This window comes from Halichoerus grypus, chromosome 4, assembly GCF_964656455.1.
Source record: "Halichoerus grypus chromosome 4, mHalGry1.hap1.1, whole genome shotgun sequence".
NCBI lineage: Eukaryota > Metazoa > Chordata > Mammalia > Carnivora > Phocidae > Halichoerus > Halichoerus grypus.
The window spans coordinates 49,139,895-50,269,906 of record NC_135715.1 but is presented as its reverse complement, the minus strand read 5'-3'; the positions used below and the strand labels follow the sequence as shown (position 1 = coordinate 50,269,906).

The 1,130,012-nt window shown below is 36.1% G+C and overlaps 4 long non-coding RNA genes and 4 pseudogenes across 6 annotated transcripts; 3 read left to right on the top strand and 5 right to left on the bottom strand.

The window, feature by feature from the left end:
* The first annotated feature begins 157,694 nt into the window (after window positions 1–157,694).
* On the top strand, window positions 157,695–657,043 carry LOC118521007 (uncharacterized). The gene is made up of 3 exons (XR_004909925.2): window positions 157,695–157,871; window positions 618,416–618,463; window positions 656,544–657,043. It is a non-coding gene; the product is annotated as an uncharacterized LOC118521007 (long non-coding RNA).
* LOC118521012 (U2 spliceosomal RNA) lies at window positions 296,260–296,409 on the bottom strand (annotated as a pseudogene).
* Window positions 405,771–406,702, top strand: LOC118521006 (homeobox protein NANOG-like; annotated as a pseudogene).
* LOC118521009 (uncharacterized) lies at window positions 596,740–716,454 on the bottom strand. Its single transcript, XR_013446931.1, has 3 exons — window positions 716,279–716,454; window positions 708,412–708,534; window positions 596,740–596,892 (listed from the first exon to the last, which is right to left on the bottom strand). It is a non-coding gene; the product is annotated as an uncharacterized LOC118521009 (long non-coding RNA).
* LOC118541667 (uncharacterized) lies at window positions 662,495–830,641 on the top strand. Its single transcript, XR_013446935.1, has 2 exons — window positions 662,495–662,738; window positions 830,350–830,641. It is a non-coding gene; the product is annotated as an uncharacterized LOC118541667 (long non-coding RNA).
* LOC118521011 (polypeptide N-acetylgalactosaminyltransferase 11 pseudogene) lies at window positions 740,494–741,948 on the bottom strand (annotated as a pseudogene).
* LOC118541666 (peptidyl-prolyl cis-trans isomerase-like 3 pseudogene) lies at window positions 761,544–762,026 on the bottom strand (annotated as a pseudogene).
* A 92,032-nt stretch (window positions 830,642–922,673) lies between the features above and the next one.
* Window positions 922,674–1,038,885, bottom strand: LOC144381569 (uncharacterized). Of its 3 annotated transcripts, XR_013446932.1 has the most exons (5): window positions 1,038,746–1,038,885; window positions 1,031,078–1,031,169; window positions 951,301–951,367; window positions 941,182–941,305; window positions 922,674–922,847 (listed from the first exon to the last, which is right to left on the bottom strand). It is a non-coding gene; the product is annotated as an uncharacterized LOC144381569 (long non-coding RNA). The 3 variants fall into 3 exon arrangements; XR_013446934.1 differs by lacking the exons at window positions 922,674–922,847; window positions 941,182–941,305 and adding an exon at window positions 946,444–946,692; XR_013446933.1 differs by lacking the exons at window positions 922,674–922,847; window positions 941,182–941,305; window positions 951,301–951,367 and adding an exon at window positions 998,424–998,597.
* Between the last annotated feature and the right edge of the window lie 91,127 nt (window positions 1,038,886–1,130,012).

The following is a 1,130,012-nucleotide window of genomic DNA, read 5'->3' as shown; positions in this document are numbered from 1 at the left end:
GCTCTAGTTGGAGAGTAAAGACCTCAGGGATCCTGACACCTTGTGAGATAGATGAAGGATCCTAAGACAAGCTCTGAGTAGCATAGGAAGACTCCAGCTTGGAAAAGGATTCCAGGATTTCTCAAATATTAATGTCATTAAAAATATAGATCCTAATTGAGTTGTTCTAGGATGGGGTATAAGATGCTGTTTCTGATAAGCTCCAAGGTGCTATCAGTGGTGTTGGTTCAAAGACTAACTTTGAGTAAATAGGGATTAGGCAATGGCTTAGAACAAGCAAAGTTAGATGTTTGTTATCCTGGTGTTTTATTATAGTTTGTCTTTATGTACACAGACACACACATGCACACACACACGTACACATTATAATGCATGTCATCTCTTGTCATATACAGATATATTTTTCAGTACAAATCCTTTAGTAGAAATAACTGGGTGATGGGCATTAAGGAGGGCATGTGTTGTGATGAGCACTGAGTGTTATATGCAACTAATGAATTGTTGAACACTACATCAAAAACTAATGATGTACTATATGTTGGCTAATTGAACTTAAATTCTAGACTTGAGAAATAAAATAGGCAAAATCAGAAAAAATGGCTTTTTTGCTCTCCATTTATGTTTTCATTTTCTTAATAATGACCTTAATTTTTAAAAATTTTGATGAAATTCAACTTATCACTTATTTTCTTTTATAAAAGGCTTATGCTTTTGATGTCTTATGTAAATAATCTTTGCCTAAGTTAAGGTTACAAAGATTTTCTCCCATGTTTTTCTATAAAACTTTATAATTTTACGTTTTACTTTTAGAATGGTTTTGTGATTCTTAAAATTTTGAGAATAGTTGACACACAATGTTACATTAGTTTCAGGTGTATGACGTGGTATGATTCAACTTCTTTATCAGTTATGCTCACCACAAGTGTAGCTGCCATCTGTCATTATATATGCTATTACAATATCATTGTTCCCTATGCTATGCCTTTTATTCTCATGACTTTTCATTCCATTCCTGGAAGCCTGTACCTCCCACTCCCCCTCACCCATTTTGCTCATCCCTCACTCCTCTCCTGTCTGGCAACCATCAGTTTGTTCTCTGTATTTATAAGTATGATTCTGCTTTTTCGTTTATTTGTTTATTGCTTATTTGTTTGAATCATTTTGAATTAAGTTTTGGAAATGATGAAAGTTATATACCTTAGTCAAGATTCATTTTTTTTCCCACATGGATATCCATTTTTTCTAGCACAATTTTTTAAAAGAATATTTTTTATCCATTGAATTACCTTTGTACTTTTGTTGAAAATTAATTGATCAGAGATGTGTGAGTCTGTTTCTGGATTCTATTTTGTGCTATTAATTTATATTTATTATTATTCCAATCTTATGGACTTGGTTACTGTAGCTTTACTGTAGGTCTTCAGTTGGGTATTGTAAGTCTTCTAACTTTGTCGTTTCAAAAGTTTTTAGATTATCTAGATCATTTGTATTTATGTATAAATTTTAGAATTAACTCATCACTTTCTACAGAAAAAAAACTCCTGTTTTAATTATGATGGCATTAAAACTATAGATCAATTTGGATCTTGTGAAATTTCAATGTGGCTTTAATTTGCATTTCCTTGATGACTAATGATGTTGGATGTCTTTTATTTTTATTTTTTTAAAAAGATTTTATTTATTTATTTGACAGAGAGAGAGACAGCGAGAGAGGGAACACAAGCAGAGGGAGTGAGAGAGGGAGAAGCAGGCCTCCCACTGAGCAGAGAGACAGATGTGGGGCTTGATCCCAGGACCCTGGGATCATGACCTGAGCCTAAGGCAGGCTCTTAATGACTGAGCCACCCAGGCGTCCCATGTTGGATGTCTTTTAATGCGGTTTTTGCCTACTTGAATATCTTTTTTTTCTGAAGTGTCTGTTCAGATTTTTCCCATATTTTTAACTAGTAATTTTTCTCACATTATTGTGTTGTAAAAGTTTTAATTTATCCTGAATACAAGGCTTTTGAAATATATATATTTTAAATATATTTTTCCAATCTATGGCCCACCTATGAATTACCTTAACAGTGTTTTTGAAAGAGCTACACATTTTTAAATGATAAAGTCCCAAATATATTTTTAAATGGTTCACACTGTTTGTTTTATATCTAAGAAATGTCAAAGTCATGAAACTTCTTTCCTATGTATTTTGCAAAATCATGAATGGCTTTACCATTTACATTTAAGCCTATTAGTATTTTGGGTTGATTTTTATGTATGGCATGAGGTAAGGGTCAAGGATTTTTTTCCATGTGGAATATAGATATCCATTTGTTCCATCCTTATTTATTTAAAAGAGCATGCTTTAATAAATGAATTTTCTTGGCACAATTGTTCTATATATGTGTATATCTATTTCTGGACTCTCTATTTGGATTTGAGGTTGGATTAACTTTTAAACAAGTAATCAAAACAATTCATCATGTTAACAGTAAAAGAGAAGAAAACATGATCATCTCAGTAGTTGCAGAAAATCATTAATCAAAATTCAACACCCATTTGTGATATAACTGAGTAAATTAGGAACAGACAAATCTGATAGAGGACATCTGTAAAAAATGTACAACTAACATAATACTTAATGATGAAAGAGTGAATAATTCCCCCTAAAATTAGAAAAAACATGGTTATTCACTTTCATTCATTATTATACTTTAAGTTCTAGCCATGTAATGTAAGAAAAGGAAATAAAAGGCATATGGAATGGAAAGGAAGAAGTAAACCAATCTTTATTTCTATGTGACATAATCATCTATGTAGAAAATCCAACAGAACCTATAAAAATGTCGTTAGAACTAGTAAATGAGTTTTGCAAGTTCTCAGTATACACGATTTATGTGCCAAAATAAATAGTATTTCTATATATAAGCAAGAAATGACCTGAAATTTTTTGAGAGTGCCATTTATGAAGTAGAAAAAAAAAAAGAAATAGGGATAAATTTGAATATGTGAAAGACCTGTACCCTGAAAACTGGAAAATACTGTTGAGAAAAATTAAAGAATAATTGAATATATGGAGAGATTGTTGTATTCATTGGTCGAAATCTTCTATACTGTTAAGATATCAGTATTTTCCAGTTGCCTTATAGATTCAATGAAATCTACCAAAATCTGAGCTGACTTTTTGGATAGAAATTGACAAACTAATTCTAAAATTCATATTTGAATGCATAGAATAACCAAAACAACATTGAAAAAGAACAAAACAGTGGGATGAATGAATGGTAGATGATTTAATGACTTACTATAAAGTCTGGTATTCATGTCAACAGAGACAAATAGATTGACACAACAAAAAATGGAGAGTCCTAAAACACAGCCAAGTATATATGGTCATTGATTTCTGACAAAAGTTAAAAGACAATTCAATAGAGAGAAAAAATTTTTTTCAACAAATGGAGCTAGAAAAATTGAACATTTATATGCAAAAAATTTATATGCAAAAAATTAACCTCTCCACATAACTTACACTGTATATAAAAATAAATCAAAATTGGTTGGAGGCCTAAGTGTAATTCCCCAAACTATAAAATTTTTAGGAGAAACAGGAGAAAATTTTGTGACCTTGGGTTAAGTAAGATTTCTTTTTTTTTAAATTTATTTTATTTTTTTTTAGAAAGAGAGAGAGGGATACAGAGCGTGAGGCAAGGGGCAGGGGAGGGAGAGAGAGAATCCTAAGCAGTCTCCCTGCTCAGCACAGAGCCTGATGTGGGGCTCAATCTCACAACCCTGAGATCATGACCTGAGCAGAAATCAAGAGTCAGACGCCAACCGACTGAGCCACCCAGGTGCCCCTTAAGTAAGTCTTCTTAGGTACAACCCCCCAAAACATGATAGAGGAAAGAATAAATTGATAAATCAAACCTCATCAAAATGTACAGCTCTGCTTTTCAAAAGACAATGCTAAAAGAATAAAAAGACAAACTATAGGCCTTGGCAAATTATTTGAAAAACATCTATCTGATAAATGACTTGTATATAAAATATATAGATGACCCTCAAAACCCAATATTAAGAAAAGAGTCCAATAAAAATGGGCAAAGGATTTTAATGTCCACTTAAGCAAGAAGAGATTATAGATGGCAAAAAGAAAATATGAAAATATTGTCTACATTGCTAGTTATTAGGGAAATGAAAAATTAAAACCTAATGAAGTATCACTACATCTCGATAAGAATGGCTAAAAATAAAAAATAGGGGTGCCTGGGTCTCTCAGTCAGTTGAATATCTGACTCTTGGTTTCGCCTCAGGTCATGAGCTCAGGGTCGTGGGATTGAACCCCACATCAGGCTCCCTGCTCAACGCTGAGTCTGCTTAGGACTTTCTTTCCCTCACCCTCTGCCTCTCCCCCACCCTCTCAAAATAAATAAAGAAATCTTTAAAAATAAAAAAATAAATAATAAAAACAAACACCCTGACTGTATACAGTGGTGAGGATGTGAAACAACTAGAACTTATACAATGTTGCTGGGAATGTAAAAGGTACAACCACTTTGGAAAATAGTCTGATAGTTTCTTTAAAGTTGAACATTCATCAAACATTTGACCCACCCATTCTACTGCTATGTATTTACCTAAAAGAAACGATAGCATAGGTCCATATAAAGACGTGCACATAAATGTTCATAGTAGCTTTATTTGTAATAGCTAAAAAGTGGAAACAGCTCAGCTAACCATCAACAGGTGAAAGGATTATCAAATTGTGGTAATTGATTTTTATGAAATACTACTCAGGCATAAAAAGGAATGAACTATATATGATACAACAGAGATGAATCTTTGTGTTATTGCCATATGTAAAGAGACATAAAAGCTTATATATGAATCCATTTATATAAGGTTCTTATAAATGCAAACTAATTAATATTAGCAAAACAAAGATCCATTGACTGGACAGGGAGGGAGCAGTGAAGAGAGGCCAGAGGGTGGGATTACAAGAGGCATGAGGAAACACTTAGGGGTGATGGATATGTTAATTATCTTGATTGCCATGACAGTTTCATGGGTGTGTACATGTTTAAATCTTATCAAATTGTATGTCAATTATATCAGTAAGGCTGTTAAAGTAAAAATTGAGGCTGTAAAATGATATCAAATCACATTATTTTCCCCCACATGTCTTATTTTGAACATTATCATTACAGTTATGAAGAATAAAATCTATAAGTTCATAAACCATTTGTATTTAACAAAGGTGGTCAAGGAAATAACCTCTGCCCTTAAGAAGTTTAGAATCTATTAAAGAGCACCAATTTACATTTAAAATTTCAGAATGCATTTCTAGAAATCAACAACTATTTAATAATATGCAAATAATTTGAAGTGAAACAAATTCAGTACCTGAAGGGATGCAGATTTTAATGGTAATTGGCTGAGTTCACCTTTTTGTGAGGTGGTTTGTAGGAGTATTTTCCTCTTGTAGCAAAACTTCTTTTGTACCTGTGGACTCTCAGGTCTCAACTAAGTACACCAAGTAAATAACTTGCTCAGCACTTGAGTGGGAACTCAGTAAACACTGAATTGACACCCAACGATCTTTCTCTGCACCTCAGTGCAAACCTGTCATTTCTTGTGCACACTTCTGTGTAAGTCTTTATATTAGATAGCCTTGAAATGGATTTTCTTGTTTCCTGAATGAGTCATGATTTTAGTGTGAAAAAGAACAGCATTTCGTTGCTTCATGTCTTCCTTTAAAAACTAAAAATCAGAGTTTTATAGAGTTGTTTTAAGTCTCATAACAATAACCACTATTTATTGAGTAACTTGTGTATACCAACCATTTCTCACGCATTGTTTCTCAATTGAGCCTCATATTATTTTTGCCCCAGTTGTTAGGGATTGTTATATTGACATAGATTTTTGGTCTTTATTTATGCACAGTATTTTTTATTTATTTTCTTCCAAAGCTCAAGGGCAAATGCATTCTTTATCCACAGGAAGAATGAAAGAATTACTGTTGTATGGAAATTTATTGTGATATAATAATGAATTCTTATACAAATTTGAACTCAGGATCATCCATAACATAATCAGAACGGTAAATGTGTGCAGGTTGTTTATCCTTACATGTCAACATGTGCCAGATTATCCTACACAGTGTATGTCAAATTCATTTGCATAAGAACTATCAGATTTAGAATAAACAGAGTTTAAAAATGCATTAAGAACAGCGAAGAATTTGGTACTCAGTAGAGATGAACAGTATTGAAATGCTTGTTAACTATCTCTTTACTTAAGAAGCACTACTGCACATGCTATTTGGATGCTTTTTAGCATAGTAAATCTATTTCTGTGGCTCAAATGTAATGTATCAAGAAAGACAACATGCTCTGCCCGAATTTTAGAAAACATGTGGGTGCAATGCTGGATTTTGATGATCCATTCAACCTGGAATTTAGCCTAGACATGAGTCACTAAAACTTAGACAGAAAAGAAACAAAACAAAACTCATCCTCCACAGACTTGTGTTGAGTTTTGCTTTAGAAACAGATGGCAAAGTAGAAAGGCTGGTAGGAAATTGATTGAATTTGAAAAATCAGATGTGGAAAAATCAAGTAATTCAACCAATCCAATAGCTTGTTTTGAGGTTTTAGAACTTTTCTTCACCACACACCCTCCAGAATGTTTTTTCCCATGTAATTAGGAGCAACAGGTGATTATTATTTCTTTATCCTTCTGCTTGAGGAACCTTTATTTCTTATTCTAAAAGTCTCTACTCTCAAAAGTATTTCCAAAAGCATGCATTTTACCATCTCTTGACTTCATGTTTAGAATTCTACTTGAAAAATTTTCTCACTCCTTAATGTGCATGCCTTACAACGTTTGTAGATATTCTCATGTCTGTCAACCTTAATCACTACTTAGCCAAACTTTTGTTTCTTTGTGTATATATTTATATATATATATATTACTTCTCTTTGAAGGATTCATAAATGAAACCTATTTCTGTAATTTGTCTTCTTTACTGAATTGTTTTTAAGTTTTATTTCTAGGTTTTGTATTCTGCGGCCATCTCTTTTCAGACCCAGTTTTCTGGGCATCTTCCAATTCAATTTGAGGGAAACTTGTGAATTTTAGAATAAGAGACTCAAAATGAAGCCAAGAGATATAATTTGGAAAACATCAAAGCCAAGAAATGAAATAAAAATAAAGAATGTATGTTGCCACTAGATCAAAATCAGGGACTATTTGTACTCCTGAGTGGCCAGAATGACATATTGAAACCAATTCATCTTTATTTCCTGCTCTACCATATGGAGTGAGGTACATTGCTAGACCAGTCTACCCAATTTTCATGTTGACTTTGTTTCTGTCAAGAGTATAAAAGCAACATGATGACTCCTCAAAAAGATATATTGCCATAGAGAGTCAACAGATAAGGCTTTCACTTCTCCTCAGTCACTCATGGCCCTCCTGAAGAAGCGATGATTGAGAAAAGAGATAATGAATGGCCCTCGGAAGTGGAGGTGACATGTGTCAACTATACTCAAATAAATAAACAAAATCAGAATGGCAACAGAGAAAAACAACAACAAAACAAAACAAAACCCAGCCCCCCCCCAAAAAAAACCCAACAACAACATAGAGGTGACATACCCTGGAGCACCAACATACAAAGCATTCCGTTGGTGGAGCACCAAGACAGTAAGAGAAGCTACATATGTATGTTTATCTACAAATTAGAATGAAAACACATTTGGCCATTATTTAATAATATGTGGACACATGTGGGCACCCTAAATTGATCTCTACGTCAGCCCTGAGCCATGTTCAGGTGGGGAAGCTCTCTAATGAGAGGCTGCCCATGGTGTGTTCACTCTTCTATTGGTTCAGGGTATATTGAGACATATCACAGTCTACTTTTGCACAGGTCATATCGTGTAAGATTATATTGTCAACCACATTAATCCTCACAAAATGAATAGATTGCTTGAAAAAATAGTGACCCCATATGGAGATCACAACTGAAGAACACAGTAATAATAATGCAAGGAGCGTGCACAAGAAAATGGTAGAGCTGACTCTCCCATTCCTTGTTTGAGTTCTTCCTAGGACACATGCTGAAGTAAAGCAATTATGATCCACTCAGAGAGTGCACAGAATGCCTTAGGAAATTAGCCGGTGATACTAGAAAACCTAAGAAACCAAATCAGGAGGACAAAGTCCTATAATGTTTTCAATTATGCTTAATGTTTTGTGATACCTAATGCAGCACTCTGTGTCTTCACTAAGCATAAAGACACATGTTTAAAAACCTCTGAGATTTCCTGTTTATTAACAGAATTCAAAATGCCACTTGGTTTTCGTGGCATAATAAAAACGGCTGAGAATAGTAGCGAACAGTAAGATACAAACTAAAATACATTCCTTTGGCAGTAAATACTGGCACAAAGAAAATACTGTTTAATATTTGAAGAAACAAGTATTAGAACAAATTCACAATGTGGGAGGTTTGCTGTACAGTTGGTTGAAGGAACAGATGTTTCTAACATGCCTGAGCTTATGGTATTTGCAAGATTTTGTTTTAATAATGAAATATAAAAGTAATTATTTTGGTGAGCCACTTGACTAAAGAAAACGATGTACTGGACTTATGCTTTAATTAAAACAATTTACAGACAAATTATGGAGGTATAAACTCATATAGTGGCAGCTTGGCTGAAATTTATAAGAATGATTATGGGGCAAGGGCACAGAGTTAGCATCACATTTAAAATATTTTCATTCTATGATAATTCATTGCAAAGCAGAGAAGTGAAGCCAGAAGTATGCAAAGTGCTATGGAGTATCTCTGAGTTTATAAACACAATTAAGAATTATTTAGCATTAATAAAGAACTTTTTCTGAGCCAGTTTCTGTTCTTTAGTGATTTACATGTTCACTCATTTAATCATCAAAACTCTTGGAGGGTGATACAATTATAGTGTCTTTTCTCAGATAAGGAAATAGGTACAGAGAAGTTCGTAACCCTCCTGAAGATCATACCACTAGAACATGGGTACGCCAGGTTAATCTGGTCAGTTTGACTCTAGGGACAATTACTGAATTCTACTGTCTATATACCTTTGTAAGGTATCTTTTTTTCAGCTATAATAACTGTTTGTATATATATTATATAATGTAAAATAACCATATATGTATACATATATATACACAAACAGAATTTAGAAGCAGCAGACTTTCAAATCACTACATATTTAATTGCATTTCTCATAAAAATATTATTGAAAACATTTTTTAGTGAAGAAAGAAGCTTCTAAGTCTTTAGTAAGTACTACAAAAATACAATTTTTTAATTTCATCCTTAGACTATCCTTTACATTTTCTATTTTCATGCATTTTTGTCACATACAATAGCATAGTTAGCATATTTATAACTATATATACATACATACATAGCATATTTATAACTATATATAATGTGTGTGTTAATGAGTGTATCTCTGTGTGTTTGTATGCGTATACTTTTATTAGGCTGCAAGTGCAAAAATTTTACTGATGTGGGTACAGTCAAACACTTTTGGGGATTGGTGAGTTAAAGAAACAATTGGTACTAAATGAGAAAAGGAACTGGAAAAAGCATGAAAGATAGTGAGTGGGAAGAGGATTGTAAAGGCTCAGTATTTGGAGAAACCATGAAGAATTGGTGGAAATGCAGGGAGGAAGGTATGGATAGAGCATGGAGAGCAAGAAAAGTGTTGGGCATGGAAGTGAGATGAGGGTGGAAAGGGTGTTGTGGAGAAGAGGTAGAAGGGTCTGTCCTTGAGGCTGTGGCAGAAGGAGGTCAGTGGGAGATGATGGAGCTTGGACTAGGTTGGTGGCATATAAATGAAGAAAAGATAAATGGAGAAAGATCTATCTATCTATCTATCTATCTATCTATCTATCTATCTATCTATCTATCTATCATCTATCCATCCATCCACCCACCCACACATACATCCAAGAGGAAATGATTGTCATGGTGATGAAGGGCAAGGCCATGGAAGGTAAGCAGAGTGTTCAGCATTTTAATCAAGTAGGTTTGTAATTGCCTAGTAAATTAAAAACTAAAACTGAAAATGGACATGTAAATGTTCTTTTATTATTATAACTTTTAATTTTCCTTATAATTTCTTTTCTTTTTTTAACTTAAATTCAATTAGTCAACATATAGTACATTACTAGTTTCAGATGTAGTGTTCAACAACTCATCAGTTGCATTCCTTATAATTTCTGATACTTAATCAAGAGTAATTTGAGGGCACCTGGGTGTCTCAGTGGGTTGAATGTCTGCCTTCAGCTCAGGTCATGATCCCAGGGTCCTGGGATCGAGCCTCACATTGGGCTCCCTGCTCAGTGGAGACTCTGCTTCTCGCTCTGCCCCTCCCACCCTCTAGTGCTCTCTCTCTCTCTCTCTCTCAAATAAATAAATAAATAAAATCTTTTAAAAAAAGTAATTTGAAACACTTCAGTATTGAGTTTCTCACCATATGAAGTTCTTAATAGTCTATAAACAAACACTTAAAGGGACTTAAGATTTTATTTTTTATTTTTTTTAATAAAATGAGGAATTATTTTATACCCTGAAAAGTCTATCCTCTAACTTAGGGGTTTGCATGAACTTTAAGTACTCTTTTTAATCATATAAAAGTCTGTCCCACCCAGAGATGCATCTCAAGAGAAAGATCCGGCACACGTACAATCTTCACAATTCCTTGTCTCTGATTATTATTATTTTTTATTATTATGTTATGTTAATCACCATACATGACATCATTAGTTTTTGATGTTGATTATTATTGTTACTTTTTTTAGAATATCTTTTTCTTTGGACTTCTGAGAGTTTGACCTTAATCAGTACCTCCATACAGTTGCATAAAAGTGAAGGAAGAAGCTCTCCTCTCTTTTACGAAGGGAGAAAGGGCATTTGGGCTCTTGAGTAGCTGGTTGAAGGTCACCAGGGAATGGTATGTTCCACTGCCTGTCATGGGATGCTGATGGGTGGATCTAAAGCCCCAGAACTTTGAGATTGGAGGTGGAGCTGGAATAGTATTTTTAAGGATTATGGTGTTGTGTCTCTCATCAGTGTTGCATTGCAAACATTATGGAAGATTTCCAAAGCTTTCCTTATAAAATACCCATGTTACTCTGAATCTCTGAAGAGACACTGAGACTATGAGTCAACAGAAAGTCTTAAGTTAAAAAAAATTAAATGAGTAAATAAATGAATAATCCAGGAAATTGTAGTGAGAGGGAGTTTTGTGAGCTTTGCAATATTGGAAGAAAATAAAATTGGGCTCTGCAGTAGCAGATATTTAATTAACTTGAAGTTTAAAATGAGGGGATTCTGTGAATATTGTGAGCATTGTATACTTTGAGAAAGTTTTCTTAAACTTCTTCCTATATTCAATATGAATTAAAAAAAAACTTTTGAAGAGTATTTTGGAAATGCAGGGTATATTGACATATTCTAGGGAAGCAGGGGGTGCAGGACCCATTAGTTCCAATCTATCAGATTCCTTTGATTTGATGTGTTAATACAAAAGACATTAGAATTAATAGCTACTTCTCCAGATGGAGCATACCTGGCTATTAAGAGACCTTAAACAGCCTCTCTCCCTCTAATGGGACAATATGATACTAGAGTATAAGGAGTGAAAAGATGTAAGGGTCATTGTTATATCCTACGAATCTCTGCAATATAATAGCAGATGGCTAATCAGGACAAAGATTTTTCAGTTAGATATTGGAAGTTTTGAAGTGCCCACTGCCCTTTTTACGTTATTTTATTTTATGTCTGGAGATTTTCATGTTAAACTTATATTAAAAGCACAGCAAGGTGAAAATGGAAAGAGTTATTATCTTGACACAAAATGTTGGTTCATCCTGCAGTACTTACCTACCTACATTTTAGGTTTCAAGTCTTTTCTCTCCCACTTAGACCTCTCATTAGTGATTCATGAATGAAGTTCTTTCTTAGTGTAACACACTTTTTTTTTTGTATCTGGATTAGATGATTAGATACACTTGATGAAGGTAAAAAAAATTCATCCATTTGGACAAGCAAAGGTCCAAGTAACTTCAGCCATTAAAAATTAATTATAATTATTCTCTGTACTTGGCATCCAGACATCATCAAAGAAGACTGGAACATTTACTGCACCTGAATCATTATAAAATTTTAGGGTGGACAGCACACAGTAGAGATAACAAATAGATGACAATGTGTTACTCAAGTCCACAGTCCCCTCCTAGGAAAATGGCAGTGATTTTTAATAAGGTCTCAACTTTCTTTGTTGCTGAGCTTCAGACTCCTTAACACAGACAATACCAATAATTGATATTTGACATATGAATTAATACACATGTGCCGTTGTTTATTTACAATGGGAAGATTATAACCAAAACTTGTGTAAGAAAGAGAACCGAATATGCAGAAACATTCATTGTAGGCACGTGTAACACAGCAAGCTCAGGGGTAGTGTGTGGTACTGAGACTGTGGAGCCCTTTGACTATTAGATCTGCCAACCCTGTTATCCCACTGATCTGATTGCTTTCCCTTTTCATTTCCTATTAAATCTCTAACAGAGAAGAGGAAAAATTGATGAGGAAACCTGATTTGGAGCTATGTGGAAATGTCTTTTGAGGGAGGATATTCCAACAGGGGAATTAACAGTGGTATTTGGATGACATGAATTTCTTTAAATTTTCCAGAAATTTTACTTTATTTATTGATGATTTAAGACATCAGTGTCATTTTTCCTTCAAAACCTCCCATGTACTATTAAAATATCACTTAATTACGAAAAAGGTCTGAGTGGTTAAAAAAGGTAAAAATAAAATTATTGCCAAATTATGTTAACAATTATCAAAATAATTTGTAAAAAAAAAAAAAGAAGACCCCTTTGACTGTATATTTTTTTCTTAAGAATATCTTTGATTATGACTATCCCGGTGCCACTTGTACACAAATGTTTTGTAAGAATGTTTCCACTGAGGAATATAATTTCTGCCAGATACCAAAACTTCCTAGGCATGAGCCCAAATTGGGTTCAATTTTAGATGATGTATCAGGTATGTATTGCTGCATAACAAATGACCCCAAAACTTAGTGGCTTAAAATGACAAAGATTTATTTAGTCAAGATTTCTATGGGTCAAGAATCTAAGAGCATGTAGGTGTCTGTGGTTCAGGTTCCCTCACGGGTGTTGACCAGGTTGTCGTCATCTCAAGGCCCATTTGGAGAAAGATCCACTGCCATGTTCACTCAGTGGTTACTGACACGCCTCAGGTGTTCACTGGCTGTTGGCCAGTTCCTTGCCATGTGGGCCTCTCCAGAAGGTGGTTCCATGGCAGCTGGCTTGCCTCAGAGCAAGCCAGCAAGAGAGTGAGGGAGGGCAAACAAGACAGAAGCCACAGACCTTTTGAAATCTAATGTCAGAAATGTCTCATATCACTTTTGCTGTATTCTGTGTATTAGAAGGGAGTCACTAGGTGCAGTCTACATGCAAAGGAAAAGGGTGACACAGAGCATGGAAGACTCAATGAGGCCATCTTAGAAGTTGTCTACTACAGAAGATATGTACTACATCTTAAAGCAGCAATTTATTTAGACTTTTTATTCTAATGGATTATTTTTTCAGCATTATCGGAGAATCAATGCTCCTTTGATTATTTCATGTATTAAAGCTAATTGAAGCCTTTGGGAAGTAGATTATCTAATTCAACAATTCATTTGGATGTAGGAGACATTTTTGTCAAGTACAAGCAGGAGAAAGAAATTCCATAATTTTACTTAAAGTAATGTTAAATGGGGTTTTATTTGTGGAAAAAATCCAAGTCTGTTTATTCTGGGATTTTTATTCAAAATAAAATATGTAACTTTTAAGGATTTGGGCATTTTAAAACAAATTCACTTAAAGTAATAGGGAATTTTGTTTGTCAGCTAACTTCATCTTATAACCTGTTTCAGTTGGTTTTCCATTTTTTTCTTCCTGTTTTTCAGTCCCTGGAAAAGAGATTTCCTGTCTTTTCCATTCTTAAATAATTTCTCAATTTACAATAAAATTGCTCAGAAATAAATATTCTTTGTCCTTCTGCATAAGAAACTGAGTGACCATAGTAATTCTGAGAGAATAGACAATGATGAGTAAATGTTTGATAGTCAAAAATCCTGTATTTTGAAGGATTAGCCTTCAAAAGAGAAATCAGTATAATAGGACAAGAGTGTTTGTAATCTGTTACAAACAAATAAAACCTGCTTTGTCAGCCATTATTTAGTATGATATCCAAAACATATCTGCAGTTTTATTCAAACATCTTTACTAGATTTCTGGTAGTGGAAATCTTCAGAGTTCTCAAGACTTCAAGAATGTTTTAATGTTACCTATGCTATATTGTATTATATTCAGATATGTTTCATTTGATAATTATAAGCAACTTCTTCCTGTGACGTTATTTGATGACTAATTCTCCTTTGTTTCAGTAAGGTCACCCTAGTAGCCAGGCATATTTTGGCTATATTATTTGCAATTAGCATGAGTACCTGTTTTGTCTACATAGAATAAGAAATTATTAGTATATATTTTTTTTTTGTTAAAATCAGCTTATGTTTTCTGTATCATTTCCTCACTAGCTCTCAAGTTGGTACAGACTATGTGTAGACATAATTCTTCCAGAGCCCTGTAAATATGTTAAAATTTACTCTATGTTTCCAATCCTACCTTTAAATTATTCTCTTCATTGCTAAGAATTTTTTTTGTCCTCTTGAACTTCTAATTATTTATTTGAAACTATTTTCTATGAGAAGAAAGTGAGGGCTTGAGTCTATTTAGATCTAGATATATCTTTCATATAGAATTTGGATTTAACTTTGTAAAAGCAAATGTAGTTATCATTCCTGTCTACCTAGTGCTCTCTGTCTTTTGGAAACTTAGTTCATGTGATCAACATAAATCTGGAAATTGGTTGCTAAATTTGGCATTTGATTTTGACATGAAACAATATTAACCCAAAGAATATTCAAAGACTAAATGAAAGTTAAACTCATTCTTTAAGATTTTTATCAATATTTAATTTGGGACTAAACAGCAGTCCCAACAAAATGGAGCTAGGGAAAGAGGAATCTCTTGTTTTACTAATTTTTTAAAAAGCCCAAATTTGATAAAACAGGATAAAAAAAAAAAGAAAACCACCTAAAATATAGTAAGTTTTTATACAAGTTTTTTTTTTTGGTCTCGAAAACTTGGATTCAGCAGTTTCTAATGTCTGAAATTGCCATGACATGCATTTCATACCTATATATTAAAGTCTTGTTTACTTAAAATGTAACCAAGTAACATGAGAGACAGGAGCATACCCAACCACGCTCATGCCATGTAAGTTACTTTTTCTCAGGATTCAGAAACTTTCATGGTCATTGAGTAATCTCTGCTAGGCCCCAGGGTTGGGGTGGGGGAATGTAGAGATCATTACCAGCTGGATTCAGAGGAGTTGGGGGCCACACTCAGGTAGAGCTGCTCTGCTGATGAAGCAGCCTGGACTACCCTTCTCGGAATCCCAAGACCAGAAGAAAAGACACAACTGTCTCAGAAGTGCTTTTGTGTACTTTTATGTAACTTCATAAATTTCCAAATGTGTTGTTGGCTCAAACCAAACAGAATATATTTCTAATTTACAATTGCTGTTCTGTGAGATGGTGGGCAGTTTTCTGTGCAATAAAATGGTACATCAAGATTTGTAGGCAGTTCTCATTGTGAACATAGTGCATTGGGACAAGCATAAATGATACCATTAAAGATTCATTCCACAACCCTCGCTAGAGTTTTATACAGCTATCTGGCATTACTTTTAATACAGATTTAGAATATATTTTTTCTTTCCTTTCATTTTACAGTTTAAATATTTGTGGTTTGTTTGGTGTGTAGCATTTGCTTCGATGTTAACCTTCCAAGATGGAACACCTCCCATTTGAGTATCTCCCCAGCTGTTTCTCCAGACTCTGATTAAAAGAAACACTTGTGAGCATTTCTTTCAAAGTGAGTGCAACTCATCTCCTCTGCTCATGACCTTCTCAGAGACTGAGACCTAACACTGAGCTAAGATGAGCTGCCCTCTCTCAAGCCATTCCTAGAGCAAGAAAATTTATTTAATGTTTATTTAACAAAAGACTTTTGGTTGGGATACAAAGTCGTATAAAAAGAGAGAGAGAAAGGGTTAGAAATCGATAATATCAATAAGTTCTATTTGTCAAAAATAAGAGGCTGTCTTCAAGGCATGTATAGTTTGTCTGGTACTTTAGGCACTGGAAAATATACCAGAACGCCAGATTTGCTTCGGCCATACCCCCCTGCAGCTTAGACGTCTCACAGCTAAGAATTGCTTGCCGTATCCAGTAAAGTACACTTTGGGGTCTTTCAAACCTTCTGTTTTTTAATGTAAATATTATTTCACTTGGTATAAAATATTTTTTTAGGTTTTCTCTTGATTTTATCTTTAAGGATTCTGTTGGCCATTTTGGGGGTCACAGCTCCCCATGATTATTTGATTCATCCGCTCATTCAACCAATTTTTTAAACGTGTATGTTTTCAAGAGACCTTGAAAACTGGGTCCACAGAAAAACTAACTTGCACAGAATAGTATATACAGTCTTTATCTACAATTTCTGGGATTTATGGAGCCTCTTCAGACCATCCAGGCATTTCTCAAATTAAGAACACCTGTTCTATTTCTTCTTTTTTCTCAGCATGTAAATATAGAGTGACTCTCCCTTAGTTAAAACAAACAACACAGAAATATCCCTTAATTTGAATGCTTTAGATTCTTGCATAGTTAAAAAATGCATTCCTCTTTCAACATTCATTATCTTCCAGCTACTACTCCATTTCTTTTCTTCCCTTCAGGGGTATAATCACTTTCTCCAGTTTCCCACATCTCATCGATTGCGCAGTCTGCTGCCTTCTGGCTTCTGTTCCGTTGAAATTGCTCTTGGTCAGGTCACTAAATAACTTCCTAGTTTTTGATACTATTGGGTACTTTTTAAATCTTCACCTCAGTTTTTCTTCTCCTCAGCATCGGGCCTTTCTGTGGGAAGAAAGAAAAGAAGAAAATGAAGTACTTTCTAGGTCATCTGAACTGCTCCTTCTTGATTTCCTTTATGTCTTCTGATCATCTTGACACCGTGTTTCCTTGTTTCCTAGCATCCCGTCATCATTTTTTTGCCTCCTGAATTTCCCGGGTGAGTGCACATGTAGGCTGAGAGGCTGTCATATCTCTCTATTCCTGACCAAGAGTGCTCTGAGTACGAAGCTCCTAAGTCTAGCAAGTCTTGCACATTTTCTCCTGGCAGTCTCACAGATATCTCAAAATCAGAATTTCAGAATTAAACCCATCTTCTCTGAAAAACGTATTTTCCTCTGTGTTTTTTTGTCTCAGTGAAAGACATCGCGGCAAACCCAGCTAATAGAAGAACCCAGGAGTCATCCTGTGTTCCTCTTCCCCCATTTAACACATTTGATTGGTGACCAAATTTTATAGACTCGAACTCTTTTGTATCTTTCTACTTTCCTCTTACCCTCATTTCGGAAATATATATGAAGTAGAGCTGATTGGATTGGACAAGGGAATGAAAGAGAAGAAAGATTTCTAAAGTGACTTCCAAATAATATATATATATATATATATATATTCTGCCTTTGTGCTGAAATCTTGAGGCAGAATTTCTTTTCTGGGAAATGTTAGTTTTTGCTTTTGTATCCTTTCAACTGACTGGATGAGGCCCACCCAGAGTATAGAGTCTAATCTCCATTATGTACAGTTGATTGGCTGTAGATGTTAATTACATCAGCAAAATACCTAGATTAGTGTTTGATTAAGTAACTGAGTACTATAGCCTATCCAAGTTGACACATAAGACTAATCATCACAAGTGATAATAGTTCAGTTTCCAGCACAGATTTGAACCGCACAGGGTTGCTATGTTACCATGTTATCATGTCTAATAGATTCTTACTGGTTGTCCTGAGGGGGTGGGGGTAAAGGGAGAGGAGAGAGAACTAGGATTGAAGGTACTGTCTCTATAAATGGTCTGTGATCTTTTGATTTCTTTGTCCTTACAATGCCGAAGAAAAGCAACCTGGTTAGTGAATTCACATCAAATTACTTGTATCTACATGAGTTAATCTCTCTCTACAGTGTTTGCAAAGTAGGAGACTAGCAAACAGCAAGCAGGAGTCCTGAATATATGAATTTAACACTTTAAACACTATGAATTTAAATACTTTAATAGGTTGCTTTGCTTCTATCACAGCATGTGACTGTCTGCTCTGCCTATGCATAGGGCTAGGCTGGTAGGGCTCACTCATCTCACTTCCAGACCCAACAAAGCTCACAGCAGCAGCCCAGTGGCCTGATAGAAGGGAGGTGAGCCCCAAAGCATTGTAATTGATAATGACATGGTCATTAAAACCCAGAAGTAAATAGGACAGTTGGTCATCAGCATGCTACAAGAAGGAAGAAGTTGAAAACAATGGCCCAGTTAAAGAAATGTACAGTTTGAAGGATGTGGTGATGATTACATTCAGCCCATGATTTTTTTGTCAATTTGTTTGACTTTACTTTTTTCCCCCTGGCAGTTGAATTGTCTGCTTTTTCCTCAAAGCTGTTAAGGCTCAAGAAGGAAAACAACGTAGGCATTTTAATTAACTTAGATGCGGTGTTTGCTTGAAAAGCAGTCACTCTGAAATAACGTGGTCTCCTCTGCATTGACAGCAGCAGTTTCAAAGGGTCTACTGGAAGAATAAGAGAGGCTTAAGTTTAAACTAAAAGTAACACGACAGTTACAAGCTCTGCATTCATGCTGTGTTCAAAAGTTTCTTCTATTTCAATTTCCCTTCCTTTTAGAATAAGTAGGGAGGAAGGGAATAAATAATATCTTGTAGAAGTTTTCCTCCTGCGGGACTCCATCTTTTTGTAGTGAGCTACTGCACATTCCTTAGTCAAAGGACATAAATGCAGACCTCCAGGGGGATTTTAAAGAAAAAGATCACCAGAAAGGTGACACTTCTAGAAATAGTATCATGGTGTTCGCTCATTAGCCTTGGCTGGTGCTGAGCTGTTCCTCTTGAAGAATCCCTCTTAAAATCCTGCACTTCTAAACTTGGCATCATAAAAGTCAGTGGAAACTCTTCACTTGAAAACAATTTATATTCTCTTACTATCTGACTGGCATTAGGAGTAAAAGATCCAGAAAGCAAAGAACCTAATTTACCTTACTTACCCAGTATTTTCAGTTGTTCTTTCCTGCTCATTTCCTATTGATCTATGTGTGAGAGCCTCCTAAAGGTCCCCAATGATCTTGCCTCCTGGTATAAACACCCTTGGGTACTTCCCTACCCTTGTGAGGGGACTGGATCTTATGACTTTTTTCCAGTGAAAAGCATGTGGCAAAAGCAATGGGATGTCACTTCCAAGATGAAGTTGCAAAAGGTCTGTGGTTTCCAGCTGAAGCACCCTCTCTCCTTCTTTTACTGGCTCAAAAGGGAAGCCAGCTGCTGCATTCTGAGCTTCCCTATGGAGAAGCTGACATGGCAAGGAATTGGCATCTCTGGTCAACAGATGGCAAAGACTTGAGACCTGTTGACAGTCTCATGAGGGAGGTCAAGAATGTATCCTACTGCCCATCAAGCCTTGAGATGACCGCAGCTTCAGTCGACACCTGGATTGTAACCTTGTGAAATATCCTTAGGGAGAAGACCCAGCCAAGCTGTGCCTGAACTTCTGACCAACGGAAACTGTGAGATAAATATTTGTCATTTAAAGCTGCTAAATTCAGGGGTAATTTTTTATTTAGTGGTAAGATAATGTACGTTATGTAATGTAACAAATACATTATTTTTCCAAGAAACTCAATGTATTTGCTTCTACCTGGCACAAAAATGAAGAACAGGCAAGAGCTCCAGATAATTTAATCAATTTAAATAGGCTAGATTATTCAGCTTCAGAGAAAATGCTCTTTTTAATACGACTCAGTTTCACTGTCTTCATTGATTAAGTTAACTTAATGACAGCCAAATTCCCTGCTTTACTGTCTTATGGCTGATGTACAGAGGCTGTATAATTCAGAATCCATTTCTTTTCCTTTAGTTTGTTTATTTAGGAAAAACAAGTTTTTTTTAGCAATGCTAGCAAAGACTATTTGAAGGGGTACTAAAAGAGATGCAGTGTCACTTGTATTTTTGGTATAAGACATATTTTAATATTAAAACACACAGAAAAATTTTTAAAGGTAAAGGCTTTAGTGAGCAGAATTTCCCGGAGAGTCATTTGGGTAAACATGTGTTAATTAGCCTAAGCCTGAGATAGGACACACATGATCATGCAGGTTAGTAGAAGGGAGGAGAATTGTTGCATTAGAAATTATTCTTATCATGGTGGCATAAGTGGTGGAATCTGGTAATGAAGTTAATAATATTTACATAGCATAGTTAATAGTAATAGATAATATTTTTGAACACTTATTACTTCTTATTCATTATCATAGTTAATCTCCACAATAAACTTTTGAGGCAGATGCTCTCATCATCTTCATTCTATAGATGAGGAAATGGAGATTAGGAAAGGTGAAATAACTTGTGTAAGATCACACAGTAAGTTGCAGAGCAAGTGCTCAAACCTCTTTTTCCTGTTCTCTTAGGGTACACAAAAGCTAAAGTGGATTTTGATTGAATTCATAGTAACTGGAGTCTTCTGTAATTATTTAGAATAGGACTGTAATCCCCTTTTCATTTCCACATTTGTTCTATTCTAGGTGAGGTGAGTCCATTAAATGAGATTTCTGTTGATCAATCATATCTTTATATCTGAAAAAGAGTTGATCTGATTTCCTTCTGGATAGAAGGTAAAAGAAACAGAATTATATGCTCTGAGACCAGGGAGTATGTACCATGTGAAATCACATCCATCTTTTAAGACAAAAAATTAAAAATTAAGTTATTCTTTTATTTATTTTATTTATTTTTTTTAAAGGTTTTATTTATTTATTTGACAGAGAGAGACACAGCAAGAGAGGGAACACAAACAGGGGGAGTGGGAGAGGGAGAAGCAGGCTTCCTGCGGAGCGGGGAGCCCGATGCGGGGCTCGATCCCAGGACCCTGGGATCATGACCTGAGCTGAAGGCAGACACTTAACGACTGAGCCACGCAGGCGCCCCTAAGTTATTCTTTTAAATAAAACAATATGCTCTTTTAAAAAACCAGCAAGCTGGGGAGTAACATCTGCAAGATGGAGGAATAGGAAGCCCCAGATGTCATTCCCCCACAGAGATATTGCCTTGACAACAGTATATGGTCCAAAAAGCTCTTATTAGAATTCCAAAAACTAGTTAAGAAATATCAGTACTTCAAGCAAGTTCAAGGCCAAGAACAGCTGCATTTTAACTGGTAGGGAAAACCATTTTGATTCAACCACATCAGCCCTTACCCCAAGGTGGCATAGCTCACTGCAGTCAGGAGAAAAAAACCTAACTTACAGCTTCTTCCTTGAGGGGAAAAAGAAGAACCTAACATTTGTCCAGCATTCTGGCTTTTGAGGGGTTGCACAAGGGACTGGTTGCTGCTCACCTGACTCAGAATGCTGACCAGGAGCCAGTATACTTTGGATCGGAGGGGCAGATGAAAACAAGAGAGCTCATTGGCTTGTTGCAGCACCAGAGTACCTCCAACCACTTCAGACAGAAGCTAGCACAGTTCAAAGGGATTAGGAAAAATTGCCCAGTTTATGGCTTCTGCCTCAGGAGGGAAAGAGAAGACTGGAATGTGTATGTCCAACAGTTCAGCTTTCAGGGGACTTCTTGAAGAATTGGTTTCTGTCTCACTTGACTCAGAGTGCTGATGGAGCTGGCATACTTTGGATATTTGGGGGTCAGAGAGGATAAAAGAGAGCTCATTGGCTCCTTGAAGCCCCAGAGAGCCTTCAGAACCACAGACAGATACCAAAATCAGCAAGAAATTATAAGCTTCTAAAAAGTAACCAGCAACCTCTTAAATAGGGAAATACAAGCACTGAAAGACACAACCCCATACTCCTCATAAAATATGGCGTGAAGGGCTCCAGGAATCTCTAGCCAGATGATTGGTGAAGTTCTTCCCCGGTATGATAAGAGTCCACAAAGACTGGGAGAGGTGGCTCTTTTTTCAAATGCAAGAATCATTGCAAATAAGTCACAAGGCACACAACGAACCAGAAACATGGCCCAATCAAAGGAGCAAAATAAATCTCTAGAAACTGATCCTAAAGAAAGAAAGATCTATGAGTTAATTGATAAAGAATTCAAAATAACCACCTTGAAAATCTCAGTGCACTATGAGAGAACACAGATAACTAAACAAAATCAGGAAAAAGATACATGAACAAAATGAACGTATCAACAAAATGAACATGTCAATAGGAAACAAAAAAGAAGCAAACATCCTGGAGTTGAAGAATAGAACTGAATTAAAAAATTCACCAGAGGGGTTCAATATAAGACATGATCAAGTGGAAGAAAGAATTAGCAAACTCAAAAACAAGTCATTTAGAATGATTGAGTGAGAAGAAAACAAAAAAGGAATGAGGAAAAGTAACAACCCAGGCCAGCTCCTGCAGTCTCAAGTGCTAGGTTGTCTCCTATGCCCCCAAGTTGATAGCCTGCCCCAGCACCAGACTGGCACCCTTGGCCCCAGTCTGAATCCTATGGACCAAGGCTCCTGGCATGCTCCCGTGCACAGACATCAACTCAAGGCCACAAAGATCACAAATAATCAAGGAGACATAACACCATCAAAGGAATAAATGAACTACCAGTAACCAGCCTTAAAGAAATGGAGATCTATGAATTGCCTGACAAAGATTTCAGAGTAATCATGCAAATGAGGCTCAGTGAGCTACAAGAGGACGCATATAGGCAACCAAACAACATCAGGAAAATAATACATGAACAAAATGAGAAGTTCAACAAAGAGATAGAAACCATAAGAAAGAATATTAGGCCACAAAATGAATGTTTGCAAATTTAAGGAGATTGAAATCATATTAAATACCTTTTCTGACTTGAAAGATATGAAATTAGAAATTAATAATGGGAAGAAAATTCATAAGTAGGTAGAGATTAAATAGCAGATTCCTAAGTAACCAGTGGGTCAAAGAAGAAATTACAAGGAAATCAAAAGATACCTTGAGACAAATGAAAATGGAAAAACAACATATAAAACTTATGGGATGCAGCAAAAGCAGGTTTAAGAGATAATTTTATAGTGATATAAAGAAAAAAGTAAGAAAAAAGAAAGATCTCAAATTAACAACTTAACTTTCCACTCAGGGAACTAAAAAAGAATACATTAAGCCCAAAGTTAGAAAAAGGAAAGAAATAATAAAGACCAGAACAGAAATAAATTAGAGACTAGCAGAACAGTAGAAAAGATCAGTGAAACTAAGAGTTGGCATTTTGAAAAGGTTTAAAAAATTGACAAACATTTAATTAGACTAAGAAAAAGGTGATAAATGAATAAAAACAGAAATGCAAGAGGAGATATTACAACTGATACAATAGAAATACAAAGGATCATAAAAGAATACTAGAGATCTAAAGCACTGGCATGATGATTATCATTAATAATACTGTATTGGATACTGAAAATATGCTAAGAGAGTAGCTTTCAGGTTCTTCTTCATACACACACAGAAGTTAACTATGTCAGGAGATGATATGTTAGTTAGCTTGACTGTAGCAGTCATTTTACTATGTATATGTATTTCACATCATCATGTATTACATATAATATATACAATTTTACTTAAAAATATACAAATAAAAAGTTTACAGGACTGCCCACATGAAGAAACACTGTAATCTAATCTCACTATGATTCTTCAGAGAGAATCTTGAAAGAAGCAAGGGAAAGTGTCTCCATGTACAAAAGAGTTTTCATAAACAGTGGATTTCTCAGCAAAAACATTACAGACCTGAAGAGAATTGGGATATTATATTCAAAGTGGTAAAAGAAAAGAACAGTTAACCAAGAACACTGTATCCAATAAAACTGGTTTTCAAAAATGAGGAGAGGGGCGCCTGGGTGGCTCAGTCAGTTAAAGGGCTGCCTTCAGCTCAGGTCATGATCCCAGGGTCCTGGGATCGAGCCCCGCATCGGGCTCCCTGCTCAGTGGGGAGCCTGCTTCTCCCTCTCCTGCTCCCCCTGCTCGCTCGCTCTCTCTGTTAAATAAATAAATAAAATCTTTAAAAAAAAGAGAGAAATACGGACTTTCCCAGATAATCAAAACCTAAGGGAGTTTATCACCACTATACCTGCCTTGAAAGAATTGACAAAGAGAATCCTTCAAGTTCAAATAGAAGGACACTACACCGCAAAAAAACATATAAAAATATGAAGCTCTTTACTAAAAGTAAATATAGAGACAAATACAAAGTCATGTGGTACTATAATAGTGGTGTGTAAATCACTTTTAATTCAGATATAGAGTATATAAGATGAAAGCATAAAAATAACTGTAACTATAAAACTGTGTAGATCGCTATGAAATGTAAAAGATTTAATTTGTGATGTTGATAACAAAAAGTGGGTGGAGACGTGAAGGTGTAATGTGTTTGTATATGATTGAAGTGAGGTTTTTATCAGTTAGAAATATATATTTGTAACCATAAGATGTTTTATGAAATCCCCAATGGTAACCATAAAGAAAACCCTTATAGAAGATGCACACAAGAAAATGGGACTGAATCAAAGCATGCTGCTACACACGTGCGCGCGCACACACACACACACGCACACAAACACATACACAGAGGAAAGCAGCAAGAGAGGAAAATAGGGACAAAATAGCTGCAAGACATATAGAAGTCAGAAACAAATGGCAATAATAAGTCCTTCCCTATCAATAATTACTTTGAATATAAATGGATTAAACTCTGCAGTCAAAAAACAACGAGAAACATCTATATGTTGTTTACAAAAGACTCACTTTAGATACAGGGACATACATAGGCTAAAAGTGAAAGGATAGCAAAAGATGCTTCATGTGAATGGTAACCAAAACACAGCAGGGACGGCCATACTTTAGCAGAAAAAAGAGGCTTTAAGTCAAAAACTGGTAGACCTCACACACAAACAACATGCCATCCAATAGCCGAATACACATTCTTCTCAAATGTACATGGAACATTCCTCTGGATAGATCACATATTAGGCCACAAAACAAGAAAATTTAAGAAGTTTGACATAATACCAAGTGTACTTTCTGACTGCAGTGGAATGAAACTAGTAATCAATAGCGAAAGGAAAACTGGAAAATTCACAAATATGTGGAAATTAAACAACACACTCTTGAACAAGCAATAGGTTAAAAAAGAAATCACATAGGAAATTAAAAAAAATACCTTGAGACAGATGAAAACAAAAATATAGCATACCAAAACTTATGTGCCATAGCTAAAAGAGAATTAAGAGCAAAGTTTATAGTGGTAAATACCTACATTAAAAAAGAATAAAAAAGTAACCTCACTTTCCTTAAGGAGCTAGAAAAGGGACAAACTAAATCCAAAGTTAGCAGAAGGAATAAAATAATAACTATTAGAGCAGAAATAAGTGGAATACAAAGCAGAAAAATAGTAGAAAAATCAATGAAATTAAGAGTTGCTTTTTTTTTGTAAAGACTAACAAAATTGACAAACCCCTTAGCTAGAGTCAGAAAAAAAGGAGAAGATTCAAGTAAATAAAATCAGAAGTATAAGGGATTACATTAAAATTCATGCCATAGAAATAAAAAGGATCATGAGAGTACTATGAACATTCATATGCCAACAAATTGAATAACTTGGGAAAAAACGGATAAGTTTTAGAAACAGGCAATCTACCAAGACTGAATCAAGAAGAATGAACAGATATATAATGAGTAAGAGGATTGAAGCCATAATCAAAAAGCTCCCAGTAAAGAAAACCCAAGACCAGATGGCTTCACTGGAGAAGTCTACCAAATATTTAAGGAAGAATTAACACTAATTTTTCCAACTCTTCCAAAAAATTGAAGAGGAGGAAACACTTTCAAATTCATTCTGTGAGACCAGCATCACCCTGATACCAAAATCAGACAAAGATATTACAAGGAAAGAAAACTGTAGACCATTGTCCCTGATGAGTATTGATGTAAAAATCCTCAACAAATACTAGCGAACTGAACTCAGTAGCACTTTTAGAGGGTCATACACCATAACCACACAGGATTTATTTCTTGAATGCAAAGCTACTTCAACATATAAAAATCAATCAATGTGATATACCATATTAACAGAATAAGGATAAAAACCATAGGATCTGTATTTCAATTAATATAGAAAGAGCCCTTGACAACATTCAACACCTTTCCATAATAAAAAGACTCAAGAAACTAGTAGTAGAAGAAAATTACCTCAGGAAAATAAAAGCCATACATGAGAAGCCCACAGCTAATATTATAATCAGTGGTGAAAAACTGAAAGCTTTCCCCCTAACATCAGGAACAAGGCAAGGATGTACACTTTTGCCATTCTATTTGACATGGTACTGGAAGTCCTAGCCACAGCACTCAGGCAAGAAAAAGAAATAAAAGGCATCCAAGTTGAAAAAGAAGAAATACAATTATCTCTGCTGGAAGACATATGTATAAAACCCAGGAGATTCCACTAAAAAACTTCTAGAACTAATGAAGAAATTTAGCAAAGCTGCAGGATACAAAAATGACACACAATATCATTTGTGTTTGTGTATACTAACAATGAACAATCCAAAAAGGAAATTAAGAAAACAATTCGCTTTACAATAGCATCAAAAGGAATAAAATATTTAGACATAAACTTAACTAAGGATTCAAAAAACTTGTGCACTGAAAACTACAAAGCATTTCTGCAAGATATTGAAAACACAAATAAAAGAAAATATATCTCAGGTTCATGGATTGGAAAGCTTAACAATATTAAAATGTGCCTACTCCTCGAAGTGATCTGCAGATTCAATGAAATCCTTATCAAAATCTTAATGACATTATTTTAGAAATAGAAAAAAAAATCCTAAAATTCATATGGAATCTCAATGGACCCCAAATAGCCAAACTTGAGAAAGAACATCAATGCTGATTTTAAAACATATTACAAAGCTAGTGTAATCTAAACAGTATGGTACTGGTGTGAAGACAAAATAGACAGCCCAGAAATAAACTTTCATATATATGGTCAAATGATCTTTGGCAAGGAGGCCAAGGGTACACAATGTGGAAATAATTATCTCTTTAATAAATGGTGTTAAGAAAACTGTATATTAACATGCAAAAGCATGAAGTTGGATCTTTACCTTAAACCATATATAAAAATTAACTTAAAATGGAATAAAGACCTAAATGTAAAACCTAAAAAACATAAAACTCATAGAAAACAGGAAAAAATCTTCATGACATTGAATTTGGCAATGAGCTCTTAGATATGACAATAAAACCACAGACAAGAAAAATAATAGACAAATGAGACTACATCAAACTTAAAAACTTCTGTGCAGCATATGAAACAATCAAAAGAGTGGAAAGGCAAACTACATAATGGAAGAAAATATCTGCAAGCCATTTATCTGATATTGGGTTAATCTCTACAATATATTTTTTTAAAGATTTTATCTATTTATTCATGAGAGAGAGAGAGAGAGAGAGAGAGCATAAGCAGGGGGAGAGGCAGAAGGAGAGGGAGAAGCAGGCTCTCCAGGGAGCAGGGAGCCCGACTTGGGGCTCGATCTCAGGACCTGGGGATTAGGACCTGAGCTGAAGTTAGAAGCTTAACTGGCTGAGCCACCTGGGCGCCCCTAATCACTACAATATATTAAGAGCTCCTACAACTCATCAAAAAAACCCAAATATTTTTATTTAAAAATAGGCAATGGACTGAATAAACATATCTCCAAGGAAGATTTAGAAATGGCCAACAAACACGTGAAAAGATGCTCAGCATCACTAATCATCAGGGAAATGCAAATCAAAACCATAATGAGATAATGACTTCACTATCAAAAAACAGAAAATAGATGACCACTATCAAAAAACCAGAAAATAACAAAGTGTTGGCTAGGATGTAGAAATTATAGGCTTTGTGTACTATTGGTAGGAATGTAAAATGATACAGCTCCTATGGGAGATAATATGGAGCTTCCTCAAAACAAAAACAAAAACAAAAACAAAAAACCTAAAAATATAATTACTGTATGATTTAGCAGTCCCAATTCTGGGCATATATCTAAAATAATTGAAAACCAGATCTTGTAGAGATATTTGCACTCCCATGTTCATTGCAGCAGCGAACATGGTAGCTAAGATATATGGAAACCACCCAAGTGTTTATCAATGGATAGATGTGGTGTATATGTGTACAATGGAATATTATTCATCCATGAGGAGGGAAATCCTGCCATTTGCTACGTCATGGAACAAACTTGAGGACCTTACATGAAGTGAAATAAGCCAATCACAAATAGACAAATACTTCATGATTCCATTTATAAGATGTATCTAAAGTCATCAAACTCTTAGAAACAGAAAACAGAATTGTGGTTGCCAGGATCAGGGGAGGGGGACAAAAGAGAGTTGTCACTCAGTGGATAGAGAGTTCCTATTTTGCAAGATGAAAAAACTCTAGAGATCTCTTGCACAACAATGTGCATATATTAAGTCTACTACACTTTAAAATGGCTAAGATGGTACATTTTATGTTATATGTTTTGTACCACAACTAAAAAGAAACCAGCAAACTTACCCAACCTGGCATATGAATTCAGAGACACCGATCCCCTCCTCTCTGAGCTTTCTGATCCTAGTGATAACATTTTGCTTGCTGCCTCAAGTTTCATTAGCAGAGGCACCAAGTATTCTGTTGGAAGATGCCTGGTTTTAAAGTCAAAGGACGTGAGCTTGCTTGCTCTCTGGCTCCTCCAGAATTCTTTTATATGCTCTTAGACAAGTCACTTAGACTTTTCTATACAGATTCAAAACAATGCTTGCTTAGGATAATTGTGAGGTTTAAATGAAAGAAGGAAAACAGAAGTCCTTTTAAAATTGCCCTATAAGTATGTTAATTACTCTTCTGTAACTTTGTAAACATAATTTAAAAAAACGTGAAATTTCCTTCCAAAAAACTTTGAATCAGAGCCGATAAGCAAGGGTTTTACAAACCTCCTGGCTGACTCTATTAATTGCATCTGAAAATCAAACAAAGAATTTTTACACTTTGAGAATTTTTCTTAACCCTGTAGAACACTTTTTTAAAAACTTTTAAAAACTTTTTTGATCATTAAAAAGTAGTTTAAAGCAGTTCATCTACATATAGAGATACATGTAAGAGATAGATAGGCATATCTATATGTAGATATAGATATGCATATAGATATAGAGGGCATATTTTTGCTAGATACAATGATGGGAAATTCAGTGGGATGAACTAGTGCTGCTTTAGTCCAGTGGTTCTCAAATGGAGGTGATTTTGCCACTCAGGGAACATTTGAGACATTTTTGATTGTCACAATTGGAGAGGTAAGTGCTACTGACATTGAGTGGCAGAGGTCAGGGATGATCCAAAAAATCCTGCAGTGCACAGGACAACCCCACATAACAAAGAATGATCTAATCCAAAATGTCAGTGTGCTGCTATGAGAAACTTTGCTTTAGATGACTCTGTGGAACATGCACTCTTGTAGATTAAGCTGCTATTGGATCCTAACCACTAAGAAGTTATAATGACTACTATGGAACCCTATGTTTTGCCCGTTGCCCACCTTCTCCATCTGACTTCAGGGACTTATCTCCAGTATCCCCAGACACTACTCCATCCTAATATGTCTTAAGTCAAAATTCATGTGGAACCACTGTGGGAACTCATAAGACACGACAGACCACAAAGACATTAATATGCTGCTGACCCCAGCTGTAAATCTTCATCTCATCTACTGCTGACAGTGCTATCTACAAGATTTCAGAGCCTGAAAGAAGTGGACTCCTGAGTAAAAAAAAAACAGCTGTCTTAGAATCAATGTTGGTGATATAGGGGTAGAGCTGCCCTGCAGGGGAAGGCATTTTGAGAGCTTATCTCTTGCGGACTTCACCCCCAGTTGAAGTTTATGCTGTCCTCCTTCCTTACAGATTACCTTCGCTTTTTTTTTTTTTTTTTACTCCCAAGCCTTACCACCACACATGATTTGCTTCATTATAAAGGTCAGTCTAAAGTTACAACAATATTGCACATGATAGCTTACTTTCTTAGTCCTTTTTTAGACTGGTTATTTCCCCAAAGTTACACTAACTGAGGATATGGAGAGATTTTTAACTGATGGCCATTAGAAGATGTCTGGAATCTTGAAGTAGAGGCTCTGTGGTCTGCGACTTCCTGAGCCCCTGTTTTTATGCACATAGCCTAACCCCTGAAAGAACCTAACTCGGGAGATGCCACAACTAGGCAGTGTGATACAGGACACGTGATGGGTGAATGCAGCGCATGTGCAAGCCACATTTCCCTCATGCAAGCTGCCTTCGTAGCTGGGAAGCAGTATAGAGAAAATTGTCTTAAACACATCCTCTGTGGTTTGATTCTAAGTGGGAAAAGATTGGGTTGTAAAGACACTTGAGTTCTTGGGAATAAATAATAGTTTATTTAATTTGGGGGAGTTAAATAGGCTATTATATGCTTGATTAATGTCAACAATGAACGAGGGTCCTCATCACCATCTGGAAAGTCTAGTCATATGCCTCACTTTCCACAACCCTCCCATTCTTTACAGAATGTTCTGAAGGGAAATATTCAGCGATGATTTTCCTGATTATATTCTTCTGATGAGGTTGCCACTCAAAAGCATTCGTTCGACCACTTGACCAGTTGTATGGGAGTTCTCTGAATGTCAAAGAGATCTGAGGAGGTGGAATTAGTCTTTTTTTTTTTTTTAAATAATACCTTAATCAAATTAAATGAGAGAGATTTTGGCAACTGTATCTACTTCTGAAATTTACCTTTAAAGGGTGTACTGTGTAATCAGAATTCTAACAAGGAGTCAACACCATTCTCTTAGTGAAAAAATGACTTTTTAAAATTTGTTTGCTGAAGCTGAACAGCCTTGAAAGAAGATGGAAAGGTAGCCAATAAATTCAGTGTCTTACTGGGAGACTCGGCAAATACTGAATATCACTATCCTAACAAATCTTAATGAAAAGCTAAATCTACCTGTGAACCGAGGGAATTGATTGGGAATAAATTTACTTCATAAAGACTAAAATCAAGTGGTCATACAGTACTGTTTTGTCAAGCTTGGAAAAGCTTTCTCATTAAAAAGAAGAAAATTCTATCATACTTTATCTTCACTGTTGCACGAGGGTCCTGAAACGATTTTGTTACCAGCAGCATGACCTGACGTGTGCAACCAGAGCAAAGGCAGGAGTAATTGAGACTCAGAGATAAACACATCTCACCCTTCACACAAAAGCTGGTGGTATAAGTGAAAATGATCCAGGAGTCTTCCCTCAATACATTGCCCCTAAAGAGTTAATTAAAGTGTCTGGCTTAAGGATATCTTTGGGAAGGGAAAGTGTGTCCTTCAGACCTGTGTGATCTCAGAAACATATTAGTGCTTAAAACGGCATGTGGAGAGCTTTGCACTGCTCCAACTTAAAAAAAAATGTGTGCACTGGCCTATAAAACATTTTTAAACAAATAATTTAGAATCTTCTCTAGGCTGAATAGTAAATTGTTGATCCAAAGTTTGCTGCTAAGTCACCTGAAGTTGATAGGCTTGTGGATTAAGAGTACTAATAATTTAGCCTTCACTGGATCTGGAAATTCCAAGGGATGGGCTAGCAAATTGTATATCCATCTCCCACCCGGTTTATGAGTAAGTTGAGATATTAAAAGTAAGTAAGGGTAAAAGAGCACATTCATTGTGGCCAACTTTGAGGGCAGTACTGAATTTGTTAGTAAAGTGGCTTTCTCCTACCAAATTTCTCCTACCAGAATTAGGCATATGCCTACCATCACACTCCTTGTTAGCTAGACCAAACACTTAGACATGGAGGCAAGGTTGCTCCCAAAAGGAGGAAAGATAATGCTGAGCTGAGTATGACTAAACAGTTATTCTTTTGTAAATTACCAATTGAAAAAGGCCACTTCCCTAGGAGTAAAATGAGTCAGAGACAGAGGTCGGGAATGTGCTTAGACAAATGTTCCCAACCCAAAGTGGATTCCTTTTACAATTCAGTTTTTGAGTTGTTTATATGCCAAAACATTCATGTGGTGTGTGTGTGTGTGTGTGTGTGTGTGTGTGTGTGTGTATGTGTGTGAGTGTAATTTTTTTCTTATGAAAGAAAACATTCCTATGAGATGTCTAATATTCTCAGCCTAAACTCTTGTGAGTTTGGAATCTTTACCAAAATTTAAATAATACTTTCCCTAGGAATTTATAAGAAGGAAGTAAGATTACATTTATGGGGATGAACAATAAAATCAATAGGTAGATGTCAGATCAGCGTAAAAAAATGCCAAATTGCCATAAGGAGACAATGATACTCTGAGTTGAATATTTTAATACAATTAAAGAAAGAATAAGTCCACCTACAGTAGGAGGACTAACTAAGGAAAGAGACTGAAAGAGAGACAGAATGAGAGAGAGAGGATTCTTTAGCTGGGCTCATTAAAACACTGTCCACGGAGGAGAAAACCTTTGTCAGCTGACTGTCAGAAACTCAAGTCCCATTTATAAAGGTTTTCTTCTGTTCTTTTTAACCATTTGATTTCTCTGATTTTTATTACTTTGATCCCTTGCTTGAGGCAACTTTGACTGGATGTTGCTGTCTATGTAAGTCTGCTGAGCGAGATAGTGTTCTGCTCATGAAACTTCGTGTTTGTTCAGTAGCTGTGAAAATAATTTCTCCATGGCATCTGATTTTCTGTTCACTATGTATAATGTCAACCAGAGAATGTGATGATTGTGTTAATGCCAGTATCCTGAACTATGTCATAGTGCTATTTTCCTTGGAAACTAGTAAATTATGACTTCAGTTTTATAGATTCTTTCCTGTGAGCCTGGATAAGGTGAACCTGCTCCTGATAAGTAGATCCAGTATGGATATACTGACCAAATAAAATTTCTGTGCATGCAAGGCTGAGGGAGAAAGTGGTGTCAAAGTAGGCCACATGATTGAAGCAAAGATTAGACTATGGGAAAATGACGTATAAAAGATTGAATTATACAATGATTATAGGAATATAGCTGCATAATTACATGGGCACAATTCCATAAAATTTACTAAAACTTCTAAAATATACACTCAATGTTGTTGCTACAACAAATTAAAGGAAAATAAGGAAGCATGATCTGGTCATGCAAATTGAAGGAACATAAGGACATCAGTTAAAAATCTGAAGAACTAGAGATCATTCTGAGCTATCTCAGAATTGTTGAGAAGGCTAAACAGACGTGATATCCCTATATTAATGGAGGTATGATGCACAAAGGTAATTGCTAATGAGTTCCATGTAAAGAATAATCTGATTACAGAATGCTTCCATATTTGGGGGGAGGGGGCTGAAAACTCATTTATTTTCAGACTAGACATGGCAACAAGAAGACATTATTACTGAATGATGAAATGAGGTTATGGGATATAAGGGAGATAAGAGAAGCAAGAAAAAATAGAGATTTAAAAAAACAGAGGAACATGTAGTATGCTAGTACTTTGCTGGGCACATGTAAAGTACATACCAATGATATTAATGAACAATACTATCTGATATTTGTTGACCTGTTATTTATGGCAGACATCATAATGATTTTTTTATGTTCTTTATCTTATTTAGTCTTCAGCACCTTATGAGTCAAATGTTACTGTTAGCTTCATTTTATAGATAAGGGAATGGAGTGATGAAGTGATATCATTTGATGAGAGTTATGTCACTAATAAATGGAGCTGTTAATGAACCAAGGTTCGATGAATCAACTAAGAGCTCAATAGCTTAACATTACATTTTATTACCAAAAATAGTAATGAAGTATATAGAGAAATATACCAGTGTTTTTGTTTTATGGAGCAGTGTATCAAATTCATTTTTATTCAAGAAACTTAACAGAGAAGACAGATTGATAACTGGATTGTGAGCAATAGTTTGAAACATGGAAGCTATGCAATTTAGTAGGCAAAAGAAAATAGTATTTTCTTTTTTTTGTAAAGTACAGGTAGTTTCTCAGAGTCTTTTCAAGGAAAAGGAAAATTAGGGAATAAATCACACCAGGTAATTTTGAGGCTGGTGTTTGTCCTTGAAAACTATACATAGAAGGTCACTGAGACACTATAGAGGAGGAAACAAACAAAAGCTTAGAGTGCTCATCTGCAGTTCTACTTGTGTTTTATAGTTTTCAATGTATTTTAATATATAGTTTTGAAGGAGATTTTGCTGAAGTAGAGAGCTTGGATGTATCATTCCCATTAAATTATGAGAACAATGACTCTCAGGTTAAATGACTTGCCTAAGATCATACACCCTGTAAGAGACAGATGCAAGACTGTTGCTCATGTGTCAACTCTCTCATGAAAGTGCTGAATTGCTAAGTCATAACTTGCCATGAGTCCACAATTCAATGCAGGAAAGAAATTTGGACCTAAATGTTAAACCAGTCAGGCTAGGAGTCATATCTGAAAATACAAAGTAGAAAACATGGATAATGAGGGAACTTGGAGACAAGTGATTGCCTCCTGGGAACCTCGACTTGGATGTTAGGTTAATGTTATGGTTGCTCCTTACTTTGTTTCCCTTTATTTTCTAAAGACAAGGGGCTTTTTTCTCAGGATTATTTTTACTCCTAGGCTCTTTGGAGGCAATCCATGGGGTGAGTTAGGGACACAGCTGCATTCTGCATTTTTCGGAACACCTTTAAAATATAGGGTTCTTTTTTTTTAAGATTTTATTTATTTATTTGACACAGAGAGAGAGAGAGAGCACAAGCACAGGGAGTGGCAGGCAGAGGGAGAGGGAGAAGCAGACTCCCTACTGAGTAAGGAGCCTGATGCGGGGCTCGATCCCAGGACTCCAGGATCATGACCTGAGCTGAAGGCAGACGCCTAACCGACTGAGCCACCCAGGTGCCCCAAAATATAGGGTTCTGGCATTCTGTGGTCATTAAGAGCATTGCATTATTGAAACCCAGCTGCAGCGTAATGTGTTCCTGGGCAGATTGCATAACATCGGCAGACCTCACTTTTCTCATACATAGCACAAGTATAAAATACTGACATCGATTTTCTGTGCTAATTACATAGTGTAATGTGTGTGAGGTGCTTAGCCCAATCACTCGTATAAAGAAGTGCTCAGCAAATGATAACTATTATTTCTTTTGCTAGAATATGAATATCGTCTATAGGCGTGAGTCAAGTTTCTAATGTGACACATCAGTTTTGCTGAGTTCTAGGAGCTCTAAGATCTATCTAGAATCCTGCTTATTGAAATACATCCATATAGATATCCCAAAGGTGCATCGAATGCAACGTTTCCAAAACTGAACTAACTTTCTTTCCCTTTGAACCTGTGATTTGTCCTCACTTAAATGAATGGTATCACCATTCACCTGATCGCCCACATTAGGTGCCTGGTTGTAGCAAAGCTTCCTTCATTTCCTTCACTAACAGTGTCTGAATGTCTATAGACTCTACTTCCAAATTGTTGATGGAATCCAAACTCTCTTCTGTGCTCTCTTTGGTTGAAGCACTCACCACTGTGTGTGGAGACTACAGTAGTGTTCTCCACCTGATCTTATTTTCCTCCTAACTGCTCTCCACACTGCTTCCAAAGTGATTTTTCTGAAATTCAAACTTGAAAATGTCATTGTCTCCCTCTTAAAATCCTTAACTAGCTCCTGCCAACCAGCTGGATACACCTTCATTTCCTTAGGCCAGCACACAAAAGCCTTTCTGATGGGGCCTACTCTTCAGTTTCATCTCTCTCTGTGGACTCTTTCTCTCCTTTCTCTCTCTCTCTCTCTCAACCTCTCTCTCTCTCTCTCACTCTCTCACTGCATTATGCTTGTTTATGATTCTGTGCCTTAGTTCGTTTGGTTCCCCTCTTTCTAGCAGATTCATCCTGACCTTCCAAGATCATGATACCCAAGCATCTCCTCTTCATGGAAGCCTTGTCTGGCTGACTGCATGTTTCCCTTCTCCCTCCTCTCTCAGTTCCTGCATGCCTCTTCTGTAGAACTGACCTCAATATATTGTGTGTCTACATTTGACCTCTGCCAGCCACATCGTGAGTGACCTGATGATCTATTTCTTCTTCGTTGAGCTTTGGTTGTTTCTGATTCAAAGGCTTCTGTCAGTTTCATTAGCATTGTCAAATTTACTGTCTTAAAGTTGTTCATACTATTCCATGATTATCCTTTTAATATCTGTAGACGCAGTAGTCATATCACCTCTTTTTTTCTTCTATTAGTAATTTGTGTGCTAGTTTTCTTCTGAAGGTTTATAGTCTTAGGTTTCACATTTAGGTCTACAATCAATTTTAAGTTAATTTTTGGATATGATACCAGACATGGATCAAAGTTTTTTTTTTTTTCTATCTTTTTATATGGATATTCAGTTTTTCCAATACAATTTGTTGAAAATATTATCCTTTCCTCGGTCAATTGCTTTTCCATCCTTGTTGAGAATCAACAGTACTTTTTGAACATTCAAATAATTTTGCATTCCTAGAATAAACCCCGCTTACTTATGATCCTTTTACATTTTAAAAGTCAATTTGCTAAAATTTTGTTAAGTTTTTTTGTATCTATGTCTGTGAGGGAAATTAGCCTGGAGTTTTCTTCTTGGAAAGGTTTTTAACTCTAAATTTAACCTAAGTAGATACAGGTGACCGATTTTTTGTGCTTTCTCCTTTTTTACTGATCAGTGTAGCGGATTTTTCTCAATTTTATTAATTCTCTGAGATAACCAGTTTTGGGTTTCACTGGTATGGTTTTTTTTCCTATTCTACTGATTTTTGGTTCTGATTTTTTAATATTTTCTTTCTTCTGCTTGAATTAGGTTTAACTTGCTTTACTTTTTTTATATTTTTTGAATGGAAAAGAAGATCTCTGAATTGAGACCTGTCTTCTTTGATAACAGAATTTTGTATATAACTTTGTCGTTATTGTAGCCATTTACTGCTGCTGCTGCATCTCTAACGTTCTGATTCATTCTCTTGTCATTTTTATTTAATTTAAAATATTTTCTCACTTTTTTCCTTTTTATATATATAGTTATTTAAAAGTGTTATATAATTTCCAAATCTGTGAGGATTTTAAGTTATCTTTCTGCTATGGATTAATAATTTAATTTCATTGTGATCAGAGAATATGCTTTGAATATGAGTTAAATCATTTAAAATTCACTGATACCCGTTTATCGCTTCAAATATGTTCTACCTTGGTAAATGTTCTATGTGCTCTTGAAAAAAGGTATGCTTTTTTGGGTGGAGTGTTTTATTAATGTCAATAAGTTAGATCAAGTTGTCTGTCGGTATTTAAAATTTCTATATCTTTATTGATTTTCTGTTTATTTGTTCTATTAATTGTTAAGACACTAGTATTTAAGTCTCTGACTATAATAATGGATTTGTCTATTTTCCCTTGGAATTTTTTCAGTTTTTATCTTATGTATTTTGAAGCTCTGTTATTAGATCACAAATGTTTAGAAGGTTATGTTTTCTAGATGAATTGACTCTTGTATAATTATGAATTGACCTTCTTTAGCCTCGCTCATATTCTTTTGACTAAAATCAACTTTTTCTGTTGTTAAATAGCACCACCAGCTTAAAGAAAACTTTTTTTTTAGCATATCATATCTTTTTTTGCATCTTTTTACTTTCAGATTATTTGTCTTTATATTTAAAAATATGTTTTCTTATACCCAACAACACAGCATATAGTTGGATTTTCCCCTTTCATACATTTTGATACTTTATGCCTTACAATTGGTATCTTCAGACCATTTGCATGTAGATGTGATTTTTAAAATTTTTCCAGCTTTATTGAAATATAATTAACAAATAAAGACTATCTATATTTAATGTGTAAAATACAATGATTTGATGTACATATACATTGTGAAATATCTACAAAAATCAACTTAATTAACAGGTCCGTGACCTTACATAGTTAGCTTTGTGTGTGTGTGTGGTGAGAACATGTGATTTCTGATATGATTGAGTTTAAGTCTATCCTATTATTTGTTTTCTACTTGTCCTATCCGTTCTTTGTTCCCTTTTCCCTCTTTTTTTTGTTTACTTTCAGATTAGTCTAGTACTTTTTATGATGTCATTAATCACCGGTTTTGCCTGATAAGCTATAACTCTTTTTTTTAATTTATTTTATTTAAATTCAATTAATTAACATCTAGTGTATTACTAATCTCAGAGGTAGAGTTCAGTGATACATCAGTTGCATATAACACCCAGTGCTCATTACATCAAGTGCCCTCCTTAATGCCCATCACCCAGTTACCGTATCCCCCCACCCCCCTCCCCTCCATCAACCCTCGGTTTGTTTCCTAGAGTTAAGAGTCTCTTGTATGGGGGGGGGGGGGGAGGTGTGTGTGTGCGTGTGTGTGTGTGTGTGTGTGTGCAATTTTAGTGATTTCTTCAACTTATCACAGTCTATCTACAAGTGATCTTATGTCATTTCAACTCTAAGAAACTTTGAACTATATACTTCCATTTTTTCCCTCCAGACCTATTATGCTGTTGTTGTAATACGTTGTACTATGATACATGTTATAAGATCCATAATATATTGTTAAAATTTTTATAAAATGTAGGTGATGTGCCTTTTTTCCATGGATGCTTTTAAGATTTTCTCTTTATCACTGGTTTTATGCAGCTTGATTTTTTATGTGGCTTAGTATAGTTTTCTTCATGTTTCTTGAGTTTGGGATTTCTTGAACTTCTCTTATATATTGATTTATATCCTTCATCAAATTTAAAACACGTAAGCCCTTATTTCTTCAACTCTTTTTGTTTGTCCTTTTTTCTACTCTCTTTGGGGGACTCTAATCAGACTTACATTAGGTTGCTTGCAGTTGTTCTATAGCTTGCTGATATTCTGCTCATTTTTATTTTTAGTCTTTATTCTCTTGGTATTTTATTTTATATAATTTTTGTTCCATATTCTCAAGTTAATGAATGTATCGCTATGTCTAAGCTAATGTTAATCCTACGCAGTTATTATTTTTTTTTGTATGAGATATTGTCGTTTATACCTCTAGAAGTCTGATTTTGTTCTTTTTATACTTGCGATGACTCTACTTATGTTTTCTTCTCTAGCTTCTTGAGCACATGGAATACCATTATAATGATTTTCCTCTAACTCTATAATCTGTTTCATTTTAGGGCCTGTTTGATTAATTTATTTTTCACTTCTTATTGGTCATTTTTTCCTGTATGTTTGCATGCCTGCCAGTGTTTGATTAGGCACCTAACATTTTGAATTTTACCTAGTTGATTACTATTTTTGTATTTTTATAAATATTGTTCAGCTTTGTTCTGAGACACATTTAAGTTACTAGAAAACAGTTTGATCCTTTGGAGTCTTGCTTTTAAGCTTTAGCAGAAGGGACAAGAATAACCTTTAGTCTAGCCTGCAACTTGCCCTATCATTGTGGCAAAATATGTCTGAGGACTTTTTCCAATTCCTCATGAATTAAGAAGTTTTCTATTCTGCTTGCAGGAACTGGCACTTTTTTCCTTTCCTGTGTGGGCACCAGGGATTATTTCCTCTAATCTTTTTGTGTGGTTATTTCCCAGGCTTGTGCAGTGTCTTTACGTGGATGGGCTGAGCAGTACTTGGCTGAATACTCCAAGGGATTGCTCTGAATGCTCTGAAGATCTTAGGACTTCTCCTGCAGCTCTGTCCTCTCCAGTATTCATCCTATGAACTTTAGACACCTTATCTTCATTTCCTCAACTCTGGATGTCTGCTGTGCTCTGCCTGGTTTGCCTCTCTGCACCATGGCCTAGACACTCCCTGCATTTGGCAATCCAGAACAATCGTACGGTTCAGCTCCTTTGTTTCCCTTTTCTCAGGAATCCCTGCTTTTTATTACTTGATAGCTCATATCTTGAGAACTGTTGTTTTACATATTGTATTTCCTGTTTGTATTTATTTTCAGTTGTTGCAGGCAGGGGAATTCATCTGTTTCCTCTTACTCTACCTTTGCTAGAAACAGAAATCCTCTCCATAACATTTTGTGTGTGTGTGTATGTGTGAGTGCGTGTGTGATAAGAACAAGTAATATGAGATTTACTCTTAACAAAATTTTAAGTATACAGTATTGTTAAGCACATGTTATATAGCAGATCTCTAGCATTTACTTGTCTTGCATAACTGAAAGTTAATACCTGTTGAACAGCAACTTCTCCCCTAACCCCAGACCCTGGTAACCATGTTCTCCTTTCTGCTTCAAGAGACTGACAGTTTTAGATACTTCATATAAGTGGAATCATGCAGTATTGTTCTTCGGTAACTTTTTAATAATGCTCATTAAAATTTTTATGCTAATAAAACTCATTGTAGCATTATATGAAATATACTAACACATGGAGAAGAAAAATGAAAAAAAAGAACTACACCAACCTTCCAGAAGTAATTGCTTAAAATCGTATTTTATAGCTGTCTATTTTAAGGGTGTATGAGAATTACTTTTTATAGATGAAAATTAAATAATTCTGGTTATTTTATATTATAACTCATTTCATATGATATCTGGAATATTTTTATATGATTCAATAATTTCCTCCAGTGAGATTTTTAATTATTCCATAGTAGTCCATTTTATGGATGTGGCAATGAATTATATGCCAAAATTGTGCATAATTATGTGTCATAATCTATTGAACTAATCACTTATCGTTCAGCATTTATGTTGTATCCAATTTTTCACTATTATAAATAGTGCTGTGGTGATCATTCTATTAGATAAATCTTTTTTGCTATTTATTATAATTGCCTCAGGAAAATTTCCTACGAGTAGAATTACTGGTTCAAGGTATATGTACATTTTTAAATCACTGAATATTTATGGCAAAATGTCATGCAGCTTGTTTATAAGCAGGACACTAAACTGCCATTTTGTCTATACTCCAGGCTCTTCTGGGGTATTATTTTTTTAAAACCACTTTTACAAATGGTATCTCCTTGGTTTACCTTTAATTAATATACTTGATCTTTGTGTCAGGAACATCTTCCTCTGCCTGCCCCCTCCACTATGGCATGCCTTTAATTCTGCCAAGAATATCTTCATACCAGAGCTCAGAAAAATTCAGCAAGACATTTTGACTTGTCACGGTTGGTTTTCTTCATCCCTTGACAAATTTGAACACTGAAGTACTGTGCATTGGTAATTGCTTCCCTCTCTTTCTTGTTTTGACTGGATTTCTTTTTTCCCCTTAACAATCTAGTACAAATAAATACATATAAATATTGGTTTTTTTACCCCTCTGTATTTGGCTAAGCCCCAATTTCTTTCCCTATGGTGCTAAATAGTCTTTATGGTGGAACCAATACATTTCTACCTCATTAATCACCCACCAACTTATTCAGGGCTTCAGAGAAGCAATTTAGAAATTCAAATGCAATTCAGAATGCAATAGGAAAGAAATAGCATATCAAAGGGAAGGAGATAGTGTAGTTGCTAGGTATTCTTCTTGTCTTTGGGTTCAAAATCCTGGAATTGGTTCCAAGATGCTAGATGTTGCTGAAGCATCAGACAGATATGATAGCCAAATAGAATTAAAGAGGATAAATACAAGTGATCATCCTCTAAATAGGCAGTGATATTAAAGTACAAGCAAAAATACAAATATTGGCTTCAGAATGTGGACAGAATGTTATTCACACTCTTTCATATGGGCCAACATAGAGTAGAGAATTTAAGCCTTGCATTCAGGTCCACTGCTGCTTTTGTTGGATTTCCCTCCACACTTCCCCCCTTTTATCCTTGATATTTATTTATTTATTTATTTATTTTTTAAAGATTTTATTTATTTATTTGAGAGAGAGAGAACACATGAGAGGGGATAGGGTCAGAGGACGAAGCAGACTCCCCGCCGAGCAGGGAGCCTGATGCGGGACTCGATCCAGGGACTCCAGGATCATGACCTGAGCCGAAGGCAGTTGCTTAACCAACTGAGCCACCCAGGCGCCCTATATCCTTGATATTTATTAAATCATATGTATAGGCATTCCATGATAACTGAGATAGACTTCATGTATCTCCAACAGCTTATTTTTCCTTCATGCCAAGGTTTACCCTTTGGTCACAATTGCTTTCTGGACAATTCTGTCTCCTGTTCCTTTTCTTTTGGCATCCTCCAACATTCCTTTTCCAAGATATAAAGTCTGCCTTCATATCAAAACCTTGATCCCTCTGGTTTGTCAAGGATAACAGGCTCAAATGGAGAACAAAAGGACATGCACATAAAGCTCATTTCTTAGCAGTTCTTGGATTCAAAATAGATGCCATAGGTAATTATAACATTATACCTTTTTTTTTTAGAATAATTAGATAGCTTGGATCAAACCACTGGCAAAGAGAAAAAGAACTATTTCAGGCTTGGCTATCAGTCATAATTTTTTTTGCCTGCCTCAAATTTTATTCACAAACCATTCCTATATAGATTTTTTTTATTTTACATTGCTAGAACTCTTTAAAAACAAGGTGAAATTAGAATGCTGGAAGACACAATCTTCTAAAATATCAAAATAGAATTGTATCAAACTTTTATAACTCCTAGAGAAATGTATTATGCCAATTTACAGAAGGCCAGGTAATCGTTATAATATTGCCTTATTTTTTGTATGAATCCATTCATAAATGTCTGTTAAATCGCAAACCCAAATCTTTCAGTTTCCATTACATTCTGGTCTGTGGGGCTGGCTCTTTCCACAGTGTCATTATGTTCTAGCAACATCTTCTTAACCAATGAAAGTCTCTAAGACTGCTGAAATGTGCCAGCTTCCATCTCTGTGTGTAACCTGTGCCGTGCCGGGGCAGAATAGAATGAGCACTTGGATTTTTCCAGCCATTTTACCCACTATATAAGGATGTGGAGCTCTAACCCAGTGTAGGTTCTTCTCATATTTTAATACAGAAAGAGAATTCTCTGGCCTGGCTTCTTCAGTGCACCCACACTGATCCCTAACTCTTGTCATTTCAGGAAAAACAATGAAGATAATGCTTTTTAAAATCCCCAACTCTTATTTGGACTGAGCTCCATTCTCTTTTCAGCATTTCCTCAACTTTTGCTTTATTTTTAATTTTAGCAAATGACTAAGTAAATAAATTAGGAGGAATTTACTTAGTAGTTTACCTGGTTCAATGATTCTCAATTCTATTTAAATGGCAGAGCATGTGAGAAATATGGCACACCTCATAGAATCCCATAAATCCTGACATATCCAACTTACATTAGCCACATATATAACTTTGTTCTATATTTTTAGAAAATGGATTGGCTTTTAACATAGTAGAGGACATCATTTATGAAAAATTAGAGCATAAAAGTGAAATTGAGTAAATTTTATTCATTGTTTTTGTTTTTTTCCCCTGCAAAATTAGGGTCTACAGTTACTGATGTAATAATCTGACTCCATTTTTGATATTTCACTGCTGAGGGTTTGAAGCCCCACTGCAACTCTTTCCCCTTTGCTCCATATCTGGGAAAGCTGGTAAGAAAGCCTGGTGCTCCCTCCTTTAGAGCCTAGTGGGAAGTTCAGATAATAAATGTAGGAATCCTCACCTAGCTTTACCCACTAATCACAACAACCCAAGCCAGTCTCCTTTCTCTGCTTTCTCAAGACATTTTGGGGCCTGCTTGGGAAGCCTGCCCTGCTCTTCTCAGAAAGTTTCATGTTTCAAACCTTCTTGGTACATGTGTGGCATTCAGTCAACATCTGAACCGAATTTGGGCGGAGGGGCGTTGGGAAGGGACATCACTATTCCGCAGGGTGTCCACAAAAACTAGATTTTTAATAGTAATTTATTTCCTCTTCTCTATTAACATTGTATTTTGCAGTAGCATCAGTGGAGATTAAGCTACCCGTTAGTTTTTTTTTTAAAAAAAGAGGATTGAAATATAGGAAAGAAACAACAGCTAAAAAAATTATAAGGAGCTCATTTTAAGTTTTATCAGAATTTATAGGTGACATTTTCTTTAAAATGCTGTGGTTATTAAGTAAGTGGTGATTAGATATTTTTGACATGAGAAACTATATTAAAATGCAATTTAAAAATTTTGTAATAGAGGTAATAACTAAGATTGTTGTATCCTTCTATGCTAGATACTATACTCAGTACTTAGCTCATTTAATAGCCCCAACACCTCTGTGAGGCTATAGATTATTATTATCCCTCCTTCACAGGTCAATATGAAGCTGAGGGAGGGCAAGTAACATGGCCAATACTGCATAGCTTATATGTAACAAAGCTTGGATTTAAAACCAGGCAATCTATTCCAGAGCCGATATTCCTAATCACTAAGCCTTACAGCACACACACACAGCCAGTACTGTTGGTAATGCAAGAGTTGCTTTCTAAGAAATCTCTTGTTTCTTTATTCAGTGAAAACATAAGGGGTGGTAGTGATTAATTTCTTGATTCAGGCTCACATTAACAACATTATTTTACGTTGGAAGAATTTTAACAATAAAGGGATTTGCTTTTATTTTTAATAGTCTACAAGAAAGTTATAAAGCCTAAATATCACTAAGCAAATCCAGTATTTGCATCTAGCTTTATTGGAAGAGTAATAGCCTCAATTTTCCTATCATCAAAACTAGAGTGATTAAAAATCCATTATCACCTGTTGTTGTAATAAAATATAAATAAATTTTATTTTATTTTATTTTATTTATTTTTTTTTTTTTAAAGATTTTTTTTATTTATTTATTTGAGAGAGAGAGAATGAGAGAGCAAGCACATGAGAGGGGTAGGGTCAGAGGGAGAAGCAGACTCCCTGCCGAGCAGGGAGCCCGATGCGGGACTCGATCCAGGGACTCCAGGATCATGACCTGAGCCGAAGGCAGTCGCTTAACCAACTGAGCCACCCAGGCGCCCAAAATATAAATAAATTTTAAAAAGTCATTTCAATTATACTCTATTTTGTCACTCCTTGAGAGATACTAGTTTATGATCTCAACTTCCATATTGATCTCAAGTTCATATTAAAATATAAAGAAAAGTGGCCTGCATTATGCAAATGCTTCCTTAATCACATTATCACAGTTTATATTATGACAACTAGCTCTATATGAGAAGTGCCTATATTAAGTAAAGAACGTGTTTTTTTCCCCCCACGGAAGAGTTGCCATTAAAGCACTTATTTTCAATTATTACAAGAATGTATTTATCTACTACTAATAATGAGGATATTTTTATAGATGGTTTCCATTTAATGAGAATATAATTATAACTTTATGGGAAAGCAGTGATTATGTATGTATGTGTGTGTCCAGTGGAGTAATTACAAAATATATACATTTCCCACCCATCCAGTGTTGTGGAACTTTGTTCTTAATGCAAAAGGTTAGAAGATTTTTATGAATGTAAAATGTTAGACTTTTTTTTTTCCCCTCAACAGCAAGACGATTGAGGGTCACTGAAACTGCAATATAATACAGAAGATATGAGAACTGATTTCATCAGTTTGGAAAGGAATTAGGTGAGAGTTGAGAAATAGGCCTATAAAATTATGGATAGGTCACCCTGGGCCAGTCCATTTACCAGTTCTAGAGTAGAAAATTCAGAGGATGCTAGGCGAAATAAAGGCTATGTTATTGACCCAAATGGAAGAGAAATACATTTTTTACACAGAAGATTCTGTAATGAACCTGTGGGGCTCTAATGTGATTATAAATTATGGCAGTAAATTACTTAGAATGACTCAAAATAAGACACATGGAAAACAGTATCTGAGTAGTTCCTGAATTAAAAGAAAGATAATGTACAGTCAGCTGACCGGCTGAGGTCAGCAATGAGATTTCTTGTCGTCTTTTTTTGTGTGTTATAATAGTACACTGTTAGGGCCCCAGCTTTTCTCAAGGCTCAGGCTATTATGGAGATGAAACACTGTACAGAAAGGTGTTTGCCAATTTTTAATATATACATAAAAGAGACCATTAGATTTAAGAAAATTACCAACAGCAAAGAGTTTTCAGTCCCGCAAGATAATGCAGAAAACACACTCGCGGTCTTAGAATTATTTTTTTCTTTCTAATGAGCAGCAAAGGTGAGAATCTTAAAAATGTAAAAGAGATCAGTCAGTGCTCAGGAGAAGTACCACTTCAGAGATGAAAATATTCCTTCTCACATGTCTTTCCGGATTTGGTGGCTATCATCTTGCTGATGCCAGAGAAGCTGTACTGTAATTAAAATCCTGCGTTTCGAGAAAGGATTTCTTTCTCCTCCAAGAAAAGTTCTTTGTTTTTTGTCAAAAAAAAAACGTGATTATTTTAAAAATGAGAAATTGGATCTCTGCATTCCGGTGTTTACCTGCTGATTCCAGTGTTGTGTGCACGCGCGTGCGCACGCGCGCGCACACACACACACACACACACACACACACACAGAACCCCTATATATTGGATTTTATGTCCTGGGGTACAACAGAGCCCAAGATGGAATTTATCCTAGCCTTGCGGAAACACACAGAGAAGCGAGCTAAAACACAGTGCTGAAATATGACGCCAGAGGGAATACATGGTATGACTGGGGTCCCCTTCCTCAGACGTAGGGCTTCTTGGAGGTCACTAAATGAAGAATTTTAACTAGACAACAGTGGTGGGGACACTTCGTGAATAAAGCTGTAGAGGCAGGGAAGAGTATGGTATGATTTGGAAATGGAAAGAGTGCAATGTTTACCGTGTACACCGCAAACCAGAGGACTGAGATGGAGCTGGGGAGGAAAGTGGTGGCAAGACCATGCAGAGCCTGGCGAGTGTTTTAGACTTTATCCTAATGGCAGACTTTGAGCAGGAGAAACTAATTTCCTGGCATAGTAGGAAAATACAAGACAATGTTCTTAACGATAACTATATTGGACAAAGAGAGAACTAGTTAGGATCTAGGAAATGTGAAACACGGTAATTGGCCAAGAACAAGAAACATAGAGATTGTGTTTTCTGATCATTAAATGAAAGCAAAGAAAGGAAGAAATCTTATGTTTGGTAAATTTAAGAACATCGTTCTAAATAGCTCTTGGATAAAATAAGTAATCATGATGAAAGCCAGAAAATACTTTGAGCTGAGCTGAATACAAACGAAAAATACTGCATATTAACACATGAGTTAGGGTTAAAATTGTACTTAGAGGGTGATTTTCAGCCTTAAATGTTTAGTTAGAAAATGAAAGTTGAAAATTGATGAGCAGTTATGAAAAGCACAACAAAATAAATCCAAGGAAAGTTGGTAAAGGGCTATGATAAACAAGGTGTTAAAGCCAATGAAAGAGAATGCAATTACAATAAAGAGAATCTTTGGAAAATCTAATCATACTGACACATCATCTGATAAGGTGTTCAAGAAAATGCAGAGACAAGTGAAAAGAAGCAAAATATAAGGAAGGAAGTAGAAGACCTAATTATAGATAACTCCCCAAATACTCTGTACAAATTTGTGTTAATAAACTTGACCACTTGAGAAAAAATGGATTCTATCTTAGAAATATATTACCGAAAAAACCTGGATCAAGTATAAACAAAAATATCTGAATAGATTTCTATCCACCAAGCCACTGAATCAATAGCGAAAAACCTTCCCACAGGAAAATAACCATGTCCATATGGGCTGGTAGGCTCTCCAAAACATTAAAAGCACAAATATAATCTTACACAAATTATTTGTAGATGATGTACTTGTCTACATAAAAAAATCCAAGGGAATCTACAAAATATCCAAACCAATAAAAAACCTGAGCAAGTTTGCCAAATACAAAATTACCATTCCCAAAGCAGGTGTTCCTAGACACAAACAATAGCTAGAAAACATAGATAAAATTGCTCAGATGATAACCGGTAAAACTATAATTACAGAGATAAAATGTGACAAAAATATAGCAAATGTTATGGAGAACATTTTAAAATATATTTAATGGCACAAAATTAGATTTTATTAGTATGAGGTATAGCATGTGCATATTGTGATTTACCATGAAGCTTGACTTAACACAGAATGCATATGAATCTCTAGATAATATTAAAGAATATCAGTAAGATGGGACTCTTCTCTATAGTTATAAAGACACAGTAATTAAAACAGTGGTATATTGGTCGAGGTAGATAAAAGTAAGCCAGTAGAACAGAATGGAAACCTGAAAGGCCTGACATATAAATGCGGACTTACTGTGTGATACAGGCAATACAAGTGTGAAAAAAAATCTGAACAATTCTTAGGCCACTGTGGGGGAAAGTATCCCCATTTTTTATCATATCCTCAAAATAACATGGGAGAGATCATCTATATGACAAAAGATATCACAATGTGAGAGCATAACAGATGGGAAGAAAATATTTGCGCTTGTTATAAAACGGTAAGAGATTGGTGCAGAGAATACATGGTGGACCCCTACAAATCAATACAAAAATGATGACCAGTGGAAAAATGGACAATGAAGATGACAGTACAATTTACTGGAAAGGAAGCATCAAGGTCAATAAAATGCCTAGACACACTAATAGAATAAAGCAAATTAAAAGAAATCATCTATAATATTTTATGTCCACCAAGTTGGAAAAAGTTAAAAAAAAATCTAATAATACCACATTTGACAATGATATGAGAAAACAGGAATTTGTATCCAGAGAGCTTGAGTAAAGAAATGCGGTGATATCGAGGTGAATATTATATAAAACTCAAAAGTTCCACTTCTAGCTCTCTCCATAGAGAAACCCTTTCAAATATGTACAAGAATGGCATTACAGTAATAGTTTTCTAACAGCAAAAATGTAAAAACAACTTATCTGTCCCTCAAAATGAGGGAGTCGGATATAAAAATGTGGCTCAATCATGTAGCATGTAAAAGAATTAACTGGATCTAAAGTTATCATGGTGGAAACAGATGACAAAATAATATGCAGAATATACTACCGTTAAAGTAGAAATGTAAAACAGTGTTTATGTTGTTTATAGATAGATGTACATTTGGTAAATTTATAAAAATACTGCATGCATGAAAATCTTAGACACTAACTGTGGATAAATGATTATGTCTGAGGAGAATTTGAGAGACCAAGGATGAGAGTGACACTTAACCTGTGAAGTTTGATTTACTTCTTAAAATAGTGAACGGAAGGAAACATTACAAAATATTAATATCTGTACACTTGCGTGATGAGAACCTGTTTGGATGTTTGGAATATTTAATATTGTTTTTAAAATTAAGACTTTATGTAAAGGCTAAGCCAGAAAGAGAAGTTATAATTTTGGCAGTTTCTAAAGTGTAGAAAGGAAGTCATTCCTTTTTTTCCTGGCTTTTTAAAGCCCCTCTCTGTGCATAGGGTCTCAGTTATCCTAATGAGTAGCAAGTAAATTATTAGGTAACTTAAAATCATCAGTAAATTAAATCATCCCTAATTTATTTTTTACAATGCCCAGCATAAGTGTCTGCACAAATTGATACTCTGTAAATATTTTGGATAATAGTGTCGGTGATTCTGATTGCAGTACTCACAGAGTGATAACTTAGATTGCCAAGTTCATGCATCTTTGGCAGTGTAGAATTTGTCAGTAGGTAACCTCTTAAATAAAATGATACAAGGTCTGGGGCGCTTGGGTGGCTCAGTGGTTAAGTGTCTGCCTTTGGCTCAAGTCATGATCTCAGGATCCCGGGATTGAACCCTGCATCGGGCTCCCTGCTCCGCGGGAAGCCTGCTTCTCCCTCTCCCACTCCCCCTGCTTGTGTTCCCTCTCTCACTGTGTCTCTCTCTGTCAAATAAATAAATAAAATCTTAAAAAAAAATAAAATGATACAAGGTCTTTGAGTCAGATACCTTTCAAATTCCTAACGAATGTGAATCGAATGAACTGGCTGTATGGATATGAGGACTCAAGTACCATGCCTGTAGCTCAGAATACACACCATTAACACTGCAAAGGGCCCTGAATTCTTGTGAGGATGGTTATTTGGGAGATATCTGGATGTTTCCTGAGGCCCAGCTTTGATATATACATATGGTTTAAAGGGAAAAGCAATTTATTACTTTCCAGTGTCTTATGCAGACTCTCCAGATTTTGACTGTTTTCCTCGTGTATCATTCAAAAGAATCAATATCAATTCCAACGGTATAACTGCAAGAGAGAACTAAGAAAATCACAGCTCAATGATTTCTTTCACCTGCCTCTCCAGTACATTTTCTGAAATGACAGTCAACTCAAAAGGTCTATTTTAAAATTAACATTTCTCTCTTTTTTAAATGCTCATGAGCTGTGTGTAGGAATTTATTTTCCACAATGGGATTTGCGATGCTGTAAAGAATGGGGAAGGTTTTCAAAATAACTAGATCTCAACAAGCCAACAAATGTAAAGCAATTCATTAGGGAAGCTGATTGTAGTAGTGAATGCAATACACTGTGGGAATAGCGGCCTGTTTGTTAATTTACCCAAATAGCATATCTGTGGATCAAACATCTATTAAAGAAATGTCTGAGATGCGGGTTTTCTTGAAAACATAATTTTCTGTATATTAGGCAAGCATTTTGTAAGAGAGCAGAAATGACAAGAATTTGGTGACTCCAGGCGTAAAGACTATGCTGCTGATACAAATCAATCGAGAGAGAACACGGTATTTATAAAACCTTGATGATAACAAAGATGCAACTACAGCAAGTGGCCTGTGATAATGAAGTGAACAAATTATCAGGCACGACATAATGAATGCCTTGTTTCCAATCAGCCTGTATAAACAAACAGTGGTGGATCCATCATCCAAAATTAGCAAAAACATCAGAGTACAATGATGATTTAATTAAAATAGGCAGGGTAGATAAATGCATCAAAAAATGAATGCTGCACATAAAATAATATGCTGGCAAAGTGTCTTGAAATAAAAATCTTGAAGCAGAATTCATATATAATCCAATATTACCTCTCAAGATCATGCATTCAAACCATGATGTTGTTGCAGTTGTTACAATTACAGACAGATTTCACATACAAGTTTGAATGAAAACAATGCCTGTATTTTCAAGAAGAGTCTGAACTTGGATGAACAGTGGCACAAACATGCAGAAGACTGTATTTTGAGAGATTTTACCATATGTTGTATGAATTATTCATATAAAAGTATGCATTGACTTGATCTTCCAAGGTAATCAGACTATGGCCAAACTATGATGATACATTTTGGAAAAACAATACCATTGTCAGATCATGAGGAGTTTTCATATACACAGAATAGAATTGATTGTTGGTGACCAACTTTAGAATTCTAAATATTTAGAATTTTAGTGTTTCAACTATTTTCATATGATTCTGGGGATATGTGCATTTATTCTTTATTTGAATTTTATTTTCTTTTTCAAAAATACAGTACCTTTGGCTTAAGAATTTTAGAATATGATGCAATTTTCCATCTTTAGTAGCAATTTACATATTATATGAAGCATAAAATCACATTAAAGATCTTTATTTGCATAGAAAAATGTATTTTTTAAGTTTTGAAGCAGACTTATTGTTTAGGCTATTACAAGGTCCCAACATCTGATCATAAAATAGTTTTAAGATGCACCTTTATGTCCATTGACAGATGAATGGATAAAGAAGATGTGGTGTATATATACAATGGAATATTATGAAGCCATCAAAAGGAATGAAATCTTGCCATTTGCAATGACATGGGTGGAACTGGAGGGTACTATGCTGAGCGAAATAAGTCAATCAGAGAAAGACATGTATCATATGACCTCACTGATATGAGGAATTCTTAATCTCAGGAAACAAACTGAGGGTTGCTGGAGTGGTGGGGGGTGGGAGGGATGAGTGGCTGGGTGATAGACACTGGGGAGGGTATGTGCTATGGTGAGCGCTGTGAATTGTGTAAGGCTTGAATCACAGACCTGTACCTCTGAAACTAATACATTACATGTTAAAAAAAAAAAACGATAGTAGGAAGGGAAAAATGAAGGGAGGGAAATCGGAGGGGGAGACGAACCATGAGAGACTATGGACTCTGAGAAACAAACTGAGGGTTCTAGAAGGGAGGAGGGTGGGGGGATGGGTTAGCCTGGTGATGGGTATTAAAGAGGGCACGTACTGCATGGAGCACTGGGTGTTATATGCAAACAAATCATGGAACACTACATCAAAAACTAATGATGTAATGTATGGTGATTAACGGTAACGTAATAATAAAAAAAGATGCATCTTTAACACTTTCAATAACAATTTAACATAAGACTAAAAAAACCCAATCTTTTATCTTTTTTTTAAAAGATTATTTATTTATTTATTTATTTGAGAGAGCAAGCACACCCATGCACAAGGGAGGGGTGGCAGGGGTGGGGGCAGAAGGAGAAGGAGGAGCAGACTCCCCGCTGAGCAGGGCAGGGAGCCCAATGCAGGGCTTGGTGCTCCATCCCAGAACTCTGAGATTATGACCTGAGCCGAAGGTAGACGCTTAACTGACTGAGTCACCCAGGCGCCCCCCAATCTTTTATCTTAATACAAATGTGTTTGCACTAAATTCTATATTGGTGATAAGGTAATATCAAGCTGCGAATAATCATAAATATGGGCTTCTAAACAAAAATTTTAGGGTCAAATTTGATTCTGAGAGTTAAAATTTGGTACATATATAAAGTAATTTTGAACAGGAAACATAACCAGACATTTTTGGCAGGTCCATTGTTATCTTTAAGAAATCTAAAAGTTCATATATGTATGCTTTTCTCCTTACTTAGGTAGCGGTTGTTTCTGTGTTGCCTTTGTTAAAACATGAGATATAGTATTTAAAACAAAAACATATAAATAGAGGAAATTGGGAAGCAGCTTTGCTTAAAATGATCACGAGCAGCTATGCTCTTACTCTCAGTGAACTGCCCACCTTTACAGGAGAGACACCTCCCTTTGAAGTTGATGCTTGCTCTTTGCAGATATTCAGGCATGAGAAGAACGAAATCTCGTCTGAGAACTGGAAGATAAATGACTAGCTAAAAGGAACAGCTTTTATTAAGTTGGTATACATAAAAGAAGATAGAGCTTCTAGGCTCTGATGAAATTACATTTCAAAAGGGATGGAGAAATATATAGATAAGAAGACCCAAAGAAGTGCAGTTTGCATAAGAGTACTGGGTCTCAGAAAGTCAGTTTCCACTTCCTGTTCAGACAGTGATGTGTTTCATTTCTCTTCCTCTGCTCTGAGCCACATACTGCTCTCCTGTGAATGTGAGGATCCTGCTACGCAGACTGTCATGTTCCATCTATCCCTCTTCTCCACTAGAACATTCAACATCATGCTTTGTCCTAATTCTATAATCTTGGCTTGCACCTTCATTTTTTTAACACATGCATTTTCTCTTTGTTCTTCTGTCTTTGGATTGTGTTTTCTTTGCTTTTTATGTTCTGTATTGATTTGGAGAGTAAGCACTTTTAGATTTTAACAATATTTACCATTATCACAAACATTTAATATAACAGCCCTTTAGTGATATTTTATTGACAATCAAACTCAAGGAATATGGCACCTTCTGACTTTTATACTTTTATGCACTTTTCCTCTCTCCTTCAGCTTTTCAGTCTTTCTTAATAGAATCTAAACATGGATCTAAGTTTTTTTCTTATAATTTTTGTTATAAATGTTTCTTTTAACCATAGTGTCCAGCATTTTATTGGCAGTTATAACAATGTTTTATGTAATAGTTACAACCATTCCTAATTCTTTTGCTTTATGTCATTTCTTCCCTTACTTGTGATTTCTTGCCCAGTCGGTTTGAATTCTTCTTTTTCCCAAGAAGAACAAGTGTTTAATTTTTTACATGTGAATGGCTTTCATTTACTTCACCAAAAAATAATAGGCTATGGAAGCTATCATGTGTTGCAATATTTTCCATAAAATATTTGTTGATATTTCCACTATCATCTGGCCTTTGGTGCCATATTAGGAGAATCTGAGCTCAACCAAGTCTCATTATTTACAATGTGTTTTGTTACCCTTTCATATCTGTGAAATTTAAAAAAAAATTTATTTATGATTCAAACTTTTGTTCTCATTATGTAAATCATATTCCTTTAATTTTTGCTGAAACATTAGCTCCTTTTACACCATACTATTTCCCTCCATATTTTAATTTAAAAACTATAAAACCTATAAAAAAGTGGATAGAATAAGACAACAAACACCTGTATGCCTTTCACATATTGGTAATAGATTGCACATTTGCTTCAGAGAGAGACAGAGAAAGAAAGAGATCGATGACATATATATCGATCAATAGATTGATCAAGAGACAGATGGATAGATAATGTGTATGTGTATGTGTATACACACACTTGTGTGTGCATATGTAGGCTTGGTCAGTTGGAAGTAAGTTACAGGCTTGGCATTTTTCCCATAAGTACTTTGGGATATTTTATGAGAATAATGGCATCTTCTGATGTAACTATAATGTCAATAGCACGCCTAACAAAGTCAATATTAATTTAGTAATATCTAATACACCATATCTTCCCTCTCTCTATCAACATGTTTCTCATCATTGTAACTCTTTTGTGCCTTTCCTCTGTATTCTGAAAATACTTTGCAAATATATTCAGTGTATCTTGTTCCTTGATTCCTTCCAATGGATGATTTAATGTTGTCATTGAAGAATTATCTTGCATATTATCCTGTTTTCCTATCTCATCCTAGTAGTATAGACTGTTATCCTGATCTGTTCTTATGATATACTGCTCTTTTTTCCTTATGGTCATATATAATTATATCATGTTGAGCATTCCAGAAAGTATTATAGATTTCCTATGCCTAGATTTCACCATGATTTTGAGGTGCATTTTTTTTCTCTTTTAATTATCCAAGATGGTGTTTCCTTTTGCTTATGCTATGGGATGAATTATATTTTTTTTCTTCAGTTATTCTTACTTTAAAAAGGATGACTCTATTGATACACAACACTGAGATTTTGGATTGTCCTTGATCTTGCTCAGTATCCACTGGCTTAATAATTCACTTTTCTGCTCTACATCTGGAAGATAGACTGGAATTCACAGCTCTTATTCCAATATTTGGTATCTAGAAAGAATTATTCTAGCATGCTTTTGATGAACGGACATGGCAACTTATCACCTAGTTCCTTGACACTGAGAGTTATGAAAAAATACAATTGCCAAATACTGCGGATAAGGTCTTCCTCCAGAACTTTGCTTAAGAGTACTATTCCTCCCAGAATGCAATGCGCTCAAATCATCCTATCTATCCCCACTTTGTCTTCCCACTGTCCATTCTGTCGAGTTCTGGGAGACCAAAAAGACCAAAACAGAATGATGTATAAAGACATGTGGAGACAAGACTATTATTCTGGCCACTTTGTACAAAATAATATAGTACCATATGATACCATGCAGGATAGAATGTGATGCCATGACATGGGATGTGATGGGACACAACACAACACGACACGACACACACAACACAATAAAATACCAAAGACCTTGAAGGATAGCTGTCCAGCTTTCCGACTAATACCTACCCTTGATTTCTGAGTCTTGAGCAGAGGGGGAGTATGAGATGGAGAAGTATTTTCCCAGCTTTCTTTTATGATGTAAACATATAAAATTCTTGCTTTTCTTAACCAAATTCCAGTGACTCTGGTAAATTGATAATTTTAGTTTTAGTCATTATTTCAAGTTGTGTCATTTGCAACATTTTTGCAGATATTTTGGAGAGGAGGAGCAAGGTACATTATGACTGAATAGCCAAATCTATTTTAAATTGAAAATTCAGAGCAGCATTTGGATTTGATCAATTTGACTATTAAGCTCAAGCAATTTGCATTTCTCCACATTCTCTCTCTTTCAAAAAGATCATTTCCTCAGCATCACTTATTTGGCAAGGTGTTTTACAAACATTATCTCACTTGATTATCACAGTAATGGTGCGGAGTGGGTATTATTACTGCTTCCATTTTTACAAGAGTAGAAAAGCGGGCCTCAGAAAGTACTTGTTTTCCTCCAAATTCATTGTGGAAACCAAATCTGGCTAAATCTGTAGTCAACACTACTTCCTCTATAGTGATGTTCCAGAGAGAAGAAAATTGTATTTGATGAAATATTAATTCCTCATAAAGCACATAGGTGGCAAATGTGAGATCATTATCAAAGGAGACGATGTTGGGAAATTAGCCTTACCTATTCTCTGTAATAGTAGAGTTAGTTTGAAAGAGCTAATGATCTGAAGATATTGGTAATTACTAGACACGTTAAATATTCCTGAATAAATCTAAATCCCTGGACATAGAAATATTGTAAAACTACTTTATCTAGTTATATGCAAGGTGAACACACAGCAAAAAAGTTATAATTTGTTTCTAGACATCCAGATTCTCCCAGTTCTTTCAAATATTTCCTCCTGAGGAAATATATATATATATATATATATATATATATATATATTTCTATAACATTTAATCAATTATTGAATCACCTTCCTTGAAAATTCTTTGGTAAAAATCTGCTTTGGACTGCCCAAACCTAAGTGAATCTACTTAAAATACTTCATGTAAATGTAAAGAAAATGGTATGGCCTTTTTGGTAAAAGGTCCTGAGTTAACTGAATGTTCATATAGAAAAAAATGTACCTTGGCTCCTATCCCATAAAACACACACAGACACACACATACACACACAGATATGCACACATTCCAAATGGACTGCAGATCTAAATACAAAAGGCAAAACAAATATTTTAGCATTAAATTTAGTAAGAATATCTTCATTGTCTTGGAGTAGATAAGATTTCTTAAACAGAGCATAAAAAATAACTAACCATAAAAGAAATAAATTCTTAAACATAGCACAAAAATAACTAACCATAAAAGAGATAAATCAATAAACTAGAATATTAAAAACCAGAACTTTCTGTTCATTAGAGGACACCATTAAGAGAGTGAGAAAATAATGTATGAGTGGGAAGGGATGTTTGCAAGACATCTACCTGAACAAGTCCTCCTATCTAAAATATATAAAAGATTCCTTCAAATCAATAAGAAAAATACAGATGACCAATGCAAATGTAGGCAAAAGAACTGAAGATAATTTTTACGAAAGAAAGTAATCAAGTAACCCTGAAAAGGTGTTTAGTTTTGTTAGTCAGGGAAACACAGTTTAAATCCACAATCTGATGCAAAAATACATCCTTATCAGAATAGAAAAAAAGAAAAGGATAAAACAGCCAGTATTGACTAGAATGTGGAAGTATAAACAGGTAAAATCACTTTGGAATATTATTTGTCAGTGTGCACTAAGGCTGAACTTATATATTCTCCTGATCCAGCATTTTAACGCCAAAGGGTATACCTGATTCAAATGCACACATATGTTTGCCAAAAGACATATAATAGAATGTTCATAATGACACTGTCAGTAATAGCCTAAAATTGAAAATTACCAGAAGTCCATTAGCAATAGCAAGGCTAAATAAATTGTGACATACTCACATAGTGGAATACTACAGGGCAATAAGAATGAATGAGCTACATTTAACATGTAAAAACATGGATGAATCTCACAAAGATAATGTTAAACAAAAGAATCCAGAAATAAAAGAATCAAGAACAAAAGATGTAAAACTAATCTATGGTGTTAGGATTCTGCATAGTACTTCTGATTCGAGAGTGGAGGTGCTAGTGACCAGAAGGGGCACAAGATGAACTTCTGGTTAGTTGTTCTTGATCTGGGCACTGGTTACACAATTTTGCACAGTTTGGGAAAATGAGCAGGAAGAGATATTTGCAATACATCTACCTGAGAAAGGCATTAATGTGCAATTTCTGTATCTATGTGATGCTTCAGTGAAAGCCTCCAACAACTCCACCTTTAATCTGAAGGTTGACAGGGAGTTAAAATTTCGATTTTTTACAGGTAAGAAAACAATGTAAGATCCTTTGGGATGTACCTGATACATTTATTATGCTCCTGATATATACTCTACATTTGGTAGCCTGTATGATGCTATCATATGGAAGATGATCCAAGAATCCTAGAACTGAAAGAGACCATGAAATTGCCTATTTCAGACTCATGGTTTTGAGGCATTATTTATTTTTGCTGTTAAATATCTATCCAAAAGTCAGAGCTCAGTGGTGTCAAACAACTTACACAGATGATGGGGATAGTACGCTAACCTACTTGAGTGATCTAGGAGCCCTTCTTCACACTAGAATCATGAAACTGGCTGACTCTATTTGACTTCATGTAGAAACCCAATTTAAAGCTAGTCCCAGTGCCAAATATAGTCCAGTGTCATTGAGAAGTTAACTTCTGAACATATTGGAGGTTTATGATGTACTGATGAGTAGACTAAAATATATACACCCCAAATCACCATCATAGCAAGATAATATGATATGTATTCAAGGCTTCCTAATGCTTGAAAAGCTTTCCAAGCATTGTTACTTTGAAACTTAGCTGAAGGGCATTAACAAAAGAAATTACAATGCAAGAATAGATAGAAGGGCACCAGATGGAATTGAAGAGTTGGAGCATACAAGAAAGAAATTGCACAGGCAGTACCCTTCTGGTAACTAACCAGAAGTTCATCTTGTGCCCCTTCTGGTCACTAGCACCTCCACTCTCGAATCAGAAGTATTCTTGTGTTGTAATAGGTAGAAGGCTTGTTGCCAAAGCAAACTTTATGATTCACTCTTTATTAGATTTCTCATCATCCAGCTATAATTTCTAGAACACATAGTGGAAATAGCAAAACCACAACAATAGCGTTCAGAGCGTGGTGACCTGAGTTTTGGTCTTGTTTAACCAGTAGCTAAGCATGTGATCATGGACAGTTGTTAAAACTTCTCAGGGCATACTCCTCATCACTTATTAAATGAAGCAATTGAATTTGATGATTATTAATTTCCCTTTTAACTTCATGATCATGTAGTTCTCATCATAGTGCTAGCTTTTATATAATTTAAATATATTTCATGATGCTTACTTTTCTAAAAGTCCTTTCTTCCCTTATCGTTTCTTTTATCTGGACCAAAAATTATCCTTACTGAAACCCGAAATTCAACTAAATTCAAGCTTATTCATTTAATGTCAAGTGTGGGAAATATAAATAGAAAATTACTAATTTTGTAACTAATTTAAGCACCTCTAATGATCAGCAATTATCAGAAATAAAAGGGTGTGAGTAATACTTTATAAGCCCAGTTAATTAGCAGAATCTTTGCTTGTGCTTGACAAAATTGAATACAAAGAGGACATTTATAGATAATCTCAAAATTACCACAATAAGCATATTTATAAAAATGTCAATTCAAGCTCTAGCTAATATTAAGAATAATTTGAATTTGAGCCAGTATTCAAATAGTAGCAATACTCAGTTTCCGAAGAATTTATCACATATGTTTTACGTTAAAATTGTGTGTCAAACATTTATATTCAACTTTCAAACCCTTTTTTCTTAAATCAAATTTCTAGAAATTTTATTCAGAAAAGTTTTAAGTTGTGCTAAAAGCATATTGATTTTACTTTGTTTAAGATTAAACTTAACTAAAGGAAATAGCTTTGTGTTATTTGTAATAGATGATTTTAGAAAATAGGCATACAACATAAGGTAAACAGTAGAAAATGTAAGAATTGAAAAGAAATAATAGAATATGAAACAACTGAAACCTTTTGAAATTCTTTGGTTTGGGGAGATAAAAGAAGAAATCAGAAAGTCTTTCATTTGTAGAACCAGATGGAATTGAAGAGTTGGAGCATACAGGAAAGAAATTGCACAGGCAGTACTCAAATCCACTTCCTAATTAAAAAAAAAATAAAGACATTAAGGAACACTATCCTAAGAGAAAAATCTATATCTGTACAATCCATACAATACTTTTAAAATGGTGAGACATTGATAAGGAATATAAAGGATGGAAATGCCCGACACCAAGAAAAATAAAATTTTTTAGAATGGAGAAAACCATTATTATATAGCAAGACTCTACAGAAACATTTTTTGACTCCATTTATATTATCAGTGTAAAAGCATAGGATCATGGAACACAGAAAATGTAAGTTCAAAGAGTACAAGCATGTCTACTTCTCAGCCTTGCCAAAGAGCTTTCAACAGCACTCCTATTCTGCTTGGGAAGAAGAGCCGAGAAAATGGACAATTTCTGCATCACTGAAAATCTGAAGCCATTGTTATCAGTATAAAAATACATGGATATTGGAGCACCTGGGTGGCTTAGTTGGTTAAGCGTCTGACTCTTGATCTCTGCTCAGGTCATGATCTAAGGGTTGTGAGATCAAGCCCTGCGCTGGGCTCCATGCTCCGCACGGAGTCTGCTTAGGTTTCTCTCTCTCCTGCTCCCTCTGCCCCTCCCCCACCCACTCTCTCCTTCATCCATTGGATGTGGACAACAGAGCTAGAAACTAGGCTTGGGTATTCCAGGAAAGGGATTGAAAGAAAAATATCTCTCAACAAATGCAGTAGAGATAACCTAGCTCAAACAAACAATAAGACAATTACTGTGCAAGAAGTTCTTAAAATGCAAAATTATCTAGAGCAGGTGCTACACAAAGGAAGACTGGTAAGTTCTTTAGGAATTATACAGTGGTGGTGTTAAATGACTGGTTTGATTTTCTCAAATCAATTTCTTTAATAATTTCTGCAAAATAATTTTAAAAGCCCATGAGTTCAAGGGTTGTGCTTATTAACTCAATAGCTAAATTTTTCTAGCTCAAGAGTAAGTTTCAAAATACCTGAAGCAAGAAATGAATATTGGTAATTTGATAATAAGAATTTGAGAACTTGAATGATTTAAATGTGCTACATATTTGTAATATATTTTCATGTGAAGCTATCAAAAATACATTCTTTCAGTCACTTTGCCCTTTTTAAATCTACATGCATTTCAAATAAGATCCAAGCAAACTTTATGATTCATTGCATTTTATTCATCAACACATTGCTTTTAAGAGTTCTTTGATGTTTGAGAAATCTTGTGTGTCTTTTGGATAAGCCTTTTTAAGCCTTTTTCCCTCAAGTCAGAAAGTTATACTTCACTAACTGTAAAGAAATATCCCAGGACTAAAAATTTGCTTTGCAACAGAGAACCAAGGATGTTCCAAAGAGTTGTCAATGCACATCTCCTTTATCCACAAACCAAATAGAAGTCAGGGAGCAAATACTTGACAACTGATCAGTGTATTGGAAAATAATCAACAGCAGACAAAGAATCTAGAAATCATATTGCAAGGCTAGAGGAAAAAAATAAAAATACTGCTTCAAAAGTATGGGTATTGACAGAACATATGATGAAAATGCATTCTAAATGGTATGTATCCAGTGCAAAAGAAGGTAAAAGGCAAAGAAAAAGCTATCGTTTCTTGCATTTAAACTTAATCCAGAGAAAAACAAAGAAAAGTGTTTGTACTCCAAATTGAGCTTTGGATCTGAATGTTTTAGAAAGAACTTGAAAAAAAAAATAGACAGTAGTTTTTCTCTCCATTACACTGATATTTATCCAGGTGCCCACTAATAAGAGATCATTAGCCGTGTCAATTGCACTATGGATAATATTTACTATGGAAAGTGTGTATTCCTGAATAATACATTCATGTCACATTTTTATACCATAGACTATAAACTAGGAGGTTTAGCTTCAGAAAAACAAAACTGGTCAAACATGTTCTATGAAAATTATGGGCAATAACATCATGATATAGCAGAAAAATCGATGGATTTTATGTCAGATATTCATGGCTATAAATTTTGGATCTACTTAAACATTCTAAAATTGTATTTCCTTATTTATAGGATGAATAACTAAATTATACTAAAGAATGCATGAAACAATATATGTAAAGGGCCTAGCACTGTGTCATTTCTTGATAGAAGATTGCTTTTACAAAGAATCCTTTAGACAACCTGAAGATAGATTGTAGATTCGAGAAAGCAGAAAGGATGACCTTCTCAATGTAGCTGGCATGCGTGAGAGAGGAAAACTGCCAAGCCTTCCCTGAATGAACCTGTGGTATCCCAACTACGACGTGTGAATGAGGTGCCTGGTGTTGTGTGGTTAGCTGCTTTCACAACCAGCTGGGGCAGTCCTGCAAACCACCCTCAGACTGTGGCACCTTTGCTCCTCCTTTTCTGTTCCATTTAGTTCAGTATGCAAAACGATCGCTGTAGCATACAAGAGGACCTCCAACTCAAGTTTTGGGAGGGAGGATATCAGAGAGGGTCTGAGAAGGCTGGTGGGGAGGTGAGTCAACAGCCTTAAAGACTGCACATAGACCAGAAGAGTGGGAGAGTTTGGGTGGTACAAAGGAGAGAACCAGAGTCATAAAGGTGCTGGATATTTGGGGGCCTGCTAGAAGCTGGATATATCTAGATAACTGATTAGAAATGTACTTGACTAGACTGATGATTGCAGATATACTAACAAGACAAAGAGGCCTAGAAGAAATGAAATGTTGGTGGCTCAACCTCCTATAATACCAAAGGGTTATTGAAAGGGAATCTTCACTTTTCGAATACAGTGTAGGATGCTATGGCCCAGATGACCTGTGCCCCAATCCTTTATCCTCACAGTGAATCCAAGATGGGAATTTGCACTGAAAACCGGCCTGGGTCAGGCTTTTAAAGAGAAGATGAGGACTTCAAATACAGAGTGATTGCATTGGTATATCAATATTCACGAAATAGACCAGGCAGGGTCTGGTATCAAAATGTTGCATAGGAGGTGACAGGTTAAGATATGAAAATACCTTCATTTCTTGAGGACCATGGATTCCTCATTTGTAAAATAAGAAAACTGAGTTAAATCTGCATTTACCGTATTTTTGACATAATATGCTCTTGTTAATAATATATAAGCTAATAAATCTAAATAAGGATGATTTTAAGTGCTTTTTCATTTGGGGGTACACTGTTTACATTTAATTAATTATAAATTAAAAAGCAGGATTTGTCACCATATTAGTTTCCTAGGGCTGCCATAACAAATTATGGGAAACAAAGTAGCTGAAAACAACAGAAATGTATTTTCTTACAGCGACAGAGGCCATCTGAAATCAAAGTGTTGATGGGTGGGGTGTTCCTTCCAAAGACTGTAGAGGAGAAGCCTTCCATTTCTCTCCCAGCTCTTTCTGGCTCCAGGGCTTCCCTTGCTTAGAGCTGCATAACACCATTCTCTGCCTCCATTTGCATAGGGCGTTCTCCTAGTGTTTCTGTGTGTTTTCTTTACTCTCTCTTCCAAGGACACTAGTCACTGGGTTTATGGCCCAGGACAGTCGCACTTCAAGATCCTTGTCCTAAGTACATCTGCTAAGACCTTAATTCCAAACAAGAACACATTCTGAGGTTCTAGGTAGACATATCTTTTTGGGGACCACTATTCAACCCACTACAATTACCAATAAACTATAAAGTCGTATTGTCATGTTTGCTTCTGGTTATGAAAGAATAGCTTGTATCAGACCATCTCTCCAGCGAAGAATTTTGAAACCTGGAGAAAATACAAAAGGTCAAATCCAAAAGCAGGCAGAGAATACCTCTGGCAGCCAGGGCTTCAAAGAGACCAAGTCATAAGGAAATGCAGGAATATCTTGAGAGGAGCTAGACACTCTGCCACTTAGCCTCTTGTCTATTCGTAAGGAGCACCGGCTAACATGCCAGGCAGTCATGGCATCAACAGTCCTCTTGACAATCTCAGGGGATCAAAGAGACAAAAAATGTAGGGGACTAAAGCAGCCAGGACTTCAGTGACTAAGATTCTGGAGCATAGGAAGTGATAAAAAGTTAGCTTCTGGCAATCTTTTCTTAAAGTATTTGTAGTTTCATAAATTCTGCTGGATTACAGGAAATAAGGACAAAGAAACCATGGGCTAAGAGGCTAAGAAAATAAGTGAAGATTTTGACAATCTCATAGTGCTGGGAGACAAAGAACCAAAAAATGGAATTCAGAGTCTACCCATAAAGAAGAACCCTGGTGTATACCCCAGACCTTTAGTGAAATTCCTGAGGGAATCTGAAGGGCTACACTAGAAATATGATCCTAGAAATATGATCAAGCAAAAAGTAGGCCATCTCTATAAAACTGGAAATCAGCTTTAAATTAGTTCCAATTCATGATTGGATAAAAGTGATTTTTCTGCCTACCAGTTGTTTCCTAGAAAAATTAAATCCCATCTGGAACAAGATAACATCACACTGAACCTCTACAATTGTTCATACATATTATCTGGCATTCGATAAAAATTAACAGACATGACCGTAGACAGTACCAAATCAAGAAAAAAAAACAAAACAAAACAAGAAAATACTTAGATCTGACAACCATACTTGATAATCAATTTTTTGGAATTATCTGAAAAGGACAGCAAAAGAAGTATGATTACTATGTTTCAAAAATTGGTGAAAAGATGGGGTGTTTCAATAGAACTGGCATTTGTGAAAACAAATCTAATGGAAATTCTAGACCTGAAAAATACAATAACTGAAACTAAGAAATCAGAAGATAGGTTAAATAGTGGATTAGATACAGCAAAAGAGATTAGTGAAATAAAAAATAGGCCAGTAGAGAATATTCCAATAGAAGAGGTGCTTGAAAAAGATAATCTGGTGTATTTTCTTAAACAGCTTTATTGAGTTACAATTATATATATATCATTACATTTTCCCATTTTAAATGTACAATATATTTATTGTAAGTAAGGACTAATGATCTTAAGCATTATCATGGACTCATTGCCACTTTGGTGAAGTGTTTATTCAAATCTTTTGCCCTGTTTTTATTGGTTGTTAGGCTTATTAATGAGTTATAAGAATTCTTTATATATTCAAGGCACAATTCCTTTATTATATGTATGTTTGCAAATAACTTCTTCAAGTCTGTGTTTTGTCTTCCATTTTCTTAATAGTATCTTTCAAAAAACAAAATGTTTTAATTTTGATAAAGTCCCATTTGCCCATTCTTTTCTTTTCTTTTCATTTTTTTCTTTTCATTTTTTTCCTCTTTTTTCTCTTTTAGTAGATTATGCTACAAAGAAATCTTTTCCTAACCCATGGCCACACCGCTTTTCTTTTAAATTGTTTAAGTTCTTAACATTTACCTCTGGAGCCATATCAAAGAAATCTTTTCCTAACCCATGGCCACACTGATTTTCTTTTAAATTGTTTAAGTTCTTAACATTTACCTCTGTCATGCATTTGTAATCTTTTATTAGTGTTCTGTTTATTTCTAAATAATCACTTCAGAGTTGTTTTAAACTATAGGAACTGTTTCACCCATAATATATTGGGTTTGGATAGGTTTTACCCCCACTAGTTAAAATCCAAATTAGAGGCATTTGCCAATTTATTATGACTTTCAAATTTTTTAATAATGGATTATTTGTGATACGTTCCATTTTTGAGCAAGTAATTCTAAATTGTGTATCTAGTGACTGTCTTTACAATAATTTTCTAGATTTATTATAATTTTTAAACTTTTGATGATTCATAGTGTTACTTCTCCTTCCTTTATTGATTTTTATTAATAGACTGAAATTGTTAAACCATATATATAATTTATAACAAAACCACAAGTAGCAAAAGCAAAAATCAATAGTTGGGACTACATTAAGCTAAAAAGCTTTTGTACAGTAAAAGAAATAATTAATAAAATGGAAAGGCAATCAAATCATTTTTTAAATCATTTTCAAATCATATAAGTGGTGACTATCCAAAATATATAAGAAATTCATATAACTCAATAGCAAAACAAAGACCAAAAAAAAAAAAAAAAAACCCTCAAACAACTCAAACTGAACAGACATTTTTCAGAAGAAGATATCCAAATAACCTTATGATTAGCATCACTAATCATGAGGGAAATGCAAATCAAATTCACAATAAGAAACCACTTCACAGCTTTTGGAATGGCTGTCATCAAAAAGACAAGTGATGACAAGTATTGGCAAGGATGTAGAGAAAAAGGAATTCTTGTGCACTGTTAATGGGAATGTATATTGGTACAGCCACTATAGAAAACGATGTGGAGGTTCCTCTAAAGATTAAAAATAGAACTCTCATATGATCTGGCAATCTTACTTCTAGATACATCTCCAAAGGAAATGAAATCAGGAACTCCAAGAGATAACTGCACACCCATATTCATTGCAGAATTACTCACAATAGCCAAGATATGGAAGCAGTCTAAGTGTCCATCTATGGATGGATGGATAAAGAAAATACATACATACAATGGAATACTATTCAGCCATTAGAAAGAAGGAAATCCTACCATTTTATGACAACATGGATGAACTCTGAGGGCATTGTGTTAAATGAAATAAGTCAGACAAAGACAGACAATGAATGTTATTACTTAATATGTTGAATCTAAAAAACCAGAACTCATAGGAACAGAGAGTAGAATTATGGTTACTAGGGCTCAGGGGTGGAGGAAATAGGAAGATGTGGTCCAAGAGTACAAACTTTCAGTATAGGTTGAATAAGTTGATGAGTAAGTTGTGGGAATCTAATGTTCAGCACGGTGACTATGGTTAACAATACTGTATTATATACTTGAAAGTTGCTAATAGAGTAGATCATAAATGTTCTTTTTTCTCTTTTTTCTTTTTTAAATTTAAATTCCAGTTAGGTAACATACAGTGTAATATTAGTTTCAGGTGAACAATATAGTGATTCAACACTTCCATACACCACCTGGTGCTCATCACGACGAGTGCACTCCATCACCTATTTAACCCATCCTCCCACCCATCTCTCCTCTGATAACCATCAATTTGTTCTCTGTAGTTAAGAGTCTGTTTCTTTTTTGTATGTTTTATTATTTGTTGTTTATTTAGAGAGAGAGAGAGAATGACTTGTGGAGAGGGGCTGAGGGAAAGGAAGACAGAATCTTAAGCAGGCTCCATGCCCAGCATGGAGGCTGGCACAGGACTCGATCTCACAACCCTGAGATCATGACCTAAGCCGAAATCAGGAGTCAGGCGCTTAACCCACGGAGCCACCCAGGTGCCCCAAGAGTCTGTTTTTTGGTTTCTCTCTCCTCCCGCCTTTGCTGGTTTGTATTGTTTCTTAAATTCCACATATGAGTGAAGTCATATGGTATTTGTCTTTGCTTAACATAATACTCTCTAGCTCCATCCATGTCATTGCAAATGGCAAGATTTCATTCTTTTTATGCCTGAGTAATATTCCACTGTGTGTGTGTGTGTGTGTGTGTGTGTGTGTGTGTGTGTGTATACCACCTCTTCTTTATTCATTCATTGGTCCATGGGCACTTGAGCTGTTTCCATAATTTGGCTATCGTAGATAATGCTACTATAAACATTGGGGTGCATGTATCCCTTTAAATTAGTATTTCTGTATTCTTTGGGTAAATACCTAGTAGTGCAACTGCTGGATTGTAGGGTAGTTCTATTAGGGAGGAACCTCCATACTGTTTTCCAGAGTGGCTGCACCAGTTTGCATTCCCACCAACAGTGCAAAAGAGTTCTCCTTTCTCCATATCCTTGTCAATACCTGTTGTTTCTTGTGTTGTTGATTTTAGCCATTCTGAGAGGTGTGAGGTGATATCTCATTGTAGTTTTGATTTGTATATCCCTGATGATCAGTGATATTGAGCATCTTTTCATGCGTCTGTTGGCCATCTGTATGTCTTCTTTGGAAAAATATCTTTTCATGTCTTCTCCCCATTTTTTAATTGGATTATTTATTTTTGCATAGCTTCTCTGTAACAGTGGAGTACCATGGTACATAAATATTTAGTTTACTTAAATTCAAATAAACATGCTTAGAGAAAAGCTAAACAAACTCCCTCACCCAGTTCAGTACACAGGCACAAAATAAATTACAAACAATAGTGTAAGAAGCCTGTTGAGTTTGTGAGTCTTCCCCTCTTTGGTGAGTGGATGATCCAGATAATGGATGCAATTAAGTCTGAAGTAGTAAATGTCTGTTGGTCAAAACCAATGGAAAAATACGTGAATAATTTTAATATATTCCTGACAATTAATGAGGAAGTGAAATATGTTGTTCAGCTGGCCATGAAATTGTTTGTGATGACTTTTATTTGCAGAATTATTCATAGGGAAATAATGCCTAATGTACAGTTAAAAGAACTGGTCTATGGAAAAGAGTTAAAAATATAGTCTATAGGGAAATAAATGACAACAAAGAACAGAAAAGTCTTAACTTTACTCAAATTTTCCTAGCAACAAAACATTTAAGTGACTAGATTTCTGAATATAGTTTTTCTCTGAGATTACTTACCCTACCTTACTATTTACATTAGACACATTTATACATCCCAGTACCATGCAGGATTATATACACAAAATGTATGCTATACTTTATGAGTTAATTAAGAACTTAAGAATTTCCTCAAGGGTAAAAAGAAAAAAAAAAGAATTTCCTCAAGGGTAATTTTGTTTATGAATAACTTTTACATTATGTGCTGAGCTTAGAAATTAACACTACACTGTTTTAAAATCTTTCTTTTTTATCTTTTTGTTTTTTTAATCCAGTCAGTATAAGATTCCATCAGAGTTTGTTGTCATTTTGATCAACCCTCTGCCGGACATTTATCTCTTTGCTCTCTAGTTAGCTGTTTAATTACACTAAGAGGTTTTCTAGGGCTGGGATTGACCTTTATTTGTTGGTTCCATGTGCCTCATAGCACAATGACTGAGTTATATATTAAAGACATTTACAGTGAACGAATTGACAGTCTACTTTTCAAAAGGGCAAAATGATGACTCTCTTATAAGTATAAAATAAACATGTGTCAGAAAGTTTATTCAGTTCATTAATTAGAGAATCAGTAAAATACTAAAACCAGTTCAAAATGCATTTGAAAAGCAGGGGGTGAGTGTGTGTGTTGGTACAATTTAATCAGGGAAGTCAGGAATATTTCTGGCATAGATACAAACCAGGTGAATATCTTATAGTGTAATAAACCATAATCTTTGGTGTTCTCCATCCCACAAGGCAAAAAATTATTTGCTTCTTTTCTGGACTAAAGTCTACAATTTAGCATATGACTTCACTTATTCTGAAGGCTTTAATCAATATGAAATAGTGATTTGATGTCAGTATATTCCTCTAGATAATGCTTAAGTGGCCTGAATGATATTGAAAAAATGTGTTTTCCCTAAGCCTTCGACTACTACCCATGGACTATGGCAGATAGGCAGCATTACCAAACACTTGTACAGTGAAGAAGGTGCCAGAATTGGAGTGAGGAGGCCCAGGTAGTGGGTGCAGGCTTTCTGTTAGTCTGAAAAGACTACATACTGTATGATCCCAACTATATAACCTTCTGGAAAAGGCAAAACTATGGCTAGAGTAAACATTTTGGTGATCACCTAGGTTAGGGAGGAGAGAGGGATGAATAGGTGATGCACAGAGGATTTCTAGGGCAGTGAAAATATTCTGTATGATAATGGTGGATGCATGTCATTACACATTTGTCCAAACTCATAGACTGTACAACACCAAGAGTGAGTCCTAATATAAACTGTGGGCTTTGGGTGATTATGATGTGCCATTGTAGGTTCTTCAATTGTAACGATTGTACTACTTTGGTGAGGAGGTTGATAATGGGAGAGGCTACACATGTGTGGGGTGAGGAGGTATATGGGAGATCTCTGTGTCTTCCTCTCAATTGTGCTGTGAACCTAAACCTGCTCTAAAAATAAAGTCTGTTAAAATGTAAATATATAATTTTTCTTAAAAAAGGAGAAGATGTTCCCCACATTTTTAACTTATTTCCAAGTTTTGCCTAATTTTTCATAAAAGAGTGAATTAATATGTTCTTCCTAAAGGTAACAATTAATTGAATATCGGAACATTGCTGCTAAGGGTTTACCATGTAGCTGCTGATCCTATTAACTTAAAAATTCAGTTAGACAAAATGACCCATTTTACTACCATTCCCAGATAATTGAGGTCTCACTGTAATGGCTTAGTGATTTGATTTCTCACCATTGTTCTAAATATGCTTTGTAACTTGCTCTTTCAGAAGAGATTACCTTTGAATATTTAGTGTAGGTAAAATTAATAACTATAATGCACAGGATTACAATAAAAATCTCTGAACTCCAATTTAAGTCAACTTGGAAATGGAAAGTAGAGATTTATATTTTAAAAAAGTAATTAGGAGATGATTGCTTACTATATGAACAATTAATAGATTTATTAATCGTTTTGAAAAGAAATAAAGATACATACAGTAGACTTCTGTTAGTGTTTATATAAACATTAGAATGTTAGAACTAGAGTGGACCAGGGGAGCTGTTGATTACAACCCCTTCATTTACAGGTGAGGAAACTGAAGGGAACTCACACAGCTTGTCAATTATTGTGAAACACTATGTGACTAACAAGATAATATACAGTTTTGCCATGACATAGCTCTTGCATGTATGAGGTATAACAGTTGTCCAGGATTTAACTGGGCTGATTGCTGAATCTACAGTAGAGATACACAGGATAAGCACTATATATTTTTTTTACAGGTAATGAAATCAGGATCTTGAACTGAAATGACTCATAAAACATAACCAGTTTCACTGTATGTGGGTTTCTACCTACCAAAGCAGCTGGATTTTAAAAAGTGGAAATATTTTGAGAGAGTAGAAAGGGATTACAGGGGAAAATGTATGAAACTTGTGATCTGCTCTTAAATAAAATTCTACTTTCACCCCCACCACAAAAAATTTATGTTCTCCAGGGGATATGACTAATGTTGATGAATAAAAGAAGCTTACCAGAAGATTTTATTCATTTTTGTAGTTTTTGTAGGTAGCAGGGCCCCTTTTAGTACAAAGTGTATTGGTTTAGAAGACTGGTGACTTCAGTATTCTGGCCTAGAGAAAATGATCAGAGTTGAGGAACATAGGGGAAGAAAGTATTGTCTGCTTCCCCCCTCCCACCTCCAAAATGCATGAGTGTCTCAAGAAAAATTACCTCTGCCTGCATGTGGCAGAGATAACATTTCTTTACAAAGTTCTGATGATTGGTAACACAGATCTCAGAAAAAGGAAAAATATTAAATGGCTGGTCAGTTTAAATAGTACAATGTTAAACTACTACAAAATAATAGTTCTGTCAAACTGAGAGGTGATGGTGGGAGATGGGTGGGGGATGGACTAGTTGGGTGATGGGTATTGAGGAGGGCACTTGTGATGAACACTGGGTGCTATATGTAAGTGATGAGTCACTGAATTCTACTCCTGAAACCAGTATTGCACGGTATGATAACTAACTGGAATTTAAATAAAAATTTGGAAAGAAAAAAAAATAATTCTGTGATCCACTCAATGATAATTCTCAAACCAAACCGCACAGAGCACCTTTTTCAGAATCATCAGGGTGTTTGTTAGGTTAGATCTGAGGATGAATCAGTGTCAGGGTTCATTTTTTGCAGTCATGGCTTTTCTTAGTAGAAAAGTTTACCGGGTAGCTCACAAAGTTGACACAGAGATCGGAAACCAAGGCTTGGAGTTAGGCAAGAGCTGATGATGTCAGGGCAGCCCAGCCATGCTGTGATGATGGGTAGGTTAGGTTCCACATCTGGCTCCACGACTACTGGACCTCCGTCACTGCCTCCACTCTAGTCTTGATGCCGTAGCTTCTGCTGGCTCTGAGAATAACTTCTCGGGCATTCTTGTGTTTTTCTCTATTAACTCTTGGGTAATTGCAGATTCCAATCTCAAGTAAGAACATCCATTGGCTAAGTATCTGTCGTAATTTCCCCTAAGTTTGAATAATTGAGTACTTATCCAAAATCGGAAGAACATTTGGAAACTGACACGAGAGAGAGAGAGAGAAACTTTCTATGACACTAGTCTCAGCTCAACCGATTGAATTAAAATCTTGGAAGAAATGCTGAGAATCAGCATGTTTAAACAAATACAGTCAGTTCTGTTATGATGCAACACAGGTGTTCCTGGAAATCACTGCACTGTACAAAACCACACAGTAAAGACCACAGGGGTTACGAGAACAGAGCTATAAGGAACACAACCCTCAAACACTTGATTAGTGACACGCTGAAAAAAGATAGGAAGCCAGTGAACACAGCAGTACATTTTGACATCTGTTAAGTGGCTAAGAAATACATAAAAACTACAATAGAAATGATCACTTAGCCTGAAAGAGACCTGAGGTTTGCTTTCGGAAGTGGGCATGGGGAAGGTTGCAGGTTGTGCTATCGGTAAGTAATGGTCATCTGACGTGGAAAATAGAAAGTTGTAATACCTGATGTGCACAAGTTTGGTTCGTAACACCTGGGGTGAAGTGAGGTAGCTGGTAGAAGTTTCCAGTATGTTCTTGTGGGCATTCTGTGTATTCCCACGAGGCTCAGTGCCGCGGGTGCAGTTTTCCAAATTCACCCGTGTTTCTCCAGATGAAGTGTCACCTGAACAAAAGCGAAATCTGCATTATGCTCAACAGGTTACCTCATAGTAGACCAGTAACATTGAAACAGATTCACTCCGAAACAACCGTTATAGCAAAATCGACTGTACTCCTCTATGATTCTTATGTAAAACAAAGCATGGAGACTTTTAGGTTTTTGGATCTTCCCTGACTTTTCCAAGTACCCTTCCTGTTTAATGCCTTCTATGAGCTTAGACACATGGTTCCCTAACTCTCTCATTTGGCTAGTGTAGGTGGGGGAGGAGGAACATTGTCCCCTTTTCTCTCTCCCACTTCTCAAGAGCTGACTTACAAGTCTTCCCTGTGGACTTTTAAATCACTGCATCCTCATCTCTATTCACTCCCTAAAGGACCCACGTCCCCAGACTCAGTGCCTTCGGTACCCCACTTATTATTTCCCCTCTCCCCCACCACCTGTTATCATCTTTGGTAATTTTTTAACTTCTTTGGCGGTGTCTCAGTTCCCAGCTTGATCCCAACTTACTGAATGGCTACTGATCATATTCTCTTCACCACGGCCACTCCCAGCCCCCTCCTCGCCTCCACTGTCTCTGCTGCTTATTAGTAAGCTTGAATGAAGTCTGTGTCATTTTGTGTCATTTTACCTGGTTTTCAGTATTTCTCAGGTAAAATTTCAACATGAAACATGCACACTGTTTAGCAAAGACGTTTCATGTTTGGCCTATCTGTTCCTCCTGCATGCAAGCTTCGAAGGCAACCATCGAGTGTGCACTGGCCACCTGATTGCCTTGCTTTACCAAAGATAAATAAGAGCAGAATGTTGGGATTCAGCTAATCCTAGGAATGCTGCAGCCTTACATTTTCTTCAAATGAAAAACCACATGAATGTCCTTTTAATACAAAGACTTTTCTTCTGTATTTTAGTCCAGGCTGCTGTTTTTAACTTTTCATTCTGTTGGGGAGATTAAAGACAGAGGATCACTATGAGTCTTCTAAGAAGCTAAGGGACTGCAGTTAGATTAAAAGCTATTTATTCTGCACTTTGTATTTTCTTTGGTCCTTATTTTCAGATTGAACCTAAGGTATCTGCAACAGAGATTGCTTTCAGAAAGATGAATTTGACTAAAAATCATACTATGCATTCATTCAATAAACATTTATTTTTGAATGCCTCCTATAATTCAGGGTCTCTGCTAGCCTAGGGCACATAAAAATGAATGGGAAAACCTTTTCGTCTTTAGGGAGCTGTAGTGGATTCCGTGGTGCTGTGCCCATACGCTCCTGGATGTTGGTGGCTGGCAGCTCTCAGCTAGTCCCTATTTGGGCCTTGCCCATGACTGAAGAAAGCCACCTCATCCAAGGTTATGCTCCCATCCCAGAGGGGAACCACATTCAATGACTGGTCAATAGGGGGATTATTTCTTTTGCCCTAATTTAGGACAATTCTGAAGGGCCGTTTCAACATTAGCGCTCCCCCATAAGATTGGCTGAGGCTTTCTTTGTCATTGCATTAATTCACAGTTCAATGTCTTCCTCTGTCCAACCCTGCTTCCTTCGCTCCCCACAAATTTTGATCCCGAGAACACAAAACAGTTTCGGGTAAACTTCCTTCAGGCACATCTGTATTTTAGAATCCGATTCCTGGGGACCTTGCATGCAGTGAGAATTCACTGTCTGGTTGGAGGGGCCACAGCTTTAGTAATTGTGATAATATTTTGAAAATTACTCTGGTAGATGTAACCCCATGTCATTAGGAGAGAGGCATTTAGCTCAGATTGTGGTAGGAGCGGGGTCACACCACCTTTTCTAACCTGAACTTAGATTTTAGTATCACTAACAGTTGGACACAGAACTATGGGCAGGGAGGAGATGAAGAAAGGGATTTTTGGACAGAGAAAGCAGTCTTGTACAAAGGCAGTGACCTCTAGGTGAGCTCGACACATTCAGGAAACTTCTAATAGATTTGTATGACCTGAACCTATGGGCAAGAGAGAAAGTGGGGAGACATGATGAAGGGGTATGCAAGACCCAGTTCATGAGGAACTTGTCTTTCATGTTGAGGAATTTGCATTTTATACTGAGAACATTTGGACTATTGACATTTTAAGCAAAAGACTTAGGTTGACAGTAGTGTGAACATGGGTTGGAATGAGGTGAGGGTGGAGACATGGAGGCCCTTTATGAAGATGTGGTGGAAAATCAGGTAGTGAAAAGTGGATAATATCATGGCAGAAGATAGGAGCAATGAGAGGATTCAGGAGCTAATAGGATATAAGAAAGAAAGATGAAGAGACATACCACTCTTAGTTTGAACTGGTAGGGAACATAAAAGAAGGACTTTGAGGGGCACCTGCATGGCTCAGTTGATTAAGCATCCGACTCTTGATTTTGGCTCAGGTCATGATCTTAGGGTCGTGGGATCAAGCCCCACATTGGGCTCTGCGCTCAGCATAGAGTCTGCTTATCTTTCTCCCTTGCTCCTCCCCTCCTCCTCCATCTATCCATCTATCTATCTCTCAAAGTTTGTTTTTTTTTTAAAGGAAGGGATTTGAGGGACAAATATGCTAATCTTAGTTTTGAACACATTGAGTTTGAAAGTATTTATGGGGCATCCAAGTGGGGGAAAAGAAGGAGAGAGAGACAGGTACATGTAGGTTGTACTTGAAGCTGAGCCTTGGGCTGCTGGGAAGAGTGGACAGGGTAAGGAGAGATGAAAGGAGAAACTGTCACTTTGGGGAAATGACAGTGTTTAGAGTAAGGCTCCATGAAGGAGGCCACAGAGACAGGCTTCTGGAATAGGTACTGTTGTTATGGTTGCTATCTACTTCATACCAAGGTGAGCATGTTTTTGAATTTTTAAGTGTGTCATACTTTTTGTCCACTTAATTACTTTTCATAGTAGTCTTTCTTGGACCAATTGCCTTTATATTATAAAAGAGGAAACTCACTTAAAGATAGGTTCTGTTATGCTACTCCTATTGTATAGTAAGTTGATGGTTTGGCCAGGCCATTTATTTGGAAGATGACTGGAAAGTAAAGATCTAGGGAGAGTTCAAATTAGTTTACAAATTAATTCCTCCTGTTTGCGGCAGGATATGATTTTAGTTATCATATCCTCATGAACCCAGTTAGTCTGAAAATATTTTATGACATTCACATGCACGACATTTTCAATGTCCCAAGCTTTCCTTTTTCTACTCTTGCTTCTTCCTTAACATTGTTTTTCTCCTCTTTTCTTCTGATTTAAAGTTAACAACCATCTGCAAAAACTGCATATGACAAAACTGTAATTATTGGTGCTCTACCTGATGTTTCAGTTATTTCTTTTAAGTTGAACCTTTCGATAACTGTATTCATAAGGCATGTTATAAAATCTTACATCCGATTACATATTGCATACATACATAGCATGGCAAATGACATCATTTATTCTCAAAATTATCTCTGTTTTTTATCCAATATTATTCTCAATATGGATGCATATGGCATAACACATATTCCAAACAAACTACAGTTCTTTTTTTTCTCCCCCCCTTTTTTTTCTTTATTTAGGAAAGACTGTTTCTCAGTGGCTTTCAGAACTTACTACAGGTATTTAATTAAATGTAGATTGTATGGTACATTAGTGACCATCAAACATTATGTCTTTCAGCAGGCAATTAAAAAGGGCAAAATATTCTAAATGAATTTTTAAATACCTTCTTCCAATCATTAAGCACAGTTACCACAGCCATATTTTGTAAATTTAAAACACTGGAGTTCTCACAAGTATGCTTGTCACAGTCGTTTTTATTGATGATCTATCTGAGCTTCATTTCCTAGCTGAGAAACCTTGTCGGTCAATTTATTCCAACATAACACCGTTTGGTTGGGTGGTTATTAATCCTGTAATTGTTCACGGCATGCCAGGAATAATTCAGTTAATTATTACAATATGTCTTACTTTGCCATGCTTCTCTATGTCAAAATACCCCTTGCATATATTGGAAGAAAAATCAGATGCTTATTTAAATTCTGGACATAAAAATTGATTACTAACTAAAAATATAAAAGAATGACATTTTGTGTTTGCCTTCATAGAATATCTGCTGGCCTAAATGCGCTTTGATGAATTGTAACCTCCTGATTTTAATTGATCTATCACCTCTATTTTTTTAAAAGAATTTGGAAGAAGGAATCATTTTAACTGAGTATTAGTTTCAATTAAGTGCCATAGTGTAACAATTCACCCTCCATCATACTAAAAAGAGAATTTTATTTTTTTCCAATCCAATATATGGAAATAGAGCTAATGTCTACAGTTCCATTACGGTCATGAAATTAAATGTTGTGCAGTTAGGTAAAAAGTGTGATGATGTATATAATAACTTTCATGCACAGAATTAAATTCAGTTAAAGGTATTTGGGGTTGGATATGCCTGAATGGATTCTAGAATGTAAAAACCCATCAATAAAACATAATAATGTATGGATTATTACATTCTAACACTCACAATAGGTTATTTTAGTTCACTATAGAAATGGAAAATGCAATATTCATTATGCAGCACTGTACTTGCATTAAATCAAGTTCAGCAGAGGCCTCCCGTAAGAGAAAGTAATATAATCACTGCTTTATGGTCAGCTTCTTTAGCTAACTCTGACTTACAATAAACAAATCACCATGTGGTTGTTAACCAAATTAACATCCTTCTCTAAGGTCAAAGGAACAGCAGCATTAATTGGCTGTGGCCAAAGAACTCTGAAGGAATTTAAAGACAAAGATGACTTCATCTCTGTTGATGGTGGTGAGGGAGCATAAATACAAAATAATAAATAAAAGATGCATTCTATTTCATCTGATAAAAATCACAGGCATTAAGATGGAACCTATGTTGTTAGCTAGAGATCACTTAATTTGGAGTCAGTTTTACTCTAGATTTGCTACATAGTTTTGTGAGTTTGGCAAGTCATTAAATCTTAATTTACCTATAAAAATGGCATGATAATACTTGGCAAGTTGGACATAACAATGTAATGACGAGTATAGGAGACATCTTTTTTAATGTTTAAGCACTTTGTTTTAATTTTTTTAAGATTTTATTTATTTACTTAGAGAGAGAGAGGGAGCACAAGCAGGGGAGTAGCAGAGGATAGAGGGAGAAGCAGGCTCCCCACTGAGCAGGGATCATGACCTGAGCCAAAGACAGACGCTTAACTGACTGAGTCACCCAGGTACCCTGTTTAAGCGCTTTAAAAGATGATACTAAGAATATAAATTTGCACCTAGACTATTTAGAAGTACATACCAGATATATTAGATATAAGATGTATTAGGAATGAATTGACCTATTCATTACTTCTGTGATCTATTCATTTTTCTGAAGTACTTCGTAAGTTAAAAAAACAAATTTTATGATATTTTTGGTATATATGATTGTGGTATAATAAAGAACATATCTGGTCTTTGTCCCTGGCTCCTCATGTAGAGCCTCAAAAACCCAGGGAATTTCTTCAGTGATGAGTTTCTTTGTTACACTAATGAATGACTCATCATGTGCTTCTGTATAGCTTAAGGCCTGGGGACTGAGCACCAGAAAGGCCAGACACATGATTACAGGGTAAGGATTTTGGGTCAGCCTGACCTCCAGGTAGGGGAGGGAGACTGGAGGGTGAGGTCTGTCTTGTGGCCAGTGATTTAATCAATCATGCTTACATAATGAAATCATAATAAAACTCTGGACACTGAAGCTCCATGGAGCTTCTTGATGGGTGAACCCAAAGATGTACAGGGAAGGTGATGTTCCAGACTCCTCTGAGAAGGGGCCTGGAAGCTCGATGTGCTTCCCAGATCTTTCCCTTTGTGACTCATCCTTATTTGGTTGTTCTGGAGTTGTAAACTTTGTAAGAGAACTATAATCATAAGTATAGCACTTTCTTGAATTCTGTGAGGCATCCTAGTGAATTTGAAGCTGAGGGGATCCTGGGAAATGCTAAATTTGTAACTGATCAGGCAGAAGTGTGGGTGGCTCCAGAGACTTGTGGCTGGCATCTGAACTAAGGGAATTCTTGTGGCAGACTGAGCCCTTAAACCTGTGGAGTGTGACAATAAGGGTAATTAGTGCCAGAATTGTATTGCAGTGCTGTACTTGGGTGGAAATGGAATATTTGTGATAGAGAAAACAAACTGAATATTTCCCCTAAACATGACGATATTATTGCAAACTGAAAAAGAAGTCTCATAAAAATTACTATGAAAAATGTGCAAGATACCATATTCAATTTTTAAGGGAATATAAATTCTATACAGTACGAAATGTCCTGATAAAAGTCGGTTTAATTGAGCCACAAAATGGGCTATTTTAAAATTTGCAAATGTAGCTCTATCTTTTTAATCCATTGATTTTCAGTAAATAGGTGTGACAAAAATTTAATTTCACCAATTTGGTGAAATATCTAGCGTGATGATACATCTGCTATAGAAGTCTAGAAATGCTGTTAAATACTTATAAAATACCGTAACTGTTTCTTTAAATGCAGGCTGAACTTTAAATAAAGTAAATAAAAATGTCCAGAGAGTAAAAACGAAGAGGAAGCTAAAACCCTGCAGATGTCCTATTTGAGGATGGAGGATGAGAATGTGGAGTGCGTTGGTTTAGGTAATACATGTGTTGCGCACACTGAGCCAAGGGAGAAGGTGTAAAGCCCACATATATGAGCTGGTTCCTTTGAGGGGCTTCATGCTCAGTAAAAATGTATACTAAAAAGAAAAAAAAAAGCCTGCCATTTTTTTCCTGGTAGTCTGGTATATTTTGTAATCTGATTTCCACTTTTACTACATATATTAAAATGTATTAATGGGCTAAAAGGAATAAAAGCATGCTCTGAAGCCAAAAACTAAGTAAAGACAGATCCTATGGAGTAAAGAGAGCAGTGGAGTTGGCTTAGGCCTTGAGGTTATTTGTCTCATGTGATGAAAAATGACATAGAACACCCTGAAGAATTATTCTAGTAGTGTACAGTTGATTACCAATTAACTGCTTCCTTATAGGACCCTGCTGCAGGAATGGTATCTGTCTTGAACTTTGGTGCTGAGTAGAGATGAGAGAAATCCATTTTGAAATTCTATATCTAAAAACTGGACCTCTGGTGGATTTGCAACCCAAATCCATGTTACATGGCAGGTCAGATAAACTCAAGACAGACACCTGGCAGATTAAAAAAAATATCCTCTCTGGAGGAATTAACATTTCCTACTAGGACTCATAATTTTCACAGATAAAATTTTAAGAAATATGGGGGCCTCAGTGAAAAATTTCATTTTTTTAAAGATTTTTATTTATTTGAGAGAGAGAGAACAAGTGGGGAGGAGAGGCAGAGGGAGAGGGAGAAGCAGACTCCCCGCTGAGCAGGGAGCCTGACATAGGACCTGATCCCAGGACCCCGGGATTATGACCTGAGCCAAAGGCAGATGTTAAACTGACTAAACCACCCAGGTGCCCCTCAGTGAAAAATTTCAAAACACTCAAAGGAACAAGTCATAGTGGATTGCATTCAGTGGAAATAATAGCAGCATCAGATATGCTAAGAATTCAAGTATCTGTTCCAGAATATAATATAAGTGCAATATGATTGTCTTAGACTTCAAGCTGCTATAACAAAACATCACAGACTGGGTAGCTTATAAACTTCGAAACTTTATTTTTCACATTTCTGGAGGCTGGAAGTCCAAAATCAAGGCACTGGCAGTTTTGGTGTCTAGTGACGGCCCACTTTCTGGTTCAGAGACAATGCCTTCCGGCTGTGTTGTCACATGATGGGAGGGTCTGGAGAGCTCTGTGGAGTCTCTTTTATAGGGCACCAATCCCATTCTTGAAGTCTCCACTCTTAAGACCTAATTACTTCACAAAGGCCCCATCTTCTATTACCATTGTCTTTGGGATTTAGGATTTCAACATATGATTTTGGAGGCACATAAACATTCAGACCATAACAATGATAAAATAAATTTTTACATAGCTTGAATATAACAGAATGGCCAAAAAGATTTAAATATAAAGAATAAAGTAGAGCAACCATATAGAACTCTAGAAATAAGAATATAATGTATTAAATTAAACAGTAATGGGTACTTTTACCAGCAGCTTAGCTGAGAGTCAAGTGAAACTATCAGAATATAGCATAGAGAAACAAAGAGCTAAAAAAACGGTTAGAAATAAGTTAAGAGAAATGGTTGAATACTGTACAGAAGTTATGAAGAGTTTCTATTCTTATATTCAAAATAGGGTCTGAAACTTATGTCTAGGTCTATTGCAGTGAATTTGAAAAGTTCCAGATACAAAGGGAAAATCTTTTTTCCCAGAAGAATAAAACAGATCATCTCTGCAGGAGTGAATTTTTGCTTGAAAAGTGAATTCTCAATAATCATGAAAACCAGAAGATAGAAGTTGTTTTCAGTATATTCAGATAAAATAACTGTCCATCTAAAATTGTGTACATAGTGAAACTATCTTTCAAAATGGTGATACAAAAAAAAAATTCAGATATATCTAAGAAAGTTTACCACCAACAGACCCACACTAATAGGAATTCTCATGCATATACTTTCAACAAAAAGAAAATGATTGCACCCGGAAGTAAAAATTATGAGCAAAGGAAGTGGTAAATATGTGGCTAGACAACCATTAATTATAAGGACCAAGAATAATATAATTTTGTGAAATTTTAAGGAGCATATATCAAAACTATGAGACAGTTGTACACCTAAAACTAATATAACCCTGTATTTTAACTACACTGGAATTAAAAAAAGAAAGAAAGAAACAAACAAACAAAATAAATGAATAGAAGAATAAAAAAGAGAAACAAACCAAAAAAGGGATTCTCAACTATAGAGAACAAACAGAAGGTTACTAGAGGGGAGGTGAGTGGGGGGGATGGGTGAAATAAGTGAGGAGGATTAAGAGTATACTTACGGTGATGAGCACTGAGTAACGCATAGAATTGTTGAATCACTATATTGTACACCTGAAACTAATATAACACTGTATGTTAACTATATTGGAATTAAAATAAAAACTTAATAAAGAAAGAGACAATTATAATCTGTAAGTTAGGAGAGGAGTGACTGATGTTAAAGTTTTCTAAGTGCCTTATATTGGAGGAAGGTAATGATATTGATTAAGTTTATATATTGGTAAATTTGAGATAGAGTATGTAACTTCTGAAGTAATAGAGGAAAAATTAGGACACAAGAAATACCTTTGCTTTGGTTAAGGAGCAATCTTTTAACAGACACTGGTATAAAATAATACATTTTTCTTTTTAAGATTAGAATTTGGGGGAAAAAAAAGGAAGGAAAATCTGACTACCAACTCAGGGTGATGACAAAGAGGTTTGCCAGTTCTGTCTCAGGTCTGAGCAAATATACAAAGTTGGAAGCTTTCCCTGAGAATTTGTAACTATGGGAATGTATCTCATACCATATGGGGGCTTATATTTCCATTACTTGCATGATCCAGGAATCTACTATTCAAGGTATTATCATAATATTGGCCTTCAGGTGGTAAAAATCACTTTGGGGACTAGTTAAAATATGAAAAACTGCTCTGCATGCATGATACCTCAACTCAAGCTGCACAGTATCAGGGATGGTGAGCCCACAGTACAAACTTATAAATACGTGAGAAAGAAATGCATACCAAATAAGTCTCAGCTCAGACAACAAACAGCAGTAATAGTCCACCAAAAAAGATCACGTGATAATTGGAGAACATTAAAAACAGTATGGTAAAAATCACTGAAGACAGGAGAGTGACATCAACAGGATGACAAAATGGTGGAAGCCTTAAACCTGCCAACCAAGAATAACTATATCTGATAAAACTGTCCTTCAGAAATGAAGGAGAAAAAGACCTTCTCAGATAAACAAAACTAGAAGGAGTTTATTATGACTAGATCTGCCTTAAAGAATTGCTAACAGGAGTCCTCCACATTGGCGCAAAAGGCAACTAGAAGGCAACACAAAAACATGAAATACTGTAATACTGTAATGGTGCATGAAGCACCTTTGATTGAGGCATTAGAATTTAAAACATAAAAGCATAAAATAACAATAACCATAAAACTATGTTAATGGTATAAATTATAAAAAATTAATTCTTGACATCAATAAAACAAAGGGGGTAAAGATGTAAAAGAGTTTATATATGTGATTGAAATTATCAATTTAAAACAATTTACAAAATGGCAATAGTAAGTCCTTCCCTGTGTGTAGTTACTTTAAATGTAAGTGGATCAAATTTCCCAATCAAGAAACACAGAGTGGCTGAATGGATAAAAAAACAAGATCCAACTAAATAATGTCTTCAAGAGACTCACTTTAGATATAGGGATATCCATAGGCTGAAAATGAAAGGATAATAAAATATATTCTATGCAAATGGTAACCAAAAAGCAGCAGGGTGACCATATTTACTTATATCAGAGAAGATAGACTTTAAATCAAAAACTTATAAAAGAAAAAAGATTATATAATAAAGAATCAATTCTCTAAGGTATAACAATTATAAATAAATAAGCATCTAACAAGAGAGCTTCCATTTATGTGAAGCAAACATTGACAGAATTAAAGGGAGAAATAGACAGTCATATAATTATAGTAGGAGATTTTACCACCTAACTTTCAATAATGGATAATCAGCCAGGCAGAAGATTGTAAGAAAACAGAGGACTTGAACCAACATTATGGACCAATTGGACCTGACAGACATATGCAGAATATACATTCTTCTCAAATGCACATGGAACATTCCCCAAGATAGATCACATGTTATGCTGCACAATGAGTCTTAAATTTAAGAAGACTGAAATCATATCAAGTACCTTTTTCAACCACATCAAATGAAACTAGAAATCAGTAGCAAAAGAAAAACTGAAAAATTCACTGGTGTGTGGAAATTCAACAATACACTTTTGAAAAACTAATGAGTCAAAAAGAAATCACAGGAAAAATAGAAAATATAATTAGACAAATGGAAATGAAAACACAACATACTAAAACTTATGGGATATAGCAAAAGCAGTACTAAGAGGGAAATTTATAGCGATAAATATCTATGTTAAAGAAGAAAGATCTCAAATCAACAACCTAACTTTATACCTCAAGGACTAAAAAAAGAATAACAAACTAAACCAAAAGTTAGCCTAAGGAAGGGAATAATAAAACAATAGTAGTAGCAGAAGTAAACAAAATTAGAAATAGAAAAACAAAACAAAAAAGATAAAACTAATAATTGTGTTTTTTTTGAAAAGATCAACAAAATTGACATACCCTTAACTATACTGAGAAAAAAAGGGAAGTTTAAAATTAAAAAATCGGAAATGAAAGAGGAGACACATTACAACCGATGCTCAAAGCTAAAAGGAACATATCAGTCTATTATGAACAAATGTACTCCAACAAGATGGATAACCTAGGAGATATGGATAAATTTCTAGAAACATATAATCCACCAAGACGACATCATGAGGAAACAGAACATCTGAATAGACCTATAACCCCTAAAGAGATTGAATCATAATCAGAACACCTCACAACAGAAACCAGCCCAGGACCAGATGGCTTTTGTTGAGGAGACGATTCTTTTTTCATTGTGTAGCTTTGGAACCCTTGTTGATCATGATCACATATACAATTCACTTACAAATTGTTAAGATTGTAAATTTTATGTTACGTGTTTACCATGATAAATAAAGAGAGAAAAATAATGGAAGACATAATTGAAAAAATAAAGAAGATTAAGAATCTAAAAAACAAAAAATAATACAAGTGTAGAATGGTTAAGTAAAAAGACCACACTGAGCTTTTAAACTAAAGAATATTGTCATTGAAATTTAAAACCCAAAAGATAGTTTAAACAGAAGATTATATTGAGCGGAAGAGTCAGCAAACTGGAAAACAGATGGTAGAAGTAGAAATAACATAGAATGCAGCAGAGTGAGATGGAGAGATGGAAAATATGAACAGTTCAGAGACATGGAGGAGGTAGCTAGATGTTTATCAAATGTCTGACTTGAGTTCCTGAATGAGCAATAGAGGGAATGAGGAAAGTATAAGATTTCAAGAGATGAATTTGAAGAAAATTGTTGAAAGACCTGATTACTCAGATTTAGGAAATACAAAGACTTCCAAGTGGAATTAAAGATGAGTAAATCCACACTCTGACACAAGTTATCTAGATTGTATAATCCTAAAGTCAAAATATAGGTCCTTCGAGCAAAGGAAAAAATAGATCTTAAAAGCAAGCAAAGAGATCTACGAAGAAATAACAAACTTATTTATCTCAAAAGCACAATTAGAAGCCATAAAAAATGTAAGATCTTCACAGGGCTAACATAAAAAAAAAAACAACAAAAAAACCTAAAATGAGTTCTGGAATTCAAGAATAGTATTGAACAAGGACTATTTTAATGTAATTCCTTCTGCTTTTTGAAAGATGCAATTAAGTAAGTGAAAAGGCAAGCCACAGATTAATACTTATGCATATACTGATAAAGGACTTGCATCCAGAATAGGTAGAGAATTCCTACAAATGCACAAATAAAAAAGTCAACACATTAGAATAAAAGGACACATTTCTTCAACAGACCTTTTTCTAAAGAAGGTGGCCAATGAACCAATTAACTTATGAAAACATGTTCATAGATATAAATCATTAGTGAAATTGAAATTAAAGTCACAATGCATAGCCATCAAAATAGTTAAAATTAAAAAAAAAAAAAAAAAAGACCTGACAAGTGTTAGAGAATTTGTTGATCAATTGGAACACTCTGTAGAGGAGAAAAAAAAAATGTATTTCAATGAAAAACTATGCGTTATCTAGAGGACACTCCTATAAGTCATTTGATTCTAGCTTTTGTCTCTAAGCTATTTTACAACAATGCATCTTCTACATAGGGCATGCGCTTCCTGGTTATTTGATTCTATTTCTGTTTATTATCTTTGAGCTATTTTCAGTTCTACATGAAAATGTTTTCCTTCAGATTCTCTTTCAACCTGATTATAACATTGGCTTGCTTTTCTCATTGAATATGTTAAATAAAATGTTTAACGTGTTCATTTTTATATCTGTATGAGAGTCATAATTTTATCCTATTTTGAAAATTATCTTTTAATCTCTTACAATGCTGGTGGAAGTATGAAATGGTAGCATTGGTTTGGAAAGCTGGCAGTATCTACATAAAGTGAACATATTAATATGTTATGTACATATCTCTACAAAATATATACATATGTGCATCAAAGTAGATGTAAGAATGTTCACCTTGAACCCTATTTGTAGTAGCTTATGACTGGAAACAATTCAAATGTACACAACAACACAATGGTGAAATAAATTGTGTTATAAATAGGCAATGAAATAGATCTGTCAATGATAATTAAAATGAACAACAAAACAGAAAGAAACCCTCTATAAAACATGAGTGGATATTATAACCATAATGTGGAATGAAAGAAGCCCAAACAAAAGACTATATGCATAATTCCACTTACATAAAGTTAAAAAACAGGCAGATCTAATCTGTGGTGTTAGAAGTAATTACCCATTGAGGACTACAGTTATTTGGGGCCAGGGGAGTAATAACTGAAATGGGGCATGAGGAAAGATTCTGGGGGCGATTGTAATGTTCTCTTCCTTGCCCTGGTTTCAGTTATATCGATGTGTTCACGGAACAAAAATTTACCAAGCTATATATGTCAGTGTCACGTGCATTTCTCAACATGTTGTACTTCAACTAAATAGTATGTATATTTGTATATATAATACATGTATCTGTTAAAAAGTGGATAAAATAAAAACATTTTCAGACAAAGAAAAGTATATGACCCAGGGACTTTAGCTGAAAGAAGTACTAAGGTATATATGAGTAAGAAGAATATTATACTTGGAAGGCATGAGATGCAGGAAACAATAGTGGGCAATTACCTTGAACATGAAGGCTAAGCATTGGTCAGTTGTGTTCAGATTATGAGTGTAAACAGGGCGGAACTAAAATACAGAATAATAATAGCCTGTGTGACAGAAGGAAGTTATGAGAATTAAATTTATCCTTAGGTTAAGCCACAGGCTCTATCCCACTGCCCTGGTTCATTGCTCCTGACCTTACATTTACAATCCCATTTGTGCTCTCTGCTCCACTGAACCACTTTTGCTTCCCAGGTTGCTCTCCCTGAGGCCATCTCCGTTTACCCCCACCCACTGTTAGCCCCCAGGATCCGTGTCAGTGCCAAGCCCCAGATTCTCCATTCCTTGCTCAAGGAGGTGTGTCAGAAACAGGTTAGTTATGAACACCAGCTTCTGTGCAGTTCAGAAATCCCGTCATGCTCTGCAATTTCCCATTTGAGCCTTGGCACTGATTTCACGTTGCTGTCAGAACGCCAGGAAACACTTTAGGGTTATACAAATTTAACCATCGGAGCAGCTCCTGCTTTGGAGTGTTTTACTTTGTTGTTTTCTTTGTTGGCCTGGTTGTTGTTGTGACTTACCTCTCAGCTTCTGTCAATTAAGGGATGGATGATAAATGGACAATGCCTCTGTATAGGCCAAGGAAGATTTTCTTTGTTCTGGAAATGAGACTTACTCTGCAAAAGTTTGCTCTGCTTAAATCACTGGCACAACGAAATCACTGAAGCATTCTCTAGAGGAGTTAAGGATTCTCTATTCTGCACACCCTGCTTTTGAGTTATTGATATGGTGTAACAGAACAGGTGGTTGAGACATTTGTTGATATCATTCATTAAGGCATATATCCTTGTACTTTCTGGGGAATTTTTGAAAGCCATATGTGAATAATTTTTGGACTTTCAGTCAATTTGGCTCATATGTGTTGCTGCTCCCATCCATTCATGCAGATATCAAACATTGTCTAGAAAATTATTCTGAGAATTCTTAGCTGCACTCAAGGCAAGGTTTGTAAAATGAGAAATGTGTTTATTTTGTGGGGATCTTCATTGAAATGTGGATGCAATATTGTCTTGAAACTATCTTGAGAGTAAACATTAGATCATGTGAAATTGCTCTTTGGCCATTTTGACCTATAAAAACAGGAATTACATATGTCGTTCAAGCAAATATATGCTTATTAATATTTTACTCAGAAAAGGATATCATAGTATCACAACAATTTATATTTTGTTTACATATACCTGAAGTATTTTTCTAACATTATTTTTCAGAGAGTAGTGGCCAATTTTCAGATGGGGAGACTCACTGTGGTATGAATTTAGCTGAGAGAGAATCAGATTGAGAGAAAGCTTTTTAAAAATTTCCTTGCAGGGAATTTTGAAAGTTCTATTAACTTTCCCTATGCCTTGTCAGATAGGAAAGACAGAGACTTGTCTATTTCCTTTCACTTTGAATTAGCAGCACCCAGAAGAGCTCAGAACTAGTAGGTAGTCAATAAATATTAACACAGACACACAAATGAATGCCTTTATTTCTTTTTATAGCCAGTGACTCTGGAAGATGAGAAAAGAAACTCATTAATTGAGCACTACCATATTCTAGGCACTTTTTACTTTTTAATATTTATCAGAATTTCTTACCACAAAAGTAATATATGCTTATTATAAACAACTTCAAACATTCCAGAAATATGTAACAGAAAATGAAAGTCCATCTAACCTGGTTCCCAAGGTAACCATTGTCTTCATGTTATAGATATTCCCCTGGACTTTTTTGATCATATATGTTTGCATACTATACATTGAAAGTCTTCCTGAGAACCAAAATCCAGGCCATTGACTTGGCTTAGTATTGCTTTGCTCTTTCATCATTGGATCCTTTTCTCTTTGCCCAACCGTGAAGTTTAACCCCTTCTTCTCTGTAATGATGTAAAGGCTTGAGGACAGGACTTCTAAATAAGATCCAGAGACTTGGTTTTCTCGTCCTCACAACATCCCTGTGAGTGGGCAATTTTAACCACATCCTTAGTGAAGAAGCTCAGGGATGTTGGGGAACTTACCAGAGGTCACACAGTTAGTTGAACTTTCGAGCTTGCTTCACTAAAGTATCTTGCGTACCATGGATTTTCGCTTGTGTTTTCTACATAGTGGCAAAATCTAAAATAAAAAGAATTTAGTTGCTCTGGACATCCAGAGTTAGTATTATATTGTCCATGTATGTGGAATGGTTGGGTAGAGTTTGTTTTCACATTTGTTGTCAGCTAAGAATAGTGTTTGAATTTGAATTCAAATGTCAACACTTTAGTTTCCTTTAAAATAATCCAAGAGAAAACCCAAATGGTCCAGTTTGGTGGGATAAAGGCAGCATTGGTACCAGTAGAGTAGAAGTATGTATATTTATTTCAAAACTTATGTCACAGTAGCATAAGTTAAATTATTAAAAATTATCTTCAGAGGAGAAAAAAATTAAATCATATGCATTACAAAAAGATACATCATAAAATCAGTAATAAAGTAATTGCATTAAAAGGGTAAAGGACACAAAGATTTATCTAGAGACCCAGAGCTTTGCTGTTTCCCCTCTAACTGGTAAAGGTTTTATTTCTGTCTTCTTAAAGGAACATTTCAATTCCCTCTTAACAACCAGCATGTAAAAAAAAAAAAGTGAAAACATTTATTTGTAAGTAAAAATAAACTTGGTTGGCTTCCGCACATTTTAGAAATGCCTTTAATGCCTGGGTGTCCGTGTGTCAACGTGAGAGTTAGCTTGATGAAAGAAAGGATGCCCAAGACCATTACAGAAGAAAGATGGTGACTCGTCCTAAACCTTTAGAAATAGAAAGCTGTAGGAGGCTGCCTAATCATTTGTCTTACAAACAGCGTATGTTCACATACCAGGGTCTCATAAACCTGAAGGCATCAACTGCATTTGTCACGAACTCCAACCCAATATTTGTTTTCAATCATTTTTAACCGGAGAGGCCTGGATGATACAAACCCAATTTAAAGGCTAACAAAATTGCCTTCCCCTCTCCGTACTGCAACAAGTTATATCCCTCATATAAAGAGGGAGGCCTGTACTGTCTCTCTGATCTGGAAGCTCTTATTTTGTCTCAGCTTCTCAATAGTAGTCTAACAACGGTTGTGCCAAAGATTTAGATGTGTTCACGATGCCCAGTTTGTAGAATCGTTCTGTGTGCCCTGCCCCCTGCCACGTCTAACTTGTACTGTGGTCATTTTTATTTTCTTTGGTGCAAAAAGGAAACACAAAATGATTTGCCAGACATAAAATTAATGTGTCTGCATTGGTAATGGGTTCAAAGCGGTAGCCCTCCCTGGGCGGTGGCCTAGCAGGACATCCTGCCGTGGAGTTTGCAGCTAGAGAGGCCTCTCAGGAGTCCAGATATGGGCAGATTTCCGGTCTCTCAGCATCACATTTTTTTCTTTTCTCTAAAATGAAGATACAACTACCTATCCTATGGTGCTGTTGTGGGGATTAAATCAAAGAATGTAACACACAACATAACTGTGTCACATATGTCAACTTCCTTTCTCCTCCACGGAAGTCGATTTGATTAGCTTCCACTTGACAAAAATAGTGTTGACCTTTTCCTTTATCCTGAAAGGGATATGGAATAGAGTCTCCTGGATTTTAGCCTACCAGGGTTTTTATGCTTGCCAAAATAAACTATAGAGATAGTTTGGCTCTATCTTGAAGATAGAGCACTAAGAAACTAGGTCCATCGCTGTCATTTTCCTCTCAGATTCCTCTCATCTGTCACAACACAGTAGTTATGAAAAATGAAACCATAAATTCAATTTAGAGGGCAATTTGCAGCTAATCTTTGGAGTAATTCCAGTGTGAATAATGCAGCAATTTGGATGCATGGTCAGTCAGTTCAGCCCTGATTTATTAGTATTTAAGAAATCTTTCTTTCATTAATGATAATTACTAAACAAGAGAAAATAATTTCTCTAAAATTATCCACCTTCATATCAGTGCTTCCAGTTCTGAAAAATGGCTACATTGTTTGTTGAAATTATGATGACAAATACAAACTTTTGTGCTGTTATTTAAGACACAAGATGTGTATAGATTTTGCACAATAATTCTTTCCAGCTCTTGAGTGAACTGCTCAACCCTAGGTTATATCTGCCTTTTTTCTCTGATAGCATTCCCATTAGATTTAACATTTTGAATATCTCAGCAGAAGGACCCTGGGATTTGCTATTGATTTCCCACACTCCTTATACCTTGAAGGATGTATTAAAATCTAGCTGCAAAGAGAATGACATTTTTGTTCATGTCTAAGAGTCGAGTTTATCTGAGATTTTTTCCTAGTTATTAAAACTCTACCTTCTGACACATCTAATATACTCTGAGTCAGTGAACTTACAAGCATATGTTTAAATAGAGGTGACATCACATTAAAATCTATAAAGAGCAGTTCTCAGAAAATGTTTACACTCATTTTCTTTTCTGTATTTTATTGCATGGGCTTTAACTGTTATGTGTTTAACTATAGAAACAGGTATTTCAAAACAAAGCAAAGCAAAACAAAACAGAGATGTAATGCCTTCTCTTAAAAATGTTTTGTTTTGTTTTTTGCTTCATTAAAAAAAAAAATCTTATTTCCTATTCATTCTCCCCTCTCCATTTAGTTTGTCCGAAAGTCAGGGCCATGAATTGTCCAGATTTTGTATTATTCCTTTAAGCAGGGGCAGTACCTGCAGTCCTAGGTGTATAAAATCCCCTTCAGTTTCGGCATTCATTAAAACAAAGTAAGCAAGAGGTGAGAAATGGCCTCAGGTTGTAGGGGTGAGCCATGCCTCCCCTATAACCCTGGTGTTATATAAGGCCAGGACAAAGGGCACGTGCTCCGAGGAGGCCGGTGGTGCGCTGGCCAACAGCTTTCTGGGTATGGTCGTGTTCCATTGCATGCAATGTAATCTAGACTGCAAACTGATCAGCTTTGCCGCGAAGTTTACCCCGAGGTGCTATATTTGTAACTTTTTATGTATAGTAGCTATTCAGCAAACGCTGAGCAGCATCAAGCCTCCGCAGAGAGTGAGCACATTATTTTTACAGTCTGACTTTAAGTCACATGAGTTGATAGTGCTAAGTCCAGGTGATTAATCTGCTAAAAACAACAACAGTAACAACCACCACCACCCCCAAAACAAACAAAAAATCCAAACTAGTTCTAGGGCAGTTGTGGCATCCATTAAGCTCAGTAGCCGAGGGTGGGTACGCTTCCCCCTTGTAGGAATCCTGCTCTTGAATGTTGATTCAACACTCTCCCATCTCCACAGATAGAAGACCCTTAAACTTGAACTTTCCACACACTTGTTTGCTATGTCGCTGTGATTCTTTTGTAGTTGTTGTCTCTTGACTTTCTAAAACAAGGTCTGCGGTTGAGGTTATGGTTACACCAACAGTAGTGAGGAAAGGAGCATGTGCATCTGTATTCGGCCGTGCCTGAGCCTCAGCTCCAGCCATTTCTCACCTGCCCCGAGGGAAAGGTCAATTCTCTTATCCTGCGGGGTTCCACCCTATCTTCATTTCCTCCTCCAAATAGCACAACTTAAAAAAAAAAAAAATCCCCCATACATCATGGTATCTTTATTCTCTTCACTTTTATATTGTGAAAGTGACATGACACTCTACCAGAAACCATTTTTTCTGAACAGCTGACTCAATTATATCTAATTGTTTGTGTGACTGTTTTGTTTTAATTTATAAGTCATTTCTCTATTTAGAGAGGAAACACGGCTTTGTTGTCATTTTGTCTTAATTTTCTATTGCCCCCCCCCACACACAAAAAAACCAAAAACCCCAAGCCAAAAAACACTGGTAGCTAAGTTAGGGAGTCCACGCTTTCCATCATAGCAGAAAAAAATACTTCCTCATAGGCTTTCAATCATATAGGACTCAGCTGTCTACAACGCCTCAGAATGAAGATGCCCTTTCAGGAGAGGGAATGTTTGGAGGTGGAGATTTCCTGGCCAATCAGAGCACTGGTAGCGCTTTAAATTCGGTCCAGGCACCTCACTGGCGCCTTCTCTTTCTGGGACCAGTGAAGAAGCGGTATGTCTTTGTTTGCTTTGGCCTACTTGGTATTTGCTTTACTTAAATCTTGGGGTATCTGAGTAATTTTGTGGAGCATTATTTACCTTACTTGAAATCCTGTGGGTTGCTTATTTTATTTTTAAAGTGGGGCTTAACATGTCTGCTTATTTGGTTAGCTAAGTTTAGATCATTTTAAAGTGAAAATGGTTGTTTGCTTGGTCTAAGTATTTAAGGTAGTGCTTTTTTTTTTTTTTTTCCCCTTGCTTATTCTAGTATGCGTGTTAATTCAAACAAGTTCAAAATGTTTATACTGCATCTCAGGCTTAATTTTTCTTGGCCTTTTAAGTAAAGTACACAGTATTTACATTTATTCCAGAAAAGACCTGTCCCTCTGTGCTATTTCCAAACATCATACCCTTTAGTCAGAGCTGAGTGGGTCATGATTTGTCTTTCCGCAGTGCTTTTTATTATGCTTTTATCATTGTACTTATACGTGTTTAATTTTCTAATTTCCTCTATAAGCTTTATTGAGACTATAGGCAGGGTGTAATTAATTTGGGGGCCCTAGCAATTTTTATAGTGTGTGAGACATAGTAGGCAATCAATATGTTCGGGTTTCAATTTTGTGAGCCTCACAGCTTTCAGGTGATGCTTATAGGGACCCTTTCTACTCAAGGAGTGTTGTGTGGGCCGGTTGCTCAGGAAAAGCAATATCACCTGGGAGCTTGTTAGAAATGCAGAATGGCAAGCTCCACCCCAGACCTACTGAATCAGAATGTGCATTTTTTCCAGCATCCCCAAGTGATTTCTATAAACTAAAGCTTTAGAAACACTGTCAGAGATCTGTAAGTCAGTGGTTCTATAAGTGTGGACCCTTGACCAGCAGTATTAACATTGCTTGGAAACGTTTTCTAGCCATCACTTAACGGGCAAGTGCTGAGCCTAATCCCAGGTGTACTGAATTAGAGACTGGTGCAAAAAGCAAGATCTCCAGAGGATTCTTTCTGTTGCCTGCTAAAGTTTGAGTTCAAAATACCGTCCTCTTTCCCAGCCTCCTTTGGAAAAGTAAAGAAAATCAACACCAGCAGTGAACAATAATTAATGAAAAGTAGATTCATGACCTCAATTATAGGAATGACTAAAATATTTACTTTACATAGCAACTATAGAATCTGGCCAGTAACGTTATTGATGCAAATTTGAGAATGGAAATGAAATTAAAGGAATAAAATTTAAAAACACACATATTCATTTATTTTAACTCAGAGGTATTTTTATAGCCTTACAGTTTAAAAGAGTATTAGTTATTTTATTTTATTTTTTAAAATATTTTTAATTTTATATCATTTTTATATTAAATATACATTGGGCACTGAAAGGTGAAATCTGCATGAATTATTAAAAGATAAAACAGTAGCGCACAAAGAAATTCTGTGCTTGGAGCAGGATGCTGCGTGGCTCATCCTCAAACCTGTAAGGATTCACTCTTGGCCAGTTTGGCATTTTTTTTTTTGCCACCTACAATATTTATTTATTTTTATTATGTTATGTTAATCACCATACATTACATCATTAGTTTTTGATGTAGTGTTCCATGATTCATTGTTTGCATATAACACCCAGAGCTCCAGTCAGTACATGCCCTCTTTAATACTCTTCACCAGGCTAGCCTGTCCCCCACCCCCTTCCCCTCTAGAACCCTCAGTTTGTTTCTCAGAGTCCATAGTCTCTCATGGTTTGTCTCCCACTCCGATTTCCCCCCCTTCATTTTTCCCTTCCTGCTATCTTCTTTTTTTAACATATGTATTATTTGTTTCAGAGGTACAGGTCTGTGATTCAAGTCTTAAACAATTCACAGCGCTCACCATAGCACATACACTCCCCAGTGTCTATCACCCAGCCACTCATCCCTCCCACCCCCCACCACTCCAGCAACCCTCAGTTTGTTTCCTGAGATTAAGAATTCCTCATATCAATGAGGTCATATGATACATGACTTGTTAATTTTAGCCATTCTGACTGGTGTGAGGTGGTATCTCATTGAGGTTTTGATTTGGATTTCCCTGATGCCGAGCGATGTTGAGCACTTTTTCATGTGTCTGTTGGCCATTTGGATGTCTTCTTTGGAAAAATGTCTGTTCATGTCTTCTGCCCATTTCTTGATTGGATCATTTGTTCTTTGGGTGTTGAGTTTGATAAGTTCTTTATAGATTTTGGATACTAGCCCTTTTTCTGATACATCATTTGCAAATATCTTCTCCCATTCTGTCTGTTGTCTTTTGGTTTTGTTGACTGTTTCTTTTGCTGTGCAAAAGATTTTAACTTGATGAAGTCCCAATAGTTCATTTTTGCCCTTGCTTCCCTTGCCTTTGGTGATGTTTCTAGGAAGAAGCTGCAGCTGAGGTCGAAGGAGGTTGCTGCCCGTGTTCTCCTTTAGGATTTTGATGGACTCCTGTCCCACATTTAGGTCTTTCAACCATTTTGAGTCTACTTTTGTGTATAGTATAAGGAAATGGTCCAGTTTCATTCTTCTGCATGTGGCTGTCCAATTTTCCCAACACCATTTGTTGAAGAGACTGTCTTTCTTCCATTGGACAGTCTTTCAGCTTTGTCGAAGATTAGTTGACCATAGAGTTGAGGGTCTATTTCTGGGCTCTCTATTCTGTTCCATTGATCTATGTGTCTGTTTTTGTGCCTGTACCATACTGTCTTGATGATGACAGCTTTGTAATAGAGCTTGAAGTCCGGAATTGTGATGCCACCAGCTTTGCTTTTCTTTTTCAACATTCCTCTGGCTATGCGGGTCTTTTCTGGTTCCATACAAATTTTAAGATTGTTTGTTCCATTTTTTTGAAAAAAGTTGAGGTATTTTGATAGGGATTGCATTGAATTTGTAGATTGCTCTAGGTAGCATTGACATCTTCAGAATATTTGTTCTTCCAATCCATGAGCATGGAACGTTTTTCCATTTCTTTGTGTCGTCTTCAATTTCTTTCATGAGTATTTTATAGTTTTCTGAGTACAGATCCTTTGCCTCTTTGGTTAGATTTATTCCTAAGTATCTTATGGTTTTGGGTGCAATTGCAAATGAGATCGACTCCTTAATTTCTCTTTCTTCTGTCTTGTTGTTGGTGTATAGGAATGCCACTGATTTCTGTGCATTGATTTTATATCCTGCCATTTTACTGAATTCCTGTATGAGTTCTAGCAGTTTTCGAGTGGAGTCTTGGGTTTTCCACATAAAGTATCATATCATCTGCAAAGAGTGAGAGTTTGACTTCTTCTTTGCTGATTTGGATGCCTTTTATTTCTTTTTGTTGTCTGATTGCTGTGGCTAGGACTTCTAATATTATGTTGAATAGCAGTGGTGATAGTGGACATCCCTGCCGTGTTCCTGACCTTAGGGGGAAAGCTCTCAGTTTTTCCCCATTGAGAATGATATTCGCTGTAGGTTTTTCATAGATGGCTTTTATGATATTGAGGTATGTACACTCTATCCCTATACTCTGAAGAGTTTTGATCAAGAAAGGATGCTGTACTTTGTCAAATGCTTTTTCTGCATCTATTGAGAGGATCATATGATTCTTGTTCTTTCTTTTGTTAATGTATTGTATCATGTTGATTGATTTGCAGATGTTGAACCAACCTTGCAGCCCAGGGATAAATCCCACTTGGTCGTGGTGAATAATCCTTTTAATGTACTGTTGGATCCTATTGGCTAGTATTTTGGTGAGAATTTTTGCATCCATGTTCATCAAGGATATTGGTCATTCTCCTTTTTGATGACTGCTTCAATTTCCTTAGTGGTTATAGGTCTGTTCAAGTTTTCTATTTCTTCCTGGTTCAGTTTTGGCAGTTGATACATCTTTAGGAATGCACCCATTTCTTCCAGGTTATCTAATTTGCTGGCATATAGTTAGTCATAATATGTTCTCATAATTTTTTGTATTTTTTTGGTGTTGGTTGTGATCTCTCCTCTTTCATTCATAATTTTATTTGGGTCATTTCTCTTTTCTTTTTGATAAGTCTGGCCAGGGGTTTATCCATCTTACTAATTCTTTCAAAGAACCAGCTCCTAGTTTTGTTGATCTGTTCTACTGTTCTTTTGGTTTCTATTTCATTGATTTCTGCTCATAATGATTTCATTATTTCTCTTTTCCTGCTGGGTTTAGGCTTTATTTGCTGTTCTTTCTCCAGCTCCTTTAGTTGTAGGTTTAGGTTGTGTATTTGAGACCTTTCTTGTTTCTTGAGAAAGGCTTGTATTGCTATATTCTTTTCTCTTAGGATTGCCTTTGCTGCATCCCAAAGATTGAACAGTTGTGTTTTCATTTTCATTGGTTTCCATTACTTTTTTAAATTCTTCTTTAATTTCCTGGTTGACCCACTCATTCTTTAGTAGGATGCTCTTTAGCCTCCATGTATTTGAGTTCTTTCCTACTTTCCTCTTGTGATTGAGTTCTAGTTTCAAAGCATTGTGGTCTGAAAATATGCAGGGGATAATCCCAATCTTTTGGTACCAGTTGAGACCTGATTTGTGACCTAGGATGTGATCCATTCTGGAGAATGTTCCATGGGCACTAGAGAAGAATGTGTATTCTGTTGCTTTGGGATGGAATATTCTGAATATATCTGTGAAGTCCATCTGGTCCACTGTGTCATTTAAAGTCTTTATTTCCTTGTTGATCTTTTGCTTAGATGATCTGTCCATTTCAGTGAGGGGGATGTTAAAGTCCCCCACTATTGTTGTATTGTTGATGTGTTTCTTTGCTTTTGTTATTAATTGGCTTATATAATTGGCTGCTCCCATGTTAGGTGCGCAGATATTTACAATTGTTAGATCTTGTTGTTGGATAGACCCTTTAAGGATGAAATAGTGTCCTTCCTCATCTCTTATTATAGTCTTTGGTTTAAAATCTAATTTGTCTGATATAAGGATTGCCACCCCAGGTTTCTTTTGGTGTCCATTAGCATGGTAAATTGTTTTCCACCCCCTCACTTTCAATCTGGGGGTGTCTTTGGGTCTAAAATGAGTCTCTTGTGGGCAGCATATCGATGGGTTTTGTTTATTTATCCAGTCTGATATCCTGTGTCTTTTGATTGGGGCATTTATCCCATTTACATTCAGGGTAACTATTGAAAGATATGAATTTAGTGCCATTGTATTGCCTGTAAGGTGACTGTTACTGTATATTGTCTCTGTTCCTTTCTGGTCTGTTCCTTTTAGGCTCTCTCTCTGCTTAGAGGACCCCTTTCAATATTTCTTGTAGGGCTGGTTTGGTGTTTGCAAATTCCTTTAGTTTTTGTTTGTCCTGGAAGATTTTTATCTCTCCTATTTTCAATGACAGCCTAGCTGGATATGGTATTCTTGGCTGCATATTTTTCTCATTTAGTGCTCTGAATATATCCTGCCAGTCCTTTCTGGCCTGCCAGGTCTCTGTGGATAGGTCTGTTGCCAATCTAATGTTTCTACCATTGTAGGTTACAGATCTCTTCTCCCGAGCTGCTTTCAGGATTTTCTCTTTGTTTCTGAAACTCGTAAGTTTTATTATTAGATTTCGGGGTGTTGACCTATTTTTATTGATTTTGAGAGGGGTTCTCTGTGCCTCCTGGATTTTTGATGCCTGTTTCCTTTCCCAAATTAGGGAAGTTCTCTGCTATAATTTGCTTCAATATACCTTTTGCCCCTCTCTCTCTTTCTTCTTCTTTTGGGATCCCAATTATTCTAATATTGTTTCATCTTATGGTATCACTTATCTCTTGAATTCTGCCCTCATGATCCAGTAGTTGTTTATCTCTTTTTCTCAGCTTCTTTATTTTCCATCATTTGGTCTTCTATATCACTAATTCTCTCTTCTGCCTCATTTATTCTAACAGTTAGAGCCTCCATTTTTGATTTACCTCATTAATAGCCTTTTTGATTTTGACTTGGTTAGATTTTAGTTCTTTTATTTCTCCAGAAAGGGTTTCTCTAGTATCTTCCATGTTTTTTTCAAGCCCAGCTAGTATCTTTAAAATCGTCATTCTGAACTCTAGTTCCAACATCTTACTAATGTCTGTATTGATTAGGTCCCTGGCACTTGGTACTGCCTCTTGTTGTTTTTTTTTTTTTTGAGGTGATTTTTTTCTGTCTTGTCATTTTGTCCAGAGGAGAATAGATGAATGAGACTACAAAATGCTGACAGGGTAACAATGACCCCAGAAAAATATACACTAAACAAATCAGAAGAGACCTGAAACCAGGAAAAAGGGAAAGAAAGAAAAAAGAAAAAAAAAAAAGGAAAAAGATTAAAAAAAAAAAAAAGAAAAAAACAGAATATGATCAAATATAATCAGGCGAGTATTAGTTATTTTAGTCCAAACTACTCATTTAACCACTTAGGAACATGGAGGCTGGAAGTTTAAATGATTTGCTGCAGATGAGAGGTATAACATCTAGCTCAGTGATTTCTTCAGTTTACCATTTTGCCTGCAGATATCTTAACTTTATTTTTTCTAGCCATTGCATGTTTCCTTAGTGGAGCTATCACTTCTATTAAAAAATCATCATAAGTGGATGGAATTTGGAGACCTTGTATAGCAACTCCTTTATTTTGCAGACAAGAATACTAAAGTGCTGACAAGCCTTATGAATGCTTTCATACTACTGTATGACTGGGACATTTCCGGCAAAATAAATGCTATGCTATAAGTATAGAGAATAATATATAACTAAAATACTTTTTTCTAGATACATTCATTCCTCATATTTCAAGGGTATTAGAGTTAGAGTTGCTTATCTCTTTTATTGTGGAACCATCTGCTCTCATTCAAAGGATAATAAAACCTATTGCCCCCGGAGCCGAATGCTTGCCTCCTTCCTTCTCTTCCCAGTGAGAATTTGTTTACTTTATGAAGATGAAGTCTTTCTGTTTCTCCTCTGGAGGGTGGCAGCTAAGAGGACAGCATGTAGTCTACATAAACTCCTAGATTCATAATTTTGGGGTTCCGTTCCTGCGGTGGGGAAAAAAAAAATAACCTGTATGCATAGGATATATCTGGTTCTTTTTTCATTGCCCTGAAGGGGAAAAATGTTGCATAAGGAATCAATGTGCTTATTGTAGTGAATAATAGGTTGTTCCTGACCCAGAGACCTTGTGTTTCCTTTCAGGGTAGTATAAATAAACATATATATTAAACATGTGTCAGAAGGCTCACATAGGTGAGTGACCAACCTGAAACTCAGTTTATAAATGTTGCAAAATGGGGAAGCTGTCTTTCTCTTCTTCTGTCCTGTTCTAGGCTCATTCTGCTGTCATTTTGTTGGGGCTTGACAAAGTAGGTAAATAGTTAAACACTTGAATCATGCAATCAACAAGCCTGGTTAATTTAGGAAAAAAAAATTTTGACTTTAATTTTTTAAGCAATTAAGGAGTTTCAAATTACCTTGTTGACTGTAAGGTTCAGGCAGACCTAGCTGTTTCCCCACATCTCTGCCACCCTCTAACTCCTACAGTTCTGTTTGTTTATACATAAAATGGGGGTAATAATATTTACCTTATACAACTATTGTAAGAATTAAATGAGACAATAAATGGAAAATAGTGTCTGGTACATTGTATCTTAATTCTAGTTTTACTACCTAATATTTCAAATAAAACAACTGAGGTCCCAAAGTGTTTTCCCAAGGGTCATATAGATAAGAGGGAAAGGAAAGATTTGAACCAAAAAATTGTTGTTTTTCTGTAATGGTCTTTCTTTCAATATATCACATGAGCATAACTAGCCAAGCTCTTCTTTTGGCTTTGCAGGGGAGGAAGTTTTTCTTCATCCTCTTAGGGTTCCTGGCTCAGTCTGAAAATTGAACTGACAAAGATTAATAGGAGAAAAAATGACACATTGATTTAAGATAAATTTTACATGGCATGGGAACCTTCAAAAAGGAAATGAAGACCTGAAGAAACAGTTGAACCTGACTATTTTTAAACTGGGTTTGATGAAGTGTAGATGCTCATGGAGAAATATGATGGGGCAAAGAGTAGGAAGTGCTGTAGACTGGGGGAATTGAGCAAGGCTTGTTTGTGTGGATTCTTATTCCTCTTGATATGGGAAACAAAGGCAGAAGAAAAATTACTATATTTCCTTACGACCTACAGCCCACTGACAAGTCCTTGAAACAGGCAGAGTGATATCCCTCTAGGGATTCAACTGCCTCAATGTTGACATTTTGCTAAGGGCAAAAGTCAATCCTAGCCTCATCTGCACCGCCCCCTCCCCCCCCCCTTGCCCCAGGACCCTGTAAGCCTACTTTAACATATAATAATTCTTTTGGAAACTTTATCTCTAAACTCCCTAAGATACATGTTAGCAATCATCCCCCAAGCATATGGCTCACCAATATACCTCTGAAGGGTCTCATGATGAAGGTTTTATTAGACAGTAATAAATGAACCTTTTCCCAACAATAGCTAGTCCCCTCAAGGTCCTGGAAACCTTGCTTCCAAATTCCTTAGAGACTTACGCTATCCCTAACCCCCTCCCAACTTGAAAGTATATAATGGGCCACTCCTCATGACCCCATTGTGGCTTTTTCTGCCCACGGGTCCTGTCCCTGTGCTGTAATAAAATCACCTTTTTGCACCAAAGACATCTCAAGAATTCTTTCTTGGCCATCGGCTTCGGACCCTAATGTGTTTCCTACATCACTCTTAGAGATAAGGATGTTCCTTTCCTCTGGGTATAGGGAGGGCACCTCTCAGGGTCTTATGACCTGCTTCAGGGGAAATGGGGAGAGCCCAGAGTGACCTTCCTGCATCTGCTGTTTTCCCAAACTCCTTCAGCTTAAGATATTCGGTATACCAAGGTGCCATATTTTAGTGTAGCATGTTCTGAACCCCATCAGGTTCTAGTATATTAGAGTAATGGAGGGAGATGTCTAGAAGTATGGTCCAAGAATACAAATATAAATGAGGTATTCAAACAGAAGAGAAAAAGAGTTCTTGGCATCTGTTAGGGTTTGGAGTTGCTCAGATATAGAAGCAAATGTGGAAAGAAAGGCATTTTTGGTGAGTTATCCTTTTCCCTAAAATTGAGTTTTGACTTTTGGTCCTGATTACTCCATCTTTTTATCTGAAAGAATAGGATGAACATCATTATTGTTATTTAAGGATGTAAATCCATATTTTCAGAACCCTAAAAATTGGAGGAAAACTAATTCCTTCTATGGTTGATTTTCCTCAGGATTTAAGATACTATGGTAGAAATTTTTTTATCTAATCCTATCTTGATTCATCTTTAGTTAACTACTCAAGAACATCAGATAAAATGTAGAACATTAAAAATGATACACAAATTATTTTAACTTACAACATAGGGTACATTATGTTGACTCCTATTTGAGTAAAAGGAGACATTGTTCTTTGTGTTTGCTTTTTTTTTCCCCCCTGTAAAAAACCATGTTCATATGGCAGAAATGAATGAATTTGAGTTTGGTTTCATCCTGTTTATGGTAAAATGGGAACTTAGAAACACTTGTGATACAATCCAAAGGTAGATCTTTCTGTACTTTTAAAATTATTAGTCTTTTTTTTTTAAGATTTTATTTATTTATTTGAGAAAGAATGAGAGACAGCACGAGAGGGAAGAGGGTCAGAGGGAGAAGCAGACTCCCTGCTGAGCAGGGAGCCCGATGTGGGACTCGATCCCGGGACTCCAGGATCATGACCTGAGCCGAAGGCAGTCGCTTAACCAACTGAGCCACCCAGGCGCCCCTAATTATTAGTCTCTTATAATGGCTTCACCCACACCTAATTTGATAACATTTTTTTATTTTTATTAAAGATTTGAGAGAGTGAGAAAGAGAGAGAGAGAACGCACATGAGAGGGGGGAGGGCCAGAGGGAGAGGCAGACTCCCTGCTGAGCGGGGAGCCCGATGTAGGACTTGATTCTGGGACTCCAGGATCATGACCTGAGCCGAAGGCAGTTGCTTAACCAACTGAGCCACTCAGGCACCCAGATAGCATTTTTTTAAATAGCTCATCTTTTTGGAAAATTTCCAAAGCATTTATAGTAGTTATCATAAAACAAAATATTTCTATTTTGTGCTCATATTTCATCAGTTTATATTTTATTAAATTACATAATTAAAACTTCCATGAGTAGGTCTCAAAACAAAGATAATTGACTCTTAGTAAATATAAAAATCAGTAGAAAGGACAACATGTGTGCTGGTATACTAGAGAGACGAGAGAATTATGATAATGATTAGCTAATTTTATTCACTTATGTTTCCTTGGGATTTAATGAGAAGTCATGGATTTTTTAGTACAAATTCTCACATAAAAGTTTTTTAATGCCAAATTCTAAGTATGCTAAATTTTAAGATTTCTATCAATATTTTAGGCTGGCAGCCTTATAAACATATTGGGTGCAAACCTCTGCAATCAGCTTCATGGTCCTTTAAATGGTAATATTGTTGAACTTTGGCATTGAAACATTTTTCACTAACTGTTGGTCCTAAAATGTGTATAATTTTCATTATGTCCTAAGGTAATTTAAGAAATCAAAATTAATCTGTACCATACACTGACAAATTGCTTTGTACCACCAAATTCACATATTAAAACATTTCTCCCAACAATGATTTGAATCCTACTCAAAGTAGATAATGCTCAGGTTTATTTAAAAAAAAAAGTTTCAATTTTAAATCCTGTAACTATAGAGATAACATTCATTTCATAAAAGCACTGAGATGATTAATCAATGATTTCTAAGTGTATCACAGATAGAAATTGCAGACCTCAGGTGATGAAAATTATAAATTATAACTGTTTTCACCCTTCACCTTTTGGAGACAAATTTGAAATACCAGATGGGTTAAATTTGATGGTTGATTAATAGAAATGGATGCTTTTTGAAAATTTATTTTCCATGCACTCATTCTAAGTTGCTTAAAGAAAAAATTATAGGTTTATTCATTTACAAGAAAATTTTTATAGAATAATATAATGTGGTTTGCAACCAAAGGAGAGAGACACTAGGAGAAACTTAGTGTGAGATTTTCACTAGTTGTGTAATCTATGAAATCTAGTGGAAGAAACTATTCAAAGCTTTGAAGTTTGGCCTTGTCTAGAAGTTGGTAAAAACAGAAGTTCAAAACTGGTCCATTGACCCCCATGGTAATAATAAGGCAAATAGGCAAATGCATGGTAGATACCTAAAATAGCATTCAAGAGAAAGGTCCTAATTATTATTCAGAGGGCAAAATTGTTGGAGGAATGGAAATGTTTAAATGTTATCAGGATTACTGAATATCTAAAGCCTATCTACACTATTTATATCTCTTAAAAACAATTTGGGGAAGGATTTTGAAACTGCCTTCAGGCAATGTGGGTTCCCTGTGTTGTATATACTGTTGGCATTTAAAACAAGTCTAAGTGAAGAGCTCTACTAAACCAAGAGGTTGATTGCTATGTGAAGACACAATCTGTAGATGAAAGGGATTAATGTATTCACTATATTTGCATTTATGGTGTTTTAAATGCATTTGTCTCTTGTTTCTAAGATTTTTGGATGCCTAGACCTAATTACTTGCTGCCATGCTAAGCACCCTGTTCTCTGCAAAGTAGGTAGTCAATAAATAATTATGGTGTTTTTTTAGGTCCAGGAAATTGGAAACTTCTGGATTTTTAAAAAGGATCATGGTAACTACATTCTCCTGTTATAGGTGAACAGGAAAGGAAAATTAGTAATTTTGTGAATTGAGATGCACTTTCAGTTATTCAAGTAAGAGTTTCTCTTCCATCAAATTCTTTTTATAGAATTTCTCTAGTTTTAAAATTTGAATTTTGTGAACGTGTGAGACCTAGGTACAGAAAAGGTTTGAGGAGTTGTTTTTCTGTGTTGTTGGCAGTTCTGTTGATCTTCACCGAAGCGGTAGTGAGACCACAGTTGAGGGAAAGCTGTAGCACCATACTGCGTGTGGAGGCAGAGGGGCACAAAGGCACTCGAAGCTGAAGAGATGACCGATGTTGATGCTGTAGTCACAAACATATAAACATGGTGGAAGCAGTAGGACCGAGGCAGTGGTGGCTTAAGAATTTGTGATTTATAGTCAGAATCTGAAGAGTGTTGTTAGCGCATGGCCGAAGTGGTAGGAAAAGAGATGAAGGAGGTTGAGAGATGATGATTTAGGGAGAAAAAGGGGTGTGGAGGAAAGAAGGAAGGCTGTTTGGGAATGATGTTCTCTCAGATACAGGTTAGTTCTACTCTAGGCTGCGTCCTAAGGACTCTTGTATTATTTTCATCATGGGAAATGACTCTTGACCACAGAGTGTGATTGGGATATGGAAATTTTATGAACTGGTTTTAATGAGTGGCCTCTTCAGTGCTTCTGCTGACTCCTTTACGTAGAGAGAAATACTATTACAAAATTCAAACTACATAGTTATAGCCATCTTTTTTGCCACACTGCTCCTCCCCATGCCCCCCCGCCCCACCTCTTACCCCACATTACTCAAGTTGTCCATCTCTGACTAGAAGGATTGAAAAACACTCTTCTATTTCATGTCTGAATCTGGAAGAGATCCAGATGTGGACCAAAAGCTGACTTCTTGAAAGCTGAGTTTCTTGTTCTTTGGGCACAGTCTGATGCTATACATTAGGAAATAAAAAACTTTTCCCTCCTTTCCAAATTAAATAATTGGAGAAAGGAACCCTTAGTGAATACACATCATTCATTCAACTACCTTTTGTGGGCACCTGGATAAGCCATGCTCAATGATTGTAAGTATTTGCAAGATTTCTCTAAACCTGATTTGTTGTTTTTGGATATCCCTTTCTTTCTAATAATTCATAACAGGTCCCTATAAAATGAGAGAGGGCTTGTACAGAAAGAGCAGGTAACTGAGAAGACTCTATCTATCCTGGAGCCACACTTCCTCCTCTGCTGCTTGGAAAATGCTCAGACCCATTGCCCTGGAAAAGTGGGCTATTGGTGTCCCAGGAATGGTCTTTGATTAAAAATAGAGAAAGATACAAAAGGTGCTATTCTGGGACACTTTATAACTAACCTATCACCATTCAAGATAAATGCAGTAAAGGTTGTAGTGACTTGTTTATTTTTTATTTTTCTAAAGAAGCTTTTTGTCCAGTATGAAAAGGGAGAAATAAGTTTGGTTGCAAAGATTACTTATGCTTTCCTTGCCTATGTGAAGAGTAAAAGAGTTTCTGTAAAAATGTGTTAATCTATCCGGGAGGCCAAAACGCTTCTGCTATAGGATATATTCAAAACTGCATCAAGAAAATAATACATTAGTACAATTTTTAAAGACAGTTTCAGAACCAAAGATCCAAAGAAAATAACACAATAATTATTCCTGCCATTTAATGTTTGTTGGTTTCCCTCCAAGATCTTACAGAATGCTTTTCTTTTCTTTCCTGTTTTCTTTCACCAACAGAACATTTTTCACTTAGGGAATCCTGCTTTTTATCATGATTATGAGGATTTTACATTTGGAAGACTGTTGTTTCATTCTCTGAAGTCAATGAGATATTCCCCTGGCATACATAATTAGAAACTTTAAGATTTCATATTGTTTACTGTCCATCTTTACTACTAGACTATGAACTTGTTTTAATGCCAAGCACAGTGCCTGGCATGAGGGCAGTGGTTATGAATCCTTTGGGAAATCGATGGGAGTGTTAATCTGCTAGAGTTCTAGAAACATTCACAGGATCTGAACAATTTTAAACTCTTTCAATTGAGCAATTGATGTATAACAATACGATTTTTGCCCTTACAGCTACAATTTTGTTGGCTTAACGATAAGTGTTTATTGATGATGTTGTCGATGACAGTCAGCAGAATAAAAAATGAAGCCTAGATCCCCTTGCAAGAGAAGGATGGATAATAAGCTTCTGTTTCCTATTGAATTACATATTGTACAAACACAGAACAAATATTTATATGAAGAGGTAAATAATTTCTCTTGTTTAGACAGGTTAAAAGATTTCCTTCATGGTGGAGACATAGTCATTGCTTTAGGTAGAATGCATAATATCCTTGTTTGACAGTCTTAAGGGAATAATTGTGTGTGTGTGTGTGTGTGTTTTGTCATACTTGCTTTTATTTCATTTGCATTTCCAAAGTGATTCTTCATTTCAGAAGCTCAAATTGATTCATTCGAGTAGCCTACCGAATCTTCCACTGTGCTTATATTCAGTGACATGTATCATCCACCCCTCCCCATCTCAGCACTAGAAGAATGCTTTATCACCAATCCATGGTGGTTATTAATAGGCTGCTGGGCTAACTTGTCATTTCTTATGTTTATTTTTATATGAAAGAAGGGATACCATTTTGTTATTTTTCTGCTTATGTCATTTGCTGTGCTTAAAGTAAGAATCTTTTGTTTTTACAGTTTTCAAATTTTGTGAGTTTATCCATTAAACAGATTTGGAACAGGTAATGGGTATTGAACTGTGATTTGTGCATCCTTCATACCCTGCTGATTTTGAGATAAATCAAGATTTCATTTCCTCATTTTATGAGCAAGATAAAAATCTGATTTACAAAAGTAAGCAAACAAAACAGAAACAATTTACCCATGGCATTCTTCCTGTTATACCAGCGAGCTGTTTACATCCTAATATTGTAGCTTTCCGAAGAGTTCTTATATAAGCTATTAGAGCAACTAGTCTACAAAAGCATGCTGGGAATTGCATGCTGTTATGGTGTAAAATAATGCAAGTCCCATGAGGCCAAGTCCTGTACTTAGCTTTCTTTATCACTAGTGCCAACAGATAGTGTGGTGCATGGTGCACACTCAAGAAATGTTTGAGGAGAAAGAATGCAGCTTGAAATAAATGGTTCTGCAGGGAAATACATGTTAGTTTGCAGTCTTAAATTATTTGCATTTACATTTATACATATATATGAAGTTTCTTGAGTAATAAGAAAATAATAGTTAATTTTTTGAACAGCTATTGTATGCTGGGCAGCATGCTAAGTATTATGTATGGTTAATCTTTCAATTTTATGAGGTCAATTTTAGCCACTTAGAAGATGAGGAAAATGAGGGAGGAAAGTATATCTGGAGTCTTTTAAAAGCAGAAGGGTTTTCTCCATCTGAGATGGTGTAAATGGGGCTGGGTTTGAAGTCAGGTGAGAAATAAGATATGGTTTTATGCGTTCTGGTTTTGTGAAACCACTATTCAATTAATCTATATTTGACTCTGCCATGTTGACTTAGAAAAATGACTGCTAACTTATGTTTTTCAAATAAGTGGAATCTAAAATGAAACTAAAATGCATATTTTAGCAATTCAGCAAAGGTCTGATGGTTTTTTCTCTCTTTATAGAAATGGTGGTATAGGTTTATCACTTCAAACACCATTGAAAATAAAAATGTAAAATACGACAGACCGAAGGCCAAAACAACCACTGTATTATCTATTCATGCAATTTCAGGGCAACTGGCACCATGGTGTCTGTTTTCCCAGATATCAATATTACAATTTAATCCATGATTATAAATTTAAGAGTAAACATTAATAGTTTATGCCATTTGATTAAAATGAAAATCACCCCAAATCTTCGGGGATTGTCACCCATTCCTTGTCTACAGATGCATGAAACTTGAACATCTTCCTTTTCACATAAGCACTGGCCTTCCTTATAAATCACATCACTGACCCAGAGAGTGTTTCTGCATAGCTGTCAGGTATGGATAGGTTGAAAAGAGGCAGCAGAAAAAAAAATTAGCTTCCTATCAATTATTGGTGTCAATAATTACCTGTTTATCATGCAGAACTGAGGATAATGAGGATGGGGAAGAAAATATTCCTGGTGGACTTAAAATCCAAACGTCAGTCTTGACCACAATAAAAGTATATTTTTATGTGATTCATGCAGTAAGAAACAATGAAAACAGTAATCAGGTAGCAAAAAGACCTTGATTATTGGCTATTTTTTTGCGATAGAAGACTTTTCTGAGTGTCACAGTATCACTCAATCTCCATCTGCCCTAACCTTGAGAGGCATGTTTCTGTATGAGCTGGGCTTCGGTGGAAACACAAGGCCCTGCTTGCCACAGCACCTCAAAGGGCTTTCTGTTGGGTCCTGTTTATCGGGGATCTATTTCTAGCCAGCATTAGACCTATCTACTCCAACTCATTAGTTGAGAAACAAGTTTGACCCCTTAGTGATAGAAAGGGAGTATCATTTAACAAGCAATACAAAACTCTAAGACAACAAAGACTATCCCAAATTTAGGGAAATTCTGTATTTAATGGCTTATGTAAATGTACTTCTATGCTGTATATAAAGGGAAAAAGAAGGAATCCCAGCAGATACCCTAATTTTTAGTGGGATTGGTATTTATTTTTTAACTGTGTTGGTGACTTCTTTGTGGTTATAAGCAATAGTTCTTCCCATATTGAGAATTGGGGAGAAGGAAGGTAAATAGGGAGGTAGAGGTGGGAGGACGATAGGCAGTTAGGTGGTAGGTCAGTCACTGGGCCCTACTTTCCTCTGTGACCGCTCTTCCTGGCCACCTTCTAAATGTCTGTAAGAACTGGCATCGTGCTTTATTATTCACCCCCTTTCTAACCCCATTCAGTTTGGTTTCTACCACCTCCTATTGCTGTCTGAGTATCAGTGGTTACCACAACATGCTTCTAAACTAAGTGTCCTTTTAATTTTAGAGGCTAGGGAGCAAACGGGCTCAGGAAAGTTGTATCTTGCTCAAACTCACACAGCTTGTAAATAGTAGGCTGAGATTAAAACGGAGGTTGTCAACACTAAAACATGGGTTACAAAATCTCATTTCAGTGTCTCCCTTTGTCTTCACCCCTCGGTCTGGCATAACGCCTTCCATGTCTCTCCTAAACCTGTGTTTCTATCTCTCTGTAGTGCTTTATAAAGACCCCCTGCGAAGCCATGTTAGTTGCATAACAATTTTGAAAGATACCACTTATTGGACAGAGTGCTGGCTCCGCCCTCAGTGCGCCATATACGTTTAATCTTTACGAGACTGGTCAGGGTGAGGCTGAGACCTGTGGGTGTTTCAGGCAGGCTAATTTGGTCCCCCTCAAACCATATTCTTCACATATTTGTTCAGTGTTTAATTAGATGGGACAGTGAGTCTTGAATAAGGAATAGGCACAAAAATGATGCCCCTTAAGGTGACCATAGCAGCACAGTCCACTTTGAAGAAGGAAAAAAACAAAACAAAACAAAAAAACAAACAAAAACAAAACAAAAACTACAATTTTTTTTGCAGACAGTCAAGGGGATGTCAACTTTATGGTGAATGGCCTTCCCCAAGGATGGGGTAGGAATTTGTAGAGTGCTCATTATGCTCATTCCCAATCCAAATAGCTAATTAAAGTGTTCCTTCTAACCACAGAGAGTCTTTCTTCAAGAAGTTTCTAGAAGTGCACCGATCTTTATCATTGTATTTAGGAAATGTTCTCTGACCCCTTACTGATTGGTGCTCTGGATATCTGACCCAGATGACCTGACTGGAAACTCTCACTGATAACGGCATTATTATTTCCATTTAATGGAAGAATAACAGCATTCAAACCCAGGTGGGAGTTCAAACTCCGTGCTCTTTTCCAAGTCCTATATCTTTCCTCTGAACTTCAACTTTCCCACTTCAGAGTTTACGCTCACCGTTTGACCTGCCTAGAATGTCTATTTTATTTTCTACTATGCCTGCTCCATTGACAATAGCCACTCTTGCCATTTTTTTTCTTTCTTTAAATGAGGTATTTATTGGCATACAATATTAGTTTCAGATGTATAACTGACTAGACAATTTGGTAACATTACACAGTGCACCACCCAAGCTCTGCACTTTTTCATGTCTTATCTTTCCTACTTTGGTTTTTGTGATTGAATTCTTTTTTAATTTTTTTAAAAGATTTATTTGCGAGGGAGCATGAGAGTGAGAGAGGAAGAGGGAGAAGCAGGCTCCCCAAGGAGCAGGAAGCCTGATGCGGGACTCGATCCCAGGACCCTGGGATCATGACCTGAACCAAAGGCAGACACTTAATGCACTGAGCCACCCAGGTGCCCTTGTGATTGAATTCTAAGCTAGTTTTTTCTCTCTAGTACTGCTGCTCTTGGGTCTCACAGTTCCTGGTCCTATATTGTAAGTGTTCCATCTTCACCTACTCTTGTGACAGGAGTTATTTTGGGATTAAATGTTGACCAGTTGCACTCCTTCCACTCTTTCCACCCCTTCTCTCCAATATGTTCTCACTGCCTCTGTTTTCCCTCCCAGCAGTGGTCTCTCAGATTTTTATTTATGTCACTAAACTTTTTTTTTTTTTTTTTTTAAGATATAATTCTGCATTTTGGGCTGCTAGTGGACATTTCCAGTTGGACACCCTACTAAGACATCACTGATCATTTATCAAATTGGCCCCTGCCCTCTCCCCAGTTTAAGCCAGATTCCTCTCCATCCATTTTACCACTCCCGGTATAGACTGAGTTTTAGCAATTGTTGCTTCCCATGGCTTAATTTCCATCATGGCTGCTTTCTGTTCTTGCAACTTTCATAAAGCTGATCTCTCCCATCTTAATGTCAGGACTCTTAGGAGAGGTTCTAACTGATCTCTCTACCTCCATTCCCTCCTTCTACCAGCATACTTTCTATGTTCCTGTAAGATTAGCCTTTTGAAAATCTAATTTGTGTTTATCACCCCCCTGTTTACAAAACCCCAGTATTTTCCTCTTGTGGTAGACTAAGATCCATACTCCTTAGGCCCTCTAGGCAGACCCAAAATTACTTCACCTTATTTTGTTCTCAAGAACGCTTTTTTCCAGGGCGCCTGGGTGGCTCAGTTGGTTGAGTGACTGCCTTCGGCTTAGGTCATGATCCTGGAGTCCTAGGATCGAGTCCCGCATCAGGCTCCCTGCTCCCTCCTCTCCCTCTGATCCTCCTCCCTCTCATGCTCTCTATCATTCTCTCTCTCAATAAATAAATAAAAATCCTTAAAAACAAACAAAAACGCTTATTCCCACTTTACTCATTGATCCTCAGTGGACATGATCTCAGTGTCTCCAATCTGCCCAGGATGCCTCTTCTCTTTACCTAATCCTTGTCATTTTCAAGACCAAAATCCAATAGTATTTCTTCCATAGATCCTTCTCAGACAGCAACCCCCCTCCCCACCCCTTCACCCCGACCCCATCCTGCCGGAAAGGATCTCAGAGGAAAGGACCTCTGTTTTCTGGACAATCCCAATTTCAGCCAGATCTTTGTAGCCAGTGAGTTCAACCACAGCTCAGTCATTTCCAGCTGCCTGTAGGTCATTGCCTCTCATAGTGGCAGGCAAAATTGATCCGGGACATAGCTCCACCTGTCAGTAAGACAGCCAGAATGACTTGATCATTCGTGTCCGGTCACGATCCAGTCACCTTGATGGCAAAGACCGAGTCTGTCATAGTGTTGTCCTCTTGCTTCATTTGCATCCAGCTCTGGATTTTGAGGGGGGTGGGGGGGAGGGCAAATTATAACCATCACTGTTCCACTTCATACTTTATGTTTTAAACTGTCACATACATTTTGGGGCATAATTATAAGTCACTAAATTTTATTGGCATAAAGAAATAACTTTACAGTTTTAAAGAGATGAATTTATTTTTGGTTGCTGAATCAAATGCAATTTAAAGTTTCAGGATGTTTACATTTTATTAGTAACAAATTGATAGCACATGGGTTTCTTTCTGTTTCTTACAAAGTCAGCAGACCTACTTTCACTCTATTTTGTTCTATTACCAGAGGAGTTTTTGATACATGTATAAGCAAATATTTTCTTATAGAGCAGCAGAACTGAGATGCTAAAATGTTTTAACAAATCAGGTTTTCCAGTTAATTTGGGTTTATTCAAACCCAAGATAGTGAATGTCTTTGATTACTCAGGGGTATTTCTAGATATGAGCCATCCTAAGATTGTATTTCAGCACATTCATCTGCATATCATGAAATTTTTGTAAGTACAAACTTTTTTTGAGTTTCACATAACTGCTAATCACAATTTAAGCCAGCAAACCTACTTGTCACCAGTTTGCTTTATAAGTCTTTTAAGTAAAAGTACAATAAATGAATAGCTAATATTTACTGAATACCTAGCTCACTGTAGGTAGAGTTGCCCTATTTAGTGAATAAAAGTGCAAGATGGCCAGCTACATTTAAATTTCAGGTAGTAACAGTTTTTTTTTTTTTTTTTGTATACGTATGTCTCACACAATATTTGAGGGGTATGTGTACTCACAATTATTCATTGTTTATCTGAAATTCAAATGTAACTGGATGTTCTGCATTTTATGTGGCAACCCTAATCATCTGAATTATGCCATTTATTTTTCACAACAAGTTTATAAAGGGGTTCTTGTGATTAACCCCATTTCACAGATAGTTGAGACTGACCCTTTGAGACTTTAAAGGACTTACCCACAGGTCATAAGCTAATATGTGAAAGAATGTTTGTGCCCAGGTCTGCTTAACTTTGGAGCTGAAGCTCTCACTCATATTTCTTCACGTTAAATTCCTAGAATTGGAATTTAGGGGTGAAGTTACAGATATCTAAAGGTTTTTGATTATTATCAACGTGCTTCTAGAATGTGAACAAATTTATACTTTTACTAATATCTATTTCCCTGAATGTATACCAACACTGACATTGTAAAAAAATCTTCACTGGTTTATTAAGCCATTGAATAACATTGGTTTATTGTTGACTTGTTTAATTTTAGTGAAATTGTTCATTTACATGACTATTTGTATTCTTTTGTGAGGTTCTTACTCTTTAAAGTTGAAAATTTGAAAGCCACCATGTTTAATGGTTCTGCAGCTTGGTTCTCAAAATTGAGTGTGTATCAGTCTCCTGAAGGCTTGGGAAAGCACAGATTTCCAGAATTCTGGTTCAGTAAGTCTTGGGTGAGGCCAGAGAATTCTCATTTCTAACAAGTTCCCAGGTGATGTTGATGCTGCTGTTCTGGGAATCCTACTTTGAGCATCACGGGTCTATAGGAAGAGCCAAGGCTTATGGTACAAAGAATAGCTACATTTGTCACTCATTGTGTAGCACATTTGAAAGTTAGAACTCCATGCCAGACAAGAGAATCACTTTAATAAAAATATGAGTATTAAATTTGATAGAGGATATGTTATGATTAGTTTTAAATAATTCAATAAAATATTTTTTCAGCTAACTTGCTAAGGATAAATAATAAAAGTATCAGCTATTTAGGGGCACCTGGGTGGCTCAGTCGTTGAGCGTCTGCCTTCGGCTCAGGTCATGAGCCCAGGGTCCTGGGATCGAGCCCCGCATCGGGCTCCCTGCTCCGCGGGGAGCCTGCTTCTCCCTCTCCCACTCCCCCCTGCTTGTGTTCCTGCTCTCGCTGTGTCTCTCTCTCTGTCAAATAAATAAATACAATCTTTAAAAAAAAAAAAAAGTATCAGCTATTTAGGCTATGGATAGGACTTGAATACTTCTCTCCACTGCATTAAAAAAAAATAATAATAAATTCTGAGTCTATTAAGAACATGACACACCTTCCCCTCAGTGGTTCAGAGCAGCTATCACCAAATACATAGATATTTGGCATGCTTTTAATTGAGCACAGCATTCAGCCAAGTACCGGTAAGGAAGTAATTACAGATCTTCCTCAACTCATGTTGGGGTTATGTCCTGATAAACCCATTTCAAGTTGAAAATACCACAAGTCAAAAGTGCATTTAATGCACTTAACCTACCAAACATTATAACTTAGCCTAGCCTAAAACCTGCTCAGAACACTTCCGTTAGTGGGCAAAATCATCTAACACAGCCTGTTTTATAATAAAGTATTGAAAATCTTGTACTTCATTGAATATTGGAACGAAGGTGAAAAACAACGTTTGTATGGGTACAGAATGTTTGCAAGTGTATTGGCTGTTTACTCCTCTGATCTCGTGGCTGACTGGAAGCTGCGACTCTCTACCACTGCTCAGCATCACGAGAGTACTGTACTGCATATCACTAGCCTGGGGAGAGAGCAAAATTAAAGTAGGACTTCTGAATCCCTATCACTTTCACACCATTGTAAAGCAAACCATCCTAAGTCCTTGACCTTCAGGGAACTTCAGACTAGGAAAATGTACCTTTCTAAGCTCTGGGGCCAGGGACCATGGCTGTCTTGTTCATTGTTGCATTCTCAGCACCTAGCACAGTGCTGACATGGGGTCGGTGGTCATTGCATGTATGATGAGTGACTGTAGGAAAGAATTCCAAGTTCCCTAAAGCTTTGGCTCAAGATGGCTTCAGATCTTATTTCATAAGTTCCCCTTTCTGTGAAAGGGGAAAATAATAAGTAAGTTGCCAAGAATAAGGAATGTAAGCAGCCTTGGGAACACAGTTCTGGGGTGATGTGCTTTAGCAGAGTGAAGGGAAGACTTGATATCTTTGTGGAAGAAGATAAAGCAAGTGAAAAATATCATAATGCCTGCTTGCGCCTAGGAAGAAACTTCTTTTTAGGCAGAGGAGGGTGAGTTTTGGAAGAGTCAGGGATATATTAAAAGGTTTTGCTCTGTATTTTCGGTCAGAAGAGCAGGGATTTTTTTCATTGGTAGTAATGACATAAAGACTCCTATAAATATGACTGTTCATTTCTAAGGCACCGAGGCTTATACCTTGGAGGGGCCAAACTACTGAAGGGATAACTTCAGGAGAGAAACCTGGTCAATATTATCTGAAGTGAGGAGAGAGCTTTACTGCTGCTCGGCACCTTCTGTGTACGTATGATCTCTGGCTGATTAAAATCGACCAAGAGGCTTACTTACATCAGTACCCTACTATGAGGCACTGATATGCCCCTAATTGTTATGCCCCTAATTGTAGAAAAAGTTGCTTTTAATCAGTCAGACCAGAGAAAAAATATCCCTTTAAAAGTCATCATAGCGCCATCATCCTCTTCATCCTCGTTCATTTGAGGTCTGTATCTTAGCCTTAAAGACCTCAGTTCCCCAGTGAGTTCCCCTTGCTGACCAATTCCTTTATTTTTTATTTTTTGACCAATTCCTTTATATGGAACATTGTTCTTTGCTTCTCTGTTTCACTTCTTTCACATCCATGTTTTATTATAGCTCAAATTACACTGCGTGCCTTGCAGTTCCTTGGGCATACAATGATTGTTCTTGGAATTAAGACTGTCTACACTGCTCTTTTACCTCTGTCAATCCTCCATCTTCACATTTATCTACCTCTACCCAGCCTTTATGTTTTGACTTGGATTTTCCCTTATCTGGTCGGTCTTGACTTCCCCACCGCTAGGCTTCTGTTAAATGGAGCACTCACCCTTGTGTTCCCTTAGTGCTCACTTTTATCATAACATTAATTGTATGATATCACTGTATTATACATACTTATTTTCTAGCTTCTACCGTTAGCCCTGGGAGATTTATGAAGGACAGAGTTTCAGTCATCATCATTCATTGGATTCTAGACACTCAATAAGCATTATGGATGTTCACTACATCACAGTTGAATGGATACACAAATGAATGAAGACAGCAGAGCTAAGAAGTCACGTGCATATGAAGAAGTGGTTTGAGAAGGGGGGAAAATAGTCATGGGCAAAACTGGTACAGTGGACAAGACCAGAATATAATCTTTATTATAATTATACTCATCTCTTTCAAAAATCAGCTCTTTCAATTTTCTATTTAAAGCTAAACATTCTTAGGGTGCCTGGGTGGCTCAGTTGGTTAAGCGACTGCCTTCGGCTCAGGTCATGATCCCGGAGTCCCGGGATCAAGTCCCACGTCGGGCTCCCTGCTCAGCAGGGAGTCTGCTTCTCCCTCTGATCCTACCCCCTCTTGGGCTCTCTCTCTCACTCTCTCTCTCTCTCAAATAAAATCTTAAAAAAAAAAAAACTAAACTAAACATTCTTAGTTGCAAAAAATCAAACCTATTTAAGGTGGAAGGGATTTTATAAAGGATATGAAGAGGCATCCTTGTTTTTCAAGAGGTAAAGGAGTTAAACCCAGGTGGATAGCCAGGAACTACATCCCTAATACACATTAGTCTGCTTCACAGGAAACTTGACCACCACTGCCTCCAGGCACTCCAAGGAGTGCCTCTGCTTAGATCTCTACTGTTGCTGCCTCTGAGAACAGAACATCCTTCTGCCCTTTGCCCCTTTACACAATTCTGCCCTCTTCACATCACTCTCCCTAAAAGAAGCCTCAGGAGTATGTTTCTGACTGGCCCACCTACAAAATATGCATGCCTGTGCCCTGGCTGGAAGGGAGGCTGGCAAAAGTCTTCTCCCGGGGGAATAAGGACTCATGGGTAGAAAGTTACAAAACATAGAAGGGCAGGTTCAGAAGGTTTGAATGAGACAAATGTCCCCTATGCCTCCTTGATATGCATACATTAAGTAGCTTTTGTGATTACAAAATTTTCATATAGGGCTCTGTGGCATCCAATATTTCTTACTGCTGGCCTTGATATGGCCTGAATGCCTTTGAGTTTGGAATAGAGAGTTTATTTGCACAGATTATTGCATCTTTTTTGTGGCTCCTAACATCTCTGTGCTTATGTTCTCTCCTCTAGTGTTCTTTGGAACACGTACCAGTAAGTATTTTGTTTTCCTTCTGTGATCTCTTAGAATACCCTGGCAATCCAAAGTTTTTTTGTTTGATTCAGCTTGAAGAAGTGTTATTGACATTTTAAAAGTGAACAAGTTGACACTGAAATTACATAAATGATGGCAAATAGCAGAAGTTCACATTTGGTCGCCCCAAGCACTTGATGGCTATGTCTGAACCCAGGATCTTAAGGGAATAAAAAGGCCAAAATTAAGGGCTGACATAGGAAAAGAAGGATTTGGTGGTAATTTTAGTCCTCAGAGCCTCTCAAGGAGTCCTAAGGAGGCCCACTTAAAAGGTGAAATTAGAAAATAAAGCAGAAAGTTCCACTAGATTTGATTTTTTTTTTTCCCTTTTTTCTTTTTTTTCTTTTTTTTTTTACTTCACTTTCTTCAAGTGGTTTTGTGTGTCTCACTCAGAGTCAGTTGGATCTCATAGCTGTTGAAGCCAGCAGAGCTGGGTTACTCCTCAGCATGCTTACCAATAAACATTTGCTTTAAACAAACACACCAGCCTCTCAATTACCTCTTCTCTCCCTCTGCAGTCAATATTTTGATAAGATCATAAATCTGAGGAGAAATTGTTCAGCCAAACTCTTCTGTTTTATTAAAGAGAATAAATGCTAAAATGGTGGGTAGGGGGGGAAGGCATTCTCAAATCTCTGTGCAGACCCAGAGCTTTTAATGCATTGTCTGCAACACCACGTTTTCCCTTACTAATTTACATTCATTGTCTTTACTTTATTGTTGCCCACTTATTGATCTTGATCATACTCTCAGGTCACAAGAATGTCAAGTATTGCAGTATTTTCTTAGAACTCAGCCACTCAGGGACCACATTCCTGTTTTACCTTTTACCCCAAATTATATGGCAGTGCAGGCCCTCATTTGCCCTGCCTTTATGTCCAATTCTATCCTTGACTCTGCCTCCTTTTATTTTTAAAAGTGGAAATTTCCAGAGTTCTATCCCTCGTCCTTTTTCCAGTATTCTGTGCATATTGACAATCAGACATTGAACCCTCTCCAAGTCTTCAACAACCCCGTCTACTTAGATGACTTCCCAAATTTTTGCCATACTCTTAGTATCTGAACATGGTTGTTCAAGATTTAGGAGATGTGTCCAAGCAGAGTGGTTATTTCCCAGCTCTAACCATTATTAGCTGGTTGAGCTATGCAGCCTCTCTGGGCCTCAGTTTCTCAACTAGAATATGGGAACTGAAATAGCACACCTACCTTATATGGTTGTATGAGGAATTAAATCACCTAATATTTGTTAATGCTTAGACAAGAATCTGACTTAGTTAAGTGCCTGTGTGTGTTTGTTAAATGAAACATGTGGAAGTCATAAACATATAGGTGATAAAGTGGTAGACATGGAAGAAGACGCCAGGAGAACCTCAGAAATAAATTTGTAAGGTCAGGGAATAGAAGGGGAGGCCACATAGAGTGAAATGTCCTATACTGTACCTATGTTAGTGGATATTCTTCTGCTTTCCACCCTCATGACAGCTTAGCTCCTTCTTCCTCGACTGGATTATCACCTGCTGTCTTGCCCACCTGTTTAACATAATACAAATTCTGCTGGTTCTTCAGAGGTCATTTCAACTTCCTCACTAAAGGACTTTGTATTGATATCACCATCCCTGTTTATAAAACAATCTTCATATTAAGGACTATTGCTATTTGAGTATCTGCCCAAGAAATATGTAAAATTTCTTTGGGTATAAACTTCATATCCTATGTAAGTTTGTCTTCCTCAGGCCACCTAATGTTGAATCTTCCCTCTGGTTGGCATTTACTTTTCAAATAAACTTTTCAAATAAACTCAAAGAGTCACATTATGAATTGCTGTAAGTTATGGAAGAAAGGGTGGGTGTGTAGGTAGCGAAAATTAGACCACTGTCTTTCTCCCTACAGTTAGTAGGTGATATAACACAGCTGAGATAGTTAAACACAGGTGAGTACTTCAGCCAATATTCCATGTTTTCCTGACAACTATTACTTATTTCTCATAAAGAAATCTTGGAGTTGATGCCTTTAGAATTTTTCTGGCCCAGTACTCTCCTTTTTCTGAGAAGGAGGCTAGAGTGTGGAGAAGTAAGAGCCTATGTGAAGTTCTCCCAGGAGTCATTAACAGGCAGTGGGAGTCCTAGAGATTGGGTATATATGTTGCTTCAGCTACTTCGTAGCTATGTCATTTGAAAAATCTGAGCCTATTTGTTTTTACCTGTGGAATTAGCTGAATATCTGTCTAGTCTTGTAAGCCACTTAATGAGTATTCAAAGTAACTATCATATGGGTTTTTCAGTAATAGGGTTCAACAGTGGTGGTGTTGCCTACATGAAGCTCATCTGAAGTGACATTACTGATGTTAACTGGTTGTTTGTGTGGGAGATGACAGGTCCAGGCTAGGATCTAGGTTTCTTGATTCTTAATTTGGGAATGTTTACTATACTATGTTACTGGTGACTTAGTATATTTAGTAGACTAAAGATAGGCTACTTGCTGTAAAATCCAAAATTTCAGTGGCTTTATATAATAGAACTGTATTTCTTCCCTATGTCACAATCCAGTGCAAGGCAAGGAGGAGGAGCTCTAGTCTGTTCAGTTCTCTGTGGACCCAGGCACATACCAACTTGTCCTCCTGATCCAATTATAAGACTGCGAAAAAGCTGAGGGTCACACCAGAGGATTTATAGGAGCAAAGTGGCCAAGTAGAGGGCTTACGCCATCCTGCATTCCTCCAGCCAGATTTTAGCCCCATGGCTGGAATTGTCTGGAAGAAATGCAACACAGCTGGGTGCACAGGAGGGCGAGGGAAGTTGGTGAATGAATAAGCTGTTTCTATCACAAATTTTCCAAGTTTCCAAAGTACAGTGCCTATAAATGATCTTGTTTGATCCTAATCTTGGGGAAATTGCATGTCATGGGAATTGTATTTGCCTGTGTAAGGCTTTATCCAGTGCTGCTATCATACATTCTTTAAACAGAGCTCGTAAAATAGTAGCTAAAAGTTTTTAAGATATCCTTTGTGTTACATGGCTTTTATTTTCAATTTTTAATCATGACTACCACATGTCTTTCATGGGTTTCTGTTGGTAGGATGATTCCACTAATGTCCAACCTTTTTTTCTTTAACACAAATATGAAACTAATTTAAAAATGTATCATTTGCCCATTTTTCATTGCATTAAATGATTTTAGTTCTACTCAACTACATTAATTTGCTTCAAAATTTTCAAATACAAAACATTAAAAACTAAGTTTGTATGCCCTAAAATATCTTGAACAATTAGGTTGATTCTTAAAATCAGTATGTCTACTAGATCAATGTAAGTGTTTCATATGACCTGGAAAATGTAACAGAAAATATAGAAACTTTGCCTAAATATCCTGAGCATCACAAGAGTATCAGGACCACTATTTAAACAAAAACAAAACACTTCTATATCCTGGATCTGAACCAGAATTCAAAGTGTTTATCATTGGATATACATAGCAGAAATTAACAATTTCTACCTTACTCTTTATGGAGTGAATGTTTTAAAAATTTGACAAATGGGGCGCCTGGGTGGCTCAGTTGTTAAGTGTCTGCCTTCGGCTCAGGACATGATCCCAGGGTCCTGGGATAGAGCCCCGCATCAGGCTCCCTGCTTGGCGGGAAGCCTGCTTCTCCCTCTTCCGCTACCCCCTGCTTGTGTTCCTGCTCTCGCTCTCTCTCTCTCAAATAAATAAACAAAATCTTTAAAAAATTTGCAAATAACTCAGGAAATCATAAATGTTGCTTTTCAGGAAATGAGTTGATTTAAAATGACAGTGACTTTGGAAGCAGAATATGGAATATTTGAGAGCTTATTAAAAGGATAATGCATTTAAGGAACACAAAAATGTAGGGAATATTATAGAGAGAAATATAATAAAGATAGGTACGGTTAACAAATTTTTTACTAGTATTCCTGTAGGAATGATTTTTTTCTTTTTTCTTTTTTCTTTTTTTTTTAAAGATTTATTTATTTTAGTGTGTGGGGTAGGGGGGAGGGCAGTGGGAGAAGGAGAGCACATTCTCAAGCAGACTCCTTACTGAGCATGAAGCCCAACATGGGGCTCCAATCCCACGACTATGAAATCCTGACCTGAGCTGAAATTAAGAGTGGGATGCTCAATGGACTGAGCCACCCAGGTGTCCCCTGTGAGAGTGATTTTCATTAAAACCCAGTGTAGTTAGAATTTTTCTTTTTAGAATATCAAAGAAAATTAGAAAATAGGCTATTTGTATTTAAGTATTTGTATTAACACTATACTAAGACACTCTTAAAATTTTAAAAATAAGTGTGTCTGGGTTGTGCGGTCAGTTAAGCATCAGACTCCTGGTTTTGGCTCAGGTCTTGACCTCAGGGTCCTAACATTGAGCCCCATGTCAAGCTCAGTGGCTCAGTGCAGAGTCTGCTTAAAAGATACTCTGTCCCTCTGCCCCTCCCACCTGCGCATGCATGCTTTCTCTCTCTCATCTTAAAAAAATGTTTTTTAAATAAATGAAAATGATGCTTATAAAATACCTTAAAATCAAACTTAGTGTTGCAGAAAGATACTGGTTTTCAAGAACAAAATGCCTTATTGGGCTTGGTTATTTCAGCAACATTCTATTTGGATTTTAAAAAAGATGCTAATTCCTTAATGAAAAGTTATTTTGAATATGATATTGCCTTTATTTTTATGATGTTAGGGGCCAGAATATTTTATTAATACTTTATTCAAAGCACTACTCAGAAAGTTAAGAGAATGAGAGGAGTGTTTGAGTATCTTTTAAACAACACAGCACTCTCCTTACCCACCTCTGAGGTGTTTTTCTCACTGAAACCCTCTGCCAACCAAGGAAAGCCCATTAATCTACTTCAGACCCAACAACGTTATTCTTTTTGAATCAATGAGGCAGAGCTACATTACATGTGTTAGTAGCTATGTATGGATTTAGGCTAAGTAGCCTATTTATCTGTGTTCTCCATCAGCTATTTTGTGTTATGGCATTTAAAAAAAAAATTTAGAGTAAAAAAAAAAGGCTATGAATTCAGGTACAGTAGAAAAATACAAATAATCAAAAAGAACTTATGTAATAAAGCAGCAGTCTGTAGCTCCCAGAGCTGAAACAATTATTTTTTTAAATACTTGCAGCTCTGATAATTGCTTCTATAGCTATGAATACATTTGATCTTATATTCTTTTTTAAAAATTTTTTATTGTTATGTTAATCACCATACATTACATCATTAGTTTTTGATGTAGTGTTCCATGATAGATGAAGGTTTACCTTACCAGTAGTAATCCCATCCATCTCTCCATCTCTTTTCCAAATATAAATTTGATTGTCTTCAGTCTATTAGTTTACCAAGCATACTTAATACTCATAAACTTGAACTTCTTGTCCCAGAAAGCTTAGGCCATTTCTTTCCTATTGAATAGATGAAGATACTAAATACTCCTATCCTTTCTACCACCTTTCATCAATGATGAGTATCTATCAGCCATAAATTTATCTGTACACTATCAAATTAATACCGTTTAGATTCTTTTCTGTTCTTTTATATTATAAAGTTGAAAACCGTTTATTTACCTTATGATTATGGAAACCCTGCTCCCTAGAAAGCAAGTTGGTATGCCATGATTAGATATTTTCTGCTTTCTTTCTGTTTGTATAATATTTTAACCTCTATGAACTCTCTGGAGACTATTTCAAAGATCAAGTTCCAATGAATTTTCTTTTCTCATATTCTGTCAATTGATCAAAACTATGCTGCATAGTTTAGTTTGGTTAACATTGGGCAAAGTTAAGTGTTCTCTCTCTCTCTCTCTTTTTTTTTTTTTTGTTAAAGTACAGATTTCCATATTGGGTAACTGTTGAGTGGAATTCATTGTACCTTCTCTTGAGGATATTTTTGCTCCTAGCTTACTGACTTCCTGTTCTAATTCAGACCAGTATCTTTCCAAACCAGCTGTGTAGGCATCTTTTGGTATTTTTTTTTTTTTTTTTACCATGTTCTTATATCCTGTGTCTTTTTCTTTCCCTCAAAAGGATATGAGAAGTAAGCTATACATTTTTATATATTGAAATTTTTATTGTGATCTTATACTTGATAGTTTTTATTAATAGAATTACAGTTTAAGATTATTTTCTCTCCGCTTTCACAGCATGAAGTTTCGCTTATTTCAGATTTGATGGCAATATTATTTATATGTATATGCTTTGTTTTTTGTCATAGAAGAAATGTTTGAATCTTGTCTCTTGTTTTTTGAAACTGTATGGGATTGAGTATAGATCTTTTACATTCTTTGGGTCCTTTCAGTGTGTAGATCTGTGTGTTTACTGCTGGGAAATATTTTTCTACTTAAGTTTTGTGATTTTTCTATCCTCTCGTTGGTCTTTTCTCTCTCTCTCTGGAATATCTCTTAATTGGGTGTTGGACCTCTTTGGCTGATCCTCTGCCTCTTTTAATTTACAACACGTTTTTTTTTTATTCCCTGATGGCTTCTGTTTTGGGGTAACATCTTTATGTTCAAGGAACATTAGTTATTTTAGTTTGCTTCTCTCTCTCTCTCTCTTTTTTTTTTTTTGGTCTATTCCCTGAGTTATGTATGTTTGCTTCTCCAGGGACCAGGGGTTTCTGTTTTTGTTGTTTTGCTGTTCAGTCTTGATCATTCACTTTTCTGTTGCTATTTTTTTTTATATGGCTGGTTTCTATTGATATTTTATGACAGAATTGGATTAATTCTGGACAGTTAGTCTGTTTCCTCTTCTGTTGTGTGAATTTGCTTACATAATAAGCCTCCCTCTGAACCAAGAGGCTGACTGGTGCTCTGTGAGGAACTGCTAAGGTGGTCAATTTTGAGGCTTCACCTAGGGATAAGTAGGTAGTAGGCATCCAACGTTTGGAAATGTGGTGGTTTTTCTAACTGAAATTTAATACGGGGATTAACTCCTATTGGTCTCTTCTAAACTTACACTTACAATACAAAGTGCATGAGGAAGCTCCCAGCAATCTGCGTACTCTTTATTCCTGAGGAAGATTCTTATATTTTATCAATTTTCATTTTCATGAATTAAGTCAGCCAGTGCAGAAGAACTGCACTACCACCACCAAAAAAAAAAAAAAAACAAAAACCCTCCAAAAACAACCAAAAAAAAACCCAACCCAAATTCTTTGCTGTTCTTTTCTAATAGTTTAATCAAAAGTACTTCCAATATGGAGGTGTAGGATGCAAATTTTCTCCATTCTCCATTCATTTGTTCTCGGTGAAGGTCTCTCTATACTTTAGGACTAAATGTAACCCAGAGCTGAGGGAATTAGTTCATCTCCTTTCCCTGCCACATGATTCTTTCTAGAGTAAGCAAGTACTTATATCCATATGGAAATATTTTTTAATTACTTATTATATACAAAAATCAATTCCAGATGGATTAAACTACTATATATGAAAAAGCAAAATCTGAAAACTGTTAGAAGGAAAATCCTCTTACGATCTTGGGTGATGATAGATTTTTTTTTTTAATATACTCCAAAATCACAAACCATAAAAGAAAATATTGCAATATTCAATGACAGTAAAATATAAATTTTTGGTATTTTTCACAAGCTAAAATTGTAAGAAGAAATTGTCAAGACAATTTGTTATTAAACTAAAGATTGCAATGGATATTATAAAGAATTCGTCTCAATTAGTAAGAAAAAGACAAGTCCTAAATTCTTGAATATTTACCAAAGGAGATAGGTATAAGAATGTTTGTTTCACTTGAATTTTAGTAGTAAAAAAAAAAAAAAAAAAATGGAAGCAACATAAATGTCAGTCAGTAGAATTAGAATGTTATACAGATGTTAATGAAGATCAACCAGTGCTAACATATGTATATGGATAAACCTCACAAAGATCTTGCACAAAACAAATGCAAAAGAATATATATTCAAAGATTTTTATAAAACATTTGAGGCATGCATAAAGTTACGTGTGTGTTTCTTTTTTGGTTTATGGATTAAGTAAACAAGAATGAACACCAAACAAGTTAGTGATTATCTGGAGGGTAGAAAGAGGCCTGTAAGAGCAAGGGTTTAGTATATATACAGCATCATCTTAAGGTATAGCTGAACTATTTTGTCTTTAGGTTTTGATTTTAATGTCTAAATGTGTTTTGATTAAAAAATAATCTGATTTGGGTGAGGTCATTTGAACTTTGGCATCCATATGAACTACAAGTCAGCCCTAGCTCTTTGGACAGATAAAGCATTTTTACTCGGTCAGTTGAAAGAGAAAGCATGCCAACGTATACAGGCAGATACTGCTATCGTGACTGCTTTCCAGTTGAAGACTAGACATTTAAATTTGTGATTGAGAAATGTACAGTAGCGGAGACTTAATAGTGAGATCTCGAGGGCACTTAATATCAGGCAGAGCAGCTTCTGTGAGCATTGGTCCTGAATGGAGATCTCTAAACTTTCCTTAGATGGAAATGGAGGAGCGAGCCATGTTTTGCAATTCTGAGAAACTTCATTAAAATCTTACCACTCAGACAAGAAAAGTAGACATTAATACATTTGTGTGTGTGTGTGTGTGTGTGTGTTTGAAATTTGACACTTGCTAATTTTGATGCTTCCTCTAACAGACGTGTTGACCTGTTGCAGCTCAGTGAGTTGTTAGTGTCCAGAAAGATTCTTCCCAACTAGATTTGACATTATGTTCCCAAAGTATAAATCCCTGATATTTGACTTCTTCAAACTTGTGTCACTTCATTGTTCAATAAAATCATTATAATAACTTTAAACGTATTTACAAGCATTTCAGATTACACACGATTCTCCTTATAGTAATCTCATTTTAAGTGGTCAGTGACAACGTTGACTAAGAAATATTAACACAGCATCATAACTACTCATTTTTCAAATGTTTATATTAATAGCTTATTAGTGTTCTCAGATCCTACTCCAAATCCCTGAATTCTAATCTCTAGGGGACATAGCCGGGAAATATGTACTTTAGAACCATCTAGGGAGATTTTTCTAATCATTAGCTAAATTTGATAGAAAAGAAAAAGGTGACATGATTTGTATTACCACTCATATTCAGACTTTTGGTTATTTCATGTTTACTTGCATATTGATTTTAGGTTGATTATCTGATTTATTTACATTGCTTGATTGCAAGGTATGTTATTTTGTACATTGATTTGCTTTACTGTGCCATGTGAGTAGATTAGTTTTGTGAGCAGTCATAAACTACAACTCATCAGGACTCGTATCTATATATTATTAGGCACTGTGTTCTTTCACAAGCCACAACAAGTGATCAGCGTTTGCTATTTTTATTTCCCTAGTAAAGTACTTTCATTATTTAAAAAACTGAAGCAGGGTCTAGATAAGTGCAGCTGAACCAGATGGAGCTAAGATATTTAGACCTAAGAATATAAGAAATTTTTATTACAGTTCCTCAGAACAAAGTTGAATCCTAATTTCCTATCGCCGATAGGGGCATCCAGAAGATTTGGGGGGATTAGTTGGTCGTTGTTCTTCATGACACGAACCTCTAGAATTTCAGGATGGATCCTGAATCCTCCTATTTGTTAAATACTATTTGGGTATGGACTGATTTTTACCCGTGTATTTTCCAAAACCCTCTTAATTTGTTTCTATTTCTTAACTCGTCTGCTCTATACTGTTAATGAATTCTGTATTTTTATTACCTACTCTATAAAATAATAGGGCTGATTTTTGCCCTAATTTGTTTTCTGTAGCTTCAAGGATCATTCCCTCATGTAAACATCCTGGATAATTACGCACGTTTGTGTCCACTTTAGTCACGCTGTAATGATCTTATAGATACCGATACAGCCTTTTCAGACATTTTCTGTAGAGAAGAACATAGTTTAGGAATGGAAGCTACTGCATGTCTTTGGCTATTTTAATTTTCTGTTCTGTGGCTCTTTCTAAATCATGTGTTTCCTCATTAGCACACTCAAATAATAGGTACACAGGGTCTTTGGTATAAGGCTTCTACTTTGGGTTTCATTTTCCAAACCTCTCATGATGACCACTATTTATACATTTATAAACATTTTACACTTATATTTTCTATCTATTCAATCAGCAAACTATGATTTTTGCCCTCTAGAAGCTCGCAGTAGAAGACTGCAGTCTTCTAGAAAGTTTTCTTGACTAGGGAAAGAACCATTCATTTTTCATTCAACACCTGTCTTTTGGGTGTTTACTATGTGTTAGGCCATGATCTAGGTGCTGGGGATGACGAGGTCAATGATAAAAATGTGTCCTCATGGCACTTATATTCTATGTCTAGGAGACACAAAATAAAATTGGACAAGTAAATAATAGTATGATAGATATGCACAAAGGTGAAAAAGTAAAGAAGGCAGAATGTAAAATGTTGGAGGGAGATTGAGGTTTTAGATAGGAGCAAAGGAAGGCTTCCTAGAGAAGATGAGTTTTGAATGAAGGCCTGAAGCAGTTGAGGGGACTGACCAGGCAGCTACCTGAGAAGAGCATTCCAGATGAAGGAAAGAACATGTGCCAAGACCCTGAAATGGGAGCATGCTGTGTTGAGTGGTAGTGAGGGATAGTATGGTCTGAGCAAAGAACACAGGGAGTGGAAAGAGGTAAGGTAAGGGAGGTCATGAAAAGTCAGATCACACAGGCCTTCCACACAACATTAAAAAAAAATGTCTCTTACTCTGAGAAGGGAGATCATAGGAGGATTTTGAGAAAACATAGTCTAACCTATTTTTTTTTTTTTTTAAAGATTTTATTTATTTGACAGAGAGAGACACAGCGAGAGAGGGAACACAAGCAGGGGGAGTGGGAGAGGGAGAAGCAGGCTTCCCGTGGAGCAGGGAGCCCGATGTGGGGCTCGATCCCAGGACGCTGGGATCATGACCTGAGCTGAAGGCAGATGCTTAACAACTGAGCCACCCAGGCGCCCCGTCTAACCTATTTTTAATAGCATTAGCCTAGCAGCCGCATTTAGACAGGATCCAGGGACCCCAGGAAAGTAGCAAGAAAAGCAGACTATTGCATTAATCCAGGTGAGCGATGATGGTTCGGGCAAGGAGAGGGCAGTGGAGTGGTAAGAAAGGGTTAGAATATGGGTCTACTTAGAAAGCAGAACTGAGTAGACTTTTGGAGAAAAAGAGGCTTCAAAGGAATGATCATACCGTTTGGCCAAAGCAACTAGAAATAAATGGTATTAACCGAGATAGGGAAGATTATAGAATCTACTGGTTTGGGGGTATATTATAAGAGTGCCTATATTCAAAACATTGTTTTTGGGCATAATTATAATGTAGTGAGTTAGTTTTAAATTGAGAGTAGACACATATTCCAAAGATGTTGGTTGGAACATAATGCCGGTTAGAATGTGGGTCTAAGCAAAGTCAGTCAAAAGGTAAACCACATGCTCACTCTTTAGAGTATCAAGTCAGTTATTGGAAATGACCTGGAGATAGTTTTACATCTCTTTATCTCCAATTGCTCTGATGTGACAAACATTTCCTTATTCATTCCATAGCTTCCCAGGGAAGAGTGCTTCAGTGAGTCTTTAATATACTTGAAGGCCCTTTTATGACGCTGCTGAGTGGCATGCCCTCCCCCCATCCCCCCCCCCGCCCCAACCTCCGAGGGAGGCCCTGTGCTGGCTCCAGAGGTCCAGACTTGGAAAGAGGGTCTGCTTTCTCGTTACAGATTATTACACCATTTAAGAATTTCTCATGAAAGTTCTGTTGCTGACACTGGCCAAAGCAGTCAGTACCCTGAAGGTTATGTTGGCAGCCTTTGACCTTAGTTCGTGTCCATACCCAGTATGATAACACATTGAGTGGCATTCTGGCCCTTTCTGCATTAAGACAATAACAAAACTCCATATGCCAGTATCTTATTTGCTTGTAAGAATATATTTTCTATTTCCTTCAGGACTTTTCCTATTAATATGCAAATATTAATCCTCAGGTATTCTGGCTTCACAAATATAAAGTGGCTCCGGGTAAATGCAGGAAAGAAGTTCATTTTAAAAATATGGTTATCCCAGAGGGAAACTGGACGCTGAAGAGCAAGCCGTTCAGTAGGGAATGGGATTTGGTGGCTCTAGCAATGCAGGTGGTGGCAGGGAGTAGACTCATGCGATCGCAGCTGAGAGAAATGAACTCCAGTCATTTTCAATTTATTGCATGTCTCAAGAGTCCAAATGTCCCAAAAGAACACCCAATTCATTGGATCCATTAGATGAGTCAGTCCTTATGCCCAAACGTTGGGCATGTGACTGACATTTGCCCTTCCAAATGTACTTAATGGCATTATCAGCAAGAAGGAGGGATAAAGACTAAAACGCAAATATCACAAGTGTCTACCACAAGGGATATTTTGAGTCAAAAAAGAAAAGAATAATTGTTAAATGTATTATTGAGGGCTCTTTGGAAAAAAAAAAAAAACAACCTCACTTAGTAAATACACAGAGCTCTACCTTCTATGAGAATAAATTCTGGAGGAAGTACAGAGTGAAGTTATACAGGTTAAATTTTTAAAAAATCAGAGTAAGGTGGGGCGCCTGGGTGGCTCAGTCATTAAGTGTCTGCCTTCAGCTTGGGTCATGGTCCCAGGGTCCTGGGATCGAGCCCCACGTTGGGCTCCCTGCTCAGCAGGAAGCCTGATTATCCCTCTCCCGCTCCCCCTGCTTGTGTTCCCTCTCTTGCTGTGTCTCTCTCTGTCAAATAAATAAATAAAATCTTAAAAAAAATCAGGGTAAGGAATGAATATGAAGTTAAAAGTCAAGGAAAAAGCCAAAAGAAACAGACCTGGCAATATACATTGTTTTAAAAATGAGTGAGATTCTATTTTTCCAAAAAGGACCAGAATAATTAGAAGGCATCCTATAAGGTTGGGAAATTCATGTTATACTTAGCAAATAAGGAGTTAATATTTCTAAGAGCTTCTACAGAGAGAAGGCAAACACCCCAATAGAAATAAGAGTAAAGAACTTTAACTGACATTTTACAAAGAAGAAATGTAATGGCCAAAGTTGTATGTGAAAATATACTCCCTCTCCTTAGCATTCAAAGAAATAAAATGAAAGTACCAATGAGATGTCATTTTCACTTACTAAGTTGTCAGTGATATTAAAAATATTATACCAAGTATTTAGGCAAGTACAGTGGAAGGGAAAATCCCTTGCTGGTGGATAGAGGTTTTCTAGGCTGATTGGAAGGACCTGTCTTTTTAAACTGAGGTTTAATAGTAAAGATTTTGTTGCAGTTTTGTTGTTGCTGAAAGTAAAAGAAGCCAACTTTAAGCACAATAAATCCTTGTTGGGAGGGATTATGGTATCTCATGGAATCTAATGGTGCCCAACAGCCGGGCCTTGGCAATGGCAGGAATCCAGAAGCTCTAAGAAATGGATGCGACAGAAGTCTCGACAATGGGAAGATTTAAGCAGTTCTCAGGTTCCCTTCTCTCCAGAACACTGCCCAGCTCTAGCAAGGCGCCTTGAGATTCCTGAAATGTGGTTTCTAGACTATGCTAGAGGACGCTACATTGGAGCCTTGTCACGTGTGATGAAGTATCATTCTAGAGAATTGAGCCATCTGGCATGTCATTTTTATGTAAACTAGAGATAGGGAAGGGGAAGGAATAGGGAGAATGATCAGTAGTACTGCCACTGATAAATATTAACTCACATCTGGGAACCAACCAGTCAGTATATATTTGGTGCTTATTATATGTTAAGAATTATGGTAGGCACTGGAAATTAAGATACCCTCTCTTATATTATGTATAATTGTTACCGTTGAAGAAAAATTGCCTCTTGATATATTGCTAGCTCAGTTCATTAGATGTCTTCGTGAATGCTTTTTGGTGTCATGTTTTTGTGGTGGTTCTGCATGATTTAACTTGCAATTTATAGACCATATATCCTATATGCTTTATACTCCACAGATCCTGTATTTGTAGTTTTTTTTTTTTTGAAAAATACTGCAGTTTTATCTTTGCTTACATGTTAGAAAAATTTCAAGTTCACTCAGTAAACTTTGAAATTCCTACCTATAAAAATGTATTAATTACAAATAATTCTCTAATAAAAGAAGCCACTTGAGAGGTCCAGTTTTTAGGCAACACATACTATTAGTCAACTCTAAGTTATTCAAATATCTGTAGGTAGTAAACCTATATTTTTGAATATTTTATTTCAAATTTTTTATTAATGAAAGCAGCCCAATCAATTTTTAATGAGACATAACAGAACGATATTAGAAAAGAAGAATGATGTGGTAACTTATATATGAAAAATGATATATAGAAGTACAGCACAATAATTAATACTTATTAATAATTAAGTAATTAAAGTCAGGGACTCTGTCATTTAATAGCTGATGGCCAAAGGTAGAAAGGTTCTATGGGTCTAATTTTCACTATATAAAAAATGGAGATATTAATAGTTTATACCTCATAGTTGTATGTGATGATAAATGAGCTAATATATATCAAGACTTAGCACAGTAACCAGCAAATAACTTTAGTCAGTGTTCACATCATTATTAACACAAATATCAGGTGTACTGGAACAGTGATTCAGATGATAAGGAGGAAATACAGAGCGTATGTATTCCCCTAGGTTAATCTATGATCAACTCATTGTTTAAAGAGATAGATTAATATACTTAAACACTTGAAATATAACCTAAAGAACATTAGGGTTGAACCCAAAAAAAGTGACCATAACTTTTTTTTTTTTTTTTGAGAAGTTGTAGGTTCTCAGAAAAATTGAGAGGAAGGCACAGAGATTCCTCATGTATTCTTGCCCCACACATACATAGCTTCCCCGATTATCAACAGCCCCCACCAGAGTGGTACATTTGTTACAATTGATGAAACTGCATTGAGACCTCATAATCACCCAAAGTCCATAGTTTACCTTAGGGTTCACCCCTGCTGTTGTTTACTCTATGGGTTTAGACAAATGTGTAAGGACATGTATCCATAACTGGTTGTTTAGAAGTGTTAGTTGGCATCATGAATGGTTAAAAAGTGTCTAGAATTGATTGTTGGCCAAGTTATCCGAATGTACCTCCCGGCCTTTGAAGGCATTCTTTTCCAGCATGAGTAGCATTTACAATGACAATTATCGAGTCTTAAAGATAAGCTGTTGAAAAGGCAAGAATGTATTTATTCAACCTTTATTTACCTAGAGGCAGCTGTTGAGTGTTTTCTAGAATTACCTCAAAGAAAAGCATAGCAGTCAGACTTGGAAAGGGAAGAGGAAAATCTTCTGAACAGAGCGGTAAGATTGTGAATTTAAAAGTGATGGATAAGGAAGCCCAAAGATAGAATAGATGCATTTTCAAGGGACTAACTTGAGGGGGGAGAAATAAAACTAGGAGATCAGATAATCTGATTTAAATGTGTACATTGGCACTCTTTTGACAGAAAAAATATAATGGGAAAGGAAACGCAAGATGTCATCACACATCAACCAATTTGATATTCAGGGGATTCATTTGAATTCCCATTTAGATGGTGAGTTTAAAAAAATATCAACAGCAAAACAACAAACAGGTGGGAGTGGAAATGAAAATATCCTAAATTGAGTGAATTCATGTAATTATAAGATAGGCTTCAGGCCACTTATCAGTTATAGGTTTAAAGTACTGCAGGACAGGGATTGCAGCTGACACATCTTTGTATCCCCCAAAGCACTGAGCACAGGGACTTGCATAGAGCAAATATTCAGCAAATATTTGTTGAAAGAATTCTTCGTGGAATGCAAAATAGGTGTAAGACATGGTCCTTACATTCACAGAACTTATATTTTTCAGGGACAGACAAAATTAACAAATGTCCATTTACTGAACAACATTTATAAAATGCAAAATACATGAAATTTTAGGTGCTAGCAACATAAAGTAGTACACTCACAGTATTGCAGAATTCACAAATAGGATCACATGGATTTTTTTTTTTTTTCCCAGAATTCTGAGTATCTATAGATGACTATGGAGAAGATAGACATTGATTTGGGCTTTGAAGAATGGGAAATTTAGAAAGGTAAAACGAGAAAATTTAAGATAAAATGTTGTTTTAACACTATCAGCTTCAAGGTAGATTACAAAAATATTAATATTTATAGTATTGGAGTGAACAGAAAGTAAACAAAGGAACAGTAATGAATGGATATAGAATAGTTGATACTGAACTTTTGTCAATTCCATATGAAGCTGCTATTTAAAGACATAGTAATTTATTTCTGCATGATGGAACTGGTAACTGTCACACTGCTAAATCTATTAGAAGGAAATATGTCTTTTGGTTCAGTTAATTCAATTCCACAAGTATTTATTAAGCACTTATCTGAGCAAAGCACTATAGAATCATCCATGTACAAGCAATTAAAATTTAACTGGTTCAGAGAATGTTTGCTACATCATTTCACTTTAAAAAGAGTTAACTGTTACCATATCCCTTCTTGATCTTCTAGAAGTGCCTTAATTTACAGGTTTGAGATTGGAATAAATGTAATATCACTCAAGCTGAGCATCTCAATTTTCATATTCAAACTGGGTTTAGAGAAATGGCATTATTAAAAAAAATAATAGCTTGCCTCCTTAGAATGCGATTTATTATATATTTTACATTTATTACCTTATTGGCTCCTCAGAGCAACCCATTCAAGTTGACTGGATAGACATAATTTTTATTTTGCATATCAGCAAACTGAGGCTGAGATAGTTAAGTAATTTTTCAAGAGCTTTCTATTGGTTGTTTGGAAACCACACCTTGAACACAAGATCTTTAGAAGAAAATCAAACTTTCTTTCAACTGTATAATGCTCCAACAGAAGTAGCCATGCTGTCTTGTTATCCAGTGAGGAATTTAATTCACAGAAGGTTTTTCCACTGTTTATGAAGAGATTGAAGAGTAATTTGTAAGGAAAAACTCAATGAGATGGTCATCTGAATGGTCTGCTAGTGTCATGGGTCTAACTTCTCAAAGATATACCTAGGTGAGTAAAATGAAGGAGAAAATTACACAGAATTTGCAAAAAATATCTGTGTAGACTGGCTTCTTAGCCAGGAAATATTACCCTCTCCCCTCGTGAGATATCTTTGGACATTTTTGATAGTCACAACTGGAAGGCTAGGTGCTAGTGGCAGATAAAGGCCAGGGATGCGGTTAAATATCTTATAATGCACAGGTCTGCACACCCCACCACCACTGACATGCACACAACAAAATAATTTTCTGGCCAGAAATAGAAATAGTGTTGAGGTTAGAAAAACCTGGTACAGACTATCAAGACAATTCAGGTGAAAATCAGCTAATGTTTAAATTGTGTGAATATTTTGGTGCTTCTATTTAACTGTCAGTGTTCTTCATAGCCTTAAATCATCTGACATTTGGAAGTTGCCAAATTCACTTATTTCTCTCCATAAATATTTTTTCTTTATAGTGACAGTTGGAAAAAATAAGTGAAAGAAAAGCATTCCCTCATGATTCTCCCCCTCATGTTAGCATTATTATTTTTTTGAGTGTCAGTAATGCTTCAGGCTGGGGGTACAACTCACCTTTGTTCAGTTAGGTCAGGCATTCAGTAAAATGATTCCTAGTCTAGGGGGGGCAAGTCCTGGGACTGAGGAAACAAAACAAATGGAACACGGATGTCTTTGTTGTCAATCCATCACTTCTTGTTTCGATTTCCTGTTGAAATAATCTCCGAGGCTAAACTTGGTTTGGTCAGGTCACTTCTGTGGTGTATGGGTACATCTAGTAAAATTGGTTAATTTGGGAATCCTCAAACAACTGTTGTTTGTTCCCATCAATTTAATATTTGTAAGTGTAAATTTTGAGGACGAAAGGAAAACACCGAAAATGAAAGCAGAAACCATTTCGTGGAGAATCTTGTATGACCTGTAAAGGAGTAGGAACTTTATCCTGTGGCTGGTAGAAGACACACCTTGGGTTTAATTAGAGCCGTGTCCAGTGTGGTCAGCTCTGCTTTTTAGATAAATCAATTTTATGGTTTATGTGGATGATGGATTCTCCTCATCAAGAGGAAAGAGAAGGAGAACAATTAGAGGATTCTAGGACTGTTTTTATACCAATAAGTATTTGTCAAATGAATATACTAAATGATTAAATTGTGTACAGTAAACTCTTCTGATCAAAATACAGTTGGCCCTTGAACAACATGGGCTCGAGGTCCACTTACATTTTTTTCAATAAATATAGTACAGTACTGTAAACGTATTTTCTTATGATTTTAACACTTTCTTTAGCTTTATTGTAAGAATAGCTTATTTAATAAAAATAACATATTACATGTGAACTATGTGTTAATTGACTGTTATCAGTAAGGCTTCTAGTCAACAGTAGGCTATTAGTAGTTAATAGGTTTCGGGGAGTCAAAAGTCACACATGACTTTCAATTGCACAGGGAAGTCAGCACCTTAAAGGTCAACTTTAAAGGTGCACCACCTCAGCTGACTTTTACTTCATTCATTCATATAGGCAACAAATATCGAGTAACACATTTTGTGATGGTCTGTCTCTGTATGATGGCGGATTCAACTCATTGTAGAAACCTATAAGCCGAATAGAAAAGTTATCTTCCCCCTACATTTCCAACACACAGAGTACAAAGGAAAGCCAAATGTTAATAATCACTCCTATTCAAAGAGGGGAAGAAAGGGCATCACACGGTAGTCATTGATAGACAGCTATTGTGAAAGCCCACTGGGCAGATACTCTGAAGCCCTTTATTCTGGGTATCCATGACATTCTTTGATAGGCTCCAGTTCTGTCCTGTGAGGAGCTCTCAAGTTCATTGTTCTCCAAGGCTTTGACTCAGCCCTCTCAGTGGGCTTTCTTGTTCCACGAGACTTCTTCCTAACATCTGAGGGAGGCATGGAAGAAAGGCCCCTCCTTGGCGCTGAGCTGCATTCTCAGTCTGTCCCTTGTCCATAGAAAGTTGGGGGCTGATCATTATTTTACTCCTTTAACACTCAGTCTTTTTTGGTCTAGCTTTACAGCACTTTTGGCAATAGAACTCTCCCAAATGTTTTAATATATTTGATTCCACTCACGACCTTGTGCCAATAGGTCTATAGACTTACATTTTGAGATTATTAGACTTCTGTGGATTGTGTTCTTAGTCACTTTCCACTGAGACATCTTGTTGGGGGGAAAAATTACTGGCAGACATCTTAATCCAATCAGAGGTCTTCACAAAGACTGTGAATCTTGTCTTAGACTGGTCTTTCTCCCCAGCTCTCTCTCAATCTGACCACCATTTAAAGGCCGAAGAGGCTGGAAATGAGAATCAGTTGCATCTGTGAACTTCGAAAGTTCGGGAATATTTGGATTTTTTTCCTTCCCTTTTCTTCCTCCTTGTAAGTAGTCCAGTTCTTTCCTGAGCTCATTTCTTTCTCGTGATTTTTATCAACCTTAGCTAGTAACAAGCCACCTAGGCCAGCATTCTGTCTCGAAATCTCCTTGCCCAAACCTGCAGATTCTTGAGGTGTATTTTCTGCCTTCTGAGTTACTTCAGGTGACAGTGTTGCCAGATATCTGGCCATAAAATGTCACCATTTGCCTAGCCTAAAATAAATTTCTGTGCTGCCTTCCACTCAGCTCCAGAGCTGCATGACCCATTTTTTGGGTTTGTGCTCTTCTAGCATGCATCTTCTAGGGATCAACTTCATTTATACGCTGTGGCTACAGTGATGCTATGAGCCCAATACTCCCCAAATGCCAGTGGTTGACAAAAATGTGTACTGATTTCCCATTCACCAATCTGGATTGGCGGCAACAGCTCTACTTCAGGCCATGGGTCAGTTTCTGGTCTGCATCACATGTCCCGATGTTGCAGGATTGCAGAGTTTTGTCTTACGGAGTCGAGGAATGAATCTCACCCACACAAAAGGGTGAAGTGAAGTGAAAGTTTATTAAGTGAAAGTGAGAGCAGAAAGGAAAGAAAAAAGCTCTCTAGAGTGAAGAGGTCCCGAATGGGTTGCTGCTGAAGGCTTTTAGGGGCAGTCTTTTATTGAGAACTGACTGGGAAGCTTGTTTCCTTGAGTTTCCTGTGCCATCTTGGTTTGTTCCCTTATCTCTTATTCAGCTCTGTTGCAGTGTCTCCACGTGCCAGGAATAGTTTTGAAGCCCAATCAGGAGAGTCAGGGGCCTCCTATATCTCCTGCCTGTACCTTAACCCCTTCCCTATTCACGGGAAAAGATCTGGGGGCAGAAAGAGCTATACTGGGATTGTGAGTAGTTGACTATACTTTTTAATTAGTGGGGGTTAGGGATAGCTCTTCCAGATAGGAATCTGGAAGCAAGACTCTTCAGGACCTTGAGGGGCCAGCGCATGCCAAGATAAGGTTACTTTTAAACATTAAGGCACTAAGGCGGCCACGGGTTCCTTGAGGGCAGTCATGCTCTGCATGTTCAGGTATCCGTGGGCAGCAAGCTGTAAGGAGATTTTCATTTGAGCTACATTTCTTTTGCCTTTGTTTCCCACATCACTGTCCAGAGTCTAGTCTGAAGAAGCAGCTCTTACAAGGGCTTGCTGTTGTCAAGCCACAGCAAAGAGGCAAGGAGAGCTTTCAGTGACCTTTTTTGATGGATCACTAAGCTTTTAGTGACCCATAGAGTCTACTCAAAAATGACTCTTTCACTTTTACCCCTGTTTCATTGGCCAGGGCACATCATGTGGCCGAGTGCAACACCAGTGGGGTGGGGGTGAGTACTCCTCCGGGGCAGGGGCTAGGGGAGAGTGGATATTACTGAACTCTAATATAATCGTCTGTAAGAAATTAGTGTGTGTCAGGCATGGTATGTGTTGGAGTCTGTGGATCCACAGGAATCAGTGTTTCCCTGGATTTGTAAACGTTGTGTTAAAAAAAAAAAGGGGGGGGGTTGGTATTTGGAAACACCAGGGTTTCCTTTCTTCTGAGTATTCATACAAAAATATTTGCAAAACAATAAAGGATAATACACCTAATTCCTTTCACACTAAAATATAATTCAGGGTGTGAGGATGTATCTATTTTCTGTCAGCTGTTTAAAAAATACGGCCCAGAGTTATTGTGTGTTCTTTAAGGTCACTTAGACATTAGGAAACTCATAATTAAATTTAAAGTTTGATTTGCTAGCATAATGCTTATTCTTAATTGAATGAGATTAATTACCTTTCAAAGAAAAGTTTTAGAAAAGACTGTTTCAAATTATACATGTCCATAAAAACAGCCTGTTTGCTATGGAACAAAGAGCATAATTTGCAACAGATTTTGAGAAATAATGCTTATGCTGAAACATCAAAGAAATGATCAGGTTAATTCTGGTGCATCACCTAAGAAAAATAGAGTACTCAAGTATCAATTTAACATGGAAGGAAGATGACTTTGTCATTAAAAATCAATCAAAAGTAAACCTGCAAAGTTCAAAAAGGAAAAGTATTAAAATGAAAAATGGCTTTTATAAGTAATTTTACTTTAAAATTTTAATAAACGCATTAAAATAAATATAATTTAATGAATGAGAGAACACTGATATGTTGCCATGGAAAAACCTCTTTGATGCTATAATGACAAAAAATTTTAGATGAAAAGAAAATTTTCAAGAGCAAGAAGAAAATGATGCAGTGTTGAGGAAGACAAAAAATATAAGAAAGAAGCTTATATCAATAGCAATAAGTTACCATTCACTATACATCAGAGGAGGTTGCAAGGTTGTAGAGTAAAGCAAGAATCCCATCCTAAAACTGATCAAAGTGGAAAGGATTTTTTTTTTTCAGCTTTTTTTTTTTTTAAGATTTATTTAGAGAGAGCATGGGTGCTCATGGGGGGGGGGGAAGGGAGAGGGAGAGAATCTCAAGCAGACTCCCCTCTGAGTGTAGAGCCCAGTGGAGGGCTCGATCCAAGGACCCTGAGATCATGACCTGATTCGAAACCAAAAGTCCTATGCTCAACTGACTGAGCCACCCAGGTGCCCCATCTCCAGCTCTTTTAAGTGTTCTAATATGGGTTCAGTCTCAAGCTTAGGACTGGAATGCATAAACAAGGATCTGTGTCAATGCTTCAGTTTTGTTTAGTAGAACATCTGAACTATTCTTGAAATACCTGCTGTAGGTGACTGTTCACATCCATGTAATGAGTTATTTCTTACTGGGCTTTTAATTTATTTGCTTGTTTATGACCACTGCCATGTTTAGCCTGGTGCATTTGCCTGCCTCCAAGAGTGTGAGGAATATTATGGCATGAATGCAAAGAGGAAGGGAGACATGCAGTATTCGGACACTCAAAATAGAATTTTCAGGTCCTCAGCAAGGCGATAGGCTTAGGAAACATATTTTCTAAATTTCTTCATTTACTTCTATATCAAAAGTCTGGCTTTCTTAATCATAGAATTTTCATACTTAAGGGAACAGAAACTAATAATCCAGACCTCCCTGTCCCAATTCGTCTTGGTATAGAGGTAGAGTGAGGAAGGGGGCTTATTTAACCCTGTTCAGGTCTTCTGCCTTGTTGGCATTAAGTCACTTTTCTGCCATCTGGTGAGGTAGAGGGGAAAATGTAGACCAGAGGGTCTTTGATCTCATTTTCTGCAGGGGACACTATAGGGAGAATCCTGCATAGCCTGTCGGGGTGGGGGGCTGGCTCACATTGGAAGAGGTAGCTCACTGTGGGAAGGCAGCCATGTGCAGAAGAGTAGGCATCTGTATAAAGACCTTCAAATGAAAGGTACAGAAGGAAGCCTAGTGTGCTGGCTGATAAGTATGCTAGGGGGTTAGGAAGGTCCTTGTAGCTGAGAGGAAAGGCTTTGAAGTCAACAGCCACCCTGCAGCTCACCCAGGTGAGGAACCACCTAGGAGTTACTGCTAGACTTTTAGAGCCAGAAAGAGCCAAGTGGACTTTGTCGGCAAATGAGGACTTCCCTTGGAACACTGCTTGAATTCGTGAACATACCACTAGTTCACCAGCCAGAGATTCAAGGATTGAATACCTTTAGGGTGTCTACTTAACCCTACTGGCAAATGGCATCACAGCAGATGACCAGAGAGTGAAGAATATCCAGAAGGAGCCAAGCACCCCTCATATAAGCACCCTTTGCCATGTAGTCAGATATCATCTGCAGAGAGATGGGGGAAGAAGAGGTAATATATGACAGCATTATTCCCCTCAAAGATGAATTATCTAAAGAGCTTGCATTATTAGATTGGAGTACTTTATTATTTTTTTAATCTATGCTATCCAGTTGAATGTGCTTCTGTGAGGAATGGGCAGATTGGTTATGTAGTAAATACATTTAAAACACCACCACATTTTTCTTACACATACGACTATGTGGGAGTAACTCATGACCCCACAACTTAAGTCTCCAACTTGGTCTATGTGAAATTTAAGAAGTCCGTCATATCAAAGAACTGAAAGAAAACAAAACTTCCTCAAGGGCTTTCCTGGGAGGCCACTACAAATGTGTCTGATTCTTTGTGTTCCTAATTTGCCTAGTCATTAGTGGTTCCAGATAACCAATGAAAGTTTAAAGCATGGACTGTTAGTAGATGCCGAAGCCTGCATTTGGCCTGCAGATGTGTTCTGTTTGGCCTGCACAGTGTTGTAAAACCTTGAACTGATATTTATAAATACAGAGGTTTCACATAAAATGAGAATTTCTGGATTTCTTCTGAAAGTGTACGGAAGTGGTGACAAATGGTTGGAGCTGAGCAGAACTTGTCCTTGTAAGGAAAGATGCCTCTATTTTCTGCAGTCACTACCATTCCTATGAATTATTATTAATTTTTAAATGTCCAGCTCAGGACCCTCATTTGCATTATTTGCCTGCTACCCTATACTCTTTTGAAATTGCAAACCTTGGCTTAAAGCACATGGAGAAAACAAGGGCTCATGGACCTGTTGGCACCACTGATTTTTCAGACTGTCATTCTTATTTCTTAGAAGTATTTCCTAAGGGTGGAATATTTTATTTCACTTATTTGCTCTGAGGTTTGTCTAACTCAGCTTCACTTTCCAAGACATGCCCACTTGAAGGTTATTACACCTTGTAGGGATAGGGTTTGCAATTTGGAGTATCTTAACATAGTGCTGGTGCCTTGTTAGGTTGTAATTCTGTATTTTACAAATGCAGAATTTGCAAATAAGAAAAATATGATTTTTGCCAATAAGAAGAAACCGTCTGGTTTTGAATCCAAGGAGAAGTTGAATAATCTCAGTGTCAGTGGCACGGGGTTGCAGTCCCAACTTGGGAATGTCTGGGAATAGAATGGCCAGTATTTCAAGAACTAGGTATCAGTCCTCACACCCAAACTCCTCCCCATCTGTCTTCATCTCTCTTGTTTGTATCTTTCTGCACGAGGGATTCATTTTTGTTGTCATTGTTGTTTTATAGAATGATTCCCTCCATATAACTGGAAACTAACCTAGCTGTGTGTTCCTTCATAGCTTGTGATACTACTCCTTTGTGATTTCAGAGGGAGGGCAGTGAGTGGCTGAGCTTAGACAACAGTATATTTTCAAAACTGATTGCAGTCAGATTGTGAGGTCATGTGTAAATATACCAATTCCTTCTAGAGCCATGTGGAAGATGGAGAGCTGTGAGTTACCAAGCAAAGGGAAGAGTGCTAGGCAGGAAATAACATAGAGGCCCACAACAGTAACCAAAGTAGCAGCAAGTTTTAACTAAACAGGTCAGTAATTGATCATTGAGTAGTGGGGCAAAATCTCAATTGGAGTGGGTTTACCATAAAAATGAGAGCAGAGGAATTGGAGTGGGTAGGTTCAGGCAACTTAGTGGAGTTTTGCTACAAAAGGGAAAAATAAAGAGGAACATATTTGTACACTGTAGGAAATGATTCAGTAGAGAGAAAACATGATGTAGAAGAGATAAAGAATTTTTGGAGCCCTGAACTTTGTGGGTAAGAAGGGATGGATCCACTTATGGAGGGGATTGTCTTTAGATATTTAGAGAAGAGTATAAATAATCTACATATCTAGGATAAATGGGTACCTACTGAAGGGTGAGAGGCTATAAAACTTCTTTGATTTCTTCTATTTATTTTCAGTGAAAGAAAAAGTAAGATTGTCAGCAAAGAGCGAGGATAAGAAATCATTGTTAAGGAGAACAAGAACAATGAATGGCCCAGGGAAGTTTGTGGTCATGGATTTAAAATGGTATGAGTTTTCTTCAGCTATGTTCAGTGCATGGGGTGGTAAGGTCCACAGGAAGTGGACATTTGGAGTGACCCAGAGTACACTAAGAAAAGAAGTGTGTCAATTTCCAGTGGCTGCTGTAACAAATGACCACAAACTGGGTGACTTAAAACAACATAAATTTATTTTCTCACAGTTCTAGAGGTCAGAAGTCTGAAATCAGATGTTAGCAGAGCTGAACTCTCTCCAAAGGCTCTAGGGGAGAATCTGTTCTTGGTCTCTTCCAGCTTCTGGTTGCTGTTGGTATTTCCTGACTTGTGGTTGCCTCACTCTGGTGTCTGCCCCCATGGTCACTTTCTTCCTCCTCTCCTCTCTGGCCCATGGCCACATCATTCAAATTTGTCCTCATATTACCATCTGTCTTCCATGTGTCTTTCCTAAGGACACTTGTCCTTGAATTTAGGGCCCATCTGGATAATCCAGGATGATCTCATCTCAGTATCTTTCACAGAATTTTATCTGCAAAGACTTTCCTCCTCCCTCCCCCAAAGAAGATAACATTCACAGGTCCTTGGAATTAGGACATAGACCTATCATTTTGGGGGCCACCAGTTCGGCCACTATGAGGAGCAAGGAGCTGAGATTGGATGCAGTCACTCACATGATTTCATAAGCTATGTGAAGAGGAAAAGAAGACTTCAGGAGGGAATGACTAATATAAAAAAATGTTGGGATCGAAGGATTGGGCATTTAGGTGAGGCTGATTGGAATCACAGTGCTAGAAAAAATGACATGGAATAATGGAGGTGGTAGAGTGACCAATATCAAATTGAGACCTATGTTCATTAAAGAAAGCGAAAATACTGAATATTACAGACATTAAAGAACTCCCTAATACAGAGTAATTTCTCTTCCTAAACTATTTCAGTGCAGCTGTCATGAAAATTCCATTTTCCCTTATTGTTACAATAGCTATATGTCTGCATGTGGCCATAGGGAATTGAGAGCTTTAGGCTTCAGGAGCTCAGAGGCGTGAGTGAGAGTGGATCTGTGTTTAAAAACACAACGAAAGGCATTCCCACCTGTCTCTTCGTGGTTTCTTTCCATGACCTTGTACTTTAGGCAGGTGCTGCCTCAGGAAAGTGTTTTCCCAGTTCCTTTGTGCTTTTCCCCTCTATAGTCTTGCTAGACCACTCTGTGCATTCTCTCTGTGGTCTTTAATAACTGCTTGAAGAATTTTTCTTTACCATTACAACTCTTTTCTCTCTTTCCCCCATCGCCCCTTCCTTCTCTCCCAACTCGGTTTTCCCCAGGGAGTTGAGGCCAAAGGCACTTAATCAACTTTCTAAGAAAGAGCTTTCATTTCTTGTTATTCTAATACTCTATAATCAAGTGAGTTTGAAACTCATTTTCTCATTCTAGTTCTCAATTTAATTGGTCCAAGTCTGAATTTATTCAGCTAACAAATGTTTACTGAGCACTCACTATGTGCTAGACCTGGGAATATTAATACCAAGAAGACATGACTTCTGCCTTCAGCTTACTCACTTTTCTAGTGCAGAGATCAGCAAACTATGACCCAAAGTCAAATCTGACACATAGACACTTTTTGTACAGCCCTTAAGAAAGATTTCCACCTTTTTGAGGGGTTGTAGGAAAAAAAATTGAATATGTGACAGAGACCATATGTGACTCTCAAAAGCATAAAATATTTGCTTTCTTGTCCTTTGAAGAAAAAGTTTGCTGACCCCTAGTCTATTGGGAAAATAGTGGAGATAATACCAACTTCACAAATTGTTGCAATTTCTTGTGGACTGTGTGCTATTTTTGCCTAGCCAGCATAAATCTCTTTTTCTAATAAGAGTTTATTATTTGGTGGCAAAGCCTACCCTGATCTCAGACTGTAAGCTATAGGTGGGCCTGACTCCATTACTGTTTGCTCTTAGTGCTGGGTACCTAGCCTGGTTAACCCTGCTTTTCACTATCTCTGGTCACAGAAAATTATTCTGGACCTACACGGCCCAAGTAGGTCCAATAAGATCCAGTCATGAGACTTTTGCTACAATTTGGAAAGAAAAACTCCATTTCTCCTGGAATTAGATGCATAATAATGAAACTGTTCAAGGCACTGTTTCAAAGAGATTAACTCTAAGGAATGCAGAGACAAAAACGAATCTGAGAACAAGTGCTGAAGATACTGGTTGAGCACTGGATTCAATTGTACCTGGAGCTAATTCTTATTTCTAGAGGTTTCTTTTGTGTATGTGAAATAATAACTTTTTTATTTAAACTAGCTTAAAGTGAATTTCTGTTACTGTAACATTAGGTATTCCCACTGATATCAAATTAAATGAGATCATGAATGTTAAATAATTTATACATAATACATGTTTAAGAAATCAGTCCTCTTCTGCCTTAGAATCCATACTTAGTATGCTATAAAAAATATATAATATTTACATTTGGAAGGTATATTGAAGGTCATCTAATCCAATTTCCTTGTTTTGCTGAATTAGAGACTGTAGGGCTCCAGCAGATTTAAAAGAAATTGAAAAATTGGCTTCAAAATGGAAAAACACAATGGTGTGTGCTAATTACAAATTGGGAAGGATTTAATTTTGTATGGTAACTGTTATGAGCAGCATCTGATACATCCATGCCAGTCGGAGAAGACTTCCTAAAAAAGATAAGTCTTAGCTGGATTTGAAGGAAGAGTGTCTTTGCTCAGTTAAAAGGGGTGGGGTCAAGTGGCAAAACCTAGAGAAAGGGAGATTATCCCCCACAGAGGGAATACACTCCATAAAGGTCTGAACATGAAAGAGAGCACATAACCTTCTGAGAACTGCAAGGAGTTAAATGCAGGGAGAGTAGTGAAGCAGAAGTGGAAAGGAGGAGGTTGTGGAGGTAACCCAGGGTCAGATCATGACAGTCCTTGTGTGCCATAGTAAAGAATGTGGACCATGAGAAGAAATTCAGGTTTCTTTCTTAAAAAAAAAAAAAAATAGTTGACATGGTGTTTTATTAGTTTCAGGTGTGTAACATAATAATTCAACTTCTGTACATTATGCTATGCTCACAACTGTAGAGAAATTCAGGATTTAAGTTTGTTTTAGAATGAAAATGGTGCCATTGCAATTCAGCCACTATTCTAATCCAGAAGAATAATGTGAAGGGTCTAAGGTGTGATTGATCTGGGGATAGAAGGATAGAGAAAGGGTGGGAGCCCAGACAGAGCTCTCAAGGAGGCGAGAGGTATTTAGGAGGTGAACAGACAAGCTTTGGTGACTAATTCCATGTGGGAAGAAACATGGATGGAAGGACTACTGAAAGAGCTTAGCTTTGGGTGGCTGATGGATGGTTGCTGGCTCTGTACTCTAGTATTAGAGAATAAGGAGGAGAAGCCTGACCTGGTTTTTGTTTCTTTGGTTTTGTTGTGATGTGTGGGTGTGGCAGAAACAGGATAAATTCTACTTTTGAAATTTTGAGTTTGACGTGCTCATGGTGATTGAGTAGTGTTGACCATTACATAGTGAGGTCTGGAGTGCCAGAGAGATTTGGGCTGGAGATCCAGAGGTTTTAATAATCATCATGTAGATGGGAGTTGAAAACATGTGATGGAAAGAGATTTTGTAAGGAGAGAGAGTAGCTTCTGTTGATTTATTCCAGGTCTTTCTCTTTATAAAATTGAATATAATGAGCAAAATACTTACTTTAAATATAGGCTATAGCAATAAATTTTGAGCAAGTTTTCAATATAGTTTATCTCCACATCAGTACACCTCGGAATTCTAAAATTTCTGTAAAGAACTGTAGATACTATAACAACTTTTGTTAGGGATTTTGAACTCTGTAAAATCCACAACAATGTTATGCTCCTCTTACTGAAGAATGAAGAAATAGTATGGTATTATGGATAGAGCCCCAGACTCAGAATCAGTATAGATATACCTCATTTTATTGTGCTTTGCTCTGTTGTCCTTCAGGTATTGTATTCTTTACAAATTGAATGTTTGTGGCAACCTTGTGTCGAGCAAGTCTATCAGTGCCATTTTTCCAATAGCATTTGCTCACTGGTGTCTCTGTGTCATATTTTGGTAATTCTCACAATATTTCGGACTTTATTATATTTGTCATGGTGATCTGTGATCAGTAATTTTTGTTACCATTGTAATTGTTTTGGGGCACCACCAACTGCACCCATATAGGATGGCAAACATAATAAAAGTGTGTGTTCTGACTGCTTCACTGACTGGCCATTTCTCCATGTCTCTCCCTATTCCCTGAGACACAACAATATTGAGATTAGATTAATCAATACCCCTACAATGGCCTCAAAGTGTTCAAGCGAAAGGAAGAGTTGCATGTCTCTCACTTTAAAAGCTAGAAATGATTAAGATAGTGAGGAAGGCGTGTTGAAAGCCAACACAGACCAAAAGCTAGGCTTCTTCCAGAGAACATCCAAGATGTGAAAGCAAAGGAAAAGCTCTTGAGGGACATTAAAAATGCTACTGCAGTGAACATATGGATGATAAGACAATGAAACCACCTTATTGCTGATATGGAGAAAATCTTAGTGTTCTGGATAACATAAAAATTCAAGGTGAAACAGCAAGTGCTGATACAGAAACTGCAGTAAGTTATCCAGAAGATCTAGCTAAGATCATGAGTGAAGGTGGCTATACTAAACAGATTTTCAGTGTAGAGGGAACAGTCTTCTATTGGAAGAAGATGCCATCCAGGACTTTCATAGCTAGAGAGGAGAAGTCAATGCTTAGCTTCAAAGAACAGGCTGACTCCTGTGTTAGGGGCTAATGTAACTGGTGACTTTAAGTTGAAGCCAGTGCACACTATTCCAGAAATCCCAGGGCCCTTAAGAATTATGCTCAATCTACTCTGTCTGTGTTCTCTAAATGGAACAACAAAGCCTGGATGACAGCACATCCATTTACAACATGGTTTACTGAATATTTTAAGCCTATTGTTGAACTGCTTAGAAAAAAAGATGACTTTCAGAATATTACCGCTCATTGACAATGCACCTCACCACCCAAGAGTTTTGATGAAGCTGTACAGCTAGATTAATGTTGTTCTCATGCCTACTAATACAACATTCTGCAGCCCATGAATCAAGAAGGAATTTTGACTTTCAAGTCTTATTTAGGAAATACATTTCAGGGGCGCCTAGGAGGCTCAGTAGGTTAGGCATCTGCCTTCAGCTCAGGTCATGATCTCAGGGTCCTGGGTTTGAGCCCCGAGTCCAGCGCCCTGCTCAGTGGGGAGCCTACTTCTCCCTCTGCTGCTACCCCTGCTTGTGCTCTCTTGCTCAATAAGAAAATAAAAAAAGAAATACATTTCATAAGTCTAGAGCTGCCATAGACAGTGGTTCCTCTGATGAATCTGAGCAAAGTAAATGGAAAACCTTCTGGAAAAAATTCACCATTCTAGATGCCGTTAAGGACATTTGTGATTCATGGAAAGAGGTCAAAATGCCAATATTCACAGGAGTTGGGAAGAATGGTTGGTTCTAACTCTCATGGATGACTTTGAGGGGTTCATGACTTTAGCAGAGGAAGTTATCTGCAGATGTGGTAGAAAGAGCAAGAAAACTAGACTTGGAAGTGGAGCCTGAGGAGGGGATTGAATTGCTGCAATCTCATGGTAAAACTTCAACAGATGAGGATTTGCTTCTTATGGATGAGCAAAGAAGGTGATTTCTTGAGATGCAATCTATTCCTGGTGAAGATGCTGTGAAGATTGTTGAAATGACAGCAAAGGATTTAGACTGTTATATAAACTTAGTTGATAAAGCAGTGGCAGGTTTTAAGAGGATCGACTCCAGTTCTGAAAGAAGTTCTATTGTGGCTAAAATGCTACCAAACAGCATCACATGCTACAGAGAAATCGTTTGTGAAAAGAAGTCATTGTGGCAGACTTCATTGTTGTCTTACTCTAAGAAATTACCACAGCCACCCAGCCTTCAGCAAGCACCACTCTAACCAGTGAGCGGCCATCAACATCAAGATGAGATCCTCCACAAACAAGATTACAACCTGCTGAAAGCTCAGATGATGGTCAGCATTTTGTAGTAATGAAGTATTTTTAAATTGAGATACATACCTGGTGTAGACGTAATGCTGTTGGACGCTTGATAGACTATGGTATAGTGAGGGCATAACTTTTATATGCACTGAGAAACCAAAAAATTAATCTGGTTCACTCTGATATTTGCTTTCTTGTGGTGCTCTAGAACCAAGCTTGCTATATTCCCAAGATATACCTGTAAATACTGTGGTCTGGTCCTGCTTCTAACTGGTTGTGCCAACTCAGAGGTAGTCCCCTCACATCAGTGGAACCCTTCTTCCTACTTACAAAGTAGAGAAGCTAAAGCAAATATCCTGTAGGCATTCTTTCTGCTCAGACATTCTAAAAGTTTACGTACTTATTGATGAATGAGTAATTTGTCTTTCTATAATTTCATCCTAGTAACACTCTTGACATTGAGATGTGGTAAGCAGACCTGATGAGCTCAGAGTTTGTGCTTTAAAAGCAAACTAGAGATATGTAGAAATTACCAACAATTTTAGACCAAAAAATAAGCTGCAGTTTGTGGTGGTGTATCATTTTAATACTTCTGGTTGAATTGCCTTTTCTGATTTTCTCAGCTGAGGGCGTCGGTGTTAGCAAAGCCCCAGTAACCGGAGTCCCCATTTACTCCATGCTCCCCTGTTGCCAGTGGCTCAACGTACAGGGTTTGATTTTAGGGCTTCTGGGTAAGACTGCCTTGACATTTCACATTATGTGAGTTCATTGACACCATCATTATAAATTATTCAGAATATTGAAAGCAGTATTTGTGTCTTTTGTGGACAGATTTTTTTTTGATTTAGGCAAAACATTTAATATTCAAGTGTAAAAAAATAAAGTTCTAATCACTAGATAATTGGGTATACAGAGCATGTTAATTTAAACCAAAGTAATTCAATTATAAAATGTATTTTCATTGTGAAAAACTGACAACATAATGGATAGAAAATGTGTAAGGAAATGAATACATGATCAAATAAAGAATGATTGACTTTTCAGAAGTCACAGAACCTGACAAATATAAAACATTATAGGCAAAATGTCATTCACTTTTGAAAATAGGCAAGCAGATTCGGTTTGAATATTTTACTCAACTACGTCTAATCCTCTCCTTAGTAAAGTAAAATAAGAAATGTTAAAGCCATATGTGGAAACTCAAGATAGCTGAGCATGACTCACAGATGTCCTATGTAAATTATAAACCACCTATTTGTTTCCAGGTTCTGGCAGGATTACAACATTAGTGAATAAAGGCCATATAGTGGAGGTAATATGTATTGATCTCAGTGAGGCATTTGATGTAGTGTTTAATGAAATCTTATTCCCCAAATAATTTAAATTGGCTTGGCTATGAGAGCAATCACATGTGTTGAAAACCAGCTGAATGAAAAGGAACGAAAGGTGGTGTGAAATGCCCACCTGTCGGTGAAGAGAACTACAGTCGGACGAGGTTTACTGTTAGGCCCTTGAAAGAAACAAAAGAGAATGGAGGAACACATCTTGGAAAACCTTTCCAAAAAATAGGCACATATTTGGTAGTTTTTTGTCTTACAAGGATAAATTGAAAATAATACAATACTCTGATCTGATTTTTTTTTTTTTTCTGTTAACATTTATAATAGCCTTTGCCTGTGTTGTAATTCAGACTAGAAGGAGGACTAGCATAAAGCAAGGGCTCTTTTGTTCACATTTTGAGACGTTTAGGACATTGTTTGTGTCTGCCTTTCGGTATTTATCATAATCTGGCTTGTATTATTGTCTTATCTCCCTGCTTTTTTCTTTATTCATGGTAGGTACTTATTAATTATCCCTGGGCTTTATCACAACCATTTTCTGCCCTCATGCTTTTCTTGACTTGAACTTAGAAGTAACTTCAAATAAAAAAAGACAAAAGAAGCTTTACTGAATTATTTTATAATCTTAAGCAAGGTTGTAAATGGAAAAATTGATGCAGAGGAATAAGAAATCGGTTTTAATTTATTACACAGACATAGTGTATGCACCTTAGTTTTTAAAATGTGCGAAGGTAATTCTTTTTTTAAAAAAATCCTTCAACCCAAATACATATTTTCCTCTCCTTTTTTGATATCTTATAAGAAAAACATGCTTGAAATCATTTTTAACATGTTTTGGTGCTCATATTCATAAGACTGAAATGTAATTGTTAGTAGAACAAAGGTCTTAACATTTATATAGAATAAGAGCACTTACTACTAAAGTCTACAAGGATTATTTTTGGAATCAGTGGTGAATTATTCATGGTGTTAAATTTATTGTAGGTTTTCCTAAAATTTTTACACAGAAGATTCAAAGCTCTTTTCAGTCTGTGAGTTCTTTTATTTCATTCAAATATAGCAGTATTATTCTTTCCATTTTATAAAGAAAATTTGGACATAGGATGAGTAAGCTCATAAGGTATTGAGAAGGATGGTAAAATAAGGTCTGAAATTTATGTCTAATGTATTATTTTTGGATATTGCCAGGAAAGTAATCTTTTAAAATTAGCAGGTGTGTTCCCTTCAATGGCCACTTTAATTAAAATGCAATCTGTTTTTTAAGTATTTGAATTTTGCCTCTTTGTCACAGTAGCTCAATATAAATTGCTATAAAGTTATTGCAATACTTTGAATCAATAAAATTCTATTTATTTTGGCCCTTTGAAGGGATACTTATTTGTTTGGTTTAATTTACACCATCTTATTTTTGGCAAAAATCCAGGTGATCCTCGAGGTAATAGGAACTATGATTATAGCATAAGACATAAAAGAAAATACTGTTGTCTTAGAAACAGACTTTCCTGTGTTATCTTCCTCACGCGGTCTGCGGGCTGCCAACACAGCACTAGCGTGAGGTTAGGAGAGCACTTTGTAAGCCAGGAGAACATTCTATTCTTTTAACTTATATCATCATGTTTTGTATCTCAGAGGATAATTTTTTTTTTTTTTTAAAGCAGTGATGTAAAATGTGGACCCATTAATTTTCTTTTAACGTTTTATCAGCTGGGTATCCCCATTCATGAGATGCTTCATCAGAGACTGTAGGTTCCAAAGGACACGCCTGAGATGATTTCTGAATACTGCAGTGATATTAGGATATCATGATAGAAATGCGTACCTAGTGAAGCTGTGGCAGCATTTAATGGAAATTAGTGAGGATGCTCAAACCATTTAGAGAATGACTGTTGAAGGCACTAAATCTATTTCAACTGTGATGCATTAAAAAAAAGTGTCAAGCAAAAAAAAAGCAGGTCATAGGATAAAAAGGTCCTATTTTGGGAGAGTCTCCAAATCTATGCATTAGAAGATACTCATCTTGGCATATATTTATCAAACAATTCCCACTTGCTAGAAGCTGTTCTAGGTACTGCAAATGCGGCATAAAACAAAAAACCCCAAAACTACCTCTCCCCTCATGAGACTTACACTTTGGGAGGAGACAAGCACTAAGTCAATAAGTAAAATAAATGGTGTGTTACTTAGTGTTGTGATACAGGGATGATAAAGTAGCAGGAAAGCATCTAAAGCCAGGAAAGAAAATAAGCCTCTGTGTATATATATGTGTGTGTGTGGGGGGTGGGTAGATGGGGGTAGGAGGTGCCATTTTAAATGGAATGGTTGTGAAAGGCACCTCTGTTAAGGTAAAATTTGAGAAATGAAAGAAGATGAGAAATGAGTCTGTCTAGAGGATATTATTTTTACCTACATAGCAACATAGCTCTGATCATTCTTAAAATATTCAGACTTGAAAGACTACTCAAGATTTCACTTAATTCCAACTAATTATGGTCTTTTCCCATAAAATCATTGCATGTATATTACCATATACTGAGCAGAATCAAAATTCACAACATTTCAGTGTATAAACATGTAAAAATAGAATTGATTAAATGCATTGGAATATAACATGTTACAAGGTCAAGGGCTTATTGCCTGATACATAAACACAGTGAAATATAAAGATGTTGAACTCCATTTCGTAACCCGGAGAAGTATGTATAGGTGGTGGCTTTGTGATTCTTTGTTTCATATCACTTTCTCAGATATTATAGGGAAATATACTCTGAGTTGTACTGTTGTTGAATTTCTCGTATTCAATAAATACACAGAAGGATATTAGCAAACCAAAGAGGGGCATGCGGATATTCTGAGTCTTAGCCTTGCCTTTAATCATTTCCATGGATATTGGTTTCACTGGCCCTTACATTAATCATTTCTTAGCAAAAAGAGATAAGCAATACTATTACCCCTGTTTTGTAAATAAAGAAGGGGATGGTAGGAAGGTTAAAAGATCTGCCTCAGGCCATTCTGACTATAAGGCTTTGTAAAGTCCTCAGAAGAAGCTATTTGTCTTAAATGACAGTTCTGAGTTTTAAGCACTTAGGTCCAGAGTAAACCTAATCTGAAACAGTATATTGTAATAAAAAGATAACAGGACTGGGAATCAAGAGTTCTCAATTCTACTTGCCTTTATACCACTAACTAGCTCTTTGCCTTTTACAGTTATTATTTAAGTCAGGTGGCCATTAGATATTATTTTATCAAAAACCATTTATTGAGAGCCTCTTTTGTACTGGGTATGGTAGGAAGTGTTGGTAAAGCTGTGCTCCATATCCTAAAAGAGCTCATCTAGTGGAGCAGATTTACAAACAAAAGAGAGCGGGCAGTGAGCTCAGCACTACATAAGAGGCAAGTGGAGTGGGAAAAGGGAGGAGAAAGAGGGATACACAACCAAAGCAGGAGTCAGGACGGGAGAGATGGCTTCTCAGATACTGACCTACAAAGTAACCAGCTGAGATAAACTAGACTTGCAGTTGATTGATGCAAGAACATATATCACAGGCAGAGGGAACCAAAGTGCAAAGGCCCAGAGGCAAGAAATAACAAAATTTTAGATGTATAGTTATTTCACTAACGCTGTATGATTGAGGATAAAGACAAGAAGGGTGAGAAAAGCTTTTTTTTTTTTTTTTCAAGGATGGGTCAAGAAGTGCCTACAGACCACACAAAAGGTTTGCTTTGAACCTGAATGCAGAGGGATGTGTAGGGGTGCAATTTTGCATAGAAAGGGACCTATTGCATTTGAAATTTACAAGGTCCTGCTATAGGCGGAGTAAAGGATTTATTTGAAATAGAGGAGTTATGAGGCTGTAACAAGACTCCAAGAAAAAAGTTATGAGGGGCTGAACTAAAATAGTGAGTGTGGAATAGTTTGCAAAAGGTTGATTCAAGAGATACTTATCAAGTAAGAGGAATAGGATTTTATAAACATACGTGAAGGAGAAAAGAATGGATAATTAGGATAGTTAGGATACTTTTCAGTTAGTAACCTAGAGAGGGTTAGGTTTTGGAATTAGCTGGTAGTGGAGGAGAACGTGGGCTGAATCCATCTGTGATTTTTCTCCTGCACACCATTGAGCAAAGGTTTAGGTTAGGATCCACTTGGCCAGATTACTGATTTGCTGATTACTGATTACTAGGGTTAGTGGACCCCAGGGTCTAAAGTCATCACAGACTCAATTCCATTCATCCTCTATAGTCATCCTAAAGGCTGCTTTCTTTCCCATTGTTGCCGTAGGGATCCAGTGTCAGCATCCTCCTTCCTCAGCACACCTCCCATGACATTGGGAACACCTGGGTCACAGGCCTCCCCTCCCCTAATCAATGAGATGAGGATGATTAGTTTTGGCAAGTTGATATTTAGTGTTGGGGAGAGTCTCAGTCTCCTAAGTCAAGTTTGAGAAGGTGGAAAAGAAAAAAAAAAAAAAATTGGGGCTCTGCCCACAGAAGGAAAGGAAATCAGCATTATGATAAAATGTGGCTTAAGAATACCTACCTTGAATGTGTGTATGAAAATAGGGAAAGTGCATGTGATTTGCCAAAACAGATAGAGTGAGGTTGTATATGTGTGTGCATGGGGGTGGGTGGGGGGGAAAGAGGAGCGTATACCATGAAATACCAAATAAAAATGAGATTACTTAGTGTAAATCGAACATACCTAGTTCATTCATCTTCCTCCCCCATTGGACATTCATATTAAAGTATTTGAGGCATTATCATTTTCTAGGATTATTGCTTTAAAAGGTCTTTGATTTTTTTTCTCCTTTGTCATTTTCTTCATTTCCCTAAAACAGAAGGAAAACGGTGTTTCTGGTTTTTAATCTAAACATGAAGAGGTCTCTAAGTGGGAAGCAGATCCAAGGGAAAAATAACCCTCTTAGATATAGCTGTTATTGCCATTAAATTACTACCTTAAGTAGATGTACATATAGGAGATACAGTTAATTTCACAAGAAGATGGAAAGGACTACTAAGGTAATGAACTTTATTGAGAGTGCTTTTAATCCCATTATGCACGTTTGAGAAGCTTTCTAAGCAGAGAAGATCACTGAGTTGATAAAAGAAGCATTTAGTTAGCAAATACCTTTGTGCTTCCCTGCTCACTGGTGTATTTGCTTTAGAAATGAATGTTACTCGTGTGGTAGATACAGACCTGCTTCCCTAACTCGTCTCGGAGTGTGAGAGAGAGAGTGTGTGTGTGTGTGCGCGCGCGCGCGCGCATGTGAACAGGCGTGACCAAGGGGGCCATCGGTGTCATGAAGTAAGGGAATACATTAGGCAACTTTTCATGGATATGTGGATTGCATAATTTAAGACTATCCTGGGGCATCCATAAATGATGCATAGGTTTTGTTTTCTTATTTTACATTTTTAGAGGGGAGAAAGACACTTGATTCTGCAATTTCTACACCTTTGTCATTATCTACATCTCTCGCTGCCGAATGCTGTGCATCCAGAAGGAGCCATGCCATCTGCTGTTTAGACCATTTTCCTAAGATTGTTTCAGAGTATCCATTCTTCCTCAAACCCTTTTGAAGAGGAATGGCTAGGATGATTCCATCAGGCATCACATTTACTTGTGTTAAAACAGTGTCAGAGATCCGCTCAGCAGTGATTTGGAAATGACTTAGTAATTGTGTTTTGCAGTATTTCTGTATCCTGTGTGGTCATTTAAGATCCTATGAAAATAGGATTCAATAATTGCATTATTATAGTGCATTAGTTACATAGATCCTGAATTTTCCCTCTTTTCCAACGTTTTAGGATGAGTGATACCTTCGGTGGCTGTACATACTCTGTGCTAGGACATGTGCTAAATATTTTTCAAAGCTAATCTCCTTTTCACTTATAACCACAGTCTAAGCCTTCCCTGAACTTTGGATTCGTATATAGCTAAACAACAGATGGTAAAACAAACAAACTAAAAAAAAAAATAACCCCGAGAATCTAGGGAAGAAATTCAATATAAGGATTTTATTTGCTTGGGTCACTTTGTTTTATAAATCTCAACGATTGAGAATCCTATAATTAGTTACGAGCAATAGGGCATTTTGTTCGGTCGTTGACTGTTTAAAGATCTGGTATCATTAAAACATTACTTTTAGGTCATTTTTAATCACTACACTTGAGGACATGGGGTATAGGTTTTAACTGTCTCTTTTTAAACTGAAGCCAAAGTTTAACAAGTTGGTAGTTGGGCCCTACAGACCTATTTACATTTTTCTGATGAGTGCAGCTTTTGCTACGCCGCTAGGTGGCAGGAGAGTTTTACAGTTTCTGGCTCTGTGCTCCAGAAGCTAAGTATATTCTCCGCTCCTCCTGCAGCAGCTGAGGCTGATATAAATGCATAAACAAGCAGAAGCTATATGGGACACACACACCACCATTCTCAAAGCGGAAAGCAACAGCTCCAAGCCAAGTTTTTGGCTTCTGATGGGGTCTGGTGAAGGCAAGGCTTTGCTGATGTGCTGAGGTAGAGGAAGGAATCGGGACAAAATGACTCTTTGCTGAGGTTGGGCTGTGTGTGTGTGTGTGTGTGTGTGTGTGTGTGTGTGTGTGGTTTTGTACCACTGTCCAGGACTAGGGCGTCAAAACGAGGCAATTGGCAACTCCCATGCCCTGCTGCTGCGGGGGACTGCTGGTGCCTCCACCTGGTTCTGCTGGGCGCCATTACTGCTTGACCTCTGTTGGAAAAGGAGCAATGAGGCAACATAACATGGAAGAATAGTGAAATATGTAAAAACCAATTCTTGTACTTTGAAAGCACGTAGCTTTGAGGTTTTTTAACAGCGAGAGGTTAGTTACAGAGTTGAGTAGGAGTAGAAAATGATAGCAAAACAGTTGATTTGTGTATAAAACGATTTGCTAAGTTGATATTCAGAATATTACCCGGGAAGTATATGAATTCTTACAGCATATGGAATGTTTACAGTCAACTGAGGACGATGCTTGGGTCACACAGAAAGATACTTGCATTCACAGATTGTATATTTATGACTTTTGGAGAGGATTTTTTTTTTTTTTTGAATGAGACTACTGTATTCCAGAATGAATAAAACTTTTCCACTTAGGAAAGCACAGGAGGGGGTAAAGAGAAAGGGGAGAGTGTGTCCCCATAGGTAGGGAGGAGACATAGCAGCTGCATTGTTCTGGAAGGGGAATAATCTGTAGGTTGTCTTCTACCACGATCCACCTACATCTGCCATCGCAGCCGGCACCTGCTACAGGGTGAAGGACACACAATCCTCCCCGAATGTCACTGTCCAGCCGTGCCCACCAATTAAAACTAATAAACATTCCTCCCCATGCTGAAGATGTGCCGCCGGCCCAGCAAGCAGCAGCAGGCGAGGGCCGAGCATAATAGCAGCAGAGGCAGCAGCGGCAGCCAGGGCCCCGGGCAGCAGGTGCACTTGGCTGGGAGCCGGGAAGGGCGCAGTGTGGCGCTGGCATGGCCTGCTCACATAAGATGCAGGCAGAGCTGAGTTGTTTACAAATTGAGAGCAGAGGGGATTTGGTGGGAGACAGAGCAGAGCACGCTGCATGCCGTGCTCAGAGGAACCCGAGGCGGGTTCCATGCTGGTTGGTTGGGTGCTATGCACCAAAGAAACAAAATCCTATTCCCACCCCATCCCACCCCAACAACACACTCCCTTACCAGGTGGCCGAGGCCCAGTTCCCTAGGCAGGCAAAAAACACCTGGTGAGAAACTCCAAGATCTCCGATGCTGAGGGCCAGAAAGTCTCTTTCTCACTGAGTTTCTCTCTCCCAGGTCACGTGGATGTGCCAGATCCCAGAGCAGACCAGTCTGGGCATAGCTTGAAAATTGGACAAGAAAAAAGACGTAGAATCATAAAGGGCCGTTAAGTGGGAAGGAAATGGACCTCCAGGAAGGTAAGCGCTACAAGAGCGGAAGAGGCTCCACGAAGGTAAGAGACTCAGTGCGGTGTCTTCGCGTTCCGTGAGAGGTGCTTTACATGCTCCCCTGTGCTGGACTTGAGCTTCTCTGGGAAAGAACTGGAAAGTCATAAGAGAGGTGGTGTGTGTGTTGGAGTCATGGGTGCAGGGCTCTGGAATGCCAGCTTTCAGTGGATGGAATAGGGGGCCCGGGGAGCACAGGGGGTGGGGCTTTCCATGCGCAGATAATTACGGGTCGGTGCTCACATCCAGCCGTGGGGCATCATGGGCTTTTGTTGGTTTCAGTGTTATTTCTCCCAAAGGCACTCGGAATGTGTCCCTTTTCCATCTTGTCAGCAGTGCCGCAACCTATGTCAGTCTTTGTTTTCACCTCTGCTGGTTTCAACTCTGCTGTCGTGTGGCGTCAGTGCCGTCAATTTAGAATCGTGCTGCTTCTGCTAGTGCGGTTATGATCCAGGACACCTGAAGGTGTCATTTTCCAGTGGCTAATTAACCTTGAGACCAGAGGCACACCGGCACAGCCCCTTAATTACATTTCTGTGTAACCCTGCAAGCGTAGGGTGACGAGGTGACTGCCATCTGACCCATAATCTGGGGATTGCTATACAATCCTGATTTCTGTCCTCGACATGGATTGTTCTGCATTCTGAGTTCAGATGGCAAAGCTTTGAGTGGAACCTTTTGACAGGTGTATACAAACACTTGTAGTATCTTTACAGTAGGAAAAAAAAGGCAAACTCCTTTGCCCCTGCCTGCCATGGTTGCTTGACCCATAGCCGGAAAAATAGACAGGACGATTATGACTGTGGTCGTGGAAAGCTGTGGAGAATGTGTTTCTGGTACCACTGTTTTCATAGTTTCTAAAATGGAGTTTGTTCCCTAATGGATACCCTGCTCTCTCCCTTTCCCATGATCTGAATGAACAGAGCCAAAGTTCTTTTCACAAGATTAGGGGCCAAAACCAACTGGGCTCCAGAATGCTGGGTCTTGGGCTACAGGGATGAAGTGTTTGAGGCTGGGGGTTGGGGTGACGTGGAGGAAAAAGGAGAAAGGAGAGGAGAGTGACAGACGGTTGTGTTGTCAAAACAGAAAAAGTGGGAAAGAGAAAGAAGGAAGCCGATGATGAGGAACTGGAAGTTTAAAACCTAACCAGCTGGCGTGAGCCCAGTCTAGTAACCTGAAGAGCTAGATCCAAACTAAGGATGAAGGAACAAGACCAACACCTAATAACACACACATACACATAGTGGTTGGTTGGAACCTGGACAAGGGGACTGAAAAAACAAAGTGGGAAGTAGAAAGAATCTGTCGTGTAGACTGAGGTTCTCCAGGTGTACGTCTGCTGGTGCCTTGTTCTGTCACACACAAAGGAGGTTCGTCAGCCAACTAAAAGCCAAACAAATGACTGCATGTTCACTCACTACCTGTGTAGAAAAGAGGAGAAAAGACAAATTCCATGAACTATAAACCAGTCTGGTTTTTGGATTTCCCTCTGTAACATTGCCACCAAATTGTTTTTCATCTTCTGCTTGAATACATCCAGTGACAGGCTCCTTTCTAGTGATTGGTGGTTTCTATGTATTGATGGCAGTTTCCATTTTCTTCATTCCAATGTGACCTCTGTGCAGCACTTCCACTTCTGGGACCTGGTTCTGATTCGGGAGCTATATAAAGCAAACCCATCACTCCATCGCGTAAAGGTATTTAAAATCATCGAAAAGGGGGCTCATGGTCCATCATTTAGCTCATTAAGTACCTCATGAATGCCAAGTACTTTTCTAAACTCTGGAAATACCAGAAGGTTAAGATGGGACCTGGGTCCCCATGCCATTTGTATTCTTGCTCTGGAGACAGGCATGTGCCCACATTGCAGGATGCATGACCCTCAGGTGAATCTAAGAAGTGTTAGGAGGACATAGAGAAGCGGGGACTGACTGTGGTTCATATTTGCGAAGGAGTCACACCTTGTGGGATAAGCAGGGGTTTGTTAGGCACCACAATAGAAAGTTTAAATATCTGGAGTTTGTGGGGAGAGAGAAGGAGAAATGCCTTCTCTCCTTGAGCAGAAATAGAAAAATACTTCTGGATCTCTGTTTGAAGACATTAACCCTGTGAGCAGCATCCAGGCTCTTCCCAGAGGGACTTGAACTGACTCTCCACTTCTTTTGGCTTTTGAAATATATTTAAAGACTAGTGATTGCAGTTGGCTGTCTGGCATTAGATGGGGTTTACTGGCTATTAGGTCAGTAACCTTAGCTCTGCTCCAAAAGGAAATCTGGGAAGAAGGCAGAGACAGGCTTGTATGTTTGTTAGTTTTACTTCTGACTCTGGTTTGATGGAGCTGGAATGCAAGAGTAGGTGAAATTCATAAAGATTTTTCGTCTACATATTTTGAGGATTGGGGTCGTATCTTCGGTTTCTTGTTGACCTGAGAAATTGTGCATGGGCAGTCAAGAATATTTGTTGAATGAATGTCTGTTTTAATAAATTGAACAGCAAGGTTAATGCTATCATGCCTCTTTTATGAATTGAATTGGCTTGCCTTAAAACTGTAGTTTCATTATATGAGTTATTACTATAAAACACATATCCTGCTCTCACATGACTTCGCGATTTAACTTTCAAATCTACCCCTCTCTGTGTTACAAATGGATCATGTAGAGATAGTAATGCTGGTTAATTTAAAGAGTATAGGATGTTAAACTGCACATGGTTTATCCCAGGGAAATTCAGAAGGAGTCATAAATCACCATGGTGACATAGCACATTGTGGTCCTTAGGGGGATAAAATACTATAAACCTTTTCTAATGATTTACAAATCTCTCAAATGAATTGTTATATTGACACAACTTGGGCCACAGCAGGGAATAATTGTTCTCAGTTATGCATCCTAGAACAGAGGGGAAATCTTACACTAACATTATGCCTGATAGCTCAGACCACGCTTACTGTACTGTTGGCTCTTAGCTTGTCTCATAGTTTTAAAAGAGAAATACCATCCCTCCCTCCCTCCCTCCAGGGATTCTGACTAAAACAAGATTTCCTTTCACAATGAGGTGATGCAGTTAACAACATTTTAAACAGTCCTAATAATTTCTGCTTTTGTAACACTTATTATCTGATGATCCTCGGGTTCTTAGACATTAAAATTACATTAAGTCTGGATCCTCTGAGATATCAAGTATCCTCTGCACATCAAATCACAATAGCTCCATTTCAGAGATCGCAAAGCTGAGGAAATTTGTCTCTAAAAATGAAGCCTGTAACTTCCAATTTTTTTTTTTCCTAAAACACACAGAAGTGAGAACCTTTTCGTGACCACAAGTTTCTTTTAGTTCTCCTGTTATACAAACATAGCAATTCATGATGGGAAATTTTCGGAATTCAAGATCATAAAAACCAGCTCATCCTTGAAAACTTAGATCACGGTCAAGAAAAGCTTCTTTAATTTTTTCTAATTATTAAAATTAAGTAAATCTGTAGCAAGTATGGAACATTGTAAGGAGTAGGGAAGTCCCTTCCTGGAAAATGTGGGAAACTTACAGAAATGGTCCTGAATATTTGTTTTAAAGAGAAGAGGTGAAAGAATGATTATTCTATGTACAAAATCCTACAGCCTCAAGTAATGACAGTGGTCCACAAACACAGTTTCACTGTAGCTGATATACAGCTGTTTCCTGGCATCCCTTGGAATTATTCTACTTCTTTAATAATGCAAGGTACTCTGGGGACCTAATTTCTGCCTTAAATAATTCATAATGCATGCTTTGTATTAAATGAACAATTTTAATGAGAAAACCGTATCTATTTGACTGGGGAATAACTGTTGATTCGATTTGAATGTTATTTTGAATGAAGTAGCATTGGATTAACAAGATTTTACTATATTGTTTTCTTATTTATGCCCTAGCCTTATTTTTTGGTCGTAATTATTTATCTTACATCATAGTAAGTTGAGAAAGTGACAAGAAATTGAGAAAATGAACTTTAGACTAAATGATAGAAAATGTACTGGGGAGAATCACTGAAGAGAATAAATAACAAACGTGTCTAATTGGGTTTTCCTTCAGTTCTCTCCAACATTGAGATTCTGTGGATGACAGTTGTGTGTCAGGTCTGTTTCTCAATATGGAAAAATGATGAGGTTCTTGTCGCATTAACCCACTTTTCTTTGAACCACTTATCAGTCAAAATTTTACATTTCCTTGTGAGATAACCTGAATACTGGCATTAGTACCGTAATACAGTAGAAGATGCAGTTGAGAACGCATAGTGCGGAGTTAGGTGTAACAGTAGAAGTAATTAGCCACAAAATCCCTGAGAACAGAGATGTATGCTTTTGTGCAACTAGCACCTAGGACAGTGTTTTTACATAGTTGTCCCCAGTAAATATATGTTAAATGGATGAAGAGTGGGTCAAAGATAAGCAGTATTAAAGGAAGCATTAATAATATAACAAAACTATGACTATTCAGTCCTATCGAATGAGGAATAACCATGTGCAGGCACTGGTCAAAGTGTTGTACGTCCTTTAATGTATAATCTTTATCAAACATATCCAATGAGGTAGGTGGTTCTGTGGACTTGTTCCCATTCCATAGAAGAAGGGCCTGAGGATTCAATGGTTGAACTAGGTTGTTTAAGTTCACATAGGTAAGTTTGATTATGAACCTCAGTTTCCTAAACTCTAAATATTACATTCTTAACCATTGGACAATACTGTCTGTCTTAAAGTCCTGTAGGATTTGGTATTCGCCTGATGTCCCCTACTCAAACACTGGAAGATGGTAGGTCTATTCAGCACTCATCAGTTGAGCTGGGCATGTTCTGGCTGGTGTGAATTAGAGATTACTCCTACTTAATATCAGGCCACTACTGAGAGACTCTTCTGATTAGCTCTTGACTTTATAAAGTATGAGGAGAACATGGAGACAATTAACTGAAGTATGTGTGAAATCTTTGAAACCTACATGACTAAAATCAGACCACCATGTTTTACCAAGATCTCACTGTCTTCATCTCTCAGTACTTGTGAGGCATTACAGAAAAGAAAAAAATATGGTTCCCATCAGGAAGATGTTTACATACTATTTGAAATAAAGAATGAAGCACATGGAAAGATTTAAGAATGTTCACAAAGCAATTTACAGATTGGGCTTTATGCTGATTAGTGATTACATTTTTGCACATTCTCAAAGTTGACGATTTAAATAGGGAAAATAGAGGTGGAAAGTAGGTCTATACTGAATTCTAAAAATATTGTTTAATTGCAAAAAGTGATCCCAAATCTTAATTATTGGATGTGAAAACAGATCTTTTGTACTGTATGTGTATACATACATAAAAAGTATTCAGATACCTAGAATTCTTTTTATTTCCCTTATATCTCTAATTACTATAAATTAGATGAGGAAATATAATTTGGAAGTAATGTGGGATATATAGACAGAAGCTCAGGGTTCCTGTCCCAAGTCCCTTGCTGTCTTCCGAATCACAATGAAAATACATACACTTAAATACATATATACATTTATAAATGTATTATGCCCATCTTACTATGATTATCAATACTAAATAAAAATGGCTAATGCCACTTCCAGAGTTTTGACTTAAATAGCAATGTTACAGACTGTCTGTTCCTGTCTATTTTCAGGTCACAGCAAAGGAAAAAACATCCCTCCTACTGCATTTCTCCTTTCAGAGAAAATTAAAAAAGAAAGGAGTTCTGCGTAGTGTTTCTGACAGTAAATTTCTCAGAATCCAGAAGTACTTCTTCTCTCTGTAATAAGTTGCTGCAGATACAAAGGAACACTTACGATTGATTACTATCTCTGTTTGCAGGAGCGATAATTCCTGAACACACAGTTCTCGATTAAAATACAAATGCATTTTCAATTGCATATTTATCTATGTTTTATTTTTATATGACAAAATATGAAAAGAATCAAGTGAAGTTGGGCTCAAGTATATTGCAAAAGTGAAACTGAAGCTGAGGGGATCTTTAAGTGGGGAGGGAAGCTCTTTTGCCATCCATCTGGCTCCTGGGTCCTGATCTAGGTGTCGTTATGTGGGCTGAACACTTGGAGAAGGTGAGAGTCTTTATGTTGCTGAAGTATCTTATTTCCCAAATTGCTTTTTAAAATACAGATGATCTACATTAAAGTCAAAACATTTTATATGGTAATTTTATTTAGGGATTTGAAAACTTGGTATGTGTGCATTTAGGAACATTACTAAGAGGACCACCATCGCCTCCTACATTATAACCCACTGTATGTGCTGAACTTTAAACAGACTTGGCACTTGATGCATTTGAAAGAAGTTGGTGGCTTTCTCAAGGAAATTGGATTTAATTTTAGTGCTTCTACATGGTAAAGCAGAGATGAAATTACAACGAATTAATGTGGAAGGGATTATCAGAAACATTGAACATAACATTCCCATGTGAATGATCAGGCTGATTACTTGTATGTATAAGAATCTTAGACTTCTTGATCTAAACCCTTTAAGAACATGTAGACTATAATGCTATCATTTGAAAGTGAACAGTTAAAGCTCAGACCTGATGAGTGAATGGACAAGGTCCCACTGCTAGTAAGTATCAAAACTGAGACTAGAAGAGAGGGCAGTGTGTGCCCGACATTGTGTCAGGCACAGCTTACATCTCTCATCTCTTTTAATTTCTACCATGACCTTGTGAGATTAGTTACTAATTCATGGGTGAGACTTATACGGGCAGAGAAGCCAGCCATGCAGAGAGATGGGAACGGTAAGAAACTACTTGGCAAGTACAGTTTTCAAGTATTCAAAAAAAGTTTTTGAGAAGCCAATATAGCCAGGGAAAGTACTAGAAGGTACTCAAAAGGCAAGGAAGCCAGGATCAAGAGCATGGATTTTAATGGTAGTGCTGTGCCAAAAATGGAACATGGTGAGGTGGCAATCAACAGAGAGATTAAGGCAGTTGAGGCCCTGCAGTGACAGTGTTTTGAATTCTCCTGGCAGCCGTGCAGATGGCAGGACAGAAATGAAGAAATGGGTTTTGGAATTACAACTGAAAAAACTTTAAGAATTTGATGGATGGTATGAGAGAGAAATGAAGACTGACTTCAAACTTTTGACTATTTGGCTTGGGAAGCTTGGTGGAAGCTGATGGCACTTATTTAGAATGGAAAGGCTCCTTTTATGATTTTAAAATTCTTTGACCATGACTATTGTGTCTAAATCCCTTTTTTTTTTTTTTTGGTATAACAAGACTGGACTATCATTAAAAGGTTTTCAAGGACCTGGGTTGTCTTTGTTCATTATCTTGAAGATTTTGCCATTGTAGCCAGCAATTGGTTTCACATAAAGATGTAGAGTGTTGTGTGGGAGGTTCTTGGAATGAATGCCTGTGAGAGATGCTATTGGCAATGAATCCTATGTTATCACTAGCTCTGCACAATAAGGTTATGAAGATATTTCCAATTTTTTTTTTTTTTGCTCGGCTCCATAAATGGTAAAGAACTGATGAACAAACCAGGGAATAAATCAGAGATAATATGCAATTGGTCACTTTAGACACCACTGTTATACAATGGGGACCTGCCTTTCTGTTTGGAAGCGCTGTCTATATCCTTCTGGATGTAGTGAGAGTCAAGGACATTATAGGATACATTTATAAGAAAGCATAAGACACATGTACCGCGTAACTTAGTGAGGTAGAAACCATCTGTTTGTGGAAAGATCTTCAGTGCTTGCAGCCACAGTTCTAAGACAGAGAGCACTGTCAGGTTGCTATCTACAATTACTTACAGTTCCTCAAGGCTACTTAATTGTAGCTTCCAGTACCCTTGTTACTTGACTGTCCTACTCAAAATTCCTCAAGGACCCTTGACTCTTCACCTTTTAAACTCTGCTCTGTATTATAGATCTTTTTGGAAATCAGTCCAGCATTTAAGATGAAATATTCAGGGTGAAGAAGACAGAGGCCAGCAAATGAGCTGACCCCACCATAACACAGTCTCAAGAAAAACAAAACCACTATCTGGAAAAAGACAGCTTGTGCTTCTCATCAGAAAGGAGGTGTAAAGTTTTACATTTTTGTGTTTTAAACCTAATAAGCTGGAGCATCTTTCCCCTAGCTATCACTCTACCTGTTGTCCACCTAGTATTTCAGTCTAGCACTCCAGCCCAAGTTTTGCGAAGTAGGTGCAGAACCTGAATGACGGCATCATCGGACAGACTTTAACACTGCACTCCGTGGATCAGTGTCCTCTTTGACACACAGTGTGCTTCCTCTTGTCTTTGAGGGGTGTATACAGACAGCTTTTGCAAACTGCTGGAGTGCAGCCATTCTCCCCAAAGCTAGGATGTAGAACTCCAGGAGGCTGAACTGCTCGTGGAGGAGGGAGAGGTGAGCACGTGTTGTATACTATACATGCGTGAATGGAAACATGGCCAGCACGAGGAAGGGTAGGCAAAGGAATAACGCAAGTGAGATTATCCTGAAGTGGCCCTGGGAATAACATCCAGGTGTTAGGATTGCAGATAAGCAGGTGATGCTTTAAACTGACATCTTTGAGGGCGCCTGGGTGGCTCAGTTGGTTAAGCAACTGCCTTTGGCTCAGGTCATGATCCTGGAGTCCCGGGATCGAGTCCCGCATCGGGCTCCCTGCTCGGCAGGGAGTCTGCTTCTCCCTCTGACCCTCTTCCCTCTCATGCTCTCTGTCTCTCATTCTCTCTCTCTCAAATAAATAAATAAAAATCTTTAAAAAAAAATAAACTGACATCTTTGAGACACAGGTCTGTCTTTTATGCTTTGAGATTAGTTGTTACAGCAATAGAGAGATGGGAACGGCAATGTAAATGAGGGGATGGAACATGGGCTTCGGGTTCCTGTTCCTGTTCTGATTCTGCTGCTAGCCACGTGAGTCACCTTAGTGAAATTCCTTTAGTTCCTGGAGCTTCAGTTTTCTCATTTCTAAACTGAAGATAGGTAAGAATATCCAGCACTGGGGGTCAACGTGAAACTTAGCGGGATAAAGCATGTGAAAATAATTTTCAAGTATCAGATGCTCAAAGAAGTGGCAGTTGTCTCAATTGGTCATTAGGAGAAATTGGCTCCACCTTCTGATAGTATAGTGGCTATGTAGAATAACTTAAAAATAGAGGATTTAAGAGGTAACATTTATTGAGTACTTACTTTGGGCCAGGAACCTGAATCATCCCATTTAACTCTCACTACCAGGTAGTGTAGGTGTAGGTAGTGTTGTTGTCTACATAGAAAAATCAAGGCTCCAAGATGTTCAGTAACTTGATCAAGGTCACGTAACTAGTTAATGGCTGACCTGGCACCTGGTTTCAGGTATATCCAATTTCAAAGCAAGGATTTTAGTTCTGCATACTATTTAAAACTGCAGTTCCAAGTATATTATGAAGTAACAGAATAGTTACAAAATCTTTCCGACACTTTTAAAATAAACTAGTAATTAAAACATGGATTTCAATGCTCATGAGATAGATTATCATGGCACCACTGTACTTTATTGCAGAATTTAATATGGCTACTTCCTCCAAATCATTGGACTTTATAGCAGTTGTTGAGTGTATATACCAACTCACTTCAAGGTTGCCGGTTTTTAATTTGAAACAAAAATAGCCATGTTTGTGGGGAAGGATACCATTCCAGCTTTATTTGGAAGGGGATTTTAAGTTGAGGTGAAGTATGCATTCTGTAGTGTTAATTATGTGTTGCTGTTAGTAGCTGGGAAAGTAGCATTATTACTAAGAAAATCACTAGAATGCCATAATTTTCAACATAGCTCAACTACGTTTAAAGAGTAGACAGGGAAACAACCCATAAGAGACTCTTAACAATAGAGAACAGAGGGTTGATGGAGGGAGGTGGGTGGGGGATGGGGATTAAAGAGGGCACTTGGGATGAGCACTGGGTGTTGTATGTAAGTGCTGAATCACTGCATTCTACTCCAGAAACCAATATTGCACTGTACGTAAACTAAAATTTAAATTAAAAAAAATAAAAACAAAAAAAGGGAGGGAGAGTGGACAGGGAAAGCTCCCTGAGCGCTAAGCAACTAAATGACATTTGCAAGAATTGGGGAGCTGTTTAATATCTAAAAGTAGCCAGTGTCATTCTTACCTGTGCATCTCTGCTGCTGTAGCATCCCTTAGTGTCAGCATCAGAACCCGAAACTGATAAACTACCTGGATGGCGTTCGGAATATGCCACAGACCTTACTGAGTGTTTGTGGAACTGGAAGGGGATAATACAGTACACATGCAAACAATCTGATGTTGAAGTTTAGACATTGGCATTAAAAAAAATTTTTTTTTTGTTATGTTAATCCCCATACATTACATCATTAGTTTTAGATATAGTGTTCCGAGACATTGGCATTTTTATTGTTTTTACATCTTGGGCTGTTTTGTCCTGCTGCTTTGCAACCCCCTCTTCCCCGACAAAGTTCTCTGTTTCCTTACTCTTAAACAAAAGCCCTCCTTTCTCCAATCTCGTATGGGCAGCAGTTTCAGTTGGCTGAAGCCCATGTAGCATGGCTAATGCCTGAAGGTTCGCATCTTCTCTAAAGGTCCAACGAAGCTCCAGGATGCTAGAGTACACACTGGTCTGGGTACCTGTGTACCTGTTCCACTGGCTACATAACCTTGTCATTTTTGCATCATTGTATAGTCTGTTATGCTAAGAAATGATTACTCATTTAATCCTAGAGTGCTATGATTTATAATTTTTATTGAGTGTCCTAATAAATTGTATTTGGTGTGCTGCCACACTTACTATAGTCCTCTCCCTAAAACTAACTCGCTTTGTAGATTTAGAATATGAGAAATAATAGAAGAGAAAATAATGTTGGTGATAGAGGCATAATTTATTCATTCAGTTCCGTTTTCAAGGTATATTAAGAAGAAAGGGCACCGGAAAAAGGTCTGTGCCTTTCCTCATTGAATATTTTATTATCCTTTACAAAAATTATGCTTGGAAGGAAGAGAATTTCAGAGGACAGAAAAATTTATTACAGAAGATGACAAGTATTTTTCCTCTTCTGATAAGGCAGAGAATGGAAAGATGGTCTATAAATGCATGTAGCACAAGTAAATATATTAATAAACATCTGCTTTTTATTGAGAACCTACTCTAACAAAGTATTGAAACATGCCTTCTAATCTTCACAAATTAAATGATAGGGCATTAGTTATCTATTGCTGCGTAACAAATCACTGCACAACCGAGTGACTGAACACAATAATAATCCTTTATTATGTCTCCTGGTCTCTGTGGGTTGGGAATTCAAGAGCAGCTGGGCTGGGTCATTCTGGCTTTAGGGTCTCTCAGGAGGTCACAGTCCAAAGACTCCTTCATTCTCCTCTCTGATGCCTTGTCTGGGAAGATTCAAGCTGCTCTCTCAGGGGGTGGGGGAGCTCTCGCCCTGGTGTCTCTCTCATAGTAGACTCAGGGGAGCTGGACTTCTTACATGATGGCCCCAGGGAGCCATCGGGTCATGTCTCTAAAGGAGAGAAGAAAAATGGAAATCAAGAATTGATTCAAATAGATATTGAATTTAAATAACACTCAGATGTTATTTTAGTCTGTGACTTGCTTCTGTATAGATCTTCATTGTCTCAAACCAAAAATATTTGTTAATGATTTCTACCTAGAAGTTTTATAGTATTATTTTCTTCCTGAAGTTCAATTGGGTGCTTTTATGTTGGTGATGAGTTGGAGCTTCTCAAAAAGACAAACTTTATTTTTCTATCAGAATGGAAGACATTTATGACCTGTAGAAATGTCTTATTAATTTGTAATTCCTGGTTTTGCATTCTATGACCAAGAGTAAAGAAAAGTTTAGAAAACCACAGATTCTTTGAATGTTCAAGCGTGCAGAGTTAAATAACTTGTCATTATTGGGGAAGGGGAATGATATTAAAGAAGTAACCACATCATCTTTCTTGAGAAGTTCACTGCAGAACTGAGCCAACGGGTAAAACTCCCATCAGTTTCCTATTACTAAACCTCAGGATCTCACTCACCTGTACATATCCTTGCTCTCTTCCTCTTGCTATAGGACAGGTGACTTGTCTAACCACCTACCTAAAGTCAATCCTTTCATCACTGTTCTGAAAACTAGAGATGAGATATAGAACACAGTGGAAGAATACATACTGGATATGTGTATCCAAGGTGTTTTATGAATCCACAGCACTTCAAAAAGTGTGTTGTTCCTCACATTGATAACACACAGTGACAATATATATTACATTTTTCAGTGCACATTATTGCATTTAGTATTGCTTCTGAGACTAATGTAACATTGCAGCTTACATGGAGCCTATATATCTGCCCCCCCCCTTTTCTTTTTTTTTTTTTTTTTTACTAGTTCTGGTTTGATAATGTATCTAGTGTCTGAGAAATCTCTACCCATATTGAGTGAGCTGTGTAAACATAATTTGCTTAGTATGTGTAGAGTATGTATTATGTGTGCAATTTTGTCTAAGCATTTTCTTGGTAGGATGCCACGTAAACTTGCCAGCAACCCTATGAAGTAAGTAGTATGATCCTTATTCTAACAATGCAGAGTGGTGGCACAGAGAAGTTAAGTTTCAAAGAGTGTGAAACCAGTGCTGGAACCAGTATTTGAAACCATTTACTTCAGAACTCAGGCCCTTCATTACTGAAACGGTATGCTGAATAACAAAGATGTAAAGAGTCAAAATTGCAGGAAAATGCAATGATTTTGATTATTGTCAATCTATTAGTAAGAGGTGAAAGCACTAAAGAATCTGTTTCACAAGTTCCCCAGGTATATCTTTTTCTTTTTTTTTTTTTTTTAAAGATTTTATTTATTTATTTGAGAGAGAAAGAATGAGAGACAGAGAGCATGAGAGGGAAGAGGATCAGAGGGAGAAGCAGACTCCCCACTGAGCAGGGAGCCTGATGTGGGACTCGATCCTGGGACTCCAGGATCATGACCTGAGCTGAAGGCAGTTGCTTAACCAACTGAGCCACCCAGGCACCCTATCTTTTTTCTTTATATAATCTATTGCTCCTAACTCAGGGCTTTCTAGGTTTTATGGATATCTCATAAAGTGTTTTTAAGTAAAATGGAATTGAGATAAACTGCCATGTGGTAACGGGGCTTCGTATAATCTCCTTGACCATAGTTTGATTTTTTTTTTTTTTTTTTATCTCTTTGGTGTGTGCTGTCAGATTAGGCACATACTAAACTATCTTAATAACAAAATTAATGGTGCCCAACATCACTAGGCATGCATAAAGCTCATTTTTAAATGAACTTATTACAAGGTAAGTATAGATGCTGCCTTTAGGTTTTTGAGAAAAGAGGAAAAATATGATTGTTTTAAGCACTTTACCAATTGAAAACTGTCCCATAGAATATAATATTATGGTTTTATTTTGTTCAAAAGTGTTAAGCCTATAAGCCAACATTATTAACTCATGGTAGTACAGATTTTTTTTTTTTATGAATAGAAAACATGGTAGTAGAGAAGTTGATAACAGTTTGGCAAAAAAAAACCTGCAAACTTTGAGACACTTCCACACTGTAGAGCAAAAATCAATATTCATGGTAAAACTTTGGAGAATTTCATTTATTATGAGTCCTATAAAGTGTTATTCTAACACGTCTGTGAATTAATCTTTGTGCAAATATTCAATTTAGTTGTACTGGAAGAACATTATCAGGAGGCAAAAAATGATTCAGCCCCATAACAGATTTTTTATTTAATTATTATTAAAGAAAAGGATCATTTCCCACATAACTTATTTCTTCTATTTTGTTCTTATGTCACAAGGCAAGATTATCTTCTGAGATCAAGTATTGAAGTAATGGGTAGAATGAAGGTGTCAAAGATTTGAGACATGGTAATGGACATTTATTGAATTTGAATTAGGTCTGTGTTTTAAAACTGGTCATTTTAGGTATAAGGAGGAGGTCGTATGTAAGAGAAAACAAGATTAGGGTCCAGACAAGCAATTAAGTACCTTTCCTGATCATTTAGAAAAGAAGAGTGATGATATTAACTATGGGTTGCAGAGAGAATAGATGAGTTTCAGGAAAAAGTGTGGATAAAAAAAAATAGGAAATATATAGAACAATATGGTTATAAGGATTATATGGATATGAATGGAAGACTTTCGTCTGTCCTACATCCATTTGTTTTTCTTCTGAAAACAACAGCTCAAGTTACTCATGAAAAACCACTCCTTCCTCTGTTCCAGTAGATGAAGTTCAGTTTTCCCTCGAGGGTCGGCCAATGACTTAGGCCTGACATCTCATGAGTCCAACTGGGATGGACCAGTGCCTGAAAGAGCTAATTTGAGTATCGACAATTTTTTAGTTCCTGGATCCACCCCTTTCTGAAAGCAATTGTGCCCCAAACATTCCTTTCCTTGTTGTTTTTTAAAAATAGTTTGAATTGTGCTTTTGTCACTTACAGTATTAAGAATCCTGACTCTTCATGAGGCTGGTGGGTTTTCATTATTTCCGAAGTTGCTAATGTAAAGTATTATGGGGAATGTAATATGATGTAGGACAGAGATCTATAAGATTTTGATAAATCTTGGGGTTTTTATTTTTGAAATACTGCAATACATATGATTTCTTCTGCATTTTGCTTAAAGGTGTATAAAATCTGAATTGAAGTTTCTTCTAGTAACTGCCTGTATCCTTGGTTTTTGAGGCTTTGCTTAGTATATATGTCTCAATTATAAACTTTTGGTCAAATAACTTTATGATTTTTAAAGACTTGCATTCATGCAAAACATGAAATTAATGCTGATGCGAATAGCTGGAATTCCCACTTAAGCTTTTTTTTATTAGAGAAATAAAACGTATATTAGAAAAATGAACTAAGAAATACTAACCAGTAATGTTATTTTGTTGTCTTTGTAGATAACAAGGTGCCCTGGCCATCACAATTACATTAAATGTGATGCAACCAACGTAAAATCTTTGTATTGTGTTTGACTAAAAGGAGACCACTTAAAAACGGCTTCCTGTAATTTTGGTGTTCTCTTTATATTTTAACATATAAAAAAATGAGATGTTTGCTTGTCTTTTGACTTTGAATTTGATGGATTTTTCCAATGCAAAGTGTTTTGTTTATTTTTATTTTTTGGGTGGGGGCTTAACAACTTCATTTTTTAAAATTTTATTTTATTATGTTAATCACCATACATTACATCATTAGTTTTTGGTGTAGTGTTCCATGATTGTTTTTGTATAACACCCAGTGCTCCGTGCAGTACGTGCCCTCCTTAATACCCATCACCGGCTAACCCATCTTTTTTAATATTTTATTTATTTATTTGACAGAGAGAGAGCAGAAATGGGGAGCAGCAGAGGGAGAGGGAGAAGCAGGCTCCCCACTGAGCGGGGAGCCTGGTGTGGGGCTGGATCCCAGGACCCTGGGATCATGACCTGAGCCAAAGGCAGACGCTTAGCCATCTGAGCCACCCAGGTGCCCCTGTTTTGTTTATTTTTATATAGGATGAGTTACTACTCAAGTTTATGACTTCTACATATGGTTTCATACTTACAGGAGACTTTTTTCATCTAAAATTTTTCAGATTTTCTTCCAGAATTTTTTCTAGCATGTTTTCACTTAAATCTTTGTTTTTGTACATTTGAATCTTTGATTTGTATGTGTGTAAGATATGATTTTATTTTATTCCAAATTGCTACCCACTTTTTCCAGTGTCATTTGTTGAATAATCTGTCTTTCCCCCACTTACTTGACACATCATCACTTCCATGACAGCATGCACACAGGTGAATATATGCTCCAAGAGCAGAGGGATGTTTTTCTGTTTTGTTTTTGTAAATGCTCTCTTGCTGCCATCTAGGACAGAGCAGTCTGGCTCATGGAAGATGTTTTATAAATGTTGAATGAACATTGCTGCTTGTGTAGGGCACCATATAACCTGATATATTCAACTCTCTTGAATTTCTTCCTGTGTCCCAGAATATTTCCAAATACAGATTCATATAAAACAGCTAATGGAGTAAGTTGATTTTTCTGGACCTCCAAATGATTGTTCTTAAGCTTACCTTTGGGTTTTCTGTTTCACTTACTCTGCTGAAATATTCTTTGGACGTTTTTCCATAATTTTAAAAGCTTGGAAATTTAAGGGCACTTCATTGGAGGAGTGTCTTCAACCTTTTGAATCCAGCACATGTAGATAAGTGGTATTTATATCTACTGTGAGACATTCTCCCTTGGAGGGGACAGGGCCTTGGGAACTCCCAGTGCAGTACTTGTAACTCAACCCCTTTCATTCGCATTCAAAATAGCATCTTGAAAGTAACTTTCTTACACAAAGACCTTGAGACCTCACCAATTCGTCATCAAAACCAAAATCATTTACTAGCTTTGGCGCTTTCATCAAATTGCACCAAACATACCTGGCAGTGGAATGAAAGACAGTTGTGAATACGGCCACAGTAGCAAGAGGTTCACCACTCTGTGAACAGTTCTTACCTGGGGCTATGGAAGCTAAGTGTTGTAGCTGTGCATTCTGGTAAAGTATTTACTGACATCTTTAATTCCCACAATAATCCTCATGGGCCAAGAAAGATTAAATCGCCCGAGATCATTTATCTCGAAAGGGGTAGAGTCAAGAACTGTGGGGGTTTTATCTGATTGGAGAGACCAAGCCCTGGATACTGGGCAATCCTTAGGGTCCCTTCATGTATTAGCAGTATTTCTGGAGGGTCTACCCCTTCCCCTTTTTGACTCTTTTTTTAATTTTTTTATTTTTTAAAGATTTTATTTATTTATTTGACAGAGAGACAGACACAGCGAGAGAGGGAACACAAGCAGGGGGAGTGGAAGAGGGAGAAGCAGGCTTCCCACCGAGCAGGGAGCCCGATGTGGGGCTCGATCCCAGGACCCTGAGATCATGACCTGAGCCGAAGGCAGACGCTTAACGGCTGAGCCACCCAGGCGCCCCCCCCCCTTTTTGACTCTTAATGTTGTTCTCTCATTGAGATAACAAACAAAGCTCTGAAAGAGAGGTGTCTGGAGCCCGAACATATTTCCAAAGTTGATTTAATGCATTATTAAAGTGGTACATGAAATAATAAATAATCTATGTATTCTGTGACAGAAACTTAAATGTAGAAAATGTCCAGTTCTTCTGGATTGTGATTTTTGTTTGTATTTCTTTGAAGAGTGCACAGGGTTTAGGCCAGTGCCGAAAACTCATTTTAATTCTTGAACATGTCCCGCCCTTCTGCCAGAAAGATTGCAAAATGCAGGACCCTTTTCTTGCGCTGAGAGCCACAGCATGTGAGAACTAGGAGATGATGGGTTGGAGCGGCTGTGAGAAGAGAATGCACAAAGGGCTGAGCTGCAATAGTAAAGCCAGAATGCTAGACCAAATACAGCCAAAGAGCAATGTTTTTAGTACTACGTATGTGAATCTGTATTAATTTTTCTGAGAATATATAGATGTTTCTCAAGAAAATTGTAATGAAATTAAGCCTACCTTTGAAAAACTATGATTGATACTGAAAGATCTTTAGTGTTTAATTTTTATTAGATAGAACAAAGTCTTTATTATGTGAACTATAAACTTCCAACTGCAGGAATTTTTAAAAATCAGTCTTCAAGTGAGTGAATGTATTTATTTAGCATCCATACTACCTTGAATAGCTGTAACATGTATTTATTGTTGGTTCTGTACAATTCCCTTTACAGGTTACAATAAGAGCCTTTTAAAAAAAATCTATAAATGGCTCTTTACGATCACATTACTGAACACCTCTTCACATCTTTTGTAGTATTCACAGTGTATCTTTGGATGTATCTATTCAAAGATGATGAGAATACCTTTCCCATCTACCTCATTCTGTTTCTCTGAAAACATTTCATCACTGAGCAGCGCATTTCGCATTCATCAGTAATTACTTGTACACTGTCCAGTTTGTATCCCGTGAAGGCTGATGGAAGAATAGTTGCTGTACTATGTCAAGAGAAGGATTTAGCTGAGGCTAGCTTACAAAATCCAAGCATTCTCGCATTCACTGATGACCCTGAAATTCTTACTGGCTTTAAAATGTCTAATTATATCACCGCCTTTCTATAGAGATCATTTTGACTGAAAATTATTCACTTCTTTAATCCAGCCCCTCACAATTATTCCATTTTCATACCTGCTCGCACTTCATTCTTCCCCTCACCTCTCACTCTGCAGTCACTGTGATATCCCTGGTAATTTGAAGAAAGCAGTCAGACCAGCCTTTCAGAGCTTCATGAGCAAAAGGAACTTCACTCTCTCTTCTGCTAGTTTAGTTTCATTGAATTATGTTCTTATTGTGTTGGAGGAATATTATTCAGGCTAAGGACTATAGTCACAATAAATTTTCTTTTTTCTTTGGTGTGAAACATCATTTAGATGTTTAATCACCTGAAAAAGCCATTTACTGCTTTATATATACCTTCCCTATGAACATAATCCTTTAATTATTAATTGAATTCATAATTCTGGACTTAAATATGGCTTTGTTTGTACCAAATGTTATGGAATATCTATTTCTTAATCTCAATTATGTGTAAGTTTCTGTTTTTTAAAAATTTTGAAAACAGATTAACTAGTGGTTGTTCTTTATGGATAATCAGTAATTAATTTTATCCTATGGCAGAATGTATCTTTTAGACTTTAATTAGTAATTCAAAATTACCTTTTCAAATTCATATAAAAACATACCTTGCTTTATACCATAGGCTCTCTGTAGTGTCAAATCAGGCTTCCTTTCCTGATGTATTTTGGGAAAAACTGGGAAATCAGAAAAACAATTCAGCAAGTGAATGAATTCCCCAAAGACTACACTAACTGCCAGGAGTGGGTAAGTTGGAGGACATAAGGGAGAGTCCCATCACAAGCCTGCCTTCACTCTCCATTTCTCCCACTGTCCAAATTGGCACAGTTCTCCTGAGGACAAAATTTGAGTTTTTAGAGCAGCAACACAAAACACCAATCCATATCATTGCCTCTTGTTGGACCAAGCAGGGAGGAGAAGAAAAAGAGAAATCTCTGTGCTCAGTAGTTTTGACAGGTTAGCTTCTCCCAGAAGAGGAATGTGGACCAGTATTAACTACCTCCAACCACTAGGGTTGGAGGCCACTGGTGGTTAAGGAACATCATATCTAAGGGAAACGAAGAGCTTAGCAAAGAATTTCCCTCAAAGTTTGTTTTGGATCTTGGTGAATCAGTGTTGGGCACTTGCATTATATGGTAAATGTAGAGTGTAAAATATTTCTCTCATATGTATGGGTGTTTTAATGGATTGTCTTTAGGGAAAACTAATTCTCTATAATTTGTCTTCCTGTGAAGTGAAGGGGTTTTTACCCATAGTGGAACTATTGCTTCTAGCTTTTTCCAAACTCTGGTGTTCCCAAGATAGCAACATAAAAGATACCCCATGCTGTGTGTAGGTAGGGACATCTGGCCTTTATCATTCACAATTGAAAACAGATTTTTTTCTTCAGGAATATTTTGAAACACAGGAATCAATCATTGATGGGCTCAAAAATTAAATTTCATATATTTCCAACATGTACTCATTATAGGCAGGTAGTTCCAGTAAGAAATGGATGAATTTCATATAGCATTCTCTGATAGTCGGGGTTTGGAGACTAAATGAAATTTCTCTAACAATTAAAAAATACCTGTCTTTTGGGAAAACAAGGAGCAAGAGGCTCACCTTAACTTCCTGGATATTCCTGGAGCTTCTGAGGATCCTGCAGATGTTGATGAAATCTGGAGTTAGAGGCCTCAGGGGATCTCTCTCCCCACCCATTCCCCTTATCTCTCTGTCTCAATCTTTCCCTGTCACTGGCTCACACATACCCCATCATCATCATCTGTGTCTTGAAGTTTTTGATCTTGAACAGCATCACTTCTTCCTTTTATCCTTGAAGAGAAGCATGTACTGTAGACTCTTTTGCCTTGAAGAGCTTGTCTTTTAATTTCCACAGAGTAAAAGTAAGCAATACTAAGAATAAACATAGCCAAGTTACAAAGCTTTCAGAAAGCTTCCAAAGTTTGTGTGCTTGTCTATCTGTAGATTTATTTTCTTAGATTAACTGTTTTCGTCCTGAGGTTATAATTCATCAAACCAGCTTCTCTTGGTGCTTCTCCAAGTAACAAAGGTTCTTCCTTAATGAAATTCTTGTTTACAAGACCTGTGTGAAGAGGTCATTGAGGTGCAATAATAAATACTGGCTAATAGGCCTTCCATATTCATCCACTCCCAAGTAAAATTTATGTTAGAGGAAAACTAGACTGAAGGAATGTTTATGCTAGAATATTTCCCTCCTAGTCAGCAACTACCATTGACTGAAAAGAATTCGACAGAGATGATCGTCAAATGAATTCATATTTATTATGGCAGTGGTTTTCCTAGAAGATATGTGCCAACATAGAAGGCATATTTCTTTCTCTTAATAAAATTAAAGCCAATGTAAGAAGACATGAAAGAACTGGATTGCCGTATTTTGTATGCACATGGTAACGTGTTGACTGTGTGTGCAAAGAGCATTAAGAGAAGGCTATACCGGATATTCACATGGCATATTTATGTCCAAATAGAATCATTTTAAATAGCTTAAAAGGGGCGTTTTTCCCTAATTCTATATATTTATGGTGTTTTTTCCTAATTCAAGCATAATTAACATAGTGTTATATTAGTTATAATGTACAATATAATGATTCAGCAGTTCTAAACGTTACTCAGTGTTCATCACAACAAGTGCATTCCCTAATCCCCATCACCTTTTTCACCCATTCCCTCACCCACCTCCCCTCTGGTAAGCATCTGTTTGTTCTCTAGAGTTAAGAGTCTGTTGTTTGTTTTTTTTTTTTTTTTTTTTTTAAGCAAAGGACAGTTGATTCTGAGGCAGAGAATGAAGTTCATCCATGCTACAGTGAGACTGGAAGTAGAAGGTTAGCAACTAAAGCTAATTTTGCCTGTTTGATGGAGACACAAGGCCATGTTCTTGTTCTCTATTCTCTCCTTTCCCCCTTTCCCACCTCTGCAGTTAGATTTGAACTTTCTCCCCAGAATTCAACTGGTTGTACATGCTGTTGGCTGGCCATGGCGCTGCCTTTAGTACCACGACAAGCCCTGTCCATTAGGGACGTGCCGTTATCTAACAGATGCAGGTTTTCAGTGTCCTCATTCCAAATTTCTGGTAGAATCTACCTGAGAATTTTTAGTGGGGTCATAGGTCCTGACCAATCAGCTTTGAGTCCATCTAGTTGAGGTCACTTGATACCTAGGCTATTTGTTGTAGCAGCTTTGGGTGATAAACTTTCTGCCAACGGGAATGGTCGGAAAACAGAATCCACATGTCTACGCAGAGTCTGACCAGGCTTGACCTCTTTCAGCTGACTTAATCCTCTCCAGGACTAAGTCTGCTCACTTGCCTGACTGGGTGGTTTCCTCCCTTCCTCACCATTTCATACTGAGTAGAGTGGGACTATTCCTGAATAACTCACATTTATATGTATGGCACTAAAAATATTTAGAGTTGTTCCGCATCCGACTTTCTTTTTTTTCCTAACACTTGAGAATTTTGGATTTCTTCAAATACAAATTTGATTTGTTCAAGGGAAACCACCAAGAATCAGTGGCCAAGACACTGAAGTTTAGATGAAGGGAGAGATGGGACCAGAGTTGATATTCCTTCACTACTCTTGTTGTGGATTCTGGCATGATTCTAGGAAAACATTAGCTTGTATCTGGTGTCTTTTTATAATACAGAAGCATCTAATAATCCTCCTCTTTTCTTCTCTTTCCTTCACTTTAATTATGCATGCTTATCATTTAGAGAAGTCAAAATAAATTAAATATATTTTTAAATATTAACTGACCAAAGAATTAAAAATATGAGCAGAGATTTAGGACTCCTGCTTGACTGCTCATATAGACTGATCTGAAAGAAGGTTCCTTTTAGTCATGCTGTATTTCACAGATAGATGTTGAGTACATGGCACTTGTAATAATAGCTTCATCTCACATGGCAAGAAGTGCACAGGGCAATGGTTCCTACTCTTCCCTAGAGGCTGGAGGTATTACAACAAAGTAGGTTTTAGGACAATTAGTGACCTGTAGTCATTTTTTGCCTTCAATCTGCCTTATTGTCTTCTCCTTGACTATCTTCTGGCAGGTTGACAAAGAAATACCCTATATTTTTCACTTGGAGAGGGAAACCATCAAGTGGTTAGGGGAAAAAGAAAAAAAACAAGGCCAGTTATCATTGTAGGAAAAATGAAGACGCAAAAGGGAGTCAGCTCAATCTCACCCCTCAGGGAAGCAATAATAATGCATACTTAATTTAGTGCTGGCATCCATAAAAATACCCCATTAAGGTTATTTTATTTCCCTATACATGCATACATGAAAATGCACTCACAATCATGAGAGAGTAAGTATTTTGGAACACACATGGAGTTCCCCTTTTCCCAGATCCTATAAAAATGCCTTCACTGTAAAAATAATTTTAAGTTTTTTAGTGCAATCTACAAATGTGGCCTTTGGGCCCAGTGTTTATGGCAGATGGAGTGGCTCTATTTGGACTAGCTAAGAAGACATCCGTGTTCTCTAGGTATTGACATGGCAACCATAAGCTTCCATCTGGCCTTCCGCCTGCACAGCAAGGATGATTTAGCGTAAAATTTGAAAACATATCTTAATGTGTTGTTGCAGAGGGATTTCCCCATTGATACAACAATTTAGTCATTACAAATTCTTGCTACGTGTATATACATATACATGTGTAGATGTACCCATACATATGTGTGCATATATACGTGTGTAAATATATAATTTCGCATTGGTCTTAGCTTTTTGCATGTCTTTTCATATATTCTAGAATCTGTATTTCCTCTTCCTCTTTCATGTCTTGAAGTGAATTTAATATCCATCTCTAAATCATCTTTTTTTAATGAGGTTATTGATAGTGTACTTTAATAATCTTTTTTTTTTTTCTTAGCATCCTGGCAGAGTCCTTCACAGTCACAACACACTGATACACAGACCAATATATTTTCATTTTATTTTTGTATTTCACTTATTGTACTGAGCATATTTCTGATGCGGTTAAACCCGATTTTTTCCTCCTCATTGTTATCAAACCTGCTGGAATTTAGCACCACCCTTTTTCTATCTAATAAATAGAATTCTCCAAGGATGTGATCAGAAAAGGCTCCTTTCAGTGTATTTCTAAAACGAGCTGTCTTCAGAAGAAAATATTGCTGTGTGACTAAGTAACTATTCATTTGGCAATATTGACTCAGATTAGTTTCTTAACCCACAAGTCATTAGACAGTTGAGAAATTTGGGGTAAAACTTCACCCCTTGTTTAACTGCCTCAGTTTTCTTATCTGTGAACACGAGTATGTCCACACAGGCAATGAACTGGTAGACATAAGAACATGCAAGGTGAAACTGTCGGTGCTCGCTGAAAGATGGAAATTCTTTTTGCAATTTTGTAATACAGAATGCCATGGTCTGCACTAGATAATTTTTCTCCCATGAGCTAGAGTTGGCTCACCTATGCCCACTTCCCCCAAACTGAAACACTTTGCAGCATGCAATGCAGTTAGGTATCCTGGCTCGTGTCGGAGAGATTCTGCCTCTCTGGGAGAAGGGCTTGAGGTGGACTTGAATGGGCCCTGGATTCAGCCCCAGCAGAAGTAGGGATAGGACTGTGATTGCCTTCCCAGTTAATTTCACCCCACCGCTGCTTCATCAGGAGAGGGATGGCAGTTAATTCTCTCTGCTCTGTTTTTAACATTTGATAGCAACAGACTTAAAGATTCTCTCTCTCACTTTTTGTTGTTGTTCTCCCCTTTTCTTTCCTTCCTGCAGTGTGAAAAGAGACTGTGTTTATCAAAATAAACAGCACAGGACTGTAAACATTCCTTCTATTCCGAACATTCTCTAAGGCTGAATTTACACGGCTAAGATGTACTGCAGTGTTCTTTTGTGCTGAAGACCATCCTGGAAATTGTTTAGTAGACGTTAATGAGTTCCATGTAGGCCTCAAAATATGCTAAATATTCACAAAAGGCTATAGTATATCTTCAATACAAGTGAACTTTTGTTCAAATAGATCTTTAGTTAATTTTGACCCTAAAATACTTAAATCTTGGGACGCCTGGGTGGCTCAGTGCATTAAGTTTCTGCCTTCAGCTCGGGTCATGATCCCAGGGTTCTGGGATCGAGCCCCGCATCCGGCTCCCTGCTCCCAGGGGAGCCTGCTTCTCCCTCTCCCTCTGCTGCTCCCCCTGCTTGTGCACGCTCTCTCTCTCTCTCTCTGACAAAATCTTTAAAAAAATAAGTAATAAAATATTTAAATTTTAATTTTCAACTGTAACCCACTCACAGCTACCCTTTGAATATGTGTTGAAGTTGAGACCTTCAATGATATTTTTATGCTTTTTATTTGTAACCCTAACTATGACCATCTCACAGAGTCTCTAAAATGAGAAGAGGATGGAATAGGAAAGAACAAAAGGAAATGGTGTTTCAGGGGGAGAAAAGAGAGGTTATCAGTTTGATGACCAAATTTTTATTTCAGGTCACTTACTAGGCTACTGGGCTTTGCTGTAATTTGTTCATTCTTGTTTCATTAAATTGTAATTACTTCTGATATCTCTGGCTTTATCCTTTTGGCTGGCTCCTCCATTAATTAAGTCTTAGGATCCTTTAGGAGATGAATAATTCTCTACTGGACAGTGTTAAGTTGAAGTCAAGAGGTGATAAAAGAAAATTAAGAGTAAAGTCAGAAGTAACTACTTAAAATAGTTAAAGGTGTAAAAACGAGAAAGGACAATGTCCTTCTTTCTCCCCCTTAATTCGTTTTTCCATCATTTTCATTCTTTCTATTCTCTTGTGTCTTTGAAGACACCTGTAGTCTAGCCTCTGACAAGTATTGTTTGTGTGCATGCATGTGTGGGTGCTGTTATATGTAGTTTCTTCTAGGAACTGGATGAATTGCCTCAGTGCATTAACTTGGGACATGTCTCCTATCTAATCACTAAGACCTTTCTGGAGCTGGAATTTTAACAGTTGAATAAGTATGATAGTAGGTGGCAGATCTAGATCTGATACCAAGGTTTATGGATTAAATGCTATTGTTCTACATGAATGAATGTTGATTTACTTGGAAATGTGTAATGCTAATTTTTCACGATTGTCCACTTCATTTATTTTATAATTATCATAGGGTTTAGAGGATTAGATGTAATCGACAAGGTATAATTTCATCTGTTCTCATGTTTTTGCTTTATTTCCATTTACAAAATTCCAGACTTGGAAATTGGTGATTATCTCATTCAACTCTTTTATCTTCAAAGGGAAGAAATAAAAATGTGGAGCTTAAGTGGCTTGCCCTTGTTATAAGCAATCTGAAAGGTTGTGACTGACCTTAATAATAACAACATAATGTTCAAGATTTTTCACTCTTGAATAAATGATCTTTCCATCCTGTCTCTTGGAAGGAAGATATTACAGTCATAAGTTCCAAGAGTTTGGGACCAAACTATACATGCAAAGCGATTCCCTTCAGGGAAGAGTTCCTGATTCACAGTGTAATCAGAGAATTCTTAAATAGGCTCCAGTGTTTGGGGCAAAAAGATGAGTTATACCTGGAAAGTTAGGGTGTAGTAAAGAAGGCATGCTGTTTCTAAAAGATTTCTTTACCAGTGCCCTTTGATCAGATTGTCTTTTCTCACCTGGTTGGTATGTTATTTTACTCTCCAGATGAAGGCTGTGAGATCTTTTCAGACTTAAATAGAGATAATTTTCTTGCTGCCTATTCTTTAATTCCTTACATTTTCCATAAACTTGAATACCATATACATGAAGTCCCAAGTTCACATTATAACTCCCAAGGCCCTCTGCAATCTTCCTACTTCTCCAGTCTTAGTTGATACATTGAGATAGCCTATCTACTCTCCACACTCCAGTTTTACTTGCCTTGTTTTAATTTCTCAAATGTTTAATTTATTATTTCCCCTAGAAACCTTTGCACATTCTGTTTATTTTGCATCCACACTTATCCCACAATTTGCTCAGGCACCTGTTATTCATCCTTTAGGACTGAGCTGACATATGCTTTCCTCTGGAAGAATTTCCCATAATCCCCAGACCAAGTAAATTCTTCATGTAATGAGTTTCTATAACTCTTGGTATGGATGTTTTTGCCACACTCATCAGGATAGTGATGGTGGCAGTGCACAGGAGTGAATAAATTAAATATTCATTAGGAGACAGTATATAAAGCATTGTGATCAATTAGCTGTATCTAGGGAGCAAAGAGGAGTCAAGGATAATTTTTGGTTTTGGCTTTGCTGATTGGGTAGGTTCTGGTGTCAGTTTCCAAGAGAGATAATGTAGAGAAAGTAAGGTGGGAAGAAAATGACTTCAGATTTTGTGATGTTGAATTCAAGAAAGAGATACCTTTAAATAGTTGAATGTATGAGACTGGCCTTGGAGAATATATTTATACTAGAGACACAGATTGGGGAATCACCAGGATAGGAGTAATAATATATGCCAAGATTGAAGACAAGAAGGTGCTAGGATCAGGAGGATGTTTAAAGAATGTGAAGTCAGGAGGATTCAAATTGGAACCCTGGAGAAAAACCACCACTAAAAATAAAGGCTGGGTAGAATGTCTTCTGCTAGCTCTTTCAGATTAACTCTCCACTCCTCTCCACATTGCTCTGTGCCTTGAGAAGTTGACTTGTTTGGACCACATAAAATCACTCCTTTATGCTGTAGCTTTTGGTATTGTTCACCCAAATAAGGAGGAGGCACTTGGAAAAAAAAAAAAAATTGGAAGGAAGAGGAGTGAGTGCAGTTTTTATTCCCCACATCCATCCTTGTGGGTTCTCAAAGCATCGACATGTCCCATGAGCAAAGGTCACGTTTCTTGTGGGGCTCCACAAAAGCCTCTCCATCTCAAGATTCTGGCAACCCTTTCCTTTTTTTGCACTATCTGCATAGGACTAGTGACACCCACAGATGTTAAACCTAGGGAACTGCGCTATCCTATTGTCTCCTTTGCTCACGCTTTTGTAAATAATCCCTGTATTAAAATCTTCTCAAAGTATCCAATTTAAGTGTACCATCTGTTTCCTACCATGACCCTGCCTGACACATAAGCAGAGATGCAGAAAGAAGAAGTGTGTCATAAAAGGCGAATGTGAAGAGTTTCCAAAATATAGGAATGGTCAACAGTGTCAAATATTGCAGAAAGGTCAAATTGGACCTGACAATTAGGAGGTTCTTCATGACCTCAGGAAATAAGTGTCCAATTGAGTGTTACAGTAGGATTTTGAATGAATTAATTAGGTCATGAATTAGTAGGAAAACACTGGAGAAGGGCAGACAAAAAGTACAAAGTAGTGTTTTGGGAACTGTGGCTGTAAAGACAGAGAGCGAGAGTGAGAGAGCAAAATAGAGGGTCAGAAATGGTATTAGAAGGGACCGGAACATTTTCATAGGCAGAAGGAAAGGATCAGATGGAGAGTAGAGGCTGAATACAGCAGATGAGCAGGGAGATTTGCGAGGAGCCCCCTGAGTGGATCAGGTGAGAAAAGGTAGATCCTTGGACTCTGCTGGAGGCGGGAAAAATGAAGTGGACTGAATCAAGTTGCATTTTAGAAATAGAAACATAAAGCAGGATAATGGCGACTTGACAATTTCTGCACATTTCCCCAAATTACTATAGAATCTGCTCCCTCTGTGTTGTTAATTTAGGTGGGCAGTCATTTATTTTGGATTGCCTCCTATTTTAATTTTAAACTTTTCAAAAAGTTAAAATTATGTTTAATTTTCTTTATGTGCTTGAGTTATCTATAGGGTGAGTTGTTGAAAGGTCTTTTACATTTGTGTCTAACGCTTTTGATTTTTTGGACATTTCTGCAGATCTCTTCTGGTCTTTAATGAAAAAAGTACACATTAATATAGTATATGTTACTATAAATAAAAATTTTACTTATATATAATATCATTTCTCTGTTAGCCTTTTCTATAGCTACATTAAATAAATTCCTGTGTATTTTTTACTGTCATTCCTTTAGGCAACAAACCCTCTGCAATTCCCATCTTACTAATCTAATAGAACAATATTGTTAGTAATAATGGGTGCAGAGGTTTAGCTGGAACCGAATAGCACCATGTTAAAAGCAAAATTGCTATCTAAATAGACTACCGGGATGAGAAAGTAAGTTCAGCATGCTGTTTTTTTCCTCCCTTCCCCCCCCTCGGATTAACCCTTGGGAAGCTAGATATGAAGGAATCATGGATTCCAGGACTCAAAACACCACAAAAATTAGAAAACATCTTGAGAAATTGTGGGAAGACTGAAGGCTTCTTGAATTGGCAGTAATTCTTTCAAGAAAAAGTCCTGTTTGGGGATTTTCACAGGATGTCATTTCTGCCTCCTCATGGTTTGAGTTAGGAGAAGCAGCATCCAAAATTTTATATAAAACCACTGATGATAAACACCTTTGACCAACACCTAATAAAGATAACTTTAAATCGAAGGAAGTGAGAGATGATTTTCCTCTTCCACGTGCCTTAGTTGAAATAAACATATGTTTAGGAATGAGACAGGTACCAGCCAGTGACTGTAGAAGTAATGTAGTATTTGACAGTGCTCAGAAAATATTTTTTAAGTATATGTCAGAGTTTTGGAAGTGGACTGCTAAATTTTTAAAATATGATTGTAATAAAGTATTTCCATAAAGGCTAATTTTGCCATGATAAAAGTAATTTCTATTTATTATGGAAAATATGTAAAATACATACTTGTGCCATTTAGAGAAGTAATACTCTTTAGACTTCCGAGCTTTCTCTCTTCTTACCTATGTTTTCACACAACTTTGATCATGTGTCTCCTAATTGTGTGTATTGAGCAAAACTTTTTTGCCAACTTGATTATTTTAGTGAACTGGGAAGAGACTAACCCTAAAATAGTTGACATCTGGTTCATTGATGTTGTCTTAATGAACATCCAGTTACTGGGTACTTTAAAGTCTTATCTAAAATTACTAACATTGCCTGTGAACAAACAATGCCAACAGTGGTCTTTGGGGAGCTGGCTGTGGTAGGTAGCGCTTACCTGGTCCGCTCCCTCCACAAAGACTGCCAGAGGCTAGAGTGTTGGCTTTTGATTATTGAAGTGGCTGAGAATTTTGGGAACAAGTACAGAGGGCAGTTAAATGTGCCATGATCATAAGATCTATAGCACATAAGAAGCATGAGAGACTCTACTCTCATTTAGTAGACATCCAGTGAATTAATTCCTATATGTAAATGACATAGGAAACAAACAACAAGTAAGAGGATATAATTAAATGGATACATTCTGAAGCTTTAATGACCTAACTCCCACCTCCATGGTGTCTGTAACCCCTTCAAAATCTCAGTGGGCTATAAGGTTACACTTTTAGCCTATTGGAAATATTTGTAAACTATGCTAGTCAAACTAAAGGAAATTAGAGAGTGTTATGATTATTAATAATAATAACACTTAGAATTACTGAAATGTTATTTCCTAATAGGCTGAGTTAGTTCAAGCACTGAGTTTCCTCATAATCTTAAATGAAAATTGTGGATATTACATTCAAATTGCTGGTTTTTTTTTTCTATTTGTGATATGAGTGAGGACTGCAAAGTTTATTTAAGTTGCTTCATTACCCAGAATATTTCACATAATTGCCATTAACTATAGCAATCTCTTCTCTATAATATGGCTGAAAGAAAAGAATTTTAATTCTCTTCTCAATTATTAATCAATTTCAGTATTCATTTCTTAATAAGGAATGTTTAATAGAGTGCTGCTTCCCCCTTCCTTGACATCTTCCCCTTTCGCATCACTGATGAATGGGAATCAAACTACAGACCACTTACTGATTAGCTGAAAATTTCTAATTGTGTCATTTTGGAATGAGAGTAATTTGTGCAATGGGATAATAATTTCTTCATAGTCGAATGAATATTGAACAATGATTGGTAGGGGATTAAAAAAAAAACAACAACACGACTTAAAAGCGAAACAAGGGAAGAAGGTGTTTTGATTTTATCAACTGCCTGAAAAGTTTGCATTGCATCTGTCCTGTGTTTTGGAATGATATTCAGTATCGGCCCTTAGAAATATATATAAAAAAATGAGATCTTTAAGTTTTAATGACATAGGTGTTGGGATGGCAGGACATGGGGATAGAACAGAGAAATTGTAGTCATTTTGCCTTTCTTTTGCCTGCGTTTGTTTGTTTGTTTGTTTTTTTGCCTCCCAACTATGGGCAGGGGCAATCTCCAGATTATTCTTGCTATGTTTCCTGATATGTTCCTGAGTCTAGCAGATAGTAGGCAATGAGCCATTATTTATGATTACATGAGTGAGTCAGTTAATTGCTACATTGGATTAAAACTTAGTGTGGTCTTTTTTCTCAGTTCAAAGGACAATTAAGTTTCTTTTGTATCCAATTATGAGATTAATAAGCATGTTAAAAAAGTTACCAAATTTCAAAGTACTTCAATCTCCTGCTCCAGGAGAATGAAATTTGACTGGTTTAAAATGGAAAGGAAGATACAATGAATCTTTATTTGGTAGATTTTAAAGGGAAAATGGGTTCTAAGTTCTCTGGTGTCAATGTTAGAAAATTTCATGAAATGTGATGTCCCTCCATTGAGGGCAGCAGAAGCGATTGTGAGAGAGTGTTGTACCTGATTCTAGAAGACAGATGGAGTTAAAGATTCTGGAATGAGAGACTATTGTTTACAAAATAGTCCCAAGGTCATCTGTTAGAATTGTGCAAATAATTTTATATGAATAACAAACATTTTAGATAAACCTGTTTAACCTTCATTGAATGGACAGCTTTATACGCTGTTGTCATGTGCCAGTGGAATCAATCTCTCATAGTTTTCATTCATTTTAATACCTCCAAAAAAAAAAAAAAAGTAATTGACAATGTCAGACTTTCAGGATGGCAGTGCCAATGTATTTCCTAGTATCCGTACCAATTCCTTTCCAATAATTTAGAGAACTTTATTCGGAGGTTTTCTGATGATCAGGTCGAGGAAGTTTCCATATATATTAGAGATTTTTTTTCTAATCCAAAAGGGTTGGAATAAATATATTTCACTTATTTATCTAAAAGGCTAGTTCTGAATAATTTAAGTTGACATCTTTATTCGACTAACTTTCTTGGTACTGAATTGCAAAATACAGCATTTTTACGGTGGTGGGAATATAGTTAGGGAAAGTTGACTCAGAGCCGCAGAGTAGGCCAGCAGTTTCTCAGGTAGTGTGGAAATCTACTGGTCTTTTGCAAGCGGATCTTTGCACCTTCTAAAGCACGTAAGGAGTAATTTAGGTACAGGTAAAATCCAGCTACACAGATAGGACTTTTTCCCCTAAAGTCTTTTCAGATAGCATTTATTCTTCCATTTCAGAGGCAACTGAGGCGGTGAGATTTATATTTCTTCCAAACTAGTCATGGGGCTACGACATTTAAGTGTTACATGGTACAGTAAACACTATGTGGTAAAAAGAAAATCCCTCTCCTTTTGAACGGTAACTCTTTTAGGTTTTCAGGGTGACCATATATTACCATATTTTTATTATCCAGACCAAGAGATTCTGAGAATAAAAGAGTGCTTTTCATAATTTAGGTCATAATTTAGGTCAGCACAGCAAACCTAAATGAAAATCTTTCTGCAGTTAGAGATGTACCCCCACCCTGTGCTTTGTTGGAGTGAGAATCTCACATGTAATTTAATCATTAACCCACTAGAATAAATTGCCCAAGAATGAAATACAAAATTCGTTGAGGTATCTATCTATCCTGGTTGATTCCTTTTCTCTGTTTTTGGTGTTCTAGCTCAGTTTAAAGGACATCTGTAATCTGAAAGGGAAAATGGGTTGCTGAGTCAAAGGGTAAACAAAAGACAATAGTCTGTTTTGGTTGAGCCTAAGAAACACCTTAAACTCGCTTTCATCACTTTGACGTGAAAATTGGCTTCTTTTACTCAACTCTGAAGTAAACAAACATTCAGAAGAATCCAACTTCATGATTAAAGTGTATCCTCCTCCTACCACTGTGGGCCTTCACCTCCTTTTAAATTGTTTAAAAATGTCCCAATAGAGCAGATTACATCTAACTACTTGCAGAGCAAAAAAAACCAACCATTTGTCACATGTCTTTTTCCTCCTCCTCCTTCTATTTTTTTTTTTTTTTCCATATTTTGTATTCCACTGTTTTGTTTTAATCCCCCTTTGTTTTATTTGGCTGCTGAAGCCAGAGCGCCTTCCCTTTGGCAATAAAAGCTTATGAGTAAACATTCTCTGTGCCTTGGAAAGCAAAAGCATCACCCCAGTCTGCACATCCAACAGTGCCCCTCTCCAAAGTCCTGAGCCTGTTCTTAAATTGGAACCTGAGGAGCTTTGCCAAGATTGCACGCTACCAGGCAGGTTCCTTTGGGCCGGTCTGTATCGATTCGCGTTGGTTCCCCTGTTTTCTGTTGGTTAGCGATCCTGTCCTAAGCTTTGATTCCTCATTATCTCAATTGCAAATTCCATGAACACATCATCATGCTGCCAGTGCACCCAGGATTTGAAACTGACAATACTGGATCAATGTCTCAGGGGCGCAGCCCTGAATTTCAATAATACAATTAAATTCCTTGAATGTGAGATTTACCCAGATTGTCGATTTTGCATTTTCAGCACGTTCAGCATGTGAAGCTACCCACCCACAGAACCTGAGCACAGTGTTCCTGTCAGTGCATAATGAAGGAAAAAGACTTGATCGTGAACCTGAGGGAAAGATAATCAAATGTTGAACCTGCTGAGCCTGTTAGATGAAACTGTTAACAAGGCTTGCTCAAATCACCAGGGAAATCCTGTGCAGGGATGAAGATTGGGGTTCAGTTCTGAAATATGTAAGCAGGGTTAGGCTGGATAAGGAGGTCTCGGTGCTAGTTGCTGAAGCTGTGTAGCAATTCTTTCGAAGGATTTGTATTTTCCCTCAGGAGTCACTTCAGCACACAGATTCACTTGAATCGGTTAAGCTCAATTCTGAGAAACATGCTGACAGAGAAAGTGTCATAAAAGGATACCACATGCTTTAATTCTAATTTTCACCAATACCGAACAACAAAAAGTAACAAAGCCAGAACAATTACTTCCTTTTCTGTAATTTTAAAAGTGTAGGCGAGGGAGAAAGAGAAGTACAAAGCGATAGTTACTGTGAGCAGGTGCTATCTATCCTTGATGGAATCGGGAAGACTCGAGTAACATAAAGTGTTTCTTTCAGTAGACTTGACTTTCAATTTACTTACATACTTCAGACAATGAGAACTTAATAAACCTGCATCCTGCCTTTACTGCACAAAACTCAGTATTCTTTGCTTTTATTTCCCTAGCTATCCCCCCTGGAGCTCCTTCTCTCTACCTGTGACCTCACTGAAGGATATTAATGAATATGGTCGACTTCCCGCATCTGGTGTGAGGCAACTAAGCCTCTGGGACTGATAAAGCATTTCCAGTCCTGGAGTCATTATCAATTTTTATTCGAGATAGTGCACCATTGAAACCAGAGCACGTGTTAAAGTTCCTCTACCTCTGAATTTCCTACTCCAGGAAACCTTGGCCATTCAAATTTGACATCCAAGGTCATTTGAAATATACATTTAGCAATAAACTATAAAATTATCTATTATGGAAACATGTTAAAATTTTATTTAGGCTAGGAGGCTATGTGTGACCAAATACTATGGAGAGCAGTGATCTATTTTAATAACATTAAAATATTAAAAATATTTAACTTCTCATGTTAGATAAAGGACATAGAAATATACTTTGGTACTGTGCTACAGTCTCTTGAAATGGCCCTGACTTATTTTTAATGCATATGTAGAATCCTGTTTGGAGGGAACTATTTTCTAAACAACATTCATTCTTAATTTTTATTTGTCCATATTCAGGCAGTGTGTGTGTGTGTGGGGTGGTGGTGGTGGTGGTGAAGAATTCATGGAGCTTAGGATGAGAACATTTGGCTTAAAATTCAGTGATAGCACTTTTATCCTACATGATATTGAGAAATACACTTTAACTCTTATTGCCTCAGTAATCCTGTCTACAGAATGGAAATAATAGTAATACCTGTCCTGCCCGCCCCTAGGTTGTATGAATTAAGAAACATAATTCTCATGAAAGCGCTCTGTAAATTTTAAAGTACTACACAAATGTCAGTTTAATGTTAACCAAATTTTATTTGAAAGAATTCAGGAGTCAGACTTCATGTCTTTTTCCAACACAGTTTTCTTCATTATGTTTTTTTGACTGAGGCATTGCACTATACCCTATTTGCCCCTGATGAGTTCATTGACTCTGAACAAATTTCCTTTGACACCCAGACCTTCCTCATCTGTGATTTCTGGGTACCCATGAATTCTGGCCAAACCAAGTGTCTACCACCTTGATGACTTCTTGAAGATTTCTCTGCTTTCAAATTCAGATTTTAGTCCAGAATTTTTAATTGCACATAACCAACTATCTAAGGACATTTTCAAAGGTGTTACACAGGTTTTTGTTTTAAAGTTTAAAAAGCTGAGATTATTGTCTCTTCCTCCCCCAACACACTATTTTCTCTCTCCGTTGATAAAAGGAGGAATCCTTGTTTAAGCCAAAAGAAATCCAAGCATTGGGGCGCCTGGGTGGCTCAGTTGGTTAAGCATCTGCCTTGGGCTCGGGTCATGATCCCAGGGTCTTGGGATCGAGCCCCACATCGGGCTCCCTGCTCGGTGGGAAGCCTGCTTCTCCCTCTCCCTCTGCTGCTCCCCTTGCTTCTGCTCTCTCTCTCTCTCTCTCTCTGTCAAATAGATAAAATCTTTAAAAAAAAAAAAAAAGAAATCCAAGCATTAATCCTTGACTGGTCCTCATGTTCATGATCTCATAACTCCTTAGTGGTATAGTTGGATCCAATTCTACCTCTTAAACATCTTGTATAATTAGCCCATTTCTCCATTTCATGGACAATATTTTACACCAAGCCATTTGTCTGGAGCATTATAATAATTTGGATTCTGTGCATTTCTTTATATATACTTCTAGTACAACATGGGTAGTCTTCCTAAACAGAAGTAGTATGTTATCAAGCTTAAATTCTTTCAATGATTTCCCTTTGCCCTTAGCATAAAGTCCTAGTCATGTATATGTTTTAATCTGGCTTTATATTTCTGCCCTGATTTGTTTGTCCTTGATATCTGAAATATTTCGTGTACTTATTTCAGTTGGAAATTTAGGAAATCCCCCCCTTTTATCTTTAATGAGGCAGTGAATGAATTTATGTCTGAATGCATGAGTGAAATTTGTAATTAAAGCTATGTGACTTTAGACAAGTAGAAAGCTAAATAATTATTTTAGGCTTGGAGAATAGAATTTAGCAGTAAAATAAGATAGTCTAACTCCAAAGGTGCCTGGGTGGCTCCGTCGGTTAAGCGTCTGACTCTTGATTTCAGCTCAGGTCATGATTTCAGGGTCCTGAGATTGAGTCCGCATCCGGCTCTGTGCTCAGGGCACTGTGCTTGAGAGTCTCTCCCTCTGCCCCTCCCCCTGCTCATGTGCTCTCCCCCTTTCACACTCTCTCAAATAAATAAATCTTAAAAAAAATATTGTAACTCTATACTATTTCCCTTACTTTTGTTCACCTGTGTCAGGATTTCTCAACCTTAATACTGCTGACATCGTGGACCAGATAGTTCTCTGTTGCTGGGAGCTGTTCTGAGCATTGTAGGATGGTTAGCAACTTCTCTGGCCCTTACCCATTAGCACATGACCCCTCCCCCAAGTGGTGATAATTTTAAATGTCTCCAGACATTGCCAAATACTTCTTGGGGAGCATAATCAACCCAAGCTGAGAACCACAGCTTTATCTGTTTAGTTCCCCCAAATTTTAAAAAGGTAATCAGAGGAGGAATTACATTGCTATACCAGTGTGATTATTCGCACTGATGACCTAGCTATCAATCTCTCATTTAGGAGATTAAAATGACCCCTAAAAAAGCAGAGTGGGTAAGGCACTATGCAAGCTTAGCCATTCTCAGTCCTCCTTTAGATCACTCTATAAAATTTGGATTTCAGAAACTCCCTAGGATCAAAGATTTGAAACATAGTATAATTTCAATTCAGAATCTATTTTTAGTATCTTGAGCAATGGGCCTGAGAATACCACCTTTGTATGATATGAAAATGTAGACGGGTACTTTATATTTTACAAATTACATGAAAAGATAGAAAAATTACTTTAAGTAAAATGGGAAAATATTTCCAGGGAGTCTGCTATCTACTAAACATTGTCCACCCTCCACAAGGTGTAGAAATCATAAGGAGAATCCCAAATACGTATTAAAAACAAAAAGCACTTTACTGAAGTAACTCATTTAAAAAATTGAGCCAGCTAGAAGTCAAATGGTTGTGAAGCATCTATAATTATAAAATTTTTATGAATCTTTGAGAGGGATATACACAATACAAGAAATGATATTGGTGGTGGTCCTTTAACTGACCTACCAAGTTGCATTCTAGGATCTTATCATGGAAGAAGTTTACTTTTTAATATCCATGCTCTGTGACTGCTCATCATATCAAGAATTATATTGCAAATAATCATGATCTGGATTGCTTTTGTCTGTGGCTGAAGCTGAAGCCATCCAATTAAAATATGGTGTTCAGGGAAAATAGCTCATTTTAAACCAGGGTCTTAGGCAAAGGAAGGGACAGCCTTTTATTAACTTTGTCCCTTGTCTCTAGACATATTTATTGCATTCTTCTGGAACAGAAATAATAGAAGCTCAGGCATAAGGCCATGTGTGCAAAAAAAAAAAAAAAAAAAAAAAAATCTCTTAGCTGCCCTGAATGTTAATGGCTCTGTCATTTGATGGGAAACACCATGGTTTTAAAATTTGAAAATGACTCACATAAGATTTAGAAATCTCTCCTATAAAATGTAGATATTTGATGATTAAAAGATTATGTGGAAATGATAATATCTTGTTTTTGTCCTTGCACATAGCTGTGTTTTGAGTTTGGTTTATATCTCTATTGCTACCCAGTGTGGTCGGTAAATTTTTGTTCTTTAATTTGTCTATGAAATGTGACAAACATTCACCTGTCACTCTGAATTTAAATAAAATTCTAGTGTATATGCCACAAGTTCATAGTTATCTATACTCCAATTTCACTTTAGATTTTTGGTGTGTGTTCATTGTACAATGTAGGTCTTTCTCCACTATTATTTAAGTTATTATATCAACTACTCTAATCAATTTTGTGTTTTCCCCAGATGTGTCCAATTTTTCAGATATGTCTCAATATGGGACTGTGGAAGAAAGTTGTAAAGTACAATTTTGGTGGATGTCAACGACATTAACTTAGAGATAAAGTGTTATTAGCATATCTTAGGCAAAATACTGCCCAGGTAGTTGAGTATTTGGGTGCAGAAGACTGAGCCAAAAGTTGTAGAGCAAAAGGCAACCAGCTAAGGGACAGAATGTTGGGAATAATTTTAAATCAATACCAGGCAAAGTGGCAGACTATGAATAGATTCTGCCTAGTTAAAGGAATCCTGATAGTAGATACGGTCAGTGAAACAGAAGCCCAAACCTGCCCCCACTGGTCAGAGTTAAGTCATGTGTCCTTAATGAACTAATCCCCACAGTGGGTGGGATAGGCTGTGCTGGACCAGAAACTAAGGATGAGTTCTTTCTTGCCCAAACAGTGTGGCCCAAGAGGAGCTGGTCCTGGGTGATGTAAAACAAAACAAAAAACAATAAAAGGACGAACTTGGAACACAGAAAATATTTTCGTCTTTTCCTACCTGCTACCACAAATTTGAAAAGGAAATGTAAGAAACATTTCAATCGTTGCTTCCTTACCTGTATCTTTTCTGGATGAAGTATTTTTTAAAATTTTTTATTGTTATATTAATCACCATACATTACATCATTAGTTTTTGATGTAGTGTTCCATGATTCATTGTTTGTGCATAACACCCAGTGCTCCATGCAGAACGTGCCCTCTTTAATACCCATCACCAGGCTAACCCATCCTCCTACCCCCCTCCCCTCTAGAACCCTGTAGTTCCAGGAAGGAGATACCTATATCAATAAATATATCCAAAGCTATTTTGTTTTAGCTATTTTCTAGTTTGCTAGTTTCTAGAAAAACTAGAAATTGTTAGCAGGGGTTAAGTGGGGGAAGTGTGGGAAGGGGACTTTGACATTTCCACTTTGAAGCCTTCCATACTGTTTGAATTTTTGTAATTTTAATACTTTCTTAATAAAACAAAATAAAATATGAAACAAAGCAAAAGAAAACACCTGTAAAATTCTCCTGGTTCATTGACTTATTGGAGCAATGAAGAAAACTTGAAAATAACACTAGTAATCCATTTTTGTTTAACCCTTAAAACATAGAGCATAGTAACATTTCCAGTAGTTTGGATAGGGATAAATTCTCAGATATGAAAAAAAAAAAAAGTTTATGCATTCTATTTGCTTCCTTGTTGAACCAGTATGTTGTTGTTGTTGTTGTTGTTATAAGGTATATGGAACTTTTTTATGATGTTGTGCATTATGGGATCTTTTCTAATGTCATCAGAATTTGGCATCAGGCAGTAGGGATGAGTCATGAGTTCGAGATCAGACAGTGATTACAGGCAGATTCAGGCATATGAGAATGAAATCTTAGCTCCACCACTTAATGGTCTTGTTGAGTTATAAAGGGAAAGATACCCTTTTTATGCTTCTAGAAAAATAGACTTGATTCCTAACTCACAGGATTTTCTGTTAAAACAGATCACTCTCTTTTGGGGATGTTTTCTCTGCCTCACCCCCCTCAACTCTTGCTTTTTTGCCATATGTCATCAAATAGTTTTTAATGTTTATTTTCAGACAATAAACATGGGAATGGCTACTGATTTCTTTAAGAAATTACCCAAAATATTTTCTAAGATCAAGGAAGCATTAATTAATTTTTTACTTTTATCAAGCAAATGTTTGTCAAATAAATACTTAGAATATAGCTGGAATTGTTGCAACTACAGTTTAAACAAATATTTCAAGATAGCATGCATCCTAAAACAGGATAAATCGCTTAATAACCTGAAAGATTTATGGGACATCTTTTCTTTTTTTTTTTTTTTTTTTTTTTTTGGGTCTGTGTGTAATTTGAAGAAATTGGAAAGAGTTTAATTTCTTTTTGTTTGTTTGCATGCAAAGAAATTCTAGTCACGAAGTGTTAGAAATGAGGACATTGTACACTTATGTATTTTTTTCTGATTATAATAGTCAATACATTAAAATAATTGGGGGAATTTTAAAAGAAATATTAAACAGTATTTTCCTGGTTATTTCCAATTTAATTGGTATATTTCATTACCTAGTTCATATACTTTGTCTCTCACAAATGGCTATAATTAATATTATTTGAATACTTTTTCAAGGGTATCGTGCAATTAGGTATTAGGAAATACATCATATGATTATGAATATTAATATTTCTAAAATTAGAACAAAAACATAAATTTGTCTTCAAAGGAGTCATATTTTCATAGCTATAACAATCACATAGGATGAAAAAAATGTAAAATTCAATCTGTTAAAAACCCAAGTGAAGCAAATGCAGTATTTTTTTTCTAATTTCATATTTTATGATGATCGAATTAAAGGTGAAGACATGCAATTAGCAAAAATAACACAATGTACCAGAGCACTTAAATTCCATAAATGAGTACTAAATAGGAACAAATGTTGGGAAAAAGTTATTCTGCTGCTGCATACAGCTAATGATGTAACTAAATTATTATGTGATAAAATGTTATTAAAAGTACACTTATTTTAAGATGGGGTAAAAATGATTTTAGAAATCAAAAATACCTCAGAGTACTATAATAGCTGGCAGAGGAGGCCTCCTAGCAACTCTTTGGTTTTAGTTTGCACAGTCTGAAAAGTGAGACTATAAAGAAACAAAACAAAATGAATGAGGATAAAATTTTAAAAACCTTCAAAGGAATCCTGGAGGAATTTTTTATTTGTGAGTAACGTAAGAAGATCCTTTGAATCCAAATGATCAATCTTACAGCAGAGAAATTCTGAATGAAGTAGAACTAGGAGATACAAAATCCAGAATAAAGTTTTTGGTAGAAAAGTATCCTCTAGTTTGATAAAGCATATGTGAGCCAGTGATGGCTTCATTTTCTTTAACATCTGATGGGAAAATTTCTGATCTCTCCACTCTATGTGGATGTAAAAGGTGGATCTTAATCTTCTCCATAATACTGTTAAAACCCTTAAAACATGATGAGTGTTCCAGTTCCAGCCAAGTTGAAGTGAAGTTTCCAGATTTATTCTCTTTTCTAAAGCAATTTTAAAATGGACATAATAAATAAAACTGTGGTTTTTAAAACACTGGACTTCAGGCAATGAGAGACAGCTATAACAGAAAGAGAAAAAAAAATGGGTACTCCAGTTTACTGATTTGACAGCATTTTCAGGATGTGACACACAAAGAGGTAATCCAAATAGAGCTGGGAGAATCCAGAAGTTGAGCATTTAGGAGAGTCTGAGGAGAAAGGATGCTAGAATTTACAAAACACAATATGGAGAGTAGAAAGCTACACATACACTTAAGGAAATTGCAGAGTTGCACTTGAATATTCAACGGAATACTAAGTAGCACGTTTACACAAGGCTAGGTGGGGAAACACACCAGAAAGAATTAAGAGGAAATCATACTCTGTGCTCACACAGGACTGGGATTAGCCAGTTTCCACCAGCCAGACTGGAAACCTCATTGTTTATGGGGAATTGGATAGATTCCTTAGACTTAGTTAAATCTCTGGTCTTTCCTAACCAACCTTGAAGAAATTTCTGAAAGGATCAACTGTTTCCAAGTAATCTAATTATATCCTTGAACAAAGCTCAAGAATATTTACAGAAATATAAACATATCCCTCACATTAAAAAAAAAAATCAAAATATCCAGCAATCAAAATTACCAGGTATGCAAGGGAGGTACAAAATATGACTAATAAGGAGGAGAAAAATCATTTAAAAGTAATGCAAAATTGGGGTGCCTGGGTGGCTCAGTCATTTAAGGGTCTGACTCTTGATTTTGGCTCAGGTCATGATCTCAGAGTTATGAGATTGAGCCCTGCATTGGCCTCCATGCTTAGCATGGAGTCTGCTTGTCCCTCTCCCTCTTTTCCTCCCCACACTCTCTCTCTCTCTCTCAAACAAACAAATAAATAAAATCTTGAGACTAATGCAAAATTAATCCAGATTTTAGAATTTACAAACAAGGACATTAAAACAGTCAGTATAACTGAATTCCATATGTTCAGAAGTTGAGACAAAGAGATTAAAAAACATGAAGACCCTGATCAAGCTGCTAGAGGTGGAAATACACTGCAAAGAATTTAGGGCAAATTATACACTGCAGAAAACAAAATGATTAGTGAAATTAAATATATAGTCAAATAAACTGTCCAAAATAAAATACTTAGAGAAAAAAGAATAAAAAAAAAAAAAGAAAATAAATCCCCCATAAAATCCATGAGCTGTGGGTCAGCACAAAGCAACCCAATGTCCTTGAAATTAGAGGATAGGAGAGAGACAGTGTGTGATGTATATATTATTTATATAATATATATAAATAATTTATGGTTGTATTTCTATATAAAGTATATATTGTATACAAATGAACATATTGTATAAAGTATGTATAAAATGTATTTTAAAATAGAAAATATTAAATATATGGAAAATAGTACCTATGTAGTTTATATATATTATATATGAAGATATGCATGATAAGCACAGAGGAACAAATATGAGAATGATTGATTTCTTGTTGGAACAATGCAAAGGAGAAGAAAGTGGGACAACAATTTAAAGTACTGAGAGAAAAAATTGGTCGTTGCAAATTTTTATACCTAGAACAAATATATTTCAAAAACAAGGACAAAAATAAAGATGTTTCAAACACAGGAAAAACTGAAATAATTTATGTCTATCAGACATACACTGCAAGAGATGTTAAAGGAAGTCTTTTTTAAAAAAATTTTTATTGTTAATCACCATACATTACATCATTTGTTTTTGATGTAGTGTTCCATGATTCATTGTTTGTGCATAACACCCAATGCTCCATGCAGAACGTGCCCTCTTTAATACCCATCACCAGGCTAACCCATCCTCCTACCTCCCTCCCCTCTAGAACCCTCAGTTAGTTTTTCACAGTCCATCATCTCTCATGGTTCGTCTCCCCCTCCGATGTCCCCCCCTTCATTTCCCTTCCTGCTATCTTCTTTTTTTTTTTTTTCTTAACATATATTGCATTATTTGTTTCAGAGGTACAGGTCTATGATTCAACAGTCTTACACAATTCACAGCGCTCACCATAGCACATACCCTCCCCAGTGTCTATCACCCAGCCACCCCATCCCTCCCACCCCCTACCACTCCAGCAACCCTCAGTTTGTTTCCTGAGATTAAGAATTCCTCATATCAGTGAGGTCATATGATACATGTCTTTCTCTGATTGACTTATTTCGCTCAGCATAACACCCTCCAGTTCCATCCACGTCGTTGCAAATGGCAAGATCTCATTCCTTTTGATGGCTGCATAATATTCCACTGTATGTATGTATATATATATGTATATACACACACCACATCTTCTTTATCCATTCATCTGTCGAGGGACATCTTGGCTCTTTCCACAGTTTGGCTATTGTGGACATTGCTGCTATAAACATTGGGATGCACATACCTCTTTGGATCCCTACATTTGTATCTTTGGGGTAAATACCCAGTAGTGCAATTGCTGGGTCATACGGTAGCTCTATTTTCAACTTTTTGAGGAACCTCCATACTGTTTTCCAGAGCGGCTGCACCAACTTGCATTCCCACCAACAGTGTAGGAGGGTTCCCCTTTCCCCGCATCCCCGCCAACATCTGTTGTTTCCTGACTTGTTAATTTTAGCCATTCTGACTGGTGTGAGGTGGTATCTCATTGAGGTTTTGATTTGGATTTCCCTGATGCCGAGCGATGTTGAACACGTTTTCATGTGTCTGTTGGCCATTTGGATGTCTTCTTTGGAAAAATGTCTGTTCATGTCTTCTGCCCATTTCTTGATTGGATCATTTGTTCTTTGAGTGTTGAGTTTGGTAAGTTCTTTATAGATTTTGAATACTAGCCCTTTATCTGATATGTCATTTGCAAATATCTTTTCCCATTCTGTGGGTTGTCTTTTGGTTTTGTTGACTGTTTCCTTTGCTGTGCAAAAGGTTTTTATCTTGATGAAGTCCCAATAGTTCCTTTTTGCCCTTGCTTCCCTTGCCTTTGGCGATGTTTCTAGGAAGAAGTTGCTGTGGCTGAGGTCGAAGAGGTTGCTGCCTGTGTTCTCCTTTAGGATTTTGATGGACTCCTCTCTCACATTTAGGTCTTTCAACCATTTGAGTCTATTTTTGTGTGTGGTGTAAGGAAATGGTCCCGTTTCATTCTTCTGCACGTGGCTGTCCAATTTTCCCAATACCATTTGTTGAAGAGACTTTTTTCCATTGGACATTCTTTCCTGCTTTGTCGAAGATTAGTTGACCATAGAGTTGAGGGTCCATTTTTGGGCTCTCTATTCTGTTCCATTGATCTATGTGTCTGTTTTTGTGCCAGTACCATACTGTCTTGATGATGACAGCTTTGTAATAGAGCTTGAAGTCCGGAATTGTGATGCCATCAGCTTTGCTTTTCTTTTTCAACATTCCTCTGGCTATTCGGGGTCTTTTCTGATTCCATACAAATTTTAGGATTATTTGTTCCATTTCTTTGAAAAAAGTGGATGGTATTTTGATGGGGATTGCATTGAATGTGTAGATTGCTCTAGGTAGCATTGACATCTTCACGATATTTGTTCTTCCAATCCATGAGCATGGAACGTTTTTCCATTTCTTTGTGCCTTCCTCAATTTCTTTCATGAGTATTTTATAGTTTTCTGAGTACAGATTCTTTGCCTCTTTGGTTAGATTTATTCCTAGGTATCTTATGGTTTTGGGTGCAATTGGAAATGGGATCGACTCCTTAATTTCTCTTTCTTCTGTCTTGTTGTTGGTGTATAGGAATGCCACTGATTTCTGTGCATTGATTTTATATCCTGCCACTTTACTGAATTCCTGTATGAGTTCTAGCAGTTGTGGGGTGGAGTCTTTTGGGTTTTCCACATAAAGTATCATATCATCTGCAAAGAGTGAGAGTTTGACTTCTGCTTTGCCGATTTGGATGCCTTTTATTTCTTTTTGTTGTCTGATTGCTGTGGCTAGGACTTCTAATATTATGTTGAATAGCAGTGGTGATAGTGGACATCCCTGCCATGTTCCTGACCTTAGGGGGAAAGCTCTCAGTTTTTCCCCATTGAGAATGATATTTGCTGTAGGTTTTTCATAGATGGCTTTTATGATATTGAGGTATGTCCCCTCTATCCTTGTACTCTGAAGAGTTTTGATCAAGAAAGGATGCTGTACTTTGTCAAATGCTTTTTCTGCATCTATTGAGAGGATCATATGATTCTTGCTCTTTTTTTGTTAATGGATTGTATCACATTGATTGATTTGCGGATGTTGAACCAGCCTTGCAGCCCAGGGATAAATCCCACTTGGTCGTGGTGAATAATCCTTTTAATGTACTGTTGGATCCTATTGGCAGTATTTTGGTGAGAATTTTTGCATCCATGTTCATCAAGGATATTGGGCTGTAATTCTCCTTTTTGATGGGGTCTTTGTCTGGTTTTGGGATCAAGGTAATGGTGGCCTCCTAAAACGAGTTTGGAAGTTTTCCTTCCATTTCTATTTTTTGGAACAGTTTCAGAAGAATAGGTATTAATTCTTCTTTAAATGTTTGGTAGAATTCCCCTGGGAAGCCATCTGGCCCTGGGCTTTTGTTTGTTGGGAGATTTTTGATGACTGCTTCAATTTCCTTAGTGGTTATAGGTCTGTTCAGGTTTTCTATTTCTTCCTGGTTCAGTTTTGGCAGTTGATACATCTTTAGGAACGCACCCATTTCTTCCAGGTTATCTAATTTGCTGGCATATAGTTAGTCATAATATGTTCTTATAATTTTTTGTATTTTTTTGGTGTTGGTTGTGATCTCTCCTCTTTCATTCATGATTTTGTTGATTTGGGTCATTTCTCTTTTCTTTTTGATAAGTCTGGCCAGGGGTTTATCAATCTTGTTAATTCTTTCAAAAACCAGCTCCTAGTTTCGTTGATCTCTTCTACTGTTCTTTTGGTTTCTATTTCATTGATTTCTGCTCTGATCTTTTTTATTTCTCTTCTCCTGTTGGGTTTAGGCTTTATTTGCTGTTCTTTCTCCAGCTCCTTTAGGTGTAGGGTTAGGTTGTGTATTTGAGACCTTTCTTGTTTCTTGAGAAAGGCTTGTATTGCTATATACTTTCCTCTTAGGACTGACTGCCTTTGCTGCATCCCAAAGATTTTGAATAGTTGTGTTTTCATTTTCATTGGTTTCCGTGAATTTTTTTTAATTCTCCTTTAATTTCCTGGTTGACCCATTCGTTCTTTAGTAGGATGCTCTTTAGCCTCCATGTATTTGAGTTCTTTCTGACTTTCCTCTTGTGATTGAGTTCTAGTTTCAAAGCATTGTGGTCTAAAAATATGCAGGGAATAATCCCAATCTTTTGGTACCAGTCGAGACCTGATTTGTGACCTAGGATGTGATGTATTCTGGAGAATGTTCCATGGGCACTAGAGAAGAATGTGTATTCTGTTGCTTTGGGATGGAATGTTCTGAATATGTCTGTGAAGTCCATTTAGTCCAGTGTGTCATTTAAAGTCTTTATTTCCTTTTTGATCTTTTGCTTAGACGATCTGTCCATTTCAGTGAGGGGGGCGTTAAAGTCCCCCACTATTATTGTATTGTTGTCGATGTGTTTCTTTGCTTTTGTTATTAATTGCCTTATATAATTGGCTGCTCCCATGTTAGGGCATAGATCTTTACAATTGTTAGATCTTCTTGTTGGATAGACCGTTAAGTAGGATATAGTGTCCTTCCTCATCTCTTATTACAGTCTTTGGTTTAAAATCTAATTTGTCTGATATAAGGATTGCCACCCCAGCTTTCTTTTGGTGTCCATTAGCATGGTAAATGGTTTTCCACCCCCTCACTTTCAATCTGGGGGTGTCTTTGGGTCTAAAATGAGTCTCTTGCAGATAGCATATCGATGGGTCTTGTTTTTTAATCCAATCTGATAGCCTGTGTCTTTTGATTGGGGCATTTATCCCATTTACATTCAGGGTAACTATTGAAAGATAGGAATTTAGTGCCATTGTATTGCCTGTAAGGTGACTGTTACTGTATGTTGTCTGCGTTCCTTTCTGGTCTATGTTGCTTTTAGACTCTATCTTTGCTTAGAGGACCCCTTTCAAGATTTCTTGTAGGGCTGGTTTCGTGTTTGCAAATTCCTTTCGTTTTTGTTTGTCCTGGAAGCTTTTTATCACTCCTTCTATTTACAATGACAGCCTAGCTGGATATAGTATTCTTGGGTGCATATTTTTCTCGTTTAGTGCTCTGAATATATCCTGCCAGTCCTTTCTGGCCTGCCAGGTCTCTGTGGATAGGTCTGTTGCCAGTCTAATGTTTCTACCATTGTAGGTTACAGATGTCTTGTCCTGAGCTGCTCTCAGGATTTTCTCTTTGTCTCTGAGACTCATAAGTTTTACTATTAGATGTCAGGGTGTTGACCCATTTTTATTGATTTTGAGAGGGGTTCTCTGTGCCTCCTGGATTTTGATGCCTGTTTCCTTCCCCAAATTAGGGAAGTTCTCTGCTATAATTTGCTCCAATATACCTCTGCCCCTCTCTCTTTCTTCTTCTGGGATCCCAATTCTAATGTTTCATCTTATGGTATCGCTTATCTCTTGAATTCTGCCCTCGTGATCCAGTAGTTGTTATCTCTTTTTCTCAGCTTCTTTATTTTCCATCATTTGGTCTTCTATCTCACTGATTCTTTCTTCTGCCTCATTTATCCTAGCAGTTAGCGCCCCCATTTTTGATTGCACCTCATTAATAGCCTTTTTGATTTTGACTTGGTTAGATTTTAGTTCTTTTATTTCTCCAGAGAGGGTTTCTCTAATAACTTCCATGCTTTTTTCAAGCCCAGCGAGTATCTTTAAAATCATGATTCTGAACTCTAGGTCTGACATCGTACTAATGTCTGTATTGAGTAGGTCCCTGGCAGTAGGTACTACCTCTTGTTCTTTTTGTTGAGGTGATTTTTTCCATCTTGTCATTTTGTCCAGAGGAGAATAGATGAATGAGAGAACAAAATGCTAACAGAGTAACAACGTCCCCAGAAAATATACTCTAAACAAATCAGAAAAGACCTGAAACTGGGGGAAAAGAAAGGGAAAGAAAGAAAGAAAAAGAAAAAAACAAACAAAAACAGAACAAAACAAAAAAAACCAGAATATGATCAAATATGATCAGGCTGGTGCATAGATCAGTGCCACACACTTGATTTTGGGTGTATTTTGGTCTGTTAGAAGAAAGTGCCTCCCAAAATTTTAAAGAAGGAAAACCTTATATATGTACAAAAATAAGGGTCGATACGATGAAGGGATGGAATATGACTGTAAAGATGAAAATTATAAAAAATTTTATAAAAGGAATTGATAAGTGGTTTGAAAAAAGAAGAGTATTAAAAAAAAAAAAGAGAATGTGATCAGGCAGGAGACTAGAACAAAGCCATACACTAGAGATTTAGGGTATATTTTGATCTGTTAGAAGAAACTGTATCTCAAAATTTTAAAGAGATAACAACTTATATATATATGCCAAAAATAAGGGTAACTACTATAAAGGGATAGAATATGACTCTAAAAATGAAAAATAAAAATGTTTTTTAAAAAAGAGATTGATAAGATGTTGGTTGAAAAAGGGAAAAAGAAAAATTCAAAAAAAAAAAGTTAAAAAAAAAAAGAACTTTGAAAGACTAGAGAATCATGGTAAAAAAGCCATGAATTCTATGTGCAGTATTCCCCTAGCGCTGGAGTTCTGCCGTTCTCATTGATCGGTAAACTTGGTCTTGGCTGGCTGTTCTCGCTGATCTTCTGGGGGAGGGGCCTGTTGCCGTGGTTCCCAAATGTCTCTGCCGGAGGTGGAATTGCCCCACCCTTGCCGGTCGAGGCTAAGTAATCTGCTCGGGTTTGCTCTTGGGAGCTTTTTTTCCCTGCAAGCCTTCGGTACAGCTTTGGAGGAGGAGAGTGAAAATGGTGGCCTCCCGATCTCTGCCCGGAGGAGCAGAGAACTCGGGACCCCACTCCTCAGTGCGCCCCAGAGAAAAGCAGCCAGTCACTCCCATCTCCCCGGCCGCACTCCGTGCTCACCCGGCCTGTGACTGCGCGTTTCTATCTCTGGCACCTGACCCCGTGTGGAGTCTCCAAACCCAGCAGATTCCTGTGGTGCGCTCCCGCGCCGCTCCTCCCGGGGGAGGAAGGGGAGTCTCTCCAGATCTGCTGCTTGTTGGGTCCCTGCTGGAGGAGCAGTGGCCCGACTGTGCCGTGGATCACGGTTTATGGCAACCCCGAGCTGAGAGCCGCTCCTCGGCTCCGTCTCTGCAGCTGGCTTCCCTGCTCTGATACCTGGGAGCTCTGCCACACTCAGGCACCCCCAGTCTTTCTGTGACCCCGAGGGTCCTGAGACCACACTGTCCCAGCGAGGGTTCCACCCCCCACTTAGCCACTGGAGCGACGTCCCTCAGTGGAGCCGACTTCTAAAAGTTCCGATTTTGTGCTCTGCTGCTCTATCACTTGCCAGTAGTGTTTGAGGGAGGCCCCCTCCCCTGTCGTCTATCCTCCCGAATATCGCCTCGGATTCACTTACCCGCACATCCTACCTTCCAGAAAGTGGTCGCTTTTCTGTTCAGAGAGTTGCTATTCTTTTCTTCCATCTCCTGTTGAGTTCGTAGGTGTTCAGAATGGTTTGATCCCTATCCAGCTGAATTCCTGGGACTAGAGGAAATCCAGGTCTCCTACTCCTCCACCATCTTGCTCCTAAAGGAAGTCTTTTAAGCAGAAGGAAAATGATAGTGGATTGTAATCTGTTTATACACAAAGTTAAGGGTTCTGACAATGGTTACTCTGTAGATAAATATATAACATTACATATAATACTACTTCTTATCTTTAAATATCTTTACAACTGTGTAAATATGAACGAAAAATCACAATGTATTATGAAGTTTATAACATGTGCAAATATAAAACAGCAGTAGAAACACAGAGATCTGGGCTAGAGAAATGGAAGTATACCATTATAAAGTTCTTAAATTATGTGTAGAGTGGTATAATAACTTGAAGACAGATTGTTCTAAGTTAAAAATGTAAACTATAAATACTAAAACTACCACTAAAACTCAAAACAAAGTTATACATAATAAACCAGCAAAGGAAATAAAATGGAATTTAAAACATAGTAAATTTAAAGGAAGGTTAAAGAGAAAAAGGTAACAAATGTCTGAAATTATTAATTGGATAAAAAACTGCCTACAGAAAACACTCTATGTAGATAAAAATAGGATAAAAATAGATTAAAAAGATATACCATTTAAACACTAGTCAAAAGAAAGTTAGAAGAACTATGTTAATATCAAATAGATTAATTAGGAGAAAGTATTGCCAGGGATAAAGATATTTAAATAGAAACAGGGAAACAATAGAGAAATATCCATGAAACTAAAAGTTCACTCTTTTTTTTTTTAAGATTAATTAATTAATTTATTTATTTGGCAGAGAGAGCAGGAACATAAACAGGGGGAGTGGGAGAGAGAGAAGCAGGCTTCCCACTGAGCAGGGAGCCTGATGTGGGGCTAGATGCAGAGCTTGATCCCAGGACCCTGGGATCATGACCTGAGCTGAAGGCAGATACTTAACGACTGAGCCACCCAGGCGTCCCTAAAAGTTCATTCTTTGAGGTCAGTAAAACTCTAGCAAATGATTAGGCTAAGAGAGAACCAAAAAAAAAAAAAAAAAAAAAAAAAGACACGTTACCAACGCAAAAAATAAAAGGTGATAGTATTACAGATTCTACAAAGATTAAAGGGTAAACAAAGGAGTATCTTGAACAAATTTATGCCAAAATGTGTCTGCTTACATGAAATAGCACAACTACCAGAGCTCATAGTTGTTCCACATACTTGCCAACACTTGTTATGCCAGGCTTTTTCATTTTAAACTTTGTCGGAGGTTTGGTTGCAATGATGTAGAACAATTGGAACTCTCGTGCTGGTGAGAAGGTAAAATGGCATAGTTACTTTAGAAAAGATTTTGACAGTTTCTTAAAATGTTAAACATAACTTTCCATATAACCCAGCTATTTTTCTTCTATGTACTTATCAAAGAAAAATGAAACCCCATGTCCCTGCAAAGATTTGAAAACAAATTAATAGTGGCTTTATGTACAATAGCCCAAACTGGAAAGGACCCAAAGGTCCATAACAGGTGGAGGGGTAAACAAGTTCTGGTATACCCATACGGTGCAGTATTACATAGCAAAACACAAAGCAAAAGCAACCTATCTATACAAGCAATAACATAAATGAATCTCAAAATAGTTTTTGTGGAGTGAAGTTAGACAAAGAATAGTATATGCTGTGTGATTCCACTTTTTTCCATTTAGATAGATTCTAGAACTTGCAAACTAATCTATAGTGACAGATCAGTGGTTGCCTTGGTAGTGGCATGAGGATTATTACATAGGGACGCTAAGAAACTTTTGTGGGTAGTAGACATTCATATCTTGATTTCAGAGGTGGTTGTATAGGATTTACATGTGTCAAATCTTAGCAAAATGTAAACTTTACATATTCGTACTTTGTTTATATAGCTTTTAAAAAAGTTGTTAAAAAACTAGTACAACTCTTGGAGAGGTTGTAGAGAAAGGAGAACCCTCTTACACTGCTGGTGGGAATGCAAGTTGGTACAGCCACTTTGGAAAACAGTGTGGAGGTTCCTCAAAAAATTAAAAATAGAGCTACCCTATGACCCAGCAATTGCACTACTGGGTATTTACCCCAAAGACACAGATGTAGTGAAAAGAAGGGCCATATGCACCCCAATGTTCATAGCAGCAATATCTGCAGTAGCCAAACTGTGGAAAGAGCTGAGATGCCTTTCAACAGATGAATGGATAAAGAAGATGTGGTCCATATATACAGTGGAATATTACTCAGCCATCAGAAAGGATGAATACCCAACTTTTACATCAACATGGATGGGACTGGAGGAGATTATGCTAAGTGGAATAAGTCAAGCAGAGAAAGTCAATTATCATATGGTTTCACTTATTTGTGGAGCATAAGGAATAGCATGGAGGACATTAGGAGAAGGAAGGAAAAAATGAAGGGGGGGAAATCGGATGGGGAGAAGAACCATGAGAGACTATGGACTCTGAGAAACAAACTGAGGGTTCTAGAAGGGAGGGGGTGGGGGGATGGGTTAGCCGGGTGATGGGTATTAAAGAGGGCACGTACTGCATGGAGCACTGGGTGTTATACGCAAACAATGAATCATGGAACACTACATCAAAAACTAATGATGTAATGTATGGTGACCAACATAACATAATAAAAATAAAAGTAAAAAAAAACTAGTAGAGCTCCAATTTCTAGAGACAGCAGGTGTTTGCAGTTCTACAATTTCCAAATTTATAAGGTAGGATATGGATATTATTTTTCTTACTTGAATTTGGTACAGGTCAGTCTCTCCAAAATCTGGATCACTTCACAAACTTAGTCTTTATTAAAGTGAAATAAGTTAGCAATTATAGGTTTAAGAGTGAAAATTTTTAATTCATTAATAAAATACAGCATTTTATACATTGATTTCAATTTTTTCTTATCACAGTTCTTAAAAACTTTTGTTTAGTCTTTATTTCTTCTGTTACCACCAGTTAATTGGCATGCTTGCAACTAATGCATGACTATGGGTAGCAATTTGCCTGCATAAAGATATTCCATTACCCCCACATTTTAATTAGATGCTTCATAAAGCACTTTGGAATATATATTTTTTAAAAATCCCATGTTACCAGAATTATAGTTTTTGAATAGATATATATCTAATTAATTAGTGTGGTTTGTTTTATCCATAGTGCGTTGTTATGAATGTTTAATGATATACTTAATTTTTCTTTGCCTATAATAAACCATCATCTCATACTTTGCATTTTTACTTTTTTTTTTTTTGGTTAAAATGATCTTTGATTAAATTTTTATAATAAATTATATCCACAATATGTGTGTTCTTATTTTTTTGTGGTAGCTGTGCATTCAGAAAGATGACTGTTTTTGGTTTTTCTTCATGTCTAACATGACCTTAACATGCTCTTCAGAGCAAAGGAAATTAGACAATACCCTATTTTCAAGAGTTTTCTAGTTGGCATTCTAGATTTCTCTGTGGTGATTCTTAAAATTGATTAGAATTTGGGAATTCTGGCTGCCGTGATCCCAATATTTGTATTTGTGCAGCCCACTGCATGGAATATCCATTGTGCTTGCACTGTCTTCTGGTAGAGATCAGAGAAGAGGACTGCGCTAGCTGACACGCTAACTGTGCTTTGGGAAGGAGGAACAATAGAAGTATCTTTTGTTAGTTGACCAATATTGCAACAAATTCAGCAGTATTTCTTTTTTTTTTTTTTTCAGTAATATTTGAGATCTGGCTTTTAAAACATTGGCTATCAGACTGTTGGTCAGAACACAACTCCTTATGAAAATACTTGGGAGATTAGTCTTGAATGATATTTTGACTTCTTGTGTTCCAAGAACTGTTGTTCTGAAATCTCATTAGCAAGCTTGGAAGGATTGAGGGGAGACATGTTTGGCTGCTGAATTGTAATGTGTGTTAAAGTGTATCAACTAAGTCATGTTGCTGCAAGTCATAAGCCTCTAACCTAGCCTTTCTAATCTCTTTCTCCTTTTCTGTGTCCTTTCCCTATTGATGTCACTGAATCCTGGGAGACCACCAAAACTTGATTTAAAAAAGGGATTTGAATTTCTAAGTATTGCTTAAATCCATTTTCTCTTCTCTAACCCCTCAGTCTCAGTGCAGACCTTCATATTTTCTTCCTATAATTTTGCCATCATCATTTAACTAGTCTTACTTAGGGCTTGCCATCTTTAATTTATCATAAATGTTTCTAAAATGACAACGTTACGTTCTTGATTCCTTGCTTAAAAGTCTTCTATGATTTCCAGTACCTTTGCACCCCCAGCCCCCTCTTACATTCTTCCACCATTGTCTTCAGCTACTTTAATAGTTTTCTAACTGATCAATATCAGCTCCGACCTCATTCCAGATCTTATGCCTTAGTGAAGCTTGTGTAATATTTTGCAATCTGATCATGTCAGTGCTAGCTTAAAACCTATTCATGCTCTTAAGATGAACACAGAGTTCCATGGTGTGATCTCTGGGTCAGGACTGTTGTGGCACCTGCCTGGGTACCTACCCTCATCTCATGCCACATAGCTCTTGCTCTGTCTTGTCTTCTCTTTCCTTCTCTTCTCTCTTGAATATAGTTGACACACAATGTTGCATTAGTTTCAGGTATACAACATAGCAATTGAACAACTCTGTTATCTGTGCTCACCACAAGTGTGGCTGCCATCTGTCATTACACATTATTATTACAATATCATCGACTATATTGCCTATGCTGTACGTTGTATCTTTGTGACTTATTCATTCCATAACTGGAAGCCTGTATCTCCTACTTTCCTTTACCCATTATGCTCATCCCCCACCCCTTCCCTCTGGCAACCATCATTTAGTTCTATTTATAGGTCTGATTCTGCTTTTAGAATAGGTCAGATGGAGAAAAACAAATACCATGTGATTTCACTTATATGTGAAATCTTAAAAAAAATGAACAAACAAAAAGGTATTTCTTTGTGTGTGTGTGTGTGTGTGTGTGTGTGTGTGTGTGTGTGAGATGTTGAGTCTTCAAAAAGGAACAAATGTAAAGTTTTATAATGATTACCGAACTTAGATATACTTTTTGTTAGGTAGAGAACAATGCTGTTCTATTTTTATAGAGCATTCTGTAATCCTTTTGACCTTTCTTGGGAGAGAGAGCAGTAATTGTCAAAATTACATTTATCATCTGAGTAAAATGATATGGAAGAGACAACTCGAATACTTACAGTACAAGGAAAATACTCAATGACAAAAAGTAAGGATTACACTCAGCATATAACCTTATTTTACTCATAAATAAACCTCATTTTATTCATAATATATGCCATTGAATAATTAAGGTGTGTGTGAGTTGTAGATACCAGCTAAGATTCTGTGGTGGTTTTATGATCATAGCTACCAGAGCAAGAAACCACACTTACTTATTCACACAAAGGCATAGACACGGAGAGTCACAAAGCTTACAAGTTTCATCCTCACTTGTGCCAGAAGACATAACTAGATTTTCAAGATTTTCTGCCAGTAAGTGTAGCAGCTTCCACATCCATATTTTGAAAAGGAACATAAGAAGATGTCATCTGAAATTATAGACAATCTGCTAGAGAGATAACATATAACCTATGGATCCAGAAAACACAGATTCTATTTTACTATATCAACCAAATGTGGTTGATTATCATAAAGGCAGACTCTCTGGTCAAAAGACTGAGACTAAAATTCATTTTGTACTTCAAAAGCCCAGGCAATTTGTAATTGTTTCATTTTTTAGACAGCCACAGCTTGCTGGTTTGAAGACAGTTCAAGGAACTTCAGGAATTCAGAAACAGACAATATGTACTTTTGCTCAAGATATGAGAGCACAGTGTATCCAATTTATTTTAGTAACTATGTTGAAATATTTTTGAGTTCTGGAACTGGGTTATTTGCACATAAATACTCTTCATGTATAAATAATAACTGTCATATAATTTCTTTTGTACTATCTTAAAGTGACATCCCTAAAAATAGAGTATCATTCCTTTCTGTTTTGCTATTTCTACATGCAGACCAAGATGCCGGCCTCCACTCCTCTACATAATCTAAATTCTACCTTCAGATCAGAAGTCTGTATTCTTGGATGATATTTATCTTAGGCCCTTGTAGAATTGCTATTGGCAGTGTGTTTGGTAATGTCGTATTTCCAGCTTTTATCTGGGAACACTACAGGAAAATACATTGTTCCTACATTTGTTGCAGAAATATTATTGAGGCCATTGTTTACTTTATGATATCACACTGTACTCTGACATAAAATTCCACCTGAGAAGATTCTTGAGTCAGTTGCTAAAATGAATGTTGCTGCTTCTTACCGTCTCAAATGTTTAACATTTTTTTTGGAAAATCAAATATGCAGATTATTACTTCTCATATGCTTTGTTGGTAATACATTTTTTTAGTTTCTTGTTAAAATATTGGCATTTATAGCTAATTTATTTCTGTACTTTCAGCTTAATTTCCAACTTTTATTTATAGCTTGTTAGATTTTGACATAGTGGAGAAGATCTAGTCATGTGCCACTTTGTAAGAAGTCATTACTGATTCTTGAGTACTAAGTTTTATGGAAAACTGAATCCAGAGAAACTTAAGGGTTGTGATTTTTAGGATGGGTCACCTACAGAACAGGGACATGTTTTGACCACTGTTTCTTTAAAAATTCTTACTGCCTTTTTTTTTTTCCTCCATCATCTTAATTATCTGAAGTTGTTTTTAAATGAGCTAGTGGCTATACCAGAGTATTAAGTCAAGTAATCTTTTCTACAAAGGTAAAAATTGCTTGTTGATCTGTTTCAACAAATAATCGGGCCTCTTAGCTAATTTTTTATTTCATATTAAAAGTACTTTATTAAGGTGTGCTTTATGATTTATATGTAGTTAAATGCTGAAATCTTAAATATACAAGATGGATTTTGACATATGTTTACACCTGTACCAAAACTGCTGTATCTCCCTGTCTTTTCAATACCCTCTCCCAGAGGTGACCATTATTTTGACAGCTATCACAATCATGTTAATTCTACCTGTTCTTGAACTTGATGTACACAGAACCACGCAGAAGGTATTCTTTTGTGTTTGGCTTCTTTTACTCAACACGTTGTTGCACTATCTGTATCCTATTCCATTTTATTTATGAGTAGTAAATTTTACGTGTAAATTTATTTAATCTATTAATGGACATTAGCTTTGTTTACAGTTTGGCAATATTATGAGTAAACCTGGGAATATCCTGGAAAGGCTTTTGTGTGGACATACACGTTTATTTCTATTGAATATATATTCCTAGGAGTGGGTTACCAGATAGGCGTGTGTCAAACTTTATTAGAAATTTGTAACTATGTGAAGTGAGAGATGTCAACGAAACTTACTGTGGTAATCATTTTGCAGTATGTACCTATATCAAATCATTATACTGTACACCTTAAACTAATACAAAGTTATATGTCGATTACATCTCAATAAGACTGGAAAAAAAATCTAGGTGGCTGTACCATTTTTACACCCATATAACAATATATGAAAGTTTTAGTTTCACGTTTCACCAACATTTGATATTAATTTTTTTAAATTTTAGGTATTTTGGTATATGTATATTTTATCATGATTTAAATTTTGCATTTCTCTGATAACTAATATTCTTTTCATATGCGTGCTAGCCACATGGGTATCTTCTTTTGTGAAATGTTTCTTCAGTTCTTTTGCCCAGTGTATTGGATTTCTTGCCTTTTCATTACTGATTTGCAGAATTTAAAATTTTTTCTTAAATATATTCTAGGGAAGAGTTCTTTGCCAAGTGTGTGTGTATGTGAATGTGTATGTATGTTATATATATATTACATACATTTATGTATATATGTATGTTTTTGTCCTATATATGTATGCATACATATGACTGTGAATGTGTGTTATGTATGTTATATATATGTTTGTGCATATGTATTGTGTATTGTGTTTATGTGTGTTGTGTTTATATGCACATTCCCCATAGGTCCATAAATGGTGAATTCCAGGCGGTTTATATATCCCCGTGTTGCGCTCTCTCCTCAGCAGGGAGCCTTCCTCTCCCTCTCCCTCTCTCTGCCACTCCTCCTGCTTGTGCTCGCTCTCTCTCTCTCTGTGTCAGGTAAATAAATAAAGTCTTAAAAAAAAGTTTCATTATTTTTATTACTCAATATTATTGCATTGTATGGATATACCACCCATTTTTGAAATCCATTTACCAGTTGATTAACATTTGGGTTATTTCTACTTTTTGGCTGTCATAAGTGCTACTATGAAAATTTGTGTGAAAATTTTTGGATGGACATATGCTTTCATTTATCTAGTTAGATATATAAAGGTGGAACTGGTAGATCATAAAATGTTTATGTTTAAAATTTTAAGACCCTCTGAACTATTTTCAAAGTGAAAATACATCTTTATACCAATGGTATATGAAGATTGTTGTTTTTTCCATGTTATTTTGCCTTAATTTTGAAGGATGTTTTGATGGATTTAGAATTCAGTGTTAGGATTTTTTCCCTTTCAGCACTGAAAAAGTTGTTCCATTATTATCTATCTTCCATTTTTCTTATGACGAATCAGCTGTTTTCTTGTTTTCCTGCATGTAATGTGTATTAATTTTCTTTGGATACTTATAAGCTTTTCTGTTTATTTTGTTATTCATTGTTTTACTCTGATGTAGCTGGATGTAATGTTCTTGAAAATTTTAACCTGTTTGAGTTTGGCTGAACTTCTTGAATATGTAGATTGATTTCATTTATTAACTTTGGAATTTTCTCAGTCCTAAGCTCTTCAAATATTTCTTCTAAGTAAGTTTCACTCTCTTCTCCTGGGACTACAATTATACACGTGCTAGATCATTTGTAATGTCACTCTGACATTGTATCCTATATAGTGCATTTTTTTCTCTTCTTTAATTTGAATAACTTCTGTTGATCTGAGTAAACGGATTCTTTTGTTTCATCTTGTATGCTGTTCAGCCATCCAATATATTCAGCATTTCAGATATATTCTTTATCAAAGTGAGAATTTCAGTTTGTATTCTTTTAGTTTACATTTCTCTTCTGAAATACTCCACATTTTACCCAATTTCTCTGTCTTTTCCTCCACTTTATTTTTCATATATTTCTAGTAGTTGTTGCATTAAATCAGAGGTTTATGGTAACTGTGAAACCCAAGGAAAAGTACCATAATTTTCTAGCCAGTGTCATTGTAGACAGAGTTATTATAATCTAGGAATCAAGAAATATGGTGAATCCATTGAAGTATTTTTGAGTATAAGCACAGAAAATCCAAGTCAGACTATATGTAGCATATGGAATTTATTGGCTTTTTAAAAAAGTCCCCAAATATGCAAGTATCAAGGAAGGTTTGATCAATTTGTGCAGACACTAATGTTCTACCTTCTCTTTTTCTATTTCTTTGCTCTTCTTCTGTGGTGTTGGTGCATTTCTTGGCAGACTGTCCCTCGTTTGACAGATGGCTGCCAGAACATTTGTAGCTTTCTCATTTACGTGTAGAAATTTAATTAGTTTTCAATTGCTGTGTAACAAATTGCCACAGACTTAATAGGTTAAATAATGCAAATTTACTATCTCACAATTTCTATAGGCCAGATGTCCAGTGTGGTATGTCTGGGTTCTCTGCTCTGGGATTTACAAGGTTGAAATTGAGATTTTAGCCAGACTGACTTCTCATCTGGAGACTCTAGGGGAAAGTTGGTGTCCAGACACTTGTTGGAAGAATTCAGTTCCATGTGATAGTATGGCTTGAGGTTGCCTTTTCCTTGCTAGATGTCAACTAGTCTCATCCTTTTAGAGTCTCCCCACATTTATTACCACATCACCCCCTGGATCTTCAGCCCAGCAACAACATGGCAAATCCTTTTCTGGTTTCTCTGATTTCCTTTACTCCTACTAGCCTGAGAAATCTTTTTGCTTTTAAAAGACTTACATGATTAAGCTAGGTCCATCTAGATCATCTCCCTACCTTAAAGTGTATCTGATTAATAATTGCATTAATTACATTGCTGCATACTGTTTTGTCATGTCATGGAATCCTGGCAGTAACACTAGAGGATAGAGATTGTGGGAACCATGTTATAGTTACACTAGTACAGAGAGTTTATTTCTTTTGGAGCTCAGTGTGTTCAATACTGAAGCAATCATTGTTGCCAGAAAAATGGTATAGAGTGATTTTCTTTGGCCAGTTATAGCCCATCTCCATATGTTTGGGAAAGTGAGAGTCCTGTTAAGCTGGGGGAATAGACACTGAGAATGCAACCAATAAATATTGACTGTGCTGGACTTCTGGTCCTGGCACTGCCACTTATCAGCCATGTGAGTTTGGGCAGAAAATTCTGATTGTTTTCTTGTCTGTGAAATAGTGATGATAATCCAAATGTAGCAGACATTGTAAGTGCTCTGATAAACTCCCCTTATATCTCTTTTACCATCCTCGTGTGGACATTTCCCAGGTTACGTGTGTTTGCTTCTAAAAGCTGTAGCTATCACTCTCTTCATTACACTGACTTTGTGCTACTGTTTTCCCCACAAGGCCAGAGAGGAGCTGCACATCCCCAGTGTTCTTAGTGTGAAGAGAGAATCTTTCATCACTTTCTATATCCAAGTGGATAATGGACATAAATTCAGATGCTTTAAAATAAAAAAAAATCATTTCATTTGGCAGATATTCTTCTTAAAAATAATTTCCAGACAGAATTTTAATTTGCAACTCATTCGTCTTGGAGGGTACACCAGGAAGATAGATGGTTTTCATTAGAAACACAGTGTGGACTCTCTTGAAACACAGACCCACATTTTTTTTTTAAGATTGTGGTTGTTTATTGATGATACTAGCCTTAAGAAACTTTCAAAGTAACATTGATGATGCTTTCTCTAATCAGTTGCCTGATTATGTATTTCCTGTTGTAGACCCAGGACGAATTTCTAAGGAAAAAAAATGTAAAAACTTCACCAGGTGTACTCCTCTAAAATGGTTGGGTGGGCATCCATTCAGGCATAAATCTTCATTAGACTCCTTATTTTATATTTACTCTTCTCGGTTGTTTGGCAGTGTATGTGAATGTGCTTTGATCAGAAGAACAGAAGTTCTCTTCTCTAGATTCTTGCCAAATAATACAATCTTGAAATTCCTGCTGTCAGGTTGTTATTAAATGCCCATTGTGAGATATCATATTTATGGAAAATTTCCTGAAGGCCATGCAACATATGCTCTTCTGGCTGTCCTGAATGTTACCTTTGGATAAAGTCCAACCATCAGCGGTCTATTTTACTGTGTTGGACAGTATTATTTTGACCCCTCTTAGGGTTACTCTTGCTGAATTATGCTTTAGTGCTTGGCCATTGACCTACATTGAAAGACTTTATTTGAAATAGCTATGTGAAATGCATTGTTATGGGAAATGTAAGGAAGCATAGGGAACATTGAGTTCTTTATTATGGAGAGTCCTCTTTATATGAAAACAAAGAAGAAATTTTCCTCAGGTTTATCAATCAAAACAGCTCTCCTTCTACTGAAAAACTGATTTGATTTCTTATGGCCCCTGTGAATCTGTTAACAGATCATGCTTTTGTCACTAGGAATGATATTTGTGGACCCTCACCCCCCCTCTGTTGTAATAAAGTGTAGAATGCTTTCTTAGTGTGCTTATCCAACCCAAGGTGTGATTATTTCCCCTTTGTAATGATTCTCTTGACTATATATTTCATCCTTTGTACTGAAACATTTTTGTAAGCTACTTCAAATCCTTTGTGAAGTGAGAGAGGGGATTTCAAGAACAAGTCAAATACTGCTGCTTTATTTGCCTTCTCTTGACTTTGTTTCTTTTTATTTATTTATTTATTTTTATTTATTTATTTTATTTTTATTTTTTAAAGATTTTATTTATTTATTTGACAGAGACAGAGACAGTGAGAGCAGGAACACAAGCAGGGGGAGTGGGAGAAGGAGAAGCAGGCTTCCCGCTTAACAGGGAGCCCGATGCGGGACTCGATCCCAGGATTCTGGGATCATGACCTGAGCCGAAGGCAGCCGCTTAACGACTGAGCCACCCAGGCGCCCAACTTTCTGTTTCTTTTTAAAAGTTGGTAATTACCTAGTATATATGTTGTGTATATTCACCATTTAAAACCTGTCATTCTTTCATTAAATAGTTCAGATATTTTTATATGGCTCCTATGCCAAGCTCAGTACGGGAAAAAGATAAAAAATATAATTCCTGCTTGAAAAAAACAACAACAACATAAATTTCAATGGTAGATGAAAATAAACTAACAAAGGATAATGTGAGGCTATGAGACCAGAAAGGAGGGATACCTAACTCAGACCTGTGTTTAGTCAGACAGGTCTTCACAAAATCTCTTTGAGTTGAGATTTGAAGGATTTCTTGTAGGCAGGCCAAAAGGGATAGGAGTGGTATGAGGGGGAGAGAGTTACTGTCAGAGGGAACAGCCTATGGAGATTCACCAAGACACGAGAGATGGCATGTGACCATTTCAGAAAGGCTTGAGAACAAGCTACAGGAGCACTGACAGTAAATGAGACTGGGTCACAGAAAGCCTTGCGGTCAAACCAAGGACTCACATTTTTTTTTTTTCTTTCCCCTGAAGCATCAGGGAACCACCAAAGGATCTCATGGAAAGAGATGAAGTCAAACAGATGAATTTCTTGTATCTTCCCCAACAGTTGGCATTGTGACTTGAAAATATTAGGTATTCAATGAATTAATAAATTGGGTACTCCAAGGAGTGTAATTGCATACTTCACTCATAATCTTCTCAACGTTGTTTCCTTCATAAGCTTTTCCATTCATGAACTTTGTTAGAAAAGGAAGACTGTTCTTCTTCTCCATTTTGTCATCTTCCCCTTTCTGCTCATTTTTGTAGGTGATTCATGATGAAGGTGAGCTCTAGAGTCAGGTAAGCAGAGGTTGTACCTTGGTTCCACCACTGATCAGGTGCACAGCCTGGGACAAACAACATATCCTCTTTGGGCCTTCCTCGTAAGCCAGTTTGGGGATTAATGAGCTAAATGTGTGTTGAAGTATGTGAAAAGTGTGTGGCCTTCAGTGAGTTTACAGAGTTAGTGCTATGGCAGAGTTATTCTATTTCATTTCACTAGTTTTGGATGCATTATTCTTTTCCTTATTGATGTGTTTGCTTTGGCAATGTGCAGTCTCTTCTATATAATGTCTGTAGTAAAGAAACTGTTTCATCCCACAAGCTTCTGAAGAATATATGTAGTCAGTGAAACTTTTAGCCTACATGGGCTTTATTTCCCTGACATGAAGACAGCTTTTGTCTCAGTATCTCTATTTTTTGCTCTGATTCTAAAACTTTCACATTATGGTTTTTCATTTTCATTCTAAGAATCTGAATCATTGCAAATATTTCCCAATTTTTATTTCTACTAGGTGCATTGTAAGTATTCTCTTAAAGTAAGCTTCACATGAAGACAGTTGCTAATCTTTCTTTTTAAAGGGAGTCACACAGCTACCCTCTTCCTGTCAGAATATATATATATATATATATATATATATATATATATATATATACACACACACACACACACACATGTTTGTATTTACATTAAATATAAAATGCACTTATATATTTTATGTAATATGCACTTCTTTTAATCTTGATTTTCTTTAATTTGAAAAACCTAGGGAGCACCAAGATTAGACAGTATTTTCAAAAAACATTAATTTATACTGTGCTGTTTCCCAAAAAGGATTTCAGGTCATTTATAATAAAGAAAAACGTTGTTACCATAAAACCCAAACCCATTAAAATCAGTATACCCATTAAAATCAGTATAAAACAACCAGAGCCCAGTAATAAAGGAGAAAGAGGAATATTGGGATCTATAGAAAAGCACTCTTTAAACATTTTCTTGGAACAAAGAATCCAGAGGGTTCAGTGAAATGTATTCTCTGGAAAGCCTTCTTTTATCATCACTAACAGCTTGTTTTAAATTACCCTTGCAGGGGGAGTTTGGGAAAAACAATTTTTTAAAGATTTTGTTAAGTCATTATCTTGTGGCCTCTGTTTGCCCCAGCTTTCAGGGGCTAGTCTTTGTTTTCTCCCTGACCTGCCCAGATTTCACTGCTCTCCAAAGGGGCCTCCCCATGCTTCTCTCACTAGACATTTACCTATCCGTCATTGCTCTCCTTTTTCTAGATACAAAGTGGCCTTTCCTTTCTAAAGCAGGGATCTACTCTCCTTGATAAGATATTTTTGTTACAATAGTCTCTCTATCAGCATTTTCTTTTGTCTAGAAGAGAAGCAGGATTTGCAGGCAAAACTGGGATAGGAAATATATTTGCCAACTCCTCCCTTTCCGTAGGTGACCCTTCATTCTGTACTCATCCCACATGCCCATACAAGGGTCTTCCATTTCCTCTTCTCAATTCTCTGATCCTGGACTCTCAGGCTTTTTTCTTCTTGGTCTCAAGTTAGGGTTGGAAGTTTGATTGGATGGAAGGACAAAGGGGAAACATAGACAGCTCATTATATGTAAATCTTCATTTTTGCCATGGGGATCAGAAATGCCATAGCTGTTATTTACTCTAACACAGTGATAGGTAAATGCAGAAGCTTTCCGTAGATCCCTGTACAGATCCTGGTGCCAAGACTGGACTTTCATTTTTATTCATGCAATATATCACTTGTAATGATTTTGTCCAATTCCATACTTTTCACACTGTTCACTGCTCCCTGATCTTTCAGCACGAGCAAACAATCTTCTGAAAATACCTCTCTCAGTTTGAAGGACAATTAATGAGAAACATACCAGAAAGGTTATTATGCCTATTTTTTGGCCAGAGCCCTTTGAATCACCCAAAGGGAGGCTAAGTATTATTTTGACATTCATTATTGGCTGAACACCGACTATGTGTTTATGAAGATAAGACTGGCAAACTGCTTCCACAGCCGGATCCACACAGCATGGCATGTGCTTGTGAAAGGGACTCATCTGGTCTAAGTCCTCCTGCCCTTACGGCATGCAGAGTTCAGCTGGAATTTGAAGCTTGAGTAGTATTTCTTTCCAAAGGCCATTAACTGTCCATGAGACCCCAAAGTTATTATGAGCTGGAATATTCCATTCATCCTAGACTATTGACTTATCCTATGTCTAATTGCACAGTAGCACAATGGACCACAACAGTTACGTCTTCACTTGCTAATTCAGGGATTTCCTTTTAGGTGAAAAACCTCCAATCACTAGGTGATAATAAAATTAAAATTGTAGAGAATGTTTCAAGAGAAATATGGAGAAATAAAGCCTTCAAATTAAAATGTGTTTCACAGTTCCACGATGCCAACTTTCCTGATTTCCACTTTCCTGATGCCAACATTTGCTTTCCATTCTCGCTTTTTGTCTAGGTCTCTAAACTTCTATGACACTTCTACGTGTGTACGCTCATACCTGTCCTGCTTGCGGACCCCGAGCAACCTCTGCTCACACTCCTGCCGCCCTTGGAATGCTTAGGATAAATCCTCCATGGTGAATTTCCATGCCTCACCTTGTCCTGTGACCATTTTGCAGAGCCCTTTTACCCCACAGTAAATAGCCCAGGAGGGTGGTTGGAACAGGTGTGAAAATTTAAGCATCTTTCCTGTTCCATTGCCTGCTTCCATCATTTCTCTTTTTTCTTCTTAAGCTGATACTCCACTCCATCATGCTGCTTTTATAGCTGCTGTTCAAACTTTAATGAGGACAATCAATGCTTGCTCTGCCTTTTTAAAAAACAGATTAGAACTCAGAAATTACAATGTCCAACAACTCCAATTGAGTAAACACAATTATATTAAAACTGTGAATTAAAAACAGTATCTTACAAATTTAATACCTTAATTTACAGACAACCAAGGACCAAATGTCTCTGTTTGACTGTTATGCATCCTAAATTGCTATTCAGCCATGGTGACCTTGCTTCAGCAAATAGCATTCAAACCCATTTATTCATTTTCCACCCCGAGACCAGTTACAGCCTATTTCCATAGGGATGATCACTATGAGGGCAGCTCGCCTCACATCTGTCATTATAAACCTTTTGAAGCCAGATCACCCATGTTTGAAGCACCAGGTACAACCAGAGATCAATGGCATGAATGCTTTTTCTCCTGGCCGCATTTCCCAAGCAGAAGACCTACAATAAAAATAAGTGTAAGATGCTGGCAATTGAACATCACCAAATACCCACCTTCACTGGTAAATGCGCATCAGTTTTAGTTGCTATTTGTTTCGATACTTTTATTCCATGGCCTGACCACAAGACAAACTCATGTGTGGAGATGAAAATGAATTAGAAACTGTAGCACCAGATATACCTTTTCTGGGCTTTAATACAACAAAACCATCCAGGGATGGTCTCAGTGAGGCCCGAGGGCTTGATTCAGGGGAGGGTGAAGGCGGCCTCCCCACTTCCATCTGCAACCACTTTTTGATGGTGAGTGCTGACAGAGATATGGTGAACCCCTCTTTTCCTTTCTGAGAGTTGAGAATGGAGGAACCTGAATTTCTGAACATAATGAATTTGTCTCCAGTGGCAGGGATGGCAGACTCTGATTGCAGAGTGGTTGGAGAGGGCCACGGTTTTGTTATACATTGTGAGGATTAAATATAAAACCAAGACCAAAACACCACCACTCAGCAACATGCCCTTGTATCCCGCATGATGTCTGCTTGATTGGCACAGCGTGTGGAGTACTTTACTGAAGCATAACTGAGTAGGCATTGCATATTATCAAGTACAGATCCTTCAGCGAAGGCTAGGGGATTGTGCATCAGCCTTCCCCGTGTGTGCATTCTTTTTGTCCTGATTTATGCCAGTGCTTTTGTGTCTCCCTGATTTTTCATGCTGTTTAAACAAGGCCTCCTGCTTCTCTGACCACTCTCAGTATGATGATTAGAAGGGAAGGCAGCCAAGCCCTGGGAGAATAGGAAGAGACTGAGACATCTTTCATCAGCTCCACCGTGTTAGACAACCTTGCATCCTTCTCTTCTCCATTAAGAAGAGTGTTCTCAGAGTTACCTGGCTTCACTTCTCTACACATGGTAGCTGATTTCCATCTTTGTATTTTTGCTTCTATCTAAAACACTTTGCTCCTTTTCCAGTCCATTTGACCATGTACCACAAAGCCCAGTCTCATCAGACATGCCCTGCCCACCCCTAAATTCAGCAAGCCCTCATCACATTGCTCCTCACACCTCTTTCCTATACTGTCCTTCTCCTTTACCTAAAGGACACTACCAGTCTTGCAAGGTTCCCTTGGTGGCCTCCCCTCCCCTTACCTGTCGCACCTCACAGATGGCAGGCCTCTGCAGTGGGTCTCCTCTTTTATTTCTTTCTGCTCCCCAGGTTCCCAGTCCAATGATACACCTCTCGCTCCATATGACCTCCCATGTGACCATGGGATTCCACCCTAAATCGCAGGTGTGATCATGTTAAAAAGAAAACTTAAATAGCCCTCAGCCAGAAGACTGTGCACCTCATGCCCACTCTGTGGATCTTGATGATCATTTTCTCTTCTGCCTCCCTATAACTTCTCTCTTCTTAAGCCAGATTGAAGCACTGCAATTACCTAAACACATTTTGTCTTTGTTTTTCCTCATGCCTTTCCCTTCAAGTCCCCCGAACACCCTGCACTGCAAACTGTTATAACACTGGTTTAAATCTTGCTGCCTCCATGAAATGTCACACAATAAACTTTTTCTCTGCTTCCCTGTTCTATGGAATGTATACAATGCCCTTATGGTGTTCTGTACTTTCTTTCTCTATTTGGTCGTCACCATATGTTTATGTTACCGTGTCACAGAATTTTTGGAGCTGAAATCTCTGCTCACCTGACTCTACCCTAGCTTGTCCTGGTACCGATTTACAGAGGAGGAAACTAAAACTCAGAAGAGTTGTGACATGTGCACATCTAATAGCTATTGTCCAGATGGAACTAGAATCCAGGTCTCCTGACAACTGCTCTTCCCAGTGGTCTTACTAAATTGTGAATGCAGACCAGCTCATGGCAAGAAACAGTAAACAGTTCCTTCATCAAATGAGCAACCTCTGAGGCAGTTGGGTATTTTTCAGCTTGCTTTTGTGTGGGGATTCCTCAGTACCACTTTTTTGAACATCAGTTTCTCATGCATTAACATTTTAGAGTAAATCTGTTTTTCTTTGTGCATATTATTCTTTTCTAATTTTTGTATTTGTGTACTAATTCCTCGTCCACCATTTTCCTTTGTTCCTGCCCTTTCTTCTGTCCCCAGCTGTTCTTGCCTATTTTTTAGGTCTTGCCCCTTGATCTGTCCCTGTTCCTTCATTGTCTCTGATCTTTCCTTGCCAAATATTTTGACTGGCCTCAGCTCTGATCTCCAGTGGTGAAATGAATGTATCAGTTGTCTTAGATCCATGTTATAAGTACTGCGAGTTAGTGTTTGCTGTTTGTTTTTCAGTTAATTGTTTGGATACAGCTTTTCCACTAAATTGATCTAAGCGGTGAATTGTAAACTTTCTGTGGAAAGGGATAATTTCTTGTTCATCTTTGAAAGACCCAAAACACCTAATAGAAAATCTTGCAAATGTGCCCAGTCAGTGCTTGTTGAAACAGGAAATAAGTGCAAGGCCAGCTCTTACAATCATGAGGTCTTTGACTCAAGGGAAAACTAAAGCGAACTAATGCATCTTAACAAAAAGAATTTAGAATATTTCTCTTCTCCCTTAGTACAAAAAATATAGAAATGTGATATGAGTCCGTTCTTATTTGTTGATTTATCTTGGACAAACCAAACATACCTAAATCTGCAAAATCAGCCTGAACAGTGTAGGGATCATGAAGTTAAGTGCTTTAATGTTTTTGAAAAACTCATGTCTCCTTTCTCATTTGAAAAAGGGAAGGCATACTCATAATTTAATAAATACTGAGAAAAGAAAAAGCTCCGATAGCAGAATTTACTTGACTGCCATGCATCCACTCATTAGTGTTGAAGATTAGCCATGCTTCTAGATCTATGTGCTCCTGAGTTCAATATGTACAGTGAGGGAATAGGCAACATCATAAAACTTCAAAGCTTCAGTTCCCGTTAAGCCTCCTGCATGCAGACAGTCACGTCAATGGTAGTTCCTACTTCTTTGGACAGAACACTGGCCACATTTTCTATTTCTCTCTAATACTGTTACCAGACAAAACTTTGGAGCTACCTAAATTTAAATGTAGAGGCAAAGCAGTAACCAAGGTAATTGGTAGAAGTAGTGTATCTGCAGAATAGAACCCTAAAATAAGGGGTGGACCTCAGGGAAGACTTCCTCTTTCATCCGAAAAGAAGGGAAGTTCCTGTGTCCAAAGTTAATGTCATGTCCAGTGTTAATATTCAAATGAGCAGAAAAGCAGGGACATGGATTATTATAAACTATACCAATTTATTTCTTGTCCAGTGCTGGTTTTGGTTGAGATTTAGCTCTTTTGTGGACATAAGAAAATATGTTTGGAATCCTGGCTTTGCTCCTTGTTGTCAAATCAGTGTTTCTCGTACTCGGGGTAAACAGTGGAGAGGTTATGAAAACTGCAGACTGAAACACTTAACTGGAAACTTAGGTGCTGGAACTATGGTGCTTGGATTTTAAACACCTCTACAAGTAACTCTACCGCACTCAGGACTTTGAGAACTATCAACGTGTGTGATTTGGGGCAAGTTTCCAAACCTTCTGAATCTTCATTTCTTTGTGGGATATTGGAGAAAATAATACTGATCAGGTTGTTGGGAAGGCCACATAAGATCACATAATGTAAACGGGTAGTAAAAGGTGACGTGTTCTCTTTTCTGCCACCCTATAGCTTGAATGTGATCTTGAATATATATACATACACACATATACCCAAGCCGGACACATGGTCCTGTCCCACCTTGTCAGGCTTTTGTATTATATATTTTTTTATATTTGTCCTTTATTCTCAGTTTGACCTTGTCATATTCCGTTTTCAGTCATTAATCTATTCCATATTAATAGGAAAATAACTCCTTTTAATGGACAAAATCTTACTATATCTCTAAAGCTATTCAATTGAAAGACTGTTCGATTATTAGAAATGTACCCAGGAAAACACCAGCAAAAATCCCAACTGAGAGCAAAACCGGGAAAGAGAAATTTTGAATAAGGGACAGTAACTATGCAAGCCTTCAGAAACATTAGTTTCTTAACTGATTTCTGCTCCAATATTGTTAGTTTTGTAGATATCATTTATGTTGAAGTCTCCTTGGTAAGAAAGTCTTGGTAAATGCATTCTGATCTGGACATCAGGTAGGTAAAGGTTTGTTACTCTTTATCAAAGTATTACTTAAATAGCCATAACACAAATGCAATAACTAATAAATGAGTAGTAGTGCTAAATGACTAATAAATGACAAAGAAGTCATAGTCATAACATCACTTTTTAAGGACATGAGCAGAAACTGTTAGTTGCAGGTTAAGGGAGAAGTTCTAATTTTTGTTTTAAATAGTTTCATCTTTAAAAATAAAAATGAGGTATTTCCTATTTTGATATCTAACTTTGAAATCATGAGAAGGTGTCATGAACACTTAGTAGGCGCATTCACCAGACTATCCAAATTAGAGATCAGCTGTGTAAAGCCCTCCTTTTGATGCCCAGAGATACTGAAAAACTAGCTTTGGTAGTGATGTCATAAAATAGATTTGTAGGCTTAACTTTAGGGTCTGTTCCTGTGTCAACAGTGGAGTGATCAGTACTGAGGCATGACTTACAAATGTGGAGACTGATCCTTCATAAGTCCCTCAAATAGTATGTTTTTAATTCAGATGTAGGAGTGTTACAGAATATTTTGTTTACTGAATAGGCATAGATTTTTTTTTTTTAAGATTTATTTATTTACTAGAGAGAGAGTGCAGGGGCCAGGGGAAGGGGCAGAGGGAAAGGGGGTGGGGGAGCAGACTACCCCTGAGCGTGAAGCCCAATGTGAGGCTAGTTCTCAGGACCCTGAGATCATGACCTGAACCGAAGCTGAGAGTCAGACACTTAACTGAGCCACCCAGGCGCCCCTGAATAGGCATAGATATTGAAAGTTGGAGCATTACTGTTTGGACTTAACGTGTTTGAGCAGAACTTGCATATTCAACCATCTAGCTATCTGGTTATTTCTTCTTAGGTCAGCTCTGTGTCCAGAGTTGTATGTGGACCTAGGAAGTAATGGTAGCCCCATGCAGTAATTTGGAATATAAAAGCAGGTTTTCTTTTACTTTATGGGAGAAAACGTAGCACGCATGCCTCTGAAAACAGCTTAGATGGCATGTTTTCCCAAGACTAAGCAAGGAATTTGTTCCCTTTTGTTCTAAGCTACATTTACCTCTGAGGAAGTCAGTATTCCTCGTTGCCCATCTTCAGTTCCACCACTATGGTTATGAAGGCAGAACCTCAACTTTGGGAGGGGATCGTTGTCATTGGCGATTATCTGTCCCCTGAGTAGCTGGTAATAGAAATCAGTTTTTGCTGACCACCTGACCACACCCTCACAATTCACAATTTAGCCTTTGATAGAGCAGCTTGTGCAAGTCCATTTTCAAGTGTTGTAGGATTTCTTCACAGCATAGCATTTTCTCCTGTACTTTTACCAGGTCTTTAATAATTTGTTGTTCAAAGCTGAACATTCATCCTAGGGCAGCCAGCTAATCTCTCCACAAGTTAGCATTATATTGCTAATTAAAAGGAAGAAACAAAATCAATACATGTGTTTTCCTGAAAAAGAGAAATGTATGTAGTAATTGTGGCTTGAAATATGGATGTGACCGTTTTTTTACAAAGTGGGTTATAAAAATCACATCCTAGGTACCCTTTCAAATTTCCTCTGACTTCCCTGACTCCTAGACACTCAACCTCTTGCTCCTCCTCAGCAGCTACCCTGACCTCCTAACCCTCTCGGTGTACATGGTGTCTCTGCCTGAGGCCAACCAGACTCATGTATTTGGCTCCCTGAAATACTAACAAACTTAAATAAAACACCACACCACAGGATTTAAGATCTGACCTTTCCAGCAATTGCAGAAGAACCAAATAATGCAAACCAGGAAGTTCAGGGGCATTAAATCCCCCAGCAGCTAACTTTGACCATTGGGAAACATGAGATAGGAGTGAGCAGAGTAGATCTATTTGCTTTCCTTTCTCCCTCTAATAGACTGAGCCAAAGTAAGATTTCCCCATTTGGCCTTTCAAGAGATGTTCAATGTGCCTAAGCAAAATCACCTGTGAACCAGTCTTCTGGGTCTTTCAGCAGCTCTTTGTGAAACAATGGAGAGCACTATAATGCATCACCCTATATTGCTTTTTATAATATTCTCATTCACTTAAGACTTTCCTCACTCTTAATGAAGATTTAGACTTTCTTAGCAAAGTATGGTCACTTAATGCTTTCCTAAGACTCTGTTCTAGGAGATCCAGGCTACGACACAGATCATCCCTAAGTCAGTTGAATGCAACTTAAGTTGAAGAGAAGCAATCCCTTTTTTAATTACTTTTCATCATAGATGTTACTCATTAAAAAATATATATATTTACAGGGTGTCTACTATATAAAGGCACTGCTGTAGGTTTGGGGAGGGAATCTCTGTCTTCGTTGAGGGTATATTCTGGTGTGAAAACATTCTCAATAAGCAACATAAGTAAAGACATTATATCGATCTTATATATTATAGATGGTCATAAGTGTTATGTTGAACAATAAATCAGGGAGGTGGATAGAAAGTGGATGGTGTACAATTTAAAACAAAAAGGTTGAGAATATGCCATTTATGGAAAGATGTAAAAGTAATGAGAATCTAAGTGTATTTCTGGGGAAGAACATACAAAAAATGGGAATAGGATATACAAAAAGTCCTAAAATTGAATGGTGTCTTATGTGTTCAAGAAATAGCCAGGAGGCCAGTATGGCTGGTGCACTATGAAAGATGGGAAAATAGTAGTAGATGAGGTCATTGAAGTGATGGGGGGCTAAATCCTCATAAGTTTTATGTTTAATATAACATCACACTTTTGAAAGTGAAAGATGAAACCTAATGATTATATCTGGATACTGCCCTAGCAGCCTGGAACGAATGGTTACCCTATTGCCAGGCTATTATAAGAATTTTGGACACTTGCTAAATAGATAGAAAGCCACTGGAAAATTTTGAGCAAAAGAATGACATGATATAGCTTATGTTTTGATAATATGATACTGACCTTTGAGGGTGAGAAAAGGATTCTTTTAAAAAGGAAAGGGGGGCAGTTAGGAGCCTATGGCAATCATATGTACCTGGACATCTGGAATGAACACGTAAATCTGAAATTTATGTTAATCAGTATAGACAAGGTTATATGCTGTGATAACAAAGAAACCCCCATATCACATTGGGTTAAAGCAGGGGTTGGCAAACAATGACCTGTAGGCCAAATGTAGCACCCCCCCATTTCAGTAAATGCAATTTTATTGGGACACAGCCACATACATTTGTTTACAGAATTGAGTATTTGCAACAGAGACGGTATGGCCTGTAAGCTTAATATATATTTTGCACAAAAAGTTTGCTGACCTCATGCTTAAAGCAAAAATGCTTTATTTCTTTTTCAAGCAAGGTCTTCTATCCAAACACTCTTCCCATAGCAGCTCATTTCCAAGCACTGGATTCAGACATCAAAGCTGATCCCATCTCAGGACTCCATTATTTCCATGAGGCCTTCTCTATCACCAGGTATCACCATCACCATCATCACGTGTATGAAGGTCTCATACCAGTTCTTAGGTGCTTTTCCCAGAAGAGATAGACATTACCTTTTGGTGATGGCCAATCCCAGTAGACTCACCTAACTGCAAGGAGTCTGGGTGATTTGAGGGAGAACTTGGATAATTGGTCAACAGTAAAAATTCTTGCCCAACAGTCATCAGTCCAGCCATGAGACTGGAGTAGCTCACTGAAGGGGAGAGAGTTTTGATAGCAGAGAGAAAATGTTCAAGGAGTGTGTTGGGCCATTCCTAAACAACAGTAAGAATTTAGAACAGCCAAAAAGGTAAGTTTGAAACCATTTACTTGTAAATGCCCTGCATGCCAAGTGAAGGAAATGTATCAAGGGAGGAATTATATGCCAAATAATGATAGGCCATGGAAGAGGACAGGGATTGGATGTTGGATTTAGGGAGATCCTTGATAACCTTGACAATAGGCAGTTCAGGGAATTGGAGTGCTTTTGAAAGCCTGATTGGAGTGACTTTAAAGTAGATTGAAAACAAGGAGTCAGACTTGGAAAATACACAAGTTATTTTGAGGAATTTTGCTGTAAAGAAAATGAATAAAATGGGGTGGTAGATAGGTAATGGAGTCAAAAGAGTGGGTTTTTCCCCTTTTTAAATGAGATGAAAAAAACCTCACATGTTAACAGAAATTTTTTGATAGAGAAAAATGTTGATGCAAGTATGAGAGACTACAGTTGCAAAGTCCCTGATTTTGGTAAGTGGAGAGAGATGGTAGACATGTGGAGGCTGCCCTTAGTAGGAGCTTGACTAATGAAAGGAAATAAATTAACACTAGTCATGTCTAATCTCTTTGTTAAAAAATCAAACACTCTCACTTCTCAACAATTAGAGATCAATATTTTCTCTCTCTCTCTCTCTCTCTCTTTTTTTTCCCTTTTGAGCAAAGTTAATTCCAACATACTCCCTTATTCTGAAACATTTTGGGAAAAATCACCTCCAATTAGGTCAACAGCTTTCTGACTTTTAAACACGAATGTTTTAACCCTGGTAACACTTTATAATTAGTAAAACACTGACTGGATTTCTTTTAATTACTATAATCCTACTACCATCCCCATGGTGCTAGGATGGCCAGATGTTCGGCTTATATTTTACAATAATTGTGTAACTGAACCTCTAAAGAAGGTTTAAGTTATTTCTTTCCATGGAAGGTAGCTCTTTTCATGGTGAGCTATAAAATTTCAAGTGGAAACTGCATATTCCCTCTCTAAATGCTATTTAATTTTTCCAGTAGCAATGCTCAGCCACTGTATTTATTTCAAACCGTAACTTTTCTTTTTACCCTAAATATGAAAAAGTGATTTTTCATAATAAAGAAGAGAAGGTAATATTAGAAATCAATGACAGTGCAGCCCTGTAATTGTACCTAATTTGTACCACACGGATGTGTGTGTGTGTGTTTTAATCGTGAATAAAACAAAGAGTATAATTTAACAATCCCTTTAGCATGTTAATTTCTCATTTTAACAAGACTTTTTTTTTGAGATACAATGGTTGACATGAATCCCATAAGTTTTATTACCTTTTTTCTTGCCCTTTTTTAAAAAACAGCTTGCACATCTCCAGCATTGCATAAAATACCCATTTGTAATTATGCTTAACCTTTCCAAAGCCTCTGAGTATAGTCTGCTCATTAATCTTTAACCTGACAAGCCTTGGGGGTTGTGAAATTAGTACCTCCATGTATTAGAGGCACAGAGACCATAGACAAGGGGTACAAAAGGGGTAATTAAGAGGAGGTATGAAAAGAAATAGAACAAAACTAGAGGGATATGATTATATTATGGTAGGTGTCAGTGAACAGCAGGGATAGTAGAATGCAAATCATAGACAGAGTTCAGGAAATAAACCAAGCTGTACATTTTTAGAACAAAACCAATTTAATCATATCCTGTCCTACTCAAGTGAGAATAACTTGTGCCAAATTGATCTAAAATAAAGATTTACAAATATAATCATACAAAGTATGGATTGACTATGCTTTTATAGAAATTCCCCATATGCATTTTCCCATGTTCTACTAAAGTATAACAAAGGATATATTTTAAGTAAAACTAACACTGTTGCCTAAAAAGTTACTCTGCTGTGATGAAGGAAGTGTCATGTTTTTATCTATGCAGATGTTCATTACTTTTGTGTTGGGTGTTGATGAAGAGAACTAGTATGAATAAGATTTCTTTGTATCATATTTCCCTACATATCTATCAAATTTAGCCTAGACATTTTTGTGTCAACTGTTGAAGATTTGTTGTGGTAAAGATGCATATAAGTTTATGTAAATATTTAAACATACTAAAATATTGCATCTGCCTAATAAGGCAAGATTTTTAAAAATTTCGTGATTTTATTTTTAACCAATATCATTCTTCAGAAAAGAGTCACTTTATGATAGTTTTTATAAATACATATGATGAGTAAAAATGGGGAACTATCTTTTTGCCTTTATATCAAACAAATAGTATAAACCAATTTTGTAGTCACTTCCTACCTGAATTTATTGATATTTAGAAAACAGCTAAACTGCTATCATAGACTACAAAATATAGTGAGTAAAATAAGTTAGAAATTGATGTGTCTCTTATACCACATGATCCAAAGGATAACTGAGCCAGGATGGCAGGACAGCTCTGTCAACTTTAAGCAGCCACTCCAGGGTTTAACATTTCTCACCCAGTGGTTAGGAGGGATTCACAGAGTCCTGGACAAGCTTCTTCAAGGGGATGATCTGGAGTTCCTACCCATTGTTCTACTCCTATCCCATTGGCCCAAATTTAAGCACATGGTTAAATCAAACTAAAACAGGAACTGAGAAATATTGTACGTAGGTGTCCAACTAAAACTAGGGGAATCCCTTTACTGAACTGAAGAAGAGGATACTCTATACCTAGATACTTTGAAGTCTCAACTCCTTAGGTTTATACAGATACTATGTGTTAATCATTTAGAATTTGGTAAAATTAGAGAAGTGAAAAAGATACACAATTTATTGCACACATAAAAATAAATATGGTCAAACATACGGATGTATTTCCAGTGTTCTTTATAAAATATATTTGTATATACTTCTATAGTCCATGTGTGAGATAATTCAGTATGTAGACTGACTTTTTATGCTCTGCTTCTTCATTGTCTGCAATTATCCCTTGGAGCCTTTTCTTGCCCATTCTGTGTCTTTTCTTTTTCTTGACTTCTTCATTAATTAGAATATAATTTTGGGCCTCTTACTTATTTATTCATTAATTTGATAAGTATTTAGTAAACACCTTTTATATAACAGACATTATTTTGAGAACTTTGGATGTTGTAACAAATAAAACCAATAAAGGTTCCCTGCCCCTTAAACTCATGATCTTGTTATGGAAGACAGACAAGGAGTAGTAAATTTAACAAATAAGCAGTATAGGTTAGAAAGGCTAGAAGTGCCATGGTTTAAATCACACCATCGCCTTGCCAGAAGAAAAGAGAGCCCAGAGTTTCGGGTAGGTGATTAATTACTCTGGCTTGGAAGGACCACACCTCCCTTCCATTCAAAGGTTATTGACAAGAACTTGTCCTGTGGTCCCATCCAACCATTAGAGAGCCAACCAAAAAGTACAGTCTTGCCAATTGCTTTGTAGCAGGGAGAACAGGAGCCCTTTGGTATAGTGTGCTAACAATTGCCATGGCAGGTATATTGGATGCTAGAACTCAGGGATTATTAGCCGTGGGGAGTTGGAGGACACAGATCTCATTGAGATGGTGACATTTGAGAAAAATTAAAGGAAATTTTGAACTTAGTAATGCAGATATTTGGAAGAAGAGTCCTCAAGGCCAGTGCAAAGATCCTAAGGCCAGGCTGCACCTGCCCTATTTGAGGACATTTAAAAACATTTAGGAGTCCAATGTGGCAGGAGCAGACTGAGTGAGAGAAGATTGGAGATGAGGCCAGTGATGTACTGAGGCCAGAACATCTTAGGCACTATAGGGCCACTGTGATGACTTTGCCTTTACTTCAAATAAAATGAGGCATTATTGTGGGGTTTTGAAGAACTGTGTGAAAAGATTTGACTTATATTTAAAGGAGGCTGTTGTATTGAAAATAGAATTATAGGAGAGCTAAGGTAAAGGCAGGGAACCAGTTTAGGGGCTATTTTAATCATCCATGTGTTGAAGAAATTGCTCATTGTTTTCCAGACTGCCTTTTCTTCTGGATTCTCAGCTAGACTACATTTCTCAGCGTGCTTTGCAGTTAACATGGCTATGGCTTGGAAGTAAAAGTAACATACACACATATTAGGTCTGGTCCATAGCAAATTACGTGTAACTAACCACTTCCTTCTCATCTGCCAGCTGAGTGGGGAAGTTGCCAAGAGTAGGACTTACTAGATACAAGAAGCCTAGATTTCTTAGTGATTGCATAGAGTTAATAGTATCCCTTCCCCAAACTTGCCACCAAAGGTAATTAGTGTAAGATACAAACTTCTACTGAATTTAGCTGTGGAGATTTGGGGTTTGTTAGTTTTGGCTGTTAGGATTACATTACCTAATACAGAAATGGTACATGGAAGTAGGGTTTTGCTTAATCTATGGCATTGGGTTAGCAATTAGGAGACAGGTGGCATGGAAAAGAGACTTATGTCAGAGATTGAGAAGCTGATGGTTCATGTTATGTAATGGGAAAACATTTGGTAAAACTCTCCCATGAGAAATGTAGAAGGTAAATCACCTATCTCTAAGCATATAGTTCTAGGAAGCAATTAGAGAAAACAAAGTTTTGGGATATCTTGGCCATCATTGGCTGATTTTTGCCAATGTGTTATAAGAGATGAGCTCAAGTAAGAATTGTGTGGTGTCAGGCAGAGATGGGGTGATAAGGGGGGGGTCAGATATCAGGGGTAGGCAAAGCTATTGTTTTTGGACTTAAAAGAGTGAGAGATATGGTTAAAAATGGTTTCAAGACACAAATACCCGCTAAGATTTCTGTTGAAAAAAGATTAGACTTTGCAGCAAAGATCGGATTAAGTTGCTTCCATCCTTTCAATGCCAGCTGGTTCATATGATTTCAAGGTCTCAGATGTTAAGTTGAGAAAGCAGAGGGCATAATGGGGAAGGGGTAGTTTGAGAACAACAACAAAAAAAGACAAAAAAACCCCTGCAGATTTGAGAACTGTAGGTAAGAACTAACTTTGGGTCGTTACTGATAGGAATGAAACTGATAGAAATCAAACAAGTAAAAAGCCTGATCATTGTTTTTAGGTACAATATTGCTAAAGAAATGATGAGCCTAGATTAAAAATGTCTTTGAGATTGACAAAAATGGTAGGCCTTGAAACTTGTACAGGAAGGAAATATTAAAATATTTATATTCATTTTCCACCTAAAAATGAAATTAAGCTTTATCATGTTTTAGTACATTGATTAACCCTAGTGCCCTCAAAGGTTGTTAGGTCAGACAATTAGTCATCTGTCACATGTAGTCCCTGAGAGATCTTGTGGGAAGTGAGGGAGTTTTGCAATGTGGAATGATGGACACCTTTACACCTATTTTCTTTCATTGTGTTGCTTCATATTGCAGTTTACATGTGATCATTTGAGTGGATTTATAGATGATATTTAGCTTTGATAAATTTTCCTTAAAAGATGAGAAAGTAGATTAAAATATTCTTGCAAAATTTTTTTCAAATTGAAATAATATTAATCATGCAAGCATAAGGAACCAACAAGGGAATGGCTGACACTTTTTATTTTAGTGTGAATTCTTTGTAAGTCACATTACAAAATAAATAAAATGATGATCTCATTAGATCTGACACATAGCCAAAATTTTAAAAATTAAAATTATCAAGAATACTTTTGAAAATATGGATTTATATGCGGTCATTACGTATGACCCTTCTATGTGCATATTGCACCTTGAGACATTAGCTAAACATAGTATAGGAATGTAATTATATGTGTATTATAGATGTGTGTGTGTGTGTGTGTGTGGATGTGGAGGGGGGAGGAATGGAGGGAAAAGAGCAAAGCATTTTGGAGATTATAGCTCTAGATACCATGTAGCATGTTAAATTTTTATTGTGTTAAAAACCCAAAATTTACTACTTTAACCCTTTTCAAGTATACAGTTAGGTAGTGTTAAGTATATTTATATTGTGTGAAACAGATTACAAGAATTTTTCAACTTGAAAATCTGAAACTCTGTACCCATTAAACAGCTCCCTTTTTCTGCCTCTTGCCAGATTCTGTAACTGCCATTCTACTTTCTATGAATTTGACTAGAATAGATAATTCATATAAGTAGAATCATAAAGTCTTTTTGTGACTGGCTTATTTCACTAAGCATAACATCTTCAAGATTCATCCATGTTGTTGCCAATGGCGGTTTGTCCTTTCTCATGGCTGAATAGTATTCTGTTGTTTATATATACCAGATTTTGTTTATTCATTTATCATTGATCATTATCAAAAATCAATGGAGGGGCGCCTGGGTGGCTCAGTCGTTAAGCGTCTGCCTTCGGCTCAGGTCATGATCCCAGGGTCCTGGGATCGAGCCCCGCATCGGGCTCCCTGCTCAGCGGGGAGTCTGCTTCTCCTTCTCCCTCTCCCCCTGCTTGTATTCCCCCTCTCGCTGTATCTCTCTCTGTCAAATAAATAAATAAAAATCTTTAAAAAAAAAATCAATGGATATTTGGTTTGCTTCCATGTCTTGAATATCGGGAATAGTACTACTATGAACATGGGTATAAAAATATCTCTTTGAGACCCTGTTTTCAATTCTAGATATATATCCAGAAGTGTGTTTGCCGGTCATATGGTAGTTCATACTATTTTCATAGGAGTTGCACCATTTCACAATTCTACCCACGGTACATAAAGGTTCCAATGTCTCCACATCCTTGCCAATACTTACTTTCTGTTTTTTTTTTTTTTAATATAGTAACTATCCTAATGGAAATTAGGTGATATCTCATTGTGGTTTTGATTGGCATGTCTCTTATGATTAGTTATGTTAGCGTCTTTTGATATGCCTGTTGGTCATTTATATACCATCTTTGGAGAAAAGTCTATTCAAGTCCTTTGCCTATTTTTTAATTGGGTTACTTGTTTTCTTTTGTTGTTGCATTATAAGAATTTTTCCTATATTCTGTAAATTGACAATTTAGATATGATTTGCAATGTTTCATTTCATAGGTTGCCTTTCACTTGTGTCCTTTGACACACGAAAGTTAAGTTTAATATAGTTCCATTTGTCCATTTTGGCATTCATTGCCTATACTTTTGGTGTCCTATTAAAGAAATCATTGTCAAGTCCATTGCCATGAAGCTTTTTTTCCTGTTTTCTTCTAGGAGTTTTATAGTTTAGATTATACTTTAAGGTCTTTAATCCATTTTTTTTTTTTTTTTAAAGATTTTATTTATTTTTTTGACAGAGACACAGCGAGAGAGGGAACACAAGCAGGGGGAGTGGGAGAGGGAGAAGCAGGCTTCCCGCTGAGCAGGGAGCCTGAGGCGGGGCTCGATCCCAGGACCCTGGGACCATGACCTGAGCCGAAGGCAGACGCTTAACGACTGAGCCACCCAGGCGCCCCGGTCTTTAATCCATTTTTAGTTAATTTTTGTACATGGTGTAACAGAAAGAAACTACTTCGTTCTTTTGTATGTGAATATCCCAGTTTTCCAAATACTATTTGTTAGAAATTGTCCCTTCCCCATTGAGTGTCCTTGGCACCTTTGTGGAAGATCATTTGACCAGATATGCAAGGGTTCTCTATTTCTGGGTCCTCTATTCCACTGGTCTATTTGTATGTGTTTGTGCCAGTACCACACTATTTTTATTACTTTAATATTGTGTTATGTTTTAAAACTAGAAAGTGTGAGTCTTCCAACTTTGTTGTTGTTCTTCAAGATTGTTTGACTACTTTGGGTCCCTTGGGATTCCATATGAATTTGAAGATGAATTTGTCTATTTCTGCAAATAGTGTCATTGGGATTTTGGCAGCGATTGCATTGAATTTATATATCACTTTGGATACTAAGAACATCTTAACTTTATTATGTTTTCCAACTTATGAACACTGGATATCTTTCTATTTATTTGTTTCTTGATTTTCTTACAGCTTTTGTAATTTTCAGGGTACAAATCTTTCACCTCCTTGGTTAGGTTTATTCCCAAGTATTTTATTCTTTTTTATGCTATTATAAATGGAATTGTTTCTTAATTTCCTTTTTGAATGCTCAATATTAGTATATAGAAATACACTGATTTGTGTGTGTCAATTTTGTATCATGCAGCTTTGATAAATTTATTAGTTCTCACATTTATTCTGTGGCATCTTTAGGGTTTTCTGCATTGTAAGATGATGTAATCTGTGAATAAAGATAATTTTACTTCTTTCTTTCCCATTTTGATGCCTTTGTATCTTGCCTAATTTCCCTGGCTAGAACTTCTCATTCTACATTGAATAAAAGTGGTGAAGGGTGTCATCCTTGCTTTGTTCCTGACCTTAGAGGGAAAGTTTTTGGTTTTTCACCATTGAGTTTATTAGGTATGGGTTTATCATAAATGACCTTTATTATGTTATATTTGTTATGTTATTCCTACTTTGTAGTTTTATATCATATGAGTGTTGAATCTTGTGAATGATTTTTCTCCATCGATTGAGATGATGATTTGGTTTTTGTCCTTCATTTGTTAGCATAGTGCATTACATTGATTGAATTTCTTATATGGAACCATCTTTGCATTCTAGGAGTAAATTTCACTTGGTCATGGTGTATAGTCCTTTTAATGTGCTGTTGAATTTTATTTGCTAGGATTATTGCATGAAATCAGGGGTATTGTTCTATAGTTTTCTTCTGTTGTTTTTGTTGGCTTCAGTACCATGGTGAATGAGTTTGGAAGTGTTCCTTTCTCTTCAAATATTTGGAAAGGTTTCAGGAAAATTGGTCTTAATTTTTTAAATGTTTGGGAGAGTGGCCTCATAAAGATAGCTGGTCCAGAACTTTTTTTTAATTGGAAAGTTTTTCTGTTTGTTTTTTAAAAGATTTTATTTATTTATTTGACAGAGAGGGGAAGAGCGTGTGCATAAGCAGAGGGAGTGGCAGGGAGAGGGAGAAGCAGGCTCCTCGCTGAGCAAGGAGCCCAATGTGGGGCTCAATCCCAGGATCCTGGGATCACGACCTCAGCCGAAGGCAGATGCTTAACTGACTGAACCACCCAGGCCACCCCTATTGGAAGTTTTTTTAATTATGAATTCAGTCTTTTTATTTATTAGTCTATTCATATTTTCTATTTCTTTATAATTCAATTTGGTAAGCTTTGTATTTCTAGGAATTTACTTCTAAGTTACCCAATTTGTTGACATATGATTACTCATAGTATTTTCTTATAATCCTTTTACTTTTTCTTTTCTTTTTTTTCTTTTTAAGATTTTATTTAGGGATGCCTGGGTGGTTCAGTTGGTTAAGCGTCTGCCTTCAGCTCAGATCATGATCCTGGGTTCTTGGGATCGAGTCCAGCATCTGGCTCCTTGCTCAGCAGGGAGCCTGCTTCTCCCTCTGCTTGAGGCTCCCTCTTCTTGTGCATTCTCTCTCTCTCTTTCTGACAGATAAATAAAATCTTTAAAATAAATAAATAAATATTTTATTTATTCATTTGAGTTAGAGACAGCAGGAGTGGGGGTAGGGGCAGAGGGTGAGGGAGAAGCAGGCTCCCTCCTGATCCGGGAGCCCAACCTGGGGCTTGATTCCAGGACCAGGAGATCATGACCTGAGCCAAAGGTGATGCTTAGCCATCTGAGCCACCCAGGTGCCCCCATAATCCTTTTAATTTCTGTGGCATTGCTTGTAATATCTCCTCTTTTATTTCTGAGTTTAAATGAGACTCTCTCTCTCATTGATTTTTTTTTCCTATTGTTTTCCTATTCTCTGTTTCATTTATTTCTGCTCTAATCTCTATTATTTCCTTCCTTCTGCTAACATTGGGTTTAGTTTTTAGTTAAAGTATGAAGTTATATTGTTGATTTGAGTTTTTTTTTTCTTTCTCAATGTATACATTTACAGCTATAAACTTCCCTCTTAGTGCACTGCCTTGGCTGAATCCCATAAGTTCTGGTATGTTATGTTTTCATTTTCATTTGTTTAAGGTATTTTCTAATTTCCCTTATGACTTCTTTGACTCACTGGTTGTTTAAAAAAGTGTTGTTTAATTTATACACATATGTATATTTTCCCATTTTCTTTGTGCTGTTGCTTGAAATCATACAAAATATCTTTTCTGATTGCAGTGGAATGAAACTAAATCTTTAATTTCTTAAGACTTGTTTTGTGTCCTAACATATGGCTTATCCTGAAGAATGTTTCATGTACACTTGAGAAGAATGTACATTTTGCTGTTGGGTGGAGTGTTCTTTATATATCTGTTAGGTCCAATGGGTTTATTGTATTGTTCAAGTTCTCTGTCTCATTACTGATGTTCTGTCCAATTGCTTTATCCAGTATTGAACATGAGGTATGGAAGTATCCTCCTATTATTGTGATACTATTCCTCCCTTCAATTCTGTCAATACTTGTGTCACCTATTTAGGAACTCTGAGGTTTGAGGCATGAATATAAGTGTTATGTCTTCTTGGTGAATAGGCCTTTTTATCATTATATAATGTTCTTCTTGTAATCATTTTTTATTTAAAGTCTAGTTGACCTAAGTAAATCTGCTCTCTTTTGTTTACCCTGGAATATCTTTTTCTGTCCTTTCACTCTGCCCGTGTAAGTCCTTAGATGTAAAGTAAATCTCTTACAAACTGCATATAGTTGAATAATGTGTTTTTTTTTTTTTAAAGATTTATTTATTTGACAGACAGCAAGAGAGGGAACACAAGCAGGGGGAGTGGGAGAGGGAGAAGCAGGCTCTCTGCGGAGCAGGGAGCCCGATGTGGGGCTCGATCCCAGGACCCTGGGATCATGACCTGAGCCGAAGGCAGATGCTTAACGACTGAGCCACCCAGGCGCCCCAATGTGTTTTTTTTTTTTTAAGTGCATTGAGCCAACCTGTATTTTTTGATTGGGAGTTTAATCCCTTTCTATTTAAAGTAATTACTATAGGGAAGGACTTACTGTTACCAGTTTAATTGTTTTCTGTATGTTTAATAATTGTTTTTTTTTCTATTTTTTTTTTGTCACTCCTTTCCTCTCACTCTGCCTTTCTTAGCATTTCATTGTTTTTCATAGTGATATACTTTAATTCCTTCTTACTTTTGTGTATATTCTATAGATGTTTTCTTTATGGTTACCATCACAATTATATAAAACATCCTAAAATTATAGGATTCTATTTTTAATATTTTTAATATGATAACACTTTACAGTCCCCAGACACACTTCATATTATTTTTTTTATTATTGATGTCACAGATTACATCTTTATATATTGTATGCCCCTTAACATAGATTTATAGTTTTTTAAATTATGTTTATGTCATTTAAATTTTATGTACTAAAATTACAGTACTACAGGCTAGAATATTTGCTCATGTGTTCACCTTTATTGGAGAACTTTACATTTTAGCATTGCTTCATGTTGCTGTCTATCATTGGTTCATTTTACTTTGAAGGAATCCCTTTAGTATTTGTTGTAGAAGAGGTCTAGTGGCAATGAATTTCCTCAGCTTTTGTTTTTCTGAGAAAATCTTAATTTCTCCTTCATTTTTGAGAAATAGTTTTGCTGGATACAGTATTTTTGGTTGATATTTTTCCTGTGAGCACTTTGGCTATATTAACCCACTCCCTTCTAGCCTATTTTATTTTTTTTTAAAGTAGGTTCCATGCCCATTGTGAAGCCCAGTATAGGGCTTGAACTCATGACCCTGAGATCAAGACCTGAGCTGAGATTGAGAGTTAGACACTCAACTGGCTGAGCCACCCAGGTGCCCCCCCTTCTAGCCTTTTTAAGGTCCCTAAAGTATATATTGGGGGTTAGGGCTTCAAAAATGAATTTTGAAGGAACATAGTTTAGTTCATAACAGTTTAACAGATTATAGTTTTTTTTTGTAAATTACAAAGTTTACATTTTTGCGTTTTTTAAAAATATAGCTAGATTGTTCTGATATTGTCAATCAAATGCAATTATTTATAAAACAGGTACCTTACAGTTTCAAAAATATGAAGCATTATGTGTATTGAGATGGGTGGTAATAACTAAAACCACATATATTATCTGCTAATGCTTGGGGCAGTCACCTTCATATTGGCAATGTTCCCAAGGAGATAAGTCTACGTCAGTATTCAGTAAACAGACATTTGTTTAGACATACCCTGGTAACTGAAAGGTTGCTTTCTAAAGCAAATCACTGCTTTCTTTGTTCAACATTTAAAAATGGAAATGCTTGCTTTTATCACCAAAGCCAAACACGTGTTTGATTATTAAGAGAAATCCTGATGCCTGGAGACTCTCCCCAGAGATGAGCTGTTATGCACAATATACTTACAAGGCTTATTTTTTTTTTTTTTTTTTGTCATGTACTACTAGAGATCTCTTAGATGATCTTGTACAAAACTTGTGTGGACCCTATCTCTTAAGTCTTAAAGATAAAATTCAAATACCAGTTAGACTGGAGATATTAAAGCACTAACAATATTCTTATTATATATTATTATATCCTCCTCCTTGGGTGGAGGTTAGGAACAGTTTTTCACTCACTTTGCACTGCATTTAATTGAGCAATTTGTGCAGTTAGGCATATGAGGAATGACCAGGATGATGATGATGGTGATGATCTATTATATATTACTGTTGACCTATGAGTCTGCCCTTAAACAGTCTTTGTGAATCACCATTAACTCCATGTGGCTAAGTGAAGTTTGTCCCCTCCACTCATTTGGATATATCACTTGTTTACAGTCACATATTTTTATTGTTTTCTGTTTATAGTTTTTTCAAATTTTATTTTATTTCATTGCTTTGTTTCATCATTTTGTCAACATAGCCTCTTTCATTTAGGAAAATTATTGAATTTTCATCCCATTGGGCTCTTATTATCAAATCAGGTATTCAGGCCTTGCATTCTTTTTTCATAAAATTTTCATAGTCAGTGTGGATCATTTAACATACAGTACCAAAATGCTATCCTCTCCTATCTTAAAACTTCTAAAAATTTATGTTCATGTAAAATATATCAACAAACACACTTGAAGATGGAATGTAGACATCAGTTGGATGTTAGACAAAGGATATTTGGTCTGTGAAGGGATACTAAATGACTAAATTTATTTTTAACTGTGATTGTGCAACAGAAAAATATACCTTTTCTTCAGAGTGCTTTCCACAAATGTAATTAGACAATTGCTATTATTTGTTTGGAAACTTTATTCTGTACCAAATTATATGATCACTGAAGACAGGGATTTGTCTTGATCACTTGGTCATAGTGCTAACACATATTAGGTTCCCAAGAAATATATACTGAAAAAATGAATAAAACATTAAGTGAATGATTCATGTTTGGAATGTCATTCTAACTTCTTACTATATATATTCCAGTGGTTCTTAACTAAGGATGATTTTGTTCCCCATGGAACATTTGACAATATTGGGAGACAGTTTTAATGTCACAACAGGGGGCACGTGCTACTCGCATCTCTTGGCCGGCAATGTTGCTAAACATCTTTCAGTAACCTGGCCAGCCACCCACAGCAAAGACGAGCAATCTGTCAGTAGTATGATGGTCAAGAACCCCATAATGTCCTGGTTGGTCAAGCTGCTATATTCCTCTAAACATATCTTTGGCCTATTTCTCTTTACTACACTCAGGCTGTCTTGAACTTCTGCCGGTACTTGTCTACACTAAGCTTTTAGGGTGTTCTTCTGCTTGGAATTTTTTTTTTCTTGTTATCTTTTGAATGGCTGATTCATTTTTTTGTTTGTTTCAGCTTAAGTCACCAACCATAATCTATTTTCTGTCCTAAATCCTTGTGTTTATTTCCTACACAATAGTATTGAAATCTGTAGTTGTGTGTATGTGTCTGCGTCACTATTAGTCTCTGTATTCATAAGGACAGGAACTTTGCTTAGCATAATGGTAGCACATAGTAAATGCTAAAAAATTTAAGTAACTGAAAAAAGATCAGTGTTGTTGGAATATAGTGAGTTGTTGGTAGGACACTTATACACAGTAAATATGGATAGTTAGGCAAGGCCCTATAGGCCATGGAATATCATTTGGAATTTATCCTAAGTGCTATAGGAAACCATTAAATTGTCTTAAAGGGAAATAGCCAGATCTGATTTTTTTTTTTTTAAGATCATTGGCTGCTCTGGATAGAATGAATTAGAATGGGAGAACATAGGAGCAGGATAACCAGTAAAGATACGAGAATGATCTACATGGTAATGGTGGCTCGGATTCTTAGTGCTAAAAGTGGAAATGGCAAGAAGCGAACAGATTTTAGATCTATTTGGAAGTAAAAGCAAGACATCCCTATGTTGGATATGGAAACAAATGGGATTATTAAGGATAATTTCTTAGTTTTTAACTTGAGCAACTGGTAAGAATTGATTCCAGTTCCTGTCTTGGAGAAAGCTAAAGAAGGAAAATGCTTTAAAAGATAATAAATAAGGGGTGCCTTCCTGGCTCAGTAGAAAGAGCATGTGACTCAATCTCAGGGTCATAAGTTCAAGCCCCACATTAGGTGTAGAGATTATTAAAAAAATAAAACAAAAAGGTACCAGGTTTAAAAAATATAATAACATCATCTGAACCACATCATGTTTGTGTTGCTTCTACAACAATGAAGGAGAAATATTAATTTATTGCATATCTGGAGTTCAGAAGTATCACATATCATTTTGATAATTTGAATTTGGAGTTTATCAGCATATAGACACTGTTAAAAAAAAAAAAAAACAACTTAAGCCTACATCAGATTTTTATGGAATGAGTGAAGTTATAGAAATGTTATATACCAGGACCAAAATCTATTACATACTATCATTTAGAAGTGAAGTAAAATAAGAGACGTTAAGTACAAAGGACTGAGAAAGAAGCCAATGAAGAGAACAGGAATTCATGGAGTCCACAAAGGAAAGTGTTTCCCAGATGAGAAAGTAGCCACTTGGGGCAAGTGCATAAAAGTTGTCTGCACAAAGCAGGATCCTTGGCTTTGGTAACACTGGTGAGACTCAGTATTTATGAATTGTGCCAAAGGATGGGAGTGAAGGCCAATTGAAGTGGCTTCATATTTGAATGGTGGTAAATTGAGTGGAAGTAGACTTCTAGAGAGCTCTAGAATTTTTGTTATGCAGTGGACTAACAATATGGGAAAGTAGCTGTAGAGAGGCATGTGAGGTCCTAGGAGGATCTTATGGACAATTTGAGAATATGTTGGAATGCTGATGGAATTGTATCATAGAGAGAAAGAAACTTAAGGTGTAAGACATAAAATAACAGAATATTCTGGTTATAAATCTCCACATCCATTCTTCCTTGTTCTACTCTGTGAGGTTTGACCAGTGATGCTGCAGACACATTTTCATTTACCTGCTAGTTTCCTGTTAGGTTCCACCAATTGGAGGCACTAGAAGAAGCTTGGAAGTAGGACTAATGGAAGAAGGGACTTCCTCTGTGTTTATTTGTTGTTCCTTTCGGTGCCCTCCCAGCATCAGCAGGTTCCAGTGTCCAGCTTCCTGCTATACCTTCACAAACAGTCTCACTGAACCCGCACAAGCTGGAAACTCATGTGGAGCTCAGAGCTGAGAAGTGTCCCATCCTCAGTGAGCCAGGTTCCAGTTCAACAGGGCTTTTCTCTGAGGTTCTGACAACCCCAGGCTTTGTCCTGTCTTCTTCAACTGTAGAGAAGCTGCCTCCTGTAATATTGACCTAAGTGTTCTCTTCTTTTCTAGTCCTCCAGCATGTGTTTAACTGATTTACTATATTAAATTCTCTACGTTGAAGTAACTAGCATAGTTTTGCAGTTCCTGTGGAAGCACTGGCCTTTTTTGGGAAAAAAATGATTTTGTCACAACTGTGACCAGAGAAAAGATGGATATAGTAGCAAGATGATATACATTCAGCAAGGTCATCAGCTGTGAGAGAGGGAAGTGAAGATGGAGGAAGGGTATTCAGATATTTGAAAGTGGAAGAGATTGGAAGGCCATCAGGAGAACTCTAGAAGGTTGCCAGATTAGTGAATGCCCTTGTGCTTGGGATCATGATTTTAAAGAGAAATTGATCAACTCACTGTAACGTTTTCCTCTAGGAGATTCTGCTTGCTAGTCCATGGTATGTTGGGACCAAGCCAGGAAGGGCTAGGGATAACATGCTAAGTAATTTCAAATATGTACTATAAGTCATAAGCCAGCCACATGGTAAATATACTGTAATTCCCCAATACTGCTTATAAATCATTGTATTTCGTCCTTATGAGCTTTGTAACACCAGGCAGTCACAAATAAAATCCATCTCTATGGTGTGATAGGAGGCAGTTCCAACTGCCATAATAAAATTCCATAGAATGAGTGGCTTATGCAACAGGATTTTTTTTTCCTTACAGTTCTGGAGGCTACAAGTGCAAGATCAAGAGTCCAGCCAATTTAGTTTCTGGTGAGAGCCGTCTTCCTGGCTTATAGACCACCACCTTCCTGTGTCCTCACATGGCTTTCCTCAGTGCAGGCACACAGAAAGTGAGGGTGAGCTCGCTGGTGTTTCTTCTTAAAAGGACATTAATCCTAGTGAATCAGGACCCCACACTTATGAGTGCATTTAACCTTAATTACTTTTTTTTAAAGATTTATTTATTTGAGAAAGGGGGAGGGGGTGAGGGGGGAGCAGAGGGAGAGGAGAGAGAGAATCTCAAGCAGACTCTATGCCAAGTGCAGAGCCCTGTGTGGGGCTTGATCCCATGACCCTGAAATCATGACCTGAACTGAAATCAAGAGTCAGATGCCTAACCAACTGAGCCACCCAGGTGCCCCTAACATTAATTACTTTTTTAGAAGCCTCATCTCTGAATACAGCCACACTGGGAGTTAGGGCTTTCACACAGGAATTTTGAGGGGACACATTCAGTTCATAACAGCATGGAAGTTGGAATGTACTTACTACCTCTTACATAAATAATTTTAAGAGATGACTGTGTACACACACACACACACACACACACACTTTTTCAGAAGGATGTCATTTATGGCAGTATGGACATAAATTAGATGAAAGTTTAAAATAGAAACAAAGCCACTACTTGGGAGTCTATAGTAGCAAAAATTAGGAAGTTCTGGATAAAAACACTATCAAGAAAAAGCATGCTGCTTTCACTTTCTGATGTTTTGATCTAGCTTGTACTTCACCACTGACTACTGAGGAAATAAACCAATAAGTGATAAGCCCAGTTTTTGAAGTAATATCCTTACGGGAAAGAACCAATAAGGAGCTGGTATTGACCTAGTGGATAAGAATACGGAATGGGATTTCTGTGAAGCTCAGAGAAGGCTACCATATGCAGCATTTCTCAATCTTTTTAGACAAAGTTACTCTATTTTTGCAGCATGTCATAAGACTATTTCACAGAACTAAACATTGAAAAATGTTAATTTTGAAGAAATCTGACAGGATATAACCTCTCATGGAATGGCTTTGATGCTCAACTCTTAGACCCAAGGAGAAGCAGTCTCCAGGAAATGAAACCTTATTAAAAAAATACATATGGGGGGGCACTTGGGTGGCTCAGTTGGTTAAGCGTCCAACTCTTGGTTTTGGTTCAGGTTGTGATCTCCGGGTTGTGGGATTGGGCCCTGTGTCAGGCTAGACACTCAGTGCAGTCTGCTTGCCCCACTCCCCCCCTTTGCCCCTCCCCCTAACTTGCCCCCCCCCCCCGACTTGTGTGTGTGCTGTGTGCTTGTGCTCTCTCTTAAATAAATAAATAAAATCTTAAAAAAAGAGAGAAACCTATGGAACAGGAATAGCAACAAAATGCCCACTTATTGGCAGTAGGAGCTCTTGCACACAGACTAGAAATGTGGCACTTCATGGCGATTATTTAATGGCATATATGTAGCTTGAATGCATATAAGCTATGTAAGAGGAGATCATTTATTAATTTATCATGGGAACCACTGCATGGGGCCATATAAATTATCATTATAATAAATTATATTTTTGAGTGCTTACTACATGCCTTTCCATTCCACTGTGTTACATCCATTTAATCCTCCCCAAAACTCTATGAACCAGCCATTATTAGGCCTATTCTATAGGTATGGAAATTGAGTCACAAAGAGTTCAAGTAACTTATACAAGTTGTACAGATAGTAAGTGGTGGAGTCAGGTTATGAATCGGGGTGCCTGTCTTCAGAGGCACTACTTCTATACTATCCCTAGTTTTAGTCTTTATCACATTCTTTTGGAGGGAAAGAGACATTGGGCTGAAAGCTTGTGTAGAGATCAGGGATCAGACAAAGGGAGGTTGAATGGATCTATATTTCATAGCCAATGAATATCTTAGCTGCTTTCCCTGGGAAGCCAGGGCACTGTCATTTTCCTCTGATACTCTTCTTTACGGTTCCTTAGCAACCCATACCCTTGCTGAAAAAAATACATCTTTTATTTAAATATACTGATAAATTCAAACACAGTTTGGTCTGGCAAAAATCATTCGCTCTCATTGTAATTTCTAGATTTCTATCTTTAAGATTAATGTTCAGCAGTTAATTTTGTTCCCTTTATTCCAAATTTTGGATATCCCATTATCAAATACTTATAAAAAGCCCCATTTTTCCAGACATGCTCCAGTTCTATATATTTTTCTTTTTTTTTTTTTTACAAAATGTCCTATCATATCCCAGCTTCTTCTCTTAACAACTTTGTCTTTGCAGGTAATTTCATGTATTTATCATATAATTTAGTCTTCCAATAGGAAACCCTTAAATACAGAGCTCTTTTCATTCTGTGATAGCTCCTAAATCACTTAGCATAATCAGCATGAGTTTGTAGAGTAAATAAACCATCTTAGAGACTACTCATTAACTGACTGAAAAGTCTCTATTTTCAAAAGTTATTTTTGATAATACTACCATACATAATGTCTTGATTTTTAGTCACATTTTAAATGAAAATTTACTGCTTTAATATATTTGTTTATTCTTGTATTTGGATATAATATTCACTGAATATTCACTTAGACATTCCTAATATGTAAATTTTGATAACTGCATAGTTTTATATTAAAATCAAAAGTCAGCGTATTTAATTTTAACTTCTGATCACTAGGGAAGTCAGCTTAACAATTCCTAAGAGACACTGTTTGTCACCTTCTAGAGAAAAGAATGATCAGGTTAGTGTAGGTGGAATTTGCTCTTTTAAATTTGGTGATTCTATAGAGATACAGAGAGCAAACATATGGCTTATATTAAAATCATATTAGGTTTAGATAGTGTTGCTTTACACATCTTCTCCAGACTGAAGTATAACGTCTGCATATTTATACTATGAGACTCTTCAATGCTGCTCTTGTCAGGGGCTGATTTGTGACTTGGAAACTCATCTAGAATTTCTGCAACCAGCCCTCACTTTATCCCCACTCCAGGTGCTTTTGTGTTTCAAAAATGTAACATTTTCCTATCCAAATGGATCAGTTATTTATAAAGGAAAACTTACCTGTGTGTGATATTTCTGGTTAAGTCAATAAATATTTCATTGCCATGTATCCTCTGTATCTTTAAAAATCCAGGCATCACTTTAATTTCTCAGTGGAAAGGGAAATCATTATGGTGGCTTTTCATCTTATTACAGGATGTGTACTTGGTTTCTATTAGGAAATGTATTTGTAATCTCCTAAAAGTTCCAGCATCACAAGTTTTGAAGTGAAACTACCCATAGCAACATTTCCTTAGACAGAATTTACAAATGTGTCATAAATATTTATACTTATAAGTAAACATTCTGAATCTATATGTGTGGAAAACTATACACTCACATACACATGCAAGCCTATACACATACAGATCAGCAATCAGCTAGTTTATGTTATTTAAATCCAAAATCTAGATATTTCAACATATTGCCCAGAGAAAAGTGGCTAAAAATCATTCATTTTCATTTTTGTTGTTGTTCTCCTAAGATTTAATAGAAATGGCAAGATTTCTTGCCCTATACTTCTCTCCTTTCACTTGTCCCTTTGTTAATTAATGGGTAAAGTTATCGAGTCTACAGGGCTTATAAGTTAATCAGGGAGTTTCATTTATTGGTTTAGGTAAAAGCTTTCAGAATGTTAATGCATCACCTGAGGTGAGCCTGGGAGCATACTTTTGGCAGGAAATACTTCCAAAGAGAATAGTCTGGAAAGAACACTTAGCTCAAGCTTGGAATTTTACCTCTCCAGGAACCTCACATCCTTTCTCGTCTTTCCCTATTAATTATTCATTCATTTTATATACTTATATTTAGTAAAATGGATAATTTTATGTAGGTTCGGTTTTTTAATTTTTTTTTTTTATATTTGGATGCTCAAGCAAACACTATTTTCCTCTTCTTTAATCCTCCCCCTCATCCTCCCAGAACCAACCATCAATCTTCTGATATATTTTATTCTCACTTTTGATACTTTGATTTGGCAAAGTATTATATTCCAGACAGAAGTTTCCAATGCCCTTTTCACTGAAAGACCTTTACCTTGGCAGATGTTTCCCTAACCTAAATATTTGCTTATGATCTTGCCAAATGTTCCAACAATGCTGGGCAAAGTACAATACTTTTTCTCAGCGGAGATACTAATATTTCTTTTGGCCATTTTGTTAAAGATTATTGTAGCGCCCACTTAGTAAGGCACCAAAGACATGGCAACCTATAAATTCAGTCTGTAGCAGACTTTATTTTATTTCTTCCTCTTTCCCCAAAGAGGGAGCAATGTTTAATATGCACCCAGAAGTGGTGTCACCCAGTTTGTTCAAAAAATGCAGATTTTTGAGCTTTCAGATTTTATATGTTATGCCATGGGCAGAAAAATACCAGGGAAAGGCAGCACGAGGCCTGGTACGTGGAACTTGCAGGCTGCTGATGCCTCTTTGGTTTTGCAACTTCTTTTTTGTGTCAGGAGTGAGTCTTGCAGTTGCTAGCATGCCCTACCTGTTGGCAGTACCCCCCTCCCCCCAGCTAGTTTCTTTCCCGCTGGGTTTGCTGTTCAGACATGCTGGCAAACCCGCATGGTACTGAGGCTCTTTCACGTCGCAGAAAACACACAGAGCAGGACTCATCCACTGATTCCTTTGGTTTCAAAGTTTTTGAAACAGCTCCGACTTGGAGAGCTCTGTAGTGGAAAGGCTCGACTCCACAGTTGTTAAGTATTTTGCAATCCAAGTACATCACCACACTTCCACTCTAAAGACACACAGGCAACCTGTTGCTTGTGAATTGCTGGAGCAGCCAGTGATTTAATTTCAAGCATGGACTTCAGATCTGGGAGTAAAGACAGAGTGACTTGGGACCTGCACAGACACAAGCTGTGTCTCCCTCAGGGGGTGCATGCCACATAGAGACCGACAACTGAAATATAGGAGCAAGGACGGCGTTTAGACATTGATCTAAGTGTTTCTAGAATTGTTTCCTAGGAAGATGGGGAAAAGGCTAAAAGAGAAAGTAGAGGAGTTTTAAGGATCTATGAGGAGCGACCTGTGGTAACTTATTGAAGTTTCTAAAGGACATCTTGACTCAGGAGAAATCGCACTTGCTTACCAGCTTTGTTCTCTATTTACTGGTAGAGAGAGGATAACAACATGCATCTTACGTGGCTGAGGAAATCCAAATTAAAAGACAAGAATATTTGTTGTTATTAATGCCTATAATGCCCACTGAGGAAATGATAGACAAATGTTGTCATGAACACAGATATGTGATCCACCGCCCTGGCCATAGATGATTGGGCCTTGGTTGGGCACCTAACTCAAGGTCTTCCAATCCAGGTGCTCCCCACTTGGCTAAATGGAAGACTAAGTAGATTGCATTTTAGATTTGTGCAGGTTAAAATTCTGCATGTGCTTTAGTTAGCCTTCTGAGCAACGCCAGCTTTGGCGCTCTCTGGAATCCTGATGGTTGCCAAATTGTCCTGTTCCTTTGTTTTTTCCATCCCACAATTTGTTAAGTAGGTAGATCTCTTGTTACGTGTGCTTACCTTAATAATAATAAAGTAAAAAAATATTTGTTGATATGTTGGGGTTTTTTTTTTTTTTGTTTTTTTTAAAGATTTTATTTATTTATTTGATAGAGAGACACACAGCGAGAGAGGGAACACAAGCAGGGGGAGTGGGAGAGGGAGAAGCAGGCTTCCCGCAGAGCAGGGAGCCCGATGCGGGGCTCGATCCCAGGACCCTGGGATCATGACCTGAGCCGAAGGCAGATGCTTTACGACTGAGCCACCCAGGTGCCCCTGATATGTTGGTTTTGTTAAGGGGACACTAACCACCTCTCTAAGCTGTGGCTTCTTGCTAACTAAAGCTCTGATTGCATGAGCATTTAAAAAAAACTTATTCTAGACCTGTGCTGTCCAGTGGTAGTAGTCACTGTCTACATTGATGATTTAAATTAAGTTAAATCATATTGAAAATTCAGCTTTCAATATGCTTTAACTAAAATAGTCAAACACATGCAAGTAGTAGAATGGCGGTTTTTGGGGGGGGGAGGGAAACAGAGTTGCTACTCAAGCATTAAGTTTCAGTTATGTAAAACAATTAAATTCTAGAGTTCTTCTGTACATCTTTGTGCTTACAGTTAACAATTTAAAATTTTAAGACGGTAGATCTTTTATTACATGTGCTTCCATTAATAATAAAATATTCAGTTCCTCAGTCATGCTGGCCAACTGCCAGGGGCTCAATAGCCGTATGTGGCTATGCCTGTCATATTGGACAGTGCAGATACAGAACATCCGCATCATTATAGAAACTTCTATCAGACAGTACTGACTAAACTGGAGCTTTTTTTACATGCCAAGGCAAAGCAAATTCTTTGAATCAGGGCACATAGATTGTAAGTAACAGACCCACGTAATTCAAACACGTTTATCAATAAAGGGAACATATTCACTCATGAAGCAGGAAGGTTTCTGCATTGGTCTGATTCAACTGCATAATAGACTTTTCAAAACTTGGGATTTTTTGTCTTACTCTGATGTGTCTCCGTTAGTCTAAGGGCTATCTTCTCAACAAGGTCACAAGGTGTCTTCCCATGATTCCCACATCTAGGTAGTTCTACAGACCTAGTAGAATTACTTATCTTCAGACAACAGAGGAAGAGTTTTCCTCTAGATGTAAACACAAACCTCTCCTGAAATTCATCAATCCAAATTTCATTACTTTCCAGCCTCCAAACAAATCGGTAGCCAAAGAATAGGATCGCATGGCTTAGTTTAGTCACCAAAGCAAGGCATGTGTGGATGCATGAATGAAAATCAGGATGGATGAAGAGGGGGGGAATGGTTGGTAGGGAGATGCCCAAAATGTCTATTAATGCTCTATATTAGTAGTTATCAACAGTAAGTGAATTTGCCCTGCAGGGGACACTTGGCAATGACGGAAGACATTGTTAATTGTCATGACTGGAGGCGTTCTACTGTCATTTAGTGGGTAGAGGCCAAGAATTCTGCTAAACCTCCTGCAGTGCCCAAGATAGTCAACAAAGATTTATCTGGGCCATTGTAAACAGTGCTAAGGTTAAGAAATCCTGTTTTATGAGATTGTATCATATGGGATCTAGTTTAAATTTAAAAACTAACTTTGATGATTTGTATAACTGAACAATATGGAATTAGATCTGGCCACAGGCAAGAACTGATCTAGAAGTCTTTGCAAAGTCTTACACACTCTGCCTGTACTTGTAATTGCCTTGGCTCTTTCACCACCTAGATTCTCCAGTTATCTTCCTCATGACAGCACCAATAGTTGTTAGTCTCCCGCTTTTTTACATACATGCAATGAGACATTTAGTGAAGAATTATTTTTCCAGCAGCTTTTTTCTCAGAACCTGCCAGCAAATAGCTTCTTGATTCCAATTGGCCAGAATTGTATCACACGTATCACATTTCTGAATCAGTTTGTGATTAAGAACTTGGTCACTTTCACCTAAGCTGTTTTATACATCAGAGTAAGAGGTGGGTCATTTTACAAAGAAAATCCTGTATACACTGGTGGGATTATGGGGAGACTGATTGTACATAGACAATTAACAAGTACAACTGTGTTGCTGGATTGCATCAGTATTGACTCTAGACAGCATCTGGCAGACTAGAATTTGTGTGTCACTCCAACAGAACTCACAAGTGTAACTGCAGAAATGGGATGGGAGCATCAAGTAAACTCACAGTAAACTTGAAGTATATGCTTGAACAGAGAGAGCTGCTTTCCTGCTGGTTCCTTCGAATCTGATTCTTTTCAAGCATCTACTGCATTTTATATAATATTCCATTTCAACAAAAAGAGCTAATATCTGGAGAGCAGTTTTACTTCCTCATGTGAGATTTTTAAGTTCATTTGTATCTCCACCTTTCATTAGTTGCAAGACTTGGAAAGGTCCCTGAATCTCTGAGTGACGTAGTTTCCTCATTTGAAAAATGGAGATATTACCTACTTCCTAGAGTTGCTTTGAGCATTAATTAAAAAAATGAGTAATGATTCTAAGGAGTAACTGTATGTTTATAAATGGCTCATCAACATTAGCTCTGATTATTACTCAACAGTATTCAGATATCTAATGCCAGAAATCTCATTGCCATTTCATCGTGTTTAATCTAAGAATTATTTGGAAATATCTCCATGATGCTTATGTCTAAATCATATCTATTGAACTCTGTAATATCTTATTTTATATGATTTCTGGGTATTCTACTGACTCAAAATTATCTTCCTCATTCCTGTTATTTAATGCAGGCTCTTTTCGGGAAGCTTTGATTTATTTTTTAGGCAGATGAATAGATAGAATTATTTAGCATATTTTCTATTTCCCAAAATCATAATCTTCAATTAACAAAAAGAGAGGAAAACATTAACCATACTCCTAAGACTGAAAGGTAGAAATGCATAGCAGGTATGTGCTGTTGTTTTTAATTTTCCTTCTTTTACACATGAATAAGCAGAAAAAGAGAATGGAATGTGGCTTGAATAGTTAGAGACAGTTTTCAATTTAACTTCTCCAGGAGAGAAAAAATAGCTTACCTCTACATTAGAATGATATATGGTTAGAGGTAGTCTCCATATCCCTTAAGGGAAGGAGAAAGTAGCATTTCTTGGGTGCCTACCTGTTATATCTCAGGCAGATACTGGGTAATTAACTAATGAAAGACATGTTCTTTTCATTTGGAGTTAATAAAGTTGAATCTCTGAAAAGCAAAGTAACTTGCTGAAAATTGAGAAAGCGGAGAAACTGGGATCTGAACGTGGATCTGATTGACTTCAAGTTCTTTGTTTTTACTATGTTCATCCTGGTGCCTCAGAGACCTATCCACATACACCACTATAATTTTATCCTATCAGGAACTCAAAAAGGATTTCTTGTATTTTATACCTATGTTCATCTTACTGTTTTTTATATGGAATGTTGGATGCTGTGTCTTTAGCTAGGACGCATAGATCTTTCATGGGAGGAACTTCTCATCTCTTAGGAAGGCATACGTTATATTGAATTTCTCCCACTTAATGTTTCTTTTTGTGTATGTTCTCTTATTTCCTAACCCTCTTGATAGCAGTTCTGAATCCCCTGTGCCTCTCAGAATTTTTTATCTTATATCACACTGAAAAATTAACTCAAAATCGATTGAAGACTTGCATATAAGACCAGAAATCATAAAACTTCCTAGAAGAGAACATGGGCAGTAAGCTCCTTGACATCGGTCTTAACAATGCTTTTTTGGATCTGACTCCAAAAGCAAACACAACAAAAGCAAAAATAGGTGAGACTCCATCAAACCAAAAAGCTGCTGAACGGCACAAGAAACCATCAAGAAAATGAAAAGACAACCTACAGAATGGGAGAAAGTATTTATGAATCATATATTCAATAATGTCCAAAGTTAATGTTAATGTCCAAAGTATATAAAGAACTCCTATAACACAGTAGCAAAATAAATAATCAAATTAAAAAATGAGCAGAGGATCTGAATAGACATTTTTCCAAAAAAGACATATGCATGGCCAACGGACACATGAAAAGATGCTCAACACTACTAATTATCAGAGGAATATAAATCAAAACCACAATGAGATATTACCTGTTGGAATGGTTATTATTATAAAGATGGGGAAAAAAAGCAAGTGTGGGTGAGAAGATGGAGAAAGGGGGAACCTTGTGTGCAATGTTGGTAGGAAGGTAAATTAGCGCAGCCACTTTGGAAGACAGTATGGAGGTTTCTCAAAAAATGAAAATTAGAGCTATCACCCAGCAATCCCACTACTAGGTATTTATCTGAGACAAACAAAAATACTAATTTGAAAAGATACATAATTGGCCCTGTGTATCTTGCGGCTTGGAAATAACCTAAGTGTCCATTGATGGATGAGTGGATAAAAAAGATGTGATATACACACATACACATAGGATACTATTCAGCCCTAAAATAGAAATCTTGCCATTTGGAACACTACAAATGGACCTAGAGGGTACTCTGCTGAGTGAAATAAGTCTTACAGGAAAGACAAATACCATATTATTTACTACATGTGGAATCTGAAAAACAAAATTGAACAAACAAAACAAGACTCATGGGTACAGAAAACTGAATGCTGGTTGCTAGAGGGGAGGTGTGTTAGGTGGTGGGCAAGATGGGTGAAGTGGGCTGAGAGGTCCAAAGATCCGAATATAAAACAAGTAAGTCATGGGATGTAAAGTACAGCATGGTGACTACAGTCAGTAATATTGTAGTGTATACTTAGAAGTTGCTAAGAGAGTGAACCCTGAAAGTTCTCATAAGAAAAAAAATAGTGCCTTTGTCTGGTGACAGTACCTCTATGGTCATTAGATGTATTGTGGTGATGATTTTGCAGTGTCTACAAAGATCAAATCATTATGTTGTATACCGGAAAGTAGTATAATGCCATATCTCAGTTATACCTCAATAAAAAGCAATGCAAAACCAGTTTACTATTATAAGTTATCTACTCTTAAATACATTTATAACATTATAGTATGTAAATGTCCTATTTTACATGACTTTCAAAGATCTATAGTACAGGATCTTTTGTGATTTCAAAACCGTTTCATTTGCCTGAGAAAAGATCATTACTTACTTTATGAGTTTTAGAATGAAAAGAAAGAATTAAATCCAGAATGTCAGTGGTAAGGATGGTGCTGAAGAGGGGAAAAAAAAAAAAAGTGGGTGGATGAAATTTACATTTATTTTTACTAGTAGAGATAAACTGACAAAAACAGGTTTGTAGCTGAACAGTAGAATAAACATTTTGCAGTCTAACACAGAAAAAACACAGAAGAAAAACCAAACGGAAACAAAAAACACAACATGGACACCTTGTTTTCTTATTTTGGCTTATATATTGCTGCATAACCAACCATCCCAAAACTTAGAGTCTTGGAACATTAACCATTTTATTAGGTTTCCAGATTTTGTGGGTCAAGAATTCGTTCAGGAGTCTGCTGGCAAATGTTTCTACTCCACATGGCACCAACCAGGGTAACTTGATTATATTCATCTGGTGGATGAACTGGTTTGGAGAGTTCAGGATGGCTTCACTCACAAATATGACATCTTGGCAGGAGCACACTGAAGCTAGGCTCAGCTGGGACAGGCAACTGAAGGTCTCACAAATGGTCTTTCTAGTACTGTGGTCTCAGGGCAAGTAACTTCTTACTTGGAAGCTCAGGATTCCCACAGAGTGTGTTGCAAAAAACTGGGGCAGAAGCTGCAAGACTTCTTTTGATTTAGCTTCATAAATCCCAGAACATTACTTCTGTTGTATTTTATTACTCAAGCAAATCACAAATTTAAGCCCGGATTCTAGGCAAGAGGGATGAGCTCAATGGGAGGAGAGTCCAAGTATTTTTAACCATCTTTAATCTATTACATTCATCTTTTGCTGTATACAGTGTACTTTAAATTAGGTAATGGGTTAATTTTCAGCAATAGTTTTTAGCTTTGGTAGAATTATAATTGTTGAGAGGGACATAACAACATATAATAAGGCAAAACCCCAAAGGGTAAATATACAAAATCACCTAAGTGCTTACAGTTAACATCACTAAAATTGCGTTGTGACCACAAACTGATTTCTAATATTCATATAGATTAATCAACTAGAAATATGTTGCCCTGAGATAGAGCAGATGAAAATACTGGCATTTAAACCTCAGAAGAGAAAATTACTTATAGCTTATATTTTCCCCGTACTTTAAATTTCTCAGGCCTACTAAGTGCTCTAATTTGCATATTCAATGCTTCTGTGCCATGCTACGGTTCAGTGGGTAAGACCGTCATTTTTAGGAATATGACACCTTTTTAGAGAGGAAAAGCAAAGGGCTATATAATCAAGAGTTCTAACCAGTTGATAAACTTTGACCTCAAGGCAAATTTCCCCAGGATGCCAAAATTGAATTCTTTTATTCTTGTCTCCTTAATGAAGTTGCTGAAGGGTAGACATCTCAGGTTCTTCCTCCAGATGCCATGGTTCCTGTTCATAAATTTTTCACATTTCTACTATTGGCTAAAATGATACCTACTGTAAAAATTAAACCGAACTGACAGGAACCAAGATTAGATGAGGCCTCTTTGTTGGTTTTGAGTAGAACATTTTTTGGACCTTTCTTTAAGGTTAAAAAGCATCAGGGAATGAAATGAAGATGGCCCAACCTGTTTTGATAATGACTACAGAATGGTTATGATTGCACTTAAATTTACATAAACATGAATATATTAAGCTAGCAGACAAGAATTTTACAACTGGAGAAAATTGAAATAAGGCTGGAATACACTTAATTATCTAAATTACTATCGATATCTATCATTACAAAGTACCAACAGCAGTATAATTTTGTCCTAAGCCTCTAAACACTCAACAAAAGAGCGAGACTACCTATATTCCTATAGCCCCCAGTGGAGGTATTGAGATTACACATGCTTTCACTAATTTAAAGAGGGACTTTCACACTGGGATGCATTAAAAAGAGAACATTTAAATAAAAAGCAATTTGCTTTGCCTGTAATTGAATTCCCCTTGCTGTTATTGCTAATTATTGACAATATTTGTGATTGACTAAGAGGCTTTTACATTTAGAGACAAAATTATTTTTCTGCTGGATCTTAGAAGACAGTGGCTCTTTTCAATATCACAGACTGTTTCCATGGAAATGATTGTGATTTGAGAAATGTATCAGCAACATGCAAAAAATTGCTCTGTTCAGAGAATTCCCTTCCCTTCACTGCTCTGGGCATTGTACAGTCTTGCATAGTAAGTACATGATAATGACTTCTCACATCTATATAATGTGCCTTTGTTTTACAAAGTCCTACACAACAGATAGAGCATGCTATATTCAACTATAAAAGAAGAAGTAGAAAAGTACATTGAAGACAGTGAAATGGAATTATTTATTTCAGGACAACTTACAATTAGTATTATTGAAAAGATATTTGTGATAGTGATCTCAAGAAAATATCTAATCAGTGTTTTATTTCAAAACCCTTTTCCCGTTCCTGGAGCTATTACTATTTCTCTGTTTTTGCCATTTATTATTTTTGATGTGAATAGACAGACTATTAGTCCACTTACCTGGCAAGACAAACATCTCTGCCCAGACGATTAGAAGAGGCTCCCCTACCTTCCATATTATTCAGTCCCACTTGGTGTAGATTCTGAAGAGATTCTCAAAAAAAATCTATGCCATAGAGAATTTGGCCTAGGATAGCCTTATTTATTAGAAGGCTAATGCATACAGATCTGACTTGGAAAAAGAGGTAATGGAGAAAATAAATGGAATATTTTAGGATGAGTGAGAAAGTCAGAGATTTGATATCCACAAGAACTTCAGTTTCTAACTTTTTTTTTTAAATTTTTTTTATTGTTATGTTAATCCCCATACATTACATCATTAGTTTTAGATATAGTGTTCCATGATTCATTGTTTGTGCATAACACCCAGTGCTCCATGCAGAACGTGCCCTCCTCAATACCCATCACCAGGCTAACCCATCCTCCCAACCCCCTCCCCTCTAGAACCCTCAGTTTGTTTTTCAGAGTCCATCGTCTCTCATGGTTCTTCTCCCCCTCCAATTTCCCCCCCTTCATTCTTCCCCTCCTGCTATATTCTTCTTCTTCTTTTTCAAAAAGTTGAAAATAGAGCTACCATACGATCCAGCAATTGCACTACTGGGTATTTACCCCAAAGATACAAAAGTAGGGACCCGAAAGGCTACGTGCACCCCGATGTTTATAGCAGCAATGTCCACAATAGCCAAACTGTGGAAAGAGCCAAGATGTCCATCAACAGATGAATGGATAAAGAAGATGTGGTATATATATACAATGGAATATTATGCAGCCATCAAAAGGAATAAGATCTTGCCATTTGCAACGACGTGGATGGAACTGGAGGGTATTATGCTGAGCGAAATAAGTCAAACAGAGAAAGACATGTATCATATGACCTCACTGATATGAGGAATTCTTAATCTCAGGAAACAAACTGAGGGTTGCTGGAGTGGGAGGTGGGGTGGGAGGGATGGGGTGACTGGGTGATGGACACTGGGGAGGGTATGTGTTCTGGTAAGCGCTGTGAATTGTGCAAGACTGTTGAATCTCAGATCTGTACCTCTGAAACAAATAATGCAATATATGTTAAGAAAGAAAAACAGTTTCTAACTTTTTGATTTATTGCTCTAATGCCTAGAAGGTAGGATGGTCCTTCCCTTTTCAACTGAGTTCCATGAGTGGATTTTTTTTTTAACCTTGCAAGTATAGAAACTGTAATTCACACTGAAATAGATAGGAGTATGGGATAACAAGTAGCATGAAGACAAACAAACAAACAAAAAACCCCAACCAACCAAACAAACAAAAACAGAATTAGATAGGAAATAGTAGTGGGGGCCAATGAGAACTCTTCTGCTTAGAATCTAAATCTGTGAGTCTGTAATGTACAGAAGTGAGATAGCTCATTATATCCTGTGGCTCTTAGAACTCATACCACATACCTGATTGGGGGATTCCACTTCCATGGTACCAGGCATACTTGGAAGTGAACACAGACAAGGACAAAATTTATATATAAACTCCTCGGGGAAGCCCTTCTGTACTCATGGTCAGTTTCTGTGCCTAATCCAAATTTGCTGACATACCAGGTGTTTTTAATTAGTATTTTTGCTTTTTGGCAAAACTAGACACTCTGATAATTAGAATGTCAGTATTTGGAGGAACAGGACCATTTGAAGAATTCATGGCACTCCAATATACTGCCAAGCCTAATCAACAACCAGTAGTGAAGAAATTGGGTGATTCCCTTCTCATACAAGGCAGGACTAGAGTTGCTATTCAGTTCAGGTTCATTTTCCCAAGCAGTGTTGGGGAGAGAAGATACTTCATTGCAAGGTTGTAATATTGCATGGTTCCAAGGATGATTATCAGTTAGTCTGTCACCCTTTGCAGCAGCCTGCCCCCTCCATCCCCACCCGAACAGACACCCTTGCAGTTATCCCAGCCCTTTTCTAGCCCTAGAAAGATATTATGGGAACATATGATTCCCCCAAACTTTGACCGGGGGAGAATTTACTTTAATAAAACAACAGTGAAATAGTTACAGGAACCCAGTGTAGACACTACTTATCAAAAGCACTAGAATAATAAGAGCTATTTGAAGAATGAAAAGTGTCAAAAAGGAGGAGATAGAGGCAGAGGAGTTTAATTCCAAAATAACTGCAACAAAAGAAGAGTAGGATTTTGACTTTCTCATCAGAAGGTGAGAGTGCTAGCTAAGCCCCATGGGTGTACTGGGTATATGTTACCAAAAATAGCATTGAGAAAAGCTACAGTCTTACCAGCTAAAGTTACAAAGGTCAGAAAACAGGGCAGTGGTAGCTTCCAGAAACTGAAGTGAAATCATGGTAGCATGAGGCCTGAAGAAGAAATGGGATCTAAATTCAAAGCATAAACTGCCCAAAATCCATAGCTGACAGCTAAACTACATGTGAATAGCAGGGGCTTCACTATTTACATGTAGGAGACCAATTGAAAAATCAAAGGATCAGAAAACATTTGATTTTTGAAAAATATCCCTGCACAGAGCCATATCTGTGAATTTAATGTTTTTCTAAATACTTATATTCCTCAACAGTGTATAGCCTGAGTGGGAGAATGGTGAATCCTGATAACTGTAAGTGTCAAAGTACAGAGAATAGATAACAATTTGGAGTTGTAGAGAGTGCTAGAAGCAAGGAAATCATAGAAAATGTGTATTACATCTTTGCCCAAATCCTTGGTTGACTACCATATTTTGAGACTGGGAAGAATTCAAGCTAAGACAGCAGCAGTAGGAAGCCACAAAAATGGAATTATCAGCAGCTACATGCCGTGAAAGAAACTCCATTTGCAGTTTGAATCAGCAAGTCCACTACCTACTAGGATTATTTTTTAATTATCAGAATAATACAATAGAATATAGAGTTGCTAAAAATATTAAAATGTTTAATATTCAATCAAAAGTTGTAAGAAGTGGAGAATGAACAACTAAAATCAATAAAGAATGAAAAAAATATGAAATCACGGAGTTGAAGGAGATTAATAAATAGTAATTCGGTACACGTAAAAACAACTATGGCAATAAGTACATAAATTACAAAGTTTTCTAAATCCAATCGCAGAGGTTTTTAGACTGGTTTAAAAAGGCAAGAATCAATTACCTGTTGTTACAGAAGACAGGTTTTAAATACAGAGACAGATTGAAAATATGGTTGGAAAAGAATATACTATGAAAATAAGAAGCATAAGATAGTTGAAGTGGTTATATTAATATCAGATACAGTAGACTTCAAGGTAATGAGTGTTAAGACAAAAGAAGGACACATCCTGATGATGAAAGGGTGAATACATCAAATATAAAACAACTATATCGGGGTGCCTGGGTGGCTCAGTTGGTTAAGCGTCTGCCTTCGGCTCCGGTCATGATCCCAGGGTCCTGGGATTGAACCCCACATCGGGGCTCAGTGGGAAGTCTGCTTCTCCCTCTCCCTCTGCTGCTCCCCCTGCTTGTACTCTCTCGCTCGCACTCTCTGTCTCTCAAATAAAATCTTAAAAAAATATATATATAAAACAATTATAAATATTCACATAATTAACAGCTTCAAAATACAGAAAACAAAAACTGATGGGAAAATAAGGGAGAAATGAGCAAACTTTAACTGAACTTTGGAGATTTCAACATATTTTACTCAGTAATTGACCAAATAAAAATAAAATAAGCATGCAGAAAATCGAAATGACCTCCTTAACCACTATACTCAACTATAACCAACAACTGCAGAATACACATTACTTTTGAAAACACATGGAACCAAGATAGACAATATTATCATGTAATAAAACATATCACAGTGGACTTCAGGAGATTGAAACCTTATAGAACATGTTCTTACCACAATGGTATTCATCTAGAAATCCCTCTTGTGAGTGTACTCCCTCTATCCCTCCTTCCCTCCTTTCTCACACACACACTAGAAAACTCCTAAATAATAGAAAAGTTCCACTCTAACTAGCCTTTGGGTAAAAAAAAATAAAGGAAATAAAAATATTTTGAAGATACAGCAAATGAAACCTCAACATAAAACTTATGGGATACAGTTAAAGCTTATTTAATGAGAAATTTATACAATCAAATACACATAAGAAAACTTGGAAGATCTCAAATCAATGATCTAGTCTTAACACCTTAAACTAGGAATAGAAAGGCAAATTAAATCCAAATTAAACAAAAGAAAGGAAATACTGTAGATAAAAGCAGAAGACAATAAAACAGAAAACAGAAAAAAATAGCATCTAATTCTTTGAAAAGATCAATAAAATCTAAAAACCTGCAAACAGACTTAAAAGGAAAAAAATATGAGGGAGGGAGGGCAGGAGAGAGAATGAGAGCACAGATTAATAATGCCAGGATGTTAGGAAAGTAATAGGGAGAACCAATATAGAACCTACATCCATTAAAAGTATATATGGGAATATTATGAAAAACTTCTTGCCAGTAACCAAAAAAACTTAAATGGACAAACTTTAAATGCTCACTCAAGAATAAATAGATAACATGAATAGCCATGCTGCTATAAAATAAATTGAATTCATTTTTTTTTTTTTTTTTTAAGATTTTATTTATTTATTTGACAGAGAGAGATACAGCGAGAGAAGGAACACAAGCAGGGGGAGTGGGAGAGGGAGAAGCAGGCTTCCCGCCGAGCAGGGAGCCCGATGCGGGGCTCGATCCCAGGACCCTGGGATCATGACCTGAGCCGAAGGCAGACGCTTAACGACTGAGCCACCCAGGCGCCCCAAATTGAATTCATTTTTAATAACCACACATAAACTACCTTTACTGATTTCTAGCATATATTTAAAGAAGAAATAATACCATTTATACATGAACTCATCCAGAAATTAGAACAGAAAGGCATGCGTACTCACACATTTATTTGATAAGGTCAGCACACAAAATCACAGATAAGAGAAACCTATTACAAGGAAAGAAAATACAAATATACGACACAAGCATAGACAAAAATTCGTTTAAATCTTAGCAAATTGAATCTAGTGATTAACCAAATGGGTAGTGTCTCACAAACTAATGAATTTAATTCCAGAAACACAAAAGCAGTTTAATATTCCATAGTCAATCAGTGTAATTCCCAGTACAAACAGAATAAAAAAAAAATAAAAACAGTACATACAATCATCTCAGTAGATGCAGAGAAACACAATTCAACAGCACTTCATGATGAAAATCTCCGGCTAATGAAGTGTATCTGTGAAAATCCCATAGCTGATACCACACTTAAACACTGGAAGACTAAATGTTCCCACCTAAATTCAGGAATGAGACAAGGATAACTTATCTCTGTATTTCCACTTAACATTGTGCTGAAAGTTCTAGTCTGTGCAATAAGGAAAGAAAAAAGATATAGAGATGGAAAAGGAAGAAGAAAATCTCTATTGACAAAGGATAGAGCCATCTCTTCAGAAAACTATAGAATAGGGGTGCCTGGGTGGCTTAGTTAAGAATCTGACTCTTGATTTTGGCTCAGGTCCTGATCTCAGGGTCATGGGATTGAGCCCCACATCAGGCTCTGGGTTCAGTGGGAAGTTTGCTGGAATTCTCTCTCTCCCTCTCCCTTTGCCCCTCCCCCTGATCTCATGCACATGTACTCTCTCAAGTCTCAAAAAAAAAAAAAAAAAGCTACAACAAAAAGTAATAGAAATTATATATGTGTTTAGCAAGGTTTTAAGATTCAGATCAATATTCAAAAATTTTATTTTTATTCTTGTTAACAACCAAAATTATAAATACCATTCATAATAGCATAAAATACAAAATACATAAGGATAAATTTTACAAAAAATATGTATATGTACTGAATGTTACAAAAAATTGCTGAGAGAAAGTACAATATTGGATGACTCGATATGGATAAATTGTCATGACTGTCCCAATTGATCTGTAGAGTCAATATAATCTCAAAATCTCAACAGGCATTTTTATAAACATTGACAAAGTGATTATAAAGTTCAAATATAAATGCAAAGAACTTAAAATACCAAAAGCAATACTGAAAAAGAAGAAAATATTGGAGAACATATATTATCTGGTCTCAGGACTTTGTATAATCTACAGTAAGACCATGTAATTTTGGTGTAAGGTTTGATATATTGTTTAGTGAAACAGATAATCAAGAAACAGACCCACATATACTTCAGCTGAGAATCAGCAATGTGTCAATGAAGCTTGATTATTACTAATGCATATAAAAACTTTAATTCAAAGTTGGTCATAGACTTAAATGTGAGAGATACAATTATGTAACTTTTAGGCAAAGATTTGTTTAGAAAGAGGACAAACCATGAAAGAGAAAATGGATTAATTGGATTTTATTTGAATTAAATACTTTTTATATTTAAAAAAAAAACAGTTAATAAAAAGACAATTCAAGCCACAGACTGGGAGAATATTTTGCAAAACATGTCAGAAAGAGACCTATCGAGAGGATACATAAACTACTCTTTCAGCTTATTAAGAGCAATGCAAACAATCTAATTAAAAAGAAAATGGCAGATGATTTAGACATTTTATCAAAATATATGAATAGCAATTATTATTTCAAGATGTTCAATATCATTAGTGTTTTCTGTGGACTATGTATCTTCCCAAAATCTATGTGCTGAAGTCCTAATTCCCAATGTGATGGTATTTGGAAGTGGGAAGGCAATTAGGTCATAGAGGGGTGGAGCCTTCCTGGATAGGATTAGTGCTCTTGTAGGAAGAGACATGACAGAGAGACCATCTCTTTCTTTACCATTGGGGGAATACAGCTAGAAGGCAGCTGTTTGTAAACCAGGGACAGGACTTTTACCAGAAAGCAAACCTGCTGGTGCCTTCACCTAAGACTTCTCTGGAACTGTGAGAAAAAAATACTTGTTGTGGAAGCTACCTAGTCTACAGTAGTTGTTAGAATAGCCCACAGGAAGACTGCTGTCATGGATGCGCATTGAAATCACAAGAAGATACTACTGCACGCTCGCTAGAATGGCTAAAACTTAAAAGTCTGACAATTCCGGGGCGCCTGGGTGGCTCAGTTGGTTAAGCGACTGCTTCGGCTCAGGTCATGATCCTGGAGTCCCGGGATCGAGTCCCACATCGGGCTCCCTGCTCAGCGGGGAGTCTGCTTCTCCCTCTGACTCTCCTCCCTCTCATGCTCTCTGTCTGTCATTCTCTCTCTCAAATAAATAAATAAAATCTTAAAAAAAAAAAAAAAAAAGTCTGACAATTCCAACTTGGCGGAGAACTGGCGCACTGACGATGCCATGTATTGCTGGTAAGAAAGCAGAATGGTTCAACCACTTTTGAAATCATTTGACAATTTCCCATGAGTACAGTATATACTTCTGTTATGATCCAAAAATTGTATTTCTAGATATTTACCCAAGAGAAATTGAAAACACGCATCCACATAGACTTACATGTGTATTTATAGCAGCAGCATTGATAATTGCCAAGAACTAAAAAGAATTTTAAATGCTCATCAAGTAGTAAATGCACAAACAAAGAGTAAAATATTCATACAGTGGAATACTACCCAGCAATAGAAGGGACATCAAATTATATATCTTAAATGGTTGAATGTTTTTTTCCTTCTACTGTGATTTAATTCACTATCCTAAAATTCACCATCTTAAAGTGTACAATTCAGTGGTTTTATTATATTCACAATGTTGTGCAAAATCAGAACCGTCTAACCCTAGAATATTTTCATCACCACACACACACACACACACACACACACACACACACACAAATGCTGCCCATTCCTCCCACCTGACCTATCCAGCAACAGCTAATCTACTTCTTGTCTTTAAAAATTGGCTTATTCTGGACGGTTCATATAAATAGAATCATACAGTATGTGACCTTTTATATCTGGCTTCTTTCACTTAGTGTAATGTTTTTGAGGTACATACATGCTTATAGCATGTATTAGCATTTTTATTCCTTTTTATGGATGGGTAATAGATGTTTTATTTATGTATATACCACAGTTTGTTTATCCATTCATCCATTCATAGGCATTTGGGTTTCCACTTTTTAGCAATTTTGAATACTGCTGCTATGTACATTAGTGTTTAAGTTCTGTATGGGCATATGTTTTCAAGTATATTGGGTATATATCTAGGAATGGGAAATGTTGGGTCATATAGTAACTGCCAACCTATTTTGCGAAGTGTCAGCACTATTTTACATTCACTCTAGCAATTTATGAGCGTCCCATTTACTCTCTATCCTCATCATTTCTTGTTGTTACTATTTTTGTTGCCATCTTGTGGATATGAAGTATCTCACTGTGGTTTAGATTTGCATTTGACTAATGTCAAATGATACAGCGCTCTTCAAGTACTTATCTGCCATTTGAATATCTTCCTGGGAGAAATGTCTATTCAAATCCTTTGTCTATTTTTAATTTTTTTTTATTTTTTGATTTTGAGTTGTGGTAGTTCTTTATATATTCTGAATATTGGAACTTTATTGTATGAATTATTGACAAATATTTTCTCCCATTCTGTGGGCTGACTTTTCACTTTTTGATAGTATCCTTAGAAGTAAAAAAAATATATATATATATCCAACTATTTTTACCTTCATTAAGTGTGAAGGGAGCCATTTCCATTTATCTCCCTCCTAGAAATTTGACATTTTTTCCAGAATGGCTCTGAAAGAAAAGTTGAAAGAGATAGATAGATGGAGGATAGATCTATCCATACATACATTTTTTTTTTCCTAATGGGTGGAATTACAGCAATCAGATCTCACCAGAGAACAACCTTCATTGCTAATTTAGAGAATAGAGACACTGATTCTGTTTTTATACCTTATCATCCATAAGTAACTTATTTTTTCCTACATGACAAAAAGTTCACATTCCAAGTCTAGGGTATTTCTTAGACCTAGTATCAGTGTAGGTATCGATTAAATGGATTGACATAATACCAAAATTTTCCCTCTCTCTCATCTGTATCTCAGATGGACTGACAAATAGCTCTTTAATTGGCCCCATGACATCACTCTGAATATAACAACTGATTCAAACATTTATACCCATTTTGGAGCAGACTAGGGATGTTTGTTACACATGCATGTGCACACACATGCACATATGTATGTGAAAAAACATGTATTAGAAATATATATATGAAATTATGTATATTATATAAAATGTTATATATGTATATGAAAAATATTTAGAATTGTATGCAGCAGTGGTGCATGACAGGCAAGCAGGTATGATGTGTCACATTGTTCTGGATCAGCTGGACTTCACCGGCTAACTTACCCTTCTGGCTCCACTCTCCAGGCCTAAATTTACTGATACTAAATTTGAGATTGAAACTAAATGGAAATCAAGTAGAAATCTGATCTAAGGGTAACTTAGCCATAAGTTTGGTTAAAGTGAATCATTCTGTTTAAAACTGAAGTGAAAAACAGAATTTATTACCATATTGTTATGAACCTGAGCTGCAAGATAAGGAAGAGTTGAAACCAAGAAGAGGGAAGCCATATAATGGACCGTGCTCAAGAAGAACAGACAGAGAAAACTGTGTCCTTTCATGTCACACCTATTAATAGCTAATAGAATACAATCTGGGATGTATTTGTGTCATTACATGTGTTACAATCTTAATTCCAAGACATGGAGTATGATATTAGAAATGTTTTTGCTTTTTTTGATCCTCCATTATTGTAATTTTAAAAATGCTTTCCCCAAGATTTTTAGGAGGGATAGATGAGCTTTTTTTTTTTTTTAAGATTTTATTTATTTGACAGAGAGAGAGTACAAGCAGGGGAAGCAGCAGGCAGAGGGAGAGGGAGAAGGAGGCTCCCTGCTGAGCAAGGAGCCAGATGCGGGGCTCCATCCCAGGACCCTACGATCATGACCTGAGCCTAAGGCAGATGCTTAACTGACTGAGCCACCGAGGCAACCCTGAGTCGATGAGCTTTTTATATGAAATGAGTGGCAAATAAATATTATTTAACCAGTAAACTGCATGTCGTTGTGCTTTTATTAAAAATACACCTGTTTATATTGTGTCATGCTGAAACATTTTGGATACCTTACACAATTATTAGCTTGGAAAATATGCTTCTAATAATTAGATAGTGTTATGGAAATAAAAACAGAACAGCTAATTTCTAATATTTCTATTGAAAGATTGAAAATTAATGATCTTTTTCTTATGAGTTCACTACAACATTGAATAGAATCCACTAACTGTGGAGAACAACTATAGATACCATAGAGACTTAATATATAATAAAGTAAGAATTTGGTAGGCTACCATCTAGAAAAAAATGGATTCATTTCTGAAAAATAATACTAGAATTGGAGGGAGAATAAATATTCCAATAATCAAAAAAGGAAATTTCACCTCACCTCACTCCAACCCTGTCCTCCACCTTCTAAAAATCTCCAACTCAGGCAGTTTTATACATAAGTTTTAACAATTTTTCTTTTTTGAGTGTAGTTGGCACACAATGTTACATTAATTTCAGATGTACAACATAGTGATTCAGCTTCTCTGTATGTTCTTTTATGCTCACCGCAAGTGTAGCTTCCATTGTTGCCATACAACACTATTACGGTATCATTGACTGTATTCCTTATGCTGTACCTTCTGTGCCTGTGACTTACTCATTCCTTAACTAGAAGCCTGTATTGCCCACTCCCCTTCACCCATTTTGCCCCTCCCCAGTCCCCTCCCCTCTGGCAACCATTGGTTTGTTCTGTGTATTTATAGATCTTATTGAATTTTGTTTATTCATCTGTTTTATTAGATTATACATATGAGGGAAAGCATATGGTTGAATAGTTTTTTTTAAAAAAAAGTTAAAAAAAGTTCTTATATGAACAATTTTTTTTTTTTTTAAGAGAGCGAGAGAACATGCATGAATGGGGGAGGGGCAAAGGAAGAGGGAAAAAGAATTTCAAGCAGACTCCCCACTGACCACAGAACCTGATGTGAGACTGGATCTCCCAACCCTGAGATCATGACCTGAAGATACACTCCATAATCTAGAAATAAAGAAGGAAGTTCCTTAATTTATTAAAAGCTATATACCCAAAATTTATAGCCAAATCAGGAGACTTCAGCAATCCTCATTTTATTTTTACTTATTTTTTTTTAACTTAGAGCTGAAATTTATCTTTTTTAATTTAGGTTCGATTGGCCAACATATAGTACATCATTAGTTTTTGATGTATCAATGATTCATTAGTTGTGTAACATCCAGTGCTCATCAGGTCACGTGCCCTCAGTGCTCATCAACCAATTCATTTTAAATTGGAAATAAGACGATGTCTGCCAACATTGTTGCTTTTTTTTTTTTTTTTTAAGATTTTTATTTATTTATTTGACAGAGAGCAGGAGAACACAGGCAGGGGGAGTGACAGAGAGAGAGAGGGAGAAGCAGCAACCCCCTCCTCCCCCCCCCCCCCCCCCCCCCCCCGGCGCTGAGCAGGGAGACCCATGTGGGGCTTGATCCCAGGATCCCGGGATCATGACCCAAGCAGAAGACAGTCTTAACTGACTGAGCCACCCAGGTGCCCCTCATTATTGCTTTTTAAGATGGAATTGCAAACATGGTGAATGCTATAAGGCCAGAAGAAACAATTGCAATGTTTGGAGGGGATAAATCTGTCATTTTTCAGGTGCTGTAATCAACTAGTAGAAAATCCAGCAGACTCAACAAACTATTAGAATAATATATTTTAGTAAGCTTATTGAATATGAAAATAATAGTTTTCACCCAGGAATGATAGCACTAATAACACCAAACTGAAAGTACCATTCCTGATAGTAACCACAACAAAAGTTTTCTAAGAATTAACCAAGAATTCCAAAGTTATTCAGAGAAAAAAAATTAAGTTTATTACTGATTTTAAATTAAAGAAGAGGTTCACAATGAACATGGTGTATTTCAACTGGGTTTTTAGAGGTACCTAACAAAATCATTCTACAATTTTGGGCTTTAAAGAAGGTACACAATGAGCTAGGGCATGTTAGAAGAACAAAGAGCGTAGGACTTATCTTACCATACCTTAAGACCTAGTACAAAGTCATTGCCATAAAAATTAGTATTGGCATAGTAACGGATTAACAAGTATTACAGAATATAGAGCTCAAAAATAGAGCTACATACATACAAGAAGTTGAAATACGGTGACATTACAAAGCAATGGAGGAAAGGCAGCCTATTTATGCGACATATGGAAAATTGTTTTCCATGGAGAATAAAGCTGAATCCCTATTTTACCATATGTAAAGGTGAATATCAAATGGATTGAGATAATAAAGCTAATTGGAGAAAATGGTGAAGAATATCTTAATGACCTAGGCTTGAAAGACTCCTTTAACAAGACTCAGAAAGCACAAACTAGATTTTAAGATAATGCATTTTATTACATCCAAATTAAAAATTTGTCACTTCATTAAATTTGCAGATATATACTATAAGATATTTCCATGTCTAAAACAGGTCAATATCTAGAATATATAGGGGAACTCTGGCAAATAAAAAATACAGTAACTAGAGTACCAGTAAAGCATGGAAAGTGCATTGAACAGGGGTGTGAATCCACAGAAGGGGTGCTCAAAGGCTAGGAACTGTATGAAGATTTGCTCAAACTTACTAACAATAATCAGAGAAATGCAAATTAAGCAGTCGCTTATATACATGAGTCACAAAAATTGGAAAGAGTTCTCAGAATTTTCAAGGATGTACAGAGAAACTCAGCAGCCCTCATTGTAAATGCAAATAATATCCCCATGCTTCTAAGTGATATGGCAGTATTTACTGAAATGAAGAATGTCTATTCCTTATAGCATAGCAGTTCCTTTCCTGGCTGTGTATACACACACATAATTAGAATACTTTTAATAACTCTTACAATTCATTGTATATTTATAATTACCCCACAAGTCTCTGAAAAGATACGATTATATTCATCTTTATGTTGTCTCTGACTGCTAGGAGTTAAGAATGAGAGATGTCTACCACTAAGTTATATACTACAAAAATGTAGAATAATATGTGGCAGTTAAAAGCAAAAACTTAAGTTACAGCAGTTTGGAAAGAGCTTAGAAACAGTATCCAAGGAATCCACTACAAGACAAAAAGAATTGTAAGAAAGAAATGAATTGGAAAATAATACTATATAAAAAAGAATAAATTAAGAACAATACCACTACATGCTATACAAAGATGTCTACATATTTAGAATAGTAACTTGAATACATTACGGTGGTCATCATCAAGGAGAAATTGGGATGAAACTGGGAAAAAAACGCAAGAAAAACGCATGGCCGCAACAGCTGGTGCAAATGTATGCTGTGAACTGAGAATATGGTTATCTGTGTATATATGATTATAAAATTTGAGAAAAATCACAATACAAATGTTGATAATTCTGAATTTCACAAAATATTTCATATAAATGTTAACTCTTACAGGAAATTCTTATTATGTTATTAATTATCTTATTAAATGTTATTCTGAACATTCACAGAAATGATCTTATTAATTCCCAGAATTCTTTAGGCAAAAGGAAAGGTTTTTTCCAATTACATCATTATGTGTGGTTTATCTGCATTATCTCTTCTCATTACCATCTATGTGTTTTAAATAATATAAAGAGAAAGAGTAGGTATGGACCTTGTTTAGATTTAGTGATTTGATTCTTATTATTTTACTATGTGGTAAAGTGATGTCTACTGTTTAAGAAGAGGGATTTTTTTTTTTTTTAAGAAAAAGGCATAAACAGATTTTTGAAGTCAGAAAGTTTTTTTTTTTTTAATCATATTAGTCTCTGGGGAGGAGAAAGTGACATCTCTGTTTTATAAGGGATATAGGAAGCAATTGGCTTTAATAGTGCAAGCTGCACATTAAGAGGCAGAAGACAATTAAGTGTTAGGTGTTTATGTAAAGCAATTTTTATGGTGGTTCTTAAACTATTTTGTGTGCACTACTGCGTATTTCAAATTTGCCTTTATTCAGTTTCCTTCACTTTTAGTGGCTGAATATAACATTAATGAAAGAGAGAAAATGAGACTGGAACTTAGAAGCCTCTAAATAAAACCTTAATATTTGTTTTGTTTGAAGCTGCGCTCATCGGAAGAGATGCACAACTCATCACAGAAACCTTTATGAGAAACTTCCACACTTCCTGGGATGGGCAAAGTTCATTGATTCATCTTTACTCTTCTTTTTTCTTACTAAAATAAGATGTGTTCTAAATATATTTCAGAAAACTTAGAATATAAGAAACAATAAAATGGCCCATATTCCCATCATCCACATAAAACTATGGAGATGTAGAAATTTGTGTAAATCTAAGAACAGTCTGAGTGACAGCTTGTAATCTGCTTTTCTGACATTTTTTAACACTTTTTTAAATCTCAATAGCATGCTACAAATATTATCCTTTCAGATGGAAATGCCTTAAGTTATTCAAGAGTGTCCTATAGACTGATTAAACTTGTATTGAGGATTTTGCTGTTGTCAATTACATGGTGATCAGCATTCAAACATGTAATTCATTCAGCAAATTAACCCTTTCATTTTAGGTATGTATTTTGTCAAGAGTGTATCATGGAATTTTGATCCCCTCCCCCATTCTAAGTGTCTGTGTTTTTATAATTAATTTAGGGTTATCAGGGAAATAGATATGCTTGTCCATTAACTTTGCTTTATGCTTTCTCTCATTTCCTATTTTCCTCCTTTCGATGTATTGATTTGGCGGGTAAATATCTATGTTTTTTTCTACTAGTGGTTGCCTTCAAATGTTTAGAAAAACATCTTTTTCTAATTACAAACAACAGCATATATTCTCTTGTTTAAGATTTTAATGTTTAAAATTTCTTCCAACTTTCCCTCAATTTATAGTTTTTACTGATATAATTTACACTTAAACCCTGACTGTTATAAAATTTTATTTTGTTATATGTTACATATTCTAAGGCAAAGTTTTCTTTCTAATTTGCATTGTTATAACCAAAATAGTAATACTTTAAAAATACAACTCTAATATTTCCAGGTTTTCTTTGTTGTCCATCATCATGGCCTTATATCTATACCTTCCTGTTCTTGTAGTCTTTCTTTTAATTCTTCAATCTCTAAGTATATTTTAAGCATAAATACAGATGGTGTTCTTTCTTACCTCTTTATGTCTGTAGCTGTCTTGATGTAGCTATCACACATAAAGACAACTTCCTAGAGAATTCCTGATAAATTTTCTTCTTCTTTCCTAAAATTTTATCTTCATACATCTTGAAATATTTAAAGTAAACAAGTCATTTTAAAATTTTTGATGTATTATTAAATTTCCCTTCTCCTTGGATCTGTATGTTTTTCTACTATAGTTTTTTTTTTTTTTTTAAATCTTGATACATATTGGTCTCTTGATCAGTTTCTCCTGCTACTTCGTAAACCCATTCAATTTGTCTGCAGATTCAGTTATTTCTTCAACTCTGGAAAGTAGTGTGTGTGTGCGTGTGTGTGTGTTTTCTCCTATATTATATTTTCCTTTGTTTTAAGGCTTTTGAACTCCAGAATTCCAATTATTAATACGCTGGAAATCCTGGGTGTATTGTATCTGCCCATCTTCTTTCTCAAATGTTCATATGCCTCCCCAGTTCTGGGTGATGTAGTTCACTGTTTCAGTTCTGCAGTGTTCCATGTGTATTTCATTGTCTGTAACATAGCTTAAGTCATAACCATGATTTCCATCTTTAGTATTCTTTCCTGATTTTGGATCAGTCCTTCACTGTGACTGTGCAAGTTTTGCAGACCCAAAGCAGCATTTCCTGGAACATTCTGCAGTACGTCTGTTTCAGAGAGTGACATTTCTCTTGATTCTTCTGATTGTGCAGAGCGGCCTCTTCCACCTTGTATCTTTTCACAGGTCTGATAATTTTTACTGCTTGCTCATTTCTTCGTGTTGCAATCACCCATGCCAGAAAGGCATCAGGACTCTGCAGGCTTGTAGCCCCAGACAAGATGAATTTTGACAGTGTAGACTTTTTGCTACTCATCTGATGTGAACGATACCCTACTGAAGCTCTATTCTGTTACTTTAAGAAGAAGTTTTGATAGGTGACTTTCTGTTCGTTTTACACAACCTCCATACTGGAAAGTCTTAACATCACACTGGCGTTCATTCATGGTCTGCCGTCTCCCTTTCAAGTTAAGAAGTAGCTCTGAGGCTTTATCGAGATTCCTTCTGCTTACTCTCTTTAATGAAACAAGTTGGCTCTTTTATCCTTACTTCAGTTCAGTCTGTACCTAATCTGGTGGAAGTGCCTTAAGGTGTATGAAATGTGAATGGTGGTTATCCTTCTAACTTTTCAGCACTGACACATGCCCTCTCCCAATTTTGTAATTCATTGCTCACATGTATAGGGCTTAAGAGACACTTTTGGTGGGTGCCAAAATGTCGACTGCCTATGGTCACATGACCCCATTTATGCCCCTGTCTGCTATTGACTTGTAATGTGACAAGAGCAAAACTCCTTGTTATTGGATATCAAGCAGGTGTGATGAAAGATAGGATTAAGCAGTCACAAAATTTCTAGCCTGCAAATGTATGGGGATGTATTCAGGGAATACAGCTTGCTTTCTGGTGGTGAGGATGATTTGCCCTGGTTGATCGTCTTTAGTGATTGCCAAAAGTTTTAGTCAATTTAGAAGGAGACTCTGTGTTGACACCAGGAGAAAGCCTTTGCAGATCAAGTCCGACTGTGGCATATCCCCAGACCTGTGCCTTTCAACCCTCTCCTTTCTCCTGAGGTTGGTTTGCTGGACCTCTGTCCCACAGCCCTTTGAAGATAAGCCCTGATACCATCCGTGACTAATGATCAATCCTTGCATTGGGAGCTGAAGAAAGTACCTCAGATTCAGGCCTGCTTTTCCTAATTAAAAGTGGTTAATAACTCTTTTATTGAAACTAGATTAAATTCTTATTTGGGAAACTTAAAGTATGACCTGTCAGCTCTGTGGCACTTCTATCCAGTCTCATCTCCACACAAATTGAAGGAGAGTGAATTGTGTTTTAATATTCTCCAAAAGGACAGAGTGAGGAGAAGAATTATAAAGTATAGGATAAAGCAGAGTGGTTGCTTTCACTTGATTTGCAGAGAAATCATCTATAATGAAGCCAAACAATACAATCTTCTGAATTGGTGTAGATACGCTATTCTAAAAATGCTGCTGTGACCGCCCTAGGCAGATTATTCTTTTATCTTAAAACGGCTGAATGGGCACCTCCTCTTGCACACTTGTTTTTAGCAGCACCCATCTGGTTTGACTCCTTCTCTCCAGGCTTATTAAAGGCTCTTCAATGCACGCAGTCTCTGGCCTTGACTTAGACTTCTGTCCTTCCATAAAAGCATTCAGCTCTGTTTGTAAGGGGGTCATTCAGATTGGAGGCAGCGTATGGCTAGATTCATAACACCCTCTGAAGTTCTGAGTCCCTCTTTGTAAGAGCAGCATGTGGGGGATATTTCTGGATGGGGAGGCAGAGCACAGTCCTAGGAGTCAACAAGCCTGGCAGGGAGACCACACAGGCCTGACTGTGACCTCAAAATCTTTGAGAACAACCACAATAAATGATGCTCCTAACTTTGTCTACACAAAACTCCTGTGAAGAAGGTCAAGACACTACACATCTTTCTATAGAAATGAGAATAATCATGTAAAGAGGAAAAAAATCTGCCCAAGTCATTGCTTGGCTTCACGGATCAATGAGAGAAGAGAACAATCCTCAAAATTGTTCCTTTTTATTCTTTTTCTTGTTCTTTTCTATTAACTAGATGCTGAAGTCCTTTTAAAATAGAAAGTTATACCTTTTCAAATCTTTCATGGAATTTTTCATGAACTGGTTTTATATTCTTATGAAAATATAGTATCAAAATGTGAGTAAAATATTTCCATTAAAATATTCTTAAAAATTGACACTATAATTCTACCCCTACATATTTCATATTTGTACAGTTATTCTATATTTGTCTTATGTCTCTCATTTGAAATACACTTAGAACCCCCAAATGTTTTTTGAGTTATAAGTACTCTATGTCTTACCATGAAAAGTCTCCCGCTATTGTTTTATGACTGAGAAGCCACTTTTCTTGTCATGGCTTTTATTTTCTCTAATTGTTTTGAATGTGTTTTTAATTTGTTGGTATAATTTCATTAACTTATTTTCATGGAAGTCTATGGAGATTAATTACCTGGGCAATTATTCAGTCTAGATCATTTCTTGTTTTTATATTAAATAAAAAATCATGTCTTTTTATATATATGGGATTTAAAAAAATCCTTTCTTTTTCAGGCATATATGTTCTATATCCCCTAACCAGTGCTTATTAAATGTCTACACTGGTACTTAGAAGTTGTTATTTTTATGTTTTTAAATTTTTTTTTCATTTTTTTTTACTATAGTTTGGAAGTTTTCTAAGTTTCTAATGATGAGAATATTTCCTGCCTTATTTGTTCTCTTGTTAAGAATGAGATAAATCTGACTATGACACATGAACATGTTTCTAATGTTTACCTATTATATATTCTCCTGGTACAGGTGTCTTTGATGTAAATATGTCCATTAGGATTTTAACCTTTCAGGTGCTCATGATAACTTCTATTCATTCTTTAACAGCCATTATTTGTCTCTATCTAGAATTTATCTTCATTTCCTAATTTATAATCATGAGTTAACAATTTTTGATTTCATAACTACTCATAATTATGAAGCTTGATAATGCTAATTTGTGTCAATTTCATTTTCCTTCTTATTGGCTCACTTTCCTTGGGGGCATTTTGCTCACTGAATGCTTGAAAATGTGTGTTGTCTGCTTGAATACATGTATGTATTTCCTGGGTGTAGGGTATCATGATTGTCAGGCCAGTACCACTTTGGAGGAAGACTATTTGAGAAAGCAATTTGAGTTCTTTATCTTCACTGCTATTAAAACTCTTACAATTTCTCTTTCTTTTTGTAGTACTGTTTTATGTAATACCCTTATTTTTTAAAATATGGAATCATGAATTCCTAGTGTAAATTCATTTTTTTTCCACTGAAGTCTCAGTCATAGAACTGCTAGTTTTGTAAAGAACAACCAACATTTCCAAAAGTTACCAAGTGGTATTACCTGGTTATATCATGTTTTACTTCACATTTAGTGATACCCCATTTCTTAAAATGAAGGGCTATTTTACCACAGGTAATATCTTTTTTATGGGGTTATGCATAAAATTAGCAAAGTAGAAGAATACTTAGAATTGGTATGTAGGGCGCCTGGGTGGCTCAGATGGTTGAGTGTCTGCCTTCAGCTCAGGTCATGATCTCGGGGTCCTCGGATCAAGCCCCATGTTGGGCTCTCTGCTCAGCGGGGACTGTGCTTCTCCCTCTCCCCCACCCCCATCCCCCGTCGTGCCCTCTTTCTCTCTCTCAGATGAATGGATAAAATCTTAAAAAAAAAAAAAAAGACTTGGTGTGTAAATATTTGATATATGAAATGAATATCTGTCTCTTTGTTAGTAACATTTCTCATTATAACATCCTCACCAATATAGTATTTTCTGTTAAACAGCCATTTCTGAGACCTTTCATATGGAATATGAATGACCACCTTTCTTAGGAAACTTATTGCAGCCACAGTGATGTATCAATAAGACCTAACTTTTAAAAATAAATTTAAAACTATTTTCCTGTGTTTCTCCCATGTAATGTCTTTTTGTTTAGCTGATAGCCTCAAATATAGCTATGACAGTGTTGGTAGAATTCCAAGAATGTATACTTATTTTATGTTAGAAAGGCTCATTTTCTTCCTGTGGGTTAGTCAGATCTCAGGTTATCGTCGGAACTGGATTAAGGACTCCAGGTAACCTGCCACCATGAGTGACCCTTTGCCCTTTTGTAGCTAAATGAATTATGAAAGACAACAACATGAACAAAGAACATGAGGAAAATGGACAGTTGATAAATCTTCAGCTTTATAACATTGTATTTCTGTCCTGAGATGAGTCTATTCAACCTAACACCTGCTCCATCAATAGGACCTGTACTTTGACCTCCCTTTTCAGTGGGTGGTGATAGATTTGCACTGTTCCATCAAAACTCTTTCACCCAGGTCCCATTGTAACTGACAGCAGATGTTTCACGGATTCTGATTTGGGTTAGGGGTGAAGTCCGTGGGCTTGGAGCACAACCAGAGTAAGTGGTCCACTCAGGATCCTCAAGCATGGCTTCATTATCACTCCACTCTAATAAACTGAGCTGCCAAGTTGCTGAGGCTCTGGTGTCTCCAGAAATCCTATTATGGCTCTTTGATTTACTTTTTATGGTATTTGAGATTTTTGAGTAACCCGAGTACTCCTTCCTTGCTGTGACCTCATTTTTTTTTTTTTTTTTTTTCACTCAGGGCTGTCTTTTTCCTTATGTTGCTCCAGTGAGTTAGACAACTTTTCCAATTTTTTTTTTTACAGGCTGATTTAAATGGCTTCAGTGAGTTCTGCCTGTCTATAGAATTCTGCTCAATAAAAAAGCAAATCTGGTGCTAGTCTTGGAGGCATAGTCTACCTCTGAGTTAGAATCTTGATTGGCATGGCTTCAGTTTGGGATTTATATGTGACTGTCAGAGGTGAACATTTTTGGCTAAGTAAATAAGCCCTACATTGGAACAATTATGGATCTAGACTGTTACTTTTTCAGGAAATCAGGTGGGAGCAAAGTGAACAGGATGTCTGTATGGCATATAAGAAAAGTATGTAAGTTCATTAGCATTTGCAAATTCCAAGTAGAGAGATAAGTCACAGTTCAGTAGAGCCTTTTAATCAGAATCCTATTACCTGCAAAGGAATTATTACATATGCACTTGCATTTTCAAAGGACAAGAACGAAAAAATAAAAAACCACCAGTGAGCTAGACAGGACATTTTCTTCTAGTGGTTACAGATTTAGCACAAGAAGGCACACCCACCATTCCAGCACATATTAGCAAAGCAAATCACATGACCAAGCCGAAGTCAAAGGTTCTCATTATAATAATTTCTTACATATTACTCTTCTGGTATTCTGGTCTTTTATGTTTCTGTAGTTTTCTCTGATACAGTACTATTTAACAAGTCCAAAATGTCTATGATTTGAAATAATTTCAAAAAGAATCATTTAATAAGTTTGTGTTTGGCTCTAGTGATTTTGTGCTGCCTTTAAATTCCATCTAAAAATATGTAGTCATTGCTCTAAACCTTAGGGATGTATATAATTTCCTATCCTCAGTGAACTTATATCTTAGTGGGGACTTAGAAAAGTAAGCAAGTACTATAAATTGATGTTTTAAGTGTTATACAGAAAGCTGTACAGACAGTGAGGGGAAGTAGTCCCTCCTTACCTCGTAGAAGAGATGGTGACTAATAAAAATGAGAAAAACTTCTGCTTAGGAACAAAGCTCTATGTAGTGGTACATCTCTTGATGGGTGCATAGAGGAATGAGAGAAGATGAGAACATTGTGTTCAGAGAGCTTAAAAATAGTAGAATACTCAAGACCTTGTATACACATTTTAATGATACATCAGGAAGCTGGGTAGATAAAGATGAAAAAGCTCTTGGCATGCCATGCTATGGAGTGTTTATTTTATTCCAAAGAGAGTAGAAGTCATTAAAGCAAGACAGACATAATCAGATTTACATTATACGAAGATTGTTCTGAAGAAGTGTAGAGATCAAAGCCACAGTGGAAAGAGAAATACCATCCTGAAGGATGGCTCAATACTCCAAAGACAGAGGGGGAGAAAGAGGGGGAGCGAGAGGGGGAGAGTGGGGGGGGCGGCAAAAAAGAGAGAGAAAGAGAGAAGGGAGGGAGGGAGGGAGAGAGAAAAAGCCATGGGTATAATATATTTATGAATGGAAATACTGTACCTATCATTGTTGAATGCCTAATAATAAATGCATTGCCTGGCACGTAATTGCTCAGTAAGAGTTTGTTGACTGTATCTTGAATAGTTTGACGTAGCAATATAATTTTATTTTTTCCCGTGCGAACATAATTTGTCCCAGTATCATTTATGGAATTGTCCTGAGTGATCTGCAAAGTCACTCGTGTCATATATTATTTTCCTTCATATATAGGTTGGTCTCCTTTTCATTCTTTTTCACTGGTCTCATTCTATTATCCATGTCTCTTTTTTTTTTTTTTGAAAAAAGATATATTTCCCATATTTGTATCTCTCTGTGCTAAACCCTGAATCATTTCTAAAGATCTTTTTCAATTTTTTTTTAACATGCATTCATTTCAGATTCCACCAATCCCCTGCCTTTTGGTCACAATTTTCAATATTTTACTGAAACAGCCTACTGCAGTTAACTAATTCTTTTATTACCCATATCCAGTTGGCTGTTTAACTTGTTCACTGAATAATTTTAATTATTTTTAAAGTTCTGTTTTATGCTTTTCCAATTTTGCCCATTCCTGTCTGAAATTATGTTGATGCTTGATCATTATTATTTTGTGAATTCATATTTTTATGCTTTTATTTTTTTTTTTAAAGATTTTATTTATTTTAGAGAGAGAGAGAGAGAGTGGGGGAAGGGGTAGAGGGAGAGGGAGAGAGAGAATCTCAAGCAGACTTCCCACTGAGCACAGAACCTGATGCGGGGCTTGATCTTATGACCCTGAGATCATGACCTGAGCCAAAATCAAGAGTTGGATGCTTAACTGACTGAGACTTCCAAGTGCCCCTGTGTTTTTAGATATCATTTTATATTCTTTCTAAAAATATTAATATCTGAATTTCTGGAGAGTCTTATTCAGTTTTCTTCCCCTAATGCTCATTCATGGTGATTAATCCTTATGTATTTGTTGATTCTTTCACTTGAGCTCATAGCTAGGACACCTTTCCCATTGGAAATCTGAAGACAGATTTTTCTTCTGTTGTAAGTGAAGAATACATTGCACGTGAGAGACTACTTTTAGTTCCCTTCCAAAATTAAAACTTGCTGCTGTACCAAAATTTAGCAGTGAGCTGTAGTAGTGATCCTAATAGGCATTTGTCCTCAGAATAATACAAGGTCTAGTTTCAGCTCTTTTTTTTTGTTTGTTTTGTTTGTTTGTTTCCATTTTTTAATGCTTCTCTGAAACTGCTTTCAGTACAGATGACCTCCTGACTGTCACTTTGTCTTTCTTTGACTTAACCTCTTAGCAGAATTTGTTAGTTCCATAACCCCTCCTCCACCTCCATCTCAAAATATTCTCTTCCTATGGCTTCTATGACATTGCCCTTTTTTATTTTCCTTATGCCTTCTTAGCCACTTCCTAGTCTCATTTGGATCTTTCCACTATGATTCCTAGCCCTTAAATATTGCTGTATTTGAAATCCTGTCCTTTATTCTTCCTATACATGTATCAAAGTAAAACTCATCCAAAACTATGGAATCGATGCCAGTAATTCTCATCTTTATTTCTGGTTTAGGTCTCTTTATTGAGACCTGTATTAGTTATCTATCATTGCATGACAAATTACCCCAAAACTTGGAAGCTTAAAACAGCAAGAATGTATAGTCTCACACAGTTTCTGAGGATCAGGAATCTGGGAGCAGCTTAGCTGGATGTTAAGGCTCAAAGTGTCTTAAAATATTACAAGAAATTTGTTGATAGGGGCTTCAGTTATTGGAAGACTTGACTGGGGCTGGAGGATCTTCTTCCAAGATGGCTCACATGACCGTTTTCAGAAGGTGTCAGTTCCTTGTCTGTGGAGCTGTCCTCAGTGCTGCCTCTTTTCTTAAAACATGGCTGCTATTTTCTTTTGGAGTAAGTAACTGAAAACAGAATACGGAGAGAGGCTATGATGCTTTTTTATGAACTAGCTTCTGAAGTGACATATAATCTGCCATATTCTATTAGTCACACAGACCAATGTTGATACAGTGTGAGAAGAGATTGCATAAGTGAGAAACATGGAATTACCTTTAATTTGTTCTTTCCTCCATTCTATTGATATGTCATCTAAATAATTTTTAAATCCATTTAAATCTTTTTACCCTACTTTAGTTTCCCTCATTCAGGTCACTATCTTCTGTCACCTATAACCCCTCATTCTCTCTCATCCTATTCCCATCCCCTAATCCTGCAGAATGGGCATTATAAAATAGAAATCAAAAACATGTCATTTCATTGCCTGAAGCTAGGATCAAATTTATAAATCTACAAATGAAAAATACATTATTTTGGGAAATGGAAGGGGAATAAAAATGGCAAAGGTTGGCAGTACAGTAAGCTTCCAGATGAATCTAAAAGTCTTCTATAATATTGACTGAAAATGAAGATTTGAGTTAGTTTTTTCTTTAGTTGGAGTCTAGATATAACCCCCTAATAACTATACAGCTGCAGCATCATTCAGCTGCTTAAGAATGGTGCATAAAGAAAAACATAACAAATATCCATGGAGAGCATGTCATTCTTTCTGCGATAGAAATCATTCCAGAGGGCAATAGTTGCCAGCAAAATTACATGATTTGCTCTATGACTGAGAATAGATGAAAATGCAATAAAAATAAAATTATGATGTATTTATTACATCTTCATGAGGGACATCATTATTACTTCAAAGCAATGCTCCCGTCCCTCGTCTTTTCTATCTACTCTCTCTCACCTGCATTTTCAATATATACAAACATTACACATATTAAAAAAGAAGAAATAGAAATATCCATAACAAATGTTTTTCATGCATGTGCTGTAGGTCATAGTGCTATGCTATTTATACAAGCTGCCTCAGTATTTAATATTAATGACATTACAAATGTGATAGAATGAACCAGGAGAATCATGTAATTATGCAGCGTTATTATTAGACATAGACAAATGTCTTAGATAAGAGTCAGAGAATTCACTGACATTAGACCTGAAGAGACCTTAAGACCACTGCCTCATTTCATAGGTTAGGAACCTGGAACCCAAGGGAAAATTATGAAATAATTTTTAAACAAGTAATAATTACAAACATGAAGGCAACAGGCTAATTTCAGAAATGTACTTCATAGCAAAGAACCAGTGCCTAAAAGAAGCCTATTCTAATAAATGAGAGAAATTAGAAGTATATAATCATATTTTATATAGATGATAAAAAAATACCTATAAATAGCACTCTAATCAAACTAGCTGTAGAAATAGGAAGCCCTGGGGTGTGTGCAGGAGGGGAGAATTTTTGACAAGATGATTCATAATCATGATTATTGAAAATACGGTAGCAAATTAATAGTAAATATGAATTATTTCAGCAAATCATAAAATCATTTATTTAGGGAAATACTACTAACTGTGATGATCAACTAAGCTGAGACAATAAATAATTGACAGTGTTATCTAGATAAGGAAACTGCCCAATGGTGGGGCATTGCCATAGAGGATTCAGTCAGGAAACTGAATTTACTGGAGAAAATCTGCATTGTGGAATTTATAACAATATTTTATTTCACAAATAGTAATCCTAGATTCTCTGCTTGGGAATATATAGGAAATGATATGAAAGGCAATATATACTTTTTTAATACCTTGTTAAATAAAAACTACATACTATTACTAATACTAGTATTTATCAGACCTTGGATATGATACTTAAGAATGAAGTATCATAAAGAATACTGTCATTCAACTAATACTCCTTTCCTTCTTGAGGAATGTTCCCCTAAGCCTTGTCTTACCCTTGACGTCCAAAACCAAATTCATCCACATCATCTCCAAACCAGCTCGTCCTCTAAATTTTCATAATGTTAGTAGCAATTTTGCATTTTCTCAGGGTACTCAAGCTAATCACTTGGAGCCAGCTTTTCATTTTCCTTTAACTATATCGTGTAAATCTTGGGATTCTATTCCCCTCTTTGTCTCTTATGTATCCTTCTTTTTTGATTCTTTCACCATTCCAGATCCTAATTACCTTTTATCTCCTATCTTGTCAATTCCTTCTTCGTTTTCCTCCTCTCTCTCAGATGAATGGATCTAGAGAGTCAGAAAGTTCTAGTGGCTGTATAATCTCAAGCAAAATGAAAAAGTCAACATGTAATTTACTGAATACCTACTTAATGCCAGGCACTGTTCTGGACTTAGATAAGGATGGACCATAAGAGTTGCTTTGTCTTTACTCCAGTGCATCACCATTAATTTAACTCAACCATCCTATTTTCATTGCCTTTTAGTGCCTTTTACACTTTTGCTAACGTTGTCACTTGCTTAATACTTTTTCACATTTCAAATCCCATTTCGATTAGAGATTATCTAAATGAACTGCTCAGTATTTCCTTTACTTGCTTTGTACCAGCCTCCCTCTTAGGCCACTGCCCAGCATATAGAAGAGCTGCCCTTTGGCAGATGGCCTCTAGTTTAATCCCTCGTTAAAATGGGAGAGGTTTGCAGGATTCACTCAGTGGGCCTCTGTCCTGAATAAATTGTCCCAGGCTGCTCCTTTAGCAGGTCCGTCCGTCCGTCCGTCCTTCCTTCCTTCCTTCCCTCCCTCCCCTCCCTCCCTCCCTCCTTCCCTCCCTCCCTCCATTTTTCTTTTTTTTCCAGTATGTTATTTTTTATTATTGTTATGTTAATCACCATGCATTACATCATTAGTTTTTTTTTTTCCTAAAAATGGGGTTTTATTTATCTTTTCTTTCTTTTTTTTTTAAATTTTTTTATTGTTATGTTAATCCCCATACATTACATCATTAGTTTTAGATATAGTGTTCCGTGATTCATTGTTTGTGCATAACACCCAGTGCTCCATGCAGAACGTGCCCTCCTCAATACCCATCATCAGGCTAACCCATCCTCCCACCCCCCTCCCCTCTAGAACCCTCAGTTTGTTTTTCAGAGTCCATCGTCTCTCATGGTTCTTCTTCCCCTCCAATTTCCCCCCCTTCATTCTTCCCCTCCTATCATCATCTTTTTTTTTTTTTTCTTCTAATGGGCAAATGGTATACTTAATAGGGAAACTGCTTTTCATCAAAGGAAAATGATAGTGTCATTTACAAAATCTAGAGAAGGACCAAGTGGCAACATGTTGATTTTGAGGTGGTTTAGGGCTATTTGAGATGAATAACCCATAAGTTAGATGGAAATGTGGATTGGAGGCATAGAAGAGGGGTTCAGACGTTGAAACTGGAGAAACACATTTGAGAGTCATCAGGGGGTCAGTGATGGTTGGCATTGTACATAAGGAGGCTAGTCCCTGCAACCCATAAAGAATGTCATGAATCTTGGGTCAAAGATATAACTCTGGGGAATATCAGAAAGATAACAGCCCAGTATGGAGACTGAAAACGGTCAGAAAACTATGGAAAAAGCAAAAATGATTTTTAGCACGCACATCCTCCGTGTGACCAAACCTTCTGTAGTTTTCAGCCTGCTTTTTTATCCATCTTCTTTTCCCTCTTTATATTTTCTATATTTATGCCAGTGCTCTTCCAACTATTACCCAGTCATTTCCATGCTTCCCGCAACCCGTGATTTCCTTGTGTTTGTAATTCTCCTCTTTTAGGTTTGACCTCTGGGAATCGACTTTATCTTGTAAGACAAATTCCAGGTCTGCTATCTGAACTTATTTTATGTGCTTATTTTCCTTTCTTTTCCATATGATTACTATATGTTTCTTATCCCTTTACTAGGTTTTTCATTTTTGTTTTTTTGGTTTTTTTTGAGAACCCAGACCATATTTGTTATTGGGGCTCTTCTGTTGCTGGTACTTAGTAGGCATTTAAAAATGCTTTTTGGATTGACATTATCATGTATTCTGCCTCACTCATTGCTCAGCCCTCCCACCTTTACTATTTATTTGCCTATCTCCTAGTAGGAAAAAAATCTTTGAAATGTAAACATATTATGCCTCTTCCAGAAAAAGCTGGAGAAAGAGAAAAGGCAGATCTTCCTAAGATGATGTCATTCCTAAGATGATGACAGTCATCCAAGAGGTGATCTTTTGTTTTCTTATATAGATTAAGTTGTAGAAAGGCCTGGCAGTAAAAGTAAACACTTTCCATGCTCCTTCTAAGTCTAGTGTTAGGTTACTGAAGCATGTTTATTATCAGGGTTCTTTTCTGGTTTTTCAGACGTAAATGCAGAATGCATGCTAAAATCTAATAGAAAAAAATAAAATTAATATTTTGGACTATCCCATAATTCCACCATGTGCATGGACAAGAGTTGAAATTATTATGGTAACTAAAAATAAACTTTCTAACTCTTTCAAAAGTTTTATTTAGAGAAGTGTCTATGCTAGGGGTGTAATACATTTTTAGGACTTTATTGCTGTCTCTTTTTTGTTGGCTAGGGATCATATTTGCTATTCACAACAACAGTAGCTTGAAGGACAAGATGGTAATTTTGATGTGTGTGTGTATGTGTGCACACGCGCGTCTGTGTGTGAGAGAGAGAAAGAGAGAAAACACGGAATAGCTGACCATATACACTTAACAACAGGCTCTTAGCTGTTACCATTTTACTGATGCCTGTGCTACATTATTTAAAATTATTTATTTTTTGCAATAGCATCCTACTCAATTCTTCCAGTTGTCTCTTTCTGCCATTGGCATTCTAATCAACTAAGGTTTTCTATTGAAGTGTTTCCTAATTTTCCTTCAACCATCTTCACTCCATCAAGAATGAAATACATGACTAGGTAAAAGCCCGTGGTTTACATATGTATACCCTTGTTTTCTTCCTTGTACTTGAAACATGCGATTTCCTTTCCTTTTTTAAGTTTCCTTATCTGAGGCTGAATTTTCCCAGCATCACATACTTAGTGGTGTTTCCTTTAATTCCAACCAAGCCAAAAAGCAAATTTCAGCGTATTCACAATCATAAATATCTCCGTGCTTATCAGGCTATTTTGTGATATTATTTCATCAATCTATCCTTAATGACTCTGTGTGATAACCAATGTTATCATTAGGTACCAAATGCCCAAATAATCCTTTAAGAGCCATAAACAATTTTAGCAAATGTGGTTCCTGCCCACATAACTGAAAGGTAGCTGGGTATCTCCGCGGCACAGCTCAGATTCCGTATCACTCCATTATGACACACACCCTCACACATATCTCAGCACAATCTCTATACGCCAGCCACTGCGGGATTCTGCTCGACAGTCTCTTCACGGGTTGATGAAAGTTGTTACTGGCAGCATTTGAGTATCTTAAAGTTCGCTGCTACAGATCTGGATGTATTTTAATTATAGCCTGCATACATGAGGAAGGGCCATTTCATTTTTATGAGAAACAATATATTGTCTATAAAACTGACCTTGTGCTGGAAAAGAAAGAATGAAAATAAGCATAGAGAATACAGATCAACAATTTTTATGGGCAAGAAGAAAATATTTTTTAGGCAAGAGACCAATCAGTGAAATGTCCTCTAAATAGTCCTCCTAATTAAGTGTAACTTTTATTTTTGTGAAGTCCCAGTTTTATTTGTGTCCTTATCAAATGAAAATAGTTTGAGGTGCCATATGTTTATCTTTCTAACCAGTCATAAGGCACATCACAGACAGAGGTGACCCTGAGCCAGACAGAGAATCAGGGCTTCCTTTTCACTTCCCCGGTAATAAAATCCCCAGGATAGCATTCCCGATGCCACTAAGATAACCTTTCCTCCTTCCTAAGACCTTTTAGAGCATTAAAGACGTCCCCAAGAGATAATGGTTTAAAAGGAGGAAGAAAATCTTCCTTTTGTTTTCTTCTCCTTTTCTGTTTTTGAGATTACCTTGCTCATGTGTTGTTTCACCTTTTTCATTTTCTGTCGTGTCTTTGATCCAGCCCTAGAGTCGCATGGGAATCAATACAATGGGCTAAATGGCCTTAAAATTCCTGAGGGCAAGTTGTGCCATTTTGTAACTTCAACTCGCAGGAAAAAAGGCTCTCCTTAAAATCAAGAGAAAATCGTTCTGATGTCATTCCTATACAGAGTTGATGGTGCCAAGTTGTTTCCAGAACTTAATGCTGGGGAAAGAGAGCACATTTTATGAATGAACTCGGGGAAGACACACTGGTTTTGGGAACTTGGGGGAAATGGCTGAACTTGCCCTCAGTTGTTCCCAGCATTCCCGTCTTAGCAATGCTGGCAGAGAAAGCTGACATTCCCCCTTCTGCGTTAACACAGGCACCCCTTGAAGTTTTTCATGGTTTCCAAACCAGAACAGTCTCAGAAATAACCTGAATGAAATGCATATTTGATGACTGATTCGATAAAATGTTGGTTTCAAGTGATACAAAGAAACTATGTCGTGAAATTCAGTACTTTTTTACCTACTTGCATCATTTAAAATATTTGTATTTTCTGAACGTTAAGATCATCAGAGGAGAAATAATGTTTTATTTTCCTTATCCTCCAAGTTAAAGGCTTTTGCTTTCTGAATCAGAAATTTAGAGCAGTTGTTGCCAAGGATCTCTCACCCTCTTTGTCACTGAGTATGTTTTCTTTTTTATTCGTGTTACTATTCAAAGTGGTAATAACTTCTTTGGAGGAAAAATATTACACTTGCTAGTTGTAAAAATAAAATTTCAGTAAATACAGTAAGTTCAGTAAATACAATAAAATTTATCTGTATTTCTAAGACCCAGAAGTAACCATTTTATAATTTGGTTGCATATTCTTATACATGCCATAGGTAGGTAGATGGATAGATAAGATAGGAAAATATTTACATTTGCACCTGTGCATATTATTTTTGACAAAACTGTGCTCACATTAAGCATACTCTTTTAGCTGATTTAAAATATATATAGATATATATATATGTATATATATATACTGTCTTTCTGAATCACTATTTGCAGATCTTCCCATTAGAAAAATACAGTGCTCTTGCCACCCTGGTCCCTGTCCTGTTTCTCTGGGACTCCCTGCCTGGTCCTGCTCTGTGAGTCTCTTTGCTTACCAGCTGCTTTGATACTGTGACCAGACCTCAATACAAATGTGCATTAGCTTAGAACAGTTCTTCCCCACTCATCAAAAAGACAATTCTGCCTTTCAGAGCTCTATCCCAAGATCGAGAGACTCACAGGCTTACCTCTGGTCATCCTGGATGGGACAGAAATGTTAGCTCTTAGTATGACCAGGGATTGGAGCGTTGTCCTAGCATAGGGCTCTGAGTCCAGGCTCTGCACGCAGTGGCTGCGTCAGGGGGCCATAGAAAAGAGTGCTTCAGGAACAGCTGTACGTGGGAGAGTAGCCTGTGTGGCAATGAATGGAGAGGTGACTGGTTCTCTGTGAGTCGCTAAAGCCAGAAGAGCGGCTGAGACATCTGGAATCCTTCCAATTAAAAAGGCTTGGGTGTGGGAGTACCAGAGGTTTCAGCAATTATATTATTAGCCTCGTATCACCTAATAGGAGTCTGTGCCAGAGTCTTAGGAGTACTTACCATTACTTTGAACATATTCATTGATTTTTCTTCCTCCATTTAGAGGAATCTGGCAGAAAGAATTGTCACATTGTCAGGAACTTTTATGGAGAATAGAGGCCACATGGGCAGATGATTGAAATCATCCATCCATTCATTCATTTACTCACTCGGCAAATATTTAGTGAGCCTATACCATGCGGCAGACTCTTTACTAGGCACAAGGAATCGAAGATGCGCTGTATTGCCTGCTGAATCTCCTTGAAACTTGAAACAGCAAGTGCGCATTGTTACACATTGAAGTCAGTTGCTAGTGAAGCCAAAAGTGTTAAATATAAAGGAAAGTTTAGGATATATCTAGAAATAGCATTGCTGCAGTCTGCAAAACCTACTGACACGAAATTCTCATTTAAGTACATGAATATTGGGAATCTGGGGCATACATAAATAAAGAATTCACCTGATACATTTCAGAAACTGCCTTCTGAACTATTTAATTAACAACCTATGAAAAATATACTCTTGAGACCTAAGTGGATAATAGATGTCACCTTTGTTCTATAAAAATGCTTTGCTACCCGTAAAACTTAATTTTAAAATGAACAGTCAGCATTTGCAACAAGCTGTCTCTCTCAAAGTTCCACCTATCCTGGTTTGACACAAATAATGAAGAAGGGCAACATTTACCCTCATCGCTACGGCAGGCAATTTTATTTATCATTGGATTGTAAGGTGTAGTGTTGTCTCCAGAGCATGAAGATTGACAGGGCAGATGGTCTTTATTGTTCCTAAAGGTCTCTTTAGTAAATGACACACTAATTCTTTAGTACTTTTATCTATCTACCCTCCCCATGAAATTAAAATTTGGTGACACATTTTTATGGTCACTAAACGGGCATAAATTAGCATTAATTAGGGGTATTATAAGGTAATTCCCTAATGGGGAAGTTACATGCGGATGGGAGGAGCACAAGGACTACTAATAAAGTTCTCAAAATCACCTCTAACACTTTCACAGCAAAGAGGTTATGCTGTCATCTTCATAGGTTAGGCTTTTCAAAAAAAGAAAAAAAAAGTTGAATCTTTGTACTGATCATATGTTTTCAGGTATTCATAGTCTGTTTCCCCCTCCCCACGCCACCTGAGCCTGAGACACATAGATCTTTGGTAAGGAACACAGGCTCTTTGGATTAATTAATTCATTAGTTAATCAATAGGAGACATGCCTTTTAGACTTGCATTCTGGGTGCCGTGTCTAAGGATTCTTCTGCTGAGCATAATGGCTTCAGGAAGCCATTAGGTGGAAACCACAGTGAAGCATTTAAAAAGGTTTTGAAATTAGATCAGAGGCTAGCTGTCATCCTTAGGAAATTCCCTCCTCCCAATATCCGAGGTATCAATTTAAATTGCTGCTATCAGATGGGCAAGAATTATTTCTACCTTTTAGCAGTCTTGTGGTCTTATCGAACGCAAGTGGCTGACCTCCCAAATAGTGATTCAGTGCATTGATATTAACAAAAGGAAATTAATGGTAAATCAGATGTTTATGTTCCCAAATATAAACCAAGTGGTGGGGTAAGAAAGTCTTCTAGATAAAGAAAAAGAGACAGTCGGGGACAAGGCCCAGCAGGACATGTTATCCCAGCATGTCCCAGCACTGACCTAAGTATCATGTGACTCAGTTTCCAAATTGACAATGCGGAAAATATCCCTGAGTTATGCCTTGGAAGGCAGTGATGCCATCTTGCAGCAAAGTACTACGTTTCCTTATGCCAAATGCTGCTCTTGACACTCTAGTTAGAGCAAATAGAGCAAGGAAGAGGACAGCAGGTGTGTTCTAATAAGCTTACCTTTACATTTGTGCCCAGGACATGCAGAGAATCACAGCCCTCTTCTGACTCCTTCTGCTCCTGCCTGCATGCCCACATTTCCCATTTCAACGATAAGATTAGTGGTCAGCAGGATTTTATAAACTATTTTCTCACACCCTCCTCTTCCCTTTCAAATCTGCGTGAACTGCTTAAGTAGAGAGTATAAGTTTTGGACGTGTTAAAGGGTCATTGGGGCAGCTGCCCAGGTCTCCTTTATAAACATTTAGTCTCATTCCTTCTCTATGGTCATTTTCTCATTTTAAGCAGGGAACTGGGAATATTTAACATGTGCCCATTCCTCAGAACCCCTAATCTTGTGTCATGAAATATTTTGTATTAGCTCGTAGTCTTATGTAAATTCTAAATGCTGATTTCAAGGTTCGTCCCTCAAACAGAAGTTCTTATGCATCAAAGGAATCTCTGCACTTTTAAATATTTCATTCTGTCCACTTTTCAACTCATCTGGCTTAGTGGAGCTCTTGTAACTCTTTGATATGATTTTCACCACTCGTAACCTTTATACCTTTTAGAATTTTGTGCATGATGCTTAGTCCTTACCTTGTCAACAAGAAATAGCAGTACTGGTTTCTGCTGTTGAATATTTCATATTAAAATTCACAATATTTAATGTTTCTTAGGGAAGAAATTGGCACAACATCTCTATGGTGCATCTGCTGGGTATGGCTGTCAGTTATTATAATAGGGTTTCTAACAAATGACACGTCAAAGCCTTGACTTTCAAAGCCCTTATGCAGAGTGTCAATCATTTACTCTCTGCCTGTTCAAATGAGCATTTTTCCAAGAGCACCTTTAAGGAGTGTGTGCCCTCACTTTTCATCAAAAATCCTTTCTGTCCTTATTTTATCTTGTGGAAAATCTCCCCTGTAATGGATATGTGGAAGGACAAAAATGACCAATTTTGAGTAATAATGAAGCATTTTTAACAATGTTCAGTATTCTTTGTTCTAAATTCTGAGCATGGTTGCTTGTTATCTCGTCTTTTCCCCACTGTCCTCTCTGACATGTACTTCTTTCTAAATAGTCTATAAAATTTGCATAATTGTTTACATTGAAAACCTATATCAAATTGAGAAAGTTTCACCTTTAAATTTAAAAATGGAAGCACATATTTAAAGAACGGAAATAAATAGAAGATATAAATGCTTCTTACTTAGAAACCCTGAAAAATTATTTGGTTCACCAGGATTCTGAAACAAATCAGATGATCAGTAACAATAATTATTTATAGCCAATATTACATGGCATGGTGGTGATGGTTACTGGAATCTGAATACAAATCTGGACTTTGAGAAAGTAGGTATTAATTTTAGAAAACTATTTCTGGAGATGGTTTCTTAAAAAAATGAAGCATATACTATATTTTTTCAAAAACATAATTTCACTCTTTCCATTGTCTAACATTAAGCAAACATTTTTCATGTCAAATAATGAATAACTTCTATGCTAATTTTCTGAATCCTAAAAAAAAGTAGATGCTTTTGAAATCAGTAACATATTGACTTCCTTTCTTCCTTCCACAGATTCAATGCCTACTATGTGCTCAGTACTAGAAATGCATGAACTTTTGCCATACATCTTAGCAGAGATACAGATTTAGACAGAAACAATGTTAAACACTGAACACCATTGTTAATAGCTTTTCTTGTATCTGTTTCTTTCTTGGAGGTGAATTGAAGGTGGTTTGGACAATTCAAACATAAAAGAAACTAAGTGTTCTATCTAGTAACACAGAACTAACAGTCTTTTGTTTTTTTTGCAAAAGTGCCATCTCATCTTGTCCTCAAGAAGTGCACGTGTGGGCTCCTGGGTACTCTTTATTAAATATATAACCTATTTCATTTAGTTGGCTCACTAGGCAATAAAGTTGTTGGCCTCATTGTTTTTTTTTTTTTTATGTTGCCTGGCTCTCAGTAAATACTGGATAACACGCTAGAAGAATGAACTGAAATAACCTATTGATGATGATCAGGACATGCTACCCCAAATATGGTACCTCGGTAGATTATTTTAAGCTGATGGAGTTTGAGAAAAAGACAGAAGCAGGAAGGTCACTCTGACCTGCCCACCCTTGCCCTTCTTCCCTGAAAGCAGGAAATAAACTCTCAAGTGAAAGATACCCTCCCTGTACCAGGAGGGTAGAAGATCTCCTTATCACCAGAGAAAGGGAATTTAAAGCCCCAAAGGCTGTTTAAACAAACCTTGTTAAACTAACTCTTATCTTCTAAGTTACTTCTTCACCATTTACTACCCCCTAGCCCAGACCTCCTTGTCTTGTCAAGGCTTCACAAATTTATTTTTTATTTGTTTCTAAAAGGTATAAAAGCTCTCCTCTGGTCACTTCAGGTCCTTATTCTCTTGTGAAGGCTCCCATGTTCATGTAACAATTCAATAAAATCTATATGCTTTTCTCCTGTCTTTGTCTATTTCATTTTCAGACCTAGCCAGAGACCTTAAGAGGGTCAAGGAAAACTTTTTTATCTCCTCTATTTCTTCTATAATCACTAAATTTAACCTTTTAAAAAATTGATTTAGACTTCTGAATTTTCTGGATCTACACTTGATCTTAGCCAAAAGGCTGAGAAGTGATTAAATTTTCTGGATCTAAGATCCAAATCAGTAGTGCCAGACTCCCACAGGAAACTTGTTCTTTACTTGCAAAAGTATTAACAGAAAACCTAAAGAGGAAGCCTTCAGACAAACTCTGTGGGCTCAAGAGATTTAAATACAATCTGGAAAGCACTTTTTTGCTTTCTTATCTAAACCAACCCTATAAACCTCATGAGGTTTGGCTTTCACTAATGTTTATTCCTTTTCCTTGGTGACAGGCAACAAGTACCTCCTCAGGAAGCACTAAGTATGCTTTCAGCATGTATTAAGAAATAACTATTTATTTACAGGTATTTCTGAGAGAGTGAGTGAGCAAAAAGGGGAATAGAAAGAACTGGGCATCTCTTGCCAGAATCTGACAGCTTGAACTTTATGAAAGATTAAAAGTTTTGTGTATATTTATGTGTCAGCCATGGAAACTTTGGTTTATGATGTGGAAAAAAATATTTTCCATCCTCAAAAATCTGCCCAAGAAATGAATAAAAACTCTCTTAATTTATATGGGAGAAGGGAACTTAATTATGTAAATCAACAGGAGATTGACCCTGCCGTGAATTTTTAATAATATACTAATTGCCTGATAAGGAAATCAAATTAGACTTTAGTGGTAAATTTTTGTCTGAGTGTGCTGGGAGTTATAGAATCAACTCTGCTTTTCAGTAATGGTCCTGGAGCTGATATTTAGTTTGTCAGATGAAAATACTGGTCTCTCTTCTGGCATGTGTTCTCTTGATTAAGTATTGACTTAAAATTTCACTGAGTCCATCTCAGCTCTTTCTTAATGATCTTGAAAATGAATCCCAGTTGTCTCATCTGCTTGTTTACAAGACTATAGAACAGTGACAATTGGTTAACGATGAAAGCTGAGTGAGGATGACTTTTTCCCTTAAGCATTAGTAAGGAGGAAACTTTGTTCTTATGCAGTCAGATTGGTGCACCGGAAGAGGGGTCATTTGCCTGGTGGGTTTTTGTTATGGAAGAGCTACTTGGAATTTTGAATAACTTTTGCAGAGTACAAAGCTCTTCTCAGTCATATTTCTGTAAAATACAATTTTTTTTCTCCTCACTCTGTCTTTACTTCAAGAATCTTAGGGAACAGATCAAAATAATTTCAGATAGAAGAACACCTTAACTTCTTAAATGGCAAAAAGATTTTTTTTTTTTGTCTTCCTGTAAAATCAAGACAATAAGTGGAGGGAAAAACTGAAGCCTAGATTTATAACAGGCAAAATTTCCAGGAGACTTAATATGAAAATATATTGCAGAGGAAAGAAGAATTTTCTTTTGCTAAATTACTCTCACTTTACCATGCCTGTTTTCTTAAAACATAGATCTTCCATCTTTGGAAAATGGCTAAGCACCACAAGTAGCTGATTTTACAAAGCATTTGGTCTTTCTTCAACAAACATTTATTGGGGACTACTTAGTTGGAAGGTACAATATTAAGGGGGATAGGAGTGGAGGTGAAGAGGGAAAAGGAATCAGATATGTTTGCTGAACTCAGAGAGGTTATAGGTTGGCAGAAGAGACAAATGCTGATACATAATCAGTTAAACAAAGAAAAACATGCAAAGTCCTCTGAAGCAGAAATACAGGTATTATGCAAGTGTATTATGGGGGCTTACCTAAACCTAAGGATTCAACTTTTCTTAGCAGGTTAGATAAAATTTCAGACCTAAAGGATCTGCAAGATCTATAGATGTTTGCTAGAAAGAATAAAAGGGAAGACGTTCCAGATTGAGGGAACAGCATGTGTTAAAGCTCTGAGGTTGAAACCAGCAAGACAGGCTGGAGAAACAGACAAGTCCTGCGTGGCTGGAATACACAGTACACGAATGAGGAGCAAGGCAGGAGGCTAAGAGAGACTGGAGGAGTGAGATCACACATGACCTTGCTGTGACAAAATGCATTTTTAAGCATGGCTTGGAATGATGAAAAACGCAGTATTTCAATTTCAGGAAATATCCTTAAGCATTCATATGTGAAAATAATTCTGAATAATAAAAATTTTCACATAAATTATTCTTACTCTCCAGAGTTTTTTCAGAATATTTGTTCAAAACAGAAAGGTTAGGGGTCCACTAAACCCTCAAAACCCAGCATTTCCCTCTTCCTCCCTTGATTTAGAATATTATGAGGAGACACTTTTCTTTCTCAGATGATATCTTAATTCAGTTCATCTAACATATTTTGGGAGCTCTGCAGACTATTACTCTGGAAATTATGGACTTAGGAGACACGAACTCTCTTTGCACTTTCTTTGAGGCTCAAAATGCCAAGTAACTCCTTCCTTTCAGAGTTTCTGTGAGGTTTGCCAACATTTTAGGTAACGGCCAACACTTAGCATGGTGAATACCGTTCCAAATGCTATTCATGTAAGATGGATTTCTTTTATCCTGCCTACAACACTGGGGGGTAGGAGTTATTAATATTACAGATAAGTGAACTGAAACCCAAAGAGGCTCAACTGCTCCAGATTGTATAGCTAGTAAAGAGCAGAGTGACAGTGGGAACCACCACGCTGTGCTTCCTCTGACACGTGGTAGAATAACAACAGTATATTGTTTCTTATCCAAGATATCCAATGTCTATGAATTTAATTTGTTCATTTTTATTAATGCTTACATATTTGAAACAATCTATTATCGGCTGGTCAGATATTTTGGCATATCATTTATTTCTTGTGGCAAGTTAGCAAATAACATTAACTACCAAATCCTTGAGTGGTTGGGTGAGGTCAGAGCCTTAGGCTGCTGTTTTTAAGGGTTCAGGGGAGGGGACAAGGCTGACTATAAAGGTGTGAGAATCAGGTCCCATACTTCCCAGAAGAAGGAGAATTGTGAATGTTGGAAATCAGATATGCAACTGTGAAAATATACCAGAGTTCTATTAATTAGTAACTATAAGCAATAATTTTTTTTAAAGATTTTATTTATTTATTTGACAGCACAAGTAGGCAGAGTGGCAGGCAGAGGGACAAGGAGAAGCAGGCTCCCCTCGGAGCAGGGAGCCCGATGCGGGGCTCGACCCCGGGACCCTGGGATCATGACCTGAGCTGAAGGCAGACGCTTAATGACTGAGCCACCCAGGCGCCCCCCAATAATTTTTATTAAACAGAGAAGGGAATGAAAACCCTAAGATCTTGGGCTTGCCATGAGGATCAAGTGAGTTAATTAATATCGGTAAAGTGTTTAGAACAGTACCTGCAATAAAGCAGGTGCTCAACAATAATAACTGTTGTTACTACCTTTTTTGGTACAGAATTCCATCCATCTTTTTCCTAAACAGGAATTAGTTATTGTAGACAATAGAGAATTTTTGTGTGTGTGTGTGTGGTTTGTTTGTTTTTTGCCTACTTTAACACCCAATGCTCATGAAAAATCAAGAAATAGTAAATGAAATTTTGCTATAAGAAAACAGGGCTCTAAGATGCCCAAATACTTGCCATAAAAAAAAAAAAAATAGACAATTCTTGCATGAGAGAGGCATGCCTGTACCTGGTAGAAGATTTGCAATTTGGAAAAAAAAAAACCCAAAACTCTAAAAGATAATGCATAAACTTTGATATTTCCATTTAGAAAGGATTTGTAAAAGGCTTAAATCAAGAAGGCAAGGAAAAAAGAAAGAGATGACAGCAACAACATTTTGGAAACTAGAAACAAAGGCAGTTGGCATGGGTAAGTGGCAGGGGGAGGGGGAGGAGGTAGAGGAGATTCAGAAGCATTCCCCAATGCATCCCACCACTTACAAGCCTCATGTATTTTACCTTAATTTGGGTACTTGTTAACACCACTACAGAATGCCAGAAAACACAAGAATCAGAACCACCAATTATTTCATAAAGTGAGGGTACAAGGGGGTTATAAACAGTTATGTGAAAATTGATCTCTAGTATATATTTCAGTATATTTAGACAGAATTTATATCTATGCCTGATATAGAATTACATGCAATAATAAGAAAATTAATCCCTTCAAGAAAAGCAAAAACGATTGTATAAGAAAGGTGGTTGTGAATATTAATACTGATATTATAAACAAAGCTATAACTATATTGAAGGTTAAGTGTTAAGAATTTTGTGTGTGGGAGCGAGGAGGGAAAGAGGGTGAAGTCCTCAATATCCATAGTAGGAAGTCAATAGATATCACCTAAAATGGGGAAAAAATGAGAAATAGCCCAACAAGCATGTTATTTAGAAACATAAAAGTAGATACCAGAAGAAACGGTCAAAGGAGCCGAGAGTAGTTACCTCTGGGGAATGCAAATCAGCTTAGGGACAGTAAGAGAGAACAGCTACATTTTATTTCAAGTCTTGGAGAACTATCTGGTTTATCTAAAACCATGTGTGTCTGTATCTTTGATAGATACAAAAATTACAGTAAAAGGAAGAGAGAATACTCTTGTATAGTAGGAGTAGAAATTCTTACAACAAAGTAAAGCTAAAAGTGGTGTTAATAAGTACCCAAATTAAGGTAAAATAAATAAGGCTTGTAAGTGGTGGGATGCATTGGGGAATGTAGGCATATGTCAGGGGGCAAGTAGCAGAAAAACTAGGGAAAGTGGTTACGCAAAGGTATTTAGCATACTTCGGCTTCTTTAACGCTTTGTGCCTAAAGTAGCTTTAACGTACTTATGGCTCTAGACAAGCAGCCCGCTGATATTGGGCAATGCGATGAAGTGGTCTAGTCCAATGAATCTGGTCATATATCACATTAAATCCCTTGGCATGTAGAGTTGGTCACAGCTTATGTAGTTGCTATTTCCTGTAAAATTATGGCAGTGATATACGTAGATATATTTTCAAGCATGCCCAAGAGTAAAATTTTTATTGTTTTACAAGACAGACTGCTTATCATATAATCAGAGAGTTGGAATGGGCATTAAAGGTTATCTGGTTCTACTCTGTTTAATTCTTAAATTTCCTGCACAATATCCCTATTTAGTGAGAAATGCTTTTATCCATTGTACAGAATTCCCTCCCAGTGACTGTATGGGGACATCTTGGTTCCAGATTGTTCAGGATTGAAGAGGATGTGAACAGAGTGATCAGTTCCCATAAGGCAGTGTTATGGTCATGGCATGGTCCTTTTAAAGGAGATTGATATTAGATGATTAGTGTGAATGGCAAGATGAACAGTGATAAGTTATATGTAGTCATTTTATAAAATTATTGGTCCCGTTAATTTAATTGGTACCAGTATTCACTTCGGTCCTTGTTAACATGGCCTCCTCATTAGATTCTTGATTTTGAGATGTCTATTTTTTGGCTGTAGACGTGAGTAATTTTCTCAAGAATCTACACAATTGGGGTGCCTGGATGGCTCAGTCGTTAAGCATCTGCCTTCGGCTCAGGTCATGATCCCAGGGTCCTGGGATCGAGCTCTGCATCGGGCTCCCTGCTCTGCGGGAAGCCTGCTTCTCCCTCTCCCACTCCCCCTGCTTGTGTTCCCTCTCCCGCTGTGTCTCTCTCTGTCAAATAAATAAATAAAATCTTAAAAAAAAACTACACAGTTATCACATTCTTTGAGTTTCATATTTAAGAAGGTCTTCTGTTGACTTCAGAAATAAATGAAAATCAGATGGCTAGGGCTAGGTATTTGGGGCTATAGGCATGACATACTATGCAACAGTTAAAAAGAATGACACAGGGGCGCCTGGGTGGCTCAGATGGTTAAGTGTCTGCCTTCAGCTCAGGTCACGATCCCAGGGTCCTGGGATCGAGTCCCACATCGGGCTCCCTGCTAGGCGGGGAGCCTGCTTCTCCCTCTGCCTCTGCCTCTCTCTCTCTCTCTGACTTTCATGAATAAATAAATAAAACATTTAAAAAAAAAATGACACAAATTTGTATGTTCTAATATAGTAAAACAAACTGCTAACATATGTTTATGAATTTATACTTAAAAATGCCAAATAGTGCATATAGAATAATAGAAGATGCTAATTTTATAGTCCTTAGAAGTACCTATGCTCAGTGCATAGTACATGCTATCTAAGCAGGTTTTAAAATATGAAATTTATCTATCTTACTATTTTTAGTGGGGGATATACAAGTAACTGCTAATACCGGGTACCTTTAGCTCAAGGACTAGGGAATCAGAGAGTGAAGGGAGGAATTCAGTTTTCATTTTATTCCATAATGTGCATTGTGAATTTTTAACTTTGCACATGTTACTTACATTTAAAATATTTTTAAAGAAAAACAGAACTATCAAGGAAACTTTTAAAAACAATATTCTAGAAAATAATTATGAGTGAAACTATTCTATACCCTTGTGTTAATTTGATTTTTCTGCTTGTTTACCTCTATATATTTTTCTTAATTTAGAAATTTTAATAAGGACATGTTCTACCTGATTATTTTTAAGTGTTGCTTTAATCATATTAAAATTTTTTATCTTGTAAACTTGATCTTCAGGTTCCTTTTTTCCTGTTGCATAATTGATTATGGCTTCCATTATCTCTTATTTTTCCTTTGGGAACACACACATTTTATAGTTTGAAACACCATTCTACGTCCGCCAGAATGGTCACTTCTTTTTTTCTCAAGGTTCTTACTCCTTTCGTCTTTTCTACTGTGTTCTGATGCAGTGTTTGTGTACTACCCGTCGCTGAAGTTGTGCTTTACAGCATCTGATCTCTCAGCTGACACTAATGTGAATTATTTCATTGTTGGTTTTATTCCTTTCTTCTCTCATTTAATATATTTCTGTCCTCTGTTTTGCCTTTTGGTAGTGAGTTCACTCAACGTGGCTCCCTGCTCTCAGTTCTAAAGGCCTAATTTAATTGCTATATCTGATGCCAAGAAATAAATTTCCTAAACTGTTCTATTTTATGTATAGTTCCCCTATATACAGGTGTGTGTATATATACACACACACACACACACAAACGTACATACATGTGTATACATATATGTGTACACACATATATTGCTCTATTCTAGGTAATTGTTGTTTCTTTTGTGGGATAGTTCAAAAAGACCAGGGTAATTTTTAATTATTCAAAATTAAACCGTGTGTTCTGGTTGACATTTGCAAATAGATTTTTTTTTTTAATTCTATTTGCACTTCCCTCCTCTGACTGTGCACCTGGATCCTGACAGATTACCTTTCCCAAAATAGATAAGCTTTGTTCATAAACTAATTCCTAATTCCTTCTCAGTTATTTTTTTGTTTCCTTGGGCTGAGGCTCTTTAGATGTGAAGTTCTTTACTTTTGCTATAGTAACATAACCAGAAACCAATACTTCTTTGTTCATAGCAGAGAACGGGAAAGACTCTAACTCTCAGCATCCACTATTCAGAATATTCTTTGTATTTCTACCCTTATGTAAAAGGTGTTTTTCTATAGAAAGCTATTCTCAAACCAGGGATAAATATCCTTGTTTCCTTCTTACCATTATACTCTTAACTACCATTAAGATGTTTTTACTTTGATAGTTTTCATATGTCCTCTATGGCTTTAGTTTTACTAGAATGTACTTTCATCAGTAGAGAAAGTATAATGCTGACTCATAATTCCCTATTTTCCTGTTCCCTAAGATGTGTTTATTGCCCCACATGTTAAAATCAATGTCGTTGTTATGTCTTATATGTGTGCTCACTGTTTTTCTGAAATCTGTTTCTGGAAATGAATAATGGAACCCTTGTTCACTGATGGTGGGACCTGAAATGGTGTAGGCATCAAAGAAAGTGTGAGGGCTTCCTTAAGAAATCAAAAATAGAACTATCATATGTTGCAGCAATTCCACTTCTGGTTATATATTGGAAGGAATTGAAATCAGGATCTTGAGCAGATACCTGCATTCCCACGTTCATGGTCGCACTATTCACAACAGAAAAGATACAGAAACAACTTTAATGCCATCAATGGATGAATGGATAAAGAAACTGTGGTATATACATGAATGGAATATTATTCAGCCTTAAAAAAAAGAAAATCCTTCCATAAGTGACAATATGGATGAAGCTGGTGGGAATTATGCTAAGGGAAATAAGCCAATTACAGAAAGACAAATACTGCAAGATTCCATTTGTATGAGGCATCTAAAATAACCAAACTCATGGAAATAGAGAGTAGAATGATAGTTGTCAGGAGGATATAGGAATTTGTTCTTCAGTGGGTATAAAGCTATAGTTATATATGATGAATAAATTCTAGAAATCGGTTATACAACATAGTGTTTGTAGGTAACAATACTACATTGTGCACTTAAAAAATTTAAGAGGATAAAATCTCATGTGTTCTTACCCTAAAAAAAAGGCCTGGGGAGGGAGGCACAAGGAAACATTTTGGAGATGATGGATATGATTATTACCTTGATTCCTGTGCAGGGTCATGAGTGTAGGCATATAAATTAAAATATATTAAATAAGTGTCATTTTTGACTATTGGATATTCCGCAGTAAAGCTGTTTGAAAAAGTACAATGACATTAGATGGAAAATATAAAGAGAAATATGGAATGAAGAAGATAATACAGATAAGCTATTTTTGAAGTGAAATTTTAAATACTCTTGAAGTTTTCTAGAGACATAGGATAGCATGCATCAGTTCATAAAGAAATTAATCAGGTTAGATGTGATTCTCATGCTTAAATATATGTAAAGAAATAATTAGGAATTTTGGGATTTCTTTCAAAATAATTCAGAGAATGGGAAGTAGCTTGAGATACAGGTGAGATATCTGAGATTGGTAGTAGCTGGGGTAATACTTTGGGAAAGGAGTTTGGCCCTATTAATAGTCATTCAAGCTAGGTGAGTGTTCATGGTATCATCCACTGTACTTTTCTATATGACTAAAACTTTCTACCTTAAAAAGTTTACAGTAGGGATGGCTGGGTGGGCTTAGTTGGTTAAGTGTCTGCTTTGGCTCAGGTCAAGATCCCAGGGTCCTGAGATCGAGTACCGAATCAGTCTCCTTGCTCAATGGGGAGCCTGCTTCTCCCTCTCCCACTCCTCCTGCTTGTGTTCCCGCTCTTGCTGTCTCTCCCTCTCTCTCTCTCTCTCTGGGAAATAAATAAATAAAATCTTTAAAAAAATTTAAAAAAGCTTAAAATATGAATTAAGAAATATAACTCAGATTAAGAAAAAGGGCTTGAGTTTTTAAATAAAAACAAATTGCATTTCTTTTTAGTTCAGTATGGCTATATTGCTTTAAAATCCACCATACATCACAGATATTATTTTACTCTTTTTTTTTTAAAAGATTTTATTTATTTATTTGAGAGAGAGAGAATGAGAGACAGCATGAGAGGGAGGAGGGTCAGAGGGAGAAGCAGACTCCCTGCCGAGCAGGGAGCCCGATGCGGGACTCGATCCTGGGACTCCAGGATCATGACCTGAGCCGAAGGCAGTCGCTTAACCAACTGAGCCATCCAGGTGCCCTATTTTACTCTTTTTAAAATATATGTCTCCAAATACAAAGCTCCCAGGATTATTGAGTCACAAGGCACAAATCTATTGAGAATTTGTCATTTCAGAGTATAGATGATAATAAATAGAACAGTAAATAATAAATAAAGATGCCCTGGAAAGGCAGGGGTAGAATGGTTGGGTTGATGTAGGGATAATGGAGAAGATGTGCTGTGATCATACTTCCTGGCTCAGAAGAGAATCAGCTCATATGGCTTGAGCATGCATTTTGCAAGTTTGTTTTTATTTTTATTTTTTTAAAGATTTTATCTGTTTATTTGAGTGAGAGAGGAAGAGAGTGTGAGCATGAGCAGGGGCAGGGGCAGAGGGAGAGGGAGAAGCAGACTCCCTGTTGAGCAGGGAGCCCGACATGGGGCTCAATCCCGGGGCTCCGGGATCATGACTTGAGCCAAAGGCAGACACTTAACAGACTGAGCCACCCAGGTGCTCATGCAGATGTGTTTTAAACACATTATGTTTATCAGTCCATTTTATCTTCCCAAGATTCCAGTGAGGCATGTGCTGTTATTGTACTTTTATATGGGAAGATGAAGACAACATGGGTCAATGACTGGCAAATTCTGGATTAAAGGAAGAGAGCTGGATTCATTTTTTTTGTTCCTTTCCCCCTTTTTTTTAATTTAAATTCCACTTGGTAAACATACAGTGTAATATTAGTTTCAGGTATAGAATATAGTGATTCATCATTTGTATATAACATCCAGTGTTCATCACAACAAGTGCCCTCCTTAATACCCATCACCCATTTAACTCATACCCCTGCCCACCTTCCCTCCAGCAGCCCTCAGTTTGTTCTCTACAGCTAAGAGTCTATTTCTTGGTTTGGCTTTCTTTTATTTTATTTTTTTCATATGTTCATGTAGTGTTTCTTAAATTCCATATATGAATGAAATCATATGGTATTTGTCTTTCTCTGACTTATTTTACTTAGCATACTACACTCTAGCTCTATCCATGCCATTGCAAATGTCAAGATATCATTCTTTTTGATGGCTGAGTCACGTTCCATTGTATATATGTATACCACATCTTCTTTATCTGTTCATCAGTCAATGTATATTTGGGCTGTTTCCATAATTTGGCTATTGTTGATAATTCTGCTATAAACATTGGGGTACATGTATCCCTTTGAATTAGTATTTTTGTATCCTTTGGTTAATACCTAGTAGTGCAATTGCTGGAGTAATGGATTGAGTAACTTCCATACTCTTTTCCAGAGTGGCTGCACCAGTTTGCATTCCCACCAACAGTGTAAGAAGGTTCCCCTTTCTCCACATCCTTGCCAACACCTGTTGTTTCTTGTTTTGTTAATTTTAGCCATTCTGACTGGTATGAGGTGATAGATACCTCATTGTATTTTTAACTTGTATTTCCCTGATGATGCATGATTCTGAGCATCTTTTCATCTTTCTAACAGTAGCCATCTGTATGTCTTCTTTGGAAAAAATGTCTATTCATGCCTTCTCCCCATTTCTTAACAGGATTATTTGTTGTTTGGTGTTGAGTTTGATAAGTTCTTTATAGATTTTGGATACTAGCTCTTTATCAGATATACCATTTGCAAATATCCTCTCCCATTCCAAACGTTGTCTTTTAGTTTTGTTGATTGTTTCCTTTGCTGTGCAGAAGCTTTTTATCTTGATGAAATGCCAGTAGTTTATTTTTGCTTTTGTTTCCCTTGCCTCATGAGACATGTTTAGTAAGAAGTTGCTGTGGCCGAGATCAAAGAGGTTGCTGCCTATGTTCTCCTCTACGATTTTGATGGTTTCCTGTCTCACGTTTAAGTCTTTCATCCATTTTGAATTTATTTTTGTGTGTTGTATATGAAAGTGGTCCAATTTCATCCTTTTGCATGTTGCTGTACAATTTTCCCAACACCATTTGTTGAAGAGGCTGTCTTTTTTTCCCATTGAATATTCTTTCCTGCTTTACCAAAGACTAATTGACCATATAGTTGTGGGTTCATTTCTGGGTTTTCTCTTTTGTTCCCTTGATCTGTGTGTCTGTTTTTGTGCCAGTACCACACTGTATCGATCACTACAGCTTTGTAATAGAGCTTAAAGTCCAGAATTGTGATGTGTCCAGTTTTGCTTTACTTTTTCAAGATTGTTTTGGCTATCTGGGGTCTTTTGTGGTTCCATACACATTTTAGGACTTTTGTTCTAGCTCTGAAAAATACTGGTGGTATTTTGATAGGGATTGCATTAAATGTATAGATTGCTTTGGGTAGAATAGACATTTTAACAGTATTTGTTCTTCCAGTCCTTGAGCATGGACGGTCTTTCCATTTGTTTGTGTCATCTTCAATTTTGGTTAGATTTTTTTCTTAGGTATCTTACGGTTTTTGGTGCAATTGTAAATGGGATTGATTCCCTGATTTTCCTTTCTGCTGCTTCATTATTGGTGTATACGAATGCAACAAGTTTTCTACATTGATTTTGTATCCTGTGACTTCACTGAATTCGCTTATCAGTTCTAGCAATTTTTTGGTGGAGTCTGTTGGGTTTTCTACATAGAGTATCATGTCATCTGTGAATAGTGAAAGTTTGGCTTCTTCCTTGCTGATTTGGATGCCTTTTATTTCTTTTTGTTGTTTGATTGCTGTGGTTAGGACTTCCAGTACTATGTTAAATAACAGTGGTGAGAGTGGACATCCCTGTCTTTATACTGACTGTAGAGGAAAAGGGCTCAATTTTTTCCCATTGAGGATGATATTAGCTGTGGGTCTTTCATGTATGGCCTTTTGATGTTGAGGTATGTTCCATCTGTCCCTACTTTGTTGAGGGTTTTATTATGAATGTATGTTGTACTTTGCCAAATAACTTTTCTGCATTTATTGAGAGGATCATATGGTTTTTACCCTTTCTTTTATTAATGTGGTGTATCACATTGATTGATTTGTGAATATTGAACCACCCCTGCAGCCCAGGAATAAATCCCACTTGATCATGGTGAATGATTCATGTAATGTACTGCTGGATTTGATTAACTAGTATCTTGTTGAGAATTTTTGCATCCATGCTCATCAGGGATATTGGCTTGTAGTTCTCTTTTTAAATGGAATCTTTGGTTTTGGAATCAGGGTAATGCTGGCCTCATAGAATGAGTTTGGAAGCTTTCCTTCCATTTCTATTTTTTGGAATAGTTTGAGAAGAGTAGGTATTAACTCTTTTAAATGTTTGGTAGAATTCCCTTGGGATGCCATCTGGCCCTGGACTTTATTTGCTGGGAAAATTTTGATTACTTATTCAATTTCTTGGCTGGCTATTGGTCTGCTCAAGTTTTCTATTTATTCCTATTTCAGTTTTGGTAGTTCATAGATTTCTAGAAATTTATCCATTTCTTCCAGATTATCCAATTTGGTGGCATATAATTTTTCATAATATTCTCTTACAATTGTTTGTATTTCTGTGGTGTTGGTTGTTATCATCTCTCATTTGTTTTTGTTTTTTTATTTATTTGGATCCTTTCTCTTTTCTTTTTGATAAGTCTGACTAGGGGTTGATCAATTTTATTACTTTTTTCAAAGAACTATCTCCTGGTTTCATTGATCTGTTTTTCTGGGGTTTTTTTTGTTTGTTTTTTGTTTTGTTTTTAGTTTCTAAATCATTCATTTCTGCTCTTTATTACTTCCCCTTCTGCTGGCTTTATGCTTCATTTATTGTTCTTTATCTAGCACCTTTAGGTGTAAAGCTAGGCTGTTTATTTAAGATTTTTTTGCTTCTTGAGCTAATAAGCCTTTGTTGCTGTATTCTCTGTCTTATGACTGCTTTTGCTGCATCCCAAAGGTTTTGGACTGTCATGTTTTCATTTTCATTTGTTTCCATGTATTTTTTTTTTTTATTTCTTCTTTAATTTCCTGGTTAACCCATTCATTCTTTAGTAGCATGTTCTTTAACCTCCATGTGTTTGTGGTCTTTCCAAATTTTTTCTTGTGGTTGACTTCAAATTTCATGGTATGTGGTCAGAAAAGATGTATGGTATGATCTCAATCTTTTTGTACTTATTGAGGCCTGATCTGTGATCTAGTATGTGATCTATTCTAGAGAATGTCCCACTTACACTTGAAAAGAATGTACATTCTGCTGCTTTATAATGAAATGTTCTGAATATATCTGTTAAGTCCATCTGGTCCAGTGTGTCATTCAAAGCCATTGTTTCCTTGTTGATTTTCTGCTTAGATGATCTGTCCATTGATGTAAGTGGGGTATTAATGTCCCCTACTATTATTGTATTATTATCAATGAGTTCCTTTATGTTTGTTATTATTTTATATATTTGGGTAGTCCCAAGTTGGGAGCATGAATATTTACAATTGTTAGATTTTCTTGTTGGATAATCCCCTTTATTATGATATAGTACCCTTCTTCATCTCTTGTTACAGTCTTTGGTTTAAAATCTAGTTTGTCTGATATAAGTATTGCTACTCTGGCTTTCTTTTGATGTCCATTTGCATGATGTCCATTTGCATCCCATATCATGGGATAATGTATTTTCCATTCCCTTACTTTCAATGTGCAGGTGTTTTAGGCCTAAAATGAGTCTCTTGTAGGCAGCATATAGATGGGTCTTGTTTTTTTAATCCATTCTGACACACTGTGCCTTGGGACACCTGGTCATCTGCCTTCAGCTCAGGTCATGATCCTGGGGTCCCTGGATTGAGCCCCACATCGGGCTCCCTGATCAGCGGGGAGTCTACTTCTCCCTGTCCCTCTGCTGCTCCCCCTGTTCATGCTCTTTCTCTCTCTCTCTCTCTCTCTTTCTCTCGCTCTCAAATAAATAAAGTCTTTAAAAGAAAAAAGTCATTGTATTCCTGATACACTGTGCCTTTTAATTGGAGCATTTAGCTCATTTATATTCAGAGTAGAGGTGTATTTAGTGCCATTTTATTACTTGTTTTGTCATTGTTTCTGGAGATTTTGTCTGTTTCTTTCTAGTCTTTGTCACTTTTGGTCTTTCCTTTCCACCCACAGTCCCATTTAATATTTCTTGCAGGGCTGTTCTTGTGGTCATGAATTCCTTTAGTTTTTGTTTGTCTTGGAAACTCTTTATCTCTCCCTCTGTTCTGAATGATAGCCTTTCTGGATAGAATATTCTTGGCTGAGGATCTTTCCCATTCAGCCACTCTCTTCTGGCTTGCCAAGTTTCTGTGGAGAGATCTGCTGCTAACCTAATTTGTCTTCCCCTGTAAGTTAGGAACTTCTTTTGTCTTGTTGCTTTTAGGACTTTTTCTTTATCACTATATTTTGTAAATTTAACTATAATATGCCTTGGTGTTGGCCTGCTTTTGTTGATTTTGATGGGAGTTTTCTGTGCTTTCTGGATTTGGATGCCTGTTTCCTTTCCCGGATTAGGGAAGTTTTCCTGAAATAAATTATTTTTATTTCCTGAAATAAAACTTTTGCCCCCTTTTCTCTCTCTCCTTCCAGGACTCTTATGACAGGAATGTTACTATGTTTGATGGAGTCACTGAGTTCCCTAAGTCTACTCTTGTAATCCATCATTATTCTTTCTCTCTTTTATTCAGCTTCATCATTTTCCGTAATTATGTCTTTTGTATCACTAAGTCATTACTCTGCTTTTTCAATCCTTATGGTCATTACATTTAGTTGGTTTCAAATCTCAGTTACTGCATTTTTCATTTTGGCCTGATTGTTCTTTAGCTCTTTTTTCTCTGCAGTAAAGGTCTCCCTGATGTCTTCCAAGCAACAAGTGTCCTTACGATTGTTGCTTTAAATTCTGCATGAGGCATATTACTTATATCTGTTTTGATTAGATCCCTGGCTGTGATCTTAGAAAATCCTGTTACGTTCTGTTTCCTGCTCTTGAGAGTAAAGGCTTTCTGGAGAAGAGGTCACATAGTGCTCAGGGCCTGGCACTTCAGGACATGTCTCTGGTATGTGCTGCCTGCACTCTGCTGCGGTGTTTTGGCTGCGCTGTTCCTCAGATCAGTTGTCTGTAGAGGTTCCCCTTTCCTGCAGTGGGTAGTGTTTGGACCTTGGCTGGAGTATGAGTTTTAGCTAGGTGTGCTCTGGTAGGCTTGTTAAATGAGACCTGTTGCTACTTCCAGTAGAACTGAAGCTTTGCAAAATGCTGTGGTCAGTAGATGTGGTGTGTGCAGGGTTTTGTCTTGGTCTTCTAGGCAAGGGGCCCACTGGGCTGGTACTTAGGCACACTTGCCTGGGAAAGGAGTCCCAGGAGACCACAGGGGGCAGGACTTGGTGTCAGCAGGTTAGACAGCCAGTGTTAGATCTGCACTGTTTACTGAAGTTAGTTTATGCTGAGGGGTGGGGGAGGGAAATAGTGCCAGCCAGCTCTTTAGTCCCCGGAGAGGGAGTTCCTACTTGCTGCTTTCAGGGAAACCCTCCCAAAAAAATGAATAATTTCCCTTCATGCATCTTAGGCATTTTTCAGATCACTGTTTCCACACTGTCTGTCTCCAGATTGCTTGCCTTCCTGGAGAACCACAGCACACCTTGGGCTCTATCCCAGCCAGGCCAGCTGACTTTTAAAACTCCAAACTTCAGGGAACTGGCGTGGCTGGGACCTAGACTGGTCTTCTGGGGGAGGGTTTCACCTTGCTGGGACTGATGGAGGTTTGACCGAGAAGGACAATTGCGCCAGAGTGCAGGGGCATGGCATTTGGAGCAAAGCTGGCTAAAGAGCCAGTGTCCGGGTTAGCCACCCTCAGCAGGTGTCTCGGCACCTGTGCTGTGGGGTGGGGGAGGGAAATGGCACCCGCCCTCTCTTCTGTACTGGAGAGGCAATGCTAGCTCTCACAGATGTGCTCTGAGAACAGTCTCTCCCTGTGTGCTTTAGGTGATCTTCAGATCTCTCTGTTCTCTCTCTCCTTTCTCTCTCTCCTCTTTCTCCAATCTCTCTCTCTCTTTCTCCTTTCTATAACCAGGGCTTCCTCCCCTCCACAGAACCAGTGATTCGTTTCTCCTCCTAACCATGTCTCTGCATCTCTTTTCTTCCTCTGTGTAGCATCTCTCCTTCTAGTTGTGTAGTTTGTTTTATCAGCCCTCATGTCAATTTCTTGGGCATTCAGAATGATTTGATAGTTATCTAGCTGTGTTCAAGGTATGAGACAAGCCCAGCGTTCTCCTACTATGCTGCCATCTTAGCTCCCCCCATCTTTTTTATTCTTAAGCATGATTTGGTCCTGCCTCTCTTGTATCACAGCACTGGGGAGATGTAGTTTGGATTTGTTGTTCAGTGCAACTTCTGATACATTGTTTTAGTCTCAGAGTTAAGGACGAAGATATGGCTACATAAAAGATTTTATATCCACTCCCTTATTTTTGTGTTTTATCAGATAATGTGTGTCCTTTTACAAAACAAAAGAGTTTTCTAAACGTACTGTCTTCAAAATTATAGTTAATAAAAATTCTCCTTGGATGGTGTTGTATAGACTCATACCTACTTTTTAATTGTGGTATGTCTTCTTTCTTTATGATATATACAAAATTTTAGTTTATAGGTGTTCTAAGACTATCCCCATCTTATCCTAACACACACATACACATACACATGCATGGAGATGTCTTTGACCCATTTCCTTTCTTCTCTTCCTTGACTCTTCATAGAGTCTGGCCTTGCCAGATAGAGCACTGAGCTTTTGTGCTTGAGAATTAGTATGGAAGGGAAAGGTGAGAACAGTAAGAGCCACATTTGGCAAAGGTTATTGTAGAAGGACAATTCTCCATGGATCTCAAATTTTTACATCTTGTGAGTGAGGCACTCACTGTTTTTTGCTCTAGATTATGTTTGAAATAATATTTAGATAGTGTATCACGTTGGTAGATATAGTGTGTCCCTCTGGAGCATAGGGAAGGTATGTTTAATATCTAGTAAAATAAAGATAAAGTCTCTCCCTGGGGCAAAGGATAGGTATGTGTTATAAACTAGGTCAGTTCCCTAAGTTCAGTGTTCCTCTCCTATGATGCAGTCCACTGGTTTGTTGTCTGGCATTCTTCGCATCATTTCTTTGGAATTGGGACTCGGGAAACTTGCACAATAATGTGGACTCTTTGGCTGTTACTTTAGATGTGAGTGATAAAGTGTTCTTTATCTCTTACCCAGGAGTCTCCATCTTCTGTCAGCATCCATGGAACTGTGGAGGCTAACTTTTTAGCTTAACAGTAGGCTAAAATCTGAGATGCTTTACAGTTGTTGACAGTTAAATAAAATTCTTTTGGTTGAGGAGATGAATTTCTGAAAGATAGAACAGTTGTGGAATGTGAAGGCAAAAAGAAGGAGAAATGAGTAATAGTGAGGTCTGTGTTTACTTTGTAGTCATCAAGAAATACATATAAAGGGTTTTAGCTAATTTGAGGCTACCTTGGGTGACATGAAATATATGTGTAAGTCTACGTGTATGTGTTTTCTTTCAACTAGGAGAACACTTCAGGAATGATTTGGTTCATAGCTTCATAAGCATTACGTGGGTATCTTCATTGGCATTTTAATAGGGAGTTGAAGAAATTCAGGTATTGTTAGCTGGGTACCTTCTTAAACTAAAAATGTCGTGGTTCTATTTAATATTCAATTACAGTTTCAGTAGCTCAGCTTCTGTCTTCTTCCATTCTATCATTATCAGCACAACACTTTCTCAAAAGAAAAAAAGAACTTAATCTCTCTCCAAAACTTACACACACATGCACACATTGAAATTTCCTGTTTCCCAGATCTACCAAAGGAAAAATAGTCACTTAAATAGTATTTATTGAAAGACTCTTGGTATATGGAATTAAATCAGTCACTTGGAGATAATATCATATTGTTTCCTAGGGGTTTATAATTTAAAAGAGTTGTGATAAATCATTAGCATTAAAATAATATACAAACATATTAAAATAGAGAGTTGAGTGTTCATGCCACTCATTATGCATCCAACACTAAGAATGACTAAGATAAATTAGGCTAGAGAATGTCAGTGCCTATGAATTTACCAGTAACCACCTATGCCACATTTTTAATGATTGATTTTTTTTAAGTGTTTTCAGAATTATAAGAGGATGAAACAGATAATGTTTTATGGAAAATTGAACAAAAGCAGGTTTTGAAAGCCATTTGTGTATGCAGTGTAGTGAACTTTAAAAACACTTATTCACCTAAAATATGTTTCCTCTGCCTGGAACCGCTCCTTCCACCCTCCTTCAGCCAACTGCCTTCTAACTCTTAGCTCCCTTTGGAGATCTCAGAGAAAATGTCACCTTCCCCAAATTATCTTAGCCTTCTTTCTGTGCTTCCAGAGTCCACTGCGCCTCCTCCTGTCATAGCATTTATCATGAGATGCTATGATTGCCAGTTGGTTTTTGCTTTTTCTATTAGACTGTAATATCCTTGAAGACAATGATTGTCTTGTACCCCATTTAAACACACAATATGTATTTTTCAATTATGACTGTAATTTTGAAAAAAATTATGCTAAATGCCCATGCTGCTGTGGATTTTGTCCTTCAACAGTAAAAGGGCATTAGTGGAAAAACTGAAAACTGATGTCTGAAAAAAGTCTGTTAATAGTAATGTGCCAATGTTATTTTCTTAATTTTGACAAATACAAGTTATGTAAGATGTTAACATTATGGAAAGCTGCATGACAGGTATACCAGAACTCTGTACTAAAATTACTCCAAGATAAAAAAGTTTATTTAAAAATTATGGGAAATTATTATTACTATTACTACTCCTACTACATTGTCAGATGACATCCACAAAATTCCACAATCTGAATGGTCCTGCACCTCACCTGCTCTAGGTAGTAATGAAAAATGTTACAAATTTCTTATCCCGTCTCTTATTAAAGACCACTCTTTCCCCACCAAATCTGTCTGGCTGTGTATAGAAATACTCAGGGGTGATGTGCAGGTGATCACACACAGTCTTGCTTCATGTTGTCCATTCTGGCAGCCCACGAGCTGTTGCCATCCACCTTTTGGAAGGAGTCCCCTGTCTCTGCTCTGATGCAGCTTCTGTGAGGCGGCTGGTTCTCTGAGGGCCCACAGATCAGTGCTGCTGAACTCTGCAGGCATGAAGCTTCTGTGCAGCTGATGCAGCTTCTGTGAGGCGGCTGGTTCTCTGAGGGCCCACAGATCAGTGCTGCTGAACTCTGCAGGCATGAAGCTTCTGTGCAGCTGATGCAGCTTCTGTGAGGCGGCTGGTTCTCTGAGGGCCCACAGATCAGTGCTGCTGAACTCTGCAGGCATGAAGAGAATGCTCCTCTCACTTGCTCCTTGCTGTTCTTTCTCGCCCTGCCATAAAAAATGGTCCCCTCAGCTTCACCCTTTGCCCTTTTTTCTCCATAGAGTGTCAAATCTGGTCCTGTGGTCTAACTAGTAAACTTATACCATTCTGTTCTCCTGATTCAATTTGGGATACTCTTGACCTTCCTTTAGCCAAAAAATAATAAGCTCTAAGCCTTCATCATGTCTGGAAATGGGCAGGGGCCCTGCTTTATATGCTCAGCTAGACCACTGTGCTGTAGGTTAACTTCCAGATCTAAGGTTAATAGGCAAGTCAAAGGGCATGCTAAATTTAGACTTGATTGTGGCCTGGCCTTCAGACTGGACTCCGTCCACTTGGTCGTCCTGACTGGAAAACTAATGACCAGTGGCAACCATGTAATACGGCGCCTGTCTGCCTGTCCATACTGTTAGAGGGGAAAAGGCCTCCTAGTCCACTTTAGGAACTCTATTCAAAAAGAAATTCTGTCTAGAAGATGTTGTTTACTGTAACTCTACACATTTTAAGGAGTTCCAGAACACTAGTGTCTTCTATCCCTGAAAATAAAGATCAATAGATGTAATTTTGGATGTATACTTGGAAAGCTTGAAATAGCTCTGAGGTGAGTATGGGTCAGTTTCTACTTTCATACATTTAACTGCTCTTGTCACATTCCTGTCAGTTTTTTTGCTGAAACCTGAGAGCCTTTTCAGGTTCCTTGCTCCATAGCCTCGTATGTGTTAGCTGAGCAGGACAGTGCCTGGTAGCATCCTGGTTAATTTCCAGAGCAAAGGACATTGGTAAATTTGGATATCTAAGTGGATGTGGTCAGTGGATATACAAAGTAATTCTTAAACCAACCCCTTTATGCATGTCTCAGCATTCTGTAACTTAATATTTCCCCTGGATTCATCCTTCTGTTCTTCATTCTTGGGTTATAATCACATTGATTTCTCTCCTCAAAAGAATTTCCATTTGAAATAATGCCAAGGGATTTAATGAATATAATTTGTTCTTAATGCCTTTTCTAATTGCCCTGGTTTCCCTAATATTTCATCCCATGTTTCAAGAAATTAAAAGGTGGTTTTATTCCATTTTTCACATCATCTTATTTTTAAGTGTAAAGGTTTTCATGGCCAATATAAATAGGAAACAAAACCTGAAAAATTTAGAGTAAACACAAACAGGAGAATTTTGTGGCTTATCAGAGAAGGGATGAGGACATTTAAATTGAAGCATGAATAAGATATGAAAGAACTATCTTATATCTGCTATGAAATGGCTGTAGTTTGTCAGCACCTAAGATATTGTTTGTACTCAATAAATATTAAATAATAACATTTAAGAAAATGACAATTTAATGAACCAATACCTTTATGCAACAGAAAAAGAAGAAAAATTGCCTCCAGCTATTTCACTCAATTTTGAATAAAAAGCCTATATATATATTTACAGAACAAGCATTTAAGACTACAAAGGAAATTAAGGAAAAATAGATTTTACCTCTGAATTAAAAAGTAATGAAAACTAAACTAAATTAAACCTCCATGTATGTCAAGACAAATTTATTTTTCTTTCAAAATTATGTTTTAATCCTAAAATTTTCCCACTTTGGTGTTATTTTTTTATTTCACATCATTCAGCATCCTTATTTCTTAAAATTTCCCAACAGTTTTGAGATGCTTAACTAGCCAAAGGCAGAGGTACTCTGATTGTATTTCCCACGCCTTGCTGCATATCAGAATCATCTGAGGATTTGTTTTGTTCTGTTTCGAACATAGGTTTCCAGAGCCCTCACTTAATTTCTAAATTAGAATCTCTGACATCAGGGAACAGGAATCTGTATTTTTTTTCAGAGGTCCCCAGGGATTTCTGATTCACTGTCACTTGAAAATGATTACACTTTATTATTATTAAACAAAACTCAATGAATGGAGTCCCATAGTTACTAACAATTTAAAATCCAACAAGAAAAAAAAAAAAGAACAGAAAAACTCCCAGTATATTTTTAAGTTAATCCAGCTCATCATTTTTACATTATTTCAAGAGTATAGACATTTCTCTAGGTGCCCAGCCTTAGAATTTAGAATAAGCCTTTGCTTTCTCCTTCACATGCAGGCATCCCCTTGTCCCTGTCGATTCTATTGTCCTAATGTCTTCCAAATCAGTCCATTCCCTTCTGTTTTCCACTACTACTGCCCTAACTTGGGTGATCATTATAGTTCTGCTTTGAACCCTTTGTTGATTTCCCATTGCAAATAAGAAAATCCATATACTTGAGCTTGGCCAAGAAGGGGTCCTTATAGTTTGGGCCTAGTGTTTCTCATTAGCTCTGTCTTCGAGTATTCATGTCACCCCAATATGCCATGCTAAGCTGCTGCTCTTCTTGGTTTTGTTTTTGTGTTAGTTTTTTGGTCTCCATTCTGCATGGGCAGTAGCATAAGAGACATTCCCAAGGACTGTGGGAGAAAATGTGATCTAAGAGTTACTTGAATTCATAGAGGAAGAGTAGGATTTTCTTTTAGGAGGAGGAGATGGAGAAAAGCAGTTCTATGTCCAGGGCCTCCAGCACGTCATCACTCATCACATCAACAACTCATCCTGGGTTGAACCTAGTCCAAGACAATTACCATTTCCATCATAAATTCTAATATTATTGAATACATGTTATCCCAGAGATATTTCCAACAGTAGAACAGATTAAATCTGGCAAGTACATTTCCAGAAATCTTCCAGATTTGTCTACGACCTTGTGCTTGGATACTGAAGCTCTTCCATTAGGTGAAAATTTGGGTTCTATTTCTGAGGAGTGCCGTGGTCTCCTCAGAATAGCATGGAACTCTTATTTCCGATTCCTGACCCCTAATGTCTCTTGATATGTCTAAGTAAGTATGCTTCTTATTTCCTAATTGTGTCAGCAATAAAAGTTTTACATAGCATAACTGAAAGTAATATATGGCACAAGTATTCAACATACAATAACTTCTGAACTGAAATTCATAGACCAAGTCAACTTAAAAAAGAACACTATGATATTATCTTAGAACCCTCATTTTAGATGCAAAACCCAGGGTAAACCAAGCTCTGACTAGCAACATGTTTTCTTACTTACCTTTCAAATATTTTCTTTTGCTGAAGGCAGAAATTTTCTCTCACCCTTTCTCTCTGAGTCAGTTGCCACTGGACTGCTTCTCTTCTATTCTCCAGACCCCATCACGGGTATGTGCAGCTTGGTTTCTGATTCCCAGCTGGGATGCTCTGAGAGAGTAACACTGATATCTCTAATTATGGTACTTAAGCTCTCTTGTTTTAGGTCCTACGGGGGCATGTCCTTTCTCTGACCATACACCTTTATTAAAACAAGCTCACAATCTAAATACTTGTCTACCTCTTGCTACTTCTCCAGCTTCATCTGTCACTGTCAGCATCATATTCTGTTTCTACCTAAGATGACCAACCATCTGAGTTTGCCTGGGAATATGTGTTTCTTAGGGCAGTCCATTGAAAAGCAGGATGTTGATCACGCTGCTTCCACCCCACCTTCACTCTCTGTGTGACTGCTGGTATTTGGTCGGTGCTTGAAAAACAAGGTGGCTTTTCTTCATCTAGCTTATTCCTTCTTTCCCACTCTTTTGTTTGAAACTGCTTAGGAAGAACCTCCAGGAATTTGTCTCTGAGCTCCTAAATCATTTGGTATAAAATGTGTTTTCTGTGTACTCTCAAGGCACAGATTGTAACCTTCTTGACTGCAAGGTCCATATCGTCCCTCGAAGTATAACTTAGGAGTTCAAGAAATACAGTTCGTGTAAATAAAGGAAAGAATTTCTGTCCTTGGAGGAAAAGTAGTACTCCTGGCCTCCATACTTTCTAGCATCCCGTTAGTAGTAATAGCTGCCATGTAATGAGCACACTGTGTCCCTGGCACTTTTCAACATGACCTTGTTTATTGTCCTCGCATCCTGTAAGGTATCATTATTCTGGAGGCAAGTAGAGCTGCTTATCCAAGGTCAGGGTGTTCATAAACACAAGTGCACAGAGAAAGGCCATGCCCTTCCTACAAACCCTTGTGGATCAACAGGTTTAGGAAATCAAAACTGTCCAGCTCTCAAAAAGCCTGCTACAGTATATGTGCTTTATAATATGGAACACCCTAAGATAGTCTGGAGGAACCCTGTAATTAAACACATGGATGAATACTCACAGTAAATGGCATACATAAAGACCTCACATCAGTTCAGATTAGATTTTGTTGCCAAATGTATTTTGGAAGAGAAAAATGATTCTTTTTCAGATTTTTTTGGAGGGGGTGCTCATGGACATAAGATAGATGTAGGATTTGCAGTCAGGCCTGTCTGATGTGTGAGCCTAGGACCTCTGTGGTGTATTTCTTGCCAGTTTACTCTGATTAACTGTGATGTTCTATGGAGCGTTTATTTCCCAGCACCTTAGCTTTTTAGTCTCTGTGTTTCCTGAAAAACGAGCAACTTTCTTTGACGTGATAATATATTGCAAACAGATTGTTGTAAAAATTATTTTTAAATTGTCAATACAGTTGTCCTATAAATACTAAATGAAATGGAAGGTCATATTTCTGATATTGGCTAGATATACCCAAGAGTTTTTGAATTTCAGTATCTTCTTCATCCATAATTATTTAAACTGACAACTGCTATATAATAGTACTGTGCCAAGTAATAGAATTTGTATTCTATAACTAATGGTTTCTTTTTTGTTTTTTGTTTGTTTGTTTGTATGTTTGGTGATTTCATATCCCAACATATATATCTATTAACATTCATTTTATCTTCAGAATGTTTTGAGGGTTTCCTTACATCCTTTGGGAAAACTTAGAGCTCCCTGGAGTCACAGTGAGCAGGCCTCATAAACCCGAGGATTGTCTAATATGCAGTTTAGCACATGTGGATGATTTGTCGTTGGAAAGCCTAAATGCATATTTTGTTTAAATTGTTCTCGTATTTTGCTTTATCTCAACTGCTGCAGGATTTGTCAGTTCATCAATCATATTTATTATGATTTCCTACCCTGGAAATATTCTCCAGTTGATCTCCAATTGCTTTATTTTCAATCCTGACTTTTTGGACCATTCCAGGGAAAAATTAATACATCTTGATTAAGTAGTCATTAAAATAAAATGAGAAAACAATCCTTGAGAGAACTAGGCAGGATTACATTGTGAAGGCTGGTTATTTCCCTGGTTCATTCGTCTTTGTCCTTGTGGCTCAGTCCTCAGTAAGTCTCCCCTTTTGTGTTTGGTAGGAATGATACTGTGGACAGAGGATGTAGGGGTTGGAGTTTGCAATATTGCTTACCATTCTGATTTTGTGTAAAAAGATGCTTACATGGCCTTTAGTTTATTTATATATTAAACATACTGGCTAAAAGTATTATATGTTAGATCTTAGGTACATGGTATTTTCATCTCAGCTGGAATAACATAAAAATGGCTCGACTATGGTCTTTAGTCTGGTTATATTTTGTTACAATTCTATATATAACATATATAAACTTACTTTTCACATTTCAGTAAAATATAAAAAATACATTCAGGCATTCAGTTGGTTTCAAATGTCCAGATGTTTGGCCTCTTGCAGACAAGCAGCCTAATTAAATTTCTCTTTTTCACTGGGATGTTTGTCATTGTTTTGACAAAATGTTGTTAAAAGAATATTATCTGTAGGGCCAGAAGATTTAAAAATTCTCTATAACTCATTTGCTAACTGCAAACTGCATGGCTATGGGCCCCTGAAATGGTTTCTGGGGATACCTAATGGATTTTGGAAAGTGGATTTGGTTAATGGAAATAAGAGCCAATACTCCAGGTATGTTCTTAAAGAAGTCCCTTATCTCTTTGCCCCAATTGTTGTGTCCATGAAGTGGAGACAATAATGCCTAACTTAGGATTCTTGTGAAGGTTTACATTGACGATATATGTAAAATACTCCATGTGAGATATGTAATAAATTCCCAGTTGGAGCTTATTCAACATGGACCTGAGTCTTGGTTTCATCAGCTATAAAGTGAGAATAATAGTCCTTCCTTGGAGCTCCCATCTATCCATGTTTAGCATTTGTCTGTTTTTTCTTTTTTTCCTTATTCTCCTTACAGAGCAACTATGAGGATGAAATACTGTACTTTTCATAAAAATATTTAAGAAAGGTATAAAACCTATCTAAATGGATCTTAAGATGTAACCTACATATTTATTTATTTAGCCTATGTGTTTTATTGTCTAAAGTCTTAATTGTTCTATTTCTGTACTTTGCCTACTCTTTAGTTTTCCAAATTTGAAACAGTTTTATGAATTGGCAGTAGGCTATTGGGTTGTTCAACTTGAAGGATGCTAGCTAGATAAAACCTTTTAAACAAAAGTATTTTCTAAGACACTTAGCCAGGTCTCAAAGAGCAAATTTAGGAGCTCTTTGTTTAGTTATTATATAGCCTGCAATTATTAAAATGCAAATAATATTAGAGTGGTTATATTTTAGACTTTTATTTGTTACAACTTGACTATTTATTAGTTTAGAGCCACTTGAGAATATTGATCTGGGTACAATTTAGGAGCAGAGGAAAGGGTACTAATGGGAAACTGGGAGGGCCCCAAGGATAAACTCAATTATCTTGAACTGTGGAAGAATAACTAATTTTCTTGTAGTATCCCTGCATTGGGTCTTCACTTGAAAACTGGCTTGGCAATTATTTAGTAGCTGGTTTGTGGAAGTTTATTTTTTAATCAATTTCTAGGTAGTGGTTCAACCAGGAAAGAATTATAGTCAGGATTTCCTATCTGTACTAAAAGCTATCCAAATTTATATTTTAAAAAAAGCCTAGCATACATTTTCTATACACTCTAAGTGGATGACATTTTTGAACCTAGATGTGTTTATTTTGGGATGATATAGTTCTAACGCTGCCCTAATTCATAGATAGAGGACATGAGATTTCTACTTGTTATACTATAAAGTAAATTAATTAAATGTGATTTTAATGACTTTTCTGAAATTTACAATCCTAATGTTTTTCAGAAGTGTCTAAGAATCCCTGGATTGCCAGCCTAGAATCTATGTTGAGTGACATACACTATAGTGCACTGTGTACCAGGTTAGGAATAGAAAACCCAATTTCTGATATTTGTTCTAACACTATCTTTTTTTTCCCTGGAACAAATCATTTTATTGCCATAGATCTCAATTTGCATTATAGTTTAAATTCCTCTGCAGGAATTTGCTGTGCAAAGATATTTTGAAAAATGTAAATTATTACACAAAAGCACTATATCATTACTCTTTTTTTAGTGTTTAAATGTTTATAATCAGTTTGTATATATTTTACCTTGCTTTATCTTGGTATTTAAGTGCTTGGTTTATTGAAGCTGCTCACTTCCCTACCAACTTGCCCCACCCCCAAAGTTGTTGATGGAAGTGTCCACTAATATAACTCTGAGACTTCAGTAAGTCACTCTTGTTCTGATCCTAACGGAGGGAATTTGTGAACTTTCTTAGCCCAAGTTGTTTTAACCTGGAAGTGACAGAGGGAAATTTGTTCAGGGCCAGTTTTTCTAGTAATTTTAGGAAACATTGCATAATCCTGAGACTGCTGATGCTCCTGACCAGGACTGAAATCTTCAGTCATAATCCAGGCAAGATTATGACCAGCATTGACCTACTTTTTTGGATAGGAGACTGGGCTTGAAGATTAGCATTTGTGCTGTTAGAAAGTCTAAGGTGATTTTCATTGACTCAGATATCATTACTTGACCTGTGTGCCCTCTGCTGCGACTCCTAGGGTCCTAAGGAGTCCCTAGGAGTCGTTAGGGTCCTAGGGTCCCGTCTCAAAGAAAGTTGATGTTCTGATCAGGCTTTCTTCTGCATCTAACAGATAAATAAATCTTGTTAAATTTATCCAAATGATGTTTGTGTCAGTTTTTTTCAGCAATCTGAGACTAATACTGGCATTTGTCAATTTGATGGTCGAAATTTTATTGCATGAAAATAATGAAGTAAATACTAAGATACAAATATCTTTATTTTGAATGATAATACATGATACTTTTCACTTGGGTTTTTATTCAGGTGCCCTTGTAATGGACTCACCTTGAAGACAGATTGGGTCTTTTGTCGACTATAGATCCCCCTAAAATAATTTTTTGTTTCTTTTTTATATCAATAAAAGTTTGGCTCTTTAAATAAAATAATTTCATTTTTATATAAAAGTAAATTCTTATCTGTTTCCTTTAAAATTTAAAAATTAAAAAAACCCCACAAATTATTTCCTGTAAGTGTAGGTTGTCTGTCCATCTTGAACTGATAATATAACCAGGATAATGGGCTGCTGCTGAGATTACCATTCTCTCACTTTTATTTATTTTTGACAACCAGCACCTGAACACATTTGTCATATTTGTGAAATGCCTTCTATTATCAGGCAGAACCCATCTTCTTTTCTGAAATTCAAAAATGCCAGGTACTCCATTTTCTAGACTAACCTTGTAACTGTAATATGAATTGTGACCTACTCTCCCATCAGTAAGATACATCTACTTCAGATTTTGAATGTACCACTAGTGACACAGAGAAGCAAGCCCCAAAGAATTGGGTGAGGTGGCAACAGTGATATCCAATATCCATATTCAGTAGCAGCGATAGCTCTGATGATAGCCTCCTGTGACCAGTGTTGACAGAATCAGTGGGAAAACCATGGCCTTTGTCCACTGATTTTGGCAGAGCTTTCTTCCTACGATCACTTTTGTTTGGAGTTAGTGAATTGTTCTTAATTGGGTATTCTCCAAGAATTTTTATAGATTGAACGAGCTACCTAATATTTAAAATGTAGCTCCCCTTTCTGTTTACCTAAATGTGATTTCTTTCCTTGAAATTTAAGATGCTTAATCTTAAAGATGTACAGTTTTCTGCAGTGTCCTCCTAAAATTTAATGTCTGTAAAGGTTTTCATGCTTGATATGTCCTATTGATGGTGGTTTAAATCACCCTCACACAGTAGTCCTTACTAGTTTGAGTTCTCATTACCCCCTAAGCTTGGCTGCTGCTTCATGTGAAGGAGGAAAGATTTTTAAATATTTCTATATTTTAACTGCTTTGTTCTTTTCTTTGTGGTGGCAGAGAATGTGAGCTATCAAAATCCCATTTACAGCTTGTGCACACAGCTCCATTCCCCAGCTCCCTTTGCAGGTAGGTGTAAGAAGTTTCTAAATTCCCTCTAATGAAATATGTATGTAAGAAGTGTTCAGTGACATGTGCATGAAGATGTGAAAAACTCTTCACTGAGCTCCTTTATGACATTTGTCTTTGCTGTTGACCTTCCAGCATGACCTTGGAAGCCTAGTATTAAAGATGGTAGAATGGCCATCAGCCTTGTGACCTGAATGACAATTGTCCAAAGTAATTTTAAAGTTTTCTTCAACTTGACTAAACTTTAGACAAGCTTCTTCCAGACTCTAGGCTTGTGAGTGCCCTTTTCTTAGAACATTTACTTTAGAAAACTTATAATTGTAAATTCTTTGCCTCTTTGAAATGTAGATCTTTTAAAACATTTCTTGCCAGGTTTACAACCCAAGGATGTCTTTCTCAGGGACTTCCTTCTGAAATATGATCATAGAGGGACATAGGGCTGCCATTTCCCAGTTTCTAGGGAGGTTAGGACCCTAATTTGGCCAAGTACATTCCTCCAAATTATAAAATTACCTCCTGTTCTGAAGACAAGACAGAGTTCTTTTCCTTTGTGTAAAACCAGTTAGCAAACACAGATGGTCTGTATTTCTTTGCTCACCCAGTTCTTAAAATACCTTTTGTTTCAGTAGAGTTGAGTTCAGAGTGCATTTTGATCTCTTTCCCCAACAGTGAGGAAGGTGCCTTATTGCTCTCAATCAGCAACATGACTGAGAAATAAACATCTAATGTATTTAGACACTGAGATTTGGGAGTCTACTGAATATTAGAAGTAACCAAACCCTAATTACTGTAATGATATCAATAACTTGAAGTAGGGCACAATTGTAATTAAAAAAAAATGTAAAAATACTAACCTGTATTGCATTAGCCCAGTGGTCATACAGGGGTAGTCATGGGTGATTAACATATGTATCTGATGACCCATATCATGCTGTGGCAAAATATTTGGTAAAAGTGTGCCCATGACAGCTTGGAAGGTGGTGTAACTATTCTTCAAGACTATAGCGCTATGGAAGGAGATTGGAAAAACCCAGGAGATTATTGTGCATCAACAACTTGAAACTTTTGTCAGGCTATTGCAAAAAAGGTAGTTTCAGGCAGTAATTGGTTAGTTTTCAGAGATTCAAGAGAATGCAACATTCTTGAGACTAAGAGCCTTAAATCACTGGAAAATCCATTGTCTAATGGATCCCCAAGTTCAGAAAATAAAAGTGAAAAAATACTTTGAGAAAGAAAGGTCCCTGAAGATCTCTCGGTTAAAAGGGAGAGTCAGTCTCATAGCAAGCACAAGAATAGGTAATCATAAAGGGGTTCCTTTCACACTCAAAACTCAGGCAACCACAAGGTAACCATGATAGAACAAATTGAGAGAGAATGAGAGAGAGTGAAACCGTAATGGACCATGGAGTAGTATCTAAATTTAATCAAAGAATCCTCTCCCCATTGCCAGGGAAGGGGTTTATCACTGTACCTACAGTAGGAGTCCATGTGTGCGAGAAGTCTGATAACTGCTATTTATTTTTTTCTGATTTGCTTTTGCAGAATAGGAGTATTTACTACTTTTTTCTTATCCTTGCTTTGCCCTTTATGATGTGTACGTTAGTGGGAGAAAGCAAAGAGCTTGTATTTATTTTATAAATTGTGGGACCATGAGGAAGTATGACTAGACCTGAGGTAAGAGATTGTGAATCACCCAGAGACTAAACTTTTGTATGGTTGTAGGTACTAGAAGGACATTGGTTCTTCTCCCCTGAGAAGGGCCTATCTATGCTTTTTTATAGAAAGAAGGTTGCACGTAGATATTGGGTGGCTGGAGGGGCTGCCTTTGGCAAAGACCATTGTCATTTACCAACATCATGTTCCTCTTTCTTAGAGCACACAATCACTCTCAGATCCCTTGCAAGTGGGTGTGGGAAGTATTCCACTTCACAATGGAATGAGAGCAGCCTAGCCCATAAAATATCCTTCCAATGATGGAGCTCCATCGTACCTTTTATGGGTAAGGCTGCTCTCACATTTTCTTACTTAATCCTCATAGCAAGCCCGAAAGAGAGAGCTCTGTGTGTACTGTGAGTACACTAAAGGCAAGAAGAGTGTTATCACAGATCCAGAAAATGGCAGGCCTAAAAGTGAATTTAGAACTGTTGGAATCCAAAGCTGGTGATGCATTAAGTATTGCTCTGAACATAGTTGTGCTTGCTTCTAAAAAACAAAACTTCCAATTGAAATGGAAAGAAATTCTATTTTTTCCTTTTCTTTCAAAAGTCTCAGTTTCTCATACCATTTTTCCCTCTATAATGTGTTGTTTATTCATACTTACTCTTTTTCAGTATGATTGAATTGCACAGTATTTAGATTATTTAAAATTTTTAACTCAGTAAGCAGGGTAATATTTCTATTTCTATGTGTTATACTTGGATTCCTGCCCCGCCCCCTCCAACTTGAAATCGTCCTAGTAGTAGAATTTACTATCTGTAAGCAATGCTACCTTTACATAGTAGGCCAAGAGTTGGTCAATTCATCAAGAAGAAAAGGTAACAAAAGTACAGCCAGTGCAGTACATGTGTTTTTCTACTGTGGATATTTAAGTGATACTAGGAAGACAGTATGTGTGATGCAGATGTACTTTGTGTGTGGTAGGTATCTGTTAGCGGTGAGACTGTGCCTCGAGGAGACTCGAGCGTTCTCCTGGTGTGCTGTTCAGCAAAGGTTGTGATTATACCTCATTGAAATTTCACCCTCTGGATTTGTCTTTTCAGAAATAGCTACATTTTAACTCCCAAGGCTCCATTTTAATTAAAGCCAACCTTCTTTTTCCCAGGATTCCTCTGCTCTTCATCTTAGATTTCACCATTATATGAAATGCATTTAATTTCATTCTGTGCTTTGCTTACCCAGTTTGAGTTTTTTTGAGTGATTTTAGAAATAAATTTTATAAATGGCCATTTTCAAGCCTTCCATGAATAGGCAGGAGGTTTCCTGAGAAACGCCGTAACTACCAATAACAACTAAAAATGGATGAACTAAAATTAGATTAGTTTGATTTAGGATTCAATGGTGTTTGATATATAAAATAGAAAAATACTATCCAGGCGAACTCTTCTTGTGTCCTAGGCAGTCATATAATGTATTTTAGAAAGTACATATATTAGTTTTTAAAAGCCTGTAACAACTTAATTCTATAAATACTAAGTGAGCATTCTTTCAAAGAAGAGTAGTATTCCAAAAATATTTTATTACATATAAATGTGACTAATTTTGTTTTTCCTTATAAAACTAGTAGTGATTGGGTTTCTACCATATGCAAATCACTGTATTCCATACACCAATTTATACACAATAAACATAAGACAGTTAAGCTGATTCCATCTAACAAAAAAAGCTCAGATCAAACTGGTTAACACCTTAAAGGGAATTTATAAGACTGAAAAACCCAGAGGTTGATTAGATCAATAAGAACCTTGACCTTGCATATAACACCCAGTGCTCCATTCAGTACGTGCCCTCTTTAATACCCGTCACCAGGCTAACCCATCTCCCCACCCCCCCTTCCCTCTAGAACTCTCAGTTTGTTTCTCAAACAATGAATCATGGAACACTACATCAAAAACTAATGATGTAATGTATGGTGATTAACATAACATAATAAAATAAAATAAAAAAAAAGAACCTTGACCTTGTTCTCATAAGGTTCTTGAGACTGCTTGTGGGTGGATTTTGACTTTGCTCTGGCTTTTGAAGATGGCTTCAAGCAGCAGCTAGAGCTTTAACTTCCTTAGCCACATGGGGTAAGAGAAGCAATGGCTCTCTGCACACCATCATACAATATCATGTATTGTTGATCACACACACACACACACACACACACACCTGGGATGCCATACATTTATTGGCTTAGATTTCATGAACCAGTCAATATGGCAAGAGCTCCTCCCCCTCTTCCCCGCTCGTTGGGATTAAGAAGGGGTCGTCCAGTCCACACTGCGTGGCGGCCATAGATTGGAAAGAAATTTGAAGGCTGCATGGAAGCAACAAAATGACAGCTATGTAAGGTACTATTACTATTATCATTTAATGGTGAGGATCTGAAGGCCAGCAAATTCAAATGATTTGCTGAGGCAGTAAATTTAAGAGTTGGTACTTGAAACTAAGACTGACTCCAAAGACCCACTAGTAATCCAATCACTCCTTATTTTCATTTTCTCTTACTTTCTGCATTAATTAGGAAAGAGAAAGAACAAAATAAATATAATCCTGTTTTTCCAGTATCCCGTCTTACTTCTGTCTTTTGTGTCACAGCAAGGTATAAAGGGAATCTGTGTCAGTGTTATATGAATAAAGGTTAAGTACCTAATTGTGAATATTGGGATTCCATTTAATTTTATAAACCATTCTGAGTTCCTAGTACAGTGGTATTTGCTGGTTGCTTGGTGGTTAAAAAATTGATAACAATAATTGAAAATATTTATAGCAAATAATTCTATAGAATTTAGTGTTTGCCAGGCACTGTTCTGGGTGCTTTCCACTTACTTAGGTCATTTAATTCTCAGCACAATACTGTGAAAGAGTGTATTAGTTATGGTACAAGGATAGGCCGAGCTTCTAGAAGAAAGAGGAAAAAAAAGTGATAGCACCTAAAGAAGATAGAAGTTTATTTTCCACTCTCCTTTTACTTGTTCATGGTGGGGATACGGACTCTCTGTATTATTATCCATAAGATCCAATCTAGTGTAATGGCTCTGTCATCCTCATTAAGCAGTTTCCACCTTTATGTCCAGTGCAGTTGCTATAGTTAATTGCCAATTACTAACCAGTGATGGGGGAAAACAGAAAAACTCAGCAAGCTACTTGTCCTTCAGGGGAGATGTAGAAAGAACATCTATTATTTCTCAAATACTGTTGACCAGAATTCAGACACATGGCCACACCTTGTTGTGAGGGAGCCCAAGAGTTTCACTCTGCAGGATGTTGCATGACCATTTGAAACACACGTTTTTGCTACTGAAAGAAAGGGAAATTTGATATTGTGAAACAGAAGATTTTGCCTCAGTAGGCAAAGTCTTTTTTCATTTTGCAGATGGAAAAACTGATGCATCAGCCCCACACCTATGAGAGGTAGAGCCAGGATTTATTCAAGGTGGAAGTCTCTGATTTCAGAGACTGTGGTCTTAATCACCATGCAATATTGCCTACATTAAAAATTTTAATATATAGATTACAAAAGGGATTTTTTTTCTAAAAATCTCTCTCTCGAAGGTGCCAATTGCCCCAATTTCATGAAAAAAAATTTTTTCCAAGAGTTTTAGGGAATCATTGGTACTTTTTTATTCCTTGGAAAGGTGTGTGTGTGTGTGTGTGCTTGCTTGTGTGCGCACACGTGTGTATAATAGCTCAGATTTTCTTATTCTAAGTTACTCTATAGTAAAGAAAAGAGGAATCTTAAATTGTTAAGCCTTCCAACTCATTTCATTTATTTTTGAAACTGCATGGTTGCAAGTTGAAATTTATTAAATGTATACTAGACACAAGAGGATAAGTAGGCTATAGTTCTTCCATATAATGTGTTTGTTTATTGTTGAACTTTTACATTTTCTTTTTTTTTAAAGATTTTATTTATTTATTTGACAGCGAGAAAGGGAACACAAGCAGGGGGAGTGGGAGAGGCTTCTTGCTGAGCAGGGAGCCCGATGCGGGGCTCGATCCCAGGACCCTGGGATCATGACCTGAGCTGAAGGCAGACGCTTAATGACTGAGCCACCCAGGTGCCCCGAACTTTTACATTTTCTTATAGACTGCTGAGCTTACAACAGTAAGATGATTTGACATAGTACTGTTTCCATTCTCTCCCTTCCAATACTGCACTGTTAATGACCAAGAAAGCATTGTATGACAAAAAATTGTAGCAACAATGATTGCCTGCATGATGCTTGATGATGGGATCACTATATATTTTTGGGACTTAGCACAGTTGGAGAAGTGTTGACTTGATCACAGCAAATATCTATGGCATTAACGTATAGATGATGGCTGTATGTTCAAGATAAATATTTGAACATCAAGACCAATGCATTTCCCAAGTATAATTTATCATAAAGATTAGCTTGTTGAATAACTTATGAGTACTGGGTCTGAAAACTCACTTCTTATAGTGATGCTATGTGTTATGCTCTAAGGTTATAGGATTCCTTAGCGCACTGATAGGACACATGAGATAATGTATGGCATTGTTAGGTCTCAATCTGATTTCTGCTGGTTTTCTCTCTTCATGGTTTAGTAATGCCTTAGTGGTTTTTGAATGTGGTGTCAAATAAGTAAATCAGCTTTCATATGACATTTCTTCCACACTTAAGCCAATTTTAATCATTCATTCATCATTATTTACTTATTTTGCAAATCTTTGCACATTGCATAACTTAGTATGTCTCTAGTATGAAATATGGAAAACAAAATAAGGCACATTCACTGTTCTTGAAGAATTTAAAATATATTTTTGAACAGAAGACATACATACCTTAAAAAATAAATGTAAAAGATAGATATAATTTGCTAAGTAATTAAAACTACATTTAATTATTTCCATAGGAGATCAACAATTAAAGAAACCCCTCTTGGCTGGCATCCTTAGAGAATGATTCCTGGAGACAGTGGGGATATTTTTGAGATATGGTCAAAAGCTATCAGTGAGATAGAGGAAATGGGAGCGGAGGTTTGTGGGCAATGAATGGAAGATCTGAACAATATCAGAAGAATAGGAGAGAGTAGGTTTGGGTGGAAAATGAATGAATAAGCAGACTAGAAGGCAGGTTCCTGGTATGGGGCAGAAGACATGCTTGTCCAAGTGATTTGCAACAGGAATTTCAAAAGCCTGAGCAACTAATATATGATGCTTCCATTGTTTTCCCCTACCCCTGTAAACTTTCATATAAAATGTATATTTATATACTATATAAAATATATACATTTATATAAATATATATGTAATATGTATTTATATTTATATAAAATTCTAGCATTTGTGCTGTGAATATTTTCTTGAAAGTTTCTGTTTAAAGATCTGAAAATGTTAAATTTCATTTGGTTGCTTTTTATTTTCAATTTACTGTATTTTTCATTTTGCCTTGAGCTCTATACTGCTTTGGGCTATAATATCATTACATATTATAAGCTAAGTGTTGTTAAGTATGAGTAGTATTTGGACAAGTATTCTCCAAAAAAACTTGTATGCTTCTACAGTAAATATTATTAGACATTTGAAAACTATAGAGTACTCACCATTAAATGTGAGTACTTCATCAGAATGTAGATTTTTTTTACTTAAATATGTATTAAATCTATTGTATGTCATCCAGATTTCTACCTAGCTACATGGACGGTCATAATCAAAACCTATTTCAAATCAAAACCTAAGTAGTTGCCTATCTTCAGTGATAAGACAGTAACCAGATTGTCTTTGTTGCTTATGGGTCAGCTTAAAACTGACATATCACTGTCCACCATACTGATTCCTCACTGTGCATTTTGGTTAGTTATTTCATGTTGTACCTGACTAGACTACAAAATCCTTGTAAACATGACAATATCCTACTCATCTTTTATCTCTATCATCTAATAGATTGTAAAACACATCAGAAGTGCATAATATAGGGAGTTAAATTCAATCAAATCAAATTGAATTGCAAAAGTTCCCATAACTACATGATTTAATCACCATATCCAAATTTTGCTGTTACTTTTATATTATAAATTTTTATAATTAAAATCTCACTTAGATGTTAGTATACTGGCTTATTTATAAAATGGAATAAAAATTCAAATGAAAAATTATTTAGAAGAACACAGAGATTTCTTTCTTCCACAAAAATCATTGGGGATAAAAAGTAAATTGTTCATATTACTTTCCTCTTTTTTAAGATTTTATTTATTTACTTGGGGGGGAGGGGCAGAGGGAGAAGCTGACTCCTCATGAGCAGGGAGCTCCAACTCAGAGCTCAATCCCAGGACCCTGAGATCAGGACCTGAGCTGGAGGCAGACTGAGCCACCCAGATGCCCCATTACTTTCCTCTTATAAACTCCAGATGACATAATGGAGAGTACTTTAAATGTGTCTTCTTTCTACATTATAAAGAAATTATAAAAATATCTATGTAAAGAGAACATGATAGAATATTCAAACTAGTACTTGAGGACTTTTCAGAATCACTAAGAGGGTGGGATACTGGATTTCATTTCAGCATAAACAAAATACCTGTGGAAGGCTCCAGTCAAAAGAACATCATGTCTGTGGTGATTCAGAAATACAAAGAAACACCACTAAGACTTATGAAAACTGAAAACTTGAACTGCACTATCACAATTGAGTAAGACAGGAGTAATTATAGTGTAGGAACAGTTTTATAATTGGTGGAAGATGATCAATTTTAAAATTTGACCTCTTGAGCTATGCTTTATGATAGACCGAGGTTTAATGTTAATTTGTTGTTTTAAATACTATAAAGAGGATCCTTTAACGCATATATAAGAGGAGATGTACCTTTATTCCCACCTCCCCCAAAGAAAAAGTTTGTTTTGTTTTGTTGTTGGATTTATTTGTTGGACAGATAGTTTAGACACTGGAAATATCATGTTCCTAATAATAGTTTTGCCCATTAATTTTACTATATTTTGATGATATTCCCTGCAACTGTTATTACCATGGTGTTTACCAAATGGTGATTCTCTGTTTCCATCATTTCTTCTACATTAATTGGAATTACACTGTAGGGAAGAGCTTTCTCTTTTCTTCCTCCGTTAATTAATTATATATTTATATCAGCACATAATCATAAGTATGTGGGTTTTTTGAAATACAATTCACATACAATAAAATGTATACTTTTAAAGTATACAATTAAGTGGTTTTAAGTATATTCACAAGGTCATGCCACCATCACCACCACCTAATTCCATAAGTTTCATCATGCCAAGAAGAAGCTCCTTGTCCTTTAGCATAAACTCCCTGCCCTCCCCTGCCACCTGTTTCTGGCAACCACTAATTTATTTTAAGCATCAATGGATTTGCCTATTCTGAACTTCACCTCTGTATTCCTACTCTCTCCATGACAATATACACACAAACACGCATGCACACACCCCCACACACGTACACACTGTTTTTCCTTTAAGAATTTTTTTTTTTTTTTTGCATTCCTCTACTGAAAATAATACTGTTCCCATCTGGATGATCTTCTGAATCAAATTTTCCTCAAAACCAACTACCTCCTTAAAGCTTTCCCTCTGACCATTTGAAATATGTTTACATTCTCCAATAGTTAATATTCTCACCCTTGTGAATATCAACAATTATATGGTAACAGATGAGAAAGTCTTGGATAGCAATACAATATATCCATGTACATATCTATAGGATTTTTGCATATAACTGTCTCTATGGTGCTTTGATTTGTCTGACAAATAATAGAAAAAGTAGATTGCTGTGGACATTTCGCATAAGGAAAATAACATGACAAATTCTGTATTTCAATATAGGGGTGATTTGTTTCCTATTCATGATGTTTTGCATTCTTCTAAAATGTAGCTATTATTTTTTGTAAATGAGATAGCTGCAGCCACCTGTATTTGAAATCCAGTCCCCTTGTTTACTAAAATATGTGCTATAATAGTGTAAATTATATTTCTAGAATTGGAAAATTCAGTCCCATAAGAGTGAACATTATTTTTAAAAAGAAAGAGTAGAGATATCTAAACCATCAATTTAAAAATGTTACTCTGTATTTTGAAAATTAGAATAATGCAGAAATTCAGCTGTAAGTTCTTGAAGTAGCCAGTAACCCTAGTAAGCTCTTTAATTATCTGTTGCCTTAAATTATTTTATAATTTCTTACTAGTAACAAAGTGTTTTCTTTTCAATTAAAGTATTTTCAGCTATAGAACAAATTCACAGCTAGTGTTTTGAAATATTGAGCCAGATGTTTAAAAATATTTTGTTCTTAAAATATTTACCCAGTTAACAATTATAAAAAGCATCCAGATAGAATACACTAACATTGAAAAACCTTGTTGATGAAAGAAATGACTTCTATTCACACATATAAAATGTGTGACTATGGACAGACTTCACAGTTTCTTTTTTTTTTTTTTTTAACGTGTGTTTCAATCAGAAAAGCCAGAATCAACTATTTGGAGACATATTTGGCATGTAAATTTCTCCCTTGTCCAGCACACTGTTATGTGGAAATCTATCGTTTTGAGTAAACAACAATAATTTAGAATAAGTGAGCCACGCCCACCGAGTAGCAGAGTTTGGCCATCATTCAGAGACCCCAGAGGGGCCCTCCACCATTGAGAAGGAGCAGCAAGCGTGAGTGGTCCAGCAGGACTACTTTGTGCAGGCCTTCAAAATGTAGACAGAAAGCTTAAACAAGCAGTGGAAATGGCTCATTCAATGTGCCACTTTGGTTGCTAAGTTTACCATCTGTGTTATGTAGTTTTAGTTTCTGATCTGAATAAATGGAAAACCAGAACAAACACAATAAGCCTTGGAAGTAAAGCATCTCCTGTAATCACGTGTGATTTTGCATCTCATTATCAGGCAAGAATTTTGTTTTCCATCTGATTTGTCAGTAAGTAGTAGTTGGCTTTGTTCTTTGTTTTTGCTCCCTGTGTCACTATCTCTACAAGAGGCTTTACCTTCTCTCTGGTTTGAAAGATGATTGAATCTGTAGAGGTGTTTCTCATCTTGAATTGGACATAGCAACTTCCATCTGTGCACACTTTCCCCTGGCACCTTCAGGAAAATAGCAACACTATGAAATACCTTTCCAAATACAAAGAAATACTTGATTTTAGAATTTATTTAAGGGAATTAAAGGGCTATGTCTTTGCTCTTATGTTTATGTCTTAGGACTTTAGATTGATTTTATATATTAAAAGTTGTCAAGATTGTTTGGAACAAGTTTTAATCAGTTACTCTTTCTGAACTTCTAGTTAAAGTAATCCGAACTCTTTGCCACACATACAAGGTAAGGAATACTCTTTTAAGACTTGTTATATACTCTTTCTTTGTCTTGCACCTGCTGCTCCAAAACACAAGTTTGTAAGGTGCTTGAGAAAACAGTTTGGTTCCCTGTTTAAAAGAAGGGGGGGTGGGGAGAAAAAAAAATACCTGGATTAAGTTTAGACCCTTGAAACAACCTTGAAGAGAAAGAAGAATCAAATCAAATAGCCTACAAGATTTCAGCGGCACATATACTTTTCCAGCGATGAATCCAAAACAATGAAATATCAGTGCTAGATTTTGTTTTCAATCTTTAATACAAATATTTGCCACACCGATCTTATTTAATAATTGGATTTATTTCAGAGCAAATGATATAGGTCCATGCTAATTAGTTGAAAGATTGTCTTTGATGTTACTCTTATGAGCCTTAGGATTGTGAGGAAAATGTATAACAATTTTCTTACTTGAAGCAAACTCATACATTATGTAGATTTTCCAATCTTATGTTTTTATTGGTAGTAAATACTATGAAGAAAGAATAGACTGCTAATAATTGTGGGCTAGTGTCTGGTGGTTTAAAAAGGATGATGGTTTTAGACTTCCCCAGATAACCCCAGATGAAGTTTCTTAAGTCTCTACTATTTACAACAAGAAAAAGTACCGGCATCAATTTCCAACGAGGCAAATATTTTAGGGCTGTTGAATGACAATAACAATAGCCTAGTTTCAAATATTTTCAGATCCTGTGCCATTTCTGTAACCATGAAAAATCACGTGCCGCTGACAAATTCTAGTTCTCTGTATACCTCCTGATTGTGTTTTCTCTTATGGAGTGATGATTATTTTATATGCATATGAAAGCTTATTTTAGAAAAGGATTTTTATCCACACAAGGATAAAGAAGAGAAATGCAGCCACAAAAGAAAAGAAATGAAGCATATTCCACATCTTAACATAAATGCTGGTGTAAAAATGATATATTCACATTTCTAATGACAGATTCACCCATTAATAGGTTGGAACAAGTATTAGCTGATCCTGTAGTACTTCTCTTTGGTGTCTTGATGAAGGTTGACATTTTTGACATTAAGGGTTAATTAGTTGCCACTCAGAATGAGGTCACAAATGGCTAATTGCACCTTCAGCTAGGTAATTACTGTCATGTATCAAATTCTCATTCCATGTAATTATACAAGAATCAGGTGCTCTGACTGCTCACCTAGGGATACGTTTGCCTTCCAAGTCCTCTCTGTGGGAATTCCAAAGTTTTACATAGAAGGTGAATTCACTTGCAATTTGACCTGATGACTAATTTGATATGCAGAAGATTCCATGCCATCTTTTAAAATCGTGGTCCTAAGGATGTCATCTAGTTACACTTTAATGTTTCTGGCTTCTCTGATTCTGTAATTTTGCTGCTGTCAGCCCCGATATTCCTGCTCACAAGTTAGATATTCATTAAATTCATCTGGGCTATTCCAAACCTTCATCTTCTTTCCCCAAAATAACTGCTGAAGCTTAGCTTATCATCAACATTTACACAAAATGGCTGGATGCCTCTTAAATAAAGAATCAGAGGCAGGGCGCAGGTATATGAAATGAAGATTTCTCTTGCAGTGATTCTGTATGCCATGGGACTGGCCAGTTTCTTGATCTTGCATCATTGCTCAGATAGAATGAAGTAGCTCAGGCATTTTATGAGGAGGAGGACACAATGCTTCTAAATTTATGCCTCTCATATCATCGGAATACACTCCTGGGGTAGACTGGAGAACACATTTTCCTGGTTCTCAAAGGACACGGTGTAAGTGATTAACTTAGCAGTTTCTGTAATCTCTAATCTGATGCAGCAGTCAATATTAATAGTTAGAAGCATTAGGTTCTGCACTAATAGGCGTTACTCCCTCATTAACCAGGTCGTTTAAATATCTCACAGGGCAATTGAAACTTGAAGTTTATGGTTAGGCCTATCAGCACCCTTTCTCTTGGCTTGAAGAGGAAAAAAAAAATGTCTTGATTTAGTTAGAGTGTGTGTGTGCGGACGCGCGCGTGTGTGTAATTTCAGTGTGTCACATAAAGGTTTAATTTAAATTTCATAATTAGAATACTTAAATTTGTGATGGAGGTATGTACAGTCACACCTTGTGCATGGGAAAGTCAAGCACACTTGTACTTGCTGCATTCACATAATTTTTAGAATACAACATTTCCTCTGGGTCTAATAATGCTTTCTAAAGCAGTCCTTATGCTAGCAGAACTCCCATTGAAAGGCATAGACAGTCTCATAAATGTGTTTCCGGTCTGTGTCCATTGGGAACATAAAATAGAATTATTTCATCTCCTCTGTTTCTATAATGGATATACAATGACTGACATCTGTGTGGTTTTGAGTTTATAAAGAACTTTGAAACATGTTATCCTATTTAATCCTTACTATAAACCTGGGAGGAAGGGCTTTTAAAGATATGACATAATTTACAGATGGGATATAGAAAGTAGGTACCAAGTTTCTTGTTTCCAAATCCGTACTTTCTTCACTGTGAGAAACTAATCATGTTTAGTTAGATATAGGATATTTTGAAATTCCTGATCTAATAAAACTGTTGGTTTCCATGTGCACTTATTATATTAAAAATATGCCATGGTGTTCTCCATTATTTTTAATTTGGTATCAATAGTAATCATCCTGAATATTAAGCAATCAACTATAAATAGAGATCATTTTTAGATTATGTTCTTTTTCTAATGAAACACATAAAAAAGTATGTATATTCTCCAGGTAACACTCTTGGACTTAAACTGATATGCATATAGGGAAAAGTACCACTAGTAATTAATATCCACTTGAAGTGAAATCCCTTATCAACTTCTCATTACAGCCAACAGTACCACTGAATTCCTAGAACATGGGAATGGAAACTTGGAAGTTATTTTTAAGGCTTTCTGAGGGGTACGTTTTAGTAGGAGAAACTGGCATTGAACAACAAGTTATTCATTTGATTACTTAAGTATGATTCCAGTAAGTACTCCAGAGGGGAGATCGGTAGAAATGAGAGAACACACAGCAGAGACAAGAGATTGGCCTGGGAAATGTTAATTAAGGAAGAGCCATCTCATTCAAAATCTAAAGGACAATGAGAAGAAGGTAGGTAAATGTGGGAGTGAACATACAAGGGGAGGAAACAGCAGATGCAACACAGCCTGCCTGAGGATAAAGCATAGCAGAGACTTAAAAAGGTTAACACAGCAGGAGTACGGAGTCTGGGAAAAGGTAGCCACAAATGGAGCAGGTAGATTAGCAGGAACCAGATCCTATGTATTTTAGAAATGACTTAACCAATTTCTATAAATTAAGCTTGACAATTTTGATAAGGATTATGTGCATCTATAGCTCATTTGGGGGAAGTATTGCTATCTTAATACTGAGTTTTTCCATTGATGAGCATGGGATTTTGCACCATTTATTTAGATACTCAATTTTCTCTCAATATTTTGTACCATTCAGTGTATAGGCCTTTTTAAAATTTCATCTGCAGATTGTTCTATCAACTTTAAAAGAATCTTTTGTCAAAATTTTAAGATATTTAAAGTGCACAATGGGGTAATTCGATATACGTATGCATTATAAAGGGGTTCCTCCCATCAGTTAATGAACACATCCTTTGCCTCACATATTTACCTTTCTTTCCCCTTGGTGAAAACATTTAAGTTCTACTTTCTTGGCACATTTCAATGATACAATACAGTCTTGTCAACTATAGTCACCACGTCATACATTAAATCTCAAACCTTGATCATCTTATTAACTGAAAGTTTGTACCCTTTGCCAACCTCTTTCCCTTTCCCCCACCCCTCAGTTGCTCACAACCACTTTTGTACTGTTTCTGAGTGGATATTTTCTCATTCATCCAATGGTTAGGAGTCACTCCTCTAGTTTCTGAATCTCTGTCAGAGGGAATCACTCTATGTGTAGCTGTACATTTATCATGTCTGTGGGAGGAGGAGAGCCCAGGACCTTCCTCTAACACCTTCCTGGTTGTCTCTTTAAGCCTCATACTAGTAAGGGGCCTGACCAGAGACAGATGATGGCAGACCAACTTTGTACTCCCAGAATAAATCCTACATGGTCATGGCATATAACCCTTTTTATATGGGTTATAACCCTTTTTATATTGGTTGCATTTTATTTAATAATCTTTTGCCAAGGATATATGTTCATGAGGGATATTGGTCTGAAGATTTCTGTTTTCTTGGTATCTTTGGCTTTGCTGTTAGAGTATTTTAGTTTTCTATTGCTACTATAACAAATTAAATTGAATTTAGTGGCTTAATATAACACACGTGTACTAACTCATTTTCATGGGTTAGTGGGCCAGTTAGCTAAATTCTCTGTTCAGATCTCACAAGCTGAAATCAAGATGTCTGTTTGTACTGTGGTCCCCACGTGAGGCTCAGGTCCTCTCCCAAACTCTCACATTGTTAGTAGAATTCACTCCTTTGCTATGTTGTGATACTGAGCTCCCTATTTTCTTGCTAGCTGTTGGTTGAGGGTCAGTCTCAACATCTAGGGGCTGCCCTTTTCAGCTGCAGTTTCTAACATAGCTATTTGCTTTCTTCTTTATAGTCAACAAGAGCCATCTCTTTGAATTACTCTTCTGCTACCAGCTGGAAAAAACTGCTTTGGAAAGGGTTCATGTGAACAGATCCAGCTCATCTGGATATTCCCAGTATTTTAAGGTCAACTGATTTGGGACCTATATTACATTTTTAAAATTACCTCCATAGTAGTACCTAAGTTATAGTTTGAAATGATAGAGTAGGGAATTTGGGGAGAGGGACCATCTTTACAATTCTGCCTACCACGCAGCATGTCTTAGTCCTTTTAGACTGTTAGAATACCATGGACTGGATTTATAAACACCAAATGTCTATTTCTAACAGTTCTGGAGGCTGCCAAGTCCCATTGTCTAGGCACCAGGAGATCTGAAACTTCCCGGTTCACAGACAACTGTCCTCTTAGTATGTCCTCATGTGGCAGAGGTGGCAAAAGAACTCTCTGGGGTCTTTTATAAGGCCCATAATCCCATTCATGAGGGCTTTAGTCTCATGACCTAATTACCTCCCAAAAGTACCACTTCCAAATGCCATCACACTGGGGATTAGGTTTCAACATACGTATTTTGGGACACACTTGAAAAGTATTCCTCCTCCCGTATTTTCTAAAAAGTTTGTGTAAGATTGGTATTATATCTTCTTGAAATATTTGATAGAGTTCACCGGTGAAGTCATCTGACCTGGGCTTCTCTTTCTAACAAGTTTTAAAATCACCAGTGCTATTTCTTTACTTACAATAGGTCTATTAAAATTTTCTCTTTCTTCTTGAGTTAGTTTTGGAAGTTTGTATCTTTCTAGGAAATTGTTCATCTATGTTTCTAATTTTTTGTGCAATATTGTATATAATAGTCCCTTAAAATCTTAATTTTTTTCAAGGTTGCCTGTGGTATCCTCTCTTTCATTACTGGCTTTGGAATTTTTTGTCTTTTTAACCTTTTTTGATGTTTATCAAGCAAAGATTTTTTTTATCAATTTTGTTGATTTTCTCAAAGAGCCAACTTTTTATTTAATTTCCTCCATTTTGTATTTTGTATTTTTTTAAATTTTTTAAAGATTTTTTTATTTTAGAGAGAGAGTGAGAGAGTGAGCAGGGGAAGGGCAGAGGGAGAGGGAGAGAGAGAATCCAAAGCAGATTCACTGCTGAGCTCTGAACCTGACACAGGGTTTGATTTCCTGACCATGAGATCATGACCTGAGCCAAAATCAAGAGTAGGTCACTCGAAAACTGAGCCATCCAGGCGCCCCTCTATTTTCTTGATTTCTACTATAATCTTAATGTTTTCTCCCTCCTGCTTGCTTTGGGTTTAATTTGGTCTTTCTAAGATAAAAGCTTAGTTATTGGTTTGAGAATAAATAGGAGTTTAATGCTCAAAATTTCCATTTTAAGTCATGTTTTACTTGCATTCCTTCAGATACGTTGTATTTTCATTTACATCTTTTTTCTAATTTATGAGGCTATCCATTATAATAATCCATGTGAATTATAATGAATGTGTATTCTATGGTCAGTGGGTGAATGTTTATATATGTGAGATCAAGTTGCTTAATAGTGTTGATGAAATCTTTATCCTTGCTGATTTACTGGCTTGTTCTTTTCATTAATGAGAAGGTAATATTGAAATTTCCAAATATAATTGGTGATTCCTTATTTCTCTTTTTAGTTCTGTCATTTTTTGTCTCATGTATTTTGGTACATTTTTGTTAGGTGTTTATATATTTATAATTGTTATATTATCCACCCTTTTTCTCTGTGTTCTTCAACTTAGATAATTTGTATTATTGTATCTTCAAGTTCACTGATTTTTTTCTTCTGTCCATTCAGTTTTCTGTTCAGCTCATCTACTGTATTTTCCATTTTGGTTATTTTAGTTTTCAACTTTAGAAATTCTATTTGCTTTCTTTTTTATAATTTCTATTTCTTTGTTGAAATTCCACATTTGTTACTTTAGTCATATGGTTTTAATACTTGAAACATGATTTCCTTTAATTCTTTGACCATAACTACAGCTGAGTTGAAGTCACTGCTTCCTAAACTCCAAATCTGATCCCACTCAGGGTCAGTTTGCTTTTATTATTCTGCAGATGGGTCACACCTTCCTGATTTATTTGCACTCTGATAATTTTTACTGACAAGTGAGTCTTTAGGTATAATAAAGTAAAAGCTCTACTTGCTGATTTTTTTCCTGAATTTGTTTAAAAAGAAAGTGCCTGTAATTAATTTGCAAATTCTTTCCTCCTGCAACGTTCAGCCATTGATGTCTCTTATCAGTACATTTTTTTTTTTTAGTCTTATATTTATTTTTAAACATGAAACCCTGGGGATTGCTTCTGTGTATGCATAGCTTAGTGGTTAGCCAATGATTGGGCAGAACAATAACTTCACTCTTGTAAGACTTTCACTCTCTAAATATAGATCAGTGTGTGGGTTGAGGAGTGCATTTAAAGTTCAGGCAATTTTAATAACTGCCTCAGGTTTTACTTTGTGCTGGGTCTCCTGGTTCTTCTCAGGGCATACTTGTCATTTCATAGTTATCTGGGTATAGGTAAGAGCTTATCTAGCCCTTCTTTGGATCTCACATTAACTGGAGATCTTTTAAATTTCTGGGTTATCCATGCATCTCAACTGGAACATGTATTTGTTTCCTATACAACTTGCTACTTCTACTAACAGTGCTTCAGGGTGTGGATTTTGTTCTTTGCTTCAAGTCAGTTCACCCTCTTCTGGCAGCAAAGCTGCTGATTTTCAAAGTTAGCCCCACTTGGATAAATCTACTCTGCTGTTAAAAAGAAATAAAGCCTGATAAATCTGTGCTGTTAGAAACAAAGCCAGATCCTAGTTAATGTCTGTAAAGACAGATTTTATTCAAATTCTATTCTAGTAGGGGAAAGAGACTTAAGTATAGAAATGAACTCAATTCCACCAAAACAAAAAGCTGACCTTTTAAACACCAGAGTGTGTTAAAGGAGAGGCAGTAAAGGACGTTGAGGATTGGGGTGGTGGTGTCCATATGACTAAGCCATCTGGGTTTGTTAATTGTCACTATGCAGAGGAGAATCAAACAGAAGGCAGTTGGCCAAGTTGGAGGAAGGCACCCACAGAAGTTAGGCAGTTCTCCTCCTACAAGTCCTGGGGGGGAAGAGAGCAAGAGTTCTCTTTCTAGACATTTGCATTTTGAAGGGATGGCCTCTTGGTCCTTGGGATAGTTTGGGATGGTGGAAGATTTACATCTTAAAGAAGCAGAGAAAGGACTTAGAATTGCAAGCTTTCTCAGGCAGGCATTTTGAGGAAGGACTGGGACCAACCTAGCAACAAGGCCTTAAGCTACTAGAAGTCATGGTGGAGTTTGGGCCAGCTTCTCAGTGCAGGGATTTGGGTAGAGTTGTTTTATGCCAAGTATTTTGCAGTTTTCAGTGCCATACCAGGTTTAGAAGGATAGAAGCAGCTTCACAGAGAAAGGACACAGACCCTTACCTTTCTTACCTGAAGTTCTAGCAGCCTTTTCTTTGTAAGCATTACCCAATTTGTGGTTTGTCTTTGTTCAATTTCCAGAGTCTTAAAATGGTTGCTTTTGACAATTTGGTAAAGTTTTATTCTTGGTTTTTTCGGTGAGATTTGCCAGTCTTTTCCCTCCACCATAGATTGTTTTCAATCTTGAATGAAAATGTTTTTGAGGGAGAAGACTATTGTGGCTAAGAGTCTATCTGATGTGCTATAAAGAGCAATGGATTAAGACTCAGAACATTCTTACCCTGGTAATCTTATTAGTAAACTTGTAGCCTTGAGTGGATGACTTAATCTATTTAAGGACTCTGTTTTCTTTTACGTAAATAGCGATATTATAGATACCAAGGATGTTTATTGGAATTTAAATATGAACTAGAGAATAAAATTATCTGATGTTTCGAGTTTATTTTATTATAATCTATAAAATATCTCAAAATTTTGACTATATAGGCTTTGACATAATTTAAATAAAGTGTGGAAAATACTGTATGCATGTTGTTTACCTTGAAGTTATTCATCCAATAATTAATTTTAATTCCATCATTGTTCATATTTCACAGGATTTTAGAATTTTAAGACAAGAAGTAAATTTATTATCAGATTTATTTCTTCTCTATTATTCTACAAATTATGAATTATTTGCTATTTATCATTCTTTTTCTTTGTTAGACATTGACCTTACTTTCCATCTGGGAAATAACTACAAATCCGTTTCAGTATTGTAGAATGTTTCATTTCACCCCTTGAAGAAAAATGGGACTTAAGGGAAGTTTTCACTCAAGTGTTATAACAACTAAAGAGCTATGGCTGAATATAAATTATATTAGAAATTTTCTTCAAGTTTTTTCTACCTGCCGCATTCTGGATCTTGGGAGAGTAACTGTTCTCTATGACTTAATTTCCCCCTCCCTATAATGAAAGTAAGTAGTGAATCTGTTCATATTGGTAATATTTAGAATTGGGAGGAAAATTATTGATATAAAACCCACAAGAGTTGTGAAGCCCCATTAAATCTTTTTTTTTTTTTTTTAAGATTTTATTTATTTGACAGAGAGAGAGACAGCGAGAGAGGGAACACAAGCAGGGGGAGTGGGAGAGGGAGAAGCAGGCTTCCCACAGAGCAGGGAGCCCGATGCAGGGCTCGATCCCAGGACCCTAGGATCATGACCTTGAGCCGAAGGCAGACGCTTAACGACTGAGCCACCCAGGCGTAAATCTTATGGGGGATACAAATACACATTCTGATTTCTATTTAAACATCATTGTATACTATATCTATATATTAAACTGATGATTTTAGAACAATTAAATATGAAAACAATCACATCTGCAAACTTATTTAATCAAGTCCAGATTGAAAGGAAGACAAAATTTTAAGATGTTTTATAATGCTCTTTTGCACACATCTCGCCTAGTGAATTAAAGGTAAATGGTATGAATTGTGTATGTTTTTCCCAGATTTTCTGAAGACTGGTGGCTTTGGTGTCACACTTTTTAAAGATGGACTACATGCCAAAACCTTAGAGGGCATATCAGAGTTGTGTGAATTTATAGTACATGATAAATATAGTGTTTAAACTAGAAAGATAAAAATCAACATTTAATGTCACTTCTCCACAATCTTTCTCCATTTATTTCTAAAATATCATTATCTTAACTTCTAAATAGATTGGTTTCAGGGCACCTAAGATGTTCTTAAATCAAAGACTATCTCTACCCATTCTTTGGAAGTTTGTGTTTTTCCTTTTGTTTAACAAATCAAACAAGCAAAAGCAGATAAATAAGGGATCTAGTTTCTTCTAGTCAGTGATTTTGATAAAATTCTACACACTTGTTACAGTCATTGCTTAGTGAGGTTTTTTTAGGGATAGATTAAAATATTCTGATTTCTTAATTTAAGAAAATAGTAAAGAACATATTTTAGAAAGATTTCCATATAAATTGTTGCTAAAGATAAAATTTGGGTACTTTAAATGAAATCTTCTCTCCACCAAGTGTGGTTTCGCCCAAGTTATCAGTGACCTCTCATTTCATCAGTTCCAATAGACAGTGCTTTAGCTTTACCCTACCCCTCAATTTCAATAGCATCAGATTCAGCTGACTCTTTCTCCTTGAAACACTCTTTTAAGTAAAATTCTCCCTGTCATTCTGTTTTATTGAACACTCTTTCTACTCCCTCCCTTCCCAATGGGAGATCCTCCACTTTGACCACGAAATATTGAAGGAAACAGGGTATCTGTCCTAAGCTATTCCATGCCATTCTTTCTCTCTAGTTATTCTTTTCTTACCTAAAACTGAATAAAATGCTCTCTCCCATGTCAGAACCATTGTACTGACTTTGTCTTCTGGGAAGTCACATGCTTCCTAGGATCTTTTATGGTCTGGCCTTACATACTAGTTTAAATGGTCCCCTTAAGTGACAGATTTCCCTGATAGCACCTGTGGGTGTTCCTGGTGATGTCCATCATGACACACTGTTTATTTCTACATAGCATGCATATATACATGCACCCAGAGCCACACGCACAAGGTCTAGAATTCTGCCATTTATGTTCTATTAGATGCAGATGTTGAGCTCCTTCTACAGGAATATTAACTGTCTCATTTTGCATTTTATCACCAGTGCCTATCTTAAAATAGTTATTAAATATATATTTGGTAAAAAAAAATGAGTGAATGAAAGATTTCATGATTGGCTAATGAAGAGTGGTGTGGCTCTTGATGGAAAAACAGAGAATTGTACAACTAAATGTATTAAGGAAAGGAGTATGCTGGTTTGCAGCACACGTGATTTTATGTTAATTGTGGAAATATATGGAATCTTGAACAAAAGTTTAAAATCACACCAGGAACTCAACAATAAAATTAGGACTAGAGATGTGTATTTAGCAATTATTTATATAAAAGTGACAGTTGAAATACTAAATGTAGCTGGAATTGGAAAGAGAGAGAAAAAAAATAAAAAAACAGAAAGAGAAGAATAAGTTCCATGCTAGGGAAAAACTCATTTATAAGGGATAGGAGTTTGAAGAGGACTCAGAAAAGTAGAGAAGGAAGACAATTGCATCAGTACTATAATTTTGTGGAAGAGGTGTTTGTTACCCTCATGTAATAGAGTTTTCTCCTTTACCCACAATTAAATTCACCATATATTATACAACCAAGATAAGCTCAGTCAACACTTGGAGGGGGGTATAAGTAGAAATCAGAATATATAGAACCTAAATCTTTGGGGTTTCTCAGAACTAAAAGATCCAATTGCTCCTGTTCCTATAAATATTAGGTGCTAAGACTTCTTCAGCACCTTTCTCAAAGGCCTTTTATTAAGACTTTTCGGCCAAATACAAGGATGTGCCCTGATACAAATATGAGATTCAGGGTATATTGCTTTCCAAAGAAGTTTATTTTATAGAGTGGGATGATGGCCGTTCATCACTGCAGTTACAGAAGGTGGGATAAAATAAGCAAAGGCAACAGTAAATTATGACCTTCTTAGGGGATTGTACTGTTAATGAAGTAACAAGCCTGGGTGGCCAAAGCCTGAGAGTGGTTTATCCCCAGAGCCAACTTCACTCCCTCCAGTGTACTTGAGAAGGGAAGAGCCTCTCAAAAGCAGAGCCCCAGCTAATCCTGATCCAGTGTCAGCCATGAGTAGCAAGATGGGAGAAATATGGGAATGTCAATGAGTATGTGTTTAGGCTAGGATGGATCTCCTTTGGGATTTAAAATTCAGTACTGCAGTTTTAGATTCTCTTTATGATAGAAACTTAGGTTTTACTTTTACAACTGTACTAGGTTTCAAACTCTACAACTTGATAAATCAGTATACTGTCTTTCTTAGCATTTTACTTTTTGAAATGATTTGTCATTTGTCTCTTAGCTGTTTGTAAGAGTCATCCACAGAGGTTCATAGGCAAGTCCCAGCTTAAAGAACCTTGATTATGGATGGTTTCATGGTTATTCAGTGGTTATATACACTAGTTATTATATTTGTTTCTCAGTTCATGAGTTCTACAACATGTAGGTAACATTCATATTTCATGACTAAACTGCAGTGTTAAGCTGGAAGATTCTCTATTTTAACATGTGTGTTCAATTTAGACTATTGGGAATAAAATTTTCAATTCCTGCCTATGGTTTACACATACAACATAAGTTAAACTTAAAACCTATGTTTTATTGCATGGAACATTTATTCTGTGCTTACTACTGTCTGTCTTTGTTTTAAGTATTTTATGTGTTTTCCTGACTGTTTTTTAATGTAGGGGGCCACTTTCAATTTTCTGCTGTTTTTGAAACTGCAGCATGATACACGCATTAAAATCCTAGAAGTAGCATATGTAAGCTGCCTATTCAGTCCTGTGAGATGTGTGGCAATAACTCTTGCTTACCAGTTTGTGTGTTTACTCTTTGTTTCTGGACTGCAAAGAACTCCCTTTCTCTTCTGCATCTTAAAATATATCCATCTAGCACTGTTACATGTTTAGGGTAGGAGAGGAGATCTTGCCATCTGCTCAGTCCACTTTCCTGTCTAGGAGCTCAGATAGAAATATGAAGTAAAAGTAAAAGGAATAGAGAATAGTTCAGATGTTCCAAATTATTTTTTAAGAAATCTAAAGGAATAAACAGGAGATAAGGATGAAATGCTATATTTAACAAAATAGGTATCAAGAATTTTAAGAATATAAGCAAAACATGAGATCAACGCCAGAATCTATAAAAGAAAACCCACACCCTAACCACAGCTTGATGAAACTTTAATGCACCAAAGATAAAGATGAAATGCTAAGACGTATCAGAGGGGGAGGTAAATTACCATAAAGAAATGAGAAACAGAATGATATCAGAAACAATAGATGCAAGAAGACATGAGATAATATCTCCAAAGTGCTAAGGAAAAACAACTTGAGGTTCATTAGCCACAACTACTATTCAAAAGTGAACGTGAAATAAATATGCCTTTAGGCAGACAAAAATTCATACAATTTACCGATCACAGACTTTAGCCTGAAGAAATACTAAAGAATGCACTTCTTTAAGAAAATTTTAAAAAACTAAAATAAATTAGTTGATGCAAGAAACAATAAGTCAAACTGGGTAAAAATGATGTATGGTGACAGAAGCTGGACACTGTGGTGATCATTTTATAATGTATATAAATATCAAATCACTCTGTTGTACACCTGAAATTTATATAATGTATGTCAATTACACTTACAGTCATACTGGCAAATGTAACTTAGATATATGTGTAGTTTTGTGACATTGTTAAGTTGGAAATAATAAGTGGTGAGAAAGGATAGTTTTGAAGTAAATAAAAACCTGTTACGATTCCTGCATTGTTTGGAGGAAATGACTAACTCATAATTATCCATATCACAAAAATAATTTCCTACCTCATACTATGAAAAAGGGTCCAAATAAAAATGGAGAAAGAAAAATAATGAGAGTCATGTGATTATCTTGGATCCACCTGATCTGTCCCTGCCATAGACTCCACTCGGCTATCTGTCATACTGGTACCTGGCTTCACTTTTCAAACAGAACTTCGTTTATTGTTTTAGTATTGCAGATTAAAAAAAAAAAAAATTCTACCATATACTGACCGCATTTTCGGTATTCTTGCTTTCAAGATCTGAATAACAATCTTGGTGACTGCAGTCGCAAGACCTTGAGCTAAAGCCTGAATTATCGGATCTAATGCTAGTTGTGTTACGTTGTAAGACAGGTAAGGATGCCTGTCTCTGGGTTTTCAAGGACCTCTGATATCCTATGACAATTGTCATTGAAAACCAAAACCCTCTTCTTTCATTTTAAAAGCTATCACTGAACAAGAATAAAGCTTTTGACTTTAAGACCTTAGGGTGTAATGCCAAAAGCCTACTATTTGTCTCTCTGTGAGCATACAGGCGGGAAAATAGATACCCTTTTATTGAAAATGCTGTGTTTTTATCTGACGTAGGACTTCTGCAATGCCTATCATTTAATGCACTTTGGTTTGTACTAATTCAGTGTGATGAAACCCCTTTGAGACTGTGACTGTGTCTATAAGACCGTGGAAAAATCAAATTAGACCATAAAATTTGGCCCATTCAATTTACATTAAAAGATAAAAATGTGCTAAGCAAGATTTTCTGTTGCATGTTTATTGTGTCAAGGCTTTGAAATATTTGGAGGAGGTTTAATTGGTGAAACTCTCAAAGATACCTCCTTGAATATGATTAAACAAATATGAAAAAATTTAGTTTTTAAATCAATTCTGATAAAATGCAATTAAAGTGAGTAAAATGGAGGAAAAAATAACAGATACTCTGGTGTTAGCCTATTCAGTGATGCAGAAACCTGATCACCTTTCAGTTTATGAAGAGATAGTGCATGTGCCATTGATTGACCTTGAGGCATCATACAAAATTGTCTTCTGAGAAGTTAAAAATTATTTATTTTCACCACATGGCAGCATCAGTATATTTTTTGATGTTTAATCAAATATTTTATAGCATGTTTTGCCCTTACCAAACATCTTTCCTTGAAAAACTTAAAATTCTGTACATAGTATCTGCCTAGTATATATTAAGAAATTTGAGAAGCCAAGATGTAGTGAGGGAATTAATTTCCCTGTGGATGCCCAACAAAAGCTTAGTGAGGCTGCCATTCAGGATTCATTGCTAATGTTCGATCTACCAGTAAATAATGGAGTTGAGAATAAGATATAGGTCTCCCAAAAGGAAAAGCTTAACTACTAAACCAAAGAGTATCCTTAAGTGCTCTGTGGTTAATCATTATCCTCTACTTGCCAGGATTTTGAAATTTCATTCTTTAGGATGAATATTCATGTAACAAGAGTGTAAATTTGAGAAGCCATAGATATGTGTTGAATTATCCATTTCTTTGATTTCTAGCGAATTCTGAGTTTTCACTGATTATTTCAAAAGGGTGTGTAACTTGCTAGGAAGTCAATAAAAAGTTATGTTCTAGGAATAGAATATAAAATCTATTTTTCACACACTGGATAAAATATTCCACCAATATTAAAGCTGTAAGGTTGGCAAAGAGTCACAATAAATGAAAGATGAATATTTTAAAATTCACCAAACCATTTTATCCAAAGCATTGGTTTAAGATAATATTTCCATGCATTGTACTATATTAAATCAGACTGTTATGGCCATTAAATTCTCAGATTCTATAGGAAAGAGAATTCTTACACCTTTTCATCCCTGCTCTACTCCAAGACCTGTAAAATCCACCCCACCCTCACACCCAAAAGAAATTATTGTTTAGAAGATCTGGGTAGCTAATTGAGGTAAAAGCCTTATTTTAACATCTGGATGCTTAATTCATTTTTATTCTAAATCTTTTAGCTAAGTCATCAAGATATTCAATTCTATACACTATCTTTTTTTAAGATTATATGTTTAAATAATTTTGATATAAATTATATAGAAACATACTTTATGGTATGACATAAAAATAAGGAAGAAAAAATGAAAATGAGAGTTAAATAACCAGGATAACTTAGGACAGAAAGATTCATAATACAATGTCTTATTCAGTTGGTAGAGGTCAACATCAAATTTGGTTCTCTGATCCCTGGCAGCCAAGGAAAGAAGAAAACTTGGATGGGCACAAGATTCAATGTCAGTAAAACAAAAAATATAACGTGAGTCATAAAAGGCAAAACATTTTTTCACACTGAGAATTAAAGGAATGAAACCTGGGGCTTTTCATAAAGGTGATACTAGTCAAGAGCCTCAAAAATGTACTCAACAAAATCTCTATAAAGAAAGCCATACAACTATAGATCTAAAGCATGTCACAATTTTTCTAGGTATCGTTGCCCTGGCAATGTAGACTAGGCCCATGATAACCCAGTTAAATAGTAATGCTGCTTAATATTTGCAAAGGTACTATTCAGTGAGGATGTCATTTCAAATATTATTTTGAAGAAAACAAATTACCTATCATACATACATTCTCCCTCTCTGTCTGTCTCTCTCACACACATACACATACACACACACGCACACACTTATCCATGTAAATTTCTTAAAAATCAGAAGATGATTAACAAGGTGCTAATCTGCATGACATGATTTTCTCCAAGGGTGTAAGGTAATTTAAGATATAGATGTAGATATGAGATATAGACAATAATATATAGATGTAGAATATAGAATTTTAATTAGATCCTAGAACTACACTAAATAATTTTTAGCTAAAGTAAATTTTTTTATCATTAGGAATGTTGGTCTTAACGATTCTATTCCACTATACATATTATTAAAATATAAAGCCATTAGTTATAGGAGTAGAAACATTACACATTATTATTAAGAATACAGGTAATTTCCATTAATTGTATAACATTTACTTACTCAAAACCAAATTTATTTAATTTGGAAATTTATATAACTTGATGTAAGTTACATAAAAAAGTAATTTAATTTTTATGTAATTACAAATTTCACAATGAGAGAAATGCATAAAATGTATGTGTCAGACAGAATAATGACTGCTTCTCCTAATTCCTGTAACCTGTGAATTTGTTAAATTGCATGGCAAGGGTGAATTAAGGTGGCTAATGGAATGGAGTTTGTAAATCTGCTGACTTTAAGTAGGGAGAATATCCCAGATTATCCAGGTAGACCCCATGGTAATCACAAGGGTTCTTTGAAATGGGAAAGGGAGGCAGAAGTGGTCACAGTGATGCCAACAAGCTATCATTGTTGGTTTCAAAGATGGAGGAAGGTTTCCACGAGCCAAGGAATTTGGGCAGTGTCTACTCTAATAAACTGAGAAGGCAAAGAAATGTATTCTTCCATAGATCTTCCAGAAAGGAATGCAGCCCTGCTGACACTTTCATTTCCGCTGTGAGATCATTGTTAAATTTCTAACCTATGGAAATGTGAAAAAGTAAATTTTTGTTTTTTAAGCCACTAAGTTTATAGTGATTTGGTATATCAGCATTAGAAAACTAATACAATATGCTTCATAAAATATTATGCCTTGTATCTATAATTTTTATATTTGTCTATATCCTAAAGATCTCCATTAATGATAATATACATTTCCTGCATGGATAGTATAGCATATACAAAAGCATATAGACAGTTTTCTTTGATACCTAAATTAAGATTTTATGTCCACTTCCTCACTTTTGATGGCTGAAAAACTCTTTCAATCGATCTCCAAATATTCTCCTGCCAAAATTAAATAATAATGTTCATTGATCATTCTATCACTAGACTTAAATTATTCCATTTGAGTCTTTGGATACTCAAAAACTAGGTTTTTTCCAGAAAAGCCTAAAGATCTTCTATTAGTTTCAGGGAGCTACAATTTTAATATCTAAAATGTTTAAAAAGAAAATGTAGGTTTTAGGGTTATTACTGATTTAATGGTAATTGATACCTCAATAATAAAAGAGCATTTTTCAAACATGAAAAAAAATTGAATAATTTTGGATCTTAAGTCATTAGAGAAGTATATCTCATTGAAATATTATGAATATTTTGGTCCTAACTTTCCTGCTTCCTGGCACTTGGGTATTAATGCTTGCTTCTACTGATTTTTTTTTAAACCAAAATGATAATTCAATTTCTTTCTGATGATTTCAGTATGTATCTATAAAAGAACTGAGTGATTTGGTCTAAATAATGTGTCATTATGTGGTAAAACTACAGAAACTCTAAAGAGACTTTTTCTTATCTGCTTGTGCCATTATTAATCTTGAAATTTGCATGATAAAGAAAATTATAATTAAGTGAAAAATGTATCACCCTCTTGCATGATGATTGCAGTAAGAAAATAATCAAGGGAAAACAAATCTGACAAAAACAGAACATCAACAGTAAAGGGGACAAAAAAGGTGGGGGGGATAATTATCCATTCACAGACAGATAAATAAAATGAGGAAAGCAAATGAGCAAATGAAAAAAAAAAAAAAGTCCAGCAAACAAGCTAACAAAGCACAAGTCCCAGAGATGTGCTCTGCCTCCATTGAGACAAATTATCCTACCTTTTCTCTCAGATCTTGTTCCTGTGGAACAAAAGGAGCGCATTACTTAGTATTTTTCAACATTAAACTTAGAAAAATCTAATCTTTATACAAATGGATGTAGATATAATTTTAGATTCAGTCTTTGGAGAAAGCAAAGTAAGAATAATCCATCATGTTTAAAGTTGGTTGGAATTGATAAATACAGTAATTCTAATCAGGTGAAAATAAATTTCAAATGCAAAAATTCCAAACAGCTTTCTCAAATTCATGACGCTACTTTGTAAGTAACAATTTGTTTGTAGGACTAAGGATATACATTTTGTGAAGGGGTAATTATGCCCCTTGGCCCTATTCACGGTGATGGAAATAGCTATTTCCTAGGCAGGTGATCTTTTCCCTGAAGATCCAATTTACCCATCCCTAGCAACTCTGCTTTTGTATTGGTCAAGTCACCCATTCTTCCTCACCATGGTCACTGTCATCACTCATCCTCAACTCTTCTTGCCTGAATTATTCTAATAACTTCCCAAATGGTCTTTAGTCTCTATTTTACTCCTGTGCAATCTGATTTCCATGCTGATTTTAGAATAATCTTTGAAAAAGACAAAGCTGGATGTTTAGTCTCCCTGCTTGAAATCCAACAGTGGCTCCTATCACCTTTAGTTTCTGCTCCAAACATGGTGGCATGGCCGTATAAGACCTGTGTCAGTAACTCCTTCCTGGGATTCCCTTCCCACACAAGCCTTCCTTCAGCCACACTTACATTTCTCCAGGGCCACAATGTTCAGTGCTGTAGTCATTCACTCCATACTTATTGAACATATTTTCTAGTAACTCTGTGTCTTTGATATGCTCTATGTTCTGCAGCACGTGCTTGTCCCTCTGTCTGTCAGACAAGTTCTCTCTCATTCTTTAAATCTGAGTTGAAATGTCATCTGCCTAGTGAATAGTTCCCCATGCTCATTTTTGCCTCTGGGCAGGGGGTCCGTAGTAATCTATGATGCACTTAGATTTCAAAGTAGAGCTGAAGGAGGAGCATTGGTTGCCAAGTTTTACAACTGAATGACCTTACACAACATACTACACATTTTGTGGGACTTACTGAGCCTTGGACCTCTCACCTTTTATGTCAAGCTGAGCCATTGTGGAAGGTATGTGTTTAATACAGAGTCCTACCCCAAACACCCTCCAATTAATTGGACCAGGTATAGATTCCTTATCCATTGTGGGCCAGTGGGCCAATAAAATTCCCCATCCCCCAAATTAGAATTGTGACTTACTGTGGCTTTAATTTCTTCATCTGTAAAATGGGAACTCTAGTAATGCTTTATAAGATTCATTGTGAGGATTAGGCAATGAATGGAAAATAACTAACCTGGAGTAGGTATTTAGGAAATGGTCCCTGACTTACCATATTTATCTCACATGTGGTTTCATCAGATGAGAAGCTTATGTCTAAGGACTTTACAAATTGCTAAGAACTATACTTGTAGCTATTATTTTCTGATGCAGTGTATTTCTGATGTAATACCGTACTTTTAAAACTGGTATGTGTGAATTCCTGTCACTAAAATGTATAGTGTAGTGGACCACAGACCAAGGGGAGCCATCGACCCCCTGGTGCATATCATTCTTGTGATGAAAATTATAAAATTTCCATTATATATTATATATAGATATATAAACTTGTATGGAAATTTTACAATATATGTATAATTTTACAATATATGTATAATTTTATAATATATGTATAATTTTACAATATATATATAAATTTTACTATATATGTTTGACTGGGGGAGGAGGGGCCGGAAAACAAACAACTGGAATTCCCCCCCACCATTCCCAGATTACTAGGGTATGAATTTATTCTCTCCTGGGTGGCTCAGTTGGATAAGCAATTGCCTTCGGCTCAGGTCATGATCCTGGAGTCCCTGGATCGAGTCCCGCATCGGGCTCCCTGCTCTGCGGGGAGTCTGCTTCTCCCTCTGACCCTCCCCCCTCTCATGTGCTCTCTCTCATTCTCTCTCTCTCAAATAAATAAATAAAAATCTATTCTCTCCTATTCAAAACAGAACCTTGGTACAAAAAGTTTAAAATAATTATCTAAAATGTTATGAACAAATAGCACAACAGTTGAAAAGTTCCTTTAATTCCTTAATTCTTTGATTGATGGATCAGACATAAGGGGAAGACTTCCGAAAGTTTACATCAGGAAAAGGAAAGTCAATTTCCTACACTACGCTTATCTTGTTCACTTCCTTGTAATCTATATTCCAGGAACCTGCAAGGATTTATTTTTTCTCATCCTCAAGGGTGTAGAGTTAGCAGTCTCCAAAATGCAGAAGTGGGTCAAACCAGGACAAAATAAATCACAGTTCAAGGTCTAGGAAGACCCTGGCTCTGTTTCTTCAGAAAAGGAGGAAGTTTCATAAAACATCAGGCTGAAAGGTATAGGTAAATATCAGGAATCTGATATGAAATGTTGGTGCAACTTTAACAATTGAATTACATATATAGCTTCCAGAGGCCTCAGTGTGAAATGTTGACATTTTTATTAGAAGGGGCTCCTGTTATGTACGGTAATGGTATAAAAATCCTATGAGACTCGCTAAGATATCTAGAAGAAAACAAAACAGGCAAGAGGTAGCAGCTACATCAAGAACAGATGGTGTTCGTGAAAAAGTATAAAAGTATCTTTCTTTTTACTCTAATTTTATTTATTTTTGAGTAAGCAGGGCTGTCATATTGTTCAAAATTTAAAAGATGCTCAGTGAAAAATCTCCCTGCCATGCATGTGCCCAGCCACTCATGCCCCTGTGTGCAGAAACAACCAGTATCACCCATTTCTTGCATGCTCTTCTGGAGCTATTTTATCTTATGTAAGCAAACATGCTTCTATTATTTTTATTCCTTCTCTTTTACACAATTGGTATCACGTCATAATGCTGTTCTGCTCCTTGCTTTTTTCACTTAGCAAGAATCCTTCCTTATTATTCCCTACCGTGTTTCCTCCCTTTTTAAAGGCCACAGCATATTCCATTCCATGAATATACAGTAATTTTATTTACTTAGTAAATGGAATACTTCTAGTTTTTCTTCCTAACCATTCAATTCACATCTCCTTAAAAGAGAGGGGGTAATAATTTGCTGATTAGCTGACTAGGTAATCAGCCCAAGAAGGCCAGTTCTAATACTCATCATACATTGGCATCATCTAGGCTGCAAGGTCTAAGTCTGGGGAGGAGAGAAGATGGTGAGCTTCCTCCTCTAAATTCATTACCTCAAGAATGTAAACGTACTTCTGTACACTGATCCTCTGATTAACCCTTGTGCCTGTTCACAAAGTAAGCTCACCAAGGTGATTGGTGGAAGGTCCCCCAAACCCAAATGAAATCACCCATGAATTACTACGTATTTTTGCTTTCTTCAGAAGAGATCATAATGCAGTTTCAACAGGCTACACTGTTTTTCTGAAAAATGAGTAATTGATTCCATTTTGAGATACAGAAAGTTATTAAAACATTTTCATGATACTTATATCTTAACACTTTAAATTATTTCTAATTAAATATCCAGTTTTAATTTGGAAGACAAACATCTGTTTCTCTAATTTTCTGAATCAAGTTCTAGTTCAAAAATTTCTATGTCAGTTACCTGGGTAAAAGGAAATCTACAAAAAAACCTCTCAGAGTAAGGCTTTGGGAGAGACCATTTCTCCTTGGTTATTTGTGAGTCTCCTTAAACACATCTCCCAGTTATTGGTAGAGTCCAATTTGATAAGGCAAATAAAAACATCTAAATTATGAATGCAGAACTTCAGTAATAATCATAGCTAACAGTTACTGAGTGTTTGCCCCAGTACGTGTTAATTTTTGTAACATTTAGAAAAGCCCCAGGAAGTACTATTATCATTTCCATTTCACAGATGAATTTTCTTAGGAGCACACTATTAGTTAATATCAATAACAGAGTCCAGATATAGACACAAAATTGTACCTTGCAAGCGCTATGCTTTTAACCCCTGAATGGTCATTTCTCTAATTTATATAAATGTTTCCCTTACTCATATTCTAGTTTGGCTGATCAATATTATTATTAATAGAAGATACGACTAATTATTCTGTGACTTTTATGTTTCCTGAAACACTGGGATTTCCTTTAAATGGTATAGGAATTAATTTAAACAAATCTTTGCAGAGTATAAGGCAATTTGCTGGATGTTCAGGAGGAGAAGTGAAGATCATTGTCAGGTCCAGTAATTTTAAGAGTTCATTATTGACCTGCTGTCAGGTCTGCTTTCCAAGTTCACGCTCCAGTCATCCATCAATCCAATTCATTGTGTATTGCTTGCACCCCTTTTCAGACTAGGATTATAGTAATTAATAATTGTGGGATTTGGGGGGATTTGATATATATATGAAACAAATTTCATAAAATTACAGGGTACTATCTAACAGGGAGTAGTTTTTAAAAATATGTCCTGTTAAGAAAAATGATGCATTGGGAAATGTAGATAGAGCCCTGAAAAAGCATCCACTTGGGAAATGATAAACCTGGATTCAGGCTCATTGCTAGCCTACACAGTGTTGTCAGTGGATTAGAAACATCACTCACTCACATCTTCTTCTCCACCCACTGCGACGGCTGGCAATCAAAACCCTACAAGTGACCAGTAAGTGGATGGTTCTTATGTGCCCCTCTCTCCAGATGCCACAGAACTGAGCCTTGGGGCACAGCCTGGTCAATATCCAGGCTCTCCTGTGTGGTGCGCAGTCTATGCACCTGAACCTGCTGGCCTTATCTGAATTTAGCTCGAACTCTGCTACTTACAAGATGGATGATCTACGGTGAGGTGCTGCTTGTAAAACAAGTAGTTGGATTCTTTGATTCCCAAGGCTCCTTCTAGCTTTAACTTACGTGAATCATAAAGCATCTCGAAGCACTTAGATGGGTATTGACAATAGGTCTGCAATCAGGCTGAACATTGCTTGTCAAGGAATATGAAAGAAATCATATATGTTAGGAGGAGATAAGGTAAATGTAAACAGTGATTTTCCTTGTGTGGTGAACTTATAGGAGAATTCAGATTATGTGTGCATCTACAGAATATGTGCATAATAAAATTATATATAATTTTTTGGATTTTCTTAATATTCTGAATTGAAAATTTATTACGTTTAGCAATCAGAAATGAAGCAATAAATATAATGAAAGAACTAAGAAAACATTGAAAAGGAAGTAGGCACCGTAAGTGATACTGAATTTGATCTTTAAAGGGAAAAAAAAATGGATTTAGTGGTAAAGAAAAGAGCATTTTAAGAACTAGAGACCTGGGTCAAGATAAAACATGAAACAGGTGGTAATTAAGACAAATGAAGAAGTTCAGTGAAGAAAACATGGTAGAGTAAGAGATGTTCAGTATGGGAAAGAGCCAGCACAGAGACCCGATAAGGGACTTGGAGCTTGTCTTTGAAAAGTGGTCACCTTAGGGATGGAGAGTGTGATAGGGGATTTCACAAAAAGATTTCTCAGTTACCTGATTATATGGCTCATGTCTTCCTCCTAATGTATTTGTTTTTTATCTCCCAGAACTGTAAGGCATTTGAGAAGGCAGTAAGGGGAATGGAAAACAAAAATAAGCACTTTTCTTAAACAAACGCACCCTGTGGGTGAGTGACTTTGTCCCTTTTCTGAGGAATGTAGGATGAGGCAACCAAGAGAAGTTTTCCTGTGTTGTAGGTGTCAGCCCCCACCAGTGGTTATGGTGAAGACCACTGATCTATTTAAGAGAATTGTCTGAGGCAGTAGCTCCAGTCATACTATCTAGTTGACCACCTACTGTGCCCATACTGGAAACTGACTCCATAGTCTTAGGTACCCTTGGCAAGTGATTTATGTATGTGCAAAGGGGATATTTATGGATTTAATCTTATGAATTTGTCTGTGCTAACTTTGTTAGAAATCCAGTGATGATATTGTCATTTTAATGTTTAATCTCACTGTAGGGCTTCTGGGCAGCTGTCAACAGGGAGTATCACATGGCTTTAGGAGACGCTAAGCCCTGTCATTTTTGTTTTGAACACTTGCACATTCATTGGGATGGCCTCATGGTCTCCAATAATTTAAATCCTGCACATTCCATTTATGTGACAAACCCCTACTGTTTTAGAAGAATCTCAGGCACAGTTGTGACAGGTGGCCGTGTAATTCAGACAAGCTGTGGTAGTTTTCAGGTCAAACTCTGCAGACTTAACTTTCTTAGAGTTTCTTCTGACGCAGATGTTGCTTTCTTTTTTTATTGCCTAAGCGTTACCTGTGGAAACTATCTTGGTTTATTTTCTACAAGGGTTCCTTGAGGCAATAGCAGCAGGGAGGGTTAAATCTTTACTTTTCACTGTCAAAACTGATAGCCTATATCCAGGCTTTTTTTTTTTTTTTCCCCCCTCTCTTGAAGTGACGTTTACACAACTCCGTACCTCTGCCGTGGAGTTAGGAACTTGATAGAGCACACAGGGAGGACCAGTGCTGCTTAGTCAGTGTGGATCGTCAAGTGTGGATATGCATTGGCGTGTGGAACACAGTTAGAATTTAAACCAGTGTCAACTGAGATGTCCTCTAGGTGCTCAGCAAGAATTTTATTTATAAAATTTCTTTTTGAGAACATTTAAATTAAAAGACAAACAGGGTTGAACCCTATTTGTTAACTAGCAGAATGGAAGAAGGAAATATTTTATTCTATTCTAAGAAGTTTATTTGCTAAAGGGCAAATGGCAGTTTTTCCTTTAAGTAGACTTTGAATAGTAGGGGGTAGAGCTAATTTGGAGGATACTTAAGAATTAGAGTAGCTATGTGATGTGATGAATATTACCTGGATTAATTACTTTAATTATGGCAATCATTTCACAATATACATGCATATCAAAACATTGTACACCTTAAATATATACAAATGTTGTGAATCATAGCTCAGGAAATCTGGAAAGTAATAAAATAACAAAATGAAATAAAATACTTAGGGTAACCAGCTCATTTGGTCTGCCCAGGACTTTCCTAGTTTTAGCACTGAGAGAGTTCCACATCCGAGAACCCCCGAGTCCTGGGTAAACTGGGAACGTTAGTCATCTACTCTTGTCCTTTGTCTGCCCTGCTTTTACCTCCTCTTTTCTTTTTTTTTTTTTTACATTTTTTTTTTATTTTTTATTTTTTTTATTTATTTTTTTTTTTAAAAGATTTTTTATTTATTTATTTGAGAGAGAGAATGAGAGACAGAGAGCACGAGAGGGAAGAGGGTCAGAGGGAGAAGCAGACCCCCCGCTGAGTGGGGAGCCCGATGCGGGACTCGATCCGGGACTCCAGGATCATGACCTGAGCCGAAGGCAGTTGCTTAACCAACTGAGCCACCCAGGCGCCCTACATTTTTTTTTTAAAGATTTTTAATTTATTTTTGAGAGAGAGAGCACACGCAAGTGAGCACAAGGGGGGGAGGGGCAGAGGGAGAAGCAGGCTCCCCACTGAGCAGGGAGCCTGATGTGGGACTCAGTCCCAGGACCGTGAGATCATGACCTGAGTGGAAGGCAGATGCTTAACTGACTGAGCCACCCAGGTGCCCCTACTTTTCCCTCTTTTTATAAAATTCTTAACACTCTAACCAAAGCAAACTCCTCTTGAATCAATCACTAAGTATTTGATAGAACTAGATTTTTTTTTTTTTTTTTTTTTTGGAGCACCTCCACTGAACATGGATTGAGAGTAGAATTGTGATACCCATTTGCCGAGACCCTTTAAGGTACTAGTTCAAAGAGATGGTGGCCTTTCTAAGGTATGATGTGGAAGCTCTTTTCCACCCTGAGAAGCTCACCCTTAAATCTGCAAATGAGTGACTGAGAGCATAAGCTAATGAGTCTGTGAGAACGTAACTGCCAAATTGCTCAGCAGCATGCTAGAAGGCTACTTAAACTCCTGTGAGTCCTCGCCCAGCCACCTCATCAGGAGTTTTAAAAATGAAAGTGCCTGAAGACAACGTTTCTGAACCCGTTACAGCAAAGCCTTATTACCGGAATATGTGTGCACTAGTTTTTAATGCTGGGCTTGAGGAAGGGTGCTCTAAAGATCCTGAGGAAATCACTCTCCGTCAGTAGACCAAGGCACGCAGCCTTCCTAAATCCTACCTCCAGGTTGAACTTGACAGGAAAATCTGTGGAAAAGTTCCCATTTTATCGGGGGAGCTGCAGCAATTCAGGAGAATATAATATTTTTCGGTATGAATTTACAGCACAGCAGCCGTCAGAGATCGATAACTTGGTAGGGGTCCAGTAAGTTCAGTTATTCTGAATATCTAGGGTGCTAGAAAATTAGAAGCAAGACGAGCACAGATGTTGTTCCTTAGGTGACTTATGCTGACAGAATTAGCTTTTTTTATTCACAGTGTCGAATCAGGAAAAAGGGTATTTATGGCAGCATGGAAAAAGAAAAAAAAAAGTCAAAACGGCTCTGGAGTCAACAAACTTGAAACCTTTCATTTTAGACTTGGCTGTTATAGTGCATAAAAAAAACAGTTTCCTTGAAGATTAATAAGCCATATTAATGCTATAGGGAGAAGCTTTTGCATATGTTAAGCAAACGTTCCCATGCAAAATCTAGGGGACTAAAGTAAACTTCAGTATTGTTTCAAGTAAAAACAAAATCAACAAAAACAAATGGTGCGTTTATTTGGGACTGCTTTTCTTTGCTTTCGATTCAAACCGTTAGGCTCTAAAATGAGCAAACTATTTTAGGTAGATAATTGCCCAGACTATGAGAAACATTACCCCTCCCTGCAAAATAGTGAATTGCGCGTAGTGACTTCAACTGTGCAAAAAGATTAAACACAGAACCCAGTTTTGCTTACTTAGACTCTTACCTCCCTGCCATTTTAAAAAATTTTCTACAAAATCATTTCTCAAAAGAACTGTTCTGACACTTGCTGGGATGGAATTGCATCGATGGTCTTGAGCAAGGTAACTTAGATTTCATTTGTAGAAAATGCTTAGGATGAGTGTATATTCACTCTGGAATATACTCCAGAGGATGTTTTTTCCCCCCCTAGTTAATACTCAATTTCTGTTTGTTTTCTGCTAATATGGTGCTGATTCATAGAAGTAGATTGTAGAAAAATTAATGTTAATTAAATATCTCATACTATTTATTTTATTTATTTATTTATTTATTTATTTATTTATTTTAAAGATTTTATTTATTTGACAGAGAGAGACACAGCGAGAGCAGGAACACAAGCAGGGGGAGTGGGAGAGGGAGAAGCAGGCTTCCCGCTGAGCAGGGAGCCCGATGTGGGACTCGATCCCGGGACTCCGGGATCATGACCTGAGCCGAAGGCAGACGCTTAACGACTGAGCCACCCAGGCGCCCAATATCTCATACTATTTAATGTTTCAATAAAAAAACAAGCTCTGAAGGGATTGACAAGGTTGTGAATTTTGATTGTTATTAGAATTGCTTGCAGAAAACAGAAAAAGGGGGAGAAGTAGTATAATTCTCATTAGGTAAATTTTTGTCTTTGAAATTATGTCACGGGTATTTCTTACATTTCTGATATACATTAAATTTTATAAAAAAAATATCTTATAGTTTGAAATTGTGAGGGGGTAATACCAAGGATTTCATTAAAAGTCCCCTGTGTAACGTTACCTTGGCGATAGTTAAAGATGTTGAAAAGTTATAAGGGCAAGATTAATGATTCATTGCCTTAAGCATGGAAGATATCCCAAAGAACATAAAGAATTCACATTTGAGAAGACAATGAAAAGCACTCAGATGACTTTAAACAAACATAAGAATGTTGTGGACACTCTGTTACTCTTTCACCTTGAATAGTTTCATGGTCAGTTTTTTAAACTTATGTAACCAGCTATTGGCTCTTCATCAGTCAGGCATATTATAGAGGTTAGCACAGAGGACTAGCTCACTTATGTTTTAAAACACCCTATGACAACAAGTCGAGATGACAAACAAAATTGATCCTATTGACAACAGGATAACGTGTCAGTTGAGGATACATGTCAATTGAGGATACATAGATACTGGCATATACGAAGTAAATAGACCCTATATTTTCCTAGAAGTGTCAGTATTCTTGTATAATTGTCAAAAATTACATATATATATATAAAAATATATATTTATATATATAAATTATATTTATAACTCTATAAAAGTATATTATATATATTTATATATAAGTATATATATATAAATATATAAAGTTAAATAATTTTTCCACAGATTTGGCCATTCCTAGAAGCTGTAATATATCATTTTCTATAAGATTTGTTATTTCTGTTCATTTTTTCTCTAAAAAAGGGCATTTAAAAAATTGACCATAATTTCCTTTTTAAAAATTTTTATGGAAAAATTGCAAAGAACCTGGGCTTTTTGAGAAAGAGATATGACTTAAATGACTTAAGATGTAGAAAACCCATAGTGACCTCTACATCTAAAGAATTGCACTTGGTGCAGAAAAATCCATATACATGTTCATTCATACCTTCTAGAATCTGACATTTTTTTGGTCATTCAGAATATTCTGGCACTTGAAAAAAATTGCCTTTGCCAAATTGCCCTAACTTTGAACAAACTATAACACACATGAGATTAGAAATATAAGGACTTTCTAGGGACAAATATCACATGAATGAAGATGCAAAAACTCAGAGCAAAATATTAGTCCATCAACTCTAAGCATATATGAAAATCCTAAGTGAACCACGGAAAAGAGAGTTGATATTTGAATGTGATTATCATCTGTAGCCTCTCTTCACGAAGTTCCCTCTGTGATATAGGGAAGGAATAATGACTATGTAATATTTTATACTTAGCTGAGGCTTGGGTTCCAAACCCCAAATTAGGCCATGACTCATGAAAACTCTGAAACCCCTTATTTTCCTAAGTTTATTTGGCTTACTTATCTTCAAAACAAACTTGCTAAAAGATGTGCTCTATTTTATATACCATCTACTAGCCCCATCATCACAGAAATGCTCACACCTGAGACACAGTATCAGCATCACAATTAAGAGAAAGGCTTATTCATAGCAGTGATACCACTTTATATTCCTGGAACGGTGCACAAGGGGTCCAGTTTTTTCCCATCCTTCACATATCACACTGGCTCTTTCCTGTTTTTTTTTTTTTTATTTTTTCTTTTTAATAGCTATCCTAACAAGTGTGAGGTTATATCTCATGTGGTTTTGATTTACATTTCCCCGATGATTAGCATCTTTTCATATGCATGTTATCCATTTTTCTGTCTTCTTTGAAGAAATGTCTATTCAAGTCTTTTGTCTGTCTTTTAATTGCATTAGTTTTCTACTATTGAATGATAGGACTTCCTCATATATTTTGGAAATTAACCTCTTACCAGGTATATGATTTGCAAATGTTTTCTCTCATTCTGTGGGTTGCCTTTCTACTTTGTTGATTTTTCCTTAACAGCACAGAAGCTTTTTGGTTTGATGTCCCACTCGTCTATATTTGCTCTTGTTGTTTTTGCTTTTAGTGTCAGATTAAAAAGAAAAAATATTGGCAAGATCAGTGTTATAAAGCTTTTCCTTATGTTTTTGTATTAGTCAGTTCTCCAGAGAAATAGAACCAATAAGGTAGGTAGATAAGTAGATAGAAGTGGAGATTCATTATAGGAATTGGTTCAGAGGGTTATGGAGGCCAGAGAGTCCCCAGATCAGCCATCAGCAAACCGCTGAGCTGGGAAAGCCAGTCTGAGTCCAAAGACCTGAGGATCAAGGGCCAATAATGTAAATCTCAGGTTGACTCTGAAAATCTGAGAACCAGGAATGCCAATGTCTAAGGGTAAAAGAAGATAGATGTCTCAGAACCAATCTGCCCTTCATCCATCTTTTTGTTCTATTTAGGCTCTCAATAGATTGGATGATGCCTACTTGGATTGGTGAGGACAATATTTTTCTAATGATCAAACTTTTCTACTGATCAGTCTACTGATTCAAATGCTGATCTCTTTGGGATACACTCTCAAAGACCTATCCAGAAATGTTTTACCAGCTCTCTGACATCGCTTGGCCCAGTCAAGTTGACATATACAATTAACCATCAGTTTTCTTCCAAGAGTTTTATAGTTTCAGATCTTGTCTTTAATCCATTTTGAACTAATTTTTGCATAGTTCAAAATTTTTTGATATATAGTATAATATAAAGATTCAATTTCATTGTTTTGCATGTGGATATCCAGTTTTCCCAACACTGTTTGTTAAAGAGACTCTTTTCCCAATTTGCAGTTATGGCACCCTTGTCAAAGATCACTTGACCGTATAGGCATGGGTTTAATTCTGTGTTCTCTATTTTCTTCTATTTATCTATATATCTATTTTATGCTGGCATAGTGTTATTTTGATTCCTATAACTTTGTAATTTGTTTTATTATTTTTAATTTTTGCAAGGTTTTATTTTAATTCCACTTAGTTAACATACAGTGTTGTAATAGTTTCCAGGGTACAATATAGTGAAGTACATTCCTTAATCCCCATCACCTATTTCATCCATCCCCCCACCACCCTCCCTTCTGGTAACCATCAGTTTGTTCTCCATAATTAAGAGTCTGCTTCTTGATTTGTCTCTTCTCCAATTCATGTGGTTGTCTTTTAGTTTTGTTAATTGTTTCCCTTGCTGTGCAGAACCTTTTTATTTTGATCCAGTCCCACTAGTTTATTTTTGCTTTTGTTTCCCTTGCCTCAGGAGACACATCTAGAAAAAAGCTGCTTTACCCAATGTCAAAGAAGTTACTGCCTGTGTTCTTTTCTAGAATTTTTAAGATTTCAGGTCTCACATTTAGATCTTTAATCCATTTTGAATTCACATTTGTGTATGGTGTAAGGAAGTGGTCCAGTTTCTTTCCTCTGCATGTTGCTGTCCAATTTTCTCAACAGCATTTGTTGAAGAGACTGTCTTGTTCCCATTGAATATTCTTTCCTGCTTTGTCAAAGATTAATTGACCATATAGTTGTGGGTTTATTTTTGGGTTTTCTATTCTGTTCTCTTGATCTATGTGTCTCTTTTAGTGCCAGTACTGTACTGTTTTGATTACTACAGCTTTGCAATATAACTTGAAAACTGGAATTGTGATGCCTCCAGCTTTGCTTTTTTTTTTTTTTTTTTTTCAAATTTACTTTGGCTATTTGGATCTTTTGTGGCTCCATATAAATTTTAGGATTGTTCTAGGTCTGTTGAAAAATGCTCTTGGTGTTTTGATAGGAATTGCATTAAATGTGTATATTGCTTTGGGTAGTATGTACATTTTAACAATATTTGTTATTCCAGTCCATGAGAATGGAATGTCTTTCCATTTGTTTATGTCTTCTTCAGTTTCTTTCATCAGTACTTTATAGTTTTCAGAGTACGGATATTTCTCCTCTTTGGTTAGGTTTATTCCTAGGCACCTTATTATTTTTAGTTCAGTTGTAAATGAGATTGTTTTCTTAATTTCTCCTTTGGCTGCTTCATTATTAGTGTATAAAATACAACAGATTTCTGCACATTGATTATTTTATCCTGGGACTTTATTAAATTCATGTATCAGTTCTAATTGTTTTTAGGTGGAGTCTTTAGGTCTGTTATATATCATCTCATGTCATCTACACATAACGGAAGTTTTATTACTTCTTACCCTCCTGGATTACTTTTATTTCTTTTTCTTGTCTGATTGCTGTGGTTAGAACTTCCACAACTATGTTGAATGAAAGTGGTAAGAGAGACCATCCTTGTATTTTTCTAGATCTTAGAAGAAAAGCTCTCAGTTTTTTCCCATTAAGGATGATGTTAGCTGTGGGTTTTTTATATATGGCCTTTATTATGTTGAAGTATGTTCCTTCTAAACCTACTTTGCAGAGGGTTTTGTTACGAATGGATGTTATACTTTGTCAAATGCTTTTTCTGTATCTATTGAAATGATCATATGGTTCTTATCTGTTCTGTTACTGATGTGATGTATTACAGTAATTGATTTGCAAATATTGAACCACCCTTGCAACCCAGGAATAAATCTCACTTGATCACTGTGAATGATTTTTTCAATGTATTATTGAATTCAGTTTGCTAGTACTTGCTGTAGATTTTTGTATCTCTATTCATCAGGGATATTGGCGTGTAGTTCTCTTTTTTACTGGTATCTGTATCTGGTTTTGGTATCAGGGTAATGCTGGCCTCATAGAATGAATTTGGAGCTTTTCCTTCCTTTTCTATTATTTGGAATATTTTGAGAAGAATAAGTATTAACTCTTTTTTCTTTTTTTTGTATTAACTCTTCTTTAATGTTTGGTAGAATTTGCCGGTGAAGCCATCTGGCCCTGGACTTTTGCTTATTGAGAGTTTTTTGATTACTAACTCAGTTTCTTTGCTGGTTATCAGTCTGTTCGAATTTTCTATTTCTTCCTGTTTCAGTTTTGGTAGTTTATGTGTTTTTAGGAATATATCCATTTCTTTTAAGTTGCCTAATTTGTTGGCATACAGTGTTTCACAATATTCTCTTTTAATTATTTGCATTTCTGTGATGTTGATTGTTATTTCTCTTCTCATATGTGGTTTTATTTATTTGAGTCCTTTCTCTTTTTTTCTTGATAAGTCTGGCTTGAGGTTGGTCAATTTTATTGATTTTTCAAAGAACTAGCTCCTGATTTCATTGATTTGTTCTATTTATTTTCTAGTTTCAATATCATTTATTTCTGCTCTAATTTTTATTATTTCCTTCTGCTGGTTTGGTTTTATTGTTCCTTTTCTAGTTCCTTTAAGCATAATGTTAGGTGGTTTATTTGAGATTTTTATTGCTTCTTGAGGTCCTTATTGGTATAAGCTTCACTCTTAAAACTGTTTTTGCAGCATGCCAAAGATTTTGCGCCATTGTGTTTTCATTTTCATTTGTTTCCTTGTACTATTTAAATTTCTTTTATTTCCTGGTTGACCCATTCATTGTTTAGTGGCATGTGTTATTTAACTTCCATGTATTTGTGCTTTTTCCAGATTTTATCTTGTGGTTTACTTCTAGTTTCATAGTGTTGTGGTCAGAAAAGATGCATGGTATGACTGATTTTCTTGAATTTGTTAAGGCTTATTTTGTGGGCTAATATGTGATCTATTCTGCAGAATGTTCCATGTGCACTTGAAGATAATGTGTATTCTGATGTTTTACAATGACATTTTCTGAATATATCTGTTAAATCCATCTGTTCCAATTTGTCATTCAAAGTCATTCTTTTCTTGATGTTCTCTTTAGATGATCTGTCTATTGGTATAAGTGGGGTGCTAAAGTCCTCCACTATTGTATTATTATCGATTAGTTCCTTTATGTTTGTTATTAGTTGGTCTATGTATTTGGGTGCCCCCATGTTGGTTGGATAAATATTTACAATTGGCATATTTTCTTGTTGGATTGTCCCCTTTACTATAGTGTCCTTCTTTGTCTCTTGGTACAGTCTTTGTTTTAAAGTATATTTTGTCCAATATAAGTAATGCTACTCCAGCTTGCTTGCTTACTTTGTATCTACCTATTATCTATCTATCTATCTATCTATCTATCTATCTATCTATCTATCTATCATCTATCTAACTATCTAGAGAGCATGGAGGGCAGGGGCAGAGGAAGAGAGAATCTTAAGCAGACTCCATGCTCAGCATGGAGCCCAAAGCAGGGCTTGATCTCAGGACCCTGAGATCATGACCAGAGTTGAAACCAAGAGCAAGAGTGGGATGCTTAACTGACTCTACCACCCAGGTGCTCCAGTATTGCTACTCCAGCTTTCTTTTGACATTCATTTTCATGATAGGTGTTTCTGCATCCTCTCACTTTTAGTCTGCAGGTGTCTTTTGGCCTAAAATGAGTTTCTTATAGGCAGTGTATAGATGGGTCTGATTTTATAATCCATTCTGTGACCCTTTGTCTTTCAATTAGAGCATTAAGTCCATTTATATTCAAAGTAATTATTGATAGATATGTATTTTCTGTCATTTTATTATTTGTTTTGTGGTTGTTTCTGAAGATTTTCTCTGATCCTTTTTCTCTTTCATGGTTTGCTGATTTTCTTTAGTGATATATTTAGGTTTCTTTCTCTCTATTCTTTGCGTATTTATCAGTCGTTTTATGTATATGGTTATCACTGTGTATATAACCTCTTCTGCAAATAGCAGTGTATATTAAGTTGATTGTTGTTTAAGTTTTAACTCATTCTTTACTCTTCTCACCATGGTTTAGGTATATGTTCTATTTTACATCTTTTTATTTTGTGAGTTCCTTGACTGATTTTTTACAGAAATATTCCTTTTTCTGCTTTTGTGATTTCTACTTCCATACTGTCACTTTTGGTCTCTCCTTTCTACTCAGAGTCCCTTTTAATTTTTTTGCAGGATTGATTTAGTGGTCATGAACTCCTTTAGTTTTTGTTTGTCTGAGAAATTCTCTCTCTCCTTCTAGTCTGAATGATAGCCTTGCTGGATAGAAGTCTTGGCTGCAGATTTTTCCCATTTAGCACTTTGAGTATATGCTACCACTCCCCTCTGGCATTGAAAATTTCTGCTGAAAATTCTCCTGCTAGCCTTACAAAGGGTTTTCCTTTGTAAGTTACTATCTTCTTTTGTCTTGCTTCTTTTTAAATATTTTTTTTTTCTTTATCACTCTATTTTGCCAGTTTAGTTACAATATTTCTTGGTATAGATCTGCTTTTGTTGATTTTGATGGGACTTCTCTGTGCCTCCTGGATCTGGCTGGATATCTGTTTCCTTCTCCAGATTAGGGAAGTTTTCAGCTATTACTTCTTCAAATAAATTTTCTGTCCCCTTCTCTCTCTCTTTCTTCCTGTAGTATGAATGCTACTATGTTTGATGGAGTCACTGAATTCCCTACATCTATTCTTGTTTTGACAATTCTTTTTTTCTTTCTTTTGTTCATCTTGTTTACCTTCCATTATTCTGTCTTCCAGGTCACTAATTTGTTCCTCTGCTTCTTCCATCCTATTGTTCATGCCATCAAACATGTTTCCCATTTCTTTTATTGTACTCATTATCTCTGCTGCTATTCCTTATCTCTGTTGCTATTCCTTATCTCTGTGTTAAGGGTCTCATTCATGTGTTCTATTCTTTTATCAAATTCAGTGAGCATCCTTATGACCATTACTTTTATATTTTTTTAAAGATTTATTTATTTTAGAAAGAGAGAGCATGAGTAGAGAGAGGAGCAGAGGGGGCAGGAGAAGGAGGGGAAAGAATCTGTGTACAGAAAATTACTTTCCAGGTCATACTGAAGAAAAAAATGGGCATTTCTCACTGCTCTCATCTCTAATGAGTGTGTAAGTTACTTTTAAAATGATTTTCTTCTTTTCTCTATGTTTTTAAAGTTTATTATTGAAATTTCTGGAACTCTGTCCTATTGCTAGATTCCCAAGTTAGAACAACAGATTTTTTTTTTTTTTTTAAAGATTTTATTTATTTGACACAGAGAGAGACAGCGAGAGAGGGAACACAAGCAGGCGGAGTGGGAGAGGGAGAAGCAGGCTTCCCCACCAACCAGGGAGCCCGATGCGGGGCTCGATCCCAGGACCCCAGGATCATGACCTGAGCCAAAGGCAGACACTTAACGACTGAGCCACCCAGGCGCCCCAGAACAACAGATTTTTTAAATTTATTTTTTAATTCATTTATTTTGGGGGAGAGAGAGCAGGAGGAGGAGCAGAGGGAGAAGAAGAAGCAGACTCCCTGCCGATCAGGGAGCCCGACATGGGGCTCGATCTCATGACCCTGAGATCATGACCTGAGCTGAAGGCAGACGCCCAACGACTGAGCCACCCAGGCACCCCAGTCATTACTTTAAATTATCAGTTCATGTTAGTTCCATCTGTTTCACTTAATTCTCTGACTGTGGCTTTGTCCTGTTCTTTCATTTGGGATACATTTCTTTGTCTTCTCATTTTGTCTAAGTCTCTGTGCCTGTTTCTCTGGTTTAGGAAAGTCAGCTATGCTTCCAGTTCTTGAGAGTAACAGCCTTATGAAGATGACATCTGGTAGTGCCCTGCTCTGTGGTGTCCTGTCTTTTCCAGGGCCTGGTGCTTCCAGGAATGTCTTCAGTGTGTGCTACATGTGCTCTGCTGTTTTGTCCTGGACACTTTATCCTTCAGGCTAGTCATCTGCCGAGGTTGTTTGCCTGTTGTGGGTAGTGTTTGGTCCCTGGAGGGAATGTGACATGTTTTAACTAAGTGTGCTCTGGTCTGTTTGTGAAATGAGACCTGTTGTCACCACCAGAACTGATGCTCCATAAAACTCCCAGGTTGAGAGAAGAGGTGTGAGCAGGGGTTTGGGCCAGTCTTCTGGGAGAGGGCACCCAATACTCTGGTACTGAGGCACATGTGACTAGGATAGGTGGTTTTTCTGGGGTCTGAGGGGGCAGTGTAACATGTTAACAGGCTTGGTGTAAGCATATTAAGTAGCAAGTGTGGGCACTGCACTGGTTCACGCAGGTGGCTGAGGGATGGGGGAGGAAAATGGCCTCAGCTATTCCTTTATTCCCAGAGGGGTCTCTCCCTGAATGCTCTCTCTCTGGGATATGCTCTGAGATGAGTGAATCACCTCCCCACTGTGTGCTCCAGGCGCTCTTCAGATCACTGTTTCCAGGCTGTATGTCTGATTGCCTGTCTTCTCGCCAAGAGCAGTGCAATGCCTTCAGAATCTATCCCAGCCAAGCCCAGCCCGCTGATCTTTGGGAGTCCAGGTTTTAAGCCCTGATGTTTGCCACAAGTCATGAAATTCAGCCTCTGTAACTCTCTAAGCCAATTGCCACAGGGATTCATTTTCCCCTTGTGCTCCACTGTGTGTTAGTCTGTCTTTGGCCCTTCTTTGTGTCCATGGCTCCTTCCCATCACAGAAGCCACAGTCTCTCCCAAACCATGTCTCTGCACTTCCTACCTTCTTCAATGTGGCCTCTTCTCTACTTTTAGTATTGGACTTTGTTCTGCCAGTCTTCAGGTCAATTTCTGGGGTATTTAGATGATTTGATAGTTTTCTAGTTTATTCATGGGACCAGATGAGCCTAGCATCTTCTTACTCTGCCACCATCTTAACCAATCTGTGACATGTTTTAAAGTCAGGAATACAGAATGGAGGTTCCTTCAAAAAATTAAAAAGAGAACATCCACATGATCCAGCAATTCTGCTTCTGGGTATTTTTCAAAAATAATTGAAAACAGGATCTTGAGGACTTATTTGCACATCCATGTCCATTGAAGCACTATTCACGATAACCAAGATAGAAATGTCGCATATGCAATGAATTATTTTCAGCCTTAAAAAAGAAGGAAGCCTCGTCATATGCTACAACATGGGTGAAGTTTAAAGACATTATGCTACATGAAATAGGTCAGTTCCACAAGGAAAAATACTCCATAATTCCACTTACATGAAGTTTCAAAACTAGTCAAACTCATATAAGCAGAGAGTAGAATGATGGTTACCAGGAACTGGAGGGAGGGGGAAATGGAAAGGTGCTATTCAGTGGATATAGAGTTTCAGTTATGCGAGGTGAAAAAGTCTAGAAATCTGTACAACAGTGTGTGTGTAGTTAATGATACTGTACTGTATACTGGAAAATGTATTAAGGTAGATGCATGTGTATTATGTGTTTTTTACCATAATTTTTAAAAAAAGGCTTATCAGATACAATCATACATTTTAATAACAAGGTCAGCCAAAGAGTAAGAGTGCATAGTATTTCATCATGCTGGCAAAAAGCAAAGGAAAACGATTGATCATTTGAGGTTTAATAATAGAACTGATTGATTAAATAGAAATATCCGAAAATCTTTATGTTCTTACAGCATACCAATAACTAATTAGAAAATATAATGAAAAAGTATCAAAAGATCTCTCTCATCATCACACCAAAAATATAAAACACCCTAGGGCAAATGTATCAAAATATTCATAATAACTACATAAAAAACAAACTATAAAACTTCCCTTGAGAAAGAAAGGATACATTGAATAAATGGAGTTGATATCTGCATTTTTGAGAAAATACGTTGGTGAGTTTTTTCAGTGTTGAAAGATGTCTACCTTTATTGCAGTGTCATTGCATTTATTTCAGTACAGGCTAAGGTACTCTAACAACCATCAAAATATAGTGATTTGAATAAGAAAGAAATTTATTTCTCCTTAATCTTACCACCCAGAGGTGAGAGGCCCCGGGATGTTAGAGGGGTTCTGTCATCCTTAGCATGTGGCTTCCAAATTTGCTTTATATCTCCTATTTTCTACAAAGCTAGAAGAAGGAGATAGAGACGTTAGGGCAAGTAATGTTTAAGGAGATGTCCCAGAATTTGCACACATCTCATTGGCAGGAACCTTGTCATATTGCCGCATCTGACTGCCAAGGAGACTAGGAAGTGAATGTAGTCTGTAGTTATTCCAAAACAGGGTAGAATCTCTACATGCTTAGTAACAAAACAACCTAAAACTTAGTGGCTTAAAAGAACAACAGTCATGTTATTTCTCAGACTCCCAGAGGCACAGGAAATGAGATGGTTTGGGGTGATTTTGGCCCAGCATCTCTGCCACAGTTGGAGTGAGAAGATACTGGAAGTTGGAGAAGAGCTATGGGGTGATGGAGCAGCTGGTGGCTGCTCAGACATTCCCCTGTCTTGTTATCCCAGAACTTTTCCATGTGGTCCCTTCACATGTACCAGCTGGTGCTTTCTCTCAACATGGCAGCCTCTGGGCAGTTGGCTGGCTTACATGGCAAGTTGATGCTCCTTAGGGAGGGTTTTTTTTTTTTTTTTTTCCTTGTCAATGTCACAGGAAATTCATTGCCTTAATAAAGCACTTCAAGAAGCCTTAAGAAATCACTTAGTGTCATCTCCATTGTACTCTATTGGTAAACACAGACAAAGCCCACCAGATTCAAGAGGAGAAAACATGGAACCCACTTTCAGTGGAAAAGTGTCAAAAATTTGAGGCCAAATTTTAAAATTGTCATACTTACTAAAAGGAAGAATGGAAGAATAGAAACAGAGAAATATTTTTTAGTCTGTGTCCAGGCACCTCTGTCCCATAAATATGCACACATATGCACGCACACACACACACTTTATTTAGAAAATTAACCCAGGGTCCCACACGCGTTCTGCATCTAGCTCACAGCTAAAAATAGAATGTTCTTTTAGTTGCAGCAATTCCAAGAATGAGCTGTAGAGATTGGGGAACTAATAATATCAAAGACAAACTACCAATATTCATGGAAGATTAGGAGCAAGAAAGCTTAAATAACTTGCCTTTGGAAAAGAAAAGGTATGGGAACATTTACTTGTCTATTACAGATATTAAATCCTGCTTGACAGAATACTCCTTGCCCCAGAGGGAGTGATTTCCTTGGTTAATCCTATCTTGCCAATCCTGATGCTTTATAGAAGGAACTTCCTTCTCCACAGTCCTTTATAATCCCTACTTGGCCCTCCCTTTGCAGGTTCTCCTTCACTTATACCCTGCAGCCACTCTTTCAGCAACTATTGGAGAGTATGGAGTCTTGATGACCTGAGAGCTGCTTTGGAGCCAGAGAAATCATAGGTTTCTGTGGGTGGGCCTATAATTTATTTGGCAATGCAATTCCCTTCAAAATTTAGTAGTCTCTGGTCTACTTGCTTCTAGTCAGTTCTGTGTGAAATAACCATTCACAAAGATCTCTTCTGGTAACACTTCTTAAACTTGCTCAATCTCTTCTAATGTTGGATGGCTTCTGAATTTAGTCGGTCATCCCTCCCTGTCCTATAATGGGGCCTCCCTTGAGGGATTTGTAACCATGACTTCATGTCTGAAGGCAACATCCTTAATCTGCTGTTTGCTTTCAGTCTGCTTTTGGGCACTAAACTTACTTCCTGCTGTTTCCATAGAGAAGCAGTTGGAACTTCTAGCCCATTAAGGCTTCAGATTTCTGAACATTCAATCAATTTAAATTTCAGGCTACTGGCAGATAGAGCCTCCCATAAACAGTGTGTTTTCTCTCCATCTTTGCTTGCAGACTGGCCAGTTTTTGGCTACATGTCTCTTTCACTGTATTTTACTAAAAATAACAAGGAGCAGCCATCACAATCATTCTACATTTTCTCAACCAGTTTCCCTATTAGTATGGCTTTGGTAGGTAATGAGACTAGCTTTTAGGGTAATCACAAGCAAATGTTCTGCCAAATGCTTTTCCTTGCCATAAAATTGTTGACTAGTTAGAGGGACTATAGTATGATCTGTGTTCTTTCTAGTTACTAAACATTTGCTAAGGCAATCCTTCAAACTCTGATTTTATCATTTTCCCACATCTGAGAATACAATTCTGTTTGTTAGGTTTTGGGACAATGTGCTACAAGAAATATCATATACTGTCTTGAATAAAAGAAGTTTTATTTTTTCCTCTCATGTATCAGTTATAAGATGAATGGTCTAAGGCAACAGATTTCAAGGAAAAGACTCAAAAATTACACTCACTACTTCCACTCACAAGCACAAATTTAATCATATAGCCATAGAGAGTTAGCTTTAAGGCTAGGTAACCTGCATGCAGCTAACATTTTGGGTCTTCTATTGCAAAAGGAAGAAGGGAGAATAGATAATAGGAGATGGTTGGACGTTGCCATGACATCCAGGTAAAAAACTAACCTAAACTTTTTTGTTTATTGAGAACTTAACCAAATCGTTCTAAAATTGACCTGGGGTAATAAACATGTGAGAATAATTATAACATTCTTAAAAACAAAGAGTAATAGAGTTGGGGGGGATATTCAGGAAAGAATTTTCCTAAAAAAATTTAAATATGTGAAATAATTAAAAGAATATGTTGCTGAAACAGGAATAGACAAATAGCCTAAGGGATATCATACAGAGATTTATATCTCATGATTTATAAAAATATGGCATATACTAAAGGTGATATTTCAAATAAGTAGTTGAAAGATTCATTATTAAAAGATATTAAAATTAGGCATATAAAATTTCTGAGAGAATGAGTAGTTAAAATTTGTGTAATTATAGAGCAAGGAGAAATTTTCTAAGAGTGATAGCAAACCATAAAGAGTGATAGAAACCATAAAGGACAATATTGATAGAAATGATTGACCAACTATGCAAGTAAAATATGACCATAAATCTATTGAAATGCAAATGGAAATCAGGAAAATCTGTCTAATTTATATAATACATAAAAGATGTATATCTTAAAAGAGTGCACAGTTATTGATCAACACTTTTATGGAGGAATGACCAAGGACATAAGTCTCACACACACACAGACACAAATAAATTGTTCTAGAAACATTTTTAATTTAAATTTAATTAACATATAGTGTATTATTAGATTCAGAGGTAGAGTTTAGTGATTCATCAGTTGCATATAACACCCGGTGCTCATTACATCAAGTGCCCTCCTTAATGCCCATCACCCAGTTACCTCATCCCTCCACCCGCCTCCCCTCCAGCAAACCTGTTTGTTTTCTATAGTTAAGAGTCTCTTATGGTTTGTCTCCCTCTCTCATTTCATCTGATTTTATTCTTCCCTCCCTTCCCCTATGATCCTCTGTATTCTTAACTTCCACATATAATGAAATCATATAATTGTTTTTCTCTGATTAACTTATTTCACTTAGCATAATACCCTCTACTTCCATCCACATTGTTGCAAATGGTAAGATATCATTTTTTTGATGGCTGAGTATGTATACATACCACCTCTTCTTTATCCATTCATCTGTCGATGGACATCTGGGCTTTTTCCATAGTTTGGCTATTGTGGACATTGTTGCCATAAACATTGGGGTGCAGGTGCTCCTTCAGATCATTATGTGTGCATCCTTTGGTAAATACCTGTAGTGCAATTGCAGGTCATAGGGTAGGTCTATTTTTAACTTCTTGAAGAACCTCCATACTGTTTTCCAGAGCAACTGTACCAGCCTGCATTCCCACCAACAGTGTAAGAGGGTTCCCTTTTCTCTATATCTTCAACAACATCTGTTGTTTCCTCTCTTGTTAATTTTAGCCATTCTGACCAGTGTGAGGTGGTATCTCATTGTGGTTTTGATTTGTATTCCCTGATGCTGAGTGATGTTGTGCATTTTTTCATGTGTCTGTTGGCCATTTGTATGTCTTCTTTGGAGAAATATCTGTTCATGTTTTCTGCCCATTTCTTCATTGGATTATTTATTCTTTAGAGTGTTGAGTTTGATAAGTTCTTTATGGATTTTGGATATTAGCCCTTTATCTGATAGGACATTTGCAAATATCTTCTCCCATTCTGTAGGCTGTCTTTTGTTTTTTTTGTTTTTTTTTAAGGATTATATTTATTTATTTGAGAGAATGAGAGAGAGCACAAGAGGTGGGGAGTGGGAAAGGGAGAAGCAGACTCCCCACTGAGCAGGGAGCCCAATGCGGGACTCGATCCCAGGACTCCAGGATCATGACCTGAGCCGAAGGCAGTCGCTTAACCACCTGAGCCACCCAGGCACCCTGTCTTTTGGTTTTTGTTGACTGTTTCCTTTGCTGTGCAAAAGCTTTTTACCTTGATGAAGTCCCAATAGTTCATTTTTACCTTTGTTTCCCTTATCTTTGAAGACTTGTCTAGCAAGAAGTTGCTACAGCCAAGGTCGAAGAGGTTGCTGCCTGTGTTCTCCTCTAGGATTTTGATGGATTCCTGTCTCACATTTAGGTCCTTCATCCATTTGAGTTAATCTTTGTGTATGGTGTAAGGAAATCTTCTGCATGTGGCTGTCCAATTTTCCCAACACCATTTGTTGAAGAGACTGTCTTTTTTTCATTGGATTTCTTTCCTGCTTTGACAAAGATCAGTTGACCATTGACTTGAGGGTCCATTTCTGGCCAATTCTCTATTCTGTTCTATTGATCTATGTGTCTGTTTTTGTGCCAATACCATACTGTCTTGATGATTACAGCTTTGTAATAGAGCTTAAGTCTGGAATTGTGATGCCACCAGCTTTGCTTTTCTTTTTCAATAGTCCTTTGGCTATCTGGGGTCTTTTCTGGTTCCATACAAATTTTATGATTATTTGTTACCTCTCTGTAAAAAATGTTGATGGTATTTTGATAGACATTAAACTGAATGTGTAGATTGCTTTGGGGAGCATAGACCTTTTAACAGTATTTGTTCTTCCAATCCATGAGCATGGAATGTTTTTCCATTTCTTTGTGTTTTCCTCAATTTCTTTCATAAGTGTTCTATAGTTTTCAGAGTATAAATATTTTACCTCTTTGGTTAGATTTATTCCCAGGTATCTTATAATTTTTGGTGCAATTGTAAATGGGATCGATTGCTTAATTTCTCTTTCTTCTCATTGTTAGTGTATAGAAATACAACTGATTTCTGTGCATTGATTTTATATCCTGCCACTTTGCTGAATTCCTGTATGAGTTCTAGCAATTTTTGGGTGGAGTCTTGTGGGTTTTCAACATAGAGTAACATGTCATCTGTGAAGAGTGGAAGTTTGACTTCTTTGCCAATTAGGATGCTGTTTATTTCTTTTTGTTGTTTGATTGCTGAGGCTAGGACTTTAAGTACTATGCTGTACAACAGTGGTGATAGTGTACTTCCATGTCATGTTCCTGACCTTAGGGGAAAAGCTCTCAGCTTTTCTCTATTGCGAATGATATTGGCTATGGGCTTTTCATTTTTGGCTTTTATGATATTGAGGTATGTTCCCTCTACCCCTACAGTGTAGAGAGTTCTAATCAAGAAAGGATTCTGTATTTTGTCAATTGCTTTTTCTGCATCTATTGAGAGGATTGTATGGTTCTTGCCCTTTCTTTTATTAATGTAGTGTATCATGTTAATTGATTTATGGATGTTGAACCACCCTTGCAGCCCAGGAATAAATCCCACTTGGTCGTGGTGAAATTGTTCTAGAAACTTAAGGAAGATTTAAGCCCTACTAGTTATCAAGGAAACAAAACAATGAGAACATTTTTCATTTTATCAGGAAGTAACTAATTAAAATATCTAATGTTGACAGGTTTATGGTGAAATGAAAACATTTATGCAATGATGAAGGATTTTAATTTTATAATTTTTAGAATATGATAGTATATATAAAAATTCTTAAAATATTAATTCCTTTTTAATGATCAATTATAACCCTTGAGGAGTTATAGAAATGAACAGAATTGCAAAAGTTTATTAAAACGTTCATCTGAATGCTTTTTGCAACAGCAAAACACTGTAACTTCATAACAGCTCCTTAAGGAGGTTACTTAGGTGATACATTCACACAGGGGAATCCTGGGCTACATTAAAATTCCTGCTACAGATATATTTACCCAGAATGATACTAAATATTTTTAAGTGAAAAAAAGTTATGACATATATAATGTACATGTATATACAAATAGAAAACATGTATGTTTATTGTTTGGTCTGAGTTGATACATACTTGAGGAACTTTATAGATTTGGGGAAAATAATTAATCGAATTAGGTAGTTGAACCAGGTAAAAAAGAATGTTCCTGTGACTGAATTATCTGCTGAATACAATTGGCGGTGTAATTGGAGTAATTAAGAGGGGATCTTCTTGCTGTAGCTGAGTTTTTTATTGAGATTGTACTGAATTATATTATATTGGTTAAATTTATATCTGAATATAAACTTAATCAAGAAACATGAAAGTGAATAATACTCATTTATATCCATTGACAGTACATACTATACATACTTTTAAATGTTCTCAACTTTCATTCTAAAAAAAAAAAAATTCAGAAATCATATATGTACGTTTGTAAGTTGAAACAAATACTGAGTGATTTTGCTTTTAAATATAAACCAAGGTTGCTTTTGTTAGTGTCCTGTAGTTTGGCTAAGATTAACCCATAGCATTCTATTCTCTAATACCCATCTTCAATTTGAAATGTGTAAGGTAAGTCATCTAGTTAAGTGAAAGCTTGATAACCTATTGTAACAAGCTTGAGCATTAGAAATCAACTAAAATCTTTTATGTAACAATTGGCTCACAAATGTCTGCCTGGGCAGATGGTATTGGTTTTAAAAGAAAGACATAGTTTGCCTGGAGAATTTCAGAGAAATCTGGGCATCATTTTCAGACTCTGGTAAAGTAGAAAGGTGTCATTTCCTTGACAGCCCCAGCGGTTTCCCTGTTACTGTTTGCATGACAGATGCCATGAACAGATTGATGTGTAAAGAAAAGCGAGGTACAAGAAAATCATACATTAAAACTCATTAGCTGGAGATAGACATGCTCTGCTGGGAGCCACTCAGAAGCATTTTTTGATGTATAGAGAATGTTTAACATTCTTAATATATGTGTTTTTTTAATGTGGTGGGACTAGATTTACATATGTGGTGCTTGCCTAAATGGGAAGAAAAACATTGTAGCTTAAGGACAAGTAGACTTCCATGAATATGTAGCAGAAATGAATCAGTCTTAAATACAACTTTCAGTATAAAATACACTTTATTATTTTGTTTATTCTGTTGGCCTGGGTCTATGGAACTAAATAAAGCCTAATAGTGGGACTATCTGTTACTGTCCAAACAAATAAACAAAAACAACAACATTCCTGAACATATAACATTATGAAGGAAAAACATTGAAAACCGTATTTTTGTGTTTTCTGTTTTCTTCAACTTTTATTTTTATTATTTTCTTAAGAGTGTAAAATCTAGGAAGTTTTGATCAATCGGTGAAAATAATATGCTTCTTTTTGCTAAGGTTGTTGTGTGATTGATCCAAGATTATTTTTAAGAATATTTTCTGGGGAACGGACTAGAAAAATGACTGCTAATTATTAACCCAGAGAATAGTTTGACACGTGTACAAACTTACTGATTTCTGCTATCTATGCCATGCTTGAATGAGTATTTTCATTCACAACATGAAACAAATTTCTCACACTAATAGTGATACACTGATGTCAGTCATAATGAGCACTATTTAAAAACCAAGCACCCTGGGACACCTGGGTGGCTCAGTCAGTTAAGCTTCTGACTCTTGGTTTCAGCTCAGGTCATGATCTCAGAGTCCTGGGATCAAGCCTTGTGTTGGGCTTCCCGCTCACTGGGGAGTCTACTTGTCTCCCTCTCTCTCTGCCCCTCTCCCCACTCGCTTGCATGCACGTGCTCTCTCTCTCTGTCTCAAATAAATAAATCTTTTAAAAAAATAAAAACCAAGCACACTACCTACAGTTTAGCACTCTATAGATAAGGTAGTCACAGGTGCTAAGCCAGCAAAGAGCCAGGAGACTATAGCCCCTGCAAGCTTCAGAAGAACTGATAGAAAGGCCAGGCTGCATTTATCACCCACTAAACACCAAAGCTGATTTGTCTAAATGGCAAGTGAATGTGACCCGTTATTCACACACACAAAAATGAACCTCCTGTGAAGAGTTTCTACAAATTATTTATAGAAATAGATCAAGTACAATCATGGATTGACTAAGGTAAATGTTAATGTACAATAACAGAGCATAAATGATCTTCATCTTCAATTTCCTCTTTAACTTGCTTCCATTCTGAATTATTCTTAGCAGAGAAAATGGAAGCTAAACAGAGCCTGCTTATTTTCTGCTGCTTCTCTGTCATCTTTTTATATCCCCACAACAGTCTCTCCAGACAGAGGCTGTGTCACTTCTTACTGAGCATCCCATGACGCTGCCTCCAATTCTGGGCCTTCAAGAAACCCTGCCCCCCCTCCTCCACCTGTAAGCATTGGTTCTCTTAGTTCTCCTTGGTGGAGGTTTATAAGCTTGCTTTCCGTGTGCCATATTCTGCAGTTACAGTTACATTCTCATGCCTGCCTGTGTTACTTCTTAACCTAAACTGCCCACTTTCACAACACTGCTTCCATTTCTGAGGCTCATTTCATCTAGCTGTAAGACCCTCAAAATACCTTTTGCTTTTCTTTACCTAGGTCCTGACTATTCCCTTGTTCATTATGGAATTTGTCAGTTGGCTAAACTTTTGTGGATGTCTACATGGTTGACCCAGGCATCCAGAATTGTTTGATCATCTCAACACCAAAAACTCTTGCCATCTGTTCTTATATACTTACCTTGGGTACTGTTATCTCTTATTACTGGTCTAACTCAAATTCAGATATGAAGATGTCTAACCACAGCCTCCTAGGTACATTGACTGATGTCATTCTGATACCTTGTCCCTTGATGTTACCTTTATATCTCCATCGATCACCTCCTCTATGGTTTCATTTCCTTCTTTAACCTTCAGCTTAGGTCCTACTCCTTGATCTTGTTTGTCTGAGACAGCTCCCCTGAAAACTCTTAAAATTTAATTTACCATCTTTATTCATATATCTGGACAGCTGAAAGTTGCCCCATGAAATCACATAACCGTACATTTTGATGCCACTAAAAACTGATTTCAATTTCCTTTGGGTCTGATCAGCCATGACAACCCCACCTACTCAGTTTATCTCAGTGGGTGTGTTAAACAGGGCTTTTCAAGTGAAAGAGACATAAATACGGTATCTAATGGCTCCTGTATTTGAAAAGTCTGGGCAGTGACTCTCAACCTTTAGCATTCCCAAGAATCCCCTGTAGGTCTTGTTAAAATTGTCAGGCCTATTCCAGAGTTTGTGATTCAGTAGGTCTAAGATGGGAGCTCATAATTTGATTTTCCAACAAATTGCCAGGAGTGGAAACCATACTTCGAGAACCACTAGTCTAGAACCATATGTTGGGATACAGGTGCTCAAAGATATAATATGAATATATCTATTTTCTATCTTCTTCATTCTTCCTCTGTGTTGGCTTCATTTTTCAGGCAACAGAAAAAAATGGTACTAAGAGCTCCAGGATTGAATATCCTTTTTACCTCATACACCTAGAGGAAAAAAGCCTGTCTTTCCCCATAACTCTTATAAAATCCCAGAAAATGAACTGGAGGTAATACTGTAGCTAACCAAGGTGAGTTATATCACTAGGGACCTGAAAGGAGAGGGCCCCCAAAGAGAGGATGTGGGTTAGATCGATGTCCTCTTTAGTGTGTTTTGCATCTCTTTACTGTGCTCTTAAAACATTTCCCCACTGCTGCCTCCCTCTCTTTCAGTAAAGGATCTTACTGACAATTTAATAGAAACAGCTGAGGTAACAAAACAAGCCATCCTTCACCTCTTGGCCCAAACATTTAACTAAAAATTGTATGTTTAGGGCTTGCAGAGTATGTGTGGCAGAAGGAAAACTAGACAAAGCCAGAGTACTGGAGAGGAAATAAATGGAGAAGTAGTCTAAGCTGGAGAGCAAAAAATCAAAACAAGGACGATGAAAAAACAAAACACAAAGACCTTGAACTTGTTTTCTCCGGGGTCAGGAAATTATTGGATCACATGGTATATCCTCACCTTTTTTATTTCAAATTGTGATAAAAATGTTTCCTTTTTTATGGCACAAATACCATGAAAAGAGCTCTTGTTTCCAAAGGGAATTTCATTAATCAATTTTCCCTTCGCAGTTCTCTATTTGTAAACCTCGTTCTCTTACTCTAAAAACTTCTGATAAGTCTATAAATTTAGTCAGATCTATCCAATTTACCATTTGTGATTGTATGTTTATGAGTTCAATAAAAAATTAGCTTACACTGTACCTGCTTTTCAAAAAATGAAACCCCACTTAGATATTTACGCAGCAGCAAATGTCCACTTACTTCATCATTTTAAAGGCTGAACATCATTTTACTCTGTAAATTACAACATAAATTACTTAAACATTTCCTAGTTGTTGAATATTTAGGTTGTTTCCAGTATTTTGTTGCCATAAACAATGCTACAAATGACATGTATTTTCATATTTATCTGTTTAGTTCTACAGTATAATATTCCAGATATGAAATTGATGGGTCAGAGAAGTTACAATTTTCATGCTTTGGGTCCATGTACCTTCCAGAGCAACCATACTGTTCACCTGAAGCTTAGGGGCTCATGGTCTCATCTCTCTGCCCACACTGGGTATTAACCATTCTTTTAATGTTGGCTAACCTGCCAGGTGTAAATTATCCCTTGCTGTCCATTTATTTTGCATATCTTTGAGCACTTCTGCACTTGTAATATTTTTCAAATGTCTACAATTTGCCATTTTTATTTTTGCTCTGCCCTTTTGTTCATTTGGGGTGTGTTCCTAACAAAACAATACATGTTTATTGAGGCTTATAATGTTTAAGGGTTGTCCTAGGATTTTACAGACATTATTTCATTTAATCATCGTAATAACCTTATGAATATACACTGTGATTCTCATTTTGCAAATGGATATCCAAGAATAGACAGATTAAATCATTTTCCAAACATCATACTGTAAGTAGCAAATATAGTCAGTACTCAAGCATATATGTTCCTGGGACCAAAACCATATGCCTCTTATAGTTCTATTGACTTTTAAATTCCATTTTTTCCAGCCTACTACTATCGCTTTTTCTTTGACTGTTTTCATACCTCACGTGGACTCTTGTGGAAGTCTTCTTTGACTTTAGTCTTAAAGGACTCAGCTTTGTCATGTAGTGTACATCTGCATAGATATTTCTCTAATTTCAATCTGATCTTAATTGTCTTGGGCTAAAATCCTTAAATGGTCCCACATTTCCATGCAGCAAAGCCCAAACTACTTATCAAGACCACAAGTGCTTCGATGGTCTGGCCCCCATTGGGTCCATCTCTAACCTTGTCAGCTGCACAAAAGTCTTCTCAATCTTACTCATTCTATTCCCCAACATAACAAAGCAACTTACATTCAGTGTCTTATGGCCGTTAATGTAAATGTTCACATTTGCTGTTGTATTAAATACACACCATCCTTCTCTACCATGCCAACCAACCCCAAGTACACATACATTCTCATTCTACAATAGGTCTTTCATCAAACATTCTAATAACCTGCCTCCCTAAAGCTTTTTTAGTACTATCCCACTCTTTCTTGCCTCTCAAACCCACTGTTTCTTTCTATTTAACCTCTTTTCCACTTCTACCTAGTACAGTTTATTTAATAATTTGTCAATCTCACTACACTTGATTTTAATTTTGAATAACAGAAATCTTGCCTGATTCATTCCCGTCTTGCATTTCTAGAAAAAGGTATGGTATGTATAAGTACTTTGATGAATAAATAAAAGAATGAATATATATTATGAGTTCACTGTCCAACTTTCTTCAAAAGGTCAAAAGATAAAACTAATTCATCACTTTAAAGCAGCCATTGAACTTATACTTTCAGAGGTTACAGGTTTGCACTTCATGGACCATGCTATCATTTAAAAATATTTAAAAGTAAGCAACAGTGTATATCAATGTATAATATAACTAAGTATTCCAAAATGAGACATATTAACCCCCCCCCAGATTAAACAATAACAATAATATCACAATCATGGAAAGGAATTGGACTAATGAGTGGTTAGAGTTGCTTTTTCCTTGTATTCATTTCAGTACCTACTTATAAACCTAACATTGTTAAATGTTCATTATTCAGTCATTTAAACATCATTTCTCATCTACTGCATAATAATAAAAGTATGTATTATTTATCACAATTCCCTTCAAAGTTTTTAAGTGTGAAAGTCAATTTTAAGTATATTTGTTGCGGAAATAATTGTTTTATCTAGTTACTTTTATTTAGAAACCTTAAAGCACTTTTAAAAACATACACCGAGACAAATTGTTTTAGTAAAAATATGTAGACATTAAATTATTGAGCTATCCATGCATAATTTAGATAATTGCTTTTAGAAGATATCCTGTTTGATGAAAGTCTGTAAAAGGGAGATTAAATACTGTGTATTCTTAGAAGATTTTCTTTTCAAGAATTTGTAGCATGTTGTGATAATTTGCATAAAACTATCAGTATTAGGCCAACTTACCATGCTGCTGTGAAGAATCTTATGAACTCCTTTTGAAAATTGTCCCATTTCTACTTAAGATTCCTGGAGGAATTGAATTACAACTAGTCAGTTTGTACATTAAAAGATATTTTGTGCAATATTAATTATAAATGGAAGTCACAAAAGTCATGAAAGCAGACACTTATTCCGTGTTGCATGGTATCAAAATAATCAGTCAAGTCAGGATATGAGGGATGGAGGAGAAGGTGAGGGAATCAAGGGAAAAGGAGTTAGACTAGTAGTTGCATACTGTAGATAGCATCCCTGGGTACACGAAATACTTTCGAGTTTTAAGGTGGATGTGGATAGAAGTCATCAACTTAACAAAAAAAATTATTAAGCATCTACAGGTCCACAATTTCTTATACAAACAGTTGGGGGCAAGAAACATGGAAATTTAGAATCTTTCAGATTTTATCAAGGTAACATGGGAAATATACTTTATGATATCTAACATCTCAGTGGGGACTGGGACACCCCATAATTAAACACTTGATTATTTATTTATATAACATGACTTTTCAAATACCATAGAGTAAAGACTATAATTGGTCATATATCAATTTTGGTTCAGTTTTGCCAGCAAATGAGCTCTGATGGAGTTAGGTTGTGCTGCCAAATGAGAGTTTAAGAAAGAAAGTAATTTTTTAATCTTTTTTATTATTATTAACATATAATGTATTATTTATTTCAGGGGTATAGGTCTGTGATTCATCAGTCTTACACAGTACACAGCTCTCACCTCCCTAATGTCCATCACCCAGCCACCCCATCCCCCCACCCCTTCCGCTCCAGTAAGTAATAATAAAAAAGCCCACAACTTTGTTTTTTTTTCCAGAGTTTAGATGTCAGGAGTATAGTAAAGGATTGCTGTCCCATACTGAATGCTTACTTGTGCAATATTGGGTATATACTCCAATTTCTATTGAGGAGAGAAGATTTATATATCTGAAAAAAAATAGACTGTCACTATAACATATAACTCAGGGCTTCAGTTCTGTAATTGAGGTAGTATGACAGCAAAGATAAACTATTATGTCCATATACATGGAAGGGACAGTTAAAGGTAAAATTTTTGTGTTGATGTGAATAGGGGTTCTTGGCAGGCAAAATTCAGAAAGACCATGAAGAAAGTTCTTGCTCCAGTTGCACAGGTGCTTATGGGTTGAAAAATCAACAGAGATTCTGATATCTCCCTTCTCCAGCCCCCTCCAGCTGAGGTCCTGTGGATGAGTGAGAAAATAAGGACACCAGCATATTGTAGGTATCGTATTGGCCATCTACCTCAGCTTCTGTGCAACCTGAGGCAGCATCAACAGCCTTCGCCTTAGGCCTGGAGAAGGCCTTACTGAGGGAAGCCATGGTTGAGTTTTTGGTGATGACTTGTCCTCCACTCAGACCACTTAAGGACCACCACTCTGCTTTCATGCATGGGGTGGGAAACAAGGTTGGTAGACATGCTGCTACTGTTCATCTTGAACCCTAGTGACTGGCCGACCACGGCTCGGTCTGTGTACAAACGAGACTGGACAGACCAGTGTGCGGACCACATCAGCCCTGGTCAAGCTGTGGTTGCTGCACTGAGGACACACACATCATGAACTGTTTGGATTCTGTTCCAGCACTTTCTAAGTATGTTCACTCTCGTTTTATGTCTTCTATTTCTCTCACTTGTATTCACCTGCGTGTTTAGGCCCTGTTGGGTAGAGTAGGATGTGAAATATAACTTAGAATTTATGGAAATGGTTTGAAAAAAAGCTGTTAGTGCTTTATTTAATAAAGTGACAGCCATGTGAAATATAGAAGAGCATGATTACATGCTCTGTAATCATGGGTTTTTCCCCATAAAAATTACAACTCAGTAAATAGATATTGTGAGCCACGGATGGATATTTTATCTGTGGATGATGCAATAGCTTCTTGTCAGTGAAAAAGAGGAACTCAGTAAAGACAACAGTTGTAGCCACAATATTTGCCAAATCCAGTACACATAAAATAATAATGGAGGCAGTCATCTCTAAAGGCTGGCAGACAGCAGACCAGCTGAGCCAAAGCAGTGAGAGAAATCTCCCAATTTCTTTTTACTTTTTTCCCCCAAAACAAAAAGAAATTGGGAACCTGCCAACCCACTGGTTAAGAATAAAAGCCTCAGTTGGGAGCTAAATGGGGAGCATAGAAGCAGTAGCCTGATGGTCTAAACAAAATTAAGAAAAAAAGTTAAAGAGAAAAAAAGAAAGGGATTCTAAGACCTTAAGCATGACTACAGCTCCTCAGGGTGAAGGGATTTTCCCACTAAGGGTGACTTTTAGAATGTTTCCATATCAATACAATTTAAAGGAAAACATCTAACATCTACCAGAGACAGTTTGATTTTTATTTCTTAAATCACTACTGAAATTTATCCTGAGGGTCTATGGCTCTTTTCTGTATAGCATATGAACCTAAACCATTTGACAGACAAAGCATTGAAGACTCTGATCTTGTGGTTAGATTTAGTGAACCTTCATTTGATATTTGAGAAAAGAATAATAAATTTAGTATGTTCTGCCAAAAATGTTCTTCAGATATTTAGGTAGACTGTTGGTAAATCCTGAAATTGTAGCCTTATTTGCTTCAACTTTTTTTGGTTATATTGCTGTAGCTTAAGAAATTCCTGGGTAAAGTACTGGTGATGATTTTGTATTGTTGGTCAGTCCAGGTAAAGATTATAGTTCTTGGTTTAATGATGGTATAAAAATGGGAATTAGATTTAGGGTTTTTACATTTCAGCTGACATAAATTTAATATTTTGACCTTGAATATCTAGATTCATATTCAACTCAATTTAAAAAAAAATCAGGAAAATTGCATAGGAAAAAACCACTCAAGAAGTTCTCAAATTATATATACTAGTAAATTTATGTATTTTTAAATGATCCTAGTTATGTTTTTCTTAAATGTATTCATTAAAAAGTTTCACTGAAATGTATTCCTAACAGTTCTATAGTTTGTATAAACTAAAAACACTCTTATTTGCTGAGTAACCCTGGGTGAACTAGGGGACACTTTCGGCCTCATTTTTTTTTTCCTTTTTTTTCTACTTGAAAGGAGTGTTCACTGTCCTGGGTAAGGGTGGCAGAAGAAAACCAGATCACAGAAGTTCTCTCACCAAAATCTGATAGATCTGAACACATGAGAGTAGAGTTTAGCAAAATGTTTTTTATCACTGAAGTAAAATTATTTTCCATAAAATTGTGGCTAAGCAAAGAAAAATCTCTTCCTCATCAGACCTGATCTCAACTCCCTGCCCCAACCTCTAGAGGCCTTGCTGGGGAAAAGGGGTAAATAGAAAAAATCCTTACAATATTCACTAATAGACTTCTTTCTGCAAAGCACATGTAATAAATTAGAATAGAAATGGACTGGAATCATAGATGGAAAATCACCTAAAAATAGAATGTCTTATCAATAACTAAGAATGTCAGTATCTCAGTGTTTCAGGAGCAGATGCAAGACAAAGTACAGAAGGCTGCCATTTCCAGGATTCCAAGCTGGGAATGGTCCAAGTTCAGGGGTATTTTCCTTAGAAATAGGATATGCTTTTGTCTCTGTTTTAGTTAACACTCTTTTAGGTCATTTAGCAGCATCCCCAAAAAGATAAGAGTCTGTGTTTCAAAAAAAAAAAAAAAAAAAAAAGGCTGAATATAGCCTTAGGTTACCATTCTCTATACTCCTTGCGCCATCCCCTTAGATTAAAGAAAATCAAGAAGCCAGAACAGATTTCAAGTGCAGATTAGAAAGAAAGACTTTTTTTTTTCTGACAAGGTAGAAAAACCCAAGGAGAAATCAACTGAATTTTACTAGACCAAATGAAAGATAAAATTATCTCCTATTTATACAAGATAGAAGAAGAGGAAGAAAAGAGAAACATAACATTAAAAAATACTGATGAGGAATACAGTGTAGAAAAAAATCATAAGTCAAGAAACAGAAGAAAGCATAACAAAGCCATGAATTAAAAATAACAGTTTATAAATAAGATAGAACAACAGCATGAGATTGTACGCATGAGATATTGACACATACTACATATACTCATATATGTATATACACATACACACACGGTAGTATGTGCATACAATAGTGCATATACAAACAAAATTAGTAAAGTTCGTTTACTTTTAGAGTAAGGAATTGCTTCAAATTAAACTTTAACATTTAACATATACATGTAATTACAAGTCTTAAGGTTTATTTATTCTCTTAACCTTAGAAGAATCACTCTCCTCCAGAGACAAAACTGCTGATTCTCTTTTAAAATAAATTAAAATCCCCCCTCCTGGGGCACCTGGGTGGCTCAGTCAATTGAGTGTCTGCTTTCAGCTGTTTGTGGTCTTGGGGTCCTGGGATGGGTCCCCATGTTGGTCTCCCAGCTCAGCAGGAGTCTGCTTCTCCCTCTCCCTCTGCCACTGATGCCCTCCCGCCTGCTCTCTCTCTCTCAAATAAGTATGTAAAATCTTAAAAAAAATACCCCCCCCCCCCCCGCCTTCTGGTCTACGTGGCAGGACACATGGCTTCCACCAGCTCCTGAATATGGCATCTGAAAGCTTTATCTACCAGATATACACAGCCATGTGTCTTTATCACAGACCCAAAATCTCCAGGGAGAAGGGCACTGACCCAGCTTATATCAGTAGTTTACTCCTAGTTCAAAGTTCATTGAACATACATGGACAGATTTTTTTTTCTTTTTTTTCTTTTTTAAAGAGGCGGAGTTTTTGTTTTTTTTTTTAATTTTGTGTTTATTTGACAGAGAAAGAGAGAAAGCACAAGCAGGGGTAGCGGCAGGCAGAGGGAGAGGAAGAAGCAGGCTCCCCGCTGAGCAGGGAGCCTGATGTGGGGCTCGATCCCAGGACCCTGGAATCATGACCTGAGCTGAAGGCAGACGCTTAACCAACTGAGCCACCCAGGTGCCCCGATGTTTTTTCTCATTAAACATACATGCATAGCAGTTGGTCCCATCACAGCCATTTGCCTGGGGAAGATTAGATATACCCAGTAAATTAAGACTCCAGACTGCTAAACTCCTCAGGTCTCTATTACTACTCGAGTTTTCCACCTCTTTCTTCTGGAAATCGTGATACTTGTTAAATGCATCAAGTCCTTCAACTCCAATTATCCCTAAACACAGCTACATATACAAACTCAACCTAGCTGCTTCTTTACTTTCTTGCCCAACCTTCTCCCTACTCTCATCTGCTGCTCCCTTTTACTGTCACTCCCATACTCTCCCTGTTCTCTAGAATCCATCTTTCATTATAAACCTACACCTTAAATCTAAGCCACTGCACATGATTTTCTCTGAACATAGTTGACATAATTTAACTTTGGCTCTCAGCCTCAGCATACTAATCTCCCCTGCAGCTCTCCTAAAGGGAACACTGTATTCTCTCATCCTCCTACACTACTGAGAACACAGGAGACTGAGATGACATTGGCGTCCTCCCAGGTCCCTATTTCCAATTTCAGATGGTTCTTCTACTTCCTTCACATACAGAGCACTTCCCTCCTGAGGTTCATGACTTCAGACTGTGCCATCTTCTATCACTACTTGGAACTACTTCTACAGAGTTCCCATTCTTTATTCATAATGGATGTTGGCATCACTCACATTATTCTCTATTCCAAGAACTTTAATCATCAGAATAAATGTGAACAATCTCCCACAATGAAAATGTCTTTACTAGGAATCAATCAGTTTAAACCACTCCATCCTCTTTCTTATCTTTGGGTAAAGCCCTGGGCTTTGTGAACAGCCCAAATTATTATTATACCTCTGTAAATTTAAACCCTAACATATAACCTCTGATCACAACTTCATTTATTTTCACCTCTTTCAATTCGTATTCTAAGTAAATCTTTCTGATTTCACTGAAGCTTTAAGTTTCCCCAACCCAACACTCTTTGTCCCTATCAACTTCCTAAACTAGAACAGACATCATGCTACAATTCAACTATTCTGTTGTTACATATTCAATTCTTTGTACCTTATTCTCTACTGTACTTATCGTAACCTTTCTCTTTGGATCAATATAGCCATTCAACACTGCTAATCTTACACCCTCGCTAGTAAGCACTTTTGGAGAAAATCACATGGCAGGGGCGCCTGGGTGGCTCAGTCGTGGGGCATCTGCCTTCGGCTCGGGTCGTGGTCCCAGGGTCCTGGGATCAAGCCCCGCATTGGGCTCCCTGCTCCTCGGGGAGCCTGCTTCTCCCTCTCCCACTCCCCCTCATTGTGTTCCCTCTCTTGCTGTGTCTCTCTCTGTCAAATAAATACAATCTTTAAAAAAAAAAAAGAAAAGAAAATCACATGGCAAATGAATTAGAGCCACTTCAAATTCAACCTATTTAATCTTGGTTTGTCAATATTATTCACCAGCAATTTTACCTATTTATGGTCATCTTTCTTTTCAGTATTTTGTAGCGAGATCTTCCAAATGTTCACCATCCTTCACAAATCTCTTTCTGGGACTCCTTGATGGTTTTCCTTTACCGAGGAGTAAAATAAACTAGGTTAGTATAGTAGTGATATCAGTTCCAAGAATTTCTGAGGATCTAAACACAAAGCATTCATAGTATGGATAACCTCATGTTAACCAGTATGTCTCGAAAATTTTGATTTTAATAAATTACCAATTTTAAGATTAGAAATACCATATTTAATTAAAAATAACATGAAAGGAGACAAAATATATCTAGAGGCAGATTTTCAAGAATTATACCATCTGAAATTACAGCCAATCCTCATTATTTGTGGATTCCTTATTTGCAAAATAATGTACTTGCTAAAATGTACTTATAACCTGAAAATCAATACGATACTTTTGCAGTCATTGAAGGACATGCACAGTGGGGCAAAAATTTGAGTTACCAGACTTACATGTTGTCAGCTGAGGAGGAACAAGGTGGCACTGCCTTTTTATTACAGCTCTAATACTAAACAAGTGTCCTTCCTGTGGTCTTTTTAGTGCCTTATTTTTTGTGCCTTTTGTTGATGATGTCACTGTATAGCATTGTCCTCAAGCATAGTGCTAAAGTGCTGGCTTGGGTTCCTAAGCCCAAGAAGGCTGTGATGTGTCTTGCAGGGAAAATACAGAGAAATTCATACTCAGGCATGAATTATAGTGCTGTTGTTTATGAGTTCAATGTTAATGAATCACAAATATATATTAAATAAAGTGTCTTTAAACAAGTACACATAAAATAAGATTATATATTGGCTAGTTGATGAAAATTTTGTGACCAGGGGCTTATAGGAACCTAATCCCATATTTCCCCCAAGAGCACTAGTTCAATATTGACTAATTCAGTGTTCATGGAGACTTGCTAAAACATAGTTACCTGAATAATGAGAGTCTATCACATACAGATAATGATATTACAGATATTTGAGGAGTTGTGATAAATGACCTGCTCTTGTATTCCTGGTGGTGACACAAAATGAACTACTACCTATTTACAAACAGTAACTGCATGAGCTACTAGTAACGAGTAACTCACTCAAAATATCAGATGGATGAATTTATTATGACCAATAATCTGTTTATTGGGCCATCAATCAAAGTCTCTGATGGTTTTCTTGTCAGATTTCTGTAGGTGAGCCAAATGGCTTAGCAGGGCAAAACAGGTGTCAGTCTTCCTCCTCGTAGATAAAGGATGCTTAGTAAATAACACAACCCAGCAATAATATTCTCTAAATAAAAGTCACTATATCATAAAATTGGCTTACCCCCAAAATAGCAGAAGGTAAGACATATTCTCAAAAAACCCATGAGGAAAGTGAGAGGTAAAGAATTAAAATTTAATGTGATGACTCTGTGCATGGCAGTGAGCTAAAATTTTGCATCATCTCCCTTAGTTATGACTTCCTTTTCATATCAGTATTATTAAATTCATAGATGAAACAACAGAAAATTATAGATGAAACAACAGAAAAATTTAGTAAAATATCTGAGTTCAACCAGCTAATAGTTGGAAGAGTACAATTTAGTAACTCTTACTGTTTGACTTCAGAGATCACATGCTTTTAACTTAAAATTCTAAGATTTTTATTCTGTTTGCTTCTTACCTCTCTTATTTGTCTGAGAGGCTTCAACCTTCTTTTAAAAATGTGATTCAAATCCTTTTAGAAATTTTGAATAGTATTCTCAAATATATGAAGCTTTAGTGTAAAGTAAGAGAATCATTTTCCTATGGGACTTCCATTAGAGGACATCTACTTTTTAAAACTTTATTGCATTACAAAAGTCCATTTTCAACTTACTTGATTGTACTTTGCCTTTATATTTCTCTTAGAAAAAAATTACAATTGACATTCAAGTACAGAATATTACTATTTTTTAATTTTTTCCTTATTTGACTTATTTCTCTTTTTTCTTTTTTTATTAACTTTTTAAAATTAACATATAATGTATTATTTGTTTCAGAGGTACAGGTCTGTGATTCATCAGTATACACAACACACAGTGCTCACCACAAAACATACCCTCCCAAATGTCTGTCACCCAGCCACCTCATCCCCCCACCCTCCTCCTCTCCAGCAACCCTCAGTTTGTTTCCTGAGATTAAGAGTCCCTTATGGTTTGTCTCCCTCTCTGGTTTCATCTTGTTTCATTTATTCCTCTCTTCCCCTATGATCCTCTGCCTTGTTTCTTAAATTCCACGTATCAATGACATCGTATGATAGTTGTCTTTCCCTGATTGACTTATTTCGCTTAGCATAATACCCTCTAGTTCCATCCATGTTGTTGCAAATGGCAAGATTTCATTTTTTTGATGGCTAATATTCCTGTGTGTGTGGGTGTGTGTGTGTACACCACATCTTCTTTATCCATTCATCTGTTGATGGACATCTGGGCTCTTTCCATTGTTTGGCTATTGTAGACATTGCTGCTATAAATATTGGAGTGCACGTATCCCTTTGGGTCACTACATTTGTATCTTTGGGGCAAATACCCAGTAGTACAATTGCTGGGTCGTAGGGTAGCTCTATTTTCAACTTTCTGAGGAACCTCCATACTGTTTTCCAGAGTGGCTGCAACAGCTTGCATTCCCACCAACAGTGTAGGAGGGTTCCTCTTTCTCCACATCCTCGCCAAGATCTGTCATTTACTGACTTGTTAATTTTAACCATTCTGACTGGTATGAGGTGGTATCTCATTGTGGTTTTGATTTGTATTTCGCTGATGCCAAGTGATGTTGAGCACTTTTTCAGGGGTCTGTTGGCCATTTGTATGTCGTCTTTGCAGAAATATCTGTTCATGTTTTCTGCCCATTTCTTCATTGGATTATTTATTCTTTGGGTGTTGAGTTTGATAAGTTCTTTATGGATTTTGGATATTAGCCCTTTATCTGATAGGACATTTGCAAATATCTTCTCCCATTCTGTAGGTTGTCTTCTGTTTTTTGTTGACTGTTTCCTTTGCTGTGCAAAAGCTTTTTATCTTGATGAAGTCCCAGTAGTTCATTTTTACGTGTTTCCCTTACTTTGAAGATTTGTCTAGCAAGAAGTTGCTACAGCCAAGGTCGAAGAGGTTGCTGCCTGTGTTCTCCTCTAGGATTTTGATGGATTCTTGTCTCACATTTAGGTCCTTCATCCATTTTGAGTTAATCTTTGTGTATGGTGTAAGGAAATGGTACAGTTTCACTCTTCTGCATGTGGCTGTCCAATTTTCCCAATACCATTTGTTGAAGAGACTGTCTTTTTTTCATTGGATTTCTTTCCTGCTTTGTCAAAGACTAGTTGACCATAGACTTGAGGGTCCATTTCTGGCCAATTCTCTATTCTGTTCTATTGATCTATGTGTCTGTTTTTGTGCCAATACCATACTGTCTTGATGATTACAGCTTTGTAATAGAACTTGAAGTCTGGAATTGTGATGCCACCAGCTTTGGTTTTCTTTTTCAATAATCCTTTGGCTATTTGGGGTCTTTTCTGGTTCCATACAAATTTTATGATTATTTGTTACCTCTCTGTAAAAAATGTTGTTGGTATTTTGATAGAGATTAAACTGAATGTGTAGATTGCTTTGGGGAGCATAGACTTTTTTAAAATTAATTAATTAATTATTTTATTATGTTATGTTAATCACCATACATTACATCATTAGTTTTTGATGTAGTGTTGCATGATTCATTGTTTGCGCATAACACCCAGTGCTCCATTCAGTACGTGCCCTCTTTGATACCCATCACCTGGCTAACCCATCCCCCTACCCTCCTCCCCTCGAAAACTCTCAGTTTGTTTCTCAGAGTCCATAGTCTCTCATGGTTCGTCTCCCCCCTCCGATTTCGTCACCGTCATTTTTCCCTTCCTGCTATCTTCTTCTTTTTTTAACATACAATGTATTCTTTGTTTCAGAGGTACAGGTCTGTGATTCAACAGTCTTACACAGCATAGACATTTTTTTTTTTAAAGATTTTATTTATTTATTTGAGAGAGAGAACGAGATAGAGCATGAGAGGGGGGAGGGTCAGAGGGAGAAGCAGACTGCCCGCTGAGCAGGGAGCCCGATGCGGGACTCGATCCCAGGACTCCAGGATCATGACCTGAGCCGAAGGCAGTTGCTTAACCAACTGAGCCACCCAGGCGCCCTCACAGCATAGACATTTTAACATTATTTGTTCTTCTAATCCATGAGCATGGAATGTTTTTCCATTTCTTTGTGTCTTCCTCAATTTCTTTCATAAGTGTTCTATAGTTTTCAGAGTATAGATATTTTACCTCTTTGGTTAGATTTATTCCTAGGTATCTTATAATTTTTGGTGCAATTGTAAACGGGATTGATTGCTTAATTTCTCTTTCTTCTGTCTCATTGTTAGTGTATAGAAATACAACTGATTTCTGTGCATTGATTTTATATCCTGCCACTTTGCTGAATTCCTGTATGAGTTGTAGCACTTTTGGGTGAAGTCTTGTGGGTTTTCAACATAGAGTAATATGTCATCTGTGAAGAGTGAAAGTTTGACTTCTTTGCCAATTAGGATGCCTTTTATTTCTTTTTATTGTTGGATTGCTGAGGCTAGGACTTTAAATACTATGTTAAATAATAGTGGTGATAGTGGACATCCCTGCCGTCTTCCTGACCTTAGGGGAAAAGCTCTCAGTTTTTCCCTGTTGAGAATGATATTTGCTGTGGGTTTTTCATAGAAGGCTTTTATGATATTGAGGTTTGTTCCCTTTATCCCTACACTGTGAAGAGTTGTAATCAAGAAAGGATGCTGTACTTTGTCAAATGCTTTTTCTACATCTATTGAGAGGATCATATGGTTCTTGTCCTTTTATTAATGTAGTGTATCACATTGATTGATTTACAGATGTTGAACCACTCTTGCAGCCCACGAATAAATCCCACTTGGTTGTGGTGAATATTCCTTTTAATGAATTGTTGGATCCTATTGGCTAGTATTTTGGTGAGAAGTTTGGCATCCATGTTCATCAGAGATATCAGTCTATAATTCTCCTTTTTGGTGGGGTCTTTGTCTGGTTTTGGGATTAAGGTAATGCTGGCCTCATAGAACAAATTTGGAAATTTTCCTTCCATTTCTATTTTTTTGGAACAGTTTCAGAAGAATAGGTATTAATTCTTCTTTAAATGTTTGGTAGAATTCCCCTGGGAAGCCATCTGGCCCTGTGCTCTTGTTTGTTGGGAGATTTTTGATTACTGCTTCAATTTCCTTGCTGGTTATGGGTCTGTTCAGGTTTTCTATTTCTTCCTGGTTCAGTTTTGGTAGTTTATACGTCTCTAGGAATGTATCCATTTCTTCCATATTATGTAATTTGCTGGCATATAGTTGCTCATAATATGTTCTTATAATTGTTTGTATTTCTTTGGTGTTGGTTGTGATCTCTTTCATTCATGATTTTATTTATTTGGGTCATTTCTCTTTTCTTTTTGATAAGTCTGGCCAGGGATTTATCAATCTTGTTAATTCTTTCAAAGAACCAGCTTCTAGTTTCGTTGATCTGTTCTACTGTTCTTTTGGTTTCTATTTCATTGATTTCTGCTCTGATCTTTATTATTTCTCTTCTCCTGCTGGGTTTAGGCTTTATTTGCTGTTCTTTCTCCAGCTCCTTTAGGTGTAGGGTTAGGTTGTGTACTTGAGACCTTTCTTGTTTCTTGAGAAAGGCTTGTATTGCTATATACTTTCCTCTTAGGACTGCCTTTTCTGCATCCCAAAGATTTTGAACAGTTGTGTTTCATTTTCATTGGTTTCCATGAATTTTTTTTTAATTCTTCTTTAATTCCCTGGTTGACCCATTCATTCTTTTTTTTTTTTAATTTTTTTATTGTTATGTTAATCCCCATACATTACATCATTAGTTTTAGATATAGTGTTCCATGATTCATTGTTTGTGCATAACACCCAGTGCTCCATGCAGAACGTGCCCTCCTCAATACCCATCACCAGGCTAACCCATCCTCCCAACCCCCTCCCCTCTAGAACCCTCAGTTTGTTTTTCAGAGTCCATTGTCTCTCATGGTTCTTCTCCCCCTCCGATTCCCCCCCTTCATTCTTCCCCTCCTGCTACATTCTTTTTCTTCTTTTTTTCTTTCTTAACATATATTGCATTATTTGTTTCAGAGGTACAGATCTGAGATTCAACAGTCTTGCACAATTCACAGCGCTTACCAGAACACATACCCTCCCCAGTGTCCATCACCCAGTCACCCCATCCCTCCCACCCCACCCCCCACTCCAGCAACCCTCAGTTTGTTTCCTGAGATTAAGAATTCCTCATATCAGTGAGGTCATATGATACATGTCTTTCTCTGTTTGACTTATTTCGCTCAGCATAATACCCTCCAGTTCCATCCACGTCGTTGCAAATGGCAAGATCTTATTCCTTTTGATGGCTGCATAATATTCCATTGTATATATACACCACATCTTCTTTATCCATTCATCTGTTGATGGACATCTTGGCTCTTTCCACAGTTTGGCTATTGTGGACATTGCTGCTATAAACATCGGGGTGCACGTAGCCTTTCGGGTCCCTACTTTTGTATCTTTGGGGTAAATACCCAGTAGTGCAATTGCTGGATCATATGGTAGCTCTATTTTCAACTTTTTGAGGAACCTCCATACTGTTTTCCAGAGCGGCTGCACCAGCTTGCATTCCCACCAACAGTGTAGGAGGGTTCCCCTTTCTCCACATCCTGACCCATTCATTCTTTAGTAGGATGCTCTTTAGCCTCCATGTATTTGAGTTCTTTCCAGCTTTCCTCTTGTGATTGAGTTCTAGTTTCAAAGCACTGTGGTCTGAAAATATGCAGGGAATGATCCTGATGTTTTGGTACCAGTTGAGACCTGATTTGTGACCCAGGATGTGATCTATTCTGGAGAATGTTCCAGGGGCACTAGAGAAGAATGTGTATTCTGTTGCTTTGGGATGGAATGTTCTGAATATATCTGTGAAGTCCATCTGGTCCAGTGTGTCATTCAAAGACCTTATTTCCTTGTTGATCTTTTGCTTAGATGATCTGTCCATTTTAGTGAGGGGGGGGGTGTTAAAGTTCTCTACTATTATTGTATTATTGTTGATGTGTTTCTTTGATTTTGTTATTAATTAGCTTATATAATTGGCTGCTCCCATGTTAGGGGCATAAATATTTATAATTGTTAGATCCTCTTATTGGATAGACCCTTTAAGTATAATATAGTGTTCTTTCTCATCTCTTATTACAGTTTTTGGTTTAAAATCTAATTTGTCTGAAATAAGGATTGCCATCCCAGCTTTCTTTTCGTGTCCATTAGCATGATAAATTGTTTTCCACCCCTCACTTTCGATCTGGGGGTGTCTTTGGGTCTAAAATGAGTCTCTTGCAGACAGCATATGGGTGGGTGTTGCTTTTTTATCCAATCTAATACCCTGTGTCTTTTGATTGGGGCATTTATCCCACTTACATTCAGGGTGACTATTGAAAGATATGAATTTAGTGCCATTGTATTGCCTGTAAGGTGACTGTTGCTTTATATTGTCTGTGTTGCTTTCTGGCCTGTGTTACTTTTGGGCTCTGTCTTTGCTTAGAGGACCCCTTTCAAGATTTCTTGTAGGGCTGGTTTGGTGATCACAAATTCTTTTAGTTTCTGTTTATCCTGGAAGCTTTTTATCACTCCTTCTATTTTCAATGACAGCTTAACTGGATAAAGTATTCTTGGCTGCATATTTTTCTCATTTAGTACCCTGAATATATCCTGCCAGTCCTTTCTGGCCTGCCAGGTCTCTGTGGTTAGGTCTGTTGCCAATCTAATGTTTCTACCATTTTAGGTTACAGACCTCTTTTCCTGAGCTGCTTTCAGGATTTTCTCTTTGTCTCTGAGATTTTTAAGTTTTACTATTAGATGTCAGGGTGTTGACCTATTTTTATTGATTTTGAAGGGGTTTCTCTGTGTCTCCTGGATTTTGATGTCTGTTTCCTTCCCCAAATTAGGGAAGTTCTCTGCTATAATTTGCTCCAATATACCTTCTGCCCCTCTCTCTCTTCCTTCTTCTTCTGGGATCCCAATTATTCTAATATTGTTTCACTTTATTTCACTTATCTCTCAAATTCTCCCCTCATGTTCCAGTAGTTGTTCATCTGTCTTTTTCTCAGCTTTGTTATTCTCCATCATTTGGTCTTCTATATCACTTCTCCTCATTTATCTTCTGCCTCATTTATCCTAGCAGTTAGAACCTCCATTTTTAGTTGCATCTTATTAATAGCCTTTTTTATTTTGACTTGGTTAGATTTTAGTTCTTTAATTTCTCCAGAAAGGGATTCTCTAGCATCTTATATGTTTTATTCAAGCTGAGCTAGTATCTTTATAATAGTTATTCTGAACTCTAGTTCCAACATCTTACTAATGTCCATATTGCTTAGGTCCCTGGCAGTCAGTACTGCCTCTTGTTCTCTCTTTTGAGGTGAGTTTTTCCATCTTGTCATTCTTGCAGAAAGTGGTCGCTTTTCTGTTTGTAGCATTGCAGTTATTCTTTTCTTTGATTTCCGGTTGAGTTTGCAGGTGTTCAGAATGGTTTGATAGCTATCTAGCTGAATTCCTGGGACCAGATGAAATTAAGGTCTCCTACTCCTCTTCCGTCTTGGACTCTTTCCCAGAATATTACTATTTAATCAACATTATACTTCAATTATATTTTTGTCAATACTATATCGTGAAGCATCACCCAGTAGGTTTCTGTAGGTAGATGAATTTTGAATTACAACTTACTATATCAAGTACCATTAACCTGAACTCATAGAACTCTCAGGAACTCCTCATTCCAACTCACTGAATAGTAGAAAAGAATTTACCACTTACAAGTCCTTATCAGTAACGTCTGGGACCTGTTACAGACTCTTTTCAGAGCAAGACTGAGGGAGTAAAATGGAGCTAGGAAGGAGTTGAATTGAAATACCTCTGAGATTCTCATTTGGTGTAGTGGACTAGGCTGGCGTTTTCTCTAATCGTGGGCCGCAGTTCACTACTTGATAAATAAACCATGTTGTATGACACACAGATGAGCCCTCAGTTACTGGAAAAGTGTCTAGACAGTTAGTTGGAAATTTACATTATCTGCCTCATATTTGTCTTTGGCATCAATAGCACAATGCTTTAAAAATCTGGATATATCATGGGAATGTGTCCGGAATGTTAACTTCTTCCTTAACAGTGAATCTCATAGAAAAAAAAAAAAATTGAGACCCTTGATATTAAGTAAGAAACAACTTTGTAAGCATTTGTCCTAAAATTCAAAATATGATGGGTATATTATTTCTGTCCGTTTTACACTGAAGTTATTACAGACTGATTTACTGCTTTCTTAGATTACATACACAAAGACACATTACCTTTGAAGTAGTACATTTATAGATTATGCATATGAGTATTACAAATTATGGCAATAATGTTGAAGAGTCAATGTGTGTGTGTGTGTGTGTGTGTGTGTGTACACACCAAAGAGCAAGAGTTTATATATAAAAGTTGCTGCCATATGTAGGGCAGATGTACTATTGTTTCAGTCTGCCACTAAACTTAAAAAGTTTCATAGAATAATACACTTCCTAGGAGTTGAATAGATTAAAAGCAATAGAAATTGATCGCTCCATCCAATAATTAGTTTCAAATATTGACAAGTGTACCTGATGTATGATATTTCCATTGAGAGAGGTATAGTGTTGTTCTCTAAATGATAACCAAAACCAACTTCTAAAGAAACTACAAAGTTTCTCTCTCTCTCTCTCTTTCTCTCTCTCTCTCTCTCTGCTTTCCTTTTAAAAAAGTTAATGTGGTCCACTATTTAGAGGAAATAGTTCTCAGGGCTTAGTGTTACAAAGGGCAGTTAAAGGACATCTGCACTCTATGTGTATTGGTTTTTAGACAAGGATTTTTTTTAACTCATATATCATTTACAATTTTATAATATCCTCTGTAGAATTGGACATATTTTTTAAATGTGTGTGTGTGTAACTAAGAGAAAAATCTTAAAAGAAGCACAATTGAAAATTTACTCTTCAGTCTTTGACCCAGGATTGTACAGTTAGCAGTCATACTTGGCAAAACCCTCACCAGGGTGGAGCAATCAAGGGATAGGGGTTTCAAAAACAAACTGAAGTATGTTAGTGAGAACATACTCATTCTAAAAACATTTGAATGTTTATTACTACTACAAATCCTTTTTATCATTCTTGGTGTTGATAAATACTAAAAGAGTTTAGTTTCAGATAGCTAAAATTTTTATATATTTATTGCTGTTTAGGTAACTCTATCACCATGAGATGTCCACATAAAGAACTATTTTTTTTTCCACAAAAGTATATTGATTCCTAGACTTTATAGATAGATGTTATTACCAAGGAGTTCACTTTCCAGTGAGGAGGATTTAAATATATATACACACAGTACCATGAGATGGGGTTAAAATATATACTAAATGCAAAAGTATTATAGGACACAGATCTGTAGGTGGTTCAAGATGATGACGTAGGAAGATCCTGAATTCACTTCCTCCCTCAGACACACCAAATCTACAGCTACATGTGGAACAATTTCCTTTGAAAAAGACCTGGAAACTAACTGAACAGCTCCTCCACAAAAAAGGAGGACTGATAGGAGAGGAAGAGATGTGGTCTGCACTCCCAGTGCAACAACCATTAATTGGGAGGGATCTCACAAACATAGGCCTTCTCTCTGAGGAGCAGGGGGTTCATGGTCCACATCAGATAGCCAACCCTTGGGACCTGAACTAGGAAGACAAGCCCCTAAGATGTCTGGCTTTGAAAAATAGTGGGGCTTCTGTCCAGGAAACTCAAAGGGCTATAGGGAACTGAGATTTCACACTGAAAGGGTTCACACTTAAACTCACTTTGAAACCCAGTGTAAAAGCAGCAGTTTAGAAAGTGCCTAGACCATATGTGAAGGAGATTCATTTGCTAATCTTAGTGTCTGCAGGAGGGGTAGGGATCTGTTGGGACTTTCTTTGGGTATGGAGACACTGGCAGGTACCCTTTCTGTGCTCTCTACCAGACATGCACAATTTTTCACTCTCTTTATCTTACTAACAGTGGTGATGCCCTACCCCTGTGCTCTCCTGTGGCTTTGCTAAAGCTGGCAGGCATGTGCACAGTTCATGAGTCCCTTGAGTGGCTGCCTCTGGTAATCAGGGATAAAACAATTGGAGACACAGGTCTTGACAGGCTGCCACCCTTGGGCATGACACAGACAACAGAGTGAAACAAACCCTTAGTTTTCCAGTGAAAATGTCCTATTTACTTGTCCGGGAGCTTCAGCCTGAGGGACAGCCTTCAGGTTAACATCCAGAGGCTTCCAAGGTGATCTCAGGAATGTAGGCTGGGGGTTACCATTGTTGCACTCTCCCTAGGCCTTCCTATAGTTCACTGGTATCTCTAAGAAGGGAGGTTATGCACTTGTCTGGAGCCCTTATTTTGCAACAGTCATCAGGAGATACCTCCAGATTACCTGGTGTGGAGGCCAGCAAGATTTATGATTGCAGTCCCAGAGGACTATATATATATATATATATATATGCACACTTTAAAACCTGAAGCTTGAGGGTCTGGCTTTCAGTGACCAAGAAACTAGGTGCTGACAGAGATCCCTTCCTTTGGAACACCCTCAGGTCTTGTTACACCCTCAGCAACTGGGACCTTTCAAGAATAGATCAGACAGCTTATACAACCACAAAGATTCAAGAGACAAACAAGAACTAGGGCAAGTTTGAATGATAAGATTCATCTTCTGCATAAGCCCACTCCTTCAAGACTGGGAGAAGTAGCTCTTTCACCTAGTATATGGAAATAAACTCAGAGATTCAAGTAAGAATGAGGAAACAGAGGAATATATTTCAAACTAAAGAACAACATAGCCCTCTACCCTCAACTCACCAGCATGAGGGCAGATCCAACTCCACCCCAATGCCCTCCTGGCCCCAAAGCACCCAGTTCTAGGGACTCTTCTCCAATGCCTGAGATTTATGGGCCTGACGAAAATTATGCATCCCTGCAAATGTCATCTTCTGAGACACCCCACATGGAGACTGTCTCTCCTCTTCCTTCCTCCATGGATCTGCTTGTTCAGGACAGCCCCAGTTCCTCCACCAGTCCCAGGGTAAAATTACCACCCACTTCTGGAGAGGAGAGAACAGTGAGGAAGGAAGATATGGCCCAGGGCAAGAAACAGGAGATCAGGACCGTGTTCTCTCAGACCCAATTCTATGTCCTCAATGATCGATTTCAGAGACTGAAATACCTCAGTCTCCAGCAGACGCAAGAACTTTCCAACATTCTGAACCTTAGCTATAAGTAAGTGAAGACCTGGTTCCAGAACCAGAGAATGAAATGTAAGAGGTGGCAGAAAAACCATTGGCCAAAGGAGAGCAAGAGTGTGACTCAGAACAGCACAGCAACTGCAGAATACCCAGGCTTCTATTCCTACCACCAGGGATACCTGATGAACACTTCCAGAAACCTTCCAGTATGGAGCAACCAGACCTGGAATAACTCACATTGGAGCAACCAGACCTGGAACAGCCAGTCTTGGAGCAACCACTCCTGGAACGGCCAGTCTTAGAGCAACCATTCCTGGACCATCAGACCTGGTGCCCCCAAGCCTGGAACAGCCAGTTCCACACCCTTGGAGAGGAATCCCTGCAGCCCCAGATCCAGTTCCAGCAAAATTCCATCGGCGATTTGGAGTCCATTTTAGAAACTTCTGGGGAAAGCCATAGTGTAATATAGCAATCTGCTAAGTATTTTAGTACCCAACAAATAATGTATTTATTCCCAAATTACTCTGTGAACATACAGCCTGAAGATGTGTGACAATGAGTATATTATTTGATCTCAATTTGGGCAGTGGCTGTATTACTTCTCATAGGCTTTGTCTTTTAGGGTCCTATATATCTCTGCCTCGATATTCTGTTTCCCATTATTATTGTATCCATTGAGGGGGTACGATTGGAGTCAAAGAGGTTTCAGTAGCATTGGCTGCTATGGACAACATGATAAAAGGTGTTTCTGGCTATAGATAACTAGATACAATACTAATGTGGATATCTTTATGCTCTAGAATCTAACCTCAAGAATAGGAAGTAAAGATACAAAGACATGTGATGAAGGATAATTTGTATTTTTTGAGATTGTGAGGCTTTTCTCGTTAATAACCTCAATTGTAAATGGTAAATGGTTAAGCTATAATGTGCTTCATTGATTTCCTCTGCCCCTTGTGATGTTTTACTGGAACTGTTAATTTGTTCATTATTCTAGTATTTGTAGAAAGATGTCTTGTATTTTAATGTATCATGATAATAGTACCAGTTGGCTGGTTGGTTTATAGGTTTAAGTACAAGTAAATAAAATACCCACTTTAAAAAAAAATAAAAAACAACATAAAAACCCAGGAATAAACTTTCATGAAATGGAGATAAATAATCTACCTGAAAAAGAGTTCAAAGTAGTGGTCATAAAGATGCTCAGCTAACTCAAGAGGAGAATGGATGGACACCCTGATAACTTTAACAAAGAGGTGGAATATATGAGAAAATACGAAACAGAAGTCACACATCTGAAGAATATAATAAGTAAATAAAAAAATGCACTGGAAGTATTCAATAATAGCCTAGATGAATCAGAAGAAAGGATCAGTGAACTCAGAACAGTGGGACTCATCCAAACACAACAAAAAGAAAACATCCAAACAACTGCAAAAAGAAAAATGAAGTGGGGGAAAAAAAGTGATGATAGCTTAAAGAATCTATGGGACAGCATCAAGTAGATAACATTTATATTGTACAGGTCCCAGAGGAAGAGAGAAAGAAAGGGGAGGAAACTTATTTGAGGAAATAATGGCTGAAAACTTTCCTAATCTGGTGAAGGAAACAGATGTCCAGGTCTAGAAAATCCACAGTTTGAATTAAAATGAACCCCAAAATATCCACACCAAAAACATTATAAGTAAGACATTGAAAGTTTAAGAGAGCACCGGGGTGCCTGGGTGGCTCAGTCAGTTAAGCATCTGCCTTCAGCTCAGGTCATGATCCCAGGGTCCTGGGATAGAGCCCAACATTGGGTTCCCTGCTCAGTGGGGAGTCTGCTCCTCCCTCTCCGTCTGTGTGCTCTCTCTCTCTCTTTCTCTCAAATAAATAAATAAATCGTTTATTTATTTTCTTTTAGAAGGCTAAAGAGAGTATCTTAAAAGCAGCAACAGAAAAGCAATGTGTTACATACAAGGGAAAACCCCATAAGGCTATCAGCAGATTTTTCAGCAGAAACTTTGCAGGCCAGAAAGGCATGACATGCCATATTTAATGTGGTGAAAAGAAAAGAAATTTCCAACCAAGGATAGTTCACCTGTGAATATTATCATTCAGAATTGAAGGAGAAATAAAGAGTTTTCCAGATAAGCAAAAGCTAAAGGAGCTCATCATTTGAAATCATATCAAGCATCTTTTTGACCACAAGGGTATGAGACTAGAAATCAATTAAAAGAAGACTAAAAATTTACAAATACATGGAGATTAAACATGATACTAAACAACCAGTGGCTCAATGAAGAAATCAAAGGAGGAATAAAAAAATACCTAGAGGGAAATGAAAATGAAAATAGTACCGAAATCTATGGGGTACAGCAGAAGTACTTTAAGAGGGATGTTCATGACAATACAGCCTATCTTAAGAAAGAAGAAATATTTCAAATAACCAATTTCACTCTACACCCAAATGAACTAGGAAAAAAGAACAAAGCCCAAAGTTAGAAGGAAATAATAAAAATCAGAGCAGAGATAAATGAAATAGAGACTAAAAAGACAATAGGAAAGATCAATGAAATTAAGAGCTGGTTCTTTGAAAAGGTAAATCTGAAAAAGCCTTATTAGCTAGACTCAGTAAAACTAAGAGAGGGACCAAATAAATAAAATCAGAAATTAAAGATGAGAAGTTATAACTGATACCACAGAAATACAAAGGATCATTAGAGGTAGTAATGAACAATTATATGCCAACAAATTGGACAACCTAGAAGAAATGGATTAATTTCTAGAAAAATACAATCTTACAAGATTGAGTCATGAAGATAGAAAATCTGAGTAGTTTGATTACTAGTAAGGAATAATTACACCTGAGTGCTAGGAATTAGTAATCAAAACCCCCCCAACAAATTGTAGTTCAGGACCAAACACCTCACTGGCAAATTCTACCAAACATTCAAAGAAGGTTTTATACTTATTTTTCTCAAACTTTTCTAAAAAATTGAAGAAGTGGGTATGCTCCCAACTCATTTTATGCAGCCAGCAGTACCCTCATACCAAAACCAGACAAGGACACCACACAAAAAAGAAAATTATGAGCCACTATCCCTGGTGAACACAGATGGAAAAAAAATCCTCAACATAATATTAGCAAATTGAATTCAACAATTCATTAAAAGGATCATATGCCATGATCAAATGGGATTTATTCCTGGGGATGCATGGATGTTTTCACATCTGCAAATCCATCGACAGGATATATCACATTAACAAAATGAAGAATAAAAAACATATGATCATCTCAGTAGATGCAGGAAAAGCACTTGACAAAATTCAAATTCCATTTATGTAAAAAACTCTCAACAAAGTGGATATAGAAGGAATGTACCACAACATAATAAAAGCCGTAAAGGAGAAGCTCAGAGGTAATATCACACTCAACAGTGAGAAGCTGAAATCTTTTTCTCTAAGATCAGGAACAAGACACAGGTGCCCACTGTTGCCACTTTTTTTCAAAATAGTATTGTTAAGTCCTAGACAGAGCAATTAGGCAAGAAAAAGAAATAAAAGGCATCCAAATTGAAAAGGAAGAAATAAAACTGTCACTATCTATGGATGACATGATTTATATATAGAAAACTTTAAATACTCCCCCCAAAAACTTTCAGACTACCAAAAAAAAAAAAAAAAAAGTTGCAGAGTATAAAATCAATATACACTCCAAATAAATCATGAACTGGTGAATGGATAAACAAAATGTGGAACCCCATACTATGGATTACTTTATTGGTGATAAGAAAGGAAGAACCATTTATATATGCCACAAAAGGTATGAATCTTGAAAACATTGTGATAAGTGAAAGAATACATACAAAATACTATCTATTATATGATTTATTTTTTTAAAAATCCAGAAAAAGGCAAAATTTATAGAGAGAAAACAGATCGTTTTTGCCTAGGGTTATGGTAGATGTGGATATCAACTTCAAATAGGCATGAGGGGATTCTTTGGAGTGATGGAAATTTTCTAAAATTGGATTGTCAGGATGGTTGTACAACTATAAGTTTAGTATAAACTATTGTACACTTACAGTGGTTGGATTTTATGGTAATAAGTGACACCTCAATTAAGCTGTTAAGCATCAATCTTGGTAAGAAAGGAAAAGAAAAAGAAGATGAGAAATCAAAGCACATAATTTTCACAGGGCCCTGCTAAATTACCTTTGTTTTGCTATGTGAGTCAAAGTCCTGCCTCCAAGTAGACTTCCTCAGCAGGCCACAGTTGATCTTTTTGTAGAGTCTGGTCTTAAGTACCAGAGGAAATATGTTGGACTGGTAGCTCTTTTCCTTATGAGCTGAGTGATTTGGGGAATATTTCCTAAGGCTCAGTTTCTTTATATGATGTCAATTATTTTGAAGAAGATATTTAAGGAAAAACAAGTACTAAAATGCATGTCAAGAATCTAGCATTTTTCCTCCCAGTAATATTTTCCCCCTTCACTATTCTCTGTTACTGCAAACCAAATGGCAGAGTAGAACATTTCTGCATGGTACTTGAGGGGTATATGGAAGGCTCCCTACACCAAACATGCTCAACTCTCTACTAACGCATCTACATTTCTTCATTTGACACCACCCACCCACCCACAGGCAAACACTTTGGGTCCAAATATAATTCGGCTTTCAAGAGGTTACTATTAAAAAGAAAGGTTTAGCTGAATCTCGACTCTGGGGATACGTGACAAACAGTAAAGGAGATCCATAGTACTGTGGCAAGTAATGAAGACTATAACTCATAGTGTAGCGTCACACAGTTCTTGCATGAGATCAGGCATTCTTACAATGACAGTACTATTTGGGTTCTGGTTCTGGATGGCTGAGAATGCACACAATTTTGCCTGTTCCTTCCCACTTCTTGTGAAGGAACTATGAGTATGGATAGAAGAGAGTATGCATAATAACACTGAGAACAGAAGCAGGATCAAGAGTGTTTCAGAAATTATGATGAATTTTGAGAACAAAAACCAATTGGTTCATGTTGTTTAAAAACTAGAGAAAAATATTGCTGCTAAAGTGGAAGATGTCCTTTTCCAGCATAGCTGTGAAGAGACATCAAGCTTGAAATGGGTGGACATTCTCTACAGCCACTGGGCTACTACACCTAACATGTATCTTCATCTTCCTTGGCACTTACCCTTTCAACGTACACACACACGTACAGATCAGGAGGGAGGGAGGAAGCAGAAAGCAGCAGTGGCTTTTACTTCTAGTTAAAAGGAATTAAAACAAAACCTTGTCCTATAAAGAAACTGAATAATCTGCCAGGAAAAACCAAGGTTTTTAGTGTAAATTTCAATACCATCAAAAAGTCCTTATTTTGGCATTTGAATGAGTGTAAGGATTACCTGACTCTACACCCCATGTGTGCAACCCCCTATTCCACTCCCCCCGCCCAAAACTTGGCAGTCAGTATTCCCTCCTGTTTCACAAGGACCTGTTAATCTGTCTCTTCTGGGGAAGGTCAGTCATAAAAAAAAAAAGGACCTACTCCAGGTGGAAAGGTTTATGCCAATGACTTTTATAAATAAAATGGCTCTTCATTTATAAATATAAATAGCAGTTAAGGACTGCCAGGCATTTATGTAAGCTAATAGTCAAAAATAAAAATAAACCAGAACAGTTGATTTCCGGAAGATCAAACATGTTTTTGGTAAAAGAGAAAACTTAAAAAAAACAAAACAAAACATTATAATTAGAGGAACTATTGATACATGCAGTAACATAGGTGAAGCTCAGATGCATTTTGCTAAGTGAAGAGGCCAGATTCAAGCAGCAAGATAACATATGGTTCCACTTATATTCTGGAAGAGGAAAACTGTAAGGCTGGAGAACTTATCCATGGTTGCCAGGAATTGAGGGTATGGAAGGACTGCAAAAGGGAATTTTTGGAGGGATGATGAAGCCGTTCTGTATCATGATTGGGGCAGTGATTATAAAGCTCTATCATATTTCAGAACACATGGGACTATAAACTACAAAGAATTTTGTTATATGAAAATACAGAAATACGTTTTAATTCCAAATTAGCATTCTCATAAAGACTAGAGAAGATAGCATATTCCCCCCAAAAGAAGCTACTAGAATGGAAAAGTATTCTGAAACAAGAACAAAATATGTTTCCCAAAATGTTACTGCCCAAGTTAAAAAAAAAAAATAAGACCTCCTCCCAGGCCCCTCTCTTTCTGTGTGTGCATGTATGTGCTTGTGTGTGTTTGTTTTGAAAGGGAAGTTTGAGGAAGAAGTATGTTAGGTAAGTTAGTACAGTGGTTGTGGAAAATTTAAAAGACACAGAGGAAAATCAAGACAAAGACAAAAATTAGGACAATTTGAAAGCTAAATTAAGCCATCTGGATAATCTTATCTAGCATATATAACATCAATATGAAATATATTTGCAGAAAGAGAATAGAAAAAAATAGAAAAGTAATCCATTAATAAAAGAAAAACCAAATCTCACAGTTTCATATTGATATTTCAGTTAAGTGCTGAGCAGGGGGAAACAAATAGAGTCTGCAAATTAACACATATCCTTGTGAAACTGTTAATACCCAGGATAAAAATGCTTTCAGAGTGGAAAGTGGTTTCTTCAGAAAAAGCTTGCTAAGAAATTGTTTGGGTATGTGTTTAATCAGTTTTAAATTTCATCAGATGAATTAGCTTCTTTCTGGTGTGGATACCATGACTTACACAAAAGATCACCTATAGTCCCACTTCCCGAGCTAATATTTCTAGAAATTCAAAAGGAATCCAAGTATAGGAATATACTTTTGACTGCTTTCTGAAGCAGATTAGTCATTTAAAAAAGTAAAAGAGAAGAGCCTATTTTTTCATCCAAATTCCGTGCTAAAGCTTTATATCTGTGTCACATAAAACCTTTCCCAATATGATGTCATAATGATTAGCAATTTGGGAGGTTTAGTCTGTCATTGAGATCAAACACTCTTTGTGTGTGTGCCTTTGTCATTATTTGATCTCGTCATATAAGCAACACTATGTTTTAGTCTAATTCTCTGAAAAACACCATAATCAATGGAAATGATGATAATTAGATAAAAAAGCTGTTGTTTTTTGTTTTGTTTTTTTCTGACAAAGAGACTGTAGACTACCATTATTAGCAGGTGCAGTGAGCTCTATACTTGTCACTGAGTTATAATACTGTAGATTGCTTTGGGTAATAATGCATTTTTTGGGGAGCTTTTAATCTGAAAGGAAAATATGGAACATGGAACAATCTGTAGCATGGTCAGCTCACCTAGTATATTTTAAATTGCACTGATACTTACATACTTGTAATCATACATGGCATAAAGAATATTAAAAGGGATGGGCATTAAGGAGGGCACGTGATTTCATGACCAATGGGTGTTATACATAACTGATAAATTATTGAACTCTACATCTAAAACTAATGATATACTATATGTTGGCTAAATGGATTTAAATTTTAAAAAGAAAAAAAAATATTAAAAGAATCATGAAAATAGCAGTGACGTTTAGTACCAAGTATACAACCAAGTAGTTAAATTCATAAAAAATGTAACTGGTACTTTATCAACCAGTTTTTGGCATTAATGAACTGTTTTTTCTAGTCTCTAGCACAATTAAATCCTTAAAGTCATTAGATGTCCTTGCATGATTCTGAATAAAAGAGATGTTAAATGCTCAGTACACTTTCTATTAAGGCATATTAGCACCATAACTGGAGATTCTCTTGCTCATAGGTTGCTAACTGGCAGCTTAAAAGCCAAACACAGTGCTGATTTTGTTGTGTTGTGGTAGATAGTGTGCAAAAAATTGAGTTCTCAACATTTAAAAACTAGGATATTTTACCTAAAAACCAGACTTTTTCTGTTTCTTTCAGCAAATTTGCAGTTATGATACTTGCTTTTCTACAATAATTTGTTGCTAGCTAGCAGCTGGCCTTGTTTAAAATGCCATCTACTTCCTGGTTCTCTTCAGGTGCCCCCACTGCCATTGTGTTACAGTGGCTCTCTTTGCTCATTTACATTATATTTGGCCCCCATAGCACTTGAGTAAGTGACCCCTTATGTTCTTTCCAACAATTAATAGGCAGAGAAACAAATGCAGAAAGGGAAAGTGATCTACCCAACCTGACTTCCTGCTCTAGAGCATGGAGAATCTCTGTACCAAGGTCTTTCCATTCACAATTCCATCTTATCTTTTTTTAATTTTGGGGGGAAAAAAATCAAGAATTGTTGCATTTTTGTATACACTTGATAACAAGCTATAGGAAATAAAATTTTTAAAAATGGAGAAACAGTTGGGAAAGAGTGCACAGCTATTTTCCAGAGCTCAATTGTTTTAAGAATTGATAGGTGGAAATGCAAAATGGTATAGTTCCTATGGAAAACAGTATGGAGCTTCCCCAAAAATGTAAAAATAAAACTACCATGTTATCCAGCAATCTGAATTGAAATTGAGATCTCAAAGAGATATTAGCACTCCCACACTTCATTGCATATAGCCAAGATGTGGAAATGACCTAAATGTCCATTGACAGATGATTAAAGAAAATGTGGTATATAACTATAATGGAATATTATCCAGCCCTTAAAATGAAGGAAATTCTGCAACATGCTACAACATGGGTGAATCTTGAGGACATTTTATTAGTGAAGTAAGTCAGTTACAGAAAGTCATGTACTGCATAATTTCACCTATATGAGGTATTTAAAATAGTCAAATTCATAGAATCTGAGTCAAATGATGGTTTCCAGGGGCTAGTGAGAGGGAGAAATGAGGAATTAATGATCAGTAGGCATAGCATTCCAGTCAAGCTAGATAAATAAACTATAGACCTCCACTTTACAACATTGTACCTATAGTCGATAATATTGTATCATACATTTAAAACATTTGTTAAAAGAGGGTAGGTCTCATGTTAAGTGCTCTTTCCACAATAAAATATTTTCTTAAAAAGGTAGTAGAAATAGTTTGAAAACAAAAACAGCTCTTATTTTACTCTAAAATCACACGATAGCTTTCCACATTTAAATACAATGGTCAGCTCTTTTACCTCAGACTATTGCAGAAGCTTGACAGATTTATTTTTTAGTATATGTGCTGCCGAAGCGAGCACGACAGATTTATTTTTTAAAAATTTTTCTTTAGTTCTTTGCCTGAATATAGAAATAAATAATGAGTGTCTGTAGTAATAGAGCCTCAAATGGTCTGTAACTGGTGGGCTCAAGGAGTGTATGTAGTAGACATAGAGTGGGAGAGGGAGGAGGAAGAGTGAAATTGTTATTTAGCCCTTATTAAGACCACAAGGTCCCATATTAGCCATCAAGGGTCAATTCTACGTTGTAAGAGCCAGGTAACCAGAGTCTCAGCTGATATCTTGTATATGAAAGTAGGAATCTAAACTTGCATGGATCTTTTCCCTCCCTACTTCTGGAGGTACCCAGGAAATAGATTTTGGTTTTAGAAATCCATGACATTGTAGCTCATTACCTCAGCCAGACTTCCCTGTCTGGGTATCTGCTTTAGATTTCTAAGGCTACCACCTGCCATCATGTGATGGACTTCTGTAGATTTGCTGGTACTTGGCACATACATTTTGTTTTGTGCTAGATACAATACTCTCACGCACAGAAGTATAAAATTTACACACAAAGGTAATTACATTTATTTATGTTTATGAACAAAGGTAATTACATTTTTAAAAAGTAAGATATCATTTCTAGATCCACAGACCAAGGGAGTTCTCTGCAGTTGATTTCTCCTTATTCCCCAGTCTGCTGCCTCTAGGAGGGGCCAGCTCCCTTTTACTGACAAAAGCTTTGGAACTTAACATTATTTGAAAACTCTACCCAACTTATCCCAAAAAGAGTTCTTTTTCATCCTCTGTTTAATGAAGGCCTCCCTCGTTTCCTGCTCCTGATGATGCCATGAAAGAAAACTGTTCACCATGACACACAAGACATGTTCAACTTACATGGTTCCACAAAAGCAATCAAAATACTTGCCAATACACTTCCAAAGAGTTTTGGGTGGTTTACCTCTAAATAACATACAGGGGAGGGGGTGTCAACAGTCTGAGCAGAGACATGACAATACAATTTGAATCCTATTCACAACATTATTTCCATCATAAGGTAAAGAGAAGATCAGTCCTCTGGATTGCCAGATTACCTGTGATGACATTTGGTTAAAAACAGCAACAACAAAACACATTTTCATGGGTATTTGTATTTAGTCCCTTACTTAGGAAACTTATTTTGTAACTCTGCTATAGTATAGTCTAGCTACCGTGGACAGAATGTTTATGTCCCTCCCCAGCCACAATGAGATTTCCATTTGTTGAAATTCTAACCCTCAATGTGATGGTGATTAGGAGGTGGGGCCTTTGGGAGGTATTTAGGTCATAAAGGAGGAGCCCTCAAGAATGGGATTTATGCGCTTCTAAGAAGAAAAATGAGAGCTTCCTCTTTCTGCTTTCCACCATGGAGAGTGCAGGAGGACAGCCATCTCCAAACCAGGAAGTGGGCATCACCAGACACTGGATCTTCTGGCACCTTGAATTTGGACTTCCCTGTCTCCAGAACTATGAGAAACAAAATAGTTGTTTTAAGAGCGTAGGCTATGGTAATTGGTTAGAGCAGCCCCAACTAAGACACTAGCTAAATGCATACCCAACTCACATTGCTAAATAAAACATGGAGCGTCTCAGTTTGAATTTTTACATAGTGTTGTCTTTACATTTTCTCCAGGAAAGAAACAGGCGAATGAAGTACTTGCTTTACTTTTGGTAAATGGTAACTAAGTTAGTTACGATGGTAACTAAACATACCATCGTAGTTCTTGCTTTATACAGTGCATAAAAGCGAATTGGTGCTACTACTCCAGAACACAGAAAAGTAATTGATGATTTATGGAGCACTTTTTAATTTCAAAACTGAACCCCTGCCATTGTCACTACGTTACATTCAAAATGAAATAGAGCATAGTAAAAGTTGTTACAAGTTTGTTGAACTTCCCTAAAACAGAAATTTCTTGAATCTATATATTTGGTGCTCTAAAATTCAGGATAAGAATCGATTTCTTGAGCACTAAATCTCAAGCACTAAATGAATTTCATTCAATCAAGAAATATTTATTTAGCACCTTCAAAATACTGGGCTCTGAAGGACATAGAGCTAAAGCTATAAATAAATCAGAAGTCATCACTGCCCTCCTAAACCTTCTAGTGTAGAAATTATCTAGGAATGTGGTTGTGATGTTATTTGAGTGATTTAGGAAATGTTATCAAGAATTCAAATTTCAGTATTTAGAATGTGAGTAATTTAGAAGAGAAAAAATAAATGTTGACTTAGACTGAACTTAATAACTCCTACTCATTGAAGTCTTTGTTTTTTAAAAATTTTTTCATATAAAAATATTTTTGTCTTCTCACAATAATGTAATTGGGTGGCTCACATAGTTTCTCCTGTTATCACATGAATAAAATGACAGATTAACTTGCCCACATTTATATGAGATATAAAATTTGGAACTTGAATCCATTGTACTAATTCCATGGACAGTGTTTTTCACTCTGCAACATGCAAGAGGAAATCTTACATTATCAGTATTATATCTGGTTTTACTTTATTTCTCTTTACTCAAACTCCCTAAGGTCCTGTGAAATATTCCCTGTGGTCATCACAGATCTCCCCTTGCCCTTAAATAATGAAAAATCATGGTACATGTAACAGTACCTTTCACTTTGCTAATAACAGTTCACTTCCTTTCTCATTATGAGAGCTAAATACAAAGAATAAAGGAGGATAATAAGTGGAAGGATAATCATAAGAGAATAAGTTGGGTAGATGATTCACTTATTACCTCAGTGGAATATGTTGTTTCAGTCTACCTAAAATCCCTTTTCTCTTTGTTCTGGTATAAGTCCTGACTCATCACCCCAAACAGTAGAAACCCCAGTACCCAAAACCACCAATATTGTGCAGGGTGAACAAACAACCCACATGAGGCACATCACATTCATTCTTCCAACAAGCCTGGGTTATCAGCTCTGCTTTGATTCTGTGGACTGGTTGGGATCCATTTTTCGTCTTTGAATAATTTATAATCAATTTCTATTACTTACATTCAAAGAACTATAACTGAGACAGTCACCCAGAATTCAGTCACTTTTTGGGAGGAAACAAATACCATATATAGTCTCGTTTACATGGAATTTAAGGGGAAAAATGCCTCGAGTTGCTTTTTTATGACATTTTCAGCTTTGACTTGAAATAGAAAAAACTGGGCATCACAAGAAACTTCTACCTTTTACCTAATATTTGATCTCTCTTCAATGAGAGTGGAAGGTAAATAAGTAAGGTGTTAGGTGAAAAACTTCATTAAAAATTTCATGTTAAGAGAGAAATGCTAGAGGCTAGTCCAGTAGGTTTCCATCAGAGATATTTTAAGTAGATAATCCTGTCAGTCTGAAATTTAAGTCACTCCCAACTGTGTGGATCGTTTTTTTTACAACTAAGATCACTGTTTCATAGAGACAAAATTGATTACCCTTTCAAAATATAATCTCCAAATATATCTTCTACATTGTGAATACACTATTTTCAAATAAGAAACAGATAAGCATGTGGTTGAAAAGCATGTTATGTAACTGCTCCAACATTGCTCTATCAGTAGACCCACATGATGAACAGATTGCCTAATTGTCCTGTATGTCTGACTCCTTTCTGCAGTTAGGAGAGGATTGCAGCTACTGAATTGTATTTTATTAAGTGCAGCATTGCATAATTTGTTTAAATTTGTTTTGGGTTTTAGCTACAGTATTCTGTGAGTCTGCTTAACTGTCTGGCAAGAGTTCTAGATTAGAATGTCAGAGACCCCAAAAACAAATAAGCAACCAAGCCAAAATCAATGAAATCATAATTTCTCTATACTAGCAGGTGTCTTTGATGTGCTGAAGGTTATATAGTTTGCTTATTGTCAATTTACTGTCAATATCATTATTGCTTTTATTGGTACATATTATTACCATTATAGTAATTTTCTTTTCATTGCCTGGAAAAAATGTGCTGGTATCACAGAATCAGCAGAGGAGACAAATCCCTGCCTTATACATTTCAATGCCTAACTTGGCAAAGAAAACTGAACTTTAAGATGGAAAACATGCACATGGTGCAATAAGAACAAAGGAAATTCTTTTAAGGAAGTAAAGATTATAGCCATGCAGTAAAAAAGGTCATTCATAAAACTTCTGAAGAAGTGCTTTCAAACAAATTCAAACTGAAGTTTTATTGTTGTTATGAGAATTATATTTAAAATCAAAGCTTTTTTTTTTTTTACTCATTTCATGTTTTGAAAAATATGAAATAATTTGCAATTGTCATTGTTATGTCACTTTTTTTCTTTACAAGCAGGGACTTTTTTTAGGCTAGCAAGACGCTAGAATTGCAATGAGCCTATATGTGGGAAAACATAGTTTAATAACATATGCTGCGGAAATGACACCTTAAAAGTATTCATTCACACTTTTAAACTTCCAGTGTATATGAACCCTGAAGTTAGTTGAGGACTTTGGGGGTTTTAACTCATGCTATATTGTGATGAAATTGTTTTCTTGAATCTAAGATTTTAGTCAGGTAAAAAGATACCAAACTGTAGAATTAAAGTACTTTGTACTTTTTGTCAATTCCCCTTACCTCTCCAAGTTTCTTCATTTATAAACAGGGAATGATGCCCACATTAATGCTGCTGTTAGTCTAAAATATAATATGGAATGTTTTTGTGAAAACAATTCCAGATGAAATAGTTTGCTCATGAATTGCCTATTGCAATTACTCTATAGAGATATATACTAGGAATCAGTGAGGGAAAGACCTACTCAATCTACATAAAATATGTTCCTATTGACATATAGGTAGTCACTCATATCTACTGCCAGGCCCTTTATTAGCTTCTAAGGATACAAAAGTGAAAATTATATAATCATTGCCTTCAAAGAGCTCACAGTCAGGCAGGGAAGACAAACTATACAACTAACTGCAATGAGTTAAGTACTCTATTAATATTAGTAAAAACTGGCTCTAGGGGAGCACATAGATGGGGGATTATTTCTGACTGCATTATCAAGGAAGGTATCACTGAGATGGTGTTTTTTAAGTTATATTTTATTGGATGAACAGAATTTTTCCTAGTGAGGAATAAGAAGGGACATTTGATACAGATGAAGCACCTTGGTAAAGGAATAAAGACAATTAAGAGGGATGGTGTGTTTGGGATGAGAATGGGAATGCAAATGACAAGATCTGATATTGTATTTGCAAAGTTATGTGAACTTCAACCCCTAGGCAACAAGCACCAAATTTTGACTCATGTAATCTGTTAAGATGGTTGCTATTGTTCTTCAATGTGTCAAAGCAGAGAGAATTTTTTAAATGGCCCATAAATTCATTACCCAGATAAACTCTTTTGAAAATAAAAGCTAATAGTACTGTGGTGAATATTATTTTATCTATATTGGGGAACTTTGTGTATTTACCACACAGAAAATTATATATATATATATATATATATACTTACAAAAAGGGTATATGTATTTAAATTTAACATAGAATGATTTTTAAGGGAAGAAGGCATAAGATTGGGTGTGTGTTGCAGAAAAAGTTCTGGTAGAATTGATTTGTAGAGAGAGACTGAAGACAAGGCAATTAATTCAGGAGAGAGGTGATATAGTTCCAAATTATGGCAGTATGTGTGAATGAAGAGTTGGAAATATACTTGATTAATGTTTAAATGGCTATTTAAACATTGGCTAGGGTAAATAATTGAATGGGGGAAACTAGCAAATGTAGAAAAAATAATAAATTTTCTTAGCTTAAGTAAAGTGATGAAACATAATAGGAACACAACTTGGAAAAATATTTCAGACATCTTCAATTTGAGTGCCATATGGACATTCAGAGATTGAGTTGTTTAGCTAGTAATGGAAAATAATATAGTTTATACTATTTTGAAATATTTTCTGTATATTGAAGTAAGAATATCTAAGAGGTACCGTAGCAGTTAGCCATCTCTTTGTAACAATCTAATGCAAACTCTAATGACTTCAAACAATAAACATTTATCATTACTCCATAGTCTAAGAGTCAGGTAGGTAGTTTTGTTGATCTGAGTTAGGCTCAGCTGGTATCATCTGGGTTTACTTACGTATTTTTGATTAACTACCAGGTTGGCTGACTAGAGGATGGCTTTTCTAGCATGATCTCCTTCACAAGTCTGGCATTCATCTGGCTCTCTAGATGTGCATGAATGACTTAGTTCATCAGGCTAGCCTATACTTGTCCTGGTGGTTGAGCATAGTTCCAAGAAAGTAAGTGCAGGTGTGGAAACTCCATGGAAGCTTTGCCTTAGATCTGGCAAATTACTTCTGCCATATTCTATTAGATAAAGCAGGTCACAAATCCAGCCCAGATTCTAGAAATGAGAATATGAGTTCTACCTCTTGATATGAAGATCTGCAAAGTCATATTGCAAAGTTTGTGGTATATGGAAGGATGCAGAATTGGGGCCATTTTAGCAATGAACCAGTTGTTAAATGTGTATGTAAGTATACAGTTAATGTTAAAAATAATTTAGTAGATAATCTTCCCTTTACGAAATAATTCCCTAGCCAATTAATCATGTGTGCAAAATGCTTAGAGCACAGAGAGCTTGCATAAAGGCCATATATAATTATTTGATCAGAGCCATGTGATAAAGTAATTATGTAATTATGCATTAATTACTCAACAGAGAAAATAATTCGTGTATATTTTTAAAATTCAGAATTGATCATCTGTTCTTTTAGAATCTTTTAACTGAAAGAGAGCTAAAGTTCAACAGTACTTCAAATGGTGTCACAGTTTACTTTTAATTTTAACTAGTGCAGAATGACAAGAGTTTTATCCAGTGTCATTAGTGAATACACCAGATAAATAATTAAGGATGAGCCAAACTAATCCATCAAATGTGGGGAGCACCTTAATTCTAACAATTAGATGTGTTCCAATCCTGCACAGGCAGCATACTAAACAAACACAGGATTAAACAAAAAACCACACAAACTACACAACAATGAATAAACCCAGAAATAAGAAACTCTAATTATTCCAAGTATGATAAACATGACTGCATATACAATTGACCAAATGAGATACTTTTGAGAGTAAAAGTGGACAGATAATTAGAGAGTGCAAGGGGGCAGAACTGGGATACATAGTCCAATAATGAACAACTCTTTAAGTAAGCATCAGTGTAGTTTACTTAGAAACTAAGATCTATTTTTATTAATTTACTTATCTGGAGCCAACTGTTTCATCTTTTTGTGCCTCAGTTTTATGTAAGTATTAGTCTGATTGTTTTTTGTGCATTGTCTTACCTCTTTCATTTACACTCCAAAGGTCATTTTCCATCCTACTTTATGATGAAGCCCTAATATTGAGGGCAACTGACGAAAATTCTCTTCTTTGATCCATAGTGGAAGAACTGCCCTTTTTTGGGGGCTGGGTATCCTGAAGAGTGTATATGAGAGAAGCTCAGGGGAAGAGAAGGGAAACAAGTGGAGAGGCAACTCAAAAAAAGACAAAGTTGAAGTTAGAGGAAGGGCTTAGGAGTAGAGCAAAAGGAACAGTAAAGAATATTGCCCTTTACCCTGCCTTTGTTGACTCAAAATCTGTGGACAAATTGCTGGATATGCAAGCCCTATTGAAGAGTGTTTAGGGAGTTAGATACTTTACCTGGAGAAGAGGAAACCTGCAGGAACTGAACAGAACCAGGGAGCAATGTTCTCCCTTGGCGGGACACAAAACCATGGGGATGATAATGGTCATCAATGAAGGTCTGGGTAGAGATGGAAGATCTGGGTCTTTATTAGTGAAAAGAACTCAAGGCACAAAGTAAAATAGAAGGTTGCTCACTCATGAAATCCTCACCACGAAGATGAACCTTCATGGGCTCCAGGCCTGATTTGGCTCTTCCTTGGCCCTGAGGTTTTTTAGAGAGGTGAACTCTTCCGTTTCTCAGAGTAGCTTGAACTCAAGTTACTGACTAATGCCTAGAGAGTTAAATGATTATTTATTGCAAAATAATCAGGAATAACATATTAGTTTGTTCCTTAGCAAACATTCAGAACAGCAAAGTGAGTTAGCTGTGAGATTCAAATGTATAATTGCTGCAACTCTAGTAACTGAGGTATTTATCTCCTTAATAACGTGCACCTGTGAAGATACCCATACAGTGAATTTGTAGCAACCTTAGAAGATGCTCTCTGCCCAAAATATTGCTTGAGGAAGCATCCAGGATTCTTGCTTTGTTTTGCTTTTGGCAGTACTCATGTTCCGCTTCTGACTGACATTATTTCTTTGTTTTTTATTTATTTATTTATTTATTTATTTATTTTTAAATCTTGTGTGAGATCTTTTTTTTTTTTAAAGATTTTATTTATTTATTTGACAGAGAGACAGCGGGAGAGGGAACACAAGCAGGGGGAGTGGGAGAGGGAGAAGCAGGCTTCCCGCGGAGCAGGGAGCCCAATGTGGGGCTCGATCCCAGGACCCTGGGTTCATGACCTGAGCCGAAGGCAGACACTTAACGACTGAGCCACCCAGGTGCCCCATTTCTTTGTTTTTTAATTATTAATATGTTCAATCAGAAAAACAGTTTGCTATCCCAAGACTTATTCTTTCCATAACTTTAAAATAAGTATTTGTCTGCTAGATACACTAATATTGACTGCATAGTTTGATTTTCAAAACATAGTCTTACTTTTCTGTTGTCTAAGTTTTTGGGGTGAAGGTAGTGGAACACTTGCTTGTTGTAGACACATATGTTATAGACATATGACCCCATATGTAGCCTATACCCACAAACAATTGTGAGCTTTATTCTCAAAAATAAGTAACTTGAGTGGAAGTAAGAGCTAGTTAATATATCCTCTGCCATAGTCTTCCTTTGTTCCCTACTTTATTTCTAAAAGAGAGAAATCAGGAAATGGGGAACAATACATTAAAAGGAAACCCAAGAAAACCTACATTGTTATTGAACTACTTTGAGAAATGATGAGAAAAGGAGCTAAATGTGGTCAAATCTTTTTTCTAAATTAAAATGTAAAAATACCCTGTGGTATGTAAGTGACAGGGATTTGGCCTCTATTTTGCTCAGTATCCCTAGTGTCTAGACTAGTACCTAGCAAATGCTTAGTAAATATTTATAGAAATGATTATTGATTATTTTTTTTGTTTTTTAAAGCTTTTTATTTTCATTCCAGTATAGCTAACATACAGTATTATGTTAATTTGAGGTGTACAATATAATGATTCAACATGGACACTTGGACTGCTTCCATAATTTGGCTTTTGTAAATACTGCAGAAAACACAAGGGTGTATGTATCCCTTTGAATTAGCGTTTTTGTATTTTTGGGGTACAACCCAGTAGTGCAATTACTGGATTGTAGGGTAGTTCTATTTTTAACTTTTTGAGGAAACTCCATCCTGTTTTCCACAGCAGCTGCACCAGTTTACATTCCCACCAAACAGAAGTGTTTCTTTTTCTCCATATCCTTGCCAACACTTACTGTTTCTTGTGTTTTTGATTTTAGCTATCCTGACAAGTGTGAGAAGATAATATCATTGTAGTTTTGATTTGCATTTTCCTGATGATGAATGATGTTAAGCATCTTTCCATGTGTCTGTTCGTCATCTGTATATCTTCTTTGGAGAAATGTCTGTTCATGTTTTCTGTCCATTTTTTAATTGGATTATTTGGTTTTGGGGTGTTGAGTTGTATCAGTTCTTTACATATTTTGGATACTAACCCTTTATTGGAAATGCATTTGCACTATCTTCTCTCATTCAGTTGGTTGTCTTTTAGTTTTGTTGTTTGTTTCCTTCACTGTGTAGAAGTTTTCTATTTTGATGTAGTCCCAATAGTTTATTTTGCTTTTGTTTCCTTTGCCTCAGGAGACATATCTAGAAAAATGTTGCTATGGCTGATGTCCCAAAACTTAGTGCCTATGCTCTCTTCTAGGATTTTTATGGTTTCAAGTCTCACATCCAGGTCTTTAATCCATTTTGAATGTATTTTTGTGTATGGTGAAAGAAAGTGATCCAGTTTCATTCTTTGGCAAGTAGCTGTCCAGTTTTCCCAACACCATTTGTTGAAGAGATTGTCTTTTTCCCATTGCATATTCTTGCCTCCTTTTTTGAAGATTGACTGTATAATGGTGGGTTTATTTTTGGACTCTCTTTTCTGTCCTATTGATCTGTAGGTCTGTTTTTGTGCCAGTACCATACTGTTTCGATTACTATAGCTTTTTGTGTATCTTGAAATCTGGGGTTATGCCACTTCCAGTTTTGTTCTTCTTTTTCAAGATGCTTTGGCTATTCAGGGTCTTTTGTGGTTCCATACAAATTTTAGGATTGTTTGTTTCAGTTCTGTGAAAAATGTTGTTGGTATTTTGATAGGAATTCCATTAAACCTGTAGATTGCTTTGGGTAGTATGGACATTTTAATAGTATTTGTTCATCCAACCCATAAGCATGGGATATCTTTCCATTTCTTTGTGTCATCTTGAATTCTTTCATCACTGTTTTATAGTTTTCAAAGTGTAAGTCTTTCACCTCTTTGGTTAAGTTTATTCGTAGATATTTTATTGTTTTTAGTGGGATTGTTTTCTTAATTTCACTTTCTGCTGCTTCATTTTTAGTGTATAGGAAAGCAACAGATTTTTGTACATTGATTTTGTATACTGTGACTCTACTGAATTCATTTATCAGTTCTAATAATAATTAATTAATTACTAGAAGACTACCTTATGTTTTGGGTGTTATATTTTGGGAATAAAAGCACATTGAAACATGTCAGAAGATGAAAGAGCAAGAGATAGAGAAGAGTAGATGCTGTCTTAGAAGGCAGTCCTATTTGGCATAGAGAGAGAATACTTGAGATAGAGCAATATAAATAGTGTCTTAAAATATTCAGAGATCCATTCAATAGGTGACAGATAAGCAGACCCATTCTGTTGCCTTAGGGGACAGTGAGTAAAAGTTATAGGGGATTTCAGGTTTATATAAGCAAGAACTAATTTGTATCCATATATCAACTTTTATTGATGGGTAATATTTTACCAAGATCAAATCTGTGGCTTTCCTTTAAGCCTGTCCTCAAAATTCTACATGTGAGATTTGATTTATTTAGTCATTAAATTATTTTTCATTATTAAGGTTTGAACATATTTCCCTGTTGTAGTTCATGATTATATACCTATTTCTAGGGTGAGAAATTGGATTCCTTTTGTTTTGATATTAAAAACCATTTAGAAAATGTGTGTAGGAAGATTAAGTATAAGGATATTAATAATAGTTAATACCTTTATACTACCTTTATCAGAGTTCAATTATATTTCTATAGTTTTCCAAGGGATCCAAATCTTTTTTTCTTAATTTAAAAATATTTTTTGATTAACCCTTAGCTGGAATGGAAAAACACGACACTAATCAATAATAGAATGGAGTTCAATTTTAATAGTAAATAAATTCAGGTAACAATTTAGATAGCACAAAAAGTTATGGCATTTAGCAAGGCTAATGTCTAGTGCACATGAATGTGGATGGGTGTAGATGATTTAAGGAAAGCTAGACAAATAAATGTAATGAAGAGTTCTTAAATAGTCATAGAAGTAAGTGGAAAATTGTTCAAAAGTAATCAGCAATTTGGGGCACTAGGGTGGCTCAGTTGGATAAGCATCCGACTCTTGATTTTGGCTCAGGTCAATGTCTCAGGGTCGTGAGATTGAGCCCTGTGTGGGGCTCCATGCTGGGCATGAAGCCCGCTTAAGATTCTTTCTCTCTCTAACTCCTGCCCCCTGTGTGCATGCTCTCTCTCTCTAAAACAGACAGACAGACAAACGAAAACAAACAAAAACAACCCACGGTAATCAGCAATTCATGAAGAGATTATCGTCCAGTCATTTTCCTGTTGTATCTAAAACATTTTGACAAAATTCATATTCATATTCACTTTTGAAGGATATACCTATGATGTAAGATGAGATGCAATTAATTTGGAAATAAAGTAGAAAATTTTTACTTTAGTAAACACTCATACGCACACACTCTGCCTTAATACCAGTGTTTAAAGACTTCCTTTAGGTACTCCAAATTCTGGTCCTTTCCTCATATTTTCCATTAAACTTAAGGAAGAAGTATTTATACCTTTTTTTTATCTCTTTACTCCTATTCACCCATCCACCCACCCACTTCAGTCTGACTTCCATTCCCAAAATTCAAATAAATAGATTTCCCTCAGATCACAGATATATTTGTGCCTGTAAGTTCACAGGTCACTTTTCACTACTCATCTTACTTTACTTCTGTTGACAATTCCTTTCTTGATGAAATAGTCTTTAATATCAATAGCTTTGTTAACTGACTTCTGCAGTCTCGGATCCTTCTCCCTGGACGTTAAATATTGTAGTTCCTTACATCTTGGCTGTTGGTCCATTTGAATCTTTACAGAAAATCTCATACTCAGACAGTGAATCCATGCTTTTAGTTATTGGCACAGATTTCTATCTCTAGCAGCAAAATGTATGTCCACTTGCCTACCTAGTGTCTTTATTTGACTGTTCAAAGTCATCTCAGACTCAGTGTGTCTAAAATGTACTTTGTGATCTTCTTTCATCTTATGTTCCAACATCCTCTAAGTTGGTGAGTTCACCACTGCCATACACACAAATCAGAAATGTAGGAGCCATTTTTGACATCTTCTCCTTCCCCATCACCAAGCTCTGTCAGCTTCCCTTCTTAAACAGATTTTGAATATGTTTTCTTTTTATCTCCACCACCATCACCCTACTCCAGGCTATCATCATCTTTTTCCTGGACTATAGTTTGTAGCTGCTGTGTTTGCTCACATGCATCCATTTTATTTTCCATACTCTCTGTTATAGCCTCAGTTTAAAAAAAAAAAAAAAGACAACCAACCCATGTCACTTTTCTCTGCCTTATTTAAAACATTCCAATCACTTCCCACTGCTCTTGGAATAAATGAAAGACCCTGTGGTATTAAAAAACAAACAAAACCTCTGTCTTGTAAGTCTTAAAATACTTATTAAAACATTTTAGACACAAGACAGAAATAAACTGATATTTTTATTTGATATTCATTGAGCAGTTACTATGGACATGCATTATAATAAACTTTCAAAAGTATCTCATTTAATCACCATAAATCTAATAAAAGGAATATATTAATATATCAGTTTTAGAGAAAAGAATATTCAGGCTTCATAATGTCATGAATATAGAACGCTGCTTATTTCTGCAGTTTCCTTACACCTCTTTTTCTTATTGACTGCTTTAGTCATACTGGTATCCATTCAGTTCTGCATTCTAGAGAGAATGAAGGCCTTCCCACATGCTCCTTCCCACGACAAGGATTTTGACCGTGTTGTCCTCCCGCTGTGAAATCCCCTACCTTGTCTACCAACCCCTCGGCCAGTTCATGCTCCTTAGGTCTTGGGTCAATTGTTACTTCCTCAGAAAAGCTCACCCTGACTTCTTTAACAATGAATTTCATCCTAATGTAAGCTCTTTTAGCTCCATACACTTCTTCTTAGATGTATTATTTAGTTGTATTTATCACAGTTATAATTCACATTTTTGTATGAGATTCTTTGTTTTATTCTCTGCTAGTAGATAATAAGCTTCATGAGGGCAAGGGCAGTTTCTCCTTTTGCTCAACGCTTTAATTTTAGCACGTGGTGTGGTTGTTGAATGAATGGGTTATGTTAACTTGAGAAGTCATACATTGATTATCACGTAAGTGTGGATTTTGTCTTTTTTTTTTTTTAAGTCTTGGTACAGAAAATAAGGCTTTGAGAAAATTAATTGTTGAACACTACATCAAAAACTAATGATGTACTATATGTTGGCTAACATAATAAATTTTTTTTTAAAAAAAGAGAAAATGAGATGGAGAAAAAGTTGAGAGATTTCTGGACTTGGGCAAGTCCCCTCAAAGCACTAAGGCAGTGACTGAGTTATAGGGTAAATTGTAGGGGTAATACCATGTCTTTGCAGGGAAGTAAGTCATGATTCAATTAAGTATAATATACTTTTTTAGAAAACAGAGCTTAATCTATGGCAGTTCTCTTGGTAAGCATTGTGAGAAGTATAATAAAAACGTAAAAACAAAAATATACAGAACCTTTGATACATCTTTAAAATTCTTATAAAACATTTTAGAAACAAGACAGAAGTAAACTGGTAAAGTTATTTTTATTTGACATTCATTGAGCACTTACTATGGACATGCATTAAATTAACCTTTAAAAATATCTCACTTATTCCTCAGAAGTCTGATAGAAGGAAGACATTAATATATCAGTTTTACAGGAGAAAAAATTGAGTCTTCAAAATGTTGTGAATTATATCCTAGCCCATACAGCAAGGCTACTGTTTAGAATATACCTCAGATATCTTAATCCAAAATCAGTGAATTAAAACTTAAAACCAGTGCTCGTCAAATTTCAGTAATATGTGTACCCTCATTAAAATATCAAAATATTTTTGAAGATTCCTACTGTAGAATTAAATTAACATTATGATACTGGTACTTAAACATATAAATATAGTGGTGAAATTCTTGTACTTATAGATTTATGGAACCCTAAAAATAAAGCAGTATTTTGCTTTATAAATTGTACAAATGAAATAGGAACAAAAGCAACAGAGCATAATTCAAATTAACAGCATTATTGTGATACATTATTATTTTTAAAAAATTACTAAAATGTGAATTCTGTATTGATAGCTATAGCTCAGGCTCTTTGTTAGTCTGCATAGGTAGATTTTGCTGCATTGATAACAAACTCCAAATCTCAGTGGCTTAACACATAAGATTCTATCACATGGTTTATGTCAGGTGTCTTTCTAGGGCAGGTTTTACCATTCAAATTCAGGATGGTTAATGTACCATCCATTCAGGATGCTTAATGTACCAAAGCAGAGAAATAACTGGAATGATAGAATAATTTTCACTGTCTCACCCTTGAATATTAGTAAGAACTAGTCATGTGGCCCCGTCTAACTGTAAGAGGGCTGGATGCTATAGGGCCCAAGAATGACATTACAATATACATTGGTGAGTACAAATGATGACTATCACAATTCCAAAACTGAAAACTTACACTCTAAAATGGCTTAAAATTATGTTACCATGCACATAAAACTAGTTTAGTATCTGTTATTGGTAAAGTATTACATAAATACAAAAGTTAACACAGATGATTATTATTTTAATATTAGAACTATGGGCAGTATGATATGCTTCTCAATATCTTGAAACTGCCATTTCTGCAGGTGCTCTCTTGGCCTCAACATAATTGTAAATACAAAATGCAAGTGTGGACCATGAAATCTTAGACAATATTTGGTGAAAAGGTAATCATTGGGATGATTCAGAATAACAATTTTTTATTATCTTTGATGACTCAAATTTGGACAGACAAGTCACGGTCACATGCGAGAATATATTGCCAGCGCCACTGCTTGAGAAACAATGTATTGTATACATCTATTTTGACTGTAGAGCTAAGTGCCAATATGAGTGGAAAATAAATAAATACAATGTCTAAGAACAAGATCATTGTGAACTGGAGTGGTATTGAAAGGATTGGTAGGCAGGAAGGATTTGAGCTCAGCCTTGAAAAAATGATAGGACTTAAACAGGCATGAGAGGAGAGAATTGGACCATCAGCAGATTGAACATCATAAAAGAAGTGGAGATAGCAAGGTTTGTTCCTGGGTTAAGAAGATGAACTTATTCGGGATGAAGAGTTTGTTTTAAAGAGTATTTTGTGTTTTCTTTTATATATAATGAAAAGTGAGAGAAAAATTCTGAGTGAAAAAATACGCCTCCTTGAAAACAGTGCTTTTGGACAAATGATGTAATTTTCTGTGACTGGTGGTTGAGACACCGTAAACTATAATGATTACCATGTATTAAATACCTATGATGTGCAGGATAATATATGAGGCACTTTAGATAAAATATCTAATTTCATGACAACCATGTCTAACTGCCTAAAAGTTAGACAGTACTATTTTTGTTTTACAGAAAAGGGAAGAGAACTCAGAAATGTTGGGTAACTTCTCTATTTACAATAATATTAAGTGCCCTGAAAAGAATGATTTAAATCCAGTTTGACATCTAAATTCAAATGCTTTCTACTATATCCTTCCAAGTTAAAAAGGGCTGTGCATTTCTGGGCTTCTAATAAGCAAGTTCTATTCATTAGTAAATTAGTCAACCAGAATGTAGTCATCTACATTCTGAAGTAAATCAATTTTGTTTCTTTCACAGGACTAGGTACAAAATTTGCAAGTGATCAACATTGCTACCTTTTTGCGACTATCAAGAGGAAAGTAAACTAGTTGGAAATATTTCTATTATCATGATAAACTAGCATCTATTAAATACTGTGAGTTTGGCACCCTATTAGCCTACATTCATTTTTATCAGAATTAGGAATATATAGGATATGAATGAAAAGGAAATGTTGATTCATAATACATTTATTATCCTATACTTTTTTTTTTTAAAGATTTTTATTTATTTATTTGACAGAGACACAGCGAGAGAGGGAACACAAGCAAGGGGAGCGTGAGAGGGAGAAGCAGGCTTCCCGCGGAGCGAGGAGCCCGATGCAGGGCTCGATCCCAGGACCCTGGGATCATGACCTGAGCCGAAGGCAGACGCTTAACGACTGAGCCACCCAGGCACCCTATCCTATACTTTTTTTTCATTTTCCTAGAGACAAACCAATAAAAAGTTATAGTTTCAATGAAATAAATGATTGTGTAGCTGCATTCCCAGGCCAATTAAAATGCAGTCAGTTTTTCCCTGCTCCTTTTTGTTAGGTTCTCTGAGATACTTAGCAGCTATAGAAAACTTCCAAAGGCATGAAATAGCCCTCAGACTTCAGTAGTAGGTAACAGGAGCCATCATGAAGGAGGCACTAGTCATCATCAAGGAGACTTCAGCAATAAACTGGGAAATAATGAAGGTCATCCTTAGGGAAGTAGAATCAATACCCAAGTTCAATAGACAATGACATAGAACCTTGATTGAAAGGTGGGATGTGGAGGAAGGATTGACAAGTAGAAAAAGAAAACCAAAAAACTTTAGAGGAGGAGGCATTCAATTTGAACACATAAAGGGAAACAGCAGTAAGAACATTGCTAGATTGTTTCTCCTTGTAATTAGCTGGAAATGTATTAGTGTGTTGTGGGAGGTGAGGGATGGGTATGTAACTTGGTCATTTTCTCCTTTTAACTTAGATGTCGGAATATCAGGATGGTTTCCTACACCATATGAGCTTGGGCTCATCTAACATGTTACTGGTTCTTATTAGGTATTTAGTAATAATGCATTCAACAGATGAATACAAAGATGAATGGAATACATGGCTAGTGAATCGCATTGTTCAGAAGAGGTGGCAGAACAGTAGTTTTCCTGTCCTTGAATCTAGTCAGAGCTTACTTAGTGGAGGGAATACTGCAGAGAGATGCCAGTTTACATTCATACAGTGCCTGGCACTGTACATAGAGTGGCATTCAAAATGTGTGTCATTCAAATATTTTGTTGTAGTCTAAACACAGACTGTCGGGCCCTGAATGCCCACCCGTACTTCTCACTTCTTTAAGGATAGATCCTTGAGTAGCCAGTGTAGCCAACAAAGGAGTGTTGTCTAGGCCTTGTTTAATTCTTTAGCATCAACTGATGAAGCTCTCCAGCAGTGCTTCTATATTCTTGACAGCTTGGCAGTTTCTAAAGCAGTGATAGAGAATTTTCTGAGAGACAGTGCAGCAGAGGAGTTAAGAGCAAGAACTCTGGAGCCAGAGTGCTTGGGATTAGAATCCTCCTTCTACAATTTACTAACTAGGCAAGTTACTTAACTCCACTGGCCCTCATTTTCCTCATCTGTAAAATGGGACTAATAAGAGTACCTTATTCCAATGTGTTATTATGGAAATTAATTACGAACTGGTCGAAACAGTACTTGCTCCTTATCACATGCTTAACAGTATGAAACTAATTGAAACTGCATACATTTCTGCAAAGTAAAATAAAATAAAAACACAGAGAAATAGGGCACTCATTCTAGCTGGAAGTTTTGGACAGACTACCGGTAAGGAATGTCACCAAAAAGGGGTGGAGACAGGAAACTAGAGTGCAGGGTGAAAAAAAAAAAAAAAGTATCCTGTTTTATTTGGATAGGGTATGGGATAGACTTGAGAATGTTTATAGAAGAATGAAAAGATACAGAACCAAGAACAAACTTGAAGATAAGGGAGGCAAACTCTAGAGAACGTAGCAGAGGATGAGATCAATGCCATAGGTAGAATAATTGGCTTTAAACAGAAGCAGGGACAGATAATTGCTATGGGTTCTTTTGTGCCCCTTTATCTTTATCCTGTATTTCTGTTTGGAAACAATGAGCTATATTGGGTGTCACAACAGCTTTACTTATTGAAAGACACCCCGTATCACTGATTTTCACAAATTTTCCCTACTTTGAATGCTGTTAACTTGATGTTTAATCCATACACCTGCTGCTTTGTGTGCTTAGCATGTCTTTTCCTTTAAATTTCATCTCTCCCAGACAGAGTTCTCAATTAAGTGGCTCTTCAGCCAAACTATTTTTAATTCCAAGAAACTTCTTTGGCATTTCCAGAAACATAGTAAACACAATTAAGTGGGCATTGCTTGCATTCTCATTTCTCCCTCAGTGGAAAGTCATCACTGGTTCCCACTGCTTGCCAATAATTGCCTCCTGAAGTTCAAGTACTAACAGGGAGTGACTTTGTCTATTTCATCTACTTCTCAGATCATAGCACAGTTTTATGTTATACAGGAACTATATCCCATTTGATAATGATGATGACCCATCATTTTTGTATAGGAGAGCTCTTAAAATTGTCTTAACAAAAGCAGGACACGGGAAATGGACTCTTTTGTCAGACCACATAGAAACTTCAACCTAACAGATGTTAGCTTATGAAAAATCTTCAAGAATCTTTTAATCATAGATTTAAATCTGCAGCCTTCTATTTGCAGTTATTCTGGATTTTTCTGTAATCTGGCTCTATGACCAACAGCTAAAACCATGTTAAACGTAGTTTAGTCTCTTGTATACTTTGTCTCTGTCTGGGCTTTGCTCATGTTTTCGTGATAACATAGCTCCATCTAAGAAAAAGGAAACTTCCAAGATATGTTTGGTTTCTTTATCCCCCCACAAATGTGTATATGTCTTTTACTTTTTTTCTTCGTAAGATGGAAAAATGAGTTTGAAAAAACAACTTCAGCTATATTATCAAAGAAGAACTTAGGAGTTTAGCTATGACATTCCCATTAAGCCTGCAAAAGAGAATGAGTAAAGCCATGTTCTGACTTTGTGACTTTAACCATTAGTAATCATCAAAACACTGAAAGATGATTTCAAGATCAAAGCGAAACATAGCAACTTCAAAGACAGATAGAGAGCTCAATGCTGAAAAGCAAGGTCCTCATAATGTAACCCCCATTAGAAGTTGTCAGAAATCAGGTAAGCAAGACCTGGATCTGAAATCGACCTTTCTAAGATGTTCTAAGAACATCTGCAGCAATCTACCAAGTTTATATTTCTCATAATTTTGCACAGTTACTTTCAAAATCACTTTCTGCTCTATTCCACAAATGAAATCCAAGTGTGCTTTGTGCGATCTTTAATCACCTAAACATAATTATAAGTCGACCATATAATTTACCATTTAGACTTGTGCATTTTGAGAGAGAAACATGGTGCTATTAATAATTGTACCTCAAAAATTGTGTTAATTCGGTATGTCCTGGACAAATGGGGAAGTGTCCTACCTCCTGTTACAGAAAATAACCTTGTTAAAGATGAAATATTGTTCCTTTGGCCCTAGATTAACATTTATTTCTTTTGAAATCTTACCCATTTCTCAGCCATTTAACTTTGTGTGTTTCCCATTAACCAGTCTTAATAATCACAAATATAAGTAGTCTATTATTGCCTTTAAGTTATGAGAACATCTCACACCAACCTCAAGACACACATTCAACAACAACAGTGAAATGATTTCCAAATATTTAACACTACTACCATATCAAAACTTTTCTGATGAAAAAGTCAATGTGTCCTATTTTACAGCTCATTCAGTAATTGTTTGGAGACTTGCCTATGGAGACCATTTTATTTACCAAATCCTTAAGTCATCAAATACAACAGTTATAAAGAGTGTGCAATGAAGAACAGTAAATCACTGTAAAAACTGCTATTGTTTTGGCTGCTTTTAACATGAAGTTATTTCAACATGAGAGAAATGTTGATTTTTTTTTTTAAATTTTACCATTTTAAACACAGTTGTTATATAGCTTCCTTTTCTTTTTCTGTCTTTATCATTCTGTATGATTGTGTATGAGTGTCTCCATTTCTCAAAGCATCCTTCTAACCATTTTTTATAGCAGAATGTATATAATTGCCATCAGAATCTTCATCAAAAATTTGTCCAGTTTGAATTTATCTCTGTGTTATCATGCAATCTATGTAATTGTGGGTGAGAGTGTATGTTGAGATTGTGCCTTAATTTAATCCATTGTAACTTATCATTGGATATTTGGAGTGGCCCCCATTTTTTTTCACTGTGTTAACGTTGAAGTAAATATTTTAATACATATGGCTTTTTATAACTCCTAAAATTTTAAAATAATACCCAAATGCATGATTACCAGACCAAATGGTAAACATGAGAAAGAAGAAATAGTTGCCTTTGAAAAAAGCGTGTAAGTGCCAAGAGTGTCAAGCAAATTTAGTTGTGTCCTAAGTGACTTAGTAGAAATGCACCTGATTTATATATATTTAATGGAATTAGTGTGATTTAAAAATACATGATTCATTTGTGATGTCTGAAGAATGAAAGATTATCTAAACTAGTTTCTCAGCAGTTGAGTTCAGCTCTCTTTTATTATGAACCTAAGTATCTGACTTAGGAATTCTATAGCTTTAAGGTCTGGTTTGGTTCATTAGAAATGAATGGATACACAAAAATGCTATAGGTAAAATGGATAAGTTTGCAAATAAAAAGTGACAGTACTACTTAAGTATAAAATATGTAGTAACCACAATTCAGCGTTAAGAAAGACAATCTATTTATTCCAACTAACATTATTTTAAAGTCAGTGAGACAGTAAACTGGTTCCCTCTTTACATGCAGAGATTTTTCTATTGTAACATTTTCACATAAATAATTTTGTCATTATTTTATTGCAAATGCTGGTTTATTATTTTGTCCTAGGCCTGATCCAGAGGAAATTATATTTAAACCTATTTCTGAACCCTTTATGTTTCTTCCCTATACCCAACTTCTCTTCTTATCTGTTCTTCATCTATGTAGAGTTAGAGAAAGGACTATAAAAAGGAAGCAGGGAACCTATTCTCTGAAAATTGGTTATAGTAGGATTTTGCTGATAAATCTCCCCTCAATTTGTTGAAATAATCATTTGAGCAAAAAGCAAAAAGATTTGTTTATTTCTAACTAAAATGTTTTGTAGTTACCTTATATGTATATTCACAAAATCACCAACATCTTGTTACTAGTATTTCTATTCACATCAACAGGTATAAATACACCAAGAGGAATTTATATACCAAAAGGAATCAGAGAAATGTGAAAAATAATAGGTACATTCAAGTTCATAAAAGAATATCAAAATTTATCAAAATATTGAAAGCATATGATAGTAAATAATATTTTCTAGTAGTCAAGGATAGAAGAAATTAATTGCTTGCATTTATGGAGGACTGTTCAGACAGCCAAGCATGTGCTCAAAATACATGGTCATCAAAACCTGACCTCAATGAACATTTCTCGTCTCATCTTCAATCCAAACCTTGTGTCCAAATCTTGCTACAGTGAACTGGCCATCTTTCCCAGAAAAATCATCATACTTCCACATTGTACTTTTGTTTGAATATCTGCTGCTTACAATTCTTCTGTTTATGGAAATCCTCATAATTCAAGAAGGAAACTCTCTCCAATATAATTAAGTATTCTTTTATATACTTAATCCCCATAAAACTTTCTAAGCACCCTCCCCTTGCCCACAGGCCAACATTCTGTGAGTCAAGTCTTCATAACAGTAGCATAAAATGACTCTTCCTATGAAATAAGGGGCAGGCATTTCAAAGCAATCATGTTAGCTAATGTTTGTAATAAGATTGAATTACATTAAATAACTAATATTTTAAGAAAAACGTGATAAGCTAGCTGAGATAAATTCCTTTAACTGTAAGTTAAAGTCCTAAATTTTTTAAGTAGAATGAATTCCCAAATATCTTTTCTTTTTAAACATTTATTTATTTGACAGACACAGAGAGAGAGCACAGATAGGCAGAGCGGCAGGCCAAGGGAGAGGGAGAAGCAGGCTCTCTGCTGAGCAGGGAGCCCGACGTGGGGCTTGATGCCAGGACCCTGGGATCATGAACTGAGCCGAAGGCAGACGCTTAACGACTGAGCCACCCAGGCACCCTATCCCAAATATCTTTTAAGTAACTGTTATATTCACAGTTTTATGCAGTATCCAATATTACAAAGATATATGTATTCTAAAATATCCCACTTTAATACAAGACATTTTATGTTAAGTGCAATAATTCATCTCATATTCAAAGTATATGTTTTAAATAGATAACTCCAGATGATGGAGCAGTTCTTTGACTAAGGGGATTAAGTCCTATTTTACAGAAGAGATGCTACCACTAATCAATAAATAAATGTGTGATGATGCAGTAAGGGAGAAGAGTCAGAATAGCTGGATGGACCTAATAATATCCAGAATGCAGATCTTTTTGCCACAAGATTGCCCCTAAGGCAACAGCATTTCATATACAGTATTATGTATTTAGTTACAGTATTTTTGCTTGTAATTATATTAAAACATTGTCGTTCATAAAAAAATCTATTTAAATATCTCATTTTAAGATAATTGTGTTCTCAATTATATTTCTTAATGTTTGGACCATCTGCTTCCTATATGAATAGAATTCCAATTTTTGAATAGTAGTCAAAAAAGTGATAGAAATTTCAAAATTTATCTCCCAGGAAAGATTTAATATGTAAAAGATGTTTGCATTAAATATTTATGTTGTATTGAGTGGAGTCAAGCAAATAACAGAGCTATGTTTCTCACTCATAATTTTTCTACCGTATTATCTTTTCTTCCATGTAGGTTTCAATGGAAATATGATGATACTGTGTTTAGCTTTGCATAAAGGGAAAAGAGATAATGACTTTTATTTATTTATTTTTATTTTATTATGTTATGTTAATCACCATACATTACATCATTAGTTTTTGATGTAGTGTTCCATGATTCATTGTTTGCGTATAACACCCAGTTCTCCATTCAATACGTGCCCTCTTTAATACTCAAGAGATAATGAATTTTAAAGAGAAAAATCCAAAGATGCTCTTTGTATTTGTTAGTTTCTTTCTTGAATAGATAAATTATACTGTCACCAGATGCTTATTCTTAACTTTATATCCCCAAACACAGTATCCCAGGTCCTAAAACACAAAGGTACCTATTTCCTCCAGTCCCCAGGTACAAACACAGGAGCAGATTCTTATGCATTATTCATTTTATTGATTACCGTTTCTCCAAATACCTCCACAGAACTTGAGTCTTGCTCTAGGAAAGAGGGGTGCAAGTGGTTGACACCAAAGCCCTCATCACAGTACAGATGACTTGTGTAAACCCAGTATACTCATCCTGACCTTCTTGCTGGTGGTCATATGGCGTAATTTGAACAAATAGACTGTAAAGGGTTTAGTAAATCCCAGAGAGATTTCCACATTTCTTAAGAAAAAAAAAGAAGAGAAAGGAAGAGGAGGCGGAGGAGGAGGAAGAGGAAGGAGAAGGAAGAGAAAAAGCAAAGAAGACAGAAAGTAAAGCAGTAGAAAAAAAGTTGAATATAATTTTGTTTAGAATTGAATCTGGAACACTTGATTCCATGTTTCATGCTGGGATCAAAATTGAGCAAATTCTGACCCATTAAGCATATCAGAGCTGAGGATCACAAAACAAAACAAAGTATGGCTCCACTATGACATTATTGAGCCATAAAATCAAACATAACTGCTGTCCTTTAGACTTTGTTTATTGAGATGATAAACTACCTTAGTTTGTGTGTGTGTGGTGTGCATTTTTTTAATTTTTTTTTTATTTTTATTTTTTAAAGATTTTATTTATTTACTTGACAGAGAGAGACACAGCGAGAGAGGGAACACAAACAGGGGGTGTGGGAGAGGAAGAAGCAGGCTTCCCACTGAGCAGGGAGCCCGATGCGGGGCTCGATCCCAGGACCCTGGGATCATGACCTGAGCTGAAGGCAGACGCTTAACTGACTGAGCCACCCAGGTGCCCCCATTTTTTTTATTAATACTTTATTTTTAGAAGAGTTTATTTTTTTAAAGATTTTATTTATTTATGAGGGAGGGAGAGAGAGAGAGAGAGCATGCACAAGCAGAGGAAGGGGCAGAGGAAGAGGGAGGAGCAGACTCCCCGCTGAGCAGGTAGCCCTGGCATCATGACCTGAGCACAAGGCAGAAGCCTAACTGACCGAGCCACCCAGGTGCCCCTTTTAGAGCAGTTGAAAGTTCACAGCAAAATTGAGGGGAAGGTACAGATACTCTCTTTTCTTGTAATGTATGTTCGGCTTGAGTATTAGGGTAATGCTAGCCTCATAGAATGAGTCAGGAAACATTCCTTCTGCTTCTATCCTCTGAAAGAGATTGTAGAGATCTTTTATAATTTCTTACTTAAAAGTTTGCTAGAGGGTGCCTGGGTGGCTCAGTTGGTTAAGCGACTGCCTTCGGCTCAGGTCATGATCCTGGAGTCCCTGGATCGAGTCCCGCATCGGGCTCCCTGCTCGGCAGGGAGCCTGCTTCTCCCTCTGACCCTCCCCCCTCTCATGTGCTCTCTCTCTCTCATTCTGTCTCAAATAAATAAATAAAATCTTTAAAAAAAAAAAAAAAGTTTGCTAGAATTCTCCAGTAAATCCATTTGGGTTTTTGTGCTTTCTGTTTTGGAAGGTTATTAATTACTGAATCAATAAACATTGATTACTAAGTAATTAATTATTGATTAATAAACATAAGCCTATTCAGATTGTCAATTTCTTGTTGTTTGAACTTTGGCAAATCTTGTCTTTCAAGGCATTAATCTGTTTCATCTAGATTATCAAATATGTGGGCCTAGAACTATTCATAGTATTCCTTTATATTCTTTTTGATATCCATAGCTTCTATAGTGATCTCCCCTATTTCATATCTGATATTAGTAAGTTGGTTCATCTCTTTTTTTCTTAGTTAGCCTAGCTAGATGCTCACTGATTTTATTAATCTTGTAAAAGTACCAGCTTTTGGTTTCATTGATTTTCTCTATTGATTGTCTGTTTTCAGTGTCATTGATGTCTGCTCTAATTCTTATTATTGATTTTCTTTGGCTTACTTTGGAGTTCATGTGCCCTTTTCTTTCTTGTTTCTATAGGTGGAAACTTAGATCATAGAATTTAGCTCTTTCTTTTCAAATATATGCATTAAATGATATGTTTCCCTCTAAACACTGCTTTTCTTGTATCCCACAGATTTTGATAAATTATGTTTTCATTTTCATGTATTTAAATTATTTTAAAATTTCTCTTGAGATTTCTTCTTTGACCCACATGTTATTAAAAGTATGTTGTTTAGGGGCACCTGGGTAGCTCAGTCAGTTAAACGTCTGCCTTCCGCTCAGGTCATGATCTCAGGGTCCTGGGATTGAGCCCCACGTCAAGCTCTCTCCCTCTCCTCCCCGCTTGTGCTGTCTCTTGCTATCTCTGTCACTTCACTGTCTCTCTCTCTCTCTCTCTCAAAAAAAAATGAATAAAAAGCCTTGAAAAATAAAAGTATGTTGTTTAATTTCTCTGTATTTGGGGATTTTCCACTTATCTTTCTGTTATTGCTTTGTAGTATAATTCCGTTGTGGTCTGAGGGCAGACATTGTATGGTTTCTATTATTTTAAGTTTGTTAAGGTGTGTTTTATGGCCCCAAGTGTTGTGTCTTGGTGAATGTTTCATGTAGGCTTGAGAAAAATGTGTATTCTGCTGTTATTGAAGTAGTCTCTAGATGTCAGTTATAGCCAGTTAATGGACGGTATTGTTGAATTGTAACTGTTTCCTTACTACTGTCCATTTCTGAGAGAGGGCTATTGAAGTCTCCAACTCTGATAGTGGATTTGGCCATTTCTCTTTGCAGTTTTATTTTTGTCTCATTGTTTGAAACTCTATTATTAGGTGCACACATGTTAAGGATTATTTCATTGGAAAATTGAACCCTTAATCATTAGGTAATGCCCCTCATTATCCCTGATAACTTTCCTTGCTTTGGCATCAAGTTTCTCTGAAATTAATGTAGCTAATCCTGCTTTCCTTTGATTAAGGTTAGCATGGTATATTTTCCTCCATGTGTATTTTCTTCTATATGTGTTTTTATATTTAAAGTGTGTTTCTTATAAGCATCACATATTTGGGTCTTGTTTTTGATCTACTTTGACAGTCTTTGTCTTTTAATTGGTGCATTTAGACCATTGACATTCAAAGTGATTATCAATATGCTTGGATTAATATTTACCATGTTTGTTACTGTTTTCTATTTGTTGCTTTTGTCCTTCCCATTTCTGTTTTTGTTTTCCACTTTTTTCCTGCTTTTTGTGGTCTTAATTGAGCATTTTATATTTATATTGAGCATTTTCTCACTTTGTAGTGTAATAGTTACTATTTTTTACTTTTTTTAGTGGTTGCCGTAGAGTTTGCAATATACATTTACAGTTAATCCAAATCCACTTTCAAATAACACTATACCACTTCACAAATGGCATGAATACCTTATAATAATGAAATGATCCAAGTTCCTCCCTCCCATCCCTTGTATCATTGCTATCATTCATTTCACTTGTATATTAATATGCATAAACATATATGTATATTTGCAACATATCTATAACATACATAATCTGCCACATTTGTTGATATTATTATGAACAAACTGTTGTGTTAGATTAATTATGGATAAGAAAAAGAAAAGTTTTTATTTTACCTACACTTCTTCCTTCTTTGATGCTCTTCCTTCATGTAGATCAATCCTTCTGACATTATTAATTTTTTTCCTCTCTAAAATTTTTTTAACATTTCTTATAAGTCTGGCAACAAATTCCCTCAATTTTTGTGAGATAAAGTCCTTATTTCTTCTTCAATTTCAAAGAATAATTTCTCAGGACACAGATTTTTTTTTAATTTTGTTATGTTATGTTAATCACCATACATTACATCATTAGTTTTTTTTTTTTTTTACATCATTAGTTTTTGATGTAGTGTTCCATGATTCATTGTTTGCGTATAACACCCAGCGCTCCATTCAATACATGCCCTCTTTAATATCCATCACCAGGCTAACCCATCCTCCCACCCCCATCCCCTCTAGAACCCTCAGTTTGTTTCTCAGAGTCCATAGTCTCTCATGGTTTGTCTCCCCCTCTGATTCCTGCCCCCTTCATTTTTCCCTTCCTACTATCTTCTTTTTTTTTAACATATAATGTATTATTTGTTTCAGAGGTACAGGTCTATGATTCAACAGTCTTACACAATTCACAGCACTCCCCATAGCACATACCCTCCCCAATGTCTATCACCCAGCCACCCCATCCCTCACACCCCCCACCACTCCAGCAACCCTCAGTTTGTTTCCTGAGATTAAGAATTCCTCATATCAGTGAGATCATATGATACATGTCTTTCTCTGATTGACTTATTTCTCTCAGCATAATACCCTCCAGTTCCATCCACATCATTGCAAATGGCAAGATTTCATTCCTTTTGATGGCTGCATAATATTCCTCTGTGTGTGTGTGTGTGTGTGTGTGTGTGTGTGTGTGTGTGTGTGTGTGTATACACCACATCTTCTTTATCCATTCATCTGTCGATGGACATCTTGGCTCTTTCCATAGTTTGGCTATAGTGGACATTGCTGCTATAAACATCAGGGTGCACGTACCCCTTCGGATCCCTACATTTGTATCTTTGGGGTAAATACCCAGTAGTGCAATTGCTGGGTCATAGGGTAGCTCTATTTTCAACTTTTTGAGGAACCTCCATACTGTTTTCCAGAGTGGCTGCACCAGCTTGCATTTCTGCCAGCAGTATAGGAAGATTCCCCTTTCTCTGCATCCCCGCCAATATCTGTCATTTCCTGACTTGTTAATTTTAGCCATTCTGACTTGTGTGAGGTGGTATTTCACTGAGGTTTTGATTTGGATTTCTCAGGACACAGATTTTTAAGTTAGTGGCTATTTTCCTCTGAACACTTCAAAGATTTCACTCTATTTCCTTTCTCACATAGTTTCTGAGGAGAAGTTGGATGTAATTCTTATCTTTATTCTTATATAGGATAGGTAAGGTGTTGGATTTTTTTCCTGCTTTGGCTTCTTTCAGGATTTTTTCTTTATCTTTGATTTTTTTGTAGTTTGTATATGCCTGGGTATAATTTGTTTTGGCATTTATCCTGCTTCTTATTCTTTGAGCTTCCTGGATCTGTGGTTTAGTGTTTAATATTTTGGGTAAATTCTCAGTCATTATTGATTCAAATATTCTGTTCCTTTCTCTCCCCTCTTAATACTCCCATCACATGTATGTTACGCCTTTTATAGTTGTCCCACAGTCCTTAGATATTCTGCCTTTTTTCAGTCTTTGTTCACTTTGCTTTTCAGTTTTCAAGGATTTTAAGGAAATATCTTAAGTCAGAGAATCTTTCCTCACCTGTGTCTAGTCTACTATAACTAGCCCACCAAAGGCATTCTTCATTTCTGTTATAGTGTTTTTTGTGTCTAGCAGTTATTTTTGCTTCTTTCTAAGGATTTCTGTCTCTCTGCTTATCTTGCCCGTTTGTTCTTATCTGCTATCTACATTATCCATTAAAGCCATTAGCATATTAATCATATTTGTTTTAAATTCCTGGTTTGATAATTCTAACATCCCTGCCATGTCTGGTTCTGATGCATACTCTTCAAATTGTGTTTTTTGCCTTTTGGTATGCCTTTAATTTTTCTTGGTAGCCAGGCATCACGTATGGGAGAGAAAAGGAACTGCCATAAATGGGCCCCAGTAATGTGGTTGTGAAGTGTGGGGGGAGGGTAAACGTTCTATAATTCTATGACTAGGTCTTGGTCCTTTAGTTTTTGCTTACCCCTTAGGTGGAACAGGATGGCTAGAGTGGCCTGAAATTGGTATTTCCCTTCTCTCTCATGGCTTGGCTGGAATGGTTGGAGTTGGGTGTTTCCCTTCTCTGGGTCAGTTTGGCTCAGTGAATACCCCAGCATGCTATAATTCGCTTAATTTTTTTTTTTTCCCCCCTGAGAGCAGACCTCATTAAGAAGAAAAGAGTGTTCTGGTGTAATTCAAAATGGTTTATTTTCCGCTCCCACTGCCTGAAGTTCAGGGGATTTTTCTCTTATATTGACCATAAAAAACTTGTCAAGCTCCTTGAGATGAACCTCTCCATATTATGGGGTCCCCTGTGACTGCCCCCCCCCTAAAGTTTTAAACTCTCAGAGTTGTCCCTACTGAGCCTCCAGCAATTTGTAACTAAAGTTCAGGTTTTCTTACCCTGGTACTGGTTCCAAGGGTGGTTTCTTGTTGTATCAGCTCTAGTTAGCCGTGGCTTTCTAAATTCTCTCTGTCTCTCCAGTCATGGAGGCAGTGGTTTGCCCTGTGTCTAACTCTCTCTTAGAGATTCAAGAAGAGTTGTTGAGTTTTCAGTTTGTTGAGGACAGTGTGACAACTTCTAAATTCTTTACATGAGGAGCCAGAAACCATTTCCCTGACCTTAATTTTTAAGCCATGCTTAGTTGTGTTTTTTGTTCCTTGTGATGAAAATAATGAAAAATCTCAAATGATATATACTGTCAAATCATTAAAAATGATGCAAAATATGTATCACTATTATTATGTTAATGAGCATATTAAGAGTCGCTTAGAAGCCCTCATATAAAATTATATGCCTATGTTCATGACAATAGTCTGTATATTTCTATAAATGTGCAATCCACTTCTCCAATTATATAAACATTTAAAGGAACATATTTTGGAAACACTCTAATACCTCTTTCTATTAACTAAGACTAGATTCCATTCAAAGAAAACTACAGTGTTTGAGATATAAATGCCATATTTGTTTATTTAATTTTGCTTAGCTCTATTAGAATTGGTCAAAGTTATAATATTAAGAAGAAAGCAGTTTTGTCTTCTCAGTTATTCTGGTGTTTTCCTTAATTTCATGTAATGAATATAGTCCTTTATATCGGTGGGTTTATTAGTATTTTTATTGATGAAATCATTGAGAGCTGCAGGTACCAAACTTCAAATCAATGGTAAAACCTTTTTAGAAGCAGTTGTACTTGAAAGCTGTTAATGGAAGTTGTATCATCCTTTAGACTTAAATGTGTTAAACATTTTACTTCTATTTCCAAGGCTTAGAAAGAAAGAGTTTGTACTAACAATGTGAAATTATGCCTAAAATGTTTTAGCACCAGAGGCAAAGAGATTTAGAGCAATTATGTTTTAAGATTTTGATCACTAAATAAAATATCAATGAAGTCAATTTATAATTTACATAGATTAGAGAATTTCAGATATCCATTTGTATCATAATTGAAAATAAAATCAAGAAATAAAGAACAGCGATAAAAACAGTTAACTTGAATTTAAAGTTTGGCAAGGTATTGGACTTGTATCCTCAGAGAAATACCCTTCTTTAAATGTAAAACAAAGTATAAAAAGGCCTATTTCTCAATGGTATCATCTTAATTCAAGAGATAGCATTCAAGCCCTCAAAGTTACAGCTCTCAGAGCTCTGCAACAGGCAAGAATGACCTTATATGATTAGGATTTTTTTTTTTTTTTCACTTACTAAAGCTGAATGCATCTGAAATAGGGAATTCATGCAATTCACTTCACTATGGTAATCATCACATAAATGGGATCATCAATGGAAAGTTCAGTTTATATATAGCAAGAAATTATGTCATTTTCAAGGATGGTACAATTTGCATATTATATATATGTGTGTGTGTGTGTGTATACACTATCTTTATTAAAATTTACAAAAAAATATTTTTAAGGTTATATTTTTTAACTCTTTTTAAAAACAGTCTGTTGGAATACCATTTAAAATGTGCGGTTAAAACAGTTTGAAATGGCTTAATACAGGAGTAAGCCAAAAATATCAAAATATGATATATTCAAGTGGTAACCCAGCATTTATCTGCTAAATTCAAGGCAAATGAGTCTTGAGCAAAAGTCATTCTATGCCAAATCCCACAGCTAATATCACTTCCTTCTTTTCTGAACTTTCAAAGCAGTCTTTGTTTTTATCATTTGTTTACTTTCAGCACTGATCCTGTTGGTACTATTTTGTTCTATGTGTGACTGTCTTTTCTTTTCAAGTGAATTGTGAGCTCCTTGACAAGCAACGTCCACAGCTCACATTTCCTTTGCTCTATCCACAGAATCCAGCCCACACGTAGTTGGCCCTGCCTGCTCAAAACACCTTGCAGAAAACTCATTTGATGAATTTATTGGCCACCGAACCTGCCTCCTAACTGGTAGTTGCATTAAGGAAGACTGAGGTGCTGGTCCTTGGATAATATCCACACCTAGTCCAGCTCCTGGTACACAAAATATATTTAATATATAAGGACTAATGAATTATCTTGTTTCTCCATTCTCTCTCTGCTCATCAGAGTAGAAAGTATCAGTAAAAGGAAACTTTTTATTCCACAAAACAGCTTACTTATTGTTTAACTACCAAGATATTATACACTTGGCCTAAATTTTTTTTAGATTTTATTTATTTGACAGAGAGAGAGAGAGAGATCAGAAGTAGGCAGACAGACAGGCAGGCAGGCAGAGGGAGAGGGAGAAGCAGGTTCCCTGCTGAGCACGGAGCCCGATGCGGGGCTCTATCCCAGGACCCTGGGATCATGACCTGAGCCAAAGGCAGACGCTTAACCGACTGAGCCACCCAGGCACCCCTAGCCTAAATCTTTTGTCTTATGACTTGTATACATTTGTACTTGTTTTATGCACTGAGCTTAAAAGAATAATTCTTATTTCTCGTAATATTTAGGTAATGTTTTACCTCCCAAAGAACTCTGAGCTATTTCCCAGGATTTGTAGCTTACCTCAAAATATTTTTAATGTTTCCAAAAGTATAAAACATATATAATAGATAAGTTGAGATTCCAGATGTTTAGAGGGAAATAGAACCAAAACCCCGAGATACACTCTACAGGTTTTTTATGCTGTGCTTAGCCATTGTGTGTTGATTTGAGAGTTCTCAGTCTCCCTGAAAATTCTGGAGGCTCAGAAGATGGAAAAATGCAGCCCAGAAGTCAGTTCAAGTCATGAACTTGCTTTTTGTGGTTCACTTCCAGCTTAACTTCCCTTTATGTGCAAAGAATTATACAGCAGTTTGCCACAGAACTCCACAGGCATTTACCCATGAGAGGATTTGTTTAAGGAGGTGGCATCAGTTTTGGCCACAGGAGAGCCAGGTATACATGCAATCAAGTGAAGTACTTACGACTTCCCATGTAGTCAATTCTCTGTGGTCCTTCACTGTGCTGAATTGCTTGTTTGACTCGTTTAAGATTATGTTTTTGGTAAAACTAGTATTTTAAAACTTAACCTCAAAGAAAGATACTGCCTATAATATATCATTAACAATATAATAATTCTTCAAGGAAAGTCTACACATGAGAATTTAAAACTTGATAAAATCAAAAGATACACTCACTGCACATTGACCCTAGGAGACTTTTCTTCTAACTCATCAAGTTTCATAATACTGAGAAACATATAATAATAGTATTTATGTGGCATGTTTTATTGCAAAAGCTTTTGACTTTTTATTTAACGCTGAAATGGTCCCCATTTAGAGGTTAACATTCCTCTTTATACTTGCACTGATATTGTAAAAACATCCCCAAATACTCAGAACCTCAGCTCAGCTGTGCTTCTGCCTTGGTTGGGTGGGTAAAAATGAATATATTAATATGTTTGTGATAGTGAAGTTCGAACGTTATTTCATGAGGATGAATATATGCTATAAGATAAATTTTGATTTGGCTATTGCCATTTGTTATCACGTACTTTCTGTTCAATTCGACTAACCTACCTTTTCCTTGGGAATTCCGATGAGATGGTAGTAGAAGATCAACTCCATTGCTCCCAGATTTCTCCGAATTTATGAGAGTCATTAGCACTCAGGCACAAGGCACTGACATCTTTAGTGATAACCTTTTAATGGATGGAGGTCATGTCCAAGGTAGTTTTGTTGTAGCTTTGGGTATCATTCAATATTGTTAAGCATGCATTGATAATACCTTGGGGGAAAGATCATAATACTTAGTTATTTTGCAATATCTTTAATCATTTAAATCATAGAGATATGCCATGGCTATAAAGCCGTTTTTGTGTGGTTTTAAATTTAGCAGTGATTGTTGCTGAGCTCTAGGAAGAGAACTCCTTTCCTTGTCTAATTTAGAACACTAACCATAGTTAGGAAACAGAACTGTGGTACAGGTAAAGATCAGGTGGTTGAGAACAATTCAGGGAAGTCCAGAACTTACAGATATGTTCTGTGTAGTGTACAGTTCACTGCAAAGTGTGAAGTTCTTTACTGTGAATCACCATAGGATCATCTAAAAAAAAAGAGTCTAAAGCAAGCCAAATTATAGAGCATAAATATGTATTCATTAGTTTGACACATCTAAACTACTGACCTTCTACCAGCACCTGGTTATGCCTGGTTACATTTTATGATGTGATTCAATTCACCTTGGAAACAGCTTAAACCCATTGCTCTATAGATACGCTGCAAAACTTACTTGTCCACGTTCTATGAGGACATATGTGTGTAAATGCTAAGCCTCTAGTTCCTCAGAACTTTGGCAGCACAACAGTGTGATAGACTGGCCGTCTGTGGAGTGAGATTCCCACATCTGTTACTCTTACTTCTTGCTGTGTGACCTTGGGCAAGTTACTTAACCTCTTTTTGCTTCAGTTTCATTGCCCATAAAAAGGTTATAAGGACATTAAAATTTATATGTTATGTAAGTCATATATATATATATATATATATATATATATATATATATAGAAAGTAATATACTATATATATATATATATAGTAAGTTAATTTAATGTTTGCAAAGTACTTAGTATAATGCCTGACCCATAATGAATATTCAAGTCTGTAAAATAAGTAAGATTACCACCATAATGAGACAGTACATCTCTTAAAGCTCTTAAGGCTCTTAAAAATGGAAGTACAAGAAACAACAACAGGCATACACACACAAACATGACTATCAGGCAATCTTGTTTTGTGTTTCAGAAGATATTAAGTCAGGGTTCTCAATGGATCTATCTGAGCTTTTGTGCATAACAATGAATTATTCTGCCTCTGTAGTCAATAATGTTCAAGAGTGTATCTTCTTTCTCAACTATGCATTGCACTACAGTTAGCCAGGCTTTGACACTTCCTGCACTGGGCTCCTATGAGGTAATCTATCTGGGGCCTTCCCAGAAGATTCATTAAGTTGTATTGAACGTGTCTGCTTGCCTCACGGGCAGGGCAAGGAATACCAAACACAAAACACCTGTGCTCTCAAGTTAGCACCAATTCTGTTTCTTTAGCCAATTCAAGGTTTCATTTATTATTTATAACATTCTGAATGTGTTGGGACCTAATTATTTCTGAAAGTTCCGCATCCCTCACTCCATGTCATGTCAGTTGCAGCTGGCTGGAATCTTATCTATTCTTAGATTCGAATTTAAAGCAGAATATTCTCTGGATAGCCCTTGGCTCCTGAACGTGCTCCCCTCAGTGATCTATCAAAAGTGCAAATATGAGAGTGTTTAGGTCATGATTTATGATGTCCTCAATCTTCTCAAAATTTGATTAATTTTCGTCATCTTTTTCTAGGACAGAAGACAATAGTGTATTTAATATCATGCAATACTATTACGTTGCAAAAAGGTTGAGTTAAAATATGCACACTACTCATTTATTTTGAAGTGAATGATATAATAGTGAAACATTAATAATCAAAGTGGTGTTTACATGTCAAAAAAGAGTGTACCTGCTCAGATATATATTCCATCAACAAGATTTTCTCAGCATCTACTATTGAAGACAGTGTTTTAAAAATATATATTCAGAGGGCAATTCAAAACCAGAAACATCCGTAAGCTCTTTAGGAATGCAGCTACCTGGCCCAGTGTAGACCCATTGATTCAGAATCTCTAGAGCTGAGGCCTAGAAATTAAAATTTTAACAAACACCATAGGTGATTCCAATGTTTAAAACTCTCTGGTTGTCAAATATGAAAGTGTTCATTTTTCCAACTTCTCTAGTTCTTCAGGTATTTCAGGCAGCTGCTGGCCAGGCAGGGTGTGATTGGCAGACAGGACAGAACGGCTTCAATCTACATGTGTGTATTAATTTATCATCCCTACTACTTGCCAGTTTCACTGCTGGTCTCTTTGCTAGGACCTGAGAACACCACAGGGAGCACAGACACAGGTTTTGCTCAGGGTTTGACTTGAAGTTCCTGGACGGCTGCCAGAGGAACTGAGGATGCAGGGACTCTCTCTTGGCAACTGGCACAGCATACTCCAGAGAGTACGGCGGGCCCAGATTCAGTATTAAAACTGAGAAGAATAGCTCTTTATTTTCATCTCACTCCCTTACTTTAATTGGCTGAATGTGTCACACCTATGGCTTGGTGACACCGATGGCTTGATAAGCTCTGGTGACTTGAACTACTGAACTTCTCTGGTTTCCACTTGATGAAGAAGCAGCACTAGATCTCCAACTACTCTTCCTTTTTCTCTGCTGGTGTTTTCTATCTCCATCCTCTCCATGAAGCTATTTCTTGAAGTGTTGTTCTCAACTCCCTTCTCTCTCTCTACTCCCTGTCAAGGAGCATCAGTCTCTTTCCATGGCTTCGACTGACAACTCCATGTTGGTGATGCACAAATGTTTATGCTTAGCTCTAATCACTTTAGAACTGAGACCCACTTTTCACTACCATCAACATTGTCACCTCCATACCCAATTGTAGCCTCACATTCTGCAAATCTGGAATACAATGTGTTTCCTTACCCTCAAAAAGGAAAAAAAATCTGGTCATAAATCTGGCCTTTTCCATCGATGGACTCTGTCTCCATCCTCCTCGTTCTACAGTTTAGAAGTAGTAAACAACTTTGGCTTCTTTAGTCCCAAATTAATCTCTGAACTGGGTTACTGCTATTTACAACAATTCTTTATAGAAATCTCAGGAAGCCTGGGACCTTTTGGACATAGTAAGTATTTAACTCTAAAGTAGATAATACAGTATAGTGATTATAAACCAGACTTTGAAACAAGAGAAACTGGTTTGAATTCTGCAACACTATATGCTGCAGAAACACTGATATTACTTAACCTTTTGAAACTTCCATTTTTCTTACCAATATGAATTTATTTATTCTTTCAACAAATGTGGAGAACCTCGTAAGTTGCATTACTGTACTAGAATCTTAGTGTACTATGTTGGACAACATCTCTTCACTCATGGGGAATATAGATGAGTACTTTATTGTGATGAAAAGAAGTAATATATTTAAAACACTTGGCACACAAAGTAAATTCTCTGAAAATATTAATTCTCTTTCCCCTAAAATCTGTTTTCTGACCTTTGGCTAACATCTCATATTTCTGTGGGCACTGCAGGTTTTGTTTGTTCTTTCCTCATTAAAGCTGCCATACATAACTCACTCTACCTCTTTGGCTTCCCTCCATCAAGACGGAATACAAAGTGGGATGTAGTTGTCCCATGTTCTCTGATTCTTGCTTTCCTCAGAGAAGATTTGTCAACCCCTTTTCATTTTATTTTTCCTGGAGGTCCATTAAAAAAATCTTATTTAGTGGAGTGATATGGTCAAATTTACAAGATAGATTTTGTGATTTTTTTCCCCCCAAATGAGTGGTGGGTGAAGAAGATAAGAATGGCTACCAGGTTTCCTTCTTGGTTGACTGGTTTGATAGACATGCCACCAACTGAGATTAATATAAGAGTAAGAAAAAGGAAAGGGGACATAATTGTACATTTATTTGGAAATACTAACTTTGAGGTTCTTGAGGAACCTTTAGGTGAAGAGTTTAGTGGAAATTCAGCTAAACAAATACGAAGCTTGGGAGAGAGCCCTAGGACTGCAGATAAAGCTTTGGGATATACCAACTTGAAGTTGGTAGTCAAAACTTTGGTAGTGGATGTTAATTTGTTTTAAAATATTATGAATTATGCACTGATCGTATACTAGGCATTGTGCTTGGAGCTAAGGCTTAAAAATTGAATAAAACTTGGGGTGCATGGGTGGTTCAGTCAGTTGAGCATCCAGCTCTTGATTTTGGCTCAGTTCATGATCTCAGGATTGTGAGATCCAGCCCCACATTGGGCTCTGTGCTGGGCATGGAGCCTGCTGAGGATTTTCTCTCTCCCTCCCTCTGCCCCTTCCCCCTCCCTCTCTAAAAAAATAAAAATAAAATTGAATAAAATTCATATTGCTCCTGCCCTAAAGGAGCTAATACTCTGTCAAAGATTAAAAAATCAAGTAAATATCAATCAGAGAAAGACAAGTATCATATGATCTCACTGATATGAGGAATTCTTAATCTCAGGAAACAAACTGAAGATTGCTGGAGTGGTGGGGGGGGGTGGGAGGGATGGGGTGGCTGGGTGATGGGCATTGGGGAGGGTATGTGCTATGGTGAGTGCTGTGAATTGTGTAAGACTGATGAATCACAGACCTGTACCTCTGAAACAAATAATACATTATATGTTAAAAAAAAAATAGTAGGAAGGGAAAAATGAAGGGGAAGAAATTAGAGGGGGAGACGAACCATGAGAGACTATGGACTCTGAGAAACAAACTGAGGGTTTTAGAGGGGAGGAGTGTGGGGGGATGGGTTAGCCCGGTGATGGGTATTAAGGAGGGCACGTATTGAATGGAGCACTGGGTGTTATATGCAAACAATGAATCATGGAACACTACATCAAAAACTAATGATGTAATGTATGGTGATTAACATAACATAATAAAATTAAATTTAAAAAATCAAGTAAATATAAATTGGGGAAATGTATGCATTGTGATAAAAAAATGCTTTATTCCATTTAAATTGGATGAATAGACAGAAATCCAGTGTACTTGAATGGGAATAGTAGGGACCAGAGAAATTTGGATTTCAGGCAAAAGCAATGAGAATCATTGAAAAGTTTTTAGTTTTTAACTCTTATGGGACATAGTGACTCCCAAAGGACTGACACATTGATCTTGTTATCATATCGGTAGGCAAAAGGCAAGAATGTTGCCCCAACTTCATTCTTGAGCTCTAGAAGCACATTTCCTGCGGGTGACTTTAGCAAACCATGGGGTAGGTATAGTATATGGAAAAAAAAATTGAGCCTAGGTAATTTGAAGTAATTAATAGCCAAGTACCACTACCAAGACTTCTGATCTTTATTTCAGTGATTTTTAATGCAGTATGGATTACCTTTACTTCTCTGGAAAATGTCCTGATTCCTGTGCATTTCAATGTTTTATGTTTATCTTTCCATACCGACAAAAGCTTCCTTCACCAGAGTATCCGTGCTGGAATTTTCCAACACAATGATCAGTTACCAAGGGATGTTCTTTCTGAACTCAGGTCTTTTGTAACAAAGGTTGTTGTAAAGATAAAGCTTGAACTTCAGCAGCCAAGGCAGAGCTTTCTGGCAGAAAATATTTCAGAATATGATTTTCAAAATTCAATATCATAAGTACTAATGACCCAAAGGTTGGGAGTGTAATTAATTATATGGACATTGATGAATCTTGAGCATAAGCTGGGGCACATCAGTTCAGGATGCAGTAAACTGAGATACAAAATCATCAGCAATTTAAGTGAAAATCATTTCAACAGAAACAATAGCAATAATATTATCTTCAAGGAACTATATTCATGCAAATATAGTAATTGTAGCAAATATAAATGGCATGTTTAGTATGTTCTATCACTATTAGACACTTTATATGAATTTCCCTCAAATAGATACTACTGTCATCTCCATTTTATATATTAAAAAAAAAATCTGAGAGTGAGCAGGTAATCTGCTCCTAGTTCACATGGCTTGAAAGCGGTAGGTCTAGGATTTGAATCACAGCTGCCCGGGTTCTGTGGTTTTGTGTATGTAAAAAATACTGTTGAAATGTAACACAAAAAATGGTGTTTGTCTTTATATTTTAATTATTGTCAGCTATTAAAATTCAGAGAACCACCAGATTGAAATAACTAGAGCTTTTTTTTTACTTTAACCATCAAAACAATTTTTATATTTATGTGTACAAAGATTTATAAGATGTAAAAGTTGACTGTAGCCTGAGAACATAGGACAATATTTTTTATCTTCAAATACAGTCACAACTGTTGTTCAGTTATAAGTACTAAATAATCCCTTATCTTAAAAAATGACTCTCCATGTTCAAGGACACAAAATTATTATGTCCATATTGTCTACAATTTTAGATTGATTTCCTGTCATTATATTGTTGGCTTAGTTTATAATGGGTTGCATGAGTTAGTAAGTGTGACACCTGCTTGATTTGGTGTAGGGGAAAAAAGAGCTCTCTGATAAAAGTATACTAGTAAGAAAAAAATCAAATAGTATAGTAAACTTTTCACATCAAAAGGATATAAGGAACCTAAAGTACTTTAATGACTTAAATAGACACATTACCCATGCATTAGAAAAACCTTTATTTATAACTTTATTTAAATAATGAAAGCAGATGTATCAAAAAACTGTAGTAAGAGCCCAGAGGGAAAATATTCCATTTGCTGCCTTGTTACTAAATTTGTGTGACTTCTCCAGAATGTGAGCTAATATACTTAAATGTTGGTTTGTACACATATTTTAAACATGTTTTATTGTATTAATATTTTTTTAATTGGAAGTTTTTTTATGGCATCGGAAAGGAGAAAAGGAACTTTGTTAATAATTTTTATTTAGCCACAGTTAATTTTATCAATTCTATTTTATTAGAGAAAATAATTGCTAACATTATTGTTTCCCCTAGGCCATTGCTTTACATGGATGAAATCGTTTAACATTCACAACGACTTTATGAAATAGGTGTTATGATTAAGTCGTTATGTAACGAGGAAACTAAGAAGCAGAGAGCCTAGGGAACTTCCCCAAATTCATATATTTAGTAAGTGATTGAGTTGAAATCTGGATCTAGTCTACTTGTTTTCTGAGCCAGATATTATAATTACATTAAACTGAAATAGATCTATCTCCATCCATCATCAGGGGCTGATGGAAGCTTTCTTTGGAGAGGCATATTTAAGTAATACAAGGAAAATCCTATTTTAAACAATAAGCACATATGTGTATGTAGCGATGCTCTTATTACATTCTAAGATATGGACCATTGATAAAGTATTTTCTTTTTCTACTTTGAAAGATTCTACTTAATTCTAATAAATGAAGAGTTCTTCAGGGTTGGTATATTCTTCAGTTCTTATCTGCCCAGAGGCTAGACCCCAATCTGTTTGTCAAAGTTAACTCCAGGGAGTAGGATCGTAGGGGTGACAAAAGTGAAGGAGAACTTTACATGATGATGCTTTTATTGTGTACCATTTACTTTTTTGTAGTAACCATTTTGACTTTTGTAGTTAAAACAAAGGAAAGGTAAAAATTCCAGGCAGAGCCTATAGAGGGTGCCACAGATGGCAGTTTTATTTCATGGATGGGAAAACCGATGCTAAGAGGAGGTTGCTAAATTGATCAGGACCATCTAACCCCAAAGTCCATGCTGTTCCCATTAAACTTGAAGTATTAAGACCATAAAAGTGAGCAAATAATGTAAGCTTAGAAATTTAGCCTTGGACTCCACTAGCTGCATAACTTGTATCAGAATCTACAGTTCCACCAGAATTTCTGGCATAAGTTTTTATAAGGCAGGAACTCTGTCATATTTACCTCCATCCTCCCGCAATATATGCCCTACAGCTAGAATTCAGTAGCTACTGAACTTGAATGAATTAAACAGAGTATTTTTATTTATCTTCAAGGCGACACACAGTTCTCCTCCTGGACATGTATTTGGAGATTTCTTGGCTCCATCTCACAGTCTCAGGTCAGGAATCAGATTTTTCCTGAAAAAAGAAATAGAGCAATCAATAACCTGTTTTTCAACACTCAGTTAAATGAGGAATTTTAATAAACATCCAGAAAACCACGTTCGAAATTGGTGGCAAGGAGAACAGTGTTCTTCTGTGGCACCTGGGATTCTCCATGGGAACTTCTACAGGTGTCACATGTCTCAGAGCATGATTTCTTCTACTTGCTTTTCTCTCTTACCTCATCTCCTTTAGCTCTCCATGTATCTCCATTGCTTATCTGTGAGTCTCAATATGAGTAGAAAAATTTAAAAAAGGAATGAGGATTACCATGAGGCATAAAATACTCTAGTTCCCTTTCCCTATATTCATATCTGAGCATTGACAGTAACTGAAAGTGTCTCAGGCTTAAGGCATATGGCATATTAATTCCCTCAGTGTGACTGAACATCAGAACAATGTTTCTTTCTTAAATAATTGCATATGAAAGAAAATAAAATGCAGTTCAAACAAACAGGAAAATTCACAATCTGTTAATAATGATCTTCAAGAAATTCTTTAGCAGCCATGGCAATTCCCACCCTGAAACTAACTTGAAAACATAGTGGTTTCATTCACTGTGTAAGGAAATTTAAATTGTATCATTTTTAGAACTGCCTAAGCATCCTAGTTTTCCCATAATTATCTTCCTCTTTCAATATCCATTATCTTTGTATGCCTAGGGTTTATTCTTAAAGAACCAAGCTTATAGCCATAAAAATAGAAATGCATTTTTAGTAACTGTTGCCATTTTACTAAAAATATATTTGGATCTATAAGATTTCACAATTTCAGTACTCTTTCCCAATACTAAATGCCTTGAATTTCCTACAGTTGAGCAATGGAATAGTTTTGCATTGCTTTTCTAATTAAAGTGTAGAAAGTTAATAGCTTTGGACATCTCTGCAAAATGAGTAAATGTGTACCTCTGTCTTGACATTTCCTCCAGCATTGATTTGAAAACACTAAATGTATTTTATTTTGTGGAACCAGAGCACAAAAATCCACCTGGTAATTGTTTTCCATTGATATTCCCTCGGTGAGTTTGCATTTATAGGATAAGAATTGGCATTTATAATTCAGAGACAGTCAAATTATAGAATTTGTAAACTGCAGCTCTTTATTTTTATTGGGATAACCTCACAAAGTGATTGGATGGTTTTGTACAGCCTACTCACTTATCTCTTATTTCAAAATTGATTAAAGAACTAACAATAATTTTGCCTATACAACAGAAAAGGAGAAATTTCTTGAGCAATTCACTTAAAACATGTCTTAGAAAACTTATTTCGATACTGTAGGACCAGAGCTGCACTAAGAAATCAACTTTACACTAAATATTTTAACAGAGAATAGGGTTCAGGTCTGGTCAGCAGGAGGGCTCCCCAGATTTGCGGTGAACTTAGGAACTTTTGACTTCACATAGGTGTGGAAAACATGAATAATGCCCTTACTATTGATTATATGCCAGGAGGAAAAAAGTCAGGGTAGTGCGTCTGTAGGAATGAGATGAAGCTGTGGCATAGGTCAAACTGTGGATAAATGAAATATCAGTTCAGCAGTAATATACCTTCCTTTCCCAAGGTTCAGAGTCCAGACCAGTCCTGAGGGGTTCTGAAACCAGGGAAGTGCACGCTGCATCCGTGTCTCATCACTTTCTATAAATTATAATTGATATATAGATAAACCCAAGTTAAAAGGAACATGATGATCATTTACTCTTAATGAAAAGAAAAGTTATAAAAGGCCAGGACAAAATGGTAGTTGGCAAAGGATAATTACCGTAAACTTTGCTTTGATATTCTGGTTGTTGATAGTGTGCAATGGTTGGGATCCTCTCTTTTTCTTTTCCTTTCTATGTGAGTCAAATAAGATGGGTTCTAAAAGATGGGATTGGAATAATTACTCCATTTAATAAATGAACATAAAATGTATACAGTACAGGATTCTAGAGTGAGAATTGATGGGCTCTCTCCCAAGAAGTTTTATCCACTCCATTGACTGTGATGCCTACATATAGTTGGTAACCCTCAATCTTAATCTTCAGCCTTGACACTTTATTCTGAGATGAGACTCTCAACATACACGAAATAAAGTGCATTACTTTCCATCTTCTCTTTCTCTTGTCATTCTCTTTCCCATATTGGCATCACCATCTATTTGTTCTTCTAAGCTAGGAGAATCAATTGTCCTTCATTTTGTGCTATTATACCCCCTTGGTCCTCCACAGTGATTGGAAGGAAGGCATATTTATGATAAGTCTCTGACTTCTCCTTTTCTTCTTGATTGCTATTGCTATACTCTGTGTTCTCACTGTCTTTATCACAGAGCATTGCACTTATCTCCAAACCACGTAAGAAATACGAGCCAACAACAAGGATAATGAGACTGTTTCTCATAAAATAATTATTTTTGGTTTTATTCAAGTATAATTAACATACAGTATTATTAGTTTCAGGTGTACAATATGATTCAACAATTCTATACATTTCTCAGTTCTCAAAATAAGTATGCTTTTAATTCCCTTTATCTTTTTGACCCATCCCCCCACCCACCTCCCCTCTAGCACCACCAGTTATCCGTATTTAAGAGTCAGGTTTTTTGTTTGTTTCTTTTTTTTTTTCCTTTATTTGTTCATCTGTTTTGTTTCTTAAATTCCACATATGAGTGAAATCATATGGCATTTGTCTTTCTCTGACTTATTTCACTTAGCATTATATCCTCTAGGTCCATCCATGTTGTAACAAATGGCAAGATATTCTTTTTATGGCTGAGAAACATTCCATTGTGTGTGTGTGTGTGTGTGTATCTGTTCATCTATTGATGGACATTTGTGTTGTTTTCATATCTTGGCTATTGTAAATAAGGCTGCAATAAACATAGGGGTGCATATATCTTTTCAAAATTAGTGTTTTCATTTTCTTTGAGTAAATACCCACTAGTGGAATTACTGGATCATATGATAATTCTATTTTTAAATTTTTTCCTTTAGTACAATAACTCTTTGTTCAGGGTGGAGAGAAAAGGAGACTTGAGGCAAGTCTGAGACTTGAGGTCAGAGAATCCCCTTTACAACTGGAAATTCTATCAAGTCAATCAATGGAAGTGTTTTTTATTTGTTTAATTTGTTGTTGCTCAGAATGATTTTGTTTTGTGACTTCAATTTAAGGATATTTAAAACAGAGGCTACTTCAGATTCTGATCACTCTTTACACCAAGGTCTCCTGGAGGACATCTAGCTATCTTTCTTCCCATGAGTGGGCAGAGGGCTGATAAGGACATTCCCCAGCCTATCAGAACATAATAACAGTGATTATGGGAGTTAAATACTTAGAGGGTTCTCTGTGCTATCAGACACTCTGCTAAGGGGCTTTACACAGACTATCACAATTCATCCTCCCAGTAACCCTATGAGGTGGGTAGTATTATTATTCTCATTTTACAGACAAAGAAATTGATTTTCAGAGAAAATAATTAGATTATCCAAGGTCTCACAACTGGTAAATCTTAGAGATCCAGATTTGAATGCAGGCTGATTCCACAAATACTTTCTATGGGTACAGTGGACAGCGATTATGGAATCATCTGCCTGAGTTCTAATTCTTCAGAATCTATAGGACTGGGGCTAATTTATTAAGTTCTTTGTGCATTGGTTTTCTCATCTATAACATGAGGTTAATAATATGTCCCTTATAGGGTTGGTATGAAGTTTAAATTCATTAACATACATTTTGTATCAAAAATTACGCCTAGTAAAAGTGGTATACACATTAAGTTTTTTTTATTTTTTATTTTACTGTCTACTCCCATCTATCCCATATTTGTTAAGTAGGACATTGAGAGTAGATTTGGATACATTTAGCTTTTAGAACCTCTGTCTACTATTTGCCTGAATCAGGGGAGCAGGCATAGTACTGGGGTAAAGGAATTGACCCTGTTATTTCCCAAGTTAGATTAAGTTGTGTAAAAATCACAAGATTTTAAAAGTTATTCTTTGTGGTTCACTGATTTAAAGATGCCCTTTGACTGGTTTACAGAATTCTCAGGGCAGGAACAGGAGCCCAAGACTAGAAAAACTACCCTTGGGAAATCTGACACTAATAATTATTACCAGAGTGTCTATGAGTGATCATGTGCATTCCAAGTACACATAGGAAGACTAGAGATTTTGAATTCTTTAGGTCAAACTTGTGGCATGTAATCACATGTTTTAAAGCAAAATGAAAATCATATCCAAAAACCACAGCAAAGAAAAATTGACATATTTATTAATTAGAGTTCTATCCAAGTAATAGATCATATGCTCACTAAAACACAACCTTCATATTGTTTCTGGTTTGGGCATGTGAATGTTTTACTTTCTGTGTCCAAGTTAAAATTTTCTTAGGTTTTTTTTTTTTTTTTTATAAAAAGGAAACATTATACACAATATGCACTTTTACTTCAGGTGATAATAAAAGTACATCTTTCACAGATGATTTAACTAGTTAAAGGAGGTAAAAACTGATCCTAATTAATGAATTGTCTCATTATTTTTTACTGTGGTCTTTAGCTGTGACAATTAGAGAAGACCCAATAAAACAGTGAAAGGCAATCAAATTATCTCTGCTCATTTAATTTTTTTGAAGTAGTTCATACATCTGCAAGCTTTAGTATACAAAAGCATTGCATTTATAGGATTGGTTCATTTTAAATGGATGTTAAAAACACTTGACAGTGAAAAGAATGTCATCCTGGGAGCCAGGAGACCTGAATTTTCTTCCTCTATTAATTGGTCATGAATGTCACTTAGTCTCTCCAGACCTCATTTTCCTCATTAGGAAATGGGCACAGTGCCTGGATAGCTCTTCCTCGAATTTACTAACTAATTCTTCAAGTTTTAGCTTAAGTATCACTTTTCTCATTTAAATCTTATTGTTAAACTTCTAATTTCATGTGTAATTTCCTTTGAGGTATTTAACGTCAGCTCAATTTAATTATGTAATTATTTATTTACTATCTATTCCACTAACAGACTGTAAGCTCCATATGATGGTAAGAACTATGTCCCTCTTCTATAGCATTATTGCACATAGTAGGCTCTCAACTAATATAAGGGTTATAATCAGGGACAGTAAACCTAAATATCCTCAGTCTGAATGTAAGACAGCTTAGTGCCTAGGAACTAGGTAAACTGGGGACTGTTTGCCCCATATAAAGTTATTAAAATTTTAAGAGTGCTACTCATGCCAAACAAAATCCTCATAGGGCCAAGATTTTCTGACCTCCAAGAGTAGGTCATTCAAACACCCAAGTGCCAATAAGAGAAAAGAAAACAAAATAAAACAAGAGCTTATGAGATGTGTTCTATCAGACAAATTAAGAAAATTTTTCTGTAACGTGTTTCTTATTGCTCTCCATTGGATAATCAGTTCTTTTTTTCGGTAATCGCAATTGCTTCTCCATGGAACCATTTTTTATGAACTTGACCTTATATTGCTACCTCAAAGTATTCTATATCCCCATCAGTAACTATATATAAAGGATCTCTAAGCTAAATAAGGTTAATAAAATAACCTAACTTTTAATTGGCTGTGGGATCTCTTTTAATAATGAACTCTTATGCATTTAAACCTGCAGCTCTGTTTACAGCTTGTTTTGCATGGGGCTTTTAAGATGTCTATCTCCTTTCAAAGTGAGATGTAGCTGTATGGATAAAAATGGTGCTTCTCGAAGAGATGGAATTGTCCTTTTTATTTCTTCAGTTTCTTATTACAGACTCGTGTACTCACTGTATACTGTGGATACACAATAAGTATTATTGACCAAAATTGCAGTACTTTTAACCTTACTCTCAAATGCCCTTCAGTAAGAAAATTTAAGTAACATGAAATGTAAATTAAAACTATGAACAGAAAACTAAAACTGGAAAATATTTATCAAAAGAAAAAAAAACTAGACAAAAAGAAATTAGTTGTTCAATGCCCTGGACTGTGAAAACCCTTCATTTCTCATTCCAAGTGTGGAGATAGCATATGAAAGTTTAAGTCTGAACCTGTAAATAATCTTCTTCAAGCTAAAGATATTCTTTAAGTACAGCATTAGATTCCTTAGATAAAACATTTGTTTCTGCCATGCATAATTAAAATGATTATGGAAATAGAAATGCATTAACCTAGAATAAATGGTTTATTTATTTTTTTTTACAACCTTGATCCAATCATAGAGAACTCAGTGCATCATTAGTACCTGTTCCCATGACTATTAGAAAAAGTATGGACCCATTACCAATCTTGTCACTGAAAGAACACAAAAGAATATAGTATATAGCTTAATCTTATGCTGCACATAGGGTTTTTTTCTGTACTTTATGTTACCATAAACATAATTGTCATTAATAAAAATCTTGCCACTTGCAAAAAAGATGTAGGGAAATTCTGCAGATCATAATTCAAAATAAAGAAAATGCTTTTTGTGAGAGACAATATCCTTAAAGATTAGAACTAAACATAAAATGAAATATCTAAATAAGACACAAATACCTAGTTTCAAAATGTATATTAAAAACTCTGAGGTCAAAATATTTTTTAAGCAATTTCTTATATTCTAATTCTAAAAAATAACTCTCAGACATAACAGAACTTTCGAGATTTACCTAAACATTTGAGAAACATTTAGGTTTTTCTAAATATAGAAATAGAGTTTTATCTAAATGTAGATTTATCATATAAATACACTGAGGAGAAAATAATGCCACAAATGCAGAATTCTTTATCTCTGTCTTACACATTCAGTGGTAAATATTTACATTATAAACTTCATAATTTTTTTAGGAGTAGATTTCGAGCTAATACTTTCTTGGACATTGACCTTACTCTATTGAATAATTAAATGCTAAGCAAAATTCTTTTGAAAAAAGAACTTTTAAAAATTATTTTTTAGAAATAATCCTGAATTCAAACTGCTCTAAAAACTGAAGTCTAATAAAAAGCTTTCCATACAACCCACACAACAAACTATTCCATAAGGTGTTAAAGAAACTTTTTATTTCTAATTGTGTTAAATGCATATCTTTAATTAAGTCTTCAGTGATTTTTTTTTAGTTTTATTATTTAAATTCAATTAGCCAAGGTATAGTACATCATTGGTTTTTGATGCAATGTTCCGTGATTCATCAGTTCGGTATAATACCCAGTGCTCATCACATCACGTGCCCCCCTTAATGACCATCACCCAGTTACCCTATCCCCCAACCACCTCCCTTTCTGCAACCCTCAGTTTGTTTCCTGGAGTCAAGAGTCTTATATGGTTTGTCTCCCTCTCTGATTTGTTCCCATTCAATTTCTCCCCCCTACCCTTATTGTCCTCTGCACTATTAATTATGTTCCATATATGAGTAGTTGTGATCTTTAAAGTGAAATAAAATCTGAGGCACCTGGGTGGCTCAGTTGTTAAGTGTCTGCCTTCGGCTCAGGTCATGATCCCAGGGTCTTGGGATCGAGCCCAGCATTGGGCTCCCCGCTCAGTGGGAAGCCTTCTTCTCCCTCTCCCACTCCCCCTGCTTGTGTTCCTTCTCTTGCTTTATCTCTCTTTGTCAAATAAATAAATAAAATCTTAAAAAAAAAAAATCAGCACATTACGTTGTTACTGGCCCACACAATCTCTGAATTACGAGTATCAATTATTGGAATCTGACCTTCCAAATCTTTGTTTTCCATTGTAAAAGAACATTGCAAATATTTCAACATACCAAAAAAAAAAAAAAAGAAAAACATCAACAATATGATAATGCATAATTTCAAGCTTCATATATATTTAATTTTGTTATAAAATCATTATTAATAATTTGACCATTGACACATCTAAAATTTAGAAATATCCCATATTTAGCCATCTCTAAATTGAAAATTATTTTTTAGAAATAATTATATAAAAGTAAATTATATAAAAGTACTTAAAAGTACTTACTAATCTGTGGACAAGTTCAGTCATATTGGGTAAAATATCACTTCCACTTTAATGACTAAATCAAATTGCTTTCTCCTCCTTGCCTGCTGTTTCTCACCACTGGAACTAGAACATTCATTCTGTCTTCAAATCATTTCTCCTATCAAGTTTTATTACATGTTTATTTTTCAGTTCTAAATGATTTTTGCCACTTCTTGGAAGAGACCATGTCTGTTTGCCCACTATTGTATCTCACACAATAGTTGAAGATAATAGGCGCTCAGTAAATGTCTCTTAACTGAGTGAATGGTGCATAATTAGATCTCAGTGATGAAGGAATTCTAGAGCTATATCAAATAACCTTCCTTTGGTCAATAAAATTATGTTTTGATATGGGCAAAAGAAATAGCAGTTCAAGGATTTACATAATGAAAGACACAAAGTTGAAGTCAATTGACATTGGCATCCTGTGAGGTTAACAGAAGAAATAAATATCTAAAAATGAGTAAGTAACCAGTATAAACAGAAATGTCAAAAATCCAGATTGATTCTCAACCATTCAGTGACTAATATTTTCTGCCTTGATGAAAATAAAAATTAGTCTTTGAAAACTCTGGAGATAAACACTAAAATGACATGTAATAGTTGATCATTTTAATTCAGACATGGCATGTACTAGTCTTAGACATCTCCTGATTGAATACCTTTATTCTTTCCAGTGACTTGATTTTCTACCACAGGTATTTTTTTTTTCCCCTCATGTCATTGCCGACTCACCTATTTCCATACACAAAGTAACTAGCCAGTGTATGCCACTGCATTTCCAATCTCACAGAATCCTAGGTGGTATTATTGCGATTCCTTTCTCTACCTCAGACATTGTGAAAGGCATTAGTTGTAAAGTATTGTTGAGTTGACAGGTCTGGAGTTGCTGCTGACATTGTAGAAAAAGACTTCCCCAAAGGTTAAAACCTACATTTTATCAAAGAAAACAGCAATGAAAGATTTGAACTATTGTGTCTTGAATTATGGCTGGCTGAGATACTCTACTGAATCACTTAATCCTTTTAACACCTGCCTATTTTAGCTTTTATATAAGCATCTGCTCATACAAAGCCGGCATCAAACTCCAAATCCAGGAACTATTAGAACTGCTTGTAAGACTGATGGACTGTGCGGTGAGCTGTGAAAAGATTGAGAAAATGAGGGAATCAGTATCATTGAAGCCCAGGAGGTGCAAGCACTTAGCTACCCGGTCTCAGCCTTCTTGCTTCTAACTTATTAGATTTCTTCTAATACCAGACTGTTTCTAACACCTAAGAACAAAATGGTGTCAGGAAAGCAGATACGTTGATGTAATTATTTTTGTTAAGCTGCTAGGCCTATTGATTGAGACTATCATAGGAAAAATACTATAGTGACTGTTGTGCCACATGACTTTGAAATCAATTACCGTTGAGTTCATGTCTCATGTGACAAATCTAATGGAAAAAGATTGATCTGTTTAGAGCAAGGTAAGTACTTACTATTAAGATTTGATTTTGTTATGCTCTGAGTAGGATAAATGAGGAAGAATAGAGGCAAGTCATTCTGGTATTGCTTTCCCTCTCAAGCCTTGGGCAGCAATGGAAAATACCAGCAACTCCCTCCCACTCCCATTCCCGCAAGGAAATGAGAAACTGAGAGAGGTAAAGAGGATTGAGTCAGTGAAATAAAAAATCTTTTTCCTACTGAATAGAAGGAGAAAATATAATCTAAAGGGCAATGCAAAAAAAGTCATCAATGCAAATTCATTTTTTTTATTCATTAAAAAACTATGCGGCTCAAATTTTAAACATTTGATTCAATACACACACACACCACTATACACCACACACCAAACAAAGACCCCATCATCAGTGCATCTTGCTAGACTCCAGAGAATTATTATAGGGAATTCATTGAGAAACTATGATTAAATACCCAGTACTTCATTCTTCCCTGTATATAGGTTTTCACAAATTTAAATCTGGGAATATGAAAACAGACATTGGCAGGTGAAGTCAGCAGCTCATGTCTAGGTAAATAAATTCGGTGGATAATCTGTTTTAGAAGTAAAGGACTAAGTGTTAGTGTAAAAATGTACCTCTCATTTTGTATAATTTACACTCTCTGCCCTCAAAAGTGTTAGTACTTAGTGAATGTCATTTAAAATTTAGAAATATTACCGTATTTTTATGGAGCTGTGACTTAAATTCTTTATTTTCCTTTCTTGGTATCTTTTAATGATTGACTATTATTACCTTTCTATTCTATGTTCCTATTAATGGTTCCCATGATACTAGACTGCTTAAATCTTCAGAACATTTAGAAAGAATATGAGTGATATACTTATCCTTTTTGGTTATCCCTGTATTCTACTCTAACAAGTTTTATGTAAGCAGGAATTTCTGTACTGTATTTCCTTATCTAGAGAATGGTATGTGTCTCTGCTAAATTTTTCAGAATTTTTTTTGAGAGAACCATATTCAGATATTGTTGTGTAAGCATGACAAAAATATGTGGAACAGAAATGTGAGGAGTCTGCTACCCACCATATTTTCTTCTAACTCATAGAGTAGTAAAAACTCTTGATTAGAAGAAGCTGAATAAAATATCAAGTATAAATGCTTGCAAGTCATTTATTTCTTCATGAATAAGCCAAGGAGACATTCCCTACCAATATATAAGAAAGGGCATCAAGCCACACATATAAAATGAAAATCTTGCCATTTTGAAAAGACTGTATACTGGATAATGCAGATACAATTTGGATATTCATTAGGAATCCATGAGCCATGAAAAGTCAAATAGCCATAAATGATACATTCCGAAATAAAAGTAGACATTGCTCTATAAGAAAAAATGGAAACATTAGGTGAAAGTGAGTAGTGGTAACCAGTTAACCTAAGATGAATACAGGTTTACCTGCAAATGAAATGTGACAATGTCTGAGGCTTTCCTCTGGTGTTCCAGAAAAGATAAAAATGAAATAATCTTCCTTCAACTTAAGTGCCACATACTCACAGTAGACTGGATAATAGAAGTGTATTGAGACTTATTATTCTCAATAAAGGTAATGTCAAACTGGATGGCCATTTAAGCATGAAAGTGATAGATAAAGGAGATTTTTTTTTAAGTTTAAAGGGTTTTTTTTTTCTAAATTTAAAATCCTTTTTAAAAAAATTATTTTTAAATTAAAAAAGTATTCCATGTTCTAATGACAGCACAAAAAAAGTAAATTCAAATGGAAGCGTTTGTGAGTGATCTCTCTGAATGATGCTGTGTTCATATTTCAAAGTGTGTTGACTGGCAGTGCTCTGTATTTCTTTAGTCAGACTCTGATTTCTCAGAAAGAACAAAGACACAGTGCTCTCTCCTCCTGTCTAATTGTTTGTATTTCCCAAATTTCCCCCTAAATTTGCAGTGTATAAGTATTGATTGAACTAACCCATTACAAGTGATTATCTTTTTAATGGGTAAAACATTTTTAGCATGAACAATACTATATTAGTTAAAATACTTATCCTGTCTATAGGGAAGGAGATTTAAGAATTAAAGACAATTTGTATGTGTATGTGTGTGTGAGAGAGAGACAGAGACAGAAAATGTGTCTGTGTATCCTGGGGAAATTTCTGCAAAGGTTTTGTGTTAGTGTGAGAGCAATACTTACAGCTTCACAATACTTACAGCTTTCTGAGATATTGGCCCAGACTAAAATGTAGATGATTAAAGTCGTCTCAGGTTTCCAGTGAAAACAGATTGTATTTCAATGCTAGGCTAGACCTTTCTCTATATCTTTATAGCTTTTGCGATCAAACAGATGACTTACTTTTCCCCCTACATTTGAATTTTAAAAAACTCTAAGAACCATGATTCTCGTATACCAGAATCTCATAATTCCCTTTAAAAATTGCCCAAATGTTCTCCATAACATAGAGAGGGGATGAGGCTATGGATCAGACATCTGGAAAAGATGCTTTGTGCTAGGAAGAGGGGCTTTCTTGGGTTTGTTATAGTGGCTCATCCCCGGAGGGTCTTAAAGTAGGATAGGCAATATTTATCTGGACTAGTTGGGGTGTAGTTTCTTTCAAGTACAAGAAGAGGCCCATGACTCAAGCTCTAGACCCAAAGAGCTATTAATACAGCACTGCACGATGATAATTATGATGATACCTTATACAATAGGGTGTTTACAGTGGCTCTGATCTCTGCAAAATCTCTTTGTTCACCATTATCAGCAGTCTCCCAGTCACCCAAATTAGTACCCCTACATCATTATTGATGCTTCCCTTTCCCTGATTCCCCACATTTTCCAAAATGTCTCTGGAATCTTTTACTTTCCATTTCTACTAGCATGGGCTTTGTTCAGCTCTAATCTCTCTCACAGAGAATTTTATTAAACTGTGACTGCTCTTGCAGACCCAGATCTCTACCTTTGTATGTATGCTCTACAGCCATCAGATCTAATATTCTAAAATGCAATTCTAATCTCTGCGGTGGCCTAGCAAGTCATGGGTGAGGAGGACTCCTGACAGCTTTCAGGGAACTCCGCACTCTTCACTGATCCAATCCAGGGCCCTCACAATCTGGATTCATTTTCTCTGCCCCCACCCCTTTCTTTTTCAGTATACCAGTGGTAATACATAATTAAATGCCTAATGATACTCACTTAACAGTATAATTGGAAATGAACATAACCTGCATTTCTGATTAAAATGGGGCTCCTGGCATGCACCTCTTTCCTTAGATAGATGAGCCTTGAATCATTCATTATCTCAAAGAAATGTGTGTTGTGTCAGTCAGTGAGCTCAGCATTGCTGGTGCAATGGAATGGTCCCAATTAAGGTGAGCAGGGGGAAGACATTCAGCCAGTGGCACAAGGTGAGCTATTGATATCAGATTAAGTTGGCAGAAGAGAGGCAGCTGGACTTAGTAGTGTGATGGAACAGAGGCAGGGAGCTAGCGGGGAGACACAACATAGATGTGGGCAAGAAGGAAGTAAGTAGTAGCTCACACTTAGGGTTCAGGGTTTAGAATTAGTGCTCCTCAGTTATTCAACAGGTAGACTACGCCCGACTTCAGGTGGAGGAAAATGCATATTCAGTAATCAGTTTTATACACTTCCTTTGCTGATGAGTTTGGTTTTTATCTTGAATTACACATGCAGAGGGCACCATGATCTTTTCACTACACCAGTTCTCAAATGGTCTTAACCTTCACCTTGTTAGAACTTCAGCACAAGTTCTCAGACCAGGGATGTTGGAAGGTCAATGATGCAGACTGACTGAAAAAGAGCTAATTAAATTATATCAGCAAAGGTCAGGATTTAACTAGTTGAGCTGAAGACAGTGGTTAGACAGTCCAGTTATGGAAATTTGAGGACTGTGGGCAAATAGAGTCTTGCAAGACTTAAAGAAGACTGTACCTGTCAATGTTTAAGAACTATGAAGGGTCTGGGAATGTAATGTACCTACAAGCTAACTGTTTAGTCAGTCACAGTTTTATGGATGCTGGCAAACACAAGAAGGCTCCTGGGTCAGAGACAAAGGATTTCATTACTCCCAGTGATAGCAATAGTGAACTTGTGCCAGTTCACTGAGCCCTAGCTCCCTCAGAACAACACAAAGAAGGCCAGGTGACACCTGTTTACGCAGTAGGTTGAGCTAAAGGAGTGAAGCCATGAGTTTAGGGAACCCAAAAACTATTAATGTGCAATAAGCCCACCTGACCATTCTTCTGGAGGGAGACACTGTTCTCCCTTCCAAGGCTATTTGTTATACAATCATAATTGGAAAGGCAGTCTGGAACAAAGGCTGTCAGTGTCTTTGCTCACAAGATGTGAGCAAGAGTTACAGACCCACGGAAAATTGATTCCCAGCTATCAGCTGATTCAAGCCTTTGTTTTACTATTTAGGAAACTGAGGCTCTGGAAGGTTAAGTGATGCTTCAGGGAAACACAATCAGTTGATATCAGATTTTAAGTTAGACCTACATGCTTGGGTCTCAAATCAATTGAATAGAAAATCCTATTATAGCTGATCAAAGATTCCTCCAGTTTCTCTCACATAATTCCCATATCAGGTGCATAATAGACATATTTTAAATATTGAAAAGTAATGATGATTGATATTCACTGCTCCTTTCTTGTTCCAGAATTATGGTTTTACTAATGCCATTGTCTAGAGTATTTTGCAAGAGATGATTCAAATTGGGCCACTTCTTCCCCAGTAGATTCAGAGATGTACACAGATTTCTCCTCCATAGGAAGGACATAGTTATTTATACAGTGGCCATTTCTGTCATGACATCGGGAACATTACCTGGTGATATTATACCACACAGGAGGATCCCTTAGAAGAGCTTCGGGCACCAATGGCAGTGAACCTCTCGGGTGGTAGATGGTGAGCAGCCCTTTGAATCATATAAAGAATGTAGTGATCTTTGGCAATTAACATCTCAAAATCATACTCTTTATCTGTAAAAGGAGCTGTCCATACCTCCTCAAAGTGTTATTGTCAGAATTAAATAGAATGAATTTACAAAAATTCACCAGAGACTGTGTTCTGAAAATTATGAGCAGTTGTATACTTCATAAAAGCTGTCTTTAATGACAATCATGAGAACAGTAAGCTGATCAATGTGTCAGAGGTGACATACTATTTTTCATAAGATAAAATTTCTTATTGTGTGAAATTCAAAGAAAAAAATTAACACAATCAAAAAATACAGAAAAAACAAAACCAAGGTCATAGCAAGACGGTTTTTAAAAAGTTACATTTTTCACACCCAAACTCATTCTTATGGAAAACAACTGACTTCCAAAATAAACTTTTATTTTTGTAGAATAGAGGGTATATTTTATTAACTTGTCACTAATTTGCAATTTTCTCAAAATGTTGAATTTATAATGACTTAAAGGTGTTTTCTTCCTTTCATTAAAATTGCTGTTTTCTATTTCTGCCATTTATATGATGTTTTTCCAATTCCGTTATTGTTCAGTTAGTCACTGTACAAATGGAGTGTTTTAAAAATTCATATTTGTATGAACCATGTTAAATATATTCAAAGGTTGTGACTTATATTTAATTGATAAGTTAGCATAAAATTGGAAAACTATTAGAATTTAGAGTCAAATTATATCTATGGCATTACAAGATTATATTACCATCCTTCCTAAAGTCCAGATTTTTCCTGTTATTTTCACTAATGATTCTTTTATTCTTCCAGTTTTTGGCCTCAATTGTGGCTCTTTATCCCTTTCTCTCTTGCCCCCTTATATAGCCAGGGTTCACATCATTTCCATTATTCTTTATTTAGTCAACTTCATTTACTAATGTGGAAACTGAGGCCCTGGGATATTATGACCCATTAGGGTTATCGAAAGAGATTGTATCATGTTTGGGACTACTGCTTCTTACCAATGTGTTCTGGCCTCCATATCTCTAATCCAGACTGCCCATCTTCATTCTCTGTCTACTCTGATCCATTCTGCATGTCACTACCCCATCCTAAAGTGCATATGTTGTCCTAGTCAAACACCATAAAAGGATTCCTGTGATTTACTAAACAAATTCATATGTATTAGCATAAAATTCAAGGACTTCTATGCCCTGGTCTCAGTATACCTTTGCAATTCTTATTCCATCTTTTCTGTAATATAGCTCCATGTTTTTGTGCAACCTGACAACTTGACATTACCTGTACTTTCCCATCTCTGAGATGCTATTCTCTTCACATGAAATGCTCCTCTACTTTATATCGAGCTGTCAAAATTCTACCAATACTTTAGGATCAGCTCAGAGTCTTATTTGAATCTTCAATTATGTTCTCTCATTTCCCTGAGACTTTCCATAACATTTTTGCATCGATCTTCTTGCAATGAATCACTTCTGCCTTCAATTGTATTTACATGTGCTCTTGTTATAATCTATCACCCAATGATTCAAAAAAAAAAATTAGAGCCCAGATTATTTTGATTTTCCATTGATTCATACTATGCTGATAGATATAAGAAGTTTCTTCATTAAGTTTTCAGGAACATTTTTTTCTCTGAAATTAGTCCTCTCAAGTCTGATGTTAGATTGCCCTTTTTCCTCACCTTTCTTTGTGTATGTTTGCACGCTGCAATAGGAATGAGCACAGCTCAGAAACCCATTCTATAGGAGGTGTTGCTTATCTACCCCAAGTGTCTGAAGAAAACATCCTTACAAAGAAAGCATAAATAATATAAAATAACAGAATCACCTGTGGGACACATTTCACAAGAAACCTGAGCACCAAACTTCAAAGGGTCACATCGAGTCAAAACAAAACAAAACAAAACAAAAATCACAAACTAAATGAGAAACTGATCACAAGCAGTATCAGTAACGGTATGGGTAACAGAAGTTGATTTGTAGTCTCTAAAACTCCACTAAGGAAATTCAGAAAATCTCATCCCAAAAAGGGCACTATAGCTAGAAGGCACAGGTAGGTGTTGGGTGACAGAAAAATCATGGTCTGAGTCTTGAGGGAGGTTGACAGAGACTGAACACCTCAGCCTACTACTGGCTCCTTACAACTCATCATCTGCATGCACAGGACCATGTTAAAGTCACCTCTGAACATCCAAAATATTAATTTAAGTCTGCACATCTATTACAAATAATTTATAGCTGTCACCAATGTTAGATTTGGTGGTAATTTCCCATCTCCACTTCCTAGGACATTGGAAAAAGCCACAGCCATGAGTAACAGGATAATCCCTGATCTGGTTCTCACTAAGGTTTTCTTCCTTTGTCCTTGGATATGTGTGATGTGCTGATCCTATTTTGTGGCTCACATCGGTCTGCAATTCACACTAATTCATACCAAAGCTGGTGTGAGAGAAGAGAATTCACACATTATAATCCAATGTACATTACACTGCATTTCATCCAAAGCAAGTCAGATCTGAATTAAGATTTTCCTTAACCTATGTTCTGTAAGAGTTGGTTCCACTCCTGTTTGTTTATGCAAAAATCCGTGAAAACATAGGAAATGATTCCTTTGAACCAACAAATTGTGTGTGCATGTGTGTATGGTGTGCCTGTGTAGGAAGTACATGTGTGGAGTATTGTGGGAAAACAAGTTTTATTCTGGGAGCTACCTGGAAAAGTATTCTTCATTTGACAAAAGCCCTTTATCCCGTAGTTATATCCTGTGAGCAAATGTAACCCCCAGGGGACACAAGTGCAGATTTTTTTTTTTAAAGATCTTAATTATTTATAAATTTGAGACAGGTAATTGGAGAGGGAGAGGGAGAAGCAGACTCCCTGATGAGCAGGGAGCCCAGTACGGGGCTCCAGGGCTCAATCCCAGGACCCTAGGATCATGACCTGAGCTTGATCCCACGACCCCAGGATCATGACTTGAGCTTGATCCCAGGACCCCAAGATCATGACTTGAGCTTGATCCCAGGACCCCAAGATCATGACCTGAGCGGAAAGCAGATGCTTAACCGACTGAGCCACCCAGGTGCACCACACAAGTGTAGATTAAATTGTTCACTGCTGCTTTGTCTTTGGTTCTTTGCTCCATAGTTATAATTTGGGATCACATATAACTGTTCTCTGAATTGCTATAGCCCCTCAAGTATCCATGCCTCCATAATAATGACCCTTTTCTTTGTAACTGCTAAACTGAACTTTCTCTCAAATTGAGGCAAGACATTAGAATAAAAAAGATTAAAAGAATTCACTGAATAATGTTTTCCATCACTTTGAACAATGTCAGCCCTATTCAGAATGCAGGCAGAAGCAATGAAGAACAGAGATAGGGTTAGCGTGGGAAACTGAGGCAGAACTTTATGTCTTTTACTTTATTATTTCCTACAGTATTTTACACCTTCCTGCTCTGCATTGTCTCAATTTTCAGATCATGTTTGGCGCTGGCACATCAACTAGATAAGTCTTGCAGCAGTACATTGCCCTTTTCTTGATTTGTTTGACCTACTACATTTCCTCTATTAAGCTCCTGACAAATAGGCTACAGAATAAGAATTAAGAAGATGAAGGATTTCTACAGATCCTAGTTATTGATATTATTTAATGGTGTGCTTCCTTAAGCATGTTTGTAGGAGTCATAAACAGAACCTCTGTATTAAACATATTTTCACATTTCAAACGATTCTTAGCATTTATGTCATTCATGTTGTTTTTCCTCCACGTTTATACCATTTAATCAGTCACAGAAGAAGTAGTGGGTGGTTAATAAGTTATTTACAGGAAAAGTGAGGCAAATAAGAATTGATGAAAGATATTTAACTGACATCACTAAAGAGAACCTGACAAAACTTAACTACTCAATAGTTTTAATAGTCATCAACTTCATACACTGTTACAGTTTATTATTTGATAAATATAATTCATTTTATTCTCTGCAATGTTTTAAAACTTTCTAGTAGAAACTTTCACCAAGGAATTTGAGACTGTATTTCATCTTGCATTACTTATATTTTCAAATATATTTTGTGCAATAAATCTGACATCTTCAGTAGAGGTTGGCTAGGATGGCGTATAATTTATCATCCAAACCAGGACACTGTTGAGAGTGTGAGGGGACACCATTAATATCATCCTGGGATAAGTAGTGTAAAACCAAACTGCCCTGGGAAAACCACAATTTGCAGATATCCTAAGGTTGCGTCAATGAATCAGAAGTAGAAAAAGGTCAAATTTACTTGACCTTCGACCTCTTATGGAAGAGAGAGCAACCAAAAAAAAAAAAAAAAAAAAGAGAGAGAGAGGGAGAAAATAGGGTCTAGAGACTAAGTTATTTGGTTAAAATCTTGACTCTTCCAGATAGTAGCTGGGTGACATTGCTCAAGTTATCTCTTATTTTAAACATTTAAATGTCTCCCTTTTAAAGTACAGCCTGGTGATGGGTATTAAGGAGGGCACGTACTGAATGGAGCACTGGGTGTTATACGCAAACAATGAATCATGGAACACTACATCAAAAACTAATGATGTAATGTATGGTGATTAACATAACATAATAAAATAAGAAAAGTACAGTATCCCACACATATTGTACTGTATTAGAATAATTGAATACGCTAGATTTCAATCCCCTAGAGCAGTGCTGACCAATACATTTGCTACTAGCTACATGTGGCTTTTTCTTCATGTGACTTTTTAAATGTAAATTTGAAATAATCACTATTAAATAAAATTCAATTCCTCAGTTTCTCCAGCCACATTTAAGTATTGAATAGCCACTTGTAGATAGTGGCTACGACATGAGGCAGTATGGATTAGGAGATTTCCGTCATTGCCAAAAGTTCTATTGCCAACACAGTGAGGGGCAGAATCATCATTAGTTCTTGCCTAGACTCCTTCAAATCTTAAAAAATTAATGTACATTCACTTTGGCGTCCTTGGATCTATTTTCCAGCAGCTAGAAGATTCTTTCAAAAGGTAGACCTTGTCAGTTCACTCACCTATCAAAATCATTTAATGGTGTTCTTTGTCTCTGCCAGTCCCAGGGTTGTCTACCTCCTCTATTCCTCCCAATTCTTACTTTTGAACCAGGTCCCCTTCTGCTTCGTGCTTCTAGCTCCATTGACCTTGTTCTACTCTTTGCATCTGACACACTTCCTCCCTCCATGGGTCCTTTGCCCCTGTTGTTCTCACTGCCTTGAATGCTCTTCTTTCTGATACAACCTTGTACATCCTCCTCCAAGTCAGCTCAAGTGTCACTTCATAGGGGAATCTTCCCAGATCTCTCTGATATATTAAATCTCCCCTGGTAACTTTTAAACATCAAGAGTAATAATCTGTGAGTGAATGTTAATTCATCCTTGTATTTGAGTTTCTTGCACAGTGCTTCCATAGGGGAGGCATTTGTGGAGCAAGGCAATGACCTGAAGCCTCCAGTAGGCTCTACCAGTGTCACTATAAAAAGCTACAGTACTTACTATAGAAAGAACAAAATTGAGCAGAACACTGGGATCGATCTCCAGAGGTCATCAGTTTTCTTCCACTGTCTCATGTTGTCTCTGTTTTATTTGAACTAGGATTTATTAATAAGAGAATTTTTTTATGTAAATGTAGACTAGAAGCCTGAGTTCCAACTGCCAACATTTTGATAGTTAATATAATAACCAATTATTAATTCACACTACTTGCTGTAGGGAAGCTGTTGTGAAATGTCCATCTTCTGAGAGTTGAAATACAGTCCTGGTCCCAGGAGACCAAGTCCTTTTTGGGTTATTTGATCTGCTACCAAAAGAAACATTGCTCTGTTTCCCCCTCAGGGCTTCTGTCAGGCCAGTATTTTAATATGCTTGACATTTTTGACTTTACAGTTAATGTTTAAAAGAAATTGTAAATTAAATGTAAATGATTAATGGTGTTCAGCTTTATAATTGTATATTTTATTTACAAGTGACTTTTAAAATATTTTTCAACAGGATTTCGATGATCAGCTTAATAATTCATCAGTGTGTTTTATGTCCAGTAGTACTGGCTGTGAGGTTGTAATCGACAGAATAAAAAGTCCAGTAAAGAATGAAATCACATGGAAATCAATACTTTGCTAAAAATATTTATCCATATATTCTTTAGAAGGAAGACATATTAAACTGTAAAAATTAAAGTAAATATAACTAAAATAAGTGACTACTACTTAGATATAATTGAACTATTGAAGGTTTCCATTGGGCATTATGTTTTCCCTCCTAAATGCTTATTAACATTTTCAATAATAGAACCTTTCAGTCTGAAATAAATATGCAGAATCCCTAAATACATGTACGTGGTAATGAGATTTCTTTATTAAAAATATGTTGCCTTCTGTCTTTCATTTTCTCTTTTGCTGTCATGCTGCCTCCTTATTAATAATTTTAGGTTTGATACGCATAAATAAGAAAAAGCTCTCCTTTGTTTCTCTCTTTAGTGTCATTGGCAGCTAGTGTCGCCTTAAAAGTTCTTCTGGGCCTTCCAAGATGCATAATAATGCTAATGCTAATGGCTTCCATTTATAGAGAACTTACTAAGCACTTTTGCATACACTTTTATAGAAACATTATGAGGCATATATCATTATTTCTCTTTTAGAAGAGGCAACTGAGGCTTATAGAGATAAGGTAGCCTTGTATTAAGTCACATTAATGGTAAGAGACAAAGGCAAGATTGGGACCTAGGTGATCTTGATTCTCATTAAATATTAGATATTAAGCTATACTGCTTGATAAGTGATACTACCTAGTCTTACCATATTCTGGTGAGGGAAATTCAATTTCTATATTGTGTCTGTTTTTACTTAAGATATTTTATCATACAACTGTTATTAAGATTTAGTAGGGCTATACTCCTGAGACTTGCTCAATGATGAATCATCAAAGAAAACTTAGGGAAAGTTCTTTGCTTTATTATCTCTATGCTCTGGCAATGAACCTCGCTTCACTGTGGAGGATGGTTAATAGCACAGTGAGGTGAGAGATCCTAGGTTTGAATCTTCGGTCTACTTCTTATTTTCGAAACCCTAGGGGGAATGTTCTGCCCTGACTCTTCTGTTTTTAAAATGGGAATAATAATTATACTTATAGGATTGTAGCAAAGATTATACGTACAATTCTTTTTTTTTTTTTTTAAGATTTTATTTATTTCTTTGACAGAGAGAGCACAAGTAGGCAGAGTGGCAGGCAGAGGGAGAGGGAGAAGCAGGCTCTCCGTCAAGCAGGGAGCCGGACGTGGGGCTCGATCCCAGGACCCCAGGACCATGACCCGAGCTGAAGGCAGCCACTCAACCGACTGAGCCATGCAGGCGCCCCTATATGTACAATTCTTTGAAGAGTGCCTGGTTCATACTTATCTTGATAAATACTGTGTACCATTACTATTATTGGGTTCATAAAAATCCTGATAACTGTTCCTATAAATAAGTGAATAGTTTAGAAATAAGAATAGGAGTGATAAAATTTTTCTTGGACCCACACTCAATGAAAAGCAATATATTGGCATTTAAGTATGAGGGTAAGTCCTGGTTATCTGTATTTTAACGAACTCCCTACATGATTTTAATTAGATCCAAGCTTGTGAATCTTTAGGCCTATGAAATATTTCAGGGGAGGTCAATTAATAGAAGACCTAAGAACCTCCAGGAAAGAGAGAAACTGGGTAAATCAGAAAGGAGAAACTTAGAAGTCAGGTCATACATTTCTGGGGCTAATACAAAAGATGCATCTTCCATGTCGGGTGTGAGGAGTACTGTTGGTAAGGCTCTGGTAGGTCTTTCGAGCAGGAGGCCTACCCAGTTGGTCTGCTAGCTGTGTAACCAAAGCCCTGTGCATTGGCAAATGTTATTTCCCCAACCTGCATGCTTACTTCAGAACGTAAAAATATGTATGTATATCAGGTCCCCCGAATTTAAATAATTTGCTTGGCAAACCACCTTAAACCAGTTTAAACTCATATCTGAAGATTCTCAAAGTAAGAAACAGAACATCAATTTTGTACTCACCAAGAGCATTCAGAGAAAACTGACTTAGGGCATCCATGCCAAATTGTTAATAACAAACAGATGGTGACAAAAAATACCGCTACTTCCCAAATAAAATAAGACTATGAAAATTTCTCACATTTTCCTCTGACGGCCAACCTCTCAAAATTTCCTCTTTTTGTCATTAGATTGATAGAACCCTAGAGTTAATAAGTTAATAGACTCTCAGAAATAATCCTAGAAGCTCAGTATTTTCTAGAGTAAGAATGGTGACCCAGTAACTCTAAGTACTTTTGTTCCTATCTCTACATCTTTGCCTCTTTCATTAAAACAAAGGCATTCTTCCTGAGCCCAGCATTCTATATTTCTGTCTTCTCTGTCTAAATTTTTCTTCAGGAGGAAGAGACAAAGAGCAAATGTGTTTTGGTAAAACTTTCTTATTTATATCCCTTTAAGCCAGTCGTCTTTCACTAATTCATCTTTTTGTTTAGATTCCTCCTTGAGTATTTGTCTTTCCATAGCTTCCTGAGGACACACTTCTTACCTCTTAACTTGTGATCTGAATCAGTGATGTTATTCTCTGTATTTCCAATAGCCACTCACCTCTCCCCTTGATTTGTGCTTTTGAGAGAGCTCCTTTGTTTTAGATAGTGCTGCTTCCTCTTTTTCTGCTCACCAATTTGTTAATGCATGCATCCTACCAGCTGGCAAAAAAAAAAAAAAAAAAAAAAAAGTCTTTGCCCAATGCATTAAACATTATGATATTTTGCTCTTTGACCCACCTTGTCCTTTAGCTACTCCTTTAATCCATCTCTGCACATCCAGGCTGATGCTTAAGGGCTCTCAAGATTCATAACAACATCTTGTGCTTGGGCACCCTACTTATTTACAATATGCTTTCAGCACATCCATATAAAATAGGCAAATAGCTCACTCCAGAACCACTTCTCATAATTTAGCTTCACCTCTATGTCCCCCTGTCTGTACTCAGTGGAGGTCTATCTTTTTCCCATTTAGCCTTTCTCCTGTCTGTGGGTCTCTAAGAGAGATATGTAGCCTGGCTCAGCTGCCACCATTCTAGTTGTAAAAATTCACACATCTGCTAGTTAGTCTCTCTCTCTTGGCCTTTTGCAAAGATGTACTTCGTAGAAAGTGTATTTTCTAATAGATATGTGCCAAGTTTTTTAGCAACGGTTAAAAAAATTATCTTCTGATTGCGTTTCCTCAGCAAATCATATGTTACCCTATTTCTAAAGTTTTCTAAAAGATTAAATGAAAAAAATCATTTTTAATGTATGAGGCACTTTGTAAAAGTAATCAGAAGGGTCTGTAAATTATTTCCGTTGATTGTGATTTAGACCATTTTGAGGTGAGCAGAGATTCTTACGTCCATTGTGTGACAGCGGATTTGAGACCATTATCTCCATTTTATTAAGGAGGCAGTTAAGTAGTTTATCTGTAACCACACAGTTAGCAAGTTGTGGAGCAAGAAAAACCTAGGAAGCAGGGTTCTGACTCCGGTCCAAAAGATCAGGCACATAACAATTGTAAAAACAACAACAACAAACAACAACAACAACAAACTCAGGTGCGATATAATACATTTGTATCGTTTCTTCCACATCTTTCTAAAATTGCATTACAGTTGGGAGATATAAACATCTTTGAGGTACCCATTGCACCCACCTCTCCACAACTCTCACCGTGGCTTTGCACTTCCCCTAATGCAGGTTTTGACAGGATAAAAGGTTACAGTTCAGCTGGACTCTGAAGCGTAAGCAAGAGTTCATTAGATATGAACAGAAATAAGGAAAGAATCTTCCAGGCAGACGTAACAGGAAGTACCAAGGCACCACTAGGAGAGGCATTATGAAACATGTTTATACTTCCAAATCCAAAATCCATCAACAGAGGATGAGTCTGCCCTAAAATAAAACTTCCTTGCTAACTTCTGAAAACTCATATGGCATAATATTGTAGCCACAGAAGGATCCGATCTGTGCTTCCTCTTATGAATTATTGGGCATGTGAACAGATGGAAGCAGGGACAACTAATTTTTAAGTGCTGCTTTTAGTCTTTTTTCTGGGAAATATCCAAATCAGACATTCATTTTAGAATATACTAAAGCTCCCAATTTTAGAGGGCTTCATAAATTATAAAGAAGTTTACATAAATAATGTCACTGGATCCTTATCATAATCCTATGAATGATATTACTGTTCTTACTTACTTTGAGGTTTGGACAGGAAGGATTTGAAATTTTGAGCTATCCAATGATTTGCTTAAGATCGCAGAAGTAGAGGCTCAGAGTTGGGCCTAGAAAATAGATATTTGGACTCCTTGTCTGGCATTCTGAAAATAAGCCAGTTCGTGACATTTCTTAGATGTAAAATTTCTTGGAGGTAAAAGATAAACAAAAGATAATCAGAAAAAGAAAACAGCTATGACAACTGTAAAAAGGTCACTTTGTTTTCGCTAACCCAAGATTGTTTATTCTCACACATATTAGCATTTGTGGCCACTCTTCCTTTGTTTTTTTCTGTTGGCATCTCCCCGTTTCCTCCTCTGGGTACCTAATCACACCCAACTGGTCCTCCAGAGCCTTGGCTTTCCTGCTATTTTTTTCAACCTGGTTTCTTCCCCACTGAACGCCAGCCAGTGACTGCAGACCACCCAGGACATTTATCCCTGCCCCACTAAAGTGCACATCCTCATTGTTCTTCCTGGACCCAGATTCTGTGTATCCTCTGAGGGCTTACCTTGGCAGGGTGGCCCTACATCCTGGTTTGTCTGAGAAAATCACTAATAATGCCTGTTATACTAGCGTAGGTGAAAATGGCGCCCCCTTTCAGAAACTTTCAGTTGTTTTGAAGGCTTTCAAAACACATATGGTCACCCTACACCAGATAATTGGATAAATGAATTTGTGCTCTTGTGAGAATATAGGGATGGTATCAAATAAATGCTCTTTTAATAGCCCACAGGTAAGTGTATTTGATGCATTTTAAAACTGAAAGTGAAAATAAAAATTGCCGTGTGTAACTTCAAGATTTTAACTTATAGGACAGATATTAATAATGTTCTTTCAAATTATATCTAGAGAAGAACATTTTTTTAAAAAAAATTAGAATGGTTCCCACATTTTCAAATAAAGTCTATTCTCAGATGAAACACTTTCTTCACTTGGCCTCTGACAAATAGCATGCTACTTGTTTTCCATTTACTGTATTTTATGAACATTCTTTGTTTTCTGTTTTTTTCTGGGTCTTCCTCTGATTTCTTTGAAAATATTGGATCAGGTGCTCTACGAAGCAGTCCTGGGAGGTTTTTCTTTGTGTGGACTCCTAATATGATCTCATTCAGTCCTGTGGTTGTGTAACAACCTTGTGCCAGTAACTCCTTCTTAATTTCAAAGTTTGAGACCCAGTTGCCTATAATATTTCGATTTTCATTTAATAGATTTATTTACAACAAACATTTCACACAAGAAACATTTTTTTCAGCTGCTAATAATGCAAAGCACTGCTCTGTGTGTGACCACGAGGAGTAAGACAGAGCCCTTACCCTCACGGTGTTTCCATTCTAGGCTACTCACAAGGGTCTCAAATATGTCCAGAACTAGAACCCTTGAGTTCCCCTTCCCTTCTCCCCCCTACATAAACACAAACCTGCATGCCCTCAAGGGTCCCCTATTTCAAGATAGAACCCCACAATTTACCCAGTTGCTCAGAAACATTGGAATCATTCCTGACTTCTCTCCTTTTCTTGTATTTCAAATTCCATCAGTTTGACACTTAATATATAGTCTTTTTTTAAATTATTTTATGTTAATCACCATACATTACATCATTAGTTTTTGATGTAGTGTTCCATGATTCAGTGTTTGCGGAGACACTTAACATATAGTCTTAATCTCAGCACTCCTCATAACATTCCTCCTTGCCACTCTAGACCAAGCCACCACCATTGACCACTTGGAGTTTGGCCATAGCCCCTTTATTGTCCAACTTGCTACCCTTGACATCTGTTACAATGTATTCTCCCAATAGCACCCATAATTATCTTATTAAACATGAGCCAGATCCATTCACCACTCAGACCCCTTCCCAACAGTGTTCCATAAAACCTAGAATAAACTATGACCCCCTTCCCATGCCTGTAGCACACTATGCAATATAGCCATGACCTCTATAACCTCTCCTACTACTCAGACCTTTTCTCATTTTTCTCCAGTTATGCTGCCTTCCTGACTGACTATTCCTTGAACATATCAAACGTAGTCTAACCTTGCAGTCAATACATTTATTTCTTCTCAGTCTAAAAGGCTCATCCCCTGGGTTTTCACATGGCTCACAGCTTTTCTTAATTAAGGTCACTGCAGATGTTACCTCCACAAAGAAACCTTCTCTGATTACCTGGCCTAGAGTATCTTCTCACTCCCTCACCCCCTCTCTATCTATTCCCATATACTATTTAACTTTGTTCCTAAACTATTGTAAATATTTTACATCTATATTTTTTATCTTGATTTCCCAGCGCTCTGCTAGAAAGTTGCCACCATAATGGAAGAAACTGTAGTGCTCACTGTTTTCTCTTCAGCCCTGGAAAAGTGTAGGCCACGCAGTGGAAATACCAAGTAAGATATGATGAATGAATAAATGAATTAATTCAAGAAATCTTAATAATCTCTGCATCACAGGACTTTACACAGAGGTGGCTCTGACATGAAATAAAACCCCAAGCTTGATGACAAATGAACATGCAGACAATTTCAGAGTGTCTTCCGATGCTTTCTTGTCTTAAATGACAGGGAAGGGCAGTTTTGTGGTGTGGAAGCTATATAAGATTACATTATGATTTCAAATTTTGTGACCTGAAGAAGTTACTTGACTCTCTCTACCTGAATTTCCTCAAAAGTTGTACCTATCTCACAGAGCAATTATGAGAATTACATGATATAATATGCCTAACATGCTTAGAACAGTGCTTGGCACATTGTAAATGGGCACTCCATTTTTTTCATTCATTCTTCCATTTTTTTTTTTTTAATTCATTCCTCATGGTAGTTAGCAAATGATGTACCAGAGTTTGCTGTATCCTCCTGCCCCGCCATTGATCTTGAGTGACACTTGCTAGATGAGTCAAAATGTTTTGCTGGTCTATGTTATCACTAGCTCAAATGCCATGCAGTTGTTTTCTGTGGGGAGATAATGTGTGGGCACTGCTCTAATCCTGTGGATATAGTGCGCGGGATGGCTTTAATCCTGAATGGTCCACAGTCCTCCTGTTCCCAGTGGAAACGAGAGAGCACTAAGTGCTAGGTATGCTGTGATGTGCTCAATGAATCCCTGATGATCAAATGGGATTAGTCACAGTCTTTTTCTGCCTCCAGATATACAAACAGATGCAGAGAGGCTCACCATATGAGATTTGTGGCTTGATTCTCTTATTAATCTCTTGCTATTCTCTGTCATTTTCCCCCCTCACCTTTTGGATTTGGAGGCTTGAAATTGCCAGTTCAGCTGCTTTGGAGCAGGTGGATTAGTGGTGGTTTTATGGAACATGTGGATAACAGGGGTTTTGTTTGGAGGATGTTTAGATCTGTCTAAAAGAGGGATTGTGGCTGCTTTTACTACAGCTGCTTCTCTTCTCCATTTAACTCCAGACCCCTCAGGAAGAAGCAGTAGGGAATAATAACAAATTACTTTATTCTTTTTATGTCAAACAGCAAGATTTTATAACAAACTAACTGAACTCCACCCTCTCCCGTCCCATCTGGGGGGGGAAAAAAAAGGAAACCTGATGAATTCCGATGAGTATTTTCATCATAGATGTAAAGCTTTTAGTCAGAATTTCCACAGCCATCATTTGGAATTAAGCCATCATCTGTTTCTGCTGCTAATAGAGCACTAACAGTGGTGTGAACATTAAAAAGTGGAGAATATGTGGGGGCGCCTGGGTGGCTCAGTCAGTTAAGTGTCTGACTCTTGGTTTCATCTCAGGTCATGATCTCCCTCTGTCCCTCTCCCCTCTCACGTGCGCTCTTTCTCTTTCTCTCTCTCTCTCTCAAATAGTTTGTAAAAATGGAGAATATGTGGAGCAAATGGAGACTTCACATGTCAGTGCCAGTGGTGAGGCCAGAATGGGGTGAAGCTCTGCTGAGTTCCCATTCATCAACTTCCATGTACTAGGAGGAGAAGAGTCACCATGAGAATGCAGCTTATCGTTCATCCTACTTCTTTCCTACCAGAAGGCTGGAGGACAGTGACAGCTCCAGGGAAGACCACTTTATAGAAAGTGGTAAAGATTTTTAGGGCCAACTTTCTACCCCACAAGGTATGAAGATCCCAAACCATTTTTTCCATCAATAATAGGGAGCAAAATTATTATAATGACAGACTGAAATGAGTCAGTCTAACTAGGTGTGGTTCACCAGATCAAGAGCTTTTCATAGAACAAGATTATGTCTTTTGTTTCAGTACCTTCAATACCTAGGATGTCATCAGTAAAGGTTTACTGAATGAATGAAGGAGGGAATGAGTGAATGAATGTATGTATGTATGTTCTGGTTTCAGCCCTGGCTGTAACTCCTTGTGATCTTGAAATCTGTTCATTCTTCTCCAAGTCCACTGCTGTGATTCTAGTTCAGGCCACCATCATCTCTCACCTGGATTTCTCCCCCGGCTTTATAACTAGGAACTAACCCTTTCAGTTTTAATCTCATACTTCTGCCTGAATCCCTGTTCCTTTTTCTGTACTGCAGACAAAATTACATTTTTTAAAATGAGAATTTTATCAGGACATTTCCCCACTTAGAACAGTCCAGTGGCTTTTTATCTCTCTTGGTTTTAAAGTCTAGATTTTAGTTTGTACATTTGGCTTGTACTGCCCAGCATAATGCAGCCCTGCTAAATCACCAGCATTATCTCTTCCCACCACATCTGCATTCTGTGATCCAGCCATACGAAAAAACCTTAATGCACAGATTTTAAGACACATATTTTTTTTCACATTTTAATATACCCAATATGATGAATCTCGGTCAATTGCAGTATTTTCCCTTTCATTTTGATACACAAAATTATGATTTAGTTTATATTTGATGTCAACCTAGATTTAATAGATGAGATAGTACTTTCATCCTCAGCTCTAAATTCTGGCCCTTGCCATTTATAGGCAAACTCCCAGAGTACCTACCTGGTTAACATTCTTCTAGAGGAATGTCCCTTGGTTTTTATTGTCCCAGCTTCATAGAACATATATATCTCTTAATACAATGTTTTTCAGTGAATGTTTATTTAAGACAAAAAATATATTTCTGTCCCCAAAGTTCAATGGAATATTTTTTAACAAATGACTTGCAGGAAAATTCTTGAGTTATAATCCAAACACAGCTGCTAGAATGCCAGAGTAACTTTTATACAAACTGAGAAGTGTGCCAAATGTCACAAAGGGTATGTGCTCCTTGGAGACTACTGCCAGGAAGAGATGTATGTAGCACAGTGTCTTCTCAGTGTGAACAATTCTGTGTCACTGTATGCCTGTCCTGAATGTGTTTCCACAGAGGCTTTCCTGTTTACCCCATAATCTTGCATAGATTTTGTGATAGCATTGAAGTATGTCATGGAGAAGCAAAGGGATTGAGAAAGGTGATGAAAATAGAAGATGTTACCGACATATACAAAACTGCGTGAATAATATGAACAAACGTACTGAAACCACCTTCATTGGTGATGAGAAAGTTCTCAACATTTTACAATGTAAAATGATTGTTTTATGATGTAGTCATATCTCTTTGCTTTAGTTCTATTTTAGGAAATTGCTTGAGGATTTTGGGTTGAGATGTGAAATAGATTCTTCAGTATCCTTTTGAAATAGTGGAGAGCCATCCCTTTATCATGACCTCATCATGTAGGCACATAGGTGACTTGCTTTGGCCAATGGGATGATGGTAAGTGCATGGCAAGCAGAGGCCTAAATGAGCTTGTGTATTGTTTTTTGGTTTGTTTTTTATGTTCTGTATATGACAAGGGTATTTTGGCATGTTAGAAGGCTTTTTGACTGGGGTGAGACAGCCCCTCTCTGAGTTAGCCAATTCTTAGAGAAAGCAAAGAGCTCAGCCTGAAGCAGGCCTTTGATATGTAAACTAACCAACCTAGAGGGTATAACCTTTATCTAGCCCCTACTTCCAAAAAGGCAGTATTCCTCTGCCATGATCATCCCAGGGCTCTGTACCAGGCAACTAGAGACCTGTCCTATAGCTTAGAGCCAGTCAAAATATTCAAACTAGCCAATCCTAAACTATCTACCCAGCTCTGCCTCAGTTTTCTCTTGCTCCTGCTTTCTGCCTCCTGACCACCCTCAGGTTCCCCCTTGTGGCCCTGCAATGGCATGCTGCGCCTCCTATTTCTAGGACCTGTGATATAATAAACCTTTGTTTTCTTGAATCTCTCCTCTATCCCCTCTTGTGAGCACGCCTTACTTACCATCACATAAAAGAATACAGGGCAGCTTGTAGGGTTGGGCTTGGTCTCCTGCGCCACTGCCCTTCTTCCTGAAAAGATCATGCTTCCAGTAGAGCTGATGTTCTAAGAGCAACGGGACCATGGTGTAGTCTGGGAGTGAACCCACAGCTTGAACCAACCCCCGTCCATCGAAGCCCAGACTAGCAAACCCCAGTTTATGTTTCGATGTGTGTAAGAAATAAATGCATATGTTTGTAAGCTAATAGGTTTGGGGGTGGAGTATTACGCACAGTTGTTGTGGAATAGTAGCTGATTGCTCACTGTGTAAAACATCATTTAATAAAGTAAGAGAGGCTGTTGGTTAGAAAGTTTTGTTCAGATGAGCATCCAGTTTTTGGAAAGAGCTGCTGATATTAAGCAGAAGATAGACCAAACCATCTCACATTCTTGCTATCAGTCTGAGTGACTGTAACTTATCTTTTATTTGTATATTTATCTCGCAATCACTTGACCTGGGCTAAGGGCTCTTTGCGTATGGCACCTTGTGTTCTGTAGTATAGCAAATGTTAATCTAGCTGTTCTCTGAACTATTTACTAGAATCTCACATACTTGGAGGATAGGAACGATTTGCATTCCCACCACTTAACATGATGCCTAGCACATAATAAACTCTTAAAAATTACTTGCTGAAACAAAATTAATTACCTCAATTCTGTCTCCAAAGAATATGTGACTTTATTTTCATGGCCACAGAATCCTTTTTTTTTTTTTTTTTTGTAAATGATAGAGTAGGTCTAAATTATCTCTGAGATACAGTAACACATGTGCATGTGCTAAGTTTAAAAAACATCATTTATGTAACCATAAAGCCTATATAAATTTATATAAACTTTTATCAGAAAGTGGTAAAACCTGAAATAAAAGTAAGATTCTTACAATAAGATTAATCTCTTATATTTAGCTGTATTTTCTTGCTTTGACTATTATATATGTGTGTATACCCTTTTCTTACATTCATTTTCACTAATAAACATGAATTTTTATATCATTAAAATCTCATTCTACACATATGTTTGTATCTTAGGTTTCATTTAGATTCTGTCATGTTCTCATTTAAGTAGAATGCTTAGTTCGTTGAATTTCAATTTCAAAAAAATGATAGTTTTTAATATTATGGATTTTTCCACACATTGAAGCTTTGGCTGTATCCCATTAGTCTTGGCTTGTAATATTTTTTCTATTTCGTTTTTTTATAAATTTGTTCATCTGTTTATTAACTTAACAGATTAAGCACTCATACTGTGCTAGTGTGCTCAGCGCTCTTTTAAGCACTGGAATTCCAGCCATGGGTGAGAGAGAGAAAGGTGTTATCTTAAAATAACACGGTTGGTAGAATCTGTACGCTACATGATGAACTATAGCTGGGACAAGAAAACCAGGCCTCTGTGTAAACATTCATTCCACCTTTCTTTTAGTCTCAAACAAAATTTACTTGAGCTCCCACCTGCTGGTTTGAAGAACTATGTCTGTGTATTAAAGAAGTTTTCCTAGGTTCCTATAGCACAGGTTCTAATGAACAGGTATTAAATTATTTTCCCAGGGACCTCCACAAGAAGCCATTTACTGCTGTGGTCAGTTGGCCTCTCAAAGCAATTTACGTTATCAAGCCAGAACACTTAACATTGGAGTTGAAAAGAAAATGGTCACTTAACAGCATTTTATCCAAGAACAATGGATACTTTCCTTTCTTTACATCTCTGTAACTCGAGAGCTCCCTCAAATTGCTTTCACAAAAGTGAATTTAAGTCACAATTTGAAGAATAACTGCCTGTAACTTTAAAATGGCAGTTTTCTTACTTTAAAATGGCAGTTTTCTTGAAACTTTTCCTATTATTTAAAAAAAAATCTTCAAGAAACAGATGCTAGGCAAACACCACATTGTAATAGTTTAGATTTCTTCTTTGAACTGTAGTTATTTTGGAGCCTATGTGTTTTGGTTTTGTTTTAATTAAAAATAATATATTAAATATATTATTATATATTTATATAATTATATAATATATTAAAATATATTTCACTGTGGAAAGCAAAGGTCTGGTATATGGATAAATATTTTTAGTGTTGTATAGATGCTTAAAAATTTGCAGGTGGGGTAAAATGATCAGTATCCACCTGTGAATTCATATGTGAGGTAGACATTATAGACAGGAAAGCAAGATCATCAACATGTGTTTAATGATGTGTGTGTTCAAGTATTTGGGGGAGCAGTATACTGATGTTTTTAATTTAGTTTGAAATGTACTTAATAATTAGATTGAGTAATGGAATGATAGAAGGATAGATAGATGAGTAGATATGTGATAAAGCAACTGAGCAAGTCAGTGAAAAATTCAGGTTGTGGGTTTATGAGTATTCACTTTAAAATTTATTTTAAAATTCTTTCCATTTTACAGTATATTTGAATTTTTAATAATAAAATGTTGGAAAGATGGTTTAGAGAAGTAAATAGCAACTTCTGGTAGCAAGTGAAGGGGAAGGTAGTGAATTAGTATACAGATCCTTGAATTAGAAGCCAAGTATCCTACTCTTTTGTTTCAGTTTGGCCCTTGGATGAATCACCTCAGTTCTCTGGGTCTCAGTTTCTACATCTACATTTAACAATAGAGTCTCAATAAATACTTGTTGAGTTAATGTTTAATAGATTAATCTGAAAATGGAAGGAAATAGATTAGATGACCTCTCTGGTTTCTTCTAGGTTTTCACTCATATGACAAATTTTTCCTGAGTGTGTATCAGTTCACACATTTCTACGATGATTTAAAATATTTTAGCAATTTATGGGGTATAATTATGTACATTCTTTCAGTAGTGTATACTTTTAACTGATGAACTAAAATTTATATTTACAAATGAATGATAGCTCAGAAGTAGACCCCTGGAAAAGGCACATCAGAATAAATCAGTTTAGTAAGAAAGTCAGTGTCAAATATAGCAAGAGCGTTACACTATTCAATGTTTCCCCCCCCAAATTTAAAATGTGTAAATAAATGTACATATGCTTACTAAAGTTTAGAGTTTGGATCTAATAGTAATTACTTTGAAAGACTGTTCCATTCCATGCAACACATTTCTGTGCCAAAATGTAAGCATCCCTATTACTAATTGAAGTATAATTTGTTAAAATACCCCTCATAATTTATCTAGTTTGAGTGGCAGTGACATAGCAGTGGATAATGAATAAATATCAAGCACCTCCTTTGTTAACAGCTATGTTCTTATTTACTGAGATTCAAGCTGTGTAGAAGAAAGAGACAATTGTAACATGACACCCACAAATAGTTATAACATTATCTTTGGTATTGAACTAATGATAACCAAAAAAAATCCATTTTTATCAGGCACCCAGGGTGCACAATAAAATATTCATTTACCTTACACTGCATATAAAGCTGTTTCTTTCAACACTTTGTTTCTTATATAGGATTCTGTAATGTGGTTCCCAGTACATTAAGCACCAATGTAATTATTATCCTCATGTACAGCCATCTAAATTAAATACCATTAAATAAAATGTTCTCATAAATACTGTATATCTTTATAGAACTATTATCTACATTTTCTCAAAATACTGGGCTCAATTGGTCCATTGAAATTAGTGTTGTGTTCTCACAATAATGTGGGTAAGCCTAAGGCTTCATCGAGGAGGAAGAGAGCCTTATGGCTCTGAATTCACCGGAATACACATGATATCTTTGGGACTACTGTCTCAGAACCATGCTTCTTAGACCCTACTCGCTTCCCTTTGTGCATCTTCTTTTTATAGTTACTTCTGTGAATCACTTTCAGCCATGATTCTTTTGGAGAGCTGGACTTTTAAAAATATCTGTATAGACTTAGTATTTTCTCTGAGATACAGGCATTTAGCAAGATTGCCAATGCTTAGGAAATTTCTATAAATGAGCCATGACATTGACTTAGCACAGTGATTCCCAAATTTGTGTGCACATTAGAATCCTCTGGGAACCTTTAAAAATGTTCCAAATCTTGGGATGCCTGGGTGGATCAGTCGGTTAAGCGTCGGACTCTTGATTTCAGCTCAGGTCATGATCTTGGGGTTGTGAGATCGAGCCTTGTGTCTGGCTCTGTGCTCAGCAGAGAGTCTGCTTGAGAGTCTCTCCCTCTCTCTCTCAACCTCTGCCCCTCCCCCTACTCGCTCGCACTCTCTCTGTCTCCGATAAATAAATAAAATCTTTTAAAAAAATGTTCCAAATCTTAGGACGTACCCCAAACCAATTGAATCACGGTATCTAGGGATACACCAAAATCATTAGCCTTTTTTTGAAGTTTCCCAGGTTATTCCAATATGTAGGCAAATTTGGGAATAATCAGTTAGCAGTAATGATTCAAAATCTAAAGAAAATATGTATTCATCCATGGACAGACACTTAGGCTGTTTCCCATATCTCGATGAATGGATAAAGAAAATGTGATACAGAGAAATGATAAAGAAAATGTTACATATAATGGAATATTATACATCCTTTAAAAAGAAGGAAATCCTGCCATTTGCAACAACAACTTGAATGAACCTGGAGGACATTATGCTAAGTGAAATAAGCCAGATAGAGAAAGACAAATACTACATGGTATCAGTTATATGTGAAACTGTCAAAAAAAAAAAAAAAAGGCAAACTTCTAGAAGTTGAGAGTAGAAAAGTGGTTGCCAGGGGCTGGGAGATGGGAGAAAGAGGGAGAGTTGGCAAAAAGGTCCAAACTTTCACTTATATGATGAATAAGGTCTGAGGATCTAATGACTAACATGGTGCCTGTAGTTGATAACGTTATATTTTATAATTGAACTTTGCTAAGAGAGTAGAATTTAAATGTTCTCAGCAAGGACAAAAAATAAATATGTAAGGTGATGGATGTGTTAATTAACTCAATGGGGGAAATACTTTGACAATGCATATGTTTACCAGATCATCACATTGTACACTTTACATATTTTACAATTTTATTTTTCAATTATACCTTAGTAAAGCTGAAAAAAATGGATGGAAGGAAGGAGAGAAGTAAGGAAGATGTGTAAGGAGGAAGAGAGGGGAAAAAAGGAAAAAAGAAAAAAATGCTATGGAGATTGAATGGTCCAAAGTTGAGTTTTTCTGTTTTTGGAGGAAACATTTAAGGATAATATGACATTATAACTCTTAAGTCAGTCTTTTCTTCTGTAGATAAAAGTTTAAAGTTAAGTACAATAGCCATCAAACTACATATGTACATATGTAGCGATTTGGGCATTACTTCTGAAAGTAACAAGCTGTAAGATATGAATAATGGTTTTAGTAGGTATTTTGTAAAGATCATGTTGGGAAACTTTAATATGTGTATGTATATAAAATCATACTAAGACTTATCCAAAAACAAGGAAATTGACGATAAGAATTTGTAGAGTAGATTATGTGTGTGTGTATATATATACATATATATATATATACACATACATGCAATTTTTTAAGATTTATTTATTTGAGAGAGAGAGAGATTGAGAGCATAGAGCCTGACGTGAGGCTTATCCCAGGACCCTGAGATCATGACCTGAGCCGAAATCAAGAGTCGGGACACTTAACTGACTGAAGCACCCAGGTGCCCCAGATTATGTATTTTAATAAAAGCAAAGAAAGAAGGCATGAAATTTTACTTTGTTGCATAAATCTTCGTGATTTAGTCAGGTAGGGGTCAAATTACACACAAAGAGCTATACTGATTTTTGGAATTCAATCAGATTTTCCCTGTATGACTACGTTACTATGCAGAGCAAAGATATCACGTGGTTTATGTTCAATAGATTTTCTGATTATAATAATGATACAGGACATATTTCTGGGTAATTTGATTCAGGCTCAAACTGGAAGTTGGAGGTTAAGCACATTCTAACGCTAATGCTGCTGCTCCCAATGTTCAGGTTCAGTTGTAGTTGTCATCCTCACCATCACATTTTTCCTTTCTTTGGTTTATTATATCCTGGTAACGTTAAGTCCTATCAGGGGAAAAAATATTTAAAGGGTGTAATTTTCTACAAAAATGTAAATTATATGGTTATTGTTTTGAATATTATTCAAACATCCAGAATGTTTAGTGCTGGGACATGAGGGAAAAAAAAGAAAAACTTTCATACCTAAGTTCTAGGAGAATTTAGGAATTCTAAAAGTGTGTAAATGAATATTTACAGGGACTGACAAGATGATAATATTGTGCAGTTGGTCGGAATATAGTGAAATGCTCATGAATTTTTAATACAGGCATTTGCCCATATTATAGGTTCAAAGGAAACACTGGGCATATCAAAGTTTTACGTATTCACCTGATCGCCAAAGAAAATAAAAGTTATATCTTGATTGTGAATATTCTTGAATTGAGTGTAGATCAGGTAACTCGGTAAACGTCTTTGTTGGCTTAGTCTTGGCATATGTTCTCAAAAACTACCAATTTTTTTGTCTTAATGACTCACAGAATTATAGAAATTGGGTCTTTGAAGTTTCAAGGACCTTAAGGAGGAGTAAAATAATAGAGATCCTACGTCTTGGTTGTCTTAGGACAGAGAGATGTTTTAGAACTTTCAGAGGTACTAACTGAAGGCATATCCATTCGCTGATTTAAGGGATTAGGTTGAAATTTTGATGTTTTGCTTCCCTCCTCTATAGATAAACAAAAAGCAAAAGGAGTAATTTCAGTCACCTCTCACTTGAACAAAAAGGAGTCAATATGTTTATATTAGCACTTAAGAATCTTGCCTATAGGGGCGCCTTGGTGGCTCAGTTGGTTAAACATCCCAGTCTTAATTTCAGCTCAGGTCATGATCTTAGGGTTGTGAGATTGAGCCCTCAGTTGGGCTCTGCGCTGGGCAGGGAGTCTGCTTGAGATACTCTCCCTCCCTCTGCACCTCCCCCCCCCCCGCCAACACACACACACACACACACACACACACACACAAGAATCTTGCCTACATATGTTTTGTTTTGCACATTTAAAGTATTTTAAAATTACTCAACATTTTTAAAAATTAAAATTTTCACAATATTTAAAAAATATTTTTAAATTTAAAATTGGGAGATTTTACCCAGGTATCCTGATTTCTGGTTTATCATGAGAAAGCCGCTGAGCCACTGCTGCTGGGCCTTCAGTCCTACAATGCAGTATTTGATTGGACCTAAGCAGCTACTACCCCCAATAGCTGAGCACATATTACCCAGTTTGGCATAGGGTCTGCCTGGCTTATCTCACTCATATACATGAACCATCTGTCTCCTTAAAGACACTTGAGTGTTTATTCCCTGGAATTTGTACATAAAATTGTTATATAGGTAAATAAGGTATGAATCAAAAATAGTGGTAAGTTCAGACACCCAGGATTCTAAATGACATCGCACTCTTTTTTTTCCACTCGCTGCAGAGTTGGCAGTGTTATAGTATCTGGCCTTTGGAATGTAGGCAAAAACAAAAATACTTCAGACACTAGATGGAAAATATCTGTAAATCCCTAGCTGATGCCTCCAGTGCTGCCTTTGTTTGATTGGATTTATGGTTTTCTGAATTTTAGAACTATCACACAAAATGAAGGCTGTTCCCAAACTCATTGGTCTGTCCGAGCTGGTGATACAACTGTACCTTCAATTCCTTGTTAGCTAGCGAGGAGGAAGACTGACAAAATCAGCTGGTGGATGGATGAATATTGTCAGAGAAATTTCAGAATTAGCTACTGCAGTAAAATATGCAATGGTATTTGTATTTGACTTTCCCCTTGGTCTGCTGATGATTTCAGATGCTCCTATGATGGACAGCTCTCTGTGAGCTCAGATACACCTTTGTTCAGATGAACAGTGAGTCTGTTCCTTTCTTCCTCCCAAATTATTTGACTCTGATCCCCTGGCCCATGCAAAAGCCCAGCCTGAAATAGGAGTTAATGCCACCAAAGACAACCTTCAACCAATGAGCCTGTGGACCAGTGGACAAATACTCTAATGTCCTGTCCTTTAGGAGACAAGACAAGGGATGGATTAGATTTTCTTTCCTTGAAAGTTCTACAAAATAGTGAAAAACACATACAAAAGGAAAGATTATATCCATATATCCACAGTCAGGTAGCAAGGGCATTTTATTCACTTGAAAATTAGTAGCATGCTATATATTACTAGGAAGAATGGTGCCAAGAGATAAAGTTGATGGGTATCATTTCCTTATTCAGTTTAGTGTACAGCAGGCAAAGTGGTATCTCTTTTTCTCTTTTTCTTTCTTTTTTTTTTTTTTTAAGATTTTATTTATTTATTTGACAGAGAGAGACAGCAAGAGAGGGAACACAAGCAGGGGGAGTGGGAGAGGGAGAAGCAGGCTTCCCACTGAGCAGGGAGCCCGATGCGGGGCTCGATCCCAGGACCCTGGGATCGTGACCTGAGCTGAAGGCAGATGCTTAACGACTGAGCCACCCAGGCGCCCCATTTTCATTTTTTTTGGAAGGAAAGGCCAAAGAAACATATGGAAGGAAAGGCCAAAGAAAGGATATGGCAAAGAGCAAAGAGACACAAACTGTACTTGACAGTTACATCTGGAGTGACATGGAAACATGTATGATAATTTAGGCAAAAATAACTTCCTGATTAGCCCAACATTTTAGAGCTTCAGAAGCATTTATTTGGAAGTAGAATTTCTCCCCTTTTTCAACCTTAAAGGGGGAAATGTGACACTGTTTTACTTTCATATATAGGATATATCCTCAGCTCCAAGAGTATGCCTGGCATGTTTCACTAGTTCTTCAATAAATGTATGCTGAATAATGAATGAATGATGTTTTGAGACCCTGAGTGAGATGCTCTGTTAATTGGTTAGTTCTTCAGAGTGTTTGGCCAAAACATTTTCCCCGATCTATTTATTAATTGCTTTCTATCCCAAGTGAATGATGTGATGCTGATTTTGCTTTAGCCTTATCTCCCTGACAACTGAATTCAAATGAGAAATTACTGCTTCAGGGGCCAGGGAATAATATTTCTAATAAACTTGCCACCATTATTCATTAAATGAACAAAACACTTGCATTTTTAAATATACATTTCAATTTTAGTACTTGACCAATATCAGACTAAACAGAACCAACCTATTGATCCCATTTACTTACAGGTCCAACTAAGAAATTTGGCATGGCTTCAAAATTGGGAACATCGGTTCAAATTTCAATAAATAATAAAAGTGAACTTCACTCAGTTGGTGTTATTATTCTTCATGCTCCTTATTTAATTTTTTTAAATTAAGTGTTTGATGTACTTTATGCATGTGGTTAAGTGCTGGGATGTACAGACAGATAAGACACAGTCTCTACCCGTGTGGTAGACATCATCATCCCTTATGATCATGCAGTATTTGAGTTTCTTTTGTATGTTTGGGAATGTTTCACCATAAAAATCTTGTTGAGAGTAAGAGATCGTTCCCTATGATAAAAGCTTGGCATGCCAGATTCATGCTGTTTCAGACTTCCTTGTAACAGAGTCTCAAGCATGTGATCTAGTTTCTGCCAATCAGTGACATTTGTGCTGATTTTGACCCAGAAGCTAATGATACCAGAAAAGCGGACCATAGACCTCTCTTCCAAGGGAGAGCAAAAGTAGTGAAGTCTACAGAATCAAATTCCCCTGTATTAGTGGCCATAAAGAAACCCCTAATTCCTGGTGATTGGTAATCAAGGGTAGCTCTATTTTTTTTTAATAGATGAATTCTGCACATGGATTTGGAAGTCGAATCTGATTCCATACATTCCACTGATGATTCCATAGATCCCCTATTAATTTATCTAGCTACATAGCATCTTTTTAAAAAATTCCTTTTCTACTTCTGTTATCCCAAATGCAATTATTGATTACAACTAAGAAGTCTGATACACATACATACACACACACTCCTTTGAACATAGTACCATAAGACAGACGCGGGCCTATTGTGATTTTGGTTATATTGATACATTCTTGATAATAATAATAGTTCTTTTTTTAAGATTTTATTTATTTATTTGTCAGAGAGAGAGAGAGAGAGAGAGCACAGGCATAGGGAGTAGCAGCAAGGAGCCTGATGCGGGACTCGATCCCAGGACCCTGGGATCATGACCTGAGCCGAAGGCAGACGCTTAACGACTGAGCCACCCAGGCATCCCAATAATAATAGTTCTTATGATGAATAACCCACCAATAAAGATCAGGAAACTAACATTTATTGAAAACCTACCATGTGCTTGATGTCACACTTACTAGTATTTTGCCTCATTTACTGGACTGTAAATTGGATAGCTGCAAAAAAATTCTGATTTGTCCTTTTCTACTAAAGGATATTATAAAATTAAAATGAGAATATGCATGTAGTATGCACAACACAGTTCCTGGCATGTAGTGGATGTTCAATAAATGCCAGTTCCTTATAATTTCATATATTAGTATGTTTTCAAAGCAGTTTTCATGTTGATTTTATAGGGAGCGTGATGGTAACAGAAATGTGAGGTAGACCTAACTTAAACTAGGATCCAAAAGACTTCATTTGAAAATGGGGAGATTATGCAGTGAAAAAATGTACAGATATAGGTCATTTTATAATTAAAATTCAGAATCTCATAAAAATAATAGATTTGTGTGCCTCATTTTAATAAGGAAGCATTTTTTTCAACTTTACTACATATAAATTTTGTTTAAACAGTGTCAAGCCCAGGCTTCTCTGTTAAATTTAAACTCACATATATATATAGCTGTCTTGTTTAACTCATTCCACTCAGTGAGTATAGACCCATGTGTTACTTTCCTAAGGCTACTGTAAGAAAGTATGACACTGGGTGACTTGAACAACAGAAATCTATTGCCTCACAGTTCTGGAAGCTACAAAAATGAGATCGAGGTGTTGGCAGGGTTGGTTTATTCTGAGGGTTGAGAGAGAGAATTTGTTCCATGTTCCCCTCCTAGCTTCTTATAGTTTGCCTGAAATCATGGATGCATCATACTGATTTCTGTCTTTATCTTTACATGGTGTTCTCCCTGTGTGAGTGCCTATGTGTCTAAATTTCCCCGTTTTATAAGAACACAGTTACCTTGGGCTGGGGCCCACCCTAATGACTTCATCTTAAGTTGATCATCTATAAAAACACTATTTCCAAATAAAGTCACATTCATGAGTACTGAGGGTTAGGACTTCAACAACTTTTAAAAAAAAACTTTGATTCCAGTATAATTCACATGCAGTGTTATATTAGTTTCAGGTGTATAATACAGTGATTCAACACTTCTATATTATTACTCAGTGTTCATTATGATAAGTGTACCCTTAATCCCTTTCACCTATTTCACTCATCCCCCCTTTGGTAATCATCAGTTCTCTATATCTAAGAGTCTGTTTTTGGTTTTTCTCTTCTCTTTTTTATTGTTCTTCCTTTGTTTTGTTTCTTAAATTCCACATGAGTGAAATCATATGGTATTTGTCTTTCACTGACTTATTTCACTTAGCATTATACACTCTAGATCCACCCATGTTGTTGCCAAATGGCAAGATTTCATTCTTTTTTATGGCTCGGTAATACACACACACACACCACTTCGTCTTTATCCATTCATCTTTGGATGGACACTGGAGTTGCTTCCATAATTTGGTGATTGTAAATAATACTGCAGTAAACATAAGGGTGCCCATATCTTTTCAAATTAGTGTTTTTGTATACTTTGTGTAAATACCCAATACTGAAATTTCTGGATCAAATGCTATTTCTGTTTTTAACTATTTTTTTTTTTTTAAGTTTTTTTATTTGTTTATTTGACTGAGGGAGACACAGTGAGAGAGGGAACACAAGCAGGCGGGGGAGTAGGAGAGGGAGAAGCAGGCTTCCTGCTGAGCAGAGAGCCCGATGCGGGGCTCGATCCTAGGACCCTGGGATCATGACCTGAGCCAAAGGCAGACGCTTAACGACTGAGCCACCCAGGCGCCTCTGTTTTTAACTTTTTAAGAAACCTCCAAACTGTTTTCCACAGTGGCTGCACCAGTTTCATTCCCACCAACAGTGCACGAGGGTTCCTTTTTCTCCATATCCTTGCCAACACTTATTTCTTGTGTTTTTCATTTTACCCATTCTGACAGGTGTGAGGTGATATCTCATTGTGGTTTTGATTTGCATTTCTCTGATGATTAGTGATGTTGAGCATCTTTTCATGTGTCTCTTGGTTGTCTCTATGTCTTTGGAGAAATATCTGCTCATGTCTTCTTTTTTTTTTTTTTTTCCAAAAAAAAAGATTTTATTTATTTGACAGAGAGACACACAGTGAGAGAGGGAACACAAGCAGGGGGAGTGGGAGAAGGAGAAGCAGGCTTCCCGCTGAGCAGGGAGCCTGATGCGGGGCTCGATCCCAGAACCCTGGGATCATGACCTGAGCCGAAGGCAGATGCTTAATGGATGAGCCACCCAGTGCCCCTGCTCATATCTTCTGCCCATTTTTTAATTAGGTTGTATTTGTGGTATTGAGTTGTTTCAGTTCTTTATAGATTTTGGGTACTATTTGTTGGCTATGTCATTTGAAGATATCTTTTCCTATTCAGTTGATTGTCTTTTTGTTTTGTTGATTGTTTCCTTTGTTGGGCAGAAGTTTTTATTTTGATGTAGTCCCAATAGCTTGTTTTTGCTTTTGTTTCCCTTCCCTCAGCAGACCTAGCCACAGGAGTGTTATTATGGCCTGTCAGAAAAATTACTGCTTCTGCTCTCATCTAGGATTTTTATGGTTTCAGGTCTCACACATTTTTATGGTTTCAGGTCTCACAGTTTAATCCATTTTGAGTTTATTTTTGTGTATGGTCTAAGAAAGTGATCCAGTTTCTTTCTTTCTTTTTTTTTTTTTGGCATGTAGCTGTCCAGTTTTCCCAACACCATTTATTGAAGAGACTGTCTTTTTCCCATTGCATATTCTTGCTTTCATTGTTGAAGATTAATTAACCATATAATCCTGGGTTTATTTCTGGGTTTTCTATTCTATTCCATTGATCTATGTATCTATTTTTGTGCTAGTACCACACTGTTTTGATTACTATGGCTTTGTAGTGTATCTTGAAATCTAGAATTATGATACCTCCAGCTTTGTTCTTCTTTTCCAAGATAGCTTTGGCTATTTGTCTTTTGTGGTTCCATAGGAATTTTAGGATTGTTCTAGTTCTGTGAAAATTGCTGTTGGCATTTTGATAATGCTTGCATTAAATCTGTGGATTGCTTTTGGTAGTATGGGTATTTTAACAATACTTGTTCTCCTAATCCATGAGTATGGAATATCTTTCCAACTGACTGTGTCATCTTCAATTTCTTTAATCAGTGTTTTATAGTTTTCAGAGTACAGGTCTTTCACCTCTTTGGTCAAGTTTTTCCTAGATATTCTATTATTTTTGGTGAAATTATAAATGGAACTGTTAATTTCCCTTTCTGCTGGTTCATAATTGGTGTATAGAAATACAAGAGATTTCTCTATATTTTGTATTCTGCGACCTTACCCAATTCGTTCAAAAGTTCTAACTGTTTTTTGGTGGAGTCTTTAGGTTTTCTATGTATTGTCTCATGTTATCTACAAATAATGAAAGTTTTTTTTTCTTCTTACCCTCTTGGATGACTTTTAATTCTTTCTCTTGTCTGATTGCTGTGGCTAGGACTTCCATAACTATGTGGAATAAAAGCGGGGAGAGAGCCCATCCTCGTATTGTTCTTGATCTTAGGAGAAAACCTTTCAGTTTTTCACCATTGAGTATAATGTAAGCTGTGGGTTTTTCATGTATGGCCTTTAATATGTTGAGATATGTTCCCTCTAAGCCTACTTTGTTGAGGATTTTAATCATGAATGGATGTTGTACTTTGTGAAATGCTTTTTCTGCATCTATTGAAATAATCATATGTTTTTTATCCGTTCTCTGGTTGAGGTGATGTATCACATTGATTGATTTGTGATTATTGAACTACCCTTGCATCCCAGGAATAAATCACACTTGATAGTGTTGAGTGATTTTTTTTTTTTTTTTAAGATTTCATTTATTTATTTGGCAGAGAGAGACACAGTGAGAGAGGGAACACAAGCAGGGGGAGTGGGAGAAGGAGAAGCAGGCTTCCCGCGGAACAGAGAGCCTGATGCGGGGCTCCGGGCCTTGATCCCAGGACCCTGGGATCATGACCTGAGCCGAAGGCAGATGCTTAATGACTGAGCCACCCAGGTGCCCCTGAATGATTGTTTTTTATTGTATTGTTGGATTCAGTTTGCTAATATTGTGTTGAGGATTTTTGCATCTTTGTTCATCACAGATATTGGCCTGTAGTTCTTTTTTTCTATTATCTTTATCTCATTTTGATATCAGGGTAATACTGGTCTCATAGAATGAATTTGGAAGCTTTCCTTCCTCTTCTCCTTTTTAAAATAGTTTGAGAATGATAGGTAGTAACTTTTCTTTTAAGTGTTTGATAGAATTCACCTGTCACACCATCTGGTCCTGGACTTTCGTTTTTTGGGAGCTTTTTGATTATGGATGCAATTTCACTGCTGACATTTGGTCTGTTCAAATTTTCTATTTCTTCCATATTCAGATTTGGGAGGTTATACATTTCTAGGAATTTTTCTGTTTCTTCTAAGTTGTCCAATTTGTTGGCAATAATTTTTCCTAATACTCTCCTATAATTTTTTTGTATTTCTCTAGTGCTGGTTGTTATTTCTCCTCTTTCTTTTCTTATTTTTGTTTATTGAGTCTTCTTTTTTTAATGAGTCTGGCTAAAAGTTTATCAGTTTTGTAGATCTTTTTAAAGAACCAGCTCCTGTTTTCATTGATCTGTTCTATTCTGTTTTTAGTTTCTATTTCATCTATTTCCGCTCTAATATTTATTATTTCCTGCTTTTTGCTGGGGTTGGGTTTTGTTTGTTCTTCCCAGTTCCTTATGTATAAAGTTACATTGTTCATTTGAGATCTTTCTTGATTCTTTTTTTTTTTTTTTTTTAAAGATTTTATTTATTTATTTGACAGAGAGAGAGACAGCGAGAGCAGGAACACAAGCAGGGGGAGTGGGAGAGGGAGAAGCAGGCTTCCCGCCGAGCAGGGAGCCCGATGTGGGACTCGATCCCAGGACCCTGGGATCATGACCTGAGCCGAAGGCAGACGCTTAATGACTGAGCCACCCAGGCACCCGAGATCTTTCTTGATTCTTGAGGTAGGCCTGTATTGCTATAAACTTCCCTCTTAGAACTGCTTTTGGTACATACCAAAGATTTTGGACTATTCTGTTTTCATTTTCATTTGTCTCCATGTATTTTTTTATTTCCTCTTTTATTTCTTGTTTGATCCATTCATTGTTTTGTAGCATGTAATTTTAACCTCCATATATTTGTGTTCTTTCCAGATTTTTTCTTGTGGTTGATTTCTAGTTTCATAGTGTTGTGGTTGGAAAAGATGCATGGTATGACTTCAGTTGTGTTTTGTTTTGTTCTTTTAATTGTTGAGACTTGTATTGTGGCCTAACATGCGATCTATTCTGGAGACTATTCCATATGCATTTGAAGAGAATGTGTATTCCTCTGTTTTAGAATGGAGTGTTCTGAAAATATCTGTTACATCCATCTGGTTCAGTGTGTCATTCAAAGTCACTGTTTCCTTATTGATTTTCTATATAGATGATCTATCCATTGATGTAAGTGGGGTGTTAAAGTCCCCTACTGTTACTGTATCCCTATCAATTACTTCATATTTGTTATTAGCTGGTTTATATATTTGGGTGTTCCATGGTTGGGTGTATAAATATTTATGATTGTTGTATCTTCCTATTGAATTGCTCCCATTGTGATAATGTAGTGTTCTTCTTTGTCTCTTGTTACAGCCTGTTTCAAACTCTCTTCCATCTGATATAAATATTGGTACCCCATCTTTCTTTTCACTTCCATATGAATGATAAATATTTTTCCATCCCTTCACTTTCAATCTGCATGTGTCTTTAGGTATGAAATGAGTCTTTTGTAGGCAGCACATAGATGGGTCTTACTTTTTTATCCATTCAGTCACCCTATGTCTTTTGATTGGAACATTTAGTCCATTTACAGTCAAAGTAATTATTGGTAAGTAATTATTTATTGCCACTTCGTTACTTGTTTTATGGTTGTTTTTGTAGTTCTTCTCTGTTCCTTTCTTCTCTTGCTCTCTTCTCTCATGGTTTTCTGGCATTCTTTAGTGGTATACTCAGATTCCATTCTCATTATTTTTTGCATGCATATTACCAGTTTTTGATTTCATAAGTTGGTATATAATATCTTAGGCATATAGCACTCTATATTAAGTTGATGGTAGCTTAAGTTTATATTCATTCTAAAAGCACTAAATTTCCCCCCCCCCTCCATACACATTTTAGGAATATGGTGTCATACTTTGCATCCTTTTATTTTGGGAATACCTTAACTGATTTTCATACATATATTTAATTTTACTGCTTTTGTGCTTCCTACTTTTCTTATTCCTGCTTACAGAGTCCCCTTTAACATTTCTTATAAAGCAGATTTAGTGGTGATGCATTCCTTTAACTTTTGTTTGCCTGGGAAGCTCTTTATCTTTCATTCTGTTCTGAATGATAGTCTTGCTGAATAGAGTATTGATGGTTACAATTTTTTTTTTCTCTTAGCCCTTCCAATATATCCTACCACTCTCTTCTGGCCTTCAGCGTTTCTGCTGAAAAATCAGCTGATAGGCATATGGGTTTCCCTTGTATGTAGCTGCTTTCTCTTCTCTTGCTGTTTTTAAATTCTTTATCACTACATTTTGCCATTTTAACACTATGTGTCTTGGTGTGGACCTACTTGAGTTAATTTTGTTGGGGGCTCTCTGTGCCTTCTAGAGCTGGATTTCTATTTCCTTCCCCAGATTTGGGAAGTTTATAGCTCGCATTTCTTCAAATAAATTTTCTGGCCCGTTTTCTCTCTCTTCTCCTTCTGAGTTCACAATAATGTGAATGTTATTACACTTGATGGTATTGCTGCATTCCCTAGGTCTGTTCTCATTTTTTTATTCTTTTTTTCTCTCTGTTATTCAGTGTGATTGTTTTTCATTACTCTGTCCTCTAGGTTGCTGATCTGTTCTTTGTTTCCTCTAGTCTAATGTTTATTCCATCTAGTGTATTTTTAATTTCAGTCATTGAGTTCATCTCTGATTGGTTCCTTTTTTTGTTTTCTGTCTCTGTGTTGAGAGTCTCACTGAGGTCCCACAGTCTTTTCTCAAGTACACTGAGTATCTTTATGACCATTACCTTAAATTCTCTATCAGACATATTACTTATCTCTGTTTTCATTTCCGTCTCTTGCTATGATTCTCTCCTGTTCTTTCATTTGGGACATATTCCTCTGTCTCCTCACTTGTCAGACTCTCTGTGCCTGTTTCTGTGTGTTAGCAAAGTCAGCTACATCTCCTACTCTTGCAAGTAGTGGCCTTATGAAGAAGAAGCCCTGTAGTGCCCTGCAGTGCAATGTCCCCTCTTTACCAGGACCTGGCATTTCAGGTGCATCTCCTCTGTGTGTTGTGTGTGCCCTACTGTTGTGGCTGAGCCACATTAGTCCAATCTTCTGCAGTGGCTCTCTTTGCCTTTTGTGGGTAGGGTTTGGTGCCTGTGTGGTTAGTGGGCCAGTCTGGGACCTCTTTGGCCTTTGGTTGAGTCAGAACAGATGTTTTCCAGAGCTACAGTTACACCCAACTGCAGGGCACTCTCCCTGTGTTGTCCCCTGAGAAGCTTTCACTGGGAGGTGGGGCCTGCAGTCAGACCAGTGTAGGGGTCACAGTAGGACGGTGTGTGTCATTACCACCCCCCCGGGGCAGGAGTCACTTTGTAGTGGTGTTGGCCCTTCTTGGAGCTACTTGCACACTGCCAGGCTTGTAGTACAACTTTAGAGGGACTGCTGTGGAGGGTGGTCTGAAGAAGAATGGGTTTGGGGGGCAGGGACACATTGCCAGCAATGTCTGTGCCAGTCTGCTACAGGATGGGGCCTGCGGCTACCTGGGAAAACTCCTATCTTGGCCTGGTTAGAGAGGGCAGGCCCATAAAAGAGTATTGGGGCCTGGTGTGCTTTCAGTAAGCTACATGCAGAATGTTTGTGCTGTGCCGATTCCTTCAGGTGTCCCTGTGTCTGGGCCTGGGGGTGGCGGAGGGAAAGGGCACCTGCCAGCGCTTTTATTGTTGAAGTCTCCCAGAGAGCTCTACCCGTCTAGCAATGGATCTGAGATTAGTCGAATCTCCTTCTACCTCAGAGGTTTTTCAAGCTATTGTTTCTATGTCGTATACCCCCAGGGCTGTTTACACGAGGCTCCTATTGCCTTTATGATGATGTCAGAAGAAGGATCATCTTCTTCAGGACCAAAATTGTGGAAAGTGAAACCATAGCTGAGGGCGGGGGGAGCTACCGTGGCAACTTCTGCTTACATGCAGTCATTAATTTTGCTTTCAATTTTATTTATTTATTTATTTATTTTTAAGATTTTATTATTTATTTGAGAGAGAGGGATAGAGCACAAGCAGGGGGAGTGGGAGAGGGAGAAGCAGGCTTTCCGCTGAGCAGGGAGCCTGATGCGGGGCTCGATCCCAGGACCCCGGGATCATGACCTGAGCTGAAGGCAGACACTTAACCGACTGAGCCACCCAGGTGCCCCCATTAATTTTGCTTTCAAATATAGAGGTTCCCCTTGGAAGAAAGTCACTACCTTACCCGTTATCATTAATCATGTTGTGAATATATGTATTCAGAATATATATCCTGACAGAATATATATATTTTTGTTTCAATATTCATAAGTAAAAATTTCTGCATAAAACTAATACTTATTAGGAGAAAAATGTACAAGGCTAAATAATCTAAGCAATCTAGATTGTTTTTAAAACTTCTTTCAAATACCTTATTTAAATGTAAATTAAATAAACTCTATTAATTGAGAGCTAAAAGAAAAATCAGCCTAAAATCAGAAAAAAAGCCATGCTAAGGAACATATACTCTGAATCAATATTCTAAATTTCTTTTTTAAGAAGTGACAATTTTATTTTTCATGTATATGCTTTTCTCTATTCAAAAAGTGTGAAAAGTCAGCGGGATTTTGCAGGCTTAAAAGAGTAAATAGACTGAGAATTGTAATAGCACATGTAAAGAATGAGTCGCTTCTTGCTAAGAGTGGGAATGTCAACCCAACATGTGGACCACCCAGCAGTGACAAGTTTTTAAAATAAAATGCAAGTTTGCAATTATAATTTTTAAATATAAAAAGAAATTATAGATTCATAATTATTTTATATAGACCTATTTTCTTCCTTTGAAGACTTCTAGGATTTATTAAAAATCTGAACCTATATTCTCATCCTCTCTGAGGAATTGCAGAACAAAAGTGGCAATTCTAATTTATACCTAGCAAGAGTGAGCACACAAAAGGGAACAGCTCATCCAAACTCAGGTGAGATCATTGCCTGAAACTTGAATAGAAAGCCTGGGGTTTCTTATTAGCTAGTCCTAATTTCTAGTCCCACCTTTAATCACATGTCGTTTTATGAAACCATTATATAGTGACTACAAAAGCTCTGTTAATATATGCAAATTAGAACAGAATTGCACTTATGTCAATAAACCTGGTCAATTTGGGTGAGAATATTTAATATGACTGTCATTATTTCAAATAATACAACTTACTATTTACAGGTATAATAGCAGCTGATAACGATTTTGTTTTTCTTTCTTTTCCCCTCCCCAGTAAAAGTGGTTCTCATCCTAGGTCTCCATGTGTATAAGCATTTGGTAGAAGATTTATATCTGGTTAGAGAAGTATATTTTTCCACCAAAAGGACTAGTTTACCTTCCTTAAAATAGCTCTCAGAATCTCCTTTTCAATTCTGCCCTTAAAAAAAAAAAAAAAATCTGACCACTTTTAATGCTACTAATATCCTTGAGCCTTAAGGAATCCACTTTAAGGAATCCACTGTAATGCTACAGGCTGTGGGAAAAGTCATTCCTGGAATCTGAAAGCCAGCTCACTACATTAACCATTTGACTGGTAGGCAGGTAGGCGTTTCTCCTGCACTCTTCAGAAATTTGACATAAGGGAAAAATGAACTTACCCCATCACAGAAACTGTTGTCAAGAGAATATCAAGGACCTACGATGTGGTCCACAAATTTGCTGTAGTTGTATGATGCAGAAGAGCTCATCTGCTTTCTGCTGATCTGGAATCAGGAAGGCTGGGTCCCAACAGAAGGATCCTTTCATAGGGAGATGAAAAGCCACCAAGATGTGCAACAAGCAACCAGTTATATGCTATTTTAGTAGGAACTGATAACTCTAAAAATCACCCTTTTTTTTTTTCAGAAAAATCAGATCTTGATTAATTTGTAAAATTGCATACTATAATTGAATCTTCTATGCAGTTTGTGTTCAATATAAGTTTATGTTAGAACATTATGGGTTGCTAAATTTTATAAAAGAACGTCTATAAATGGGCATATTCACAAAAAATGCTGTTTTTGCCTTCAGTGACACTTCTTATATTTTCAGACAGATTGTTTACATTGCGGCTTGTTGTTACCAACAAAAAACACATTGTGCTATAAAGAAGGAAACATTGTGACACACAGTTGTCTTCATTCCCGTTCCCATAATCCTCCTACGACAATATAATTGCTGTTTAGTTAATAAGCCTAAGTACCAGTGATGAATGTAAGTTTATGTATGGCATATTGATGATAATATCTGAGTCGGATAAGCTGCCAAATGAGAGGCAACGAAAAAGAAATATTGCAGTCCAAATTGCATTTCAAATAACTATTTTTCTCTCTGTGCAATCAAAATTGTATAGTGTACAGTTATTTCCATAAACACCCATTGGTGCTGTGGAATGAAAATAATAACTTCATGGGATTCACAGCAGATGCTGGTAACATAAACTTACACACCTGCGGTGAATAGGATTTAGTAATTTCTCCATGATTAAGGAAATGTATGCTTACTGTTCTGCAATTGCAATGGGTTGTTTATCTTTTGTATTAGACTTGTAATTAATCATCAAGGCATGAACTGCTTGATGCCAGGTAGATTTAACATTCTGTGATGTAAGTTCGGGTTAGATACAGAATGCGTTGTACCATAAATGTAACACATAAAGCGCTCTCCAATTTTTCTTTGTTTGCCAGCCACGTGTTGGGTAAATGAGATGTAGCAAAAGCTGGAGTCTAAATCAGCAGTGAAAAGTGGGCCTTTCTTAGTTCAAACTCAGTGGTAGATCTTCCTTTCTTGCACTTGTAAAGTTTTAATAGATCTATTTTGCCACTGTTAGTGAAAGGAGGAAATGGATTTCTGCTAATGTAAGTGGGTAAAGTACACTTTAAACAATAACAAGATAATAAAGAAAACATTGTCACAGTCTGTATGAGGACAGGATCAAGCTGCAGCAATTCAGGTGTCCGCTAAGCAAGCCAAAGCTCTTAGCTAACTCTAGTAAAAGGTTCTAAGCAGAGTCTTCATGATGCCGAAGATGTGTATAAAGGACAGTCTACCTCCTGGTAATATCAAAAGAAGTGAAGAGAGCTAAGCAGAACCATTAAAGTCTATAGATTGCTGGGAGTGTCCTGTTGTGAATAAGAATGACGACACACCTTAGAACTGTATGTGAAAGATGAAGCTTTCTTTTTCCAAACTTGTTATTCATAGATTATTTTGTAAACTAACCTTAGTATTATACTTTCACCATGTAGCATGTGCTGGAGTGGCTTAATCTGTTTGCATCAATATTTTAATAATTTGCATGGGTAAGGACTCTTTTCAGGAAGGTTTTAAAGACTAACAGTAGGTTCAATCCCTCAGAGCTTTGTATTGAGCTTTTTATTGACCAAGGAAATCACTGGAAGGTAAAAGAAAACTGACGTGTTCTGTCAGATAGCGGTAAGTAATTTAGAAATCTGAAACAGTAAAAAAAAAAAGGGGGGGGGCATGAAAAGCATGTATAAAATAAACTTTCCCAATTTTACAACCATTTTATATGACTACATTAAGTTATCAATTCAGTCAAAAGATTGGATTTGTTGACAATGTGATAAAAGAATAGTGATATTCTAAAAACATCTGAAATAAAACAGTTTTTATAAAAAGCTATTCAAGATTCTTTTTAAAAGGAATGATTACATTTTAATCACTGCATTTTAAAACTATGGCAAACTATGGTTCATAGGCCAAAGCAGCGACTGCCTGTTTTTGTAAATTAAGTTTTACTGCTACGCAGCCAAGCCCGTTGGTTTTATTGTCTATGGCTGCTTGTGAGTTACAGTAATGGCAGAGTTCAGTAGTGGTGACAGTTGGCCCACAAAGCCAAAAATATTTACTATCTGTTCTTTTACAGAAAAAAAATGTACCAACTCCTGGATAAATCATTTGAATTTTACTTTTTAGTGGTCACTTCAATTGTGGGAAATGGCAACAGACCGAAATACAAAACAATTTCTGTAAATTTTGGTGGATTGTTGATTTAGGACTAGAATCGCCTTTATAAAATCAGAGAAAGTATTTTTTTTTAAATCCTTGCTTTTATTTAAATGACGTTAGTTCAGAATTTAACATTCTTTCTAACCCACAGAAAATCTAATGGGAAGTGTTGATTTAAAAAAAATTAATTGAGTAACCTTATTATAAAACATATCCTCAGCCAGTGCCTTTTCATAGTCTAAGATGTTGAGCTGCAATTTTTAGGCAGTTTTTCCATACAGCAGACTTGTTTACAATTGACTAGCCCTAGGATAGTACTAAATTATTCCAACAATGCACAACCTTTGGGGCTAATAAAAAACCTTCTTGGGGAAAAAAAACAAAACAAAAACAAGCAAGGGCACATAAAAGTAACTTTTTCTTCTGGAAGGTTCTTCAAGTACATAAGCCTCATAGGCATAGGTAAACGAGAATTACTAGAAAAATAATAGGTAATGGTAGTTAGGAGATCCAAATACAGGAGATCCAAATACATACCTTTTAGTAAATATATCCCAGCAATGACATCAAGTATCATGAACATCTGAAAAGGAAAGCCAATCAAAAAATATCTGTCGAGCAACCTGTGTCTGCTGGCCTAGATGTGTATTTTATTGCGTATTTAGAAAATAAATAAGCAAGCTTGTTTTGGAGAATTTGTGATGACCAAAATGTTCCCTAAAAACTGCAGGGCTACTTAACCACTCATTTTTACAGACAGTGGGTATGGTGAAAATGACTTTCTGAAAAAACAGCCCACAATGCATATTTAACATCTTAAAATGCTCTATCAGCTGCTTAGAACTCTGAGATGTTGGAGGTGTGTGTAACTGCCTCTCATTTAATAAATTGTCATTTTTTTTTCTAAAAAGAATCTAAAGTTAAATTTGTTCTTGCCTTTCCCCTGCCTCCTTAGTTCCTTGTGCCCCTGTCATTCACAGTACATGCTTTCTGCCCTCCCACTCTCTAGTTATCTGCCTGACTTGAAATTATATCAGAAACAATAGAGGAAAAAAAAAATCTAAGTTGTGTTTCAAAACTATATAATGAGGCAGTTTACTCCATAGGGATAGTCAGGATGTTTTTATTTTCCCCTCTGTATAACATTTGTAATCTCTGCTAGCTCTTGTTGGTATAGAGTTTTCTATAATCTTTTCTGGTTCAATATTTGAGGATTCTCAAAATGAATTGTACTTTCTTGTAGCAAATAAGCATTTCTAAAGGTCTGTGACTTCTGCTCCGAGTCTGTGTATACAGCAAGTAGCAGATGGAATTTTCACTCTGATAACTGTGAAGAACTACTCTCCACATAAAAATAACAGTGCAGATGAGATGTCCATTTCCAGATATGCTTCAGCCATGTCGGGACTATAATACCCACAACTCTCTATTCTTAACATACCCAGGTTTTAGAAGTTGTAACCAATGTACCAGGTAAAATGCAGGAAGTAGATGTTGTTTTATTAATGTGGACTCATGTGAATGAGAGATTGCATCGTCTGGATAATTTGCTAATCATTAAAGTTAAAAAAAAATCTAATAGTGTATTCTTCCTTTTATATCAGTGTTTCTTTGTCAATGATGATGCAGAGAAATGCAGAGAAGCTGAATTCAAAACAATATATATGTTTCTGGCGGTCTTACCATGTGCTACTTAAAAGTGAACACCAAATTACAATTGAGACACATAGCGGTGATTCCTCTTCTTTGGAAAGCCCATTTTAGAGCTTGGTCAAGGTTAAGGACAGCCATGTGGAAGAGTAATGAGAAGCATGGGCTCTGGAGATAAAATGATTGCAAAGTTTAAATAAAATAATGTTTGTAAGTACTTAGTGCAGTGCGTGGCACATAGTAAATCCCCACAGTAGTGAAAATTACCTGTTGTTTTCTTATTACTACCCCTCCTCTACCTCCTCCTAATTTTTACTGTAGTGCATGATGAAGTTCGTTTTGAGGGAGCATATTAGAACCAGAATATTTGTCTTCTCCAACTTCACTGTCTTGTTTGCACTTGGGAATTTTCCATGTATCTGATTTATACATAGTCCAAACTAATGTCTTATGACCCAGTGTACTGGATGATACCTCATTCCCTGACTTTTGTGGTTATAAATTACATATATTATATATTATATATAATAGATATAATTGGGATTAGTAAGATTTAAAGCATTGTATTTCAGGAAGTATGGGAAAGTGAGTATAGAGGTTAACATTAATTTAAGTAGTTACTTTTCCATTCTACATATAACTGTATCTGCAGGCAAAGACATTAGATTCACTACCTGTAGTTACCCCTTAAGAAAGGGGGTTCCAGTTATGTACACCGGATTAATTGTCCAGTATAGTTTAGTGAGCAGGTAGGACTCTCAGTCCATAAAATGTGTAATATGACTTTGCAATTTAGTTACTATTTTAAAGCCCTAAAACATAAGGATAAGTTAAATTTCATTCTGTTAAGAGTTCCCTTTTTTCAAAAGGTTGTGGCTAATTTCCAGGTGCTTACCTAGCGCCAAGTCTTTGTTGGGGGTGGGAGGGCTCTTGAATCACCTGTCCATTCAGGAATCAGCTAATGCCATTATGATCCATCATCTTCTATTGCCTCAAAAATCACAGTTCTCTTTCAAAGTGTTCCCTGTTCCTCTCTGCATGGTATCTCAGGAGCTGGAGCGCTCTCCAGTAATTCTGTGCAGTGTTCTAAAACTACCAAAGGATTTGCGCTTTTGACATATGTGTAAAAGCTAGACTCATAGTGTTCATTTTCTGGTTTTCAACCTCTTGCATACCTCCCTTTTAGAGGAACCTGACACCTGATCAATTGTTTCTTTTAAGTGTGAGGGAAGAAAAGAGAAAATACCACATGGGGACAAAATTTAATATTTCAGACATTGTCCGTACACAGGAATTTGTGCACAATAGCCCCTGGGCCACATTCCCAGACCCTCCACCTTATCTGTCTAAGGCATTAGGGGTTTGAAGATCCAAGCCACAAATATGGTAATACATGAAGGGGTCACCTTTATGAGGCGAAGACCCCTCTGTATTCACTAGGATAGAGCCATGGGGCTTTACTCATGATCTCTCCATAGTTGTGCAGAATTTTCCTCTCATGCAGAAGCTCTAAATGGAGAAGAGATGTAGAAAGAACCCAAATGTCCAAGATTCCGAAGGTAGCATTTTCATTGGCAGAACTTATGCACTGAATTTTTTGTGAGTTTTATTTGTTTGTACTTCTTTTAGTCTAGCAAACAAGAAGGGTTGAGAATATGAAAAATAGGTCTCTTTTATTGTGTTATATGTTTGTCTAAAAATTTGAAATTGTACAGATAAGTCATGGAAAGGAATTCAGCATGAAATGGAAACTTCTTGACTACTCTTAAATGGGCCAGTTTATAAGGTGATCTTATGAATCTAAACCTATAGCTATATCTAAATCCTAATCCCTTTAAATCATCCTTAGTTATATTGAGTTTCAGGCTGAAACACTGTTGATAAGCATTCTGATACTTCCAGGTATCAGAAAAATCCTTGAGGTAGGAAATTTGCAAGAATATGACAAGGAAGTTGGAATGCTACAGATCTTCTTTTTTAATTTTTTTATTGTTATGTTAATCACCATACATTACATCATTCGTTTTAGATGTAGTGTTCCATGATTCATTGTTTGTGCATAACACCCAGTGCTCCATGCAGAACGTGCCCTCTTTAATACCCATCACCAGGCTAACCCATCCTCCCACCCCCCTCCCCTCTAGAACCCTCAGTTTGTTTTTCAGAGTCCATCATCTCTCATGGTTCGTCTACCCCTCCGATTTCCCCCCCTTCATTCTTCCCCTCCTGCTATCTTCTTCTTTTTTTTTTTTTCTTAACATATATTGCATTATTTGTTTCAGAGGTACAGATCTGAGATTCAACAGTCTTGCACAATTCACAGCACTTACCAGAGGACATACCCTCCCCAGTGTCTATCACCCAGTCACCCCATCCCTCCCACCGCACCCCCCACTCCAGCAACCCTCAGTTTGTTTCCTGAGATTAAGAATTCCTCATATCAGTGAGGTCATATAATACATGTCTTTCTCTGTTTGACTTATTTCGCTCAGCATAATACCCTCCAGTTCCATCCATGTCGTTGCAAATGGCAAGATCTCATTCCTTTTGATGGCTGCATAATACTCCATTGTGTATATATATATATATATATATATATATATATATATATATATACCACCTCTTCTTTATCCATTCATCTGTCGATGGACATCTTGGCTCTTTCCATAGTTTGGCTATTGTGGACATTGCTGCCATAAACATCGGGATGCACGTACCCCTTCGGATCCCTACATTTGTATCTTTGGGGTAAATACCCAGTAGTGCAATTGCTGAGTCATACGGTAGCTCTATTTTCAACTTTTTGAGGAACCTCCATACTGTTTTCCAGAGTGGCTGCACCAGCTTGCATTCCCACCAACAGTGTAGGAGGGTTCCCCTTTCTCTGCATCCCCGCCAACATCTGTCGTTTCCTGACTTGTTAATTTTAGCCATTCTGACTGGTGTGAGATGGTATCTCATTGAGGTTTTGATTTGGATTTCTCTGACACCAAGCGATGTTGAGCACTTTTTCATGTGTCTGTTGGCCATTTGGATGTCTTCTTTGGAAAAATGTCTGTTCATGTCTTCTGCCCATTTCTTGATTGGATTATTTGTTCTTTGGGTGTTGAGTTTGATAAGTTCTTTATAGATTTTGGATACTAGCCCTTTATCTGATACGTCATTTGCAAATATCTTCTCCCATTCTGTCGGTTGTCTTTTGGTTTTGTTGACTATTTCTTTTGCAGATCTTCTATTTTATCCTCCTCACCTTTAAATTTGTTTTTAATAAAGCATGTCATTGGCTAATGTGAAGGAAACTGTGGGTCTGATATCTACCCATACTTCAACATACATACCTCAGATTAAACACACAGAGGCTATAATTGATATTTCCCATAGTTAGGTGATATCCAAGAGATTATTTATTCATCTCACATCTCATGTTTACAGGCCATGTTCTCCTCTGACTTGAAGGCATGACTTTCAAGTGCTAGCACTCACCTTACCCATGACCAAAACACCCCATTATTAGAATAGACTGATTTCTTTGGCTGACTTTCCACTTGCCAAGCCTCATTTCTCATTTTTATCCTACAACATAAGTCATTTAGAGTATATTGGACTGTTCAACAGACATTTGTCAGAAGTTCTAAGTAGAAGGTTTGAAATATTTCTGTATAATATACCTTACTATTTTTGTTCTCTGATAAAGGAAAAAAAAAAGACATAAATACCTGCATTGCTTTACTCCTATTCATCCCCTCCCCAATCTTGATATATATTTCCTCTGTACTTCTCCTTTTGTAAAATTTCAGAAAAGAAAAAATCAAGGAAATAAAACATAGAAACATGAAGGAGGGGCACCTGCATATCTTAGTCGGTTGGGCGTCGCTTGGTTTCGGATCAGATCACGATCTCATGGGTTGTGAGATCAAGCCCCATAGGGGCAGCACATTCAGCAGGGAGTCTGCTTGAAGATTCTCTCCCTCTGCAACCCACCCCCAACTCACAGGTGCTCTCCATCTCATAAATACGTAAATCTTAAAAAAAAAAGAAAAAAGAAAGAAACATGAAGGAGTAAAAGATACACAGATCATGAGTCCCCAGGGTTGCTTACTCTGGGTCTGTGGGAAGTGGTGTGGGAAGGAGAACGTGATTAATCACAATTTAATAGGGAGATGAATCATATTATAATTAAATTCTGAGCGTCAAATACTGGTGAAGTATTAAATGCAAAATTAATTGGGAAAGTGGGTTGTATCTACTAAAATCAAGCTTACCATGATTTTTTCTTAGAGCACGATTACTCGGATGCTTTATAGGGACATCATGGAAATGCGAATAAGTTGTTTTACGGATTTTAACCAAATTGTACGTTTTTATGTTGAGGCTCAAAAGAATTGATTCAATTAAGCTAACAGATTGACAGAAACAGATACCATGTGACAAGATGGCATATATTTAAAAATTAAGAACAGCTACTTATTTTGTTTTTACATATTATTTTACTTTTGGTCTGGGCACTGAGAGAGTTCATAAAAATCCTGACAACACTGGCTTTGTAAATACATCTTCTAAAGGGGATTATTCACTCTCCAGTCTTACATCTGTCACTCTGATAGAATACAAAAGGACTGTGCAGGTTTGGGCAGCTTGTTATGTTTATTTTCACCAATATCCAAATGTGTGAATATAAAAAAGTTAATGTTTTAGAAAACAGTTTGTTTTTGTTCTTTTATAGTATGCATGCATTTTTATATCAATCTGTTTCAGAATAAACCATATTTCATCCAGAAATGGTATACTTCAAAGACTATGGTGTTGGTCAATGCGCGTATTTCATTTTGTTGTATTAAGACCTAACATTAAGCAAAAAAATCTGCAAAACATTCTTGTTTTATGTTATTTGCATGACTAGGCACTTATTCTTATTAAAATAAGAAAGAAGAATGCATCACATATTTTAAAATACAAGTCATTATATATTTGAATTTTAATGCAAATACACAATGATTGAGGGTACGTAATTGAAATCACTTCTGTAACAATTGAAATAATTATACTGTTGTTTCCACATGCAGGTATAATTATATTAAAGTCTATTTCTTTCCTTTTGGCTTTTTTTTTTTTTTTAAAGATTTTATTTATTTATTTGACAGAGAGAGACACAGCGAGAGAGGGAACACAAGCAGGGGGAGTGGGAGAGGGAGAAGCAGGCTCCCCGCGGAGCAGGGAGCCCGATGCGGGGCTCGATCCCAGGACCCGGGATCATGACCTGAGCCGAAGGCAGACGCTTAACGACTGAGCCACCCAGGCGCCACCGTCCTTTTGGCTTTTATTTGCTTGTAAAAATCATGGGCACATTTGATAATATTCAGTTGTTTTGGTTATTAAGTTCTACTGACTAAAAATTGTTCATCAAAGTCATATTAAATGTAAAGAACTTTTAAAAGTTAGCCCTGGAGATGTAGTAAATTTTTAGGCATTTCCTATTCAATATTCAAATAGAAAATCTGTTCACTTTTTAAATAAAAAATGAGAGAAAAAATGGAATTCAGCCTCCAATGGGAGCCTGCTTTCTATGAAGAAAAGGTATTGATTTTATCATGGTCTTATGAACAATGTCAAGTTGTAATTAAGTATTTGCCGAATAACTTTCATAGGGTGATTTTGCAGGCCTGGGGATCACAGAGACCATAACCTTCCTAACAGTATCCAGACCTGCAATTAACACCTGCTTCTGAATCAGAAACAAACTAAACCCTAATGGTCTCAAACATATAGATGAAATTATCTTTTCATCTATAGGCTTATTAATTCAATACTAGCATAAGATTTTCACATTTGATTTGCATCATGCATTGATTGTGTTAATTGGTACACTGGAGTAACCCCTGGTGACTGGCCCTCTATCAAGTGATTTTACAGCTTGCTTAGTTAATCAGACTCCATCCTATATTCCCACTCTCCCCTCATGGCTACCACACTCATGTAGATCAGTCCGCACAGTTACTCACATAGCTTTTATTATTCATTCCACACATGTCTGCTTAATATACATTTTGTTTTCAAACTGATGTCCTCCAAATTTCCCAGAGAGGGTCATTTTCTCCCCAATTGGTAAAACATTATTTTTTTATTAATTTGAGGGATTATTATGAGAATCCAATGAGAAAATTTTAGTAATACTGTTCCACCAATTTTATAAAGGCCTAAAAATGTTCAAAGCATTGTAAGCTTTAGTTATTTTTTAAATGGAGAGGTCATGGCCTCTGACTAGATATGGGTTTTCTCCAGTTCCCAGGGAAAAGAGATTGCAAGTGTACTCCAGGAATACTGCTTTGTTTTGGTCTATAATTCTGAGTACCCATGTGGCTTATTTTCTTGGCATTCTGGGCTGAACAGTCCATGAACTTCAGGAACACATGTTGCCCTTAGCTTAAGTCTAGACTATGAACAGACCCACGTAGATTGTTCTTAGTCTCCTTTCCCCTGAATGTTACCCTGTTCACACTTGGTCAATTAAAGTGGGAGGAACCCCTCTGCCATATTACCTCACTTCCAAGAAGAAAACATTCAGTGGGAAAAAGCAGGGAATGGGGGTGATTTTAAACACTTTGTTCCTTTTGAAAAATTTATCATTATTATAATAGAACTGGAGATGGGGTTATCAGATTCTCAGGATAGGATAGGAAAGGTGTCAATTGTAAAAGTTTAAAAATGTTCCTTAGATTTTTATATCTTTTCCGTCCGTCCCCTTTCCACTCTATACCCACTGAGGAGCATAGATACAGAGAATAGCCATCTAGGAGAGGATCCTGCCAAACTCTTTGAAAACCCTACATCCTTCAGCATAGCGTTTTTAAGATGAAAAAGGGCTAAACAAATGTTATAAAAATGAGATGGTTTTCTAAGTTTGTTTTTAAAAAAGATTCTATTAGGGCAGCTGGGTGGCTCAGTTGGTTGGGTATCTGACTCTTGGTTTTGGCTCAGGTCATGATCTCATGCGTTGTGAGATCCAGCCCCCTGTGGGGCTCTGCGCTCAGTGGGGAGTCTGCTGAGAGTCTCTCCTTCTGCCCCTCCCACTGCTCGTGCACATGCATGCTCTCTCTCTGTCAAAAATAAATAAATCTTTAAAAAATATATGTATAATATTGATGAAAATATAAACAATCCACCTAATTGACAGTTGCCAAACATGTAGGACAACTGTCTGCAGTTGTATGCAGACCCAAAAGAAGAAAAGTGTCAAATTAGATATCAAAGAAAATATAATTTATGATTTATGACTACACAGGACTAGCGTTGTGCAAATATTTAAGACATAAGGCTCTGGAATACACATACTTGGCTTTAAATCCTAGCTCCACCATTACCCAGCTGTCTGATAAAGGACAACATTATTAACCTCCCCAAATCTCAGTTTCCTCACCTGTCAAATGAAATATTATTAGTTCTTACTCCCACAGAAAAGTTTAATGAGCTGATAAAAATATGGAACCTAGAACAAGACTGGGTTCAAAAAGATGTTAGTTTTCTTTCAATTAGTTCATGTGGAACTAGAGTCATATTTTAGCCTGTTATTTAGCTGTCATATTTAGCCTATGTGCATTTTTTCAAAAGTATATGTCATTTGTAAATTAATCTTAGTATTTCTAATGTACATGTTGAATGTTCTAGGCAATAGTCTAATAAATGCCATGAATAAAGTATTGTTGATAAATGACCACACACTATGGGAATAGGGAAAATAGAAAAGGAATGCAACCTTTACATTCTGATAGAAAAAAATATCTTTTCTAAAAAGGTCGTATGAAATAAATTTAGAACATATATAAACATATATTATGTTAGTTTTGAGTTAGTCAATGCTTACTGAGTTCCTAAAAGCACGGAACGCTTTTCTAGATGTAATGAGAGATAATAAAATGTATTAAAGGCACCAATCCTTGAAAAACAGTTTATTATCATTTGGGGAAGATAAGATAGTAATTTTTGATTTTCCAGGCTGACTATTCAATTCTGCTTCACACTCCATTTGATGACAGTGAATGCATCACCTCTCAGACAGATGTAAACAGCTAGCAACATGGCAGAGTAATTAAGAGCAGGCCCTTGAAATAAAATGTCTGAATCTGAATCTTGGCTCTGCAATTTACTAGCTTTGAAAACTTTGGCCTCTATGTTTGTGTCTGTTAAATGGGGATAAAAATTAATACTCATCTCATAGAGTTATTCACAGGATTAGAGAGATGATCTTTGCTAAGGGGGTAGGTGGCATACAGTGAGCATATAATAAATGCCAAAATTAACCTAGCTGACTTGTCACCTTAAGGTTTCTATTTTCATGCCTTCACTGAGCTTCATCAGTAATTGAAAGAGTGCTTCTCACTTCTACTAGACTAGATTAAATGAAGATCTGGGTTTTGTCAATAGTGTGCTTAATTAAGCAGACCAGATAACAGTATCAATAAGCACTTGAAAGAAACCTTGTTATGGATAAACTTGAGGATAGCTAATATGGAATGTAGGGAAATGACTAAGTATGTGCTGGGCTCTTTCAGAAGATTATCTCAAGTGCATGGCCACTGTCTCATTGAACTCTGATGGTTTAATTATAGAATCTTTTTTTTTTTTTCAAGTTACAGTATCTTTCGATAGGCTTTTACAACTCCTTTGTACTGTTCTGCACAATTTGGATCCCAGTTTGTGAATGTACCAGAAGTTCATCTGCAAATCAGTTGTTTGGAATTCAGAAGACATTTTTCAGCAGGAACAATGTTGTGAATGGTAGTTCTCAGTCCAGCCCAGGGGATTCAGATCTCAACTGGAGACTAGTATTATGTCAGACTACGCTTGACTGCCATTTATAACACTCACTTTACATTTCTAGTTAGTATGCTAGAAACAAATATGCCTGCCTGCAGCAGTGATTCACTCTGCACAACGGGACAGGCACACTGGTTGTTCTAGGTTACCAATGATTTACTTGTTAACTCCTCATTTCTGCATAAGATAATTTGCCTCTTTATTTCTGTACATTTGCGGAAGAGGACATTTGAATAATACAGGCTCATAGTTGGAAGAGAGTTTATATTCCTTCTAGTCCACATCATCAGATACGAACTAAACTCTTTTATTTTTCCTCTCTCACCTTCTCTGCCTCTTAAGCAGGTTTAGAGGAAGAGGCGAGGAGGGCGGTATATCCAGCAGAGGGGTGTGGTAGGTTGTCCTGCAGAGCGAGGGTCTTCAGGTCAATGACAACAGTTTTGTGGATGCCCTCGCCTCTGCTCTCTGAGCCTCGAAAGGCTGCTAAAATTTTAGTTACTGTTTCCATAACTGTCAGTGACATTTGTCATATCAGTCCCCTCTCCAGATAGAACACTGCTCTCCTTCCCATTCAAATATCTTTCCTCACCCCTGAGAAAAATATCACCTTTTAAAAATTCTATCTGAATGGGTGATTAATTTCATCATTGTCTTCTCTATGGGTGTAAGCATTTCCAGGATGTCAGTTTACAATTAAGATGAAAAAAAAAAAAAAAACCCAAATGTAAAAGTCTATAGCAGTGTCAAAATTGGATAGTTTCTTAATGGCAATTAGAATATTTTTCAAATTTTTGTTATTTTTGCTGTAAAACACACATATAGCAGAAATACTGCACACATTTCATTAGATTGTGCTTTTTTAAATGCTGCATTTCATGAAGCTTTAAAATGGATTTGGTATCAACATACTAAAGACTCCCACACTAAGCAGTACCAAAATATCTGCTGTCATAACTGTGGCATGGAGACTTACCCCTAAAAATATCTCACACAAAAGTGAGGGAGACATTTACAGACAGCTTTGTCACTTAGACATCGTCTCATAATACCTAGTCCTCGCTGCTGTGCTCATTATAAAATGATGCCCAAAATTTAGGGAGACTAGATTTCTCCAGTTAAATGCTCAACATCTATGGATGCGCTAGCTTTGGTGTTACTTTAACTTCTCTTTGTAGAGCATTGTGATCTAGTGACTTCCTCTTAGCTTTCTGCTTTTAAATGTTTGTTCTTGCACTTTGGCTTCATATTGTTTATCAGCAACAAAGGCAGCTTAGTGCCAAATGCGTAATACATTACCCAATACACCTTAGCTTTTATAAACTAAAGAATCAATGCAGCTGCATCATTTCACCTTTGACTTGCTGTGTTCAACAGAAATAATGTGTGTAAAATGGTATCACATAATGAAACTGCTTGCTTCTACCATTTTGACAACAGCCACAGTGCTCTGGACAAAGCAAGGTGATTAGTGATCTTGCTTACTCCTTAACTTCCCTCTGTCCTCCCCCAAAGTGGCCAAGTTGTGGGTAGGTAGTACCAGGTACCCCCAGTCAGCACTATTCTCTCTCCTCACTATATCCCAGATTTCTGTCCTTTTCCATCCCCAATTCCAGACTTTATCCTTTCGCCTGTGCTCAGAGTTTTGCCTTCATATTTTGAAATAAGATGACAAAGAAGAAGCAATGAGAATGTGCCCCGGAGAGAGCTCTCTCAAAATGCTATTCTTTCTCTTCATTTACCTCCAATTTTTCTTTCCTTCCCTTGTTCCAAATTAAGTGCATCCTTGTTCTCTACTGTTCAGGTAAGATAAAACAGCCAATAAAAAATAACAGTTACCTAACATTTGTCTTGACCCTGCTTCCTTCTACTGTCAGTTTCACATGGGGTGGTGTGGGTAGGAGAGTGGAGAAGGAAGAGTAGAGAGCTTGAAAGCTGGAGGGAGAAATGGACAGAGATTTCTGAAGGGGATTTTGGAGACCGGAAATCCTGGTTGAAAAAATGCCTGATAGAGTGGATTTTTATTTGTGACCTGAAGACCAGTGCTGATTTTTGCTTCCAGGTTGATCCAGGGGAAGAAAAAAGGCTACCCTTGAAGCCAAGCCACATTGATTTAGAATCAGAAACTTAATCCAATATAAAGCCCATTAAAATACTTCCTCCAGATGCCGCTCTCTCTCTCTCCTTTCATTTCTGCCACCATTCACAAGAGTTCTATGAGCCTAGTCTCTTTCCCAGCCTAAATTTATCACTATTCCTTTCAATTCTACCACAAAATTAATCTTCCTGAAACACTAGAGGACACTCCTCTAGTCAAACATCCTGGAAGCAGGGAGATTTGGCTGCCCCCCTGCTTAAGTTTGAAGTGTAATATTATTAGCCTGTCAATGAAAGACTATAATATATCCTTGACCCTCAGTCATTTATCCAACAGTTCTCCATTAGTTATCTTCTGCTACAAAAAGACTGAGCATTTTATCTAACTGAGTATGGTTAAAGATGTTTCCAGACCATATTGATTTGCCAACAGGGACTTGTTAAGAAGTAGAATCCAAGTCATTGAAATACATTCCTTTCCTATGTGAGCATTCTGTTCTGCTGTAATACCATTTATATCCTCTACATATCCACTAACCAGTCAAGTGTTAGCACAAATTGCATTAATGAAATTTCTTTCCTATTTAAAGAAATAAAAAAAATAATATATTCTATATTCCAATGGCTCCTTCTTCTTGGCCAGTGGTTCTGAAAATGTGGTACCCAAAGCATCACTTGGGAACTTGTGAAAAATGCTACTTCTGAGGCCTTACCTAGAACCTAGAATTAGAATCTCTGGTGGTGAAGTTCAGACATCTGTGTTTTAACAAGTAATCAACCTGATTCTGATGTATGCTAAACTTTGAGGGCCACTACTCCAATGCCTACTAGTTCAGAGCTCGTTTTTCAAAATAAAGTAAGATATGGTATAAAAAACTACTTTTCTGGATCATACCTACTACAGAAAAAGTGAGCCTGAGTTACTAGTGTCTATTAAGAATATGAGACACTTGGGGTGCCTGGGTGGCTCAGTCGGTTAAGCGCCTGCTTTCGGCTCAGGTCATGATCCCAGGAGCCTGCTTCTCCTTCTACCCCTCCTCCGCACTTGTGCGCTCTCTTTCTGTCAAATAAAATTAAAAAAAAGAAAAAGAATATGAGACACTGGTGTGCCTGGGTGGCTTAGTTGGCGAAGTGTCTACCTTTGGCTCAGGTCATGATCTGGTGGTCCTGGAATTGAGCTCCATGTCAGTGGTCTCCCCGCTCAGTGGGGAGTCTGTTTCTCCCTCACCTCTGCACCTCCCCCTCTTGCACGCGCTCTCTCTCTTTCTCAGATAAAATCTTAAAAAAAAAAGAATATGAGACACTATCTGAAATTTCTGGAAAGTGAACCCCACACAACCTAGACTCCCCAAATAGATAAATCATATACACATACATCTAAAAACTCAGCATCACCATTCTTTTCCAGGTATGCTTTGAAGAGCCTTACATATATTAACTCCTTCAGTCATCAAAATAAACAAATGAGAAAAGCAATGCCTGTATAGTTTAGGTAAAATAACAAACATTACAAAGCTAGTTGGGAAAAAGCAGGAATTTGAATCAGGTAATATAATATTCCATGCTTTTAACCACTACTTTGTGTTACCTATTAAGTAAATGTCCTCCACCTAGCGTTATTTTATTTTCAAAAATAATTGTATCATCATAATCAGAATTTTAAACATTTAAGGAAAACTTGGAGTATTCTCCCATTGTGTTTTATTTGATCTTTATTTACTTCCAATTGATAGTAGCTATATTGAGGCTTAGTGCATCTATATAATAATTTTATATAATTATTGCATTGAGCACATCTATTTTTGAGTAGAATGCACTTTGCCTTATACTTTTATAAAAAAAATTCAGTGTAAATTCACTGACAAAGACGTTAGTATTCAGTTTTAATGAATATCAGAAGATTGAAGACTGTAGATTTTTATTCCATGCAGACACAGTGATAGTAAATAAATCATTTCAGATGTTAAATATAAAAATCATGTTATTTACAGACTAGTAAATACCACCATTTTATTTTTTAGGGTTAATAAGTAGAATCTTTCTCTACAACATAGCTAATATATTTTAGTGTTTGTAAAAGTATTAATACATAGCATATTAGAAATAAATTACAAATTGAATTATGCAGATTTAAAGTATAATCTTTGTTAGCTACATGTGTTAGCATGAATTGCTTTACAGTGTATCAAATAGAAATCTGATGCAAATTAACAGGAGCAAACATTCAGTAGATGGTCTGGACCAGTCAATCTAGAATGTAGTTATTTTAAAGATTTTTTTTTAAAATGCAAATAGAAGCGACTTGTCTCATTTCGTAAATATTAAAATTAGAATATGTTTTTTTGAAAGTCATCCATCAACCCACTTTCATTTTAACAGTCTTAAAAACAATGGCTTTTTTCCCGCCCAGTGTCCAATGCAAAGGCATTTGAAAATACAAATCAGTAATTCAGAAGTGCTGTGAGGGTAAACTGTCTCTTGGGGATTCAATCACCATTTGATTTAATGTTGACTGTTTAATCGCATTATAAACTTCTCCAACAGGCCTGCGTAATTGCCGCCTTAGCAGAAAAGAGTAAACAGCTTACCTTGCAATTCCAGGTCCTTAAGAAGCCCGTTACATTCCCAAAAACATCAAAAGATTTGTCAGCACTTCCATTATCAACCTCGCTTTTAGAGTTGATAGTTGGCTATAACATTTTTCTCTGGGCTTCAAATTGACATTTAATAGTTTGACATGGAATAAATGTGGTCATACTCTGGGAGAGGGTGGGGTTCTTTTGCTATGCAATTCAAATTAGGTAAATTGTTATTTCCAGAATATGGCAAGGCATCATAATAATTACTGACATTTATTTCCTGCCAGCCATATTATATACACTATATTGAATTCTTTTTAGCCAACTCAGTAAAGAAGATGGTGTTATCCTTAGTTTGCAGATGAGGAAACTGATGCTTAGAGCAGTAAAGTCCTTTTCCAAGTTTATACGGTAAGCAACTGAGCTTAAGTGCAAGTTCAGAGTACCATGGAGCTTCATACGATGGGATTGCTGATTAACCTCACCCGTGCAGATGGGGTAAGCTCGAGGGACAAGAGCTAACAACAAAAAATAGGATCTTAACAATTCAACAGTCAACCTATTTCACCTCAATTGCGTGAGGCAATTGTCTTATTTCCTAGCCAATTACGGCTCCTATGGATATTTTTGCTGCCTATCTTGAAGGGAAAATTTATACTATTAAGTCAGAATTAGAAAAAGACATTCCACTCTTGACAGCTTGCCATGTTTCCGCAACAAACAACTATATGATTAGAGAAAATGAAATTTGGAAATAATTACTTTAATCCAAAATGTGAACGAATCAGTGTAGGTGTTTTTATTAAAAAGTTCACAATAGTTATAATTCACTAACTTAAATAACAATCATCTCCCACATATGTTTTTTATGACTTCTTTAGCAAAAGCTCTGTAAATACTTTCTCACAGAGAAAGTTTATGCACCTGACATCAAGACTAATATGACAGATCACGTGGCTCAGCATGTTGGAAATTCATTTTAACTTACAAATACATCTGAAACTGTTCTGTGAGTAAGTGCTGAATAGTGTTGATGGTTATGCTAATTCTGTGGCATCCTGACTTTGGGGGTGAAAGCAAATTCAGAGACAAGAAAAATGACATTCCTGTTTTAAAAGGCAGAATATGTTGGCCTGACTGAAAATTTGGTTTCTGCCCATTGTGCTTATATGTTTCCAACTATGACCATCAACATCATCAACATTTATTAGGTGTCTACTAGGTGAGTAGTACTATACACGTTGTCCTTAGAAGGAAGTTAAGGCAGACTCATATCTCCTTGATGTACCCTGTGTGGCCAAGACTTATTGATTTGATCTTTTAGCCCGTCTTCATGATTAATTGTGAAGTGATCAATTGGAATAACTAAGCAGTGTCGGGACTGAAAATTTAACAGCAAAAATAGCCAAATTCGCCTCTAGCCATGTCCTTTAAACTTGTCAACATTTAACATCACACCCTGGCTCTATGATGTTTTAAGTCCATTAGAGAGCCAATACCATCAAATGTGTCATCAGCAGAGATAGAGGGATAACCAACTCTTAATGAAACTGAGACTGATTTCGTGTAGGGGAGAGCTGATTTTTCAATTTTTGATTGAGAGCATCTGATTAGAAATCTTAAGCTGATTAGAAATCTTTAGATGATATTTTAGATGATAGGTATAAACTTAATTGGTTTTTTTATTTCCACAGACTGCCTATAATTTAGCAGTGGCTGAAAGGGAACCTGTATAAAAACAAAGATTCTAACCGTTCTTTTGAACCCCCAAACTGGAGGGTGTTAGTCACCTGAGGGAAAGTGAACTCAAAAACATATACATCTTATAAAAGAAAGTCATTACTGAAAGCAGTAATGCTCTAGCAGAGATACTTCATCAGAGGAGTTGACCCAGTTTTGCTGGCCAAAAGGCCACCGGGAAGCTTGTTCCTTGGTAAGCAGGACGGTTCTTAGAGCCACAGCAGCAAACAAATCTGGGTTTGAATTTATATTTCTCTTTTTCCCTGAATAAAGACATGAGTGATGAACGATGTATCTCTTATATACTTTCCGTTTTCTCATAAATCTTTGATGATTTCCAGAACCCTGTAGATTGTGGGCCTCCTAGGAAGTGAGTGGGTTGATTGGCAAGTCCCAAGTTGCTGGATTAAAAATGAAAATGCCCCTGATTCTGAAATCGATGTCGGGACAATTTGTCTTACACCATTTGGCTTGTCTGTGTCTGATCCTCGTTGGGTGCTCTGCACATCTTACAACTTCTCCCCAGTCAGGATTTTGCCTTAACTACAGAAAACTGATAACTGATTTTTTAGTTGTCTTAATTGTGTTTTTGTCCCTGTCTGATGGTCTTAGAGAACTGCCTAATACAAAGCAAAGAGCAAAACTTTAGGACAAGTATACCTGTGTGTCTGCTTCAGTCTCACTTCTTGTTGTTACACCTAACAAGGTCTTGGTTGGCCTCCTGGTCGGGTCAGAAACTGAAGGTCTAATTCCTCCTACACAAGGTCAGAAAATAGTCTGACCAGAAATGGTTATGGCCTCAAGGAGCCACAAAGGGGCGGCAGTGATCCATCTTGGTGATTCAAAACCCCCAATTCTGCTCTTCTAGGAAGGAGGTGAAGTAGAAGCTGAGGTAGGTTATGGTGATATTTAGTATGATAGGTGGGCTAATTGCTCACCACACCCATTTCTTCTTCTTTCCGGGCACATATTAGTCCACATTTCTCAGTTTCCTTTGCAGAGAGAAGTGGCCCTGTGACTGAATTCTAGCCAGCAAAATCTGAGCTGACATAATATGGAATGTTTCCACATCTGAGACATAAAATTCTTCCTCCTATGAAATTTCCTAATGATTAGTGATGTTGAGCCACCTTTCACATACCAGTTGACCATTCATACATCTTTTTAGAAGAAATGGCTATTAAAGTTTTTTACCCATTTTTAAATTGGGCTATTGGTGTTTTGACATTCAGTTATAGAAGTTCTCATATTATTTTTTATGTTAACTGCTTATCACATATCAGACTGGCAAACACTTTCTCCTATAGGTTGCCTTTTCATTTTGTTGATCATTTCTTGTGTGAGCAGACTTTTAGTTCAATATAGTCCCATTTGTCTATTTTTGCTCTTGTTGCCTGTGCTTTTGGTATCATATCCAAAAAGTCATTTATAAGAAAAATATCAGGAAGCTTATTCATTACATTTTTTTCTAGGAGTTTTACAGTTTCAGGTCTTATGTGTAAATCTTTAATCTGGAAAAATGGCCAACAAATACATGAAAGATGCTCCATGTCACTAATCATCAGGGGAACACCTGTTAGGATGACCGTTATTTAAAAACAAAAAAAGTATTGGAGAGGATATGCGGAAAGTAGAACAATTATGCATTATTGGTAGGAATGCAAAATGGTACAGTCACTATGAAAAATAGTATGGAAGTTCCTCAAAAAATTCAAAATAGAACTACCCTACATCTATCAATGCTACTTCTGGGTATATATCTAAAGAACTGAAGTCAGGATCCCTAAGAGATATTTGCACTGTCATGTTCATTGCATCATTATTCAATTAACCAAGATATGAGAACGACTAAATGTCCATCAGCAGATAAATGGTTAAAGAATATATTTTAGATACACGAAAGTCATTCAGCTTAAAACAAGAAGGATATCCTGCCATATGCAACTACATGGATGAACCTGCACAACATTATGCTAAATGAAATATTAAAACACAGAAGGACAAATATCACATGATTCCACTTATACAAGATACATAAAATAAGCTCATAGAAGCAGAGAGTGGAATGATTGCTGCTAGGGGCTGAGGGAAGGGGGAAATGGAGAGTTGTTCAGTGAGCATAAAGTTTCAGTTATGCCAGACGAATTGATTATAGAGATGTGTTGTACAACATCGTGACTGTAGTTGACAATACTGTATTGTACACTTAAAAATTTAAAAGCGTGGATCACGTATAAGTGTTTTTACTACAATAAAAAACAAATAACAAAAACCGTCCTGTACAGAATTCTTTATACTCTTTCCCCACTCCAAAAGCTTGAGGCGGGGGCACCTGGGTGGCTTAGTTGGTTGGGCATCTGCCTTCAGCTCAGGTCATGATCCCAGGGTCCTGGGATCGAGCCCCACATCAGGCTCCCTGCTCAGTGGGGAGTCTGCCTCTCCCTCTACCTCTGCCTCTCTCCCAGCTTGTGCTCTCTCTCACTCTCTCTCAAATAAATAAAATCTTCAAAAAAAAAAACAAAACAAAAAACAAAAGCTTGAGGCAAAGATGAAAGGAAACTGAATCCCTATATTATCATTTGGATAATCAGGAAAATCTCTGGCAAACTTTAAGTGATTGAGAAATAAAATTCTGTGGTATAAAAATGCTGAGCTTTGGAGGTTGTAGCTTTAAAGAGTTATCATTACCTAAAGTGATATGAGGAATTCTTAATCTCAGGAAACAAACTGAGGGTTGCTGGAGTGGTGGGGGGTGGGAGGGATGGGGTGGCTGGGTGATAGACACTGGGGAGGGTATGTGCTATGGTGAGCGCTGTGAATTGTGTAAGACTGTTGAATCACAGACCTGTACCTCTGAAACAAATAATACATTATATGTTAAAAAAAAAAAAAGAAGATAGTAGGAAGGGAAAAATGAAGGGGGGGAAATCGGAGGGGTAGACGAACCATGAGAGACTATGGACTCTGAGAAACAAACTGAGGGTTCTAGAGGGGAGGGGGGTGGGGGATGGGTTAGCCTGGTGATGGATATTAAAGAGGGCACATTCTGCATGGAGCACTGGGTGTTATACGCAAACAATGAATCATGGAACACTACATCAAAAACTAATTATGTAATGTATGGTGACTAACATAACATGATAAAATAAAAAAAATGTAAAAAAATATATATAAAGTGATACAGCCATTTGTGTGTTGATATAGGGTGTTGCCAAACCAAACACTGATTATGTGGCATTGGTTTAGTAGTCAAGGAACACATGATAAGGACACTGATTTTAATCATGTGAAAGATGGAGACCTATGTGATGTAAGACATTTGGTAAAACAAGTGTTACCTGTGACACTTGGAAGGCACATCAAGTAACTACGGATCCTATAGACCTAGGGACAGGGACTGTGATTGGGAAGAGTCAATGTGTTGGCTTTCACTTTCGCTTTTTGAAAAATATTACAAGAAAGAGATAAATTCATGAAAGAATTTGTTATTTACAAGAAAAATTGAAAAGGAATAGAGAAAATCCAGAAACTAGGGCCCAAATGGTGGCAAAAATTATTATCCCAGAAGTAACAGATAAGATTTTTTAAAATCTCGAGGGACAAGGCCCAGGTAGGGTTTCTCTGATGTACAAAATGACTGAGCCTGTGGCAAAAATCAGGTTAACCGTGTCAACTTCTCATCTATTTTTTAGGTATCCTGAAATGATTTTTAAACTTTATTTTATATAGATTTAGTTTTGCTAGTTGACCATTAAGTCGAGGAAAAACAGGACATAGAGGAAAATAGCAAATAAATTTGACTTAAGCATTGTCTCAGAAAGGAATTTTAGTTTCTTTAGTGGACGTGGAATTCACTGGAAACTAGTCGGGAATCTACTCAGACTTCAAATTAATTTTATTGCCAAATCAATTCATGAATTTACTCCAAAAATGCCTTTGACTGTTTGACCCTTTAAAAAAAATTGAGTCCCCAAGATTGCACAAAGAGGAAGGTGTGTGAAAGGTTACAATTCCATGTGAATTAATTGAAATAGGAATACTTATAGACATATCTCAGCAAAAATTTTAAAGTATCATACTACAAAAAATTATCCCCCACTTTCTGACAGAAAAGATTTCTCTAGGCAGGTTGAAAACAAAAACAAAATAAAACCACACTGTTTATAAAGTAGAAGGAAAATTCCAACTGGCTATGATTTCTCATCTACAAACTAAATGCCTGAAGAAAATGGAGCAGTGGATGTGAATCAAGAATCTAACATCCAGTGCTGTAGCTTATGTGTGAAGGTAAGAAAATAGTTTTCTCAAATATGTTAGGCATCATATTATTTAATATTATTCCTGAAACTTTTCATTGAATATACAACATCAAAACGAAAGGAAAAAAAAAAAACAAAATTAACCTGTCAAGAATAAGGGAGTGATGGTTTTAGCGGAATGTCCATCAACATTAAATCTATATAAAGTATAAAAATCATTTTTAAGAGTGAAGATTTATTATTATATTAACATAATAATTCATATTTAACTCTTATTTATAATGGCCCAAATGTGAGGAGAGGATGGTAGTGAAGGGAAGTAAAACTGAACTAATTTCCTTGTCTGAAAAGGTGGGACTAAACAAAATACTGTTACTCTCATGGCTATGAATTTTTTTTAAAATAGGTGCTTTTAAAGATGTAAATATAAATATTAATAAGACTAAAAATAGACAATAGTTTGCAATGTACTAGATGATATAAGTAAGTATAACCCTGATAACACAAAGAAAACAATGGAGTTAGCAAAATATCTTGAAAAAAGAATAACAGGAGTGAAACCAAATATATTAATATTGATACCTCTTACATAATGAAATAAATAATCCTGTTAAAGTCAAACCCTCCAATAAGTTAAAACAACACAGCTCTAGATTTTTATAGTACGATTAAAAGCTTAAATATGAAAGGATATAAAGAGATTCTGGTCAAGCAGGGAATTCATCATATTTCATTACGTCTGCTCTTTTTCTTTATATAATGATTCAATAATTCCATATATTACTCAGTGCTCATTGTGCTAAGTATACTCTTAATCCGCTTCACCTATTTCACCCATCCCCCCACCCACCTCCCCTCTGGTAACCATCAGTTTGTTCTCTGTATTTAAGAGTCTGTTTTTTTTTGTCTCTTTTAAAAGAGACATTTGTTCATTCATTTTGTTTCCTAAATTCCACATATGAGTGAAATCATATGGTATTTATCTTTCTTGGACTGACTTCTGATTTATTTCACTTACATTGTACCCTCTAGGTCCATCCATTTGTTGCAAATGACAAGATTTCACTCTTTTTTGATGACTGAATAATATCTTCTTTATCCATCTATTGATGAACACTTGGGTTGCTTCCATAACTTGGCTATTGTAAATAATGCTGCAATAAACACTGGGGTGCATGTATCTTTTTGACTTAATGTTTTCATATTCTTTGGGTAAATACCCAATAGTGAAATTACTGGATTATATGATAATTCTATTTTTTACTTTTTGAGGACCCTCTATACTGTTTCTCACAGTGGCTGCACCAGTTTACTTTCCCACCACCAAAGCACAAGGGTTCCTATTTCTCCAAATCCTCTCCAACACTTGTTATTTCTTGTGTTTTTTATTTTAGCCATTCTAACAAGTGTGAGGTGATATCTCATAGTTTTAATTTGCTTTTCCTTGATGATTAGTGACGCTAAGCCTCTTTTCTTTTCTGTTTTCTTTTTTAAATTTTTATTTTTTAATTTTTTTTATTATGCTTAGTTAGCCACTCACTGTATGGTATATCATTAGTTTATTTTTTATTTTTTTTTTAAAGATTTTTTTTTTATTTATTTGTTTGACAGAGAGAGACACAGCGAGAGAGGGAACACAAGCAGGGGGGTGTGGAAGAGGGAGAAGCAGGCTTCCCGTGGAGCAGGGAGCCCGATGTGGGGCTCGATCCCAAGACCCTGGGATCATGACCTGAGCCGAAGGCAGACGCTTAACGACTGAGCCACCCAGGCGCCCCCATCATTAGTTTTTGATGCAGTGTTCCATGATTCATTATTTGCCTATAACACCCAGTGCTAATTGCAATACGTGCCCTCCTTAGTACCCATCACCCTAATACCCCCTCCCCCCAACCCCCTCCCCTCTGAAAGCTTCAGTTTGTTTCCCTGGGGTCCATAGTCTCTCATGATTCATCTCCCTCTCTGATTTCTCCCCCTTCCGATTTCCCTCCCTTCCCCTATGGTCCTCCACATATGAGTGAAACCATATGATAATTGTCTTTCTCTGCTTGACTTACTAAGCCTCTTTGCATGTGTCTTGGTCATTTGTATATCTTTTTCAAGAAAATGTCTTTTCAGTTTCTCTGACCATTTTTTTTAAATCAGAGTCTTTGTTTTTTGGTATTGAGTTGTATAAGTTCTTTATATATTTTAGATATTAACCCCTTATCAGATATGTCATTGGCAAATATCTTCTCCCATTCAGTTGGTTGCCTTTCTGTTTTGTTGATGGTTTCCTTGGTTGTGCAATAGCTTTTTATTTTGCTGTAGTCCCAATAGTTTTTTTGTTTCCCTTACCTATCTTTACCACTACAGTTAAAGTACTATATATGTATATATACACAGATACATACACACACACAATAAACTCATAAAAAAAAGTTCTTAGAAGAAGAAAAAAGTGACACAATTTTAGATGTTAAGAAAAAAACCACCAAAAAACAGAGGGATAATCGGTTACAGACTTGCAGGCAAAACAATGTTGAAAACTGGTACAAGCAAGTAGAAGTTTAAGAGAAAGTATAAACATTGAATGGCAAGATTCACTAGTCCCTTTCCTAACTTGGTCTCTTTAATCTTGGTAGCCAAATGTATTATTGTCCCTTCTGACTCCTCAAGCTAGCAAAGGATTAGAAGAGTTCTCCTCATCTGTAAAGCAAATGTGCGTGTGTACACATATGTATGTATATATAATTTATATTTATTAGCATGTAAGTTAATATTCATTTTCTATTTTATAAGTTTAGATTTATATAAATAAATCTATCAGTTAATATTTATATACACACAATATACATATACAAACTTGGAAATTACCCAAAGGAATTGAATGGCAACTTTGTTTTACAGTGAAGCTCTCTACTTGCCCATTCAGGGAGATCTGCAACCAGCTTCCTACTGCTCAATTTAAGATGCCAAAGATCTCCAGGCACTTGAGGAAGCGTTCTACTATTATAGCCACAGACTTAAGCAAAGCCTCAAAAATCAATGAAATTTAATATCCTTAGAGCAATATGAGAAACTGTGACACCAATAAGACAAATACATGATGTTTATTAAATGGAAATACTCAGAGAATGAGAAGACCTCTCAAATTTCTTTTAAAAGTAGAAAGGCAAATCTTACGGAGACACATATAGCATGTACATAATTATTAGAAGGCTATAGAGCGGAAAGTAGCGCTAAAAGAGCAATGGGGAACACTAGAGGAAAGAAAATAAATGGACTAGTCCATGAAAGCCAACATCTAAATATTTTGAATTTTGGCAAGGAAGCATAGTAAAAATTTGTGGAAGAAATTTTCAAAGAAACAATTCAACACATTTTTCTTGAATTGAGGACTATGAGTGCCCAGATTAAGAGGATCCACTGAGCCCCCAGTTTAACAATGAAAAAATCATATTCCAAGAGGTATCATTATGAAACTTCAGAAGAGAGTAGTGGGAAATATATTATACTAGAAGCTTTTAGAGGGAAAAAAATCAAAAGGCAACCAAACTTATAAAACCATTTTTCATTTATAAGATTAAAAACAAAGGCATCCGACTTTTCAACAGCAACTCTGGGCACTTAAAAACAATGTAGCAATGGTTATAGAGTTCTGAGGGAGAATGATTTCCAATCAAAACTGTTATACCAGGGGCACCCTGGTGGCTCAGTCCTTAAGCGTCTGCCTTCGGCTCAGGTCACGGTCCCAGGGTCCTGGGATTGAGCCCCGCATCAGGGTTCCCTGCTCCTCGGGAAGCCTGCTTCTCCCTCTCCCACTCCCCCTGCTTGTGTTCCCTCTCTGTTCCCGTGTCTCTCTCTGTCACATAAATAAATAAAATCTTAAAAAAACCCCACAAAACCTGTTATACCAGAATTCAAAGATGAATAAGCTGTAACTTTGAACAGAGGTAGAGAAGGAACTTATAAATGAGGAATTGAAGTCCTCAGAATAAGTACTTTCTTCATCATGAATTGCAGATGCTGCTCTATATAGTAATCAGAGTTCATGGTTCAGGTTCCTTGAGGACAGGTACTAGGCGGACTAGGAAGAAGCACAGGTGAGAGAGAGAGAGAGGGGATGGGGGGGGGGAGGGTGGCTGGGATCTACCTGCTAAATGACTAAGAGACAGTTTAACTTCACCGGTCCATATTTCTACTTTCTCAGTACAAATGAACAGTGGAATTTGGAGAAAAACTTAGTGTTCTTTTCAAACTTCATTTGAAGACAGTAACATTGTTTTTTTTTTTTTTTTTTTTAAAGATTTTATTTATTTATTTGGCAGAGAGATAGACAGAAGAGCACAAGCAGAGGGAGTGGTAGAGGGAGAGGGAGAAGCAGGCTCTGCACTGAGCAGGGAACCCGATGCGGGACTCGATCCCAGGACCCTGAGATCATGACCTGAGCCGAAGGCAGACGCTTAACCATCTGAGCCACCCAGGCGCCCGACAGTAACATTGTTTAGGTAAAACATGTTATATTTCAGATCTTTGATAGTATCTTATATTAATCTTCTTTGAAGTTCAAATTATTCTATTTGCACTCCTAGAGTACTACCAGGCATGTTCTATTACTTGTCTCAAACAGCCCATGGATGACTGGATATAATGTAATACAAATAATTATTCCTAACTTTTGGACCATGGTCCCTACTCCCTTCCTCACCTTCTACCCCCAAAAGACTTTGAAATTTCTCACCAGTCATAAACTGATTAAATGAGCCATATATAATCATGGTTATTTTGTAGGTTAGAAATGGTCAAATTTCACCGATTTAATATTTTATCATAATATGTGAATAAGTACTTTTTACAGACTAGAAAAATAATGTTTGGCAATTATGTGTGCCATTTTTCAACAGTGCTACTTCGATAAGTAAAATAGTTTTCAAAATATTAAAAACTGGAGGAAGCTATATAAAGCAAAAAATCAAATTACAGTATTTATATTAGAGAAAAATTATATTTCCAGGAGAGAAGACATCAATAAATGGAAAGTTCACAATGAAGTTGTAATTGTCATGAGAATTTGAATTACAGGCCACTCAAAAAATTATATAAAATATAAATCCATAGAAACATAGAATCTGACCAAAAAAAGAAGGTACAAAATATAATATTCTAATACTTAATACCTTTTCTCACAATGAATGTGGGTATATTTCAGGAATGCAAGGTTGGTTTGACATTAACAATAAACTAATATACTTAATGAAGTATCTAGACCAAAAGCTAATAGAAATATGGTGTATCCAAAAAATATAATTAAAGATTTATTTAGAAAACATGCAATATCCTTGTGCCAAGCACTATGTTTGATTTTAGGAGATACATTAATAGACAGACATATAACTATTAATATATTTCTATGTGTCTTTTGTCACTTGTAACAAAATTAGAATTATTATCTAATTTACTACTATCCTGGAAAAGTTACAAAAAGTGATCATGTAGGGACAAATTAATAAGTATCTCAAATGTACAGATCTTATTCTCTGAATAAAAATAAAACAAGAAAATGATAATATGGATAATTTAAATATGTTTCAAAATTGAGAACCTTTTTTTTTTTTTTTAAAGATTTTATTTATTTATTTGACAGAGAGAGACACAGTGAGAGAGGGAACAAAGCAGGGGGAGTGGGAGAGGGAGAAGCAGACTTCCTGCAGAGCAGAGAGCCCGATGCAGGGCTCGATCCCAGGACCCTGGGATCATGACCTGAGCCGAAGGCAGACGCTTAATGACTGAGCCACCCAGATGCCCCAAAATTGAGAACCTTTTATTTGAAAACATAATATGTCAAAATTTATGAGGCAATTAAACTATTCAAAGAAAATACACTTAAAGATATTATTGATAAATTAGAAAAAAGAAAAATAAGATTTCAGGGGCCATTTTTTAAAAAAATAATACAATTGGAGAAAGTATGAGTAAAAAATAAGGTAAAGCAAAATAGAAAAAGCAGTAACAAGTTAAAATTATTCAGTAGTTTGATCAGCTAGTTCTTTGCAAATATCAATAATAAATATGATGGCAAATATATATGAGGGCAAATTTCTAACACTGAAAATGAGACTGATCATAGAGCCACAGATGCATATAACTTAAAAATTGTAAAACCATCACTTTGGGTAACCCTGGACTGATACATTCAAATGTTTAATTTCCTGAGAAAAACATAAATTACCAAAATTAATTCAAAAGTAGAGAATGGGAATAATCAATTATTACGCGAAGTTTCAAAATAATAAATGTCAAAAAAATCCCTCTAAGTAGAATCTCCTTCATTTCTTTCATGGAAGAGAACTATAAAATTTCCTTTTTTTTCTTAAGATTTTACTCATTTATTTGACAGAGAGTGCAAGAGAGCACAAGCAAGGGGAGGGACAGACAGAGAGGGAGAAGCAGGCTCCCCGCTGAGCAGGGAGCCCAACCCAGGGCTCCATCCCAGGACCCTGGGATTATGACCTGAGCCAAAGGTAGATGCTTAACCGACTGAGCCACCCAGGCACCCTGAAAACTATAAAATTTTCAAGGAACAGGGAAAGTGCATTCATAGAGCAAAGAACGTATAAAATTTGATAATCCTTCATTTTTAAAAAAAGAAACCAGCATTGCAATTGTAATGAAACCTGAAAAAATTACTTGCAAAATATTCATAAATACCTCATTTACAAATGATTTGGATTTAGATTTGAGCTTCTTATATGAGTTTATTATAGAGATGGTAGAATAATTGAACATTGAAGAGCCTATCAATGTAAACCATAAATCATTAAGTCATAGGCAGAATCATATGAGATGGTATTTAATTAAATTCGCTATTCCTTTCTGATAATGTTTAGCAAATTTAGAGGAGAGTATTATACTCTTACCATGATAACGTTAAAAATCTGAAGCCAAGGGACACCTGGGTGGCTCAGCTGGTTAAGCATCTGCCTTCATCTTGGGTCATGATCTCAGGGTCCTGGGATCCAGTCCCACATCAGGGTCCCTGCTCAGCAGGGAGTCTGCTTGTCCCTCTCCCTTTGCCCCTCCCCCTGCTTGTGCTCTCTCTGTCTCTGTCTCTCAAATAAATAAATAAAATCTTTAAAAACAATCTGAAGCCAATTATCAACACTATATTTAAGATGAAATATACCTGAAGTGTAGAAAACTACTTTTTGGAGATGTAATATATGTTCTATAAAAAAAGGGAAACGGGTCTGTGTTCAAATGCATGTGAGAAATATTTCTCCATTCTCAGAGAGTGTGCTTTTGTATGTGTGAATGTAAAGGGGTCTAAGAAGACTTATAGTAAAATAACCTTTTTACCTTTGTTCAACTAAGGTTTGACACAGTAAGTTTTTTTATATTATCAAGTATAGTCTCACACTTTACCTTAGATCCTCAGATCTTAGAGCTGGAAGTTTGTACCCCTTTATAAACCACTATCTTCCCACCCCACCCCCAGCCCCTGACAACCACTTTTCTATTCTGTTTCTATGACTTTTACTTTTTTTTTCCTTTTTTGGATTCCACATATAAGTTACACAAAAAGGTACCTTTGAGCAGCATGAATATTAAAATCTTGTTAAACACTGCAGGTTACCATTTAAAAAAAATTAAGACTCAAGGCATGTCCACTAAAGCCAGGAATAAGACAGATCTTCATAGTGACAAGAATTGTTAAGCATTTTTTTCCTCCCCATATGGAAATTCCAAACAAGAAAACAAGGAAGGAAGGAGGAGGGAGGGAGAGAAATAACTGAATGGCAGTAAAGAAGAAACAAATTTTTATCATTCTTCTGTATTTCCAGAAAAGATTAGTTACAAATTATAGTTGGAAAAAGCCTCATTCACAAGAACAAAATTTGTAAAACACCTAAGAAAGAATTTTACAAAAAATAGTGCTTGTATGTTAATAAAACTACAAAACTGTTTCTGAAAGTATTAAGAATTTACAAAAATGTACAAAAATTACTATGTTAAAAAAAGTACAGAACTATATTAATTGCTACAAAGAATATATAAATGGATTAAGAGCATTTGTCCTGGATGAGTACTCTTAATGTTGCAAAGAAGCAAATTGCCTCAAATCTTTAAATTTATAATTTTTTCAATCAAAATACATTTTTGGTTTTCTGGTATTCAAATCAATTGTCCAAATAAATGTGAAAAAAATAATTCTAAACCTTATCCAAAACAATTAAAATAGTATATCTAATAAATCATGGAAAAGAGAGGTAATGAAGGTAGTTTTTGCACTGCCAGGTATTAAACTCATTATAAATCAATAAACATGCCATACTGATAAAAGAATAGGCACACATATAAATGAAATAGGGTAAAATGTCCAAAAAATCATACAGTTATAATAGGAATATGGTATAAGTATTGTGTAACAGATTTAAAAAGCCATATTACGCCATTGTTGATAAATGAGAACAATGACCAACCCAGGGCAGATAAGGAGTTGGGAGAAAGCTTATCTCATAAACTCCCAAAGGGGAACGGAAACTGCAACAAATTTTCTGGGGAGATGTTCATCAGTTAGTTTCAAAACGTTCAATTTGTATATATACACCCTTTGGGCTCTGACTTCCTCTTGATCTTCTTTAACCAATATAAAATTTTTATTTCTAGTAATCCATTCTGAGAAAATAATCATAAATTCCACAAAGATAAATACTCTTAAGGCTGTTAATCTTGCTGTGGTTGAGACTATACACACACAGAGTGAGAGAGAGACTATATATATATAGAGAGAGAGAGAGAGGGAGAGAACTTGAGTGTACAATTGTCCAATAGTAAAGGTTCGGTTCAGATATGTTTCAGATAAATAATAAAAATATAGCTATTAAGCTTGAGGGGATTGTATCTGATATGGAAAACTGTTTGCAATATAGACTAAAATTTCTGGAGTATACAAATATATATGTATATCCACACACCGAGAGATACACACAAACACAGAGACAAAGTCAGAAAGGCAATCCTTGCTTCATGGTAAATTTTGGTTAACACAGCATGTTGTGTGTGTGTTTCTATCTCTGTCTCTCTGATAGAGAATGTCCTTTTTTGATTTTTGGCCATTCATTTCTCCACTCAATTACTTAAGTCCTCTGGATCTTTAAAATTTGAACTCAACCCCTCTATCTTTAAATATCTTCATTTAATTGGGATTTTCACCTGTCTTAGAGGTGAAGCCCCTTCCTATGTTTGGAGCCCCTATCCTTATTTCTGTCAAAGAAAAACGTTAACTTCCTAATGAAAGCTTCCATCTCGGTGGGCTCTTAAGATGGTAACCTCCTCTGTCTTTCTAATAAAGGAGAGATCTTTTCCTCATTGGTTTGGCTCTGTTCCGCCGTATATGCGTAGCCTAGTACAATGTGTTCCTGGATCTCTTGGAGTTCTTTAGCGGAAGTTCTTGCCTGGCTTTGTGTGTTACAGTGTGTGTTGCTTGGGTTGCAGCCTATAACATGCTGTTATTCCTGGGTCAGGTGAAGTCAATAGTAAATTTAATGAATTCCCTTAACTAAGTCATTTAATTGAAGTAAGTTTTGCTATGACAAGTTGTAAAAGGTGCCTAGACTATTTGATTTTTTAAAAAATATTCATTTGACAGAGAGAGAGACAGTGAGAGAAGGAACACAAGCAGGGGGAGTGGGAGAGGGAGAAGCCGGCTTCTGGCCGAGCAGGGAGCCCGATGCGGGGCTCGATCCCAGGACCGTGGGATCATGACCTGAGCTGAAGGCAGATGCTTAACAACTGAGCCACCCAGGCGCCCCTAGACTATTTGATTTTGAAAGTTGTATCAAACCCAGGACATTTTGTTCACTGTAGCCTCAGGTGGTCTTTGTTACAAGACTTTCCTTGTGCTGTAATGGGTCTGGTGAAAAAAAATCATATTTGACGTACCTCGCCCTTGCTGCAGGAGCTTTGGTAGTATAGGCTTCAAATCTTGCATGAAAACAAACAAACAAAAAACCTTATAAAACAAACAATTAATAGTAATAAATTACCCAGTGTTATCCAAATGTATTAGAAGTTAAAAAGTGGAATGTTTGCAAATTAAATTTATATTCAGTGCATTTATGGAGGGACACAATAAATATTACATAATTTCTGTAATCTGTCAAATGACAACTGATAGGGTTTTTGCCAACTCTGCTGAATTTTTTTTTCTATTTCTGTTTTGTGAGTAAGTAGAAGAAGCCATGGGAAAAATATATATATTTGAATGATTATAGGAAAATAAGAAATTCCCTTCCTTAAAATAGTGAAATGATCATTATTTTACTGATAATAAGAGAAATTTATTTTCCTGGACACATTTTACACATAGTGTCCCTTCAGGGTCATAAACACAATGCTTAAAGCCAGAAATATCCGAACATATATTTTAGTCTGTTCCACAGTGAAAAATTTTGACTCGAACTCAAAAAGAAGAAAACCTGTGATCCTATGTGAGAAGTTGTCCTAGGTTTTATTTTAAGGTAGATGTCTAAATCTGTCATGGAAATGAAAAATTATATTTGCTCATTTTCAAGTATTGATTCAGGCTTTGAGGCTTAAAGACAATGATGTCCTAGCTTGTAGAAAAATATAATTACTTTGCTGATTCTATTTTTCTTCTCCTGGTTTTCTTCCTCTCCTTCTCACAACTTTGCCTATTTTATCTGTTCAGAAAAATAAGCCTGAGAGCTTACATACACAAAGAAAAGATAAAATGTCACCTCCAGAACTCTCATCAAAGGCAAACTCAAACGAAATATCCTAACAAAGGTAAATGAACAATGCACTAAAACATGGTAACAAATATGTAATGAGCTACAAAAAAAAAAAAATAGATAATTGCACTCGAGATCTGTGGAAATTATAGTGTCCCTGATCCAACCAGGAGACTATTTTGCAGCAGTATTTTGTGAGCAGAGCTCTCCTGTGGGATTGGGCTGCAGAGGACATTTTAGTGGGAGGAAGAGAGCAATAGGAAGAGGAGTCTGATTCATGTTCAGCATCTCAAGTGGAGGATAGAGTGCAAGCACTGAATAATGAAACAAAGACAAGATATTCAGCATGCCAGGAAGGTTACTGTTAGAGAGCTGTTAGAATTATTTAAAAAGGTCAGTCTATGAATAAACATGCTTCATCAAGGTCTCTTACACATGCAAAGAGAGATGCTAATGAATAATAAAAGAGTAATGGGGACTGGTGAAGAAATTAATGTTAATCTTATCCAAAGCAGATACAAATTAATATTGGAGCAACATTTTTGTAATCACTTCTCAAGGCAAAAATTCAATTAATGTGACTATATCAATATTTCAAATCTTAGTCCCTTGAAAGTATACTTGTCTCTCTTCATATAAGCTTGCTCTCCTCTGTGAACAGCTGTAGCTCATCTTGTCAATACTTGGGGAGATTTCTAAATGGTGTAGTTGGAAGAAATTGGGACCAGTTCTATAAACCACAGAGCTATGATACAGAATTGCTTTAGGGCACATTTCAGTTAGGAAGTTCAGTTTAGAGAAGAGTAATTACTCTATAGAAAATAGATATGTAAGCCCAGAATGGTGTGCCTTACTTCATGATTTTATTTACTGTTTTATACACACACACACACACACACACACACACACGTGGGAGAAAGCTGCCTGTAATTTCTAGAGAACACATATTTTTATGTACATGTTTATAGTCACAGAATATATGTATATATATATAATATGACATATGTTGTATAATATATAAATTTACATGTATTTACCCATATACTATTTGTGTTTAAATAGCATCATAGCAAATGGATCAGTGCAGGAAAACACATCGTAACAATACCAAAAGGAGACTCTGGTTCTACCAGTGAGGAAATAATTATGTAAACCGAAGTTGAAATAGATTTCTGATTCTGAGCTAAATTTTATCCTTTGTCTGCTTTGAAGACAGGAAAGAGAAATGAATATTTTCCTAGGAATTATTAATATATCTGATTTTTTTCCACTGGAGGCTTATTTTATCTCATGTCTTTTTCTTTTTGTTGGTAGTCACTAGATACATTTTATATAGTGAGTCTTTCCTCTTGGTTGGCATACAATAGGAATGCCTGTCATAGTTTGTTTAAGGTGTCAGAGACTTAGAAAAAGTTTATGAAACTAAATGGACTCCTTGAATAAGTGTTTTGCAGCTGGGCAGAATGTGTTGTTTATGTTGTAATGCCCTGACAGGTTTATATAATAAGAGGTGCTAACACCACCATACTATGATAGATTGGACTTATTTGAAGCATGGTGCTGTAGACAAATAGGCTTACATGCTGTTGTTTGCAAAACCAAATGACGATCCAAAGCAAGTCACCCTATTAAAATAACTGTCTGGACAACCTCACTTCTGTACTTTTAATAGACAGTGTATCATCCCCATAATGAAAGAAACACGAAATGGTTTCCATACTGAATGAGTTCCCTAGAGGTGCTGGGATTTGTCTCATTATATAAAGCTTTTCCGTCACCATTGCGATACCTCCTTTCTCATCTTGGCTTCACATCCGAGTGGAGAATTTCCTGTCAACAGCTTTAGCCTGGCTAAACCTGCATAACACAGAAGAGGGAAGTGCTGGAGATAAGATTACTTTTTTTCCATTTATGTAGAAAATGAGACCCAGTATTCCTGCCTGAGAAGGATTACTCACTGACGGGGAGAGCATTCTGCACTCTCATTAAAAAAGGCAGTCTACAATTTTATTTTATTTTATTTTTTAAAGAAGTGGGATATGGCAGGAGAGACTGAGATTTCATGCTGTTAACTTCACCAGGGGGAGAAAATCACCACTTGCGTATTCTCCTCAGATGCCTTTGGTAACTAACAGCCCAATACTGGACTGATAGCTTCCCATGGCCAGGAGTCCTACCACCTGCCTCAATAATTCTGACTGGAGGAAGAAGGTTAATAGGACAGAATAAAATGAACTTTGTCAAGGAATACTAAAGTTCAGTTACTAACTGACAAGCCCAAGGATTTTCTGAGAAAGTATGTTATTGTGCTGCTCTGTGATTCTCCTTGCGTTTCTGCTGCTTCTCTTCGCTTTCGTTCACAGATTGTCCTTTGGGCAGCCAATATGTCGCAGCAGTTATTTCCTCTTGTCCTACCCTGTTCCTTTCTGTCATCATCACCATCATTGTCATCATCACCACCAATTGTCGGGTACTTAAAACTCATTATACATTTTACAAAATTTTACATTTTACCCCCAAAAATGGGACTTTGAGAGGATAATTAACTTCTATAAGTTCACACTCTTAATAAATGGGAGAAGTAAGCTCCAAACCCATATTTGAATCCAAAGACAAGGCTTTTAACCAATCTGCAGTACTGCCTCAACAGCAATGTCCTGATACTGTTGCTTTTTCAGGCATAATTCTTCTATAAGATTTTCTAGTTATCATGTTCTATACTTAAATTATCAGATTTGGGTAAATTGCCCTGTGGGACAGATATGCCTTAATAAGCCTCCTCCAGGATATCAGGCTCAAGGAACAATGTGCCTTGATTTAACGTGCAGTAAGAAGAACAAATTAGCATTCATGGATTTGTTCTTTGACAAGTAATCAAGTGGCTTAATTTTATTTGATACTGATTTCCAAATGGTTATTCTGGACATATCTTTAAAGGCATGCATAGCAATGAAGTGAAGCCTGTTTTTTCCCTTTGTTCATTTTATTAATTTCTCACCTAGCAATTTAATTTTATTTGCAAAAAGGATGTGCAAAAAGAGTTTAAAATTTAACTGCTGATGGAAAAGGTAAAAAAAAATGTAGTCCTATTATTGCTTTTGATAGAGGAATTGGACTAATCAGACAAATGTAAGATAAATGAAGCAAAATAAAAATGATTAAAGAACTTAATTCCTAAAAAGAATGAAATCCTGCCATTTGCAAGGACATGGATGGAGCTAGAGAGTATCATGCTAAGTGAAATAAGCCAGTCAGAGAAAGACAAATACCATATGATCTCACTCATATGTGGAATGTAAGAAACAAAACAAATGAGCAAAAGAAAAAGAGAGACAAACCAAGTAACACACTCTTAACCATAATGAACAAACTGATGGTTACCGGAGGGGAGGTGGCGGAGGGGGGATGGGGGAAATACCTGATGGAGATTAAGGAGTGCAGTTGTCCTGATGAGCACTGGGTAATATATAGAATTATTGAATCACTGTATTATACTACTGAAAATAGTATTATAGAATATGTTCTATAGAATATGGTGAAATAAAAATAAATATCTTTAAGATCAACATAGAATATCAAAGCTAGATAGCCTGCTACTAAAAGCCAGCAGATAAACTATTGTGTTATTTTCATGGATATTTTTAGGTTGGTTGTTTCCCAGAATCCATCATCTTTGAGGGAATTCTCTCTTCCTCCTATCATGCAGCGATAGTTGGACTGTAATTCAAAGTCTATATTGGCTCTCACTATGAAGTTAAAAGGACCTTGGCAGTTCCTTTAAGTCTTTTCCCTTACAACTCCAGCATTGCAAAGGAATGTATAATCAGACCCTCTCTCATGGGACACTGACTCTTAAATGAACAAGGCAAAGACGGATAAAGTGATTGGGTTTTATTCTAACCATGGTACCCTGGTGACTGGGGGATTCCTGCTCTAATAATTTCTTGAACTTCCAGCCTCTGTGCTTTGGAGCCAAAATATAATGCGAAGAGGGTTTGGGAAAAAGAGGAAGAGTAGCTCTATTGCTCTTTGCAAAGGAGGCTGCAGCAGGCTATGGCCTTCAGGAACAACAAGCCCTCCCAGAGGAAGGGGCTGGGGTTCTTTCTAGGGAAATACAGGCTCTAGCCATTTTCCACAAGACTTGTGTATGTGCTGACAGCCTCATTCCTCATGTTTTCAGGGGGTGCGGACTCCTGAGACAAAAGGCTAAGAAGGAAGGAGGGGAGGTTTGTGGAAGAGAGAAGAAAGATTACTTTAAAATTGAGCTTCACTGAAGCATTAGTGCAGCCATTTTGATTTTTTTGTTCAACTTTTTATTTTTTTTAAAGATTTTATTTGTTTATTTGACAGAGAGAGACACAGCGAGAGAGGGAACACAAGCAGGGGGAGTGGGAGAGGGAGAAGCAGGCTCCCCGCCGAGCAGGGAGCCCGATGCGGGGCTCAATCCCAGGACCCTGGGATCATGACCTGAGCTGAAGGCAGACACTTAACAACTGAGCCACCCAGGTGTCCCTCAACTTTATACTATTAACGAGGTTTTACCGGGACTCTCCCAAACTTGGTTTATTAATTTTACCTCTGCATTAGTAAAATCCCTTGTATCTTTCCAATTAATTCTTTGTTTAGATGGGGTCACTTTCTATTGCTTTCATCTAAAATAGTAAATGGCTAAAGTTCCAAAAGCCAAATACAGATATCCAAATTTTGTGGTTAAACAGACAGAATTTATGCTTTATTAAGGACAATTCCATGCCCAAACCATTAAGATAAGAGGAAACGAATTTGATGACCATATTCCTTAAAGCTAATTTACTATCCCTATCTAATCAAGTCTGAAGGTCCATCCCTCCAAAATCTATCTCATACCTAGCTGTTCCTCTCTATCATTACTGCCAAACCTTCATCCAGCACACCATTTTCTCTCTTTGCTTAGCAGGTGCAATATCTTTTTATTTGCTCTTCAATTTTTGCTCTCCTCCAATCTGATATCCACTCAGCACCCTTGGAAATACTTTAAAATATAAATTTTATCATTTCACTACCCTGTTAAACTTCTTTGATAGCTGCCAATTGCTTCAGATAAAATTCAAACCACCATGCTCTGCAAGGCCTTGGATAATCTAGCCTGTGGAGCACTTTTAAACCTCATCTGGTACCACTCTATTCGCAAGCCACTTCTAATTTATTTCAGTTTCTGAAAAATTCCAAAAATGTTACCCACCTCAAGCTTTCAGCTCTCAGCTTAAATGAGACCTCCTCAGAAAATTCTTCCCTAACTAGTCTGTTTTCACTTACTTGACCTTGTTTGTTTACTCCATTGCTTTATCATATTTTAAGGACATGTTGTTTTTCATTTGTTTATGTTTTGTGTAGGCAATGGAATGTAAGATCCATGAGGACATATTGACTCACAAATACATCCGCTGTGGGTGCTGTAATGCCAGCCCATAATGTCCTCTCAGTAAATATTTTGTGAATAAATAATATATGTTTTCTATGTAGATCAGAACTGAATCGCTTTTTTGATGATAACACAGCATATTATCTTCTTGTCCTTAAAATGAAAGTGCTTTTTGTTTTAATTCCACATTTCATGTTTTAGTTCTTGAAAATTTTATACAAACCTTCATGTAAGCTTGTCTTCACAGATTATAAAATGAATAGTATTTGGAAGTGTTAATGCCTATTTCCTTTGTTTTGTAGAACAGTAATGAGATTAAAATGAAGACAGTATAAGCAGGAAATCTACTAAAATTTCACCAGAGAATAAGCTTATAAAGTACTTACAGTGTTAAGGGAAACTTAGCAAGTCTCCCCTTTACCTGTAAAGCTTTTCTGTGTTGTGAAAAAACAAGATTCCAAGATCTCAGAGACCGTGAAATGCTGCATTTGAACTACTATGTGCTGTGTCAGACAGATCTCCCTGTTGCTCCTTAGAACAATACACCCTAAAGAAATTCTCATTATGAACTTAGAAGGAAAGAGAGCACAACACTTTTGAGAGAAATAACTCAAATTATTCTACTTGGGAGCAATTATATATTAAAAAATAGTACATAAAGAGTACTGTGCTCTTCTCCTTCTACCCCAACAATACACATACACACAAATGAGGAATGAATAGAAATTAAAAGGAAATGTGTGCACAACTACAATAATAAGAAAATAATGCTCTAAGAAAACAAATAAAGATTGGGAAAAAATCCTGTACAAATAAAATATGCACTCTGATTTCCATTTTAAATATAATTTTCATATTTAAATTGTAACAATGTTAAATATGATATGATATGCCATTTGTTGAATCTAGTCTGGGCAAGGAGATTAACAAAGAGGAAAGTATCTTAGTCTTTGATTTCTCTTTGTTTTAAAAATACAGTGAAGATATTGCTTCTATGAAGTAGACATATAAAATTTTATTATTGGAAAAGGAAGAAGAGAACACTGACAAGCTCTGTTTTTGTTTTATCTTATTTAATGTTCTGATCACATTTCATCTAAAATATCACTAATTTCGATTTAAATCATTTATAAAGATGCTACCAATGATTAGTTTTTCACATGGGTGATACAGATGTTCTAAGTCAAATTTAACAGGCATTATGAAATACCTTCTATCTAAAAAGTATCAGGCAGAGGTGTTTTCAAAGGCTCTTCTCAAATCAATCTCAGTTTACCTGGCTAAATAGGACCTGCACAAATTAGGGGAGAAGTTCAGGCTTCTCAAAGATGGATGAGGGTAATCAGTTAGAGGTCATGGTAGAATGCAGATTCTGTTTAAGTAGATCCAGTACTGAGCCTAGAATCTGCATTTCTTTTTTTTAAGATTTTATTTATTTATTTATTTATTTATTTATTTATTTATTTAGAGATCACAAGCATGGAAGAAGGGTAGAGGGAGAAGAACACTTAACGCTGAGCAGGGAGCCCAATGTGGGACTTGATTCCAGGACCCTGAGATCATGACCTGAGCCAAAGGCAGACACTTAACCGGCTGAGCCACCCAGGTGCCCCTATAATCTGCATTTCTAATAAGCATCTAAGTGATGCTTATGTTGCTGTTATATGGACCAAAGTTTGAGGAGAAAAGGTACAGAAGAGAGTGGGTTGGAAGTGGGTCTCAAAGAGGAAGCTTTCCCTTAATCAGAAAATTGCATTTACAATAAATATCTGTGGCATATTGAGCGGAGATATTCTAGAAACACAGAAACTATGTCAGTAAAGGAATACAGGTGGAAAATTGTCCATTTGGGATGGAAATTGATTGCTACTATGACTTTTTTTGGACTGGGGTATCAATCACTTGCTCTGTGCCAGGTAATGTGCAAGGTTTTACTAAATATACTTGGTGCACCTCAAGATTTACTGATGGTTAATGCAAATATATAATTTTGAAAGTAGTAATCAAAGACCACCTTCTCAGGAAATTGAATATTTTTCCAGAATTCCTCTTCTCTGATATTCCTGACCAGTAATGCTTTCAGATGTAACTACTAGGCCATTTTATGAAGTCTTATTGCAAATATAATTATCACCATCCTATTCTTTTGCTATGTAAGCCCCTACCTGCTTCATTATTGCCAGAAGGAAAGTACTCCCTGCTTCTTGTGGTCAGCCTTTTGGAAAGTGTTTCCACAACAGAGGGAGTAGGATCGCTATATGTTGTACTTTTATTTCTCAGATTAAACAGAATCCGGGGGGCGCCTGGGTAACTCAGTTGGTTAAGTGTTTGCCTTCAGCTCAGGTCATGATCCCGGGGTCCTGGGATCGAGCTCCGCATTGGGCTCCCTGCTCAGTGGGGAGCCTGCTTCTCCCTCTCCCTCTGCCTGCTGCTCTGCCTACTTGTGCTCTCTCTCTCTCAGTCAAATAAATATATAAAATCTTAAAAAAAATAGAACCTGGGAGTGAAAAGAAGAACCCAGGTGGATCTCAAGTTGGAGCGACCAAGTCATGTCAACTATAATCATTCCAGGCCCTGCCCCTCAGTTTGGTCCTTTCTTCTAGACCTATCTCCTTATTTTCTCCCTTCATCTGGCTTCCTGCAACAACTCCTAGTTCTTCAGATAGGTCTGTTAATAAGGACAAGTTCATGTTCTTTTGCACTGTGCTCCTAGACCCTGTATAAATCAAAACATGTAGCTGGATAATGTTTCAGTAAAATTATACAATCTGTGACATTTTTCTAAACACTAGAACTTCGAGTTACATTCAAGAGGTTGGTCTAGTTAGAGCACTAAGGGTCCTTCTAAAAAGTAGTCGCGCCAGTGGTGTAATGCTGCCCACCGATCTGAGTCTCTGGTCTGGCTCAAACATACTAACTTCTCACTTGTGCACTATCATTTAATCCTAGCAACCACCCTATAAACTAGCTATCTCCATTTCAAGGAACAATTTAAGCATGGAAAGCATCTAAACCTGGAGAAAATAAATAACATTCACAAAGTCAGATAGCTAGTAAATGATAAAGCCAGAAGTGAGATAACACTGATCCTAGTGAAATAATAACTGATATTTCTTAACCATTTGCTATATGTTGTTCAGTGTTCTGAGCACCTGACATGTTGCATGTGCTCCTCACAACAAACCAAGAAGGTAAGAGTTTTATAGGTGAAGCCATTGAAGCACAAGGGGCATCGCAAGGTCACATAGCGAGTAAATGGAAGAACTAGGATTCAAACTCAGGCACTGTAGGTGTAATCCCATACTCTGAACCACTGCCTCTCTGACTTTCTGTGAAAGATGTATTAGAGTGGACTGAAACTGGAGATAAGAGATCAGGGTAATAGGGCGCCTGGGTGGCTCAGTTGGTTAAGCGACTGCCTTTGGCTCAGGTCATGATCCTGGAGTCCTGGGATCAAGTCCCACATTGGGCTCCCTGCTCGGCGGGGAGTCTGCTTTTCCCTCTGACCCTCCCCCCCCCCCATGCTCGCTCTCTCTCTCTCTCCCTCATTCCCTCTCTCTAGTAAATAAATAAAATCTTAAAAAGAGAGATCAGGGTAATAGATTATTACTGAAGTATTACCTAACCAGAGGTGCTGGATAGAGGCAATCGTGTGCAGTGTGGTATGAGGCAGCTGGTTACAGGAACTTTAGCACTGTGGAAATCTTTTGTCAGCGTGGAGAGAAGGTCAAAATGTACAATGCCAGCCCACTAAATTGAGTCTACAGAATCCTGGGAACCAAACAGAAAACAATACTGCAGTGAGATTAGGTTGAGAGAATCATGAGGAAGGATATGAATTGCCAAAGCTGAAGAGAGACTCAAAAATGGAGAATTTCTGTGGGAATAAAAGATGGTATTGAAAGCATGAATCTCGGGTGGTGGTGTGCATCCAGTCTAATTTCTCCCAACTACGATGTAGACCCATTTAAAGTTTCAGTTCTCACTTCCCAGAATTTCCCTCTTTGTGTTTTTAAAATAAAAATTATATATATTTAAAGTATATAGCATGATGATTTGATATACATATACATAGTGCAGTAATTCCCACAATCAGGTTAATTAACATATCCATCTCCTCACATAGTTACCATATTTTGTGTGTGTGACAGAGGACCTGAAATGCTTCTTTGCAAATTTCCAGTATTCCATGTATGAGAGACTAAAGTCTGGTTTCAAAATCTGCCACAAGGGGAAATAAACCAAATGAGAGGAAGTCAAAGTGTGAACTAACTTATATGGAAGAAGAGCAGTCCATAAATGTGAGAGGCAGGGTATAGAGCATTGGAAAATTCTACGTGATTCCTCATATGCAAGAGATAAGATAAAGAAATGAATCAAAGTTGGGGACGCACTTTTCATCCATCACTTGCAGGATCTACCATTGGTTACTCCATCTGCTTTGGTAGTATATCTGAGTCTCCCACTAACTTCTTGTGCTAGTCAGGGGAGTATCCCAGCTTTAACCCACTCTTCAGTGACCTTTGATGCTGGGGCTGGAACCACAAACCACATTCTGTTTTTCCAGTTGGCTCCCTATCATGCTCTGCTGATAGGTGGGCCCTGGAGGGAAAATAGAAGATTGGAAAGGGGAGAAGAAACTTGTTCCTTCCTCCTCCTGTCACTATTATTCTAGCAATGTGTCTTCACTTCGGCAGTAGCAATTCATTCCAGTTAGTAGTAGTTGAATTCATTTTGAAGTTTGTCCAAGATTTGCAGAACCAGCTTCATTGCATCCCCTTAGAGATACCAGCACAAACCAACTACTTTGACTAACAGCTCCATGGGGCTCCTCTTCTGAGGTTAGAGGCAGCAGCACAGACCTAGTGGCATCCTCTATTTAGCAGCCTGTGTTTCAGCTTCGCAGAATCCTTCCTGGAAGCTCCTAAATTTCAATTTTGGTAGTTCTAGCTTTGTCTCAGCCCTAGGGTTGGAAGCTGCCCCCTGAAATTGCTACCTCTGTGATAGCTTGCTCTCTTTTTGACTCCAGTTCTTCAGTACCTAATTAACAATCTTTACACACACACACACACACACACACACGGTTTTAAAAAATTACATGGTTTCTGCATCCTAAGTATACTCAGACTATTAACCTCAGAAAGTCCTAGAGACTTAATTTCGTTATTAAAAAGAAGAGTTTTTACTGGACAAAGACCAATGTTCCTTTTAGCTGTATGTTCTATGACTATTTGTATGGACTTCATAGTTCCATTCTTAAAATATGTGCTCACAAATTGGGTAAAAGAAAAGGCTTGGAAGTCTTATTTGGTTTTTCACTTACTATTTTGTTTATAAGGACTATCAGACTAGCTAACAGTCCCATCAAAGACCCTCATGAGGATAATATAAAGTCACAATAAGTTTCAATGAAATTCAGAGGAACACACACTAGATGCATGTAATGTTGGTGCAGGGATGCTAACTGGGCAAGGAAAGCACAAGTCAGGACCTGAGCCATCATAACTAGAGAATAAGAAAGCAATTGTTGTTATTGTTATTATTTATTGAACACATTGATACCTGACACATGTTAATTCTTTTACACATGCTTAATCCATTCAACAACCCTATGTAGTTGTGGTGGTATTTTTTATTAACCTCTTATTGTCAATGAGGAAACCAAGGTTTACATAGCTTGCCTTTTATCCGTAATCAGTGAGGAATAGGGCTGGATTCCAATACTAATCCAAGTTGTTCCAAAGCCCTTTCTCTTAATCATTAAATTTAACTCCCTGTCATGAAGGCACTGGACCAGGGAGAGGGTAGGACCATTAATGGGGCCAAAAGATAGATTATTAAGAGCAAGATATTAAATACAAATGTTACATACATCAACCTCTGGTTCTCAATATACCTTTATTGCTATTTTTTGCATTTGAATATGTTATATGGCCTTTAACCAGTCACTCTTTTATCATTTTTTGTTATATTCTCAAGTACCAATTTTCTATCAATGATCATATCTATGCCTTAGTTACCCAGGAACAATACTGAAGTAGGTCCAGCACCTAAAATACATAGTGTTGTGTGAATTTATTTTATTCTTAAATCCTAAAAATTAATAACTTATATCCGCATGTGAATTTGCTTCTATTCTGTTAAACTTTGATTCACATACATTAATATGTGTAGCTAGCTACTGCAAACAAAGCTGAGTTTGTTGGAAAACTCAAAAAAGAAACTGATCCAGACAAAAATTATATGCTTTAGTCTTAGATAATGACTAATGAACAATAACTAATGTTTCTAATTAATACCAAGCAAGACATCATGAAATTTTGTCCAAATGTATGGCATATATGCATATAACAAAGAAACTAACACAGCTAATAAGGCCATATTATTTCAATCTTGACTTTGTTTATGATGTCATACTTTTACATAGTAAACCAGCAAAAGTATTAGTGAAAATGAACATGAACAAATTTCTAAACCCAGTTCCTTGTCTAGAAATTCAAGAAGATTGGAAGATACTATGTGACCATCCATCAGGGAAGGTATCAGGTTTAATAGGATGGCATCTATGAAGTACTCAGAGCTTCTGAGGGAACCATCTTGCATAAACATGGGTTATTACTATTATAAAGTGGCAAATGGTCCTGGGCGTGTGGTTAGACTGTTAAGAAACTCAATGTAAAAAAGCAGTAAAGAAAAAAAAAAAGAGAGAGAAAGGAAAAAGAAGACTAAAGAATATTAACAAAAAGCAAAAAATGCTGTTTTAAGAATTAGAACCAGAAGTCAAAAGACCAAAATTTTATAGGTTACTGACCGGATGCTGATCTTTCCCCTTTGAGCTCTTCTGGCGGCTGTGCAAATGCCTGGAAATCTAATGAGGGCCGTCTTTCTCATGACATATCAAACATCCCACCCTGAGACACAGCCAAAAATACCACAAGAAAGAATGGCCCTTCTCATAGTATCTCAACCTTCCTTTTCCAGATGGACGGTATAATAAAAATATTCTTCCAATTATTTCAGGGGCTTAAAAGAAAAAAAAAAAAAAGAAGATACAGCTTAAGTTCAGTTCTGAAGCTGTCAGCGAAGCTATTTTTGAACAGGCTGGCCATTCCTGGTAAAGAGTCTTTAAAGAAAACTTCTCTGCCCTGTTTAAAAAAAATATTAGAGGGAAGGCAGAAGATTCACCCCCTATATCATAGTAGCAGTGGAAGAAATACAGTGCGGAAGTTTGTGAAGTCATTTGAAATCTTGAAACCCTCAGACAAAAGACAGGTAAATACAGGAATACTGAACTCAATTTTGCAGCGGCATCAAAAGTACTCCTTTGTAAGATTTCTTCAGAGGATTGTTTGAGGGTCAAAGTCTAAGTACTACAATGCATTCCTTCCTTATTTCTCTCTCTACAACAGATGACCTCAACTCTTCTTCAAAGGCTTCTCATAAATAAGTCTATGCAAATGGCTGCCTAAAATGAATAGTAGAATATCAGTGACCAAGGACAAAGTTGAACCAGTGGAATATGCTGCACAATGTAGATGGATACTCTCACTCAGTTCATCTTCTGTTAGCGTGTGAACATGTGAAGGGTGTGGTGTCATCAGTCAGCATGGAGGAACTTCTCTCCTGTGATACATGTTTTATCTGAATACAAATTTCTTTAAGTAAGAACAATGCTTGGTGGTAACTGAATTATAGAGAAGTTTTATCTTTCCAAAATTGAATCAAAAAAATGATAAGGTAGTTAAGGGAACTAATTCAATAAGGCATTGCAATGCATCTCTGACTTGTAAAAACACTCATATTTTTACCCATACCTGAATTTTATGATTATAATGGGCAAATCTGTTTTGTTCTCTGAATAGATTCAGAGCAGAATCTTACAATCTTTCATGTGGCAGAGTGGGTAAATACACATGGACAGTTTAATTTATTTCGTGGTTAGTGGTTAGAACCAAATCCAGTAGTTCTTTTATTCTGGCTACCACTAGTACATGATCAGTAGTCAAGAAGAGATGGGTGAATCCTTTTTTACTTAGAATGATCTTTTGAGAGGAGTCAGTAGCAATGTCTTGCCCCCAGAGAGGATTCCCTTGAAAATTATTATAAGCTGCCTAAGCACTAGGGGCGCCTGGGTGGCTCAGTCGGTTAAGCGTCTGCCTTCGGCTCAGGTCATGGGATCGAGCCCCACGTCGTGCTCCCTGCTCAGCGGAGAGCCTGCTTTTCCCTCTCCCTCTGCCTGCCGCTCTGCCTACTTGTGCTCTATCTCTTGGTCAAATAAATAAATAAAATCTTTAAAAAAAGTTGCCTAAGCACTAAAGTTTCTCTGGTTTCTATATGGGATGTTTTTCATTTATTTATTCAAATGTATTACACTTTGTTATGAACACATCCCTGTTTGTTAGTTTATTACCCTTGGTCTTAGCATTTACATAGCACTTCTATTTTAAAAAGGATATGCTGCAGTCGTTTTTACTAGTTATTCCTCACAGCACCCTGGTGAAATAGAACATTATTGTGCTTATTTCATAGATAAAGAACAAACTCAAGCAGGGCTTAGAAGTATGGCAATTTTTAATTGATGCATTCAGAATTAAGGGATGTGACTTCAAGGTTCATTGTTTCACCAGGTGAGCCAATAAAAAATGTTTTGAAAAAGAAATGAGGGATTCAAATGCACTTTTTCTCTCAGTTCACTTGAGATTTGTGTATGTTTGTTGCCTTCCACTACAATAAACATGTATGTGGGTAAAATAATTTGTCACAAAATGTCCTCAATATACATAAGTATACACATATATTCAAATATTCAACTAAGAATGCATGCTTCCTAAGAGAAAGGCTGGATGAATCAGTTGCTATTTTTATTGCAGGATTATCTTTCAATTCCTCTTTTTCCAGGACATAACATCTCTGGAGGAGGCCATACTAACTTTTTTTTTTTGCAAATTGTCCATTTGTTTTCTGCAGCTCTTTCTGCATCGATATGTATGGTTGACATTTACACCTGTTCATCTCCCTACTCAAGACTCAGTAGTGGCCAAGACCACAGATCCAGCACACTTTAGCCATATTAAACCAGTTATTTCAGCACTATCTACTCTGAGAACACTTAATCAAGATCATTAATTCCAATTGTTATTCTGTTGTACAGCTGGGAGAGAGTCTATCTAGTTGGTTTTTTAGTCTCGGAGCTTTATTGTATTCCAAGTAATTAATTCAAAAAATAATGAAGTATGTAAAAGAACATCATAGATGGTGGGGATGAAATTAATGTAGTAGGTCTAAGTGAGGTCTCAATATATGTAGTGATATTTTCCCTGGGTAATAGGATCACTTGATATTTCTATTAGGTTTTACAGATTCCCAGGCACTTTTGATTATTTATGCAGTCTCATATTACTAAAAGTGACTGTGCCCACTTAAAACTGTCAGTCCTGCTTCAGACTCACCTCTCACCCCATGCAGACCAGACAATGACTCCATCATTTTGGCGGAGTGAAGAGTGCAGTTTGCTCTTTCATGTCCCCTACCCATTTTCTCTCCCATTGTCTTTGACGTGTGTTGGAGTGGTTGGAGAGGAATAGGAAAAATAAGGCTTACTTTAGTAATTCATTTTCAACAGCTGTTTCCTTATCAAGACCAGCATTCTTTGCTTGTATGGGAGATGGCTCTCCCATTCTGTTGGTCATCCCTCTTGACCTAGCTAAGTTTCAAAAGGTGTGCTGTTCATTAGTGGAGGTCTTACCAGGCCTCGCTTACACAGGACAGAATCTCAGTCAACTTTCCTAAGTGTTTGTGGTCCCACGTTTCCATCTGGTCCCTAGCAGGCAGCAATGAACTGAAGTCCTCCGATGAGATCACAGCAAACCCAGAACTCAAGTCTCATCTGCCTCAATCTCTGTCTTTCACTGCCTCAGTCTTGTGTCTTGGAAACCTGTAACTCCTAAGATTCCCTGCCTTCTGTCCTCTAGTCTGACTACAGGCAATCTGTCTACAGTTCTCTCTCCCATACTCACGCAGCATATGGACATAATGGTATATGCTGATTGCACAGCAGAAATCCAGTAGCAAAACAAAATTCTAAAACTTCCTCCTTCAGGAATTTGCAAATCTTCAGGCAATTCTCTTAACAGTCCCTTACTAGTTTTTTGGGAAAACAGTAGAGCAACTTTCACAAACAATGTACTTTGCTCAAAGGCAACTTCTTCTCACACCTGGTGACTCTTACTCTCTTTGGTAATGGCTTGCATCCCAGTTTTCCCAGACAGCCCTGGGGTCTCACAAAGAAGTGAATTTCTTTCAGTGCTGCCTTTAGAATTTAGTAACTCTTTCTCAACTGTTCAGTAGCTTACAGAGCAGAGTTTAGGGGGTAATGCAGTGATTAGAAAGTTCTCATATAGTTCTTCACTCTGTCTTGTTACATGTGTACATATGAATAAGACACTGTTAGTTTCTTCACAGCATGTTCTAATTGATGGACAAGCCACAGCACATAAACCCTGAGAATTCTAAATTGAATATGACCACATACCAAAAAAAGAATAATTATTTGTGAAGGGGTAGGTAAGGCAAGGCATCCTGGAGAAGAAATATTTGAATGATGCAATAAAGACTGAACAAGACCAAAGAAAGTTGTTCCATAGTTCATCTCCCCAGATAAGGCAGTGACTCTTTAAAAATAATATGCCAATTTTTATCCTTCTCCACTATCAAAGCAAAAATTTGCACCAGACAAATAAAGGCAAGGAAGACTTTATCTTAGACTATTATAATAAAGGGGAGAGATGAACTCAACTTCACAGAAACAAAAGACAGGAGGGTTTTTAAGAACTGTGTTGAGCTAGTGGAAACATACTGGAGGACAGTAGTGGGAGCTTGATCAGTGGGAGGTATTGAGCCCATTGAGTTATTCCTTTATTTGCAAGTACTTTTCTCTGTGATTTTGTTTGTTAACTGGTACCCATCTTAAGTTAGTCCCCTATCTTAGACTTAGCCTAAATTGGGCTCCTACCTGCCCACAGAGATGGGGAGATAAAGGTGTTTTCTCCTTTGAGGCTTAGATTTCCAAAAGATGGTTCCCAGGACCTGGGAAAGACTCCCCCAGATTGAAAAACTTGCAAGAGGCTGGGAGAAGACTTACATACATATCAAAAGGGCAGAAAAAATTTACAGTTGCAAGTTTTCTAAAGTAAATTCTCCAGGAAAGGGGAGGCCAGGGGCCTATAGTCAGAAAGAACCCTGAGTAAAGTTAGGCAAGGTAACGGAATGTTAAGACCATCTTGGTCGCCATTGTTTATTGAGATAGAGATTGAATATTGGCAAATGGATTAAACTCTGAAGGGGAGAGGGGGCAGACTTTGGTCACCAACTTTCCAGAAAGGAAAGAGAGAACCTATGGAGGTCCCTACATTTTTATGTTAAGGGCAAGTCCAAAGTAGTGGTCTTTCATGTGGCTTGTAGATCAGGGGCTTGTATATTTATTCAAATATATGGATAATGACTAATGCTTTGGAGCATTATGAGTTCTAGTTATAGAATCAGACTGATGGTAGTGAAATTTATTTGCTGTGAAATCTGGAAAATATACTTAATGTTTCTACTATGAATAGATAATTCTACCTATCTCATAAGCGTATTGAAAGAGCTAAATGAAACATTTTAAGGAAATTTTTCCATACAATGATTGGCACTGAATAACGCTCCAGAAAGGGCATGTATTTTTCGAGTACCCAGATGTGATATCTGCCCCTAATTGGGCTGCTCCTTAATGTTTTTCTCATTTCCTCATTTGAAACCCAGCAAATAAGCACACTATATTAAGCCTACTCTTGGGGGAAAGACATAGTAATCTCTTTGATCATATCATGCTAATTTATTATTAACATTTATCATTATTATTGTTCATTATACTTTATATTCACATGGAATTTATAAAATGAATTTATAAAATGGTAGATTATCACAGGTGGAAGTGACCTTAAATGGACTTACTCCAAAATATAAGAAGGTTTTTACCTCTTCTCTGGAACACTCTATCGTTCCTTTAGACTTTAAAAAATAGTATTTGAATAGGTATTTTCATCAAAGCTTTATATAGCCTTATCACCTTACCATTCTGAATCTTTACAGAAGCTGCATATTACATAAGCACTAAAGGCTTTCGAAGGAAAAATCAGTAGAGCAATGTTAAACTCATTGCTCAAAATAATCCCCAACCTTCCTCAGGCCATCAAAAGAAGAAATTTTTCTTCATAACAAGAGTCCTGCTATTCTATGAACCCTTTTCCCAAATAGAGATTTTTTTGGATTTCTAGTTTGCCTTAAATGCCAAGCTTCCTGCATGACTACTACTGATTGCCTCAGCAGGAAAGATGTCAAATAACCTCTCAGCCTAGAAAGTAAGGCTCTAGCTCTTGGTCAATTACTGGAAACCCAAGGTCAACTAAAATACCAGTATAAATATGACCTGGATGCAGTGACTCAGATTATGTTTTGATTTGATTAATTCTCATTGAGCAAGAAAATAATTATTTTACAAATGCGTACTATGTTCTCAGTACTTTTTGATGTACTTATATGATATCACCAAAGAGAAGGATTGATATTTGCTATAGATTGAATGTGTGTGTCCTCCTAAAATTCATATATTGAAATCCTAACCCTTAATATATTAGGAGGTGGACATTTTTGGGGTGGAGGCCATGATTAGGTCATGAGGGTAAAGCCCTCATGAATGGGGTTAGTTCTCCTGTAAAAGAAGCTCCAGAGAGCTCCCTGTCCCTTCTGTAGTATGACATAGCAAAAATTGAACATTTATGATCCAGAAAGCAAGCCCTCACTAGACACCAAATCTGTTGGTGCCTTGATCTTGAACTTCCCAGCCCCAGAACTATGAGAAATAAATGTTTATAATCCACCCAGATAACGGTACTTTTGTTACAGCAGGTCAAAAGTACTAAGACAGTATTATTGTCACCATTTTTTAAGATGGGGAAAGATACTCCCAAGATTAATATGAGATGAGAATGTATTTGCATCCAGACATCTGAAAGTTTCCAACAAATATTAAGGAGGAAGACAAAACAGAAAATAGGTGGATAAATCCATGAGGGAAGGATTACTTTTGGAAAAGGGGATAGACAGCATGGGTCTTGAATATGAGTGACATGTCAGAGAAAATTGAGAGAATCTGTGAAGGAAGAATTGTCGTCCCCTCCTATAAAGAGAAAGCCCATTTGTTGATGTTCAGGGAAGATTCACTCTTTTGTTTAATGCTTCTGGGATTTAAATTAATAATTTTAGCAGATGTTTTACTCCTTTGTGATTCAAAAAGAAAAAAAAAATCACTCTCAACTTTTTTTTTTAAAGAGACATTCAGCAAAATGTCAATTAAAAATAAAGAAGAAAATATGTTGTTATGTAGGCAGGAAGTAAATATTCCAACTTACTACTACTAACTAATTAAAAGCAAGTGGCTCCCTACAAGTTAAAAAAATAACAATAAACCCTCACAAATGCTTTAGATAAAAAGCAAAGAATCACAATAATTAATTTGATTAAGTATCTAGCTCTGGAGATATTAAATGTGTTATTTCTTCTGTGTGATAGAATTAAATACAAGAACTAAAATGCCTCCTATTGATACGCTCTTTAGAATTAAAAAAGCTGAACCTAAGTAGGTACAAAAGACTTGATACATACAAATCACCAGAATGAAAAAAATCTCAAAGTATAAAAGCCTTTAAGTGATTTCCTTTACAATTCATAAAATATGCCACAGGTAGCCATCCGGTCTAGAAAAAGCTCCAACAAGGAGAAATATGTTCATGAAACTTGTCATGAACAAGAAACCTTGCAGCTGTGAGACTTGCAAAGAGAGAATTACAATGATGTAGCCTGCTGGCAGTTTAGCTTAGCCAGAATCACTGAAAATATATATGTGATATTAAAATTCTGATGTCTTGTTCTTGTGTCAGAAATGACAAGGGGAAAAAAAGAAACCATTGTCATGACAAAAACCATAGGACCACACAAAATGGCCGTAAATGTCATCAAAATGAAGACAGTATGAGCTTATCTTCCTGAAATGTTTTCTTCACACTCTAGCTAAAATTAGTTGAAAATGGGATTCTGCTGTATTTAAAATAGTTTTTTTTCCCCCAGCTTCATTTAGGGAAAAAATCTTCTCTTTCTAGGGTAAGATTCTCCTTGCAGGAAACTATAAAATTTCATGAAGCTTTAATCTCAACAATCACTTTAGTGGCCAAATTTAAAGTTCACAGTAATTTATTCCTTTATGTCTAGTCATCTGACCTGAACGCAACTATTACTTTATTTATTTGCTCACATCTGACAGAGAGAGAGATCAAGACTTGAAAACTCAATCACAAAAACATCTATAATAGTGCTCTCATTTTCTGATATAAGAGAAGTTGTAGAGTTCAACAAAACAAAACAAAAAAGATCCAAGCACTCTCCCTTAATTCTCTATATTCCTATTAATGCTATACTTAATATTATATTAAATTGTTCTAAGATTTGCTTTCTTCAATGGTAATATAATGATTCATATTTATACTTTACGATGTTGCTGATATATAGAAATTTATAATTAATCGTTGTAACCTTTGATTAAGTGTTATCATAATCACAGCCTGGTTTGAGTGCAAATTAGGAAAACTTTAATGGGAGTCCATTTGAAAATATATATCAAAATTGACCCAAAAACTCTACTTATAAGAATTTATCCTACAGATATACTCACATGCTTTTAAAATGTTGTATTTACGTTGATTAGTCATTGAATCATTCCTTCTAAGGCAAAATATTGGAAACTATCTAAATATGTCTAAAGGATGGGTTTAAATCAATAATGGTATAATTACAAAATGGAAAATTATGCAGTCATATAAAATAGTGAGGTTGCTTATTTATGTGCTAATATGAAAAGATCTATATAAGATATACTGTTAATTAAAATAAATACCAAAGATTTCATTAAAAAATTATGTAAAAGAGGAATATGTATACAAATATCTCAAAGAACACATCAGAAACTAAGATTACTTTTCACTATGTTCAGGGGAACTAGGTGAATGAAGAAACAGTAAGAGGAATAATTTCCATTTAATTCCCTTATATGTTTTTAAAATTTTCCATTATATGAATGCATTACTGGGCAAGAAAGTGTTAACTTAGCTGTCTGCACATTTCCAAGAAAGTTTTGTCTTCAGGATTGGCCTTTGGTAGACTCATGGGATATAACTTCTTAGACCTTGATATATTCTGCTTGAGAAGAATGATTTTGTATGACTGATGCCTTCCTTAGGTCACATTGTACTGATGGTAAATACCTGTTTTTGTACGCCTGAGGCATTGAGTCATGCCCCACCAACTTGACGAGATTAGTTTATCCTAACAATGTGATTTATGGTGAACACCTGTTTTATGTCTGGGGAAGTGGAGTGTGGTAAGACTGGAATCTGAGTAGCAGGTGCTACATGCCTAGGTGACTGATCCCTAATAAAAAAAACTGAACACAAGAGCTGGGTCAACTTCTATGGCTGGCAACGCTTCATATATATGTCATATTGTCATATGTGTCAAGTCTCATATTTTTGCTGGGAAAACTGAGCAAGTCCTCATGTGACTCAACTGGGAGGGACACCACTGAGCACTTGTGCACAGTCTCTTCCAGCTTTTGCCTTGATTTTCCCTTTGCTGATTCTAATCTGTATCCTTTCCCTGCAATGTAGTATAACCATGAATATAACAGTTTTTCTGAGTCCTAGGAATCCTTGTAGTAAATCAGCCGGTCTAAGGATGGTCTTGGGAGCCCTGACATAATTGTATATTCCCAAAATCAATGTAAAACATTTTAAAGTTTAAATTGCCTCTATTAGAGTCAAACTGATCAGGAAGTGAAGAGTTTATTGAACTCCTACTTTATTTTTTTAATTTTTTTTTAAAGATTTTATTTATTTATTTGACAGAGAGAGAGCACAAGCAGGGAGAATGGCAGGCAGAGGGAGAAGCAGGCTCCCCGCTGAGCAAGGAGCCCGATGTGGGACTCGATCCCACGACCCTGGGATCATGACCTGGGCCAAAGGCAGATGCTTAACTGACTGAGCCACCCAGGTGTCCCGAACTCCTAGTTTAACCAAGTTCTGTGCTAGGCATTGTGAGAAATCCTCAAATAAGGCCCTCATCAAGTGTATTGACTCATTGAGAGATAACAACTGAGACAGTGAAATTAATAGTTGACAACACAAGGGGTTATGATTATTTCATACATAGAGAGTGGATCAGAGGCTCTGAGCTCCTGGAGTTTGAAGATTATTGTTGTTATGAAAAAAAATACAAGTGTTATTTTATGGAACTGGTTCTTTCTTACTGAACATCTACTTTGCTGTCCTATTGGTGCTATTTGTTTTAATTACATTGTCTCTAAATCATTTCAAGGTAAATATTTACATTCCCATGTTAGCCTGAGGCCAAAATCATGCATTTAGGAAGTGGTAGAAGAGGACCTCTGGTCAAAAGTCTCCTATTTTATATTTGTTAGTATAATGCTGATACAGCCTAGTAATTTAATTATATATGATTGCATTATCTAAAGTTTCAAGCTTTTTAAATAAAGAATTCTTAGGCTTGGAGAAATTAAGTAACACTCATCTAGAAAGAGCCAGACTCAAAATATGAACCCCTACCTATTTGAATCTGAAGATTATATTTCCTCCTTTTGGGTTAAAGTGTCCTATGAAGCTACATAGTTTCTATAAGTAAGATTTTATAAGACAGACCACATTTATTTGCAGGGAAATAGCAATAAACTTATTTTTAAAGTTTCACAAAAATAGAACATTGCTAAAAATACATCTGGTCTTAACAAGAATTTTCAGTAATGCTATATTATCTTTCAATGTAAATTAATTGTAAAGGAGGAAACAATTACAGTAGTAGACTTTAAGTGGTATAAAATATATGCATATAAAACTAATATTACACAAAAACTATATATCTGTTACAAACAAAAGAATATGAAACAACTATAGCATTCTCTAATTTCAACTAAAAGTAAATGAAGGACTCTAGATACATCTCAGATTTTGATTCCTTATCCCTGAAATATCTACTTGTACTTTGAATGTATTGCTATGTGTCACAAGTAATCACGCAAACAGTGAAAAGTTGTCAAATTACATTAATAGTGCATATATGGCAACATCATAGTTGTTAACCTAGGTATTAATTTCCAAGCAATTTCTTCAAACCTCTTAGATGGAGGCAAAATGCAGCTTTGTTTGATGACCCCCATCTTTGCATTATTATTGAAGAATCCAACAGAAATTTAGATTACTAAATTAAACATATTAAAAGCTTATCTGAAACTCCAAATTATAGCCTTTGAAGACTCAAAAAGTCAGAAACACAAAGACAGCTATATTTAACTGATTTAAAAGAAAAAAATAACAGCTGGAAATTGATCATAAGACACAACGCTCATAATGCAGAACTGCATGTAGTTTTCACATTACATTACTGTAATGTCCTAAGGGAAATGTATGTTGTCTTTCAGTTTTAACTTGCTCAGAATGCTTGGATAGACATTAGTGACATTACAGTATTAAAAGTAAGGTGGCTCTGGGCGCCTGGATGGCTCTGGGTGCCTTCAGCTTAGGTCATGATCCCAGGGTCCTGGGATCAAGTCCCACATCGGGCTCCCTGCTCAGCAGAAAGCCCGCTTCTCCCTCTCCCACTCCCCCTGCTTGTGTTCCTGCTCTCGCTATCTCTCTGTCAAATAAATAAATAAAATCTTAAAAAAAAAAAAAAAAGGTGGCTCTTATTTTTAATGGAAAGAATGAAGAACTGTTTGAATCTTGCCATACTTTATAAGCAATAAGCAAATATTACCCCCAAAGGCCAGTCAGATGCAAAGATTCTCTGAAGAGCAGATTAGTCAAACACATGCTTCTTTATGATAAAAACTGGTACTGAGGAAAATGATAATACTCTCTGAGCCATCAAAATTTTCCTAAAAGATAGTCCATAAATTTAGGATTACAAATCTAGTAAATCAAGGCTGTGGGACCAAGATGGTGTCACATGCTAGGATTTTACACAAATCCAGGTAGGACCTTGCAGGGGGAGTGTTGCTGTGGAAACTGAGTTAATGCTTATATATAGCCTGCCTTGAAACTTTTAAGAAAAAAGAAATTAGCATTAGTAATACAGGAAATATTCCTTAATCTTCCATTTAATTTCATTGGCATTTAAATAATATTTTGGAGGAATGGAAGTAATTCAGTGGCTTCAGTGATGTGTACTCAGCATGAAGAAGGAACAAATAATGGTGTAGGAATAGCACTTATTTTTAAGAGACTCTAAAATTGGTTTTAAAAAAGGAGGGTTTTTTTAAAGATTTTATTTATTTATTTGACAGAGACACAACGAGAGAGGGAACACAAGCAGGGGGAGTGGGAGAGGGAGAACACAAGCAGGTAGAGTGGGAGAGGGAGAAGCAGGCTTCCCGTGGAGCAGGAAGCCCGATGTGGGGCTCGATCCCAGGACCCTGGGATCATGACCTGAGCCAAAGGCAGACACCCAATGACTGAGCCACCCAGGCGCCCCTTAAAAAAGGAGTTTATTGATATACTTATCCCAATGCTTTTTGTCCTTTTTGTAATTTTTATATAAAATTTAAGATACAACACTTTCAGTTAGAATAAAGATAAACACTTTCTCTGACTTCTTTATAACTGTCTATTTTAATTGAGAAAACAAAATATTTTATTAAGTGTGTATCAGGTGCCAGCAATACTCACCCACCCCCCACCCCTGCCTCCCAGGAAATAAAAAATAAATGAAATGTCCTTTAAAAGCCCTTTTAAGTATATGATGAAGGATTTTGTATCTAAAAGTTTTAGGAGTAGTCATAAAAATGTATAGCATATTTGGTCTGTGATGTTAGATTCAAATATCAACTAAGGAGAAATTAAATTTGAGAACTAAGAAAGGAAACAGTGATACTACATTTGGAATTGGCAACCACCAGTTTATTCCTTGTATTTATGGGACTCTTTCTGCTTTTTCTTTGTTCATTTGTTTTGTTTTTTAAGATTTCATATATGGATCAAATCATATGGTATCTGTCTTTATCTGATTTATTTCATTTTTTTTGATTTATTTCATTTAGCATAATACTCTAAGTCCAACCATGCTGTTGCAAATGGTAAGATCTCATTCTTTTTTGTGGCTCAGTAGTATTATGTTTGTGTGTATATGTGTGTGTGTGTATAAATATATACACATATTTATAGATATATCACATTTCGTCATTCATCTATCAGTACACATTTAGATTGCTTCTATATCTTGGCTATTATAAATAGTGCTGCAATAAACATAGAGGAGCATATATCTTTATATCTTTTGAAATTAGCGCTTTTATTTTTCTTGCGTAAATGCCCAGTAGTGGAATTACTGGATCACATGGTCATCCTATTTTTATTTTTTATTTTTTATTTATTTTATTTTTTAATTTTTTATTGTTATGTTAATCCCCATATATTACATCATTAGTTTTAGATGTAGTGTTCCATGATTCATTGTTTGTGCATAACACCCAGTGCTTCATGCAGAACATGCCCTCTTTAATACCCATCACCAGGTAACCCATCCTCCCAGCCCCCTCCCCTCTAGAACCCTCAGTTTGTTTTTCAGAGTCTATCGTCTCTCATGGTTCGTCTACCCCTCCGAATTCCCCCCCTTCATTCTTCCCCTCCTGCTATCTTCTTTTTTTTTTTTCTTAACATACATTGCATTATTTGTTTCAGAGGTACAGATCTGAGATTCAACAGTCTTGCACAATTCACAGCGCTTACCAGAGCACATACCCTCCCCACTGTCTATCACCCAGTCACCGCATCCCTCCCACCCCACCCCCCACTCCAGCAACCCTCAGTTTGTTTCCTGAGATTAAGAATTCCTCATATCAGTGAGGTCATATGATACATGTCTTTCTCTGTTTGACTTATTTCACTCAGCATAATACCCTCCAGTTCCATCCACGTCGTTGCAAATGGCAAGATCTCATGCATTTTGATGGCTGCATAATATTCCATTGTATATATATACCACATCTTCTTTAGCCATTCATCTGTCGATGGACATCTTGGCTCTTTCCACAGTTTGGCTATTGTGGACATTGCTGCTATAAACATCGGGGTGCACGTAGCCTTTCGGGTCCCTACTTTTGTATCTTTGGGGTAAATACCCAGGAGTGCAATTGCTGGATCATATGGTAGCTCTATTTTCAACTTTTTGAGGAACCTCCATACTGTTTTCCAGAGTGGCTGCACCAGCTTGCATTCCCACCAACAGTGTAGGAGGGTTCCCCTTTCTCCGCATCCCCGCCAACATCTGTCGTTTCCTGACTTGTTAATTTTAGCCATTCTGACTGGTGTGAGGTGGTATCTCACTGAGGTTTTGATTTGGATTTCCCTGATGCCGAGCGATATTGAACACTTTTTCATGTGTCTGTTGGCCGTTTGGATGTCTTCTTTGGAAAAATGTCTGTTCATGTCTTCTGCCCATTTCTTGATTGGATTCTTTGTTCTTTGGGTGTTGAGTTTGATGAGTTCTTTATAGATTTTGGATACTAGCCCTTTATCTGATATGTCATTTGCAAATATCTTCTCCCATTCTGTCGGTTGTCTTTTGGTTTTGTTGACTGTTTCCTTTGCTTTGCAAAAGCTTTTTATCTTGATGAGGTCCCAATAGTTCATTTTTGCCCTTGCTTCCCTTGCCTTTGGCGATGTGTCTAGGAAGAAGTTGCTGCGGCTGAGGTCGAAGAGGTTGCTGCCTGTGTTCTCCTTTAGGATGTTGATGGACTCCTGTCTCACATTGAGGTCTGTCATCCATTTTGAGTCGATTTTTGTGTGTGGTGTAAGGAAATGGTCCAGTTTCATTCTTCTGCATGTGGCTGTCCAATTTTCCCAACACCATTTGTTGAAGAGACTATCTTTTTTCCACTGGACATTCTTTCCTGCTTTGTCAAAGATTAGTTGACCATAGAGTTGAGGGTACATTTCTGGGCTCTCTATTCTGTTCCATTGATCTATGTGTCTGTTTTTGTGCCAGTACCATACTGTCTTGATGATGACAACTTTATAATAGAGCTGGAAGTCCGGAATTGTGATGCTGCCAGCTTTGCTTTTCTTTTTCAACATTCCTCTGGCTATGCGGGGTCTTTTCTGGTTCCATCCAAATTTTAGGATTATTTGTTCCATTTCTTTGAAAAAAGTGGATGGTATTTTGATGGGGATTGCATTGAATGTGTAGATTGCTCTAGGTATCATTGACATCTTCACAATATTTGTTCTTCCAATCCATGAGCATGGAACGTTTTTCCATTTCTTTGTGTCTTCCTCAATTTCTTTCATGAGTATTTTATAGTTTTCTGAGTACAGATTCTTTGCCTCTTTGGTTAGATTTATTCCTAGGTATCTTATGGTTTTGGGTGCAATTGTAAATGGGATCGACTCCTTAATTTCTCTTTCTTCTGTCTTGTTGTTGGTGTATAGGAATGCCACTGACTTCTATGCATTGATTTTATATCCTGCCACTTGACTGAATTCCTGTATGAGTTCTAGCAGTTTTGGGGTGGAGTCTTTTGGGTTTTCCACATAAAGTATCATATCATCTGCAAAGAGTGAGAGTTTGACTTGTTCTTTGCCAGTTTGGATGCCTTTTATTTCTTTTTGTTGTCTGATTGCTGTGGCTAGGACTTCTAGTACTATGTTGAATAGCAGTGGTGATAGTGGACTTCCCTGCCGCGTTCCTGACCTTAGGGGGAAAGCTCTCAGTTTTTCCCCATTGAGAATGATATTCGCTGTAGGTTTTTCATAGATGGCTTTTATGATATTGAGGTATGTACCCTCTATGCCTATACTCTGAAGAGTTTTGATCAAGAAAGGATGCTGTACTTTGTCAAATGCTTTTTCTGCATCTATTGAGAGGATCATATGAGTCTTGTTCTTTCTTTTGTTAATGTATTGTATCATGTTGATTGATTTGCGGATGTTGAACCAACCTTGCAACCCAGGGATAAATCCCACTTGGTCGTGGTGAATAATCCTTTTAATGTACTGTTGGATCCTATTGGCTAGTATTTTGGTGAGAATTTTTGCATCCATGTTCATCAGGGATATTGGTCTGTAATTCTCCTTTTTGATGGGGTCTTTGTCTGGTTTTGGGATCAAGGTAATGGTGGCCTCCTAAAACGAGTTTGGAAGTTTTCCTTCCATTTCTATTTTTTTGGAACAGTTTCAGAAGAATAGGTATTAATTCTTCTTTAAATGTTTGGTAGAATTCCCCTGGGAAGCCATCTGGCCCTGGGCTTTTGTTTTTTGGGAGATTTTTGATGACTGCTTCAATTTCCTTAGTGGTTATAGTTCTGTTCAGGTTTTCTATTTCTTCCTGGTTCAGTTTTGGTAGTTGATACATCTCTAGGAATGCATGCATTTCTTCCAGGTTATCTAATTTGCTGGCATAGAGTTGCTCTTAATATGTTCTTATAATTGTTTGTATTTCTTTGGTGTTGGTTGTGATCTCTCCTCTTTCATTCATGATTTTGTTGATTTGGGTCATTTCTCTTTTCTTTTTGATAAGTCTGGCCAGGGATTTATCAATCTTGTTAATTCTTTCAAAGAACCAGCTCCTAGTCTCGTTGATCTGTTCTACTGTTCTTTTAGTTTCTATTTCATTGATTTCTGCTCTGATCTTTATTATTTCTCTTCTCCTGCTGGGTTTAGGCTTTATTTGCTGTTCTTTCTTCAGCTCCTTTAGGTGTAGGGTTAGGTTGTGTACTTAAGACCTTTCTTGTTTCTTGAGAAAGGCTTGTATTGCTATATACTTTCCTCTTAGGACTGCCTTTGCTGCATCCCAAAGATTTTGAATAGTTGTGTTTTCATTTTCATTGGTTTCCATGAATTTTTTTAATTCTTCTTTAATTTCCTGATTGACCCATTCATTCTTTAGTAGGATGCTCTTTAACCTCCATGCATTTGAGTTCTTTCCGACTTTCCTCTTGTGATTGAGTTCTAGTTTCAAAGCATTGTGGTCTGAAAATAGCCAGGGAATGACCCCAATCTTTTGGTACCGGTTGAGACCTGATTTATGACCTAGGATGTGATTGATTCTGGAGAATGTTCCATGGGCACTAGAGAAGAATGTGTATTCTGTTGCTTTGGGATGGAATGTTCTGAATATGTCTGTGAAGTCCATTTGGTCCAGTGTGTCATTTAAAGTCTTTATTTCCTTGTTGATCTTTTGCTTAGACGATCTGTCCATTTCAGTGCGGGGGGTGTTAAAGTCCCCCACTATTATTATATTGTTGTCGATGTGTTTCTTTGCTTTTGTTATTAATTGGCTTATATAATTGGCTGCTCCTATGTTAGGGGCATAGATATTTACAATTGTTAGATCTTCTTGTTGGATAGACCCTTTAAGCAGGATATAGTGTCCTTCCTCATCTCTTACTACAGTCTTTGGTTTAAAATCTAATTTGTCTGATGTAAGGATTGCCACCCCAGCTTTCTTTTGGTGTCCATTAGCATCGTAAATTGTTTTCCACCCCCTCACTTTCAATCTGGGGGTGTCTTTGGGTCTAAAATGAGTCTCTTGCAGACAGCATATCGATGTGTCTTGTTTTTTAATCCAATCTGATAGCCTGTGTCTTTTGATTGGGGCATTTAGCCCATGTACATTCAGGGTAACTATTGGAAGATATGAATTTAGTGCCATTGTATTGCCTGTAAGGTGACTGTTACTGTATATCGTCTGTGTTCCTTTCTGGTCTATGTTGCTTTTAGGCTCTCTCTTTGCTTAGAGGACCCCTTTCAAGATTTCTTGTAGGGCTGGTTTTGTGTTTGCAAATTCCTTTAGTTTTTGTTTGTCCTGGAAGCTTTTTATCTCTCCTTCTATTTTCAATGACAGCCTAGCTGGATATAGTATTCTTGGCTGCATATTTTTCTCATTTAGTGCTCTGAATATATCCTGCCAGTCCTTTCTGGCCTGCCAGGTCTCTGTGGATAGGTCTGTTGCCAATCTAATGTTTCTACCATTGTAGGTTACATATCTCTTCTCCCAAGCTGCTTTCAGGATTTTCTCTTTGTCTCTGAGAGTCGTAAGTTTTACTATTAGATGTCGGGGTGTTGACCTATTTTTACTGATTTTGAGAGGGGTTCTCTGTGCTTCCTGGATTTTGATGCCTGTTTCCTTCCCCAAATTAGGGAAGTTCTCTGCTATAATTTGCTCCATTATACCTTCTGCCCCTCTCTCTCTCTCTTCCTCTTCTGGGATCCCAATTATTCTAATGTTGTTTCGTCTTATGGTGTCACTTATCTCTCGAATTCTGCCCTTGTGATCCAGTAGTTGTTTATCTCTCTTTATCTCAGCTTCTTTATTTTCCATCATTTGGTCTTCTATATCACTGATTCTCTTCTGCCTCATTTATCCTAGCAGTTAGCGCTCCCATATTTGATTGCACCTCATTAATAGCCTTTTTGATTTTGACTTGGTTAGATTTTAGTTCTTTTACTTCTCCAGAAAGGGTTTCTCTAATAACTTCCATGCTTTTATCAAGCCCAGCTAGTATCTTTAAAGTGATGATTCTGAACTCTAGATCTGACATCGTACTAATGTCCGTATTGAGTAGGTCCCTGGCAGTCGGTACTACCTCTTGTTCTTTTTGTTGAGGTGATTTTTTCCGTCTTGTCATTGTGTCCAGAGGAGAATGGATTAATGAGAGAACAAAATGCTAACAGGGTAACAACGTCCCCAGAAAATATACTCTAAACAAATCAGAAAAGACCTGAAGCAGTGGGAAAAGAAAGGGAAAGAGAGAAAAAAGAAAAAGAAAAAGATAAAAACAAACAAAAACAGAACAAAACAAAACAAAAAAACAGAATATGATCAAATATGATCAGGCTGGTATATAGATCAGTGCCACACACTAGATTTTGGGTGTATTTTGGTCTGTTAGAAGGAAGTGCCTCCCAAAATTTTAAAGAAAGAAAAACTTATATATGTACAAAAATAAGGGTTGATATGATGAAGGGATGGAATATGACTGTAAAGATGGAAATTATAATAAATTTTATAAAAGGAATTGATAAGAAGTTTTTGAAAAAAGAAAGAAGAGGATTTAAAAAAAAAAAGGGAGAGAATGTGATCAGGCAGGGGAGTAGGAAAAAACCATACACTAGAGATTTAGGGTATATTTTGATCGTTAGAGGAAACTATCTCAAAATTTTAAAGAGAGAACAACTTATATATATATGCCAAAAATACAGGTAACTACTATGAAGGGATAGAATATGACTCTAAAAATGAAAAATAAAAATGTTTTTTAAAAAAGGGATTGATAAGATGTTGGTTGAAAAAGGGAAAAAGAAAAATTAAAAAAAAAATAAAGGACAGTTAAAAAAAAAATTAACTTTGAAGGACTACAGAATCATGGTAAAAAAGCCATGGATTCTATGTGCAGTATTCCCCTAGCGCTGGAGTTCTGTCGTTCTCATTGATCGGTAAACTTGGTCTTGGCTGGCTGTTCTCGCTGATCTTCTGGGGGAGGGGCCTGTTGCCGTGGCTCCCAAATGTCTTTGCCGGAGGCGGAAATGCCCCGCCCTTGCCCGGTCCGGGCTAAGTAATCTGCTCGGGTTTGCTCTGGGGAGCTTTTGTTCCCCGCAAGCTTTCCGTACAGGTTTGGAGGCCGAGAGTGAAAATGGCGGCCTCCCAATCTCCGCCTGTAGAAGCCGAGAACTCGGGGTCCCGCTCCTCAGTGCGCCCCCAGAGAAAAGCAGTTAGTCACTCCTGTCTCCCCGGTCTCCGGCCGCACTCCGTGCTCACCTGGCCTGTGACCAGGCGTTTCTATCTCTGGCCTCCGACCCCGTGTGGAGTCTCCAAACCCAGCAGATCCCTGCGGTGCGCTCCTGCGCCTCTCCTCCTGGGGGAGGAAGGGGAGTCTCCCCGATCTGCCACTTGTTGGGTCCCTGCTGGAGGAGCAGTGGCCCGACTGTGCCCCAGATCACGGTTTATGGCAACCCCAAGCTGAGAGCCTGCGCCTCGGCTCCGTCTCTGCAGCCGGCTTCCCCGCTCTGATACCTGGGAGCTCTTCCGCACTCAGGCACCCCCGGTCTTTCTGTGACCCCGAGCGTCATGAGACCACACTGTCCCGCGAGGGTTCCTCCCCCCACTTAGCCACTGGAGTGACGTCCCTCAGCAGAGCAGACTTATAAATGTTCCGATTTTGTGCTCCGCGGCTCTATCACTTGCCAGAAGCGGCCGATGGAGGCCCCTCCCCCGCCGTCTATCCTCCCGAATATCGCCTCAGATTCACTTCTCCGCACGTCCTACCTTCCAGAAAGTGGTCGCTTTTCTGTTCAGAGAGTTGTTGCTATTCTTTTCTTCGATCTCCTGTTGAGTTTGTAGGTGTTCAGAATGGTTTGATCCCTATCCAGCGGAATTCCTGAGACCAGACGAAATCCAGGTCTCCTACTCCTCTGCCATCTTGCTCCGCCCCCTCGGTCATCCTATTTTTAATTTTTTGAGGAATCTCCATACTGTTTTCTAAAGTGGCTGCACCAATTTACATTCCCCCAACAGTGCATGAGGGTTTCTTTTTCTCCGTATCTTTGTCAGCACTTGTTATTTCTTGTCTTTTTGATACTAGCCATTCTAACAGGTGTGAGGAAGTTATCTTATTACGGTTTTGGTTTGCATTTCCCTGGTGATTAGTGCTGTTGAACATCTTTTACTGTATCTGTTGGCCATTTGTATGCTGTCTTTGCAAAAATTTCCATCCAGGTCCTCTGCCCATTTTTAAATCAGATTATTTGCTTTTTGGTGTTGAATTAGATACATTTATTTATTTAACAACTTCATTACATTGTACTCCATGAAACAGCTCTTGTTCATGCTTATTGTCCTAACCTAAAGTCACTAGAAGTACTCAGTAAATATCTGTTGAATTAGTAAATATGATTTGACTGAAAAATGAAGTCAGTTAAGATTCCTTTTGGAGAGTATTATCTAAGAATGGCTTTTGATTTCTAATTTGCAAACAATATTTTTTTTAATTCAGCCAAAGAAAGACTAATAATTGTGTGTGTATTTATTTATTTTTTTCATCATGATAAGTGTTCTCTACTCCCAGCTCCTATTTCACCCATCCTCCCCCCCCCTCCCCACCTCTCCTCTGGTAACCATCAGTTTGTTCTCTATAGTTAAAAGTCTCTCTGGTTTGCCTCTCTCTTTTTTTCTCCCTCTCTTTTTCCCTTTGCTCTTCGGTTTGTTTTTTAAATTCCACACGAGTGAAATCATATAGTGTTTGTCTTGATTGACTTATTTCACTTAGCATTATACTCTGTAGCTCTTGTCCATGTTGTTGCAAATGACAAGATTTCATTCTTTTTTATGGCTGAATAATATTCCACTGTGTGTGTGTGTGTGTGTGTGTGTGTGTGTGTGTGTGTGTGTGTACCAACTCTTCTTTATTCATCTATTGATGGACACTTAGACTGCTTCTATAGTTTGGCTCTTATAAATAATGCTGCAATGAACATAGAGGTACTTGTATCCCTTTGAATTAGTGTTTTGTATTTTTTGGGTAGATACCCAGTAGTGTGATTTCTGGATCACAGGGTAGTTCTCTTTTTAATATTTAAGGAATGTCCATACTGTTTTCCACAGTGGCTGCACCCATTTGCACCCACCAATGGTACAATACTTGTTTCTTGTGGTTTTGATTTTAGCCATTCTGACAAGTATGAGGTGATACCTCATTGTAGTTTTGATTTGTATTTCCCTAGGATGAGTGATGCTGAGCATCTTTTCATGTGTCTTTTGGACATCTGTGTGTCTTCTTTGGAGAAATGTCTGTTCATGTTTTATTTAGATTAATTACATTATTTTAATTAGATTATTTTTTGGGTGGTATATCAGTTCTTTATATATTTTGGACACTAACCCTTTTTTGGATATGTCATTTGCAAATATGTTCTCCCATTCAGTAGGTTGCCTTTTAGTTTTGTCGCTTGGTCCTTCACTGTGCAGAAACTTTTGATTTTGATGTAGTTCCAATAGTTTATTTTTGCATTTATTTCCTTTGCCTCAAGAGACAGATCTAGAAAATTGTTGCTTCTGGTTGATGTCAGAGAAATTACTGCCTGTTCTCTCTTCAAGGATTTTTATGGGTTCAGGTCTCACATTTAGGTCCTTAATCCATTTTGATCTTATTTTTGTGTGTGGTGAAAGAAAGTAATTCAGTTTCATTCTTTTGCATGTGACAATCTAGTTTTCCCAACACCATTATTGAAGAGACTGTCTTTTCCCCATTGTATATCCATTCCTACTTTGTCAAATATTAATTGACCATATAATTATGGGTTTTTTTCTGGGTTTTCCTTTCTAGTCCATTGATCTATGTGTCTATTTTTATGCCATTACCATACTGTTTTAATTACTCTGGGTTTGTAGTATAACTTGAAATCTGGAATTGTGATATCTACAGTTTTATTTTTCTTTTCCAAGATTATTTTGGCTATTTGAGGTCTTTTGTGGTTCCTTACGAATTTTAGGATTGTTTGTTCTAGTTCTGTGAGAAATGCTGTTTTTGTTTTGTTTTGTTTTATATTCAGTTAGGATGGAATGTTCTGAATATGTCTATTAAGTTCGTCTGGTCCAGGGTGTCATTCAAAGCTACTGTTTTCTTATTGATTTTCTGTTTAGATAATCTATCCATTGATGTAAGTGGGATGTTAAAGTCCCCTACTATTAATTGCATTCCTGTCAGTTACTTTCAGTTTGTTATTAACTGTTTTATGTATTTGGGTGCTCCCATGTTAGATGCATAAATATTTATAATTGTTATATCCTCATGTTGGATTTTTTTATTATATATGCCCTTCTTTGTTATTACAGTCTTTAAGTCTATTTTGTTTAATATATGTATTGCTACACTGGCTCTCTTTTGACATCCATTTGCATAATAAATATTTCTCCATCACCTTACGTGCAATCTGAAATGAGTTTCTTATAGGCAGCATATAGATGGGTCTTGCTTTTGTTTGTTTGTTTTTTTAATCCTACTATCCCCCTATGTCTTTTGATTCATGTGTTTAGTCCATTTACATTCAAAGTAATTATTGATAAATATGTATTTATTACCATTTTGTTAACTGTTTTATGGTTGTTTTATAGCTTTTTTCTGATCCTTTTATTGTTCTCTTTCATGTTTTGTTGGGTTTCTTTACTGATGTACTTGGATTCCTTTCTCTTTATCCCTTTCTTATCTATTACTGGTTTTTGACTGTGGTTACCATTAGGTTTGTATATACTACCTTCTGAATATAGCAGCCTATATTAAGTTGATGGGCACTTAAGGTTTGAACCCATTATTTTACTCTCTCCCCCCAATGTTTTAAGTATATCGTGCCATATTTTACATCCTTTTATTTTATGAACCCCTTGGCTGATTTTTACAGAAACATTTATTTTTACTGCTTTCGTGTTTTTGACTTTTCATATTATCACTTATGGTCCTTCCTTTCCACTCAGAGTCCTCTTTAAATTTCTTTTAGGACGGGTTTAGTAGTCAAGAATTCCTTTCGGTTTTTTGTTTGTTTGTTTTTGTCTGAGAAATTCTTTATCTCTCCTTCTATTCTGAATGATAGCCTTGCTGGATAGATTATTCTTAGCTGCTAATTTTTCCCATTCAGCACTTTGAATATATCATGCCACTCCTTTTTGGCTCAGAAAGTTTCTGCTGAAGAATCTGCTGATAGCCTTATGGGGTTTCCCTTTTATGTAACTGTCTTATTTTCTTTTCCTACTTTAATTTTTTTCCTTTATTGCTGTTTTCTGCTACTTTAATTACTGTGTGTCTTGATGTAGCTGTCCTTACATTGAATTCTGGTGGGGATCTCTGTGCTTCCTGGAACTGAATATTTGTTTCCTTCCCCAGATTAGGGAACTTTCAGCTATTATATCTTCAAGTAAATTTTCATCCCCCTTTTTTCTCTCTTATTCTGAGATCCCTATAAGGCAAATGATATTTCACTTGATGGAGTCACTGAGTTCTCTAAGACTATTCTCAATTTACATAGTTTTCATTCCCCTCCTTTGCTCAGCTTGGTTATTTGACATTACTCTGCCTTCCAGATCATCAAGTGTATTTTTAAAGTTCATTTATTATATTCTTTTCTCTGATTGGTTCTTTTTTTTTTGTTTTAATCTCTGTGTTAAGTTTCTCACTTATGTCCTCTACTCTTTTCTCAAGTTCATTTAGTATCTTTATAATCATTGCTTTAAATTATCTATCAAGCATGTTACTTATATCTGTTTCACTAAGGTCTCTTGCTGTGCTTTGGTCCTGTTCTTTCATATGGGAGATATTTCTCTGTCTTCTCATTTTGTCTGACTTTCTATGTCTGCTTCTCTGTGTTAGGAAAATCAGCTACTTTTCGTGCTCTTCACAATAATAGCCTCATGAGGAAGTCCTGTAGTGCCCTGCAGTACAGTGTTACCTCTTCCTTGGCACTTCCCAGGGCCTGGTACTTCAGGGAGTGTCTGTTATGTGTGTTGCATATGCTCAGCTGTTGAGCCTTAGCCCCTTTTTTCTTCAGTCCAGTTGTCTGCAGAGTCTCTCTTTGCCTATTTTGGGCAGTATTTGGTCCCCAGCAGGGAAAAGGTGCATTTTAAAAGGTGTGTGGTGGTCTGCTTGCAAAATGAGACCTGCCCCCACTGCTACCAAACTGAGGTCCTGCAAAACATGTGGGTCAGGAGATGTGATGTTGGCAGGGTTTGCACTGGTCTTCTGGAGGAGAGGCCCATAGCAAGGGGGCTAAGACAAGCTTGAATGGGAAGAGTGAATCCCTGGAAGTCATGGGGGGGCATGCAATGCTCGGTGAAAACATGTTAGATTAACAGTGTGGGCATAGTGCTGGTTCCCATAGGTGGCCCTTGTTTATGCTGGAGGGTGGGAGGGTGGTAAATGGTGCCTGACAGCTCCCTTGTTGCTGGAGGGGTCTCCCTGTTATTCCTGTCTCTGAGTTGAGTAAATCACTCTCCCTCCTGTCTGCCCCTGGTGTTTTTCAAATTGCTGGTTCTAAGCTGTATCTGCATGGGCTATTTGTCCTGTTGTCTCTTTAAGGGCAGGGACGCTGCTTCCTACTGACCTCCAGGTTCTCCCAGAGCTCATCCTGCTGATTTTTTAAATTCCAGGGTTAAGTCCCACTAAAGAAACTTAGGAAAGAACTCATGAAAGCCCCTCTCACTTTCAAAGGCAAATGTCATGGGGATTTGTCCTCCCTGTTCATGAACTCCCCAGGATGAAAATCTGTTTTTCACCCTTCTTCATGCCACCAGCTCCCTCCCCACCATGGACAGCCAAGGTCTATTTCATTACCAGGCCGCATCTTCAGCCTTCCTACCTTTTTCAGTGTGACCTCTTCTCTACATTTTATTCTGGAATTCTGCCAGTCTTCAGATAGTTTTCTGGGCTATTTATGTTAATGTGAATGTTACCTAGTTGTATCTTTGGGATGATGCAGGCTTAGAGTCCTCCTACTCTGCCATCTTCCCAGCCAACCTGTGCGTATGCATTTACAATCAAAGGTATGCTGTATGTCATGTTTCTAAACCTTAAAATATAATAAACATATTTTAAGAGATGCCTCACAGCATTTTGACATAGGCAAAATTAAACATATTACTGGAATATGTTAGTGGTGAAAGCTGTTGTTTTGATTTGCACATTGATGGGTGTTGGCAGAAAATTAAGGGGAATATCTCATAATATTCACTTTCTGTTTTTTTTGTTAACAAACATGTGTTCTAACAAGTGAGGCATGGCATTACATTGTGGTAATGACTATATTTATTGATATAATATGCAATGGCACATGTACTAGTAAAGAAGAGTTATAAATTCATTTAAGTACCTAATGAGATATATTAGATGGACATTCAACATTCTGCTCAAAATAGAAATTAAACAGACTGATTATTCATTTATGTATATTTGTAATATATGCAGGGAATTGAAAATCTTTACTCTTGGTTATTCTTTTCTAGAAATTGGGCCAGATTAACTAATTTAAAATTTGCGATGTTTCAATCTGAATTATATTTATGGTTAAATTTTCATGAAAAGAGATGGCTTCTCATACAAATTTTGTTTAAATTATTTTGCTTTAATTACCCAATTCCTATGTTTGGACATGTTAAACTCTTGCTCTTTTTTTCCTAATCTATATAATTGACTTACTACCTTTTGTAAGAAATAAAGTGACAAGATATGTGTGGGTTGAGATGTTCTTCTGCTCCATTGATCCATGTGTTTACCTTAAACCCAATACAACACTGTTTGATGCAATTGCTTCATAGTAAGTCTTGAAATCAGGAAGTTTAAATCATCCAACTCTGTCCGTGTGTGTGTGTGTGTGTGTGTGTGTGTGTGTGTGTTTTAATTCCAATATAATTAACATACAGTGCATATTAGTTGCAGGTATACAATACAGTGATTCAACAATTCTATACATTACTCAGTGCTGATCACAATAAGTGTACAATTAGTCCCCTTCACCTATTTAACCCATTATCTCCACCCACCTCTTCTCTGCTAACCATCAGTTTGTTCTCTATATTTTAAGTCTTTTGTTTGTCTCTTTTGTTTGTTTCTTTTGTTTCTCAAAGTCCACATCATGAGTGAAATAATACGGTATTTGTTTTTCCCTGACTCACTTATTTCACATAGCATTATACCCTCTAGATCCATCCATGTTGTTGCAAATGACAATATTCCATTCTTTTTTTTGCCTCACTAATATTTCATTGTATATATATACATGACCTCTTCTTCATCTTTGGATGGACACTTGGGTTGCTTCCATAATTTAGCTATTGTAAATAATGCTGCGATAAACACAGGGATAAATATATGTTTTTGAATTAGTGTTTTCTTATTCTTTGGGTAAATACCTAGCAGTGCAATTCCTGTATCATAGTGTAGTTCTATTTTTAATTTTTGAGGAATGTCCATACCGTTTTCCACAGTGGCTGCATCCGTTTGCATTCCTGCCAATGGTGCAATACTTGTTTCCTGGGTTTTTGATTTTTGCCATTCTGACAGGTATGAAGTTATATCTCATTGTGGTTTTGTTTGCATTTCCCTGATGATTAGTGTTGTTCAGCATCTTTTCATGTGTCTGTTGGCCATCTGTATGACTTCTTTGGAGAAATTTTTCTTCATGTTTTCTGCCCTTTTTTTGTTTTTTTTTTTTTTTGTCTTCCACCCATTTTAATTAGATTATTTTTGTGGTGTTCAGTTGTATAAATTCTCATATCATGGATACTAACCTCTTACTGGATATATCATTTGCAAATATCTTTTCCCATTCAGTAGGTTGCCTCTTACTTTTATTGATTGTTTCTTTTGTTGTGCAGAAGCCTTTTATTTTGTTGTAGTCTCAGTAGTTCATGTTTGCTTTTGTTTCTTTTGCTTTAGGAGACATATTTAGAAAAATGTTGCAATGGCCAGTGTCAGAGAAATAAATGCCTAACCTCTTTTCTTAGACTTTTATGTTTTTAGGTCTCACATTTAGGTTTTTATTCCATTTGAGTTTATTTTTGTGTATGGTGTAAGAAAGTGGTCCAGTTTCATTCTTTTCATATAGCTCTCCATTTTTCCAAACACAATTTGTTCAAGAGATACTTTTTGCCACTGTTTATTCTTTCCTCCTTTGTCATAGACTAATTGACTACATAATTGTGGGTTTATTTCTGGGCTCTTTATTTTATTCTATTGATCTATGTGTCTTTTGTTTTTGTTTTTGTTTTTGTTCCAGTACCATACTGTGATGATTGCTACCATTTTGTAGAATATCTTGAAATCTGGCATTGTCATACCTCCAGTTTTGCTCTTCTTTTCAAGATTGCTTTAGCTTTGGGAGTCTTTTGTGGTTCCATACAAATTTTAGGGTTCTAGTTCTGTGAAAAATACTATTGGTATTTTGATAAGAATTTCATTAAATCTGTACATTGTTTTGAGTGGAATAGACATTGTAACAATATTTTTCTCCAATCCATTAGCATGGAATATCTTTCCGAATGATTGTGTCATCTTTAATTTCTTTCCTCAGTGTTTTATGGTTTTCAGAGTACAGGTCTTTTACACCCTTAATTAAGTTTATTCCTAGGTATTTTATTATCTTTGGTGAAATTGTAAGCGGAACTGTTTTCTTAACTTCTCATCCTCCTACTTCATAATTAGTGTATAGAAATGCAATGGATTTCTATGTATTGATTTTGTATCCTGTGATCTGAACTAAATTCATTTACTAGTTCTAGTAGTTTTTTGATGAAGTCCTTAGGATGTTCTATATATAATATTACATCATCTGCAAATAGTTAACAGTTTTACTTCTTCCTTACCCATGTGGATGCATTGTTTCTTTTTCTGGTCTGATATCTGTGACTAGGACTTCTATGATGAATAAAATGGTGAGAGTGGATATTCTTGTCTTGTTCCTGATCTTAGGGGGAAAGCTCTCAGTTTTTCACCATTGAGTATGATGTTAGCTAGGATTTTTCTATATACAGCGTTTATGATGTTGAGGTATGTTCCCTGTGGTCCTACATTGTTTAGGGTTTCTATCATGAATGGATGTTATACTTTGTCAAATGTTTTTTCTGCCTCTATTGAAATGATAATATGGTTTTTATCCTCTCCCTTATTGATGTGATGTATCATGTTGATTGAGTTGAGAATATTGAGCCACCCTTGCATCCTGCGTATAAATCACACTTGATTGTGGTGAACTTTTTTTTTTAATGTATTTTTGGATTCAGTTTATTAATATTTTGTTAAGGATTTTTGCATCTATATTCATCAGATATAATGGCTTATGGTTCTCTTTTTTTGTAGTGTCTTTATCTGGTTTTTGTATCAGGGTAATGCTGGCCTCAAGAATGAATTGGGAAGCTTTCACTGCTCTTGTAATATTTGGAATAGTTTGAGAAAAATATTTGAATGTTTGGTAGAATTCACCTGCGAATCCATCTGTCCCTGGAATTTTGTTTCTTGGGAATCTTTTGATTACTGATTCAATTTCATTGCTGGTAATTGATCTGTTCATTTTTTTATTTCTTCTTGATACAGGAACGAGTTATATGTTTCTGGGAATTTCTCCATTTCTCCTAGGTTTTCTAATATGTTGGCATGTAATTTTCATAATATTCTACTTTAATCCTTTATATTTCTGTGGTATCACTTTATTTCTCTTCTTTCATTTCTCATTTTGTTAATTTGAGTTCTCTCTTTATTTTTTTTCTCTTTCTGGATGAGGCTGGCTAAAGTATCTATTTTCTTTATCTTTTCAAAGAACCAGCTTCTGGTCATTAATCTGTTCTATTGCTTTTTACAGTTTGTATGTCATTTATTTCTGCTTTAAGCTTTATTTTTTCCTTCCTTCTACTGGGTTTTCTTTGTTCTTTTTCTAGCTCTTTTAGGTTTAATGTTTTATTATTTGAGATTTTTCTTGTTGAGGTAGGCCTTCATTGTTATAAACTTCCCTCTTAGAACAGCTTTTGTTTCATCCCAAAGATGTTGGACTGTTCTGTTTTCATTTTCATTTGTCTCCATGTATTTTTTAATTTCCTCTTTCATTTCTTGTTTGATCCATTCATTGTTCAGTAGCATGTTATTTAACATCCATATATTTGTGTTCTTTCCAGTTTTTTTTTTTTTTTCCTTGCCATTGATTTCTAGTTTCAAGCATTTTGGTTGGAAAAGATGCATGATGTGACCTCAATATTTTGAATTTGTTGAGACTTGTTTTGGGGCTTAACATGTGCACCATTCTGGAGAATGTTTCATGTATACTTGAGAAGAATGTGTATTCTGCTGTTTTAGAATGGAATGTTGTGAATATATCTGTTAAATCTATCTGGTCCATTGCATCACTCAAAGCCCCTGTTTCTTTATCTTCTGTTTCGATGATCTATACATTGATGTAAGTGGGGTGTTAAAGTCCCCTGCTATTTTTGAGTTTCTATAGATTACTTTCTTCATGTTTGTTATTAGCTGCTTTATTTATATGTGTGATCCAATGTTGGGTGCATAAATTTTTATAATCGTTATATCTTCTTGTTGGATTGTTCCCTTTATGATTACACAGGGTCCTTCTTTGTCTCTTGTTACAGTCTTTGCTTTAGTCTATTTTGTCCAATGAAAGTATTGCCTCTATGGCTTTTTTTTCATTTCCTTTTGCATGATAAATGCTTTTCCATCTATTCATTTTCAATCTGCTTGTGTCTTTAGGTTTGACATGATTCTTCTGTAGGCAGCATATAGATTGGTCTTGCATTTTTATCTATTCTGTCACACCCTGTCCTTTGATTGGAGCATTTAGTCCATTTACAGTCAAAATTAATATTGATAGGTATGTCCTTATTGCCATTTTGTTACTTGTTTTCTGGTTGCTTTTGTAGTTCTCTGTTCTTCTCTTGCTCTTCTCTCTCACAGTTTGCTGGCTTTTTTTTAGTGATATACTTGGATTCCTTTGTCTTTATTTTAGCATGTCTATTACTGGTTTTTGATTTGTGGTTACCGTGAGATTTATTCACAATATCTTAAGCATATAGCAGTCTATATTAAGGTGGTGGTTACATAAGTTTGAACACATTCTAAAAGCACTAAATTTTTATTCCTTTCCCTGCCCCACAGTTTAGGTATATGTTATCATTCCTTCTATCCTTTTATATTATGAATCCTTTGACTGATTTTTATAAATATACTTTACTGCTTCTGTATGTCCTACTTTGTTTCTTACTCTTGCTATGGTTTTTCCTTTCCACTCACAGAGTCCCCTTTAACATTCCTTGTTAGTCTGGTTTAGTGATGATGAATCCCTTTAACTTTTGCTTGTCTGGGAAAATCTTCATGTCTCCTATTCTGAATGATAGGCTTAATGGATAGAGTATTCTTTGTTGCAGGTTTTTTTTTTTTTTTTTTTTTTTCCTTCCTTTCCTTTCCAGTACTTTGAATATATCGTGTCACTCCTTTCTGGCCTGCAGAGTTTCTGCTAAAAAATAAGCTGATAGCCTTATGGGGTTTCACTTGTATGTAACTGTTTTCTTTTCTCTTGCTGTTTTTAAAGTTCTGTCTTTATCACTACTTTTTGCCATTGTCATTAGTATGTGTCTTGGTATGGCACTCCTTGGGTTGATTCTGTAAGGGGCTCTCTGTGCCTTTTTTTTTTTTTTTTTTTAAGATTTTCTTTTTACTTATTTGAGAGAGAGAGAGAAAGAGAGATGGAGAGCACAGAGGGAGAAGAAGACTCCCTGTTGAGCAGAGAGCCCCATGTGGGACTCGATCCCAAGACCCTGAGATGATGACCTGATGAGCCAAAGGCAAATGTTTAACTGACTGGGCCACCCGGCACCGTCTCTGTGCCTTTTGGATCTGGATTTCTGTTTCCTTCCCAGATTTGCAAAGTTGACAACTTTTATTTTTTCAAATACAATTTCTGCCCCTTTTTCTCTATTCTCCTTCTGGAATCCCTATAATATGAATGTTGTTATACTTGATGTCACTGAGTTCCCTTAATCTATTCTAATTTTTTCTTATTCTTTTTTCTTTCACTTGGTCAGTTTGATTTCTTTCCACTACTCTGTTGTCCAGGTCATTATTCTGTTCTTCTGTTTCTTCTAGTCTACTCTTTATTCTTTGTATTATATTTTTAATTTCAGTTATTGAGTTCTTTAGCTCTCATTGTTCTTTTTTTATGTTTTCTATCTCTTTTTGAAGGTCTCACTGAGGTCCTCTACTCTTTCCTCACGCCCACTGAGTATCTTTATGACCATTACTTTAAATTCCCCATTAGGCATATTATTTATATCTGCTTCATTTAGCTCTCTTGCTGTAATATTGTCCTGTTGTTTTATTTGGGAAATATTCCTTTGTTTCATCATTTTGTCTAAGTCTCTGCTTCTATTTCTATGCATTAGGAAAGTCAGCTACATCACTTGGTCTTGAAAGTGGTGGCATTATTAAGAAGAGTTCCTATAGTCCCCTGCAGTGCAATATCCCCTCTTCACCAGAACCTGGTGCTTCAGGGTTATCTCCTATGTGTGTTGCATTCACCCCACTATTATGGCTAAGCCATTTTTGCCTTCAGTCCTATCATCTGCATTGGCTCTCTTTGCCTGTTTTGGACAGGGTTTTGTACCTCTGTTGTTAGTGTGTCAGTCTGGGTCACCTTGGGCTTGAATTTAATCAGACCATGCATTTACTAGAGTTTCTGTAACACCAAACTGCAGGGCACTCTCCTTCTGTTGTTCCCTGAGAAGCTTTTCTTGGTGGGCAGGTCCTGCAGTCAGACCAGTTGTCTGTCCCCAGCCCACTGCTGGGGTCACAGGGAGACTGGTATGGATGGTTATCTTCCCATCTCCTGGGGCAGAAGTCACTTTGGAGTAGTGCTGGCCCTTATTGTGGCTGCTTGCACATTGCCAGGCTTGTGGGCTCATTTTGGAACAACTCCTACAATGGGCATGTTGGAGGGTGTGTCCACAGGAGATCATGGGTGTTGGGTGCACAGTGCCTGCAAGGTCCTCACTGGTCTGTTATAGAAGGGGATCTGTAGCTGCCTGAGTAAACTGCCAAGTCTGGCCCGGTTGTAGGGGGCAGATCTATTTGTAGGGGGAGGGCACCCTGTTAGCAAGTTAGGTGGAGAGTTTTGGTACTACACTGGTTCCCACAGATGTCAGTGCCTCTAGGCCAGGGGGCAAGGGAGGGAAATGGTACCTGCCAGATCCTTTGCTCTGAAGAAGTCTCCCAGTGATCTCTGCCTCTCCAGCACATGCTCTGAGATTATTAAATAAATCTTGTATACCCTAAGTGTTTTTCAAACTACTGCTTCTGTACTGTATCTCATGGGGCTGTTTCTTATGCTGTCTCTTTAAGGGCAGGGACTCCATTTCCTTTTCCCCTCCAGCTCTCCCAGAGTGGAGCCTGCTGATTTTTAATGTTCTAGGTGTTTAAGTTCCATCGACTGTAAAAACTCATGAAGTTAAGCCCCTCTTGTTTTCAAAGCCAAATGTTATAGGAGTTCATCTACTCAGTGTGGGTCCATAGTGCCTGGGGTGCCCATTGTGGAGTTTACTTGTCTCCTTTCTCCATGCTTGCAGTGGCCCTCCCTCCCATTGACCATCTCTTGAGTCAGCTTGGTTCCCAACTGTGTCTCCACCTTTCTGTCTTACCATTTTCAATGTGGCCTCTTCTTTACATTTAGCTACGGAGAGTCTGTTCTGCCAGTAATCAGTTTGTTCTCTGGTTTATTTACACCGATGTGGGTGTTATCTAGTTGTATCCATATACTGAGGTGAGCCCAGGAGCTTCATACTCCCCCATCTTCCCCAGAACTTCTCTTTGTGTTTTTAAATGTCAAGACAAATTCCTTTAGATCCTTTGTATCTCCATATCAATATTAGAATGAACTTACAAATTTTCTTTTTTAAAGTCTATTGGGATTTTGGTTGTGATTGCATTGAATATGCACACAATTTAGAAAGAATAGATATTACATGTCAAGTCTTGCAGTCCTTGAATATGGCATATCTTTTTTTTTGTTCATACTTTCTTTCTCAGAAATGTTTTGTAGTTCTTAGCAAAGATACTTCACATTTTCATTAGATTTAGTTACTTTATGTACTCTGTGCTATGTAAGTGCTATTATTTTTATTTTAAAATTGTTGATTGGATACTGAAATTAATTTTATACTAATCTTGTATCCTGTAATTTTCCCAATATTAGTTATTATTCTAATAGTTATTTTGCATATTCCAAATGATTTTAAATATATAACTGCAGCTTTATTTTCTTCAGTCTTTATTATTTTAAAAATTATTTATATTGCCTTATGGCATTTGTAATGATTTTCAGTACAGTGATAAATAGAAGAGGTGAGCACCCAGCAGATATCCTTTTCTTTTTTATTTAAGAGGGGAATGCTCAATGTTTTCTATTAATGGTGATGTTAGCTGTGGGTTTTTAATAGATGTCCTTTTTTTGGAGTGAAAGTTCCCTTAATTCTGAATACTGAGAAATTTTAAAAAATTTTATGAGTAGGTGTTGATATTTTTCAATTTTTTCTCTATATTTTAGTTATCATTGTTATAAAATTTTAAAAAAATTTATGAGTAGGTGTTGATATTTTTCAATTTTTTCTCTATATTTTAGTTATCATTGTTATAATTTAGTGTGCTATATTACAGTGATTGGTTTTATTATCTTATTTATTTTTTGAGTATAGTTGGCAAACAATGTTACATTCATTTTGGGTGTAAAACATAGTGATTCAACATCTCTGTATGTTATGCTATGTTCAACACAAGTGTAGCTACCATCTGTCACCATACAAAACTATTACAATAGCACTGACTATGTTCCCTATGCTGTACCTTTTATTCCATGACGTTCATTCCTTAACTGGAAGGATGTACTTCCACTCTCTTTCACCCATTTTGCCCAATGATTGATTTTAAAATGTCAAACCAACCTTACATTCCCAGATTAATCCATTACCTTTTTGCATCTATGTTCATGAAGGTTATTTTTCTCTGATTTTTTCTTTTTTTAAAATGCCTTTAATGTCAGAGTTATTCTGGGATCATCAGTTGAACTAGAAATTATTCTTTCCTCTCTATGTTTAGAAAAACTTTCTTCATGACTTGTGATGTTTCTTCTAAAAATGATTGATAAAATTCACTTAGACATCTTGTCCTTGGCTTTTTGTGGAAAGGTATTTGAATACGAATTCAATTTCATTAACAGATATAATACTTAGGTATTTATTTCTACTTGTACCAGTTTTGGCAAATTATATTTTTCAAGAACTTTCTCCATTTGATTTGTCTCATTTATTGACATAAAGTTTTCCTTAATATCCCCTAATCATTTTATGTCTCTGGAATTTATACTAATGTCTTCTATTTCATCATTGATACTAGTAGTTTTTGCTTTCTCACTTTTTTTTTCTTTACATCTTGCTAGAAGTTTCTGGGAGTAATTCACTTTATTTAAAGAATCAACTTTTGACAACAGAACTTATTCTTTACTTAATCTATTGTCTATGTCATTAATTTCCATGTATTTTTATTTTTCCTAATTTCTAAATTTTAATTTCCTCTCTTTTTCTAATTTCTTAAAGAGGAATCTTAGGTCACTGATTTCATAATATTTTATATAGACTTTTAAAGCTATAAAAGTCCCTCTAAGAACTGTTTTAAATACATTTCAAAATTTTATGTTGTGTTTTCATTAAAATTTAAATATTTTTTTTAATATCCATTGATTTTTTTTTTATTTATGTGTTTAGAATTGTGTTGTTTAATTCCCAAATTTGGGGAGATTTTTTTAGATGTCTTACTACTACTGATTTCTAATTTCTGCTATTGTCTCAGAACAAATTTTGTATTATTTGAATTCTTTTAAATTTGTTTAGAATTGTTTTATGAATAAATATACATTCTGTCTTGAGTAATGTTCCATGTACACAGGGAAATAATGCTTAGTCTACACTTGCTGGGTACAGGGTTTTATAAATGTCAATTTGGGAAGTTGTAGGATAGTGTTATACCTTTACTAATTTTTAAATATTTTTTTATCAATTACTGGCAAGAATTGTTGTATCTCCATATATAATTATATATTTACCTCTTTTTTCCTCCTCCACTATAAGGAATGAGGCAAATGAGATTTGATTGTGAACAACTAATTCACATGCAAATTTATGAGGATTTCATAAGAAATTTCTTAGGCCAAGTGTTCTTGGAATTTATAATCTCTCAATCCTAGGGATCATATCAATTTCAAAATCAAATAAAACATTATTATTCTTTTCTAGGGAAATGGAATTACATTATACACAGGATGTGAGAAATAGTATGAAACTTAACATTTATAAAAGTCTGAAAGGAAATGACTAAATTTCAATGTGAATAGCATAAAGAAAAAAAATCCTTAAAAATTGTGGAAAATACTAAAGTTATTGTTTGTTTAACCAAGGTCTGCCAAAAATCTCCCATGTTCTAAAAGAGTTGGATGAGTGATTTGGGGCAATTAGATCAATAAGGTGTCCATTTCCAAAAAAATAAAATTTTAGTGTGTTCAAATTATGTTTGTTTTGAAATAAGTAGAACTGATACACAAACTCACATCCATTGACCATACATACAAATAAGCCTTCCAAACTTACTTCCCCACTAATCTTTTTAAAAATGTGTACGTCCCATGAGTAATTTCTAATAGTATTATATGTATCACTCAGTTAATGTGTAAGTTCATTTTATATTTAATAAAACAAAATATTTGTAAAGAGTTGGAGCTTGGCATATTTGACTATTTTTGTATGAATAGATCAATCTATAAGTGTACAGTAGTTACTATGTATTTTACTTAATGGCTGTATAAGCATAAAGGTATAATCAACACATTTATGAATGCTATGTTTATGTTCCACTTTTGAGGGGGGGTTGTTGTTTGTCAATGAGATTGTGCTCAGTACTCTATATTATAGAATTATAAGCCTCTGTATTTGGAACCTTTTTTAAAAAAGAAGTCAGACAGTCAAATTTTCTATGTAGCAAAGAGTCAGTATTTTAATCACTAGAGTTTCTTTGTGCTTTAAAAAGGACACATTTTTAAAATTTGAGACTTTTCCCTCAGCTCTGAAACAGAAACCTAAACGTAATTTAAACCTCAGTTTACTGTCAAGGTGGTAACTATAATCCTCAAAGTTTAGCCACTGCTGTAAGTATTGTGCAGAAGCTGATGTTGGTGATGTTGTATACCACCTAAAAGAGATTGTGATTCCATCAGTTGTCCTTAGAAAACAATTCCTGATTGACAGTTTATCCTTGGATCACTTGTTGCTAATTTCATAATTGATTATTCAATGAACATAATACTTATAAAGCAACTACAGTATACCAATTACTTGTCAATGTATTAGAGCTGTGTATATCTTTATGTTAGTCTCTGCTCTCAAGAAGCTTGCTTTCTATTTGAGCAGAATGAAAAGTCTGTGTTGGCCAACCCTGTCTATCCAAGTCCAACAATTCTGCAAGATGAGGTATTATACTCCTATGATCTAGGAGAAAATTGGGGCTCTGAAATGGTCAATAACTTGATGTATACCAAACAGTGGTGAGTGGAAGAACCAAATTCAGATAGTTCTCTCTGACTTTCAAACTTATGTTCTGTTTTCAGTACTTCCATGTCCCCAAGGGCTTTGATGTACAGTGAAGAATCTTCTTCAATCTTCTCTCAAGGGAAGACCAATTTTCTGCCTTCTCTGTGAGAATGGCTGCTTATTTCTGCACTCTTAACCTTCTAAGGCAGCCAGTGATACCACCTTTATTATCATAATTGCCATTTTCTTCAAATTCTAGATCTCCAGGATTGAGAATTCCTTCCAAGTTGTCTAATCTAGACCCTTCCTTGTACAATTAATGCACTCAACCTTAGCGAAGCAGAGACTTCACAGGGAGACCACTGTTAGCACCAGAAACAGCATTTTCTCTAGACTCTTAGCAACATCCCCTTTCCACCATACCATGCCATTCTTCCTCAGATGTATTCTCTATGTTCTTCTGTTTCCTATTCTTTATTATTGCTTGGTCTTCAAATAAATAGGTTTTGATACAGTCCATTATATTTGCCATCAGTCCATTATATTGCTATATTTTTCCCTACAAGGTAAATAATAGAGTAAGCATATTGTTCTGATTTTTAGTGTTTGTTTATATGTTACTGGATGCTTTTACATAATGATCCTATTTAACAAGGTCTGTGTGTTCTCTATGATTAGGCTAGTTTGCACAATTAAGGTAAGATTTGAGTTAACGCTTACAAAGCTAAATTTACATAGGTCTATGCTTCTAGGACAATAGACTGTTCTAGTTCAACTTTAATTTTTAACCACATATCTGCCTGAAAATGTGTTCAGTTGTTATATAGTTTAGAGTGATATTTGCTTATTATAAAACTGTTTTGCTTCTGCATAAGTCTTACTCTGATTTATAAAAAAATAACTAGGTATTTTCATTGGCTCTCAATTTTACTGATATCTCAACCAAAATAGCAACTGCTTTTGTATAAATTGCAAAAACCAAAAACAAACAAAAAGAGAGGGACCCTCTTTTTACTGATCAATTTAAAAAAGAAGAAACTCCTTTCTCTAGGTTGACAAACTCCACACCCAGTCACAAAGGGACCATGACTTGGCACCTAGACACAGGGCACCTAGACGCAGACTAGATTTAAGACCTCATTCCTTCCTTTGGTCAGATGTCTGTTTACAACAAAATACTGGAGGTATTTTCAGAGTATTTTCAAAAGACCTTATACTTAATGACTAGCCAAGCATTTCTAAATCCTTCAGTAGGAGGCAGTGGCTTATATTTATCAATTCAGTTTGGATACTATCTGCTAAAAATGCCTAAGTAATTTAATACACTTGATATAGTTTCTAAAAGATTATTATAAACGAAGATTACATTATTCATTAAGAGTCTTGGAGATATGTTTCATATAAAAACAAACACTAAAAAGGATAGAAGCTAACATTATACATTCTTCCAATCCTAGAGAGAGTGAACATATGAAAATGTGGGAGACTAATCTCTTTCATTGTTACATTAATGCAAACTTGCATCTTTGGCATTCTTAATAGCATTACATGTATAGATTTTTTAAATTGCCCTTCTATGTATTAGCAAGTACTAGTCGTGTCTAATTGCCTATGCACTCTCAGTGAAACTTTATGGCCTTATGAATTGTCCCTGTATCAGACTGCCATAGGGTTTTTTTCTGTATTTTCTAAGAAGTAATGTGTTTCTAAAAACTGAACTAAGATTTTAAAAACCTGGGAACTCATTTAAGATCTGCCATTTACCAATCAAATAAACTTTAAAAATTGACAACCTTTATGAGGACCACATTTCCATTTATAAATTGGGGCAAGAAATACTTGCTGTGGCTTCCTTTCTATGGTTAAGTTGTTTGGAGAAAATTAAAGTAATATGTGAAAGTATTTTAAACTTGTGAAGTCCTATGTAGAAATAAAATGTAATTATTTGAAGTCTATTAGGTTGTACTTTGAAAAATGGCTTGACTTCTTATTGACATCATTTATCATACATGAAATGTGGTCAGCCAAAACACATTGGAATATCATCTTTTAGCTAATCCACTTTTATCAAGTTTTAGCCCAATAAATCATGTACCTACATTTTCCAGTGTGTTAATTCCAAAGGTGTTATTTAGTTCTCCATGGCTAGAATGTGGAGGGTCATGCTTCCTCCTGAATGAATGAAAAGAATTTTCCCTTATAATACTCAAAGTATATACTGAATACAGGTGGGAAAATGTGGTAAGCCATCCATGGCATTTTTTTTTTTTTAAATAACAGTTTATGTTCATTGGGTTGCTCTTTTCTCCTATCCTCTTAAAGCAAGCTGTTTCATACTATACTTCCAGGGAAATGTTGGTGTACTTCGTTCTTCCATAAAACTCATTCACATACAGATAGCATTCATACTTCAAGGCTTAAAAACCACTTAGTGAAGTCCAAGGGATTAAATAGCACAACCATTTCCTTACAATGCCTTTTCAATCACTGAGATCCTACATTTGTCTGTACTATTTTTATTAGTAGGCATTATATATGTACATAGTGATAGATTCATATAATGAAAATTGTTAACAGGGAATGTGTTTCCCTTTAATGCTCTCTCTCTGTATGTCCAGTCTTTTGCAGAAATATCCAATCAACATTGACTTGTGTATCATTTCAGATGTATCTCTGAATATCTAAATGGTATCATAATATATACACTCTTACAACTTGCATTTTTCCTGAATTATGTATCTTGGTTGTCACTGATATCAGTTTTTATAGATATTTTTAATTTTTTAATGGCCATAATAACATAAATCCATTATATGTTTATATGTAACTTATTTAATAATCTCTTGACCCATTTATGTTGTTTTTAATATTTTACTACCATAAACAATATTGAGATAAATATCCTTATGCAACTGTCTTGTGCTAAGGTGTGAAAACACCTGCAGGATACAATTCTAAAAATGAAATGAGTATCAAATGTTATATGTGACTTTTATTTGCCTACTTAAAACAAATTTCCCTGCAAACAGGTTTTCGTTATGTGAGCCCGTGTACCCCCATTCCATCATCAACACAGTTTATAATCAACCTTTCATACTTTGCAGTTGTGATAGCTGAAAAATCATGTCCCATTTTCAGTTTTGAATAAATTTTACTATAGAATTTTTATACAGCATCTTTCATATGCTTAAGTCTTTTGCATTTATTTTTGTATAAACCATCTTTCACTGTCCTTTGCCCATTTTTCTATAGGAATTTTCACAGATTTTCATTGATTTCTGATGGCTCCTAATAAATTAAGAGTTATATTTTATCTGTCAAATGGTTCAAAATCTGTATTTAGTGTGTCACTGATTTTTAATTTGGATAACACCTTTCATGCAAGAATTTTTAAAAATTTGTTTAGTCAGTTATCTGTACTTTAAGACTTCTTAGTTTTGCATTATATTTGAAAAGATTCATTCACTATAATTATGAAAAAAAATCTTCCAATTTTATTATGGTATTTTTACCATTTAATTTTTTTCATTTAATTATTTTATCCACCTCATGTTTATTTTGTACTAAGGAGTGATCTAGATTTAAATAAATTCAAATTTATTGTGTTTTTTTCAGGGGGTTCAGAAATTTTTCCATTTCTATTCATACAAGAATGAATTATTTCTTCAGGAATTAAAGATTACCTTTATTATAAAGTAAAGTAACTTTCTGTTTGGGCATTTGTTCCTGAGTTTCTACTAATCTCTTTGATTTTTTTGTGCGTTAAGTACTCAGTTGCTCTGGTCTCTAAAACTATATACCCATATTGAAATATCTTACAGGGCTAGTTCCTACAAAGTATTCTTCTTTTAAAGAATCTTCCTGGCAATTCTTGAAAGTTTTTTACTACAAATAAACCCTATAATTAGCTTGCTTGGTTACAAATAAAGATAATTTTGGCATACTTTTTTAATGCATTAAATTTATGATTCATTTATGGAAAACTTGTATCTTTATAATACAGATTCAAGGAAAATGAATGCCTTTCTATTCAACTACTCTTTTAAGTCTCCCATTTCATTTTAACTTATATCTTCTTTTCCTGTTAAGATTTTCCAAAGAAAGTTCATCTTACTCTTTTACTATTGTAAATGGCCTATTTTCTTTCATTATGTTTTCTAGATGTTTGAATATATATGTACATATATATATGCATGTGTGTGCATGCCTATTTTATATTCCATAATAATTTGTCAGTTTATTTACATGTAATTTTAAGGTAAAGTTCCATCACTTCAAATATCTGTAACTTTGATTTTCTTCTCTAATCTAAATACATCAAATAATTCCTCCCAAAAATGTAATATATATATATTTTTTTAAGATTTCATTTATTTGACAGAGAAAGACCCACAGAGAGAGAGGGAACACAAGCAGGGGAGTGGGAGAGGGAGAAGCAGGCTTCCCGCGGAGCAGAGAGCCCGATGTGGGGCTCGATCCCAGGACCCTGAGATCATGACCTGAGCCGAAGGCAGACGCTTAACGACTGAGCCACCCAGGCGCCCCCAAAAATGTAATATATTTTTGATATCAGAGTCCTTTAAGTGTTCTTGCCTTTATTGGCAAAACTTCTAATTCTCCATGAAAAATGATACTGGTGTTTGCTCTGTCTATATCTATATTGCTATATCTACATAGCAATATATACATACATACGATGCAGGTTTTATAAGTATGTAAATATATATAAACTTCTTTTTATTTTCTTACACCATGTGCCTTTCACAGCACTTGTATGTTACTCTTAAAGGACAGCATGAAGGCAGGTGGATTTTTCTGGGGCTCAGTCAAGTCTTATAGAGGATTTGCTGAGTTACCTAATTGTAGACAAGTAAAATTCACAGGCTCCCCCCTCTAGTTTATGTAAAGTAAAGCTCCTTAGGGCAGAGTGAATGTGGCATTGTGGTGAAAAACAGAAAGGTTTTCTCTTTTGAGGAGGAGAGTTGGATGATGGAAGGTGAAAATGAGGATTTTTCTGTCTCAAACAAAAGAACATGTCCCCTCATTGATAAGATAAAATGAAAGAGTTATAGCCCAAGTCTGCTACTAAATGCGACATTCAATACATTGCTTACCCTTTTTTTCCTCATTTAAAATATATGAAAGTTAGAGTAGATAATGCCAACATATTTTTTATATTTAACATTATTCAAATGCTGTCACAACTCAAACTTTAAGGTGACTACATGGCAAACTAGATTACGAGACGAGATTATAGTCTCCATTTATGCATCTTTATTCCCTACAGGTTCAAAATTTAGGGAAATAACATACTTCAAAGCTTCTATTTCTGCTTATTTGATCCTCATTTTCATTTGTATGAAAAATGGGAAATGAATTCAGAATATATTTCTGTTTAATTTTGTATTCTGCCAACTTTTTTCTAATTATGTTGAAAAGTTTAAACTCTTATATAAGGTTAAGCTCTACTGAGATGCAGATTTCTTGGAAATTAAAATAAAGGATAGGAAAAATAGTTTGTTTGACATGGAGAAGGCGGTCCTAATACTTCTAGTTTTTCTTAGACAGTAAATCTCAATGTTATAGTGGCTTAACATAATGTCATCCAGGATTGTGATGAGATCTTTTTCTTCTGCTAAGCAGGTGCATTCATCATTATTACTCTTGCCAAGTCATTTTAGTGTGCAGAATTTTAAATACCAGTATATCTCTATACATTGTTTTGTGCAGGGCACATTCTTGTCACCAGTCAAGCTTGAGGTCTAAAGAGTGGAGGCAGTGAAACGTGGGCTTGCCACACAGCTCTCCATTGAGTTTCTTGAAAACTTGATTCAGTGTCACCCAAGAGCCTATGAAACATGAGCAGTGAGGAAGGATCACTAATAACAAAGTTCTGGCAAGCAGCCAATCTTTCTGCAGTGAAGCTCTGCTCACTTTAATGTAGCTCCACTGGGCTGGATACATGTGGAGGATGGATGACAGCAGGATGCTCTAACAGCTGCTAGGTGATAAGCTGAAGTGGGCCAATGCATGTGGGCAGGGAAGGAGGAGTACAGATATTAGAACTTTTGCTAAAGGGCTGCTAACACCACATTGCACCATCATGGTGCTGTCTAGTTGTAGACCAATACCAAACAATAACATCAGAGAATCCATCTTGGCCTATAACTTCCAGAAAAGAAGTATTTTTTTTCTAAGTAATATTAGGAAGCCAAAGAAACAGAGACATAGTTCTGAGAGCCGGACTGACTTTTATTTTGACATGCACTCCCTTAAACATGTAAACAGACAGATATCTAAATGTTTTTATTTTTCTTCTATAAAATCAGCAGGTTCCACATTTCCAGCCTTCAGAATATGTTCTTTTAGCTTTCTTTTCAAATCCTGTAAATCAGCATGAGAAAAAGAATGGCATGAGCTAAAGCAAGGTAATAAAAACTGAAAGAACAATTAAGAAGTAAAAAAGTCTGCAGTACTTTTCTAACAAATAAGTCCTCTCCTGGAGGGCTTTGTGTATTTTTGGAGATTAAATTAGTCTTAAGTTGGTGCTAAGGCTTAAAGTTGTTGTCTGAAAGAATAAGCATTATGTTGGGAGAAAAATATACTGAAGAATTTTTACTGTTTAGAGGAAATATACTATATCTGAATGCCCATTTATGTGCATCCAGTTATCATCAAATACAATAGATCATGACTTACTGGTTGAATGACCCATTCCTTGACTCCTAGTTTGAAGCTGATTAGGTGATTGTGTCACATATTAAAGTACAGTTTACATATAGGACTGGATTTGATGCGGTTTTTGTTTTTTGGGTATTGTCCTTAAAATCAAGATATTTCAGACATCTTCCAAGCCTGTAATCAACAACCACTATCCATTCATTGACTTACATTTTTGTTGCACACCTACCATGTACATGACACAGTACAAGGGATGGAGTGTACAATAGTGAATAAGAAATATGTACCTTCTAAACTCCTTGAACTTGCATATTTATTGTTTAAAGCCTACTTTATTTGGTATTGTTCAGGAATACCCAGTCATATAATACATGACACCTGTTTATAAAAGACCAACAGTTTCACTGGAGAAGTATAAACCATATGAAAAGTAAATATGAAATGATATGTCATAATTATGAGTTCTTCAGAGCACACCCACTTTTTGAATAAAAGGCCAAAGAATAAATATAATTCGTGGGCCAGAAATTCTCTAGTACAACTACTCAACTCAAAAAATTGCCGTAGACAATGAGCAAAGTAATGGGTGTGAATTTATGCTGATAAAACTTTATTCGTAAAAGGAGATGGCTAGATTTGGCCCATTGGTTATAATTGCTCAATTCCTACCTCAGAAAATAATTTGTATAGGAGTTGGGAAAGTGGGGTGTTAACAACAGAATATTAGAAGATACACTGATCTTAAATTCTGGAAAGAAGGTAGCTTATACTCATTTTACAGTATTTCAGCAAAATAATTAGAATATACCCTACATCTTCTTATTGACAGTGCATGAATTCATGTATCTGGAACCAAACTCTGCTACCCACATCAAATTTAACTCTTATCTTTCCTAGCCCAGCTCTTTCTATATGAGACTATATCCTTTGGTTTTGAGCTTGATTCTTAGAAAAATACTTACTCCCTGAATCTTTAAACACTCAAAGGACAATCACAAATTGACTGCATTAAGTCTTAGGTTCTTTGTTTATTTTTTTAAATTCTTCTAAAATTAATATATAGGGTTATATTAATTTCATGTATACAATATAGTGATTCTACAATCATACATTACTCAATGCTCATTACAGTAAGATTGTATCTTTTTTTAAGCAGTATCTTTTTAGTTTTTTAAATTTAAATTCAATTAGCCAACATATAGTATATGATTCGGTTTTTTTTTATTATGTTAATCACCATACCTTACATCATTAGTTTTTGATGTGGTGTTCCATGATTCATTGTTTGCATATAACACTTAGTGCTCATCAGATCACCTGTCCTCCTTAATGCCCATCACCCGGCTACCCCATCTCCCACTCCCCTCCCTTCCACAACCCTCAGTTTGTTTCCTGGGGTCAAGAGCCTCTCATGGTTTATCTCCCTCTCTGATTTCTTCCTATTCAGTTTTCCCTCCCTTCCCCTATAGTCCTTTGCAGTATTCCTTATATTCCACATATGAGTGAAACCATATGACAATTGTCTTTCTCTGACTTATTTCACTTAGCATAATATCCTCCAGTTCTATCCATGTCGATGCAAATGGTAAGTATTCATCCTTTCTGATGGCTGAGTAATATTTCTATTGTATGTATTAACCACATCTTCTTTATCTATTCATCTGTTGAAGGACATCTCAGCTTCTTCCAGTTTGGCTATTGTGGATGTTGCTGCTACAAACATTGGGGTGCATGCCCCTTCTTTTCACTACATCTGTATCTTTGGGGTAAATACCCAGTAGTGCAATTGCTGGTTCATAAGGTAGCTCTATTTTTAATGTCTCGAGGAAACTCCATGCTGTTTTCCAGGGTGGCTGCACCAGCTTGCATTCCCACCAACAGTATAAAAGGGTCCCCTTTTCCACATCCTTGCCAACATTTGTTGTTTCCTGTCTTGTTAATTTTAGCCATTCTGACTGGTGTAAGGTGGTATGCCATTGTGGTTTTGATTTGTATTTCCCTGATGGCACATTATGTGGAGCATTTTTTCATGTGTCTATTGGCCATTAGTATGTCTTCTTTGGAGAAGTGTCTGTTCATGTCTTCTGCCCATTTCTTGACTGGATTATTTGTTTTTTGGGTGTTGAGTTTGGTAAGTTCTTTATAGATCTGGATACCAGCATAAAGGGCTGGTTACAGATAAAGGCTGTAATGTCATTTGCAAATATCTTCTCCCATTCCATAGGTTGCCTTTTAGTTTTGTTGATGGTATCCTTTGCCATGCAAAGCTTTTTATCTTGATAAAGTCCCAATAGTTCATTTTTGCTTTTGTTTCCCTTGCCTTTGGAGATGTGTCTTGCAAGAAGTTGCTGTGGCCGAGGTCAAAGAGGTTACTACCTGTGTTCTCCTCTAGGATTTTGATGGATTCCTGTCTCACATTGAGGTCTTTCATCCATTTTGAGTTTATCTTTGTGTATAGTATAAGAGAATGGTCCAGTTTCATTCTTCTGCATGTGGCTGTCCAATTTTTCCAGCACTATTTATTAAAGAGACTGTCTTTTTTCCATTGGATATTCTTTCCTGCTTTGTCAAAGATTAGTTGACCATAGAGTTGAGGGTCCATTTCTGGGTTCTCTATTCTATTCCATTGACCTATGTGTCTGTTTTTGTGCCAGTACCATGCTGTGTCAATGATCACAGTTTTGTTATATAGCTTGAAGTCAGGCATTGTGATGCCCCCAGCTTTGGTTTTCTTTTTCAACATTCCCCTGGCAATTTGGGGACTTTTCTGGTTCCATACAAATTTTAGGATTGTTTGTTCCAGCTCTGTGAAAAATGTCAATGGTATTTTGATAGGCATTGCATTAAATGTGTAGATTGCTGTAAGTAGCATAGACATTTTAACAATGTTTATTCTTCCAATCCATGAGCATGGAATGTTTTCAATCTCTTTGTGTCTTCCTCAATTTCTTTCATAAGTGTTCTGTAGTTTAAATGGGATCGATTCCTTAATTTCTCTTTCTTCAGTCACATTGTTAATGTATAGAAATGCAACTGATTTCTGTGCATTGACTTTGTATCCTGCCATGTTGCTGAATTCCTGTATGAGTTCTAGCAATTTTGGGGTGGAGTCTTTTGGGTTTTCCACATAAAGTATCATGTCATCTGCGAAGAGTGAAAGTTTGTCTTCTTTGCCAATTTGAATACCTTTTATTTTTGTTGTTGTTGTTGTTGTCTGATTGCTGAGGCTAGAACTTCTAGTACTGTGTTGAACAACTGGTGGGAGTGGGCATCCCTGTCATGTTCTTGACCTTAAGGGGAAAACCCTCAGTTTTTCCCATTGAGAATGATATTTGCTGTGGGCTTTTCATAGATGGCTTTTATGATTTTGAGGTATGTTCCCTGTATCCCTATAATTTGAAAAGTTTTAATCAAGAAACAATGCTGTATTTTGTCAAGTGCTTTTTCTGCATTAATTGAGAGGATCATACGGTTCTTGTCTTTTATTAATGTGCTCTATCATGTTGATTGATTTGTGAATGTTGAACTACCCTTGCATCCCAGGAATGAATTCCACCTGGTTGTGGTAAATAATCCTTTTAATGTACTATTGGATCCTATTGGCTAGTATCTTGGTGAGTATTTTGGCATCCATGTTAATCAGGGATATTGGTCTGTAATTCTTTTTGATGGGGTCTTTGTCTGGCTTTGGGATCAAGGTAATGCTGGCCTCATAGAATGAGTTTGGAAATTTTCCTTCCATTTCTATTTTTTGTAACAGCCTCAGTAGAATAGGTATGATTTCTTCTTTAAATGTTTGCTAGAATTCCCCTGGGAAGCCATCTGGCCCTGGACTCTTGTTTTCTGGGAGGTTTTTTATTAGTGATTCAATTTCCTTGCTGGTTATTGGTGTGTTCAGATTTTATATCTCTTCCCGTTTCAGTCTTGGTAGTTAATAAATTTCCAGGAATGCATCCATTTCTTCCAGATTGTCTAATTTAGCATATAGTTGCTCATAATATGTTATTAAAATTGTCTGTATTTCCTTGGTGTTGGTCATGATCTCTCTCATTTATGATTTTATTAATTTGGGTCCTTTCTTTTTTCTTTTGGATAAGTCTGGCCAGAGGTTTATAAAGATTACAGCAGAAATCAATGAAATAGAAACCAGAAGAACAGTAGAACAGATCAATGAAACTAGAAGCTGGTTCTTTGAAAGAATTAATACAATAAGTATACTCTTAATCCCCTTTATCTATTTCATCCACACCCCACATACCTCCCCTCTCATAACCACAGGCTTGTTCTCCATAGTTTTCTTGCCTCTTTATTCCTTTGTTTTGGTTCTCAAATTCCACATATGAATGAAATCATATGGTATTTCTCTTTGACTTATTTCACTTTGCATTATACCATATAGATTCATCCATTTTGTTGTAAATGGCAAGATTTCAGTATTTTTAATGGCTGAGTAATATTCCATTGTGTGTGTGCGTATGTGTGTGTGTGTGTACCACCTCTTCTTTATCCATTTGTTCCCCGATGGATATTTGGGCTGTTTCCATAATTTGGCTATTGTAAATAAAGCTGTAATAAACATAAGGGTGCATATATCCTTTTGAATTAGAGTTTTCATATCCTTTGGTTAAATACCCAGTTGTGTGACTGCTGGATCATAGGGCAGTTCTATTTTTAAGGACTCTCTATACTGTTTTCCACAGTAGCTGCACCAGTTTGCACTCCCCCCAACAGTGCATGAGGGTTCCATTTTCTCCACACCCTCATCAACATCTTTTGTTTCTTTTGCTTTTGATTTTAGCCATTTTGACAGGTGTGAGGTAATATCACATTGTGCTTTTGACTGGCACATCAATCATGATGAGTGATATTCAGCATGTTTTCGTGTGTATGTTGGCCATCTATATGTCTTCTTTAGATAAATCTCTTCATGTCTTCTGCCCAGTTTTTTGGATTATTTGTATGTATATATGTATGTATGTATGTATTTATTTATTTAGGTGTTGAGTTATGTAAGTTCTTTATATATCTTGGATACCAGCCCTTTATCAGATATGTTATTTGCAAATATCTTCTCCCATTCAGTAGGCCATCTTTTAGTTTTGTTGGTTGTTTCCTTCACTGTGCAGAAAATTTTTATTTTGATATATATTTCTGCCTCTTTTAAAATGATTATATGGGGGCGCCTGGGTGGCTCAGTTGGTTAAGCGACTGCCTTCGGCTCAGGTCATGATCCTGGAGTCCCTGGATCGAGTCCCACATCGGGCTCCCTGCTCGGCAGGGAGTCTGCTTCGCCCTCTGACCCTCCCCCCTCTCATGTGCTCTCTCCCTCTCATTCTCTCTCTCTCAAATAAATAAATAAAATCTTTAAAAAAATAAAATAAAATAAAATGATTATATGGTTTTATCCTTTCTCTTGGTGTGATGTATCATATGGATTGATTCAGGAATATTGAAGCATCCCAGGAATAAATCCTACTTGATCCTGGTGAATGATTTTTTTTACATGTATTGTTGGATTCAGTTTGCTAATATTTTGTTGAGGATTTTTGCATCTATGTCCATCAGAGATATTGGCCTGTAGTTTGTTTGTTTTGTAGTGTCCTTATCTAGTTTGGGCATCAGGATAACGCTGCTTTCATGGAATCAATTTGGAAGCTCTCCTTCCTATTCAGTTTTTGGAAAAGTTTGAGAGTTGTAGATATTAACTCTTCTTTAAATGTTGTATAGAATTTGCCTATGAAGCCATCTCATCCTAGACTTTTGTTTGATGGGCATTTTTTGACTACTGGTTCAATTTCATGCTAGTAATTGGGGTCTGCTCCTCTCCCTTCTCTGTGCCCATGGTGTCCCTCCCTCTCATGCACAGTCTTGTGGATCAGTTTTGTTCCTGACCACATTTCCACCCTTCCTACCCTTTTCTATGTGGCCTCTTTTTTTTTTTTTTTTTTTTAAAGATTTTATTTATTTATTTGACAGAGAGAGACAGTGAGAGAGGGAACACAAGCAGGCAGAGAGGGAGAAGCAGGCTCCCCGCTGAACAGAGAGCCCGATGCGGGGCTCGATCCCAGGACCCTGGGATCATGACCTGAGCCGAAGGCAGACGCTTAATGACTGAGCCACCCAGGCGCCCCTCTATGTGGCCTCTTTTCTATGTTTAGCTGTGAAGAGTCTGTTCTACCAATCTTTGACATATTTTCTTATTTATTCACACTGATGTAAGGGTTATCTAGGTTTATCCTAGACCAAAGTGAGTTTAGGATCCTCCTACTCCACTATCTTCCCTGGAATTCTCACATCTTGGTTCTGTATTGGTTGGCAAGCACAGACTTCTGTAGTTGACAGTGAATGAAAATAATAAGAAAAAGAATGAAGTATAGGGTGTGTGTACATAAGAGTAGTAGAAAATGGACTATGATGGGAAAAAGAAAAAATTAGGGAAAATTCTCAGAGATTACCACTAATCCTCTTTCAAAGAAGCACATTAACCTTCTTCAGAAGGTCCAGATAACTGCAAGCATGCCATTCCCATGGATAGAAATGATTAATTAAGACTCGGATGATGTTAGAGTTGGGTAATGCCATCTCAATGGAGAGTGCATGGAAAAATTACTTATTAGCTGTAAGTTTATGAATATTTCACTAATCTGAATATACTTTCCTTTTCCATAATACTCTCTATAGTATCCATAATTAAGCATTAATAATTGGTCTTTGAGGATTTCTAATTATAGTGTTAGGATTGCAGAACTTTACCATTACTATTCTTTTTTTTTTTTTTTTTTTTTTTTAAAGATTTTATTTATTTGACAGAGAGAGACACAGCGAGAGAGGGAACACAAGCAGGGGGAGTGGGAGAGGGAGAAGCAGGCTTCCCGCAGAGCAGGGAGCCCGATATGGGGCTCGATCCCAGGACCGCGGGATCATGACCGGAGCTGAAGGCAGACGCTTAACAACTGAGCCACCCAGGTGCCCCTACCATTACTATTCTTGCTTTGGTAAGTTGTTAATTAAATAATCTACAAATGATTTAAGTACCAAATGCATTTTAAATAAATGCACTAGCAAAATGTCTACTTGTGTATTGCTTGGGACGATCTGGGCAAGATACTTCTAAAAGATCTTAGCCCTTTATGGTTTTGAATGTGTCCATGTTTTCCAAGTGACATGCCTCCTGCCAGGCACCTTCCCTTAACATTCTGCGCATTGACATCCTAATGTAACATCCTCTGCCTGACTTTTATCTCATCCTTCAAAGGAATTTTTCTTGACCTTCCCAAGCAGGTTAAGTACAAACCACGTCTTCTTACTTAGCACTTTCATACTTGTCACATTGATTTCTACTTTTATATGCTTTTCCCTCCATTAAATTATGAGCCCCGGCACACACAAACTCTTTTTTGTCTCAGTAGCCACTAGTTATGATTGGTACATAGTAGGCACTGAATAAATATTTGGAGGGACAAACGAATGATAAGTTTCTACTGTACTGTGTGTTATATCCCAGAGCTACAAGAGCATTTTTTTCCTTAGTGATAGTTAATACCCTCACCTTCATATCTAATTTATTCATGTTTGTGTTCAACACACAGTTGGAAATAATATATAGGCATTATACACACCATCATCTATAGTGGTAGTATTTCTGATCTTAGACAAAGAAAACTGGAGCTCATTACTGTCATCATCAGCTATGGTACTTTGGGTAGGGCACTGAACATTCTGAGCTTATGTTTCTGCATCTATCAATAGGATGATAATAGTATTCTCCATCATGGTTCTGAGGATGGAAAAGATAATTCTGATAATGGCTTTTACATCACATCATGAAATATAAACCATCATGATTATTACATTTCTGTTTATATTCAACCCTAAGTATCACCAAGTAAAACATTGTTAAAAGCCTCAAGGATCAGGATCTGCCTTGGAATTTATATGAAATATTATTCCCAATAATTACCTATTTGCCCTTCATTCTTAACTGTTTTACTGGATTATTATAATTGCTGCAACAGCGACACATTTTCATAGTATTGTCTATTTCTGCCTTTGGTTCTGAACCTCTAATAACAAATGTAGAATTAAGTTTCAAAATAATTTTCTAGTTAAATAGAACTCAGGGACTAATCATGGTTCTTTAGTTTTTATGAGAATGATTGGTCTTTAGATAGAGATGTGTTAAACGATCAGTTTACAGTGAACATATTTACCAGGGATTGGATATGCATGCCAGGCTTCTTTTCTAGGTATTCACTTTGCCAGCAGAATAATGATTCTGTCTTTCTCTTGCTTGAAGGAATATGGCTATGCCTCTAGCTGATTCATGCTGTTTAACTCTGCATATCTACTATCTGTGAAAGACAGTTTGGTCTCCAGAATGTTAACTCACATTTACAATGTTTGCAGGAGCTTGCAGTGCAGGAGTGAATCTTTAAAGTGACTTACTGCCACATTCACCACCCATCCTATTTAATAAAATGGTACAGTGGAGGTGTTTTAAAAGTCACATTTGTTCTTCAAATCAGAAGAAAACTAAAAGCAGATGGTTTAAGGAGCAGAAGGAATTGCTAGGTCATTCACATAGATCTAACAGAAAACTGTACCATACGTAGGTGTGCAAATTTTTTTTTCAGCTAACGTTCTTAATTTATATTAGCAGTACTTGGAAAGGAGATAGTAAAGTAGATCTTTTCAGATAGTGAGGCCAAATCTCGTAGTAGGACAGAATTTTTCATCTCCAAATATACCAATAACATGGTCACAGTTTAACCCTGGCTAAAAGTAACAAGAGTTTTAAATTTTTTGTTTGAAGATGAGTCTTGTAGCTATTCATATATTATAAATTTCAAAAGAATGGAGTTGGAACTGGGAAGGAAGTAGGAGAGTGGAAAAGTATAATATATTGGTCTCAGGCATAGGTATGCTTAGTACCGAGACTGAGTAATGATAAGGCCCTTGAAAGAACAGTCACTGGGAACAGCCTTTCAATAAGTCAGCTTCCATGTGGAAGACTTTCTAAAAACATATTGTCCCTGGGGAAAAAGGCCAATTCCAATCTTTTCTTTCCACGTTTGTAGACAACCCTTCTAAACTAGTCAATTTGGATCCATGAAAAGAGCTTCTAACAAATAAAATTACGTTTCTTCCATTCTGAATGTTCTATAATTGGAAATGCAATGAGTAAAATAAGTTATGGCAGTAAAAATGATATGGTCATTGAGTCAGGGGAGGGGTAACTTTATAGGTGTTCAGAAAAGGCCTATTTGAAAATGTGACAGTGGAATCTTAAAAGATGAGTAGGAGAAAGCCCTGTAGATAGGCTGTGTAAAGGTCCTGAGGGTGCAAATAATTTGCTCTGGATTTGGAATATAGTGAGAGGAAGGACAGAAATGATGAGGTGGAAGCCTGATCTTTAGGGCTTTAAAGCTATTATAACCAGTTAATTAAGAACTCTCAAAGCATAATGGATAAACATAAAACTTTTATTTAAATCTGTCACTAGATTAAACCATGTTCTGGAAAATCCATTTCTTTCTGTTCCTAAGAGGTGTCTTTCTGGTCATATTTTATTAAAATCTGTCCTGTCTACATTAAAACTTTCAGTCATACAAAGAAATGGAAAGACGTTCTGTGCTCATGGATTGGAAAAGTAACTATTGTTAAAATGTCTATACTACCCAAAGCAATCTACATATTTAATGCAATCCCTATCAAAATACCAACAGCATTTTTTCACAGAGATGAAACAAACAATCCTAAAATTTGTATGGAACCACAAAAGACCCTGAATAGCCAAACCAATCTTGAAAAAGGAAAACAAAGCTAGAGGCAACACCATTGTGGACTTCAAGTTATATTATAAAGCTGCAGTAATCAAAACAGTATGGTACTGGCACAATAGACACAAAGATCAATAAAACAGAATAGAGAACCCAGAAATAAAACCACAGTTATAGGGTCAATTAATCTTCAATGAAGCAGGAAAGAATATCCAATGGAAAAGAGATGTTCTTTTCAACAAATGGTGTTGGGAAAACAGAACAGCTATATGCAAATGAATGAAGCTGGACTACCTTCTTAGACTATATAAAAATAAATTCAAAATGTATTGAAGACCTAAATGTGAGACCTGAAACCATAAAAATCCTAAAAGAGAACACAAGCAGTAACTTCTTTGACACTGGCCATAGCAACTTCTTTCTAGCTATCTGCTGAGGCAAGGGAAACAAAAGCAAAAATAAACTATATGGACTACATCAAAATTAAAATCTTCTGCACAGCAAAGGAAATAATCAACAAATCTAAAAGGCAACCTACTGAATCAGAGAAGATATTTGCAAATGACATATCTGAAAAAGGGTTAATATCCAAGATATATAAAAACTTATAAAACTCAACACTCCAAAAATGAATAGTCCAATTAAAAAATGGGCAGAAGATATGAATAGACCTTTTTCCTAAGAAGGTGTCCAGATGACACATGAAAAAATGTTTGTCACTGATCATCAGGGAAATACAAATCAAAACTATAATGAGATATCACCTCACACCTGTCAGAATGGCTAAAATCAACACAAGAAACAACAGGTGTTTGCTAGGATGTGGAAAAAGGGGAACCTTCATGCACTGTTGGTAGGAATGCAAACTCGTGCAGCCACTGTGGAAAACAGTATGGAGGTTCCTCAAAAAGTGAAAAATAGAACTACTCTATGATCTAACAATTACAATACTAGGTGTTTACTCAAAGAATACAAAAATACTAACCCAAAGGGATACATGTTCCCCAATGTGTATAAAGTATTATCTAAAAAAATAAATAAAATAAAGTATCTACAATAGCCAAATTATGGAAACAGCCCAAGTGTCCATCAACTGATGAATGGATAAAAAAGAGGTCACACACACACACACACACACAATGGAATATGATTCAGCCTTAAACAGGAATGAAATCTGGGCGCATGGGTGGCTCAGTTGTTAAGCATCTGCCTTCGGCTCAGGTCATGATTGGGATGGAGCCCTGCATTGGGCTCCCTGCTCCGTGGGAAGCCTGCTTCTCCCTCTACCACTCCCCCTGCTTATGTTCCCTCTCTCGCTGTGTCTCTGTCAAATAAATAAATAAAATCTTTTTTAAAAAAATGAAATCTTGCTATTTTCTAGGACATGGATGGAGCTAGAGAGTATAATGCTAAATGAAATCAGTCAGAAAGACAAATACCATATGATTTCACTCATATGTGGAATTTAAGAAATAAAACAAATGAGCAAAGGGAAAAAGGAGATAAAGTCAAGCCAAGAAAAAGACTCTTAACAATAAAGAAGAAACTGATGGTTACCAGAAGGGAGGTGGGTAAGGGATGGGTGAAATAGGTGATGGGGATTAAGGAAGTGCACTTGCGATGAGCACAGTGATGTATGGAAATGTAGAATCACTATATTGTACACCTAAAACTAATATTACACTACATGTTAACTAACTGGAATTTAAATAGAAACTTAAAAAACAAACAAACAAACAAACAAAAACTCTGAACTGGGAGGAAAAAAAAACTTTCAGTCATATATTTGAACCATTTGTTTCAAAGTTCTAGCCCTTCTTTCTCCCGATGCTAGGGTGTAGGTCCTTCCCAATGTTAAGAGTAGGGAGGTAGGAGAGGAACAAGGACAAATGGTCCTTACTTTATTGCTGCATTTTGTTTATGGGCCCCTTCCTGTCAACTCTCACCGTGTCTCTGACCTACACGGCTGGCCATCAACTTCTGTGTGGCAGGCACTCATCTGCTGGCTCCCACACAGCATGTGTGACAATTCTTTGGAGGCCCTTCAGGCTCTCCCCACTGTCCAGGTGGAGCTCTGGGAGTTTTGACTCCTCCTCAGCTGCCTTTTACCACCCACACTGGCAGTGTAGCTGCCAGAAGATGAGCGTGCAGGCTCCTTGACTGCCAGCCAGCCATCACTCTGGTTATTTTCTCTACTGAGAAAGGCACAGAGGAAGGTCGGCAAGTTCACTGCCTACACAGAAATCCAACTGGGAAACAGAATGCCAATGTTGCTTTGGGGGCAGCAACATCAGTGATTATCTTGCAGTCTCCCTATCATCTCTTTGGGGAGGTGGATACCTCTCCTGGCAAGCAGAGCACTGTCTATAAAGGTCAATGATATTGGCAACCACCTTGCTTTCCTTAGCCTTTTAAATATATACATTGGGAAGAAAAATGGGGAAGTGGTGGCTGTTTTTGGCATTTTGTGGCTCTGACAAAATTCAAACCAGTAAAGTTTAATTTAATATTCAATTACACTTGAAAAATAATAGGACTTTTACGAGTTTTGGAATAATTGGCCCATGTTCAAATCCTGGCTGATGGGTTTGCTACATGTCTACTCTTATAAAAGCTAAATTTTCAGTGCTTTAAATTTTAACTTGTAAATATGGGGAAAATAATTATACTGACCTTACAGGTTTAAAAATGTGGGTAGTTTAATCCCTCTAAAGCATATACAAGAGTGCTGGCATAAAGTAAGGACTCAATGAGTCTTAGTTCTTAGTGAATACTTTTATGAGGTACTCTGATTAATAATAATTTTATGTGATCTCTCTGACTACTAAATGAAACATAGACTGGACAAAAGAGAGCAGGGCAAGGATGGAAGTGGAAAGATCTTTAAGCCATCAGATAGTGGAAACTTAAGTGAAATCTTACAGAAATTTGGAATAGAGTGGAACAGGTTGAGGTGGTGAAGTAGTAATTTTCATTATGTGTTCTAGGTATAGCTGTCAGGACTTGTTGAGGAATCTTTTATGGGGCTTGAAGAAAGGAATCAAGGATGGCTCTGACATTTTCAGCCTGAGAATCTAGAAAAACTCTTGGGTAGTTAAGGCCATGGGGTTATATGAAATCAGAAAATAAAAAGAAACAAAAATAGATCAGAATGGAAGACCCTTTATTGTCTTTATTCACAGATGATATAATGTTCTACAAGGGATTATTCAGAGACTCTACCATAATTGGATTTTAAGAAATGATGTAGATGTAAAAAATCTACATGAAGAAATAATGTTTCCTACAGGCAGAATAATGGATCCCCAAATATGTCCACACCTTAATACTGCCTATGAATATGTTGTCTTACATGGCAAAAGAGACTTTGAAGATTTGATTAAAGGACATTGAGATGATGAGATTATCTTGGTGGGCCCAATAATTTGAGTCTTTAAAATCCAGGAACCTTTTCTGGCTGGATCAAAGAGGGATCACTGATAGGAGGGTATGGCAGCATGAAAAGGATCTGATGCCCATCGCTGTTTCCAAGATGTAGAGGGCTATGTACAAGAGGACTCTCAGTGCTAAGGGTGGCCCCCATAACTAACATCCAGCAAGGAAACAGAAATCTCAGTCTTATAGCTACATGAAATTGAATTCTGACAATACCTGGATTAACAAAGAAATGGATTCCCCTGTAGAGCCTCCAGAAAGGAATGAAGCATGCCAACACCTTGTTTTTAGCTTAGTGAGACCCTTACCAGATCTACAGAAATGCAAAACAAATAATTTGTTACAACAGGAAGAGAAAATACACATACCATAAAGTTCACCCACATTAAATGTATACTTTCTGACAGTTAGTAAATTCATAGTTATGTAATCACAATCCAGTTCCATCCCAAGTAAATCCCATGTACTATTTACAGTTATTCTCAGTGCTGACTCCCACCCCAGGCAACCACTATCTGCTATGTATATGAATTTAGTTTTACTGGACATTTCATATGAATTATGTCTTTTGCATCTGACTTCTTTCATTTAGCACAATGTTTCTGAGGTTCCTTCATGTTGTCGGATATATCAATATTTTGTTCCTTTTCCTGACTGAGTAGTAGTCTATTATGTAGCTAAGCCACAATTTTATCCCTTTACCCCTACATGGATACCTGGGCTGTTCAGACTTTTACTGTTATGAATAAACCTACGAACACAAGTCTTTGTGTGGACCTAGGTTTTATTTCATGCAGACACCCAGGAGTGTAACTGTCAGGTCATAAGTTTATGTTAACTTTTTAAGAAACAATTCAAAGTGGCTATACTGTTTTACATTCTCATTAGCAATATATGAAGATTCTGGTTTCTCCATATCCCCTTGCCTACACTATTGGTTATCTTCTTTTTAACTATAGCTATTCCTGAGGGTATGAAGGGGTATTTCGTATGATTTTAATTTGCATTTCTTGATGGCTCTTGATGCTGAGCATCTTTTCATGTGCTTATTAGCCGTTCATACACCCTTTTTAGTGACATGTCTATTCAGTTTATTTGCTCATTTTTAATTGTATTGTTTTTTATTATGCTTTATGAGTTCTTTATATATTCTGGATACAAACTGTAGTGGGAAAATTGGATTTTCTCATGAAAATTATTTAGACATTTCCCTGTTATCATCCACAAATAATTAATGAAAAATGGATTATATGCCAAAGTGCAAAGGTTAAAACTATAAAACTTCTAGAAGAAAATCTTTGTGAACTCATTTTAGATGAAGAAAAAAAGAAAATATATGTAATTGAAGACATATCATATATAAAGATATATACATATATCATATATATATATATATATGCTTCACACATATTTGCTCCTAATCTGTGACTTTTCATTTTCTTAGGGGTGTCTTTTGAAGCCAAAAAGTTTGTTTTTTAATGAAGTCCAATTTATATTTAGTTTCTTCTTTTATGTACCATTATTTTGGTATCACATCTAAGAACCCTTGGCCTTTTTGGAAAAAAAAAAATCTGGGTTTTGATAGGGATTGTGTTGAACCTATAGATAAAACTGTGGAGAATTCTCATCTTAGTGATATTGATCTTTCCAATGCATGAATATGGAATGTTTCTCCATTTATTTTAGATCTTTGAAAATTTTTAGCAATGTTTTATTGTTTTCAGAGGTCTTGAACTCTATCTGATAAATGCATTTTCAAGTATTTTATTCTTTTTGATGTTATTCTGAATTAAATTTTTTTTCTTAATTGCATTTTCAGAAGTCATGCATCCTTATAAAATGGATATTTGATAATTTGTGGGAGCAGTGGGAAGAGTACAGCATTCTTGTTAGCCTCAGAGGGTATCTTTGGAAAGTTTGCCAAAATTAGATTTTAAGAGGCTGTATTTAAATTCGGATCTATACACAAAAATAACCTAAACCAGTGGTGAAGAGAAAGTAAAACTAGAAGAAAGGAAACTGTAAAATGGAGATCTTTGCAAAAAAGAAAAAAAATGGCCAAGGATAGGTGTGTTGTGAAGGACCTGATAGGGACAAATATGCTTTCCAGGAAAGCTTGTGGTGAATATCTACCTTATGCATAGTGAGCCAAAAATAAGATATACTCTTCAGAGCCTATCACCTGTCTGGCCTATTTGAGGGGGACAGGAGGTACTCACACAAATGAATGATTTAACAACAACAAAAAATTGGCATGAGGAAATATTTTTCATTTTAAGCAATATTTTTGACAAATCATCAATTTTTTTTTATATTTAGAACTTTACTAAGTGCTTCCTGTATTTCATTTAATATATAGAAATTTACAAAGGCTTGGTTTATAGCTTTAGAGTGAAGCAAAACTTAATAAATAAAAATACATTCATCTACTTTTGCTGAACACTTCCCAAATGGTATAGAGTTGTGGTGAGCATTAAATGAGGTGATACCTAGCACAGTGCAAAATAATTGACAAAAAGAAAGTCAATTAATGTTAGTTTCCTGTTTCCTTCCCTTTATCATTCATATTCAGTATTTATTTATAGAAAGTAAAATTATGCTTGACATTCAGAAAAGATGTTTCTTCTAAAGTTTTTTTTTTTATATTATGAAGGCAAAATTAGGATTAAAAAATACCAACAGCAATTTCACAGTACACATCCTACAAAAAGGACAAGAAAATGAGTCTGCAATTAGATAAAACTGCATCCCTTTTAAACAATTGTATTATTAAATATTCAAGATTATGTGCATTAGTGAGGACATAAACTTAAAGACATACCTTTTCTCAGGACTTCTGACAGTAACCATTAGAGAAACATTAAATGAAACATTGAAAGGGGAAAACAATTCAAGAAATGGACCAATTTGAGCAACTCAAAAGTACTGCTTCAGATGGCACATTTAGAGAACAAAAGACAAAAGAGAATCAGAAGGAAAAAAATCGTTTAAAGATGAAGTGGCTACTGTCCATTGATTGAGAGGTCACACTTTAAATCATTTTGACAGCTGAGAAAGGAAGAAGAATATAGTTTTCCCAGAAGGTAGTTTTTTAAAAAATTTTTAAGTAACTTAATATAAAGAAAAGGACATCGAAGCTGAACCAAAAATGACTAAGAGATTTAGTTGCAGAAGATGTGACCAAGATATGACTAAATCCAAATAAAGAACATTTAAAAACTGGATGCGAAATAGATGAAGGGAACAACTCCCTAAATTGGCATTTTCTGACTCCTTTGGAAACTAAATCTCCCTCTTGCAATATTCTGCCCTTCCATTTAGTTTCAGTATAATCTTTTTTCCAGCATGATCTGGGTTTATGACAAATTCTATTTTTTCTTAGCAGAGGCATTTATTATATATATTGCTTATGACAAATTCTCTCAAGATTTTGACTGTAAAAAACAATAGCAACACCAAAACATGCTTTGAGCCATTCTTCAATCCTCATTTTATAAATCCTAAATATATAAATACTAGCTACCAAATTTGTTGTGTATTTTGTAAAATATATTAAAGGTAAATCAATAAAATGAAGTATGATTTGCTTTTCATCTTACAGATTTGTGATCAAACAGGGTTGGCATTCATATTATAGCTTGGGAGATTTTTTTCTTGGTTTCATTTTGAAATGTTCAGTGGTCCTGCCACTTGGGCTTATGCTACATGCAGAGAAACCTGGAGAAATTAAAGAATTATCTGGATGATTCATGCAAATACCCAATTTTCATCTGAATTATACCTATGTCAATAAGCATGACTGGACGTGAGTTCAGTTTATGCTACTTAACCTCACTAATGTTCTATTCCATTATAAGCTGTGATAAAAATAAGACTGATGTAATAGTAATTCCTATGTAAATTAAATGAGATAATGCATGGAACATCTTTAGCATAGTGCCAGAAACAGTAGTCATTTGGCAAATGTTAGATGATATAGTAGTCATAGTAATAATAATAGATGTGCTATTAGTACTAGTAGTTACAGTGAGAGTACTAGTTATAGCAGTTGTAGTAGCAAATTTGGTCTGGATTATCAAAAAATATGTATATATTTTTAACTTTTATTCTTGAACCTCAGGCTGCATCAACTAATAAATGAGAATCTTTATATGTGAAGTGAGGAAATTAATCATAATAATAATGGCCTTGGCTTGCACTGTTTTTAACCTATGACTGATATTTTACATGTACTCTCTTTTATCTCCAAAAATATTCCAAGGAAGGAATATTAAAGAAATAGTTATAAGTGGCTAGTTATAAGTGACTAACACATCTGTACTGGGCTTCATTTTGAAAGGGGGATGGTACAATGTATATTGGAAACCATGGGATTATCAGGGATGGAATTGACCTCAGAGTGTCTCTTGATTCTGTCTAGGCTGTTCTTTGCTGTTACAGATATATTTCTCTTCATCAGAAGCATGTCTGTAGTCAACTGTGGCTTAATGTCTTGCAGATATCAGAACAAAAGGAGAAGGGACCCAGTCTCCTTCATCACCATGTTGAGTAAAATAGTAGAGAAAATGAGTTTGGTCCAGCCTTAGTACTATTCTCATCTCTTGGCAGCAATCATTCTTGGAGGTTGAAAGTAGGGTTGGGGTTGATTTAGCATAGCTTATGTGACATGACTACCTTGTGTCCAGGAAGATGGGATCTGTAATTTCAGGAATATAGGAAGGATTGCTAGGCACCAAGAATGGTAAAAATTACAGCATGTAATCACAAGGCCTTATTTATAGTTAGAAAATTAGGGTTCTGAGACAGTGAGTAATTTTAAACCATTAGAGTTATGGTGAGAATTTCACTGTAAACACATTGTCCACTGTGGCATATTGCTGTCATTGTTTCATGGATAGTATTTGTATAATGAGTTCAAGTAGTGGGTATTAAAAATCAGGTCCGAGAATCCATATGGGGTTCTGAAATATAAGTACTCTGTAATCCCAATTCTCTTGATAATTTGCAAACCTTCACTGAGTGCTTCAAAAAATAAAGCTTCGTCAAATCCACACTGAACTGATGTGTTTTCTTAAATGTCCTAGATTATATTCATTCAGCAAAAGCCCAGTTGCTAGTTATAATTCATTTTGTCCATCTTAAACGGTTACATGCTTAGCAGATCTTCCCATTAGTAATGCCTCTCCCAAACCTGGAGAATGTTTGCATTTTCTTTTCTATCTTTTAGAAGATTTCATTGATCTCCTGAGAGGGTGTATGTACATATATATATAACATAGCTCAATCATGATTATCTGCTATCTTAGCATTCGTGGCCATGGTTAAATAACAAGTACAGGATATTTTTTGAACTGTTTTGAAGATCCTGAAAGTGTTCAATATATATAAAATAGAATTATTTAATTCACTGAAGAGTCTGTGAAAATATCCATTCTATATCTTCTTTACTTTTTTAAAATTTTGACCCTAAAGTCATTGACTTAATCAGTTTTCTTCTTCAAATTTAACCTGGTTATTTGGTTTGGACATACATGCTCCTTTCCCAGGTGCCTTTTGAGAAATCACAACAAACTAACACAGTAATACACAATCTATTATGTCTTGCGGCATGATCAATAATATAAATGTGTCTTGATGTAATTTGCTTTTTGAGATGTTAGTGGTTACAATTTATTAAGCTATTTGTAAAGTAAGATTAAGTTCTGCTCTACCATTACCTGACTTTTCCTCCTATGTCTGCCATAAAATCCTTTTGTTGCTACTGTGTAAATTGGTGAACAATGTGTAGACTAGTGTGATCATCACCCTTTGGCTTAATTGCAAGCCCGGTGTTAAAAATGTAATTACTCTATCTTCCAAGTAGATAAAAATTTCAAATTTTGCACCATGCAAAAAAGTCCTGTTTTTAAAGGAATTCAAAAGTTGATGTTATCATAATCCTAAATAGATGAAGCAATGGTGAAGAAAACTGCAGAGCAAATACAAAATTTAATAATGGCCTTCCAACAGCTTGCCTTTCAAATTGTTAGGAATTCATTAAACAATGGTTGAGCAGCACTGACAATTAAATTACTCTCATATGAGGTATCTAGCCATATTATGAATATTGCATACTACATAGCTCACATTTCTAAAAGGATGTAGACAACAAATTGGATTTCAGATAATTAACATGAGGCTTGAATTCAATCTCCAGACACATCCTACTCTGTTTCCAAGCAAAAATAATTGGGATGTAAGTGTATAAAGAGGGTTAACATTAAAAATGTTAAAGAAAAAAAATAACATAGAGCTTGTTGCTGCATTAGGAGTTTATCACACCATAGAATATAGTAGAGAGGCAGAAACAGTAGTAGTGACCTTATGGAGTTGCAAATATTTTGTATAAATTAAGCCTTTTAATGCTCACCTTCTATGAGGTGGCTACTCTTCTTTTCCCCCACAAATGGTTAAGTAATGGATTAAATCATGCTGTTAAGTGTGCTACAGCTGGGAGTGAAACCTATAGAGTCTAAATTTATCACCACTGCTCCACTGATCTTTTAAGACACATAGAGAAGTTATCTTTCACATTTTTACTACTGGACAACTTTTTCATTCATGTTTGTGTCTGTATTTCTTCTTAAAAAACAATGAAAACATTATATTAAGAATACTTGTAAAAACTGAAAACAAAACAAAAAATACTTAAAATGAGTGCTCCATGTAGGGCTGTTTTATTCACTCACTGGGTGGAGCCCACAGGAAGTTGGAAAAATGAAGTACAGTTGGAGCAAAAGTTATGGAGAACAAAGTTGGTGCCTTTTCTTGTAGTGTGCTTCAGTTGTTTTTTGAAATAAACTTTTTAATTTTAGGATAGTTTTAGATTTACACAAAAATTGTGAAGAGAGGTTAAAGTTTCCACATACCCCAGTTTCCCCTATTACTAACAAACATCTTATGTCAGTATGGTACATTTATTACATAATTATTTAATTGACATTGATGTATTATAGTTAGCTAAAGTGTATTCCTTATTTAGACTCCCATACCTAAAGTCCTTTTTCTAGTCCAGGATCCTACCATTTAGTTTTCATGTAATTTTAGGCTCCTCAGATTTTCCTTCTTTTGATGATGACAATTTTGATAGCACTGGCTAGGTATTTTGTAAAACTCCCTCTACTGGGTTTGTCTTGTGTTTTACTTACAATTAGACTATGGTTATGGGGAACAAGACCACAGATTAAAGTAGCATTTCCATCACATTGTACTGAGAGGTGCATATATAATCAACATGATTTAACAATTGTTGAGGTTGTTCTTGCTCTTGAGGTACTGTTTGTCAGGTTTCTCCACTGTAATATTATTCTCCCCTACCCTCCTCTTCCATACTATTCTCTTTGGAAGGATGTCACTGTGCTTTTTCTGTTGGCTCTCATGTTCTTTTGACATACTTTCATCACAGTGGAGTTTTCTGAGTACTTCAAAATGCTTCAGGCTCATTTTGTATATTTGATGCCCCATCGGTTGACTTTTAATGTCGCTGCATGTTTTATGGTAGACCTTTTAAAAAACAGATTTATTGAATATAGTTTTCTCGAGCTCCTTTGTAATCTTTGTTCTCACCTTTTCTCCCCTTCTCCTTCCTCAAACACCAGTCTGCTTTCTGTCACTATGAATAGTAGTGAATTCTCTAAAAAAAAATTTTTGAGTTATATATCATATTTTTTCAATGCCTTATTTCACTTGGTACAATTTTTTTTCATCCATGTGTAGGTTGTATAATTAATTCCCTTTTATTGCTGAATAGGACTCCATTCTGCCCCCATTCATCTGTTGATGGACAGTAGAGTTGTTTCCAGATTTTGATTTTTACAAATAAAGCTGTTCTAAATGTGTGTACCTATGCTTTCATTTCTCTTGGGAAAATATAGGAGAAGGGAATGGCTGTTTTATATGATAGGTATATGTTTAACTTTTAAGAAACTGACATGCTGGATTTTTACAGTGGTGGTATCATTTTAAATTCCTAGGAGCAGTGTGTGAAAGTTCCAGCTGATCCATATTCTCACCAACACTTGGTATGTTGTCATTTTTTGTTTTAAACAAACATTTTAATACATGTGCAAATGTTATCTCATTGCATCTTAATTTGTATTTTTCTAATGAAGTGTTGAATCTTATGTATATATTTCTTATCTGAACATCTTCTTTGATAGAGTGTTCAAATATTTGACCTTTTGAAATTGTATTTTCTTATTATTGATTGTTGAGAGTTCTTCATATATCCAGGGTACAAGCCATTTATCAGCTATTGATCTGTATATATTATCTCTCAATGACTTGTCTTTTCAATTGAATTTTCAACTCTCTTAACAGTGACATGTAAAAATCAGATATTCTTTTATTAAGTCTAATTTATCAATATTTTTCTTTCATGGTTTGTGTTCTATTTAAAATTTTCCAATCCAGTGTCACAAAGATGTCTGGATTTGTTTTCTTCTACAAGTTTACAATTTTAGATTAAAAACTTTTAGGTTCATAATCCACTTTGCATTTAATTTCAGTGAAGAATATGGTTCAAGGTTTATCTTTTTGTATATGGATTTTTAATGGTCCATCACTATTCGTTAAAAAGACTATCCTTTGCTAAAAATAAATGACTCTAATTGCTGGTATACTTCTAGGCTATTAATTCTGTTCCATTGATGTATTTATCTTGATGGAAATGCCACACCATGTAGACTATATTTTAGTAAACATAATTATCTTACATGTTATTAGTAGAAAAATAGTTCAGTGTACTTATGACATTATAATCAGGATATACGTTACTATTTATTCTTGAGAGTTTAATATTATAATAGTAGAACTCAATGTCTATGTAAACCTTTGAAGTATTATAGAAGAAACTATAAATATCTAGTTGAAATATTTACTATAGTTAGCCATTTTATTAGGTTTTAAGTTGTAATATTAAAAGATAAGATATACATGAAGCACATGTGATAAATTGGAATCTTACACTATTTTTATGACCTATTGTAAAGACTGGGCTCTGGAACCATTCATTTCACTAATTCAACTACCACTTAGAGAACACTATGGTATTCCAGCCACTGAATTAAGAGTCTGGGGAGATATATGTGTGTGTGTGTGTATATATGCTCATACATATGTGTATGTATACACATACACATATATATATACATGTCACAGAGTCTACCTTTCAGAAGTTCACAATAGACAGAAAAAGACAGATATATGTGACATACTATTACAATATTATGTCTGTTTTCATTAAAAACTATGTTAACCTCCTAAAAAAGAAATTTGATCATGGCATTCATAGGATAAAAAAATATTTCAACAATTTTCTTCCTTTACAGGATAATATTATAACTACTTAACTCTAGTGGCCATGAGTATGTTTTCAGGCTGATCTGTGTTTGCATCATTCCTCCTATATTCTCTACATCTAGGCATTTGTATTCTCTGTATTGCTCTATTCTGTTTTACTCAAATTGAAAGTATTAGGGGCCATCAAAATTATGAGAATTATATCTAGGATTGATCAACAAATTTCAAATGAAAAATTAGTTATATCTCCAGAGAACTATAACCTTCAACTTAAAGGCTTTGAGTTTTTTTTATTAAGCCAATCTGACTTCCCCTGATTTGAGTCTGGATACTTCCATACAGATTATACTACATGTTATAGTTCAATTACATTAAATATAGTAATCAGCAGTCCTCACGGTTTGGTAAAATCAAAGCAAAATGCAAAAAATCTACAAGACATGACTAAAATTTGTGTTGGTCTGAAAATGACTGTAGGTCATCCTAATTCAAATTATATAGAAAAGATAAAGCTGTATAGCAGCATCTTTTCTATGTTTAACAACATAAAGTAAAAAGACTCCAACATTAAAATAGGGCACTATGAGAAAGAACATACAAATATACAACTTCTAGAATTCAAAAAAATAATAATGTATTCCTTTAAAACTAAGTAAATGAAATAAACATACTAGGAACAATTGAAAATAGAATTAGTTCGGGAAAATTGCCAAATAAAAGATGTTTGTTGGAAATATAAAAGAAATGCTAAGAGAAATAAAGGAAAAATTGAAGTGAGTTATGTTTGATAATGTTTACATAACCCATAATGAGAAAAAAATAGGGGAGAGGCAATATTAAAAGAGAAATTGGCAAAATGTGTTCCAGAATTGTAAAAAGGCTTAAATCATCAAAATCAGGACACAAAGTGAGGACTAAGACTAAAGACAAATTCCTCAAAGAAATAAGAAAGCTTACCTACAATAGTCAATAACCACTGTACTACACTGACATCTAGCTAGTCACAGCAATAATAAAATCCAGATGATAATGTAGTACAATAGCGGTCAGCTAAAACTTTTAACACATTAATAGTGTAGGTTAAATATATTTTTAGACAAGATTTGAACCTTTATCTTTAACAAGCCCTCAATGTAGGAGATAAAATAACATATACTTTAGAAAGAAGAAAATTAAACTTTGAAGAATGGAGTGAAATGCAAGAAGTCGTGATCAAAGTGGGACTTGGATAAATTTAAATAAGTATTTCCTAGAAATACAGTAGTAATTATAATAGCAAATGTTTGGAGTATAAGACAAGATAGAAATATTTTATTGAGTTAACATCAGAGAAAGAGGGCATCCTTTTATTAAATTTTGACTGTATAGGAGGGGGAAAAAGATGGCAGAGGAGTAGGGGACCCTATTCCAACAGGTCCCCATAATTGACCTGGATATCTACCAGGCCACTCCAAACACCCATGAAAACAGCCTGAGATGTAAGAAGATAGATCTGGGTTTCTACAAACAGAATATCACAGGCAGTTGGTTTCGAGGAAGCGGGGAGCCATGATTCTGTGGGCAGATTTCGGAGGATAAACGGAATGGGGAGGGAGCTGAGCCATGGGGATCCTACACTACCAGTGAGTGATAGCCTCCTGCGCTGGGGACTGGGCACAGACTCGCAGACCGGTAGCGACGGGGAAAGGACTTTAGGGCAGCCCCCCAGATGGAAACCTGGAGCAGCAGGGCCAAGCCTGCAAACTGGGGATGGCTGGTGGTTTTAGAAGCAAAAAGGGCAGAGACGTGCCCCGACCAGGAGGTGAGGACTGGGAGTGCTGCTGAGGGGCGCACAACCCAGGACGGTGCAGTTTATAGCAGCACAGACAGAAACGGAGATAGTGTGGCCTGGAGAGCTCACTGAAGAACAGACCGTGATCTCTCTGCTCTGAGGCAGAGGGTTGGAAATGGTCTCTTCTGCTCTGACTCTTGGAAGAGATGCAGAAAGCCGCCAGAGAACAAAAGCCCCCCCAAAACCGGTTTTCACTGAGCCCATCCCCCACAACAGGGGGCAGGGCAACTCTGTCCAAACAGGGTTGCCTGAGTAACAGTGTGGCAGGCCCCTCCCACAGAAGACAGTCTGGGAAAACAAGAGGCCAGCAACCTTCAGGTCCCTAGAACACAGGTGCATCATGGGGCGCCTGGGTGGCTCAGTCGTTAAGCGTCTGCCTTCGGCTCAGGTCATGATCCCAGGGTCCTGGGATCGAGCCCCGCGTCGGGCTCCCTGCTCGACAGGAAGCCTGCTTCTCCCTCTCCCACTCCCCCTGCTTGTGTTCCCTCTCTCTGTCAAATAAATAAATAAAATATTTAAAAAAAAAAAAGAAAACAGGTGCATCTTGCTTGTGTTGTGGTCAATAATTTGGACTCTATACATTCCCTCAACCACCCCTCAACAGAATGACTAGGAGGAGGAACCCCCAAAATAAGAAAGACTCAGAGACTATGTGACTTATGCCACAGATTTACAAACGGATTCAGATATAACTAAGATGTCGGAGATGGAATTCAGGCTAGCAATTGTGAAGACAATAGCTAGAATGGAGAAATCAATGGCAACAAAGAGTCTCTAAGGGCAGAAATGGAAAGCTGAATTGGCAGAATTTAAAAATGCTACCAATGAGATCCAATCTAATCTAAATAATCTAACAGGGTAAGCAGGGCAGAATAACGAATTAGTGACCTAGAAGACCAATTAATAGACAAAAAGGGAAAAGAGGAGGCCAGGGAAAACAACTCAGAATCCATGAAAATAGAATCAGAGAAATAAGTGACACCATGAAACGTTCCAATGTCAGAATTATTGGAATCCCTGAGGGGTTGGAGAGGACTAGAAGATATATTTGAGCAAATTGTTGCTGAGAATTTCCCTGATCTGGGGAGTGAAACAAACATTCGTGTCCTAGAGGCAGAGAGGACCCCTCCCAAGATCAAGGAAAACAGGCCAACACCCGGGCATGTAATAGTAAAACTTGCAAATCTTAGAACCAAGGAAACCATCTTAAGGGCAGTAAGGGAGAAGAGATTACTTACGTACAGAGGGAGGAACATCAGAATAACGTCAAACCTATCCACAGAGACCTGGCAAGCCAGAAAGGCCTGGCAAGACATATTCAGGGTACTAAATGAGAAGAACATGCAGCCAAGAATACTTTATCTGGCAAGGCTGTCATTTAGAATGGATGGAGAGATGCAGAGCTTCCAAGACTGGCAGAAACTGAAAGAATATGTGACCACTAAGCCAGCCCTGCCAGACATATTAAGGGGGGTTCTGTAAAAGGAGAAAGACCCCAAGAGTGATATAGAGAATTTACAGGGACAATCTATAAAAACAAGGTCTTCACAGGCAACATGATGACAATAGATTCATATCTTTCAATAATCACTCTCAATGTGAATGGCCTAAATGCTCCCATAAAACGGCACAGAGTTGCAGATTGGATAAAAAGACAGGACCCATCCATATGCTGTCTACAAGAGACTCATTTTGAACCTAAAGATACATCCAGACTGAAAGCGAAAGGATGGAGATCCATCTTCCATGCCAACGGACCTCAAAAGAAAGCTGGGGTAGAAATTCTTATATCAGACAAATTAGATTTTAAACTAAAGACTGTAGTTAGAGACACAGAAGGACACTATATCATTCTTAAAGGGTCTATCCAACAAGAAGATCTAACAGTTGTAAATATCTATGCCCCCAACATGGGAGCAGCCATCTACATAAGCCAACTGTTAACCAAAATAAAGAGTCATATTGATAACAATACGTTAATTGTAGGAGACCTCAATACTCCACTCTCAGCAATAGAGAAATCATCTAAGCAACAAAGAAACAAGAGCTTTGAATAACACACTGGACCAGATGAACCTCATAGATATATACAGAGCATTACACCCTAAAACAACAGAATACTCATTCTTCTTGAGCGCCCATGGAACGTTCTCCAGAATAGACCACATACTGGGTCACAAATCAGGTCTCAACCGATACCAAAACACTGAGATTATACCCTGCATATTCTCAGACCATAATGCTTTAAAAGTGGAACTCAATCACAAGAAAAAATCTGGATGAAATTCAAACACATGGAAGCTAAAGACCACTCTGCTCAAGAATGTGTGGGTCAACCAGGAAATCAAAGAAGAACTTAAACAATTCATGGAAACCAATGAGAACGAAAACACATTGGTCCAAAACCTATGGGATACTGCAAAGGCGGTCCTAAGGGGGAAATACATAGCCATCCAAGCCTCAGTCAAAAAAATAGAAAAATCCTGAATTCATCAACTAACTCTACACCTTAAAGAACTAGAAAAAAAGCAAATGATGCCTAAGCCTTTCATTAGAAGAGAAATAATTAAGATTAGAGCAGAGATCAATGAATTAGAAACCAGAAACACAGTAGATCAGATCAACGAAACTAGAAGCTGGTTCTTTGAAATAATAAGATTGATAAACCGCTGGCCAGACTTATCCAAAAAAAAAGAGAAAGGATCCAAATTAATAAAATTATGAATGAAAGGGGAGAGATCACGACTACCACCAAGGAAATAGAAACAATTATTAGAAATTATCAACAACTATATGCCAATAAGCTGAGCAACCTGGATGAAATGGATGCCTTCCTGGAAACCAATAAACTCTCAAGACTGAAACAGGAAGAAATTGACAACCTGAATAGGCCAATAACCAGTAACGAGATTGAAGCAGTGATCAAAAACCTCCCAAAAAACAAGAGTCCAGGGCCTGATGGATTCCCTGGGGAATTCTACCAAACATTCAAAGAAGAAATGTTTCAAAAACCAGAAACTGAAGGAAAGCTTCCAGACTCATTCTATGAGGCCAGCATTACCTTGATCCCCAAACCAGACAAAGACCCCATCAAAAAGGAGAATTTCAGACCGATATCCCTGATGAATATGGATTCCAAAATCCTCAACAAAATCCTAGCTAATAGGATCCAACAATACATTAAAAGGATCATCCACCACGACCAAGTTGGGATTTATCCCTGCGATGCAAGTGTGGTTCAACGTTTGCAAATCAATCAGTGTGATAGAACACATTAATAAGAGGAGAGAGAAGAAGCATATGGTCCTCTCAATTGATGCAGAAAAAGCATTTGAGAAAATACAACATCCTTTCCTGATTAAAACTCTAGAGGGAACATTCCTCAAGGTCATGAAATCCATCTATGAAAAACCCACAGCAAATATCATCCTCAATGGGGAAAAGCTGAGAGCCTTTCCCTTAAGATCAGGAACACGTCAAGGATGCCCACTCTCGCCACTATTGTTCAACATAGTACTAGAAGTCCTAGCAACAGCAATCAGACAACAAAAAGAAATAAAAGGTATTCAAATTGGCAAAGAAGAAGTCAAACTCTCTTTTCACAGATGACATGATACTTTATGTGGAAAACCCAAAAAACTCCACCCCCAAATTACTAGAACTCATACAGCAATTCAGTAATGTGGCAGGATACAAAATCAATGCACAGAAATCAGTTGCTTTTTTATACATTAACAATGCATCTGTAGAAAAAGAAATTAGAGAAACGATTCCATTTACAATAGCACCAAAAACCATAAGATACCTTGGAATAAACCTAACCAAAGAGGTAAAGGATCTATACTCTAGGAACTACAGAACACTCATGAAAGAAATCGAAGACACAAAAAGATGGAAAAACATTCCATGCTCATGGATTGGAAGAATAAACATTGTTAAAATGTCTATGCTACCCCAGGGAATTCAATGCTATCATGATCGAAATTCCAATGACATTTTTCAAAGTGCAGGAATAAACAATCCTAAAATTTGTATGGAATCAGAAAAGACCCTGAATCGCCAAGGAAATGTTGAGAAAGAAAAACAAAGCTGGGAGCATCACATTGCCTGATTTCAAGCTATATTACAAAGCAGTGATCACCAAGACAGCATGGTATTGGCACAAAAACAGACATATAGACCAATGGAACAGAATAGAGAGCCCAGATATGGACCCTCAACTCTATGGTCAAATAATCTTCGACAAAGCAGGAAAAAACATGCAATGGAAGAAAGACAGTCTCTTCAATAAATGGTGCTAGGAAAATTGGACAGCCACATGCAGAAGAATGAAACTCGACCATTCTCTAACACCATACACCAAGATAAACTGAAAATAGATGAAAGACCTCAATGTGAGACAGGAATCCATCAAAATCCTAGAGGAGAACATAGGCAGTAACCTCTTTGACATCGGCCACAGCAATTTCTATCAAGATACATCTCCAAAGGCTAGTGAAACAAAAGCAAAAATGAACTTTTGGGACTTCATCAAGATAAAAAGCTTTTGCACAGCAAAGGAAACAGTCAACAAAACAAAGAGGCAACCCACAGAATGGGAGAAGATATTTGCAAATGACACTACAGATAAAGGGCTGGTATCCAAGATCTGTAAAGAACTTCTCAAACTCAACACCCAAAAAACAAATAATCAAGTCAAAAAGTGGGCAGAAGACATGGACACTTCTCCAAAGAAGACATACAAATGGCTAACAGACACATGAAAACATGTTCATCATTATTAGCCATCAGGGAAATTCAAATCAAAACTACATTGAGATCCCACCTTACACCAGTTAGAATGGCAAAAATTGACAAGGCAAGAAACAACAAATGTTGGGGAGGTTGTGGAGAAAGGGGAACCCTCTTACACTGTTGGTGGGAATGCAAGTTGGTATAGCCACTTTGGAAAACGGTGTGGAGGTGCCTCAAAAAATTAAAAATAGAGCTACCCTATGACCCAGCAATTTCACTACTGGGTATTTACCCCAAAGACACAGATGTAGTGAAAAGAAGGGCCATATGCACCCCAATGTTCATAGCAGCAATGTCTGCAATAGCCAAACTGTGGAAAGAGCCGAGATGCCCTTCAACAGATGAATGGATAAAGAAGATGTGGTGCATATATACAATGGAATATTATTCAGCCATCAGAATGGATGAATACTCAACTTTCACATCAACATGGATGGAACTGGAGGAGATTATGCTAAGTGAAATAAGTCAAGCAGAGAAAGTCAATTATCATATGTTTTCACTTATTTGTGGAACATAAGGAATAGCATGGAGGACATTAGGAGAAGGGGGGGAATTGGAAGGAGAGATGAACCATGAGAGAGTGTAATGCTAAGTAAAATTAGTCAGAGAAAGACAAATACTATATGATTTCACTTGTATGTGGAATTTAAGAAACAAAACAAATGAGCAAAGGAAAGAGAGGGAGAGAGAGACAAACCAAGAAACAGACTTACCTATAGAGAACAAACTGATGGTTATCAGAGGGGAGGTTGGGTAGGAGGATGGGGGAAATAGGGGATTGGGATTAAAAAGTACACTTACTATGATGAAACAAAATAAAATGATTTTTTTAAAAGAGAACAAATACAGTGATGATCAACAAAAATAAATATACCAACAAAAGAAGAAACACACACAATTAGAAAATATAGTTTTGAAAGAAGCTACTATTTACAACACTTCCAGGAATTACAAAGTAGAAAGGAATAAATCTAATAGACATGTAGAAGTCCTTGGGGGAACATTGCTTTTAGAACTGTAATATCTCTTTGGAGAAAACTTAGACAATATGTGTCCACACATGTGCTCTAAGTCTGAACACATTTTTCCGAGTGCCTAAGTGGAGAACTGAAATCCGAATTAACATTCTGAAGGGAGGAAGGTGGGGAGAAGTGTTTTGGAAAAGAAAATCTCCCCCCCCCCAAAAAAAAAGCATGTTGTTGATACTAGAGAGCAGAGTGGAGAGTCCAAGTTAAAGCTTGGAATGGGAACCTGAAGTCAAATTTTACAGACATTTTATTAGTCTAAGTTTTGAAGTTTATACCTTATATTTCATGCAGTGGAAGGACATAGGTTTAAATAAGTGAGTGACCTGAAAGGTTTGCATTTTTAAAACAACTAGAAGGCTGCTTTGTGGATTGAAAGGGGTATGAAGAATGAACGCAGCACAGTCTCTGCCTTCATTCATTCATTTATTCAGCCGGTCAGTCCAGTCCACTCTAGACAATAGTCCCTGCCTTCAAAGAGCCTTCTTTGTACTGGAAAAGGAGACACACTGAACAAGTGAGCACAGTACATAGCTTTTCAAATGGAAGTAAATTCTGTGGAAGCAGAGAAGGGGAGTAGAAAGTGCAGGGGGCCAGGGCGATTAGAAAAGGCCCTGCTGATAAAGTGACACTTTGGTAAAGACTGGCAGGAGAGAGTGAAAAATGGCTGGGGGTAAAGAGGGTTAAATTATATTTCATTTAATTTTTAAGCTGAGAAATACTAGAATACACTGTACTTCAAAGAGCCCAGTGTCTGTGGATAGCAGTTGAGTAGTAGTTTCAGATACCCACTTCTTTTTGGAGTTCTCTGCACTTTTCACTTCTAGTTCTTAAAGAAAGCTTCTAGTTCTCCCAGGGGACTCTTCACCAAAATAACTTTGCTTCCTTCCTTATTGCTCTGTAATGGCTGTGATGTAAAGGACTATATGCTGGACTTCGTGCATCCTCAGACCCTGCCTACAGGATAAATAAATGACTGTAGAGCTCTGTAGATTGAAAGAAAAACCTTATTCTTATTTACATCCTTAAAAATGTTTGCTTTGAGGAATATATTCTTGAGGTATCTTTCATGCTCCTTTGAATTAATTTGTTCAATATTCATTCAGAAGTTACTTATTGATCCCTGCAATGTACCAGGCACCAAGACCAGTGTTGGGTTTTCAATGGTGAAGATAAGCACGGCTCCTTTGCTGATAAAGCTTCTTAGAATTTAATAAGAAAGGGTACATATCCTTAACAGCCACTATAATGTACTTACATTCGGAGAGGAAAGCTATTAAATAATGTGTTTTGATTCAGCAAACCAATGTGAGTGCTTACCTCCTTGACAAGCATTGTGGCTGAAGTAACATAGATGAACGAGACTCGGTTGCTGCCATAATGGAGTCATAATCTAGCAGAAGATATTGACTACAAAACTTGAGTAGAATCAATTATACTGTGATTGTGTGACTTGAGTCTGTGGGAGCACAGAGAAGTGAACAATGTTATCTGTTTGAAACTTTGGAAAAATTCATGTGTTATCTGGGAAAGTTATGTGTTATCTAGGTCTTGAGTCTGGAACTGATTTGCTAAGTAAGATCTCTCCAGGACATTCTCAGTGAAAGATAGAATAAATCAAGTCCAGGATGTAGACACCTTCAGTGATTTTTCAGAATTATTAACCAGCCTTAATATCCATTAAATATTTAAGGAACAGCATCATATCATCTAAAATGTGTCAATGTCTAGCAAGTAGAGAGAGTTGCTATGGGAATGTGACTCCCTTATAATTGGGATTGCAGGTGAAGCTATTTCTCTATTTTAGTCTTTTTTATAAAATGGCATAAGAGTTATAGTGGTCAATATAAGCTTACAAAAATAATTGCCTCTTCAGTACATTAGTAAAATAAATGTAGTTTTTGTTTTTTTTTTTAATATCCTCAAAAGCAACTCTATTATATTCTTCCATTAATTGCCATGAATTAGCTTAACCCAAAGTCAATTTACAAACTCACCCATCCTACCTCTATGGATTCAGCATCAGCCATAATTGTTTTTTATTCTATTTCATTGAGAAATTTAACCCTGTAGAGGCCTGCTTCCATTATAGTACTGCTCATTCTGTTAAAGTATGTCATTGAGCTTGTTTATATCTCTGGTACAGAGTGCAAATTGCATGCAAGAATGTGTTCATTTATGCAATTTGCATTTTTCTTCAGAGTTCATGACCTTTCATTAAACTCTCAAAAGGAACTAAGACCTGATAAAGGCTCAATAGCACTTGAAATTCTTTTTACATTTTCTGGTTCTTGGCAAACTTGAAAAGACTCCAAATGTTTTAATGAAAGCAATAGAAGTTCCTTTAAAAAATTAATAAAAATATTAATTAAAAAATATATTTTATAGAGAGAGCGTGGAGGGGGGGACGAGAGGCAGAGGGAGAGAGAGAATCCTAAGCAGGCTCCATGCCCAGTATGAAGCCCAACACAGGGCTGGATTTCACAACCCTGAGATCATGACCTGAGCTGAAATCAAGACTCAGATGCTTAACCAACTGAGTCACCCAGGCGCCCCTAAAATATTTTTCTTAAATCAAAAAAGAAAAAGTTACTTCTCATGGAACACAACTCATTCATACTGTCTATCTTATCAGTGGTCTGTAGATTACTTTAGATTGTCAACTGCTAATGTCTGAGATGGAATTCTATTTGTGTAATATATCTGGTATTTTATATAATATGCATCACATAATTGGGTCTCCATAGTTGTGGGAAATTTGAATGAGTAAAACATGAGTTCCCTTTTCACTTCAATGTTCCTGGCTCAGCAAGTGTAGGATAACATATAAACCCTAATCATGATGCCTTGACATAGTTTGTTTTGTGGCTATATCCATTATGGGATATAAAATATTTAGTTCATAATCCCTGGTCATAGTAAATGTTTGAATAATATAAATGCATAATAACCACTTAATTAAAACTAACAAATCAACATCTATTTGCTATAAAAGCTATAGCTGCTTTTCTTTACTTAAAAACAAAATAATGAACCTATTTCACCTTTAGGTATTCTATTATTTGTAACTCTATTTTTACCATTCATGACTCATTTTATTGTCCTTTAATATTATAAAGTTGCCAGTGGGGAGCCTGAGCTGAAATGCCTGCCACAAGAGGATATGACTACATTTTAATGAAATCAGCAGAAGTGGGTCTCAGTGAATTTTCATCATAATTTAAGGCCTAGTTGAAACATGATAAATGATCCTTGTCTCTGATCATTATGCTACCTGAACAGTGATATGTCATTCATGTCTTCCCATTGTACTTTTGGAACTGCCACAGGGGTAGCAAATGTACAATAAATACATCCCTTGATTAAATTTATATTTCAGAAAAATTCAATGTGTTAGAAAAATAGGAGTACCAAACATAAATATAGTTGAGAATACTAAAATAAAAAAGATTTTACTGACCACCCTTGGCTCCATCCCTCATCCTATGGCTCAGAAACAAAGATCCAGGTATGTTGAATATTTTTCCCAAGATTATAACCAGTTACTGTTTGATCTAGAATTAGTACATGGATTGTTAACTCATATAGTAATCCCATAAACATTTATTGAGTGATTGCAATGTTCCAAGCACCATACTAGGTATATACTGATTTAAAAGACAAATTCTGCTTTGAAAGTCTTTGGGTCAAATAGGAGTGACTGACATTTTAGGAATAATTGCAATACAGAGCAAATAAGAAGAGCTCTAAGACAGTTTATATACATGGTTCAATCAAGCCATAGAAGATGCAAACAGGTCATTCTCATGAAATCATGACATCAAGGAAGGATTCATACAGAGGAGATGGGTTGAAAGACAAGTAAATGTGATCTAAAAGAGGAAAAGACTAAAGGAAAGTCATCAAAGTATTTAAGTGGGGAAGTGATACAGTAATGTAGTAATACATTTTCTATTTATAGAAGTATTTCTGGCTGCAATATGGAAGTTGGATTGGAGCAAGAAGGGGCATAGGCAGAGTAGCCATTAAGATGCTTTTGTAGGTATCTAGGCAAGAAATTATGAGGCACTGGGAAGATAAAAGTGATAAATGACATGGTAAATATGAGTATGACTAAGGATATGAAAAATACAGAAAAACAGGCAAAATTTGCTCTCAGATTGTTGGGTTAGAAAATTGAGTGAACAGTGAGGCTATGTGAGGCAGACTTCCAGAATTCCATGTCTGCGGTAACTGGGACATAGATGCCTTGGCAAGTGTGCCAGAGCAAAGGAAAATCTTCAGGCTAAAAATGATACTTCCGTCTAGGCCACTGGTTTTATTCAGATATAAATAATTTAGAGCATTATTTTTGTACTAATGTAAACCCATATATGTATGAATTATAATGTCTTTATTTTAAGAAACAAAACGTTAAGGAATTTTGTAATTTGAGCTATGTGACTTAAAGCAATGAATCCTCCACAGATTTAGAGTTATTGAAATTTCTGCCATCTGGGTTCTTTAGTAGAATATGTGAGTAAAGCTTAAAATACACAGGTTAATTCATCCTGGTTGCTGAGAAATGTGGTTGTTCTGTGTGATTGTTGCTGTTTTTAATATTTGTAATGCTGGAGAAAGTCATGTATTTGTTGTTTCTATTTTATAATGAGAAAAGGCCTTCATACAGGGTTTCTGGGTTGCCAAAAAATATACAGAAGATCCAGCTAATCATTGATTTTTTTTGTTGTTAGTGTATGTCCTGAAATATAAAATCCAAATTTAAGGGGCAGCCTGTATTTTTTTTTACATTGGACAACCCATTTGTTGTTGATAGACATTTCCTATTGGCAGACTATGAGATTTAGTGGTGTTTTAAAACATCTTTGTTTTTTTAAACTTGTTACTTTTTAAAATTTTAATGAACCACGTTTTAAAATCTGGTTAAAAATGTATTTATTCTATAGAAGTAACTGGTACATTTTTTTTTTTTTTCCCAACACTTAGTGTTTACAAAACTTCCCAGGTTATGGTGACTTTCTGCTCATTTTGATGAACTGAGATACAATAATTTTCATTTTATTACTTTTTAAACCCTGTTCTCACAGGATTTCTAAAGGAAATTCACATGATCTACACATTCATCTTTGGTGGTCTGGCCCCTTAAATGTCATTCCTACTTTATTTTTCTGACAAGCTAATTATTTGCTACAATCAAATCTAGTAATTCTAATAGTAGCAGTTACTATTGCTACTCTAAGACTCTAGTAGTAATGAATTAACCATTCTAAAGATACTAATATGCTTCCTTAGCCACTTTGCCTCAATTGTAGATGAAGTACTACCACTAATTGTCAGCTGAGACTAAATATAGACAAAAAATATATGTATATTCTGATAATTTATAGCTGAGTCTGTGTTATAATTTTTAAAATAAGAATTACTGGATTCTGGGAAAGTTGGTAGAGTAGGAGCAACCTAAACTCAAATCATCCCCTGGATACAACTAGAAAACACCTACATCAGTGTAAATAATGCAGAAAGTCACAGAACAGTTAAAGGTAGAAAAGTGGCCACATTGAAAATGATAGGAAGGGTGGACACACAGGAACCAAAATCAGACCTGCTAAGCTATTCTAAGGAGGGAGGGCCACTGTAGGCATGGAAAAAGGAAAGAAGCAGACCCCTCACCAGGCACAGGAGACCCACACTGGGAGATGAATCCCCATAACATCTGGCTGTGTAATCCAAAGGGACTTAACTTCTCAAGTTCTTACAATCAGTGGGACTTACCACCTAGAACTTTGAAAATCAGAGGGCTTGGCACTGGGAGAGCCTAGAGGGCAAGAGGAAACTGAGTCCCAACCTTAAAGGCACAGCACAACAAAACAGGCCTGCTGAGATACAGAAAAAAAAAAAGCCTGAGGCATATGGGAAGGAGATGTGTTTACTAATCTCAGCCTGTGCTGGAGAGGCAGAGATCTTTGGGAGACTTCTGTAAGAACAAAGAGCTGGAAGGCCCCTTGTCCAGCCTGGATACATGGACATTTGTGGGAATGAGCACAGCATACTCACTTTCCCTAGATTGCTAAAAGTGTACCCCACCCTGCCCACAACAAGAAAAGAGAGCTATTTGCAGATGACTGGACTGAAGGCAAATGTAGCTCAGCCAAACATGGTGGATGCAACACACATAACAGACACTCCTGAAATGCCAGGTCCCAGTGAACAAGGGACATTACACCACTGGGCACCTCAGGATATCTTCTTCACAAAGCCACTACTTGCAATAGCAGAAGGTATAGCTGACTTTCCTAACACATAAAAACAGACTTAGACAAAATGAAGAGACAGAGGAATATGTCCCAAATGAAAGAACAGGAGAAAATAACAGCAAGACACCTAAATGGAAACAGAGATAAGTAATATGCCTGATAGAAAATTTTAAAAAATGGTCATAAAGAGACTCACTGGACTTGAGAAAAGAGTGGAGGATCTCAGTGAGACTCTACACAAAGAGATAGAACACATAAAAAAGAACAGTCAGAGATGAAGAATTCAGTAACTGAAATTAAAAATACACTAGAGGGAATAACAAGTAGCCTAGAAGAAGTAGCAGAACCAATCAACAACAAGTAGGAGAGAGTAATAGGAAGCAATCAAGCTAAATAGGAGAAAGAAAAAAGAATAAAACATGAGAATAGATTAAAGGAAATCAGTGACAGCATCAATTGTAATCACGTTTGTATTTTAGGGATTCCAAAAGAAGAGAGAGAAAAAAGAGAAGAAAATTTATTTGAAGAAATTATAGATGAAAGCTTCCCTAATCTGGGGATGGAAACAAAAATCCAGATCCAGGAGGCACTGAGAGTCCCCAAAAAAGGAGATTCACACCAAGACACATAGTAATGAAAATGGCAAAGAACAGTGATAAAGAGAAAATTTTAAGAGCAGCAAGAAAAAAATAACTACATATAAAGGAAACCTCAGGAGGCTATCAGCTTATATTTCAGTAGGAACTTTGCAAGCCAGAAGAGAGTGGCATGATATATTTAACCTGCTGAAAGGAAAAAGCCTGCAGCCACTAATACTCTATCCAGCAAGGCTATCATTCAGAGTAGAAGGATAAAGAGTTTCCCACACAAAAGATAAAGAAATTCATGACCACTAAGCCATCCGGACAAGAAATGTTAAAGGAGACTCCATGAGTGGAAAGGAAAGACCCTAAATAGGAGTAAAGACAAAAACAAAAAAAAAGTAGGATGGACAAAAGCAGTAAAATTAAGTGTATCTATAAAAGTCATTCAAGGGATTCACAAAACAAAAGGATGCAAGGTATGACAGCATATACCTAAAATATTAGGTGGAGGGAGTAAAATTGTAGTGCTTTTAAAATGAGTTCAAACTTAACAATCTATATATATAAACCTAATGGTAGCCAAAAATAAAAAACTGGCAAAAGATATGCAAAAAATAAAGAGAAAGAAATCTAAGTATATCACTAAAGAAAGCCATCAAACCATGAGTGAGAAGAGAACAAGAGAAGAAAGGATCAGAGAGGAGCCACAAAAACAATCACAAAACAAGTAACAAAATGGCAACAAATAAATACCGATCAATAATTACTTTGAATTTAAATGGACTAAATGTTCCATAAAGACATAGGGTGATGGAATGGATAAAAAAACAAGACCCATCAATGTATGGCCTATAAGAGACTCATTTCAGACCTAAAGACACATCATACAGATTGACAGTGAGGGGATGGAGAAATATTTATAGTGCAAATGGATGTCAAAAAAAGCCAAGGTTGCAAGTTTTATAAAGGACAAAACAGACGTTAAGACAAAGACTGTCACAAGAGACAAAGAAGGATAAGATACAATAAGAAAGGGGACAATCCAACAGGAAAATATACCAATTGCAAATATTCATGCACCCAACATGAGAGCATCCAAATACATAAAACAGTTAAAAGAGACTCCTGAGTGGCTCAGTCGGTTAAGTGTCTGTCTTCAGCTTGGGCCATGTCCCAGGATCCTGGGATAGAGCCCCACATAAGGCTCCCAACTCAGTGGGAAGCCTCCTTCTCCCTCTCCCTGCCACTCCCCCTGCTTGCACACACGCTCTCTCTCTCAAATCAACAAATAAAATCTTTAAAAAAATTTTTTTAAATTTAATACAATAATAGTAGGGGACATTAACACCCCACTTACATAGTTGGGTAGATTATCCAAACAGAAAATCAACAAAAGGAAAATGTAGCTTTGAATGATACACTGGACCACATGGCTCTAACACCAATCTCTTCAGAACATCCCATCCTAAAACAACAGAATATACATTCTTTTCAAGTGCACATGGAACAGTCTCCAGAATAGATCACATATTAGGTCACAAAATAAGCCTCTACAAATTCAAAGGGTCAAAGTCACACCATGTACCTTTTCTGACCACAAAGCTATGAAACTAAAAATCAACCACAAGAAAAAATCTGGAAAGAGCACAAATACATGGAGTTTAAATAACATGCTCTTAAACAGGGAACGGGTCAAGCAAGAAATCAAAGAAGAAATAAAAAATTACATGGAAACAAATGAAAATGAAAACACATTGGTACAAAATCTTTGGGATGCAGCAAAAGCAGTTCTGAGAGGGAAGTTTATAGCAAAACAGGCCTACCACAAGAAGCAACAAAAATCTCAAATAAACAACTTAACCATACACCTAAAGGAGCTAGAAAAAGAACAAACAAAACCCCAAACCAGCAGAAGGAAGAAAATAATAAAGATTAGAGCAGAAATAAATGATGTAGAAACTAAAACAAAACAAAAACAGTGGAACAGATCAATGAAACCTGGAGCGAGTTCTTTGAAAAAGTCAAGAAAATTGATAAACCTCTAGCCAGACTCATCAGGAGGAGGAGGAGGAAGAAAAAGGACCCAAATAGACAAAATCATAAATGCAATAGGAGAAATAACAACCAACACCACAGAAATACAAGCAAATGTAAGAGAATATTATGAAAACCTTATGCCAACAAATTGGACAACCTCGAGGAAATGGATATTTTCTGAGACATATGTAACCTCTCAAAATTGAATCATATGCAATGGAATATTACGCAGCCATCAAAAATGAAATCTTGGCATTTGCAACGACCTGGATGGAACTAGAGGGTATTATGTTAAGCGAAATAATCAATCAGAGAAATCCAATTATCATATGATCTCACTGATATGTGGAATTTAAGAAACAAGGCAGAGGATCATAGGGGAAGAGAGGAAAGAATGAAACAAGACAAAACCAGAGAGGGAGACAAACCATAACAGGCTCTAATCATAGGAATCAAACTTAGGGTTGCTGGAGGGGGGAAGGGGGAGGGGGGAAGGATGAGGTACCTGGGTGATGGATGTTGGGGAGGGTATGTGTTGCAATGAGCACTGGGTATTATTTAAGACTGATGAATCACAGACCTATACCCCTGAAACAAATAATACATTAAAAAAAAGAAAAACTGAATCAGGAAGAAACAGAAAATTTGAATAGATCAATTACCAGATGAAAGTGAATCAGTAATCAAAAAACTCCTAACAAACAGAAGTTCAGAAACAGGCGGCTTCACAGGCAATTTTTACCAAACATTGAAAGAAGGGTTAATACCTAGTCTCAAAACAATTCCAAAAAAATAGAAGAGGAAAGAAAACTAAATTCATTTTACGAGGCCAATATCACTCTGATTCCAAAACCAGATAAAGACACTACAAAAAAAAAAAACAGAACAGACCAATATTTCTGACATAGATTGAAAAAGCCTCAACAAAATACTAGCAAACTGAATCCAACAATACATTAAAAGATTATTCATCATGATCATGTGGGATTTATTCCTGAGATGGAAGAGTGCTTCAGTATTCACCTATCAGTCAGTGCTATACATCACATCAACAAGAGAAAGGATAAAAACTATATGGGGCGCCTGGGTGGCTCAGTTGGTTAAGCGACTGCCTTCAGCTCAGGTCATGATCCTGGAGTCCCAGGATCGAGTCCCGCATCAGGCTCCCTGCTCAGCAGGGAGTCTGCTTCTCCCTCTGATCCTCTTCCCTCTCATGCTCTCTGTCTCTCATTCTTTCTCTCTCAAATAAATAAATAAAATCTTTAAAAAAAAAAAAACTATATGAATATTTTAAGGGCGCCTGGGTGGCTCAGTTGTTTAAGCATCTGCCTTCAGCTCAGGTCATGATCCTGGGGTCCTGGGATCCAGCCCCGCATTGGCCTCCCTGCTCAGTGGGGAGTCTGCTTCTCCCTCTACCTCTGCTGCTCCCTGTATTTGTGCTCTTCTCGTTCTCTCTCTTTCTCTGTCAAATAAATAAATAAATAATCTTTAAAAAAAACTCTATGAACACTTTAATAGATGCAGAAAAACATTTGACAAGGTACAAGATCCTTTCATGATAAAATCCTTCAACAAAGTAGGTTTAGAGGCAACATACTTCAAAATAATAAAGGCCTTATATGGAAAACCCACAGCAAAAATCATACACAATGGGGGAAAATGGAGAGCTTTTCCTCTAAGGGCAAGTAGAAGACAAGGATGTCCACTCTCAACACTTATTTATTTATTTATTTATTTATTTATAGCATGAATTTGTGAGTGGGGGGGTGAGCAGAGGAAGGGAGAATGAATCTCAAGCAGATTCTACACTGAGTTCAAAGTCCTACTCAGGACTCGATCTCAAGGCCCTGAGATGATGACCTGAGCCGAAACCAAGAGTAAAACGTTTAATTGACTGAGCCACCCAGGCACCCCATCAACACTTTTTTTCAACAGAGTACTGGAAATCCTAGCCATAGTAATCATACCACAAAAAGAAATAAATACATCCAAATCTGTAAGGAAGTAAAACTTTCACTATTTGCAGATGACATGATATACCATATAAAAAACCGTAAAGACTTCACCAAAACCTGCTACAACTAATAAATGAACTTAATAAAATCACAGGATACAAAATCAATATACAGATATCTGTTGCATATCTATATATGAAAAATGAAGCCTCAGAAAATGAAATAAAAAAAATCTCATTTACAATTGCATCTAAAATAATAAAGTACCTAGGAATAAGTTTCACCAAGTGGTGAAAGACTTGTGATCTGAAAACTAGAAAACATTGATGAAAGAAATTGGACAACACAAATGGAAAGACATTCTATGCTCATTGATTGGAAGCATAATTGTTATTAAAATGTCCATACTACCCAAAGCAATCTACAGATGGAATGCAATATCCATCAAAATACCAACAACATTTTTCACAGAACTAGAACAGTCCTAAAACTTGTATGGAACCACAAAAGAACTTGCATAGCCAAAGGAATCTTGAAAAAGAAAAACAAAACTGGAAACATCATAATTACAGACTTTAAGTAATAATACAAAGCTATAGTAATCAAAACACTATCATATAGGCATAAAAATAGGCACATGGATCAATGGAACAGAATAGAAAGCCCAGAAGCAAACTTACAATTATATGGTCAATTAATATTCAACAAATGAGGAATGAATATATATAATGGGGAAAAAACAGTCTCTTCAACAAATGGTGTTGGGAAAAGTAGACAGCCACATGCAAAAGAATGAAACTGGACCACTTTCTTAGACCATACACAAAAATAAACTCAAAATGGATTAAAGACTTCAACGTGATGCCTGAAACCATAAAATCTTAAAAGAGAACACAGGCAGTAATTTCTCTGACATTGGCCAAGCAACAGTTTTCTAGATATATCTCCTGAGGCTAGGAAAAGAAAAGGAAAAATAAACTATTGCAACTACATGATAATAAAAAGTTCCTGCACAGAGAAGGAAACAACCAACAAAACTAAAGAGAACCTACTGAATCAGAGAAGATATTTGCAAATGATGTATCTGATAATAGGTTAGTATTCAAAATATATAAAGTACTTAGACAACTCAACACCAAAATCCCCCAACACACACATGAAAAGATGCTCAACATCACTCATCCTTGGGGAAATGCAAATCAAAACCACAACGAGATACCACCTCACACCAGGCTAAATCAAAACTCAAGAAACAACAAGTGTTGAGGAGATTGTGGAGAAAAAGTAACCCTCTTGCATTGTTGGTAGGAATGGAAAGTGTTGAAGCTACTGTGGATGACCTTATGGAGCTTCCTCAAAAAATTAAAAATAGAACTACCCTATGATTCAGTAATCACATTACTGGGTATTTATCCCCCAAAATGCAAAAACACTAATTTGAAGGGATATATGCACCCATTTGTTTATTGCAGCATTATTTACAATAGCCAAATTGTGGAAGCAGCCCAAGTGTCCATAAATGGATGAATGGATAAAGATGTGGGGAATATATATATAATGAAATACTATTCAGACTTAAAAAGAATGAAATCTTGCCATTTGCAACAACTGGATGTTTCTAGAGAGTATAATGCTAAGCAAAATAAACCAGTCAGAAAAAGACAAATACCATATGATCTCACTTATGTGTGGAATTTAAGAAACAAAACACATGGACAAAGGATAAAAAAACAAAAACAAAACGCCCAAAACAAGAAAAACCTATAGAGAATAGGTGGTTACTGGAGGAGAGGTAAGTATACTTATCTTGATGAGCACTGAGTAATATGGAAGTGTTGAAAGGCACCTGGGTGGCTCAGTTGGCTGAGCATTGACTCTTGATTTCAGCTTGGGTCATGATATCAGGATCCTGGGGTTGAGCCCTGTGTCAGGCTCCATGCTCAGAAGGGAGTCCTCTTGAGGATTTCTCTCCCTTTGCCCCTCCTCCTGCTTTTGTGTGCTGTCTCCCAAATAAATAGATAAATCTTTAGTGTTGAATCACTATATTGTATAGCTGAAACTAATATAGCACTGTATGTTAACCACATTGGAATTAAAATTTTAAAAATAATAAAGTATTGGAAGATTTACTAACAAAAAATTGCTGCAAATAAAAGTTAAATGTTCTTACTGATAAATAGATAAATAAATATAAGCATATGAAGTGATAGATCTGTTAATGAAGTCATTGGGGGCAATCCTTTCACAATGTATACATACGTCAATTCATCACCTTGTACACTTGACATAGCTTACAATTTATTTGTCAATTATACCTCAGTGAAGCAGAGGGGAAAATATTTATATTGAGGTAGGTAAAAATTAAATGCCTAAAAGTAAATTGGATTCATCTTTCTCCTCATTGACAGGAAAATTTGGATCAGGTTGAAGATTCTTCCTTTTTATAAATTCTGCAGGTAAATAACAGGGCAGTTTCTTCGGAATTACCCTAAGACTTAATGACAGTATAATAAATATCAGGATGACTTCTAAAAAACAGGAGGTTTTTGTCTAAAAACAAAAATTAAAAAAAAAAATCCCAGGGCGCCTGGTTGGCTCAGTCTTTAGGCGTCCGCCTTCAGCTCAGGTAATGATCCCGGGGTCCTGGGATTGAGCCCCACATCGGGCTCCCTGCTCAGCAGGGAGCCCACTTCTCTGTCTCCCACTCCCCCTGCTTGTGTTCCCTCTCTGTCTCTCTCTCTGTCAAACAAATAAAATCTTTAAAAGAAAAAATCCCAAAATCTTGAATCTCCTCATCAGCAGAAGTGGTCACAGGCAGAAGTGATGAAAATAAAAATAGAATATCCCTCATATCTCTTTTAGCTATATAATTCTATAGTAATTCTCAGATAATCATGACCATCCTTTTTTTCTATGATTCTTTATTCCAAGAACTTTTGATACTTATAGTGAATGACTTGAAGAAGTATCTTTTTTAGTGACAACATTGGCTTTAATTAAAAATGTATGACAGAAAATCCATCATTTTAGTAATGTACTTACTTTGTGTCTATTAAGGATAGCCTTTGCTCCCAATAAAGTTATGTAGACACAGTTGTTCTCTAGTCATTATAACATGATTTTCTTAATGAGATGGTTTTACTTTCACTTCAAAATGAAATAAAATATATTTTATTGTACTCTCCCTGGGTCTATTGAAATTATGAAAAGCATAATGCTTATTAATGGCAAGTGAAGAAAACAATGGCTGATATTGTCTTGTCCTTCCTGCCTCTGAAAATGATAATTACAATTTTAATTTGAACACTAGGCATGTTTTTAAAAATTTTCACCATGTGATACTTCTAGGTTGTACTATACACTTATTTTTTATTATGAATCATACAGGCACTATAGTTTGAATTAAATTTTTCAATCATAAAAACATTTATAGTACTACTATTGATTTAAACATTAAGAGTTTCAAGATGCAGTCTTTCCCAGTTAGTGATATTTATGGTATACACTTTCATAAGTTTAATGACCACCATTGCAGAGAAGATTACTGCTATTACAAGCTTTAAAAGGGTCTGGCTATTTTCTTTTTTTTTTTCTTTTTTTTTTTTTTTTTTAAAGATTTTATTTATTTATTTGACAGAGAGAGAGATAGCGAGAGCAGGAACACAAGCAGGGGGAGTGGGAGAGGGAGAAGCAGGCTTCCCGCCGAGCAGGGAGCCCGATGTGGGACTCGATCCCAGGACCCTGGGATCATGACCTGAGCCGAAGGCAGACGCTTAACGACTGAGCCACCCAGGCGCCTGAAAGGGTCTGGCTATTTTCTTATAAGCAAATGCTATGCCAACAAAGCTCAGCAATGTTATCTGTTTTCATAGGATTTTTCTAAATCAAAGATCACATTTTATTGAATGGTGAAAATATATTATGTATGGACAAAATCAGTAGAATGAATTAGCTAAAATTAAAAACATTTTTATTTATATACAGTACCACTTATCTTAAAATGCATTATATTTTCAATTATTTAATTTGAATATATAGTTATCAAATTATTTTGAGAATTATATTATTTTTAAAATACTGTTTCTAAAATCTATATAGATTCATTGAAAAAAAATGGTTACCCATAACCAAGTTGCAGTAAAAGAAAACTTAAAAGCCTTAATTTAGACATAGAGGTATGGCCTTAACCTTCAGACTAATGTTCTGAAAATTTTTTGTAATTTTATATTTCTTTCTAACCTCTTTATAATTCCTCAAAGAATTCTCATTGCATATGTATTTGCTTAGAATGTTTTGTTAATAGCTTCTTTTCAATATGGTTTTTAAAACTTCTTACAAAAGGTAGTCTATAAATACATCAATTGTAAATCATATATTTAGTAAAATATTCACCAGCTGATAAAGTTTTCAGTTATTTGTATAATTTGAGCCAATAGTGGTAATAGATCACTTCATTAACTTTCCTTTTTGTTTTTCTTTTCATTATTCTTAAATTGCCCTAATGCATTTTATTCACCTCTGGTCCTGTGTTCCATATCCACCTCTGTGAATTCTGAATCCCAGGTTACTAAGTGATGCTTGGTTTTGCCTCATGTCCTGGATAGATCAGAGTAATGATTAATTGTGGAAATAATATTTTCTGGTGATAGTCTTTATTAAAAATTCTTCAGGGGCGGATGGATAAATGGCAGAATAGGAGGACACTAAGCTTACCTGGTCCCACTGATACAACTAGATAACATATCAGTGTAAATAACCAAAAAAATGACCCAAAGAGTGGCAAAAGAAACTCTACCACTAAAGGTAGAGAAGAGGCTACATCAAAGAAAGTATGAAGGTGGAGACACAGTTTGGGAGTGAAATGGACTGTAGCCATCTGGAGTGGGGAGGGAGCCAGTGATGCAGAGAAGGGAGAGAAACAGACTATCACACTGAGGAGCCTGCACAGGGTAGACAAATTCCCATAACATTTGACTTTGAAAGCAAGAGGGGCTGAATTTTGAGAGTTCTTATAACCAGCATGACTTAAAGCTTGGAATTTTAAAAATTAGTACACTAGGCTCTGGTAGAGCCTCAAGGATGTCAGGAAGTCAAGTCCCCACCCCTAAAGATATAGCAGGACAAACAGCCAGTGGAGATACGGCATGGAAGCAACAATCTGAAAAATGCCCTGGGCAGAGGGAGGGAGATTACTGACTCATCGCAGAGCTGACCCTGAGAGGCAAGAATCACCAGAAGACTGCCCCAAGAACAAAGGAGCTGGTTGATGCCATTTTCCTTGCCTCCCCCCTCCCCCCACCAACATAAACACAGGACCACATGCAGAAACCAGCACAGGGTTGACACTCACTACCTAATTTGCTTACACCAAACCCAACACTACCAAAGATCCACCTCTGCCAGTTATACTTGCCTCAGTCCTAGCTTCTTGATCTCCTCCCCTAGAAGACCAGCACAAACCCCCATCAACACTTCATCTCCTGACCTGTGCATTTTGCAGTCCTCAGTTCTGCCAGCAGACTAGCACACCCCTTATTAAAATGTGCCCCACCCAGACAGGGACCAAACACAGCCTAGGCAAAGGGAGCTTCTGTAGACAACTGAAGGAAAAAGAGGCCAGCTCAACCCAGAGTACATGCAACACACATGGGAGATATGCCCTGAAGCACCAGGCCCTGGGGAACAGGAGGTACTTCACTGCAGGGCACTATAGGGCCTTTTCTTCATAAGGCCCTTACCTTCAAAAGCAAGAGATGTAGCTGACTTTCCTAACACAAAGAAACAGAGTTAGAGAAAATGAGGAGCAGAGTAATATCTCCCAAATGAAAGAACAGCACCAAAGCACAGTAAAAGACCTAAGCAAAACAGATATAAGCAATATACCTGATAGATTTAGAGTAATGATCATAAAGATACTCATTGCACTTAAGAGTCAAGGACATCAGTAAGACCCTTAACAGAGAGACAAAAAAGCACTGATCAGAGATGAAGAACACAATAAATGAAGTTGAAAATACATTAGATAGAATAGACTAGAGAAAGCAGACAAATGAATTATTGAACGGGAAAAGTATTGGAAATTAATCAAGGTGAACAAATGAGAGGAAAAAATATGCATATTGAGAATAGTCTTAGGGAACTCAGTGATTCCATCAAGCATAACATTCACATTATAGGGACTCATAGGAAGAAGAGAGGAAAAAAGGGAGCAGAAAGTATATTTGAAGAGAGAATAGCAGAAAATTTCCTTAATCTGGGGAAGAAACAGATATCCAGATCCAGGAGGCACAGAGATCCCCCCCCAAAAAAAATTGAACCCAAAGAGGTCCACACCAAGACACATAGAATGAAAATGGCAAAAAATAATGATAAAGAAAAAAACTTCAAAGGAGCAAGAGAAAAGAAGATAGTTACATACAAGGGAAACCCCATAAGGCTATAGCAGATTTTCTGGCAGAAACTTTCAAACCCAGAAGGGAATAGCATCCTATATTCAAAGTGCTGAATGGGAAAAATCTGCGGGCAAGAATACTCTATCCAGCAAGGCTGTCAATCAAAATACAAGGAGATAAAGAATTTCCCAAAGAAAAGTTAAAGGAGTTCATACTACTAATTCAGCCCTTTAAAAAATATTAAAGGGAACTCTTTGAGTGGAAAGACCATAAGTGATAGCATGAAAAGCAAATCACAAACACAATAAAAATAAGAATGTCTATAAAAATCAAGGGATTCATAAAATTAAAGGAGGTTAAATATGACACCATTTACCAAAAACGTCAGGGGAGAGGGGAAATGAATGGGTTCAAATTTAAGCGACCATCAACTTAATATATATGGCCATATGCAAAAGATGTTATATACAAACCTAATGGTCACTGCAAGTTCAAAAAAAAAAAACAGTAATAGATATGTACAGAATAAAGAGAAAGGAATCCAAGTATATCACTAAAGAAAGTCAACACCATGGAAAAGAACAAGAGAAGGATGAGAAAAGAACTATGAAACAAGTAACAAAATGACAATAAATACATATCTATCAATAATTACTTCGAATTTAAATCAATTAAATGCTACAATCAAAAGACATAGGCAAACAGAGTGTATAAAAACAAAACAAAAACAAAACCCACAACACTCATGTGTATGCTCCCTGTAAGAGATTCATTTCAGACCAAAAGACACTTACAAATTGAAAGTGAGGAGATGAAGAAACATTTGTCATGCAAATGGATGCCATAAGACCAGAGAAGAAATATTTATATTGGACAGAATAGACTTTAACACAAAGACTGAAATGAGACAAAGAAGGATAAGATACAACAAGCTATCTTTATTTTCTTGTTGGATTGTCCAACAAGAAAATATACCAATTGCACATATTCATGCACCCAACATGGGAGCACCCAAATACATAAAAGAGTTAATAACAAACATAAATTTACTAATCAATAGCAATACAATAATAGTAGGGGACATTAACACCCCACTTACATCGATGGGTAGATCATCCAAACAGAAAATCAACAAAAGGAAAATGTAGCTTTGAATGATACACTGGACCACATGGCTCTAACACCAATCTCTTCAGAACATCCCATCCTAAAACAACAGAATATACATTCTTTTCAAGTGCACATGGAACAGTCTCCAGAATAGATCACATATTAGGTCACAAAATAAGCCTCTACAAATTCAAAGGGTCAAAGTCACACCATGTACCTTTTCTGACCACAAAGTTATGAAACTAAAAATCAACCACAAGAAAAAATCTGGAAAGAGCACAAATACATGGAGTTTAAATAACATGCTCTTAAACAGCAAACGGGTCAAGCAAGAAATCAAAGAAGAAATAAAAAATTACATGGAAACAAATGAAAATAAAAACACATTGGTACAAAATCTTTGGGATGCAGCAAAAGCAGTTCTGAGAGGGAAGTTTATAGCAAAACAGGCCTACCACAAGAAGCAACAAAAATCTTAAATAAACAACTTAACCATACACCTAAAGGAGCTAGAAAAAGAACAAACAAAACCCCAAACCAGCAGGAAAAGGAAATAATAAAGATTAGAGCAGAAATAAATGATGTAGAAACTAAAAACAAAACAAAAGAAACAATGGAACAAATCAATGAAACCTGGAGCGAGTTCTTTGAAAAAGTCAAGAAAATTGATAAACCTCTAGCCAGACTCATCAGGAGGAGGAGGAGGAGGAAGAAAAAGGACCCAAATAGACAAAATCATAAATGCAATAGGAGAGATAACAACCAACACCACAGAAATACAAGCAAATGTAAGAGAATATTATGAAAACCTTATGCCAACAAATTGGACAACCTCGAGGAAATGGATAATTTCTGAGACATATGTAACCTCTCAAAACTGAATCAGAATGGAACAGAAAATTTGAATAGACTGATTACCAGAAATGAAAGTGAATCAGTAATCAAAAAATACCCAACAAACAAAAGTTCAGGAACAGGCCGCTTCACAGGCAAATTTTACCAAACATTGAAAGAAGAGTTAATATCTAGTCTTCTCAAACAATTCCAAAAAAATAGAAGAGGAAGGAAAACTTCCAAATTCATTCTATGAGGCCAGTATCACTCTGATTCCAAAACCAGATAAAGACACTACAAAAAAAAGAGAACAGGCCAATATTTCTGACGAACATAGATTGAAAAATCCTCAACAAAATACTAGCAAACAGAATCCAATAATACATTTAAAAAGTTATTCACCATGATCAAGTGGGATTTATTTCCAGGATGCAAGGATGGTTCAATATTCATCTATCATTTAATATGATACATCACATGAGCAAGAGTAAGAATAAAAGACATATGGTCATTTCAATAGATGCAAAAGAAGCATTTGAGAAAGTAGGTCTAGAGGGAACATACCTCAACATATTAAAGGCCTTATGTGAAAAACCTACAGCAAGAATCATACTCAGTGGGGAAAAACTTAGAGCTTTTCCCCTAAGGTTAGGAACAAGACAAGGTTTCCACTCTCAATACTTTTATTCAACAAAGTACTGGAAGTCCTGGCCACAGCTGTTAGGCAACATAAAGAAATACAAGGCATCCAAATTGGTAAGGGATAAGAAAAACTCCCACTATTTGCAGGTGACATGGTACTATATGTAAAAAAAAAAACCCTTAAGACTCCACCAAAGAACTACTAAAACTGATAAATTAATTCAGTAAAGTTGCAGGATACAAAATCAATGGACAGAAATCTGTTGAATTCCTGTACACTAATCATGAAGCATCAGAACATGAAATTAAGAGGAGCACCTGGATGGCTCTGTTGGTAGAGCATGTGACTCTCAATCTCTCAGGGATGTGAGTTCGAGCCTCATGTTGTGTATAGAGATTGCTTAATATAAAAAAATCTTTAGAAAAAAGTGAAATACAATCCCATCAAAATACAAACAGCATTTTTCACAAAACTAGAACAAGCAATCCTAAAATTTGCTTGGAACCACAATAGAACTTGCATAGCCAAAACAATCTTGCAAAACAAAGCTGGAGGCATCACAATTCCAGACTTCAAGTTATACTACAAAGCTGTAGTAATCAAAACAGTATGGTACTCACACAAAAATAGACACATAGATCAATGAAATAGAACAGAAAACCCAGAAATAAAACCACAATTATATGGTCAATTAATATTCAAAAAAGGAGGAATGAATATACAGTGGGGAAAAGACAGTCTCTTCAACAAATGGTGTTGGGAAAAGTGGACAGCCAAATGCAAAAGAATGAAACTGGACCACTTTCTTAGGCCGTACACAAAAATAAACTCAAAATGGATTAAAGACCTCAAAGGAGACCTGAAATTGTAAAAATCCTAGAAGAGAGCACAGGCAGTAATCTCTCTGACATAGGCCATCAAACATTTCTCTAGATATGTCTCCTGAGGCAAGGGAAATAAATGCAAAAATAAACTATTCAGATTACATCAAAATAAAAAGTTTCTGAACTGTAAAGGAAACAACCAATAAAACGAAAAGTCACCCTAATGAGTGGGAGAAGATATTTGCAAATGACATATGTGATAAAGGGTTAATATCTAAAATTATATAAAGTACTTACAGAACTCAACACCAAAAAACAAAAACTCAAAACAATGGTCAGAGGACATGAACAGATATTTCCCCAAAGAAGACATACAGATGGCTAACACACTCGTGAAGATGCTCAACATCACTCATCATCAGGGAAATGAAAATCAAAAGCACATTGTGCTATTACCTCACACCTGTCAGAATGGCTAAAATCAAAACACAAGAAACAACAAATGGTGGAGAGGATGTGGAGAAAAAGGAATCCTCTCGCACTGTTGGTGGGAATGCAAACTGGTACAGCCACTGTGGAAAACAATGTGAAGTTTCCTCAAAATGTTAAAAATAGAACTACCCTATGATCCAGTCATTGCACTATGGAGTATTTACCTAAAAAATGCAAAAACACTAATTCAGAGGGATACATTCACGGCTATTTTTATTGCAGCATTATTTATAATAGCCAAACTATGGAAATAGTCCATATGTCCACTGATAGATGAACAGATAAAGAAGTAGTGGTATATGTATTTAATGGAGTATTATTCAGCTATAAAACAGAATGAAATCTTGCCATTCAGAGCAGTATACATGAATCTAGACAGTATAATGTTAAGTGAAATATGCTAGAAATACAAATAGTGAATGATCTCACTCATATGTGGAATTTAAAAAAAAAAAACAAATGAGCAAAGGAAAAAAGAGAGAGAGAGACAAAACAAGAAACAGACTCTTAACTATAGAGAACAAACTGATGGCTTCCAGAGGGGAGGTGAGTTGGGGGATGGGTGAAATAGGTGATGGGGATTAAAGAATATACTTATTAAAAAGAAAAGTACACTTATCTTGATGAGCACTGAGTAATTTATAGATTTATTGAATCACTATATTGTACACCTGGAATTAATACAATGCTATATGTTAATTGTATTGGAATTTAAAAATAAGTAATTTTAAATATCTTCATATTCAAGTTTCTCATTTCTGAACACATCCGTTAGTAGGTGTTGACTGTCATGAATCCCACAGATGTAAACATAAATTTTTTTAAAGATTTATTTATTTATTTATTTATTTGAGAAAGAGAGCACAAGCAGGGGGAAGCAGCAGAGGGAGAGGGAGAAGCAGACTCCCCACTGAGCAGGGAGCCCGATGTGGGACTCGATCCCAGGACTCTGAGATCATGACCTGAGCTGAAGGCAGATGCTTAACTGACTGAGCAACCCAGGTGCCGTAAACATAAATTTTTTAAAGTTGAGATTATTTTAGTTAAGGATTTGTGAATTATAGGGATGGAATGATTAGTTACAGAAGTGGCTTCCTTGGAAATTACTTCACATCTATGTAAATCGAGGTCTTCTGAAAACTTATTACCAGGTTTTATCATCACCTGAAAGTTTCTTGGATTTTATGAATTTTCCCAGTTGTATAGCCCTGAACAGTTTTACATTTCAGAGTTTGAGGAAGGATGTTTGTATCCCTTCTGTTTCACGCTGTTCTATTTTGCTCTCACCTGAAATGTCCTTTGAAAATATATGAATTAACTTATTTAACAATGTGTCCTAATATGGTGTCTGAAATTAATTCACTAATCCACAAATTAAAATAAGGCCTAGATATACCAGATGTTACAGTGGAGTTCTGTTTTCATTTTTTTTTCAAAGATTTTACTTATTTATTTGACAGGGAGAGTGAAAGAGCACAAGCAGGGGGGACAGTAGAAGGAGAGGGAGAACAAGCAGGGGGGACAGTAGAGGGAGAGGGTCCTCAATCCCAGGACCCTGGGATCATGACCTGAGCCAGAGACAGACACTTAGCCATCTGAGCCACCCAAGTGCCCCTGGAGTTCTGTTTTCAAATGAGTGACCCGTTATCCCATGAATGATTATTAGCATGAATGAATTTTTCAGATTAATGCACTTGAGCTAACCCAGGAAAGGGACCTCAACTGATAAATGGGACAGAGAGGAGTCCCATTTTTTTTTTTTTAAAGATTTATTTATTTGACAGAGAGAGAGAGCGCGAGAGGGAACACAAGCAGGGGGAGTGGGAGAGGGAAAAGCAGGCTTCCCGCTGGAGCAGAGAGCCTGATGCGGGGCTCGATCCCAGGACCCTGGGATCATGACCTGAGCCGGAGGCAGACGCTTAATGACTGAGCCACCCAGGCACCCCGAGGAGTCCCATTTTGAAGGTAGAGTTTTGTTGTAAGAAGTATAATATGGATGTTAGCTAATGAAGGTAAACCGAGGCTACATTTGACCCCACAGTTATGAGGGGTGAATATAAAGGTGTGAAATGGCTTCACAGCTTTCTAAGAATTATGAGTGTCCAAGGGACTATGAAAGAGCAAAACTATGTGAAGCATTAAAGAACATTACTCTTATTTACTTTATGTAGAAACTGAAGTAATCAACTTTACATGTCATCCATATTGTACCAGATTGTGTTATTTATTTTTAAAACTGTGTAAATAAGAACATGTATTGATTTCCTGCTTTTCACGATTTTGGCAGTAGGATTTCGTTTCTCAGATACAATTTTTAAAGATTATACACCTAACCTTGTAAGTAGAGTGGTCATCAAATATTGTAGGAAATTGTTCTACATATCCATATTACCCATCTTTGTCTGATTTGCTTCCATATGTTATGTACACTGCTTTGCACATTTTGCATTTTACCCATGGGTACTATAGGGGTGTCTTGAAATATTAACTAATATCTCTAACAGTTTTTGACATTGCATGATCCCTAAGGAAAACTATGGTTGTGTACTCTATGTCTACATTAATTATGACTTTTACTTATGCAAATTTGATAAGTCATTGGAGAGTGGAAATGGTGAGTATGTCAGATATAAAGTGAAATCCTTTCTAGTTAATTGATTTTTCATTTGCTTTCCTGCATTAAGAGGAATTGTGTTAACAATGAACTTAACTCAGCCTGGGTTTTATTCCTTTGATCTATTGCTTCATGAAATCTATCTCTTCCTTTCTTTTAATATTCAGTAACTGCTTACCATTCTGCCTTTTATCCTCTGACCTAAGCTAATTAGTTTTCTTCACTATCATAACACTACAATAACTGTTATTTCTACCATTTCTCCTTAGAATGATACAAGTATAAGAAAGAGTTCTGTGATTTATATTTTAACTGTATAACTGCATCAAAATGTGAAACTTTGAGAAGTGAGTCAAACATATTATGCATGCAATGTAACGCATCTCATCTGTTTCTCATCTTAAAGCTCCTTAGATCTTCTTAGGACAACATCTTCAACATACAAAATGATATTTTGAGGAGAGCAGACATTTCAGGGAGTCTAAATTTAAAGTTAGAAGATTATCTCTAAGGTTGATCTATTGGAATTACTTATCTGAACCAAAGTAATTCAAGTAATTCAGGTGTAGTGAAACACTTCTAATTTTAAATTCAGAAGCATTAAGGAGTGAGTTGGATTATTGGCTATAGCACTTAGTTGATCCTCTTTCTTATCATCCTTGACTTTTAAAGCCTGGCCTTTTTAAAATGTTCTTCAGAAATCCATGTGCTCACAGCATTTGATTCATTAATTTTGAAAGACTATTACAAAGGTCTTTTAAGTGATAAGTTCAGAGATACCTAAAACCCCCGTGTGAACACACACAATTAAAAGAAAGAACTCTGTAAAAATGCCATAATGAATCAGAAGTTCCAAAGTGAATCTTGGGTAAAAGGAGGGTGATCATATCTTACAGGCAAGTCTTTTTGGTTTTTTTTAGAGTGAATCCTCACTAAATGGATCCTTGAAGTTAGAGATAGGTAGAGGATAAAGGACTTCCTTTGTATCTCTATAATTGTTTTCAGTGCATATATGTGTAAGCCCTTGATTTTTGTTATTTATTAGCAAGTGCTAGAAAGGGATAAAGAGAAAACAGATTTTTATAGATATCAAGCTACATGTCTAAGTGGAGCAGGTACCTCATCATGGCAGTCTAGGCATAAGCTACATTTTCAAGATATCGTTCTTTCTTCTTTTTTCCTCTTTTCCTTTCATCGTTTCTTTCTTTCCCTCTATGAACGATATTACATTTAGCAAGAGTAGTGGAGAAATTGTTGCTATTTATTAAAATCCCAATCCCCATCCATTACTCCCTATTGTAATATATATGTGTGTGCGTTTATAATGCACATATCTACAGATGAACACATATGTAATACATAATTGTATATCATGATCTGCACAAAATACTGTTTCAGATTTAGAATTGTTTATAAGCTGAGTTCCTGATGCTTAACTAAATTGTATTCCAGCATTGATGTGAACTATTTTCAACTAAGTAGCAATAATGGGTTTACATATTTTAATCTGTTATCACAAAGAAAGTTGTTTACTTGACTTTGTTTTCCAATTATATACAGCTTGTTTTCCACTGTACTGGCACGGTAGATGTAAACACCTGCATCATTATGTTGTTTCAAACCTAAACAATTTTACCACTCAGCTGGAAGGAAACAAACCAGTAACTACTACTTGATCTGGGCCCTTGAGACAGAATTAGAATTATTCCAGGGAGACGAGAGAGAGAGAAAAGGAAATGGCCTCTGAGACTAGGGAGGAATGTTCAAAAACAGAGAAGGGACAGGGAGAAGAGAGCTCTGCTGTGAGCAGGGGGGGTGGGGGACAGGTATTGGACAAGGTGGGAGACACTCTCCATACATAAGCAGTGCCCCCATCAGGGAGAAGCCAGTCAGGCTGAGAGGTGGTTATGTTACTGCATTGAGAGCAAATATGTTTCTAGGCAAAGAGGAAAGAACAAGTAAAGAGTCAGAGAGGATCAACTCTGAAAAAAAGAAGAAACCATCATCACCAAGTCTCAGAAGACAAGAAAGAAATGGACTAAACACAAAGGAATGCGAAACACATCTTAGAAAAGTGAAGACACAGGGATTTCACCCTTGGTACACTTTTGCCATTCATTGCAGACAAGGCTAATTGACTATAACATGTTTTTTCTAGAAAAACCTGACCAGCCCCAGAGTCATTCACAAGTCAGAACTCCAGGAACTCCTTATCCATCACTACCAGCAGAGGATATGGAACCTATTTGCTATCTTAGAAATAATATATGAGAGTTAAAGAGGAGTTGTAGATAGAAGTCACTAATGTTATCATTTTTACTTTCAAGCCTGTAGATAAATAATTTTACTATTTTGTTCCTGGGTGGGTAGTTTATTGCCTGCACAGTGGTGGGATATTGTCTACATACACAGAGTTTATAAGGCTGTGTTTCTCAAATTACGGTCTGCAGACCACCTCCAGCAAAATCTCTGGATTCCTCTGCTAAGGCATGCTGAATGAGAATCCAAGGCGGGGAGCAAAGGAGCTGTGTTTTCAGTAAGCACCTTGCATGAACCATTACACACCAAAGTTTGAAATACATGAGTACAAGGAACACTGGTCTGGATAACCTTCCTGAGTATCAGCACTCAAACAGCAAATGCTGACCGAGCCAACCTGGTTTAGTTACTTTTCTTTAGTGATACTTAAGTTTCTTTTAATTCACAGCTTTAGGAAGGCATCAAACATACTAGCTGAGATGAAATTTAACAGTAATTGTGTTTGCTAAACAAATAATATGTACACTTGCACAATACTCAAATAATAAAATCGATATATATTTTTTCGTTGTTAACTACCAATGATTTAGACTATGAAGGTGAAAACTCCATCAGCCATAATTAGGGAATGCATCCTGAGTGGATTCTTTTTCACTCTTAGCCTGCTGGTTGTTATGTCACTGTGTTAGTCTTATTCCTTCTGCTTATGTGTTCTGTAACCTTAATAGAGTGCTGCCCATTGTAAATTCCTAATAAAGACTTGTTAAATTAAATTGTGCTTGATTTTCCCCTCTGGTGATGCAAAACAAAGTAACATGCCATCCAGAGTTGTGAAGGAAGGAAAATAGCTTTTCACAGGTGGCTAGATTCAAGCCATATCTTGTTTAACATCATATTCAGAGCTACTAATAGTCCAGCTAAATCACAAAATTTAAAGCCATATCCCTATTTTCCTTCACTTTTCCTCTATATATACTTTTTACCTTTTGCGCCTTTCCTCACTTTATTACTTCTGCCTTTATTCCCCCCTATATCCTACCCCTTCCTCATTTTGCCTGTCTAGATGAAATATTTTCAATCTATGACTATCCACAATGCATTTACCATTTCTCTCTCATGGCAGTCAAATATACCTTGTTTTTCTCATATTTATGGAAGTATAATTTCTTGTTTATATATAAATGTGTCCAAAACTAGATTATTTTTCCTTCCCCAGCATCTAGGTGTATACACTAGGTACTCAATTATATTTATCAAAACTAATGAATTAATAAATAATCAAGAAAGCCAGCTCTGGGAGGATTATATAAGGACAGATTCCTTTTTGCCTCATTGTAAAATGACCTTGCTAGAAAAAGTTTGCTCTGACTTGGACATAGAGCCACTCTATGAATCCTGAAATATAACTGTCTTACATTTGCAAAACACCAATGGATATTTTTGAGGTTTTCATTTGTGCATAGCACCACGGTTACCAGGTAAACACACCAAGTGGGGAGAGAAATTCAGTCATTTCTTTGTGACTCATTGACATTCCACCTAAGTAAGCTCTTCTGCATTTGTTTTAATTATTCTTTCTAGAAGTTTTAGAGATAGTTAAGGAGTTATAATGCCTAAAAGTCTATAAAAATAAAAAAAATTAACAATGGACTATAAGATTTTATGACAAGGATGGAACATGAGATAGGAAGGACATGCTATGTATTTAAATGCATTTAAATACATTGTCAGAGCTGCTGTGAGATATGCTCAGTCTATGGATAGGCATTAAAATGAGTGAGAGACTGAGGTTCAGCGAAGCTCAACCAAGTATTCCAAATGACTCTGGGAAGAAAAAAAAAAAAAAAAAAAAGCCCAGAACTTTTAATACTTCTTTGAAAACATAAATTTGGGAAAAATACATTTCTTAGAATATTTCAATCTTATGGCTAATATATTACCCTGAAGAATAGTCTCCTCTCTTGCCTAAATGCCAAAGACTAAACAGTAATTTATTCCCTGAGGTAGTGGATATTGAGGGTATTATGGGACTAAAAATTATGAGAGATGAAATAGTTACTTCACTAGAATTTTTTTCTCAGGATTTGCTGTATTATACACCACCCTATCTCCCTAATTCATATTATGACACTGAAAAATACCAGGTCATCAAATTTAGCTATAAATTACTTCACACCCCTAGAAGCACTGGCATTCCAGAAAGTAAATTAATTTTTCACTTTTGGTTTCAGTTTACTGACTTTTGGTAAAAAGGTTATGCTAATTTTTCTGGTCAAGTGTTAGTTGATGAGTCCCATAGGGCACAGTTAAAATGCTACAAAGATCTCTTGTCTTTTATCAAATATCTTTAGGCGATTGTGAAACCAAATGAATAGATTTATCCTACTCCACCCCCAAAATAGTGGGAAAAGAAAACAAAAATCTTTACCTTATTACTGCATAATAGCTGTATGACTATATATTTAGCCTCTATTTTACATTTGAGTATATTTTATTTAAACAATTTTAAAATGTACAAAAAATAATACAATAAAATGGAAGCTATCCTTTAATGTCACCCTTTGGAAAGGAAGTTAGGAAGCTGTTCTACATATTTTCTCTGAATCTGCCTTGAAATATGCATAAATTCACATGACATTTTGGTAAATGTATTTCCCTAAGAAGATTCCATGCATTTCAGGAAGTGTATAATTTGGCAATTATTAAAGAAATTATTCATTTCTCATGTATAAAAAATAGTTGCATTAAATACATGTAACCTGTCAGAATGTGACTTATGGTTGCCTCCAGCAATAGCAACGTATGTGCTCTGCTCATTCAATTTAATAATACATTTTCAATAATAAATAAATTTGGTCATAAATTTGTGTTATGTGCTGGAACCTAGAAATAACTCTCTCTTCTCTCCCTCCCTTCTTTCCTTCACCCTACCCCCAATCTCTCTCTCTACATCTTCTTCTTCTCTTTTTTAACACACAGTACTCCACAGAAACCAGAGTGTTTTGAAAAAAATAAAACAAGTATCATGCCAACAGAAAAATAAATAGTCCAAAAGGAAAATGGGCAGTAATGAATATGATCAATTTTTAAGAATGCTTCCTTATAATTTTATTAATTTTTTACATCTCTAATCTTCTTTTATCCTAATAGAACCCTGAGGATCCATAATATTCCTTTAACAATTCAGCATCAGTGGAAATCAAGGTCCCCTGAGGTCAAGTGATTGGCCAGTTCATACAGGAAGTAGTATTTCCTGTGGTAGGGAAGAAAGAAGGCTGTTGGCATTAAGAAGCAGAAGAAACCTCTGGTGGGAAAAAAGGCTGCAGCTACCAAGAAACAGCCTCTGAGAAGTCTGCAGAAAAGAAACTCACTACAGAAAAAAAGAAGCCTGCTGCATAAACTTAAATTTGTTTATTCCATTAATGTTGAATCACTTTGGACAGACCTGATCAAAGGCAGTGAGAAACATAGAAAAAAGAAAAGAAAAAAGAAAAAAGAAAAAAAAGTAACTAGTAGCATAGTTTGAGAATAGTTTTCTTGACTTCGGTTCCATATTCTTTCTATGGAACAAATAAATAGTTGATATTGGAATGCTAATTCTCTCATTTAATTGTGCTAGCTTCATGGCTTGTCCTTTATTTATTCTTGTTTAAATTTCTTTTCCTTTACCTCTGTCCTAAATACAGAAATGTAAGCAGTTAAAAAGGGTTTTCTTGCTTTGGTCTCAAAGCTGAAGACACAGTCCTCAATCTAATGGGCTGAACTGTACTTTGTTAAATGCCAAGGGGATATAGGAATAGGGAGTGACTGAAAATGAAGATCTAGAGGCTAAAAAAACAGGACAAATGCAGATAATACTATAGATTTTTTTTAAAACAATGAAGCAGGGCAAGCAAAACAAACTCAAATCTTGAAATGTACAATGTAGCTTTTAGGGTGAGGGGAGCTTTTTTTTTTTTTTTTTTTTTTTAAGTAGGGTTTCTTTCTTTCCTTCCTTTTCTTTTTTTTTTTTTTTGGTAAATTAGAAGGATGGGCTGTGTAAAGGGAGTGCTATGGCCAATGGCTTAAAGTTTCAATGTGTCAAACAGAGAAAGACATGTATCATATGACCTCACTGATATGAGGAATTCTTAATCTCAGGAAACAAACTGAGGGTTGCTGGAGTGGGGGGTGGGGTGGGAGGGATGGGGTGACTGGGTGATGGACACTGGGGAGGGTATGTGTTCTGGTAAGCGCTGTGAATTGTGCAAGACTGTTGAATCTCAGATCTGTACCTCTGAAACAAATAATGCAATATATGTTAAGAAAGAAAAAAAGAAGAAGACGAATGTAGCAGGAGAGGAAGAATGAAGGGGGGGAAATCGGAGGGGGAGAAGAACCATGAGAGACAATAGACTCTGAAAAACAAACTGAGGGTTCTAGAGGGGAGGGGGTTGGGAGGATGGGTTAGCCTGGTGATGGGTATTGAGGAGGGCACGTTCTGCATGGAGCACTGGGTGTTATGCACAAACAATGAATCATGGGACAGTATATCTAAAACTAATGATGTAATGTATGGGGATTAACATAACAATAAAAAAATAAAAAAAAAGTTTCAATGTGTTCTTAATGTGAAATCGTCATTGCTGAGGTCTCAGGCTATAAATGTACTTGTTTGTAAAGGAGGTATTTAGGATTTTGTAAGGCATATGATTGCTTATAAAGGGCATAGCATAATAAAAGCAGAAGTTTGAATTAGATGATTAGGAGCCTTAACCCCAGCTTTACTCCTGATTAAGCACATGTTCTCAGAAAGCTGAGGTTCAAATTTTCAACTAGTGAAAGGATGAAGAGTTGTTGTACTATTTAAATGAAATAAAGCTCCTTAAATATTTACTGAAATATTCTCTTCTTGTTCCCTCTAGATCCAACCTTGCTTCTCTACCTTGCAGTTTATTGATACTTTGTTGACACTATTGAATTAGTCTCCCTTCTGGTATATTTTGGATTCATACAATGAAAGTTATCCATAGGAGAAAGGAAAGTGAGAGAAGAAATTGATGTAGGTATTTCTTCCCCCAGGTCCCTTCCTATGAGGTTAGTAGGGACTATCGTTCTGTACCGAAGGAGGAACCTGGTGTCCCAGCAGATGCCCCTCTCCCACCCTCCAGTTTCTACTTCTTCTGGGTCCTGATAAATCCTCCTACCCCGAACTCATTCACCTTAGGGTAATAGTGACTTTCCTGCTATGATTATCTCCAGAGTGCCGCATTATTACTTGTTGACTTCCTTCAAACCAGCTCACACCTTTGTAAATAGTCCCTTTACTAACTTTCTTCAAATCCCCCCCGCTTTTGGGGGGAGGGAGGTTCAGAGGGAGAGGAATAGAATCTCAAGAAGGCTCTATGCCCATTGCAGAGACTGACATGGGGCTCAATCTCACAGCCCCGAGATCAGGACCTGAGCCGAAATCAAGAGTTGGACCCTTAACCAGCTGAGCCACCCAGGTGTCCCAAACATCCCTTTTTGATATGCCATCTGTTCTCCAACCGGGATGCTGATGGAATCATTATTATCATTATCATAATTACTGAAGAGTGGTCTCACTGAATGCCACGCCAACTACTCCTATGAAGGAGATTCCTAGTAACTGCCTTGAGATTGTGAGAACTATCAAGTGACACATGGAAATGCAGAACCATCAATCTTATGATTAATCCTCTAAAGTGTCAGACCTCATAAAAGGACTAAAAAATGTTCATATCTATTGAAAAATGAACCAATTTACTAATTATATATATATATTTGATTAGATATTGTTGAAAATTTCACATTTATCTATCAAATCCTCTCATTTTAAATGTAAAAATAAGACAAAAATAGGTTTTATCTTTTCCGTTATGAGAATCTTGACAAATATGTTATATATGTCACCCAGAGTGGGTAGGATGGGGACTGGTGGGAAAGAGGCCTCTGTCTTCAGCTCTGGGGAGGCAGGCCAGAGTGATTACAGCTGTGAACAAGCTCATCCTGCCCTGACCCGTGCCTCTGACTCCAAAGGCAGACTCACTATGGGGACTAGTTTCATACTTGCTGGGATAAACAGCAGCAAACAAAATCTATTCCATTGCATGACAGAAATACAAGATATTAAGAATTGGGCTTAACGAATTAAAAAATTTTGGCAAAAGATACAAAATAGAATAAGATCAAAATATATTTTTAATTTAGAATGCTACAAACCACATCAGTTAAATAATTTTAGTAGTCTTAACTTTTAAAAACTACACACCAGCTAACATTTTTCAGTCACCTTTCTGAAGCAGTTTAATACATATCAGAGAATATCAGCTGATTCACCTTTATAAAGCCAGAGCAAAATAAATTAGGATGAGAGATTCTCCTCCTAGTAAATGTTGAGAAGATGAGCATTCATTTTCCTGATGTGTCCTATCAGTGAGATTTCCAATAACCCACAGTTTCAGGCAATTCACTCCTTCTATCTCATTTGGTTGACCCAGGCATTGGGATTGATTGCTACAGGTTTAATATAGCTACAACTAATGGGTTGTAGATTGTTTTATAATCAAGCCTTGCTTGAAATGTCTATTAAAGTTTGCCCCAGGAATCAGAATGTCAAAGCACTTGGGACAAATGACTTTCTCCAAGTCAGGTGTAAAAACAGTTCCTAACAAGATAGCATAGTACTTGTTTATACCAGAACTTACTAAAGTTAATAAAAACAAACCAAAAATTAAAAATGTTCACTAGTTTTAAGCGATAAGATTTGGGAACATCTCTAGAGGTAACATGTATTGTTTCACAGGCCATTGTTGACACAATGGGTAACATAAAATCCTGAAGGTGTGTTGTTGCTTTTCACTTAGAATGCCGGCAGTGGTTTGGCCATGTATGCCCACAGACATCACAGATCTCAGTCTGATAATCTTGAACTTCCTTCAGATGTAGACCTTTTTAAATCATTTGAAATTTAGTTTTTCAAGAATGAGCATCTTATGGATTTAAATACCAAGGGTGAGGACAATAAATTGAACCCAATTATCTAGGTCTTATCATGGAGGCAGAACTTGGTCTCTGATGATATTTTTAAATAATTATTTCTTTGTTGTGCCAACTATAATTTGTTTCTTATAACTTGCACTGACATAATTACTTCAAAATATCTAAAAGCTAATTTATTTTCCCAAGACATAAGTTTAGTGTATCTTAATGCATAGTGAAAGCAGTTATATAAATGAAATCTTTGTACTTTTTAAACAGGAATAAAAGTGAAAGGAATACCAAAAATTCTCAAACTGTTTAGCAGGAAGAATTAGGTAGGGATGCGAAATATAATTTTGAAAAGATTTTACTAATAGAGCCTAATACATGTGGTTGTTGCTGAGGGTGATATGTGCTGATTTAACTTAACCTATGACTAATTATAATTGACTCAATCTTACAATAGAAAATTGTGACAAATTCTCATCTCTGTGCACAGAGTCTGAAACCTACCTGTTAAGTTTAATTCAGGAGATTTCATTATTACAGGTAACATAACCAAATATTTTGAAACATACTTATTTAAAAATACCATACATTCAAGTATATCTCATTAGATTTTTATATATCTGAGAGTATTTGAAAAAAAATTACACTGTGAATAGATTAAAATCTTAAACTTAAGATCAAAATGTTAAACCAAATTGTTCATGGCTTAACATCTTACATCCAAGTATTTCTTCTCAATGTATCTGGTGCTTTGACTAGTGCATTAAAAAGCTAGTTTGCCTAAATATTCAAGAGATGCAAGAATGAGCATTTCTTTACCTCAGTAGGTTTCATACTTCCTCTTAAGAAGGATTATCTCTTTGATTAAACTCAAACTAAAAATCAGTGCAAAGAAAGAATTAAAAACTCCCAAGCTTTCAGAACTCTTTGAATATGGGTAAATGTGTGAAGCGGGAAGAGGAGGTAGAAGGATACTTATATTAATTGTAAACAAAGATGCAGCCTTATTCTTGTGACTGTGCAAAATCATATTTTTTTTTCAGTATGCGATATTAAAAAAAAAAAACAAGATCATGAGAGCTTTAATATAACAACTAGTCATTTTCCTTCAATCACATGTTTTCTACTTAGTTGTACTTCTGCTTGCCCACGTGATTTTGTTCATTTCAACATGCAAAAAACATTGCATCTTATAAAACATATATTTCCAGTTGTCTTTTACTCATGTGTTATTTTGGCCTTGGGTTGAAGGTTTTATATGATTAGATTTGCTTTTTGATAACTTGCCATCTGTGATTATTTGAAATCAGTGTGAAAATAAAAGTATGGTAGTGTGTTTGTTGTTGTTGTCAATTGCTTGTAGTCCCTCCACGTGCCTTAGTGCCTCTTTTTGGGGGGGAAATTGGGACAACAGAGGAGAACCTAAGGGAAAAATATAGTATGAATAATACATAATTATCAAATGTCTTTGTACATCAAAATTAATTTGTCTAGTTTAAGTAATATAAAATTACATTACCAAATTATATTTGCTATATTTAAGAACATATGGTAAAAAATGAGCATCAGGTTTTTAATAAATGTTTTGAATTGCCTGAGGGTGCTTTGATCTTCATAACTAGCATGGTGATTTTTAATAAGTTAAGTTCATGTGATTGATTTCCTAACTTTCCTAGTGTATCTATAAATCTTACATTCCTTTCTAGGAGGAGAACGGAAAGCCCTGGCACATCACAGAACAGGAATCAGACCTGTTGCACAACCCTTTCAAGCACTTAAAGCTGTAAATAGGCACCACTAAATCTACATGGAATCAGGAAATGTTTCAGGCCACTGCACCCCCTCACTGATCAACCACCCTGTCCCTTTAAAGCCCTTTTGGCTAGGCAGAAACCACAGAGCTGGCTTTTGGACTAGAGTCTGCCTTCTCCCTAGGTGGCCAGCCTCCTGAATAAAGCTCATATTCCTTTCCAATCAACAGTCATCTCTGGAGTATTGGCCTTTTGAGCAATGAGCAGCCAAACTTGGGATTTGGTAACAAATTATTTGGCAAGCCAGCCAGAAGCCCATGCCCCTGTAGCATCCAGTTCCCCTGGGAAGCCCAAAGCAGAGCAGTTGTTTGGGACAGCTCTCCAGGGCTTCCTTGTGCCTTTCCTGGGCTGGTAGCTTGGATGACGACAGGAGGTTAGCTGCTCAGGGCTATTTGGATTGGAGGGAATCTGGGGAATCTGTCCCTGCAGCTGCCCAGGCTCCTTTTGTCTTGAGGAAATTCACTGTTGATAACCAGCACTTTCTCTCTGACTTGAATGGAAAGGAAAAGAGCATCTGGGGCAAGCAGACAAGCTTCCAGCCTGGGTAAGTTTGTTAAAAGTGCATAGCAACAATTTCTCTTTTGTGAAGTGTTGGCACTTTTGTTTTTGTTATCTGTGCTTTTCCATTTTGGAAGAGGCTCAACATTTGGAAGAAACTAAGAACTTGAATAATGGTCATTTCCTTTGGGATTTGGGGCAGCTCTGTCTTTGGTGTGTGTGTGTTTATGTTTATCATCTTTGGTGTAATGGGAGGTTCTATCTTTATCCAGTTGACCAGCACACTGGGTCGAATTTTGAATAAATGGAAGGAATATAGTCAGGAATCTATGACTAAGGAAAAGCGGATTTTCTATTGTAATACCACCTGACTGATGTACTATTTAGAATCAGATGAGAGGTGGCCCCCAAATGGATCTTTAAACAGCATTTTACAATTAGAGGTGTTTTGTCAAAGGGCAGGAAAGGATGATGAGATACCCTGTGTTCAGGCCTTCATGTCTATATATAATAAAGATGCTGTCCAGGAAAACAGTGTAAGTTAATGGTGCAGAGACAAGGAGAAAACCCCCAAATTTTCCTGATAATGCATATTAAAGAGAGGAGGAGAAAGAATGTATGGCCAATCTATCTCTACCATCCCCTCTGCCAGAGCACTCACCTCTAATTCCTCCTCCTATTGGGGTTCCAGCTTCACCATCCTATGGGATGGAATGAAGGAATCCTGGAACCGTCTCTCCCTAAGACCTGCCAGGGCACCCAGTTTAGACAGGTAGCACCCACTGTGGGGACTAGGCAATATCCTTAAGGCAATACCCAGTAGAGGGCATTGATGCTCAAGGCTTCCCAGATATTATTGGATATATATTCCTTTTTCAACTTCAGACTTAATGAATTAGAAAAATGCCAACCCCCCTAAGAGAGAGACCCCCAAATGAAGGTGGAACCCTTTTTGAGCATTTTTGCAACCCATCAGGTCTACTTGGGCAGGCGTACAGTCTTTATTGAATATCATGTTAACCACAGATAAAAGATGGCTAGTATTGGCCAAAGCAAATGAGGAAGCCCAGTACCTCCATCATGAGGACCCATCCCAGACCCCAGACCCAGCACCTGCTGTTCCATTGGTTGAGCCCAATTGGGACCCAAACCGAGGGGGTTTGCCTTGACTTGAGCATTATCGACTGTGCATCTTGGCAGGTTAAGTAAAGCGTTCCCAAGCAGTGCAGTTAGAATAAGATTCAAGAATTGAGACAAGATCTAACTGAAAATCCAGCTTGATTAGAAAGGATTTACCCAGCTTATTGGAAATAGACAGATACAGACCCAGAGCCCCCAGAAAATGTCCACATGGTAAACATGACATTCATAGGGTAGAGCATGTCTGATATAAGGAGAAAGCTCCAAAAAGAGAAAGAGGTGGTAGGAATGAAACCATCATAGCTAGTTGATATAGCCTATGAAGTATTTATTGCACATGAAGGAAAAAGGGCTCACCAGGCCATAGCCTTTGTGGAAACTGTGGAAGGCAGGGATGGGAAAAAGAAAAGTGAGCTCTAGGAAGTAAGAAAGGAGCTACTGGTGAGAACCAGTGCCACTACTGCAAAAAGGGAGGGATCTGGAAAGGGGACTGCCCGAATATGAAAGGAAAACAAAGGCAGGAAGGAAAGACAAGGTGTAAAGAAATGATGATGGAAAGAGAGGAGGATGGCAAGTGAAGAAGCTCCTTACCATCTGGCTGATCCAATGACCATTTCCCCTCAGGAGCCCCAGCTACAGATGCCAGGGGGAACCAGTTGATGGACTTCTTCGTGGACATAGTGGCCACAAATAGCATCTTAAATACTAAATTGACACAAAATGCCCAGAAGACAGTCTCTGTAGTTGGGGGTCTCAGGTCAAGCACAATAATGACCTTTCCTGCAGCCACTGAAATGGTGATTTTTCTTTGATTTGCTGATTTTTGAGTCGTAGTTTTCCTTCTCTGCCAGAATGTCCTATCCCACTGCTTGGACAAGACTTGCTTTGTAAACTAAACACTCAGGTAACTTTCTCTCCAAAGAAGCAGCACCTATAAATATAGGTCCGTCCAGGTAAGATGCTTCAGTTATAAGCTGTTCTTACTCAGGTTAAGACACCAGAAGCAGAACTATTCGCTCCTGAAACCAATAAACAAGTGAGTAAAGTGGTTTGGGCAGGGGTGCCTGGGTGGCTCAGTTAAGCTCAGTTAAGTGTCTGCCTTTGGCTCAGGTCATGATCCCAGGGTCCTGGGATTGAGCCCCGCATTAGGCTCCCTGCTCGGCGGGAAGCCTGCTTCTCCCTCTCCCACTCCCCCTGCTTGTGTTCCCTCTCTTGCTGTGTCTCTCTCTGTCAAATAAATAAATAAAATCTTAAAAAAATAGCTGGTGATTATGAATGGCTCATTGTGCTAGATCTAAAGGATGCCTTTTTCTGCATTCCCATAGAGGAGAAGACCCAATTTTGTTTGCCTTTGAATGGTAGGACCCAGAAACCAGAACAACCTCCCAAAACTATTGGATGGTGTTACCACAAGGATTTAAAAATTCCCCTGTCGTGAGTCACGCTCATAAAAATTCCCCCATGATTTTGGCAAAGGATTTGAGAATGATAGAATTAAATGACTGGGTTTCATTACAATATATAGATGATTTGTTCATTGCTAACCCCACTTAATGAACTTTGTGTAGATAATACTATTCTGGTTTTAAGTCATTTGGCAGACTGTGGGTGTAAAATATCACCTTATAAGGCCCAAATTTATCAATAAGAGATTGTTTATCTTGGCTTTTGGCTATGTTAGGGACAATGTATTCTCTTAGAAAACAAGCAGTTATATCTCTAAAAACCCCCAGAAATCAATGACAACTCTGAGTTTTAGAGAAAGGCTTGTTTCTGTCAGATCTGGATTCCAAATTATAGTTTGATATTCAATCCTTTATATGAAGCCTTAAGAGAATTGGATTCAGAGCCTTTGAATCTGACTACGGAATATTAATTGGCATTTGAGACAATAAGGGAAAAATTAACAACTGCACCCGTTCTAGTGTTACCAGACCCTAGAAAGCCCTTTAAGCTATACATGCATGAAAGGCAAGGTCATGGATTGGGGATCCTAATACAAATGTTTGAGGATACTCCACAACTGGTGGCCTATTTCTCTAAGCAATTAGAACCCACAGCCAAAGGAGAGCTCCCCTGTTTGACGGCTGTTGCTGTTGCTTGTGACATACTATTAGAAGTAGAAAAGTTAACACTTGGGCAAGAGATAATGGTGTATGTGCCTCATCAAGTATTAACCCATTTAGAACAGAAAGGGGGATATTGGCTAATGGCGGGAAGAATGAGCTGATACCAAGCTATATTGTTAGACAATCCAAATGTGACTTTACAGACAACAGCAGCATTGAATCTGACAACTTTGCCGTCTGATAACTTGAACAACAACACCTCAAGTGAGCATGAATATGTTAAGATAATTGATGCAGTATATTCTAGCAGGCCAGACCTCCTTAATCAAACACTGCCTGCACCAGATTATGGGTTATTTACAGATGGTAGTAGCTTCATGGACAATGGCAAGCAGCGATCCAGATATGTGGTGGTCACATTGGTTCAGGCAATAAAAGCACATGCTCTTCCTCCAGGTACCTCCTCACAAAAGGCAGAAATGATTGTTCTAACACAGGCTCTTGGGTTATCATCACAAGGGGAAAAGGTGAATATATACAGACTCAAAATATGCTTTTCTGATAACTCATGCACATGGGGCAATTTGGAAAGGGGATTATTGACCTCTCACAACAATAATATTAAACATTTGCAAGAAATCTTGCAATTATTAGAAGCTATCTATCTGCCTGTTGAAGTAGCAATTATGCATTGCCCAGGGCACCAGAAGGGGAATTTTCAAGCAGTGAGAGGTAACCAGTTGGCAAATGAAAGAGCCAGAAAAGTTGCCAAAAACTCACATTTCATAGCAGCCCTGATTCCTCAAGTGGATCTCTCTGCCTTAAACCCCAGTACAGGCAATGAGATGAAGAGCGAGCACAAGAAAATGGGGCTTTACTCCAGCAGATCCACTGCTTCATTAAAGATGAACTCTCATGGGATGATGCTATTACCTGAATACGTAGTATTACCTATTACCTGAATAGTGTATCTAGTCTTAAAGCATCTGCATGAAGGATCACACTCCTGGAGGAATGCTTTATTGGATTTTATTAAGCCTCATATGAAGGGGCCATATCTACAGAAAATGGCCCATACAGTCACCCAGAGATGCCCTGTATGTGCAAAGAATAATCCAAACAATGAGAGATATCTACCAGGCCAAGGGATACAATATAAATTGGAATGTCTTATTGAGGATTGGCAGATACACTTTGCCCAAATGCCTAGGACTACTGGGAGTTTTAAGTATTTACTGGTATTTGTAGACATCTTTTCAGGATGGGTTGAAGCAGTCCCCACCCAAACAGAAAAAGCTTCAGATATTTTAAGATTCTTGCTAAAGGAAATTATTCCTAGGTTTGGTTTAGCCAACACTATTCAGAGCTGATAATGGATCTGCCTTTCTACGTGATGTGGTACAGAAAGTAAGTGCTGCTTTACAGATCAACTGGAAATTACATGCTTCATGGAGATCTCAATCAACAGGAAAATGGAAAAACATGAATCATACATTGAAAAACACTTTGGTCAAAATCTGTCAAGAAACTAACCTGAAATGCGATAAGATTGTACGTATTGCTCTGTTCTGCATTAGAGTTGCCCATAGAAGTGGGATAAAATTAAGCCCTTTTCAGATTATATATGCAAGACCCTTGCAGTCCTTGCAAGACCCTTTCAGGCCTTGGCACTTTTAGACTTAGAAAGGAAAATAGGATTAAACAGTACATACAACAATCAAATATTAACTGTTTTGCACAAGTTTGCCCTCTCCAGGTCTATGTATCTTTCAAATGAATCACTACAAACTTTTAGCCTGGAGATAGAATACTATTAAAGACCTAGAAAAATCGAGGACCTGATCAAGAGATGGCTAAGAAATGGGTGGGCGTTATGATGTCTTACTAACCCCTCATACCTCTCTAAAACTTGTAGGCAAAAAGTATGGATACACTACACCAGAGTGAATAGGGCTCCACCTACTGATGACAAAGAGGCCACTGAATCCTCCTTCTGCCTACCCCCCCACACACATACACACACACTGGGAAAGCTATCCTATTCAGGATTTAAAATACCTCTTTAGGAAAGGAAATCCATGACAACTATGTTCATTTTGTTGGCCATATTAACCATGTCTTCTCCCTAGGTTGGAAAGACAATGCACTAGTACAGGTAATTCAGAATTTGGTTATAGTTACATAGGCTGCTGATTGCTGGATGGGTCATCCAAAAGCCCAATAGATGCATGGTCCACCCCATTTATAACACTTCAGAAATCCCCAAAGGCAATTGGTTTCTAATCAGTAAGGGCCAAACAATGCATATGGTTAGAATAGCTAGATTCTCTCAAAATGATCATGAGACACCCTGATGTATCATAGTTCCTCCAATTACTGTACTAAAGGAGGTTATCTTCAAAGGAGAGAAAACAGACATGCATTCCCCAATTAGATATCACATGAAACCACCTCCCAAAAGGGAGCAACTCCCTATGTGTAAACAGTAGTCTGTTTCCTTCCAGCTATGGACAATATTCATAGCCAGGTTCAGATGGGCAGAGAGATTGGATAGAACGAGCTGCCCTGTTGGTGAACTGATTCTCATGAAGACCTGAAGAAGACTCCACCTTTTGTCTTTGTGCTTAAGCTGGGTTTGTCTTTATTTGCAAATTAGTCTGGGCCACAGACTTATTAAAAAATCTATTACCCCAAAACAGTGCCTTCTGGCCATCCTGATGATCTCCTTCTCCCCCTGTCCTGCTAACAAAACGAAACATTGGGCTAGCTCCCTAAAAGTATTTCCCAGACTGACCTGTGACCTCCCAGACAATATCCTTGATGGGGATGAATATTTCTTTGGTTATATATTGTTGCTGTGGTGGGGGGCCTGCTGCCCACCAACATGTGCTTCTCAGTTTGTCTCAAACTCTAACCACTGGGGCTAATGAAACTGCCAAATATTTGGCTGACTTACAAAAATCATTAGGTCCCCTTGCTCAAGTCGTCTTGGATAACTGTATAGCCTAAGACTATATCCTAGCGAGCAAAGGGGAGTTTGTGTTGTTAATTTGTCTTGCTGCACATATATGAATACCTCGTCAGAGGTGGAAACCAGTATTGATAAAATCAGACAGCAAGCCATGTGGTTGCAGCAAACGCTCGATTACCACACCACCCTGTTCCAGGGAGGATAGGCTTGGTTCACAAACCTCTTCTCCCAGATACCCTCAGGACTTAGGTCCACATTACAAGGCATTCTAAAATTAGGACAACCTCATACTAGTGGTACTACGTGTATACATAGGAATTGAACTCATTACAATTTGTGTAAAAAAACTGCAAGCAAGCCACATTGGCTGTGCATAAAGAAATGCTTCAAACCCACATTAACATATTGCATCCCAAGGTTCTGACTATGCTCTATATCAGCACAAAGAAGCTACAGAAGATGGACCTTCATCCCTAATAGCTATGGAATGGTAAAATTGACAGTGGGTAATTAAGGTCCCCTTGATCTTTGTAACTAGCGTAGTGATCTTTAATAGGAGCTCTTAAGTTCATGTGATTGATTTCCTAACTTTCATTGTGTATCTATAAAACTTACATTCCTTTCTAGGAGAAGATAGAAAGTCCTCACACATCACAGAACAGGAATTAGATCTCTTGCACAACCCTTTCAGGCACGGAAAGTTGTAAATAGGCACCACTAAATCTACACGGAATCTGGAAATATTTCAGGCCACTGCACCCCCTCTCTGATAGATGACCCCCTGTCCCTTTAAAACCCTCTTGGCTAGGCAGAATCTCAGAGCTGGCTTTTGGACAAAGAGTGCCCAGCCTTCTGAATAAAGCTCATATTCCTTTCTGATCAACAGTCATCTCTTGAATATTGGCCTTCTGAGTGACAGGCAGCTGAACTTGGGATTTGGTAACATGCCCTTCTGGTAGTTGGAGAGCACTGAATTAAAAGTTATCAGCCAAAATTCTCTCCTCCCATCTTCTCAATCTTTATATCTCCTATTTCTTTTATATCTTATTTGGGAAGCCTTGAATTCTGGAAGACTAAGAAGTCTTCCTTGTTACCATTTGAATTTTGATACAAAGTCTGTTCCAAAGAGCATCAAAATAGATAGGTTTATCAGATACTCACATTCATGCCCTTTTAAAATAATGTTTTATGTAATATTTTGTAGTATTTGTAGATGGACTATCTATGAATAGTCCTTCTTGAAATAGTTTTATATTTTAATATAAATTTTTTAATGCTTTATATATTTAAATTGTCATCCTCGTATGTAGAAATGTTGGATGATTACATTAAAGGAATTTAGAAAAGGAACATTATTTATTATCCACTATACTTAAAGGCTAAAGGTGCTGAAAACAATTTTATTAGTTGTCTCTAATTAGAGTTTAAGGTAAACGATAAAGAAAACTCCCCATAATACATCTTATGCAACAATACAAAATTATATCTAGTTTGCTGCTCAAGATTAAACATTAAAGAAAAGAAAAAGAAGCATATATCAACATTTACATTGGCAAATGCATTTATCTTCAGTTGATTAGAGCAAATATGGGCTTTTCAGACAATGTGGCTCTACTGAGTTGAATTTACTTCTTGGTGTTAAATTCTGTACAATAAGAAGCAAAGGGATCTCAATTTAAAGCCAAATTCTTCTATGCAGCACATTTTAGATCTACCTGAATTCCAGCTTATGTGCCTCATGAATGAGTTACAATGTTCAAGCACCCATTAATAATGAGAAGATGAAGTTAGACAAGATGGGGCTGCCTGATCTTTGCAGGTCTCCCAGAATCATGATGCACTGCCTTTTAAGCATGCATCTTTAAGAATCACAGTGTGTGGAAGGATGGCTTAGGTTTCAAAACATCCCTCAATGATGAAAAAGAGATTATCCGTTGTGTCATGACCTCCCAAGAAGCTCTTCTATAAATAAGGATGACACATACCATATAAGACTCTTCCCCTTGGAGAAACAAGGATCAAACATATGCCTGATGTGTGTTTCATAGAAATGATGAAGTTATTATGCTGTGGCCTATTTGGCCAGTTTTGAATTAGAAGCATTAGAACAAATTCCGTGTGTCGGAAATTGAGTGAGTAAACTCGTGTTGAATAATGAGGATGATAAATTAAAGAATATATGTGTGATTTATCACTCCTTCCTAGAGAACACCTTTAGCAATAGCAAATGTAAATTAAGATGACACTACAAAACAGATTAGTGGAGAATAGCATGCAGAATTCCAGAGGGATTAACAATGAGGACAGGAGGCATTTTAAAAATCACAGAAGATACTCAAGTGCCTACTGGTCTTGGAAAGAATCATATTTATCTAGTCCCTTTCATCCAAGAATCTCACTACATTTAAATGTATTTCGAATTGATTCTCACATGCTAAAGCATCCATATTGTAATTTAAATCCAACAGATCAAAATAAAAATCAAAGTGCCCTATGTTTATTAAAAACTACAAAACAGAAAGAAAACTACTAATGAATCCCTGTTGGTGAATTATTCACAAACAGACACAATTCAGGGAAGAAGAGCAGAAAACACTGTGCTTCACTAATACTGTGTGGCAGGATAATTTATTAGAAAATTCATTTGTGTTTTACTTCCTCTGCTAAGGAAAAATCAAAAAGAATGAGAGTTCACTGTGTTTTGTGCTCTACATTTTTCCATCAGTTCTGACTAGGCCCCTGTGTTTCTTTACCTCAGGGGCTTTTCAGATCCTAAAGCAGAAGGTGCTTGAAAATAACCTCTCTTTCTGGTTTTTGTGAAAGTCCAAACCAGGGGTCACAAATTCAGACACCAACAGAGCTAGGCAGGCACTTAAATGAACAAAGCAGACTGGGTTTAATTTTTTCCACATAGGCTCAGTTTGGTTCAATATTTGTCTATGCAGGAATAGTTTTTACTTTCACTAAGGAATATATTTCTTTCATTTTCTAAAAACATATTTAGAATTTTGGTCCATTTTTCTTCTCTTCTATTGATAGTGTCAATGAAAAATTGATCCAGAGTTAAAAGGCAAGGAAAATTGTAATTATAGGGCAGGACTGTTGCCACAGGAAAAAGAAATTGATGTCAACTTTGCTGAAACATAAGGATGCAGGATATTTAAATGCTGGGACAAGCTAATGAAAAATATAGGGGACCACTGGGGAAGGCTGGTCTATGTGGTTCGGCCATTTGTGTGTTGTCAGCTATTGAATTGAGGCTCCTACCATCCCACAGAGATTGGATATAGAGGCACTAATTCCTCTGATGATTACATTTTGAAGGGGTGGCCCCCAGATCCTTAAGAAAGACTTTCTGGATTATAAAAATGGGCAAGAACTTGAGAGAAGATTTACATCTCAAAGGAGCAGAGAAAGAATTCACAACTCTAAGTTTTCTAAATAACCTCAAAAAAAAAAAAAAAAGAAAAAAAAAAAAGGAGGTCAGAGACCGACAGCCAGGAAGAAGCCTGTATGATATTTAATCAATCTGAGGGGAATGTTAAAGCCTTCTTGGTCAACAGTGACATAGCTGTAGGGAAATATTTCTCTTATACTAGGAAACAGCAATGCAAATATGGTTAAGTGTCAAGGACCATCAGGTTAATGTCCTGGGAGATGCTAGTTGTCCTGAGGAGGAAATCTGAAGCCTGCAAGGCTCATCTGAGGGGGCAGCAGTGCTCTGCTCCAGCTAATGTTATCAGGAGGAACTGCATACCTTGTTTTGCCAGATCTGTCAGTTTTCCAGCAGTATCCAATTTTATCTGGGCAATTAAAGTTTTTCATCACTTTGAAATACTAGTAATAGAATAACCTGGCCAGCAAGCCACCAATCAATCTATCATCTCTGGCCAAATTTCAGAAAGAAATATATTAAGCATCCTAAAAAGAGAAGGAGGAGGGAAAACTGCCCTTTTTGCCCAGGGCTTGGAGAAAGAAGTGAAAAAGAGAAAAGACAGCTGAAGAGGAGGATTAAGGGCTGCCTGCATGGGTAATGGATCATGAAATCAACTTGACTCCAAGCTTCCCTTCCCCTGGAATTATGGAAGCTTAAAGCTTGGAGTCACGTAGATTGGATTTAAAGTAAAAAAGAAATTTGCTATTTCCTGCACAGTGAAATTTGTGGAGTCAGAATCGTACCCAGGTACAATGCCTATGTGACCTTACTGTTATTGTAGGCTACTTCATATAGTAGGTGTGTTCAGTAAGGAAAGAGGGATGTGATTCATATTCTACCATCCAGCAAAATAATAATAACAATAACAATAATGTTATCTGTTTTCTATAACTCATGTCATTTACTTTGTTGACCTCCATTCCTATTTATGGGGTACAGTGCAGGAGCTGGAGGAGTTCAACTTGTCAAATCAGTTTTGCCATTTTTCAGACTTTCTCCTTTACATTCTCAGTCTCTTTTGAATCCCATAGTCAGAATTTTAAAGTTAAACCTTCAAATCAGAGTTCTCTCTCTTATTTTAAAGGGGTCCCCTTTTCTCCTCCCTGTTTTCCTTTTTTCAAGTGGCCTCTGGGTACAGGAAAACATATATTCTTAGTGAGAAAAAGAGTCTCACTGGTGTCCATTAGAATGTGATTGTTGTGGTTCTATATCTTGGGAATCGAACTTATAGGCAATATTGTATCACAAGGACCAATACGTATAAAGTTTAAGAGCACAGGCAGCAGGACAATATCAGCTGGATTCATAGCCCAGCATTGCCACTTATTAGATATATGACACTGGGAAATTATTTAAATTTCCTGCATCTTGATTTTGTCCTATACAAAAGAGGGATAAAAATAGTACTTACTCATAGAGTTTTAAGAGGATTCAATTGTTCAATATGATTCAATTATTTAATTTGAGTGCCTGATGTATGTCAAGCTCTAGCTAAATATTATCTCTACGACATTCTAGGACTGATGCCAGCTGAAGGGTGGTTGGTGGTGATGTACTAACATCCTTATGGTTGTTGCCATTGCCTCTGACGAAGACAATACATACACATGCACAGTACCTTCCTTGCCCCAACCATGGCTATTATAGTCAATATCTTCTTAATTGTACCAGAAGTTCTTAGCTATCTTCTCCTCACCTAGTCACCACAAAAGACATTGGTAGGTTTGGTTAACTCAATTACAATATATGACTCAATGAGTATGACTGATAGGAACTTAGAATCTAATTACTATGAGAATATTATAAAATTATTTAAACTTTTGTCATTTAAAATCAAACTACTTATGGTATGCAAGAAAGCAGAGTAAGAGCTAGGGATGGGGAGAGGGGTTATTCAGAAATTATAAAAGCATAATTCCCACCTTTTTAGAGTTGATTGTCATCCAGAAGTGGAGACAAATACATTCATATGCATAATACCAGAAAAAAGGCAAATGCACCTTAGTTCAGGAAAGCATTATAAATAAACTCTGATACCCACACAGAATAAAAAATTATGACTTTCCAGTGAGAAAATGACTCTAAGAAGTGGTAGAAACATACAGAGTTTAAAACATCTGTAGGGATTCAATTATGAGAGAAGCAGCACAATTAAAATAGGGTAAATATCATTAGGGAAGATGTGATAATTTTTCCTTTTCTAATAATTCTTAATTTGAGACCTGTTTTGGGGTTGAGACTAGATACAAGGATTGGTTGAGTTACATCAATGAACATCAAAAGACATGGTCTTAGCCCCTTGAGCAATGAAGAGGCTTCAAAGGTGCATGAGTGTGTGAAGACTCACATTTGTCTTTAAGGATAAATACTCCATTGATAAATGTAAGATCTGAAAAAAGAAAAGTTACAAACATGTGGACTAAATAGAGTTTCTCCTGCAAAATTTTTCCTAATGGGCTTTTTTTTTTTTTTTTTTTTTTGAGAAAATGGGTGCAGTTGGAATCTATTTCTTTATATTGATTTGTAGGAAATTGTTGGAAGAAAAGTGTGCATAAGGACCTAACCGGTTGCATAAGTAGCAAGTTCCCTTTGCTGAGTCTTCTTCACGTCTCCAACTTGACTTAATAAATAAATAAATCTCACAATAACTCTGAGTTGATTCTGAGTGACTTAAACTCAAAAAGGTAAAATAAAGACTAAATTAAATGAAAAAAAGTATTATGTTGATTGTGTCATAGATTTCATTAATTAAGCATTTTCCCCACTAACATATTTTCTTTTTTTAAGTTTTTATTTTAATTCCAGTTAGTTAACATACAGTGTTATATTAGTTTCAGGTGTGCAATATAGTGATTCAACACTTTTGTACATTACCCAAGCCTCATCATGACAAGTGCACTCTTCAATCCCCATCATCTATTTCACCCATCCTCCCACCACCGCTCCTTTGTGGTAACCATCAGTTTGTTCTCTATAATTAAGAGTCGTTTCTTTATTTGCCTCTCTCTTTTTTTCTCCCTTTGCTCATTTGTTTTGTTCTTTAATTCCACATGAGCAAAATCATACGGTATTTGCCCTCTTTATTTCACTTAGCACTATATTCTCTGCCTCCATTCATGTCACTGCAAAAGGCAAGATTTCATTCTCTTTTTTTAAAAGATTTTATTTATTTGTCACAGAGAGAGCACAAGTAGGGAGAGTGGCAGAGGGAGAAGCAGGTTTCCCGCTGAGCAGGGAGCCCAACTCAGGACTCGGTCCCGTGACCCTGAGATCAGGACCTGAGTCAAAGGCAGGTGCTTAACCAACTGAGCCACCCAGACATACCAAGATTTAATTCTTTTTTATGGCTGAGTAATATTCCATTGTATTTACATACCATCTGTACTTTATCCATTCATCTATTGATGGACACTGGGTGGGGGAGGGCTTCCATATCTTGGCTATTGTAAGTAATGCTGCTATAAACATAGGGGTGTATGTATCCCTTTGAATTAATGTTCTTGTATTCTTTGGATAAATACCCAGTAGTGCAATTGCTGGATCGTAGGGCAGTTCTATTTTTAACTTTTTGAGGAAACTCCATATTGTTTTCCGTAGTGGCCACACCAGTTTGCATTCCCACCAACAGTGCAAGGGGATTCCTTTTTCTCCACGTCCTCGCGAACATCTGTTTTTCTTATGTTGTTGATTTTAGCCATTGTGACAGGTGTGAGGTGATATCTCATTGTAGTTTTGATTTGCATTTCCCTGATGGTAAGTGATGATGAACATCTCTTCATGTGTCTTGACCATCCGGATATCTTTTTTTTGGAGAAATGTCTGTTCATGTCTTCTGCCCATATTTAAATTACATTATGTTTTTTGGATGTTGAGTTTTATAAGTTCTTTATACATCTTGGATACTAACCCTTTATCAGATATGTCATTTGCAAATATCCTCTCCCATTCCATAAGTTGCCTTTTAGTTTTGTTGATTGTTTCCTTTGCTGTGCAGAAGTTTTTTATTGTGATGTAGTCCCAACAGTTTATTTTTGCTTTTGTTTCCCTTGCCTCACAGGACAGATCTAGAAAAATGTTGCTCCAGCCTAGGATTTTTATGGTTTCAGGTCTCATATTTAGGTCTTCAATCCATTTTGAGTTTATTTTTGTGTATAGTCTAAGAAAGTGGTCCAGTTTCTTTCTTCTGCATATGCTGTCCAGTTTTCCCAACACCATTTGTTGAAGAGATTATCCTTTTTCCATTGGATATTCTTTCCTGCTTTGTTGAAGATTAATTGATCATACAGTTATGGGTTTATTTCTAGGTTTTCTATTCTGTTCCATTGGTGTATGTGCCTGTTTTTATGCCAGTATCATACTGTTTTGATTACTACATCTTGGTAATATAGCTTGATATCTGGAATTGTGATGTCTCCAGCAATTTACTTTCCTTTTTCAAAATTGCTTTGGTTATTTGGAGTCTTTTGTGATTCCTAAAAATGTTAGGAGTGTTTGTTCTAGTTCTGTGAAAAATGTGTTGTTATTTTGGTAGGGATTGCATTAAACGTGTAGATAGCTTTGGGTAGTATGACATTTTAACAATATTTGTTCTTCCAACCCATGAGCATGGAGTGTCTCCATTTGTTTGTGTCATCTTCAATTTCTTTCATCAATGTTTTATGGTTTTCAGAGTACAGGTCTTTCATTTTTTTTGTTAAGTTTATTCCTAGGTATCTTATTTTTGGTGCAATTGTAAATGTGGTTATTTTCTTAATTTCTCTTTCTGCTGCTTTGGTATGGGTGTACAGAAATGCAACAGATTTCTGTCCATTGATTTTGTATCCTGCAACTTTACTGAATTCCTTTATTAGTTCTAGCAGGGTTTTATTGGTGGAGTCTTTAGGGCTTTCTAAATATATTATCATGTTATCTGCCTATAGTGAAAGTTTTACTTCTTCCTTACCAATTTGGATGATTTTTATTTCTTTTTGTTGTCTGATTGCTGTGGCTAGGACGTCCAGTACTATGTTGAATAACAGTGGTGAGAGTGGACATTCTTTTCTTCTTCCTAATCTTAGGGGAAAAGCTCTCAGTTTTTCACCATTGAGTATGTTAGCTGTTTGTTTTTCATATATGGCCCTTATTATGTTGAGGTATGTTCTCTCTCAGTCTGCTCTGTTGAGGGTTTTTATCATGAATGAATGTTGTACTTTGTTAAATGCTTTTTCTGTGTCTACCGAAATGATCACATGGTTCTTATCCTTTCTCTTTTTGATGTGATATATCAGGTTGATTGATTTGCAAATACTGAACCACCCTTGCAACCCAGGAATAAATCCCACTTGATTGCGGTGAATGATTTTTTTAATGTATTTTTGGATTCAGTTTGCTAGTATTTTATTGAGAATTTTTACATCTATGTTCATCAGGGATATTGGCCTGTAGTTCTCTTTTTTAGTGGTGCCTTTATCCAGTTTTAATAACAAGGTAATGTTGGCCTCATAGAATGAATTTGGAAGTTTTCCTTCGTTTTCTTTTTTTTTTTTTTTGGAATAGTTTAAGAATAGGTATTGACTCTTTAATTTTTTTTAAGACTTTATTTATTTGAGAGAGAGAGAACACAGGCAGGGAGACGGGCAGAGAGAGAGGAAGAGAATCTCAAGCAGACTGTGTGCTGAGCTGAGAGCCCAGAGCCTGATGCAGGGCTTGATCTCACAACCCTCACCAACATTTAACCAACTGAGCCACCCAGGCGCCCCTTAACTCTTCTTTAAATATTTGGTAGAATTCACCTGTGAAGCCATCTGGTCCTGGACTTTTGTTTGTTGGGAGTTTTTTGATTACTGACTCCATTTCTTCGTGATTATCAGTCTGTTCAAATATTCTATTTCTTCCTGTTTCAGTTTTGGTAGTTTAGATGTTTCTAGGAATTTAGTCATTTCTTCTAGTTTGTCCAATTTGTTGGCATATGGTTTTTCATAATATTCTCTGACATTTGCTTGTATCTCTGTGGTGTTGTTATTCCTCCTCTCTCATTTGTGATTTCACTTGAGTCCTTTCACTTTTGTTCTTAATAGGTCTGGCTAGAGGTTTATCAATTTTATTAATTTTTCAAAGAACGAGCTCCTGGTTTCATTGATCTGTTCTTTTTTTTTAGTTTCTATATCATTTATTTCTGCCCTAATCTTTATTATTTCCTTCCTTCTGCTGGTTTTAGGTTTTGTTTGTTCTTTTTCTAGCTCCTTTAAGTTAGGTTGCTTATGTGAGATTTTTCTTGAATTTACCCTGTATTGCTACAAATTTCCCTCTTAGAACTGCTTTTGCTGCATCCTAAAGATTTTGGATCATTGTGTTTTCATTTTCATTTGTTTCCATGTAATTCTTTATTTCTACCTTTATTTCCTAGTTGACTCATTCATTGTTTAGTAGCATGTTATTTATCCTCCAAATATTTGTGCTCTTTCCAGATTTTTTTCTTGTGGTTGACTTCTAGTTTCACAGCATGTGGTCAGAAAAGATGCATGACATGGTATTTTCAATCCTTTGAATTTGTTGAGACTTGTTTTGTAGCCTATTCTGGAGAATGTTCTATGTGCACTTCAAAAGAATGTGTATTCTTCTGTTTTAGGATGGAGTGTTTGGAATGTATAGGTGTTAGAGCCATCTGGTCCAGTATGTTATTCAAAGCCACTATTTCCTTGTTGATTTTCTGTTTGTATCATCTGTCCATCAATAAATGGGGTGTTAATGTCCCTACTATTATTGTATTGTTATTGATTAGTAAGTTTATGTTTGTTATTGACTGTTTTATGTATTTTGGTGCTCCCATGTTGGAAGCATAAATATTTATAATTGTTATAACAATTGTTATATCTTCTTGTTGGATTGTCTCCTTTATTGTTACATAGTGTCCTTCTTTGTCTCTTGTTACAGTCTTTGTTTTAAAATTTAGTTTGTCCAATATAAGTATTGCTACTCTGGCTTTCTTTTGTTATCCATTTGCATGATAGATGTCTCTCCATATGTCTGTAGGTCTAAAATGAATCTTTTGTTGGCAGCATGTATATGGGTCCTGTTTTTTTTAATCCATTCTTTCACCCTTATGTCTTTGGATTGGAGCATTTAGTCCATTTCCATTCAAATTATTGAATTACTTTATCTTATTATTTATTTATTATCTTATTATTTGTTTTGTGGTTGTTTCTGAAGATTTTCTTTAATCTTTTCTTGTCTTTCTCTCTTTCATGTTTTGCTGATTTTCTTTAGTGATATATTTGGATTTCTCTTTATTTTTACATATTTATTAGTAGTTTTTGATATATATGGTTACCATTAAGTTTGTATATAACCTCTTCTGCATATAACAGTCTATATTAAGTTGATGGTTAATTTTTTTAATGTTTTTAAGTTTTGTTTTATTTAAATAATCTCTACACCAAATGTGGGGCTTGAACTCACCACCCTGAGATCAAGAATTACATGCTCTTTTGACTGAGCCAGCCAGGCACCCCAATGGTCATTTACATTTGAACCCATTCTTTTTTCCTCTCCACCCCACATTTTAAATATATGTTATTATATATCCTTTTAGTATGTGAGTTCTGTGTCTGATTTTTTTACAGATATATTCATTTTTACTACTTTTATGTTTCCTATCTTCATACTGTCACTTTTGGTCTCTTCTCTCCACTCAAAGAGCCCCCTTTAATATTTCTTGGAGGGATGGTTTAGTGGTCATAAAGTCTTTTGGTCTTTGTCTGGGGAGGTCTTTATCTCTTCTTCTATTCTGAATGATAGCCTTGTTGGATAGAGTATTCTTGGCTGCAGATATTTCCCATTCAGAACTTTGAATATTTCATGCTTCTTTCTTCTGGTTTGCAAAGTTTGTTAAAAAATATCCTATTAGCCTTGTAGATTTTCCCAGTAAGCTACTGTCTTCTTTTGTCTTGATTTTAATTTCTTTTTCTTTATCACTATATCTTGCAAATGTAATTACAATATATCTTGGTGTGGGTCTGCTTTTGTTGATTTTAATGTGAGTTCTCCTTGTCTCCTGGATCTAGACATCTGTTTCCTTCCCCAGATTAGGAAAGTTTTCAGCTATTATTTCTTCAAATAAATTTTCTGCCCCCCTTTTCTCTCTCTTCTACTTCTAGGACTCTTATAATGCAAATATTGTTACACTTGATGGAAACACTGAATTCCCTAAGTCTATTCTTATTTTGCATAATTCTTTTTTCTCTCTTCTTCAGCTTGATTACTTTCCATTACTCTGTCTTCTAGGTCACTAATTCTTTCCTCTGCTTCTTTCCATCTGGCTGTTCATCCCATCAGCGTGTTTTTCATTTCATTTTTTGAGCCTTTTAGCTCTGCTATGTTATTCCTTATTTCTGGTTTAAGGGTCTCACTTATGTCTTCCACTCTTTTCTCAAGTCCAGTGAGTATCCTTATGATCATTGGTTTAAATTCTCACCAGGCATGTTACTTTTATCTGTTTTGCTTTGATCTCCCACCATGTCCTTATCCTATTCATTCATTTGGGTTAAATTTCCCTGTTTCCTCATTTTGTCTGCCCTTCTCCATGTCTTTCTGTTGTTAAGAATGTCAGCTAGGTCTTCTGCTCTTAAAAGTAGTGACTTTATGAAGTAGAGGTTCTTGAGTGCCCTACAGCGCAGTGTCCCCTGTTCACCAGAAACTGGCACTTCAGAAGAGTGTCCTATTTGTGTTGCTTACACCCTGCTGTTGTGTCTGAGTCACTTTTCCTTTCAGTGCAGTCATCTGCACTGACTGTCTGATGTGGTCTGTGCTTGCTCTCTGTGGTGTTAGTGGGACCCAGGCAGGCCAGTTCTGATGGGGCATGCCCACTGGGAAACTTGGAAGCAGGGTGGCAGTGTTAGCAAAATTTGTACTGGGCCACTAGTCCAATGCTGGATCCCCTGAAGCACTGTGGCAGCTAGGGGGTGGCCAGGGACACAAGGCTGGGTATAGCAATGGCTGTGTCCCCAGCAGTTGGACACAGTATACACAGATTTAACAAAACTTGCCTTGAGCCTAGGGACGAGGCTAGCAGGTTTGGAGTGGGTGAGTCCTCAGAACTCATGGGAATGGCACACTGCTAGCAGGTTAGGTAGCAAGTGTCTGTGCAGCCCTGCTTCCTATACATGGCCCTGTGTGTATCCTGGAGGGTGAGGGAGGAAAATGGCACCTGACATAAGCATTAAACTTTTAAATTCTCTCCATGTTTTTATGTGTAGACATATTCCATTGCTTCTGACTTCTACTTAAATTCCATGGAGTGTATTAACTACACTTTATTTATCAATTCTGACAGTGATCGACACCATGATTAACTCTAATTCCCTACACTCACAAGAATGCTGTCATGAATACTCTTGTTTGTTTCCATTAGAAATCTCTGAGAATCTCCCAGGAGTGGCACTGTTGGGTTATAGACTGTACTTACTCATACAAATTATAAACAATGTGATTTTGAGAATGGATATGCCAGCCTCCTGTCTCACCAGCAGTGCGTGGACATTCCTATATTTCTACATCCTCACCAACACTTGCAATAACCCAGCTTTCTAATGGATATAAAGTGATATGTCATTGTGTTTTCATCTTTAATTCTTTAATTATTAAATTAATAAACAAATTTGAGCATGTCTACATATGCTTGTTAGCATTTTTGTGTTTTTTATTCTGTGAAGTGCATATTCCATTTTTCTAATAAATTGATACACAGAAGTTGATATGCAGAAATTCATTGTTTACTCCACATATTAGTCCCCTCTATTATTTTCAGGCCTTGCCAAAATAACTTTTCAATCTATAATCTGTTATTTGGGACCTGGTACTTTTTTGCTGAGCACAAATGCTTAAGTTGTTTTAATAAAATTTTCAAAATTTTAATCTTATTTTTTGCTTTGATTTTTTTTTTTTTTTTTAGAAACTCTTTCCCATTCCAAGGTAACAAAGGTCACTACATTATCTCAAATTAATTTAAAAATTTATCACTCACATTTTAAATTTTCTAAGTTTTACTTTGAAGCAGCTGTATACATGCAATCTCATGGAAATCGTTTTACATGTATTTTAAAAAAGGGTAAAGTGAAGTTAAGAAGAATGGATAAAAATTCATCTTAGACAAAAAAAAAAATAAGGATGTGTAGTTCTCTGATAGAAAAGAATACAAAGAAGGGTGTATCCAATAGGATCAAATCACATAAAATAGTGGTGTTATGGACTGAATTGTGCCTTCCCACCCCCATTCGCATGTTGAAACCCTAATGTGACTATATCTGGAGATGGGGCCTTTAAAAAAGCAATTAAGTTAAAGTGAGGCTATTGGGGTGAGCTTAATTCAATCTGACTAGTGTCCTCTTAAGAAGTGGAGATTAGGATGTACAGAGAGAAACAGGGATGCCCCTGCACAAGGAAAAGACCATGTGAGGATAAAATGAGAAGAAGGACATCTACAGGCTAAGGAGAGAGGCTTCAGGAGGAACCAAACCTGCTGACACCTTGATCTTAGTCTTCCAGCCTTCAGAACTGAGAAAACAAATTTCTGGTGTTTCAGCCACCCAGTCAGTGGTACTTTATTATGGCAGTCCAAGCAAACTAATCCAAGTGGATTAACATGGAAGTGAAACTTCAGATTGCATTTCCAGAAAATATTCCTGCCACTAATTACCATTGGAATTGTAAGATAATTACTCCAGATGAATGATGAAAATAACATCCCTTGAAAAGATTTATAGCTACTAAGTGATAGATACTAAGCATCTTGTATGTCAACTCGTGTTTAACAAATGGCGCTGTGGGTTGTTAGCTCATTTGTAGTACTAACTTCCATGTTCTATTAACTATTGTTCATTGTTTACTTAGCTTAGCTATGCTGTTATAAGAAGAAATGTGAATGTTTGGCCTATATAATGGAGCAGAAAAACAATGCAGCTGTACATAAGCAAAAGTAGTTATTAGCTTAATTGCTCTTAAATAACAATTTTAAACAAGCACTGGTCCACTCTACTCAAATAAACCGTTTATTCTTTAATCAAATATAAATTGAAGAGCAACTTCTATTTCTTAGTTCTCTCAATTCTCTATTTCCCATTTAATAAATGGCTCTTTATTGGGATAACAGTGACTACTGTCCTTATGCAAATAAAAGTGAAGCATATTTCCACTTGTTATCAATGCTCTGACAGCAGAAGCTTAAGTTCAAAATGATGTTTTCTTCTTAAATAAACCTCTTTCAACCTTTAGAAACTCTGTCGGTCTGAGATAGGTTTCTTAATATATTCAGTGCTTTGATGATAACCAGTGCCTGGTCTGTATGCAACTGTCAATAAATGCACATGGTGAGAAAAAGCATTATGAAATAACTCAAGATAAAATTTACTGGTGAGAACTGGAGCCACTATCATCAGTCAACTGTCTCCTTTCATTTCACCTAGCTATATTGCTTTTAATTTGTATTTAACTTCCCAAGGAGCATATTGCAGAAGCTAAAGAAATGGTAAGGACTCACTCATTGATTGATGGAATGCACAAGCCTCCTGCCCTTAACTGGACTGAAGTTTACCTGAGTAATTCTTATATACCTAGATGATGACACCTTCTTAAAGTGGTGATAAAACACCAACTCTGTCCAGCGTTAAACCAGCCAGGCATAGAGGACAGCCACCTTCTCTCATCCTCATTGCTGTTGATAAGATTATATATCACTGGGACAACAGCATGTCTAATTCAAAATACGAAATGCCTCTTTGTTCTCTCACATACAGTGAGGAAAAAAATTTCAAAGTTTTCCAGCTCTCTGGGAGTAATCATGACAAGTTGATTCTCACCAGGTGACAACCCTTTTACTTGGTCCTATCAGAATATGTGCACTGTAAACCAATTGGAAATGCATTCAGATGATCTGACTTTTAGAATCTTATCTTTATTTTCACAGAATAGGGTCAACAGCTGGGAGTAACATATGGAAGGGCATATGAAGGTAGTCTGTCTTTCTCATTCTTATTCTCTTGTTCCCTGCCCCCTTCCCTCACCCCTTTATAGCCTTCACTCCTGTTACCTCAGAGTGCAATGAGCATAACTGGTGTTGTATTGATCTGGATTCAAATATTGACTTTGGCACTTAATGTCTGAGCAACTGTTGGTAAGATATTTAACTTTCTGAACCTTAATATCTACATCAATAAATGAAGTTAAGAACATAGTGTTGTTATAATAATTAATTAAAATTGTGTACTGAGACTTCAGATACTTAGCATAATGCCTGGAAAATATGTGTCTCTTAATAAATGTTAGTATGTTCAAACTCCATCCCTATGTAGGAAAGACATTTTATAGATCTCAAAGATTATTAACACTGAATCTCAAGGATATCTCAAAAGGAGATGAATTTGTTTTGATTCAAAAGACAGTGAGAATTCAATGTTTTAGAACTCAAGATGTAAGCAAGAGTAGACACTTCATTTAACCTGGATCTTAATATGTGCATGTAATACCATAATGAAAGACAAATATATTTCCTACTGTCTTACTACAGAAAACATCATTCTGTATTTTTTCTTATTAACTCTTTAATTGGCTCAGTTAATATAGTTTTTAAGTTTCCAATATTACATTGTACCATGTGCCATTGCAAAAATTGCTCTAAAAACTTGTCCAAATGGTAGAATAATGAAATCTGAGGATGTTGGGATATACTAGTTGTGACATCAAGAACACCTCCCCCTGATAAACACTCTTCTGAATTTATACCAGATCCTTGACTGCACATGTACTAGCCCATATGTCAGGATTCTGACTTCCTTTTAAATTTCTGTGCTTTTAGTTTTGGCTTGAAATAGCTTTCTGAGTCCCTCCAGAGTAAGGCCATGTTTCTCCTTGTTTTGTTTTTTGGTATTGACTTACCAAAACCCTGTTTCTAGTAATGCTGATAACCTTCCCATAAATAGATCACCACACTTGGGTGGGCTTTAGATCTTTTTTTCTTCCATGGAAAGCTTTTTATTTGGAAACCTTTGAACTCTATGCAAATCAACTTTTAAACCTTCTGCTGGCCTGAGGAAATAAGTATTTGGGTGATTCTCAAAGTATGTGTGCTGAAGGGCCAGTTTATCTGATTGACTTTTTTAAATTTTCTAATTTATCACAGATGGATACTTTAAAAAAATACTCTGATGTTTAATTTTACTTTACTTGACCAGGTCATGAAGTGCCCAGATGCTTGGTCAAACATTATACTTGGTATTTATGTGAGAGTGTTTCTAGATGAGATTAACGCTTAAATAGTTACACTGAGTAGAGCAGATTGTCCCCCCTCTTTATTAGGGTGGGTCTCACCCAATCAGTTGAAGGCCCGAGTACAACAAAAAACCTGACCCTCTTTCAAATAAGAAGGAAGTCCTTCTGCTTGACTGATTTTGAGCTGGGATATTGGCTTTTCCTGCCCCCAGACTTAAGCTGAAATGTAAGCTCTTTCTGGGTCAAGCCCACTGGCCTTCAAACCGGAACTACACCATTGGTTCTCCTAGTCTCATGCCTTCAAGCTCAGACTGGAACTAAGCCATCAGTTCTTTTATGTCTCCAGTTTGCTGACTCATCCTGCTGATGAATTACCTCATAATCTCATGAGCTAATTCTTTATAATAAGGATGGTAGACATAAACATATAACAAATTTATATATATATATATATAGATATAGATCCTATAGATTCTATTTCTCTGGAGTACCCTGACTATACATATAATAAAATTATCTCCTATGAAAATGAAATAAATAAAACAAGACATGCAGAACACAAGGTCCAGTTTTATTTTTTAGTATTTATTTTTTAGTATTACAGATGTGAAATTACTCTGTCAAATTTCTATAAAAGTTTTAAGTGCTTTCTCTCAATTTTTGTTTTTACTTTATTGGGAACCATTAAAGTAAACCATGGGTGCACAAAGGTCTATAGCTTAAATTTGAGCAGCACTATTCTAATATATTTTAATAGGTCACTAGTGAATACAGATGTAAACTTTTCTTTTGAAGGAAGGAAAGGTTGTATAACAGTGATTAAATTGCCATAGATCCTTTACAGTATTAAACACATTCTAAATATATCCAGTATTGAGTTTTCAATATTTTGTTATACTAAACACATAAGTGATAAAAAATTGGTAAGACAAAAACATTTCCTTAGTGAAAAGAAATAATCCTGCTTTCAAGGAGGAGTGGATGATAGGAAACATTTAAGTAAAAATGCATATAAACAAAAATGTAGTACATATGAAGTTGCCAAGATGTGTGACATTTTATTTAGAAAAATTGGAAATTAGTATTGTTTGAAAGACTGGCCTTTTTGCTTAAACTCTACAATCCTTATGGAAGATGTGGGATAAAATGGAATTTATAGAATGAGTAAGCATTAAACAAGTGGAAACAAGAAATAGCATTCCATGAAGAAATAAGAGATGATTAATAACATAGCAACAGGCATGAGCATGTGTCCATAGAAGAATAAGGAGATGTATCGCCAAAATGTTAGAATTATTCTGGGAAATGTTAATTGAGGCCAGGTAATGGACAGTTATGCAACAGCAAGATGAGAAGATTGAGGCTACTGATAGAAATAGTAAGTCTCAGGGGTTTTGAATAGGACAGTGGCATACTAAATGCTGTATATTGGTATTGAGGGGGGCCCTCCACTGCTATCAGGAAAAAAAAAATTGGAAGTCAGGAAAAATCAACATGATGGTGTCAACAGTTATATCAGATAATGGAGATAGAGTTAATGACATTCTCAACTAATATTGGGTTTTTTTTTTTTTTAAAGATTTTATTTATTTATTTGACAGAGAGATAGGGAGAGAGCACAAGTAGACAGAGTGGCAGGCAGAGGGAGAAGGAGAAGCAGGCTCTCTGCTGAGCAGGGAGCCAGACGTGGGGCTCGATCTCAGGACCCCAGGATCATGACCTGAGCCAAAGGCAGCGGCTTAACCGACTGAGCCACCCAGGCGCCCCTATATTGGGTTCTTTTATCATCAAAATAGGCTTGGGAATCAGTGAATATGCATTTTTCACTTCTCAAGAGCAAGGGTATTTGACATCAAAGGAAGAGAATAAATGCTTCACATGAAGTAGACTTTGAGGTCTTTGAGAGTTAATACTCATGGTGGTGATGGGAGTTCTTCCTTAGGAAATTTAGAAGACACCTTGCCACAACCATGTCCAGTGAAAAGCAAACTTGTACCTAATTTCCCAGTGTTTTCCATGCACTGTGACACCAGAACTCACACCTCATTTTTTTGGAGCTATCAGAAGGACAGCCAGAAAGAGGTAAATGCCTTTAACATCTGGCTGAAACCTGACATGTTTTTATAACATATAGAGATAGGACTCTATTGTGATGTGAGCAGCAATGGAGAGGGTACAACAGAAAGGGTGAAAGCTGACACTGCAAGAATTCTAAAACAGAAACTAGAAAGGCAGAGAGAAGAAACTATAGGAGTTCTAAAATAAGAATTAGGAAAATGCAGTTGGGGCTCCAAGGGAGGATTTATGCAAAAAAACCCTCTAAAACCCAAAAGAGTAAATAAAGCCTTGCCTTCTCTCTCCTTTTCCCCACAACCTTCTAGTCTTTGTCCCTGGTTTTGTGTATAACAGGTAGCGAATTAGCTCAATTTCCAACTTCTACACCCTCACTGTTCTACTGCTTGTAATAGAAAAATAAGCGTGTCCATCAGAGGTCACTCTGTGCTAATCCAGAAAAGTTGTCAGGCAGGGATTGGGATGGGAGGGGACACACAAGAGAAGGATGGCACATATTCTTGTGATCTGGCAGATCATAGACTTTTCTTTTAGGGAGATTTAATGGGCAGTAAAGTCTCTTCAAACTTAAGAGACCAAATTGACTTGTTTTCTGAGACTAATAAGTACCTCTCTAGAATTAAAAAAGAGGCTAAGCCACAGGGCTTTTACTAGAAAGACTATTCTTGTGTAAAATGAAGAGCATAAGGACATCAAAATCCTAAAACAATATAGTAATATCAATTAATTCCACGAACAAGTATTTACTGAACATCTGTGTTCATAGCACTGTATTAATCACTTGCCACTGAGATGCTAGTTAATCTGGAGAGACAGAAATGACAAATACAAGGTCCTATACATTGTGATACATAATTAAATGCTAAATTCTGTGATGCAGACATTAGGAGTCATGAAATGAGGGAAGGGGCATCAGTGTGGGGGAGATAAGGGAGCAAGGAATTCTTCCAGGAGATGAAGCAAAGTTAGCCATAAATGACAAGTAATATGTGAATAGGCACATACAATGGAGGACACAAGGATCCAGTTATGGATGATTATATTCAGAACTCCAGGCAATCAGCATATGATCCTTTTCTTGGAATAAGTTGAACTTCTTCCAAGTCCAAGGGAACTGAGAAAATTCATCACCCCTCACAAAGAACTATCTCATAGTCTTAACGTATTCACTATAATTTGTGTTAGGGTATTCAAAATGTCACCTCAATTTTAAAAGTATACCCACGTGATTTATACATCAGATTTTTTTTTTTTTTTGACATCCCAAATCTCAACTTTCCCGTTCACACTTCCTTATTTGTTCCCAGTCTCAGACTGCCACAGTGATATCTGGTTCCTTGCTCCTGTTTTATTGCTTTTCCAATCATTGATAAATACAAGCAAAAAGGGACAGCATAACTTATTTACAGATAAGATGCTTACTGTTTATGATCAATAGTGCTATCTCTCTTGAATCCAGCAGCTCAGCTAGAACCATAACAGCCAGAATTTATTACTAGTAAATTAATATGATGTTCCTCTGCCATGCACCTCTTTCAGAATCTGTATAGTGTAAGGATTACCATCATATAATGAAGTCCATTCTCTTCTAGATATCTGCATGGTTTTGGATATTGCAAACCTGGGAGTTGATTTTTCACCAGAGAATCGATACTACATTTTCAGTGAATGGCATGTATGTCACTTAGTGGTAGCCAAGGTGGCCAGTCCTAAAGTGGTCTTGAGAGTGAGTATATGTTGTAAGAGAAATTACTTAAATATTTAAGGGCAATATTTTGAAACTAAAAAGTGATTTCTTTTCCCTGTCATGGGTGCAAAGAAGAAGCATTCCATTCACAAACTGAGACTCTTTTCCCATTGATTTGTTTCCTAGGGGATTTTATTATCAGGGATATGGAGTTCTGCTTTAATTCCTAGATTCCTATGATTGAAACTCCCTGGCATGTCTCAGGAACTAGAGCATGTTAGGCCAACAGAGAAACAGTACTTGCCCTAAATAGTACTTGGATGATCTTTGCTTTGATTTTGATGGATCATGTAGCAATCTCTGTGAGTTTTAAGCATCTACATTTTCAGGGTCCCTGGTCACAGCTCTAGTCCGTTACCCTAACAGGTCCAAAGAATGTATGTAATGAAATACTTTCTTTTGCCAGGGTAATGAAAGACCTTAAGGCTTCTAGGAGATCCATGAAAATGGATAGCATCCTTGATGGGTTTGCTGCTTAGAGATCTCAGCAGTATCTACCTCTGTCATAATGTATAACAAAAAAAGAAAAACACTAGAAAACGGACTTGTTTCAGGAGTTGACTGTGACATTTTCATAATCAGATAGGAGAGTCTATCATTGTTATAGCAACGGGACACTGCCTTCCTCCTGAGACCACCTTGGTGGAAATGATTTTAAGCAATTCATGTTCTCAGCCGGCCTGCCTCCCACACCAATATAGTCTCAGTGGCTTGTAGAACCACAGAAAACGAGTTTGCCTTTTCCTTGATGGCTCTGGAAATGTGACTCAAAGGGGTTATTCATAGAGCAAAATGGCAATGGGATGAGTTGATAGACTTATCTGAGTCATTTAGAAATTAATTATAAGTCTTTGGTGTTATCTTAACAGTGAGAGATACGTAGAGCTGCGAGCTGCCGAGTAATAATAGCTGCTTTTACACTCAGAAGGGCCACCTGATGTGATGGCAAGTGAACTACTGTCATCTGCTTGAACATATGCACGGGCATCTATATGGGAATTTTGCCTCGTGGGATACAGGACACTGCACTGTTCATGAAAAGATCTAAAGGTCCTCAGATAAAGCATTAATGGCACACACAAGGCCACACTGAAGCCCAGTCCCCAAGCCCAAATAAGCTGAATGACGATGAACCAAACTGTCCATCCACATTTTGTACTGCTGAAAGATTTTCTACTGTTGCATTTGTCAACGTAAACTTTTCCCAAAATACTTGTAGTTCCTTCCAAGACCAAGTTTTATTCTAATGATCTTTATGTGGTAGGCATACCTTTCTAATTCTCTTTAATTTGTTGATCTAATTTAGTTATCATGTCCTATGGTGTATACATTCCCTTTTTGAGTAGATATAGACAAGTTTCCTATACGTATCTGCTGCCCTTCTCAACTAATTTTTTTTAGTTATGGTGATTCCCAGAGGGGAGGTGGATGGGAGAATGGGTGAAATAAATAAGGGAGATTAAGAATACACTAATCATGATAGCACTGAGTGATTTGGAGAATTGTTGAATCACTATATTTTGTATACCTGAAACTAATACAACACTATATGTTAATTACACTTAAAAGAAAAAGAATGATATGTGCTGAAAAAGTTGTCTACAAAATATAAAGTCATGGCACTGGCACTATTTCTGTAGTAGAGAAGATCATGGATTTGGGGTTAAGTTAGCTCGTAGTTTAAATACCACATCTACTACTTGCTTGCTGACAAATTTTGGATGATTGAGACTTGTTAAATTTGAATTTTTTCATTTACCAAATGTGTAAATATAGTATTATATTATGTCATATATTAAACCAATAGGGCTTTTGTGAGGATAGTTTGATTTTAGAACAGTTCTTTGAACAGTATCTAGCTTAATTACTCAATATTTATTATGAACTATGGTTAAAAAATATAATATTTATAGGTACCTAAGCTACATTTACTAAGTAAGGGTAACTACCTAGATTCACTAAATACTCTTCTTTGTCAGTATTCTATCCAGAACTAGGGACAAAAAGTCAAGTGCTTTTTACATATTTAACTTCACTCCTTGGTATTTATTTTTGGTGATCTGGGTTCAGTTTTCTTCAGAATAATATTATATTTGTCATCAAAGAATCATGCCTAGAGTTCTGAGGTCATGAGTTTTATAATTGTATTTCACTCCTAAAACTTTAGACAATCTCCAACTATAGTATTTACTTATGATTTCACAATTTATAAATTAATGTTTTTGATTCATTAAAAGGAGTAAAATTATGTCCACCTTCAAATAAAATTCAACCCAAGGGATAACTGTGAATAGAAACTGTGTCCACTGAATTGTCAAAAATTAGTCATTTCTGTTTTACATGATTAACTAAAACAACTGACTGGTGACTTCTTGGAAACGGTGGTCCCTCCAGGGCCACCCATGGGTCCCTTGGCACCCTAGTTGGAAAGCAATGCTCTACATAATTGACAAATAATTCTCACTCATGAATAAATAACTGTGCTGACCTCCAGGCTGTTGCCCATAAAACATGGTACAAATTCCTTCTATTTTTTACTTTTTAATCTTTCTTAAAGTATTTTACTATTTCTCCCTTCTGTCAAAACATATCAATGTTGATTTGAAAAACTTTGATCCATAATGCCACTGTTCCACCTTTTCTTCCTTTTCTGTATAAATATCCATCACTGCTGACATTTAACATTCACGAATGATTGTAGCAGATTTCACTTATGCATGATTGGGTAGGATTTTCTATATTTAGACATGTGTTTGGTTTACCAATAAAATTTCCCAAATTCTTTATATCCATAGATTGATATGTTAAAGCAATCATGTTTATTTTTATAGAATAAATTTGACTAAGATATTTAAAATACTTTTCCTCAGGTTATAAATATAAATATATGCTTTCCTGCCAATTAAAACAAACTAGTAAATCATTACAATAGACATTTCACAAAATCTTATATAAAATACATTCAGAGAATTTGAATTAAAAGACCCGAGCAATGTCTTTTGATAAAACTGGATTGTACTTCAGCCTGACACCTTTATATCTGTTGGACTGCTTGTTCTTGTAATATTTCACCCACTATAGAATTAGCCTTGAAAGATCAGATGAGACTCCACATTACAGCTCTGCACAAACGTGGCCACCAATGTAGTGTTGACTCAAGAGTTAGCTGGGGTTTTTTGTTTTTTGGGTTTTTTTGTCTATTGTAATTGAAGTTACCTGTGGTTAATTCCTACAGAAAATTAAAGTTGGTTAGGACCCATGATATTTTGGTTTAGATACTAAATTTCCACTGTATAATTGAGGGAATTATCTGCTAGTCCAGAAATATCTTTTAATTAAAATATTTTGGTCACATATACATCCATATCCACATATTGGGGGGCTTGCCCTATAGTTTTATTTTTCATAAACCACCATTTGGTTAATTTAGACCCGGGGACAACTCTTACTGACATACCCAAAGGACACTACTACAGCATCATTCCCTCTAAAGTCAGTCTTGCTGCTTAGGCTAAAAGGAGAAGGATACACACAAACATACACTCACACATGTACATACACACACACATATACATGCATACATGTACATGTGTGCACATATATGTCCTGTTTGTATGATGTACATCGATGAGCATACATATACATGCATAAATATATCTGCATAATGCATAATTGCATAAATTACACATTTTATTTTGGCTATCAAATAACCTAGCAATCATAAGTCATGGGAATTACCATTTAAATCAAGTATGGAGGTCAAGGAAGGAGAAATGACTATGTATCCAGGCATGAAGAGCAACCAGTCCAGAGGGCAGTGGAACCAGCCTATGGGTTGAGAGCAATGTGTCCATCCTGCAGGTTGCCTAGCTCTGTCATGAGCCCTTTTTGTGTAGCACAACTGTCTAGATACGGCCGCCCCAGACACACTTTTTCTCAAGACTCTCTACGCAACCACTGCCACTCATTTTTATGGGTGCGACATTCTCACAAAGTAAGTTGGAGTCAAATTCCATAGGTATATTTGTAACTTGAATGGCTATTCCTCCTCTGTTCCTGATTCTTATTTATTGTTATGTTCCTCTGAACATGAAGCAGAACCCACTGACAGCACATACAGAATCTTTATGTGCCTTGCCAAAAGGCATCCCCTCTGGGCAGACCAAACAGAAGAAGGGATTAGTCCCCCACCCCCTCCCAGAGAATGCAGACTATTTCACAGAGTGCAAGGCTGAGTGAGCTTAGTGAGGGGAAGATTTCTGCCCCCACCTGCAGGCTCTCAGCCAGCCATCTTTGTGCAAGGCACAATTGCCACAGCCCTATGTGTCACCCTTAATGAGAAGCCTGCACTGGACCACAGGACTTATGCTATAATAACTTGTAATGGCTTAACCTAAGTTAATTTTCTTAGACCCCTGCTGTAATTCTTAACATAACTAGTCTGTGTTGTTTTGGGACCTTGCCAAAATCAGGGAGAGCTCTCTCCTTTTTACAAATCTCCCTGTTAATTAATTGCTTACTTTTTCAAAGCTCTGAGATGAAATTTCAGAACATTATGAAGTAGAAATAATTTGAAAGTTTTTTTTTTTCAAATGCCTTTTTGGAATCTTTCCAAAACAAATGGGGTTGACAAAGAGGTTTGCCAAAGTCAAGTTTAATAGCCACTATGTAGCAACTACTTCAAAGAGACTATTTCCCATCCTCTCCTCTGTAATCTCCTCAGAGCCAGAGATTTTCAACAGGGATGACATCTAATTACTACATTCTCCCCCCTTTTTTGAAACACTCGAAGCAAGGACTTCTGTCGTCTCTAAAATAAACATTTAAAAGTAGCAGGCAAACAGAATTTTAGTTGGAAGGTAGGTAGAAGAAAAGACTTCCATTACTCTTTTTCCCCTCAGACAGCATGGATAAAATATCTCTTGGGCTGGCATATTCATAGTACAGACAGCTTATTTATCCTATTTCTTCCCCAAGGAAGGAAAAAAAAAAGAACTGTGGTCTGGCTCATGTGCAGAAAGCTCCCTCGCTGAAGCCAGTAGCATTCCCAACTACACTTAAGGTATAAATGACTTTAAGGGCTTTGGTATTATGCTGACCTGCATTCAAATCCTGCCTCTGACACCTTGAGGAGAGAGTTAAGTTTTCTGGAGTACACAAATCAAGTTACTAAATGATGTTGTTTCTGAATATAATGTAATCCATGATTTCATTGACTACAAAATCCTCTAGGGAATCAAAATGGTTTTCCCATTGCCTGAAAATATTTACATGTTTGAAATATAAAATATAGCTATGAAAGAGAGCCTTCTGAGTGACTGTTTTCATTTTAAGCAAATGAAACTTCTGCTGACTTTGGCAGCCCCTACACCAGAATTGGAAAATACCAAGGAGATCTTTGTGGCCACAGGGCAAGGTTGATCTGGACCCCCTCAAGTGAAACTCGCTGTAAAAATATATATAATGATTTATCTAAGACTCATTTTACTAAAATCCCTTTAGATTTAGTAAGGTAGATATCTACCATTGGAAATAAATCAAACAATCTGCGAACCAGGAAGGTAGATTTAGAACAGGTATCAATGTTCAGGGGCAGCACATGTATAAATGCTATTACTGGCTTGATCAAGAAATAAATAAATATCTTTTGACTCCCTCCAAAGTAAAGGAAGCTGAAAGAAGCTGAAACTTGAGTTGCAAGATCCTCCCAACTTGAGTTGCATACACAGCAATCTAGTGACAGAATGCAGAATGTCGGTGACTGTTAAGCTCCTTTCTGCCTGTTTGTTAGTTCTCACAGTTTATGTTGACAAACCACTGGTAGTCAGCAAATTCTTATTTAGAAAGATACCTGTGGATGTTGTTTCCGGTGAAATACAGGTGAAATACAGATGTTGTTTCTGGTGAAATACATCACCTCTATTTACTTATGCAAAATTAGGAAGTTACATACATAGAAAAGTTGTGGGATACACAGCAGTGGGATACCTTAATAATATGCAAATAAAATCCTCATGATGCTGCTTATAAAGATTTTAAAATAATAAAAAGTCCAATTAAGGCCCCATATCTCTCACACCAATGAAGCCTGGTGAAATACATTAAACCAGAGATGAGAACTATTTATTGTCACAGAGAGAATGACAACAGACACTGTCTGTATGAGTGTACTTTCTGAAGCAATAATTGGTTAACAGGACAATTTAGATATCTTACTCAAATTGAGTTTATATTTCACTCTGAATTTCAATATTACATTAATGACTATTGTAATGAACTCATTAAATCTGAAAGTCAATGTTAATTTATTATCAGAGGACTTTTAGTGAATTACATTGGCAGGTGAGAAAAAATGGTTTAATATTATCTATTTGATTATTTCCTAACCTATGTACAGATTATAAAGAAGTTTCTGGTTGCTAAATTCTTATTTCAGTTGTAATTACCTGATATTGAAGTACATTTTTCAATGGAAAATCATAGTAAAACTATCCATGACTATCTTTACCACATCCTTTCATGGAAAACACTCCTTACATTTAAAGTTTGCTTATGGAATAATAAAATCCAAATATTTAAAAAGGTTTGGGTGGTGGGTGGGGAATCAGTGTCCTGATTACCCCTCCTTATCCCTGCTTCCCAAACACCTCATGGGGAATTAATAATGAAACTTTTTTGGCTAGTTGCATTTCTAAAGTTTACTTGCATATTTCTAAGTAGTATGTTCTGATGTGTTTTAATTTTTTTAAAAATGTATTATCTATGATTTCTTTCTGTGAAAGTTATAGATTTTACTCTAGAACCCACTTTCTCCTATCACTCAGTGAGCAAGTGTGCATCCATGTGCCTTATACATATGTAAACATCTGTACACACTTCACCTCCTCCTATGCTTTTTATATAATTTTATTGATGTGCTAGGAAAATTTTGTGTTTGTGTTATTAACACAATGTAAATATTATTCAGCGTTAAGTCATGCAGTTCACTACGATTATATTTTCTTTTTCAAACACATTTCTGTTGACTCTGGAGGTAAAAATTGCCTTGCTTATCTCTTGCTTCATTTTCTTTGTCACTATCAGTATTCAGCTGAAAACCCTACAAGGGAAGTATAAATCTCTGTACGATTTATTTTAAAAATCACATAATCTATCAGATAGATATATTATTTTCTTGGCTGTATCTTTTCTAGAGACTTTTATATCCTTCTTATATCTGGACTAGCTGCTTTCTAGGTCTGCTGCATGCTGTCACCCTGGGAGGACATTTGTTCTATCCTACAATCATCATGTTATTATGCTATATTACTGTATTATTATAATTATTTTAGAGAACTTAGCAACATGGTGTGAATGGGAAAATTTTTGAAAATGTGTATACCTAAGGTTCTTTTTTTTTTACTCTTCACCTCATATATGACTGAAAGTTTAACTAGGTATTAAAAGCTTGTTTGAGAATCATATGACCTCCAAATTTTGAAGACAGCATTCCTTTATCATCTAGTTTTTTACTGTTGAGAAGCCTAATTCCGTATGTTTGAGTCAGACTTTTTGACTGTTTTTTTCTTTCCCACAGGTGTCCTCAAAATCTCCTTTTTATTCTTAATTATTTATAAATTTCCTGATGATGTACTTTGGGTCATTTCTCATTCACTTTCCCAGGCAATTGATAAGCCCTTTCAATGTAGAGAGTCATTTTTTTTTTCTCTAATATTTCTTTGGTGATTTCTTTCTCTTGTTTTCTCTGATCTTATGTCTGGAGCCCCCCCCCCCCCCCTTAGGGAGTAAGAAAGCTCTGTGAAAAATGGAGCTCCTTGATCAACCTTCTGATTTTCTATTTTTCATTTCTTGGTCTTTTCTGTCTGCCTGCTGAGAGAGTTCATCAAAAAATAGAGATAGACATATACAAAGAACCCTTAAAACTTTGTTATTTTCTGAATTTAACTTTTATTTTGTTCAAGCATTCTGTTTTTGTAACACGGATGCAAAATTTTCTCCCACCTCAGTGAAGTAATTGCAGTGCTTTTGCTTTGTTTTGCTCCCCTTCCTGTTTTCTTCCTGTTTCCTCAGTGTGGCTTTCCTCTTTTCACTTTGTTCTCTCTTTCATATTAGAGGCTTTCCTAAAACACCTGCCATCCCAGGACTTCCACTCATTTTTTTGGGTGAGGAACTAAATACAGACTGAAACCCTGGCCATGGGCAGGGCTTGCTGAGTGATGGGTTATGAAGCAGGATGTCCTGGACTCCAACTGCTGCCATTAACAAATTACCTCCAAATCTGTAGCCTAAGCAATACAGATTATTCTACAGTTCTATTGGTTAGAAATCCAGCACAAATCCCACTGGACTAAAATCCCACTGGACTAAAATCAAGGTGTTGGCAGAGCCATGTTGCCTTCTGGAAGTTCTAAAGGAGAATCCATTTACTTCCTTTTTCTACCTTCTAGAAAGAAGCCGCCCACATTCCCTGACTCCTAGACCTCTTTCTCCATCTTTAAGTCTAGCAATGGTGAGTGGATCCAATTCTTTTCACATCCTATCATTGGAACCATTCTTCCATACTCATACCTCCTACTGACTACTGCCAGGAGAAGTGATCTGCTTTTAAGGACCCATGTGATCAAATTGGGGCCATCTGGATAATATAGGATAATTTCCTTATCTTTAATTTATGATCCTTAATCACATCTGCAAAGTCCCTTTTGTCTTGCAAGGTAACATATTGACATCATCCAGGGATTAGGATCTAGATATCTTTGGAGTCCATTATTCCACCTACCAGAAGGGAATCAAGCAGAGAGCCAACTGTTCTGTTGGTAAACAGTTTTTAGTAGTTGTAGTTCTTTGCTATTTGAGTGAAATTTTATATATATATGTATTTTCTCCTTCCTTTTGTATATAACCCTGTCTGCCAGCTTTCTAGAGGAGTCAAATGTGGGAAAGTGATGGGGGTCCAAGTGATCAGGATGCAGAGTTCCTTCATCTGTGCCCGGGGCACTTGAGATCAGGGACTTTCTCATGCAATCTCTGCAGAAAGCAAACCTGCAAGTGTGCTTAGAGTTAGGGGCAGGCAGACAGTTCTCCACGCGAAATGGATATGGACTGTGAACGAGTTGTGTTATTCTTCAATCCTGCACTCTGAATCTTCCATGCCAGCTTCTTGACATCCACCAGCCTGTAGTCACTTAGCTTTCAGCTTTCCCACATCTGCTGAGTTACACTGTAAATCTGCTTTCTATCTTCCAAAATTTGGTTGACATTTCTCATCTGCTGTCATTTCCTTTGCTATACTCTGGCCTTATCATTTTCGAACACTTTATTATCATTTCAGTGAGTTTACAGGAGACAGTGAAGGTCAAGGTGTATGTTTAATACATCACTTGAAACTAGATTTCAGTATGCATAGAAATTAATGAAAACATACAGTTCCTTAGGTCTCCCTATTCATAGTTTTTGCAACATTGTTTGCTTAATACGGAGTCATTTTGACAGGGTAGTATTCTGTAGTATTATGCATGGTATGAAGGATTTACAGTTTAGATATAGCTAAAACAATTTTATGCAAAACAATCTGTCATTTGATTTGATATGTATAAGATATTTATTTTGAAAGAAGAGTGGAATATTGAACTCCAGGGAAAAAGAGAGGATTGGTCATCATAAGATGATAAAACTACCAAATAAAATGCATCAAGTTTTTAGTATGCCATCATTACAATCTAAGTATCTGCATCATCCTTACTGAAATCCGTTGACTTATCTTGATAATTTTGTTTTTTCTAATTTGATACATGTTTTACACCAGAAGAAATGCTGTTGTGTGTTATTAGAAAAAGAATGGTAAATAATTATAATAATCTATAGAATCTTTAACTTCCTTTTTTAACATTATTGTAAGAATAAGTGAAATAAAATTCATTTTTATGATGTATCAAAACAAAGTATTTCTCAAAATAAAAAGTAGGGCCAAATACTAAAATTCATATGTTTTCTTTGCTTCCTTGAATTTCCTTTTAGAGTCAATGATATAAATATTAAATAATTGGATCCAGTGTATAATTTGGAAACAAAACTTTTTGCAAGTTCAGTTAAATTTAAACATGAAAAAACAAATTGCTAGAAGGCATTTGGAATGCCCCAGGCTCAGACATAATAAACAAACCCTGTCTGATCTCTAGGGTATTACCTTTGGTAGGCTTTTTCTTTTGTTTGGAAACTTTCATTTTTCTTAAGATTCTAAAATTACAGCTTGTCAACACATATAGTACATCTTGTAATCTACAGCATGTAAACAGTAGGCAAAAAAAATACATGGGTTTGTAAATATTAGTGAAAATAAAAGAAAGGGTAACTACTAGTCTTGAAAAATAACATTATAGAGCCTTAGATTCATGATAAAGGAAAGTATAAGGTAAAATGAGATATCTGCAAAACAAAGTAGTGTAGGAAATAAGAAAGCCGAGACAGTAAATTATAGGCTGGGGGAGAAAGTATTACTTTGCTAAGAGACATTGGAAAAATTCAAGTTAAATGTCCCTAAGGCGCGGTTAGCTAAGGTGTCCTTCAAGGAGGTGGAGACCAGATAGGAATCATGATAGCAGGAATTAGTCCCCAGGCAATACCAAAAGGCATGTGACTCTGTGTAATCAGTTTTAGGTAGTCTGTTCACTAACAAGGCACTAACCAAGAAACTATGGTGTAAAGAGGAAGGAGATACTTGGGGTGATCAAAACTCAGCAATTAGATTTAGATGTAGGGAAGAGCATTAGAGCTTTCAGTAGGGGAATTGTCATATTATAATAGAGGTAAGGGAATATTAAGTTTTCGAGACAACATATTATTAGGTCTATGTCAATGACACTAATTCCATGCCTTCACTTACAGTGAGACCTGATGGCTGATACATTTCCTACCCAGATCAGCATTTTTGTAATAAGTCCACAAGTACACTTCAGATATAAGAGTTGGGGAAGGTAGGGACTGACAAAAAGAAAAATCCATCAATCTCTACAAAGTTTATTTTCCGAGGCTTTGAATTAAGGTGTATTTGGATATTAGTTTAGTCTCAATTTGACAAGTACATTAGGTTGAATTTCATGATCAGGAACTGAATATTTGACTTAGGATATTGACAAGCTCAATGGTTCTTAATCCTAGCTGTGTATTAGAACCACCAGAATCTTAAAAAAAAAAAAAAAAAAAAACCAATGCCTGGACCTTCTTAAATCAGATTCTCTGCAGGTAGGGCTTCAGCAGCACTAGTTCTAAAGACACCCTGGGTGATTCTAATGTGCATCTAGGCTGAAAACCACTGGACTAAACAAACCATTAAGAGGTCATTATTTTCCCTTAGATTGTGATTCAAATGATTTTTGGAAACAAAGGTAACCTTGAGAAATTCTGGGAAAATTGTTTCGTTCTGTAAGTTCAAGTAGAGCAAAGACCAAGTTTGCAAAATTCAGCAGTGAATAAAACTCTGAAAATCACCCTGCAAGTTTCAATTATTTTTTATAGTTCCTATGCATTTCTATAACATACCCAGAAGCTACTCTGATGTCTCTTTTGCAAGTCCACTGAGGAAAAACAATACCTTTTTTTGCAAATTGTTTCTCTTCTACACACTAAGCAGAAAGGAGGATAGAAGCTATTATGTTGATATTTTAAGGAAAAAAAATTTTCCAACCATACACTTTAAATATCTTGCTAATTGAAGCAAAAGTACTATATTTTTTCTCTTTCCTGTATTATCTGGAAAACTACCTTGACTATGGACTCTGCAGGCATAGGAGCAGCCTTCATCTAGAAAAGCAGAATTCATGATTTATTCACATCTGTAATGCTAATGAGTCGTCAGTGTATGAGGAAAATTCAAGTCTATCAGTTATTCCAAGGGTACTGAAAGCTTTCTTTACATCTAGCTGTTCATCTCTGTGACATTCCTGGAGGGCGTCTTTTGATAGTTGATTATTATTTGAAGTGGCAGGAGGCAGGCAGCTTCAAACGAAGCAGCTTCTTCAGCCAGAACTAATAGTCTTGGGAAGATGCTTCTTATTCAAAATATACCTAAGTTTGTTGATTGTGACCACAGGAATTTGGGGATATTATGAAACAGTGTATACTAGGAAAAGAAGAAAAGAATGAAGTAATACAATCTCAGAGACAAGTTAATATGAAGAATTAGGCTATTTCCAATCAGAGAGATTTGCCAAAAACACAATTTGTGAAGGATGTGACTAATTCTCTCTTTGAATGGAATCAATGAATTCACCTCTCAAAATGTAAAATGGTAGTATTACAGAATAGAGGTTTCTCCAAAGCAGAGGAGGATAAACTGGGTACGAAAGTAAACTATTTTACTTCAACCCAAACAGTCCAATTTTTATTTACTTCCATATTGGTATGCTAGCCTTTTTTGACAGAAACATTTTGCTACTGAAACAACAGTAACAACTCTAATAATGAAAGTTATGAGACCCACTAGTGGAAAGGATCCAATTAGAGTTGCACATATAACCCTAAAATGTGTATCTAAAATATGTAAAGAGAAGTATCAGCGTCTAACACAAGCTAGCACATGGTTAGTGTAGACTGCTCACCTCACGCCATGCAAACATATCCTGCTGCCCTTTTCTGGACTCTGCCCTTCCATTCCGCTATTTATTCCCCCTTTCCTCTCTTTTCCTTGGCAGTTAACTATGAAATGTGGTGTTAACACCTCTGCCATGACTCTGTCCCCACTGGACACTCCTAGGTTTCCATACCCACTATATGAGGCAAGTTTAGCTAATTTCCCTTTCTCTTTATTCTAGCTCTTTGGAATTCTTGTACTTTGGTTTCACTTGGTTTGTGCAGATGCAAAAATATTGACGAGGTCAAGAACACAAATGAATGAGGCTCAGAGCTAAAAGCAAAACTACAGATGATCCGATTTGCTGTGTTTCAGGCACTTACTAAAGTAGCTAGAGAAAGGCTGCTATTTGCTATTGCCTTTGGGTACCTATAGAACCAGCAATTGCAAAATATCTGTGGGAAGTCTGCAATTGAAAGGGAAGCTAATCATATTACAAATCTTATATCCAGAATGAAATTATTTTGTAAGAAGTCACACATCTGTGAACCATTCTCATAACTGCATCGGGGTGTACATCTGTTTGTCTTAGTTTGCTCACAAAACCTAGTTTTCTGATGACCTAGCAACTCTAAAATTTAAATCCCTAAAAACTCACTGAAGGGCTACAAAGGAATCAGAGCTGGAATCCACTCCAAGCAATCATCTGCTCAAGCCCCATTTACACAGATCCACCATGGAAGCATCAAAAGGATACGGTATAATATCTTAAGAGCTGAAAATGGAAATTGCTTCTTGGATTTAAACTGTAATGATCTTATTCCTCTATAATCCCTTGCTAGGTAATTTTGTTTTGTTTATTTTCTCTGGAGGATGTGATCAACCATCATTTCTTGTATGTTCTTTCTTATTCTGCATTTCTTTTGAAACAGTGTCCTCACATCCTTAATCATATACTTGCAAATATCTAGTAAATAATCATTTAGCCTTCTCTTTCACAGGCTAAACTGCCCATTGTGTTTAGAGAAACTAATCCTTTGTATTGCATTATGATATTGATTGATCAGTTGGTTGACAAACCGAGATGCTCCTACACTTTCTAGGATTCTTTGACATGCCCATAGTTTCTATCTTGTGTCTCCTATCTGAACCCTCCTCAGCTGTCAACTCCCTTACAGTGCATCAATCCAAATTGAATAAATTTTCATGACCATTGCAAAAGAAATAATTCATTGCAAATGAAATAATTAACTCTGGCCTCTGCATTTCAAGTTTCCTAGGTTCTATCAGCATTTTGAGTGAAAGTGCAAGTCACGGTCAGCATGCTGGACTCTGACTTGACTTGACTTTTATCAGTTTTCCACCACCTTTATCAATGTAGTTTGATGCACATTCCTAAGTATACTAAGTTGGCCATGTGTCTGATCAACTTAATTTTGGTTTGGGTGGTTCATTGTATTGTTTTACGACTGCTAGTATTTTAATTCAAGAATTATATTTTAGGGCGCCTGGGTGACTCAGTCAGTTAAGCGGCTGCCTTAGGCTCAGGGCATGATCCCAGAGTCCTGGAATCAGAGCCCCACATTGGGCTCCTTGCTCAGTGGGGAGCCTGCTTCCCCCTCTGCCTGCTCCCCCTGCTTGTGCTCTCTCTCTCTCCCTCTGTCAAATAAATAAAATCTTTTTTAAAAAATGAAAGTTAAAAAAAAGAATTATATTTTAAGTACATAAAACAAGGTATATTTCTATGATCTTCAGGTGTATATAACAGATAAGACATAATACTTGTTCGCAGTCTGCATTGTTAGAGACTGTCAGCAAATTAAACATGTTAACACTAACCAGATTATGGTAGCTACTCTAAACATGGTATAAAAATCTATGATAAGTTTTCATGTACTTAAAACTCAGTAGCAACCAGTATTTGGAAATCATCAACTTGGATTTTTCCAAATGCTTCATGAGAGACTTACCGGGTCTGTAAGCAAAGATTAACCAAAGGTCATGTAGTACCGTCATACTAAAGAGACTAGAGAAGACATTGAAGAAGTGTGCTGGGCAAAAGCAATTAACTGCGCCCTAAGGCAGACAACAGAAGCCAAACTATTGGCAGAGAGGGCTGATCAAGGACCCTGGTAACAGGCAATGATCCCCCACCAGACTGCGAGTTTGATGGGAGAGGCCCTTCAAAATCCCATGACTTTATTGGATCATCATCATCCACACAAAATATGCCTGGCTAAACTTTTGTAAGCCCCTTTTTAAATAAAAATAAATTATGTCTGTAACTTTGTGATAAGAGTTCTTTCTAAACATGTGTGATTCTTTGCTCTAAAAATATTCCTCATTAACAAATAAAATCATCCAGGATCTTGATGATATGTGGACCTCGAATTAAAGAGTAATGTACTACACACAGAAAAAAATTGATAACACCAGTAAAAAAATCAGCATCTCTTAAAGAAATATGGCCCTGTGAAGCAAGCTGTTGTAAATGCTAATTTGCATATCTGCCAGTTGTCACCCCTTCTGGGGCATAGCCACAGCCGCAAAACCCTTCCCCTGGCATCAACACAGTTACTTATTCCCTCAGTTCTCCTTTGCTTTGGAACCCCCTAATCTTAGCTCACTACAGGAGTATAGCCAGAACTTTTCCATCGCAAATGCCTTTTATTCAATGGTTGATAATCCCCTTGTATTCTAGGTGGCACTTTTCATTTTCCTGGTGAGTGCTCCAGAAGTAGTCTAAGGATAAAGATCCTGTGTAATACGTTTTGCATCCCCAGAACCTCATGCTCTAAGTAGAAAGCAGTTGCACTCACACCGAAGTGATGTTGAACAGACTTCCATTTATATAATCTTCCTGATTCTTATATGATCTATATCAAATAGCCACAAATAAGCATTGACTGATGTTTTCCCAACGCGTCTCTAAGCAACGTAGAGATATATCGATAACTAAAATGGATTTGGAAAATTAAGCCATGCCCAAAGACACTGAGGATCATGCTAAGAGAATGGCATAGCTGAACCCTCTGATAGCCTGTTAACCGAAATAGCAGCAGGGAGGAAGACAATGCCTCAAATGCGCACACAGTTCCCAGACAGTTTGAAACATTGTACTGTCATGGGGACAGAAACCTGGTCCCAATTAGAGTCACTTTACAATATTTATTTTCTCCTTTTTTTTTTTCCTACAATACATACTTCTTCTTTTTAAAAGAGAGTCAGCAAAGGTGGAGTGCCCACACCTCTTTGGAAGCCTATTCCTATGTAAATAAGAGCATTTGTTTTATTCAGATTCCCACAAACTGTGTCCTCCATCCAGTAAACATTCGAAACAGCAGAGCTGTAGACTCTAAATCACTGGGTGCCATACCAGGCACTAAAAAAGAAAAAAAAAAAAATGTATGTCGAAGCTGAATTGTTTAAAATTAGACAGCACCAAAGCATCTGAGTATATGCCATAGGGAACAATTTTGCTTTGCATTAGGTAGCAGGATAAATACTTGTGTATCCTAATTTTATGATTTTTCTTCCATGGTAATGACATTCTGAAAATGGGGTACTGCTTTCTTGGGAGTAGGCAAACTGCTACATCTGCTGACCTACAGAAAATTTCTGAAACATGAAAAGCCTAGGGGGAATTCAGTGCCAGGTGGCGGCAAGTATTTCCTCTCAAATGGCTGTCACTGCAGGTGAACAGCCACAGCCACTGACAGGGATCTGGAGGGCAGCTCCAGTACAGACAGTAAAAGTTGCCAGCATTCTTTTGAGAATCCCTACTGACTTTTGAATATTCAAATTGTATTCCCTTGAAGTGAACTACATAGGCAACTTGAAGGAATGGCTACCATGAATTTGCTATTGCTTTAGCAAGTTGCAATTTTAAGTGGCCCTTGTCCCAATGACATTGCTTACTATGGCTTTTCACAGTCAATAAGGACTTATCCTCAGCTGCTCAGTTTCTAGCACTTTGTTGAGATCTTACGCAAAAGATATGAAAGTATTTTCCCCTAAGGAGCTTTTAATCAAGTTATTGTTTCTTAACTGGCTTTAAAATATTTTTTTATTAAGGTAAAATTAACATGAAATACAATTAACTGTTTTAAAGTACACATTTCAGTGATATTCAATGATATTCAAAATGCTGTACAGCAACCAGCTCTCTCTAGCTTCAAAACTATTTCATCTCCCCATTGAAATGCCCAGTACCCATTAAGTAATCACTCCCCCACCCCCATTCCCTGGTAACCCTTAATCTACTTTCTAACTCCATGGGTTGCTTGTACTGAATATATTATGTTTATATTTATAGAAATCATACAATATGTCTTCTGTTTTTGACTTCTTCCACTTAGCATAATGTTTTCAAGGTTCATCCAAGTTGTAGCATGTATCAGTATTTTGTTCCTTTTTATAGCTCAATAGTATTCCATTGTGTATATATATGCCACAATCTCTTTATCCACTCATCCACTGATGGACATTTGGATTGTTTCTACCTTTTGGCTATTATGCATAATGCTACTATAAATATTTATGTGTAAGTTTCCTTGTGGACATATAATTTCTCATAGGTATACAGTTGGGAGTAAATTGCTGGGTCATATGGTAATGCTATATTTAACCTCTTAAGGAACCACAAAACTGTTTTCCACTATGGCTACACTGTTTTACATTCCCGCCACCAGTGTATGAGGGTTCTTGTTTCTCCACATCCTTACCAACAGTCAATACACATAAAATATTGATATAACTAACCCTTATCATTTTACAACTTTGTAGCTATAGATCAAAAAAGAAGAACTCTCAAATCAACAACCAAATATTGTACCTTAAGAAAGTAGAAAAAGAAGAGCAAACTAAACACAAAAGCAGCAGAAGGATGAAAATAATAAAGATTAGAGTGGAGATAAATAGAGAACCGAAAAAAATTGAAACAACAAAAACAAAACCTGTTTCTTGGAAAAGAACAACAAAATTTACAAGCCTTGAGTCAGATGGAGTAGGAAAAAGGGAAAGAAGACACAAGTAATTAAAATCAGAAACGAAATCACTACTGAATGTAGAGGAATAAAAAGGATTATATGATAATAATACGAACAACTGTTCACCAAATTAGATAAACTAGATCAAATGGAAAAACTCCTAGAAACACACAAATCTTCAAAACTGGCTCAAGAAGAAATAGAAAATCTCAAGAGACCTATAACAAGTTAAGAAATTGAAACAGTAGTCAAAAACCTCCTAATAAAGAATAGTTCAGGACCATATGGCTTCACTGCTGAGTTCCACCAAACATTTAAAAAATTAACACCAATCCTACTTAAACTCTTCCAAAAAATAGAAGAGGAAATGCATTTCCTAACACATTCTAGGATGCCAGCATTACCCTGAACCAAAGCCAGACAAAGATACCACAAGAAAACTACAGACCAATATCCCTTATGAATAGGGACACAAAAGTCCTCCACAAAATACTGGCAAACCAAATTCAATAACACATTAAAAGGATTAGACTCTATAACCAATGGGATTTATCCCAGGAATACAAGGATTATCCAAAATAAGAAAATCAGTTAATGTAATACATCACATTAATAGCATGAAGGGAAAGAAAATTATATGATGATCTCAATAAACACAGAAAAGCATTTGAACAAATGAAACACCCTTTCATGATAAAAACTCTAAGCAAACCAGGAATAGAAGAAGACTTTCTTAATTTCCTTTTTGGCAGGTTAGTTTTGTTGTTGTTGCTGTTTTCTTTCCTTCTGTCAATTATTGGCAACTTTAAAGACAATTCCCTTCGATTTAAATATATACTGTATTCATCAGTTATTGCCAAAACAGTGATGCTTTAAATAAAATTTCCAAATTCCAAAACCTGTAACTCCCCAAAATAATCCTTTATTATTCTTTCTCAGCTGAGAATCAGCTGGGCTTGGCTCAAAGCTTTAGGCTGGGGTCTGTTTGACCTTATGTGTCTCTTTCATTTATCTTAGAGCAGTGAATAACACAGACCAGTCTATCCAGGGCCAGGGCCAGTTCTCCTTATTGAGAGATCATGGAGATTCGAGATTATAAATAGCAATACACGCTGTTTCTTAAGGCCTTGGTTCTAGACTAGCACATCTTCACTTTTGCTCAAATATAATTAATCAGGGGGTGGAGAGGGATATGTTGCAAGCCCAACATCAATGGAGGAGGTAAATATACCTCACCCCCTCTGTTACACTGCAATATCACATGGCAGCAGTGGATAGAGAATTGAGAATAATCCACTCCACCAAAGATCCTGTCATAATAATAATGCAATATGGAATAAACAGCATAAGGAAGGGGAGAGAGAAAAATACCAGGAATGAAGGGTGCTCTGTAAAGAAATATTTATATGAAAAATAGGCTAATTTCTGCAATATACTACCTAAAAATGTCAGTGGCTTAAAAAAAGAAAAAAAAAATTTCTCACTCACTCAGAATCAAGTATGAATGTTCCTGATCTGCTGGCTTTTTGGGTGTCTCTCATCTGAGCAGTGACTTTGGTATTCGGGCTGTTCCCATTTTCAAGTTTATGCTTCTGTCTTCCATCTTGCAGCCTGGAAGGGGAGAAGAAAAGAAGAAAAAATGTTTACCAAAAGCATTCAGGTTATTTAACCATTTTGCCATGGAAGTGACTCACCCCTTTGGCCACATTCTATCAACCAGAACAAGTTACATGACTTCACCTACATGCAAAGGTAGGAGCTGGTAAATGCAATCCCTGGCTGCACATTAAATAGTCAACTACATCGCTGCTCCAAGGGCAGCAGGATCCCTGGTGATCTCCTAGCTCTTTGGCTTAGAAGAATGGAATACAGATTTTTGACTAGTAATCCCTGAATTTCCCAAAGTTAATGTAGAATAGAAGCTTTGTAATTGCAACTAAACTCTCTTTTGGTTTTATAAGAAAAACAGAGTGTGAAAATTGGTTTAAGTCAAACTACAATGATTTCTAGATGAAAAATCAAGGGCCATAATAATCACTAGCATCTACCTAATCTTTTGTTTTACTATTAACACATATTATTTATCTTTATCCCAAATTTTGTACATTTTTGTTTACTATAATACCAAGAGCAACCACTAGAAATAACTTTACAAAGAGATACACTCAAAAACACTATAAGTAAGTCATAATGGAATCCTAAAACATGTTTTAGTAACCTACAGGAAGACAATATAAAATAAATTTAGGTATAAGAACAGAACAAATAGCAAATAAATAATAAAATATCAGACTTAAGTGCTAACATAACAATAATTATCTTAAATGTAAGTGGTCTAAATATACCAATCAAAAGACAAGGATTAGCAGAGTGGACAAAAAGCATGATCTGACTATGTGTCTTACAAGAAACTTGCTTCAAATTAGAGGACAAAAGTAGGTTTAAGTAAAAGGATGGAAAAAGCTGTACAAATGTTAAGCAAACAAGCAGGAGTGAATGGCTATATCAAATGAAGACTACAAAGCAAATTACTAGACACAATGATGGACATTGCATAATGATTAAAAGAAAAAGGATAAAGTCATTGCATAATGGTGTGCGATGCTGAATGTGTACCAACCAACCAGAGCCTCAATACATGAAGCTAAAACTGCTGGAGGTAAAAGGGAAAAATAGACAAATCCACAATTATCACTGGGGACTTCAACACCCCACTAGAGAACAGTCACTCAGGATTTGGGTCCTTTCTAGCTTCTTCCTTTGCCATTCTCTAGAGAATTGCCCTAGGTTAGAAAAGTCTAGGTTACATATCCATTCATATTTTAGAATTAGAAAGAAAAATGGGACTAAGTCCAGGGAAAATTATTTTATGTATGAATGTACTTAAGCTAGAGATAGTCAAGACATTTCACACATCACTCTGTCTAATTTCCTATGAGTTTGACATTGATCTCATGACCATATCTGGCCAAATGGGAACCATAATCTCTAATTGTATGCTCTATACCCAGAAACAAGGAAAGAATAATTATTGGCTAGTTTATGAAGAATTGTGGCATAGGGGACAAATGTGGGTACACAAAAGTCATAAGTGTAAAGTAAGAATTTTATGGCTAGGACAAATAGAAAAAAAAATAGGTCACAGACTTAAAAAAAAAAAAAGACAACTAAATCAGATGTTCACACCAACTTAAAAACCAAGATTACTAGAGTGGTTAAAAAATAACTAAATGAGGGCGCCTGGGTGGCTCAGATGGTTAAGCGTCTGTCTTCGGCTCAGGTCGTGATCTCAGGGCCCCGGGATCGAGTCCCGCATCGGGCTCCCTGCTCCTTGGGAGCCTGCTTCTCCCTCTGCCTCTCTCTCTCTCTCATGAATAAATAAATAAAATCTTAAAAAAAAAAAAAAAACTAAATGAAATCTGTAAGAAACTTACTCGAAATACAAGAATGTAGATAGTTTAAAGAAATATAAGCTGTATCTTTATCTGGAGACATAGCTGTACCATATGCAAAAATTTAATGATCTCTTACCTTAAAATGAGTGCATTTTGTGTACTTTACTCTCGGGCTGTTGGACAGACAGGTTTTATTCAACATGTCTGGGTTGTTCAAAACCTGCATATTCCAAAGAAAGGCCTATCTATCTTCAGGAGTGACCCTCAGCCAACTCTTGGAAGATAACTTCTGAGCTTTTGAATATTCTGCCTGACATGAGAGTTTTGTATGCCTAAAGCTTTTGGCCTGGTAGTATTTAAAATGAATACCTGTTTTTGTATGCTTGAAACTGTGAGCCATGCTGTAGCATTTTGACCAAATAAGTTTACCTAACAATATGATTTATGGTGGATGCATGTTTTTGTTCTGGGGTTGAAGAATGGGATAGTTAGAGCCTGAGGTCAGTCATACAGGTGCTACATGCCTATGTGACTAAACCCCAATAAAAACCGTGGACAGCAAGACGTGGTTAAGCTTCCCTGGTTGGCAACACCTTGCCAGTGTTGTCAGACATTGTTGCTGGGAGAGTAAAGTGCATCTCTACATGGTTCTACTGGTGGGGCAGACACCTAGAAGCTTGTACCTGTTTTCTCCTGGAATTTGACCATGTGTTTCTTTCCTTTGAGGACTCTGGTTTGTATCTTCTACGGTAATAAACTGTAAGCATGAGTATAATGGCTTTTTCTGAGTATTTTATGTCCTTCTTACATATCATCAAGATTGTGGTTCACCTTTTCAATAAAAAGGTGAAAAAAGGTGAAAAAAAGTGAAAAGATGTAATGAAGAAAAGAAATAAATGGTTTTAAAAGAAGATGTTAGAGAATTAAAGAAGAAAAGACTCAACTATAGAGAACAAACTGATGGTTACCAGAGGGGAGATGGGTGGGGGGATTAAGGAGTGCACTTGTTGTGAGGAGCACCAGGTGTTTTATGGAAGGGTGGAATGACTATATTGTACACCTGAAAATAATATTTACACTGTATGTTAACTGGAATAAAAACTCTAAAAAAAGAAAAGCAATTTATTTATTTATGTCCTTAAAGCATTATTAAAGCAAGGAAGAATTTAAAATCTATGCAGTCCATAGTTTTAATAGGTCTTTGCGAAAGGCTTATGATAGGGACGGGTGTGAGCCATGTACCAAAGTAATTTAGAAAGGAATAAATGATTTCTAAAGGACAAAAATAATAATAGGCATGATTGAAGAGACTGATTTAGAGTTTCTTTGAATATCAGCCTTTATTTATAGAAATCCTGTTTTGTTCTTACTAGGAACAGAATAAAAGTCTATTTAGTTTCCAAAATACCAGCTAAAAATATATGTATCTTTGTCATCTCATGTTTAGTCTCTGATGAATTAGAACAATCCATTCACCAAGTATTCATGAAGTATCACTTAGATTGTTATTTTGTCATGCCATTAAGTATACTCAACTTAGTGCACTCAGTTGAAGGATGCAAGGAAAAATAAGATAGGACTCCTGACTTCAAGATTCACTGTCTGTTTGGGAAAATAGACATGCAAATACATAGGTCTATAATTGAAGTATCAGGAACTTTGGTGACACAAAGTAGCAGCATCTACTTCTACCAAGAAATCAGAAAGGAAGTTACTAGAAAAATAGGTGATGATGCATGTACATTGATTCTATTTGTCTCTTGATAATGTATGGGTGAGCCACTAGGAGTCTTAGGAATGAGACCCATTCATTATCAATGACTGACCTGTTAACTAGGAAATCATACCAAATACAGTGGCCTCCTACAGCATCTTTCTGGCATAAATTTATGGTGTTTATAATGGCGGCAAGTTAGATAATAAGAGGATAGAATTAACAAATAGAAGTGATATCTTCACAAAATCACATAATGGAGGAAGCAGAAAACTTAAAAAGCAATTATAATACATTATGTATTATTGCATTAGAAGTGCCATGACCTCCATAGACTGGGAATAATTACAATATTACTAAAATATGTAGCAGTAAAATAAAGCAATTATCAAAACTAACATAAATAGGGCATAAGTCCCTAGGAAATTCTTCAGAAGACTAAACACTTAAAAATGGGGCTCATTCTATGATTATATTCAATTTTTCATCTCTTCCATATGCTTTATATATATTTTAAAGCAGGAAGGTCAATGAGACTTCCCTCGAGAGCATCAGCTAAGCTCTATTTGTACATACCATCAGAGAGACAATGCTGTCACGCAGATGGCCCCCTGGTCTGGGCAGCTTGACGAAAGTGTCTTTGTGTTCCTAATTAACTAGTGAACAACTGTGCCAATTGCTTTGATACATTTGAAACCTTCCGTTCTCAGACTTTTGATGAGCTGTTTATTCAGGAGCAATACCTGCCTGCTTTATTGGCCCCAGCACACCACTTTTAAAGGGCAGAACTGTAGTGAGATTGACAAGGATTCCTCAGTTCCAAGAAAGAAGATCATCAGGAAGCACTAACCATATTCAAGTAGTCTACTTTAGATCTCACTGACGAAAGGATAAAAGTCCACGACTATAGAGTGCAAATATTTTCTGGCAGTAACTCAATAGATCTAGAGCTCACAGTTCAGTAATGAGCTGCCACACCAACTCCTTTGATTCTGGGATTTCCCAAATCAGTAGCAGTGTTTAAAGAAGCAAGGTTTCCAGGATCTTAACTAAACTCTTGAAAAGATTAGTACTAAATTAGATGCTGACATGGAGAGTAAATTAGAACATCAAGTGATACTAGATTAATAAATGTTAAAGAGTATGCCAAATTATATTTAGCATACAAAGGAAAGCTAAATGTTAATAAAGCCCAGAGTCCCAGACCACTTTTGTGCATATAAATGTGTGAAATGTAATGGGAGGGACAAATGTTAGCTTTTTAAAAATTTCCTTGACTGAATGTAATGTAGACAGTTTTGAGGCCATGTGATAAATGGCCTTTTCCATTTATGGGTCCATCATTTTTTTTTTAAATGACATTTTTCAAAATTAAAAATTACAAATCCTCAGGTATATATTTGGGAAGTCTCTTTGTAGGTTAGAGAGCTGGAGTTCTACATCAGGACTAATGGTTATGATGAAGAAGGAAAGAAGTGATAACAATGTCTAATCCTAAAACAGATCTGAAAAGTAGTCAATGTGTTTCATCTTAATAAAGGAGAATGTTTAAATCACGATATCTCAACCTTGTCCCTATTGACATTTGGACTGGATAATTCTTTGTTGTGGGGGATGGTCCTGGGCATGGGAAGATGTTTAGCAGCATCCCTGAAATCTTCTCTCTAGATACCAGTAGCACTCACCCTCATCGTTACAATGAAGAATGTCTCTAGACATTGCAAACTGTCATCAGGGCAAATTTGCTTAAGAACTACTGGTTTCAATTAGAGACAAAGGACTTCTAGTCTGCTGTATAAGATGGTGCAGAATTTAAAGACAACAGATGACTGAAGGAGAACTTGGCAATGTAGTAAGAAGAAGGGAAACTGTTTAGGGATCCCAGGACTAGAGGAACAATATAGCAACATGACTTGTAAATTTCTGTCCAACAGAAGAAAACAATCCAGGTTCATGCTTTTCATCCCCTGACCAAAGAACTAAAGGTAGGTAAGGTAAATTCATTTCTTGCCAGGATCCAATGAGGGTCCCACCATCAACACAATGCTATTCCTGTAGAACTGGCAAGGAGGTTCACAGGTTGCTTCATTTGCCATACTGACAGTTAGACAGCAGGGAAAGAGCTCTCCATCTGTATTAGGCTTGAGTCTCCCCTCGTCCCACTTACTTAGTGACACTACATGGAAAGGGGACAGCAGGACACCACTGGCTGGTGCCTAACAAGTTCCTGGCTCATTATTAGAATGGAGATGATAGCAAATAGAATCTGTGAATTTAAGGACAGAGCAATGAAATTTGCCCAAACTGAACAACAGAGAGAAAAATAGACTGAAAAAACTAAAAAAAAAAAAAAAACAAAACTCCAAAAAAATAGAGCCTCAGGGATCAGTGGAAGCATATCAAAAGATGCAACATGAGGGGTGCCAGGGTGGTGCAGTTAATTAAGCATCTGACTCTTGGTTTTGGCTCAGGTTGTGATCTCAGGGTTGTGAGATTGAGGCCCATATTGGGCTCCATGCTCAGTGTGGAGACTTCTTGGGATTCTCTCTCCCTCTCGCTCTGCCCCTCCCCACTGTGTGTGCTCTCTGTCCCTCTCTGTCTTTCAAAATAATAAAAATAAATCTTAAACCAAAAAAAAAAAAAAAACCAGCAGCAGCAACAACAACAACAAAAAACGATGCAACATGAGTATCACTGGAAGCCCAGAAGGAGAGGAAAAATGGCGTGAGGCTGAAAAAGGATTCAAATAAATTATGGCTGAAACTTCCCAAATTTGTTGAAAGACATAAATCCATATATTCAAGAAGCTTAGCAAACCCCAACAGGGTAAGGTCAAAGAAATCCACACCAAGATACATCATAATTAAACTTGGAAAAACTAAAGACAACAACAATAAAATCTTGAAAGAAGGCAGAGAAAAATAACACATTACTTATAGGGAATTGTATTAAAATAATGAAAGTTTCTCATTGAAAACCAAGGAGACTGGGGTGCCTGGGTGGCTCAGTTGGTTAAGTGTCTGACTCTTGATTTTGGCTAGGATCGTGATCTCAGGGTCCTGAGACTGAGCCCTGAATCAGGCTCTGATTGAGGAGTCTGCTTGAGAGCCTCTCCCTCTGCCCCTCCCCCGGTGCTCTCTCTCTCTCTCAAATAAATAAATAAATCTTAAAGGGGCGCCTGGGTGTCTCAGTCGTTAAGCGTCTGCCTTCTGCTCAGGTCATGATCCCAGGGCCCTGGGATCGAGCCCCGCGTCGGGCTCCCTGCTCAACGGAAAGCCTGCTTCTCCCTCTCCCACTCCCCCTGCTTGTGTTCCCTCTCTCGCTGTCTCTGTCAAAAAATAAATAAAATCTTAAAAAAAAAAAAAGATAAATCTTAAAAAACAAAACAACAAAAAAACCCCAAAAAACAAACCAAACCAAAACAAAACAAAAAAACAAGGAGACTGGACTTCTGGGGAAGAGAGCAGAATAGGAGGATCTTAAGCTTACCTCATCCTCCGGATACACCTAGGTAATATCCACATCAGTGTAAATAAACCAGAAAATGACCCAAAGTCCAGCAGAGCAGGATCCCCACAGCTAACCATAGAGAAGAGTTCACATCAAAGAGGGTAGGAAAGGCAGAAATGCAATTGGGAACCAAACAGCCTCTTGAGACTACTCATGGGAACAAGCAGAGGGGAGAGGAGCAGAGCACCTACCAGGTACACCAGACACCCAAGGCACAGGAGGCCGTACTGGGAAGATGCATCCCCATAACATTTGGCTTTAAAAACCGGAGAGGTTAACTTTGTAAGTTCTTATATTCAGTAACACTTAACACCTGGAACTTTAAAAATTTGCAGGCTTAGCTCTGCTAAACTGAGTGCCCACCCTTAAAGAGACAGAAAGAAACCCAGTCCCAGTCCACTGAGACACAGCATAGAGGCAGCAGTTTGAGAAGCACCTGGAGTATGCAGGAAGGAGATTTGTTTACTAATTTCAGAATGTGTGCTGGAGGAACAGGGATCTTTAGGAAACTATTCAAAGAACAAAAGAGCTGGCAAGCACCCTTTCCCTATCCTGCCCACTCCCCCCCCAGAATAGATACATAGACATTCTCCACCTAGCTTGCTAACACCACATATCCTGCCCCCAGGCTCTCCTGTAGCCCTGCCTTATCCAAATTCCCCTTGGCCAGAGCCCAAGTAGTGCTACAAGCATGGCATTGTGCAAGCAGACCCAACAGGGCCACAATTACCCTTACCAGTTCGACTGTGACTATAGCAGCTGGCTGGGGGCAGACATCTGGTCTGACTGCAGGTCCTATCCAACAACAAAAGCATCTCAAGAGATAACACAGGGAGAGTGACCTGTAGTTCAGTGCAACTGCAGATCTGGAGAAAATGTGGTCTGATCCAACTCAGACCCAATGTGGACCTAGACTAGCTCATTAACAATACACTGTCCAAACCCTGTCCACAATTGGCAATGAGAGCTATTGCAAACAACTGGACTAAAGGCAAATGCAGCTCAGCCACAACAGTAGGGCACATGCAACACACATACAAGACACCCCTGAAGTGCCAGGTGCTGATGAACAGGGCACATTGCACTGCAGGGCACCACAGAACCTCTTCTTAAGGCCACTACTTCCAGGAGCAGGAGACGTAGCTGCCTTTCCTAACACAGAGAAACAGGCAGAGAGTTAGACAAAATGAGGAGATAGAGGGATTATGCCCCAAATGAAAGAACAAGACAAAATCATGACAAGAGGTAAATGAAATGGAAATGAGTAATATGCCTGACAGAGAATTTAAAAGTAATGGTCATAAAGATAAGCAGTGGACTTGGGAAAAAAGTGGAAGATCTCAGTGAGACCCTCAACAAAGACATAGAAAATATATAAAAGAATCAATCAGAAATAAAGAACTCAATAACTGTAATTAAACATACACTAGAGGTAATGAATAGTAGACTAGAGGAAACAGAAAAATGGATTAGTGACCTGCAAGACATAGTGCTGGAAAGAAATCAAGCTGAACAGGGGAGAGAGAGAAAAAAAAAAGAATAATAAAAAATGAGAATAGATTAGGGAACTAGTGACATTATCAAACATAATAACATTCTGATTATAGGGATCCCAAAAGGAGAAGAGGAAAAAAAAGGGGAAAGAAACTTTATTTGAAGAAATAATAGCTGAAAACTTCCCAAATCCGGGGAGGGAAACAGAAATCCAGATAGAGGTGGCACAGGGAGTCCCAGCAAAATCAACCCAAGGAAAATAATCCTAAAATTTCTATGGAACCACAAAAGACCCTGAATAACCAAAGAAGTCTTGGAAAAGAAAAACAAAACAGGAGGCATCACATTTCCAGACTTCAGGATATGTTACAGAGCTGTAGTAATCAAAACAGTATACTACTGGCACAAAAGTAGACACATAGATCAATAGAACAGAATACTGAGCCTAGAAATAAATTCACGAGTATATGATCAAGTAATCTATGATGAAGGAGGCAAAAATATACAGTAAGAAAAAGACAGTCTCTTCAATAAATGGTGTTGGATAAACTGGATAGTTACATGCAAAATAATGAAACTGGACCACTTTCTTAGACCATACACAAAAATAAACTCAAAATAGGTTCAAGATGTAAATGTGAGACCTGAACTCATAAAAATCCTAGGAGAGCACGGCCAGGAATTTCTGACATAAATCACAGCAACATTTTTCTAGATATGTCTCCTGAGGCAAGGGAAACAAAAGCAAATATAAACTACGGGGACCACATTCAAATAGAATGCTTCTGCACAGCAAAGGAAGCAATCAGAAAAACAAAAAGACAAGCTACTGAATGGAAGATGATATTTGAAATTTGCAAATGATATATCAATAAACAGTATCCAAAATATATATAGTATGTACACCATTCAATACCAAAAACCCCCAAAATAATCCAATTAAAAATGGGGAGAAGACATGAAGAGACATTTGTCCAAAGAAGACATACAGATGGCCAACAGACACATGAAGAGATAGGTCAACATCACTCATCATCAGAGAAATGCAAATCAAAACCACAATGAGATATCACCTCACACCTGTTAGAATGGCTTAAGTCAAAAACACAAGAGACAAGAAATGTTGGAGAGAACGTGGATAAAGAGGAACTGGTGAACACTGCTGGGAATGCAAATTGGTGCAGCCACTGTGGAAAGCAGTATGGAGTTTCCTCAAAAAATTAAAAATACAGGGGTGCCTGGGTGGCTCAGTCGGTTAAGCATCTGCTTTCTGCTTGGGTCACGATCTCAGGGTCCTGGGATTGAGCCCCACATCAAGCCCCACATCGGGCTCCCTGCTCAGTGGGGAGCCTGCTTCTCCCTCTCTCTGCAGATCCCTCTGCTTGTTCTCTCTCTGTCAAATAAATAAATAAATACAATCTTAAAAAAATACAATTACCATATGATCCAGTAATTTCAGTACTGGGTATTTACTCAAAGAATACAAAAACACTAATTGGAAAGGATATATGCACCCCTATGTTTATTATATGTTTATTATTTACAATAACTAGAATATGGAAGCAATTCAAGTGTCTATCAGTAGATGAATGGATAAAGAAAATAATGAAATATTGCCATTTGCAACGACATGGATAGGTCTAGAGGGTATAATGCTAAGTGAAATAAAGTCAGAGAAAGATAAATAGCATATGATTTCACTCATATGTGGAATTTAAGAAACAAAACAAACTAAACTGAGACGAATAAAAAAACAGACTCTTAAATACTATAGAGAACTGTTGGTTACCAGAGGGAAGATGGGTGGGAACATGGGTGAAACAGGTAAAGGGAATCAAGAGTCACTTATAATGATGACCTCTGAGTAATATATAGAATTGCTGAATCACTATACTGTACACCCAAAACTAATATAACACTGTACATTAATTATACTGGAATTAAGAAAAAACATAGAACCAAACCAAAAACCATGGAGACCATGAGGATGTGCCATAACACTTTTCAAGTGCTTAAAGAACTATGAACAGTCAATTCTATATTTGGGAAATCCTATATTTGGAAAATTCTGTATTTGGAAAATTCTATATTTGGGAAATATATTCTGGTATTAAGAGAAATAAAGATGAAAATAATTTTAAGAAAGAAAACTAAAAGAAATACACATCTACCCTATAAAAAAAAGCTAAAAGATGTTCTTTCCACAGAAAGGAAATGATAAAATGATGAAATAATCTTAAAGCATCAGGAAAAAAGAACAACAGAAAGAGAAGGAAATGGGTCAATATAATAAATTACAGATACATTATGGTATGAAACATAGAACGGCGGAGGCATTATTTTAAAGGCATTGCATAGTCCAAATTTAGAGAATGAGATTATGTTTGAAAACTAGAAATGTCTCTTTGTAGATGCTATAAGAGATATCCTAATGTTTTCAGGATGGAGCTTAGTTATTTGCCTTCCATTAAATCACCAAAAAAAAAGAGAACATTTGATTTCTTATTTCTTAGGAAGAACTGAATGAACCAAAGTCTAACCAGCTGAAGACTCCACTAGAACTCCAAAGCATTACCCATTAATTGAGAGACTGGAAAGACATTTGTAGACAACACATTTTGGTGCAGAATAAATAGGGAAATGAGGTATATAAGTCGACAGTTGGTTCAAGAATTATGTAATAATAATTATAATGAGCTGCATATTCATCTTTGTGTTTTAGGGATTTTGTAATTGTCTTCATTTCTAAAAAAATGTATTTTATTTCTGAGTCAATCTTGGCTCCTCAAACCCTCTTCCACATTCTGACTATATCACAGGAGGACTGATACTCTTGTATACTCATGTCATGTTAGTTCAATCAATGGGAACCACTGGTGGGAATTTATGTGGGAGGGGGAAAGAAACTAGGGAAATCCTTCCTCCCTCTCTGACTTAGATGGTTTCTCCAGCAGATCCTGCCCCTGTGTCTCCTCTTGGTTGTAGGTCCCTCTGTGTACTTTTCATGCTATTAGCTCACTTGGGGTGACTTTGGAAACTAGGCTCCCTTTTATTGCCCTTGAGCCTAAGATGGTAGTGGTTTCCTGCTGTTGTTACTCTGTCCATGTTTGACTTGCAGATACTCTTTCACCTGTGAAACTAATTCTTGAATTGAATTCTGTATGTTAAAACAAATTGATTTTTGTTTATTGACAGATATACCTCAAAGTCATGAATTAGAGAGCAGAACAAAACTAGAGGTCATTTAGTTCAATTCAATTCTGTATGTTGTAACACATAATTATTATTTTTGTTGTTGTTCTTTTGACATACATATAAGTAAAAGCTAAAATGAGTAAGAATTTTTTGGAGTAAAAGGAAAAAAAAAGAGAGCATGATCCACTATTTTTCTATGCTGGGATAAATTTGACTCTCAAGCCCAAATTCAAATGCCTTGAGAATGGACTCATCTTCTTCCAGGGCTCAGGATCTCTGATGTCTGAAATATCAATACCAAATTTTTTCTAAGGATCTTAGGGACTCTTTGTCATTCCCAGACCATCCCATGCCCACATCTCAGATTGTCTGACTTCAACAAACCCAATAGAGATATTTTGTTATCATGAATTAATTTGTTATCAAGATTAGTAACTAAAATGCATAATGGCTACTTTTGATATCGTTCATTTTCTAAATAGATTAAAGCATTAAATTTTCAAAATATTTCTATATGAACTATTTTGAAAACTATGACTAAATAAACTAAACATGAAAAGAGAGATTTTGAGGGCATGAGCTACCTAAGTTTGACTACAGAGTCTGGGAGCTCCGTATGGTACTGGGACGGGGAGAAGCTGACCAAAGTAGTAGCAAGACTGCCAACATGAAAATTAGTATAACAAGGTCATTTATAGGCATGGGTTTGTGAAAAGCTCTTAGTGAATGAAAGAAATACATTTAGGGAAAATAATAAACCATACAATAAGCTACAGAAAATGCTTTAAAAGATAGCATTCAAAATGCTCCCAAGGTGACTCGTACCTCATGAATAAATATCAGGATAGCTTTTGATACCTTTATGACTATTCATCTCTATATCCCAGTCTTTGGGATCTGTAGGAAAAGAAAGAGCAAGAGTAACCAAGGAACAGGTGAAATTCCTTTGGTCAATTCTCCAGTGAGATCTGTTTCTCTTTTCCTCCCATTTTCTTGGGGACTTCTAGTTCCCCCGTATTGCTCTTCTTATCCTCCCTCCCCTGTGCTGCAAGCTTTTGTTAGCATTTACTCTGTTTGAGCCTCCTCTTCTTGAAAAACCTCAAACCCCTTCCTTGAACATACATTCTCATACAGCTTCCAGCTGCTTCCTCTCACAAGCAAATTTTATTGAAGATATTTGTTTCAGTTGATTTCTCCCTTTCCTTGCCTCCTATTTCCTCTACTACCCACTGTAGTCTAGATTCCTTCCCTGTCATTTCTATTAAACTGTACATGGTATCTCTTGGTTACAAAATTCATTGAGCACTTGAGTGTCCTTACCTTACTCAAACATTTGGAAGTATTTGGTGTAATTGACCCATCTCTACTTCCTGAAGTGCTTTTGCCTTTGGTTTCCATGATATGATATTTCCATTTCTTCTTAGATTTCTTTGAGAGATCTTTTACTTCTGTCTATCTTGTTGTTGGTTCACAAACTAGCCCCAGTACGCAGAGGGCACAGAGAGAACAAAGAAGAGGCAGACCACTCCAGACTGGTGGATGGCAGGTTTAATAAACAAGGGAATTCACTAACTAGGCTTGTCTTCCACAGCTGCAAGAAAAGTAGACCTCTGCCCCGCCCACCAGAATCTTAAAAGGGCCTTAACTGGGTTCAACCATATATACTGTCCAGATAGTCTCAACAGTACATTACCATCTCAAGGTTGTGTCCTTGGGGCAGCATGTAGCGTGGGGAAGGCAAGCAGATTATACATTTCAAAGTTGGGGAGAGAGGGTGAAGAGCCTCTGTGGGGTCCAGCTTGCAGGTTAAGCTGAGGCCATGTCCTCTGGATAAACCTCCAACACCTGTTAATTGCTGAGGTTACTCCCAGTTCAATATGTTTTTTTTTTTTTCCCTCTTTTTATGGGTAGTTTACCCAGTTACTATCTACTGACTGCTGAGTTGTTATCTACACATTAATTCATCTTCTACATGACCCTTATCCCAAACAAAACTTCTCACAAACTTTGTTCCTTATTTTCTATCACCTTCTTATGTTGCTATAAAAAATACATAAATTCAACTACCTAAACAGAAACCCATACATAATAATTGACTCCTATTTCTCCTTCTCTCTTCAATTATCAAGTATCTGGTTTCAACTTTGATAACCTAGATATAGTATTCTCCATTCTCTCTAATCCATCACCCTAGTTAGAGACATCATTATCTTTTACCTGAATTCAGCAAACATCTCTGACCCCAGCCACCTTTATCCAGCTTTGCTCTCCTCTTATCTTTTAAGTTTTTCTTCACCCTGCAGAGACAATGCTCTCCCCAAACATGAATATGATTTAATTTACAAGCCTTATTTAATTATATCTTGATTCTAAGTCTTTTAATTCATGAGTAGGTTGTTTCATGAATGCATTTCAGATAGTTCAAGTATTACTACACTTATTTGTATATTTGTACAAATATCATAAATACATATATAAATATATATTCAGAGATTAAATGCATATGAGAACATTTATATTTTATGTAAACAAAAAACCCTCATGGCTAACAAAATTGAGTCATATTAACATTAAGAAGTATGGTCTAAAGAAAACATAATTTTAAGTATAAAATGTAATTATCAATGCCTTTTTCTGTTCCTTAAAGCAAGTCATGGGAGCAATACTTCCAGAAATGATTTGAATCTAAGATGGCTTTTTAAAATGCTGTCATTCTCCATTTATGCAGGCCATTTGATTTCTCCTTCCCTCCCAAAAATATCTTACACAAAAATTCCCCCAAATCTTTTCCTATTAACTAAAATTTAGCCTAATCAAGCCCAACCAGCTGAGCATCTTCTCTTGGAACACAAGTTAAAGGGAGAGCAGGTGTCACCAAGAGTAACTCTAGCCAATGAGAACCAAAGCCAACAGCTCATGCTGACATGGATATCCCAGCTCGTCTACAGAGAGGACAACAGTGGAGAGAGCTACAGCTACCCCTTTCCATCACTCAGGAAGGTGTTTCCCTGTTTCTTTCAGCCTTGCTTCTCAGTTCTGTGTTCCATTTCTAAGTGATTCCCATCTTTGACCTTATGATTCTTCTGTCATGTCCTAAGACTCTCTAGTTGATTTCACCTTTTCACAAATGTAACATTTGGTGGATCCTAGTGCATGGCCTTTGAAATACCTTTATTTGTCACACAAATTACTTGCCTTTCCCAATTCTGATTATTTGTATATTTGTACAAATATCATAAATACATATATAAATATATATTCAGAGATTAAATGCATATGAGAACATTTATATTTTATGTCCTAAATCATGTCCTAAGACTCTCTAGTTGATTTCACCTTTTCACAAATGTAACATTTGGTGGATCCTAGTGCATGGCCTTTGAAATACCTTTATTTGTCACACAAATTACTTGCCTTTCCCAATTCTGATTATTTGTATATTTGTACAAATATCATAAATACATATATAAATATATATTCAGAGATTAAATGCATATGAGAACATTTATATTTTATGTAAACAAAAAACAAAAAATGTCCATGATTAAGTACCTGAGTCAAACATTTTTACCCAAGCCTTTTTTCTTTCTCCTAGTAAAATACTGTTTACTCAATATGTAACACCCTTCCTGTCCTCCTTATACAGTTTCATCTTCTAGGCTATGACTTGGTGTGCCAATCTTTTACTCCCATCTGTAGGCAAGTTAAAAAAAGATATCTTCACTGTATCACTGAAGTCTTTCTTGTTCATATCCTTGTATCAAGTCTATATGATAGAGTGGGCCACTTAGGATTATAGTGACTGATTTGTGTACTGGGTACTGACATTAATGGGAAATTTTATATTCTACAATTACATTTTCCAAGTAGTACTTCCATTGTTGTAAATAATATCAACCCCAACTAATAAGAAATGGAAGGATATATATAGTACTTTCCCAATACACTATTTTCCAAAGTTAAATATGGATAGTTTATGAAACCATGTTTGCTTTTTTGGATAAGCTGTTCCAGATAATGTTCATAAGAATTTTTTCCCTAAATTAATAGTTTCTGACCTACTAATAGGCAGGATTAAAGTTTGGTTGGGGTTGGGGTTGGTTTGTTATTTAAACTCTACCAAATTCTTATCTGAACTGATTTCTCCATCTCTAAGGTTTTCGGTCTCCATTGCCCTTTTAATTGTGCTTTTTACAATAAAATAAATACTCATATTTTGATCAGAGCAGATATTGTAAAAATGAGCATAATTCAGAACCATGGATAATATAGAGGTTACATATCTTACTTCTTAACAACACAACTGACACAATGACATGGAATAAAAGGATTAGAAGCAAGCTTATTTGTTGAGTTTATTACCTCTCAGAATTCTTGGTTTAGTTATATAAAAACAAAACAAAAAAACTCTCAAGATGGAAACATTTTGTTTTTTTCCTATCTCTGGGATTGTGTGAACTACATTTGTGTCTTGTAGACCACCGCTTTGGATCAACCTGGCCTGATTAAATTTTCTCAGAAATAAGGGACCAAGAAGAATCATGACCATGACCTCAAAATTTATGTCAGAAATGGGAAAACTTGTTTTAAAAATCCTGCCATCGTAGCCTTCTTCATATGCAAATAATCTTTGTTTAGAATTTGTGTTTTATCCAGTGACCCACCTATGGGGGGACTTGCATCTGCACTTTTGAATTTAAGCATCTTGTGTGCATTAGTTTCCTAGGGCTGCCATAACAAATTACCACATACTGGGTGACTTAAAACAACAGAAATTTATTATCTCACAGTCCAGAAATTCAGAAGTCCAAAACCAAGAAATTGCAAGTTTGGTTCTTTCTGGAGGCTCTGAAGGAGAAACTGTTCTATGCTTTTCTCTTAGCTTCTGGTCGTTGCCCGTGGTCCATGGTGTTCCTCATCTTTCAGATGCATCACTCCATCCATGCTTCCATCTTCATATAGCATGCTTCCCCGTATGTCTGTGTATCTTCACATGGCCTTTATAAGGACATCAGTCATGGGATTTAGGGCCTACCTTAATCCAGTATTACCTCATCTTAACTAATTATACCTGCAAAAAGCCTATTTTCAAATAAGGTCACATTCTGTTGTTGCAGATGGGCATAATTTGGGCTGGGTAGAGGGGGACACTATTTAACCCAGTACACCACATTACCTACTTTGATCAATAAAATGTGAGCAGAGCATGTTGTATATTCTGGGTTTAAGTTTTAAGTGCTATAAGTGTTAACACTTTGTTTGCCATGCTCTCTTACTTTTCTCCTGACTCTGCCAATGTATTAAAATGGAATCTCCATCAGCCCAGAAAAGAGCCTCTGCAGTGACATATGATGTAACAGGTCTCATGTATGAGATATAGACATTATTGTTTTAAAACTCTAAGATTTTCAAGTTTGTTTTTTTTTTTTTTTCTTTCACAGAATAATTGGCTATAATGACTGATAAAAAAAAAAAATCGTACTGGATCAGAGATGCTTCCTTAACAGACAACTTGGAATATCTGGCACTAGCTTTGAAGCCAGTTATTTGGTAGTAAGGGAATTTCTAGAGGCTAGAAATATGCTGATGCATGTCATGCAATAATTCAATATTTAGAAAAAGTATCATATGTGATAACTTAGGAGGGAGGTAGTGTACCTACTAAACTTTATCTCGAAGAGGTGAAAACCCAATCGTAGTAGCCTGTTGTCTTGTAAGTTGCACTTGCCAGGATAACGGAAGAGAGATGAGCTCAGAAAAGACCTAGCTATTTTGAAAGGAGAATTTAAAGAAAACAGAGAGAATACAGAGTCAAATGACTTTCTGTGTTGCAAGTTTAACTGATACTCATCTTTACTTATTATATATATAACTGACAAAGCAATTGAATAAAAAAGGCCAATTATAACTCAGGCTTAATATCAATATCAGGGTGCAGTTATCACTCCCATTTAAGAAAAACTCCTAATGGATATAATTTTCTCAGCAAATTCTTTCAGTTGGAAAAATACAGCTTAGAGAAAAAAGAGAAACAGCATTCCTCTCCTATGGAAGCACAATAGGCTCAAGTTGTCCAAATTAAATCCAGGGAAAGAGACATGGTTTCAGAAGAATTGGTGTGTCTATTTTCACATGAGACTCACAGCAATCAAAAAGACAAGAAAACAATTAACTTTTTGATAGAATTGTACAGACAAACAAACCATGGACCTAAAATCATTGTGGGTTTTTTTGATAGTTAAAACAAAGGCTGACCTCCCCAAATTCTATAGACAACAGGCAGAGATGACCAGCTACAAAGAAGTTCATATAATATCATTAAAAATCTCACCTTCTTATTGGCAAAATCAAATCATCCTAGAAAATTATCCATTAATTGTAGCTATAAATAAATTTAGCTAAACATAAAAATTCTTCATTATTTTTGCAATACAAAAATGCATCATATTGTCTGGTAGTTATTGGTAATTATTGATTATTTCTAATATATATAACATAAGAATAAATATACATACTTCCTTTTATCTATGTTTTCCTGTAATTGGAGAAGCAGTAAGCTAACAATGGTCACAGATTTAAACATTTGCCAGAGGGGCGCCTGGGTGGCTCAGTCATTAAGCATCTGCCTTCGGCTCAGTTCATGATCCCAGGGTCCTGGGATCGAGCCCCATATCGGGCTCCCCGCTCAGCGGGAAGCCTGCTTCTCCCTCTTCCACTCCCCCTGCTTGTGTTCCTGCTCTCGCTATCTCTCTCTCTCTGTCAAATAAATAAGTAAAATCTTTAAAAAAATAAAATAAACATTTGCCAGAATTTAAATCTTTTGTATTTTTGGTTCACTTTCCACAAGAGATAGTGTAGTATGGAAAAATTTTAAAACGTCTTTCAAAATGCAAATTTAGAGGAAATTTAAAAAAAGGAATCTTTCTGTGTTTTAATAAACTGGAGATTAAAGCAATGTTTTTCATTTTCTAGGGGTTTTTTTCTCCCCCCCACTAGAAAACATTGTTTCTCTTCAAAGCATGATCTAATTTTAGCAGCAGGTACATTAGAATATTTCAGGTGGGACATTTACGTAAATATGCCCACAATACAAACTTGAATATGTTGTTTCATGTTGCTAAGACTGACTGAATCAGGCTGTGAGCCCCACTCTTCCTCACAGCAGTAGACATAGTAAGAAAACAGAAGACAATTCGGGGGGGGGGGGCAAAACACAAGGCTGTGTATCACATTGTGTATAAAACCCGGTAAATCTGATCTGAGAACAATGCATACTTTTGATATGCAGTTCTAGCTACTCTAATAGGGGAAAGCAATTCAGTAATAAAAGTAGAAAGCAATGGAAGGAGTAAATATCAAAGAAATAAAAATCAAGATGTGGTTTATGGTTTAAATAAAAAATCTGTTCAGACTGCATTTTGAATGTTCAGAAAACAAAGCTAAACACAGCTATATGTTTTCTTGTCAAAACAATGGTATGAAATCCATCAGTATTAAATGGGTACATCTGTGCGCATGATTACACTTTTGTAATACTGGTAACTCTGAAGAGTGCCTTTGACATTATTTCAAGCTAGAAACTGTGATAGGATTGTTATGTCAATTATGAGTAGTTTATCAAGTAATGAAATACTTAGCCATAGAAGTGGAATCACATTCAACAAGCATGCTCAACAGTTTAAAGTAAGCTTAAAAATGAATCAGGAAAAAATTCAGTACAAGTGACAAGTGTTTGCAGAACTGAAGAGAAATGTAGAATATATTTAAAATTTACTACATTTTAAAAGTTATGCTTAATGTGTTTTGCCTATAAAAATGATTATATTTTAACATAAAGTTACAAATTATATATTATTAATAACAAATGACTTACCTTAATGTCTCTACATTCCCATTCAATTTTGTCACATAATAATGAAATCATGAAATTATTCATACATTAAAAGAAAAAAAGAACCAGAGATGTTTATTGATTCCTTTCTTCCATACCACAAGCACTCTGCTAGACAGGGAGTAATAAAGTACTATTTATACCACTGGGACATTACATAGTAGTAGCAGCAGAAGACAAGTAAACAGATTACAGCGTATGAAAAGTGGTATTAGAAGAGTGTTAGAGAATCTCTCATACTGTGTCTAACCACAGACAATTCCTGAGAGGGGACTGGAGTACAAGTTGCTTATTTGGTTAGTGATCTTCAGAAACACCAGTAGGTCAGGGAGCAAGTGACACAGAAAAGGGAGAAAAGACAACACACATGTGGTACCAAAGGGCAGGGCACTGTTTGGGTCACCAAGAGATTGTATGGTATGCCTAAGGTTGGTCACCACAGTGCCAGTACTTGTCCTTGGTTAGCGTTTCTCAAGGACTTCAAATGCTCTGTGGCATTTCAGCGAGGCCAGTACTTGCGAGTGCTTGCAATAACACATAGCTAGATGGTATAGGGCCCATGAGAGAGGTAAGGACATGGACGGGATAGTACCAGAATCTGTTATAGAAGTATACCAAAATGCACCTGCCCCCAAAGAAGAATGGGGTGGGGGGAGAACTGGATGTTCCTTCCAATATAAAACTAAATGATTCAACTTCTAAAAATTAAGTAGGATTTAGCAAGAAGCGTGATGTAGGGAAAATACCAAAAACAAACAAACAAACAAACAAAAGTCAAAATGCAGCATGCCACCTTTAGAAGACGGTAGTTTATTTAAAATTTTATTTCTTTTTGTTCTTGTGCTTGCTCTGAAAGAGGTAGATAGAAAAAGGAATGGATATTTTAAATTTTAACATAAGCCTTTCTGTTAGATTCTGTTTTAGTTTAGAAAGTTATCCTGAAAACTATGAGAGGACTGTGAAAATTTTAGAAAGAGCTCTTTTAATCTTTCATTCATTTTTTTCTCTTTTTTTTCCCAATATGTATCGAGCCAATACATATGTATTTCCATATTGAGAAATACATATTTCTCAATATGTATTTCCAAATATCTATTTCCCCTCTCTGTCACACCTTGTACTAGGTTCTAAAGATAAAATGTTTGCTGTCCCTGTGCAATTGGGGAAAAGACAAATCAGTAGTTCTCAACATAATCTTTTTTTTTTTTTTTTTTGAGGGTGGTTGCAGAAGAGCAGAGGGAGAGAGAGAGAGAGAATCTCAAGCAGGCTCCATGCTCACAGCAGAGCCCAATGTGGGGCTCTATCCCAAAACCCTGAGATCATGACCTGAGCCAAAATCAAGAGTTGGATGCTTAACTGAGCATGCCACCCAGATGCCCCTCAATATAATGTCTTATGTGGTATGCTAAGGCTGCTCAGGTTGCTGCCTGTTAGGCAGAACATGTTAACAGGGTTTCTGTAATGGTTGAAGAGGGTTCCCCCAAAATTCATGCTCAACTGTAACCTCGAGATGTGACCTTATTTGGAAATAGTGTCTTTGCATGTGTAATTAGTTAAGATGAGATTATACTGGGTTAGAGTGGGCCCTAAATTCAATGACTGGTGTCCATATATGATGGTTGAATGGAAACACGGACACAAACTGGGGGAAGAAGGCCATGTGATGACAGAGACAAGGACCAGAGTGACACAGCTACAAGACTAGACAGCCTAAGACTGTAGTCAACAACGAGAAGTTAGAAGAGAGGCATGGGACATTTTCCCCCTAGAGCCTTCAGATGGACCTTGGCTCTGCCAATACCTTGATTTTGGACTCTAGGCTCTAGAATTATTAAAGAATATATTCCTGTTGTTTTAAACCATCCATTTGTGGTATTTTGTTAGGTTAGCCCTGGGACTCTATCTAATAGAGCATCTAACTCAAATCTGAGGAAAGTTGAAGAGAACATTTGGTTTGGGGAAGGAATATTTCAAACAAAATGAAGCAAGATGTATAAATATCCAGAAGGGAGGGAGATGATTTTGCTCTTGAATAACAAAAATATTTTTTGTAAGATGAAAACCTGAAGTGTGGAGTTAGGAGACTAAGCTAGGGAAGAATACAGGAACTATTTAATAGAAGTGCTTCTTGCTTGTAAGTCAAGTTAAGGATGTTAGAAATTTATCTTCAGGGCAGTAGGGAATCATCAGATATTCTTAAATAAGGAAAACACAGAATCATACTTGAAGTTTATAAAAATCACTACAAGTGCATTATATTCTCCACAGGAGAATGGGCAGAAGAGGGGAAAACCTGATGGCAGAAATACCAGCCATGAGGTTATTTTAGAAATCCAGGTGGAAAGTAATTATTAAATAAGGAAGGTGCTAGTGAGAATGGAAAGATGTGGATAGATTTGAGAGACATTTATGAACAAGAATTTTTATAATTTGATGACTGCTAAAGTGTAAAGAATAAGGAAGAGAAAGCAGTCAAGGGTGATCAGGTATCTGCTTGGACTACTACGTGCAGTGATATTCGCTGGTTTAGAAGAAAAAGGAGAATGAGCCGGTGTATGAGAGAGAACCTATTTCAGGTTTGGACATATTGAGTTGAGGTATCTGTGGGATATGCAAGTGAATACATCTAATGAGCTGCTGAATATGTGGGTCTGATGCTCAAAGGAGAGATATTTGTGGAAGAGAGTTGGAAGGGAAAAATTGATCAGGAAAACAATCAGATTAGTGCTAATGATTAATGGAAACTAAACGATCAGTGGAAAAGGGTAATAGTGATGAGGACTTAGATGAGAGCAAAGATTAAAGAGATATTAATGAAGTAAAATACACAGGACTTACTGGAAAGAAGAATATTTCCAGAGGGAGGTATGGAAATACTGTTTTATTTGTGGAGACACTTGAGCATATATGTATGTGAAGAGGAAAGAACCAGTAAAGATGGGCAGATTAAAAGTAAAGCTGAGTGAGATCCATGAGAATTAAGGGAATCAGATTCAGAAAACAGGTTTGTTGTAAAGAATAATTATGAGCCACTGAGGCATCCTTGATACCTCAATGATTCTTGACCTAAGACACAGCCAGGATCTGCTCACTGACTGTGTATATAAAAGATGGCAGGCACCTTCAAGAAGATTGTATCTTCATGTGCAAAATCAAAAGCTGTCCCATTTTTCTCTTTAGCAGCATCACTGAATAGTGGAGGTGAAGGATGATATTGTACTGTGAGGGCTGGAAAAAATTTGCAACATGGAAAGATGCTTAAATAATAGAAATACCTGTATAAATCTTCATAATAGCTTTTCTAACAGCTGGACTTGAGGTGTTTAATCACATATTCCTGGCCACTAGCAGGCTTTACACAGTCCATAGAGCTGGACTGGACTTGGTACTCACTACGTCATCCAGGAACTTTACAGAGATCACCAGGGGCATGAAAGTGAGGCACGGATTCCAGTTTTTAAACATATCCTGTGAAGAGAGAGAATACACAGGTGAAAACTGGGATATAGTTGAAGGTGTAGGATTTACAGGAGAAAGAGGGATGGGATCTGATGGTTTCTAATTTCTCTGTAAGGTACGAGCTAACGTTAGTTGCTGAGATTGAGAGTGGTGGGAGTGGTTCATGGGTGGAGGATGGTGAATTCTTAAAATAGCTCATTTGGGACCAAAATAAAAAAAAGTTGATGTGTAGAACACTGCAGTACAATTTTGAAGACCTCATAATGATTTCCTAATGTATTTGATCAGAACTGTAGTAGTTGCTGGTGGTGGTAGAAAGAGGTTGTGAATTACGAAACACTGAGTAGTTTAGGTTTAGGTTTGTGATTCAGCGAACGAGTGGAGTCTGTTGCAGTTCTGATTGTTATTTGCAAATACACCTCTGGTCAAGGCCGGTGATCACTCAGAGGGTCATTCGGAAACAATAGCCTGTGAAATGATTCAGTATGAAAATGGCAGCTTTTTTTTGGTTCCCTTTTGTTGCTCTTTTCCTCTCTATTCCCCCTTTAAAATTTTTTTTTCTTCCTTTCCCTCTTTTTGTCCTCCACTTTTTAATGTTTTTCTTTTTCTTCATTTTTATTTTTAGCCAGCATGTTTTGTTTTGTTTGTTTGTTTGTTTTTTACCTCTTGTAGACTCTACTTTTATTATATTTCAGATTTACATATTTGACATTTAAAAAGTCAGATAATTCATTCAGGCTTATAAGGAAAAGCAACTAACTTCTAGACTTACTATTCCTATCCCAAGTTTCTTGACAATCAAATACTTCACCTGGTTTGAATCACTGCTTCTGGTATTTATTATTTAAAGTTTAGATGTTAACTCTTTTCTCCTAAGATGGCAGTTAAGGATTTAAATCTCTTGTGCCCACCACTCACAAGTACATTCCCCACTCCTCTTCCTCCTGACATAATTCTATCACAATTTCGATTACATCAACTTTTATTTAGGATTTGTAAGATGTTGACTATGTGAATATTGTTCAGAGCAGAAACAACTTTTTCCCGCCTTTTAAAATTTTACTGGAGTTAATAATTACCCAGATATTTTTTTGGCTGAGTTTTCTATGTACCCTAGCACTAACTCAGCACCAAATTTCTGAGATAAGTATATATTTCCTTTCAGGATGGTAAAACCCATCTAGTAATTTACTAGTTCCATCTGTGTACTTTTGCCTTTCTCAAACTGTCCATCTTTCTCTCCCAATGTATGCTGATAATCTCAAACTCTGACAGCTCTCAGTTGATGTTTCTTTCAACATCAGCTTGGAGATTCTATTTGTTTCTTTCCTGTTATATATTCTGCTTTGGCTGCCATCTCCTACAACCTTCCTTTGGAACACAACCTATAGTTGTGTCAAAGCAAAAATTGCACCCAACAAATTTAAACAAGCAGGAAGGCTTAGTTCAAAGTGACTCTAATAGCAGAGTGAGGCCAAAACTTTGAGCTCAATGCCACAGCGCCTTTTTCAATTACTAAATATACAGTGGTATCTCTTAGCTCTCTGAAAATTAATAGACATTTCAAATTTCCCACTACTTCCTACATGCTCCGTTTCCTCCAAATTACTCTCTTATCTATTTTTTCTGCATGCTTGTTGTTTTTGTTTTGTTTTGTTTGTCTTCTTCTTTCATATCATTGGCTTTCCTCAAGTGTCTGCTTATTTTTCTCTGCCATTTATATTTAAGTGTGAAGCACTGGAAAGGTGATGTTCAGCTTCTTGTGCACAGGCAAGCTTTGTTTATATCAACACTCACTATCGGGTAATAATCCAGAGACTTAGTAGACCTATTGAGACTACTTCTAAAATGCAGGAACCTATAAATCTTCTCTCTTCGACTCTCCAATGTTCTTGGTTGGGGCAGTGGGTTATAAGTGAATATAGTGATCTTGACCTTGACTTGCTGTATTGAAGACTGAGTCTCACCTCTACTCTCAACTTTGTCCTATACTCCAGGTGCAGGTCTTTCCAGTTTCTTCTCCAAATGGATAAATTCTTATTTTCCCTCGTTGTTGGTAGAGGCAGTTGACTACATGTAAGTCCTCCAGGCTTTTGGAGGTCTGATTCCCTCTGAAGACTTTCATTTAGAGCTAGCTGTTGCTCCAATTCCTCGGCCTTTTCCAGGTTTGCTTCTTGTGGATGCTCCTGTGTGGTCCTGTAGATACCCATCCTTTGCTTTCTTGCCAAGACAGGTATCATCTGTAGGTCAGCTTGCCGTCTTCCAAATTTGTTCGACATCTGTTTTCCACTCTTGTCTCTTGTTTACTTTGTGTTAGTTTTTCTACAAAAAACTGTTTTTTGTATATTTGAAAGAATTGTACATAAACACATGTATTCAATCTGTGATGTTTCAATTCAAAGAGACATTAGTTTTATAACGTGCTCATGACACATTACCCATTTGCTTTTCATGTTATAATAGGTTGTGAATTGAGATATCTGCCACATAGTCTATTTGGACTAGATTGATTTATTTGAGAGGTTTTTTTGGCTCAGGATGTAATTGTACGATTTTATAAATATATATATATTTCAGATAGAAGGATATAATTGTAGGATTTAAAAAAAAATATTTCAAGCAGTGGAGAAATTGGGATATTCCCATTATGTGTTGGTGGGTGGATTTTAATAAGAGGAAAAAACAGGAAAAAAAAAGAATAAGTGACACTGGGACTAGACAATAAGCATGGATGGCATTTTAAAAGTGCTTGACCATACTTGAAAAATTTCTTCTTTACAGTGATAAATATAAATGTGGTAATTAATCTCATTTCAAATTTTTGGAAAGTTTTGTAGTATAGGTAACTATATCTATACCTATCTCTCTCTATATATAAAGTACACACTAAAATATAAATATGTTTATATACATACATACATACATATATCTGTTTATATAGTTATATAGGATTTTTAAAGGAATGGCATATAGTACCAAAATTTCTGCAATTATAGTTCACATGTATCCTAAACAACTGTAACATGAAGACCCAATGTTATTGTACTTGAAATGGAATATTAAAAGGCAGGAGGAAATATTAAACAAAAAGAACATTGAACATTTAGCAATAAAAGATATATTTTATATTATTTAAAATGAAAAATAATTAAAGCTGATTTGCTAGCCAAAAATGTAATTTAGGGTTTCTTTGCTTTTCAAACTGGCTTTTATGCTTTAGAAAAAAAAAATTTGTCACAAAGAATAGAGTACTATGCTACAATTTGCAATGTTTCATAAAATATTTACTAAGTTTTATGTAGTAAGGATACAAAATATATTTTTAATTAAAATTGTGTATAAGATTGTACATACCTACTACATACATGTATATTTTTCATGGATTACTGGGAATATATGTAAGACTCAATTATTGAACTAATTACATTTCATAATACTTTCTCATCTCTGCAATTTTTAAAAGCTAGAATACTTGGGAAATACATTGAATGTGTCATATTCTTACATTAACACAATTGCATTAAAGTCAAGTCAGAAATCATCTGCCAGAATCTATAACTGATTGATATATTTGAATCCTTGTATTCTATCTCCTCTATCAGCACATCATTCTATACATTGTCTATACAAAATGAAAATTTGGGGTGTCATTTACATTTCTCTTTATCCTTAGTTGCATTATATAGTCTCTAACCTCAAAACAGTGAATTAACTGAAACTGGACTACATGTGAAAAGAGAAGCTGAAACTAGAGATCTAAACTAACTAGAAAATAATCAGTTTTTAAAAATTAGTATTTTAACAATAAATCTGATAGCTCTAGGGCATTGGTAGGAGAAACTTAAATTGTTGTGGTTTTATGGTTGAAATAATTGGAATTCTAGTGAGTGAAAAAAATTGTAAGGCTATTATGAGAAAAAAAGTTGCTATTTGAAAATCAATAACAACTCTCTTTGCAGATATATTATCATATATTAGTTGGACTAAAAGTCATATTCAGACCAGAATGCCTATTTAATACTCATTGCTATGTGAGCACTGCCACCAATTTGCATCATTTACTTCCATGTCATTTTCAGATACCTGATACTAGTCTACTCTTTTGAATCTAAATATTCAACATGAAGACAAAATTTGGTTTCTAGACATGAAATATCTATAAATAAGTTTTAAAATGCCCTCCTTTCTGCCTCCCTGGTGATCATTCTGCTCTTGTATACAAGATCGTATACATCCTGCTTTTTACTTTTGACTCTGGAAGAGAGCTCATGAGGATGATGTTGTGCAGTAGCTCATCACTCACAGTACGCCTGGTGAAAGCTGATTGCACGGTATCATTTCCTCCACATATGGAGAAGGGGATACCTCACTTGTCACAGGCTATTGAAAGTCGTCAGCTTTCATCAGTGGATCCTGACAACACGGAAGGAATGATTCACCTGAAGGAAGCAGAGGGCATAGCATTTCAAAAGTGATCTCTAAAGACTGATTATTTCTTGTCCTTGACACCCTGCCAAGGGCTAGATACATTGAACATTTGGGATGTAATGGAGCCTACAAATCACTAGTTGCCTAGAGTCTCCCTGGGCCTACAAGAGGATAGCACGCTTGACTTTAGTTCAGTTTTTATTACATGTTGTAAACTTTAGACTGCTCTGATATGCCTTGTCATTGATGTGTCAAGATTGGATTGTGACAGGGTGTCTGACCTGATTGAAATCAAGAATGCTCTATTGGATCTTGTAGAAAATAATGGGAAAGCTTCTGCTGTGGGACCTGGGGCAGTGGAATACATTTCATAATCATGTCATTGAAAAAACACAGAGACTTATTTTAAGAGCATTTTAGTAGGAGTGAAGGGAAGGGGCTTTCCTTGACCTGCAAAAATTATAATTGAATCATACATTACAAGAATTCAAAAACTATAAAGTTACAAGTTACGTACATTTTGCTTTGTAAAAGGGCTAACTTTGTTGGTGGAAATTTGTCCATCCGACACCTGCTGCTAAGTGGTGTTCTGTTGTCATTGTTTTAAGGCAGTTGATGTAAATGATTTCTTTAGCACACAAGAGAAAGCACAAAAGACTTGTTATCAAATGAAAGATAAACTCTGCTTTTGTTATTCCAGTATTCAAAGTGCTCACTTGATAATATTTCAGAATCTTTTATGACTGTTTCATGAAATATAGTTTCGAACAATATGATCTCACTCCATAAGAACTGATAACTGTGGCTTACCCTGTGGAGAAGGGATTGTGGATCAAACAGGTTTTTTTCTTCTCCAAAGATATTTCCTACTCAGAAAAGCTAGTAAACAAGATGATAAGGGCATTATTTTAGCCACAGTAAATCCTAATCAAAGTACCAGAGTGCTGGTGGGAAGGAGTAGCTGCAAAGTGTGCTTCAGGTTGATTCTGTAATTTTTCAGTAGGAGAGCGCCCACTTGTAGATTAAAAGATGCAGTCCATTGCTGCCTGGCAAAGTTGGTATTTTGAAGAAGTTAAGTAAACTCTCACATCCCTCCCTTGAGTTTAGGAATATTGCCAAAGCAAATAAACACAGCTTCTATGCTAGTATTTGAACCAAATGATCATATTCTAAAAACTTCCTTGCAAGGAGCTCTTTAAATATAGGCAGAAAAACAGTGCATTTTAAAAAAATTGTCATTATCTTCAAAATTCATTCCTCTCCTCATGCTTCTCTGCCCGGCATGTGTATGGTGTTTAAAAACAAAACAAAACAAAAAAACAAAACAAACAAACAAAAAAAACAGAGCCTGAAAGTAGTTAAAGCAGTAAAAACAGACTTTATTCAGGAACTATTATAGTAAGGGGAAAGAGACATCAGTATAGAACCGGGCTCAATTCTGAATATAAGGACGAGAGAGGATTTGTAGTCCAGCAGCAAGGTAGGTGGGTGGGTGTTTAGCGGGGGAGGTGGTTGGTGGATGGAAGATTACTGAGAAGAGACATCAAAGATTAGGGGCATTCTTGCTAATCTGACCTAACAGGATTCTTGCGGAGGGCAGGCCAGAGTGAGCAGATACGGCTTGGCGCCGGGGGAGGGATATAGTAGAACATGAGGAATTTGATTAGTTATTGAGGATGATCAGATATCAAGAGTGGGGGATTAGCAGAATTCTTGCCAGAACGGGGCTATGCAGGCCTGGCAAAAATGGGGCCGAGACTGGGACCTCATCAAGAAGAAAGCTCAGAGCTGCTTGCCTGAAGTGTGGTCAAGGAGAGAATCTTCATGAACAGTAAAAGATTGTTTTTCATTGGCAGTAAATTAATCGGGTATGTCAATTTTAATTTTTTTCTCTTTTATCTTTCTTGTCATGAAGTATCGCCCTGAAGTTAACTGACACCCACCATGATTTTCTGAGACCTATAGGCATCTTCTATGAGAGTCTAGTACCATTTTGGAGAAAGCTACATATTTATCGAAAGTATACATTGCACGGCTGAAGCATTTAAGAATTTACTGCAAGTTTTTGGAGTAGTGGTTGAGAGGCAGGCTTTAGAGTCAAAATTTTCCATCTTGATTCCATTGTTTGTTAGCTATATAAACTTGGACAAGTTATTTCCTCATTCTCAATACCTCAGTCCTTTTAATATCAAATGCAGTGATCATATCTTATAAGAATGTTAGAGGATGACAGAAAACTAGATATGTGCTATCTCACCATATACTTTAATTAGTGCTAATATTCAAAACAAAGATGAGGAGATTGGTTTAAATAATTCTATTTAATTGGAAACAAAGAAGGGAAATGAGGTTTCTAGAATTGAATAAAACTCTTTAAAATTCTGGACTCTAGAGCCTGTCATTGCAGTGCCCTCTCTGTCTATTGTGGCTTTAAATCTGTGATTTATACTTGTGCATCTCCTCAACATGATAAATTTTCAAAAATATACAACATCTACACTTACTTTAGGTTTGGGGGAGATAAGGAAATAAGGCAGATGAATTTAAAAGAAAAAAAAAATCAACCTTCGTTCAGAAATAATGACTGGGGCAATGATGACAAGTACTTATGGAAACAAAGGAAGGAAAAGACATACAGATGTAAAGATCTATTAGCTTAGCTAGTAATCTATTTGTTTTTGCTAAACACAAATATAAGTGTGTGTCTGTGTGTGTACATGTGTGTGCCTTCTAGAGACTTCTGATTCTCATTTTAATTTTCCCATGAAATTGAATTTTCTTGTTTCCCTCGGGAGGCAGTTTGCTACATAGTCTTGAATATTTCATTCAGAGATGTTCATCCATCTCATTCAAAAAAGTTCGCCTATATTCAACTTCACTTTCCTTATTCTCAAATTTGATTTGGCCCATCTTTTTCTATTATAATCTACTGCCGTGCCCTAAAATGCATTATTCTGAATTGGCAACCAGGACTCATACTACTATAGTATTACATAATTAGAAGATGAGAGTCATGTTAATTTAATATACATTTATAGTCGGTGACCCATGCAACTTTGCTTTTTTTTTTTAGTTTGATCAAAAGATGCTAAAAACCTGCTGTCATTTTTCTTATTCATGTTTACCAAAGTTCTTTTCAATCTTAGAGTGTTTGTTGTTCAAATCAGAAATTATGTGAGCAACACCCGGAGGATCTTTGGCACTCTTCAACACAGAATCACATGCTGAGCACTGCTAACATAATCCTTAACTTTTAGCATAAACAAATGAATTTGAATTAAAAAATAAATTACCAGCACCTATTCTGTGTAAGGCAGAGTATGACATTTTCACCATTTACTGCTATTCCACATGTTAGGGACCAACTGCAGCTCTTATCAAGAAAACCAAACTTGGTAGACATTGTCATGGGAATGCAGAGCAGATTCCAGTGCAATGACTGATGGGGACTTCATGGGGCTGTCCCTTGGATTTCCAACAGCACAAATGTCACCCAGTTGTAGGGGAAATGGAAAGAAGATGGCTTTTTCAGCTTAGAGAGGGAACACCTTTTGAGATTGTTTAGTGATGATCTTTCTCCAGTGTAACATGATCCATCAGTGAGCAATTCCATAGCAAACTGGCATTAAAACAAAACAGAACACAATTATATTGACCTTGCTGATTCTTTTGTTGTTTGTTATAAGAATATTCTCAAAGTTTGGTGGAGACAGGGAGATGGGCACCAAGAAAAAGATGGAATTCACTCAGAACGCATATTAGTTTTGGAAAAATTCTTAGCTTTATTTTCTAATTTTACTGAAGAGCAAATTGGGAACCAAAAGTGAAATGATTTATGCAAGGTCATACACAATACAGTCTCAATCAATCCCTCATTACATCACAAACTAAAAGTACACCTTTTTATTTTGTTTTGTCATGTCGTAAAATGTCTTCCCATCAGATTGAGATAAAATGGAAGTCTTTATCTTCAGCTTTGATAACTTGCATAGCTGTAAACTTGATCTAATAATTTTCCAGGTATATTCATTTCTTCCACAAAAACATTTTTAATGGATCACAGAATTAGTATTTTATCTTTCATACTTTTAATTTATCATCTTCCTTGCCAGCTGTGTTCTCCCACCCTGCCTGCCATCTTTGGTGACGTCCACATCTCTTCCCATCCTTTGGGAGTCATTCTTTAATTTCTCTCCTTCTTCACCTTGACTTCTAATGCATGAAAGAATAGCAGCATTAGCATCTGTTTGTCTCTTATGGTATACTGTATGTTCTTCGGGAAAATAGACTCAGTCTTATTTATCTTTGAATAACTAAATTCAGGATTTGCTAAACTTTCTTGCATATAGTAAATAAAGCAATAATGGGTATGAAGCAATGGATGAAACTAGAATCTCTTCTTTGTTTTTAGTGCACTTATATCCTACTTTCCAAACAAACAATTCCAATATGTAGTGTGTAAGATAATCAAGTCATGCCTTAGTTCAGACCTTCCTCGGGTCTCTTGCGGTTTTCCTCTGGGCTATGCAACAGTTTCTTAACTGATTTTTCTTACACTTATTGTGCCTCCTTCCACATTGTCCTTCTGTAGATATCTGCATTTCTGGGTAAATATTATCTGGATATCATTTAATGATTTATAACCCAATTTCTTCTTCATTTCAATACAACTCACCTGATATTTCCATAACTTTTGGTCTTCAGATCAGGTCTTAAGGAAAAATAATGCTCCTTATATTCATTCAGCCAAACATGTGCCAGACTCAAAGAGTTATGTGTCACAGTGTCCTAACCTTTAGGAGAGTCATATGGTGGCCTTTTTTTTTTTTTCAGACAACATGTCCTACTGTAGAGCAAGGAATGATGAAGAGCTTACCACCACATTTTCAGATCCTAAGTGATATTTCTAAATCTTTTCCTCCCCAGATTTACACACCACTGTCATACTGTCAATTCACTGAAATAGTGTCTATTCATGGCAAACAATCCTCCAGTCATTGCGGGTGACTTTACTGATGCATTACCTCCATCTGGTCCTTGTAGCTCAGAAAGGGGAACAAGGTCCCATTTGAAGTACAGCCCCCAGCTGAAGCCTCCCTGTTCCACAGAAGACAACAAGCTGTAGACAAGCATATCTGCACTGATATCAGTTGGGTGGCAAGCCATGGTTGGATGGTTAGATGTCCTGGATGACAGCCAGCAAAGGCTGCAACCACATCACATTCACTTCACAGTGCCTGTCCGCAACACCAGAACTTCTCCTGTAGCATGGGTTGCTCCAATCATTCTTCCTCGAATCAATCCCTCACATTTTGTGTTTCTTATTACTTTAATTTTTCCAACAAGGTATTTGGGAATATATTTATCTAGCTCTCCTTTCAAATCATCAAAGTCACTATCATCATCCACAGAGGTGATTGTATGAAGATGACAGGCCAGTGTGCTGTCTTTGATTGTGCACTCTCCTGGGCAAGGCCAACACAGCTTCATCGTAGAGACAAACACTAGGGACTGTCAGATCAGTCAGGTAAAGACTTTTCTTTACATGCTGCTTTCCTTGTGTCTGACAAATCTCTATGGTAGGCCAAGAGGTTACATATTAAAGGCATGTATCTGAGAGTCTAAGTCAATTCCTGATCACATTCATTAAAAATTATATCCAATTTAGAAGAATTTCATATTGCTTTTTTCTGGATCTTCAACATGATTATCATAATTTTTGTATGCTTTGAACTATGACTCTAACACTGGCCTTGGAGATTGAGTGAGACAGGGATAGAATATTTTAGGGAATGAACCACAGGGCCTGGATCCCTTGATAGACACATACGTAAACTGAATCAATTGACTGAAGTTGAAATAAACAAGAAGCAAAACTGTCCAAGTCACAGATATAAAAAAGCACCTGACCAGAAATATCGAATTGTTATACTTACCATTGTGGATCTAACACAGCTGAAAGGACTTTTTCAATTTCTTGGAGCAGAAGCTGCTGGAGCCAGAAACTAGTGCTGGAGGCTGAGTGTGAACCAATGTGAGAGTGAGAATCTCCCAGATGCAGTTGGAGGTGGGGAGTGGGGATGCTTCTGCGGGCTTTACTTCCAGGTACCCCATCAGGTCTTCATGTTGAAGACCGCAGAAGGATACCTTGTGAATCCCAATACCAGCAGCTCAGGATCAGGCCTTCACAGAGTCTGGCTGTGGCACCCTCCCTCCCTGCCTTAACCCCCGGTGGGGTGGGAGAGGTGGGTGAAAGGGCCCCGGGAAGCGCAGGCCAGCTTCTGGCATGCACTGGACACGGTGGCAGTCACCAGGCCTTGACACCCCCATCTTTCTTCTCCCTTTCTCTCTTTCTTTCCCCCAAAGAAATTAGCTAGGCTTTTAAAATTAAACAAGAGTTTTGGAGTGCCTGGGTGGTTCAGTCGGTTAAACATCAGACTCTTGATTTCAGCTCAGGTCATGATCTCAGGGTCCTGAGATCGAGTCCTGCTTGGGGCTCTGCACTCAGCTCTGCACTCAGCGGGGAGTCTGAGATTCTCTCTCTCCCTCTTCTTCTGCCCCGCCCTCCCGCTAGAGTGCCTGCCCACGCGTACTCTCTCTCTCTCAATCAATAATTAATTAATTAAACAAGAGTTTTAAGAGCATGTCTTGGGAAATAGCAAAGAAGTTTAAACAGTTCCATGCCTCTCCATTCCAGTTTGAAGTGAATGGAGGATTATTTGAAATAGAAAAGATAAGCCCAAGTCCTAAGTGAAAGCAAGAAAAGAAAAAGGAGAAGAATAAGGTAAAATAACCGTGCTCCATTGGTAACTGGCTGTCTATTCCTTTTTTTTAGAACCTGAAAATCTCCCTTTTGAAAGGTTTTCTTACAGTTTGGTTTCTGTCTTCTAGCATGGAGACTGGCATTTACCTTGAGGGCAAACAGCTCCTTTGATGTCCATGACTGCATTAGTATATCTTTTCTTATGTGGAAGTAAGACATTGTGTTTAAGCATGTGGCATACTGATTAGCAGATAGAAGATGCTAAATAAACAATTTCTTGACTTAAATTGAAGAGTAAGCTTTTGGTTTATTTTGAGACTCCTTTGGGATTTTATTTGTGTTGGCTATATAAAGTAGTAATTGAAAACTGTAAAAAATAATATTATCTACCTCAGAGTTGCTGGAAGGATAAAGAAGCTAATATTTGCAGTGACTTAGTTCATCCTTGGCATACAGTAAGATCTCAAAGTGTTTATTACTTTTGTTGAGCTATTATCAGTAATGAACACTCATGGTACTTGTGTCTATATGTGTGCATTTTGGTTTCTATATGTGTACATTCATATGTGTGCATGTATTTTTAAATACTATAATATCATGATTAATCCATATCTGTAAATTCACTTAAAATTATTCCTGATTTTTTGAAATTTAAATCATATATTTTTTTAAGACAGTGTACATTATTACTGCATAATGTGCTTTTTAGGGAATTTTTAAAGAGCTACTCTAATCTTTATAGCTTTCAATATTTTAAAATCTTTCTTTAAAATGTGGGATTATCCCCTTGAGTCTATGAGAAAAAGCTCTGTTTCCAAAATTGAAAGAATGTGTGTCATTTCTATCTAGAGAACTGGCACATGTGAATTTTACAGGACTGGGGAAGATTAACTAGGAACTCGGTATGATGTAAAGGCATCTGAGAAGCAGTAGGAGATGATACTTGACCTTTTGAGGCTTCTCAGGGGATTGAAGTTAAAGCAACTCCAGGTGGTCTCCAGAATCACTTGACATTTCCTGTAAGTGACGGGCCAAACAAGAAAAAAGCTAGAGAAAGTCAAGAGTTACAATAAAGTTCCATTTCACCAATTTATTGAATATATTTATTTAAAGTATCTCTTTGTCTCTACAGTTAGTATATCCAAAATGCCTGACTATACTCATTGCAGCAACCAATATGATACTTGTATTTATCAAAGTTCATCCTCAGGTCTTTTCCTTTGTAATAGCCTCCCCCCTCAGAGCTCTCAGTCAATTCTAAAGTTTCAGCAATGGCATCTGTGTCAATTACCTATATCGATGTTGCCAGCCCAATATTTTTCCTGAATTCAAGATCCATATTTTTTTAAGATTTTATTTAAATTTTAAAAATAACGATTTTATTTATTTATTTATTTATTTATTTATTTATTTATTTATTTATAGAGTGCAAGCAGGGGGAGGGGCAGAGGGAGAGAGAGAATCTCAAGCAGACTCCTTGCTGAGCACCGAGCCTGAGCCCAACACAGGCTTAATTTCATGACCCTGAGATCATGACCTGAGCTGAAGTCAAGAGTCTGATGCTCAACTGACTGAGCCATCCAGGCGCCCCAAGATCCATATTTTTAATACCTGCTTTTTATCTCCATTTGGATAGCTTATCAGTACCCGAGACTCAGGTTCTCCATTTTTCAAGATGAATTAGCATCTACTATTTGATGTGCTCTGTACTCAACACTAGATACAATGATGAAAAAACAATGGAGCCGCTTCCTAGAGGAGCTTGTGGTCTAAACCACAGGTCAACAACTTTTTTCTTTTTTTTCCGGAAAAGACCAGATAAACCTAATTCACAATAGGAGTTAGAAAGGCTTTTCCAGTACATAGTGGCAGGAAACTGCTTCCCCTGCTTTGTGACCATTTTGTACTGTTTACATACTCCTATTATACCACTTAACACATTTCATTAGAGTTGTTTCTTTGTACCAGGGGTAAGCAAACTACAGACCACAGGCTAAATCCAGCGGTGGACTGGATCTTAGGGGATAAGTAGATTACAAATTGTTAGAAAACCTGATTTTTGCTTACTTGCAAAAAAGCTCCTTCCCTAAATTTATTGTTTCTGATAAGGAATATCACCAACATCTGTGATTGCCAAACTGAAAACATTGGATTCTCTCTAACATTGCAACTGACTAAAATAGGTTACTTGCTATGTCATGTAGACAGGGGCTAGTCTAGTCTTTGTATGCTTAGTAATTTATATGGTGTGTGGGCTTTATTTAAGTAAAGAATTTCCAATTTCCATGCATAATTCAGTATAAGCCTCAGAGAGGGTTGTATAAGTGAGGGTCTGTGACACATAAACTTTATGGTAAATCCTGTGTCCACATGCTTCTTTCTGTTTTTACTTCCTCCCCTCTAGTTCAGACCTTTATTATGCTTCATTTGGACGTCTGCTATAGTCTCTTATATTGATTTTCTGAGGCTGACATAACAAATCACTGCAAATTGGGTAGCTTGAAACAGAATTTATTTTCTATTAGTTAAGGAGGACAGAAGCTTGAAATCAAAGTATCAGCAGGACTGGTTCTTTCTGGAGACTCTGAGGGAGGAACCATCCGATGCCCTTCTCCTATTTCTGGTTGTTGTAGGCAATCCTTCACATTCTTTGGCTTATAGATACGTTATTACAATTTGCTTCCATTTTCACATCATCTCTGTGTCTTTCTGTGTCTTCTCCTCTTCTATAAGGACTCTGGTCATAGCATTCAGGCCCTACCATAAATCCAAGATGATTTCGTTTTGAGATTCTTAACTAATAACATCATCTACATTCACATTCTGAAGTTCTGGGTAGACATGATTTTGTTGTGAGACACCATTCAACCTACTACACTTCTCAACTCATTGGTATGCCCTCACTTATGTGTTGCCAGAATATCTTCATTATGCACAGTTCTAGTCTTGTTACTTCACTGCTCAGCAATATTCATAATTTACCAAAGCTCCTAACATAGGGCATAAACACCTTTTCTTGCTATTTAATAGCTCTCCACTGCTTCAGGATCCTTGCTTTCTTTCTGGGTGTTTTCTTCTATAACTCTAAACTCTAGCTAAACTAGCTTACTTCTTTTCTCAAAACAAACACTATGCTTTCCTGCCCTTTTGTCTTTTGGTCATTCCTTCCTTTAACTAGAGTGCAATTCCCATCAAATCACTCTTAATAAAAAAATATCTATTATTCTTTAAGCCCCCAAACACAATTTAACAAATTAATTTACTAATTATCCTCCACCAGAAAAATTTGTTGCCCCCTCAAATGCATATAGGATGTTATTTCTCCCTCGTTCGAATAACAACAGAACAATTTATTTTCCTTTGCACAGATCTTCATTGCTTATAGAGCACACACAGATCTTTGGTATTGATCCACATTCACTCTAAATATTATTGAAGTTCTTTGTACACTTACATAATTTTTCCTAGGTTCAGAGCTAGATGAGCACAATGACTGTGTTTTGGTCATTTCATAATCCTACAGTGGTTACTGTAGGGTTTCAGGAACAATGTAACACCACCACACAGAAATTATTGTTCTCTGAGGGGTTATGCTAAACAGGTAACATATAGGTTTAGGATTATGGTCCTAATTGTTAGTAGAGATCTACCTCCTTGAGGAGGTGTCTAGAATGATACTGAAGTCATGTTTTAAAATTTCAAAATATTATAAAGATTCAATCAAATAATTAGTGACAACACCCAATTCACATTACATAGCTAAAACTAGAGTTTGTTAAACGGGATTGTGGTAGATCCTCAGAGGACTGTTCCTGAGGCTCTACCTCCCTATACTCCCTATACCTCCCTATACATGCAATGATGTGTCTTTTTTTTTAAATTTAATTTTGTTATGTTAATCACCATACATTACATCATTAGTTTTGATGTAGTGCTCCATGATTCACTGTTTGTGTATAACACCCAGTGCTCCATTCAATACGTGCCCTCTTTAATACCCATCACCAGGCTAACCCATCCCCCCAACCCCCTCCCCTCTAGAACCCTCAGTTTGTTTCTCAGAGTCCACAGTCTCTCATGGTTCATCTCCCCCTCCGATTTTCCCCCCTTTATTTTTCCCTTCCTACTATCTTCTTCTTCTTCCTTTTTTTTTTTTTTTTTTTTAACATATAATGTATTATTTGTTTCAGAGGTACAGGTCTGTGATTCAACAGTCTTACACAATTCACAGCACTCACCATAGCACATACCCTCCCCAATATCTGTCACCTAGCCACCCCATCCCTCCCACCCCCCACCACCCAGCAACCCTCAGTTTGTTTCCCGAGATTAAGAATTCCTCATATCAGTGAGATCATATGATACATGTCTTTCTCTGATTAACTTATTTCTCTTAGCATAATACCCTCTAGTTCCATCCACGTCATTGCAAATGGCAAGATTTTGTTGTGTTTTTTTTGATGGCTGCATAATATTCCCTTGTATATATATACCACATCTTCTTTATCCATTCATCTGTTGATGGACATCTTGGCTCTTTCCATAGTTTGGCTATTGTAGACATTGCTGCTATAAACATTGGGGTGCATGTACCCCTTTGGATCACTACATTTGTACCTTTGAGGTAAATACCCAGTAGTGCGATTGCTGGGTCGTAGGGTAGCTCTATTTTCAGCTTTTTGAGGAACCTCCATACTGTTTTCCAGAGTGGCTGCACCAGCTTGCCTTCCAACCAACAGTGTAGGAGGGTTCCCCTTTCCCCACATCCCTGCCAACATCTGTCTTTTCCTGACTTGTTAATTTTAGCCATTCTGACTGGTGTGAGGTGGTATCTCATTGAGGTTTTGATTTGGATTTCCCTGATGCCAAGCGATGTTGAGCACTTTTTCATGTGGCTGTTGGCCATTTGGATGTCTTCTTTGGAAAAATGTCTGTTCATGTCTTCTGTCCATTTCTTGATTGGATTATTTGTTCTTTGGGTGTTGAGTTTGATGAGTTCTTTATAGATTTTGGATACTAGCCCTTTATCTGATATGTCATTTGCAAATATCTTCTACCATTCTGTCGGTTGTCTTTTGGTTTTGTTGACTGTTTCTTTTGCTGTGCAAAAGCTTCTTATCTTGATGAAGTCCCAATAGTTCATTTTTGCCCTTGCTTCCCTTGCCTTTGGTGATGTTTCTAGGAAGAGGTTGCTGCAGCTGAGGTCGAAGTGGTTGCTGCCTGTGTTCTCCTTTAGGATTTTGATGGACTTCTGTCTCACATTGAAGTCTTTCAACCATTTGGAGTCTATTTTTGTGTGTGGTGTAAGGAAATGGTCCAGTTTCATTCTTCTGCATGTGGCTGTCCAATTTTCCCAACAAGATTTGTTGAAGAGACTGTCTTTTTTCCATTGGACATTCTTTCCTGCTTTGTTGAAGATTAGTTGACCATAGTGTTGAGAGTCCATTTCTGGGCTCTCTATTCTGTTCCATTGATCTATGTGTCTGTTTTTGTGCCAGTACCATACTGTCTTGATAATGACAGCTTTGTAATAGAGCCTGAAGTCTGGAATTGTGATGCCACCAGCTTTGCTTTTCTTTTTCAACATTCCTCTGGTTATTCGGGGTCTTTTCTGGTTCCAAACAAATTTTAGGATTATTTGTTCCATTTCTTTGAAAAAAGTCAATGGTCTTTTGATAGGGATTGCATTAAATGTGTAGATTGCTCTAGGTAGCATTGACATCTTCACAATATTTGTTCTTCCAATCCATGAGTATGGAATGTTTTTCCATTTCTTTGTGTCTTCCTCAATTTCTTTCATGAGTATTTTATAGTTTTCTGAATACAGATTCTTTGCCTCTTTGGTTAGATTTATTCCTAGGTATCTTGTGGTTTTAGGTGCAATTGTAAATGGTATCAACTCCTTAATTTCTCTTTCTTCTGTCTTGTTGTTGGTGTATAGGAATGTCACTGATATCTGTACATTGATTTTATATCCTGCCACTTGACTGAATTCCTGTATGAGTTCTAGCAGTTGTGGGGTGGAGTCTTTTGGGTTTTCCACATTAAGTATCATATCATCAGCAAAGAGTGAGAGTTTGACTTCTTTGCCGATTCGGATGCCTTTTATTTCTTTTTGTTGTCTGATTGCTGTGGCTAGGACTTCTAGTACTATGTTGAATACCAGTGATGATAGTGGACATCCCTGCCGTGTTTCTGACCTTAGGGGGAAACCTCTCAGTTTTTCCCCATTGAGAACGATATTCACTGTGGGTTTTTCATAGATGGCTTTTATGATATTGAGGTATGTACCCTCTATCCCTATACTCTGAAGAGTTTTGATCAAGAAAGGATGCTGTACTTTGTCAAATGCTTTTTCTGCATCTATTGAGAGGATCATATGGTTCTTGTTCTTTCTTTCATTAATGTATTGTGCACCTCATTAATAGCCTTTTTGATTTCGACTTGGTTAGATTTTAGTTCTTTTATTTCTCCAGAAAGGGTTTCTCTAATAACTTCCATGCTCCTTCAAGCCCATCTAGTATCTTTATATTCATCATTCTGAACTCTAGTTCTGAGATCTTACTAATGTCTATACTGATTAGGTCCCTGGCAGTTGGTACTGCTTCTTGTTCTTTTTTTTTTTTGAGGTGATTTTTTCCATCTTGTCATTTTGTCCAGAGGAGAATAGATGAATGAGAGAACAAAATGCTAACAGGGTAACAACAACCCCAGAAAAATATACATTAAACCAATCAGAAGAGACCTGAAACCAGGGGAAAAGATAGGGAAAGAAAGAAAAAAGAAAGAAAAAAAAGATTAAAAAAAAAGAATATGATCAAATATGATCAGGCTGGTGAATAGATCAGTGCCACACACTAGATTTTGGGCGTATTTTGGTCTGTTGGATGAAACTGCCTCCCAAAATTTTAAGGAAAGAAAAACTTATATATATAAAAATAAGGGCAAATACGATGAAGGGATGGAATATGACTGTAAAGATGAAACGTATAAAAGATTTTATAAAAGTAATTGATAAGATAAGAAGTTGGTTAAAAAAAGAAAGATGAGGATTAAAAAAAAAAAAGGGAGAGAATGTGATCAGGCAGGAGACTAGAACAAAGCCAAACACTAGAGATTTAGGGTATATTTTGGTCTGTTAGAAGAAACTATCCCAAAATTTTAAAGAGAGAACAACTTATATATATACCAAAAATAAGGCTAATTTCTATGAAGGGATAGAATATGACTCTAAAAATGAAAAATAAAAAAGATTTTTAAAAAAGGGATTGATAAGATGTTGGTTGAAAAAGGGAAAAAGAAAATTTCAAAAAAAATTAAAAGGAAAAAAAGAAAATTAAAAAAAATTAACTTTGAAAGACTAAAGAATCATGGTAAAAAAGCCATGGATTCTATGTGCAGTATTCCCCTAGCGCTGGAGTTCTGCCTTTCTCATTGATCAGTAAACTTGGTCTTGGCTGGCTGTTCTCGCTGATCTTCTGGGGGAGGGGCCTGTTGCTGTGGTTCCCAAATGTCTTTGCTGGAGGCGGAATTGCCCCGCCCTTGCCAGTCTGGGCTAAGTAATCTGCTCGGGTTTGCTCTCGGGAACTTTTGTTCCCTGCAAGCTTTCCGTACAGCTTTGGAGGACGAGAGTGAAAATGGTGGCCTCCCAATCTCTGCCCCGGAGGAGCCGAGAACTCGGGACCCCGCTCCTCAGTGCGCCCCCAGAGAAAAGCAGTTGATCACTCCCGTCTCCCCGGTCTCCGGCCGCACTCCATGCTCACCCGGCCTGTGACCGAGTGTTTCTATCTCTGGCACACAACCCCGTGTGGAGTCTCCAAACCCAGCAGATCCCTGCAGTGCGCTCCCGCGCTACTCCCCCTGGGGGAGGAAGGGGTGTCTCCCCGGATCTGCTGCTTGTTGGGAGGAGCAGTGGCCCGACTGTGCCCCGGATCACGGTTTATGGCAACCCCGAGCTGAGTGCCCGCTCTCCTCGGCTCCGTCTCTGCAGCCGGCTTCCCTGCTCTGATACCTGGGAGCTCTGCCGCACTCAAGCACCCCCGGTCTTTCTGTGACCCCGAGGGTCCTGAGACCACACTGTCCCACGAGGGTTCCACCCCCCGCTTAGCCACCGGAGCGATGTCCCTCAGCGGAGCCGACTTCTAAAAGTCCCAATTTTGTGCTCTGCGGCTCTATCACTTGCCAGAAGTGGCCGACGGAGGCCCCCTCCCCTGCAGTGTATCCTCCCGAATATCCCCTCAGATTCACTTCTCTGCAAGTCCTACCTTCCAGAAAGTGGTCGCTTTTCTGTTCAGAGAGTTGCTGCTATTCTTTTCTTCGATCTCCTGTTGAGTTTGTAGGTGTTCAGAATGGTTTGATCCCTATCTAGCTGAATTCCTGGGACCAGACGAAATTTAGGTCTCCTACTCCTCCGCCATCTTGCTCATCCTCCTCCATGATGTGTCCTTTTTTTTTTTTTTTTAAGATTTTATTTATTCATTTGAGACACAGAGATAGAGAGAGAGAGCATGAGCAGGGAGAGAGGCAGAGGGAGAAGGAGAAGCAGGCTCCCCGCTGAGCCAGGAGCCCGATGCAGGGCTCAATCCCAGGACCCTGGAATCATGACCTGAGCCGAAGGCACCATCTGAGCCACCCAGGCGCCCATGATGTGTCCTTTTTAAGGGAATAGAAATTACTACTAAACTGTGGTTGTTGTTCCAATTAAAGTTATCACATCCTTCCTTATAGGATATAGGAAGTGAAGAAAAATAAATACTGCATACAAATGCCCTGCTCAAATATTTATCTCTCTAATCACTTAGGGAGAAGTGTCCTTTGGTAAGACAATGACTTTTGCCAGAGAATGGTCAATAGAATTAATCCATCCATTGAAGTTGTGGGTAGAGTTACATGATGGCCGTATTTCTCCCTGAGATACAAAATAAAAGCAGATAAGACACCCTCTCCACGTTGCTAGAGCAATAGCCAGATAGTCTCTGCCAATGCTTTGGTGCTCTCTCTGTAATTGGTTCCTAATCACAAAGGAGCAATGCCAGGTTGGGGGCTCAGGATTTTCAACCAGTGAAATAGTCTCCTGTCATACATAGTGGTGAAAACAGTGTAGATTTTATTAAAAATATATTTTATTGTAAATATTTATTAAATATATTCTATTGAAATTGAAAGAAAATAAAAGGGCAAATATAATCCTTTTGACAGGTTTATGTCCCTTAGTATCCTGGAATATTGTTTTCATTATAATTAAAAAATTCAAAGTATAACTTTATCTAGAAAATATAGTCACTCTAGCTTTGTCCTAAGAAACAAACACAAATAAGCAGGTAACATAAGCATGAATTAATGTGTATAAACATAATACATGAATGTTGGAAAACTGAAACTTCCATCCTTCATTCTTCAATGAAAAAAGAAACTCGTGGGTAAAATAAAAGCATTTTGGACATGATGCCACTTGATATCTTTTCCTATAAGGAGGTTTATAATGTAGAGCAAGGAGAAGGCAAATACACTCTAAGGCCAAGTTTATTTGTAGGAAATGGGTTAGGTTTTGACAATAAAAGGTAAAGAACTATCTGACATAGATTGGATGTGTATCTTTTAAAAAACATGGTATTGCTTTGCTGTGGCATATATGTTTGATGGATTTCAGATATTGTAGGAGAGGACCAACCACACCAACTACACCTCTCATTCATCTACACTGTTTTCTTTACCAAAGGTCATGATTTCTTCCCTTTTCCCCCAAATCTACAAGGCTTTGTGATATTTACTTGAATGCTTCTATGAAGAACTGTAAGTTGAATCACGCAAAATTGGTTGAATAGAAGCAATTCCATGGGTCTCATCTAATATTTGGGCTATTGTCAGAGTAAAGTGCAATTTCATTGGAGAAAAACAGGTGAGGAGGAAAATAGGGCAAGGACAAAGGTACCTAACACCTCCTGCCACCAGGTCCATCAGAGAGGCATTTGTCATTCCCTCACAGTGAGCCACAGAGGTCAACCAGGCTAGAAAAACAGGTTGACCCCTCTGGTAAGTGCTGGAGATGAACCATGAGAGACAGAAAAGCAAGGGGTCTGTCATACATGTCATATGTTCTGATCTCATCAAGAATCTCTGAACTTTAATGCAGTGTCCAATGGCCTCTAACCATATATGAACCAGGCCCTAGATCCTATATATGAGCCAGGGTGTAGCTTTGCCCCCTTGTCCCCACATCCTCTCTGTGATTTATGGCCACTAAATTGATAGAAAAATTGGGCTAAGAAGCAAAACTGACACTCAGAATTGAATGTCAGTCCTGAGGGAGATGGATGTGAGGCAGGCAGCAATGACACCAAGCCTAGAGTTGCTCAGAAAGTGGAAACACCTGGGTGTTTCACTGCGAAACTATACTTAGTGCTATTCACATCTATAACACCAGCTACTCTTAAGTGCTCTCAAAAGCTCTCTATCAGGAAGACTAGGTAGGCCATGGAGAAAACTTAGACTATTAAAAAAAAAAACAATGAGGGTCACATTTCTGCTTGAGGGAGAAGAGGCAGCTCTATATCTGATTTGGATAGTTAGGACCCTAGATACAGACGTCCAGCCTGAGGTCCTGAAATATTAACCAGATCAGAGGTCCTGGATGGGTAATGAGGCAGACAATGCAGTCTTTCATTGATGGTACTTTATTCTGGAAATTTTCAGTATACTTTGAGGTAAGTATATCTAATTCTAAGTAGCCTTTTCTTTTGTCTTCTCAGGTTCTATTGAACCTCTTCAGTTGGTCCCATGCCAGTCTACCATAGAATGAAAGACTTCTCATTTCAGAGAATTTATTTATGATTAATATTTTCAGTCTGTGGTTCCTCCAAGATTCTCCATAGTGTCAGCAAACTTAGGCAATGTTCAGGATCTACTCACTCAATGTCTGTAAATGGCGGGCAGACAGGAAGACTCCTCGTATTTCCCATTTCACGGAATCTTCTACGTAATTAGGAAGATGCAATAGATGAGCTTTAAATGACCCTCTGGAAATATATTATTTAATTAAACCCTGATTATAAAAAGAAGCACTGTTACATTTGTATCCTCCTGATTTTTCCTAATTCATATCAGTGAGGGGATTATATATCATTGTTCCACTTTAGTTTTGGTGAGAAAGTAAACTTTCCTCAGGAAAGTCCAACATGAAAAGTTCTCACTGGAAATTAATCCATGTTAGATACATACAACTCCTTTAGCCCTCCTTGTGTCTCCCATTCCTCATTCTCAAGACTGCATTATGACTAAGGATTATCACTTTTCAACATTTCATAATTACCATGTCATAAGTGCCTATTTAATCAAATTAAAAAATTTGTGTTTATTCACATCAACAGTAAAAACATAGTCAAATAAACACCAGACCAACGTTTTGATAAAACCCACCAGTGACTTCCACCTAATGAGGAGGTGTCTATATTATTTCATGGACATAGTGATGAAAACATTGATTTGCAAATGGCGTCATATGATAAATTTTAATAAAACTTTTGTTAGATTCTACTTATACATTTCTCAGACACTTTATAAGTCAGGGAGATGTAATAGGAGACATTTAACGGCCCTTTTGAAATATATCATTGAATTATGCCCTGAAAATCTTTTTCTATCATCACCAACTATGTTTATTTATTTTTATTTACAACTAATCTAACTGTAATGACAGGTTCAGAAAGAAAATTATGATGATGAAAATGAGTTGGGTCTCTGTCTCAGCAAATTTCTTGATGCTATAGATTAGATTTTCCACTTCTATACAAATTCTTCTTATCCATCCACAAGGCCTTGAAAAGACTGACGTAAACTTATTTCAGATAGGAGACATTAGGTTTAGTATATTTTTCCTGGTTGATTGCAACACATACCCATTTTAAAATGTACTTTTAAATCATATTGTGTTGGGGAAATATAATTAAAAATAAAATCTTCTCCAAACCCAGAAAGCCTCTCCATAAAGGCAGTAGAGAAAGAGAATACTTTATTAAAGAATAAGTATTGGGCACCTGGGTGGCTCAGTCGTTAAGCGTCTGCCTTCGGCTCAGGTCATGATCCCAGGGTCCTGGGATCGAGCCCCGCATTGGGCTCCCTGCTCAGCAGGGAGCCTGCTTCTCCCCCCCCACTCCCCCTGCTTGTGTTCCCTCTCTCGCTGTGTCTCTCTCTGTCAAATAAATAAATAAAATCTTAAAAAAAAAAGAATAAGTATTAAATCAGAATGTGATATGCAAAACAGGTAGTCCATTAAGAGATCACAAAGACAGAAGGAATATTTATCCCCTTACATAACCAAGGAGATATAATTCATTACATACATGTTTTCAAGAAAAACAGTAATAAGTCCTCGAATAAGAGGGGATTTGACAGTACCATTTGTCACACAAGTACATCCTAACTTTACCTGGTAATTGGGGTGACCATCTGTGTTAGTTAATTGACTACTAGAAGAAAAACAAATTTCTCATATCTTTATAGCAGGAGGTAGTTTTCCAACATGGAACAAGACACCTACAAAAATTAAACTCCTACTCTCCCACAGAAACTGGGAAATAGTGACACAATCTTTCTTGATGTTTACATTTCAAAAAGCTGGCTCCTAGGTCTTTTTTTTTTTTTTTTTAAGATTTTATCTATTTATTTGACAGAGAAATACACAGCAAGAGAGAGAACACAAGCAGGGGGAGTGGGAGAGGGAGAAGCAGGCTTCCCGTGGAGCAGGGAGCCCGATGTGGGGCTCGATCCTAGGACCCGGGGATCATGAACTGTGCCGAAGGCAGACGCCTAACGACTGAGCCACCCAGGCATCCCAGGCTCCTAGGTCTTTGAGGAAAGCATTCTTGGGTCATAAACCTGACAAAAGGCCTGTCTAGGTTTCTAAAGGTTTATACACATTTCAAAGAAATGAGAAGTACTTAATTACAAGTTTTCTAACTTAAATGCTGTAAGAAAATTGGGGGAGAAGGAGTGATCTCTTTCTTTATTTTCACAGTGGAGAATTAAGCCACTTTTAAATTTTACTTGTCAGTATAGTCATTTCCATGGCATCCCGTAACACTCAACCAGGAAAAGGCATAGTTTTTTATCAATTAATTGTAGCTTAGTGTTCCCTTTAAAACTCACTAATTTTCCATTAGTACTACCACGGAGGGTTCCACTGTAAAAATAAACACAAAATAAACAACAACAACAAAAAGGAAGCCTGAACGGCAAACGGGGTCATCATTTTCTTAAATGAGGCAGCCATAGCATGTTCTGTGAAAGACTTCACAGTGTCATAGGCCTGGAATTTTTCCAGTTCCACCACTCAAGTACCCTTGTTCAAATCAGTCAGAGGCTATCAATGACAGGCTTGATCTGATTATTTCTGACATTTGGCTCTTTGGCTTGGCCATAAATAGATTTTGCCCCCCAAATACATATACATGCTTACTTTCCTCTAGTAGAGAAAGGCATTGCCTGAACATCCTAATATCTCAGTAAATATCTCTGAAACATTTTCCTTTTCAATTTTCTTGGAAGGCATGATAGATATTTTTACTCTCAGAACGCCAGGGGTTAGACTTTCACAGTGGTACAAGCCCATCTCTTAGCACCTGGTTTTCATGTTTCTGACATTTTTCTCTATTATCATTCGTGTATTTTCTTGTGGATTATTGGGGGAAAAAAGCTCATGTTGCAACCGGGATACAGAAGAAGTAAAGAGGGAAAATTCAAAAGGTCAGTGGAACATTGGGCAAGTGTTTTCATCAGAAAAAAGCAGACAATGGATCCTTTTAGCAAGGCCAGAGCTGTCAGCTTCTTGTGTAAAACATAAAGTAAAAGAATAATACTCTAGAGAAACAAATCTGATGGGAGAGAGGGAATAATAAGAACATACCATTTAAAATGCTCCCTGAGGGAAAAATATAAATACAAAGGTAAAAAAACTGATGTTCAAAGAGCTTTTTATAACTTTTATTTAAAAAGGTAAAAGTGAAAAACAATATGTCCACTTCAAGCTTGCTTCTGACAACACTTAAAGAATAAAATACTTACTGAGGAAATATTGAGCCCCAGGACACCTTCCTATGGTGGTCTCATTCACCTTGAAAATGAGGTTAAGTTACCTTGACAACTAGGCCCAGTGTTCCTCCAAAAGAGGTGCAAGAGGGCCCATTGTTTTTTCTCATACCTCAAAGTTTATTTAATTGAATATTGGAAAACACCTTAAAACTCAAGCAATTTTGCTAGTCCAATGAAGAAAGTCACAACAGATGCCACATGGTTAATTGTGTTTTCCATGGTTTTAGGAAAAAGTGGAAATATGTTAATAGGAAGATGCTTAAGTTTGCAATTCTTCAAACTAAAGTCTAAATTATTTACTAAAATATTTGAGCATCTGTGTTCCAAAATACATGCATTCTAGTTATATATATATATATATACACACATATATATGTATATATATTTAAACTTATTTATATTTATTTTGTCTTCCTCATCTCTCTAATATATAGTCACTTCTAAATATATAAATAATGACAAGATTGATTTTAAAAATCTAAGATGTAAAAATACTATCTTTAAAAATTTTATGATTAGGGTTGAAATTATGCAGAAACTATAGATTAGAAAAATGAATAGAAAGACACTGCATTGCTCTGCTGTTGTAAATACTTCAGAGTGTTTAGTCTGGCAAGACTATGTGCCAAAGACTTTGTAAACATTCTATTATTTAATCTTTATAACATATCTGAAACAGAGGCATTGTTTTTTTCTATTTTACAGAAGGAAGAACTGAGGTTCAGTGAGGTTTGTCACATCTAATAAATTCTAAAATAATGTGTGTTGAATCCCCTGCCTCCTCACCAGACTCTTCTTACAGCCTGTCCTCTTGAGAACGATATTTTCCTTTTAGGTCCTCTGTCCCTTCAGGTTGTTCCCATGCCTCCAGGGCTTTCTCAGGGGCCTCTCTTACCTAGACAACTCTCCCAACCCCAAGACTCCAGACCCCCACCTTTATCAATTCCTAGTCATTTTTCAAACCTGAAGTCAAGTGTAATTTCCTCAAGCAAGACTTCCCTAACCTGCAAGAGAGATTAGACCTCCCTTCCACCTCTCATAGTATGTTATACACTTCTTCAAGCTACTTACCAAAATTTTCAGTAATTCAGTTGATATTTATTTATTTAATGTGTGTTTATTCTGGGCTAGAATGTAAGTTCTATGAGGGCAGGGACTGAGCCTGTCCTGCTCACTGCTATATCCTCATGATGTAGCACAGGGCCTTGTATTAGCTGAAAGAGTAAATAGATGAATAAATAAATAGATAACCTAAAATTCAATTGCAAAGTTCAGTTTTGACTCCAGACTACATACCTTTAACTGGTAAGCTGGGCTAACTTCTTAGAACAAAACCACTTAGCTCATACGGATATAAGGAGCACAAATCTAATTCTAGGATGAGTTCTAATTGCTTCTGGGATATTAAAGCACTAGGAACAAAGCTTTGATTTCAAAATATCATTATGTTAATGATCACCAATATAAATAATTTTTAAATTTTTGGTGAGACAAAACTACATTAAATTAGTCAATGCCTTGTTGTTACTACAAGAAGGTAGAAGGGGTTTGCATTCAGCATGGTGACACTCTTCCAGCAGAGATTCAATCTCCCATTCAGAAAAACTCTAGATAACCAAGAAGGGGTCAGATTCTTTAGAATTATCTTTATTTTGTATAGTGCAACAAATGCCTACTGTCTTATATGGTCCTCATCTGCCAATGTTGGAACAAGAAATATATATTGTTCTCAGCACAGAAAGATTAATTGTGACTCTAACCACTCAGACCAATATGGTTGCTTGTGACTTCCCGTGAAAACAATGTGTGGATACTGGTTGTAGGCTACAGCACAAGTTAGCATTCATTTGTGTGGATTATTGCCACCGCCATGTATCTGAAGACTAACATGAGAAATAAAATCAGAAAGGAAGACACAAAAGTCTATTTTTTTATATATAATAAAGCCAAATATAAAGGTTGATGTAAAGGTGCCTGGCTGGCTCATTTCATAGAACATGTGACTCTTGATCTCGGACTCATGAGCTCAAGCCCCACGTTTGGGTATAGAGATTACTTAAAAAAAAAGAAAAAAAGATTGAAGTAAAGTCCATGGAATAATAATTTCGGGCAGCACAGGGAAGCTTATCTAGAACAAAGGTTTTATCAGTTTCAATTTGGAGGGAAACTTCTCAAAATATCTAGAGCATCAATAGTATCCACCTAAATGTTTTTAAATGTTAAAATATTTATAATTATTACTAATTTTTATTGCATACTAGTTGTGATAATACTTATAGGGCAAATACATGGCACAAAAGAGTTGTTTTATTTTGTGTTTAATGTACATTTACAATATAGTGACATAGCTTATGTGATGTCTGTGGCAGTTATCAGTGTCGTCTCACAAATCCAAATTTTCGCTTCAGTATGTTTGTTCTCAGCAAGGGGACAATTCCCGCATTTTCTACCTTATGGCAAGTATGATTTTAAATTTTGTCGATAGGAGGCGCTAGAGAGACACTGCAGGGGGAAGGGAGCTTCTCTTTTCCTGGTTAGGATAAATGGTATTTTGTTTTTTTCTTGCTCTTGCCACACTGTCAGGCAAAGGGCAGGTGTGTAGGGACATTTGGTGTTGCTTTGCTTTATCTGTGCACCCAGAGCACACAGTTCCTTGGTGACCATGCAGCCCCAGTCCAGAGGTTCTTTTTTCCTTTTTCTTTTTTTATTTAATTTTTCTCCTTGCTTGATATCTGTAAACTAGCTTTAACTCAGGCAATCCAACAAACCTCACTGTTCAAACTAGGTCTGAACATTATCCTGGCACAGGTTGGAATATATCCTAAGTATGTCCTTCTTTGGTACATTTCCTTAGCTCTAGGAGAAGGTGGAGGAGCCCTTTAGAACATACTCTTTTCATCTTTATAGTTATGATTTTATCATAGCTTAATAATTCTTAATATTAAACTTCCCCTATTTAAGTTACTGTGTGGCTCTATCTCCTAATTGGACCAAGACAAATACTTAGTCCATACAATATAATGAAGAACATCTTAAAAACTTGCAACTTTTTTTTTACTTTGTAAATGATTACAATAGTTGATATGCATATATATGTATATATGTATATACACACACACACACATATATATATATATATATATATATATATATATATATATTAGTCATATTAAGTTCTTGGTAAAAAATCCAGGTCAGAATTATTAACTTTTTAAATAAAAACATTACACACATCACGGTCATATGCTTTATTTCACTGCATCCCAGAGAAAAGCTGTGGCTTATATATAAATAGGCATCATACTTTTCCACTGTGAGAATTCTATTATTTAGAGGCAAATATGAAAACTACCCCTTTCACTTAAATAGTGACCTTTGTAAATATGCACATATTAAAAACATTGATATTCAATTTCTGAATCTGTGGCCTTCATTTATTATTAATATCGAAGACCAAGGAGAAAGAACAGCACGAGTATTTTCTTATAAGTTATTAAAGAGGTAAATTTTTATTAAAATTGTATTAGAACAACTGATTTACAATGCATTTTTAATTATTAGAGCGATGTAACTGTCTCTCTATTAGCTATCATCCAGCAGCTGTCCTCTAACCAATATAGGACTTGGTAGTGGCAGGAAGAGTTTAGGTTGGATACAAGTGGGAGACTAAAAGCCAACACTGAGATACAATCAGTTCTTGCAAATTGAACAAGAATCGAGTGATGGAAATCCAGCCAGACAGGCAAAGCATTTTATCTGGAGAATACAATGGTGAGCACTAAACAATAATGGGTCATGACAGGTGGATAGACGGGCAGGTCACACACTAGGTCCAGGAATACCAGCAAGAGTGTAAGAGTTAGGTGTTAAGTAACTTAAAACTAAGTTAAGGCAGCTAAATACTAAAGTAAAGATTCTAGAGAGAATTACAGAACACCAAAGAAATTGGAGAAAATTAGCATAATTCCCACTGCAAGGCTAAAATTTTCATAACAAGATTTGAATATAGAATCTCCAAGAATAGAGTGGGACACAATCCTGGGTGAATAGGGGAAATGTGCAGGAAATCCAAACCAGGACCCAGGCATGAGATTAAACAAGGGACAGAGACTCAGTTACTTGATATAGAATATAGGATGGCTTCATCTCAAAAACCAAACTTGGAAGGAGAAGTGATCACAAGAAAGAGTGCAGTTATCAAAGAGTTACCTCAGTGTGGAAATGCAGATCTGCTTGCTTGGAACTTGTAAATTTCTCTGAATAAAGTCTTTCTTGATCCTGGGGTTGGATTGACTGTAGCTCAGAAGACAGCGTGGAATTAAGTGCTTTTCATTCTAGTTATAAGGGATGACAGTGAATGGGGGCAGAGAAATAGGTAGGGCATAAGTCTTTATCACAGAAATAATGTATTTCTATTTTTTAAATGAATGTTTATATGTAACAAAAAATTAGAGGATTTTAAAATCAAACTTAAAGAAATACATTGGATAATAGTTTTAGCAAAGAAAATGCTCTAATAGTGGGAGTAAAAGCCATTTGGCTCCCCTTGGTACCACCAACTTGGGAGATTTTAGTTGTAAACAAGCAGAAGGATGATGCAGTCTTTTGATATAATTAAAACTGCATAAACCACCGTAGGTGTGTTCCTCGAATGGTTTGCCAAGTATCTTTCCAGGTCTACTACAGCTACTTCACAAATTGATTGGCATGAATAGTTATGTCCTTAATGTGCACATCATTGAGAAGTTGACATGTCTTCTCATTCACTGGTAACTTCTCTAATTCATCTAGAGTCTTCAGAACATCTATTACCTTTCCAAATACTGTATATTTTATGTCCAAATGTGACTGCTTGCCATAGGTGAAGAACTGAGATCCACTGGTGTTTGGGCTGTTATTACCCATAAATATGACACCTCTAACATTGTGCTTAAGAAAGTTGCTGTATTGATTCTCATATTGTTTGCCCCAGATACTGTACCTCATCTTCCCATACCTGTCAGATCTCCTGTTTCAACCATAAAACCCTTGATATTTCTATGCAATATACAATCATTGTAGTAATTATTGGTACTAAGAGCCAAAAAAATTCTCGCAAGTTTTGGGTGACCTCTCACAGAAGCCTTCTATTTTAATATCACTTACATCTGTATTCAGTGTCACTGACATTTTTAGTCTTGATAGTTTCAGGAACTACTGTTGTTAATTTCTCACAGTCTTATCAAGAGAAGTTAGAAAATGAGTCTCACTTCGGGTACCACAGGTGTTGTTAAAACAGAAAAGATGTAATCGCAGATGCTTGTAATTCGAAATTACTGTCTTCAGGCTGCCCTGCATTTCTATTTTGAAGTCCATGAAAAATTAGAATTCACCTATGCTTATTGTCTTGATATGTGAGCAGAGTCTCAAAATATTAAATAGCAGAAGACAATCAGGTAAAAGGAAAGAAACAGAAGGACTAAAAAAAAAGCATGTTTGACTTTTATAAAGTTGATTACTTGATTTCTGAACATTGTAAGATAGCATTATACAAAAAAATGCACTCCATTAGGATGATGAGGTACAGTGGAAATAAAAGGAAGATATGGGCTCTGGTTTTGCACTGCAATTCTCCCCTTACACTATTGCATAAACTTGTACAAATCACTTCATTTCTCCTTGCCATAATTTTATCTGTTAAAGATTGACCTTTAAAGGAGAATGTATATGTTCTAGGTCTCTATTGTGGAACAGAAGACCACAAAACTTAGTAGTAAAACTCCTACAACCATTCTGCTGTATCACACAAATTTTGTGGGTCAGAACTTCCAGCAGAGATCTGTTGCATAATCCTACTGTTTCATGTGGTGTAATAGAGGCCACTTGATGATATTCAACCATTAGATAGTGTGGATTAGAAGCTGCAAATTGCATACTCACACATACGGTGACTTGGAGGGTACATCTGAAAGGCTGAGTTCAGCTGGAATTATCAACAAAATGCCTAATGTGGCCTCTTCAGTATCACATCTGCAGAGTAGTTAGATTTCTTATATGGTAGGTCAGGGTGTCAAGTGAAGAAGGTGCAAGTTTCATGATATTAGACAATCTAACACCACTTCTGCCATGCTCTACTGGTTGAAGCAATCTCAATCACGTACATATTCAAGGGGAGGAATCATTGACCTGCATAAAAGAAGTTTCAGATAATTTGCTTTCATGCTTAAACCACTGGAGTACAAGCCCTACAACAGTATTGATCTTCTCCTTCATCATGCAAGAACCACCAAAAGTCTCATTCTATTATGTTACGAAGCTCAGGTTCAAGGTCCAGGATCACAGCATTTAAATTATATCTAGCTATAAAAATATCTTGGTTTAGGGTATTTTTCCCCCTTGGATAAAGTTACTCTTAGACTGTAGACCTGTGAAATGAAGAGACAAATGATCTGTCCCCTTGGGACAAATGAATGTCCCAAGATGAAGCAGGCATAGGATAATCATAGTAAATATTCCTTTTCCAGAACAGAGAAAATAAGACAATCACTATCCTATAGCAATTCTTAAATATAATTGGGCAGATATTTTCATTTCCCAATTGAGGTTTAGTCTTGGTCTTTGGGTTATAATAATTCTACATGGCTTTGGTCCTGCCCTCTGAAAACTTCCTTTTCCATAAAATCTGTTTTCCATAAAATTTGGTTTTCTTAGAATGTTTCTTGTATATAGAATTTTGGTTATCTCTAGGCCTTTTTTTTTTTTTTAACTCTTTCTGTCCTGTTCAATGCTAATATAATTCCTTTAAAATCTCATGAGCCTTTTGTGTGTCAATTCCTAATCTGTTCCATTAGACAAAACCAAACCCATAAATCTTTTTGAGGTAAATCCTTCTCTATCTTGGTTTTCCTGTGAAGCTGTTGTTTGTGCACTAAGCCCTATTGTCTGTCTTAGAGCATCTAATATAGCATGCCCTTTTTCTTTTTGTTACTGAGAGGGTACATTTGATACTGCCTTAAATTCTTCTGAAGTCTTAAGGGATCTTACAACCACAGGGTATGTTCTACTGGCAGTGCATTAGATTTTATCTCTACCCTGAGACCATCTCTTACTTTGAGGACCACTCACTCATTGGAATGGTTGTCCTAAGCCCTTTACATTCACTCCATATTCTATTAGCAGTTGATTATTTCATTTCTCTTTTCTCTCATTTTTAAAAAGACAACTGGAAGAAACAAGGTAGCATCTTCAACACTTCATCCAGAAATCATCTTAACTAGATTATCAAGTTCATTAAGTACATTATATATTTTCGAGGTTACCTGGGTAGAAGTAGTACCAAACTTTCTACCACCTCCTAGTAATTTTTTTTTTCACTCTCTTCAAGTCCTCTATAGTATTCATTTTAAGCCTTGTCAGACTTTTGCCTGTTGCCCTGTCCCCAGACCAGAGCCATACATTTTAGATTTTGTAATGTTAGCACCTCACTTTCATGGACCAAAGTCTGTTTATCTATTGGTGCAGTAAAAATAAAAACAAGACAAAAACTATCCAAAAATTAGTTGCTTAAACAACAATCACTTTATTATATCTCATAATTTTATGAATCAATAATGTAGCAGTACTCAGATGGGTGAGTCTCCTCTTTCATGTAGTTTTGATGGAAGTCACTCAGGGCTATTCAGTTGGCAGAAGGGCTGGAATGGAGGATCCAAAAGAATTCCAGTCATGTGATGTCTCATTGGGAATGGCAGAGGCTAAACTCAGCTCCAGGCATCAATCAGATTATGTACAGGTGGCCTCTCCAGCAGGCAACCATGTCAGTGTGTGGAGCATCTCACAAGAAGTACCACAGAGCTTGAACAGCAAGGGCTCTAGCTATCACCTCTTGATGGGAGGAGTGAAAAGAATGTGTGGTCTTGGTTTAAAAATGCCAAAATTGGGCTAGGTGATCACTCATATCCTTTTTGTTTCTAAAATATCTATTTCAAAAGCAACAGTAAAAGTTTAGAATGGATATGAAATAAAAGGGAAAACATTTTAACTTTTCACAAGTTATAAGCATCTAAACCTGCTGAAGCATTAAATAGTCTACAGCATTCATCTCTCAAAAGATTTAATTCCAAAGATAACTGTAGGTGATAAAGACATTTATAGCTGAGATTGGATGGAAAATATCTAAAAATATATAACTTTATATCTATTTTTCTATAAAAAATGGCTGCATTGCTTATTACCTCTTGTCATGAAATGGTTTTCTCCACTAAAGCCTATAAACAAAACTGAAACACTTCATTCTTAAAGTTGTATTTTCAGCTATTTTGATAATATGTAAAAGATTATTGCCAGGGAAGTTTTAAATGTAATTTGTTACTTAAGATAAAGTTATCCAAATCAATAAATGATATTCTCCTCTTGATATGGTTCTGTGTGGGACCTGAAATAATAAAGCCATAGAGATGGGAATAATCTTAGAAATCATCTTGACTAAATCCTTTCGGCCACAGATGAAAGAACCAAGCCCTGGAGGGACTATGAAGCTTGTCCAAGGTCTCTTAGCTGGTTAATGGGTAGAGTCAAGGGCTTTTCCTATGACCATAGTGCTAACAGTTACAATGGTGCTCTTGAGAGAAATAAGCTTCTCAAATGATACGACTATTCCTTTGCAGTTTATGCCCTCATTAATTTCCTTTAAAACCTTTTTCTTCATCTATTGTACATAATGTTTAGACCAACCTTACTGAGTTGAAACAATTCTAATCAGACTGAATCAGTAAAAATTTCCTGTTTTGACATATTTTAAAAAGAAGAACAATGATAGATAACATAAATATAAACATATTTCTAAAAATAGTGAGGTGCTGGTAAAGAAAAAAAAAGGTAAGTTTAATGTTTTATTTCTTTCATCCAGTACCTAAGGAATGATGGATTTTCTGTATAAAAAGCTATCTTAGAGCCTATCTGCCTTTTTGTCCCAATTTGTAAATATCTTCTGAACCATTCTGAGATGCAAGCATATCACTTGGGTTTGAACACTTATAGTGATAGGTGCTTGTTATTTCTAAGAAGAAAAGAGAAAATTTTGGTATAATAATTATAATCTTTATTATATACTATCTTTTAAAAGACTAAGATCTGTCTCTGACAGTATAGATATCTTTAATACAGGCTTGGTCTATATGCCATCACAGAATATGTCACCATTTTCTTTTAAGATGAACATGTTCAAATATTTGAGGAAAAGCATGAAGTTGTGACTAAGTGTTTCATAATTTAAATATACACAATTCTCTCCATTGGCAAAGATTCTAGAATAGAATAAATGCAAATTGATGGTGATAACCTATGCTGGGCATCCAGCTAAGAGGACAGCATTATGGATTACATGTACTTCACCTCTACTTTATTTTTCTCTATTCCTCTAACAGAATGCTTTTATCACTTCTGTTTATTTTTTTAATTTTATATATCTTTATACTTTGCATATAGGTATATAAAACTGAGATTTATATATTTTTAGAAATGGTTGTGTTTTCCTGAAATTGTACATTAAGGAGGCAGTATTTTTCATAATAAGATTTGAAAAGTGAGACCTTGTAGAATACCCACGATATATGGGTATTCTACATATTAAGATATATGGCAAAATGGGAGGTCAGAGATACTTAAAGCCTGAGAAGAACCCAACCCACTGTTGAAGGCTTTGAAGATGGAGTGAGGAGGCCACAAATCAAGAAATGCAAGGACACAGGAGTTCCGATTCAAGATGGTTCCCATTTAACGAGGCTCTTGAATTCACCGCCTCCCATGGACACACTGAATCTATATCTATGTATGGAACAATTTCCTCTGAAAGAAATCCAGAAACTAGCTGAGCAACTCCTATACATCAGGTGAACAAGAAAAAAAATAACACAGCAAAGTGGGTCTTGACACACTCTCGATTACTGGGAAAAACAAAGAAGGCTGCTTGGACAATTGCAAAGGTTTGAGAGGCAAGCAAGAGTTAGGGCTAGGCTGATTAAGTTTACGCAGTATGTCTCAGATACCATGATCCCACAGATTATACAGTACTGACTGGATGAAATTATTGCAAATAAACAATTCTAAACTGGGGACAAAGATTGCATTTGTAGGACCATACTTCTAATTACTTTGATGATTTTTTTTAAATAAGTGGGTTTTCATTTTGATGGAAGAAAAGTAGTTTTAAATTGAGAAGAATAATGTAGTGTACTCATAAAACCTACATATGAAGTAGTCATCTGTGAAAGTTATTACTTTGAGTAAGTAGGTGTTGGCATTGTCTGCCCCTTTAATGCTATGAGCATTCTGGAATCATTGCATTTACTAAGACTATAATATCCACTGACCTTTGTCCTCACTGCATTATCCCAGGACATTAGGGAGGTCAAGAATATAGTAGATTGAGGGATAAGTCCAGATTATAGTAATACCTTCAGTTACCCTATGTTAGCATGTTTCCCCAAGTTAACTGCATTCATTCTTGGTATATGTATCCTTTACAGCATTTCTCATATGCTTGAGAGTTGTTTGTCTGTGGATCTCTTATCCTACATTACAAAATTTCCTTAAGGGTAAGGATTCTATTTTATACATCTTTGTAACTAGTCAAGTGAGTCTAGTTAAGTGAAAAGCAGTTATTTTAAATCAATTATTGCACTTAATATTTTAATGCTTTTGTATTATTTAAAGTCATTTTAAAAATCTGTTGCCCAGAAGTAGACCTGTAACTTCATTTAAGATCTGACAACTACTTGATATTACTGAATCATCCTCTCCCTTCAAAACCTCAAGCATATATTTTGTTTCACTGTCATAAGGGTTATATGCATATATAGTAGTTTTAGCATGTTTTTATTTTTTATTATTTTTTAATGTTTCAAGTTTTTATTTAAATTCTAGTTAGTTAATATAGAGTATAATGTTAGTTTCAGGAGTAGAATTTAGTGATTCATATAATACCCAGTGCTCATCACAACAAGTGCCCTCCTTAATACCCATCACCCATTTAGCCCATTCCCCTGACCCACTTCCCCTCCAGCAACCCTCAGTTTGTTCTCTATAGTTAAGAGTCTCTTTTATGGTTTGCCTCCCTCTCTCTTTCTCTTTTTTTCTTCTTTTCCCTATGTTCATCTGTTTTGTTTCTTAAATTCCATATGTGAATGAAATCATATGGTATTTGTCTTTCTCAGACTTATTTCGCTTAGCATAATAGTCTCTAGCTTCATCCACATTGTTGCAAATGGCAAGATTTCAGTCCTTTTTATGGCTGAGTAATAACCCATTGTAGATATATACCACATCTTCTTTATCCATTCATCAGTTGATGGACCTCTGGGCTCTTTCCATAATTTGGCTATTGTTGATAATGCTGCTACAAACATCAGGGTGCATGTGCCCCTTCAGATCAGTATTTTTATATCCTTTGGGCAAATACCTACTAGTGCAATTGCTGGGTCATAGGGTAGCTCTATTATTAACTTCTTGAGGAACCTCCATACTGTTTTCCAGAGTGGCTATACCGGTTTGCATTCCCACCAACAGTGCAAGAGGGTTCCACTTTCTCTGCATCCTCACCAACATCTGTTGTTTCGTGTGTTAAGTCCATCTGGTCCACTGTGTTATTCAAAGCCATTGTTTCTTTGTTGATTTTCTTTTGATGATCTGTCCATTGCTGTAAGTGGGTGTCAAAGTCTCCTACTATTATTGTATTATTATCAATGGGTTTCTTTAATTTTGTTATTGTTTTATATATTTGGGTGCTCCCAAATTGGGGGCATAAATATTTACAATTGTTCTATCTTCTTGTTAGATAGACCTCTTTATTATGATAGTGCTTTTCTTCTCTTCTTACAGTCTTTGGTTTAAAATCTAGTTTGTCTGATGTAAATATGGCTACTCTGGCTTTCTTTGGATGTCCATTAGAATGATAAATTGTTCTCCAGCCCCTCACTTTCAATCTGCACTAGTCTTTAGGTCTAAAGTGAGTCTCTTTTAGGCAGCATATAGATAGGTCTTGCTTCTTTATCCATTCTGATACCCTGTGTCTTTTTTTTTTTTTTTAAGATTTTATTTATTTATTTGAAGAGAGAGACACAGCGAGAGAGGGAACACAAGCAGGGGGAGTGGGAGAGGGAGAAGCAGGCTTCCCGCCGAGCAGGGAGCCTGATGCGGGGCTCGATCCCAGGACCCTGGGATCATGACCTGAGCTGAAGGCAGACGCTTAACGACTAAGCCACCCAGGCGCCCCTACCCTGTGTCTTTTGATTGGAGCATTTAGTCCATTTATATTCAGAGTGATTATTGATAGATATCAATTTGGTGCCATTGTATTACCTATTAAGGCATTGTTTCTGGAGATTTTCTCTGTTCCTGTTTTAGTTTGTGTCGCTTTTGGTCTTTCTTTCACACTCAAGAGTTCCTTTAATATTTCTTGAAGGGCTGGTTTTTGTTTGTCTGGGAAACTTTATCTCTCCTATTCTGAATGATAGCCTTGTTGGATAAAGTATACTTGGCTGCATATTTTTACCATTCAGCACATTGAATATATCATGCCACTCTCCTCTGGCCTGCCCAGTTTCTGTGGAGAGATCTGCTACTAACCTTGCTTGTCTTCCCCTGTGAGGGATTTTTTTTCCCTTGCTGCTTTCAGGATTCTTTCCTTACCTCTGTATTTTGCAAATTTTACTACAGTGTGTCTTGTTGTTGGCCTGCTTTTGTTGATTTTGATGGGAGTTCTCTGTGCCTCCTGGATTTGGATGTCTGTTTCCTTCCCTAGATTAGGGAAATTTTTGTCTATAATTTGCTCAAATAAACCTTCTGCCCCTTTTCCCCTCTCTTCTTCTTCTGGAACTCCTATGATATAAATGCTGTTACCCTTCATCAAGTTGCTAAATTCCTTAAGTCTACATTTGTGATCCAATATTTTTCTTTCCCTCTTCTTTTCAGCTTCATAATTTTCCATAATTTTATCTTCTATATCACTGATTCATTCCTCTGCTTCTTCCGTCCTCGTGGTCTTTACATCCAGTCCCTTTCACATCTCGGTTATAGCATTTTTCATTTCAGCCCATTAGTTTTTAGTAAGGGATTCCTTGGTGTCTTCTACACTTTTCTTAAGCCCAACTAGTATCCTTTGATTGTTGTTTTTAAATTCTGGATTTGGCGTATTACTTACATCTGTTTTGATTAGATCCCTGGCCATGACCTTTTCGTGTTCTTTCTTTTGGGATGAATTCCTCCATCTTGGCATTTTGTCTAGGTCTCTTCTCTGTGTTACAAAAGCCTGATATATTTCCTGCTTCTAGAGTAATGGTTTTATTAAGAAGAGGTCGTATACTGTCCAGGGCCTGATACTTCAGGAAGTGTTTGTGGTGTATGCTGTGTGAACTCTGCTATTGTGTTTTGGCTGCTCTTTACCTCAGGTCCGTCCTCTGAAGAGTTTCTCCTTGCCTACAGTGGGGAATGTTTGGACCTTGTCCAGTGTGTGGTGAGTTTTAAATAGGTGTGCTCTGGTCTGCTTGTTAAAAGATCCTATCTCCACTAGAGCTGAAGCTTTGTAGCACTCTATGATCAGTAGACTTGGTGCATGTGGGGAGTTTGTGCTGGTCTCCTGGGGGAGGGGCCAGCTGCTCTGTCTCTCAGGCACATTTGCCCTAGTAAAGAAGCACCTGCAGAAAACAGGGGGGTGGAACATGGTGTAAGTGGCTTAGGCCTCTGTTGTTTGTGCTGTTCTGCTCACTGAAGTCAGTAGATGCTGATGGTTGGGGGAGAAAAAAAATGACACAAGCACTCTCACTTGTCCTTGGAGAGGGGGGATTCATGGGTGCTGCTCTCCAGGAAACCCTCACAGAAGAGAAAACACTCCCCTTGTGTGTCCCAGGCATCCCTCAGATCCCTACCTTCACCCTGTGTCTGGGCCATCTGCCTGCCCAGCAGTGCAGTGCACATGTGTTTTATCTCAGGCACACTGGCTGAGTTTCAAAACTCCAAACTTTAGGGACCTGGAGTGGCATGGACCTGTGCCGGTCCTCTGATGGAGGGTCTTACTGCACTGGGGCTGATGCTGGTTTTTCCCAGAAGGGCAGTCACACCAATGTGCAGGAGCTTGGGATTTAGAGTAAAGCACAGCAAAAGCCCGAGTCCAGGTTAGCCACCCTCAGCAGGTGTCTCTGCCCTATGCTTAAGGGACAGGGGAGTGCAATGGTGCCTGCTGGCTCTTTTGTGCCCTGAGTGGCAAAGCCACCTCTCCCGGATGCACTCCAAGAAGAGGGAAAGGTCTCTCCCCATGCATCTCAGGGGATCCTCAAATCGCACCATATGCCCCTGGGCCTCTGCCCTCCTCCACAGGAGCACCACTGTGGCAGGCTCCACACCAGGTGATTGCATGGACTTCTAAAACTTCAGTCTTTGAGCTCTGCTGGTTGTAAATACTCATGATAATCACCCCCTTTCATTTTCCCAGTCAATGATTTTGAGGAAGTGTTTTTCCTGTGCGATCCCCTGTGTGCTGCTCTCTTTCTTTCTCTCTCTCCTTTCTCCATGATCTGGGCTCCCTCCCCTCTGCAGCACTCATGATCCTCCCCCCACCCCAATCATGTCTCTGCACCTCCTACCTTCCACTATTTGGCCTCTTCTCGCCCACTAGTTGTGCAATTTGTTCTTTCAGGCCTCAGATCGATTTCTTGGGCATTCAGAATGATTTGATATTTCCCTGACTGTGTTTGAGGGACAAGACAAGCATACGGTCCTCCTTCTATTACTCTGCCATCTTCTAACCCACCTACATTTTTAACATTTTTTAAAATTTCATATTACACTATTCACAGTTAACTAAAATTCTCAGATTTTATTTCCATGAGATTTTTTTCATGCCTTTTCATCATATGTTTCTCAATTTTCTGTAAATTATATTTAATACCACCCATTCATTCTTCTATAAATTTATTCCTTGGTAATAGAGTAATATAACTTTAATGTTTTATTTCCTTTTATTTTCCATCAAATATTTCTAAGTTTTAAGTCTTCCATTTACCTTCCAAAAGTTGAAACCCAAACTTACTACCTGCAGACAACCATGTCCATTAGAGATGAGTATTCTCTTTCATTGGGCACATGTAAATTTCTTTTAGCATAGAGATGGACTTTTGTGATATTGCTTTGTAAAGTGCTATATACATCAGGTATCCTAAAATAAATGTTTGATCTTAGAATATTGGATTTTTGGTAAATGTCAGATTGGAAAGGAAAATAATATAGTAATTTGTGACTGATTTAGGATATGGGTGGCAGACATAATTTCTCATTTCTGTGCCTAGATACTTAGAGATAAGCTTTTCTGGTTTATCTTTTAAAATTTCACACAAATCTTTTCCTTGTAAATGCAGGTGAATATTTACCCTCTTTAAATAATGCACAGATGATGAACAGAAAAATTAGACAAATATACCATCTTCAAAGTCTCAGTTATAAGTAATTCTGATATCAAACTCAATATATTAAGAAAAATGTGATTATATACCCAAGAGATCCAGCTGAATAGTACTTTTTTTTTTGAAAGCTATGTATTTTTGGAAGCACCCTTCTTCAATGATATTTGCTGATTAGTTTCCCAAGTTTCCCTTACATTTCTGTTATTTTCCATTAGAGATCTATTTGCCCATTCTCCTGTACCCATTAACACTTGTGATTCCACATGAATTTTCTTCACTACCTCACCACAAAATAAATACAAATTCATTTCACTGTTGTATCCACACAATTATATAATAATGATAGAATTACTAAGATAGCTCCCTTTCTCATAACTATGAGTCACTCTCCAATATTCTTTTTTTAGCCAGTTACTACAAACTGATGAGAAAACAATTTACCACAAACTCTAATAGATAATTTTCAGGGAAACTAATTCCTAAAATGTGTAACTGTTACTTTAGTATGCATTTCTTTTCTACCATTATGATCATTATCTTTGCTTGGATTTTATGTATCTATATATTAAGAGCCTGAAAAGAGTATGTTTTTCTTTTCACTTATTTTTATAAGTTGGGAAGACACTGATTCTCTTTTAATGTCATTTCCTTTCTATATAAAGGAAATGTTAATTTAGATCCTTTAAAGGAATTAGCTCTCAAAGTTATTCAGAAACTTTAGGAGTGAAGTTGCATTTTTTAAATTTTCAGTTAAAATATATTGAATTAGGCTGAAATAGTGAGGGGCAAGGCAGGAAGCCAGGGAGTTCTCAGTACTATGATTGATTACACACACTAGTACCTCACTGAACAACTTGAGTTCGCTAGGCCTACCTTCCTATTTCGGTTTTTGTATGTGTACCTTTACTACCTGAAATACACTAGTAAGCATCCCCATAGCTCATCTATAACTGCTACTCTGTGTAGTTTATCCCTCTGGTCCTTAAGACTCAACTCAGCCATCACTTTTTCCAAGAAGCCCTATTATGACTTACGGGCTTCTATAGAGCTCCTGTGTTTGTTGTTGTTGTTGTTGTTTCTGTTGTAGCATTGTCTCAATCTATTGTAGTAATTCATTTATTTTCTGTTCCTTTCCCTTATCCCCATTAGACTATGAATACCTTGAGAGCAGGATTATGACTTATTTCTAAAATCTTGTTTTTCCCCCTCCATTTTACCCAAACTCATGTGACCAAAGATTCTGAAGGAGCATGTGTCCAGTATGATTTGTTCAAGTTCCCCATGCTTGATCTCAGCAGCATTTTCCCTCAAATTTCTTTCTTCCTTTAGATTCTATGGCACTAAACTTTTCTGATGTTTCTTTACCATCTGTGCTTTTCTACTCATCTTCATTTTCTGGTTCTTCTGCTTCCAAGGGATTATAATTATTTCATCCATTGGCTCAACATTCTATCAAACACTCTTCTAGGTCCTAAGAATTTAGAGCACAAAATAATAATTAAAAGAAGAGTTCCTTAGGACTCTCTTTTAGTCCCTCTCTTTAACCTTATTTTATCCTCAGACGCTCTCATTAGTGTCTATGGCTTCCAATGTCATGTACATGTTTAGGATTTTGAGGATAGATCTCAATTCTAAAATTAAAGTGATCTGTTCAAATTCCTATTTAATATTTCTGCAAAGAATTCTCATAAAGAAGATACCTCAAACTAAATTCATATTTCTTCCATAAAATATTCTACCTTTTACAGATAAAATTAAATCAAGGTAATCATTCATTAAAATAGTGGGTTTTTTAAATTGAGTAAGTTTGAATTATATGGAATTCATTATTACTCTGTCATAATGAAAAGGACGTTGAACTTGGATTCTGTGCCTAAGTTGGCAGGTTTTATCAGTAACTAGCATGGTAATCCTGGAGACTTCTCACAATTTTATTCTATTTTTTGCCTGTAAAATATTTCACATGTCGTCTAAGATGTAAATTTTTGTTTGTATGTTTCCATGATCCTAAGGGCTATTGTATTTTTTTTTTAAAGATTTTCTTCATTTATTTGACACAGAGAGAGATAGCGAGAGCAGGAACACAAGCAGGGGGAGCGAGGGAGAGGGAGAAGCGGGCTCCCCACTGAGCAGGGAGCCCGATGTGGGGCTCGATCCCAGGACTCTGGGATCATGACCTGAGCTGAAGGCAGACGCTTAACGACTGAGCCATCCAGGCGCCCCAGGACTATTGTATTAATACTGTAATGACATTTGGGAAAAGAATGAAAATAAAAGCACAGAATCTATGAATTTCTAGGTGAGTTTATCTAGGCCTGCCCATCAGATGATCTTGATTTCTCATTGTTTCTTCCTCTTTTCTGTGGTTTGAACTTTTTTTTTTTTTGAAGATTTTATTTATTTATTCATGAGAGACAGAGAGAGAGAGAGGCAGAGGGAGAAGCAGGCTCCCAAGGAGCAGGGAGCCCGATGCGGGACTCGATCCCAGGACCCTGAGACCATGACCTGAGCCGAAGGCAGACTCTTAACCATCTGAGCCATCCAGGCGCCCTGTGGTTTGAACTTTTAATATATGTCCCTTGATCTCATACCTTTTCTCCATTCCAAACACATAGAATAAAACAGGGAAATATGACTTGCTACTAATTTCTGTATGACCACATATAATTTCCATTATTATTAACAATCTAAGAAGACAGGCTCAACACTTATTTCCTCCTAGTGAAAAATTAACTTGGCATTTAATAGAAACTATTTCCTTGAACCGTTTTCACATGATTTCTGAACATTGATCCTATTTCTGAAAGAGCTTTTAGAGGACAATATGTCATTTTCCTTTGCCATAATTTGATGTTGAAACCTATTAACACATACACAGCCATTTTTTTCAGTAGTCAAAAATGCACCTGAATTTGAATTTTTTGTGTTTCCTCAAAAACAACTATGCTGGAAACATCCAGCTCAATATTTGTTTAGGAGATGAGTTATTGTTACAGAAACAACCATATGTAGATCAACTGAGTATAAGCACTAACCCAAATACATGATGTGCATATGTAGAGTCCAGCAGTAGTAACCTCATTATTAGTTTAAGGAAGACAGGTAGTGAGGAAAAAGAAAGCAGCTATGCAAAAGGCAGGGATAATTCAGCTGAAACTGAGAGAAGTGGGGAAGGGATGAGTCACTTAGAATCAAAAGAGCTGTTAATCTATGGAGGAAAGGTGGCTTGGATAGAATGTCTGGTTCTGATAGGTGGACCCCTGTCATTCTGAGTGCTCTGGTAAGTGGTGAGGATATTATGTTACCTTTGAGAGATTTGTAGTCCTCTTGAGGAAATGCAACATATTGCTTTTATTTCTACTTATATGTAGTTCTACTCTTATTCTTTCACTTCCTAATCTAAGGAATAGGAAGTACTTTTCAGATTTTGTAGAAAGAACAGTAAATGAAGTCTGGCAATGATGACCAATTCTACCACAAAACCTATCACTGAAGACCAAATTTCTGCACCGTGAAAAAGCATATAGTTCTATGAAAGCTGTGGTGAAACTTGTTTTATTTTTCTCTTTATCTTTTTGATCAACAATAAATTTAAGATTTTTTGTTGTTGTTTATCTTCTTTTGTCTGGTTTGGTCATTATTATAAAATAGTGCCTTGGGCACCTGGGTGGTTCAGTCAGTTAAGCATCTGCCTTCAGCTCGGGTCATGATCCCAGCGTCCTGGAATCAAGTCCCACATGGGGCTCCTTGCTCAGCAGGGAGTCTGCTTCTTTCTCCCCCCCTTCCCTTGTGCTCTCTCTCTCTCAGATAAATAAATAAAATCTTTAAAAAAATAATACCTATACTTACAGGAAGTCAACATATATACATATATGCTATTATGGATTGTTATAGTATCAATTCTCATGGATAAAAAGGGATTATAATAAAATGTTTTATGATTTTTAGCTTTCATATTCAGTCAAATATATTTATTGGTTACTATTAAAAAGGGAAATATTTTAACTACTTAAGAGTATCTAATAAAGATTATACCTCATAATTTCCCTCATGGAGATTTTAGTCAAATAACATCATATAAAGAATTGGTCATGCAAAGATTGAACATCCATATGCAATATTTAGGAACTTCCCCAATAAAACTTATTTAGAAATAAGCCAATACTTGAGTGGTTTTAGATCTTCATTTATAAAATGTATATGCCAGGTTATTTTAAAAAAATAAATAAATATTTAAGAAGATCATTTATAAATTTAAGTGAAAGCTATAAATGCCTTATGAAAGAGTGGAAGACTGTTGAATTTTGAATAAAGAAAAAAATAATGTTCTCATTATGGCTATTTCATTTACCTAGCTAAAGGATTCTGAGATTTATGACCTTTCAATTTCAGGTTTTCTTAACTATTAAATTCTGGTAACAATGACAGTATCCACCACACAGTATTTTACTTTGGGATACTAGTTATATTTATGTATCAGTTACCCAAGCAGTGAGAAAACATTAAATGATTTGTCATAGTAAAAGTTAACATGATGTTCTTCTAATTTTCTGAAAGGCCGCAAATCATTTTTTTTTTTTTTAAAGATTTTATTTATTTATTTGAGAGAGAGAGAGCACAAGAGGGGGGAGTGGGGGAGGGAGAAGCAGACTCCCTGCTGAGCAGGTAGCCCGATGCGGGACTCGATCCCGGGACTCCAGGATCATGACCTGAGCCGGAGGCTGTTGCTTAACCAACTGAGCCACCCAGGCGCCCCTAAATCATTTTTTTATAATGTTCTTCTTCCATAGTATTTTGTAGCCTTTGTGTGGTTTTTTTGCATAAATTAACATAAATAAGAGTGAACATACCTTAGTGGCTTTGTGTAAGATAACAACACTGGATTTTTCTATTTATTTGTCTGCTTAGAATATTTATTGTACAACTATGCTTAGGCTTTGTTTTTCTCTTAAACAGAAATGAAAGAGGAACAGTAATTTCTCACCATTTCTCAATTTTCTGTTAATCAGTTTCAATATGTTAAAATAATATTTCCAAAATAGCTTTTTCTGCTTTTAAAGTAATGCATGCTTTTAGAAGAATACATGGAAACAATAATCCTAGAAAATCCATGCCGGGTCTTTCAAGTAGAAGATAATGATGCTATTAACTAATATTTCACAACAATATGGGTATGTTTCATTTTGTCTCTGTATTTTAGGGTTTACTATTCCAGTTTTATATCCTGAAGGTCATATAATTTTTCAATTACTGGAAAGAAACTCATTAGTTTATTACATAACCTTAAACTTTAGCTATAACACATGAAAGTTCTTTAGACAATGTGCACTTTTTAAAGATTCTTTAAAAATAAAAAACTACCTAGATAAAAGTTATCTATAAGTATAAAGATATTTAAGTATTAAAACTATACTTTCTCTCTATCATATAACTTAAAACTTCAAGGAACTGGAGCAAAATAAGAAGTGAGTTTATATAGACAAATCTTATTTGACTTACGATGGGATTACATCTGATTGTAAATTGAAAATATCATAATTTAAAAATGCATACACCTAATCTATCAAACATCATAGCTTAGCCTAGCCTACCTTAAACATGCTCAGAATACTTACATTAGCCTACACTTGGGCAAAATAATCTAACACAAGGTTTGTATTATAGTAAAGTGTTGAATATCTCATGTCATTTATTGAATAGTGTACTGAAAGCGAAGAACAGAATGGTTGTATGGGTACAGAATGCTTGTAAGTGCATTCGTTTTTTACTGTCATGATTATGTGGCTGACTGGGAGCTATCGCTTACACATATACACCTCACACATAAATATACACACATATATAGATACAGAGACAATTTAGTGTATACAATATGTATGATATAATATATATAATGTGACATAAGTGTTTATGTATAAAACACCTATTAATTTAACCCACCACAAGCTGAGACTAGTAATAGAAGTGTTTCTAAAAAAGAAGCCCAGCTTATTTGCTCTTGCAATCAGCTTTTGTAAGCTAAGTCTTTGGAATGGATTGTTCTTACCTAAAGATTAATTACCTTGTTAAGTTGTATTTATATTACCATGTAAATATTAAGTCGTTATTACTGCAAATGATTTTTATGCCCTCTGCAAAGCTTCAATAATACATTTTTTCCTGATTTGATCTAGTTATGAAACTGAACTTAAGAAGGTAATTAAAAATATGTGTACTTGAAAGATTTGAGTTCTGCCAGGTTAACCAAATCATTTAGGTAGTATTTTGCAAAGTAAAGGACCTCTGCATAATGAGCTGGTCAACATAAAGCTAAAATTCTCCTGTGACACTTTTGTTCTTGTTAGATGTCTTCCATGAGCTATTAAATCTGCAGAGCAGTTGTTGTGTAAAACATCAACAGTCTTCTCATAGCTATATTACTGGTGGTCAAAAATTCAAAAGAGACTAGAAAATGAAAGGATGGAAGAAGAGGAAGATATAACCCCAAATCCCAGAGGCTTGTATGCTTGAGGTTTGGATAACAATTATGATGAATGGGGTAATCACACAACTACATGTACAAGTGAAGAATCAAAGATGCTATTGAGGATATTCTCAAACCAAAAGAAAAAAAAAAGGAAAGAAAACAAAGAGTTTTCCTTTTGCACTTTTATAAATTTTCAAATGAAGAATTTCTCTGGAAAATTTGTTGCCAAAGCAAATAAAAGCACTCCTAATCAGAAAGCAGGGTATTCACCCGTGCTCTGTGTCTAGTTAAGGACTTTGTTATGTAGGGATCTTACTAGGTAAATGTAATAACCTCACTCTCATGTAACATTAAGGAAGGCTTAGGAAACAAATACACAAATAGGGAGAGCTCAGAGAAATGCGTAAATTTTTAATATTCTACTGTGTCTCTGTGTATGTGCATGTGTACACTTGCATGAGAAGTACACACATACATAGGAGTAACTGATACCTACATTGGCAGATATCTGCATCCTATAGGGGCATACACATATATCTGATATATCTGTATCTCAAGTACCTATATTATTAATTACCCTCTTAAGTTCAGTTCCATAACTAGATAAAATCAGGAATGTGTATATATTTCAGATAAACATGACATGTGAAAGCAGATGTCTGTTTAAATTACAAAAACGCCACTTGTGATTTTTATGTACAGTTCAGCATTACATTGTTTTCTCTCAGTCAATGGTGTGTTGGTCTGGCTGTGAGCCCAGGTCTCTCACATAATGATCAACCTGAGACTAGCACAGTACCATCTGGTAGTGTCTCAGGTAGAAAATACATAAAAAAGTATCTCCCAATTTATGCATTTCACCCTGAAAGCATAATAATACAAACCATGATATGACATTTTTTTCAGTAATGGAGTCTCTTGCAAATAAATGAAGTAAGTAACATTTCACTCGATTTTTGTAGAAGGAAGAAAAAAATATAAAAAGCAGGGAACAGCTACAGAAAAATTACTTTTTTCATGAAGTGAGAAATTTGAAAATAATCGCACAATTTCAGTTACAGGGATAACCTGAACTAGTTACATAAGCAAGGAGAGGGAGAGTATAGTAAAAGAAAGGAAGGCACAGCTGGGCCAGGATAGTGGTGAATCTAAGAAATTATCATCAAGAAAGAATTCATGATCTTGGACTTTGGTTACCTAATAAGACAATGGAAAAATAATACTTTTCCTACTAAATTATTTAGTGTATTTGTTTATAGATCTAGGCAGGTCACCTACATAATCTGCATGTGCCTTTGTCTATTTGTTATTTAGCAATGTAAATAGGTATTTACTTATTTTTCTTCACAGAAGAGAAAGACTAATCCTATGTGATGATGATACTTTCTCCCTGTGTTCCATTCCTGTAACTATTTCAGGTATTAAGTATTCAGTATTGGGATTTTTCATTAAGGAAAGATTTTTGTTCATTCCGCATATTGCTGGAATAACAGCCCACCTACACATGCTGAATTCATCTCATTCATTGAATATTTGAGCATAATTGAGAACATTAGGTCTGTGCCCATAAAAGGTAGATTATTTTCTTCATTTGCTATTTTGCTTTGTTAATAAAGATGGCTTTATTACGGATTTTCATTAGAATTTTATTTTTTATGTTTTGTAAATCCCCTGTAGTGACTAAAAATGTATGACATGACTAACAGATAAGGAACAAATAAATGAACAAATAAATCTTATGTGGTGATCTTACAAATACTTTTTTTGACTATAATGTAAAGAAATGTCCCCGATCTTATTCTCTTTTTAAAAAAGGATGCTGGAGTTTACAACATGGTCAACACCATATTACTCTGTTATAGGTTAAAAAATGTTACCACTAGGTTCTTTTTCTTCTTACTCTAATGAATTCCCTTGGAGGCAGTAGGAGATAGAAATAGCTCAGACAGAAATTCATCTTATAGTAGGTCATGTTATAGCAAGACTTGAGGGCATTTAGATATGAAATTTTTAGTTTATTGTCTCCTTTATTTGCCAAGCTGAGTTTTTTTCCAAAATGCAAAACATTTTTCCAAAATCCGTTGTAATACTGGTGTTTTTAAGAGTCAAAGGTTGAAAGAATCCTTGACATTGGTCAAAACAATAGTCTATGTACATTCTTCCATTCAAACTTTTCTTTAACTCATCATTTTCCTAATTGATTTACAGTGCTTACTGTTGCTCCCATCCATTGGGATTTTATATTTTGAAGCATGGACACCATCTAGAGAAATATGCTTCTCCAGTTCCCACTTCAATGTGTTTCTCAGTTTTTCTAATGGATCTCAGAGCTTGTAGATGTTGTCTTTGAATGTTGGATCAGAACATGAGATCATGGAACCCTAAACATGAACTTTTATTATAAAGTGGTAATCAAATTCCATCAAGGAATGATGAAATCATAAAATTCAGTAAAAAGATATATTCAGTTTTAGTATATGTTTGAAGATGTCTATGTATAGATAAAAAACACAAATAAATATTTTACCATTCTTTGAAAATATGTAAAAGTGTTTTGGTACCAAGAAAACACAAAGGTGCCAAAATTGAGGATTTACATTGTTTATAATTCCTAATGAGAGAACACTTTATTTTATAGTTGCTATTGATTTGATTATGAGTGAATATATGAAAAAGAGTGCTTTTCATGTTATTATATCATAAAATCTAAATATCATATATGTCTACATCTTCTGTATATATACAGATATTTCGGGAGAGATGCATGTTAAGTTTGATGAGATTTTAGAAAATTCCAATTCATCACTAAGTACTTTCTGAGAAAATCTTCTTGCTGCCATCCTCAATTACTTCACAAACTGATAGAAATTGGCATGTTAAACTGTTAGGGGTCCCAGAATTGTGATTAACATTGCAGATAGAAATAGTAAAAGGCAAAGTTATGCGAACAACTATACGGTTGTCCAAATGTTTAAATTAGAAAGTTTACCAGACCAGCTTTTTAGCGCTAAATTTAATCCCTTAAGGAAATGGCAGCTACAAAACACTGACAGCTCTTTTCTTCTCTTTTTAATGAGTTACTAGTTTAGAATAAAAATCGTCTTGGGCAAGAAATACACATTTTTGGTGTTGTAATTTGAAGTATATATTTTTAAAGATTTTATTTATTTATTTGAGAGAGAGAGAGCATGAGCAGGGAGGAGAGGCAGAGGCAGAGAGAGAAGCAAATCCCTGCTGAGCAGGGAGCCCGATGCGGGCCTCGATCCCAGAACCCTGGGATCATGACCTGAGCCAAAGACCCCCACTTAACTGACTGAGCCACTCAGGCGCCCTTGAAGTATTTTTTTATAATTCATTCTCCACAATTCAATCTATTGTGATATTTACTTAGAAATATTTTATGAATTGAATAATATACCTATTTGATATATTGCACTATTGGTTCTAATGTAAGAACATAAGACAATTTTTATTCTGAATCAAGAGGCCTCTCTCTCTATCTCTGTCTTTGTCTCTCTGTTTCTCTGTCTTTCTATCTTTCTCTCTCTCTCTCTCTCTCTCTCTCTCACACACACACACACACACACACACACACACACACACAGTATTTGCAAGACTTATTACAGCAGGGAATGTTTTCTAGTATCCGTAAATCTGAAATGCAAATAACTAGAATTGTTCATTATAGACCTACATTTTATTACTATAAAAGAGTGTTTACCATTATCAACACAAATCACAGCATTGACTATCTTACACATTATATACTGAATATTATTATAGGTACATATCACTGTAAAATAGTGCTTCCATTCTGAGCGCATAGGCTTGTATAGTTTGTAGTAAAGCCCATTACATTTAAAGCAAAAATAAATTTAAAAGGAGTTTTGGTACACAATTACATGTACTATAGTGTCTATTTAAATGGGCTTATAACCAAAATTAGTTTTCATTATGGGGTCTCAGTAGAGACTTGGATTTGTTAGGCACAGTAAATTTTTTCTTTGATTTTACTTTGTTTTTGAGTTTGGACAATTTTCTAATTTTTTAATTTATTTGTCAGCTAACATATTATTCAGTAAATATTAGACCACTGAAAGAAAGAGAAAACAATGGTATTTTAATTTTCTTAGGATTCACAGAAAAAGAATTATGCAGCCAAAATTAATATACGCATTCAGTTATTATTTAAAAGATAAATATTTCTTATTTCCCAATATATGAAGAAATTTATGCTTGGAAATTTTGGTGTTCTTTGCTAGTATAGCTGGCAATCCTATCAAGTGGATTCCTTTCAAGTAGATATGATGCCAGAATATGTTGTAATGTGCGGCTCAGCACATCAAGAATTATGTTCACCATGTGGCCAGAATGGATAATAGGATAATCAAAATATTGGAAGGATATATTATTATTATGACTAATTCCTTATAGTAGAAATACCTTAATCATTTTAGCCCTTCTATTGAAAAATAACAGATATAATAAACCGATCAAAACAAGTGTACAGTTTTATGAGTTACGATAAGGTAAACACCCTTGTAATTAGGTAAAGAGGAATTTGCTGGCAATTCTAGAACCCCCTCCATGTGTCCCAGCCCAGTTACAGCCTTACTTAAAGAGAGTTAGGATCTATAATATATCTAATATATTATGAAACAATACATAGATCTATAGAGAAATTAATATATATAAGATGTATCTTTATATCTATACATATTTTATATGTATATCTCATTAGTTCAGTTAGCAACCTCCCCTTCACAGTCAGGACTATAGAGTTTTTATTAAACACCTTTGTATTCCATCTATTTTGTCATTATTTTATACTGAGAATTCTGATTCAAGGGACAGAAGGGATGGCATAAATAGAAAGTCCTATAATTAGTAATTTGTTTTATCTCACATCACACACAAGTTTTAGAATTATAAAACTTAACATCACTTCCCCCAGTAGAATTACTGAGAAGAGTTAAAATATTTTTTTTCATTTCCCCACTTATTTTTCATAGTTGTACTATATCTACCTTACCAGAACATATTGTCATTATGATTTTTAAATTTCTTCATTTAGTCTTAATTCTACAAATAACTATAGGTTTAAAGTTCATCATATAGTTATGTCATCTAAATTTCACACTGTAGTGAAATTCTTAAGAGGAGCTTATGGGAGCAGTATTCTCTAGGTCATCTGTTAATAGCAATATGTCTTGGCCCTTATCACTGTAAGACAGTTTTACTGGATGTAAACTCTCGGACTTACATTTTTAATCTCTTATACTTTAAATATGTCAATCAACTTTCTTTTAGCATTAAATTGTGCTCACAAAGTCTAATGACAAAATATTTTCTTTGCATCGTAAGTCATATATTATTTTTTTCCTAGCTACACAGATTATTTTATAAAATATTTCTTTAAAATCTAGTCATTTTATTAGCATATTTCCTGGTAATGGTTGTTCTGGTTCAGTATTTTCAGATACATATTGTAACTTTCAATATGTAATTTCAATTCCTTTTTTGAAAGTTCTTCTGAGGTATAAGTTTTAGTATTAATTCAGTTTCCTTGCTTTGGTTTCCTTCTTCAAAAGCACCTATTATCTGTATGTTGGATCTTACATTCCAATCTTCAGTATTTATCAATTTTTCTCTTCCTCTTCTTCCTCCTCCTCCTCCCCCTCCTCCTCCTCCTCCTTCTTCTTTCATTCTTCTTCCTTGAATCATGTTTATTAAGATAAAATTTGCATACCACAAAATTCACCAACTTTAAATGAATAATACAATAAGGTATAATTTATACCTTACCTTTCTTATATAATAAACATACAATACAAATTTATATAGACCTGTAACCACCATCAGAATCAAGCAATAGAAAAATTTTATCACTCAACAAAGTCTGCTCAGGTCTCTTAACCAGTCACCTTCCCCAACATTTGCCTCTGGCAACCATTGATCTGATTTTGTCCTTTATTTTTGACTCTTCTAGAATGGCATACAAAGGGGATGATACAGTATGTAGCCTCTTATATTTGTCTTCTTTCATTTAGCATAGTGCATTTGAATCATCCATGTTGTGGATGTATTAGTAGTTTGTTCCGTCTTATTGCTAAGTAGTATTCTACTGTATGAATCATGTACCACAATTTGCTCATTTATTCACCAGTTGATGGACTTTTGAGTTTTTACCACTTTTTGTCTATTATGAACAGAGCTGCTACAAATATTCTTTTTTAAAGCTCTTTTTATGGACATTTGTTTTCATATATTTTGGATAAATAGGGATGGATTTAGTAGATCACATGGTTAAGTGCATATTTAACTTAATAAGAAATTACAAATCAATTTCCAAAGTGGTTATACCATTTTAATAATCACTAGCCTTGCATAGAAGTTCCTGTTTCTTCATATACTTGCCTGAATTGGTATTACTAGTCTTATTTTAAAATTTAGCCATTCCAGAAGTATTTCATTGTGGTTCTAATTTGTATTCCTTTAATGCTAAGGCTGTTGGTTATCTTTTCATGTGTTTACTTACCATATATACTGTTCTTTAGTGAGGTATTTGTTAAAATATTTCCCCCTTTTTAATTAGAGTGTTTGTCTCATATTAACGAGTGGTAGGAGTTTGTTACATATTCTGGGTACAAGTCCTGCATCAGGTATGTGTTTTAAAAATATTTTCTCTCAACCGATAGTTTCTTTTCACTTTCTTAAAATATCTTACAAATATCGGGGTGCCTGGGTGGCTCAGTCATTAAGCGTCTGCCTTTGGCTCAGGTCATGATCCCGGGATCCTGGGATAGAGTCCCACATCGGGCTCCCTGCTCAGCGGGAAGCCTGCTTCTCCCTCTCCCGCTCCCCCTGCTTGTGTTCCCTCTCTCTCTATGTCTCTCTCTGTCAAATAAATAAAATCTTAAAAAAAAAATCTTACAAATATCATAGATTTTAACATCAATTATGACCAATTTATTGATTTAAAAAATTATCTTTCATATAAGAAATCTTTACTTAAACCAATAAACATGGTATGTATCTTCATTTTTTTTAGGTCTTCTTTAAATCTCTCATGAAAATTTTTATAGTTTGTAGCATATAAATTCTGCTCTTAATTACCCCTAAGTATTTTATTTTATTGTTGGTGTTGTAAATTGTATTTGTTTTATTTTTATTTCTAATTGTTTAATGCTAGTGAATAAAAATATAATTTATATATATGTATATATATATATATATATATATATATATATAGTATCCTGTGATTTTACTGAGTTCATTAATTAGTTCTAGTAGAATTTTTTTTAGATATTTAGATAGGATTTTTACAAACAGAAGATCATGTTTTCTGTAAAAAACTATATTTATTTATTTATTGCCAATATGTATATTTTTTATTTCTTTTTCTTTCTTTATTGCACTGGATGGAATCTCCACAACAATGCTGAATAGAATTGGTGAAAATAGACATACTTCTCTTCTTCCAGATCTTTGGGGACAACATTCAGTCTTTAACCATTAAATATGATATTGCCTTTAGGTGTTTTGTAGATGTACCTTATCAACTTGAGGAAGTTCCCCTCTCTTGTTTGTTTGGTGAGAATTTCTGTCATGAATGGATGGTCAAATTTTTCGAATACTTTTTCTCTATTAAGATAGTTGTGTTTTCTCTCTTTGTGTTGATATAATAAAGTACATCTATTTTCAAGTGTTGAAATAAACTTTTATTTGTTATATAATTCTCACTTGATTAAGATGTATTTTATTTATGTATCACTTTTATATCTTTGTTAATATTTCATTAAGTATCTTAGGGGCACCTAGGTGGCTCAGTTGGTTAAGCACCAGACTCTTGGTTTTGGCTAGGTTCATGATCTCTCATGGTCATGAGATCTAGACCTAAGTGGGGCTCCATGCTCAGTGAGCAGTCTGCTTGTGATTCTCTCTCTGCCTCTGACCCTCTTCCCGCTCGTGCACTTTTTCTCTTTCTGTAAAATAAATAAATAAATAAATAAAATCTTAAAAAAAAATTGTATCTTATTCCATAAAACATCTTGGTCTGTAGTTTTCTTTCCTTGTAATGAGGTGGATACATATGACTACCACAAGGCTTCTGTTACAGGGGAGATTGCATTAAGCTAAGGGTATGAGACCAACAAAGTTCAACTGGGAGTGCTCCCAGAGACACTTCATGTTTAGTACAACTCGGAAAAGATAAAGGAGAAGTGGCAACATGATCACCACACTAAGTATGTAAAAATGGGAATAACCATAGCTTTTAGGACCAAAGTCAGAAATGGAAGGACAGACTCTAATCTGTACATTGAGAGCTAAAATGCCTCTACCATAGCCAGATAGCATATTTTCACATGTTATTTCCAGATGGGTTGAAAAACAAATACCTTGTCAAGGGATTAAGTGCCCAAGAGTATAGAACTCCTACTTTGGATTATTTATGTTATATTTATTTAATTACTTGTGTAATATTTATTTATCCTGTATATATTCATTTTTAACTTGTTTAATCTGAAATGCTTTGTCATCAGATTTTTGTCTTAGTGACCTCTGTGTAGGGTATCAGTTTTAACAAAATGATACCTTCATCAAAAAAAATCTTTCTTTACCATTTTATTTAAATTACTTTCTGCCCAATCACTATCATATCACTTGGTTTTAGTGTTTTCACTGAATTTATCATTTAAGACAATATATATCAGTTTTCATTTGTTTATATATTACTTCTTTTCCTCTAGAATGTAGATAAGTGTGTATGTGTAAATGTGTGTGTGTGTCCAGTGGATGTGATACATAATGACAGAGTGATATGTCAATTAATAACTCAGGGATATGTTTTTAGCTGAGATCCCGGGATGTGACTCTAGAAAGAGGAGCAGGGAATAAGACTGCATTTTGTGATTTCAAGATAGGAAAGAGAGTTGATAAGTGTTCATCAGACACGAATGCTGATAATAGCACAGAAATAACACATAGACAAAAACTCTTAAGATATTATGGAAAGAGAGAAGTAATTAATGCCTTAGTGGTTAATAAAGAAAGTCAACATTTTTACCACTCATTGGATAAGAGCAAAACTTATAAGAAACTTATAAGAGAAAACTTGTTTCTTGCATAAATCTAATTTGTTGCATACACAGCGATGCCAAATGACATGACTAAATGATTCTTGCAAATAATGAGATTATTTTACTTTTTTAAAGATTTATTTATTTATTTGAGAGAGAGAGAAAGAGAGGGAAGGGCAGAGGGGGAGAGAGGGAGAGAGAATTCTCAAGTAGACTCCCCATTGAGCACAGAGCCTGACATGGGGCTTGATCCCAGGACCCTGAGATCATGACCTGAGCTGAAATCAAGAGTTGGATGCTTAACCAACTGAGCCACCCAGGCGCCCCACAAATAATGACATTAAATAAAAGACACATCTCATCCTTGGTCCTATTTTGTAGTAAAAATGTAATAAGCAGGATCTACGAAACCTGGGAGAAAGGCATTTGGTGAATGGAGGATTTTTCCATAACTATCTTTTGTTAAGGTAAGCTATCATATCCTATCAACAGGTCTTAGGTGGGGAGGAATTGAAATGTGTAATCAGAATGCCAAAGAGTACTATTTATAATTCTATACATTTATACTTGTAATTAATATAAGATGTGTATAATCAACTGTACCCAGGATAACAAATGTCATGCCAACAGATTTGAATGGCTACATATAAAATTTTAAGAATCTAATTAATTTAGATTTTCTTTGCAAGCACATCAATTTGTTGTTTAAGCATGACACTTAGAGTATAATGTTCACACTCCTGAGAGAGCAAAGTGATCAAATACAGGCTTAGGAATGTGCAAATAAAGTGGGTCAAAGTGATTTGTTGATGGCTTCTAGAATATAATACACATTTTTTTGGTCAGATGGAAACACCAAATAGGTGTATTATGAGAAAAAGATGTAAGTTTATTGCAATATCCCAGTTATAACACTGTTTTTCTGTGTTTTGCCCTTCCACATTGATTATATCTTCTTGGTTATTCAAATCAAGTATTTCATTTGTTTAACCTTTTTACATTTTGCTCTTTATCTCATTTCTAATCTCCTTCCTCATTTTTCATTTTCTTTGTTCAATTTCATTCATTCTAGACTTTCATTTCAATAGTAGTCAATTTGCTTTTTAATGCCCTGTTAGCATTTCTTGTATGATTTCTCAGAATTCTCATGTTCATTTTAACCATTTTCACTCCCATTAAAACATTTACAGTTGGATTATGTAAATAAAGGTTAAGAAGGCAAAAAAAAATATTAAATACTAAAAAGCATACCATTTTATATACATTTTAATATCTCTTTTTCTTCAAAATAGATGATTCAAAAATTATGTAAAATGCCTACAGTTCTTATAAACAATTATACCTACCAAAATTTGTTAGTATTTATCCATTAGTAGGGATATTTTTATATGATTTCTGGAATTTGTTTATTGATTGGTTAAATTGATTGCTTGAAAATTATATCAAGCTGAACATAGAGAAACTCATCTACATATTAGCAGGATAAATTTAGTTTTGCATGGCTGTATTATTTTCATCATCATCATTACCAACACAAGAGTATGGATTCATTCTTAAAAAGTAATTTTACCAAGTCAAAAAGCCCCTGAATAATGATTTCTGCCTTGCAGGTGCAGAATGTATTTTGTATTTTTATTACACCATAACATTCAGATTCTGAGGAAAATCAGGAATACTATTTCCTTTATAGAATAATCTTGGTAAGGATTATTTATGATTAGTTGTGGTACTCATTATCAGTAGGTGAATAAACCTTGTTTTCTAGAACTAACAAGGATAATTATTTTGTTATGAAATTGCCTCCTTATGTAACTATGGAAGTCAGTGCCCACATGGATTAAAGAGAAGCTCTAACTTAGCAGATAGAATGAAATAAAACCATAAATGTTTTCAAATGGATTTCCTTAATAATAATAGTAATCTCTTCTTGCTTTATGAAGATTCACAGGAAACAGATTCAGCTTTAGATGATGAGAAAAAATGAGTTTTGAGTCAAATTATATCTATTATGAATCTTTACTATGAAAAACCAAGTACTACTAAAGGCTTAAGATATCCTCAGACTGAAGGTCTACATAAAAGATGCATTGTAGTTAAGAGAAACCTTTGTGTGAGTTAGGAAATTTGAGGCAAAATTCTGATTCTGCCACCAGATGAACTTGAACAAGTTGTTACCTCATTCTGAGTGGAAGTATTAAGTAGAAGTCTTTTCCTAGTCTGGTAATAAACTATAGAAATGATTTCTGGTGGTAACCTGCAGCAGGGAAGTCATGAACTTGCCTCACCTCTGCAATTCCCATCCAGAATCTTCAGTTTCAGCACCATGTGTGGGCTTAGCTCTCTTATTCCTACACATTTCAGAGTACCCTTAAAACATGTCAGCTTCCTTCATTTGGCACCATATTGTATGCTTTAAACTTTCTCAGTATCTAAACAACTTCCTATGACATACTCCAATTTTGTTAGTAAGTTTTAAATCATGGAAGTCCATGAAATATCAACCCTACTTATCATAATCAATGACTGGATTGACTGCTTGTCCCTAAGAGCTTTTTGGTAAATGTGTGAAAAAATTCTATTTGTAATCCAATAGAACATCTTAAGATGCAATTTAATCATGAAACCATTGTAAAAATTCCTCCAAAATACATACAAAGTAAAATCCAAATGACTATTTGTTCTCAAAAATCAAATATAAAACTCAAATTTCATCAGAATACTATGAGCGTATTGAGTTTACCTTTCAACAGTCTATTAACTATTTGCTTGGGGTTGATTTGCCCTAAGAAAAGGGGAAAACTCAACAACCCATTTTGTGCCAAAATTAATTCTAACAGTAATACATTTTGTGCTCCACTGACTTTCAATTTATTACCAGTGGAGCTTGGTTGATTGTTTTGATCTTCAGTTTATTGGCAATGAAGTAGGATTTACTATGCCACCACCTTTCAGTAACGTAAATGTTACTTCATTGAGCTGGTGCCTCATTGTAAAGCACTACAAAAAATAATTTAATTGTCTGTCTTTGCTTCAACTCATAATACTTTTGAGGGTGGTAGAATGTTTAATGTCAAACTTGTCTCTTTGCATATTTATTTTGGCAATTTCGACTCTTAGGAGGTAAAAAGTATTAGTCCAAGGAGATGCCATTGCAATTTGATTACAGTGACACCAGATGGCAATGAGTAAACCCTAAGGTATTAGATATTAGAATGCAACTTTATACCCAAAGCATTATATATCTTTTAAAAACAGTTCATATTAAATGTCAATAAATACACTCAAAGGTGATTTTAAAACCAACTTTTTAAAGATAAATCCTATGATACATATATCTTTCCTCAATAAGGCTAAAATTTTTACATTTAACTTATTTCTTGATCTGAAAACCTAGTTTCAGTGTCAAGGAAAGACTTATTTTTAACTTTTTGTTATTTGTTTGGGTTTTTGCTTCATGTCCTATAAACTCAGCTCTTTCTTCAATACTAGTACTCTGGCAATTTCCCAATAAGTTCAGAGATGTTTTATTTTTTGTTTGTTTATTTCAAAAAAAGGTCCACTTCACTCTTTGTTCCATGTCTCCATGTACATACACACTAATATAGACTCTTACATTTAGTTAAATGTAAATTCCCTTTCTTTTTTTTTTTTTTTTTTTAAGGTTTTACTTATTTGCGAGAGAGAGAATGAGAGACAGAGAACATGAGAGGGAGGAGGGTCAGAGGGAGAAGCAGGCTCCCTGCTGAGCAGGGAGCCCGATGCGGGACTCGATCCCGGGACTCCAGGATCATGACCTGAGCTGAAGGCAGTCGCTTAACCAACTGAGCCGCCCAGGCACCCTGTAAATTCCCTTTCAAAATTACTTCCACTAGATGATGTTTTTAGGGTAGAGATTGTCTAGAAAGCAACAAACACTTTTGCACACTTACCAAGGTTCAACTTTTACCTTTCTTTAAAGAATGTTCTAGAAGGGCTTGAGGGTGAAGGGGGCGCAGTGTTAGCCGTGCCTCATGTGAACACTGAGAGGCCAGACATCAACAAGACACACAGGAGATGTTTGGTAAGGGAAACCAGGAATTTGTGCTCTCCTTCAGAAATCGTGCTTGGGCAAATGCTTGGATGGAGTTTCCATTCTCTAAGATAGGTGTATAAACTAGGGGCAGGGCAAACAGGTTTCAAAGTATAATAATGGGTTATTGCTGACATTTTGTATTTGAGGTGCCTTTGAATTCAAGTAGTGACATTACATAGTTTTTATGTATTTGGATTAAAGATCATGTAAGAGATCTGACTTAGATATACAGACTTGAGAATCATCAGCAGCCTACAGCTCTACATTAAGTCTGACAATGAAATACAGGGTTCTTCCAACCTTCTAGAAGCAGGCAAAGAGTGCACTCCATAAAGAACATCGGTATCCCAGTACATGGAAAGGAGGCAAAAATGCTGGCATATGAAAACCAGGGATGAAGTGTTCAAGAAGAATTAATAGTGATATATTCTACAGAGTACTCAAAAATGAAGAAAAGGAAAATAAAAGAACAAAAAAGATAATATTGCCCATTATATTTGGCAATGAGGAGGTTATTGGTGACTTTATTGAGAGCCATTCTGTGGAGTGGAGTGTGCAGGAGCCAGGTTGCAGAGGTAGAATATGTTGAAGTGGACAAATTGATGAGAGATTACTCTTTACAGTAGTTTGCCTATGAGTAAAATTCACAAGGGAATACAGAATAATAGTAGGGTATTTAAAAGAACAACATACTTGAGCACATTATAGAACAGTGTTGTTTTATGGTAAGAACTCAGTAAATGTTAACTATGGCTATTTGTAGGGTAGAACACTATTTCCACATCCCTGATATGTTCATGTACAGAAAAACAGTTTGTGTCTCTTTCAATGTCCATTTGTGAGAGGAGGAATGACTTACTTGCTTGATGTGTTCTGTAAAAGAATTATGCATTCTCTGCTCATACATGTGTGCTCTCTCTCTCCTACTCTCTCTCACACACACACATACACACACATGCACATGCACACACACAACCTGCCTTCAGGAAACATGGATCCTCTCTTTCTCCACATAGGGCCCCCTTAGGAGTCCCCTTAGGTTTTATAATACTGACTGCAATTGGATGGATAAGACTAATTGATAAGCAAAGTACATTTGTACAACAGACCTAAAATAATATTTTCCTATTGCTTTATCCATGATAAAAATGATATTTTTATCTCTGAGTAGGACTCCTTTGTCTATCTCATAAATGACTTCAAATCTGTCTGGGAAAGAAAGATTTTTTTAAAAATATTTTTATTTATTTATTTGACAGAGAGAGAGAGAGAGCACAAGCAGGGGGAGTGGCAGGCAGAGGCAGAGGGAGAAGCAGGCTCCCTGCTGAGCAAGGACCCTGATGTGGGACTCGATCCCGGGACCCTGGGATCACAACATAAGCCAAAGGCAGCTACTTAACCAACTGAGCCACCCAGGTGTCCCTGGGAAAGAAAGATTTATATATAATATCCCCATACTCACAAACTAATATAAAGTTCGGGAACAGGGAGTAAGGACTTTTTTTTTTTTTTTTTTTAATCAATCTGGCATTATGGAGAAAGGGTATGCCACTGTTCCTCTCTTATCTGCTCTCTGCTAAGATGTAGCTGGTCCTTGAACATGGTTTTTCAGCACTCACACAAGTGACTGGGTCCTGACATGGTGTTTGGTCATAGTGCACACTGGCAATCTGCATCATGCTCATCCAGGACCCAGTTACATCTCTTTACTCATTCTATAGTATGTTCGCATCCCTCTCCGAGGGGTTCTAGGAAGTTGGGGCACTTCTGCCACTACGAGCTGGGACGTTCTCCCGTTGAGCCGGGCACATCTTTTAGAAACAAATATTCAGTGGCACCGACGCGAGGCTGTATGCAGACCTTCTTCCAAAGGCTTTCACTCTCCCTGGGCTATAGTCACGGAAATGCTGCTTCTTTTTGGAGCTCTTAAACATATTTGATTTAATTTTTTTTTTTTTTCCCTGATGGCAGTACTTTTCAACCTGAATGTTGTGGCTGGGGACATCAATCTATTGAAGTGCTTGCTTTTTGAAATGATTGTTTCAGTTTGAGTGTGTGTGTCTTTATATCATGCTGGGAATGGCCAGCAATCCCAGTACCAATGGATGAAAGATGATTCCAAAACTTTGCTGCGAAAGAGAGGAAAAGACAAGGGGGTTAAAGCTCAGAGATGAAGATCCTTTGCTCTTCTTTGCTCCCGCTTTTATTAGTCCTTCAGGATAATCACAAATCCTTATCACTGTTTCTCAAGCCTGTGATGTGTGACAAGGGGTCTTACTGAAACTAGAAGGATCTGTTTACGGGAAATACATGATATGCTAATATGCGTGGTCTACTAAACATAGCCCAAGAGACAATGCACACATCTCTCAGATCACAGGGCAGCTGTTTGGGCTAAGAAAGCTTTGGGGAAGGCAACTCCCCACGGCATTCCAACGGCAGAGTGGTCACACAGTCCTCGGCATTCCAAAGGTCTACGCCTTTCGAAAACTTCCCTGCCCTCAGAGGCCTCTGTGTTACATTTTAGCAAGCCAGGTATTATGGCCGATTTCATGCTCTACATTAACCCCAACAATATTAGGTTAAAATATTAAATGAATTCTAACTATTGTCCTTGGCTGAAAGAATTTGGGGGGAAAAAAAAAAAGATGATACAGACCACTTCCTACTTTCAAGTTTAATCCTAGTAATGGCCATATTGTTGGGTTCACCCAGGAATACTCAAAAGTCATCATTCTTCTCCCATATTACTCCCATTGGTTTATCCTCTTCCCTCTCATCTAGGAGTCCATTGCCACAACAAGATCTTAAATCATTTTGCATCCTTCCCTGCTCAGTGATTTGTGATGTAAATGTTATAGTCTGAATCTTCCAGGATCCTTGGCATGTCCATATCTACATCCGCATCTATATCTCTATCTTTTATCTACATCGTCTATGTCCATATCTCCATAAAATCAGCAAATCAACAAATACCAAAATAATGTTTCTCTTCAAGAATTGTCTTAGAGCAAAAGAAATGAACTTTGGCTTTCGAGCTTACTGATTTGAATTCCATTTCAGCCACTCAAATCACTTTTCCTAAATTGTATCTACTCAATAGGAGGAAAGCCTAGAGGCAAAAGGAAAAAAATGCAGAAGAGAAAAACTTTAATTTTTAGTTTAGTGATGCCCCTTTCTCTTCATATCTATAACACTGATCTAGTTTAGCCCTTGCAATCTCTGTTTTTGATTCATCTGAAAATCTCCTTACCATTCTACAGTTTCCAGACTCAATCCTAGTTATCATATTCTCCCTACTATCACAAAGGCCAAGGGATCTTTATAGTATAAAAATTTGACCTTGTCACTTGTTCCTGTTAGATTATTTACTGATGAGTAACAAACTGCTCCAAAACCCAGGGACCGTTTTTATAACGTCTTATGATTTTATTGGTCCAGAATTCCAGACAGTGATGAGATGAATGATTCCTCCTTTACATCTAACATCGGTAGAGTTCATTGTGCGGTGTTCAGGGACAGATGTTCTGGTCTGTGGGATCCAAGGCAGCTTCACTCATACATCTGGTGCCTAGGTAGGGATAATTGAAAGAAGGGGCCCAGCTGAGATAAGCAGAGTATCTATGAGGGGCCTCTTTGCATAGTCAGACTTGGGACTCCGAGAGAAAGTGTTCCCAAGGAATTTGAAGTCGATTCTGGTAGTCTCTTAGTGCATGGGACCAGCACCTGACATATCATTCCTGCCATATTGTTTTCATCAACGTTGTTACTAAGATTGGCCTAGATATAAAAGGAGTAGAATAAGTGGACTTCCCTTCTCAAATGGGAGAAGTGACAAAGAATTTGAACCACCTTTAATCTACCACATTACTCCTCTGCTCAAAATATCTTTTCTATATATTTTTTTAAAGGCATTTAAAATTACTATTTGGGCTCTCTGTCTCATCAATTCACTTATTAAGTTTTATATTTCAGAAAACTTGAAGTTTTCCTCCTTTTTTTTTTTTTTAAAGATTTTATTTTTAAGTAATCTCTACACCCAACATGGGGCTTGAACTTACAACCCCAAGGTCAAGAGTTGCATGCTCTACTGACTGAGCCAGCCACACACACTGTGAAAACTTGGTTTTCTAACTTTATCTAGCACACACTTAAATAGGCACTATCCTAAGCACTTTGCATATATTGACTCATGGTATCCCTCTTAATAACTCTATGATGTATTTTCTATTTAACAAATGAAGAAACTGAAGCATAGAAAGTTTACATAACTTTTACCAAGTTTTAAGTAAGTTGTGAAGTTGTATTTGAACCTAGAAAATGTGATCCCAAAGTTCCTGCTTCTAAATATTAACTGGCTACTAGATTGTCTCTTTTCTCTGGGTAAGTATGTTTTCCTCCCTATTGGCTCATCCATGTGGCAAAAGGCCAAGTGGTTTTTTTTTTTTTTTTTCAGTATCAGCTCAGTTAGTACTCCTCTGTGAAACTTTGTTAGTATTTTGTACATGTATCTACTTTAATAATGATAATATCCTTTGCTTATTTGTTTTGCCTGTTTGCACACTAGAGGGCAATACACATGCCCTCTAATTTTATAACCCGCAACTCAACACAATGCCAGACACATGACTGACGCTCTGTAATAACTTTATGAAAAATAATAAGTGACTAGAGGTGTCTCAGTGAACCCGGGTTTACTTCATTCTGGGCCTTACATTGAAGTCTGAGCAAGTTTTATGTCATTATGTTCATCCTAGAACATATTTTAAGAATACCTGTGAGAAGATGGACAAATATTCTCCTTTGTCTCAATCATAATATATACATTTTATAAATCTTATGAATTTGTTCCCATGCTACTAACACTTACAGGGTTTCATTGTGCAGGGGATTTTTTATTTTAGGAGCTCTCACATTGCATGAAGAGATCATAAACGTCATACGTTTCTAGCCAAGGTTTCACAGCAAGACAGTGACTCTATAAAAATTCAGTGGCATTAGAGAATACTAAGAATATTATTACAGTTAGTGTAGCTATCTGGAGAATGAGCTAAGTAACAAAATCCATATTTAATTAAAACTAAAATTGCACGGCATATTATGTGTAAGAAAGAAATGATATACATGCATGGTATTCATTTAATCCTTAATGAGAACATCTGGTCATATTTCTAGATTTTAAATTTAGACTGCAGAATAGGGAAAGGCCTTCTTTCCCACAGGCTACAATAGAAAGTCAAAGCTTAAATGATATAATGAGTAGATTTATGCTATTCAATTGTGGTGTCTCTAAACCTTAACATAAAATTATACTGCAGAGGATGAAAGGTGCTCAGAGAAGACAGGAACCAATATTTATCTGGTAATCAAGGAGCTGTGCAGAAAGAACAATGAATGCATAATACACACAAACTCTCGCCTGATAATTTATTTTCATCAATAATCCTTTAGAAAGAAGTAGAGAATTTTAAAGAGTTTAGTGAGAACACAAAGAGAGAATGTTCATAGAATTATATTTTCAAAATAGTGACTTGCAGTGACTTAAACTAGGCTAACTGGGTATTTGTACAATAATATAAATATATTTTCTCCAGAATGAACTCAGTGGAAATGCTTAGGGATATCAAAATGGTACATTTGAAATAGCATACCACATAATTAATGTTGAGTCATTGTTAAAATAAAAATGTCAAATAAAATGTAAAATAATTTGAAATATCATGAGATACAAATATTTAAAATTATTTGTATCTCATGATACAAATCAAGATACAATTATTTGTATCTCATGGACTTCTCTAAGTTAATGTGGTGTCTTACATTGATAAAGAAAGTGATATGTTATATAGATAACAAGGTAAATCATAAAAGCTGCTGTAAATATTTATATTAATGCAGAATAATTCTTCAGTGGAATCTGATCTGAAATGTTGTTATCTTATATTTTATATATCTAGCAGTTCAATGAGTAAATTGTAGAAGCTATTTAAAATAATAATGATCTTAATAACCAAGAACTAGAATAATTAAGGGAAAGGCATTAATTTTATTATTCATTCCTTCAATAGCCATCTCTCTCTTTGAACTTTAGATTCGAAGGTCATAAAGAATAATTTTACTAATATAAAAATTGTCTAGCTAAATAGTGCTTATAGTGTATTAAGCAACTGAAATATATAATTACATTTTTTTGTTGTTGTTAACTGAACTCACTTTGACCAATTATTGCTCGTACTTTTTCACTTTTCAATTCAGTAGTTTAGGAACTATTTGTATGAAAGAAGGATTTCATAGCATATCTTCAAAACTACATTTTAGGGTTTCTGTGCTTTGTCAATTGTTTATTCTGAACAGTGATAAATGGCTCTTACATTTTAGAAAGCCCATAAAAAATTACCAATTAAAAGTATTATTTTAGTTTCTTTGATCAAATTGTATTTGGGTAGATACTATTCAATACAAACAGAATGGATGTAATTATTTCTTTGCCCCCCTTTAAATTAGAAATAATCAGAGCACACCATTTAACAATAATCATACCTTTTTTCTTTAACTGGGACAATAAGAAATGGATAAGGAAAGATTCTAAGTGCCATGCCCATGGGCCATATACATTTTATTTAATCAATTCTGTATCCCCAGCACCTATTCACAGTGATAGATGCTTAAAAAATATTTGTTGTATTTTAAGTGAATAATTTGCATGAGCAAGTGATTCTGGCTAAATCATGTGAAACTAATTTAAAGCGCTTATTCTCCAGGAGAGTTTTGCAGGTTGAAATGAACTCCCCAAATGCCAGGTCTTTGTTTAGAGTGGCTGTCTATCTTTGGTTGCCTGAATGTGAGATTAACCTTTGTGAATTACCAGTAGGAATGGTCTTCAGTTTCTATAGGTTTAAAAAATTAATATTGTTTAGAAAACTGATTACTACAAAAAAGATTGACCATTGGTGAAATTTTTTAGTGACAAAGACTTTTTTTTTTTTCAAAATGAAGTTGTTTCATGAGTAAAGTGTTTAATTACAAAGTCCAGTCTATGGCTTTTGCTCACATCCATTTCTACATCAGTATGTAGCAGATGGAATCTTCAGTCCAAGATCTTGGGCTCTCTCTTGGGCAGTGGATAGATGAGCATGCTAATACTTGCCTATTTGACCAAGTACCTTTCAAAAGACATATTCTTTTCCTACATCTGTAAAAGTTTCATTAAGTTATATTCCAGCCTAGGAAATTTTCTATTTCTTTAATATTACATATTTCCAAGTATGTTCATTTTATACTGTTCTTCTAGCTTAACTTTCAACTGCAGGTATCACTTCTAAGTTATAAGGCTAGGTGACGTGTTGATTCTTCACAATTTCTATAGGACTTAATTTAAAATTTCGTTTTTGTTTCTGAACACATTTGAAATCTGATGAAAAATATTGACACTCTTCCTAGGAAAATTTGCATAAACAAAAATGTATGTATATATATATAATTTGAAGAGAGACAATATATTAATACTAACACACATGCACAATTTGGCAGGGGAATCATGAACATATCTGACATTTATATTTATATACTATGACACAGAAGATTTGGAACCACAACCTGCAGGAAGAAATTTTATATTTAGTGAGAAAGAAATAAGAGACATAATGGGGTGAAGAAGGTACATCAAAATAAAATAATGGAGGCTTCTCCAGTTATATTATACGATCAAACTATTCAAATATCCTGTCGTAAAGCACCTTCCTTTCTTTCTTCCAAAAAATTAAAGTATCTTTTCCCCCCTTCTTAATATTTCCTACTCTCAGGAAATCCCTAGGTATTCAGAAACAAAAAAACATATGTAGGTATATTTGGGGCCAAAGATCAAGACAGACTACTATTTTCCTAGCCAGACACTAAACTCATCAAAAACAGTGAATGAAAGTTTTAAAACTCCAGAAGACAGATAATAATTGAAAGGAATTTTTAGTAAAATCTCTTTATTTTCTTATTCAAGTTTAATTAAATAAAAATCAGATATTAATTTGTAATAATTTTTCAAGTCTCTGATGGTAGCTTTCTCTACTTAAATGGCTCCAAAGTTCTAAGAAGTGTAGGAAAACACTCCTGTCCTTTGTCCCAGCAGGGATGTCTGTTCTGCTGAGCTCCACAAATAAGACTTGGTCACCACTTTGCCTTCTTCTGTGGATTCTATTCTATGCCCAAGATTATTTGATATTGGTAACACCAAATGTTTTCTTCCTCATTTCACTGAGAGGTTTTCTCTATTCTTTAATGGAGATATTACAAAGCAATAAGCATGCAAACTTTCTCCTGGACAGGTCCAAGATATACAAACTAAAGATTATATCATATAAATACACTTTTTCTTATTAAAATATATAAATTATCTCAGGTTTAATGCATCATGCTCCCCTAATGGCAGTTCACTAATTATATATGTTTATAAATCCTTTTCTATGGCAAATGACCAAGAATTTCCCTCAGCCCACTGAGATGGGAGCATTCAAGAAGGTCCCTTGCACGTGGACTGGGAGACAAAAGAAAATATTACACAGCTTGACTAACTCATTAATCATTTAGATTTAAATAATCTACTAAATTATCTCTATCACCCAGGAAAACACAATGCCCAAGTGTTACCAAGCCATTGACTATGTAGAAATTGGGTCCAATCTTTGTTTGCTGCTCAGAATCTGACCTATTAATAGTGCAATGAGGAGGTAAAGAAGAAAGAATATTTTAAAAAGGAAGAGAAAACATTGCTATATAGGACAATCATCTGTTACTTCTAGGATAACTATAAGACAATTAAGCCTACCACAGTAATAACTAAAGGTAACACTAGAAACCATATAGAAGAAATCTGACTTATAAACAAAACAATATTTTTTATCCAAAAATAAGTGTTTCTTTACCCTTATTGATAATTATTATTGGTAATAATAAAAATAAAATGCAACCATTTAAAGAGTTTTTATAAAGCAACCACTGAGGAAAATATCTGTGAATCATTTTATGAATGCAGTACTTTTTCTCAGTCACTTCAACTTCTTTGGACTCTCTTAAGTTAACAGAGCCCTGCTTAGTGAGAGGAGGTCCCTGTATATGCATCATTTTATATTCCATAGTCTTCCTACATTAGAACATAATTTCATCTCATAGTCTCCTGTGTGCATTTGACTGGATCACCTCGTCCAACAAGTAGTTTACTAAAAAAAAAAAAAAAAGAGTAGTATCCAAAGTAGTACTAATATCAACCACCACCATCACCTAGAAAAGAGTGTGACACATTCAAATGAGTAAGTGTTGTTTGTAGTCAACAGCATACTGACACCATAAGTTTGTTCATTTCTATCAAACCTACACAATAGACTCTGGGCCAGGAGACCTCACTATTAAAGCCTGGACCACTGCCTCAACACACAGAGCTATCTGCTAGGTGGGCAAAACATGGAAATCTATGAATATGCCAATGATGTTTGCTTTTTGTTTTTAATCCTTCAAGCCAAATAGAGAATGTCAAAAGCTTCTTTCTATAACTACTGCATTTGTAACTTTAGGAACTAGGATCAGCATAACCAATTTGTTGTTATTGAATTTTTCTTATTTTTTAATTTTTTATTTCTTTTTGAATATTTCTTCTGAATACAATATTAGGTTTTGTCAAGTTGGATATCTTTTTAATTTTAATTAATTAATTAATTAATTAAATTGAAATGGAATTCTCTGTGGAAATGAGAATTAAAAAATAACTCTATATTCTTTAAAGCACCCAGAAGCTTACCATGATCTGCTTTAAAAAAAAAGTGCACAAGCAATGATCTTGACAATGTTTAAATGAACCTGAATACTATAGACAATCTATATGCAAAACATACATAAATAACACTTAGAAAAATTTAAAAATGCTATTGGCAGTAAAAACATCAGTAGTTAATCCTCTCTCATTGTCTATTGTCTTACCAATTTTTTATTTGAAAATAGGAAATTTCATTTTATTTATTTATTTTTAATTTATTTTCTTTATTTTTATTTTTTATTATGTTCAGTTAGCTAGCATATAGTACATCATAAGTTTTTGATGTAGTGTTTAACAATTCATTAGTTGCGTATAACACCCAGTGCTCACCACAATACGTGCCCTCCTTAATACCCATCACCCCGATGCCCCATCTCCCCACACCCCTCCCTTATGTAACCCTCAGTTTGTTTCCCGGAGTCCAGAGTCTCTCATGGTTTTTCTGCCTCTCTGATTTCTTCCCATTTAGTTTTCCCTCCCTTCCCCTGTGGTCCTCTGCTCTATTCCTTATGTTCCACATATGATAGTTGTCTTTCTCTGCCTGACTTATTTCATTTAGCATAATCTCCTCCAGTTCCATCCATGTTGATGAAAATGGTGGGTATTCATCCTGTCTGATGACTGAGTAATATTCCATTGTATATATGAGCCACATCTTTATCCATTCATCTGTTGAAGGGCATCTCGGCTTCTTCCACTGTTTGACTATTGTGGACATTGCTGCTATGAACATTGGGGTGTGTGTGCCCCTTCTTTTCACTACATCTGTATCTTTGGGGTAAATACCTATTAGTGCAATCTTTGGGTCATAGGAAATCTCTATTTTTAACATCTTGAGGAACCTCCATACTGTTTTCCAGAATGGCTGTACCAGTTTGCATTCCCACCAACAATGTAAGAGGGTTCCCCTTTCTCCACATCTTCGCCAACACTTGTTGTTTCCTGTCTTGTTAGTTTTTGCCATTCTAACTGGTGTAAGGTGGTATCTCATTGTGGTTTTGATTTGTATTTCCCTGATGGCTAGCAATGTTGAACATTTTTTCATGGGTCTGTTAGCCATATGTCATCTTTGGAGAAGTGTCTGTTCATGTCTTCTGCCCATTTCTTGACTGGATTATTTGTTTTTTGGGTGTTGAGTTTGATAAGTTCTTTATAGATCTTGGATACTGCTGGGAACGGCCAGCAATCCCTGTACTGACGGATGAAAGATGACTCCAAACTTTGCTGTGAAAGAGAGGAGAAGGCAAGACCCCTTGCTCTTCTTTGCTCCCACTTTTATTGGTCCTTCAGGATAATCACAAATCCTTATCACTCTTTCTCAAACACATGATGTGTGACAAGGGGTCTTAGTGAAACTGGGAGGATTTATGGGAAAGATAAAATATGCTAATCTGCGTGTTCTACGAGTTCTGCTAAGCATAGCCTAAGGGACAGAGCATACATCTCTTAGATCACAGGGCGGCTGTTTGGGCTAAGAAAGCTTTGGGGAAGGTAACTCCCCTGGCATTCCAACAGCAGAGTGCTCACGCAGGCCTTGGCATTCCAAAGGCCTACGCCCTTCTCCGAAACCTTCCATTGCCCTCAGTGGCCTCCGTGTTACATTTTAGCAAGCCAGGTATTATGGCTGATTTCATGCTCTACATTAACCCCAACAGGATACCAGCCCTTTATCTGTAATGTCATTTGCAAATATCTTCTCCCATTATGTGGATTGCTTCTTAGTTTTGTTGACTATTTCCTTTGCTGTGCAAAAGCTTTTTATCTTGATGAAGTCCCCAAAGTTCATTTTTGCTTTTGTTTCCCTTGGCTTCAGAGATGTGTCTTGAAAGAAGTTGCTGCGGCCAATGTCAAAGAGGTTACTGCCTATGTTCTCCTCTAGGATTTTGATGGATTCCTGTCTCACACTGAGGTCTTTCATCCATTTAGAGTTTATCTTTGTGTATGGTGTAAGAGAATGGTCTAGTTTCATTCTTCTGCCTGTGGCTGTCCAGTTTTCCCAGCACCATTTATTGAAAAGATGGTCTTTTTTCCATTGGATGTCCTTTCCTACTTTGTCAAAGATTATTTGACTATAGAGTTCAGGGTCCATTTCTGGAGACTCTGCTTTGTTCCACTGATCTATGTGTCTGTTTTTGTGTCAATACCATACTATCTTGATGACTACGGCTTTGTAATATAGCTTGAAGTCAGGTATTGTGATGCCCCAGCGTTGGTTTTCTTTTTCAACATTTCCCTGGCAATTCAGGGTCTTTTCTGGTTCCATACAAATTTTAAGATTGTTTGTATCAGCTCTATGAAAAGTGCCAATGGTATTTTGATAGGGATTGCACTGCAAATGTAAATTGCTCTGGGCAGCATAGACATATAGACATTTTACAGCAAATATCATTCTCAATAAGGAAAAACTGAGAGCTTTTCCTTTAACATCAGGAACATGACAAGGATGCCCACTCTCACCATTATTATTCAACGTGGTACTAGAAGTCCTAGCCTCAGCAATCAGACAACAAAAAGAAATCAAAGACATTCAAATCGGCAAAGAAGATGTCAAACTCTCTCTTCGCAGATGACATGATGCTTTATATGGAAAACCCCAAAGACTCCACCCCCAAGTTATTAGAACTCATACAGCACTTCAGCAATGTGGCAGGATACAAAATCAATGCACAGAAATCAGTTGCATTTCTATACACCAACAATGTACTGAAGAAAGAGAAATTAAGGAATCAATTCCTTTTACAATAGCTCCAAAAATCGTAAGATAGCTCGGAATAAACCTAACCAAAGAGGTAAAGGATCTATACTCTAGAAACTACAGAACACTTATGAAAGAAATTGAGGAAGACACAAAGAGATGGAAAAACATTCTATGCTCATAGATTGGAAGAATAAACATCGTTGAAGTTTTCATTTTAAACTGAACACTTATTTACCTTTATGGTTTGCTGCATACTGTGATTTGAGGCTTAACTGACATTGGGGCAACCAATACCAATTTAGGGAGTTATCAGAAGACAAAAGACAAAGACTTCATGTCTCAGAAAAGTATGGATTCTAGGAGAAGGAGAGAAATTAATTTGAGAAGAAAGTACTAATCTACATCTTCGCTCCTGAAGCTCGAGCTGTACATTTGTTTCCATTAGTACCTAGCGAGATCTTCCTTAGAGGCTGGGAAATGATAACCAGCACACATACCACATGGATGCTGTTTCCAGGACCACAGTCCCTGATGCTTCTGGAAGCTGGCTATAGCTGCCGCCTTGTGCCCACTGCCATCTGCACTGCAGTGGGGGACCTGACTGGAGGATCCTTATTCACGTGCCTGGGCCCTTTTATAAATTGGCTACAAAGTAGCTCTCTGCATTTCTATTGAAAGCCGGGCTCTATCTGATAAGGTGAGGAATTTCCTAAATATGGGATGGGGATTCAGAGGCTGGACAGACAAAAATAATGATAAATGTCCTCACATCTTCCAATCTCCAGTAGTCTTGACTACATCACTTTTTCCTCCCATCTTTATAAGCAGTCTGGTGGGAGTTCATTGGATTCATAAGGTAGCATTATCAAATATTAGTTGATTTTCTTAAGGGTAGATTGATAATAACTTTGTGAGTCTGAGAGGCTGTTGACAATCTATCAGATCAGCAGTCAGACCAAGATTGAAAGAAGTAAAAAAAATGAGTGAGGTGTGGACTAAGGCAGAAATGAGCAAGGAGGGAAGAGCCAGGGCTGGAATTTTAGGTTAAGGCACTAATTTCATAATCCTGTTGCTAAACACATGATAACAGCTATTTCATATGTGATCATACTTGCCTGGCTTTAAGAATTACCTTGGGGACTTGTTATAAATAAAGATTTCTAGGATCAACCCAGATCAAATGAATCAAAGACTCTTAGGCTTTAACATGTTTAAAATGTTTAAGATGATTCTTATGCTCAGATTAGCTTGTGAAAGTCTGTGAATTTAGATCCTATTTGTTGACATTAGCTCCTCAGTTACAGTCAGTTAACCTAAGCGGCCTGGGTGAGTAGTCAGTCTCCTGGTAAGGCTGCCATAACTATGAAACCGCTGTTAGAGAGACTAAAAGAATCGCCCTTTGCCTGGCACCTAGGAATTCTGCACCTGAACTTTTAGTGCCTAAACAACACCCTGGGACTTCCACGAACTCTTCTGGCCTTTAAGACACAGTGAAGAAATAACTTGCTATGTCAGAGTTATAGCTTGTAAATTCCCTCCTGACCTAATAGCTTTTTAAATCCTTCAACCATGAGAGCATGGTGTATATAATATTTATCTCTTTAATAAGACTTCTTCTTCTGTGATTGAATAGTTGCCTGTGCCATTTATTTTAAAGTGTCCTCTTTCTATTGATCCAGATACTTCAGTTACAGATACACTTAAAAATCAAAATAAGGAAATAAGTGGTTAACACTTTAGATATCTTTAATATATATAGGAAATAAAATACAATTACTATGAAAAACAACAAATGCACTTTGGATTAAAATTATCTATTTGACTTACCAAAAATACTGGCTTTTAATCTACAACTACGAGGAAATGTATATTTTAAATGTAGTGATTTGACCTCTTTGGGATGTAGGGGCATGTGTGTGATGTGTGGTGTCTAGTGTAGGGTTTTAGTTATTGTGTCTATGTGTGTGCGTTGTGTAGATAGTGATAACTCTGTGTGTGTGTGTGTGTGTGTGTGTGGTGGATAGATAGCGATAAGGATGTGTGTATGTAGATAGTGATAAAGGTGTGTGGTGTGTGTATGTGTATGTGTGTGTGTGTGTGTGTGTGTGTGTGTTATCTCCATATTTTTATTAAAGGTTTTGGGCAGTCTTTTTTTGCAGCACTCTCAGGAGGAATATCATGTTACATCTGGTGTCCTTTTTGATATTAATAGATCCCCCAGGTACTTACAAAATGTCCACCTGTCTCTTTGGCACAGACAAGGATTTCTGATTTCTTTGTCTTCCTTTATTCTTCAGTATGTGGATTCTTTTGAAAATAAATTGAATCAAGGGAAATGTGCAAAGTTTGGAATAAATCAAACAGGTTTTATAAAACCAAATTTCTGAAAAGTCCTCAAATGTTTATTTTCAGCCTATTCCCATGCTTCAAGTAAGCTATGTCTCTACATTTTTTGTTTGATGCTTTTCTTTTCCTATTGTTTTAGTTGCACTGGGCCATTTATTTAGTTGATTCTGGTTGTGATATTTCCATTTTATGATACGCAGCTATTTTCTCTTTCTGCAAACATTTTTGTGACCTATAATCTCCACAATAATCACCTAGTTAAACACCTAAATGAATCTCAAATTTTTTGTTATATGACTAGCTTTCCTAATTTCTCTCAAATAAAATAAATTTCATGAAAGGAGAGAAACTCTCTCATTCCTTTTTGTTTTGTTTTTCAAGTATCTTAGGCACAAAGTGTATATTTGATAAATAATTACTGATTCCAATGATAAGATTTGGATCATGAATTTTTATGATATATGTGTGAGGTCTACCTTTGACTTGGATCAGTAGAAATGTGGGTGAGTCTCATAAAAAAAGCTTGAAAAGAAACTGTCTTCCTCTCATTCAAAGTATATCTTTGTCTTAAGAGAGACATTTCCTAATGTACATCTTCTCCACTAAAAGTCCAAACCAGAGGGGAAAGGGTATATTCATCATATAGGATACTGGTAAGAAAAGGCAATAAGTTAAAGGAAACACTATAATAAGAAAGATGAATCTAAAGAAAAAAAAGTGAATGATTGAAGTTATAAAGAATTAACCAATGTGTAAGAAGGAGTGGAGGTTATAATAAAGAAAAAGATGGAAGATCTAGTATTTAAAATCATGAGTGGTTGAATTCAATAGAAAAATCAAAAAAATATTACATACTACCATATAAATTCTTTAGTCTGAATAGTATCTAAATTGTAAATAGAAAATAACAATCAATTTCAGCTGGAATCTTTCACTGAGTTCAAGGATATATATATATATATATATATATATACACACAATATATATAATATATACCATAATACAATACAATACAATTTATGTAATATAAATAATATGTAATTTATTTCTATATTTATGTATTATATGTATTTATAATATGCAATACAATAATATAATAAAATATAATGCAATATATAATATGAATATATAAACATTATTATATATACTTATAGAATAAGTTCCAACTTCTGATGTAACATGTGGTGACATATACCAATAGAAAACTGGCCTTGCTCTGACACACGGGGAGACAGGGTAGCTCTTTTAAAAAGCCCCAGTTAGAATTATATTCATTCTGTGCAGAAGATGCAAGAGACCCCAACTACTCTGAGCATTCTTCTCCAAGTCCCCTGCTCTCCCCTATTCTACACACACATGTTACAAAGGAGCTGAGGGATCCAGAAGAGCTGAAATCCAAGGTCATTATCACTCTCTTTGGCATATGACACAGTATTCCTGAAGGGAGAATATTCAGAAGTAGAAATGGGTTGTCCCAGAAATAGAAGTAGAGAATAGGAAGACTGGAACTTGTCTCTCTGCCTATCTTTAATCTGTCTGGTATAAGAATAATCTTGAAATTTTATACTTGCTGGTCCAGACAACATTCTTCAATAACACATAAGACCAAAGTGGTTGAGGCTAGTAAGCATTATTATAACCTTAAGGAACATTAAAAAATATTTTAGTAGAATTTGCTGTTTTATTTCAATCTTCGCATTTTTTTTCCCCTAATATACTTACTAAACTTTAGGCACTTCGTTGTTTTAAATCTGACATTGGTTGCTAATGATATTTCACCCACATCCAGCCTTATCCAAAAGAAATCTAAGATTTAGTAAATACAAAGGAGGCATATATGGAGAAAGGAGAAAAAAAATAAAGCTTATTCAGGACCATATTCAGGACCATAAGATAGAAATAATAATTGTGGTAGGCATAATTCCAAGATGACTCCATGATTTTTGATCTTTGATGTACACATCCTATATAATCCTCTCCATTTGAGGGAGAATATGATGGCATATCATTCCCATGATTAGGTTATGTTACTTGGCAAAAATGAAGAGATTTTCTGAACGTGGTTAAAGTTCTTAATCAGTCCACCTTAAGGTAATCACAAAAGACTCTTCTGGATGTACCTGACTTAAACAGGTAGTCAAGTGAGAACACTTTAAAAGAGGACTGAAAAGTCAGAGACAGATATAAGAATGAGAGAGAGAGAAACAGAGAGGGATGGAGAGAGAAAATTACATTCTCTTGATGGTCTTGAAAAAGCAAATAACCGTGTTGTGAACTAAGTGCCTATGGAGAGCATATGTGGAAAGGACGCTAGGGCAGCTCTAGGAATAGGAGCAGTACTTGACCAGCAGACAGCATGAACACCAGAATTTTAATGCTACAACTGCAAAGAACCAAATTTTGCCCAAAATCAGTGAGCTTGGAAGAGGGACTCTGAGCATCCTTTTCACAATGACTGAATTATGCATCATTTTCCGTTGTTCTAATTTTTACCTATCTTTATATATATACTTGGATCTCGGGTATAAGTTTCAGTTACGTAAGATGAATAAGTTCTGTTGCTTTACAACATTGTGCCTATAGTTAACAAAACCTATTAAGTGCACAATTGTTCACTTAAGATATTTTTTAATTTAAATTCAACTAGCCAACATATAGTACATAACTAGTTTCAGATGTAGTGTTCAATAATTCATCAGTTGCATATAACACCCAGTGCTCATCATATCACGTGCCCTCTTTAATGCCCATCACCCACTTACCCCATCCCCCCACCCAACACCCCTTCAGCAACCCTCAGTTTGTTTCCCGGAGTACAGAGTCTCTCGTGGTTTGTCTCCCTCTCTGATTTCTTCCCATTCAGTTTTCCTTCCCTTCCCTTATGATCCTCTGCACTATTTCTTATATTCCACATATGTGTGAAACGATATAATTGTCTTTCTCTGATTGACTTATTTCACTTAGCTTAATACCCTCCAGTTCCACCAACATTGATGTAAATGGTAGGAATTCATCCTTTCTGATGGCTGAGCAATATTCCATTGTATATATAAACCACATCTTTATCCACTCCTCTGTCAAAGGACATCTTGGTTCCTTCCACAGTTTGGCTATTATGGAAATTGCTACTATGAACATTGGGCTGCAGGTGAACCTTCGTTTCACTACATATGTATCTTTGGGGTAAATATCTAGTTGCACTTACGATATTTTTAAGAGGGTATATCTCATGTGAAGTGTACTTACCACAGTAGTAATAAAAAAATATATAAATTTTAAAATGAGGAGATGGCTCTTATCTTAAGAGTTTACAGAAGGCTTTCATTTTTTAAAATTTTATTTATTTATTTTAGAAAGAGAGTGAGGATCAGAGGAAGAGGGACAAGCAGACTCCTGGGGAGCGTGGAGCCAGATGCAGGGCTCGATCTCACGACCCTGAGATCATGACCTGAGCTGAAATCAAGAGTTGGGTGCTTAACTCACTTAGCCACTGAGGTAGGCTTTCTAAAGGAACAAGAGTTTATAAGCATTTGAATATGAATGTTAAGTGGAAGACTAAGAAATATCAAACAAACTTCTCACTTCCTGAGTGGGATGATCAGAATGTGTAAAGTCAGTAAGATGTATAGTGAATTGGGTACTCTATTAATATGGTTAGACTAAAATTTGGGCTTATAACAATCAACCACAAATTTTCAGTGACTTAACCCTATAAAGGGTTATTTATTGACTACATGTAGTCTGATTTTTGAATGGGTGAGCTTCCTCCATGTTGTAGGAATGTCATCTAAAGCAAGTAGTCTCCAAGGTCATCAGAGAATGGAAAGAAATAACAGAAATGTGTAGGATGTTTTAAGGGTGCTAGAAGAGGTTTGAAAAATTATATACATATAATTTTAAGCATCTCTCACATGCAGACACAGAAGTCTATCTCTCAATCGATCATCATCTGTGTGTGTGTGTGTGTGTGTGTGTGTGTGTGTATAATGGTCTATCTACCTATCTATAGAAAGATATTATAAGACTAGGCACCTAGATATTGAGATAGGAATGAAGATAAAACAGTGGACAAACCATATGAGCCTGACCTCATGAAACTGACATTAGAGTGAAAAAAAAAATCACAAATAACAGACAACACATAGAGAAATAAGATAATTTGTTTGTGACAAGTTTGATAAAGAAAATAAAGAGTGAAGAAGAAAATAGAATTGTGCTTCTCTTTGCATGTTACAATTAGGCATAACTTGTGAAAAGAGTTCCAGAAAGAGATAATATCAAGAGCTAAGTGGCAAAAAATGTGGCCAGAATAAATGGAATTCACCATGAAAAAGGGAGAACAGTTTGAAATAAGGCAAGGTGATAGGTGGAAGCCAGATTAAGCAGGGCCTGTGAAACCTGTTAAAGAGTTAAGATTTTATTCTTTTTTTTTTTTAAAGGTGATCCTCATTATTATTATTATTTTTTAAAGATTTTATTTATTTATTTGACAGAGAGAGACACAGCGAGAGAGGGAATACAAGCAGGGGGAGTGGGAGAGAGAGAAGCAGGCTTCCCACAGAGCAGGGAGCCCGATGCGGGGCTCGATCCCAGGACCCTGGGATCATGATCTGAGCCGAAGGCAGACACTTAACGACTGAGCCACCCAGGCGCCCCAAGATTTTATTCTTAGAATAATTAGAACACATGGAAGAATTTAAAGCATTATAATAATATGATCTAATTGACATTGAATTTCCAAAAACACAAATGGCTTAGACTACATTAGGCAGTAGAGAACAAGAGAAGTTCATGAACTTTAGTTATATTTGTACACTGAACTGAGGAGCTTTACTAATCTATTTGGTGTGGTTCCTGAAAAAAAAAAAAGGAATCAAAAAGGATTCATAAGAGTTTGGCTTGATGAACTAATTAGGGGATAATACCATTTACCAAGATGAGGGAAACTGAGAAAGGAAGAATTTTGTACAGACAACACAAATTTTGATTTTGACATGATATACTTAATAAGCTTAGTGACCATTTCTATCTGGGAGGAGTCTTAGTTACAAATGATGTAAACCTATATTAAACTACCTGCATTTGTTTTCTATATAATCACTTCCTGGATTGGCCAGATCAACTGTTGTTGGTTTTATGCATCTGTTTTCCTGCTGACCTTACAGTCCTACCCTAGAATAGAAGATCTAGATGAAAAGTAGTGATAAGTAGAAAGAAGAGAAGTGATTACTGAAGCAAATGGAACCAGTAAGTGAGTAACACAAAAAGGAGAAATGCTAAAAACACTTTGTACTTCATGTGATGATATGGTGTATTTGCAAATTCTGGTAAGGCTGAGGGTCTTGACCTGTAGAAATCTCCCTTTATTTGAGGAGAATGTCCATTATGGGTCCTAGTGGCTGTAAGAAGCACTTAAGAAAATTCTGTCTGTGCTTTTAATAAACCTGTATCCAATAGGTATATACGTATATACATGTACATATACATATATATATACATATAAATGAACATATATGTAAAAAGAAATAATTTGGATTGATCTCATTGCAGTCCTTAATAATTTTAATTTCCACTGGCCAAATATATTTTACATAATAATCAAGATTTACTTGAATCGATCACAATTTTAGTGTTTGCAGTCTACTTCCTCCCTTGAGGACATAGTGCCATGACATTGTGTTTGCAGTCTCCTTCCTCCCTTAAACACAATGATTTCACTACTAGTTTAGTGAGGAGAAATGAAATTCTAATTTTTCTCTTTCTGTATATTATCCATGTAATATTTCGCAGTAAATTATTCACTGATCTTTTTTCCATCTTATGAATTTACCCACAAAAATTAATCTAACATTGCCAATTTTCAACACATTTCATTGTTTCTCTTCAAACTTATTCTTTGCAGTTATTATAAACCAAAGCAAATAAGGTCCACAGCCTCTTAACCTGGAGTTATTTATGTGATGTATCTCAATGACATTAATGAGCACTTGGAATGATTCTAGTGTTGCTTCTTCTTTTGGTCCTCATTTTACACATTATAGAATTGTTGCCTCCCAAATACGGGCAAAAGATTTTGTTCATCAACAAAATTACAGGCCACTATGTGATTATTAATTAGGTGATGATCTGTTGTGAGACATCCCCAGATGGCTATTTTGTGCTATACTTGTCATGATGTCATATATCCTAACTCCTATAGACCATGCTATTGTGGATTCAAGGTAAGGATAAAAATGGAATTTAAGAAACAAAACAAACAAGCAAAGGGATGAAAAGAGAGAGAGAGAGAAACCAAGAAACAGACTCTTAACTCTAGAGAACAAACTGATGGTTACCAGAGGGGAGGTGGGTGGGAGGATGGTTAAATAGGTGATGGGGATAAAGGAGTATATTTGTTGTGATGAGCACCGGGTGTTGTATTGAAGTGTTAAATCACTGTATTTTACACCTGAAACTAATATAACACTGTATGTTAACTAACTGGAATTTAAATAAAAACTTAAAAAAGAAACAATAAAGGGAAAGAACAATTAGCAAATGGAAATCAGTATCAGTTTATGTATGACATGATTGGCTTATATATTTACCACTGATAGTTCTAAACCCTTATATCTCATTCTCTACCTGACCTTTTTATTTGAATGTTGTAGCAGAAATGCATTTTTCTATTTTTTTTTCTATTTTTCCTGCCAAGCCTATTTTCCCCCTTATTTCGAATAAAGATTTTCTTTTACTTTGGGACAGCCTCTCAAGACCAATTGGGACAGTGAATCTAATAATGCATATTTGCCACCATTGGAGAGAAAAGAGGATCCAGACAAGGTCACAGTGATTACTGAGGGTACCTAAGGGAAGCTCTTTGGCATTTTCAAGCTCAAGTATATATGTGGATGTCTACTACCATATATCACTATCCTGGGAACTCAGCATCATCCTAATCTTTTTTGGATAGGATAAGGATGAGGAGATTGGAAAAAAAAATTCTGAGATTGCCTCAAAACTTGAAAAATCAAGAGGGACGTTTAAGTTCTTGGATTGAGCTATGCCTAAAACCAGTTACTTCTCAGAATTTTCCATCATTTACTCAGTGTACAATAATTGAAAGGACTCATGTGTTACATTTGCAAGCCTTTAATACCTATAACGGATATATATAGCACAGCAGAGGAAAGAGAGAACAGGCAATCACACAGACCAACAAACTGCCAAGCATTGCCCACCAGAGTCCTTTCTCAGCCACACTGGATGCTCTTTGTTTTTGGATTTTGAACCACCTAGATCAGTGAGACATATCTCCGTTTCAGGCGAGCAAGCACCCTGGCACAAATTTACTGAGGAGTCTCTTATATCCAACTGATCATGTAGCTAAAGCCAGCTGTGTAACCAGATGAACCAGGAGGAACCATCCATCTGCACTTCCCTAAACAATGTAGGCAAGCTAGTACAGAGTCCCTCTAAGGGAAGTTCAAATTTTAAATGGCACTTTTGTGGTCCAAAATTTATACTCAAAATATACTCAATAAGCACTCCTTGACAGCAGCATATTTGTTGAATAAACCAACATTGGTCAAAATGCTCCAATCGCGATTTGGATAAAATTGGCACAGGTCTAGATGTCCCATAAAAATCACATTTGCCTTTAATGAATGGAGACATTCTGAGAAAAAAGACTTACTGACTGATAATGAATACTTAGAAAAGTCTTTCAGGGAAAGAGACAGAATGACAAGCATCCTGGAAGATACTTTGGTTTAAAATAGTGGAGAAACAAACGCTAGTTAAACAGCATCTAAAGAAGAAAGATGGAACAGAGAATGTGCACTGACCTGGGAGGGGTTGGTAAGTGTGGTTCCCCAGGAGGGAACTAAGGCAGCTCAAGGACAATGACATAGGGTCTTGTGAAACCACAAGGAATAAGCTCATGGGAGAATTATGGTCCTCCTCATGAAGTCTATGGGAATTTCTTTCATTCTTTTTTTTTTTTTAAGATTTTATTTATTTATCTGACCGAGAGAGAGCGAGCACAAGCAGGGTTAGTGGCGGGCAGAGGGAGAGGGAGAAGCAGGTTCTCCGCTGAGCAGGGAGCCCAACGTGGGTCTAGAATTCTCTGTGGCAGCATGATTTATACTGGAAATCCAGCACTTTTATACACTGTAACAATCTCCAGACTCCTGACTTCTTGTTAGATTATATCCTTAAATCTCATGAAAAATGTTTAAGTGAAAACAAAGTCAAAGTGAACTGGTAAGATTATACTAACCTATGACTTTTAATTCCCTGACCTAGTTTTATAGCCAAGATTTAATAGCTAAGGTGTGTTGTGAGGAGGTATTTTGTTACTATTTTCTTCCAAGAACAAAACTGTCAAAACGTATTGCCTATGTTCTACCATGTTCTCTAAGAGGGTAAATAATTAAAACATAGCTCTAATAAAGTATACCATCATAGCCCAGAGGAAATTAGCAGTTTATTTCTTAGATTTCCAAATTCAAAATGAGTCATCAAGTGAGAAAGAACATAAAAGATTATAAAATACTATCTATATGATTCAGGGTTTGTTTTTTGTTTTCATTTTCAAAAGTGAATGATGCGGGGTGCTTAGGTGGAGCCGTTGGTTAAGGGTCCAACTCTTGGTTTCAAGACCCGTGTGGGGCTCCATGCTCATCCCGGAGAGAGATTCTCTCTCCCCCTCCCTCTGCCCCTTCCGCTCATGCTCTCTCTCTCAAATAAATACAATAAATCTTAAAAAAAGAGAGAGAGCGAATGATGGCCTAACTAGACACATAGACAAGGAAATTACAGAGAAATATGGTTTTGTGCATCATCTTCAATAGTGACATAATTGGAAAAATTATACCTATTATATATTTAAGTCTATAATAAAGATGTTAATAATGAACCAACACCTATATTTTTCAATATAATATATGGATTTCCATTTCTGATTTTTATAAAATATTTTCATAAAGATTACTGACTTTTTAGATAAAGTGAAATAAATCAAACAATAAAAATGAATGGAAGACTGTTGACACAATGTAAAACAAAAGTTTTACAATGTGTCAACAAGTATACTAAAAACCTCTGAAATAAAAGCACTGAATTATGTTTTATTTTGTTTTCAGTGATGGAAAAAATGTAAAGCAACAGTTCACTACTTTATGGTAATATCTAGGAAAGCTTGTCTCTAGTAATAAATACATCATTCATCAGGGCTTTACACTTGATCTTAGCCAAAAGGCCGAGAAGTGATATCATCAGGACTTTACCAAAAAATTTATTTTGCTCTATCTAAAAACAAATAATTTCACTGTTAATTCATTTTTCCCTAAATGTTAGGTAATTTATCAGAATTTAAAAACACTGAATGCGGTATCTACATCCACCTAATAATTAAAAAGAGATGGAACATTTAGCTTTATATTATGTTTTATTTTCAAAACAAAAAAGGGACTTAAAGAAATAAAAGCAAAATATTTTGAAAGCTTTACTTTAGAATTCCAACAAGTCCAGTAAAATATCTAAAAATTGTCAACTTTTAACAGTGATCTAGATACTGAACCAAATGATACATCTAACATCAGAATTTAAATCCTTAAGTTTACTGAGATAAATATTGTGGTGATAGCTTTCTATTCCTTCCTTTTTTTTAAAGCAAGGAAGCATAAATTAATTGAATTAAACAACATAATCCTTCGCCAAAAAATTAAAAATTACTTGTGAAATTCTTTGTTTTGACCAACCATACAGGTGTTTGATGATTAAAATGTTTTTCAATATTTTTTGAAGTTATCAGTAGCTCTTTCTACATACATATGTATGTATGTAACTATAAATATATCCATATACATATAGTTATAAAGTCATCCTTTACTTTCAAATTTATAATATTCAAGTTATTAGATTCTGTTCACTAACTGTTGATATCTGTATTAAACTTCATATCAGCAAATTTGGAAGCTTGCCTTCTGAAATAATGGACTCTGTCTGGTATTGAGTTCCTAGCACATACCTAGACCTGTGCCAGGGCAATGGATAAATTGGAAGTAGTAATCAATTATCTTTTGAAGAAAATTTTAATAAACATGAAATTCTTAGAAAATCATATTATCATAAGCTATGACAGACTGTGTCGTGTGATCCATTGGCAACATCCCAGATGTAGACATGAAGGCAGGATTCAGAAGAGTCAAACTTGAGCTGGTTCTGAATGGTGGATAGGATTTGGCTAGGCACAGAGGAGGAGGAGTATAATCAAGGCATAAACACAAGTCCATATTAGATAAATATTTATTTGTTTTACTACTCTTGAAGCTGGAAAAAGCTAAGGAATGTTGAGACTCCATTTATGGAAATAGGCTAGTAAGAGAGCAAATGCCGGACTTGAAACTAAGGAACATCTACTCAAAAGTCAAGGTCCTGAAATAATAAATTGTACTATTGATTTTGTAGTTGTCCCCATTTAAAATCCAAGATACGAGTGCAAGAGAAGTACCTGTGTATGTGTGTGTTTCTAGGTGTGTGTTTGTACATGTTTGTGCTTGTATATATGTGTAGGTGTATGTAATTCTGTATGTCTGTGTTCACATAGGTGTATGTGCATGGCTTTGAAGATGAAGGAAAATATTATCACCTTGAAACAAAATACTTACTGTCGATAATGCCAAAGCTAAAATAAAGAATTAAAAATTGGGAATACTATATCATATATGGCCATGGTATATATTTGAAGTCTTATTTGTAATGTATTTTTCATGGTACAAGAAACCTTGAAGTGGAAAATTGTTATTATTTTTATAGGTGTGTATGAGATCTACAATTCAGTTGACATATCTTGAAAAGACAATTCTTACTGTCTTGAATATGGAAACCCTGGGAAATATTTCATGTCTTACCCTTTTAGGTTACTTCATTTCAGAAAGTGGGCCTATGGTCTGTCAAAGTGGAGACTGTCTGTTTCCAAATATTGCCTTTATTACTTGGCCAAAAAGGGAAAAAAAATATAGTGATTGTGTTCCTAATGGCCTTTTAAAACTGCATGAATCTTCAAATAAACTTCATATTTATGACAGAAAAAGAAAGAATAAAAACTCCATACATATGTAATCACCCCTTCAAAAGTCTGTCTAGTGCTGATGAGAGTATCTGTCTCCTATCTTCTTCTCTTAATTGATTGTTCTGATATACTTCTAGTGGAAGTATATCCAAAATATGTTATTTAGAAATAGATGCAAATTCCATCTTGCTCTCCTGGCTGTCAACCTCATCCAACCATTATTTCAGAGCCCTTTAAGGCTTTGTGGTAGGTAAACTAATAAAGAAGTATTTTTGTTGTTCATTCTTTTCTCTGCCAAGATCCCTACATACTGTACAAAGAAGGCCACTTAAACACAGATGGAGAAACAGATTGAGAGAAAATACTGTAATTCCTACTATTAAAATACTCTTATAAAAAATAAGAAAAGAAGAACAGCAATTATAATACTTAAGTTATATTTTGTTGAAGACAATATGCCTGAGTTAAAATATACATATTTTTATTAAAGTTCTAACCATTTACAAATGCCATTCTGAGCACACACTGTATAAATTATAACTATCTTGTAGAGTACATCACTAACATGCACGATTAGATCAGCATGCATGCATACACATCCCCAGAGGTCTACACATTTAAAAACTCGTTCAGAAGTACAAGCCAGTCTTATGCTGAACTCTTTGAGGTTTTCGTGGATTAACTTTGCACTTCAAAGAAAATGCAGTTTAAACAGCTATCAAGGCCAAATTCTGAAGAATGGTAAAAGTATCTCTAGAAATATCCATCTCTTAGGTTTTTCATCTCCTTATTATTACAAATGTTTTCACTTTGTTGTGTTTATTATTAGTTAGGTTATGAATAGTAAATGTTTTATTTGATGGTGAGCACGTGGCATGATATATGTAATCACAGCAATGTTTATGGATGAAATCAGTGGTCATGAAATGTTTGATGTTGGTTAATTGTAGGATTTCACCTTGCTTTTGATATATGTGATGTTTAATTTTTATAGTGAACATTGGTGTAGACATATGTTTTTATTTCTCTTGGGTATATACCTAGGAGTAGAATTGCTAGATCATATGATAATTGCATATTTTTTTTAAAAGATTTTATTTATTTGCGAGAAAGAGAATGAGAGACAGAGAGCATGAGAGGGAGGAGGGTCAGAGGGAGAAGCAGACTCCCTGCTGAGCAGGGAGCCCAACGTGGGACTCGATCCCGGGACTCCAGGATCATGACCTGAGCCAAAGGCAGTCGCTTAACCAACTGAGCCACTCAGGCGCCCTGATAATTGCATATTTAACATTTTGAGGAACTACCAAATTGTTTTCCAAAGCAGTTGCACTACTTTATGATTCTATCAGCAACGTATAAGGGTTCTAGTTTTTCTACAGCCTCTCCAACACTTGTTATAGTCAATTTTAGTCATGTTTCTGGGTGCATAGTTTGGTATTTCACTTGGGCATTGCTTTCCATTTTTCTAATCACTAATGATGTTGACCATATTTCCATATGCTTATTGACCATTTGTATACTTTCTTTGAAAAAATGTCTATTTATATCCATTGGCTATTTTCTAAATTATTTGTCTTTTTATTGTTGAATTGTAAGAATTATTTTTATATAATGGATATAAATCCCTTACCATATATATGATTTGCAAACATTTTCCCTCATTCTTTGGATAGACTTTTTATTGTTTTGATGGTGTTCTGGGAGCCAAAAATGACTTTTTAAGATTTTAAATCCAATTAGCTTTCTCTCTACCTTTGTTTTCTTCACTTTTGCTTTTGGTGTCTTAACTAATCCAAGGTCATGAAGCTTTATTCCTATATTTTCCTGTACAAGCTTTATAGTTTTAGCACTTACACGTTGTTATGTGATTCATTTAGAGTTAATTTTTGTGTATGGTATATGTTAGAAGTCCACCTTCATTCTGCAGTGTGTCAATATCCAGTTGTCCAAGTACTGACTGTTGGACATTAATATTTAATATTAATACATTATACATCACATTATAATGTACACATTGTAATATAACTTGTCTTAATCTTTCCACCCTTGTCTTCCTTCAGAAAATTAGTTTTTCAAATACATTATGTCTTTCTACTTTAAAGTGTCTAATATATTTCCAATATAGATAAAAATATAAATGAATGCCTTACTTTGTCCTACAAGGTCCGAAATGACCCTTTAGAACTATCCATCTCCCTTCATGACTTCTCAGAACCTTTGTAACTGCAATTATCTACACTAGAATGCCAATTTTTCATCTCTTAATCTTTTTATGTCCAGAGCTTCCCGCAAATTAGTTCTTGCCAAAAAACACATTTTGCTCTATATCCATGTTCATTTTTTCTGTCACCAATTTTATTTACTAAAAAGGAAATTTAACCAAAAATATTATTCGCTTCAGAAAAAAAATCTAAATGTATTATGGCTGTGCTATAATGATTAGAAATAATGCTCTTTATAAGAGGAACATATAATGTATCTGAAAAACAAAATATTTTTTAAAATTTAAATATATGCATAAAAGTGTCTATTTTTTTTCAATCCCAGATAAAAAGTTTGTTATATATGAGACCTTTCCAGAAAATTCCTAAGACTAGAGGGATTGATTTTATGTATTTTAAGATACATTTTTAAGGGTGCCTGGGTGACTCAGTTTGTTAAGCATCTGTCTTTGACTCAGGTCATGATCCCGGAGTCCCTGGATCGAGCCCTGCATGGGGTGCCCTGCTCAGCAGGGAGTCCACTTCTCCCTCTTCCCCTCACCCGAATTGAAAGTTTCAATTTGTGCTCCCTCTCTCTCTCTCAAATAAATAAATAAAATCTTTAAAAAAGAACCATATTTAGATAGATGATAGAGAGATAGATAGATGATAGATAGATAGATAGATGATAGATAATAGATAGGAACTTTCATTTTTTTTTCCCCTTTGGGTATAAATCAGAATGTTAGTTATTACCTTTGATGCTGTGAACTGAATAAAATATTTCTCTGAATGATGTTTCTTTGTTTCTTGGTAGAGTTTAAAGAATAACCTGTTTTTATAATTGTTACCTTATTCTTGTAGACAAACTTTCATGACAGGTAGATTAATATTTCAGTAAGGATGCTGAATTTTTGTTATTTCAGAAAACTGTAATAATTTATTTGAATGATTTCAGAACATAGGGTAATTATGATGAATTAATTAATATCATATATACATTTTTATGAACTATAACCCAGTTGTTAGTACAGATCCTCTATTCCTGTTCTTTCTAAGCTTTCTATATCCTTCCCAGTGTTGACTTTCTCGTGGTCATTTTGGTTTCCAACTTCCAGGTGTCCTTCTCAGCCTCATCACACTCCCGTAATTGTTACTTTCTCTGTACATCTTGTTAATCCAGATAGATTACTCCACCATTTGGCCCTTGGTCTTATAAAATGCTATTTATATCATAAATTAGCAGCCAATAAGCAATTTAGTTCTACTTGTGCTCTATGTTACTAAATTTTCTCTTCTCTTTTTGCCTCTTTTTTTTTTATCTCTACCTACCAGAACTCCAAAAACAAAACAAGATAATGAAAATTAAAATAAAACATTCCCATCTTGAACAGAAAAAAAAAAAATCAACTCTTTCACCACCAATTTTCCGTATTTGGGATTCTATTTGCATATTAAAAGAAAAAAAATCAAAACAAAATAACAGCTTATTGTGTGTTCCCTAAGCAATGGGACATACACTCCAGTTCTGACTCTTTCCCCACCATTTGTGCAAAGGAAAAAGAAGACAATAGAGGTGGTTGATGACTATCACTTTAAAAGACACATATAATTGAACATAATAAAAATAAACAAATAAATACACATAAACATATAAAAAAATAAAAGACACATATAATTAGTTGTTTTTTATTTTTTTATTTTTTTAAGATTTTATTTATTTACTTGAGATAGAGTGAGAGAGAGAGAGAGAGAGAGCAAACACAAGTGGAGTGAAAGGGGCAAAGGGGAAGGGAGAAGCAGACTCCCTGCTGAGCGGGGAGCCTGATGCGGGACTCAATCCCAGGACCCTGGAATCATGACCTGAGCTAAAGGTAGACACTTAACTGACTGAGCCACCCAGGTGTCCCAATAGTTAGTTGTTTTTTAAAATAAAAGTGTATTTTTCCATTATCAAAATTTCACTCGTTGTTCTTTACATTTTTCCTTAAACAGCAAAAAACTTTTACTTAGCTCTATGATCAGTTTTGTAATTTTTGACCAGAAACCAAGATAATTTCTATATTTCTATCTGGTTACTAGTTCACTTCTGCCTTATGTCTGCCCCACCTTGAATTTTCAAATTTCCACATTAGGAACAAGAGAAAAGCTTTCTTGCATGAATAAGTTAAAGACAAAGTTACAAGGACTACATAATAACATTGTACTCTCTCAAATGTTCATACTGATAAGGACCATAACTATCTTGAAAATGTAAATTCATAGGAACCAAGGGATGACCTAAAGTGAGAAATTGGAAATGGACTAGTAAACAGGGAGATCAATTTTTCTCTCAACACTCATCCAGTGGGAAGATTTTAATTCCATGTACGTCCAAAGCAGGAATTCTTAACTCCACGTTCTCAAATGGATTCAGTTAACTTGCCATCCTACTTGCTAGTACATGCAAATCTTAATCTTACGGCCATTTTTTCCTGAGATAAAGGCACATAGCTTTCAACATTTTTCAAATTATGTAATTAACTTTATATTGGTTCAAAAACATTAAAAAGATTAAGGACCACTGGCCTGAGAGAGTGAGTCTTGCTACCAGGAGATAGAATGGAGAAACTCTCTTTGGGAGCAAAATACATTCAGAATGCAAGTAAGAAAACTCTAAATTGAAAGTTTCAATTATTAGAAGCATATATTCATTTTATTTTTCCCCCTTGGGATACATTTTAGAGAATTGGCAGATTGGTTTAGTAAAAAAATATGTGAGTTGGTTTTAAATGATAGTTATTTATAAAATGAAGGAATCATTTGCATCAATATAATTATGTGACAGTTGGTACTAATTTCAACTGAGTCAATGACACTATTTAAGCACAGGATGGATGAACATGAATGAGTATGAGTAGTGTTCTGACTTTTAAAGATAGTTACACTAAATGATCTCCAAGGCCGACTCTAACTCCAGGATGCTTAGTAGCTGGGAATGTAGATGAACATTGAGGGCGGGTACTGTTACAAGGAATATGTCTCATATTCCTCAAAAGTTTTCAGCAAGGCAAACAGTCCTTGTTCAAGATAAATGAACAAATAAATTAACAAAATTAATCTTTTGTCATTTTAAATTTATGATCTCTTCATTAAGTAGTCATACAAGGTCACTGGCAAATGTCCTAAAATGTCAAACATCATAAACATTAACCCTTAACACATTTCTAAATATTGAATTCACATTTAGGAATGTATATGTTCACAATGAGTATTTGAAAAATTAAATAAGCAAATACTCTGAATTTTTTAAAGGCTTTTGGTGTTCTGAACTAGTGCAAATTTTTTATCAGATACCATGCACCTAGTTCTGCCCGAGTCAATCCATTATTCAATATGGATATTCTTGCTGCTTCTCCATAGAGGATCTTATCATTTCTTCCAGTTCAAGACTTTTGTTCTCTTCACCAACCTTCTCTGAGGGGTATTTATCTTTACTTCCCAAAGCCTTTGCTTCTTCATTTTCTAGTTAATCTACAGTTATTTCTCTTCAAGTCAACACCCTGTCTTTACCACACTTTCCTTTTTGTTTTCCTTATTCCACCTGTCCTACAGTTTTATATGTCTCTTAGATCTATAATTAAAATAACTTCTGAAATCACATCACCCAAAAAAGGCTTCTCTAGCAAAATGAATAAATGTTGATGATTCCCCACTAATATGTTTCTGTTTTGATTTAACACCCCATGAAACTTATCCCTTATCATTCCACAGAATTAAACTTCTTGCTAAGCAAGCTATAGCATGCTACCCTTTTGCCATAGAAAAGAAGTCTTATTCACCTTCCACATGAAAGCTATCTTTATTCACTTGCCCCAGTGAGTTTCTGCTACTATAAACAAAACTTTTCTAGTTATTCATGACATTTTTCATATCATCTGGTTTAAAGCCAATTCACTAAACATACATGCAACTAAATTCTCTTTTAGAGTTAGGTAGAGATTTTCAAAGCAATACAGACATTTTGGTGTCCTAAACTTAGCATGTCCTTGAACATAGTATGTGAACTATAGTTCACCTTCAAAAAGAGTAGAATTAAACTATTCGTTCTTCATCTCTGATATGTATTTCTAATGATTTGTTGTGTGATACAATTGGGTTTTTTATTGGTCATACTGCATTATTGACCTATGTTTAGTTTACCATTAACTAAATCTTTTTTACATGGGGTTCTAAGAAGACTTTTTTGGAATTCTGAATCTTTTATTTAAACTATTTATTATTCCTCCCACCCAGGTTTCAGTGATTTACAAATATGATGAGCATTTATTTTATATCTTACTTGAGTTGCTAAAATGTTGAACACGCAGGGTTGATAACTGGGTACTGTGGCAAGCTTCAAGACTCTCATTCAGGCCAGCAATTTTTATTTTTTTAAAAAATCATGAAACACAATGAAAACTGCATTTTATATTATGACCCAGAATATGTGGGAATATTTAAATATTTATGTAGGGGCGCCTGGGTGGCTCAGATGGTTAAGCGTCTGCCTTCGGCTCAGGTCATGATCTCAGGGTCGTGGGATCGAGTCCCGCATCGGGCTCCCTGCTCAGTGCAGAGCCTGCTTCTCCCTCTGCCCCTCTCTCTGCTTGTGCTCTTCTGTCTATCTCTCTGTCAAATAAATAAATAAAATCTTTAAAAAAAAATATTTATGTATACCTAAATTCAATTAAGTTTAATAATTAAATGTGTTTTTATTATGAATTAACCACTATAATATTTTCTGTTCTATTTTGTTTTATTCTATTTCATTTTATGTAAATTACTGGCTTTTGCCCACACTATTTGCTAGCCAGCTCTGTATGACAAAACACCCTCAAATTTCACTTATTCCTGCTCATATATCCATGGATCACCTAGGATTCTATTGATTTAGCTTGGGCTTAGTTGGGCTTGACTTCAAAGTCTATATTGGGTCTAGTCTGCTCCATATGTCTCTGACCCTTTTCAGATCAGTGAGCTAAACTAGGCATGTTCTACTTATAACAAAGGAAAAAACAAAAATATATGCTAGGTTGGAATGATCTAGGCATATATTTCTCTTAGCAATGTCAGAAACATAAAAGGCAAGCACAATTGCATGAGGTGTCATAAAAGAAATATATAGAGAAGGAATATATATATAGAAGAAATATACCATCTCTATCAAAACACTTTCACAATCCAATTATGGATTTCCACCCATGGCTCTAAGCTGAAATTGAGCCATTGATCAAACTCTTTGAATATCATCATTAATCAAATTACTAATCCACTTGATCATTTTGGTATCTAGATCATAGTATTTCACTGACATGAAGCAACATGTTATATTATTTCTTTTAAGTTCCAGATTGTCAAAATGTATCATATTTCTTTGAGATACTAACACCACCAATAAGTAAAAATTAGGTCATCTTGGCATATAATAAGGTAAATGTTTTATAATTTAATAATCAGTGTATCTTCATCTAGTTATTTATAAGCTCTCACTTGAATCATTCATTCTACAATTATGTTCAGAAATAATATCAGATATATGAGACTATACCTTTATACCAAATGTGATATTTAAATTAAATATCACTTTTTTCAAAAAAATTCCTGAATGCCCAAACATATCTCTTTGTTAAATTTTCTCAATAAATATGATTTTTTTCCTTTGTAACATAAATTATAGTTTGTGTATATATATATGATGTATTAATATTTAGGTTAAAATCAGCTATTATATTTATTCATTTCAACTTTATAATATAAATTACTAGTGCACAGACTAGAACATAGAAAGACCCAATAAATGAGTAATGATTCAGGTTCCATCCTGAAATTTGATACACTGATACATTTCTAATAATTGACCATGATTAACTTTCTTCCCAATATCTCAAAGGTCTCTGCCAGTGGTTTAGTAATTTTTATATGATGTATCATTTTACACTGTGATAGATATATGGACTAGACAAATTGAATTAATTTAAGTTATTCTCTTAAAAATTTTATTAACATTTACTTTTTCCCTAATAGCAAGGTCACATCCTCTTCAGCTGAAAATTAGTTATGGCAGAATCAAATAGGGATTTAATAGGAGTTTTACTTGTTGAACATTGAGGAAACTTTTAGCACAGGTTTTCCAAATTTAGTTGAACCCTGAAGCCTACTGCAGTTTATATATATATATATAGAAATGCTGATCAAAAAACATGTATATATATACATATATATACACACACGTATAACATAAATAAGCTTATAATCATATAAATAGTTAAAATTTTGCATGATAATTTCTGTCGATGGGATTTTGCTAAAATGATTTGAGAAAACTGTGTACAGATAATTTAGTACAGTCTGGAGAGTTTGGGAGAGGTATTTTATTGTTATTTATTGGAACTAGTTCAAGAAGAATGAGTAGGGATTTTCTAAAGAAAGGAAAAGTAGGAAATTCTTGGAAGAATCATATGTACAAGGGTTGAGAGTAATCACAGACCAGCTATGATTGGAGGTATTGACTGTCCTTTGAGATAGGAATGTATGTAAGTATATCAGTGGAAAATATTGATGTGAAACAAGGTAAAAGAGAGGGCAGACTATGAAGTATAAAGCTACTTCATAGTCCAGAAACTACTTCATAGTTTAGAATGTGGCCTGAGGAAAATGTAAATTAAAAGTGTTTTTTAATTTTTTTAGGGGCGCCTGCATGGCTCAGTTGGTTAAGCGTCTGCCTTCGGCTCAGGTCATGATCCCAGGGTCCTGGGATCGAGCCCCGCATCGGCTCCCTGCTCAGCAGGAAGCCTGCTTCTCCCTCTCCCACTCCCCCTGCTTGTAATCCCTTTCTTGCTGTGTCTCTCTCTGTCAAATAAATAAATAAATAAAATCTTTAAAAAAAAACCGTATTTTTTAATTTTTTTAAGATTTTATTTACTGATTTGACAGAGAGAGAGAGCACACGTGCTAGCACAGCAGGGGGAGCTGCAGAGGGAGAAGGAAAAGCAGGCTCCCCGCTGAGCAGGGACCGTGATGCAGGACTTGGTCCCAGGACCCTGGGGTCATGACCTGAGCTGAAGGCAGACGCTTAACCAACGGAGCCACCCAGGCCTCCCTAAAAGTATTTTCTTAATCTGGAAAGTGACACAATCAATTTTGCTTCTTTGAAAAAGTACCTTGGTTATAGTGTGGGAAAGTTGTTAAGAATCAAAGACAAGACAAATGGTTTCTGAAATGATTTAGGTGGAATATTATTGGATCCAAAATTAAGTGTAAGTCATTGTGAACTTGGGAGATCCAGTGGAATATTAAGGTCAGAAGCAAGATAATTCTGCATTGAGAAAAGACATGTTGGTTATTAAACTCTGCTAATTAGCTTTTGGGTATTGGCCAGGATTCTGAAAACCTTAAGTTTTATTAAACTTATCCTAGACTTCATAGTCACCTGTACTTTACTTCCATGTTCCACATTGTTGGGTTCCACAGTGTTGATAATGAGAAGAGCAAAAGGTAACAATTGTAGGACACAAAGGGATGCCCATGAGATAAGAGGAAAAGAATGATATAGTGTGTGAGTGAGGAAGTTAAATGAGGTGGGTTTCTCACAAATATGCTTAATGATAATGTGGTAAAAAGGACTGGGAAGTGTCCATTATGTTTAGTAGACATGACTCAATATTCCATCTAGAGAAAATTTAGTGCAGTCAGGCAGAGAAGTAATTCTGATTTCTGTGTATTGAAGAATGGATGGATGTTGAGCATATAAAGACCACAAAAGAGAAGAACTCTCAAAAACAATTGGCTGTATGGGGAAAAAAGTGAGTCATGAGAGAGTAAGTCCAAAGATAGATACATTTCTCAATTCAGTGTTTAGATGCTGATGTAAGTTCTATCTTACAGCTTTTACTTTCTCTGTAAAATAGACACCACTTCTGAGTGAGATAAGCAAGGGAATAAGGGTGTGCAATTCAGAGTTGGTTTGAAATAGTGATTCCAAGAGGTAGAAAGGATGGCAATAGAAATGTGTTAGAATATCAGTCGCCAGTGGTGATCATGAGTTTACAGTGTTACACATCTATCTAAGGTTGCCCTGGAATGTAGCAGTTTAGAGAACAGGTGTAAGTGATACATGGTGGAAAAGCAGTCCAAGGTTAGTATTTTGCCTGTCAGGTATTATGGAAGAAAGTTAAAGGCAAGGAAGTTTAGCCTTCTGGCTTATATTTTATGTATTTATTAATATTGAAATAATATATATACAATCTCCACCTGGCTTAGCTGATCTAAATAATGTTATCATAAGCATTTTCTTGTATAGCTTTATGCAACAATGTATCCTAACATTGATCCTATTAGCTTCCTAGGTTGAAGTTAGTCTACTATGGTAGGGACTCTGTTACCAGAAAGACATTCATTTTAATGCCAACTCTGAGGCTATTTCACTTATGCTCTTCCCTGCTACCCTCTCTTAAATTAGACAGTACATTAACTCTTCACCATTCTAAGAGGAGGCAGCAAGGTTTGGAAAGAATTAGGTATTGTACAGATGAATTTCAATGATGGAGGAGAAAGGATGAAGATATTTATAAGCACTAGTCAGAACCCAGGGAGAGCAAGACAGTGCAAAATCATCAGAGGAGATATGTGTGTAGCTGGAAACAAAAAGTTGTCATTATTGCAAAAACATATTCTTTCAAAGGAAGCAAAGAATATCTAAAATATGTATAAATAACATTGAAAATTAATTTGTCCATGACAAATGTCTTCTAGTTTTGTTATAATGGCATGTATTCAAAGTAATCTAATACCATAATTCATCTTATCTACAAACAGCACAGAACATAATTAGTTAAATATGTCTTTTAGTTAGTCTTTTAAATGACATTTTTGTACTCTGAAACATTTTGTGAACATCATTGAGACACTGTTTCTTCTCTTAGTGAAGTGCATATTTTAAATGCATGATTAATATATTGTAAATGCTTTAGAATTTTGAAAGAGTATTTCAAATAATATCCATATACTTTTATTTTCCTATTGCATTTTTAACAATAGTGAGTAGTTTCAAAGCAGAAATTCCCTTGACCATGTTGCTGTCTTGCACACATTTTATCTAATATATGCAATTGCCAAATACTTCCACATTATTGTATTTCAACGAGAAGAACCATAGAGAAAAAATATGTATGATTAGTAAAAAAGAAAACAGAGCTAAAACTTGAGCTTAAGTCTGAAAGGATCTGCTTTACTTTTAAGTTGATTACGTTCTGCAAAAGAAATTATTTTGAGCTTGCACTCTGTGTTCTAAGTTATGTAAACGTGGTCTCCTATTTAAAAATGTTAATCTTTAAAAATTTTTCTGATTAATCTTATTGAAAAATATTTTGGGAAAAATACAAATCAACTTTTCATATCTTTTTTTAAACTTTTCATGTTTTTATCCTAAAACTTGATGTTAGAAAAAAAAAAAAGGAATGTAAGAAGGTCTTTAATCTGTGTCTTTTCTTATGACTGACTTAATATCTCAGATCCCTAGGACCTACATTGCATCGTGAATCATTAATTCAAATTGTTTGCCATGACCTCATTTTATTTTTGTAAGATTAAAATATTTATAAGTAAGGATATTGTTACAGCATTATGTGTATATAGTAATTCAGCAACATATTTCTCAATCTTTTAAATGAGAGTCTTTGGGTGTGTTTGTGTGTCTTTTATGTGTTTGTGTTTCTAAGTTATAGAAATAATTTTGCAAGCAATTGATATCAAGCTTCTATCATTCAATTTTCTAAAATACACCAATGAGTTGGTATTTTTTTTCTTTTATATGATTGGGAAAAATCTGTCCATATTCAGTCATATTTCCTATGTTATTCAGCATGTGACTGTGAGGTTAGGTAGCTGAAGTTGAAAAGGAGGACAGTTTGTTGGATGAATTAAAAGGCTATGCTATTAGCCAGCAATCAACTAGTGCGGCAATGTTAAGAATGTTGGAAGGAATAGGGATGAAGAAGGAAAATCATGGGTTAAAATATTTAAGAAATGGAAGAGTAAATAGAGGTCAGCCAATAAAGTAAAGAAGAAATCAGATATCATAGGGCTAATGGGAATTTTTTTAAATGAGAAGAAGTGCTTTGCAAGTCTCAAAAGGGAGCTAGGAGGAAAATGCCAAACCTTTTTCCTGACACACGTGAGGCATGAGAAGAATATAAATCTTCTCTTGAGAGGGCTGCAGGGGCAGCAATTTCATCCATTGTAGTCAGGTTTTATTTCAGGGAAGTAAGGGAAATGTTTAAACAAGAGGTTAAATATTTTCAAATATTTGTATTTTCAAATTACAGAGCAAGAATTTCAAGAAATTTGCATGGAAGGAAGAAGATGGAGAATTTCCAGACTAGGGCACATGTTCAGAATTATGTAGGAAATGAGCCTACTGTGATAATGAACTCAAAGGTTAGAAGACATGTCTGTTGAGTACTCAGTGCCTGGTACAGCATCTAGCATAAAATTGGTGCTTATAAATATTTGTTGATAACAATCAAATAAATTGAAAAGATGAAATTTATCTTTGTAATGTGACTGCCAACTATTAAAAATCCAGTAACAAATGCTTTGAAATACTTAAGTAAATAATGGTTCTTGTCTGTCATTTATAAGGAGTTTATTCCTTATAACAAACTAAATGATTTCCCCAATTTGAGCAACGTTTAAATTGTGTTTAGGTTTTGGAGGGGAGTCTTCGTTTTAAAATTTATGCAAGCTAGTTGATATGAAATTGTCCCTAGTTCATGAATACAATACTAATGTGTTGACATAAATGATGTGAGAAACCTGAATCTGAGGCTAAGGAAGTCAATCTATTCACATAAATACCCCCTGGCCGAAAACAAAACAAATCCCACGGTTTAATAAAATCTTAACCATCATTAAAGGAAGGTGGTCTTGTCTTACCTTTAATTGATCAATCAAAATGTGTTATGACCACTGTGGAGTACTGGAATTCCTTTAGATTGTGTGCACTCATCATATAAGCATAGACAACCATTAACGATAATTGTGGTAACACTATGTATAGCAAAACAATAAATATTTAAACTCCTGCATATGCAGACAGAAGCCAGTACAAAACACAGAAAGTATCTTTATGTCATTATTCCAGATTAGGGATAAGTCAAATGATGACTCATTTAATATTAATAACAACTATAGATGCCATGAAGAATAAATATTTAATGTCCTGTCAAATCTATTGGTCTATCTTAAACTTTGTTGACAGCATCATTTTGAAATTCGCTCTCCAGTAGCCAGCCACCATGTTCATTTTATCTATATTTTCTAATTTATAGTCAACATATTTAATTATTAACAGTAACTTCATATGAATGTTATTAAATCCCCTCACTCACAGAAGAGGAAACTGAGGAACAGAGAGCAAGGTTGCAAAGCCATGATATAACAAGATTTTAGTCCATACTTGCTAATTCTCTGTTCAGTGTTTTTACAGATCTCCCTCATTTCAGTTTGGTTGTATATGTTGAACTGTGCAAGCTGTTTCATGTGACAAAGATGAAAGAGGCAGGAATCTGTTCTGAAGGTATTTAAAAGTAAGGAGGGATGAAGTGAGACAATACATGTATTATTAAATTTTGGAATATGATGGCTGTTAAAAATAAAGCAAATACACCCAGAGTTCAAAGTATAATGCAATCACGTTAAATTAGGAATGTCAGGAAAGTCAGTGGTTGTGATTGAAAGCTGCCTTTCAAGGCAGGACTTAACCATGAGGAGTGCAATTTTCAGATAATGGAGTAATAGGGCCAATAGCATGAAGGAGGGGAGAGGTTAAGAGTGAGTATTTTGTGGGATATAAGAACTAGATCATATTGAAGATTGGAGCAACAGCTTGACATGAAGTTGGAAAAATATACCGGAGCAATATTTGGAAGTTAAAAATACTTGGAATGCATTGAGGGATTAAAATATGACAAGTATGTAAGGTGGGTTCCAGTTGGAACATAAAGGTTTATGAATTTATTGAATTTATTTAACTGTTCCATGAAAAATGTAATGAATCTTGAATTAGAGTAAATGCAGAGAAAATAATGGGGAGGAGTCAGTTGAAATACTTAAAAATAACTTGAATAGATTATAAATATTACAGTTATTTTTATATATTTATGTATATTATATATGGTTATCTAGTTATTATTTTGTTTATTTTAATAATTGGTTCAGAAATCAAAATGATATAGAACAGATATGTCAAGAATTTTCCTCCCTACATGCCCCTGCCTATCCATTTATCTTGCATAGATTATCATTTTTATTAGTTTCATGTGAATAATTTGGTGTTTTTACCAATATGTGCAAACATGACTATATATCCTTATTGTCTTACACAAATGAGATGATACTATATATACTATTCAATAGTTACTAATTTCTAAATATCTCTCCATGTAGGTATACAGAAGTCTTTCTTATTCTTTTTATTGAAGTATAATTAACTTACAATGTTATATTGGTTTTAGGTGAACAATATAGTCATTCAACAATTCTATATATTACTCAGTGTTCATCACCATAAATGTAGTCTTAATCCCCTTTATCTGTTTCACCCATCCCCTCACCCACTTTCCCTCCAGCAACCACCAGTTTGTTCTCTGTATTTGAGAGTCTATTTTTGTTGTTTGTCTTTTTTATACTTTGTTAGTTTATTTTGTTTCTTAAATTCCACATATGAAGTTATATGGTAATTGTCTTTCTCTGACTGACTTATTTTATTTAGCATTCTGCCCTCTAGATCCATCCATGCTGCTGCAAATGGCAAGATCTCATTTTTTTTTTTTATGGCAGAGTAATATTCCAGTGTGTGTGTGTGTGTGTGTGTGTGTGTGTGTGTGTGTGTGTACCACATCTTCTTTATCCATTCATCTATGAATGGACACGGGTTGCATCCATAATTTGGCTATTGTAAATAATGCTTCGGTAAACATAAGGATGCATATATCTTTTTGAATTAGTGTTTTTTGTTTGTTTGTTTGTTTTTACTTTGAGTAAATACCTAGTAGCAGAATTACTGGATTGAATGAGAATTCCATTTTTAATTTTAATCTTATTTTTATTAGATAAATAATAGCACTGTATGTCATTGTGTGGGTTATTTAACCAGTCCCTTATAAATGTATATATTTTTTCAATATCTAGTATTACTAATCATGCTGAAATAAATAAAATCACACCCCATTTTGTATGAAAATGTAAGTGTACCTCTAGAATATTTTTTTCTGAAGTGAAGTTGCTGGGTCAAGAACTGATGGATTTCTAATTTTGATAGATACTGCCAAATTCCTCTCCCTGTTTATCACTTTATACTCTCATTAACAATATGTGAGAGTGCTTCTATCTCCAGCCAGGGAGACTTTTGGATGCTGCAATCTGAAGGGTAAGAAATGCTTTATCAACAAAGCTTTAATTTGCATTTCCCTTATTTTGACTGAGGACAAGTATCTTCTCATATATCTTGGAAGTGACTTGTATTGCTTTTTCAATGATCTATTGATTCATGTCCTTCGTTTTTTATTAAATTTTTGCTTCTTCCTTTTAACTTTTAAAAGGTCTCTCATATCAAGTAGATTATCCATTTGTCTTTGATTTTAGAAGTAGATATTTGCACCAGTGTATAGTTTGCCTTTGCATCTAACATACTTTTATGTAATCAAATTTATCAATATTTTATTGGATTCTAGATTTGTAGTCAGAATTTAAAAAGCTTCCTAGTTTATAATAGAACACTCTAATATTTTATTCTAGTAACTGTGTGTTTAATATTTGAAACTTTGATACATTTGGAATTTATCCTGGTATACTGTGTGAAGTATTAATCTAATTTTATAATTTTCCATTAAGACTACACAGTTTTCCAACACCACAAAAAAGAGTACATTAGTCTACAGCTCTGAGTTGTCACTTTATAACATACTAAGATTTTATGTATATTTGGATCTGTTTTGTGTTTTTCTGTTCTGTTAAATTGGTTGATTTTTTTTACATGCACCAGGATTATACTGCTTTAATTAAAAAGGCTTTGCAGTTAGTTTTAATAGGTTCACGGCCTTTTTTCCTCAGTTTTCCTAGATATTCTTGGCTGTTTATGCTATCCATATGAATTTCCAACTGCCTTGTCTAGCTATGGAAAAAGGTTGTTGACATTTTTATTGAAATCACATGTAAGTTATAAATTACGAAGATGATGTATTTATGATGTTGAATTTTCCGTTCCTAGACCTTCAATGCATATGTATTTTTTCAAGTCTTTTTTGCCCTTCAAAGGTGTTTTAGAATTTTCATCATATAATTATATGTGTTTTATTATGTTTTTTTCCCTACATGTTTTAACTCTTTGGTTACTCCTGAAAACTGGTTCTTCTCGCCATTGTCTCTTCTCATGAGTTGCCGTTTGTTTTCATGAAAGCTGTCGCTTTCTTCAATCTTATTCAGCTGCGCTGTCATTTTCATCGTAGAATTTTCAGCATATGGTCATATCAATTGCCAAATAATATTAGTTTTAACTCCTCCTTTCTAAATCTGGTATGTTTTTTCTCTTGTCCATTACATGTCAGATATTGCCAGGACACTTAAAATACCGGAGGTAGTATACATCTTTCTATTTTTCCTGGCTTGAGTGGGAATGCCTCCATTGTATCTTCGTAATGTGAGATAAGGAAACTTGAGCTCTGAATAAATGTGTGTGTACCTGTGTGCCTGTGTGAGTTTCATGCTAACTGTCCTTCCACACAATTCTTACTACACATATTCAGAATGAGCTTTGGATTGTGTCCAGTACCTTTTCAGCCTCTTTGAAGATGCTTTCATAATTTTTTTCTTAGGCTTATTAATACAAATAATTTTACTAATTTATTAATATTGAAAACATCTGTCCAGTGTGAAATATACATGGCTATGCTTCACTATTCTTGAATATGCTTCTATATTGTCTACTCATGTTTTAGTTCAGATCATTACACTGATACTTAAAAAGTAATATCAGTTTATTTGGGTTTCTTTATAGATACTTCATTATTCTTTCTTTCCAATGTTTCACTTGCTTCCCTAATGACATTTATTTATTTATTTATTTTTTAAAGATTTTATTTATTTATTTGAGAGAGAGAATGAGATAGAGAGAGCATGAGAGGGGGGAGGGTCAGAGGGAGAAGCAGACTCTCTGCTGAGCAGGGAGCCCGATGTGGGACTCGATCCCAGGACTCCAGGATCATGACCTGAGCCGAAGGCAGTCGCTTAACCAACTGAGCCACCCAGGCGCCCTTCCCTAATGACATTTATGAGATTTTTTTCTTTTATATGCTGTAGGGAGAGTAAACATTAAATTAATTATTTGTTAATGGTTTTGTTGAATTCTTTTATGAAAGTTTCTGAGCCTGTGGCATTGGTTGGGGGGGTTCTTGTACTTTTTTTTATATCTTTCATGGATATTAGAAAAGTTTTGGTAAAATTTATTTTTCTTGAAATTAAAATTTCTTTGTGTTTTAACATTTTTTATATGAGGTTGTATAATGTGAACACATTATTATATATCACTCTTTCCTATGTATCTTTATTTTTGTTTATTTTAATTATTAAAATTTTCTTGATTATGCTAACTTGTGTTAAATATTTTTAATTATATTTAAAAAACCAAGCTTTTTGTTATTTTGTGTTATTTTGTTCTAGTGATTTTTTTTATCGACTAACTTCTACTTTTATCTTTATCGAGTTCTTTCTCTTGTTCTCTTCTGGTACAAATTACGATTGTTTTTCTATCTTTTAGAGTTTGATATATGCCATATTTCATTTCATTTTTTAAAAAAGGTATTTGAAGAAAGTTGACATATTTCATTTCATTTTTTAAATTAACAAATTTTCTTCTGTGTTCCCTTTTAGCTCAAAATATTGATTCCATAGATCTGTATATGTTCAATTTTCATTATAATTGATAGAAATGTTGCAAAATATTTGTTTTAATGATACTTGTATTTAGGCATACATTTGTGTGTCAAGAACATTGGAAAGTTTTAGTTTTTGCTTCATTATTTATCTAAAGCTTTTCGGTAGAAACATCCCTTAGAAAACAGCTTTGAATTTTTTTTAATATAATTTTTTTATTTTGTTACGTTAATCACCATACATTACATCATTAGTTTTTGATGTAGTGCTCCATGATTCATTGTTTGCGCATAACACCCAGTGCTCCATTCAATATATTTCCTCCTCAACACCCATCACCAGGCCAACCCATCCCCCCACCCCCTCCCCTCCAGAAACCTCATTTTGCTTCTCAGAGTCCATAGTCTCTCATGGTTCAGCTCCCCCTCCGATTTCCCCCCCTTTATTTTTCCCTTCCTACTATCTTCTTCTTTTTTTTAACATATAATGTATTATTTGTTTCAGAGGAACAGATCTGTGATTCAACAGTCTTACACAACTCACAGCGCTCACCATAACACATACCCTCCCCAATGTCTGTCACCTAGCCACCCCATCCCTCCCACCCCCCACCACTCCAGCAACCCTCAGTTTGTTTCCTGAGATTAAGAATTCCTCATATCATTGAGGTCATATGATACATGTCTTTCTCTGATTGACTTATTTCACTCAGCATAATACCTTCTAGTTCCATCCACATCATCACAAATGCCAAGATTTCATTTTTTATGGCTGCATAATATTCCATTGTATATATATACCACATCTTCTTTATCTATTCATCTATCGATGGACATCTTGGCCCTTTCCACAGTTTGTTTTTTTTTTAAAGATTTTATTTATTTATTTGAGAGAGAGCGAGTACATGAGAGGGGGGAGGGTCAGAGGGAGAAGCAGACTCCCCACTGAGCAGGGAGCCCGATGCGGGACTCGATCCAGGGACTCCAGGATCATGACCTGAGCCAAAGGCAGTCGCCCAACCAACTGAGCCACCCAGGCGCCTGTCACAGTTTTTTTTTTTAACATATAATGTATTATTTGTTTCAGAGGTACAGGTCTGTGATTCAACAGTCTTACACAACTCACAGCGCTCACCATAACACATACCCTCCCCAATGTCTATCACCCAGCCACCCCATCCCTCCCACCCCCTCCACTCCAGCAACCCTCAGTTTGTTTCCTGAGATTAAGAGTTCCTCATATCAGTGAGATCATATGATACATGTCTTTCTCTGATTAACTTATTTCTCTTAGCATAATACCCTCTAGTTCCATCCATGTCATTGCAAATGGCAAGATTTTCTTTTTGATGGCTGCATAATATTCCATTGTATATATATATACCACATCTTCTTTATCCATTCATCTGTCGATGGACATCTTGGCTCTTTCCATACTTTGGCTATTGTGGACATTGTTGCTATAAACATCGAAGTGCATGTACCCCTTCAGATCACTACATTTGTATCTTTGGGGTAAATACCCAGTAGTGAAATTGCTGGGTCATATGGTAGCTCTATTTTCAACTTTTTGAGGAACCTCCACACTGTTTTCCAGAACAGCTGCACCAGCTTGCATTCCCACCAACATTGTAGGAGGGTTCCCTTTTTCTCCACATCCCTGCCAACATCTGTCTTTTCCTGACTTGTTAATTTTAGCCATTCTGACTGGTGTGAGGTGGTATCTCATTGAGGTTTTGATTTGGATTTCCCTGATGCCGAGCAATGTTGAGCACTTTTTCATGTGTCTGTTGGCCATTTGGATGTCTTCTTTGGAAAAATGTCTGTTCATGTCTTCTGCCCTCTTCTTGATTGGATTATTTGTTCTTTGGGTGTTGAGTTTGATAAGTTCTTTATAGAGTTTGGATCCTAGCCCTTTATCTGATATGTCATTTGCAAATATCTTCTCCCATTCTGTCCGTTGTCTTTTGGTTTTGTTGACTGTTCCTTTTGCTGTGCAAAAGCTTCTTATCTTGATGAAGTCCCAACAGTTCATTTTTGCCCTTGCTTCCCTTGCCTTTGGTGATGTTTCTAGGAAGATGTTGCTGCAGCTGAGGTCGAAGAGGTTGCTGCCTGTGTTCTTTAGGATTTTGATGGACTCCTGTCTCACATTTAGGTCTTTCAACCATTTTGAGTCTATTTTATGTGGGGTGTAAGGAAATGGTTGAGTTTCATTCTTCTGCATGTGGTTGTCCAATTTTCCCAACACCATTTGTTGAAGAGACTGTCTTTTTTCCATTGAACATTCTTTCCTGCTTTGTCGAAGATTAGTTGACCATAGAGTTGAGGGTCCATTTCTGGGCTCTCTATTCTGTTCCATTGATCTATGTGTCTGTTTTTGTGCCAGTACCATACTGTCTTGATGATGACAGCTTTGTAATAGAGCTTGAAGTTTGGAATTGTGATGCCACAAGCTTTGCTTTTCTTTTTCAACATTCCTCTGGCTATTCAGGGTCTTTTCTGGTTCCAAACAAATTTTAGGATTATTTGTTCCATTTCTTTGAAAAAAGTTGATGGTCTTTTGATAGGGATTGCATTAAATGTGTAGATTGCTCTAGGTAGCATTGACATCTTCACAGTATTTGTTCTTCCAATCCATGAGCATGGAACGTTTTTCCATTTCTTTGTGTCTTCCTCAATTTCTTTCATGAGTATTTTATAGTTTTCTGAGTACAGATTCTTTGCCTCTTTGGTTAGATTTATTCCTAGGTATCTTATGGTTTTGGGTGCAATTGGAAATGGGATCGACTCCTTAATTTCTCTTTCTTCTGTCTTGTTGTTGGTGTATAGGAATGCCACTGATTTCTGTACATTGATTTTATATCCTGCCACTTTACGGAATTCCTGTATGAGTTCTAGCAGTTTTGGGGTGGAGTCTTTCGGGTTTTCCACATTAAGTAAGTATTAAGAGTGAGAATTTGACTTCTTCTTTGCCGATTCGGATGCCTTTGATTTCTTTTTGTTGTCTGATTGCTGTGGCTAGGACTTCTAGTACTATGTTGAATAGCAGTGGTGATAGTGGACATCCCTGCCGTGTTCCTGACCTTAGGGGGAAAGCTCTCAGTTTTTCCCCATTGAGAATGATATTCGCTGTAGGTTTTTCATAGATGGCTTTTTATGATATTGAGGTATGTACCCTTTATCCCTATACTCTGAAGAGTTTTGATCAAGAAAGGATGCTGTACTTTGTCAAATGCTTTTTCTACATCTATTGAGAGGATCATATGGTTCTTGTTCTTTCTTTTATTAATGTATTGTATTACACTGGTTTGCGGATGTTGAACCAACCTTGCAGCCGAGGAATAAATCCCACTTGGTTGTGGTGAATAATCCTTTTAAGTACTGTCGGATTGTATTGGCTAGTATTTTGGTAAGAATTTTTGCATCCATGTTCATCAAGGATATTGGTCTGTCATTCTCCTTTTTGATGGGGTCTTTGTCTGGTTTTGGAATCAAGGTAATGGTGGCCTCATAAAACGAGTTTGGAAGTTTTCCTTCCATTTCTATATTTTGGAACAGTTTCAGAAAAAAAGGTATTAATTTTTCTTTAAATGCTTGATAGAATTCCCCTGGGAAGCCATCTGGCCCTGGGCTCTTGTTTGTTGGGAGATCTTTGATTATTGCTTCAATTTCTTAGTGGTTATAGTTCTGTTCAGGTTTTCTATTTCTTCCTGGTTCTGTTTTGGTAGTTTATACATCTCTAGGAATGCATCCATTTCTTCCAGATTTTCTAATTTAACAGCTTTGAATTTTTACTTCAATTTTTTCTTGCAAAAGATTTTGTTTTGTATGGGGTTTATATATCTTATTTGGGCTACAAGTTTAAGCAAAATATATTTCTAACATCACCTTTCATATAGCCTTGACCAGTTAGTCGTCTCTGCATCTCAATTTCCTCATCTGCTAACTGGAAATATTACTGGTAACAATCATATAGGTTAAATGAGAAGAAACACAAACACATACACATTTACGTGTATGTATTCTTTTTCTATTCATTCATCTGTGTATCTTTCTGTTAGATATCTTCAAAAAATATCTGGCACTTATCAATCACTAGATAAATGGTCCCAATTATTGTTGCTGCTATTCTCATCAGCAACAGCATCATTATCGTGTTGTCTGTATGTTGATTAAAATGCTTTGGGGGTGCCTGCGTGGCTCAGTCGGTTAAGTGTCTGGTTCTTGATTTTGGCTCAGGTCATGATCCCAGGGTAAGAGATTGAGTCCCGCATCAAGCTCCATGCTCAGCGTGAGGTCTGCTTGGGATTATCTCTCTTCCTCTCCCTCTGCCCCTCCTCTCCACCCCCCTCACTTGTGCTCAATAAATAAATAAATAAATAAATAAAATCTTTAGGAAAATGTTTTGGCTAGTGTTTATTTCCTGTGCTTTTGGGCATCTCAATTATTAAAAAAATGATCAAACTGCTTGAGTTAATTTTAACTGAGATTTCACATTTTCAAAAATTCTTTAGTCATCTGAGCATGTGAATTGCACATTTAAAATTTTAAAGACATTTTAAATCTTATATTTTTATTCTTACAAAACAGTACTGTAAAGAAATACAAGTCACACTTTCTTTTTCTGAAATTTGACGTTTTTAAAATATAAGTAACTTAGTTGTTTTAATCTCCTTCTGCCAAAACTGTCATGGTGCATGAAATCTAGTGTTATAAAATTAACATTTTTCCCCAAATGTAAGCTGTTTCGTTTCAAAAGAACTATTTGCCTTGGAAGATTGTTTCATAGGTCTGAAACTTAATTTCAGATCAGTTATGTTACTCAGATATATGGCAACGTATCAAATATTTCTTCAGACCTTCAGCAAACCTCCTATTTACAGATGGCTCCCTAGGAATTGGTTCTATGAAGTACTGAATAATCTTCAAAAATATGGCAAAGTCACATAGCTACAAAAGTTGAGAAGAAGAAAACTTGGCTAAGAAAAATAACCAAAAGTTTTAGGAGGTAAGAAATTCAGAAGAACACATAACCCCGACACATGACAGAATATTTAATTCTGTTTTGGACTACCTAACTCAGGAATGCATTAAAGGGCAGTAAAATTTACCAAAGTATAATGGAAGAATGCTTCAATTTTGAAATTGCCTATATATATATTTATGTTTTGGGAAATAATTTGGGCATAAAAATCAATATCCAAATATTGTAAGCATGATGTGAATGAAACTGGAAAGTCTATTTATAATGAATTTGTTGTGTATTTTGAAATTGCTCTATTAGAATCTAAAGCCTATTTTTCAAAACTATCACATATTCATAAGGCAGATATAGATGTTTAGGTGAAAATATAGAGTATGTAGTAAAAGTAAATAAAGATTAAAAAGGGAATGGGAAGAAAGTGACATTCATAGTAATGAAAAAGAAGTTATATTGAGCTAAATTGCACACACTATCAGGAAAATTAGACTTAAAAAACAGGATTAACTGAGATTCTTAATCTCAGGAAACAAACTGAGGGTTGCTGGAGTGGTGGGGGGTGGGAGGGATGGGGTGGCTGGGTGATAGACATTGGGGAGGGTATGTGCTGTGGTGAGCACTGTGAATTGTGTAAGACTGTTGAATCACAGACCTGTACCTCTGAAACAAATAATACATTATATGTTAAAAAGAAAAAAAAAGAAAGAAGATAGTAGGAAGGGAAAAATAAAGGGGGGGAATCGGAGGGGGAGACGAACCATGAGAGCCTATGGACTCTGAGAAACAAACTGAGGGTTCTAGAGGGGAGGGGGGGTGGGGGGATGTGTTAGCCTGGTGATGGGTATTAAAGAGGGCACGTATTGAATGGAGCACTGGGTGTTATGTGCAAACAATGAATCATGGAGCACTACATCAAAAACTAATGATGTAATGTATGGTGATTAACATAACATAATAAAATAAAATTTAAAAAAAACAGGATTAACTGAATAACCTTCCACTATTTTGTATAACTTGAGCCATAATGATTGAAACAAAAACCAAAACAAACAAGGAAACATCGTTTGTATGTTTTTAAGGTCAACTTGGAAACAAGTGCTGAGAAATTCACAAAAACAATTCTAGCTTCCAAAAATACCAACTTAAATGATTCGTAGTCACATCCATTTAAATTCCATGACAAAAACGCTGTAGTTAAGGAAACTATCATTCCCAACCATATGACTATAATTATTTCAGTGGTCTATGGCTTTTAGGTCCAAATTTTGGTATAATGTGGATCTCTGAGACTAAAAGATCACCCAGATATGTGATGTATGTTCTCAGGACATTAATCTAAGTTCTAGGAAAAATGGAGCATTCTAACTGACATTTTTCTTCTATATTGGCATTATATTTTTAAAGAAATATTGATAATCTGTGTCCAGAAGAGAGTGACCTAGGAGGTAACATTTTGCAATATGAGGAAAAACAAAACAAAAGCTTTAGAAATGTTTTAAAGGGGACATATGAATGTGGTCTTAATAAATCTCATCAAATAATTTTACATCTAAGAAGAGAAAGTAGATTTTATATAAATGAAAGGGGATCTTACATAAATGGGTGAAAAATAGAGAGGAGTAATTTTTAGTTTGATGCAAGGACCACTAATAAATGTGGATAAAACAAAGTACTGAGTTCTCTGCCAACAAAGGGTTCAACCAGATGCAGAGTGAATAGATTCTTATGTTAGGATGAAAGTTGGAATACATTCTTGCATGAATGCATGCATTTATTCATTTGTTTTTTTTTTTTCTTTCAACAAATAGCATCGGAATCTGGTATCTTGTTTCCCTTCTGCTCTGCTGATTCGATAATTCTTCTAAATATTTTACATGTAGAAGAAAAAGTTGCAGTCTGAATCACACTAAGATCAAAGTAATGAAGTAATTATCCATAGTATTTGCTTTAGGTTACTGCTTCCATTTTTTTTAATGTTTTAAATTAATGTATGTTTTAAAGAACGTTCCTAGAAGAAGAACTCTTTGTTTTCCTATTTCATGAGAAGCTTTTACAATTCCAAGGGAAGTTAGTAATTTTTAAGGAAGCAATAGGATTAACAGTATAAGAATCACTTGAATCAAGTTATTAAATATAGCCTGGGATGCCAAAAGACTGTACAAATGCAATATCTAAAAAAGTATGACCTAAAAAATGAGTAGGTAGAGCAATGAGAAATACAATTCCTGAGTTGGCAGAAGGAAATTATTATTACTATCATTATTAATTGTTAGAACACTTGACGTCTTTGGAGTAGTTTTCAATCCTTTATTAGTTTTTTTTCACTCATGACTTCATTTTAAGTGGGTCATAATCATTATTTCACCAATGAGAAAACCATCACAGCAGAAGAGTCAATAATTTATTATATCCTAAGCAAATGAGCCACAAAAGAAAGATCTAGGCACTGATTTTATTTCTTCTGCTTTTTAAAACCTCATCTTATTTTGGTTGGTTAGACCCACTAGGTATAACTGATAGAAAGGGTAATTATTATGTAACATGAGGAAACTTATTTCAACTAAGGGTTAATACACAGAAGGTAAGATCTAATCATTCTTGCATAATTCCTGGAGAATACAGGAATGTTGGGCTCATCATTGTACATAAAATTATTTGGGCTGTCACAATCTTTCTGGAAAACTTAAATTAACTTTAGAGTTCAGCTTCCTACCCTTCCAAACAGAATTTTGACCAAGTATAGACTCAAATATGGATTACACCTAGATAATAAGGTGCAGAAACTAGAGAGACGCTGAGTGATTACTGAACTCCAGGGGCTTTTAGTAGATCTATTAATACTAGATGGGCTTTATGTTTTTTTGTGGAAGGCTTGAACTATTCCTACCTGACTCGAGGTTCACACTCTTAACATCTCTTTTCTTTGTTTTTCTTATTTATAAAATTGAGAATGATGGCTGTTCACTACAGTGTTTTTTCTTTGTGAGAAATAGCTGAAATCATTCACTTCCAGCACTATGTAGAGTAGTAAATCCATAGCAATCTTTTAGCAATTATAAGGCATTATTTTAATCATGACTTTGTGTTCATTTTTAAAATAGAAATTTTTGTAATACATTTTTAATTGAAACTAGTTTTTCAGTATAAATAAAATGCCTTATAACCATATGTGGTAGGCAGAGTTTCCAAAATGGCCCCTCAAAGTTGTACAGACATTATCTTCAAAATTTGTAAATACAGGAGTTATCACTCCTGTGATCATGTTATGTTATGTGGCTTAGCTGACTTTAAGATAAGGCAATTATTTTGGATTATCTGGGCAGGCCAAATGTAATCACAGGAATGTTCAAAAGCAGAGAGCTTCCTCTGGCTGTTATCAGAGGGAGTCAGAAAAATTTCAAGTGTGAATAGAACTCAATGTGCCCTTGCTGCTTTGAAGATGAAAAAGCTGTGTACGAAGAAAGGTGAGCATAGTCTAGGGGCAGAATGCAGATGCTAGCTGACTACCAGCAAGCAAACAGAGATCTCAGTCCTACAACTGCAAGGAAACTGAATTCTACCAACAACCTGAATAAACTTAGAAACGGCCTTTCTAGGGGCTTCCAGATAGGAGCCTCATTTAATCATCTTGTAATACCTGGAACAGATTACCCCGTTGAGCCTACCCAGACTTCCAGCCCAAAGAAACTGTGAGAAAATAAATGTGTCATCTTAAATTGCTCAGTTTGTGGCAATATGTCACACAGCAACAGAAATCAAACACAGCATGCTATGTTTATTGTATTAACATACAACTTTTTGATACCAAAAAAAAAAACCCCCTAAAGATTCAATAGATTCAATATAAATATTTTGTTTACTAATTGGATGTGAATAACATTCATCTAAGTTTAATAATACTAGATTTTAGAGTGCAAAGAGACTTTAAAGAACATATAGTCTAGGATGATGAAAATGTAACCACAAAGAATAAATAATTTGCCTTGGCGTTGTGATTTCCATCTATGGGACCTATAACCATAAGCTGCTAAAGGGTTATTAAGAGGGGTCTGCAATATATAGTTGTCAAATATCATTAATAAGTGAAATAATTATATTCTGTAGCTATTTATAGATATCCTTTCTAATATTCATATACAATTTACCAAGTGAGTTAATTGTATATTTTCGTCAATCATACTCTTGCTCAACCTCTGCTGAATGTACACAGCATACATGTGGGGTGAAAGGTCACAGCTATAAACTTAAGCCCTGACCTATGCCACATAATGACTAGTCATTTAATGGTGTAATTAGATTCTAGATCTCTTAACTCCAAAGTCCCATATATTATGCTGTAGTCCACTGCACCGCAGAACCTCTTTTGTCCACATGCTCTCTTACAGAGCAGGAGTGATGTCTGCTTGATTATCTCTGCACTTTGCTTAATGAAACATTGTGATTGATTAGGAACACCCTGTCCCTCTTCTTAGAGATGTTATTGATTATGGTCAAAGCAAAAACTGTACCAGACAAAGTTAAACAGCAAATGAAGACTTTATTTAAGACCAGTGCAATTTAGAGGAGAGATTGAACTCAACTCCACTAAACCAAAGGGCCAGAGAGTTTGAAATGATGGGCTGTGGGAATTGTAGGACATCTGTATTTGCCTTATTGGATTTATTCAAAGAAAATATAAACTTTTCATAGCTTTATGATAAGAAGTAGTTTTACAACTTAGAGCAAGACACCCTCAGAAGTTGTATTTCTATCCTCCCACAGAGACTGGGAGACCAGGGACACTATCTTCTTTGATGAGTACATTTCTAAGGGATACTTCTCAGGTCCTTGAGGAAGGCATTGTTGGATTGTAAAATTGGCAAGAGGCTCTCAAAAATACTTATATATCAAAGGGGCAGAGAAAGAATTTTCAAGTTTTTGAAATTAAGTGCTCTAAGTAATAAGAGGTGAGGCATCTTGAGTCAGTAGGAAGACTGTCTTCAGTTTGGTCAGGCTGTGATGAACATTAAGACCATCTTGATCACTGCTATCATGTTTGACCCACTCAGCCTTTTCAAAATACTTAATTTTCAAAGAATATTTATAGATGATATATAGATAGATAGATGATAGATAGATATAGATGATAGATTAGATAGATAGATAGATAGATAGATAGATAGATAGATAGATAGATAGATAATGCAGTTTTGCATGGACCAAATCAGATGGGTAATGCAAATTTTAATAATAGACAAAATAATGGGACATCATGTTAATAATAATTTTAAAAATCTTCTAATTTGGAATCAGTTAATTTTTCTGCAAATGCTTTTTTTTTACATAATTATGGAAGACAAAAAAACATAAAAACTTTGTCCTTATAACAAGTTGTTGTTTTTTTCTAGGATAGTGTGTTTTAGTTTTTTTCTTTTTCCTTTTGTTTTTGTTTTTGTTTTGTTTTGTTTGCTCAATATTTAAAAATAAGACATGGGCTATTTTTATATTTATCCCATGGTAAGATTACAGAAAGGAAATCCCATATTCACTGAGTTTCATTCTTATCATTATCAATCAAATGTTTTAAATGTTCGTTTTGGATACTTTAGGGAGTACCGTTTTTAGACTTGAGTTTTCTGGAATTTAAACACAAGAACCTTAAAATCTAAAGAGCCAAGATGAACAGATGAGGGGAGACGATATAATCAAATACAACACAGAGAGCTATACTTCAGGAATGATTAACTCCAGAGAGACTGAGTAAAGATTTGAACAATTGTCTCTCCACAATCCATATTATTCAATTAATTACTTCACAATAATTGCCATAAACTTCTAATTTGAGTCACCAGATAAAAGGCAAAAATATTTGTTTTCAGTCCCAGTATTTCTGCTTATAAGCTAACATTGAGTCATAAGACCACTTTAGACCTTAGGTTCTTTGTAACGTGGGAGTAATAATAATTATATCATGTTTGTCTTGATGATTGAACGAGGTCATGTTTTCCATTGCTTAGAATTATGCCAGCATATATTAAGTATTGTTAACAATTGTTATTTGAAAACCTTGCAAGTGTGGCTTTTAATGAATAATCATAGAGTAATCATAGACTCTTAGCCAAAGCAGATATCCTCTTTACAATTTCCCTTGCTGGCATCCTCCTCCTCCCATATACTCCCAGCCTCTGCTAGAACACCTCCAGGACAATGATGTCCACTATTTCACAAGACTGTGCACTCCATTCTAACTCTAGTTTCCAAAAATTGTTTCTTAAAATCTGTCTTCCTGTCATAGTTACAAGTTTCATTTCTTGCTCTGGGTCTATAAAAAGCAGATATGGAGTAGGTTAATTTGAAATATATTTGCATTGTTTGACAAATTCATATTTATAAACATAAACTCAGTTTTGAACTACTATGTAAGATAACAAAATTTTTAAAAACCAAACTTCATATCAAACCTTTGCCTGCCACCTTAATAGTCAGCATAGTGATGTTTAGCCATGGAATGTCACCCCAGATTCACTAAGGTGGTTGGCAACTCCTGCAGTGATGATTGGATGTTGATGTGTCAGATCCCCAAGCACCAGGGATTTTATTTTAGAGATATGACAGAAAGTGATGAATGTCAAAATGTTACAAAGGCAATGTCATTGTTCCATCTGGCTCAGGAGAGATGCTTTCAGAATCCCAGCAGCACCAATTCTGTTCCTATTCAGCCACCACCTACCAACTTTTGACTTGGACATTGGGAATAACAGAATCATCTAAAACTTGTGTTTCTAGGATTTGCTGAAAGACAGCAAGAGAATAAGCTCTTACTCACATGGAATCATCATGCACTTTGGGTCTAGAAAAAACTGCACGATTGTTTACTTCACTGTACTTGCAGTTGCTAAAACAAACATACCTGATAGGCTTCAAATAGTGAAGAAACTCATACAGAATGAGCGGTTTAACCTTGGTGACTGGTATTTTTCACTTCATCCCATCTTTGGGACCTTGATAATCCACAGATAATTTTTTTTTATTAAAGTAACTTTGGTAACATTTTCTTAAAAACATAGAACCTCATCTGTTCAATGGGGCGCCTGGGTGGCCCAGTTCGTTAAGCGTCCAACTCTTGGTTTCAGCTCAGGTCATGATCCCAGGGTCCTGGGATCAATCCCCACATCAGGCTCTGCACTCAGCACGCAGTCTGCTTGAGATTCTCTCTCCCTCTCCTTCTACCTCTCCCACTCGTGAGTGCACGCTCTCTCTCTCTCTGTAAAATAAATAAATAAATCTTTTTTTTTTTTTTTAACAACTTCATCTGTTCAAGATAATCTCACTAGGTTGGCCTTCATACATAGCATCCTCATCCCCTAAATCTTTATAATCACTGCCCTGTACGGCCTTACCTTCCTCTCAAAGCAATCATCTGGGCTTTCTGTGTGTGTGTCCCACAGTGCCCTCAGTTTCTTTGGTGAATTTGGCACCCTGTTGGTTGTGTTTCTGCATCCAGTAGATGTCCTTAACAATGTTTATAACAAATGTGATGATGTTAATTCCTGTCTCTCCCACTAACCTTCAGTCTTTGAAAGTTTAGACTTACATCCTTCATGTGATGTTTTAATCCATTGGATCTTTGGTGCCTACCACAGTGTGTGGTGTGTAAATAAATGTATCTGCCTATACCCAGACTCTATTCTTCCACAGGAAAAATAATCACTGTGTTACATGAATCTGTGAGTTGTGTATTGTTTTCATAGCTCACATTTATTGAGTACTCATTGTGTGGCAAGCCTGTGTTATGACATACTTAATTTCCTGCCCTTTATATCCTAGGAGTTTAGAAATTAAGATCTAGAATCTGGATTTAATTCTGTTTTTGCCACTTGCAAGCTGTACATCCTTGGGCAAATTATTACACCATCAAGTTCTTCGGGTTTCTCATCTGGAAAATGGAGATAATGTTAACTAAATCACGCAATTGTTGTACAACTTAAGTAGCACATATAAGTTACAACAAGACAATACTGACACTTAACAAATGTTAGTTTTTTTTAATTATTATTGCTAATAAACCTAACATGTGAATGACGCTGTGATATAAATCCTGGGTATACAAGAATAATAATGCATAGTCTCAGACTTAATTTACAATATATTTAAATAAAAATAAACTATAATGAAAGTGTTTTACATGCTGAAATAAAAATATATAAAAAGGACCATGGAAAACAAAGAAAAAAAAATTAAGGACCTAGTTTTACATGGGAATTTCTCATTTTTTTGTTGCCTTTCACAACCCCTTTTAAAATCAACTTTTTAAATTGAAATATGACATATCTACAGAAAAATGTGCAAGTGATAAAGATGCAGCTCAGGGAATTTTGACAAAATGAAATCTCAAATGTAACTACCACCCATCTCTAGAAATAGAAACCATCAGCACTCCAGAAGCTCCCTCAAAGGTAACCGCTAAAGTGACTTCTATTACCTTAGATTAGATTTTACTCTTTCCAAACTCAATATACTGTAATTGACCAGCATGGATTCTTTTTTCCATGGTTTATTATTGTGTTTAAAATTGCATTTATGAGATTAATTAATATTAATCTACGTGACAGCTGTTTGTTCATTCTCGTTGAATGGTGTTGCATTTTGTGCTTACTTTACAATTTATTTATCCATTCTGCTGTTGATGGAAATTTGCATTTTTTCCAGTTTGGCTTATTATATGAATAGAGCTGCTATTAAATTCTTGTATGTGTGCACATATGAGGACCACATCCATATGTATTTCTGTTGCACAGTCACAGACACACTCAGATTTCACAGACATGACCAAAGTCTTCCTAAGCAGTTGTCCCCAGTAACATGCTTACCCACAGAGTGTGAGAGTTTTAGGTGCTCTGGTTCTCACCAGCACTCCACGTATTTCATATCACTCTTGGAATGTTTCCATTTATAAAATATTTATCGAGACTTTGTCTCATGAAATCTTTTATCTTTAACTTTAAAAAATATTGTCATCTGTTTTTAATTGTTTATAGCACAGATGTTGATTTCTCAGGACATGATCATAATTTTAAACAAAGCCTATCATATGACCTGTGATGTTGATACTTTTAAGACAGCTTCTTAAATCAACTCCTTCATATCGAAACGTATTAAGCAGTTACATTATGCTTTACTGTTAGATTGATAGAGTGTAATCTCAAATAATTTGAAACAGTGAGAGAATATAATTTCTAAGCCCCCAGAGGTGAGTCAGCCAAACCTGAGGTTGAAATGACAAGCACATCAGTGAATGATAAAAACCAGCTGCCCGACTTTTTATATGCAAGTCATTCACTGAGATATCAAAACGTGGAAAATATAATGCTCCTACCAATATTTCTTGTTGAATTAATGCCCAGGTGAGTTCTTCTGAAATAGTGCAGTTGTATCTTAGCAAAAACAAGAAGCAGTAAAGCATCATACTTATTAGGATCCAATTTGCCACAGCAGCGGTCAAGTGCTTCAATTTCTCCCAGTGGTGATGGGAAGGGAAAAGTAGGAATAGAGAAATTTAAATTAAATTCATAGTGCAGTGCACATTTGGAATTCGATATTGACAGCTCTAATTATACTTACCTTACCATCACAAGTTTATTAAATGAGGGTAAAGGATTAAAAATTTCTCTGCACATTTGTACAAACAATATGCAATTTTTTCCTGTTGCAAGTCTCATCTCTCTTCCTTCAATTTAATGCATTCATGATGGAGATGTTTGGGGTTTTGGAAGGAGAGAATTTATTAGTTCTTTAACACATGCATAAACACAGATATGCAAACACACAATTAGAAATTCATGTTACATTTAGATCTGCTATTTGAAATGTGATCAGCATAAAATGTCAAATTCAGATATCTACCATTACCTATTTGAGTTTCCATGAGCTATTCAGTGTAAAAACAACCCATTAGACTTCTAGGTTCTAAACATGTCTAAATTGTAATTTCTGATAAAATTATTAGTTATACAAAATCACATTTTGTCATCTTGCTTTGCTATTTGAAGACTGACATTGTGGAAGCTGAGTTATTTCCCCACTCATGGATGGAAAAAAACCTATCACTACTTCCACTTGTAACAACTCTTCAGGCTTGAAGTTGGCATATATTTTATGGTAATATTTATCTGTTTACCAATAAACCATAACAGGGTTTCTGCCTAACATGAGGTATTCCAGAGAACAAATTTCAAAGCGGAAAGGTAGATACTACTTAGTAAGACCACAATTGTGGTTTTGGAAACATGAGAAAAACACATTAACAGATATAGGCAACATTTAGTGTAGCAAAAAGAGCAAAGGACTTGTTTTATCCTTAGCATTTATATATGTATATATATATATATATATATATATATATATATATATATAAATTGTCAGGCATAAAATAAGAAATGGATGTGTGAAATTGCACCATTCGTCTACAGAAGAGTTCAGCATTTTAAGTTAGGAAAAATATTCAAAATTTTAATTAACACAGAAAATGTCTTGTCAAGTTCTGTGGTTTCATTCTTAAAGAAAAAAGAAAGTGTATCTGATGAATATCTTTTTTCCTTATGTGATGGGCCCAATTAAACAATTTGGTATGTAAGTCACTTAGGGAAACTTTAACTCTTTCAGATAACTTTTATAGATGACTGTTACAGAGTACTTTATAGCTCCTTTACTTCCCTCAAAGGATAAATTCATGACTCGTAATATTTAACTGAAAGTCAAGGGAATAAATTAGCATTACAGAAAATTGACCATTACTATATGTACTCAAAAATTGCCCAAATTTTACTGTCTTACTTTTTGTTTCTAAATTGAAGGACAAATAGTAGAGGGATGTTTGTACATGTGTACTTGTGTGCACACGTGTTTGGGTGGAGTAGGACAGAAACAAGAAACTACATTTTTGAAAGTCATTTTGCTTACACCAATGGCATCAGACCGTAGAAAATCTCCACAAACTTCTAAAATCTAACAATCTTCTACGAGAGTTTCTATCATAGTTTTGTATCCAACATGAACCATTATTCCTGACCCTAAAGAAATAAGAACTTGCAAATGGTCTTTGATTATGATCACAGTAACCTTTTGGTAGCTACACAATACTTTTTAACTCTGGAATTAGATCCACCCAAATGCCAAAACCCTTATTAAAGGATTAGGAGGTCTGGGTCTCAAGTGTGGTCTATTAAACCAACCAGCTTTCTGGTCTTTGGTTCTTTGCTTCTGCAACTTACTATAAGTTGAAGACTTTATGTTAGACTGATTATAAAACACCTTCTAGCTCTAAGATTCTTCGAATGAACTTAATAAGTATTGAGGACTTCTAATATACTCCAGAATCTTGTGGGATGCCATATAGAGGGTACAGAGGAAATAGAGCCTGCAATCTCTGCTGTTAGGGCGCTTAAAAATCCTTTTTTTTTTTTTTTTTCAGTTCAGTAACTATTAAGTATCATCTCTCTGTCAGACACAGTACTAGATGGCAGATCTGAAGCAGTGAGTAACACAGATCCAGTCTCTGCCTCCAAGAGCTTCTGGAAAAGACGGATGATTAAATTCATACTTGTAACCAATTTTGATTAGCGTTATGATAGAGGAAATAAAGAGAGCTTTAGGGACACATATTTCAGGAGACCTAAGTAGTGTAGAAGGTCAGAGAATGCCTTCTGGAAGTTGTAACGTTTTGACTGCAGCCTGAAGACTGAATAGGTGTCAGCCATGTAAATAGGAGGGAAAAGTCTGTTCCACACAGAAGGGACCATGTAAGCAAATTCTAGACCGTAAGAGAGAACATTGATCATTTGAGGAAATAAGTTTAGCAGAATGGTGCACAGAGTCTGAGATGAAAAGAGACAAGATTAACGCTTTCGAAACAGCAGTGAAAAATCTAAGGTGGCATATACTAGGTATTAATTTGGTCAGTACAACTCCAAATATCAGGAAAGAGTTGGATGTACTGCTTGCAAAGGGAAGCTTGATGTACTCAATGGAGGAGCATGTTTTTTGATTTCCTAACTCTAGGGAAAAAAAATGAGTTCAAGGAAAGCAGGGGAGTATTTCAGATGAGGAGTATTAAACAAAACATGGAAGTGTGAAATATTTTATTTTCAATATTTTACATCTTATTAAAAATCAAAGAGTAAGTTGCCTGACTTTTAATAGCAATTTGTCAGAAAAAAATGTCAAACCATCAGTTGTAGTTTCAGCTTTTTAAGAAATTAAGATATTTGCATATGTTTATGGGGATGAGCTTGAAAATGAGCAAACAACTCATTTCCCCACAATTCTTTCAAAATTCACAGCACTTATCTTCCTAGTTTGTCCTAAAGATTGGCACATCACCTACAATTTCCTTTTGTCTTCACACCAGACATCATTTATTATTGAACATAGCATCTCAACAGGTGTGATAGTACTCCAGGGGAAAATAAATAATTATGATTGAGGTTGGTGTATTGGAGTAAATGTGTTTATATTTGAGGAGTCCACATACTATTTTTTTGGTTTCCTGTCTATTACCTCTCAGGCCCATAAAACATCTTCCTTCCGAAAAACATGTAAAAACTGGAAACTTTGGGACACAGTATTCCAATAGGTTAAAATCACTTATAATTTTTTTTAGACAATGAATATGATAAGTCACTATATCCTCATGGAAATAATAAAGACTTTAAGTCCTAGTTATATATATAGCCTTCAAATCAACATGCTAAAATGCTACTTAGAGAAATAATGTATTATTTGATTGATGTAAAACCAAGGCAGATTTGTTCAGTCTGTCCTATGTGCCAGGTTTTATCACTTTTATTATCTACACCACCTCTATGGGTAACATTATCATTATCAATTTATAAAGTGAAGAAGCTGGCTTCAAAGACAAGAAAAATGTCAAGGCCAAGGTGCTAAAGTTATTTGAAGAATGGTGAGGGATGAAGTGAGTTTACCATTTGCAGGGCAATGGTAAAATATAAGATGGTTATTAATTTATAAACTAGGTTTATACACTTTGAATTGTAATTCAAAGTAAAGTGCAATTAGATTTCAGAAGAACTAGAGATGAATGACAATAGGAGTAAAAAGTCAGATAAGTTGCAATTGGAGAGCAAGGAGGAAAGCCAGCATACCATTCTGTCATGGAAGCCATGGCAGTCACCATGGTATAGCTGTGCAAAGGCCAATTGGTCCCCCCCTTGTTACTGGCCTTCTTATATTCCTGGGAAGCTTAACAGTCCAACATTCCCTGTTGCTAGAGGTGGACATAAGATGTAGTACTGTCTAATATCATCCAGATAAAAATACATGGATAAGATGAAACTTCCCAAATTTAAAGGAAAAATTATTCACATACAAGAATTTTTATCCTTCATTCTTCTCCTAATTGAGAAGGGAACATGATACTGAAGATGCAGTATCCATCATGAAACCAGTGAAGCCATAAGAAGGCAACTATAGGCCTACATATTTAACGGATTGAGTGGAAAGGTAGAATGAGCTTGAGTCTTGAGTATATTACTGAATTTCTAGGCCATCTCTTGAATATCTATCTTAAGATTTCTTTTAAGTGGGATAAATTCAGGACTTACTTATTTAAATTAATTGTTACTGAGTTAGCCATAACTTTTGCAAATGCATTTACCATTGATAAAAAGAAAATTAACAGATTATAGATTAGTAATGAAAACTAATAATATTTATCAAACACCTAGTATGGGCTAATAAGTATGAATGTTATTTGTATGTGCTACTTCTTTAAATCCTTTAAATTTCTTTAAAGCCTATGATGAAATAACTATTAGCAAATTCATGATGAAACTCAGAGAAATTAATTAACTTGCCCAAATTACCAAAACTGGTCCATATTAAAAGGTTATATAATTCCCTGTCTGACCTGAGAGAACACAATCTAATCAACTAAGCACAGTGCTTCAAGAGAGACAGAGAGAGAACAGAGACAGAGGGAGAAGGAGAGAAACAAAAGTTTTAAGAAGGAATGGATTTGAACATGCTGGAATGTGGATAGAAGCTAAGAAGATGGGAAATGAGAAAAGGCCACCAGTTATATTAGACAGTAAGTTAGTGTTATGAACTAAACGTGTCCTCTCAAAATTTGTCTAGTGAAAGCCAATCTTCAATGCAATGGTATTAGGAGATGGGGCCTTTACGAGATATTTAGGATTAGATGAGATTTAAGGGTGGAGCCCTCATGAATGGGATTAGAGCCCTATAGGAGTCGGGGAAGAGGTTGCTTCTTCTCTGCTCTCTGCAATGTGAAAATAGAGAAGTTGGCAGTTTGTAACCCAGAAAAGGGTTCTCATCAGAACTCTATTCTACTATTGCAGATTTGTTGGGGGGGGAGAAATTACGGTTTTACAAAATTGACTTTTCTTATCCATATACCCCTGTGGCTCCATTTATTCAGATTTTTTTTATGTCCATCGATAAATTTATAGTATTATTTATAAGAAGATTGCACATTTCTTATTTAGTTTGCACCTAGTACATATAGGTATGCTGCTTTTGTAAGCGTAATCCACTATGTTTAATATTATATTTTTTATTTTTATTTCTGTTGAATAAGCAAAATATTTATTTTTAATGTGAAAATTAATATATATCTTGCTATACTCTACTGAAAAATATATATATATATTTTTAAAGATTTTATTTATTTATTTGAGAGAGAGAGAGAGAGACAGTGAGAGAGGGAACACAAGCAGGGGGGAGAGGGAGAAGCAGGCTTCCCGCGGAGCAGAGAGCCCGATGCGGGGCTCAATCCCAGGACCCTGCGATCATGACCTGAGCCGAAGGCAGACGCTTAACGACTGAGCCACCCAGGTGCCCTGAAAAATATATTTCTTAATATTTGACCATAATCATTACTATGCAAACTTTGCACAAATTTTTTGCCTTCCGATCAACATTTTAAAATCAACATTGAATATTTGTTATAGCACATTAATTATCTCTTTTAATTTAAAAAAACACACTTGTAAGTATGATCATCTTCATTTTATAGATAAGAACACTGAACCACATTGGGGCACATGGGTAGTTTAGTCGGTTAAGCGTCTGACTCTTGATTTCAGTTCAGGCCATGATCTGAGGGTTCTGGGATCCAGCTCCACATCAGGCTCTGCACTCAGCGTGGAGTCTGCTTGTCCTTCTCCCTATGCTCCTCTCCTCGATTGCATTTTCTCTCTCTCTCTAATAAATAAATAAGTAAAATCTTAAAAAAAAAAAAAGAACACTGAACGACTAAAAATTTAAAACAGTTTCCAAATTCACAAAGTACATACAGATTCCTTTTTAGGATTTGTATCCAAGTTTCCCTAAGTTCCTAACCTGCATCTTATACAAGGAGCATTAAACAAAATGGCCATCTCTCTTGTACGCAGAATAACAATGACTACGGTCTTCAGAGTGGGAAAAGGCAGAAGAAAGTATACATAGGCACAGGCTCCCACATTCTCAGATAGCCTTCTCCCAGTCTCCCTTGCTGGGGAATCTAGAGCCAAATGACCAGGCAACTGAAAGTGTGAGATCTCAAAGAAGCAATCACTGATTATTCTACTGAAGATATTAACTGGACTACTCACAGCAATTTTGGATTTGTTTCTAAGCCATATTTTGATCCATGCTTCTAATTTGTTTTATTTCAGCTGCTTATTGAATCTTAATCAGCAACAGGGACCATGTTAATATGGACTTTTGACCACAGTGCAGTTTGGAATGATATAGCTGTATAAGTTAAACCTAAAGAAAGTTTTCAAATTTTTACCATATACTGAAATGCTGAAGCACCTCCTTAAGATATACAGGATTACTTTCCATTTCTGCTAGCCCCTTTTCGAAGCACGATATTTTCAAAAGATTTAAACTTAATGGAGTATTTCTGCAAAAGTTCATGACCACAAGGAGAAACTCATTCATCACTACTTATTGTGTGTCGCTCTCATAAAACAAGTTTAGAATAGACTTCGGATTTCAGAAGACACCTTCAGATTTCCCTGAAGTCTGAACGCAGGGATGAAGAGTCCGCTGAATCACCTCTCACCTTATACTGAAGCAATAGAGTGTAAAAGCCAAGTAAGAGACTGGTGGGTTATCCTCTTCAATGCAAACAAATGCATTATCATTGAATAGATAAATGTATTCTGTGGCTTAAAAAAAAAAGAAGAAAAGAAAAGATTTGTCCAGCTTACAAGTAATTGCATGTATTTATTACAATAACAGTATTTTATTTTTAATATTTGTTTTGCTTTTTGTTCTGCTGTTATTTTCCCCTAATAAACTAAGAATTGTAACTTGGATACAATTAGAAATTAATAAATTCATTCAATTCATTTGGCTAATTCATTTTTTGGTGCTGTTAGGTCAATTTGCTGTTTTCAGGGCTGCGATATATTATAAAAGTTTATGTAGTGGAACTTGATTAATACCAAATATTTCAAAGTAGCTAATTGAAAACTTCTTTAGACTAGACTTCAAATATATTTACACAATTGAGAAAAACCAAGAATACCTGATATTTTGCTGATTTAATAAAAGAAAAAAAGCATATTTTCAAAAGCTTAGCCCTTCTACCAAATAATTAAAAAGCAGTTCTTCAAGGGAAAAAATAAATTCACCAGGGTAGTGTTTTGCCTGATGACAATATGGGCACAATTTCTGTTTTACTATGTTTTTTTTCCTCCAATGTAGCCACTCCTTTCAACTTTCTCGTTGTTCTTTACAAAATCATCTATGTATACATAAGCACAGACATTTGTAAATATACCACACATTCCCCTTAACACAAATATAATATACATACTGATTATCACCTTACATTTCATATTAGTATTTTGCTAATCACTAAATACCACATATACAAAGTGTATAAAATATTAATATAGGTGATGAATTATATTATAACATGAACTACAATTTAATCACTACCAAATTCAATAATTACAACATTGCCCAAACAAGCACACGCAAACATGCACACACAGTCCTTGCAAATGACAATCTACCTGTCTTTATTGCTATCACAAAGCTGAATTTTATCATGCTCACTTCATTTTCTCCTTTATTTTATCACCAACATATGATAACTAAATTCCATGGTTCAGTTTTGCCTGGTTTTGAATTTTATTAAAAATATTCTCTGGTGTCTTTTTTATTTGGTTCAAAAGTATTTCAAATTCAAGCATATTGTATACATAGCTAGACCTCATTCATTTTCTTTGCCATAGCTATACCTACATCGTTCTTTGCTGTATGGTGTTCTGTCATATAACAGAACACAATTTATTTATTCACATCTTGGTTGATAGAAATTTGAATGGTTTCTAGGATAGACATGTATAGTATGTAATACTGTTCTGTATGCTGCATTTTTAAATTGACATATTTTGGAGATCTTTTCATATTTGTGTGTGTCATGATATATACATCTGTATGGTATATATCCATACTATATACACATATATAAACATCACGCATACTTACATACATTTTATATATGTTGTGTGCATGCACACACACACACCCCCTCTAATACATAGTCTTTGTAAATGGCACGGTTTCCATTTTGTGGAGGTAACATGTTTTCAACTTGTTTTTTACTGAAGGACATTTACACTGTGTTTATGCTCTTGGTATCATAAACAATTCTATTGTACATCCTGCTACACTTGTCTTTTCACACATATACAGTGTATCTAGAAAACAAATATCCAGTAGTGGCATTTCTGGGTCAAATAAATGGTATCTAGACTTCTTAAATGAATATTGTTACTTTTTTTTTCAAAAGAAATTAAATGAACAAATGCTCTTTTGTGCCACATTTAACATATTCCATTAGTTTTTTAACTCAGTCATTATTTCAATAGTTTTAATACCGACTAGGTTCAGTTTGCTAGATGAGAATATAGGAAAGGCATTTTTTGGGGGTGAAGGTGTTGACAGAATACCTTCTTCTGGTAATTGGATATTATTGGAATAAATTAATAAATTATAAGACTACTAGAGTCAAGCAGAGGCCTTTTATTTATTCCTGAGAAGGCTTAAAATTGATGAACCCTCAGAGAAATGTCAATTACCAGCCACCAGACTCTAGATAAATGGAGCTTCTGTTGCTTTGTGGTGGTGGTGGTTTAAAATTAATGAGAAGAGGCAAGGAGGTCATTATTTCAAAGGAGAGTTTCTAGAGATGTTTGCCCCTTTCCATTTTTCTTTAATCAAATCTTTTGACATTTATGTCTAATAATATGCATCAGCAAAAAAGACACTTGCACTGCTTGCTGAACCACACAAACTGAACTTGATCCAGACCAAATTTTGAAATGGTGAAATTTGTCTTCAGAGCCTATCATTTCCCATGTCATGGCTTCCATATTCAGATTTCTTCATCTCCTCAGCCTCAGATTTTCAGGGAATCATGCTGCCCTCTAGCTTATTAAAAGAGATTCTTTCTCTCTCCCTATAGAAATTCATCTGTCACATGGTCCATTTGTTCAGACTCTAAGGGACACTAATTAAGTACATTGATCTGAGCTATAGCATCAGTTTATGATTATAAATTATTGCACTATATCTCCCAAACATTAGTCCTCAAATTATTAACCTCATGCTTTTTGTGCCCTGAAGATGAGTGTATCGTCTCATCCACATTAAGAAAGCAGACTCTTTGAAGACTAGCAGGCTTCACTGATTGTCAAAATATCTATCTCAAAGGGACCGGCAAGAAGAATAAGTGATAGTAAAGTGCAGCTAAGAGGAAAGGAGATGAAGGTCAAGCAAGAAAACACATTTTAGACAAATAGTTTTATGTATCTCCATAATGTATCTGCCATGTGCTAGACATGAATAAACTCTTGCATTTATTTAAAGTAAAACAAATTTCTGGGGGATACTTTGTCATCAGAAAGAACAACAATTGGGGCGCCTGGGTGGCTCAGTCAGTTAAGCGTCTGCCTTTGGTTCGGGTCATGATCTCAGGGTCCTGGGATCGAGCCCCTCATTGGGATCCCTGCTCAGAGGAGAGTCTGCTTCTCCCTATACCCTTCTCCCCTGCTTGTGATCTCTCTCTCTCTAATAAATAAATAAAATCTTAAAAAAAAGAGCAAAGATTGTTCTTTACTACATAATTGCCCTTTCTTTTGTTTTGAAATTGATAGTAAAATAAACAAATACGTGTATTTTTCTTTACAATGTAGAAAATCTGAGACTGATTATGACAATAATAACCAGAAAAAATGAAATGAAACCTTGTAGGAGTATAGTATGGTGAAAATAGTTTAACCACCACCAATAAGGTATTTTCAGTTGAGAACTAAGCAATGCTTTCACAGGAAATAATTTAAAAAAATTTTATTGACCATGAAGAAATATTAACACCAGTCAGTGGAAGATGCTACTAATTAATACCTATATTTCTCCACTTATGAAATCAGAATAATATCTGTGTGCTTAAGTTTTATTTGTAATCCAAGTAATGAGCAGTAAGAAAGTAATTACCGGATCTAAAGACCAAAACCAAATAGATAAGACCAAAACCAATGCCTTTCTCACTCATCAGTGAGTGAGAACGGCATTATCATGATTAACATAATATTCTTGATTCTGGTCAGTATGAGTATCAGTAATCAGTAATATTCAAATGAAGTTACATACTGTACTTCAGTTATGTAGAATCTGTATTCAAAATGAATCTATCAAATAATGTAGGAGATGTTTTCTTCTTGGTTCTTTCTTTCTTTTTTTTTTTTTTTAAGTTTTTCTTCTTCATTCTTTAGACTACATCTTTACCATGGGAGGTAAAGTTATTATGGAAAATTGCCATCATTTGAGACTTTAATTCTTTTCTCTTTCTCAGATTATTTGTAGGGCTAAATTCCCAGTCCAAACATTTACATTCACTCTTGCTAATCTCATAAACATAGCTGAGTCACCCCTGAAATATCTTTTGTAAAGCAGAAGTCCTGGGACAGCAGCATTAAAGTAAAATAAGATTGATATGATGGCCTTGCCTGACAGCTCTGCCCTATTAGCAGAAGGTTCTTGAGATGGCAGGATAAAGCTCTGGGCAACATACGCTATGATAATCATGGTCATGACCTATTTCTGTTATTTCCTTTCAAGTTGGCTTGCATTGTTAGCAATTTCCTATCCATCTATGAGATATCTCTAAGGCATTTCTAGGGCTAGGATTTCATATGTAGAGCTGAAAGTAATGATACAAAAAAGAAAGGAAAAAAGAAAAAAAAATGGAAAGAACAGTTAGTTAATCATAGAAGCAATGAAATGCTTTAAAATGAGAAATTTTTATTGCATGTATTTATAAGAAATTTGAATCACATATTCATTTCTCATTTGTTTTAACACTTTGACACATCACTTTAGATGTCATCACCTGTCCAGGAGTGCCAAAATTTTCTCTGCCCATCCGGACACTTAGTAAAGAAAGTCAGTCATTCCCTTCCCTTATCTGTCAATTGTCTTCCCCCCCCTTTCAATGTAAAATTCTACATATTGTGTTTTGGGGAAAAAATGGAACACAGATGTTTTAGCTGGTTTGAATATAACATTAGCAACCTATATGCTTAAGTTGATGTGATAACTTGGAAGAAAATGTATTTTTTATTCAAGTTGTACAGCATAATTTTAAAGTTTTTTGTAAAATGCAATAATACATGTATTTAATATTTCTTGAGTTGCTAAGTTCAGTTTTTGCATGTAGAATTTGATGTCCTAAAATTGAATCTATTTATTTCTTTAGGCTTCAAAAATTTTTATTTTACACTTACTATGTGTACAGCCTCATGCAACATTAAGCAGTTGTAGAAAATATGGTGTCTGTACTCAAGGAATTTATGCCATAATAGTTAGGATTTGATATATAGAGATTTCCAATGCAAAATAGTATGTGCGGTTGGCATGAGTGTCCATCTTTTCCAAATTCAAAGATGCCTTCTGAAGATGATGAAATACCAACAACAAATGATTATAACGTGGACACACAATCACATGATTTACACTTACATAGATTTGGACTGGAGTAACTAGATATACAGCACACACAAAAATTCCCTTTAATGTCGTAGGGTGTTGTTAAATTCTTTTACATAAAAATTTATTTTCCTCAAGGCATTATTTATTTTCTATATCACAAACCCCTCCCAATTTCTTCCCCCAGTTCCCCCTAAATGTGGAGCTATCCAAACTAAACAGGTGCCCCTGTAATTAATACATTTTTTACATTGCACATGGGTTGTTTTATTATAATGTTTTACCATAAAATGGAGGGGGTGGGAGGGGAGGGAAAGTCTTACTGCCGAGGCAACAGGGAATGGACAAGTACAGTTTCAGCCTTTACTGAGGTTTTAACTCTGCTTGAATAAACTCTTACTAGATTCTTAGATTACCTCATTCTTTATAATTCTGAAAATTGCTCATCCTTATGTTTTCCATTTCTTTGGAAACCAGACATTTATTCCTCTGAATTCACTGACTTCACACATTCTATTTCAACAATATAACATGGATTTCTTTCCCTCTTCTAAGACAATAGAAATATTTTTTTTCTGAACATTTCCAATCATTTAACATTCTACAAACATTTGCATGTGTCCTTCCAGATATTCAACTGGAGTATGACCAAAACCTAATATATAGTTTACAATTAGATTAACCCCAAGATAAGATTTACAACACTTGGACTGATCAATATATAGTACTATGGGTGGACTGATTTGGAAAATCATCTATGTTTTACAACTACTCTTTAGCACTCTTTTTCTTACCTTTCCCTATTGTCAGAAACAAAGATGCATGATTCCTTTACTTTACTCAACTTCTTTCAACAAACTGTAATCACTAATTTTCTCGATCATAATTAAGCCAGTACAATTTCCTTTTCCTTTTTAAAAGCTAACCTAGACATTTTTAAAGTCTGGATTTCTTGCAACAAGAAATTCTAAGTTCATCTCCCCACCACCCCCCGCCCCCGGTTTTACTGAGGTATAATTGACAGATAAAAATAAGTTGTATAAATGTAAGATGTACAACATGATATTTTATTCATTTTTTTAAATATGGAACCCTTCACAAATTTGTCATCCTTGAGTAGGGGCCACATTGATCTCTGTATTGTTGCAATTTTTTTTTTATATAGAATGTAGTTTTTTTTTATATAGAATGCCAAAGCAAGCATGTGATATCTTGATATATGTATGTATCTGAAATGATTTCCATAGTAAAGCTAATTGATGTATCTATCACCTCACATAGTTACCATTTATTTGCTTATCTATTTATTGTGAGAATATTTAAAATGTACTCCCTTAACTCTAGATCTGCTTTTAATTGTGCCACAGACAAGCTTTCACATACTTTACAAAGAAGACATTACGAAGAAGACATTTTATTAGTTTCTTTGTCTCTAGAGAAGAATATTATTACAGACCAAATTCACCAGCCTAGGTACTCACATTGTTTTGTTCCACATGAGTACTGAGGTAAAGCAGTGTGACCCGAGTTTGTCAGCTATGTAATGAAAAAGATTATACTTTTTTTTACAAAAGTCTGAAATTTATTTAGTGCTGCTATTTTTTTTTCATCCATTTCCACTCATTCAGGTGTGCCATCTATATAGAGTCATATAAACCTTGTGTTAATGGTTGCTACAAAATTTAGCCAGTTTATTGAGTAGAAAAAGTTTCCAGGCTATCATGCAGAGGGAACAAAAGGTCACTCTGGAGATAGTTATGCAGATCCTCCAAAATTAAACATATGATCTGGCAATTATATTTCTAGGTATATATTCAAAATAATTGAAAACATATGTCTATAAAAACTATGTATAAGAATGTTAATAGCAGCATTATTTATAATAATCAAAAAGTACAAACAACCCAAATATCCATCTGTTGATTAAAGGCTAAGTAAATGTGGTATATCCATATAATGCAATATTTAAAGAACTAACAAACTGACAAAATATATAAAACAACAATTCTCAAGATGACTTTGGATATTAGGCAAAAAGGGCAGTGTTTTCTGGGAGAAATAAAACAAACAAGAAAACTTACTGTTGCCCCAATTTACTAAGTGGAGAAATATTCCAGAAACAACACAGGGAGGGAAAACAAAGGCAAAGGCTAGTTAGTGATCTTCCTGAGCTGATTAGGTGTCGATGGGAGTCTGGAGAAGCCAAAGCATCTAAGATTTGGAATTGTCTAAGTAAAAAAAAAAAACTGTTGAATATAAAATAAATAAATAAATAAATAAATAAATAAACAAAAACAAACAAACAAAACCCCCAAAAACCCAAAACCAAAACAAAACAAAAACCCGGAACTAATAAGGTATTTCAGCACATTTGCAGGATGCCAGTTCATTATTAAAATACCAACTGTATTTCTATGTACAAACAATAAAATACAGAAATTGAAATTAAAATGCAGGACCATCAAAAATATTAAATACTAGGGATAAATTTGACTAAAGATATGCAAAACTTGTATGCTCGAATCATCACTGAGAGGCATTAAAGAAGCTCTGAATAAGTGTAAAGTTATACTGTTTTTAGGGATTGGAACGTTCAATATTGCTAAGATGACAATTCTCCTAAATTGATCTATAAATCCAATGTGATCCCTATCAAAATCTCAGCAGGTTTTGCATTGTTAGAAATTGACAAGATGATTCTAAAATTCATATATAAATGCAGAGTACCTAGAATGGTAAAAACAACTTTGAAAAAAGAACAAAGTTGAAAGACTTCTATCAGCTAGCATTAAGACTTATTATAAAGCTGCAATAATCATGCCTGTATCATATTCATGTCAAGATAGAGAAAGGATCAATGGAATAGAAGCCTGGATAACGTCCCACTTGTATATATTCAATTGATTTTTAGCAAAGATGCAAAGGCAATTCAGTGGAGAAACGAAGTTATTTCAACACATTTGCTAGAACAATTGGTTTTCTACGTGCACAAAATGAACTATCCATGCCTTGCTCCATATAAAAAAATTAATTCAAAATTGACATTAAGCTTAAATGTGTTTCATAAAACTATAAAACTTTTACAAGAAAACTTAGAAGAATTTTTTTTTTTTTTTACTGTGGTAATGCAAAAACTTCTTAGATATACATATACCCAAAGCAAAAGCCATAAAAGAAAAAATCCATTAGTTTAATCTGATCAAAATTAGCCAAGACTGCTAAGATAGGAAAAGACAAACCATGACAGAGAGGAAATATTTGCAAATTACATATCTGATAAAAGATTTATATCTAAAATACATATAGTACTCTTAAAGCTCAATATTAAGAAAGCAAACAACCTAATAAAAAATGGGCCAAAATTCTTTAGACACTTCACCAAAGATGATATTTTATTTTTCATATGAAGGCATAAAAAGGCTCAGCATGATTAATCATTAGAGAAATGCAAATCAAAACCATAGTGTTGTTACACACTACTATTAGAATGGCTAAAATAAAAACATTGACCATACTAAGTACCAGTGAGGATATGGTACAACTTTTAAATTCTCATAAATTGCCAGTAGAATGCCTGACCATATTGCCTCGCCATTCCATTTCTAGGTATTCATATAAGACAAATGAAAACTTATGTTCATATCAAGACACATATGCAAACATTTATAGCTGTTTTATTTGCAATATCACCAAGCTGGAAACAATCCAAATATCAATGAAAAAATAAAAGTGGTAAGTACATTGTGATATATCCATACAATGAAATACCACTCAGGTACAAAAAGGAACGAACTGCTGATGAATGCAACAACATAAATGAACCTCAAATTCATTATGATAAGTTAAAGAAGCTAGACAAAAAAGTGCATACTTTAATATTTATTTTTAAAATCCATAATTATGTATATTAATCTATAGTGATCCAAAGTAAATCAGTGGTTGCCTGGGTGAGAGGAGAAGCTGTGGGTCAAAAAGAAAGGATAGAGGAGTTTCTTGAGGATTATGAGAAAATTTGGGTATGTGAAGAATGCATTCACTATTTTGATTATGGTGATGTTTTACAAGTGCATACATATGTCAAAATTTTGACATAATTATACACTTTAAACATCTGCAATTAATTGCATGTCAATTGTACTTCAATAGAGCTGCTAACAGATTCTTTAATCATACACAAACCACCAATTTTTGTACTGTATGCCAATTAGGAGATTGCCACAGAGATAAAACACATTCCAACTTTACAAAGATTATACTCCAAAGAACATAGTCTGACTTAACAACAACAAAAAAAGATTTTTGTCCAAACAATTTTGGAACTGTTTGATATTGAAAATCCCCTAAGTAGCAATATCAAGCAGTCATAAATCTAGGTAATCTTTAATTAGAAAAATGCAGAGTAAGTTGGCTCTTCTTGCCTCAGAAGCTATAGAAGACACAATCTTGAGCCAAGCCTTTTTTTTTTTACTTTAATTTTTTCCAGGTTTATTGAAATATAAATGACTTACAGAACTGTATAAGTTTAAGATATACGGATGATAATAATTTGACTCATATTGTGAAGTTATTACCAAAATAGGTTTAGTTAACATCCATCATCTCATGTAGATACAAAAAAAGAAAGAGCAAAAGAAAAAAGTTTCTTTTTTCCTTGTGATGAAAACTCTAGGTTCTACTCTCTTGACGACTTCCAACTATACCATACATCAGTGTTAATTGTAGTCATCATGTTGTATACTATATCTTTTGTACTTATTTATCTTATAACTGGAAGTTTGTACATTCATCCAAATCACCGTCTCCCACCCCTTGCCTCTGGTAACCACAAACCTGATCATTTTTTTCTATAAGGGTTTTTTGTTATTTTTGTTTTGTTTTGTTTTTTTGGATTCCACATATAAGTGAGATCGTATAGTATTTATCTTTCTCTGTCTGACTTATGTCACTTAGCATAATGCCCTCAAGACCCATCCATGTTGTGACAAATGGTGGGATTTCCTTCTTTTTTATGGCTGAATATTCGTGTGTGTGTGTGTGTGTGTGTGTGTGTGTATCACAACTTCTTTATCAATTTATCTGTTGATGGACCCTTAGGTTTTTTTTCCATGTCTAGCCAAACTTTTTAAATGGCAATAAGTAATGGGAATTTTATCTTCAAAAACTCAGATCTTGACAAATAGTTTCAATAACTATATTTAGGGCTATCCAAAGACTGATTTACCCTTATATCTCTTAAATAAGTATATAATGGTGGTTGTCTTAAACAAAATTATGCTGGAACACAATATCTTATAAAAGGAATGCCATGATTAATATAATAATTGAACATAATGTGTTATTTTAATGATATGGAGAATTAGGCTACCATGATAAAGAATTGAAGCTATCTTGGTGACTTTCATAGATGGATAGATATTTATGAGATACTAAATGATGAAATGCAGAAAATTATATATATGTACATGCACATATGTTTATATATATATTTGTGTATGATTCTGTGAGCACAGAGAAAAATATGAAGGTACGACTATTACATGTTCAACATCGGTCTCCTGTGGTATGAGTGTTGGAAGGGAGAAGCACTAGAAAAAAAAGAAAAAGAAAAAGGAAAAGAAAAAGAAACAGGCTGAAGAAAACATGTCTTGTGATTAGATTACATTAATATATTTGTGTAATATTTAATATATTGCAATGAACAATTGGTTTATTATTTTAGCACTCTCTTAACCCAACTGATTTAATTCTATTGCATTTCAATATATATAAAATATGTATTTAAATTAAACCATATGAAAATGCTAATATTCTTTAGGAACTCAAAAAGGACAATTCCATATCATTAAACTAAAATTATGGTAAGTCAGGCAGATTTTCTTTCTTTTTCTCTGCAGATTTTCTTAATTACCCTAAGTTCTGTACAAAGTTGATCTAGATACCCTACACACAAGATTCCTAGAGAAAAAAAGGTATTCATCTATTTTAATATTAAATATTATTGGGTAGTTTCTTTCTAATAGCTTGGCAAATTATTGTCCAAGCAAACTCTCCAGATATAGGATACATGAAATTATGAATAAAAATATAAAATAAAAACTAAATGTAAGTTGACTTAGGGAGAAATTAGAGAAAATTGTTAGGGGTATGAGGGAAAAAATGAAGCAAGAATCCAGAAACAAGATAAACACTGGAGCACTTGTGTCTTCAGAGCCCTCTGGGGATGTCTGGTATCTTAGATCCTTCATTTAAATGGATGAAAGTGGCAGGATATGAAGCCTGAGTATCAAGCAGAATGGAAGATCTGATCTGATTCTCTATCAAAGGAATGAAATGTCCTTGAGGGGGTTGGAGGGCTACTTGACTTTATCAAGCTGGGCTCTGGATAGAACAGAGAAAAAGAGGAAAAACATCTCAGAAAATTTCTAACCATAAGCATTTACCTGAAGTTGGAAAAATTTCACACCACGTTTGCCACAGACCCCTAAAAGAAAAATAAAAGTGGTTCAGGTTGATCGTATCCTTGACTATCTAAAAGATTCAAAATATTGATCCTCTTGGTGGAATACACTTTAGAACCAGACTTTATAAAATTTCTATAGATAAAATTCCAATGGATATAAATTTATAGTAAACAATTATGAGCAAGACATGTGGAAACAATCCTCACTCTATGAGCTAGAGCCCACAGAATGAACAAATGGGAGAATTCTTTAATTATAAAATGCTAAAAATACTTTAAAGTTTAAAGTTTTAAAGTTTTAAAGTTTAAAGGTTAATGGAGTCCAGCAATTTTAGATTTAGCACCCCATGTATTTGTGAGACTAAGAAAGACATGAAATGTGGCATAGACTTTAATGTTCTCTGCTACCATGTATGCATCTAGATTCTACAAATAACCCTCAACACTCTTAATTTCATTTAATAATTTATAACTAGATCACCTCATATATTAATTAATTAATATTTTTAAAAATCTATGGACAGAATATTAACTGAGATTTCACCTTACTAGTCCAGTTGAAGGGATGACTGACAGATAATTGGAAAAGATGGGCTAGTTAGTTGAACAAGGCCATATGCAAAAGAAAAAAAATGTTGCTCAAGTCTCCATCTATACTTGGTTATATTCTAGATACTGCTCAGGCAGGACCACCGTGTTGCAAAACTCCACAGAGACTAATTCCTGTAATATATATATATGCCATGGAATTACGCAACATGGCAGCCTCAGTGAAGTTTTCACATAATTTGTGCATTTTTATGTTCATTTTTTTTTAAAGATTTTATTTATTTATTCATAAGAGAAGAGACAGAGAGAGAGAGAGGCAGAGGGAGAAGCAGGCTCCCCGCTGAGCAGGGAGACGGATGCGGGACTTGATCCCAGGATCCTGGGATCATGACCTGAGCCGAAGGCAGACGCTTAACCATCTGAGCCACCCAGGCACCCAATTTGTGCATTTTTAAAATTTTACTTTAATTCCAATATAGTTAACATACAGTGTTTTATTAGCTTCTGGTGTACAAGATAGTGATTTAACAATTCCATACATCACCCAGTGCTCATCACAGAAGTGCACTCCTTAATCCCCATCACCTATTTCACTCATTGCCCCACCCTAATTTATGCATTTTCAATGGAAGAATTACTAATTACTAAAAGTAAATCTCAGCAAAATCTGGGGCCATGAACCAATGTCATCCGAAATACAGGACGTAAAGAGCCTGTGAATATGACCCAAGTGTAAGGACTGAAGATAAGTGGCAGAGTGCTGGTAGAGTTCCTTGGCAGAGAGCTCATGAGGACCAGGGAAGCTGGTCTACTTGATGAGGTCGGTATTATTAGGAGAAAAATAGAGAAAAGGATACCAAAGTGTGTGTTTTCAACTTAGTCACTCTGAGTTGGAGCTTGTAGGTTCATGTGCCATATGCTATAGGGAAATAAAAGTACAGCAAAGGAAGCTGATGAACTTGATTTTACAGTGAACTGTGGATGTGATAATGTATGTGTTCTGCATATAAATAGAGTTGGAGCTATTTCACCCATAAGCTAAAGTAATAATATTTTTTAAATATATTATTATATACAGAAAGACTAGTCTTTGGAAAAGAAAACTCTGCTTACAATTATTTATGGATATTGGTGTTAAATAGAGAGTCTCTAAATAAAGATGAAACCCAAGATGAGAATTATATAATCACTAGAGAAAATTCATCTAGCTATTATATTAGAAGATTGGAGTGAGAAGAAATGATATGATGGACTAAAATCAGCTTTTAAAATAAAAAAATGAATGCTTCAAGTATATCCAATAGGTGCTTAGAGAACATGCACAGGTGGGAAGGGGAGGAGGAGAATGTCAATGGCAGTGAGTCCGGAAATCAGTATCAAATTGTTGAAGACCCAAAGGCGCGTGTTGTGAATAAAGACAGAGAGGAGCGTTTTTCTCAGAGAAGGCTGGATGATTGTTTTTTTTCAGAATGAAGTGTAGTGCTTCTTAGAGGCATAGAATGGGGCCTGAAGACATATATCTAAGAATAGACCAGTAAGCAATTCTTGATCACTTATAAGTGATCATCATAGAAATTAAAGTAATATGCTGATATATTTTATTCTAGATGTCAAAATAATTTTCTTATTTGGACTCTTACCTGTCTTGACTATACGGGGCTGTTAAGAAACTACAAACGGCTGTAATCTGCTTTTTTTGAATTGACGATGTGCTCTTGGTCCTGGTGGAAAAGGCAGGAGACTGGAAGACAATGAGCATAAGAGTCATCATAGAAAACTGAGAATTTAAGTATGCAGACTGGTTAAAGAAATCTCCTAAATAAAAGTCTCAACAATTCCTTACTGGTAGATAAGAATTTACAAAAATTCATTTGCTGGAACAGAGGGGAAGAAAAGTGCCCCCCAAGATAAATAGGTGACAAGACTGGACAGTTCCTAGGGTACCCTCCCAAGATCCTTGCTACCTGGTCTTTGTGGCCATGTTTACTCTCCTCCCCTTAAGTGAGTGAGGAGCGGGGACATGCTTCTAAGTAAATATAGCGAGGGTGATGGAAGGTCACTCCTGTGATCATGCTATTTTATATAAGATTGTGTCTTTCTAGCCCACTTGTCTAGAGACTCTACTTGCTGGCTTAATGAACTTTGTGGTCTGGCTGAGGAATTCCACATGGCAAGGAACTAACTTTGGGTGGTCTCTAGAAATTCTGGACAGCCTCTAGGAGCTGAGGGTACTCTTCAGCTTCCAGCCAGCAAAAAATAATGCTATCAGTCCTGAGCTACAAGGCAATGAATTCTGCCCAACAACCAGAAGTCGCTTTTAAGCAGATCCTTTCCTAGTGGAGCCTACAGATGAGAACCCAGCCTTGGATCATTTTGACTACAGCCTGTGAGACCCTAAGGACAGGAATCAGCTAAGCAATTCCCAGACTCCTGATGCACAGCCACTGAGTCTTAATAAATGCATGTTTTTTTTTTAAATTGCTAAATTTGGGGTAAGCTGTTACAAAGCAATTGGTAACAAAGTATCTCTAAAAGCAACTACTCAGAAAAGCCCAATAACATAAAAAATAACTGCTTGGAAATGTCCAATAATAATAAGAAAGATTGCTTTTACCTCCCATGGTAATTTATTTATAATTTACTGTGAAGTAGAATTGTTTCCACTTGGGTAGAATGACCACTTTGAATATTCTAAAGATTTACAGTATTAATAATACAGGTGAGGACTAGCTCTTCTGCAGTGACCAAGGAGAAAATATGCCTTGCCTTTCTCACTTTGAATTTTATAGAGGATGGTACAAACTGATTTCTGAGCCATTCACTGTAGCAGTGGTGAAGACATGGAAACTTTTATTTTCCTTTCTGTCTGCAAAGGCTCACCTCCAGAAACTCATTTGAGGGGTTGTCAGCTTGGTTAATCTATCCTGTCCACAGCCCATTTCTGAGAAGACATTATCTAACTGAGAAAAGATTTCCAAGTTCTTTCTGGATAAAATCTCAAAGTTTGGAGTTAATAGTTGCCATTTGCTATGGCAGAGAAATGTCTGACATAGACACACTGTCTCCTTAAACTGCATTTTATCTAGCTTTATAGGAAATGCTTTATGTTTAGCTCTTAAAAAATTCTGTGTAACTTGTAATAGAAAGTTTTCTAAACTCTGTTAATTATTTTATCAGTTCCCTAAAAAATGGATCAAATACCCTTAGAAATATAATGACATGTCATAAATTATCTTGCTTACCTCACCCAACCTTCTCAGTTTCCTCCATTGCAGAGTATTGTTTTTAAAATGGACTGTGCTTTGTATGCTTTATTCACAATAGCAATTCCAGGTGCATATGAAGATAAAGGTGACTAATTAGGTTGCTGCTTATTCTCAAGGAAGTAATTAGGCATCATTAGGGTATTATTTTTTAAATTAGGGCTTGCTTTCATGTGGAATTTATATAGTGCTCTGTCTTTGTAGAGACAGTCTTGAAACTCATTCATTTGTTCAAAAAAGAAAAATTAAATGTCATTATTAAGATCTACCTTTCTGAAAACGTAGCCAACAACAATTTGGTCGAAAATTTGTCAGCTTTGCACAAAAGGCAATTTGAACATTAGCAATCAGTCTTTCAAGGTGATTGCTATCTGCACATAGAGGTGTGAATTTAAAAAACCACAACATCATCACCCTTATAATCAATATCAACAACAAGTTCCTACTTTTTGCAAGTTGCTGGAGATACCAAAGGCACTGAGGTGCATACCCTAACCTCCTGGAACACGCCTAGTTTTTCTTTGTTGGATGGCTTTAGACAACATTTGAAAAGTTTGTTTTGTGAGGGACATCTGACCACACTGACCCTGGTGCTTGTTTACAGATACAGAAACATCCTTAAGAAGAGCTTAGATATGTGGCCTCTTACGGGGTGATGTGAGCGGCATTGGCATCCTTAAATCCTGTTGCCAAATGTCGCATCCCGGCTTACCAAAGTGCCTGATACTTCAACATTGACCTCTGAAGTCTCTCAGTCTTCCCGGAGTCCTAATGCAATGTATTCATATTGGAGACCGTTTCTTTCTTTCTTTTCTTTCTTTCTTTCTTTCTTTCTTTCTTTCTTTCTTTCTTTCTTTCTTTCTTTCTTTCTTTCTTTCTTTCTTTCTTTCTTTCTTTCTTCTTCTTTCTTTCTTCATTTTACGAATTTTTCCCTTTAAATGTGTGATCTTGGGTAAGATCTCATTCTTAATATCTTGATTTCTTCATCTGTACAATGGGATATTATGTTCCTTAACTCAGATTTTTGGGTGAAGATTAAATTAGTTATTCACATGTAGCACTCAGAGCAGTGCCTAGTAAATAGTAAGTACCTAAGAAATGTAAGCTATTTTTATTTTAGTGTTGTTATTGCTATTATTATCATTAGTCTGTCATGTCCTAGATACTTGGATGTGCTGAGGATATAAAATTAGTAGACACATTATTCATGATCTAAAGATATACACAAGAATTAAAAATTCAGGGGCGCCTGGGTAGCTCAGTCGTTAAGCGTCTGCCTTCAGCTCGGGTCATGGTCTCAGGGTCCTGGGATCAAGCCCCGCATCGGGCTCCCTGCTCAGCGGGAAGCCTGCTTCTCCCTCTCCCACTCCCCCTGCTTGTGTTCCCTCTCTCTGTCAAATAAATAAATAAAATCTTAAAAAAAAAAAGAATTAAAAATTCAAAGAAAGTTACTTATTTCATATTATACCCTCACTCATAAATTCCCATTCACTCATCAATTCCCTTCTTTACCTTAATTCCAGCTAGTAGTATTACTTCCTATTTCACTAAGAAATAAAAAATTATCAGGAGGGAGCACCCACTGATGATGGCTACCATACCTAGCGGCCTACAGTATCTGCAGACACATTCTGCCCTTTCTCTTTTACTGTTGATGCAATTTCCAAGCTTCTATCTAAAGGCAGTATCCTCACTGTGGTATAGGATTCTGGGTCCTCACCCCACCCCTTGGTTCCTTCCTAATCACCATTTTGTTCACATCATTAATTCTCTCTTAAAAATAACTGTTACCATCAGGATGAAGCTTCCATCTTTTATATATGTCACCCTTCTTAAAAAGATCACCTAATCTGCTTTCACCTAGCAGCTACCACATCATTTCTTTGTTCCTTTCTGGCATCAAAATTCCACCTCAGAATGGTTGTTTATACTTCGCACCTCCACTTCCTCTCATCTAATTCCCTCTGCTGCCCACTTCAATCAAGCTTCAGAACTCCTGGGTTTGCCAAAACTTCTATTCCGGGCACTTTGTAAATTCAAGCTTCAATTCTGAATATATACATATTTAGGATACAATGTATATCATATATTATTATATCATAACACTATATATTACATATTATATATTACTTGACCTACCAGCAGTATTTGACAAAGTTAGTTAAGCCATCCTCTTTTCAACACACTCCCCTTGTCTTCCGGGATGCCATTCTCTCTTGGTTTTCTTCCTACTTCACTAGGCATTCTTTCTCAGTGCTCATTCCCTTTAATTTTGTTTACATAGATTTCAATAAAATCTATATCATAATGACTAATATATCCAAATGCTGACTTGAGAGCTCCATTTTGATGTCTTATGCACATGTTTTGTGTCCTAAACTTGATATTTCTTTATGAAACCTGTTCCAACAATAGCCTTTCCCACCTCAGTTGAGGGTGACTATACACTCTAATTAACTAAAATTTAGATTGTATTTTATAGCAAAAAGAAACAAGGCACTATCAGTGTTTATTATTATCATTAAAGTATAATTAACATACAGTGTTATATTAGTTTCAGATATACAATACAATGACTCAACAATTCTATACATTTCTCAGTGCTCATCACCATAAGTATACTCTTAATCCCTTTTATCTTATCTTGCCATGCCCCTACCCACCTTCCCTCTGGTAACCATCAGTTTGTTCTCTGTATATGTTTATTTTTTTGTCTTTTTTTTTTTGTTGTTGTTGTTAGTTTGTTTTGTTTATTAAATTCCACATCTGAGTGAAATCATACGGTATTTGTCTTTGACTGACTTATTTCACTTAGCATTATATTCTCTATGTCCTTTATGTTGTTGCAAATGTCAAGATTTCTTCTTTTTTATGGCTGAATAATATTCCTCTGTGTGTGTGTGTGTGTGTGTGTGTGTGTGTGTGTGTGTGTATCACTCCTTCTTTATCATTCATCTATGGATGGACTCTTGGTTTGCTTCCATATCTTGACTATTGTAAATAATTCTGCAGTAAACATAGGGGTGCATATATCTTTTCAAATTAGTATTTTTATTTTCTTTGGGTAAATATCCACTGGTAGGATTACTGAATCATATGCTAATTTTATTTTTCATTTCTTGAGGAAATTCCATACTGTTTTCCACAGTGGCCGCACCAATTTGCATTCCCACCAACAGTGCATGAAGCTTCCTTTTTCTCCACATCCTCACCAACACTTGTTGTTTCTTATGCTTAGGATTCTAGCCCTTCTAACAGGTGTAAATTGACATCTTATTGCAGTTTTAATTTGCATTTTCCTGATGATTAGTGATGTTGAGCAATTTTTCATGTGTCTGTCAGCTATCCGTGTGTCTTCTTTGGAAAAATGTCTATTGGGGCCCTCAGCACAATTTTAATCAGATTATTTGTGTTTTTGGTGTTGAGTTGTATAAGTTCGTTATAAATTTTGGATATTTATTCCTTATTGGATATATCATTTGCAAATATCATTTCCCATTCAGTAGGTTGCTTTTTTGCTTTCTTGATGGTTTACTTCACTGTGCAAAAGCTTTTTTATTTTGATGTAGTCCCAGTAGGTTATTTTTGCTTTTGTTTCCTTTGTCTGAGGAGATATATATATTTCTACAGCCAATGTCAAAGAAGTTACTGTCTGTGTTTTCTTCTAGGAGTTTTATGGTTCAAGTCTCACAATAGATCTTTAATGCATGTTGAGTTTATTTTTGTGTATGGTGTAAGAAAGTAGTCCAGTTTTATCCTTTTGCATGTAGCTGTCCAGTATTCCCAGCACCATTTGTTGAATAGCCTGTCTTTTCTCCATTGTATATTCTTGACTTCTTTGTTGTAGATTAATTGACCATATAAGTGTGGGTTTATTTCTGGACTTTCTATTCTGTACCATTGATCTATGGGTCTATTTTTTATGCTAGTACCTTATGGTTTTGATTACTACAGCTTTGTCTTGAACTCTAGGGATTGTGATACCTCCAGTTTTGTTCTTCTTTTTCAAGATTGCTTTGGCTATTTGGGTTCTTTTGTGGTTCCATATAAATGTTATGATTATTTGTTCTAGCTTTATGAAAAATATTGTTGGTATTTTGATGGGGATTGCATTGAATATGTAGACTGCTTTGGGAAATATGTCCATTTTAACAATATTGATTCTTCCAATTCATTAACATGGAAATCTTCCCATTTATTTATGTTATCTTCAATTTCTTGCATTAGTGTTTTATAGTATTGGAGTACAGGTCTTTTACCTCCTTGGTTAAGTTTATTCCCAGGTATTTTATTATTTTTTTATGTGGTTGTAAGTGGGGTAGTTTTCTTGGTTTCTCTTTCTGCTATTTCATTAATCAATGGCTTTTTACAAAGGGAAATAATATACCAAATCTTTATTTTAAAACTATAACTTCCAGGAAGAGACTATAAACAGGTAAGACTGCAGGATGCCCCTACACTATTCCAACAGAAATAGGAGATAAGGTTCTAAACCAGAAAAGACAGAGACAAAAAGAGGCTGCAGGGTGAGTACAGATGCCAGAGTCCTTTTGAATGTGTGACTGATTGAATAAGAGGAATTTAGGAAAAGAAAGAAGCAACTATTTTGAGATTTACTGTCTCTGTGGATGATGGGGTCATTAACTTGACCAGAGAATATAAGAGAGCAGCAGATATTAGGAAGGAGAACATATTTTCTGATTCCAATTTGGGGAATATTTGATGTTGTGGGGTCAGATAGGGGTCAAAAAATCTACATACTTAGATTTAAATTCTGTCTTTGATGCTTAGCTGGAACTGAGAGTCATTATCTGTAAAATAACAACACCCAACATAAAAAACACCAAAGACCAGAGTTGTGAAAACTAAATTAATTAATAGTGTTATAATAATAACCATCTCCTGTGGAGAGTCACTCTTCACTGGCTGTGTGACTTTTGGCTAATGATTTAACAACTCTGTACCTTAGTTTTTTCATAGTTGTAGCTATGTAATAGCTATTCTGACAAAAATTGTAGAACTCACTAAAAAAAAAAATCATGTGTGTATGTATACAAAAGGATGTAGAGTAAGAAAAGAAGTAGGATTGATGATGAAACCAAAGAGGTCACAAGAGTTTCAGGAGTGGTCAAAGAGGGGTTCCAGACCAGGATATGTTTGGTAGATGATAATAAGAGTTGACACCCCATCTTGTTACTATGTACTACCAAAGTTGATACTGGAAGTAAAGTATTTTCTGAACAAAAACATAGATTATGGTATTTATTGGAGCTGGGAGCAGATAGCAAAGAAACTAATATTGGAGGTTCAAAAGAAAGAGATCATTGTTATGCAGTGACGATTTGGTTAAACTGTCATTTAAAATTATAGGACAGAGAACTTGTGTGACTAAAGAACTTATTGCTATAGGAGAGGAGGTGGGGAAACAAAGTTTTACTAGTTTGTGTTAGTTCTTTTTTTAAGATTTATTTATTTATTTTAGAGAGAGAGAGAGCATGAGCAGGGGGGAGGGGCAGAGGGAGAGGGAGAGAGAATCTCAAGCAGACTCCCCACCGAGCATGGAGGCTGATGCAGGGCTCGATCTAAGGACCCAGAGACCATGACCTGAGCCGAAACCAAGAGTCAGCTGCTTAACTGACTCAGCTACCCAGGCACCGCTAGTTTGTGCAAGTTTTAAATTGCTTGTGTTTGCAAAGTGTTATAAGAAAGAAATGGGCATGGATCTAGAATGTATTATGTTAAGTGAAATAAGTCAGAGAAAGACAAATACCATATGACTTCACTCATATGTGGAATTTAAGAAACAAAATAAGTGAACAAAGAAAAAAAAAGACAAACAAAAAACCAGACTCAGCTGATGGTTACCAGAGGGGAGGTGAGTGGGGGAATGGAAAAACTAGGTGAAGAGGATGAAGAGTACACTTAGCATGATAAGCACTGTTTAATGTATAGAATTGTTGAATCACTATCTTATACACCCGAAACTAACACAATGCTGTATGTTAATTATACTGGGATTAGAATGAAAGAAAGAAAGAAAGAAAGAAAGAAAGAAAGAAGAAAGAAAGAAAGAAGAAAGAAAGAAAGAAAAGAAGAAAGAAAGAAAAGAGAGAGAGAAGAAGGAAGGAAGGAAGGAAGGAAAGATGGGAGGGAGGGAGAAATGGGCTAGTTTGCCAGCATGATAAAAAGAAAAAGTGTAGATTCCAGAAATGTGGAGATTGCAGTGGTGAGATTGTAACTACTTGGAGAACATAAGCATTAGAAGTTGAAGTGGAATATTCTTTTAAATAATAACAAATTAAAACTAACTCTTATGGTACAGATCAGATTAAGGGTCTGACTTTAATACTCTTTGTTTAAAAAAAAGAGAGGCAGTTGATAAGGAGGATCAAGGTAAAGATTCACTTACATTAGTCGTCCATTGTAGTCTTCTGAAAAGACTGGAACTGGAAAAACTGGAAAATTGACTCCATGCAGAGATATTCATTCATTGTACTGTCAAAGAGACTACAATCCTAGCTAAAATAATCATTTGTCTCTTTTTACTTCAAGCAAGAAAAGTAATAAATGTGCATAGCCCCCAAGAGAGGCATGGTTATGAAACATGGAACTAAGTAGAATCAAATAGAGTGGTGCTTACCAAACATTCCATATGTGGCCCTCTTTTCCCTACCCTCATTTATGGGGTCTAAGAGACTAGCTTTGACCAAAGAGATGCGGGCACAAGTAATGTGTGTCACTTTGGGGCCAAAGAATAGAGAGTAGTAGCTATGACAGCTTTGGTTTTGAACTCTTTCCACACGTCTCCAACCTGGAATTCACTTTGGATTCACTTTGGATATGGACCATAAGACAGAAATAAACACTTTTTTTTGTATTAAGAATGTGAGATTTGGTGATTAACTTGCTATGGCATAATCTTAATCTAACATACTTAAAAATACACCTATGTCAGAGAGTTATTTTGAGAAGTGAATGAGTAAATAAATATAAAGCACTTACCTGACTAATTGAAATAGGATATAAATGCTAGGTGTAAATGAATAAGAGCAGGGTGTCTGGAATATATGAACAAATCTTAGGGTTTTCTCTTGTTCTCTGTTCTATATATCTGAATTGCCATCACATCCTTTTTTAATTAACATATACGTATTATTTATTTCAGGGATACAGGTCTGTGGTTCATCAGTCTTACACAATACCCAGCACTTACCACAACACATACCCTCCCCAGTGTCCATCACCCATCCACCCATCCCCCCACCCCTCCAGTAACCTTCAGTTTGTTTCTTGAGAGTAAAAGTGTCTTATGTTTTGTCTCTCTCTCTGGTTTCATCTTGTTTCATTTTTATCTTCTTTTCCCCTATGATCATCTGCCTTGTTTCTTAAATTCCACATATCAGTGAGATCATATGATAATTGTCTTTTTCTGATTGATTTATTTTACTTGCCATCATACCTTAAAATTTTTTTTAAGATTTATTTATTTATCTCTCAGGGAAAGAGAGAGAGGGAGAAAGAGAGCGCACATGCACACAAGCAGGGAGAACGGCAGGCAAAGGGAGAAGCAGACTCCCTGCTGAGCAGGGAGCCTGATGTAGGACTCGATCCTGGAACCCTGGGATCATGACCTGAGCCGAAGGCAGACACTTAACCGACTGAGCCACCCAGGCGTCCCACCATCATATCTTAAAATTAATGTTTGCCACCAGAAAAATCTACCAACAAAATGGACACATAATTAGATTAAGGTCTAATAATGCGGTAGTATTTTATTTTCAGAAGCTCAAAAACCTGCTTTCCACTTTTTCCTTTGCCCAAAGGAAAACATGCTCCTTGTTGTAGACTGATACTCATAGGGTAGAGATGAGGGAATTAGTCAAATGATTAAACCATATATGACACATGTAATTTTCTTACATGTAACCAGTTTTCCTAGTGTTTAACATGTTTACTGGGATATAGTATCTCAAAATTAATTCTTCATTTTAGCCATATATAAACTATTCATTTCTCTGTTCCAACAAATTTGTGACCATGAGCATGTAAGTTTAATATTTTTAAAGAAGAGCATTCAATTGTGACAGTAAAAGAACTTTTAACAGAACTTTTTTCTCTCTCAGAAAGTTTCTTATGAACAATAAAACTGTCTATGTACAGAAGTACATATAATATGAATGAGTAAGAGAACTAAAAGGAGAGGTAAGTAAATATTTCCAGAAGGGAAGAGAACAGAGATGGCATTATAAGTGAAGCTTAGCAACTGTCTGATTATAAATTATAACTTGAATACTCTCAAGCTATGAAAATGCTGAAACTGTCTTTCTCTAAAGTTTATTAAGTATATAAATGAAACAAACAAACAAACAAAAGCATGATCTGGGATGAAAAACTCTGTATTTCCTTATGTACAATTAATAGTATTAAAAGTAAAAGGTTGTAAACAAACATACAATGTATACACAGAAAATATATATTTAGTTTTATATATAATGATAGATAACAGTAATCCTTCCCCTTCCACTGGTGTGTGTTTTTTAAAGATTTTATTTATTTATCAGAGAGAGAGAGAGAGCAAGAGTACTAACAGGGGGAGTGACAGGCAGAGGGAGAAACAGGCTCCCCGCTGAGCAAAACCCCAAGATCATGACCTGGGTTGAAGGCGGACGCTTAACCAACTGAGCCAACCAGACATCCCTCCATTTGTTTTACACTAAAACTACTGCTCTCTCGGGGCGCCTGGGTGGCTCAGTTGGTTAGGCGACTGCCTTCGGCTCTGGTCATGATCCTGGAGTCCCGGGATTGAGTCCCGCATCGGGCTCCCTGCTCAGCAGGGAGTCTGCTTCTCCCTCTCCCGCTCCCCCCTCTTGTGCTCTCTCTCTCTCTCAAATAAATAAATAAAATCTTTAAAAAAAAAAAAAAACTACTGCTCTCGGAACAAAGCAAGCCAATTATGAACCATATATATTGAGTATTCAAAGGAGAAATAGTGTGCAATAAAGACTAACTAAAATGGGCCATTCATCCTTTTCACCCTTACTTCTACTATTTTGGGACCCAAAACACACTTCCTGAAATATCTTGTCCTGAAATATCTTCCACACAGAAAACCATAACTGGTTGGTTATCCAGTAAGAATGAATTTATGCCCAATTCAGGCAGACACTTCCTCAGCTCAAGCTTATACCTTACATGTCACAGGCTCCAAAGCCTGGATTTGTTTTTCTCATAGGTAGGTGCATCATCAACAACATTTCTCAGTGATGACGATGTTGATAGCCAGCCTCCTTTCAAATCTGTAAGTAAAAACTAATAATAAAGATAGAACAAATAATAATAGCACGTACATGTGCATTTTTTGTGTGTTGGTGGGTCTTTATATACAAAATCGTTGGAATTATCCCTTAGAAAACATTTGTCTTTATAAAATTTAATTTAGCACACCTTATAGACATTTGAACATGTTATAAATACCACCTGATGATGATAATGTTTAGGCAACAAATAATTCAGCAAAAGAATGCTAGAAAGGCATATATTAAGTACACCAATTACAAACACACAAACACAGATCCACACCATCTACTTTAGACATGGATTTGATGAGACATGGATAATTTATTACCTATTGAATGAAGATTTAGAATAAACTTAGAGACTGTTATAGTGTCAACAAGGGGGAAAAAAGGAACTTTAAAATGGAAAATAAAGGTCTTTCCAAAAAGATTACATCAAAATATGCTCATGAACTCTATCCAGAAAATCTTATTAATGTAGCCAAATGTAATCAAAGGATGTACATTTTAGTGACTGAGTTACACCTACAAACTGGTACAAAGGATTACATTATACCCAAGGTACCATTTAGGAATGTGTCAGTATTTGTGTACTTCTATATGTTTGTAACTTAAACATAAAGCAGGTGGAACCATAAGTCCTGAGATCACAATAGCTGTGTAATCCAAGAAAAATCACTTTATCTTTTTGGGTTTTTCTTTAATATTTGTTTGTTTGTTTTTTTTAAGATTTTATTTATTTACTTGACAGAGAGAGAGACAGCAAGAGAGGGAACACAAGCAGGGGGAGTGGGAGAGGGAGAAGCAGGCTCCCCACAGAACAGGGAGCCCTATGTGGGGCTCGATTCCAGGACCCTGAGATCATGACCCGAGCCAAAGGCAGTCTCTTAACCTACTGAGCCACCCAGGGTCCCCTTTCTTTAATATTTGTAATACAATGGGGAAAACACCCAAATCCACTCGTCATACCTTGCAAGATATCATAAAAATGTAAGTGAAAAAAAAAGAAAAAAAAAATGTAAGTGAAAATGCTTTACACTCTAACTCGCAATGTACATATTACTTCCTATCCTTATAATTATTATGACTATATATGTGACTATCATTTAATGTTTTTTGTATTATCATTATACTTGTCTGTAAATAGAACATAAAGGATCCTGTCTAACATCTTTTTCTCCTATTGTATATACAATTGAAGGTTGTACTTTTATATGTTTGAAATCTATTGCTTTGTGAAATTAATCTTGTTTTGTTTCATGGTTGGACATATTTATATATATGTATGGATATATATATATATATATATATAGCTACAAAAATGTCTTGCTTCTGCATGAGAAGTTAATTTATTTGCCATTATAGTTTCGCTGCCTTCTCCAGTTATAACTCAATGGTAGATGTCATTATTCTTTTTTTAAGATTTATTTATTTATTTGAGAGTGAGAGCAAGATCGAGAGAGAGAGAGAGAGAAAGAGCAGGGGGAGGGGCATAGGGAGAGGGAGAGAGAGAATCTCCAGTAGATTCTCTGCTGAGCATGGAGCCTGACATGGGGCTTGATCTCAGGACTTACACATCGCATTTTTATAGTTCTCACCACTATCTACTTTTTAAAAAATTTTCTCTTATAGTGGCTTCCTACACATGTTCATTTGCCTTCTATAATTTTATATGCATATACTTTATAAATCTCTCTTGAAAATTGTATTTTCTTTCTTGACCTATAGCTATAGTCATAGATCTTTATTATATCATAGATACTTTTAATGGTCTTCTGATTGATCTTTCAGGCCTTTGTCTCTACTTCTTCCAGTAGAAGAATTGTCTGATATACTATTCTAAAAAACAAAGACAATCTTTATATTAGGATTCTTCAGAGAAATAGAACAAATACACAATATATGTATTTGTAATGTATTATAAAGAATTATGATATCATATTATTATGCTATATTATAAGAAATTAGCTCAGCAATTATGGAGGCTGATAAGTCCTGTGATCTGCTGTCTGTAAGCTGGAGACCCAAGAAAGCTGATGCTCAGTTCTGAGAATTGGAGGACCAATGGTGTAAGTCCCAGTTGAAGGCAGAAGACCCATGTCCTAGCTCAATCAGTCAGGCAGAGGGACTAAATTGTTCCTTTCACCATCTTTTTGTTTTATTCAGGTCCTAAATGAATAGGATGATACTCAATGCCACTGAGAAGGGCAATCTGCTTTACTCAGTCCTCTGATTCAAATGCTAACCTCATGCCTCCCAGACACACCCAGAAATAATTTTTAATCCTGGTATCTTGTGTTCCAATCAAGTAAACACAGAAAATCAACCATCACAATCCTTTTACCTCCCTGTTCAAATGCTTTGTTATTTTAAGTATTGAGTTGATCATTTTCATTTGAGAGTAAACTGATAGCCCTTTTTAAGAATATTAGGGGTGTGGGGGCTCCATATTTGAGCTTTATTTTCCCTAAAGAACTATGAAAATTGAAATGTCAATTTTAAGAAGGCAATAGCATACATTTTAAAATGCATAATGAATAATTTTCACAAACCAGTTTAGATTCTAGGACTCAGATGGCCTTTGCAGCATTTATCATGATCAAGGATGTGTGTAGAATAGGAACTATTCAGATCATTTATCAATAGCCATAATAAAGAAGAATGAGGAAGAGGAGAATAGGAGGATAAAAAGGGGAGGGCAAAGGGAAAGAGAGGAAAGGAAAGGAAGGGAGGAAGGAAAGAAGAAAGGAGAAAACAAAACAAAACAAAACAAGTGTTCTATTGGTTTGAGCCCGAATACAGAGAGCTTGATTATCTCTTTATCATATAGTGGCTAATAAAGTCTGACCCAGTCCTGCTTGCAGGTAATCAGCATACTGAGAAATTATGAAGCATCAAAAAATGATCATGCTTATGTTCATGTTTTAAAACCACATATGTGATTTTCAAGTCATGTAATGAAGAACAAAGATCAGGGCAGACTGTCATATTAAATATATTAAAATAAGAGGAGAACTAAATGTGTGTGAGAGAAGAGAGGCAACAACTTGACACGCTGTAGCAAGATGGGTTAATTAGTAAAATATTTTGAAAGGGAGATTAATTGTCACTATTATACTAAGAATACAATATGCTTTGATATCCTAAAATGCAAAGAATGGTGGAGTGCACAATCTGGATGAGGTCTATTCTGAAAATATTAAGTCAGGTTTGCTGACTTTTCAAAAGCAAGACTTTTCTTTGAAGGGTGAATGAAAACAGCTTTTTAGCTTAAGATCTTAGATACCATTAGTCCCAATAAAGTTGATGATTTCTTCTGGGAGAGTTTAATCAGTTTGTTGTGACATGGTACCAGCAACTCAATTCTATAAAACAATTGTGATTGATTACTGTTGTTCCATGAATTGGCCAGAAGGGAGCCTGAGAAAATCATTTCCACAGCCTGCGTTTCTAAGTGCAACTTGAGAAAATGACTGTCTTCTGGATTTGGACTATTTTTTTTTTCTCATGACCATTCATAAAAGTATATTTCATTAGCCACTTCTTTATTTTCTAGACAGAAAATATCAATGATGATCACAATCTATGACAGAAGTCACAGGAATTAACTAACTGTAATGACATGTGGCAAGGTTAAGGCTTTTTCCTAAACCCTGGGCCTTGTTAAGTATTGACATCTCCTGACCGGAAGACAGCAGGCACACTTAGAAGGCCACTTCCATGTCTATTAAAGTGCTGTGGCAACCTAAGATGTTTCCAAGTCAATAAACAATGCCCCAGGCACCTGGGTGGCTCAGATGGTTAAGCATCTGTCTTCTGCTCAGGTCATGATCCAAGGGTCCTGGGATCGAGTCCCACATCGGGCTCCCTGCTCCGCGGGGAGCCTGCTTCTCCCTCTGCCTCTCTCTCTCTCTGTCTCTCATGAATAAATAAATAAATAAAATCTTAAAAAAATTAAAATAAGTAAATAAATAAAAATAAACAATGCCCCAACTGAGACTAGGACTGGCTATTTAAAAATAAGACAAAACTATTCTGAATATAATGTGTACTTTTCAACTTCATTTTGTTCTACCACCATTATCACCTTTATTTAAAAGACATATGACATCTTCTTCGTGCTGCTTCCTGCATCATTACACATAAAAGTATATGTTCTCAGGAACTTTTTAAAACAAGGCAGCCAACCAGAGGTGGTATTCATTATTATTAGGAGAAAAAAAATGACTTTATTGCTTCTTAGATAAGGTTGAATCAGCCATGACATTCATGCCTCTTGTGTAGGTAGGCACACCTTATTCTACATGTCCACTGAGATTTAAGATTTATACAGGATAATTTTGGAAGGGGCTATATAGATAACCTTGAAAGAGCTGCTTTGTTAATGAAACACCTTTGGCTATACTTTCTATATACTGCATCATTTAAAAAGCCAGATATTGTGTATATTACTTTTTCCCAGTTACAAATATTCAAAGTCCTCAGTGTAATTTTCCTCACCATGTTTTCTATAAAGTTAGACAATATGGCATAAATCATCTATCACTATCCCCAAAATAAGAAAGCATAGAACTTCAGAAAAAGATGTTCTCTGTGTTAAGGTATTAACTGATTAACTTTGAAAATGTAGCTTCCAAAGTTTTCACTAGATCAGCTAAAGACTCAAATGAGATGGTCAAGTTCCTTCATGGTTGAAGTGTGACTGCAGTAGGCTTTTTTTGCCTGCAAATGTCTTTTTTCTTTATTTGTCTTACCTGGTGTTTCCCATTAAATGGTAAATTTCCCAACAATAAAGTAAAAATCTGAAAGTCATAAAATTTATTAACATTTCCAATTAGTTTCTTAGATTAGCTCCATTATTTTTAAGATCTCTGATGATTTTATGGAGGAATTGGAGAAAATGTATGATGTGGATCAAGAAAAAGTTTGGAGCCCATGGAGTCAATGGGGAAGAATCTAGAGAACCAAAGCAAGGAGAAGCCTGAGGATTAATAGAAGAACAAGAAATAGAAGACCAGGGACATGCACAAAATGGAAGGATAGCTTTCAGAACACTTTTCCTAAAGAGCTCTGATGAGCCCTATTTTATGGAACCACTGATTCTTGAGAGAGAGTACTCAAGCAAAGAAATTTGATGATGGCTTGATCATTTATGCTTTGCTGTATCTGTTTTTCATATTAAATCCACTGAAGTTAATATGTGAAGGAGATAGTAAAGTGTAATAATTAAGCTGTGACAGCTTTTCCATTATGAAGTACATTTGACAATTATATCATGGATTAGATTAATTACAGACCATTTTAATAATACTGTTTTGAACTTAAGCAAAATAATTTATTGTTATACTTCAGAGAACTTCAAAAGGTTTTCAGCATGCCTACTTATAATTTTTTCCTTTGGATTTCAACAGCAAATCATGCAAAAAATCTTATCAACTTGGATGGTTATCAATGTTTACTTGTTTGTTTTTTGATGCATTTGATAAATGTTAAAAGCATAACAAATAATATTATATGCAAAGTTTAGATCACTAGATAACACATTTATATTATGAAACTTAAGGAAAATCCCAACATATCTCTTCTTAATATACATGTCCACTGCAACATCGATGGCAAGTCATGAATGTTTCACACACATAGATTCTCAAGAGAAAAGAAAATAGTGTAATTTTCACTAGAGTTTATTTGGGAGACAAACCTAGAATTTCCTTCCAAATAAATGTATACCAGAATGCAATGTTTGTTTCAAAACTTTATGTGCAAACGTCTAATGAATTCTAGCCAGTTATAAGTCCTTATAAGATCCAAAATGCTCAGAATTTGAGTGACAGCTTCAAGTTAAGCAGAATATATTTTCCATTTTAATTGAAATTCTTGTTTATGTTTGATTTGCTTATTTTCAGTGGAACTTAAACTTTGAATTTTAGAGCCTAAATTAATATGCAGAGCTAGTTGCTATACTCCTTTAGAAACAGTACCTAAATGTATGACAAGTCATTTAAGATATAAGCTAATGTGTCTAGGGCATGTCTCAGAACATTTTAATTACATTTCATTAATTCAGAATCACAACACATTTGAATTTGCCTAAATATGAAAGGGCTGAGAACTTAGGTGGTTTTATGCATCATTAAACTTAACATGAAATTATATAGCTATAGCTCACCAGTTCTTTAAGTTTTCAATATTAATATACACAAAAGATGCTGGAATTCTTAGGGAAATAGCATTGTTAGATCATGTGTTAAAAGCAAATGATACCATATTACAGAAAACACAAAACTACAGGGTGGGTACTGTTATATACTCAGATCATTTGGAATATTCCATAAGTGGAAATGATGATCTTTAAACTATCCTACTTTAAATAAGCTAACTTTGTTTAGATTTGATGCAATAATAATAAAATAATAAAATAAAAGATTTCTTGACTCCTTTAAAAATGTGTCCATATTATTTTCAAATTGGGGAAAATATCTTTGGCCTTTCTTCCTACCTCTTGCCTGGGACTCAAGTAGGGTGGCTGAAGCTCCATAAGGATTTTGGACCATGTGGCAATCCAAGATGGAGGTGCCAGCTAAACATGACAGAACAGAGATAGAGGGAACTTGGGTCACTGATGGCTGTGACTTTATTTTACCAGCCTTGAACTATCTTTATTCAGACTTCTTTGTGTGTGTGTGAGAGAGAAATAAATTTCTAAGTGATTGAAATCACTATATATATATACATATATTTTCTATATGCAGCAAAACCTATTTTTATTTTATTCAGACATTCAGCATTGTTTGGTCTTGATTTATGCTCATTTTTCTGATTAATAGATCTGCCAACATATTAGAAAGCCTTGACTACAAATATCATATGTTACTCATATTGACTGCATTGACAGCAACATTTCCCAGACTTTCCTCACTTCCAAAAATCAAACCAATGACTCTTTTGAGTCTCATTATGTATGTGCTAGAGAATGGGAGAAAAATGGTACCAAGACCCAAACCCGGACCAAGGGTGGGAATGGAGAGTATAAAAGTGTGGGGATGGATGGTGACCATTTAGAAGGAAGCTATAATTCTGCAGAAATATACATCTGGTAGAATTGCCAGGGTGAAGAAATATATGTTGCCTCACAAGCAGAATACTAGCTCATAACTTCCTTTCCTGTCTTATTGTCAGAAATGGAAGAGAAAGCATTTTCAAAGCCCTGAAGAGTCAAAATGGCATTCATGACACCAGTCTTATTGTAACAAATATATTTGTGCTAAAAATTACCACATCCTTTTTATTTTAATGTATAAGTGCTGAGAAATTAACCTTTGTTTTGATTTTTGCAAGCAGTAAAAGGGAAAAATATAATTATCATGATTTACAATATTAGGAATAGGCAATGCACTCAGAGTGGTACCCAGCCAGAGGTAAGGAGTAAAGGAACAAAAACTTTTACGAAGATCCTTCTGTGGTCCCTAGCTAGATACACCAGTTTTAATTTGTCCCTAGCTAGATACACCAGTTTTAATTTATTGACCACTAGATCATGTTCAGTATGAATGATGACTTTTTTATTCTGTTATCTTGGGAGAAAGTCTCTACCTCTGTATTTTGTAGGTTAAAACATTGTTGAGGATACACTATTACAAGAAACCATTTTTATAAGCATTAACCTAAATGTAAAGGATGGATAGGGGATTTTTGTGGTTGGGAGCAAATTTCAGCTTTCCCTGAGACATAGAAAACATATTTATTTATTCTTTCTTATGCTAAATATAGTTTTAAGAAATTATTCCAACAACATATCTGGAAAATGACACTCAGATTGAGCAAAACTCTTCCTTGAGGTCTTTCATGGTATGTTGAGAGAATTCATATACAGAGGCACAGTTCCTCTAATTGTAATCCATTTTATAGAGCAGAAAAGTTATGCAAATCAACGAGAAGATATTTCAATTGTGCTACTCATTTACATGACTGAGCCTACAGAGCCTGCTCATTGCACTTTGGTCTAGGAGTATATAATTTCTGCATGGGTGCAAAGATAAACTATCCAAGTAAAGTCAAAAAAGATTTTAACAAGTTATGGTATTTGGTGGAAGCATAAGCAGATAGGAAGGAACTAGTCATTTTGGAACTTAAATAGTAAAAAAGAGAGGGGGAATTAAAGAAAAGAGAATAGAAAGAGTCAAAGTCAGAGAATTATGGCTTAAAATGAACCGCAAAGTACAATGAAGAGAGACACTGGGAGCAAACTTGTCTCTGAGACTGAAAGGAAAGGAACAGAAGGCTACATATTGAGATGATCAGGTGATTTGAGGGCAACACACTTATGAATTTCAGACTCTGGTCTCTTATTTATCCTTTGTGAAAGAATAAGTGAAATAATCCAGGGTGAGGTTGATGTATAACTTGATGTTAATATCTGCTAATGGGAATGGAAGGAAATGAACAAGACAAAAATGGTTTTCTGGGCCATGCTGATGGCTCAGTTTAGATGGGAATTTATATCCATTTGAGTGAAACTCAACTGCTCAAATGGTTCTTCTGTTGTGCTTAAGCCCTGCTTTGCCGAAGAGGAGAAATATGATTGTAGAATTTAGTCAAAGTTGGGATTTCAGAAGAAGATAATGTGGAAGTTGACATATTGAGGGAGCTGAAAGAAATAATGAAAAATTCAAGTAAAAAACCCTGGTTGAAGATTTGAAAATAACAATAAAAAGAAGGGACTGAGTGTGTGTTGGTGGGAATGGAAGCGGGTGCAGCCACTCTGGAAAACAGTATGGAGGTTCCTCAAAAAGTTAAAAATAGAGCTACCATACGATCCAGCAATTGCACTACTGGGTATTTACCCCAAAGATACAAATGTAGGGATCCGAAGGGGTATGTACACCACGATGTTTATAGCAGCAATGTCCACAATAGCCAAACTGTGGAAAGAGCCAAGATGTCCATTGACAGATGAATGGATAAAGAAGATGTGGTATATATATACAATGGAATATTATGCAGCCATCAAAAGGAATGAAATCTTGCCATTTGCAATGATGTGGATGGAACTGGAGGGTATTATGCTGAGCGAAATAAGTCAATCAGAGAAAGACATGTATCATATGACCTCACTGATATGAGGAATTCTTAATCTCAGGAAACAAACTGAGGGTTGCTGGAGTGGGGGGTTGGGGGGAGGGATGGGGTGACTGGGTGATAGACACTGGGGAGGGTATGTGCTCTGGTAAGCGCTGTGAATTGTGCAAGACTGTTGAATCCCAGATCTGTACCTCTGAAACAAATAATGCAACATATGTTAAGAAAAAAAAAAAAGAAGATAGCAGGAGGGGAAGAATGAAGGGGGGGAAATTGGAGGGGGAGAGTAACCATGAGAGACGATGGACTCTGAAAAACAAACTGAGGGTTCTAGAGGGGAGGGGGGTGGGGAGATGGGTTAGCCTGGTGATGGGTATTAAAGAGGGCACGTTCTGCATGGAGCACTGGGTGTTATGCACAAACAATGAATCATGGAACACTACATCTAAAACTAATGATGTAATGTAATGTGATTAACATAACAATAAAAATTAAAAAAAAAAAGAAGGGACTGAGTGTGGAGGGTGGATTGAGGTGGCATATTAGCCAAGAAAAAATGGGGAAGGGTATTAGGAAATTTAAGGACTGGATAAAGTAGCAGATCAGGATTGTTTGAAGTCAAAGAATAAGGGAAAAGAAAGGTAAGTTGTGGTCAGGTAGTAGTGTTTAAGAATTCAAGTCTATAGATATTCTCAGCAAAAACAATTTCTGAAGTAATAACAAATTAGAGGAGTCATAAAGATCATTGGAGCTTATAAGTGCAAGGAACTAAAAGAGTGAGTTATGTTGGATTCATATTTAAATAAAAGGATTTATTAAACAAAATTTTTATTCAGAATTTATATGCATTAAGAACTATTTAAGAACTGGGACACCACATTGAGAAAAACAAGGCATGGAGTTTAATAAAGTAGTCAGCTTCTAAATAAGTGAACAAGCAACATATTAATATATTACATTAGAAAATAAATCAGAGTAAGGATGTAGTAGAGTAACAGGGAGAGTTTCTTCAAAATCCAGGGAAAACATTTCTGTAACGATAACATTTAAGCAGAGACCTGAATAAATAGGAAATAATGAAACATATAACTATTTGGAGCAAGAACATTTATTATGGAGGCTATAGCAAGTGTAAAGCTCAGGGACAGGAATTCTTGCTGTGTTACAAGAACAGACAAGGGATTGATGAGGCCAGAGCATAAAAGGATGGTCTGGTGTTGAGGATTGGCAAGAATGATGACTTGGACTCAGCTCAGGATACATCATTTGGCTCTCACACAGGCTACAGTAATGCGAAGGAGGCATATGATCTCAAGGATATATGATAGGGCAAGTGGACATAGCTCCCTGTTACTGTCCTCCCTCACTAATACATGCCTAAAGTCCTAGGTTTTCAGTGACTTACACAGATGGAGCAATCCACCAGGTCAGAAGAGCCCTGTAACCTTGGCTTCACTGTTTTTTCATACAAGTTTAAAATTGGCAGGTAGAGGGAGAACGGGGGTGAAGCACATTAATCAGCTCAAATCACCTAGTCCTAAGGGTCATATTCCAGAATCCCAATTTCCTGATATATCACAATTCTTTAATATTGTTTATTATGTAATTTCTTTCATGTTGCATCATTGGGTCTACTCACAATGTCAGTAGAGCAGAGGAGCTACTGAGAAGTGGTTGGAAATGAGTTTAGAGAAGTAGACTGGTTCAATCATACTAAATCTTATAGAACATAGCAAGAGTTTTATCATAAGTATTAAAGGAAACCACTGGAGTGTTAAAAAAGGGATTGAATTGAGGATACAATTTGTGATATAAATAGGCAGGGTAGGGAAGAGAAAACAGGATGTAGAGAAACTGAATGGGAGAGAATTACAAAAACTCATGTAAAAAGGAAGCTTAGCTTGGGTAGTAGAGATAGAATAAGTGAGATGGCATAGGATTTTTATAGTATTTAAATTTTAAAAAATACTAAAACACATAAAATATGCTTAAGAGGAGGATGTGGATGTGGGGTGTCTAAAAGAGGAGTCAAAAATGACTGAAGGAGGGGCACCTGGGTGACTCCATCTGTTAAGCGTCTGCCCTCAGCTGAGGTCATGATCTCAGGGTCCTGGGATCAAACCCATGTTGGGCTCCCTGCTCAGGGGGAGCCTGCTTCTCCCTCTCCCTCTGCCACTCCCCCCCACTCATTCTCTCTCTCAAATAAATAAAATCTTAAAAAAAAAAAAAAGATGACTGAAGGATTTCTTCTTTGACCAACTATGGATAGCGCTACTATTTATTAAGATGAAAAACACTGAAGGCAAAACCCCTTTTTTGTGGAGGGTAGAGAGTATAGGGTTATGGTTTTGGTCACACTAAGTTTCAGGTGCCTTTTAGATACCAAAGTGAAGATATCAGAATATATGAGTCCTTTTTTTTTTTTTTAAGATTTTATTTATTTATTTGACAGAGAGAGACACAGTGAGAGAGGGAACACAAGCAGGGGGAGCGGGAGAAGGAGAAGCAGGCTTCCCGCCTATCTGAGGATTATCCAGAGAAATATATACTTTGTTGAACTCCCCTTATTTTTTTTAATTTAATTTATTTATTTGAGAGAGAGAAAATGGGGGGGGAGGGTCAGAGGGAGAAGCAGACTCCCCGCTGAGCAGGGAGCCGGATGCGGGGCTCAATCCCAGGACCCTGGGATCATGACCTGAGCCGAAGGCAGACGCTTAATGACTGAGCCACCCAGGCACCCCCAGAATATATGACTCTTGAGATCAGGAGCAAATGTCAGGGCTGAAGATGTAAACTTACTATCATCATACAGGTGAGACCGGCTGAACTCCTAGAAAGTGAGTGAATGCAGAAAGAAGAGACCCTCAGACTAAGCAGAGACTGAAGAAGAAGGTAATGAGACTGATGGATTGGAAGCCACGTTGTAATTGAGTAAAAGTTGGGGTGGAAGTGCTACAGAGAGCGTGCGGGAAAAACAGAAGATTGTAAATAAAGTAAAATTCCTTAAATACTTATATTGAAAAAGGTACAATTGTTATTGTACCTTTTAGGCTGTGTGCGTGGTAGAAAAATGATTGAAAGTGGAAAGAGAAACAAAACTGTTGAAAATAAGAAGACTTGGGACACCTGAGTGGCTCAGTGGGCTAAGCGTCTCAGGTCATGGGCTGGGATCGAGTCCCATATCAGGCTCCCTGCTCAGCGGGGAGCCTGCTTCTCTCTCTACCTGCCACTCCCCCTCCTTGTGCGCTCACTCTCTCTCTCTCTCTGACAAGTAAAAAAAAAAAATCTTTTTTTTTTTTTAAAAGAAGACTAAGAGGTCACGTTGTGGGGTGTATCATCTCTCTGGACACTGGAAGAAATATGAATGGATAGAAAGACTATTCAAAAAGAGAGAAAGAGAAAAAATAAGCCAGATGCTAAAATGAGTGAGGGAGTGATTAGAAGTATGGTTGATTACTACAATATGAAAGCTAGTGGCTTGTAGGATATTAAGTTTTCAAAGAAGCTGAGTCGTGTTTGCTATTGTTTTAATATTTTAATTAGAATGGAATAACAGTAGCCTGGAAGTGGCATAAGGTACAGGTAGAAATTTTCCCTTGTTCTTGTGTCTTGTGCCACCAGGAGTGAGAGAGAAAAAGAAAAAGCCACCATTTGGTAGGGCTACTTGGGAATCATGATTTCCAGAGCACTCAGAAAAGTTCAGAATATAGAGGTTTTGTTGATAACAAAGAATAAATTCCAAAGATACAATGTATCATGAAGACTATATACTGAATCTTACGGGGATTGCAATCTGGCAATGAAGGATGATTCGAACACTTTGGGCTCTTCATACTGATTTATACACCAATGTTGACAACATTTTGTTCTATCAGAGAAAGAAGAGATTTCCAATTATAGCCTGATCCTGTAATAATGAGGCAGGTCTTCTGTATGTATGGGCCAGACAGGATGACAAAGATAGGCAGTGTACCCAATAGTAAGAAACAATTTAAGGTTTTTTTCCCCAAATCCAATGTTGGGAGTTATTTAGGCCAGAGATAATTGGTTTGTCCACCAAAAGCTCAGTTCTTAGACCCTTCACATATCTGTTTTGGATAATGTTGAGGCCAGGGAAAGAGTGGTTTTACATAATGATGCAGAGCTCTGTGATTTCCCCTTTCATCTTGCTAAGGGCAGTTTTAAATGAGGCATACATCAAGCTTTGGAGACCTTTCTTCAGTGTTACTATGCTTGTAATGAGGAAAAAGGAGGTGTGGGTTTAACAGGAGATGAGAAGGATAATCAAAAGGATTCAGGTTGAAATAATTACAATTCAAATCATGAAATACACAACTGATTGACTGGAGATTAGTTAGTAACAACAACAACAAAAGACACTAGGAGGATGATAATGTTATTAGGTGGAATTAACCTTAAAGGGACAAGTTTATTTTTTCATGAGGCTGAAACTGTTTTTCAAGAGACGAGAAAGAAGAAAATTACACCACTTCTTTTTTTCCAAGTGAAGTGGAAGGTCAGCAACTCCAGTGTAAGATATCTCTCAATGGAGAGCCACCATTGGTTAATATAAGAGGATGCAGACAGCAATCGCTGGAAAGATTAAGTTAAAAAAAAAAATTGAAGTAGAAATCCCAGAGATTTTAATCTACAGGGTTGGAAGAGAGGAAAATAATTTTGGATTGCTATGTATGGAGAATACTTAGAAAATAAATGAGTAAAGGGACAGATTAAAATAATACATCATAAAATAAAATTATGTCCTTAAACTTACTTGATTATTCAGTGAAATTTTAATATTATTGTTACTAAAATGAGTTCTTAATTAGATCATTTAAAATCCTCATATTAGTGCCTTTTTACTGCAATAAGTGACTTTAAAACATTATTAACTGAAACAGTTAATGCAAAGTACTCATCATTTTGGAAGGCTCTGTTTCAGCAAAATCTGGAAATAGATTAGCATATGGGTGTGTGTGTGAGGGTGTGTGTGTAATATACATATTTATTTAGATACATGTTTATTGAATTAGAAATATGTATACATACATATTTATTTAGAAATATGTGTGTGTTAACACTATTATCTAGTAATTTATCCAGTATCTATTGGAGTATATATGTTGTATGTACCTAGAACGCTGAATAAAGCTAGGATTTCCTAAGGAGTTTCATGTGGAAATTAGGGATTTATGAGCGACAAATACACAATTTATATGAAATCAAGTAAGAGTGTGATTTAGAAACGTAGTGTTTAGAAACATGGTTCTATATATCTGCAGATGGAAAAACATGCATATGCTGTAAGTTTGTGTTTACATTAAGAGAAACTTATTTTTAGTCTCCTTTTGACAATGAGTGGTATTTTTTATGCAATCAATATATGTTTTTAGCCACACTTAACACCACTCTCCTCTCCATAAATATTTGTTGTGTTTGCTATATCTTCATTTGTTCTCCTTTCTAGTTAAGTAACCTCATTTTTCACTTGTGTGATCTGGGTAAGAATTAGTTCCCATCTCTATAACATAGGTGTGGATTTTTTACCCCAGATTGATCACTAGTCTCAGTAATTGATTCCTGAATGTTCCCATAAATAAAGCAAAAACAAATGTAATCTTCAATATGACAAATTTGCTATACCTGTTAGAGAAGAAATTATCTTTTTTTTTAAAGTTACTGTCCAGGGCACCTGGGTGGCTCAGTCGGTTAAGCATCTGCCTTCGGCTCAGGTCATGATCCCAGAGTCCTGGGATCGAGTTCCACATTGGGCTCCTTGCTCAGCGGAGAGCCTGCTTCTCCCTCTCCTTCTGCCTGTGACTCTGCCTACTTGTGCTCTCTCTATCTCTCTGTCAAATAAATAAATAAAATCTTTAAAAAAAAAATAAAGTTACTGCCCATTAGGGTGTGAGTCTTAGGCCACTATGGCTATAGTTTCTCACAGCTCCATTCCTCTGTACATGCTGTTCTTTTCCTTAGATCCACTACTATTAACTATTCATCTGGCAAATTCCTACTAACACTTCACCCTCAACACTCTATTCTTTCCCTTTTTTTTTTTTAGAGTAGAGTTGACACACAAAGTTACATTAGTTTCAAGTGTACAACATAGATGTATTGATATATTCAATAAGGGATTGCTATCCAAAATATATAAAGAATGTATATACTCAATATACCCCCAAAACTATCCAATGAAAAAATAGGCAAGGACCTGAACAGACACTTTTCTAAAGAACACTCTTGCTATACTTAAAAGATATATAATTAAGGAATTTATTCTACGTAGGCATGGGTGTTTCATTGTCTATATTTCTACTTGACTTATGATTTGCCTTCATTATAATATAAACAATGAATAATTATCTTATTGAGATACTTTTATTATATTTATTTTTATGAATGTAATATTAAAATACAATAAGGGAAAAATAAAAAATAAAATAAAATGTGATTAGGAGTGAATTAGGATCAAGATGGTATTCTGATTAAATTGTTTGAGGACCTCTTTTGCCTTTGTTAAGATGCATACTACTAAGAATTCAAAGACAGAATATTAAAATAATATAATCCTGCTTAACACAGTTATTATTTCTAATGACCCCAGAGATACAGATACAGAATAGTCAGCATAGCTGATGTGAATAGGTTACTGATTTCCAAGTTAGGTGGCCAAGAAAGCCTAGAAAGTTCACTCTATGCTTTCTACATGAGATAATGAATTAGAGCCAGGCTTTCTGCTGAGGTGGAACTTCCCATTTATGAAAAAAGTTTGAAATAAGTTACTGCACACTTTTTCTGGGAACTACAATTTATCTGAAGCTGTGTGCTAAGTGGGAAGAAGGTAACACATAGTGCCTTCTGATGAAGCCCTGAGTCAAGCTTCCACTAGGCATTTGTTTGATGGACATATCTGGAATGTTCCCAATGCCCCTAGAAACCAATATATCACCAGATTCTGGACTGGGGACTCTAGAGAATGGTCACAAAGCCACTAAATAGGAAAGAAAAAGCACAAAGAGAAAGAGGAAAAATTCAAGATCAAAACCTCATATTTAAAATGATTTTACAGAAATGAAACAGATGAACATAGGGGAAGGGAGAGAAAAACAAAGAGGGAGGCAAACCCTAAAAGAGACTCTTAACTATAGAGAACAAACTGAGGGTTGCTGGAAGGGAGGTGGGCAGGGGAATGGGTTAAATGGGTGATGGGTATTAAGGAGGGCACTTGTGATGAGCACTGGGTATTGTATGTAAGTAATGAATCATTAAATTCTATACCTGAAAGTAATATTACATTATATGTTAACTAACTAGAATTTAAATAAAAACTTGAAATAAAAAGATGTTACAAAGTGAAATTCCACACATGTGAAAAAATTAAACAGATTGTACGTTACAATGGCACTAAAAAAAGTTTATTTAAAAATTAATTTCTTGGGGCGCCTGGGTGGCTCAGTCATTAAGCGTCTACCTTCGGCTCAGGTCATGATCCCAGCGTCCTGGGATCAAGCCCCGCATCGGGCTCCCTGCTCCGCGGGAAGCCTGCTTCTCCCTCTCCCACTCCCCCTGCTTGTGTTCCCTCTCTCACTGTCAATCTCTCTGTCAAATAAATAAATAAAATCTTAAAAAAAAATAAAAAAATAAATAAAATAAAAATTAATTTCTTTAAGCAAAATGAAAAAAATGGAATCATCAATCTATAATACTTAAAAATTAACATATGTGAGGCTCCAAAGATAAAAATGAAGTAATGATATTCATAAATAAAAGAAATTAGTAAACATAATCTGGCACACATTAAATAAGAAGGGAAAATATGAAAAAAATAAAGTCTTAGAAATGAAAAATGTAGTTATTTAAATTTAAACTCAGGCCAAGAAATTACTAAACGTGTGTGTGTGTGTGTGTGTGTGCTTAAAAACAAGTGAATATAAAAAAAGCAAAAATCAAGGTGCCTAGGCGGCTCAGTCAGTTAAGTGTCTGGCTCTTGATTTCAGCTCAGGTCATGATCTCAGGGTTGTGAGACTGAGTCCTGCATTGGGGCTCTGCACTGGGCATGCAGCCTGCTTGAAAGTCTTATCTCTCCCTTTTCTCTCTCTCTTTCCCTCTAAAAAAAAAAAAAAAAAAAAAAAAGCTGAAAATCTTGGAAATGAGAAACAGTCATTAAATTTAACCTTAGACTTGATGTAGTCAAATAATGAATTAGGAGATTGTCCTGAGAAATTAACCTAGATTACAACATGGATAGATAAAAGAGATTAATAAAAATATGAAAATATGACTAAGAGACTTGTAGAGATGTTGGAGGATTTAACATAGGTCAAGTAGATATTTAAGAAGGGGAAAATAGGTGCACTATCAGAGGAAAATATTACTAGAAGTAATGGCTGATGCTTTTCCAGAGTTAAAAGTGGACATAAATTATTAGACTGAAAGTTAATTTCAAGGCACAAGTAGGAAAAATAAAAATTTTATTCTAGAAACCAAATAAAAAAACAAACATATGAGGACTAGGATATAAAACTAAAAGTTGCCACAAAGAAAAGATAGATAATCCAGAAAGGAACAATGATTTGACAGAGAGCCAGCTTCTTAGGAGCACCAACAGATGCTTTCAAAGCACTGGAGAAAATAAACAGCTGAACTAGAATTGCATGCACCAGTGAAATGTAGTTAACACTCAAGAATGACATAGAGACAAGGACATTTGGAATTTTGGGATGTGACAGATAGGATGGTCAGAGACCTTAAACAGCAGAGCCAGAGAAGGCCTTTCATATAAGTCAAGATGGCTTGATTGACAATAGACTTCTTATTAGCAACAACATATAATAGAAGACAATGGAGAATTATGATCAAACTAGGGAGTAACATAAAAACTGGGGCTAAGACTGGGAATATGTGTTCCAGGATCAATGATCTCAACCAAACAATCCTAAGTACTATTAAAATGATCAATTTAAAAGAGGGAATAACCTCATGAGAATGTTTGCTGGAGTGCAAATTTCTGTGACAGGAACAATGTTAAGATCTTTTAAGAAACTAAATTAATTATTTTAAAAATCAGATCTAATGAGTCATTGGTAGAAATGGAGAAAACCTAAGATCATCAGATGAAAGGAACGTGTCTGGATTAACACACATGCTGTCCTACTAGTGCTTAAATTCTAAAAGTCTGTTGTTCTGGGGCACCTGAATGGCTCAGTCGGTTGAGCGTCTGACTCTTGGTTTCAGCTCAGGCATGATCTCAGGGTCGTGGGATTGAGCCCTACCTCCACCTCCGCCTCCACGCTCAGAGGGAAGTCTGCTTGTCTCTCTCCCTCTGCCCCTCCCCCTGCTCTTTCTCTCTCAAAATAAATAATTAAAAAATAAATACATAAAATCTGTTCTAACTGGGGAATCTAGCAATAGGACAGAATTTCAGAAATTTCAATAATAAACCTTAAAAACATTTTAAATGGAAAGAGGAAAATCATTTTCAAAAGTAATTTATACACTCATTAGAGAGGGAAGCAGTGAGAAATGCCTAAATTTTTCTTCAGTATGACCTGGAAGGTAATTTTCTGCACATAGATTTAATGTAGTAAAAAATACGGTTTCTCCATTAATTAATTTATATAATAAATATATGGCGTCTAAAACTGTTCTTTTTTCAGGCATTGGGGATACAGTATGATACAGAAATATTTTCTCATGGGTTCTATAATCTGAACAATAGTACAGAGGAAGATAGACAATAAACTACATGAGTAAACTATAGCGTAGGTTAGATTATGGCAAATGCTTCAAGAAAATATGGAAGCAGGAAAGGGGAATGGACCATATTAAAGATGGGCTTTGGAATCGTCAGAAAAGGCTTAGATGGAATCGTCAGAAAAGGCTTCATTCAGAAGGTGACAGTAAATTGCAACCTAAAGAATGAAAGGATGCCATGAAGCTTTCCTCCTTTATTTTCATCATTCTGGCTTTATGTTCCACAAAATTCCACAATTCATTTCACTCTTCTGTCACAGCCACATTTTCAGAGCATGCTAATTTTTTTCACTCTAGAAATTCTACCTAGAATGCTTTTCTTCAAAATTTTTTAAAATTACATTATCAGTCGTATGCAATTTTGTACCTTGCCTTGTAATGTTGTTATAAGATTTAAAAAAATACAGTCAATTATTTTAAGTGCTTTTAAATCCTACCTGTGCTTTAAGACCCAGTTAAAAATCATTTGCATCCAAACTCTTTCATGTATTCTTAGAAGGAAATTTTTTGGCTTCTATTATTGCTAATTATTTACCTGCCTGTTTCCTGCGTTAGATTGGAAACTGTACCCCTCAGTCATCCTTCTATCCATCAAGTATAGTCAAGCCTATTAATATTAAGAGTCCAAACATTGCTAGGACAGGAGAAGCCAGGGGAGGGGGAAGTTACCAAAATTCCGGGAAGGTGGCTGTATGGAGAGGGCCCTTGGAAGGTGTTGAGTAGTGTTGTTAGATGTATACAGTCATTACACAGACCTGGCAGAAAGGCCACGGGAAAATAAACCCAGGACTTCTCCTTGTCATATTTCTCACTGGTGCCTTCATATATTAAAGTTGAATCCAGAGAAGGAGAACAAGAGTCTTGTTGATTCAGTTCACTGAATCAGTTCCCATGGACACAAAGCAGGGTGGACAATAATGAAGAGATCAAGAGGGGGAAACAAGATATGCAGCACATATGTCCATATTAAACCACAAGAATACTTAATATTCATGAGCTCAACTAATATCCTTGAAGTATTATTTGGATATGTAGGGAAAAATATGTAAAGCCACAAAATTTGATTATGGATCCCCTGTCAACATTATAAATCATAGTGAGAGGTAGGATTTATCATTATCATGTGTAGTTCACATATTTCATATCTATAATTGAAAACCTTTTTCTGCAACAATCATACTGTTAAGTCTAGTGATATTCTATTGCTCCAAGTTTACTTTTAAAAGCTAACAATTTAGAATAATCCGACTGTACACATTCAGATTCATCCATAAAATTGTCATTACAGTGTCTTTAATAATCTTCTTAGACAAGAGACTTATGAGTATGGCTTTTGTCTAATGATGTGAACTCCAATAAAATTCATAGGGAACTCACACAATTTTAAGAGAATTTTATTGGTAGAAACAACACCAACTTTGATTAAAAAGGGTAGAGGAAGTACCAAAAAAAAAAAAAAAAAAAAAAAAAGGCTTTTGGTTCTCTGAACTACTGAGCAGAAAACAGGCCAAAAAAACCCGATTGAGCAGCAAATACAGGCAATTTCTTCTGGAAAAGAAGGGGTAATGCAGAGAGTGGAAACAAGAGTCCTAGAACTCATCCTCAAGCAGCAAGATTGAGTCCTAATGAAGGAAATAAAAACTAGTGCCAAACTTGATGATAGATTTGCAGTGGGCCTCCTGCTTCCCTCTTTTTTAAGTCCACTCCACCATTGCATATAGGGTGGGGAGTGGGAGGCAGAGAACTTGTCTCTTTAGTTCACAGCTCTTCAAATCAATACCGAACATGAGCAACTGCACCAAAAGAGCTGCTTTCACTACTGGACTTTATTTAGATAAAGAGATCCTGGATCTGGAGTTTGTGTCTGATGCCATAATGTGATGAGATTTTGGCAGCAGGTGGAGGAGGGGATTTGGGCAGGTGGGTAAGTATATTTTTCATATTATAGGAAAGTGACATAGGACTGTGGCAGATTGTATTTTCCAAAGAAGACACTAGAACATTTCTGCTCCATGTATTCTTCCAGACCCCGTCACTCCTCCATCAACATGGGAATTCAATTTCCCCTTCACTTGAAATTGAGCAGCCTTTGTCAATGCATTGGCCAACTGATTACATCAGTAGTGATGCTGTCTGACTTCTGATTCCAGGTCATAAACGCTGATATGGCTTCTGCCTGAATCTCTCACTGGGGATGCTTGGAATCAAGCTTCTGTGTTTTGGGGAAGCCCATGCCATGTGAAGGTTTTCTTTTCAGCTATAGAGCCAGATGGTAGCCAGCGTCAACTGCCAGGTATATAAGTAAACAAACCTTCAGATGATTCTGGACTCCAGATTTTGAATGGCACCAGATGACACTGAATGGAGCAGAAGACAAGCTCTGTCTGCTGAGCACTGCCCAAATTGCAGACTGGTAGACAAAATCAATGCTGTTGCTTTCAGCTGTTAAGTTTTGAGATGTTTATTAGGTAGTAATAGATAACCAGAATAATTGGCACATTATAAGCACTCAATAAATGTTAAGTTATTTTTTGAAAAGATTTTATTCATTTACTTGAGAGAGAGACAGAGAGCACAAGCAGATAAGAGGGAGAAGCAGGCTCCCCGCCCAGCAGGGAGCCTGATGGGAGCTTGATCCCAGGACCCCGGGATCATGATCTGAGCCAAAGGCAGACGCTTAATGGACTGAGCCATGAAGGTGCCCCAGCAATTATTGAATCAGTGTCCATTTTTTTTCCTTTAAAAATTTATTTTAGAGAGAGAGAGAGAGTTGGGGGAAGGGCATAAGGAGAGGGAGAGAGAGACTCTGAGACAGACTCCCCACTGAGTGCAGAGCCCAATGTGGGGCTCAATCCCATGACCTCAAGATCATGACCTGAGCCAAAATCAAGAGACGGATGCTTAACTGACTAAGCCCCCCAAGTGCCCCAGTGTTCTTTTTCAATACTCTGTGACTCCAAAACATGTATTTTTAATTCCTATACTATAACAATATCACTTCTCTTACTCGGTATCATCAGCAAACTAAATTTATTAAGTTCCAATGTGCTCGGGTACTATACAAATAACCAACTCTTTGTCTAGATGCTACTATTTCCTAGGGCAGGAGGCAGTCTATATATACAGTAGCAGGTGAAACACAACAAAACCGTATACAAATTACCATATTCTTCAGTGATCAATTTCAACAAGAAGAAGAAAGGGAAAGAGAGAGAAGATACCCAACTGTTAGTATCTCCATAGCAAATAGACTTTGAGCTTCATAAGGGCAGGGACTCTTCATTGCTCAATTCAGTGTCCCCCAAATCAAACACAGTGCCTCACACACAGTAGGCGCTCAATAAATAGGCAATGAATCCATGGATTTCAGGGCAAAACAAGTGAACAACAGGCTTAACCCATGAGTGCAGAAAGTTTTTGCTAAAGAGGCATTTGGAGTCCATCTCATGGGAACCTTTTGTTTTATAAAGAACACTGAAGTGCATAGAATAACATGAACTACCTGTGTGTGGGTCCATGTTCAGTTTGGTCAGTTCAGGCTGATGCTTAGAGAAAAAGGTCTCAACTGTCTGCCCACTTGTTAGTATTATCTTTGAGGTTCTTTCCAGCTTCAACAGTGTGATTCTCAGTCCGATTACCTGTACTACATTTTCTTCCTGGCTTCTTCCAATTAGTTTAAGAGAAAATAGTTGCTATTTGCTTTCTCAACAAAATCATTGATAAGTTTTGAAGTTTTGAATGTATTGCACTAGTGCTGCAATTACTTGGGGTAAATTTTAGCAATCAGTTTAAGACCCCTTCTGTGATATGCCATTTGCTGTTTTTCCCAGCTTTTATAATTCTCTCAATTCTAGTCTCCCTTCCACATTTTACAATTGTTTGCACATTCTATAGACCTGTGATGCCTAAATGCTCCTGGGAACCCACATTTCTGATTACTTTTCTACTGCATGAAAAAGCTCCTGTGCTTTCTGGTGAAACGTTGAATTGATTTTTTATTCTGCTTGGTATGAATAAAACACAGTCAATCCCTTCTGGTCATTAGTGATATTTGTCCACTCTCTGCTAGACTCTCTCTCTGTGGTTTCTCTTATCCTTAGATACAAATTCCTTTCTACCTAATTCAGAGAATTGTCAGGGATTAGTTGAGGATTACACTGTTTAAAATGTTTTCTTTCTATGGCTGTAGTTGGGTTACATTTAAACCATTTGCAAAATTTAAATAGCTTTTTTCTTAAGCAAGACATTGTTTTAGCCTTTAAAGATTTTTTTTCACCAATTAATGCTTCATATGAATATCCTATTTCTTTACAACCTATAGTAATGAAATAAAAGACAGTTGTTCCCAAGCATTTGCTCAGGAATCTAAACATCTTTTCGTTTTTGCTCTTCACTTCACTTTTTCCTCTCCCCGATCAATATCTTGTTTTTCCTTCTCATTCTGAGTAGTGGTAGACCTCCACATGTTCCCTGGTGAATGCCTAACGAGTAGACGAATTTACTTGCTCACTTTCAGGCAAAATCGTATCAGCGTCTGATTACTCTTCCCATTGTCTTATATTTTGAGACTTCATCCTTTCGTTTGTTCTCTCTCTCGCTCTCTCTCTCTCTTTTTTTTTTTTTTAATGTTAATACCTTTCCTTCTCTGACTCAGGATGCAGTTCAAAACATTGACAGAGCTAGAAGTTGGGGAGTTGAAATGACCTAGATAAAATATCTACTTTTTAAAAGTAACAACTATGTAAGAGACTGTTTGGTATACATTATTTTCTAAAGAAAAGTATTCCTTGGGGTGCCTAGGTGGCTCAGGCATTAAACATCTGCCTTTGGCTCAGGTCTTGATCCCAGGGTCCTGGGATCGAGCCCCGCATCGGGCTCCCTGCTCTGTGGGAAGCCTGCTTCTCCCTCTCCTACTCCCCCTGCTTGTGTGCCCTCTCTCTCTGTCAAATAAATAAATAAAATCTTTAAAAAAAAAAAAGAAAAGTATTCCTTGGAGGTGATTTGTTTACTTTGTTTTCTATGGGTGAGCCATTGTTTTTTGGTTTATTTTTAATTGTGGAGATATTTCCTATATACATAGAGGGACTGAAACCTACAATGTTTAGTTTTGTAAACATTAGATTGAAGCACCTGAATTCAATTTACTGGTGTTTCACAAATTCTGTTTCCTTTCATGGACTATTAACAAATGTTAGTTATCTTAAAAATAAGATTTTTTGTTTATATATGTTTCAGAAATGTTGGATTAAAATAAACAGTTTTTTGGATTGTTTTTTACTCTAAATTTCTGAGAATCCTTAAGATGCCAATGTTTATAGCAGTTCTCTATACCCTATTTGAGGGTAATGTTTACAAAAATTATTTGACCTCATAAAATGTTGTTCATAGACCATATCGTGAGATTAGTGTTTTGTGGAATTCATATCGATAAAGGAACGTACCAAGAATTATTTATATGTCAAATGAAATTTACGTTAGTAATTCTAAAAAGCATTTGTTTACGTTTGGTCAGAATGAAAAGATGTATAAAGTAAAGCCTTGAGGTGAAATTTTATATCAACAGATAACTCGATATTTTCTGCAGGCCTTTTGCTCATGCATTTAACAATATAATTGCTCCATGTTCAAAAGAATAAGTTACTTCAAGTTATATTCTCAATATTTCCAGTCACATTTACCAAACACTTCTCATTGCTCCAGCATTAAATACTTTTAATGTTTTTATCCCTCTGTCTCCGCTGGATTAGCTGTTGGCCACCTACAAGGTGCTTAGACACATACCAGTTACCTTTAGTGCACTTTGGCCTTCTGGTTGGTGGGAATGTCTCAGGTCCTCTCTCCACCTTCACTTTAATTCTAGCCCAGCGTGGCAAGAAACGCTCAGAGTAGACCACATCACCCAGGTACTGTGTGGTTCCCCGTGTCTCCACAGACGATGTCATTAACCTACTGAGGATGACTAAGATCCCACTTCCGCTCCTTTTACATCTATGTGTCAATGTTTCAGCCACACTCCCCTATTCCCTCCATCTTCCCTCCATCTCCACTTGTTCAAAATATCTTTTCATTCAAGTTTCCCTTCAAATGAGGCTTCTAAGTGTTCACGAATGCTCCAAACTAAAACCTATCAATTCCATCTCATTTTTCCCATAGTCTTTTGGCTTCTTTTCAATCTCCTTAACTACATCATTTCTTGCTAGACAAGAAGAAAGATACTTTTTTTTTTTTTTTTAATTTGACTGGAACTGATTTTATTCCAGAAAGTTTTTATTCCTTGTTTTCCATTGGAAGATACGGTTTTCTTCTGAAGCATTAGCTTCTTTGCTTTTAAGGTCCTTTTTTTGGTTTTGTTTTGTTTCTTTCATAAGAGATTTCAAGCTTTTATTATTCAACATGACAACTGAAGAAAAAGGAATAATTCTTATAAATAGTTTTCATTAGCAAATGATTGCAAAGTGCTTTTCAAGTATAAAGTGCTATAATACATGTTGTGAAATAATACTCAATATAATTGAAGTGGGGTACAATTACCTAGTGCAATGAAAAATAAAATGGTATTAGGATTTAAGGCACCACTTCCTTCAATCTCCACAAACACTTTTCCTCTAAATAGCACATGCATATTTAATCATTCTTTTACAGATACTAAATAACTCATTCCTACTGTTATTCATTTCATATATACTTGGTTGCTCCTTCAGTTAGGCTTTCTCCAGTAAGGGTTCTCATTTCAGAAATACACCCATCTTATAACAAAATCTATTCTTTAATACTTAAAAGACTCATTTTTCCCTAGAAAATAATCATGTCACTCAAATCACTATAATTTTATGATTAGAACTAAAAATATATTATTTTAATTTTGCAACTATTTTTATTTTATCTGAAATATATCATTCCTGTTTACCTATTAAATCTAAGGCTATTTTAAGCAAAGCAAATAATCCTCAAGGATGGAATTTATGTATATCTGGAAGAAAAAAAACTGCTTTATAACATTTTTTAAGGACCTTAGGGTAGAGGAGTGTTCAAGTGGGAAATCATATGTGTAATCATTGTTTTAAAATGGTAAAGGACATTTTTTAGAATGAAAGTTTACTGAGTGAGTGATACGACATTTGAATTCCGCAATGAACATTATTTGTATTTTCACACAAACCTATTTTATTTATTTTAAAACTTGTGAGTCATAAGATATCATGTGAAATTTATAGAAAACACTTGAAAAGTGACTAGCACCTGAATGATGTTAGTAAATAAGGTTGATTATCAAATCAGATATATTCCAAACTTGATCTATAAAATCTGTTAAATACGAGAGATTCTAGGGTTCATCATCTGAGTCAATATTGCATCGGAAGGAGAATCTTTTCTATGCTGCCATTGATAATCACTACTTGAACATTTCCAAAGTTGAAATCTCTGTTTTGTTGTTTGCTTGTTTGACGTGTTTGTTTTCCCGGTTTGTGAATCTTGTACATTTTAGTGTACATTTAGCCTAATCATATCTTCATATAATGCCTATTACTGAAAGTATATAGAATAAGTCAAACCTGTTTCTTCACATAAAGCTCTTTCAAAATATAGAGCTGCTAAATTAGCAAATAAAAATAAAAGATACACATTTAAATGTGAATTTCAGATAACAACAAACAAATTTTACCATAAATATGCCCCATGAATTTTTCACATGCAGTATTGGGCAGCTTATAATAACTACAAAATTATTCACTGTTTTTCTAAAATTCAAATTTGACTTGGAATTCTGTATTTTCTCTGGCAAACCTATTCAAAGACAGTCTCCTATTCTAACATCTTTCTAGTCTCTTTAGGCTTAGGCTAAATATACAAATTTAAATTATTGGGAAATAGCAGCTTTCTGTGCTTTCAAGACTCATAATCACTCTGGAAAGGTTGCATTTTTGACCACATGAAATTACTACCATCATCAGACATAGTCCAAACTGAAAAGATTGTTGGGGTTGTGACTTTCTTTAATCCTTGATCAATGTAGTTTAAGATTCAACACATCTTTTTATTTGTTTTTTTTCCTTGAATTTTTGCAAAAGTGTCATATTGCTGATATACATTATTCCTATGTCAGCTGGAGCACTAGGCATTACCTCTACCCCCACGCTATCATCCCATCATGCTATAAATATGTCATGGATTTTGAACCCAAATGCATCACTCTTTACTTAGTCTTCATTTTTAACTCAAACCAAATAACTTTAGCTGGGATATTTTCCATTTCTAAACGTGTTCTCTGCTTTCCAAACGTTTCATAATCACTGCCTTTATGCAGAGCACTACCTTATTGCTTTTAAAATGCAGTTAATTTTTTTAAAAAAATGTTCATCTTTTCAAATAATTCTCAGGAACACATTCATCTTGTAATATTCAAGTTTTATCCACATGGAATAGTAAATCATGGTAAAAATATTCTTTTATTATTATTATGTTCCCTTTACATCTTTATAGTTTTCATTTTAATGAAGAGATTTGTAGAACCTAAGTTTATATTTCCTGAAAATTATTCTACATAAGAATAGTTCCATATTTCAATGCATAATTATTGACAAACCAATGTTTTAATTGTGCTCAGATTCCTCATGATACACAAGTCAGCTACTTTTGGCAGTTTATAGGAAAATGAATACTCTAGGCCACAGGCTACCAATATATGAAGATATTTTAATAGATAAATGACCTATGGTTAACATTTAGATAACTCTTTACTGAAAATATTGACAGGAGGGTGAAGAAATAGCCATTAGGTTTGATTTTCTTTTGTTGGACAACTTGCTTTCTAACATATATATGGTTAGTTCATATTTTTGTGGCTTGGAAATTATCAAGTCTAGAATTTTGTAAAAGCTACTGAAATGAACCAATGCAGACTTCCCTACACTATGTTAATTTTTGATGGTAGGTTAAAATCATATTTTGGTATTATTAAAACTGGAGTCTTAAAATATATTTACCTGACAGATGGAAATCTAATCAAATTTCAACTACATGTAAGTTTTCTAGTAACAACCCTGCAGGATTGAAACACAGAAGTGAGCCATTTTGAATATCTCCGTGAATAATTTGTTAGGCAGCAATTTCAAAGCTTTCACAGCTCTAATATAAATTTAAAATGAATTTTGGTAAACATATTGAGGTTATGTGAAAGTTAATGCATTTTTAAACAGATAATCCTACCTTTCTGAATAGAACATCAATTGCTTGGAAGCAGGATAAGAAATCAGTTTTAGATTTTACTTGCCAATGGTTCAAATAATATCACAAATAACCATATCTTGAGAGATGGAAAAATGGACCAAAAGTTATGATTTTCATTGAACTTATACATTACCTAAGAATCCAAAATTTAATGCTCACTTATTGGGATATATACAAGAACCAGTTTTGAAAATGGTTCTATTACAGTTCAATTTATAACCCAGATCCTTAATGTAGACAACAAAACATTAAACAGCATATCCCATCAGTTATATTCCAGTATTGACTTTTGTTGAATCATCTTTGAATAGGTCAAGAATTTATGATTCTCAGTTGTCAAAAAAAAAATTGCAACAGATGGAATTAAACAGGCAAGGAAGACTTTATTATGGACTATTGCAATAGGGGAGAGAGATAGACTTCAAATCCCCTGAAACAAAAGGTATTGGGGGGAGGGGAGAGGGAAAGTGAGTAGGGGAGATTGATAAATATGATTAGACCATCTGTGTTTGCTAATTGTAGCTTATTAAGTTAGATGCCTATCCTTCCACAGAGTCTGGGAGGGAGGGACACTATCTCTTTCAATGGTTACATTTCAAAGGGATTGGCTCCCAGATCCTTGAGGAAAACACGGGTGGGTCGTAAAACTGGCAAAAAGCTAGGAGAAGATTTACATCTAAAGGGAGCAAGAGAAAGAATTTGTAATTAAATTTTCTAAAGTAAATGCTCTAAGTAAAGGGAGGTCAGAGGCCTAAGTCAGGAGGAAGGCTGTGTAAAGTTTAATCAAGATGAGGGAAAGGTTAAGACCATCTTCATCCTGTTAAAAATAAAAAAGATGGAATTTATAACAGTCCACTTCTAAAAACCCTCAGTTTGCTTACTATACTTCTGCCTATTTATGAACCATGAAAAATGCATTAAATATAAGATGAATGAAAGGAGACCATTTAACAAAAGATCTTCAATTTTTGCTAACTGAGCACTAACATTTTGGTTATGCTTTCATAACCAGTAGAAGATTTATTCCATCAATAGCTTCAAAAGAGAATATGTGATTTTATATAGCTTGTGATATATTTAATAGTGTTCCTTATAAGATTACTATGAAATCTTTGATATATATATAGGTTTGTCATACTGTCCTATGCTCTGAGATTGCTACAGCCAATTTTAGCTACCCAGATACTAGATTTCCAATTTCTAGTAATTTTCATTTTAGATATACCTAAAAGGCAATATAAAGATAAACTGCAAGAAAAGAGTTTTAGCCTATTTTTAAATTCAATGAAGATCACATTGTAACCTTGGACTTTACTATGGATTATTTTTCATATCACATTTCATATTGATAAAGGTCCAACAATTCATGTAATGTATAATAATTATATCCAAAACTTAATGTTAGTGCTTGAAACTAACATCATCTCTGTGACAGGCGTATCCACATTTTACATGTGAGGAAACTGAGGCTGAGAGTATTTAATTAACTTGCCCAAGGTCACAGACTGTGCCATGCTGCAATGAGAATGAAGGAGATTTGATGTGAAGTTGCCTATTAACTGTCCAACCGTATCATCTACAGAGACTGAGGGCCACCAATAAAAAGGTCTCACTGGCCTCTATGAAGAATTTTTCTGCAGTTATTTCTAACTATTCTGACAGGGACCTTTCCATATTTGGAGTTCCTTTGGAAATGTACCTACTTTCTACATTATACAATTGGTTGTTCTTGTTAGGTTAAAGATTTAGCTCTTACTTTCTGTCCCATACACTTGATATTATTCAAGTTTTATTCCTGCGGCTATTGCATTTCCTATTTTATTTGTTTCTATTTCTCATTTTACAACCTATCTACTAGAAACTTATCTCTAGACAGAATTTAATCAAGCACTTGTATGTCAGGACTTCCTCAAGTTTCACTAGCTGTGTTGACCCATTTTCTACTACCTCCATCTTTCATAAATCAGAACTTGAGTAGCATCTCTTGTTAGAGCCTGCACCTCAAGTGTGGCACCTGACAGTTCTCACTTGAGCCCCAGGGAAGCCCTATCACTGTTATGAGACCACGTGGGCCAACATGGAGTTTCCTCATGGGCCCACCCATAGTGGTGAGAACAAAATACGTGGTAGATAAGAGAAATAATGATTGACATTGTGTTATAGGACTATCTGCAAGACTCTTCCTCCTCCCTTTTCTTTTTCTTTTTTGTTGTTGTTACTTGGAGAACTCACACTTAACAATTATGCCTCAATGTATTATTATTTTTTTCATCCTGGAGTGTTCTCTTGTCACCTGTCCTCTTTCCTCACCCACCCCACTTCCCAAATATCCCAGTTGCTGCTGATAGAGACTCTTACAGAGCTGGTACTCGTCTTCTTCTGGCACTTTCACATTCCACTAATATCACTTATTTCCCCACGTAGAGCCTTCAGTATACTACTGGGGCTTAGCACAGCACCCATTACTATAAGTAATCAACAAGTGTGCACTGAATGAATGAATACAACAAGTATTTTAAATAATCAAGAGAAGGGAGAAATAGATAACTACTGGAAGCAATAGTGGGATTTAGTAAAACACTAGAAATGTTATACATAGGATAAGGTTCAGTTTAGTCATTCATTTCCTATTCATTCAACAGATAAATACTGGGCATTAACTATGGGCCAGGTACTGTATGAGTCACTATGGATACAGTGGTGACTAAAACACTGCCTTTAGCTTCAAGCCACTTTATGCCCACCTGGGGACATAGACAAATAAACACACAATCTCAATAAAGTGTGATATGTGGTTGTCTACAGTGTTTCATGAAAACATTAAGGATAGGGGTATCCTTAAAGCCTAAAGAGAAGATTCCTGAATAAGCACCCTGATAGCTTAGGACTGACCAGTGAGTGCAATAAAAACTGCTACAAGTCATGAAATACAAGTGTTCCAAAGAGGGGGAAAAAAATTAGTATATGCAAAGACCTAAAAATAGAATGGAATGATACATTCTCGGAAATTGGAAGTAATTCAGTATCGATAAGTATGACAAGACATGGGATTAGAGCTACAACAGAAGTCAGATCATTAAGAAGCATGTGGCAGCAAAAATGTTAAGGAATGTTTGTGGTAGTTTTTTTCCTTTAGTATAATAGGCAACCATAAATGTTTTAAGCAAAGGAGCTCCGAGATTAGGTTTTTATTTCATTTTTCCTTTTACTGCAGTGTGGTAAATATATTGGAGAGAGCCTAATCTGGAAGCAGACCAAAAAAATATTGCAGTAACATATATTAAATGATGGTCTTCTGAAATGGGAGAATAATGGTGCAAATGAGATACTGCATTGTTTTGAGATTTTGTTTATGTGGTATATGACATTTGGGTGAGGGAGGAGTCAAAGATGATTCCCATATTTCTGCCTTGGAAATTGCATAGTTGTTTCACCTTGAGAAGATAGGAGAATAGTCAGGTGGGGGGAAGTAATTGTGAAAAATGATGTATTCAGTTTCATAAATTGTGAGTTTGAGACATTTGTGAGACGTCCCGTAGTTCTGTAGGTGACATCAGATTCAAGGAGCATTCTGACATGGAAATATATATCAGTAAGACAGAAGCATATAGATAATATGGGAAGTTATCACAGTGTTCGAGTAGAACCTAAGGAACATCAACATTTAACTGGCAAGTGAAGTAAGAGACAGAGAGAGAGGCAATATGAGTCACTGTAGACCAGTGGTTCTTAACTGGGGGCAATACTGCCCCTCAAGGGCTATTTGTCAATGTCTGGAGTCATTTTTATTGTCACAACTGAGGAGAGGGATGGGAGTGAAGCGTGCTATTAGAATCTAGTTGGTAGAATCCAGGAATGGGCTAAGATTGTTCCTAAACATCCACAGTGCACAGCACAACACCCCACAACAGTCTTATCTAGTTCAAAATGTCAATAGTGCAAAAGTTGAGAAATCTCGTTATGGAAAAAGAAAAAAAAGAAAAAGAAAAAGACTATGTAGTGTCTGGAAGGAAAGGAAAGGCACTATTTGAAGGAAGAAACAGAGAGATATACACAGAATTTCTCCTAGAAGGTTCCATTGGGAAAAATAGTTTTAATGGATGAGAGTATCAGATAGCAGGAGACTGAGGTGTAAGCAGGAGGAGTATGACCTCAAAGCAAGGCTTTTCAAAAACAAAATATCTGGTAGACTTCTCAAAGCTTGAATATTAATGGAAATAAGCCATGAGATAGGAAAAAAAATACAAACAGAATGGATAGTCAACGGTACAAAGAAAAGGAGTCCAGAGGTAAAGAGAAATGAATAGAAAATGAATCATGAATTGAAGCAATGGGAAAGAGGTGGGACCACACCTAAAAGACTAGAGAAATACAATTTCCATTGAGAAGAGGAGGGAAAAATGGTTATGAATTCAGCTACTGTATAAAATGGTGACAGAATCTGAAGAGGAAGCCATCTATTGAAAATGGGGAAGGGTGGTGAAATATAGGGAAATGGGTTTACAGTATTCCTCCTGGGCAGTGGGGAAGGAATCTAACCAGGGAAACACAAAAGTGTTATGCCTGAAATCTATGGTGACGATGTTGCCAAAGGAAAAGTGAAATTCTGCAGGTGGCAGCTCTTTCACATCTTTAACTTAAACCATGTACCAGAATCATCTGTGCTTTATACCTTTTTTCTCTATACATTTTTCTACCCCTCTCATACTCCACTTGTCTCACACTTTTTTTGTTTTTTGAAAGCTAATCTTTTTGGGGCACCTGGCTGGCTCAGTCAGTAGAGTGTGCAACTCTTAATCTCGGGGTTGTAAGTTCAAGCCCCACGTTGGGTGTAAAGATTACTTAAAAATAAAATCTTAAAAAAAAAAAAAAATCTTAAAAAAAAAAGAAAGAAAGCTAATCTTTTTGCCTGGTGAATATCGGTATTGGAAGGGAAGGACTGGAACAGTATTATAAACTATTTCCATGAATATGTGATTAATAAATCATAGTTTAGTGCTGAATCTCTGAAAGCAGTTGAATGTTAGCCATCCCCATAGATTTTCATTAATATTTCTGCTGAATTTCAATATAAAGCAATCATCCTATTTCATATGCACAATCCGCATTTTGAACGAGCCTAAAGATTTGAAGCTTCTGAGCAGAGTTTAACACACGTTCTCCTTATCTGAAAATACTGTTAGAAATGTTATTTGGATTATAAGCAGAGCTTTCATTTGTGAAGCCCATGGCAGTCCGTGTCATAAATATGCACATATCTTCGCCTCAGCAAGGCTCTTCTAAGTACATTTCATGGTACTTTTCATATGCACTGGATTTGATTTGTTTTAGGGCATAATATAAATTCTCTGCTGTGATACACGATAAAGGAAACGCTTTTTAAGAAATCTGTGTTGGTTATGGGGCTATGTGCATCACCGAGCCTCATGATTTATTAACTGCCTAAATAATCCCTTATCATTATTGTTTGTTTTTACACATAACCACTCATCAGGTACTCAGCACTGTATCTACCTTTCTTTGCAGTGTCTCTTAGTCGATGCATTTGCCCTCAGTTACTTTTGCGAATTCTTCTGGAAGATAATGATAGCATTTCACATTCCATACCACTAACCACACTATATGCCACAGAATACAAATGTGTATAAGGTGGTGGTTTCATTATCTTAGGGTCAGTAGAATTTCAAGAGCTTTAAAATTACCTCTATCAATGATGCAAGTGTCAGCTTAGTTTTAATAAATCTTTAGGAACAGCCACAAGTTACTTCTAGGACATCTTCCTATTTCCAGAAATACATCATTCAGCTGCCAAATCTACTATCAATGTCTCACTAAAGAATTTCCACTATTAAATGCAACGCTATACTTCTGGTTTATGCAGTTACTTTTTGATGACTTAAAATATGATTAACCCAAAGTTTCCCCAGAATCAGTTCACATTTATGCTACTCATACAAAATCAGACAAAGGGAATATAGTACAAGCAAAACAGAATAGAGAATATACAAATGCATTTATCATCAGTTAACACATGTATGAGCTGGTTGAATTGCAATGCCTGTTGTTAGAAATGCATTACTTAATGTGGGCACAATGAAACCCAGGCATTTGGCAAGGTGACTTTTTTAGAATAAATTAGAGTTGACAAGTAGTGAATTCAGCCAACCAATAAGTATAGTGTAAAATTTCTCATAATATGCAGCCAAATTCAGATGTTTCCCTTTTAATTTCCAATAAATTTGACCATATGTTCCACTTGCAGAAAAACTAAATTATGGGGGTTTGCTTTCGCTTGTCTTTTTTGTAAACTACTGCCATTATTTAAAGTTGGTGATATTTTTTTAGAATGAACTATGCCCCATTCTCAAAAGATAATGTGGTATTTAAAAGACAAAATAGCTTCTTTGTATATTAGAAAGTAAACAGCTTTTGAAAAAGTCATAAGCACCCCAGGATACCCATCTCATCCCATAAATATCTATCATGTGACCTCTTTCAATTGCAAAGCAGTTTATATTAAGTTTGTCCTGATATTCCTAGTCCAAAAAAAGAGACTCAGTATGAGAGTTGGCAAAATATATTTGACGGAAAGGTGAAGTGAATGAAATTTGCTTAAACTTGAAGGGAATTTTTCTAACAGCAAAAATGTATATATTATAATACTAATTTCATACTAAATATTAAAATATTTAAGGTTATTAATTTAAATTCTGATTTTTCTTATAGCCTTGGATTTAATAAATTATATTGAGGCAAAGGAAAATCAGCGAGGTTAGAAACAAAAATATTAAAAGGTAAGTATATTTATTGTCTATAATGCTGACATTAGCACTATGGCCCTTGTATTTATACTGACAATGAGGTTCATAATACTGAACCTCAGGGTGGAACCATCATATCTACCCAACCCCAGGTAGTACTGGACAATCACAGGTCTTCCTGTTCCATTATATTAACTAAGCAAGAAAATGAAAAGGTGGTTTTAATACTTTAGCAGCTTGCCTAAAAAAGCAAACGAAAACCTAAACCTATAAATGCCTCAGGGTTAAGAAATCCAAACCTCGGGACAACCAGTCAAAAACAGGTTTTTCCAAATCAGGTAAATGCTCAAGCTACAGCCAATCAAATAATTTCATTGCTTTTTGTCCTGCCTTTTCTCTATGAAAGTCTTTCCCCTCCTGGTTCCTGTTGGTGGAGTACTCCTAACCACTTCAATTTGGACACTGCCCAATTCCAATTGATTTTTGCTCGAATAAACTCTTAAACTGTGTAAGATGCCTCAGCTTATCTTTTAACAGTTCACACCTCTATGTAACTTCTGCGTGGAGCAAAAGACCAGAAAACAGAAACCCTAAGGGAAGCAGAATCACAAAGTCAAAGACGAGAAGGCAGGGCTGAACTGCAAACTTCCAGACCACAGATTAAAAAGCCCCAAATGCACAGAGGGATTGAGAGAACCCAGTAGTGTAACACTAATGAATGTCTTTTCAAAGAGAATGAAACATCAGGAGTGAGGAAAAAGTGACACCCTTCCCCCACCGAGTGGTTCCTAATTGGCAAGTTTGAGCCATTTTTCTTATTTTGACTTCTGATTTGTTTGCTGTATTTCTGTCATCATTTTGTGTCTTTTATTTGCTATGCTTTTTTTTTTTTCTCTGAGATTATTTGTTGCATTGGTTTTGTTTTGTTTTGTTTTCTATTTCTCTCATTGTCTCCTACTGGATAGATATAATAAACTTTGTGTCTGATTTTTTTTTACTAGCACCTCTTAATATGTTAACACAGATATTTAAATTTATATATTCTACATAGCCTAATTTGGAGATTATCTCTAGCCTCTTCTTAAATTAGGCAAGGACTTTATCACACTTCCCACTAAATGCCCCACAAATGTCTTTGTTATTGTTTTAGCTTATTTTCATTTTACTTTTTAAACAAACCTCCAAAGAATGTTGATATCATTTCCATTGCTTATTTTACTGAATGCACCCCTGGATTACTGTTAATATGACCCAGCTGTTTATAGTAAAACCTTAGTTAGATTTACTATTGTCCTTTTCTAATTTCTTTCTTTTTTTCTCTTTGTTCTCCTTTCCATTCCTTTCTGAAATTTATGTCTCTCAAGCTGAGGGGCATACTATAATATTTTCTCTCTGAGGTTTTGGGGGCTGTAAAATTTGTAAATTGCTTTTATTTTGAATATAATCTTTATTTCATATTTATAAATTGGCTGCAAATGTTTAAAAAAAGATTTTCCTTCTTAGCAGGTTCATCTGCTGTCACCTGTCTGTCACCTATGGTTGCTGAGGATATTTCTCCTGATAATTCATCCTGTGTAGATATTCAGACCTTCTGTTACCTTTCAAGATTTTCCCCTTATCCTTAATGTCTTCATTTTCGTTGTGATTTGACCACGTATGGATTTACAAATATCATCATTCCTAGCACTAGGTGAAACTTTTTAATCTGAGAACTCATGTTTTTTTTATTTCTGGAAATTCATCAGCCATTATAACTCTTTTAATACTGTCTATCATCTGATCTCTCCTTCTGGAACAAATACTAGTGGAATACTGGAGCTTTGCCCTCCGTCTTCCCTATCTCTTAAATTTCCAGTCATACAGTGATTTTAAAAAATATCTGACTATGATACATTCTTTTATTTTCCTTTCTCCCCTCTTCCAATTTATATTTCCCTCTCTGGCAGTGACTAGTCAATATTTAAGTAATCATTTGAATCTTTTTCCCAGTGATTAAAATTTTAATCTTCATGATTTCTATCTTGTTCTCTTTCAGATCTTTTTATTTTATATATCCATGACCTTGTTTATAGAGATTCATTCATTTTTTCTTTTTTTTTTTTTAAAGATTTTAGTTTTTTATTTGGGATAGATAAAGTGGGAGAGAGAGAGCACAAACACGAGTGGGGGGGAGCGGGTGGTGGCAGCAGAGGGAGAGGGAGAAGCAGGCTCTCCACTGAGCAGGGAGCCCAATGTGGGGCCCCATCCCAGGACCCCAAGATCATGACCTGAGCCGAAGGCAGACGCCCAACCGACTGAGCCACCCAAGTGCCCCTCTTTCTTTGTTGGAATATTGAAACATATCTATTTTATAGGGCCTATCAAATTTTTCTATGAATTTCAATTCCCTGGATATGTATTCTCCAGGTTCTTGTTGCATAGTGTAGCTTCCATCACATTGGACTTCCTCATGTATTTTATAATTCTTGTGCATGTTATCATTTCATAGGAGACTTCTCCTGCCATTGCGCAAGGCATCTGAGAATCACTACTTATGCCCTGGATTGTGACTCATACTAGAGTATGATATTACTGTTGCTGAAGTCTAAAATTCTCCAGCTCTAAAACAGGAATATTAATGCAACACATGGGCTTTCAGCATGGTGCAGAGATTGGATATTTGGTCCTAACAATGCATATAACTGGCCTTCTATTTTTTTATATTTTAATTCTGCTTGTTGCCTGGTGATTTATTTCCAGCCTAAGCATGAACAATAAATCAAATTTAATCTAAATAAAGACTTCAACTGCAATATATATTACCCCAAAAGAATAAAGATAAAATAGCCACTTGTGAGTAAAAAGAATAATGTAAGGGGACTTTTCTTAAAAGCTTAAAAACCATGTAATTGCGGCAATATGGGATAAGATCAGTAATGACAAATATATCGGTAGACCACAATTTAGAATCTAAAAACGCTCTTCATGCATGTATGAATCTGATTATGTGGTAAGTGCCATATTTTGAATTTGTGGGGGAAAAACATGGATTATTTAATTGATGTTGTTGGTATAATTGGTTATCTTTGAGAAAAATATCAATATCTCATGCCACATATTAAAATGTTCCAAAGGCATAACTTTCTTAAAAAACAAACAAACAAAAAGACTCTATCTACAAATTGGTACAATTATTTGAAGAAAAGGCAGGGGTGTACTTGCAGCGAAGTACAAGTGCCCTGGTGGTGCCCTGCCCAGATTTTTGGTGACTTCTTGCCCTGCCTGTTGCTAATGGTTCACACCTGCAGTCTTCTCTGGAGAATTACCCTTCTCTGTGAGAATGATGTCACTTGGCTAGGGAGTTCCTTGCATTTACGCTTCTCCCCAGCTCAGGAACCAATCACTGATTGGTACAAAGGCTCTACTCACCCGTCTTAAAGTAAGATAGTCTTTATGGTATGATTCACATTCCAGAGCTCCATGTGGAATCAGCTAGTTGTCACCTGAATCCACAGCTTACTCAAAGTCTCCCCTTTCCCTACCCTGCTTCTCTCACACCCTTAAAAGTTTTTTCAGAGATCTTCACTAATAAAACACTTCACTAGAAGTTCCACTCATATTCTGCTTCCAAAAATTGGAAATAAGAAAACACTTTTATAATCTTGGAATGGAAAGCACTCTCTAAAATGTGATATAAAACTCCAAAGAGATAAAGGAGGAATATTAATTAAATTGACCAGAAAGTTTTAATTGGTATGGGGAAAGACACAATAAATGAAACAGAGTAAGTATACACTGGGAGAAAATATCTAAAATGAATTTTACAGATACAGTATTAATACATTATTCTTGCAAATTTTGGAGAAATGGCACTCACATATACTCTTTGTAGTGGTGTTAATTAGTAAAACATTTTTGAAGCAGAATTGGGAAATCGATTAATGTGTAGTAGAAAATTTATTAAATAAAAGCTAGACACACCAATTAAAAATATAAGAATTTAACACATTGAGATATTTCCAAAAATGTCTTGTTATATATTCTAAGATATATACTGTAGCACAGTTTGTAATAGCAAAGTAAAAACTTAAAGTATAAATAAAAATGTAAATAAATAAAATAACATTTTTTTAAGGAGATCAGATAAATTAATAGCTGTGTATGTACATAGTAGAATACTAATATATCTAGTAAGAATGAGGTAAGTCTAAATGTCATGACATTAACTTCCCTTAAAAATAATGAAAATAATCGCAAAACAACATATCTATGTGTATATATATTATTTTACTTATTTAAATATCAAAATATGAATTTTAAATATCTAAAAGTATAGAGGCGCCGGGGTGGCTAAGTCAGTTAGGCATCTGACTTTGGCTCAGGTAATGATCTCAGGGTCCTGGGATCAAGCCCCATGTCAGTCTTTCCAGGAGTCTGCTTTTCCCTCTCCCTCTGCCCCTCCCCCCAGCTCGTGCGCTCTCTCTCACAAATAAATATTTAAAAATAAATAAATACATAAATACATAAATAAGTATCTAAAAGTATATACAGTAAACTAATAACAGTATACACCCCAGGGGTATGAATTGAAGAAGGGGAACTTTTATTTGTTCTCTAAACTTCTATTATTCTTTGAATTTTTACAACAATGAATATTAACTTAGTTACTAAAAATTATTTTAAGGAAACTTTTCTACATTAGTTTATTGGCTTTGAGGTTGAAAAACAATTAAAGCCTAAAAGCTTTTTTCTAATATATTAAATTTCACATAGCATTTTGATAGGGTGTAAGGGATAAACATATATATGTGCATGTGTGTGTGTGTGTGTGTATGTAAGTACATTATATATACATATAAAACATATGTATATATAAGTTACATATATACAAACATATATATGTTTATTATATATCACATATATATCATCCTAATATATATCAAATATACATATATATGTATATACATATATCCATCCAAATAGGGAATGTAGTATTTTAAGAGTTACAGAAGGAACATATTATAGAGGTTGAGTCCGTATCTAAATCTTTTTTTAGAATTTAATAAGTAGCCACTATAATGAATGTGCCAGGGGACCTAATGGAGTGGGAAGAACAGCCTGGAAAATATTGAAGAAAAAAACACTGAACAGAGGATTTTTGAATTTGACTGCACAATACTTACATATTTAATCACCCTTGTTGTAAGTCTTTGGTGTGTATTAGAAAACCCATCTTTTAATATTTTAAAAGAATATATGTCATTATAGGTATTAATAAACTTTATAATTTCATTTCTTGATATAATGCCTCTTCTAAGTGTAACAACCCAACATTCGTTGTTGGGCAATTCATTGTCAAACTGAAAAAGCATATTCAAATCAGAGAAGTTAAATTCTACTGCAATTTAACTTAATATTTCTACCAATTTGGACTATTCATATCTATTAGGTTTATATTCTCTCTTATAATCAAGCTGTATCATTTTCTCTTATATTAAAACAAATGAACTAATAATGTTTGATACCCATATACATGAATGACAAACAACAATATTGCTGTGTTGAACATTGTAGGGGCTCAAATATTCACAGAGCTTCATAAGTGTAATTATAGTATCACTCTTACCATTTCCAAAGATAAAAATGCCCACTTGAAAACATTTCATGGGTCAAAGAAGTCAAATAAAAAAAAAGTTCCATGTGAAAAGATGTGGTAACTATAAAAGCATCTAGATTAGCAAAGAATCTCTAATTTAAATGGTCAAGTTAAACAAGACACAATTAAGACTAATTTGGTTTTCTTGTTTGCAGCTGATAGAAAGAGGATTTCAAATTAACCTATATTATATCTAGTATTATTTTCAAATGTAAATGGTGTAACCCTTTAAGCTCAATGTTGTTAATTTCGTAAAGTAATAAAACCACTTATTCTTTTGCCAGTTCCTATGTTCTAATTTTGCACACCTACCTTTTTCCTATCTGCAAAAACAGTTTCAACATGGTTAAATTTTTTAAAGGAACATTACATTCCCTTCGTCATTTCAGTAAACATACATAATTTAGAACTTCCATGGTCATAATAAATTGGCCTGGTTGCCACTCGACTCATGGTCGAATGAAGCCGGCTCTGCTCCTAAATTTTAGCAGATGTGGCTATAGCACAAGCCAGGCGTCCAGGATATTTACCCTAGGGAAAGGGTTCCATTTGGATGAAAAAGAATGAGGAGAACCTTGTTAGACTACCTGGTGAAGACCTCTTACTATTTTTCCTAGGATATGGTATTCCCAGTTAATCTGCTGATTTGTTCCTTGGCATTTGAGGAATTGGAGACCTCAGTGTAATACACTTGCCTCCATTCCCTTCGTTTTCAGAACGTCATGGTTTCCTTGACATGGATTTTTAGTTGGAGCACTGCAGGTCAGTTTCCTAGGCTGGCCACCCATAAGGCTGCACCCGTGGTGTTTGCAGACTCTTCCCCGATACATCTTCATTGGTTGTTCTTGACAAATTTGTGTCCCCACATTGTACACAGTCTAGGAAAAAGACATCAGATTATTTGGATGCCTTTCTACATAAATGAAAATGTCTTTGTTACCTAGATTTTGGCCAACCATACTGACTGTTGTTCTTTTTTGTTTCTGGTATTTCTTTTTGAAGATATTTTGTATGTGAAAACTAGTCTCGAGTCACAGAATTGTGTGTAGTCTACCTTTGTCCAGACATCAGTGGTTTGGCCCTGCTATACTGTTCATCGGTATCAATTTTCCATAGCAGGTTCCCTTCAGCACATTTGTTCTGGGCTGTACATGACAAGTACACTGCAAAATATAAACCAGCTGTATTATTGCAACTTTGAATTGTATACATAAAATTTTACACCCGGCACAGTTTTTGCATCTTCTTCCATCCTGTCCATCAACCTAACTGCTACAGAAATAGTATCTTGATTATGTATGTATGTCAGCAGCAACAAGGTAAACTCCTGCTCTTCTATTGAGCAGGAAAAGAGCTTTACGTGTCTGTTTGAGGGGTTTTAAGGCAGTTTGCATTCCAAATTGACACTTGGGTGTAAAGGTTTTAGGATTTCAAAGATATTACTGTAAGGGCAAGTTTATGGGTTGGGCGCGGAGCACTTCCCTGTGTGAGTTATCGTTGATTGCCTAACCTTGCTCTGTGACTGGTGGAGCCCTGCTGGAGTGCTGTAATTCTCATGCTCGACAGGAGGCTCGGTGTTATCCAAATCCCAATGGTACTCAACTGAATTGATGAAATGACCGGGAAGGCCTAATTAAAGCTGTTCAGCTCAAATGTATTGATGTATTACATCTATTACGGCTTGGTTCAATAGGTCCACCCTGTGAATGCTGCCACAGCCTGTAAAGCAAACTAAACAGATTGAATAAATAATGCTGCAAGGGAAGGAGAAAGCAGCAGAATCAAAGCAGCAGAGCGCAAAATGCAACAGGGTGACCTATGAACTTTTTATCATATTCCTCACCATAAATTACTTTACTCTTTATTATTTTTATATGTTGAACACAAAAGAAAGAATATTAAGATTTAGAATAATTTTTTTGATCTATCACAAGAGCTTTAGTAAACATTGCATGACAATGTGCATAAAATCAATGTAGTTTTGCTTGACTTTTCTTCACAATTCATTGTTAGAATCTAGCTTTTTCTTTGGTTTCTGATTCTTCTGTGAATCATTTTTTTTAAACATACAATCTACCATCTTCCTTTACTTTCCCTGCCCCAAGAGACTTGTTAACTCTTTTTGTGTTCTTTGCTGAATTTAAATCATTTCAGATTTCCATAATTTGTATATTGTCCTGGGCAATAACTCTGATTATGTTTGGTAATGAGTTGTTCCAGATTCTGGTTCATTCCAACTTGGAGATGTCTTACTCATTCATATGTGACAGTTGATGTTATTTATATCATTCTGTTTGCACTGTCAGACAGAATAGTATACTTGTGTTGCATTAACAACTTGCTAATGCTAAAACAAAGGAAGGATAGTTTTCTTAAAACATATGCAGACTAAAAGTTATCAAAGTTTTTTTCTTTTATACAATTAAATTTTTTTAAATTATAGGAGATGTTGTCTTCCAAATTTATTTTCTGCCACTGAACTCACACTGAACTTCAGACATACTTTTCTGATTGCCAACTTGACATCTCCCCTTAGATGTTTAAAAGACATTTTCAGCTGAATGTTTAAGAGTTAGCTCCCAAGTTTTCTCCCCCGACTCCTCATCCAAATCTGCTTTTTCAGTTTCCCCACCTGAGCAAATAGCAATTCCTCTTTTCCACTTGCTTAGGCTCAGAGTATTAGTGACCATGGACTAGTCTTTCTTTTGTACTTCTCATTTTATGTACCAGCATATCCCATTAGTTTTACCTGCTAAACATGTTCTAAACTCAACTACTTCTTACTGCCTCCATTGCTACCGTTCTGGTCCAAGCCACGATTACCTGTTATTTGGATTTAGACTGTAGTCTCCTAGATAGCTTACCTAACCCTGTTTGTATGCCCTTCTCATATTAGAGATGTTGAAAGGCTAAAAACCACATTTGCTAGACCCCCTTGCAGTTAGGTGTTGGATCAATTAAATGGACAGAGTGAGATTTGGAAGACGGAAGTTGGGCAGATACCATATCCCCTTCTGCTTGAGTTATTTTCTGGGAAACTAGCGAAGCCATAGATCTCTGAGTTTTCTCCACAGTAGAATTTCAGAATCCATTCCCCAGCCTCTTCCATGGTAAGTATCGGAGCAGTGTTGGTTGTGCAAGATAGCAGTGCTTTATCTGCCTTCCTGATCCCTTAATTTTATTTTTATTTTTATTTATTTATTTTTTTTAATTTGACAGAGAGAGACACAGCGAGAGAGCGAACACAAGCAGGGGGAGTGGGAGAGGGAGAAGCAGGCTTCCCACTGAGCGGGGAGCCAGATGCGGGGCTCGATCCCAGGACCCTGGGACCATGACCTGAGGCGAAGGCAGACGCTTAATGACTGAGCCACCCAGGCGCCCCCTGATCTCTTAATGTTAGTTGTGAGTGTCTGTTTGCCAGTTTCCTGTTTGGCCAGAGGAATTCTTGGAAGCAGCAATGGGGTTGTTGATCCCATTACAACCTCAGGGGTGACCCGAGAGTAGGTCAACTGATTGGTCATTTGTCTATTTTTCTGTCTTCATTTCTGATGGCCAAAGCTACATCAGTTTTATCAGATCCTCCAACAATTTTTTTTTTTTTTTTTAAAGATTTTATTTATTTATTTGAGAGAGAGAGAGAATGAGAGACAGAGAGCATGAGAGGGGGGAGGGTCAGAGGGAGAAGCAGACTCCCTGCCAAGCAGGGAGCCCGATGCGGGACTCGATCCCGGGACTCCAGGATCATGACCTGAGCCGAAGGCAGTCGCTTAACAACTGAGCCACCCAGGCGCCCAGATCCTCCAACAATTTTGTAAGCATTGTACTCTCTATAGAAATATCCTTAACATAACTATAATAGTATTCCTTAACTCTTATTCACTCTGTGATCTTGGGAAAGTTAATCTCTTTAAATCTGATTATCATCACCTGTAAAATGAAAATAATAACAATGACTACACCATAGCTTATTTTAAAGATTAATTAAAAAGTTTAAAAGAGCTTAACATGTGCCTTGGTATATGGTGTGCTCAGCAAATGTCAGCCTTTGTTATTGTATTTTTTTTACCCCACTGTTGAGATTTCAGCTCTAGCCACAAACTCCAGTTGCCTGGATTATGGGAATAGCTTCTAAACTGCTTGTTTATACTCTTGCTACTTTTTAATCCATTGTTTTCTTTATAATCAGAATGAGCTTTATAACTTGAAATTAACCACATAACATACTTACTGTAAACACTTCAATGGCTCCTGATGTTCCTCACTACAGAGCTCTAAATACTTAGCAAAGCTAATTTTACTTTCCATTATCTGACCTCTGTTTATATATACCTGTTATATATTCACCTCTTGCTACTACTTCCCCATTGACAAACCATACACTCCATTCTACTGATTTGATCCTTGCTCTCCTTTACTTCTAAGTTTTCACACAGCCTTTGCCTAGACCTCTCCTGCATTCCCTTTGCTTGGTTAAATCAGATTCCCTCTTTTTTTTTTTTTAATTATTATGTTATGTTAATCACCATACATTACATCATTAGTTTTTGATGTAGTGTTCCATGATTCATTGTTTGCCATCACCGGGCTAACCCATCCCCCCACCCCCTCCCCTCTAGAACCCTCAGTTTGTTTCTCAGAGTCCATAGTCTCTCATGGTTCATCTCCCCCTCCGATTTCCCCCCTTCAAAGTTCTTCCCCTCCTGCTATCTTCTTCTTCTTTTTTTTTTTTTTAACATATAATGTATTATTTGTTTCAGAGGTACAGGTCTGTGATTCAACAGTCTTTTTTTTTTTTTTTTTTTTTTTAAAGATTTTTTTATTTATTTATTTGAGAGAGAGAGAATGAGAGAGAGCACATGAGAGGGGGGAGGGTCAGAGGGAGAAGCAGACTCCCTGCCGAGCAGGGAGCCCGATGCGGGACTCGATCCAGGGACTCCAGGATCATGACCTGAGCCGAAGGCAGTCGCTTAACCAACTGAGCCACCCAGGCGCCCTGTGATTCAACAGTCTTACACAATTCACAGCGCTCCCTCTTTAAACTTAACAATAGAGTTCACTTCCTCTAAGAAGCCTCCCCCCAGTCATGCATCATTCTATCAGATTCTCCTCCTATGTGTATCCATAGCACACTGTCCCTCCATCATTGCATGTGATAGCATAATAACAATAGCTAACTTTTAGCTGTATTATATACTAGCATGAAAACTATGTAAATACATGTTCCATGTTGTCTGAAATAAACCCTCGGGTCCTTATCCAAAATCTGGCATATTGTAGCTGTGTAACAACTATTAGTAAGTGTAATTAAACAATAATTAAACAATTATATTAAGTATTAATAATTGTTATAAGTGAGATCTGAAACAAAATAATAATTTGGGGTTCTGTATTAAGTATGTATATGTTTTAAATTTTATATTTTCTTGATTAATTAATACTTTAATCATTATATAATGCCTCTGTCTCTTTCAATGCTTTTTCACTTAAAGTCTATTTTTTTCTGGCATTAGTGAGCCTCCTAGCTCACTTTTGGTCACTAGTTGCATGGAGTATCTTTTTCATCCTTTCACATTTGCTGGGTCTTTCTTCTGCTTCAAATATGTTGATAAACACATGTAATGAATTTTTCATTTCAGTTATGAAAATTTTAAGCTCCCAAATTAGTGCCTATTTCCTTTTAAAATGTATATATTTTATGGGGTGCGTGGGTGGCTCAGATGTTTGAGCGTCTACCTTTGGCCCAGGTCATGATCTCCAGGTCCTGGGCTCGAGCCCAGTGCCCAGCTCCCTGCTCAGTGGGGAGTCTGTTTCTTCCTCTCCCTCTGCCTTTCCCCTTGCTCATGCTCTTTCTCTTTGTATCTCTCTGTCCCAAATGAATAAATAAAATCTTTTAAAAAAATAAATAAATGTATATATTTTTACTAATATTTTCTATTTGTTGAGACATCATTCTCCCAGTTTCCTTTAGTTCGTTTTCAATTATTTCCTTTTGTTCTCTGAGCATATTTAAGACAGTTGATTTGCGGCCTTCATCTAGTAAACCCAATGTCTATCTTTTGTTAGAAAGATTTTCTGTTAATATCTCTTGTTTCCTCTGAGTGATTCATACTTTCTTCTTTGTTTCATACAAAGGCATTCAACAGAGGCATATTGACTATTTTATTTTTTTAAAGATTTTATTTATTTATTTATTTACTTAGAGCAGGTAGAGGGGCAGAGGGAGAGAGAGAATCTCAAGCAGACTCCGTACTGAGCGTGGAACCTGACATAGGGCTGGATCTCACGACCCTGAGATCATGACCTGAGCCAAAATCAAGAGTTGGATGCTTAACTGTCTGAGCCCCTCAGGTACCCCCATTTTGACTATTTTATGTGGTAAGTCCAGAAACCAGTTTCTTCTCCTTTCTCAGGGTTTGTTTTTGTTACTTGCTATCATTTGCAGTTGTTTGCTTAGTAACTTTTCTAAACTATTTTTTTAAACTGTCTTCTTTGTCATGTGTGATCTTTAATGTCCCAGACCCTTTAGGGTGCAGTCAGCTAGTCTATTGACAGCAATTTCCTTAAATGGTTGGAACAAACAACAAACAAAAACCAATACTTTCCTTGTCTTTTGCAGATTGGTTCTGTGTTGTGGTACTTCTTCAATGCTTAGTCAGGACATTTAGAGTTCTGCCTTCACATTTACTTCCTATTGGTGCCAAGCATAAAGATCAGCTGGACTTAAAACCCTCGTGTCTTCTCAGGTCTTGTCTGAGCAAGTCTCCATGCCTGTTCATTCATCTAACATTTCAGATTTCCTGTGATATGCAAGAGAATTTCAAAGCCCTTATGTCCAAAGTAAGTCTCCCCCAGCTTTTCTTCCTCCTAGGCTTTCAGCATGTTATTGTTTGTCCTTATCTGTAATCTTGTGCCCCAGGTGGCTGTGGCTTGTTCATTTGTCTTTTAACATTTTTGAGTAATGTTCTCCATTTAGCTGCCTTTTTACCTGGAAAGAGTTCCAAGTTAGGAAAAACAAAGACAAGTGCATTGCATTAGCCCTTTAAGGAACTCCCAGACAGTTCTAAATAGACACAACTTTTTTTTTTTTTTTTTTTTGAAACAAGGTCTGCTCTGGTCCCTCTGGTCCCACAATCTCAACATGTCAAAGTCCAACCTTATTCTTTTCGTAATTCTGAATAAACCAGGAATGTGTGTTTTCACACTGGGAATATGGGCTATTATCTTCAAGAACACAGTCATGGTGAGCATAGTGATAAAGGGGGAAAAACTATGTTAAAATGTCACAAAGCTCTCCCACAAGGTTAAAGCTGCCTTTTTCTTGATTCAGCATTTTTTGTTGTTGCTATAAAACATCTATCATTGTCCAGAATTCTGACAAAGTTGATTGTAACAGGTTTTGCTTTTTTTAGGTGGGGGGGTGTTGTATTGAAGTTGGCCTCTTAGAATTCCCTAGTCTGTCATTTTTACTGACATCGTACTTATGACTTCTTTTTTTAATAAAGATTTTATTTATTGGGGGGGGCAAAGGGAGAGGGAGAGAATCTCCAGCAGACTCCCTGCTGAGCACAGAGCCTGACACAGGGCTTGATCCCACAACCCTTAGATCATGTCCTGAGCTGAAATCAAGAGTCAGGCACTCAATCAATTGAGCCACCCATGCGCCACTCCCACTTGTGAGTTCTTAATAACTAAATCCAGTCTCAGATCTCTAGAAATCTGAATAGTATTTGACATATTGACCATATTTCTCAGTTAGACCCCTAGCTCCCACAATAGCAAAATATATATATATATATATATATATATATATGAGCATTTTCTTCCCTTTCCTCAAATCAATGTACTGCAAAATGCTAATTTTGTTTTACACTCCTTTCCTGGATCATTAAATTTTTTTCATTTATTTCTCTATTTTGTCTGTCTTATCACCATAACAATTTTAGCCTCTGTCCTGAGAAGTTTTAAATCTGTGTCTTCCTGCCTTCCTTCATTTCTCCTACTATACTTTCCTCTTCTGTTTATTTCCTCTTCCTTTTTCCATGAAGATTTACTACACATCTCATCATTGTCAAGTATTATACTAGACTCTAGGGATTCAGAGATAAAATCAGTCTCTCCCTTAATTAGTTTGGAGCCTAATGAGAGATTTAGCAAACAGATAATTTTAACACTATTTAATAATATTAAAATAGCAGTGATTACAGGGTCTCATAAGAAGAACTCATAAGGAGAAACACATGCCAGGAGAGTAAGGAAGACCTTCATGAGAAAGTACTAATGGAGCCAAGTCTATAAAGGATAGATAGAATTAGTGAGAAGAGATAGAGTTACAAAAAATAGCATATATAGAGGAGTCCCATGTTGTCATTAAATTGTCATTGCACAAAGTGATACAATATAGGGAGAGGAAATAGCTAGGGCTAAGAGGTTGATACTTGGTTGCTGACTTTATTGTCTGCAACTCCTTGGCTTTCCATGGTTTTACCCAAGCCACCAAGGCAAATTAAATTACTTCTTCACATGGTTTCCCATAGTATGTTCTAGATATTTCCATATAATGCTTTATAAGTAGTTATGTATAAATCTATTTCTCCTTACTGAGACCAAAGAATCCCCAGAGACAGGCTCAATTTAATCTTCTTTCTGACTGTATTCCTCAGATAATTCTCTGGCACAGAATAAGTACTCTATAGAATTTGTTGAATTGAATGCAATCTATGTATTTTGATATCCATCCTCTTCCATAAGATTATAAACTACATTTGCAACCATTTGCCAATTGGTTCACTGATAAGACAATCTCAACATGTCAAAGTCCAACCTTATTCTTTTCGTAATTCTGAATAAACCACATCCCCTAAACTTTTGATTTATGTGTATGTCACCACCACTCTCTCAGCTCCCCATCCTTTTAATCTTAGAGTGATCATTGATTTCTTCCCTAAAAATGCTCCATATTGAATTAACACATAGCTGTTGATTTGACAGCTAAAGTGAAATCCTGAATCTACTTATATTTTTCCCATTTTCTCACTGCTTCTCAGGGTAAAATATTTAAGCCTGAGACATTTAATTTTATGTTCATTGATGACAACTAATTTTAAACCTTGAGAGTAGCTAATGATAAAAAGAATAAAGAGTCATTTTAAAGAATATTGGCACAAATTTTAATGAGTAGAGATTGTAGTAGAATTTAGGTCAAATTCAGAAGCTGAAATTTTATATGTAAATAGAGGATAAGTGAAGGAAACAATGGGAATATATATGGCATATCTGGGGAAAAGAGATAGTATGATTTAATGGATGATAAAAGTTTCAAATTTTTATTTTGTAGTAAGAAAAAATTACTTTGAGGGAAATCATGGCTTATGCAGGATGTATATTATGTTGAGAATGTATTAGAGTCAGAAAAATACTAAAGATTATTAGTTTTATATATTTTTTTTAATTCAAAATTCTTTTCCCCACCATAAAAACAATGTTAGAAATGGGAATTGGATTCCTTGACTAGTTCACAATCTTATTTAAACAATTATATGCCTAGAAAATGAGATTATATACACTGGTCTTTAGAACACTTCAAGTAGTTCCAATGTTGACAAAATAGTTTTTTCATAGCTCTTACTACTTAATAATTTGTAACTCTTACTATTTAATAATTTATTCTAGTGGTCTTGTTTTTCTTTTGTCCCAAGTGGGATTTAGAATGACTGTCTAAAACTCAAAACAAAATATATCCTAAATAATAACAAAAGAGCAAAATACTGTTCACAATGTAAATCAGCTATTCTAAGAAATTGTGGTCTCCAATTATGCTTGTTTCTTTAGAAGCTAAATTCATTTTCCATCACTGTTTTGGTTTAACATAAAGAAGATGTGTATAGGGTTGTGATTTCTTATTATCTACTAGACTTTGTATCCAGTATCTCAAACTCCAACTGTAATATAAAACAAAGATGAAGTCGATAACAGAGTTTAAGCATTTATATGTGCTTAATCTATATACTTTTTTTATTTTTCAAAAACTTTTAGAATAAGAAATTGTAGAATGGGAACAGTTAGGAAGTTTCTTAAATATTTGCTTCAGGAATGCAAGTGAATAAAGCCAAGACATAAATTGACCATAATATAGATTTTCACAGTCACTTAAGGCTTGTTTCAATAGAACATCTTGTTGAAATACTGATTGAACATATAAAAATAATGAGCTCCATGGTACTTACACTATAGAACTCTGAGCTCTGATCAAGTGAGAGGTGGTTACAATCTGTAAGTAAATATAGGAAAAACATAATTTATATTGTGTTCTTTGAGACTTTTTCCAGGTAACACTAGATTTGAATGTTTGATGTTTAAGTTGTAAAAAAATTATGTCTGTAAGCATAAATTTGTCATATTTTTGTTTTTTTATGTTACTTATACATTAAGTGATGTGTGTGTATGTGATAGGTGCATACACTTATAGCTTGTAGCATTTACTGCTTTGTTACATTGACATTGTTGGTATTTTTAAGTAATATATTTGCCACCATATCTATGGAGAGATTGGTGATCATGATTTGTCACAACTTAGAGCTCTGTATCTGCTACCTTAGCCATAAACCGCTTTTTGGGTCATTGATATTGCTTGCCACTGGAGCTGCACGATGACTTCCAATTACTATCCCGTATAATCCATCTTCTTCCACGTGGCTTTCCCACCTACAACCTTCTCCCCTCATTCTGTAATGTAGTATTGATTGACTAAAAACAATTCCTACAGTGTGTATGGTCCATTTTCCAGCCATGAAGTGAAAGTCTTGTTCACTTTCTGCCAAACCAACCCATGAACAGAGTGTCTGAAAACAGTTTATTTTGTTTCAAATCTTGTATGGTGCAAATCAAGTTTGGGGAAGGCCCAACATACTGAACACTGCTCAGAGAGTTTGTGCAATAGGGCAGCTCTGTGATTGGGGGGGAAACAATATTCCTCAGGCAGACTTTCTAGATCTATAAAATGAGAGTCAGACTAAGTAACTCTGAGATTCTTCCTGACTCTGACAGATTTTAGGAATGCATTAAGGCCTGCGAAAACAAATGAGCTTACGAATCAATACAATCTCATATAGTAGATTTTGTTAAGCGAGAAAATTCTAGCATAATATTCCTCATAATATTCCCTGCTCGAAGATAGAATATCAAGCGGTATGGCAGTGGGTACAGTGTGAGACAAACCTAGCTTCGAATGACAACAACTAAAAGCTTTGTTCACTTAGTCAAAATACTTAAAATTTTTGAAACTCAGGTTTTTCATCTGTAAGAGAGAAATATGTAAACTTTGCAGATTTGCTTGGCAGGAGTAGAAATAATATATGTAAAGCTCCATTCTATTTCTGGGATATAATAGAAAGATAGTATAAAATAAAATTTTAGTGATGTTATCGTATTTATTTGTGAATATAGTCACCCTTTATAGCCCACAAGAATTCAATCCATATTTAGTATATGAGTAAATAGACCTAAGTGAGGAAGACACCTGAAAGCAGTTCAACCCACTGCCATTGTTAGGTACAACTGACAGACGTGTAAATACTGGGAGCTAAGAGATAATCTACAATATCCGGATGTCCAGGTTACTGCCATAAAACCAGGTGAAGCAACTCTTAATAATGAAGTAGCTAACCACTATTGCCAGCATATGATGGTCTGCTCAATTTCATTTAATGAATAGTTCTTTTTAAGATTTTATTTATTCATTTGAGAGAGAGAGAAAGAGAGAGAGAGAGCATAAGCAGGGATAGACACTGAGCCAGGAGCCCGATGTGGGACTCGATCCCAGGACCCTGAGATCATGACCTGAGCCGAAGGCAGACGCTTAACCATCTGAGCCACCAGGCACCCCAGTGAATAATTCTTAAGTACCTACTATGTCTTAAGTTCTGGGTCCAGGAAAATAACAAAGTCTCTGTTCCTGTGATCCTTATTCTAATGGGAGAAGATAAACTATAAGCAAATACACTAATCAATATTTAATAAGCTAGCTAGATGGAGATTTGGATTAGGAAGAAAAATAAAGCAAGATAATGGAGATACAAAGGGATGGAGAAGAAAGTGATATTTTAGGTAAGCTTTTCAAAGATGCTTCTCCAATAAAGTGATTTGTGAGAGGAGATTCAAAAGAACTGAGGGGACAGTCACATTGCTATCTGAGTGAGAGCATTTGAAGCACAGCAGAGAACAAAGGCCTTCAGGCAGGAGAATCCCTAGGTTGTTCAAGAAACAACAGGATGTAGAAAGAATGAAAGAAAGTGGGCAATGAGAAGAGGTAAGGTGTGTATGTGAGTGGAACATGGTAACAAATTAGGATTTCACTCCAGGTGAGATGGGACACTGGAAATACAATTTTTTAAAAATATTTTATTAATTTATTTGACAGAGCGAGAGAACAAGCAGGGGGAGCAGCAGAGGGAGAGGGAGAAGCAGGCTTCTCGCTGAGCAGGGAGGCAAACGTTTGGCTTGATCCCAGGACCCTGGGATCATAACCTGAGCCCAAGGCAGATGCTTAACCGGCTGAGCCACCCAGGTGTATTTCCAATACAATTTTAGAAATTAGCAGCATATAGATAATATTTAGACAGGAGATCACCTTGGGAGTGAATGAACACAGAGAAAAGAAGTCTTAGAATTGAGTACCTAGGTAGGTCAGCATGGTTATTCCATTGTTATAAAATATCATAAGTAATATATTACAATATAATGTGTTATAAATAATATGTTATAAAATGCTTAAAATATTATAACATTTTATGAGTTTCAATTATTGCAATATTCTCTTCCTCATTTCCTACTATCGATATGGTAAGCAAAATAGCCCTGGCGATGTCCTCAGTCATGCTTTACAGATGGATGGAGTGATTGCCTTCAAATCAAACTGCTTTTAAATGAAGAGCAGGGATCTGAAGCCAGAAAGTCCACTTTCCAAACTTCTCTTATCCTAATATGTGCTTTTCCTAATAGGCTTCTAAAGACCCTGTTCTGAATCCTCTGCCCATTTGCTTTGGAAGACTCCTTACAGACTGCCACAACTCTTCTAGTAATGTGGTCTCAACTGTCTTTGTGATCTAAGAAGAAGTGAAACAAAGAAGAGCATGACTAGAAGTTGCCATTATTTGTTGAAAATCAATAATGAAGACTGGTGTGCTCCGTACTTCTGGTGGAATGGGTGAGACTGCGATGCAGTCTAAGGGTACCAAGCCTCATATCAGAAAACCTAAATCTCAAATGAGTCCCTCTTCTTTCAGTTATTCTCTGGCTTCCCTTGAGTAATTCACTTAAGTTCTTCAAGAATTAGTTTACTCCTTACTGAAATGCGCATAGCAGCATAGTTGTTTCCAATGTTGAGATATTGTCCAGTAAAGCACTTTACTGTTACATGTGATGTGATTGTTAATAATTCGTTTATACAAACATAGAACCAAAGGACTCTAATAAAAAATAAGCTGTGTAGATTGTATCCTAAATTAAGTATATTTAAATACATTCATATAAATAAGTAGATCTCAGAAGGACAAAAATTTATCTTACCTCTTATGGAATATCTAAAATTTATTAGTAAAGCTTCTATTGACATAGCTCAAGCACACTTGATCTGCAGCCTCAATTGCACTATTGGTGCTTAATGTATTAAAAGTCATGTTTTGCCTCTAAGTCTTCTAAGTAGTTGTCCAAAATATATGTATTATTTTGATATAGATAGCAAGTAAAAAGTTCTCTTGGTAAGACTGTTGATATAGAACATAATATAATGTGATCAGTATAATAGAGGATGATCATCAAATAATAAAATTTAAAAATATCCATGGGGTTTTTAACTAGTAAGTTGAAATTATGACCAAATAAATAAATAAACCTCTCCATAACAAATACTTTTCTTTTCAGTCCTAAAATAAATAAATTCATAGAATGATCACTCAATCAAATATTCCTAATAACTTACTTTTTAACTTTTTAAATATGGTCTAAGTCATCAATGTATGGTTGTTTTGTTACCAGTGGAAGAGTCTGCAATGTGTGAATGGAGGTCTCTGTCCTTGGATTTCCCACAAGAAGATTTATGTGGGGATCTATACTGGAATAAAGACAGCCAGAAGGAAAGTAGCAAGCGCAAAGCAGTTTATTAAAGTGAAAATACTCTCTCAAGGTGGGAGAGGGGCAGGTTCCAGGAGGATTGGCCCCTAGGTTGTTTTGGGATTGGATATGTGTTGCATCTCTCTGAACTGGGAGGAGCTGTGACAGTTCAGTGGGGTGCTCTCTGATGGAGGCTGCTTCCAATCATTTGGGGAACTCCTCCCACCGGTTGGGAGGGGGAGTTTTTGACCCTACTAAGTTTGTACTTGAACCTTCATGGCAGCCTTTCTCCACTGGGGAAAGGGGTGCTATACCTGTAATGCAAATGCACTATAATTCATCTAGGGGTTACCCTGGGGCAAAGGTGGAAGAGAAGAGCATATATTCCACACTTGTGGCTCTTGATCTGTCAGCCATAGGTTAAGATATTGTGCCCCTGGTCCCTCAATGTGTAGTTATTTATCACCACCCTCACCTCCAGTTTAGGTCTCTATCATTCCTCTTCAAGAACGGGATTTGGCCTGGAGGCATTCCTTCTACAGCTCAGGTCTAGCTTCTATCTAATGGTTTTTATAATCTCACTTACATAACTCTGAAATGTAATGTATATTGTTAATATACTTCTGAAACAAAAGAATGAAATTCAAATGGAATAATACTTCAGAAAAATATTTGATTATAATTAACAATTCTTTATTAATAATCCTGGATTAGTTTGAAATACAGTTATCTTTATGTTAGGGATTTTCCATTGCTTTTTCTAGATTTCATCTTTACGCTATCTCTGGCAATGTTCATGAAGAGAGCAGATTGAAAACCTGAAAACAATCTATTTCTGTTTAATACAAATGCCAATACAAATATATATTCATTCATCATAAATATTTATGAGTGTATGCCAGGGCCAGGCACTCTGATAGGTGCTGAAGGTATAACAGTGATCAGAACTGGCCCCGAGGCCATGTATATTGTCTGGACTAGTGTCTCTTAAGCTTTAATTTGCATCAGAATCACAGGGGGACCCAATGAAATGCAAATGATGATTAAGTAACTCTGAGGTAAAGCCTGAGATTTTGTGATTCTAAAAAGTAGATACTGCTTGTCCTTGACCACATTTTGAGTACTAAAGGGTCAGAAAATTTGAAACATCTGCTTTAACAGTTTTTGCAATGGGCATTAGAACCAATGTAGTCATCCATATTTTCACTGTCTTGTAGACAAAGTAGGGAAGGAGGGGCTGGAAGTAATTTTGCTGGCAATGGCCCCTAATAATACTTTGAGAGTCAGAAGAAATGGTCTCCAAAGGTATCTTTTATATTAGAACCAGTTCATCCAAGTGTATTTTAATCTTTCCAAACATACCCAGTCATCTATACAGAACAAGTGCTAAACATACTAGTAATGGCTGATAGTCACCTAAATCAGCAGATGATTTGCAACTTCTGATATTTCACAGAACACTGCCTGCATTGGAGAGGGGGAAAAAGACATGATCTTTTGTCAAGATGCCTATTGATAGAAGTGGACTAGCGCGAGTCACACATAAAACATTTAATAAAGCTTTCTTGTGACAGAATTTGGGTCTGTATTTGAAATTTCACTGAAATTTAATTTCAATCAAGTAGAATTTTCATAGGACCAAATGTCATCTATATTTTAAAGACTGATATGCTTGTAATCTTTATATACGTTTTAGTTCAACGAAGAAATCTTTTGGAATTTTTGATTTCCGGGTAACGATTAAAAAGGAAACAATGATGTACTCCCATGCTGAGACTTTTCTCACAATTGTTTGTGAAAATAAAAACAAAAGGTCAGGCAGTACTCACATGGCAGCTTTAGCAGCAGCAGAGTTCGCTGGGGAAATGTGCTTAGAAAGAAGCACAGTGGGTGTGCAGGTCTCCAATACTTAGAGCGTTCTTTGGTAGCCCTCAAAATTCTAGCTGGGCCAGATACAGTGATGATTGACAGATTTTCAGGAGTTTTGCTACCAGGTGGCTAAACACAGCCATCAGTGAAAATCAAATTACATACTATATAAACAGAATTACGTTTCTTTCAAAGCAAAGGTAATAAATACACAAAACTCATCTTTTCCTATTCCTCTTCTACATTTTAATAATACCTGTGTTTTTGAAGTCTTTTATGTCTCTCATGTCTGCACGGTGAGAATACTACGTAATTGTGTGCCGTCAGCCTCTCTCCCCCGCTCCTTGTTCAGTGACATGTAGGCCGCTTGAAGTCACCGGTATTTGTAATATTTACACCATGGAAATTGGCACCATACATTGTAAGTCACGCAGGATCGTACCCTGCCCCAGAGCTGGCTGTTAAACTTTCACCGGCATACCACTTGCCAGATGTCAGTTTGGAAAAAAGGGCTTCAATCCTGGAGGTCTGAAAACTTCAAACTACATGGTTTGGGGAACGATGTTGGGGTTTGGGGCTGATGGCCAAGAAAGAATTCTTGAGGTATTGTTGGTACAAAAAGGTGGTTTTATTAAAGCACAGGGACGGGCGGGACAGGACCCGTGGGCAGAAAGACCTGCACTGAGGTCACGAGGAGTGGTCCATTATATACTTTCAAGTTGGGAGGGGGTTAGGGACAAGTATTTTGGAAACAAGGTTTCCAGGATTCTGAGGGGGCTGGCTATTGTTAGGAAAAGGTCATTATTACTGTTTACTAAAAACTCAGTCATGAGACCCTTCACATGTATACTGGTGGGTCATTTGCTTGGGGAATGACTGCCAACATATATCAGGGAGGGGCAGAGATAAAGGAAGTTTCCAAAGGGATTTTTCTATGTTAAAGTAGACTTACAGGATCCTTGGGGTCCAACCAAGATTGTCTTTTGCCCTTAGCAAAGTACTAACATCGAGGCAGCTGAGCTCCCAGAGGAAGGTCATTCTGTCTCAAGGACTTGTCCGTGGGCTGGAAGTAGTCAGGCAACTTTTCTTTTGCCTTTGTTGCCCACATCATACTGACTCTGCCCTTGTATGATTAGGGGCCCTGGTATTACAACATGATCTGACAAAGCCTTGCGTACAATTGTGCTTTAGGAGTTCAGCATTCACCGCTGGAAGGAGTACCAACTACTTCCCTCACAGAGTGCTGCCACTAACCTTTGCAGTTGACTAGGTTCAGCTGCATTAAGTACTACTCAGTAACTAAGGAGCTTTTCATGAACAGAATTCCTTTTGGGGTGCTAGATTTCCATTTATCACCCTTCAATAAATTAACCTCTACAATTCAACCATCTTTAAAATATATATATTTTTTTGTAAAATGAGATTTCAAAATGGAGCAAGCAAGCCTGAGTCTCTTTGAAAATAGCAACTAATCCTGGTTCACCTCAGTTCAATCCCTGTTTTGCATAGAGGACCTAAATGAGAGCTGTACTCAGTACCTTTCCCCTATATAACTCTGCCCCCCACTTTTGTCTTCCTCGGAACAGGAGTCAGGTTTTTACCTGAATCTGTGTCTCCTGAGTTATAATTCTCCTGAATTCCAATAAATGACTGTTTGCTTAAATTTTTCGGTGACTTCTTAATTGGTCAACACTTTTCATTTAAATAGGTAATATGGGGGGCGCCTGGGTGGCTCAGTCATTAAGCATCTGCCTTCGGCTCAGGTCATGATCCCAGGGTTCTGGGATCGAGCCCTGCATCGGGCTCCCTGCTCGGCAGGAAGCCTGCTTCTCCCTCTCCCACTCCCCCTGCTTGTGTTCCTGCTCTCACTATCTCTCTCCCTCTGTCAAATAAACAAATAAAATCTTAAAAAAATAAATAAATAAAGCTAGGTTAAAAAAAAATAGGTAATATGGGTTAAATATGGTCATAAGTGTAATGAGGAAAGGGAGTCACTTTTCAGGATGTAACACATTGGAGATCTCTTTGAAAAGGCATGAATTTTGATGAAGTTTGTATAAATTTAAAAAAATTTTGGTACTACCTTTTATAAATTTAAAAAAATTTTGGTATTACCTTTTATAGTGGATTTTTTTCTTGTACAGGTATCCCAATATACAAAGAAATATGTACTAATACATCAAGTTTCTTTTTTTATCATTTTATCTGTTCTTTTATCTCTCTTTTAATTATACTTAATAGATGTATGCCTGTCTGGAATGGTTAAAATGAACTTTTGGGGTACCTTCCTGGCTTGCCATTCTTATTCTATGATTTGTTAAGAATTACTATACAATCAATCTGTAAAATGAAGTTGGTTACAGTGTAGAAAAAAATGTTTATTTCTTTGAATGTATCAGCCTAAAACAGTTTGCATGCATGAACATTTTGTTTCCTTTGAACAGACGGAGTCACTGTGGAGTTCACGGGTACATCTCTGGTACTAGCAGAGGAAAACTGAGCTCATTACCCAACTCTCTTCTCATGTCTTGGAAACCATAAAATATGATACAAATGTAAAACACAAATGTCACACTTATCACTGTTTATTAAGATGTAAGCTATTGAAAACTGACTGCTAATATTTGAGATGAGTGTCTTGTCTAAAACTAAAAAATACTTTCAGGAAATCAAACTCCAATTCTATTTACATTTCATTTCAGTTTTAAACTGCATTAGCATTAGCTATTCTCCTATTCATTCAGAGAAGTAACAAATTCTATGCAATAAGAATGTTAATTTCCTCATAGTGTTGCTAATATATATCTGCAGGAAAATGGTATTGGTATTTTTCTAATCACAAAAGGAAAGCCTGCAAAAGTACCAGCACTTATTTCCAAAGGAAGTTGAAAACTATATGCATTTGTGAGATCCACTGAATAACAATTCTTAAAGGGACAACATATTTAACTGCCCGTGGGACCTGTGTGAAATGACAATGTAGAAAGAGATGTGCAGAATGAAGAGAGAGGAATAAAAGGTGATGCTAAGGAAGGAAGGAGGGAGGGAGGGAAGGGAAGGAAAAGGCTGGTTGATTTAAGTAAATTTAAGCAAATTTAAGTAAACAAATGTCTGGTTAAAAGAATTGATTTCTAATTATTCAATGGGCATTTGGTGTCCGGCCCAACTCTCTTCCCAAGGGGTGGCTGATTTAAACAGCAAAGCAGGATTTGGAATATTGAGGAGGAATCAGGGTACCTCTCTACTTGCCTGTTATGGATTATCCTTCCTTATCGATCACTGATGAACTCTGTGACCAGGACACATTTTCTATCTTTCTTTTCTTCTGGATGCTATTGTCAAGCTGTAAGTAAAATTATATCTGAAAAACATTTAAAAATACAAAATATCATGCACCTAGCAGGTGTAATGTGAATCTTAATTACCATTAATAAAATGAAATGGTTATTTCTGATTTAATAAGTGAACAAAACTTAGTGCCAGGATTCATGTCCTCCAGGTTAGAGTCTGCCCTAATCTCTTCAAGTTGTATGATCTTGGGCAAGTTTTTACCATTTTATATTGTCATCTCTGAAGTGCTATCTTACTAATGGATTTACAGAAACAAATAAAAATTATGCTGTGAATGAGCTCTTAAATCCATGTGCTGTTAAACAAATACAGGAAGAGAAAATGTTTTTGTTGCTGTTTTATGGCTATCATATACTTTAGAAACCAAATTGCCAATTTTCCTATGAAAATATAATTTTAGGAGAATAAAGTAAACAGAACGTAAAAGGGTCACTCATACTCAGCTAACAAGCCGATGCTTTCTTTGTTTATATGAAAGGAATTCAGAATCTCACAAATTCACCTGAAATGAGTCTCTTGTCTGTTTAAAGCAATCTGCTCATGTTTCACTGAGAACAATTAAATCCAGAGTGGAGAAGTTATCTGGCCAAGGACTCCCAGAGCGAGGGCTAGAACTCAGGACTCCTATCACAGTATCTTTCCTACTGCATCACGATGCCTGGTGTTATTTAGTACATAGATTAGCTGTCAAACAACAAAAAGTCTTTTGTCATATTAGGATTAAAGCAGCCACAATGTGGCTTGGAAGAAATCAACCGACATAAGGTGGAATCATCTGTGAAGAGAAAGAGGTCATTATTGGCTATTTCTGTGAGGTGGCTTGAAAGGAGGAGGGGAAGAATGTCACACTCTGCATGGATCCTTGAAGTTTTTCAGGATAACACTCCATTAACAATGACAAGTTGCCATCTGTTAGTGAACTCTTCCAGAAGAGAGCGAAAGCTCCCCAAGAACATTTTGCTACCGTCAAACTGATTCTCCAAATCCAGCCCTTGGTTTTGTTATATGTGCCAACAGATATCCATGGTCCCTGGTAAACTTTCTCAGGGAACTAGGTAAGTGTCAGGGAATAAATTATAAGAATTTCTAAATTATAAGTTGCTACCTGAAAGAAGCTGTCAATTACTCTACTAAAAAAAAAGCCATTTAAATTACATCGTAATAACTTTGCCCGCAAGTTTATCAAGCATTGCAGCTTTTTGGTTATTCTTTACCACACTGTACATTTGTAGGAAGTGGTATGAGGCTGCACCTGGAAAAAAAATGAAATTGAGCAGTTTATGCATTCCCTTTAAATTGTATCTCTTGCCAATGTCCTGATAAAGATGGGGGAAATACTGAACAGTAAATCTTGAGGACCTCTCCATTTCATGCATGCTAAATTTGAGAAAAGTCAGAAAAGGAAACATTTTTACCTTAGCATATTGACAGTTTAGAAGATCTATAAATCTTTTAATAAATAATATCTTCACCTGTTTGCATGTAGTTTTCAACAACTAAATACATAGTATATTTATTATTTTTGTCAAAAAGATACAAAAATCCCAGGTTTATAGAGGTACAAAATAATAAAGTTTATGTGTGTTAAGAATGCATTTCACATTTAAAACACTGGTCACTAGACAGCAAGAATAATGATATTACAAAAAATGTACTCTTGGGCATATTGACAATATTGAATTTTAAATGAGACCAGTGCTCCTGGAAAACATCGAAGGTTAAGAAATCTCCCGACCCTTTTGTATTCTAGGAAACATGTTACTGAAAAGAACCATCCTCCCCATATGACTTAGACAAGACTTAAGGGCACCCCACTTGCTCACCCATAACCAGGGAGGGCAAACATGGATTCCCCACATTCCCATTCTTTGTTTCATAAATGATTGGCTGAACTACTTGTTTCCAGTGATCAGATGAACAAAATACTTTTAGCTAAACTTTGGTTAAAATTCTCTCCTTCTACCAGATTCCTGACCTTTTGCCCACTAGTAAGCTGAGCCCCGGACAACCCCTCCCAAAATAGCATCACCTCCCCAACCACAGCCTCTGAAGTAGGCTGGCCTCAGGGTAGAACATTCTCTGACCTACTATCTCAGCAGACCACCGTATCATCTATCCTCTCACTTCCCCACACCCTGATCTTTCTGGCTTTATTTACTCCTCCCTATGAAACATTTGTAGCCTAGTCCTTGAGATGCTTGCAGATCTTCTGGTCAGAGCCCTTCTCCCAACTGCAGTAGTCTCTCTGCCCCGCCCTTGCAATGTCCCTTGCCCTGCCCTGAGATGATACTTTTCAATAAAGTCTTCCCTACTGAGTCTGAATTTGTTTTTCACTTGACAATAGAATGCAATGAATATGAACTGCTTTGGATAGCTTTGGACAGTGACACTTAGATGTCCTTGACTAGAAAGACTAGAAAAACTGTTAGCCAAAATTGCCTCCAAATTTCGACCATTTTCATCTATTATTCCAGTAGTAACACATTTCTGTGACTTTTTTGTCTTTCTTTATGAAGGAATCATCAAGGTTTTGCCTGTGATGCAGTACATTTTTAACTTTTAACAAATATCCATAAAGAATAGAAAAAAAAAGTCATCCCTATGATTTAAATTTACAGCAGGTGATGCACCCATGTATGATTTTTTGAAATCACACATTTTAATACTTCATATAATTTCTCTAAATAAAAAAAAAAAAGAAATACAAAAAAAAATTAAGAAGTAACCCACATGCATTCAGAGCAATCTGAAAGAACACATGCGGTAAGGTGTTTCTCATCTTGGCTAAACTGAAAATTGTGCTTAAAAGAAATGTTTCTCCTTCAAATTAACAAGCAATTCTAGATGAGCCATTTTAAAAGAAAACACAAAGTTCTACCTGTGACACCAGCTTACCAGAAACCATGATAGAGACTGCTATTTAATCTCCATGCTATGTTAATTAATAAATCAAAGGAAGAATGTGCATAATGATAAAACATTTTTAAGTGGGTTTCAATAAGAAAATGGCAGCACGCTCCTGATTTTTTAGGCTTTATCTGATTCCTTGGTGCTTGCTTCCACAATTTGTCATGGTCAAATTGAGTTTTAAAACTGTTCTCTAAGGTAGCTGCTATGTCACGATATTGACGTTCTTAGAGGATTTAATGAGAAGGTGCTAAATTTTAATATCAAAATCACTGGTGGAACTAATGATGGTCAGACCAAGAATCAGCCCTCATGGGCTCTGAGTGCAATTTAATATACATGCTTTAAGCACTTCCTAGTACCTGGCACTGTTCCTCTGCGAATTAACCATGAGAGAGTGGTTCAAACAAAAAGCCCAATAGTGCGTTAGAATCAATGCATTTCATTCTCTGTATCCCTACACGTACAGCTTTGGGGAGGTATTCTGAGAGATGGTGAGAAGAATGGAAATCTAAAAGTGATGTTCTTTTTCTGTCTGAATTAAAAAGTTCCCTAGGTCTGGGAAGGAGGATTCTACCATACAATAGTCCCCCTGCCCTTTATCCACAGTCTCACTTTCTGTCATTTCAGTAACCCACCCCGTGGTCACCCATGGTCCAGAAGCAGATGATCTTCCTCCTGACATACGATTAGAGTCAACAGCAGCCTAACCCACGATCACTAGTCACAATGCCCGCATCATTCACCTCACTTCATCTCATTATGTAGTCATTTTCTCATCTCTCATCATCACAAGAAGGGTGAGTACAGTACAGTGAGAGATTTTGAGTGACAGAGAGAGAGAGGAAGACCACATTAACATAATTTTTATTACAGTATGTTGTTATAATTGTGCTATTTTATTATTAGGCATTGTTGATCACTTACTGTGCCTAATTTATATATTAAACTCTTTTATAGGCACCTATGCATAAGAAAAAAATATATATATATATAGGGTTCAGTACTATCTGTGGTTTCAGGCATCCACTGGGGGTCTTGGACCATATCTCCCACAGATGAGGGGGGACCACGGTACTATATACTGAATGGGCTAATTTTGTGTTTTGAATTCTGATTCCTGCCATCTGCCTTGCTCACTGACTATCTGCTGCTTTTCTGCTTGGGTAGACTTCCCAGATCAGTTCTCATTCCTGCTGTTTAGGGCTTGACCCCCATCTCCTGCCCAAACATACACATTTATTTACCTCTCTTCCTGCCTCAGGGCTCCAGAATACAGTTCCCTTTCCAGCTTCCTGCTCCTGTTAAGCCTAGGCAGTTGTCAAGTTTGTTTCTTTTCTTTGAAACTGACCCCATTCCTTTTGAACCACTTACACAAGCTGATTAGAAAATGATTTGCACACATACACTCTTTCTCAATGATGCTACTTTGCTGGATATTCCAACCGCCCTGTTCTGATTCCATACTCCACTGGAATTCTGGCTGGTCATCATTTCCATCGTTCCTCTACTTTCTCATATTGTTTGATACAGTATCTGACTGTTTTTCAAGTTTTAAAATGGAATGTGATTAACCTATAAATATTATGTAATTACAACTATTTTTTTCTGAAGTTCAAGAGTTGATTATCTTGGGAAATTTGTAAATGTTAAATAATCACCAAAAAAAAGCCCCAGAAATCCCAAGGATAATATAATAATTTCTGTTCATTTTATTTTTAAAAAAATCTACATGCAATTGCTATTATTGTTAGCAGTTTTCTCTTTGAATCTATGTAAAACAATAACTGAAGTGATAATTTCTGTTTTGTTTACTCTAATCATTAAAGAATTATCTTTGAAATGTGAGACCGTAGATGGTCCTGTTTTTAATTAACCTAAGATGATTAAAACTAGATGCTTTTTACATTCTTACCTGGTCATAAAATTCATAAACAAAAAATTTTTAAAGAAATTTCTCCTAGAATGAGAAGCATCAAATAGTCAAATAGGTATGTATGTGTGTATTCATAGATCTATATATTTAGGATTCTGTGTTGAGACTTTTGGTGTGCTTCAACAGTAGCTTTGGTATATTCTGCGTTCGAAAGACCCATATAGGAATTTGGGATCCTACTTTGTACAATGCCAACTTTTATGGTGGACTTTCATTCCGTTTATTTCAAAACGCTGGTCCCTCACCACTTGCCTTTGTACTGACTCCTATCTTACCTTAGGTCAGGAAGCACGCCGAGCAGCCTCGGACAGAGTGAGACCAAGGATGTCTCACAATCAGCTCGGCAGGAAGGACTGTATGAAATCGAGTTGTCTCCTCCCCTAGAGTCAGCTCCAAGCCAAGGCTTTGCTAATGAGCCCAGTTTTTGCCAGCATGCAAAATGCTCTGCTGCTGTTTCACATTGTCGACTGCTTTGTTGAACTTTTAAGTCCCTGTGAATTCCTTCTTCTTGTTCTTTTTTTTTTCTTGTAAATGCTTTTCAGTTTTCTGAAATGCTGAATATTTTCCAAAGTCAATGAAGAATGTGCTCCAACAATCTCCTATTTCAAATTTTGTTTTTATAGGTTTTTCTTCTTTTTGGTGCCCATGTCAGATTAAAGGAATCACTTTGTATCTACTGAAACAGTCTTACAAGAAAGTACACATGACAAAGAATTTGAGATTTTATTTGCATTAGCAAATAATGGTTCCTCATTGTTTAGCAAGTCTCAGTATCTCTTCAGTCTGTACCCTCTAAGTACGGAGTATTTTCACTAATTGTTTTATTGGTGACTAATTGACATACAATATTATATTAGTTGCAGATGTATAGCATAATGACTTGGTATGTATATATATTACAAAGCGATCACCACAAGAATTCTCCTTACCATCTGGCACCATACAAAGTTTTTATATTATAGGCTATTCCCTGTGCTGTACATTATATCCCCGTCTTATTTATTTTATAACTAGAAGGTTTTAAATATTCATTTATTTGATTATGTATGAATTTGATTATTTTTTATATGCTTGTCTCCTTTGGGGTTTTTAAGTCTATAAACCAATGTTGATGTTCTACCCCTGTTTTTGTATCACTATTGTTTATATTTTCATTCATTTAATCAATAGATACTTATTTCCGTGCTTGTGCTAGACGATTCTAATGGCACTGAGGATACCATACAGAACAGAAGAGAATTACCCCCTCTGGAGTAAGCATGCATAGGAGTGGGGTGGGGAGACTGGCAATAAGCAAGATAAATAACTGATTAAATATAGAGCAAGTTAGATAGTAATAACTGATAAGGGAGAAAATAAAGTAAAAAGGGTCTTTTAGTCTTGAACAGTGGCCAAAGGTGACTTTTTTTGGAAATCGATATTTGATTAAAGATCTTCAAGGAAAAGAATGATGGGCCATGCAAGTACCTGAAGAAAAACCCATGCTAAGTAAAGAAAACAGAAAAGACAAATGCAGTGAGGCAGGAGCATGCCTGACGCGTCCTGGGAACATCACGGAAGCCGCTGTGGACGGAGCAGAATAGCTGAAGGTCATGGAGCAAGGGATGCTGGGAGTGGGGCGGGGGCGTGGGGGGGCGGGGGTCGCTCTGCAATAATCCACATATCAATGAGGGTAGCTTGGATCGGGACGTAGCAGAGGAGGTAGTGAAAAAAGCAGAATGGTAAATGAACTTAGATGGGTCAGAAAAATACTGTTTTAAAGTGGGCAGTAAATTAGAACTTGGGTAGAGAAGAATGAGAATTTGATGTCTGTTGTAAGATTTATTTCCACTTCTCATTTTGTACTAAGCCAACCTTTCTGTAGATGATGATCTTTTAATGTCTTCTGCAATATGCTGAAATTTCTATCAAATCAATTCCAAATTCAAAATCTCCTTATGAAAGTATTTATTCATCTCCACCTCTCTAATTTTATTCAGCTTATATTATATATCAAAGGTTTTCCCTCTATTACTTTTTTTTATAAGTTAATAACTACTATTAAATAGATTTAGAAATAAGTGTCCAAGAATACTACGCTGCAACTTTGTGTTTCAGGCTGTTTTACTAATTTTTGCAATGTAGTAAACACTGAATGTTTATAAAGCACTCCCCCCCTCCATATTGATTATTAGGAATAGGACTGACTCCCAGGATTTTGGTCAAATCATAAAATTATCCATAAATGACAACAAAAAACAGTGATTACCCCTATTTCCCAAATCATCTATTATATCAGATGAAAGTGCTATAGCCTAGGGAAGAAAGAATAGTGTGTGTGTGTGTGTGTGTGTGTGGAGAGGGAAGGATTTTTGTGACTCATGGTCTTTTGTTGCATGAAACAAGCAGGTCTTTATATAAACTCTCATTTAAAGCTGTTACTTGATGGTTGCCTTGCCAGTGTTCTTTGAAAAAAATCCCATAGGGTTTCATAATTCCATTCTGAGAGTTTCAAGGAAAAGTTTTCCCCAAATGGAAAAATTATTCTATGTCAGTTTTATGTGACAGATGGATGAAAATATGCAGTTTCCATAGGAATTTCATTTTTTTTACTTCATAGGGATTACTTGTAAAATTTTACGGATCATCACTTCCTATGTATAAATGCTTTAAGTTAAACTCTAAACACTTTGTAGTGAGGAATTTTCTACATTATTCTGTTATATTTTCAATTTCATTAAAAATTAAACATTTAAAAACATGTAAACGGTTGTGCTGATTCAGTGGTCCATATACTTGATCGTGCATCAGGATCACCTGGAGGACTTTTTCAAACACAAATTGCTGAGCCCCCTCCTCCAGAGTTTCTAATTCAATATGTTGGGGTGGGTCCCAAAAGTTTGCAGCAAATGTTTCTTCCATTGTTCACTGAACAGCATTTCAAAAGTCAGACCAACATCCCTCCAACAAAACCTCATTCTTGACTTTTGCATCATTTTCTGAAAATACATTTTCAGTACACTACCCTGAATTGGGCACTGCTCTATAAAGAACTTGTGCTTGAAGCACATTCTCAAAGAATCCATTGTTTTTAGTAAATGGACTAAATTTAGACTGTGTTTTTGTTTTTCACCTCAGCAAGTCTGATTACTTAATTTCGCCGGTTGATACATAACCAGCGAAATTTTATTTTAGTTATTTTAGTCTGTTTCTAAGCATGTTTACAAACAAAGTCCTGTAAATTTGCCACCATATTTGAGCTACACTGCGAGCCAGAACTTAGAAGTTTTTACAGGGCTCGCTTGTCCCTCACCAAGTGGAAACTGGAAGCAGGGAGCTGAGAAAAATCTCTCTAAGGTGGCCCCCTGACTTACTTCAGGGAGTACACTGCAGCTGCCCTAGGAAGGCTGGAGTCTGGGAATGAAGAATTCCTGAGGGCAGAAAACTGGGGGTGGGGCTGGAGAGCAGAGATTCCGCATGACACAGAGAGGTGCCAGATATGATGTACATTGAAAGAGATTTCCCTGGGGCGCCTGGGTGTCTCAGTCGTTAAGCGTTTGCCTTCGGCTCAGGTCATGATCCCAGGGTCCTGGGATCGAGCCCCACATCGGGCTCCCTGCTCCGCGGGAAGCCTGCTTCTCCCTCTGCCACTCCCCCTGTTTGTGTTCCCTCTCTCGCTGTGTCTCTCTCTTCGAATAAATAAATAAAATCTTAAAAAAAAGAAAGAGATTTCCCATAGTGTGGAAAGTAGTGAAGAATATCAAAGAGGAGAATACCTGGTGAAATACGAAATATTTTTTTATTATCTTTGATTACTTTAAAATACGATTGCCCATTTAAAACAAAATAATAAAAAGACACTGTTGGGTAGAGAAAATTGGTTGGGGGGGTAACAATTTTATACCACTAAATGGTTTTTATATCATTTGAAGTAGCTTATTATTATGTGTATATAAGCTGTGATAAATTAAAGATGCATATTGTAATGCCTAGAAAACCAGACAGACCAAACTTAAAAATCAACAGACAAAATAAAAATGTAGGGATAAGTAAGGAAAAAGAAGAATTAACACATTGATTAAGCAGTAGGCAAATGTTAAAGGATTTGCTCAAAAACTGCCAAACCAGTCAGTAAAAACTAACTAACTAAATAAATAATAGGTCATGAAGGTATTAAAAGGTTAATAAAAAAAGTAAATAAAAAGGTACAAAGCTAATCAGCTGAACAAAAATATCAATTTTACAAAATATCAGAACATTTTTAAAGCAAGGGAATCTAGACAAATCAGTAGATATAAAATGTTTTATTTTATTTATTTATTTACTTGAGAGAGAGAGAGAGAGAGAGAGTGAGCAGGAGGGAGAGAGAGAATCCCAGGCAGACTTCCTGCTGAGCACGGAGCCCTACATGGGGCTTGATCCCAGGACCCTGAGATCATGACCTGAGCGGAAATCAAGAGTCTGCCCCTTAACTGACTGAGCCACCCAGGTGCCCCTACATAATTATTATAACAAATTCTAGCAAAGACCAAATACATCAGTGTTATCAACTAATGAGGTCAGCAAATTTACCTACTAAAGGAAAATAAAATTTTAGTTTGACTCAAAATCAAGAGCCAGCTAAATGCTATGTACAAACTAAACAGAAAACAAAATTAAAGTGATATAAGCTAAACATTTTTAAAAGGGATATTTATTTATTTATTTTTAAAGATTTTATTTATTTATTTCAGACAGAGAGAGAGTGAGAGAGCAAGCGTGAGTGTTTGGGGAGGAGGGGTAGAGGGAGAAGCAGATTCCCCACTGAGCAGAGAGCTCCACATGGGGCTGGCTGGAGAGCAGGACCCTGGGGATCATGACCTGAGACGAAGGCAGACATTTTACCGACTGAGCAACCCAAGTGCCGAAGGGATTTTTTTTTTTTTTTAACCAAACAAATGGAAGCAATAAGAAAGTAGCTTTGAGATTCTGGCATCACACAAAGTAGAATTCAAGCTTAAAAGCATTAAACTTGACAAGAGATGTAATCCAGTATTTCTTCCACATTTCCTCACCCAAATTCTACCTGGTTTACTTTCTTAACTCTTTCTTACTTCCCCTCTTGATCATTTTTGCCTGTCTCAGTGGCCTTTTAATTTTTCTTTTTGTATGTTCTGCATTCAACATTTCAATACAAAACTTACCTGAGCTTGGCATTTTCTGTTTATCTCATCAACCAAATTCTGGATTATATCATAAAGTCCCAGCACCCTGCAGAGAAGAACAGAAGAAACTAAAGAAGCTGGGAAGGTTGCTAATAATGATACATTAAGAATTTCTTTTTTCTTTTTCCTTTCCTTTTGTCTTTTCTTCTCTCCATTATCTATATCAGCCAATGTCTAATCAGAAAAGCAGAATCCATTCTTGATATTTCAAGCAGAGAGAGATTGATACAAAACAAATTACAAGATTCTTAGAACAGAAGAGCAATGAAACTAGAAAGTTGTTCCTCAGAGATCAGAGAGTTGTCACTGTCCCTGGGCTGCCCAGGGGTCTGTGCTCATGTTTAAGTTGCTGGAGGCACAGCTGCTACCACTGGACAGGTCTCTCACCCACTGTCCCTACTGGGAAGTCCAATTCTACCGGAGGGCACCATCACTTTTAGTCACTGGCCTCTGCAGCTGCCTCTATCATTGCCAGAGCAAGAAGCAGAATGGCTTTTCTCTTCCTCTTTTCTGGTGGCCCAAACTAACTAGAACCCAGATAAAGAGAACCTGAAAAACGCAGCCTTCTATGACACACAAAAGACAATAGAAGGGAGACTTTGAGGCAACAGATAACAGATTCATATCAGTACTTTGTCTATCATCTATCATCTCTCGATCATCTACCTACCATCTGTCTACTCAACATGTATTCAGAAGACCACTCAACAAAATGTAAACTCTTTATGATAGAATTAAGTGATTTAAATATACACTGATTAATTTCAGTTGATTTATACAAATTTTCATATTAAATAAAATTGCTAAAGGGACTTGTTTGTAGTAATAACAGTTTAGCAATTAATATATTTCCTCTTCCAAAGACTATCTCTCTTTTTTTTTCTTTTTCATTTCTTCTAATATTTCTGAAGTTGAGATTCCTTTAAAAATCAAGGAATTAAAAAACACAAGGGTTTTTTTTTTTTGGAAAATGTGTTATTAAATTAATAGTACTGCTTATAAAAAGAGACATGTATATTCTAAACAATTCATTATATCATCAATGCAAATAAACTGTTTCTTGCAGTTTATGTTAATGTCTTTCCATAAAGACATTTTTTTGTGTGTGTGAGATTAAAAGTAATTTTGGAGAAAAAAAAATATTGACTATATTAAGAACATTTAGCAAGAATATCTTTCTATGAATTTCTCTAGCTAAGTATATTCATGAAAACATTGCCATATTGGAATATTTTCCTTCTTCACAACTCTTCTAGGAATATTTAAAATGTAGAACTTATTTACTAAATAATATGAAATAATATAAAACAGCATTAATTTAGTAATTGACATTTGTATCTTATAGGTCATATGGTGCCTAATCTTTCTTTTCTAGTGATTGTCCAGTATGGGATTAGCTTCCAATCTGAATTTCTGAGCTTATGGTGGGTCATAACTTTTATGAAATGATTGTTGAGATTGTTAAATTTCTTGATGTTCTTGGATCCTACTCTATTCACATTCCAGACTGTGAATGAATCAGTCTAATTCTGAATCCCAAGGTCATGTGGTGCCAAATTTCTTGCTGTTTGTGCCACAGGAAAGAGAACATATTTTCTTTTCCTTCTGTTCTCCATACATTTTTTTTTTTTTCTCCGTAAGTTCTTTCTTTCTTAGGGCATGAACATTCTGCTTCCTCTTGAGCCATTTTCTGTAGTCATCTTCTCACTATAGATCTTTCTAGCTTATTTACCTATTCCTGAATTTCTGTATTTTATATACATTAAGAATCAATATTTAGTTTTGTTTTAATATATTATATTGCCTAAAAGCATAGGATGTGAATAAAACTGCTTGTATTCGAATCACAAATCTACTACCTACTAGACTAGTTATAATATAGGAGCTTTATATAATATTTCTCAGCCTCAATTTTCTCATTTGTAAAATATAGCTAATAGTAGTATATACTGCACAGAGTAGTTGTGATCTTTTTGTTTTGTTTTGTTTTTTGTTTTATTTTTTTATAGTACATCATTGATTTTTAATATAATGTTCCATGATTCATCAGTTCAGTATAACACCCAGTGCTCATCACATCACGTGCCCTCCTTAATACCCATCACCCAGTTACCCCATCCCCCCACCTCCTTTTCCACAACCCTCAGTTTGTTTCCCAGAGTCAAGAGTCTCATGTAGTTTGTCTCCCTCTCTGATTTATTCCCATTCAGTTTCCCCCTGTACACCTATTGTCCTCTGCACTATTCCTTATGTTCCACATATGAGTAGCTGTGATGTTTAAAGTGAAATAAAATCAGCACATTACATTCTTATTGGCCCACACAATCTCTGAATTAGGAGTATCAATTATTGGAGTCTGACCTTCCAAATCTTTGTTTTCCATTGTCAAAGAACACTGAAAATATTTCAAAATACCAAAAAAAAAAAGAAGGAAAAATAAAAACATCAACAGTATGATAATATGATTTTCAAGCTTCATACATATTTAATTTTGTTATAAAATCATTGTTAATAATTTGACCATTGACACTTCTAAAATTTAGAAATATCCCATATTCAGCCATCTCTAAATTGAAAATACAATGAGCTGAATATGAGATAATATAAAGGTTTTAAACAAATTCATACATATAAATTTTAAAATTTAATATTAAAATTTCCATTCTTACAAATGCTTGTTTCTTGTTCACTTTTTGAGAATTGCTACTTATACATATAATGATCTCTTTACTCCAATAATGGTAACCCCTGAAAATACAACTCTTTTCTGGATGATTCATGGATGAGAAGGTAGGGCCACTCACCTTTCTCACGTTCATTAGGGAAAACTGTCAGTTTCAACACTTCAGGAAAGAAACTGCATTGGTTCTTTGTGATTTTTCCTAACTCATTCATAATTGGCCCTGCTGAGAGGGCAGCTGAATCCATATTAGACTACTATCATGCTCACTGTCATAAATAATGGAGGTAGAGCTGCTATATAAGATGTCACTCATCTGGGCGCCTGGGTGGCTCAGTTGGTTGGGCGACTGCCTTCAGCTCAGGTCATGATCCTGGAGTCCCGGGATCGAGTCCCGCATCGGGCTTCCTGCTCAGTGGGGAGTCTGCTTCTCCCTCTCCCGCTCCCCCCTCTCGTGCTCACTCTCTCTCTCTCTCTCTCAAATAAATAAATAAAATCTAAAAAAAAAAAAAAAAAAAAGATGTCATTCATCTGCCATCCTTTCTTCTGCCACATACTCTATTCTAGAAGTGTTTATTGGGAGTTCTCCACTATATTTATACATTTTGTTCTTGTCTAAATAACTCAGTTATTGCAATCCTCTCCTTCTACACTTTCCATCAAACTGTCATTAAATGGTTATTGCTTTAACAGGAAGGTCATTAGCAATTTGTGTTCTTAAGTGTAGCAGTGTCTTGTTTGTTCTTCTACACCACAAGACTTTTAAGCAACACACAGGTGATATTATACCAGAAACAGCAGTATATGCCTCCAAAGAAAGCACTTTTAATAGATGGCCGTGGTATTAGCAGTGAAGTATGAAACAGCAAGGTTACACTTTAATCTCTCTTTCCTGACAGGGCATGTGCCAGTTTTTAAAGCCATGACAGCTTGCCATGACTGGAACCCTAGGGGGCCTACCCCTCACTGGGGAGATCAGTAGACAGCCACCAATATCATGGGACTCTTGGATCAACCTCAGAGAAGAAAATCAGTATTTTGAGAAAGACGGTAACCCGGGGAGTGATATTTGGCACTTTGCCTCATGGAGCATGTGTTACTTTGAAAAGGTACACAATTCACTGACTGTCCTGCCAGTAGCAAAAAGATAAGAGAGACAATAAATGATAAATGAGATCATGCTAGCAAAATGTTTTAGAGTGATAAAATGTACAAAGGGCAGATAATAAATATGGATAAGAATGAAATAGTCATCTTATGGAGAAGATATTGAATTCATTCTTAAGACTCTCATGAGTAAAAAAGATTTTCTTTTGGAATAGTTGGTACAGTCTGACAATCTTGCAAAAATGCATCAATTAACAAACCTAAAAGTAAATGAACTCTTAGAGCTGAAGGAGCTTAAGTGTGTAGTTTGATATCATCAGTATGCTCCAAGAGATATTTTCTGTATGCAGATCTCATAAAACAATTATAGAAGATTCACACTCATTCACTCACATCACTGACAAGTATAGTTCTCAAAGATGGTTTAACAAGATAAGTTGTTCTCTTTCTTTGTGAATTCTGAAACACTTTGCTTAGCTAAAAAGAGAACGAAAAAAAAAATCATCCATAGAGTTGTAAAGAACTAGTGAATAGTTTCCTCTTGCTTGACCATACTTTTTAATCTCATATATGAGATCATTTTTTCTATTCAATTGCTTCCGTAAGTAAGTACCTGTCTATTTTGGTGGTTGTGCTTAGTATGATTGGAGTACCCCAATGCTCTGACATATTCCTGCATTTAGACAGGAGATTCAAAGTGAGCAATGGGAGAACAAAGATTGTAAACATGAGAAACAGAACTGAGTTACTTCAGTTCTGTCATCTATGCACAAACCATTTTCTAAGCCTTACAGAAGCTTTTCTTCATCTACTTTTGTTCCTTTTCTTAAGCAATTCATTGCAGTAATTTAAATGCATTAATTTGTTACCTTTTCTCTTTTGTGTACCTTAATGTACTGGGGTTGGAGACATGAATTTCATCTAAAGCAAGCTCAAATAATTCCATCCTGTTATTGATTAATCCCCAAAAATGAATGTGTGTACCTCAGTTCTCATGAGTCCAGCAAAGACTACACTGGAGTTTTAGAAATTAACATCAATGTAACAATAATGTTTGTGAAAGGGTAAGTTATAAATATGCTAATTTTAACCACACATGCACACACGTTATATAACATACCATATATAATATTATATGATCATCTCTTAATATTGCCCGCATTCTGAGAGACTGCTTCTATTACACCGCTGTGGTCAAGAGAAGACTTTTAAAATCTATTTTAGGATGTTTGCCAATGGAAACGATCCAGTATGTAAGAGTAAAACCAGTGGTCTAAGAAAGATAAGGAAGATTTAGAGGATGACTTTTAGTAAGTAAGAAGGCTTGCGATCTGGCTTTAGATAATTACTCTGAAGGTTAATCTATCTAGGAGTAAAAGCAAAGCACGTGGATGCACAGAACAGTTGCTGGGTAATGTTATTGATGGGCAGCAGTTTTAGAGTTGGTGAGAAGGTCTTCCCATCAGTTACTTATACTATAAACCACCGATTTTCAAAACCAAAATGAGATCAATGTTATCTGTTAGTGTTTAATCTCCAACCCTCTTAATTTAGCATAAGAAACGAGATCTAACAATTTTGAGTGCCTACTATAAGCCAGACATTGTGCAGAGTGATTTACGTATGTTATACCTTTTAATCCCCGGGAACAATTCTGAGGTGTGCTTATGCCATTTTTCATAAAAAGAAACTGAGGTTTGGAAAAATTAAGGAGCTTATCAGAGGCCATACTGTTAGTAAACACAGATCTTGGCCTCCAAACCTATTCTTTCTGACTCCAAAGCCAGTGTTATGCATACTTCATCATAATTGCTTTTTCCAATAAATGCATATTCATAATTTGATATTTTCACTTTCCTTGGGCTTATGTGATAACCAAAACAGAAGCAAACCACTTAGCTGCTAACTATGAAAACTTTGTTATATTCTGGTACGTGGAGCTAAACTTTTGCCTGTTTTGGACAATATGAGAGTAAAGTTAAATGAGAACAAAAAGAAAAGCTCAAGAGTCCCTTATTCAATTAATACTCCTCTGACAATTCTTTTATTTTGAGTCAGGAATGATTAGGAGTGTTATCAGTGCTAAGAAAACCTCCTGCTCAATCTAATTAAATGTTAAACAGCAAGAGGGGATTTTTGTTTATTTGTTTAGCATTTTTTTGTTGTTGTTCAGAGTACTGAGAAAAGGACAGTTGTCTGCCTTTGTAATTTTAAATGTATATACTTCTTGTATATCTTCAGGTCTATGTAATCTTTTGACTTGGAAGCTTAAAAACAATAGAGGAATTAGAAATGTATGTAAGCCAATATATTGCCTATTGTCCTGAAACCAGAGATGCACATGGGAGCAGGACTTACATTTCATAAAGTTGCATACTGTTTTAGAATAAGCCTTATTTGTATTTATACAATGCTTTTCTTCATATAATTCCCAGCATTGCAACTAGGACAAACATTTTTCCTTTGATGAAGAGAACTGAACATTTATTAGAAAATTATCCATTTCCTTTCTTCTGTGTTCACAAGTTAATTAAAACTCAAGCAAGTTCATTTTTACAGTTTGTTTCTTTCTACTACTTAAAGATATACTGTTACTTCCAAAATTTTGAGCCTAGCTGTGCAAAATTGCTTTACATACCATAGGATAGGTTATTAAATTAATTCTAAAACTTCACCAAATTATAGGGCGCCTGGGTGGCTCAGTTGGTTAAGCGACTGCCTTCGGCTCAGGTCATGATCCTGGAGTCCCGGGATCGAGTCCCGCATCCGCTTCTCCCTCTGACCCTCCTCCTCCTTCTCATGCTCTCTGTCTCTCATTCTCTCTCTCAAATAAATAAATAAAATCTTTAAAAAAAAAAAAAAAACTTCACCAAATTATATAATCACTATATTCTTTGTAAGGTCTTCCTGTTTGCCGCTTTATAGGTAATATTTTGTGCTTTCTTATTCAAGGTATTGTTCAAACGGTATACATTTCATAGTAGGTAGCAAGATCAAGCTATCTTCTGATAGTAGGTAAGGTAAATTTCTACTAAGCTATGCTAATGAAGAAAAGTTATAAAGGTATAAGTAATGTTACTGGGGCCCATGGTGGAGATTAATAAAATAGACTTACCCTCCACCCATACATGCCCTCACCACTATCTGTTGACCCATGCAAAGAATATAGAACACTTCAAGCTTCTGGGCAAATGAGCTGAAATAGTTCAATTCTGAAGATAAATTACAATTTTACCTCACCATTTCATTAATGAGTGAACCGGTGTTATATTAAAAGTGTTCTTATAGGTATATTTTCAAAATCTCTCATTCTGTCTTATGAATTTTATGGCATCCCCATTCTAAGATACTGTGAGTATTCATGCTGACCTGGTTTTAGCAGTGTGTTCTTTAAATCCCAGGACTTTGAAAATCCACCAAATACTTAGTAAAAACCTAACTCTGTTCACCAATGGCAAGACTCTGGACAAATTATTTAATCTCTTTGAACTTCAAAGTTCTCTTTTTAAAAGGAAAATAATATTTGGCATATGTGAATATATGAATATAAAAGGGATTAAGTGATAGAGTATAGGTAAAATTCTTAGCACAGACACCAACACATAATGAGTGTAAAAATGATAAATAATATTATTTTAAAAATCTTCTAGTGTAGTGGTAGCCATAATAAAAAGCCAAATTATTCATTTTCTAGCATAATACATATCATTGAAAAAATACTACAACATGTTAAGATATAAAACCATTTTGGACGCCTGGGTGGCTCAGTCGGTTAAGCGTCTGCCTTCGGCACAGGTCATGATCCTAAGGTCCTGGGATCGAGCCCCGCATCAGGCTCCTTGCTCAGCGAGGAGCCTGCTTCTCCCTCTGCCTGCCACTCCCCCTGCTTGTGCTTTCTCTCTCTCTGTAATATAATAAATAAATAAAATCTTTTAAAAAAAAGATATAAAACCATTTTACTCCATGTTCTCAAATAAAAATATTTTATCCTACCTTATATAGGTATACTCCAAATTGAAACTTTATATTTTGTTCAAAACAATTATTTTTCTTGTTAATTTTTTTAATTTTATTTATTTATTTATTTATTTATTTATTTATTTATTTATTTATTTTAAAGATTTTATTTATTCATTTAATTGACAGGGAGAGAGAGAGAGAGACAGCGTGAGAGGGAACACAAGCAGGGGGAGTGGGAGAGGGAGAAGCAGGCTTCCGGCTGAGCAGAGAGCCCGATGCGGGGCTCGATCCCAGGACCCTGGGATCATGACCTGAGCTGAAGGCAGTCGCTTAACCAACTGAGCCACCCAGGCGCCCCAATTTTTTAAATTTTAATTAGTACATATAAATAGTTCTATGTTATACTAGATGGCAATAACTTCTACTTTGAACTTACAAAATATTTCACTTTCTAAAAATTATTAGTTAGAACATTTGCCTTTTTTTGATTAAATATACATCAATGATTCTCCCCCCTGCTGTCTGCAACCTGTGCATTCCTTTTACTTCATTCTCTAAAAAAAAAATCCCTTGACCTCAACCAGCAGTCTCAGATTGATAGACTAACCCTGACATCTGACAGGAAGGACTTAAATAACTATAGCCCAGTTTTCATAAACTCAACATCAAACTATTCCTGCTAACATTAGCGCCCATTTACCTCCCAGTGTCCCCATAACCAGACATATGTCTTCTTCTAAAAACGTGTAGCCCTTTGAACTAGAGTTTGGTAAGTTGTTTTCTGCCTTTGTTCACAATGTCTAGGTCCCTGGCTTGGTGGCATACTCTGTGTCCTGGTCCTAAAACTTGGTGTTCCACTTGGTTCTCAAAAATCTCTTGCCCAAGAACTAAAATCCCTTACTGAATATCTGCCATGGGCCTGAGGACTTACGCCTGACATAGCTCCCTCAATGTTACTTGCTACTTGGAAGCTAAATAGATTTGTCTTTTTGTACCCTGGGACTATTCTGTCAGCTCTAGGGAACATAGTTACCAATATGAGATCCTAACAAATCTGACTCTAAACTAACTTTCTTTCTTTCTCTCTCTTTCTTTCTTTCTTTTAAACAAGAGTAATGGAGACTCACATTTCTGGTTCTCTTCTCTACCCTCCTACAAATCCACACATGACCTTGGTTGTCCACCTTTTTCTTATCTCACTCCATGTCATCCTATCATGCTTATCTAGGTCTGTACTGTGACTGGGTTTTATTTTTTTCTAATTTGCTTTATATGGTGTACAAGATCATACAGGTTAAACAATCTGTATTCTATTTTACACACTATCTAAAATTAGACATTTCTTTCACTGACCAAATGCCACATGAATGTCAGTATGTATAATGTCCCGTGAGGCACACCAGGATTGTTAAGTGTCAGAAGAGAGATGCCTATACTAAATTTGAGAAAAGACAGAAGAAAATTTCTGAAGCTTTTGGTGAAGCTGGTGGAGTAAAAGGGAACCCAATGCTTACCTCATCCCTTGAACACAGCTAGATAAATATGAAATCATTCTGAACATCCAAGAAATCAATCTGAGGAATGAAAGAACTGCACAACTAGAGAAAGAAAAGAGGCCACAATGTGGAAGGTAGGAGGTGCAGAGACATGATTTGGGGGAGAAAAGAATCATGGGTGCTGTGGTGGGGAGGGAGCCCTGATCACAGAGAGAGGAGAGAGGAGACAGAGTACAGTGCACAGGGGATTGCACAAGAAAAACATTTCTCCAAAACCACTGACTGGGAAAGTAAGAGGGGATGATCATCATGAACTTTTACAAGCAGCTGAGCTCAAAGACTGAAGTTTTAGAAGTCCATGCTGGCCAATGCGGAGACCAGTAGGCATAGCAGTGCTCCTGTGGAGAAGGAGGGCAGGGGCCCATGAGCAGACAGCATGGTCGGAGGATGCCCTGGGTCAACTGGGAGACAGTTCCCCTTCTTGGAGTGCATTTGGGAGAGGTGGCACTGCCTCTCTGGGGACAAAAGAGCCTGGTGGGCACCACTGAGCTGCCCTGTTCATTAGCATATGAGCAGAGACACCTGCTTAGGGCAGCTACCCTGGACACCAGATTTTTGCTGTGCTTTACTCTAAACTTCAAGTCCCTGAACATTCATGCAACTGCCCTTCTGAGATAAACCAGCACCAGCCCCAGCGTTTCAAGACCCTCCCCCAGAGGATCAGTGTACCATGCTAGGTCCCTAAAATTTGGAGTTTTGAATCTCAGCCAGCATACCTGAGATAAAACATAGGTGCACTGGGCTGCCAGGTGGGCAGATGGCCTAGACACAGACAGGGTAAAGGTAGGGATATGAGCGATGGCTGGGACACATGAGGGGAGATTGTTTGCCCTTCTGTGAGGGCTTCCTGGACAGTGGTGGATGCAAACTCCCCTCTCCATGGATAAGGGAGTGGGCTGGTGACATTTTTATCTCCCCACCCATCAGCACAGATAGAATTCACTGAGCAGCATAGAGCTCCACAGTGGAGTCTTAAGCAGCTTACATGAAGCTCTACTCCCCTGAACCCTGCAGATGCTTCTGTACTAGGGCAAGTGTGCTTGAGAGCCAGAGTAGCTCGCCCCTCCCCCAGAAGATCAGCACAAACCCCCCACAGGCACCAAGTCTACTGACCATAGAGTGCTGCAAAGCTCTAGTGGAAATAGCTCTAGTGGAAATAGGATCAGCTCTAGTGATCAGACCTTTTTTTAACAAGCAGACCAGAGCACACCTATTTAAAACTCACCACACACTGGACAAGGTCCAAACATTCCCTACTGCAGGCAAGAAGAAACTCTGCAGAGGACTGACCCCCTGAGGGAAAGAGCAGCCAAAACACAACAGCGGGGTGCACACAGCATACACCAGATATACTTCCTGAAGCACCAGGCCCTGGACAATATATGACCTCTTCTTAATAAAGCCATTACTCTCAGGAGCAAGAAATATAACAGGTTTTCCTTATGCACAGAAGAAGACAGAGACCTAGACAAAATGCCAAAAGGAGGAATTCATCCCAAAAGAAAGAAAAAGAAAAGGTCATGGCCAGGGATCTAATCGAAAGAGATATAAATAATATACCTGATCCAGAATTTAAAACAACAATCATAAGAATACAAGCTGGACTTGATAAAAGCATAGAAGACACCAGGGAGTCCTGTACTTCAGAGATAAAAGACCTAAAAACTAGTCATGCTGAAATAAAAAATGCTATAACTGAGATGACAAAATGACTAGATGTAATGACCACAAGGATGGAAGAAGCAGAGGAATGATTAGGGGATATAAGATAAAATTATGGAAAATAAGCTGAAAAGAAGAGGAAAAGAAGAATATTACATCATGAATGGAGATTCAGGGAAATCAGCAACTCCATAAAGCATAGTAACATTCATATCATAGGAGTCCCAAAAGAAGAGAGGGAAAAGGGGGACAGAATGTTATTTGAGCAAATTATACTGAAAACTTCCCTAATGTGGGGAAGGAAACAGACATCCAAATCTAGGAGGCACAGAGAGCTCTCATAAAAATCAACAAAGGCAGGCCAACACCAAGACATATGGCAGTAAAATTTGCAAAATACAGAGATAAGGAAAGAATCCTGAAAGGAATCCCTCACTTAAAGGGAAGACAAATATGGTTAGCAGCAGACCTCTCCACAGAAACTTGGCAGGCCAGAAGAGATTGGCATGATATATTTAATGTGCTGAATGGTAAAAATTATGCAGCCAAGATTACTTTATCCAGCAAGGCTGTCATTCAGAATAGAAGGAGAGATAAAGAGTTTTCCAGACAAACAAAAACTAAAGGACTTCGTAATCACTAAAACAGCCCTGCAAGGAATATTAAAGGGGACTCTTTGAGTGGAAAGGAAAGACCAAAAGTGACCAAGACTATAAAGGAACAGAAAACATCACCAGAAACACCAACTTTCCAGAAACACAATAGCACTAAATTCATATCTCTCATTAATCACTCTGAATGTAAATGGACTAAATGCTCCAATCTAAAAGACATAGGGTATCAGAATGGATTTAAAAAAAAAAAACAAGACCCATCTACATGCTGCCTATAAGAGACTCATTTCAGAACTAAAGACACCTGCAGATTGAAAATGAGGGGATGAAGAACCACCTATCATGCTAATGGACATAAAAAGAAAGCCAGAGTAGCCACACTTATATCAAACAAAATAGAGTTTAAACCAAAGACTATAACAAGAGATGAAGAAGGGCACTATATCATAAAAAGGGGCCTATCAAACAAGAAGATATAACAATTGTAAATATTTATGCCCTTAACTAGGGAGCACCCAAAAATATAAAACAATTAATAAACATAAAGAAACTCACTGATACTACAATAATAGTAGGGGACCTTAATACCCCACTTACAGCAATGGACAGATCATCTAAGTAGAAAATGAACAATGAGACAATGGCTTTGAATAACACACGGGACCAGATGGACTTAACAGATATATTCAGGACATTTCATCTTAAGCAAGAGAATACACACTCTTTTCAAGTGCACATGGGACATTCTCCAGAATAGATCACATACTGGGTCACAAATCAGGCCTCAACAAGTACAAAAAGATTGAGATCATACCATGCATATTTTCCAATCACAACGCTATGAAACCTGAACTCAACCATAAGAAAAAATTTGGAAAAACCACAAATACATTGAGGTTAAAGAACATCCTACCAAAGAATCAATAGGTTAACCAGGAAATTAAGGGAGAAATAAAAAAATACATGGAAGCAAATGAAAATGAAAATACAATGATCCAAAACCTTTGGCATGCAGCAAAAACAAGTCCTAAGAGGGAAGTAAACAGGCCTACCTCAAGAAGCAAGAAAAGGACCTAAACAAGGAACAGCAAATGAACTTAAAGCCAGCAGAAAGAAGGGAAATAACAGAGATAAGAGCAGAAATAAACTACATAGAAACAACAACAAAGGGGCACCTGGGTGGCTTAGTCATGAAGCGTCTGCCTTCGGCTCAGGTCATGATCCCAGGATCCTGGGATCGAGCCCTGCATTGGGCTCCCTGCTCCGTGGGAAGCCTGCTTCTCCCTCTCCCACTCCCCCTGCTTGTGTTCCTGCTCTCACTATCTCTCTCTCTGTCAAATAAATAAAATCTTAAAAAAAAAAAAAAAGAAACAACAAAAAGGAAGAACAGATCAGTGAAACTAGGAGCTGGTTCTTTGACTAAATTAATAAAATTGATAAATACCTCCTCAGACTTATCAAAAAGAAAAGAGAAAGGACCCAAATAAATAGAATCATGAATGAAAGAGGAGAGATTACAACCAACATCACAGAAATACAAACAATTATAAGAGAATATTATGAAAAATTATATGCCAACAAATTGGACAATCTGGAAGAAATGGATAAATCCCTAAAAACATATAAACTACCAAAACTGAAACAGGAAGAAATAGAAAATTTGAACAGACCCATAACCAGCAAAGAAATGTAATCAGTAATCAAAAATCTCCCAACAAACAGAAGTCCAGGGCCAGACGGTTCCCAGGGGAATTCTACCAAACATTTGATGAAGAGTTAATACTTATTCTTCTCACACTGTTCCAAAAAATAGAAATGGAAAGAAAACTTCCAAATGCCTTCTATGAGGACAGCATTACCTTGATTCCAAAACCAGAAAAAGACCCCTCTAAAATGGAGAACTACAGGCCAATATCCCTGATTAACATGAGTGCAAAAATTCTAAACAAGATACCAGCTAATCAACTCCAACAGTGTATTAAAAGAATCATCCACCACAATCAAGTGAAATTTATTCCTGGGCTGCAGGGGTGGTTCAATATTCACAAATCAATCAATGTGATACACCAAATTAATAAAAGAAAGAATAAGAACCATATGATCCTCTCAATAGATGTAGAAAAAGCACTTGACAAAGTACAGCATCCATTCTAGGTAACAACCCTCAACAACAAAGTAGGGATAGAAGGAACATCCTCAACATCATAAAGGCCTTATACAATAGACCCTCAGCTAATACAATACTCCATGGGGAAAAACTGAGAGCTTGTCCTCTATGGTCAGGAACAAGACAGGAATGTCCACTCTCACCATTGTTATTTAACATCGTAGTGGAAGTCCTAGCCTCAGCAATCAACAACAAAAAGTAATAAAAGGCATCCAAATCATCAAGGAAGAAGTCAAACTTCCACTATTCATAGACAACATGGTACTCTACGTAGAAAACCCAAAAGGCTCCACCAGAAAATTGCTGGAACTGATAAATAAATTCAGTAAAGTTGTAGGATACATAATCAATGTACAGAAATCTGTTGCATTTCTATAGACCAATAATGAAGCAGCAGAAAGAGAAATGAAGGAATCGATCCCATTTATAACTGTACCAAAATCCATAAGGTACCTAGAAATAAACCTAATCAAAGAGGTAAAGGATCTGTACTATGAAAACTATAGAACACTCATGAAATATTTGAAGGTTCTATGAAAACTACAGAACACTCATGAAATAATTTGAAGGTGACACAAAGAAATGGAAAAACATTCCATGGTCGTGGCTTGGAAGAACAAATATTGTTAAAATGTCTATACTACCCAAAGCAGTCTTCACATTTAATGCAATCCCTATCAAAATAACACCAGCATTTTTCACAGAGCTATTGTAACTTCATCAAGATAAAAAGCTTCGGTACAGTGAAGGAAACAATCAGTAAAACTAAAAGGCAACCTGTGGGATGGGAAAAGATACTTGCAAATGACATATCTGATAAAGGGCTAGTATCCAAAAACTCTAAAGAAATTATAAAACTCAACACCCAAAAAGTAAATAAACCAGTTAAGAAATGGGCAGAAGACATGAACAGACCTTTTCCCAAGGAAGACATACAGATGATATAAAAGATACATGAAAAGATGTTAAACATCACTCATTATCAGGGAAATATAAACTAAAACCACAATGAGATACAATTTCACACTTGTCAGAATGGCTAAAATTAACAACAGAGGAAACAATAGACATTAGCAAGGATGAGGAGAAAGGGGAACACTTTTACACTTTTGGTAGGAATCCAAACTGGTGCAGCCACTCCGGAAAACAGTACGGAGGTTCCTCAAAAAGTTAAAAATAGAACAACCTTATGGATCCAGCAATTGCACTACAAGGTATTTACACAAAGGATACTATCTATCTATATACACATATAGATATAGATATAGATGTATATGTGTATATATACACACATAAAATATTCCATTACATACACACACACACACACACACACACATATATATATATATATATATATATATATATATATGTAATGAAATATTGCTCAGCCATCAAAAAGAATGAAATCTTGCCATTTGCAATGACATGGGTGGAGCTAGAGAATATTATGCTAAGCGAAACAAGTCTGTTAGAGAAAGACAAATACCACATGATTTCACTCATATGTGGAATTTAAGAAGCAAAACAGATGAACATAGGGTTGAAAGAAAAAGAAAAGAGAGGGAGGCAAACTAAAAGAGAGACTCTTACTTATAGAGAATAAACAGGATTGCTGGAGGGGAAGTGGGTGGGGTGATGGGCTCTACAAGTGATGGGTATTAAAGAGGGCACTTGGGATGAGCACTGGGTCTTATATGTAAGTGATGAATCACTAAATCCTACTCCTGAAACCAATATTATGCTATCTTATCTAACTAGAATTTAAATAAAAAACTTGAAACATGGCAAAAAAAGAAGCAATTTTTTCCAAGTGAGTTTAAGAATGAGAACTAAACAATGTCTTCTGTAAGAACAGACATGTGTTCTCTATTTTATTTGCATTCTATTCCATATTCTTTGCAAAGGGTTGGGCAATGTTCTAGCTGAATAGTGAAAGAACAAAAGCTTCATGGGAAAGGTGGATATATTTTGTTGCTTAAAGCCAGACTGGGTTTTTATTCACATAGGTTTATCCCATTCAGTGGATGGAATGATGTCAATGAACAGAGAAAATACACCAGACATGTTCAGAACACAGAGAAGTCTCATGTGGCTTATTCAAATCTGTTTCCTGAAGAGTTTCAGAGACACAGCCAAGTTGAAGATTTCAGTTAAGAGAGAAAATGGTGAAACATTAGGCCTAGAGATACCAATTTAGGAGTTTCCATAGAGCTGTAGTTTGAAGCAGAGATTGTTAAGATTGCGTATTTGTGTAAAGCACAGGAGAGAAAAGTCAAGGAATAAACCCTGGTAAATATGTGCATTTAGAAGGTGATATAAAAAATAAGAAATCCTTAAAAACACAGATACATAAACTCCTGGGTCTAGTGAGTATCTTGAAGTCCCCTTCCTACATGAAGATATTGAGGTCAGGAGAGACTAAAGATCTTGATAGTTGTGATAACAAAATTTGTACACCAAATGAAGAAGAAAAAGGGAGCAACTGGAAATTAAGGAAGAGAATCAGAATGTTGCAATAAAACAGGGGTAAATGAGGAGCAGAGAAAATAAACACATACCTCTTTGAAGACATTTGATGGTAAAGAAAGCAGATAATTCCAATTTTTTTTTTAAAGATTTTATTTATTTATTTGACAGAGAGAGACACAGCGAGAGAGGGAACACAAGCAGGGGGAGTGGGAGAGGGAGAAGCAGGCGTCCCGCGGAGCAGGGAGCCCGATGCGGGGCTCGATCCCAGGACCCTGGGACCATGACCTGAGCCGAAGGCAGACGCTTAACGGCTGAGCCACCCAGGCGCCCCTAATTCCAAATTTTTTAAATGTCCTGTTTTATAGTGAAATATCAGTATTTCTTATTTTTCTTTGATCGATAACAACATGAAATATCCTTAAAAGAAATTGAAATAAATGTTTTAATTATAAAATAATGCATTTAAAGTCAAATACTACCACTGCATACTGCCTCCTACCTTGATCTTCAATATTTCAATTAGTTAAACTATTGTAAGTAAATCAATGAGTAGGCATCAGGAATTATTGATTGAAGAAAGAAAAGAAGTTGGCAGACAATTTAGTTACCAGTAAAAAGGCATCAAGAACATATCTGTACTTTGAAATAATATGTTCTATTATAAATTTATATAATTAGAGGAGTTTGCAAGGCAAATTTTAAAAAAGGTTTGATAAGATAAAAATAACTGCAAAATGTAACTTAAAGCATTTCCTAAATGCTTTAATAAGGATAATATTATTTTATCAAATTTATGGGGATTATTCAAGTTGGGTATTATATACTCTCTAAAAAACTCCAATTTGCTTCCTCTCAAAAACAAATGAAAACAAACAAACAAATCTTAGATTTTCTAATCCATACCAGGAGGGGATTTCTAATGGTGGCCAGAATCTTCAGAATATGTACCTCATATTTATTATATAACAGACATAGTGCTAGGGGATTTCTCAAGTGTAATCTTATTAAAGCCCCATAATGGCCCTGCGACAAGTATTTGTGTTTTCCACGTGAAGAAGCCCTGTTTAAATATTTGAGCTAGCAAGTGACAAAAATGGTTCGATCAGGGATGATGTCTCATAATTGACATCTTGTCTCATTCACTAACACATGCAAGTATTTATTTATTTAATCATCATTCAATAAATCATATATCATTCAATAAATGCTTATTAAGCATCAGTTGTGTGCCAGTCAGCACTGTCATGTTAGGTTCATACAAAGATTTATGAAATATATTTTAGTAATTCTAATAAGCTGATCTATCTGCACCTCCTGGATTCTACAATTTTCCATGATTACTTTTTCTTGGTTGGGAACTACTGATCAAGAAGATTAAGCATTGTATCCAAGGATGGCACTGTTCTGTTCAATTCAGCTTTACAAATAACTATGTGTCAAGCAGATTTTTAGGTGCAATGCTTGTAGAGGTGAGAAAATGTAACATTGTCTCTGTTCTTTTATAATTACAGTCTAGTGGGGAACAAAGATGATAAATAGGTAACTACTAGTGTGATGAGTATTATGAAGGAAGAATTACAATGTGCAGTGGGAGAATCTGATCAGACTCAAATGCTTTCCTACAGGAAACTTGACAACAAGAGGACAATGAGAAGAATACTTTTATGGAGATAACTATGGTTTCATTTTCAGGAGCAATATCTCTTGATTACTCTTTTAGGACATTAAACAGAAAAGCAGTATCTTGCTTGAGTCCCCACAACTGCTAAAATTTATTCTTTTAGTAATTCTACTTGTAACAATGCTGAGAACACAGAACAATACAGAATATTCTCATAAGAATATTCCATTTCAGGTTAAGAAACTATCTATATGAGCTTACACGGCATCTAGTAGCTCACAGTACAACTTCTAAATTGAAACACTAAAATATATTATTTAAAAGGATTATAGAAGGTAAGAGCAATCATAAAAACAAACAAATACAAAACAGAGTGATATAAAATCTAGTGACATGTCTGGGAAGAACTGAAATTAACTTCAAGACCTATAGAGAGGTCTTGTTACAGCCATGCTAGGATTGATGGGTATACGAAGCTAACAGGAGACTTGGTATGTACCCTTACAGAATTTAGGATTTATGGGTGAGAGAGACATTGATATAAACCACTATAGTAATGAATGAAAAATTACAACCCTGAAAAACACAATTATGTGATCAAACTTGTGTTAAAATATGCTGTGTGTGTATTATAAATCTACACAAAATGAAATGAAAAAAATGCACAAAACAATTATGAAATGCATTTGTGTATAATTTGTGTAATTAGAAAATAAACACAAAAGTAGGGCATAAAACAGTATATAGTGTAAAATTTCTGTTTTCTTTTTATGTACACATAGGCATATCCAAAAGACTTAAAGATAAAAAAGAACACATATATTATCTGTGAATGGTAGGATTATGATGATTTCTAGTTTCTTCTTTCTTTTCTACATATTCTAAAATATCCGCCATAAGCATACATTGCCCTTAGAGCAAATTTATCAAAAACATTAAGGGGCGCCTGGGTGGCTCAGCCGTTAAGCGTCTGCCTTCGGCTCAGGTCATGATCCCAGGGTCCTGGGATCGAGCCCCGCATCGGGCTCCCTGCTCCGCAGGAAGCCTGCTTCTCCCTCTCCCACTCCCCCTGCTTGTGTTCCCTCTCTCGCTGTCTCTCTCTCCGTCAAATAAATAAATAAATATCTTTAAAAAAAAAAAAACATTAAAATAACCTATATTAGTGAATTTGGGGGAGACATTTTGCATGCAAAATGTTAAGTCATGATAGTTTAGTTTGGTAAAATAGAAAACTTGTTTTTGTTGCTGTTATGCAAGGCTATTGCAGTGCTGTCGATTTTCCTTTTAATCTCTAGTGTTGGTATGTCTTTTTTCTCTCTCAATAGGTATTGTTAATACATTACAAATGAAATAATACCTTTTAAGATGGCTAGCTCAATTCTTGATGCACTGCCATAGTGTGGTAAATTCCCTTTCCACCTACTTTCATTTTATTTGCTTATTTAAAAAGACATTTTCATTTTGGATTTAGTTTTAGATTCATAGGAAAGCTGCAAAAATAGTACACAATTCTCTTCCAGTTTCCCCCTTATTCACATTAAGATGTAATCTTTGCTTTACTTATTCAAACCCTAAAATCCCTTGTTCTCTTCAAAGAAATATCTTCTTAACAGACATATTAAATTCTTGCATATGATTTTTCAATATGAAAACTAATCCTAGTAACATTTTTCAAAATGTAAATGTAAAGAAATGTAAAGAAATATGATTTCTTTGGAATTATAAACTTTATATATGATTCAATCAATATTATGAAAATGAATAATTTCATACTGTGAAATGTTACATTTAAAGGAAGAACAGGGGAAGAAAACTACATTGCTCATTTTCAACTACTGGCAATGAGGCTCCTATCCCGTTTGCCAAATACCACATACCTTATATTTGCCACTCTCTGTATCATACCTTTCAGTAACATTGCTCAAAACATACTGGATAGGAGTCTCCAATAACCCAAGTTTTATCTGTGTGTACAGCTTATAATTTAAATATATAGCAATAAATTAAAAAAACATATATTTGTTGTATTTCTAGAGGACAGATATTATACCATGCAGTATTTCTGACACTTTTTTTTAAGCCCAGAAATATGCTGGATGAAGCAAATAGGAAGTTCTGATAAGCATGTGTAAAGAGATCTTAAATTTTATATTGACTTATTTGTTAGTAACAACATGTGCAGAATGAGTCAATAAGCCATCTATTTTTGCTTTAGTTTAGAAAAGTCTAGGAGGAAAAGTTATAAACGTTGCATCCATTGCATGTGTTTGTTTTGATTGTTAAAGAACTAAATTAAGTAAAGTTGCATGTATTCAAGATTTCATTGGGATTTTTAAGCTTGGTAATCATTCTACAATGCAGAAAGCAGCCCTGATGGCATCAGATTAAGAATCCAACTTGGTTATTTTTGTCTGGGTATTTATTTACAGATAATAATAGTATTACGGTCATAGAATTACGTATCTGTAATGGATCATACAAACTATTCCAAGTCTTCAGTTGCGAGAGATAGAGTTAGGGGTGCTAAACATTATTGAAGATCCATTCTGGATACTCCTGTTCCCCAACAGAATATCAATAGAGTATGCTTTTCACTAAATAGTATGTATATTTAAAATGCATTGACCCTATGTAATGTCAAATTTATTGGAACAAAAAAAAATCCATTTCCCTCTTTGTTCCTATTTTTTCACCAAGCCAAAAATAACTGTAATCAGATTTTCTTTTTCACACTTTTGTCAAATATTCAAAATACAGGGTAGCATTTTTAAAACCTAGAAATGCCATAAATAGTGGTTTTCCTATGGATTTTCTTCCTTCTCAATTCAAATGATTTCATTTTGTATACGCAATTTTCTTTTCTGTCTAAATTCATTTTGAGTTGTGTCTTCATTGGTCCACCTGTGCTCTCTGACATGCTTATTTAATTAATTTATTTATTTAGAGAGTGGGGGGAGGGGCACAGGAAAAGGGAGAGAGAGAGAAATCCAAATGGACTCCCAGCAGAGCATGGAGCCTGACACGAGGCTTGATCCCACCACCCTGAGATCATGACCTGAGCTGAAATTGATCCCACCACCCTGAGATCATGACCTGAGCTGAAATCAAGAGTCAGATGCTTAGCCAACTGAGCCATCCAGGCACCCCTGACCTGCTTATTTTCTTTGCCAAATAATTACACCTCATTCAGCTTAGGTAATTGGTGGATGGTCAATTACTAATCGGTAACTTAAAATAATTTGAGTATTTTCAATATATTTGAGGTCTTAATTGAAACTGTGTTCAATAAACATTTTTAAAAAGTATTCATACTCTAGATAGCCCAAATTAAAGACAAACTATGTATAATTTTTGGGAAAAGTAACTAAAGTGAAAGCATAAGCGTAAGTGGACTAAGCATAAGTTGTTCAACTGAAACCCATGCTGCTTTTTTAGGATGATATAAGTTGAGTTCATGGTGGATTGGGTTAAGCTGCCTTAAGTCTGGTCCTGCGTTTTAAATTTGACTTAACATAATAGGAAGTAAATGTTTTCTGCTTTGTGCTTTTAAGTTTGTAAGGATTGGAAAATATCAGTGGACTTGTACGGGAAAGAATCACCAAGCATAGCAGATCCAGGCCTCTAGACAGAAAGGCTGGAGCCACTATAATCTGCCTGGAGACTAAAAGGAGGAAAAATATTGTCCTTCCTCTGCTCATATAGGCCCTCACTGCGAGGTGAAGGAGCATCTCATGTGCGTACTTGTACTTAACAGGCCTTACCCTTATATGGTCTGTTGCTAGGAATAACAATAAACAGTAGCTCATTACACAAGGTGCTGTCTCATTATGTGAGGAGCTACTCTGGCTTATTAAAAACAAAATACTGAAAGCCTAAAAGAAAACATGACTGAAACTAAAAGCAAACAAATGTGCATTTTATTTTAGATATATTGATCTACAAAAGACTGACATACTTAATGAATATCCTTAATGATTTTACAGTGGGGCAAATTATCTCTGAAAGTAACATGGCTTAAAAAGACAGTGTGATCTGGCACCCAGTGAAATCCAATATTCTTGTAAGCAACACTAGTCACCATGTTACAACTCTCTGGGAGCAAGAAAGCTACAAAATCAGGAAGGGAAATAAAACTACTTTGTTTTAGCCATAGTTTCCAAGTCAACTAAAATGCTTCCAGGGTGCCATGAAAATATTTCCCAAACTAATCTAATCCTGGTCTTAGTAATTACTTTCACCCTTTCAGGCAAAACACAGATGACAGAAAACAGCAAATTATTTTTAGGGGGATTTAATAGGGATGAGGTATTCTATTCAAAGAAAATTTTCATTATTTTAAATCATAACGTCTTGAGACTTTATTTTCAGGAAACTTTCCAAATACTTAAGGTATGATTGAGCTACAAAAAGGTTAAGTTAGAAGAAAGATAAATCAGTCAAATTTTTGAGATTGGGGTTATGTGAATGGTCTACAGAGGTTCAAAGAATTTGAAAGTGGGCAGAAAAATAATGCCATGAAGATATAGAAATACTTGATACACATTAAAGACAAAGACATTAAATTTGGATAAAACAAACCAAGAAAGGTTTTGAGCATTAGAAATAAAAATTAAGGAATTTCTGGTAGGTAACAATAATTTAGTGTATTTCTGGACACAACAGATCATGAACTAGATGTGATTTGTATCCTTCCAGAGATATAACTGGCCAAATAATTTTCTGCAAAGAAAAAAAAAAAAAAAATCCAAAAACATTAAAATACATTAATGAACATCTTAGAATCATGTCAGTTCTATTTGCAAAATGAAAGGCTATCAGACATACTTTTCTTGAAAGCCCTAATCTCTATTTTGGCATTGTCCAGGTTCTGCAAGAACACAGTTTAGACCACTTGCTATGGTAAAGGACTTTCAGCAGAACTCTGTCAATCCCAAGGGAGATCTTACATATCAATCTTTATTCCAATAGAAGTATTGAATTATTCCTATTACAGAGTTATACCTATAGAAAATTGAAGGTGAAAGAAAATTTAGTACAAATGCTCAGCCACTTCGGGGTTGCCCGGGTGGCTAAGTCTGTTGGGCATCTGCCTTCCGCTCCAGTGGTGATCCCAGGGTCCTGGGATAGAGCCCCACGTCGGACTCCCTGATCAGGGGGACGTCTTTTTCTCCCTCTCCCTTTGCCCCTCCCCCTCCACTCGTGCTCTGTCTCTTGCTTTCTCTCTCTCAAATAAATAAAGTAAAATCTTTAACAAACAAACAAATGCTCAGACATTTCAATTTACATATAGGAAAACAAATACCAAGAAGAAAAAGAAATATTTCAATAGTAGAACTTAATCTTCAAAGAAATCTTATGGAATTTATATTATTGCCCTATTGATAAAAATATAAGGTTCAAAGTGTTTAAAGAATTTGTCATAAGTTTCTCAGCCAGATGTCAGTGGATTTCAAATTCAAACATTATAATGGAGTATTTAATTCTCAATACCACAGCAATATGAGAAAATGTGGTGGACATAAGGCTAAACTCTCCTGATTCAGTTTCAGTAATTTTCAGAGCCTAGACAGGGGGATGTTTATTGCAGTAGATTAAGAAATATAATACATATAAATAATATATACTTATATATATCATAAAATAAAACAATTTATTTCAATTTTCCTCCTATCCCTACTTTGTCTCATATTCTTTCCTAGTGTAGAGATAGAAAAAAAATACAAAAATTTAACATAGAATCATAAATAAAGAATAAGCTATGTTGTAGTAGGATGTTAATTTTTGATTACAAATAACATCTGAGAGAATTTTTAATTAAAATCCATTGTAATAGCTAATGGAGCCACGGGAAGGAGAGACTGTGAAGACAGGCAGTAAATTGGAGGAGAAGGTGGTGTGTTTTGCAGGAGAACTGTGTTCCTATTCAAGTTTTCCCTTTAACTTGTTCTATGACTTTAAATAATTATGGAGGACCAATCCAATGCAATACCTAAGGATGTTCATCTCTTGTGTTTATGCCTTTGGGTAATCCTCTGTCTTTGAGTGTGGGGGGAGCCTGTGACTTGCTTCTAACTAACCGTATCTGCCAAACGTGATGGGATGTTACAGTATATAAGACTTGATCTTAGCAGACTGAAGCAAGAGACTCTCCCTGTGGTTCAATAAACGAAGTAGCCGTGTTGGAGAATCCCACGTGGCAGAGAGCTGCAGACAGCCTCTAAGAACAGCGAAAAGCCAGTGTCCTAGGAATATAACTATGAGGAAATGAATTCTGTCAACAACTTGAAAGAGTTTAGAAGCAGAGTCTTCTCCAGTATAGCTTCTAAAGGAGAAAGTACCCTGTGACACTTTGAGTAGGGAGGAACCAGCCCCTGTGCTGTCACTCCTGACTCACCAAGACCGTGATACACAAAACATTTGTGGTAATCTGTTATGCAGCAATAGAACACTAACATAATGGCTTACCTTAATTTCTTTGGGACTGAGTTGAAAAATTAAATATATTTTGAATACTTTTTTTTTCTAAATTTTTTCTTGGTTGTAGGAATCTGGAATTTAAAGATTGTAACCTGAAAAGTCAATGCTCTCATGTAAGCAAGATTGTGAGCCTGAAATATAAACCCATGAAAGCATATATGGTGTAAGGACCATTAAAAAGGGCTGAAGTTTAACTCTGTGTTACCTCCTGTATGGGTTTCCTGGTGTAGCGACCTCTTTAAGTAGTCTGAACCATTTCACTTTGAGCCAGTAGGCAGATTTCATAAGTAAAAACAACTATCCATTATCCCTGCACTTTGGGAAAGTGTCCCACAGACCTTGGGGAGATATCTGATTGCTCTGGCAGATGATCCTCCTAAAACTGACAGCATACTGGATCCTTAAATACAGAGTTAAATGCATTTAACCGTCTTTACCTCGTGTGATTCCTCTACTTAAAATAAATTCAGTTTTCAAGTTCTAGGGTGGGTAGTGGTGCTTGTAGATTTGTTCAGGTTTCCTTAATGCTATAAAACAAGCACAACAATAATTATACATAAAAAACCCTAAGAAGAGACTGTATTCTGCTTTTACAATGACTTCCTCCTACCAGGCTCACAAAACTGAATTTCAATTTATTTATTTTTTTTTAGACTTAGGCCAGATAACAAATCCAGAACATGCAGTTTTAATTTAAAGAATTCTCACTCCATGCTTACTATTTGGTGTATTGTTTAAAAACCTTGGACTAGAATGTGTTTTCCTACAATTAGGAATGATTCTTTGCAAAGCAAGGACACACAAAATACCAGCGTGCTGCTTTATGGCTACCATTTTATATCTTTATTAATTATATTTTAATAACAAATATACCTTGTTTGTATTTTGATAACCTGAAATACTTCGGTTGCCTCATCATCTCCTAGAGAAAAAAGTAAAGAAAAAAACTTATAAAACATTTTGTAGCTGAGAAATGTGAGCTACTCTCTAAAAATTTCTGTTAAACATACATGAAACATAAGCATTTACTCATTTTACATTTCTTTATTTTCAAATAGGTATGTTAATTTAATAAAGATGTCACTAGGTCATTAAAAATTGTCTTCTCTGCATTCTTGCCTTTTCTATTCTGCCCTCTTTTATTTTGCCATTCTCCCTCCAAACACATTGGGCCTGAGTTCTTATAAAATGCATGTAATTTAAACTTTTGCTTCTCTTTAATAGCTCTTCAGGGATGTTGGAGAAAAGCAAAGTTTTATACATATTAAAACTAAAATGTGAACTACCAGTTTGGAATATAGATAAGAGTTGGTAGAGTTATGTGACGGTAGAAAATGGGTTTCCTTCCTGAAAGTTTAATTTGGTGGTATTTTCTATAAGGTGCCCGGAGCACTTGTTAACATTCGTAACATGCTAACGAGATTTATTTTTCATAGAGAATATAAATTGGGCAGGAGAAAGCTTTGGGAATGAACAACAGGCTGGTATGGAGAAATGCAGGAATATGGTTCTACCTACTGCCCTTCCTTTTTCAAACACATATGCACACCATTAAGCCTGAGCCCTGCTTTCATTTTCTCTCTTTGCTTTTTTTCCCTCTCTTTGCTTTTTATTTCTCTATCTCCCTTGCAGTTTCCATTCGCATTCCTTTCTCCCAAGGCCTTTTAGTATAAAGTTCAAAATTGTACATTTCTGTCCATTCTAACACCCCTGGTAGTGTCTTTTTTTTTTTTAATTCAACATATTTAAAATGATCAACATATACTATAATTCCTTAAAACTTGAATTTGGTGTCTCTAACAATTTGAATTATACTTTAAGCACAAATATTTCATCAAAATATATTTGTCATTTTATTTTTAGATGTTTATTATATGAAGTATGTATGTGTTGAGTAAGATTAAAACATAGAATCCTGATTACCATTACTTGATATTTCAATTACAAATCTCACCTAATTACAAAATTAACATCATAAACATTGTGTTTTTTTTTTTTTTAAAGATTTTTTATTTATTTATTTGAGAGAGAGAGAATGAGAGAGAGCAAGCACATGAGAGGGGGGAGGGTCAGAGGGAGAAGCAGACTCCCTGCCGAGCAGGGAGCCCGATGCGGGACTCGATCCCGGGACTCCAGGATCATGACCTGAGCCGAAGGCAGTTGCTTAACCAACTGAGCCACCCAGGCACCCATAAACATTGTGTGTTTAATATCTGTGTATGCCACGTGTTATTTTTATGTCATTGTATTTTTATGAAATTTAGTGAACTTTGTTGAGTGCAGAGTCTTGGCAAAGCACTAGTCACTGATCTGTCCTGATCAAGTCAAAAAATATCCTCAGATTCTGAAACAGTCTTAGAGCTGAGAAGAGAATTCAGTTAGATCCGAATCTCATTTTTATCTCCAGTTTCACATCATTGCTAGAACTCAGCTTCATTTTCAGAAATTACATAAAAGAAACCCAATTTAATGAAGGAGACTTTATAGAACCATGGACTCAAACATGAATTCTAGTTTTTATATTTTGCTTATGGTCTCAGGAACACATTCACTTATTCCTGAAATTCCTATTTTACAGGAAGCTTTTAGTGGACATAGCATATTTTCAGCTGCTTAGGAAGCTAACATTCAGAAGATGCAGATACTTGTGGCGCCTGGGTAGCTCAGTTGGTTAAGCGTCTGCCTTCGGCTCAGGTCATGATCCCAGGGTCCTGGGATCGAGTCCCACATCGGGCTCCCTGCTCAGCGGGGAGCCTGCTTCTCCCTCTCCCTCTGCTGTTTCCCCTGCTTGTGCCCTCTCTGTCAAATAAACGAGTTAAATCTTAAAAAAAAAGCTCTCTCTCTTTAAAAAAAAAAAAAAAAAAGATGCAGATACTTTATAATTGAGACACTTCCTGAGATTTGTACTTCAAAACATAGCCACACAAAATAAAGCACATTTTACAATCAATAACCACTTTTGAAATTGAGAATTCATTTTCTGGCAAGAGCTGTGTAATTTTTAAAAATCTATTATTTCTTCAAACTCAGGGCAGTACAGCAAAGAGAAATAAGAACAGTTTTACAGCGCCATCTGTTTAATACACATGTTCAGTATCAATCTAAATATCTGGATTTCTGTAAACAATAGAACAAAGTTTCTTTTTATTCTCTGGAAAATTTTGTTTGTATCACTGTTGATCTTTTCCCTTCAATTTCAAAATGATGTTCATTGAAGAAACCAGGACTTTTGTAACAGGAAAAAGAATAAAACAATGTTTACATTAATTCCCATTTCACAGAGGCCAGATCATGGACCCTGAATCAGGCTGCCTGGATTATAATCTCAACTCCAGCCCTTACAAAATATCTAAATTTAGAGAAATTACTACATGAGCCTTAGGTTCGTCACCTATAAAATGGAGTTGACAACAGTGCATAAATAACAATTATTTTGAGATAGACGTAGACTTTTTCATTTACTGTGAGTACCACACTCCCTGGCATTCCATAAAATCCAACAAGTATTACTAACATCATTATTTTTCTTTAAGGATTTATTTTAGAGAGAGAGAGAGAGAGACCATGTGAGCAGGGGGAGGAGCAGAGGGAGAGAATCTCCAGCAGATTCCAGCAGACGCTCTGCTGAGCGGGGAGCCCAACCCTGGGGCTCGATCTCACAGCTCTGAGATCACGGCCTGAGCCAAAATCAAGAGTCAGACACTTAATCAACTGAGCCACCCAGGTGCCCCACTAATATCATTATTATTAAAATCAAATTATTTTTTTAAAAAAATTACATACCATTTTGTGAAGATTTTATGATGTCATTTTCATTTTTTTCATGTGAAAGTGAAAAAATACATTATAATATTTAGGCTTACTGATAAATATGGTAGTAATTAAGTATCCACGGATATACATTGAAGTTAAAGCAAAAATCAGTAAGTATTAGAATTTCCCATTTTTCCTTACACATATAAAGAGAATCTTAAAGGTCCAGGCCTGTGTATCCCATAATGAAACAAGAAGGATTTCTAACTGTTCACATTTTATCCCACTAAAGAAAGCAAATAAATACATTTAATATGCATACAAATGAAAATGTAGGGGCGCCTGGGTGGCTCAGTCGTTAAGCGTCTGCCTTCAGCTCAGGTCATGATCCCTGCGTTCTGGGATCAAGCCCCGCATCAGGCTCCCCGCTCAGTGGGGAGCCTGCTTCTCCCTCTCCCACTCCCCCTGCTTGTGTTTCCTCTCTCGCTGTGTCTCTCTCTGTCAAATAAATAAATAAAATCTTTAAAAAAAAAAAATGAAAATGTAATTATAGATATTTCTCAACCTGCACGATATTTGAGTTCATTTTTCCTCCACTTGTCTTCTTCAGTATCCAACAAAATATATCTATTACAACACACCCACTAGTTTACTTGTGCTAGCATCCCATTTCGAGAGACTCTCAGAGTACCATCATAAGGTAAATGGCAGGTATTTATTAACTGTATTCAGATGCCAACAAACAAATATCATCCACTAAATAACTGAAAAGAGGAAAATATGTAAAAGAATGTGGAAAAGAAGGTAACTATCAAAAAAAAAGAAAAAAAAGAAGGTAACTATCATTCCAAGGTACTTTTTAGAAATAAGGAAGGATCTAAGGAATATAAAGTTTCTATAATTTAAAGTACATGGGACAATCAATGAAGAAACCAGTATCTGAAAAGCATGCTAGTACTCTATCATTCTTTATTAAGAAATTATTGCAATGCTGTCCATAAATAGTGATATCTAATGAATCACTTCACATTTTATAATTATAAAAACACTTAATTTGGGTTTTAATAGGCTAAAGTACATAAAGAAATATCAGTGTTTTAAATTTTGTGTGTAAATAGTAGCCTAGATTTTTGGAGCTCATCAAACAAAAGAGCTATACTTTCTTGTGTCACTTAGCCTTTGTGCCTTAGTTTCATTATGCATAAAGAATTGGATAAGTTCATAGTTAATGCTCTTTCCGTTGCCAAATTTATAATTCTACAGGTTATTTTAAAATAAGCAGGAGTTATATTTTTATATCTAATATGTTCTTTTTAAAATTTAATTAAGAAATATATGCTTTTCCTATAGTTAAGAGTCTCTCAAGGTTTTTCTCCCTCTCTGATGACTTCCCATTGTTTTCCCTCCCTTCCCCTACAATCCTCTGCCCTGTTCCTTATATTCCACATATGAGTGAAACCATATGATAATTGTCATTCTCGGATTGACTTATTTCGCTCAGCATAAAGGGGAGGTGGGTGGGGGGATGGGGTAATTGAGTGACGGACATTAGGAGGGCACGTGATGTGATGAGCGCTGGGTACTCAACTAATAAATTATTGAACACTATATCTGAAACTGATGTACTATAAGTTGGCTAACTGAATTTAAATTAAAAAAGAAATTTTGAAAAGTATGAAAACAAAAAGAAATATAGGCTTTTTTTTTTTTGCCTTACCCAGAGAGGGGTCCATACAGTGTTATTCTGAGTTTCTGTCCTTACTTAAAGGGAAATTTTCACAATGTCTAGAGCCCTTGATGTCCTACAAGTGAAGGAGGGGATCTCCTTAAATTTCTTACAGCAGGAATCCACTTAGACGGCACCAACCTTGACTTCCAAAGGGATCGGTACATCTACAAAAGGAAAATGGCGTCTACACCATAAATCTGAAGACAGCCTGGGAGAAGCTCTGCTGGCAGCTCGTGCCCTTGTTGCCCTTGTTGCCACTGAAAACCCGATGAGGTCATGTCACATCCCCCGGGAATACTGGCCAGCGGGCTGCGCTGAAGTTTGCTGCTGCCCCTGGAACCGCTCCTGCTGCGGGCTGCTTCATTGCTGGAACCTTCCGTCCACAACCAGATCCAGGCAGCCTTCCAGAGCCGAGACTTCTGGTGGTTCCTGCTCCCAGTGCTCACCACCAACCTCTCCAGAGGCATCTCAGGTTAACCTGCCTGCCCTCGCTCTGTGTGACAGACTCTCCTCCACTGATGTGGACGTGGCCATCCTGCACAACCACAGGGAGCGAACTCGGTGGGCCTGAGGAGGCGGACGCCGGCTGGGAAGTTCTGCGCACTGCGGTCCCGGTTCCCGTGAGCTCTCCCGGGAAGTCACACCAGCTCTCTGCTTCCACAGAGATCCCGAAGAGACTGAAGGAAGAGCAGGCTGCTGCTGGAAAGGCTGTGAGCAAGGAGGCATTTCAGGCCGAATGCACAGCCCCAGCTCCAGAGTTCACTGCTACTCAGCCCGAGGTGGTGGTGGGGTCTGAAGGTGCACTGGTGCCCTCGGTGCGCTAAGGGCCCTTGGTTCCCTCCTGAGGCCTGGTCTGCAGCTCCCACTGCTGAGGCCTGAGTGTGGGGACGACTACTGACCAGTCTGAAGCTCTTCTACTGACTCTAAACAGAAAGTGGAAATAAGGTTGATGGAAAATAAACAGCTTCTGGGAAAAAAAAAAAAAAAAAAAGAAAGAAAAGAAAAGGAAAAAGAAATCTAGAATCTTTGCTCTAAGGAATAGAAAATAGTAATTTTCTGGATATAGGCTCTGGAGGGTATGCTGTCAGATTTTAAATTCTGATCTTAATCATCATCATTGGGAACAGCCTAAAGAAAGCATGAGATACAATTTTCATTATTAATTGTAATGTCTTGTAGAATATAATTTTCTAAATTGATCTGTGATAAAGTCATGAAATATATTGAGTGGTGAAATCAAGTTTATTTATTTCAAAACTAGTAAGCCCTTATCGAATAGGAGAGCTGCGGAATAATTATTTTAGAATACATTTGGGAAAGACTTCAACAAATTTCCCTGATTAAATTAGATTTGGACTTTAAAATCATGATTTGAAATCATGAGCTTTCTGATGGATTTGAAAGAATTAAGTTTAATGTATCTATAAGAAACGGAATAGTCCTGAAGACTCTGGTGGGAAGCAGACTATTTAAGTATTTTTTCTGCTTTGTTGGAATCCTCAAAATAAATATGGAAAAAGGCCAAACAATAAGAGGTGGAGGATTTTCATTAGGATGAGGCAGTAAAAGTTGTCAGCAGAGTCTGAAGTATCAGAATCTGTCCTTGCCAGAAAAATAATGACAAGAGCAGTTTAGACCTCTAACTAATCTACATATTTTGTGAAAAGGGGAAGGGAATTAATATTAAACTGAATATTTTGTGAGATTGTAGGGAAGATTCTGTAGCAAGTTAAACATGAATTTGTCACAGGTAATAGGAAAGAGGAAAGAAAATTTATGAAAGAAGGGAAAATAAAGAGTAAAGATACAACAAAAAAGTAAGGGAAGACGTCAGGTGACACAAGCCAATGTAGATAGAGGAAACAAATTAAACTAGAGCTTAAAAGAGAATCTACTGAAACAGAGAAAAGTGAAAAAAATAAACTCCCATTATTCTAATGAAGTGCTAGAAAGTAGGCAAATAAAGGTGCTAAGCTCTTGGACACATTAAGAGAAAATTTCACCTTATTTATTATGGTAGTTTTGAGAATAATTTTCACCAGTTGCTCAGTAATTCCTAAATTCTGGTAGGTGAATATTTAGCAATCCAGTCGTCTCTGATATCAGATGGAGTTCTTCAAGAATATATAGCTTGGCAAAATGGCAGGGTATACTAAATGAGGATAATTAGCAATTCACACTGAATTATAAGTAATCCTTTTGCTGACTGAAGGTGTTCTGAGTAGACCAGGAACTGAAGATGTTTAACACAGTAATGGGCAACTTCACCCAAGGCTCTGGCACAAATTCAAATTAAGGGAAATAAGTAATATTCAAGCTTGAGGTAGCCAAACTTATGCCAAAGTGTTGGCATAAGTCTGCAAAAACAAAGTGAGAATGTAAATAGTTAACAACAAAATTTTGACATTAGAAATTCACTTAATTTTTGATCAAATAAGAAAGAGCTGTTGTGAATATCATTTTGTCATTAAAACCAAAGAGTTTTAATCAGTGAAATCTGTGTCTCCCTAAAAACATCTTGAAATATTAAACTATTAGTAATATAAGCTTAATAGAATAATGAAAATTTCTTAGGGTTGTAGTATTTCCGCTACATTTCTGTTCCATTAAGTATTTACATCAGGAATAAAAATAAGCAGTAGCATGCATTTTCAAGAAGGAAAATCCAAAATTATATCTACTAAAAATCATTAATTGAATCAAATAGGAAATTAATATTATATATTTATCAAAAATGTTTATATGTATTAATATAATTTTTTTAAGATCTTATTTTTAGTAATCTTTACACCCAATATGGGGCTCAAACTCACAAACCCAAGATCAAGAGTCTCATGCTCTACCTACTGAGCTAGCCAGGTGCTCCTACATATCTTAATATTATATGAATACTTTCTGTGGATTAGGACAGAACGCCTGGGCCAACATTTCAATGATGATTTAACATCATCATATAGAAAGGCAAATACATAATTTGGGATAAGACAGAGCTGGGTCCAAATGCCAATTCTATTATTTACTCTCTGGGTTAAGATTGGAAAGTTATTTCGTTCTTCTGAAACATGGTTCTCTGTTTCTAAAATGTTGTTAAATGCCTAGTCGTAAAGATGTTTTGAAGATTGGATTAAATTAGATAGTGAATGTAACAACCTAGTATCCCGCCAGGCATGGAGTAAATATTCAAGATGGAAATTGTAATTGTGATTTCGTGAAAGAGTGACACCAACTCCATTCCAGTGTAATCTCAAAACCTTCCTAGCCTCTCTTTTAAATATCCCCACATGGAGGCAATGTTTTCTCAGTGGTCCTCAGATCTACCCCATCCCCCTGCACCCAGGCTCCACTGAAGTCTCTTAATGTCTGCAATTGCCTGAGGAACCCGTGAAGTATATCTCCAAAAACTTAGTCGCACTTTGTATTGGTGATATTTATTTATTTGTCCAATTCTTGTGACTTCAAGGTTTCAAAAACCTACCCAATGCTGTCAGCCACCTCACTTAATCTTTGCTTTCTGTTTAGCACTTCTCTTTGCTGAGATACTATTGTTTCATAGGAGGAAACCAAGCCACAAAGTCTGTCAAATAAAAAGGGAAAAGACAGAGAGGATTCTCACCCTTCCCAGTTACCCTTCTTCTATTATCTTATGAAAAGTAGTTTTATCTTCTTATCCTCATTGTGGCTTATTTCATGAAAATCTGAATTGCTATAATATTTGTTTTTGTGTGTGTGAAAAAATGTGATTTGACAGATACAATTCTTTATATTGATTTAATTATGCAAGTTATAGATAAGCAAAGGAAGAGGGACAGATTAGGAGTGTGTGATGGCATTATAAAACTTGTATGAAGTAAATGCAGATGTTGACTAAGTTGGGCTTCCATGTACAGTATTTGTTTTACATGTTTCTGCTTAAGATGTGCACTGCCTTACTGTGTTTTGTTCTATTGTACTCCACTCTCTTCTACAGTGTCTGATAAAGTGAGGAGGATTGTGTTTTATTGGAGCATGTGATTCTGCATACTTGTACTGAAGATGGTAGTGAATTTGTGGAAGCAGATTGCATGTTACATGAGCCTACTTATGTCAACAAGCAATGTCAGAATCCAACTTATAAAACATGCAATATGAATTAAATCAAAGATAGGTAAAAGCATTTTGGAATCATTAAGCAGGCTAAGTCTACAAGAGTGATCTTGGGAGGGGTTGGGGAATATTTATTTTTATAAAGTTTCTGCTTTTTAAAAATTATTTTGTTATGCCTGATTAGGCACAATTATCTTGTCCTTTTCTAAACTCCAAAAGCATTCCTATGTGTATAGTGTCATTAGCTGTTGGTAATATGCTCTCTTGTGATGGCACTTTATTCTCATCTCACAATGTTAATTAACTTTTCAAGTCAGACATAAAGTTTCCTTAAGGCAGGGCAATGTATTATACTAATTTATTCAATAAATAATTTTGATAGAGGAATAAATGGTTAGTGAATATGCAAATAATACTGAAGTAAAGCACACAAAAATAAGAAAGTTAATCAAAAAAATTTTTAAAAAGCCATTAATATTGTTCTCCCAACTTATGCTCTATTAAGGTATTATTTTAAAGAATTTGAGCAGCTGGGGATGGTAGAAAGAGCATGAATAATGGAGGCAGTCAGACCTAATTCCAAACCCTAGCTCTGCTGCTTGCTGATTGTATAATAATAGGGCAATTACTGATTTGGGTGATTGTTAATTCTTTTATTGGTATGATATGTAGACTAGCAGAGATCTCATTTTTTTTTCCACTGGGAACTTGATAACATAAATATGTCTTAAATGTATCTCTCAAAACCTATTCACTATGTCTGAGCATATAGTAGATGGTAAATAAAGGCAGGTTTTTTTTTTTTCCTACTAATTTACCTACTGCTCTATAACTCCTCATCATGGGGATGACTTTATGGAAGGAAATGATGCTGAAACAAAGATTTGGAACCTAGTAAAAATAATAATTTCTGGATTAATTTGTTAATTTCCAAAATAATGGAATATTAACTAAATCTATTATGTTCAACTTAACTCATGTTTCCTTATCAAGGTTATGTCTGACATTTTAAGTTGTATAATATTTTTTAATTGTTTATTGCTTGTCAGATAATTTCTATTTTCTACATTTTCATTAAATGTTATGTCTAAGAGAAATGCTAATTCATGAAATTATAAAGTTGCATGTGACATTTTGTGGAATGAGGTAATTTTGACGAGTTAAAATCATTAAAGTCTATTGATTTTGAGTTTCACAATTTATTGACAGTATAGTTCATTAACTGCTGGTTCCATAGATGATCTACAGTCAATGAAGTATAATTTCCTACACACATACTTAGAAAATTGCATTCAGCAGAAAGTGAGTACCAGAGGTCCCATCAGTATCACCCATTCTTCTTCTCCTCCTCCTCCTCCTTCTTCTTCTTCCTCTAGATTTATTTATTTATTTGGCACGGGGAGGAGGAAAGGGAGAAACAGACTCCATGCTGATTGCAGAGCCCAACTCGGGGCTCAATCTCATGACCCTGAGATCACAACCTGAGCCTAAACCAAGAGTCAAATGCTTAACCAACTATGCCACCTAGGCACCCCAGGATTGTTCTTCTGATAGATCAAGACAATTAATAGATTAAGCCATAGATCCCTAAAAATTCCTTTAGCTAGGCAAGCTTGTTCCTCAATTGCTGCTGATCCTCAATTGCTGCTGACAATTTGCAAAACAAAGAAATTGAATTTTAAACATGAAGATTAGTAAAAATGGGGAAATAAAAAATATTCTTATTTTACTTAGTTTTCTAATTGTGCATTATTAAAATGATGGTGTTGCTCTATATACTTCTTTCTATCATCTCTGTTATAATTCTATTTGAGGCCTCCAATGTATCTAGGTTGGATTACATCAATTATGTGCTAACATTTTTTACCTTTATTAACACTTTCTCCCACCCAGCACCATCTACTTCACCTCAGAGGAATGCCCTATTTCCTTTAATAACTATTCAAACCCATTCACATTACTTTTAAGGCACTGAGAATCTGACCTCAGCTCACCTCTTCAGGCTTCTGTCCTGACCTTGTCTCTGACTGCCAGTTCCCAGAAGCCTTACTAAACTTCCTTCATTTCTTTACATGTGCTCTGTTATCTCTCTCCTTCAGGTTTTTCCATACTTCTGCTATGACATTCTTTCCCTCCAAAATTAACCTGGCTAACTTGTACTCATCACTCAAATGTCAGCTTAGACAATTTTCTACACTAGGTGCTAACCCTTGTTTGACCCTGTAATTCTGAGACAGATGTTGTTCTTACGAGCTCCTATAAAACACTGTTCTATGTCCACACTAGTGTGTAATTGCCTGTTTAATTGTCTGCACCCCACACCAGATGGCAAAGCTCACCCTTGAATCCCCAGTCAACAGCACAATGCTTGGCACATTAGTAAAAAAAAAAAAAAAAACAGCCATAGAATGGATGAGTAAACTCTTATGATTTTGGTTTGCTTATTTTACAGGGAGAGGAAAACGCTTGAATGGGAATATGATTTTTATTTTTTTAGTTCTGCAAGACAATGTAAGAGCAGATAATATCATTTTATGGGTTATACTTCTTACAAATGACTCAACTATCTTTGTTTATATTGAACATCATTCCTAGGCTCAAAAATTATTCCCAAGTAATAAAATAAGTGGAAACATATTATAACATAATGCTCAAATTTGTTGAAATTAGAGGATATTTGTAACTTAGACCTATGTGAAGAGCAAAAACAGATTAGTGAGGCTTGCAGAGGATAACACAGATGAGAAACAAATTGTTTCACATTGCAGAAATTAACATCTTAGAAATTGGAGAGGACAACTTTGGTGGAAGACAAGGGGGAGGTGGAGGGAGATGCTGAAACGAAAGGTATTGCTTGAATGCTTATTAATAGAGTAGAATGGGGGCCAGGTCCCCAATGACTCCTAATTTGACCTGGATACATTCCCCTTCACCACCAGTCCTAGGCAATGTGTTTTAGAACCTGAACCTGAAAGGTTTCAGAGAAAAGCAGAGGTAAAAGATGGGGCAAGAAAGAATAACTGAAAGTTAACACAATGAATTTTGTAGCCCCAGATCTCACAAGGACCCAAAATGCAGGTGGGATTCTTTCCTGATCTCATTCCTTTTCTTTTTCACTCACCCCCCTCAACCTTGTCACAACAGAGTAAAGGATCCCTCTCTGGAGAAAAAGAATGTCTTTAAAAGATTATCTTGCAGAAACTAAGTGTGGGAAGTAAACCCCATGGTAAAAAGAGTACAAATGATTTCACCACTTGACTAACTTGGTCCACCCATGGGGAATATTTGCAATTAGTTTTTTAGATATTTAACCTTAAGTATAAATTTCTTTTAAAAAATCTTCTAAAGTAAATGGGGAATAAAGCAAAGGAAACCATGAGAGACATTCAGCAGAGAAAAATTTCAAAGAAAATTTGATCACCTATCAGAGAGGTAAGATACTGCATTGTGTAACAATGATATGCTGCTATAAAAAGAAACAAAAGAAAATAAGAAATATCAATTGGCAATTAAAATTATGAAAGCTGATGGGGTGCCTGGGTGGCTCAGTTGGTCAAGCTTCCAACTTTTGATTTCAGCTCAGGTCAGGATCTAAGGGTCGTAAAATTGAGCCCTGTATTGGGCTGGGTGTGGAACTTGCTTGGGATTCTCTCTCTCTCCCTCTTCCTCTGTCCCTGCTCCCCCTCTGCTCATTCTCGCTCTCTCTCTCTAAAAAAAAAATACATAAATAAAATTATGAAAGCTGAAATTTTATAAAAGTTCATTAGAGAGATTTAGGAGTTAAAGTTGATCTTTCAAAGGGTAAAAGAAAAGAAGTTGAGAAATAAGGAAGAAAAGTTAGAAGATTGAAGAAGTAATTGCTACATCTGATTAATAAGAGTTCCAAAGAGCACAGTGGGGAGGAAATTTCCAGTGAAATAGTATAAGAACCTTTATTAGAACTCAAGGGTATAAAACTCCAAATGGAAATAGCCTACCAAGTCCAAATACAATGAATTGAAAAGGAGATGCATCAATAACATAATTTTGAAATCATAGATCACCAGGTCTGAGTAGTCAATTCTAGAATTTCACAGGGTAAAAATAAGGTCATGATAAATATTCAAGCATAGCATTAAAGTACTCAAAAACATTGGGAATCAAGTTTGAATGGAGCACTGCCTTCAAAAGTCTGAGATGAAGTTATTTTTATCTTAAAATCTTCAAATTGCAAAAACTGCAAACCAAGGAAAATAACAAAATAAAGGTAATTTCAGACAATGAAATGTCAACATTTTATTCTCCACTCAGCCTTTCCTGGGAATCTATTAGAAGACATGCTTAATCAAATACTGAAGGCAAACCAGTAAGTAGTAATGCAAGGGGGTTCCAAAATAATACATGAGAGTGTAAAACTATAATAATAACAAATCAACAGATAATATAAGATATTATAATGGCTTTCAGTGCATTGAAAATATTAATAAATAGGGAAATAAAAACCAGCCTCTATCTAAATAGTTTTTATAAGAGTTGAAAACAGTAGATTCAAAGGACAAACTACTTTTTTGTGTGTGTATGGAACAGATGAATGGATAGACAGGCTACTGCTAAGTTCTATTATAAGCTTTTCATCATAAATTTGTGCTTAAAATATGTACAAGTATTAATATAAAAATATAAAAATTAATTATAAACAAAATTATCCTTGTTTTTTTTTTCCATTCTGTATTCAACAGAAGCAGAAGTGATTGAATGGTAGAATGTTTTCTAGGAAAACCACAAAATTTATACAAATAATTAGAGTCCAAGTACTCCATGCCTTGAAAACACAACATATTAACATATAATAAAAGTTAAATTTGCCAGAATGCTCTTTTTTGTGATATAATTGTTGATTGGTAAAATTTTATAAGCCTTATTTAACTTATAATGTCCTTTGAATCAAATAACGTACTTTTGATATATGAATCCCCTTGAATTCTGGAAGATTTAAATCTGATTCAAATTTGAAGCCATGTTTTGAATGGATTTTAAACATAGCTAAAAAAAATCTTGAATTTTCATCTGTTAATGGTAAAAATCTGAAGGTTTCACACTAATTCTAATGACTTAAGACAGGCTTATATTCAAAAGTCTTGTTTTTACATAAATTATCTTGTTTAAAAGTCTTAGATATTTATGTTAATCCAGAGAAGAGCACAATGGAGAGAATTTAAAAATGTAAACAACACTTTAAATCAGGAACACCAGTTATGTATACTAAACCAAGATAAATTATATAAAATTTACCGGTTCATCCTCTTCAGCTCCTTGAAGAGCATTTACAGTATTCTTAAGAAGGCAGAAGGATCCCTTCTTTCACAAAAAGGAACTGTCCTATGGTAAAATTGTGCCACATACATTTCAGGATTCCTTGTTTAAAATTGGAACATAATAAAGTCCAATTCACTGAGGCAAATTCACTCAAATCAAAGGAAATTTGGACTTCTCCATTGCATCAACCTGTATTATCAAAGAACAAGTTGAACCTACCTTCTCTGTCCTAATTGAACCCTCCAACTCATTGCTCTCTGCTCACAGAGTAAAATATTTATTATTATGGTAAGTGGCATCTTGTGTCTCAACATTACTTTAAAATAATGGCTGATTTCCTCAAGTGTGTGACAGAGACAAAGGGTAGTTCTAGATGGCAAATTGCTTTAATAAATAACTCAGAGAAATAGATTTTATAGAAGCCACCCTACCTAAAACAGTGATTTTTGCTATTTTTTTCCGCCTCCATAATTCTTCCATGAACTCATCTAAAGTAATTTCCATTTAATTAGCAATTATTACCAATTAAGACACCTTGTATTTAGGGGACCGTAAGTTGTTGTTACTGAGTTGTCATTGTTACAGCAAAAAGAAACAGACAAATTAATGGTAAAGTGATTTGATAGAATGAAATATATGAAAACTATCACACCCTTCCAGCTTCATTATTTGAAAAGAATGACCATGGAGATGTTGGTACACCATGCTAAATAGTTTGTGTATTATCCTTTTGTCTTGTCAGGAACAAATGCAATGTAAAGGGTTAGGATTTGAGTTTATATTCTATCTCTCAAATATCTGTTTTCCCCTTTGTTTCTTTATCAATAGACTTTCCCTCCCCTTTTTGTCTTTTAGCTGAAAAGACTATAGAGGACCCTATTTTTTTCTTCCTTCACACAGATATACCTATGAAATTAGATTCTTGGCAATGGAATATGAGGAAAAAGTAACATGTGCAAGTTCCAAGTCATGGCCTTAAAAAGCAGTTGCTAACCTCCACTCCCTTTCTCACTTCCTGAGGACCTGAATGTTATTCTGGTCATGATGAGCTGGCTACAATCATTTGTATGAAAGCTACACCTGAGACAAAAGCAGAGCAAGAAGACAGGACTCTGAATCCATGGACAATTTTTGGAGGAGCAACCTAATTCTTTCTGGACCATTCACCAACCCCTGAACTATTATGCTGAGAAATATATTAACATCTATTTTCTATAAACTACTGTATTTGGTGGTCTATTAGTTGTAGAAATTTAGTTTCCCTCCTATGCAATAGAAAAAAATGGTATCTGGCAATTAGGTGCTTTTGTAATAAAATCCTAAAGTATATGGCATCAATTTCAGAATCACAAGCTGGACAGCAAGGATATGGACACCATAGTCTGGAAAGCTTTTGATCCTGGTGAGTAGTGGAAAATATTAAACCATTTTATAACAATTTGGAAGGCGATCACATTTCTACATAATCTGTAGCTCTAGAAGTGGTTAGAAAATGTTAGAATATTCTTGTTTTTTTTGGTTTTCATCTTACAGCATTTAGCAAGGTATCATCAGAAATACAAATTTATAAAAGAATCAGACCGAAGCAGAGATGGCAACAGATATAGTTCTTCTATGGAAGATTCTGCCATGCACTGCACTATAACGTGACCAGGGGTTTTATCATTAGAGGTTTTCCAGTGTTGGGATGACCAGTTACTTTTTAACCCCAAACAGCAGGATTTATCATTGTGACCTCAAGCTAGTTTCACAGCTTCTGTTTAAATGTCTTTGTTACCCAATGGGAATTAGCTCAGTAGTAAATATTAGATTCAGGTTGTTCTAGTTTCACAAAGCATCTTGTTTCAAGTGGCATCAAGGTAATCACAAATAGCTTGAAGGAGAGGGGGATATTCTCAGCACAAAGATGTAAAGCTTAGGAAACATTTAGATAAAGTATTTGGCTAAAGGCACTTGTACATGGAACTAACTGGAAGCATATATTTGGAAGCCTAAAGAGCTGAAGTATGTTGCCAAAGAAACCATAATCCTAGCTTGCAAAAGTCTATGTCTTTTAAACCCCTCCCCCCAAAAAAGGACAAATCTGTACTAGGACAAATTTGGGCAGATCTTATCAGAGCATACTCTTCAGTGGCAACTGCAGAGATGGACACAGAAAACAATGAACAAGCAGCGGCAACTGAGATCGCAGATGGTGGTAGTAGCTGCCAAAGAACAATTCTTCACAATTTCCGCCAAGCAGAATTTGATAACACTACAGAACAGTGACTGTTATGTGTTCCTCATTCTTTCAGTTTTCTGAGTAAAGAATTTAATGCAATTACTCTGCTCATACTCCTTTTTTTGTAAATTAAGCATAATGGGAAGTAGATAAATCCATTTGTTGAAGTAGAGGTCACCGTAACATTAAGGAGCCACATCTGGACCTGATGGAATGGACTGTTCCTCATCCAGAGATTGTGAATGGACCTTGAACTGGATGGAGAACATGGATAGGATGGTGGGATGTCTTCCTAGAATGTGTGTGTGTGTGTGTTGAGGATGTTTTATATATGAAAATAAAGGTACTTTTGTGTTTATAGGGGTTGGCTGAGGAAGAATTTTCCTTTTGAAATAAAATACTTGTCAGCTAGAGATTGCATTCAAGTGTGGCCATGTGAATACATTTTTGTCAATAACAGGTGAAGGGAAGGTATGTGTGCAAATTATAGGACATGTCTGAAAAGGAAGCTGCTTACTCTCCATTCTCTTTTTCTCTTTTCCTGATATCAGAAACAGGCACAGTGGTGTGAATGAAGTGACATCCTAGTAAATGGTGAACACTACATAGAAAGGTCCTGAATGGCTAGATTACCCTGTGAGTATTACCTTATTACTTGAGAGAACAATGAATTTTTATCTTCTCCAAATCTCTGTGCTTTCAGATCTTCTTATTAACAGTAGTATCTTTTACTAATCTCAGAGAAGATAAATATGAGATTTACAATTTAAGATGCTACCTCTGACTGTGGACTGGGTGACAGACTAGAAGGAAATAGAGAGTCCAATTAGACATCTAGAAATAGCCCTTGTGAGAAATGATGATATAAAAATATAACACAATGACAACAGCAATGAAGATGAAGAGAGTGCTTTGACAGATATTGGAGAAGTAAAAGTGACCAGACATTTTTAACTAATTAAACATGGAAGTTGAGAAATGGAGAAAGTTTTAGATGAGTTCAAAAATTTTCAGTAAATGCCTATCATTTGCCAGGCATTTGGTTATTTGCTGTGTGAAAAAAAAAACAAAAAAACACTTCATTGAAGACATTTATAATTTTGTTTACAAGATAAGAACAAATGCACACACATATGTATGAAAAAATTAAGTCAGCATTTGCTTAATTACAAGAGTCAAAGACAGTCTAGAAAGGCTATCAGCTTTCAGCAGAGAAATTCATTATAGGAGACCTCATAAAGAATGTTCAACTTAAGCTATTGCTAAAATGAGAATCAAATTAAGATAGAAAAGAGAATAGATGGAAAAGATAAGCTAGCTGTGTTACTAGTGGTTAATATTAGCTATTTCAAAAGTCCCAGTTTGAAAATTTGTATTTAAATTGTCATAGAGATTGCCCATTTTTCAATCCATGAGATATTTCTTTTGAATAGTTTGAAAATTTGTATTTAAATTGTCATAGAGATTGCCCATTTTTCAATCCATGAGATATTTCTTTTGAATAGTTTGGTAAAGTTAAAGAAAATGCTGTTATTCTAATTAATACACACATACCCCATGTCTAAATATCCAGATTCCCATATTTTACCAACTGTATAGGTTAAAAAGTAAATTATGTAATAGATATGATGGGTTTAGGTTTATTTTAAGATTTGGCATGATATTTCCCATGGTGTGGATCATCATCAAAGATTTCTAAAGATTAAACTGTTGTTATGTTTTCTTTATTCTGATTTAATAAGGATCATGAAATCCTTACATTGTATTTTAGGCACATAATAATGTATACCATTTATTGAATGATATTGCAGGTCCTGTTTGAATAACTTCATGTCTATTCACTCATTTAATAGAGAAACATGGAAAAAAGAAAGGAAGGAAGGAAGGTTGGAAGGAAGAAAGGAGGGAAGGAAAGAAGGAAGGAAGGAAGGAAAGAAAGAAGGAAGGAAGAGAGAGAGGTAGGGAAGGGAGGGAGGGAAGGAGATCAGTAAAAGTGCATTTTATAAGACTAAGTGTTTTTTTTTAATTTTCTAAAAGTTGAGGATGACTGTATTCTTCGATGTTTGTAAATGCTTACACAATTGATATTGCTGAAATGTGTATTCTGAAATGCTACTAAGAGAGGAACATATTTATTATGTTCTGTAATATTTTTAAATCATCTTTCCCATGGCTGCTTCCTCTAAGTCCCTCCTACTTTGCAGATGACCCAGTCTCTTAATAATCCCCCTTTCAAACTCCACAAATTTATCTGTAGTTTATATGTATTCACCTTCTACTTTTCCTTTCTCTCTCTACTTTTTGTTCTATTTTTCTCTCTCCTGCCAGTTATGTTCTGCCCATAAAATGTAAAATCCTTCTACATCTCCACTTCTCTAATTCAACCATTCCCCACCCCCCTTAACACTACCCCGCAACCCCAGCCATAATTTACTATCCCAAATGCCACGATAAGGATCAGAAGGCCAATCAGACAGTGTTAGCATATTCGTCAGAGGATTTGTGGAAAGGAAAAAAGGCCAACGAACATTTATGAGTTAAATTTTGCATTATTCCTATCACAATTATAAGAGTGCTATGCAAAAACTTCTGGAAATAAAACTCTTTTTATACCTTGAGGATTCAGTGTCCAGGGCATTCATAACATTAAAATAGCCTGACTATAGAAAGTTGTTAATAAATCCCTGAAGGTATATTCCACATTCTGGGAAACTGAACACATACAATAGCAAGCAGAGTAATTCTATCTGGTTCCAGTAATTGCACCAATTTGTTTGAAAGATAGAAATGTGCCCTTTACTTTAAGAAAAACGAAATTGAACATCCTTATCCAGTGCCTGTAGCCAACTGACTTTGTTCAGGGGAAGTTCTTTGCAAAATATGATACTGCTCAAAGTTATCAGCACTGTCCACTTTGGTTTTGTAAATGCTCAGTCATTTTTTAAGTTTTTTCTTTTTCAGTTGAATTCCTTCCTCATTCGTTAATTTAGCAGACAGGCATTTATTTCACCCCAGAGAGTATTCTAAACACTATTACCTGTTTCTAGGACTATGATAAGAATAGACAATGGCTCTAATCTCAATGAATTTATGGTCTTCACATATGTAAATACATAAAGATCACAACAAGTAACAGAGCCCTTAGTAGAAAGAAATGCATAAAGAAGGTCCATCTTAGAAATAAGTATAGAGGAACCACTGAGAAATCCCATTAACTGCTCTGTACCAATTCCAGCTCAAGAAAAGCTGAGACTTGAAGGCAGTATGTTAAGATTACTCAATTACTTATTTACTTAATTAATTTTGGAAAATTTAGCAAATGTTGGAAACTACACAGTTGAAAAATTTCAAAGTTAACCCAACCCACCTCCCATTTACTACAGGAAGTGGGCCAAAAATTGGCAGATGCATGGCCATTGCTGATTCAGAAGAGTAATTCTACCACTTAAGGAATGTGATCATTAAATCAGCTAATTGTAGTTATTTAATGAAAAAAAAGAGAAAAGGAAGGAAGGAAGGGAGGGAGGTAGAGAGTAAAGAAGGAAGGAAGAGAAAGAAAGAAAAAACAGGTGTTTGATATTATTGAATTCTTTAGGCCCAAAGTGCACGTAGACTTAATTTGGCCAGGTTGAACCCCCCGAAAATATTTGATAGAATCCATCTCAGTTCTTTTTTTTTTTATCTCAATTCTTAATGTTGAAATGAAAAGTAGTTTTAAAAAGGAAAGGAGGAATTAAGCTAAAAATGTAGAAGAAAAATACCCAAAAGATTAAAAGATGTCTTATCTCTTATCACTAAACAAAAATGTCTGAAATTCTGCAGTCTTTTCCAATCCTTGACTTTGTGAAGCCTTTCCTCCTGATGAAAAGATGTTGCCTTGTTCTAGACAACTCTTCTTGGATTGCCCATTATACCCTTAGCTTTCTTTGTTAGCTCTTGCTGAGACTACTTTCCATGCCTGTCATTAAATATAGCTTCGTCAGTCTAGTGAGAGTATCTATACCCACCCTTTTAAATGCTATCTTTATGACCATGGAATCTACTAGTAGGTACCTATCTGGGAAATAGACTGACCCCTTATTTTAAACATTTTATGGATATCTCCAACAGGATGTTCATGAGGTACATCCCTACCAATCTGTTTAAAAAAAAAATCATCCAACTCCTTGCTTCTGTATGTTTTGTAAAGGGTTTCTTTAATAAATCTTTGATAACAACCAATTTTATTTCCCCCCTCACTGATGTATTTTGAGAATATTAACCTTGCATTTTCCTCTGTTTTCCTTTCTCTCCAGAATTATGTAATCCAACATTGCTCTGCCTCTAACATGCTCCTTTCCTCTAGTGTACACTCTGGTCTTAGCGTATTAAATTGTCCATGACCACTTATCCTTCAGGCCCTCCCAGATGGTATTGTTAGACCGGTCTTTTGACACCACAATGAAGATTGCATGACTCTTATATTGAAAGGTATTTAAAGACTACTTATAGGCTGTAAAATTTAATTCAATTTAATCACATAAGTGTTGTGTTTAAGCATCTTTTTCATGATACATATTGAAAAACTTCTTTTTTGAGTCCTGTGATGCCATATATTCTTGTTTATTCTAGTACATGTGTTCACTTTCTCTTTTTTTTTCTTTACACACTCTCTCCAGATCATCCCCATTATTCTCATGACATTTAAGTCATTCATAGGCTAGGAGTTACAAATGTATATCTCTAGTCTGATTTCCTCTAGAAAGCACACATTTAATTGCCTATTTGTTATTTCTATTTCAATGTCTTACCAACATCTCAGAACTAACTTGTCCAAAAAGAACATTTTTCTGACATCTGAAATCTGTGTCCCTCCCCAGATATTTCTCATCACAGTACATACCACCACTTTTCCACTTGTTGAAATCAGGAATCCATATTTATTATTTGTTTCATTCTTCATTCTCATCCCCAAATGCAACTCATCAGCAGATTTATAGTTGTATCCTCTGTCACCAATTTGCTTTAGATCATCACTTCTCCTGGCTTGAACTATGACATCTTTCTAACTCTATGTTTTCATTCTTATTACCTTCCACATTCTTCACAAGGCAGCCAGAGAAATCATATTTGGATCATGTCAACTTCTATTCATAATTCATTAATGGCTTCCACTGTATGTGGAGTACAATTCAAATTTCTCAACATAGTTTTAAAAGCCCTGCATGATGTAAGGAAATGGTCCAGTTTCCTTCTTCTGCATATGGCTGTCCAATTTTCCAACACCATTTGTTGAAGAGACTGTCTTTTTTCCATTAGACATTCTTTCCTGCTTTGTCGGAGATTAGTTGACCATAGAGTTGAGGGTCCATTTTTGGGCTCTCTATTCTGTTCCACTGATCTATGTGACTGTTTTTGTGCCAGTACCATACTGTCTTGATGATGACAGCTTTGTAATAGAGCTGGAAGTCCGGAATTGTGATGCCGCCAGCTTTGCTTTTCTTTTTCAACATTCCTCTGGCTATTTGGGGTCTTTTCTGGGCCCATACAAATTTTAAGATTATTTGTTCCATTTCTTTGAAAAAAGTTGATGGTATTTTGATGGGGATTGCATTGAATGTGTAGATTGCTCTAGGTAGCATTGACATCTTCACAATATTTGTTCTTCCAATCCATGAGCATGGAACATTTTTCCATTTCTTTGTGTCTTCCTCAATTTCTTCCATGAGTATTTTATAGTTTTCTGAGTACAGATCCTTTGCCTCTTTGGTTAGGTTTATTCCTAGGTATCATGATTTTGGGTGCAACTGTAAATGGAATCGATTCCTTAATTTCTCTGTCTTCTGTCTTGTTGTTGGTGTATAGGAATGCCACTGATTTCTGTGCATTGATTTTATCAACATCTGCAAATCAATCAATGTAATACAATACATTAATCAAAGAAAGAACAAGAACCATATGATCCTCTCAATAGATGCAGAAAAAGCATTTGACAAAGTACAACATCCTTTCTTGATCAAAACTCTTCAGAGTATAGGGATAGAGGGGACATACCTCAATATTGTAAAACCCATCTATGAAAAACCCACAGCGAATATCATTCTCAATGGGGAAAAACTGAGAGCTTTCCCACTAAGGTCAGGAACATGGCAGGGATGTCCACTATCACCACTGCTATTCAAAATAGTATTAGAAGTCCTAGCCACAGCAATCAGACAACAAAAAGAAATAAAAGGCATCCAAATCAGCAAAGAAGTCAAGCTCACTCTTTGCAGATGATATGATAATTAATGTGGAAAACCCAAAAGACTCCACCCCAAAACTGCTAGAACTCATACAGGAATTCAGTTAAGTGGCAGGATATAAAATCAATGCACAAAAATCAGTGGCATTCCTATACACCAACAACAAGACAGAGGAATGAAATCTTGCCATTTGTAACCACATGGATAGAACTGGAGGGTGTTATGCTGAGCGAAATAAGTCGATCAGAGAAAGACATGTATCACATGACCTCATTGATATGAGGAATTCTTAATCTCAGGAAACAAACTGAGGGTTGCTGGAGTGGTGGGGGGTGGGAGGGATGGGGTGGCTGGGTAATAGACATTGGGGAGTGTATGTGCTATGGTGAGCACTGTGAATTGTGCAAGACTGTTGAAAAAAAAAAGAGCGCTGTGAATTGTGCAAGACTGTTAAAAAAAAAAAGAAGAAGAAGATAGCAGGAGGGGAAGAATGAAGGGGGGAAATCGGAGGGGGAGATGAACCACGAGAGAGATGGACTCTGAAAAACAAACTGAGGGTTCTAGAGGGGAGTGTGGTGGGAGGATGGGTTAGCCTGGTTATGGGTATTAAAGAGGGCACATTCTGCATGGAGCACTGGGTGTTATGCACAAACAATGAATCATGGAATGCTACATCAAAAACTAATGATGTAATGTATGGTGATTAACATAACATAATAATAATAATAATAATAATAATAATAAAAGCCCTGCATGATCTTAGTCCTGCTTACCTCTTTTGTTTCATCTCATGCATCTCACCTACTGCCCTAATCCCCTCTACTCTACCATGCTTTCATGATCCAAGAATTTTGCATACATTTGCCTCTGCATAGAGTTCTGTTTACTCATAATCCCAAGCTAAGTCTTTCTCTTCCTTCAGCTCTTACCATAAATATCTCATTATCAGAGAAATCTTCCCTGAAAATGTAAATAAGATAGGCAAACTTTTCTTGGTATCTCTTTTTTGATCCCAATTGGTTCCCTTTTTACCCTTTATTGCGATTTATACTTATTTAATGTATTTATGTATTATTTACTTGCTTTATTTCCCTACTACATATAAAGTCCTTGAGAGCATGTATTTGGTCAGCTTGGAAGTCTAGGTGGAAGCTGATATGGTACATGGCACAACATGGTAGATATTCAGAAACATCTAATAAATAGATGAAAAAACTCTATGTATCATCTCCCTTGTCTACTTGATATTTTTCAGCGTATCTAAACATATTTTACTTCTAGTGTATTGGTTTTACTCTTCTGGTTTCCTTTGAAATCCCATTATACTTTCAAAGCTCCAAAGTAATGGAGCTTTCCTGAAAGCCACTGTCCTTTTCCCAAAGCGCCAATTAACCAATTAGTTATAAAAGCAAATCTTTCAACAAATGGAATATAATTTATTTCTCTGAAATCTCACAGCACTTGGGGAAAGGGGTCATGTCCCACGGAATTCTCATATTACTGTGGGTGTAGGAATTGTGTCCGACAAATGTTATCTTTTTATCTCATACCAGAATGCTGCACTGTTCAACATTTGCTGAAGAGGAGTTTCTGATACACACACACACACATGCACACACAAACATTTGTATTAAAAAATTCTAACTTATAATAGTTAACTACTAACCTGTTAATGTGTTACGTTGGCTGTGGGTGAGGCATATAGTACATTTGAAACTCTTAAGATGTGATATTACTGGTTTGTTTATAAGTAGCAAAAGAAATCATGAATAATTATGCTTCTGAAGTTTTTCATGAGTATGTATAAAAGCATAATTTATAGTTACTAGAGAATCTAGACTGGAAAAAAATCTGCTCCTGCAGGATTCCTGGGATTAAACCCATGTTAATTGTAAGTGCTATTGAATATCTATGGACCAGTGTTATGTTTGTATGAGTTGTATCTTTTTAAGGGACTGGAATTAAAGACAAATCCAGAACACATAGTCATCCATAAGTAACTGCTCACTTGCTTCCCATCTTTACTGCAATCCAGTATAACACAAACCTTGAAAGTGGTAGGGATCCTGATTTGAGGTTAACTTAAAACATGAACATTAATATAATTCATCTTTTTTCTGGTATTTTTCCTGTGATGTAAACATGTTTTATTGTCTTCTGAAAAACAGAGCACTTCTAAAACCACCAAACACAGAGAACAGGTGGATTTAGCTCATGAAGTAGTATGGTGCTTAATAACACAGATCTAGTAAAAGTACTTTCTTCTATACAGAAAGTGTTTTGGAAACAGAGCTAAGAAATCTTTGAAATATAAATCATTATTTTACTAGGATCTACATGTATCATTAGTTGGAGGGAACATATTTTTAGTTATTTCTACACAAATATATTCTAGCCAACTGTTATGGTAAACTAAAATCTCTGAGGGATGTGATAAGTCAAAGAAGAGTGACCACTTTTTTATGAGGTATATTCAGCAATGTCTGCTTAAAAAGCAGGACATCTTAAAAGATCCTATCCTGTGATCTCAGAATGCAGATTATGTTTCTCCTTCATCCAAGGCTAATAACTACAACCCTTCATTACATAAGGTAAAGTAAATCCATGGTTCAACAATTTGATCCAAAAATCGGGATAGTCTTAACTATCACTAATTTGCAAGTCTACTATCTGATTTGATTGCATGTTACTTTATCTTATTCTGTTTACTCATTAGGACTTTCTTTTTTGGATGCATGTAGTGATTACTAATTATATATAACCTGTTGACTTCTAGTCACTTAAATTCTTTATTAGTGTTATTTTTTTGTAATCTAGTTTTTTGTCGTTATTAATTCTTTTACCCCTTATGATTGTTTTTGTGTTTTGTTTATAAGCATCACTAGAAAACATGAATAATTAAGCTTCTCATGTTTTCCATGGGTGTACTTAAAAGCATAATCCAGAGTCATTAGAGAGAGTCAGCTGAAAGAAATATAACAAATATATTGTTTCTGTTTTGTAACAATTGGGCAACATGATTATTTCTCTACCTCTGTTTCTTCTACAAATGTTTTTCTAAGTATCAGAATTCTATATCTGTCTCTCTAGGTCACACCTATGGTTGGAAGCTAAGTGAGAAATCAATTGTGAAAGAAGTCCAAATATTCAGCAGGAAAGATGAAACTCTAATATTTGAAAGAGTCCAGAAGACAAGTAGCTTTTCTGATATTTTTTATTGATTTAATAGTTCTGATATTATCATTTTTATGATATCCTTATATTTGTTTAAGGCTTCAATACTCTTCGGTAAATTTGTTTTCAGGAATTTATCAATATTGCCTTTTTATAATCATAGCAGCTTTGTGTGCCTTTACCATCTTCCCAACACTCTTCACTTCATTTTGGTCAAGGCTGCTAAAACATCAGATATATTGCTTTTTTAAGCAATCTGTCTTCTATCTACAGTTTTCAGAATTAACTTATTAATTTAGTGCAAGAGAGAGATGGCTTCCTGCAAGAAGAATGTGCAGGTTGAACATCTGCTGTGGGGAGAGGCAAGGGTCTGAGCTTTGTGACTGTCTCAGGATGACTGTACAAGGGGGCAGGGGGCAGAGGGAGCAGCACCATTCACCCTCATTGCTAATCTGCTGAACATGGATCTGGGAGCTGGGAGATCAGAATGCAGAGAGATGGTTCACGCATGTGGGAACTCAGTTTTGCCTTCAGTTAAGGGATCCGGAATTTAAAACCAGGTCATTTATATATTGTACAGAACACTAAATGTTTTGATTTTACAGATGGAAGGCAGAACTGAGATTAATGAGAGCACAACACTTGAATTTAGATCGAGTTTTTAATTCCATTTCAATTCCTGATTGGTAAAAGACCCTCAGTTTACTAATCTGTAAAATGTAGATAATAATAGTTTTCTACACGGCTATTGGTAATAAATGAAGTGATAATAACTAACTGCTTATCATAAATATAGTACAGAGAAAGCTCTTATAAAAGTTACTCCATTATTATTTTGATGTAGAAATATTAGGTATTGCTGTGGTAAGGATGTACTTTGTTTTTTTTCCTTCCTCAAGCTACTGTACTCAAAGAGTCTCATATTGCAGACTATTTAGTAAAGAGGCTGGTAAGATGTCATTTTTACTTCGCAATACTTTTCTTCTGAATATTCCACATGTGGAAATAATAGCTAAATGCAGACAAATAGGCATTGGGTCTTTGGTTACTTTGGATTTTCTATCAGTTACTGTCAAAATAAGAAACAGATGGCACACCAGAAAGAGGAGTGTTAGGTACAAAGAAACCACATAAGAAAGTGCCATAATCCGAGTCCAGAAGCAGTGCAGGTATTAGCACCTAGAATCCCAAAGAAATGAAGGAAGGGACCCTAACTGGAGACATCATCTTGTAGAGATTCCTGGCTTGCAGAAAGAGAGCCAAAATGAAAAAGTACACTATTCTCTACCGTACAGTCCAGCTCTGGTACCCCTTGGTGTTTACCCAAATGAGTTGGGAACTTACGTCCACACAAAACCTGTTCATGGAATTTTACAGCAGCTTTATTCATAATTGTGAAACTTGGAAGCCACCAAGATGTTCTTCAATAGGTTGATGGATAAATAATTATAGCCTGTCCACAAAATGGAATATTATTCAGTGCTAAAAAGAAATCTGCTATCAAGCCATGAAAATACATGGAGAAACAACATGCAAATTACTACAGGAAAGAAGCCAATCTGCAGGGCACTTGAGTGGCTCAGTCGTTAAGCATCTGCCTTCGGCTCAGGTCATGATCCCAGGGTCCTGGGATTGAGCCCTTTGGCTCAGGTCATGATCCCAGGGTCCTGGGATCAAGTCCTGCATCAGGCTCCTGGCTCAGTGGGAAGCCTGCTTCTCCTTCTCCCACTCCCCCTGCTTGTGTTCCCTCTCTCACCGCTATGTCTCTCTCTGTCAAATAAATAATAAAATCTTTTTTTAAAAAAAGAAGCCAATCTGCAAAAGCTACATACTGCATGATTCCAACTCTAAAATGTTCTGGAAAAGGCAAAACTAAGGAGATTGTAAAAGATCAGTGGTTGTCAAGGGTTAGGAAAAAGGAGAGGAATAGCACTTGGAGGATTTTTAGGGCAGTGAAACTGTTATGTATGATACTATAGTGGTAGATATATGTTATTATATACCTATCCAAGGCCATAGAGTGTATAACTCCCTAATGTAAACTATGAATTTTGGGTGATAATAATCTGTCACTCTAAGTTTATTGATTGTAACAAATGCACCACTGTGGCTCAGGATGTTGACAGTGGGAGATGCAGTAGTTTGTGTGGGGGCAGGAGGTACATGGGAATTCTCTTGTACTTTCTACTCAAAATTTTGTCATAAACCTGAAGTTGCTGTAAAAAATATAATCTGCTTTTAAAAAGTACATGAGGGGCGCCTGGGTGGCTCAGATGGTTAAGCATCTGCCTTCGGCTTAAGTCATGATCCCAGGGTCCTGGAATCGAGCCCCACATCGGGCTCCCTGCTCAGCGGGAAGCCTGCTTCTCCCTCTCCCACTCCCCCTGCTTGTGTTCCCTCTCTCGCTATGTCTCTATCTGTTAAATAAATAAATAAAATCTTTAAAAAATAAAATAAAATAAATAAAATAAAAAGTACACGAATCTTACTCTCCGCTATAGCTCCAACCTCTTTCCTGGTTATCTCTGGGGTAAAACAACCAGAAGCCGTTAGAGTACATGTACCTTGTTAATATAGTCTATGCAGTCCAGCTGACCAGATCAGAGGGCAGGAGGAGAAGGAGGGAGAATAAAAAGATCTGGAGGCATAAATGGAAGATATCTAGCATAGATTTCTTATGGATGTTGCAACTATTAACAAAATTTCCTGACAGTGTTTTCATAACAACATTCCTCATTATCAGCAAGTCAGAGCATTGCATTAGAGCTTGTTGGAAAAATTCAGTATGTGTCGAGTGGCCTTGACAACACTGATTAAAGAAAAAAAATCCCATAGAAAGTACCATTGGATTATATGTATCATATTCAAATATAGCACATAATTACAGGAAAATATTAATACCTATAATAACATAAAAGGCAGAGTTCTAATAAATATTAGGGTGACTCTTAATGTTTGGTTGAAATAGGATGTTCCAGAGAAGAGCACAAATAAAATAAAGCCTATTAACAGGGGCCAAAGATGAATTTATTCTTAATGTACTGTATGAGAGTGACTGGGAACCTGGATATGACAGACACACCTGGGTATGAAGCACAGCTGTGACAGTTTCTCACTAGATAATTCAGATAAACTGTTTTTCATCCAAAAAATGAGAGGAATAATAACATCTATCTCAGAGGTATTATGGAATAATTTAAATTAGATAATATATATATATATATATAATATTTAACACAGTGTAATGGTCATAGAAATCCTTTAATAAATATTGACCATAATACTATTACTAAAATTATTATTAATATAATATCATCAGATTTGTTTTCATAAATCTCTTGTCCTGTTGAATTTTCCAGATGCTCGTGCATTTTGGCATTGGACATGGCTGATACAGTTGTAAAGAGCCCTGTTTTATCTCTTTGAGTATTTTATTTAGTAGATAACTTATGTGAGGAGCACATTTTGTGTCTTTTAAAGCTACTATTGGCCAGTCTGTACCTAGGGAAAACTGATCTTTATTATCTGTTTTATCACATGCAAGGGAAATATTGCTGCTAAAATCTTTAGATTGCTACCAGTATATTGGCACTGCAGTGAGAGTAGCAAAGAAAGAGCTTAATCGAAGGTCATTTACTCAAATCATATTTGCAATGTGGAATTTATTGCTGAAGAGAGAACAGAAGACAAACATAGAATTTGACATTTGAGAACAAATATCAAAGCATAAAGTATAGAGAAGGCCTATAGCTTTGAGATTCAAAACTATATGGAATTTTAACAGTAGCCATCAAAATACTTTATTTCAATATGATATAAGTATTTTGATTAATATTAGTTTTCTGATTACAACACCATTTTGAAATAATAACAGCCTCGAACACTATCTAGATCTTCAGAGTCAAGTTTTATTATAATTAATAACAAAGATCAATCATAAATGATTCATAATGTAAGTACCAGGTATTTAATAACACTCTTCTTAAGTAACAATCTAGAGAATATAAACAGTTGTCATTCATTCAAACTTTCTCTGGGATACTTACAGCCTCATAGATGTGTGAGTTACAGGGATACATGCACCTATTTTTTATTGAAGCTGCTTTTATAGGAAACAGCAAAGTGAGAAAATGGTTATATCAGTAGCAGTGATTTTGAAAGAATAGGAGGTATCTATCGGAGGCAAAGAGCCAAATATGAAATGTTCTTTCTGCCAAACTTTTCCTCTAGGACCAAATAGAAGAGGGATTTACCAAACTTGTTAAATTGATGTTAAGTGTGGAGCGATGTATGCCATTATTTAAACTAGAATATAAGCAATCCACTGCATTTAAGAATGGTGTATTTCATGGGTCACCTGGGTGGCCCAGTGGTTAAGCAACTGCCTTTGGCTCAGGTCATGATCCCAGGGTCCTGGGATCGAGTCCCACATCGGGCTCCCTGCTCAGCAGTGAGTCTGTTTCTCCCTCTTCCTCTGACCCTCTGCCCACTTGTGCTCACTCTCTCTCTCTCTCAAAGAAAGAAATAAAATTAAAAAAAAAAAAAGAATGGTGTATTCCAAATCCTAAACAAAAGGAAAATCCATGAATGATGCACAAATATGTACAGAAAAATTCCAATTAGTGAATACCAACTAAACGTCATTCTCATAAGAAACAGAAAAATAATGATATTCCATCATCTATGGGTTAAAACTACAACCTCGTTTCCTGAAGTTTTGACAGAGTGAGATGAAAAGGATATTGAAAAAATATGAAATCATAAATTGTGAAACCAAACATAGGAAGGAATTTCTCTAAGCTCATGATTCTTTTGTGGAAGTAGGAAAACGAAATGAAGGTGGAAATTACTGGGGTAATTGTAGGGACAAAACTAGCTAGGATTGTTTCAAACATTTTATGTCAGTTCTTCTCACAACACTTTAATACGTTTGTGGATTTTATTAAATACTTTATTGTTGTAGGGATTTTGGAATTTAACCCAGCCTTGGAATAATAAAAGGATGTGCCAGATTCACAGATCTATGGAGTATATTACATGAAGCATTTTAAATTGGGGAGATGGGAGAATAGTTCCAGAAATCCTTAAATATCATAAATTTTTAATCAATTTATGGTTGAAGAACAATTTATCTTTAGTGTTAATGATTTGGCTTTGGGGAAATAAAAATGCCATAGGATACTAATTTTAGTGAATTTACTAAGCATGGGTCATGATGCAAGAAAGAGATGGGTTCATTTTCTAGCATTAAAAAAAGCAACCTAGAAAGAAAGAAAGGGTACTATAGGAAAATATTAGAGCAAAACTGGATCTAACAATCTGCCAATTATGCCTTTGGATTAAAGGAATATTTCAGAGAAGAGAGCTCCTAGTTGTTTTTGTGTTTTTTCTCTCTCTCATTTTTTAGAGATATGCAGAACAGAGACCTTTTTCTTGGGGAACACTTCACTGACTCCAATGAGAATGAAAGCATGCCTGTTTAGCCCAGGTGGGGAATACCACAAGCCACAATAAAAATGGACTGCATTGATACTGAAGACCTCTGCTCTGTCTAAATACAAAAGACTTTATGTTGATAAGGGGTTGACTGGCAGTCATAAATCAATGATTAAAAATATTAGAATGTGTAAATCCATCAAGTAATGTGCGTTTGCTTTTCTGGAGGAGATTTGGATTAAAATCACCATTCAGAGCACATTTATTTTTAAGCTAAGTGTTTTTTACATGATTTTTAAAAAATGTAGTGAAAATTGTCTCCAAATGGTACCTATTTTTGGAGAGAAATCCTGAAACAAAAGACACTTGTCCAGATTCTGTTGGATCAGGTTGGAGTTGGATTGGAGTTGATGCAGCTGGGAACATCAATGAAAGTGGGAACTCCCTGTTTCCCAGTATTAAGATTACCTTAATGTCCTTCCATTTTCTATTAATCTTGTACTTGTGACACATTTGTTACCTGACATGTAGAGCTGCTAATTAAGAAAAACACCCCCCAAAATACATAAAAAATAAAGAGGAATAAGGCATTTCTTCAGTTATAAAGAATACCTAAAGATTAGTTCTGAAACTGATGGTTACAAGAAGGGAGATGGAGGGGGGTTAGGCTAAATGAGTGGTGGGGATGAAGGAGGGCACGTGTGATGAGCACAGGGTGTTGTATGGAGGTGTTGAATCACTATATTGCACAACTGAAACTAATATTACACTGTATGTTAACTAACTAGAATTTAAATAAAAACAAAAAAAGGTTTATATGCAGTGTAGTTGCAATGAGTCAAGCATATAGCTATAAAAAAAAGATTAATTCTGAACTTTGCATGAGCTGTTATTCCTATAGCCAGAAAATGCCAGAAAGTGTTAAATTTCAGAAATAAGCTAGTTTAATTTTTTTTTTTTTTAAAGATTTTATTTATTTACCTGACAGAGAGACACAGCGAGAGAGGGAACACAAGCAGGGGGAGTGGGAGAGGGAGAAGCAGGCCTCCTGCAGAGTGGGGAGCCCGATATGGGGCTCCATCCCAGGATGCTGGGATCATGACCTGAGCCGAAGGCAGACGCTAAACGACTGAGCCACCCAGGCACCCCTAAAATGTTTTTAAAAATGGCATGTGATCTATCAAGTCCTAAAAGCAAAACGGTTAACGGACACTAGGATTGGGCTGAAATGGAGAGGTTAAAGACAGCAGTCAAGTAGAAGGAAAAAATCATGCTTCCCTTATGCTCCTTTTCTTTCCCTGTGAGCTGTTTCCAGGAAAGGACACAGGGAGAGAATGCTCCCGGTATCGAATCCTGATGTATAATTTATCAAATCCACAGGGTAACTCAGTCAATGATTTTTATGTTTTTTCCTTTATGCAAGATTGCACTGTACATTTTGCTTAGTCTGTTAAATGCATAGGAAGAACTGAAGGCAAAAGTGTTATATCAAATTTTCACTTAGAGTCACCAGAGATGCCCAAGGATTTCAATTAGTTGAATTTTCATTTTATAGGGCAGCATTCTGTCCTGAAGTTTTATCCTTATCTTGTGCTTCCTCTGGTATTGTTCTTCAAGTAGGCAGCATTATTTTAAATTATTTCCATCTTTTATAATTTACACTTCAGTAAAATCAATCAAAAGAGTAAATTGTTTTCTTTCCATTCTACTTGCATTAATGAGATGAAAAAGAAAGGAAGAATTTCCTAACTGCTCTGTTTGGATAAAGAACTTTAAATATAATTGGAAAATAAAAGAAAAAATTACTAGCTGAAAGTATTCTGAAGTGGGGAACAATATCACTTCTTGAAGCAAAAAGTAGGTTCTGCAAAGATTGATGTGATGTTTTCTAAAAAGAATCTATTAATCATGTTGAGGGAGCCGTAGAGAAAAACTCTCCAAGGCAATACAAGGGAGTTTGAATTTTGCCTCAAGGATGGTCTCTTTGGGGAGACTGACCTGCATATACTATGAAGGAGACAAGAAAACCATATTATATTTTCTTCTTAATAGTTCACGGCTAGAAGTAAGACATGAAATACAGACTAGCAAAATGTCCTCTTGTTCTTATTAGACAGTCTGGGTAAGTAGATACAAACCAGAATTTACACAGATTATTAATGCAACTAGTTCCACAGGTGTAATACTTAATAAAATTATCACAATGTGGCAGATGTTGAAATAAAAGTGGAAATAAAAGCAAAATAAAGGCTTTTTGGGGGAGAGAATAGTAGCATTGGTTTTTCATAGGTATATTTTCAGAAAAGGAGATGAGATTTTACATAGGCTTGATTGCTTATTACCTAAATACATATTTTTTTTTTTTACTTATTTGTTTTACTTGTATTTATCTACTAACTAAAACAAACATTTGTAATTTGTTGTACCATCTGACACAACAAAATTAAGACTGGCAAAAGTAGCTGCAACTATTACAGGGTAGAGGTCCATAAATTAAATAAAAGATGTTATTATAGTTGTGGGACTTTTAAAGAGACTGGAACAAAATAGTAAAAAGGAATTGAAATTTCATATGTTTTGCAAATTGGAAGTTTATGAGTTTTGTGTAAGTGGGAACATGCTTGAAAAGAAAGGGAATCCTAGAAAATTAAGAAAAAAGATTGTAACAATAGATATCCTTTTGGAGAGCAAGCAAAGATGTATGAGTGAAACGGATTCTATGGATAGCAATTGGATTTAAAATTTCCTCCATCTCTCACTGAATGCAGGGTTCTACTGAATAAGACAGATAGCAGGAAGCTATTTCTATTCTTCACCCACAGGAGAAAGTATTAAGACCAAAATAATTGATAGATTCATTAACACTACCTGACTTAGTCAAATAGAGTTAATGTACATTCAGGGGATTCTGACCAGGAAATAGGTTTCTGTTACGTTTCAGGAACAATATATCTGACATAGCCATTTGGCTGTTTTGAAGAAATAGATGTGGGCCTGCTTCATCTCTACTGTGCATGTTTGGTAGATCTGTCATGATTGTGGAACATAAGAAGGTGCAACCATTAATGTGGCTTGCCTATTTATTTATTATTTATTTCTAGTGAAAGGAAAAGGATAGTGTATATAGTAAGAAGTAAATTGACATATTCCAGTATATGGTAATGTGAGATCTATAGGACATACATTTTGAGCAAGTTGGTTAGCACATGGGATACTTTCTGATAGCAGAGGTTCACCTGAGGACCCTCAAAATATTTTGAAGTTGTTAATTCATTAACTTTTCAATAGACTCCATAGTCATCCTGTATTCATAAAATGTTGAAACAATTGGATTCATGTTTAACTATTACTATATACTCTAGCCACGTCATTTAACTTTCCTGAATATCCTCAATTAGTATAATTCTCTGCTTACTTGAAGTGACTACTGTAAGAGGTAAATAAAATTATGTATATTAACTTTGAAAAATATAAAAATGTTACATAGTAATGATTAATGTCAGTGTTTGTTTTTTTTTTAACATTTTAACCTGCTCTTACTTTATGAACAAGGGTGTACCAATGAGTATTTAATTTATTTACTTCATATACTCACTTCTTATTTACCTTTTTTATTTTTTTGGTGAGAATATTTAAGTTCTACTCTCAGAAAATTTCAAATATACATATGGTGTTACCAGTCTCTCTTTAATAACTAAATTTAATTTATTTTATTGATATAAGTGTGTATGTGACATTGTATTTCTGAAGTCTAAATATCAGTGAATTTAATATCTGGATGCACTGGCTAGATTACAGGTGAGTAGAAAAGTGAAAGCAATATGTTCATAACTTTCCTCAAAGACATATTTTGTGATTTATCTTTGTTTATGTGTGTAGCTTTAGTTAACTAATGTTTTTAATAACTTTTTATTTTGGAATAATTTTAGTATTATAGAAAAGTTTCAAAGGTAGTATAGATAGTTCCTATATTAGACAGGGTTCTCCAGAGAAACAGAAGCAATAGATATGTATGTGTACATATTACCATCACATATTTGTCAAAATCAACAAACCAACATAGGTACATTACTATTAACTAAACTTCATACTTTATTTGAATTTTGCCATTATTTTCTATTGATGCTTTTTTATTGTTCTAGGATCCAATCTAGGATGCTGCATTGCATTTAGAGTTAATTCATTTTAATTTTATAGTGTATTTCATCGTATGATTATGCCACAATTTATTGTTTATTCTCCTGTAGATGGCAATTATTTCCAAGTTTCACTCTTACAAATATAACTAATTTTTTATGAAATAAGTTGAAATCATTTAGGTAAATTCATGAAGGAACTCTGCTCTTTCTTCTATTGTCTCTTCAATCTGTCTTATAGAAAAAGAAATCTGACTTATTCCATACCATTCTGTGTAACTCTTAGTCTTAAAACCAGTTTCCTTTTATTTTTTTCATCTTTATTCAGGTATAATTGACAATTGAAATTGTACGATTTTAAAGTGTACAACAAGATGATTTGCTATATGTAAATATTGTGAAAGGAGTCCCCCCATTGAGTTAATTAACACATACATCACTTCACATATTTACCTTTTTTATTTTTTGGTGAGAATATTTAAGTTCTACTCTCAGAAAATTTCAAATATATATACGGTGTTACCAGTCTCTCTTTAATAACTAAAGTGTATAATACAGTATGATCATAAAAGCCTTGAATATTATTCAAATTAAATAGATAGCTTTTCCTCCATCTGGGGTAAGCTTCAGACCTGGAAGTGGGCTGTGAAGCGTGGGCATGGTTAGGAGATGTCATTACAAGTGGATTTTTATTCTTGGAGATTGGCAAGGTGAAGGGGGTTCAGGGTAAAGATAAGAATAATTATTCCAACTTGGAAATAAGGCTAAAAGGTGGGCAATATGTCATTTTAAGGTCATATAGGGACATTGTTTAACAGACCTATCTGAGGATTATCCAGAGAAATATATACTTTGTTGAACTCCCATTTTTTTTTAAATTTTATTTATTTATTTGAGAGAGAGAGTGGGGGGGGGAGGGTCAGAGGGAGAAGCAGACTCCCTACTGAGCAGGGAACCCGATGCGGGACTCCTGACCTGAGCCCGTGACCTGAGACGCTTAGCCCACTGAGCCACCCAGGTGTCCCAAGTCTTCTTATTTTCAACAGTTTTGTTTCTCTTTCCACTTTCAATCATTTTTCTACCACGCACACAGCTTAGAAGGTGCAATAACAATTGTAAATTTTTTAATATAAGTATTTAAGGAATTTTACTTTATTTACAATCTTCTCTTTTCCCAGCACCCACTCTGTAGCACTTCCACCCCAATATTTACTCAATTACAACGTAGCTTCCAATCCATCAGTCTCATTACCTTCTTCTTCAGTCTCTGCTTAGTCTGAGGGTCTCTTCTTTCTGCATTCACTCACTTTCTAGGTGTTCAACTGGTCTCACCTGTATGATGATAGTAAGTTTACATCTTCAGCCCTGACATTTGCTCTGATCTCAAGACTCACATATTCTGATATCTTCACTTTGGTATCTAAAAGGCACCTGAAACTTAGTGTGACCAAAACCATAACCCTATACTCTCTACCCTCCACAAAAAAGGGGTTTTGCCTTCAATGTTGTTCATCTTAATAAATAGTAGCACTATCCATAGTTGGTCAAAGAAGAAATCCTTCAGTCATCTTTTTTTTTTTTTTTTTTTTTAAGATTTTATTAATTTAAAAGACAGAGAGAGAGAATGAGCAGGGGGAGAGGCAGAGGGAGAGGGAGAAGCAGACTACCCCCTGAGCAGGGAGCCCAACATGGGTTTGATCCCAGGGCCCTGAGATCATGACCATTTATTTGAGAGAGAGAGAGAGGCAGAGAGAGAGCATGAACAGGGGGAGGGGCAGCGGGAGAGGGAGAAGCAGACTCCCTGCTGAGCACAGAACTGGAGGTGGGGCTTGATTCCAGGGCCCTGAGATCCTGACCTGAGCTGTAGTCAGATGCTTAACTGACTGAGCCACCCAGGCGTCCCTTGTTTAACTCAATTTAAACAAGTCCCAGACTTAGCGAAATTATATGCTAACTTGTGTATTTTTGTCCAAGAGAGATGCAGATACTTTCTCTCTACTAAAAAAGATAATCCCAGAAATTATGATTTGTTGTTCTATAAGAAATCAACAAGTTTTATAAGTAACCAAGCAATCTTATTTTAGTATTCATTTATTACATTGTCTACAAATGTCAACTCCTCAGATGCTCTTTGAACCATCATAATGGTTTCTCTTCAATTACTTTTTCTTTGATACATGTTCATTTTGTATTTGAGTTACATGTTTAAACTTTTTGAAAATCAAACATTAACAGGTAAAAGGGCCCTGCTTTACTTGTTGGTGGTGGTATTTAATCTGGCTTTTGTTTCCTCTGCGTGATGCAAATAGGTAGTTGCTAGTTGTTCTTTTTAGGTGTTTTTGTAGTTTGTTTTTTTGTTTTTGTAGTTTTAGAGATTCTCTTGTGGCCACTTCTGACTGAAGCTACTTGGCAAATGATGTCTTTTATCTGGAAGGCTGCTTTACACTCCTTTCTTCACTGATAGGTCTAGAGGCCTCATATATCTCTTTTGTTGGAATTCCACTGCCTCTGAAGATTCAAGTAACCTACCATGCGTCTTTATACCACCATTTAGAAAGTACAGTGCTTTGAATGCAGTCAGCTAGGAAGACTATCCCAACTATACCTTTCTTCTTTACCCTTCCCCAAATGGAAACCAGACACAAGGCTCTATGGTTCCCAAATCTGAGAGAATACTTGTTCAACTCTCTAGATGGTTGGCTTAAAACCTCCTCACTTAGTTTGAAATAAGAGAAAGCAGCCCTTTCACTTCCTCTTTTTCTTCCCCCATGAAGACTCATTATATTGGCATCTCTTTCTCTCTGGAGAAATCTCCACTGTCTCTTTAACACCCACTCAAGTCTTATCATCTTTGCTTCTTCCATATTTCCTTGGCTGTCCTTTGCACTTGTACAGTTTGTCTTTATACATGCACAGTTTCAAATTATATAGTCTAGTAGTATGAAAATTTTGTTGACATTCTGAGTGAGAATTTATAAATTTATGAATTAATTTTGGATAATTATCATATAGTTTTATTCATATGTGGAACTTAAGGAATAGTGCAAAGGACCTTAGGGGAAGGGAAGGAAAACTGAACATAATAATTAAAAAAAAAAACTGAATGGGAAGAAATCAGAGAGGGAGACAAACCATAATCTTCATAATTTTAAATAGTATCATCCATGAACATGGTATGTTTTCCAAATCTTTAAAATCTTTTATTTGCTTTAATATAAATTTATAATTTTCTTTATAAAAGCCTTATGCATCATTTAGTTATGATTTGTTTGTACCTTATAGTTTTAGGTTTTTATGAGATATTTAAAATATTTTAAATTATTTAATTATGACTGTAAATTGTTCTAACTTTTGAATATTGATTTTATGCCAAAAAAACCTTGCTATTCACTATTTTATTTCTAATGATTTCTAGATTCTCTAAAGTTTACCTGTCTTATATAATTAATGACAATTTTGTTTATTTTTCTAATTTTATATCATGTATTTAGTTCTTAGATTTATTGAAATTGGCCAGGATCTGCCATCCTCCTTGACCACACACATAGCCTATGAAGTTAAATGGAAATGATAGTGAGTATAATTCTATTAATGATTTTATTGAAAATATATCTAAAGCAACTGTAAATGTGATGCTGGGCTTAGATTTGTTTGTGGGTATGTTTAGGTCATTCCCTTAATTAGTTAAAAATTTTTTTAGCCTGGGGCACCTGGGTAGCTCAGTTGGTTAAGTGTCTGCCTCCTGCTCAGGTCATGATCCCGGAGTCCTGGGATTGAGCCCCATGTCTGGCTCCCTGCTCAGTGGGGAGTCTCATTCTCCCTTTCCCTGTGCCCCTTTCCCCCACTGATGCATGCTCTCTTTCTCTCACTCTTGCTCTTGCTCTCTCTCAAATAAATAAAATATTTAAAAAAAAATTTAGCCTACTGTATAACTAAGAATTTTTTTATTACAAATGAAATTTTTAATAGGTCTTTTTTTCTTGACTTTAATGGTATAATCATATACTTTTCCTTTATATCTTTCAATTCACTATATTAACCACTGTTTTAATATTTCAAAACCTCAAATTCTTGCAAGAGAGTTTTCTTGATGATCATATACATAAATATCTTGATAAATAAGCATGCACAAAATGTAAACATAACTGTACATAGTGATGCACAAAATATTGTACATAATATAGAATCTACTTTTATTCAAGCACTTCTTATGACATAGGTTGAGTACTCAATGTTTGGATTTAAACTTGGATATTATGTACTTGCAGCTTAGGTCCTTTTCCTAAATGCTTCCAAAGAGAATGAAATCATTTTTTTTCTTTATGTGAATGTCATGGAAATTAGAAGATTCAGATAAATCATAAATATGCAACATAGTTATATTATGGAAGCAAGGTTTTATGATTATTGTAATTCATGAAATGTGTTCTCAGAATAAGCATTGACTGGGGTGCCTGGGTGGCTCAGTCATTAAGCGTCTGCCTTCGGCTCAGGTCATGATCCCAGGGTCCTGGGATCGAGCCCCGCATCAGACTCCCTGCTCAGCGGGAAGCCTGCTTCTCCCTCTCCCACTCCCCCTGCTTGTGCTCCTTCTCTCGCTGTCTCTCTCTCTGTCAAATAAATAAAATCTTAAAAAAAAAAAAAAAAAAGAATAAGCATTGACCAAATCCTGTAAATGCAGCAGTGTTTGCTAAGGACAGCAAAACCAATCCAAAGCAACATTAATACCCACACATTATCTAAAACATAAGGCTTGACTATAATTCATAAAATTGTGAGATATTTTCCTTTGTTATGCTTATTTACATAAATGTTAACAGAAATATAATTACTCTGCTCATAATTTTTCTTTGGAAGGTTGTAAGCATGTAGCACAGAATCTACAATGGGAAGGCTGGCAAAGGCTATGACAAGAACATATAGAGTAGAAAAGATTTTCAATTCAAAATTTAAAAAGATTTTCAGCCTCTTTATTAATCAGGGAAAAGCTAATCAATGATAACAATTTTCATTGATCATATTGGCAAATAAGTTAAAGATTAATAACATCCAATGCTGGTGAGGGTATCAAAATGGGCACTCCCCTCCATTTCTGATGGAAGTGCCAATTACAGCAACCTTTTGGGAAGCTAACACAGCAGAATCTAATTTTGAAGTATGCATTCCATTAAACTCAACATTCTCACTTTGAAATAAAATATGAAAGGAGAACTCCCATCATATAAAGATTTCCTGCAGAATTCCTTGAAGTGATAAAAAATAAAAACATCTTAAATACCACCAATAGAGGAATGACTAAGAAAATGATGGCATATTTATAAATATTTGATATTATATAGTCATTAAAGAAAAAAATAAATTTCCACATAAATATAGCATTCTATTAAAGAAGCAAGATGCAGAGTGATATACGTAAAAGGGACATATTTGTAAAATATTTTTGTGTGTATAGATGTTTTCCTATGCTTACATGGACATAGAAAATTACCTGGAAAGATGTACTTTATACAGTCAATATTTTTTCTTTGTGGGGTGAGAGAGGGGAATGGAGAGATGGGAGTGGGTGCTGAATTTTTATGTACATTTTATGTCATCCATTCCAATGAGCATATTATCTTTTATAGTTTGAAAGGACAATACCATAGAGCATAATTCTTGATTTTTACTGAAATATGCATACAAATCTTACAAATATTGTACTATACAAGGCTTGGTTTCTTGTGGAAAAGAAAGAACATTTTTCTCTTCCATTTCACAATTAATTGAATTTCAAACCAATAGCTGATATTGAGCTTACCAAGGTTTATGAAATCTTCAAAATTGCCTGGGAACCTTCAGAGGCAAGTAATGCTTCCTTTAAGGGCATTTTAGCTATTTGGATGAGAGTTAACAGATTGTAGCTGTTGGAACATTGTGATCTAGTCTGAGTGATAAAGTGAAGCACTATAGTTCATGGCAATAAATGCCACCTGCAGTGACTTTATCAGTCAACTAATATTAAGCACGTATTCGAGGGCACAGTATCATTTCTCAGTACTTGACATCCAGGCACAAAATATTTTCTAATGTTTATTAGCACCATATCACTTGGTAAAAAAGGTGGTTTTGTTGATTTCAGAGTGCTTTTTTCCAGGACCATAATAACTGCTGTCTTTGACAATGTAGAGCCTGAGATTTTGTAAAACTATAAAACCTTTAACTTGAGTTGTATGCATTTACTGAACATTCCATAAGTACTTGCAGCCTTATAATTTACTGCAGTGTTAGGCATGTGCATAAAACATTTTTTAATTGTATAGTTTAAAAAAGAAATTAAAATGATCAGAATATTAAAAAAATAGTAATTATATAAAACTGACCATGCTGATTAGGTGTTAATATCATCTATACTGCCATTGGTTAATAATACTCCAAATTGTTCAATAGTGAGAGGAAGTATGTGTGATCCTCATTAAATTAAAATAAATTCCCATAGGACAAAAATACTCTGAAAAAAATGTGTTGTGAAACCTATCTCTGTGTTCAAGAGCTTGATTGAAAATAGATGGTGATAATGATATCCTGAAAGACATTTTTGGATCCTCATTCAGTTTGAATATTGACTTTAGAAAGTGCTTGCTTCCAAATGTCCCCATGCATAGACTGACTTTTCACACCAAGCTTCTCGGATTACTAATTAATTCCTGTTAATGTAACTTGTTAAATGTATGCTTTGGTCGGTTATAGAAGCTCTTCGTACGGTATTTCTCTCCGGGCTTCTGATTCCTATTTCTTTTCCTATTCTTTCTCTTATACCTCCAACTCTTCTCATTTTTACCACAACTAACTCAAACCTCTGTTAGTGGCTGACAATGTTCATTCTATTCTGCTCTTGTGCCAGAGATAAACATTTTACCCTACAGTTCTCATTAATTTAAATAATTTTTATTTACTTCTGCCAGTTTATCTTATTTTTCTATTCTCTCAATTGCATAATGATATATGCTTGAATTCTAGTTTCTTTGATTATTTGTATGTTCCCTACATTTCTTAGAGAAGATACGATATAACTTATATACTCTTCTTTATTTGTATTTGCTTGCTTGCATTTTCTGAAATACACTTGAGTGATAACTAATAATATAGGTGGGGAGTATAAACCATGTGCAGAGCACAAGAAAATCCTTAAATAAATATTTGTGGTCAGTTTATCCACCACATTCTAAAATAACAGTTCAAATACAAGTAAGCCCTTAGTTAACAAAAATGTTAATATCCCTGTTTCAGGTTTAAGTGAAGAAAGTGAAGAGTCCTAAAAAAATATACTTTGGTTAATCTCCCTAAAAGCTGTTGCCTGATTTTGACATTGGAACATAATTTATTTGACTTTGTTTTTAAGATATCCTAATTGATACAACAATTATTATTTATATATTAACTGAAACTCTACAAATAAAAGCCCAAAACTATTCTAGCAAGTCCATTAGGAACCTGTTTTTCCTTCCTAGTTATAACACATATGCATTTCAGTTTAATCAATTTACAAATGCAGTTCTGAGGCTACAAAAATAAAATACAGCCTCTAGCCATTGCTCCTCAAAGAAAGAACCCCTCAGGGCAAGCTCTCAGTTTACATTGCAGTGAAAAAAAAAAAAGTTTCAGAAGCATCAGCCTCCAAGTAATAAGCACATAAGAAACTATAATATAAAACCCATATCACAGAATTATCTTGATTTGTGTGAGTAGCACAGATAGAATTACCTAAGGGGATATGGAGTACGATTGAAACAGAAAATGCTAAGTCTCAAATTGTGCCTCACAACAGTTTGCAACAAAGAGGCCTCACTCAAGAGGGTCATAAACTGACTTTAATGGGAGTCAGTAATTCATCTACTGCGTGTTGAAACATCTAATTGTTGTTTATGTTGACGTAATTGTTATGATGAAAGCAGGGGGAAAAAGCCTAAACCACATTTTCAGAATATTAGACTTTTCTGAATTTAGAGTGTCTTATTAAATTAAAGATGAATAATAAATTGGTTTGACTGGCTACTAAATCTCTTTTTTAAAATTTTGCATGATAAAATATGCTTTGTAATAAGAGACAACACACACAGAGAAAAAGAACAATGGCAAACAATGAATAGTGCTCTCTGGAAGGCTGATTACCACTGATAGGTCCCTCTTTATCTTCTCTGATTTTCTTATTCATAATTTAGGTTCATTTAAAAACACTTGATGTTATGTTATTGAATCAAAATTATGGCTGTGAAAAACAGATTGCATGGATGGAGAGGAAAATAGGGAATGACAATAGTACATCAACCATCTCCTTTTCTATATTATAGTAAAAAACACTCATTAAATGTGAACTTCAGGATAAAAATTAGATGAAGCTTACTGTAATGGTGGAAACCAGGAAAGGATGGTAGTCACACAACGAAATTAATGTTTATACAATTGGATTTATACTCAATGATAAAAAGTAAAAATTCCCTCAGAGAGAGGTTTAGAACCCAAAATCTTGTTGTGAGGTTTCAAGATACCTAAAAGAGCATGTCTAAAAAAAATTAAAATAAATAAAATATAAAACACATGACACAAAATGCTTAGTTTATAGCCCCAGTGGTTATGTAAGAGCCATGTAGCTCTTTGCCTCAAGTAACAAAGCATGGTATTAAATAAGGCAAAGTATGTAATGAGTACAAGAAAAGACAAACATAAACAATTATTTAGGAAGACTTTAATAAATTGTTCTGTCTTTGAAAGAAAAAATAATCTAAAATTCATAAGAATATATCTTAGAATAATATAATTCATTAAACTTTCTGGTGTTGATAGATATATAAAGTAACATATATAAAATGACACACAGTTATGAAAATTATTTATAAAAAGTTTTGTATATGAATAGAGGATACAATTTTCCACAATAAAATCAATAAATAATATCTATCCATATATATATAGTTTGAGAACATTGAAAAAAAAGTTAACTTTATGATATGTTCAAAATCCTAATTTTAGTGGAGAACAAAAAAAGCAAACTTCACCAATCTTATTTATCGGCAGATTTTGAGGCCAGCACAGTGGGGAGACTAGGGGAGCTTGAAGAACTCCTACCATTAGGAAGATGCCTAATGGCTGCTGTGTGAAGGATACCAGGAGTGCAAATGTTGTTGCACGTGGAACAGTGCGGAATCAGTTGAAGTCATGGTGTCTGGGAATAAGATGGCAGCTGTACAAGTCATAAGTTGTGGTTGGGTACTGGATATATTTTGAAGATAAAACGAATTTGATTCTCTGAATGATTGGCTGTGAAGAGTCAGAGAAATAAGAGGCAAATGGCTTTCCATATTTTATAAAATAATATCTAATTTTATTAGCTAAGGGCTATGTAAGATTAGACCCACTTGCCTGGCCTAACTCAGCTCCTCTTCTTCTGGTCTGGTGCCTAATACCCCAACTTCACTGGGCTTTCACTTCCTAGAGTGCACTCTTAAGTCTTTCCCCAACTGGGGGGTTTTGGCATAATATTTCTCAAATGATTATCTTCAGTTCTTGTCCCGGCTGTTTTTGTTGTTGTGATTGTTATTACATCATTCTGTAGGTCTCAGCTATAAATGTGCTATCCAACAATGACTTCCAGAGCATCATATTAAAGTACACTTTCCGCTTACTCTTCTTCACCTTCTGCCAAAATTATTATTGCAGCATATTATTTGATTTCTTTGCAATACTTTAAATTTGGAGTAATTTATTTCTAGATTTGATTTCTTACCTTATTTTTGCTGTCTCACCAAATGTCGGTAAGTTCCATGAAGGCAGGAACTAATTCTGAATTAAATTTTAGTAAATTCGGGTACCTGCTGAGGACTTGGCCTATAATTGGCCCTCAGAAAACATGTAAGTAAATGAATAAACCCAAATAAAATTGGACAAACTGAATATTTACTCTTGATTAATAAAAAAAGAGCTAATTAGTAACAGAGTAATAAATTAAGTAATAAAGAACCTTTAGCTAGGGAAAGTTTTTAAAAAATATAAATAAATGGAAAGAATCAGCATGTCCCTAATTGAGCAAACACATTTTTTATAAAGAGTTCAATTCTTCCCAAGTTTTTTAATAAATCAAGACAAAATCAATTCAAGCTCACCATGGGATATTTTCACCCCAAAATTGACAAATGATTCTGAGGTTAATGTGAAAAATAAATGAACAAGAATTTATATCAAATAATCAAACAAAAAGAGAGTATCATCAAGAGGCTTGCCAGAGAGTAAAATATAATAGAAAGACATAATAATTCAAGTATGATCTACAAGGAAAAAAATAAGAAGAAGAAGAAATAGACCATAATATATTCATGTATGTAATGGATAAAGGAAACTTTTAAATTTCTGGCAGATTTTCAGTGAAAAGTTCCTGGACTAATAACTCACCTAAATGAAAACTAATGAAGTTGGATACCTACTTATAACATACTAAAAGAAATTCTGAATGGGTCTGAGAGTTAAATATGAAATGAATCAATCAATCAACCAATCACATGAGATTAATATGATCTGTTAGTGGGAAGAACTTTCTATGCTCAAGAAAAGAAATTATACACACACATACTACATATATATATGTATATATATACATGCATACATATGTATGTATATACATATACATACATATATACATATTTAAGTTATATATTTTAATTTCATTATTGAAACATTTGTAAGTCAGTGTTATATATAATATTATGCAAATAATACATTCAATAAGCAATAGAAATACATATGACAAAGGATTGATTTTCAAAGGATATGAATTTTGTTTAATATGGAGAAGACAAACTCCTCAAAATAAAAATGGATGGGTAACATGTATAAACAATTCAGAGAATTAGATTTGTCAAATGTATACACTGAAAGCACCATACTTAACTAGTAAGCAATAGATTAAAGGGAGATGTTTCTTTCATACAAAAGGTTAAAATCAAAGATAATGAAATTATACCATTAATGAGAAGATAATAAATTATTCTTTGTAATAACTGACACATTTCCAAGCCCTCTTCACATCTGAACAAGAACTATATTGAAAATCAGTCGTCCAGCTCAGAGATGGAGGGGGGTGGGAGGGATGGGGTGGCTGGGTGATGGACATTGGGGAGGGTTTGTACTATGGTGAGCACTGTGTATTGTGTAAGACTGATGAATCACAGACCTGTACCCCGAAACAAATAATACATGATATGTTAATTAAAAAAATTTTAAAAAAAGAAAATTAGTCATTGAGTGTTAAAGAAATATTTCTTAGACTACTTAGTAAGAGGAACATTAATAAGTAGAAACAAAGTTCTTATACCACAACCAATTCTTAATCATGTTTTATAATGTTTATAATTTTTCCCTGAAAATTCTATTATAATGCACCAAAATATTAACCATGCTTATATCAGGAGAGGAGGGGAGACAATAATTGCTGAAAGAGGAATATGTATTTCATTATGTCTATAAAAATTTTAGGATGCAATTTTTTAAATTTATTCATATCTAAGCATTATAAATACAATAGCCTAGAGAATAAAAAGTAGATCTTCCCATATATGTTTTCAACTATGATTATCTTTAATGGAAGAAATATAGGTTTTAATTTTTGATCCTTTAAAATATTATTATTTATTTATTTATTTATTTTTTATTTTATTTTTTTAAATTTTTTTATTGTTATGTTAATCCCCATACATTACATCATTAGTTTTAGATATAGTGTTCCATGATTCATTGTTTGTGCATAACACCCAGTGCTCCATGCAGAACGTGCCCTCCTCAATACCCATCACCAGGCTAACCCATCCTCCCCACCCCCTCCCCTCTAGAACCCTCAGTTTGTTTTTCAGAGTCCATTGTCTCTCATGGTTCTTCTCCCCCTCCGATTTCCCCCCCTTCATTCTTCCCCTCCTGCTACATTCTTCTTCTTCTTTTTTTCTTTCTTAACATATATTGCATTATTTGTTTCAGAGGTACAGATCTGAGATTCAACAGTCTTGCACAATTCACAGCGCTTACCAGAACACATACCCTCCCCAGTGTCCAACACCCAGTCACCCCATCCCTCCCACCCCACCCCCCACTCCAGCAACCCTCAGTTTGTTTCCTGAGATTAAGAATTCCTCATATCAGTGAGGTCATATGATACATGTCTTTCTCTGTTTGACTTATAAAATATTATTATTTAAAATTTTTTCCATAAGGAGCATATGATGCTTTAAGACATATGTAAAGAAAACTGATACATTTAAATTTTTCTTTTTAAATTTAAATTTGTAGAATAATGTGTAGGAGTCACTAAATCCCCAAATACAGCATGCTTCAGCCTAAGATAATTCCTGTACAGGTTTAAATTTTCAAGAGTTGTTTGAATAATTTTGGCTGCATCTCAAGCACAGGAGAAGGGCAAGGAGAAGCTGCAAGAGCTTCACAAAAGTATTTATTGACATTTACAAGAGCAGTGACACCGTCAGATGAATGGAGATCTGGCAGCTTCTAAATCATTTGCATCACTGAGAATTACACCAAGATTGTGAGGGTTCATTATGATGATTTTGACAGCTGTGTGAACTACAGGAATCTCATCATCACCCCACCTTTCATGTTCTAGCCTCATTCTTCTCTTTACTCCTCCATAGATCTTTTAGCTTGGCATTTAAAACTTTGAACTGGTGAAGTTTATTTTATTTTTCCAACCTTGTATCTCATGACTGCAGAAAAAGAAACTGCTACTAGAGCAGTCATCTATGATTCCCCAAATATTCTATCAAAAACTTTGCCTTTTCTCCTCTTACTCCTGACATTATAACAATTTTTCAAAGTCAAGATGCAATCCTACTTGTTTGATATTTCCTTCTGATTTTAATAACCTTAGTATATCTGCCCTCCTAAAACAAGTATAGTATAATCCAATATATAAGATATTTAATACAAGGCTCAGGAAGGTTGAAAACAGTTGTGAAATATTCTTTTAAATATGCTGGAAAATCTCACATTAAATGCAAATAACAGCAAAAATAAGCAAATGACATAAACAGGCACTAACTATTGTTATACTCTTTCTTATACCTCCTTGATTTCTATCTATATCTTTTCAACCACATTTCTCAAGAATGGTCTTTACTTGTTGCCTCTGTTTCTTACATCCACAGTCAGTGGGTTACTCCAAACTAGATCAATTCACTTCCCTCACTTTAATTAACAGTCCTGGAAAAAGTTAACAAAGAAAGCTTTTCTAAACTTTCCATTTTGTGATGTCTCAGTAGAATTGAACACAGTTGACCACTCCTTCCTTCTAGAAACTCATTATTTCTTTGGACTCAGTGATACTTCCCCTTTTATTATGGTTATTTGCTGTCACATTCAAAGAATGACTGTCTTCCCCACAAACTCTAAGTGCTACACCCTGAACCCTTATCAACCCTGACTCTCCCAAAAAGACAGTCTCTTCCAAACACACAACTATGGTTTTCACATAAATGTCAAAGATTTGCAATTTTATCTTCAGCTGAGATTTCTTCCCAGAGCTCCAGCTTTATATTTCCACTGTCTTCTTGGTCTCATCACGTTAATGCTCCCAAATCTCCCCAAACCAGTAAGTCAAGAACTGAATAATGATCGTCCTCATTTCTCCCCCAGAACCATTTCTCTTCTAGTGTGTCCTGTCACAATGAATGGCAGGTGCTCTTACATGAGCCAGAAAGCAAATGGTTGTCCTTGACAACTTTTCCTTCTTTATCCTATATCTGTATGCAATGTTGTCCTGCTAATTTTATCTTCTAATTGTATGTTGAATTCATTTTCTTCCATCCCTAATATTATATCCAAACCTGCTACTCTTGTTCATGCACTATCAAAATAGCCTCCTCATTGCTTGATTGCTTCTATTCTAGCCTCAGCTACTGTACTCATCTCTGTTAGATACAATGCTGTTTTCACACAGTCTTCTCCAGTCATTTAGAGCTGCTGATAATAGTTGTGCAGGTTGTGTTTTGAACAACTTTAGAGAGCATCCTTCATTTAGTAGTCTTGTTTATATAAGTATTTGACAATTTTCCAGCAAATGTCATTAAAGTGTCTTGGAGAAAGGGCCCTTTTGTCTGATTTACACAAAAGTCACCCTTTGACCTAGTAGCCGAGTGTGTGTCCCACACTCTCTTGCTTAAAGCCATTCAATTTCTCTCCAATTATTGAGGATTAGGTGCAACATACTAAACATGCATGCACTAGAAAGTTTCACAAATGGGCTGACCCTGCCTTTCTCTTCTGCTTTATTTTATACCATACTCCATTTATTCTCTTTGACTCAGTCATCTTGACCTTTTTCAACTCCATGGAACATCGCTCTGCTGCCACTTTGCTTTTTCACCTTTGCTTTCTGCTCATGGAGTGCTCTTCCCTCTCCCTTCACCTAATTAACTTGTAGTCCTTCTTTACATCTCAGCTCTATTTTCAGTTCTCCTGGAGAACGTTCTCCAATCTTCTATCTAGGTCAAATCTATTATGTCCTCTGATTTTTTTTTAAGATTTTATTTATTTATTTATTTATTTATTTATTTATTTATTTAATCATTTATTTATTTGACAGAGAGAGCAATCGAGAGAGCACAAGCAGGGAGGGAGTGGCAGAGGGAAATGGAGAAACAGGCTCCCCACTGAGCAGGGAGCCCAACACGGAGCTTGATCCCAGGACCCTGAGATCATGACCTGAGCCAAAGGCAGATGCTTAAACAACTGAGCCACCCAGGCACCCCTATGTCCTCTGATTGCTCCATGAATCTCCCTACTCATAATATTTACCACAGTTAATTATTCCAAAATTTTGTATGGCTTTTTAATTAACATAATGTTTTCCTTTCTAAACTGGAACATTCATGAGGGATAGTGACCATGTCAGTTTTGCATAATACTGTATCCCTAATTCTACCCAGTTCCTAGACCCAAGTAGATTGAGCCTCAATAAATAAGGAAAGAAGGAAAGGAGGAAGGGGTGGAGGAAAGAAGGAAGAGTCTGTGCCTACAAACTGTTGTTGGTATGACTACTGGAGATGGATAACTGAATTACGTTAAAGGTTTTATTAGAAGTTTTCTGATAATAATGGCCTTAGTTAGAGGATGGATATTTATATAAAAATGTAGAGTATAGAGAACATAAATATGTAAAGGTTTCTATTTAATGGAGTTTACAAAGTAATTTTATGTTAAAAGTATGATAAACAATTTAGAATTCCTCACACAGATATGAAATTGAAACCTTTCAATTGTACATAATGTACTTTGAAATTTTTTTTAAAAAAACATGTTATTGACAATAGACTGGCTTTAACTACTTAACACATTAAATATGTTTCACACATTTTCCATTGAGTATACCTATTTTTTTATATAAGGTTTCCTAAGAAGACTTTCATTAAAATTTTACACTTTAGTAACTGGAACATTAATAACAGGTGAAGATATCTTTTCATTATCCATTTTGGTTTCAGAAAATTAATAAGAATGTTATATTTGAATAATACTCAATTTTGGTGGATGCTAATGAAATAAGAATTCAACCTGTCTGTGACTTCATTTTTCTTTATTATGATTAAACAATGTGTTAAAAATAAATGTTATTCAAATTCATTTTATAAGGTGAGTTTCCTTTAGATTTAAAACATGCAAAATTAGAAGGATGCAATAAATTTATTAAAAGACTAATAGGATTTTTGTTGGCCAACAAAATGGACAGTACATTCATTCAATCTTCCCATTACTTAATAAATGTATATAAAATCTATATATGTATTTATGTACATATGCATTATATATATATAGTCTGTGCTATGTCATAGACCGGGTTATTCAACACTAATTGAGACATAGTCTCTGCTGTCACATAGCTTATAGTTTCATGAAAGAGACATGAAAGACTGCCATAAGCAAGGCAAAGGGCCAAAAACATGAGATAACCTCATCTTAAGATCCTTTATTAGAACCTAGAAACCCGTCACTGTCCTGGAATGATTTGTTTGTTTTGGGAGGACCATGCAATTGTTGAGTAAAAGGACCTTCATAGAAAAAGGAGATAAATAGAAAAAGTTGATAAACAAATCTTAGTTCAAGGTGAGGGTAGAGAAAGGATCTGAGAAAAATGCAAACACTATATTCATATTTAAATACAGAAAGCAAAAGTCATATTTCTAAGCAAAATTCTCTGAAATGAAAATCTTCTTAAATGAAGTAGAAATCAGAAAGTAGACACTAGTGGATGAGATTCTCAGTAATCCAGAATATCTGTAACATTCCATTTAAAAATAAATGTGTCATTCCCTGAGCACTTCTTCACAGCGATCAGAATTTATACTAGCAGGACTTAGTAGTAGGTTAATAATAGGTTTTCTTTAGAGCCAGCAAGAAAAATTGAGCCAGTCTTGAAAAAAGGATCCTCAAAGAATATAGAAAGTAATGGTTGCTTTAAAAGGAGAGTAAAAGGCAGCTTTGGCAAAGAAATGAGAGTATATGTTGCCATCTTGGGGCTGAGAAGTAGCCCTTGGGCCTACTGATATATAAATCCACAAGATTAGGAAATGCAAAGACAAATAGCTCCCCAGAGGCTATAAAGGTTATAGAGAGTTGAAGGCTACAGCCAAGCTAAGAACTATTCATGAATGATCAGCAATGCTCTTGTGAAAGATACACTAATTGACAGAGAAGGAAGAAAATTGTTAACGCTTTTTTGACAGAATGGCATCTGACGAGCCAGTGAGCACAAAAACAAGATAAAGGTCAATAAAATTGCAGTGCTATCCACCAATCATACAAATGTCAGATTTGGAAGACCAATGTTGTAACTTTAAATTAAGTGCCCCCCAAAAAACACCTCTGAAATCAACATACTTGAGTGTGATCTGTAAACTGACATAAATGCAATACATGGATCTTATACTATTTCAAGAATCAATATATTTTGAGGATGCATTATGTACATTATAAGCTATATAAATAATCTTGAAACACTGAAAGATTTTATTTTAAAAAAGCTATTCAGATGAAAAGTTTAGAAATCCCACAGAACACCACATATTAGAATAAATTAATATAACATTTATATACTTGTCAGTATATTTTAATTTGATAACACCTTTAGGGTTAAATTCAGTGAAGTGAATTTCAATGAAGGAGGTTAGTTTTATGGGGACTTGAATGATTATGCCTAGAACTGTATTTGGAGATAGACAGATGGATAAACCTTAGTTTTTCAGTACTACATCAATATGACTGTTAGCTAAAAACAATATACTCCACAAAAAACAAAATATTGCCTCCACTTAAATAGTCATAAAAAACAGCCCAAATCAACTGCCAGGCTCTTATACTTAGAAAATGCAAAAACAGCTTCCCTTTTGTTTAAATCACTCTTACACATGTTCCCTTTAGAAGAGTCTCTTTGTTAAGTGATTCTTTCCTACTGTCAACCTTTTGAAAAAATGAAATAGCATATTAGTTTTCTGTTCTTTGATTGCATCATTCGTTGGTTCTAGTACATTTGGGGCTTTTTCAAAATGTGGTATACGGTAGGGCATCATTTGAGAAATCACCTTTCTCAGAACGTTCATTGTTGCCCTTTGATTTGTATTAATAACATCTGAATTGACAACTTATTCATCATGAAGCAAATGTCAACACAAACCTTTGCTACATGCCTGGTATCTGATGTCCCTGAGCGGGCCTAGCTGCCTCAGGCTTTTGTACTCAGTACACTCTGTGCTCAGATCCCCAAAGACGGATTTTCTTGACCTCTCATTTGTACTCTGTAGCCCATTTGTATGCGGTCTTTAGACCTGGTTTTACTTTTCAAGCTCTCTCATTCGAGAGCACAAAATTTTCCAAAGACCTTCAAGAACTAGTTGGGTATTACTTCTACCAAAACACATTTTATAAAACCTTTCAACAGATGACTACCGTAGCTATATTTAAGACTTATATACTTTTATATATTTCTCAGTAAATGATACCTTTGGATACTGTAATCTGGAAGGAAGACCATTCTCAAAGAAGCCAGTCAATCCCACAACTAGGTTAGTTTATCTCAGATTCCGCCTTAATCTTCCTCAGATTATTCTATTTCCATACTATTTTGCCTCACAGGTGAGGGCACATAGGACATAATAACATGTCTGTAGTATTAAAAAACTCTTGGGCCATGTTTCTACACTGAGTCTTTGCATTAGCATTGTATAATTTATCTATTTACAAATATGTTATATCTCTATCACGGGCTTCTCTAGGGCAGAGATACATTTTCCCCTTAGCATCCACATTAGGTAAGAGACAGTGTGGTAAATATTTAATAAACTACTAAAAGGATGCATGTCTGAAGTGTATAGTAATGACAATAATTTTGGAAGAAATAAAATTAAATCTTTGTTATAAAAGTATTTAGATAACCAGACTTACTATATCTTAATTAGTGGATTTTGATGAGAGATATATATCAAAGAGTTGTCCTTTTTCTTTCATAGAATAGTTGTCTTTTCTTTTATTGAACCATTAATACATGTTGCTTAATTTCATAACTAAGAGAAAATAACTATCAGAGTTTTATTTCTATATATTCATTCAGTCATTCTCTATGTATGTTACATACATGTGTAAATATTCTACATATTCCAATTTGTAATCTGATTTTTAACATAAAAATAAAATTCATGTTTTTTCCCCTGTGTCAGTATCTCCACAATGTAATTTGTAAGCTTTGCTTTTAAGAAGTCTTTTATATTTTATTTAACCAACAATTAACTAATCCCATATTGATGTATGTTTAGGTTTCTTAATCTTTCCACTTTTCTGAATAGTGTGTTGATGAATGTAACACAAGCTTTGGTCAGAGCTTATTCTCTCATGATAAATGGCTCTAAATATATTGCTGGGTAAATGATATACATTTTTTAAAAATCTTAATATATATTACTAAATATATAAATATGCTATCAATTTAAAAATTCCTAACAGTAGTTTATATCTCTTGCTTTCTATCTTTCCCTCATCTACTCGTGCTCAGATATATGCACTTAGGTTGATCAATTCTTCAGATTATTGCACACTATAATCAGTTATCTATATATCATTTACTTTATTTTAATTTTTCTTATTTCCCCTCCATCCAGACTCCCCAATCCTATCTCTCTCCCTTACACAGATACCCTTTTGAATGTATTTGTTGTATGTCCTTAGATCTACACACCTCTAAAATACATCATGTTCCTTTGTATGTATTTTTGATCTACAGAAACGATATCTTGCTATGAAGCTCATTTTTTTTTTTTTTTATCCAATACTCTCAACAATACGTTCTATAAGATCTATTGGTAGTTCTGAGAGTACCTTGAGTTCATGCTTTTAGCACTTCATCCTTTACATTTGCTTCTCCAGTTCCTTTAGTAATAGGGAGCTGGGTTGTTTCCAACCTCTTCCACCTGAAAGAGTGATGCAATAAATGTAGAAATATATTTTTTATAGACCATATACAAATAGTTTTTAGGACAGATACATATAATAGGGTAGTCATAGGCTATAGATATACTTAATTTGAATAATTACTCAATTCTCTCTAGGATGGATAATTGTCTAACTATGCTTCACTCTCTTTTTTAATTTTATTTTATTATGTTATGTTAATCGCCATACATTACATCATTAGTTTTTGATGTAGTGTTCCATGATTCATTGCTTGCGTATAACACCAAGTGCTCCATTCAATACGTGCCCTCTTTAATACCCATCACCAGGCTAACCTATCCTCCCACGCCCCTCCCCTCTAGAACCCTCAGTATGTTTCTCAGAGTCCATAGTCTCCCATGGTTCGTCTCCCCCTCCGATTCCCCCCCCTTAATTTTTCCCTTCCTACTATCTTCTTTTTTTTTTTTTTTAAACATATAATGTATTATTTGTTTCAGAGGTACAGGTCTGTGATTCAACAGTCTTACACAATTCACAGTGCTCACCATAGCACATACCTTCCCCATTGTCTATCACCCAGCTACCCCATCCCTCCCACCCCCTCCACTCCAGCAGCCCTCAGTTTGTTTCCTGAAATTAAGAATTCCTCCTATCAGTGAGATCATATGATACATGTCTTTCTCTGATTGACTTATTTCGCTTAGCATAATACCCTCTAGTTCCATCCACGTTGTCGCAAATGGCAAGATTTCAGGGGGTTTTTTGATGGCTGCATAATATTCCATTGTGTGTGTGTGTGTGTGTGTGTGTGTGTGTGTGTGTGTGTGTGTGTATACCACGTCTTCTTTATCCATTCATCTGTCAATGGACATCTTGGCTCTTTCCATAGTTTGGCTATTGTGGACATTGCTGCTATAAACATTGGGGTGCATGTACCCCTTCAGATCACTACATTTGTATCTTTGGGGTAAATACCCAGTAGTGCAATTGCTGGGTCATAGGGTAGCTCTATTTTCAACTTTTTGAGGAACCTCCACACTGTTTTCCAGAGTGGCTACTAGGCTTCACTCTTAACAGCAAGATATTCACAGTTCTTTTCCCCCATCCTTATCAAAACTTGATATTATCTGAATTTCTCTTTTTTTGCCAAGTTGATGTCCATAAAGTGGTATCTTATCGCCTTCTTATTTGCATTATTTTATTAGTGGGAATGAAAACTTCTTTATAAATGTGGTAGTAATCTAATCTTCAATGTCTGCTGACTCTTGGAGCTCAAACGGCAGAGCATCTTGCATGGAGGCTGGGCCTGTTGCACAACCTTCTCTTATGCTGGGCCCCAAACAAAACTAGCAGACTTGCAGGTTACTTGCTAGCTGGCTCAGAATAGAACACCCAAGTGAGGGATATAGTTCCACAAAAATCCAAAGAGGCCCACTAGGCACTGCCTCTTTTTTTCTTATAGGAGGGGAACAGATGCAACAGCTTATCCTTCGCCTTAGAAGAAATGTCTCAAAATGCCCCACACCACGGGCCTCCTGGAAATTTTACTAAGGTGAAAGTCCCCTGAATTTTTGTGGAATATATTTCTCACCTTTCAACATGCAAATGTTGTAACAATAAGCCTAGAGTAGTAGTTACTTCTTGCTTATTATACCTAATAAGCATAATATCATCAATATAGTAGACTGGTATAATATCTTGTGAAAGGAAAAAGCAATCAAGCTCCCTACAGACTAAATTATCACACAAGGATGGAGATAACCCTGAGGGAGGACAATGGAGGTGTATTGCTGGCCTTCTGAGCAAATTGCTTCTTGTGATCTTTACTACCACTCCTCAAGGAAAAAAAAAATATTTGCCAGATCGATGGCTGCATACTAGGTACCAAGGGATGTGTTAATTTGTTGAAGCAATGAAGTAACATCTGGAATAGCAGCTGCAATTGCAGTCCCCATTTGGTTAATTTTATAAAACTCCGCTGTCATGCCACAAGATCCATCTGTTTTCTGCACAGGACAAATAAGGTAATTTGAATAGGGATGTAGTGGGTATCAGCACCTCTGCATCTTTCAAGTCCTTGATGGTGGCATTACTTTCTGAAATAATTACATAAATGTGATATTTGGTTTGGGTTTACTATTTATCCGAAATAGAGGCAGCTCTAGTGGTTCCCACATCACCTTTCCTACCACAGCAGTCCTCACTCCACGGGTACGGGAAACAATGTGTGGAATTCTGGCAGTTGCTAAGTCCATTCCAATTATACGTTCTGAAACTGGGGAAATAACCACAGGATGGTCTTGAGGACAAAATGGGCCCAGTGCAAGATGAACCTGAGCTAAAACTCCATTGATCACTTGACCTCCCTAAATCTTTACTCTGAGTAATAAACCACAATGACATATGGATCTCCTGGAATTAGTGTCACTTCAAAGCCAATGTCTAGTAATCCTCAAAAAATCTGGATATTTCTTTTTCCCCAGTTTGTAGTAAACCCACTAAAAGGCTATATGCTCCTTTTAAGAAGTCTGGGAGAAAGATCAGCAGTATAAATTTTTGGCATTTCTGGACTCTTTCACAAAGGAAGCCAGCCTACCCTTCATTCAAGGAGTTCTGGGTCTATAAAGTGGTTCACGTCTGGGAACTGATTGAGGGAACATGGTTCTGTTTTGGTGATTCAAGTTAGTCAATATAGAACTCTTCCATTACATTTCATTAATCGAAAATTTCATACACTCCCTATCTCTTTCTCAACACTTCTGGTTACTGCTTTGACTTCACGATCCATTTTGGTAACCAGACCCACCTTGTCTTTGGTGATTGAGTTCTGGCCCCTGTTCTCTGACACCATGACATCAGTTATCCCCATTTCACATAAGGATCGCTGTTCACTAGCAGCAGTTCCACACTGTAATTTCTGGTCCACAGAAAAGAGATAACAAAAGCTCTTCAAAGATGCTGGGGCTCACCTCACAAGTTACTTCTCAGGGTTACATGAAAGGTATCAGGGTGTCAAGAGGGCCACACTCCTTTCAGAGGCTCTGGGGGTTACCCATTCCTTCCTCTTCTAACTTATTGTTGTTATTGTCTTTCCTTGGTTCATGGCCACATCTATCTTTCCTTGACTCATGACCACATCTCTTTTTGATCCACCTTTACATCACTTTCTTCTCTATGTATCTGTGTGTAAAATCTCCCTCTGTCTTTCTCTCACTTGTGATGGCATTTAGGGCCCACCTTGATAATCCAGATAACCTCCACCTTTCAAGATCCTTAAACACATTTTTTGCCATATAAAAGAATAGCCACCATTTTACCATATAAGGTGATAATTATAGGTCCAAAAACTAGGTCATGACATGTATTTTGAGGAGTCACCATTCAGCCCACTATACTCATATTATTTATAAGGCCCTACACCAATCAATTTCACCATTTTGCTTAAAGCATGGCATTGTCATTTTGCCATAGTATTTGATAAGAAAAGTTATCCATCTGTGTCATCTCTTTTTCTGATGTTCTGAATAATATCTCATTTTCTATTATATTTTAATTGACTATTGATGGTATAGAAAAACAGATGGCTCCATAAGTTGGTCTTGCACAATAGGATATTTGCTAAATTTTCTCATAGCTCTATAAATGTCTCTTGATCCTGTTGAGTTTTCTATATAGATAATCATATCATCTGCAAATAACATTTTGACTTTTCTATACCAAGCCTTATAACTGTTACCTCTTATTTTAAAAAAATAATTTTGCTGGCCATAGATTTTAATCCTTTATTTATTAGTAGTGGCAATAGTGAGAATTCTTATCTTGTTTCAGGTCCCACAAGAAATATTTCTAACAATTTTCTATTAAGAATCATGTTTGTGTCAAACACATAGAAGCAGAGAGTATAATTCACACAACTAGAAACTAGTTACCAAGTCCTGGGCAGGGGGAAAATGATGAGATGCCAATCAAAGGATACAACATTTCAGTTACACAAGAAAAATAAGTTCTGGAGATCTACTATAATATATGATTAATAGTACTATGTTGTATATACTTAATAATTTGTCACAGGGGTAGATTTTATGTTAAATGCTCTTACCACAAAAGGAAAAACAAAAAGAAAATCATCTTTGTTATTAACTTTTAATATACACACTAGGTCAAGTTAAGAAAGTCTCTTCTTTAGTCTTGTTTTTTTGGTTTCAAGCATATTAATCACATTATTATAATTTCATATATAGATTTCCTTTTATTATGTGATTGGCATATTTCTTTCTGAGAGGTAAATTTAAAACTGTAATAGTTTATTTGTTCTTTTCCCTCTCCAACTTTTTAGTTGTGTATTTATAAAACTGGGGGTTATATATTAACAATTTAAAATTGTTGTAACTTCTGAATCTATTTTCTGTTTATATGTATTTAAAGTATTACTGCTCATGATACTTTTAGCTTTAATTATATATCATTTGATATTAAAATTTCTATATTGAATTATTTGGGGGCTTTGTATCCTTTTTTGTTTAGTGAATTTCTTTTTTTTTTTTTTAAAGATTTTATTTATTTATTTATTTGAGAGAAAGAGAGAGAGAAACAGCATGAGAGGGGAGAGGGTCAGAGGGAGAAGCAGGCTCCCCGCTCAGCCGGGAGCCCGATGTGGGACTCGATCCCAGGACTCCAGGACCATGACCTGAGCCGAAGGCAGTCGCTTAACCAACTGAGCCACCCAGGCGCCCTGTTTAGTGAATTTCTTACAGACAACATATTACTGGATTTTCTCCCCCTATGTAACATCTCTTCTGATTGATTGGGTCACCCTATGTAGTGGGCTAAATGATGGCCCTCAAAAAGAGATGTCTACATCCTAACCTGGGACTTGTGAATATTATTGTACATGGCAAAGATGAGATTAAGTTAAGGTTATTGAAAAGAGGAGCTTATTCTGGATTATCCACGTGGGTCCTGAATGAAATATAAAAATCATTAAACTGCTTTGTGTCCATTTTCTTATATCCTAAATAGGAAAATTTGTGCCTAGCTAGTCTTCCTCATAGCTTCTTAGTTGTGAGGATTAAGTGGTTAACTGGCCGCAAGTCATTTGGCTCTACCCCAATATGGCCCCACTTCCTAAGCCGACGACCTTAGCTTAAGACCTTGGAAAACAGAGGCTTACATATTAGATATAGAGATACTGATTATAGAAAGAAAAAAACTCTTACTCTGAGGTGAGTTTATATGAAAATTTGGTCACAAAATACATAAAATAACTGGGATAAATATGGAATGCATATATAAGTACAACAATATGGTAAAGTAGGTATGGTAAAAGTACTCAAAGCATAAAACACAGTATAAACATAGTAACCTCAGCAAACCAATATGAAATAAATGAACATGATAAAGTATCCATTACAATTACTTATGGTATTTCATTGAAGAAAAAGTTTTGTTATAAACACAAAAAGTAGCCAGAAACCTCAGTAACCAACATAGAATAGCAACTTCATAAAAAAATATTAATATTATACTCTACATACCACCACCAATCTCAGAAATGCCTTTGAGTAATTGCAGATCACAATTTTATTATTAAATTATGATTTGACATTTGGATGAAGAAGAGGAAAAAATAAAACCTATATGGTTTTATGGTTGAGAAGTAATAGAAAATTATTTTACACTTTTTGGTTTTATTTCTTCTCAGTTATACAGAACTATATAATTAAATAATAAAAACTATTAAAAGTACATTTTATGGTGTCATAAAATTTATATGTTTCTTGGAATTTGAAATAATTAAACATATGTAGAGTACATGTTTTATCTCTAAGTAGATGAAAGCTTCAAGAAAATATAAGAGCTAAATTAATTGAAAACTGTTAAATTTAAATTAAAAATGTTTAATATGTCACAAAAGGATGGGAACATATGCCCATATTTATACAAGTCTGTGTAGTTCAAATCATAGTGAGATCTTAAAATGGCACACTTAAACACAATTTGGTAAGTATTCATATTTTTTTATGTACATAGAAGTTTCAAATTTATACATAAACATAGGTAAAACTAGCCAGAAAAAATATTGCTAAGGATGCATTTGCATAAAGTACTACTACAAATAAATAAATATATATGTAAAGGTTTTATGTTCTTGGCAGACTTCAGTCTAAGCAATATATAACTTAAAGCCATATACATATTATTAAATATCCACTGTATTCACTACTTTTTGAAACTTGGTAACACTTCTTAATTAAAATATGCTGTGCACTGTTATATAGTCTTGCTTATTAATATATTTAATATTTAAAATAACCCTGTAACGTATCATCCACAGTTTACAAATGAGGACACGGTAAGAAAAATGTTAAATAACATAGCCAAATTCACACAACTAGAAACTGTTTTAGCCCAGTTTCAAACCTTGGTAATTTGGTTCTAGAAATGACACTCTTCATCATTTTGTGACATGGCCTTTGCAGGCTTTAACAATTAGAGTCAGTTCTCCAGGAAAATGTTGATAGAGACAAAGTTTGCAGTCCACATACTCAGCATTTTTGTCAAACCCCTCTGCTCCCATAACTCTAAGTTGCTCTGAAGTTGCTGCCCTTTCTAATTACTCCCAAGGTGATAATTAATAAAAGAAGTATCACAGATTGCTACATTTGTATTTTAATAACCATACTGGAGATGTACCTACAGATTCAAAGAAAAAGATCTGAAATTGTTAAATTTGAGATAACATGCAAGTCAGTGGTGATGGTGGAGGCAGGGGCTTGGCAGGTACATAACTGTAAGCAGGAGATTTTATTTAGTTTCCTTGGATTGCACCACAGTAATATTTAAAGTTTTTTTATTTAATTATATTATCTGGCTAGCACTGAAAGTATAATATTCTTGCATATTTGTATTAATCAGGGTTCTTCAGAGAAACAAATCTAACAGTCCAGTCCAAGGATAGGAGAAAGCTGATGTCCTAGCTCAATCAAGCATGTAGGCAGGCAGGGAGGGAGTAAATCCTCCCTTCCTCCACTTTTTGTCCTGTTCAGGCCCTCAGTGGTTTGGATAATGCCCACTACATGGGGAAGGGTAATTTACTTTAGGAGTCCACCAATTCAAATGATAATCTCATCTGGAAATACCCTCACAGACACACCCAGAAATGTTTAATCTGGATACACTATGGCCTAGTTACATAGACAAATAAAATGAACTCTCACAAGTCAACCCCTTGTCAACTTGGAACTCATATGAATCTCCTTAAACCATATTTTTCTCCAAATAAATAAAATAACAAGGTCATAATTCTGCCTAACATGTTACAACTATCCAGCATAAACCAAAAGTACAATAATCCCTTCCCAGAAGAGAAGGTAAAGTCCTTGAGTGATATTTACTCTTCAATTTGATATCCCTTAATTTAAATAGTGCAATGTAAAATTAACAGTAATTAATGCAATGATATAAAGTCAATACATCTTATGTATCCCATGTTACATAATAAAGGAATAAGAGACAAGGAAAACAAATATATCTAATCTTTGGTGGTCACATGCTCGTAGGTGGTATTGACGACCACCTTCTTGCACTACTCACTCTGTATTCCCATTGACTTCAGAAGCACCTTGGCAAGTCTTGGTTCTTTACCTGGTATGGTGACCCAAACTTTCATTCCTGAAGAATCTGTGCCATTAGTAGTAGTGTCTGGATTGAGTTGTTATTCTTTTCCATTGACCTTAATTGCAGGGCATGGTAATACTAAGAGATCCCTAAGGAATCTCTTGTATTCCGAACATTCTCTTCCTTTACCTCCCCTGGGGAGTAGTCCAATTTCCCTTGGTATTCAGAATCATTCACCCCAGCCAGTACTGCAACTTTCTTCTTTGCCTGCTGATTCAGAGGCATGAGAAATCCAAACTGCCTGAGCGGCAGTCTTAACTTGTAGTTAAACAGAATTATTTTTGTGTCTCCTAGTAGAAGCATTCCTCCCTCTAAGATTTTGGGCCAGCAGAACATAAATTCATAGGAAAAAAAAGAAATGTTGCTGCTTCAGGATGGTGGGGAACATGGTGAGACCAGTGGATTCCATGAGCCACGTGGCAGCATATATTGTGTGGTGAAGTGAGTTCTCATGGTAACTTGGTGGCTCATGGTTAAGCATTCAGTCTCGACCGAGGCCCAGTAGCAGGCAAAAACTGTTCCTCGAAAGGAGAATAGTTGTTTGCTGAGGATGACAAGGCATTGCTTCAAAATCCTAAGTTGCAATGCACTTAAAAGGGCCTGCCAAAGTCTTCAACAGCATCACTATCTCCCACCAATTCTTAATGCACCATAGATCTGCTGGATCCTTTGGTTCAAGCTGCAGAACGAAAATCTTGTTCTGTTGCAGAGCCTTGTCTTTTTCTGGGCTCCACTGAAAACTAGCAGATTTTAAGGTCCTTTGGTAAATGGGCCAGAGTAACACACCCAGATGAGGAATATGTTGCCTCCAAAATGCAAAGAGCTCCACTAGGCATTGTGTTTCCTTTTTGGTTGTAGCAGGGACCAGGTGCAACAACTTATCCTTCATTTTAGAAGAGATATCTCAACATCACCCAAAGCACAGGGCTCCTGAAAATTTCACTGAGGCAAGAGTTCCTTGAACTTCTGTTGGATTTATTCCTCACCCTTTGATATGCAAATGTATCACTGTTCCGTCTAAAGTAGTTGCTGCCTATTGCTCACTAGGTTCCATCGGCATGTCATCAATGTAATGGACCCGTGTGACATCTTGTGGAGACAAAGGCGATCAAAATCTCTGTGAACTAAATAATGACATAGGGTTATGCTTGACCTAACCCTGAGGTAAGACAGTGAAGGTGTATTGCTGGCCTTGCCAGCTAAAAACAAGCTGTTTTTGGTGAACGTTACAGACAAGGTAGAGAAAAAGGCATTTGTCAGATCAATAACTTCATACTAGGTACCAGGGGATGTGTTAATTTGCTTAAGCAATTAAACCACGTCTGGTACAGAAGCTGCAATTTGAGTATCCACCTGGTTTAATTTACAATAATCCAGTGCCAATCGCCAAGATCCGTCTGTCTTCTACACAGGCTATACTCAGGAGGGCTGAGTGAGGATGGGTGGGGATCCTCACCCCTACATCTTTCAAGTCCTTGACAGTGGCACTCATCTCTGCAATGGCCCCAGGAATGGAGTATTGTTGTTGTGGAGGCTGAGAATTCCCATAATCTGCTGTCTGGAAACTGGAGGCCCAAGAAAGCCAGTGGTGTAATACTAGTCCAAGTCCAAAGACCTGAGGACTATGGGAACCAAGAGTATTAATCCAAGTCAAAGAGCAGAAGACTAATGTCCCATTTCAAGCATGCAGGCAGGAAGGCATCATGCCCATCCACATTGGAGAGGTGTTCCTGAATTCACCTGTTCAAATGTTAATCTCATCCAGAAATACCCTCACAGACACACTCAGAAAAAACCTTTAATCTGTGCACCCTGTGACCCAGTCACACTGACACACAAAACTAACTATCACAATATTTTAATGGCTATATAAATGCATAATTTAACTAGTTTTCCCAGCATTTTGGGAAAAAAAAATGTATTTAACGAATGTCTAAAATGACTATTCCCTTGAAGTGGAACCATACTAAGATGTTACTTGAAATGACTAAATGTCATTTTGCAATTACCAACAAAATTATATTTCTTAAGATTCTTGTCTAAATTCAGCATTTGAACATGCCACCCTCACCCTTGAAATAAGCTATACTCTGACTAATGGAGACACAGTAGCCATCACACAGAAAGGCTTTTCAAATGAAGCTCATGTACCCTGCAAGTTTGAACAGCTCCAGTGTGTACAACCAAAGGCTTGTGACCTTTGCTATTGGAAAAAAAAAGTCTGTTGACTCTTGGGCTCATTATTTCACACACACAGCCAGTTGGATTAAAGTTTCCTAGAATGGAAATACCAGTTTCCAAACAAAGTGATTTTATTTTCTCTTGTAAAAATGTGCTATTTCTCTTTCCCAGAGAGCCATTTTTTTTTTTTTACTTCTGTATAATAAACTTTAGAACTACAATGTATCTTCAGAAATAGGAATAGATGATTCAGCTTATCAAACCATATTTTTCTAAAATTTCCAGATCAGGCAGTAATGAGGGAAATCAGCACCCCCATAAAAATAATTTTATTTCACTTCTTCTAAAATAAAAAAAATCTCTATAACAATACTGTGACTCTCCTTTTATGTGTGTGTGTGTATATATATATATATACTTAACATATACACTTTATCTTTTTTCTGGTAACTCTCATTGTTTTTAAAATGTGTATTTTAAAATGTATATTTTCTGTTTCTCTTTGTTTACAAAATGCATGCTCTATTGAGACCCCAATGAATATTACAATTTTTTTCATGTGGGAATCCTAGAGCTTCCTTCCCCTGTGGATCTCAAAACATTTTCCAAAACATTTGAGGGGAGATGTTTCATCCTGGATTATACTTATGTATAAGAGAAAACCTGCAAATTACATTTAAGAACTGATGATAAAGAGTCATACAGTTGATTGTAGAGACCCTTAATTTCCTTCTGCATGTAGACTGAAAAAATTGGCAAAAGTTGTATATCCAAAAAAAAAAAAAAAAAAACTTAGTGTGTGGTATTATTTCCAAAATAGCAGCTGCTTGAAGAGAGGTATCCAGCTCTCTTACTCCCAGATCTTTGTTGAAATACCAAAGTAATTTTCCCAGAAAACAAGAAAAATCCCATTTCAGCCATGGAAACAGAAGAAAAGTTTGTCTCACACTCCAAAATCTTTAGGCTAGAAACGAAAATGGTAGCAGAGAAAATATTGAGAGAAGATTCACTCTCCTCTTACAAGCACCAGTGAGGGATCATGGAAAATGAGGGGAGAAAAGAAAATTTGTGTAACTCCATAGTTACCACTTTTCTCAGTAGAATTCTACACAGCCCCATGATTTGGAAGGAAAACTCAGGGAAATGGCCCAGGCACAAAGGGAATGAATCTTTTGGACTCTCAGTATGCAGAAACAGCTTTTTTGGAGGTCTATATTTTGTGTGGTGGTGTTGAGGAAGCTGGTAGGTTTTGTCCAGAGCTACTTCTTGATATAGGGGCCTTGCTGTATTAGCAAAATCAGGAAGGAGCCTGGATGTGGCCAAAAGTGAAGAGGGGCTAAGACAAAGATGGCAGAATACTTAACATTTCCTGGCTCCATCACTTCACCAAGCAGAAATAAAGATTTTTGTGCTGTTTGGAAAGCTCATGGCCTTAAACCATTCTACTCGATGTTTAGTTTACAACAAATAAACCATTCAGCTTAATGCCTATGTCTACATTTCTGAGGAGAGTTCAGTAGAAAGGGGGAAGACAAGAGGAAAATACATTCATCATACTGATGAGTTAGAATCAGGTCTGAAAAGTGTGTTCTTTGTTTAAATATAAGCAAGGAAAAAGAATAAGTAAAGGGAAAGTGGAACCAGTTAATCATGAGAGTACAGTTGTCAAGGAAGCTAAGGAAAAATGTTTCAAGAAGAAAACTCTTCTTCTTACAAAGAGTTGTCAGCTGATTCAGATACTGGGAAGGATACGAAGACTAAAAACATTTGCGCATTTAGGGGATCAGATCCGTGGTGAATTTATTCTGGGTGATTTTTGTGGAGTGATGGGAGCAGGAGCTAGGTTAGAGAGGATTAGAGAGTTAGTGGGAGGTGTGTGGGAGGTTGAAAAATCCCTCTCTCCAAAGATGTCCTGAGATTAGAGATATCTACCGTTTGGAAATGTACTGTCTTATTAAAGGGGGATAGCTCACAATGTATACATATGTCAAATCCGCACATTGTACACCTTAAATATCTTAAAATGTTATTTGTCAATTGTACTTCAATAAAGCAGTAAAAAAGAGGAATAACTGTTGGACGAGCAGAAATATATATGGTTATGAATACATGAGTGCATATATGCATATAATTATATATGAAAATATATACATATATAAAAATCTAAATTGTTTTAGTGGAACAGTTATTTCCTTGAATGTGCTTTAGTTAAAAAATCTTTTCCACCTATGCTTTAGAATAACAACTAACAAACAATAAAAGTAATCTGTTCAGTTATATATAGTCATAAAAATGAAACTAAAGCTACTAAACCCCTCTTCTACTTACTTCTCATGGTGTAAGGCTCTCAATTAGTGGAAAATCCACCATATGCTTATATCCTTCATTTGAGCTTAACTCCTATTGTGTCAAATTTATAAAATAAATTTAATTTAAAATTTACAGACCATATGTTGAGTTAAACTTGAAATCTCCTAGGACGCCTACAATAAGATAAATATTCAAATTGGTGAAGTAAGTTTCCACAGCATAACCCCTACTTCTCCTTATTGCATATCCAACCATTTTTATCCAAGCTGCAGTGCATAAAATAGACATCATATCATCCTAGGCCTGCCAATCATATTGCTCTAATTGTTGCAGAAAACTTAATGTGAATTTACCTCTGCTAAAATTGTTACTCTACAAAGAGTTTCTCCAAGTACTTTATCAAGATTCTGTGGTATAGAACTTCACGATGTAAAATGACATTCTAAAATAGAGTCACTTCCTGAAGAAGCACAGCTTTCGCCCTCATTGGAGTTATCACTCAAAGTTGAGAGAGGAAAGCAAAAGAAATAATTATCTTGCATGAATGAGCAGATTTCTCTTCTTTCACAAACTATGTTGGTGACCTCAGTTTGCCTATGTTTTGCACAGAGATGAGCTGAGAGCCTCTTGCAGGAAGGAGTTGGGAAAATAATAAGAAACAAACAACTGAGGGTTGGGGTCGAGAGGAATAGAGGTGGAAGTAAAGAAAAAAGCCTTCTTTAGGGCTTGTAGAAAGAAAATCTTAAAACGATCTGATCCCTTTCTCTGATGAAAGTAATATATTTCCTTGAATATAGGAGCTGTTACAGTTGCTGAGAGAACACACTTATATTGTTTTTGAAAGAGTACAGAAAGTATCTGTGTAAGGTCTTTCTTCAGCGAGTCCAAGCTGCAGGCAAACTGGCCTGTCACTTGAGCTTTATATACTGGAAGTTTCTGGACTATATGGGTATTGCAGGAGCCTCTGACAAGTCTCAATATGGTAATGACAGTACAGACATCTTGGGCTGTGGAATAAGGCCATGTCTTCCTCGGGAGCTTGAGAGCATGCTTGAAAAGCAGCTCCACGCTTGCTATGGGGCCTCAACAGAGCCTGAATGCTGGACCGTGGGCCACTACATGTTGATGGCATCCAAACAGCCCATCGTGATGCTGGTATTATCTGATTTTACACATTTGAAAAATAAACAAATAAAAACAAGGATGAGAGCACCAACCTTTTTTTGCTAAAAAGATAATCGATGTTTTCCACTGAATATGCATATCTCCTCTCGCTCTGCCTGTTTTCCCCGTTTCCATCATATAAAAGAGTATACTGATGGCAGCAGTGTTTCAATTTAGGTTTTGGGTAGGATTGTGATTCCATTGACACCAACTAGGTGTAATATGATGACAGACATCCAGACAAAGAAGTGTGTATCCTGAGGAGCAAAAGGAAGAACTGTGCTTAGCTATTCTTATTTTCCATTCCAGATCCACTCTCCATTGCTCTCCGCTATCTCCACTACTTTCTTTGCTCCTAGAAGTGTCCTCTGCCTATAGATTCAGATGAGTTCCCTTACCTTCAATAACCAGATGGATTCAGAACTCAGCTACAGCTATGCTCTCTGGGTTCAGGGCTGTGGTGGTCACAGCTTTGCATGACGGCTTCTTGTAGAATGTTCCAGCAGGCCATGTCTTTCCCTTAACCCTGCCTAAATATGTGTGAAAACTCCTTCCTTAAACTCTCCTTAATTACCTTTTGAGGGTACCATCTGTTTTCTGACTGTCTCTAGCAGAAACAGCTGTTTTGATGCGGCTGTAACAAAATGGTTGGTAGAAAAAAATGTAAAGAAACTGTTCTTATAAATTGTATCAGATTTAAACTGCACATCCCTAAACTTCATGGTATCTCCAAGCCTTGCCCTATTTCTTACTCTCTGCTTCTTCTCAAACCCTTGGCCAGCATCTCTCCACACTATATGCAATCAAGGATTCTCATTGCATCCTTGATCCCAGTGGTTCTGAGAGTTAGGGACGTGATAAACTTGTATTTAGGGGAGACTCAGGAATGCAGTGAGGATGTCTGTTATGTATAGGACATGGTAACTTTAAAAAAAGTAAAAAAAAAAAATTTTTTTCGAGGTCTGAACAGAGTAATTTCAAGGCAAAGTTGTCGCTTTGCCAAAACAGTGACATCCAAATGTCATGTACTATACTTAGAAGTGTTTCAGTATATTAATATCCAGGAACATGAATAGACAGACTAACTTCTATTACACATACTATGAAATCAACAAGAGGAAAATTCCAGCCTTCAATTATGGAATGTAAGCTTCCAAAGAAGAGTAGGATTGTGAAGGTGTCTTGTTTGATGAGAATATATTTTCTTCAGGGATTTTTGCTGGAGTGCAAATCCACCATAACACCTTGATAGTATTAGAAATGCCTTTATTTACTTTTCAATGTTTATTTGATCCCGACTGCTTAAAAATTCATAAGCACTCGGTCAAGCATATGCAAGAAAAAAACAAGTTTAGAATAGGTGAGTAAACACAGAGCGTGTGAACTTTTATAAAGCTGAAGATGTGTTGAATTTAGCTCAACTCTATTTTTGTAAAAGTTTATAACTATTTGCCAGCTTCTTTAAAAGGAAATACAAGCAAACATACAGTTTCCATAGTTATTATTAAACTTCACCTGTACTTCCAGGTGAATTTATCATTTTTGTTTCTGACAGGTGTTATCTGTAGAAACAAGATTTAATCATGTGCTTTTTAAACTGACAACTGATGAGCTGAAAGTTAGGGCTTGATGATATGGAAGGGTCTTTTGCACTCACTTTGCTCTGAGTACCAGCCTGACTTTTCTTTCTTTATACACTTCCTCTTTCACTACACAATTCCAGTTTTGAGGCACAGAGCAATAAAACCATTATAGGCATATCTGCTTTCTTGGAATCTTTTTGTTAGAGTATTTGAGGCAATTTTTTTCCATACATGCCATTAAAATCAATTCGTGTTTCTGTGTATGGTTGAAATTGGACCTCAGTTGATTAAATAACAGTGAAATGGAAAGCTGATCTCCATCCACCATTTTAAACTTAATCTTTTTAATGTTGTCTTTGATCTCCTTTTGATCTTATTTTTTTTTAGAGTTCTGCATTTGTAAACCCTTTTCCTCAGTGCTTGATCTGATATATTTATAAACCCGAAAAAAAAAAATGCTGTAATAGAGAAATAATTGCCAGTAGCTTCACTTTTTTTCTCCTCAAGTTTGCGTGGTTTTCCTCCCCCAGTCCAAACTCACCCTCTTAGGCTTTCTCTCTCTCTCTCACTCTCTTCCTCTCTCTCTTCCTCCCTCCCTTCTTCCTGCCCCCAACTCACTCGATCTTATTTTCACTCCTCCTGTTACTTCAGTAAAGTTTCACTTGAATGGGGATCAAAGTAAAAATATGGTGATTCAGTCAGATGCAACCATGAGACATGTATTTCAGACACCTGGATCACACTCCCTCCTCCATAGTGTTCTAGTTCAGTGAAATTTAGAGCAAATTACTAAACTGATAGTCACATATAATTCAATGCCTGTCTAAAATAGGTCGAGGGGCGCCTGGGTGGCTCAGTCATTAAGCGTCTGCCTTCGGCTCAGGTCATGTTTCCAGGGTCCTGGGATCAAGCCCCGCATCAGGCTCCCTGCTCCGCAGGAAGCCTGCTTCTCCCTCTCCCACTCCCATTGCTTGTGTTCCCTCTCTCACTGTCTCTCTCTCTATCAAATAAATAAATAAAATCTTTTTTAAAAAATAAATAAAATAGGTCGAAGAAGAACTATTCACAAATGGCTCTTTTCCTCTTACCACAATGGTTTTAGGCTGAAGACTAGTCCTATAGAGTTAATTGTTAATGTTTCTTAAGATCCATGCCACATTTTGAGGGATTTTTACCTGTGATTAATTTTTTATGTAAATATTGATGCAACAGATAGGAGTCCTTCAATAAAATTATATGTTTATAGATATAATTATATTCATAGCTATATTAATGATAGCACATAATATATGCATAATAATGTATACATTTATTATAATTAATTGGATTACTGATTAAGCACATCATTGTGTCTCCAGCGATCTCACAAATAAAATTCCTTTTTGTTATTAAATGATTTTAGTCCCATACAAATTAACCAGCAGTGTGGCTTTTAACAATTGGTAATTCTCTTAACTTCTCAGTTTCCTTATTTGTCAACAAGGAATAATGTGTCTGGTCCTGTGAATTTATTTGCTGAATTTAAATACAGAATACATGTGGCTAATTTTTGGAAAATGTCTGCACGGCTAAGCACAAACTAAGCGGTGGCAGTGGGGATGGTGGTGGTGGCAGTGTTCGTTGTCATTTCTGCTCTCCAGCTTTCCAGCAGATCCCCAATGTGACTGATAGATTGATTTTTTAAGTTTCATGATATTGGTGTATTTTAGAGTATCTCAAAATCAAGTCAGAGAGCATCCCCACGTAATTTAGAATTGAAGAGATGGATGTTTCCTATTGCTGCTGTAATAAATGACCAACAAACTTGCTGGCTTAAAACCATTCAGCTTTATTATCTGCAAGCTCTGAATGTTAGCCATCTAAGAAATCAGTTTGTTGGATTGGACTTCATTGGACTAAAATCAAGCTGTTGTCAGGATTTCCTTCCTTCTGGAGGCATGAGGGGAGAATCCGTCCCCTTGCCTTTTCCAGCCTCTAGAGTCCGCCTGCATTGCTTTGCTTGTGCCCCTATGCTCCATCTTCAGGCCAACACACCTGGATCTCTCCATGCCTTTCTTCCAGACTCATACCTTCTTCTGACTCTCTCTTCTGCTTCCCTCTTCCACTTTTAAAGACTCTCATTATGTTAACTCCACCTGAAGAATCCAGAATAATGTCTGATCTCCAGGCCTTTTACTTAATCACACCAGCAAAGTCCTTTTGCCATGTGAGGTAATATCTTCAGAGGTCTCAGGGATTATGAATGGGTGTTTTTGAGGGATCATTCTGCTTCAAGAGACCTCACCCATCTTTCAAAAACTTCAGCTGCATCTTACACTGTCTTTTCTATGAAATGTCTGTTTTTGTTTTTGCCTGGTATGTCTATTTTGCTTATTTATTCAAAGAGTTTATTTATAAATTCTGGATACCAATCATTTTACAGCTATAGGTGTTTTAAATGTGTGTGCCTTGTTTGAAACTGATCTTTCAATTATCTTCCCTGACAAAAGATCGTGAAGTCATTCTCCTGCATTTTCTGGTATTTTAAACTTTTGCCTTCATTATTTAAGTTTTTGCTTATCACCCAAACCTTCAAAGACAAGATAAACACTAGAAAATATCTCTCTAATCATACTGCCAGAGGAATCTTAGACTTTCAGACTTGCATACAAATTTGTTTTATGGGAGATAATGAAATGAAGATCCTTGATTGGAAATGAATCTAGACATTCCACTTTCATTTTTTTTTTTTTTCCATAGGAGAGCATACAGAATGCCATGCTACAAGTGCGTTGAGTGAGTCAGGTGACCTGAATGAGTGACCTGTGCCGTAGAGACTCTGTCAAGGTGGCCATCAGCACACAGGTTAGAATGTCCTGTAAATAGATGAGTTCATTAAGGCAAATCCATAAGGAGGCTGAGAAGGAGCAATCAAGGAGGGGGGTAGGAGAAGAACCAGAAGAGAGGAAATTTGGGTTCAAGGAGGAGGTTATGATTTACAATATTAAACACTCCCTGGAGACTAGACAAATGAAAACTCAGAATTCATTGCATATAGCAACAAAAATTCGGTACTAGTCTTCCTGAAATCTCGTTCAGCGGATGACTAAAAGATCACATTGATACTGCCATGATCTGAACAATAAGTGGAAAAAAGAGGAAGCAGATATAGGGATTCGGATGTCTTTTTCAAGAAGCTTGGCAATGCCAGGGAGTAGAGAGGGAAAGAAACTGGAGATGGCTTGAAGTATAAAAACAAATGGAAAAGATACGAGGAGTTTTCAAAAATGCAAGTAGATAAAGAGAGAACTTATGGGGAAAAATAGGATAAGGTCTAATAATTGGAATGAAATTCTCGAGGGAGCATTATGGGATCCAGAGGACAAGCGGAGGAGTTAGTTTCAGTCAAATGAGACATTTACTATCATAACAAGAGAAAGAAGTTAGTTATAATTCACCATCACTTTTGCAGATGGGGTGTCAGGAATTTGAAGGAGTTCTTATCTAGAGTGTTTCTATATTTCTGTAAAGTGGGAGACAAGATTTTCTGCTGAGAACGAGTGGGAAGGTATTGAAGGAGAAGGTATTGAAGGTTGAGGAGATAAGAAATGGTTTGATCAGATATTACGGAAAATGGAGAAAAGCCCTATCAAAACAGAGAATTGGTGAGCAGGGTAAATGGCCCTATTGAGCTCAGAGAACATTAATTTATAGAGGCAATTTTCTGAGGATTTTGTGATTTTCTCCAGTTGGATTCAACTGCCCAGTTAGAGGAACAAAGAAATCAGTTTGTTGGATTGCTTCAGCTTTGGCTTGTTAGGTGGGTTCCAAAATGGAAATTAAAAATAGAATTGAAAATATTAACAAAGACATGGTTGAAGAAATTGATCAGAGTTTATAGGCTTAAAAGGAAGAAAGTAAAGCTGACACAGAAATAAGCCCTTATATATGATCGATTGTATATCACAGAACTGAATCCAAATTAACCTGATTTTTTGGATACAGTTACTCACCTTGGTGTATTTCTAGGAACATTATAAGATTAGGGAGTACTAAAGACACATGTATACCTTCTCTATCAATTTCTTTGATTTGTTTAATCATGTTCTTTCTAATGTCCTTGTGATGAGAGAGTATTTTGTCCATATTTAGAAAAAGCATTATGACATATTTTCTAAACTATTAGTTCCTTTTCCTTGGATCACTAACCAATGCTATATTGTCCCTAGGTCTTCCTTCAGCAGGTTTCTTGTGTGACATTTTTAATCTGGTGTTTTCAAGCTCATGTAACCACGAATACATATTAAAGGATAATATAATTTTAGAAAATCATTACCCCTCTGATCCACAAAATCTTATAACTTTAAATCAGATTAATGTCACTTTTGACATTTCTTTGTGAGATCAAATGTGTTTTGGTCATTTATTCTTGTTCGGTATATATTCTCGCTCTTCTGTAAACCTCTTCCCTTGCTGAAGTTTAGTTGATTAAGGTAGTGATTCAGAACTCACTGGAAGACACAGGTAAGTGTTGGAGGCTTCGCATAAGATCCTTAAATTTGCTTGCATGGCACTGGGAAGCTTGCTAGGACAGGATTCAGCTTACCGCACTGCTGAGAAACTGTGCAAGAACAGAGGCTTTTACCCACACTGCCCTTCAAAATTCTTATCAAGGTGTTCATTACTACTTCTTAGGACCATGTTTTTGCTGTTGTATGAGAAATACCTTCAGATTGTGATCCAGCCTTCCGATTACTGTGATTTTATTATTCACAAACTGAAACAATTCTGATTTTATTTGCACGCTCTTGCACAGATTCCATCCCACCAGTATAAACAGAGAAAGCTAATGAAAACTGTATAATTTACGCTGGGGTTGAAAATATCCTCTCCCTCACATTTTGTATCTTCATCCTTCTTACAGATTATGAAATATTCAGTATTTTTATCCTGAGACACATTGCTCTTAACATATTTGGCACAGAAGGTTATCTTTAAAATCCCCTCTAAATCTCCCAAATTAATGTTCTGTGTAGTGAGCACCTGCCAGCTTTGATACAGTTATGGGATTAGACAGTTTTGAATGATTTTTGACTCTGAAGGTTGTTTGCATGCTGTTACCAAATCTGGCTGTGTTTCAGCTCCAGTATCTTCCGTTTCATAAAGGATTTGCTGTGAACCTAATAAATGTTTTCATCTAATTTTATAATTATCATACCTAGGAAGTGCCTTTATTAGAGCTTGGCACTTTCCTGCATATAAACTGCGGTCCCTGTAATTGACTTTAACCAAGTGAGTACTAATCCACAGTATTTCCTTGGAGGTGGGCTTGGTGGCTGAGGAAGCTCTTTATTATACCTCTTTTTCACTGATAAAATAAATAAAAGTTTATTTAACTTCTACATATCAAGTTAGATGTCATAATAAGACAAAGTTAATTCAGCATCCATATGCTGTAACAGGTTATAATAATACTATTAAATGGGGAACTAAAATTGTTCAGAGAGAAAAATGTTAAGAAATAAACACTAAGCCTAATGACAGCAATACATTGTGTGTAACTTGCACACCGCCCTTCAAAGATACTCAGGCTGATGTATGCAAGGGGCTCATTCATCTTGCTTTATTTCCTAAACTAAATGAAAAAATGTATTTAACCTTTTGAGACAAATTTTATCTCAAATAATCTGTATAAATTCATTTCAGTTTCTGGATCCTCTTGTAACAAACATGGAAGAATTGTTCCTCTGAAGACGAGTGCTCTCACAATCGATCTGCATAATATTTTTTTAATAAACATTGAATAAATTTAAATGAATATGTATGTTTTATGATAAGCAAAGGAAAAAAAAAAAACATTTAGCTCCTTGAAAAAAAGCTAACATTAAAATACATCTAAGTAGAAATTGAGAATGAACATAAAAATTTTATTTGTATATTCTATTTCTCGTGTATCTGAAAAAGATATTCAAGAATTTTCCCCAACTCCTTTATCAAAGCAGATGGCTACATTGGAGAGATGTCTCTCTCACATTCCCATTTAACTTAGTGGGACTAATTTCCCCCAATTTTCATTCAGCAAGATTCCCATTATCTTTAACTTAACAGCGGCAAGTTTTTTTAGGTTTGATTCTTAAACTATGGATCCTGTGATTGGATATGGATCCTGAGCTCTCCTCAAAACTGGTGCCTGCAATTGAAACTACTATGTATTGAGTAGTAAAATAAGTGATTCAAATTTAATAAAACCAATGTCTTAAGTTCAAGTAGGGTATCCCTTAATGTCTGAGACACATAAGTGTACTGGCAATTGCCCTATAATGTACAATATACAATTAGTATAATGGGGATAAATAATGTGATGCTATTAGAGTATAAGAGATTTTTAACCCAAGCTACAGGGATCAGGGGCAGATTACTGAAGAGGTGAAGCCTTTGCTGAATTCTGTAGTAAGAGTCCAGGTGAGTGGGGGCCAATTCAGACAGACAAAACACACAGAAAGATCTAAAGACAAGAAAGATCAGCTTTGTGCAAAGGTAGTTAGTAGATAGTTGCACCTTTCATTGAGATAGGAATCAATACACTGTAGCATGAACATTGCGTGAATTTCTTTTAACTATTTTAGCTTGTAAACATTTAAAATGTGGGAATCATTGAGGCTCAAATCCCATGATGCTACATCTGAGCTAGAAAAAGAATGGCAAAAAACGTGATCTTTGTTACCCACATCCCTATGTAGATTAATAATGTGTTGTTGCTTTTCAGTCACACCAATTTCTTCCCTGTCCTTTATGGACTAGTTATCTCACTCTATATGTATTTTGCTCATGCTATTGCCTAGAAAACTATCACCCCTTCTGACCTTGTGCAAAATCATGCATATGCATATACAATAGTCCTTTTAGACTTGAGTCTGGTTCTAACACATCCATTAATGAATCTTTAACTCTCACAGGTGAGAGCTTTGTCCCCCCCCGCACCGCCGCCCCGCTTCTCTCTTGCCAAGTGAAAGAGGACAGCATTTGCAGCCACACTACCACCACATAGGTATTATGCAAGGCACTGATGATACGGAGTAGAAAACTGAAAAACCTCTCTCCCGGATGGTCCCTTTCAGCCATGACATGTGCCATGAGGGGTGTATCTAAGTCACTGGAGAGCTTTCCAAAATTCTCATGCTTGGAGCCCCAGGCCTGGGAATGTCTGTTAAGAAATAAGGTGGAAATTTGAGGAAAAAAAAAAAGTTCTCCAAGTTATGTTAATTTATGCTCGTTTAGTTAAGCCCCCTCTGCAGTTTGAGCGCCACTGGTTCTGAGCTGCAGAAACGTTTGTAGAGCTACGTGTCAAGGGTCATAAACTTAGACAGTAAATAAGAAGGAGAAAGGACAATTCGGAGTAAACATTCAAAGGTCATAATCTAACATTTGTTTTTGGATCAAAGTGTAGTAGGGAGTCATTCGAAGTCTGCAAAGAAAGAGGCAACATGAATAACCATTTTAGGGATGTGGTATGAAATGTGGTAAGCAAAGAGAAAGCTATAGTTTTGAAAACTTATTATAAGACAGAGGGAAAATGCTGTCAATTCAGGAACTACAAAATGCCATCGTAGGTATATGAGAATAGCAGGAGATGAATTTGTTTTCCAAAAAGATTTGAATTTCAATCTCAGTTCCTTTGTTTATATGCTGTGTAACCATGGACAAGTCACTTTACCACTCTGAGCCTGTCTTCTTATATGTCAAACATATTAGGTATAAATACACTTCATAATGTTTGGTCAGTACTAAAATCAGATCATGCATGTTCAAGAAATGGGAGTTTTTGTGATAGCTTTATTTTCGGTATCCTGCGAAAAACAGCAATAGGGCCATACTAGGAACACTGGACGATAGAAAAGTCATAAAGGGTATGCATTACTGTGTACAACTTAAAATCTCCATGTGGAGACTCAACACAGATAAAACATCTAATCCTATTTTTAAAATATGTTGAAATATGCAGCACTCTCCGATGTCTGCTAGAACCAAGGCCATACTCTAAGCATTCAACTTCTCTATAACCTATAGCGATCCAAAAAGGGGACATTTTCCCTTTTCCACCGGGGAGAAAATTGAGGTGCAGAGAGATGAAGCATTTTGCATATGGCCACACAACTACTAAGTTGGGAGTCTGGAATCTGAACCAGAGACCCACTGCTTTAACCGTGCATCCCTTTCCATCATGATCCATGCCCGAAATAAGTGTTTGTAGTTAAGTATTAATCTTTCTTGTCTACTCTATTCCCACCTAAGTTTAGCCCTTATTTTCTTTCACATTCACTATTACAAAACACTTTCTAAGTAGTCTCTCCACACCCCTAGCTTCCTGTCCATTTGCGTCTTTCTAGACCTAGGTATTGAGTACACACCGCATGCCTGGCACTGTTCTAGGTATGGGGAATACAGAAGTTGCTCTGTCTCTTTTTTCTGTCTAGTGGAGGAGACAGAGCATGTACCTAAACAAATGTAGAATATATGGGTGTATAATATATAGTCTAGTGTGATAAGAGTGATAAATACAAATCGAGCAGGGTAGGAGGATTGAAAGTTAGATGAAAGTTACCATGGAGTGGTTATTTATAATAAAGTTAAAGGGAATTAGAGCAGACACTTGAGGGAAGTGAGAGAGTGAGCCATGCATAAATCTGGGAGCCAGTGTTCTCTGGAACAGGAATAGCAGGGCAGGGGGTAAGTGTGCTCTGGGTGTTAAAAGAGCACTGTGGGTGGAGCAGAATTTTTGAGAGAAAGAGACAGAGACAGAGAAAGACAGAGAGAGAGAAACAGGAGATCAGGAGATAGTAGGGACTAGACCTAGAGATAGTAGGGACTAGACCTAGAGCCTTAAAGGCTAGAATAAGGATTTTGGCTTTTACTCTGAGTTGAGAAGCCACTGCAAAGTATTAATTAGAGAAGTGACAGTATCCAGCCTCTATTTTAGAAAAAAATTCACCCAATCTATGCTGTTTTTATATGAAATGCTGCTGGTTCCCTTTCCAAGATACAGCATCCATCAGGCTTCTTTCTTCCTCATATCCGGCAGCACCTCATCCTCACAGCCCACTGGTTTCAGCTTCTATGTAACAGTGCAATTGTGTCAGTGGTCAGAAGAATAGTTTCTGCACCATGACCACTAGCCCTATTGATCTCATGATCTGCAGAGTATTTGATCTTTCACAAATGCAATTCTTCCAGGAAATCCTCTATTTATTTCTAATGGAATATCCATTTTCATCTCAATAGACATTGATTGTTCTTCTACCCAATAGTTTTGGAAATCCTGTTCTGCAGAAGTAAGATAAAACTCACAGCGTTTGAGCTCTTTTTTGTTCCTGCCACAGTTTTTTTTTTTTTCTCTTTGGGGATGGTCTTTTCTTTACCCATATCCCATAACTAACCCATAACTAAGTTCTTTCAGTTCTTCAAAACTTGCTCATATTCTGCTCTCTCTAGGAAGCCTTACTTGATTTTCCTTTGTGAAAGTAATTGCTTTTTCTTGTGATCCTCCATGATGCAGACTCATATATATATATATATATATTTTTTTTTTTTTTTTAAACTAAGCTTTACACCCAACATGGGGGTTGAATTCATGACCCTGAAATCAAGAGTTGCATGCTCTACTGACTGGGCCAGCCAGGCGCCCCTCGTACCTTTTTTATGCCACTATATTCTGTCCTATCTATGATCATACGTATCTTATTTCTAGTTCAAGGATCTATGGGGGAAGGCTCTGTGCCTAATCCATCTTTGTGCCTAACATAGTGTCTTAAACTCAATAGGAAATAGTTGCCTATGTCAACAGTCAGTTAATTCTTAATATGATCATATCTATTCTGGTTGTGTGTATCATTTATTTCCATGATTCAGTTGTAACATCTTTTAAATAAGAACGCACATTTGTCCCTTTAATATGTTCCCCATGTGCTCCATGTAGACGTCTGTTACTTTCCCTCAAGTCTTCAAAAGTTTATCAACTGAATGGTCAGTTAATCCTCCAGGATGGAGAAATTTGCCAGTGGGTTAAAAGATTTAAATCATCCCTAGAGCTCCATTCTGAAAGAGAGATTTCTTAGTTTCAAAATGTTTGTGGAACGCCTGGTGCACTGAGGAGAGAGAGTGAGATAGCGAGGGCAGGTTCAAAGCCATTCTCCAGTGGCTCTCTAAAAAGCTGAGATGCCACAATTGGGGTCAGAAACCTTAATCTTTGCTATCAGAGTTTTTATTGCTCTGGCGTGTTGTGATACACTCCAGAGGGAACTGTCATCTTATCTTGCTTATTCCACAGGTTGGGAAACAGGCTTGTAGAGAGTATGTTGAAGTAAGAGAAAGAGGCAAAATGAAATCTCCATTTTATTCAGTCTTAAAATATTGTATGAAGGTGTCCTATCTGGATTATTAAATTATAGAGGTGTAGGTAAGTTGCAGAAAAAATCAATTAATTGTGATATACAAATTTATTTTTAACTTTGATATTTTTATGTTTCTTGTACAAATTAATACTGTGCATCAAATAAGTTAGGTGTAAATCTGAATACAAAGTAATGTTTTTCATAAAATATTACATCAAATGATTAAGAACAAAACCTACATTTCCATAATGAAGCTTCTGCCAACGTGCAAATAAACACAGGTAAGTGATATGGAAAATGTCAATTCATGGTTTAGGTAGGCCACAGCCTAATCATTTTTTGTTCAAATATTATCTTACTATTTAAATCTTACATTATTATAATCTTATTATTTCCTCATCTATTGCTATATATCTTCACCTGACTCCTTAAGGCTTCTTTGAGATTCAGTCAAAGGGACACTAAACGATTCACTGTCAGGTTTACTGCATACTGGAGAGAGTCAAAAGGTGGGATAGGAGGCAGATGTAAATTTAGCAAAGAAGGAGAGATTCAAGAGTTCAGTCTAGATCACGGATATAAGAACACAGATGAGACAGGAAAATTTATTCAAAGCTGCATAGAGCAAGTGAGAATGATGCAATGTTTGGTTCAAGTGGTAAAATTATGTGTCCTAGCAATGTTGGTCTGCCAAAATATTGTAAGTATTGACTTTTTTTTTTTTTCCTTTAGAATCACTTGAGTTAACAATTCCAATAAGAGAAAAATAAGAGTTTGGTGAAAATTTGATTAGCATACTTAGTTTTTTTATAATCTAAGGGAGATGTCAATGATTCTTTGGAGCAGAAAGGAAGGATAGAATGTATTTAATCTGATGGAAGTAAAATTAGGAAGGAATAATTTTGTTAGAGTTATATGAGAAAAGAGATTGGCTGGTATGTAGTCCAGAAAATAATGGAAGTATTAAAATACTTTTTTTTTTTTTTTCAAGGAATGAAGGAAACACTGTAAATCTCTTTGAATACTTACCTTTGGGTTTATTTATCTGATCTATAATGAGGCTTCATCTTGAACTTGTTTCTCCTAATCTGGTAGTCTTTTTCACTTAACATGCTGGTATCTTGTTATCTATAATTTATTAAACTATTGCTGTGTAAATATTAACTAACTTTTTTTTGAAAGCTCTAGAAAACAGAGATAATTCTTCCTTATAATAAAATTCATTGACTGCTGTTTTCTATTTTTATTCCTACTGTTGTCTTTCAGTTCTGAAAAAAAATTAAATAAATACATAAATAAAGTGCCAGCATATCGCAGGGTAAAGTAGAAAGAATAAAAGACAACTGAACGCCCTGCTTTTTCTTGTCTCTAGTATGAAATGCAAATTTGTCCCATTTATCCTTGTAATTTTAGAAGACTAAATGTTACTCTGGTATGCCCCACCGAAACTTTTTATAAAATAGCTTTCTTCTTCATATTTTGGCTTAGAGATTTGCATCTGGTTCTAGAAAGGCAGCATGACATTCATCTTGCACTCCTCTCTTTAAGGTTTAGGGTACTCCTGATTTAAATAACGTAGAAACAGGTAATTGTATGTTTAAAATTTTTCTAACCTGGCAATTATTTAATAATGGTTATTCCCTTATCTGTAATTTTGAAATTAAAATATTAAAACAAGTTAAAATGATGTGTTACTGGAAATTATTTTTTGAAGGTAATAGAAATACATTCTTTACACTAAGTCAGAAGGTTTTTATCAGGTAAGATCGGCACCTTTTTATCTGCAAGCAGTAACAATTGTCTGACCTTGAAATAAATTCATGGTAACTACAGAGCATTACAGTCTAGGTGAGTGTATATTCCTAGTGTTGGACATGAGTCCTGGGCTCTGCTGGAGAAGCTTATATTAGAAGCATTTCTCCAGAAGCACGAGAGTGCAGAGTGGGAGGATTCAAGTGTTCATACATTGTGCTGGTTTAACTTGAAGGTTTTTTCATCCTGAGCTTATGAAACTGTGTACTAAGAATGGAAATTTCATGAAACGTAAAGGGGCTAGGTCAGTTATCAGATTTTGAGGCTCCTAAGGTTGGAATAGATGTAGGAGATAAGTTCAAGCCAGCCAATAACAGATACATACTTAATGATTAAGCTTCTCTGTAGGCAAAGCCCTGTGCAGGGTGCTGGGGCAATCACAGATGAATGGACAATTTTCCCTGTCCTTAGAAAGCTTTAAAATTGTTGAGGGAGACAATGCCTATACTCAGAAAGCATCAAAACCCAGAACAGGGTGCATAGCAAAGACACACTTAAAAGACACATACAATACATTTTTGCATATAAAGCCTTAAACAATAGAGCACACAATAGCATCTTCTGAAGTAAAAGGGATGTCAGGTGTAAATCTAAAACACCTAGAATTTTCACTTTAAATTCCTTTTTGTGTGCATATGGAATAAAACAAAAACTGTCCTCTAGATTTTTAACATTCCATCATTTTTTAGTGCTGTACTTCACCATCATCAATTTGGTTCCCTTTCAATTTACTAAGGCTTCTCTGAATCTCAAGTCCCTAAAGGAAAAACGAGTAGATGGTTATGCTATTTGGAACACTTCGACAATGATGGGTAACTAATGGCATGAAAGAGTTAATTAATCGTGTTCTCTGATGTGCCTTCTGATTTCTAAAGTGTTGTTTCGGATTTAATTATTTCCCACTATGTGATTTCATTCATTTAGGAAATAATTTGAGAAGACTCATGCTTAAAATCTATTGAAGTAGACGTGTATGAAGGGGAAAATACACAATGCAAGAAAGGCCCTGATGAAGCAGAAAAGAAATAATGAAGACAATTGAGAACAAAGACTTCCAAACCTATCGTATCGTGGAATCTTTTCAAAAACCTATCCATATCCTCTGTGAAAATTGTATGCAGAAATTCCTTCACTTGTATCCAGAAATATGGAGGACAGAGCCCTGGAATAGAATAAATTGAGATAATTGGAGAGCTAACTCTCTCACTCCTCTCTCACATCTTGTATACGAGAGACAATGATCTTTTGTGCCTTGTCATAACGAGATTTTTTTTTTTTAAAGATTTTATTTATTTATTTGACAGAGAGACACAGCGCGAGAGAGAACACAAGCAGGGGCAGAGGGAGAGGAAGAAGCAGGCTTCCCGCAGAGCAGGGAGCCCGATGTGGGGCTCGATCCCAGGACCCCGGGATCATGACCTGAGCCGAAGGCAGACGCTTAACGACTGAGCCACCCAGGCACCCCTTTAACGAGAGCTTTTTTTTTTAAAGATTTTATTTATTTATTTGACAGAGAGAGAGGGAACACAAGCAGGGGGAGTGGGAGAGGGAGAAGCAGGCTTCCTGCCGAGCAGGGAACCTGATGCGGGGCTCGATCCCAGGACCCTGGGATCATGACCTGAGCTGAAGGCAGGCGCTTAACGACTGAGCCACCCAGGCGCCCCAACGAGAGCTTTTAAATGATCTTACAACAGATCATTTTCATTTCTCTCTCTGTATTCACTTCTATACCATTTGGTATTTTATATGGTTCCGTTTCAAACAACCCCAATGTAGGGAAAAGACTAAAGACATTTTATTGGAGAAGCACAGTTGGTCTTTATGCTTTCATTCTCTGGCTTTCAGGGAACCCTAAATTCTGCTGAAAGCACTTACAATGAGGGGTGCTCTTTGGGAAATAAGTTTTTTTGAGGGACATAGCAAATTTTGAAAAAATCTTATTTCGCCCATTAAATTAAGTATAGATCAAGTGTTATGCCAACAATGGATCTATTCTCTGCTCTTTTTTCTTGTAGTTAAAACTTTGTGTGTTTTCCTGCATCTAAACCCAGAGAGACAACCACTGGGCCAGAATATCAGTTATCATTTGCAGTTAGTGTGACTTTAAAAGGGAGTCAAGAAAATCACTCTTTAGAGTGTACATATAATTTTACACTAAAATAATTTTAATCACCTACCTTGTTAAATGTGTTAGAACACAATTAACTTCCAAATTCTCCAACATTTTAAATGTTTATTCAGAAGGTAAAAATAGTATTATATGAATAATAAGGATTTGTTTTACTTCGAAGCCAGAATGTTTGGCCTTATTTTTTTTTTTTTATTTACTTTTTATACAAATTCCCGCTAGTTAACAAACAGTGTAATATCAGTTTCAGGTGTACAATATAGTGATTCAACACTTCCATACAACACCTGGTGCTCATCATGACAAGTGCCCTCCTTCATCCCCATCACCTATTTAACCCATCCCCCCACCCACCTCCCCTCTGGTAACCATTAGTTTGTTCTCTGCAGTCAAGAGTCTGTTTCTTGGTTTTCTTCTCTCTTCTTTTCCCCTTGCTTGTCTGTTTTGTTTCTTAACTTCCACATAGGAGTAAAATCATGGTATTTGAATGGTTTAAATCTCAGCTACTGCATGTTCTGTGATCTCAGGCAATTATCCTAATATCTGTGATTCTGCTCTGTGACTGCAAAAAAAAATTGGAGAGAATAATAATATCTATCTCACACTTTGAAGATTAAACTAGTGTATGTGTGTCTAAGAAAGAGAGATAAAGTGTATGTGTATATATATGAGTATATTTGAGGGAGAGAGAGAATGAGAAAAAGGGAAAAAGGGACTTTACAAGAATACAGACACAGAATGTGATCTAACTTTCATTGAAACTCTGTAAAAAAAAAAAAAGAAAGCCCTGCTTAGTAATGCAAATTAAATATCACGCAACTGGTACTGGCAATTATCCTCTAAAGGAGGCTTATTCTGGTCATTTTTATAAGAATTTTTTATTCTTCACTTCTAGCAATATGTTGAAGGATCACTATATAATATTTATATGGATATATACATAAATATATACCATTATTCTTTTAACAAAACTGAAGCCCTTTTTGGCATGTCTATATACTGATATCTATATCTATCAATATCCATATTTCAATATCTATATAAATATTTTTCCTACTGCTGGATAACAAATTACCACATGTTTATCAGTTTAAAAGTAACACATTATCACAATATGTAGATCAGGAGTCTGAACATGGCTTAGACGGACCCTCTGATCTTGGGCATAAACAAGGGGCTGATGGGGGCAAGGGTCTCATGGGACACTCAAGATTGTCTTTCAAGCTCATGTTCTTGTTAGCAGAATTCAGTCCTTGCTGCTAGATATCTCATGGTGGCTTGTTTCTTTAAGACTGACAAGAGAGTCTGATTTCTGATCGCTTCACCCTCTTTTAAAGGGTTCACCTGATTAAGTCAGGCCCACCAAGGATTAATCAGGGATTTTGCTTACATCACAAAATTCTTTCACCTTTGCCATCTGATGTATCATAATGATGGCAGTGATAGCCCATTACCTTTGCCATATTCTATCGGTTAAAAGTAATTTAAAGTTTCTACCTATATTCATAGGGAATGGTATTATACAAGGTCATGGGTCATTGGGGGTCATCCTAGAATTCTGTCTACCACAGCTTTTCTGCCATCTGGATTAGTGTATTTGAACTTCTTGCTTCACTGGTTATTGTCACTCTGTTCTGACTCAGCTTTTTTTTTTTTTCCCAATTTTGATTTAGGCTTTTTTTTTTTTTAAAGATTTCATTTATTTATGTATTTATTTGAGAGAGAGAGAGAGAGAAAGCAAGTGGGCAGGGGGAGGAGCCGAGGGAGAAAAACAAGCAGACTCCTTGCTGAGCCCAGAGCCCAACCTGGCCCGATCCCACAACCCGAGACCACCCACCACCTGAGCCAAAATCAAGAGTCAGATGCTTAACCTCCTGAGCCAGCCGGGCACCCCTGATTTAGGTTTTTGAATGAACACATAAAATTATATAAGTAAAAATACTGTTACAACACGTGTGCACCATTGTGAAGTGTTAGGCAAGGCTCAGGTGTGTGTCTGTTTTACATGTGTTTATCATGGAGTAAAAGTTGTACAATAACACATAAAGGTACAGCACACTGTGTCACTTGCATCTTAGATAATTTTAACAATGATTGTAAATTTTTGGTGCTTTTTGTCTGACTTTTTTGGTAAATAATGAGATCAGTTGTTAGATATCATTAGTGATTTAATTATTTAGAGGCAAGCATGTGCTACTATCCTCTCAAGCATCTAGACCAGTTTAATTGAAGAATATATTCAGTTTTCAATGGGTGCTGATAAAAAGAAATAGCATTTGAAACTACTTGTCTCTATGAATCAGATTTCTCAAAACTGCAATTCAAACAAGCTGTATCAGCAACAGTAGTCTGCGAACCCTATATGGCCCTATGTGGCCATTATTCTCTAGTTACATTGTTCATTAGAAGGATTATAAATATAACCTTAAAGATAAATATACGGTCATAAGATTCTGCATTTATCAGTGGCAGGGGCAGTGAATGAGATGAATATTTTGAATGAAATCTCACTTGATTAAAGGATCTAATGGTTTAAAAAAAGTTTTGAAAGCCACAAAATACTTTGAACAATGAAAGTATTAGAAAGACAGGATCTATAGTTAGTAAATAAATCTAGGAAACTCAAGGGTTCATCAAATAATAATTAAATTCCAATATTTCTTTGATGGGACTTATGGAGCTATTTTATAATCTGACCACATCCACCCAATCGGGTAAAAGGACCACTGATACCACCTATTCCCATTAAGGGCTTGGTGTCACAATTAAGAGCCTCTTCGTGTTCATGTTCTCCTACAATGATGTATGATAACTTATCTTGTGTAGCTAAGTAAGCCATATATCTAAATAAATAACTCTCCTACCACCAAGATCTGACTATATACATTTTATCAGGGAAGGTCAGGTCTTTCAACCATCAGCTATAATTTCCAGGCTGCATTAGGGTTCATGACACAATTTTCCAAACACAGCAGATTCCTTAGTATGTGCTTTGTAAGTGACAAAGAGTCCTCTCCCGGAACAGAGCTGGGAAATCACCTACATCTAAACATCCTAAAGTGTTAGGTTTCTTACTGTGATTTTGTTTTTCAGTCTTATTGAGGTGTAATTGAAGTACACCAAATCACACATGCTTAGAAAACACAATTTGTACATACCACAACCAAGAAAATAAATATTTCTAGCAGCCTCAAAAGTTTTCTTGTCCCTTGGAAATCCATCAGCCCACTTCCTTACAGAACTACTGATCTACTTTCTTTCATTGTTAATGTTAATGATTAACATTTCTGGACATTTATAAAATGAATCACAGTGTATATGCTTTTTTTTGCCTGGCTTCTTTCACTCAGCTATTTATTTTAAGATTCATCCATGTTGTGGTGAACATCAATAGTTCATTCCTCTTTATTGCTGAGTGGTATTCCACTGTATGGATGTAAAATGTATCTTACTATGTATTTTAGGATATATCATATAGAGATATTTTATGTAAACATCCATAAATCTACCTGATTATTTTGTAATGGCTGCAGAGTACTAAATAGTATGGAGATAACCATGTAATCCCTTGGTGCTGCAATAAACTTATTAGTACACAAATCTTTTGTGAGTGTGGATATTTCCATAGAATAATGTCAAGAAGTGGAAGGACTATCCCAAATGATATGCTGAATTGAATTTAGATAGATATTGTAATATAACTTCAAAAAACTTCCAACAATGTGCACTGTAACCAATTTTGTATGTACTCTTGCCTCTGAAGGGATAACAACCAGAGTTTTAATAGTCATGCAAATGAATTCATGACACTGTAAGGCACAGGATCAAACAAAATGCAATCCAAAGGATGAGACAGGGGAGTATTTTCTTTCTTTTAAAAAGATTGAAATGGAAACTCTAATGAAATACAATGGAACTCTAGCACTATGATGATCAATAGCAATTATGTTTATAAAAATAGCCCTAAAGTACTAAGAAGTTCTCAGTGTCTTCTGAATATTCAACGGCATTTAATAATAATTTAACTTAGTTTTAATATTCAGTGCATTTCAAATATTGTCAAAATTCTTTTGGAATTTTATTATCTAAAATAGCTGAATTGTGAGACGTTCTATTCACTCTCTTGCCATGGTCAACAGCCAAGTGTTTGGAAAAAAAAGACAGGAAAAAAAAAAGAAAATAGAAAGAATATAAGAGACTTTTCAATTTGGCTATATTTTACCAAGCTGGGAGTTTATGATTTTGGATGATTTGTTGTACTGTTTCTTCCAGCCTCATAAACCATACTGGTGGTACAGACACATAAAGTCAAATTTATTTAAATTACTTGGGTTAGTCAAACTTCTTTACTTATTTGTCCATCTAGTGAAATAATTGTTTTTGACATGAGATGAATATTTTTTTAAGATTTTATTTATTTATTTATTTATTTATTTATTTATTTATTTATTTATTTGAAAGAGAGAGAGCAAGAGGTGGGGAGGGGTGGGGGGAGGAGCAGACAGAGAGGGACAAGCAGACTCCTCACTGAGCATGCAGCCAGATGTGGGGCTCGATCCCATGACCCTGAGATCACTACCTGAGCAGAAACCAAGAGTTGGATATTTAACTTACTGGGCCACCCAGGCGCCCCTGACACGTTCTTAATAATTCTTCCTATGTGTTTTTTATTATGCTTTCTCTTTCTCTCTATCTCTATGTCTCTGCCTCTCTGTCTCTGTCTCTCTGTCTGTCTCACATGTTAGGAACACATGGAAGTACCCTGCCCTGTGGATGAATTTTCTAAGATTTGCATTTTGTTTGGAGTAGCCCAACAGACTTGACAATGTTCCACTCCCTCTGTGATAACAAAATGACAACCTAATTAAAAGTACAGAATAAAAAAGGCATTCACGCCTTATATTGCTCTTTTCTGTTGATACAGGGAAGATGTGGTTTTCCAGCACACTGTTCTCCGTTAGCTTTTGGGTGGGTAAGCAATCAGTGGTCTTTGTTTTGTATTTTTTGACAGCAATGCATTATATGGAGGAGATAGACTCAGCTCTAATTCCTTACCCTTTCTTCAAGTTTTATAACTAAATAACCTTTTTAAATAAAATATTGCAACAGTCCTACATTTTGAGGATGAAAGTGCTGCTTTCTAAAAGGTCAATTCAATCTGGGAAATGTTTTCGGTTTAGACAATACATTATACACTGTAGAAACCCATGGCAATTTTCAGCACCACTAACAACGGGAAGTAAATTTCAGTCATTCACAGTAAGATGGCAATGTGGTGACATTTGAAGCCTGGACGTGGGCTCTCACATTCATTGTAGGTGACTGACTGCTGTGTGGCAGAGGCCTTTTCCAACTGCAGATGAATTCTAGATATAAATGAAAAAGATGATCGGAACGATTTACAAAATGAGTGAGACCCCATCATCTGACTGACAATATTCTTCCTTTACAGCAGGCAAGGATTAAAATACATCAAATTAATAAATCCTTAGGAAACCAATAATCTCACATTTGCTGAACAATTGTATCTTCTGGTAGTTATTATCTTCGAATTACAGTGAGCCACTATCTTTGTTTCATTTTGCAGATATATGTCCTTGTCCATCAAAAACCATGGCAGTGGTGTTACACACAGCCAAGCAATAAATTTATGAAACATCTCTCTGAAGTGCATGCTTGTTTCATAATCCTGATTCCGTATCTTTGTTTACTTCAAAATATATGGAACTGTCAGCACGGGGGTCAGAAGATTACAGCACTTTCTTTGTTTCTTTGCTAGTGTTTTTATTTAACTTGAAAAATAAGCTGCAGCACCAAGGGAGTGATGAAATAAAGGATATATAGAGTCAGGATGGCATAAAAATGGTAAACACACAACTACAGATAAACCGTAAGAAAGATCGTCGTATTGAATCATTAAAAAAAAAAAAAAAGTTTACTTCAGTAACTCACACAACTCATACAGGTAACTCACACACCATCTTTATTAAACTTGTAGAAAATATGAAATGATATGCAAGAGCGTTAACATAAACAGAAAAACTTCTCTTCTTTCTGAAATTTCTCATGGTATTGCTTGGCTTTGACCTTAAGACATTCTGTACTGTGAGTATGATTCTCTTTTATAGTTGGTGATGGACTAATTTAGCATTTAATCTACTTGGGCTTAGAAATAGCAAACCTCATAGGATAGCACGTTGCTTAAATGGCATGAAAAAGTTATCAATAAATAAGTTGGCAATTTTAAATTCAGGAGCAGCTCGTTGTGAAACCAGCAGAAGTGGGCGTACAAATGGGCATCAGCAACACATTCTTACTTTAGGGTGCTTCGATTTGGAACAACTTACCATTTTAGAGTTCAAAATATCCTTTAGCTTAATTCTATCAATTAAGAAAGCATGTCTTGGGGCGCCTGGGTGGCTCAGTTGGTTAAACGACTGCCTTCGGCTCAGGTCACGATCCAGGAGTTCCGGGATCGAGTCCCACATCGGGCTCCCTGCTCAGCAGGGAGTCTGCTTCTCCCTCTGACCCTCCCCCCTCTCATGTGCTCTCTCTCTCTCATTCTCTCTCTTTCAAATAAATAAATAAATAAAATCTTAAAAAAAAAAAAAAGAAAGCATGTCTTTTTTTATTTCCTTGGTATAAATGATATTGCATGAATTAAATATGTTGAAATCCATTTAATTACATGGTAAATTTCCTGAGATGATGGAGACATATCAACTCTACATTTCTATGATTAATTTCTATCAATATTTGATGAGGTGGGGAGGGGGTCGGGGGATATTTGTTGTTGTTTTATGTTATTTGATTTTTAAAATACTGCCATCATTACCTATATTTTATAAATATGCATTTATGGCTTCTGATTTTTATTCCAAATGTAAATCTGTATAATATTTTTGCCAATCTTTTATTCATCTATACATTTTTTAAAAGATGTTGGCTTTCAAAATTTGCCAAGGATTTCCATAACAAGAGTAAATACACTAAACATCCTTCAGACTCCTCTGATAATTTATCAGCATTTCCTTAGGACCAAGGAGAGTTATTCAATTTCTTGGAGCCTTGGTTTGTAAAGAGTCTGGTTCACAACCTTATTATCTGGTTTCACCACTTACATTATGTTCCGTGTCTTTGGGGAAGCTATGTTGGGCATTCAGTACACTTAGAGGTGAGTATAATTTTCATTCACAAGCAAAGCACAAATACGAAATGCCTGGAGGCTCTTTGTTCTCCATACTTAGAACTAAGTAAAGTGTTCAGAGAGTCTTATGGGACTTTCAGGTCAAAGCTGCACTGATAATATTTTCTGAGCAAAATGCAATTGGTTTTGGAGCAGTTACCACTGCTCCTAATTAATCATGAGCTTTTGCTCCGTTTTTCCTCATCGGTTATATTATTCTCTAGAACTTAGTCCTACCATTTTAATGTTTCTAGTTTGCAGTGGTCCTAGTATTTGTGTCCTCCCAAAATTCATAGATTAAAACCTAATGCCCAAGGTGAGGATATCAGGAGTTGGAGCCTTTGGGGGGGTGATTAGATCATGACGGTGGATTCCTCATGAATGGGATTAGTATCCTTATTGAAGAGGCCCATCTTTATTAAAGAAAGGTCCTTGCCCCTGCTACCATATAAGAACACAAGGAGAAGTCTGCAACCTGGAAAAGGTCCCTCATTAGGCCATGCTGGTGCTCTGAGCTTGGACTTCCAGCTTCCAGAACTGTGAGAAATAAATTTCTACTTCTGATAAGCTACCTGTCTGTGATTTTGTTGTAGCAGCCTGAACAGACTAAGACAGTTGGATAACTAACTAGTATTTAAGACTTAATGAGATGCGAAGAGAACTGATGACTCTTACTTCCCCTCCACCATGCCATCTCCTACCTTCTGACCTTTCACAATCTCAGTAAGTGGCATCATCTTTATCTACCACATCATCTTTTATTCTGCCCTTCCTCTCATATCCCATACCCAATTCAATGTTATGCTCTTTAGAATTTACTTCCAAAATAGATCTTAAGTTGTATTGTTGCACCGCCTGGTTCAGGACGCCACCATCTCTCTTCTAAATGTCTATAACGGTCTCCTGACTGGTTTCCCTCTGCCCATTCTTGCCTTCTGCTGGTCCCTCTGCTCTTTCTGCAGATTAAATTCTATCACGCCACCCTTCAATTTAAAACTCTCCAGCAGATCTTCTTTATACTTAAAATAAAATCCAAAGCATTTATGGCATCAAGTATCTCTGTCACCTCTCTTCCCCCACCTCCCATTCACCCTATTCTGGCCACCAGACTTTTCTGTGCTTAAACACAAGAAGTGGGCTCTCCTTTCAGGATATTTATAATTGTTGTCCTTTTTAGAGCAGCTACTCAATTCACCCTCTCTCACATTTTATCTTCTTATTAGCATATGTCTGTACTTAGCACTATGTCTTATTACATTATTTGAAAGATATGTAAACTCCTTGAAATCAGCAACTTCATCTATTATGCTCTACATTGCTCATCTAATACTTAGAAGATTTGAGTAAATATTTGTTTACTGAATGATTAACTCACAAAATTCATCTTGGGGCCATTTGGGAAAAGAAACATTGTCTTTCAAAGCACTGTATGTGTTCCATTTCAAGAAACTAATAGATTCAAGGTAAAGCCTATTGAATTGAGAAATGTATTATGTTGGCAGAGTTGCATATACATCTCTATAGAAAATCTACTTTGTAATAGAGGGGACTAAAAGTATTAAATTGTTAATTCCATTCTCAAAATTGTATTACTGCTTGCAGTGATGCACTTGAGTTTTTAAAATACTAAACATAGTAAAATACCTTGTTCAATGGGAAGTGTTTTCTTTTTTTTTTAAATTTTTTTATTGTTATGTTAATCCCCATACATTCCATCATTAGTTTTAGATATAGTGTTCCATGATTCATTGTTTGTGCATAACACCCAGTGCTCCATGCAGAACGTGCCCTCCTCAATACCCATCACCAGGCTAACCCATCCTCCCACCCCCCCTCAGGGAAGTGTTTTCTTAAGGAATATATTAAATTGAGCAAACAGGAAAAACATCTTTATGTCTTCCATCTGAGCTGAAGAACATACTGACACTTCTAACTTGCATAAGCTATTGTTTTTTAATTTCTGATATTGTCAATAACGTGATTAACTATACAATCTTAAGTTAATGCTGCATAAACACTTATCTATTTAAAACTTGCTTGTTTTTAAAAAATAAAAAATATTGTTACCAAAGGAAATGTTTCCAAAGGAAAAATACAATTATTATATAAACGTGTCAGCGCAAAGGGGTGTGTCTTGGTTCCTGGCACCTACACAATAAAGAATTAGAGATCGCTGCCCAGAGTGAAAGGAGAAAAGAGTTTTGTTAAGGACAAAACACTCTCAATGTGGGGGAGCAGGCAGGCCCAGAGGTGGCTACTGCCCTGAGGGTTCTTTCCTTTTATGTGTGTGTGTGGGGGGTGGGTCTTGTGTCATGGACAGGGTGGTCTCTAATGGAGGCGGCTTCCAATCCTTTGGGGGACTCTTCCTACAAAGGTTGTTGTGCTCTCTAATGTGATACCTATTTATCACCATCCTTGCTTCCAGCTCATGGCTAACTAACTGCCTACTCTACCTTTCCCACCTCAAGAATTTAGGGCCCCATAATTTTTCTGGTCAAGGGATGAAAGTTCCTTAGAACTTTCCTTCCACTGCTCATATCTAGCTTCTTCTACCTAACAAACATATTATATACTACATAAAATATATGTTGCTGAATTTTGTGCCTAAAATCCTTTTACCTACCTTTCTAATAACTTCATTATGAATCTCTTTTGAAACATAGCTGTTTTACTTATCTTAGTCTACATGAAATATTTGATGTAGCTCTAAAGCAAATCATTCTATACTGAGGCTTTTAACTTCTAAGATGGGCAGTATGATGAGACTATCTAATCTGTATTTATTTTTTTTGGCATAATACATTTTATTTTATTTTATTTTATTTTATTTTATTTCATTTTATTTTATTTTATTTTTTATTATGTTATGTTAATCACCATACATTACATAATTAGTTTTTGATGTAGTGTTCCATGATTCATTGTTTGTGTATAACACCCAGGGCTCCATGCAGAACGTGCCCTCTTTAATACCCATCACCAGGCTAACCCATCCCCCCACCCCCTTCACCTCTAAAACCCTCAGTTTGTTTCTCAGAGTCTATAGTTTCTCATGGTTCGTCTCCCACTCCGAGTTGCCCCCCTTCATTCTTCCCCTTCTGCTATCTTCTTTTTTTTTTCCCCCCTCTGGAAAACAGTATGGAGTTTCCTCAAAAAGTTGAAAATAGAGCTACGCTATGATCCAGCAATTGCACTACTAGGTATTTACCCCAAAGATACAAATGTAGGGATCTGAAGGGGTACGTGCACCCTGATGTTTATAGCAGCAATGTCTGCAATAGCCAAACTGTGGAAAGAGCCAAGATGTCCATCGACAGATGAATGGATAAAGAAGATGTGGTATATATATATACTATGGAATATTATGCAACCATCAAAAGGAATGAAATCTTGCCATTTGCAACAACGTGGATGGAACTGGAGGGTATTATGCTGAGCGAAATAAGTCAATCAGAGAAAGACTTGTATCATATGACCTCAATGATATGAGGAATTCTTAATCTCAGGGAACAAACTGAGGGTTGCTGGAGTGGTGGGGGGTGGGAGGGTTGGGGTGGCTGGGTGATGGACATTGGGGAGGGTATGGGCTATGGTGAGCACTGTGAATTGTATAAGACTGTTGAATCATAGACCTGTACCTCTGAAACAAATAATACATTATATGTTAAAAAAAATAATCTGTATTTATAACACTGTATATGTATAATACTATATATGCATTGCATATAGATGGTATGTCTATCACATATTAAATGGTATTATGTAGATAAATAATATGTATAAAAATATTTTTACATAGAATAACTGAACTGAAAAAGCATTAATCTCTGTGTTGAAATGAAGCAAGTGTTTCATTTTAACATAAATAAAATCATACTTAAGGAGAAAGTTCCAGCTAGATGAATTTAAAGTGCTGAATATGTTCAATTCAAAATAATATCTGGATTTGAGCCTAAAGCATTTTCAGTAGATCCCTATAATCTTTATACCAGTGCTTCTTGGTATTTTGTTCATCTAAGAGGAGGTGACATATATTGATAGTATCTATCAAATTGTCACCATTAACTAAATAACTAAATTCAATAGTATTTTTGTTTTTAAAGACTTCTGCTAGCTAACACATTATTTTTAGTAGCCGTACAAGAAGTATTAATCATAAGCTACATTGTTTCTCACACTGTCAGCTCAGAACCTGTTTCTGTTATTAAATAATCCAGACATTTTCCTTTACCCAGTAAAACCTTACCCTGACCTTACCCTAAGCCTCAGGTCACTTTCTGAATTTGCTACTTTTTGCTTCAAGGACTCTGTGACAGCGAACTAGTGAGGGGCTTCAATTGTCCATTATAGAAACTGACATCAGCCTCTACTCACCAGCTATCAGTTGTTTGTTATTAGACAAGTTGAGTACCAACTTATTTGGCCATTCATCTATCTTGACCCCAGTAATGCCATGATCTATTAGTCATTGCCACAGATCTCTGTGGATGCAGACACTGATTATTGCCCTTGTGGTTTTAATGCCTATTGTAGCAATTATGGCCCCTTTGTCTCTGAGAGCTACCTGATAGGGATGCTAGGGAGTTTTTGTTTTTGTTTTCTAACATCTACTAGAGGTAACCCTAGCGTACCAAGGTCAGTTTCCACTGTGCTTCTCAAACATGCTGGCCCCTCCATTCCCTCCATTAGCACCCGGGACACGGAATTTCTGCAGGTATGTAGTCTGAACCCTCACAAGAGAACATGCTTTATGGTGCGCGCTCTGGGATCTTTCATAAAGAATCAATTCCAATATTCTTTTTTTTTTTTTTAATGTAACCTTTATGCCCAACATGAGGCTTGAACTCATGAACCTGAGATCAAGAGTCTCATGCTCTACCCACTGAACTAGCCAGGCACCCCAATTCTTATATTCTTATATTTTTGAGACTTGTTATACATCTTATAATTTGCCAAAAATATTTGGATCTCTCTCCTAATTCACTACAGCTCATCATTCCTCTGAGGTTTCGGAGAGCCAGTCAACAAAATATTGAGGACCAATTTAGGTTCCCATGCCAGAACTCTGAATTCTGAATCATGTTTACATGCTCCCACATTTGTAAAACTTCTATCAAGCCCTTAATTCTTTGTCTCTTGTTGCAACATCCTCGTGATCCAATCCCAAATATGTTTACAGGGTTGCTGACACTATATTTTGGTTAGGTCCTGAAATTCCTTCAACATGTGGGCTATTCCTCTCAGAGTCTGGTCCTGCAAAGACCTTGGTCTGGTTACCAAGCTGGAAACACTAGAGGTAGAAATGCAGAATCCGAGGAGAAAAAAAGTCTCCAGTGAGGGCATGCCTCTGGGAGAAGAGAAGCCACTCTGCTCACTCAAGGTGAAAAGGATTGTTCTTCCTGGCCTGGAAGGTTCAGATGATGTGAGGAGCGCAGGAGTTTCAGGCTCAGCTAGTCAAATGTTCCTAACAGAAGATAGAAATTTTGGGGATCTACCTTGTTTTTCCTATTAGAGCCCTGACTTAGACATCGGAGGTTTTTCAAAGCTATATATTCAGTTTCTTTTGAGGCTCTTTGTAGCTTTGTAAATAATGGGTTTAATTTTAAGCAGTTTGGCCTGAGCCTGCAAGAAATGAGCGTCTCCTTCAAAACTGACCGTTTTTGAAGAATGTCTTACCTTAGCAGTTGGCTTTCCTGACCACCATATTCTTTTTCAAGACCTCCTAATGCAGTCATAAGAATAGAGCACAATTTAGGGCGCCTGGGTGGCTCAGTTGGTTGGGCGACTGCCTTCGGCTCAGGTCATGATCCTGGAGTCCCAGGATCGAGTCTCACATCGGGCTCCCTGCTCGGCAGGGAGTCTGCTTCTCCCTCTGACCCTCCCCCCTCTCATGCTCTCTCTCTCTCATTCTCTCTCTCAAATAAATAAATAAAATCTTAAAAAAAAAAAAAAAAGAATAGAGCACAATTTATAAATAACCATTGTCTCCATATCATTTAATCATCACAGTTACCTTTTGTGATGCTTCCTCTGTCACCTGCAACTCATCGTAATTAACCTCAGGCAAAAGCACAGTAATTATGATGTCACTGCATGTCAGGGATTATCACAACCTCACTGACCACCAGCAATTAAGTCTTTTTTTTTTCTTTTTTCTTTTTTTTTTTTTTAAAGATTTTATTTATTTATTTGAGAGAGAGAATGAGAGAGAGAGCATGAGAGGGGGGAGGGTCAGAGGGAGAAGCAGACACCCTGCCGAGCGGGGAGCCCGATGCGGGACTCGATCCAGGGACTCCAGGATCATGACCTGAGCCGAAGGCAGTCGCTTAACCAACTGAGCCACCCAGGCGCCCAGCAATTAAGTCTTTATTGCCATTGCATTGGTGGGCAATCTAGCTTCGCCATTGTTCTATGCCAGCTCCTATCATCAGCGCTAAGTGGAGTCTCTCATTATCATGCACGGAGAAGCCTGAGAATGCCAGGCACAAGGTGAGAGCATCACGTGAGGCACTGTGGGTTTGTGCTTGTGCAAAGTTAATCAGAGCCCTCACATATGTGGAACAAGTACAGTTGAGGCAGATAGAATATGAAGTGGTGCAAAAGAGCTGCCTGATTCAGTTAATATCTCACAAATATCTCATGAGTGTATTTAAGGAGATGTGATAATAATCTGAGGGATTTTTCATCTTATAATGTCAAGTGAGTAAAAGAAGGTATGAAATTTCATATACATTTAATATACATTGGAAATACTAACTGCTATTTTTGTTTCTACCAAAATGACCTCATTGTAACTTCACTACCAAAACCACTTCTTGAGCCTATTCTTTCATTGAATTAAAAGCATTCAATACCAAAAGATAATGTAGAATAATCTTTACAGATATAGCAGGGTCACATTTTTTGAAAGCTGAGATTTCTGAATTGCTAGATGGGTATTTTGAAAATGAAAATAGCTAAACCCTGGGGGAAGCCAAACATAGATTTTATGCAATTAATAGTAAATATTGGAGAAACTCATGTCCCTCATTTTGGACTTGATCAATTTTTTCTAAGCTGGAGAAGGAGCTTTGAAGTGATAGAAGGAAGTAAAAACATAAAAATATGCAAAAAAGATAGATAGCTAGAATCATCAGAGTGATTCTACAAGGAAGACAGCTATCCCCAAAGGAGTGGCCAAACTTTTAAGTTTTGCAATCAGAAAGTTGAAGGTAGCTAGCTATTCAGGCTGAAACTCTAGCGAGCAGCATACCTGAGGCTATTGTTTATATGTAGCATGTTCCATCTGAAGTTAAAAGAGGGCATCAACTACTAGCAACATGTCCATATTAGCTCCATATTACCACATTACCTTCCAACAAGGCAGAATACAGTGGACAAGGTTTACTAGAGTACCACTTTGTACATATCTGGGGCCCTCTCATGGAAAACCCTTTTAGCTGGGTTTGAGAAGCAATGAGTTGTTTTTCCTGTTCAGTTTAAAATGGAATGGGTGTGATTCTAATATATTATAAATTTAATAGAATCTCTTTTCCAAGACCTAAGACAGAATGGTTATGTCTTAATAGTTTTCCAGGGAGGTTATGGACACACCCATTAGTTCTCACAAACCAGTAGTTTGGAGGCCCAGGGAAGTTAGATGCTCGCCTACTGAAAAAGAAACTTAGATTGACTTGTCTTACCCAAAAGGGACCAAGTATTAGCCTGAAATAACTACATCAAATTTTCTGTCATCAGGCAGAATAGAGGCTAGAGTTAGAAGTGAAATTCTGTTAAGAAGAAATAAAAAAATATACAATTATTTCACACTTGAGTTCTCAACAATGTAAAATTCCTATTTGCTACATTTAGTAATATGTCAACTATGGAAAAACATGCATATTAAGATATAGGAGAAACTACAATTGAAATCAAGAGGTTGCATTTATCTTCCAAATTTTCTAATGCAAATACATTCATTTTATTATCAGAAGAAGGCTTTGTGAAGAACTTTGAATATGATTTTATTTTTTTCTTTGAAATGTTAAAATGCCTGAGGCATTTGACATGGTTATAGACTTTGTGCTAGTATTTTGGTGCTCCATAAAAAAAAAATCTAACATTTGAGGGCACAAGTAAATTTAACTTTACACAATTTCAGGACATAAAAATCATGTAAAATTTACTAAGCAAGGCCATAGAAGTCCCCACTGGCATGATGGATTTTTATAATGATATAATCTTTAATGAATTATACTTCCATTTAACAAAATTTTAATAAGGAATTTCTTTTGCTTGCATTGTTATTAATTCTCTCATCTGAATTGCCTTGGGCATGTCTGTCATAAAATTGTTCAACATAATATTTCTTTCTGTGTCAATCATACAGTACATGCAAATCTCCCAACCATGAATAAAACAAACTTCATTTTCTTCAAAACACATACCTAGCTGTCAGAAAAATATTTACGTTGAAAATTAAGATGTGCTGAAAGAAAACTATGACTCATGTTTAATGGACTAATAGAGTTCTAACCACAAATGCATTACCTTATGGTACTTTCTGCTACTTTTTAGTAATGAACATAGACGGAATCTACATTATACTTTTCACATTAACTCCTCTTTTCGATCATTTATTTGTTAGCTTTAATTAAGCTCAAACTTCTATGAAAGCATTTGTATAGCTTCCATTTGCACCAGTGACTAAAATAGACCACAGAAGATTTTAGAACACCTGCCAATAATAAAAATTATGACAGGAGAAAAATTCAGGAATTGTTCATAATCATCTATTTTCTGAGTCCTAACACTTTAATTTACGATTCCCTGTCAAAAGTTCATAACAAACAGAAGCAAAACCAGTGAATCACTTAAGTAGTAAGTAGCAAAAGCTTATGGTGCACACACCAAAAAGACAGCTTGCAAACTGGGAGCACTCAAACCAAAACATGAATGAGGCTCAGAGGTATATTGTTATAAGGCAGCTTTTATAGTGTGAAGGCAGTGAGAGCTTAATTTTTACAGCGATTGGTTACAATATGAAAATTTTCTGAAATGAAAGGGAATTGGTTAGCAGTGACTTCATATCAATTTTGGGGACCTATTTAAATTTCACTTATGATTTTCAGATGCATAAGCAAGAAGAGACCCAGATCTAGTTGACTTCATTTGTCTTGCAAAATAAGTGAAATTACGCTTTGCTCCTATGACTAACTGGTTTTGTCTGCTTAGGGAATTTTCAAGTGCTCTCTTCATTTGTACTTAATTTTAATAATTTCCTCTTTTTGGTCAAGTTCTCAGCAGACTGAGAGCATGATCAACCAGTAACATTGCTCTCAGTTACCACAGTGGTGTAGTCAGGGTGAAGACTCATGTATTAGCTGTTCCCATGAGATGAGTTGGAGGCTTGGGCTGGAGGGTCATGTATGTAGTCACCATCTTCATCTGTGTGGTTAATGTTGACTTCATCCAGTTGTTTGATCCTTATGGATAGATACAATTTGGTATGTAAGTGGCTGCCGAAAGGTACTTAAAATCCTCCAGAGTACACAAAGGAGAGGTTCATATGATGTCTATAAGGAAAACACTTGCCAAGGATTAAAAAATTCCCCAGAGCAGAGGTTAATAGGAGCCAAGGTTGAACAAACTGAACCAGGTCTATGGAAGAGGTATCACTTATCTGATGAAAAAATTCTTCTGGTCTTTAAGATCATTTAGATTTTGGATAACAATTGTGACAAATGATTTGTCAACATAGAAACATTTTTCACCAATTATAGCACATGCATCTCTTTGTTGAGCAGTAAGAACATCAAGGACTCTCCTGTTTTGGAGCATCACTGAAGATAAACCATTAATTTCAGTTTGTACTGCTTGGAGAGCATTTAGGGGATCACTGAAGTTTTTTTTAATAGTTGCAGAAATATTAATAAGTGGTGTTTCTAATTAATTACCTCCTAATTGAGGAAAAAGCCTTCTGACAAAAGTATGGAAACCAGAGCTTTTTTGAACAGGGTTTGAAGCTCATGAGGCTCTCGCTTATGAGGAGTCACTTATACAAAATGATCCTGAGTTTAGAATCTGGCCAGCATATAAGGACTCATCTTTAGTCATTTGGGGAGCAAGATAACCTAAACCTCAGGGTCCATTTGAGTAGGAAAACTCTGTGTATCTTATTACCACCAAGGACGAATAACCCAGTATTGTTAAGAGAGAGAGTTAGCATAGATCCCATGACCCACCAATCAGAGGAAAGGTGGACATCATGGTTATTCTTTGTCATGTAGGCATCAGCACACTCCCGTCTTAAAGGGCTGTGGTTTAAATTTGAATTGGAACAACAAAAAAAACAACAAAAATGTTCCTATGAATTTGGTTTAGCAGTCCATATATCATATTATTGTTGATAAATGATAAATTTTTTTCCAATAGTGCCCTGAATATTGGTCTCTCCAATAAGTGAAACTGTTATTTACTTTATATAATGGGGGTATTATGGAGGCATTCTCTTTACCTACTGATTTTTTCTTTGAACCAGGGCACAGCTTCAATAATTTCCTTGACAATTTAAAGGTATTGTTGTCATTATCTGATTGTAAATCTGTGTCATTGTATATAGGAATCTAGTCTCCTTCATCCAAATCAAACCAAAGGGTTTGAATCCAGAATGAGTCTGGAACATGCCCTAAATCAGGTCCAGTACCATTAAGGTTCTCTATTCATAGGACAGATTACCAGCAATGAAGTTCACAGCGGTTATGGTCCATCCCTTGACCTCTAAGGCTTCTTCTTAATGTCAGATTTGTTGGCCATAAAGTTGAATGGCCAAGAGAAGTACACCGGACGTTTTCATAAAACCGTATCCCTGAATTAGTCATCCAAGCATGTATAGGAGCTTATTATAATATTAATTGGGAGTCTTCTTGAGCATTTGAACAGCTACATGACCAACAATCATTTTGACTAGTAAAAAAGCTATTCACTGAATGGTGGACCTCAGGGGGTATTCAGTCTAGGTGGGAAGAATTCCCAACATAAAGAGAAGCATAAATTTAAACATCTTGGGTTACTTTGTAAGTCAGTAATAACACAACAATTTTCGTAAAATTAAGTCCTGGAAAAAAAAATGAGGAATTCTGCAGAATCTTGTTCCATGATCTTGGGCAGAAGTTGTCTACATTGTGCTATTGTTTATGTCAGGGGAAAACTTTTTTTTTTTTAATCCTTAATTTCAAGTCAGCTGTAAGGTGGCAAGTCCAAAGTCTGGGGAAGCTCTCTTTAACTGAGAGATATGGACAAGGTTAGATGGGTCCTATAATTTACTGCTATGTGACTAGTTAAAAAAAAAATCCTGGTAGGGCCCTTGCCATCAAGGTTCAAGTGCTGTTTTTCACTAATGTCTCTTCCAGAACAGCCACTCTCTAGGTTCTGGTGTACAGAGTACAAAGTCCCCATCACGTGGAGGATCTCTGAAAGCCTCCTTGACCTGTTAAAACTAAGCTTTTGAATATTGTATAGTGCTTTAGAGTATTGGGTCATATCAGAATTCACAAGGGCAGGTTGTATATGGGTTCTATCATCAAGGGCACGGGTCCCCAGTGATGACTGCATACGTTGTCAATTTATGTTTCCCAAAAGGTGTTGACCTTAAAGTCATAAGGGTAACACTTTAGGCCATGAGAATTCCGTGGCTTCAGTCAGTTTGCAGATTTCAGTTTCAAAATACCATTGGTATGTTCAGCTTTTCCTGAAGACTGAGGATGACAGAGACAATGATAGGACCACAATGTCTGAATAACCTTGTCCAACTGTTTTATGTCCTGTTCAGTGAAGTGAGTGCCTCCATCACTTGAAATTTTGCATGGAGTTCTCCATAGTGGGAGAATATTTTCTAATTTCTTTGCTATAGTAGCAGCATCAGCTTTCTGACAGAGAGAGCTTCTACCCATCTAGAAAACAGACACAACATTACAAGTACATGCTGATATCTTGTATTAGGAAGCAATTGAATGAGTTCCAATGGTAAATGTTCAAATGGTCTTGATGGTGAGGGAACAACCCCCAGAGCTACTTCAATAGTTTTACCTGGGTTTGTGGCTGACAGGTTAAACACTGCTTATAAACCTGTCATGCTGGAGTAAAACAATCACCCCACCAATATCTACCTATCTATCTATCTATCTATCTATCATCTATCTATCTATCTATCTACCTATCTATCATCTATCTATCTATCTATCTATCTATCTATCTATCATCTATCTATTTTTTTTTTTTTAAATAAGCCCCACACCTAGCATGGAACCCAATGTGGGGCTTGAACTCACGACCCTGAGATCAAGACCTGAGCTGAGGTTAAGAGTGGGACACTCAACCAACTGAGCCACCCAAGCACTCTGCCCCACCAATATTTTTATAATTTGGATCACATTGTTAATTCCATGGTGGGTTGTCATGTGAAATGCTTCTAAGAGTGGCAATTTGAGAGATTCGGGAAGCACCAGACAGCTATGTGTCTTCCTTTCTTATATCTCCTTTTTTCATTAAATTTGCAGCCTTCTTGGTGCCATTTTTGTTTTTTAATATCTGACACAATTTTTCATCTGTTACACGAGTTGTCAGAAGTAACCTGATTTGGATCTATCTTATGAAGTTCAGTTAAATTACAGAGATTTGGTGCGTCCAAAATGTCCTGAGTAGCAGCCTTCACATGAAAGTCAGCCATAGCATTTCCCTGATATTCAAAGTCTGACTGGTGGGTTATGAGCCTCAATTTTGATAATAGCAATTTATGAAGGTAATAACGGTGCAGAGAGGAGATCAGCAACCTGAGCTCCATTTTGATAGGTTCACCATTTGATGTTTAAAATCCTGTCCATTTCCAGAGCATACCAAAATCATGGGCCACTCTGAAAGCATATCTGCTGTCAGTGTAAATACTTGGAGCTTTGCCTTTTGCTACCTCACATGCTTGAGTGATGGCAAAGAATTCTGCAGGCTGAATGGAGTTAAATTTTCTCATAATTCATATTTAGTAGTTCTAGCATGTGTAGCTTGATATTTCCCTTCAGAATTTGTGGCCTAGAGCCAACAATATAGATTACTAAATCTGGATTGGCTAATGGAATTTCTTGTAAGTCTGATCTAGGAGTCCGATTTTGAGAGGCCAATTCAACATCTCCTAATTTAGAAAGCAGATCTCTACCCAGGAAATTTGCAGGAGCAGTGTCACCTAAGAGAAAGGCAGGGTTTTCAGAGGAAGGGCTGAGGGTAATGGTTATAGGCTCTGATAAAGAAACACTTTAAACTTGGGGTGCCTGAGTGGCTCAGTAGTTAAGTGTCTGCCTTGGCCCTGGGATGGAGCCCTGGGTCAGGTTCCCCTGCTCAGCGGGGAGCCTGCTTCTCCCTCTCCCACTCCCCCTGCTTGTGTTCCCTCTCTCTCTGTCAAATAAATAAATAAGATCTTAAAAAAAAAAAAAAAAAACAACTTTAAACTTGATTGGATGGTCCCACCACTGAAACATTTTTATTACTCCCAGGAAACTCTTGATGTATCATGGTGGCGCTGAAAGTGGAAAGAATCCCTCTATGATCTACTAGCACAATGCAGACTTCTCCACATATTTCAAGTTCCATCCCCATTCTCTTTCCTGCCTTGGCTCTTCCAAAACTTTATCATTCTTCTTATGTTTCCCTTCCTAACTTTCAGCAGACAACAATATTTTCTTCACAGAGATAATGAATTTTTTGAAAAAAAAGTAATTTTCTGTGTTCTCACTTTCAAGCAGCCCATAAAAATAATGATAAAATCCTTACTTTGCCTCCAGTTTCACCAGTATTTTCCTTCCTTTGTTCCTGGCCAAGGAGTCCTTCTATCCTGGCTTTAGTCTCCTTCCCTTCCTGCCACAATTGTGATTTTCCTCCCTGAACTAAATCCTCTTCTTGCATTTAATGTACATCTCTTTGTTTCATATTCCCCTTCAAGTTAAATATCTCTCAAAATTTTACAGAAAACAAATTAAATGCCCCACTCCTTATTTTCAGATAGCTTTCTAATTACTGCCCCAACTCTCTTAGTCTTTTTCAACCAATGGACTTGATAAGCATAGTGTATGTTTGCTATAAACTTCTCTTTATCCATGAAGAAGCCCTCCACTACCTTATTGAACTACACAGTCAGTTCTCCACCCTGAATCCTGTATCTGTTTGTGATTGATTCACACTGTCATCTCTGCTCCAAATGCTCTCACTTCCCTTCTCAGGCTGGCTCATATCTTGGTAACCTAAATATCCACCCAACAAATACTTATTTGGCATGTCCTCCAGGTATTCTATGACTTTCCAGACCTGTCCTTATTTGGTTGCTGTCCTTATGAGAGTCATTTAAAAATCGACAGTACCTAGAACATATATGGCCATTGATAAACATTTTTAAATGAGTGGAGGGAAATGCAGTTGTAATACAAACTATGGATATCAGTGAAAACCTTCTGGGAGAAGTGACATCTAAATTGAGGCCTGACACTTGAATAGGAATTCATAGGTGTAAGGAATAGTTTGGACAGAAAAAGTGTCAGAAGGAAAGCATGTTTGCAGGGCCTGGAAAAGAGAATAATAGAAGTGAGGTGTTCAAGAAATTGAAAGATCAATGAAAGTAGAGGGGAAAAAAGTGACACTAGATAAAGCCAATTATCAATAGCTGTTTAAAAGAGACAAATAATAGTTTTCTTTGATGGGGTGTTTGGAGTGAATAGAGGGCTGAGTCAACTAGGTTTGAAGATAGAGAAATGATTCATTCAGTTTTGAACATTCTCAGTCTGTGGGAGATATGCATTGGAGATGTAGAAGAGGCAATTGGAATATAGACCTGCAGCTCTAAAAGGATGCCTGAGCTATTGATCTGAATTCAGAAGCCAGAGGCTTATGCTTAGGGGGAAAGAAGTTTCCAGTAATGAGGAGATCAAGGGTGGGGCATAAGTGTCATGCATAGGAGAGAAGAGGAGAAATTCTTCCCGTGTTTCAGAACCTCTTTTACTTTTCTTTTTAAGATTTTATTTATTTATTTGACAGAGAGAGAGAGAGAGCAAGCGAGCACAAGCGGGGGGGGGGGGGTGGGAGAGGGAGAAATAGGCTTCCCGTTGAGCAGGGAGCCCGATGTGGGACTCGATCCCAGGACCCTGGGATCACGACCTGAGCCAAAGGCAGACACTCTTTTACTAATGGAAGTATCAGCAGCCTTAGCGAGAGTATGACATTTTTTACTTTTATCCAGATAGAACTATAGTCATTGGTATTTATTGAATCACTTGGACAGATAATGCTGGGCTAAAGTGAGAACTTTCAAATACTTTATCATCATCATCATTACTATTTTATTATTATTATTATTGATAATCTCTATAATGATTTCTTACTCTAACTTCTGCATCTCATAATCAAGACTTTTTCAATCTTCATATTTTTATCGTCAGGCATAAAGAAGTCAAACTACTAAGAGATCAGTGAGCCAGATGGATCAGCTACATGGGTATTGAAGTTGTTCATCAAAAGATTTGACTCAAACATCATTTATCAAAGGAGTCCTTCTCTGTAATCCCTGGGATTAAACAAGTATCCTTCCCAGAGGCAGCATTATTATTCTCTGCTGGCCATTGCCAGAGTATTTGTTACTCTTTATTCTAATTACTCCTCACTGATGTTGGATCCTCCCAGACTCTGTGCAGGCAGGGGCTTTGGTTTTCTCTCTAACATCCAGCCAGGTGGCTGACACTAGGTAAACTCTTATTAAACTGATTAATTTTGGCTCTTGATGTCCAGCATATCCTCAATGCAAATAGAATCACCCGCCACCATCCATCTCTCTTAAGATATTTCTTTGTCTTCTGTATCTTTGCCCTTTAGATCTTGTGTTTAATTTTCTATCCAGTGCTATCACTCCCCAAAACTTTAAGAATTTGTTTTTCCATGTAATCCTTGGGTCTTTTGATTTCTCAAGCATATACTTTTTCTTAGTTAATACAAATCATTCCAGGATAAAAGACAAAATATTTTTTATGATAAGGCGAGGTAGTATCAGGATGAAGGATGTTCTCCTTCCCCCTGGAGGAAGGAGGGAAACCCCAAATGCAGAAGGGATAGCTTCCCTCCTCAATCCTGCAAGAGGGTAAAATGCTCTATCTAGTGGGCAGAAGCAAATCTCTCCTCCAATTTTAGGTAGGTATTCCAATCAGAGGAAGGCGCTAGTGGAAGGCCAAATGTAGGAGGAAATGGGTTGGAGAGTATAAAGCAGTAGGAAGGAGTCACTGGGGAACACTAGGGGGGCCCAAGGTCCAAAAGATCTTAAGTGAAGGAAGCCAGGTAACTCAAATTACTCTGCCACAAGGAATAGACTTGAGCAGCTAGCAGAGAAGCCAGTGATAGGAGGAGGAATTTGAAATGTAGGCACTGTAGACCCAACACATCTGCGTTGAGCCCCGAGACCAGTACCTACCAGAATGTGACATTAGTCATTGACTTTATCTCTTTAAACATCAGTTGAGGTTTACTGAGGTGATCGTTTTATTTTTGTAATGAAGAATGTCTGCATTAAAGGTTTGTCTACTATTAACATTATTAGTATGATTACTAACATTTACATGAAGGCAAAAGAGAGCTTTCTGTTTCCCTTCTTTTCTTTTCAGCCACAAAGGTTGGAATCATGGAAGAAACATTTCAAATTCCATTTGCTAATATGAAGAGAAGTTATGATATTCTGTTGAACTGTGTTCCCATGGAATTTTGCATAGTGGAAAGTCCTGTGTTGGTGTCAGTACAATCACCGCCAGGAGCTAGGAAGAGGTCAGCTCTGACAAGTAACTGAGACTGCAAGGACATTTCTTTCACCCCCCACCCCGGATGCCCTTGTTAATATGCACAAAGTCTGCACACACTTTCCTAGTAGCCACATTACATTAGCGGCACCTTGCGGATTTTTTTTCCGGCTCTAAAGGCTTACAAGTAAGTAATCATAGACGATTTTCAGTTTATTTTTCTTGTTTTTTCCTTCCTCGTCAGCAAACATCATTTTATCCTGTTTGTTTATGGACACTTTTCCAAATTTTTGAAGTTATTTTGATGTCTGACATGGTACTGTCTTTCCAAGGTGTTATCCATTTCACCCAACTTGATCGAATCAGCACTTTGTAAGCATATGCTTTTTATGAAATCTTGTTACAACAAAGAAGAAAGTGAGAAAACTGAAAAAGGTTTCTGAACATCAGACAGATCTATAATCATAAATAAAATTCTGCAACACTGTTTCAAAAATATATCAGTTTCTTTAGACTAGTGAAACATTAAACACTCTTGTGGCGTTGTGAGAGATCTACTTTTGTCCAAGCAAAGCAGTACATAATCAAGTAAACACCTAAGGACGCCTGGGTGGCTCAGTCAGTTAAGCGTCTGCCTTCGGCTCAGGTCATGATCCCGGGATCCCGGGCTCCCTGCTCCGTGGGGAGCCTGCTTCTCCCTCTGCCTCTGCCTCTCTCTCTCTCTCTCTCTCTGTCTCTCATGAATAAATAAATAAAATCTTAAAAAAAAAAGTAAACACCTACACTCAGCTTAAGTATTTTAATGCTTGATTCAAAGTATTTATCAATATTTAAAAATCCAACATTTAATAATTTTATATATAGAGACACACACACACGTACACCAATACACACAAATACATAGAAAAGATATGCATGCATTTTCAGTTCAACATTTAAAGAGTGTGTGTGTGTGTGTGTGTGTGTGTGTGCTTTACTCTAGCCTTTAAGTATCCCCCAAAGCTAAAATGCTCATTTTCATATCCTCTTCCTATCTCTCTTGGACTTACAAGACAGAGGCAGAAAAATCTAAGGGGAGAGCATACTAACTTTGGACTCAAACATGCTTGCCTTTAAATATTGGCTTTGGCACTTAGCTGAAAGACCTTTTTCAAATTACTTAACCTCTCTTATCTTCAGTTTTCTCATCCACATGTGGGGATAGTAATACCCTTCTCGTGGGGTTGTCTGAAAAATTAATTAGATAGTCTATCCACAGTGCCTGCCACATAATAGGTACTTACAACATGGAAACTATAATTATCATTAGAAAAAAGACTTCTGGAGAATTTACATAAGCACGCCATTTGGCAACAATACAATTCCATGGTCTTATAAAACTTATCACAACATTGTATCAGTTAAGACAAAAACAAAGTCAAACCCAGTCAATCAATTTCCTGACATAACACTTTATTCAAAATGAAGAAAATAGAGAATAAGTCTACAATTGGAATACAATATTTTTCTGCTTTGCTTTTTCCCCATAAATAAATGATCATTATTTTGATTACATTTACATAGAGTAGGTGAATGTTACTTTGGCAGGATTTCAGGTTCAAAATCCTTCCTGCCCTGAAAGATTTTCTTCTACTTAAAATTTTCATCCATTGTATCATTGTTTGGGATTAAGCATTACTTCAGATGAAATTAAGTATGTAAAATACATTTAAAAAAGCTAGAGTCCTGGCTAGGATCCACAATAATATATGCATAGAATTAGCTGAACAGATTATTTGTAAATGGTTCCTAGGGCAGACAAATCATGGTGAGGGGGTAAAGACTATTTTTATTATTGGGGGAGGGGATAATGGAGGAGGAATTGATATTCACAATCAATAACCACACCAAGAGAGGATGGTTAACTATATGTTCCAAAATGATGAATTAGCAAACTGGCCTCAGAAAAGCACTGAGAATGCAGACTGTATCCTTCACCTCCATGTACATAAAACCTCCAGATGACCCTGCTAATTAAAATGAGATACTGAGAAGACATACATAAATTTCCAATTACACCAACAAGCTAGGTCCATATATCATTATGACAGAACCAAAGATTAGGTACTTTGGGCCATGTAAAACTTAAAAACAAACATTTTGGTGTAAAACATAAGATATCAAAATATTAAAATAAACTTTAATATAAAAAAGGCAGCAAATCCCATGCAAAGAGGTAAAACTATTGACTTGCTGACCAACAAACTAAGTTTGAGTAGTTTATGAATAAATGCAGTTGCAATACCCTATGTCCTGATAAAGAACAGATAGATGATCTAGAGCCTACAACCTTGATGGATATGAGATGGCTATATTTTTAACTGAATCCCTAAGATGAGGATACATTTGTAAAGTTATTGTTGCACTGTTAGGACAAATCTATAAAGACACAAGTAAGAATTAAAATTAGACTAACAGAATTAGAGGAAGAATGAAATGATAAAATATCTCATTTAAATCCATGTTGTTAGCTCTTTTAAGAACTTATTTCAATATAAAGGCAAAAATCAGTTTTGATTAGTATATAATGACATTTCAATTTTGAGTGTAGTTGATTATTATTATTTTTTAAGTAGGCTCCATACCCAGTGTAGAGCCCAACATAGGGCCTGAACTCGTGACTCTGAGATCAACACTGGATCTGAGATCAAGAGTCAGATACTTAACCGACTGAGGCACCCAGGCACCCCAAGTACAATTGATTACTAAAATGTTGACTGTTTAGTACTACTTAATGCTAATAAATTGTGCATTGAACAAAGTACTGAAGAAAAAACAATTGAGTATCCCACTCCTTATCAAAAAGGCGTGGAAATTAAAGAACATATGTTCAATCATTATAAATTACAAGATGACAAAGCTATATGTGCAAAAATCTCAATCAGTTGAATTATTTCCATAGGATAAATTATCAAATAGAGGTGTAAGTCAAAGATATGATCAATATTGGGGTTTTTTCTTTACATTGCTGAATAGTTCTCCAAAAAGCATGTTTTCATGTATTATCTCCCAGCCATGTGTGGATTCACCTAGATTACATTCAACTCATTTTTTTTTATTATGTTATGTTAGTCACCATACAGTAACATCATTAGTTTTTGATGAAGTGATCCATGATTCATTGTCTGCGTATAACACAACTCATTCTTGACCCTTACTAGAGCTTGCCTTTTTGGATCTTCTACATCTTTAATCTTTGCCTCTCTCCTGGACACTTTCTCTGTTAGTAGTCATCCCTAAGTCTTTCCATCTTGAAACGGGAATCCTTCTTGGACCACCTGTTTCTCCCTTTCAGACTTGGCAAATGCATCTTCATTCACGGTCTCTACTTCCTTACTTCTCTTAAAATCTCCATTCAAAACATCACGATGCCACTGAAATACCCTTAACGCTCTGGAATATTTTCATCATGTTTTGATTCCTTAGTGACTGTGGGCTCTCTTAACCACTTCTTTCTACTTGAAATGGTACCTCACTTGTTCTCTGTGATGTTTTTTTTTCTCCTGGTTTAAGAAGAAATGCTTGAGGAATGTTTGTCAAAAGTTCAAAAAGTTCTATTTCCTAAAATTAGTATTTTGAGCTTCACTTACAGATAATTAATACCAATTATCTTGTCAAAATTGGAATAGTAAGTACCCAACTGTTTATATAGGTGATTTGCAAATAGTACATGTTGAAATGTTGCAGCATCAATGTTTCTCAAACTGTGCGCTGTGGAAAATGAAATGAATAATCCATGCCATATTAAATGAATTCTTATAAAGGACACTATTATCAAATAAGTTTATGGAATGCTGGCTTAAACAAGTATAAGTAGATTCTTTTTCTGTAGGAGTGAACTGAGCCTTTAATATGCAAACACCCAATTTACTATTCAGCTTTTTCTCCCCCTAAACTAATTTAAAAGTGCAACCCTTATTGCATGAAACTCATTGTAACTATCTAGTTAGTAATGACCCAGGAAACCAAGTTTTGCAAACGTTGATCTAGAAGAAAGAAGAAATTATGTACATGTAGGTTCATATCCTGACCTAGTCTATTTTTCTGGCTTTGTGATCTTTGGTAAATATATTTAACTGTTTAAAGTTTCAAGTTCATTATCTCTGAAGGAATGCTAATAAGGGATAGATTAAAAGACTGTAATGAGGGTTAAATTTGTTAATATAATGAGACTTAAATATAATTACAGTGCAAAAAAATTAGTTTCTTTCTCTCTTCTCCACACTCTATAAAAAGGAAAATTTTTGAAAATAGGGTTAACATTTGACAAACCTGATAAGAAAGTAAGTTGATTTTATATTTTATTTACCCTTTCTATTTCATTTACCCCTCACTCTCTATATATTTCACAACCCCACTCTAAGCACATCTATTCTTAAAAAAAAAAAAGAGAGATAATGCATACTATTTAGTCTCAAGATGAATTTATAATGATGTATTCCCTTCTCTAGGATGATGAATAATTTAATTTTGTTCAACTTACTAAGACATCTCTTCTGCAAGACTTCCACGGATGCTTTGGCGGACACCAAGGTAAGAAAACAATCAAAGTAAGTGAGCCCTCATGAGTCAGGAACAATAATCAAAAACGTAAATTAAAAGATCAATTCCCTTTAAAGCATTAAGAAATAGTGTTTTAGGGGCACAGAGAACACGAGATTCATTTTCCCTAATCGTCTTAGTAGAAGAAAAGGGGAAATGGAGAAATGAGTAGACCACCACCATTCTCACTGTCCTTCAACGCTGGCAACTTGCCCCCATTAACAAGGCAATGGTTTTCACAACCGATTTGGTAACTGCACAATTTCTTATTGAAAACAGTCTTTATCTCTTAAGTAAAAGGCAATGCTGACCCAATTAAAACAGCAATGGGGTGTCTACAGTCAGGCTCACTTGCCTTCCCCGTTTGAAATATATGGCCTGAAGAACAAAACTAGAACTCCCTACTATTCAAGGTTCCTTCACAATCTTTACACAGTCTATACATTTAGGTTTATCCCCACTCTCCTCCTCCATTATGGCTTTAAAAAAGCCAGCTGTATTGAGGTATATATGACATGTAATAAACTATGCACGTTTTAACTATGCCGTTTGATAATTATTGATTCATGTTTATACCCGTGAAGCTATTGTCACAATCAAAATAATGAACATATCCATCACCCCCCAAAGTTTCTCTTTCCCTCTCTTTATCCTCCACCTTTCCATCTTCAGACAATCACTGGCTTAATTTCAATCATTACTGATTCATTGACCTTTCCCAGAATTTTATATAAATGGCATCATATAGTATGTACTCAATTTTGCTTGGGTTCTTTTGCCAAACAATTTTAAGATTCATTGATGTTGTCGCATGTATCAAAACTGTGTTCTTTAATTGCTGAATAATATTCCACTATATGGATGTATCATATTTTGCCTCTATATTCATCTGTTGATGGGCATTTGGGTTTCAAATACGCACCTTTTAATTTAAAATGGATCTTTTCAGAATAACGTAATTGTGAACACAGAATAACTGTGTTTTCAATTTTTTGTACCTGTTCCTTGTTCACTTGTTTCTCTTTTTCTGCCTTCTTTTGCACAGTTTTTTATTGCATTTTATTGTTTTTGTTGGCCTATTCGTTATAACTCTCTGTTGTATTATTTTAGGGGTTGCTTTAGGGCTTAGAGTATATATCCATACTTTATCACAATCTACCTTCAAGTAATATTATATGACTTCCTACATCAGTATGGTTTTTCCCCTCCCAACCATGGTGCTCTTGTTGTCGTACATTTTATTTCAACATATATTATACAGTACCCAATATATTGTAATCACTTTTAAACAAATGACTATCTCAAGTAGATTTTAGTAATGAGGAAAAAACTTTATTTGTGCACATTGTTACAATCTCCAGTGCACTCTATTCCTTTGTGTAGATCTAGAACTATGTCTGCTATAATTTGGCTTCTGTTTGAAGGTCTTCCTGTTACATTTCTTGTTGTGCAGGCATACTAATTCTTTTAACTTTTGTATGTCTGAAAATGTCTATTTTTCTCCCCTGGGCAAAAATATCCTTAGATTGATAGTTTTTGGTTGTTTTTTTTTTTTTTAATTTTTCTTGTTAGGGTTTTTTTTTTAACCTTTTCATTAAAGATGTTGCTCCACTGTCTTCTAGCTCACAATGTTTTGAATGAGCAATATGAAATATGTTCCTATCCTTATCTTTGTTCCTTTGTGTATAATGTGTTTTCCCCCCCTCTGGCTGCTTTTAAATTTTTTATAAATATATATAATTGTTGATTTAACACAATCTTATTATGATGTAACTGTGTAGTTTTCTTCATATATCTTGTTATTGGGATTTATAGAGCTTCTAGAATCAGTGCTTTTATAGTTTTTATTAATTTTGGTACTTTTCAGCCTTTATTTCTTAAAATACATTTTCTGTTTGCCCCTACCCCTTTCAAGTGTGCTGCCTGAAGTTGTTTCACAACTCACTAAAAGCCCTGCTATTTTATTAACACTTTTGTTTTCTCTGTGTCTTATTTTGGATAGGGTCTATTAATATGACTTCAAATTCACTGGTTTTTCTTTCTTCCATATCTATTGAACTGCAAATTCTATCCAGTATATTTTTCATTCCAGATATTGTAGAATTTTGTTGTGGAACTTTTTACATCTTCCATGTCACATGTGAACATATTCAGTCTTTTCCTCTAGTTTCTAGAACAGGCAAAATAGTTACAATAGCTGAGTTAATGTCCTTGTCTACTAATCTTTTCATCTATGTTGAAGGGGTACAGGATGAGGGACCCCAAAATGTGCCATTTCAGCACACAGGTTATTTCAAATTAAAAGTATTTAAAACCCAGCAGACACAGAAAAAGCTCTCTGCCTCCTCTACAACTGCCTAAATTTACACTGGAAAGGAGAGCCTGTATGGGAAGAGGACTATTAACAGATACTCCTCTTTACCTAAGAAACTTACCTATATAATAGGGCAATCTTTATTTTTCAAAACATCTTTCCTCTTGCTGCTAATGGCCTTCCGCCCCTTTGTATCCTCAGACCCTACCCCTCTCCTTAGCTTGTATAAACTTCCTGTTGCCTCATTGTCTTTGAAATTTCGTGTCTGCGTGGATTCCCCATACGTACATCTATTAAATTTGATTTTCTCCTGTTAATCTGTCTCATGTCAATTTGATTCTAAATCCAACCAGAAGGACCGTAGAGTAGAGGTGGTCTTCCTCCATTATAATGTCAATCCTGAGTCAGTATCAATTGACTGATTTTTCTCCTCATTACAGATAATAATTTCCTTCTTCTTTGCATGCCTTCGAAGTTTTGATTGGATGCTAGCAATATGGGCTTTACTTTGTTGTACACTGGGCATTTTTGCATTCCTCAAATGATACGTATATATGTAGTCAAGTTACTTGGAAACAGTTTGATCCTTTAGAGTCTTGCTTTTAAGCTTTGTTTATTTAAGAGAATGGGTTTTGGTCTAGAACTAATTTTCCCCACTATTAAAGCTATAGAAGTCTGATTACACATTATCCTGAGAATTACGAGGTTTTCCACTTTGGCTAGAGAGAATAGACACTATTCCACAGTCCTGTGTGAGGGCCAAAAACAGTGACCTCTAACCCTTGCAGGTATTCCTTCCCACCCCACCCCACCCCCACCTCAGACAATCTCTTCACCTGCCTGCAGTGATCAGTGCTGTGCTAAATCCTCAAAGGGAACTCTGACGATGTCAGGATTTCCATAGATGTGAAGCTCTCTCCTTTGTGGTATCTTCCCAAGTATTCCGGTCTCTTTGGTGTCACCAAACTGTCAGCTCCAGCCCTCTATTCCTAGAACCAGCAGGGTTCTGCTTGGGTTGCTCTTGCCTGCACCGCAGTCTGGGATTGTAAATTGCAAACTGGGCCAACACTGACTCTAACCACATTTGTTTTATGTCTCCCAGGCATCAGTGTACTTTGTGGCTTTATGTTTAGTGCCTTAAAAACTGTTGTTTTTGTTATATATTTTGTCCCTTCTTTTAGTTTTCTCAAGCTAAAGGAAAATTTCTGTCCTTGAAAATGCATTTTTTTTTCCCCAGAAGTATAGGTCTCCCTTGCAGCCTAAAATCCAGTTCAAAGAAACTGTTAGCCCATTAAATCCACCTTGTTCTTGCATATACCCACATGAGCCGGCATAGATGCCCAGGGCCCTCGCCACTCCCTCTTATACGTGCTTGCTCCCTTCTCCTAACACACACCAACTGAATTTTCAAACCACACTCCAATTCTCTGACTAGTTTTTCTACATGCTCTCAGGCACAGTTATTCCTTTTTTCCCTGCTCACACTGCACTCTGCCCGTTACTTTATTGTAGCCCCAAGAACAGTTTTATAATTATTTATTTAGTTTTCTTCTCTTCATTCAATTAAAACATGTCCTACTGTCTTGTGTATTCAGAATATAACACAATGTCTAGCTCGTTAATGGAACCTAGTAAAATTTGTTGACTGAATAATACATCCAAAGCATTGTATCTTTCCTCTGTGATCAGGATCACAAATAGCTAGCATAAAAAGGAGAAACTGAAGCAAGATGCGTACATTTTTCATGACTCCTTTAATTTTCAGTTGTTATAAAATATTCATTTATTGGTAAATAGTAGTCAAATATATGTGCCTATTGTCTAGGAAAAAAATAATTGTTCGCTTAGATTTTCTTTTTTTAAAATTTTGTCCTATTTCCATATATTTTTTTTATTTCTGGTATAGAGAAAATTTGCATAATTTATACAACTACCAACATAATATATCTTTATGATTTATTAAAGCTCTCTCAGGCTGAAATATAAATGTACTATCATGCTGTATCATACTATATACCATAAAGTATTTGATTAATGATCAAAGGGGAATTGGAGAAATATGTTGATTGTCAGATGAATAAAAGCAGTTTTTAAAAGCATGAAATTCTAGTAACCATGACAAAATAAAGGGGGAGGGAATATTTGATGAAGCTCCCACAAAAAAGTAAGAAATGTGCCCTGGCCTATTATTCCAATCTCTCTATTCAATTCATAACATTGAGCTAATCATTTCAAACCACTCAGATTATTACTCATATTTACCTATATTCTGAACTATAAGCTATCTGTAGGTGTTTACTATTAACCATTCTTTTGTTCTTTGATTTATACTTTTTCCGGTATCTTCAAGTAAAAAATAGAATCATCTGGTCCTCTACCTCCTTACCTCCCATTCATATTTAGTATGTTTATTTTAGGATCTACAAATCTGTCTTCAAAAGCACCATAGACAATTCTGATGCAGCTAGTCTGGAAATAAGCATTTGGAAAACACTGCATGTCTGAGGTTGCTGCTTTGGGAGTAAGTAGTACAAGGGCCATACAGCAATATTCGAGGAACTTGCCCTCCGAGAACAGGGAGAAAGGGTCTCGATTTACGTGTTAATTCAAAATTAAGTGATTGCTTATTTCTGCATGCTTCTTTACCTTTGTCTCCATCACTGAATATTTTGTCCTACGTGGGGTTGATTGACATCTGTAGTAATAGAGTATCTCAGTTTGAGGACTTCTTAGATGTGAGGGAGACAACATGAGTATGTGAGGAAGGACATTTCATGCTTAGAGATGGTATCCTCTATAAGCTTTGAGTCACCATCATACGTATACATCCAAGATTGGAAAAGAATTCATGAAACTAAAACCTTCACAGTGTAATAATTTACTGATTTCACATTGCCATAATCACTCGCTGAAATTCGCCCAGTTCTTGCCTACATGATTCAATGGCAAACTTCTTCAATGAAGCGACAGAGTGGGCAGCTTTTATGCTGATAGATCTCTGGTTTTATCACAGATTGTTTTCCCTTCAAAAAAGGGTTTATATCTCTCATTGCTGAAAATCTCCATATTCTGGCCTTGTGATGCTTCCTGTCCATGTAGATGGTAGGGCAGATTCTGCTATATATACCTCATTAAAATCTCCAAATGTTAGTCAAATATATGTCAACTTGGATTCTCAACAGCCCTGAGAGAGGTTCTGGTCACAAGACTGATTTCTAAAAAAAGTAAAAATATCGTGTAAAATTTTCTGTCCTTCCTTCTTCCTCCTGGCTGGAATGTGGATATAGTAGTTGAAGCTCCAGTGGTTATTTTGTACCTTGCAGAAAATGACCATAGAAGAACAGTGAAACTAAAAGTTGTAATGCGTTGTAACTCCGTGAAACTCATATAAGCCGTTGATTGCCAATCTCTGACCATAGTATATGAAATAATAAAGTCTTATGTGTTTAGACCATGGCTAACTTGAATTTACTTTTGTATATAGCTGAACCTAAACCTAACTGATACCATGGAGTGCTATATCACTTTACCTTTGGTCAATTCTTAGGTCTTTAAAAGGAACATGAGAGTTTAGCATGCAGACTCTGACTGTCGAACAGTTGGTGATTATCGTGCTGATTTTTGGCTATTATTATAACAAGTACTGTTACTATTACCATTAGATGGATTGACTTCAGCCGCCTTCACTAATGTGATCATTCATATATATTCATGTTGAGATTACCCTTCATTGCATTTCCAGGCAGAGATGTGTTAGGATAGGAGTGAGCCTCCGATAAACCAACAGAGGAAGAGGAATATGAGCTCAGCAAAAGTATTCTCGGGACATAGGGCTGGGTAGGGATGGGTAATTATGCTCATTTGCTAGGAGAAAATAATGAAGTCTGCAAAAGGAAATGGAATAGTTATAAACCACAGAACTTGTATCTCACCAGATTCCTAATATTCCATGCATCCTCTCAGGTTCAAAGCTGATTCCAGGCATGGGTGTTGGTTTGGGGGCTTCCAAGCCCTTTGGTGACAAAGAGGCCAGAGCTGGAGGGGCTGGCTATGGTGTCTGGTCTTACAGAAGATTTTTCTAGAATCCCAAGCCACTGAATGCAGTGAACTGTCTAGCTAGTTTCTCTTTTATATCTGGAACACTGGTTATTGCTACAAATACAGCTAAGGAAACAGCATTCAGCACTACAGCAAGTATTGGACATATCACGTGACCCAGGATGCAAGTGTTAGAGGTCAAGGCAAAGAGGAAAGACACTCAGAGGACCAGACAGTGTTTGTATAAACAGGCAGAGCCTTCAGTGACTTATGGCCACATAGAGATGCCTTGACCATAGCTGCGTCTATATAACAACACATGATCAATGAAAAGAACTTCATGCTAGAAAGTAGAAGACAATGTTCTAGTCCTCTCTCTGTCATTATCTTAAGACAACTTTAACATGACTTAACATCTCCAGGCATTGCTCTCATCTGTATGTCAAATGTGTCACACTAGATTATAACGAAAGTCCATTTTTCCTTTAAAACTACATTTCTGGTACAGTGCGTTTAGATAAGGATTCAGTCTCTGCTTTTGTGTTGACATTGGAAAACACAAGTAGTTAATTCAGTACAAACAGCAAATCTTGTATACACAGCTGGAATGGGATGTCCATTCCAGGAACAGGTTTTGATAGGTTTAGTATGGCGATCCCATATAATGAGATAGTTCAGGGCTTCAAATTTAAGCACTCCTGCAGAAAGAGGCAAGTATCGTAAATCACATACATCTTGACCTTATGAGAGGAGGAGGTGGATGTGGAAAAACAGACTAAAGTGACCCTACAGGTCGGGAGGCATTACTGAGTCATTTTCTGCAACAGCCATCAGAAATTGCTAGGCAGAGTCCCTGTTGTACCTGAACACAGTTTCCAGCATAATGTCTAGAGATTTAAAATGGAAATGTACCAGTCATTGTAAATGAATAGCAGCTATGCTAAAATCACTAACAGCACATTTTTCTTGAGCTGTCAACATTGATTTTATTTGTCTTCAAACGATTTCTACCTTACTAAATTCTTATTATTAGCTAGTAAAGTACCAACAATATGGGTTAAATGTCATCAGCAACTAAAAATCATTTGTATCTATTGTGTATCTCAATGACAGGAATGTCAACAACCTTGATTTCTTCCCTGAACCTACTGAGCAACAGTAACAATCTCTTTGATTCGCTTAAAGGCACTTGCAGATTTTTCCCTTCTTCAGCAACCTACAAGCAGCAGGTGGGTTTTGTCATTTAGTCACAACTTCCTTTTGCATTGCATGAACAATCTCAATTAAGACCGTGGAGAATCTATTCCTAGAATAGATACTAGAAATTAGGCGAATATTCTTAAAGGACAGACCTTGGACACCAGCAGACTTAAAGTAAATGATGTGCATGGGCAGGAGATTGATGACAAGAGTTAGGTCATGAGTTTCAGCCTGTAAGTTTTAAAATTTAGTGCAGAATTTTCTCTCTCTCGGTAAAAGTCTGTTGCTTTGTAATCTTTGTTTGTTTATTTATTTTAGTTCTCCTCCAGAGAGTACAATGGCATATCATCTCCAGTCTGGCTTCTCAAAATGAAAGTAGATTTATTTAGTTTTTTTCATTAGAACACTATGTTATCTATAGTTAATATTATCTTTAAGGTACAAAAGGATTTCTATTTTATTTTTGTTTTCTAGGTTCAATTATATTTGGCTTTTCTTGAAATTCAGTCAGTAAATGTCTTGAGAATCCAAAGCAGGTTGGGAGAAAAATCAAAGAAATAGACATATTTTCTTTTCTCAAGCACTTTGCAAATTTATGGAGATCTATCTATCGACATGGGGAGACAGAAAGATGGATAGAAATGCATATATACATATAGTTTCTCTGTAACATATATTATAATAACATCACAAAAAAATTGGCCAAAAGAGACATTATATTACTCAAGATTTACATTTCAGAGTTCTGACTTCACTATTTATCAGCTGTTTGAGCATGAGAGAGTTACTCTATTCCTCGATTCCCTCCTCTGAAAATGGGGACTCAGTAGATATTTCATGGGATGATAGGAGAATTGAATAAAACAAGAGTGAAGCATCTAGTGCAGTATATGAATATAATAACTCTACTCTGTCAATTACAATTATTATATATAATCTATATGTGAGTTGAAAGGAATATGGGTTAAAAGGTAACACAAACTTATCTGGATTAGCCATGGGAGAAATCAGGGAGGGAGCATATTCAGATTTTGATTCTTATGCCCTAGAAAATAGGACACACCCTTCTTTTGCAAGTGACAAGAATGAAGAAACAAAAAGAAGCAAAAGGCCAAGGAAGCATTGTATGGATTACGACACCCGCATCCTAAATACCTACTTAAGGTATATGCAACAGACCCTGGAGGTGACCACTCAAAAGAACCCTGGAGGTTCCAAGCACACCCCAAGGGTTTAATCACATTTCCAAGATCCCATAGCTCCTCCAGGGTCTGTAGGACACTAAACACTAATGTCTTCACAAACCACATCTCTGCCAGGTTTAATTCAATATACACGTCTACTAACTCCTACCCTCCCAGCTAATCTCTCCAGGAAAATGCCTCATCAGTCCTTTTTCTCCCTCCCATCTTGAGCCAGCTTCCCTTGTGTTTCTTATGTACTTTTGTAGCAACCTGTTCTTTCCTAGGAAGTAGCGCCTATTACTGGGCAGTGTTTCTCAACTCATATTTTGTTTCTCCAATAAACTGTAATCTCCTTGAAGCCAAGGATAATATTTTGTCATCACAGTGCATACCCAGCACATAGTTAATTCTTACTATTTGTGTAAGAGAAAATGGCATCTCTGCTTTCTCTTCATTTAGATCAGTATTATAGTCCTCCATGAACGCTCAGATCCCTTAGTTTTAACATTCTAATGAGATACTAGTCACAGTCATAATAACATCTTGAATTATTGTAAGACATTCTTTTGGTTTTTTACTTCTCAAAAATGCAATCACAGCTAAAATCTGTGTTCCTGCAACATGGCTTATTATAATGAAATGTAGGGGAAAAAATCACGAGAAGATTTAAGAAGACTGGGGACACATTAAAAACTTTTAAATTACTTTCCGTCTCAGATTCTAAGAACATGTATTTTATTACTTTAGCACTGCTGATATTTGAAGCTAATTCCACAGATATGGATGATATACATGACATCATTTTCTGTATTATCTGCTGAAAACACAAAATGTCCCTTGGTTTCCAGAAGCAGACTAAGGGAAATTACACTAATTATCTTAAAGGGTAAGTGCTTGCTTCTCATTTATTAGGTTTGCTTCATGTTACATGTGTTATATTTGGCACAAAGGCAGGAATCTTAACTTGGAGGCATGTCTGCGATTGGTACAAAAACAGAAGTTCACATTAGCCTCCACAATGTATTTAAACCTTATTGTGTACAGAAAATTCTTCCCAGATCAGAAAATATTTTTACTCAGACATTACATCAAATGTTCACAAATAATATCAATGTGTTTATTTAAACTCTGCATTCCTTAAGGTATAAGTATGTTACATTACAGGAATGCCTGTAATTAAGCATCTGCCTTTTGCTCAGGTCATGATCTTGGAGTCCCGGGATCGAGCCCTGCATTGGGCTCTCTGCTCAGGGGGAGTCTGCTTCTCCCTCTGCCCCTCACCCTGCTCGTGCTCTCTCTCTCTCAAATAAATAAATAAAAATTAAATATATATATATATATATATGTTACATTACATATATGTCTCCATACATACATATATATATATATATATATATAATAAGTGCAGTCTAATATTTTGGAAATAATAGGATGTGCTTAATGAATTTTCAAGTGTATATTTAATACTCCAGAGCAACACTGTCCAATACAAACGTGATGGAAATCACAAATAATTTTAAATTTTCTAGTAGCCACATTTTTTTGAGAAAGAGAAAGGGCGTGGGGGGGGGGGGAGGGAGGGAGGGGGAGGGGCAAAGGGAGAGAGAGGATCTTAAACAGGCTCCACGCCTGACACAGGGCTCGATCTCACAACCCTGAGATCATGACCTGAGCTGAAATCAAGAATCAGGTGCTTAACTGACTGAGCCACCCAGGTGCCCCTCTAGTAGCCACATTTTATTTTATTTTTTTTTTTTTTAAAGATTTTATTTATTTATTTGAGAGAGAGAATGAGATACAGAGAGCATGAGAGGGGGGAGGGTCAGAGGGAGAAGCAGACTCCCTGCCGAGCAGGGAGCCCGATGTGGGACTCGATCCCGGGACTCCAGGATCATGACCTGAGCCGAAGGCAGTCGCTTAACCAACTGAGCCACCCAGGCACCCCAGAGTAGCCACATTTTAAAAGGTAAAAATGATCAAGTGAAATAATATATTATCAGTCCAATGTGTGAACAATAAAAAAGATATTTATGTGGTATCATAAATGCCTTTTTTCATGCTAACTCATTGAAATCCAGTGTGCATTTTATCCTTTTAGTACATCTCAATTCAGACAAGCCCCATTTCAAATGTTTAAAACTACATGTAGCTAGTGGCTACCATATTGGACCATGTAATTCTAGAGCCCAATTCTATATGTATCTATATAGTAGCCGTTCACAACCTATTTTCCAAACATCTAGCTATCATCCATCTGTCTATATACCATGGTATATAGTGAAAGCATTAAAAGTGGAAGGATATTTTCAGAAGGAAGTGTTATCAGTGACACCGGAAATTTTAAGGTTTCTAAGTGTATTTTCTTTACAGAAACATCCAAGCTAAATGACAAAACACAAATCTCTTAAATATTAAGGTAATAAGACTTATAATTAAGGTTATAAGATAATAAGATTTATAGTTTTGGCTCCTTACTACACCGGTATTTTTATAAAATCATCAAACACTTCTAGAATATACGAAATTCACACTGGATGAACATGTGGAAAATATGATATCCAGATCTAACTCTCATCTGTCATCCCATTGACCAGTTTGGTTGATTTAATTATATCTTTGGAAAAGCTACCATTCTTTCCTCTCTCATTGGCTCAAGGAAAATAGCACTTGCTTGAGAAGAAAATACTGTCCAGTTAAAATGGGAAATATGTTTTTACTCAAAGATATAATATCAAATGTTTACATAAAATAATAATGTGGCTTTTTTGCAATGTGTTTTTTAAAGTATTTAAATATGTTACAAAATTCAGAAGAGTTACTGGCTTCCTGCCAAAGACAGTATTTATTCAAATGCCATGAAACACACTATTAAATCTATAAATACTAAACTGATAGCTTCTAAGTTGTGGTATCGAGACATGCTGTAGAGTTTAGTAACCCTTGGCCACATGTGCCTAATGTGACTGATAACTGATTTTTCTGTTTTAAGTAACTTGAATGCAATTTTTTTCTAGCTTTATTGGGATATAGCTGACATATAACATTGTAGAAGTTTAAGGTGTACAGTGTGATGATTTAATACATGTATATATTACAAAATTATTACCACAATATGGTTAGTTTATATCTCCATCACCTCACATAATTAGCATTGTATTTATTTATTTTTTGTGGTGAGAACATTTAAGATCTACTCTCTTAGTAACTTTCAAGTATAGAATACAGTATTAGTAACCAGAGTCACCATGCTATACATTAGATTCCCCAGAAGTTACTCATCTTATAACTGGAAGTTTATACCCTTTGACCAACACCTGCCCAATGCCCAAACCCCCTGCTCCTGGCAAGTACAATTCAACTGTCTGTTTCTGTGAGTTCAGCTTTTCTAGAGTCCATATATAAGTGGTATCAAACAGGATCTGTCTTTTTCTATTTGTCTATTTGTCTATTTCTATTTGTTTTTTTGTTTGTTTGCTATTCAGTTTTAAGAGTACTTTATATACTTTGGATATTAACCCCCTCATCAGATAAATGGTTTGTAAAGATTTTTATTTAAATTGTAGAACTAAGCCTCCATTCAATTTGATTGTTGGAAAACTTTTAAATATTTGAAGAAAAACTTTAGCATATGAATCTACCTCTTCACTGTAAATTTTATGAAATCTAAGTGCAGATCAAGTATTTCCAGTGAAAATTTCATGTACAAATTGAGCTGTTTTATAAGTGTAAAATATACACTTAGTACAATGAAAATTACTTATTGGCTCATTAATAATTTTTATATTGATTACATGTTAACAATATTTTGCATATATTGGGTTAAATACAATGTGTTATTAAAATTATAATTTTCTGGTTACTTTGGTTTTTTTTTAAAGATTTATTTATTGGGATTAACATAACAATAAAAAATTTTAAAAAAGATTTATTTATTTATATGACAGAGAGAGAGAGAGAGAACACAATAAGGGGAGCAGGAGAGAGAGAAGCAGACTCCCCGCTGAGTGGGGAGCCCGACGCAAGGTTCAATCCCAGGAATGACCTGAGCCAAAGGCAGGTGCTTAAGCGACTGAGCCACCTAGGTGTTCCTGGTTTCTTTACTTCATTTAATGTGGCTTCTAGGGTAGTTACAATTATATGTGGTTCACAGTATAGTTCTGCTGGACAGCATTGGCATAGGGCATCACCATCCTTTCTGTAGATACTTATAATCTCAACAAACTATGATAGACTTCATGAAGGGAAGGGTGGTTTTTTTCCAAGACAGAATTATCTTCAAAGGGCACTAATTCAGGGCACCGTTATGTGTTAAATTATTCACTAAAATGGAAATATGAAAAAAAAATTCATATAATTACATATATATAAAATAGTGTCATATACTTACCATAAAGAAAAATCCGGTTACAGTTAATGGCTGATGATTACAACACAGTTAAGCAATAAAATCAGAAGTCACTGCTGACCATTGTAGCCTTATTAGAAAAGAAAATAAGGCATGATGTATCATCAATCAAAGCATCTTTTATCCACAGTGGTTATTAAAATGCTTCATGCCTCTTTATCTTTTATTTTCAAAGGAAAGAAACACCTACAAAACCATATTATTTTAAAAATAACATGTACCTTGCAACATGTAACCACGTAGTTTGATAAAGATACTTTGACTTTCCAAATATAATGTAAGAAATATCAATATTCGGTGTTTATTTAAAACTACCAAAATCCTATTATGTACAAGGCATTGCAGTAGGCACTTCAGAAAGTAAAAAAAAAAAAAAAAGTCAGGCTTTTGGAAGATAAAAACAATTAAAGCCAAAATAATTTTGCATGTTGTGTTAGAGGTGTTGCATATTGGGAAATATTTTTAGCTAGAAGAATTAAGATGAATTCAAAGCGGCAGTGACTTTTTATTTGCATCTTACTCTTAGCATGAATATATTCTATGTCTGCAAGATAATGTTTATAAATTAAATGTACTGGCATATTTAATGTGTGAATACTCAGTGCTTTAATCAATGCTTCTCAAAGTGTGCATGGAGGTTCCCCAGATATTCTTTCATGTGGTCCCTGAAGTCCCCTTTTTTCTAATTTAGATATCTGAGTGAGCCTTGATTTTCACCAATTATAAAACTTGAAATGGCATTTCACAGTAGATCGTATGCAGAACCTAATATGAGGATCCACCTGTGTTCCATCAAAGGAGACATTAAAAACATTTTTTTTTTTTTTTTAAGTAAAAAAATGCCACCTTTCTGATTATTCATTTATTTGGTTTGGAAATTTTTTCATACAAATGTATTATTTATGTTAATATAATGACTTTATTACTTCTTTTTTAAACAAATAAATATTTTTTAAGTTGCTTTTTAAATTTTAACAGTAAATATTGATCAACATAATCCATATAAAGACAAGATATTTGAGGTTCCTTATCATTTGTTTAAGTTTACCAGGGTCCTGGGGACAAAGTGATTCACAACTGCTGCTTTTCAGTGATCCTGTTTTTATTGTGTAGTGATCAGGGTGAGGAAGCCATGGAGATACACTGCTCCAATCTCCTTCCAAGACAATTTGCTACAAGAGGGCGGATGCCGGCCAGCCAGCCTCCAGCTGCTGTGTACCTTTGGATCCGCCACAGCGCTCATGCCAAGGCAAAACTGCTATGGGTCCAGACAGTGAATGTCCAGTGTGGTGCTCACCATTAGCAGATATCCTTTGCTTTAGGCCCTTGCTAAGACTTTCTCAAAGTTAAACTGCAGTCTGAACCCCCAGACCTCTTTCTGCTCTCCTCTCTTTTTATAGGTATCAGGCTTGCCTCAAGGTCTAACAGTTCCCTCACCTCCCCCCTCCTCCTTGCCCCTCTATTGTTCATAGGCATCCTACCACTGTCTTGCACACTGAATTCCATCCTGATATCTGCCTCTTGAAGACCCTGAGCTGATATATAAGCTTAGCAGTGAAGCTACTTGTATCAATGATTTTACAATATTTTTACATCCTAAGAGTGTAGTATCATTTATGTAACATAACTCTGTTCTCCATTTTTGCCATTTAGGATTTCTTGCATATTTATATGGAATATATGATTGAAAGTGGGAAATATTTCATTTCTTGTAAGCTATCACTTATTTACTTTGTATCCAATCTGTCCAAACACTATCTCATTATCTATGCCTCAATGAAGTAGTTTCATAGTGTTTTACTTTTATTTGTTTATTTTAAGGGCTTTTGGGATGTATATTCAGGAGTGGCCATTGTAGAAAAAAATAGATAATGGAAGAGCAGAAGGACTCTAGTAAGACAGTTTCCATACTTCCTTTTCCAGTCCAATCAAAGTGGCTCTTCTTTATAGAATCCAGAAATTTGAATTTGAGGAAAGATTTCATTTGAGGTGTGCAAGTGCTATGAAATAAATGAATAAAAACACTGTCAGCTTGATGTGAATTTTACTTATTTAATAAATACCTAATGTGGGTCTTTACTTTCTTAAGCCACAATAGCAAGATGTCAAACTTACAAACACAATTTAATTCCATTATGATTTCATTCACGGAAGAATGTATAATTATATCCATTGCCTTTTGGCCTGAAAATGAAACATTCTCATCATTAGGATGAAAGCGTGCTCATAAGAGATGCATAATGTACGGCTAGAGGAAAACTTTCTTAATGTTTGCAAGAAGGGAAAGAAATAATTTCAGTGTTGTTTGACAAGATTGTCAAAATCATTTAGTATTTTTTCTTTGGTGGCAGTTAAACCATACTGAAAATCAAAGGGTAAGCGGGGGGAAAAAGTGGTAGTTCATTGAGTTTAACTAAAATTCAATATTCTGACTAAACTTGGAGATGCAGAAAGCAACTGGTGATTTTCCTTTTCCATTGTCTTTGATAAATGCATCTGAAATTTACTTCGAACTTAAAATTTTTGTGAGGATTTCAATCCATTCAGAAACCCGTGTAGTTAATTTCCTGGAAACTTAATGAACAGAGGGCCTCTTGGTGAGGGCCTTATTCGTTCATAGAATGTATGTGCAACTTCTAAAGATATTATTACAAAAATATAAGAGGCTATAAGATAGCTTTTTGGTATTACAAAGATATCAACCAGCAGTAATTCATACTTAGTAGAAGATCAAGAATGACACAAAGCAAGAAAAAGGGAAAATAAAAGATTACAATATGCAGGAAAATATGACAAAGCACATTTACTGGTGACTATTTACTTTGCCGTACATGTGTATCAAGTGGTTAATTGCTCAATGTGAAAACTTTCTATTCTTTTATCCAAAAGGTAATTTGCCAATCTTCATCTGATCTGCTCTTTACTGTTTAAAACTAGTGCCTGATAATGCAGAAATTTATTTTTTTAAGATTTTTATTTATTTATTTGAGATAGTGTGAGAGAGAACAAGAGAGAGTGAGCATGAGCTGGTGGGGGGGGGGCAGAGGGAGAGGGAGAAGCAGACTTCCCCCTGAGCAGGGAGCCCGACATGGGGCTCCATCCCAGGACCCTGGGATCATGACCTGAGCCAACAGCAGATGTTTAACTGACTGAGCCACCCAGGCGCCCCAGAAATTTATTTTTTATTTCTAGTGATCTGCAACAGGGAATCATACACCATTAAAAAAAGTGGGGAAGAGAGAGACCAAAAAAAAAAAAAAAAGAAGTCACAGCTATTACAATGCACTAGGCCCCTGGGATAGGAGTATCTGACCGTGCGACAGCAAGTGAATCTGCAGTAAACCTGGCCATTGTGAGATGGAAGCTGTCAAGACCACCAAGTATTAATAAGAATGAATGAATCAGCAGCTATTGTCATTAAAAGGAACGAGCAAATATGGCACACAAATATAGGAAATACTGTTCAGCCATAGTACTAAACCAATAAATGCAATTTAAAAGAACACTGCACCAACATTATATCTTCTCAGATTAGCAAAATTCACAATAATAAGCAGAGGTGTGAAGTAAGTAATCTGAATACATTACTATTGATTGCCTAGATTTGGATGTCATTTCTGAAGGACATTTGAAAATTGGTATTAAAATTTTTAAAAATCAATCAATGCTACAGTTTCATTTCTTGGAATGCATCTTAAGGAAATTATGAAAAAAATGGTTCAAATGCATAAATGTAAAAATATTCATGTGGCACACATTTGATATGAAACACTCTGTACAATTTAAAGTTCCAAGAAAAGGCTCAGAATTTGGAGCATTGAATTTGGTTTTCCTTCTGGCATATGCATTCTTCCTAAATGTCTTGATTCTTTTGTATTACTTCTGCAATTGTGTTCTTTACCTCTCATTCACCTTACAACCTACTCTAATATGACTTCTAGTTTCACAACTTTCCCAAAACAGCCCTACTGTCTTCATTAATAACTATTACTTGTCATTTAAAGAGTTATACCAACCTCACTTGTATATTCTGACCATTACTTCCTTTTTTTTAAGATTTTTTTTTTTAATTAATTTATTTGACAGAGACATAGTGAGAGAGGGAACACAAGCAGGGGGTGTGGGAGAGGGAGAAGCAGGCTTCCCGCAGAGCAGGGAGCCTGATGCTGGGCTCGATCCCAGGACCCTGGGATCATGACCTAAGCCGAAGGCAGATGCTTAAGGACTGAGCCACTCAGGCGCCCCTTCTGACCATTACTTCTCTCTCTTACCTTGTCTCGCCCATCCCAAACAGCCTTATCTCAGTCTGGCTCTCCTTCTCACCATCCACCCTAGTTTATTTTGGTTAAGAAGTCTCTTTTAGGGGCGCTTGGGTGGCTCAGTTGGTTAAGCGTCCGACGCTTGGTTTCAGCTCAGGTCGTGATCTCAGGATCCTGGGATAGAGCCCTACATCCCACTCAGCGCTCAGCGGGGAGTCTGCTTGAGATTCTCTCCCTCTCCCTCTCCTTCCCATGCACGCTCTCTCTCTTTCTCTCAAATAAATCTTAAGAAAAAGAAGAAGTCTCTTCTATATCCAGGCATGTTTGTGTCTTAAGTTTGATTCACATGGCTCTACCACGAGATTATTTCCCATCGGACTTCAACTAAAGCACAGCATCTTTAAACCGACTAGCAGAGCCCTTAATAGCATGATCCCTTCCTGCTTCTCCAGTATCTTCCAGTCACTTTCTTTTTCTCTCCCATACTGACCATTCTTCAGTTTCTGGAACATGCCCTTTTCTTCATCAATATGGATCTTTTGTACACACTCATTCCTTCCTCAAGAAGCTTAATTTTAGGTCACCCACTTGATTAGTGACCTCCTTCTTTTGCTGTGGACAGCAGCTAAATACTTATCTATTTTAGATGCATTTCCTGATCCTCCAAACAAGGTCAATTTTCTCAGTTACACTCAATGGAATCGTGTTTTCTGCTCCCCTTTGCCCTACCTTTTGTAGGAAGTAGCTCACTTCATAATTTTACAATAAGCCATGGATTAATTGATTAACATCTATTTAAGTTATACATTTAAATGTGTCTAAATTAAATTGTTATTCATATGATTATTTGATTAAAATCTAACAAAACTATAATTTCTGTGAGAATTGATACTTTTTTATTCAGTATTTTATTCCTAGTGCCAAACACATAGTAGGGGCAAAAAAAATATTTTTGAGCATCTCTTCATTAGTTATAAGCTATGAACTTTGTTCCACACACTAATGAAAATTAACTACTTTTGATGCTTTCCTTTGGTAAACTGGAAATATGCCCAGTTATCAATAGAAGGACTATTGAAACTTATTGTCATGATTATAGCTGGGGGCACTGGAGGAAATAACATAGAGATTTATATAAGGATTGATAAGTTTGTGGTTTTCTTCCAATTTTCCACGTCCTGATTCAACCTAGTCCTTCCTTGGTCATTCCTTGGCTAAGAAGATAAAAACTTTTCCAAATTCTTACAGTGTTACATCTACCAATATTATCAAGATCTCCTAAAGGAATAAGAAACTAATAATGTGAAATACATACCCTAAATGTTCACTCGTGTTAGTGTGTGTAAGTGTGTGTGTGTGTGTGTGTGTGTGCATACACTTGTTTTATTTCATCTTTTCTCTTTTTTTTCACACTATTGCTTCCTGGAATAAGACTTTTTGTAGAATTCACTTCTCTTTTCTTTTTTTAATGTTGTTTTTTATCTTATATTCCTGTGATACAATTAAAAAACCAAGGAGGAGAAACACTTTAGGGCCATAGAGACATCTTCAAAAGAGACAGAGACAAATGGAAAACTGATTTGTTTTCATGAGTTTCAGATGGTTGGGGAATATGATTAAAGGCAGACTTGATAGAATGTACATTTACAGATAATTTAAAGTATGTTCACATTAACAGCATCAGCTTTATCAGAATTTTAGTGCTTCCTTTGATTTTCTGAATTTTTACAAGCATAAATTATATTTCCATTTGATCACTATCATGGGCACAAAGTTTTTAAAACAAATCTTCGTGGACATCATCACATTCGGAAATTCTGCATCAGCCCTTGGATCAAACTGATTATCTAAGCTAAAGGCCCCACGTGCAAGTCTTCATTGTTGCTCAACGTGTCAAAAATATTTAATAAAACCTTTTAGAAAGAGCTAACCACATAAGTAAGGAACACCCAAAAAATGCTTAGCACTTGTAACATCTGAATGTTTACAGATATGAAAAAGATATACTCCTAGGAAATATGCTGCCTACATTGGGAGGTTTTAACTTCAGCAGCTAGACTTTATAAACAGATGGGATCACAGTGGCTTCTGTTTCAGGACACCGTGTCATTCTGAATGTGCCACTGTGTTACAGCAGTTTCTTCCCACTAGCCCACTCATGCCACTCGTTCACCTTCTGCTACATCGGGGTTTCATTAGCTCATAACTGCCTGACCTTGTGTCGGGCACAAGTCGACAGGTAGTTCATAACCCTTTGCTGTCAGGATTAGCATTCATGATACTCCTTAAACTGTGGTGCCAATTTAGAGTTCATTATTAAATGATGCATATGTTACTACACTTATAACTGATTCAGCCTAGTTATTTTTAGTCTGACCTTTTCTGTATTCATCAAATCAGTTTTGAAATAGACATTGAGGTACCCTTTACAGTTCGTTATAAACATTTCTATGGCTGATATTTTAGATGGAGTTTTCCAGATTCTCAGTGGCTCCATAATAAATGTTAGACTTCAATGTTAGTTTAAATAAAAGTGAAGTAAGCATGGATCCCCAGGATATTAATGGTCTTTTTTTCAACCCTGGAACAGCTTCACTCTCCAAGTATAACTGGATTTGAAAGAATACACCTTCCCTTAAGTATTAAAAGTGACAAAAGTAGAACTAAGAAGAGCAATTTATGATATGGATTATTATAAATTATTAATTATTTTTCTGACTTTCTCTACCCTTCCTCATTAAGCTAACATTGAAAAATATCAAACCCAAAGATATAGATAATATTCAGCACAAGGTACTACAATTTTTCTTCTTAATTACGGCTAAACCATATCTTAATATTTTAATTAGGAATTTCAAAAGGATGATTCTTAGAAATATTTCCTGGAGCAAGAAAACAGGACTGCAAGGAACTTTGTTTCATCAAGGACGGAGTCTAAGAACCACAGGAATAAAAGCCAGTGACAAGGGAGAAGGGCGCACGAGTATACACCAGAGGAGAAAGATGCTCAGGTATAATAAACGTTAAAGCAGAAGATACAGATCTTAAAATGTGCCTTTGGCCTTCCCTCATCTTTAGTGAAATTCATTACTGATGCAATAGGGAAAGTGTCAAATTTTGCAGTGATTCCCTACTTTACAAATTGTATGGATTTACCCACACTTAGTGGTAGGTCATATGTAATAGAAGTCGTATGCACCTAATTATCTTACTACTTTTTCCCTTCTTTTACTATAATTCTACAGCAATTTAAATATTATTATACATTTTACGCCTGTTATTAAGTGAAACTAAAGGTGATGTTTGTAGCCTAGGGAAATTCAGACAGCCCCGGGAAGTATTTTTAGATGCTGTAGGTGAATTCTTCAAGAAATAAGCATATGGAGAGAATATTTCAAAAGGCAGCTTTTCCTGTAATATCGTAATGACTCGATCTCAGGTCCAGCTTACTGAAGTAGAATCACAAGAGGATGGTTACTAAGAGGTCAGGATCAAGCCTTTGCTGTTTCTTCACTTGCAAAGTCACCACTTAGGGACAGAATATCTGTTTTAAACTCACAAGATTTTCTCTCATTTCAGATAATGCCTTGCCCATTAAGTTGGACACATACACCTAAGAAGGGCTTACTGATTCCTTATCAGTTCAGATGCTTGAAAATACACTGCATTTGGAAAAGGAGTAGCAGTGAAACTATAAAATGGCAAGAACTGAGTTTCTCTTGTGAACCTGATTTGAGAAGGTGAAGGGGTCTATCACAGAAGTGATTTAAATCCTCCTGCTTTTGAGAGCATATATATTTTTTCACTACTCAGTTCTCCGTGTTTGTTCCTCTTTGCAAGGCTCATTGTCGAATATTTCTTTTTGCGTTATCCTTCCTGCTCATTCATGATGCAAACTGCCACAGCTTCACAAACACTGAAATCTAACAGGTACAGGTCTGCTCTTCAAAATGTGGCACATTTGCAATTGTTGTATTTACTTACCCTCTTGGGAAGGTTATGTTCATTTCAAGCCCTTAGTCCTTTTAACATCCCTCCGAACAGAAATTATTTTTTGCCATAACCCAAGAATTTATAGGGTGAACTGAGAGTTGGCTCAGGGTTATCATGAGCCATTTCACTCTAACCTTGCAAGAGGCTCAAAAACAACTTCTTAAGTATCAGCTAGGTACAGTGCTGACAAAATAGGGTAATTCAAGAGCCACAAAGGCGAGGTGCGTTGTACAGTTATCATACTAAAAACAAATATGTTCTGAGATGATTATCTAGGGAACTAATGCTTTAATGATTTCATTAGACACAGAAATATTTCTAAACTGATGTTAAACTTCTCCATGCCTAATCTACACTTCTAGCCCATGATGATTTTATGGAAATAGGCTTCTTCTTGAATATGTATGACGAAAGTCAATGTATTCTATCCAAAAATTAAGAATAATGAATGATTTATTTTATATAGATGCCTTATAATCTCCCTCTACTTCCATTACCTACAAATTGCATGTTTAATGATAGCTAACATTCTCTTTCATACTGAAATATGTAATAGACGTTCATATGAAAATATATCACATTGAATCATATTTTGATATTAAATTGACATTTTTATATTGGCAGACAGACTCCTAAAAGCTCTAGTATTCCCTGTTTACACAAAGCTTTAGAAAATTGATATTCTCCACCTTTGTTTATTTCAGAAGTGATGGTTAAGAGAAGTTTGCCAGAAGCCCTAGCAATTTACAAATTTTTCTGTTACTCATTTGATATATGAGAAAGATCCTGCATTGTTAAAATATATTCTTCCTTGAATGCCCCATATTCATTGTAGCATTACTCACAATAGTCAAAATGTGGAAGTAACCTAAATGTCCATCGATGGATGAATGGATAAAGGAATTGTAGGGTATATATATATATACACACACATATATATGTATATATATATACACATACATACACACAATATACGATGGAATATTATTTAGCCTTAGAAAAAAGGAAACCCTGTCATGTAAGTACAGCATAGATGAAACTTGGGGATACTATGCTAAGTGAAAAAAGCTAATTACAAAAATCTATTTTTGTTTTTAAATAAATTATTACTTTAATAGATTAAATTAATCTGGCTCATTTACTCTATTTTTTATGAGAAATAAATTAATTGAAATATCAAATTGTAAAAGTATGGCAGAATATCAAAATGGGACACCCTGGCCTAGAAGTTGAGATCTTTGCCAAACTTATCCAAATGTCAACACACAACTTGTTTTTACCTGTTTATTTCCATCATCTAACTAGAAATTTTACCCGAGCACCATTATCTTTGATTCTTTTCAGCTAATCTGATTTTAATCACAAAAATTGTAAATGCAAGAAAGTAAACTACCTAAGTGTTTTTAATATTTTAAAATATAAAATAATAAATATTTAGCTGCAAAATAAACAAAAAAGAATAAATGGTCAAGTTTGTACATATGATTATTTTAGCTTGCATTACTGAAGTGACAATAATGATAATATCAATAAAGCTGCTTATGTTTATTTTTAACACCTTTCTAATCCCTCTTTTCTCAATGTACCAGTTTTTGTGTAAAGCAAGTTGATGACTTTGTAAAAATTGTAGCATAATTAGTCTGTGTATTTCATGTAGAAAATAAAAAACTTTAAATAAAATCTATAATAAGTTCTGATTCAGAGGCCAATTTTGAAAAATGTATATTTTTGATTAGATCTATAACCATGGCTAAGTTATAACTGTTAATGATCCTCCCCACCTCTTAGATTAAAAATGGAATAATGCTAAACTTAAAGAACTTTCATGAGGTTTAAATGAAATCCTTATTACATGTGTAACATGAAATTTGTTTTTGTATCTTTATTTCTTTTCCAAAAGTGCATACATATTTAATTTGATGATTTGAAACTCAGAGCACAGTTGCCTTATATAAAATGCAGAATAAATATTGCCACTTTTCATTTCAGATCTTCACATAGGTAAAAGATGACAAAAAGATGACTATTACAACTATACAAACCACTATATAAAGACCACTGTTATGGAAAATCATTTCCAATTCATACACAGGACTTTAGATATATTTGTTTGTTTATATATTGTTTATTTGTAGGAGTTCTATGTAGATCACTGTCTATAGGATGTGGTAGTAGATAAGTACTTATAAATATTAATAAATCATTAATTCTGTACCTTTGCAAAAAAAGACTTCTTAACCAAATTCATACGTTCAAATTCAATAATTGTTTAACTCAAAAAAAAATAAATAAATAAAAACAAAGACCCGACTCTGAAGCTTAAGATAGTCCTTTCTTTATACAGATTGTTGCTAAGTCCAGGGTTTTGTGAGTCAAGAGCAAGCTGTACATGAAATCGCAATTATGACCATGAATCAATTTACCAGGTCATTAAGCCTAATAATCACAGCTTCACTTTTTATTATTATCATCACATAATTATTAATATGATTCTTAAATAATGTTAAATATTATCATTAATAATACTACTTAACAATGTAATACAATGTGATTTGTGATGTAGCCTTTTGCCAATTGGAAACAATTTGGAGAATGCTAAGGATTGTGAAATAGAAAGAACCTGGGTCACTGAATGCATACTTAGGCCACTAGATCTTCCTAGAATTCCTACTCCCAGACTCCTTGTCCCATGTATAAACACACATCCACATACCGGTATGCCAAACTACTTCCCTTGGGTATTCCATATTCCAAAAATATCTACCTCTACTTCTTTAGTCACAGTTTATTTTTTATGTATTCAAGCAGTATTATCAGTTAGTTTTGCCAAACAAACAGACAAAAACACCCTAAATTTGATGGCTTGAAAAAACCCATCATTTATTCTCACTTATCTGCCTATTTGCATGTGGTTGGCTGACCTCGCCTGGCTAACCTGAGGGCTCTGCTGATCTCACCTAAAAGTACTTTTGCCTCTGGGGGTTGGCTGTCCTCGGCTGGCTTGCTGCTGTTTTTCGCACAGAGATGGTAGAGGATGTCAAAAAACAAGACCAACTGTGCAAGCATATTTCAAATATCTCCCTGTGATAGGTCTATTACAATCCCATTTGTGTTACAGAAAATCATAAGCTGAATCCATCATCAAAGAAGTGCGAAAGTTTCATCTCCCATGGAATTGAGGGAAAGAAAGTGAACGTTTCAGAGCAATAATCTAATCCTTCTTTAGAGTCTTTACATTAATAGAAGAAGTGGTTGAACTTGTAATTTGTGTGCAATAAAGAGAGTGTTAGAGCTCTAGGTATTTCCAATAAGATCTCTGCTCTGGCTTCCATACATCTAAAAGGAAAAATGGGGCCCAAAACCATTATGTGATCTTAGCCAGAACTCCTTACCACTCCCTGTACCTGGGTAACAGTCATCTGTTTTACTCTCACAATCTGCTTGAGACCCCAAGGATTAATTTCATTTTGCTCTTTGTTGGAAGATTCCCCATAGGCCTTTTGCATTTCCAAACATCCTGTGAGTAGAGTCCCGGACCACATTTGTTACAGACTATCCTTTCAAGATTGTTTATTTGGTAAATAGCCTTGAAAGATAGAAATTATTACTTTGTGGAGCAGAAAGCAGATCCATTTATTGTCCAGTATAGAGTTCAATATGATGTCTTCTCCAGAGCAAAGATCAGACAGGTTCACTTGTAGCCAAATATAAAACATTTGGTCTCCTTAAGCTTGCTGTTACTTATCTATGATGCAAACAACTTCATGCACAGCTGCCTCCTGGATGACTCTACCACTCCCAGGAACTTGTGGGACACGAAGGAACTTGCTGGACTGTGAGTAATGAAGTCGCTTGTTTCTGACAGCGATCTGTCTTCTGCCAGCGTCAATGAACCTGTGGCAGTCTAACTTGTTAGGTTGCAAGCAGGTAAAATCTCAGAGCCTTCGTATTCAATGCAGCCTTTTATCTTGGTTGATATCAATTACCAAGGTAAACCAGGGCTCACAGGTTGTTCCTGATTCTCACCTCCTCAAAGCTCTGTCCATTCCCCTTGCTAACCCATTCTCTTAAAGCACTTCTCCTATGCCCTTAGAAACACTCCTAGTCAATTGCAAAATTCATCATACTCTGAACCCCTTCCCGTGCTCTTTACTCTCTTGCTCTGATTCTTATCTCTACCTTGAGGACACTGATTCTTTCAAGTGGAAACTGATTTTTCCCTCCCACAGCATAGAGCTAGAAGCAGGGGAAAGAATCCTTTTTCTAATGAGAATCCTCTCCCTCCCAGCCCAGGAGGGGAAAAAAAAAAAATCAGCCTTGAATCTCAAGTCACCAAATTAAACCAAGTGCTATCCCTACTTTTAAAAAACCACTTTATCTTTTTAAGACAAATTAATTAAGACATAATTTTCATACTATAAAATTCATTCATTTTAAGTGTATATTCAATAACTTTTAGTAATCATTTAGTAAATTTTCTGTGTTATGCAACCATTACCATAATCCAGTTTTAGAACATTTTTATCACTCCAATAAGATCCCTCATGTTCCTTAATAGCTAATCTCCTTTCCTATCCCAGCCTCAGCCAACCACTAATCTATTTTCTCTTGCTATAGATTTGCATTTTCTAAACATTTCCTATAAATGGAACAATAAAATATGTGATCCTTATTGTTTCTAGTCTTAAAATTAGCATAATGTTCTTCAGGTTTATATATGTTGTAACATGTCAGTATGCCATTCCTTTTTATTGTTGAATAGTATTCCATTGTGTAGATGTACTCTCAGTTTCCTGAACAATTCACCCGTTTATGGGCATTTGTTTATATTTATTGGCTATTATGAGTAATTCTACTATCTACTTTTTCTTTCAAGTCTTTATGTGGACATAATTTTCATTTCTCTTGTGTAGAAACCTAGGATTGGAATTGCTTGATGATATGGTAAATTTATGTTTAGTATTCTAAGAAACCACCAAACTCTTTTTCAAAGTGACTGTATCATTTCCCATTTCCAGAAGCACTCCATTTCTTTGCATCAACACGTATTAAGATCACTTTTTTTTATTATTGAAGTATAGTTGACATACAATGTTATATTTGTTTTAGGTGTACAACGTAGTGATTCGACAGTTCTATGCATTACACAGGGCTCACCATAAGTGTCGTCACTGTCTCTGACCAAAGTTATTACAATATTATGATTATATTCCTTATGCTGTACTTTTCAACTCCATGACTTATTTATTCTATAAATGGAAGTTTATACCTTTTAATCCCCTTCATCTATTTAACCCATCCCCCTCCCAACCCGTCCCCTCTGGCAACCACCAGTTTGTTCTCTGTATTTAAGAGTCTGGGGCGCCTGGGTGGCTCAGTCATTAAGCGTTTGCCTTCGGCTCAGGTCATGATCCCAGGGTCCTGGGATCAAGCCCCGCATCGGGCTCCCTGCTCCGCAGGAAGCCTGCTTCTCCCTCTCACACTCCCTCTGCTTGTGTTCCTTCTTTCGCTGTCTCTCTCTCTGTCAAATAAAAAAAAAAAAAAGAGTCTGTTTTTCGTTCTTTTTCCATTGTAGCCATTTTGGTGGGTGTGAAATGTTATCACATTGTGGTTTTAGTCACCTCTTCTTTTTTGCAGTCATTTTCCAATGCGGTTCACTTTCCCTCAATCACTGTAGATCTTAGATTTTTACTAATTATAATTTTGCTGAAATATCTTTCTGTCATTATTCTTGGTGTTTGTAAAAAACACATAGATGCTTTTTTAAATAATGTGGTCTCTCAGTAACTAGACTTCCATTTCCTGTAACAACTTTTGTAAATTCAGTTCTATGAGCCTGACTTTTTTACACTTCTTGTCTATCCCAGTTTCCCCCTACAGGGCTCCAAACTACTATTTTTTACTCCATTGAAACCTTTTCCCTTTTAATGCTCCTCATTTCCTTCATGTACTCATTTTCGTCCTTATCCAGCTTCTATTCCACAGTTCATAATTTAATCTGTGTTTTCAGTATCAATCCCCTCATCACAGCTGTGTTTCCTTTTGTACTTATCCATTGTTAGAGCCAATTCTCCACCTGCTCTTGAAGTTAACTGCTGCTGAAGAAAACCACAGTCCTGTTTAGCGGCTTTATTTTAATTTCTTGACTATGAGCATCAAGTGGGCCCTTAGTGCTGCCAGGGAGACCTCCTGCATTTCCCTAGGCATTCATTAGCCTGCTCTTTCCCATCTTGTCCTCACCTCATAATTCTAACTAGTTTCTGCCCCATTCTCACTTCCAGCTGATGATTTCACTTCTGAGGAAAGAAGCAATCACAAATGGTATTTTTCTCACCATGCATTATGAACCATATGTTCTGTGTTCCCACCTATTGTCGGGGATAAAAAGTTTGTACTCATTCTGAAAAACCACCTCTCCACTTAAGTACTACATCCCACCCCTTTCACAAGATTACAGTTTCATCAATTTTCCCCTCTCTTCACTATCATTTCTCTGCAGTACCTCTTCAATCAATCCCATTAGCATACAATAATTCTATACATCCCTCTTCAAAAGCACAAAACAAACAAAAATCTTCTTTCAATCACATTTTGCTATAGCTACTGCCTTTTTACATAAACTTTCCTTGAAAGAGTTACCCATACTCACTGGTTGCAATTCCTTTCTTTCTTCAACCACTTCACTGAAGCTTTTCCCCTCACTGCTCTTCTGAAAATGTACATCTTGATCTCCAGTGACCTATACCTTACTAAATCCAACGATCATGTCTTTGTCAGTGGTATGCTGGCTGATGTTAACAGTGTCTCTTAATGGGAGAAAAATTCTCTAGTTCTGAGTCTGCTGATGCTCATGGTATAAATACTCCAACCATGGCCAATTTCAAGCTTCTGACATGATGCTAATGAACACAGTGTGAAGAAATACATGCAATTGGCTCTCATTTGCTAGTAGAGTAAGTTCCACCACTCAGTGGATTGGTCTTAATGGATGTTACCTTACCTGCAATATTTCATGCAACAAATCACTCAATATTTCTCAACTCAATATTACATACATTTCCAGAAAACTACTTTCTTCTCGTATTACTCCTATATTGTGGTTTACCCCTTCCCAGGCGCTTTTGTGGAACATGTTCATATCCCTGACCTCTGGATGTTGGAATTCTCCATTGCTATATCCTGGTAACTCTTTCCTTTTTCATTTACACACTAACATATAGGTCTCCTCCAGGGCCTTGAAATTGAATAGCCTCTATATATCCAAATATCTTGTCCAGATTTATCTCAAATTGTCTGAATTCATATATCGAATTATGACCTCAATATCTTCACCTGGATATTGAAGCTAAACATGTCTACTTCTAAACTCCAGGCATTCTTTTCCCAAACCTGCTCTAACCACATTCTTCCAGTTGCTCAATCCATATACCCGAGTGGCATTCTTGACTCCTCTTTTTTTCTCTCATCTACATGTCAATCCTGACATCTTTATTTTCAAGCAACCACATCTCTGCATCTCCATTACAACCACTTTGCTCCACATCATCATCACATTTCATACACATTATTTCAATTTGTCTTCTAGTGTCTCTGCTTTCATCTGTTTCTGTATATCTTAAAAACAGAAACAAAAACCAGTATTCTTTTGAAAACTATGCCCTTTTATACCACTGTTCTGTTCAATCTTTACAATGGTTTTGTAACTGACTCAAAGTTAAGTCTTTACACTGCCCTACAAATTTCTATGTGGACTGACCCTCCCCATTTTGATAAACCTATTTGCCATCACTGTCTCCTTCACTCATGGAGCCCCAGTTATACCAGTGCTGTGTTGCTCAAAGCATCCTCTCCTTTAAGTACCTGACACATTTTTCCCTATAGATCCACATGGTTCACACACTCACTTCCTTAAGATGTTTGCTCAAGTGTCAAATTCTCAGTGACGCATTCTCTGACCAAAATTTAAAATTGTCACACATCCCTCCCAAATCACTTGTCATCTTCTAATACAGCCTAAACACAAGCACATACAACATACACACATGCACAACATGGATAGATAGATAGATGATAGATGATAGATAGATGATAGATAGATAGATAGATGATAGATGATAGAAAAGATATACATTTCATTTTTTATCTGTCTGATCCTACTGGACTATAAATTCTATGACATTAGGTACCTTTTTTTAATTATTCTTTTGTCTACTGATGTATCTTGAACATCTAGAAAAGCACCTGGACATAATAATATAGTAACTTAAAAGAACTTTGTTGAAGAAATTTAAAAAAAAGAATTAACAATGTTTTCCTCATTGTGATATATACTATAGTTATGTCATCTTACATGACACTCACAGATAAAGAAGATAGGATGCAGTATTGGAATTTAATGTTAGTTCTGCCTTCCTATCCATGAGAGTGTAATAAAAATGTAGTCCTTGATTTTCCATGACACTTTGCATTAGCACACTCACCAGTCTTATACAACTGTGTCTTTATGTGTATGTGTTTATGACTGTTTTCTTTTACTGTATATTCTGTAAACATATCAACTAAATATTTTTTATTCTGGACCTAATAAGCCAAACTATTAGGATTAGATTGCCATGTGGTCTAATCAGCTTTTATCGAATTCAATACATTCTCCTCCAAAACATACCCCTGCACAGGCAAGAATAACTCTATTTTGAATTCAGTAACCCTGCAGCTTAACATTTTAACACCAAAGCATTGATTTGGATTCATAGACTTATATATCATAGGTTGATATTTGCTTAAACTTTACATCTTCTAATTCAGAATCCCATCCCAGTTATCCTTTAGAGTAAAAATAAGAACAGTGCTTGCCCCAGTCCACCATACCATGATTTTTTCCTGAGAAGATTATAAATCTGGGGATCATTTTAATTTTCATTTCTTTTTAATTGGTAGTTATCTGTGAACTTGATCTCGTTTCATTAGCTTCTCTGAATGTATGTTGGGGAAGAGTGTGTTGAGAGGAGATAATATTCAAGTTTATAAATCCCTACAGCTATGTGGATATGGCAGACCTTACGATCTAGCATTGCTTAAAAGCTATGGTTCCTTGAATCCAAGGTTAAACAGAGTTTAACGGGAAATATAGATTACTATTATTTTCATGGTTTAAAAGTTATGGTTCTTAATTATAATAATTTATACTATTGGAGAAAAATATGGTTTAATTAAAAAAAAAAACAGGGTTTTTGTTTTGTTTGTTTTTTTAATCACATATCTTCCAGGAACCTATGTTACTTCCTGAGAGCAAAATAGGTCCTGAGAGAAATGAATTGATTCTTTCAGGCTACTAAGATACAACTTTGTAACACTGTTGAGCATTCTGCTAAGAGGCCAGAGGGAGAAACTGATATATAAATACAAGGAAAGGAAATTAATGTGGAATAGAATATAGAGACAGAAGGAGGAAGTCTGAATGTAAGTAGGGAAAAAGTGAATGAGACACAAGACCAAGGGTTGTGTTCTTTGTAACATATTTCTATCTAATCCTCTCCCTTTTTGAATCTATGTTTGTTTTTTTCTATGCATAGCTTTTGACCATAATAGGAAGATACAAAATACGTTTCTAAAGAAACTGACAATAACTAAGCCATATTCTGCAAAACCCAAGCTAAAGATAAGGACAATAACATATGGACTTCTATAACAAATGAGCTTATGTGATTATTGTTTTATATTCTGCAGCTCTGAATGAACAAATAGCAAAGAAACATCCATGGGCAATGGTGTATAAACAGAGGTGACGCCGACTAGACTAGGTTATATAGATGTGGTTGGAAGAAAATGCAATAAATTAAACATGAGTCCACAATCATGGTATGCAATAGGAACAGAGGAATGATTTATTGAAATGTTATGATTTGGCAAATGTTACTAAGTCACAAGTCAACGTTTTGTATAAGATTATGTTGAAAGTTAACTGGCTCTCACTTCCTCATGTAATATAATAGAAATTCATTTTAATTAAATTTGGTTGATTGATTCATTGACCCATTCTCCATTCATTCATTCATTCATTCATTATTAATTAATTCAAAGTCTATTCATTAAAAAGCTACTATAAGCCAGGTACTTTGCTAGATATGAGGAGACACGAATGGAAAAGCAGAATAGGTTCCTGCCCTAATGTAAAGACATAAATACAATGATTTCAGGTAGCCATAAAAGTTATGAAGAAATGAATTATGTGTTGAGATAGAGAAAAATGAGAAAGGTTTGCCACTTTAATTAGGGCAGTTTGGGAAGCCGTAAGTGCTGGATTTTTCACATCAGCCTGCTTACCCAGGACCTTTGATAGATGGTGACTGTAAATGTGCCAAAAAAAAAAAAAAAAAAGATAAACATGAGGAAAACAATTTAGGTCAATATTAATCTAAGTGTAACAATTTTTATGATACAGCACTTGAAGTTGGATAGAGAGAATTGTCCCCCTGTATTCAAACTACTTGTGACAACCACACAAAATTATTTAGAACCATGACTCAAAGACGTAAAATTAGCTTGAATGGGTTTCTTAACAGGTTTTTGTAGTCTAAACTCATGAGTTTTTAAATTGTATCATGTCTGTTAATTTCACTTAGAGCTCTCATTATAAAAGAAAATGTTGGTAATTTTATTTTTGCTTGGATTCTAACATGATCATAATACTATGTTTTTAAATCCTAGAAATCTCTCAAAGAGGAATTTTATAAGAAGTATAATTTCTACAGTGTGAAGACATAAAAAAGTGACATTGGAAAATTATGCTAAAGAAGGTAAAAAGGAGAGAGACATCTTCAGATTCACATGTTTTAGGTTAATAAGGAAAATCAATTATGTAGAAGGGAAGAATTTTGAATCCAGCTTTGGTGTAGTTTATAATTCAACCCAGACCTTAGACTTAAAAAAAAAAAAAAAAAAAAGTCTACGTATCATAGTTTCTAAATCTTCCCAGCTTAATTTATTATTATTGTTGTTATTAATGACTACTTTAACCTCCCCTTTCTTTTAATATCCAGGTTAAGAATGCATTCTTTAAAGTTGTCCTATTTTTGCCTTGCTGTCCTTTTCATAACTGTATTTCCCATTTTAATTCACATAAGTGTTATCTTTTTGCTCTCTGATTTCTAAACTTACGGAGTCTTTGGACGATTTACTATCCATCTATAGTAAAGCCCTAAGTTTTTACTGTTGTTTGTGCCAAAAATTCTGAGAATGTTGCTGATGGTTTTGATGACGAAATCCCACCAGTGTGTGTTAAACTTTGACCAAGAGAGGAAACAGAATGGGTAGTGCTTAGTGATTCTAAGGTGTCTACTGTTCAGGTGAGTGATGAGTTCCTGATACTCATTTATTAGGATTTATTTATTAGGATGAGTGAGCCCTTGACTGCCTTTCATAAAAGTTGAAAGAATAAGAGGAGGAACTGGTTGTGGAAAGTTTGACTTGCTACAGATGGTTATTGGCTGAATTTGACAGGTTTTGGCAAAGAAGATACAGACAGAGATACAGGATTGTATTTTTCCTTCTTACAATATTTTTACACATTGCTAAGTTTAAAAAAAAAGATTGATTTGGAACATTTGGGTGCATTTTGAGTAATGGCTATTGCTATGGATTGGGCAACAGATGGTCAGAATAGGATGAGGCATCTATATGCCAACGGAGCTGGTTTGTGGTAAGATCAAATTTCCAACTAAAAAGGAATAAAAATGCAGTTAAGCTTGGAGATGAGTGGATTTTCCTGAATCTAATAGGCTATCTACAGTCTAATAGGCCAAATTTTGAATATAAGTTTTAAAAGTGAAAGATTCCTGAATAAAACATTTTACATAATGGAGATCTGGATACTTCTTTAGATTTTTCAAAAATACCCAGATACTTAACAAATCTCTATAAGTTGCTAGGTAATTTCACGTGTATTTTTTCTCTTTATCTCTTCTTTCCTCATTCCTTTCTTCCTGAGCTTGGTAATTCAGAGCCAAAATGAATTAAATAAATTTCCTGATATTGTCCAAGTTGCAACAGAGACACTGGCTTCTTTAGAGTTGTTTTTTGTTTTCTGTAGAAGGAGGAAAGTGAATGCAAACAAGACACTGAGGTTATGTTTCACAGAAGGAACACAATTTGAATCAATATTGATAGTCTGTGTAGTGGCACTGGGTGCTTTAAATTCTACTTTCTATATCCTGTCTTTGCAAGTCTGCTTTTACTTTTAAGAATGATTAGATCTAAGGCAGTCCTATATCCATTTGGAGATAGATCTATATGTATCCTGAGGGCTGAACTGAGGTCTATAGAAATCATACCTTCAACGCAAGGTATGATGCCTTTTGTGACAGGTTCTTTGAAGTCTTTCTTCAATCTTTCTTTAAAGAGAAAAAAAAATAGTTCAAACACATCTTTTTTTTTTAATCAGAGTTAAGTTTAAAAGTTTACCTGATCATAGGATGGGGGGGAAGGAGGAAAAATTATTTTTTTTTCCTAATGACATTGGTTTCTCTTTGAAGTCCAGCTTCTAGACAAGACACATCAATATCAAAGAATCCATAAGTAGATTCAGAAAAGCTCAGATTGGAAATATCAGGATAAGTCAGTTTTCTGTCTCTGAGCTTATAAAACTACAAAATCCTGAAGGTTTTTAGTATTTTAATTAACAATAGATGAATAATATTTTTATATTAACATCATTAAATAAATATTTTATAGATAAAATACTTGGCTGAAAAAAACAGATTACCATATAAATTAAAGCCTTTGATCCTTGGCTTCTCCTATTCCTATGAAAGCCAGCTGAAGTGAGTCAAACTCTTCTTTTAAGAAACATGGAATCCAGATGCAGAAAACAGATTTCTTTAAGATTCTAATGCTAAATTGTTCTATCATATCTTAGTATGAATCAGTTTATCTATATTTGAAAAACCAAAAATGAAAGTTCAACTTATTAAAATTCCAATACACCTTACTTAAGGTTTGTAGCAATTTTTAGAAGGTATTACTAACACCATTAGGTGAGGGAAAACGTATGTGCACCAATGATTGTAAAGAAAATGTCCAAGTCCGTAGAGTTAATAACTGGAATTTGAACCAAAGATAGTTTAATTCCAATTCACATGTTATTTCTAGAATACAATGACTTTCTCAAGCACATTTAGATTTTTTGCCATGTGTATTCTTCCAGTTTCCACAACCTATCTTACTGACATTTTCTCCATATTGATGTGATATAGCAAAAAACTTTAAAGTTTGATTCAAAATAAGAAGTTAGAGTGCTGGCACGAAGTAATTCGAGAATGGTGAAATAAAGATATGTGAATGTCTGTACCTCAATAAAAGCAAAGACAACACTGGCAAAAATAGTCAAAATTAACATTTCCAAAACTCACTTATTTAACCAAAAGCTTACAACAATTCTTGGACAATCTATCCAAGAAAAACAGCTAAATCAGGGTAAGAATTTAAGTGCTATGGCATTAATGCTCTCCTTATTGCCATCTCCCCTGTTCCCCCACAGGCTCTGTGGCAGCCTTATAAACCTGCAGCCTAGAAAACAGGGTACCTGTTAAAACCAGCAGCCTGGCAGCCCCCAAATGGGACAGAATATTTTTGGAGTTCCCCCAAAAGCCTAATCCCCTGAAATATCTCACTATTTAATCTGTCTGGCAGTTCTCTGGAAAAGCCCCCATTCATAGAGTTTTGCTCTGAGACGACTCTGAGGTCAGTAAGTGGAGAAAACCCTACCCCGGGGCATTTGTAAGTGGAAAACGTTAAATACTGCAGTGTGTATTTGATGCACCACTACAGGTAGGGACAAACATTTAACCATTTTACGGTCAAAATCATAAAAGGAAAATCTTGGAAATGAAATATCCATAGAAGGCTTTGCAAAGTTCCAGTCCAATCCAAGGCTATAAAAGGCGCATATTGTCAGGAAAGACTGGAGAATGCCAGAACTGCTTTCCACTGACTGATCTTGAGGATGCATGCAAGCAGAAAGTCACGGCTAAGGCAGAGCTGTAAACTGTCTGCCTGAACGTTGAAGATATGCTCCAACACACACACAGAGCCCCTCAGCAAACAGCAAACAAATCTACTGGTTCCAGGAATGTAGGAGAAGATCCATCCAATCATTAGTGGACAAGTAAGCTCACTGAGCTGGGACTTCAGCGTCCACTCTCAAACAAGAATACACTTTATAGAATTAGTCTAGGAAAGACAATGAGCAAACAAATAAAAAACAACAAATAGGAAAAACAGCTAACCTTGGATACGGTCAAATGCGATTTCCAGAATTGTCAGATTTTATTGTTTAAAATGTCCAGCTTTTAACAAGAAAAAAAAATTATGAGCACTTAAAAGAAATAGGAAAGTATGGTTCATACACAGAAAATAAAAAAAAAAAAAAGTGCAGTTAATAGAAACTGACATTGAGGAAACTCAGATGTTGGACTTGCTAGACAAATACTTTAAATCAGCTGCTATAAATGTGTTCAAAGAATTAAAGGAAACCTTGCCTAAATAATTAAATTAAGTAGAAAATGAGGTCATGCCAAATAGAGACTATCTATAGAGAGATAAAAATCATATGAAAAATTGATATTCTGGAGTAGAAAAGTAGACTTGAATTGACAGAAAAAAGAATAATTGAAGATAAGTTAATATATGTTATTCAGTCCAAGAAACTGCATAAGAAAAGCATAAGAGGGGCGCCTGGGTGGCTCAGTTGGTTAAGCGACTGCCTTCTGCTCAGGTCATGATCCCAGGGTCCTGGGATCGAGTCCCACATCGGGCTCCCTGCTCCGCAGGAAGCCTGCTTCTCCCTTTTCCACTCCCCCTGCTTGTGTTCCCTCTCTCGCTTTCTCTCTCTCTGTCAAATAAATAAATAAAATCTTAAAAAGAAAAAAAAAAAAGAAAAGCATAAGAATCTGCATAAGAGAAAAAAAGAAAAAAGGGGAGAAAAGGAATATATCCTCAAAAAGTGAAGTATACATGTATATGTATATACATCATAATGAGAGTTTCAGAAGGAAAAGGGAGAGAGAAAAAGTGGAGAGAATATTTAAAGAAATAGTGGTGTGGCCTAAACTTCTTAAATTTAATGGAAAGCGTTGATCTACACATCCAGGAAGCTCAACAAACTCCAATTAGAAAAACTCAAAGCGATCCATAACTAGCCACATCATAAACTCTCAATAGCCAAAAACAAAGAGAGAATCTTAAAAGCAGTGAGTGATAAACAACTTATTAAAAGGGATCTCCAGTAAGAGTACGAGCCGATTTATCATCAGAAACTACAGATGCCAGAGGCAGTGAGATAACATATTCAAAGTGCTGAAATAAAAGGACTATCAACCCAAAACTTTTTTATAGAGCAAAACTATCTTTCAAAAAGGAAGGGTAAATTAAGACATTTACAGAAAAAAAAAAAAAAAAAAAAAAAACAGAGAATGGATGTAAAAAGGACTAACAATGCAAACAGTAATGAAAAGAAAGCATGACTTGCTGCGCCAGTGTCAGGCAAAGTAGACTTTAATACAAAAATTGTTACTAGAGCTAAAGAAGGACAGTTTACATTTGTAAAAGATCAATCCAGCCTGAAGATGTAATTATAAGCACATATTCACCTATCAATACAACCCTTAAATTCATGAATCAAAACCTGACAGAACTGAAAAGGAAAATAAACAGTTCAACAATAAGAGTTGGAAAAATCAATGCACCTCTTCCAATAATGGATAAAATAACTAGACAAACGATAAATAAGAGAAGAGAAGACTTGAACAACACTATCAACTACCTCGACAAAATAGATATGTATAACACATCAGCCAACAAGAGAATACACATTCATCTCAAGAGTACATGACACATTCTCCAGAATAAACCATGTTAGGCCATACAACATGCCTAAATAATTATACAAAGATCAAAATTATACAAAATATGCTCTCTGACAAAAACATAATTAAACTAATGATGTATTGTATGGTGACTAACATAATAAAATAAAATAAAATAAAATAAAATAAAATAAAATAAAATATAAAAGAAATTCAGGAAACTCATAAATATGTGGACATTAAACAACACACTCCTTAACCAATTAATCTTTTCGCAGGGGCTAGTGGGAATAGAGAGTGATTGCTAATGGGCATGGGATTTCTTTTTTGGCTGATGAAAGTATTCTAAAATTAGGTAATGATGATGATTGCACAACTCTGTGAATACTCTAAAAACCATGAATTGTACAAATCAAAAGGATAAGTTTTATGGTATATAAACTATATCTCAATAAGATAGATAGAGAGATCGATAGATAGATAGACTGACATTTATGAACTATGGAATTCTGAAACTCAACCTGTCTGAAATCCTTAGCTGTAAAGTGGAAATATTAATGCCTTGTATTAACTCAGAGGTTTAAGTGTCATGATAATTAAAAATCTATGCAAATACGCTTTGCAAATTGCGACACCTATCTACAAAAAATTTAATCTATTATTATATTTGACCAGCCTGCCATATAGATACTCTTGTGTTCTCATTTGCATGCTTAAATTTCTTGTGGGATGAATTTAGTTATGTATCTATTTTTTAAAGATTTTATTTATTTATTTTAGAGAGAGAGAGTGAATGTGAGTGCGGGGAGGGGCAGAAGGAGAGGCAGAGAATCTCAAGCAGACTCCACACTGAGTGTGGAAAATGACATAGGGCTCAATGTCACAACCCTGAGATCGTGACCTGAGCCGAAACCAAAAGTCAGATGTTTAACTGACTGAGCCACCCAAGTGCCTCTTTGTATCTTTTATTTATCTTGGGAAAACATAAACAGATTTCTCTAGATTTTCATGAAACTGAAAGTAATATTTGTGTCAAGTCTTTTTGAGTTGATATCTTGATTAAGAGATATTCATTGAGTTTCTGTCTTAGATGATATGTAAGAACTGGATTCCTTGGGGGTTATAAATAAGTATAAGTTAGTTTTCAGTTCACATATAAAATATTGGATGTATACATATATCTCTATACATATATTTATACACACATATAAATATAGATATAGATAAATGGAGAACACAAAATAAGTACCAAGCCATTCAAAAAGCTTATGTGAAAATTCTTACAAATATTTAAGAGCTTTTTTTTTGGGGGGGGAGGGCAGGGGAGTTTCATGCAGAGACATTTTATGACTTCCTAAAATTCCTAATTTTCCATCCATTTGATTGACCAAATAGTAATAAGTTAAAACAATACTAAGTACTGATAATTATGTTGAGCCCTGGGGAATCATAAACTCCATCGGTAAGCATATGGTTTTGTACAACTACTTTGAAAAAAACAATTTTGCTTTATCTATTAAATTGTTAAAATATGCCCTATGATGCTGCAAGTCCCAAGAAATAGGATATATGTTCTTTATATATCCTAAAGAAACTCTTCATAGTAACATAAAATTACTTGTACAAAAATTTTTATAGCAACATTATTTATAAGAACAAAATATTAATAAACCACCTATGTGAGTTTCAAATATTGGACTCAAATTGGTGGTATGGGAAATAGACATAATTGAGCACCCATAATTCTCAGACTTTTATAAGAGGAGGGGCGCCTGGGTGGCTCAGCGGTTAAGCGTCTGCCAAGAGGAAACATTTCTGGGATGGTGGTGGTGCTGTAACAGAGTATAAGGGAGCAGCACCTTGGTGAGAATTTTCTTTTTTTTTTTTTTTTTTTTTTTTTTTTTTTAAGATTTTATTTATTTATTTGAAACAGAGAGAATGAGAGAGAGAGAGCACATGAGAGGGGGGAGGGTCAGAGGGAGAAGCAGGCTCCCCGCTGAGCAGGGAGCCCGATGCGGGACTCGATCCAGGGACTCCAGGATCATGACCTGAGCCGAAGGCAGTCGCTTAACCAACTGAGCCACCCAGGCGCCCACCTTGGTGAGAATTTTCAAAATATAATGTCTCCCAAGACATGGCTGGATGTATGTGGCTGATAGTAATTATTCCTACTGTATTCAGACTCTGCTGTGCTGACAACCTTCAAGCCTCTTAAACTCTTATGAAGTAGTAAGGGCTTGAATGGTGATGGGCAGGTAGAATGTTTAATGTATGCAAGTGGATCTCAGGAGTTCATCTCAACAGAAGTTTGTGGATCAGCAATTGCTTTAGTCCTGACTGTGCCCAGACCTCTATTTTTGTACTCCTCATCTTTCTTCACTGGTTTTCAGAGGATCCCAATTACTTACTGCTTTTTCGTCTCAAAGGTAATTCAGTTAGAAGTGTTGAATTAAGTCTTACTTAAGTAAGGTTCATTTATTTCTAAATTCCACTCATCAGAAGAATGGGCTCTCTTTTTATTCATTCAACTAATTTACTGTGATCTCAAAATCTTGACATTATTCTTAAAAATATAGGTTTAAATAGTATAAATTTCTCCAATGCAGTAACTCAAAACTATACTTCTTGAATCTATTTTGCTTGATCTTGACAATAGTCTTTCAAAAGACATCTCTCCCATATAGGGCTAAGGACTTCTCAGGTGTGTTACTTATGATAATGATTCTGTAACTCTTCGTTAATTGTTTATTTGAATTATATTTAATACAGAGGCTCTGAATTATGTTCGTGCTTTTGAGGAATACATAACTTAACCATCTGAACACAGGTCAGGCTATGCCTTTGGAAATTCTTTAAATTATTTTGTGAACTGTAGTATTTTTAATGTGAATATAAAAGAAATTAGAATATTTTCTTACCAAAGACTATATATACACATATTATATATATAATATAAATATATTTATATTTTATATAACTTTTATTTTCATAAATAAAATTTTATATAGAAATTATTTATTTATAAATAATATTTTATAATATATATTTATATAAAATATATATAATTTATTTCCCTAAAATCAAATAAATAAAGAGCTATTCAAGAACAGCCTTCTGATTTTTGTTTTGTCTGATTTCTTGGAGTCTTTTATGTGAGTTTATTTCAAAATAATACAATCTTCAACCTCATTTGCTGTTCCCACCTTGTCTCATAAACACACCTAACTATATGACTCTACTTTTCCCATAGCATGTCTGCATAGATGTGACATTCCTTAATCTCTTTGTCCCACAGTGAATTTTGGAGATTAAATAAATAAATGGGATGCAGTTGAGAGATTATTTTATTGTGATTGTATGCACACCCTAGTACACTCTATGAAAGCAGAAGAGTGTATTTTTAAGCATTCTTTGAGCTACCTGTCAAAGTTAATTCGTGTCAATTATACTGCTGTTGATACACACTTTCAAGGTGGAGAATCATACAGCATATTTTAGTTTTTCAGGACTTACTTTTTTTCAAGGAAAGGTATTTTTCTAGCTTATTTGCTTTTTAACTACTGAAGTTGTCATACCTTGATCCACACACCCTATGAATACAAATGCAGATTTTAACATATAGTTACTTTCCAATACCTTGTCTTTGTACCTCTTTGTGTCCTGAGGACATATTGCTCAAAAGGGTTTTTTCTCAGCATAACATCGCCAATTCTGAAAAGAGGCAGAATTTCTGAGAAGGCTGAGCTATCACTCTCTACGAAGAACACTTGATAAGAACTCCTCACATTTGAGATTGGGAAAAGAAAAAGAATTATTTTTGGTCTGAAA